Genomic DNA, 1,153,433 nt, shown 5'->3' on the forward strand with positions numbered 1-1,153,433 from the left:
AAAATCAGGATTTTCCCAGTGGCATATCACAGGAAGCTGAGAGCAAATTGAAAGCTGAAATGGGAAGTTTGGAGTGGATAGAAGGAGAAATTTTGTCACAGTAAGAATAACCCAGCAAGAGAGCAAGCTGCCCAGAAAAGGCCTGTGCAGGCTCCTGCCTCTGAAGTTTTCAGGCTCATCTGGGAAAAGCCCTGAGCAACCTGTTCTCAGCACATCTGATCCTGGTTTGAGCAGGAAGCCTGACTAGAGACCCCCTGAGTTTCCCCTCATGCCTGAATTCTCCTGTGATCCTCTGACATTGACTTGACTAGTTATACCTTATGTTAACATTTTGTACCGGCAGTAACTCTAGAATAACTCACCCATACCATGCAGCATCCGTGGTTTGTACAGTATTCTTGAATGTTTTTTCACATTTTTGGGCTGACAGGAGTGAAAATAAAAACTTTAAAATATGAATTAGTATATGAAATATTGTTCAGGAAAAAGAATGTTTTCCAGGTTTTAGTATTAGAAAAATACACACTTAAGACTGACCTAATGTTCCTAATAAACAATAACTGACATAATTCCATTAGTAGTATTTTAGGGGTACTCTTCTCATGTTACTTGGTACACCTCTTGGGTCTCTGTAGAAAAACAACACTCTGTTGAAACCACAGTAAAAACAAAAGCTTTGTGACTGTGTTGCCAGAGTTCAGTAACATCCAGTTACAAAATACACCAGGGATTGCATCACATAATTGTGGGTGCAGTATTGGTAATATCTATTTCTATAAATGCTCAACTATATTGGCGTTGTTTTTGAGGACACACCATTTCTAATAATTCTGTTGTCATTTGTTTTTTAATTGAAGCAACACATATAACACGTTCAAAGGGATGTCAAAAACCTTATGGATAGTATGAACTGATGATTCAAGAGCAACATACAAATTTTTTTGACAGAAATGTGTTTCATTTTCATGCAGTCTAAAGCTGCTTCTAACTCTGAAATCCATTTTCAGAGAAAATCCCATCAAATTTCTGTAGCTGGCAGAAAAGGGCTTGAATTTCTGTATCTCTGTCAATATTAATTTCATACTGTTCAGGCTTCTAGTTCCAAAAACCCACAGCTGCAGTCCTCTTTAGAGATATAGTCCATGATGCCATGAATAAGCAAAGGTGAAGTCTCCTGGCTCAGATTACCAGTTGGAGATTCTGACACAGATGGTCCATAAACTCTGTACTTCCAGGTTCTTTTGTGACACATGAAACCCTTTGCTTCAAGCCATGCTGAAAATAATGGCTCACCACTCAATCTACAATTTAGAGTGTATCTTCTTACATATCTGCTCAAGGTAACTGCATGACTTTCAACCAGTTTAGCCCTGTGTAACCCTATGCAATTCTAGAAATGGCTGTTGATTCTGCATTCATTGATCTGCAAGATGAGACACAATAGCTTAAATCAGAAACTCAACATCTTCATGCAATTACTTCATGCAATTACTTTTCATTGTCTTTTTTTAAATTTTTGTGAGTTTTCCAGAAAGCTGTTAGCACTGGTATAGAGAGGGATTAATTCACAATAGCAGTGACTGACATACAAGGCTGCTTCTAAGCTAGGGCTTCTGCCTTTTCACTAAGAGCTCCTATGTATTTCTTTTATCAGGCCATTGCACACTTTAGTGCTTAAACCTTTATCTCATCTGATCTGAATCCAATGCTTATGTCTACCTGCTTTTGCTGATGTTCAGTCAGATAAGTAAAAAAGTCAGTGCTAAATACATAGTCTTGGCTAAGCACAGATTTAAAAGTAACCTGCTTCCAAAATACTTAAATTAGTTATAGGGGATTGTAAACCTTAAGAATCTAAAAATGAAAAGAATCAGTCTTTAAACTGTTATTTCAAGTGATTTCAAGTGATCTCAGAATCAATCTGATATTTGTGTACAGATTAATTCTTGTTTTTCTGCCCCTTCCCAAAAATTCCAATGTTGATTCAAAGCCAAGAGATAAATTTGTAAATTTGTACATTTGCCTGTTTTCCAGTTGTAAGAAGACAGCAGCTTGACATATGTCTAAATTTAACTCCTTTCCTTACATGTAATCTTGCATAATGACAAATGAAATATGAATGGTTAGGCTCTCGAAGCGAGGAGATGGCATGTGCTCTGTGCCATCTTACGCTGGGGCTGTCTGAGGCTGTTGAGGAAACACTGCTCCACAGTCTCCATCTCTCAGCAGATGCAGATAAAGAGCCATCAGCACAGTTCATAGAGAAACCCCATGGTTCCAAGCCTCTATCCTGTCTCTGATATGACAGAGTACCATAGCCCACACTCTGCAGACAGATAAAGCTCATGTTTCGGGATCCAGAATGGCAAATGCTGCATCTGAAAGCTAAAACACCATGGATTTTTATCTGCATTCCACCCAATGCACTGACGAGTACAGGATGCTTGAATGTAGATATTTCTTCTGAACAATCAAAGAGAACAAAAATAGCAGAAGATCTTTAAATAGAACTGTGTGACACTTAAACATATTTTTATTCTCTATACCAAGAAAGACCTGCCTTATATCTGACACCTTTATTGGCCAAGGCTGTCAAGTATATGTGCTTGCTTGAAGATGCTGTTCTTAGTATTGTTTCCATTCCCTGTCATCCCCTTTATCTGTGTCTCTTTCAAATGTCGAACACTGCTTATCCAGGGAGTGATTGGGTGCTGATACAAAAACATCTGTGATGATCAAAATCCTTCTGTGTTTCTCTGTGGTGTGACAGCCTAGTATTCTGCCTGCCATCCTGCCTGCCTGGAATTTTGGAATGTGTCAGATGTCCTTGTAGTACAACTGAACAAATCAAACCTTGCATTTGGCAATAAAACCACCTGCAACAGTGTAGCTTAACGTTTTCCTACTGGTAACCAAATATTCTACAATTAGAAATAAAACAGGTCCTAAACAAGTCTTGATTGATTAATTAATGAGGGATATATATTTTTAGGTATTCATAATCCAAACCACCCAAGTGCAATAGTATCAAGTGGCCAAATCCATGCCTAAGCTGTGTGGCTGTGTCTCTTCACATGTTTTTTTAAACACCCAATGCAACTTGCCAAGTATCAGAACAACACATAGAGGTGAACAGTGTAATTTCAACCTGGGAGACACAAGCCCTATATAGCAGGGAACAGGGTACAATTTCTAGATACTAAAACCTTGTAAGAACAGCAGGAAAGTTTCCATTTCACTGGCCTTAGAGAGATTTCCATTCCTGATAAGGATTAAAAGGAGCATTGGTATCTTACAGCTTTAGATTTATGTGCTGAAGTAATCTTGGAAGGGTTAACCATGTACTGATGGACATAAAACTGTGCAGAGGGATGCTCAGAAGCCATTGCAAACCAATGTAAGCCACTGATTTGGTCAGCATACAAAAAGACCTATGATCTTACATTATTTAATTACTTGAACCTTGGATGTATTTGGATACAAGCAAATTGTGTCTGTTCATACAATTTTCTGGAGAGTTTGGTATCAAGGTGGGTTTTAATTAAGTATTAATAATAGCCATTTGCATGTTATATTGGAGGTCTTCATCAAAGCTAAGAGGTATGCATCAAAGGAAATTCTCTTTCCTGTTGTCATACACGTCACACAACCTTTGCCAGACACATTGCTAGAATGGGAAATCCCCTTGGAAAATGAGGCTGGAGGTGACTGATGAAAAAGAGATGAAAAGGAAGAAAAAAATAATTTCTCCTTTGTTACTTAGATACCTGTTGTGATTTTGTTCAAAGCAGCAGTCTACCTGTAGTTCCTTAGATTAAAGAAAAAAAAAAAAGATTTTTTTATCCAAGAGAAACATAAACACATCAGAATGACCCATACTTACATGTGACTTAGAGGCCCTTGCAGCACTGCCAGCATTTCACTCTGTATGAACAGTCAGCTATGCTGCAGATGACATGTAAAAAAAGCAGTTAAGTCTGCACATACATATGTGTGCTGGTCATGTGAACAGTCCTGTTAGAATCAGCCCAGCTTCCTGGAGCCTGGAGGTGTCAGAGAGTGATGCCTGGAGCAGTGAAGTACAATAATTGTGTTTTCAATGGAGATTACAATGGTAATGTTATGCCCACTGAAGTTCACACACCCTTGGAAAAAGAGATTCCTTAGCAGGAAACGGTTCAAAGAAATGGCAAGAGATTTCTTTTTATTGAGAAGTTATAAAGAAAGAGTAAAGAACATAAGGGCCTGAGAATACTCAGAAGTTATAAACAAATAACACATTATCAGTATGGTGTTAAATCTCCCAATAGACCACGTCTCCTAAACTCTTGCTTCCTGTTTCCCTGCTGATGTGCTGACACCACTGAGGGCAAATAGAAGCTGCAGCTCAGCCAAGCAGCTGTGTCCTTACACAGTTACCATGTGGAAATGTCTCAGTGGCCTCCTTCACAAAATGCTGTGCTCCAGTTTCAATCTGCATGAGCCTCTTGGGAGATGTAGGCCAGGTGCATCAGCCTCACTGAACACAGATGAACTGCAAAAGTATAATGGAGAAGCATATTCGACCTTTAGCAGAAAAATGGGGAAAAAATGGTGAAAAAAGGAAATTTAGACATTTTTACAGAAGAATCCAGCAAAAAGTATATATGGAAGAAGATTACAGAGAAGAAAAATTACATTTCTTGTAATGTTTAATATCAGCCATGATAGTTTTACTGATAAAATTACTTGTGAGGACCAATCCTATACTGTTGGAAGGTGACAAGAAGATCTGGGAATTTATTACCATTTGCATATTCTTTGACACTAATTTGGGGTACTTCAAACAAATTTTAGGCCCCAACAAAATCTATTTCTCATTCTGAGACTGCAAATAAGAACATAACTTATCAGCCTGAGCCTCTAAAGACCCATTTGCTGATATGGAGAAAGTGTTTCTTTCCGAAAGCTACAAAGGCTGGTAAGGATAGCTTATATCACTACATGAAAACCAGAGATTTATAACAAAAAAAAAATTATAAAACAGTTACTTCTGTTGTTAAATGTCTAGGAAACTCAGCTGCAGGTGTATTTCCATATCCTATTAGAACTGGACCCACATGGGGCTTCAAGAATCAGGTAAAAAGTGGTAAAGGGATTGAAAATAATAATTTCAACTGTCCTTAGGTTCCATTATCTTTAAATGACTTCTTATCCTTAAGGACACTCAACAAGTGACAAGTGTAATCTTCCCTAAGAAAGCTCAGTCTTCTGCAAATGGCTGTTTGGAAGGCCAGGATAGAGGTGTATGAATCAGACAGACCCAGAATCAGACAACTTCAGATGAATGGCCAAGAGCAGTCAGAACAAATGAACCAATTTCCAGTTCTCAGTTTTAGCAGAAGTTTGCTCTTTCAGCAGCAGCAGATGGCTGGTGGCAAATAAATCTGTTTGTGTCATGCAGATTCTTCACCACTGTTTTCCTTTCTCTGAAACAGAGATAATTTCACATTCATCCTAGGTATTCTAAGAAAACAGCAGTATTTACATTAAATTGTCTTCAATGAATATAATAATATTGTATAAATAGCTCAAGTGCAAGGTGAGCTCTCACTAAAGTATTAGAGCCTGCCCAAAGTTTTGTGGCAGCCTACATTAGAACACATGGCAAGTTGAAACATTTTTTCCTCATTCTTGGTTTGTTCTGCATTTGCATTCCTACCTCAAGCACACCAAGTGCCTAGGGCTTTCCTCCAATGATGAGGACTCTTCAGCCATTTTAAGGATTTCTGTGGTCTCTGGAGACTTCCTACTTGAGGCTAGAAGTGAGAAAGCAGATATGAATTCCACATTCAGACCCGGGGGTTGAGAGGAAGCTAAACTATGGTGCAATTTCCTACTGTGTGAGTCAGAGAGGCGGGGCAGAATATTCAAACCCAGCCTGTGGCTGCTGCTGTAGTCTAAAGCTCATATGGGCTTAGTCCCACTGCAGTCTTCCCCAGAAAATAGCACATCATCTGTGAAAGAGATCATCTATTAGAAAATGGGTGAAATTGGCTTTATTTTCACATTGGCACAGAAGATAAGGAAGTTTCATTTTCCACCTGGGTCTGATGACAGAGGAATGTCTGTTCGGGAAAAAAAAAGTCAAGATAAGATAGAGCTGACAGCAATTATATCCAAAGCTATTGTCACCTGCCTGTGTAATAAAATTATTTTCCTGACATTCTTCCTTTTAGTTATTTCTGTTTACCACAGTGATGTAGGAACGATAATTTTTAAAGACATTTTTAAAAAATAGAAAAAAAATGGAAAGACATTTTTGTTGGAAATTGTTTCAAGAATTTGCTTCTGCTGAAATATTGAAGTCCCAATTGTGAAAGAAAGGGGAGGTAAGATAATTCAGATTTCTGCTGCTGAGATCTGAAAGTATTTTCATGCTCTGAGAAAACCATGAAAATACTGACATTCAGGCAGGTAATTTCTTTTTTTTTAAACTATCTTCAAAATTCAACAAGTCTTTCAAATAGGTCTACAGTAAATATCAGATTTTATTTTATTTTATTGAATAAGAGAGTTATTATTAATCACAGCTTATAATATCTCCATGTATAAAGCATTTTGCATGTTCTTCCATAACAGTAAATATTTAGACTACTGGAGGAGTTTTGTAACTCGTTATTTCTCCTTTATTTCTAAACTGAGATGGACATAAAGCATCTAAATTAACACAGTAAAGCATACATGTTCCAAAAAATTACTTTAGTTTTCATTAGTAGTCAGAAAATTAGTTGCAGTAATTTCTGACTAATATTCAACTTGATAGGTGTAACCTATCTGAAATTTCGCTAAAATATGCTGGTTTTTTTGTCAAGGAACTGAGCATATAAAAAAAATTTACAAAGATAAAAGTAACTCTGGATGTTCACTTATTATAACATTTTAAAGATGATTATATCACAGAGGCTGACAAATCAACATGAAGAAATATTTATAGTTTTCCAACCATCTGCTTTCTGTTACTCCTGCCATAAAAAGCACTCTAACCACAAAAGTCTGGATAAACTGTCTCTGATTGCTTCCCACAGGTGAGACTTATAGGATCTGCATGTGATAGGCACACCCATGTTTTTCTCTATGAAAAGTGCCATTAGGAGATGATTTAAGGAAAAAGCAAGTTCATAATTATTTTTAACAGAAATACAGTATTTTTGCCAGAAATGAAGGAGCTGTCTCCCTTACCCACTAACATTTGAGTAGTTTCTTGTGGAACAGTTGGTTTTCAAAATAATTATTTGGGTTCAGAGTATATGATCTTAAGAAACAGAACAGAGAAGTACAGGATTAAAATACAAAAATAAACCCCAAAACCCCAATATGCATAATCATTTTACATTTTGTTGCAATTTTTCCAAAGTATTTGTAGTGAATTTTGAGCAGTACTATACTAACATGTAGCATGTTTTCTTGGTTCAAAGAACCTACAGCCCTAATGTGGCAGGTCAAAACACTGGATTAAAGGCCAAAGTAAAGGTGTGAGACTAGTACTGTGGATTACAAAGAAGAGAGTTAGCTTGGAGATATCTGTTTGGGGACAGCAGAGTGAGAGAGAAGAGGACCTGATAGATGAAAGCAGAAAAGATGTCTAGCAGGATAGAAGGAAGGAAGCAAAGCAGATAAAAGCAGCAGGAAAATTAAAGGATTGAGAAGAACAAAAAAAACAAGAGAAGAAAGATAAAAGCAGGGGTGAGGTGATGAGATATGCAAAATTCTACTCAGACACTTATAAAATTAAAAACACACCCTGATGTGTACAAAACTTGTCCACACCTTTTTTTCACGCATAGATCACTTACACTACCTGATAGTCCCATAGATATGCACTCCATTTCACTAATATAAAGGCATATAAAATCCCATCCAATTAACTTTCAGTCTAAATCAGATACAACCCTCAGCTGAGCAACAATTTATATACACACTGAACTTATTAACATGAGACATCACATTGATTATTAGCAGGGCAATACACTGTCCTGAAGCTTGGTATGTAAATAACTACAGACTGAGACCTCTAATGTGTGAGCTTCCCGCTTTATTTCCAGTCCAGGGCTGTTACTAAGAACCTAGCTGTCATAAAAAAATGTAAGAGTGTACTGTTGGTACACAGCATGACACAGCACATGTAAGTGTCATCCTGTGAGATCTTTGGGTGGTTAGAGAAGTGCTGTGATAAAGTCAGAGAGCAGTGTTTGAGAGGCACTGCTTCCATGTGTTCTCAAGGCTGCAGATATTAATGTTTGGGTAAGAGTTTTCGGTTTAGTAGTCAAACCCATCTTGCTCTGAGGGTCAAGTGGTAGCAGGATACCAACAAGAAAGAAACCACTTGTGTGGAGACACCTCATAGCATTAGGTTCCTGTATTGGGTGGATGCCTGAGAGGAGGCTGTGACCCCCTGGGAAGTCCATGGAGAGAGGAGCTCACGCTGGAGCAGCCTGTCCTTGAAGGACTGAGCCATGGGAGTGACCCATGCCGAACAGTTTGAGGGGGATTGCCTGTGGGATGGACTCACGTTGGAGACTCTATCACCTGTGGGAGGGACCCCACACTGGAGTGAGGGAAGGACTCCTCTCCCTGAGCAGCAGCAGAAACAATCTGTGATGAACAGACCATAACCCCCATTCCCTGTCTCCCTGCACTGCTGGGGGAGGAGGCAGAGCTGGGAAGGAGGGAGAAGTGAGGGAAGGTGTTTTTAAGGTCTTTAGTTCTCATTAGCCGGCTCTGATTTTGTTAGTATAAATTATAAATAAATTCAATTAACATCTCTAATTAGAGCCAGTTTTGCCCACGATAGTATTTGGTGAGTGATGTCTCCTTATGTCAAATCATGAGCCCTCCAATATATTTTCTTTCCCCTGTCCATTTGCTCAGGGGCATAACAGACAGGCTTTGGTGTCCAGCCAGGGTCAACCCATACACTTCCTCATGAGGGGAAACAGAAGGGCAGGCACTGAGTTCTTCTCTCTGGTGACCATTGACAGGACACGATTTTTGGGGAAGCCAACTACTAAAAGAAGCATCCTTGAGCGAGAATTCACCATTCTGGCTGCATGGATGTGCAGTAAAATCTGAAAAAGGACTTGAAAGCTTTTATAAAAGAGTGTGGTGAATGTTAATACAAGCACACATTCACGTGGGTGTACACAGTGACCTAAGCAGAGACATACATGTAGATATGATTGAAAGGTGGAGTGATAGCAACAACTAAGCACTACACATTTTAATCCTAGGAGCATTTAATCAGATGCTTACAGCTCCAAGACCTCCACTTGCACCAATAGTGTTTGTATGCAGCAGGGTGATTTCATACTGCAAAAATTTTTCCTGATCTACTGTATCTGTGCAGTCTAATAGAGAGTGAGATTGCATTAAAAGGTAATATCTCTCCCAAAAGATTACTGCCTCATTCAAAATACCTATTTTTCAGCTCCCAGAATAAGGAATATAAAGTGTAAATAGAGATGGTCAGCTTCTCACACTCTGACATATTTCATGGGTCTTGAACAATACGTACAGTGTATAATTAATCTAATAAATCCTGTCACAATTGACCTGGGTTTGCACTTCTCTCCAAGGCATACAAATACAGCAGTATCCTCAATGTCACTGTCCTGCTGACTCACTACCAAATAAAATTATCCTGCTGGATGAGTCTGCACAGGTGAGGTGAGGGTAGATAGTTGTTCCAGCCTTATGGACCCTTGGCTCATTTCCAGATATTTTGCTACAAGGAGGGCTTAAAATGTGGTCAGTCTGGTTTATGTCTTTCATGCACTGAAAACAAGCATACTAAAGGTTTCAGTGCTCCATACTGTTGCTATGTCTTCCCCAGCTTTAGAACTTTTCTAGCAATTGTAGCAGGGTGTCTATCACACTGATGAAAAGTGCTGGCAAGCTGCTACTTCCCTTCATTATGTGCATCCACTCAGTTACCACAAAACCAGTGGCAAGGGAGATAACATCACATCCTTGTTCTCTCTCCTATGCCAGATTTTTACAAGAAGTTTGGTAGGCTTAGAGGTATGGTGACTAAATTCTGTTTAACTGGCCTGAATAAGAATAGTGGCAGTAGACATTGGGAGGAACTACCCCAGGAGCAAAAGTGCTCTTATTTTAGCCAGTGTCATATACTGGTTCCACTGGACAGCTTCACTGCACATTTGGAAGGTTTGATTATGACCATAATATCTGTTTGGAGATCAAGAAAAAATAGATGGCAGATAACTCCATCTCCAAGCAAGTAGAAGATGCAGAACCATGAGATGTCAGTTCCAACACTGGTCTAATGACTGACCACAGAGAAGATTTTAGTTCTAGAAGGTAGAAAGAAAGAGATTTCTTTCTAACATTTCTAAAAATTGCCTAAACAGAAGTTCGAAAGTGAGTTAGGACAATTTCAGATTCAGGCAGTTGCTTCTCTTTGAGGAAATAATTTCTTGAATGCTTTGTGGTACCTTTTAGAGAGTGGTTACAGTACTGAAAATGACAAATACATCTAAAAAACATTGGCACTGCACCCTGCACTGTCATCCTGCATGTTCAACAGGTTTCATGTAAATGCCTGAGAACATAGATTTATAGGTTTAAGAAGTGTTTTACCATCTCTCATTACCCATCTCTTCTCTGTGCTCTGTCAGAAGGTTTGACTAGCATTGCATCATCTTGCTCAAGTCATGTCATGTCATTAGGTTAGCATCTGGAATAGCATGTGGATTAAAAGCTGCATAAAAGGCTAATAAATAAAATTATGCTGTCCATAGCGAAACAATGTTTAACATGCTGTAATGTTCTTGTATATGTGCCAACATCATAAGATCTTTGATTTCAGTAGAGGTCACATACTGTTGGAATTCAGTCTTTTTGATTTTTTTGAACCCTTGTTTTTGAACCAAAAGTTAAATTAGGCTTATTGGAATCACAGAATCTAAGTATATTTTAGCTACTGTACAGTTCTGCAATTCTTGAGTTTATTTTGACTTGAACTTTATGGCTTTTAGGCTTTAACAGCAGATATATTAAGCAGGCCTATGTAATACAATTGGCAGGGGGAAAACTGTGAATACAGAGGATTTAAAATAAAAGAACCTGACAGGTAACATTTTTTTTTACCTGGTATATGCAATTTCTATTTAACCCAGGTTCTTTATTAATAAAATGTGAGAATGTCATGTTTCCTCTTTCAAATACAGAACAATTTTTATAAATGTACATATTTTCCAATTTACTTTTAGAAAAAATATTAAAATAGTTGAAATTATATCTCAATCAAAAGACTATCATTTCAATTTAGTAATTTTCAGCTTAAATCTATTAGCAGTGTGTTTAACTGTACTGCAAAATTTTGGTATTTTTTAAGATGAAGAATTCTGTGGCTTTTGGAGGCAGCAAGGTCTTCAAAAAACCAGTGAAGGCATTTTAAATCTTTATTACTAGCTGTGTTTGACTGTAAGGCTGCTCTAGAATATTCTGTTTCTATGTAAGTCAAATTTCTTTTCCTGATTGGAGTGACTTATACAATGTCTCATAAAAAATGTAATATGTCCTGGAAGCCCTTGTTCACAGTTATGAAATTGTTAGTATCCAATCAATGTCACTAAAATTAAACCTCCTATTGTTTGTACATGAATTATTATCCTGTTTTCTACCTGGCATTAGTGGCTGCAGGACAGAATTTCAGCTGAGGAATATATTTACACTGCTGGTTTTTCTGTGACTGCAGATGGTGCTGACATACCTGAGCAAGGCTGCAAAATCCACCAGGAAAGCTGAACAAATAGTTTAGAAGTCAATAAACACACGCTGCTTCACACTGCTGCCCTGCACTGCGAGGAGCTGAGTGCTAATACCCATCTCATCCATTTAAAACTAGCTTAAAACTAGCTTAGATAAGGCTTTTGAGTCTGCAGCCAGCCTTCAGAGGGTGCATGTCAGGTATACCCTTGGAGGAAGTACAAATGATTCAGGAACTAACTCGCTCATGAGCTCGGTGAAGTGACAAATGATCGCAGTGCAACAGCAACAGGCGTTCCTGAGACTGCAGCTTCTCAAACAGCACTTAAGGGTCACAAAAGAAAAGAAGAGGAAACATGGGGCCATTTCACAGGTGTTAGACTGAAATTAAAAATCCCTGCATACTGAGAACCAAACCAAACCAGTTATTTATATTAGCTAATTGCAATGAGATTGATCTGACATTGAGGCTCAGATTAATAATGTTCAATAGATCTTAGCTAGTATTCCAAATCATTTATTACTTTAGTTTGATCAGTGGATTAAATTACACAGTTCCAAATAAACATATTCCATTTACATTGCCAGTCTTTTGCAGTCATAATTTATAGGGACCTTATTACAGTCAGCCATCTATCTCTGTGACTTTGATGAACATCTACCTTCCTCCTTGTCCTGTAATATTAAAAATCATGGATTTGTGGGGAATTACATTCTTTGGCTAAAAATATTTAATAGAGATTTCTCTTCTGGCTTATTTCATACTACTGAAAGCACAAAACTTAGAAAGCATGGATGGTCATTTCAAAGACCAAGGAAAATGGTAGCTAGTTGTTTTCTGACTTCAGAGAAAAGCTATGCCAAGTGTTGTCTGTGCAAACTTTGCATAATTCCATCAAACAGCAATGTCAACTGGGCAGTACTGTCTGCCAGAAGTATTCTTTCCCTGTTCTTCACTTCATACAAAATTTCACTTGCAAATTAAACCTATTTCTTAATGGATTAGCAACATCCAAACACAATTTCAGCCTAATACAAGCAGTGAAGGCCAAGTGCACTACTGACAATTTAAAACTGAAACAAAAAGTCTTTTAGCCTCACATTGTCATTGAAGCTTTCACTGGTTTACCTTTGTAGATATATGAAATCTCAATCATTTATTATATCTAAAACAATATGTCTTTTCACATCCCATCAAAGTGTCAGCAAAGAGCATTTCTTATCACTTTTATCACCATTTATAAAAATGGTTCTAAACTCCCAAAGTTATCTAACAGCCTTTAGACAATTTGTCCTTCAGATACTTTAGGCTTTGATTAACATCCTTGAGCTTAAACATGCTGCCAATTTAGAGATTTTTCTTTCATCTTAAATTGAGCTTTTTTCTTGGTTTGCAATGTTGGGCAAAATGGAATTTAAGGCTACTCGGTCTTTGCACAAGAGCACGCAAGCCAGGGAACAAGTGAAGCTTTGATTTCACCATTCCTAATACCACATCCCTGAACAAGACAGACTTGTCCTGGGTCACACAGGGGTGTACAATCGCACTGCAGAGGATGAATGGGCAGGCAGCCACAAGACATGACTTAGGGTGAATTAAATTCCATACATCATGAGATCTGTTTATCAAATAGTAGTGTCTTTTCATTTCTATGTCATCGTGGTCAACTAAAGCAAAGTTTCACAAATCTCTGCTCTTAAGAACAGATCTTATTTGCATTTACTTAATTTGAAATGAATGGGAATGTTCACCTTGCTTAGGCAGGTAATGTCTTTATATCCTTGCAACCTTGTAAGAACTGAGAAAAGAAATAAGATCTCATTTGGAGTTTCTTATTAATGTGCACAGAGAGTTTGAACCATTTTCTAAAACTCCTGAATTCCCAAAGCATTCATTTCACAATAGGAAAGGGCTATATGGATAATGGGCTGAATAAGGTACCAGCTGGTTATCTGCTGACACTTACATCCAGGCTCAGAGTTTACCTATTGGTGGAGACAGGCAATTGATGTTAAAGAATTAAGTTATTGGAAGTAGCCAAACAGAAAGCTTGATACTGGTGCTGAATGACCAAACTTGCTGGCAATACAAAATGTTTCAACAAGCCTGTGCTTGGCAGTTGATGAACTAAGCTTTCTGTCAACACATTAAGGATGTAATGGTACAGCTATAGATCTGTACTGTCTTATTTTAACTACAAAAATCCTGTGCCAGAGTATATCTCAGAAACCAGACACAAGTGCAGAAATTTAAAGCAGCTGACAAAGAAAGGGAAGTATTCACAGAAATTAAATCTTTATCATTTTACTAAAGCCCTGTCAAAAGGCTTGGATTGCAATAATCAGCCCAATCTCCATGACTGAGAACAATCCACTGTGCAGCGGTAGCTCCAGTGGCTCTAAATATTTTCCCAAGTTCTATCTTGTTCACAAATTACTTTTCTTTGGCAAAATAATTAAGAATAGGTCATTGTTAAGTTCCAAGAGACTAATATTCCAGAAATGAACTGCTAGTTCCTGCATGTCCTATATGTCAAAAACCAGGACACAATTTGTATTTCTGACCCTGGCAAGGCATCAAGGTAGCTCTGACGGCTGAAAAAGATTCAACGGGGAGCAGTCACCAATCACAGCAAATTGTTCTGGTATTTTAAACAAGGTACAAGAACTAGATGTGTTATTATGTGTCTAATACATAGTATGACAATCCCTTTTATTAAAAAGACCATCCTTGAAAGAAGGCAGCAAAGTCCTTAATCCTGCTTTTCCTGAGGTGGTACACTTCAATATAGCCCCTGTCCTGGTATGCCCTCAAACACCATGTAGGCAGGAGAATGTGGAGAAGAAACATATAAAACTAGGATTATTTTACGTAGGAACACAATGTTGTGTTACAAATATAGAAAGAAAAAGAAATTGTAAGAAAGGTTTAAGTCATTGGTAGACATGCTACATATCTACAAAATTTAATGGAAGGTGTGTGTGAAATAAAAATATGGAAAAAAAAATCATAAAACACACATTTATCCATCTAAAAGACCTTTAAAGATGCAAAATAAACATATGGAATGGGAAAATGTAAGAATGACAGACAAACTTAATATGGCTACTAGTACAGAATTCTAAGAAAAAGAAATGTAAGGGAAATAAAGTAAAACTGGTAACACCTGAAAGTGATAAACCATTTTTTTTAAGTACCACAGTAAGAAGATTAAGGGCTTCTTACTGCTTATCTTGAAAGAAAATAAAAAAGCTAATAACTGAATGAAAATACTTTAACCTAAGTTTGCATTCAATTCCTGAATTCATGAGATACTTTTTCTTCTTGTTTTCAGTTGTAAGAATATGTTGCTATCAGTTTTCCTCATAATAAAATCTTTTCTGTGGACAGATCTGCCATAGAGAAGACTGCTTCCAGGCAAATAGTAAAAATTGCACAAAGGTATCTTCTATAGCAGTAAGGTGTTTACATCTGAAAATAATTGAGTCTGTTCATGTGCTAACATAATTAAAAATGTCTGTCTCAAGTTTAGACTAGTTGGACAATAGTTATCAACAGATCATATTCTTTCAGGTCACTTACTTTGGTTTCCATTAAATGTTCCAAAACATTAAATTATAGGCATACTAATTAATTCAGAAAGGATTTATTTACCTGAACATTCCCTTAGCAGCAATTTTTCAATATACTGCTTCAATTAAAAACAAAAGAAAAAAAAGTTGGCTTTTTTTCCCCTTCATTCGTAAATTTTCCATTCTTTAGTATGACTACACTTTACTACTGAGCACTTAAAATGTGCCAGCACCTATCTATCTATCTACAAATCCTAGATTTTGTGCAGATCTTAAGAAAGCAGATGAGATTATTGCATAAAATGGAGCCATACATAAGACATATGTAAGGAGCTTGACCAGGGACACACATTTACTAAAAAAATATGAGTAGCAAGAAAATTGCACTCCAACAGTCATTCATAAGGAATAAGCAGCCTTGTTTTTGATTCCTATAAATAAATAAATTTTCAGATACCAGAGAGTTACTTTGTAGGATGCCTGAGACCTTTTTTTGTCCATCCTATGCACATGTTCTGGTCTTGCTACTGGTATGCTCAACATCAAAAAGGGAGGACCTAAGTGTTACTGAGAGAAGATAACCTTGACAGGATTCTGATCACCTGTAATGGTAGAAGGGGGCATGATTTCTTGGACTGATGGAAAACAGGGAGGCAGGAATACAGCTTCTCTGTTGTGACAAAAGAGGGGTAAACAGAGTGGCAGCAGTCATGGTTAGGGTAAGCAGGCACATAGATTTCTGTGGGCAGCCCACCCTGTTTGCAGAGTGAGACAAGTGAGCTGGCTCCCAAACAAGGTAACTATTGCCATGAAGTTACTTTGTGTGAGCTAATTCATCCCTCTGAAAACTGGGGCTTGTTAGTAGAGGTGCATCACCACACTGATAGAGAGACACCACTTACCTGACAGCACAGTGAGCTAGCTGTGCTTGCATTTCCTAATATGTATAGCATCATGTGGGCATTTCAGCTGGAGTGGTACTCCCTTAGTATCTCTAAAATCCACTCCACACAAATGCGTGCCCTAAAGTATCACAATCCCTTCCAAAGCCTAGAACAGATGTGAAGCACCATTTTCCTCTTCTGGCAAGGTCTATTTGCAACACTCAGCATACCCCATCTCTCAGACACAGAGCTAATAAATCCATTTGCTAAACATCCAATTGCAGTCTCTCCAGGCAGAGACACAGCTACAATACTGTTCTTAAAGTTGATCAACTTCAAGTTAATTAATGCTGTGCTTCGAAGACAAAATGCATGATAAAAGTATTTTGTGCTTTGAAAATGAAGCATGAAACATCTCATGTTCAGCATCCAAAATTAGGGAATGTTTTTGACAATTCTGACCTTAATCTTTACGTGTCTCAATTTCTCACTCATAAAATGAGGATAATAGTGGCACTTAATTTTGTATGGAACCATAGATTAAGTAATTTTATGAAGCACTTACCATGACAAGAGCACAGCACAATCATCCATGGAGATATTAGATAATTTTGAATTTGATGCAAGATCTTCCTGTTGGATACTGAGTAAGATCTGATATCAAATACTGGAGGAAGAAGAAATAAGGAATAACTATCCCTTTACTGAATAAGGCAGGATTTCCAAATGTGAAGAAACAATACTGATACAATCATGTAATTAAAAGCTATCTGATAATGTGTATACATGAAAAGGGCAGACTGAAATTTGCACTGAAAGCCTTTTTTTTTATATATATATATATTCATCACATTTAAAGCACCTCACTTTCCAATTGCTGTTTTGGCATGGTTTATCCCTGTAGGCAAGTTTATTTTAATTATATGAAGAGCTTATTGCATGAAATAGTTGAAAAGATTGAAAGTTCTGGTTTTCACATGATGTCAATAAAACTATTTTGATTGTCCTTTTTGTTTTCCATGTGTATTTCTGATTTCTTTGTAAGCATTTTTCTATCACTATAAAATAATTTATTACTTTCATTATTGTTGCTGAAATCTTATCAGGAAATTTAGCAGTTCATTACATAATGAATGAAGTAGGTAGAATCAATTAAATTGATGGAAAAAATAGAATTCTGACATTACTGAAAGAAGACCTTCCATTCAAAAAAGATCCAACTGGTATTAGGAAGCTGTAAATGTGTTTCATTGCTCAATACAACGCTCTTATGAATTTACGTGTACAACAGTCCAACTTTTTGCCTAAGGGTAAATAAAGTGACTCTCCAAAAGAAGGAATTTTTTGTAGGTCACTCCAGGAAGTATAAAATTATTTTTGACAGCAAATAATAACTATTGTGTGTTTAGTAATTTGCATTTCAGATGCAATGCCTGTCTCTTCAGTCTAAAATTTTCCTGTTAAGACATACCAGGTATTTGTTTGTCAGCTTTATTTGTTTGTTCGTTTTTTAAATCCCCAACTCTTCCTACAGAATCCTACAAAAACCAGCATAAAATGTAAACAACTTTTCTTATGGAGAAAAAGGAACAGATGGGACTGTACCTGCTGGTTCATGAACTATTGGCAAGGCTTACCCAAAACTTTGTGGGGTGATGGAGGAAATGATGAAGGGTAAGATATTAGATCTGATTGGAAAATGCTTTTTATTTAAGAATGTTAAACGCAGACTGTAGTACATATGAATTCAGACTTAGATAAGTTTACCAGCACTAAAAGTCATTTAACATCAGACATTCCAACACATTCAGGGTACAATATCTGAAATATAAAGTTGTCCAGTGTAAATACATAATAAATCTCCAAATAAAGAAAAATACTGACCTTAATTTGTGACAATCTTTCCTGCATTAACATCTTTGTTTCTCCTCTTTATAACTAATCTTAACTTGAAGAAGAGCTATATTCCAAGTATGAGCACCAGCATATTCTGGGCAAATGTATTTAGTTCTATGCATAAATTACTCATATTTTCCTATTAAATAAATCATCACTTCCATCTAACTTTCTTTTTAATCCATAACTTTCCATAAATATGCTACACACCTCATTTTTGCATTACATTTGCTGTCTGGATAGTTTAAGCTCCATATATAGCATTTCTATTTTCATCTGTATTTCCATTTATTGTGATGCCAGAAACTCATTGGAGTAATCTGCTCAGTTCCACTGTGACAGGTCTCCTCAAAGCTGCCAGTCACTCACCCGCTTTTCTCAGCATCCTGGCTAATACATGTCCAGAATGCACTATCAAAACAGTTTCCAGTTGCTGGTATGAATAAAACCACTGAATTAGAACTTCAGTTTTACGCTACACAGAATTAAATGTTGTACAAATCTCCTTTCTCCCTATCTTCATATTTCCATTATCAAAGCCAAGATCTCCCTTACTGCCAGGCATTTTCAGAAACCTCTCAAGGCTTCTTCTATGGATAGTGTGACTCCTATGTGTCTGCTGACAACATTATCATCTCCACTGTGCTATTTTCTACCTAGCGATGGAGTAAGAAAAATTCAGTCAAACTCGTAGTTACTCAGACACTTTTTATCATAAATATCCTTGATTATTATGCATTGTTTGTTGTATCTGGCTTCCTGTGATACCCAATATGAAATTAAATCAAATCAAAACTTACATGCATTCTACAGAACTACTTTTGCACTTTATTAGGCTATGGAGGAACATTTTGCAAGAGTAATGAACCAACTCAAAGAAGAAAGGAGAATGATTTTTTTTTCAGGAATGGCAGGTTTTATTGGGAAACTGCAGGATGACAAGGAAAAGAGCAAAACCCTGACAGTTAAAATGACATGAGAAGGTATATTAAAACAGTATGTATGTGCACATTCAGTAAGGGGTAAGTGAGACGACAGAGGATGCTATTAAATTATTTGCCTATGAACTGGCCCTTAAGGAATACTTCTTATCACATCTCAATTGCTTGTATTGGTATTTCTCACTAATCCTTTTGTCTCTCACTCTGTGTTGCTTCTGACATGGGCAGTAGTTTCCCAAACTCAGACCATGATTCATTACGACCCTCCTTCATGAAAAAGCTACTTCTACTATGAATAATACAGCAATTAAATGCCAAATGTAACTGCCAATTTGGAGGTTATTGATCAAAATCTAAGTGCTGTTGTTTACTTGTCTTCCAGCTCCACTGTTCTTTTATTGCTTCCTACTACTAGGCTATGCAGAATAACAACTGGACATGACCTTGCACTTGTTGCTCTTCCTGTGGGTGTGGACGTGTTGCATTCTGGTTCATGCTGGAGAAGGTCACCAGCCCTTCACGTTTCTGAGGTCACCGGAAGCCTTCCTTACTCACTGCAGTTTGTGCACCAGGCTCCTCTGGTGAGCTCTGCTCATGCCCCTGCTGAGATCTGTGCTGTTTCTTACGAGCCTGAACTAAAGGTGACTGAAGCAAGTTGAATTGGGAGCATTTTCTATGATTTCACTGTAAATCACAGTAAATAAAATAGAAATGTCTGAAATGTAGTTAAGAGGATTAGAGCCAACTGAGAACCTAAGTACCTGAGAACCTTTTGATCTGATCATCATGTGGGATGTGAGGAGGAATTCAAAGCTTCTAGAAGTTGATCAGGCTTATGAGTTAGGTGTGAAGGGGCACATAAGGGCCAAGATCTTTGTATACACAAGCATAGAGTAACAGGCACACTAGAAATTTAAAAAGAAAAAATAAGATTTTCTGGAGCAAGTTTAAATAACAGTTGAGAGGACCTTATTTGACGAGCAGTTTACAACACAGGAGGTTGAAATCCTGTGTTAGTCATCAAAGCCCCTTGTAATAGCTGAAATCATATTGGTACTTCATTCAGGACTTCCTTAGGCTTTGATAAAAAATATGAAAGTAATATATATAAGAATAAGTAATATATCTATATGTATTATATATATTCTATATGTATATATTATATGTTATATCCTATATATAAGTAATATATATAAGAAAGTAATATTTATAAGAATAAATAGTGTTTACTTCATTTGGAGAAGATTTTTATGGTGGCTAACATTTTTATGATAGTCTGCCTCATTCTAGCCTGCCATGCATTTATAGATCAGCACGACCAAACATCAGATATTTTCTGTCTTGTAAACACTTTCTTTTTTTCTGTTAAAAACATGTTTCCATTTAAAAACATGTTCAATTCTTACTGAGGGCAACTGCCAATTTCCATGTTCATAACCCAGCCCTTTTTACTCAATTATTCCTTAGTCCATGTATTTTTTGCCCTTGGTTGAGCTACCCTTATTAATTTACTAACTTGGTACAAGTAACATTAACATTGACACTTAAATGTTAATGTATTTGTTTGATCAAAATTGAATTGCGAGCACATGACGTCTCATAATTGGTAAACATATGATGACAGCTCAAATCCACCTCTAGGCCTTCATTACACAGGTTTTCCATTTCAGTTAGCTGAAAGGAATGGAAAGAATCCACAAACATTTGAATTTATGTTTCGTCCAAGGACCTGATTATTTCAGATTAACCATCACATATCATAGACAACTCAAAAAATTCTAAACACTGAAACATAATCTCTTGCAGCCATATCAATGTTATTTATAAAGTACAAAAACTTTTCATCTGTTCATTTGTAAATATTTGACATAGAGCTTCTCTCTGGTGTCAGATAGTTCACCAATTATCTGTAGAAACTGACAGTATTGTGCTGGAAGTTTTGTAAGTGATAGTCGTGTATAATGCATACATAAGGAACACATATAGCATGACACAATTATGGCTCCAAATCTAAAGTGGTATTTAGAAATATTATCTATTTATTGGCTTCAGGATTTCAAGACAGTCCTTAAGGACATTAAGAGCTAGCTGAAGATTCCAGTGTTAGGAGGGAACAGTTTCCCATTGCACTTGCTGCTTTAACTCCATTTTGACTCCATTTAACTCAATTTAAGTATCAGAGAAGTTAGCCATTTGTTATTGATAAAATCTGTACACAAAATCAGATAATAACACTATTTCATAACCTCAAGATATCATTTCTCACTGTTTCTCAGTTGATTCTCACATGAATTGGCAAACCTCAGTTTACTAGAGGTAATCCTTCTACAATGCTCTTAAGTGTTCTTAATGCAAAACTGTTGAACTTATAAGCTCAAAATTTTTATTATCATCAGGCAATTTCAGTTAAAGGCTGGGGATTATAACAGAACACAAAATAGAGATGCATAAAGACATGTTACATTTAAAAAAACTCTGGTAAGAATTTTACCATTCCAAGATGTTGTAACCTCTGTCAGAATTACAGCTGTTACAGGAAGGAAAATAAGGACAGGGACTATCACAAAAAAAAATTAGGCTGGAAAGGGTTTCTGGAAGCCATCTAGTTCAACCTCCTGCTTCAAGTCAGTTTAACTGAAAAATGAAATGAGGATGTCCAAGGACCTGTTCAGTCATGTTTTGAAAATCTCCACAGAGGTGGATCCCACATGCTGCCCAGGAAGCACATCCCAGTGCTTAACCACCCCCACAGTGAAGAATTTTCCGGTGCCCAATTAGAATTTCTCTTGCTGCAACCTGTGATTCTTGCATCTCCTTGTCTGCTTGTCGCAGAGAGCACTGCCTAAGTGCCATTACAATGTATCCCCTTCCTCCCACAACCTCACAGCAAGAAACATTCTGAAACAAATGACTGTATTTTATCTACCTGGGAATTCACATATGTTTAGGTTTTCAGCATGCTTCGGGGCCAACAATGATGGGAATTCACCATCCCCAACTCTCACGTGCCTCTGAAAGAGCTAAAAGATGAAGATGGGAGACAAGAAACTAACCCAAATACTTTGTTCTGACCAATTACTGTCAAAGACATGATGTTGAATTAGATGGATCTAGTATAGCTATAATTGAATATTGTTTCTCTTCTGTAGTTGAAACACCTCGGTTTTAACCCAGAGCAGTTGTTCACAATTTGTATTTGTATTTCAAGTTTGCTGTGTCTATTCCAGATTTGGAGAAGTGTCAGTGACTATAAGTTTGTCTGCTTTCCACAACAGCATTAGATGCTTTGATAAAAGATTTTTTCTAGTCTTAAAAATTTGAATCACGGATATTCTTAATTTTTCATGGTCACCACTACACTACTACGTTAATTCTAAGGACACCTTAATAAATGCAGAATAAACTATATTTGTTTCATTAATTGTACATGTAAATTAACAATTTCACACTAATTATAAAGCACCAAATCTATGGGAAAACATTTGCTGAGCTCATAGTGCTCTTAAGTGAACTCCAGCATTTGTTGTGTACCATTCAGACAATAAACATTCCCTAATAATAGTGCATTTTTGTTTTCTGGAGAGGTATGTGGACACGTAATAAAACATTGTATTTGAGGATGGAATACTTCTGGCACTTCTTTACCACTTATGCTATTGATAACTTCCTTGGCTGTAATGTCATTGGCTGTTTAGGAATCTAGTCCAGGAAAGAATAAACCTGCCATTTCTAGTAGCTGCATTCAGACTTATGATGTTGGTACTTTAGAGCATTAACATAACTTCCTTTGTTGTTGAGATTTTAATGTGATTTTATTATTTGATATTGGCTGGTCTATTCCCTGGTTTATTTTTCCCTTCTGCTTCTGCCAGTATTACTCTCGATGGCTAGAGAACTCCCAAAGGCACTGTGAAGCTTTTAATCCTCCCCAAGTTTTAGAAAAAGAAAAGGTTTACAAGAAAGATGGGCTTGGGTGTATAAAGTTCCTGAGGACCACAAGCATCCAACTAAACACTAGGGTAACATTGAAGACTCCAAGTAACCAGCTCTGGGATTGGAAGGAGACAAAGACACTTCATCCTTTTGCCAACCTCTCACCAAAGAGAGGTAAATATTAGGCAAACATTGGGTCCCTGTAAGTGCCAACCCATTGTCATAGTGGTTACAGCTTTGAAAATAAACCATGTGCAAATCAAGAAACAATTTGTTCCCCAACCTTATCTCATTTTCTTCTTTCTATGAATTTATTTACAGGACCTTTTTTTTTTCTGAGTCACAAGAAACCTAGGAGCTGTGAATTCTCCTTTTGACTCAATGATTCTAATGGCTATGTAGCAAGAGTCTACATGAAGGGAGGGGACGTCATCCAGAGGGACCTTGAGAATCTTGATACATGGGCCAATGCAAAATCCATGAAATTCAACCAACAGAAATGCAAGGTCCTACATCTGGGTCATGGCAATCCCAGGCACCACTACAGGCTGGGCAGAGAAGGGATTGAGAGCAGCCCTGTGGAGAAGGACTTGGGGGTGGTGGTTGATGAAAACTAAACACAAATCAGCAGAGTGCTCACAGCCCAGAAAGTCAGCTGTGCCCTGGCACCCTGTGTGGCCAGCAGGGTGAGGGAGGTGATTCTATACCTCCACTCTACTCTTGTGAGATCCCACCTGGAGTGCTGCATCCAATTCTGTGTCCCCAGCATAAAAAGGACATGGAACTGTGGGAGCAAGTCCAGAAGAAGCCATGAAGTTGATGAGGACTGGAGCACCTTCCCTATGAAGTCAGGCTGAGAAAGCTGGGGATGGTCAGCCTGGAGAAGGTTTTGTGGAGACCTCACAACAACCTTCCAGTATCTGAAGGGACCTAAGGAAAGCAGGAAACAACTTCTATCAGGAACTGTAGACAGAACAAAGAGGTACAAATTAAAAGAGTGGAAATCTAAGTCAGGTATTGTGAAGAAATCTTTTACTGTGTAGTTGGCAAGACACTGGAACAAGTTGCCCAGGGAGGTTGTGGATGCCTCATCCCTGTCAGTGTCCAAGGCCAGGCTCGACAAGGCTTTGGGCAACTTGGTCTAGCGACCAGGTGTCCCTGCCCAGGGCAGAGGGCTTCGGACTAGATCTTTGAGGCCCAACAACTTAACATTCCATGATTCTATGAACCTGCTGTACTTGTTTTGGGGTTTTGGTGATGGCCTAATGCAAGATCTGGATCTGCAGATTATTAAAACATTAATGTCAACAGCAGACAACCTGCCATTCTATAAGGGACTTATTCTCCCTTCCTACATGGGGATAGACATTCATGGAATCTGTAAGGAGGAGAAACAGCTTAAAAAATAAGAGATATTTTCCTTTACTAATGGATAAACAGCAGATTGGACTTTAATGTACTCAAAATCTCAGACCAATTGGTGTATGTCTGTGTTTAATCATTTGATTCTTACATAGAATGTGAATTTGTACATAGCGGTTTCTATATTAAATGTATATACTTTAAAAAAATTACTGTAGGTTTACTTTTTACTAAACTGGAATAAGATTTTCATTTTCACATTACCCTTGAAGACACAAGTTCATTCATCCCTAACCTCTAAACCCTAAAGCCCTGAATCTGGATCGCAAAATACCTGGTTAAGATGTAAAACTCTGGTACTGCACCAGCCCTTGAGAAGATCTGATGAGGAGAACAGGCTAAGTCCAGTAAGAAAGTTCACTGGTAAAGAGCAAGTGGAGAGCAAGATACAAGAAAGTGTTCCAATCAAAGGAAAAATAAGAGTAATTTAATTTTTTGGGGGTTTTTTCTGTTAAAATTTGTATTACTACCAGATTGTAGTGGTAACAGTACAATGAGTATTATTTCCAAAGTAAGTCAAAGGTGGATGTCAAAGTAAAGGCAAATGAGCAAAGAAAAAACAATTACAAGAATCATCCTGAAGTAGGTGTCTTGAAAGTTACGACAACATTTGCACCTGGGCAGAAAAATTTCCAGGATACTGAATAACAAGGACACCTAAAGTCTCAGAAAACATAAAATCTCAGAGAAACCTACTGCCCATTGCACATTCTGCTTCCCCAAAAGCAGGGGTGGAATGCTATTTAATGGCACACACTGGTATCTCAAGCCTGAGAGACGACCAAGAGGAGCTATCTTTCTGATCCACAGAGAAGGAAGTTAATCCCAAGTACAAAATCCGTGCTTCTGCAACTTCTTTATAAATTGACCTTAGCATGCTCTGAAGGAATATAAGAACAGTAGCATGAATTTAGAACAAAGGTATGTGTAGCCCTGTATTTGCCCTTTAATGACATGCAGACAAGTGGCCAAGAGGAAAGTGAGAGGAACAAGATACAGGAGCAGAGAATAGTTGTCAACCTCCATCAGTTTAGAACATCTTGTCTTGGAACTGCCTGAAAGAGAGATACTGGCTTCATATTGAAGTTGACCTCAGAAGAGTTTCCTTCTCTGTATTCAGGCCTGTTGTACATTGGAACTACACGTCATGTAATGAACCACCACCAGGAAGCCTCAATCACCAACTCCATTCCAGTCTGAAGAGTCTCAGACTGAGTGACTCTTCCTCAGATGGCAACTCTTCTTCACCTTCAATCATACCTCTCATTCTGCTCTTTTATCCTCTCTCTCTGCTAGTTATGCTGTGGGCAGAAAACAAAGACTGGTGGATTTCTATTTATTTAGTTGTGTCTCAAAAATAATGTACTTTGCATAACTTTATTCATCTCTTACCATAAGTTTCTCAAAGGAAACACACAGATTCTCTTCACACAACTGAACTTCTTGAATTAATTTCAGAAGGCTTGTACAAGCCTTTAACACAAGACCTGACCTATAACAAAAATCTACCATATAGTGTATAGCACATATACCCAGGCCTCAATATACAGGTTAGAAATCCTCTCAGTAAAAGACCTTGACTTTAATACTTTGTATTTTGACTACTGGCCTTTTCTTGATAGAAGCTGTGAAAGTTACTGGCAAACTAGCCAGTGATTGGACATTGCCAATGTCCAATTTCCTTAATATTAAAAGGACCAAATTAATGTATTCTTGATTTAAGAATATGATACCAAATAGAGTAGGTTATGATTATTTAATTTGAAAAAGATGTACTGATAGTAGGGCACCTGCTTTTCCATTTAATTTGTAGTTTTCTGTCTCATTTTTCTCTCTGCTGTTTTACAAAAGGTGTGGATTTTGTATCACTACCCATCAAGCTTTGTATAAATGCAGTGCAGCTCCTTTTATATTCATATCTGTAAAAGCACATTTCCTCTAATTTTAAGATTAGTATGTGAAGTCTCTGTGCTTATGCTTTAGATTAGATGGCCATTGATTTGTAAATAGTATGAATCTTCACAACTGTATTCCTTCTTCACCTGTTTAAAAGCTAATAAAAGCTCAACTCATAGGTATTATGACTTGTATAAACACCCACTGCTTCCAAATCAATGTTCCCTTTAGTAAATCTAAATGAAATCTTAGTAAGCATGCAGTAGGAATATAAAGATAATTCATATAAGTATTTTTCCTTAATAATCATCCATAGAAAAAACTTTTGGACTGGTGTAATTTCACATGTGCTAATAATCTTTTATCTTCTGCTTGCATTTAGCTAGACTTGTACAGGGCAAGATGATCTGTCAGTACAAAAAAAAAAGTCTCAGAACTGGAAATGGATGGGAGTAGCAGGGATGATCATCCATCAGCACAATCACCTCATCTGAGTACCCAGGTCACTTAAGACAAGCATTCTAAAGATGGTGGCATCAAAACATATTGAGTTGATTCTTTTATCCCATGTAGTTTATGAAAGAGCTACGTCTAAGAACTTCCATAGTTTTGAGGCTTTTGGAATCTGTTGGATTACAGTAAAACAATTCCAAATGATAGGATGCTTCAACTGCTCCTGACCAATGCTACATTTTCAATGGCAGAAGGAAAGGCTGTTTAGGCAAATGAGGGCTGCCCAATTTCTGCAGTCCCTCCCCTCATATGGCTGCAGTTCCACAACTCTAGGACCAAAGATACTGAAGCACATACTCCTGCTTCATACTTTCACAATACAGTTTTATGCGTATTGTTTAAGAATTTGTCTTACGGCTTATTAAGCTCACTCATACTCATGGAAGTCTGCTTCCACTGATGCCTGTGGCTGCAGGACACAAAAGTTTGCTACCTGCTAGGTAAAAACATTCTTTATTTTGACAGCTAACAGTTTCCAAAGCATATTAGCCAAGTTAGGTTTTATGAAGTGTCTGCTCTAGTAGAGCTACTGGAGTGCTTCAATTGATAAATTGTAGGGGAGCTGTAAGGGCACTGTAAGAGAGCAGAAAAAAACCTTTTCCTGTACAGATATGAATGAGGCAAAAACCTCTAGATACTTCATGCAGATTTCCTTATTTAGAAAGCTATGACTGGTCTCATTATGGCTTTTTGTTTATGCTAAGTCTTACTCAACCACTTAACTTCTCTAGAAGAAACAGGCTTATAAATTTTGTGTAATAAAAGTCCAACCAAGGTCAAAAGAAGTTTTGTGACCGTTCATCTACCTTCCTACCCTTTCACAAATAATTCTAGATCTCCACTTTTCAAAATTTAGATAGCCTCACCTCTTTATGGTAAGTTTCCACCAACACAGGTTCTCCTTCCTGACTACATATTTTCAGGGGACAAAAATTGCTGTGTACTAATTATAAAGTTCTATGTGCATTTTAAAATTTTGTTTTTAAAGCACTTTTCACCATTTTTTTCCCATCAAAACCAGAGATAGTCTTTTTTCAGTGTGAAAAGAGTCTAATCATTTAATCCAGATGCTCCTTTGGCTGTAAAAGGTAGTCCATGAGTATATTAACACCAACTATTTCCTCTTGTGCAGTCCACTACCTAAATTAACTGCACAGGAAAAAAACACTCCCTGATGGCCAGACTTACACACTTATATACATATAAATATATAAACAGTGCTGTGCAGGTACTGCATATTTTTACTGTTTTCTTCTCAGAAACCATCATCAAAATCGCACAGCACAGGATACATCCCACACTTACTATTAGGCAGTAAAAGTTAGGAAAATGAGCTTGTGCTTAAAACCAGACTGGATTAGTTATTGCTAATAAAGCCCAGCAGTAAGGGTTACACTGCACTGTCTTAAATGCCTCAAAAAAGAGGAATGCCTGCAGTTAGGCACCAGAGTATGATGTGGACGAAGTCTACAAAAAGTCTAAAATTACAAAAAAAAAAAAAACCCTCAGTGTGTTTGTTATACACGTGGGATGTGCTGATCTCTCGGTGGTTGCAAGATCCTGCTGAAGAGATGACCGTGTTTTCCAAGAGCCTTTCAGTGAGGGCTCTCCCAAGGTTTCAACATGTGGATTGCGGCGTGCCCAGCCCTGCTGCTGGAGAGAAGAACGAAGCAGGAAGGCCCAGGTGCATTGCTGCCAGGATGGGGGGCTCTACCTTCAGGTCCTTTCTCTCATCCGAGACATCAACAGCGAAAGAAGAGCCTTTTCAAAGCAGCTGAGCTATGGAAAAGGGGCTTGTCCATATATCCGACTCTGATGGTCTCAAACGGGTATCGCTCTCTTGCCGTGACTTGCTCCACCGGAGTTAGCCTGGAAACCGTGACTCGAGGCTGACGGGTTCATTTTTTCTTGAAGCCAGCGTTTACTTTGAGTTTAATCTCCCACGCACACCCCGCTCCCGGGCCCGCCGCGGGGCTGCCGGTGCCTTGGCTCGGGTGGCCCCTGCCCCGCGGGCCCCGCGGCGGCCTGCCGGGCCGGCGGGCAGGGCAGGGCAGGGCAGGGCAGGGCAGGGCAGGGCAGCGCACGATGGGCCGGGCCGGGCCGGGCTGGGGCGGGGGGCCCGGCGCGGCCCGGAGAAGACGCTGCCCTTCGCTCCGCGGGAGAGGGCCGGGCTTCCCCAGTTCAGACAAGTCCTCACCCCGTTCCCAAGGCGGCGGGTTTGGTGCGACACCGTCCTGACATGTTGTAACTGGTTTCCACACCCACCGCGCCTGAGAGCGACGGGAAGTACCTGCGATGAGCGCTGCGCCGCCGTGACTCGCCGCCGCCGCGCTCGCAGCAGCCGGGTCCAGCCGCCCCGCCGCTCCGGAGGCGAGACCCCACGCGGGGCACCGGCACAGTAAGTGGGTCTCCCTTCAGTCTCCCCCGGGACGGGCAGGGGCAGGACGGGGCAGGACAGAGCAGCCCCCCGTCCCGCCACAGCATGCCGCTCGGCGCCGCGGGGCGCTCGGGCCGGGGTCGCGGGGCGCAGGCCGGGGCCGGGCGCGGGGGGCTCCGCCGCTCCCCGCCGCGCTCGGTCCCGCCCGGGCCGCCCTGCGCAAGCGGCCCCCGCCGCCGGGCCGCGGGCAGCACACGTGCGGGGCCGCCCGGAGGAGCGCCCGCTGCCCTTGCTTTGCCTGGAAAGTTAACTTTCTGGTCGGACAGACAAAGCCATGCCCCCCGCCCCCCCGGATCCCCGCCGCAAAACAAGCAGACAAACAAAAACAGAAAAAGAAAAGAAGGAAAGAAGCAGGAGCGCTTGCGGTGTTGTTTTTCACTTGGATTTGATGGCCTTTGTATTCACAGAAAATGTAATTTCGTCAATAATTAAATAATTGCCTGTCACTGCTTAATGTAAGGTAATTATTATTTATTCTTGATACAATTCTTTAATAGAAAGGTTGGTGGAAGGCAGGTGTCATAAAACGCCTGTTTGTTCTGTTAAGGCTTGGTCATGCCAGGCCCTTAAGCCGTGGGGAGGCTCCTTGGCCAAGCCATGGGTGCTCAGGTGGATGCCCCAAAAACCATACCCGAGAGTGTGCAACAACTTGCAACAAGCTGTTCCCGAGGTTTAAATTTCCTGGCAAGGTTGAAACTTTATGCAGACCCTGTCAAAGTAGTCACATTTCCATTGGAAAAGAGATAAGGAATCCTGAGGAGGAGAACACCATGGCCAGGCCTTTGCCAAGGACTGGCTGTACGAGCCTAAAGTTAGAGCTGCTCCCTAAAGTTGCTGAATAGGAAATTTTTCAAATCCTGTGAATGTTGGTATGGGAGGGAGGTTCCTTGTCTCTAGTACTAGCCTGGAATTCCTATAGAATATTGCATAATTTTCTTTAGTGGACATTTGTCATCTGCTGCATTTGTGAAATCTGGGATACTCTCCAAATCTTTCTAAATAAAGGCAGAGTTACTTCTTTCTCAGAGAAAAGATTAGTCTTGCTGGGTTTCTGATAATGGCATTAGAAAGGTTTGAGCACCTTGTTAATAGAAGGACAAGACCATCACATCAATGTGGGATTCAGAATTTGTGTTCTTCAGCAGAAGATCCAGTTTGAGCAGCTCTATTGGAGTTTAAATTCAGTTTAGGCCATTAATGGTACTTACTAAAAAAGTTTTAAGTGACTGATCCCTGTGTTCAAGCAGAGAAAGTGGTTGATATGCTGGGCAGGGATTAACAGACAAGGTTATTTCTCAGAGGATGAATGACAGCATTCCTGGTGCTGGTAAAATTTGTGATCATGTACATAAAGTGTGATAAAGATCTGTAAGCCTCCAGAGATGGGCCTCACTCTGCACAACCTTGCTAATGTAATTGTTGACCTGAGGAGGACCTTTGAAGAATCAAGTTTATTATGCAGAAGTCACAATACATGGTTGAAGAAGACACCAAAATGTTTATTAAGAATTTTGTCTAAACCTCTGCGTCTTTATCCAGAATTATATGGTTTCATAGATTTAGTTTCTGCACAGTAGCTCTTACCTTCTAAGGAGAAAAATACCTGCGTCAAGACATCTAGAGCTTTTGTCAAGTATACCTGAAGCCATTGTTTTAATTTGGAAATTCTCTTTTGTTTCATATGAATGTGTCTCATGCTGATGTCCTTAATTTCAAAAACCAGGATTAAAATTTTTTTTTTGTCTCGAGTGTTCTGTGATTTATTTCCATGCTGGCAAATTTTACATTTACTTTCTTAAATTAATGTGCACTGCTTTAAGCTTCTTTTGTAAACAGCACTTGTAAATCAAACATCAACTTCAAAGATCACTGTTCGCTGTAAAATGACTGTTCTTGTTTGGAAGATGCTGCACCAGAAGCAGTTTCCACAGTTACTTATATGTATACTCCGCTTTCAGCCAAAGTCTGAACATAAGTTGCTGTATTTGACCTATGCCACAATTAATTAATTCATTCTGTTCAATGAAAAGTCAAGATATATACTATACTATTGTGAAAAACAAATGAAAGAACCAAACCCAATAAAAGAAATGCATGTGAGGCAAAATATACATGTAATCATTTTTTTTCTTTTTATTTGTTCATAACATTCAATATTTGGTATTGCACAATGTTGCACATTAAATATAGCCCTATTCCCTTAAGTTATTTTCAGAGGTCAGACTGAGAAGAAGAAAAAATCATTTCAGACAGGCCTTTGAATTAAACACATCGTTCTTAATTGTATGTATTCAGTCAGTGGGAAAATTTCTATTTTAGAAGTATATCCACTCCAAAGTAGTAAAAAGTTTAGAAATATCTTTCACTTGCCTTTGTAAAATCGTTTTTATTCTTACATGTCATAATAAGACTGACTGTGTTACTGACAGTGACTAGAGAATGACTTGTCCTGGAGGGCCCTAAAAGAGGGGTGTGCTGGAATCTCAATGAAGTCACCTGTGTGACTGTTCAGACTTTAGAGAACAACTCGGCTAAGTATCTGTATTTTGTAGTCTTGGTTGTTCTTCGTTCTATATCTAAAATGTCTTGAAAACCTGGTCCAGACAATTGGGCCGGGCCTGTTGTGACTGTTTTAATTTTACAGTATGTTTAGAGTTTAATCTTTGAATCTGTCTGTCTTGCCTGTGTGCTTAGTTCTCCGTCACCTTCTGCCACAGGCTGTATCTGCATCTGTGAGAAGGGAAATGGTATCGCTTCTGTTTAATAACATTTCATTTCTTCTTGTGAGAGCAGTGTAGAATGAAGCCCTGAGTAGCTGTCAGAGGAATACATGTAGCTTTTAGTTGGGGGGAGAGCAGTCAGATCCCTTTCGTGTTCTGCTTTCCAGTTCACCACAAAGAGCTACTCTTGAAGCAGCCAGGAACACTCCTTTCCCCCAGGCTCGAAAGCAATCCTATCTGGGAAGATCTGCCCTGCTACTTGGCTGAGAGACAGGATTCAAATGGAATTATTCCATATGACATGCTGATGCCAGCTTCAGATCTGGATTTTTATTTCTTGGTCTTTTTTTAACCTCAGACTTCCCAAGTTCCTTATAAATCTTGGTTCAATTGAACATTTAATTGGTTTTTGAAGTATCAGTAGTTATGGAGATTTTTATTTTCATTCCTTTAGGTTAATATAGCTAATTTACATTTCCTTTCGGGAAGACTTAAACTGTTCCCAACAGACAGTGGAAAGCAATTGCACTGTTTGCAAAAATATCTGGAAGGTCTTGATGGGAAGAGGGAATTAAGTTCCATTTAAATGCCAGAAATTAAATCAGAACTCCATATGACTATTTGCGATTATACTGCTATACTATTAATAAGGCTTTTAGGGAAACCCAATGTTAACTTTCAGGCTATCAAGCTTTTTCTAACTATTCTTCCTTCGTTGGGTGTTCTTCCTGCTTCTACAGTCATTCTCTTAAGCTTCATACCCTAGTCCTGAAGATGTGCTACCATCTTTCTATTTTACGTGGCTGTGCTGATGCTGCTGTCATGAAAACACCTCCCCCACCTTTTTTTGGTGAGTTACTGAGGGTTGCAGAAATGGGAAGGAAGAAAGATTGGGTATTTATTCTCCCTCTTTCTTAAATCTCCAATGCACAGCACAAAGCAGCCCTCTCTGACCTTGTTAAATGAAATAAAGTAACAAGAATTAATTTATAAACCATCAGCAGTAAACAACTGTTATTAATGTTAAAAAAGAAAAAAAAAAAAAAAAAGAAAAGAAAAAGATTAAAGCAGCCGCTCCTTTTGGCAGAAGGAATGAGCAGGGTGGAAACTAGACATCAAATTGCTGATTCAGAGTTTGATCCCAGATGTGGGAGGATAAATCTTTCTGGAGTTCCTCATAACTCACTGAAATGAGGTAGGCTAGTCCTGCTTGGGAGCAACAAATGGATTAGATCAGCATGGGAGAACAGATAGATAAGGAGAAGTACCTGGATGACTGTGGTTTCAAAGAAGCCAAAGGAAAGAGATGCATTGCAGAGACAGTAATGCATCACAAAGTAGGAAATTTGATTGGTTTCTGAAGTGTTTCTTTGGACAGTACTCGGTCAGTTGTTGCAAAGGGGGTTTTGAAACACAGCCTGTGAACATGCATTGGGTATGTATTGGTGTTACTACTATGGATATTTGGTGTACCATGAGCTCTGACATAGCTTGTAATATCAGAACTTCCTAAAATCACTGAAATTTGTGTTTAGTTTACTTTATGTAAAAGCTCTTTATCTATTCTCTTTAATATAATATTATATGTCTATTTAACATTTACCTCTTTAATATTTAATTTTTGTCAATAGTAGTCTCTGAGCCTTTTCAAAATATTTTTAAATGCTTGGAAAATGCTAGAAAAACTTAGAGCAACTTTACCAGAAAAGTATCGTGGTTAATAACTGTGTGCATATCATAGATATCTAGAAATATTCTTACTGTTTTCTTACTTATTTTCTCTTTGCAGATACATTTCATCAGCTCATGAATGGACACTTAAAAGACTTCATACAAAATACATGTGAAAATGGAAACTTCATCTTTGCTGTCCTCCTTACATGATGAATGCAGATCAGACAACTATATTGAACCTCATTACAAGGAATGGTACCGAATAGCTATTGATGCTCTGATTGAAGGAGGTTTAGAAGCCTACAAAGAATTTCTTTCCAAAGAGAGATGTTCGGAGTTCCTAGCAGATGAGGAAATTGATTATATTTTGAACAATGTTCACAAACTTCCCCAAAACACAATTTATTCCTCTAACCATGCCATTGATGACACCTCTTCCTCGGGGACGTACTGGCCCATTGAATCAGATGTGGAGGCTCCAAATCTTGACTTAGGTTGGCCCTATCTGATGCCTGGAATTTCTGGTGGCACAAATATTGATCTGCTTTTTCATCCACCACGAGCACAGCCTTACACCATAAAGGAAACTGTTCGGAAGATGATACGAGATGCAAGAAAGGTAAACATGAAAAATAATATTGGAAAAAACGTGGCAATAGTAATGATCTAGTTGGTATTTTATTACAAGGCTTTTTTTTTTTTATTTTTACTTTTGTCCTGGCAGGTTAAAAAAATCATCTAGTTGCTCACAATTCAGTCGGAAAGGATTTCCCAGACTCAGATCTGTCCTTTGGTGTCACATGCACCGGTGTTATTAACCTTAATTCAGGGGGATCAAGGGTTAATTGGAGGGATTAATTAATACTACCATTATAATGAATAATTACTGTTTTACTGTAATGCTGACAAGTGCATGAGAAATTTGTAGATAATCAGCACACCTTTTCTTTGACCTCAGTTGAAAGTACATTAAGTGGTACAATTCTGTGTAACTTTAGGATTTATGCTAATGTTTCTCTCTTGCATCAGTGGGAGCATGCATTGGTTTGGCATGACAGACAATTGTGAGAAAACAGCACCTGAATGTTCATCCGACTCACGTACCTTGAGAGTCAGGTTTTGTGATTTTGGCATGTCCTTGCAGAAATCAAACTCAGAATGAAAAAAACAAACTAGGCAACAAGGAAATAGATTTTACTTGTGTATCTTGCCTTCATTTCTGATTAATGACTAGAAAATGTGGAAATTTTTCCAAATGTACTTGTCTCCACTTAGGAGCACTTATATCTTGAGTTTTCTACAGCACACCTACCTTACACCTTAGTGACAGAATGTTGTATCTACAAACCACTCTTGCTCTGAGTGGGTCAGTTTAAAACTTACTAGGTTTTAAATTTTCAAAACAATGTCAGTTAAAAAAAATAATTAAAAAAAAGCGTTAGCGTGCAGATCTGTTTGACCTGGGGTCATAATACCTCTTTAAAAGGTACGACAGTTTCAGAAGTATTTTTGGCAAGTATGTTACACTCAAATTTTCCCCATGGAATACAGTTGTGTTTTGCATGACTCTATGAGCTTTAAATTGGTAGAATGGGCTATATCTCACAAACATCTGTAAACACTACAGGGGCTGAAATACTCTTGTAAATGTGCATAATAGAAATGGACTGAACAGGGCAGGGCAGGGAAGGACTGCGTCTTTTTATAATGTCTCTGCTATATTTAGATAAAGCATATAATTTGTTGCCATAATAGAGTTATCACTAGGCCTTTTATCCTACAGTTTATAATTTAGAATGACTGTGTGCTCAAGGAAGAGTTAATTAATTCTCTTCCTTTTTATCCCTTTCTGAGTGAGATTTGATGTTTTCTGTTTTGGTATTGACTGTGACTTGTCCAAAATACTCTGTGAACTGCAGCTCCTGACCTACTAATGTATCCACTATAAGGGAAATAACTAAAATACTGCTCACTTTGTTGAGAAGACCAGTTCTGCTTCAAGGTCTTGAAATGCCATGAAGTTAGGCCATTCCCCCTTAGTTGCTTCTTGAATGCAGCTGTAGAAAAAAAATTAGGTGTGATTCTTGCTATGCTTTGGAAGAAGCTTGAATGCATAGTGTCTTGGCTCCCTGATGTGCTGGTGTTGCTTCCACTTTTATAAAGAGGGTGTTTTATATGTGTCACTGTCAAATCTGACAGCTGAAAGGTTTGTTTAGTTGATCAGCGCAACCTCAACATAACAACCATAACACTTCTGATACAGTGAGATAAATTGGTTGCTTCAGGGACTGGCAATTAAATCTCAGAGACATAGTGTTGTTCAGCCTCTTTCGTCTGCAGATGCATAGAAAAGTTTAAAGTATTCCTAAGTAAGGTAAAATAAAGTATTTAAATCATGGTTACAGTAGGCAAGCCCAGCACACTTCTCCTAAGCCACTTAAAAAAATGTAGTTATATTAAGCAGGGTTCTTTGTTGTGTAGAAGTGGAGATGTGTCTTGAGAATATTCAAAGGCAATGGGATAATGTTATACATGAAAAGCAGAAACCTGTAAAGAATAAAACAGCAAATCATGTTCAGCCAACACAGCTCTAAGCAAAATCTATGGGAATTTCAGCAATCTTCTATGTGAAAATAAGCAGGCTGTTGGGGGTGGGATATTCAGGCCACTTATATTAAAGCACCAAGCCTGAGTTGAGTCTGAGTTCAGGCATTGATTTCCCTGGGCTACCTAAGAACTTGGTGAAGTAGCTCCTATGAGGTCAAGGCAGAGAATGTTTCTGCACTGATTCACTCCATGAGGGAACCCATTTGATGTATATTTATGTGTATAAACTATCCCAAAAATTCATGAAGGGAACTGAGCCACTTGAAACCTAGATGCTTTTGAATATTGGGATATATATATATATATGATGACATTGTTAGTGGACTTATTCTTGACCTCTTTCATGCTTGATGCATCACAGTGTCACTCCTTAAAATGATTATTATGTATGTTAATTTTGACCTTAAGAAGATGTTGTAAACAACATTAAGCAACTTGCTTGCTGACTGATTTTTTCCTGACTAAAGAGGAAAATCATTTGTAAGGCCATGCTACACTAGACTAAAACTAGTGACTGTAGAAAAGTGTTGTAATAAAATCTTGTCATATATTTCTTGAATACACAAGCAGCATAAAAATGATACACATCACCTTCATTGAATGTACAGGCAATATAATGATGGAATTCTTACAGAAAAGGATCAGTACTGTTAAATCCTAGAAAAATGAGCTAACCATTTTAGAGATGAATCTGTGCTTGTGATACATGTTTCTGAAGTTTTGTTAGAGCAGGGAAACTGTGTTGTACACAGTATGGCATTACATTGTCACCTCTATACTGCAGCGCTTCTGTGGGATAGATGTGATGTTAGCAGAGTGCCTTAGGTCAAACCAAGATGTCAACAAGATGGGCTTACAGTTGGTGTAACTAGACCTCATCTCTAAATGATACAGCTTGCCAACCACCCTCCTCTGTCAACATGACCTGTGTTCACACAAGGAGGCTGTTTGGCGTGACTGTGTCAACCGGGGAGACACGAGTCTTTTTCACATGTTGATATAACCATGTGAGGAAAAAGCACTGCAAGGTCTGTCTGACCTTAATGATGGAGACTTTTGTAAACAAGCTGGTAGCCTTATTTCTCTTATGTTTTGGAGGCCTCTACCTTTAATCATTGGCAGGTTTCCGGCTTCTCTGGGGCTTGAGGTGCTTCTACAGCCTGACTCATCACGGCTGGGCTGTCTGAACAGCAACTGATAATGTTTGGCAGTTTTTTTACTGAGAAGATTATTCATCTGGGAAATGATATCAAGATTATTACTCATCTATGTCAGGTTGTAGTGGGTTGATGCTGGTTAGCATGAAACTTCCTTCTTTTCACTGTAACACAGAGACTTTGTTCTCTCCCTCTGTGACTTTTCATAAGAGTTGCCTCAAAACCATCAGTTACGAGGCTTGTGCAGGTGTGCAATGACCCTCTTGTTCTATTTTCTCAGGTGTGATTGACAGGGTGAGGCAAAAGGGAAGGGACAGGACAGAGCACCAAAGGGACTTTCTGGCAGTGTGTTTTTCTCTTTTACAGTAACTAGGTTCCTCTGTCAACCATGGAGATGTTTCCACACAGTTTTAGAGAGAAGGTACAGTTCAGACTAGTATCCAAATAAGGATCTGCTCCTCTTGGAGAGAATTAAAATCTGTTTTCTAAAGAAACATGTTGTTTAGACAACCCAAGGATTGCTGGTTTGTAGCACATGCCAGAAAAGACTTGAAGACTTTCCTGACATACTTTTGGGATTTGTGATGGAATGTATGAGGTAGCACATTAATCAAAAAATATGCAATACTTTTCATTGATTTTATGTTATTCAAATATACCAGTAGTCGTAAGTCTGGGTTCATGAAGTCAGTGATATTTAGAATTTTTTTTTTTTAAAACATAATTGCTTAGAAACTTAAATAAAAATTTGAATGGTTAGTGCATTATAATTTTGGAAAATAAAGGCAGTTGTTTTTGCTGAAATACTCATGATTGGGGTTTTTAATGAGAAAAGTTGCAAAACTTGGACTCTTGGGAAGGAATTACGTTATACACTGTGAATCAGTGTAACTTATTACAAGTTATTAATCTTGCTGGACACACTGTAGGTAAGCACTTAGTCAAAAAGATTTTCCTTTGAATTCTTATGAGAGAGAGTTATGTGCAAAATGTAATGCCTGTGTTGTTTTCTAAAGCAGTGGACCTTGTCAGATAAATACAGTTGACTCATTTTACAAATATATAAAAAGGAAAATATTTTCTTTTATGTTCGGGTTTTTTGTTGTATTTTGTTGTGTATTATTTCAGGCAAGAGTGAAAGTTTGTATTACAGAAAAAAATTATTCATTATTAATTCATTATTATTTGCTATTAATTATTATTCATTATTGTTCATTATTACTTCACTACTATTAACTGTTAGTCTCGTTTGGTCATTAGTACTGGCTGCATTCTAGTATGAAAGAAAATCAAATTCTTACATGCTAATGTGAAGAGTAATGTTTCTGTACAGAAAAAAACTTGTGTTGATATGTTGAGCAATCTTTTATTTCTCTTTCACCAATACTCTTTGCCAACTATTTTAAATATAATTTGAACACAGTCTGGAACAATGATAATGAATTGTGCTTGTGTCAGTGCTTGTCTTAGCTCACTAATTGCAGCAGTTGAAGCAGATGAGAGAGGGGCTACACCTTTATGTATGTAAAAACCAGAGCAATCTGCTGAATTCAGGGAGAAAGAATAGATAAATGCAGTGGTTGTCCTGCTCAGACATTTTCTCTACTATCTCTAAAGTGTGATAAAGTGATAATCAGTGGATATAATTTTTTAAGATGAGAGTAGCACATAGAAATACTTGGTTTCCGGCTGAAAACATATAGGCAGAATTTTCCCTGCCAAGATATTCTGCCCCACAAGGATTTCAGCAGGAGCCTTTTTTGTTCAGCTGCTTTGCTGAAGGGTGAATTCATCATTAACTTCCTCTCAACTTCTGTTAAAAGACTTCCTGATGGTTGAAAACCAGCATGGCAGTCACGTGTATGGTTTCCAGGTGAAACATAGCTTATGATAGATTTATTTCAGAAAGTGAAAATGCATGTCCCATTTTTTCTAATTGCACGGGGTACATACCATGTGTTGGAAGAGGACTCGTCTTGCTCTTGTTGCTACCCTGTGACCCAGTATTAATTTTTTGTCATCACAAAGTGGTGCTGCTTACAACAAGTAATTATTTCAGGCATCTTCTCTGCTTGGATTTGTCTTCGGAGTCTTCACACTATTTTACTTGCCTGTGCCCTCCTCTCCTTGCTGTCCTGCTCCCCTGATGTAGAGGAAGTCCCAGAGCAGTCACAGCAGTGCACTCACAGTGCAGGCAGAGAGGACTGACATTGATGTGACACATCTGCAAGCAATTTCATGATCTGGGAAACCTGGGACTTTAGTGAAATCCAATGCTTACGTGCTCTAAACATGAAACCCACAATTTTTCCTGGTAGCGCTCCTGTTACGTGGGAAGGATTCAAAACTGAAGAGCAAGCAGAATGCAAAGCCTGGGGAGTGGGAGTCTTTGAGAACATAATTTTTAATTAGTTGTGGTAGTTTTTTATTCACTGGTTTCTGTCATTGCAAGACTTTTGACATCTTCAATACTTAAAAGATGTAATTAAATAATTTATAGGTATTGCCACTTTTATGTCAGAACTATGCTAATGTGTTATCAAAATACCACACCTCTGTGATGAATTAGAAAAATGGAATAGGGAAGATTAAAGGCCAGATATTGCAGGCACCTGTATATCTTTATTAATGTCTGTCTCACTCACATACATATGAGAAGTAAGCATACACATGTGCTTTGTAGCAATTCGCTTCATTAAAGCATTTTCTCTCATTGACATTAGTCTCTGTCAGTCAAAACAAAAGTGCCATTAAGAAGTCATTTATGCTTTTTGCACATTCAGTAGATTAAAGTGTTCTTTATCATATTCAACAATGACATTGTACTACATTATGCTGAAGCAATTACAGATCCAAATATGCTATAAATACAAACCCGTTGATTTAAAATAATTTTGCCCAGGCAGAATGCTTCTTTCAGTACCCAGACTAGTGTATTTGGGGTTTATCCCTCTTCATTTCTTGCTTGTCCAAAAAATATTGATAATGTTGGAGTGCTGGTTTTGGTCATCTGAATTTCTCTCCTGCAGAGATCTCCATTTTTCTTCAGCCAGGAAGCAATCTTGCCTGAGGAACTATAGCCTTAATCACTTCACGTTCATGAATCCTTAAGCCTTTGTTTATCTTTTGCAGTTTTAGCATAGCTTTTGAAGCCATGATAGCTTTCCAGCACAGCCAGTGATGCTCTGAGTGGGACATATTTAGGGTCATTTTAAACTTTGAATTTGGTATATATCAGAATTTGGAAACTAAAACACTGTTATCTGTGGTAGAATTTTAAATGAGCATAGCTTGGTGTGCAGATACCCTCAGTACTGAAGCACTGTTTTTGTAACACACTGTGCTAGAATCTACATAGAAAGTGGAGAAGTGCTGACAAAGCGAAAAAGGTTCAAAATTTCCCATTCTTCTGTTTGGAAGGAGTGGGATTGCATGCCAGTGAGCTACACGTATTGAGTTTCATCATAAATCAGATCTGAGTACAAGTATCTACTTCACTTGTAATTATTTCAGAACAACTTGCTTAATGCTGCATTATTTTCCTTGAGGAGTACTGCAAGTATTCTAGTACAGATGATAGAAGAGTCAAAGTACCCTTTATTTATTTTCCTCTCTAAAAGAAGTGAATACCTTGACATAGATAGCTGTGTAGTCGTGCCTTCCCTTTTAGCCTGTTGATAAAGTATGTCAATAACCATTTTCTAATAAAGATACAATAAAATTGCAAGACAAGTTAAAGTCCACAGTTTCAGAAATGCTGTCAGCATGCCTGAGACCTCAGAGGGCTTTTGCTCTCTAAAAGCCTACTGTAATTTAGCTTTGGAAGGAAGGAAGCATTTGCCTTCACAACCATAACTGGGTGTAACTGCTGCTGAGCTTGCTACTTTACTGTAGGATCTGCAGACATCCATAAAATGACTCACCTCAATAGAGCTGTTCAAAATAAATAATTGCAAGATCTGGCCATGGCTTGCTTGATCAAAAGTTAATAATTCTTCAGTATACAGTCCACTGATCAGTAAGCCAGCTGAATTTATAGTAGTGTTGCTTGCACTATAAATACAGAATTACAAGCAACCCAACTATCTGTCTCTGCTTTCTTGCCCTTGTTTGTCATCTTTTCCCATATCTTAGGTGTTTGTTTTCTGAGGCAGTGAACATTATGTTTCACTGCATGTCTGTATATCATACACGTTACTGGTGTCGTAGTCTGCCTGATTGGTGCCAGCCAGTACAGACAAACCACTACTGCAATATAAACAGTAGATTCAGAATTTGTATGCTCTCCTTTATCCTTAGCCAGCAAAGAACATCACCAAACTGTGTGCAGTTCTCAAAACGAGACTATTGAGACAAACTGAGCATCGATTAAATGCATTAATTAATTAACTAAAATAATATAATTTTTTTTTTTTTTTTAAGTTATGAACCAAAAGTGTGGGAATATTATACATTAGCAAACAATACTCAGAGCAAGTAGGGGCCATGTTTTATTTTCTTGCCTCTGTGGTTTTAGTTTTTGATAAAAATTACTGTTGTGCATTTGTAATTATGCAGAATAATTTTTGATGAACATCAGTACTTCCCTGATAAAAGCTGCAAACTGTAGCTGTGTAAGGCTTACTTTTCAAATATATTTGTAAAAGCATGAAGCATATCTTAGCTTCAGATAAGGAGGGTGTGACACATACAGGGTGTTCTCATACCTTATCTGGGAGTGGGTTATCTTAACCAGTTCTGTCTCTCGGTCTGGAGTGCTCGTGCTGACTGCCCAGATGTATGGTGTGAGGGAACCAAACAGATTCTTCAAAAACAGGCTCTGTGGTGATCCCTGCTTTCCCCAGCAAGGAGTGTGGGCATGTAGCTGCCTTCAGAAAGCTTCTTGGTGCATCTTTTGTTCAGGGATTTTTGCTAACTGCAGCACCAGATCTCAGGCCTTTTCACTTCTGGCAGTGATCCTGCTGTCGGAGACAAAGCTGGGTGATAGGATAATAGGAGAAGTTATGCACCGTATCTCTTAGAGATGAAAAGAAAACTTTGAGATCTGCATCATCCACTAGCAATCAGGCTCACACAGTAGCACAGGGTTGTGTGTTCAGGTAGCCAAATAGGTGTGCCTTCAGTTCAGATGGCAGATATAACATCTCAGCCTTATTTTCATGCTGTTTCCTGGAGCTGCAGGCACTCTTTGCCAAGCAGGCTGCACTTCAGCTCAATAAATTCCCTTTATGGCTTAAGCACTTGGTAATGCACTAAGACATCACCTTTGAATTCAGGTGAATCTGAGTGTCATCAGCCCACAGAAGGCATTGTAGTTAGTGTTTTTCTTTAGGCTTTTAATGCTTGATAAGGAAGAAATAATATTGAGGATAAGATTAAATATCCAGAGGAAAATTATGGTTCCCAGTGGGACCTTCCTCAAGAAGTGCCCACTAAGGGACTAAGCTCTTAAGCTGTGCAGAACTCCCTGCCAGGGAGTTGTGCCTTCTGGTAAGAGACATCAGAGGCAGCAAACAGAAGTTACAGTGTCAAGCCAGCAAAACTGATTTGCTTCAAATGCCGGGGACATGCTGCTTGTCAAAGCAACTAGGTCTCCATCTAGCATGACAGAGCACAGTAATATCTGGAGCTGTCTGCTGTTCTGATAATTTCCTGTCACTGACTAATGGTGGATTAGCACAGGCACGCAATAGCTGCCTGAAAAGTCACTCTTAAGGGTGTGTGTTTTTTTTTAAATAATAGGCAGGCCCATGTGGCCTCACAGAATGTGTTTGATGGAGATCAGTAACCTTTGCTTGCCGAGGATGGGCCTAAAAATACAGCCAGCCTACAGGTCTAACTTTTACAGCGGTATGTACACTAACAAGTCTACAGAAAGTTGCTTTAAAATGTAACAAAAGTTATTTTACTCAATGGATATTCTTTTGAAATGAGAAGACTAAGCATAGAGATGGAACTGGGGACTATGACTGATGCTTCTATATGTTTATTTATTTGCTATCACCCTATTTAATGTTTTAGCATAACATGAGCACCACTAATATCACTGTATTTTGTAATGGATTTTATGATGCACAAAATGATTACAGTAATACCATCATCTATTCTGTTAATGAATTGTAGATTACTGAGTATCAGTAAGCCACCCGTGTCAGAAATCTCATTAGTCAGACAATTTAATTTCTTATGCATAAGTTTAATGATGAAAGTTCAGTCCAGATTGAAGTGCCATGATATGATATTGCAATCACCCGTTACAGGATTTCTATGCCAAGTAAAGGCTCTGTACTTCATCTCAAAGTTAGAGGAGTTAAACAGTGTCTTTGCAATGAGCTCTTGAGAGCTCGGGAAGCTCTTCTGTGTACACACCAGAGCCTTTCGAAGCCAGAGCTCCAGGTGCTTTTTGGAGGAAGGAGAGCAAAGGAAGGAAATGATGTCTTGGGTATTGGGTCTTGGGTGTTAGCAAAGAGGCATGTCAGAGGAGCAGGGATCCTACCAGTCCTTTCAGTTGATTCTTGTTAGAAACCAGTACGGAAACTAAACACTGTCTAGACCTTCTGAGGGACCATAACACTCCGGAGCCTTCACCAGGGTGAAAATGCTGGAGGCTTGAGGTTCCTGGAGTCTTAGAACATCATCATGTGGAAGGGGACTACTTAAGACATACAGAGATCTTTGAATCAGCTGGGCTCTACTCTGTGGTGGTGAGCATTGATCAGAAGTAACTCCCTGAGAATCTGTATCAAAGAGGTAGGAGGTAAAGCATGAAAGTTGTGCATGCTGAGGTGACCACACTTACAGTATGACAGGAAACCATCATACATACACTTTTGGTCATCGTTCCTCTTTCCTTTCCCTTCCTCTTTGCCCACCTCTCCAGCTCTATCCCTTGGACAGCCCTATCTCCTCTGTCCTTTCTCTTTTCACGGTGCTCCTCTGACAGAGGTGAATATTTGCTGCCTGCTCTAGACACTTCTGGCATCTTTCTGGGAAGCAGTTCCAGGTATGACATCTGGGAATAATATCTCCCTCTTAGGTCAATAAAGAAATGTGGCTGCCCTGGAGGGTGCTAGTCAGCAGACCTGAAACAGCACTTGCAGTACAGTCTTTGTGTCTTTTCCCCATCCTCTGTCATTCCCTGTAAGAACTTGCAGAACACCAACATAATGTTAGAAGCACGGCAACGCTTCTGAATTGCTTTTTGAATTTTATTGCCAGGTTTCTGATTTTTATTATGAATTGCATATCTGTCATTAAATATTGGGAAGATATATTTTCTGAACAGTACTATCTTACTGATGTTTTTGGCACAAATTACAAAGTTTAGAGATCGAGCAATTGTATATCAGAAATTACAGTGGGCTATTTAATTACAGCTGTGACTTGAAGACACAATTGCTTTTCATCTCATTTTATCAAATAATACATCGAATAAAACTTTAATTTTGGGGGGAATATTTAGTAAAGGATAGAGACAAAAATATAATATCTGCTCAATGAAGACACTTTTTTTTCCTTCAAGCAAAATTAGATCAGTAATTCTGGGAGGATTTAAATACTGTAATTTGTGTACATGAGAGGTTCTATTAACTTAACATGCATATGTTTGCAGGATTAATGCCTAGGGATATGGCCATAAATCATTAAGGATTTGATTTTGAACATTTAATTAATCTCTTTCTCTTAAATCATGCCACAGTACATTTGTAGTCCAAAATGAGCTACATCTTCAGGTGATTGCATCCACTGTGAGCAGCTAAAAAAAGCGAAATAGGTGTTCAAGCAGGCTGCTGTAATTCTTTCATTCCAAATAAAAACTGATGAATAACTGAATATCTGAAAGCCAAGCAAAGCCATGAAACCAAGGGAATGTTTTCCTTTCCCCAGGTGCTATTCCATCTCTTTACTGCTCCCTGCATTCAGGCCCTGGTCCCGCAGATGTGGGATGGATGCACAAAGTTACAGAAGATAGGCTGGTCCCTTCAAAAGAAATACAAGAGTGAGGCTTAATTTATCATGTTGATACATAAAGAGCAAGAACAGATTTTGCCATTATAGAATGTCTGTCAAAGAACGCTTTTTTCTTTAGTTTCTTGTAAATAACCTCAACCAAAATTATTAAGTGCTCTGTTAGCAAACCTTATCACTTTATATGGGGGATACAGGCTTTATTATATTCTGCCACATTTCCTTGCACTGCAAGGAAAATTCCATGGAAAAGTTTCTCAATTTGTACTCTCAAGGCTTTAAAAATGATTGCAAAATGTATTGCAAAAAGCACACGCACACTTTTTCATGCATGTTGGCATGCAAGTAAGAAAAGCAAAAGAAAAACCAATAAGCAGTGAACATCTGAAATTTAGTTATTGTGGTGGAACTGTCCAAAATAGTTTATGGATTTTGTTTTTTAAATGTTCCATATTCTTAAATTAAAACAGCTACCTCGAGAAATGAAGAGTTAGGACATGTTGATACAATGGGGTGTGCATAGGTAAGTCTACCTATTTTGAATTTTCTTAGTGGTGTTTCAAAAAATTCTAGGGATCAGAATTTCATAGTCCGCTAAATTCTGTGCAGAGACATTGCTCATACTGTCTGAGGGGGTTATTTGCTAAATTTAATTATACAAAGTAGTCCTTTGAGATATAAAGCAAAAGAAGAAAACATTTGAGGTTAATGTGTTACTGTCTAGTTCATAACCCAGCTATCTATTTTTAAGGTAGTAGACTGCACATAACAATAACACAGATAATTTGAGAAGGGAAAGTTTCTTAAATATATAGTAACAGTATTTTAATGCAGGCACTGAGGTTACAGAGCTGAAAGCCTCTATCTGAAGCTTCTATCTGAAAGCCTCATTAGAAGATAATCCTTGTCAGACTTTTTTCCATAGAATATAACTAGTTTGAAAATACCACAGAAAGCTAGGTGTTTAAAGATTTGGGGGGAATTCCAGCTAAGTACATTTCTTGAAACATTTTAGGAGCACAATAGTTACCTATTGTGGAAATAACGACACTGAATGAGAAACAAAAAGCTGTGGCATTTTAATTCCAAGTACAGAAATCTTTCTGACTGGTTTTAAAGAAGTCACAGTGGCAGTGTTGGCTGCCTTTCAGTTCACACTGATGTCCACACAGACTTTCTAGTCTTAAAAACTCGAATGGAACTTAGTCAGAGCTGCTTGTTGTCATACAGCATGTGTGGGGATTCACAATATATGCAGTGCATACAAAAAGAAGCAGAAATGGGTTTAAGCATAATTTTTCCTTACTCAGTAGGTCTAAATCTGGGCAGTCTCTTTGATAAGTCTTGACAGAATTTGTGTAAAGAATCTAAAATGTTTCCTAAAGAAAATAATTCCCTGATATGGTACAAAATTACTTCTTGTAATTTTAATCAGTATTTCGATGCCTGTTGGAGGCATTGCTGTCCTAGCAGTGGAGAAGTTTCTAAAAATTAGGCTTAATATACTTGTTTGGAGATTATGAAAGAAATCACTTTGGCTAGACTTTAAGCTACTTGTCTTATGAGGAGAAATTTGGAAATATAGAAAGCATTGTAACAGAAAAGTTAAAAATAATCCAGTACTTTAATTTTTTTTTCCAATTTTAGTGAGTTTCGCTGACTGTCCTAAATTGCAGGTTTGCTTTTAACTTGCTGATCTGTGGCTCTAAATTGGATTTTGGCCCAAAACAGTAAAAATTCAAAGCATTTTCTATGGATCATTTTTATGCTTATAAAATATATAAAATAAATAAGAGAAATAATTTTACCCATTTAAAAAAAAAGAAAAAGGAAAAACTGACATTACATTTTTTAAAATAATCTGTATTAACAAGTTACAAAATATTTATATAAATAAATAAATAAACACACACACTGGAATTTCATTGAAAAGCTTGCTGTCAGCAGCTGCCACAGGCTGAAATGCAGAACACCCATGAATATGATGTATGCCAGAAATCTTTCATTGTAATTATGAACATAGTTAACTAAATTAATGCATTATGAAAATTGAAAATGGTATTTCATGTAGGACAGTTTAATTAATTTCAAAGTCATGGTTGGTTCCTGAAGGTCAGCAGGTTGTCCAGGAAGGATTTTAATGGTAATAAACTGTACAGTCTTTTTTCCTTCCATTCTCAAATTTGTTCAAAACCACAAAACCAAGAAAATTTCAATTTAAATGTTTCATTTGTTTTCAAGTTGTAAAATATTCCTCAGTGTTTCACAGAATCTGCAGTTTTTGCTTCCTTGATGTTTTTAGGCATGCTTTGGGGTTCCCTGTGCCTGGGAATTTGGAGTGGCTCTTTACACTGTATCTAGTGGGAATTCCTATGCTTCAGGTTCATTCCCCTCAAAATCCCCGTGGCAGGCCTTTAGTTTTGAACTCATTTGTGGAGACATGATCTCCCCCCCAAGACTAGAAGTTATTCTGGTATTTTAATGAATGCTATTTTTTTGTATAAAGCAATCTTCTGTACTTCTTGATTATATAATGCTGCTTATGCTGTGTTCACGTGTCCTCTTCCTGAGCCTTGCCATTGTTTTCCTTCTCAGATACGATTTTCTAATTGGTTTTACTGGAAGTTGTTTTGAAATAGAGCTGGATGAACATGAGCCTGTGGTCAGTGTTTGTAGCCTTTAAGAACTCATAGCTTGTTCGGCCTCTCCCTGTTTATCTTTGTAGCTGTTTCTGGAATGCAGAATCAGCAGAGGCTGATAAAACTGAGAGATTCACAGCTTTTGATGTCAGAAGGGACTGTAATGATAACAACATCTGACTCCCTGCACAGCACAAGCCTGACAGTGTTGCATCTTCAAAGAGCTGATACTTAGAATAAATGTGACCTTAAAACATCTGGGTGCTAGTCTTACCATCAACACTACTGCGTAACTAATTCATAATTGCTCAGCAGATAAGCTTTGGGTTTTTTTTTTTGGACAGTCGCTTTTCTCTAAATGATGGAATTTGCTTGAGGAAACCCAGGTTGCATGTCCAGACCAAGCCTGCTTGAGCTTCCTGCTTGTGTATCTCATCACTCAACATGACAGCCAAAAGAGAAGGTGCAGAGAGTTCTAAATGCAGGACTGGAGGGTGAGGCTTGGCTCGGGCTGATTCGTAGCTGCAGGGGTTGCTTTGATAGGGACGGAGGGATGCTCAGCCTCCCTACAGTCCCTGGCTGTTGGCCTCTGAGCACTGCTCACGCAGCAGGGGTCAGTGCACAAGGACACTCGCGAGGAGCAGGGCGTCTTCACCTCCTCGGAGCGTCGCCTTAGCGTGACCAGCCCGTTTCCAGCGGCAAAGCTCACTAGCAATGGGCTGACCCAGGTGTCCCTGCACAGGGCAGCAGTGTGACATGCACACACACACCCCTGTATGTGTTCAGTTTCCCAGATAAATACAGATGCAATATGTTATTCCTGCAATATGTTCCATTATTTATGGAATGGTTCACGCTTTACAGATGAAAAGCTTTCTGTGCGCATTTAAGTGTTAATTTAAGAGAAATTAAAAAGGATGCTTATTTTTTCTGGTAATTCTTACAGAGTCTTTTATGACAGAGAAGTAATAGAAACAGATTTCAGTAAGTTTCTGGTTTTTCAGTTGCTCCAGGGATGATTTGGGAGGTTGTCAATAACATTACTCTATTAAAAATGTATTTCTATGCTATTATCTTCCAGAACTGGATAAAATGGGAGAGATTTACATGTTTTTCTAGTTTTCTAGTTCCCTGCATTGACCTCCATTCAAAGGTCTTTTACATCCTTTAAAAAAAATTTTTTTTTTCATGTTTCTATTTTTGCTGAATATATATAAAACAACTGATTAAATACATTGGTCTAGGACTTGGAAGACATGTATACAAATCTCTTGTAGAACACAGACTCTTCATCTATAAATATGAATGTAATCTCAGAATGAATTGTGAAAATATATAGATAGTTTGGGGTACTCTTGCTAGGGGTAGGGAACAGAGTTTCAAGAGCTTATGCTGAAATCTGCCTTTTTTCAGGTGCTTCCAGTGGTTTAAAACTTTATATTTTGCATCAATCTTTTGTGTATTTTTTTTTGTCCATGGGATTGTTTGTTTGCTTTAGAGCATTCGAGCAGAAATAGTTCAGTAATATCCTAATATGAAACAGAGTTGTTTGCTTTCCCATTATCTGCACATCTTCTGATGTTACTTTTTTTTCTTAAAATGCTCCTCTACGCATCAGTGAGAAGCATGAAAATAACTTTTTTGTTGTTCACTTGAAATAGTGTTTCTAATTTAGGTTGCATTTCAGCAAATATCACTGACAGAAGTGTCATGAAAGTCTTACCTTTGCATACCTGACTCTTACTTCATTGCAAAAATTGTTCCTGTGTCAGTGAAAATTATGTATATTGCATTTCTAAGATTGAAAAGAGACTGGAGTATCTTTTAATTACCAACTGCTTGTCACAGTAAACCAAAAATTATAATAGACTCTGAAAAATTCCTTTCTGACAGCTGACTCAAATCTTGAGTGAGTGCACACTGCACCATCATCTCAAAGGAGATTCAGAATTACAGGGAAAGAAGACTCTGAAGAGAAGGAAAATATGTACACCTTTCTAAGTAAGCAGGAAAACAAGATAAAAACTGTCCTGTTACTACATCTGAAATGATTGCTCTTTTTTCCTTTTGCCAGTACAGTGCTGGTTTGAAACTTTTTATCTAATGGAAAGAGACAAATAATAAAATGTGTTCTTTTCAGTCAGTGTGTGTGCATGTGTGTAACCCTCTACATGCACATGTGCACACTGTACTACAGAAAGTGTGTATTCCTTGCATGCAAACATGCACAGGGAGCATAGCAATCTGGTATAGGGAGAGGCTTTCTGGCACGAACTTGGAGCAGGCAGGTTACTCAAGATGTTTCCTGAGACCTGAGAGCTACTTTGTAAGAACAAATATTTGTTTGAAAGGCACTATTTTGCATCAAAAAGCAACACTTTACGAAGTGTTCTTGGAATAAAATGTTCACCTCTGCTCCACAGATGTATATTGCATGTTCTCATCTCCATCCTTACTTCAAACAACTAAAGTTATCTAGTGTATTTAGCTATTAGCATGCTTGGCACATTTTCCAGCAGAGCCAATTTGCCAACAGAACACAGCTTAATGTAAATCCATGGGTGGTTTGGTCACTGGTGTTTCTGCTTTCGCTCCTTATTATTAGAAGGTTCTGCTTTTGATAGCAAAAGAAGTGAATTTTCCTCTCTGTCCCTCATGTTTCCTAGCATATGTACCCTTGAGGTACGCAGATACTCAATGCAGAAATGTTCTGTGGCTGCAGGGGTTTCACTGGTGCAAATACGCAGCGAATCTTGTAAAAAAAAGGTACTGAAGAGCTGCACTAGGTGCCCCTGAGACTGATTTTCTTCTTCTTCCATTCTTAAATTCAGGTATCTGCCGTGATATTTGGGAGGATACAACCGTGCTGTAGCAGGAGTTCTGCCTTTCTTGCAGATGTTCAGCAGGCTTCCTGATTAGATCTCTGATTATCATTACCCAAATGGAGGTTAGGTGTGTCTCTGTGTGAACTGGCATGCAATGTGCATTAGGAGGAATATTTTGTAGAAAGAAGAATGCTCTCACATACACAAAACTGTACAGTGGAAGACTTGTCATAACATGTTTTTCTTCCACCCATTAAAAACCCTATTAACTTGCCATTAACTTGTTCACTAGCTCAGTTGAGTATAAAGGGTTTAGTTACTTGGCCAATGATAACTCATTTATTTGAATAATAGTTCATTTTAATGATTCTTGAATGAGTGCTTCATTATGCATCCTATCCTTGTGAGAATGAGAAAAATGAGAGGAGCAGACTGTAGTGCCCATCTGGGGCTGAGGCAGTTGGAATCTGGATCGTGGAAGGAAGTCTTGCAGCCTGGCTGTGTGTCTGCTCCTCTCCAGATGTGTCCTGGAAGTGGCCTAGGTCTCTGATTTAAGAAAACATTATGAAATACACTTAATAAACTTGTAACTATTAAGAATAAACTTCTGCATTTAAATGGAAAGAGTAGAAGATAGCAAAGATGGAGTATTATAAAGACCTGGATCTGAGTGTATCACAAGTATCAAATAATCTTTCCTCTGATTTTGCATAATTGCAGTATCAAATTGCAAGTGATGAATTAATACTTGTGTGGTCTTGTGGAAGAGCTGTATGCAGATCAGTGAAAGCTGATGCTAACTGCATTTAGAAAATAATAGTGTCACCAAGATAATTCTAAAGCTGTATTGCTTCTTGCTTGACAGAGATGGTTATTCAAAAGTCAGCTCACAAAGAGGCAAAAGATCAACTGAGCAAAAACCTGGCAGAAATGAGTAAGAGGGAAATGTTTCTTTAAATTTTTTTCACTTCTGTCTTTGAATGCTCTTTCTTATCCTTTGGCCTGCAGTTCCCTCAAATACTTGACTACCTACACAAGATTCACACTTGAACAAGAATTGTCAGGTTTCACTTTAAAAGCCTTTAAAGGATTTAAGAATTGAAATAGTTTTTATAAAGACAGTACTTTTAAAGCATAGCATTGGTACTGAAATTATAACTCTTCAATGATAATTTTACTTGTAATTCTTTTATTGTTTTATTTTTTAAGTGCTGCATTTGATTCAGGAATTAAATTCTGTTTAGTACTTTGTTTAGTTCCAATTCACTATTCACTCCACTGGGGCTACAAGAATTGCAGCATTACTTATCTTCTTCATTTCAGTTTGCTTCATGGGAGGTTTGAGCAGGGTTTTTATAATTGCTTCCCTACTATTTCAGACACCTTGCTCCATATGTTATTGTGCATAAAAATTTGAATCTGTTTTTTTCCTGAAAAGCTGCACATAATTACTTATTAACAAGCTTAATCTTTTCTTATCTCTAGGACATTCTGCTGATGCTTTCAGACTAGTCTGCAATTATTTTTTCCTTTTTTATTTAATCTATAATAAATAATCTAGCATGCCAGGGTAATGGATTTCACCTGAGGACCTTAACATGATTTGCAGACAACAATTAATTAATTAGTTTCAAAACCTGTCTTTAAAATAGGTGAAATTGAAATGCAGTCTGCCTGCACACAGTCATTAGCAATATGTTGCACAAGTAGCTGTGGCTGCTCTATGACCAGGCGGTGTAATCTGCATCTCATGAGTATCAGGGAAGGTTCCTGCTCAATTGGCAGCATGTTTAAAAAAGTAAATAGTTTAAGCCATCTGATTGGGTTATTTACTGGCATTCAGATATAATTATATGCCATATGGACTTGGGCAGGCATACATTATGTATGTAATATATGTTTCAGAATGCTTATTATTATCACTGCTGTTGCTTTTTTTTCAACATAAATGTTACTACAGGTGTTGTCCAGGCATGCTATTTTTACTTATAAATAAATGCATTTTACTATGTCATCTAGCTAAACTGGAAAAATGTTAAAGGTGAACAGAGAATCTGGCAGAGCTAAACCCTCCAGAAACTTTTCATTATTCATCCTCTCTTATTTATACCAGAGGATCACTGACTTTCCTTTATACTGACCCATCACTGACCTGAGACCAGTAATTTTAAACAGCCCACTTTCTCTATTTTTCTGGTTTACTTTAACCATATTACTGCTTGGGTTGACCTCTTTAAACATACTTAGGTACATCTATAGAACTTGAAATTAGTGTCATTGAAGCAAATAGTAGTTGTAGCAGGAATCAAAAGCTTTATAGCGAATATCATAAGAGTATAGTCATAAAATATGGAATAAAAAGGGGAGTATTTTTAAGCTCGTATAAAACATGTAGGAACCGATTTTAAGCCCACATTCAGTATCCAATATCAGTGTGTTTTTCAGTCTCAAATTTAAATGAGTTTGGAGTTCCTCCCTTGAAAGGGGAAGAAGGGAGAAAGAAAGAATTAAGGGCTTGAAGTGGTAGGGGGGAAGGAGAGGGAAGAGGGAAGTAAGAAAAAGGCAGTCACAGAAGGAAGGGGAAACAGAAATAGTCCGTAATAATCTGTACATTATAATGGGTTTGCTTCCCCTTTTGTGACAACAGTATGAAAATCTTTAATATCATTGAGCTTTGCAGGATGCTAGAAATACATGACAACTGCTTTAAACATCTGGCCAGTAACCAGTCCTTAAGTGTGTGTACCTCATGTGTCTACTACTGACTTTCAATAACATGTATGAAGCTGAATACAAAAGCTGTGTTTCGAAAAAGGATGAAATAAGCAATATTTGAAAAGGTGTTTTCCCATTTATCCTTCCCTAAATATGTGATTAGCCTTCATTTCTGTATTAATCGACTCTTGTGTTGGTTTTCCTTTCAGAAGTCAGGCTGAGCAACTAAGCTTGGGTCATCAAGCTGTTTTTTGAATTGTGGCCATAAATATTATTTCCCTGATACTTAAAAGTTTAATTAACAATGACCAACAGCAAAATTGTTTTGCTGTCTTGCATGTGAACCATCCAGGTCTGCTAATTGCAGCTGCAACAAAGAACTATTCTATTGCAGTAGACTGCAATGTTTCTTCATAACCTTCTTAACCTAAAGACAATGAAATTATGCCACTACTTTCCAAAGACTAACAGAAGCCTCTGTTGAGGCTTCCTTTCTTCACTTTGGTATTACCTCCTCTAGACCATGAACTAGAGGAGGTTTTTAACCAGAATTAGTTCTAGTCTCATTTGGGGTTCTATGGACATATAACAATGTCTTCTGCAAGGACTCACAATTTTTTATTTCTCTTTTTCTTCTACATGTCTGAAACACTTTCTCTTCCAGTGTTCCTTACGCAGTCTACCTCTTGGAAGAAGTTTTGAGTGTCTATAGAGGACTGGCCTTCAAGAATTAATGATATTACTAGGACTTGTTTCTCAGTATTAAGGTCATTAAGTCAGCTATATAATCAGGTCATGCTCATTGGTCAGCAGCCTTTCACTGATTTGAAATCTGGTGATTTAACTTATGGTTGGTTGGTTGTTTTTTGTTTTCTTTTGTTTTAATTGGGCACTGCCTATGGAAATAGATTTGTTTTCTCTTGGATGCTATGTCTTCCATGTTAGAAAATATTCGTCTTTGCATAAATTTGCATTTATTATTATTTTTTATTATTATTACTATTATTATCACTATTATTATTATTATTTAATAATATATATTATAATATAATATTATACTGTATATATATAAGTATAATATTATTATTACTTGCATCAAGGAATTTATTTTTACTTGATGCAAGGTCACGCTGGTATAAGACTCATGAACTGAACAATACAGTACATACAACTGTATGCGTTTCATTTTCTGCTTGCTAAAAATGTTGATAGGCCATCCATGTGGAGTGTGCTTAATGTACTGTATATAGACATTCCAAGGTGTATCTTTCTGAATCATAAGCCACTCTGAAACACATCAGGTTTGTCTGCTGACTTGGATACACCAAAATTTTCATGTGCATAGAACTGCAAAAATAAGTGTTTCCTGCTTTTGGGACAAACTAACTCCATTCTTTTCCAGCATCTACTATGGAGTCAGTCAGCACTGTTTCCACCCCTGTGATATGTATCTGCTTTTCTTTTTGGATTCTTTTCTGTGCAAGTTGTATCTGTTGTACCTACTTATTCTTTTAAGCAAGAGCAAGGGATTTCAGGCAGTATTATACAATTGAACAGTATCATACAATAGTTATGTTTTTCTGGATTTTTTTTTTGTCTGATATATGTACACACTAGCAGAAGCATTGAAACCCATGCAGAATATTTTAAATATGTAGCTTATTTATAAAATACAAATATTAGATATTCAGCTCCTCCCATTTAATTTAGTTTCAGAAATGAGTTTAGTGTTAAAGTCTCAAAGATGACAAACAGAACACGGCTCTTACATAAGCAAACTTAAAAGTAAAATGATCCTTCCTGGTCTAGAAAAGTTGGTCTGAATCATCTCTTCTTCCTATAAATCTGCCTTTGATGAAGAGAATCTTTCATTGTATCCAAGTGACTAATTAACAAATGCCAGCAAAGTTCCATACTTCCAGAAATACTTTTTTATAGATTAAAGTTTCCAGCCTGTAAATGTTCATTCATATTGTGGGGTTTTATACATTGTCTAGAATTTTTCAATATATAAACTCCCAGGAAAGATGGTTGAGTGTTGAAAATGTATACAGGACTCTTGAGGAAACCAAGTCAGTCAGTGGGAAGGCAGACTGACTCAGAACATTAGCCATCCCAATCTAAGAAATCCCACCAAAATGTACTGTTAAAGGTGGCAAACCCCCAAAATATTCTCAAGAGTTGTTACCTAGATCAGCTGAAATCTCATACATTTCCTTTGATTCTTTGAAAAGCAGTTAATTATTTTAATATTTATTGAAAAAAATCACAGAAAGGGCCCTTAGAATGGCCAATCTAGTTTACTGTGGCATGAGGAGCATTTTTAAGCAGGAGTAATTTGAAGGACAATTTTAGTACATTTTGAAAAATGTTCTTGTCCCTTTGCTTTTCCCCTATCCTCCCTGCCTTTGAAGTGTCCCTTTCCCTTATTCTCAGGTGAGAGATAATAATTTCAGGTATTGAAAGAGTTTTTAACCTTGCAGTGGTCAGCTCATGTTACTGGGATTTTAAATAAAATAATTAAGGCTTATCACATATTTGTGCATTGTTTGTTTTTGTGCAGTCACTAAATACTGCACAGATGAATAAGTAAGTAATTCTACTTATAAACTAATTCAAAATAAAAAGTATAACATTAAAATATTAATTCAAGTAGCTTAAACATTCACTAAATATTAAGGGATTCCATGAGAACCCACATATTGAAGCTATGAATACTATTTTAAATAAAAAAAAATTAATCTGAAGCAGCAAGTCTTTGAAATTCATCATAGAGAAAGCCGGAGGCTAGAGAAGTACCTTTCATTTTTGTCATGAATTTCCATTGTGGTGTAGCAGAGTCGTAGGCCGTCAGAAATCCTGGCATTTCCTTTCTGTTTGCTTTCCTCAGAAAAAGCTTGGCAGCTTCTCAGCATAACAACTGAATATGAACATTCTCAAGAGCTAAATACAAATATTAGAATCTTGCTACCCAACCAGCTGCAGCCCACATGGCACTGGGAATACAGCAGCAATATCAGTGGCAAGAGGAGAAAGTGCAGAGTAAGGTCCCTAATGCGTCCCCTCCATCTTGCCAAGGATATTCTCTGCTGCCTTTTGTCCTTCTCTGTAGGACCTTCATCTGCTTCTGTTCTCAGTGAGACAACAAAACTTGCTTGCTAAATATCAAAAGCATTTTAGTTGTTGATGGGAGAATTGCAAGCAGGAAGGAAAGTGTTAAAACTGAGCATTGTGAACGTTTGTGGTTCTAATTATACATGACAGATTTTTGCAGATTTAGGTAAATATTTTCTTGTCTATGGTGGGCCTAGCGCTGAACAGCAGCTGTTTCTTTGCAGATCCTTCATTCCAAGGATTAGGTTTATAAATGCTCTTTGGAAAGTCCCCATGAAGAATCCCTGGAATATCCCCTTCCATCTTCTCCTTGCCATGACTTGCTGACACTTAATTCTGCACATGTGGAAGTAAAGCTTCACAGGAATTACTGCCTCTGCTGCTGGCTAGAGCGAGGTGGTGTCTCCTGTAATTTGGGTGGCTCACAATGAGTTCTTACTAATCCTTCAGCCGGAATAGCAACTTCCAAACCCATAGATAAAGATCACATTTATAGAATTAATGTAGCTCTCTCCCATAAGTTTTGCAAGATAAAGTTCCCAGTTGGGTGAATTTCAACAGGTAACAGAGGAGGCATCACTTTAAGATGTTGTATGTATGACTTGCTAGCCTGGCCGGCAATAGCTTTCTGAAAGGTAATGCAGAAGGCTTCTGTACATTCACTTTTCAGAGAAAACAATCTTAATTAAATTTCAGAGAACTTTACTTTTGTTTTGGTTTTAGTTTCACCTGTTGAAGAGCTAATGCTGATCTTCAGATCTGCTTTTTTTAGACATATTAATCTATACAAAAGTTGCAAAATTGAGCAACAGACAGAATTCTCATGTAATTTTAAGAGAATTGTTCATTGTAAAAAAATGATCTTCTTGATGTTTTACAAAGTAAAATTGCATCCTTTCTCAGAGCTCCTATTTTACTGTCATATTAGTCTTTGCTGACAGAATCAGAACATTTTCCCCTGTTATTGATAGCTAGAAAGTTCCTCTACTGCACATCTTTTCTGTGTGTTTCTTGGACAGAACAGATAAGGCTTTACCATTTGGATTACACAGGTAAACACAGTTAAAACTATTTGTAGTTTTAACCACATTGCCTTATGTGGTTACCTGCCTTCATAATTTTCTAGTAGTTTGCATTGTTTTTTCTTCTATTGCAGGAGATAGCTAAAAGTTTAGTTTATGTTTTCTGGACAGTGAACTTATTTATATGATGTTTTGTTGGTGTTGAGCTTTTCTGACGTCCTGTTGCACAGAGAAGCTGTTGAGGTTATTGAAGACTTCTAATGCACTTGTTGGAAGTTATTTTTTATTCCATACACACTAAGTTTTTACTTTAAAATTATTAGGTTTTGTGGGTGATACGTGACATGATAAAGTGAGGCTTGGTGATCGGAACAGAAGGTGTACTCAGTTCTGAGAGCCTGTTTTTCTATCCTCAGAATAAATGGTAGAAATATTTTGGAGCAGGAGAAGGAAAAGAAGGATAGTGAGGGCTAGGATACCTGATTCTGAGGTGGTGTAGCTGCCTGTAATAATGAAGTGACTTTACCCTGTAGTTAATTAAATTGCTTTTAAAGAATGCAATAATGGAAGAACATTTCCAAGTATACTGCATAGTTATTGTCTATCACTCTGTGTCTGTAGAGCCAAATTAAATATATTAAACAAGAACTCAGGGGGTCAATTATGATGATAATACAAGTAGTGACAATGCAACAAGTAGTGACATTAATTTCATGAATGTTGCATAGGTATAAATCATCTCAGTATTTGTTCCATTATATTGCCACAGAAATTGTAGGAGAATGGAAAATACTCAGATGGTTGATTACTATTTATATTATTGTATTAAGCTGTATTTACAGAGCAAGGCTCCCCTCATTATATTACACTTTGGAACTTTATTGCAAGACTTCTCATCTGTTACTGTGTTGTGGGACCTCAGCAATTTATCCAGCACGAAGGGTTTCAAAGTACACATTGCAATGAAAGGATGTGTTGTGCAAGGCATTTCAGGGCTGTCTTCAATTTCGCACATTAATACCAAATTAATGAACTTTTGTCTTAGAAGCACTCTGGTGTGAGCAACAGTGCCAGAAAGTAAGGATAACAGAAGATTTATTAGAGAGCTGTTAATATGAATTGTCAGAAAACATAAACTGGATCTAAACTCTCAACCATAAAAACCAACGTAATAGTATTGGTAAAAAAAAAACCCAAAATGATTTGTGGGACATATTAAGTAGCTTACTAGAGGGAAAGATGTCTGCATTGATCACCAGATTTGTCTCTTATGATGCCAGAATCTCACCAGTCAGTTTGCTGCCTGCCTCCTGTTCCTAACAGCATGGTACATGCACTCCTTCTGCACTGTTGCATTTGCCTGCTCTCTGAGAAGGGCTTTACTCAGATAGCACTGAGCCTGTGCCACAAAGGGATTCTCCCCAAAACAGAGATCTGCAAAAAGAGGACTGAAGTAACAGAGAAAAAGTCAATGGAAATAGAATTAATAATTCTGTTGGGATGTGGTTCTTTGTTCTTGGGGTGAGAAAGGGTGCTGACATTTAAAAGCACTGCACAGCAATATGGATTTTTGTCATATATTGCCCAAAATAAGCTGCATGTAGGTTACAAAAAATCAATACTCTTGCAGTGTAGGCTATGTCTTCAGCATTATTCCCTACTAGGTTATTGATATTGGTAGGTGTCTCTAGTAAAACCTGCCCTAAGGAAGCAGTTTTAGTAGAGGACTTCTGTATTTTCACTGTTTATAGCAAAAGAGTTGTTAAATGACACACACTGCGATATATAACCTAGAGAATCATAATTCATATTTGTGAAAGACGTGGTAATGCTGAGATAATGAAACTGTCAAGGGTACACAAAATAGACTTACTGAGCACTACCAGTAAAGGCCTTTTGTTACATTTATGCTTGAATTTCAGCACACACCTATTAAAAGGTTGATTCTGATGTCCTAAAAGTCAATGAAGATTAAAATCCACTTTTTTTTTTCTTATCAAAAATGGAAGAAGTAAAACAGAAAAACTTTATTTCTCAGCATTCTCTTTTTATAGTCTCTGTTTTCTTAAATCCTCACAGAAGATTTTATAATTACTACCAAACATGGCAAAATTTGCTTTCATTTTGACAGTGATGGGAGTGAAGATCTCTGAATCATTGAGTTGTAGCCTTTGGTCAGTTGGAAGTCTCCAGCCCAGCCTCCTGTTTAAAGCATGGCTAGTGGTAGTATCTGAGCAGGTTAGCCAGGGCTTTATCCAGATGGGTCTTGAAAACCTCCAAGGATGGAAACTGGACCGCTCTGGGTAACCTGCTCTCCTCCTGGGGTATCCTCATGGGAATAAGGGGGTTTCCCTATATCCAGTCAGAACAGTTCTTGTTTGGGTTTGACCATTGTCTTTTGTCCTGCCCCCACTGCAAAGAACCAGACTTTATCCCTCGAGAATTTCCCTGTAAAGTAGCAGGAACTGCTGTAAGATTCCTTGAAGCCATCTTTGCTCCAGGATGAACAACCCAGCTCCTTCAAGTAGTCTGCACAGGGCAAGTGCCCTCTTGGTGGCCCTCCCCGGGACACGCTCAGTTGTTCAGTGATAAGTGTAACTGTTGGGATTGGCAAGTTCTTTCTAGATAAGCCTCTGAATGGAGTTTGTTTCTGAAGGTGAGAACCATCTAAGCAAATACAATGCACACCAATGGGCCCAAACTAGCAATAACTTATCCTGTAGCATAATAGGTGCCATGGAACTGAACACTGGCCTCCATTTACTCTGCACTCTGTTGCCATGTTACCATGTGCCTAATCTCCTGTTTAGCGAGGATATGGAGGGTATTTCAGCTATAGCTGTTCATTTTAACCTTCAAAACAGATTTATGTCTCTCTCATGAACCTTGTCACTGGTACTTTGTGTAGGAGTTGGTCATTTACCGAAATTGAAGATTATTAAGAGCTTTGAAAGAATGAAAAGATCACTGTATTAAAGGGATGATCGTTTAGAGATACCAAGCTTTAAAATGGTACTTTCCTCACCAATATGCAAATTAAGTAATTCAGTTTACTGAAAAATATGGTTTAGGATATTTGCATAAAAATGGTGCTGTTCAACAAAATTATACTTTCCTGTCTGTATATACATGTTCTTTAAATGCCAAAGCAGAGTGTATAGTTTACTTTTCTGTTGCAAAGCAAAGTCTTAGTGTCAAGACAATAAGAAGAATAATAGCATGTGGCTCTACTGCTGCTTTCAGATGAGCATACTGTCAGATTTATTGGGAGTAATTTTGTGCTTATTGACTAGCAGATTTTCTTCTTTTGTAAGGATGTCATTGAAACCAAATTTTAAGCTAAAAATACATTCATCGCTTTAAAAAAAATAAAAGAATGGGTAGATAAGATAAAAATATTACAATCAAAGATTATTTAAGTTTAATTTTGGGAGAAGAAAACTAGCATAAAAACTGTTTTCTGCACTGTCTTCACTTTTAGTTGATCATTGAAATGTGCTCTTCTAATACCTGCCCAGGTGGTGGTAGCTCCCCCTTGCTGTGCATAATTTCAGTGTTACGTGATGTGCACAGCAAGTGTCTTATCTGCCAGTTATTTTCTCCTCCCTGGAAGTGTAACATGCTTAGCTGTTCCCAAATGAGGGTCATTTTTGATTGAGGTGGTAATCAGTTCAACAAGGTTTGGAAAGTATTCACAGAATTCTGGTGCTTTCATCAAAAAAATGCTGTACCCATCCAGTTTTCCTGGAATGGTTGGAAGGCCATTGTATTTGCTTCAAAAACACGAGTGGTCCCTTTTAAAAAGGTCTTTGTATTGTGGAAAACAAGCTTTGGAAAAAAAATGGCAGATTGTAAGGAAGTCTCCTGTATGACACTAGAGCCTTCTGCCTTGAGGAGTTTTTCTTGACTCAGAATAGTATTGTTGTACCCAAAAGAAACAGATTTTATGGAATAGGCAATTTTCTGATCAATTTCTGCAGTTTGAGTTATATCAGTTGTTCTTCCTTGCTGGAATTCACTGTTGTATTCTTGTAAGTACCAGGGTGGAAATTAGATCTGCAATTGCAAAAACAAATGTAAAAACACAGTAGTGAAGTATTTTCTTCTGAAGTGATGCAGCAAGTAACTAATCCTGCAGGTGTTGTTGCAGCTTTAATTAAAGGTAGGTACACATTATAGTATACCTCACTGAAGTAATTTCCTAATCTTGATCTCCTAATTAATCAAAACTTGGGGACCCTGAATATCATATTTGCTTTGTTTTTTCCCATGAGCAATAATCCCATCTGCTGCAAAGTAGGCAAATGGGGAAATGTACACACACCCCTATTAAAAGGAGGAAAAAAAAGAAAAAAGGGTGAAAAAATAACGTTAATACATTTAAAGGCCAGACTGTTCCATAACCTTTATGGAATCCACTAATCCACTCCTTTTGAGTCAAAACCTATAGTTTATGGTCAAACATCTATTTTGGTTTATGGAAATAAGTGTGCAGAAATGACCTTATCACTATTTTATAACACTTATCACAATGTCAAAATGACCTTATAACTACTGTTTACATATTGTATGTATCATATACATTGTTCAAATTTGGCATTCTTCTCCAGCAGGCAAGCCTAATTATGTTTGTGTTTAGTAGATCAGTTGAGTGTTGCTAATAGTAATGAAGATATTCAACAAGAGTCACCTCTGGTTTGTAGGGAATGCACAAATGGATGCCCATTTGGTTGTCAGATCATGACTATGACTTTGCATCTATGTACCCAAATTCTGGTAAGGACCTTTCAGACAGCACAAGCTTCAGGTTTCAAAATATATTCCCTATTCCAGCTCTGGAATTTGTTTTGAAAAGGTTTTGAAAAAACCTCCTTTTTCTTCCAAGACTACTTGATGCTTTGCAGAACTGCTCCAGATTTAATAAGCTTAAGAACAATTCTACTAGTGAAGACAAAGAAGGTCCCCTGTTCATTCCCAAGTGAAGTATCTTCATTATAGTGCACATATGCATCCTTCTTATGTCACCAGCTTACTAGCCTGCTTGCTTATGTGTTTATTTCTATACCTTCCTCTTCATAAAGATAGATATGGCCATTCTAGTCAGTGCCAGGTTTTAGTTTTTATGACACATTCTTGTGGGGTTTTTCTGCATCTTTCTAGTTTAGCAGTCTTTGCAACCACAAAATGCTGCAAACATGTGGATATCTTAGATATCTGCCATAGGAAAGTGTTAGAATGATTTTTGTGGGCTGTGCTGTGGGTTTTGAATATTTCATGTACTTGTATAAGTGCACGCTAATGAATCCATTCAGGATTTTTCTCTTACATTTAAGTTAATCCTAGAATACAATGAGCACCCATTTCTTGAAGATACGAAGAAAAGGAAAGCCTAGGAAGAAATTAGGGAGTTCAGAGGAAGGGGGACACAGGTAATGAAACAGACTATTTGAGAACAGATTATTTTTTGGTCTTTTTACCTACCATGCCTTATCTGTCTTGGCAGTTTTCCTCTCAGATGCAAGTGAAAGAAGACAGATGAATAAATAGGGTTGGCTTGTTCACTTAACACCATGTATCTCAGGAACAGACCAAGCAGAAGGTGCTGTCTGAAAGTGATGAGATCTTTGGAGTCAAGATAAACATTCTTGTTTTCAGTCCTTAGGTAAAGAACTAGATTCTGTACCGAAGAAAAACATGTTTATGTTCTACTTTCAGAAAGTCAATAAAGAAAATTAGATAGTTCATTGGCATATTACCTAAGATTTTTGAAAGAATGGAATTCTTTGATGCTGCTCAGTTCTTCTCTGAGTGTTGGATTTGTAAAGACTGTTTATTTCCAGGTGACGTGTAATGAAGAGGCCAAGTTTGTTCCTTTTCTTTTATTCAGGAGTTGTCTTTTTACCTTTTCTAATTATTTTTATTGTTATTTTACTTTTATTTTATGTAAGTCATCTCTCATATTTCTAGTGATTTAAATACGTTTGGTGTAAATGAAACTTTTAGTTCTAAGCAGGTGGGATTCAAAAAAGGTAATTTGTACAACTGACTGAAGACATAACTTTTACCTGATTGTGCGCAACAGCATTTACCTGAGTGAGGTAAATATTTCAGTGCCAGAATAAGATGAGGGCTTTCAACTTTACAATTACACCTTTAAAGTTGATGTACAGGTAGCTTAAAGATTAGTGAAAGTGGTAAAACCTGCTCTGATATCTGTGAAAGGTTTTATTTGGTTTGAATTTGCACCCAAGATATCTTACTGGAACTTTTCATGAAAACTGTAGTGGATGAAAATACTACATTTAAAAGTTGCACAGACACTGGTTCTTCCTTTTATTTCCTTTCACGTTTTAACAGTAATCCCAAATTACTAATGATATGTCAACAGTACAAGATTTCTATCTATATTTCTCTCTCTCTCTCTCTGTCTCTCTCTCTCTCTCTATATATATATATATTTCTCCAAAATACCACTAGAGGGACATTGCTTTTACAAATCAGACATATTTACTTTATGCTGTGGATTGAAGGGTGTTGGTAGCTGGTGTTCAGCATGCTGATCCTCTTGACCCAAGCTCTCACGAGCTGAGGAGATTTCGTCCTAGTAAGAGTGCCTCCAGCTCTTCAGTGTCTGCTTAATAGCTACTTCAAGATCGTGAGCCATTGGCTTTAGAGAAAATTATGAAAGATTGAGAAGACCCATGCACAAAAAATTTATCTGATTTTTTTTCTGAAAATTGCGGTTTGTTTTGAAGGTTTTTCCACAGCCTTCATATTGCTGATTTTCCCTCGCTTTTTCTTATACTGGGTTTCCTTTTCCTCATAAAACCAGTCGCTACACACACCACGCCATAGTTTAACCCCTGCCAGCAACGAACTTCCACACACCCACTTGCTCATTCACCCCCTTAGTGGGATGGAGGAGAAAATTGGAAAGAAGTAAAGTCTTGTGGATCGAGACAAGAAGAGTTTAATAATTGAAGCAAAGTAATAATATAGTAGTAATGATATAAGGATGCTACTGGTAATTATAACAATAATTGTATGTAAAAGGAAAGAGAGAGAAAGAGAGGTAAAACCTAAGAAGACAAGTGATGCACATTATAGTTGCTCACCACTCACTGACCAATGCCCTGATAGTCCCTGAGCAGCTATTGTCCCTGAGCAGCCAGCTCCCCTCAGTTTATACACTGACCATGACATTCTGCAGTGTGGAATATCCCTCTGGCCAGTCTGGGTCAGCTGTCCTAATTGTGCTTCCTCACGGTTTCTTATGCACCTGCTCACTGGCAGAGCATGGAACACTGAAAAGTCCTTCACTTGGGATAACCGCTACTTAGCAACAACCACATCAGTTTGTTATTAACATTATTCTTATACTAAATCCCAATCACATCACTGTACCATCTATTAGGAACAAAATCAACTTGATTCCAGATGAAACCAAGACAGCCCACAACACAGCATTTGTCTGGACTTTGGTACTTGTGACAAACATCACATAGGTGATCACTTGATTTCTCAAAAAGAAGATCCGGTGGCCTTGAAAACCTTCAGGTTAAGTGGAGCAACATAGAAAATAGAACATTTTAATGTGTAAAAAATATTAGTGTATTAGCTGCTCAGTGGAGGCTTCAGTGAAAAATTCTGTATATGAGTTGACACAATACAATAATTTATGTCTTTCCTGTTTCATTCAGGTCATTGCCATTGTTATGGATATGTTTACAGATGTGGATATTTTTAGAGAAATCGTGGAGGCATCTGCTAGAGGGATTGCAGTGTATATCCTGCTTGATGAATCGAACTTCAGTCACTTTCTGAAGATGACAGAGAAACAAGGTTGTCAAGTTCAGAGGCTCAGGGTAAGGCATCCTGTATTCCTTTGCATGAATATTCATACTTTTTCCTCCACAGCCCACTGAAAAGTGACTGTTTTTGAAACAGTGGTTATTGAATACTGATCTTTCAAATTAACAACCAGGTGTAAATAGGTAAGCTCTCAGCAGAATTTTCCCTACAGTTATATTTTTTTAAAAAACATATTTTTCAAGTGCCAAAACAAGAGTATTTCATAGAATTACATAATTTTCATATATAATTTTAAAAATAATTTCCTATTATTGTGTATTTAGGAATACTGCGTGTTTGAAAAACTAAGCTTTTTTTTCTTTCTCTCATAGTTGCCTGCAAATAGTCATAAAACTTAGATAAATTAATAAGTTGTGTACTTCATTTTATGATTTCTTCTTTAAGGTTATGCATTAAAATACTTAAGGAGGCCCAAGATTCTATTTTATTAGTGTTCTTCTGAAAATCTGTATTTTCATGTCTCTGCTTTGTCCTATTGCTTTTACACATTAAATATGTAATTTTATCCTGTAAGAGAGATAACAAGATGACATTTACATTTTCATGAGATGTCCTTCACTGCCCAGATGTTTATCAGGGATTACAATATAAACCATGAGCTGCACTGAACTGACATAAGTGCTTCATAAATACTTTTAGATTTACTCTACTGTTGATGGTACTAAAGAAGTTCCAAGGATGTTGTCTGAGTCTCCTTTCAGAGTTCTGAGCACTGCCTTAGCTCATAGTTCCATTTGAAATTCCTTGCCTCTGTAACTAGTTAAGCTATGTTCATGCCAGACAAAAGTATTATAAAAGCTCTTTTTAGCATCATCTATTTTAGTAACCCAGTACAGGAATCAGATAGAGATGTGGTGTGTTTGTGAGGATAAAGAAAGACTTTTTGGTAGATGTTTGGATTTTGTACCCATTTTTACTCTGGAGCCTTGACTTACGTCCTCAGAAGGATTCCCACCCTACTGTCCCTGCTTGTTTCTTGCTTATGAGTGTGGGATTGCTCTCTGGTGGCCTAATACACAGAGCTGTGGGAACTTCTGGAAAAAAATACCAAAAAAACCCATGGTGTTTTATAAGCCCTGGTAGCTATTGCCTTCACGAAGTCAGTGTTTGGCAATACTTCGATACTCTGTAACTTGAGATACCATCATTTGCTGATTACTTGGGTTAATTATGCCATGTACATTGCCAAAAATGACCTATATCTCTATATGGAATGAGTTTTGTCCTTCCAAAATAAAATAAATTAGGATCATGCTTTTCAAGTGATGTCTCAAAAATGCCACGTGCATTTTCAGAATAATTCCATGCAGTGTGTGTCCACAGCTGTTTCAAAAGCTTACCTTCTTTGGATTCAAGGTTGTCTTTTTAAGGCACTTTTATAGACTTTTGGGTATTTCTACTGTGGATGAAAGAATTAATATACATAGATTAGAATGGATTTTGTATGGATTGGTGTGGGTTGGAGAGGTTTGTATATAGCCTCTTCAGTGACATTGTGTTTTATACATTTCTGGTGTTTGGTGGGAAAAATAAAATATATCCTTACTCTGCAAGGTTAACTTAGAATACTTTGAGTTTTATCAGAAAATAAAAAATATATGCCAAAATGCTAAGCAGTAATCCTTGTTGCGTGCTGAGTTTCCAGTTTAGCTTGTAATAAAGCTGTTCAAATTAATGGTCTTCTCATCCATGGGCTACTCCCAGTGACTGTTGCTCTGAGAATAGTAGTTTATAACTCCTACATTAACTCCTGTGCCTTTTTAGAAGATAAAAGGGAAATGCAGGTTACTACGAAAGAGCAGACAGTATTTTAAAGATGTTTTCTCCATTTCCCTTTTTCACATCACTCAAGGTTCAGAAAAAAGATAAACATCTTCAACTTCTTGTACTCTTGTCTTCTACTCTTGCTCTTCTGTTCAGTGAAGGCAGGAAGAGAATTGAGTTGTATGAGTCTATTTCTTTTCCTGAAGATGTAGCACCAGCAGCATTGGTCTTGTTATTGTCTGGCATGATTTGGTTCAGTCTTGTTGGAGTATGGGTGATGCTTCTTAGTCCATACACTCGTGATGAGTTTTCTACAAAGCTTTTCAGAGTCAACACCTCTGTCTCTTTTTCTCTCCCTTTGAAACAGTAAAAAAAATTGAGATGCAGTGATGAACAAAACTGTATTTTTAAATTCAGATTTATACCTAACTAGTCTTCTGTATGGAAAAGAAAGGATTGTGTTCATAAATCTTCATTAAATGTCTGTGCAGACAGTTTTTCTCATGTGTAGTCTGACTCCAGATTCAGGGCATGTTTCCTTCTTTATTGAAACATGTAACTGAAAAAATGGATGGACCATATAGTCTATAATTATTTTGTGAATTCCATATAGGAAATTATGAAATCACAGGGTTACTAGGATTGTTTTTAGTCTTTCCTGCATCATCTTTTCATTTAGGTTGTTTTTTACTTAAAATTCATCTTGACATCACATCCATCAGTGGAGCTCAAAAAATTCCTTTCCTGTACTTTCCCATTTCTCTTTTCCAGTTTCATTAGTTTTCTGACTGTACTACATTTGTCCTCAGTAATGAATATTTTATTTTTTTTTCTCTACCTAAGATTCTTTGATTAACTTTGTCACTGCTCTGACTTGCTTGGTCAGCAATTCTTTTGCCTAGAAAGATGAAGAGTTGTTACAAATTCAAACTTTTTTTTTTTTTTCCAGGTGATTTTTTGAAAACGAATAGGTAATTTTTTTACTTTTTTTTTCCTAGTACTGACAGGTATTTTATTTGTTATGAGGTGAGACATGGTGGAGATTCTATGCTCTGGAGAAACCTCTTTTTTACTCTTTTGCTAATAAATGAAGAATAATTTTGCTGCAGGAGGATATTGAAAGCAATTCGGCAGGGCCTGTTTATTACCTGATAATACTCTTGGTATTTTCAGTGAATTGTGGGAAAGGGAAAATTAAACCACTAATTGATTTTACTTTCCTTCTATGAAGTCTACTCCCAGATATGCATGTTGAAATACACAATAGGAGCTGCTCTTGAGACCTGCTTGCAGCCTTTTTTTTCCACCAGTGTTACCAAAATCATCAAAAGTTTTCCAGTACTTCCACATCTAAGGCTAATTTGGTTATTGAATAGCCACTCACAGCATGATGTTGTGTCCATGAACGAGCTTCTGTAATAATGACCAGACTCCAGTCAAGTCTTGAGTGGTCATTGAATCATATTTGAAGTCAGAATAGAAGCGAACATGAAAACTACTTGGCATTTGTACAGCACAAAAATGGTCAATAGCTACTTTTTAAACTGACAGTCTGTCATAAGTAGAGTCATCCAGGGATCATTTCTGGGCCTAATGCTGTTTACCATCATCATAAGTGATCTGGATGAGAGGATCAAGTGTACCCTAACAAAACTTTCTGGTGATACCAGACAGAGGGAATAAGTGGAGGAGGAAGTTGGAAGGGAGAGCCACCCTGCGGGAGGACCTGGACTGGCTGTAAGAGTGGGCTAACAAGACCCTTGTGAAGTTCAGCAGGGATGAGGGTCAAGTCTTGCATCTGGGAAAGCGTAATCCAGGAAAGCAGCACAGGCTGGGATATGAGCAGCTGGGGTTCTACAGATAACAAGCTCAGTGTGAGCGAGCAGTGGCTGCTCCTGCAGAGAAAGCCAGCAGGGTGCTGGGCTGCATCAGCAACAGCATCCCCAGCAGAGATAAACAAGTCACTGTCCCACTCTGCTCAGGGCTTGCCAGGCCACACCTGGAATAGTGTGTTTGGTTTTCATCCCCACTACTTAAAAAAACATATGGACAGGCTGGAGAAGGTCCAGAGAAGGGCCACAAAGATGATCCAAGAAGCTGCCATATCAGGAAAGACTGAGAGAATTTAGTTTTTTCAGCTTTGAGAAGAGAAAGGGAGATCTTATCACTGTGTGATAAGCATGGAAAGAGAGGAAACATACAAAGAGGATGGAGATTCATTTTTTTCAAGGATTGACTTGGAAAGGATGAAGCATCTTGGGAACAAGTTACTCCTGGAGAGATTCCAAGAGGAAACTGTCACACTGAGAACAATCAGCCATAATTTCCCTGAGGTAGGGGTGCATTTCTCAACACTGGACACTTTTAAGACTCAAGTGGGCAGGTGCTAGGCCATCTTGACCAGACAGTACTTTCACAAAGAATGGTTGGATCAGATGATCCTTGATGTCCTTTCCAATTTGGTGTTATATCATTCTGTGACCTATGTCGTCTTACTCGGGAAGAGAAGCACAGGATAATAAATAATTTTAGCAGTGAGGAACAATATGAGAAGTGTGACTGTTTTTCCTTTAAAACTGTTAGGCTAAATATTTGGTAGACATCCATTTTCTTCTTTGTGCATATTCCTGACAGCAAGTATGGGGTGAATAATGGAACACTGATAAAAGCAGTGCCTACAAATGAAATGTATTAAAATGTGCTGAAGTGAAATGTTTGAGAGCAGTATGCTCACTGTACTTAGCTATCATATTGGAGAGGTTTTACTAAAGAAAATAAATGTGTAGTGGTGAATAATACTTCAGAATCTTAAATCATGGTTATGTGGCGCTCTCTGGAATGAAAATGTACAAAAAATGTACATTAAAAAAGGTTAGAGCTAGTTTCTTGCTCATCATTGGGTGTCATTTAGGATGGCACTGATGGCTATCCTTAAAGTGCAGGCACTTCCAAAAGTTCCTGAGTGTCCTATAAACTCTAGGACAAGAGAGAAGATCCTCTGGCTTCAAAACTCTCCATTCATAAGTGAATGATTGTTTTACCCACAATGATGCTGTGATGAGTGGCACACTGCTGTTAGGAGAGTCCTATAGCCTGAGGATGAAACCAGACAGGAGGGTGAAGTGCCCAGCATTTCATACCAGATGGGGCTTGTAATTCAGTATATGCATGTTTATTGCTTCTAATCCCAAGTGGAACACATTCTATATCCTCAAATGTGGTTTCAGTGATTTGGGATTTTGGCTGATTATTAAAAGTGTGCATTCCTGGCACTGGTTTGAGGCTGGTGAAGAATGCTGGATGAACTGTGCAGGAAAAGGAAGTGTTATGTGAGAAAGGTGAGCCTGATCTCTGGCACTTGTCACGTTCCCCATCTTGTAATGGATAACCTACTAAGGGAGGAAAGAAGAGTTCAGAATCAGGGAATAGGGATGGAAAAGCTACAGGAGGAAAAACACTGAAGAGAAGGTAAACAAAAATGAGAACACAGTGACTATAGTGACTACAGTTTTTTTAAAACCCCCCCAGGAATTTAATGTAAATAATTTTACTCCTTTTTTACATATGCCTACTTAAAGTTATATTTCAGCTTATATGTACCTAAGGCAAAGCTTTTTTTTTGTGTAGTATGATAATTTGCAAGCCATTAGACTTGGTTGTGCCTCTGGCATTGATTCCCAAATGATATCCTGTCCAATACTGATCAGACCTTATCTAAGTAAGATTTAATGTGTTCAACTAGCATGTCTTTAGGCTAACATTACTTCTTATGGGTACTTGAAAATGTATAAGCTGCTCTCAAGTTACCTTTTTCAAATTATAATGACATAAATATGATTAAATGTAATTAAATACAAGTCTGAAATACACATATAATTATGTGATATATAGAACTGGGTATAAAACAGCCATCAAAGTAAATGCAAATTTCATTACTAATTCACAAAATTTTATTAAAATAAGGGGTTGCTATTATGGTTATCCTTAGAATGGGTAAATTTCACTATTTTCTTCTTTTTCAGGAATTACTATTTCTATAGTGTTGATCTTTCAAATAAAAGCTTTTAATATAATTCAAGCTTGAATAGCTGCTGGTGAAAAAGTTATTTTCTTCAGTGGGCTTGTTCAAAGTTCAACAAAATCACTTTGGAAAAGCATAAAAATTGACTTTCATCAGTAAGAAAACTTCTAATTGGAATGCAGAAAACTTAAAGACAACATTAGGCTGGCAAAAGTGATGAGCAGTTAGAGATGCAAATTTATGTTAACCTGGCATTCAGTAATGCAAATTGAGTTATTATTAATTCTTTTGTAGCTGTTTCTGAAAATAGACCTAAGTATCCGCATGTATTTTTGCTTTTAAAATTTTTACCCTTTGAAATTTTACAGTACTTCTAGATAATACTTATTTTATTTATCTAATTAAGAGATAATCTTTCAAATTTTCTATTTCTATGAGCATAAAAAAACCAAGTGACAGTAGAGAGAGAAAAATTACAAGATGCTGACTTAGCTGAATCAGTTTCATTAGTAGCCTGGGATAAAAACTGACCACATTTTTGAGATCTGGCATGGAAGATTTCCCAAGTGCCATTTACTGAGTTTGCATGAATAAAACAAAGCTTACTAGAATTCAGAATTAACTGCTGCATTGAGTTCATGCTATCTATGCATGTTGTGTCAGTGTCTCTGAATTTAAAAATGTGATTGATCTCATGGTGCAAAGCTGATAGATAAATTTTATTGGTGGTGAAACTGCAAGGGATTCTGGCACCAAGTGGTATCATTTAGTGGATCATCTCAGAGCAGGGTATATGTATTTGCAGACACAACAGCCTTGTTCAATTAAAGTAAAAGTGATCCTGGCTCTTTTAATTAGCTCTCTATGATTAGCTGAGATATTTGGAATTCATATAAACATGTGCCTCAGCTGATGGAAATAATTTTTTTTACAGCCAAAACCTTTTTCCTTTGTTGAAGATATCTCCTGCCAAAACCACTTTCTGAAGTGGTGGCTATGGAAAAGCAGAATTTCATTTTCTGTGGCCTATAGAATCTCATCAGTCTTGGAGACAAAACAGTAACTGGCCATTTTGGGCCTCTAGGCGATAAGTTTGATCAGCATTTCATTCCATGCAGAATTTATTAATAGGCAATAATGAACTTTTCTCCTGCTGTTCCTCTGAATTTTAGCCCCTTGGATGCTAAACATGGACTATAGTAGATGAAGTAAAGTGTTTTGATTCTCTTTTTCAGAATATGAGGGTGCGGACCGTGAAAGGACAAGATTACTATTCTAAAACAGGAGCAAAATTCCATGGAAAAATGGAACAAAAGTTTATTCTTGTTGACTGTAAGAAAGTCATATATGGTTCTTACAGGTAAGATCACTGAAGTGTTTATAGCAAACCTGTCATCTCAGTACTGCTGCTATAGCAAATTTGGGGGTTTTGTATTTGTGAAAATTCTTCTAGGGGATCACATGGGTAAATTTGATTATGTTTTTTGTAATTTAGCAAGTTTTTGTAGAAACTTACTGCTAACTTACTTCCCTAAGAGATCCTCTGTTCATTTTTCACAAATAAGAAATAAAGAATATAGGTTTTGCTACAGCTGGAGAGTTGCTAAAAAGAAAAAAAAGTCTTGATTTGTCTTATATTGTCTGAATTATTCTTTTTTAATATTCAGTCTGGAAAAGCTATCTTGGATAGTTCCTCCATGTGATAATCTTTTAAAATTAACATTAGAGACTCATTCTGTGGCTCTCTAGTATATGATGGTCAAATTTAAAATTGCCCATGTCTCTCTCTATGTTTGGCTAAGTTCCTGTTTTCCTTTGTATTTCCAGTGTATGTGTGGAAAACAGGCTGGAAGAATTTACAGCCTTGCAGAGCTGGAAAAAATCTAAGTTAAAGCAGAGACAGTCTTAACTCACACATTATTAAATTTTCCTTCTTTTTATGCTACACTTTTCTCCTTTGCCCGAGTGAGTTTCTGCCAGCATAGTGCCTGGGTGGCAGATCCACAGCTGCTGCCTTTCATAAATTTCCACCATTGTAAGTTTTCAAAAATCTGACCTTTTGTTTTCTCCAAGACTCAGCTAACCCCAAATTCAGACTGACATGTGTAAATGGTAGTGAGGTAAGTGACAAATTCATAAATGACTCAGGGTAAGAGACTGCAGGGAGAGCCTGCATGCTTTGACATCTACACACAGTGTCATAATCAGTGAGAATGGGATAGGTTTTCTCATTCCAAATGGAAAAACAACACTGCTTGAACACCTGACACCACAGGGGCTGGAATTATCAATTTCTGTAGAAATTAGGCCTTCTTTGTAAGAGAATCTTGTGATTTGTAACAGGAAAAACAAGTCTTTCTGAGCTCTGTCACAGAACTCAGTAAGTTCAGGGTTTTTTTCAAATATTATATGTTACTTTTAATTGTGAGAATTAATAGGAAAAAAAGCTTATGCAGGATGATTTGATTGAATCTTGATATGCTATAACTTCCTGAAAATACAAAAATAGCAAAAAAGCTTTATCAGTAAGCTATTATTGTGAATAAAACTAACCTATTTTCTAACATCTAGAAGAAAAAGTCAAATGAATAAATTAATTATTCTTTTTTGTTTTTCATGGAAGTAGGAATTCAAAACAAATGTTTTCTTTGTTGTAACCTAAAAATTTTGGTTTTTACTCCATGATATGGCTTGTTGCAGCATCCTTAAAGTACATGTTAATGTCTTTTATCGCACTTTTTAGCTGTAAATTAATTGTAGCTACTTAGCTTTGAGCATGTGTTTAGTCTTCTACAGCAGAAAAGAGAAAAAGCATTATCAAAGCATCCTTGCAATTAAAAGAAATTTTCATATCCAGTGCAGTTTACATATTAGAAAATGTAAACTTTTTTCAAATTCTGAGGTATATCTTCTGGAAAATGTTCAGAATGAAGTACATTCAAAATTGCTGAAGTAGTTCTGCATGTTATTTCAAATGTATTTTTTTTCACAGCATAATCACACAGCAACATTCTCTGACTGAAGAGATGATACAGTGGGTATAGGTCAGTCCTGCCATGGACTTTGTAGAAGTGATTTTTTTTCCATTAGGTATTTGTACTTTGCTGTTCTACATTTGCGAATCCTTTTTTAGAATACTTTTTATAAGGGCAATTATAAGGGTAGTTATAGACTCGTTCCTGTTCCCACTGAAACCAGTGGAAAATCTTCATCTGAATTTAGCTCATATTAGATTAGACCGTCTGAGTCCAAATTACATGAATCATGCCCTCAGCTTATTTATTTAGAAAGTATTTTTAAAAACCAGGGTTTGTGTAAAAGCTTTCTTGTCAAGAAAGACTAGTATAATACTTCAGCTGAAAAAAACTGTATCTAATAGTCATTTGTTCTTCTTTCAGCTTTATGTGGTCATTTGAAAAAACCAACCTCAGTATGGTTCAAGTTATCACAGGACAGCTTGTTGAATCCTTCGATGAAGAGTTCAGGACACTGTATGCCCGTTCTTCCGTTCCTAGCTCATTTGCCCCAGAATTAGTGCGGGTAAACAGTCGCAAGATGCTCTGGGATAACGATACATACCAACATTCTGTGTCTTCCTTGGCTTCAGTTTCTAGCCAAAGAAACCTTTTTGGAAGGCAAGACAATGTTCTCAAGATAGATCCTGTTTGGAAATCTCGTGGAAGATACGCAGTAAATGAAATAGATAAATATGGCTTGAGAAATCAAGCCTATAATAAGCAACCATTTAATCCAGGTTTTAATGTTCAAAATCCAATCCAGCAGTATCAGCCTAGTGAAAAGAATGAGCACTGGAAGAGGCATAGTTATGCTGGGGAGAAGCCAGAAAGGACACCTTACCTATTGCTCAACAGAGCTATTAACAGAGCAAACAATCTACCAAATACTTGGAAAATGCCATCTGATAGCCTTAGTATTGTGTCATCATTACGAGGAGGATATGCAAGTAACTACAATATTCCCCAGCAAAGTTTTGCTGACCAGTTCTCACGACCAAAGGTAAATCTTGCGGAGAGAAATTCAATTGTACGGAGGTCTTTTAATGGGACAGATAGTCATATCCGCCATCTGCAGCAGAGGATGCCAACCCTTGAGCACACAACAAAATCATTCCTACGTAACTGGCGAATAAAGTCCTATCTGAACGATCAGTCAGATTATCCAGTAGAGTCAAATGGGTCAGCCTTGGGTGACAGGTATGATAGCTATGACACAGCTGAAAATATTAAAGCTCATGCACTGTACTCTCATTCTCGCTTGCGATCATCACTGGTGTTTCAGCCAACTTTACCTGAGCAGCAGGAAGTAAGCAGCTGTGCAAGTTCTTCAAATTCAACTATAATTGGATCAGAGGGGAGTGCAACACCTAAAGGGACATCTAACCATGCTCCGAGTGTGGAAAATGGAACAGATAATGTTCTAGAGGAGGTTAGCACAAATTTTCCTCTTAAATCGGATGCACCAAAAGCCCAAAGAATTCAGATTGCAGATGACACAAAACCTAGTGTAAATTCAAATGCAGCTGGTGACCCATCACTTTATTTGTACACAACACTGTGTACAGACAAACATGCAGAAAATCTGAAGAACCTTCAAAATGAAAATATGCTCAAAAGGAGAAGTTTTCCCATGTTCAATTCCAAGTCCATATTGGATCCTGGTACCAACAAACATGCATCGAATTATGTTTACAGCACATTGACTAGGCATAGACTTAAGCAGCCAGTTAGTCCAAAACTTCCACAAGACATGCTGAAGAGTGCTAAAAGTTTGCATAGTGTGACCAACCACTTGCCACAGGAGGAAAAGGACCTGAAAGGAGAGCTGAAGAGCCCAGCTGCTAGTAAGGCAATCTCCATGGCAGCTCTCACTGAAGCTAGCAGGGAGGAGTCTAGTAAAGATTGCACATCAAAGAAAGAAAGTAAGAATTCCCCAAGTTTTCTGAAGAAAGGATCCCAGAAGCTGCGGTCACTTCTTAATCTCACACCAGACAAGAAGGAAAACTTGTCAAAAAACAAGGGTCCTGCCTTTTACAGAATGTGTAGTAGTTCTGACACATTGGTTTCTGAAGATGAGAATCAAAAACCAAAGATTTCTGAAAATAAGACAGATTCTTCCCCAAGGAGAAAAAGAAATTCATCATCAAATTCTCAAGGTAGTTTGAACAGAAGTAAAGAAGATGTGACCGGGAGTCCAACAAAGTCTCCAAAGTCTCCGAAGTCACCAAAATCTCCAAAACCCCCATCTGATGAGAGCAATAAAAAATGTCCTCTCTTGTGTCCCCTTGAAAGTAAGTTCATAGAAACTGCAGGAGATCCATCTACTCCCAGATTTAATACAGAACAGATCCAGTATCAAGATTCAAAGGAAACCTCCACAAATGCTACTTCTGACAGTCCTCCTGTCTCTGCTCTCCAAAGAGCAAGTTCAATGACACCACAGCTCGCAAGCTCAAAGCACCAAGAAGACTTGAGGTCTCGTTTGAGTGAAAGGCGTGTTTATAGTCGCTTTGAGCCATTCTGTAAGATGGAAAATGCCAGCCAACCTGCAGGAAATGCAGTCAACAGCAGTTCACATCTATCGGATATCAAAAGCAAGACCTTAGGGAATAATTATGGCAGGAGTAATCACATGGTCAGCTACAACTCAACTGCTTACCACCCACTGCAGCCTAATGAAAACAAGCTGAGAGGATTTATGCAAAAGTTTGGGAACCTCCTACACAAAAACAAGTAATGTTATAATTTGGTTGATTATATTGAAATACAGCAAGACTGGCTGTATTTCAGCTGGACATAACTGGACAAAGACTCGTGGCTAACTTCTGTAAAGTTTACTTGGATTTCTTCTTGGGTCTAGGACATGGGAATGAATGTACATATTTTTAAAAATAATTATTCTAGAATTGTTATACTTAAATCTTTACAGAAATTCTGTGTCCAGAAGATGTCTCAAGGAAGTTGTTTATAGTGTTGATAGTGTAAGAATAATTTTATACATTTTCCTTTTGAAGAAAATGCATTCTAGCACATTGTAAGATTAATAAACATGGGGTAAAAAAGATGGGGGATGTTTTTAAACTTCAGATAATACTGTTTCTAAAGATTTGCCTCCCAAAAATAGGATAGCACTAGGAGTAGTAAATTGGTTTTTTTCAGCATTTATGTACACTTTCAAATGATAAACACAGATGTTAATGCATTGCATGTTACTTATCTTTAATTTTTGGAAACCTCTTTTTGGTTTCATCTTGTTAATAATTTACCCCATAGCATCTATTGAACTATTTGGGCAGCAGATGGATCTATCTTACTTTATTGAATTTTCTGTGTAATATGATATTTTTCTGAAGTATTTGGCATACACATTAAGTGACCTTAATCTGAGTTTTCGTGGACTTGTTTACATAGTTAAACTAGTATGAATGTAGAATGAACATTAAAAAAACTATTTATAAAAAGGTGCCTTGAACATAACCCACAACTAGTTTAAATTTCAATGGGTTAATTGCATTTGTACAGCATGCCAGTATTCTGTAATGTCTTCATTAAAAAAGCTTTTTTATTACATTTTTCTATTTGGTATTAAAAAAAAAAAATCTCTGTGGACTTCCATTTCTCAGGTAAGTTTTTGAGTTTCACATGCAAGTTTTTTTTAAATGTTGCCAGATACTTTTGTAACTATGGCTTTAATGGCCTAATTCCAGGATGACTATTACAAGCCTGCAAGGAATTAGGCAGATAAAAGTGGGATTTGTAAAAATCACCACATCAAACGATAAGGCACCTTTCCTAAGACAAAGAGTATCAGTGAAGGGTGATAGTAGAAAGTGTTAAACTTCAGTGAAGGGATTGAGGCACCTAACTGCAGTCTGAGGGATACCTTTGGTTTATCTGAGCCTCTGTATCATAAAAAATTTCTCAATAATAGGTGGCTACAGATTAGTGCTTACAAAAACACAGGTGTGGTGATGTGTTTGGGCAGCAGCATGGCATCCACTTCTCATCTACAGTGCACAGCCAGAACTTTCAGCTGGCTTACCTGTCCTGGTTGTCAAGTTTGTGTCTTAGAAGGAGTCCATAACCATGTAACTGTAAGATATTCTTTGACAGTTTTGTTCCAAATTAAGATTTTTTTGAAATTTCACTGCTGAAAGCTTAGAATTCTTATACAGATCTTTGTGTTTCAAGCTTCAGGAGAAAACTTCAGTCTTAGATCTGAAAGGTCCAACAGTGTTCTATGCAGGAGTCCATCATGAAGGCCTTGATATCATCCTTTAGAAAGAAATACCAGAAAGGCAAAAATGCACCAGTTAAATGAATTTAATTTGTCTTATCTACCTGTGTCCCTGGGAGTATATTTTAAATGGAAATGTACTTCTCACTGAGAGCCTGCTCTGATTCCCATGAAGTCACTGTAGTTACTGTTAGTGATTTCAACGAAGCAGTGTCAGCTTTTTATTCAAGCTCCTTCTCAGGCAGCTTTACTAGGGCCCATGCATCATGACTCTTTCATTGTGGGGATGCTAATTATTTATATGACTGACAAAGACTTGCATCTCAGTCCTCTGCTGAAAGTTCAGTTCTGTCATTACTTGTGATCACAAAAGATTTTATAAATTTCTTGGTGAGCACTTTGTTTATTAACCCTTTATGAAATACCATAGTTAGTACTTTTCCCAAACAAACATTTATATTTAAATATTCTGTCCCAACAGAGACAACGTGTTCAAACCCAAGATAAGAAGTGTCTTAGTTCTCAAGGAATATTTTCAACATAGGCACAGTGTACTTCCACAACTACACAGACAACAGCAATGCCATACATGGGGCATACTGTACTATTTAAAACACTTAATAATTTTTAAGCAGTTGGACATTTGTCCAGAATAGTACCTGAATTGAAGTGCAGTTGATGGGGGTAGTTTTATGAAGATCTTTAGTTTTCCTTCATACTCTAATGATCTTTGACATATGCTGGTAGGCAGACATATACTTGGGAAAGAAATAAGAGGGGGAGAACAAGAGTCTTGGGGCAAGTTTAGATGTGACAGTGCTTTCCATATTGTAATAAGTTTTGGGAAATCTATACTCATGCAATATGGAAATATTTTACTTTTTCCAAGTAGACTGCTAATTAAAGAGTCCTGATAAGGCAGATATTTTAATTTACCAAGTTGACTGTGTTTGTAGATACATACTGCTGCTTCTCACCTGCAAGAAAGATTAAGAGCCTTCAGTGAAGAGCCTACTTATAGACCTGATTGTTTTTTAAAAAAAAAAAAAATCTCTGTAGAACTAGCATTTTTTTAAAAAAATTCAGATCTGTTCTCAGTTCCCACATAGGAATGGTCTACACTAAGGCTTGATCCAAGGTTAATTGAAATGAATTCCATGGACCTCAGAGGAAGTAGCATCAGACACTTAACATACTGACATCACTATTTTAGAAATGTTACAAGACCCAGTGCTGCTTGGGAAGGATAAGGCTCTGCTTGATGCCATGGGAAGAGCAGCTTGATGCCCTGCCTGCAGCTACAGCTTTGAAGGTTGGGAAGCACACTGGGGATGTCCTCAGGTGCTGCAAGGACCAAGTGTTCATTTGTTCCCTCCTGAACCTGTGTTAGTGGGAAAATGCTCACCCAGTACTGTCTGATTTGACTCATGTCTCCATGGGAACCCAGTTGTCCATGAAATAAAAAGGAAAATATAGGGGGCAAAATATTCCTTTTATCAGCATAGAAAAAGGATGTGCAACTTTTCCTGGAGGGAAAAGTTGGAGTTTGTATTTTTGAACTTCTTTTTCCCAAAGCTTGTCTTGATGTTTCTGGCTTTCCGAAGAGATGCACTCCATTCAGTGTTTCCTAAATGTACCTTGCACATTACAAGTTTTACAACCCACACACACCCAACGCAATCCCAGTTTTGTAATGCTGTGAAGTAATAGCTGTTGCCATTCATGATGGTCATTTGGCCACATGGCTTGGGAATTGTGAAATCCATAAGAAATATCATGTCATTCCCCCATTAAATGAAACTCCATTAGCACTGGCACACATCTCTGAGGGCAGTTCTGTGAAAGCTGGTCAGAGTCAGGCAGTGCTAAGCGTGGCCCCCAGGAGCAGTGTTGGGAGCAGAGGGCAGTGCAGCTGGGAGATGCAGGCTTCTCATACAGTGCTCATTCAGTTTGTGTCATAAATAAACTGCCCCTACATACAGTCATAATATACAGTGAATAAATTGCTTCATTTCTTCAGCCTCATAATAAACATCTTTTGCTGCCTCTCAGATTGCAAAGTTGTTGGTTATTCTCTTATTAATGATCTTAAACTACCCTCTTTTTTCATGCTAAAAAAAACACACTATATGTGAAGAAAGACTGTAAATCAAGAAAAAGTTAGTTGCCAGCTGTCTAATAAATGAGGATAGTAGTAACAGACAAAACTTGAGAAAAAACAAAAAGCTTATCAGACACTAACTATATCTTTGTGTATAGGTGAAAAATTGATGTTCAAAGATAACAACTGTGTGATCATTTTTCAGCTTTCTGAGATGTATTAAAAACGTTGTGGTTTATAAGACATCATAAAAAAATAACAAAATTTGTTGCAAGACAATGTAAAAATAAAATTTTAATTGACTCTACTAAACTGTATGATAAATACATATGTTTTCTCATTTGTAGCATTATGTGGGGTAAGCTGTACAATCAACAAGTAGCTTTGCAACTGTGTAATGCAGAGAGATCAGTAAGGTTACCATGGTGCTTAGTGTAATTTATTCCCCATATCAATGTTGTACTGCACAGTACAATACTTAGGGGGGTTTTAGTTTGTTTTCATTCAAGTCAGGAGAGTTAGAGCAACATAAAGCTGCAGTGTTCATGAGTAATTGAAGCATGTTCCTCCAATTTTGTCTTCACTTGCACAAGTACGTATTCCATTAGCACCCTAGTGACAAGAGAGGAGGCTGCAATGCTCAAAAGACTGTCTTGCCATTTCAGTCCTTATTTCAGAGAGGTTCTCACAGATAGATGTTTGGGTACCTTTATGTAGGGTCTGAAATCTTTCATAATTTTCAGCTCTAAGAGTTATAGTTAGGCCTACAATTTTCACATGATGCCAAACATGTTGCATGTTCTGAGAATGCTTTTCTGTACTTGGAAATGGGATAGAAGAAAACATTCCCTCTTGGAGAGCTCAGAAGGGGGCTCCTTTGCTGTTAAGCAAAGCTGGTAGTTCCGAGTTTTGCTTTTGTGATGTTGACTAATTAAGCAAAAAACTTGTGCTGCAGACCCTTCACCAGCTCTGTTGCCCTTCTTTGGACACACTCCTGTGTCTCAATGTCCCTCTTGTAGTGAGTGGCCCAGGACTGAACACAGTGTACAGTGTGGCCTCACCAGTGCCAAGCACAGGGGAAGAATCACAGCCCAGGTTCTGCTGGTCTCAGTACTGCTGACCCAGCCTGTCCAGATGCCTCTGCAGAGCCTTCCTACCCCTCAGCAGATCAACACTCACAGCTAACTTGGTGTCACCTGCAAACTGACTGAGGGTCCAGGTGATTTCCTGATGCAGATCAACAATAAAGATACTAAGCAGGACTCACCCCAACACTGAGCCCTTGGAAACACGATTGTGCTGACTGCCAGTGGGAATGGCACCAACAAACCATACAGCTAGTTTTTTACCCAGTGAGCAGTGCACCCATCCAAGCCATGATTCAGTTTCTCCAGGAGAATGCTGTGGGAAATGGTGTCCCTGGCTCCCAGATCAAAGTGGATGGGTCTGTAGTTTTCCTGCATCCTCCTCTATTCCTTGTAGATGGACATCACATTTGCCAACTTCCAGTCACCTGGAATCTTCCCAGTTAAGCAGGAAAATGAAAGGGTCTTGGTGAGCACTTCTGCCAGCTCCCTCGGTACCTTTGGGTAGATGCAATCCAGCCTCATAGTGGTTTAAGTGGTGCATCAGGTATCTCACCATTTCCCTTGGATTGTGGGAGTTTCACTCTGCTCCTCATCCCTGTCTTCCAGCTGAGGGGGCTGGTACCCAGAGAACAACTGGTCTTACTCGTAAAGACTGAGGCAAAGAAGGAATTAAGTACCTCAGTGTTTTCTTCACCCTTTGCAGGTATGTTTCGCCCCCCATCCAAGGAAGGATGGAGATTCTCCTCAACATTCCTGTTGCTGATGTGTTTATAGAAGACTTTTTTATTGTCTTTTCTGGCAGTGGCCAGGTTAAGTTCCAGATGGGATTTGGTTCTTCTAATTTTCTTCCTGCAAAGCCTCACAATATTCTTATGGTTGTCCTGAGTTGCCTGTCCCTCCTTCCAAAAGACATAAATATTTTTTTTTTTTTTTCCTTTTCATATATATCTTTGTGGGTTTTTTCAAAGTATCTGTGTATTTCTGGAGGAGAATCTGGTTTGCTAAAAATTACTTGGCATCCCTTCAGAAGAAGCTTCTCTGAAAGCTAGGCATTTTTCCTTCACCATATGTGTTAAAATATCTAAAAATTCAATGGTTAAGTGCAAAAGATAGTTGGAGGGAAAATTAATCATTTCTGATGCGTGGGCCATGATACATGCTTATACTAATAGTGTTGCTTCCATATGTAAATACAGCTGGGAGAAAAAATGCTTCTTTTCCCTCCAGAACACACAGAATTTATGCCAGTTGGAGTAGAAATATTTGAAAGTCTGAGCACCAGTGACAATATTTTATTGTGTTTGAGAGATGAATACAACTAATTAATTAGCATTCAAATACTGGAATCCTACATGTCTATTGTATGTCCTTGCCTCATTTAGCAATCAACGTACTCAGAATTCAGACTGATCGTCTACAGCTTCCCAAGTTCTTGAATATTACTCTGAAGAACTATTCCAATGAGGCATTAAAAACATGCTTAGATTTTTAAACTAGGCCATCCCAGGATAAAGCATACCAGGCATATGGTTTTTGTTAGATTTTGGTATTAAAACTCTCAGTGAAATCCTAGCTGATGTATTGTGGGAAATGGTTGACTATGTACTTTTGTTGTTTTGTTTGAGTCATGTCTAATTTTGACCCATGGCAACGCCGTATTTAGACATGTCTGATCTGTTTCTTTCAAATGTCACGTGCTGGTGTGGAAATACTACTCTGATTTCTGGGTTTAGATCAATCTTCTTCAAAGCAGAGTGTGTGGATCTGTGATGATCCATAAGATTTCAAAAGAGGATATGGATGTGAATTTGAATTACTAGAAAAACAGAGACAAAACTAAAAAGCATTTGCAGGTATCTTCACACACAGCAAAGGAAACAAGTAAAATCAGAAGATGAAATCACAAGTGAATATTCATAATGTTACCAGCTGAATATTTTACTAGTTGAAAATGAAGGGTAGTGCACCAACATGGCAGGAAACATAATAATCAGTCACTCTGATGAAAAAAACCTGAGAGACACTAATCTAGATGATGCAAAAGAAACATGAGGGATGCTACAAATACACAAGACACTGAATGGATTTTCCTGGGTAATTTTGGGAGGTTGGGAGCATGGGAAAGGAATTTCATCAAGTTGGTTTCAATATTGATAGATGTAAAGGACTGTGCTGGTTTCATTTAAAACTACTTGATATGTAAATCCTTTTTTCCTAACGTGGAATTCCTGGACTACATAGCGGCTATGTTATGAGTATACTGTGTATGTACGAATACAAACCAAAAGTTGCCTTGAAATAATTTATTACCTTTACTTTTTACCAAATAAAATGTTTCTTTTAAAGCTCAGCTAATTTCTATGTTCATTTTTTTCACTGGCTCATACTGTTACTAACATTTCTCATTTCAAAATTTTAAACATTTTTTAAAAAAATGCTGACATCAGAAATGAGGGATGAAATGTTACAAATTGAGGTCTCAAAGCTGCTTTGTGGTAGCATCACTGTTTGCAGAACTGTTCCACCTTCTATGGGACCAAGAGCTCACAGAAATCACAGAGACAGGACCAAAGCCAACATCGCTAAAATAAAATACCTGGAATAAAATATTGATATAATATAATGAAAGTAAGTGGGATCAAAAATGTAGGGGGTTAAGAAGCACACTGTTAGTATCCAAGTTTCCCCCAGAGCCTTCTATCACTTCCTTGCTGTAACATTTTAGATTTATTTGCCTTACTGTTAATTCTGCCTTGCTAGTAATGTCAGGTTCAATAGTGTTTGCTGTTTCCTCCTATCTCTGCCTTAATTTCCTCTTCCCTATTTAAATGAAACATCCTTCAGAAAATCTGTTTGCCTATCTCATTGTACTTGCTACTGAAAAAAGAATTCCCATCACATGGTTTGTGAAAATTAACTTCTGACAACTCCATGCATGACTTATACCATGGGATAGCTCATGAGAAATTGATTTTGAATCCTGAATATTTGCTCAGTGCCTGTGGAAAAAACAGAGTAGCCTTTCTGAACAGCTTATGGTCTATATTTAGACTTAATGGAGGAAGGAAATTAAGAGAAAGAGGAAGTTGCACTTTTCCAGTTATAAAAGATTATAGAACATTGAGGTGATTTACCACATATGAAGACTTTGATGGTTGGCGTTGTGGCGTGGTGTCTGCAGGCACCCGTGCACATACCTGTACACATAATACTGAACCTCCTACTTGCACTGGAACTTCTGCTTACATTGTAATTTAAGTAAAACTCATCATGGTTCATTGAGTTCAAGTCTTTTCTCAGTTCCCACAAATGACACAGAAGTCATTATAATAATTACTACCTCATCTACTTTGCTTCGTGTTTTCCTCATTGAGGACAAATGTAAACTTACCCTGCCAACAACTCTCTGTGCAATCAGCACAGACATATCAGCATCACTAAGTAAATATATAAAAAACAAAACTGTTTTTCATTTTTGGGACATATCAATTAGATTGAGAAGGAAGGTATGCCTATATCAAGGACAAGACCAATGAATATATGGGGATTTCTGGAAGGAAAGTACTTGTATAGCAGTCATTACTGAAAGTTAAAATGTGACAAAACATTTGTTGTCAAAACCTTTTTGAAAATGAGAATATTTAGAGTTTTGGCAGAATTAGTTTATTCAAGAATTCCTTGTAGTGGAGTAAGAGCTGTTATCCCCTTTTGGCATATGGGAAGCCCAAGGCTTCACTGCTCCTGCATGCCAGAGTAGCTGTGAGTGCAGACATGGATGTCTCCTCATTTTACTTCCATTTGGTTCCACAGCCTTGAATTTACCAATAATATGGTGGCTTAGAGAGTCCATTTCCAGGTGTGCAAATTTGGTTTTGTTTAGCACAAGCACATTTCAAATGGAAATGTTCTAAGTCTGTATCCATAGTTTGGACTCAATGATCTGAGATGTCTTTTCCAACCTAACTGATTCTCTGATTCTGTTAAGTGCCTGTAAAATTGTAGATCTTTGTATATACTAAATGGCCTTTCCCTATCTATCTCAAAAACTACAAATTTTCACACTATATTTGTGATACCCAGCTATTTTTATCTTGAAGTAGTGACTAGTAGTACTTGGGGCACTATATTGTGATAAGTGTCAGTAAGTAGACAACCCTTAAACTGAAAAAAAAATATTAACCATTACTCTGTGTACAGTGGCCAGTTTCAAATCAGTTAGCCATGGTCTTCACAATTGTTCTGTTCAACTTGCTCATCAAAACAAAAATATCTTTGTGCTTTCTGAGGTGGGACGGGCAGTTGGCTCTTAAGTCTGTTCCAGTCCGTTAACACCTACACTAGAGTGATGCAGAGGACTCAGCCTCTAAGTGGATAAATCAATGGGGCAGACAGGCCTCAGGGTCAGGATGTTCTCAGAAACTCCTCATGATTGTTTCCCTAACCAAAAACATTACAGCGATCAATGCAGGCCATAGGGAAGCAGGTGCTTGCCATGTACTTATTCTCACAGCCAGAGAAGTGCTGTAAAAGATGTCATGCACACCTCAAGATTCATATCCTCTGTTCCTCCTCTGATCAGAACAAGGGTTTGGGAAAAAAAAACCAAAAAACACTGGAGGAAGAGAGATGTGGGAAGATCACAAGTCTGACCACAGATTTTTTTCTTATGCTCTGTAAAAAGCCTTTGGAAGGACAGCATCCCTCACTGGTTATTGACAAGAAACCTGCTAGGTTTTGGTTACCTCATTGACACCCATCTCAGGCTCATACAGTCCCTGCATGGCAAGTTCTCAGTGGTGGGAGGAATATTCTGGATCAGTGTCATTGTATACAGCCTCTTTTCAGCCAGGTAGCTCACAGTGGTTTCTCTGCCACTGTCCAAGGGATTCTGTCATCCTCCTTTAATGCTTCAAATGATTGGGCAGAGATAGGGTCACAAATCATGGATCTAGAATAAATCCTTCTCACTTGCTGGGAAGATATCAGTTGTGAAAGGCAAGCTTGTTTTGCTCCACAGATTTCAAGAAGAGATGTTCCACAAACTGGCTTTTTTTAAACTGAATTTCCTTTTTTTTTTCATACACATTTTGCAGACTTTAAGCATTTTTGTCCTTTTTTTTTACCCCACCCAGACCACAAATACAGCCAGAGGAAAAAAAAAAAAAGCCATGAAAATAGGAGTAAACCATAAGGCACCTTTGTATCTCATACTTGCTTGTACATTTTTCCTAATAAGACTTCTGTGCTAGCTATTGGTTTTATGTCTCTGCTGCAAACCTGTGGGCTCAAGTTGCTCCTCTTACACTGCTCCTCAAACCCACACTTCACAGACTTGTGTTTAGCCCTCCTTTCATCTTATCATATTACTTCTTTCACCTCTCTGAGAAAAGCATTCTCTATATGGGAATATATTTTTCCTGAGGAGTATTACTTGCTGTAGAGCTAATATTTTAAGGGTTATCTATATATCCATGCATACATTGACACATAAGATAATTTTCCAGTTTGATCAGCTCTAAGGACAAGTATATTCAACAATAGTCTATAATTCAAAAGAGATTACTTTCTTAGTAGATAAACATTCACAGTCTATAATCTTTAGGTTAAAAGGGAATATTTTATTCTGTCAACAAGCCAGTAATTTGTTTGGATTATTTTTCAAATCAATTATTTATTAAAATGTTAATCTCATGACCTTGAGAGATTAATAATAAATGAAGTTGATAGTTGACAGGTTAAATTCAAACATTTACTTCACCTGCATTTCCTTATGCAAGTATTGTATATTTTTTTTCTTGTAAAAAAATCCTTTTAATTTTTCATTTCCCAAGATCAAAGGTATTTTATCAAGTAATAGATCTGATTCCTTTGAATTTAAAATAATTCACTCCATTATCATACTGCCTTGGGTTATATTAATTATAAATATAATATATTTATTAATTATATTATTGATTATATATTATATATAATTAGTATTTAATTAATAATTATATTATTATTAAATATTAATTATAAATGTAAATATAAATAACTATAAATTATAGAAACAAGAGACACGACTTTGAAAATTTTATGTACTTTTAGTTTCAAGAAGTATACCATTAAGCATATTTTAGCATGTTTCTTCACAAATAATGAAATACTTTCTCCTCTTAGTGAGAAACAAGAGCCATTATGCTCCTGAATTATTTAGAAATACTTCTGATGTGAGAGGAAATGTGGGCCAGTGCATTCATATAGTAACACTTGTGTGCACATCTGTAAATCTCTTAATTAAATGCAAAAAAGAATCATAGGGTAGAAAGATATATTAATCCCTCCACTTGCTTGAGGCAACCAAAATGTACATTGGCATATTTTAATTCCCTGCCAGCAGCAAGCTGAATTAGCAGTGCTTCAAAGTGACAAACAAAATAAGGTGGCAACTAAAAATCTCATAAAGACAGGCTAGCATTTCACACACACTCACCTGTGCCTTTAGTCTTCAGCACAGATCTCAGCTAATTACAAAAGCTAGACCCCTCTGTTATTTTCATGATCAGGGAGCAGAGTTTGCCCACACTGAGCAGCAGAGGTAGGGCAGAGCCTGTCCCAGCCGGGAGCTCAGCACACAGTGCGGGGGATACCTCACCTGGTATTCTTTGAATTTCCCAACAACTGCATGGACTCCTGTCCAAATTCTCTGTATGCATCCCCTAGCCTCCTTATAATTGTTTCTATTAGTTTGAGTGTGAAGCTCAAACCTAGAGGTAGAAGATCTGTATCCTGTTCTGACTCATGCACTGGCAGGTTAAAGAGTTAGAAACTTCAGTCCCAAAACCTTTTCTCTTGAGGCTGGTGAGTGACCACACGAGGCTTCAGTGACATTGCTATTACTGGCAGGGAGGCTGTTTGAGAACTGATCTTCCTAAATATTGCAAAAAGGGAAAAAGAAAAAAAATCTCTCCCATCAATGTTTTTTACGTTCCTCTTTGTGTGGAAGCAGACTGTTGTGGCAGGGAGAAGTGATGAGAAGGCCAGAGCAGGAACCACTGGTGTGATTTGTCACTTCTCCTTTGGAAAGCACACAAAGTGACACAGAGGAAGCAGGAATCTGACCTTGTTAATACAGTGAGTTAACAGCTATTCCAGTAAGCACTTACAAGGAGTCTCAAGCAGGTCTGCTCTGTGATGTTTGCTGTCTGATGAAAATTTTTCAATACACAAAAAATACATAATCATCATAAAAGACCTGGTCTTCAGTTTTCCCTCATTTCCTGAAAGAAATATTCTTTCTCTCTTCTCACACTGCTGCCCATGCATTTATGGATCCAGCACAGCTTCAGCATCAAGGCATAATGATACTCCAGAGAAATATGCAAGCTACAGTCAATTTTGCAGGTATAATGAGACTGCTAAAGTATCTGAAGTGCCACTGTTCACAGCCTGCTTAGGTATCTTTGTTCTTCAGTGCTGACAAAAGTATAGACATGGCTACTGAAGACATGACAAAACTGGCATTTAAACCACCTCCAGTTTTTGAGGTTCAGTGTCAGTGTACCAGTGTGAGAGTAGTCTTCTCATGGTAAGTGATTATATTTCATGATATATTAATACACATAGTATTTATAGTATTAAATAAATAATCAGTCAATATGTAATGCTGATTTGTTTGAACTGACAAGGTAATAAAATTCCCCAGAATAAAGTGCATATTAATAAACAACTCTGGTTTTGCAGATGGTTCCTTACTGACCTTCAAGTAAGAACAGTGTGTTCTTTGAGTTTTACTTTAGCTAGCAATCAATTACAGGAGATGATACTTAGGAAACATGAAATTACTTTGCTTTCAGTATGGTGATGATGCAGGCGTAAAAGGATCATCACCAGAAGAACAGGTACGGAAAACAGCAACCTTATGACAGAGTTTTCCAAACATCTTTTTGGTTTGTTTTTAGTTTGGATTTTCTTTTTATGTACATGATGCATATTCCCTATAAAGATGAAAAACTGCAAACCAATCATAAAGTAAAAGTAGTGTGAATTAATGCATTCTGCTTGCTATAAATCAGCAATGTATTCAATATTTCCAGCTAATAGTAGAGCCCACAGCTGATACATCTAAACAACACTGAGGCAATTTCTATGCTGATTTACACCTGAGAGAGGGCAGTCCCAAGTCCTGATTTTCAGGATGGGCAATATTTTTGAATTAAATATTGGACTAGCATGTGGGAGATTAAGATTCAGCAGCTCTCACATAGGTTTCTTATGTAGCCAGATAGGATTTGACTTCTAAACACATCATGCAACCCCATTTTTCTATCTTCAGTCTGTACCCTAAGCTAAAATAAAGAAGCAGAGACAGATACAAGTGCCAAAAGGAAGGATTACTTCTTCCATTGACCTAATTTCTTAATCAACAGATACCTCTTTTCTTGTCCTAGACTGTTTTACTCCCTGATTGCTCATCTTCATTAGTGGTGCTCCTACAGAGGTAGTCCAGGGGAGCTGCTGGCTCTCCCTCAGTTCCACGCAGACTTTATGAATCAACCAGGAAGACAAAAAAGACCAGGGGTAGATGGAACAAACAGGTACCTTAAATGAAAAAAAATGGAGTAAAGCTTAACTGAGGAACTTTAAAAGCAGAGATATGGGAAAGGTGAGATGGCCGTCTCTCTCCCAGCAAGATCTGGGGTGGCCAAAGCAGAATTTAAGTGGTTAGATATTGTAATACTGACAGCTTATATGTCTGCAGTGACTTTCTAATCTGGAAAAACCAGGCTGGCTTTTGAGGCTTAATAAATGGATCAATGAGAGTAAATTGTGTGTTATGCTGGAGGTACTTTAGCTGGGGTAGTTTCTGGTCTGTCTTTGCTCTTCCTTGTACATAGTAACTACACTGTAAAAGGAAAAGAAATAAAAACAAAAGCAAAACAAAACAGACAAAAGACCCCACCCAAACAAAAGGACCCCTAAAAAACCAAAACTCTCTTCCATTTACCTATCTGCATCATACAAGGGAAAAAATGCAATACATCTCCTGTGTCCATGGTACAGTTAGCTGCTGCAGTCTCATATCTTTTCTGTCTAGACAGTAAGAAATCCTAAATTGCTTCTTAATGTATACCTTTTTTAAATTTTCTGAGTTATATTCATTATAATCTTCAGGACAGAGTGATGAAAAATTTCTCAAGCTTCTTCACTAAGTGAAACTACTTCTATAAACTTACAGCTAGGTTTATTTGAATAGATTGAGTGTGACTTAACAGCGTTGTGAAAAAGATGGAAACTGTGCTGTGTAAATATCTTTAACATTGGTTACTGCAATGTGCAGCACTTGCAGCTCTACAACTCTGAATAAATATCTGTGGATTTCTGGAATTTTTACTGAGAAGGCTTGTACATGACTTGTTCTGCAATTTATTTGTTTCAGTGGTGCTCTTAAATGAAAATGATTGAATTTAGTTTAAGAAATCTACCGTGGCAGCAAAACAATAATTCTAAGTTTGTTCCTTTTTAAGGTAACTTTATTTTATCATCTTGAAAGGGTTCCATCTCTCTTCTGTTTTTCTGTGATTTAGGATATTTTACAAGTGCTGACTTTTGTATGGCTGCCCAGCATCATTGTGATTCTGCTGAAGCTCTGGAAGTTGCACTTCTGTGCAGTGTGGTGTGTCCCATTCTCACTCCTGCCTGCAACCCCCAGGGTTGGGTACGTCCCTGGCACGTCATACAGGAGTCACAAAGGTGTTATGCAGGGTGGGTAGAGGGAAACCTCAGTTTCCCCCTTCCTGCACGAAGCCTGAAACTTCTGCTGCACATGGAGCTGTTGCTACTCTTCCCATGTGGCAATCTTTCTTCCTTGAGAGAGCATCCTCAAGGGATGCAGAGTATTTATTTATTGTAACCTTTGGGTTCAATGTGCAAGCCACACTGTGCATTTTATGAGTCTGTAAGCCATCTCTGTGGGTACAAGTTTGCTCTGGGATCTTTTTTTAACATATTGAGTGTTTCCTGATTTAGTTTAGCATTATTCAGCTTGTGACCAGTGAATTGCTGTTCCTCCACAGGACTTCACAGATGATCATTATTTCACACTCTCCCTCCTTCCCACCCCAGACAGGATGCCACGAACAACCCTTCTGTGTAGTCAGGTACAAAATGAAGCAAATAATGAATGAGGATTTAAAATTTAGACTGCTGTTCTGTGTTGAAAAGAATTACTTTGTGATGGAACTTTATGAATTAGAACTTCCTTTTTCTCTGCAAATAGTAGACAGTCCTTTAACTAAATAACTTAGCTGACATGCCAGTTAAACTAAATTAATTTGCATTTTGTTTTAGATACTTTGGAAGGCTTTTTGCACTTTACTGATATTCTAGCCACAATATAGTCCCAAGTTGGGCATTTAAAATTTCTTAGCAGTGATTTTTCAAAAGTGTAGCTAACTAATACTAAATATGCTAATAATGAGATTTTACACAAGTTTGTGAGTAATGGATAAAACCTTCAGAAAATTCTTTTAAGTTTATCACTAGCATTTCTGTAATTGCCAGCTATGATACAGCAGCTGCATTAGACTTTGTTTTTTGAAACAGAAGGAAAATACTGTTCCTTTTTAGGTCTGTGTTAAGAGCATCCTGTGGAAAGATGTCTTAGAATAACTTTTAGGGGGTGTGAAGGACAGGTGTTGAGCCCTTTTCCCAAATGATATTTTTGTTTTCAGCTATTATCTTATCAATACATCCTTGGAGAAAACTTGCAGTTAGCCCCAGTTGCAGTTCCTGTGGATGAGCAACCTCTCCTAAGCCTGGTTTTAGTAGAGCCTTGGGATCCTTCCTTCACCCGTGGCCTCACAGTGCCAGGAGCAGGGCAAGTCAGGGTGCTGATTCTCATGAGATGGAGACCATCAGCAGTTGAGAACATATTTCTCTATGAAATAGAGAAAATTTCTCAGTGCATACTTGTTGCCTGAAAGCAGAGGATAGTGCAGTCCTTGAGGGAAGCTGCAGTGTTAGTGCATGGTGTTAGCTGGAGAGTGTGCCAGGTGGCCAGGCTCCTGTTTGCAAACCCCAGCCCACTCCTCTGCATCCCAGCCTCTCCTGTGGCACAGGGTCGGCCTCTCCCTTTGGTCCCTTTATCTGCTTTAATCACCTGTTGCCTTTGAAGTCACTTCAAAGGTCTCCTGTTAAAAATTCATATCCAGTAGATGAAGCTTCCTGTTGTTTTAGGCAGGAAAACTGCCTCAAGTAATTGTCCTGTTCTTGTCTTGGTGCTTCATTCAACAGCTGGCTACATTTCCTGGCACCTCCTTGCCTCCTAACTATGTGGTTAACCCTTCAGAACCTCTTACCAACAGCATGCAGGAACAAAGACAAATAGTGAAGATGAAGTGTTTTATTGCATTTAAATGTGCAAGGTCTACCAGGGATTGTTTGCAAATATTGCGTATTTATGATTATCACAGGATCTAGAGAAAACTGCTTCTTTTCCCACTAGTTTTTGCATCTGGAAAAATCCACTTGCCTTCACAGTGATTTTCTTACATTTCAATGATGTGAGATTGGACAGAGGTTCCATGTGTGTTTGTCCTGTACAGAAGATTTACTATACTATTGTGTAAGTCAGGATCACCCACACTGAAGTCATTACTCACAGTCATAATCCATATATATTCCTTTATTGCTATTAATGTTGTTATTTTGTGTGAAGTTGTAATTATTTAATATTCACAATTAAAATCCTACTCAGTATTCTCAAGTTATAGCTGTCAAATGTTTAGTAGTGAGGAGATTTTACAGGACTAAAGCTGAGATGCCTTAGAGCTATCAAGTGGTGAGTCTTACCAATACTTCAAAGGACTCAGTAGGGCCAATAGAAAAAATTTTAGGCCTCAGACATCTGTTTTGTCCTAGGTAATTTACAAGAAATGGAAAACTGAGGATTTCCTTGGTGTTCCTTCTACTCTCAGCAGTATCTTCTTCTCTTTCAACTTGGTCACCTTCAAGTGTGGGTATCTGGGGAGGGAGCAGAGACTGAAGCACCACTCACCAAGCTTTCAGTTATGTGTTATATATTCATATATAACATATGTTATATGTTAAATGTTGAGTTATATGTTTCTCTCTGAATTACAGCTAACCTAGATACCCTCTTGCTGTTCTCTCAGTTGTGAATGTCTCAACCCTAGAGAAAATACGACTCATTGTGTGCTGGGAGTCTTCATTTTACCACATCTGTCTGAGAAATTTTGTGTACTCTGTAATAACATCTTCATGTTTATGAACAGACATTCAGTACATGCATTGATATTTTTTATAAAGTGCCGAACTGATTTATTTGACTCACAGTATTTCTCTTAAAAACACCTGTTTCAGATCTGAACTACAAATATCAGTGAAGTCTAATAAATAACTAGACTGCAAGATAAACTCTTAAGGGAATGCAAATTATGGTGAAGTGGATATTCCTCAATTCTTTTCTAAAATCTCTTCTTTGAATCTACGCTGAAATTAGTAGATGTCTGTATTAACAACAGAAAGTGGGACCTGGAGGTCTCCTCAGTGCAAAATATTTATCTCTAAGGAGAGGAAGAATCAAGAACATGACTATAGTAAGACACCAACACAGTTGCAGGAAAGGTTTAGCTGCAGAAAATAAAATTTAAATAAATTTTGAAGGTTTTTCACTAGAATGATATTTTTTAATTCGTCTACTATAAACTTCCTTAGGCTCTCCTCAGAGATGTCACACCCAATGAGGACTCTGAAGTCTGTAAGTCAAGCCTGTTGATTATGGGCATGGCTATCCACTTAAGCATACTCCCTGCTGACTCACCTGAAAGTGCAGCTTACAAAATGTCCTGAAAGGCTCATATTCATTGGAGCAAAGTGAACAGGCAGAATTTCTCTGGGGTGATTGTCTTGCATGCTGTGCACCTGCCTAATAACAAAGAAGTAGAAGTCATTCAGGGATGAATGCATTCAAAACCTTCATCTCCATGGAAATAGATGTAAGATTAGTGCAGAATGAAGAACAGGCCTTCAATTAAGTCATGAGGTATGAAATCTGACCTAAGTTAGCTCTTTGCAATACTTCTCAGGTATGTTTATTACTGAAGATGGAAGAAGTGTGATTCATTGGCATATGTGTATCTCCCTACCTGCAGGCCTGCTCGGCTAAGGAAAGGAGTTTATTTTCTGATGTCATGGGAAAATACATTCTCCTTCATGAATATTAAAATTTTTAGTGCCTACTACAGGTCTTCTTTAACTTAGCACAGGCTATTTTCTTGACTGTGTTTATCTTCAGTTCTACCTCAGGAAGGAATGCATAAATATCATCCTTAATTATAATTAAATTGTTCCCAAACGGTATTATTCCCAACTTAGAGAAAGCTGTACTCTAAGCAGCAACCAAATTGGAGACAAGGTTGCCCTGTCTGGCATGATATCTCATTCCAGCTCTCTCATATCTCTCCAGCCAATAGAAAAGGATATAGTGCAATACAACAGTGAGACTTCTAAAACAACACAGACACTGAACTGTTTTTTGGGTTATTTATTAACCCATTAGGCCATAAATCTCAAGACAAGGTGTGTCATGAGGATAACACAAAGAAGTAAGCCATAACATTTCTTATCTTACTGATAACAGAAACAAGGTGGCTTTTAAAGTGGAATCTCTGAATTTATGAATACTGTAGGATAATGAAGACTGATTGCCATCATACAGAAGCACAGAATATTCTGAGCTGGAAAGAACCAACTCCTGCCCTGCACAGGACACCCTGTGCCTGACAGCATTGTCCAAATGCTTCTTGAACTCTGTCAGTCTTGGTGCTGTGACCACTTTCCTGGGATGCCTGTTCCACTGCCCAACCACTCTTTGGGTGAAGCTTTTTCCAGTACCCAACCTACACCTCCCCGACATAAGTTCAGGCCATTCCCTTGAGTTTTCATGCCATTGAAACAACATACAACTTGCTTGTTAAGCCATTTGTCAGATAATTTAGAAAATTATCAAGTTAACATGAATAAAAAAATCTTAAAATATATTTTTTACTTTTAAAAAAATTCATTTTGTACAGATGCAGAAGTTGTGAGGGTTAAGAAAGGAGGGGCGGGAAGAGACGTGCACCATGTAACAATATTCCTACTACTCACGCATGAACATGTTTTCAGAGTCATGTATCTTCTTCCTGACTAGCTCTTATGCTAATCAGACAACCATTATTATATCTGTGAAGAGCTGATTTCAGGTAAATGCTGGTAAAAAAGCTGATGACTTTGCCTGTGCTTGATCCATCTATTTACAAAGAGAAATATTAGATATGTGATGGGGTGCCAACTGTCCTCAACTTTTCACTTTTCAGAGGCCTCTAGAGTTGAGACAAGCTCTATACATACCTACGAATTTGTGTGCAAGAAACCTGTTTGTGGTCGGGAAATATTAAATATAACACGGTTGAATTCTGGCTTGTATGGATATAGACATATCCTTTATCTCAGTGTGTCTCTTTTTGTTTATGGTCTATTTCTGACTCTCCAGATACCACAGTCAAAAGGGCAACTGAAATCTGCTACAGCAGACTGAAGTCCTAAGCCCCTTTATCTGTATTGTTATACCATGCTTGTCTCAGATAAGTGCCTTCTTTGCCCATTCTTGAGTATTTCCTTTCTTCCAGAAAGATACCTAGATTAATCAAAATTCCCTTTCAATAGAAAATAGAAAATAGCTGGAGTTTAATTTAATCACCATTTTAAACCAGGTCCTTTCTGTAACAGAATATTCAACCAGAGGCATTCAAATATCATGCCATCAGCTTCAGGAAAATTCTAGGCAAAATCAAGGGAGTTTTAATAGTTGTTTGTATTAGAGTGTTTAGAATTCTGTATGTGTATATATGTATATATGCTAGCATATGTGGAGTGAGCAGAAAGAAAGAACATACTAATTCATAACAAAAGTAGAAGATGCATTGAAATAACAAGTGCTCTCTTATTGCAATCTGGAGATCAGTTTTCAAAATGAGAACAATGCAGAAATATCTAACAGCCCCCTGATGGGTTTGAAAGGTAATTCATTCTTACCTTACACCAACTTAACTGCCATGAAATAAAAGAATTATCTTCAAGCTCGTAATTTGGATTCATGTGGAAGTTTTCCCAAAGACTGAAGAGTCTCAGGATCTGTATTTTTCAAAGTCAGATGCTCACTGATGCAGAAAAAACACGTGTCCCAATGTGGTGTGTAAGTCACTTTAATTACCTATTTTCTCTCACCACCAATGTAATAAGCAGAAAAGCCCTTTAAGCCAATAAACGTCAGTGAAATTTTTCCAAAATTATTTTAATTACTCTATGATGATACCAGAAGGCTGTAGGACAGAATGTAAAATAATCTCTCTTTACAAGGTGTTCACATCTAATATGTGAATGCTTCTTGTTATCTCTGTTATGGTGTCTTACTTGACATTCAGCATTTTGGTTATGGCACCTGCCATTTGGATCTGCTGTTGGAATGAGTATATACTGTTCTATTCTGTGGTGTAGCACTGCCTTGTCCTGAAAATTGCCTAGAAAAGAAGGGCTCTTAATATTGCTGTTGATTCCTGGAGGTTTTGCTCAAATAGTCTCCTGTAAGGTGTGTTTTGTGGCCTAGAGCCTGGAGATATCAAACTCTTCTCAACAATTCTAATAATTGTAATCACTGTAGTCTACACTTATATTTCCCATTAAATATGTTCCAAAATCTAATGTCTACACTGGGCAATAAATAAGATTAAGAGTCTTTCTCAATCATTAATCGACAAAGGAGAATGATATATCATCTTTCATTAAAAGAGAATATAATTTTGTTTTTAAAAATAGGTACATTTACTACTTCACAGGTACAATTCTTAATGTTTCCCATATGACATAGGTATGAAAAAGTGTGCCCCAATAATTATTAAAGTAAAAATACAAGGATTTTAAAAATACAAAGTTTGTCCTGAAAGTGAATTAAGTGACTGCTTGTGCAAGCACATTGGAGCATTCAAGCTAGAAATGGTTGATCCAGCTCCAGGACTGGAAGAACGACAGATGCATGAAGGCAGTGTGTACCAGCCTTATTGAATGTATTTACTTGCTAGGATGCAGAGTGGTGCAAATGCAGAAATGCAAAAATGTAGAAATTTTTGACATGCAATTTGTACATCCCTGCAGGCCTAGGTGTGCCATATTTATATAGCAAACACTCAGGGCTAATCTGGGTCTTTTTATGTGTTATATTCACTAAAACACTTATGAAAATGTTACCATTTGACCTGGATCACCACTGTATTTATTGCAAAGCCATTTGCTTATCTCATCTGTCTGTACATCAGAAGCCATTGTCTTCCAGCTCAATGATGATGAGCCTTTGTCCACATCCAGTACCTTTTCCCTGTCAGGGCCAGATCCCAGATCTTTGTGTCCTATTTGGTCTTCCTTGTCTGTCTGTATGTGGGCAGAGTGTTCCTGTTTTGTGTGCTGCACAGGGAATAATAACATCAGAGAAGTCAGTGCTTGTAAAACCAGATTATTGTGTGGATGCAGGTAGGCTTCCATTAGCCCTGTTGTACTCACACTGATGTCATGGTGACACTTCCAGCCTCTTCCTTTCTGCAGTTTGAGCTCCTCCCTCCATGATCCAGTTTTTCTACACCTTTCCCATCCTTTATTTGATTGCAGTCTGCACAACACTTCTTGGGGTCAAGGACTTGTGACGCCATGGGAATTTGAAAGAAGCCAATAAGGTTCCTATACATTTCAGAACACTAGTCTGTAGCTTGGACCACTGATGCTGATAGGGAACCCAGAGGGGTCATAATTTGTTTTTCAATTCCAGTTATATACTAAATACATTTGAATATGCTGGCATGTGCTGTGACCCAATAATTCATATGCTAAACAGCAGCATGTTACAACTTGCAGAATCTGCTGTGAATACTTATCATAATTCTTGCTGGCATGATTTAGCATGCAAGTGCTGATAATTTTGACATTGTAGTTCTTGACCTTAAAACTGTTAAGGTCTATCACAACCTTTTCTAAAAAAAAAGACTGTGATTTCTCAAGTCTAAAAATGTATTGACCAAAAGTGACCAACGTATTCTTTACCCATCTAGTATTTTTCCCTGTATGGATGTTCGTGACAAAATACAGGGTCTCTTCCCTTTTAAGCATTATTTTATCTCTAGGAATGAAATATGCATCAATTAAATGCTGTCATCTCTAAAATCTGGTATCATTGCTGTCTGGATCCCCTTAAAGACACACTTTCCCACCCACAGTGCAGCACTTTGCTGACAGAGGGAAACAACTTCATGTGATTACTGTATTTTAGGTTATGGCCAACTCTAAAGTTTGGGAATTGTTTTACTGTGTGTAGTACTGCATCTTCTGAAAGTTGCATGGAACTGCTCATCAAGGGTGGAAATATAATGCAGTGTATTAATTAATGCCTTTCACAGTGTGTTATGGTGTATAGAATTAGACCTCATATTCATGTCCTTGTATTCAGCAAAAGTTATCTAAGATGTGTTTTTTTCTCCTTTGGCAGTTTGTGACAAAGTTGTCTGTCTTCACTGTGAACTGCTGTGAACTTCTCTTACAAAAGCATTTATTTTGTTAGAGCATAACTCCTCTCTGTGACTGTCACAGTTAGAAAATGTCTTTTATTAAAAAGCAATAAAAAAGGCAAAAAAAACCTGAAAATATTTTCACATTGACCTAAAGTATTTATTATTTTTGTCACTGAATACAATATAGCTCTGCTGTCTTCTAGTCCTGGATTTCTTTCACATTTGATGTTATGAATTTTCCTTGTGTTTTATCAGCATCATAATTTTGACCATGGTTTTGTTCTTTTCCTGCCAATTCTCTTTAATATTTGGAGGCAAAGCTCACTTTCTCTCAACAGATTGTCCTCGAAACTAGACTACTATACCTCACAAAATAAGCCTGTTATTAAGATTTTCTCCTTGAATTTCTGTGTGGATATCAGATTGCTCAACTCCGCAGTGTATCTACTGTCTTTGCTGATTCTTGGTTTTAGTTTTAAAAGATAAGGCTAAACAGTCACCCAATTATCTCTCTACAATCTCTTTCATCAAACACTTTTAGCACTGTTACAGTGTTCCAAGCATCATTCTTTTGGCTGCACTTCAGATCTGTTTGTTTCATGAGTCTTTGATTGTAAAGTGAGATTGTAAATAGTTACTTACTTTTGTAAGGTGTAAAGAGATTGTAAAATGTTACTTAGTTTTCTAAAGTTAATTTTATGATCTCTATCTTCCACGGGCATATCTGTGTTCCAGAGTGCTTTGTAGCTCATAAAATCATGTAACATTTTAATCTTCAAGACCAGTATTCCCACTGGTCTCATTCCCTGCAATCTGTCTATTTTCTGTGCTTCTCACCTGTCTGGCTTCCTCATGGATCACACTTCCTTTTCTGCAGGTCTAGCTAAAATGTGTGATGCCAAACAGCTAGCTAATAGCACAGGAGGAATCTCTTTCACCATGAGGACAGGTGTTTTATTTAAATGTCATTTTGCTACAGCTTAAGTTCAAGTAACAGTCATGAAGACAAGCCTCTGAATACCTTCTCATTTTTGCCTCCATTAGGATTTTGATGCTCCAGTTCACAGAGGCTGCAGGAATCCCAAAGCCAGTTGGCTCTGTATCCCTGGGACATTATGTCTGGATAGTTCAATGATCCAGGACATAAGTTTCATGTTGTTCCCTTCTATCTTCAATTGACATGCAAGTCTTGTTATGAAGTAATAGCGGTTTAATTAACATCTGTTTTCAGCTGTGCTCAGCAACAGATTAGACTATGGGCTTGGTTTCTTAGCTAAGCCTTCTACCTGCTGTGACACTCCTGAGTGCAAGCTGGTTCCATGGCAGCTCTGTCAGTGCACAGGGACAGAATATCTCTTCATGTAAGTTGTTTGAATGCCAACGAATACAGTGCACTAATGCGATTTTAATCCTTCAGGCACATCTGTGCATACATAAGCATAGATCTTAGGAGAGATGGAAACATGAGGGTACAACCTGAAAGAGTTTTCTCAGCTGTGTTATCAGATCTGTGAGATGGAGTGACCTGCATTTGGCATATTTGAGAACCAGGCCAAGACCTCAGTAGTGATTTTGCCAGAGGAGGATGACAAAATATGTCCTATATAGATATTCTTTAAAGACTTCTATAATGCTCCTTATTTCAGTCTTCTTTATACTCAGTCCCCTGCCAAACATAGAATACACAATTACAGAACATTAGCATGTTCTCTGGGGTATGGGATATTTTCATTTTTGACAAGTAACTTTCCAGAGGATCCCACAGTATATAAACTAGGGAGTTGTTGTGGAATGTTATAGAATCGGTGCTGTGCACTTGCAATACTTAGGCATCCCAGAGATGTGAAAATATTGAAATATTGAAGGGGGGCCTGAATTTCACATGATGCTGTTTTATGGCATAATAGCACTCAACTAGGAGATCTGGAGTTAAGGTACGATCCTTACAGGAAAATCTTATGGCTTGTGGCTTCAGTCTCCAAACCTGAACCTGGTCTCTTTTTAAAGCAGATGTATTAACTTAACAAAGATACTGTGTAGAGAACATTGCTTTGAAAGAGCAGGCTCAAGGACCAGATTCAAGTGATAATTAAGGCTCAAATATTATTAAAATAACCCATTTTCAAATGGTTTCTTGATAGATTGAAAATAAGATATAAAATAAAATATAGAGCTTTTTATAGATAATTATTGTTTAATTAAAAGAAGTGAGAAAATTCCTTGTCATATGCATAGACCTTTTATGCACGTCCACAGTAGAAAATAGGTACACCAATAAGGAAGTCATTGTAGGATCAGTGTCATAGATCATTATAGGCAACAACATTAGGGAACAAATACAAATTAAATAATTAAAAATTACCTCAAGCGTCAAATTAAATAATTAACAACCATCATATGATATTGCAATAAATTTATGCCATTAAAATCATAAGCAATGCAGACAGACCAGTTGCCAGGCATAAAGATTCAGCAGTGGCTCTTTGGCTGCACTTCAGATCTCTTTGTTTCAATGAGTCCAAAAGCATAGACAGAAGCCCAGTAACCCAAAGCAAAGGGTCTGACCTTCTCTTCTCTTCTGCAGTGGCTCTGCTTTGCCAACTTGCTATAATAGTTTCACTATTTCACTATTCACTGGTTTAACTACCTTGTCTTCCAGATAGCCAGAATCTTTTTCCTAGATGCTAGTTGACACTGAGCTGCAGCTGGTGCACTGGACACCAGCCACCTCTTCATCCTCTTCCCTTTTTAAACCTAAAAAGTCTTCTTTAGGTATGGTAATTTTATTTCTTGAATGTTCTTAGACTCTGATTCTATCTGTTCTGTCTTCTGTATCTCTGTACAGTGTGAAGAGTTTTTGTCTCTTCCCATTCCACTTTCACCCTGTGGTTGTTTTGATATGCCTCCTCTATTTCTTTTGGTCTCGTCACCCCAAAATATGGGTAGGTAGACTGAATTGCTGACACTCATCACAAATGAGGCTGTGAAAATTAAATGTCTCAGTACACTGATGGGTACAGAATTGCACAGATAAACAGAGACCTATGTATGTGCTTATGTTGACTTATGTTTCACTACCACTCTGAAAGAGGAGCATCCTTTTCCTAACATTGTATGACCTTCCCAGAAACGGAATACATAGATTTGGGTGGCACGGTTGTGTTCACTTGTGTGGGGTCTTTGCAATGTTTTATTAGACTTGTGTTTCTTCACATGTAAAAAAAGCTGAAGGGTTTGCTTTGCTTTTGTGTCTGTACTCAGCTCATGATGTTACCTTCTTTTGTGGGTTCTATTTTCAAATTCCTCCCTTTCAACACTGTGGCATCTCTTCCTTTATAAACACTGAAGATGTCTCATCTGGGCTGTATGTTCAGTATCTGTCCTGGGGGCAGAAGTCCTCTATCTATCCTTCATGAGGACTAGGGGGAAGAAAACTGAACATCAATCTTCCAGGAAGCTGAACTGGGTACCTGGCAGTGCTTGCTGAATTCTGTATCTAGTGAGCAGCATTGTCTCTGCCTGCAGAGAAGCAGAAAATGGCTTTATCCTGAACTTTATCCTGATTTACACTCACAAAAGATTGTCCTCACAAAATAGAGACTAAGCTTTTTTATTTTTATTCTGTAAAATGTGTTCTTTAGGAATGTAAAATATTGCAGGTATTACTAATCAAGAAATGCAAGAGAAGACAATTATGTTTGTCATGTTATTTACTCTCTTCCATCTCACAAGCCAAGAAACAGGAGACAAGTGCTTTAGCTCCATCTAGGAGGCAGAAAGACTATTACTGTATCTGCCTGAAACCAGATCTCACAGGTTTTTCTCATTTCTAAACTGCATTTTAAAGGCTGCAATGAATTAGTCTTGCTGTATCTCCCTGAGTCAGACTGCCATTTCTGCCATCATTTTTGTACATGAAATTCTGCAATGCAGAGAGCCAAATTTTGCCCACTCTAGCAGCGTCTAAGTTTACTTTTCACAAAATTCAGTTAAGATAATGGAACTAATAGAAAATAAAAAATTATTTCAACCAAAGAAATTCATTCCTGAAAAGGGGGAAACCAATTCTCATTACCTTACTGAAGGGAAAGACCCATGCTAATGAGAACTGTGAATGAAGCATAAAAAGTACATCTGACTCTGGATACCTCATTCAAGGTCACACAGAACATCAGGTCCCAAAAAACCTTCTCACACTTTACTCAGCAGGTAATCTATTTCTTCCCAGTTAATAGTAGTCTCAAAGAATCATAAAATCACAGACTGGTTTGGGTTAGAAGGGACCTTAGAGATCAAACTGATCAAATTGACTCCTACAAAGAGATTATGTTTTCCATTTCTATTAAGTTTATTTACTTTTGCTCTGTAGTGCCAGTACAAAGAAATGGTGCATTTTTACCTGCCCGATGTAGTAGATATGTGAACGTCTTCTGACCATCAACAACATTTTCTCATTCTTTGTATGAAAATTTATCAACCTAGTCAGTAGATCATAAACTTAGAGTAGATCTCTCACTTTTATGGTAGTCTTCCTGCTCCCTTCTCCATACACACTTTTTACCTACCTGTCTGTTCCTTATACAAATAACTGATTGTCCATCTTTCATTATTTTTTCCTGTCTAACAGAGACGTGATTTTGCAACTTTTTCTGAGCTTTAAAAAACACCACAGAGCATCTCCAGTTCTCTTCACTTAAGCTCTCTGGTGAGCTAATCCAAATTGCACCGTTTTTTGGCAAGCCTAGGGGCATGTCTGCAGTTTTCTGACATCTTAATAAAATGTAATACATTACTCCTAACACTAAACTCAGACAGAGGCAGAAATAGGAAGGTTACCATCTTCTGCTTAGTGCATTTTGTATAACAGTTCAGTCTAGACTACCTATTTTATTATCATTCTTCTTATCTTCTTACCTATCTTCTATCATATCATGCATTCTGAATGCACACATAGAGTCAAAATGTAATTCCCAAGTTAAACAGGGATTTAAGGAGCTGTTTAATTTTAAGAACTGTTTCTGTGTACGTGCTTTTCCTTTCTGTTGCCCTGCACCATTTGCAGAACGAAAGTACCCAGGTGAAATCCATAGTTAAGTTTTGTCACAATGTTTGAGTTTGTGTCACAAAATTGCACAGAACACCATACAACCACATAAATTGCTTTTCCCCCTAATTTTAGCCATTAAAATTTATATCACTTTATAACAATAAGACCTCTTCACAGCAATTTATAACAGAAGTGGGAAGTACTGCTCTGGTACACTTTTTATTCCAAAATTTACAACTACAAAAGGAGTTGCATAGATTTAACTAGCTGTGTTGGTTTATTCACAAAAAAGTAACAAGTGAAGGCCTTGCCTTAAAGTTTTAAGCCCACCACTATCCAGGGAGTAAAAAGGCTTGTTATTAAAAATGTGACTATATAGCTTTGTTGTCTTCCCTCACTTGTTTTTTATTCTCCAAGACAGGTGCAAATATAAGTTTTTGTTGGTTTATGACTTACATGCTGCAGAGGTTGGGATTTTTGCAAGTTACATTATGCACTTTAAATATCAATATCCTTAAAAATGCAGGTACACAACAAATTAAGATGCTTTTATGTTTTGAGTAAATAGTCACTTTTTTCTTTCACAAAATTCCCATTTCACTTGTTGGATCAGAAGATTAGATCTATTTATATAACCACAGGTCTTGTGTGTTTCTATGAAGGAAAGAATTATGAAAAATTAGTCAAGGCCAAATGAAATATTCTAGCCAGATTCAACTTACCACTAAATATGTGCAGACACATTTAAATAGTAAGAGCCAGATGCCCTTTAATTTATTTTTTTCCTTAGTCAATAAATCTTCCAAACTTTCAGATTTTCATTTCTGAAGAATTATCCTTTCACTAGTAATGTTTGCTGAAAAATGCATGATGTAGCCAGCAAGGATACAAAACTGATAAACAGAGATATTAGGAATGAGCAAACCATAATAAAGTCAAGGGCAGAGGACACATGCTGAGAAATCACTTCTCTGGTGAAGCCACGACCTTTAAATTAATGCAGTAGGATCTCACATGTAACTATCCATATGCTGAAAATGATCCAATTTACTGGAACATAATTACCAGGTATAAACATTTCCTCTGTGGGGTACTGTACTCTTAAAACCATAATTATATCTTTACATTTTCTTTAAAATCATCTTATTTTGGAAAATTTGCATAAATGTATATTTTTCCATCTGGGATTTTCTGCATTTGTTAGATTTGATTGAGTTTATGAAATGCATTTCAACTGTTGTTTGATAAAGTGTCTGCCAAGGTTTAGCTTTTCCATGATATGACTCTGAAATCTTTACTGGAAATATTCAGCAAAACATTTGAAGATTTCATTCAAAGCTATTTGAGGGTGCTATGCAGATGTTTAAATAGCTAAACCTTCTTGAAATTCAATGTTTTTCAATTAGTTGCATGCAGTAGGGTTTTCATGACCTCTTTGTTTTCATTCCCATACAAGATCTTTTCCTCTGGAAAGAATAGCTGTATTCAGTGAACATTTCAGTGTTCTTCAGTATTCATTCAAGCCCTGAAGCTCTCTGCTTTCAGGAGAATGTATCTGGACAGTGTTCATTTTCTTTTGCTTATTCTTAAGGGAAAAAATACTGGGCCACATTTTGTCTCCTCTTGGCAGCTACAGTGAAAAATTAGAATCAGGAGGTGACTTTGCTCTTCTGCTTCTTATTAGGGATCACTGATCTGAGCATCAAAGAGGGAATATGAAGGCTGTTGGCAATTTTTAACATGAGGGAAATACAGAGAGGGAGAATAGAAAAGATGACTACACCAGTCCATCTGATTTTGCATCATATCATCACTAATGGCCATTGGGAGATGCCCAGATTACCAGGACATCAGGATACCCTTTGAATGTTCAGCACCCTGAAGGTCAAAAATCTCTTGATGAAGATATGTATTTAATGAACACAGCTTATATCTGCACCAAGAAGAACTACCGTCTTTTTTGGGGTGACCAGCCACTCTCTAGGTTTATTTGATTGCCCTTATTATTTTGTTGGAAGACATGGTGAGCAATTCCTTATTTGTTTGTATTTTAATCTCTCATATGAGTCAGGTTGTTTTACCCAACCCTTCTTCTTCCCAGTCATCTGTCTTGGGTCCTGAGGCCAGGTGTGGGTGCACTAAAATGCAACCTGAAAGCAACAAAAGTAGGTACAGCATCTCTAAGGAGGCACTCACTGCTGGAGTTGTACACAAACCTGTATAATGCCAGAAAACTTAAAGTGACAGGAAACGAGCTGCAACACTTCTCTGCTCCAGCTGGTAGTTGAGAATAATAATTCCATATTAATTTTTTCTGTGGACTGACTGTATTAGCCAGCTGCTGTTTTCATATAATAATAGCAAACTTAATTTTAAAAGATGCTATTTATCATATTATTATTCTTATCCCTAGCTCTTATCTCCCGTTTCTCTCTTGGCTCTTCCTCATTTACTTTGGCTAACAAGCTATGAAATGAAGAAGTAATGTCCAAAAAAAATGCTTGCTTGTATCTCAATTAGAGGTGTGTTTTCTGTGCTCTGAAGATTGACAGCTTTAAAGAAACTCTAGTGTACTGAATCAGTATTGCCTGAAGCAAAGTACTGCATCATTTCATATGAAAATTAACTTAAAATCTACTGGTCCCAAATGGTAAACAGCACCAATATTCTTCCTTTGGGGAATTCTAGTATGAACAATAATTACTATCCTAAGAACTAATAGCTGTTGATTCCACATTTATCTGAATATTTGTAGCTTACTTTGTAAGTCATAAGATCAGATTTAATGAATTGAGTCTTGAGTGTGATTTTAAGGGACTAAGAAGAAATGTATTTCTTCTGAATGCTGACAATTTTCATGCTCTGTGCAAAATTTTCCCCAATTTTTCAAATAAAAGATTCCTTTATTTTTTAAGGAGTTGTAGCAGAGGAGAAAGGATTGTGACCTGGATGTTTTCATGTTTTCCATGCTCCTTTGACATTTGGCCATTTGGAAAGGATAAGGGATGGTGACCTTGCTTCTGTCTTCACAGCTGATGTGGGAAATGTTTCCATAGTTCATAGACAGAATGTAATTTGCTCTCATAAAGGGAAGGTTATATAACAAACCTAGCTAAATAAGAGCCAGGAAGTACAAAGGTTGGACAAGTTGCTCAATATTTAATTAAACATTCCATTACACAATTGTGTAAAGTGCCAAACTAAATTTGTTTCTCAAACGGACTAAATTACTTCTAAAGTTCCTGGTTATTTGGTCATGAACACATCTCCAAAATTCATTAACTGGCTAACCTATTTTGATACATGTACATAAAATCTCTTGTTTCTGGGAGCTTTTTTCCATGTACTTCTCTGACCTTGTAAATTAGCAAATTTAAATATGACAGGTATATTGTGAGATAAGAACTACCTGTTTGTCTCACAGAAAGCCTTTTGGTAGTGGTAAAGTGTCACTGTCCTTGTTGAAAACACATCTCAAACATCTCTAATGAAACCTACTGTGAATAGAAAAGATCTAATGCACCTGCAGGTGGTTAAAGAGGATGTCACTGCAAACCTATATGTTCCCCAGCTGTGATACAGTGCCTTTGCTAAATGAATTGTGTTAGTCGGTTCTAGAGGGTCCAAGATTAGGTCTGGTTTAAATATTGCTGGTAAGATTTTTTGGGTTTAGTTTCCTCTTTCTGGGCTTAGGTTCCTCTTTCTCACTTTTCTGTACTTTTCTGTATCTGCAACCTAATTTCTTGAGAGCAGCTGGATGGACACGACACAGTCCTAGCTACAGGGCAAAGGTGGAGTCTGGTGTCATGTACTGATCACTGTTCATATCGTGATCTGTTGTGAGATTGTTTTCATCTCTTGTCCTGAAACAGGAACACAGTATCCAGAATAATCTTATTAATGATACTTACTGCAAAACTTCTCATAATTTGCCAGTTTCTGTGGATGTCTAATTAAATCCTTTTCTTCCTCATTCTCAGCCTCTTCAGGACTGCATGCAATGCCTATGTGTTTCCAAAAATTAAGCTCTAAATAACATTCTCAAAAGTGTACACAAAGTGTTCGAGTTCTGCTTGGAGTTCTATTTCATTTGGAACAGATTGTCGAAAAGATCAAGCAGGCTTCATCCCTGGAGGTTTTCAAGACCTGGATGAAATAAGGGAATGAGAAACCTGGTCAAACCTCAGTTGACCTGCAGAAGGTAAGTCTATAAACTCCTGAGATATCTCAAATGTGAGTTATCCTTCTTTGTTCCACTATATCAACTCTATTTTATCTAAAAGTTTTTGAAGCCACTAGCACCTAAAAGAAAACATGGGCTATATCCCAAATAAGACTATTTATGCAACTGCATCTCAGTGTTGGATCTTTCAGATGCAGTAATGTAATTTTATAATTCATCTACCCATGTCAGCTAAGGGCAAAATGTATGTTACAATACATGCTTCTTATTACATACAGTTTCTGTAACAGGTAGAGGCAGAATTCTATTCAAGACTCCCATTTAGGTATTTAGGTGTGTTGTATGTGTTGAAGTTTTCTTTGCAGAAGAAAACTGAGGTAGGTATAATGCATCCCTCTGAAAACTAAAAAGCAGGTGTATTGTACCATACACCAACTGAGAAAACGCTTGACATCAATATCTAGGCAGCTGAATTTCATTGAAGGCTACTGCTGAAGGATGAGCTGCTTTCTCTACAACTCCACCTCCATGGACCCTAACAAAGAATGAGACACTTGATGTACCTACAGACCTATTAATTTAACTATCTTCATCTTAGATTGAACCCCAGCATAGATACCCACCTGCTCTGAATGCTGAGAGAGGGCATGGCTTAGCACCACATGGCATGGCCAGGGTGCTGTTCAATGCCACATCATCACTGGGGCTGTGGTTTTAGGGGGAAGAACAACCACTAGAAGTGTGATGTTTTGCCTCCCTCTCGCCATCAGGGAGGTTGTCAGGATCAGCCCTCCAGACATTGTCCTCTGTCACTGTCCATACCCTTCCCATTCTTCCAAGACACAGCTCCTTGGAGTTTTGTTGAAAAGTGGTTCTGGCGCAGGAAGTATCCATGGGCGGCAGAGCAGCAGAGGTGAGCCTGATCCCAGCCCAGCTGAAAGGACAGAGCCAGGTGGAGAGGGGCAGAACAGTGCAAAGCAATGGCATCATGTGGGATTGAACCAGCAGAGCACACCTGCTGCAAAACAACAGGTGGACAGCACAGCTGGTCCAGGTTCTGGGGGTTTGTCAATTATTGTTTTTCATTGTCTTGGGCTCAGGGATGGGAAAACCACTTGTGGAGAACACCCACTATCTTGTCTTTGTCTGGGGAAACCATGTGGTGCTGCATGGGAACGGGCGCCATCTTGTCTTTGTCCCGGGGCCATGAGGACTCAACCTACAGGGAGTGTCCACCACCCTGACTTTGTCCTGGCAGCCACACAGACCTAAGTCAAGGTGGTGAACAGCTTTTGTGTGTGAAGCAGCTTCTCTTTTCCTATACTTTTGTTATTTATATTGCTGCTGTTACTGTGTGTTCCTTATTCCAAGGCTGTTTGCTTTCAGTAAATTGTTACCTCAACCCATAGTCTCTGCCTTTGTCCATCTCTAATCAGGAGGGGAAGGGGGAAGGGGAGTGGCTTTTTGGAGTCTAATTTCCAGCTAGCGTTAAACCACCACACCATCTCAAGTTTCTTTTCGTATTTATCATAGCTGATGAAGTATATCTTTGCTGGGATGAGCATGTGAAGTATTCATAGGCTGATTAGTCTTTGGGGATGGTAGAAATAACTGCAGAGACATGTTAATATGTTCTGCTCTTAATTTGTGATTTCTGAGCTATAGGAAATGAGCTCACATTTCTTTGTTCAGTTTGCTTACACATTGTTACAGCTGAATCCTTTACCTTTTTTCTACTTGTTTAGGCATGCAATTGTTTGGATATCCCACATTTTCAGTATCCCAGAAATTATTTTCTTTATAAGGCACCTAAACCACAATAATTCACTTCTTGGTTTTGATAAGGCAGCATGGTCTTTATTCTCTTGAAATCTCTGCTTAGCCTTCTGTTTCTTTTTCTTGTTTCTGGGCTTCATCTGCTATTGACAACTGGTGTACTGGCATACTCTTACCAGTCAGGCTCTTGAGCTATTTTTCATGTATTTTGTGGTGTTATATTACTGTATAAGCACTTAAAGAATGGAAGATAAAGGCAAAAGGAACAGCTGGGTAGCATTAACATTATGCTCACACCACATAATAGGGCTGCTATCCAGAATAGCATTTTGTTTTGGTCCTTTCTTGAAACCAGAGAATTCAAGACCAAAGTCACACTGGTTATTTTCATAGCACTGTAAATTAGTAGAGCTTTGTTGATGCTCTTAGTGTAGTGCTTCTGAGATACCCACCTACACCTATACACACATTTATTTATTTAAATGGGCTAGAGGACAGACCTAAGCAGTATCTTCCTCACATTCTTTTCTCAGCATTGGCCCTGGTATGACTGGGCAGTAACCCGGCCCCAGCTCAGCAATCAGTGTATGCTGTAGATCCATCCAGTATAGCTCAAATGTGTCCATCTCCTGGGTTTGTGGAGATAAGGACTGAACTATGTGTTTTGGCTGGCCTTCAGTGCATGCAATATCAGTCAAACCATGTTATCAACCCCAGGTTTGCCAAAACCATTTGCCAGGAACCTCTACTAACAGATTGTTAATGGTGTCAATAATGTCCCAGCACAGCCACAGTGTGCTGGGAGCTGGTAGGAAGCTTAGGCATGAACAGCCAGAAAATATTTATTACTTCAGAAAAGAGGAAAGAGAACAGAATTTGGGAATTACATTTCATAACAACAAGCTCTTTAAATTATTGCTAATTATTCTTTTTATTCTTGTCTAATCTTCTCAATGATGTTTGAAGTGTTTGGTTTAATTCTCTTTTACAGCCACAGGAGGAGTATTTTCAGCTGCTTTCCAGTCAGTCATGAAGACTCTGCAAAAGCATTCTGTCAGTATGGGATAGAAGGGGTCACTTGTTTTTAACATACAACTTGAGCAGGTATCTTTTGACCATGTAGTGGGAGGTACAGGTAAGGTTCTCAGTCTGAGAGGTCTTTTTGTCCAAAGACTAATGTGAATGACAGTGATAAGACAAAATTCAAAACAAGCCTACAGTGGTTCCAGATGAAGAGTTTGAAACAGGCTGGAATTATCCCCGCTGCAGGGCTGACACTAGCAGTGCACAGAGCCTCAAGGCGGGACAGCTTGCCCTGGCAGCTGCAGAGACACCAGCCCAGAGTGGGTTCACAGCCAAGATCTGGGCATAGGGCATGATAGGACATGCACTGAGAACTCTGACCCAGTCTGTTGTGCCACGGCATTATACCAGGGTAGCTCAGCACAGAGAAACTCAGGTTGTGCCATGGGACCATATGGTGATCTGTGCAGGCTTGCTCTGAACACTGACTACAGGATTGCTCCCAGGAGATGGATCAATGGCTGGCTGTTAAAATGAAATTCAATATCTCTGCAAGAGCTTAACATTCCCCCACCTCTTCTTATGAACTCCAGCATTTAATTTTCATCCTCAGGGAAGTGTCCTGACTTCATCTTCTAGCAACTGTACTATCTCATGCTCTTTTATGTAGGTCTGAAATACTTCTCTATATGCCACAATGGAACTTACAAGCTCACATTAATTGTTATGGACAAGTAATGTCCATAGCTTCCCTCTGACTAGCTGGATAGAGTGTGCTTTTCATGTTTTGCATCAAAAGGTTTATTTTTTTCTGAATCTGCTGTCTTTTAAGATTGATTTGAACACATTGCAAGGGTTGAAGTGTGAGTATATAGTCAGTCACTCAGTGTTGGTCAGTTACACGCAAATTCACTGTTGCTGGTCCTGAATTAGCATTGAATACTGTTTAGAAGTGATGCTTCATTTCACTCTTTTTATCATATCTAAATATTGGAAATACATGAGCACATGTCTTCCAAAGGGTTTCTTCCATATCCAAAGATTAATTCCTAATACATAATTCTTTAAACTATATGATGTTCACAGAGCTTTCTGGCTCCTTTCTTTAAGGCCATTAGGTGTAATTTGTCTGGGGCACATGATGCCATGACCTGAAACTGTCGCATCGTGCCAGAACACTTTTATTGTTCATAAAACACAAATAAAAAAACTATATTCTGCATATAAATGTAAAGTCTTTTATACTTCAGATGTTGCACTGGAGTACAGATTTTTCTTTTTAAATGCTTTTTAAACATTTTCTTTTGCCATTTTACCTGTTGGGATTTACTTCAAGCCCTTTTGCTACCTCCATATTAGTAAATTAAGCAGCATGGTAAAAGGAACAGAATGGCAACTCAATTGCTTATACCATTTAGTTGTTATAACCATACCTGGCAGCCTCAACTAATAATACTCCCCCAAGCACTTGCCAAAGTTTGGGATTTAGTCTGAAAGGAGTCCAAAACTCCTTTCAGAAGATGGGGACTTTTAATAAATAGCATGTCTATATTAGCCTTGGAATCACAAAACTTAGTTTGCAAGCTTAGAGAAATGTTCAATATGTAAATGAAAATATTTTTCCCACTTTTTAATGGGGATATTAAATTCAAAGTTCGAGGTGATGACTAATTTGGTAAGAATTGAAATTTTTTAAGTTAATTAAAATATTATTGACCAATACAATGAAATGAAAAGTTCACAGGAAGTAAAAAAATGCAAGATACTAGGTAAGAGTCTTTCACATTGAGATTACCAAAGCTGTGACCAGTTATCTTCTATGCTTTACAAAGAGAGATGAAAGACTCATTTTAATCTTAGGATGTCTGCAATATGACTGTAACATGTATGTAGAATGACTTACACTGACACATACACTGTAGGTCCTTTACAGCAGGCTGCTACACATTCAGCTATTTCCCACCTATTATTATTATTAAGGGATTTTTCTCCAGGAGCAGACCTTTGCACTTCTTTTTGTTGAACTATGTGAGGCTTCTCTTAGCTCAGTCCTCAAGCTTTTCAAATCTGCTCTGGATTAAAGACCTCCAGTTTAGCCCTTCACCCTTTATCTACCATCACCTGGTAAAATACTCACAATCATGTTGATTAAGCAGGGTTTGCAGGCTGCCTGTTCCATGTTATCTTCTTGTCTCTGAATAAACTGGAAATGGATTGCAAGGAAATGTGCTCTAAGACCTTTCCATGGACTGAGGTGAGGCTGATCAGCCTATTGTTCGGAAGGTGGTTCTTACTGCTCATGAAGATTCACAGAACTTTAAACTTTTTCCATTTGGCAGATAATTTCTAGAGCTGTCATCTACTGTCTGCAGATGATAGTAAACCTCCTCCTAATAATGTGCCATTTCAACACCCTTGAATTAATCTCTTATAGCTCCATGTACTCACTAGTATCAGCTTCTCCAAGTAGCCCCTACCTTTTGATTCCCCACTTCAAGTTGTTCTCTATCTCAGCAAATTTGCAGAGACACCAAGCTGAGTGGTGCACTTTACACACCAGGGGGACCTGGAAAAGCTTGAGAAGTGGGTCCATGTGAAAATCATAAGGTTTAACAAGGCCACTTGCAAGGTGCAAGACAACTCACACGGGTTGGGGCAATTCCTGGTATCAGTAAAGGTTGGGAGATAAAGGAACTGAGAGCAACTCTACTGAGAAGGACTTTGGGATGGATGGATGGATGGATGGATGGATGGATGGATGGATGGATGGATGGATGGATGACATGAGCAGGCAGTGTACATTCACAGCCCTGAAGACCAACTGCATTCCAGACTGCATCAATTGTGGCCAGCAGGGCAAGGAAGGGGATTCTGCCTTTCTACTCTACTCACTCTACCCTGCTCTGGTGAGACCCCACCTGCAATGCTGTGTCCAGTTCTGGGGTCCCCAGCACAGGAAAGATACATACTTATTGAAGCAGTTCCAGAGGAGACCATGAAAATGATCAACAGGGCTGGAGTACCTCTTGTATGAAGACAGGTTGAGAGATTTGGGGATGTTCAGCCTTAAGAAGAGGATCTCTAGGAAGAGCTTATTGTGGCCTTCCAATAATGAAAAGGTACTTATATGAAAGATGGGGATAGACATTTTAGGGGGTCTGTTGCAACAGGACAAGGGGAAGTGGTTTTATACTAAAAAAAGGGTAGATTTAGTCTAGATATAAAGAAGATTTTTTTTACAAAGACGGTGGTGCAACACTGGAACAGGTTTCCCAGAAATGTGGTAGATGCTCTACCACTGTAGAGATTTGAGGCATGTTATATGGGGCTCTGAGTAACCTGGTCTAGTTTAAGATGTCCCTGGTCATTGCAGAGGGCCAGGACTAAATGATCCTAAAACCTCCAAATTATGCTTTTTTTTTTGCTTTTTTTTTTTTTTGTGCCTTGAACAGCTGTGGCTGACAATAGAAGTGCTTCTTTTCATCAAGACTGTTGGTACAGATCTGAAAGAAAGCAATCAGTGCAGATAACCTGTCTCTTCTCCAAAGAAAACTATCAAGAGATGTCCAGGGTGAAGTTCAGTAATCTGAGAGGAATGAATTCCTGATATATTTTTGACATGATAGAAGTAATAGAAAAAATAATATTAGATTTCCAGTATCCTTCTGAATGTAGCAGGATGTTAATGATATCAAATATAATTGCTTTCACCAAATACTCTATGTTATCATGTTGTCTATGGTTATAACCAATGCTTTTATCATTTCACCTGCGGACCTCTGATCTACTGGCCAAATATTAACAACTCCAGCAGTAATGTTTTTTTTCTTTATGGATGAAGGCCAATACACAATTTAAAAAATATTCTGTTGTCATATACTGTCTTCATATTTACTTTCAAATTTTCATGGATATCTTACTATATTTGATAGCTGATGTTCAGCAGGAGCTAACAGAAAATCAGTTTCTCTCTGTGAGCAAATGCCATGATGTACATAATGTTCTGTTGTTAAATCTCTCTAAATTAGCTTGGTGAAGAAAGAACAACCATTTCTGCACTGATTAATTTCTAGTCAATTGAAATGGAATTGCCATCAGTGCTTCCACACAAGGCCAACATAATTTTAAGTGCTATGACAGTCATATGTTTTTTTTCATAAATTATTCATAAAAGAAAAATGGCATTTCAGTTGACCAGAGAACTCAACAAACCTTCACACAAAATTTTTGGTGGTGTTGTTTGGGTTTTGTTTTTTTTTTTTTACATTTTACCATTTTCTGTGAACTCAACCTGATTTGTAGAGTTGTTAGAGCCTCAGATTATATTTGCCTTCACAGCCGAGTCTTTGATTCAGCATTCAAGTATATAAAATAAGTTCAAAATAAGGCAAAAAAACTTCTTTTCATCCTTGTTTGCTGAAACAATACTTCCCTACTGGCCAAGGACAGTAAAAGTGGTCAGGTCCCTGACCTACTTTCAGTGGCCCAGTCCCCTGCAGGCATTTTCCAGAAAAATGTTGGCGGTTTTGAGTTACGTCTCTAGGCAACCTGTTCCAGGGCACTGTCCTTGCAGTAATAAACTTTTTTTCCATGTTTAAATGGAATTTCCTGTATTTCCATTCGTGCTCATTGTTTGTTCTCCTTTTACCAAATGCCAGTGAAAAAAGCCTGACTCTTTTATATCCTCCCATCAGGTTTATATATCCCATCATGTTGATCAGGTTCCTCTTCTTCAGCCTCTTCTCTAAACAATCCCATCTCTTTGAGATTCGATTTGTGTATTAGATGTTCCTGTCTCTAAACCATGTTCATGTTCCTGAACTGGACCTGTTCCAGTATGACTATGTCTTTCTTGTACAGGAGAACCCAGGACTGGACACAATACTTTAGATTTGACCTCAGCAGAGCTGGCTTGATGAGGGACCACTGTGTCCCATCGTCCAGGTGATTAATGGCAGTGTTGACCAGTACTGGCTCTCACACTGACTCTTCCACTACACCCCAGGTGATGGCCTTGACCTGGACATCACGTTGCTGATCAAACCACTTTAAGCCAAACAGTTCATTTTGGTTACATAGTTCAGACTTCACTAGTTTGTTGAGAAGAGTATTATGGAAGTCTGGGATATCTTCTTAAAAAAAAGACAAACAAAAACCACTGCTCATTTCCCAGCTACTAAGCTGGATGTTTCATTTCAGAAGGCTAACAGGTGCATCAGGAAGGATTTCTCCTTTGTAAATCCATGCTGACTATATTTAACCAGCTTCTTGTAATACATATGTTTGAAAATGTCTGCTCTGTCATATTCCAAAGGAATTGAGGTGAAACTGCCTGTAGTTCTCCAGATCTTTCTTCTAGTCCTTTTTGAAGAGAGGAATTATATTTGGTCCCTTCTAGCTCTCAATAGTTTCTCTTGATTGACCTTTCAAAGACAATTGAGAGTAGTCTTACAATAACATCAGTCAACTTCCAAGTGATCATTGTTGCATCACACGAGACCCCTTAGACTCATAGATGTTCAGTTTATTTAAATATTCCCTAACCTGCTCCTCCTCCTCCAAGGGAAAGTCTTCCTTGCTCCAGATTTTCCAGCTAATCTTAAGGACCCGGGAGAATCAAAGGCCAGTCTTACCAGTAGAGACTAATACAGTCACTAGTCCTCAGATTCAGCTCCCCAGTTTCACATCCCTACAGTCTGATTTTCTAGAGTGCTAAAATTGACAGTTCCAGAAATTTTAAACTGAAGTTTTGCTGCCTATTCATTTTTTTCCCTCTGCAGATAAGCATCTAAAATTCAGTAATCATTGCCAAAAGTGTTAATATTCCTGCCTGCTCTTCTCAGTTGAACAATGTCTCATATGCCTCCAAGAACGTGCTGCTTTGCACCCCAACCTGAAGTGCTTAAGAGCTGTGCTGAAGAACCCAACCATCAATCACACACCCCTGATTTACTTTTCATGTGACTTGCATACCAAAAAGGTGTACTCTGCACCTGTGCATCTGTATTTAGTAATAAATTAAGAATTTTATTAAGAATTTAATTAAGAAACAAGGAAGACAAGATGAAGACAAGATTAATATATTTATTTCAAGATCAACAGTTGAAGGTTTTGTCCCACAGCTCATCCCACATCAATGGGCTGCACTCTGAACAGAATGCAAGTTAGAGGTGATTGCTGTATTCTGCACATCTCTTATCACCTGGATTTTAATTGAGGGTTACATGATTATACAGAAAGTCTAGCAGTCCTAAATGAGGAGTTCAAGATTTAGTAGGATGGACAGAGGACTTTCTCTTCCATTCTTTAAAGACTGTAGCATAAGTGTGAGCATCAGGACACTAAGAAAGGTAGCTATCATGACACCTCTATGGGGTTTTTTCCTGGTGTATTGCATCTGGATGACTGGAAAAAATTTCTCTGATATTAAAGTAGAAATTAATGAGAAAGAGTAAAAAGTACGTTTCTGTGTGATCATTTAATTTATGTAATGATTCCTTGCAGGAATATATTAATGAAACCAGAAACAATGAAAAAGTGAATGAATCTCATAAATATAGGAGCTTACCTTCTCCTATTCTGTTTTGGTGATAATTTCTTACTATAACTCTTCAGTATACACTATATTGAGGGAATATTTATTTTTGATTAAACAAGCGTTTTGGAATTTAAATCCAACATGAACTTAATTGAAGGCTGACATTTCCATTTTCCATAAAACCTTTCTGTAATTAGATCTATTGTAGAAATAATTACTTTTCCTTTTTCTTATGTATGTGAAACTGTATAATTATTCCTAAATATAAAAATTAGGTGAACAAATGTTTCTTGGAAATGTTAAAGACCTTTTTCAAAAGTCATTTTGGATACACATAAGTTACACAGTAACTTAATATTGATTTTTTTCCCAAATAACTTCAAAAAAGAGGGTAATTATTTCTCATAGACTAACAGATTTAAAGATCAAAAATCTGTATTATAAAATCAACTGTGGTTATTGCTAAGAATTTTTAGTTGCAGTCCCCAGGTCTGCCCCAAGACTTTCTCCTGACTGACCTCTGGAGGCCAACCTGGTGCCCCAGAGACTTGGGGTATCCGCCCAGGCTGTGAGATATGGCTGCCCTTTTCCTTTTCAGGTTCATCCCCTGGGGAAGTGAACACTTGTCACAGATACACAGGACACTTACAGAACACAGCCATGTGTTCTGGTTAGCTGGACAAAGATGCTGCTCCTACACAGGACTCCCATCACATCAGAGAAGCACAGAGAACACCATGCCCTCCTCCCCCAGGGCTGGCAGAGACAGGAGGTCTCCTGTCTGGGCATACACACATCAGTGTCCAGGCTCACAAGCACATGCACAGTCACAGATTCCCTGAGTACAGCATGACCCTTCTGTCCATTTGATGCCCCTGCCAGGACTCCAGGCCCCCTTACCCCCACCTTGGGTCCCCGATTTGCCAGCTGGTCTAGCTCAGGGCTTGCTGCAAAATGACACACAGACTCACATACTCATTGCAGAGGCACTCCACAGCCCCATCCCCATGGACTCTACCTGACTGATGTTCTTGCTCCAGCATGGTGCATCTGACTGCTGCTGAGTCCAGCTTGGAATTTGCTGTTGAATGACAGATGCGCACTCCATGCACACCCATCTTCAGAGTGATAGAGACACTTGTCCCCCACACCCCAAACTGGCACCAGGCAAGTGAGCTGTGAGCCACGGTCCTGCTTCAGCTGCCACTGCTGAAACACAGTGTCTCACCCACCCCAGAATCCCAGTAGGCAGCACTCAGACCTCACCCTCAACCATGTGGATGGAACAGAGGATGGGATCATTCAGTTAGTTGCTACAGTATGCTATAAAAAGATAGGATGAATTGTGATGGTCAGCTGCAGGGAAAGAAGACAAGTGTGTTAATGGATCCATTTTATATGCAACCAGCCCCTTTATAACCCTTTCTATCAGTTTCCCCCCTCATTCCTCCCTGCTCCCCTTTCCCCCGCATATTCTCTCATCAGCATGCATAGCTTCATTGACCCCCTTCCATCTTCATTCACCCTTGAGTTTGCAAAGTCCAGGTTTGCTTGCAGCTTCTTGATAGCCCACAAATTACTGTGACTGGACAGGTTTATTTCTTGTCTTTGTCTCCATTATGCTTGTGCGTCAGGTTTGTGCCTCAGCATCTTCTTGTTTATGTCTTCCATCTATTCTTACTATCCCCTTTTTGCATTGAAAAGGTCCTTGACCACACATCCTTAAAGGAGATGCTCTCTCCTCCCATACACACTTGAAGTTTATTCCATGGGTTGTCTGGATGACATGTCTGTTCCTTACAGGCTTCAATAGGGAACAGTTCAGAATATTGAGTGAGAGTTTAATTCTGCCACAAGGTATCATATTATTTATAATATCTAAATATGTGTTTAATCTACTCCTGCCGAGTGGTTTTGGGGTTTATAGACATGAAAGGAAATCCCTGACTTGAAGAGCTTACAGTATTTAGGTAGAAGATAATTAGAAGAAAGGCTCATTGCACTGAAGTGGAGTTAATCTTTCTAGAGGCATTCTATCCTCAGTGAATGAAGAAGTGCCTTCAGAAAGCTATTCAGACCTACTCTTAACTCCCCTACAGGAAATCCTTTCTCTCTCTGGAGAAGGAGCCTTGTCATATTCACCTTCCAAGAGATGTTTCAAAATTACCAGAGCAGTGTCAGTCACCTTCGGAAAAAAAAATAGCTGGATATGAAGGGTCAAACAATGCACCACAAAGAAGGTGAGAAAGAAAAAAATTGGGAGAAGAGAAATTAAATGGAAGTAATAGAGACTGTCTAGTGTTTGACGTATCAAAAAATGCAAATACTCTTCGCATTTTTTGATACCTCAAACACGGGGCATAGTCTCTGTTATGCTTGTCTGTCAGGATTGTGCCTCTGCATCTTCTTGTTTATGTCTTCCATCTATTCTTATTATCCCCTTTTTGCATTGAAAAGGTCCTTGACCACACATCCTTAAAGGAGAAGATGCTCTCTCCTCCCATACACACCCGAAATTTATTCCATGGGTTGTCTGGATCACATGTCTGTCCCTTACAGGCTTCAACAGGGAACAGTTTAGACTGATTGTAAAGCATGCATCCTCACAAAATCCTAGCTAGAGCCTTCATCAGCAGATACTTCCATATCTGTCAGTCTCCATGGCTGGTTTCTCTCCTGAGGGAAGCAGGATTAGGAAACTGAAACATACTTCACTGTGCTTCTCTCTAATCATCAGAGACACAATTTGGGGGTAATCTCAGCCTTCCCATTTACACATACCTTGACTGTGTCTCAGAAGGAATCTTCCTCTTCACTAGGTAGGAAAATTAATGTGACTAATCTCCTCAAGAAGTTTCCTAAAACACAGTCTGGCAGCATGAAATTTGCCCTTCAAAATCAAGTATCAAAATATCAATAATCAAAATATTTTGCTGTTCAAAATATATTTTATTATAAATAAAAACATAATTTCTATTTCACTTTTTTTATAACAGATGTTCTGGTGTGGTTATGAGTTCACATTCAACACAACTTGATTCTGCAGTACTTCCTCTCAGTCAGTCCTGGAGTCTTGAAATAATTCACACTTCTGATGATATTTCAGGGATTAAGTCACAGGTTTAAGGCAAACTGATGGTTGAACTACAGAAGTTTTACTTGACTGCATATGTTGCTCATAAAAAATATTAGTGAAAAAATCAATTGTACCTCCCTGCTACATTTGTCAATAAAAGTTCTAATACAAGGAAAGAATATTGCTTGTTACAAATTAAAGTTTCAGGTTTTTGCACTAGTCATTCATTCTCATGAGGGATAATTGTTATACATTTAAATTACAAACCCTTTCTCACAATCAGATTTTAAGTTCTTGTGTCTACAGTCAAAATTAAAGTCCAAACTGTTGCTCAGAAACCTGACAGTACCTGAACTTACCAGGACCCTCTGCCACTTTGGCTATATATAAGTGTCTATTTTGTAAAAGGTGGGGCATGCTGCTAGTTTTTTCAATCTTGGACACTCAGTGCCGCCTTCCTGTGAGGACCCATCTGAACAGACAGTGAATGAAAGCTTGTATCTACAGAGGGAATTCATATGGCATGCAATGAATATTCCTTAGTACATGTCCACAGGGTCCAGCTTCTCCAATAATAAATTTTGTTATGTTTTCTCTTCAGTTGGGACTGAGGAACTGCTTTTACTCACCAAGGAATTGGGAGCCTTTGCCCTTTTTAGAATGGAAGTTTGTAATTCTGGGCTTTTTTGCCAGGATCATTTCTTAGAGAAGGATTTTGTTCACCCACAAAAAATGTGGGTGTAAAGTAAAGTAGGGCTACTGTGGTAAAACAACTCGCATCTTTTGTATCAGAGAGCAGCAGAGCAGATGAGATGATCAGAGTAGCCTACTGCTTCCTGTGATCTACAATATGGAAACCATGCCCTTTATCACCACCACCACCTTCCATGCAGCTCTTCAACTCTTCAGAGTCTAGACTGTGATTCCTTAGTAGGTGAAGGGACTAAGCTGTCCTCTAGGATCGGCTGGTGATGCTCAGGTGACGCTACCTTCCCGAGAGCAGCTCCAGGTAGGAAGGCATCTGGGCAGGTGGCAATCACACTCACACACACACACACTCACAAGCACACCACGGATAGATGTGCAACGGCGGAGAGCCAGGAAAGGGTCTTTGTATGGAGTTCCAGTGGGGTTTATCACAGCCACACACTGAAGGGGTCCAGGAACAAAGACACAGAACAATGGAGGGTCCAGGGATATATATGGGTTTGAGGGGGTGGATCCGAGGCTCAGGGTCCAATAGGAACAGGGCAAGTGGTGCATAGGAGGAGTCAGGGAGAGGGAGAGCCAATGGGATAACAGGGGCAGAGGATTGCAGCAAACTGGCACCAATGGGGAAACAGAGAAGGGAGAACTTTCATGGGGAAGGACATAGAAGGTAAAAAAGGTAGGACAGCCAACAGGCCAACTGGGTACATGTAACTGGGGAACAGTGAAATGGTGGTGCAAAGAACTATGGGAAAATATTTTTTCCTTCTATTCTTTATGGGGGCAAACCTTCCCTTTATGCATTAACTTCATACATTAGAGGCCTCTTTCCACATCTTGGCTCTGGAGCCTCTACACTGTCCTATTCCTAGGAAAAGCCTTTGGAAACAGTTATAGTGTGAATGTCAGATCCTCAGAACCAACTTGTTGAGTTTTGGTACTGCAGAATTCACTAGTTGCAATGTAGACAGATCAAAAATTATTTCTGTCTCAATTGCAAAAATTCTAAGAGGGGTCGGTTTTAAAACCCTTTAATGTCAGTGAGTTTCTTCTTTTCTAGCTTTAGGCACCTCCTCAATTTGAGTGTAGTTTTTTTATCAGCTGTCCAGAAGCACAGGGATGGGGCTTTGAACTTTAGGTTTATTGTGATGGGCTTAGAATTCAAATAATGACTCCTTAAAATGTATTTCTCAATTTTAAAAATAGATATAGATTTCTAGAACTCATAGATAAATAAATTTCCAATTTGATCTCAGTAGCACAGGAGGACTCTTAAATGCTATTCAAAATAATTTCTAAATATGTTGCACTCAAAAAAAAAATCTGTAAATTATTGTCTGTGAGTTAATATGCTAATAGGTAAGATAACAAATCAGTTGAACTGAGACATTAAGAACCCGACATAATACTCAATCTGCTGTTTTAATTGCCACATTTTGAAGAAAACTTCAAACAACAAAGGACTGGGTTTTGATTAAATGTCTGAGTGAGGTCAGTGTATTTTTATCAGAGCCTCTGCAATGATTCATCCATCTGTTGTCTCATTGCTTTCTTGTTCAGAAGCTTATCCCCTGTATTTATTTTGATATTAAACCAAAAGCAAAAAACAGCCCATTTCCTTGATTTTCCCAATTGTGTTATGTTAATGAAGGATGACTTCAAAAGATCGAATTCCTAAATATTCATAATTTAGCATGGACTTTATATGCACTGATTAAATATACAAAGCAAAACCACAAAATTTTCTATGTCAATTTCCATTCACTAGTAATTTGAGAAGTCAATTGAGAAATTACCTTTAAAGCAATTGGATTATATTCTCTTTTTCTTACATAAATCTGATCCATAAAATTCAAATTAAATTACTGATTTCCTCTCTTATCTGCTGGTACATTGTATTTCTATACCTTCATAACCTTTGGACAACACTTCCCAGAACATTCTCCTGGAGAAACTGGCTGGTCATGGCTTGACAGGGACATGGTTGCTGGCTAAAAACTGGGTGGATGTCCAGGCACAAAGAGTGGTGATAAAAGGGGTTGCCCATCACAAATGGTGCTCCTCAGGGCTCCCTGTTGGGTCAGGTCCTGTTCAACATCTTTATTGATGATCTGGATGAAGTGATCAAATGCACCCTCGGTCAATTTGCAGATGACACCGTTAGCTGTGAGTGTTGATCTGCTGGAGGGTAGGAAGGCTCTGCAGAGGGATCTGGACAGGCTGGATCAGCAATAGTGTGGCCAGCAGAACCAGGGCTGTGATTGTGCTTGGCACACTGGAGCACCTCAAGTGCTGTGTCCAATTCCAAGCCCCTCACTAAAGGGAAGTCATTGAGGTGCTGGAGAGTGTCCAGAGAAGGGTGAAGGGTCTGCAGCACAAGTCTCAGGAGGAGTGTCTGAGGGAACTGGGGTTAGCCTGGAGAAAACAAAGCTGAAGGGAGACCTTACTGCTCTCTTCAACTACCTGAAGGGAGGTTGTAGAGAGGTGCGAGTCAGCCTCATCTTACAAGTGATAAGCAACGGGACCAGAGAAAATTACTTCAAACTGCACCAGAGAAGGTTTAGATTGGATACTAGAAAAAACATCTTCAAGAAAAGGGTTGTCAGGTATTGGAACAGGCTGCCCTGGGAAGCAGTTGATTCACCATTCCTGGAAGTGTTCAAAAGATGTGTTGATGTGTCACTCAGGAACATGGTTTAGTGTGCACCTGGCAGTGCTGAGTTAACAGTGGTACTCAACAGTCTTAAAGATCTTATCCAACCTAAATGATTTTATTAAAGAAGAAATAACAAACCTTCATGAAATAAGAATTTCATGAAGAATTCCCTAAAGAATTCTCTTTCAAGGAACTAAAGTCTTTCATTCTTTACACATGTTTCTTCTACATTTTAATTATATATTTCTACCTCGAGGAAATGTCCCCCCAGCTGTACAGCTGTATTTATGTATGCCTTTCTGTATCTATCTATAGTTACTTCTATCTGTAGGTATGTGTATAAATATATATATATATATATATATATATATATATATATATATATTCTTTCTATGTCACCTACACATACTGCACAATCATTTATTTAATCATCAATAATTAAAATTTAATACCATTTTACCACTAAAGACACAAAATCCAATCTCAGGTAGGCTGTAATGTTCTTAACACATATAAATCTTTGAAATTATGCTGGATGCACAATTTTTTTAAATGAATATCTAAAAAGTCAGTTTTAACCCAGTTTCCAAGGTTTGGTACCTGTAATGAAGTGCACTTCCCCTGCTCAAACAGGAGCCAGATTTCAGCTGGAAGAAGACTTGCAGAGTATAACAGTGGATATTTCTGAGTTCTACAGCCTCCTTTAAACCACTAAACCACTAATAACTATCAGATTACAGGAATTTCAACATTTCTGATTTATACATCATTTAATCATTGAAAAATTAAAGTATTTTTTGTTTTCTTCAGATCTTCAATTTTTAATACTGTCTTTTCCATTTTCCTTATAAATACATCACAGCAATATGTCCAGTACAATATATTTGAAGAGCACTATATATTTTTCATTGATTTTTATATTAGATAGTTATGTTTAGAGTTTTATAGTTGCTAAGTTTGTTAATGTGTAAGGGATGTGTTAATTGTTTTTTAAAATGCAAAATCATGCTGTCATCTATGTCCACATGTATTAAACTGAGGTCTGAGTTTCAGCCTTTGAATTCATCAATCTTCCTCATAATTTGAACGATCTGAATAATCCAATATTTAAAATAACAAATGTGTTCTTTGATTATTTGGCATTAACATCTGATTAAATTCATACTGGCAACCTACTATGTTGGCATAACTGCAAGGACAATTCTGCAAATTGAAGGCATAAGATGTCTCCATTACCCTGGGGGCAAGAAGGGCTATTCACAGTGGACAAAATTGCTGAAGCTGGACAAGACTTCTGGAGCTCATCTAGTCCCATCCTCTGCTCAAAGCAGGGTCAGATAGAGCAGGCTACCTGGAACCATATCCAATCAGGGTTTCAATGTCTCCAAGAGTGGAGACTTCAAAACATCTTTTGGCAGCCTGTTCCAGTAAAAAAAAGGATGTTTTTATGTTTCAGTGGAATTTCCTATATTTGAATTTATGTCCCTTGCCTTCTGTTCTTTCCCTTGATACCACCGTGAAGAGTCTGTCTCCAACTTGCTTATTGCCCTTGATATATGTATATAAATCTTCTCCAGTCTTTAACAATCCCATCTCTCTCTGCCTTTTCTTGTATAACAGATGCTCTAATCCCTTTGTCATATCTGTGTCACTCTCTGAACCCACAGCAGTGTCTCTCCTGTACTGGGAATCCTAGGATTGGAGATAGCACTCCAAATGTGTCTCACCAGATCTGAGCAGAGGCCAGGATTGTCTCCCTAGAACTAATGGCAGCTGTCTCCCTGAAGTAGTTAGGATGCTACTGGCTTGCTTTGCCACAAGAGAGCTTCATGGAACTACTCCTTTCCAAGTACATTTGACTTTTTGACATCCTGTTCCAAGTACTTCCACCTCTATCATGGTCCCCCCCTTCATTTCCTGTAGTAGTCTAATGAGAATAAAGCACATGCCACTGAACGCTGTTACTCAGTTTCTGTCACAAGCTTTGTGTGTTCTGCCTGCAGATCCAAGCCCAAATAAGAGATCTGAGGCTTTCCCAAACTCAGTTCCTATGCTTGGGAGACAACTTGGTGTGCAATTTTCATCCTTCTCTTCGTACTTCTTTCAGAGCAGGAGTTTCTTGTCCATCCTTACCTGGGAAAAGGTGGAGCCTTCCTTGTTCTAGCATCTGGAAAAGAATACATGGAGATTTAATATGTTAAATGTATGTGCAATGCATAAATATGATAAATTTAATGTCTTAAATCAAGTAGGATTTGCAGTTGCTTCAGTGTGGAATTAATTTTGAAGCCTGTATAGGGGAGGTAGCTTGACACAGCTCATACCTTTTTGTCCACTGTTGTACCATCGTCTTTGATGTATCATGTTTTGTCTTTCTCAAACTTGCTTTACCCCTATCTTACCCTTGAGGCTCTTTTCCCCAGTCAACTTTGCCCACTGCCAGTGCAGAAGTGAGTATATGCCATTACTGAATTGCAGTCTAAGAGATACTGAAGTTCACAAAGTACATGCCCTGAGGGCTACAAGGTCAGAAAGAGTTCCTATGGTATCCTAAATCCCATTGCCTTCCCATTTCCTGTTACAAATGTTATGGCATTTATAGCCCTAGTGAAACAACCAGGGCAAGGGCACCTCACTATTTTGTTGGCAATTTTTAAAAGGCTTCAGTCTTTTCTGTGAAGCAAGAACATGCCTTCCCAGGATATTTTTAATGGGGGTGTAGACAGCCCCATTAAATTCCTCAGACTCATACAGACAAAATGGTTTAAATGCTGATGACTGCAACAAAACAGAGACACTTCGTATTTCTTCTGAATGTAGAATTCTCGTAAGATTTGGAAATACATTTATAATTCTCAGATAATTTGGAGAAAAAGTTTTGGTGAAAAGTTTTGACAAAAAGCATTTGCCCAGTCCTGTCTCTGAAAGACAGTTGTTCCACAACAATGCAAATACTGAGTGTACTAATTGATCAATATTGTGGGATCAGGGTTTTGAGCAATAAAACAGCTATTACATTCATTTTAAAGCTTCCTGTGCCAATGATGCACTTGAGAAGTAGGGAGTAGGAGATATTAAGACATTCTGAAAGCTAAAAAGAAACCAAAAGCCTTAAATACAGCATCCACAAATACCCTGTCTGTACTGTAGAACACTAGCAAATGTTGCCAGTGTTCAGGGTCTCATGTCCTTATGGAAGATAAATTTAGTCTTCCACTCATCACAAAGATGCACATTTGCTGCTGCAGAGATACATTTTCTCTGGTGTATTTTCACATTGGTCTATCAAACTGTGTGCTTATCTACCAGAGGGACAATACGACTGGCATGTCAAGGGGTAATGTGTGCCTTCATTATTCTATGCAAGTCTCAAAACAGTACAGTACCTTGAAAAGGTAAATATGAATGTTTCTTTGTTGAAAAAGAAAATAACCCTATCACAAGATGAAGGGAAAGAGAAAGGCAGACTGAAGAAAGTCATGCCCTTTCTCTGCAGTTTTGTCAGTTATGTTACACTGGGCTTTTTAATTTAACTTTATTTGAAGGAAATGCTCATCTTATGAATCACAGCCAAAAATTAGTGAAGATATCACATTGCAGTCATTTTCTTTCCCTCATATTTTTGAATGTATCGCTGTATGAGAAGGAATTGATTTTTATTCAGTCAAATTAAACTAAGTCTCCCAGAATGGTGTTTACAGTGACCCTCTCTACAACTACCTGAAAGCAGACAGGTGTGGGTCAGCCTCTTCTCCCAGGCAACCACTGACAGAATGAGAAGGCACAGTCTTAAACTGCCTCAGGAGAAGTTTAGGTTGGACATCAGGAAAAAATTTTTCACTGGACGAGTGATTGAGCACTGTAATCACCTTCCCAGGGAGGTGGTGGAGTGTCCATCCCTGGAAGTGCTTAAGGAAAAGAGTGGACACGGCACACGGTGCCGTGGTTTTGTTGATGAGGAGGTGTTAGGTCATAGGTTGGACTTGATGGTCTCAAAGGTCTTTTCCAACCTAGTTCATCCTGTGATTCTGTGATCCCAAGTGTGATGTGGATATACAGAGCAGTTTGTAAGTGGCAGTATGAGCAAATTGTATGTGTGTGTCCCTCCATTGAGTAACTTTTGTTATCAGATGAGATGCTTTATTTTTCAGATTTTAGCCACATACTTCTAATTAAAATTTTGTGTACAGAGAAGAATATAAAATAGGACTGTAAGGGATCTTCAGTCCTATCCATGATCTATTTACCCCCTCATCCTGTCCTGATAAGGTTGTTAATCTTTTTTAATAAGCATTCTGAGATGGAGATTTCATACCCTATTAAAATACCTATTCCAGTGCTTGTCTAGCCTTATTGTAAGAACGTTTCCTTGTATCTGAATCTTTGTGGCTGTAACTCAAGGTCATTTTTCCTTGTTCTATCCTGAGTAAGAAAGACCAGAAAAATAGATGTTTTTCTTTTTCTTGCTGTAGATTTTTGTGTACTTGAATGCTGTTAAAAAGTTTTCTCTAATCACTCCTCTTCAGCAAAAATAACTTATTCAATATTCCTTCATATATTTTAGCCCTTTTAACTGTTTGTGGTTCTTCTTTGGCTCTTCCCAGGCTGATCCACTGTCTCTTAAACCTCTCCAGCTGGCATGTTGCCAATAACTAATGGAATAGGTCAATTATTTTCATGTTGCTTCTGTTTTTAATACTAGGCTAAAATTTTGCCTTTTCTCACTGTAGGATTAGTGCATTTATTTATTTTTTGTTCATAAGTTCCAGGCCCTGTTTTCAAGACCTGAGGCCTAGTCAGTGTGCTTTTTATTATTCCTTTTCTGTCATTTAACTTCACTGAATTGTATTCTATTTATTTTGTGTAATTTTTTTTTTGTTGAATTTTTTTAAAATTTTGTTCCTCATTGCCAAAACATCTGAATCTATTCCAGCTTGACATGACCTACAACACTGTCTTTCACAGGTTTGTACAGATACACAGTTTGTTCCCAAATTGTATGAGCAACAATTACAGTCTAAAATTGCTGATGCTGAAAAATCTCCATCTCCCTGGAACTGTTGTGGAAGTTCTCCAGCTGACTGAAAACTGTTAGAATAAACATAGCTTATAGATGCATCACATGAATCAGCCTAATGTAGTAGCCCAATTCACAGCCATTTTCTGTTCCAAGAACTGATGGTTAATCTATAAAGTCAATAGGTTCCAAAATTGGTAGTGCTAGTTATCCTAAAGAATGACTGGAAAATTTAATAAATATAGCATCAGAAAGGTATACATGTATTTGTGGGTTTTACAGCTGTGTTTAAATGGAAGACTTTACAATTTGCCTAAGTGACCATGAATTGAATATCTGAGCACAAATCCACTTCCAGGGAGCTCCTAAATAATCTCCTTCCATAACCTACAGAAACTGGATTAACAAGCAGCCAAGAGCATTGGTCCTAGAAGAGTTGTAGAAAGAAGGAAGCTGATTGTGTGACTATGTAGGAGCCTGAGGTCAAGTCCTGTCACTGTAATTTTTCTAGAGAGTCTTCAGTATAAAATGCAGAAATTACCCTTGCAGCAAAAAGACAGGATGAATGAGAGGTTTCTCCTTTGCCTCCTCCACCTGAAGAATCTTGCTTTCTCAGATCAACAGATCTGGTCTCCTAGTCTGTCAAGATTTTTAGCCCACTGATCGTATCTCTGTCTTAGGAGTTAAATACTGGTGGAAACGTCTTTAAACAGAGGCAGGTCTACAGTTAGCTTTAAATAATAATCAAGACTTAATAAGGCTGGCTCCACTCTTGCCTCCTTTTTAAACCATTTTTTTTTCTTTTTCCTTTGCTTAAAGGCACCTGGAATCAGGAGAAGACTTGCTATGTTTGTTTCTAATTTAAAAATGAACCTCAGAGCTCCAGGGAGGTAACTGACAAAGAGACAAATTTCAGAAGCACCCACATTCTGGGTTTGGCCAGCACAGAATTAGTTTTCTTCATATCTAGTATGGGCTATGTCTTGCATTTGTGCTGGAAAAGGTGTTGATGACACAGGGGTGATTTTTTTTAGTGATGAGCAGCACTTACACAATGTCAAGGACTTCTCTGCCCATCACAGCAGCCCAGCAGAGAGGAGGCCAGGGGAGCACAGTAATTTGGGAGTCTAAGTTTCTCAGACTTTGTTCTTAGTAAGTCATCAGAGCTTCAGTGACAATTTGATTATAGACACTAAAATTGAGTAATCACAAGCTGACTCAATTCAATGGAAAACAAAAATCAGAAAGATAAAGCTTTTTTTTTTTCAAGAAGGAAACTGTAGTTTGAATCTGTGTTATGAACCTTTAAGAAATTATAAAGTGCTTTAAGCTCCATCCTTCCTTTTCCTACCTTCATTTATAGGTTTCTGTCCCTTACCTCTTCACCTCTTCCTAGAAATTGGAGATACCATTTCTTGTGACTCTAAGCAGGTAATTTATTTTGCTTTAAACTGGATCTGTAAAATGATGCTATTAAAAAAAATACCTTTTTGCTGGAAAACTCACTGAAGTCAGCTGGGGTCATTGATTAGAGGCTTAGCTGTAACACGGCATAGGGAATTTCTTTTAAGCTGAGTATAAAACTTTGTGATGCTTGCAGCTGGTATCAAGAGGAAAGCACATTGAAGCTCCGTCTCCACAAAAGAAAAACCATTTTATACAGAATATTGAGAATAAATAACAACCTAAAAAACTAAGAAGAAAATAGAATGTAGTGAAGACAGCTGAGCAACATCTGGCAACCTGCAGTGAACAACAAAACGTTCATTCAAAATTCATAAAAAACAAATCAAACAAGAAAAGAGTAGAATTGGTCCTACACCAAGAATGAAGAAGATAATCCAGTATGGTGCTCCAACAAAGGAATATTTTAGTTATTTTCAGCAATGGTGGTCTTTTTAAAGTATTGGCCTGTTACTGGGAATAAGGCTACAGAAATAGAAATACTGGATTTGAGGAAAAAAGCACTAGATTACTGCATTCTCTAATCTCTCAACCTTGAAAAAAGTAACAAGTGAAACTAATACTCTCCTAGTTATGATTTAGTAACTCATTCTGGGATTTAAAATGCATAAACAAATTATAAGGTACATCCATCCATTGTCAAGCTTTTAGATCAAGGTTTAAAAAGAGAGACAAGCTTCAGAAGATATTGGTAAATGAGTCTCTAAGCCACAAAACGGAACACAAACTCTAAAATTTGCCTACTCAAGATCCTGACCAGAATTCTATGTCACAAACCCATCTTTTGTTGAAATTGATCTCAACAAGGGTTTAAGGAGGAAAGGGCATGGAAAGCCAATGTGGCTAATTAAGGAGTATGAAGAAATAAATCAATAGCACAAAATGCTCATAAACCAAAAACTTCTCAGTAGAAAAAGGAGAAAGAGTGACCACAGTGAAGATTTAAACAATCTTCAGAACAGACAAATAAAATAGAATCTCTTAAAAGGGATAGGAAAAACAATATTTGAAAGCTTTAAAACATGTTGGCTATGATTACTGTCCTCTGGGACAATGGTTTAGAGCCCATTATCCTGCATTTGTTTGAAGTTACAAAACATATTCTAAATACTGTGAGTTTTTGTTTGTGCCTGTTGGGGTTTTTTTTCAGTATTTTAGATTTCAGGCTTCTGGAGCTATTAAGCCTTTTTCTGAACAGTTTTCAGCGATTCACACAAGAAGTTAAAGGTGAGAATAACTATCTCTCCACCCCACCACATTTCTGAGCATGCACTGGTACCTAATTTTGATCCTTTAAGAAAACTGACTGACTAGGAATGTGTCAAGTGAAGCTGGGGAGCTCTGAACTGCAAGATTGCTAGGCTGGTTTTTTTTGGATATGAACTTCTACAGTCTACATTAAAGTTATACAGCAGGGATATAAAATGTAATTTGTAGTGTTAAACACAGTTTGGTTTTAAAATAGCAAGCATCAAATGCTCACTTGTGAGCTGCTCAGGGGTATGTAAGGAAAAACCATCAGAGCTAGCAAATATATGGAGATAAGAAAACACTGAGTAATGTCAATGTTTTCAGACACAGAATATATTTCTGTCTCATTGTTCAATGTCTGAATTCCCCAGGAACTCCTGTAATCTCTCAGATCATTCATTTCAGCCTGGTCTGGCAAACCTTAGGTGTCTAAAAAGGACATTGAAGCAGTTACTATATTAAATTATTTTTATCTAATGACAACTGACCATATAATGTATTTCACAGGATAATTCAAAGCAGTTCACTAGCAATAATGATAGATTAAGCATGTGCTAAACTGTAATGATGTGAGTTTGATATTGTGCCAGCACTGAATAGCCAAGGTTCAATAGACCTCTAACTGCTTTTCCTCTTAAACCATGCTTTCTTTTTAAAATATGGAAAAAGTAGTCTATTTTAGTCAAACAGTTTTCTGTGAAATCGTCTGTTAGTCAAATTTCCATTTTTACCTCGTGCATATACCAGATATGCTGAACATCCATTCCTTTATTTTATAAAATGAAAGTATTTTTAAAACTAAAGGTTAGTATACCAACTGCCAGAAATGGCAGCTCTTCCATTTCTTCAGAAAAACCACATTATTTACAAACATTTTAATTTGTATATGCAGATCACTGCTTTTTAATGTATGGGCTATTTCTTTGCTGTTTCTCATTCCTGTTTTTTATTATATTAACTGAAGTAATTTATTTCATTAAGGATGAGTAAAAAAAAATTAAAGAAATTAGTTGAAAATGTCCATATCATACTTTCCTACATATTCTCAAATTTTATCCAATGTCATCCTTTATTAATAACTATTACTGACAGATTTTAATAGATTTGGCAGTCACGCTGTATTTCTTTTACAAGGCAGCACTGACAGTGTTCCTGTAAGGAAATACAGACAGGAACTTTCATAGACACAGCTCCTCTGTTCCCACTTACATCTCTCTACACACATGAGGACATCTGATAGAACTAAACAGGACATAAGTGGAACATTTACACACAGTCTTTCACAGAGTAACTTCAACAATTTTTTAGTATAGCTCTAAAGAAAAGAAATTTGTCTCAAAGCAGACAGTGCATATTGAAAATACAGTAGGATTAAATGACAATATTATGGAACAAAAGCCAGTGTGCTATTGAATACAAATAACCAAGCTCAAGAATCACTAGGAGATTATGTGTAAGAAGTATCATTATATGCTTGTTGTGTTCTAATACTCTTCCTGGGGATCTGCTGTCAGCAGCTGAGGAGGAGCACCACACCAGAGGGGCCTTGCCTCAGCTCTGCTCTTTTGCTTCCTTTGCTCTGCAGACCCCGGGCGTGGCACTCAGCCACACCTGCATTATGCAGTGCATGGGTAATGTAAGGTCACTTTATTACAGACAGCCCTGCTGGAACTTCAAATCCATGAGCTCTGTTGACAGATTGAGGTGACCCATCAGTGTTGGCTGTATCCAAGGAGGGACCAGCTGTAATCCAGTGAGCTCAGAATACCATACTAAAGCAATTTGCTACTGATAAAATTTCACTCATGTACTTCATTCTGTTGGCATTCCTGGGGTGTCTGGGTGTAAAAGAAAACAGAATTTGATTCTTGCTTGCATGTTGTGAGTTGGGTGTTCCACATCTGTGCTCTTTGAGATATTATACCATAAAAGATAAACACAAAGTCCAAGTTCTACAAGAAAGAGTTATTACAATCACAAAAATAGATTTTACCCTAAGGAAGGCTGATGTATTACAAACATGGATAAGATGTGCCAGGCTGCAGATAGAGGTACTTGCAAAAAAATACCTTTTAAATGTGAAAAAAACCCCCCAGGAAAATTAAAAGGGAAAGAGAGATAGTGATAATCTTCCTCTTTTGGTTTCATTAAACATACACTCTGCCAATTAAAAAGCTTCAAATGGTATTGTATGTGTCAGAGAACGTTGGTTAGTCCTCAGAAAATGTCAGATATTTATGAAGTTTGTATTATATACCCTGCTTCTGACAACATCAAAGAAGGCAAGTGTATATATATTGATGGTTTTGATATTTTGAGTAAAAAAGATTTAATTGGGTTTAAAAAAAAAAAAATTTTGTTGCTGTTGTGGAGTTTTTTTGTTTTATTTTCACATTATATGGGCATAATTCCCTTCCACATACTTCTCAGGGTTATCTTTAAGTCACTGTGCTAATGACACACTTTCAGGAAGTACACCCCAAAACAAACAGCAGAGAATGGGTTATTACTAACTCCAGTTTGAACAGCATCTGTTTATTGAAATGAAAATCTGCATGGCTAAATCATTGTGTCTACTGATAAGCCAAGCAAATATCCGAATAATAGAAATAATCAAAGATTTGCAGGCATGCAATTTTCCTAACATTTATATCCAATATTATATATATATCCAACTATTCATTTTGCACCCATTTTTATTTTCTTTTCCATGCATTTAATTTTTATCTTTTTAAAAGAGAATTTTTCATTATAGACAATGCTTTACCTTCAGGGAATCAGCAGATCACAGAACCTTTCAAATGTGTTATCAGTTACAGATACATTTAAATTTGTACAACACATTCATATTTTTGACCATTTTCCTCACCTGTTTAAGGTGAAAGTGATCTCATGACTCAGGATTAATTCAAGTTACTTATAGGCAACAAAAAGAATAATGCAAATCTCTCAGATATTGATACTTCTATATTTGTTCTGAGTAGTTCTGCACTTAGGTTTGCTCAGGTGCCATTTCTTTTCTATCAATTTAACTCTTTGGTGAACTGTTTGACAAATAAGACCTAGATAAAATACTGAGAAGAATAGACTGCAAATTCTTATACCAATGTTAAAAATGGCAGCAAACTAATCAAGAAGTAAGACCATGAAATATCTTATAACCTATCAAAACAATTTTTAGCCTCCATTTATTAAAAATGGAAATCCAAGGAACAAGTTACCAGACAGGAGTATGCTGTACACATTATTTTGCAATTTAAAGAATTAATTGATATAAAATCATCACAGTCTGTTAAGTTGGTTTATTAATGATAGACATCCACATATCTTGTACAATATTTTGTCTTGTATGCTAATTAAAATTGTCTGAAATAGCAGACTTCACCACATCTAAAAAGCAGAATAGTCTTGCAGTAAACAAGGATATCTAATGCCATTTTATCAGCTGTGGCCAAATTAAAAATTTGAGTCTCAGTAGAATGAAGAAGTTAGGGGGAAAAGATATTTGCTGTAAGTATCTTAGAATCTGTGTTTAAAAATATGAAAGTAATATTAAACGTGATTTCAGAGTAAATTTGTGTTCAATTACATTGAATTTTCAGATTGTAGCTCTTAAATATCTAAATCTCACAAATATACTTAGGAAAAAGGTAAATCTTTTAAACATAAAGAATTAACTGAAGGAAAAGGGAAAGCTTACATTGGTGATTCTGGATTAAACTGAAGGGAATACAGCTTTCTGCACAGGATAGAAAAACAAGATATTTCTAAAGTGGATTCAGAGGTACATTCTCTTCCATACTTTAGTTATGTTAGTAAGTAATGTTACCATGTTGGCTTGGTAACATTAGAAAGTTCCACCTTTATTTTTGAGAATGATCTGAACTACATGTCAAGTTCAGGTTGGGGTCTAATGATTACAGTTCATAAAGTTCCAGGTAGAGGGTGCACAACAAGCCTTTATTCTTTCTAAGCACCTATTTAAGTCTTATACTGAGGTAAAACGTTTTTGCCTATCTTTAAACAATTGACAAAGACAATAAAGTTCCAAACACAGGTTCTTCAAGTTCCTTCTGTGGTCAGGGAAGGCTTCCAGACAAGTCTGTAAGATTTCAGGTCTCTAGAGACTTTTCTGCCTTTATTTCTCTCTCAGTCTGACCCTAGGGGGATGACAATCCTGACTTGGATGTTCCAGTTCAGCATCTAAATTATTTTGTCATGCCATAGATAAAGTGCATGCCAAGAGGACGCCCTCTATTAAACACAATCTGATATCTGTGTTCTATCTTTAGAGGGATATAGCTTAACTAATTCTGCCACACTTTGAATGCTTCCTGCAGGTGTCCTGCATTCAGTGTGGAGCCAAAGGACTTGCTGACCTATTTGCCCAGAGGAGCTTCTGTTGAACCTTCCAAAGTTGTGACTGTGTAAGCAATGAGCCATTCAATTTCTGATTACAGAGAATGCTAGTACTATTAACTTTTAAGGCAAACAGAAATCAGGAGATTTTCATGATAATGAACTCTTCCAATCCCCATGCATGCTCAGGTTCTTATTCTTTCTTCCCTAGTGGCAGGTGCCTACATGGCCTTCAGGGTTACACAGGTTTCCCAGGGTTTTTCTGCTGACAGTTGGTGAAGCTGGTTCATAGCTAATAATTTGTGGGCATAGCAACCAGAAAATGATGTTTTTAGGTTTGGGTCAAGCAGCAGGGATGCCGGCAGAACTGCCACATTGGAATTCCAGCAGGCAGGATTGAATTTAACTATCATCAAACTTGCAATGGTTTTCTTGCACTATGAATAATCACAGGAATTAATGGGATCAGTATAGATATTTCTTGTACTGGAAGGTGTTACTAGTTTCTGTGAATGGGTCAACAGACAATAACAAACTCAGTTTAAACACCACATGTCTAGTTCAGCCTTCTTTACAGATTGACAGCTATAAAAATTAACAAGAAAACTCCTAAAAAACTTAGCCAAATATCAGAGCCAGGACAAAGATGAGCTAAACTTTGTGAGAGGTTTCCCTCTGACTGGGTGCAACTGAAGAGTTCTGAAAAAAGCACACCCATGAGGAAAAAAGTGCAAAGAGCAGTCAAAGAACCCACCTGGTTCAAAGAAGGGTGCTCTGTGGGTGCAGAACTGACTGAGAAGATGACCAGAAAGGTCCTTTTCCTCTTGTACTGAGGGAAAACAGGCTTTGTGTATAGGACAAAGAAAAATCCCATTTTTATCATTCATTTATTCTCAAAATGAAGACAGCCATGGGAGTTCCTGTCTACTATCAGCTCAGAAAAGTAATGAATAATGGAAATCACAGAACTCTCACTAGGTTGTCTAGGAAATAATTCATTGAAAGGATGTGATGGTCAGACAGTGGAAAAAGCAAATTATTTAGCACATACTATCAAACATAGTATGGTTTGAACCTTATTTTTGAAATATAATTCTGCTGAAGGTAGGAGAATTACAAGGGATTTTTTTAATCATACCTAAATGAGATTATCTGCATCATAAAGTTAGGTCCCTTGAGATCAGGAGATCTTTTTTCTTCTGACAGAAGTATCTTAACTATCAGCAACTTTAACTATTATTTTCACATGCTACTTACATATTCACAGAGGATCTGAAAAACAGATTTATCTATATATCAGCACGAACAGGAGATAGGCCAGCTCCTAGATGGAAAGGTTTAAAATAAATCTACATTGGTGACATGTTCTAAATTTTGTCAGGTTGCATCTGTGTCAGCAAAGTAACAATGTCCAGGTTCATTTTCCAGTCCCAAAGAGAACTGTCAGGATTAGGCTGCCTTAGTATAGTTAAGCTGACTGCAGGACAGGAGGATTCTTTACTTATAGACTCTACTGGGAATGTTTCTTGCCTGTGCTACCTGCTGAACAATTCCCCAGATTTTTTTAGCAGAGGAATTATTTAGTAAAAACCAGCTCCAGAACAATTTTAAGCATTTTGAATTGTGGACATTGACATTCCAGTGCCTGGACTCAGACATTGGCATAGATAACTGTCTGAATAGTTTTTGTCATGAAGAGCTTAGGTCAGATCTTTCTTTAATTTTTTAACCAACTGTTTGCTCTTCTAAGCCTGTATCCTAAAGCATAGAAGAGCTTTTATTTTCAAATGAAATGGAGTGATGTTGGGTCTGAAATATGCCTGCCATCAGCATGCTGGAAAACTTTCAAATTCTTCTCAAATAGAAACATGCTGTAAGCTTCCCATGAGTTGATCTTCAATCTTCATCTGTACTCTATGCAAACACCTATAACCCAGGAGACATTGCCTCCTGTGTTATTGCCTAACACAGAAACTCTGTGGGCTGTGAATTTTCACTGTCAGCCCAATATGTAATCACTTTGGATTCCTTGCCCTCTTTGTTTTTAGACCTCTGTTGCCTCTTTTATATGTCATCTCTAAATGATTTTACGTAATCATAAAATAAAAATAAAATCAGGGCATTTATTTTCTTATTCACTCCAGATAATATAAGCTTGTCACTTGGACCCATGCAAGTATGCTCATTTTTTTAAGGTTCTGTTGGCTAATCATAAGGGAGAGTGACGGAAGAAGAAGTAAATCTTAGTGTGCTAAATGTAGTATGTACACCCTCCTATGCCTAGAGCGATCTGTTTTATGTTGAAGATGTGACTCCTAAATCTGTTGCCTTTCTAGAAGTGAAGAATTATTGGGGATTTTGCTGAAGGCTTTGTTTTTCCCTTAAGGCATTCTCTATCAATTTTATCACCTGAAGTTTTATATCCCAGAAGGAAATACATTACTGGAATCGGCACCATCCCCATCTTTGCCAGTACTTGATTAGGTGAGACCTCCCATGGCTGGTTTATTTCCCTCTCATCTTTATAAGAAGTTATAATCCTTCAAAGAATTTGATAACAGCCCTTTGTTTCCTGGGAGCAATATAAACGTGAGAAATATGTGGATTATAACGCAGATTATAGTACTCCTTCCTTATAGTTGAAGCTACTGACTAAATAATTTTTTTCAAGTTGCTCCCTAGGAACTTTGTGCCATCTCTTGTGTCACTGGAGAAAAATTTCCGAAATGCTTGGATAGGAACCAAAACCTATCCAAAAAATTGGCTTTAAGTCAAAACATTGAGATTGTTTCCTGATTTTTTAAAGAAACATCTTTATAAATGGCAATTCCTTATGCTTTACTAGACCCACTGACACATTCCTGCAATTCTAGTTTCTAGTATTGAACAAGCCTTGAGGCTATGAGCAAGTGGAAGAATTTAAAGTGCCTCTTGCTCTAAGAACCTTGCTGAACTGCTTTGTAACAGAAATCCTTGAGTTATAATAGTTTATCTGTCTAGTCATGCTCACGCATCAACAGAAATATTCATGTGATGCTGCACCACACACCTTTCTTCAAACACAAATGATTCTTTGTGTTTCATTCAGAATTACATCAAACTTCAGAGGCCTCTAACTGACATGATCTGTACACATTCAGACTATACCTGGGCTTATAGTAGTGAATTGAAATACAGTTTGGACATCGTGTCCTGATTTGAAGAGTAAAATAGTTAAGTAGTATCGATGCAATTTCTGGAGAATTGTGTCTGGAATACTAATTTATTAGTATAGGCATAGCCTCACTTTCATGATAAATACCACTTGTTTACTCAGATGGAAGCTCCCACAAAGGGCTGTGAGCTGCTGGCGATGGTACTTGGCTGCCTGCCTTGAAGCACAGTGGTTTTCTGTACCAGCACTTATGATGTCTTACATTTAAACATCACCCCTGCGAGCACCTGACCTAGACACAGCTAAGAGACTCTATGTTCCAAGGAGCCAAACTGAGCTCAGGAGAAAACTTAATAGGTGCTGATTAAGAGCAGCATCTGTTCAAGCCTTTCCAGCAGCCTTCCCTGTGTGTAACCCTCAACAGGTATCCAGTACAGGGAATGGAGGCTCTGATGAGCAGCTGAAATAACACATACACAGTCATAGCTCTGCTGTCATCCGCTGCTTCAAGGGAAGAATATACTCTTGAAAGTTAAGAATATATTAAAATGCTCAGGCTCATGAATGCCTCTTTTTTCAACAGGCCACATTTCCACCCTGGTCACAGTCCTGTAGTTTTGAGATGCAAAGGTCTGGTGTATAAAGTACAAGGTTTAAAACTGGGAGACATAAGTTTGATTTCCAGCAGTGGGTGTGACTCTGGACCATTAGATAGGTCTGCACAGCTCTATTTTCCTGTTTGCTCTCCCACATTTTTCTTCTGTGTCTGCTCCCATAGTAACTTCTTCAGAGATGACTAGTTTTCTTTTAATTCTGTTTCTTTATGTTTTGTAGGCTACTGTGGTTTTCTTTTAAGTGCTGCATTTTGGAATAAGAACAAGGGAGTTTGTTCTAATTTTCAAAGGCTATGATTTATTACGTGCACTGCCTAATTTCATTTAACTGAAAATTCAGTCCAAACACAATACAGATAGTACTTGTCATAGAAAACATCAAAGGCACTTCTCTTCCAAGTAAAATCCATCCTAAGTAAGTAAACTGTGTGTATTCCAGCAGGAAATAAATATTGACATAGCAACCTGTCATATGGATGACAGGACCTTCAGCTGGAATCAACAGGAGAGGCAACCAGCAGCTCCCTGCTTACTTCTCAGGTCCTTGTAGGCCATGGCTCAGCCACTGTCAACACAAGATCCAAGTGCTGCTGGGTCACCTGGCAGTACTGGCTGTACACAGATGGAAAATAAGGACATGAATGCAGTTCTGATTCTGTGATTCTATCTAGTGGGTTATTTATTAATGTTTTATGCTAGCTCTGAAAAATTGATGATTCCTGACCTAACTTAAAACTCCTCAAAGAATTATGAGCACATTTGAAGTAGAAGTGTTTGTACAGGTTGAGCTTTTTCACATCAAGTGACTGAACATTTTTATCATGTCCAGTTCTGAAAGCAGATTTACCAGTGTTGATCCAAACAAAAAAAAAACAAATTAAAAGAAGGTGAAAATTGGTATAGTCTACTTGTGGGACTATAGAGATATTGCCTAAACATCTAGGGCTGGAGTTATCAAAGTCAGATAGTATCTGGAGCTGAAACTGGTGAAGTCCATGAATAAAAATAAGAGTTTCTTAATGTAAAGCAAAAGGAAAACGAAAAAAAATGTGGGTTTGCTGCTCAGTGTGCTCATCTAATGGCAAAGGACACAGAAAAGGTAAAAGTATTCAGTGACATTTTTTCATAGTCTCCTCTGGCAAGGTCTGTTCTCAGGTCTTTTGCATCTCATTGGAGAGGGTGTGAAAATGACACTATTTACACCAGAGGAAGATACTGCTGAGGAAGTCTTAAATTCAGTTTGGGATGGGATGAATCCAGTGATGTTAAAGGAACTGGCAATTTCATTGACATTGACTGGCATTGTTCATTTCTCTATTATCTTTAGAAAGTCGCAACAATCAAGGAGGATTTTTACTGACTGTAAAAATAAAAAATGCTACACATCCTCGAGGAGTGCAACAAAGGAGATCCAGGGACAAATACACGAGACAGGAACCTGGCGTGGCTCATGTCAGCAGAGATAAACTCTTCTCTTGGAAACTGTGTGGTGTCCAGAAAACTGTATGTTGGAAATGGTTCCTGCCCTAGTTTAACCTCCAAACCATACTGAGGCACTGCAAAGGTTTTGCTTAGTTTACTGGATAGATACAGCCAGGACCAGTAGAGAGGCCATCAAAAGACCCAAAGCTGAGAGCCAAGTAGTGTTGATGTATCTAGCCTGTGACCCACTGGCTCAGGACCAGAGAACAGCCCCTGGCCCCATTTAAATAAATTATAGATGCATTCATTGCTTCACTTATTAGTTAGACACATGCATAGGAACTACAGGGCAAGCATATAGACAAGCAGACTATAAACACTTTGCTCACCTGAAGCCAACTTGTACTCTAAGCAGCAGAACTTTTCTTACACTTGTTAACATTTATTTATTTTTATTTATGTGGAGCAGAGGTGAACAACTGAAAGGTATTACCTTTGATCTGTGGCACATCCCCCTGTGTGTGATATACTTTCCAGATATCTGTTCAAACCATTAATTCTAAAATGAAAATGCAATTATGTGAGTACTTCAATTTTGAAGTAACTCATGTTTGATTTGTTTGTTACTGCTCAAAAAATGTTAACTTTAACATAAAAATACAAAGAGAAGTCAGCAGAGAAAACTGTAAGTTTTTAAAAAATTACATAAATTCTGATAAAATGGGAAACTTCCTCAACATTCAAGTTTGGTATTTTTGCTGAAATGCAAATAATTATTTAATTTTATTTTTAACTGGGTATGAATGACTCTCCAGAAAAACATTATTTACAGAGAAAATCTAAAATTTTGGTTCAAAAACTGGTCACTAGGAGAGCTGTAGAATAATAATATAATAATAATAATGACAGAAAATGCAGCATCTTGTAAGCCAGCGAAGAAGCTGTTTTTCTTAGGGCATGGAGAATAACAATGTTTAAAGAAAATAAATAATCAATATGTAGAAAATGCACATCTTCAACTGCAGACTGAAATAAAAAGTATTGGAAGTCACAAGATAGTACAGTTCAGTGTTACAGAAATAAAGTACAGCCCAACATTGTAATGCTGCTTGTGATGGCATTGATAGCAAAAGGAAGCATTTGGCTCCTAGGTAAAGCACATTCCCTCTTAACTTATTCCTTTCCACAGCGTGGAGAAATATTATCTGACTACGCTGTCTCTAGCAGGACGAGGGAGCAGTTTCTGGGTAATGAATTAAAAACTAGTTTCCTAGGAGATGGATTGATGTACAGGAGGCAGTGTGAACCCTTTTTCTTTCTATCCAGTGTGCTCTCAGCCTGCAATATTAAGCTCTGTCAATGGATCTAGGAGGAGGAGACTTTTTCCTGCACAAATATCTTGAATTACTCAAGAGCAATTTAGGACAGTCTCCAAGTAACTTATGCTAGCCTCTCATGCTCTCTGCAGATGGAGAGCTGAGTAAGACCCAAGTACAGACTTTATATTATTACTACAGTTCTGTGAGGTTATCTTGCCTAACACAGAGGTACAAATTTGGGGGGCATTAATCTGCATATCTGTTGCCTCTTAGCCCCTAAAATCAAGAGGCAAACAAGATAAAAATGATAAAACACACACGTGATACAGGGCTTCTACACCTTTATAAGTTTAGAAAATTAGCATAATTGACAAGATTCCCCAATTAGAAGTACAGTTAAAGAAGTAATTCCCCTCTTGGTTCAGCCCCCTACTGAAGCCTCCCCTTGCTTCTGGCCCTACATTGTTTATGTCTAAATAAACAATGTCTAATGGGAAAGTGAAACAGCTTTGGTTTACTGAAGAAGTGAGATTAGAATAGGATTCCAGGAATGTATTTGTCTAACAGAGTAGGAAAAGTACTGGAGTTAGCTAAGAAACCATATAATTGTACAATAATAGTCTGCAGAGCTACAAATACATTAAAAATATATAAAAAGTAAATTTGGCATCATTCTGATGCGTGCATTTTTTCATCTTTAGCCAAAAGTGAAGCCTGTTTTCTTAATTATTCACAGATGTTGCAATCTTATATTCAAGATGGAATATACTTTTCTTAAACTGTTTTTCAGATAATAATGTAACTTGAAAAACACTCAGTTCAACTGTAATCATCCATGTTTACTGTTATTTTGTAACAGGAGATATATAGTTTATCTGGATATAATTGGCTTACTTACAGTAAGCTGGATTTGTGGAGAAAAGAAATTTAGCTCATTTTAAGTGCATCTTATTACATTATTAGTGGATTCCATAGTGTGTTAATTTATGGGCAATAAGATTTCACAGGAAACTTCAGAAATCTCACATAATTTGTAACACAGGAAAGCTAAGCCAAACCTTTAGTTATAATTAGCCTGGATATTCTTCTTAATTATATTGATTATGAGACCTTCTAAAAGGTAGTTAAATTTTTTTTACCTTAATTAATTTTATAGTCTATTTTTACCTTGTTGGAAGAAAAGCTGTTGGATCTATCCTTTATTTCCCACTCCTATTTTCATTTGGTGATTCCTTCTCATGCCATGAGTTAGAGCAGAAAAATGCAGTTTGCTTTTGTCCTACTGTTCATTTTTGACACACGTACTGATACTCTTTCTGATCTGTTTCCTATGGTAAAATACTCTAATTTTGCAATGAAACTTTCATGGTGTTTATCATTCTCACCACTTTTTTAGAAAGGTCTTCAAGACCTGCAATGTGCTCTTTGAATGATAGATTCACTAGCACTTCCAACAGTATTACTGATGGGATAATACTGATCTGTGTATTTATACCATACTCTTGTATTTTTTCCATAATTGTCCTTTCTGCCTGTATATACATATTAATTAGACAATTTGAGTAGACTTCAACAACAAACAAATAATTTGGGGTGCATTTACAACAGCTCTTTTTTCAGCATAGATTCTCCATCTCATGATCCAGCTCAGTCTTCTTCTCTGGGAAGAACAATGGAAAATGAAGGAGCAGTTTGTAAGTTCTGTAAAAAAATACATAAGTATTTACACAAGTTATAAATCAACTCTGTTTAGATAATTGTAGATGTGAGTAGATATACTGAAGCCAGAATAATTAGTGGGGTTTTTTTACACAAATTGAAAGACTAAGCAAATTCACAGAAACAAAATGGTTAAAGGAAAGGATGGATTTCTCATGTTCTGACATTTGGGGTGGACTCAGTAGACTCAGTCTGGATGTTTTCAGCGCACTAGTATCAGGATTTAGGTAACTTGTATAAATTTATGTGTTAAACTTGCCATCATTCACCCCCTTCACTCATAGCACCTAAAATTTATGTTTTTACAGATATTCACACTAAGGAAATTCTGTGAACTCTGTATATGAGTAACTTGAAGATGAGGTTAAATGATGATGGAGTTTTCTATAGGGGTTTGCAAGCAAACATACAGAATCCTCATAAAGTTGAAAATGCTGAGAGTTAGCTGTGCTTTATATGAAATGATCTTCACACCTTAAGTTTTGAAGTAGTCAGAAGAAAAAGTCACTAAAGAAACAGCGATAAACATCTGAGAAGGTCTAAGAATTTAAACAGGCAGCAAACCTGGAAGGAAAAAAGTGAATAGTGCTTTTTCAAATGATACTTTTCCAAGCTCTGCTCATGCTTTGCCATGAGATATTTAGATCTTTAGTTGAGCATCTTGATTAATCTGATCCAGCTGAAATTAAATTGAGAAAAGGATGCCTTGTTTGCAAGCTGTTCTATAGAAGTAAATGAAAAATGTGCAGCAAATAGAATTATATTTTAGAAGAGGAAAGAATGAAAAGTATCACAGACTCAATCTTGTTTATAGTCTTGAATCTCACAGAATTGGATTATTTATCTTCACAATCACTGGAAGAATTGCAGAGACTAAGACATCCTCACCCCCAAAGCCTTCCTGAAAGAAACAAAGGTGCAAGTCTGCTACAATCTCCTGGTTCATACTCATCACTCAAAGAATATTAAGCACTGTCTCACATTTTCAGCTTCACAGGAAAATAAGTCTTTCTCCTTTTCAATGTTGGTGCCCCAACATGTAACAGTATTGTGAGAGATGGTAATAGATTTTTTAATAGTATGACTCTGAGTTGGCAGCTTGCTTACAAATACAAGGAAACACATGGAAGGTTTGTGTGCTGATGGGTTTCTGTCTAATGGCCCAGATCAACAGTAATGTGTGTATTGTCACATGTCTGAGCCCATTCAGGCCCCTGCCAACCCCAGTGTGGTGCTGCATCAGAGGTGGGTAAGTCTGCATAGGCTTGGTCACAGCTCTGATTCTTCCACAATTGCCTTTACCAGTAACAAAGATGTTCCTTAGGTGACGTCTTCCTTCACCCCTCCATAGATAACAGGCTCTTCCTGCAAAGCATACACACATCTTTACAGTAGGAAAGGCAGAACTCTAATTATCTGAGGCTCAAATACTGTCAAGTGGAAAGGGGAAGAGAAAACATCTGTCATAATAAGTACTGGTATTCTCAGGCATGAGAACTGAAGTTAGATTTGACTTATAAAATGCAAGGTGACTTGACTGAGATGAAAAAATGTGGGTTTAATTCACTAAAAGGCTCATTTGATATTCAGGCTAGGCTAATTTCTGGAGTATAATGTTGATCTGTATCTAGAAATTTTAACATTTCCTTTTCTTTCTGACATTTTAGGGCTTTTTTTTTTTTTTTTCAATCTGAATTGTTTGCTTATGGTGTTTAGCAGAGTAAAAAACTCAGCCAGCCACTGTCTAATAGGACACTGGGTAATAATAATAATATTCTTTAATGCACAGCCAGTCAAGGTAAGACTTACTGAAACATGCAACTGATAGTAAGAGACAAAAAGAGAAAGCAATGATCAATATTTGGGGAGCTACTTCAGTTAGGTAACAGGGAAGAGTCTAATTTCCTCCTGTTTTCAATTTCTGATGCACAAAACATGTTTTTCTATCACAAGAAACCTTGTAACAGTAAGGGAAATTATTACAAAGTTCTGCATGTTGCAGTCCAAAGTAATGCATACCCACATGCAAGTTCTTTGAATGAATGAGAAAAATATTCCTGTTCATTGAAAACAGGAGGAAATTAGGCTCTACCCTGTTACCTAGCTGAAAATTTTATTTAGCTAGGAAAAAGAAAAAGAAAGTAGGCATGGAATAAACTGTCAAGGCAGCATTAAAATCTCTAAATGCCATGTGAAAATATACATACCTAAGCAGAAAATGAAATCGCACCTTAAGAAACAAAATAGCAAGGGGTGAACAATGACATGGAAACAAATGCTTTTGATGCTTTGTGAACTTTCCTCATAACAAAATACTTCTCTTTCATTTTCTGAAAACTTAACTTTAAAATTGAAATCTCAAGAGGTCATATTATAGAATAGTAGCAACAGATTATAGAAAATCTTTGAGTGAAGATGACCAGAGAAATGTTCTCAACACTATGAGCAGGGCTAGATGGAGTGCTGTGTCAAGAAATGGCATAAAGAGCAGAGTCAGTTTGTTAAGAATGGGGGAAATTTTAATAAAAGATCAATCTGATATTAGGAACACAGTCTATCCAAGGAAAATCTATTGATGAAACTTAAAATAAAAATGGGTAAGTTTTAACTTTAATATCTGAAAGCCAATGGTCCAAAAAGTGTGCCATTTGAGATGATTCATCTGGTAGTTACAGAATGCTGTACTCAAACGAAGCATAGTGTATAGGACAAACCAAACAAAATTCAAACAAGTGACAGGAAAAAAAAGCCCACTGAGTTAACTGGACCTTATTTAAAAAGATCAGAGATGATTCAGGGAAAGAATATAAAAGGTAAAAAAGTTTTCTGTTATGCTAAGTTAATTAGAAAAAATAAAATGATTGCTGAAATGGAGATAGTTCCAAGGAGGACTTGACTGAAGAAAAGTGTGTCATTAATGGTATGGAAAAACTGGAAAGGTAAATACGCCATTTTTACACTGTATGAGCAACAAACTAAGTAAAATAAAATTCTTTAGGAACACTTTTAAAGGTAGCAAAGGAGGAGCATTGTAATAAACTGTGGAAATCATTTCTTCTAGCTTCAGTGGAAGCCAGAGGTTCTGATGGGCTCAGGAAACAATTAAGCAAAATTGTTGGGAAAAACATGTGAAGACCGATTCGTTAGCTAGACATAATTACTTGCCTCAGGAAGCTGCTAACCTGCAGCTTGCTCAAAGATAGAAAGTTGGGAAGTATCATTGCAAACATGCCTTACCCTTATGTTCTCCTCTACTCATCTATTCCTGGCCACTGCCAGAGATGTAACCATGACTGGAGGGTTTGTTTGCCTTGGGCTAGAGGAAGGGTTAGAGAACAAAGTAAGAACCAGTTTGATGAAAGCAATAGCGCAATGTAGTTATTTTATTCTGGTCTTCTCTCAGGAGGCCAGTGAATCCAAATAGAAAAAAATACAGGTCACAGGCCTGTAATACATGTTGGGGTCATTTAGCTTTGATGATGCTGAGAATCTTAAATCCCTTAAAGCCATCTCTGTCACTGTTTACTTCCCATTCCTAATCTATCTCATCTGCTTAAAACATACAATCTGCAGAATAGAGACTCCTCCTTGCACCATGTTGCTAAGGGCAGATCCAATGCTCTAATCACCATGAAAACCTTGCAATAAAACATACATTTTTTTTGCACTGAATTAATTTTAAATCCTTTAAAATTACCAGAATATTTGTTTTTTAAAAGCTGTGTTCCTCTTCCTTCTTGTTCCACAAAATACTTAATATGAAAGCATGTATCTCATCTCAGATCACACCACAAATCCTCTGCCATTTCCAAATGGGTCAGAAGAAGATTCAGGCAAAATAATTTTAAGAAAAAGTTCTATTTCAAGTTATATTTTCTCTGGCTTCAGAGCTCTTGAATGCAATGTAGCATTCAAACTGCTTAATTTAACAGCTTAGATGGACTTGTAATAAATTTGTCTTAGCTTCTTCAAAAGAGTCTTTCAGTGCTTATATATATCTATGAAGTAAAGAGATTTTTTTTTTTTTACATATTTAAACTTGCAGACTGAAATTATCATTGGGCATTCCTTGACTTAATAAAAAAAAAATATTAACAGACATCCCTTTTTCAACTTCCATATACAATTCAGAGACATTTTCCGGAATGGTGCCTTGTAATTTGTTCTATCTATGTTTGGATTTGTGCCCTGATCATTAAATGTGCTTGCTTTTAAATATTTGTAGACTTGGTGGAGGAGAGATGCAGATGGTACACATTCATTTTCATATCAAACCCATTTTTTTTCTAAAATAAATAAAAAGTTTTAAAATCTGTTTTAGTACTTGGCTGTTAATAAGCACACGGACTAAGAAAAGTATGGTGCAGCAGTGTACTTTTATATATATGTATATTTGCATTGCACACCCTTGCAAATTATATCTTTAACATATAGGAATGATGTTAGGCAATTCTGTTCCCAGCTGGACAACAGAGTTTTCACTGAGAATCAGATTCTCATATTGCTTTCAGTTTCTCTGAATTTGAACAACTATGAATTCTATTATTCTAATTTGTATTACAGCAGCATAACTCTAGTGACATGAATGAAGATACTTCTAATTTACAGTAGAGTGAATGAGACTAGAATCAGAATTTCACTTCAAATATGTTCTGCATTGGTAGATATTAATAATGAAGATGGCATGAGCTAAGCAACAGCTAATTTTTCTTATCTGATCACTACCAGAAACAGAGCAAATTATCTTAGCTTTGACTTGTTCTAATGGTGCTAGTCAGCTAATAAATCAATAGTGTTGATCATACTCTTCTTATATTGGGGTAATAATACCTTTGCAAGTTTTTGCATTGTTTAAAACAAGATCCTTCTTAAGAGGATCCTGCTTTCTACATTCAAAGAGAAAAATGCCTGAGGTTCCCTAAATAAGGGTAATTGCTGGATGCTTCTCATATTTCCAGTTCAAAAATTTAGCAGCAGGTTTGAGGACTATCTCTTATGTTAAAATTATTTTTGAATCTTTAACCTACAATTCATCACTGAATTGGTGCTAAGACAAGAACAGACCTAAAGGAAACATGGTGCGGCAAATGCATTGTGGAACATCATTAAGTTTACTTATAAGGATAACTGATATGAACATTCTGTTCATAAAAAAAATACAGTAAAGTATCTATTTTTCTTTTGTGGTCCTTTTCACCTCACTGCCTGATGTCCACCACCCTTATCACTCCAATGAAGTTTATGGCTATATAGATTTCTAACCCTGGCTTTTTCTTTCACTCTTCTGTTCTTGGTCTTGGTTTGTTTCTACTTGCTCATTTATAGTCTTCACTATTTAGTTGATAATAGTCTATCTGCTTCTCAGAAACTACTCTGGTACTGGTGCCAGGGAGCAGCAGTTCCACCTTGAAATACTATTATAGGAGGAAAGATACCAGAGGATCTTCATGGGCAAAATCTGGAATTTGACTGCCCAGGATGACTCAAGTAAATAAACATTAAGACTGGTGGTTTTCTACTCTCAGGGCATATTTCATGAGAGAGACGAAGGAAAAAAACAGTTCCATGAGAAGACAGAGGGAGGGAGGGAGGGAGGGAGGGAGGGAGGGAGGGAGGGAGGGAGGGAGGGAGGGAGGGAGGGAGGGAGGGAGGGAGGGAGGGAGGGAGGGAGGAGGCATTCACACAGTCTGTGTCTACTGCCAGCACAGCAGTCTGTTTCTCTAAAGTGCCTGTGTTCATGTGGTTTGCTTCCCAACAAGAAGATCACCTGCTAAAATGTCCAACAAAGGCAGAACAGAAGCTCCTCAGCTCAGCTGCTTCTTAAACCAAGTTGCAAAAAATGCAAAATTAATTCTGACCTGAGAAAAGGGCTCCTAATTTAATATGGTATTTGACTACTATGGAACTCATCCTCTGAATCAAATAGATTTTTAAATGAAAGGGCTAGTCTCTGACAGAAGAAAAAAAATGCTGCCTATTTGTGTGGTTAATAAAAATGTAGGTCTTCAATAAAATTATTTTTATGGAGAGGGAAATGTGTTTCACGAAGAGATAAACTTGGATGCTGAAGTAGGGCTTGTTTATTCTCTATGAATGTCAGTTCCTGTGAGCTATCAGATGCAATAAAGCATAAAATTCTGTTTGATTTATATTCACACGGTCTAATATCATATAATAAGTGATATTGAAAGCCACAAGACATATCTTCTAGGGCTAGTAATTTAATTTCAGTATTTTTGGATTAGTGATGGAAAGTTATGGATTAGAAGAGATATCAATACATGTGAACCTTTTAACTAAATAAAGTACCAGACAGTACTCTCCTGAGATAAGAAGGTTAATAGATATACCCTTGAATTTAAGCTTCTTCTAAGTGCTGTGTCATCAGTATATTCTTTAGTTATAGAAGTTTGTAAAACCACATTAAGCAGCCTTTGAACTGAAAAAAACCCAGCTAAAATAAGAACTACATAATTTTGAACATTTGCTGTACACTTCCATATGAAAGGAACAGATTTAAACTGTTGCACCAAGCTTGATGCAGATAGTATAATTAAAAGAAAAGATAAATCAGAACCAAAATTCATCAGGGGAATTGATTCAGCTAACACACTTTCACAAATTAGAAAGCCAGAGGGGGACAACCATAATCATCTAGTCTGACCTCTTGCATTCCATATCATGTGATTTTTCTGAATTAATTCTCATCTCATCTAGCACTTATCTTTTAGAAAGACATTTGATCTTGATTTTAAAATGCATAGCAAAAATGGTTCCATCTGAAAACCATTTCCTTGGTACCTGAGTTTTGTACATGGTGAATATTTTCACTAAGTTTCTCTCATACTTTAAAACTTAATCTGTTTTCACAGGTATACTCATTTATACAACCAAGGATCAAATGAAGCTTTCTGGCTACAGATTCGTGATGAGCATGTGTGTTTAGCTGATTACACTTGATCTTTGGGTCACCTGCCAGCTTCTTAAAGGCCACCGAAGAATGAGTATAACAGAACCAAGAACTGACAGTAGGAATGCATAGGCTCAGCAATGATTCTTTGTCTACCTTTTCACTCTGGGATTTGTTAGCTAACCCATTTTTAATCTTTATAATGTGTACTACATTGATTTTTTTTTTTTTTTACTACCCTGCTCCCTAATCAGAATGTGTGGCATCAATCAAAGAAAATGTCTTCCTATTCTCTAGGAATACCAAATTTAGGCAGCTAATTAATCTGCATAATATATATTTATCAATCAAATTTGTAATCTTGTTGAAAAAAGAATGAGTCTTATGACAAGTTTTTCACAAATTCATGCTGTTTCCAAATAGTTAATCCTTTTTCATTCCATTCCTTACTATTATAGGAATCTTCTGGATTGGAATAGAAGGGACCTTGAAGATCGTCTAGTCCCAACCCCTCTGCTACAGGCAAGGATCCTTCCAGCAGACAAAGTTGCTTAAAGCTCCATCCAACCTGGCCTTGAAGACTTCCAGGGATGGGATATCCACAGCTTCTCTGGGTAGCCTGTTTTGGTTCCTCACTACCCTCACAGTAAACAAATTCTTCCTAATATCTAGTATAAACATAGTATATACTCTCTTTCAGGTTAAATACATCCCCCACCATGTCTTATCACTACACACTCTTGTAAAAACTCCCTCTCCATCTTTCTTGTAGGCTCTCTTCAGGTACTGGGAAGCTACAATTAAGCCACCCCTAAGCCACTTTTTCCAGCCTGAAAAATCCCAATTCTTTTAATCTATCCTGATAGGAGAGGTGCTTCATCCCTCTGATCACCTTGATGACTCCTCTAGACTAGCTCCAAAAGGTCGATGTCCTTCCTGTTCTGGGGACCTCAGAGCTGCATGCAGCACAGCAGGTGGGGTGACTACTGGAAGAAGAAAAAGAGGAAGAAACACTACATCAAGAAAGACATTACTTGATTTTTTGGCAGCTTGGAAGCAAATAGTGGAATTACTTAGCAGAGGAAGCAAGCTGGAGCATGAGTGTGGTTGTCTGTTATTGATTACCAAATGGTCATTCTCTAAATCTCTTTGCTACTAGCAAAGACCATGACAAGCTCCCTTCCTTAAATAAGTCTCTTTTTGTGTACCAAGTAATCCTGCATTCCCACATTGTCAGGAGAGTTTAAATCACATCTCTATATTCATACCTCAACTAATATAACCTTGGGTGTTTTTGTTAGCTGCAAAGTATCTAATCTTTGTTTACGGTGTTTTCAAACTCTACCCTTCTAATTTATGTAAGACAGACGCTGATCCTACCTGTATATCCGAGTATATTTCATAACATATTTAGACCCAAAGGTCCAATTAAATTCTGTGTGGAATAGGCAAGAAATTTTTGCTTTGTTTCACAAGGAACTAAAGCAAAGCAAGTAGGTCTATAGAAATAGAGGATGTATTCCAAGTGTAGGTATGCTGCATTGAACTTTGAAGGCAGTAAAGAAGGCTGCACACCAATAAAAAAAACACTTGGGTAGCCTGAAGTACTGTCTAGAGATAAGCACTCAAGCACAGTGTTGATGAATGAGTATCTGTCTCTCTATTATGCTTGTTTTGGAGTAGAGTTGCATCATAATACTTCCTCCATGTCTATGGAGGTGCAGACCCTGCACTGAAATGGTTAACTGAGTGAGTTGTGCCATGTCACAAAGGAAATGGCACTTTTATCAGACTCATTAAATTATTCAGATATGAAGTGAACAGATTGCCTGAATAAGAGGGGATTTTATCAGTCATGGAGGGACAAGTCCAGACCTATCCCTTCCCTTTCAGAGATAGTACACTTGGCAAAGTATGAAAATATTTCAAGAAGCAATGACCAGAAGCCAGGAAACCTATCATGCTGTTTAACTAGCACTTCTGGGTTCTCTAGAACTGCATTCTGACAGCTGAGCCCATTTCAGAATAGCTGAGGGGTAGTTTCTGTATCGAGATCCCAAGCTGGATGTTTGAGACAACCTCAGTGCAGTGAATTCATGCTAAACTCAAGCTACAGTGAGGTCTCACAATCTTCAAATCCAATGAGACCTCACATTTATCTGCTCAGCTCTCTTAGGGATTTTCCCACCAGTGCTGGGAAACCCACAGGGTTCCCGTTTTAGCCTAACTTTCAAAGCAGCACAGAAGTGAGACAGTCTCATTATCCACTGTTTTTTAATGGCTCCTTTAACCCTGCGCTTTCCCCCACCGCAGCCTTCCACAGCATTTAACTTACAAATATCTTGAATGTATCTGGAATCGAATGTGGAAAGGTCTAAAGGGAAGTGCTTGTGCAAGAGAGCGTGAGAAACCGAGGAGAAGCAGAGTCAGAAGAGGGATGGGCAAGCTCGAAGTAGGATTGGGGGGAGAGATGAGGAGCTGGGGATGAGCTGAAGCGGGGGGAGGAAGAGGGGGGAGACACGGAGAGATGCGGGGGTGTGCGAGGGTGCGTGTGCATGGTTTGGGGAACAAAAATCGGCATCGTCTGAAACGGACGTGACTTTTCCAGCGGGGGCGGGTGCACTCTGGCACCTGAGGCATGCAACCTACCCCGACCAGCCTTTCCCACGACGGTGCAGGGGGTGCAGCCTCTGCGGGGGAGGCTGCACCCCTTGCCCGGTCGGGGAAAAGGCTCGTCAGGGCGGGTTGGGGACCGACGCGGATCCCCAGCCTGTGCCCGCATTGGTTCCCGTAAGTTCCCGCGTCATTTTTCTCCCCACACCCCGCTTTTCGCACTGGCAACCACAAGCCTCGATGGACGGGCGGGAGAAAGCTCGGATGCTCTGAGAGGGTCTGGGTTTGGGATTGTTGGTTGTTGTCTTTTTTCCCAGCCTCCGGAACAACCACTAGGGATGTCCGGGATTCAACCAGAGGATGGTTCCCCTCCGTACAGGAATTGGACGAGTGGGTCGGAACTAAACGAAACGCGGGAGGCTCTTTTAACCCCTTCCTCCGACTACGATGATGAGGAGTTCCTGCGATATCTCTGGAAGGAGTATTTGCATCCCAAGGAATATGAATGGGCGCTGATCGCCGGCTACATAGTCGTCTTCATTGTGGCTCTCGTCGGGAACGTCTTAGGTGAGTCGAGCTCCCCAGAACTTCCCGCTCTCCCTTCCCGAGATGGGCTGTGCACGGAGAGCGGCTGAAAACCGGGGTGGGTTTGGCACACTCCGCTGGAAAGGCGGCAGTCCCCAGCAGAGGGGGAAAGTTCAGGCTCCGCTGAGGGGGCCGTAAGAACCGCTCTCCCTACCGGGTAAGGAGCCGCGGCGGCTGCCGCTCTCCTCCAGAGCCGGGCACGGGCAGCGGGGCGGCCCGGCGGCCCAAAGCCGCGGCTGCCGGCCGGCTCCCGCCCCTGTCCCCCGGGCCGAGGTGCTGAACCCTCCCGGCCCGGCGGCGGCTCCGCCTCTCAGCCCCGCTGGGGAGGACGCTGCTCCCTCGCTCAGCCCCGGCCCGGCGCTGGGGATATCGAGCGCGGGCTGGTTCCCCGGGACAGCGACGGGGACGAGGGGAGCGGGCCGGCGGCCGGCCCGTGAGGGGAGCCGGCGGTGTCGCCTCAGCCGCGGCGGGCGCAGAGCGCGGCCCCTTCCCCGCGGCTGGAGCGGAGCGGGGCCGTGGGGCGGGGGCGAGGCGGCCGCTCCCGGCTCTCATTGAGGGAGCGAGGCGGGGCGGCGCCTCCCCTGGAGCCCGCCTCCTCCCGCTTCCATTCATCCTTGAAGGAGGCGGCGGGGGCACCGGGCAGCCTCGAAGGGAGCGGTAGGGGCGCTGGAGTATGGCGGAGAGCTGAGGATAGTGAATGGAGGGGGCACGGGTGGGCTGGGGCGGCAGCGGTGTGTGGGAGCGGCAGAGGGGTCAGCAGCCCGCCCTCTGTCCCCCGTCGCTCCTCTTTGCTCCCCATCCCTCCTTTTCGCTTCCCCGAGCCCGCAGCCGCCCACGGCGGGGGCTGTCGCCGGGCCGTCGGAACAGGCGCTGCTGCTGGTGCAGGGGAGCGTGGCCGTGCCCGTGCCCCCCGTTCCCGGGGCGGCCGTGCTCCCCTCCCGGGCTGCGGGTGGCCGGGGGAGCGGAACAGGCGCTGCTCCTCAGCAGTTCTGTGTTTGTGAATGGACGCGGTGTGGGCGCCGGGAGCCCGCTCCGCCAGGAGGACCCCCCGGGTGACGGCCATTGGCATTCCCGTGTCCGTCCCTGTGATACCGCCGGGAACGGAGCGCGCTGGGCCCCGCCCCGCCATACGGGTCCTTCATTCATCATTTTCGGAAGGAATTGTGCGTGTCAGGGCTGTCACTGCAAACTCTACAGGCTTCCCGAAGTGAGATGCAAATGAGACTGCAGCCAAAGGCAATATTTTTAAAAGGTTTTTTTTTTTTAAGATTTCAACGGACTGATGGTGCTCTTTTTTTAGGAGTGGCGTTGCGCTAAGTGCCTGTGTGCACGTTTGCTCAGTCCATTGCTCAGCGTCCAGCTTGACCGACAGTGTCAAGATAACAGCCCTGGCAAAGATGCTTCATTTTAGACCGGGATAAAAGCTGTCCTTTCTAATTTTGAGCAAAAGACTATTTTAGGAGAAACACCTGTGCTTACCTGTTATCTTCCACCGATACTGTAGACAAGCTGTCCTCTCACCTGTAGAGATTCAAGGTCAAATCTTCAGCTGTAGGGGCTTTCACCCTGTTTACACTTTTCCCCTCTGAAGCCAAGAGGAGAAAAGCTTTCCTCTCTGTGCACTCACAAATAGACATGATACCAGTGCAGCTGTTCTTTCCTCACATTTGCCTACATTAACTCTTTGCTTGGGAGGGAAACTGGTACCTGGCTGTCCACCCACCATTTCTTTTACTGGGTAGAATGTCCACTTCTTATCCTCTGAAATCTCTCTCTCCAAGTTGTAGTACGTGGTAGGTAGGAAATCTGTGTCTTAAAATGGACAGAGAAGTACCTGAATACCTTTCTATCCAGTCCTCTAAATCACAGTAAATCCTACAGTAGATAATTCAGCTTTACAGCTAGACTCAATGATCTTAAAGGTATTTTCTAACCTAAATGATTCTATGATCCTTCTCAAGTTGTTTGCTCCATATTGCTGGTTCTGTTTATGGGTGAATTGTTTGTGGTGTCTGCAGGTGCCTGGTAGCTGAATACTGTCTCATCTTTATTCAAGAAAGCTCACAGTACACTGATTGCAGGCTCATGTGATTCTGAGGAGAGAAATGCATGTAATCTAATGCTCTTTACAAAGATATTTTTGAGGAACTTTTTTACTATAAGTGAAATCTGATGTAGAACAGTGCACATGTTGGTATCTCTGAGGAGCTGATTTCTGCTGCTTGAAAAATCTATATTCAAGGTTAATCTGGGATTTATTCATGGACCTTCTCAAAGAAGGGCAGGAGTGCTTCTAAAGAAAGTTTTAATGACTACTAGTGCTTTATAGTATCATCCTTAATGCCTTATAATATTACCCTTAAAGATGCATTACGTACCTTTTTTTATGTTTGCCCAGTGGTGCAGAGCTTGTGGCATGTGTAGTCAATGCTTTGATTCTATTTTTAACGTGTCCTGTTCAAATAACACTTAAGCAACTGGAAAAAATCCTCTCTTTCCATATGTGGTGCTGAAAATTACAGTTCTGCTTCTTATTTTGGTTTGTGCACTCGCATGGAATAAGGAATGTCCCAGACATTTTATCTGTGCAAGTGGAAGACACAGCACATTCCTTAGATATTAGTAATAAAGTGGATTGAAGCATTCTGACAGTTAATTAACAAACAAGGGTAGAATCAGAAGCTCAAACTTTGATTGACATCTATTGGGTTCTTGAGTGAGATACACAGTAGGAATTCCACTAATAATAGCATATAACAAGGTCTGCATTGCTATTTAGCTTTCAATTTAATTAGGGAAGTCAACACAGACTGACTGAGCTGCTGCACAAGCCAGCTAAAGTGAAAAAATATTAGCAAGTCTCTGTATATGAATGCAGGTTTCAGTATTGCACACAAAGTGCTTCATGTCAATGATTCTCTTGTATGCCTGGGTTGGCCACTTAACAGGTATTTCAATGTAAGTCAAGGAAAAGAAACAGATTTTAAGATGGTTTTATGACATATTTGCATATTTGCATATTTGCAGGAAGTCTGAAATCTAGATGGCAATATCAATATGATTTATTGTATTTTCTTCTTCACTTGGTCACTATTTATCACTAGAAGCAGAACAAGTGTGGAGGGTAAGGACTTCATTTTGCAAACAAGACCAAAACTTTTCCTTACTATTGCAGAGCAATGAAACTCTTGAAATTTCTTTGCACATCTAGTGCGAAACATAGGACTTCATGTAGAATGTATGTTGACTGTAAAGACCTTTTTCTTATTTATTTGAAAACATATCATTAAAAACATTGCTTAAAAATAGGAAATTAGATAATTAAGGAAGAAAAGGTATTTTTAGGATGTCTAGAGGTCGCTGGTTACTGATGCCATTCCAGGCTGATCAGTTGCAGTAGTTAATAACTGGAGTAAGACTACAAGGGATTGAAATGAAATGTACAACTACATGTATTTAATTCTCTTTATACATATGAAAAATGCAAGTGACCCTTGTTGAAGTTACTCATTCACATGGGTCAAGATTTTTCTAATGAAAATGGTTTCTCTCAGGGAACATGCATTCATCAAAATGAAAGTGTACAGCAGAGATCACTTGGTTTGATCAAAGACTGAAGGCAAAACAAGCAACCTTTTGGCATCCCACCAGCTGGGCTGCTGGGCCTCTTGGCAGGCCTCCTCAGAGCTGGCAGGAGCTGAAATCTTTAGCACATACAAGCTGCCAGTGCCCAGCTTGAAAGTCCTCAACACTGCTGGCTTCCAAGGGTAAGAGACCATGCAGTACTTCAGTGAGAAGTCTCAGAAACTTTCTTTACTCACAGTTTGGTGATACTTGGTTTTCATTTCAACTCAGAACGAGATTGGGAGAGACTTTGCCTTCTCTGGATAGATGTATTATTTATTATCTGTTTTACAGTAACTGCTAGTTTTGCTGAGATCTGTAAGAACCCAGCTATGCTCCTTTCTTCAAAGAGCTCATAGGCTGACTCACAGAGTTCAACAGCCTCCATTTGATTTTTCTAGGGCTGGAGCAGAAAAATCTGTGTATGGCTCTAATACCAGAGTCTTGCTCAATGCCTATGAATAGGCAACTCTCTCAAATGCTGCTCTGTTACAATTTTAAAGATATCCAGTGAATACTGAGGTCTAGGCATACATGCCTATGTTGGTAGATTTGGATGAGTCATGTATTCTCTTAAATGATTTTCATGAATCGTATTTCATTGCTGTAGATGAGGCATATTTCATTTAATTACATTTTAAATTATTACTTCTTTTTTTTTCAGATTACTTGGGGAATCTGGCACTGAAAAGACTTTGTTTGTAATATCAGCATGAGAGTCACCTTTATCTGTTGGATGAATAATAACTAGAATGGCTTTATCATTGTTAAGAAGACAGCACATAGGAAATGAGACAATATGTATATATTTTTTCTACCTAAGATAGAGAAAGTATGAGCTCAATTTATGTAAGAATTTGGTATCAACTGAAGTACATTGCTGTTTCCATAATACAGGGATTACTCACCATCTTTCAAAACAAAAAAAAAAAATCTTGAAGGGTTTGGTTGTTGTTTTTTTTTGTTATAAAATACAGTTTATTTTCTGCATTGCATGTCAGGTGAAACCTTTGTTTTCTTGGACATAAGCAGCTGACTTACTGCCTGTCTCACAAGTTGAATGTGTCAGAAGAACTATGATGGACTGTTCCCCGGGGGAAGGGGTGCAGCAACTGAGGGCAGCAGCAAGACTGACAGGACAGTGTACTCACCAGCACAGTCCCACAGTGCCTGAGAGCTTGGTAGGTCTGAAGATGTTTACCAGATTTCAGTCACCTCCCAGCAATTGCCAGACAAATCTATAGTGATGAAACAGGTCTGAGGTTAAGCCAGAAAATCAAGTCAGTGGATGAGTTTTACAATCAAATTCAGCAAGGCAAAAGCATACTTGCAAGCTGGTCTTTGCCTGAGCTTAGTGTGAGTGCTTGAGCTTAAATGCAGCTCTGGGGCAGAAGGCTGGCTCCCAAAAGAGTACTCCAAAACTCCAAAAGCTCTGTTCCCAGAAGCCTGGTCCCAACTTATGTGCTGCTCCATACCAGAGCTGGCCTCCAGCTAGCTCCTGGGCAAGGGGCAGAGGTTGTCTGCAGGTGCACTCAGCTCTGACAGAACTCTGCTCTGTCTCCTGGTTCTTTGCTCAGTAGGACTGCAAGGATTTTAGCCAATTTGTAGAATATTATATTAACAATGAGGATCTATCATAGAGATTTAGAAGTTGTATAATATGCAAGGTATTTGCTGGAACGTGTCACTAGCATAATGAATTGTGTTTTCTTTATATATCCTGCAGGAAAGGCACTAAGTCTTACATCTCCATTAGAAACAGACGTGGACATGGAAAGGTTTTTCTTAGTGCAACTCATGTTGCAGTGACCAATGGATGCTTTTTGAAGCATATTTTTTTAAAGTTGCGCAGCATTTCAGCTGTGAAACACACCTTCATTTTAATGTCAGCTTTTAATTGAATCAGCAGAGTGTGAAATCTTCTTATCATAATGTCACATACAGTATGACATCTAAATTTCTGACTCTTCCACCTGTAATACAAAGTGTGGATAAAGATTTTGTAGGTTTTATTTGTAAGAATATCAATTATTATTTTGAAACACCTAGTCAATCAGTATAGCCAGCTCTGCAGAGATGACTGGGTTTGCCAGTTAGTACTGGTAATGGTTTGGGAGGCAGGGAGTGGATATTTTAAACCAACCTGTCATAATCGATATAGATTAGGAAAACTGTAATGGCACCTTTCACTTCCTCCAGAGCTGACCAAACCAGGCATTATGGGCAGTGTTTTTATAGCATAGCTAATCTTCTGCTAGTAACTCCCATTTCCATTAGATTGTTGATTGCCTAAGATTATTTAATGTGGTTCAGTTAGAAAGTGAATCCAGTGCCATTTAGATGGTTGTGCTATTACTCCCAATTGTGATCCACAGATATAAGCTCCAGTACACAGAAAACAGTTCTTGTTTTCTTCTCTAATGCCTTGATAAGCCAGTCCTTAAGATGTAGAAATGTGCTGGAGCACATGAGTAACTCACAACTCTTTAGTCTGTTTAAAACCTTTGGTACAATAGAACACATAGGTGTAAAACCTAAGAAAACATATTGCTAAACCAAATTAACTGTTATCTGTTTCAGTCTCTGTAGCTCCTCACTGTCTTTTTTGGGTGATTAGTTACATTGTACATTCCAGTGAAGCTGATATTCAACAAAATACTTTGGGATTTCATGTGTTCTGTGTTATTCAACTACATTTTTTACAGTTTTGGTTTTTTTCCTGTGTGATGGAACCTACACATACACTCTTGTTTATATGTGATACATAGGGAGCATGACCTAGCCACCTGCTCTTTTTGTTGTGTTTCTAAGAATTTCTTCAAACATGTTGGAACACATTTAGTGTTCGCTGCTGATGAGGAGCTATTGCCTCACTGGTAGGCCATGTAATTCCTCTGCTCAGAGTATTTGCCATCTTTCCAGCTATCGCATCACATATTCAAGGACAGTTCTTATCTGCCAGGCACTGCTACCAGATACAGGAAATTTTTTTTTTCAGCATTTCCTTCATAATAAGCATTGTATTAAACAGCTTATTTTCTTTGTGTCATTCTTTCTGATACTTTTCAGTGTAAGCCTGGTCTCGTGTTGGTTTCCTTTCTTTCAGATAAGATTAGTTATGTAAAAATGAAGTAATGTGTGAGTTTAGAGCTTAATAGTGGGTAAGAGTTTGACAGCCTAAGAATTAGATGTCTCCCTATTCATCACAGAAGATAATGCTTTTTTTTAGATCTTTTGTTCTCATGGCTGGTTTCCTTCCAGCAGTATACATTCAGTGATTTCACAGGGGCCCTAGCTCTCCAGAATTCCCCTTGGCAGCATATCTGCTCAGCCTTTCCTTCAGCCTTCCATGATTGTGTTGCTTGACACCCCACCACTCAGATCCTGATTTGCAGCAGCTAATATCACCAAAAGAGAATAAATAAGAGGAAGAATTCCATATGGAGAACCAATTAATTGTGAAGAGAAAACAATTGGGGATGGGTGGGTTAGGAGATAGAGCATAAATAACATATACTTCAAAACTGTTTATCACATTTCTTGTCACTGGTTGTAAAATACTGTGAAAGAGTAAAGTTTTTTTAGAAGCTTTCTGCCTAACGCATTTGGAGATGTTGATTACCAGGTCTTATAATCACAGCATCAGTTCCAAATAACTTCTATATGACTATATTATGATATTTCAGTCAAACAGTTGCGAGACTGAATTACCAAAGCAAAATAAAATCATTGTGGTTTAGTATGAAAAATAATTCTTTGTTTACTTCCATCTGGGATTTATTATACATCAAAAATTAGATAAGAGGGAAAGTCATTCCTTTGTATATGAAAATGTCGGGTATTTCTGGGTATGGAAATTACATTTCTATTTTGGCCAGGAAGTTGCACTGAAAGGTGACCCATTGAATAAGTGGTTGACAAGACTTCTGGAGTGTAAGGGAAATGATTTAGGATTGACATGTAGAAAACAAATTGACAGCTGACCCAGGATTCTGCCAGTGGAAGGATTGCAGCACAATGTTTAATATGCTCAAGACAGCATAAATCTTCCAGGAAGCAAGCAGCTGCACTTTATACCAGATGGTCCCTTTGTATTGTTTTCATATTCAGCTTGAGATACAATGAGCTGTGCTAATTGATTAAACACCATTACAGCCTCTAATTAAAATGCTTCAGGACACTAAACCACAGGGACTAAATTTGTATGTGAAAAATAACAGTCTCCCTATATTGTCATATTAGAGAAGGTGGGGTTGTTTTTTTTTCAGGAATATGAGGTGAAGCTTTCTTGATGGATTTCTAAAAGCAATCCGTCTTAAATTTTAACTTTGATTTTAACCTCTTATGTTTTTGTCCTTGTTGGGACTTTCCTGTGAGATTTTTCTGGGAAAAGGAAGATAGTCAGTGTTTGGAGGATGGGTCCAGAAACCAGCTTCGTTATCACAGAACTGTCCTGGCTTATGGAGAGTATCCACAATTTTTTTCCGAACACTTTGAGCCCGGCGACTCCAGCTGGTTTCCGAGCCTTCGCTGACACTGTGTGGAAGAGGTGGGAACAGCAAGCGCTTCGCTTAAAGCTCTGCTGAAGTCTGGAAAAAGAAAAGGGAAGTGTCCCCAGTGAGATGAAGGATCTGGGACAGTCTAACAGCCATTGGAAAAACAGCTGCTCCTTGTAAAACCTGGCCTGCATGTTTACACTTGCAGGAATAGCTATAGTTCTGATTTGTTTTGTAAAATAAAAGCAAAAATATGGAAAATACACTGGACAGGTAATTAGGTTCCATTAGAGCACTCTCAGTAGGGAAAATCATGCACAGCAGAAGCATGTTTCAGAACTGTTTTTTTTTAATTTCTCTCCCCTTTTTTTTTTCCATTATTGTAATCCTCTTTTCTTCAGTGTCTGTGTTAACATCACTTTCCCCACTTTCTTTCTCAGTCCCATTTATAGCTATGAACATCAAAGGCTGCATAAAAGCTTTGTGCATAATGTTAAATTGAGGTTTTATTCAATTATTTTTACTATTTCACAGATATTTTTAATGGAGGTATAAAGAGCTTAGTTTGGGCCTCTCTTCTGTGCTCTAGCTAAACAGGTATCCTGTTGATACTGTGGTATCTCCCAAGCTTTTTAGGAAGGCTGCTGCTGGTCTCATCTCCTATTTTATGATTTTGAAGTACTTTTTGGTAAAATATACTCCCAACTGAGAATCTTTACTACCTTTCTTATCCTTTCTTCTCATCTTCAAGATAAGTGGAAATTCGCAGCTCTCTGCTATTTCTTTTTGGGTAGGCAGATGGCATTTCCACTCCATGGAACTTTCTTTCCCTAGCATGTTACTTGAGTGTTTCTTTGTGAGCTGAGTGCCTCTCTGTAAAACTGCTTGAGATGAAAATGTATAATTAAAGGAGTGCAAGTGGAGAGTATTCAAATTCTTTTGATCTGACACTTAACTAGCTGCACAATATTCAGTGGCATAGTCAAACTATTTTTCATGCCTTAAAATAGTAAGTTTCGAGCACAGGCTAGAAAATCTTTATTGATGAGCTGCTAGAACACTATCAATGAAGCTGTTGTCCAAGACTACTGAGTAACCTTGGACTGTAGTAAACTCAAAAAGAGTGAGGCTGGAAGAAATGTGTTGAACTAATTTTATGTCATTTAGGACTTATTTATGGCTTTTTATCATTCTGCCCTATTCAAATAACTTGTAGCAGATCCTCACAGCTTTTAGCCTTGCATTGAAAGAAAACATTATCAATGCTTGTGGCAGGCTGAAAACAGTACTGCAGACAGCAGAGGGCAGTGAGTGCAGAGAAAGCTGACTTGGTTTTAAAATACTTCCTCTTCAGACTTCTTTTCAGTTTTTGGGTTTTTTTTAATACATTTGTGGAATGAATTTCTGAGATACTTAATTATTATGGTAGTATGTAAATATTTATGTACACTTAAAGCTGATTAAGGTGCTCTTGTGGTATGTGCTGTAAAAAGAATGGGAAATGTTTTATGCTGAGAAGAAGAGGTCAAAAGGGGAAATACACAAGCTTAAGCAGAGAAATAAAAAGCAATAAATTATCTTGCATTTCTATGCTTGCAAACTATTGGGGTTTTTCACCTTCTGGGTGCCTACCCCCATGGGTTGGAATTCAGGGGTAGTTTCTGTACCTTGTCTTTCCTCAACACTTCTACACCCTGAGTAGCAAGAGGCATAGTCTTTTATGTTACTCTGAGGAAGAGGGAATTCTGAAGTTCATCTAAATTCCATCTGTGTTAAGCCAGTGTGATCTGGAAGGTTTAGTACACGACAGGGAATTAGGAGCCCAAATTTCTCATTCTGTGTCTGATTTACTTGGACGCCCTTTAACAACTTCTGCTCTGCACTTCACTTTCTTTGTGTCAGATGAAAATGGTAGTAATTCTTAGATCTCTGGGGTATCACAAGATTTCATTTGTTCATACTGATAGATAGCTTTGAACTCAACATGCAGAATGCGTTGAGTTGATTTCTGATACAGCTGGCTGCCAGTGAGATTGACCTCCTATTTGTCAATTTAATGGATTTGTTTTATCAGAAATAATGTTTATGTTCAGGTCTTTTTCACATGGACCAGCAAAGGAGTGGGAATAGGCCTGGTCAAAGACCAAACATATCTGCTTAAACCTTGTGCCTTTAGGCACTGACATCCATGGCTGTAAATGATGTACTGGTCTGAATTGGGTAGAACACAGGATTGTTGAAACCATAATATGAGAAAAAAGTAGCCAAACTCTGAACGTTTAAACAACCTTTTATTTAATTTTTGCCTGTTGATAAAAGGAATAATAAGTACAGAAAAAAAATACCACTTAATATCAACTTTTGCCCAAGTAAAAGACAGGACCATACTTTCAATATGAAATGCATTTAAGGCAAAGAACCAGCCATAAGTAAATGTCCAGATCTTCAGATTTTTAGAGTTAAGTATTAAAGTTATCAAAAGTGAAATTATTTTTTTTCCCCAGCGTTGCATTTCCAACTGCAAACAACATTCCAGAGGGGCAGCAATGTATTATTTTTCTGTTAGGTGCTGCCTCTGCACTATCAGACTGTAACTGTGGTAACCCCATGCACAAGTGACAGTGATAAAGCTCTGATTATTTATGTTGTAATAATCATCCAGTGCTATAGAAAGAATTACTTTGGTAGGTACCTTAAATCTTCCAATTAGAAAGAAAATAAAATCAATGTGATGCTTCCTTTAAGCCTTTAATTTATAAGCCTTGCCTCTTAGATATCTGAGGCCAAAACTAAGAAAACTGGAAATTCTGTATTCAGGGAGAAAACAATAGAATAAATGTATACTGCATTCTCTTCAAAACCTGTGCAAGAATATTGAAGATCTTTGTAGAGAGGTTTTCATTTGCATTTGTGAGAGCATAATACGTATATAGCAAAAATTAAATTTATATGAGATACAGAATACAGAGCTATCTCTGCAACACATTAAAATATATGAAAAACATATGTTGCATTACAACAGAGGTTTTAAATGAACCTGGGAAGCCTGTATCTTAAGAAGATAGATAATAAAATCACCTTCTCTTAGAGAAACCAAAGGCCACCTAGCCTCCCCCTTTCTCTGTGTCCTAGTCTAAGTGTCTAAACCTCATGTCATAACCCTCATGAAGAACCAATCTCAGCTTCTGCCACTGCACTGGTAAGATCTTGAAAGAGTATTCTGCCAGTTTTGGTCACTGCACTCTGACCAGAAAGGTTTGTCTCAGTCTGAAAGTGTCCAGAGAGCAGCAACAAGGATGGTTGCAGAAGTTCTAGAAATGACAGAGTAGAAGATAAAGAGCTCTGAAGTCCTGAGGAAATATGTAACAAAAACCCTTACATATGTGAAGCATTGCTGCAGGAAAATAACTCTTCCTCATTCCTGCCTATGTGCAGAAAAAAAAAAAAAAGTTATATAAATAGCAGCAAAATAAAAGTAGATTAGACATAAGAATAATTTTTTATTTTTTTTTGTTGGTGGGGAAATAATTAAACAATGTAAAACATTTAAGAGATATGTGATATCTTCAAATATAACAGATTTTCAAATTTAAATTTACCAACAGTTGCTAAGTTGTAGTCTTGCTGTAGTTCTGTTGCTCTAAGGACATAAGATTTGTGGAATGAAGTAATATATTTTATTAGATCAACTGATACAGCTGGAAGACAGACAGAAGCTTTCAGGCACATCATCCTTCTTAGGATCTAAAGAAGCATCTGATCTCAAGAGCTTATGTGCCTTAAAGACTGTGTACTTTTTTCCAGCTGTTTTAGCTCATTTAATGGCTATAAGAGAGCAGCTTAACTCTGGCAGATTCCATTTTAGGTTTGGGCAACCTCTTGAGGACCTTTTAAGCTCAATTTTTTAACATTCTCTGATCTGTTTAATATATCTAAATTAAGCATTGTGCTATATCCTGGCAGATTAGGAGACTTTGAATCTTCATCTAGATGTGCGTGATGGATGAATAATTGTTTGCAGGGAAGAGCCTTTGATGTACAGTGAATTGTATCCTTGTCTTATATTGTGGTGTTTCTGGAAAATTTTGTGCATCAGTTTTTAAAGATCTTTGGGTGAACGAATTTAAAAATCTAAATAATTAAAAACCTTTTGACTGGTCCAGTCACTCAGGGTTTGACTTCCAAAATTATTTTAAAACTTACTTTTCTGCTACTTTCTCAGACTTAATTATGGCATTTTTAATTTAGCAGCTTATGAATTCAATGTAATGATTTTAAAGATCGATTTGACCCATTTCTAAAAGTCTCTGTTTGAAAAAGAGCAACATAAAATATACAAAACAAGCTTTAAAGGCACATCTTATAAGATGCCTGCTACATGCTGCTTTTGATCACCATCAAAAATGTAACATTTAATACAGAAAAAAATTACTTTTATTAAATTAAAATCACAGTTACCCAGAAAATTGTTACAGATTCTCTGCAGAAGCAATAGATATGTTAAATCCAACAAAATATTTTATAAAATTATATTTGTACAGTGAAAAAGATTTTGTGTTGTAGCAATTTGATTGAAGCATCATGCTATCATAAGAAAAGAGAAAAAACTTTTACAGGTATAGATGTATATTGCTGTAGAATAGAGTCAATGGCTTGAAAGAGAAATAAAGTTGTATGGATAATTAGTGAAGATTAAGAGAGAAATAAGATGCTTTATATATTGGATTATTTCCCACATTGCAGTCTGTGGAAAGCTATTCTTTGTGTATCAAGAATCTCTCTACATGTACTCTCTTGCTCCCACTCTAAAAGAAAACACATGGTTCTTGCACTGAACTGCATATTCAGATATTCTGTGTTAAACAAAGGACACAAACATTTCCTTAATTCCATGAAGTCAAATGTTTTCTTCTTAAAGCATTCCCTAAGTCACTTCCATCTCACTAACTTGTCTTTCCAAATTCAGTTTGCCTTGCAGTGTGGAAGAATCATCACATGCGGACCGTTACCAACTATTTCATAGTGAATCTTTCTCTGGCTGACATTCTGGTCACAATTACTTGTCTTCCAGCAACTTTAGTTGTGGACATCACAGAAACGTGGTTCTTTGGGCAGACCCTCTGTAAAGTGATTCCCTACTTACAGGTATTGTTTTTCTGTTTGTGTACACGTTACCCATGTTATGAAAACCAGAAATGAAATAGCATCTCCCTAATACTTCTAATCCAATGAATGTCTATAGCTGATACTGAGTAGGTATCTCAGAGTACATGCTGAGGCCTAAAAGACTGTGGAATGTGATTATGCATAATAAAGAATGGTTTTGATCCATCTGATTGTTGGAATTTGGCAATACATTTTTTGGGGACATTTTTCTGATGCTCTTTACTTTTTGTGGGGTTTTTTTAATGATTCAGAAAGGATGTAAAGCAATACAAATATCTGTAAATAGAAATAAAGTTATTAATATTTTCTCTGTGTGGTTCTGAACAGCTACACAAATGTCCAGGACAGAGAATCCAACTTCTGAAGGCAGTATGGGCTTTTTTTGTGTTTACTGGTTTTGTGTCAAAGTATCCAGGTTCATTGGGAGTTGATCAGATTGTCTGCCTTAAGCAATAATTGCTTCTACTCATTTACTTAACTAGTTTTGAAAATACTTGCATCAAAATGATTGACAAATGCCTTCCCTAAGAGTAGGTGTATGGATGAACTGACTGGGCAAACTAGAATGACAAGTGCTTGGCTTTGTAGTCATTAAAATTCAGAAGAATTAAGCAGTACTCAGAGTGTATGCAGATCATCAGCTCCGTGCCTGCAGCAGTTTATATTTGCAGAAGACACATCTGTGGCCAAAGAGCCACATTGTCAAAGGCAATGTTCTCCAGCAGCTATGAGCTCTACTTGATACAATCAAAATTACAACTTTGTTTTTCAAAACCTCCTTTCTAGTGAAAGAAAATCTGAAGAGTAAGTGATCACCTAGCATACAAATTGAAAGAATAAAACTGAAGTGATAGGTTATTTCCTTTAGTGAATAAAAGGTAAAATGTCATAATCTGCCTTAAGCTGATTGTTGTCAAGGACTTTTTCATGAGATCCTGAGTTTCACTGTTCTTGTAAAGTAAAAAGCAAAATAATGGCTCTAGTATGCTAATATAACATAGAAACCAACTAATTTTTCTATAAAGAAAAAAAGATTAAATTCACAGTCTAATGTTTTAAAAGCTTTTTTTTTTCTTTAGATTAAGTTTTATAAATTTCCAGTTGATTAAATTTTCTTTTTCACAATTTGATTTTGCAACACCTATTCAGTTTAGTTAGCATCTTAATGTGTGAATTGTCCTGTGGATTCTAGTAGGAGTTCAGCAGATGAGGATATCTGTTGTAATTCTGTAAGAAATTATTTTAAAAGGAGTCTTTTTTCTGGGAGTCTATTTAACAATTGCAGATAAAGAACTAACTATGTTGAAAATACAAATAATTTTTAAAACTCTGGGGGAAAAATGCAATAAATTATTTTTGAAACTCTGGGAAAAAGCCCTACATTTGTATTTACAGAATATTCCTTTTTCTTTAGACAGTTTCTGTCTCTGTGTCTGTCCTAACACTCAGCTGCATTGCTTTGGATCGATGGTATGCAATTTGTCACCCTTTGATGTTTAAAAGCACAGCCAAGCGAGCAAGGAACAGCATTATAATTATCTGGATTGTGTCCTGCATCATAATGATTCCTCAGGCTATTGTTATGGAGTGCAGCAGCGTGTTCCCAGGATTAGCCAATAAAACCACCTTGTTCACAGTGTGTGATGAGCACTGGGGAGGTGAGTCTGTCATTGACCACACGAGCTGAGTTTGTACTGCTATAAAATAATCAAAATGTCAGGAGATGTTAATATGAAGTCAAGTTGTATAAACATAACACAAAATGTTCTTGATTATATAAGCTTTCCTGGAACTATAATTTTTCAAATTCTGTGAAATTTCTGTGAATTTCTTTTGTGTTGTTGAGGCTTAAAGTACATTTTAAATGAAGTTTAAATGAATGAGGCTGACAAAGTGTCATGACGATGTTAATGCTTCCCAGAGTTCAGAAATGTTCCCACCCTTCAATGCTTATGCTTATATAATTCTGTGACTGATGGACATTGCAGGTTTACAAAGACTTCAGTATTTAGCTTTAAGAAGTAACTATGCAAGAATAGATTTTTCTGTTTACCAGGTATTTTGGTAATTGCTGGCATTTGACTAGTGCTTATAGGTATCTCCTGGGAGTTCAATGCAAACTACAGATAAATGTCATTGCAGAATTTACAGTGGTCTCATCAATATAGGGTAATGAGTTAAACTAAAATTTGAAATTTGTCGTGGACAAAATCATTCAAATAACTTTTGGGAAGAAATCAGTTACAAGTTAGTCTATACAATAAGTGTAATCCTGCCCTTCCAGATTAACTTTGAATCTAACATCTTCTGTGTGTGAATGAAGCTGTAAGGATTGCCAGGGAGTAACTTCTTCTATTTTGTCTTCATTCACAGCAAGTGGTGCGAGCCACCCACCCGAATGGTTAGGGCTCGACTCTGGTGGGCCTTGGCAGACCTCCAATGCTAACAGAGTGCATGAGTTACATGCTGTGACTCTGACACTGGATATAATGGCCATCAGTAATACCATTATTCACACACGGGAAAATAAAGCCAAGTTTGCCAAAACATGTAACTAAAAGGTGCCTGTGTTTAAAAGCCTTCAGTCCAGCTAAAACAGAATCAGATATTCTCCCAGATCTGTCTCTGTAGAAGAAGATTCCAGTCCTGTGAACAATTATGATAAAATACAACTGGATCACCTGTACTTAATTATCATGATAAATTATCTTAAACAGCCTGAACTGCTGAGGGCTCTTCCATGTGCTGTTCTGGAAGTTCCTTCCCTGCTAACGGCTTTCACAGAGCCACCAGAGGATTAATGAGAAGACACTGGGAATCACATTCCCTGCTCTTTATCTCCTTCAGTTAGTGCTCTGGGACAAGGGAGTAGAGGTGGCCACTAGCTCACTGGTGCTCATTGCTGTCAAAGGTGTGTTCTAAGTTTGTAGCTGAGAGGAAGCCTCTGTTAAGCTGTATTGTACTTAGTGTTTCACTGGAGAGGACACATCTGCTCTTTACTTACAGTGTTCTTTCTTCATCTGAAAAATTTTGTATCCCCTTCTGCTGCAGGATACTGCAGTAGTTATGTGACTATCTTCTTTCACAACATTCATTTCAAGTACTATTTTTGTCCACTCATTTTGGTGCAGAACCAATTATTCATGCCTTCATCACTTCAGGGTTAACTCTGCAGCAAAGATTCTTTTCATCTCAGCCTAGGAAATGATGTGGTTAATTAATTAGGAAGTCAAGAGAGCATTTCATCAGGGAATGTAATCTCAGAATTTCCAGCTCTGTATTGGCCACTTTTTAATTCCCAATAGGAAAGTGTTGCTTTTGAACTACAGAGTCTGTGGTAGGCTTAGAAATATTTTGAAGAGTGCCTCTTGTTCAGTTGTGCTGAAGTAGTTTCAGCCTGAGGTGAAGCACCCACTATACAAAAAAAGAACAAGAAAGAACCAACCCAAACTCCTGTGTGCTTGCAAGACTCTACTTCTATGTATTTGTGTAAATTGGAGTGTAAAAGGAGTGTATTTGTCTAAATTTAAATATACTGGTCTTTAGCTTATGATGTGAGTCTTCAATGTTTAGAGAGATAAAAGGGATTGTAATAAAGGCAGATACTTGCGTATAGAATAAATTTCTTTGTGTCTGACTTCAGAAAGGGTGTGCAAACACTCCAATTTTTCTTTAAATTGTTATTTATATTGAGTATGAAAATAATAATTTTATATTAACAAGTTTCCTGAAATGGGAAGCTTTTCATTCCAGGGAAAGATAACAATCCTATTTTTATCTTGCTGCCTTTTTAATGAATAATTCTTCTAATGGCAATGCACCATCATTGCTAGTTATTCTGCTGGTGCATTTTGGATATCCTTAAAAAAATCTCCATGTTCTAATAATAGCTAATCAGAGTAACTTGAAAGAAGAATCTTTATATGCATTAAATTACAAGCAGATTTCTCAAAATTGCTTAGTAGAACTAGAGTTAGCCATATTTTATCAATGAGGATAATATATATATATATATATATATATATATGCACACATCCCTTTCAGACTATAGAGTGTCATTAAAAATAATTCCCATTCTAATTTCTAATTTCTAATTTCCCATTAGAAAATGTCTAAGGATTCTGAATTAGGTCAAAGCATAGAATATGTGGTTTTTTTCTACAGAAAAATAGTGTTTGAAATCACAAAGGCCCCCAAAAAGAAGAACAAAAGAAAAGGGTAAAAGGCAGTGGTGTGAAAAGAGTGGTGAGCCTTAAAGCTGGAAGAAGAAATAAAAAGCTAACAATTTTAAAGAAAATAGTTACATTTTTGTTGGATTTTTTTTTTGCCTTTTTTGACTATGCAAATATAGAGGGTCAAAGAAAGAGCTAAATAGGAGGATGCTGAAGGAGAGGGAAATTCATGCTACTACAAATAACCTTTCTTTGTAAAGAGAAGGTGGAGATGTAGATGTTGCACACACTCAGGAGGCCCTAAGAAAGTCCTACAGGAGAATCAATTTAGAGAAAGGGGTTGTATTTGGGTGTTTGTTGCTTTGTTTAGAGCTGCATAAAATTAATGCTGTCTAAAATTACAATACATCTGATAAAATCTTTGCAGAGAATCATGTACACCATATGTTCCGAGGATGTTAAACTGTGAATGTTAAAGACTGCCAGTGACTGCAAATGGAGCAATAGTTCAGCCTAAAGCAGGGCTCAATTTCTTTGTAATTGCTTCTGGCATTCCTGAATATAAAATGCATTGCCAGTTCTAGGCTGAGGGTTTTTCATCTTGAGTACTGTCTAATAACAATATTTTATTTGGGAGTGCAGAAGGATCCAACATGTGACCTATGCGGGCTCACTTAAGGAGCCAGAGTTGGCCACAGTTCTATAATGGCCTCTAATTGCTGTGCTGAATTTGATGATAAAGTGCCAAAATAAAAGAAATGTATATTAAAATGAGTTCACCATGTGTCCAAGTCAGCTAAGTACATTGTCTTTGAGCTGTTCAAGAAGAGAGTGTTAGCCAAAGTGCTTTAGCCAAGCAAGTGATAAAAAGAATATGGACATAATCCTTTTCCAAAACTGCATGGTTGAATAGAAACAAAGGAAAGACTTTGTGTTCCATTTCCTCTTAGACTACTCATACAATAGTACAAAAAACACATTCTCTTAATTCTGGAAAACAAATAGCTGGAAATTGCAGTACTGCAAGAAGCTTTATACATCCTGTTTATCAAAAGATTCAGAATTTAATGAAAAATTTGTGGAATATTTTAATGCAGGAGGAAGTCAGAACATTTCTAATACTAAAATTATTCTGGGTGTTATTGTAAGTTGATAACTCAAGCACAATATATTAGGTTTCAAAATGTAATTTTAGTATTAGCTAACCATAAGTACTCTGACATAGGGACTTAATTTGGAAGCAGTGCATTATGTGATTGATTTTTCTGTGCTATGGGCACCCACTTCCTAACATCCCTAATTATTAAGCTCAATTTTAAAAATATACACTTTTATTTACATTGCTTCTCTATGTTGGTAACTCCAAAACCTCATGGGTATCTTCCTGAGATTAGGGAACCTGGGAACTCTACTGATGTTCAACAAACTTGATTGTCCTGCTTTTCCTTATTCTTAAAGAAGCTGTCAGGAATACCAATTTTTTTTAAGCACTATGGCTAAATGGACTATTTCATTTGCTAGACATATCAAAATGTTTTGAGACTGTTTATTTCGGTTTGATTACACATGTATATGTATACATATATGTATATATATATTTACACAAATATAGCAAAATTTTGGCAAAAATCCAGTTTCAATCTACTGATTTCAGGCTGGGAATGGAAGACCATGTAGAGAGGGAAGCTTTAGAAAATTTTAAAATGTGTTTAATAACCCCTGTATTAGACAGATGAAAGCTTGTTCTAACGTACTGATCCTTTATCAGCTCTGGTAATTACAGTGTATGAGTGAAGCTGAGTAGGAATGCTGATCTGAACCCAGTCCAACCCCTATGACCACCTGTTTGCTTTATGTTTTATTCTCTCTTTTCAAGAGAATAGTAGGCAGAGACATGAGTGTCATTATTTTATTCTTAAAGAGATGGTTACTCCAGCTGAGAACAATCACTCCCTGTCCCAAAGTCCATTATGTGACCATGGAAGGCAAGGACACTTTTCTCCTCTTCTGCTTGGCTGTAAGAGTTTTAGCTGTCCCAGTCAGGCAGGACCACAGACTGATTGATGTTTGCATTTAAGGAGCCTGGAACTCACTTGATAAATGAATAGTATCCTTGGCCAGCCCTCCTCTTTCTTGCTGCTGTGATTGTCAAACAGCTTTAAAGCTTTTCTTTGGCTTGAGAAGCTAAACAGAGTCATGCTTCTTAGGGAAAAGTTCTGCAAAGGGCTTTGCCCTGGGTGGAGGAGGGACAGGTTTCCTTTGATGTTTAGCAGCTGGCACTTTCCAGGTGGCTAAACTTCAAAGGCAAGTGTTAGGATCTTCCTCCAACCTGGTCCTCAGTTCTTTGTAGATAGCTAGGCTCATTTAATGTTTTACTTTACTTGGAATGCTAAATTGGAAGTCATAAACTCCAGATGGCCTTTTAAATATGTACCGTGCTTCTACCTGAAAGGGGCCCGGCTGCCGGCAGAGCACTGATGGGGCAGGTGGCACCTCCTCCTGAGCAGAAAGAATGTACTTTCAATTCTGACCTCCTGTGATCCCAGCCAGTCACGTTACTCCAGTCTCTCCTTAATCTCCCCACCTGTGAAGCGTGCATATCAGTACTTCCCTGGCTAGCAGGACTGCTGTGGGGCTGCATTTTCTGCAATGCAAAAGCAAGTTTGGGATTATCAATCAACATATAATCTCAGGTTAATGCCACTTATAAAAAACTGCCCCAAATGGTCTGGCTCCCCAAGGGTTATTGACAAGAGTTAGTAACTGCAGCTGCTAGTTAAGAGTTGGTAAACTGGTTTGCTACAGGATCTTAGAGCAAATAAGATGTCAAATACTACTCATCTGAATTTTCTGAACCCTGATCCATCAAAACTATCAAATGTCTGTGGCAGCATCTCTATTACCTTTGCTGGGAAAGAAGATTGGCTGTATTTTTCTGTAGCAGGTTTCCATCTCCTTGATACTGAAGGTTTTCTGACTGGCACTTCCAGGTGGCACTTTCAGGTCCAATGACAAGTGGGAGATTACTCGAGTCTGCATTTAAGAGTGAGCCTGGAATTTACATGATGGTATTCTCCTCCCTGCTATGAGAGTTATGAAGCAAGTCTTTGTATATCTTTGTCTGAACAAAGCTCTGAGATTCTCCTGGCATGCTTTTCTTTGATTGGGTCCACAGTAACAGTCACTTTAACAAGCAGAAAATAATTTTGATGCACCAAAGGTTTGATCTTGTGCAACTCTTTTTTTTTTTTTTGTTATTTTTTTATTAAAACAACAATCAATACAGAATTTCACTTGCAGATTTTATAATCCTGAAACATTTGGAAATTCTAGAAATTAACATAAATGTACCTTCTTTATTCTATCCAAGGCTCAATGATTAGGATTACCTTGCAATTTAACTCTTCATGAGGTGCAGTTTCTCTTCTGCTATGTGTTGTTACTCTCCAAAATGTTCATTCCATTCCTGAGGCCATCCATAGGTGTTAAGTTGTAATTAATAGCAACAGTGTAATGGCAAACTACAATTAATGTTACAAAAGAAGACAAGTTTTCAGGCAGTGCACATTCTGGTATAAATTACTGATGGAGCTTAATATGCAACATTCTTAAAACTCAATACACTCACAGCACTTATAATGTTTTCTCTAAGCAAATAACATTCATAAATTGTCTTTTGAAAAGAGATACATGGGAAATTAGAACACAACAGTACCAAACTCATTAATGTTAAAGCTGAGTTAAAAACCATCCTGGAGATATCCTTGGTTTAAAGCACTTGAATGTATTGATTCTATTTTTAAAATATAATAATTAACTACTGAGTCTTAGTAACATATATTCTGCCACCAAACAGTGATTTATGAAATGTCTGTCTTTCCTCCCATCAGTGTCCTGTGTGCTGTATTTTGCAGTTGCAGCGTTTATAGGTACAGGTTACTCAGGAACTAGTAAACTAGTAGTAAATGTAGCATTTGCAGAATTTGCATAGTGAACTAGTAGCATTTGCAGAATTAAAACTAAAGACAGTTACATAACCTTTCAATATGACAAGGATGAGTTAGATTGGATGATTACCTATTTTTAGATAACAAAAATTTTCACTTTTAGATAACATTTCATTTTTAGATAACAAAATTAATCCATCTCTGTTTTAACAAAAAGTAAACTATAAAGAAATAATATGATAAGAAATCAGTAATGTGATATAGGAGATCCTTGAGATAAAAAGCATGTTTCTAATAGAATGTATCTAAAAGTGATTAAAAAAAAAAATCTTGACCATAATATTATTTGGTACATTTTCCTATTATGTTAAAAAATACATGCATATCTATATGAATAATTTTCTTAAGGTGATTTTGAAATATATGTATATTTAAGTGCAACTTTCCTATTTGAATTCTCTTTCCAGCTGAGGTTTACCCCAAAATGTATCACACATGCTTTTTTCTGGTGACATACATGGCACCACTGTGTCTTATGGTGTTGGCCTATTTGCAAATATTCCGAAAGCTGTGGTGTCGCCAGGTAAGTCACTTAGCACTGGCTCTGTTTACTTGCTCTTGCAACTTTGTGCAGATTCCCATGTACAACCTCTTTCTTTATAAACCCCATGTTGTTGCTTAAGACTTTGATTTTTACATCCATACTGGTGTACAGACACCTTGGGTAAGCATTGAGATGTATTGAAAAATTAAGGGAGTCAGAAAGTAAACTGCTTTCTCATTTTCTGTCTGTGAAGGGCTTTCTCTTAGAGAGAAGGAAAGCAAAAGGCAACAGAAAAATTGATTATAGGTAGAAGAAATATATCCCTCACTGTATCTGAAATGATTACCAAAATACCTTAGGTGACCTTATTTATACTGCCAAAATCTCCTGTAGCAGTCAAAATTTAAGACTGACTTTCTTATTTTGTTAGTTTTATTTTTATTTTTCTTACTCAGGTTGATGGCAGGTTCAATCTGAATGAAATGAAAACTAGAAGGTCCAACTATCAGTACTGGGAGACTGGAATTGCCTGATGTGAATCTGGCTGTTACAAATAACATTTGATGTGATTTGATGACAAATAATTGACACCATTTCTAATGTGAACATCTGTTTCTTTCAAGCTTCAAATAAAAAATACAGGAAAGAAAACAAGAATACTAAACAAAACAAACTAAAAAACCCACCAAGACAAACAGACAAAGAACATTTGATTTTAAGTGTCAAAAAAGATGTAGTTTTTTTCAGGAAACTTTAAAAATTATTTTGTGTGTGTGAACTGCAATTTGTCATGCACCAGTCTGTCGTGCTCTCTTCTGCTTTGTCCAGGATTTATCTACAGCTTTAGTCCACCACCAGCTGCCCTGTAATTCTGTAAAGGACAGTAAACTCATCCTGTAGAAGAAATAATGCAAGACATTCTCTCTCAAGTGCTTCTAACAATGGTTCATATTTCCATCAACATATGGGCATGAATCACTTTTCTCTCACCGGCTTGTTTGGTACCATCCAATTTTGAGGCTGTCCTGGGCAAGGGATAATACTGGCCCTATGAGATACATTTTTCATGCAGTTCAAATTGATTCATCAAAGAAATTATAAATAGACTTCAGATTTCTAGATATAAATATGATAAAATTAAAAATCAAATCTTATGCTGACAGAATATATCTCTTGCAAGTAACTCATATACAGGAAATACCAAATCCACTTTAAGGCTTTTTTTAATCTTCCATAAGTCATAACAGCAATTCTTGTTACTTTAATCAGATTAGGTTAAGCCAGAATTGCTGTTTATCATGCTTGTCATGCTTTAAATTGCTAAATTTATCATGCTTTAAATTGTTATTTTTGCTTTTAATTTCTTAGGTTGATAAGATTAATTAACAAGATATCTGGAGATAGAATTTAACTTTACAGTTTGAGAACACTCTTCTCCAGAACAAAGGATTTCTTGCTTAGTCTTGTTATTCAGTTCAGTCTAAACATACTTTTAATATGCTCTGCCTTGCTGAATCTGTCCTGCATCACCCAATGACTTTATCACAATAATCCTTCTTAACCTTCTCTTCTATACCTTCCTTACAACCTGCCAACCCTCTCAAGCTCTAAATTAACTAAGTTAATGGAAAGCAGTTGTTCTTAACCTACACATAGTTGAAATTGCTGGTTCAGATGTAGAACAGAAGCTGAATGACTGGAAATCAACCTTTATTTTGGGGTTCCCCCTGCCTCCATTCCCCAGTTGTTTTAGCTGGTCTGTTTATTCTTCACAATATTTCTTCTCCCTATTCATCTTGCATGCTGACAAGGTTAGGATGATCCTTTATTTTTCAGTGGCTGGAAGATAATTTCTACTACAGGCTTAGTGCTGTCGGTGGTGCCAAATTACAGCTGTCTCTGCCTGGCCTAGATGATAGCATTATGTACAAGAGGCTGTGCTAAGTGAAATTAAAACCACTGCACATCTACTATCAACTCTGACTTGGCTGCAGCCATCAGGCACTTTTCTAAGTGCAGCAGGTGTGCTGTAATCAGTCATGCAGGACAAATGAATTCAGTGCTCTAAATGTATTCTTTTGTAACAGTTTAAAATAAAATCATGCTGTTTACCAGAAATTCAGGTAAATGTGGTGATCTTATTGCAAGGTACAATGAGCCTTTCAGATGTTCATGATAGAAAAAACACAACAAACAGTAGATGCTTTCTATGCCCTACATATTTTCTAAAGGTTCTTTTTTAAAATGTAATGTGTTGTGCATGCAGATTTTCAGATGAAAAATAGAACATTGATTTACAAGTTATTGTTACTGTACTTTGTGTAATAGCTCTTAAAATTTCTGATTGTGTAAATCAAGCAGATCTTTGAATTAACAATTCACCTTTATAAAGACAAGAAAAATAATTTTAAAAATACTAGAAATTTTAAGTAATTTATTTTAATGATTAGCAAGGAAATAGTGATTTAGAAGTCTATATTCTTGTGTGGATTTTAAGTAGATTAAAAACAGCTTCTGAACAAGCAGAACTGAATGGACTTATGATGAGTGTTGATACATAATTTCTAATATCAAGTTCCAAGTATGTTTCAATTTTCTGATGTCCAAGTGCATTGACACTAAAGTCCATTTGTATTAATAATTAGTAACTCCATCATTTTTTATTTTTTATTTTTTTGGTAGTTGAAATATACCCTTCCAATCTTTGAAAGCTGATACTACATTTGAGAGATTTTCTTTGGTTATAAACCCCTTGATAACTATCTGAGGAGATAGAGAAAAGGAGCATAAGAAAGTAACTCTAAATTTTAGTACTTGTTTATTCACCGCTAATAGGCTTTTTATAAAATATTGGGATTACACAAATGCTTCAAAATTATCTCTATGACTGATTCATTACCAAAAAGCAAATATATGCATTATAGTCCCATGTATACGCTTGTACATACTTAATCATAGAATCATAAAAACATTTATCATGAAAAAGGCCCTTAAGTTCATGGAATCCAACCACAGACCTAACACTGGCAAGTCCACCACTAAACCATGTCCATAAGTGCCAGATACACTTATCTTTTAAGTACCTCCAGGACTGTTGACTCAACCACTGGCCTGGGCAGCTTGGTCCAAGGCTTGACAACCCTTTCAGTGAAGAAATTTTTCCTTATATCCAATCTAAACCTTCCCTAGCTTAACTTGAGATCATTTCCTCTCATTCTATCACTTTGCTACACCACACAGCCAGGTAGGGTAAACCCCTTGCAGTAGGACAGACGTGCAATTGTGAAGCTGAGTTGTTTTAAATCCATGGATACACAAGAAAAAGCCAAATGTTATAACTTATCTCCAATTTTGCTTCATAGATTTCCTGATCATTGCATGGCAACTTTGCCAAAATGTTCCAATAGTTGTAAATCATGTTTGGTGGTGCACATAAATGCTGATCTAAGGCCTTGTCTGTGCAAGGAAGATATTCACACACAATGCTCTCCCTCTGCCAAGAAATAACTAAATAGACCAAAACCAAAAAACAACCAAAAAAACCACCCAACCCCACAAAACCTCAACATAGTAATTTTTCTAGAACAATTCTGAATGTGCATGCTTTTTAGTTTACTTTTTTCTTACTTAAATAAATATAAAAAATTCATAATTTTCTGGTCAGTTTTTCTGGATAAGCCCCATTATAAAAAACTAAAGAAAGCTTACAATAGACAATGTGAACTTTCCAGATACTTTTGAACTTGAAATATTTCACAAGATTAGTCACCCTGCGCACAATTGTACTACACATCAATAAAACTGTATTTACAGCCAAAAGTTTTCACACTGTATAACATTGAAAATATTATAAATGTAATTGTAATAAGAGTTCTCTGAGAAAGTCCTTCACATCTGCAGTCTTTCTCATTTCACTGCAGGCAGGAAGTAATTTAAAAGAACTGAAGCAAAATTGTTTAACTTGGCTTGTTCTATGTGAGGGCACAGAAAACAAAAAACCAATTCTTTTTTTAATAGCATCATCCTACATATGCTTATTGCAACATGGCTTTGACTAAACCAATTCTTTCTGTGTCTTGGCACCTTTCCATGATTTCCCTCAGTTTTAAAGAACTTTGCAGAGATACCCACACTTCAGCTGCGATTATTTGTTTAGTTACTTCACTGTCATCCAGGTTGCATGTATGGCAGTTTTATAGCACTTAAAGCTATGCAGGCTTTAAATCCTCATTTTCCAGAACTGAAAAACTGTTTAGTGTCTTATATTAGCAGCATAGTAATGGGGAAAACTACTCTGCTATACAACAAAACATTTAATGTAGACCTTTATAGCAATGTAATTGCAGCAATAGGGTTAGTAATTTTAATAGTTTGAGGACACAAGCAAGGCAAGGTATGTGGGAAGTACAGAAAATTTGAGGGCATCAGTTGATATCTGTGAATAAAACACCATTTTTTATGCAGTCCCACTAGTGTGTCTGAAATTTAGTTTGCTGCAGCAACGTCAATTAATTTAATTTAAAAATCCTTTTTATCTGTGTGAGCTTACATTGTGTATGTCAAGCTGTCTATTTTTCTTGTTATATATGTGGAAAAAAATCAGGTTTTAAAATATTTTTTTTTTTCAAAATGGCCCTTATTTTGTCTGCCTTAGATCCCAGGGACTTCTTCTGTTGTTCAGAAGAAATGGAAGCCTCAGCAGCCCTCAGCACAGCCCCGTGGGCTGGGACAATCAACAAAGTCAAAGATTAGTGCTGTGGCAGCTGAAATAAAACAGATTCGTGCAAGAAGGAAAACAGCACGTATGCTAATGGTTGTCCTTCTGGTTTTTGCACTTTGCTATCTACCAATCAGCATCCTCAATGTCTTGAAAAGGTAAAGTTTATCCCAAAATATAAACACTTGGTAAAGCTTTCTGTCTGTTACAAGGTTCCTTTTATTCTGGCAGATACTTTGGATGGATAAGCTTATTTATTGCATGACAAAGAAATGGAAAATAAGCATACAATCACAAGAAAATATTATCTATTATGTATTTTTTATATATATATATATATATAACCTATCCACAGTACTTAAACTAGAGGCCAGATTGTGGAACTCTTATTAACAAGGTCTTGTCTCATGAAAATGATCGAACCTATCTCCTCATTAAACCTTGTCATTTACATGGGATTACAGCTTGTTTGCTGTAAATGCCCCCAGGGAAGTGCAGTCACCTAAAGCAGCAGTTGAAGGTGAGCAGCAGAGTGTAGCATTGTGGCTTGGCTTTGAGGACTGTGAAATGCTGATTTCAAACCTAAGCTACTTACATAGAGTTTTGAGATCTTAGCCTAACCCTTCAGTTGGTCCTATGAAGCTTTGTTTTAATTTTTCATCTTTTCCTCTCTGTGCATTTCATATGTGTCTACACTCTTGGTTTTTCTACAGTGCCTGACAGACTGAGGCTTTGGTAAACTTGCACCTCATGAGCCCTTTGGAATACCAATAAGTAATGGCACATAGCAGAAGGCAGAATATCCTAAAAATAACAAGCATGTTATTGGTGCTTTTTTAGTTGGGGTGTTATTGGAACATTTTAGTTTTTAAGAGATAGTTTCAAGGTTTAAGTACATCCCACTCAATTCTGGCTCTTCCCTGAGGCCTAATTTAAATACTTTTCATTTGCAAGTCCCTCTGTAGAAAATCTAGAGAGAGAACTATTTCCAGAAGATGGTTCAGGCCACTTACAACCTGAAACAGAGGAAATACACAGGCTGCCTCAACAACAGTAGCAGAGTAGGCCCAGAGTTAGATTTTCATTTAAATGGCAGAAGTAATGTGTAAAGAGTCTGGGAAATGCAGATTTTCCTGGAGGAAAAATGGCAGCTTCAGGTTTGCGGGCAGTTCAATGCCTTTTCAATTCAAGAGATATTTGGAGAGTGGTCTAAAGAGTGTATTGGAGAGTGGGCTTAGAGCCAGGAAGCTCAGTGACATGAGTACATCAAAAGCAACTTTTCCAGTCTTTTCTTGGCTTATCTACACCAGATGACTTCAGTTACTCGGTAAATAAGCCGTGCATCTTCACCATAGTAAAGTCTCAGTTGTGCTAAGCCACCAAGACAGGAGGCTGAGGTTTGGGGAGAGGATTCTCTCAAGAGAGCACTGCTGAATCAGCCTTTCTGTGATGCTCCAAATAGGTCATCAGAGAGAACATTAGGCTAGAACTTGTAAAATCTTTTTAAATTAATTCTAATTTTGCCATCTTTCAGGTTTTCTTTTCTCTTTCTGTAGGGTTTTTGGGATGTTTAATCATGCTGATGACAGAGAAACTGTATATGCCTGGTTCACATTCTCACACTGGCTTGTATATGCAAACAGTGCAGCCAATCCTATTATTTATAACTTCCTCAGTGGTAAGTTACAGTTACCTAGAATTCAAGTTTAATGTATAATTTGAATGTAATGAGCCATAGCAAGAATTAATGACCGTTCAACTTCAGCTCAGCTCCTCCAGTGGGAGCTAGATCCTCTTCCTAGAAGAGGTTGCCTGAAGTATCCCATTACCTTCAGGCTGTCTACCAATGAGTAACCTAGAGTGTGCCAGGGCCTGAGTCCAAGTGCTGGAGTGTGGCTGTCCATGACATTTATGTGGTAGAGAAGTTCCTGGCATGACTTGGATTGGAAACAATTACCATTCCTCTAAATACTCCCTGGATGCTCTCTGGCAGGCAGCACAGTCCGGGGGCTGTCCCCTGTTGGCATGTTGTGTTCAAGTATTGGGATTTGGAGGCTGTGAGTCTTTAATAGTACTTGCATGACCAGACTGTGCCAAGTAGGGTCAATGTCAAAGAAACAGCCAAGATGCTGTTTACTTACTTATTATAGATTTGTCTTGGTTTGAATATGTGTCATTTGGCTTGGAGAGCAGAATCAGGACCTGAACTGGTTTTATTGCAGCTAAATACAGGGAGGCAAAACTCTATTGATCCTCTCTACATATTGGCCCACTGTAGTTTTTTTGTGGTGTGTAGTGTGGGACTGATCTGAACAATTTCCTCTGAGCCCCAAAAGCATGGAACTATCAAACATTGTGAAGCTTCTTTTAAAATCTATTAATGATAAAACACAAATTAGCCATGCTCTCTCATTTCAAATATCAATTGAGGATTCAATCTGTCAAGCCTATATTTGCTCAATTGGTTTTTTGTTATATATGTAATTAATCAGCAGACTATCTTTGAGGTGGTTTCATTAATCATTCTAGTTTGTCCATTCTGTCTACCAATAATAATTCAGTCTTCACATGATACCTTGCATGTCTGCTTAGAAAGGTTGTCTTTTTTCTGTCTTTCTCCAGGATGATTAAACTGTAATTTTCTACTTCTGCATTAGAAGAGCATCTGGGTGTTTTACATTAATTTCGCTCTATATAACTCCTTTATATACAAATCTATAAAGTTTGATGAAATGCAGTTTATGGTACACTTTTTTCATGAGTGATTTTTGTGTGGTTGACAGGGAAATTTAGAGAAGAATTTAAAGCAGCATTTTCCTGTTGCATCCTTGGCATTCGCAGCCACCATGACGAACGGTTCACCAGAGGTCGTGCCAGTACAGAGAGTCGGAAATCCTTGACCACCCAGATCAGCAATTTTGATAACATTTCAAAACTTTCAGAACAGGTTGCATTGTCCAACGTAAACACAATTCCATCAAATGGTACTGCATCTATTACCCACTGTTAGTATACTGGTCCCTTTGCCTTTTGATCCCATGGAAGTAAATTCTAATTGTGCATCCATCAATGTTGGGATCTAAGCACAAAGAGAGAAGGGTGTTTAAGAACTGACTGCAAGAAAAGAAAATTAAAATAAATATTTTATAGAATATGCCATAACTTTGATTTTGTAATGGCAAGAGAAAATTTCTTCACATTTATTTCAGAAGTCGTGTTGCAGATAGGGAGGGAGTAAAGAAGTCATACTTTATACAAGTATTTTCTTTGGATACCTACTTCTTTTAGCCTCCTAAGTAAATAAAGAACAAGCACCTGAAAGTATGAAAATTATTCATGACTGTGTTTATGAACAGCTGTATTCTATTCTGATCTAATTATCTGAAGTTGTGGTGTATTTTGTAACAAATATTTTAAACAAAATTGAGTGTAGAGATTGAAGTACCATAATGTCCTTTACTATTTCAAATTATCTGCTTAGCATGCATTCTGTTTTGACTTAGGTTGATCAAATAAGATATTAATATTAATTTATTTTGCAAAATTTTCTGTTCTTTTTCATGTTAGGTAGGCTATTGAATGTGCTCAGGAGCAGCTGGGAAGCCGATTTTTGTTTAATGTAGAAGGAATGGGGATTTTCACCTGAATTCAGTAGAATTTCCATTCCTTTATGTATGGCAAAAGCGAAGTTACAAATACAAAACCCATATGATAGTGTGACTGTAAATTATGTTTTACCCTTTGTTTTTCATTTATCATCATTTTTTTCTCTCTATCCTCTGCTCATGGCAGGGGAGTTAGACTAGATGGTCTTTAAATGTTTCTTCAAACCCAAACTATCAATGATTCCATTACTGACTTGTAAACAGGAAGCTGTGGTTCCCTGCTGGTCAGAGAGGCATCTGGAGAAGGAACCTCAGGGCAATTTGCTAAATAGTGCATATTAATAAGTAGTAGAACACATGAAAATGTTGAAAAGTAAAAAAAAAATCAAGATTTATGCATCAAAAATGCCCTTAGTCTTCACTTAAAATTTTCAAATGAAATTTGAAACATTTTCTGGAAGACCATTTTATTGTTAGATTATCACCTGCAAAGTATTCAGAGAGAGATAATCAGAGAGAGTTAGCCAGCCAACTGATACAAGCAGTGAAACAATCTTAATTTTATTTTATCTACAATCCTTAGAATCTTTATAAACAATCTTTATTTTATCTACAGATATCCCAGCCATGCTCAGCCCATTGAAGTCAGCGGAACTGCATCTCCACATACCCGGGATGAACATGACTTCAAATATAGATGAAGCCATGAGGGTTTCTGCAGAAGATACTGTCAGAACAGAGAATGCAGAGTGGGATAAATTTGTCCCTAGCATAACTAAACTTACTTCGATGGAGTTACAGCAAGGGTGACTTTGGCTCAATACACTACAACTGCCAGAGAGTGTCACATGCTTTTAGCTGTGCTACAGACTACAACTGGACAAAGGGATTCCTTCAAAATAACTGCCTATCCTCTTTCTTCTCAGTCTTACAGAAACCTACTTACCTCAGTATGAGCTAAAGAACATGTCTTTACAATTCTTTTTAAAGATTGGATTGTATCATACTTTGTAAATATTGTAGATATTTATTTTTATATATTTTAGATGCTGTGAAATGTTCTAAAATATATCATATAAAGAAATGTAAGTATTTGAAAGAAGGCTCAAACATGATTTATTTATATCCTCTTTCTAGAAATGATTGACTCACGTACAAGGAATGCTTACTTATGCACTAGTGATATCCTGGCATTACTTTGCACTTCTTTTTCTGCAAATCCACTTGTAGTAAGTTCTGTGTTTATTATGGGACTTTCACTTCTTACAGATCTGGGGAGAGTCCACATTACTTTTCTAAGTACAGACATGCTTCTAAGATGTGAATCCAAAGTGCTGAAAGTCAGATGTTTTCATGAGGTTACACTTAAACAGCCTTTTTTTTTTTTTTTTTCTTTCTCAGATTTGAGTGCCTAAAAAATAACCATTTAAATAAAACTTATGTGATACTCAAAGGTGCTATAGGCTCAAATTTCCTACTCAGGCCAACAGGAATAACAAGTGTCAGCACCACTGAAGGTCAGGACATTTTAACTTTGGTAGCTCATTTTAGTCTGTAATGTTTAAGAGTTGCTCTAGAAGATCTCTTAAAATCTTTGACACAGGAAATATTAGTTGTCTTTCATTTTCATGACTTCTCTCTCAACTGCTATTTAATACTAAACATACAATCAATTTACAAATCTACTAATCTGTTATAAATCTATATGGGATAATCTCTCTGGCCTGGAGCTTCCTACTATGTATTGTGTTTTTCTCCTTAAAAGGATGAAGATGGTGCATCACTGGAGATTTCATCTTCTAGAAGAATGTGGTCTATTGGTTAGAAGAAGGCTAATTATCAGAAACTGAGATACGATTTCCCTGTGGTACTAATTTTGTGTTTCAGTCCAGATTTTTCAAAAGAAAGGGTAAGATGAGAGCGAGGACTTTGTTTTTCATTAAAAAGAATTTGGCCTAGAAAGAAGACTGTGTCATATATTCAAATGTTTCTGTAAAGCCAATTGTTAATTGACCAGGTTTTATTTGATTACCTTTTGTAAATATTTTTTCTAGGTTCTCCTTTGACCTAGTGTCATGCAATGTACTGTCTATCATGGCAACTATAGTTTTATGAAGTGCTCAATCACTTTATGCTTTAGCCTTCCCCAACAGCTGTTTTACTTGACATTGTTGCAATTCCTCCTAGTTTACACTGGTGTTAAGTGAGAGAAAGGGATTTGCATTCATTTGTATATTCAAGTTTTCTATTTAAAGATAAAAAGGAGAATATTCTTTTTTTGATTAAAAAAGAATAAAGAAAAATATATAAATGGACAGAATGTTTAAGTATCAAATAAAATAATAGGAATTTCAATATTCCTATGTGTAAGCCTAATTTTTAAGTATAGCTATTATGTCAATGTTATTTCAAGAAATTATTTTGCTTTGTCTCTTCTAAGAAAATAAAACCCAAATAATTGTGGAAAGCACCGCAGGATTTGATTTCATAGCTATCTCAATTCCTTTACTATGAGAAGGCTATTTTTGCTCTTCAACCATGGAAAATGCAGAATTGTTAAGGACTGTTGAACAAGATATATCTTTTTTATATATATAATTTGAAATGATTGAACAAACAGCTGCGGAATTAAAACATTACAGATATGGGAAAATGGAATTTATAAAGTCCTCTAAATTTTTCTTTTGTTTAGCTATAACCAAATTTAAAAAGTCCTCTAAATTTTTCTTTTGTTTAGCTATAACCAAATAGTCAAAAAATTAAAAGCTATTATAGTAACCCAGCTGCAAAATAGTTATCAGTAATCATTTATTTGAGACATAAAATATTTCAGCTCACAGTTGAAAAATACCTATTATATGCAGATTTGGGAAAGCTTTATTTTTATTTCAGAAAATGCATTTTTAGCTTTTTGTTGAAGAAAGAGAAAGAATGTAGAAAGCTATGGCTATTTAAGAAAACTTGGACAGCATAAGAGGGGAACATGTATACTTTTCAAACATAGAAGGTTGTGGGTCACTGTGGAAGGCCAGCAAAATTTTTAGGCTTTGTCTGGTGTGTTGTCCAGATCCCTGTGAAAACAGAGAGGAAAAGGGTACAGTACTCCTAACCTGGGCCAGCAAACAAAGAACTAAAGTATCAATGTCAGTCATGCTCATGGAAAAATCCTAATTAGCATCTTTCTAAAGAGGGGGTGAAAACCACCTGCTGACATGATTCATATTTTTTTTGCTTCTACCTTAATGCTAGGGGGATAAATTGTATTAGCTAAGTTAGTTCTGAGGCAAGAACATTACTGAAGGTCATTGGCAGTTTTTGGAGCCTGGAGGTGTTCTGTGCCATGTTAGAAAGGGAGGTTCTGGCCTTGAATTTGTCTTTGTAAGAGAAATATAATTAATTTTAATTAATTTTGTCTTTGTAAGAGAAAGCATATCTTTTGTTCTCTTTTTTATCTTTTCTTATTTTCACCTAGATCTTCAGAATTAAAATGTTCCAACATTTCTAGGAATTTCTTTTAACCACAACTTTAACTTAGCAGTACTTTTTATGTGGAGAAGATAAATAAAATATGAGACATTCATTAGAAAATTATTCTGGGTTTTCTCTGGACAATTTCTATTGAGTAAACAGCATATCTTTCAGACTCAAATTTTACAATCAGATGTTACATCAGATTTGAAATTCTGAGAATAGATAGAGAGCGTTAACAAATTTTTGACAGAGACTATTCTTATCAAGCTAAATATTGGTGAAATATGGTTATCAAGATAAATATCTGGTTATTTTTATGAAAATATTTTTCATTCAAAAATAAATATTTTTGATGAAAATATTCCTATGCTTTTTTTTCTTTAGTTTTAAAAAAATCAAGAAATACCATTTTTAATTAAAATAATCACTGGGAGCAATAGCCAGCTTTGGAGATAGAAATAGCTGGGAGAATAGAGGGTATAATGAATGTACATGTCTTATCCAGCATATAAATACTGAAAATCATCTGAAAGCTGAGCCTTAATTGCATTTTGTTACCTCTAGCTGCTTTGCTATTCTAATATTTCCACTACTGAAATGGAGAGAAATGGAGAAACAGAGTTTTCATGCCATTGTCTCTACTTGTCCACAGCAGCATTAAACATTGGGTTTAAAACACAGCATATTTGTTCCTGCAGATATAAGTTGTTGTGCCACCATCATTCTGGTGCTTTGTCTCTCAACACATTTCACATTCTGGCCTGTTTCTCCTTTACTGCTGTCACTGTAGTGATAAGCTTGTGCCTTGCAGTCACAATGAATGTAAGATAATATCTCCCCGTCTCCACCTCCAAAAACACAATGTTTTTCCTTTTCTTCTGGACTACACAGAGAGAACCATCTCATTCTCTGATATTATCAAAATTTATATGTGTTATTAACCTGGAGAGTGCTTTATAGGATGGAGAATACACCAAACATTAGTTTAACTCAGCCCTCACTCTATGATGTATCATATCCTACTGCTGCATAATACAATGGTTTAAGGCAAAGGCAAATTTAGCTTTCCAACCTAGAATTTGTCTCACAGCTAAAATGATATTAATCTCTCAGGCTGTCCTTTCTACTTGACAATTAGGTTTTTCAGTGGCTGTTGGATATATTGGGTGAAGTAATATATTATTTATTGAACAATTTAAAAAGCCCACAAACAAATATTTAGTAACTTTCTTGTTAGGAGCTTACATAAATAATTCAGTTTAAAAAAAAAATAAGCTAAAAATCTGCGTTAAAAAAAACCATGAGAAATTACATACAAAATTGATTTTTCCTCAGCTAAGAAAAATAACCAAAATCTGGACTTTGGGTTATGTTTTGCTTTGTCAGTAGGGACAGGATTTCAACCACTATATCTGTCTCTCTGATAGCTAAGCTGGAAATTTTATGACATCTTTTTGTTTAGGCCTTTCAGGACCTACTACAGTTAAACATATTCTGTATGAGATAGGCCATTTGTGAAAAGAAGTAGCGTGGAGAAATCAGTAGGGATCTGTTGCTTCCTCCTCCTTCCACTGCAAAAGCAAAGAAGCCAGCAGGTGCGTGAGTGCATCCTTTATGGTTGACTGCTTCATTGTTAAGTACCAAGTCAGCTGCTGACTTTTGTACGGCAAACTCTTTCTTGAGGTATTTTACTGAACACCTGAGGTTACACTCATAGTCCAGTCTGGGTCTAGACTATGGATTAATTCTCTTTTCCCCTGGTCTGCCGTCCAACGTATTCCATAGCTCTTCTGTCTCCTTAACCGATCGAGATTGTATTCCACATCTGAGATGAAAACAAACAAATTCACATCTAAAATGTGTTGAAAAGTGCTTACAGAAGGGGATAGGACATAGCAACAGGCATTTTCCAAAGAGTTTATAAGCAGGAGCCGAAGACCTGCTCTGTCAATTTCTCTGGAGACCAAATGCCAACTAAGTGCAGAGGGAGTGACAGATCCCCTGGGAGATGCCGAAGGACTCACGCGTCTCATCCGGACGCAGTCGGGCTCAGCGACTGTGGCACGAGAAGAAAAGTAAGCAGAGGCGTGACAGCGGCGGCAGAGCCCGCTCCGGGGCTGGCCGGCTCCGCTCGCTGTCGCTGGCCGCCGCAGAGGCGGAGGCGGAGGCGGAGGCGGAGGCGGTGTGGTTGGGGCCTGGCCGGGCCGGGCCGGGCGGCGCTGTCCCGCGGCCGGTGCTGAAGGGGCGGCGCCGCTCGGGCACCTGGGCCCCGCCGGGCGGGAGCCGCCGCGCCCGCGCCGCCATGGCCGCGCTCCTGGGCCCCGGTAAGTGCGGCGGGAGGGCAGCGCCGGAGCCTCGCCTCGCCCCGCGCCTCCGGCCGCCTCCTCCCACGGCTCCTTCTGCCGCGGGTCCCCAGGCGGGGCGCGGGGCCCGGGGGTGCGCGGCCGGGGCTCGGCCCCACAGCTCGGGGGGCCCCGGGAGCGCCTCTGCGGCAGGGCTGGGGCAGGGCGGCGGGAGGCAGGGGACGGCGGGGAGGCACGGCACCGGAGGGAGGCACGGCACCGGAGGGAGGCACGGCACCGGAGGGAGGCACGGCACCGTAGGGAGGCACGGCACCGTAGGGGACAGCCCCGGCCGGGACGCCTGGTGTGAATGAGCAGCCACTTGTTTGCCGGCTGGAGAGCGCTGGGTGCTGCCAGTGCTGCTGACACTTCTTTGGATTTGAGTGGAGAAAAAGGGAAAATCAACAAAGCCGGTACAGAAAAGATTTGGTACAGGAGAATATGATGAGACGAGTATGTTTTAACTCTTGTTATTCTCCTTTTCTACTCGCTACATACCATATACTTGCTGCTTCTTTCTTTAGCACCCAACTATTCTAAACTTGTATTTCTGTGTTAAAAGTATTCCATAGGTAGTTCTGCCCCAGGTGTTGTTAGAATAAAGTTGTCCTTTATCACTTTTCAACTATATGCCAAGTATATGCAGCTGTAGTTTGCCATTTTGCCTTCAGAGTTTATTATCTCGCTGCTGTTGCCATTGGATAGAAACCATGGCTTGGTTTTCCAATACTCATTATTATTTTTTACATTATTTTATGATTGCTGAATTGGGAAATGTAATTCCTTCATTCCTCAGTTCCCAATCTGCAAAATGGAGGTGCAAAAATCTTCCTTTTCGCTCCTACTTTTGACTTTAGATACCAAATTATACAGAGAACAGAGAATTTTACACCTACCCAGTGAATCAATAGACCTTTGCATAAAAAAGAAAGACATCTCTATAAATTTAAATGTGTGTCTTCTTGTCAATATGGATCCCTCTAAAATTCCTTGGTGCCCTGAACTCTTTCTATGTAGAAGTCACTTAGTATTCCAAACACTAGAATAAATAAGTAAAGTGAACAACTAAAGTAATAACTGTCAATTTAAGGAATTGCGTAAGCTACTGGATAAGAATCCAGTGCCCTGGATTCTAAAATCATATAGGAAAGCTTGTTTCCTGTAGGCTTCTGGCAGCGTACCCCCTCTGTACTGCTAAGGATATTAATATATGTCATTAGACCTAAAGAAGCCCATTCTTAGGCTGAAGTGCCTTCAATAATAGATGATGCTACTCACCTTTTCATTTTGCAAAAACATCACCTCCTATTTTGTGGCCAGTTTCCAGGTAGGTTCAAAATGAGCAATAGTGTGAAATACTCCCTGAAAAGTAGCAGGAAGGCTGTGCAATCAGTCGTGTTTTGACTGTCCCAGCCACTGGTCCTTTAAAACTGTCTGAACATGAGGGAGAGAGCACAGAGACTTTGTGCTGTGAATCCTAGTTAGGTGAGTAAATTTTCTGTTGTGTTAGGATCTACAAAATAGATAAGCGGTCATCCAGCAAAATACCTTTTCTTAATAAATTCCTGGGTTTATAATTTTGTATTGTTTTATATATGCAGTCATTTTCACCTGTAAGGTATTTGGCAATATTTTTTCTCTGTCATCTGAATAAGTAGTGAGTAATTTCATGATAAGAAAGTCCTTTTGGAGACAGTCCTAGAACTAAATGTTGTCATAATGAGCCAAAAATGTCCCTATGGATAGGGCAGCTGCACATTCCTCAATGTCAAGAGGTAGGAGCTGTTTCTATCAGTATGTCTTCAAGGCTGATGAACAGACACAGCCTAGGAGTGTTTCAGGCTGGAACTCACTCAGATCACCATCGGTCCTGCAGAGAACTGCCAGGAATATGCACAACTGAGGAAAGATTAGCACCAGCTATAATAAGCACATGCAGCCTCTTCTTTGTCTCATAGGCACACTAGATGCTGTTGCACCTGTCAGTTATAAAGTATTAAACGTTGCTTCATATTTATCGACATGCATCCAGAAAGTGTTCCCTACAGCAGCATTATTGGGTCACTGGTAAATCATTTCCAGAAGGGATGGCATCACCTCTCAACTGTAGTGGGTCTTTAAGGTTATCAAGAGGGATATTTGATATATAACTTCTTATTCTAAAATGTATCATTGGAAAAATTTAATTTCTTTTGATAGGGTCTGGACAAATCCTGAAGCAATATTTCATGCCTCTTGCACATGTTGTTTAAGGGATTAAACAACGTTGGAAACCACTCAAATTTCATATGAATTTACCCAAACATGAAGCAGGGAGGTGGGGGGGGGAGGTATTTTGTCAGAGAGGTGCTGTGTCCTTCAACAACTAAAGAGAACACATCAGGTGTTCAGCAGGTAGTTTTGATAAGGCCTGAAATCAGTGACTGAAACTTAATTTTATAGAAAGACACATGATTACAAATTAGAGGTTGTCTTACCACGGGAATGTTAATGAAAGAGATAAACTCTGGCTGATTTATCCTTTCTTTACAAGGCAATTTAATTTTCTACTGATAATTCACAAGCAGTGCTGCTTTAAAACTCTTTACCTTGAAACCTCCAGAACTTCTTTATGTAATTAACAAGCTCAATGCATTCAGGAAAGCAGATAAAAACATAAATGTGGGGGTTGTTTTCAAGAAATGATGCATCTGTGAAGTAAAAATAAAGAGGGTGAAGAGTACTGTATTTATAAAATAAAATCACATTTATTATCTAACAGTTCTGTAGTTATCAAATCTCTTTCACACACTCTATTCATAGGAATTCCTAAACAGCCTAGCTTGGTGAGTTTTAATGCAAATTAAATGCTGTTTCCTCTTAATTTTTTACTGTCTTCTTTTCTTAATTTATTATGGATATGAGAACTGTAGCAATTTTATATATCTGTCCACTAATTTCATGTATAGCTATGGCTTCTGTTCTAATACTGGGGTAAAACCAATGCATAATATGCCACACTGAAACTTTGAACATTAAAGTTTAATTTTCCAGTTGCAAAACTCAGGAAAAGCTTTGTTCTGCTAAAAATTAATTAGATAGCAAATTTGAAAATATAGAAAAACTGTGGTAAATTATATTTTTTAAATTCATGTGTAAAGGAAAAGGGTCAGTACAGTATCTGCTGCATTAAATAGTCATTATATTCTGTTTTTACAGTGTTGTTCATTTACTTCACGTGTATATCTACTGTCCAGACTACTGATTGTCTGCACTTGAGGGAGCAATGTATTAATGCTGGAAATGGATGTGAGAGTGTCTGGAATCTGGTTGAAGATGCCTGCAATATTTCAGGTAATTCTGTACGGTGTACAAAGCTTAATTTTGAATTGCTGTATGGTTGCATATTCATAATTTATTACAATATTGCTGTGGTAACTGAATGAAGCCGGTGGGATTTCAAAGAGAACAATTATGGCAAAAGACAGTCAGCTTCTTTACAATGGCCAGTGCTACTTTTAGTAAGAGTCACACTGTGTCTTCAAGAAAGTGATAAATGAAATTTCTGCACTATGATCAAAGTCAGAGCCCGAACCAACTCAAGAAGTCTGAATGCAGTAGAAATTAGGCTCTTTGTGGGATCCTGTTAAATGAAGCCTGCGTGCAACTGGAAAAGGATTTCTGACTTTGTTTGACACAATTTGGAGGAGTTGATCTGCCCCCTCCCTGGCAGTGTTCAAGGCCAGGCTGGATGGGGCTCAGAGCAGCCTGCTCTGGTGGAAGGTGTCCCTGCCAATGGCAGAGGGGTTGAAGGTCCCTTCCAATCTAAACCATTCTATGGTTCTATAATCTTACACAATACTCAAAACAATGTAGTAATTAGACTAATTTTTAATTATTGTAATAGAATAAGAAACAAATAAAATAAAAAAGACCTCAAAGAAAATTGTATTGTAGGGGAGCACACTGTATTTATTCAGTGAAAAGTACCAACACATCACAGTGATTCACTTGCAGGGGGTGGCGGCAAGATTAAATGCAGATCATGTCATGACTAGGCCACCTTGAATTGATTCTCATGTAAATGAAGGCAGATAATTAGTCTCTGTCTATGTTTGTTGCATTTCCAATAGTTTGTGCTTCGTTTCAAAATAATCTATGTTTTATATAGGGAAAAACCAGGTATTATAAATTTGACCTGAAACTCATCCTAATCTCTGTGGTTGTTCAAATGATAATGTTCCTATCTCTGAAGGCCTGTTGTCTTCTTGAACAAATCTTGGGTGTCATTCCCCAGCTCCTTCCAAGACGTTGCTGTTAAATGCTGAGAATCCAGGTGCTGTGAATATAGAAGGGAGAAGAAGAGTGGCACTATAATCTGGTAGTGTCATTAGACCAAGCTAGTAATGACACCTTTGTTGATTGCTAAGTGTCAAGTGATCTGCCACTACATCATCACTAGCAAATGCTAAGGGCCAGGGACTATTTTCTGATTAAGTTTACCTTTCATGGGCTCTGTGTTATTATCTACATCTCACTGGAAATCTCCCTTCTTCTGATGATGACATTATTTGAACAGAACAAGTTGTGTTGTGATGCCATAATGTGTTTGGGGCCTCAGCTGCAGCAGAGGTGACCATGTGAATGTTCCTGTCTTGATGCCAGGACCCAGTCTGACAGTCCTGGGGAGAAGCCAGGCAGCAGAAGTTGCTTGCCTTCGTGGTCAATAAGCTATTGCTAAAACATTCACCTGCAGTGTGAGCTACCTGAATAAATGCCTCTGTCTGGCTGATCTGTTGCATGTATTTGATGCCCCAAATTTCCCAAGTCACAAGACAATATTTAAATTAATTAAAATAGAAAATTCTCTGAGAGGTCTTTATTAGTGTGTCCTTTCCCAGATACTTATCTACTTTGCATAGAATGGCTGATTACTTTTAAGAACAGATGAAGTAAATGAAAAATACATGATAATATAACAGTTACAACAGTCCCCTAAGCAGCTGGTCTTCAGCCCATGTTCTATTGATCTGTTAAATATTTTATTTATGAAACAGTTTCAAAAGATATGGCTGCTGTTTAGAAAAAAAATAAATAAATTGGAATATGCAGTACTTTCTGGCTCAAGTGACCTGAAGATGAGCTCTCTAGAACCAAAACAGAACAAGCTGAATTTGCTTCTCTCACATCATTCATGAACAAATTAGCACCAGAACTACTTGTCACAAAAATATATATTTGTCCTGTAGCCTGTTAATCTCAATACCCTGCAGTCAGATGAAGTGGGCCAGCATGATTACTTCTGTGGCTCTCCTTTGGATGTACACCATTGTCTCATAATAATACATTTCTCTCTCTTATTGTCCTATGTACTTATTCACTGATATTAATGATATTTGTAACTGGGCCAGAGGAACCTTCCAGAAATAATTATTCTTGTGATTGCTTGTTTGGATTTGCATCTGTATATTTCCTTAGGATAAGAGCTTTTGGCAAAGACTCTCCAGCATTGCAGAGCCCTCAGATATTGTGTCAGGTCTAGGATGAATTATACTAAATGTGCTTATTAGGTACCATGATTCCAGAGCATGTAAGTCCAGTCAGACAGCTGATGGTACCTCTCAGACAGCCCACAGAAAATAGAAAATAGAGAACAGAAAATACAGAATAGACATAGAAATAGAATACCATATTAGTGTGAATAACATTATACTGTCTGTCATGTGCAAGTCTAGAAACTTCATGTATGATTTGTAGGAATGGAAGATGTCCTTTGAGCACAAATATATTACTTGGAGGCAATAGACAATGGGATAAATATTTGTTCTGTTAGCTTCTTTATTCAAAACCTAGCTAAAAATGATAATTAAACTCCTTTGGGGTACAAGTTCAACAACTCAGTCCATCAGACTGTAACCTCAAAGTTAAATGTGTGCATCATTAAGGACTCCATCTTTTGCTTTTCAATGCAGATCTGGGAACACTTTCCAAACTAATGCCTAAGTCCCTCCTTTTCCTGTCAAATTTTCCATCGCTGCTCCCCCACTACTCCAGCAGCATTTCCAGAGCCTCAGTTTGTGCTCTTCAGAGTCCAATCCTTCTTTCACCTCTGTGGCAAAAACATGGTGGAAAGAAAAAACAGAGTATAAAAATCTCTATGAATCAGCTTCCAGGTCAGGATAGGGAAGATAGAAATACTAAGTTTTGATGAAATAAGATTTTTCATTTTGAAAAGATCAGAAGACTTTCAGCACTGCAGAATGAAGACTTTAAGGTTTGGGCTTTTATGCTTTGTTTGTAGGATTGGTTATTTGTTTGTTTTCCTTTTTGTTATTTCAGTAAAAAAAAAATAAATTCTAACCTGTGATTTAACCATAAGTATAAATTTTCTTAATTTTTCTAAATGGGAAACAGAAAAAAGTGTTCAAAGCAAAACAAAAAAATACTCAGAGCACTTAAATTTTAAGGAATCTCATTTTGAATTAGATTTGGATGAGTTTACTTTTCTTAGGATAAAGAACTCAATGGGGTTGGAAGGATCTCTGGAGATCTATCCAAACTGTGGTCTCACCAGTGCTAGAGAGGAAAACCTCAGACTTTCCCCTGTAGTCTTCAATTCCCACTGAGATGACTGAAAAGCTGATTAAGCAAAAACAGAGATTATCACTCTGGAGTGTCAGCTTCTACTCTGTCACACTTCTGTCTGTGGTCCTGTGTACATGAATTATGTACAAAATATGTACAATAATAAAACAAATTATGAATAATGGCTTCCAAACATTAGGTTGAGAGAGCATTTTTTTTGTAAATGCCTTAGAAGCATATGTATAAGATAAAATATATTACCTGGAACTAATCTCTGGTAAAGCACCAATAATTGAAAACCAGTAATAAAATTATTTTCTGCTGTTTGTCACAGCTGAATCAATACCATGTACAAACAGAGAAATACTGATAATAGGTTATTTCTACACAGTTTTCAAGAAGACATGCAAGGGAGCCCCATAAATCTGATGCACTTCCTGATTCTGTCTATGCCCTTTGCATGTTCATAGCCCCACAACCTCTGCTCCAGCCCCAGCCATCAGGTGCTGACTCAGGGGACCACTGAACACTGAGCACACTGAACACAGCCCCTGACTGAACACACTGAACACAGCCACAGACTGAACACACTGAACACAGCCCCTGACTGAACACACTGAACACAGCCACAGACTGAACACTGAACACTGAACACAGCCACAGACTGAACACTGAACACTGAACACACGGAACACAGCCCCTGACTGAACACTGAACACACTGAACATAGCCCCTGACTGAACACTGAACACACTGAACACAGCCACAGACTGAACACTGAACACACTGAACACAGCCACAGACTGAACACTGAGCACACTGAACACAGCCACAGACTGAACACTGAACACACTGAACACAGCCCCTGACTGAACACACTGAACACACTGAACACAGCCCCTGACTGAACACACTGAACACAGCCCCTGACTGAACACTGAACACACTGAACACAGCCACAGACTGAACACTGAGCACACTGAACACAGCCCCTGACTGAACACTGAACACACTGAACACAGCCACAGACTGAACACTGAGCACACTGAACACAGCCACAGACTGAACACACTGAACACACTGAACACAGCCACAGACTGAACACACTGAACACACTGAGCACAGCCCCTGACTGAACACACTGAACACAGCCCCTGACTGAACACTGAACACACTGAACACAGCCACAGACTGAACACACTGAACACAGCCCCTGACTGAACACACTGAAAACAGCCCCTGACTGAACACACTGAACACACTGAACACAGCCCCTGACTGAACACACTGAACACACTGAACACAGCCCCAGACTGAACACACTGAACACAGCCCCTGACTGAACACACTGAACACACTGAAAACAGCCCCTGACTGAACACACTGAACACAGCCCCTGACTGAACACTGAGCACACTGAACACAGCCCCTGACTGAACACACTGAACACACTGAACACAGCCCCTGAAAAAGACAATCATAAATTGTGTGAGTAAGCTAATTTTTACACAAGCCCCTCCTGATCTTTATTGCTCTTTTTCTACTGGAATTTCCTGAAATTCTTTTATTATGCCTTACTTAGCTGATAAAATACAGAATAGAGTATCCACTCACTCATCTTCATGGGCTGTGTCACCACATCCTTTCTATCCTATTTTTATGGTCAGGGAGTATCCTGTGTCTGAAGCCTTTGATAAATCTTGTGAGCTCCTTGACTAAGGGTCAGAGCTCATAATCTGCTTCTGAAAAAGCAGAAGGAAATGAGGTTGGAGAGACACAGGCAATCCCAGCCACTATCACCTCCTTCTTTGCTGATGCAGGAGGTGGAGTGGGAGCAGAGGCTGGGACCTGCAGCTCTTGCTGGCCTGGGACATTCCCCTCTAGTAGCATATTATTTGATATACCCCCAAACCCTCCTTAGTCAGCAACTGGAGAAAGGGCAGTACCGAGAGTCTGAAAAAAGGGGATCAGGACAGGGATGTGAAACCTGGAATAGCTGATTCTTATTATTTCAGGAAAAGGCAAAATGCACTGTTTCCTCTTGCAGAGCTTTGCCTCCATTGCCTTCCACTGCTATTTGTGTCAATAACATGTGATTTTAAAACTCTGGTCACATCAAAGCTTGCCTATGGTGCTGGTGACACAGCATAAGATAAGTTCCTGACTAAGAGTCCCTGTCCAGCTTCCCTGTAGTCCCCTTCAGATGCTGGAAGGTTGTTGTGAGGTCTCCACACAACCTTCTCCAGGCTGAGCAGCCTTAACTTGTTTAGCCTGTCCTTGCAGGGGAAGAGCTCCAGTCCTGTTATCAGCTTCCTGGACTTGCTCCCACAGCTCCATGTCCTTCTTATGCTGAGGACACCAGAGCTGGATGCAGCACTCCAGATGGGGTCTCATGAGAACAGAGCTGTAGAATCACCTCCTTCAGCCTGCTAGCCATGCTGCTTTTGGTGCAGCCCAGGGCACAGCTGGCTCTGCGTGAGCACTCCCTGTTGGCTCATGATGGGTCTCTCATCCACCTTCACATCCAAGTCTTATTCTGCAAGGCTGCTTTCAATCCCTTCTCTGCCCAGCCTGCCGGTGTGTCGGGGATTGCCGTGACCCAGGTACAGGACCTTGCACTTTGCTTCATTGAACATCATAAGGTTTGCATCGGCCCACTTCTCAATCCTGTCAGGGTCTCTCAAGGGACATCCTTTCCTTCCAACGTGCCACCTGCACCACACAGCCTGGTGTCATCAGCAAACTTGCTGAGGATGCACTTGATCCCACTTTCATCATCATCATCATCATCATCATAATCATCATCATCATCATCATCATTAATAATAATAATAATAATAATAATAATAATAATAATAATAATAATAATAATAATTTGGAAAAGCTTTTAGCTCATAAAGAGATGGATGATTGATTTACCTCAGTACCACAAACTAGTACATGTGCTTTATTTTCACTACCCGTACATGGAAAACAAGACATCCTGTGTGAATGTCTACCACTGAGTCCAAGTGCATGTGCAAACAGACTTGAAACTGGGCCAGAAAATTAAGGTTTCTGCACATTTATTTTTTTTATGTTAACTTCTCCCTCATTTTTGTTATAAAAATCCTAAAAGTCAGACTACTCTTGGCCTACTTTAAATTTATTGTCATTCTCACACTTAGGCAGTGAAGTTGTTCTATAGGGCAGAAGTTCAAGGGAGTATCCAAATGGCATTTGTAGGCTCACACCATCCTCACATGAGAGAGAGAATCTGACCCAGAGCTGGCATGTCCTCAGCCTGGGGTTCTCATCACCATTATCATGGGGCTGGGTCTACCCTCTGTGTCCTGTCTCTCACTCTATCACATGGTGATGCCTCAAGCCTGCACTGTGTGTTCCTGTCCCTGTACCAGGCACCTCGTTTCTACTACACAGGATCAAGATAAGTCTCTCAGTTCAGTGTGTGCCCCTTCTACTCCTGGGCACATTTTTAGTTTGGTCTCAGTGCCTTACCTGCCTAAAATAAAAGGTGTGAGTTTAAGGTTTTATGTACTTTGTAAATGAGAGCTTCTGGCAATGGATCAGATCAAATAAAAGAAGTCAATATTGTATCCACAGCTTTATTATATTACTTTGAAAGTTATTAAATTTTTTTTTAAAATATGACAAACCATCTTCTCTTAGCAAACCATGTTATTTTTGTTCTTCAGCTGAATTGTTTTATGTAACCGTATCGCTTAAGCATTCATAAACATTAATGAAATTATAATTTTAATGGTGCATTCTAGGTAATAGATGCAAGGCAGAAGACACTGTTGGATGTAATAGAATAATCCAGGTCCTGGCTGACAAATACCCAGAATTTAAAAACTGTGTCTGCACTACAGATGATATCTGTAGCATCACAACTTTGCTTGGGAAATGGTGCAGCATTAGTAAAGGTAACTAAGCATTAAGTTATAATTATGAAGACCAAGCCCAGTAATTTTATAACCATCATTTTAAGTGGATTCAACTTTCTTTGCATATTCTCAAGTCTGATGAATGCCCCCAAAAATTAGTTTTGTCTTTTCTATGATAGTCACACTCCAGCATGCATATGAAAGAAATGCCACAAGCAAAAGTGATAAAATATTTGTGAGAAATTGAAATGGCTTCTAAAACTCTTGTTGAATCCACTGGAAAGCAAGAGCGAATACACAGTGTGTGTTGAGGGCTACTCATTGCCCAGGGATATTTGAGAGCCACTTGATCCAAGTTGTGTATATAGAGAGACACATCCAGTACCTTCTGATTGGGAGAATGAGTGAATGGGGATGCACAGGGGTGCAGTTGTGTCACATTGATTTGCAGGAGGACCTTCACTACATCTAGGACAGGCTACTGGATGTGTGAAACATAGTCACCACCTCCATAAAGCTATACATAATATTTTAAAAACTCTTTTAAAAATTCTCAGGTGATCAATGGGCCCACTCCCCTCAATTTTTTTTTATTTTTTTTTTCTTTTTGAGAACTCTTATCCCTGCAGAAAACCTATCTCTGTAATTGAGAATTACTTGGTATATGAAGAAATTGCAATTTCTTGTCCAAAGTCTCCTTGGCATAATAATTAGCAAAGCTGACACAAGAGAGCTAAAATCAGCCAGTGAATGAGAGCCTGCAAAGTGAGTTTCAAAGTGATTCCTGGCACTGATCCATCACACCCTATTGGCATCACACAGCATTCATCATATAGTACTAGAATATATGGCCTTAATGCAGAGGGAATAATAACACCCTGATCTGCCCCAAACTCCTTGCCCTAAACAAGAAGGATGGATATCTGAAACCTGATATTGATGTCATTGGAGCACTTGCTTTTGCTTCTAGCAAAAAGACGTAATGTATTCTTTTGCCAACTGAGATTACATTTATCTTCACTGTAGAAATAAGTTTGGATGGACTTAGTGCTGAATTTACCTACAAAGGACAGCATATGGTGTTGCTATGCACTTTCAGGAGCAATTCTCTCTGTCTAACTTAAATTACTATTTTAGGTAATGAATCAAGCATCTTCTGGAATTGTCATTCTCTCTTTTAAAATTATGCATTAAAAAAAATTATGCTTAAAATCATAATCCATGATATGTCAAAACTGAAGGTGGTTAAAACTATGTGAAGCTAAACTTTTTATGCAATAATTTTAGGGAATATTTTTACTACTGTTTTGCAGCTGGACTGTTAGAGTGGACTGTACTATACAGCTAACAGCACCTAGTAAACATGAGGAAGATTCATTAGTTTGTGAGACTCTGAAATTACTATGTAAAGACACACAGCTCAGAATTAAACTAGGGCTGTATCACTCATTGAGACAAGTACCCTTTCCCTGAATTTTTGTGCTGTGATGATGCATATTCTCAAGTCTGATAAATGCCCCCCAAAAATTAGTTTTGTCTTTTCTATGATATTCACACTCCAGTTATCCATCGTCCATTTGATTTATAACTGTGTTTGTACCTATTTCTACAGACTATTTGGAGTCTTTCTCGAGGTCAGACACTGAACTGAGTGTTTGGCAGCACAGAAACCCTGAAGACCAAAGCTCTGAGGAGCTGGAGAGCGATTGCAGCAGCGCAGAGCAGCGCTGCCGAGCAGAACCTCGCTGCTCTGCCGCGTACAGGAGCTTCCAGCGCGCCTGCCAGGCAGCTGCAGACACCTGCAGCTTCCCCGTGCCTGGAAAGTGTTTGTTAGCCTGGAAAGAACTGAGGAAAACAGTTCTGGGAAAGTGCACGTGCTCAGAGCCTCTTCAGACGAGATGCATTAAGATCTGGAAGGGAATATTTAACAACCCGTGTTTACAATACTCTCAGGAGAGCCAAGCCTCAGGAGCTAGTGAAAGTGATGGCAGTGATGATGACTATAATGCTGATGCTGATGGTGAGAAAAATCTGGTCACTGACACAGGTTAGTGTTATTCCAGCAGTCTGAATGTTTAGTACATAACAGTAGTGTCCACAGTCTACAAAAAAAAGGTTTTCTTGCCCATTTGCAATTCAACATTGAAAACAAGATCATTTTAGGAGATTTATTTATAAATAAATTCATAATCTGAAAGAAAATGATAGTCTGAGTGCAAATACTGTTGTCATCCAATGTGTTAATTTGATACAATCTGATCTAAATCAGCCAGTTTTAATATTTCACTATAACTAGACACAGCATAAGATCAATAAAAATAATCTTTGAATAGCAAAAATTGTCTGCCAGCCTTGACTTTAGTTCATGACAAGTAGTTAGTTGAACTTGGAAACTGGTCCACTGATAAACACATTAAGGCCTCTGGCTTTTATTTATTCACAAGAAATCTGACTTTATAATGCACTGAGAAGCTCTAAAAAACTCTTCTTGAGTTCATAGGTTCTATAATTATGTAAAAAACATTAGCAGCAGCCTTTGGTAAACTGTGCTTTGACCCTAAAACATATGAATGTATGTAATAGAGGGTTTAGAATTTGTTAGTGGGTTCTGTTTGGTCAAACCAATTTGTTTTATCCTTTTATTTTCACTCCTGGCACTATGCCAGCAAGACAGACAATACTTAAGTGTTAAAAAGCTAAGATATTATTTACAGTTTATGCCGGTTTCTCTATCTTTTTCTTCTAGACAATATTAGTATGGAAACAAAATTGCAATGGGGTTCATCTGCTCTCTCCAAACAAGGTAAGGCTGAATTTACTGATGAATCCTAATAAATAATTTTATCTCTGTTTTCAGACAGTATACAATGTACCTTCAGATTAAAATTAATCCTTTTCATTCAAATGGATGAGCAGGGAGTTAACAGATCCAACGTATTTTCAGCTAAGGTACTGGATAGAGAAGAACCCAAAAATGTAACAGGTAACAATCAAGTAATGTAAATATAAATCAGGTAACAATCATAATTCTGTCAAATTTACAGAGGCAAATCTTATCCCATAAGCATTTTAGGGTCTAGAATTTTCTAGATATTTTTGGAAGATTTATTTCAGAGTTTGGAAATATCTAAACTGATATTAATAGCAAAAAAATGTCATTTATATTCTCTTCTTCATTACTTATTACATAGCCTAGCATAAGACTGCACACTGGAGATTTCAGCAGTTTCAGGAGGGTGGCTTGTGGGCACCAAGCAGTGCAAGAAAGAAGCGTGAAGTTACTCACTAGGCTTAAAAGCAGCAATGCTAGATGAGCTGTGTCAGAGTTTTGGGAATCAAGCTTAATTTACTGGGAATGTTGTAGACAGGATACCTACCAGTTATCACTTGAGAAACATCCTCTTGAGATTTTATTTTAAAACCTGTTATTCTTTTTAGTGTACACAACAAACAGAAGCTGTTTGGATGTGAACAGGGAGTGCATTGAAGATGAAGTGTGTAACAAACAGTTGTCCCTATACCTTAAAGTTTGCTCAGTAAATAAGAAATGCAACGTGGAAGGATGTCAAGCAGCCATAAGGTTCTTCTATCGAAACATGCCTTTTGAAGTTGCCCAAATGATGATATTTTGTGACTGCATCCAGCATGATGAATCCTGCCACAGAGCCAAAGAACTTCTCCATGGCAAGCCCTGTGCAGTTACTGTAGTTCCACCCCCATCATGTCTGAATGTAATCCGCATGTGCGAAGAGAATGAATCGTGCAGGTGAGTATTTTGTCCACTAAGGTGCTTTTGAATAATGATTTGGTCAAACCATTTTTATTATACTCTTTATATCTCAGCTATAACAAAATTATTTTCTGTACTGTATCTGCTGTGTTTGACATCTTCACAGATGTTTGCACCAACTGTGGTAATTCCAGAATACCACAAGTAAACTGAAATGATTAATTTTCGGAAAGGTTTGGAAACTAATGTAGGCTTTTCTTCTGCCTGTGTCACGACACTTAACACCATTTCTGCTGGACAAACTATGCTATTGAATATTTTCATTACCACTTTCTTCAGATAACACCTGCCTGTCTGCACCTTTGCCCTCCAGCAATTTGCACAAGGTGTGCCACAGACCAGACAAAGTTTGTTTGGTAAAAGTAATTACCTTTCAAGAGCAGAGTCTGACCCTTTGTACTCAACTGCCATGCAACCAATTTGGCCTGTTCAAAAAACTTCTGTCTTATTGTCTTCATCTCAAGGATACTTGCAAAAAGTTTTCAAAAATCTGGCCTGAAGCATGCACAGACCACCAAACTCATAAAGGATAATGCCTTTTCAAGTTTCATTTTATATTTTTAAAACATACAACAGGATTACCCATACTTGTAGTTCAACTTCGTTGCCTCCTTTTATGGATGGTCAATTGGCCCATTTTGTTTTTCAGTGTAGTCACCTTGTGGATTAGGGTTGAATTTTACCTCAAACTGTGCTCAAATTAACCTTCAGTCAATAAACCAGGAGGCCAAGAGATGGTTTTGGGTTTGTGCAGATTATTCAGATTGTTGTCGATGAGATCAACTGAAGGCCTAGAAATGTATGTCTGTACATGTAAGGTCATAATGGCTGGACTCCCCATCATTTTGGGAACATCAACGTTTCTCTGGCATTGACAATAAATGCATACAATTAGCAAAATTAGTCTGTGAATTATGGCTAGTCACATCCATAAATCATGAAGTGAATGAAAATAATTCCATTAGAGCAGAGGTGGAATCTGCTTTGAAACCTTTATTTTTGAATGAAAATATTTACAAAAATTTTCTAGCCTGTATTGCAACAGTCCACACTTTTCCATGTGACATGCTTGTGTACACAATATCAACAGCAAGTTAATAACATATCTATATGATTAAGGAAGAATATTTTAATAACTTAATGTCCAATATACTAGACTTTACCTTTATCATCCTCTAAAATTTAACGACATAGATTTGTTTTTAATTAATATCTACATATTTTTTAGTTAATTTATAATGGGTATTTTCTGTTGTAATATACAGTGCATTAAAGGCCAATTTTATTCCATCCTAACAGCAAAAAAACAGAAATAATTTGAGATTATTGAACTTGGTGACAAGTTAATTACTTATGTAATTTATCTCTGCTATCAATTCATCTTTAAGTTTACTGAATTACTTGTACTTTTTCCTGAGCCTTGGACATTTTGTATTTTCTTAGTATTTGGGTGGCCAAGGGGTTGACATTGGATGTAGATTATTTAATGCAAAATAAGCTGAATGTTTATTCTTTGTTCACACTGCTCAAAAACTGATCCACTAGAACAGCACCTGCTGTAGTTTTATTGTGATGACTGGTCTAATTCCTATATTCATATTTCTTCTCTGAATATCTGATACTGTTGGAATTCATACTGTTTTTTTACTGGACTCTGGTAGTGCAGTTGCTTTTTGTCAAAATCAGAGCAAAACTTATATCAGCTATCATTGAATATTGCGATTTTTAAGGCTTAAATGCTACCTTGGGAATACACTCTCTTTCAGTGGTATTCATTAAATGTCTTTTTATGAAATCACAGTTGTTGAAGAGTCATTGTACACTTCTTTTGTTTTTCTTTTTGTTTTTTTTACCCCTACCAGGAAAAAATACACAACTTTTCGGTCAAAGTGTTGGAGACATGTGACAAAAAAATGCTACAATGATGAAGCTTGTCTTGAAACTTTAATCAGGGATGACATGCCCTGTTCTGCCAATGCTGATTGCAAAGAAGCCTACATCAGCAACTGGGGCACGATGTTGCACATGGAGTGCACCTGCCAGAATTTGCCTCCTGTGGAGCAGCCTTTGTGTGAGCTCTTCCATCACATGCTGCACAGCAAATCCTGCTTCAGTGACTTACGTGAGTAATGCTTACAGCTTTACAGAATAATTAGTTTTAAAGAGAATTAAGATGCTGATTTGCATCAAATCTTTACTATATATTTGCTACCATTGGTTTCAGTGATATCTACAGATGAGGGCTTTTTAAAACCCAAATCAAAACAAAAATTGGACACATAGTTTTATTCCTCTGGTCTGGGGAAAAAGTTATAATAGTAGTAAACCATACATGTCTCATTATTTGAATTTTCTGAAATAAAGAAGTAATTTCTAGAGTCTGTTTTAATATGCAGATTGGAATAGTCCAAAGCCTTCTTGATCTTGACTTAATGTTGTACTTTGGTACACTGTTTTTACAAATAATATGAAGTAGCATTTGGTTTTTCTTTCTTTTCTTCTTGGAGTCTGAATATTAGTAAACCTTACATGTATTTAGCAACAGAATTCATTCTGCAGAAAATAGCTTCAAATGATTAAAGTAGGCTTTAGGATTTGGTCTTCAGTAAAAAAACTGGGTTAAATTGAAATGAAATATAGGTACTTTCTCAGAACCAGTAATGGCTTTCATGTGCTTAATTAGCTAATTATTTTTTGTTAAAGATACATGTCCTTGCCAAGCCTTTGGTTAAGAGAATTGTTAATGCAATAAACAGCAATATGAAAGCAAATATTAATGTTTTAGTGTGAATCTGCAAAGTGCCTTCAAAGCAAAGCTCCTCTGTCCCCACTTACTGTGCCATGGGTCATATCACAGGATGGTTCTCTATCATAGGGCGATTCCTGGTCTCCTGCAGCATAAACTGAACCTGGAGGTTCATCTGCAGCCTTTGCAGTGCTCCAGCTGCATGCAGACATCTGATCCATCAACCAGATCAAAGACCAAAAGTATTCTCTTCTCCTCAAATCCCTGACTTATCACACCCACTACTTTGCAATTTGAATCCTCTTAGGATACGTTACTCGCCAGTGCATCATGCCCTATGCCAGCTTCTACATGTATACTCTAAAATTATATGCATTCTTACACTATCCTGGAGATGTGACAATACCTAAAGATTTCAATGAAAAGAAATGGTTATTTCATAGTTTTATCTGATGGACAGTGCTTTGAAAGCATATATAGATTGTGTGCATGCATTTCATTGAATGAAGTGGATACTCTTTTAGTTCTAGAAACCAAAACTATCCCACTGATAAGGGTGTAATTTTTTTTTTTCATGTCACTCAAAGGCTATCCAAAAATTAAAATCAAGTTGCTGAAACACTGGTCTTAGTTTAGTTAATCATTACTCAAATCCAGTCTCTGAGAAAATACTAAAAATCTTATAACAACTCCCCTGGAAAAGTGATAATGTAACACCGCTAGACTTGAGACTTCTAGCAGTGATTTTGCTGATGAATATTATTTCCTTGCTTGCTTTAGAGCTGAATTTAACAGTCCAAATGAACACATCACCATGCTAGTTGTTTCTTAACCTACAAAGCAAAAGAATGATCCTCATGTCTGAATAATCAAATAATTGCTGACGAGCTTTTGCCATGCCCTGAAGCAGTCTCAGGATAAAATGGTTTGAGGGTTTTTGTGATTGAAACTTCCCTAACCTAATTAGGGCTGAAGAACAGAAGCTCATATTTCTTGTGTTGTACAACAATTTCCTGGTGGTTAAACAAAAAATACAGGGATCCAGAGCCTTTGGTGGATCAGTACATACTCCACTGAACACTTGCAGCTTATTGTTATTGCTTTTGTTTTGTTTTGGTTTTTTCCCCCTAGATATTTAATTGTAGTGCAGCTAAACTGATGGTGGTGATTATGGGTTTTATTATAAAGGATGTTTTTAATGCCATTCTCTGTGTGGCAGTACAGAGATGTGTACAGAGTGACTACTCTGTTGCAGCACCCACCCAGCCCCATCTGCTGAGTTATTCCTCTGGCCTGGTGGTGATCTTTGGCAGACTTTCACTCTTAAAATGGCAATGATCTTAAACTCTGAAACATTTCTGAATGGGCAAATGCACAGGATTTGGAAAGGGGGTCTTTGCCTCCAGAACTGCTGTGAACAGACCCACCAGCAGTGCTTACACCATGTCGTCTTCCTACTCTTGCATGGCATTGCCTTTGCTGCAGGTGTTTGCTTTGGAGGCTGTGCTCACAGGATTGCATTTGCTGCAGACTCAGTAAAAAGGCAAGAATTGTGACTGCTGCTGTATGAAGCAGGAGCACAGTTGAATCATTGCCAATGTAGGATCAGTGTCTCAACAGGAATAAGCAAAAATGTCAGTGAGGGAAAGAAAAAAATCTAAGTTTCCAAAATATTTTATCTCTGAATTGTATTTTTGGATTTCATAGAAAAAAACCAAAACAAATTACAGGTAGATTTAGTCCATTGTTATTTGGACAATGTTCCAAGCTGCAAATGTAAGCCTTTCTTATATTACAAAATTTCTCAGCTTTCTGTTCATGTGATTGACCAAACATATCCTTGTATGGTTTAGGCTCCTACTCTGTAAACTATACTACCTAAGTAAACCTCCTATTTTTCATTTCAACAGAAGATATGTATTTTCAGGTATATTCATGAAATTATGCCCACTGAGACAACAGGCCCTTGTGAAAAAAATTGTTGATGTCTAGAATTGCAGCTGGAGGATAAACTCTTCAGTGTGGAAATTCTATATTCTATATTGGTTTGGTGGACACAATTCTTTTGGTGGGCCTATTTTTAAAACAGTTTATATGAAAAGAGAATTTAAGCTGTTTTGTTGCAGAGAATATTTTCAAAGCTTGTCATCCATAAGGAAAACTGAGGTGGAACAGGAAGAACTGTTATGCATTCAGTCAATTTGTTCAACTACCAGTAAACAGTATTTTTGAATAGCTCCCTTTATAAATTCTGTGGCTGTTATCAAAGTATCAAACAATATTCACTTATATTATTATTTTAAAGTAATATTTTGAATGGATATTTTCTTTCCAATATCCAGGTCAAATTTCTATTCGGAAGAAAGGTTTTCACTGGGTAAATACAGAAATGCCAGGGGAAAGGATTTCTGGAGCACAGCTCCATTCTTCTGCAATTAATGGTGAGTTTGGGCAAGTCACTCCATGATTTCTACAGCAATGCTCTTGAGATATCCCTCATGTATGATAGAAGAGACCTGGGTGGATTCAGGCAAGTGGACTCGACCTGTTGCTCATTCATTTGGTCTGGAAATCTCCCTATCTGTTTGTCTTAACTTATATATCCACAAAATAAAGTTAATCAGACTGAACCAATTACTCTGATAAATGGCTTTGAAATAGATGTCTCACAATCACTGTACTATAATTGGGGAAAATTAAGCTATTAAGCCTGCCAGAGCCTGACTATCTGTACAGTCATTAGAGAGTAGCAGTCATAATGTGTAATACAAATTATTATTTTTGGTGTCACACCTACTTCAATCTCTCTTGACTTGCTCTAGTAGTTACAACAACAAAATGAGAAGCCACAGTAAGTGGTCTGAGAAGGGGTTTGTGTTACACTCCATCAGACTCCACCTCCTTAAACAACAGAAGGGCACACAGTATCCCATGGGCTGAAGAGCTGCATCTATTTTTATTTCCATACCTTTACAGTAAGAAATTAAGCAACATAAAGTTAAAGGATATTGAATTAATATACAAATGTTTTCATTGCTGAAATAATATTATTTTATATTTCCTTTTGAGGGGCCCAATTACAGAGTGAGAACACTAAAGAGCTTAATGCACAAATATCACCTCTAATGAGAGTGACCTGTTCTACCTTGTGCAGGGCAGATTACAATTCTCCAGACAATACTACAAATTAGTTCCCAGAACTGTTCATACAGAACACTTTTAACTGTGAAAAAAATAATTCAATTTCTGCATGCAGTAGAAAATAAAGTGACTTCTAACCTCTCCGTCAACTATTCAACTATTCCTGAAGTGGGCAACCTGGATAAGGGATAAAAAGGATAAAAAAATGGATTAAGGGAATGAGATTCCTGAGACCTGTATGTGCGCAATTAAGCATTTGGCTGTAATGTTAGCATTAAAGTTACTTAAGAATCATGAATGTCATCCAAGAGCTCTGTGTAGCCAGAGAAGAAAGTCAGGGACCCTCAAAGGAAGAGTAGTCCAATCTTTTTGGATTGCATTTACTGAAAGTATTGACTTCTCCTTGCCAATTACAGAGGGAGCTTGAATCCCTAGTTGGAACAAGACCCTAGTGGTTAAATAATGCAAGTCATAATACAAGAAATTCTACACTGAGAAAATGCAAAATGTGAGATATTGCACCCCTGTGACTAGTTCTAATGTAAACCTTTTTGGTGGGTAAAATGTATTCTATGTTTCACTCAGAGATTCAGATAAATATTTGCAAGAAGCAGCCTGCACCCAGTTAATTCTGTTCACATTGAAGCCTGAAAACTTTCCAAAAACCTTTCCTTGAAGTCTTAACAGAACTTTGGATGGCTTTAGAAAAATAAAAAGAATGCTGACCAGCCTAAACCATACAATAAAATACTCTTTCTATTGTAGCTGTCATGTACACGAGATGGGAACTCTAAGCCATAAAAGTCTCATAGGAAGCCAGGTCAAGAAGAAGAATTGGATTCAGGATATCTGCCTGATGGTAAAAAACATACTGCAAATTGTTTCATAAATCCCACTGCCAAAAATCTAACTCGGTGTCCTAGATTCATATGCTAATAAATATGCTTCACTCAGGCTGCAAAGGGAGTTAGCATCTTCACAAAATATTTATCTTTAATGAAATCAAATCCCAAGAAGAATTCAGGGCACAGAGGCAAAGCAGTTAACTTGTCAAATATGGCCTTTCACATGTGTGAAGACTTTCGAAGATATTCGCTTCTTGGCTATTTTCTGCTTGAAAAACATGAGATAAAATCTGCTGATATCTCCACATTAAAATCTCAGAAGAATCATTTAGTTAGTTTTTCATTGAAAGATACAAGGAACTCTTTCACCAGATGAAATTAATGGTGTCTACAGATGAACATGCTCAGAAGAAACTCAGTATGTCTTCAGCTTTTTCTTAGTTCTATGCTTTAAAATATAGCTTACTGTTCAAAAAACACAGATTTCTCTATTTTATTTAGCAGAATTGAAAATCATCCCATTGGATAAGATTGCTTTAATAGGAGTCTTTCACAATAAAAAATAAATTTAAGCATATATATATATTCAAATACATTTGTAAATAAATAGAACAATGGAAGTTGAAAAATTATTATTCCAGCTTTGGGTGTAAAAATGCAATACCAGGATTATGTAAAAATCTTTACTAGATTTAAACACATTCTCAGGAGGGAACAGGCCAACAGACTCATCTTTGGGCTGATACAACTCTGTTAACAAGATGTGGTGTGGGCAGAGTCAGAATCATACAAAAGTTAATGAGGCTTTTCCTGTAAGCTTGAATTTGATCTCATTTTGGAAACAATTTCAAAAAGTGATAAATCAAGTAAAATTTATACAAACTTCTAATGTGCCTACCTAATTATATGTATTCAGCCTGGTTTTGGCTTTATCCTATGCAAATTATATCAATGGATTTACAGATCCAAGTAATTTAATAGAATGCTTCCTGCACTTTAGTTTGAAAAATTATTCATATGAGAAGACAAGGATTTACTTTTATCACCATGGAGCTTTGAGGCAAAGTTGTGGGTTTTCTATGGAAGAGGAAGCTAGAAATACAGAACACTCGCCCTGTTCTTGTGAGATACAATAAAATTGGGCTTGACCCAAAATGGTTAAAATTTTGTCTTAGATTTTAGTGTTATCATATATTTCCTACTGAGGAGTTTTGCTGCGCTGAGTACTTAGATAACCAAGTAATTGGTGGGTTTTATCTGTAAGTATACCAGCTGCTGTGGAAACTGAGATTAGTTCAGCTCCAGTGACTTTAATTTATAAGGTATCAAACACTGTCAGTCTGACAGTTCTATAATTGTAGAAAAAAGCCTGTGACAAGCTGCAGGTAGCCAGGAAACCTCTGAGCAGAGGCTGGGATTAATGTTTGTTGAATATGCATTAGCTATACGTAAGCAGGTAGATCTACAATAGAGTAAGATTCACCAAAATCCCTCTTTGTTCCCTATAAAACTGAATCAACATCTCTTTTACCAGCTATTCACCGAAAAAGTAGCATTTTTTCAGATTTTGTCAAAAAAACAGAAAAAAGGTTTCAGTTGGTCATTTCAATGTTTTGTTTGATTGAAATGAAGCACCTCTTACAGATTTTATAAAAAAAAAAAGTGTTCTGCTGAAAATTTATTAGCCCATTTTTAACCATCCATGACTGTACAATTTATAATTTGTTAGCTATAATAATTTTTGTGGTGACATACTTTAAAAGTTTCCATTTGTTTAAAATATGTGTGAAAGTCACTTTCCACTTCAAAAAAGTAAGAAACAGCTTTTCCTACATTTGTAAAAAGTTTTTAAAAATAGCTGCATGTACAATTAAGGTTCAGAAACTGAAAAAAATGCCTACAAATTACTCTTTCGCTAAAACCCATCATCTGAAAGAAATGTTGTAACTTGGGAGTTAGGCAAACTGCTGATGTAGTTTTTAATATATGTTATTAGAAGTCCTTCTCTAAGATAGACCTCACCCCTCTTTCTTCAAAGATTCAGCATATTAAGTATTTTCCAGCACGTTACTGGATTAAATGGAATGTTCATCCCATTTGTGCAGATTGTGGTGGTTCATTGACTGCTTTCATTTTTTTACCTTGGAAAGCTTGATCTTGGGATAGTTTTCACAGAAAAAATGAGCACCATCCTACAACAAAAGCCAGGCAGGTCCAATGCCCTGCTCAGCTCCTTGTTTTCCTTGCTGTGGAATACATATTCACTCTCTCTTCCTGGGGCTGCTCCAGCATCCATACCACCTGTGCTTGTATTAGATGATACATTACACCTGCTGCATGTATGCAGTGTACACAGAAATGTATCATTGGGGGTTCTGTGCATATACATAACACATGGAACATGTAATAGCTGATAACTTAATCAGAGACCAGAATATGACCTCTCACAGCCCAGGTAAGTGTCTCAATGATGAGTCCAGGAATCCATCTCTATCTTAGTAAATGTTTCATTGGCTATGCAAGAAGGAGAAGCTCAGGAGCAGTTACGGCTCTCTGCATTTGAATTCCTATATAAACAAAACTTATCTGATTGTACAAAGAATCAGTGCAACAGGGAAGTCACAGAAAGGTCTCGTGTTTTATGCTTGTGGCTCTGCATTTGTGGCCACTTGTGAAATCATCTAACCTCCACACCTCTCCATCTCGTGTCCAGGGCTTATATTACACTCTCAACCAAAATGTTTCCTTAAGACATTTGATCAAAACCAACGGATTCAGGAAAAAAAGTTACTCCTCCTCTGGAAAATTTGAAACAGCTCCCAGTTTTTCAACAGTTGGAATTTTTAGCACATAAGTCACCTAGGTGACTTTTTGGTGAGAAGCCTAACAGAAAAAGGAAACTCCATGGGAATGGGGCCCAGAAAAACAGGGTTAGATCCCATTTTAAGTTAATTTGATTCTAGGTGGAGTATTGCTCCACACTGTAATTACAGTAATATGTGAAAAAGGGAAATTAGTCTAGTTGATAAGTAAGAGCTAAGTCTGTTCTGACACACAGAATAAAATTGACATTTTTAAATCAGTAGGGAGAATACTTAAAAATCATAGTAACAAGCTATTCCCCTGCAACAGTGAAAGGCACTGCTATACATATGAAGTGCTATTGGAGCTGGTATTTATTAAAAGAAGTCTGAAAATTATGTTTCATCAAATGGCAAAGGAAGAGTTGTTCCTACCACTGATATACATCTAGGTCTTTTTCCTCTTCTTAAGTACTTTCGTCAAAATTTATAACTAATTTAGCTCACATATGTATGATTTCCAAGACAGATCTCAAGTCTGATTCCTATTACTAAAAATGCAAATATTTCATTTCTGTTTTCTGTTTTTAGGTGAAACTGTCTACATTATTGCTTACTCCTCCTGCATAGCTCTCATCCTAGGAATAGTCCTGTTGACTCTCCTAAAGATCAGGTAATTTGATAAGGATATTAATCACTGGTTCTAGAAAAGTGAAAAAACAGAAAATAAACCGTTTTGACTTAGTTAAAAGGTGGACATTGTGACTGTCTTTAAAAACAGTCCAGCATGCCCCAGTGGTGGAAAGAACTGACATTGTGGGTGTCAGCAGGGAAGAGTGAAATATGATATGTATCTACAATGCCCTCCATTCATGCAGAGATCCCAGGCTTTAGGAGGTTTCATTTCCTGTCCCATGGCAGGGAAAGGTGAAATCTGAATTCAAAAATTCTGTAAGACTACCTTCCTAGCCCCGTAACAGGCAGGGGTAATGCAAAAAGGAAATGAGAATATTCAGCATTATAACATACTTAGAAACCAAATTGTGAATGCTGCTATTGTAGTTAATATTCTTGCCAAATGCCATTTTTGCTCATAGGGGTCTGTAAACAACACTCACCATCCCTACCATCCTTTCCCCCCTCTCTCCCTCTGTCCCTCCCTCCATATGGGAAACTGCCCATACACCAATGCTTTAAGAAAAAAGAAATGTGCATTCACTTAGTTAAATGAACATGGCCTTTTCTTAAATGATACATTTTCTTGGACCAAATTAAATGGCCAGATTTCAAGAATTACACTGTCAGATGATAGGTAACAGAACATGATGTAGCAGGAGCTACATATAGTGGGAGGGATATTGGGTCAAATTTCATTATTAAATTCCAAGGCAGATCAAAGAGGAATTGTAGAAAAATGCAAAAGGCAAGTCAAGGATATATGGGAACAGAGGCTTTCTCTTTAGGTTTGCAGTCACAGGAATATCAGCATATAAAGAAAATTCAGATTTAAAGAATACAGAAAATAGAAGAAAGAAAAATGCATTAATAACAATGAAGGGGATCATTTTATACCACAATGTTCATCATAAAAAGAAGGGAATTCTGCCACTTATTTCAATTAAGCCAAAGTTCAAACCAAAATCTGGATAGTTTATTGTTAAATACATGCACATTCTTTGTTTTCAGAGCCTGCAGAACAAAATATGAGTCAAGAAGTCCCTCGCCAGACCATTCTTCTGAAACATTTATGGCCCATTATAAAAGTCACAAATGAACTCTGTTGCTTATGCTTTTTAAGGGTATTCCTGAAAGCCAGCCTGTTGTACATATGTGATAATAAAATATATATTAGAAAAACTACTATAAATTATGGAATTTTGTAGTTAAGCATACTAAATATTTTTTTATATTTATTAGCTTATTTTAAGCCTTTCAAAAGCTGAAAAAAAAGGGGTAAAAAATGGTAAAACTGTGGTATCTCTTATTTGTGTAGATTCACAGATCTGTCCTGAGCTGTACATTTCCTACATTTTTAGATGCACATAACACTGGTATAAATGCTGTATCAACAAAAGCAATCTTTGAAGCCCACCCTTTCTGATCTCAACTCATCTGGAAGAAATAAAAAAAATCCACTCAGAAACATTTAAAGACCTGATAAAGAGCACATATGTGGCAGTTTTGTACACCAGGCTCCCAGGTACCAAGTACCTGAAGCAGCAGTCACAACTAAGCTGCCTGGAGTTTAATGGTGAAGCATTTGCAGGGTAGGAGAAGATCACAATTACAACCCCCTTCAGAAATAAAAAGACTTTCTGGAATAATGCTTTGACTCCAAAATGCTGTTGCTGAAACCATTTCTAATTTCTCCTCCAATATGCTTCTAAAAGAAATGAGTGAGGTTTGGCCACTTTGAATACAGTAACTTCAGAAAGCATTTTTTGGTCTGAATGCCCAGTTGAGAAAGTTACTTGTTTGGGGCTGAAGTGCCTGCTTCTCAAGAGAGAAGCTATCACCCATCTCATCATCTGTTTCCTGTTCATTGTCCCTAGGCAAGACCCGAAGTGCCTAATTGTCCCCTTGCACTGTCCTGGGAGTCATGGTCCCTAAACACCATTCTGGATCCCACTTTGTGGCTATGAGCTCTGGATTTCTCTCTATAGCTGAGTTGTTTTGCTAGTTTTAAGCTTCTGTTTACTACCAGTGAGTTATCTTTGTTAAATCTTTGTAACAATCTGGTTCTGATGAGCACAGAGTAATGGACTGCCATTTCTTATTCAATTGTTACCATGAATAGCTCATGTATTGTCTTGTTATAATAGCATCTGATTAATTAACTTTATTTTGAATGTGATTAGTTTTAATTTTGTTTGAATTATCACTAAATGTAACTCACCTCCAGTTTTGACCATGAGATGACTGATCTTTGGTAGCTCCCAAAATTATTATTGTAGAGCAAAATGTTAAGTGTGCAGTTCTGTTAGGGAGAGGCTTAGAAATCTTGAACAACTATTACAACATGGATTTCCTTTGTCCTTTTTATCTGTATAAACTAAAGAAAGTCCTTTTTGTTTTGCAATCAAATGTTCTGTCATTACTAAATCAGCATTCGGACAGAAATATAGAAACAGAAAAGTGAGGTTAGTTTTTTCATCAAAAAGATCTCCTTTAGCAATCCAACAATTTTTACAGTATCTGGCTTAACTCTCACCAAAGTGGTATTCATATTCTGAATTTTAAAACTGTGAAGTGGGAAGTCTTAAAACTGAAAATACTGTTGAGAATATGTTGGATAAAAACATTTCATTATACAGGAAATTTACTTCTGACATGAAACCTGTGCTGGTTTTCAGTCTGACTTCAAAAACCAGTGAACCCTCCGCATCATAGAATTTGAAGAGATCCATTTAAATTCAGATTTAACTAAACCTCGACTGACAACAATAAAAACTACCTTCTGTCTTGGAAACTTTTTGTTTTCTAATTATCTTATATCTAGACACTAGAAACCCATCTCATATATGTTCTTAGACACACACATGCTCACAAACAAGTATGTAAAATGTGTTTGAAACTGAAGGTATGTTACTCTGAGAGGCAGCAAGATATTCAGTGGCTATTGTGTTCTGCAATTTTACAGGCTCTCTCTTAAGAGATGACTAAAATGCTTAATGGGAAAAGTACATTCCCCCCACTCTTTGTGTAAAATTAGTCTGTCTGTATCTAGGTGTTATTAAATAAAGGAATTTCTGCTGGGATGATCTGTATTCCTGTGATCCTGATTATACTCTAACTGCTTCACAGTTTTCTGAACACAGAATGATAGAACCAGTTAGTTTGGAAAAGACCTTTAAAACCTTTGACCACAATGGAAGAAAAAGCAGTATTTTTTAAGAGCTTCATTACTAAAACATTTTAAAACATTTGCATCCAATACTCAGATAAGGAAAATTAAGTCTCATTGCTGACAGGATTCCCAGGACACGTCATTTTGGGTAAGGATGTAGCCTTCATCCTCTTTCCAATGGAACTGGGACATCCCAAAGTGAAGAAATGAAGGCTGAGTTGGCTAGAGGGAGAAAGCATGAATTTTTGCCTTACAGAACTCCCATCTGAAAGGGAGAATGCTGGGTTCCAGTATTTTCTTTGAAGATTGTTTATGCATTTTATCTAACAATAATTTCAAATTAAAGGTGTGAATATTTTTTGAAACAAGTACACAGGACTAGCTCTTCCTTATGCATTGTGAAGCTACAAGGCTGTAAAGCCCAAGTTTCTACTTCTGTCATGCCACAGTGAGTCTTGAATTCTTTAAAAGGAACATTTTTCCCTGGCTGTCTCCCCTGCTTGTGTGGTCAAGAGTGAGCTACTTGGATAGGCATGGGCTCAGCCTTTTGAGGCTGTTGTGGGGAATCACATCCTGGTACTCTGAGCTAGACATCAGACCATGCTAGGAACACAGAAGATGGATGAAAGCAGCATCAACACCAGAAGATGGTGCCATAAAACAGAGAACACCATTCAGTTATTTTAAAAAATGACTGTGGCTTTCTTTCCACCAAAGAAAATACTAACCTTTATGTTCAAGCTAGTGAAGATAACTAACTGCAGCTCATGTTGAGGCACTTCAAGAGTAGCATGGGGTAGGGAATTTTGCTGTTGACTTTGCCAAGAAAGTTCCTTCATCAGCATTTTCATGTTTCAGACCACATGCTGAAGTCATTCAGTCTCCCACAAAGTGTATAGGGAATCTTAGACATCACTTAGACGGCACAGATTTCTATCCTGCATTGGAACATCTAAAGTTAGATAATGCCTCATTGAATTTTTTCAACTCCTACCTCCATTCCTGCCTGTAGCTTTTAATGTTTAGTTAATGAAGGAAAGAAATGTTTCCCCAGTAACTTAAAAGAGATTTGTCTGCTATAAAAACACACAGGAACACCAGATTAAAAGGTAATCCTAAGAAAAAGCACTCAAAATGGATTACAAGGTAACAAAGTCAACACAGGCATACACGTTAGTGACAGCTTATATTTGCTAATGCTGTATGCATGAGCTGGTTAGTCAAAGCTGCTGAATCTGGCAAAATACATGAGCATATCAGTTTCAATAAACAGCGAGACAGATTTTATTTCAGCTTCAACACCACATATTGCAAAATCACAAATGCATTTAACCAGGCGGATACATGACAATTCCTTGACAAACATATCATCTCTTTGACATTGGTTTCAAAGGACTAAGTTGACTTTGGCTGTAGTCCTTCTGCCTGCTGTGTTATTGCAGCAATGAAGATCAACACTGCATTACAGCAGGACTGTAGAGAAAAATAATCTTCTAAAAAATTTAACAAAAGAAAAGCATTTATCAGCAAGTCAAGAACAGGATTTTATTTACTTCTTGCCACTCTTATACCTGTTTAGCCACTTTTCTAGATATTTCACAATCAATGAAGAAAACTTCAGACAGTGTCAGAAATCTTAGAAAAATTCAGTGGCAGAAAGTACCAACTTTCTGATAATCACAGTAACTAAACAGTATTTCTACCCCTTAAAACAAACTCAGTGAAAAAAGAGGCAGATCTTTCTACATTCACACTAACTCTTTGGATAAGTATTATGCACTGATCCCAAGCATAAGAATATTACCTCACAGACTTGAAGTCTTCATTTTGTGACTCCTTAATACAATAATAAAAATTTTATGAACTCAAATGACACTATTAAGAGAGGAAAATTAGCCAAAGCCTCTCTGGACTTATTCACAGCACTAGAATATTTAGTTCTTATTTCATAAGCTCTGGTTATACATGAAAATGAACCATTAAAGCCCTGGTCCAGAGCCAAGTTTCTCTAATACATAGAAGTTTAAACTACAAAGCAAGCTGCTGCTGGAAGACATTAGAACTATATGGGATCTATGTCATTGCTGTGTTCTGGAAGGCACTGAAGAATGATTATGCCATACTACTGGAACTGATCCAGTTCCCCTCCAACAAAGCACACCAGTCATGCCTTAACAATGGAATATCTTGATTTATAATTTTTATGACACAGAGATAAGAACACCTGCTCATGGACACCTGGATGTAAGAGGCCAGGAAGCTACTTGAGGATGAAGTGACAGCGATGTATTCAGTTGGGACAGTGACAGGGACTAAAAGTGAAGACACCACTAGTGATGGGTCATTCTGAATATAACCATAAAGGTTTAGGAAGTCAGAAGACTGGACTGAAGCCTCATCCCATGTCTTGACAAGTTTTTGAAGGGGTATAGTCTCAGCTGTTTTACTATATGCTGAATTCAATGCTGCCTATGTGAGTGGTGCATGCTCATGGTATAGTTATTGGATTAGCCTTTGCTATTAAAAGCAATAGATGCTTATTTTGTGAAGCCAGAGATTAGCTGTCAAATGTTCTGCATAGTCAAAATTATGCCAGCACAGGAAGGCAGAGCAGCAGCATTTTACACACATAAAAAAATGTCAGTAGGCTGAACGTAAGATGTTGCAGGATTCTCGGTCACACTACAAGTAAACAAGGATTTTATAGGGACTGCTCACCTGGACCCACAGACCTAAATTTATCCCAGGTGGCAATTTTGGCACATAAACACTGGGTTGGGGCTTGCTTTCTTTTTTATTCTGGCTCTATGTTTCTTTCTCTCCTGTAACAATCCTGACAAACAATCTATTTGTCTGTGACCTCCACCCTGGCTTACGATAACTCACGTTGTGGTTGAAGCTGAACATGTGAGTAAGGTACGGGCTCCAGATGTGACTGCTGATCTTTTCCAATGCTCACATCATTACAGAATAACAGACCTGCAATTAAGGCTCTCCACAAGTTTCCAAGTAGTTTCTAAAACAGACCCAATAAAGAACTGAGACATTTTAGGTTGTTCATCCACATGATTTAATAGGTACCCTGTTTCACTGCATAGCAAAAATCAAGAGCCTTAGAATTCCAAACCAGACAGTCCAGATGCTGATGCTAGGATGCACTGTGCACAGAGGCATAAAAATGGACACCAGCTGTTCAGTTCCTCACTTGGATAACTGAAGGTCTCACCGCCACCTTCAAGTTAAAAGAACCCTGTTGCAGAGGCACTGACATTACTTCTTGGGATTTTCCTGGTCATAGGAATTTTTAATTCCATTCTACCCAGTGGCACAAATTCATCCAGGTTTACTAGAAAGTCTATTTTTTTTCAGTTCATAATCACAGAATAAGCTGAGTTGAAAGGGACCCATAAGGATCATCAAGTCCAGCTCCTGGCCCTGCACAGCACCATCCCCAGGAGTCACACTGTATGCCCAAGAGCACTATCAAAACACTTCTTGAGCTCTGTCAGGCTTGGTGCTGTGACCACTTCCCTGGAGAGCCTGTTCCAGTGCCCAACCACCCTCTGGGTGAGGAACACTTCTCTAATATCCAAACTAAACCTCCTGTTACAGCTTCATGCCATTCCCTCAGGTCCTGTCATGAGTATATATTTAATCTTCCCAGGCTGGTTAGCAAGCTCAGTCTCAGTTCAGTTGTTTTGTCTCACATTCAGGTTTGCATCACAACTGCTTTTTTTTCCAAGGGCTGACTTCACTTTCAGTCCTTGAGAAGCTCAATATTGTTTATGTCAATTAAACATACTTGCTCATAGGGTCTTGGATGGAAGAAAATTCATCAGGACCTACAGGAAAACTGCATACTTCAGCTCAAAATGAGCCAATTCTGTGCCTACAGAGAAAACTAAACAGGAAAATTTATTATTAAATGGGAAGGTATTACAGTAAGGTTAGTCACCTTCAGGGGTAAATGGTACATAAATTAGGGAGTCTTTAAGATGTCAGTTCTGCCACCATGTTTAGGTTTAACTAATTATTAGACAGAGTACAGTCTAAGTACTGCTCAGCTCTTCACTGGGTGAATTTCTAAGCCTGTGAATGTTTCAAGACCTGGTTTTATTTAAGTTTGTGTTTTGATATATGAGCTATAGTGGCTTCTAAAGAGCAAAGCCTCAGCTGAAACACAGGAAAAAGAAGAGCTTTTTTGTGGTGATCCAACCATGCATCCAGGCAGGTCAAGAAAATCAGGGTGTTCACACCTTCAGAAGTACTTGAAAGTCTTCTTACTAGACTCTTCAGGAGAGATTTAGTATTTTGGAATGATAGGCAAGATATTTCTTGCCTCATCTGAACTCATTTCTTTGTTTATTCTCTGACTTTTATCATGAGAAGAGTGAAACAAAATACCTTATATTAATTTTGACTATCATTTAGGTCATAAACAGGATAGAGATATTATATCAAATTTATAGTTTTGCATTGCCTGGAATGACTTAAGATTGACTTAAGCTATGCCAATTCTAAACTACACAACTGGCTAAAAGATCTCGGAAAAATTTCACTTTGGTATTTCAAAGGCAAACCATGCCTCAGCTATAACTTGTCAGACTTGAGTTTCAGACAAAAAATATTCAGCCTTTTCTTTTTTAATGTGTTATCTTTCACTTTCTTTCATCTTACCTTTTGACAAGATTTCATATTTTTGAGAAAAATTGAGAATATTGATGAAGAGCACAGTCCAGGGTTTTAGATTTTCTTGTCAACAGGTTCAGAAAAAGTATAGTTAAGTACACAGAGAAGTACAGACAGATCCTACACAACCAACCAGTAAGAGTACTGAAGTTTCAGGCTGAAAAACATGACGGTGTTTTCATGGCACACCTGAACATTTATAGATAAGATTAGGCTCTTTGAATGTGTCCATTTGTTCATTATTGATCTAGAAATGACAGTGCAGTTCACTGGCATCTTGTGATATTGTCTTTTAAATGCCTTCTTTTAAGGCATTTATAAGAACAGTATCATTATCAATAAAGCACAAAAAAAAAAATAATTGTAAATGGTCTCCTTTGTGTAAGCTAGTCCAGTAAAATACTATTATCCTGAAAAACTGTGACTTCTGAATAAGAATATCAATTCATAGCCTACATAATGAAAAATCTAATTGTTTGATGAAACCTTGGATGAAATGTATCTCCTTTGACACTACTATGAACCTGAATGATGTTGAAAACCTTGCCAATTTTTATTTGCTTCATATAATTAGGTTTTAATAAGTTGACCAAAAAAGGCAATTACAACAAATTTAACATATGTAACAAATAAGGAAATTTGCAGGAGTATTTGAAGCATCTGGCAGAGTGCCACTCACCACAATGTCTTGGAACAAGATAAAGTCATCCATAATTTAACAGATGTTAAACAAAATTTAAAAGAAGTTCTATTGCTAAAAAATTCTTATGGTGAATTCAGATTTAGCTCCATGTTCATAACACAGTGACTTGACAAATGAAAAGCAAGAATTCATATAAATAAAATACATAATAGAATGGCCACACACAGTGTGAGATCTCATAAACTACTGAAAATATTTGTACTGTTCTGAAAGACATCTTGATTTAAATTTAACTATGTACTCATTGCTTCTACCTGGTTTTCCTGAAAAGAACTAGAAGTTCAGTTTAAAACATCGTAAAATGTCCTAATGTTTATACATTTTTCTCATCTGTAGAAGTACCAAGTACAGGGTACAGGGTTCTATAATGCAGTCATTTTTTTCTTAAAAGTCTGACACTTCCTTACAAGACAGTACAGTACAATAACTCTTCCCATTAAAACAAAACAAAACAAAACAAAACTATTCTGCTTCTTTGATTCAATGATTTTCTTGTTTCTTTTCCTGATGCAAATGTCCTTGGTCAAGGAAAATGGAAAATGTAATCAAGCTGCAAAAAGAAAAATCCATTTAATTGATAGTTCCAGTACTGAAGGAAGCTTGTGCAACCTTCGAATTTGTTTTCTTGCTCAAAGCTGTGCAGATGAAATTTCCAGCTTCCATAACAGCACAAAGATTTACTCCCTAAAAAAGAGGTTAAAAATGTTAATAATAATAAATGCACATACTGAAAATGCTTAGACTCCAAATTTTTTGCTCCAGGGTCTAATTTTTTTCCAAAGGGCCTGTTTCATGTTATAGGTCAGTAATGGAGATCAGTAAAGCTACAGTGATTTACGGATAGTTACAGCTTCTAGTTGTTTGAAAGGTTCTACTACTTTGAGAGTGACTCCTTGTCCCATCAGAAGTGGACCAAATACTGCAGTAATATCTTTCAATCCCAAAAGAATCTGGAATAAAGAACTGGAATTACAACTAGAAGTTAGAAGAAAAATACAGTGTCTAAATATGTGCTATATGTATTTACCATTCAACACTATAAAACTTCATGCTTGCAAGTGACCCACTTGCAGCTCAGGAAAATGGAGAAGACACACTTGTATCAGCAACTGAATCCAGGAGAAATGGGATCCTGTATTCTCTTGAATAATTATAATCTCCTTCTTGAAGGAGTCCATTTCAATTCAAAATTACAATTTACCTTGATAACACAGCTGAGCAAAAATTCACAACTGCTTCATCTGCCCATACTAAAAAACATGCCCTTTGAGCAGCTGTTTTTTAACTACATATCAGTACTGCTTGATTGCTAAAATTTAATCAGATCACTGATTAAAGAGGCAAAACCACTTCATTAAAAGTCTCCTTTATTACTCATGTATAGTAGAAGTTTTAAAATTAGATCATATTTGTGATTTAAGTACTTCCTCCAAAGATTGCAATATAGAAGCCAGAGTAAAGTTCCTGTAGAAAGGATGGAAAAGGAGACTTTGAATGACAAATACACCAAGAAGTCATTCAAAACTGGGAGAAGGGTGTCACTCTTCTTTAAGGAGTACAAGGTGTATTGCACCAGAAATTACACTTTCATCACACTTCCAAATTGATGCACTAATATTCAGACCAAAACCTGACTTAAACACTTAATCCTTTAACTGGATCTAGCACTTATTTCCATGTTCTGTGGTAAGCGTTGCCTTTTTCATTCTTGGAATTGGCTAAAAATGTTAATGAGAGTAGAAATTACTTAGCAGAAATGTAATCAAAAAACATTTTTAAATTGAAAAACATGCTAGCACCATCTAAACCACATAATTCAAAGACATCTATCTATCTATCTATCTATCTATCTATCTATCTATCTATCTATCTATCATCTATCTATCTCATTTTAATACAGTTATAACAAGGTTTATTTCAGCTTATTCTGTTTATCTTTTATGGGTCATTACTTAGATTTAGTTTCTAAAATGCTATTACACATAACATAATCTAAGAAATTTTAATCTATCTGTACTTTCTAACAAGAAAGAAATGAGCAATTTACCCCCATAGACATATTGGTAGTTAGATTATGAAAGCTGTCGAAATGAACTCCCCAAACTACACAATAGTCAAGTTTTCATCACTGCAACACTGCACCATGTGGTATGTGTTGGTAAGAAACATACTTTCACAGTTCACATTCATTAAATGGAATACATGAATCTCTGCTTTTTATACTGTCTTCCTTAATATAAGTATTATGAAAGAGGACTACCATGAGAGAAAAAAACCCAGCATTCATTAGCATGACTCAGAGATAGGAATGGGACAGGAGTAAGTGTTTGTAAGGTTGTCAACAAAATAATGTGTCTTCAGATAGATACCCAGAATGTATTTCCTAAGTATACTTGGTAATCACTCAATATATCCAGAATTACTCATGCACTCCAAGGAATTAATTTCCCCCAAAAAAAATCCAAAGAAAAGTGCCTCTAATAAACTTAGATAGGTGCCTTAAATCACAAAAGCTTCTGCCAGAAGGCAAAATCCTTTAATTCTCATTGACTTCAAAATCATTTCACATTTAGTCTGCCAAAGATTAATTTCATGGGTCACTTATTGTTTATGTGTTCTGAAGAACAGTACAGAAAAAGCAACAATTATTATTTTGATGTATCTTGTCAATCTTAACTCAATAATTCATAGATATCACAGAATACTCTGAATTGGAAGGGACCCACAAGAACCATTAAGTCAAATTCTTAATTGAATGGCTCATACGGAGATCAAACCTGTGCTATCAGCACCATGCTCTGACTAACCGAGCTAAAGTAATGTATGGTTAAATAATGTCCAACATTGCCTGACACTTAAGGTGAGTTCATTCAACTAACTGAAAACTTTAGTGTATAGTTGAGATGACCATGAGAAACTGCTCCTTGCAAATGGACATTAGCAATTACAATTTCATTTTTTGCCATTACACAAATATTAATAGTAATATTAATTAATATTGATATTTGTATTCAATAATGATATTACAGAATTGGCAATGGTACCAAAACCAGCCAACATTATAAAGAAAAAAGCTCATATATTATGGTAATGACTTTGAGCATCCAGGTCTCTCATCCAGTAAAACATTTAATGAGCCAGAAAGGATTCAAAAAGCAAAGTCTTGTGTTTTGCTATTGCATAATCTAAAATCTAAAATTAAACAAAACCTGAGTAAAATCACCACTAAACCAAACAAAAGAAGAACTAAGCATTTAATGATGAGATTGTCTTCATGGGATTTGGTATCAACCTTTAGGACAAATTGGGTTCTTGCTTAGCCAGCAGATTGTTAAAAGATTAATCAATCTTATCAAGAAGCCTGGGACATTGTATATTTCATATAATCAGACTATTTTTTCTTAATTACTTCTTTTTGCTATGAGTCAGTTGGAAAGGTCAATGAGTATTTTGCCCAAGGAAAGTCTATACTAAAAGCCCAAGTCTAAGGTGCACAGCAATGTAAAGTTAAATGCATTATCTCTCCTCCTTATTACAAAGAATTGTGTTGTTTCAAAAGAATAAACATCTTCTTCATGAAGAAAAGCTACCCCAAAGTGTGTACAAACAGTTCAAAACAGAGTCCACTTGTACATTGGATACTCATGATTGAACATTTTCTAAATAAGTGTCTGACATCTACCCTGAACTTCCTAAAAAGCAAATGAGAGCAGAAAAATGCTTGCAGTGAACTCTGTAAGGCACTGAATATGTTTTAACACTGCCCAGGGGATGTGCAACTCAGAAACAAGTTCTGTAATCCTTTCACGTCAAGGAACTCCACTGGCATGTACACCACACGGAACTGCAGCCTACAAACATGTGATAAGTTCCAATAAGCTCCTCAATAATTCAAATCTTCCTATTTCTGATATCAGGCATTTCGATTTCTTTCTGCAGTAGTTTAAATGGAAATCACTCCCTTCGTAGTTTTCGCAGTTCTTTATTTGTTCTCCTTTGAACTTGCCTCTTAAGACTATGTGTAAATTAAACATAAAGTTACTGCAATGTCTGAGTTAGCATGAACTCATTATGCCACATATCAAGAAAAATGGGGGCCGACAGGAAGACCAATGAGCACATTTATTGAAGAAGGCAGTAATTGAGTCCTAGGAATACAGAATAATTAACATACCAACCAAACCAGGGATACTAAATGTGTGCTCTTAAGGTGTGGATGTTCACTGGTAAGGTTCATTAAAGTGCAGCTCAGTGCATAAAAGCTCCTCCAAGAACAGGGCTGGTAATAAAAATGACTGTGAAGCCTCTTAGCCAGTAACAGTTTCTGTACAATTTTGAAATATATTAAGTGGAGACTTGAGAAATAACAATGTCCTGTGCTTAGGTGCCAAACATCACAAATTTTTTCAATTCTGAAGTCAGAAAAATTGACAACAAATTAATAAACACTATGAGCCAAATCCAAAACTAAGACAAAAGCTGAGCTCTGCTCAGCCTTTCCACTATTGAGACGATCAGCCCTTATGAGCAATGTCTACAGTAATTATTTTTTTGTGGTTACTGAGGCAGAGCAATGACACAAAGCAGCTGCTACTAAGTTACTCATAGCTCCAGGTAGGAAGAAGTGGACTATTCAAATTATGTTAAATATGCAAACCATTTCTAGTCTAAATTGATAATGAAGACAACATCATTACTGTTATGTGTCAAGCCATATTAACGCATTGAGTTTGCAAAAACTACTATGGGCTCAGAATATTTTATTGTACAGCACAAGTTTTTGTGAGGTATGTATTGTACATTTCCTAAAATTGTTTTTTTTCCTTAGGGTCTTAAGTAGAAAATAAATATATCTTACTGTGTTGATCCCCAGACCATTCAGCATGTATATCACATCCTCTGTGGCTACATTTCCAGTAGCACCTTTTGCATAGGGACAACCACCAAGTCCTGCAACAGATGAATCCACTACAGCAACTCCCATCTGGAAAATAAAAACACAAAAATGAAGCATCAGCACAGAGTATAATTTATAATTTTTCATAAATGTCAGGTCATATGTATTAGTTACCATGCATAAAATATGCATTTCTTCACAGATGGATGTGTTCCTTGGAGAAAATTCCTAATAATAGCTTTAGTCCTGACATCTTTATAAGGTAAGACTTTTCAAACACAGGATATGGAACAAAGAACTAATGGTCCATTACATGTGATTTTGGCAGATAAGATGATTGTTGTTTTATAGACAGAGGTTTGAGTCTTTTATCTCTTTATCTTTCAACTTGGGTGTTTTTAAATAAACTGCATCTAGTATGAAAGGTTTTCATGCAAAAAAAAACAATCAGTGGAAGTTCTCCAAAGATCTATATAGGTTCTGAGCTTGGAATCTTTTTAAGAGAATACTTAGTGCACTGTGTTAAGTTTTTTCATTTAAACTGGAATTAAATACTTGAAAAAACAGTCAGCTGTGGTAAATTCATAATTGTTTGCTTTTTATTTTCTTCCTGCTGCATTCAAATGTCTTCTCTCTTCTGATCCACTCATCATATTTATGATAAAAAGTAGTAAATCGGTTACCAACTCCACCCAGGAGATAATACATTTCCTATGAGATAAAGTCTTCCCTAGGAGACTAATAATAGAGGAGACAAAAAATTGAGCCAGTGACTTCTACTGGTATGTGTAGTGAGCTTTTGCTCTTCCTTCTTTCTATGACTTGACTTTAAAATAAAGCTGAAACTGGAAAGCAATATTTTTCTATTACATCATGTTAGGTATGTGATTCAGGACTCTGGGTCTCCCTTGTCAGAGAAGGCTCTTCAGTCTTTTCTTTGCCTCTGGAAGCATTCAGGCTCTACAGAAAATCAGAAGCAGGCAAGGGAATCAGGCAGAAAAATTATTAGGTCTTCAAAGACACTAACTCCTCTCTGCCTTAAGCACACTAGAGGGTTCCCTTCCCCAAAGGAATAATTTAGAGAGACATACACCAAAACTGTAAAGACAGGACAGGCAGACTGAACTTCAGAGCAGGATCTCTTGTGCAGAGATAAACTTTCAAAACCCTGACTTTAGGTACGGAGAGATTCAGAGGTTAAACCATGCCTGTTACAAACATGTGCACATCAGGGAGTTTGGCTTAGAGGCCTGACTGCACAGATTGCTGATCTCCCTTCTGAGAAACCTACCTGTCCCTGCAGGCTGGCCTGGGAGCCCGAGCTTCTCCTTCGCAGACATGTACACAAGTAGCTGGCAAGGAAGGGAAATGATACATTGTGCATGTTGCTAAGACCCCTTCCCAAATATACCTACTAGTTGGTTTTTAAGTTCTGAAATAAATTAACATTTTTGGGTTTTTTGCATTTGCTTCTGGTTTTAACAGTGTGTTCCATAGTTTTATCACAGGCTTTACGGGTTCTTTGAACTTTCAGCATCTCTGGAAAGCAATAATAAAGAATTGTTGTCCCAGGTCCTATTCTTGGACAGAGAATATTATCTTGATCTAAGTAGCTACTCAAAGCCCGTAATGAAGACCTCAAAGGGATCGAGGTGCATAACTGTGACAGGCAAAAGACTATTTAATATTGCTCACAAAATGACAGTCTCTAAAAAGAGATACTGCACTTTAAAGTACAGTAATCTGTGACTTATGGAGTGAATCACCAAGTGTATATTTCACATTTCTGTCTCTTGTCACACTCTTTGTTTGTGTAAGCTACCAGTCAGAAAATGTGTTATATGACACATCTGTGTCCAGTACTTAGAGGATATGGATTCATGACCACTGGAAATTCTGTCTCTTTTTGCACTAGCTTCTAGGATTCTTACATTTACTCTAGAAGTCATTGCACCAAGCTCCACAGTGGCAGCTTTCAGCTCACAAGTGTCTCTGCAGAGACACACATAAGGCTTCTTATTGGAATGATTTGGAGTATGGTGAAGATCTGCAGAAAAGAGTATCTAGTATGTGGATGTACAGGTTGATACAACATGATCCCACTACTATGCCTGCTCTCTTAGTCTGATTTTAAGATTTCCTTTTGAAATTATTGTTTCAGAGATGAAAAGATAAAGTGTCTTTCATGGAGGTTTTGCCAATCTGGAAGGTTATATCGTAACTGCTAGAGCATTCTTCTTCATGTTATCATTTTCAGTAACTTTTACATGGGGATAAACAATAGACAAATAATGTGGTGAGGTACATCATGGCTCTTAAATTCCCAAGGAATATCAGCAGACTCAGAAACAGCTTCATTAGCATATAAACAGTCACTTTCTAATCCCAGAAAATTATCTCAATAAATTCTTGCCCTTTTTCACAAATGGGAATAAAATATCAACTAAATAGTATTTTGTAAAAAACAGCCAAAAATGTCAGTTGCCTGCTCCAGTCCTTCACAGGGTACTCACTGTAAGCAAAACCAAGAAAAATATCCTCCAGCATTAAAAGGGCATGTTTTCTAAAGGCATTGAATATATATACACATATTAATTCTTGATATCCTTGTACAAACACTAGTGATGCCACCTTAATTCTGAATTTGCAGTGCAAGTCTCACAGCAGTGGGGTACATTGTTTATAATTGTTCATTGAAAGTGAATATCACAGCGACTTGAAGGTAACATGAAACACTTATCTCCGTCTAACAACACCCTTGTATTCTTAGGCAGCCTTGTCTGAGTTACTGAAAGTACCTTCACTTGGAAGCCAGAGTAAGTTCAGACAATTTTTCCTACCATAGATGCAAGAGCATATAAAACCCTGATGCCTTTTGCTGGCTAAGCAATGGGAGCAGTAATTTCCATATGACAGACAGTGATAATTGCTCTGTATTTTAAATCATTGACTATTTTGGCTAAATATAAAAAAAGGAAAAAGTCTAATAGTGCCTTTACATTGGTAGCATCCTTGGGGGGATGGTTTTAACCCTAGTACAGGACACTTAATCCATTACTTCCCAGAAACAGTGTATAAACATGAAGTCTCTAAAATTGTATATCTATCAGGATGTATTTACTATTTGAAAATTAAGCCAGTGGTAGACAAGATATAAACATGGCATATATAATACAGCAACCCTGACTGACCTCCAAATTTGACAGTTCTTCAAACCAGTGGTCTTAATATGCAGTGAGCAGGTGCCTCTCCTTTAAGATAATGTCTTTTAAAGTTCTCTTCATAAGGCTTTTGATAGGATATCTACTGAAATGTACTTCTATTTCAGCAACAGGGTCAGCTGTATGTCTGCTCTTGCATTTTGTACAGACAGTTATAATATGTTTGCTGACTCAAGCACAGAATCACTCCAGTTCATCTTCAGTGTGGCCCCATTCAAAAATTTCCTTAAATAATCCATACTCTAAGCTCCAATCTAACAGTGCTAAAAACAGATGTTGGAAAACATCCCTCAGCAGTGCTACTAACTAATTTTGAGGTTGATATTACAGCCTAGCCTGTCCAAGCACAGAGTCTGAAATAGCACCTAATAAATAACTCCTCTGCACACTTGAGCAGCTATGAAGCTGTTTTGCTTTTGCAGCCATTAAAAGCACAAGGAGCTCTAAAGTAAAACCTAAAAATTGACAAAATATGTAAAACAAGGTCTTTTCCTTCATCATATCTTACATATTTGCCAGACTTTTACAGGAGATAATGAGTTTCAATCCTTTTAGCAATCCGCGCTTGCAAAAAATTCAGTCAATCTGACATTTAAAAAGTCCAGTCTCACTGTCACTTCCTGACAGGCACTAAATTGTGCTGACATTCATGAGAAGTTGTACTGCAGCTCTTTCATGGGATATGTCCTAGATGACCACTCACTGAGCTGCTTACATATGGATATGTGTGAGGGTGAACAATGGATTGGCTTCTAGGACAACTATAGTACTTCGATTTTTTTTGACACTTTTTGATAATCACAAAATTTCTGACAGTGGTTCCTGAACACCTTCCAAACCTTAGCTTTGGCTAGCTTTAGGTTACTCTCTAGAGAAGGGAGAGGACTTTTTGCTCCTGTCCCATGCTAACTTCCTAATTCCCCAATGAGAAAGCAAGGAATTAAATTCATCACCTTTGTCAAAGAGCCAGTTTTAACAGGAAACCATTATTTCCAGTGAATAATAAATGCTTCATGTTTCTCAGTTTGCTTTACTAGCTCCCCATAACTTCTTGTTGGGACAGTCAGTCTCCTTCCTTACTGATCTTTAAACCTGGTTTGTCTGGCAGAAGTTTAACTTTGCTTCTCTCTTAAAAATGGCAAGGTCAGCATCAGTAACTCCAGGAAAGTATGTGGTATAAATCAGAAGCTATAAATCAGTTGTTTCATAAATTAGGCTTATTCTAAAGTACGAGATTTTGAAAGCATAATATCAAGGAAACAAGGTACACATTAATCAGGAAAATATTTGTGCCACAAAGTCAGGGGGCCACAGCACTGTGAAGTTCAGTACCCAATGTCTTAAAGATAGGTGCATGTAGATACGGCAAGGAATCGCTGAGTTAGTCCAGCATTTGTTCAATGAAGGGAGGAGGCAGGGAGGAAGAAGTAGGATATGTCAGGTTAAAGGCTGCCCACACAAAAGGCAGTAAGAGACTAATTCTATTTAATCCTGCTGCCTGGTCAGTGCCCAGCTAGCACTCTTGTGTGGTTCTGCTATATTACTGTGTCCCTCTGTCATCAGTCTGCTACCCACTACTACAGGGTATGCCACTAGCAGAAATACCCTCTCCTGTAGAGAGACAGACAGGTAACCACAGAAACAGAAGTAACTATGCCAGCAATGCTTTGAAAGGTTCAGTGGCTACAAAAACTCTTCTCTAATTTACATTGTCAAGTTGTCTAAAATCAAAGCTTGCCATTCTTCTGTATTTCAATAAAATAAATGTATGCAAATAAGTATTATTTTGATATTTAAGAAATTAAAAGCATCATTTTCTATGTATAAGGCAATAAAACTGGATAACATCTCTCTGTGGAAATCCCTGAAAGTTATCTGCATTTCCTTCCTGCTTCTTTTTTTCTCTGCTTTTGTTAAAAGTTAACACATCACAAAACTGCCTTTTAGAGTTACCACCATCCCTACTGACCACAGGGTGTCACTGTTAGATTAAAATCTCTAATTTCCCAGTTCATGTCGTTTGAAATTAATACATTCATCGGGGAAAAAAAATCCTTTTCTTCCAAAATATATTGAGATGCAAGCAATTTGTGGGCAGACGTGCCACATAAAATAGGTTAATACTGCATTCTTTTAACTTATTGTACACATCTTTTCATATTGCTACTGACACATTTATTATAAGAGAAGCTGGCAATGACATCTAGAGTTAAAGTTCCCTAACACTTTCCATCATAAGGCCCCACTTTCAGTTGTTTATTACTTTGTCAGTCTTTTACTGCTGGAACTTATATTTTCCATGCCTTGTCTCTGCCTCAGACTGGATTGTTTTGAAAGTTTTAGTGAAAAATGGGCTTGGTCACTTCCGGGAACAAGTTTTATGGAAGAAAAACACTCTGTTACGTTAATATTCAATAAGTTTTACATGAGTTTCTTGGAGATATTTTTGTAGTTTTGCACTCTCAAGTTTGGCACAGATGGGATACTGATCTTAAGAGGTCCCAGTCTGGACTTAGTTACAAGCTTCCACCTTATTTCCACCTTATTGTCAGGAAATGGGTCCGTCTGGGAGTTAAAATGTCCAGGGGTCATGAGAGCAGCAGCTGACCATAATTTTTTCTTAAGCTCAACAAAGAATTGTGAAGCAATTTCTCTCAGACTGAGCTGGAAAATCTGTATCTGACTGACAATGCATCACCTGCACAAAAAGCCTGAGCAGTGAGGTCTGTGTTGCAGATCTGGTTCTTCAGAAAACATTAATGTATGTTTAGGGGGAATCAATTCCATTCAACATGAGACTGATTTTGAGATGGAATCCTAATAAAATTCCTATGCCATGGCACGATGAATGAAGCAGCTGCTCACAAATTGTTATTCTTATTGCCTATGCAGGCTTATTGTGCTCCTTTTAGGGAATATGTGCACTCTTTTATTTAAAAACACTGCTGGTGTGGGGTTGTGCTCAACTCGAGCTCTCCCTTACTGAGGACCACAAAGCTGCAGGGGGAGCAGGAGGCACGCTAAGGTCTTGTTGGAACCCATGAAGATGCAATGATCATCAAAACATTAAGTGACTTTCCAGTCTCCCTTCCTTCCCTCCCTAGGCAAGCCAGGGCATTGCCAGATGCTGCTGCTGACTCTAAGTCAGTAGCTACTGCCCCAGATGCTCTTCAGCAGAATTTGCTGCTCTCAAGCAAACCTGTGATGGGTTAATAATTTATCTGCTTACTATGTCATGAAATAATCTGATCTATAACCAAAAGGTATTTTTTCTATAGATAAAAGTTTGGACACAGTCAGAAGAGCAATGAAATAGGTAGGGCAGAGAAGATAATAATTTGGGGATCTGGAGGGAAAGGGGGAACTAGACAGAAAAGGCAAAGAGAAGCTTTGGGGTAGGCAGGGATAGAATTGTCTAATCCAGAGGTGCAGCAGCTGTGCCAGGTTGCCTGTGCCCTACATGTCATCAGGTAATGAGGTTTTTCTCATACTCTACATACCACTGTAAATGAATAAAAATAAACTGGAAAATAAAGAGAGCTTTGAATGGACAGGGGAGATAAACGATTACTTAACTCCATGGTAAAGTAATTGAGGGTAGCTTTGGGAGTGGAAAATTTAGCTGTGACTAAAGAAGAATGTTTGGAGCTGCTGACTGTTAAGGTCCAATGAAGAAAGAAAAAAAAAATCCAGTTACTTCCACGGATGGCTCACAGAGGACAAGCTGAGTAGACACTAAAATAGAATGGCTGAATTATCATAATATGGCACATCAGCTGAGAATGAGTTGAATAAAGGACAGAACAGGTAAAATTCAATGTTTGAGATGAAAGCTGCAGACAAGGCACTTCTCTGTGAGCCACAATACTGAAAAAGGCAGAGGACTACTATGAAGAATCAGGGAAAGGCACTGATTTGAAAGGTCTAGTATTTGAAGTACACATGACAAATGTGGAACCTGTGAATCTATCAATGAAAATGACAAATCTGATCTAAGCAGGACAGCATTTGAAAAGCCCCCTTTTCCTACATTAAGGGAGCACATAATAAATTTCATCTATTTTATGTATCCCTTTTACTGTATCTGCACCTTAGAAAGAAACTACAAATTCTTTCAACCTTGTTTTTTTTTGTCCTTGCTAGCTTCTGCCAACTCCTAACGCTTCTAGTTACTAGAAGACCAATTTGTGTTGAGTCATTCTTCAGCTTAAGCTGGGTGACCAAATACCAAATGGTTCCTGGAGGTGTAATTTCCCTCACTTCTTACAACCAGAACACTTGCAGCATTATGCACTAAGTGGCAATGAACACTACCTTGTAGTAATGTGAGCAGACGAAATAGATGAATGGCAGAAAACATCTATTGTTTTAAAATAAATTTGCAGCAATGACAGCATTTATAAAAACACAGGGAAAATAGAGCAGAACTATTTTCATTCCACAGTAGCGTTATTGTATATCAACATCAGGTTATCTAAAGGAAAAAATAACACCATTTAAAATGCCATCTGACTTCAATTCAGCCTGAGCCTTCATGCATCGTTACAATTTTTCAGATTATTTTAGAATGTACTCCAAAAATACGTAGAATTTTGAATCCTAGTTTGGTCTTTACATAACCCATAGTATCTTTTGCATTTTATATTAATATACATAATAGATGCTTTGTACTTGGAATACATAATATATTTTATAGCAGTTATTTTCTAAGGTGAGAGATACCTTTTTTGATTTCTGGAGATAAATCTCACAACACAAATGAACAATTGTGCATCCTACTCAAGCTGAATAGATATGTATCTCCATCATTCCCTATCATTATCACTATCACTATATCACACATTCCTTATCACCTGTATTAGATTTAGAGTCAACCAAAAATAATTTGTACAGTTAATGCTGTTAAATAAAACCTGCACTTTTTATTCAGACTTAACTACTATTTCAAATCTCTCTTAATTCTATTTTCAGAATCCCTTGAGTAAAACAATACCTTATTCTACTTTAGTATGTAGGATATATGGCAGTCCAGAGAATCTGTCCACCAATATTCACTGACAAACACAGCATAAAGAAAAGTGTGTTTCCAAGATGCATGGTAAACTAACCTTAGATAAAAAACTTCCTGGCATTCCTTACATCTTCTGGATTGCACAGGTGCACATCCATCTTCTCCCATATATGGAAAATAAGAACTGCATCCTCATTCAAATGCTTTTAACTTATTTACAGCTAGACTGGAGACAATATTTATCTTCACAAAGTATAAAGCCAAACATCCTTTTTCTTCAGGAGCACCAAAGATTAACAGATTAGAATGTTTTCCACATGTCCACTTTACTGTCAAGAGAATATTAAAGAAGTTTTCCAGCTTCCGCAGCTCAGCCAGATGTCAATGGATCCCACAGTGAAGCAAAATTGGCAGAGTAGCCTTCTCATGACCCCGGCATTGTTTTATCAAGGATCAGTTTAAAAGTATAAAGGGCCATTTCTTGCTGAGATCTGTAATGTTTTTCAGCCCTTTTCCCCTGCAATTACACAAAAGTGCTGACTTTGTTGAACTACTGATATGCAGTAGTATTTCTTATGACTTCTCTCACACTGTGCTGTAATTGCTGTTTATGTTGGCACAAGAAAAGTACCACGTCTTGTTTCCACTGTACATTTCCGGACTCTGGTTTCAGTAACATCAGTGTAGGATATTGTACTGGGCATATGTTTTGTTGTGTAAACATTAACTGGTAATTTACCCTGTCAATCTCCACAGTATGGCTTCTAATTACCAGTGTTTGAGGGGCTTCAGATGGACATTTTACAAAATATTTACAGCAGCTATCCTGCTTTTTTTTTTTTTTTTTTTTTTTTGTTCTTCACTGGTATTTGTGTTTTGAAAATCATTGCAAGATAAAAAATACAACTCCATCAATGCCATAAAGCAAAACGCAAAGCCAAATGCATCCATTCTTGTGCACCTCATTCTCTAGAGTAATTAAAGACTAATTTCCCAATTAATTAAGCAAAAATCATGGCAATATTACAGTAAAGATGATAGTATAGTAAAGTACCAGGTATTTCTGATTGCTTGCAATTTGATTATTCCTTTTATTTTCTTTTTTTAACATGAAAAAGAAATTACTTCTATTGGCATTTTTTTTCTTAAAATTCATTCTTGCTAAATAGCCTGTGAACTTGCAAATGGCTGTGCACATCCTTATTTGATTCAAGACTCAGACAAATGTACTTAACAAATGGGGCCACTACGGTCTTGCTGGAAAATCTACTGCAAAGATTTAGAACCAAGGAACAATCTCCCTTTAAGAGCTATGGAATATATGTTTTAGTCATTCTTCTGTATAATTTCAAGGAAGTAGCACTTTATATTTTGTGCAAAAATACAGTGTCTTGAGTGGAATTCCAGGATGGGATTATACAGTAACTATAAGTACAGTAACATGGGCAAAGATGCAACCAAATAAGGCATTTTTTGGCCACCATAGGCAGAGACAACTTTTATTTCAAATAAAATTTTCATCAAGTTTTTCATTATAATGCAAGAAACTCTTTTTTATAAGTGTGATAGTTTCTTACCTTCTACTGTCCCGTTATATTTGGATCAACTTTATAATGTTCATCACATTACAGTACCTTAGCATATTATATTGACTCTCCTTCAAATACATTGATTAATTAAGCAGTAGCATTAAGGTGGGGAGCCACAAAATGTCTTGAAAATATTTTTCTCTTGTTTTGATGGAAGTTCCATTTTATAAAAAGACATTTGTAATAGTCTATCCAATGTATCTGCCAGCAATAAAGCCAGAACACTTCTTTTGTTTAAAAAGACATTCAACTTAGCATCTTATATTTTCCTATAGATGCTCTATACATTGCTCTTACATTGCTCTGCTAACTCTACTTTTATTTTGTTTACTTGGCTTATTCTTTAGAGGAAAAAATACTCCATCAAGTTAAAAATTATTTTCTATTGTTGCAACTTTTAGGGCAAGCAAAATTTAACTGCTATGAACATTGATTACAGAAAAAAAATCTTTCTTTCCAGAAGTGTTTACTTTCTGCATTTGAATGGACTCTGTTAGCAAATCACATCATTTGTCTCTGGCAATCTTAGCACATATCATTTGTGCTAGAAACAAAGAAGAAAAAAGTGAACAAGAAAACATGCAAGCTGGCAAAATTATGGCATATATAACACTAACATTCATTTATGTTTAAAAATGGTTAAAAAGTTTCTGAATGCCTGGCTGTTTCAATTAATAACTCAGTATTTCAAAAGAAAAAAAAATGACAAATGATTTGACTCAGGAGACTGTTTCTGTGTTGCTTCTGCACAGCACAGAAAGAAAAAATGATTGTCATACTTTAAGTACTACATCAGCTTTGATTTCTGTCTTAGCTGAAGAGTCATCTTCAACTTATTCCACTTATGCAAATTCTCACTTGCTCTCCCAAGCTACAAAGATCCACCCAACACTCATTTGGATGAGGTCAGAACTCCAGCCTTCTGGTCACAATTATCTACAGAATTTCTGCAGTTTCATTTACCTTAGAAAACACCCTAAGATCTTGTTTAAAGCAACCTGATGCCCCTCAGAATAGGAATTAACTCTCCTTCCTTCATTGTTTGCTAGATGATAATAAAATTCCTTCTGAGGAGCTGTAAATATGCAAGAATGGCCAGAGCTTTAGTTCCACCCCCTCAGCACAGCTGTCTGTAGAGCTGTCCAAAAAGGAAGGAAACATCATCCTGTAAACACTACACTTCCCTACTGGAGACTCTGGGATTTGTCATTTCCCAAGTCTGTTCCAGCCATGGCAAACTCCTCTGATCCTTGCTTAGGTCTGAAATTCAGATTCTATGCAATGTCCTCCTTTTGAGGCAAAAGCTAGAATACACACACTCACAAATAATGAAAGGTCATGAAAACAATAATTTCCAAGAGGGAACCACTGCAGTGATTCTTTCCTTTTTTTTTATAGTTGCTAATAAACATTAAGAAAAACTACTTTAGGGTAAAAAGGAAGAGGGAGTCATTCCCATCAAGCAGAAAAATAAACATGTCTAAAAGCCATTTATCTTCTTCTAGCTGATGCATACAAATTAAAGTTCCATATGATTACAGGGAGAACTTCTGAAAACAATTCAAGTAACACTTATAGATATAATTTATTTTCAAAACGAATTTAAATTAAGTGAGGAATTAAACTCTGAAAAAAAAGTTATTTTAAGAGTACTTAAATTTTAATTGTTTCTTAACCAAATTTTTGAAATTTTTATTTTACAATTATTTTAAAAATTATTTGGAAATACACTATTTTATTTCTTTCACTGCTCTACATACCTTTTTAGTCCAGCATATAAACTCAAATCCCCAGTGGCATCAGCAGCACACTCAAAACTGATCAGAACCTCTGAAATCCCATCTCCAGAGACATCCTTAGATGTTATTATGGAATGCCATTTGTGGAATGCCACAAATGTTACTAGGAATGACAGTAAAAATCTCTCTTTTGTGCAGCTAATGCACAGGAAGTTGTGCTCTTTTGTGGCTATATATATGACCAAAAACCAAAATGGCATCAGGACTGGAATTCAGCTGTCCACTGTGTGTAACTCTTGCAGAATCCTTGGCACAGCTTTGTCCTGGGGCAGACAGAGCTCCACCAAGCAATTTCAGGCACAGTCTGGGATCTAGCACCCTTTAGGGACCATCCATAGATGTCAGTCTGGATTTTTGGAGGGTAAGAGTTTGGTTTTCAGGATGCAAGCTTTACATAGCAATTGGCCTTAGTGCCACAGAGGCAAGGAGTGCTGAGCATGGCAACCCTTTAAAGGAGAGATTGAACAACTGTTGGAATGCAAACCCTATTAAGACATACAACCTCATCTCTAAAATTACCATGGCAGCTGATGAGCTACCAATTGAGGAAGAAATGCATGGGTGCTGAGAAGGGAGAATGGGATGGGCTTGCAAGGATAGGTTCTGAGATGAGCCTGTTATGTAGGATTGCATTTGTGGAAATCCCATTTCATTTGTTGTGAAAGTTGGAAGATGTGGGAGACACGAGCAAGACACAATAAAACTAAAAGGGATAAGTAACAATTGTGGAGAACTAGCCTTTCTGTGGATGAGAGAGTGCTTATATAATGCTGAATAAGGCACAAGATACAATCCCCAGACCAATGAAAATTCTTTATTTTTCAGTCATCTAGACAATCAAGACTTTCATTTTTTAGAAATTAAATCAAACACTATTTTAAAGCAACAGTTATCAGTTCAATTTCTGATTGCTACAGGCAGTCATCTCATTAAACCTACAGCCAGTCACTATGGATCATGCAAAAAAACACCTCAAAATACTACCTTTTATGCATGCAATCCAAGGCACAATAGAAATATGCCTGGGGAATTTGATACCAGTGTGCCCTCACCATACTTTCTATGCATGCTAAAGATCAGTGATTTCATGTTTTTAATGCTGTATTTTCACAGCTTCCAAAAGTACTAAATATTTATTTTAAATGTGGCTTAGCATTTTGAAAACTATTTTATACTAATTTGTTCTATAAACACCTGAACCCCCTTTTTTTAAAAAAGCCTTCTTACATTTCCAGCATTTGGAAGTAATTTGTTTCTAGTCCAAAAAAATGAATGTCTGTCTCTAACAAAAAGAGCTGGATTTCTGCCCAATCCACTTCAGAACTGGATGATGCTGACTCTTAGCCATTTAAATAGTCAAGTTAAACAAGACACAGTTGGAATGATAAAAGGAGGTCTGTAAAGAGACTATTGCTCTGGCTATGTGGACTTAAAACTATCGAACAATGACTAGGAAAATAGTGAAAGAGAAAAAAATTAACATAAATACCAAGGAAAACATTTGGGTTAGGTGAATGCAGGAGCACGGTATCTGTTCACATCGTTCTTGCCTCTTGCCAGTGAGCTGCCAGCAGGATATTTACTCTGCTTAAGCACTGATGGAGGCAAAGAATGGCAAAAAGGCATTACAAAGAACAACAAAGTGAAGGGGGACGCAAACACTAACAGGCTGTGTGGAGTGTTATCCTAAAAAGCAACTATAATCTGCTAGTTTTGTATCTAAATTGTATTCTATGCTATTTTGTGTGAGCCTTGTTTGCAAGCACACTACTTTGCAAGTTTCTTACAATCTGGAAAAAGATGAAAAATACAGAATTGTCTTCTCATATCTGATTAATACTAGTTCCTTTCCCTTTTGCAAGCTATAGTTCCAGATATGACAACTAAAGATGCAGCAGAACAGAATGTGATGAAGACCAGAGAACCATTTAAAGTAAATTCTCCGAATCTCCTTATTTTTGCATAGGAAGAAGTGCATTTACAACAGCACAAATATGAACAGTAATAAAAACAATATTAGAAATGCATTTTAGGTACTGATCAACTGAATCCATATGGCCTTAATGTTTCTAGATTTAATGACTCAGAAAATGATCATGAAGCTTAAACTGGAATGTACCACTGACACTGCAGAATTTAATGTATAAACAAATGCCACTTACAGGATGGAGAACTCAGAAATTAAAGAATTTAAGATGTGATTAGGCAAGGTACAATAAAACAGCATTCCAAGAAAAAAAAAGTAGAAGCATGCAAGGAGGATAAGCACAGAAAAAGAATATTTGGGACAAATTAATTTTTTTAATGAATGCACAGCTTCAATACTATTTGTATAGAAATGATCTTTGCTTTTAAGACAGAAAACTAAAATCACTTCAGATTTTTTGTATAGCTGCTGCAATGATTTTCCATTGATATTCCATTTAGTGATAAGTATGTATGAATTTGGGGAAATATAAAGAGGCATAGATTTGCAGGTGAAAATCAAATGTTTAAAAGTATTTTAGAAGACAATTGAAGTTTGATTGTAAGCCATAGGAAAGTCATGTCTACTGTTCCAAGTCAGCTCTAGTGAAGTAATTTGAAGATGAGAATAAACTATACCTGATGAATGCTGTCTTTTTTTGGTATCCTGAAACAGACTTAGACTTGAGGTTTGTTGGTTCAGTAACTAGGTCTGAAAGCTTCCTAAATCAAATCAACATATTATAGGCAGCTAAAACAACGTACATTTCTATTACTCAGTAATCCTTTATAGCATGCTAAATTTAATTTCAAATAAAACCAAAAAAAAATTCATTTTTCATTTTCAAATAAAAAACAAAACCCACAAGACCACACATACAGGCTATACTATTGGTATATGCATATAAACAAATCTTTGCCTCAGGAACTCTCACTGCTATTTCAATACACAATAACAAATACATTCTCCTTCCTATCCAAAAATGTTCAAACAATAAGAACCTCGAAACAAAGTCTACCATTTAGATTTTTTTCCCAATTATGCTGTAACATTTGTAATTATAGTAATGATTAATTTATTTGTTGATTCTCAGACTACCATGCTTTTCTGAAGCATAAGGATGGGGATCAAAAACCTTAATTTCCTCAGAAATTTCATACTGTGCACATTCTACAAAAAAAAAAAAAGCAGCAGAACAATAAAAGTAAAGTAGCTAATTCTTTTGTACTAATCTAAGAAAAGAGCAGGAGTGGTGCTGCCTGTTCATTTGTTTAATTCCTTATTTTGCTGATATTACGGGCAAAAACATAATACCAGTACCAAAAAAAAAAAAAAAAAAAGGACAAAAAAATACAAAAAAAAGAAGACAAAATACTAGAAAACATCTGATGGATTTTGAGCATGAGCACTTATGTTTTCATTTTCTTCCCATATGCAGGTCTGATTTATCCATTTGTGCAGTATGTTTTTTCACTTACAATAGTAACTAGCTGACTGTTCACAGTAGCAATATTATTTGATCAAATGAAAGTTTTTTCTGCTTTCTCAGACACCCTTTTTTAAAGTTTTCTTCAGAAGAAAATGAGCACTTTGAAGCCTGGCACCTTTGCATAATTCACCATTTTCCCCCTAACTTATCTGCTTTCAAATTGAGTTTTATTCACCTGTCTCATTAGCTTTCAATCTCAAACAATTCCACTCATGCGCTTTTCTAATATCACATACTTCTTTGTCTCCAACATCAGCTTTTTTAATTGCTAGATTTAGCTAAGTGCTATGTCATTTCCACAGTGAAGGGGGAATAAAAGGAAACAGAAACCAAAAGGAAAATTGATGTTTTCTAAAGAATTTTATTTTACTGCCAACATTTCACCTAGCTTGCTAACAAATAATCCAGAAGTAGTGTTTATACTTTCAAACCCAGAAAATACCTAGGAAGTGACCAGGATAATTCAATTCTTAAAAAAAAAATCCAGAAGCAGAAATCTGGGAATAGCCTTATTCAAAAGAAGAGGCATGTTATAAAGAAGTTTCTTGTTTTACCTAAAATTTTGTGTATTCCCATTTCTTATGTTTGATCTCAAACATTTCCTTTTGCCTGTTTTAGAATATTACACAGATTTCCAGTTACAAGTTGTGCTAGCTATCCTGTTTCTCACAATGGAAATTTAAAATTTGAAAAAAAAAATAATTTCTACAAGTTAGAACAATTGCCCCTAACATGAGTATTACAGTCAGTATTGCAAATTATTTATTTAAGCAGGAAAACCTAGGACCCACAAGCCAATACATCCACACCTCAGCTTATTGGTGCTTTCCAACTTAAAGAAGTTCCTTTTCATAATTTCATTTGTTTCATGCCATTTAGCTAACTTTCCACTTATTACATGCTTCCACACCTTAATATTAACTTCCAGTGCAGAACACTGTAAATTGTTTTCTAAAAATTCAAAGCATATGATGGCCATTGAACATCCTTTGTCTTCTTTGGCAGTGATTTCCTCAACGAATTCCAGCAAAATACTGAAGCATGACCAGCCCTTCCTGAATTCTGTAAAGCTATTCTCAGTCAAGCTGAATTTTTTTTTGTAATGTTTCCCTATCCGAACCTTGAAATTAGTTTCTGGAGATCTCTGTTAAGTCTTCTGCAGTTTCCTGGCAAATATTTGTAAACAGCAGATGACAGCAAACTTGTGAGGTCTGCTGAAGCCTTTCCGTTTCTGTGCTTTCCTCAAAAGGAGGAACGCAAATATATTAATTTTTTTTCAATATCCCCATATATGTGCATGCTTCATATGGCAAGTCTCTCCTATGCTCACACTGTGCTTCATAACCTCTTCAGCGTGTCAGGTTGTGCAGAATAAAAGAAATGCAAGGTTACAGGGTTCAGATAATTTGATTAGGCATATATGTATTTTGACCATTTGCTCAGTCATATACCTTAAGTTTTTTAATCTAAAAAGCACAAAACTAGAAATCTATTCTATTTTTAAATTTCAATTTCAAAAATTAAGTTTTAAATCTTAATAAAACTATCTGTATTTGTCTGATGATCTTCCTTTGTTTTTTAACTAGCATCCTAGCAGTTCACGAAGTAAAACAGAAAAGCCTTATTTCTGTTTTACAAATAAAATAAATTTAAAAAACAAAACAAAAGCCATGAGTACAGCGACATGTCGAAATTGGGAAACGACAAGCCAAGGTGTATGTTATGGTTCCTGTCCACTGTACCTCCTTAATTCCATACAGTACCTCCCTGTTATCTTAGAAATACAATCTGTAAGACAGTTGAAATTTTAACTGAACTGTCACGATTATTTTTTGCTCTGTTAAAATTTAGTTCAGATATAAATAATTTAACTGCCAGGTAGTAAGTGCCCCAGCATACTGCTGAAAAAAATCCAAAATATTAGTATCATTTAATCCATAACCGAAGCAAGAATTTTGGCAGGTCAATACTTACAAGTTCATTTTGTCAGTTACTACAGAACTCCCCAAAACCAGTATTTTTTGATGTGTGTAGCAGCAGACAAATCTGGCTGGACTGGCTTCCTTAGTTAAAAAGTTCATATTCACTGTTACAGGAGAAATTCCTAGCACAATGAGAACATGCAAGGCTTCGTACTTTTTCACAGAGACTTATCTATCTTCTCTGCATTAAAACACAAGTGTGAATTCATTGTACTGCACTATAGCTCTGGATGATTGTGCTTTTCAGGGAAATAAAAAGACAGTGTTGCTCACAAATGAAGAATGATAAGGTATTGTTTTGGAGTGTTTTTTTCCTTTCTTTTTCAGTACATAAAGCTTGTGAAAACTAAACTAAAGGTATTGTGCTTACAATTTTTTACAACATAGTTTCGTAAAACTGTACTTGAAGAAAATTATCCCATTGCTTCTTTTTAAATCAAGAGATTAACTGGTGACTGTATATATGTTTGTATGCATAATTCAGTAAAAAGGCAATAAATCATCAACAGAAACCCTGAAACAATTTATCTGGAACTCCTATACACATGCATTTGCCTTTTTCCCATTCAACCTTCCACTGGTTCTATCCATATATTCATGCCATTTTACCATCATTGATGGTAAAAATCATGATTCTATTCAGGTACCTTGCTTGGCTTCTAGCTGTAACTACCAGCATTCACTGGGATAAGCTAGGACTAGCCCTCATCCTTGTATATATCTACTAAAATATGCCAGACAAATCCAAGGTGAAAGAACTGACTGCAGGATAAAAATGCTAAGTGGATTTCCTAGTACAGAAGTGTTTCTTACATATGATTTATTTATTTGGAAATTCATCACTAAGGGCATTACAGGTATATTCTTTTATATCAGTCACAGAAATGCATATCTGAAAACTTGAGAGGAAAATGCCAGTGAACGTAATCTGGCACCTGAGAGAGGCATTTAAGTGTTGTCAGACACCAACACCCATTTCTCAGGCTTTCTTAATTCATTTTTATACCAACAGAGCTGAATGTGGAGAACTGTTAGGGCTTTATGTACACTCAAACACCAGGAAATGCTTTCTGAGTTTAACTAAGTAGGAATATCTTGCCTCTGCAAGACAAAGCCTCCAGCTGAGCTCCAAGATCAAAGCACATGAGACCTGCCAACTCTCAGCACACACTCCACCACCTACCATTAAAAGCAAAGCTCAAGTTATTGGTTGCCAGTCCCTTCACTAAAGACTTGCAGTGGTGGCAACATCACCAGAAAACAAAGCTAAGAAGTTGAGTCAGAGATTCAACATTGGAATCAGGTCTGGACACAATAACCAGGATCAGACAAGATCAGCCAGGTCTGAGGGTAAGCCAGTTAGTCAAGCTGGCAGGTGAGGATGAGAATGAGAATTAGGGAGGTACGAGACGACACAAGTGCAATGGCAATGCTGCTGCAGAGTAGCTCAGGCAAGGGACAAGCACTAGAGCTTCAGCTTTAAAGCCACTGCCAGATGAGGGAGAGGGAGACTGCACTGAAGATACTCAGTGCAGCTCCTGGACAAGAGATCTCAGAAGCACCTGAAACGGGCCATGACAGCTTGTGACTTCAAGCAAGCTCAACAGCTACAAAAAACCAAATCCTGTATTTGAAAATTAAAAAGAAGGACAAGATGAACAGCTACATCTAGGAGATAGTTTTGTGTAGAAAATTCATCTCATCTAATGTTTTGCATGGAAGTTCACGTAAATCACAGAAGAAGGAATTTTAAACACAGGGTTTTTTTAGTCACTTAACTTAGGCTCTACCATTTCATGCTGCTGGCTGTTGTGAACTCTATTCCTGTAAAAAACGATCCTTCTAAAATAATAAACCATGAACTTCAGCACCTACATTCAGATTCCTTTCCTGCTTCTGGCAGTTAACACAGCCAGGCCAAAACTGAGTGGTTTGAGTGAACTTACATTTTACTATATAAGTAAACTGGGTGCACAAAAATATTCAGTTTAGTTAGGGTCTCCAGCATGCACCAAGAGACTAGAATAGATTTAATTAAGTGATGCATGGAAAAGGTCAGCAGTCAGCTATTCTTACTTGGATTTACTTTTCTCTTAAGTTTATTTAATCTTTAAAATTCTAGGATCTTGAAGAAATTCATAAAACATTATTAAATATTTTAAGCTCTCTAAAAGAGGATATATTATAATGTTTGTAATAAGAATCTGTACTCTCAAATCTGGATTTTGCAGTCTGAACCTTGAAAGTTTAATTAAAGGCTTGCTAAATTTTGTTTCTGGTACTAAAGTGGGGATTTTTTTTTCAAAATTCCTGTTCTAGAAAAAGAAAGAACTAATAAAATGAAGTTACATTTAGTATGTAATCAATTGCATTCATCTCATTGTGTCCAATAAGGTGAACATGATTAAACAAGGTGATAAAAATCCTTGGTCTTTCTAAGTCATTACAGTTTTATACTTGTTTTCCTTAAGTTAGAATTTCATCCTCATAGTGCAGGGATCAGTTCATTTTAATGAATTAGCATAGCAATTTGAGTTTGGTAAGATTCTATGGGACTATCATGTGATTGTTTCCTTTATTCAGGTATCACAGCCAGACAAATATCCTCTTTGCTTCATACGCTTTCTCATGTTTGAATATATGTTATAAAGACAGACAAATCTATTTCTAACAACTACACAAGTTTTACAAGAAAAGAGTTCTTTAACACTTCCATTAAACACTTTCCCTTCCATACCCATTCTGTACACACAACAGGAGTCAATTGTCAATGAAACTCAAATCTCCTTAGATCAATGACCTACCTTACCAGGGCCTCTCCAGAAAGAAGTTCCCCAACCCATGTTTTTACCCTTCCTTGGAGGTCTGTAACAACCTCCCATAAATGTTTTACTATTTCTGTTAGCTACACTATGTGTTTGTCACATTTGCTAACCCACACATGTAATTTTACTTAAAATACCATAACCTCTAACTAGATCTCCACATCATTTCCCATCTTCTGAATTGTCTCTTTGGTAAATTCTATACTCTGGTAGTTTTATATTAAGCCATGTAACCAAGAGCCAGGCATGTATCTACTTTAAATGTTTACTGGTTTGTTTTGAAGCATCACTTCATGTTCCTCACATTTTCATATAGATTCTTTTCATAAATAAAGTAAATTTCCTTTCTATCTGTATTATTCGCTTCAGCAATTCAAAAAATTACTTATGCTTTAAAAGTTGGCTAATCACTCTCCCATCTTTCACTACCTATCCCTTTGCTAAAACAACACATATAAAACTGAATACTAAAATTGCAAGACTACTGCCCTGCTAATTTCTTATACAGATACGGCCTGTCAGTTCTAGATGACTTTGGATCAGCCCCAAACGAAAGAAAATATTCTGGGTAGCATAATCCTGCATGAAACAATGTGATCTGTATAAAAAATCACTTACTGAATCACCAGCAACTCTTTCCACTCCTAGGAGATCTCCCATTGAAGCAATGCCTGAATTAGTGCAGAGTGATTTGTGGCTTTCCAGCTGTCATTCATTAATTCTTAGGAAATACAATATACAATGCAACAGCACTCAGCCTGGGGTTGTTCAGTGATGTCTTAGGAAGAGTGTAATTTGTCTGCTGAATGTTCTTTAAACTTGTTTTCAAGCAATAACTGTAGCCTATTATTTCTACGACCCCCCAAACACATTTCACTCTTGCTGAAATATTGTGTCGGTCATGCAGACCCATAAAGGGGGAAGGGAAAGAGACTGTGTCTAGGAGTTTGGTTTAGGAAACAGCAGCTGAGTTGAAGACAAGGGTTTTTATTCCAGTGCTCTGCCATTCCTTTATCTTTGGCAGAAAGGAGAGCGCAAACCTGACAGCAAGGACTAGAAGTGACCTGGGCACCCTGGTCCACTGGCTTTAGCACTTCACCACACAGCCAACGTGCAACTAAGAAGGAGTCCCAGTTTTAGAAGGAATATTGCTTTAGAAGGAGTTATAATCCACTGCTAGCTGCCTTGGTTTTTTGACCAGAGACAAGAGGGGATGCTGGGAGGTGCAGGATCTGTTTGAAGATCCAAAAGCCTGGGGACCTTCTTTTAAGTGAGCCAAGGAGATGCTTGCACAAAGCCAGTCACAGAGACTGTGTAATGCCTGCTTCATCAAGGACTTTTGGCAAACTCTATGACAAGTTCAGCTCAGCCAAAACCACTGCACCTTTAGACATGTACTGTAAGAGACCTTAACAACAGAGGGAAGTTTTCTGGTGGGTCTCAGGCACCACTGCCTTCCCAGAAATCTGAGAAAGTTGCATAGGAATTTCTTTTTAAATCTTTTTCTCTCTTGAATCTGCAAGTTAATTATCCTAAGCTGCACATTGGGTACCTAAGAGGTTTTTTTTTCCTTCAGCTCTTACACAGCTGGTTTAAGAACTAAATAAAAACATAGGAACAAGAGGTAAACATGAGACAAGAATCACTTACAACAAATACTGGAGTTAACAAAGCATAGCCATTGTTCAGTGTTTAGCAGGCACCATGACAGCAATTATTTTAAGGAAGGATTTAAAAAACAATGCTTCAAGTATTTTTATGGCCAGCTCCTCCCATGCTCAGGGGTTTTCATGCTTTTAGCTATTGCATCTGCAACTGAAGCTAACTGTGAAATTAGCAATTTATTTATCCCATGGTACATACACACACATTTGCAACAGTATAAGTGAGTAAGGGTGAATACTGAATGCTGTGAGTAAAAGTTAGAACCTTTCTTACCAGATTTTGTCATTCCCTGTTTAATAGAATACCTGTGGATTTCCATATTGAAATTTTCCTTGTTCTGTCTTGTGGTGTAAGACCACTAATGCTGTTAACACAATTGTATCTAAATAACATAGTATGAGCTCTGCCCAAATAACAAGTCAGACAAAGGAAACTTTGATCTTCAAAAGGACTGACTGAATTGCAAGGAAACAGAAGATGCCATTAAGTATAAAATAGAACAATAAAGGCCTACAATTTGTAAATAGCTTCTGATTCTGTAATGCTTAGTAAAAGTAAATCTCCTTAGGAAGGCATATGCATATTAATATATTTCCCAGGATTATATCTTCACAAAAACTACATTAGAACTTGCAGTCTGTTTTCTGCATTGTGTCCTATTCTGAAAAATATATTAACATAAGGGAAAAAACTTCTTACAGAAATTAACTCTGATTATTTAGGCACAGATTTGAAAGCTGATTAAATAAGATATAAAGTTGTTGCTAATCTTACTTGGAAGGCATAACTGATAAACAAAAAAGAATAATGAAGGCATATGAATAGTGATAAAATTATCTAGACTCTTCTGTGTACATAACTGCCATTATTTTATATTTATCCTTCTGAAATCAATATGTAATTATATATTATTCCATTTTATTTTCAGATACATCTATAAAGCAGAAATTTTAGTTTAGTGGAAAACAAACATACACAGCTGTTCATAAGAAAACTGGAATGTGAGATACCAGAAAAAAAAAATTTAATGTCCCTCCTTCATCTATTGTCAATTAAATATAATAATCATCACTGTTTCTTAGTGATTTTGTATGGAATTGACGGTAATTAATAGATAATGTTTAACATTTACAGTTAAAAGCAACAGCAATAATACCAGTAGACAATCTGATGTGTGAGCAATACTTTGCTGAAGTTTAGTGAGTGCCTTTTTACTCTTATACTGATTTCTTTAATGGTAGGATTTTTTAAAATTGCACATTGAATTAAAATAAGCATACTATTATTGTATATATAAAATAAGAAACCAAGTCACCTGTATGGCTGTGAGGATATTGGCTAACGCCTGGCCATACGTGTCATGACAGTGAACAGCAAGAGCACTCAAAGGAATTTCTTTCATAACAGCTTCCAGCATTTTTTTCATACTTCCAGGTGTCCCCACACCAATTGTATCTCCCAGAGAGATTTCATAACAGCCCATACTGTACAGCCGCTTAGATACCTGATTAGAAACAGAAAAACACCAAGAGGTCAAGATAAAAGAGTATAAAATGAGGTCAAGAACATACATTATAGAGGACATACTTCTGTACAGGTTTTAGGTTTTGACCTAGTGAGGTGGATCAATCTATCAGACACTCTATATTCATTCTTGAAAACTGCCATCAAAGAAGAACATCCCACAGATCCTCTTTTTTTAAAATTACAGTTCTGCTACTTTCTATACATGGAATTGCTGACCAAGTAAAATCCATCAAAAGCTTGCTTTCTGACTTTCCCACAGAATCCAGATTTTAACATTATGAATTAAGTTTCTGTCAAGCCCTTTCCTAACATTTTCTTCTCTCTGGGGACTTCCTAGCTGTTTGGTTTTCTCCATGTACTTTTCAGCTTACAAGCTGTGCAGGATAAAGACCTGTCCTTTTGTTTGCATATTACATGAAGCCAGCAAAAATAAAAAATAAATAACAAAAATCCTGATTTTTCTCTTAGCACTTAAAAAATCCAATGGAAACTGAAATTTTAACATGCTGCCATCAACATTAATTTATCAATATTAATTTTTCTTGTTTTTCATGAAATCAAACATTAAAATACTAACAAAGTAAAACTGCAACTTAATTAACATTCTAGTCCTTAAGTTTTAAAAAAAAATCTTAATATCAAACAAAACTATTACAAGTAGGTCTTATTTATGTAAGCAGAGCCCTAAATATTTCTGGAATTATGTATTTGAGGAGTTCTTTGCATGAGTGAAAACTGAGGTCTGGCTCCATAATTTTTGCATGGAAACATATTCAGAAGCACAAAATCATGTTTTCACTGAAAATATTGCTTCAGGAGTTGAATGCAGGATCATTCCATCTTATTTTTGTTGGATTTATTTGGAATGACTCCACCTTATTTTCAGCTGCTCAGTATGTTTGTCCCTTTTAGAATTCCCCACTGCGTATGAAAGATCCCAAAAGACTGCTCCACTGGAATGGAATCCCAGTTTAGAAACTAACTGTTTAGAAATGAAAAAGTACAACCCTGTTCCAGAAAGACATCTTATGTCACACTGGAGTCTGCTGTTAAAACAATTCCAGGACTTCATCAGTGGGATTGCTGCGAGCATGCCTGAGGAAGTGGACAAAGTGCTGCACCAGCAGTCTCGGAAGTGCTGGAGTAGTATTGCTGCTTGCTTAATTCAAACAGCTGAAAAAGAACTTCAAATGGTCTGAATCATCCTGCTTAAGGCTTGGAAGTGTTATGACTATTGCAAATGTGGTAGAACTGTGCTTTAAACTCAGATTACCTGATACATACACACATAAATTCAACATACATTTTAAGAAAGGGACATTCACTGGAATGCAAAGGATTAATCTCACAGAAATTTTGATGACATATATTTTGATGATATTTTTATATCATCAAAATATAGCAGGCATTTAAACTAGACTACTGTTGTACAGAAAAAAAAAAAGGATCATCTGCAGTTAGTGGTGAATGACATTCAGTTAAACTCCAAACCTTAGTGTTTCTTTAAGATCAGGGCAAAGAAATGTACTGCATTTTTTCTCCTGTTCTTTTTAATGCATGATTCAAAGTTTTTCTAGATGAGTATCTTAGTCATAACTTGAGCTATATAAACTGCAAGAAATCATATTGCATTCACTTTTTTCATGCTCAGTCCTTAGGCCTTTCAGCTTCCTGAATGCAGAGTTCTGAAAGATTCAGGAGAGTGTGAAGCTGTTAACAAGATGAGCATCATCACTGACGTGTCATGATCTAAACTTAACATGATCCTTAAAAAGAGATATATATTTATTTTAAAGAAGAATAAATATGCTTGGAAGCTGAATGGGAGTTTTTTGTACTGAATTTTCTATTCTACCATAGTAAAAGACAACTTCTTAGCTATAGTTTTGTAAGTTTTCAATGTGGATTTTTGGGAGGAGAGTGTGGGAGAAGAGAACACACTGTTTTTTCTATGTAATCAGGATGTGATTATGAGCTTGCAGCTTTGTTGATTGAACAAGGTTGTGCTCTGCAGCATTGAGCAGTTTTGCTATGCATGAGTCTTGTGCTACTTCCCTTGGGAACGTTGTCCCCTTGACAGCAAATATTGATCAAAATGGGAACTGGGGAAGCAGCACTGCAACATCTTAAGCACATAAACAGTCCTACTCCTGGAAATAATATCTAAAACTATACTCTTATATTCAATATGAAAGCTGATAATCCAGCTATAGATTTATTTGTGTAGATCTATTTATATAGATTATTATTAATATATATATATAGATTTATTTATATAAATCTATTTAATCCAACTAACAATCTAAAAAACCTGCAGTTCTTGTGCTGTAAGGAAAACTTTATTGATGCAACAATATTCAAACAAGAGTAGAGACATTTTCTATAATTTGATCAGGATGTGTCCTGGATAATATTTAATCTACTTAATTCACTGTTTTAGGTTAAAAGGAAGCTAAGGTAAGAAATAAGCAGGCAGAAAGATAAAAACAGCCCAGGATATGATGGAATTATATGATAATGGATTATACAACTGGCTTCAAGGATGTTATACAGTGTTTCCAACAACTTTCAAGCTTTATATGCCTAAAGTTGAACTGCAAAATGATAAAGGGTTAAGCAGTGACTCAAACCACAAAATGACAAATGGTTAAACAGTGACTTCCATTCAAGAATCAGTAGAGTAATAAGACTAGGCAATTTATTTTAGGATATGAAAACGGTTTGCTTGTTTGTTTATTTTAAAGAACCATACAAATATACCTGTTAAATTCTACAAGTCTGAAGGCATCTGAATTTGGCACTCACTAGATTACTATGTGTAGTTATGTATCTAGTATGCTAGAAATTAATGTAGTCTGTGACAATCTGTAATAATGCATGTAGTTTAAAATAATCCACCTCTTCTAACTGCTTTTGCTTCAGTTAAAAAAATCTTTTGTTTAAAAAAATATAAAAATGGCCACTGTTACTGGCTGCAGGAGAAACTGCCTAAATCTTTCAATCATAGCTACTAATTGCAATACACAGAGAGTCAAAATGCTCACATCCCAATAAGATGATGACCAGAGCAGCAGCACTCTGAAGGAGTTCAGCAACTCAGACAGTAATTTTGATAATGCTGATTCTGTGCATGTATTTACATAAAATACACTAGATGCTTCTATATACACAGCAGAGTTTGCTGAATCAGGGATGGAATTAATAAATTTAATGCAGTAGCTTTTATTCATGAACATATACACAGTGGTATACAGGTATGCAAGAATACATTAGGATGAATATAGAGAATAAAATAGCTGTGTGAGTAAAATTTTGCAGGTCTGGAACATTAAACAGCAATCCCAATGGTATACTGAGAAGGATCTCTTCTGTGCAAGGAGAGTCAGTAAAAAACAAGCAACACATGGAAAGAAGCCTGTTGGGGAACATGGTAAGCAGTATGTCATCACTACTGTAACTAAAGCTGTGTCATTTCTATCCCTCACTTCATATTAAAGCAATAAATTTAGAAATACTGGGCACCTTCCAAATTAGCTTTTCTTTTTTCTTTTTCTTTTTTTTTTCCAAAAGAGTCTGAGTATGTGTGGATGGTGTGGGAGAAGTATTATCACAAATTTAATCTGGAGTGTATACTAGAAGAAGATGCAGGAGAACAGGATCTGGAGAACAGGACTTGAAAACCACCCACACAGATAAACATCAGATAAATGTTGACTAGCTGCTAGTGCTACAAATTAAAAAATAATGGTTTGGATATTCTGCTAGATCAACAAAAATAGGTGATTAAGTGTAACAGAGAAGACAAGTTTGTCTCTAGGTGGAAGGCCGGCATGTCCTGCCTTAAGCCTCTTGGAATTTTTATTCCACTTTCTTTTTTACCTGTCCGTTTAAGCTTTGATGCCCTCTTTGCCCTCCTGCAAAATTTTACACTTGTGTTTCACTCATTTCTCTTCTGGAAAAAGGCTGGACTAAGAGATCTTCTTCCTTATCCTTTATTCTAAATGGGAAAAAAAGGGACAGGGAAGGAAGATGCAACTTATTCCATCATGGCACTAGAGCAATTTAAGAAATTATATTGGGGATGAGTTTTGGTTCATGTGTCGATCACATGACCCTCACCTGAAGCACAGTGTGTTTATTCCAGCATGAAATGGATTTAAAAGCAAGAAGCTGTGCTGGAAACCCTCTTGTACAACTGTCCACTGACATATGTGCTTAAGTCTATTTCCTTACATAATTTCTTACCTTCTTTCTAGATGAAATAGTGCATGTTTTTTCTCATGACTGATAACAATCAAAATATACTATTTTTCTCACATTTGACTGTATATGGTTAAGTGAAGTTATGCACCAATTTTTAGCATTAGTTAGGATTTTTGCTTGTTTTCCTTAAATTTTATCCATTAAAGATCTTTTTTATGATTAGGTAGAGAAAACTAATTATAGACATTTTAAAATGTATTTTTGGTTCATTAACAATCCAGAAATTCACTCTTACTTCTGCCACTTTATCTGGTACAACATTTCCTTCATATGGGCATCCCAAGGCACAGGACACGTACCTGTAACAAAAAGAACACAAAATGTTCTGTTTTATATACATCTGTATTCATCCATGTTACATCAAAAAATATGTTAAATATAATTTTGAACATATAAACCAGTCAATGCTGAATAAAGATTTGAATAAAAAGTTAAAGTTACATCAGATGAAAACAGAAGGTTTATCAATTTTCCTTTCAGATCATGGAATAGCGATGCATAGCTTTAATTATGCTCCGTATGTCACGAGTTGTAAAAGACTGGCAATGCGGTCAAGTTTACAATGTTGTAGGAGATTCGGTTTTTATTGGTATTTCCTTCTGAAGTTGCAAGAGCCAGCTCAAACTTTGCCTTGCCTTGCTCTCACAAAGTATTCAGAAGAAGATGTCACTTTCTTCCTTGTACTACCTACCCAGATCATAGTGAGCAACCATGGACAACCCCATCATCTCATCAGAACTGTGGTGAATGAGGAAGCTTTCACTCTGTCTCTCTGTTCTGGCATTTCTGTCCCAGTGCCCCATAAGAATTATAGCTCCATTGCAAGCTGTAATTTAGGTATGCCCTGGGACAGTAAGAAACTGAGAAGCCAAACTGTGTCCCTCAGCAGCTATTGGATCCACAAAGAATAAAAACTGAAAGCCACAACCAAACTTCCGTTGTTCAGCCCAAATGCTCTATTAGCATAGAATTCAGTTTAAATTTCCTCTTTTTAATGACAATTAAGAGCCATGAAATTCTAATTAAACTTCTAATTGTGTATCTTAAAATGATCAGGAATATGGTTAAACTAACCAGAAACATCCAGTCAAAATCAAAAGTGTGACTGTAAAAGGATTTACAACAGATTCAGAGGCCTGCAGAGCCCCAATCCCAGTGGGAGGTTGCTCAACTGCTTAAAAAGAGAACAAGAGCCTTCATCGATCTCCCGTCATTCCCTTTCGCTCAACACTGAAGAATATAATGTAAAATTATACATTGTATAATGCAAAAGGGATTGAACAGATGCCAGTTTGTACGTAGTCAAGGTCCATGGGGTAAAGGATGTATTGTTTCTTTGCAGTTGAAGGAGAAACTGATTGATAGAATGTGAAATTAGGATCAGTAACACGCAAAAACAAATTGCGAAAAAAAATTCCATATTTTAATGCATAGCGTATATTTCATCCCTTATATGAAAGCATGGTCCTGGCTCACCAGAATTAGTGGTAAGAATGAAGCAGACCTTAAATCTAAAAAGAGCTTGATTAGCTCTGACAAAGAAATGGAAATGAATTTGGTTTCCACAAAAGTGGTTGGGTCCATTACATCCTGCTCATAATTCTAATCCAGATGCCTACTAGGCATGATTTCAATGTCATTATGAAAACCAGGTTTTTGAAACTTGGCCACAGAATTCATTAACTATCAGCCCCAATTTAGATGTCACTGTTTAAATTCTAAAATTCTGTATTTTCATATCTACATTAAAGATAAAAATGCAGCTACTGTTAACAGTTAAACACTGTCCCGATTTTCAGTGACACATAACTCAAAATCAATGAAGGATAATTTCCTTAATATTTTTTATGCATGCAGTTTTTCAAATGAAACTAAGCATGAAGGATTTCAGACCCAAAGGATTCCTTTTTACATAATATTACAGTGCCTTGAGCTAGTGACTGCATACACCTACTGACATTATTTTCAATATCAGACACAGTACATTTTGCAAAGTGATTAAGAACAGTACAAAGTAAATGCAAAACATATAATAAGTGTGTGAACATGTTCCCTTTACTTACATATCTTAACAGGTTCCTAAAAGCTACACAGATCAAAAAGACAAGTATTTGGTAGTGATAATGTGGCATGAATGACATCTGGAATGGAGTAGGACAAACAAAAGTAAAAGCAGGCCAAAAGGTATCTAGAGAACAACAGAATACTCCCTGTGGTTCACACCAGAGAGCAGTAACTTGCCTGAGCTCACATAATTCAGCTGGGCCTGCTGGGGTATGAAAGTATGTGGTGACCTGAGGAATCTGCCTACTACAATACACAAATCTGTTTGAGATTATGAACTCTCTGCATACTTACACCATTGTGACTAAACTGACATTTTAAACAAGGAAAATATGGTAGATGTAATCTATCTGGGCATCTGATATTCAATATTAAACTGGAGAAAATAGGGATTACTGAAAGAATTTGACAGGAAAAGAACTTTCTTCCAGAGAGACAATGAAATCCTGTAGAGAATGAAAAAAACAAATTTTCAGTAGAGTTCATCAAGAATGAGCTTGGCAGAATTTTTTCTAGTATTTTCATTTAATGAGTTGGAATAAAAAGTAGAGATGTGGTGATAACATTAAATTTGAAAGCAAAATACTTAAAATGTAGCTATAAAAGAGTAAAGTGCACTCCAGACATGTATCAGGATAAGCATTTTTAATAGAGGACATAAAATAGCAGACAGAATCACAAAATAAGCTGAGCTGGAAGAGACTCACAAAGATCACCAACTCCAGCTCCTGGACCCTGCACAGCACCATTCCCAAGAGTCACCTCATGTGCCTGAGAACATTGTCCAAATGCTTCTCAAACTCTGTCAGGCTTGGTGCCATGATCATCTCCCTGGGGAGCCTGTTCCAGTCCCCAACCACCCTCTGGGTGAAGAACCTTCTCCTGATATCCAACCTAAACCTCCCCTGACTCAGCTCCATGTCATTTCCTTGAGTCCTGTCACGGTCACCACAGAGAAGAGATCGGTGCCTTCCCCTCCTCCTCCCCTCACAAGAAGCTGTAACTGCAGTGAGGTCTCCCCTCAGTCTCCTCCAGGCTGAACAGACCAAGTGCCCTCAGCTGCTCCTCATACAGCTTCCCCTCAAGGCCCTTCACCATCTTTGTTTCCCTTCTTTGAATTCTCACAAATATCTTTCCTATATTGTGGCACCCAGACCTGCCCCCAGCACTGCAGGTGAGGCTGCTCCAGTGCAGAGCAGAGTGGAACAATCCCCTCCCTTGCCCAGCTGGCCATGCTGGGCCTGATGCCCCCAGGACAGGGCTGGCCCTGCTCGGGCTGCCAGGGCACTGCTGGCTCATATTAAATTTGCCATCAATCAGGACCTCCAGGTCCCTTTCTGGGGCACTGCTTTCCAGCATCTCACTCCCCAGGCTGTCCATACATCGAGGGTTGCCCCATCCCAGGTGCAGAACCTGGCACAATCCCTTCATATGGCTGGTGATCACCCAGCCCTCTAACTTGTCAATGTTTCTCTGCAGGGCTTCCCTGCTTTTAAGGGAGCTGACAGTTCCTCACGGTTTTGTATCATTTACAAACTTGCTTAGTATACCTTCCAGTCCTATGTCCAAGTCATTTATGAAGATGTTGCAGAACACAGGGCCTAAGATGAAGCCCTGTAGAATTCTTGTTGAAAAGGTCTTGCTGTATTCTTATAGGAAGTTGCAGAAAACTACATGCAAGCTGGAACATATGCAGGCAAGCACTGAGTACTGCTAGTGGGGGTACACAAAGCACGTGAAAGAAAACATACATGTCTGTGTGAAAGAGCAAAGATAATCATGTGCCTGGTCTGAGTACTTGCCAGTATATCTAGAATTAAGGCAGTGCTGAATGAAATGCTTTGTAATTGCATTTGTGTGTTTATAAACCATTAAGTGAATGTGTGAGGAAATAGGTTGCAAAACAAAGCTATTTATTTGTTATTTTTAATTCGGCTGTTATAATTTTCTTTAATATTTGGGTACAAAAGAACCCATAGGGCATTAAAATGCAATCAAATCAGAGCCCCAGGACCTCCACCCACGTTAGTCCAACACGGGAAACAACTTTGAAGGGCATTCTGCAGAACTACTTGGAAAGAAGAAAATTACCAAGACAGAGCCACAGAGAGAAATAGAAGACACAAGTTAAAGGAATAGTCTGGTCAACTGCAGACAAATCAAGAAGAATGAGGATAGACTACTGCTTCTGAGATCTTGTCATCAGGGAGTTTGGTGAGAGCTGTTGCAGTTGCAAGCAAGGAACAGAAGCCAAAGTGTAGGAGTTATAGGAGGGAATCACAGAAGAGGGTCTCCAGACAGTAATTATAAACAGCACCTTCAATGAGCTTAGGAATGAAGAAGAGATAGGCGATGAGATATGATATGAAGAACCAAGTAGGGTCAAAGGTGCAATTTTTAAGAGGCAAATGCTTGCTTATATTGCAAGTGGAAAAGAGCCAGAGGACAGCGAGAGGTTAAGAAAGAGAGTAAGGGAGGGAAGAAGTAAGAGGAAGAACAGAACACGGGGTCACTGGGGCAAGTGGAGGGGGTACAGATGGAAAGTAGACAAGAAACTTCTGCTGCTCTGACAGTGGAGGAGAAAGGACAGAAGGAAGAGGATATGGTATCTATTTTTCTTAGGAGTAAAAGCAAGATCCTATGTGAAGAAAAGCAGCAGAGGAAAGAAGAGTTTGAGCAATAAATTACAGAAGCAATTGGGATTTAATTTGTGAATTCAATTAAATTGGAGAATACAGCTGTTTTCTAAAAAGATAGCAGGACTGAAAGAAAAAAATATACCATAATGAAAAAACTGTCCCAGTCTCAGAATATTCACCAGAGACACTCCACAGTATGAGAGCAGAAGCAAATATCTGAGAGTGCACAAAGTGAAATCTGGAATGAAGTGTTTAATTCTAAGTATGTGCTTAAATCTTTGCTGAATAAAGGCCAGACATAGCTTAACTACATCTTCAGCACATAAAAAAAGAAAACAGCCTATGAAGCCAGAGATGGAAAGACTTGCAAGTGAACACATTGATACAGCTGCTTTAGCAACTCACAGGTATATACTGTTTTGCTCACTCAAGTTTTGAGAAATCAGAATCTTTCCCTTTAAAAAAAGTGACAAAAAGTTTTCTACTTTTTTCACCTTGCAAAATCCACCCAGTCTCTTGTCTGTCTGCAGGTTTCACTGCAGATGAGTATCAATCTTCTACTAAATTGTTCCCTATGCACATAAAACAAAAACAACAAAAACAACAACAAAAAAACTCACATCAACTTTACTGTGTAATATTTTGCACAAAAATGCTGAACAGTCTCTGGGGATGGTGAGGGAGAAGGAAGAGGAAGAGAGTTTTCAATTTCTTCCAGTATGCCAAAACCAAATTTCAGTGTTCCACAAATGGAATAGACAGTACAAGGTCCCCATGATCAAGGTCACTAGGAATGGTGATAATTACATCAGCCCAGTGCCTGTGAAGTGAAGGATATAAAACCACAAACAGGGTAAATGAGCAAACATTTCTTAACTTAAACACACTTAATTTAAGTGTGTTAAAAGGAAAATGAATCCAAGCAGAAACTGAACTCCATGTTGTAATCAGCCCTTTGTCAACTTATTTCAGCAGGAGTCCCAGAGCCAGATCCACAGCTGCTACCACAGCTGGAAGCATGAAGCCTCCTGAGAAGCCAGTTGCAGACTCAGATGCTGCTGTTTCCTGTTTATTATTATAGTGTAAGTTTGCATATAATTTACCATGTTCACTGCAGATGTATTTATTTTTATTGGATGTTTGTGCTAAAATGTACATGCCTATCATTCATAATATTAAGGCTGATCTATTCTGTCTCTTTGCAAAGAAAACCATTTGTTAAAAACAGAATCATTACTGTAGGGAGAGAGAAAACACAAAGAATAGAGGGGAGAGAGAGAGAGAGAAAGGAGAATCTTCCAGAAATAGATTCTCCAAGCCAAGTCCAAAATGTGTAAATAGGGCCAGGATCTTTTTTCCACATTTGATTTAAAAAACAACCAAAACCACCCCCAAACACACTCCCTCCCTACCAACCCCCCCAAAAAACCCAAAACAAACAAAAAAACCCCCAAAAAACCCCACACAAAAAAACACACAAAAATCCCCCAATCTTTCCACGTATTTAGTGCCCAGTTACAGTTACAAGTAATACATATCCTTTTCTCAGTGAATACTACAGAAAAAACTATTTTTAATATCTTTTAATGCCAAAAAACCACTATTAAATTGTGAACTGTTCAAGAAAATAGTTACTTCTCTAAAAAATATAACCAAACTTTTACAATAATGAAGGTCCACTTAACCACTTAACTTTCAATAACTCTCTCAAGTTACCTATGGAGCTATCAGTAACATACTAGCAAACACATCACATTGTTACCTTATCATTTCATACTAACATTTCAAATCTGATTTACACTACCCTGTAAGAAGACATGGGGATTATTTTCACGTCCCACAGGGATTACTCTTTTTTTTTTCTTTTTAAAGCAGCTCTTCTGGCCTGCCAATACTATTTGCTCTCTGCCAGTACAAAAACAATGGGTAAAAGTTGGTATAAATTTATTCCTCAGGAAAACCTTCACATACTGTAATCATCCAGTACAACAGAGTCACTACAATGACTCCAAGATCCTCTTCTTTAACTGTTCCCAGTACAGAGAAATTCACTAAATCCCCACATCCCAGCAATCTCTGGATTTTTAAACTTCTCCAGTGCACTGATTCCAGCTGGCTTAACACTGCATAACACTGTAGATTTCTTTATCATTCACATACAAAAACATGTTTCTTCCAAGTCTATTAAACGCTCATCTACATTTTATTCTTTCCATAAGCCCAAATATAGGCTCACTTATAGTGACATGAAGGTGTTAGACTGGTTTTACTACCTCGAAAAGTAGTAACAGTATAAATCACAATATTCTCAAAATAATTCTGAGTATGCTAAACTACACAGTGTAGTCTTTAAAATGGGCAGTCTAAAGCAATGTGAAAAAATGTGTATTTGAGCCCTAAGTATTCCAGAATACCAGAAAATATGAGTTCTGAGTTTCTGTCTGTATTTGTAAGACACACACAGCTTCAAACTGTATGTATTTGTGCAAAACTGAATTGTTGAGTTTATCTCATGGTATTTCTAATTACATATAAAAGATTCACTACTGTAAGGCCAACCAAATATCTCAACTTGAAGTAATTTAGAATGGACTGTAATAAAAGAAGAAAAAAGAACATCATTGAACTGAATTATAAAGATCTGATTATCTTGATAATCAGGAGTTTTAGATAATCAGGATGTGTCTTTATAAACAAAACAGACATTGCTATTAGTTTCTGAAACCAAATAAAAGGTGATAGTAATAATAATAATAATAATAATAATAATAATAATTACACAACATAGTTTGTTATCTATTTCTTATGGAAAAAATATTGCTATCTTTCAAGTATATCAACCAGTATTTGAATTCTGTACAAAGACAGATGCAAGCCAAATAGTGATACATTTCAAAATGCTTTTATGTACTATGAACTGCACCATAAAACCCATTAAGAGGCACAGGACATAAACAAAGAAATTACATATAGCAGCTCAGAATTAATGTGTGATTACATGTGCTTCAATTTATGAAGCAGCAGCTTTGTAAGGAAATGTCTCTAGAGGTATTCTACAGCAATCACTTTTGGCTGTTTTTTTAACACTGAGCCTCTAAACATTTGCATATACATTCACATTTGAACAAATGGCCCTAAAAGAGGTATTCATATGAAAATTTTTCAGGTCTGGGACATAAATACAGTTTTTAACTGATGGCCATGGAGAAGTGGTTCTTTTAGTAGAGGAAGAAAATTACAACTTTTCAGGCTTATATCCCTGGTTTATTTTTTATTAGGAATAAGGCGGTCCTATTATAGTATTGAATGTTTCAGAGGGATATAGTCTGATTGTATGTCATGGTCAGAGGACCCAAAGCACCATTTTTGGAAAAGAGAAAAAAATACCAGTCCTTACTTCCTTTACTGTTCTATTGTACTAAATGCAATTAATTCCTGTGTCTTTTTAAATTTTGGAATACAATAACTTAGAAGAATCTAGCTTAATGGAACACATTAACTCGGAAGAAACCAGCTTATTCAGAATTTACTCAACATTTTCTTCATATATACACTCATGATACACAAGTTAAAGGACAACCCAAGTGACTACTTCCAATTACCATTTCTCACAATTTTTATCAATCCTGGCTGTTAAGACTTAATTTTTAATCACTGAATAAGCTGTGATATTTTCAATAGCACCTGAATTATGCATTGCAAGGTGCAAATATAAAGCTAGCACTATTTTGTGTCACTTTACACGTAAAACACACACAGTAGTAATTAGCTGACCACACAGTTCATAACTGATTTGGCTCAGTGTCTTCACAGAGTGTGTCCCAGATGTTATTGTAAAGTTTTTATGCATGTAATAAAAAAACTCCCAAAAAAACCCAAAGCCCCAAAGAAAAACCAACATAACCCTACCCCTTTATGATGCTAATAAATGGTCTAACTTCTAAGACCATATGCAACATTTCAATTCTTCATAAACATTTGAACTGATTTAGTAAACATTTAGAAAATTGTGGACTGCACTACAGATTTTAAATGTGACAGCTGACAACATAAATTTTCTGGATGATGATGGAGTCAATGTTAGTGCAGCTGTAGTAACAGTAAAAAGTGAAAACAAAGTTTAGTTTCAACTATTTGAGTGCATTTTTCATAAGATTCAAGGATTGCCAATGATTTATGCTCACTACATAAATTGTAAATTGCCAGAAAAAATAGGAAATACAATTTGAACCCCTTAAAATTATTTTTGGAAGTATTTTTCAACTGCTCAAATATGGAGTTAGGGCAAGGCATAAAATTATCCATTTCCTGCAAATAAATAACGCTTTAAACAATAATAATGCTTCATAAAGGAAACAATCTGGTTATTGAAATGAACACAAATCCAGTTTATGCATATTATTATTTTTATTACTTTAGTAATTCTAGCAAAATATTTAGCCCACAAAATTCATATTATAATTTAAAATGTGTGGTCCTGGGAGCTTGCTTGAGGAAGGGCTGCAGGTTTTGGCTATAGTTCTTTAAATTAGCCAATGTCTAAATGGGTGATTAAAAACTAAATCCACAGAGTAAAAATCTTTCTCTGTACAGTCAACAGCTTCATTTTGTGACACCTTGCACCACAAAGCCTATTAATACATTTCTTCAATTTCTTGTAATTTACACAAGTTACAAGGTCCTAATCCTTTGCTTATGCAGAGGTAGAGCGGGATTAATTTGTTCTTTCTCCTGATATCAGAGATAGTCATCCACAGCCTAGCCTTGGACAGGCCACCTATAGAATGACCAACACTGGATGGACCAAACTCCTTTGCAGCCAAAAGGATGGATCATCCAGAGAGTATTTCATCTTATCCTATGGCAGGTACTTTTAAAAAGCACATGCAGTAAACCACAGCAAGAAGGTTGCCTAATTCTCTCTAGTAACTACTAGAAAATTTAGGATGACAAGCTCAGGCTTGTGTGGTCATGATCATTTTACAACAATAGTGAAAAAAACAATTTTTCAATAAATAATAGCCACACAAGAAAAAAACCTGAAACTAATCCTCAGCTGAGTAACAATCAGTCAAACCATGAGCACCCATTCAAATACTGAATATCAAAAAAAAACTTACCACAAACCCTTGACTGCATCAGCTTCTAAAAAATATTGCATGGAATCAGGATACCAGAATGCCATTTAGTGTATCTTGTCACTAAAAGCATCTTCTGCAGCAGCAGCTAAATAGGGGATCATATATCACAGACTTTAATAGCTAATTCTTTTTGATTGTTTTATTTCCAGGAAAAAGTCACCCAGATTGCACCAAATACTTCTATAAAATCTCAGTTTAAGTTTTACTTTCTAAGTATCTTTTCATTTTTTTCTCTTTGAGGAAGAGAAACACTTCTCTGAGTGTTTAATCTCATTAAATACAATGGAAAACTCCAGAAGTCCTTCAAATGAACTACAATATTTGGGAGCTAATTAAGTATTTTCTCTCGAGTACTAATGAATTCCTTATAATAGTGCAGACTTTTCTACCAGAGAAAATCATAGTTTAGTTTTCCAGGATCAAGTCTGAAATGTCAGACTGCTTCTATAACCTCCCCGCCACAAGCATCTGAAATGTTGTAAACAGATTTACTTCCTGGATTTGGCATTCAAAACTGATGCTTCTTCTTTACTGTTATTTTTTCATTTCTTAACTAATTAGAAGTTTTAAGTCCAACTTCTAGACCTTTATTCTACTGCTGGGAGATCAAGTATTAAAAAAGAATAATGTGAATTTTGAATCCTCTCCATATTGAGGCTTCTGCTATTTTTTTTCTGGTCTTCAGAATTCTACTCAAGAAAATACACCAGAGATTTAAAGAAAGTAGTGAAATATATGGACACTAAAAAATCCCTTTTGGTTATTATTTCTGAGCAATCATTCTGTCTCAATGCTTCCCACAGACTCCTGTAACTCTGCAACTCATGAGGACTGCACCTGAATGAGTACGAACAGGGAGGGACATGAGTCAAAATATCACAATATTTTGTAATTATTCTCTTTAAAACATATTTGTCTAGAGTCTGATCCATGTACTATTTTATTTCTCATTAATTACTATTTTGACTCCTCGAAATCTTCCTGGTCTGGATTTTTTAAAAGTGTACTTAAAATCCAAATTTATGGGGTTAACCAATTCTCTTTTATCTTCTAACTTATTATAGTGTTCAAAACCTTCTTTCCAATATTTTCATATACTGAAATCGAGGTTCAGTGGATACCAAGAATTATTGCCTCAGAAAGGGTTTTTTCTTATGAAATAAGGCTCCAAATACTGCAATTTAGATTCTCAGCAGGTTTTTAGCAGATTGGCTACTTTATTATTGAGTTGTATTACATCACCCTTGGAAAAATACCAGCAGTTCTCTCTTAAACATTTCAATTTGTTAAAGTGTAACATTCTTTCATCACCTTACCTCTTGTGCCTCAATCTCTATTTTTTACGGGATAAATTAATTCTCAAACGAATATAATGTGATGAAGATACTCGTAACATTCATATAAATGTAGCTTCAATATACATATCCTCTCTATTTGGATCCTTTACTTCATTAGAATCCCAAAAATTGAATTATTATGTTAATGGCTATTTAATTCTGAATGATTCACTTTTCCTAGCCCTGTAAGCCTAAGGAAGAAAGCTATAGCTGGAGTGCACTTAACATAATTTCCATTCACAGATCTGAATCTGCTCACTTTGTAGCTTATCTGATATTAAGAAGTGTTCTGTAACATACAGTGCTTGGCATGACAGACTCAATAAAGTTTTCCAGTATGTACTGTATGAAGTTTATCTTATGTTTGCATATTGCACTGAAATTAGAGATATCTGTACTGGATACACAAAATAAGTGCTTTCAAAATATAATCTGATTGTATTTTCCCTGAGTTCAATTATCTCTTTTCTCTTCATCTCTATAGCGTTTTGTTTGCATCATCACCTGGTTCTTGATATTCTTCCCTTTTATCTCTTTGTTTTGTTTCCATTCTTTATATTTTTTTTCTGTTCTTCTATGTTTTTTTGGGTTTTTTTGTTTTTTTTTTTTCTCTGTGAAGAAAAATAAAAGCCACATGGTTTGTCAGATAGTAGACAATAAATGTTTGGGAATGTTGTAGAATCCTGTCATGGAAACAGTTACTTTCATCACATCAGCATATCAGTGCCACAATAATTGCTTCTGGTATGTTACAAATGCAGTAGACGTAATCTGTCGGGGGGAAAAGCACCAAGCTGCCACTTTTTTAAACATGTGAAATATAGTGCACAGAAGACAAGTTAATATTTTAAGCAGAAAGCCAATCTACAGTAACCCACAGGGGCTTCTTCATCACCTACAATTTACATCTTATGGACAAGTTGAAAAGTCCCCTTTTTTGACATCCTCTATAATAATCCAAAAACTTTGACAATACATAGGCTTTGAGAATTTCCTGGATGGTTGGTTGCCTACATTGTGCCATTTAGTTGAATTTTATTAGTTAAATGCAAGAATATGAAATAGAAAATATCTCCTGACATGCCTAGACATCTGAAAAAAACAGAAAACAGAAGTTTAGTGTAAAAATGTTTGCAAGTGGATAAGGTTTGTTGCTATACACTTGCTGTTTTGCCTGAATTGACTGCCTACTCCTTTAGCCACACCTGTCTGAGACCTAAAGTTCAGACATCCCTGAGCTTAATCCTCCTGGAGAACTCAAATTGCTAGTTATGTTCTCAGATCAGAATTTAGTTTCAGAAAAAATGTGATAAACAGCAGTGGTAGAGAGATTTTAAGTAACAGGCCTCTTATACGAGAAGTTGCTCAGAGAGGCAAATCATGACTTTACTGGAAGATTAGCAACTGGAAAAAGTATTTAAACGCTCTTTACTGTAACTGTTACTATTTCTTTATACAGCAAATGTCCTTACTTCTCTATTTGGTGATTTTCCTCCTGAAATAACACCCAAGCTAAAGAAAAACAACCCAAGCATTTATGAGTAATCCTTGGTTAGCTCTTGTGTGTGTGAAAATCATGGAAGCACAGTATGGTTTGGGTTGAAAGGGACCTTAAAGATCATCTAGTTTCAACACCTCTGAAATGGGCAGGAACACCTCCATCCAATAGATCAGGTTGCTCAGAGCTCCACCTCCAGGGATGGAGCATCCACAACTTCTCTGGGAAACCTGTGCCAGTGCCTCATCACCCTCACAGTAAAGAATGTCTTCTTAGTGTTTAATTGAAACCTACTCTTTGATCTTGAAGCTTTTCCTTCTTGTCCTATCATTACAGTTCCTGGCGAAGAGTCCCCCTCTGGCTTCCCTGTAGATCTCTTCAGATACTGGAAAGTTGCTATGAGGTCTCCACAAAACCTCTTCTCCAGGCTGAACAGAGTCAGCTTTCTCAGCCTGACTTTGAACCATGCTTCAGTACCTTGGCTGGACTTGCTCCAACAGTTCCATCTTGTCCTTCTTGTGCCAGGGGAACAGAACGCTATGCAGCACTCTAGGTGGCATCTCATCAGAGCAGAGTGGAGGGTCAGAATCTCCTCCCTCACCCTGCTGGCCATGCTGTTTTTGATACAGCCCAGGACACAACTGGTTTTCAGGGCTGTGAGCACACACTGCTAGGCTCAGGTTTTTTGCCAATCATCATCCACAAATCCTCGGGTTGGACAAGATGGTCTCCAGAGTCTTCTCTCAACCTAAACCATGCTGCTGTTCTGTGATCCTCTGGGGCAGAGGTATAACCAGAAATCAGACTTCCTGTTCTTAAGGCAAATGCCCAAACAACCACACACTGCTGTGGAAAAAAAGCATGCAGTAGCATTACCTCATCACTATTTCTGGAAAAAAGAGAGAAACCAGTATTTATTTGCAGACTGATTTTAAAGTACTTAGTCTCTGAGGTATCTACCTCTACCTATTTTCAAGTCCAGATATTTTCTGAGCATGATGTAATTTAAACTACTAGCAATCCTAGTAGATTAGGATTAAGTAGATTCTAATCCTAGTAGATTAGATTAGATTCTCTGCTGAATTTCCCCTTGAATCTATATGAGCCCTTCTACATCACAAGGACCTTCACAAATAATCACAAGGACCTTCACAATTACCCTGAGGTAAGTAGTTCTTACCTGTGATGCAAAAGAAAATGGAAATGAAAATCGATACTGTTCAAGGGTGAGTACCATTCAGGATAATTTTAAGTTAAAAAATAGATGCTGGAAAATTCTAGTTTCATGAACTAGAGACTCAAAAAATTCAATGTCTGGGTTTTCAAAATAATTTATATATAGAAAAAGTTTTTTCTTTGGAGTAAATTTGTTTTCTCACTTTTATACCTTGATGCTGCAATGTAGTGATATATTATGAATTCTACAATAAAATAAAAATTTGTAGGGCATTTTATTAAGGTACCAGAGTTACGAATTCTCAACAGAACAAAAGAAATTTTATTGTCATCTGTGATAGTAAAAATTAATTAGAATAATGAACTTTCATAAACACAGCCTTCATTTTTCAGCTTCCACAGCAAAAGAGTCACCATCAGTAGCTAAAAATGCAAAAATAACTAAGTATATTCAATCTTAAAAATAAAAAACACAGAAAAGATGATTATTACAATTCATCTAAATTGTAAAAATTTGGTGATAAACTTTTCTACTGGTACCAAACAGCCCCTGTAACAATGACTCCAGTCACTCTGTATTACTTCAGAATCTGTATATTTACCCACGCACTGGAATATTCATATTCCTTGCAGATTTAGTGACTTCTTCAAACCTTTCCATGCTTTCTTCAATTGAACAATTAATATTCATTTTGCTAAAAGATTCAGACGCTGCACCAAATACTGAGACTTCTGTAGCTCCTGCTGCAATCTAAAAAATACATTTAAAGAAAACAGAATCATAAAACTATATTAAAGTATTAGATTAGGCATTTAATTCTGTATAGCGTTCTAAAATTTTAAAATACATTAAGCATATCATGTATATCTAAAATCTAACTTTAATTCCAATTTTTTTTTAAGCTAGAGCATACAGATAGATTGAATAAAATTTTGTGATCACTCACTATGGCATATTTTCTGCCTCTTCTTAGCAATTAGTTAAACGTGTTTAAATGATGAATGATAAAGGTAATAATATGTAAGAAATCACATGAATCACCTATACAAACAACAATGATTGATATCTACATTCATCTTTTCAGAAAAGGAAAAGATCATACAACAACTCGCACACTGTCTGCTCCTCCTGAATACCAGGAAGTCATTCTTGGGAAAGCTCTCTGTGTGCATGTGCCTAGAGCAGCAACAATAACCAACAGGGATTTCCTTGTTAGAGCCAACTCTAGGATCAAGGGCTCCATTGGTCTTGGTGTCACAGTCAATAAGGATAATATGGAAAATGTGTACATGAGAGTCTGCTGAGAGAAGTCTCAGAGCAAACACCAGTCTAGAAAATGTGTAAATGTGGTGACTTCACTGAACAGGCAATTAGCCTGAACTTGTATTCAGTACCTCAGTAAATCAACTAACATGAGGCAAACTAGAAGGCTGAAAGCCAGCTGATAGGAGAAGAAAACATTTAAGCTTAGGAGAATAGTTAACTAACTAACTCCCACTCTCCAGCCAGAATAACACTCTTGTTCAATGAAAAAGTATGAAGTTTTTGCATTTATTTTCTGCAGGGTAATGTCTAAAATTCAGCAACAGAGACAATTCAGAGACAAATATTCTTTCAGAGGGAAAAAAACATCAGCAAGGAAGAATGCAGGAATAATCTACAACTATTGTTTCATTGTTTTCCCTTCATTATATCACTAAATACAGGATAGAGATAAAGCACAATTAATTAAACTCATACAGGCTTCCACAGAGGCAAAGTTGTAGCACTATAATCTGTCTGCAATACTTAAGTCAGCTATGCACAGGTTTCTGTTTTATCAGATATCTCATTACAGGAACTGAATTTTTCAGTGAAAAAAAACTACAGCTTATTTCTAACATTAAAAAGCTAGTTTCTGGTACTGAACAGAAAGTGTCTGCAACATAAAAGAGGTAAATGTGGACAACTCTTATGAAGGCACTTACAGCAGAATGAAAACCTTGAAGATTAGGTGTAAGAACAGGATACTGTACTCCAGGATGCCGCTCAATACCACTCATTACTTCTTTGTGATCTGCCATCTAAAATAATTTATTGATCAACAGTTATTTTCTGATTTTACATAGCTAAATAGAAATTTACTTAGACTGTGGTTGTGCCTTCATTACTTGTATAGTTCATACAAAAAGTCTAACAATAAAGGGGTTAAACTGACTTTATACAAATACTCTTTTTTCTTTTCTTAATTTCTGACTTATTTGTCTTGTGATCTTTTTAGATCTATATGATTACAGAACTGGGGCTAAGACTTCTACAGTGTTCCTTTGTGTGTATTTGTAAAAATATAATGTGCATCACAAATGGACAGACATGATCATGCTGTTCATAAAGTGTTACAGCAACCTGTATTTTGCTTCACTGGACTTAATAGGTGAAATTAACAGAATAGCTGAGATTTAAAAATCATAGAAATCTTGAAAACTTCAGCACTGATAAATGCTACTTCACAATATTAAGCGTAACTGAACTTGAATTACTGAATACTGTAATCAGAACATTTGAAGACTAAACATGTCTACTCTTAAGAATAAAGCAAAATCCAGTTGTCCACATAGTGCAATGATTTAATATATTCAGAAGTTTCTTTCTAAACAAGAAAATACTTCTTTATTATAGCAAAAATCAGAGTACTTGTTTTCCTTAGTCTCCCCTCACAAAATAAAATGTGCCTTTTTAAGATACTCTTACATTTTTCTCATACATTCAAGATTAAATATACTCCCTGTACTAATGAAGAAGATGAATTAAACACTCATTTAATAAAAGGCAGATTCTTTAGATAAACAGATTTTCTTAAAAGAAGTGCGTTAAAAGCAAATTTTTTCTATGGTGTGCATACCTGAAAACAATACAATTAATAAAACATATCCCTCTTATTTAATATTTTAAAGATTCTGAGTTTTAAAAAAAGAATAGTGCATTTTAAATGCTTTTTAAATGAGTTCTCATAGAAGCAATCTCTCAAGCAAACACTATTATGTTGGATTTCTGTTTCTTTTCCACACTGGTGAAAAGTATTTTGAGAAGTACCATGTGAAAATATACATGAACTACAGAGTTTTTATTACTCCTTACATTCAGCAGATACCTTATTGATAGCTACAATTCCAGTATAGTACCACAATTCTAAATACATGATATTAAATTATAAAACATTATTAACTAAGAATACTACTTATAACCTGGAATCTTCCTGTCACCGGCTTCCTTCTATGAAAATGAATGGATTAAAAATATCAGAAAAATCCATGTATTCATCTTCAAATATAAACCCAACATGTATCTATAAGGAAGTGGATACATGGTGCAAGAAGTGTTTTAAAGCCAGACACAACTTGTTTCTTATCCAGAAATAAGTGATAGCACAAAACTTTTTGTATTTGCTCTTATGTGAATTAAATTGGTCTGATAACATCACAAAAATCTCTGTTAGTATTTTAGGAACAATTTTTTATTCCTCAATTCAATATAAGTAGTAGCTACATTTCTCAGGGCAAAAAAGAATGTCTGAATCCAAATGATTAATTGAATGGCAAATGCTGGAATTAAATTCACTCTCCACAATTATAGCCTGTCTTAAAATATACTGGAAAACCAAAATGATACTTTTTCAACCAGTATAAACCTGCCAGATCCAACTCCAGTTGAATCTGGAGTATTGAATCTGTCCCATTGTTATTTTTCCTGTAAGTAAAATCCCAACTTTGCACATATTGCATGTTATAAGATTTTAAATTGTAGTAATACATTTCTTTTCCCAATTTCTTAAAAAATAAGCTTCCTAATAGTAGATATTTATACTTTTTAGCTGTTTATGTTATAGGTGTGGGATCCTGTTTTATATGGCACCTAGCTACTGCGAAACTTTTTCTTTTAGATTTTTCAGTAAAAAAAAAATCTTTGCCAAAAACAACAGTGGATGGGAAACCATAAAATACCATTTTAAATACGAAAATGGCATAAAATACTAAAAACAGAAATAAGTGAATGAGTGATCTAAAGCCTCATAGTAAATTCTATTCCCATGACCTATGAAAAAAAGAAAGTGCAAAGAAAAAGTCAAGAGTGTACTCTCTGTCAAAGCAACACAATCTTATCTTTTAAATAAAAGTAATAAGAAAACCTAATAAATAAATAAATAATAAAAAACCACTAATTAAGCTATTAAAACAAAGTATTCAGACCTGGATTTAAGACAAGAAGGGATTGCTCATTTTCTTCTAAACTAACAAACCTGTGCTAAATTTGGTCCTCGTAAAGGCTCACAGGAGAAGGAAATAATTAAGAAAGGAAGAAATACACCTTTGCTTCAGACTTGTTCTTCTAACATTTAAAACACTACATTATTCTCTGTTGCAGTAACTGGCAAAGTGTGATGGCACTTAGAAAAACTTGACCTTTTCCAGCTTAGCAGACAAGATATCATTGCCCCTGCACTGATGCCAAAGAAATTCTGCATTGTCACTCTTCTGTGGGTCTTCCCTATTATCTTTCTTCTAGACTCTTCCCTGGTGACCCTGAGAGCACTTAAATAAAGCAAAGGAGTCCCTCAGAGTGTTGTACAATTTGCTTTGCTAACTCATGAAGAAGCATGGCTGTACTATGCTTTTCTCAGAGAAAAGCCTAGAATACAGTCCAGGCCCAGGATCTATTCTCAGATTAAAATGTAAAAACTTTATCTGCATTTTGTCAGATGTGCAACATGCAATAGACATTGTTAAAATGGAAGTATTTTCTCAAATTAATTAACGTCTTGTTTTAATTTTTAAATAACTTATATGCTCCTTGTCCAATATAAAGTATTCAAATTCTCCTGTACAAACAAGTGTGCAGTTTCTTGAAGAATAGTTTAAATTACATATACAAGTATTTACTTATTTCCTTATTTGCAGAAAATAATTAATTTGCAATTAATACAAACAGGTGCTAAATATTAAACTTCAGGACTAAGCCTGAATTTGCAGTGTTAAATCTCAAATGGAAACATGGCAATCTAATGCCAATGCAGTTCTGCTGCCAATTCAAGAAAGGCTAGGTTTCTGCTGCATTCTAGCAAATGTAAAAATTAATTCTAGAAAAATAATAAGCAAATTACTACAATCTTATAAAAAATTAAGTGTAGTTGCTGCTAGAGCTCTAGAACTCCAAAATAAGTAATGTGCCTTACTACTACATATACAGAAGTCCCAAATTTAGATCTTCCAAACACATTTCCAAATGCGGAAAACTATATTTCATTTAAAGTAAAAGAAAATAACGTATACTAATTTTCTTTTTTACATCAATGACAACTAGTTTTAGAAGAGTAGCAAAGAAGTAGGAGCAACGTTAAATTATGTTAATGTTGTGCCACCATCCCAAATCTCTATTTTCAAATTAATGTTACATAAATAAATGGAATGTCACTTAAACTGAAATAGTTCTGAATGAAGCTGATTTTACATACCTGAGGCACCCATTTGGATGAAACAAAACTGGTCACTTCTATTGCAGGCAGGCCTGTTTTGGAAAGCTGGTTGATGAACTCAATTTTTGTATCAGTTGGGACTATCATCTGTAGACATGAAGATATACTTTAACGAAGTATTTCATGCATAAGAAACTTTTGTAAGACAAATGTTTCCTGTACATAATCAATACTTTTTTAAAAATAATGAACTAGACTTACACATTTTACCATAATTACCGCTTCCTGAAAGAAGGAAGTATAAGGAAGGTACAAGGAAGGTACTAGGCAGTATACAATGATCTTACTCCATTTTCTGTCCATCACAAAAGGAAGCACTTCTGTGTAACTGGTTATAGACCTGTCCTCGTTATTTCTTATTAACTAAACACCAAACTAGCAAGAACTGACAAAGAAAATACTAACAGTGTGACCAGCAAAAAATGGGAGGAAAAAAGTTGCACAGCTGAGGCAGTGTAAGTCTTACTCTGCTAATACCACTAGTATCTCTGATATCAGTAACGATATATGTGATCTTATCCTCCCATTTGTGGAAATAGATGACTGCTTCTACACATTTACCCCATAATCTCTTTCAATCTTCTTCCATGCTTCCCTACCAAGCAATTTCCCTTCCCCTCCCTTCAGGCAAATAATGCTATCAAAAGAGCAATAATTTTTTCCCGTGTCTCTCCAGCAAGAAGCATGACAAAACCTATTTCACTATTCCTTCTACATTAACACTTGAAGCAGAAACACAAGTTACAAAGATAGCCAGTGTTTCAAAGTGTTTACCAATTATGTCACAACATAATGTTACTGACTGACAAGACAAATTACAGTAAAAAGAAATGTTGAGTAACAGAAAGGCTAGATAGCCAAGTATAGAAAGAAATTATATGATCTAAAAGCTGGGTAAATAGGAATACACTTTCATTCTAATATAAAGGAAAGTTATCAATATGAAAATAGATATATTTAACATTACAAAATGAAAGAAACATAATTAGCAGGATGGACATGTTCTACACAATGAAAATAATGCTAACATCCAAGTCAAAGCACACACAAAAATAAAAAGAGAAAAGTTACCTTTTCATTTTGTAAACCATCCCTCGGCCCAACTTCTACAATCTTTATGTACTCAGGCAGACCAGATGCTTGAGGTTCCTGAAATAAAAATCAATACTGAAATAAAAACCCATTAAGGTCACCAAGATCAAAAGGTACAGCTTGTACTTGTCCTTTTATATGATTTAGGGTATAAAGTTATATTATCAACATTAAGTTTGCTCAGTGCATTTAAAAATCTGTGAGAGTATGTTCCACACCTTGACCTAAGGAATAAAAGTTAAAAACAGGAGTTAGTGAATGTTCCATTGCTCCTTTTTGGTCACAAAAGTTTATTAAAAATGTATATAAAACCTTAAATGAACAGAGAGAAATATTTCCATTTCAAAAATCTTTCCAATGAACAATCCAGTCCTCCAAACTTATAACTGAATGTTCTCAATTTAACTAAACAGGTACTTCTCTGTAAATGTTTGCAAGACTTGGCTATAAATCTGAAAAGAACATAGCAGTCAAGAAATGTTAAAGAGATTATTAATGAAAAATTAAAGTTATTTATCTGACTGAAAATGAAGGTTTTAAAAAAGGATTTAAAGGAGAACAAGGAAAGCCTCTAGTAGAAAAGAAGAATTTTTCAGGTGTAAGAGCAGCTATGGAAAGGCAGGAGGCCGACAGAGACAAGAGGGAAGGAAGGCAGCAGTAAGGTCAAAGGGCTAAGGAGAGTATGGGGAACTGGAGGGGGAGGAAGGAGAAATTAGAACAGGAAAGCAGGTGAAGGGAAATGAAACTTCCTTTTTTATTATTTAGCTGCTCTGTGATTGAATCAAGTTGACAGGTGTGGCAGTTAATGTAAACTGGACCTATAAATCCTGAAACAGTTCAGAGCAGTTGGCTGGATTAAACCCCAAAAGCTGTGTGCCCTTAAAAACACACCCCATGGCTAATTTGGGGCATGCTGCCCATGCTCAGGAGTGGACAGGAGAGACACAGGCAGCCCTGCCAGAAGCTCTGGAAATTTGCTGTTTTCTGTATCGCACTGAAGACAGAAGCCAAACCAGTTCTCCATTCCAGTGTTGAAAGCCTGAGCTGGGATTAGCATGAGCTACCTGCAGGACAGCTGCTCCACTGAACCCACCACCTCTCCAGGGATTTTAACACCACTGGAAGGGTGACACTCAGCTCAGGGAGACAGCTTCTGGCCGTGGGAGTAACAGCTCCTCCAGACTGGAGACGCTCCGTAAATACAGCCACTAATCTCACAACATCCACAGCCAAAGGAAAACCCCATATTTTACTCCTCTCTGACTAGTATCATCAGGGTTGTTCTAACCACACAGCAGCTAATTTCTCCTCACTAATGGAAAATGAACATGCCTATGAGCACCCTTGGTTTCTCCCTGCATTCTTGGTGCCTGTGGGCAGTTCTCTGTAGGACTTGCCAAAATACAATAAATATATTTCAGACCATTTACTGTGTATTTATCTGAGCCCGGTAAAAAGAATGGGAAACAGCTGTATAGCATCTATTTGATCACATGGAACATCTGGTAAGTTGAAACTCTGTCAGGCCCTGCTAAGCCCACACTCACTGACAGTATAAACCTACTTAAATGTGAAGGTAAAACCTTCACATCTGCTGCATATTGTTCCTCTTAAGTTATTTTCACAAATATGGCACTGCTTCAGCACTAAGGGCATAAATCTGGGTTATTTCATGATTATCAGATCCTTCTTGTTGCAAGACAAATGCCACAGCTGTGCTATGAGTGAAGCTGTGACTGGAAAATAAAAAGAGAGCTAAGATAGATTATGTGAACCAAAACATAATTTAGAGCATGGAAAATGCCCATAAACTTTGAGAAAAAAAGTGTTCATTTTCTAGACCAAATCTTGTAAATCCTGTTTAGTGCCTACTGTGGCAAAATTTTGTGGGAGTGAAGAGCTGTGCTTGTCTTTTCCGAACAGTTCACACAGACACATCAGGTGATGTCTGCAGCCCTTGGAGTTCATAGGGGTCAAAAGTTTGGAGGGTATATTGCAGAAAGGCATTCAAGTATTGGTTTTATTTTCTGTTTGTGATATTAGATAATCAATCTCTCTGGAACCATAGTCTCAGCCCCTGATTTTCTCTATAGCCTTCCTATTCACTAGTCAGTCTCAACTTCAGTTCACTGTTCACCAAGTGAGAACAACACTGAGAACCACATAGGGAATGATTCCCACATACTGGAAACTCAAGGCAATATTATAGACAAATTTGTATACTCTTCAAGCTGATGAACTCATAACAGCTTAGAGTAAACTTCTTGCCTCTGAGTCCAGAAGAGTCTTGTTTTGCATTGTATTTAATCTAATTTTATTTATGGTACCTTGATTGCTCCTATCTTCAATGTTATTCAGTTTCTCCTGTGTGGCATCCAATGTTGTACTGAAAATGTCTCCTGTCCTTCTGTTATCAGCAGATATTACCACCTCAATACTTTCTTGTGAAAACTTTTGGACTAACATCATTACCTTATTTTAGTACAAACATATATTATCTCAAAAAAAATAGATTAGAAGAAAGATATTTTAAAAACATCATGGAGGAACTCTACCAGCAATGTCTTTCCAGTCTAATAAATCTGCTTTCAATATTATCTCCTATTTCCTCCTCCGCCAGTTTCTTTTTCATCTCACAAATTCTGTTCTGATCATCCTTCTCACCAGCATAAGTAATAATTTCTCTTGTGCTTCATTCCTAAAGCTCAGATAAGAAGCAAGTCAAAGACAGGCAGAATACTTAGGTTCAAATCCCAGTGTACTGTTTATATATTTTACAGTCCATTGCTGCTGGATAGAACTCAGAAAAAAATTGGAGACTATAAGAGTATGTGTACCATCTTCTGCTAAAGTGACTAGCATTTTTCTATGATGTAGCCCAATTTGAATCCAAGGAGTAAAGGAATCTCACCTGTCCTGTGAATAATCTGTAACTCTTGGGACATTGTTCCAAGAGAGAAAGAAATATGTACTTGACAAAGCTGTTGGGAAGAAAGAGGAGACTCCACGTTCTAGGAAGTTTTCTGGTCATAGTTGCACACTTGCAGAGTATCTGGACATTACTTAAATAACATCTGAAGAAATCACCTGAGTCAAGAGTCACATTCTGTGCCAGGCTCAATGCCATCTGCACTCACTAGTCAAGCTCCAAATGTACAGAACACACTGAAGTCTGTAAGAACTTAGGCAGAGTTTAAACACTTAGCTGTTTACTACCTGGATGGCATCAGACCATTGAATTAAAAGACTCATTTCCCCAAACTCTAACTGGAGCATTTCAAATGTACAGCACACCCTTGGGTAAAAGGGATGATTTTCTGAACCAACGAGACCAACTTAGAGAATTTCAACTCCTTCAAGTATGGTATTAAATGCCACACAGATAATAATTAGAAAATAGAAACAGAAAAATGAAAACAAATTTCTACATTTTCAATGAATGAGAAATTGTGAACTTTGCAGAAATACACAAGTACCAATTTTAGTACCACTAAACATGCCAGGTATACAATTTTGTTTCAGAAAAAATATTTACTAACTTGAACTATATGAACTGTTTTTATGTAACAATATATGAAAAGTAGTAATGGCAAATACTTAGGGGTGACTGCTTATTGAATAATACAGGGTCTCTGTTAAAAAAGTATCATGTTTTAAATATCGAAAAGGAAATAGCTGACATAAAAGACTAAGAGCCTGGAAAATTTTTTTTTCCATGTATCAAGTCTTGCCAAGGGAGCACAAAAAAGCATATAAAACCACAAAAAAAAAAAAAAAAAAAAAACCCTGCCTCCCTCAAAACAGAATGCAGCCAAAGAGTATTTTTAAAAGAAATAGAAAAAGGAAAACCAAACCATTTAGCTTGAGATATTGAATGCCAAATTTCTGCATGGAAACATTTTCTCCCAACTATAAATAGCTGCAAATTTAGGTTCATTATAGAAAACCCTAGTAACTTTTAATTAAAGCAGTAAAATCTCCCTAATGTAACAATAAATGTAAACAAATTAAATAAACACACCTTTTAAGCTCTATCACTATTTCATTACTTCTACTAAAGGTGCTGAGATTCCTTCAGCTTTCTGATTTTTATTCCATGAAGGTCATTCATAAGGACAGACACAGCAATGGCAAATATTCCCTAGAGCTTCTCAAAAGTAACTGAAAAACATAAAAGAGAAGGATCTGGAGGTTCAAGTCTTTTCAATCCTTCTAACCAAGCAAGATAAAGCTCTGCTTTCCTTTTCCACAAGGTGGTGTTCTGGCACAGAGGACAACTGAACAAAGGTAGGTCCATCTTGTACAAAGAAGAACAACTCAGGAAAACAGTTTTCAACAAGAATCAGCAGAGAGGTGGCATCAAACTCCATAATGCATATCTGCAGTGACATGGAAAAATACCCAAAAAAAAACAGGAGAAGGCTCCATGATAAATAATATGATTGCTGGAAGGAGAACAAAGAAAACTGGTCAATCTTCTGAACACATAGATGTCTCTAAACTTTACAAGACCTAGAGGAAATAAACGGGAAGAAATTAAAATCCTTGTTGACATAGTTCACACTACTAGAAGGCAGATATATAACATATTCATTTCCATCTTAACTAGATAAAAAATGGAGAAGATTCAAAAAACAGTGGGATGCACCTGAGGAATATCCCTCAGTAAAGATAAACTGAGCATTCTAGAACTGCTGCTGTATGCTGCTGACATGACAACTGGGTGAAGAATAGCCAAGAATGGACCTTGACTAGCAAAAACTCTCAACCCCTGATAACCTTTCTTCAAATCAAGTTTTCTTATTGATATCACTTTATATGCATGACCTGGATGTTAACACAGACATACCCCAAAAATTCCATTGACATACCAGATGTGTTTCAATAACAGCAATACATAAGATAACACTTAGGACCCTCCATATTGTTTCTGATACTAAGTAAAAAAAATGAAATGGCAAAACTGATCCTGGGCTATAAACTAGATGTCATAGATAAAACAGTAGCCTGGCACTTAATGAGTAGAAATACTGGGACTTCTTACTTCAAAAAATAATTCAGTCAACAGAGACATGTCCAAAATATAAAAAGCAAGTAAATAATCACAGAATAAAATTAGTTAAGAGCAGAGATAACTTATCTGAAATAAACCAAATAATTGTTGAGGTCAGAAGGCCTGTTTGAGCTCATGAAAGAGTAGCGATTTACACATATCAAGAGATTGTCTGAATCGACAGAGAATTCACTGTAGGGATTGCTATGGTAAAGTACTGGTCCTAAGATTCTTGCTGTCATTTATGTTAATTATTAAAATCCAATATAATCTGATAATACACTACTTCTTATTGTTGCAGAGTTGTTTACTGTAAAAGTCTTCCATACGAAAATGTAAGAAATATGATTTTAAACAGAAAGAAATTTAACTGAACTACAAGAATTATGCTTATGCTGTTGGAGTGGCCAGTTGTTTGCTCTAATCCTGCTGACAAAGAGGACTTTAATGGTAAAGGCAAAGGTGATAGTGTACAAATAATATTAACTAATAAACAAATAAAGAAAAAAAACCTATTACTTTTATTTAGAAAATAGAAATTAAGACTTGGAAAAAAAATCTGACAAGTATTCTGATGAGCTGGCAAATCAAAAGGTAACAAATTACATTAATAATGAATGCCCAAAAGACTGAAGAAAAATGTTGCCGTATTACGAATACTATTCTTATACACAACTACAACATTCAAGTCACACTCAGCTGCACTACTCATGAACACAGCTACAAGTTTTAAAAAGCAATAGAATAGGTCTTCTAAAGCTGCAGCAGACAAGGTATTCAGATCAAGATTAAGAAACCACACCTCACTGCTGTTGTCTACATATATCTACCTGGAGTCATTCTGGATGACTTCAAGCATTCTGGCCTCCAAGTACTGCTCAGAAAGGGAAGGGTCCCACTTTGTGCATTTAATGCAGGTCTCATTTCAAATCTATCAAGATGTCTTTAAACTGGCAGGCACTTGAAATGGCACTAGAACATCTGTTTGGCAACTAACTGAGCCTCTAAATGGTCCCCCCGTGCACGTTTATGAAGGCATAACAGATGTCTAAATTGCCATTTCCACTGAAGAAGCTCCAAGATGGCTGATGGAGATAAAAAGTAAGTCAGGTCATCCTAAGGTTCACACCTAGTGGCTGATGATCTCAATTGCCAGGTTTGTTTAACTGCTAGGAGACTGAATGACACTCCTGAAGGGCACAAGTGTCTTGTGCGTTTTTCAATCCATAGAATATCACTACACCAGAAAGACGTCTCATGTATTGTTTCAAAAGGCATTTAGGCACCTATGTTTAGGCAATTGAGTCCTGTCCCATGACTGCAATGGCTATCACAGGAACTTCAGATAGAACTGTAGATACCTACTTATGTCTTAATTCAGGTGCTGTAATCTCAAGGAAACATTTCCTTCATATGAACTATGTATCATCTAGAGATGATTTCAAGAGAAATCGGAGGAACTTCTTTGAGTTCCTCATTCCTTCAGTAGGGAATATATTCTTTCCATCATTCTAAATCAAGTTTTCAGCCTTCCTTGCTGACATAATTCCCAATCCATCCTGCTGCTGATTTCACCTTTGCCATTAAATTCTTCCTCACTGAAAAACTCGAAGGCATATAAATATGTAGAAACTTCACTGTTCGCAGCAGACAATCCAAAATATACTCTATGTAACTGTCACCTTAAACATCAACAATTTTCCAGGTACATGAAAGGCATCATATAGCACGTGGATACTTAGGTAGCATCAGGCCAATAAAGATATAAGTCATTTCAGACCATCTCTTTGGAGCAATTGGTATGATCTCCATTCTTCTGCCCAAACACCTTAGAAGCAAATCAGACCAATTTAATTCTTGCCTCCTTGTTTTCCCGTGACTCCTCTGTAAACAGAGAATTCACAGTGATCCAAACCTAGACCCATGGACCAATTGCAGTTTGACCCTGGATCTCCCTCATCACTATGGACCTGTCTGAGGGGCACAGGGTTGCATGGCCAACTCTGCTTACCTCCACTGGACAGAAGCCAGACCATGACTCAATGACCTGCACTCCCAGCTGTAACCTTGGACTTCCTTTAGCATCACAAACTTGCCCAAATGACCCGGACTTGTGCTTGAACCCTCTCTAGGCCTACCCTCTAGGATACCACCTGTAGGCCTACCCTTCACATCCTACTTAGCTCTCATGGAATGCCTGGGGACCTGCCTGTTACCACCCTCAGGTCCCTCCCTTAGGGAGCTGCTGGCCCTCACCTCTCCTTGCCAGAAGAATTTCTTATTCTAAAGTTCCTTGTAATATCTGAACCTTGTTCCTTAACATCCAGTTCAGAACTATACTCCTTGAGTATTTCTGTACCCCAAGTCAAACAGGCTGGGATTAGAATGCAGCCTATTTCTCCCTTTCTTTGCCCCTTATCAGTTGCATCTGAAACAAAAGTGTAGTAGTTGTTAATACCTAGCACCCTAAGGATAAGCTTTGTTGATGGAGGCCAGAAATACCACACTTTTCAAATTAGAGTAGCAGCACTCATAAAATACATCTGAACATTAGTGTTTTGTGTATTAGCTCTGATTTATCTCCTTATCCACTGGAGGATACAGCTATCAGACAGTAATCCCAAATAATAATGTTTTATTCAAGCAATGAACAAGGGTTTGACATGAAAAAATACACTGAAATCCAATAGTAAAAGAGCTCTGTCTGATACACAAACAGAACCATGTTTATAAAAGAGAAAACTTGGGTATAATACGCAATTGTGGTAAATCACCTATAACACACACAATTACCACACAGGTACTAAGTTTGCAAACCAGTTTCATAGCATTTCCCTGGTCTAAGCAAAATGCAGTGATGTATGTAAATAAAAAATGCAGATGTAGCAAAACAAGGAACTCCTTTCTATAAGAAAGAACACTTCTTTCAGACAAACACAAAATAGCACATTTTCTAAAGAGCTACAGAGTTAATAAATCAATATAATCTCTGTCTGCAGGAGTCTGAGAGAGGGGAAAGGAGGAATTCCTCACTTTCTAGACTATTTTCCTTTATATTAGATCAGAAGAAATCAACTGTCACATACTTTGGTGAAACACCTGCAGATTACTTTCTATGATTTGTAGTTTACTATTTTGCTTACAGTGGATGTACTTAATGGATGGGAAACCAGAACCTGCAGCTGCCCCCAGTACACAATTTACCTCATATGACCAACTGATGTAAACTCAGCTTGAAATATGAACACATAAACTGAAAGCCTGGAACTGTTTGGTTTAATTGAAAGGGCAGTCATACATTTGAATACTGTTCGGAGGTGTCTACTTTCATTTTTTGAAAAGCATAAGAATAAAATATAACAATAATACATTTTAAAATGTATGAGAGGGTGAAAGCTGTTTTCTGTCATACTTTTCATATCACATAAAAGACTAAACTCATGCTCCTTCTTAGGTTATTACTCATTTTTGCCTTCCATGAGGAAGTGCATAGTTCAGAAGTAGTAAACAAGCTTAAAGAATCTTCACTGTTTTTTTACCATGTCGCGTGTTTGGAATGCATTCTGAAACTACTACTCTTAGTCAAACTAATTACATGGGTTACCATAGTGATCTTGAAACAATATTATTCTGTATTTCTTTATGACCTTCTCAGTTTCTTCATAAACTAGATATTCTTCTGGATCTCTAGACTATTTGAAGACAACACAAAATATAAGAGTGTTTCTTCCGAAACTGACAAGTTACACTGAACTACTACACCAGGCAAGTCTGAGTAGCAGGATATAAAACCATGATTTGTTAGACCATATCCTTTAGCTTTACTCCTGATTAAATGCTTCCTTTCTAACTTTTCATGCTTTCGCTTTCAAACTCCAAAACCCAACAAAGCATAGATATGGTGAAATGACAGCACACAACTTAACTGGTGGTGTTATCTCAGGGATACACTAAAGGCTATGATGAATAGAAAATCAATAAAACAGTATTTCCCACTTTATATAATAGTCATGAGCAAAATCTATTAATATACACATTTGTGAAGAAATACATAAGTTTTACATAAAATACAATTATTGGTAGTATTTGAAATAATATAAGTAAATATGGGAAAATATAAGCATATAATTATTAACATTTAAGATTTATTATGAATTTAGACATTTCATTGTTATTTTCACAACTCAATAGAAACAAAGCCAGTGAAAATATACTGGAAAATATCTATGAAGCAATTTTGATGTGAACATAGCTACAGACCCCCAGAAGTCTTTCCCTTTATTAAGCAAAGGGAAGAAATATGAATTATATACATTGAATTATATACATTACATATTTTAAATTGTGATCATCAAAATCATGAGAGTCCATGCTACATTCTAACAATGTGGCCAAGGGCAACTTGGCAGTATAGAGTCACACAGACATCTCTTGTAGTCATGGCTTGAAATTTACCAAACACAAGCTCCAGTGGGTCAGAAAATCCCACAATCCTATGGCAGGTTAACAAAACTGCTGTTTTGAAAGCTCTTCAAAGAAAGAAATCTTAGGAACTGGAGACTGAGTGTCTAACAGAAGCAGCCACTAGTTCTAAGAGTAACTGGAAACTATGTCCAATGCTCTGCTATGATGTTGGATGCTCTTAGAAAAAAATGAAGTAGCATAACAGGATGAACAGAAAGATAAAAACAAGCCCAAAGATTGTACGCTACCTTTGAAAATAAAGAAATACCTTCTTTAATATTAATGTCTATATTTTACAAAAATTCATTCATAACCTGACAACAAAAACGACAGGCTACATTTGTCAAATAACAATCTCCTGGATGAGACTGAACTTTCTGAATTATCACTGACAACTCGATACCTTCTAAAAACCATTTGTTGCTGTTTTCAACAAATGTAGAGCGCGTTTGTATACCCAGATCTGAAGATCTGAATACCCAAATTACAGCAAACAGTTCTACAATCTAAGAAAGCACACAGATGTTCTGAAATCACTGACAATTTTTGGTAACTTGAAAAATAATGATCAAGGAATCAATTAGTAGTGTCAGGTGGTAGCAGAGGCATACACAACGACAGTAAGACTTGTGTTACAAGGAAACCAATAATAAATGGTACTAGATACCTCAATTATTAACAGGAGGCCAACACAGCCACTCACTTCAGCAAAAATTAAAAATGTATTTTCAGGACATGGTGTATACATTACTTTTTTCTATTTCCCTAAATGCTTCCCTTGGCTAACAAGCAGCATTTCTCCATTAACCAAGCTGATTTACAGCCAACTCACTTTCATCCATATCCCTATCTTGGTCAAAGCCTGGAAAAGCAATTATACTCTGCCATCTGGGCTGGATTAAAATGATACAGAGAACAGAGATCAACAGCACACTGATGACACTGGAGCCAAAACCTCCCACACTTTCCTCTACTATTATTTATGGTAATAGTATTATGGTGTGTACAGTGTTTTACAGGCAGGACTAAAGACAGAATTCTAGAAGGCAGAAAGAGTGGTGTTTTTCCACACACATTGAAAAAGCAGAGGCATGACCATCATTACAAATCCAACATGTGCAAGTAATTGGCTCTTTAAAATACTTTGGGATATCAGTGATGGGGAAAATTAATATACTGACAATTCAGCCCATCCACTCTATCAGGTAAATGTCTCTAAACAACTCATTGTCAATAAAAGTGAGTTATGCATAGTTCTTTAAGAATTAAAATTAAAAGCCGAAAGTAAATCAACTATTCTTCATTACTATTGCAATCAAAATCATCTTCTGTGTCCAAATGCTGGGCCTAAAAGATCAAGTAAATCATGAGTTCAACTACAGGTGGCCCACCACTATGTTCTCCATAGCTCTTTTTCCAAAAGACACTGATTAAAATGACAGTATTTTAATGGCTATTTATTTCATCACTATTGGCAACTCATCCTGCAGGAGAATTTGAAATTTATAAAGCTCTTTAGAAAAATAACATCTGTAAAGTGTTACCATAATAATGTCCCAATAATGGTAAGGAAATTATAACTTGAACACTACACCATTCTTGATGTTATAAAAATCTTCATATAAAAATCTGTTATAAAAAACTTTCATAATGAAATTAGTCAAATGTGAGCATATTTAAAGAATATAATTTTCTTCCTATTTAGCTGAAAATAGTTAAAGGCATTAAAATTTTTCCTTATATTAAATATTAAATATTTTTATATTTATGAAATGATGAAATATTAAAAATGTATAGATATAAGGTGCTAGTTTTAAAATAAACATTTAAAATAAATTATCACATTCTATAAGCTTACTAAAATATACTCATGTAATAAGGATATGTCACAGCATCTTCTGAACTGGTTAAATTTCTAATTTATTACAGTAAATAGTAATGTAATAGTAATTTTAGCACATTCTAATCATGCAAACCTGAAAACAGTGAAATGGAACAAGTGGAAGAAAATATAATGGTACTGGAGGCACTATGACAAACTCAAATTGGTAACATACCACTTCAGACAGTTTGAGAAGATTAAGGGTTGTCACGAGAAAATGAATCATGGTATTTCCTGATTTTTTATAGCTTTCCCTTCTAGACTTTCAGGAAGTTTGGCGGTGTTTAAGCATCCATATTCTGAATAATAAAGTGATGAGAAAGAAATGTATGTTATTGTAAAATGGGTAATAAGACCAGTGTTAATGAAGGACAAAAAAAAAAGATATCTAATAGTACTACTAATTGCTGTACTTTCATTTTACTGTGACACATAATCCTAACTGAAGGATTTTTCCCAACACTGACAAAAGATAATGCTACATGGACTGAATGGCAATGCAGCCGTACCACTTTTTAAGGTCAAAACGTCCTGAAATGTTCTTAATGATAGGACTCAACTGGACTTTAAAACACCTGAACTTAAGTATCTACAAGTTATGTCTACAGGTGTCCTAGGTATCCCTGTACAGACAACATAAATATTAGCATAAACTGTCTTAAGGTTCCCTAAACACAGCATGCAGGACATAGGCTTTTTGGAAGCTGGAAATAAAGGAGGATATTATGGGGCATCTTAAATGGTGTCATCAATGAAGAATGGCCAACTGAATTAAGCCTCTTCTCAGCACAGTCAGAAATGGCCAAAAGTATATTCAACCACTCCGCTAACAGTAGGGGCACAAGTCAGATGGCTAATTACAGGCACCCTTGTGCATTTGGGATGCATCTGACTTGACCTCTAGCCATTGTGCCAGAGAGCACAGGTCTCCTGTAAATCCTATTCGATACCTGCCAACCCTATAAACCATCTCAGCTACCTTAGGGCATCTCACATCTAGTGCTTAGGAAACTGAATCAAGTCATGAATATCAAAAAATGGCAAAGAGACAAGAGAAAATTCTCAATCACCAGTTGATTCCTCTCTGCATAGCCAACAGCAAACTGACTTAGTAGCTTGATTTTCCATCATCTTCATTCATCCCATTCTGGCAAAAGTGATGTGCCAAGGCCAATGAACTGGCCTATACTCTGTCTTCTCACTCCCCAATAGAGTATTCATGTATGCTGCTTTACTTTCTATGAAGCTAGTATGTAGTTCAATTCAAATTATGTTTCCAGGGTTTTAAAAATTCAGCTGTGATCAGCTGCAGATTCTGTTAAATCTCTTCCCTAATCCCAGTGTTCCACATGATACACCTTCATCACTTACCTTGTTCCTCCATTTCTCACATACTAACACCTATATTTAATCTCATCTTAACTACTTGCATTAAATGTAAGCCCTAAAGCCACATACAGTTCCTTTCCAGATGCTGCTGTTGAATTATTTCCCTGTGGGTTTCACCTAACATTCCGGCAATGTCCTCTGGCGCTTCAGTCCACACATCTCATCCATTCAAAGCCTTTAAACGTGTTTTTCCAAGAAACTCATAAACTAACACCTTTATTCCCACACAAAACAGCTAACATCTGTGGACAAAAAAACCCCACTCAAACAAAGAAGAAATGTCTACACAGCACAGTTTTTTCACCAGTGCACCTTTTAGCAGTTTTTGCATGTAATAAATCTGTGTTTTTGTCACAAGAGCTGCTGAGAATGACTCTCATAAGAATATTTAATCCAAATAAATTCATGTGTAATGCCACAATTGGAGTAATTTTCATTCATTTACACTAAACTGTAAAACAAATCTCCATTTAAAAAGGGAATTATCTAAAAATAGTATCAGCTACAACAACACTCCAACAGTAAGCACAATTTCCTTCTGATCACCTCCAGCATCTTTTGCAACATTAGAATTTTGTCTGAAATGTTAATCAAAATCTTCACCATTGATATGATGCCTAAACCAGTAAAAGGTAGAAAAGAAAAGCTGTAATAAACTGTAATAAACTCAAGTTTGAAAGGCAACCCTTTGAACTGCCCCTGGAAGTATTTTTTTGAAATGTAGACCATGCATTTAGCAGTTTTCTAGTATCTCTGAAGTGGTTGATTAAAAGAACAGATAATAAAATATGTATCTGATTAATAATCTCTTTATGTAATAAATTTTTATTATTCATTGCATGTTATGACCCTATCAACATATTACAAAACTGAAAAAATCCTTCATTTCTATTGCACTGCTTAATTTTAAAACACATGCACCGTTTTGGCACTTCTACCCTCAAAAGGGTTATAGAAACCCTTTAACACAGCAGTAATAAAATATTTCCCTTTTGCTGAAAACCAAAGATGCTGAATTTTTTTTACAGGTATTTAACACAGTATGACATTCTGATTTTAATCATGCTCTTATCTCAAAAATTTCAGATCAACCAATAAAGCAACATCTCTCAGAATTTCAAGATCCTGATGAGTTTTCCTAAGAGACAGAAGATAGATGGAGGAATAGATAGAACCTTTTCCTACAAATTTCTGCCTGATTTTTATTCCCATTCTTAAAATTATTATTTTTTGCTGTTTTAGCATTTTCTGAGGTTCTATTAATTGATGAGCCTTACTGAGTGCATAGTACATGATATGTATGTCAAGGTCCACATTTGCATTATCATGAGCACCGGCAAACTTTTAAGGCAGCACATTTTTCCCAGCAAGTTCACAATACCACACAACATCATCTCTTTCATACTTCATCTATCTTTTTAAATATACATTTGGGAAAAGAAGGATGGTACAGAAAAATATTATACCTTTGTTAAATGAGAGATTATGCCTTTGTTAAATGAATGAGAGAGCTAAACAATAGAAGTGAATTCAACATAGCCTGAAGTACCAAGTAACTACTTTTCCCAAGCCCTCCACAGTTTCCTTAAAGATACCTTCTTTCATACTTGACACATGAAAGATTCTCAATAGCCTTCAGTTCCTAAAATTTCTGAGAATCATCACTTTGTTTAAACACCTCAAAAGTTTATGTAGGGAAAGCAGTATAGATGACCAGAACTCAGGTTTATCTCTGGACTGTACCTACAGTGCACCAGTTTCTTACTCCATGATATTCACATATAAACTGAAGTTCAAACACACTTCCATAAACATTTGAGTCTTTCAATCCAGGTGCTGCAAGAGTTGAAGCTACCTTTTTCCTCAGAAATACCAAAAAATAGTCCTATCATTAAAATGTAGAGAAAATAGGTATAACTTCATCCTACATACCCAACATTCCACCCTTAAGCATTCTAGGTATTCAGCATTCCTTCTAAATGAAAAAAACCCTAAGGTGACATACAAACCACTCCACTGACAACAGTTACTACTATTTATTAGTAACCACATCAGACAGTCCAAAACCTGAAAATTTGATTAATCAGGAACAGTAAATATTTTGCTTTATGATAACTTCTATGTCTAACCAGCTGGTACAGTATTCTTCTAAGGTGAGATTTCCTTACCAAAACTTAAATACAGAAGATCCTCAAATTGTAAATAAGATCCTTATTAAAAGATACTTTCATTTATTTTAGTAGGAATTAAATTTGGATGTGACTGATCTTTGGCAATTCACTTATCTTCACTCTCAGGTAAAGCAATGAAAAAAGAATTATCTCAAGATGCATGAATTTTTAAATGATGATTTGACATGGGGGGGTGTTTTAAATCAATCCTCCTCCTTGAGCTGGCATGCAAGGAAATGAACATCATTGTGCCCATATTTAGGCTTTGAAGGAGATGGAGGCGAGTAAAGTCAAAAATGGGATCTCACCGAAAAACAGATATGGGGTCTGAGTAAAAACTTCCTGTGCACTTTTTAGTTCCTAAATTTGCAAAGCAAATACTTTACAGTATTTCCACCTTTATTATAAAATTTTAAACTCCCTTAATAATCCCGGTATAGCAGATCTATTTATCAACTAAAAAGCTCCTGTTATCTGTCCAGTATTTACAGGCCAATGGTATATAAGAACTGAATGTCAATGACTGCTGTGGGTTTGACCTACACCTTATTATCAGCTTCTTAACTTCTAACATGCTGTTTAGCATCCCCAGCAAACCAGCTGCTCAGCCTTTTCCAACTGTCTCTCTTCAACGTTCTGGAGATGTTATTCAGCATATAAAATACCTGACTGAAAAAGTTGGCATGTGTCTAGTGACTGCATCTTGACTTCAAAGAACATTTTACAAAGACCTCAGCACTGCACTCTCCCTACTCCAGTTAAATGCAGTGTGAGGGCATTTTATTTACCTTCAGTGTCAGTATGTATTATATGTCATTCATAATTTCAAAATTCAACAAGGAAAAGCAGCATGTTGATACAAACTTAATATATATTGATACATCTCTTCTACTTTATTCTTCTATTTATTTTATTTTTATAATAACTTCATATGCTTTACATCTTATGAATACTAAGAAAATAAATGTTCCTTGGAATATGCAGCAAAGCCAAAAACAAAAGTCCCATTCTTGGGACATTCTTGTATTCACTGAAGAAAAAAAAAACATTTACTGGGTTCTGTATTGACAGGGCCTCTGCATGTAGAATAATACAGAAGGGCTGGAAGAATGTAGGACTGGAAACCTGGAATTTTGTAGTATCTTAGCAATCAATTATTTGGTCTTAGGTTATATGAAAGATGGCATAAGATCAGGATGAAAACACAGAATGAGGTAATAACAGTGGGCAAAAGAAAGAGGGAAAAATAACTTTGTCCAATGAAATTAACATATTTTTTTCCATAAAGATTTAATTAATTATCTTTGAATAATGCCATCCTTTGAAAGAGTTAAGAAACAAAAATTGCAACATAGTCCAGGAAATCTACCTTGTTTTTTCTCTACTTATATGCAAATTTCATCAGATAACAACAACAACAAAAAAAACTAAAAAACCCAAAAAAACCCAAAAAAAAACAACAACAAGGGTGCAAAAAATAATGTATTGTAATTGTCATATTATATTAATAAATTTTCAATACTGTTATCAGCAATTCTTGTAGTACTTCTTAACTAGATAAATTAAATTAAAAAATGAAAATAGCCTAAATAGTTCTTTGATGAGAGCCTGAAAATGTTAATTTATTCCTGGAATACATAATTAAATGGAGATAAAAAGAACATGAAATACAGTATGTCTCAAATCAGCTCCTCTGAGGTGTACCTAAAAGACTCAAATAAAAGAGATCTGCTGTCTCCTCCCAGGCTGCATAATACCATATGCCTCATTTTTCATGCTGTAATTTGAATCAAGAATCAAACATAAGCGAGTAAGACATATATAATTCTCACATGGACTGTGGGTTTTGTTATTCTTGAGTTACTTTAAAAATAAATGAGAGGTTTCTAGCACATGCTTAAAACATGACAATCTGTTACAAAATCTAAACTAGCAAATTAAAACTCCAAAAGTAAGACACTTGTGTGCATCTCTTGATCCAAGAGTGTCATGCAGTGAGGAGATGAGGGAGTCTTAGTCTGTGCATTTTCAGTCTGGATATTTAGGCATATAACATATAAATCATTGCAGTCAAGGCTCTGAAACAGAAGTTACCTGTCTAAATTAGAGGACCCAAGTTTTCGCTCATTATTTTACATATTTAGCACCTAGCATTTCTGCTAGCTGCTAAATAACCTCTCCAGTTATAAAACTTTCCAATGGTAATATCCTGAACAATTCTGGATAATGATTCTGGATATTTTATTCCATATGACAGCCTTTCTGTGACAGAAATCATACAACATAACATAGCACACATTAGAATTGCTTAGATTACACTTCCAAGAAGCACAGCTACATCCAGCAGAATAACAGACTAGAGTCTTATTTTTGACTTATTTTTGCTTTATTTATTGTTGGTGTAGGTAGCCCTCATCAATCCATATGACTCCTAATACATTCTTATTTTACTATACGCATTAGTACACCTAGGTAGTAGTACATAAATGCAAGGGTTTAAGAAAAAGATGCTTATAATTTAGCTATGTTTAACCACTACCCACTTGCAGAGTAGGATTCTCCAGGTTGAAGTGGCAGATGAACACTCATGCTAAAGTTGACAATCTGACCTTAACAAAGTATTGTAAGCCATGCAATATAATTTAAAAAACTGGACATGGAATTGTCTCTATTTTAAAACATTTAAATACCTAGTCCTCTATTCTTTATTATATAATCTTTAAAAGATCTTAAAAACCAAATAATTTTCACTACTGTGGAAACCACATCATATAATCCTTTTAGGAAACCTAAATCATATTCTCATTACTGTAATTACAAAGCTCCTAAAGAATTCTACCAATGGACAATTGCCTTTTAAATTTCTGCTTTATATTTATTATATGGACTAAGTTTGTGTTTGTGGGTTGCAACGTTACCCTTTATTTTACGCAGCTCTTCCCACCCTGCACATCCTCCAGGTCTTAACACTTGATACCAAAAAAGCCCAAGTCATTTTACATTTCACCACCCTTTTCCCAATCATTCCAGTGGTGCAAAACCTAACTTATCCCTTAGCTAGAATTCAATTACTTGAACATGACTAGCCAAAATTGAACAGATAACTGTTCCTTTGCAATGGCATCAACATCTCCCTGTTTGACTGGAAATACTTGATCTACTCTATTTGAGGACCTAACTTGATTTTTTTTTAACAGCTATATTGGCAGCTCATAGTCATCCTTTGATTTGTGAGGATTCCAAAGCTCTTCTTCAATCTCTTCTGACAATAAAGTCAAAGTTTCTAGTTTGGCTTATAGGTCTCAAAGCACCTAATTATTCTGTATCCTTGAATTTCATCCCAGTCTTTTCCACTTCTTTAGCCATCCAGCTCTTTCATGCTGTGTCCTCAGCATATTGCTAGTGCATGAAAATTCCATTCTAGCCTACATGAAAATAGAACATTAAGTCTGTAGGATGAGACTAATGTCAATTACTCTCAGACCATCTCTTCTCCAGCAAGAAGGTTTCTGCTAAACCAGAGGACACCACCAGCAGAAAAACACCTTCCCTGCTTCTCAGCCTGAGCATTTCACAAAACAGACCATAAAGTACATTACATTACACACTCTGGTCAAATCCTGTGAGTCACCATTAGTAATGACCTTGATTGCTGCAGAAATATCCCCAATATTGTAATATCTACAGCCACCTCTTTTCTCCATAGATGCAAACAGATTTTACAGTTCTGATACAAATCCATGTCTTTAACAAATTCTCGTATGACTGTGGCTCTTATTTAGTAAAAATAAATCAGACCTTTAATATTCAGTTAATCAGGCCTGTTAATAAAAACCATATACATTGGGGCAATGCTAAGCAAATGAAGCTGTATTCCTTGTGTGAATCATTACAGAAGCATTCTGAAGCAAACGGTTAAGAAATTAAGAAAATGGAGAAAGATGAACACACTGCAGCAGGAATGTGGTGTCTCATTGACTAGTCAGGTGTTCAGTAATTTTTTGACGCAATACAGACTAGTCTAAATAAGACTGAAATAGGTATTAGTAACTTCTACAAATAAGTAGTAGAAAATTCTCTTTACTGTCTATTTAGTCACCTAGCCAAATTACCTATTACTTTTCATCTCTCCTTTTTAATAACTTTACCACTCAAGCAAGTTTCTCTTTCAACGACAAATATTGTTCTAAAAATACTACAAAAATGGCTGGCTAAATGAAACAGAAAAAATAAGGGAAAACAAAAACTAAGACATCCCACTACCCACTTTAGAACCCATGATTTCACCTTCAGTACAGCTTCAAGTGGTTAAACCTGGACAGGACTACAAATTAGTAAGCGCGGTATATAACTAAATTTTTATATATTTGGGGTTTTTAGACAAAGTAGAATGATTTTATTTTTACAAGAGCCCTGGCAGCAACATTTACATTTTACTTGGTAGTTAAAGAAAAATCCTGAGGAACTCCTGAAAATATTTCCAGCAAGTAAATAAACTCTTTATTTTTATCAGCCATGAAAGCATTATTTCTGGGAAACTGCTCTTGCACCTAAACTCCCTTTCCTATTTTATTTCTCAGTGTACCCTCATAAACGTCATTATAGTGCTGCTGCCATAACTATCTTGCATACACTAGTCATAAAAAAAAAGGACCAACAAACCTTTTTACAACCATTATTTGAGCCAGTATAGTTTCTAGATCAAGTAACAAGAAACACTTTTTTTTCTTGAAAAGGATTGGTATGGAATGCACTCCTACATACGGAAAACCTTTGTGGGTTGTTTAAGAATCCACGTGAGAAAAATGGAAATTTGAACAGATTCATGTAAAATCACAGCAAGATAATGCAGAAGCAAATGTTAGAACAAACAACGACCAACTCTGGAGTTAATTAGTGCACTGTGCAGCTCACACCCACATCTATGTACACAGGGAGGATGTTTGCTGTTAATTCTCATGTTTGCTGTTTACAGATGAAGATATCTTTCTGTATCCTCGGAGGAAGAAAAATGGTGATGAAAATGAAAGAAGAGCACTGCAAAAATTAAGTAAAATGATCCATTACAATAAAGAAAACCTTTTTTCTTTTAATTTATTTTCTAAGAAGATGTTAATGATAGTTTTTGACTGCTAATCCACTCTATTGCAAAAGCCTTTTCAAATGCTTTACCTGATGGGGGGCGGAGAGAGAGAGACTGACACAATCAAGTGGTATTTTGAAGGAAACTTTTTAAAAATGTTCAGATCTTTTGAGAGGAAATGATGCAGCAAAATGTAGCAAGGGCACATGAACGGAATTTTAGTGCTTTGCTTCAGCCCTAATATATAAAGGTCCATTAATTCTATTTTATTTCTTTACCATAAAAAAATATTTTTCCACTTTAAAAAAAAAAAAAAGTTTATTTTTTCCCCAAAATTTAGTGCTACTGGATAGACACTGTTCCCAGGGAAATATGATAGCTGGAAGCTGTATGGGCCTTTCCTATACAAAGCCCTATGCTCAAAACACTGCTTTGGGTATTCAATATATGCATTTTTTGAGATATGAGGCTCAGACCAGAAGCAAAATTAAAATGCTGCCACTCAGAACATTTTTCATCATCTCTACCTCTGAAGACACATTGTTACCTAGTAATTAAATTTCAATCTCTAAGAGTGGAGAAAAATGGAAGATGATCCCACCGCCTATCTGAAAACAGAAGATGCAACAAACCAGAGGTACTCAAAAAAAAAAAAAAATTAAATGTAGTTTAAACGGTTTTGTTCTAAGCTTTGCTTATGTTTTTAAATGTTTGAAGCACTGCCTGCTGAAGCTGGACTCAATGACTATTCAAAGAGGGTATGCGGGTAAACTTTCCTTCACTTCTTCCTCTACAAAGGAATGTTCAGGACAGTCATGGCCTACGGTGTTGACCTGGCAGCCTGCCTGGGCGCCTGATGTGTCCCTGCAGCCGCTGTCCTCACCTGCTCACAGCTCACAGCCCGAGGGCGAGCAGCCCTCCGTGACAGGGACTCTTCCCAGGGCAGCAAACACGCCCGCCGCACTCGCCCGAGCAATACCAGCTGTGTGAGCAAGGGCGGCGCCGTGGCCCCGCCCAAACGCGTGTCACCCTGCCATTTCATGATTTTCACACAGTGTACGATCACGCGTGGCGAGGACCACTGCTGGGTGGCTTGCCACTGCCTCTCCACTGGCTGTGTGTGAACACCCACCTGCGTTCGCACTGCCTGGAACACGGTGTAACACCGGCCGTGTGCTGAAACACTGCCCAGGCACAGCCCAGCGGCGCGGGGCGTGCGATAAGGGGCTCCCCTCTTTCTCCTCCCCTCCCCCGCTGCTCCAGCCAGGACGGGAGAGGGGACAGAGAGAGAGGCAATGGCAGCAGCGGAACGGGGGACGAGCCGGGGGGACGAGCGGGGGCGGCGAGGGGGCGGCGAGGGGGCGGCGAGGGGGCGGCGAGGGGGCGGCGAGGGGGCGGCGAGGGGGCGGCGAGGGGGCGGCGAGGGGGCGGCGGCGCCCCGTCCTCCCCCTGGTGGCGGCCGCGCTCCGTGGGGCCGGCCCCGTCCCATCCCTTGACCCGCGCCGGGCGGTACCTGCGCGGGGTGCGCGGCCGCGGGCGGCTCCGCGATCCACAGCTGCTCCTTGAGGAGGTGCTGGTAGCTGAGGCAGTGCTTCAGCGCGGACGGCACCGTGCCCATGGCTCGCCCGGCAGCCGCCGCCGCAGGGTGGGCGCAGCCTCCCGGCCCGCGCGCGAGCAGCCCCGCGATTGGCGGAGCGCGAGCGCCGCCGCGTCCCCTCCCGCGCGGCTGCGGCGGCCGCCGCCTCACGCCCGCCGGCCCCGGGGCTCGCCTCTTGGCTCTCCTCGCCTGCTCCTCTCGCCTCCTGCCCCCTTCTCGCCTCCTGCCCCGTTCTCGCCTCCTGCCTGTCCTCGCCTCCTGCCCCTGTCGTCGTCCCGGCTGAGGAGCCGCGGCCGTGGGTGGCCGCGCTCGCTGCGGGCTCGGCGGGCGCCGCAGCAGCCTGCAGTCGCGGGGTGTGCGTGCGGGAGAAGCCGCTGAGGAGAGCCGGGAGGGCAGAGCGTGGGGACCGCCAGCCGTCCTGCTCCACGTACCCCCTGGCGCCCCGCACGCCCCCGGGACACCGGGCCCAGCCTGACCTGGCAAGGCCTTGGGCAGCAGGGGGGAAAGAGAGGAGCAGGGTGAAGGGACAGGGCTGCTTCCAGACCAAGCCTAGGTGTCCTGTTCGGCGTCCCGGAGCTGGGCAAACGATGCAAGATAAGCCGTGTCGTGCTCGCTCGGGCGTTCAGGTGACACGAGGCTTCGTGCTCACACTGGCATTTCTGCTTTCCGTTTAGGTAGCAAAAACTTAGAGCATAGCAAATAGAGTACTGTTCAGGTTTCAACAGCTTTCTCCACAGCAGCAAGTTATATTTTGTCTATTCCCTTTCATTGTGTCTGCCAACTTTCCAAACTCCTCTCAAGCACAAATTGTTTCTGGATCATTCCTTTTCTGGGGTATCAGGGATATTTGGTTAAATTTATCAACCTTTCCATCGATCATTTTCTGCAAAATATTATCATGTTTACCACCGAATCTGTTTCAGTTTTTCACAGATAGACATGATGCTCTCAAAGCCCTATATTTCTTTTGCAGGTTTGCATTTCATCCTTGTTGTGCTGTACATCTAAAAGTTGTATTTCCACAGCCATTGTAAATCAAAACTGGATGCTGATTGATTGGCTGGGAAGCTTTTGTTTTTCAAGGATAATCATGGCTTTTTAGAAATAAGATATTTAAAATACAATGTAAAAAACTAAAAATATTACTGGTGTTAATCTTTGCAGTTTCAAATCTGGCCACTGAAAAGTGCCAGGAGGTTTTTTTTTACTGACTACTATCTGATGCAGTTAGTATCTTTTCTGCATTTTTCCAGTAAAATATTTGTGAATTCAACAGTATTTTATTTTCACAGTTCAAAATTCCACTAAGCTTCCATTAAATGCTTGCTCTAGGTATTTGCTTTGGTCTTGTAACCTCTATAGTTAGGGATAAAATATAGAGAAGCTGGCAAAAAAAATAATGCCTTTGTTTATTGTGTCTCAGTGAGAGAAAGTTTATCAACGATGTGGTATATGTGAAGGGAAAGACTTTGTTAAGATAAAGTTAATTTCTTTATTATAATAAAATTAAATAGTTAATTAAAATTAATAATTTCATTTTCACTTTTCTGTACATTTCATAGACAACTGAAAAAAGGATAAAAACTTCAATAACAAGAAAGTTAAGAGTATGTGAATAAAGTGTACCTCTCCTACCTACCTACCTCCCCTGTTCTCTAGTTACTCCAGTTTCAAAGGCAAATTTCATATGGCCTTTAATCATCTTTCTTACAGATACCTCTGAAATTAGCTGCGTTGTAATGCTTTTCAGGTAGCTTATGTCAAACTGCTACTTTCTCCACATTAAATCCCTTCTAATGGTATTGTTTTTTGTCTGTTACTGTTTTGTTTTTGTAGGGTCTAAAACTTTGATGTGCTCTTCCAGCCTACATCCAGTGTAAATGTTTACTGTCACAAACATGCTTCAAGACTCAGAGTGCCACTATGTATGCTGAAAAAGAATATCTTTATCTGAAATCCCGGTGTTGTTGGGCAGTGAAGGAAAATACAACATAGACATTTAAAGTAATTCTAAACTGCGTTCTCATGCAACAGTTTCTCATTGTTTCTTTTCTGTTCCACCTCTCATTCTCCCTGCAATCAGAATTTGTTTTTCACCCTTGCCGATTTTGCACTGAATTTTTCAACTGGTCCTTCTAAATGCAAGGAGTTGTTTCAAAAACAAGAGACATATAAATGAAACACATTCATCTGAAACACGCATGTTTCTTGGGAGAAGGGTGTGATAACTTTTTCTATTGAAAAGGGCCCTGTGTGTTAAAACCCTCAGAGCTAAAATGGATTGCTGTTGCTGAACATGAGTCATATTGGACAGCACAGAGAGAAAGAAGCTCCAAGAGGATTGTGTCTTAGGCACACAGAATCATCTTGATACTCTGCTTGCATAGGCTACAAAACCTACTCCACCCCACTTTATGAGTTAGCATGAAGGCAGATACCCTCGTTCTGTGATAGTACCAGTATATTTCTTTACAAATTGAAGGGTTTGCAGGGTCATGTAAAGAACAATGGATAAGGGGCTGGCAGATCTTTCTGTAACAGCAAGTGGGCCTCTCGTGGTCTGGACTTTTATGTGCCCTGTGCTGCTCCTTATTTTATTTCTGCATATCTTTTGTTCAACAACAGCATTTTGCAGCCACTTCAGTTTACTAGAACACATGGAAGGGCTCAGATGTGTTTAGTGCTGTATTAGGATAGTGAGTAGAAATTGTGCACAACTGGCTTTTGGCTTTCCATCTGTCTCTTAAAACTGTTTATCATTCTGATACTCCTCCGAATTTATCATTGTCATTGGCTCACACTGTGTTCTGGTCAAAGGTTTTAAAACGTTTATTAAAAGGAATGCTTTTCACTAAAATAAATAATATCTCATAGAAGTCATGCCACCAAGCCAACCAGATGGTGAGAACAGGCATATTTGTGTAATATACAGAGTAACTCCAAACACTATCACAAGAGATGTTTCTGTACTCCTTATTGTTCCCATGCAGTTACACAGGTAGTTGGCAGTCAGATCATTAGTGGAAACATAAAGCTGTTGAATTTCCTGCAGTGTGACACAGAACCTTGGCCAAGAAAGGCATGGTAAAAATAGGTTGATCGTTTATAAGCATCTAAAAGAAAATAAGAAAGTTGTTTAAAGAGTGATTTGATGACAGCAAGAAGGACAGAATCAGAAGCAAGGGAGCTATTCATACTGATGATAATCATAAGTGCCAAACTGGCAAGCAGCCAAAGTGCCTACTAGGCAGGGATCAAAGACACATATGGTGAGTCTCAAACAACAAGTAAGCCATAGAATTCTGGCAAGCATTGAAGAAATAATATGCTCCAGCCCTGACAAAGATGAGGGCTAAAAAAAAAAACAATGGGGCTACCAATACTAGATCATACCTCAGGGAAAGCAAAGCTTTCATCATTTCAGTTTTATTGGAGAAAAATGTAGATAACTTCTCACATATGGTAGGTCTGGTTGATCTAAATTGATGGGAAGTGTAACACAATGTTAAAAAAAATCCTTTACAGTTGTGGCATTAAATCAGTATTCCATTAGCTGCAGCATCATTCGGAGACAGCATTCTTCAGAGAGTTAGTAATAGATTTACTTTGCCAAAGTAAAACTATATCCCAGGTGATAGACACCTGGCATTTGAAACACACACAATCAAGAAGAAAGTCCAAATTCATGTCTTGCCAGATGTTGGAGCCTGTTCTTTTCTGTTCTTTCACTAATTCGGTCAGATGGCAGGGTTTATGACAATTAGAGCACAATGTAAAACAAGCAAACACAAAAAGGGGCACATTTTAACTTTATTCTCACGCTACTATGCAACATCAAATAGGAAAAGAAGGAAATTCTGTGAGTTTAGACCTGCTTTCATAGTTGTACACCCATACACAGAGTCATTATAAAGGGGATGTGTCATAGGCTGTGTTATTTTTCATTTTTAAAGTGTGCTGGCTTTTACACTGGCAAGAATGGTACTCGGCAGCCCTTTGGGTCTTTGGGTGGTCTCCAAAGAACCAGCACTACATAGCTTCATAGAATTGTGATGAGGCATATCAAAGACAGCAGAGAATTGTAGCAGAAAGTGCTTATTTATGGCTAACCTTTTCCATTTGAGATATTTCCATAACTGACAGAAATGCTGCTGAACCAAATGTGTTCCTTGTCTGACTCCATCATTTAGACTGGAATTTCTTTGTCTCAGTGACCCGACCTACCACTCGACAGTATCAGGAGAAGCTATGAGCCAATTCCTGAATGGATTTTCAAGGTGCTGTTATAATATTTAAGAAAATATTTCCTTTTCAGAGCAAGTGTTTTTCCTACTGTTATATAGACTTTGTTTACATCTCTTTTTCTCACATCAATGTACTTAGTATCTGCATCTCCGCCCAGCCTCCTCTGCCAATAAATACTGACATGATTTCTTATAGGGATTATAAGGTGCAATATGCAGTAACCTCTGGTTTCCTTCCTCTCTTTATGTTATTAAGAGACAACAAAATAGTACTGATTGTTACTGAAGCCAGTTTTCTTGTTTTTCAAAAAAGTAACTCTTTAACATCATGTAGGATAAAGAGAAACTATAAATTACTTGTAGGAAATGTTTATTGGATAAAGAAATGCTGTGACAGCTTTTATGCTATATCCATTGCTTCTCAAATAGAGAGCAATTATCAGAATTTAGTCAAAACAGAACAAAATAACCACCTGAAAATTGTACCTGTACTGCATTCTGGGAGTAGTGCTTTCCAAACAGGAAAAAAGAGTTAAAACCTTCTCTGTTCTCTTAGGGAAAAATTATTCTGATTTATTTTAAATATATATTTTAGTATCAAATGAGCCATCTTCTACAAACCATATGCAATTTCTGCAATTCAAACTTGTCCAGCAAGTGTAAATGAATTAGGCATTATCTAATAAAGCACACATGTATGTATGTGCTATGAACCCAAAAGCTAAATTTACATGTTCTTTTTTAATTTTATTCTTCTAATTACTAAGTTAACACACAAAACATATTTTGTATACATACCAAAATAAGTGTTTGAGGGTTTTTTTGAGACATTTGCCATATAACTGTACTTTTAAAATTACCTGCAGTATGTCCATATTGCTATACATCTGTCATTAATTTTTTCCAGAGCAATAGCAACAGTTTAAAGTCTGACACTAGAATTTTTCTATTTCTTCTGTCACCAACATTATTCAACTTAGGACAAAAAATCCCAACAATGGAGAAATTTTCTGGTGCAGTATAAACTGGATTAATTTGGCAACTAAACAGTAAAAAAAAGCAGAGTAATTACTTAAGAGACAAAGCAAAGTTTGTGTTTGCACATAAAGGATGTGCTTGCCAAGGTAGTTTCCTCATGTTTAATATGGCAGTTTCATGTTTTTCAATTTACTTCATATAATTTTGTCGAAACAATGTGCAATTAAAATGTATATCCACAGTTACTGAAAGCAGTTTTAAATAATCAACACAACTAAAACTTTTGGACAAATTACCAGTAAATAATGAAAAATAAATTAGAGTAGTGTATAATGTAGGATAAAAACAAATCACATGTGCCATAATGCAAAGTAATCTGAGATCATCAAGTAGATGTGTGCATCATTTTTTTCTCCATTTCTGTTTGTATTTAACTTCAGAGTCAGATTGAAGTTTTTAGCTGAGTCCTATGGTCTAAAATCCTCTTTAGTAGTATGCATAAGTAGAACATAGAATTGTGTTTTTTGGCTTCAACAGTAAAGACTGAACCAGGCAAATGAATACTGTAACTCTAGAAGAAAGACTGACATCGGAATTACTGGAATGGTATTGACATTCAGAGATTTCCTTTTTAGCAGAATGGTAGCAACAGCACTATAAAGTAAAAAAAAAAAAAAAAAGTGAAAAATTTTGGAAAAATACGGGTTTTTTACATCTTGTTTTGCTATCTTCATCACTAATACAAAATTTAGTCACATAAAAATTTGATGTGCAGTCCTTCCTGTTGCATTTGCAACAAAATGCACATGCTTGAATCCACAGCATTTCTAACAAAAACTTATCTGTAAACTTCATCTGGACAGAAAAAACCTACAATACCTGTAAATTAAAATGCTAATGTCATATTGTGATGCAGAATAGTCTTACTTTTGTTATGTATAGGACTCACAGTGTTGCTTAAGCAATATTCTGTGAAACAGAACAGTGTTCTTTTTCATAATAAGAATGCTATTTGTAGTATGAACCATTCCATGCTAGCCTTAATTATTTCTTTCCCCAATTAAAAACACAATTCACCTCCAAAGCAGATGTTTGTATATAAGGATGAGATTTGTTTCACATACTACATCTGGGATTTTTAAGCTTTATGTGTCAGCTCATAGAATTATCTGAGAATCATAAAATTGCTTAGATTTGGAAAGACTTTTAGAATCATTGAGTTCAGCCATTAACCCAGTACTGCCAAGTCTATCACTAAAACATATCCCTAAGCATCACAATTACTTGACAACACAAGAACTAGATTTTTTTTTAGGAAAATGCATAATTTTCTTATGTTTTTGATTGCAAATAATGACTTTTAGAACTGTTAGTGTGGTCCTAGTACAACAGGGTGCTAGTTTTGGCTGGGATGGAATTGTTTTCATCACAGCACAGTATGGTGCTGTGTTTTGGATTTGTGGTGTAAGCAGTGTTGATAAGACACCCATGTTTTATTAGTTTATTCCTGATCATTATCAAAGCCTTCTCTGTTTCTCCCAGTGGTAGACTGGGCAGGGCAAGAAGTTGGGATACAGCTGGGACAGCCAGCCCCGAAGTAATCAACATATTAATAAAAGATGAGGAAGGAGGAAACAGGGTTATGGCATTTATCTTCCTAAGTTGTATGTGATGCTTTGCTTTGCTGAAAATGGCAGAACACCTGCCTGCCAATGGGAACTGCTGAGTCAATTCCTTATTTTGCTTTGCTTGAGTGCACAGTTTGGCTTTCCCTATTAAACTGTCTTTATTTCTTTTTTCACTTTTGTTTCTTTGCCCCATATCACTATGGGGAAGCCAGTGAGTGTAGGGCTGAACTGCATACCAGGGTTAACTCACAATAGACAGATCCAATCTGCATGAGACTTCCCGCAGAGACAAAAAATAGACATGGACAGCATTAGTCAAACCTGCTATTTAAGGCACTTGAATTAGACGGTGCAGCATTTATAAGCTTCTAGGGAGATTTAAGCTGCCTAAGCTGAATTTTTTCCAGAGTAAGTGAAGGGATCTAGGTGTCCACATCACCCTCAGGAAGTGTTTGCTCTAGTTTGGCTACAGACTTGCTTTTCCAGTGTGACGAAGGAAACTTCCGTGTTTTCTAAGCAGAGCAACATCTGCATATGTTGAATGGGTAGGCCCTGAATTTTGGCCAGTAGGAAACATCAGCACAGAGGAATAGCTAGAAAGTTCCTGATTGAGTTTGAGAAGCCTTCAGAGTATTGGACCTACACTTCACATTTACTAGGAGAGAATCCTAAATGCCAAACTAAATATTGCCAGGAATTTGAGTGATAAGGAATCAAAAACAATGTATAGAATGTTTCATTAAGTTCTGTAGTAATACGTTAGTGTTACTGTTCTGACTTTCCTTTGACCTTTACATTTCATGGGTCCTAGTGCAGAAAGATTCTTTAAGATCTATAGTTTTCCATGAGGTCAACATGTAAACAGACTTTTGGACTTAAAACTACTGTGTTTGGGGTTTTTTTTTGGTTTGGGCTTTGTTTTGTGATTTTTTTTGGTTTGGTTATTTGGGGTTTTTATTGGTAAAATTTTTTTGTTCCCTTTCTGCTCATGCAGAACTTCAGTTAAAATTTTTGAAGTGTTCTGTGAATGAAATGAAGGAACATCATTTGACACAATGCCTCAATATAAATTTTATATCAGATTTGTTATTCTGAGCTCAGGGAGAGTGCTAACAGAGATTGGAGGTAGTATGAGTTTTTGTAATTCTCTTTCAGTGGGTCTGTTGAGATGTATGAGCAAAGGAGAATAGGTCACCATGGGGTGCCAGAAGACCCAGTGCAGACAGGAGAGACAGCATTGCAGCCACAGAGGCAGTAGGACTGCTCCAGTGCCTGACAGCCAGGAAGGGGAGCTTTAACTTTCCTTCACAATTGGCTCTTCAGCCTCATTAGCATCCATTTCCTGATCCTTCCCATAGTCTTGTCACCACATATGTTCATGAGACAATGACCCTGTATTCCCATTGTAAACACAGTGGTGTTTACCCATGTTACATCTGGACCTGATGTAGTGACCACTCTATTTAAGTTGCCAAAACTTTTCTGTTACAAAAGTATGTCCAACTGTTTCTAAAAGGACAGAGATCTCCATGTCTTGTACCAAGCATTTGGAGTTTAATAGTGGTATAGCCTGGAGTCAGGAACATGTCTTCTGTTGTCTCAGTGAAAATCACTTTAATTTCTAAGATGTTAAGAAATGTCATTTTCTAGCTATGATTTACTCTTTTATGTTTACCAAAGACTAACAGCTAAGCAGTTTAATATTCCAGTTGCTCTGAGCAGATTTTGCTCTTGCATGTTACTCCAGCATGGGAAACAATACTGAACCTACATCTGGAGCCCACATAACTCAATTCCTGCCACTGCTCCACAACAAACACTCTCAAAGAGTAAAACTTAGAGAGGCACTAAAGAGGAGTTCTGGAATGAAGATAAAATTTCATGCATTTGGGCTTCAGACAATCTCTTAAGTATCAGGGTTTAGGATGAAACCTCCTTAATAGAGAAATAATCCAACATCTGCCTACTGTAGGGGGTTTTGCACCTTTATGTAAGACATCTGGTGCTGGCTACCATCACGGACAGGATGCTGTGCTTCAGAGATTACACATTTGATACATATGTTTTTTATAGTATGGATAGAAAGTTTATAGAATGCTAATTCAGAAAATGCAAGTTCTAAAGGAATTTGGTTGTACCTGTAGACTATTTTATTTCTACTAAAACAATGATTTCCAGCCAGAGATCATTCAGGTAATGTGTATAAGATGCTAATGATGAACATATGAAAATATAACCATACTTGTGTGCTTGCCTTGAGATTGACTGTATCCAGACATAAAACATGTTTCCTAAGCCAGTTTATCAAAAGAGAATAGAAATATGGTTAGAGAAAGGTAGTCAGAAAAAATACCAACTTTTAAAATCCTGTTATTGACAAAATAATATAAAATATAGCCAGCCCTGTTCCTTTTAGACAGAAGCATCTAGGAAAATATGATAGACTGAGTAAAGGATTTCTTGCTGTTCTCTGTTTATCTGTGAGTAGATTTTAGGAGTTAACATGTTAATTATGAAGAAGTTGCATGCATTGTTACAAACATTTTAACAAAACCAAGGAAGATTTTTATTTGTCATAGTTAGATATCTGAATAAATCATTGCTATGGCATTTGAATAGTGATATGGTGCAAAGGGATTTTGTTCAGCCATTTTTAGAGGGAAGAGAGATCAAAGCCAGCTCTAGCAGCAGCAGAATAGGGGGGTATATCTGAAGCTGGAGGTAAAATACTAACCAAGGCATAAATTTTTACTTCAAGAGATAAATTTGATGAAGGCTACACCCAGAAAACAAAAAAATTGTATAGAAAAAGCAAAAACAGTTGAAGTGTCTTTTTTTCTGGAGAATATGCAACAATCAGCTAAATTAATGAGTACTGCCCGATGAATAATTCACCACCATTATTCTCATTAATCCTCTAGTCTGTCCAAACAGATTTGGGATCATTCTGTAAAAATGTAAATGGCCTGTTGCATTATATTCAAAGTGTGGTTTATCTGAAATATACAGTCATGAATTATTGTCCAGCTGGTACTATATACACACATGGAATAAAATAATTCATTAAGGAATTAAAGAAATATAATTTTTATTGGACCTTAAAGGTCTTTATGAACAACACCAGTGACCTGGGCTTTCCAAAGTATGAATCAAAGTGAGAGTGAATGAAGCCCACAATCTATCAGATGCACATTCAGGATTAACTGAGCATAAAATAAGTGCCCTATTATTCTACATATTCCAACAAAAAATGGAGACTTGGAAAAAAACATATTTGAAAGAAATCTTTATAAAAACAATAATATGCCTTGCTTAAATAGGTTGTGTCGCTAGTCTGAGAGAAAAAAGTGGGGGGAGATATAACTGAAAACATATTTCTTAGGAATAATGTCTGAAAACAGTGATTCAGTTTTTAAAAACAAACTGCAAATTATATCTCTATACCATTAAGAAAACAAATTATTCTTTTGATTCCTAATACTTCATCATGACAAATCAGGAAATTACGACTTTTTAACCAAGGTTAAAATTGAATGTGTCACATTTTCCCTTAAAACTTCAAAACAAGGATGTATCGCATGCCAAGCAGAACACTTTAAACTCATTACAATGTTCTTACTACAGTACAAATTTAGACAATTCTTAACTTGTAGGGATTGTTTTCTTTGCCTAAGATATCTTGGAAGCTAAGAGCTCATCAGAATTCTAAGGACTACTGCCTTTTTGCAAGAAAAGATAGCTACAAAAGAAAGTTTAAAAATATAATAATTATTTATCCAGTGGACATTAGCTGGAATTAGAGACTTCTACTTAGAAACAAATATAAATTACTGTCTGATTTCTTATAGTAACCAATGGATTCCAGAACCTGAGGCAGTTTATTTCTTAGTGAGACCTTACAGCTGTTGTTAACTGTACCTTAAAGAAAAGGTATCTTGATTCATACATCTGATGTAAACAAAACATATCATATGCACCAATATACAATGTTACATTTTTAATATGGATACTAATCCGGTCCTAATTTTAAAGACTTGATTGCTCTCTTTTATGTTGCCATAAGGAAGCCCTTCCATCTGTAGCACTAAAAAACATAAGACTATATACAATAGCTGAATAGACAATAACCATGATAACATGAGCAACACATGCTCAGTTGTGACTTCACCTAGCAACACAGTGAGGGATGATGTCAGAAGTCCATAAAGTTGATGGGTCTGTGGCTGTGATAAAATCAACTCTCTCCTGAAAATGCTGCCTAGCAGTAAAGGATATCCAGGCAGCAGGGGATACCTGACTTCATACAAGATATGAATCAAGACTTTGATAGTGAGTCATCTTTTGGGGGGTGGCTAATTAAATGGAGCATTCTCTTTTTGGTCACTCAGTATTCTGCAGAAGGAAAAAAGCTCGCTAGCAGCTGGCCATTAGGCTGGTAATTCTTAGCCATTACTGGTACGCTGGTCTGTACAGATACATACCCTCAAAGTCTCTTACACTGCCCTGTGCTGCCAAAATACAAGTGCAATGCAGAAGGAGTAATCTTGGCCTCAGAAGTAGGATTTCCCCCTAGGCAAAGAGAAAAAGGAGAAAAAAGGAGAAAACGCACTTTTTTTTCCCCTTGAAAAATAAGAAATCCTGAAATCCTGCATAGTGACAAGATAGTTGGCCTTTGTACAGGAGTTACCTCTAGGGTCTGGAGGAAGACAAGTGGCCACATGTTCACTTTTGCTCTAGTCTTGCACTGCCCCAATGAGTATTCACAGATTCACAGAATCAATTAGGTTGGAAATGACCTTTGAGATCATCAAGTCCAACCTATGACCAAAACACCACCTTGTCGACTAGACTGTGACACTGAGTGCAACATCCAGTGTTTCCTTCAACACCTCCAGGGATGGTGACTCCACACCTCTCTGGGCAGCCCATTACAATGCCCAATCATGCTTTCTGTGAAAAACTTCCTAATGTCCAGCCTAAACCTCCCCTGGTGCAGCTTAAGACTCTGTCCTCTTGTACTGTCGCTGGTTGCCTGGGAAAAGAGACCAAACCTCAGCTGGCTACAGCCTCCTTTCAGGCAGTTGTAGAGAGTAATGAGGTCTTCCCTGAGCCTCCTTTTATGAACTTATGAGCTTTTATGAACTTATGAGCCTCCTTTTTTCCCTCAGCTGCTTCTCATAGGACTTGTGTTCCAGACCTTTCATCATCTAGTTGCACTTCTCTGGACATGCTTCAGCAGCTTAACATCCCTCCTAAATTGAGGAGCCCGGAACTGGACACAGTATTCGAGGTGTGCCCTTATCATTGCCAAGCAGAGAGAAAGGACCACTTTCCTAGACCTGATGGCCATGTTATTCCTGATACAGGCCAGTATGTCACTGGCCTTCCTGGCACACACAGTCTCATTTTCAGTCTGCCATCGATCAATACCTCCATGTCCCTTTCTATCTATTGTCCAGCCATTCTGTCCCTAGGCTGTAGTGCTGCAGGGAGTTGTTATGGCCAAAGTGTAGGACTCAGAACTTGTTCTTGTTAAACCTCATATTGATGGATTTGGCCCATCTATCCAGGCTGTCCAGATCCCTCCCAGAGCCCTCCTACCCTCCAGCAGACCGACATTCCCCCCAGGTTGGTTTCATCTGCATATTTGCTAGTACTATTCATAACAGATGCAAAGCACACCTTTTTATGAAGCCCACTATACTGTCACCCCTATTTCCTTACTTATCCCTTCTTAAGAGCACTCATATAATTTAACACAGAAATTTTGTACATGAAAGTTCTTCTGCCACACAAGGCTCAAATATATGTTAGGATAACATCTGTGAAACTCTGTGTGCCTGGGATTTTACACTGCTGTCTCTTCCTGCAGTGTTTGATTACTTCATACATAGTATCAGGAACAGCAATTACTTTGGGGGGGAAAAAAAAAACTCCCTTTGGACTAGTTTGTTCTTGAGAGGCAAGATTATAGTTGCTAATTTTTGTTTATATGATATATTCTCAAATACTAACACTAGAAGCAGTGTTGTGACTGTGATGGATATGCACAAGAAGTTTTTGGTCAGATGCAATATCTTTAGTAGTATTCATCAATATTTTTAGAAAAAAACAGATGATCTCTTGGGCACATTAAGCAGTCCCAGTCCATCAATTTCTAGCTACAGGGTTAAGGAAGTTGACTAGTTGACAGATTCAGTGTTTTTATGAGCAAACGACAAGTCAGGGTTACAAATATTGTTTTGCAGCAAGTTTCTTCACAGAAGGATTTTGTTAATGGAATAAAAAGTTTAATGTTATAAAAAAAAAATGAAATCTGTTTTGTCTAGTCTTACCAGATTAACTGGTAAAACAAACACAAAACTTAGTTCCTCTGGAATATGATCCTGTAAATTTCTGTGTGTTGCTGTTAATTTAATGCTTTGTATGTACTTTTACAGCTGGATTCATGAGCTAAAGCTGTTAAATTTAATTTCTACCAAGCTAAATAGCTTATGGTCTAGTTTTATTATTATTATTCATATTTCTGAACCTTAAGCAATAAGACATTGCCTGCAGGGATGTTTTAAACCAACACATGACCAATCTGCCCCACAAGAGCATGAGCAAAGGTGTGGCAATATATCCACAGCAGATCCCCAGGGACTTTTTCTCATTATTCCTGCAGTCAAAATAGTATCATTTTAAAATTAGTATAATAATAGAGAATAAAGATTGGTGACTAACCTGATGAACTGTTTAAAAAAATTAGTAAAACAAGAGTGAAAGATAAAGTGGGCTGGAAAAGGTCTTCTTGGTATCATTCTTCACCTTTGACACACTCACCTGCTGTGAAAGTAAAGGACATTTCCCACTGAGATGTTTTAGACCCTGATCTGCAAGTCACAGAGTAAGAAAACCAGTCTGAGGTGGGCCTTACTCTCCAACTGGAATTTATTTCAAATCATTCTGGAATTCTGTGGACCTACACTGGTTTTTATACCAATATTAATCTTAGTGATAAAGCATATTTTTTCAAATGAAGCACCAGTCTTTATTAAAACAATCACTCTCTTTTATATTTAAAGTCTACTGAAGTGTTTTTCAGCAAAATACAAGTTATGCATATTTTTTTCATGAAAAAATAAGTCAGACTACAGTTGTGTTATTTGATGTATGAGTTATGCTCTAAATTACAACTTTCAATTTGACCCATTTTGTTTTGGGGAAAGCCTCTGTATGGATGAATCCTACCTCATGTCGGATGAATGCGTCAGACTCTTGCCTCCCAAATTTGATAGCTCAGCAAAATTGACGAGCTCATGTCTGTGATAATCCTGGTGTGACAAATCAGAAGCAAAGTGGAACAGGAAAACAGTACTAGGGATGGTTGCTTAGCATTTCTGCAATATATTTGTTCTTACCAAAGTGCAGCTGGTGGTGCAACATTGTAAACTGGCCTCTTACTGTAAAGCAAAAGCAACAAATCTGAAAACCACAAGCCACCAAAACATGTGAATAGTACAAAATTGATACCTAGTCTGAAAAGTGTATGTTTAATGTTAACATAATGAAACACAACTTTATGACTGTGTTGCTTAAGAACTCTCTTTTGTGAGGTGCTGAGCACTCTTAACTTAAGACATATAATATCTTATAATGAGGAGCTGTGCAAGGCAAAAAGAAAGACATTTCAATATGTCATCAGGTCTAATAACCCAAAATGACAGTGGTTGAGTGCATATATCCTATATACCAGCTTTATATGAAAGCTATTAAAACTTAAAAGCATCAAGTCCATAACACCTGCAGTGTCTGAGCAGATTCATTATTATTATTTTGTTTTACATAACAAGGCCGTTACACTAGGAAAGCATTAGCTACTGTGTTTAATGTAAAATTTAGAAATCTAAATGAATGTAGCAAATTTTACATAGGAAAGATACCTATTGATCCCAGTTGGATTTTATAAGCATGTGAGATAGACGATGGTACATAATGCATATCAATAATGTATGTTAAGTTTAAAGAAATAGTTCCTTCTCGACATATGCGAAAATGTACTAGATTAGGATTTCCAATAATGTATTTTCTAGGGAGAAAATTTGCACATGTAAACACATGCACATACACACACACCACACAAACACGAGGGAGATGTTATTGAGACATGAGCTTACACATCATTCACTTATATTTCTGCCAATATTCACATATTGATGTATCTACATCTAAATTATACACAGTACTTGTTTACCCACAAAAGCACCACCAGATATAACCAGTGAACCATCCATCATAAACTCTTGCAAGGACCGGTTTCCCTCATGGCTTCTTCACAATTAGTTCGGTGGTGACTCAGGTTCATAAACATGGATGCCTGATACCTTTAAGCACTCTATTTAACAAGATATTTTTGTGAAGATAACAGACAAAATTAGAGAGGATACTTTGAATGGGGTTGGCAGACATACAGAACTGTGACTGCTTCCTTTCTAGAAGGGCTGTGCATCTGCTGCAGTTGCCTAACAAGTGGTTTAAGGCTAAGAGTAGCAGTTTTGGGTCCTCTGAATTTTAAGCTCATACTCTGTCACAAAAGCTTCTGTTTTTATTTTCTAATGAACAAAACAGAAAGGAAAGAAAGGGCATCCATATATATCACTCCATCTTGCTTATTCAGTTGAGTATTTTGCATAATTCAGCAAAGTCAAACAGCTTTTCTGTTTGATCAGTCCTTTTGACTTCATGTCTCCCATGTGACTATGGGGAGTGTCAAAATCTGTAATATAACCTCAGAAAGATTTGTTCTTCTCATTCTGAGAATCATTCCCAGTGTTTTTTGTTCAGTCAGAATTAATGATTTTTTTCATTTGCAATTATATGTTTTGGGCCTGAAAAATTGCATATTGCCACAGTGAGAACTGATTTTGTTGGGTGCCAGCAGTGTCAAAAAGCCCCAAAAACTTAATTTTCCAAATTAAAAAAGATAAACCATAAAAAATATTAAACCTATATTTTGATATTTTCCCTCTTTTTCTATTTTGAAGGGGTATTTTACTTTTATTATTTTCACAAAAAAGTACATCTAAAATACTGAATTTATCCATAACTCCAAAAGCCCAAATTTGAATTAGAGCATATCAGCAGGCAGTTCAGAAAACTGGCCTCTTTAAACATTTCAGAATATCTGGAAATATCATCTGCCAAAAGCACATAGAACACCTCTTAAACAGATGCAGATCAGCGTGCTACAGAGGACACTGAATTCAAGTGCTCTTTAAAACAGTTATCCACCCTTAAATACAAGCTGAAATGAAAACCAAAAGACATTCATGAGACTGAAACAGCTTGGACTTCCTCAAGCTGTGTGCTGAAGAAAACACTGGACTGTAAGAAGTCATGAGCTGAGCTTCCATTGACCTTTGCTCTGCCCTCTTAACTGTGAAGAGTGCAGTGCTTCAGGACTGTAGATAACTGTAGTCATGCTTCAGGAAGAGATATTCCAGATTCAGGATACCTGCTAATGTGCACATAAGTACCAGAGAGGGTAAAAAATCAAATCCTCAAAGGTAACATATTTATCCTGGGTAATTAAGCAAAATAAAGTGGTTTAGGAATATCACTTGTATTTGGTAACAAAATTTTAAATTAATTTTTTTTCTAACTCTATGCTAGTTCCCTTTTTATTCCGGATGTTCTCCTGTGTTGGTTTAATGGAAATATTACAGAAGCTGAAAGATGGTAAACCACCCTCACTTTTGTAGTCCAGATTATTTTCTATAGGTTGAAAGCACAATCTTGAAAGCAGTCCTGTTTTGCCAGATCTCATGATGGAAAGAAAAGGAATAGCATGGTCCATTTCTAACTCCTTTTCCTTCCTTCTTTGCCCTTTCCTAGTCACCAGTTGAAAGAAATTTCTGTGTGGCCTCCCCAAGTTTATACCCTGTGGAATACTTTTACTTCCTACTGAGTTTCACCAGCAACAGCAGAAGCAAATTTGTTACCATGATCTCAAGGGAACTTCCTAAGTTATGTCTTGAACTTACAACATAACTAAAGATTTACCGAAAATCCAGAAAAAAGTATCAAATACTACACCCTCCTAACTCTATTATTGATCTTCTCCAAGATGGAGTCTCATAGATGTATATAAACTTATGTTGTGTATGCGAAAGACTTATAACTTAAAGTTTATTCATTCCTGTGATCACTGCAAACAAAAAGCCAATTATCTGGTGGCATTTTGATTCAAAAGCATCATTTACTTTTTTTTTTTTTTTTTAAACAACTGTTTTTCACAGCTCAAGTTGAACTGCACCAAATTCTTCCTATAACTGTTGATTTCCAGCTGTTGAGATTTGCACTCTGCCCACACCTGTGAATCTCTGCAAAGCGCCTGTAAGCAAGGTGTGGGACCAGGAGGCCTTCAACTCTCTATTGAAGAAAGACAGCAGAAAGGATAGCTGGTAAAATGATTAAGTCAAAAGAGAAAAACTTTCAACAGGTAAGAAATACAAGTCAGAGAACAAGAGAGAAAAATGCTCCTCAGGAGCGTCACAGAAGGGTTCACTTGCTCCCACTGACATGAAATGAAGGTAAGAGAGAATGACAGAGAGTGGGAAATAGGTGATTAGCAAGGTGATTAGCATTTCAGAACAGCTAGGAAACAAGAGTCCCGCTGGAAAGGACATGAGCCACAAATATGATCCTTACATTTATTTTTCAAGAATAAAGAAGAACTGATATGGAGTACTTCAGGGAATACACTAAAGAGAAAGTACAAGTAACAAGTTGTAACTTGGAGAGAGAGATGTTTTCTCTACATGGGACAAGCACCTACATAGAGCTCAGTCCTGTGAATTCACATTCCTCTTGAGTAGCTCTGTTGAAATCAGTGGACTCATTCCAGATCAAGGAAAGACATAGACTCCAGTGGGCTTTCAGTTTTCACTTAGGTGTGAATATAGAGGGTAAGGGGGTGTTATCAAGGCTGGGGACAGTTCTTTGTTTTGGAATCAGGAAGGTCTTGAAAATTTAATGTTTTGAATTGTGGAATGATAAGAGTGTCTTTTTCAAAAAGAATCCATTAATGATGTGTATCTCATGTCAGAACATCAGTGAAACTGGGTTTGATCCCCTCCTAAGTTAGCAGTGGGAGATATTTTTTTTATTTTTAGCAGAAGGCAGAGCTTTTAAAACCTACATGGAATCCAGAGGTTTGCCTATGTTTTCCGTAAAAATGCTTTGAAAAGAAGATGGAGGTATCTCTTTTCCACCCTTCCCCAGTGCTACACCTTCCATAAATTATGCCACTATATTTGTGAAAGGCTTTCTTCAAGGTTAGTGTGGGAAGAGGTGAAGCAACTATAGGTGAAAGTAAAGTCAGCACTCAAAGGGAGTGATAACGGTGTCTGCTTTTAACATTCCTCAGCATCCTCTCTTTCCTTGAACTCAGGCCCCTCAGTACTTATTATAGAAAAGTTGCTCTCTTCCTGTAAGCTGTGTTTAAGAGTTTGATTGCTTCACCATATTGAGAGCAAAATACATACTTTGAAGAATATTTTAAGGTATTTCATCACTCAAGACCACAGCTGGCCAATACCAATAGAACGATCAAGAAACTAAGGACTGTCAACAAAGAATAGTTCTCTACATCAGAGAATCAGACACATTTGCACTCAATTAACACTTTGCTTAAAAATAGACAAAGATAAGCCCTAAAGAGTGTGGTGCCCAGCAACCCCATCTTTATATATACAATAGCAATGCATAGCACCAGTGATCATTATGCCTTACCACTCCATTTGCTATAACAACAAAAACATCCGCTATCAATTCCTTATCATGTTTGGATATATTTGGAGATATTATCATAAAGCTGTGTCTGAGATATGGTCAAAGGGATGATAATCTAGTTTGTTTTAAAAGTGAAATTTATATAAGCTTATTCTTTTCTACTTAAATTCCTTACTAAGTGCTGATTAAGCACAAGCCCCTGTCATGTATGGGTGGGAAAGATGGTTTTATGTCACTTTCACTGTTTTTGAGGTTCAGCAGAAACTATTTTGACTGTTGTTGAAATTAGCTCTGCTTCAAAATGACAGAAAACTGTGCATAGAGCCAAAGATACAGGACTCAGTGGAGTGCAGAAATGCTGTGGACTATCACCTCTTCAGGGAGAGCCACTTCTTTTTTTTATGGCTGGAAGTCAGTTGGTACATAGTTTTTCATTCCTTCTCCATCCCCATGACATGGGGATTTAGGGACACAAGAAAATTCAAATCTGCATAGATCAGCTAATCCAGCAGCTGTTTTGCAGCACCTGAGTAGTGCAAACCAGAGAGAATTAGGTTAAGAAGAAAATTTATATTATAGCAGGTCACAATTCAGTAAGGCATTCATCCTCACCTCAGATATTTCCATCTGCAAAGCAGTATCTGGAGAAGGCATACAACATTTACAGAGCACTCAACAAAAGAGTAAACTCTTTGTCATTTTCCATGGCAGCTTTCTAATGAAGGAAAGCACTTGTAGAACAGCAGTAATAACTTTCCTTTTACAGAAGTACAGTTCACTTGAGATGGTTCCCACATGGAGAAGAAATGCCTCAGGTTTTTTTTTAGCATTTACTTGGCAGTTGGGACCTATTTATTACTTCATATACTTGGATGTAATGGCAGTTAACACACAGTTATGATGGGGAAGTGATGTAGGATTCTAAAAGATACAAATTGCAGTACATATTAAACTTCAGTTTGCTGCCAATCTCAAGTTCTCCAGCTTTTTTAGGACTGGAGTGCCCTTCCAGAAGTGTGGTGGACATGAGCTATATTAGCTGTTGGTCAAATCCTGTGTTTCTAGATAGCTCACAGGGGGAATAATGTCAATGTGTTCTATTCTCTTTGCACTTTCCTGATGCTGTGGAGAAGACATGCATAAATAATTGCAGTTTTTGTGAAAGTTCACACATACAATACCTGGCTTCCATGACCAACTTAGAGTTAGGTGATTTTGAACATTTGCTTTTGCAGCAATATGTTCTCTAAATCCTAATAATTTTACTGATCACAGTGAAAGTAGTGGAAAATGTGACAACTAATTATAAGATTCAGTGCATGATTAAGACACCTGTATTTATATGCAAAATAATATATGAAAAAAATATATCTACATGCAAATGTTTCTCCTTGTGCTAGGCACATGAGCTCCAGTGGCAGCCAAGGAAATCTTAGCAAGTGCAGCCCTTAGAGATAGAAAAGCCATTCCCAGCTCCAGGCACAAAGAGTTAAGTCACTCTCTAGACTGTGCTGATTAGATAACTGCTATCACACCAGCTTAAATGCCCTTATTGGGATTCAGTTGCCTAAATTCAACATCCTGCTTAAAAAATTTGAGATGTCATGGTCCCCGGAATACCCATCTAGAGGAATAGTCTCCTACAGGCCCTATGACATCTGTCAAACATGCCACAGATGTCTTGGGCATCCCTAAGCACCTCAAATTTAAATGCTGTAAATAGGAGATTATCTTCAGCTTCATGCCCTAAAAGTTTGGGATGCTTAATTGCAGATTAAAGAGATACCTCTCTCTCTTGATATTTCAGTTTGAAAACCGGGAGCAAATTTTTTCTTCAAAGGAAACCAGAACAATCAAATACCTGCTATTTAGTCCATAGTCCAGTGGTAGTGATCCACATCCTGCCTGGGCAGAGTTGAGCACTTGTACTTAACTGCAGAAGTTCCCTAGCCATCACCATAATTTTTCCAGGGTTAATATAAATCAGCAGGCTGTGGAGTTACTGACTTACTTAATCACAGCCACTGACTAGAAAACATTTAATCAGGCTGTGGAAAACATTAATTAAGCAGGAGAAACTGACAGCTCCTATTCCCTGAAGCCTCTGGAGCCTGGCAGTTTAGAAACACTGTTAGATTCAGACCCTTTCAGCCAAAGGATGGAACTGAAACCGTGTTTCTCAGCAGTGATAGGTGCATTGTGCACTATGGAATTCAAAATTAAATCTCTGTTCTCTCTTCACCTTAAGACTGAATTGTCTGTGTGTGTGCTGAGAAATAAAATTTGTGTTACTAGAATGACTCTGAAATCACAAGTTTATATCCATAGGAATTTTATATACTGCATAGTTGAGTAAGGAGTCAGAAAATCTGTACTTTAGAGTTAAGCTGGTAAAGAGGCATTTAGGTATATAAATTCTTCTTTAATCTCCATTAGCCCAGTTCTTAAGTAACTGGATGATTTGTCAGGAAGGTAATTGTCTGTTCATTGAAAAAAGTTGATTTAAAATGTTCAAAATTTTAAAAATCTTTTAACCTCAAGTTAGAAGTGAGTTATCACATGTTTTGTATATAAATCTGTTGTGGATTAACGTTTAATTTTTCTGTCTTGTTTTCTACCTTAAATCATTACACTGCCTAAGGAAAAAGAAACAACAAACACAAAAACAAAAGGAAGCATATCATTATTTTATTACTTAGTACTGAAGCATAAAAATGTAAGAAAATGTCACTGAGAGCTTGCTGCACTGAAGTCAGCTAATCACTGCAGAAATAAATACAGATTGGAAATATAAGGGAATCTGAAAAATAACTATGGCTGTTTTTAGATAATGGCCTCCTTCCACTCCTTGAATGATGATACAATAAACTTCAGGATGGGAACTTATAAGGAACTTGGACTGAGTTCCACACAGCATGTATAATCTCAAGAAAGGACAGTTCACAGAAAAAAGCATCTGAAATTTTTCTTTTGCCTTTTAGTATTACCTGCTGGAAAATGGTATAATGATTTCCTTCTCTTTTTAATGACATTTTTCTTGCTTGTCCCTTTAGAATATTTGTCGTTTTTCAGAATGAGGACAGCAATCAGGAATGCACTGGCAGTCTAATAGTGATAAAGCACATGAAGTCTAAGACTTCTTGCCTAAGACTTTACATTTATGCTACTGAAGGGTTTCTCGGTTTTCAAACAATACTAGTGAGCCTGGTGAGTTAAGTTTTACATATTTAAACAAGAAACATTCTGTGCTCAAGGGAAAAAACAAGGATGCAGTCTGAACTGTACTATACTTAAGTTCAAATGATGAGCATCTTTCAGAAAGAGAAAAAAAGGTCTGTTAGCAGTCTTAGGCAAGAATGGATTAATTTTTATCTTAATCTGGTTTATAGAAAAGCATTTCCTCCTCTTTGATGTGGTGCATGCTAAGTGAAAACATCATGCTCTACCCATCAGAATCATGCAAGTGGTCACTCTTTCTTTTGCACTGATGTTACAAAAGGAGATAGCCTGCATGGCTGGAAGGTATCCATGATATTAAACAGTTCATGGGGCTGTGAAGTGCTGAGAGCAATCATGCAGAGCAACAGGCCACAGGAATGCAAATCATCCACAAAGCCAAAAGTGGAGCTAGCAGGTGGCCTTTCCTATTCATCTGATGTCAACACACTGTTCAGATCAAGCCCTTTTAACATCTGGGTAGGCCCACTATTGCTTTTAATTAAATATAATACAGCCATTCAATGTTCTCGCATCCATGAAAACCACGCAGTAAAAAGTGTATCTTCTGCACACTGAGGGTCACTCTAGTTATATAAATAAATAGTACCATTTAACTTAGATTGTGAGGTAGTTTAAATTTCATATACTTTCCATATACTGCTCAGTTAGAGCCTCTTTGACATTTCATTTGACTGACCATATTTCCATGGAAAATGTTCCTGCTCCTTCAGTGGATTTAGAAGGGGGAAAAAAAGCCTTGTAATTAACTTTTTCTACCTTTGAAACATTTCCACTGTAAAAGATTTTGAACAGAAACATTTGTTCTCAAAATTAGTTTACAGAGAGAATTTAACTATGTTAACATATAAGCCATGGAAACTGTCATAATATCTAATTAAATTATTACTGACATTCCAATCAGTAGCAAAAAAACATCTGTAACTGTAATTCTACTACAGAGAAAGTATAATTAAATCTATTCAGTAATGGGTAGCAAGCTATTGCAGAAGTATACTGCAATGCTTTAGAAAACTGGAATGCTTCAAATATCTTTTACAAGTATAATAAACCTTTTTTTTAAGTGGGAACATGAATATTCTTCTGAAGACCCTTTATTAGGATTTAATTTCAATGCATTTATGATTACATTAGTTCTTCTGTTTGAAAAAGACTGGAAAAAATGCCATCATTCAGAGCCCAGGATAGAGAAGCCTGTAAGTGTGTTTTCGTTCTATCTCTATGGAGAGCAAACGGTAACAGCATGCTTCATTTTGATTTCAGGAGATAAGCAAAATAAAGCACACAGTGGAGTGTTTTCTTGAACAGAAACATTTTCCAGAACTGGAGCCAGAAATGTGTGACAAAGCTGAAGAGCATTATTGTAAAAAATTAGGAAAATAGATGACTTGGGAGGAAAGTAATGGGATGTGAAGCATTTAATGTAAGGTCGCAAGGTCAACTGTTGGTAATGGACTGAGAGGTTTTATGTGAATGATGGCTGCAGGGTAACTCTGTGTACAAAGAGAGATGGATGTCCAGCCCCTAATAGGCAGATGTGGTCACCCCAGAACTCCATCACAGTTACCTTTTTCTCTTTCTCCAGTCAGAAAAGGCTGTATCCAACTGGAGTCTCAGTCTATGATGCCCTTTCCCATCTGCACTGAGATAGACTGATATTTGTAAAGAAGCTTTGCCTAAATTGGTCTACTTTCTAATTATGCATATAACATGGATATTTGCTCTCCCTCCTCTAAAGCTGAAGTTCTTACTGAACAACAGTTTCTCAGGAAGAGACAATAAAACCAGGACCACATCAAAATTCTGTTTCAGCCACTCTTTATGTCAGAGGTTGAATTTTAAGCCGTAATGTTTTTCTGCTTCCTTGGACATACTATGCATCCATAAATTCCATTTCATTAATTCAGATGCTCAATAGCATATATTACAAATAAACAATGACTAGTTTTTATTCATTATCCTGATAAAAAAGCCCATATGTCTACTAATAACCATACTATATACAAGAAAATGGCACCTCAGTAGCATTTTCACAGTGAACATCATGTTTCAGCTGCATAATCTCTGTTGTTTTGCAGAAGATTATATACCAAAAAGCCTATTAAATGCTTTCAGAATTTATGACTATATAACTTTTCCCAGTGTTAAGTTAGTCTAACTGCAAGCAAAAATATGTGGTACAAATATGCCGCTGTCACTGTTCAAATAAGAAGTTTATTGGCCTGCTGGAGTAAAGGATGTTTAGAGAGTGCTGCTCTTACTGAGGTCATTGGCAAAACTTCCACTGACTCCATCCACCTGCCACAGAGTTAGGTGTGAGGGAATGAGATTTTCTTTCTCTTTGATGGACTATGGAGTTGAGTTGGGTTGGGCAGGGTTGGGTTGTGTTGTGTTGGGTTGTGTTAAGAGTGGCTGCCTGCACTGAAGAGAGGGGAGGAGGAGGAGAGAAACTGCTGCCCAGGGCCTTGACATTTCTGAAATGCTTTAGGGCAGGAGGCACCATACTGAGTAGAGATCTGCCTGTTCAGCTGATTGCTCTTGAAGAAGAAATCTGTAGCAACAATTTCTCCATTCTGATCACCTGGCAGCTGATATTAGGCAACAAGGACTGACAGATTTACCGACTACATAGTTAAGGAGCAGCTATATATGGTTATGCAGTTCAGACACCTAGCATTGCAGCATTTTAATGTATAAACAGAAAAAGGACACTACTTAATTTTCATAATTGCATAAAATTTCAAATTTTTTCCATTCTGAAAGCATCTGTTTAATATATTATTATTTATTTGTAGAAATGTATATTTATATATATATATAAATACATATATTAATATATATTAAGGGAATTTAAATATATACTTAATGAAAGATCTTATCAGATGTCTGTCTTTTTAACAATTCTTTTTTTTTTTACCCAGATATGCTTTCTATAGTTTGCAATCTCTTCAGCAAAGACAGAAACACCATCTGAAATAATCAAAAGGAAATAAGTGTCTCTCTCTAAGTATAGCTCTGCAAAATTTTGAAATCTCAGAAAGACAACAGAAAAAAAAAAGGCTCCAGATTCGCCTTAGTTTATAAACCAGTTTGGCAACTATACTTATTCAGAATGTTATGTCTTGTAGTGAACTGTAGTGATTTTGAAAACAAATCATTAGAATAATTTTCACAAGCCTTAGAGTTAATTTTAAAGCCCAACTAAAATACTTCTCCTACCAATCTATATCTTAAAAGTCCTAAAGTCACATTAAAAAACTGTTATTTTGGAAGCCCTCCTTAGAGTGCTGATATTCTGCCCTGCTCCCCCCCTCTCCCCCCCCCGCCTTAAGAAGGTTCAGGACTTTTCTTGGAAAGATTGGTCTTTCTTAGGTACTTCAATAAAATATGTAGGCTTTCAGATTCAGTATATTGAAACCTCTTTTTTTAATAAATTTTAATTTGGAAGTAATTATGTTTTGGAGGTGTTATCTCTGTTAAATACTTTCTGAACTGTTGTACATCTGTCAAATCTATTTTGCAAATATGATACCCTTCAGAGGAATTCTAAGGCATTCATACCGAATTCAGCTAGATTAAGTGCTGTAATGAAAATCCTGCCCAAGTGTATTTTATACTACAGTAAGTACTTCAGAATTCAGTTATACCTACAGGAATATATTCTATGTCTGACTGCCTGGGAATGCCAAAGATACACAGTGTTTTGGCAGAATGACTACAGCTCTGCTAACTAAGTTAATGACTTTGAAGAGGAAATTGGTTGAAAATATTACATACAGACTGAATTTCTTCCTCTGGTTTACCAAACAATGCATTTACTTGACAGAAGTGTGAACAAGAAGGTTTGTATCTTTGCTATCTCTATACAAGCTTTTCCACTACAGCTATGTGATTGGAAATGTAGCTGAATAAAAATAAGAAAAAGAATATGACAGTCAGGGCAAGTACTTGGTAAGAGCTAGGCTAAGATCCTCCTGCAGTACAAGCAAGAAAGAAGGGAAAAGGGAAAGAAATTGCTGGGCAGAAGAATGGGTTGCCTCAGTATTTCATTCTGAGTATGTTTTGAGAAGTAGCAATCTTACATTTTTACTGTGTTTGATTAGCACTGAACAAGAAAAATAAGTAACATTTCTGTTTGCATTTCTTGTCATTTACATCATTCACTCCTAAGCAGAATTCATTGATAGTCTCACCCCCTTTTAGCTGTAGTGAGTTCTTTTGATGATATCATGATGTACATTCAGGAGCATTTCAGTTTTACTGGTTCATTGACTACTTGAAGACTTCATATTCAAGCAAATTCAATTTTACCATCAGTTTAAACTAAATTTTGTTGTTTTATTTAGATGTCAGATTTGTGAGCCGTTTAGGACTGTTCTGGTTTTAATTACTTTTTTATTATCTTTATTCTTGTATTATAATTTTGCAAATCAATTTTTTAATCAAAATAATGTTACTGTTAGTATTAAATGTATTGCTGCTGTGCATATAAAGAACAAAATATACAAAATCTGACTGAGAATGTAATTCCTGTTAAATAGTATTATCATTTCATTTAGAATTTTGCACCTCTTAATCTTTATCAGCTATACTATTCATAACTTACTGACCCATCCTTTTGTCTTTATTAAGAGCAAACTAACACATTCCTTTCTTATCTTTCTGGCATCTTGATACAGTGAAACATTTTAAACTTTTAAAAGTTTTACAATGTGTTATATGATAGTTCCCACATAGAATTGTGCATGTCTTATCTTTAAAAGAGTTTAGAAAACTCTGTATGTTTAGCAGATATCCAAAATGAATTTACAGACAATCTCAGAATAGCTCACCTACAGATTCCTTGATCTGTGGTTTTCAATAATACAGGCAAGGATTTTAGGGGGAGTAGGTATTTAAAAGATCAGTGGTGTTAGAAGTAACAGATACACTTAGAAACACAGAACATGGCTGTTCTGAAATACAGGCAGCAAAGTTTAAATTAATTACAGACTGATTTTAACACTTCTGAATTAATTATATTGTCCAGATTATTTGAATAAAGGAGGATGTCAGCAACAGGAAAACTTACAAAGTTTGTAGTCCTTAAAGAGCCAAGAGACACATGTTAGGGAACTCTGTTTTCTGAAGGATTGTATTCAGAGTTTTTTGAATGTAGCTGAAATAGAATATTGAACATTCTGTTCTATATATTACAGTGAACAACTTCTGTCCTAAGATTCCCCCAACATTCCTTGCTAAAAGCAAGCCAATGGCTATGTCAGGCAGATAATTAAAGAATTTAGTATATTTAGTATATTTAGTATATTTAGAATTTCTAGTATATTCAGAATACCAAAATATCAGGTATAAGGGGGAAAAAGAAGTTTGGAAAGAAGTACAAGTGAATACAGAGATGAGTTTCTCCCCAGTTGATCCTCTGCATGCAACAATCTATTTGCAATTTGAGCTGCAGTACATTGTAACATGCACTTGGTTTGGCTGATATTCTCTTGCTTGGGCACATTCTGAGTATGTCACTGTGACTTAACTACATCTGATTTGCAGGTGACAGTTTTAGGAAATGGAATTCATAACACTAAGTCAAGACTCTGCATTCCCTATAGAATAAATTGAGAAAGACAGCCTCCTTGGGAAGGTGTGGATAGCATTAGCTTACGTGAGTATGAGGGACAGAGCCAAAGGAGAGTGCTCAGACTTCTGACCCTCACACATACTTCACCTGCTCTTCAATATGGATTCAGATGTTGAAACTGCTGTTCTAAAGCATTACATTTGTTTCTTTTGATGCAAATTGTTGGCCTGTTCTTCAAATAAGAAGTGACAGTAGTACTACCACCATCCAGTAGTATTCTGATGCCTATGGTATACAGCCAAGGTCCCACCATAACTTTAGGTGATTTGGATCCTTGTCTTCTTCAGAAGATGAAACCATTTAGTGACTGTTTTGCTGAAGGTGTATCACAGGACTGGCAAGAACACAAATTGTGGAACCTAAAGGAACTATGTTTCTTAAAATAAGGGTGAAGAGACACTGGAATATATTGCCTAGAGAAGCTGTGGATGTCCCATCCCTGGAAGTGTTCACGACCAAACTGGATGGGAATTTGAGCAAGCCAGATGTCCCTGCCATTGGCAGGGGGTTTAGAACTAGATAATTTTTAAGGTTCTCTCCAACTGAAACAATTCTGTGATTGTACATGTGCTGTGTACATAAGACCAAGAACATGCTTGCATTTTTTATCTATATGCTGTACATGCATAGAAAAAAAAATAAAGAACATCATCTTGATAGCAAAGACTAAAACAGATAATTTATTAGATTATACTGATAGATTTGGCTAGAGAAATATTTTTTATATCAGTGTTCTGATGCTAATTATTTCTTCAATGAACTTGACAAATATAACCATCATCATTTTCACTTCATGAGGAGCTGTGTTATAACAGAATACAAGAATCACTGAGTACATTCCACTTAATTCTATTGACATGACTAAAATCAGAAAATGTGAGCTCATGTCAGACAAAGTTCTATTAATTTTCAGATTATTAATATCTTTTGGCTTGTCAATGTTAATTTTATGGAAAACAGTTTTGTTTAATTACAGTTCTGTAAAGATTTTCAAATAAAAATGAGTAACTACATCAATTTTCATATTTACATTAAGATAAAAATATCTGTAGTGTTCCGAAATGAATCTGGCAATAAATTGTTATGCTTTGACTGAAGAATTCAGTGTTTGGCTTCAAGATCTTCTTAGCACTTCTCTCATCTAGGCTCCTACGAAGTCTTCAAAATATGCAGAATGATACATGGTGTTCTGTTTAATCACTGAGCATATGAATTGATGGGAGTTTTTTAGATGGGAAAAGGGGCTCTGAAATGTATTTTTTATGGTCTACACTTCTTTACTCATGTTTAAGCAAACACAGACGAGTCCAACATTGTATGTTCTCTTAGTGAAATAATATTATAATCAAGCTGATATTCTTCTCATTTATATAAGCATGGGCCCTTTTTTTCCTGTTTGGAATCTTCCTGACTAACATAACCCATCTGTGACAGCTGCTGTTGATAAAAGCTTTTTAAAAGCTGCTCTACTTGAAAACATCATGTGCTGTTTTAGGGGTTCTTTTATTCCTTTCATAACACTAAAAATTATTAGAAATGATTTATTGGCTTTTTAATCTGGTATTTCCAGTATCTAAGTGATTTGGTTCATTATCCATAGAAGGCAATTCTAGTAAGAGGGAGCAATCAAACTGAGGAGTTTTTCAGCAATTGATTGGAATTTTATATTAGACAACTAATAGATAGTTAATTTAAAAGAAAAAACAGTTCAAGAAAATTTTGCAAAGCAGAGTAATAAAAAATTACATGTTGAGAAACAGAGAAAAATGTGATTAAGACTTGTAAAAAAAATCTGATTGTGTTTTATACCAATGCAAACTATAAAGTATTTTCTATATTTATGTTTTATTAAATCATAAAAAAAATCAAATATTTAGAAAGTGTACTAAGAGGGTGGAGTGCCTTTTGATCTGGAAATTCCTAAATTATGGGTATCTGAATAAACTGTTAGATTACTATGCTTTTATGTATGAAGAAAGTCTGGGTTTTTCATTTTAAAGGAAATTTAAGGAATAAATAAATAAATAAATAAAGATAAAAGAGAAACCTGATATAACAGCTCTTTGATCTCCCACTAAACCAGACAAAGTTTCTTCCACTTGAACAAACGAAGTAACTTGATATCACACTTGGATGGGTCTTCTTCTTTGTTGATTATCACTGGAAGGGATAGGTCACATTGCTAGCATTCGCTGATAGTGACGTGATAGTGGGGACAAGTGTTGGGCTCTGGATGGAGAAGAGCTGCCTTTGGTGAATAAGGACTGCCTGCTGTGATGTACCCCTTCTGGTCCTTCTGAGCCCCTTTGATTTTGTCCTCTTCACCAATCAGTCTGAAAATATGATTAGATGACGAGTTTTGCTATAAATACCCTTTTTTTTTCCTTCCTCGAAAAATATTTGTCCTGCAGGGATTTGCATACCCTATCAGTGTGCCTTTCTGGTCAGGCAAGTAGCTAATTGGGCTACTGAGTGCTGAGAAACATCAAAGGAATGGCTACAATGTACAGGCAGACTTGGAAGAGTAGTGAATTCAGTACATCATAGAGAAACAGCTCAGTGCAGTAATTTTAGCATGTCACAAATACAAATTTTTAAGTGCATATATATTGCACATATTTGGGGACACTAGATTGGGTGTTATATAGTATGGATGCAGCCAAGTTATCAGGTGTCAGAGCTAGAGGCTGGCTCCTGGCCCTTTTAGATTGCTGAATGTTGGTCACAAGCATAATGCAGAGCTATCAAATGGCATAATGCATTGTGAGGCATGTCCTAAGGACTTGGAGGATTGGTGTCTGCCTCTTGAGTTCTGGCAGCAGTAGAATCTGGAGCCCTGTCAATCAAGGGACACTAGAGTGCAGTTTACAACCAGTTGACGTTCCTTCAGGTGGCTGCAGCAACAGCAAACAAAGCTGCAGTTACAGGGCAAGTTGCAATTTTTGATGTGTTCACTTAAATCTCAGCCACATTATCAGTGAAAGAGTATTCACCTAGATTAGCAGATGCCAATATGCCAGCAACTGAGTTGGCAGACACTCCTGCTGCTGTGAAGGAATCGGTTCTCACCAGAGAACTGTGTTTTTTAATGTGGCAAAAGTACTGCTTGTAAAGCAAAGTATTGGTGATCTTAACTTTCAGGAAACTGCTGAAGGGGCTTGCCTGATAACTTCAAATAAATATGCACTTGCCCCTTACAAACTTCTGAATAGGAGGTTGGCTGTTGACTTGAAATATGTAGGATCAAATAGTTCAATTTCGGCAACGGGAAATTAGATTTTGTAGTGGAAAGTGCCAGGCAACTTTAAATAAACAGAGCTGCCAGCCCTGCTGGTAATAAAAAATGTGCATACACAAATGCATACACATGCACTTCCTCAGAAACCTCATTTGTGCCCATGTGTCTGCTCCTGGATAGACTCAGCAGAGCTGGCCAGAGGCAGACAGGAAGAGAGTTACAAGAGCAAGAATAAACAATCTGAAGTCAGCCAGAAAATGAAGCTCCCACCTCTGCAGATGTTGCTCCTATGTCGAGGCTGTGCAGCGTGTGTGAGTGACAAGCTGGACGTGAGTTCTTAGAATGTCTTCCAGGTCATATGTGTGCAGACATGACCAAAGGGGAAGAACAAAGCTGGACATCAGTTCTGCCAATAATGAAGGTGGCACCATTCCTTTCTCATCAGCATTAAGTCAAGCCCTCTGTAACATTCCCTGACTGAACAAACAGCTGTCAAACAGGATAAGGTACTCACGAAGACAGGAGTAAAGAGACACACAGAGTATTTTGTTGCACCCCTTGACATCATTCCCATTGGGCTAGCTGCCATTTAGAGTGGATAGAAATGTGAACTGTACTTCTTGAATAGTGGGTGGCCTATTTAATGCCTAGACTAGTGTGTGGTTATTAATGTACCCTCTCAAAACAGAGGAAAACCACTAAAGCTGCATGTTGAGGGAGTTTAGGGAAACTCCCATAGACTGACAGCTTCAGGGAATGCTCTCTAATAAACACAGGTCCCTAAGAAACAAACCAAATGGTAATATATTATGAAAATTAAACCCACATTATTAAAATAAGGACTTTATGAAAGTACTTGGACTATTTTTCAGGTTTCTTGGCTCACACTTTCTTCCCTGCTGTTCCAGACTTTCCCACAAGCATTGTCATAGCTATAGGATTCGACAGCCCTTCATCTACTCTTGAGGTTCTTACAAATTTTTTTCCCCCATTAAAAACTGCACATAGAGCTCTTTACTAGTGCCAGTTTTGTTTTCTTTTAATTTAAAAAAGTAGCTTATAATGGGAAAACTTCTTTCTTGAAATGAGAAGTAATAGTAAAAACCCACTAAAATAGAAAGAGAAAATACCAAAAATATTCTTCTGTTTCTATTTTACATACTTTTTTCCCCCGGCTTGCACTTATATTGCTTATTGCATTTCTCTTTTTGCAGTGGTGGGCTCACCTTTCTCTCCATGACAGTTTTCAGTCTAATCAGTGATAGCTATTGGGGGGAGGGGGGGAAGGAGAAAAGTCAAATTTGAACAATAGTCAGATCCATGGCTCAGCAAATAATTGCTCCCTGCTTTGGACAGTGGGGGATTAAGAAGTAGCTAAGTACTTGTTTGGGCTGTCTGAGAAATGTGTAGGTTCTGTATGTTGGAACCAATAATCCATTTACTAGTACTTAACTTCTACTATATCACAGTTGCTCTGCAAATAACTAAGCAACAAATAGTATGGGGATATAATTTATATAATTTTAAACTTATTATAATTTGTAAATAGTGTGAGAGACTGTTCTAATATTATGTTACTTTAATAAATGGGCAAAAAAAGGAAAACAACTGTCATGGTATAAACAGTTAAGTCTGTTGCAATTGGTACTGCATTTTAATATCAAAGGGCAGAGTCAAAAAGAGGAATTTGTATGCATTGTGCTCTAATTATAAAACAGTCTTTTTATTTTCCTCTTTTTATCTTCTACGTTCATGACACAGTTAAAATTTTTGTCCCTTTGTAAAATAAACTATAGACAAGCAATGTTCCCTGGTCTCCTGAAGACATTTAGAACATCTAAACAATACTCAGGATATTGTTCTCATAAGAGTAACAGCTGTTGTCAGGTCATATCTTTCCAGAAAAGAGTGAAGACATTATATTCAAAGAGATCATGTCCAAACATGAAGTATAACTTTGTATGACTAAATGTGTTAATACTTTAACATAATTAAAAGTGTTAGAAGAACATCTTAGCAGTAGTTTACAGTGGTAAGAAGGCACCATTTTTTTTTTCCCTTGAAAAGTTATGTCACCTAAAACTGTACATAAATCCTGCTGAATATATACAATAGCTTCATTTGGTTTTCTTCAAGCCAAAATTTTTCACAAAATATCTGGTGTGAAGAACCTTTCGCTGTTCTTTTTATCCAGGAGTTCTGGGGTTAAAGCACTAATCTAGGCAGTAGCCAATGAATTTTCTGGGTTCAAGGATTTTAATCCTTACTTTTAAAGGGCTTGAAAATTAGAAATCTTGTGGAAGCAAGTGGGTGGACTCAACTTCTGTTGAAGCATCACTCTTTTATACACTATTTGTTTTATACACTAGATCATGTGTATAAAAATCATGTGTGGACTGAGATCCAAGCAATGAATAGTTGTGTGGGTAACTTAACTAGAATCAGAATTTATATTGCTGCTGAGTGAGGAACATAAATTAGCCCTGTCCTATGCATTACTGGGTCTGGCTCATTAGCCTCCCTCTCTCAGTCTGGTCACAAGACCAATATTGATACTGTCCTGCAGAAACAAAGCTCATTAGTTTAGACCTGATTGCTAACTCATATTCTTTGCAATCATGCCTTATCATCCAATTTGGAAACCACTGGTCTAAGGTTTACAGCATTCATCTGGAGCAGAATGACCAAAACTTTAATTTCCCTGGTGGTAGAAGACAGGATAGTGCTGGAAGCTCGGCCCTAGCTTGCTTGGAGGTGTGTTTTTCCAGGAATATGGGAATATGTTCACTTCTTAATCACTGAAAATTCTCCTCCTGTTGGTAACTTGAACCTTCCATACTGTGGTTTCTGCCTAGTACTTCTTGACCAGTCTTTATCTGACCAAGAAATCAAACTTTTTTCTTCCTCCATTTCAGATCCTCTCACCAGGCACACTTCTTGAAGTTTAACATCATTAATTCTTCCCAGATAAATCACAACTTCAGGACCTTAGATAAATCACTCTGCTTTCCTTTCTTATTTGAAATACATCTGTTTTTCCGGAAGTGTGAGGCACAAAACTGGGCACAGCAAGACTTGATCAGAATAGGATTATTTAATGAGACCTTCAGTCTGTTAATCTCACATTAGAAAGACTTTTCTTTATACTTCAGAGACTCCTGAAAAATTCTTGCTCTGTACATGAGTCCATCTTACAGAAGCTTCAGAATCTTCTCCCCACTCCTGCCACAGCTCCCAGGAAATATTGAGGAGCTTAGTGATTAATTAAATCCAGCTGGCTTTTTCCTACCTCTGATAATTCATCCTGTCACAACAACCATGTAATTAAAACAAAATGAAACAGTCATTAAGAACCCAGGTTATCCCATGTAAGAAGTAAGCAGTCTTTAGACCAGTGGCTAATCCAGCCAGTTTTTAGACCTTCCCCTACCCAAAACACAGCATCAAATTTCTGTATTAGCTCAACATAATGTATCCAGGAAATCATCACCCAAATATTTAGGGTGTGAGTAGCAGGCTGTGCAAATAATTGCTTTTTCTATATGACCACAGAACCAGAATATACAATGCGATTCTTATTTCCTCTCTCACTAATCAAAGTAACATTAACTAATTGTTTCCGTGATGTTTGAGGAGTTTAAACTGGAGTTCACAGAGAGTGGCAGTGAAAACCATCACTCTGGATTCAACTGGAAGTGGCTTGAAACACTTCAAAAGAGAAGACGATAGAGGGCTTGAGTAGGACATAATTTAATCAAATATCCAAGCTACCATGTTGTATTTTACCTATGGGTGCACTGACATTGGCAAGAGAGTTATGAATGTTGCCTTAGACTTGCTGTGAAGAAAACCATAGAATTTAAAGCACTTGGAAATTTCTCATTACCAAATTTTGCCTTTATTTATCATTTGGCAGGAACAATTAAAAAAATGCAAGTCAAATTTGCAACTTTTTTATAAATCACCTCAAATTGTATTTTAGAAAAGGAAATTAAGGGGTAAAGGTAATTGTTATGGGAAGAAAAAAAATCATCCAGTTTCAATAGTTAGACAGTGTAAGCAGAGTACACATCTGAGCCTCTATTTACAGCAAAACACTGGGAAAAAAAAGCCTGCAAATTTATCATGACAGTATAATAAAAATTTAGACAATATAAACCACTTTAAACTGCTATAAATAGTAACTTCTACTTAAACTCACATGCAGATGAATTTTTCTTAGAATGGAGGGCAAGAGATTAAAGATGTTCTGCCAAAAAAACAGGATTAAAAGATAGACTTCAAATGTATATTTAGGGCTGGGAAAGATGAGGGATGGTAGTGATTATTTTAGAGCTCCACCAAGCACCTTTGTCCAATTATCCAAATGCTTTCTTTTTCAGAACAGCTTGGAGGAGTCCAAAGTTGCTGGCTGGTCTATGGAGCAGATGTAAGTACTGTTGCTGGAGATTGTTAATCTTATTGTTTTTAAACTTGGTATTCTGTAGAGTGAGAGAGAAATACTACCACTTATTCCAAAATGTTAAGTGCAGGTACAAGGGCTGAATAAACACATTGAGACTTTGCTTCATAAGAATTTTGAAAATGTATTCTTTCATTTCACATTTTTTCTTTCTCTCACCTAGACCCCAAGCTTGAGATTCCTCTTTCAGAAAAAAAAGTTTGGGTTGTCTCCCTAAGGGGCCCATTTCCCTGATTGATTCAGCAGTCTCACCCTGGTGTCTGTTTTTCTTGAATTCCCTACAACCCAGCATGTGACAGTTTAAATGACCTAAAATCTTTTGGTTGATGTGCAGGAATCTTCATAATGATTATTTTAGCAAATACTTTTTATAAAGCTGATCATCTTCAAATCACAAATATTAAATGGTATAAGAAAACTCCATCTGAAGGTTGCTGGTAACATCAGAAGGTTCTCATAGAAAAGTTTCAAATTATGACTAAGACCAAAAAACAATAGTAGTAGAAGTAGTAGTAGTAGTAGTAGTAGTAGTAGTAGTAGTAGTAGTAGTAATAATAATAATAATAATAATAATAATAATAATAATAGCAGGTTTTCCCTCTTCAGTATATGTGAGAAAAACTATCAGAATAAATTGTCACTAGGCCATCCTCTAACTTTCTCATTGTTAGAAGATGGTGGTTATTTGTGTACTCAAGAATCCTCAGATAGTTCCAGAATCCTGTTGCATTTTTTTAATTACATCAGCTTCAAAGTACAAAACACACCCCAGGGGATTTCTCTTCAGCACTAGAATAATTAACACAGTGGTAGCTGTACCACTAGAGCAGTTATTATCAACATAATGAGTCAGCCCAATGTTTGCTCTAACAAACAAAAAGTTTGGGTCAATATAAAATGATTAGCTAGGCTCTTTTGTTTAACTCTTTACACTTAGTTAAATCTTTAAATTAAAATCTTTTCAAATGCAGAAATAAGCTTTAGCTTTAAAAGTTCCAAAACAAAAAGATTTTCTGCTTTTGTCTCTATGCTCTGAATTCATTGGCATTTGCTTGTGGTTTCAGTCCTCATGAAACTCCTATTCTGTATGAGTTTACAAGGTCAAAGCGTTTCAGCAGATGTACTTATACACAGTGAGCAAGTCACCACTTTGCCTTCTTTTTGATAACCTAAGCAGATTGAGAGGGTTTTGACATTTTCTCCAGTTCCCAAATCATGTTGCAGCCCCTCCAGTTTCTCAGCATCCTATGCAAAATGCAAACACCAGAGATGTCTATGGTGTTTTTTTAGTATCCATCTCATGGAAGAAGTTAAAAGTGCTCCCTAGAGTGTCAGGAGAACAGGATAGGAAAAATAATAATGTGGAAAATTCAGTATCAAAAGATATTATAAACATAGTGGAAGTACTCTTCAGAATGAGTATAGATGGAAGGAAGATTATGGCTGTGTGTCACTTCACTTTGGGCAGTGAAGTGAGTTTTCTGTGAGCAAGTTCAGAGCATCCTGCACATCTCTTTGAAGGCAATATGAAGACTTGTATTTTTTAAACCTCACTAATATAGCACTGATTTTAGAAAGGTGGTGTCTCAGTTTCAGAAGCAAACTGATACTGAATAAGGAAGAAGCAGTTTCTCCAAGGATTGTGATGGTGTGCATCTCGGGTCCCCCTGAGGAATGAAGGTAAAGATACAGAAACCAGAAACGAGGAACTGCCCATTCTATTTGATCAGATATCTGTTTCAATCTCTACATCCCTCTGGATTAGATTCAACACAAAGCACGTGCTGCCTTGAGGGCTCAGTGTGTGCTCACTGGTATTTACGTAATGGAAATGAAGGAGATGGCCTGGAAATCAGCACAGTCTGAAGCTACTTACAGAGGAAGGGGGAAGGGTGTAGTATTCAGGCAAATGCTCTTTTGACAAGCTTTCCCTTAGTCCCATCTCTTGTGGCTCTTTTGGAGAACAGCTGTCACACAGGTGTAAGAAAAAAAGAAGTCCACCATGAGAAACAGCCCAGCATTAGTATTCCAAATTTTATGTCCCAGTAGCCCCACTATATTGATCTTGCAAACACTTTCCTTCTGCAAAGACAACTGGGAAAGATTCTTACCACTGTTGTCAACCTTATCTTGATGATGATGATGATGATGATGATGATGATGATGATGATGATGATGATGATGATAATGATGGAGATGATGATGATGATGATGACTATTATTATTAGTGGTGGTGGTGGTTTTTTGCTAACTTTATTTCTACACCCCTTTCTTAATTTTTTCAGCATCCTCTTCTGTTACAAATGCCCAGAACACCCCATTAGATACAGTGGAAAAAATCAGTCTTCCTGGCATGCTCTGACAGATTAAAAACAGGCTGTTAGAGGAATAAAAATGCAAATATAATTGCAAATATATATTTTCTTTATCATCATTTTGGAGTTATATTGGAGATTGTGCATTTGTTGAGACTGGGGTCCTTAAATTCTTGGATCATAATCCCACTACAGTGCCAAATGGCTATGCCAAAGCCAGTTAAATCACCCAAATTCCTGGCTTTCCATTTGCTGCAGCAGACCATCTGTGCCAGAAATGTCCACCAGAACACTTCCATTCCAGGAGGGGTAAAACATCTTGGGCAGGACTAAAAGGAGCAATTCAAAGATCAGTGGCTGCTAGAGTGGAAACCTAACCCTGTTAAAGCCCATGAAGTATAGTGGGGCCAGGATTTCACCCCAGCCTCTTTTTTCCTGCTTTAAGTGTGTGATTTGGCAGGGGAAAAGTTCAATTGAAGGCACACAGTTAGGCTATACATACAACAAAGAGGCAGGGAGGGGGGAAAAAAAAGCAACACAAAGGATTGCTTTAAAGTTAGACATCAGCTCCTTTAGCTTTACACAATGAAGGAAAGCACATAGGTTTCAACAGGATAAAAGCAGACTTTATTTTGTAAAGAGATCTCAGAATGAAACAAAGGACTGTAATTGTACCTCCTATCTCCAGATCTGAGGTGGTGAAGGAAAAGAAAGTGGGTGGATGGTTAACAAGAATAGCTTGAAACCATGCTTTGTTAACAGAGTAAAATTAGCTTGCTGAGAACTTTTATTTTCCACATAACTTTTAACAGGAGCATTATTTTACATATCTCTGTGGTGGAGAGCCCATTTACAAATTTGCAACAAGTAACCATTGAACTTCAGCTAATTTTTCTCTGTTTTCTGTTTCATCTACTTAATTAATGACAATACATGTGAGGTGGGTTGCTAGCACTTCTATAGCTGAAAATTTGTTAGAATTTCCATTCTAGGCACCTCAGGCTTTCTCACTGGCTTAATTTCACTCTGTGAAATCAAATCTGGAAATGGTTTAGAGGTAAAAGTATTGTTTGGTTTTTAAAAAAAGCATCATTCATATAGCTCTGTTTGAAATGTTGGATGAACCAACTCAAATTAAAACAGCAGAGGATTCAGTTCACATGTCCTTTTTGTTTGCTGATTTTTGAAAATATGAACAGCCACAGATGGGTGAGACCAGATATTTGGCCAAGCTGAACATCTGCCTGCTTAGAGAAAAGTGATCCCTCTGTCCCTCCTGCCGTGCCTCCCAGCTACTGTCATAGCAGTCTCTTACATGTTCATCACAGAAATGAGTTGAGAGATGTGATTTATCTTTTTTTTTTCCTTTTATGGTTGCATCTTTGCAGACATATACTGTACTTGACATCATAAAACCTGCTTCTAAGTAAAGTTATGTTATTGTCAGTTCCTTCTGCCATGTGTACAAAACATCTGTGATGGGGTGTGTGGGAACATACTTTTACTCTTGAACATTTCTGTTTGCCTAGTGCTTAGCACCAAGGAAGTGGTGAGATCTATCAGTGCTGCCATCCAAAACCAGAATTCACAATTCTGTTTTAAAAGTCTGACAACTTCTCTCTTTTTCTTTTCTAACCTTTTCCGCAGTCCTCCAAATGAAAGATGCAGGCTATCCCTGTCATCCAGTTCAAAACCTGCTCGGGTTTTGGCTGGAAGTCCTCTCTACAACTCCACTTTAAAATTCAGAAATAGAGATTTTCCGTTCATTTTTTAGGACTTTTCTACTTTGTGAAGTGAACTTCATGATGACTTATGTCATGGCAGGTGTTCATCTCCCCTCACCTTCTTAATGCAGGAAGCATATGGGGCATTACCCACAATAATAACCCCACTGAATGTGTCTACCAGCAACGAAGACTGGAAAGCCAACTGGCCAGCATGGAGTTCCCTTTCATAAGGGAAATTCCGTGGGAGTTATGGGACTTGTATAATAATAGCCTTATTCTAGAATACTTTCCTATATGAACTTCATGTTCAGGTTATGGACTTGGGAAAACATTTTTCTTAAAGAAAGAAGTAGATGTTTCAGAATAGCAATTCAAGAACACATCAATTCAGATTTAATTTCAAATTGTCATGTTTTGGGGATTATGGATTCAGACTTTTGATCTTATCAGACTATTTTTCACACATTTCATTCTTTCTTTAAGTGTTTTATTTCATTTAAATTTATTTAGCAGATCTCTCTTAGGAGCAGGAAATCCCAGCATTATTAAATTCAAGGTCTCAAAGAAAGGAAGGTAGAAAAAATACGTTATTTGGAAAAATCTGTTGATTAATACTGGAGGGCTCTCAAACCAATTTAAAATTAAGATTAATCTGAATCCATATAATATATGGAAAGTCATTCTAATATTGAAACATGAGAAATAGTATTTTAATCTTGAAAAGTTTTATTTCTTCTGCTACACCAAAGTGAATGTGCATTTGCACTTGGAATTATACACATGACTCATCCTCCAATTTTTTTAGAGTATTCATTAACTGTTCAGGAATACTTCAAACACTTTGTACAAGCATTTTTTTTTGCGATACAAGAATCACACTATAAAAATGCAATACAAACCATGTAATACAGACAAATGTTAGGGGGTTTACAGTGCGTCATTATTTCTTGGAGTATTTCCAAATAATTTTTTCCTTTCTAATTTCCCTCTCTAATTTAACACATCAGTCAGTCTTTCTTTTCTTCTTCTGTGGTTTTAGCCAAACTGTGCTGCCCGGTCCAGACTGTGTGGTGTTATTTATGCTCTGCTCTCAGACTGGGACAAGGCAATCCATTTCCCTGGTAGTGGGAAGTACAGGACATACTACACAGCACAGGGTGAAGATTGACCCAAATGCATAGATTTCACAATGTTTTCCATAAAATTTTATATCTACATATCCCTGTCTACATATTTTCCTACTCTCCTTCTGGCCAAAAAATATTTGCCAAGCAATCTCTGAGATAACATGTGAAAAACATTATTAAAACTATTATTTGTTTTCTCTTTCCTCAAGTACAAGAAAAGATAGAAGTGCAAAAAGAACAGAAAGTAAAGATAGGTAAAAAAATAAATTATTAAATTTAAAATGAATATTGAGAGCTACTCAAAGATATTTATCAACACTGCTGAGAGTCTTATGGTCAGACACTGCGTTGGGGTAACCATGACTTCCTACTGCTACCCTGCTCCTGTAACAGGGAATGTTGCACCACCAGAAACCCTCTGCAATGGGACTGAATTTATAGCAATAAACTTGTGCAGAGGTTTACTGATATAAAGCTGCCTAAAAATCTTCCTAGTGCTAAATTCTGTGTTTTCAATCATGTATAAGTTTCCTCCCATGTGTTCTCAGGTATTGTAACATAGGTTAAGGGCTATAGCGGAGGAGGGTTGAAAATACTTCTATTTTTTTAAATCTTTGGAAAATTATTTTAAACCTCTTGGACACACACTGATCATTTGGAGACAAAACCCTTTAAAAATGAGATGTTTAAGGACTCTTGTATATGGGGAGGAAGAAGTTAAAAAATGCATTATAGGACCTCTAACTGTGCTTCTGTATAATCCATGCTCAAGGATACAAGCAGTGCTCTGAATTGTCATTGCATTGCATTTTGAGCTATGAGATTTTTATCCCCTGAACTTTTCTGGATCTACTTAATGCAATATTAAGCAGAATATAAGTTCACCACATGGTTTCCACTTTTTAACATTTGGTGGTCTTATTTCAGGCATGCAGAACAGACAAATCAGGTTATCATCAGGATCAAAGGTTTTGTGACAATAAGGAGAAAAACATAGATTGTTCACAGAAGCTAGAAACTAAGATGGTTTGCTAGTTAAACACCACAGCATTAAAACTTGTGTTAGGACTCAAAAATGGTATCATATGTACTTGGTGGGAAGTGGTCACAGCACCAAGCATGTCAGAGTTCAAGGAGCATCTGGATGGGCTTCATACTCATATGGTTTAGTTTTAGATAGTCCTTCAAGGAGTCGGGAGATGGACTTGATGATGCTTACAGGTCCCTTCCAACTTGAGAGATTCTTTGACAATACCAACTCACTTTTGATAAAAACTGCTGCAGAAATGTTTGTTAAGGCCCAAATTGTATTGTAAGCAGCTGTCAAATTATAACATGATTGGTCCTACTACTGTTTTTAATCCAATTGCAAATGCTGGTGAAATAAATATGCAGTGTCAGAAGATGTTCCTGCAAGTCATAGAATCACAGAATGGGTGAGGTTTGAAGGGACCACAATGAGTCCAGCTTCCCTGCTCAAGAAGAACCATCTGAGAGCACATTGCAGGGAATTACATCCAGATGGTACTAGAGTACCTCCAATGAGGTAGATTCATCAACTTCTCTGGTCAGATTGTGGATGTGATCACTTGTGGTCACTTCCTCAGATGCCAGTGGGATTTCCTGTGCATCAGTTTCTGCCTGTTCCCTCACTAAGATGAGCCTGGAAATATCCTCTTGATAGCCTCCCTTCAGATGCTCATAGACATTGATGAGGTTCCACTTCAGATGTCTCTTCTTGAGGTGAACAGGTCCAGCTCCTTCAGACTTTCCTCATAAGAAATGGTCCAGTCCCTTAATCATCTTCATAGTCCCCACTGGATGCACTCCAGGAGCTCAGTGTCTCTCTTGTACTGAGGAGCCCAGAGCTGGACACAGCACTCCAGATGTGGCCTCACCAGGGCTGAGCAAATGGGCAGGATCAGCTCTCTTGACCTGTTGTCACTGCTCTACCTAATAGAGCCCAGAGGCTTTTGTAGCAACAAGGGCACACTCTGGCTCATGGACAGCTTGTTGTCCAACAACTGGACAACAGCTGGATCCCCAGCTTATTTCCTGAAATGTGTGATGTTTTATGTCTCCTGGCATTCTCATCTGGAAATGTGGGCTTTACTAGTCTAATTCTTGAAGGTTGGAAATATACTGGTGCATATCCAGCCTTCCTCAGATCCAGTCCCAATGATTTCTTGCAGCAATGAATTCCACCAGCTAACCATGAATGGTATGAAGAAACATTTCCATATGTCACTTTTCTTTCCAGTTGCTGGCAGGAAATCACTGTTTTTCCTTCTTTATTTCTGCCAGTTGATCTTTCTACTGAACAAGGTGATCCACCCAGACCTAGCAGCTGTGACTTGCTGTGATTCACAGGGAGAGGAATGTGGTGATACCTGGGATTTTCACTAGGCTGAAGCAGATTAATGGGTTTGGAAGGTTGATCTATGCATGATGCACCATGGCTTTCTTTGCAGTCAAATTCTGTAGTAACCTGTAAAACTAGTTTGGAAGTGGATGAGTTAAATGCCATTAAAGTATTTTTTTAAGTGTCACAGGTACTTTTAAAGTAATTGTTGGTATTCTTTTGATGAACTTTGCCTGAAGACTAATGACTGTAAACATTCCTGCATAATAAGAGGCCTCATTAGCAGATCATCAGCGATTGTCTTGGAAAGGAAAAAAAAATGTAAAATCTGCATGGCTTGAAGGAAATAATGCTTTTTCTTTTGTTTTTATTTTTTAAAAAAATTTCTGGTGCACTGAATATGTTGATGTTTTGGTTGCTTTTTCAATTTATAAACAGTATTGTTTTACCACACTTTCCCCAGTTACATTATGAAACAACTATGTTTTTCTGATACTAGAGAAGTTATGGGGTTTGCAAGGCAAAATTTGGATGCTTATAATGATACTGTTTGATTATTATTTTTTTTTAAGATCAAATTATCCTCTAAGGAGTTTATTCACATTCTATATATTTGTTGAAAGTTGTTGTGAAGTCTGGCTTAGTCAGTAGCATGACCTGATCCAGTCACTCTCCCCATCTCTTGCCAACTAATGTTATTAGTCTTTAATACATTAACTTTATATTATATTAACTTTTATGAGTTTCTACCGCAAGATATATAACACAGGTAAAATCAAAGAGAATAGATTCATCCTGGAAAACACAACATCCATGGCAAATGTTCACCCGTACTTGAGAGGTTAGTTTTGCATATTTTTATTCCACATGCTTTTGTGTATAAAGTGTCCATTATGTGAGCAAATTTTTTCCAAAATATTTTTGAAGGTTTTGCCCTTTTGTCGTTATGGAACATTTGAAGCAGACAAATTTGAAGTCTCTTTTTTTTTTTCTTCCAAGGAACAGACAGTGATACAAAACAATTTCTCTTCAGTCTTATTCAGGGAAATATTTAAAACAGTGCTGAGTAATAAGTGCAAAATGGAACAAAAACATTAAAAAGACATGCATTAGAACATTCTGAAAATAAAAAAATAAATACATAACAAAAGAACAGGAAGTTACAGACAATACAAGACATTAATGGGTTTTTTAAAATTGATTGTTGGTAGTTATATAGACAAAACTTTTTCTTTATCTACTAATCAGTAGGAGTATGGATAACCTTTTCCCAAATTTTATTACATTTGTAGTAGCTTTGGTCTCATTCCACAATTGCTGTCAGCAAAGGCAGAAAGCCCACATAGCTGTTTCATTCCCAGAGATACCATAGCAGCTACTCCACCTGTTATGACCTAGCTTTGCTCCACAGGAATGATCTTTACAAATTCTGCTATTGATTTTGCCGTGCTCCTTTCCCAGCAATCTGATGCTATGGAGTGCTGGCACCGTTGAAATCTTTCAGCATGGAAGCCCTTCATCACCAAGGTAAATAAGGAAGCTACAGTTTCAGTAACTGAAGTTTGTAGCATGTCAGCTTTAAATTATCTCAGTCCTGTAGTGACTGCTAGTCTCCTCACCTTGAGCCTTGCTGTACCTGCTGGATTCTGCTTGGTGTATTTGAAAAGAACCCAGTGAGAGTCTTCTCTTCCAAGACATGCTGTTCCTGACTTTCCATTGCAGACCCATTGATCTATCCCATCTTAAGAGTTTAAATGCACAGAAATGCTACATTTATCTACCACATTCTAAAATATATGTTATATATAGCCTTTTTATGTCAAATGAAAAGTAACCCCTAGGAAGACTTGGGGTTACTCTTGTCTTTCATTGTTTAGAGCTGATTTTCCCTCAATGAATTCAAAGTTCATTTGCTATTTTAGGTTAACTCAGTAAGATTTTATTCGGGGTGGGTGGGGGGTGGGTAGTACAGTGGGGAAACAATGAGGTTTGGCTTGCAGCCAGAATTAGCTGGAGAATTTCTGGATTTTGGCTGCACTTGCTGTAATAGCAGATTAATCTATGCTGAGAGATTTATCAGGGCCTGCACAAAATTAGAAAACCAAATCTTATGGTGAAAACTTCTCTACAATGTCATAGCCCACTTAGGTATTCTCTGTGCAGCCTACCATTACCTGTTTCCCTCAGATATCTGATGACTGGATCATAGCAAAGCATCTGAGAAATCATTTGTTTTGACCTCTTGGATCAGCTTTCATGAGCATATTGAAGTGAGAACAAAGACAGAGAAAGAACAGAAAAAAGCCTAGAACTTCATTCTCTTCATTGTTTCTCCATAGCATAGCAATTATTCAAGGGATAAATGACTGAATTTTAATATACATGGCAAAACATGTTTCCATTAATATTTGTGAATGAGCTACAATTATGAAACTGTTTTGCTGTCTCTGATTTTTTGCCAAACCTCTTCCAGGCGGACTATTTTTGTCATGGGAATTGGCCATAAATATTTTATGCTTAAGCATAAATTTAACCTAATTTATTCTGGATTTATATCAGTATATCTCATTTTAGCTCATGGCATTTTCCTCATTTAAAATAGTACAAATCTCAGCAGCATATGACTTAGTAAAGAGAACCATGGAGGTTCTATGGATAGTGAAAGTCATACTTTTTTAACAAAAAAGCTGTCTATGTCAGTACTATTGAAAAATGTTTTGTGTCACAATAGTGCATAAATATTAATTAAATCTTGGTCTGCTGTAAGGGATTTCAATCATCATTTCTGCAGCTTTTTTTTTTCACTTTTCTCACACAATTTGTATACTTGTGTTTTATACTGAGTAACTTTTAGAAGAGTAAATGTATTTGCGTATATAAGTCAAATTCAGAAATGAGAAACATGAGAAAGCTATTTCATGGAATCAGCATCATGAAATTGTGGAGAAATAAATATATCTCATCTCTCTGACCATGAGGTCATACTACACCCAGTTATGAAAAGTCATATTTATAAGCTCCTACCTCTGTGGTTTTGAAGGAGGGGGACGGAATTCTCAGTTTGCACTCTGCAAATCACAAAACCAAGGGATTCACTCTTTTGGGGAAGAAGTTTGTGAGTTATATCAGTCTAAAACTGGATACTGCTCCTAAAACCTGGGTTACATTATTAAAATACATAAATAAATAAATACATAAATAAACAGAAAGCTGTTTGCAGCTGCACATCTGGGACAGGAGGAAAAAGTTATTTGCACTGTAGCAAGAAATCCTCAGATCAAGCAGCCTCTTTTCAAAGTGTGATTGTGGAATTTAACAGCTGCTGAAGGTTCTGCTAACTGTGGAAGATTCATGACCAGTAGATTAATTTAATTTTCACCAATTATAACTTATCTTACCTCCGACTGTTTACAATTTCGCTGCCATCTACATGCATTAGCACCAGGTTAATGTGCAAACCATGCACTAAATTATATCCTGGATAAATCTCCCCTGCTAAATACCACAGTCCTTGTCCCTGCTTCCCCAGAATAACCTTTGATCTTCACATCAACAAAAAAAATAATTACTATCTTTGACCAACCCAGGACAAGTCATTTCACTCCTAAATAACTGCACAGCTGGAGACAGATGTGTTCTTCTCTCTGAGCAGACCCTGCAGGGTCTTCCACAAGGCTTTATATCATACTTGTCATTCGTTTATCAGGATCCAAATGTTCTACACTGAAAATGTGTGTAAAACATTCTCAGAATTTCAAACAATAACAAATTAGAATAGGGGAGGGAGAAAAGGCTGAAGGAAAAAATAGAAGTCTCCCAGCTGTGCAAACTTAAGTAGCTGGATTAGCAGAAAATGTACTCCAAAAATTACATTTTTTGCCATCTTCAGCAAAAGTTGTTTCAAGGAATGTATTAACAAATTTTAAATTCAGTGCCAGACTAATGAAAATAAATTTCAAATCTTCCTTTAGCATGCAGAAAGACATCCAGACTATATATAGTATTATGTTCAGTGAAACCTTGGAACTCCTTTTCTCCCACCCCCCAGTAAACTGGTATTTTCTGATGAAGACAAAGAACTCCTTATATCTTTCATTTCTTCAGTTAAAGAAGATTTTTCTTTGAAGCGTATGTGTTAATGTTTGGTTCTGGTTTTCCCTTCTATCTTTGTGCCTCTTTTAGGCATTCTGGGTTTTTTGTTCCTTAATCATAGAAAAGATTATAATTTTTGCTACAATAGGAAAAAGAAAACTAAATAAGCAACATAATTTAGGGAAATTATTTCTTTTAAATAATTTTTGATGATACAACAGAAAGGAAAAAAATTAAAGGAGAACAAAAATAGAAAATATAGATTAAAGAAATATTTTAAACATCAACTTGTGAAATTCAGTATCACAATCAATATGAATATTACAATCAGTTATATGGCTACTGGTATATAATTTATTAAAGATAAATGAACATAGTTGTATATTCTAAAAGGAATATAAAAACCCCTAAGCCAATTTAATGAACCAACTGATATTAAACAAAATTTTAAACACTGTTCTGAGATCAAATGTCATATGAATTTGATCCAATATGACATGTGACTCAAAATGAAAAAGAAACATGAAGTTAATCTGTATGGAAAATTAATTATTTTTTCTTTTAATTCAGAAATCAGTGGTATTCAATCAGAAAATGTCAATCATGTCTAAATGAGGGAAGAATTGCCCAATTTCACTGGTTTTTTAAATTTTTTTTTCCTATTCTTTATAACTATTTACTTTGTCTTCAGTCTTCCCTGGTCTCTGCAGGACAGTCCTGGATTGCTACTCCTTTGTTCAGCATAACCTTTTCCACCTGACAGTGTCACTTCTCCCAGCTCTCTTAAAGTATCAGGGTGAAATCAAGCGGGAATACAATCTGGAGGGGAAAAAAGTGAAACAGCCTATTAACAAATGATCATGTTTAATTGGCTACTCTTTCTATACTCTGCTATTTGAAAAGTCTGGATTGATAGTCCTCTCTGGCTGAAACAAAGATTTTATCCTTGCAGAATGTTCCTTTTCACCCTGGAAGTGGGACTGTTGCTCTCTGTAGATCCATCAGCGAGGGCTCACCCTGTGGCTCAAGGGACAGATGGTTTGGCAGGGTGATGTCCACAGAGCTAAGTGTGCTGTGTCCTTGTGTCCTGTGCAGGATGGCCTCACCCATCCTGCCCGCTGGCAGCAGCCCCCTGGCACACACCATCCCCAAACTGAGCCTATGGGACAGTGCTAGCTAGTGTGAACAAAGCTGTGCCCAGACAAAAACCTACAATTATTAACCAGCAGTTTGGAGATGGACAGCAGAAGGGCACAGAAACAAGATGATCCCATGCCCCATCACTGTCAAGCCAGAGCAGATGTAGTTACAGTGACTAAAATTGCCATTCTGCTTCATGAGATATATTTTAAGTGTATAGAGGAGGCAAATGGACAAAATTTTTGTGAGCATTTTCAGATCTAATGTGCATTGTCTTACAATTTTTTAGTTATAGGCAATTCTCAAACAAAAAGGAAAACACAATTTTAACTGGCGATAGAACAGAAATAAAGCTAACAATGCAAGAAAAGAAGAAAAAGCATCTGTACTTTTAAGCTGATTGCTGAAATACAGTCATGGAAGCAATTCCTTTACTTTCTGCAATGAAATCTCCTAAAATAGTGAGCTGAGTCTGACGAAAATTAGATCAGCTACTATGTGAGGGTCTCACATTACATTTGCTGGAGAAATGTAATTAGCTTTTTTGGTCTACATCTCTTTAACGTATCTGTGAATGGGAGGCTCCACAGTGACCACAGGGTTCAGAGTCCAGATTATATATCCTGAAGCAGGCAGGGAGTATCACATTCTGTACAAAACATTTTTCAGCTAATATGGCGGGCAATGATACTTTCAAAAGTTTCTAAGGGACTTAAAGGTGTAAGTTCCCTTTCCAGTCTGGTCTGTATATAGGGTATAGTCACCAAAAAGCAAAGCACTGTAACCCCAAGGGTTTACATATCTCACTATCCCCAAGAGTAATCAGCAGTTATCAGTTGCTGTCTCTGAACAGAAACTGAGAGGAGAACTGTCTAAGCTAAGGAGCAGATACTGCTAAAGTAATTTTTGAAGATTTGCCAGAAAAGAAGACCCTGTGTAACTGGAATTCATGCCATGAATTCCTTTGTGAACTAATATTTTTGCAGTCTTAGGCAAAAAAAGGCGTGTGGTATTGGTGGTAAAAAGTAGTCATGCCGGTGTCAGTGTTCCCTTTTACCCAAGAAGCTGAGTGTTAGAGAGCAAGATGTGGTAACGTGGGGCACAGAGCAGCTTGAGGAGATTACAGACCACATATCCCATGTGAGTTCTTCAGCCATGAAGGTAATGATCCTCATAATCATAAACATATTTTCTCTCCTACACAAAGATATAAGTATGCTACTGAAAGAAGAGCAATTCTGTCAGACAATACAAAGACCATTTTATCCCAAAATATCCTTCATAAGAGAAAGTCAGCTTGTAATATCTAGTTTGCACATATGGCTGAGAATGGCAAGTTGTGTGGTACATACCTGGGAAAGCAGAGAGGCATGGAGGAGCTGCAGGAACAGCTCATGGGTGGAAGATGACACTGGTTTCCCAGATTCCCAGAGGGTGGAGTAAGCTGGGCTGGATGCTCAGCTAGGTTCCAGGAAGGTCTGGTAGTGTCTGCTTCAGTTGTTGGGTCACCTGCTACCACAGAGAAAATGTGGGATGCAGAGTAGCCCATGTGATAGGGTCAGGGGATTTGGCCTCCAAATGAGAGCCAAGCTTAAACTGCTCATGGCAAACAAAGCAGATGGAAAAATAAATGTGCAAATTCACCATGGTTTCAGTGACTGGAAACAACCTTCACAACCACTGGGGTGAGGAAAACATCTTCATTCCTGCTCTTTCCATGTGGTGTAGTGCAGCATTTGCCAATGGTGGGTTTCTATAGCAGGCTGAGCTGGATGGTTCTGCCCACCCTTTGCTCCCACCCTTTCTACTACACTCACCCTGAGCATTTGGCTGGTGTTCTGTTGATCCTGGTCAGCATGCTGAGGGAAAAAAACCACCTTTTTCCACATCCAACATTTCCAGTTGATTTGCATGCTGAAATGATTCAGCACAGAGAGGTCAGGATCCTGGCAAAGGGTGGGGTCTTGGAAAAGCTAAGGCAGGTTATGATTGCACACCAGCCCATTGAGCCAGCGAGGAAACAGGTAGGGAATGTCTCCTGCACACATTCAGGCATCAGTGTAAGCAAGTGTAGCCAGGACTAAAGTACCTCTCAATTAATAATTTTATGGAACATTACCAGAAAAAAATTAGACTTCAGGCAACTTAAGGATTTGGTGATGGCTATATTAATATTTATCTGAATTTTTATTTGGATGATAGTTTTTGCAGCATTTAAATAACATCTGGTTTCCTATATCAGTCTGAGGTTTCTAACTCATGATATCAAAGGTACTTTTTCAAAAGTTATGGAAATCTTTAATTACCCTTTGTATCTTTGAGAATTTTAGCCATTCTATCTCCAAACCAGGCTAATTGTAAAGACTGTAATAATTTCTATGTTTTACAAGAGACTCCTGATTCCAAGTGGCATATATTACTAAGCACCATCTTATCTATAACTCAGCTAGAGCTTTTTTGAAAGACAGATTGTGAGTGTCATAAATTCTTTTTTCTGATAATTATTATTGCTATAGTACTAGAATAAGTTGCTGAAAAATACATGTCTATGAATAATTTTTTTATTATATAACTTCCTTTATTAACTTAGCCTCAGTTCTCAGTTCCCTTGTTTCCCAATTCTTAAAAAAGACATAAAAACCCCAATCCATAATGTCTTATTCTCCATAAGGCACTTTTACCCAAACCTTGATTAGATTTCTCTCACTTTCTGAGTGAGGCCCTAAGGAGCATGCAGCAAAGCCAACAGTCTGCCATTCTCATACATTTACTTATTCTTCAGATGTTCATGAAGAAGTCTGAAATGCAATTATAGCAGTTGTAGCAAAAAATCTGCTAGCCAAGAGGACAATAGAGGATCACATCTTTATGCATTTTCATGCATTATATTTTATTATTAATAATATCTTCCTGTGAATGTCTGATCTTTGAGAAATGAGAAAAAAAATTCTAAATATCAGGTGCAAAAATCCAGAAGACTAAATTCTCAAACTCTATTTCAACAGAGTTAAAACAGAAAATTTCATGGGAACCAAGAAGAAAAACAGTTTATACTGGCATTCTAATCAGATTTCCTATTACTTATATTATAATTATAAAACCTATATTAATAATCACCTATTAAAATGGTTAACTTACAACATGTGTAGCTTTCCATAAAACAACAAGAATAAGATTAGAAATAATCAAATTTTCCATTTGTCTTTTCCAGACTTTTCCATTGTCAGTACAACCCATGGGATTAAAATCTATGCTTTTTGCATCCTTCCATATTTGGAAAGATACAAAAACAATCATTGAGATAAATGCTTGCTGTTGGATAAATTCTGAATCCAGGTTTTCTTTCTATGCTTACTGCACTGTATGATGTGGGAAAGCTTCATTTTTCTGTGCTGCAATGAGATTAGAGTGTCAAAACTCTAGGTGGTACCAGCCAGACATAACAGCTCCAAAATGCACCAATTGCAGATCTAGCTCAAGGACCAAAACTTCTAGTCTTATGCATGACATCTCAAAAATTAATAAGCAAAGCAATATACAATAGTCCCAAAATACAAGCCCAAGCAATTCTGTTTTCATTCAAAGATATTGATGCTTTTTGACAATGTCAATTTGAGCTGATACAGATGGACAAACACTGGTGCTCAATAATCCCAAAATAACAGCAAAAATGGAACAAAGGAGAACAGAGGATCCCTAAAGCATGTGTGACATGTGCAGCCCTTCAGGAAGAAGTCTTGCTCAGTTCCTGAGCACCGTGCTGCATACATTGTCTGGAGAAGCCACAAATCAGCCAAGCATAGATCCCTTGTCCAGAGAGACATGGCTTTTTCCATGTGATTTTTACCTATCTTCCAGGGAATTCAGGAATATGAATGCAAAATGATACCATCACATTGTGTTCTGGTCTTTCCAGCTGTATACTGAGTCCATAAGCCAAGTTGTTTTGCTCAGTGATTCTGCGCTTTTTTGAAATAGATGGAGTGAAAAAGGCTAACATCCTTTCTGAAGACCAATCTTTATCCCAACAACAGACATTTTCTTTATATATACATACAAATAAAGCACAGGAAAAACAAATATCACATGGAAAGACACACAGATAAATGTGAGACAAATGCTGAGAACATATGTTAACAAATAGACATCCAAAACCTCATTCTCATTGATAGCGTGTGAAGAAGAAAAGTGCTTAGATATCAAAGGGATGTGCATGGTAGAGTCACTAATGTATTGAATGCAAATTCAATATGTGTTACAGTTCACCAGCGTGAACAGGCTTAGAGCTGGGAAAGTTAAGAAGAAAATGAGGGGAATCATGTTTTTGAGGGCCTCTATATTCTTTACAAAGGGCTTTTGCTCCCTGGGGCTGCTCTGACCCTACATTTTGTTGTGCAGAAGATGAAACAAAAAGGTATAGCTAGAAACCAGCATAAGAACTAAATCCATCTGGGGGTATCATCTCGCTAATATTTTAATTGAATGCAGAGTCTGTCATCTTGCTCCAAGCTATTTTAAGATAGCTCTCTTTCTCTTGACCTTTAAGATGAGGTCTACAGTTACACCTACCTTTCTTTTTATTCTGAAAATAAGTGGAGAAATGGTAGCAGTGAGTATTCTGATCCAGCAAGTTCACCATGACTTGGGGAAAGGCTTCTGAAGTGAACAATTGTAGATAGCCCTGAGTGTGCATAAGCCCCAGACTACTCCATTTTTAGTGACACTCAATATCCCAGTGGAGCTATACAGTAAAGAATATTACTATTACCAACAACATATATTTCTGTTTGTTTTATTCACTTTTATTCATGAGGGGAATAAACACAACTACAATGTCTGTTTAGGCATTCATTTCAGTTTTCTCTGCCCTACACCTTGCATTAACATGTAAAATTCTGCAAAGACTGCTACAGTGCAATCAATTGTCCTACTAAGTCACTAATTAGAGAAAACTCCTCTTAGATTCAGTGAGTCATCAACTCTGCACATTATGTTTTTCAGACTTCTTCACAATATCTAAAAAATGCTGAGAACATGAACAGTAACACTTCATAAACTGGAGAAAGTCACTTGAAGGGAATAAACAAAAAAAATATCTTGAGCAAATAATTTTCTTTATTTCTTTGTTTATGACTAAAGGAGTTCTTCAATATTAAAAAATAATTAGTACCTTGAATTGAAGTGAGAAAATTAGAAAAAAGATACAATCTTCTAATGAAGGAATATTCTTTTAATTAAGAAACATATCAGATGGCATGTGTTTACACATTTGCATTTGTGTTTGTAAATAACAAATATGCACAAACAGGGCTATCTGTTGTCTGACCCCCTCATTACTATTAAGGTGTTTATCCTCTTAATTCTCCATTGATACTGGTACATGCTATTATTGTATTAAAAATGAGAACTAAAAGAGGCAAACATATCAGTGAAAATTTTGGTTTATTACAAAAAGAAGTGTATGGCATATAAGAATTCAGAAACAAAACTACAGCAGCATCTAATTCCCCAAATAGCAGTATTTTTGCTCTGCTTAATGGATCTGAATGTCAAAAGATCTCACAAAGCCTAATTAATTTCACTTCTCCTCTATTAATGCATGTCAAATTCATGAAGATATGGAATACTTATTTTCCAAAGTTTCATTGTGAACCAATAATAGAAGCAGGGAAGCAACCAAGAACTTTTAAGCCCGTCTCATTTTCTTGAACCAAGGAAACTTCTGACTCTAGTTTTGCACCCTTTAAACTGTATTTGAATTTTTAATAGTTTATATGAAATAAACTAGATAAGTGACTTAAAATATTAGTCTCTAGGCTTTCCAAAATTAATTGACTAAATTGCTTTGATAGTCAGCTGACAGTCACTCTTGTGTTTTCTTTGCTGTTCAGATGGAAATGAGAAGAAAAGACCCTGTATTAGAACACAGCCAAGAGTTTAAATGTGTCTGATATGAAAAATGCAATTTCCTCTTGCAAAATCGATCCAAAAATTTCTAGATTTGCAGGTCTACATCTTTGTGCATAAGCAAAGGTTAAATAAGGTTAAAACCTTAATAGCTGGACTGTATTTACACTGTAGTAGACTCTTCAAAACATCTAGCATACAGTCTTGACCTTGGAAGAGACTGAGAATGCAAGTGCTGTCAGTGGTCCTTACTTACAAAAAGCGGAGTCAGCATCAAAAATGTCAGCAGAACACTTTCTGTTTTAATTTAATTCTCTCAACATTTTCATTGGAAATGTGTGTACATTTCAACATTGGGCTGCCAAAGTTCAGGAATTCCCAGCTCTGCACAGACGATTGCACTGTATGGTTAACCACTTCACTGCATGCTCTGGAGCAGAAAGCAGGGTAGCAGCCACCTTTCACAGAGGCAGGACTCTCAGAGTTGCAATGAACCAAGGATAAAAATACTCAGAAGTACTCCTGACAGGACATTAGTCAGAAGATGGTGCTATTATAACAGAACTTTTAAGGCAGCTGAGTCTCCGTGGGAAAACGCAAGAGAAAGTAAATCCTAAGCGGAAATTAAAAGCTGATTTCAATGCGAGCTGATGCTCTGCATCTCACTGAATACACCTCACAGAAGTGTACTCACTGGGACACCCTTTAATTCTGCACCTAGGCTTGCTTGTGTCAAGTGGGAAATGCACAGGAAAAGACACTTTAAATTGCCATTCACAAACTTTTGCACAGTCATTTGGATCTTGGCTCATTTCAGTGACCCTAAAATTACCGACAACATTTCTATGTATTTCTACCCCACATAGTGTGCTTCCATGTCGATATATGGGTTCTGACTGAGCTGCTGCTGCTGCTATTGCAAAACACCTGGAAATAAGCAAAAAAAAAGTTCTGTTATCAATTTCATGGCCTCTACAGCATTTTTACCTTAAATATCTACATAGAACCACTGTTTTGTGTCATATAGAAATAGCTTTGAAAGTACTTCCATTTGTCTTTATATAGGGAAAAAATGGAGTTTGCACAGCTCTTCTTAAACAGAATACTAAATTTTCTGCAGTGTGAAAAGATTGCATTGTGACTGTGAAGGAGAAAAAGTTGATGTTGATGGGAAAATGAGGAAACAAACATATAATTACTAAAATTCTGGTTGCAAGTAAATGAGCATAGTAATTGCCTACACAACAAATGTGTAGGTGATTAGAAATGCATGACATTAGAGGAATGTCAGGAAAGCTAATTGTTGTAATTGATATGACCAATATGGATTCTGTAGTCTTCGGGAAATGACTAAAGATTATAAAGGCAAAACCACTAAGTAGAAAAGACCGCAGATTTGTTTTACTGTCTGACAGAGATCTCTTCCTTGCTTGAAAAGCCATAGTGTTGTTCTTAATATCTAGACTATAATTAATGTACATGAAGAAAACCAAACTGGGGACATGTATTCTCATCATGATCCAAATACATTAATGGAAGGGGTTACCATTCCTGGCTGCACACCAGCGCCCTTCTGAAGAATGTTATTGTATTGAGTAAACTTCTAGTGGAACAACCTGTTAAAAAAATTGCAAAAAATCATCTGTGAGATGAAACTACTTGATAGCCTGGCATTGCTTGAAAATTCAAGCAGAGTGCTTTCTTGGAAGGCTGATAGTGCTTAGAGTCAGGGCAGTGCCATGTAACTAATGACTGCAAGGAGAATGATACAAGAGCTTTATATCATGTTTAGTTACCTAATTAAAACAATTTAAATATGTACATTTCACATGATTTTTGCCTTAACAATTACTATTTGGCTTATTTCTTACAGCTGTTTTTAACAACGAAGGTCAGCTAAGGGAAAAGATTCAGAGGAACGAGAGCAAAACATTATAGGAAATATTTTTCAATTATCTATTCTTAGCTATTATGAGTTACTTAGCTATTCTAGTGTAAATCCAGAGGAACACTGCTGCTTCTACTGCAGCATGTATTTACATCATGGGAAAAACCAAGAGAATGGGAAAAGAGACAGTCAGTGGAAATGGGGTGTAACATGATTGAAGAGAGGGGTCAAATTCTTTCCTGCCAAAAATGAGCAAACCTCTGTGAAAATGTCAGTGAAGCTTCACTCAGAAATGTCAGGAGAAATTTTAGCCAGAGTGGGAATTTCACAATGAATATGTTTCTGGTTTTTTGAAATAGAGCCATATCTTTAAGCACTTTTATGATTAAAACCAAGAATTTTCAGTGCACCATTCTATGAGACACTTTTCCTGTTTCCTTGCCCGCCAGCCCCTGTGTCTGTGCTGTGTTAGAGAAGGGAACCCTGCAGCTTCCAGGCTCCTTTCCACAAATGTGGGCTGCTGTCTCCTCACTGAGTACGTCAGTGCCCTGCAGCCACAGCCCCTGCCAGGCTGATGGGGCTTCTGCCAGATGCCAGCACAGTCCTGGCTTCTCTGCCCCAATGACCACTTCTACAGCGCTGGTGTGAGCTCTGAAGATCTGCAAGGATCTCTTATAATACTTCTTGAAAACTGCTTTCATGGCTGTTTTTCAAACTTCTAACTAGAGTTTGGGAACTTCCACATTCAGTTCAATTCAGAAGCATGAAATTAATTTCCTGTAATTTTAAGTTATCTTCAGCTCTATTTTGTTGTAGACGAGTCAGAGGAAAGAGTAAAAGCATCAGGCCTTATTTAGAAGAAGAAATCTGAGAATTAGGAAGTTAATTGTATTCTGGCATGAATATCATTCTCATTACCTCACTGTCCAATATGGGTAAACAGAAAGAATCAGAAATATGTTTACAGGTATTTCCAGGGCACTATTAATTTTGATAGATTTTGCATGTACACCAATACATCTGAGTATATTGATCTGGCCCTTGGTTATATGTCCTGAGGTACACAATGTAGGTCCTGCTAATTAGAAACTCTTGAATTTTCACTAAATTAACAGAATTCAAAACATGAAATATTTTCAGGCTCAGTACTTTGCTAAAAGCCCTTTCCTTTACGTGGAATAGAATTAGCAACATATAATTCAATTTTCAGACATGTAATCAATTAGGGAGTTTTGTTTCTTGCTAAATGCACAAATCCTTTTCACAGACAGGTTTCATGGAACCCTATGCACTTACATATGTGTTTTTATCCACAAGAATTCATACCAAGATAACAAACCAAGAAAATTCCAAATGCATGAAAAAATGAAAAAAAGAAAAAGAAAAAAAAGAAAAAGCAAAAAGCTTTCTCAAAGTTTCACGTCCCAGTTAAACAAGTAACTGACTTGGCAGGTCTTGTCTTTGTTCTGTCCCTGCAGCACAGCCTAGGAAAGAGCACTCCCGGTGGGAGCTGTTAGTCTTGAATAATAAAACAGATAACATGCTGAGAAGGCTGAAAAGAGCCCTTGCAGAGGTTAAGGGAGAAACACTAATTTTGGATAGGAATCCCAGTAGTGGATGTAAAATTTGCCCAAATAAAAGGGAACACACGTTCTTGTGGCAGAACAGCTCAGCAACCAAGAAAATAACCGGGCATGAGAAGCTTTATTTTCCAATTAGATCAGTTTAGGGAATTTGATATATGTGCTGTGTTTCTCCCCCATGTCTTGCCCAACTTTTGGTCTCTCTGAAGCCGAGTACCTCCAGGTTCAAGCCTGGACTTCTCTGTCAAAGAATTTATGGAGGCAGAGATGCCAGAAAGATCCCCCACAAAGTTTTCTCCTTACAATTTAGTCAAAGACCTTTCTCATTTTCACAAGTGTTTCTGCTCATAAGTCAGATTTAAACCCAGAAGAGACCAGGACAAGTTTTACAGAGAAGATCTGCTTCCATATCTCTGCTTCAATATTATTCTCTGAGAGCTGTTCCCTAGAAAATATGTTGCTCTCACATCTCCAGCCAACATCTGGCCTGAGAACCCCTGCTACACAGATATGAACACAGTCCCAGTCTTAACGCATTGCTGAACTTCCCACTGAGGAGGAGGAAAATGTAAGAAAAGGGAGGGATGTAACACTGCCTTCAACTCTACCCATACAGATTTATGACCCTGTTGAAAAGGTGCTCCAAGATCTGCTGCAAGATAATCTTTGTTGGTTCCCTAGAAGTAGCTTTTAAATACAGCCACTCCCACGTTGGAAAGGTGTGGTCTACATTCTGTACACAAGTAATGGTGAAAATAGAAAAATATTTTGTAAATGCAAAGTATACATCCAGGTAACCCCTAAGACTGCCTATCTTTCCTTAAAGTTATGAGCTGCATGGGCAGAAGTGCCAAGTGTATGCATCACTCGCCAAGAGTGTGCAACAGGGTTTACAGCTCTGGGACACTGGAGACCTAGTTGTCTTCCCTATACTGCCTCTCCTCTTCTCTCCTCTTTGTCAAGCCTCTCCACTTTCCTGTACATGTAAAGTTTAGCAATACTTATAGCACATATTTCTATTGCAAAGCATTAACATCTGCTAAAGCAATGGAATTATTCATTCATATTATTAAGAATAATCGGCGGTTCCTATTGGAAGCAAAAATGTAGAGGAAGAGAACAGAAAGCATTTAGCTGGAAATATAGCAGTTGGGAGAAGTGTCTGTGTCATGTGTTGTAAATGTGGAGAACAGAATACAAAAGGCCCATTTAATTCGCAAGAGATTCATGACCCCTCATGTACCACATTTGATGCAGATTTATTTGAATTAAGATGGCAAGAAAACCTCCTCTCACTGATTTTTGCTGCATTTTTAGTTTAGTTTTCTTTTGTTTTTAATCAAGCTCTTGCTCAATTGCTGTGAGTAAGAATTCAGTAACACATTGTAAATCACATTTTGCAAGTTCTGTGACTTCAGATGAGATAGTAAAAGATAATGTTGTATAATTCACATGTGGCTTTGTCATTCAGGCACCACATGTCAGATTCTCCCTTTACACAGCTGAATGTGTGAGTAAAACAGCAGAGGAGACTGGAAATAACATAATTTTAAGGTCCTGGTAATTAGAATGCTTTGGTTATTGCCGAAACACTTCAGTCTTATGAGTACATGCCTAAGCCATTTTTTTAACCATCTTTGTGTAAAATTCAATTTATCATGAAATTTTCCAAAAGAGGAATTGACAAAAAAGCCCAAAAAATAACCAACCAAAACAAAACAGATGAAGCACATAGTCAGCAGTCATACCTTTCCCAGTAAATGGTAGAGAAAATTACATTCCAAAGCAAAATGTGACATCCCAGCACAATAACAGAAGGTTCCTCAAAGCTTCACATACAAAATAAACATCTGAGTTAAACTTTTTCAACGAAGTAATGTTATTTTTAAGGTGTCAGGGATTGTCACTGGCTACAGTTGCTCAAACAAGGTCGAAACAGTCACTGTCCTAAACCTACTCTGTAGTCTTTGGAGAGAAATAGGTGAATTGCAATCCAAAAAAGCAACGTTTCTATGTGGTCCCTAAGAGAGTCTCAGTTAAGGTGTCTACAGCATAGGTGTAACTCACACTACTCATGGATCTGCTGTTTACCAAAATGAGGCCCCAAACGGCCTGACAATTGACTCACATCATAATGTAAAGACTAAGTACTGTTTTATAGTTTTATACATCCCAGTATGCAAAACAAACATCTGCGCTCTCATGTGCAGCAAGGAAAGGCCTGGCTTCTTGTTCCTAAAGACAGCCAAGCTCCTCATGTGGCTTCATTCTCACTACCTGCCTAATCACTCACACAATAGCATATTCACCTAAACAGCCTACTGCAGAAGGAGGAGTCATGGCATTGTTGAGGATGTGCCAGTCTGAATGGCCTTTCAGATAGATGTGCAGCTGAACAAAGCATGATCATCATTTTGTTTGAAGACATGCTCACCAACGACTCTCCAAGATATCTCCAGGTGGGCTTTGCACTGATCCAATGTATTGCTATATGTTGTCAGCTACCAGACAGCTTTTTAACACTAATTCTGGGGTTTTTGGCTTTTCAGCTCTTGAAGTTCCCGTTGTTAAGGATGTCAAAACATTAAACAGCTTGAAAAAGAGCAAAGCTCTTGTGCCCTAAATGATAATGGAATAGTCTTCATAACTAGAGAAATGGATATAGCTACAGATAAGGGTAAATTTTCATATAATTATGTACACATTGTATTAAATATAAGTGTGTATATATTATGCATAAATATATATTAATTAACAGGTATTTGATGGGAAGAAGAAAAAGTACAAAAAGTCTTCCATTAGTTGTTACTACTGAAGAAGAGCTTAACTGAATAAGTTTACATGAAAATATGCCTACATTTACTTCTCCAGAGCATGCAGAAAGTTTGGTGCCAGTATCCTTTATTGCAAACAGAGGAATGTCCAACTATGGGTTTATTAGGAATTTTAAAAAACATTTTTACTTTCTAGTGCATTTTGAGTAGAGTATTAGCACTTGGAGGTATGATCTGAAGGTATGATTTTTATTACTAATTTTTATCAGTAGTGTAGGTGGTTCACCATCTGCTGTTTAAGAAGCAACAAAATAAAAGTAATTTTGCAAAATGTCTGTACTAAAAATGAATTATAACAAAATCTGTCCATAACCATTGATGGTCTCCTGATCTTCCTTTTAAAAAGATTCATCAAGTAAGTGTCATTTTGTCACGTGTCTAAGAAGCAAAGCCACAGCAGAGGAAAACATTATTACACGTTTATTATGTCTCAAAATATAGAAATATATTCCAACAGCATATTTTAAAGAATAATATAACAATAATCTTCAGCTTCTTAGTCTCAAAATGGTACACCATTATTTAAAAATATATTACTTAATGTACCCAAAATTTAGGATTCATCAAATTCCATTTAGAATAAATTGAGCTCAAAAAAGCATATTCACCTACCCAATTTATACAAAAAAACCAGTATTTTTTTGAAGACAACTGAGGAGTTTAACTTTTTTGAAATGATAATTCAGATACAGACCTTTTTTCCTATACATTATTGTGCATGAACTGCAACTAAATGTAGATATGTAGGTAATGCCAGTATAAAATACAGATGGCAGTGTAAAATGGAACAGTTCTATTAAGGGAAAAGAGTTCCCAAGGCTGAAATCAGAACTGGTAATATTATTATTTTTTTAAATTGAATGTATGCATAGAAAGTATTTATGTATTACTCCAATAGCAAGATAAAATAAATTAGTTTCTGCAAAAATGGCAGCTGCCTATTCACATGCATACACACAGTCACACACAAGCTGATTTTATCAGTTTGTAATCATCTGAGTTTTCTGAGATGTTTTAAATAACCAGAGAAATCAGAGTTTACATTAATAGACTGTCTAAGAAGAAACTTATAAATCCTATCCATTTTTTAGCAACTGTTTGAGAATGGTTTAAAGGAAGCATTATTAATGAAGGCACTTCATGATAAAAGCATATGTTATAATTAGCCATGTAATAGAGAGAAAAACATTTCTATTTTCCCATTTTTGTAACACTGAAACAAAGGGGTGCCCAAAGACATTGAGTGTAATTAACTAAAAAATAAACCTTCATAGTGGTGATGGGAATGGTAATTTGTAATTGGTTGTGTAATTGACAGCCAAAGGATTTAACTTGAGGCCAAAGTCTAGTGGGACTAAAAAGTTATTTAAATGGATTTAAGAACTATTAAAGTTACAATAATTAATGCTAACTAAAAGGAAAAATATCCCGTATTGAGTCTCATTATTTAAACCAACCCCCACCTGATAGAAAAGCAGATGGGACTGCAAGTAGGCTGCAAGTTACCCAGAATCTTCTTATGAAAGTTGTTTTTTATCTTTTCCTGAAAACAGCCACCACCAGGGATAAGATTTTTGGTTTAAAAAGTGACAACTTCTGCACCCCCTGTGTCTTCCCTTGCGCACTCATAAAACACATCCAAAATGGGAGCTAAATAAAGCAAAGCCCTTCCATACCCTGTATTCTGCATACTTTGTGTATATAGTTACTTGTGTATGTAATGGGAAGGCTTGTGTGGATTTTTTGTTTGATTTTTGGCTTGTTTTACACTATTATAAAAATACCTGCCAGAGCAGTGTCATAGATAATAGAGTGATATTATTTGAGGTAAGAATGCTGTCATTCAATTTGTAGTGTTAACTTGCAAAGTCATAGGCAGAGGCAAGAGTCTCTCTACACAGAATTTCTGAAGCCTGGAGTCTTCTACAAACTTTGCAGCTCACAAGCCAAAAACTAACATACTCCTCCAGTTACACTCAACTTGTTAAAAAAAATAGTTATAACAATTATGTGCAATTTTTTCACTTCTATTGTTTCATCTTGAGCACTGTTCAACACTTCACTTTTCCTAATGGAGCAAAACTTCTACAGGAAAAAATATGTTTAGCTGAGCAGTTTTGTTTAGGTTTTTTTTCCTCCTGTGCCTTTTTCTAAATAAATACCTTGCCACAGTTTTCATTGGCATAATATGAACAAATGCATTTTAGTTCCTCTAGCAATACAAAGCAGTTACAGAAGTTCTGGAGTTTCTATCTTAAAAAAATTCTATACAAAAACGCTTTATTTAACAATATTGAAATGCGATAAAGCAGATTTCAGTATGGTCAATTGAAAAAATTAATTTGTGAACCTCTACTGCATAGTGAGGTGGCCCATTAAATAAATGGTTCTGAAATTTTGCTCATACAAAAGAAACTATATACTTTTAAATAAATAAAAGCTACTATATACATTATACTGTACAATTAAACAAGAGACGACATGAAATGGAATAAATTTAGGCCTGCCTTTTCATCAGCAATGCTCGTATCTTGATTTTATTACAATTTTGAATAAAACCCTCTGCTTTAGATTATTTTTTTTTTTTTGTTTTAGTGGCAGCCACATGAACGCACCACCATATTCCTGTATTTTTTTAGAATAACGTTGGAACTGTCATCAAAGTAGAGCACGGAGATCGCGTTCAGTTTTGTTGGTGCACAGCATGGCTTTGGTACATGATCGGGGAACATCAAGTGAACCTGAAAGACAGATAAATACATAGCTCATATATCAAACAGAGAGGTGCAAGGACAATGTCAGTGCAAAACATGTCTTTGCAATTCAGCAAGGGCTGTGGTCACAAATTTTCCTCGGTTAGCAACTTTAAAGTATAGCTTACCTCCAGCACATTTTTCTGATTTCAATTGCACGGGCAGAGTTATACAATAAAAGCAGATGGAGAGATAAATGAGAAGCGGCCAAGACAGGGAGTTTGCTTTCAGATGAAATTTAAAGAATTGGAGTAAGGCAGCTGCTCAGGAAAAACATTTAAACATATTGTCTGTACCATCTTTGCTGAGGGCAGGGCATAACATGAAGCAAAGGCTCAAGCCCCAGGTCTCACCAGGACCCCAGCATGTGCTAAAATGCTTTCCTGTGTTGGGGGCAAAGTGTGGAGGAAAATCTATGGCAGACAGCAAAGGTAGTGCAGGCAAAGCCTCATAATGGAACTGTTTTCAGCCTATGAAATGGTAAGATGTGGGGTCTCAGACAGTATGAGTGCATTTTAAGGTCTTATCTAGGTATCAGTGGATCCAATTCTACTTCCACTGGAATAAAAATCAGTTCTTAAGTTGGTTGCCAGCTGGACAGAATATTTGGGGCAGGGACTGAGGCACAGAAGTCTTTATGTTCACCAGGCTGAAATATATCAATGAAAGGTTAAAGAGAAAGAAAAAAGTTTTGAAAAGTGTCCCAGAACAACTAAGATCTAATGGAAATAAAATGGGGGAAATACAAGTTCTTTATACTTGAAAGAAGATTGAATGTAATATTCTACACATGCTGAAGGCTTGGAAACTGGGGAGGCCAGAGAAGAGGGAATTGTAATAGAGAGAGAGAGATTATTAAGGCATGGATGAAGACTTCAGCAGTAATAGGTTTTGTTTGTATGTTAAGTCTTTGCAAATCTGTTAGAGCCATCTGTCTTGCAGTGATATAAAGACAGAGCCTTTGCCAGACAACAGAGAACAGTCTATCAGGAAACGATTTTTACATAACAGTTACCATGAGAAGGTCTTTTGAAATGAGCAATAATAAATCGTGAAGTAGCTGTTTTGTAACAGTTTAGACACATTTAAAAACTATTTAACAAATGAATAGCAAAGCACTGGAGAAAAAAAGTAACTGTGCCTGACCTGGGCAGATATTTGTCCAGCTATAAATCCTGGTCCCACCAGCCCCTGCCACCCCTGATGGAAGATCTGTGGCCCTGTGATCTTTCACAACCTTTTCAAATATTTTCCCCAAATTCAGTGCAAGCCAATCTGATGATCCATTGCCTTGCATGATCAGGAAGCCAATGCTACCCCTGTGCCTGTTCTGAGGGTGATGCAGGAGAGGAGAAGGAAGTTTATAGAGCCCATTAAATGCACCCTGTCTTTTATTTATATGCATCTGTATTGTCTGTTTGCCTGAGTTCAGTTGCCGAAAAAATGAGAGAGAGAGAGTGAGTCACTGGCCTGTATTTCTCCTATTCATTTTCCAATAGAAAATAAAAAAGAATCAGTAAAGTCTGGAGGGGTACCAAGGAACAATCACTTCCCAACCCAAAGAACAGGCTTTTTTAGAATGGTGTAATCACTATGGCCAGGAGGTGACTGCATTTGGATTAGGGTGGAGCGTATGAATAATTGCTTCCCAAGCCATCCCCATATGCACACCTTGTGTAAATCTGAATTTTGTATAATTTAAACCAGAAAGCATCCAACTACTGTTATCTCATCTAATTTATGTACAGCTAAAATTTAATTGGCCTCATGATTTCTTGGCTGCACTGAATGCATGTGCAGTACATGCAAAGGGAGACACACAATTCCAAAATGGCCATAAAAAGAGGAAAAATTAAGTATCCAATTTAAAAAAAAAAGGACAAACTACACACATTTCTTAACAATGGGAAAAGAACCACTTTTGCACTGGAAAGACACACAAGAGAAAGTAGCACTGAGCCAACTCTTATTTAACAGTCCACAATTGCAGGAGGGAACTCTAACCTGGGGATCTCAGTGATATTGGCAATTTTCTGGAAAATGTTTGCATAATACTATACTGTGTATAGTAACTGTGCTTTGCTGACCTACTTCTTTTCAGCTCAGGACTGCAGATATGCTTGTTCTTCATTGTCTTCTAAGAATACTGCTATATTCCTTGCCAACTGGTATTTTCTGTTCCCTTTCACCTGAACTCCTTAACACACTTGTACTTATTTTCAGCCTCTGACATTTTCCCTTCTTTTTGTAAATCTTCCTGACTGGAATTCTAGCATAGAGGAATAATGTTGCATTGATGACTGGACTTTGAGAAGGTAAGTGAAAAATTGAATGGAAGGGAAAAGGAAATTTCTCTCTCACGTAGAAATACTTGGCAATTTTCACAAGCAGAACTTGTTTTCTATCAGAAAGAAATCAAATTTTATTTTTGTTTGTTTGCTTGCTTGGTTTTGGGTTGTTTTTTTGTGTGGGGTTTAAATTTGAGGGGGGTGTTTGGACTAGTATCCCAGGTAATAACTCCACTCATTTCTCAAGGGGGGAAGGGTTTTCAGGCCCAGATTTTAATGTGAAAATAAAAGAAAAACTTGATTATCCTTGGACAGACGCATCAGCATAATCTGATGGTCAGGATACCTTACTATTATCAGTTTAACTCAACAGAACCTTATTCCATGTTTCTCTGATCTCTGTTGAGTGCCTTGAACTTTCCAGAAACTAACTGGGGATGACAATCCCTTTCCTGTTCTCATTTGGTGTTGGGACTCCCTCCCTGTGTATTATCTTTCATTCCTCTCCTTCTCAATCATTCTGCTAATACCAGTGCTATTCAGAGCCAGCTCTTCAGCTGACAGGTGAAAAATCAGGTTTTGACCAGACTGACCAGACATTGGCCTCACAGCATTAAATTTAGTCATAGTCTGAAGGTCATGATTTCTGTAGCTGAACACTGCTGGGGTAGAGGAGGCCTAGCCAGCTGCCTCAGCTAAGATCATCTTTTTGGCTGCTCCAGCTGAGGCACAGGACTAACATAAGAATTAGCAGAGGCAGAAAGCTGGCTGCAAATCCCCTTTTACATGTACCAGGCAGAGCAACAGATCCAAACACACTTATTTTTAAATTGCATTTGTAAGCCAGGCATGACTGAACACAATTTCTTACATGCAAATGCATCTGTTTGCAAAGCTTCCCATTAAATTACAGTGTAAGAATGTCTGCCAACAGTTGACAACAGAGGTCCACAGAGTGGCCAAGTGTCATCATTTCTGGAAGGTATAACATGTAGATGTTAACATTGAGCTTCAATAAGCTGCAAAACCTCTTGGAAGTCAGACCAGGGGGCCCCTTTGGTTCCTGTCTACACAATTCTCCAGCAATATAACACATTCTTCTCATGTGCTATTGCATTTGAAATGGAGGGGAAACCTACCACACAGGCCACTCCGAGCAGTTCATCCTCTCTCCAGCAAAATCACTAAAGCAGGTTTTGAAATGAGTTATGATTTACCCACAAATAGTCAAAATTAAGTAGTGGTAAAGAGAAGGTAGTAGAGGTAGTAGAAGTAAACAGAAGAGCAAACTCTGAGCAGAGACACAAGGAACCGCAGCATAGCAGCTAGAGCACAGTCAGAGGCATACCAGAGTCTGAACAATGGCATGGTTTGTTGCGTTCATGTGGGCATTGAGGGGGAAAGAACACTCTCCATCACAGTAAAACGCAGCGTAGCCCTCCGGTGCAATAATCCAGTCCTAAAACAAGAACAAATAAATCCACTCAGTATAGTTTCACACTCAGGGAATTTGTAATTATATCAAACTAAGACTTGCTCAATGACAAAATGAACTTCAGAAAGTGGCATGTGAAATGATTGGGGGTTTTATTAAAAAAAAAAGTACTTGCTTTGTTCATGCAAAATTGAGATGAAAATTAGTTAAACCTAAATATCTGTACTGAATACCAACTAATGAAGCTATAAGGCAGATTAAAGATTAAAATGTATTTGCAGAATACTTTTCCTTCCAGACTAAAAATCTTGAGCCCTTCTTAGTGCAACAAAGGTAACTAAAATGCATTCTCTTCTTCAGCATACTTAATACTATTAACTGTATTATTGTGTGAGACTGAGCACTGCTAGTGATTACCTGTTGGCATGTCAATGAATCATATATTTTCAGTATTTTGAGCAACACAGCATGGGCACAAGACCACAAGAAGGAAAATATTTAAAAATGTTAATGAAAGCTCTGTGTTTAGTTTGCTGAGTTCCTCCTCTGCCAGGTAATGAAGGTGCTGCAGGAAGGGCAGAGAGGATCATGTAGCTACTTCCTGGGATTTGTATATTTTTTTTTTTGGTGTCCTATTTCACTCTGTGTTTCACTGGTCAAATATTGTACAGTGTAGCTCTGGCTTTCCAGATGAAACTTTTAATTCTTACAGTAGTCTTTGTACAAAAATATAGATTTTCTTTTTTCTTTGACTACGGTGGCCACTATGGCCATTGACCTGAGAGCCTAGCACATCTTGGAGCATATCAGAATTTACTGATAAAAAACCAAACAAACAAATAAAAAGAAACTCTGTTGATATCTGAAAAAAACCCCAGTAATCAAGAGACAATGGCTCAGTGGCCTGAGTTCAATACCACAAGCCTGCTCTGTGGCTCTGGACAGGATAATTATGCTTTGCAGACTTGGGAAAACAGCCTCTGCCTACTTCTTCAGGCTGCTGTGGGGATAAATATACTACAAAATGTCAGGCAGGATAATGAGGCCATGTGAGAATCTGACTTAGATACATAAAGGATGAGCTGTCACTAAAGAGATAGCATAATTTTTCTCCTCATAGACTTGTTCCACTCCTGGAGAGTTGTTTTAAAATAATTCAGAGAACTGTGAAATGCACAGACAACTATCCCTGAGTTCTTAGCTACATATGCAATAGTTATAGATTGCTGAAGGCCTTCTTGTTCTTTCTTTATAGATATTTCCTTGCTTTCTGGGAAAAAAACATAGACTGATCTCTATTTTCTTTTCCCATATTCTCTATTTTCTTTGACCTGCCTCTGACTTCATGACCTTTTACTGCAAGTACATTATATTTTTGTTACTGTGTGGCAGGATGAGTTTTCCTCAGAAATTATATGAAATTAGCTATGGTATCATAAAGATCACTGAGCAGTGATCCAAGATTTATTTCCCAAAGGACCCTACCCCAGTGAAATCTCTGACCTGCAGCAGACAGCACTGAACAATGGAGGTTTAAATCTGAACTAGTGAAAATTTAAAATGTTTCAGTACTTGGTGTGGGGATTTTGGTTTCATTTGGTTTCATTTACTGCAGATTTACTTCTCTCTTGAGCAGTAGTTTAAATGTATCTTTATGTGAATGAATCCAAATAATAACGTTGCTAATGAATGCAATATCTGTGAGAGAAGAGCTAAAAAAGGTAAAGTCATAGTGATAGAAATACTGATAAAGATTTGTTACAAAATGTATTTAAAGAATTTGTCTCTCATCATTGGAATATCAATTTCCCTAAAGAAAACAGAGTGTAAATAATGGGGAACTTGAAAATAGATTGTCACAGTTTGAACTGTTAGGAAAGAGTAAAGAATTTATAATCTTACCTGCCATCCTAAGTCTCGGAAACTCACATAAAGTTCATGTTTCTTACAAGCTTGTTTTTGCTCACTTGTGTTATAATCTACAGGAAGTAAATAACATTAATAAATTATTTGGAAGCATTGCTAGGACTGACAAGCTTTAGCTATTTTTGAGATCCTTACCAAGCTGTACAAAGGAAAGGAAAACCATACTGTCATTTATATTCCTAGGGTTAGTTGTAAAGGCAATGTAAACCTAGAAATAAAGAATCAGTACAGTCAGACTGACACAATCTCTGCACACAGGCAAAATAATGCATACAGCATTAGGGGAAACAGGTTTACAAGATGTCTATTTGCTGGCTAGCTGGGTAACACATCTGAAAATATCCACACAGGTAACCAAAGAGGACAAATGAGAGAGCCTGATCCAAAATATGGGGAAATTGTCTGTAGGTTGGCATGGTTTAATTGCCAGGTAAAGAAAGTAGCCCTATTGAAAAGATGAATTAGCAACAATAAAAAATGTCCTGAAACAAGGGCCAAAAATCTCTTAGTTAAACACATAGTGGCACATATTATACTTCTTCATTTTTACCATATATTCTAGAAATATTCATGACTTGACGATCCTTAGTTGCTAATACTATACTAGTAGACTGACAGGTGACTTTTAAAGAACTGAAAGCTCACTGGCAGAGGTGTGCCAGGATAAAAGGACACCAAAAACCTTCTATACATGCTTCTTCAAGACAACCTTACTCCTGGAGAAATTCTAGTATTTGTTCCTTACTGCTCCTAAGTAACAGGAAAGGATGGGAACAGGGTCATGCCTTCATCATATTAGGCCCCAAGGCTGGTTTATAGAGCTAGTCAGCTTGGAAAATAGAACAGAATGTGTTCTCTGCAAGTTCACAGAGGATATGAGATCTGGGAGGAGAGCTCCATCATCCAAGCTACCAATAAAAGATTGGACTGAACCAGACCCAGAAGAGACTCGACAAGGTGTCATTCAAAATACAGAGACAATTTTTTCTCTCATTGGTAACATGCTCTTTGAATAGGCTTTTTCTTTATTGTTTAAACAATCTGTGTACCTTCTTTCTATTGAATACACATGGGTCCAATATGACTCCCAAAACTGTGTCAAAAGCTGTCCACAAGTTATGATATGTCCATTTCCAATACTAAATAAGCATCAGGGATGTTATGCTAGGCTTTCTAAGCTATGATGCCTCAAATCCTCATGGTTTTTAAAGGCAAACACTGTGTTCTTTCCTATGGTGTGTTCCTAACCCTTCAAAGGCAGTCATTAAAGGATCTCCACATATAGCTGGTTATGTGTAGCCATCTCAGATACTCTCAGTCGTCCCAGGGCATGCAGGGTCAAAATATACACCCACATCTCATGGGATATCTCTGGTTTATTGGAGCAGTAACTGGAAGCAAGGCAGGATGCCCTAAGACATCACAATTTTTTTTAAAATCTATATGCCTTTAATACAACCAAAATCCCTGGGTGCTTGAGTTGTGCTTGTGCTGACTCGTCTATAATAATCTAATGGGTTTTGCACACACTCCAGAAGTGCAGTGAAGGTAGTTGAAAGTAAAGGAATTTAAAAAAAATGGTTCACTGATCACTCTTCACAAGGATCTATACGTTCATTTTCACTAATGTCAGTGTTAATAGGTGGTGAATATTGAGCTTTTCTGTCTCAGGTATTAGAGGGAATTTTAAATTCATAGAATACTAGTCACTTGGCAAAAAACTGACTGAAAAATGTGGAAAAGATGCACATGAAAAAGTCAGGAAAGTCATGATATGGTTTTTAATAACACCCAAGCAGGTAAGCAAACAAAAGATGGAGACAGTGTTGTTGCCGTCTTTGTCTGCAGTGACATTTTCATATTCAAGAACATGTGCAGAAGTTTTAGGGCCAGGAACAGTTAAAGGCAAAATCTGAATAATACATATGTAAGTCATTGCACAGATATCATCATTGCTGTGATATTCTGACTCATTTGAATATAGGTTCAAATGATGCGTGGTCACACCAGAACACCTGATAAAATGGCCAGCGTGTACAGACTGTAAGCCACCTAACCCATTCACCTCAAAGAAAGTGAGACTCAGGAAAGTCTGAGTTCCTTCCTTGAATTCTATCTTTCATGTAAGACAAATGTTGTATGTAATATAATGTTTTATGTAAGTATTAAATGTGACATTTAAAATAAGATCTGGTGCAAAGGATTCAATTTCACATGCTGTAGCTTCAAGGCCCATATGCTTATTCTGTCAAGAATCAAAACCATAGACTATTGTGATTGAGAAAACATTGTTCCTCAGCTATTCAGGGACTGCAGTGGGAATCTAAACCCCTACAGAAAGAGCTATGGAAGTAGGTCAATAAAATATATATATATAAGAAATTTCATGAGGGTTGTTGTTTTTTTTTTTTCCCAGGGGAAATAAAGACATAAAAATGTGTTTATACATACTATTACAATATACTTTTTGAATCAGTTAGTGTAACATCAACCAATAGCATACAGAAAACATAGCCTTAAGTATTGTTTTCTGGTTTTATCTCCATAAGAACAAAAATTTTGAAACTTTGTTTTTTAGTTTCCTGGTGTCAGTCACCATTCAGTATTTAAATGTAGATATCTTCTAGTGCCCAGTTATATTGTAATTCTTTTTAGACAATGCTAAAAAAATTAAAATTAAGCCAGATATTTTTTAGGGGAGAGTTATATGACATACTTTGTAAATAACTTGCCTGGTTTTGGTTTGGTTTGGGGGCTTTAATTATTTTTTCTTCTATCTAAAGTTTGACAAAAATAAAACTGGGTAAATAAAGAAGGGTTTAATCCTCTGTGCATAGCAGGCAGGTAGAGCCTGAATGCTAAGCTTTATTCTGTCTGTCTCTTTCATTGACGTCATCTTCTCTTGAATTTCTTAGCAACACAGGGATGATGACCCCAACTCTGTCAACAATTTCCCAAGTGTTACAATAATTGACACATAAGACTTTATTTTATTCATATTGTGATACTCTATATGACAGAATCACAGAAAGTTGGAGGTGACCTTAAAGATCATCTACTTCCAATTCCCCTGCCAGGGGCAGGGACTCCCCTCAGTTTCCACTTGACCAGGTCACCTCCAACCTAAACCATTCTATGATCTCGTGAAACTTCATGAATAATTAAAAAAATTTCTTGTCCTTTGGAAGAGCTGATCTGTCCAGTGGAACTTTCCTTTTGACATGCTGAGAACACAGTAAAGCTAATCGCTGAAATCCAAGGACTTAAAAAATAAAAGGGAAAAAGAAGAAGGTAAAATACAAAAGGCAAGAGGCAAAAGAAAGATGACAATAGGCAAGAGCAAAGGGAAACAGGAGGGAAAAAAAGAGAAAGAAAAAAGAAAAGGGGAAAAAAGAAGGAGAAAATGAAGAAAGAGGAAGAAGGAAGTGAACATGATTGTGTTAACTGTATAGAGAGAGAAATATCAAAAGTCTGTCATACATTAATGACAACATACCTATCTGGGTCTGGCTACATTACCTCTGGCTATGTAAGTGAGCATTTTTCACTGTCAGTGTCTGGCTTAGATGCTGTAGATACAAGATTATGGAAGAATCTTAGAAACAGAAGACCTAAATCACACAACTATCTTTGCCCGTCACTGTGTCAAGTGCTTGCATCAAGGAGTGAATGAGAATTGAATATAGTCTATTGACATTCTTCCATGAGAAAGATGATGGGCAAAATTCTTTGGTTGTTTTCCCAAAAACTTTTGTGTTTGAATATGAATATGTGAATTTTACTTTAGAAGTTTTGCTCATTACTGAAGCTGTAGAGAACTTGGACAATCAGCCTTTTTCACAATCCTAAAGGGATGCAGTATATCCCCAAGATCCTGGGGCTGGAAAAGAGAAGAAAAGAGCATAGCTTCTCTCTCATAGCAGGCTCTCTACATGGAGGGACTATATTCTGAAAAGACTCAGAGATCAGAGAAATAAGAACATGTTTTGCTCTCTGTGTCTTTTTCACACACTGGTGACATCTGGATAGAATTCATGCATTGCCTTCATAGCCTTCAGCGTGGTCATCCACAGTATTTCATGACTGTTGTTGCAGTAGTTATTAAAAGTGTTCTGGATCACCCATGGTGGGAAAAGTCCAGTGAATGATCATTAATGACACCCAAATGAAAGTTTGTTTATTTGGGACATGGGCATTGCTGAGGTAAATTGCAGGGCAGGAGCATGGAATGTGGATTGCCACAGTGCAGGAGCTACACCTCCAAGCAGTTTTGACACAGAGGATGCTGCTATGTGAAGCTGTGGTCACTTACATACCTTCAACTTTGCCATCATTTCCAGCCTGCCTGTATCCTGCTTCCTCCCTCTCCAGGCAATGGTCAGTGCCTCTGATTTTAATGCAATTGCATGTGCAATTGCTTCTTAACCTGGTCTTGTTTTAACAGTATGGTTTTCTTGAACTGCAATCTCTTTTGAAAGAGATCTTCTATGGATCAACATATGTAGTGATGTGCTCTATGCTTATGTACACCTTAAAGAGATTAGGAGTTAATTTGTTTCATAATGAACATTTCACTAGAGATGTTCTGATTTGTCTTGTTTTACGACAGGTCTGGAGCACAACTGGATGCACAGACAAGGCTTAAAGACAGCTTTCAACTGAGCTTACAGACAGCTGTCCCTGAGGTAACTCTTATGTCAATGTAACTTGCCAGCAGGTGATAAAGTTTTGTTTTCTCCCAGGTTAAACCAGCAAGGAACTTGTGTTTGGCTTTCCTGCTATAATCAATGAGGTTTAAGAAATCTGTTCAGTTCTCATTTTTTCATGCACTAGACACATAGGATTCAATGTGGAAGTGTGATATTTATATTTAGGTGTCTTGTGTGTACAATGTACTTAAGTACACACCCTTCACCCAAAGTAATGTGATTCTCAAAATTAGCAGACTTTCCAGGGACTATCAAAAATATTTAAATAATTTCTTTGATTTCTTTAGAAATTCAGCAGTATTTTTTTGTTGTTATCGTAAAATTATGCTTCTGCAAAAGATCTGGTAAAGGCTTTGTATTAATGCATGTATTAATGCAAATGTATTGCATTAGAGTAGTCTCTAGCCTGCCTCTGTCAAGATTCTGAGACAGATATAAGTAATGCATATTGCTATTAACACTTCTCCTCAAATAGGTGAGCCCTACCACAAGGCTAAATTCCTTCCACAAAATACTGATTTGCTTCCTTGTAAATATCCACGGGATTTAAGAGCAGCACTTACATTAAGGTTTTGATATGCTGTTATTAAACCTGTCATGCTTCTAGAAAGAAACACTTTCACACCCTTTTCCCAAAAAGGAGAAATGTTTGTTCAAAAGTGAGAATATATAGAAAGTGACTTTGCCTTCAGCTGAACGGATTGTTTCAGGACAAAATGGAACAAAATTTCTCAAGGCTCTAAAGAAATTAAGGACATTTTCATGTGCATTATTGTCAGTACTTTTCAGGTAAGGACCAAATTCATTCCATAGAGGAATATATTTTATATTTACATTGTTACTTGTCAGCTGGTCTGAACTTCTAAACAGTTTATGATTTTTCAGATTGATTAAGCTTCCTCATTTCCAGTACTGAGATTTTTATGTTACATCTTGGCTTCCTAGACAAGTAGTAGGGGTGCAATCATTTCCTTTACCTCTATTTTTTACTTATGCACAGCAAAGATATCATCCAGTTGCATACTGAGTAGGCTTAGGTTCAAGCTCAGACACAGCCTTTCTTAAACTAGTTGTTCATTTCACCCTCCTGCGGCCCACAATGTACATGTTACTGATCTGACTTTCAGAAGGTAGATCACACCCAGGGCCAGCATAACAAAAGAGGGGTGGGAACACTGCTTCTGGCAGTTCAGCAAGTGAGCAGCACCTTTTTGAGCTGTTGTGACTGCATTGCGTTTGAGCAGGTGCCCGTACCTCCTATAAAAAGAACAGTAAGTCACAGCTCCATCTTACCCCCAACGCTTGGCATCCTAGAGGACTCCTGTTGACTACTGGATTTGTTGCGGTTCTGATTTTTCCTTTTGTTGTTGGCTGCTCGGACAGAGCGGAAAAGCACTTCACTTGCCTTGAAGAATGCAACCATGAATGGTTGCTTTGACTGAGGCCCATGCCTTCCAACCAGGCCAGCAGATTTAACATTGATACTTCGACCTAAAAGCAATGGAAATTGCAAGTTAAAAGGTGAACTTGTGTCCCTCCCAAAGCCACAGCGGGAGTTCAGTTGCTGACTGAACCCTGAATAGCGAGGAATTTGCTTCAATCCTGAATTTACGTGATTAGGAATCCTATTCACATTTTGTTGAGCAGAATTAAAAAGACAAAAAGCTCAACAATTTACAAAAGTTCCAACAGCTTTACAGGTACAATTTCTTATTGCATAAAATTGCAGTCTCTGTGTACTATATATCTTATTCATTACAGAAGTGCTTTAATTCAGTCTTATGCATATATCTATAGCACTGAAAAAAAAAAAAAAATGAACCCACTAAAGCCTATTTTATATAGGAAAGATAATATAATGCGGTCTTCTAATTTTGCATAGTTTCAGTGGGATGTGGAAGCTTATATCCCCAAAGCAAACCAGTAGCAAAGAGAAGTGTAGAAAATAAATATAATTCTGCTTTAAAAACAAATATTGTCCAGTGTTACTTAAACTGATGTTCATTCACCACTAAAGGTAGGAAGCCATTCAGTTGTTCAAGAGAAGAGAGTTTGAAATATGCGTATTATTGACTCTGGTTCTCTTCCCAGGGGATGTGCATATTTCTTTAAAATATTTGTTCAGTCAGGACTGTGTGGAAACCTCACTATATTATGTGGTCTAAACCTCACTGAAAGAAAGGAAAGCAAATCAAGTCACCGAAACTGCATCAGTGACATTTTAGCAAATAAACCCTCACTCTTAACAGAATTTATTTTGGCAGCATAAACACTTTTGTGCGTACGTGTATTATGCAGAGCCCTTCAAGCGTCAGAAAATGAGACAGTGTCATGTGAAGCTGTGCAGCTGTGCAGGGTGGGGACACAGAGGTCCTTTAAACGGGAAGGTACGGGCACTGGCACCGCGCGCCGGGCGGCATCGGGGCGCCTCAGGATTCTTCTAAACACACTGGAAAATTTGTTACGTGGGCAACGAAGGAGCATCTGCCTCACAAATGTATAATGCTGTTAACACAATCACCCTGAAAAAGAACTTGAAAACAAGCACAGGAGTAAACCTTATAGAAATCAGCATATAGGTTTCTTTTTCAAACACAAACTTACAGTGGCTGCACGCCAGAGTCTATATTTCTTAAAAAAACTCTATCACTGGCGTAAATGAAAGAGGCAGTTTGATTTGTGGTTAAAGTAGTTTCCATTCTACTTCCACTGTAACAAATGTATTAATTCAGCTCAGACTTCCTCCTTCTGGCAGCCCTTTTGCAGTAAAAAGAGAAATTAGAAGTTCCAGCCAAATACCATACCTTGAACTGACCCACTTCAATACATAAACACTTTTACAACATGTTTATTCAGGTGTAGCACTTTAAATTGGTTTAAGATGTTTCCAGTGACAGAGAGCCCAGCAAAGGCAAGAGAAGAACTGAGAAAGTTAGCAGTTATGGAGCAGAGTAATTGGCAACATATTCTGAACAATTTTGATAATTACTTTTTTGACTGCAAGGGAAAAATATATTTGTTGAAGCTTCTGATTTCATTTTAAATACCTTTTTAGTCTTGTGTTTTTTTAATTCTTCTTTTCATGTGTTTGAGTTACTATTAAATAATTCAGTAACATTAATTTCTATATGTTCCAATCTTCTGTTGCAAGTCAGATATGAAAAACTGTACACACTATTCTCTATTCATAACAACATGGACAAGCTAGCTTCTTACCACAAAGTTCCACATTTCCCTTCATTTCTAGAGGGAATATTTTTACTATTTTTCTTTATTTTTTGTTCCAATGACTTTGAGAATTTTCATTTTATCTGTAAAATATTAATGCTTTACTGGTGGACATTTTAAGAATACTATTAGATTTATATATTGAGAACTGTAAAGGTGTGTGAAGCTTTTCTGAATTTAAATATAGGTTCTCTGAATTTACAATGGTGGATATTGTGTGCGAAGAAAAATATCCTTCAAACCAATGTGAACTCCCTTTAAAATAACTTTTAATATTATTAAGTTTCCTCTGGGTTTCCTTTAGACTTCAGCAATAAGATGGCTATTAAGATTCCACAAGTTAAGGCTTACTTGGTTATCCAGGGTATAGAGATATACTATAAAAAATTAATCCTGTAACCCACAGCCTTTTTACACACAGAAACAGCTTATGTGACTATATTCCTTTATGTGCTTGATCTTCTGAGCAGCCAGCATAAGATTTTAGGACCCATTTGTTCAACTCATGCATGGTATATGCACTGGATCTGCTTCTAGTGCAGAGGAAAACTTTTATTGACTCCTGTGGCTACATCGTTAAACTTTTCTCTCTCAGTTTATCATATACCTTAGCTTAACTGCAACTTTCAGAAGACGAAGCAATCAAAATATACACTGCCCTTGAGACGCTATATTTCTTCTGAGGAGGATCTCTGTTCTGTTTGGTTTGGAAATTCAAACTACATATGTTGTCTCCATTTTAGATTGCTCCTTTTCAAAAGAAAGTTTTCATTTACAGAACTTCTATTATCCTTTATTTTTTTTTTTAAAAAAAAAGAAGAAGAAAGAAAAAAAATAAAAAAAAAATTGTGTACATGTGGGATATTTGCCTTCAGTCTAAAAGGCATTGCCCCTTCTTAAACAAGAGGTATTTCAAAGCATTCTGCCTCTGAAAAGCACCAAGCTTTCTGCCACATCAGTAACTCCACTGTGTGTGCCATGGTCTTGTTAGTAGTCTTTATTTTTGTTTGTAGTGTCAATTTCAGAATACCTTAAAAAAAATAAAATTAATCTATCCTGAATTCCCCCTTGTAGCAAAAAGCATTCATGGGCTTCATTTTTGTAAGTGATTTTAATCTATCATTTCTTGTAAGCATTTAGAAAACTCTTGGCTTCAATGACAACTGAAAATCCAGGTCTCCAAGGCATGTAGTTGTTCCATACTGTGGCACTGAAGCAATACTTTCTAAAGTCAACTGAATGACTGACCTGCTTAACTACACTTGGAGCTTCAGCCAGATGAAACTCATAAAACAAAAACAGCAAGGTTTGTCTTTCTGCTTCTCTTGAGCATCTTTGAACAATGTTGTCAAGCATTCTGAAAAATGGGTTTGGTTTCGTCCTTCCATCATATGTTTAATTCTGAGGATTTCAAAAATTTTCTTCAGATTTCAGAAGAACGTGCAAGCAACCAGCAATCTGCTAATGCCTGCTCCACTGAACTTAGCCACTGCAACTGACCCTGCACCTAGAAAAAAGCCCAAAATAGATGTCTTTACTCTGTGCAGTGATAGTCCAGATCCTTTGTATTCTTCACATTCTGGCATGCACTTCTCAATAGTGCTCAGACGATTAATTATCTCTTCTGCATACTGGCAGGTATATTTGGAGACTAAGGCTTATTTAAAGCATTATGTTTCAAATTTGCTGAACTCCTTAGTCCTTATTCATAGGATTCTGAGTCTTTGGCAAGACATATTTGTTTGACTTGGCATTTAAACTTCTTTTTGGCTTTTATGCTATTTGATAGTAAAGTGCCCTTAGCTGTTTGCATAAAAGCTTGCATGGAAGTTTGGGTTTGACTGACTGAACTGAATGAATACTATTTGCCTTTTCACATTCTCTCCCCTCATCATAAAGGAATCGCTGCTGCAAAAATAACTGTGAAGTACAGCTTACGAAAAGGTCCTGTCTCAACAATCCTGACAATTTTGTGCTTTTTGTTTTTTCACCCACAGAACAGGAATAGCACTCAGGATGATAACTGCAGAGCTATTTGCTGTGTCACTGTGTCTGCTTCAGTGCTGTCACATGCAGTCACATTATACAGTTCTTCTCATGAACTGATCGAGTTCCATCTTAAAAGTTCATTTCCCCCCCAGCTGCTCCAAATGGAAATGCAAGAGCCCTTCAAGCTTTCAATAACGATCTGTCTTGCAGTCTTGACCTGGAGACATACCCTTGTTTTTCTTAACATTCAGAAAGCTGACTTTTTCTGAGACTGCCAGTGTGTATGCCAATGACAGTAGGATCTATGCCTTGGCTTTATCTCCTCAGAGATATATATTTTAAGTAAAATATTGATCAGGCACTTCTTTTGCAAGAGCTTTCAGTCATTATGCATCCTAGCCAGATTTACACTGGCAACACAGCACAATGAGTAATTCCAAAATCCATTATTTTGTCCTGAGTCATCAGCCTGCACCAAACCACTCATTTTGTTATGAAAAACAAGAACTTATTTACTTTCAAAAGTGTTCAAGAAGTCACAAAACATGTTTTACAGATTAACCACTACTGCTAGGTCACAGTAGTTATTTTGGTAATAATTTTACATATTTGTACTTAGAAATGTACTTAGAAATAAAAGATGTAGTGATTCTGGGAATTCATTTCAACACAGTTTGCTGAAAAATAAATTAAAATTCCAATGCCACACCTATGGTTTCCTTCATTTGGGGAGTGAAATTTGAAATGAGATTTGGGAAAGGCCTTTTAAAGAAAGATCCTGAGCATCCGGGGTCCAATAACATTTAATATTTGAGAAAAAGAAAAGCCCATAGGCTCTGACTATGAAAACTCACACAGTAGTTTTCAAAATTAGAGAGAAACTTTTGTGGTTTCTCATGCTGAACAGTACTCTTGAGAGCAATGGGATTTGAAACAAAAAAATTGAGGTAGAGCTTAAAATTATTTGTTAAAAGGGAGAGAGAAAAGTTAATAACAGCGATGTGATGGTCCTTATATAACACATTCTCAACACTCCAACTCTAAAGTATTTTTTATTGTCTCTATTGTATTATCTACATAAACTGTTGTGCAAACTTTTCCTTTGGTGGACACATTTATCTATAACAAAATAAAATATGCTTTTGAGACAAGCTTTATGTGTTTTATTAACTCTTCTTCTCCCTGGAGGTTTTAAGGAATTCTGACAAATGGGTGGTCTTCGATGTTCTGCTCTGCCTTTCCTAGGTTTCACAGCTTTAGTCAAGACAAGATTAATCTATTCTTTGTCAAATCTTACATTTAGTTGTTTTTACTCTGTTCATTTGAAGGAATTTTGGGTATCTTTTTCTGCTAATTTGGGTATTCATAAAGCTCTTGAAGAAAGCACTTGGGAACATAAGGAACCCTGATATGCTGTATAATATGGCAGTACTATATACGCTTACGCAAAAAATCAGATGTAATTATACACAAAAATGCTCTGTAAGTATGTGATTTATCCTTTCAAGTTAATGCACTTAAACTGTGAGTGGCTTGTGGGAGTCCTGGGGCTTTTCTGCACCATTAAAAATGTGTTCAGGAAGACAATAAAACAAGGAGAGATTAGATTAATTGGTCATCCACCAAAGAATAAAATGGATAAAAGCCTTCTGAATGGAATGGAACACAAATGTCATTATCTCTAAAGCAGTGGTGTTGAGAAGCAGATGTATCCTTCATCTGTCTGGGGAGCAGGGTGTGGGGTGATTTGCACAGCTGTACAGCCAGGACCAGTGTGTACCAGTGGTGCTAGGAGAAGGGTTGGGAGCCCATTTCACACCCCTCCTTGGCTCTTCTGCTTAAATTGAGCGTGCCCTTACTAACAAAGGGCGTGTCCACTTGCTACAAGCCAGCACAATGCAGATTGTGTTTGTGACCCAGATGGAAACGGTGGTTTCACCTATCTGAGCAAATTAAACAGTGCTGGAACTGGATCATCCGCTCTGCTCAGGGTGGGAGTGTGCTCCTGGTGCATTTACACCCTGCGCCAACTCCACCAAGGAGTCAACAGAACCTCAAGGCAGCACTGCAGCACTGCACCTTTCTCATGGGGGCAGCTGTCATGGGACCACCCTGTTTTGGAGACTGAGAGACTCATCCTTCCAGCTTGTTGCACACCACAGTATTCCTGAACATGTTTAATTTAAAATTAGTGCAAGTTTGGCCAAAGTCATCTCTGAACCAGAAATGAATGTAGCTGTACTTAGGCAGTGTCTGAGCCCAAGCTAATAAAACCTGCTGAGGGGCAGGATGTATTAGCTCGGGTTCAGTGCTGTGCTAACATGGCTATATGGCTTCCAGATGGCTCAGAATTTAGTCAGAGCTATTGCCTGCCAAAGTCTATATATATATGTCAATATAAATACATATTTCCTAAGTTCCCCCACTATAAGGATAGTAATGAAGGTGAAATTGCCCCTCATACTTTGACTTGTAAATGCCAGATCCATCAAGAGGTTTAAAGGTAACACCCCAGCAGCATCCTCCAGAGTACTTGATAGCTACCATGGTCGTGTAAGTAAGGTGCCAAGGTTGTCTGGGGTCAGCTGTGGGACAAACTGATGACATTTAGTGTGATAATGGTGAGGCCAAAACAACATCAAATATACATCAAGTACAAGTACAAGTACATGAAGAGGCCAGAGTGCTGCCACAGGTTGCCATGGCTTGAAAGCAAACCAGCCAATCCATGCCACACCAAGAAAGCTGCCTTTCTGAAGGCTTAGTTGGAGAAAGGCACCTTGGAAGATCTAGGCTAAAAGGAAGAGAGACTAAAAAAGACTGTGTTTTTCTGTTTCTTGCCCAGCATCTCTGGAGAACTTCACCAATCCTTCATGCAGGATGTAGAGTCAAGAAACAAATTCTCTTCTAGGGGACACACACCAGAGAGTACCCAAATTCATGCTGAAGGGAGAACGGGCCTTCCACAGGTTTCACCTGGATTGAGGAATCTATTTTTTTCAAGTTTGATTTTGCTCTGAGGGAAAAAAAAATACTTGAAGTAAGATCCAGTGTCAGGGAGCTGGGGGTTCCTGCTGCCTGCCCACCTCAAAAAGAAAGCAAGCCCAAATAAACCTTCTATGGCACTATGTGGTAACAGAAATCTTAATCTCCTTTGTTTTTTCAAAGTTGACACCAGTTTCCTCCCCTCTGGTGTGCTGGTAGATTTAAAATAAGTGAGAACTGCTGTAACCTAATAAAAGGCACAGAACTACATGACTGTGTACAACGATGTTGTATTGGGAGCTGTGTATTTAGAATCCATTTTATTCTGCAGATCACCACCAATCACACTGCACATTATCTCCCTCTCCCATTGTCTGTAAACCACTCTAGGTTCTCCTGAGCAATGACAGAAAAAGGATTACTCTTGTAGCTGTTCATACCCCTTCAGCAATAGTGATATTCAGACCACTGCTAATGTCTACTTATAAAAACGCTAAATGTTAAGACAAAGATGCTGATTCACTAGAACAAATTTTAAGTCTTAGGAGACATGGTGTATATATATGGGGAAAGGCTGCATGGAGCTTTTCAATTTGTTTGTGCATCTCTATTGATTTTATGCTGCAATTCATCTAACACCCATGCATCCATCATCATGAAAATGATCACCTCTCATTTGAATCACAACAGAGAGTTTTGGTGTCAAAAGCAGGGAATCAGCCAAAAGGGGATGCTGCAGAATGCTGAGGATACACTAAAAAAGAGAATCAAAAAAACCTGATCCTTAATTTACCACAGCCTCAGGGAAATAGTGCATTATATGTTGACAGCTTCCATATGTGTCATGCAAACCTTTATTCTTACTGTTCAAAATAAAATGTCCCATTATGAGAAAAAGACTACATTTCATGCTAAAATGAGATGTATGATACCAAATACTGTCCTAAAGAAAAAATAAAACACATTCCAATGTCATGTGGCTTTTTGTACTTTTTTTCAGGATTTTCAAAGGGGGAAAAATATGAATTGCAACAACCAGACATTTTTCCAAAGATTTTTTTTTTTCACACTGTTATATTAAATAGGGTTTTTTTTATTATTCCTTATGTAGACAACATTATTATTATTATTATTATTATTATTATTATTGTTGTTGTTGTTGTTGTTGTTGTTGTTGTTATTGTTATTATTGTTATTATTTTTATTATTACTACTATTACTACTATTACTACTATTACTATTACTATTACTATTACTGTTATTATTTGTACACGATCTTCAGGATTGCAAAGAAATATATCTACACAAGTAATTGCCTAAAATATCTCTGATAGGTAACTGTAAGAAAGACTACTTTTAATGATAGTGATAACAATATAGTAGCACCGTGGAATCTCAGCAACTATTGGTGCCCCATATTGGCTGTATGAATAAATCTAAAAATTGGTATGTATTTACAGACTTGATTATCCAGGACCCCAGTGTAGCACCGGAATAACTCGATCAGGGATCCTTTTACTTAACAGAATCCCATTTAGTTTAATGATCTGTTACAATAGAAAGGTTAATGGATCAGGTCTTATCATAAATATCTCCCCAGTTACGGGCACAGAACTACTATACCTCCTGTAAACTCGGCTGACAGCTGGAGGCATGAAGAAATGTGCTTCAGACCTGCATGGCCTGAAGTTCACTCGAGCCAAGGGAAGGTTTTTTTGTTGATTTGAAGCAGTCCCTGAGCTCTCACAGAGAACTGGTTGGAGGAAAGGTGGGTGCGGTTCTCTGGGTTACAAACCGAGTCCACTACATACTGAGTCGTATAAAAATTCATGTTCCATCTGTACACAAACGTGTCATTCAACTGCTGGTGTTTCTAATAGTTTCCAGAAGTAACAGCAACCCAATAAAAATAATCAAAGCCTTAAGAGCAAAATTGTAAGAGCATGAAAGGATGATTTTGCTTGTGCTAAGCTGAAGTGATACAGCACAGGTCTATCCAACAGTTTTGAAAACTTTAGCCCCTAGAAGTGAACTGCTTGTATGAATAAACTGAAAAAGGGAATAGAAAGTGAGGGAAGAAGTAAATTCCTTCATAAGTCAAATAGGTAAAATGCAAAAGGTAAAGTTGTTTGTGGTTTTGGAATTTAAAATAGAGAATTATCTATCACCTTTCTGATCTTGGGAGTAGGACAGTGGAAATATTTACGTGAGCTATTCTTTTACAATTTCTTCAGTGTATTAACCAAAAGGTTTCCTTTTACCCGTACAAATTCCTTTAGTTTACCAAATGGATGTAATTTTGAGGCTAGAACCAACAAATTGCTGGTTGCAGTGTTTCTTAATGAATGCCTTTCATGGATATTTAATTTTCAACAATTTCTGTGTTCAAATCCCCTGAAAAAAAAAAGAAATTTAAAAAAAAAAAAAAGGTCAAGGATGGAGTTTATTCTGGAGCAGGAAATCTGGCCAGAAGCCAGCCCACCTAATTTGGATTCCTGACGGAGGTGTCACCTCCCCAGCATTGTAAGAGCTTTAAAATGGCCTCACTAAACCAGGCGCCTAAGAGATCTACTCCCTGTGCAGCCCAGGCTCAGGAGTGGTGCCTTTGAAGGCTGGGTGAAGGCAGCAACAATGCAGTCTACTTTGCATTGGTGCCCCCCTTGTCCACTGACTGTACTCTGACTGTACAGGTAACATTAGATGAAATGGCCATGAGCTTCGGTGCAAGCCTGCCAGACTCTTTTTAAGCATCCTGCCTAAAGGACAGATTTTTGCTTAACTCTCCAGCAGCCAGGGCACTTGCTGAAAAAGTATGAGACGCTTTGTTCACAGCCCAGCTGAGCCTGAGGGAGAATTTAGATCAAAACCAAGGAGAAAATGTAGCCAGAACAAAGAAGGAAAAAATATTAATCCTTACACCAGGGTTTCTTCTGCTACTCATTAACATTATGTCAGCTAAGGTTTAGATTAACTGGCATCATAGATCCCTTGACCTCTGACATAAAAAGCTTTTTGACAAAAAGAGTTAAATCTGAGTTTGCTTGTAAAGTGGTATGGATTAAGTGAACCATCACAGAAAAAACAGTATATAAGTCTCTTTTTATTAGTTTCTAAAGAAGTCTAAGTAAAGAACATTTATTCTAAAAATATTGTTTTGCATTGAGAGGCATTTTCAAATTTTATGAAGAGCATAACTATGAATAATGCAGTAGCCCAGTAAATTTGTACTATAACCCTCACAGCTCAAAAGTTCAGTTTTGATAGTGTTTTTTTCTAACTTTTAGCTAACCAAAATTTTCAAGATTTCAAATTTTAAACCTATTTAAAGATAAAAAACATAACTTTTTTTCAAATGAAAGAAAACCAGTTCCCACATTACCCTATTGTTACCCTTTCTTCAACATCAGTATCAACAGCTGCTATACTTTCTGAATGGCTCTGAGGTTTATTTTATAACTTTCTCCATGCTTCAGCCCAAGAAGTTCTGCATATCTGCCTGAGTTTCCTAAATGTAATCATCAGTAGTAGGACATTAAAATGGAACTCAATTTTGTATGTAGGAGCTCTTATCCTGAATTCAATTTCACTTGATTATGTTAGTTTTATAACTGAGATATTCTAAAAAATTGAAATACAGAAATATATTGAAATGTATTGAAATATATTGAAATATGTTGAAATATGTTGAAATATAATGAAAATAGTAGAAAATTTGCAGACCACAACAACAGCATGATAAGGTTTGTGTTATTTGTTTATAAACTCTCAGTGAATTGTATCCCAGACAAGTTAGAAAACACCCATCCAGAAAAAAGTCCCAGCAAGGTTTGACAAGAGCACACATGGCATTATGATCTATAGTTTCAATCTTACCGTCCCCAGTTTCAGCGCAGAGTTGCAAGCCCAGGTTGTTCTGTGGATTAATCACCCAGTGGTTGCTGGTCACAGTAATGTCAAAGACAAACCAGCCCACATCAGAAGCTTGAGCCTTTCTTGTGTCTAACAGGAACAAGTCTGCATCCCTAAGTTAAAGAAAAGAGAGAGTCAAGGCATTCAAATATTTTTACCTTTGTCCCTAATTTTCTTGCAGACATTAACTTCTTGGAGTCCAAGTTAATAATGCTTTGACATATCCTCATTATGACACAGTACAGCATGTGCTGTAGCTAACAAGTAGTTGTTAAGTATAATGCAGGTATTTCCCTAAGAGGCCTTTCTGAAATGAGTTTCAGCATGTAAAATCCATAGCTCTGGAAAATCTGAAAAATACAGCTTCCTGATATAACTACACAAAATACATAACTGAGGCTGTGTATAAAAAAATTCATCTTTCAACATCAGGATATATCAGGAAGATTCACTTTTATAAACTTTTCAGCATAAAAGATAAAAAAAAAGTCAAAATCGCTTTCCAATTTCAACTAAAACTCAGAGGCATAGCATTGCTGAAAAGATCTGTTGTTAATAACGTGACGGCAGCTGTATCCTATGACAAAACATGAATAGATGGCAGTTCAGACCGTTTCCTATTACTACAGATGTTTAGAAAATAAGTCTCTATATCAAAGCAGAAATTACATATCCATTCAATAATATAATTATTACATTTTAACCCTCAGTTTCCTGGTATATTTTCAAATCGGTTCCCATGAAATCTTCCAGTAATTCACAAGGGCTGCTCAGGGGAGTTAGTATAATTGTGTTACCAAATTTTTAGCATGGGTCATTTATTTGTTCTGTTTTCACATATCTTGTGACACAATTGGTTCCAGATCATCATCTGTATTACAAATAATTTACTACAATGACCAGACTAAACCCAAGATATTTAACTCTCATCAGTTTCATTTTACACGCTTCTACAAAGCAGCATGCATTATTAAAACCTTTTTCCACCATTTAATCTTTTAAACCTAAATCTATAGTTATAGAAACCTATTTCTTTTATGCCATAAACAGTAGCCAAAACAATAAGATACAAGAAAAAAATGGTTTATTCTAATTTTTTACTGTAAAAGTCAGCTAAAGGGAGACTTGGCTCACATAGATCTCAGAATTGTACTGTTGCCTTACAGACAGAATGAATATATGCTTAAAGGGGAAATACAGACCATAGTAACAGGCTCTTTATAAAAGTGGATTTAAAATAGCTAGTGTCTTGTCACTGAATTCTTACAGTGTTTAATCACAACGACACCTTAGAAAGTTCCTGTCTTATCTAAACATGGTAAATGCACCTAGAAAGCCTGATACTGAAAAAAGCATCAAATGCACTTTTTGAAACTCTGATTGCTAAATACTGAGGAAAATAAGACCAAGGGAACTATGACAAGCATATGTTTACTTACATGTGAGATATATCTGAAAAATCAGGCTAAAGAGCTCAGAAATTATAAAGGAAGGTAATTAAAAAAAAAAAATAAAGGAATTGAAAGGGCTTTTTTTAAAGTCACTTTTTTTTGTTCTGTTAAAGGATAATCTTTTGCTGGGGTCTTATCACTTCCATTCTAGTAGAACTGTGCTGGTGACCACACAAGGAGAAAACCTACATTCTCCCTCTGGAGTTAACATGAAGAAAATCTTACAATTCAAAAGAACCTGACCTGCTATGCTAGCACTGAACAAATTAACAATGTCCCACAAGCTCATAAATAGTACTCTCTGGAGTCTTAAATGCCAACTTTTTTCTTCTAATAAGCATTTTTATCAGAACTTTAAACATTAAAAGTTTAATTCTGACTGTAATTTTCTTTGAGATGTTTTTTTAGAAGTACTTTTGCATCACTCAGTAGGTTTAATATAAAACTGTAGAAGTGTTTGGAATATAAAATGCTACAATACCATAGTGAAATAATTCCACACTTGTCTTTTCACCTTCTAGAATACATAATTGTTTTCTCATGTAGAGTCTTTCCATTCCAAATCCAGGACAGATACCCAATGTTCTAAAAGTCACAGTGTTTCCCATGACAAATCAGAATCAGGCACTACTTATAGTATAGTCCAGAAATTCCTATGAAGGACAAATTTTTCCTCAATGTGACTTTTTTTGCTTTGTCCTGCAGCAAAAACTCAAACTAAAGTACTTTGGTATTGATACATCAATTACTTTTCTGTCACCCTGCAAGTATAGTGATCTAGCTAAGGTAATAAACTTTAAAGAGACTTTAAAGATTGCTTTTACTCATTAGCTCAGCAAATGAAACAAAAATGGGTTGGGGATACCTAGAGAAAACCAGAACAGATTCCTGAGAACACATAGAAGAATAGAGAAATGTATCTGGACCAATGCTAATGATTTAGCCCACTTAACAGCATGTTACTACAGAAATTCGAAGTACTTGCCAGGGAAAAAAACAACTTCTTTCACAACTGATACAGATACAGGGTAAAAACCTGATCCCTGAGAAGGCAGCAGGAGCTGTGGGATCAGGGTTCCCCCATTAGCTTATGTCATTCATTCATTCCAACTTCTCATCACATTTTGTGACATTTTTAATTTTAAAATTCTTCTTTATTCTGTGCAATCACACTTAAAATGAAAAACAGCCTAAAATTTGGGCTGAATTTTAAAATGTATTTCTATTTTAAAAATAGCCCACAATACATAATAAAAACCTAAGGCATTATGTCATAATAGGCTGAAATGTGACAGTGAATACATTCGGGCAGAATACAGCTGATTGGCTTTACCTTTACAGAGGCTGTTTAAGTTTAGTGATTACAGTCTGGTGCCCAGTGACCAGTTTTCTACAGGAGAAATGCTACCACAGACAAGAATTTCAGCAAAGAGTCTGCAGGCAGAATGTCTAAGCTCCACATCTCCTGGGGCACTTAAGGAAGAAAAGCTGGAACAAACCATCTGCATGTTCCTTGAAACTCAGAACAGTTCGCAGTCAGATCAAATAATCATTATGGTGTAATAGGCCATAACAATAATATTGTTTAGCCTCCTTCTGGAAACCTGCTTTTGTATCTTACTGCCACTTGAGCATTCCCTAATGGGAGAAAAGCCCCCAGGGTTTACTTAAATTAGTGGCTAGCTGCCACCAAATCATGAACAACGATTTGGCATGTTGGGCAATATTTGCCTTTGTCTTGAGAACAGATCCAGGTAGGAGTCTGTGGTGGGGCTCCATAGGAAGTCAGCCTGCTATGGGCCACGCTGTACATGCTTCCTTAGACTGAATAGAAAACTACAATCCCAAGGGCTGGAACTTCAGCAAACTCCAAGGGAATTAAACACACACACTTCAGTAGCCATGCTGCCATAGAGACAGAAAATGCCTGAGACTACAGCACAACCCTTAGTATGCAACTTGGAAACCCTGAACCTGGGCACTCCTTCCCTTAAAGCATAGCAGGACTGTGTTTGGCATTGCAGTGCCCTGTCAGACACCTCTGTTTCCTGCTCAAAGCAAAGAAGGGTGGAGGAGCAGTTGTGCTGTGGAATGTCACTACTGAAGGCTGTGGGACATTACAGAATCATAGAATCAGAGAAAGGTTTGGGGTGGAAGGGACCTTAAAGACCATCAAGTCCCGACCGCCTGCCATGGGCAGGGACACCTTACACTAGGGCATGTGGCTCAAAGCCGCATCCAGCCTGGCCTTGAGAGCTTCCAGGGATGTGGCATTCACAACTTATGTGGGCAGCATGTTCCAGTGTCTCCCCATCTTCACAGTTCTCTCACTCTCCCATTCTGTAGTTGCAACTTCTAGAAATATTACACCTAAAACTTCATGTACATATGTAGAACAAACCTGAGGTGACAAAAAGAAAATCACAAGTGAAATCTGGGCCCAAAACCAAAATATGTGGCTTTGTTGGAAAAAAATAAATATAAATCTGGGACCTCATCTTGGGGTCTCCAGTCTGGAGACAGCAAGGGGCTTGTGGAAAAATGTTATTGTTTCTAATTTGAACAGTGAAGAGCTTGTGGTCTTTTTCCATCCTGTTTCACTGAGGCAGTTGTCTACAATATCTCTACATATGAGTAGAAACTTTCAAAATCAACAATAGAAGAGAAACACTAAGTCTACATCTGAAGCTTCTGTAGTTACACTGATGAAATTAAATGCAATGATATATCATTGCCTGTTCCTCCTTTCAGCATCATGCTTCCATTAGAAGACATGGGGCTTTTATAACTGTAAATGCAAATATAAAGCATTTATAAATTTCTGTTTGTGCCTTGAAAGAACTCAAAATCATTTTTTAATGCCTTTGCAGACACAGCTGTCATTTGAACAAGTCAGATAATATTAACTGTGATTTTCATCAGAGTGGTAAACAGTTTTGTTTCCTCTAAAATAGAATACAAACCATCTACTGTGAAAATATCCAAAAACTTCAAAAGAAAACATCAAAATTATTAGAACAACTAACTTTTCCCATTAGTTCATCAAAAAAAAATCTGAGTTCTCAGGTGAAGAGCTTTCATCACCTTAGGCTTCACCTGTGCTCTTTAAAAAGATGTGTTTTGTTCCTTCCTGCTTCATTCCTTCTTCCAAGAAGCTTTTTCTAGAACCTATGTTAAAAGAATTTTGGGAAGCTGAAGATAGAGGTTAAAAAAAAAACCAACAACAAAAAAATCCCACATTGTTTTCTTCAGGCCCAAATTTACTAAGAAAGCAGAATTGTTCTGGAAGGATGAGTGCTTTCCCTCCTGTTGATTCCATTGGTATGAAATGAATCCCTGTTTTTAGCCATAAATATTTTATAACTTCATGTTCAGAGGTCTGACCTGGAGGGTACAAACTCGGAGTTCTGTGAGCAGAAAGATCTGAATTCTGGCTGGCCCAGCCTTCAAGCTAACTTCTGACGGGGTTTTTATTTCCTCCAGATTACTCTGCAAGTTTAAGCTGACATTTTCTCTGGTTTTGCCAAAACTTCCTGGGATAGAAATGTATTATCAGCTCCAAGATGAAGAAGAGTTTTGTTTATCTTAAAACAGAACTTTTTTTACCCCACTTTTCTGAAAAAAGACATAAACTAATTTAATTTCAATCCCCACATATTGGGTCTATATAGTTTTTCAGGAGCAGCTTGGAATCTGTACTAGTTTTCAATCAGAATTTTCAGGTATTTAGCTACTTTGCCTCATAATTTACTGAGATCTCACAGAGTCTTGGAAACATGTCTTACACAGAGATCTGCAAACTCAAATTCAGGGATTTGCTCATGTGCAACATCATATGTGGCACTTAGGGACATGGTTTAATGGTGGATTTGGCAGTATTAGGTTTATGGTTGGACTGAATCTCAAGGATATTTTCCAATCTAGATGATTCCATGATTTTTTTTTTTTAGTTTTCAGTTATGGTGAACAGCATGTGTTAAGTATGCATATGTCATCCTAAAACTAGTGCTTGAGTTTAAACTACCTTCTGCAGGATTGTCAAATGCAAGCAAAAAAGCTACACTTCTTCAAAAGCAATCAAAGTTAGACCATCTGTCTGTCTCTAGGGAGCCAAGTGAATCTTGGCTTGTAGTACCTCAGTGTCAGCAAATGGTACATTTCCCAAAGCTAGACACTTAGACTGCTCATGGGACTCCTCCATTTGCTCACTGAGAACATGAACCCTCACCTATTCTGTGCATGGGCAGATTATTTGGTGAACTTGGACATAAACCTGGAACAAATTACACTTAAGGTAAGTTTTATTCTTGTTCAGTGTTTGCTGTTGTTGCCTAAGAATTAATACCGCACAAGTGGTATCAACGATGCCTTGTCAGGTGTACGCCTATGAAGGATTATTGCCTCCCTCCCCAATGGCAAAGGGGATGGTATGCAACCTGTGGTGAGTCCATGCCAGGAGGGTACCTGTTGGGATACTCCTTGATGATCTGATATATGCTAATCTGAATGGTTTCATTCTCAAAGCGGCTGTTGCTCCGATCTTTGAATATCCGGAATTCGGCTGCTGTCACTGCCTCTCCATGAGGGATCTGAGTAAGGTCAAAGCGGAATTCCTTGTAGTGCCTTCGGTGGTGGGAGAAGTCCTTGTCCCTTTCAACTGTGAGAAAAAGAATTGAATGCAAATTAAAGATGTAAAACAAACGCCCATTTCCCATGATTAATGGAGCATTCCCTCTGCTTGGGAGTAAACAAACATGACAATATAAAACTGTGCAAATAATAAAACCACAAGCTCAGACATACTTCCAGTTAAAGGAAATTCCACCAGCCCTGTATCTTCAGTTCAAAAGGAAAAAAAACTCCGTGGCTTTTATATAAATTCCAGAAGCTGGAGTGGAACGAATATAAAAAAAAGCTGAAAGGGGGCATGTTGTAAAGTAACTAGAAATATGGACAAAATAAAAACTGTGAAAGGATTTAGGACTTCAGTGTAGCCATAAGCACAGCAATAGCAACGTCAGAACTATAGATGACTTTGGAAAACACTAATTGCCTCTAATAACCAGGCTGATGAGAGGAATGCAGCTCATTTCCGTTTAACATAATAAAAGCGGTACTAAAGTGCACTGCAACAACTATATAGTTAAGAAGCAATTAAATCATATAAATTAACACAAGTTGTACTCTAATGGCATGCACGTCATCTTTCCAGTGGTCAGAAGAAGGAACTGTGGGTCGGGGCCAAGTGATTCTGGCAGCCCAGCAGCACAGAATGTACAATTCTGGCTTAAACCTGTTCCTGGTGGGCAGGTGCAGCTCCCACTGCTTCTGACACTGCCACAAATTAAAATAAAAAAGCAAACCTCATTATTGCTTAATTGAGGTTTCTACAGAATTTTAAGAGGAACACACCAGAGGATTTTAATTTACAGCTGGCTTGGGTCTATTTCCATTGTCTGCTGCAGTTCTGATTCTGAGTAAGGAGCAACTTTTGCAATGGAATATATGTTTTGATGTGACAACGGAAACTACAGGCCATAGCACTGGCTGATGATCACCTTATGGGATTCATACCTCACATTTTAAGGATGTGGAAAGGAAAATGATCCATGGTTTCCACTTCCACAGTGTACAATGTATCATTGACCTATGAATAAACTGTGCTCCGTGGGAAGACAGAATTTCTCCCTTCTGGAAAAGTTCTACCTGCCTCTTGACATACGTACTTTGTTTTGCTGATGATGGACAAAGCCTGAAACTCAGAGTTAGGATTTTGTTTAGATAACCAGCTAAACATTTATGGCTGCACTCAGCTTCCCTAAACACTATCTCCTGAAACCCCAGCTCTTTTATTTCATTTTAGTCCTCAGATCTGAGGGAGGAGAAATGTCAGTTTTGGAAAAGCACACATTTGGATTACTAAATGCTACATGTATAAATAATGTGTAAATTATTACAATATTTATACTTATATATATATACATCCCTCCCAAATAATTTTTTCTACATACATAATGTGTGTTTGCCTGTATATACATATGATTAAATAATTTTATATATAAAACTACATATCTGTATTATTACAATTTATATGTTATCTTAAAAAATAGAAATGCACTAAAAGGTAAAAAATAATGTTGGGCTTGCCTTATAAGTGTATAGTTATAGACATATTAAAGAGAGAGCTATTGAACAAAAAGTACTTAACACTATTTTCAGAGCAGTAGTTACTAGTTATATCACCTGTGGTCATGTAACTAGTCCTTTACAGTGTTTTTCCCTATCACCTTTTCAAAAATGCAAACTCTCCTTGCTTTCATTAGCTTTTATTTTGTTTTTTCCTTTTTTAAGTACAAATCTGTGTTGCCTTAAGAACCATCAAAAATAAAATATCTAGGCTATAAGAACAGTTTATCTTCAGTGAAAATGAACTTTCTCCTGGCTGACAAAAGGAAAATTGTCTGCTAACTGTGAGGCTTGCTTGGCCCAAGTGCATATTTAGCTTACATGGGTTTGCCATCGAACGCTATGTATGTAGAAAAAGTAAAGCAGAAAAGCAGCAGAAGCATGTAAACTGGCTGCTCTGTACCTGAAGATGAATGGGCTGCTACTGAAGAGAAACAGGATACAGTCTATTTAGCAGCTCCACTGCCCGTTTCTAAACTGTGAGATATATACAGAGATCTGGAATAAGGTTTGGAATAAGGTTTTGCTTTTTTTTTTTTTTAAATACCCATGTAAAGCCTTTCATTTCAGAGGAACTTGGCAGAGATTAGCATATGCAAAAGCACTCAGCCCAGAGGGTTTTTTCTAGTACAAAGAGTCTGCTGCAAGTTTCTGAGGTTATAACTGAGCATTTGAAAACTGTCATGGAACAGATATGTCAATAACCTTCAAATAAGAACTATATATATATATTTAAGACAGACTTAGTGTCTTAGTGCACGCCTTTCTGCTGTCTCTGGATAATATTTTTTCAAAAACTATTTGCCAGCAAGCACGGGTAACAAAGCATTATGAATAAATATTGAATAATCAGACACTGAATAAAAGGTTTAATAATGCCATACTCCTGGACTGATTGTTTTTTATTTGGGTTTGAAGCTTCCTTTTGTCTAGTTTCTACCAAGTACTTTCTAATTAGTAACCTCAGTTAAGAAACAGCAATCTCCCTATATGTTATCATTTGTACAGAAACCTCCACAATACCCCCAACAGTATCAGTGGGGATCTCTCAGGATCACTCACAACTGCTAAAGAATACTGATAGCCACTTTCTGGTAGGCCTCCAATTAATTGTTACAACTCACACAGATAGTACTTATCTGTGTTTCCACCAAGAAAGATGTAGTACTGTCATCTGAAAGGGACACAAGTTCAAAATTTCTTTGGTTTGAGACAGCATTTATAGGCAAGCCAGGACTTCAGTGTGGCAACAGTCTGCAGATGTGAAGGGTTGTAGGAAACAGACACTGAACAACACTGCAGAAACACCCCAAGTCCAAGGAGGTCCCATTCCCTGCAATGAATCCAGAATTTCTATCTGCAAATTTATACCAGCCAATGTATAAACCAAAAAAATAAAAAAATAAAAAAATTACATACAAATATAGATATAAATACAATTTAAAATCTTGCATTATACAGCAGACTGCAAAAAAACAGTGATGGTGATGTTGCAATAATGACCAGTGGTTTGAATGGTAGCCAAGTTAAAAAAGTAAAATATTATGTAATGATATTGAAGATTTTATTACTGAAAATAATACACAAATCTTGATCCCTTCTGCATGTAATAAATGCCTTGTCAGGCAAGACTGAATGCTCAGTAGGGTATCTGTCAGGTCCTTTGTCCTGCTGAAATGGCATGAAGCTCAGGGAGGCACCATTTCCAAAATATTTTTATTTCACAGTCAACAGGTTTTCAACACTGTCAGCCTGAAAAACACAGGTTAAGATTCTCAAGTGTTAGCTCCTTTCAGAATGTTCTCACATCATTCCAGCCATGCTCAGTACATCTGCCAAAATGCATTTCTGTGGGACTAATCACAGCATCTATAAACCAGCTGAGCAGAAATCAGTAAGTATTCTTTTATTGGAGGAATATAGTTTTTCTAAGTAAAAAATAAGTAGAATATTAGGGTCAATGCTGATTATGAAAAAAATCTTCCTTTGCTCTCATTGGTCAGGATTCTTAGCATTGACTCCTAAAAATGGTGTTTTTATACCACCTGAAACTAATATATGCAGCACTACAGTTACATCAGACAAATCATGGCTCAGGGGAATATCACAAACACCTGTGTGTAAGAATGATATTTTCCACCCATGTGGCAAGCTGATGAAACATTCACACTGTATTAACACTAAGTCCAGCTCTAAGAAGAAAAAAGTCAAATTTGCAGAACAAAGGTATTTTGGAAAAGTCTTCTTTTACACCAAAAGAGAATGGTGTAAATGTCATTCAGTAATTTTCAATAACAAAACTGTTTATTTTATGGGAAAGAAAATAACAACTAAAAAACACCCAAAGCACTTATATGGCTGTATAACAAGTAATCAGTATTTTAGAAATTCAGCGATAAATATCTGATTATGTTGGCTGAGCTTAAAAAAATATAAAAACTGTTAGCAATGAGATTAGGTCAGGTCATAGTGCATGAGGGACTATTAGATGTGCTCTTTCATTAGTGGTTATCTCCACACTGATATGTGCTTCACTTTTCCTGAAGATGTTGGTGCGTGGCTGTGACACATAGGCAAAGTGAAAGCTGCTTTGGCAAATGGGTAACAAACCAAAGATATGCTGAAAGACATGTTTTAATAAGCTGATTCTACAACATAGAATCCCAGGATGCCAACTGGATTTACAAACAGTGAAGCCTCACAAATCAAATTAATGTCATGTTTTAACTACTAAATATGTGTGCCAAGGCAAAATGGAGGGTCTTATAGACTGTGTAACTATAAAGGGTCATTTACAGTAATCTCACTGAATTTCACTGTTTGACTCTAAATTCTTTGTATAAGTACTAAGTAAACCAGTCAGTTTTAATCACTCCAAGGTGATAAAGTTTACAGTAAGCTGATACACTACAAACGACACTCATTTACATCTTGAATATAATGAAATGATAGTTTATCTACAGTGAACACTTGCGGTTATCTGACCAAAACAGGTCAAAGGTTCCAGGCATTTTCTCCTGAAATTACTCAGTGCTGCCTCTAATGACTGATAATTGAAAGCAGAGACTGGAAATATCAAATGTGGTAGGTGACAGATAAGCAACAGATTAATGCAAGTACTCTGTTACAGGACACTGAAAGGTCAGAGGCCCTAGGAATCAGCTATTGTGCTACTGTGAAAAGACAGACATCAAATAGCTGTTTACCTCATTCTTGCTCTTCTCTCTCTCATTCAAATTCCAGTATCATAGATGAGACTGTTTAGAGTGACTCACCTTTCATAAATTAAGGCGACAAATTTTTTGTAGGGTGTGTGGAAAGGTGAAAAGTGATTCTAGAGAAGCATACAGAGGTTAAAAAACCCACCAAAATAAAACAGCTATGCTAGGTGTAAACATTTTAATGAAAGGCATCTGAGAGAAGTTAAGGACATTCATCAGAATGTCATTCTCAGTTGAAGAGAGACCAGATTACAGATTCTAAAATATATATTTTGATATTTGTAAGCTTTGTAACTTTTTTGGCTTGTAAAAAATTAATATCAACTTTAGAAAATCATTTTATCCAGGCAGGCATACTTTTAATTTTTTCACCCTGGAAGTCCTAAAAATATAAAATCTCGTTAATATTGAAGTGGCAGCCATTTCATTCTGCTCATTGGTCATTGAATGAAGATTGCAGTCTTCTAGAAAATTTTAAATCAGGTGGACTTTTTAAATCCAAGAATGAAGAAAAATTACTTGGTGGTGATTAAAAAACCAAAAGGCAGCAGACAATGATTCTACTTCTCTAAGCACTACTGCTTTACTAGTTTATCTGTTTTTTAGAATGGAAAGTTTCCTGATCTGAACTCAGGGAATCTGAGTTAGACATTGAAATTGAACAAAATAGTCACCTGTCCTTAAAGCATTGCTTTGGACACCAGACATGGCTGCCTGATACAGTCGGTGGAGAGACAATTCTGTTTGTTAAAGGACAACTGTTTTGTACCAGGCAGTAAACAGAACAAAGGAGTTTATTTACATTTCCCCTTCAGTCCCCTGCAGCTCCAGAAAATCAGACTGAGATAATCCTTGCTCAGTCAAAGAACAGTTCAATCTTTATCAGCTGATTTCAGTGACTGTATCCTAGCTGCCAGGATGTCAGTAGCCCAGCAATGGGACATCCTGAGCCATTCCACAGAAGAAATGCAGGGGTTGAGGGCGAAAATGAGAATAAAATACGGGGTTTTTTTCCCACATCTAACTATTTTTTTTATAATTTGACATTAGACATTTAATTCATATTACCATAATCATTCAGCTGAGTGTTTTAACTACAAAACTTCAGAGTTATGCACCCTATTGCTTGTCTTCCATTTAGGATGAAGTAGTCACCTCAGAAATGTGGTGGGATGGCTTGCACAACTGAAGTCCTGCTAAAGATGGCTATAAACCCTTGAGAAGGGACAGGCAAGGAAGGTGAGGCAGTGAGGTAGCCCTCTATATTGGGGAATGTTTTGATTGCCTAGAACTTAATTATGGTAACAACTGGGTTGTGTGTTTACAGGTTAGAATCAGAGGGAAGGCAAATGGCAGATATCCTGGTAGGAGTCTGTCATAGACCATCCAGCCAGGATGGAGAGGCAAAAGAAATGTTCTACAAGCAGCTGGGAGCAAGTCTCCCAATTGCCAGCCCTTGTTCTCGTGGGGGACTTCAGCTTCCCAGATGTCTGCTGGAAATACAACATAGCAGAGAATAAACAGTCTAGGAGGTTCCTGGAATTTGTGGAAGTGAACACCCTGACACAGCTGGTGAGAGATTCAGCTAGGGAAGAGGTCCTGCTGGACATGCTGCTAGTGAACAGAGAATGACTGGTGGGTGATGTGATAGTTTCAAGCTTCTTTTGGGCACAGCAATCACAAAATTATGGAGCTTTAATGGAGTTTTTAATTCTTGAAGAAGTAAAGTCAGCAGAACCGCTCATTTGGACTCCTGAGGGCAGACTTTGGCCTGTTTAACAGGTTGGTTAGCAGAGTCCCTTGGGAGGCAGACCTGAAGGACAAAGGAGTGTAGGAAAGATGGACATCCTTCACAAGAGAAATCTGAAAGACCAGGAGCAGGCTGTCTCCATGTGCCAAAAAAATGGCCAATGGAGAAGAGGAGCAGCCTGCCTGAACAAAGAGCTTTGGCTGGAAATCAGACAAAAAGGCAGAGTTTATGCACTTTGGAAGAAGGGGCAGGAAATCAGAAGGACTACAAGGATGTCATGAGGTTATGCAGAGAGAAAATTAGAAGGGCCAAAGCCCAAGTATTATGTAATCTGGGCACTGCTTTAAAACACAATAAGAAGATTACTGTAAATACATCAGCAACAAATGGAGTGCTAAGGAGAATCTCCATTCTATTGGATGTGGGGAAAAACACAGTGACAAAGGATGAGGAAAAGGATGTGGTACTTAATGTCTTCTTTGTCTTACCCTTTAACAGAGCTGGGCCAATTGTTTTCTGAGTGCCAGCTCCCTGAGGCTGAAGACAGCTACAGGGAACAGAATGAAGCCCTCAAAGTGATGGACTTGTCAGTGAATGTTTAATACTTGGAGTCAATGATCTTAAAGGCCTTTCCCAATATAGATGGTTCTATGATTCTGTGATATCTTACGTAATAAATATAGGCAGAGGTTGAAAATAGGAGTCCCCAAAATTACATTCCTCACATACCCTATCTTAGACACGAAAGTCATTGTCAAAAACTTAATCTACATTCAGATCCTCTTCCTCTTTCCTTTATCACTGGGGATTTTGCTTTATTAAAAAGGGCAAGTCTGGAGAATATTTTTTTCATTGCAACAGTTCTGTTTTAAAAATTGATTTATTGCAGTACTTTTTATTTTAGTTTCTCTGCATTTATTATTATTATATTGGTTGTATTTAAAGTAATTATATATTTACAGATGTGGTTTTGAAAAAATGATGTAAATTACTTTCACATGAAATATACTTTCTTTTCAAAACACAAAGAATAAAGTTTGATCAGTCATATGCAGAAGCTAGATATATGTCTGTAAATTTAGAGTTATTTCATTAAATTCTTAATTTTCAGGTCAGCTACTGACATCAATGAGCAACATTTTCCTGTTTTGTTTGTCAAAATTAGAGGCAGCTTGAAAATTGTTTGATGAAATACTGTGCAGCTAGTGACAGTTTTAATAAATTAAATATTATTTATCAAATCCAAATTTTTAGTGGTAGAACATCCCTTCTGTAATTGAATAGACTTACTGAACCATATGAATTGCATAATAATTCAAATCAAAATAAAGTCAATGAAAAAAATCTTCAACTGTGGCAACAGAATCTAGAGCAGGATGGAAAAGAGAAAACAAAAAATTCAAACCAACAAAAAACCCCACTGCCTGGATTTTTTGAAACAAATATTTCAATTACTGGTTTTCTTTCTTTAACCCTAAAAGAAATGCATTTCAATATCCCATACTTCACAAAAAAAGAAAAATCTAGAATATATTAATGTATTTTAAGCAAGAACAAAGTATTACATCTTTTGAGAGTGCTGTTTATTATTAAAATGTTTATTTCTTCATTTTGTTATTGCAGTCAATAAGATCTCATAGATCCTTGCCAATTAAAAAAACATACATTTCAAAAACTCCAAATAGTGTAAAGACTAAAACATTATTAAGGTGGACTTTCAAATTATGTGATTTCTGCTTTCTGATCCTCTCAAAATGTGCGTGGAATGTTTTCACTTTAGTAAGTGATAGATAGTACCCAGGTAAATAATGAAAGTTATACACCCATGCTAGAATATAAGTGAATATGTAAAAGGATGTTTCCTTTTTTTTTTTTTTTTCATGAATTTTAAGAATTAGAATTCAGTTAATAGTTAAAAGCTTCCAGCATTCACCGTGAGAAGGAAAGAGTTCCCAGAAACCGTGTAACCGTGTTGCCTGCCAGCAACTTCTATATGCAGACACCTAAAGAAATGCCTCAATCAAAGAGGCATAACTGGGCTTGGCTTTCTCACACATAATCTTCCAGGTGATCTGGACACTGTGAGATTACCCATGATACCTTCTTGTTACTTTGCATTAAAATATGGAGTGAAATAGAAGTTTTAATGAAATTGCTGGTCTTCATTCAATAGCCAATGTTTTGTTAAAAGTTTCATTGCTAAACATGTGTTATTCATTCAATTTACTCTTCTTCCAAGTCAAATGCACTTGCTCAACAAGTCAAAACAAGTGCTGAACTGCAGCTGGTCCAATAATAATTAAATGTTGGAAGGCTTTCAATTGTTGATTCAAAATAAGTGGGAAAGCAACACCCTGCTTTTCTTATGCTGCCTTGAACACGGCCAATACAAGAGAAGTAACCAGACAGAGAGATTGAGTTTTAGAAGTGAACAGAACTTTGAGAGTCTAAGTTTGGGTATTGTCACAATCCGAAAATAAAATAGTTAGCACCGTGATTCCTCAAAATCTCCTTTTTCTGATGGTTTTGACAGTATAATGCACTGTATCTTTCAACCTCACAAATGCAAATATTTCCCTTCAGTTGCTCAGCTGTAGCACAAAGCACAACAAAAGATACAACTGCACATATGTGATATTTAATCTTTAATAAGTAAGGACCTGTGGTTTCTTATTGTTTTAGTCCACACTGTGTCACAAAGGCACTCCAATCACAAATACATATGTTAATCCAAATCTCCTAGATTTCTGATTGCATTCAGTTTCATCAGTGATAAATAAATCTTTACTTGGAAAAATAGAACTCATCAAAGATCCTTCTATTACGTAGTTTTGAACATAGATAAACTAGCTAATCCTTATACCACCAAGTCTCAGGTTGCTAATTTGTTCTGCTGCTTCCAATGATGCCTATTTTGCCTCACCTTTGGCCAAGCCAGTAAATTTTGATACCATCTGTCAATAGAATTCCATTTTTTTCCTCACATTTAATTTTGTTTTTCTATAATCACAGATCATCACAAAGAAAACTAACAATTATTGCCAGGTTTCTGACTGTGTGTGAAAGTCAGGATGTCAGATCAACACAACCTCAAGGTTAACAAATGACAAAAAAAAAAGATCCCTCTTGGGTTCAGCTGCAACTGAATAGAAACAAAAGTTATACCTCTGGGATCCAATGGTCAGAAAATAGGTGTAAGTTATAACTGTTTTGACACTGTAAAAGTATACAGATGGAACATAACTTCTGAGGAGGGTGAAAGGGCATATATCATCATAGGGCAACTGGCAGGGGAGGAAAAGCTAAACATTAAAGTGCACTCTATCTTCTCACATCTCCTTAGTTTCTGCTCATGTTAACCCTCTGCTCACTTCCAGCCAGAGGTGGCAAGTCACTCTACCATTTGCCATTCACATATGTTGTCTAACAAACTCCCTCTGTTTTCTGCAGTGGAATTTGTTGGAAATGTTTCCATGGAAGTTGTGTCTGCACACCAAACTGGATATGACTGGATAGGCAGTATTTTCTGCTTATTCTATGCTCACATCGGGGTATTTTAATATTATCCATACCCATTAACACTGACCAAACATTCCATAAAAACAGTCCAGCTGTAACAAGGAAGGAAGCCTTCAAGATCATCTCATTTAGAGAGTAGAAGAAGGCTTCTTTACATATAAGAAATAATAAAAAAAAAATACTAGACTGGGTTATAGACAGGATATTAAATACAGTTGCAAAAAATAGCTGCTCACAGGCCAGGTACTCAGTTATTATGTCAACTTGGCTCAAATAAAATCAGAAGTCCTCTGATTTATACTTCAGTTGCACAAAGGTATATTGGGATAATTGCTATACTGAGTCACCATCTTAAAATTAAGAATATAAGGAGACTAAACTTCATCTTTTATAATCTGCTGGCCCTTGTTCTGAAGGTTGGTCCTGCACACTCTTGCTGCTGGCCAACACCAAGGACCCACCTAGGACAGCCTAAGCAGTGGTGCTGAGGAGCAGAGCAATGGTGCCAGAAGCACAGCAGGGGCAGGCTCTCACAGACACAAGAGGAGGAAGATGAGGAGGAAGACCAGACAGGAGACTTGCCAGGGGTAGTGAGGAATGACACTTTCAGATGGCAGGTTTCAACAGCCAGTTTGGGATCTGGCTGTGGTTTTAACAGCTTGTTAATACTGATTCAAAACGTACCCTCTCCTCTGCAGCTCTGTCAGTCTAATCTGATCATGATTTATTCTCACAGAGATAATTTCACCCCCATGTGGAATAAGCCCCCTCGACAAGAAGGAAAAAAACTTGGTTTCTTTTTTCCCTGAAAGAAGTTTAAAACTTACCAAAGTTAATGATCATTTTGACCCTCTTTCTGGGCAGAAACTCACTGACCGTAAGTGAACAAAATACCTCTGGGTTGGCCATCCAGCATTACATCTGCACTGCCAAAGGAAAGAAAAAATAACCTTCACAAACAATGTGAAGAGCTCAGATTAGCTCCAAGTAACATGGCAGTAGGTCATGATCCCTCACAGTAGGTTCTTTTGGACAGACTTGTGAGAGAGACCCAGGAGTCTCAAAGTGACATAACAAGGAAAAAAATAATTTCCAAATAGAAAGTATGACATTTTGAGCACACAGGACTGTTCATCCAACAATTGTCTGATGCAAGATCATCACTCCTCTCAAAAAAACCCAATGATTGATGTCAATGCATAAGACAAGAGTAAGGTCCCCCTTCTTTGTAGTTACTCTGTCATGGAGTCACAGAGGCTGCAGTGGGAGAGGACTTGAGGAGATCATTTGCTCCTAGCTCAGTCACAGCCACCTAGAGCTGGTTGCCCAGGACTGTGGACATGCTTGTAATATTTCTGTATTTTCAGTGTCATTCCACCTGGGGCTGTATTTCCCATATTCCTCACACAGTTACTTACATACACAGTACCCAAACTGATTGTAGAGGCATCTACAATCACACTGTAGCTGTAACACTTCTCTGGAACAGCAAAGATGGTCTCCTGGAGCTTATACTCTGCTGAGCTGATGTGCCCCAGAAAAAACCTGTGTGTCTTTCTGAGCAGAAGGTAAGAATGAGCAGGGAGTGGGAACCTGACCTGCAATCATTTTGGTACAACACCACTAAGAACTTTTCATAAACATTTTGCAGCAGCTGATCAACCTTTGTCTTTGCCCACACTTGTGCTAAACTTGTGTTTCCACTAGATTTGGAAGTGACAACTGCTCTTTTCTTTGGGGATAGGCTTATTTTTTTTTATCAAGTTAAAAACCCCATTTGTTAATCTGGAAGCATCACAGTCTCTTCTTTTGGAGACATACTTCCATTGCCATTTTGATGAAAACATGCTCCCTACCTGCAGACAAGGAAAAGCAGCATGATGTAATGGAGTTTGTGGTAAATCTCACCGATATAATGATGTAATGTAAATGATACAGTGATATGTCAATAAAAGAAGCTTCATTGCTGTACAGCAGCAGATGGTAATGCAAACACAGCCTGAACAGGTCATAACTTGTTTGGAAGCTGTGCCCATGGAGACAAGATTTCTCTTCATGAGTGTGCCTGTGTACCAGTTCCAGTTGAGTGATGAACACCTTTTAGACAAGGTCTCCCATGCATGCACATGCTAATAAGCACATCTTTTGCATTTATAAGGAATACATACAAATATGGAGGAAGCAGAACACAACTGCAGGGTAATCAAAATAGTGGCAATATGCTATTAATCTTAATGACGTTACTCTCTTCATCCTGACCCAATGAATTGCAGCATGACCTTGAACTAACTGACCTCAAGATTAGCTCAGTTGGCCAGAGCATGGTGCTAATATGACCAAGGCTGGAGATTCAATCCTCATATGGGCCATTCACTTAAGAGTTGCACTTGATCCTTGTCAGTCTCCTTCAACTCTGAATATCCTGTGATCTGTGCTTTAGAATTTACTCCACAGCATCAAGTGCCTCTGGATTTTGCATTAACATGTACCTTTATTTCTACAGAAAAATATATATGTACACATAGCTTATAAAATTATAAATATATTTAGGATATACTTACTTAAATAAAAAATTTGATATATCTAAAAATGTTCTTGTAAATGTGATCTCATTATTATATACAGCCTCATTAAACATTGCTATTAATTCAATAGTTTAAGAACTGATGAAAAAAATTACCTTTTGAAAAACCATTGTTGATAGCTATAGGATATAATATAGGACATAACCAAGGAACTAAAGAAAAAACTTTATTTTGAAGTAATATGTAATTTTAAATTTCTGAGAAATATAATATTATATATTGTCACATTATACTACCTCTCAAAATTCCAAGAAATAGACCAGCCCTTCCTGAGTGTCATTATATTTAATTTTATGATTTCAGGTATACTTTCTGTTGCTTAACACCCAAGAGGATTTAAAAATTATGCTCTTTTGAAAACGTTACTGACATCCAGCAAATTTTGTGGGTTTTTTTAAATCATATAAGCTTGTAATTTAAATCAATACACAAAAAATATTTAACTATGTTAAAGCAATTGTGTCTAGTTGAACTATGGGTTTAACCTTTGCTACATAAAAGACAGTACAGAGTTTTAACTTTCACGATAGTGTACAGTTCACAGTGACAACCATGGGCAGTACTGCATCAGCCAAAGAGCTCACAGCACAGCCCTAAGTAACTTCTCTTTTTTGTCTAGAATTTGACTCATGCTGGATGATAAATCATTGCAATAATGCCATAATGATATGCAGTTAACCACTACAAACAATTAATTTTTTGTGGTGCTTCATTCTGCAATATATCTATTTATCATTGTTATAATAAAACAAAATTGAAGGTATATTCTTTTGCCTTGCCTTAAATATTTGGGACTAGATTTTCACCTAGTAGTGATAATTTTATAGCTTCTATTCCCTTTTTTCTTCATGTATTTTAGGAAATCAAGTTTACTACAAATATGTGTATATATATCATCAATAGTGAGACAAGAAGTGATATGGTCAATGTCATATGTTTCAAAAGCCATTGACTAAATGAAAAGCATTGTAAAATAAAAAGCACTTGAAGCTGCTTTCTGAGCCTTTAGAGTAACTATTTTCAAGAACTGCAGCTCTTTCTGGATGTTGATTTGTTTTCATTTTTGTTTTTCTGCAGCTGCAGGGGATAATTGCTGCTCTTTAATAAAACCGTAGATGTGCTCATAAATCATCAATGCACAGAAAATCTCATAGCAAATATTATACAAGTCTCAAAAACTCTTGGGAACTGGCAATTCTATGGAAGCATAAGGAACTGTGAAATTTTGGAAAACTACAGTGATATCATTTGTGGAAACAGAGGCTACTGTTTTTTATATTATCCGATGTGAACTTCAGCCTTTGCAGTCCTGTTGATATCTCACTCCTTTCTTGATCTCTTTGGAGAAATACCCAAGTTTTTAGTCAGCGAGGAGAAACCCTTCTCAGAACAAAAAATTAAAAAAAAGTGTGATTTTATTCACAGAAGTACCAATGATCCTAAATGGAAAAGGACTGGTTTAAGGATCCAGTTTTGCCACATTGAGTGGGTGAGCCACAGCTCTCATTACCCTCCCTACAAGATTACTCAGCACCTCATACCACTGAATTCTGCTGCTGTTTTAGTCTTCAGGTCTTTGGAGCAGATCCATAAACTCTCCTCCTTATTTCAAAATGTTACAACAGGATGTAATTAAGTACAATTAACAAGGAGGTCAAATGGTCATCTGATAAACACTGGTCCAAACAGGCAGCTTGAAAGGTCAGGGCTGCTAAAGCCACATAGTATTGATGGGAAAGAATATTATGATTTAAGGGGGAAAAAATTCCAGTGACTAAAACTGAAAGAGATTTACATGCTTTCTATATTACATACACAAAGCCATGCACACAGACTAATATACATGCACACATGACCCAGAGAGACACAAATGTAAAACCTGAGAACAAGAGCTAAGCTAGCCAGACTTCCTCTCTTCATTATACACAAGAACACAAATATCAGTATTGGTGCTTAAATTCCAGTGCCTCTTTTTAATTTTCATTATTTTGTAAACTGGTTATTACAAGAGCAGCAGACTTGTTACCCTTAGAGAAGAGCCTTTTTTAGCCCTTTCTAAAATACTATTTGATATCACCATGATGAAATGCAAGGTGTTGTGAGGCTTTTAGAAACAGGGTATTTTATGGAGCACACAGCCAGAGTAAAACAAGGCTTCACAAGAAGAAAGCTATACCAGTACTCTGCAACTTCCAAGAATAACAATGCACAGAAGAGAAAATGAACGCAGGCATATTTGCCCGTCCTCATTTTATGGACTGGAAAACAGAGGCACACTGTTTTCTTTCTCTATCTGAGGCTCTTCAAGATTTTCCTGTTAGGTTACTCTGACATTTCGCTCTCTGACTCGGCTGGGGGTGGGATTCACTCACTGCAAAACCTTTGCACACATTTAATTTTCATGTATGAGGCAGCAAGGTAACTTGGTCAGGAGCTGCAGATTAACCTTTGGGATCACTAGCGTGTTACGACTTGTAGTTTTTGACAAATATTCCAGCTGAGCTAACCTTGGGAACAACCTTTCCAGAGCTATGTTCCTGCTGGATCTCCACCATCATAAATCACCCCAAAGACTACAGCTGTTATGGGGTTGTACACTGGGCTTGGACTTGCTCCCATAGCGATATCATCCACACTGCTGCTCTCCCACTCTTTCAATTTCTCAGCTAGTGTTTTTGAAAACTGTGCCACCAGAATCCCATGGCTCTATGCACCAGATGCCCACTGCTCCAAAATCTGTCTCTGTTCATTCAGTGTCCCTGCTCCTTCTTTTTCTAAGGCCTAGAGCAAAACAGAACATGTACTTTTTCCAGAATTTTTTTCTTTGTCAGAACAGAATTTAACACCTCTATGTCCAAAAATTATACCATTCACAATTGAAAAAGTCCAATAAAATGAGTTTTTGAAATTGTTTTGCAGTATGTTATGGTTGCATACCCCATGTGTATTTCCCATCCATTTTTAAAATGTAAATATTGAAAATGGATATGCCTAGCTAAATTGCTCTTAATTTACAATAATTACTCTGGAATAGGGGTACAACTTTACCTGATCATATTAATTTAACTTCATTAATTTGACTACAGTCAAATACCTGTTAATTAAAACAACAATAATTTTATTTAATTGACCCAGTCAACAATGGGATATAATTACAGAATCATCGAAGTTGGAAAAGACCTTAGGTTCTCATAAGGAATAATTGTGTTAAGCTAGATAAAGATAAACCTTAAAGAAATTTCAGTTGTTCAAGTTTCTTCCTCATCCTGATTCTCCTTGAAAAAGAGAATTTTGTGGAATTTTGCTTCTGTGAAGTCACTGGCTATTAGCTACAGATAGATATCATGAACCAGCACTAGCTGTCCTGGTTAGTTTTCTAGGTTCTGACTCATTAATAATTTTTGACTCAGTTTGCCTTGAATTACAGTGGGGAAAAAAGTAGAACCACATTTTGGTGAGATACCACATGTGCCTCATAAAGCACATGTGTATTAAGTGGTATAGTAGTGGTTAATAAAGCCAGTTTCTTGATCTATTGCACCAGAATATTTGCTCAAAAAGAGCTGGGAACTAAATACTTAAATTAATTTCTTGGAGCATCTCTCAATGACTGGGAAATTTCTGAGTGGAGACCTGAGCTATAAAATCTTTCCTCTTCTACTTATATTACAGTCATGTTTTGTATAGAAACAAATTCATAATTCAGTACAAAACACAAACCAGCTCTTGCTTGGTGTACCCCACCCACAAACTTAAATAATGTAGTTGTCAGGGTTGACAAGTTCGGCCTGCTGTAGCATGTCTGTGTTTTATAGGAAATTTTAACCAGGGGTGTTATTTTAAGAGATGAGCAAATGGGGAAACCCCATGGCCTAGCCAATAAATATGAACTTTAGGTGCAATGGAGCACTCATAAATATGACTCAGAACAAGGGGATTCATTGTTTCTCCTGACCCCTCTTAGCTGCTCCTCTGATCTCAACCTCTGTGTGCGTCATGGCAGCCCTCATCCTTTAACCTGCGGTTTTTAAAAGCAGCTTCTAAGTTATTTATGGCAGCAAATGTTAGTAGCCCGTCTGTGTACTCCCGGCACACACATACCGAAGGGTGGGGGCAGCTGCGTTTTGTTTTGCAAGGATGAAGAGTTTTGCCCGGGAAGCCAAGTGCCTGGGGAGGAGGCTGAGGTAGCGCCTCCGCCACAAGGGGCTCAGAAGAAAAGTGCTCCTTTTGCCTTCAAGGCTTACGCAGAGAAGAAACCCATAGCTGTGCTAATTTTGGCTTTCATTTGTACATTATCTATCTTTATCATGCTCCTTGTTCTTTCTCCATCTGATTCACCTTCTCCCTACCACTATGATCTCACACTTTCGTAGTTCTATTGGCCTGGGAAGTGCTCTCAGTGCTGCAACATCACGCTCCATGTGAGGCACAGGGGAGTAGGGATTAACCTTCCAGCAATTTCTGCAGAGGCAGTTTCTCTGTTGTGAACCTTTCCCATGCCCAGCAGGTCTGTATCCAGCCCTGCACATTGGCTGTTGCCTACTGAGAAGAGGGATGCCCTCCTTCCAAAGCCCAGCCTGTGCTTTGCTGTTTTTCTGTCATGCCTGCTCTCATTCCTACCCTCTCCATCTCCCGCACTGTCGCCTGGTCTCACCACTTCTCAGACTTTAATCCTTTCTACAGCCAAATGCCACTGACATAAAACTAAAGTTCAGTGACCCTGCCTAGGCAGCAGGGGTTAGAGACAAGGGAAAGGACAAGGAGGAGAGGATAGGGAAAAGTGTGGGAAATAATTATAAAGTCTGGTAGCAGCCAGAGCTCCCCTGAAGCCCTGGGGAGCCTTTCTTTAGCTGGAGGCTGCAATTGGCACTTCATAAACTGTTCATTCTCAGCTATGTGGAAACACCAGATGACACCTAGAATGATCAGACTGCAATCAATCAATTTTTTCCAAATTCCATTAGTTTGTGGGCCTATGAAAGCAAGCTGAAAGGAGCTGCCATGGCTAAAAAGAAAAGAGAAGGGAACTGTCCCTGGCATAATTACCCCCATAGCTCAAGCAGTAAGTAGGCAGGTAGCCACAGTAAAATTCCTTGTATAATTTAACATTCAGAGAAAATAATAACAGGAGCAATAAGTGTAGGAGAGAACATAGATTCCAAAGTTGTCCAGGTATCTAAGAAAACAACCCAGAACTTCGGGAGAGAACCAAGAGGTTCTCCATCTAATCCATGGCAGAATTCCTCCCCTAATACTCTCCATGCAGTCTCTCCACAAGCCTGCCTCCTTCTCTTTCATGGTTAGCCAGAGCCACTGCCAGATTGTGTTTTCCTGGGAAAATATGCACTGTACAATACATACAATCCCCAAAACCCCACCCAAAGTCTGTGTTTAGTCTGGAAAGGAACACTTTCTAAAGAAGAAGCGGAACTGGGTCAGCCATTCTTCCCAATGGGAAAAATATTAATAATAATAATATATATTTTTATATATCCATACATATATATAGCTTTTCACCATGCACGTCTAACCATCTGCTAAATCAGTTTCTCTTCAGTTATCTGCAATTTCTTTCAAACCTGTCGGCAAGGAGAGTCAGACAGTTTTATACTCCAGTTAATGGAGAGCTTGACATTTTTTTGGCTGGGTAGATACAATAATTTACTTGGATTTAAAGTGTTAACTTTGGCAAAAAAATTAATTGACAGTTATAAAAACATTATTTTGTTAGATGATATTTATGGATCACACAAACCTGATTTGAGGCAGAGCTATATAGTTCTTAAGATTCATGTAACTTGAGAGATTTCAAAGGAAATATAAAATATTTCAATAAAAACCAACAAATAGAGTGTAATTCAAGAAAGGGATATGGAGAATATTTCTTGCTAAAAACTAAAAGCAATCTCTAAAAACCTGCTCTGTCATTGCACAAAAATTGGTTAAAACTCTAATGATTTGTAAGTATTGGATGAGGATTTTTAGCTCATGTCATCCTCTGAGTAAATTCCTTTTGTTCTAGGAACAAATGAAATTATTTTGCAAAGAGTTGTCTTAATATTTAATTTGTTCATAGAAAATTATTTCATAATTCATGGTTATTTCTAATGCCTAACTGTACTAGGTCACAAGAAATTCATTCCGCTCACTGACTGGGTGACAAAACTTGAATAAAGGGAAAAAAAAAAGTCTCAGGATTTCCAGATGCCAAGTGATGTCTACTTTGCATGAAAATTAACCTGCTTGATCCAATTTGCACTAAATGTTATGTAAAAGAGTAAAAAATGACATCTCATTGACTTGGGGTTGCCATTGAATAAAAGCTTCGCAAATGTTTTCTCATTTTTTCTCAGTATTGATCCAATTCCACAATTAAAGACATGGGGTCTATTTGTCATTTAACAAATTTTATCTGTGCAATAGCACGTTCAAGGCAAGATAATAGTGCTCTTTCCATCTCTTCAGTGAAGGCTGTGTCAATATTTTCATTTTAAGCCTGCGTTTATATACTAAAACTGAACCACAGCCAAAGAAATTCACGTACGGTTAACATTAAGACAGCAACATCTGAAATCCTGTGGAAAAGAAAGAAAGTGTGCTCATTCCTAAGCTTTAGGAGAGAAGTTAATGATCCTGAGACCTTTTTGCGTGTATCCTTCAAACCCCTTCCTCAGCTACTGGCATTTTATAGCTTAGCACTCCATATTCCTCGCTGATGATATGTTAGCTGTGAGTGGAAGGTTGTAGAAACTGAATTAGTTTAATTTAAGAAACGAGCTACTATGTATGCTCAGGGTCTGATTGCAGTAAGGAATCCTTTCTTTTTGGTGTGTAACAAAAATATATTTGTACAGGTATTTGGTGTGGATTGATGTACTATTGGTTTCTCAAAGTAGCTGTAAAATTTGTTCTATGCCATGCTAGCATTTGCCAATGAACACAATGGGCTATAAATCTTTTGAATTTATGTATTTGTTTAATCATTCAGCTTTTAAAGAAGAATATAATCTGTAAAACAGTGTTCAAAGTTGGGATAGAGAAGCTGGAGAAATATGAATAGTCCTCTGTGCCTCAGACAAAATTTCCATTGATTTCAGTGTCTGGTTTAAGAACTGAACACAGCATGTGTGGTTTTAAAATTATTCTAAGATTGTGGAATCATTCACATTGTCTGTGAAGAAGGAAAAATATATTTTTGGAGTGAACTGGTTACTTAAAAAATCTCAGAAATTATTGTATCCTTCTTAGCACGTGTATGTTAGGGTCACAAATTTTATTGTGATCTTCACATTCAAATTTAAGAAATAAATTTTATATGCTAAAAAATAAAACATAACAGAAAACCACAAAAGCATATATATATATATCCCATTTTATGGAATGTTCATATCAATAAACAGGAAGATACAAGAAAGCAAACAGACTTGCTTAGCAAATGAAACAATCTGTTAGGAGAAAAATTAACAGATAAGTTGTAAAAAAAATGAAAATACAGACCATTTGAATGGCATGAGCAGGAATGCCTAAGTATAGTGGATTTAATGATCACTTTGATGATAATGAAAAAATCAGTATTAGAAATGCTTAAATGTAGTTTACAAAAGTGCTGCTGTTTTACCATGCCTCATCCATGTAGATCTATTTTGTTCAAACCCCTTCTTTTTGTAAGAGGTGAAGAGTGGGAACACTAGCATTTATCTTAAAAAAGTCCTTCCCTAACTAAATTTTGAGTGAGCAAAAAGTGACTTCAACTGCATAAGTATTATTTGCCTGTTCTCTGGGGAACAGGGTATCCTATATATGTCATTTTGGGATACCAGCCAAAAAGAAGATGCCAGAACTTAAAAGAGTCAGAGCTTTGCAATAGTATAATAAAATATTATAAGAGGATAAAAAACATCCAATCAGGAAAACAAAATTCTGAATCTGAAGGTGATATAATCAGATCTTTGAAAACCCCAGTGTGTTTAGTGGAGGAATTATTCTTTGACTGCTGGACCAAACCCAGTTAACTCCTCTGTTACACTCATCAATATTTATGGAGAGTTGCCAACACACACAGTTTTACACAAAACACAGGACAAGACATAGCCTCTGTCTTCTTGTATCTTTCAAGAAAGAAAGAGATGGAAATTCTGATATAAATTCCAATAGAAAGAGCAGGTGTTTACAATTTTAAGTTCAGGAGAAATAAATGCATTCTTATTTTTGTCCCTGGTTAGTTGACAGAATCATGACTGCAGTTCCCTTGATAATTATTTTCTGAATTTGTATTTGAAAGTGAGGTATTTGCAGCTCCAACAGGTTGGGGTTTTAATCAAAGTTAGCATATAAATTTAAATTTTTATTCTTTAGTATAAAATTGTTTGCTTTTGTCTATTTTTTCTTTACTTTTTAATCTTATTCAGTCTTTTTAATTCTTATGCTTAATAGTTTGTATCCAACATCTCAGCTACAAATTTCTTGTTTCAATATATATGGCTTAAATTGTTATAACTGGTACAACTATATACAAAAGTTTCAATTTAAAATATCATGATGATTTAGAGTTTTATAATTACACATTATGTAATTAATGGTGTGCAAGTATGAACATGGTGAATACTATTTTCAGAGGAGATTTATTTAATGCAAGTTGACTGGGGCTTCAATTCTAAATCCATTTGAGTTATTACTGTGCTGCATCAGCATTTATTGATTTTAAGGTACAGCATTAGCATTCACTTATCACTGCATATTTTTCCCCATTCTCCATTATAAGAGCTTGCCCTCATCTGTCACAATCTCATACTGCATAAATCATATAAAATGGTTACTTGTTTCCATGATTTATTTCATTTTTATGCTAATTATACCGAAACATAGGATTGTTTAATAAAAATGTTGAAGCTAATCTATATTGGTCATCAATATTTTTTACACATTTTACACTGTGGAATGTGTGATATACCACAGTGTGGTACAATATCCAACTTGTATGGAAGGGTATTTAAAGTGAATTAGGATTTAAACTAACTTAGAGCTGAGATGCAATTTAATTTTACAGATGCCAAATTAAACGTGTTATTTACACAGTATTTTGTTATATGTTAATGGTTAATATTAATCACTAGAAAAATAAGGCATCTCAGCCCCAGTTTTCATAGTTTTGAAACATAAGATAAGCTTTAGCTTCTCAGAATTACTTTCTTAAGGCAACACTGGCATCCCAAAAAAATAAGACAAAGATTAGAAAATTCCTACCCAAGGTAAGACACTGGAAACTTGAGTTCTTCCAGAGAAGGTTTTTTTCTGGGAAAGCACAGTAGGATCAGCCTAGGACATATCTGACACTGAAACTTCAAAGACTTCTACTCATTCACTGCAAGAAGTCCTATTGTAATCAAAGACATTTCTGAAATCAAAGGCTAGGTCCCGTGTAAATAGTCCTCAGAGACGCTGATGGAATGGTCCCTGTTACATTTACAGAGGGAACTTCTCAGGACACACAAGGAAAATTTTTGCAGGATCGGTGCCTTGCTAATGCTGAGGATAAAAGCATTTCCGATTTTTCCATATAACTTTGCTATTTTGAATGCAGCTGACTCCAGATACTCTGGGTAAATTGAGGCATGCAATGTTAATTTAAAAGTAATACATGAGCAACATATAACTGCTTCTTAATGATAAGGAGCACATATTCAGAAAACAGATTCCATTTCTTTCCTAACCTGCTATTTACGGAGCAAAAACAACAAGCAAATGTATTTAGAGGTGTGGACATCTGTTACTCTTAAGGAAAAAGATCTCAGACTTGAGACACCTCCTTGTCAGTCAAATAATTCATGAAATGTGATTTTATTATTATGGCAAATAAACTCTAGAGTGTTACCTTACTAGAATTTTAGTATTTGGAGTAATAATATTTACTAAAAATCTGATAGACATAAAAAATACAGAATGTGCGTGATAAAATGAAGGTATTTAGGAACCTGTGCCACTTTTAAAAAGTTTCTACAGAGAGTATTATCCTGGAAAATGAGAGTTCATCAGAATTTGTACCAGTTTAGTGTGAAACTTCAAGTTTTCAATTAAATCTCTTGTTATTTGGGTCCAATGAGAAGTAGCATTTTTAGCCAAATTTACGAGTCCTGGACATTACAAATACCTACAAAAATAATAAATGAATTTCATTAATTATTTGCAGCTCTCTAGTTAAGATTTGTGTTTTATTAAAGAAATCTGTAACTGCTTTTTTTTTCCCTACAATGTAACTGGCAAGCATGTTTATTACACTCAGAAGCCAATATAATTTAGTTTTATCAGGTTTTGTATCTGAATTTATATAATTTTCAAAAGCATTCTTTGCTTGCATGTTTCTAGTGTTTAATACTCTACTTGTCATTTAATTTATTTATGACAGAGAAAATAAGGACTATTGTAGATTCTGAGCACCATAGCAGTATAATAAAACACAGTCTGTTGTTATTAAATAGAAATAACAAAGGAACAGCAAGAGATTATTTAAAATCCAGCCATCCAACTGAAAAGATAATAAAACTTGGACTCTTAACAACAGAAAAAACCCCCACTAAATAACCTAAGAATATTTTTTTTTAATGGTTTAACTTTTCCCTTTGCATACCTTTCCAGACTTTAAAATATTAACAACTGATGTTTGTTCATGTGCAAGCTTTAAGGAAAACACTGAGGGAAATAACTGAGCAATAGGCATAAGTGTTTGATTTTTAGAGATTTAAAAAAAAAAAAGGAGTTAGTTGGCCTAAGGCTAGAATTTTCATTACATCAATGAAAGAAAGAAAACAGAAGCCAGCAGAGGGAAGTTATAGAAACTGACTTTATATAAACAGTAAGAAAAATCTTTTTCCATGGCCACCTACAATGTAGCTACTTTACCATCCGTATGATTTTTCTTTTACCAGTGGCACAGCAGCCCGGGCCCAATCCTGCAGTTTTAGAACAGGTTACAGCTCGGCCGAGAGGTTTGCCCTTCGCAAGATCAGGCTAACAGTTTGTCAGAGAAAGCAAAAGCAAAAAATATTTCCACGTACCTAAATTGACAAAGCTCATGACCATGTCAGCATCATTCAGAAAGTTGGTGTCGTGCAGGCTGGCTAAAGGAGGATTCTGTGTGGTCAGGGGGGTCATGCGAGATAATTGTATTCTCCGTGAATATCCATTTGGAGAGGCAGGGTATCCTTTTCGTATCCCTCTGCTCTCCCCTGCCATTGATCCCTTTAGTGAATACTCCAGCTCCTCAGAATCCTCTTCATTTGTCATGGCATTATACAGGTCCAGCATGAAGAGGGGTGCAGAAGAAGCCTGCTTTCCTGGTGAAAATGGTCTGGGTCTGTGAGGTAAACCCAGGATAGAGAGAATCTCTCTCTGAATCTCCCTTCTCTCATGGTTCCGCAGCCTCCTGTAAATAAAACTCGAATGGACATGATTGTCTCCTAAACCTCCCTGTGCGTGACCCACCAGAACCCAGCAATTCCAGAGCAAGCCCACGAAAGCTTTGAGCGCAGTTAGGTTCATCTTTGAAAAGAAAAAGAACAAGGAAAAAAAAAAAAAAAGCCAACAACTTTTCTCCTACTTGTTCTGAGTTCCTATGAGGTCTGCTTTCCCAGTAGTTGAAAAACAAAATTTACCTATTCTTCATGTCAATGTCATCTCTAAACGTAACATCGTAACATCTTTGGTGATTCCTCTCCCCCCACCCTGTTTAAATATTATGGAATGTGTCAGGTTGCAGTTATTTCTAAGAAAGCTGAAATTCAGACTTCCAATTTTCCACTGTTGTTATCGTTTTTTCTGCATTTATGGAGCAGAAGACCAGTATTTTGTCAGCTGACCTAGGCATTCCTATATAAACCTTAGATAACCAGGTCTTTGGTGGGGAGCTGTGTTAGCAAGAGATGTTCTTCTGACACATTGTAGTTCCCAGAGTTATCTTCCCTCGTTATTCTGAGTTCTTCGTACACCTTGCGCTCTTCCCAAGATAAAATCCTGAGTCACAGATTTGTCTTGATCTGTACCTTGGTGGTGTAACACATATTTGTCCAGCAGCCTGGAGATAACTTTAACATCTTTTGAATCGCTTGAGTGTAAAGTAATTCTAAAGCATGTACTAATCGAATTAATGTGTTGCCATGAATTTACTTGCAAAAAATAACCTTCTGTAAATCCATTCAACCCTTTTCAGCTTCTGAACTGTTATTTCCAACTGTAGCAGGCACAAATATAACAGCTCTCTTCAAGAGAGATCTAAAGACTAATGTAAGCACAACCCTGCTGGGAAAGAAGAGGCTTCTCATTGTAATTTGAAACGGGTATAGCAAAAAAGTCCTTAACCCTTCTCTTGCCAGACAGAGCTTTAAACCTCTCCCCCTGTCTCTCCAGTTTACAGTAATATACCTAATTTTGGCTACTGACTGTTTTTTCGGTAACAGCTCGCACAATCAATTTTAACTTTAACAATCTGAGGATATATAGATGGTGTAATACAGAAGCTCTTGTGAGTCTCCCTAAGAGTCTGTTTTAGTAAACCTGAGTAGGAAACTCTCATAACAGGCTAAAATAGCATCTCACTAATTCAAGAAAAGTTTATGTTTTTGGCAAATTTAGCAAACATAGGTGACCTTTTTAATAAACTCAGTAGAAAATTTTGTCAGTGAGGCTTGATTCACTCTTTTCTAAAAATGTTGGGAACGCAATCTGAATGAAAACAAATTTAATCAGCGAGCAAGATTTCAAATTGTGCACAGCCAATGCTGTAATTATGGTTATAGTCACAACTTCCATAAACTGTAATTTGCAATGATAATTTATTCAAAGTACATTTTTCTCATAAATTTCTATACTGCTTTTCCCAGTAAATATGAAAAGCTAAGATTTAATCCCACAGCCTGTTATTAACTGAAGAAGGAAACATTTTAACTGAAGAAATAAGAATATTAAATAGATTTTAAAGCTGCTGCCCATAAAGTTAAGATTCAGTATAGAATTTTTTGACAGCCAGTAACTGGTGTTTTCCTCTCACTTAAACAAAGTCACCGTGTTAAGTTAAATTTCATACTGCTCAGGTTATTGGTGGTCATTTTCCATGCTGCTAAAATTTGCCTGTAGCCTTGAGGAGGCTTTACTTTGATGAAGGGCAGAAAAAAGACACAAAAAATTTTTTTGTCAACATGAATTTAAGGGAAAAAAACTAGGTATATAAAATCCATCCCTTTGGGTTTTCCTTTACATTGCACCTACTCAGCAAATCACACACTAAAGTTAAGTAAACTTGGGAGTGTGACAACAAGTATAGTCACACCCTAAGAAGCCAGGAACAATTTATCTAGTATATTAAGCACAAACAAGTTTTACAGAGTAGTCCAGCCATCACCTAAATACAGCGGATTCTGTCTCATAAATCAGTACATGTAATGAACAATGCTTTTCCCAAGAAAGGATTTATCTCATGCTAGACCTGCTGAATTGGCACTAAAATTAGGAAGATATTTAGCAAAAGTCTTGTTCCTTTTAGCAGAAAAGCAGTCACAATCAGAATACTTTTTCTTTCCTCGCTAAGGTGTTCCTTCAAAATTTATTTGTTAAAAGAAAAGTATTATTTCCTGGTTTTTCTTCTTTTCACTTGTTCTATTAAGTCAGTTGCAATGATACATGAGACTTTACCATACATATGTCTCTTCTGAATTTGGCCATCACATATCCTACAACAAGATTTCTTCCTCTTTTCCAGTAATATATTTCCTTTTTTCCCTAGGCATTCATAAAAGCCAGTGGATTGATTGCTCAGAGGATTTAAGTTCTCAGCCCATCAGTATGTCCAGCAATAGAAATTTCCTATATTATGTCACTAGTGTCGGAAGTTCCACATTACTTAATTTTTTTCATTAAAAAAGCCAAAAATACCTTTAAATTCAAGGATATTTTTATGTAGCAAATACCTTTCTAGACAGAAACTAAATAAGAACACATCTTTCCAGACAGAAACTAAATACGAACACATCTAGTCATCATACATTTGATGAAAAGAGCTCCTGTTATTTTTTGATAGATCCACAACCAAATAAGTAACATAAATACAAAGCATTTATTTTACAATAATGCATTTGCACTTGCAGTTTTGCACTACACCGAGATACCAGATGTCCCGGACTAGAACACAAAAATAATTTTAAAAACTTTTTATTGATATAAAAACAATGTCCTTTTGCATAAACCTATATATTCCATAAACACTCATTCTTACCATGTGTATTTCATACAGGGCAGACACAGCTCTAAAACTGAAAGTCTTTTCTAATGAAGTGGAAGGTGTCTGTAGTGGCTGATAGATCCCGTTTTGCATTACCAACATAAAACAATGAACTTCTAAAGAAAAAATACCACATACAGTTTCAGCATGTCACGATATATACACAGACTTCTCTCTTCCCCAGACGCTGAACCTGGTAGCAGCATAAAAAATCACCTGAACCGCCTTTACCCATCCCTTTAAAAATAAAAGGAAGACTGAAATGACTGCAGAAGTGAGCTCCCCTTAGGGACAGATATCTGCCAGAGGAGCACACAACCAGTGGTGCACCTGGAGAGCAGGGACTCAGAGGCAGGAAAGCAGCAGACCACCGTGCAGTCACCCTGGCAGTACAAGATAGGAAGCAGCTGCATGAATTTTTTAAACAATGTGGCATGTATGCACATGATGAGTGAATTCAGAGCTCATTACGTTTGTACTAATCTAAACAACACTAGAGAAAATATCATAAGGGAAGTAATGAAACCTGGGATTCCAGATCTTGCCAATCTTGCATTCCAATGGATCACCATTCACTATAACGGTGAAAAAAATATAGCTACCCAGCAGACCACTGGTCATCATTGAAGGTAGAAGTGTTTTTGTGGGCAATGCCTGCTATTCAAAAATACACAAAAATCAGTGGATGGCTACTCAGTGCAGAATCCCTTTGGTTCTCAATGTTGCACCAACACAGGGTGATTCCCCAGAGAAATGGTTCTCTGCAACTGTTTGGAATATTATTGGAATTGGGCTAAAATGCAGATTCTCTTCAGGACATTTACATCTCAAACCTATGCATGCACATGGAATGGTTTTGATGGCCTCCTTAATGACCAGTTAAATTTCACATTCCGATCAATATTATGCATAAACAGATGATCCAGCATTAAAAATGTTTAAATCTGTTTTTGTTACATCCCTGAAAAAAGTACAAAAAAGGTATATGGAGAAAAACTCCTATGAAAATGTTTCATGAGAGGTGGAGAATAATTAGTTACTAAAGCTACAGATTACCCAGCAAAAATAAAGCAAGTAGTCTGGACATCCCAAGGGAGAAATGTGACACTGACACCATAATTTGGCAAACCTGTTACACTACCTGTATCCAAGTCAGATTTACAGTGGTATGGACTGCATAAGGTGTACATTTGAGACTTGGACATAAGCATGCAAAAGTCCAAATGTTCCAAATGTCCAATCAGAAAACTTGTATGATAACTTTCACTCAGTTTTTTATTTTATTGAGTTGGATGTTGTATGACAGATGTATTCTTAAGCTGCTAATATTAAGAATGATGCAGAAATATATTTTTCTGCATCATTGAAAGATGCCTTCTAATGCAAGGATAATTCCATTTGTATGGGCACAGTGTGAAAACTGGTAAAATTAACTGCAGGAATTGGCAGCTGAGCCATGAATTAAGTATGATGTTTGTAAACCCCTTTTATTCAGAATATTATTTATTGATAGAGAGAGTACTTCCATTTTATGCTACAGCAAGAGGAATCCATTGCAAAATAACACTTACTGTGTGGAAGTGTTCAATACTTATAGTGTTATTTATTCAGTTACCAACCAGTTTCCTGTAGCATTAAGAGTTTTTCATCCAGGTATTCAAAAGCACAGGCAAAATCACAAATCAGCCGTGGAGGCAAGGCATCAAGCATTTTATAGATGGCATTTAATAGAACACTTTGTTTAAAAATTACAGAAAGGTCTCCAGCTTTAAGTACAGTAATTTATGAAGTTTGTTTTATTCACAGTACATACACAATGTTGTAAAACTATCAGCACAGAATACTCAGCAGCATTAAAATTATACTTTTCTTTAGCATTAAGAAAATTGAGAAAAATAATTTTGCAATCTGCCTGGGGACTTTTTTGAAACTTATTGTATTCAAAGACTGGGAAACAAAAAAACCTTGTTTCATACATACACTTCAGAAATGAGAACAACAAAATATACAATTAATAATATGATTCAACGTCACAATGCTATCATTTGCATAATTTAAAAGCCCAAAGAGCTCCCAGAAATCCCCTTTGGTTTACAGTAAGTCCCTAATTGTCTTAAAGGAAAAAAAAAAAGAAAAAGAAAAAAAAAAAGGAACTGCACTGAAGCAAATACAAAACACTTGGACAAGAGCAACATTTGTAAGTAGTAAAGCACTTTTAAAGAAGATTATTCTTGGCTCAGCTTGTAGAAGGGTTTTATTGTGCCCCAGCTGCAGACTGGTACCTGCTGGTCTCCTTGTGCTGTAGCTGCAGCACAGCCAGAAGTATCTTGTGCTGTTCCCAGGCTGGTTGAAGTGCTTTTCCAGGCAACTTCTTCTGCCTCTTGATGGAGTTATTTTTATTTTCAACTACAGATTCATTCAGAAATTAATTTCTAAACAGATGCCTTCTAGGTAGCTGCACTGCACTATTGTTCATATTGTGAAATACTCTACCTATCTAAATATTGGAATTATTTCTTCCCCTGAGCATTTTGCTACTCTGCTCCATAGCCATGGCTTTAGCACCTCTACTGGCAGTGGGATAGTGCAGCAGTCTCTTAATCTCTCTTTAAATTAGTTTGGGGGGTTTTATACCACTTTCCTGTGCTTCATTTTATACACACACTCCCTCTCTTCCCAATACTTTCTCCTATTACATCTCTCCGCATTTAGTCTGCCACTTGAATGCGCTGCCTCTGATCCCACATGGACTCTCTTTTCAGCTTTTTGAACTTTAAATCTTTTTTCCCCACCATCTCCATTTTCACATTTCTTCATTCCCTCCCCACATATCTGTAGACAGATGTTATTTTCTTCTTTTAAAATTACTTCCTTTGTTTAGCAAAGTTTCCCCTTTTGTAAGAGATCAGCTGGCCTCTCAGGCAATAAAAAAGGAGCTGCTGCTCCAGTACTTTCAATTGAAAGTGATCACTACCATGAATCACACAGTCCTTGAGAGACTAGTAATCGCCTGCTGTTGGAGGAGGATTGTGAAAGAAAAGATGTGCATGGTACAACTGCTAGACTATGTGCACCCTAAAATCTTTCTTATGTGCTAACTGATCTTTCTACGTAGAATCATAGAATAATTTAGGTTGGAAAAGATGTCTAAGATTATCAAGTCCAACCATTACCCTAGCACTGCCAAATCCACCACTCAACTATTTCCCAAAGTGCCACATCTGTGTCTTTTAAATACCTTCAGGGATGGTGTCTCAGCCATTTCCCTGGGACAGCCTGCTTTACTGATTGACAGTCCATTCTGTGAAGAAATTTTTTATCTAAACTTCCCCTGGTGCAACTTGAGGTCACTTCCCCTTGTCCTGTCACTTTTTACTTGGGAGAAGAGAGAGACGCCCCCCTTTCCTAATCCCTTCTTTTGGATAGTCAAAGATAGTGATAAGGTGTCCCCTGAGGCTCTTCTTCTCCAGTCTAAACAACCCCAGCTTCCTCAGATGCTCCTCATGGGACTTGTGCTCTAGGTCTTTGACCAGCTTCATTGCCCTTCTCTGGACTTGCTCCAGTCTGGCCCAGAACTGGACACAGCACTCCAGGTGTGGCCTCAGCAGTGCCCAGTACAGGGGGACAATCCCTGCCCTGCTCCTGCTGGCCACACTACTGCTGACACAGGCCAGGATGCCACTGCCTTCCTGGCCACCTGGGCAAATGTAAACCAGCATCCCCAGGTTTTCTGCTGGGCAGATTTCCAGCCCCTCAGCCCCCAGCCTGTAGTTCTGTGCATGGTTGTTGTTACCCAGATGTAGGACTCAACACTTGGCCATGTTGAACCTCATAAAATCGTCTTTGATCCATGCATCCAGGCTGTCCAAAACCCCTTTCTTACAATCCAACACACCTTCCCAACTTGGTGTCATCCAAAAACTGACTGAGGTGTACTTGAATCACTGGTCCAGATCCTGGTCAGGGCTGGTCCAAATCCCTGATCCCTGGGGAACACCACTAGTGACCAGTTACCAAGTGGATGTGGCACCATTCAGCACCAGTCTATGGGCCCAGCTATCCAATTTTTAATCCAGAAAACAATGCAACTGTTCAAGCTCTGGGTCTATTTAATAAACCAACATGGTATAGCACTGTGGTGGCAATGGTAAAACACAAATCAAGAAAAGTTCTTAAAATAAAATACTGTTTTCCTGAATTTCTCCCATTTGACCATACTCTCTTCTAGCATGTAATGCCTCGATCTTGCAAAATTATTACAATTGGCAACAGCTGATGAAATTTATTTAATTAACAATGGGTAACCGTTGCCAATATTTAGTACAGCAGTTGGTTCAAACCAGAATTTGTTAAGCTGGCAAAGCAAAGGAATAAAGTGAAAAATCATTTTATCCTGTGGGTCTAGAAAATCCATTTGTTTCTCTCAGATATTTGTTACGGTGGTTGAGAAAAACTGAAATACTGAAGAAAGTATATACCTAAAATAAGCAGTAAAATTTTCTTCAAAATCTTTACATTGAAGGTGAAAGTAGTTGTAGCTACTAAACTTCCCTTTATGTAGCCAGAGGTCTGAAAATATGACCTGCATGATGCTAAGTAGAGTAATCCAAGTCTCTTGTAAAGTAGGCTTAGGCAAGAAGAACATGATTTACATTGCAACCCTTGCATCTGAAACTGCCTTGTAATCTAAGTGTGGAAGAGACATGCAAGCAGTCCTCATTTCTGCTTTTTAGCTTCTACTTTCAATTTTTGTTCCTTAACATTTAGACTTTAAAGCTGGAAAAAAAATGGTATTTCCTGAAGGAATTCTAGCTAAGCCATACAAATTATGAAACAGCTACAGATGCTGACTGAGACTGCAGGACAGTGTTTTCCTTTGGGAAGTGGATTCACAATGATATTTTCATAGATTTTTCTATCTGTTCAGTGCTAATCATCAAAAAATATATCTGCCTCTCTAGAAACAAGCATTGAATCACAAAAAACAGAGTCTTGTCCTTGAATAGCTTATATTAGGATGATACATATAATAAAAATACTTCTGCATAGCCCAAGCATGTGAGTCTGCCTTCTCATTGTGATTTCTCAGAGCAGATGCCCAATATTTTCTGTGCTCTTTTTCTGCTCTTTATCACCTTTTAGTGATAAAATGTGCTCTGGGACAAATCAATGAGAATTTTCAATGACTTCTAGGCATTTGGATATTTTCTGTATGCTCCTGGGGGCAGTTAGGAGAACCAGATGCAATGGGCTGGCAGGAAAGATCCCACCTTTGAGAAGTTGTTGACTCCTGGTTCTGACATCTTCCTTTGACATGAGAAGGGTGCTAGAAAGGGAAGGTCAGTCTCATGGCAGAAGCATTTTGCAACAATTCATTCTGAGGCCCAAGGTTAACTAGGTTCTCATTTCTTCATTGTAATTCAAAGCTAATCAGTCTTCGTTATTTCTGTAAAGTTTTGTGAAGTTTGTTTTCCTGTATTTATGGACATTTAAAAGAACTAAAATTCTCTGCTTTCAAGCAATGACTGATCCTGTTAATGCAGACAAAAAAAATAAAATATGTTTATACTACGAAATGGCCAGAGAGCCTCAAAGCCATAAAATTTCTGGCTTATTTAGTGCTCTCCTAAAAAGCATAAAGATGACCAAACAGATTATTTGTATTTAAGTAAATGAATAAATAAAAGAGAGAAACAAAACTTTTCACTCTAAAAATTTTGTTTCCAAGTTCAATCTAAAATCATGTTTTATGACTACATTATAAATTGCTTAAAAATGGGGTTTATAATGGAAATGGTGACAAACTTAACTATAGCAGCACTAGCAGGCGCCAGCATAATTACAGTCTTCTCAAGACATAACTTATTACAGGCTAAACAGCAGAGCCAGTATTTTGTATTTTAATTAAGAAACCTGGATTTTGTTTGTAATAATTGACTGTTATGCCGCCCCTCTTGCCAGGACACTCTTTTACAAGAGACTCTTGCCTCTAGTAGCCTTTCTTTGTTAAATATTTTAAATACATTTTATATTTTTGACCAGAAGATTGCATGCATTTTATAGGTCATTATTAGCTGTCTTTTGATGACTTCAGTTGTTCTATATTTTTTTAATGGAGATCTTTGTTTCTCTCATCTGTGACCAGAAATAGTTTAGAGTTCAGGTCTCGGAGAAGTATAATACTATAATATCTGTGTTACCTGCCTCAATCTGTACCATGCAGGCCTTCCATAAGAAAGCATTTTGTTTGGCAATGCTCTCCTAATGCCCTAGGCAGGTACGACTGACCCTGTTACCCAGAGATACCAAAACAGTTAGAGTGTCTCTCTGCCATCCCAACAAGGGCATCATGTCAGCTCTCGCCACATGGGACAGAGCAGGTCAGTTCCTGGCACTGAGCCGTATATCCTGCTTGCTACAGGTTCCTCGTAATTGATGAAAATAAAAAAGGTGGCACATTGTGGTCTGAGAAACATCGTCTGCTTGTCAGTGTTGGGGGAGCCAGCCGGGCACTGGGACAATGCCACACGGGTTGCTGCCACCTCTCAGCACCTCAGACTTTCAGTGGCCTCTGCTGGCCACGCTGCCCCACCTGCCTTGCCCTCACCCTCATCCTTTCCTCTGCAGCTGCTGTTGCTACAGACATACTCCTGCAGATTTTCAGCTTTGCCTTTGTTTCCTGATTTCTTTCAGTTGTTCTTCCTGCTGCAGGAGTATGTCCTCCACACCCAGCTCTGTACATGTCTGGTCCACAAGCATTAGGTATCTAATTTTGACAGTAGGTAATCAGATGTTCAGAGAAGGACCTTGATATGCACAAAATTAAGTAGGTCACACCAGCCCATGTGCAATTTAATATGCTATGGTTTAACAGGCACAGATACAAGATGAGATGAGATTTACAGAAGCATTTTTAACTGGAAACAGTGTATGAATAGAAACAGTTCAGAGCAAATAGAATAGTTTTCTCAAATTGTTTTTTTTGGTTTTTTTTCTATGCCTGACTGGCACTGAGTACAGCAGACTCAGCTAAAAGCATTGCTCACAGTCCCTTTCTTTCTCTCTGTTTGGCCTTGGAACAATGCTATTCTAACTAACACTGCTCAGTCATTTTCCTCCAGGACTGTCTAGCAACCAGAGAGATTATCAAAGTTAATTATGTCACTTCCTTTGTTTTCTCCAACATATTTGCAGACTAAGAAAAGAGACAAAGGAGTCAGCCTTACCAGCAGATCTCTCTCTGCTTCCTCCTACAGAAGTTTGCCTCCTGCCAAGAGGACCTTCAACAAGACTTTGCTGCTTTCAGATCTTCCAAGTGGAGCACAGGAAAAAGAGCATAGGATGTAATCTGCCACTACATGTTATGGGAGGAAAAAAAAATATCTAGAAAAGAGGAAAAAAAGTCTTATGATTTTCTTTTGGATCCTGAAGCACTTATCAGCATCACATTATCAAAGACTTAAAATTATGGCCAGACTAAAAATTGAAAAAAAGTTTTTATTTATATTTTGTGTCCTTGGAGAACAAATCCAAAGTGAAGGAAGAAATGGACAGCAAGAAAATTCATAAAAAGTACACAGAAATTATAACACAGGCCTTTCTCAAACATTTATATTTGAGAAATCAAATATCTTAAAAATCCCTCCTCACCAGCTATTTATTAGGAGACATTGATTTTAATTGTGTGAGGGGATAAAAGCTGTAAAATATGTTTCAGTGATAATGTTCAGTCAAATGAACTGATGAGCAAGTGAAAATCTGTGGGATGACTGGAAAGGCTGGAGTTTGAGCCTAGAAAGCCCACAGCTAGCCAAGGTCCAGTGAGGTTCCAAGGAAAAAGAAAGTCTATTTGGTGCACTGGTGGATCATTTTCTGACATGCACCCTGCTTTAATCAAGAGAAAGAGGGAAGGCTGCAAGGTGAGATGTCAAGCAAGATCCAGTTCAGCTGATACTACGCAAGGGAAGGAGCAACCTTGTCCAGGGAAGCTCAGCAATAGAGGCCTCCAGCATCTTCCAAGCAGTGTTATGGAGCTGAGAGCAGGGAATCAGGGTGGGTATGATCACAGGACTTCAGAAAAGACAGTATATTTGAGGACTGCTAATGAAGTATTATTGCAGTAAGTGATCATAGATAATGTGATAATGTAGGTTCAGTTCCATAATTTTTTCTCTGCTTGGTCATATGTTAAAAGACCTTTTCATCTGATTCTCCAAACACAGCTCAAGCAATATTTCATCATGCAGGAAATGAGAGGGACCAATAGACAGACTGCATGTGACAATGAAAAAGGTCTGTTTTTTTTTAACTCAGCCCCATGATCTGACTCCTTTATCCAAACTGACTAGACTGATTGCCTTGATATCATGTTTATCAATTCCACATGTTTTATAGGGAAACTTTTTCTAATTCCCAGAAAAGGATGCCTACAAAGGTGAAAGCAAAAACAAGTGGAAACCATCTCCTAGGAGTATGTATTTGACTGCAGCACTTTATTTTGTGGCATACAAGGGAAGCTAATACACCCTTTTAAAAGCAACCAAAAAAAATTTGAAAAAAAGCATGTATTTCAGAAACCAAACTTACAGAAAAAGAGGTGCATTAGAAAAAGCAAATAGTGTATAATTGTCTTTTCCGTGGTCAAGAGGAAGACAGCTACATGAAGAAGTTCATGAACATCAACAGATTTTTCTCTTGAAGCATCTTGCAATATGAACCCGAGTTATCGTCAAGATTTAGGCTACTCAAGAAGGAGATAGTTAAAAAATCTATTAGGAGTCATTGCTACAAAACCAGAATTATCACCAGGTATCAGTCTCCCAAGAATGATACACAAATAGGAAACTAATGAACCTAATCTCTGCCTCCAGATATCAAAAACAGGAATAAACATTTTAAAAAAATAGAAGATTAAGGATTTTTTATTGGAAATATAATGCTATTTTTACAGGATTTGTCAAAACAGTGTTTTCTATACAAAATAAACAAGAGCTAAGAGCAAAAGCTTAATTTTGTTCACCTGACAGGAAACCTCATGTGTAAATATAAGGGTCATTAATCTCAGAGCTCAACAGGAGTTGAACAACAGGATTATGTGCTATTATTAGCAGTTGTGAATTCATTTTCAGGTTCTGCAGTCATCTTCCATTTGTTCTCTGAATGCAGTGTGGAGCATGACTCCTTCTCAGCTGGAATTGTTCTGGCAACTTCTGTCATAGCATTGGTATGATTGGAAATGTCGGCCAAATCATGCAGCCTTTAGTCAGGCAGTGCACCCAATTAAGTCAGTGAGAGATTTTCCCTTCATTTTAACAGTGGAAATGGGCCTGTTTTCTTTATTCACTCACAGAACAGGAGTCTTACCTTTTGTTGGTTTGTTTGTTTGTTTTTGTGCAGTACTGAAGGGTAGCTGTCTGGCTCTGTAACGCATTGACAGTCCTGCCCACAATGTAGCAACCCCATCCTTCGCGGGGGTGCAGTTGGATATAAAGGTGTGCGCTACAGCACATGTGCAAACTCATTCTAATCAGCAGCAAAATGTACTCTGGCCCCCTTCCAGCAGAGCACTCAATCATTTGCTTATCAGTTGAAAGGATAACTCAAATACTTCAAATTATGAACACGCTTTTATGCCTTGTTCCATCACACCCAGAATGTTTGCACTATTTGCTCGGATTAATATTAACCAGAGACTGAAAGAGATGAAATGGGGGAGAGTGGTTTAGAGCAAACTGACATTCCAAGCACCGCAACACACAACTGCAATATTTTAATCCTACTAATACTTTTCAAATGGTTTTGTACAGCCACCTGCTTAACAGATGAGATCTCTGATTAGAAACTTAAGCCTCTAGTCTTCAGGAGTACTAATTTTTAAAGAAATAACATTTTTTTAAGCCATCCCAAGCCATTCCACTTGCATTTAGGTTGGTGTCAGCAGCATTTCAGTTTCCTGGGATGAATACTGGAAATGTCCTAAGGTCTTTGCTTTTCATAAAATTATTCCTCTTACCTGCTATAGATGACACAAAATCCATAAAATCAGGACCTGTTGCAGGTAGCCCCAGCTGTCTGAGGGTGATGCCTGAGAGAGGCTACCAATAGTGCTGCTGATCAGATTCCAGCCTGGCACAGCTTCTTTTCCACAGCCACCTTCCACTTTCTCAGCCTTGGGCATGCCCTACTTTTACCCATTGATTATTTATAAAGAAATAATACTCAGAGAAATATTTGTACAATAAAATAGTAAAGAAATTAATTCCTTGTATGGATGACAGAAAATATTACTTTAAATTACTGTGTTATTTGATAAAAGGTAATAAGAGGAATGCATCAAACCAGAAAACTTTGGTCATTAGAACTTAAAAGACAGTTATGGATGAACAAATGCATACACAAAAAAGAGTTAATGATAAAATGGAAAATGGATAAAATGGATGGGAAAATCCATAGAATAGGAGAGAACCAAAAGTCTGTCAAAATCAAAAGCAGGACAGCAAAAAAAAGCTCCTGAAGAGATTATATTTTATAGAAATTTCTTCTCTGTAGTTCAAGGAAACACACAGAAATTGTTCAGTGTAAGTTTTTAAGGAAATACAAAAAACAGAATTCATGTTATGGACCAAAGCTTTATGGTTACCATCATGCTGCAAATATGCCATCTTTAGGTTACAAACTAATATTAATGTACACCTTTGAAAAAAAAAAAATAGTAGGTCTCCACCATCCCTTTTAATGGTAGTATGAAGCTAACACCAATGGGAGTGGTTCATTTCCATGCTCATTAAGCATATTTAACTAAAGAATCAAGTGTAAAAGCACAGATATCCACACACAATTAACTCAATGAATGAGAAGTGAAAAAATAACAGTTCACTTTTACATTACATTTATGCTTGTGAGTGGAGTTTGCACAGACACTTTCATTTACACTTATTTCACCTCCAATCTACAGCATTGTAAACTGCCTCTCATTTTATTTAGATTATTACTTCCCAAATAAAATAATCCCCAAAATGTCCATTATTTAATTTATTTCCCATAAAATGGCTTGAACAATTGGAAACTGATCTCTGTAATTTTTCATCTTAGCTTCACTGTTCCAGTGCCCACTTTGGTTTGACAGAAACAACCTAGTTCCCAGTTGGTGACTATTAGGGACCTTTGTAGGACAGCCAGCCATTTGTCATTGGGCCACCATCTCTCTTGCGGTGGCTGGGACTTTTTACCCCTCCTGCCTAATAGCAAACATGAAGGTAGGCTCTTCACAGTCAAAAGAGAGGAATGGGTCTAGCCAGGATGCATTTCATTCCTCAGCCATCTTCATCCTTCTCAAGAAATTACAAGCCACTAGGATTCTGTAGTGTGTAGTTCTCCTTAAAGGATAGCACTGGCCCCCAAACACTCCAGCCTTTCTCTTTAACAGGAGCCAGGTGTGTGCATTATTCAGTAACGATAGTTGTACGTGGATATATCTATCATGGGATTTTTCCATACATATAGAGAAAACAGAATTGATGGAATATACCATGTCAACAATCTGCAGTAGCAAAAAACATCTATCTGACCTATCCAATACAGGTACAAGTCATTTTCATCACACGTGTGCCATTTACTGTTCACTGTGCAAGTACCAATGCATCACTCCTAGCTGAAATAACTGTGATACACTTACAAACTCCATGGCTAGAAGACAGAATAATCCTGAAAATTAACAATGTCTCATAAAAGTCGCTGACATTTTGATAAAGTTAATTGCAGAAACTATTTAATAAATATCTCAGTGAATTATTAAACCTAATACATCAAATATCTAAAATGTATAAATAATGAATTTTAAATCTATCAGAGTATGGGTTAAATATATTATATGATAAATATTATTCATTGCTACTAATAAATTTTCTTAATCAATCTTAATCCTGCTTGCTGGTTTATGCTCAAGTAATATATGACAAGCACTGGGGTTTCACTCAGAGCTTAATTTTTTATCGTAAGAGAACTCATGTTTTTGGAGAAAGACAGATTTACAATAAAGGAGACAGCTATATGACAATCTTGATAGGGAAACCAGTCATACTGTGGGCATATTTAATAAAGAAATAAATCAAACATTAAAATAATTCTCTCAGGAAACTTACTTCATTTGAAAGGAGAAATAAAGGTTCACCAGTAACCATAGTGAGTTCATATTATTGCCTTTGTTTTTATAAGTTGTTGCCATGACTTTTTTGACTTTTGGGCTAGATTGGACTTAAAACACAACAGATGGCTACAATTATGTGTCTGTAACTCTTTTTTAGAATAACTAAACAGAGCACAATAAAATAAACAGGCTTATATTCCAAAGAGACTCACACAGTTTAAGAGAGCTATACACGGTTATTAAAAAAAAATCCAAAACATTCTAGACTCTATATACAATAGGAATAGAGCATAAATGAGAAGTTAGTTTCACAATGCACCGTATTCCATAGGCACATGATTCATACATATAATCTATTCCTTTGACTAGCAATTTCAGGAATAAAATGAAATCACGTTATAATTTTGTGATTATTTGGGGTCCAAGTGTGCATTCCATACAAAAACACAGATTCCATTGAATTTTGTCTGAACAAGAGAGATATCCAGGCTATCTTGGGCTTTTTTTCAGGGTAGCTTTTATGTAAGCACAGTTTAATTTTAGTAATTTTTATCTAGACTGAGTCTTTAAGAAGCCTTTGAATCAATTGTTTCCTAGAAAGAAATTTATTTTATTACCTCATGGTACCTCAATTTGTGTACCAGCAGCCTTAGTAAAGGGCAAAAAGAGACTTTAATAAGGGAAATTGAAAAAGTAATGGAATTTTTTTGTGGCCAAACAACACCCTACTGAATCAAAAACACAGCATCATTGTGTCTTTAAGGCTATATTGTGTTAACTGAGATTAACACAAGCTATTTTGAAGATCATAAATGGCCTCAACTGTTGCAAAAATTAGGGTATATTTCAATGGAATATCAGCTTACCCTTTGAACTTTTTAGCATTGTTCTTCACTATTTTATTTTTTAAATGAGGCTGCTAATTAATTTATTCTCTATAGCTGTTCAAGTTATTAAGGCATTTTGGACACATGTGGGTCTAAAAAGACTTGGGTATTACTAACAGTACCCTTGTCATGCTCTGCCTGGGTCAGCCAGCAAAGAAATATTCATGGCCTGGGAATGAGCCCTTCTGCTCCTTTCACACCCCAGGCTGCTAAGTCCAACCCATCCAGCACATTCCCACATTCTTTTCCCATTTGTGACTGAAGCAGAAACTCAGGGTTTTTTCAGAAATCACTGGTATATCCAGTGGCTGCATGACCATACCTGCAATATTGATGTCAAGCTGAAGTTTTGCAAGTTAAAGGCAACAGCTTTTCCTTCATCATCAGCATAGTCTACCTAAACTGTAGACAGATGCAGAGCAATAGTGACTTGAATAGGTCAGTGTCAAGCACCCATTCAATGCAATCTTTTATTTCTCCTATGAAAAGTAACCATAACTTGCTCAAGAAGAATACCGTGGGTGTCTGGATCCATTTGTGGTGCAATGTCTTCCTTTCTGTAGGCTCCTGTTACTCTAAGCTCATCCCTGAAGACATTCAGCATCTTCTCAAAGCCATATAAAAAGCTTTGAATGGACCACACTGAAGTTTTTGATACAATGATGGCAGCACACTGAAGGATCAAGAGTTTCCTTATCTAAGAAGATAGGAAAGCAGTTTCTTGATTTCAGTGCAGTTGACCCAACAGATCTCATTGATTTTCTCATATTTTATTTCTCATCCCTGCTGTACGCAGCTTCCATAGGAAACCTTTTGCTTTGAAAAGTGACATTCTTCACAACTTATCAAAAGGAAAGTGAATTTTTAAAGTAAGAAATTACCTAAGCTGTGAAAGAAAAGGTGACAAGCATGAGAAACTTAGCATAATAAAAGCATGATAAATCATAGGATACAACCAAGATGTCCAGTTCAACAAAGCTGTCCAGCATATGCTAACTTTTAAACACATGCTAAAATTCACTGAGGCAAATTCCTCTTAAGCACTTTATTGGATCCAGGATAAGTTTAAGAACACAGTAAGTAAAAAAAAATGGCAACAGACGTAATGTGTTTAAAGACTTCATTATAAGCACTTACTAATAATCTGTGTACAAAACAAGGTAATTTTGTCATGATGTCCACAGCTAATTATCCTGATGATATCACTACAGCATTTGCTGTAGTTCCCCAATTTTAGTTAAATATCTGGTAAATCTAGACACAGACAACTTATTCAGTCTGGCTGTATATATATTCAAAAATGCCAAGGGAAGTGGTAAAAAACAAATTTGCTGTACCACTGACACTTGATTCAGAAGTGTCATGGAAAAATGGAAAAATGCAAAAGATAAGAGGCACTAGTACTGTTAAAGGTGCGGTAGACCAAAAATGACTAAGTGTAATCACCAATACAAATTTTAAATTTGTAATTTTACTATCATGTCGTCAGTTTGGCTCATAGAAAAGGCTTTGCCAAAGGACATTCACATACACTGTATGTACATAGTCATTTTCTGTAATTGCTGTATCTTGAATTATGAAGATAGATAGCTTTTCCTTAGTTTGCTTGAGTTTTCAGTTTAATTCTGATTTCTAATGTATCAAACATGTTCTGTTCCTTACTTCAACAGTTCCTTTAAAGCCATCTCTTCACTTTTACTCTGGCTAGTTAAATGTTTACTAAGAATCTTTATAAGCAGTTGAGGTCTAAATGAAAAAAACACAGGGAATGCCACATGAATAGGAAAACTCTATTTCGGTTCCTTCAAACCAAATTCCACCAGCTTCTGTTGAAATCATGAACTCACCACTTTCTTTATGGAAGCTAACACTTGTGAACCCCAACACTCCCCAGAAGCTTCATTTTATGAGACCTGATGAAGGATGAAACAACAAGGTCTCTAGATTTGTTTAACAGATGAAGAGATAGGACCACACCAAAGTGTAAATGGGAATTGCCAGGTTGCTGCAAAGAGTTTTTCAGTCTTGCAGCACTATTTATATGAGATTTCTTTCTCCTACAAGAAAACTGATGGGGGAGTTTTCTACAACTTGTTCAAACACTTCATGGAAAGGAGATTAGTTTGGCTTTAATTTAACCAACTAAATTGAGTGTTATTACTGGAAACAGCTCTAAGCTTTTCAATTCCCCTAATGAGGTCCAAACTTCTATGGATGCTATCACCTGAGACTACTGTAATATTTTATTTGGATTTAAATCTCTAACTTGGCAGCACTGCTGTGTCTCCGTGGACACCTCTCATTTTAGTTTTATATTCTCCCAGGTGGTTGATTACTTATCCCCGTAACAGGATTCCTTTTCATATTGAGGAAGCTCTGACCTCCATTCCCGCACTGTACTGAAATTTTAGCAGACATGGGATGTTGTTTTGTTTTGTGTTGTTTTGTTTCACTATCAAGACCAAACAACCCATTATATTGGTTTTATTTGACAGATATTTCAAGGCACCTCAATTTGCTGAGTTTCTTTGATTCTTAATGTTGTTTGGAACTAATCTCTTCTGCTAACATGAAAGCAAACTAAGAGCCAAGATTTTTATGGGCAACAGGAAACATATATTTAAAGTAGTGCTGTGTTATCTTTTACAGCTACAACAAAGGGAATATAGACACAAATATACCCCCAAGCCACATACTTGATTTTTTAACTGGTTTTAAATGTAAGTATTCTTGGAATATTTATATGATATCAGCAAGAGCATTAAAATCTACTTAGAACCACAACCCCAAATTAGTATTACTGTCTGCTAATCTGCCCAGAACTGTAATGGATACCTGATCAGTTGGAAATGTTGTTTCACAGAAGGAATTTCCCTTTGATGAACATATGCCTTCTGTTTTATGTTTACAAATAGAAAACTAGGAAAAAACAAAACCAACACCTAGGCAATATTTTCAACAAAATTATTTATATATATTAAAACAGCTTCTCATACACAAAGAATATTTCTTGACATGGATGCCATTCTGTGTGACAGACCTCACTGAAATAGCCCCCTTAAGCAATGTAGAGAGAAATAGCCTTACATTGTCCAGAGAATCTTCTTCCAGGAATAAAATACGTTTATTTAGCCTAACTGGTCTCTATGAGATGCTGTGGTTAGGCTGACTTCTACACAGTGTTGTTAAGATATTTATGCAATAATTGTTTCTTGAGATGCATGATTTGTGAAATAGTAGCTGAAAGTGGTAGCAGAGAAAGCAATGTTGAGCTCACTTAAGAAATACAATTGACATCACAATGTTTCTACAAGAGACTTAAGGGAAACAAGTTTAACACTTATGTTTTCTCCCTGATGAAAGGATTAAGAAAAAACAGCATAAAACCAAAATCCAAAATAAAGGGTAAATTCCAACAACTTACAAAATAATTTGCTTTATCAGCATATCATTTCAGTAGTTAAAAGTAATACAATGGACATCCTCAAACTACACAATAGAAGGAAGAGTATCCTTCAAAAAATAATTTGTGTTTTGCTATTTCATATGCAATCCAAGAATTTAGAATTTTCAGGGTAGTGTGAGGGTACTAACATTGTATGTGAGACAGTTCTTGCAAGAACACAGTCTCCTTCTAAGACTCAAAATAAGCTAGAGAGAAAACAGCATAGTTAAATTCCAGCAGTGTATCACTATCTTTTTGCCTGGTGCCAAAAATATTGAGGTGCCTTCCTTAGATATTTTGTCCTTTGTCAAGCAAAACATTGTACCTGAAAACGAATTTATGCTGAGAACATGCATTCTTTCATGCTCAGTCAGCCCAATTTTCCTTCTGCAGTACTGCATATCCAGTTCTCTCACTGGAGTCATTAGATCAGATTCATCCAGATTAGAAATATATACATCTGAGCTGGGTTACCCCACCCACTGGCAGCAGACTTTAAAAGACAGAACATGTATTGTGCCTAAGAAAGCCTGTGCAGGGAGCAGCACGCAGTGGCTGACAGAGATGCATGAAATGGGGAGTGATGAATCCAGCCTGATCCTTTCCTGTCTCTGGCCACGGTCCCATGGTCAGAGGGCAGAGTGTTCACTCATGCTGTGGGGGTGCTGTGTGCCCTTCCTGGCGGACCTGGGATGTGCAAATGTGTTTCCTGAACACATTCACCCAGAAAAACCATGCATTATATGGTATGTGCAAGAAAGGTTTTGCAAAGGCCTGTGACAGACTCCTGCGAGTAGCAAAGGTCACATTCTGATTCCAAAATGCCTTTCCTTACCAGCTCCTCCTCACTAGAATTTCAAACCCCTTATTCAAGAGCACCAGACAGCAAGACTCATTCAAAAAACAGATCCCAGATTTTATTTTTAAAAAACACAGAACAAATAATCTATTTTCCTGAGCCTTCTCAGCCAAAAATAAAATTTCATCCTGAGGCACAGCCAGTATATAAAATAGTACCCTGAAAAAAGTCTTACAGTTCAGAAAATAATAATGGGGTAAAAAATGTGGGTTTAAACTGGCAATATTAAAACCATGGGTGATTCAACTAATTCAATAATAAATAATTTACATAATATCTAGGACATTTTTTTAAGTCACAAGGGGAAGTTAACTAACAGTTAATTAAAGCAAACTGAGGTCCAAGTATTTTTATGCTTGGAAACTTTCTACTGACACTCAGAAGTTCATCTGTTCCATGGATATAAAACAATAAAAAAAAGTTTAGCTGGCATTAAGGTCTTTTATACCCTTTTGCTTTCCACTGACCTTTTCAGAATACATTCTATCACCTTCAGCCTGAGGTAGCTGGGTTCTTCAGTATTTCCAGCCTGCAGATGATATTGAAGCCAAATTTGTATGAAAAGCATTCACAGTAAACAATTGCATTATCAGCTGTGGAGTTAGTCTGATGCTTAGAGAAAGACTAATGGAAAAAATAAGTCAAAGCACAGATCCATATTTACATAAATGCATGTGTATGAGAGAGAGGGAGATTTCTGTATCTATGTATATGTGCAGTGCACATTTGCTGCATTATTCCATGAAGATTCCTGCTGCTGGAGCTGCAAATGCTCTAGGAGGAGCTGGCAAAACAAGAATTATAGTCTTGTCACGGTGCTGTACCTAAAGAACATTAAACTGAATATCCATGTAAATGTTAGTGAAAACTATAACAAAGTAAAAAATTTATCAACTCAATATGTTACCCAAAACAAAGCACTTAAATACAAATATTATATTATATATACAGTCTCAAAACATGATACATATTATAATGGGAACATTTTACACAATAGTATTTGCATCAGTTTCATTGCACTTTTGAACCTTGGTTTAATTAGATTTTTTATACAGAAATTTCTATAAGCATTTCTGATTTCAATGCCACGTAAGCAGCAAGTAATTTTTGCAATCAAACCCTTGCAATTTAAATGCACTAATTTACTTTTTTACTTACTAATTTACTTGCTTTATTTGTAGAGGGAAAGAGTGGGGCTGCATACTCGAAAGAATCTGGACAACGTATGACCAGATAAACTTGTAGTAAATAAAATCTCTGTACTTGTGGCCAAAACATAGTATACCAGTCCAGTAATTCCGTATGTTGTTCAAATTGCTAAATATTCTGGTCCAAAGTATCTTCTGCCATCTAGTGGGAAAAGCGCCTCACAGGCTGCCTTCAGGCTCGCTGCTTCCCTGCCTCTGGAAAAACCACAGATACGTATACTCACACTGACTGGAAAAGCAAGTACCTTTAGCACAAAAACAGGCTCACTTTGGAAATCTTCTTTGAGATAAGTACTTACCCAGAAAATTTGTCATTAATAGTGGATTCTGTAAATGCAAAATTCAAACCATGGATGGGTTTATATTCACAGCTTTGTCACTTGAAGCACTTCAGAGCATAATTAAAGTTATATCAAGTATGTACCAAGAACCAAAGCATCACAATATCAGGAAATCTGAACGAGGAATCCAAATTATAGCTTCAACTAAAAGCCTGAGATGGTTTGCTGTCAAAATTCAAAGGATTAAAAGATAGTGTACCTATATGCTGGTTAGAACCTCTTCCAAATAGCAGTAAAACCATTTCAAAAACCATCCCAGTTTCTTGTAGACGATTACATACAGTAAATTCAACCTAAAAATATAATTACTCCAGTATATAATGAGCTGAGAGTTTTACAACCTTCAGTCCAAACAAAGTCAGGTTGTAGCATAGTTAAGAATTAGTTTTCCTCTTAGCTGGTCTTCACAGAATCACAAAATCAATTAGGTTGGAAAAGACTTCTGAGATCATTGAGTCCAACCTATGACTGAACACCACCTTGTCAACTAGACCATGGCACAGTCTAAGACTGTCTATCACTGGTTCTATAGGAGAAAAGGTTGACCCCCACATAGCTACAACCTCCTTTCAGGTAGTTGTAGATCCCTTTCAAGGGATTTAATATCTCAGATACACAAATCAGAGCTGTCAGTCCTAACAGGCAATATATTCTTGTATTTACATTCACAGTCACCATCCTGACCTTAAAATGTAGCCTGGAAAGCTGTATTGGGCACTTTCACTGGAGAAAAGTGACAGGAACCCAATAGACCTCCTGCAACATCCCTCCACATTACCACAGTGAAGAAATAAAGGAAATTACACCTGCAGTCATTAAAGACTGTCCACAGAGAAGGGCCAATGCCAGATTTAGGAGCCCTGAATTCAGCAAAGAAGGGGTTGCTCTGATTGTGATGTGATTCTGAAGAATCACAGTTCATGTCTATCCAAACCAGAGATTTTATCCTCATTGTGCCACTGACCAGAGAGGTGTTATTTCTTCCCTGGACACTGAGAGGTGTTACTTCTCAGTGGCACCAGAACTGGGCCAAATTCTGTTCACAAGGCCACACCCACAGGATGAAGGTGTAAGAGATCCTGCCTGGTGTCACAGCAACAGCCATTAGAAAAACGTTTGTATGGCAGGCTGGCCCCAACCCTCACACACACTTCCATGCTTATTCCCCCAGGCCAGCAGGACCAGGGACAGAATAGGACAAACTGGAGTGAGAAAGCCATCTCATGGATTGAGATGAAGACAGGGAGACTGATTGCCAAGCACTGTCATGGGCAAAACAGATTCAATGTGGGGAATTTAATGTCAATTAAAATAACTATTTAATAACTGGTCCAGAAAACATGGGGAAAAGGCAAAAATACAAAAAGAGAAAAAAACACCCATCATGCTCCCCCAGTCTCAGCTCCTCTTCAGGTACCTCTCCTCCCACAGCTGGTCCCCTGTCACTTCTTCCTTCTAGTCCTTTCTGTCTCCATGTTCTTGCCTCAGGTCCATTCAGTGCCTTTAGAGGAGGTGATGGATGGCACAGGGCACGGGGGTCAGTTCACAGCGGTCCCTCTCTGCCAATACATCCTTCTTTCAGTTTTCCCGTGCTTTGGCATGTCCCCTCCATAGGCTGGAGTGCCCCTGGGGTGTGTCTGTTCTGCCATAGTGTACCCCCTAATCTGACCGTGTGTTCCCTCTGTTGTCCTTTCCTTGCTCCCTCCTCTGCCTCTCTCCCCATCTCCCGGCTCCCCTGGATGTCCCACAGTGTTTTCTCCCTTCTTGAGTACCTTTCCCTGCAGGGATCCCGCCCTGGCCATGGCTCACCTGCACCCTGTGGCGGGCAGTTGGATCCGGCTGGAACCGGCTGTGTCCGGCTGGAACCGGCTGTGTCTGGCTGGAACCGGCTGTGTCCGGTTGGAACCGGCTGTGTCTGGCTGGAACCGGCTGTGTCCGGCTGGAACCGGCTGTGTCTGGTTGGAACCGGCTGTGTCCGGCTGGAACCGGCTGTGTCTGGCTGGAACCGGCTGTGTCCGGCTGGAACCGGCTGTGTCCGACAGGAACCGGCTGTGTCCGGCTGGAACCGGCTGTGTCTGGCTGGGGCAGCCCCGGCCTCCCCTCATGGAACTCTGCTGCTCTCGCTGGCAGTCTTGGTGTCTGGAGGAGCTAATACCAATCTAGACTGTAATTCACTGTCTTTTATAATACTGGAAGTAGCAGTAAAGGAAATAATATATACTGTGTGGGAAGGTTTTTGCAGTAAAAATAAAATTAATCCTAGCATAAAGCTAACCATACATGTGAAGGTTGCATTATTTGTTTTTCCTCCACGGGGAACTAGTAACTAAAAGCATCAGGGAAATATCTGTTTACTGTTCCTGTCTGGCTCAAGAAATCATTGTGTTTTAAGAAACACAATGGTCCAGGCATTTACTCTAAATCGTGCAAACAAATGTAGGAAAGAGCTACAAAAAAATCAAATGTACTGGCTGAACTACTTTTTTTGTGGGTGATAAAACATCCCTGCCTCAGGTATGACAGCAGAATCCAGATCTCTTCTCTGTGGCCATCTTGTCAATTCTCTAATTCTGAAACAGGGGCAAGAAAAACACCTGAAGATCCCTGTTCTGAATTTAAGTCTGTAAGTTCCTGTGTGCTCCACAGCTCTACAGCTCTACAGGAACAATTCTGTTTCAAGTGCCCATGTACAGATGGGGGCAAGCAGATTCAGTGGAGGCACACCAGACACATCAAACATTCAGATGGGGATGACCCAGCTGCCCTGCATGCCAATGGGAAAGAAGAGATGAAGCAAACTGTTCTATATTGACATCTGAACTTCACGTCACATATTTCTTCTATCAGAAAACAGGACTGGGAGAAAAAGGAAGGGACAGCCAAAGCTGCACTAGCTTATATCCCAAAGCTGCTGTCCTCTCAAAATCATACTGATAGGTATGCTTTCCACAAGGAAATTTTCTCAAGCAATTTGCAATTACTGTCACTTACAGATGTTATGTTATAGAAAACACCCAATCTGTAAGTGGACCTTAAAGCTATGGACTTGTTCACAGCATACTAAGAGCCAAAGGTCAGCACAGAAATATTTGGGAGATTCATCTGGCGTGTGAATACCTGTTACAGATGGCACAGCTCATGCTTGATTTAGAGCAGACATTCAACTGTCCATCTCCCACATCTACAGTGAGCACTTTCGTTATTTGCTATTTTTCATTGGCAAAAAAACCTAGACATCAGCTACTGATGCAGCTGGCCTGAATTAGGACTTTAACTCCAGAAGAAATAAAAATATAGATGAGGAGAGGTCTAGATCTGGCACTAGCACAGAAGATTAGGAACAGCACTATAATATTAAAGTTACTTAAAGATATAGATCAAGAAGAATTTACAGCTAAAACTGCTAGCAAAACACAAAAGGGAATAAAATTTCAGCATACAGTCTGTAGAAAAAATACTGTTATTTTAATTATTTTCAGATCCATTAAGACTTTTATTTGGTTAAACATCCAAACATAACTGAACTGAACAAGCTTGCTATTCAAGGCTAACAAATCTTTAGGAGAGAAGTACAAATACTTACTATTCTCAAATAACATAATAACAGGCAGAAGCTACAAACATTTTTTCCCCTGAAAACCAAGTAGAAGCAAAAAAATAATAACCAAACAAAACAAACAAACAGATAAAAGACCCCAAAATAATAAGAACAACTAGTTTATTCCATGATCTGGAAGTTCTTTCAATTTATGCAAAATTCTTCTAGATGAACATGTCACTTCAATTTTCTATTTCCCTGAGAGCATTGTTAAATATAAATATTGTAACTGTGTCTGATATGTTGCAAAGCTTCACAAGGTAAGAATTTTAAAATGTATTTAAATTGACCAAGAAGAAAAGTGTGGAAACAGAAATCAAGACTTCATGGCTTCCCTTAGCTTCTGTCCCAGATGAAAAGGCAGTCAAGAGAGAAAATAAAATGCATCCATTTATGTCTTGATTAATCTGGTATGGGTATATTGGAAAAAAAGAGATTGCTGTCTCATTTATAAATTATAATGTGATCATAGCATTAGAGATAATGTTGCAAATCATTCTGATGAAGCAGAAATAAAGGTCTATACTTGATCTTAAAACTGATGTTTTTTCTTGATTCTTTTGCCTGATCAAACAGCTTTAATTTTTCTTATTTACATTTATAACTAATCAAATCTAATTTGCACTAAGTTTTCCTCCTTGTTTTTCCTGATTCACCAGCAATGAGGTTCAAAGCATAGTTTAACAGGGATAAGAGAAAGATGTCATAGTGAGATGGGGATCTAGGGAGTCTTCCTTCTTACATCAGAAAGTGCAAACAACCTCTGTCTTCCCACACTTGTGCAACCATATCATTATATTCTCATACAGAGCCGGGACTAGTTTCCCTTGAAGAATTAATTATACCAAAAGAGAACTTACTAAAATCAAGACAACTCAATTTCTGCAGCATGTGCCAAAACATTTCTCTGTGTTGGAAATGGCCATCTTTTTAAGGGTCAGCTTTCTACCATGAGTTCCAATTTAACTGCAGCAAATAATTTCAGGATAAATAATAGGCAGAATTTTAAAAATACAATTCACTAGAAGTTTACTTTAGACAATTATTTTTTCTCAAGGGATTGCAATAACTATTTTGTAGTTTTTTTTATTGATGCAGTTCTTACTCCAGCATACACATAATAAATAGTAATAACCACTAAAAGCAAGAGCATAAACTGACCTCTAAGCTCCACAAGAGTCAGACTGAACAAGAGCTGGACATAACTGTATTTTTAATTACATTCACTTTTTAATTACCATTTAATCAAACAAATGTCTTTTATAGTACTGCCCACATCCTCTTAAGCAATCAGTGAATTTTTTTTATATACAACCTTACCAAAAAGGTCACAACAAAAGTAAGCCATTAAGTTATCACAGATAAGTCTGGAAGTAATTATGTAAAGCCAAACAAATCCTGACAGATGAATTAAACAAATCAAAGTTCATTGTTAGAAGAACTAGAGCCTGACCCAGTAACCTCATGTGTTTGTTCCTCAGATTCCATGAGAAGAGAAAAAGAGGTCCTCAGAAACCCAAGATAAGAAAGATTAGCACTAAACATGTTTATTAGCACGGCAGTGTTTCATGACCAAGGAGAGCTGGACTCCAATGTAGCAGACAGACACTGTAGAGGCACAGAGCAGCATGTATAGTGCCATTGTTAGAAAGTCACTCAGCTAGTTTAAATTAAATTTATCCAAACTAGAAATCAACTGCTAAAAAAAAAAAAAAAAGTGACTTCTGAAAACTTCATTAGAATAATTAAAAAAATTCATTACATGGAAATTCAGAACCAATCCTAAAATTATCCTTGTGGGTCCCTTCCAACTCAGATCATTCTGTGACTCTGTGACTGCTCCATTTCTCATCAGACTGGATGCAAATGGGGTTCAGAGAGCTGTGAGTTTTTGCTTGCTTTTAAGAGACTTTAGAATTTTATTTACACTTCAGGAAAATGTATGTATTTAAGCAAAGCATCTTCTTTTTTTTTTTTTTTTTGATTGCTAATATTTTTAGCAGAAAAATGTTTATGATGCCTACTATGTGACAAACATAATATTTGAGGAGCCAGTTTTACTAGCTTTCATAATACCATAATGGCCCTTAGTCAATGATTATGAAAGATCTGAAGACATATACTAAAAATCCAATACAAACTCAGAGTTTCTTATTGTGAGACCAAATGAAAGTATCTACTCAAAATCTGATTTTTAATCAAGCTAGAAATTAGGAATCAAACCTCTGTTTCATTTAAATCGCTGAAACATCTTCTAAAATCTGTCTGGGATGAAGATCTGCTTTTTGTTTTTTAAACTTCCCTTTGCACAAGGTACAAGCAGTAAAGATGCTGCACCTCAGTACAGTGCCTGTCTTACTAATATAAACACAATTTATTTTTCTAGGATTATGTTTGATTTCCTCTCTTAGCTTAGAGATAAAACAAGATAGGTATTTCAGCCACCAAAGCTAACCAAAGGAACCAAAGCCATGTAAATAATCTCCTTAGCAATTTAAATGTATCATTTCCATAGTGTGAATTCACAAATGTCCAAAAACACTTTACAAAACAATTGCATTGGAAAGTACAATAGTTTTTAGATCATTCAGGTCAAAAGGTTGATTTCAGAAAGTTAGAATCAAATGATTGAAGTCTTCTGCCCAAAGATATTGGATTTTGAATAGTAAAATGGATAAAGAAATTTGAAATTTTGTACACCAGATGGCAATGTATTCTTAAGAATGGCTAAATGAACTGTCTCATGGAGATCGTTAGATCATTCCTGCTTTTTACTGCGTAATTTAACCTGGAAATTAGACCAACTCAGAAGACATTGATCCATCTGCTCTGATGTGCAGATTCTACCTGACTATCTCAGAAAAGATATTTTTTCTAAAATACAGAAACTCTCAGAAAATATATTTTTTTTCTAAAGAGTGGAATTTCTGCTTCTTATTTTAAAGGCTAATTTTTTTAGTATTATATACTCTGGTGACTCCAAGTTGAGATTTCATATGCACTCTTGTATTTTAAGCACTTTTCTTTTGAGAATTTCTAAAATGAAAATGTCTAATGAAAAGGGATACTCAGAACAAAATGCTGTAGTAAAAGAGCATTAGTGTTCAGCTGCATGTCAGCAAGTCTACAGGCTTTGTACATTCAGCTGTATACTAAACCTTGTCATCTCTAAGAAGTCAGAGAAGATGCCTTGCAATATTCAACAGAAGAAGAGGTCAAGGCATATGATAAAAATCTCCTTCCATGTGAAAAATCTTGAAAAATCTAGGATGTATTTCTTAGTATTTTTTCTTCCCAGTGGTAGCACAGCAAACAGCTAAACCACACTGAAACGAGCTTTGCACGATGATTATGTGTTTTGCAATCCTGGAAAGAGAAGTGTAATCCTAAAAATCAAATCAAGTGTTTAGTAGACCTCCACAACAATTAAAACTTTCTCACAGAAATTCCTTTCTTCATCTCCATGCAGTGACTTATTTTTATCATTGTTCTTCCTGTGGAGGAGAAAACTGAAGTAAGTCTTCAAACACAGGGATGAGAACTACACCATTCCCCAGGAAGAAAATTCTAAACAAATGCTTGTTCCAGCAACTGAAGTTTCACCATCTCCAGACAGAAACTTTTTCCTTTACAGTTCATGTGGTCTCTCAGTAGCAGAGACTTATGTGTCATCAGAAAGTCAGTGTAGACCCAAGCTTTTTCCTCCAGATTCTTGATCAGATCTTGTTTTTCTACAGTTATGTCTGGGAAACTCCCTGATTGTCTCTTTAAAAGGCCCTCTCTTAGTCATCTAGAAGTCAGTATTAATCCTGCTTATCTCAACACCCCAATTTCATTGAAATTACAAGTTCCTATCTTTGGCTTTTTGTCAGCTTCACCCAACTAGATCATGACCCTGCTTGCCACAGATTTGTCCCATATCAGAGTCTTATTCCAGGAAAAAACAGAAATCCTGCTTTTTCCCTACAGGATCACTGCTCAAAGCATCTTGTGTCTCAGGTATTACTCTGATTCACAGCACATTCCAGACTTTCGTTGACGAAGTGCAGGTCTCATTTTCTTCCTAATTTATACCATAGATATGGGCTTTACTGCTGTTTCAGCTTCCTATGGTACACACTGCTTTATGGATATTTCAAGACCACCTAAGATTACACCTTTTCTGCGAAGAAAGGTTTCTCAGGGTAGTATGTCCACAAATTCTTCATCCACTTAAGAATTCAGTGGAAAGTTGTGAGCCACATTTGTTTGTCTTCACTTTTGAAACTAAAATCATGGGTGTGTGCGTGAAGTTAGGAGCAAAAAACATCTCTTTGGGTTCTGTGGAACTAGACAGGAAAGACCCTCAGAGGCTCTCAAAAATCTGAGGTGACATTAATTTTCTTCTAAAACTGTTTTACTAGTAATCAGTATCTGCATACCTAAGAGTACATATTTACCTCTTTTCCAAAGTCCCTAAGAGCCAGGTATAACCTGGGGGTAAATAGTCATGGCTACAGAGACAAAAAGATCCAATAGCTAAATCCATTGCAGAGAATAGTGAACCTTTCATTCACTTGGAAGATCAGACAATGAAAAAAACTTTCCCCAAGCAAAACTTTAAAAAAAAAATAAAAATAAAATGAAATCTTACCAGCAACTGAAGCATTCAGCTATTTGGAGTTGGTCTGAAATTGTCTACATATATGAAATACAAGCTCTTTGTGTCACTTATTGTGGTTCAGTGGCTGACCTCTGCCCACAGCAGTACATATAGAGACACGTACACCACCTCTTTCGGGTAACTCCCCACTTATCTGTGGGCTTCTGCTCTCCAGGTTGCCCACATTGTTTATAAGCTATCTTGCTGACATTCTGACCAGCCACGCCCTTTGTTCCTCAGGAACTTTGTGGCAGAGTACAAGCCAGTCCAGGGATGCTGCAACAGACTGCCTGCGTGGGATCTCAGCAGTTCTTTCTAGATGTTATAGTTCTAGGACATGTGAAACTGCAACAAATAAAAGAATAATAAAGCTATTTCTGCTAAGAATGACAAGGCACCTTTTACAAAAGTAACAGGTACCCTTCAAATGTAGTAATTTTGAGACTAACCCAAATCAGGATTGATTATGAATTTAAACTCATAGTCCTTTCAGAAGCAGTTGATTCCAGGAGTAATATACCAGGAACTATTGTTAATGCCGTGATATATCTCTTTCAAGTCAGGACACATTTATAGTAGAAACAGCTTAGGGAAAAAAACAAACAAACAAACAAACAACCAAACACATACCTTTGAAATGAATAGCTATGCACAAAGATATCCACTATTTAAAATTTAAAAAGCCCCAAACAGGCAAAAAAAACCATTGCAAACATCCAAACCCCATCTCCCAAGCAAAACCTTACATTTTCAAAAGCAGTTCATTTTCCTCCATTTTTACCATAAATTAACATAGTATTTTTGTCTCACTGTTTCTTGCTCAAAATATCACTCTCAGTTATTAAAAACTTGGGCTCAGAAACTGAGCTGCATGGGATGCAGTCTAAGTTTCACTAACATAAATGCTGATTCCTCTTGTTTATTTGGTCAGTAAAGTAACCAGGTTTCACTGATATGAAGAATAATATCTTTCAATCACTGGCATAAAAGTGCATTTACAAGATAAATTTTATGTTCCTGGACAGTGGGAACTACATATTGGTTTCAGCTAAAGTATACATATGTTGACCATATGGCTACATGTTTTAAGCCTGTCCTGAACACTTACAAGTATTTTCCAATAAATCCTCTGTGTTATTTCACCCTCTCTGCTCTTTCTAATACAAGGATTTCTTGACTTTATTTAAAAACTAGATATTTGTGAAGTGTCAGTTATAAATATTTGAAGACTATACTGTACCCCACCGTGAATTGTAGCGCATCTATCCTAACCACTGTATTTAAAGATGATTTGTAAGCACAGTTCTAGAGCCCCTGTTCCAGCCAGGCTGTAAACAACTGTTTTATTACTGAAAATTTTGCCAAGATGAAAATTGCTAGTTTTCTTTGAAAGAAAAGAACTTTTCATTGGAAATGCATGTGAAACGTAAGTTAAATGGTACTGACTGAATTTATTGCACTCTGACCTCCTAAGTTTGCATGAATCATTAGATTCAAATGCTTGAAAAATATCTAGATGGAAGAGAAAATCCTCATTAACTGAATCCCACAGTCCCTGTGAATGCTGTAATTTCCCTCTAATTTCTACACTACTCTGAGTTCCCTCAGCACCTGCAGAAGCATTCACAACTCTTGCCTGAAGTAAGACCTGCAAGGAGGAAACTCCAATCACCAAGCTTCAAGCTAATAGGGAAACACATGCACCTCCAAAGAGAAATTCTGAATAGGAGCAATGGATAACTTCCTATAGTAGTGTCTCTTTTTGGAATTTAAGTGTTTCTCTTTGAAGATCTCTTCTTTTAGGGTTTTCCATATATGGGAAGACAGAGAGACTATTGGATATCTTAGGGACATGCCTACAATATGACAACAGAGAATATGCAAAATGTCTCTCCCTCAAAATATATTCTGCAGATTATATTGCATTTTCATGGCTTCAGCTGAAGACACTTTCACTGGTTAGTGATATTATTACAGTCTTTGTCATCAGAGAATAAAGCAGTATCTCATTTTCCTTTGCAAGTAGTGTGTTTCTTTAGCCACTTTTTGTTTATATTGCCTGTTAAATAGGTGTTCCAGTTAATGAAAAATTAAATAGAAGAGCATGTTTTAGTGAAACCAGGTATGGTCTCGTAACAATTTCATTCTAGGCTTCAAAACCCATGTGAAAAGACTGACTGTCATCTATAGTGATATTAGTTCTTGAATCTTCCTCTTAAAAATGTAGGATTGTCCTGTAAATGCAAGTTCAAACAGTAAACACCTTGAGATAATCCAAAAGTAACTCACAGATGTATTTTTGTCCTAATCAATGACATTTCTGACATGAATAAGAGGATCTGGCTGCACAAATTTTTTCCTACATTTTAGGCACTGGTCTCTTTAGTGTAATTGGGTTAGAGTACCCTATACTCTTCTTTTGCTGCATAAGTAAAAAGCCAAATTTCTAAAGAATTAGTAATTTCACTTAAATTGACTTATCTGGGAAAACATTTCCTAACAAATAAAACTTTGTGAGAAATAAATGTATTGATCCTGCTGCTCAGGGCCTTGGTTGGACAGTGACATCCCTCAATCGAGTTGCTAGTTCTGAGCTTTTGGCCAGAAAAAAAAATGACCCTGACACAGTAAGTATATCATGTGGGATAGACAACTACATTATCTGTGTTGCAAACACAAGTGTTAAGTGCATAATATATTAACTGTATGTTGTTAAACACAGAGCAATGGAAACTTGCATCCTACCATGTATGGTAAATTGGAGTTTATATTTCAGTTCATTTGCAAAGTACGGAAGAGGAAGAGCCTACAATAAACACTTGTCCAGTTTGTTAAACATCATCAATAAATGACCCAGCGGTGCAATTACTGTTTAAGGGTGTAATGTTCTTATGTACAGTCTCATGACAGAACAAAGTCAAATAAACCAGGGGCCTCAACACAATTCTCTTGTGTCCTGTCACTCTTCCCACTGATGTCCACATACAGCCACACTGGCCTACTGCTGGGAACACCTATTGTCCAGGGTGTGATTGCTTCCAAGTGCAGTAAAGAAAACAGTGTTATCACTCAGCAGAGAGTGCACTTTGCCCATAACAAGTATTTAAGGATCAACAAGAGGAAGTACTTTTTCACACAACACGTAATTACATTTTGGAACTCATTGCCACAGGATGTTGCTAAGGCCAAAGCATAAATGGAGTTAAAGAAGAGATTAGACAAATTCATGGAGAAAGGGTCCACCAGTGACTATTAAAATATGATGGTCCAGATGCTGCCTCTAATGCAGGAAATCCCTAAGACATTGATTGCCAAAAGCTGAGGAGAGAATAAGGGACATATAACAGCAGACAATGTTCAGTACTGGTGTGTTATTCTTGTATAGATACTCAGTAAAAAAACATGAAAAATAAAGTAAGAAATATATCATACTATTGATCCTACCCTACCTACAAACTTCTGATCTCAAGGTAACCAAAATTTAAGCAAATTTGGCAAAGAGCTCATGAAGTTGTGGAAATAGGCAGATCAACAGAAGAGAGACTTTTTTAATGCCTCAAAGCTGCAGCACCAGCTCAGCTTTTATTAAATATTTACCCAAGACAAATATATAGGAGGTCCAAAAGCATTGAAACTGTTTGCAAAACTATGTGCTATTATAATGTATAAATACTGCATAGCCTATCAAAATATTTGCAACTGAATTAGAGCTGTACTGAACTATAATGAATATTTAACACTCAACAGACTTATGGTGATATAATAAAACCCTAACTAATTCAGAACCCAGAGTCAACCCAGCTGCTGACATGCAATCAATACATACCACAAAATAAAACAAGAAGTAAAAACAACCTTAGAAATAATAAGAAACAAATTTGTTTATATTTGATAGTAAAAATGTACATTTTATATTGCCCTTCATTTGCATTCACATACCATAAAGTCACATCTGCACCAAATGTTTTACTCCCTCCCTTTGAACTCCTTTCAAATATTTCCTTGGTCTTTTTAAAGGAGTGTAAAAATGGCTTCAGACAACTAATTCAAGATCGGTTTTGTTTCTTATCAAGATTTCCTTCCAGATTATTAAGAGGGCCTCAAAATTTAGCTAAACAAAATAATCATGTTAGAAAAAAGTTAATGATTCATTTGAAAAAAAAAAAAGCACGCTTTTTGGCCAAAAGGAAAGGAAATTAATAGAAGACAAAGGCAATAACTGAAGTACTTCCATATAGAAACAAGCCTGAATCAATGTCAACACTGATTAAATATAGTCAGCACAGATGATATGAATTTTATTAACTCTTTGCCTGTTATACAGTATATATGGTAGAGCACTTCAGACCAAACCATTTCACAAAGTCAGTGCTGGTTCATGACTTAACCTTTTATCCAGCAAAACATCTTCCTGGCATTCCTGAGGGGGCTACAGAGTCCATAAAAGACAGAAATGAAAATCTGTCTCATTAGAAGTTATTGCCCTTTGGGGAAACCCAAATCTGTGTGCAAAGCATCAGTATAGGAAGACAACAATGCTTGGCCAGGAAACAGGCATGCCTATGGGATTGCTTTTTGGATTGACTCTGACTTCAATATATTTATTTCTGAATCTCAAAATTTCTAGCCAATAATAGTCCAAAACCACAATTTTATCTTTTAATATTGCATCAGAAGTGTTTTATATACTTCCCAACTTAAAGTACCTTGTAAATGGAAATAAATCAATAAGAGTGCCCAGAAAACCAAACTTGTCACAAATGGCAAAATCCTAAAGATTTGCTTGTATTTTTATAGTTCACTAATGCAGTTCAGTAGGTTTAAGTGTGAAGGCTCAGAACACTCTGAGGAAAATGAAGATTAGATAATTGTTTCTAGCATATCATTTAAATGCTGTGAGCTGCTCCCAGCTGTCCACAGAGAAGTCACTAAGTCATGCCTTTTCCTTACAGAGAGGTAAGGAGTCTGGATAATAACAGGACATTCAGGGAATAGAGAAGGCTTAGACTTGTTTCTGATAGCAAATTTTTAAATTTTTTCACAAAGTAATGAAAATTACGTCTGCAATTGTCTATGTCAGACAGTCAATTTGTCAATAGAAAGGAAACTCCTTTAGTGGAAATTGAATACTGTAGCTATTTTGGGAAAATAACCATTCCAGTGCCTCAAGGGCTCAGTGAGTGCCTCACTGCCTGTGCCTAAGGCTGCAGACAGCTGCACTTGTGTGCAGTTACATGAGTGCCCTTGTAGTTACTCACTGCAAAGCTTCCATCCCTGCCCAGATAGTGAGAAGGAAATATTTTATTAAACCTCAAGTCCATTCACTCCTCAATATTCAGCAATGGCAGTACTTAGGGGAAATCAAGAATATGTCACTAAGACGAGTATCTGTTAAGATACTCTCATATTACTTTACGTTGATTCCAAAAGAATTTCCAGCTAAAGTAAAAGCCTATCAATTTCCAGTTCTCCAGCAGTCATATAATTGTGTGATGTAAACCCATTGGAGTCTACTGGAGTCTTTCCAACTGCTTTAATATGTCTGGGGATGAAATATATCAGCTGAATTGAATAGGTAGGAACACTGGGGCAGATTGCCGAGGACTCCAGATGAGCTTCCTGTCAGTTCCCACAGCTCTTCCCCCAAACAACTCTGATTAGGAAACAGCAATAGCCATACTCTGCTGACTTCAGATAAGGCAGTAAGGCTCTGACTACTGTGTATGCACTGTGAGTTGGAGGCTTCCTTCTGATAAGTGTTTGAAGGATAGAAACTAATTATTTTCCAGGAACTTAGGTTAAGAGTATAGAAGAAGTCATAGGAATAACACAGAAGTCAAAAAGTAAACGTGATTTATATGAGCCTCTCAAATAAGACATATTTCTAAAAAAATGGGAAACATTTTCATTCTTTTTCATTAATACAAATGATTCAATTCACTTGTCCTCACACAGGCATCCAATGCCATTTGGGATGTGCCAAAGCCATTGTGCAGTCTTAGAAGCAGAGTGTTCTTCCTTTTCAAATAAATAATGCATTTATGATAATCTAATTCTGAACTACAAAGACCAAATTTCAGAGTAAAGATTAACTAACACTATCATAAATAGGTAATCTCATCAAAGTAATATTAATTTAATAGAGACACTCCTGAGATACATGGTGGAGAAATAATGAATCTCTACTTTTCAGTATAATAATGCTGAACCTAAAAGAGAAATTTCAGCTGATTGATTTCTCTCATTGCTGGGTTTACCTGGTCAAGTATTAAATTTTACCCAAGCAGTCTCTGTGTTCATAAAAAACCAGCAGATCAGGTAATGCCTCAACAATTACATTTTAATTACACCCTCAAGGAATCTTCAGTTAATTACTGAGGGCTCTGTTGAGGCAAACTCATCTAATGTACAGGTCAACTGTGAATATGTGAATAACAAATAAAGTCTTCTGGGGAAAAAAAAAAAGTAAATTATGAAATATTTTTGCCTGGTAGGCTTCACACAATATTCAAGCCTGTATGTATCCCAATCTGCCTCTGTAAATGTTTTCCAAAATTTGTCCCAATAATAAATACTATTGAGTTTTAGGCTACACAAAGCTTAGCTCCATTTTGTAAGGAAATGATTATTTCAAAACATTTTAATAGTTCACATCAACTATGCTTTCAGTCATTTTTCTCAGTTGGCATCCCAAAGATTGGCTTAAAAAAAATATCATAGAATATGATTGAAAGCATTTATTAATTAAAATCTCAAAGCGTTGAAATCCAATTATCTAAGACATTAGGTTATTAGAGTGTCCAATAGAGGGCCATGAGGATGGTGAAGGGCCTTGAGGCAAAGTGTCATGAGGTGACTTTACCTTTAAGATAGCTTTGGGCGCTAAGGAAGTTGAAGCTGCTGGTGGCTGATGGGAGTCTTTTCTTGTGACCAATTATCGCTCATTTCCCATCAGCCACCAGCAGCTTCAACTTCCTTAGCTCCCAAAGCTGTCTTAAAGGTAAAGTCCCCATGACACAAAGCCATGTGAGGGGTGTCTGGGGGCACTTGGTCTGTTCAGCCTGGAGGAGACTGAGGGGAGACCTCACTGCAGTTACAGCTTCTTGTGAGGGGAGGAGGAGGGGCAGGCACTGATCTCTTCTCTGTGGTGACAGTGACAGGACCTGAGGGAATGGCCTGAAATTGTGCCAAGGGAGGTTTAGGTTGGACATCAGGAGAAGGTTCCTCACCCAGAGGGTGGTTGGGCACTGGAACAGGCTCCCCAGGGAAGTGGACACAGCACCAAGCCTGACAGAGCTCAAGAAGTGCTTGGACAATGCTCTCAGGCACATGAGGTGACTCTTGGGTGTTCTGTGCAGGGCCAGGAGTTGGAGTCCATGATCTTGATGGGTCCCTTCCAACTCAGTATAATCTATGATTCTATGATTCAAAGAAACAGACCTGTCATTCTTTCAACTTAAACTGAAACAGCTTAAGGGTCACAAGCTGCAATAAATCTTGCAAAAGTCACTGATCAACATAAATTTTACAACATTAATGAATAAATATGCCATCTACATTTAAGAAAACGTTGGGGTTTTTTGCAGGCAGCTTACAGAGCAAAATGAGATATAAACTTTGCATTTTAAAGATTCTTGAGAAATTCCCATTGTCTTAAGTCTGTTTCTGGACTAAACTATGCATAGTCAAAGAGCCTTAAACTTGCAAACTTAAGTTGGCAGACAAGAATTAATTTTACCTGTGTCTGTATCACTGCCTTCATGATCCTTTATGTGTCCTTTGGGCCAGCTGATCTCTCCTTTCTACACTATCAGCACTCTCTAGTGTCTACTGGCCCCAGCTCCACCAGTTGTGCCTGTTTATACCCAAGCACCATGGACTTTTGTACAGACTACATTTTAGACCTCTGGGGTTTATTTCTTATTCTAGGAACTGTTTTCAGGCTGAGCTGAAAACCCCCAGTGATGTCATTCAGTAACAAACACATAGGTGACAATATTGTGGGCTTCTGCAACTGCATCCCCTCCCTCAGAAGTAGGACTTGGGTCAAATTGCTTTTTGCTGATCTATGTGACCTCTATATGAGTGAGAAACATTTTAACCTGCAAGAAGTGAACCATTCCAAGTGCTGTGTGTGAGAGAAAATGTTGAAAATGGGTCTCAGATGTTTTCTAGCATATGAGCTACGTTATTTCTAGGTAACCGTACAATTCATATGTTTGCCCCTACAGCCCCAGAACAGTTTTAAGATCACAGTGTGATCCTATAGAACATTATCTCAGTTTGCCAGAAAACTATTTTATTGCAATGGATCCCTGAACCTTGTTAATTTTACAATGTAGAGTGGTAGAAAATTACTCATCTCTTGCTTTGTTTCTTGGAAATGGGCAAAACCAACTAGTGCTTTTAGCTAAAGTAAGAACTTTTTTCTTTTGTTCTTCTTCCATATGTATTCATCAGCTTCAGATTCTAGTTACATGGGTCCATTCATAAAGGATATAAAGCTAAAAAGAAAACTCATATTAATCTACTGAATTTTGACTGAATGAAAGTTTTATAAAAGTATTTTCCCAAACTATAAGTTATTTTAAGGTTTGAACCAAGTCCAGGTTCCAGAATACTTAAAGCTTGGCCCCAGCTTGTTGGAATATGACCAAGAACCAAAAGATTGGCAAAACCTAGGGAACATGGCCTGATATAACAAGATCCAAAGCCCAAGGAGTTGAAGTGTCAGTGCACTGCACTGAGACAGTGACTGCTCCCTCCTTGTCCCCTGTGCTTGCTTTCTTTTACAGATAACTTGAATTGTAGTAACTTGATAACACCTGGAAAATATAAATTGCAAAAGATTGCTGAATACTATAATAAAATATAATGTTTAATCAAATCAAGGTAAAAGCATTCATTTGACAAAAACAGGGTTTATTGCAGTTATAATTATTTTGATTACAAACAAAAGTTTGGAAATACAAGGAAATACATCACATCTGGGATCTCAGTACACAGCACTTTTAACAGAAGTTCTGGTTCCATTGGTCCCTTCAACTCCTTCTGCACACAGCTCTGACAGTCAGCACTGCTGCTCTGCTGCAAAAGTATGCTCACTTTAAAACAGCCCAGCGGTCAGAAGGGCTGGCTGGCCAAAAATCCTAATTTGGAAAAAGAATGGAGTTACAATCATTTTACTGTGAGTTGTTGTCATAGAGAGCATCATCACCTTCACTCTCCCATCGTTATGTATCCTTGCACATCTTGGAAAAAAAGTATGGAGTCAATGCAAGAAAAGATGACATAGTCTCAATTTGGATAGAGATAGCAAAGAGAGACATGATGGAGGTTTATATGGTTTTATAAAACCATGAAATATGTAGAGAAATTGAATAGGGAAGCACTAGTCACTGTTTTTCTTAGTATAATAATCAGGGAGTACCCAATTTATTTACCAGGCAGAAAGTTTAAAACAAACATAGGAAGTCATTTTTCACACATAATTAGATCTCATTCAAATTAAACTGTGGAACTCATTATCACAGGATGTTGGGGAGGTCAAAAGTCCAAAAGGCTCCAAAAGGCATTAAGAAATTCTCATGGAGACTAGATCCATCAGGGGCTACATAGCAGGATAGCCCAGATGAGACCCACAGTTCAGGAAATGTTTACAACTGCTGATTGTCATAAATGAGGAACTCACTCCAGGGAAGTGACCAGGTGTAGCATACTCTATCTACATTAAATTTATATTAAGTGTCTGCTACTGGTCATTGAGAAGCACAAAATAACAGTCACGATGGACAGATGATCTAAATAAACACGGCATCGCTCCTTTTCTGTAAATTTGTTATTTATATGAATGAAAAGTAAACATGGAGTGATTACCATTTTTGACATATTAGAATGTTAAATCAAATTGATTAAAAGAAAATGTAAGGTGCACAGTAAAGATCAGGTGTTCCCTGGACTACCATCAGTAGAATACTGCAGAGTTCCAGTCATCCTCCTGGTTAAGAATTCAAGAGTGAAAACTGTGTTATTTTTGTGGTCCTCAAAAGAAGAATATTTTGAAAGACTTGTCTATTTCTCAGCCTAATTCCATGCAATCAGCTTCCAAAAGTACTGTGTGTCTTTTTCACTCTAGTAGTAATTGACAAGTTTCCTATATCCTTATTGATTTCATAATCTAAATAATTTTCTTTAAAAGCATGTTTTCTTCAAAGATCCAGATGACATTTATGAAATACTGATGCAGTTTGGAAAGAAAAAAAAAAATTGAAGAAACAGACATTGCTGTATATTGCTATTAGTTCAGGGAGTGTTTTAGTTGCAAAGCAGTATATATATAATTACATGTTTAAAAAAGACTATATACTTCAACTTAGAGCACATCATGTTAAAATACAGGCCAAAGGTATAATAATGTGTCTTAGTAAGGAAATTTCCAGTTCTCCTTACTGTGTTTACAGAAAGAAGTGCTATGTTTTAACATCAGGCAGGAAAGCAAGTTTCCACAGGCAATGACCTAGAAGAAGTAACAAGATGCATTTTGGTAGCCAGCACATGTGGTAGTTCTATTAGCTTGGAGATTTCAAGTAAGAATCCCCCAAATCCAGCTGAACACAGGAGCTGCTTAATTTCGTGTTAGATACATGTACTTTTTTCCAACTCAACAAACTGTGCAAATAATTTGGCTAAGGATTAGATGGTTCCTGGCAATTTTAAGTGCTCCAAGGAACATATGCTAAGTAACTTTCTAGTTTGTTTTGCCTTCTGTGTATTTGAACAATTAAGGAAAAAGAAGAAAATGGAAAAATAGCTAATAACTAACTCTGATGAGAAATGTTATTTACAAGTTCTGAGGGCCTGAATTACTGTAACTGTGTCCTGAGACCACCTTTTGATTTTGATAAGCTTATGACATTGTCTTGTTCCTTCATGGTTAATTTGGAATATTCTATGATGTAACCACATTACGATATAAGTTCTTGTAAATAAGTAGGATTCACTTTGATTAATACTTAGAGATATCAAAACAAAACTAAAGCTTTTTGCTGCCATGTCACTAGAAAATAAATAGTTTTACTATTAGGATACTAGCTATTGCTCTGAACAACAGTAGCTATTGGTTTCAAAAGTAGATCTGGGTATGCCTTACATTTTCATTTGATATCCTGATCTGGCAACACCAAAGCTGAAGCAGAAGCTGTTACAGAATTAAGTGCAATCAAAAGCGTAATTGTTTCAAGGAGTATCAAACATGACAATCCATTAACTGAGTTTATACAAGCCCACAAAATACAGATGTTTGTAGCAGATCACATATCCCAAATCTGTTTTGAAGCACATTTTCTAGAGGAATGTGTGGTGCATATGGAACCTTTCCAGTATATGTATCACTTGCCCATTCCTATGTTCAGACTAGCCCTTTCTTATTTTCCTCTTCTCACCCTTCCCTCAAGAACACCACAGCTAGAAAATTATATTTGTGATGGAAATGGCCTCTTCAATGATGCAAAAGATCAACAAAAGGATGCTTTTGCAATCTGTTGTCTCTGTTACCTCTGCCTTGATTGGTGAACTGGTGATAAGTGAGTTGATAATATTAACTCAGTTTTTCTATTCCTGCCCTTGTCTGTTGTTCCTGGGCATCTTTTCAGCTTTGGTTTCTGGTCCATTCTACATCATGTCTTTAACATACCCAGTATTGTAGCCTCTTCATCAAATTACAGGAATCTACAGGATATCTATAAAAATAAGCTTTTTAGGTGCAGAAGAGTAGAAAATAAGTTTCTGCCATCACACGAAATGTGAACATTGTCCATAACTAAAGGCCCCTAAAAAAATACTGACCTTGTGGATCAGTAACTTGATCTAACTTCAAGGTTGGCTTTAATTTTCAAGTTGGCCCTTCTTTGAGCAGAGACATCATATTATTTTCAGTAGTCCTTTCAAATCCAAGTTATTCAATGTTTCTCTGTCCTGCCAGTTTATCCTGGCTACTAACATCTACTTGGCTTCCCCAAATGATATATCTGTTATGTATATATAATCACTATCTTGTAGAAACATACTCTAAGCTTCAATGAGAATTTATATTTCTGTAACCACTTAAAGAAAGCCATGGAAAAAAAGGAAAGTAAAGAGGTACTGCAAAGGTGTTTCTGTAAGTTATAGAAGAGGAAAATTAAGATCATAATAATATGCAAGGACAAAAATGTTGGGAATTCAGTGGAGGAGAGCCTCTTCATAATGGGCCTTCATTGGAGGCATCTGCTTGGCATTTCTTCCACTGCTTCTGTAAAGGTTGTATTCAAATGGGGATGCCAATAAATATGAGGATCTACTCATACAGACTTTTTAAATTCTGGGTCTTACATCCACTGAAAGTCAGGAAGTCAAACTGAAAAAGTCCATTAAAAAAGTTCCTGTTAGCAGGTCCTCTCAAGAACAGCAGGAGAGCTTGACAACGAAGTGAGCTGACTGAAATATAGTAAGTATGTATTTGCCTGAAGCAGAAGATCTGGAAGTGTGAAGGCTGTAGGTTATCTAGGGAATCTGAAGCAACTCTGGCAGGAGAGAGGGAGTGTGGCTGCTCCTCAGTCAGGAAATGCTGCTTGCTTAGCCTCAGCAGCCAAGGCCAATCAGTGATTTCTATCTTGATGACCTGCAAGGATTCTCCCCTACTGATTTGAAAAATGTGCCCTAAGGCCCCTTCTTCTTCTTTATAGTGGTGCTTTTACATTTCAAAGACAGTGCTTCTGGAACTCAGTGCTGAGGAAGCTGAAAGAATGATCTGCTGACTTGTGAAGTATCAGAAAGTGCCACTGCAAAGGGCCTGGAGTCCACTTAGAGAAAAGCTGCCAGGGCTCATCTGAATCACAGACTACTCCACCACATTGCTAACCCACCTAAGGATTGATGGTTCTGCTGGGACTAAAAGTGAGCATTTCAGAAACCACTAGAGCCAGAAGCTCACACTGTACTCTCCTCAACTCTCTTCAGTGTATGAAAAGGCTATGACTGACCTCTTTTGGATAACAGGAGATATGCACACGCTTTCAGGGATAGAAGGACAAAATAAAAGCAGTTAGTAGAAGAAGGAGAAAATATACCCAGTTTATGTGCATACCTATTCTGGTAGCACTTTGGCTTCCTTCTTTAGGCTACAAAGAGACTAGACATAGACATGCTGTAGCACCCAAAAAGAAAGGAAGGGAACTTTTTGGATACAGTCATCTGAAACTCTTGAAGAAATTTCAGTAATTGATGATAATTGATTAAAGTGGCATGAGAGTCAGAAAAAAAAAAGGTAATTTGTCAGGTTGATGAGTATCTTACATCCTAAACGTCACCCTAAAGTAAGGAGGCCTAGCAAAATCTGGAAGCCTTCATACCTTCAAAATAATCATCCGATCAGAATAAGGAGATTTCTTGGATATAGCATTAACGAAGATTTCACTTATTCAGAAATAAAATACAATAGGAAGATGATTTAGGTGTTACCTGGAAATATATGCATATATGGGATAGAGGGAAATAGCAACAACGTTTATGATAAGGATTACAGTGATTGTCCATAGATAGTTGAAACCAGTGGGAGCTCTGAAATAGAAAGGAAACATTAAAACTAGTTAGCTAATGGTTTATTGACATTCCCAAGCAGGTAAGTTAGTAACTTCCCCAAACAACAAGGTCAGCTGGGATGGAGATGGCAATCAACTGTCTTGGTGTCTAAAACGTGGTGTTTATATGTGCCTATGTGCACATGTCTTAGTGAGAAGGTCTCTGGAATGTTTTCACTTCTGAACTGAACCCAGCAATTATTTGGGAGATCATGATTTTTAATTATTTGGCATGATTATCAATCATCATGCCAGGGAGTTTTCTAGCTATTCACTGACACAAAAACACTCACTGGCAGTATTTTACTTTCTAGTACAAATTCTAGAGAGAAGGGTACATCTTACCTGTTTTTAATATAACTACAGTGTAAATGCTGCTCCCAACATAGTAATCCTTAGTTCTTCATAAATGAGAATAGGTTCTTTTAGAAAGGATTTAATCTAGCCTAGTTTGGACATTTGCGCTAAAATGAGAAAAAAATCACACTCTGTTTCTCTCTCCTTATTATAGATTATTAGTTCAGGTACAAATGTCTGCAATGTTAATCTCTACATGTGGTCAGATGTATTTCACACAGAGGAGAAATGGCCAAAGTGCAAATCTTGAATATGAAACAGAATGGCTGTTATTTTCCTGAAACAGGCAGAAGTGACTCAAGGACTAGAAGCTAGAAAGCAATTCTTGTTAGTGTGACCATGAAATCACCAAGTCATTTGATACCAATACTCATTGTATTGATTTCACAGTATTCCTGCAATTTAGCAAATGCCATTTCAAATTACAGTCTTGTTTTCTTTAAACTTGCCAGTTGTCTTCTAAATACATCTTGTTTTTCTAGAGTGACAAGTACATGCCACACATGAAAATTTAGACAGGCACTAGCCCCAGAAGCAGCTGATTTCACCTCAATAATATTTCCCCTTAAGGGCTAGCTACCAGATAGACTTTTTTTTGACTGAAAGTCTCTGTAGAGTTTTCTATCCAACTCAAATACTTATTAATTTGTTCATGACAGTCCCAGGTGGGGCAAACCAAAAGCCTACATAAGAACAGTTTTATCATAAAGGCTGTTTCCCTTTGTCCACTGTACTACTTACTCTATCAAGGAACTGTATTAACTTTGTCTTACATTTATCACTATATTATTATAATAAATTATGATATGATATGATATGATATGATATGATATGATATGATATGATATGATATGATATGATATTATATTATATTATATTTATATTATTGACAAGCAATTGCTTGCATTCTTATCAATTCACTATTTCCTCAGCTAATAAACCTCTCCTAAAACTACTTTTCCTATTACGTAAAATGTAATTTCTTTACCTTTTACCAGTTATCAAAGATTCCTTGGCCCTCCATGAATTTCCCAAGAACACAATGAATCAAAAATTGCTTCATCTTGCTCCCAAAGTAAACTCTATAGTCTCATATAATATATTATCTAAATATTCACTAATTGACCTTTCTTCTTTTGTATCCCATATTCTTAACAATATTCAACCATAGTAAGAATTTTAATAAAACATTTAAGTTTAAACAAACTTTTTATTAACCTGTTTTAATTTTTGTTCTCTTGAGAATTTGAAGTCTATTTGAATCTTCTTTTTTCTGATCTTACACATGTGTACATATGCCTCACACTTTTTCTCAAGTTTAGAACACAGACATATGCCTTTTTCTGCTTTGAGTGAGATTTCTTCAATTTTCCAGTCATTGAAGAGTACTTCATATTTTTTCTATCTTACTAGATTTCCCCTTTTCTACTACATCAATATGTTTTCAGGCATATTTTCAAGGCACAGAGAATATTCCTTATATTTAGAGACAAAATTATGCTGCCTTAAGTACATAATTTAAGGTATTTTGTGCTGCACAGTAAAATACAGAATAAATATGAAGGGTTTATTCTTTCAGGAAGCCATCTGAGACATTCATAATGCATTTGACTTGGGTGATATCATTAACATTTTATAGAATATAGGGACTGTGTAACACAGAAGTCTCAAAATAATCCATGGAGAAAATCTTGTTTACTATTCTCATGCTTTCAACATGAAATATAACAATATAACAAAGTATGGTTTGGGGAGGAAATAGAAAAAAAAAACAACAAAAAAACCCAACAGAAATTTCAAGCAAAACAAGAAATTTCAAGCAAAACAAGAAACATCTAGGCAAAAAGTCCATGAAAAGTGTCTAGGGAGTTTCCTGGGTAATTAATAGGACAAGAATCAAAATACAGCCACAGAAATAACAAGCAGGGTGTACATTCAGTACCAGTGGAGAAGGGGAAAATTCCTCTCTACTCTCTCCAAATCTCCTTCTCCTTTAACTTGGTTGAGAACAATTGAACAGAATCCATTAATAAATAAAATCACTAAATATGTTATCAGGCATGATGCAGAACTTTTGAACAGGAAGTTAGGATATTAGCAAAAGAAGGAAAAAATAAGTATCAATAAATAGCAGAAGAAGAAGAAAATAAAAAATACTCCAATTAAGAAAACAGTTTAAATAACTAAATAAACTTTTAACTAGAGGGGAAAAGATAACCAGAACAAGAAAAATAAATAATAAGAATGTAGCTAAGGATGATCTTTGGAATGGAGTATGCCTGATTTTTCAAAGCTCCTCAGCCAGATCCCTTGCCAAGCTAAATGAAATTATCATGCACTAAGACTACAAAATCTTCCAGGAAATTAGTAATTGGTTAAAAGACAGAAAGCTAGGCAAAAAGAAATAGATGGCAAGAGTCTGTTCTCAGGTCTTTTTTGATGCTTCATATTTTCAGAAGTTATATGAAATATGGAACAAATAGTGAGTTCACAACTGTTGCAAAGTTGGCAGATGGCAGAAATGTACTCGGGATAATCAGCTCTGATTATGAGACTGGATGGATAGGGCAATAAACAGTTTTCACTAGAAAGTGTTACAAGAAATTAAGTACCCTGAAGATGAAAATCATTTTCCAGTAAGCGAAAGCCTATGGATGTAGGGGAAAAAGAATTCCTAAGCCCAGATACAGAAAGGTGGGTCTGAATTTCTTGTAACATTTCAAAGGCCTCAGAGCTCCTTTGAGTATATTTGTGAAAACAATAATTTAAAGCAAGCTCAGGCACAGCTTAAAGCCAAGTATTATTTGGGATTACTACCAAGGAGTAGCAGCAAACTAAGTAGTAAAGGAGGAAAACACATCAAAAACATTAAAGAAAATTAAAAAAAACCCCACTGCACCATGCCATAGCATCACACTTTTCAGGAGATCATCCAACTAGGAAAAGTTCAGAAAAAAGAGAGTGTAATGATGACATGGAAGGACTCTTGTACAAAAGTAGATTAAGAATAGAAAAAGAGGTATTTGAGGGAAAATGTAGTAGTGATCTACAAAATCCTTTAGAGTATGAAAAACTGAGCAGTTTAACTCAGGTTTTAGAAAACAGAGGTCCAGTGAGGAATCCCTACACAGTTTGGAGAAAATCTGGAACACGAATGAGGAAATTAACCATTTGAGTGAGAAACTGAACAGAAGTAACACAGTCTTTGCTTTTTTTGGTCACAAAAATGTGTTTCATTGTCCTACATCTCTTGCTTTGGCGAAAGAAAAAATGAGACAAAAAAAAGAGGATGAAGAAAATAGCTACCCTTTCCAACTATTAAACCTAATTGGTTTCCATTTCATGTAGATTCTGTCTCACAATTAAATAATAAGTAATTATATGTTTATGTATGGAATTTCTCAGCTAGTTTTTTTGTGCTATGTTCTTTACCAAAAGTTTGGGCTAAAGCAGAGAATGAGGCTTTCAGCCTTCTGACTGCCTTTTTAAATATCTCCCATTTGTATACACATACACATTTTATTTTTTTGTTTGTAATGGGTTTATTTGCCTTGTGGGCTTCTTCCCCCTACCTCCTTATTCTCTTTCTTTTGTGTCTTTTTACTGCAAAAGCTTTGTTTGATTTTCCAGGAATGAAAAAATATACAAAGCTGTGAAACAAAGGAAACATAACAATTTAATATTCCTTCAGGATGGAATTATATGAGGAGTTTTATAGGAGAGCAATTATAAACCTCTGTATGGTGCTTTCTGTCTTTTATGTGTGTAGTAATTTTGGGCATTCATTTGGGCCCAAGACCAGGACTGGAACTGGCCCAACCCAAAAAACAACTAATTAAATGTTTCAGTCAAAAGCTGTGATCCTAAAATCCCCCTTAGTGTGCCACTGCCGGATGCAAAGAGCAGCCCAGCCTCAGTGCTCCTCCACACCTTCTCCTTTGAAGTTCCCCAAGTATTTAGACAGCAGTGAAACTTCCTCTAAAAAACAGATGTGAAGCTGGTCTGGTGCCTGAATTCAATCCCTATCTCCACCGTTCATGTGAGGGTACCATGCTCTCAGAGCTTCCCACTCTACTCCAGGAGAGGGGCAGAAATTCCCCCTGCTCCACTGCATGTGCTGTCAGTTCAAATTCTGGTTGTGTGAGGGGGGGCATGAAGGCAGCAGTTTCAGCCCAAAGCCTGCTCAGTGGGCTCCAAGATGCAGCAGAGAATGTGCCAGGAGCCCTCTGACACCAGGAAACTGGAGAAACTTGGCACATGGCTTATTTCTCATTCAGGATGCCTGGTCTGGCCTGTACCCTGCAGAAATCCTGCCGTGACCCTTGTTTGAGCATTTCCACTGAAGCCAGGTCTGCCACTTACAACCTCCCTCAAAGCACAGCAGCCCATCTGCAGGAGGTCACACCCAGGCACCTGGGGAAACAGCCAGGAATCAGGGAGGAGTTTCAGCTCTTGGCTTGAGACACTCAAGCTCCCAGCCAAAACACCAACGTAAAGATTAGCCAGGAGTGCTTTCTTTAACTCATGCTGCTCTGTAAACTTTTCCACCAGGGAGGGAGGAAAAGTTGTGTGTTCCACCACAACACCACCACAGGGTGGTCTGACTTTTAAAGACATTTTACCTGCAGTCAGTTCACTTCACAACCTGTTTCTGTAGGCAATGGGCATTCACACACATGCGAACTTCTCTGGGGGCAGCAGTAGCATTTCCACTTTCCAACACACCCTCTGTGCAGATGCCCCACAGCTGCCCCACATTTCCCTCCCTCCTGACCCTTTCAGCCAAACCAAACCCTTCCGTTTCAAGCAGGAATCAAATATTCTCATGGTGTTCTGGATGAGTGTTTTCAAACATAGCCCACTTTATAGGAAAGGGAAATTACAGTCATACTGGTGTGTATCAGGAGAAAATTTCACAAGCCTAAATTCAGATGTGACTAATGGGATGGATGCTCTGTTCCCCTCCCTAGCACTGAGGGAGGTTAATTCAGTGCAGAATCCAAGGCTGATCCTTCCCTAAGTCTTTCCCTCTCAGCAGCTCTTTACTAGTTTAGGAAATCCAGGTACCTCATCCAGGGCTCTAAGGCCAGCTCTAGAGACTACTGGCTGTACTGGATCTGACTCAATCCCCTTTCAGCCCTTAAACCCCTTCATGCCAGCTCCCTGAGCAATTATGCACACTCTTAGAGTGTTGTGGTGAGTGAATCCAGAGAATTTTCAGTAGTTTCCTGAGTGCTTAGTGTCACAGTGAGGGGAATTTCAAGCCTTGTCTTCGGTCAGTCTGGAAGAAATACCTGTTTCAAATTAAGATCAACCCTTGCCTTCTGAGGGCATCTGATTCATTAGTGATGGGCTGAGGCTGATGCATTTACTCATACTATAAAAATATTAATTCTCATTTCAAAGAACTAATAAATATCTGGCTATTGATTTACATCCTCCCTTAATTTGAAGAAAATTCAGTTGAAAAAGAGCATGATAGCTTTCTCTACAAAGACAAGTACCCCTTGATCTGGAATTTACTTTCTTGACTGGACAGACATTTATTCCAATGAGGAACAGAGGAATTAAATCTGTAGTGTTCCTTTAGCTGGAACTCTGCAAATGGTAGAGGCTCTGCTTTTTCTGAATAGTTTTTTGCATATTCTTTTCCTTTCCAAATTCTGAGTTATTTTTGATTACAAAAGAATACACTCAGTTTTTAGCAACATGGAATGCTAAGCTGCTACTGTCCTTCAGCCAACATTTCTTCACATGATTTCATTTTGTGTTAAATGAGCTTTCAAATGAGAAAGATGTTGCACAGACAACTTGATCATGCATAATAACACTGAATATATACTTTTTAGAACTGAATGAAAGTTGCTGAACTGCTCATAAATGTTTGTACCTTACATTAATGAGCTGTATCTATTTTCTCTTCTGAATGAAATGCATTCTTTGATACCATGAATAAACACAAGACACTTAATCTTTGACTTGGGTGCAGGACTGAGCTTCAATCATTTTAAACAGCTTGAGAAGTGAATTTGATGGCAAAGTACATAATTCACTGAATATGCACAGAAAGGTGAGCTTTAGAGAGTTGAGGCAGAGCTGCACTGAGCACAGTAAAGGTGAGATTTTATTCCTCAGGATCTAAGGAAATACCTGGGTTTTCCACCCCCTGTTTACAGGACAATTGCAAGCACAGTAGAAGATACTGAAGTTGAAGGAAGATATGGTTAAAGACATACACAGACTGTACCATGATACTTAACAAAAGCAGAAATGTAGTCAAAAAGAAATAAAATAGAAAATTAAAGTGAGATTAAAGAAAAAAAAGTCCATTGCAGATGGAGGGAAAAAACCAAGAAGATTCACTGAAGAGTTACTATCAAAATATTACTACAAGGTTTATCAAGCTTTTGCCAGTATGAATGTAACACAGAGACATCCTTTAGGCAATGATGTCATTGTGACGAAAAAATATTAATCTACTTCTATTTTGAGCCATATAAAATTTGCTTTGTCATGACAGACACTGCCTGAGTTTATATACCAAAAAGTAAGTTTTCTATTTATTATCTACTGCATCTACAAGTTAACGGAACACTGATAGTAATTTTTAATACCTGTTTGCTTTTGCCAGTCGGTATTTTGTGGGTACCACCAGTAGCTGTTTTTGTATGAGCTCAGTGGAATGTACACCTGTTGGCAGGCACCTCCAGCAAACACAAGCGTGTACAAAAATATGATTCATAATTTAGCAGTGAGCTGGTTACACTGAATACTGAACAGTAAATGACTCCTGAACACTGTGTTAGCCTGAGGAATAATTAACTGCCCTGGAGAAAGCTGATGGCTGCTGGATTCCTGAGTGCAACATACACCCTGGTGCAAGAGAAAAAAAATAAGTATAGGGGATTTTATGAATGTCAGTTCATAAATGCCTTCCTCAAGAAGGCAAAGTAACCCAGTTCCTGAGCAGAGATGGCTTTGGATATTCAGTCCAAGATTTATGTAACCACAACACACAAAGCCACATTCTTTCTAGGTTTGGATTTTTTTTTTATTTTCTAACAAGCATTGTAAAAGGACTAATGTGTATATAAAAAAAAATCTTTAAACTTTCATAACACAAATACTGTTAAGTGCTAGCATTTGCTTGCCATTTTCCAGAGCAGGAGTTAGATAGTACCAGGGTGAGACAGTTACTATGATCCCTTGAATTCTCATCCAGACCTTTGGTCCCAGCTGTCAGAGATTGCTGGTGCTCATCGCTGACACATTCATCATGAGCTTTCACTTTTGGGAGGTCTGTCACTTTGTATCAAGAGGGGTTTAATACCCACAGTGTACTTTCCCGTAAGTTTTTTTTGAGAAGGACAAGAAGCACAATTCCATCAATACATATTGTATTAAAGTGAAGGAGGAAAGTGGATTACCTTTTCCTTCCCCTTAATTTGCTACCCAGATTCCTGTACTGCTTTAGCCATTTCTTTTCCTCAGGAGCCATCTTGCCTACATTAAAGGTAGCTATTCATTCCCACATCAGTAAGAGTCTTGCATACCTTAAAGAACCATGTCCCAGTTACAAGAGAGCTTTTTTTCCTCCATCTCTCATGTAGCATTATATTTTTCAATGGTTCAGTAGTGTTATTTATTTGAAACACAGTTTCTCTGCATTATTGCTTTTTTTTGCATTATATCCAATACATCCTTTCGATGTGTCCCAGAGATACCATGGTGTTTTATTCATGTTTTAAAAAAAGGAAAATCAGAAAACAACAAATTAAACACTCTTTGGAGTTACGAGCTTCCAACACGAGAAAGATATTTTGGAAGCATTAAGGACGTATGATGCAACAGTGAAATGGCTAAATCTTCTGTTGCATTCTCACCTACCTTTTCCTTAAGTGGACGAATACTACATACTTTTACAAGCATAAAATTGGGGAAAAATGTCAGAAAATCAATACAGAGCACTTTAGTTATTTAAGCCTATGATGGACAACCAAGGAGCTTTAACCTTCCAATACACCTTCAGGAGAGGTAGCTGAGTGGCCAGATATGACTTCTGGAAAAACATCTAGTGATTGTATTTTGTGCCAAGAAAGAAAACCATAACACAGAATAATACAGTATACTGAAATGTCACCAGAATAGTTGTTGATACAAAAAAGCACTTTCATGCAAATACTGGGAGAGGGAAGATGTCTGTAAAAAATAAAAAATAAAAAAAATCAGGAATCATAAAGTAATGATTTCCCTATTGTATAAATGGACTTAAATTCTCCAAGATATTTAAATTATATCCTCTATGAGAAAATCCTGCTTATCAACAGAAGAAAATAACCCACTTTTTTTTTTTTTTTTTTTTTTTTTTTTTTTTTTTTTAGTATTAATTCAACTTTTAAACATTTTAATAGCACCCCAGAAGGCAATAGCTCTTAGAAGGGTTTATGGTCTCTGCTGACTATGGATTATCAGGTATTTTGATTTATCATCTATGTGTTCCCCCTATAGGAAAAACATAGGGTATCTTTTCACAGAAGTTTGATTCAATTCATGTGAGCCATAGTGACAGATCCTGACAGTGTTCATTGCCAGGACAGACAGATGTGCTGAATTTTCATTTTAATGCACGTTGAGTTTTCACAGAAATGAGGTTCTCTAGTTCTGAAAGATGCATAGCTAGCAATTCTCAGCTCCTCCTCTGAAAGGCCCATCAACCTTGACATATGAGCTGCTCCTGAAACTGACAATGATACCTTGGCTCTGAAGCAGTAGAAGGACAGAAGTAGTTCAGTTCTTACAAGACTAGATTTCCAGACTAGACTGCAGTCTAGAAACACAGGATGCCATGCACAGGGCCATGGACAAGCTTGAGAAGTGGGCCCATGGCAATCTCATGAGGTTTACTGAGACCAAGTGCAAGGTGCTGCACTTGGGTCAGGGCAATCCCTGGTATCAATCCAGGCTGGAGGATGAGCAGATCCAGAGTAGCCCTGATGAGAAGGACCTGGGGGGTGCTGGTGGATGAGAGGCTGGCCTGGTAATGTCAACTTGCAGCCCAGAAAGCCAACCCTGTGCTGGGCTGCACCAAAAGCAGCGTGACCAGCAGGGTCAGGGAGGGGATCCTGCCCCTCTGCTCTGCTCTGGTGAGACCCCACCTGCAGTGCTGCATCAGCTCTGGGGTCCCCAGCACAGGAGGGACAAAGACTTGGAGTGAGTTCAGAGGAGGGACATCAAGATGATCAGAGGATAAGAGCACCACTCTTATGAAGAAAGATTAAGAGAACTGGAATTGTTGGGAAGAAATATTGTCAGGCTGGTGAAGCACTGGAACAAGTTCCCTAGAGAAATTGTGGATACCCCATCCCTGACAGTGTTCAAGGACAGGCTGGATGGTCTAGTGGAAGGAGATGGCACTGCCCATGGCTGGAGGTTGGAACTAGCTGATCTTTAAAGTCCCTTCCAACTGAAGTCACTTTATGATTTTATGCTTTTATTTTTTTTATTTTTATTCATGGGACTATGATATCTTTCAGTTAAACAAATGAAGAATTGAAATGATACATACACACATACACATAGATACATACACACATATACACACACTATATATACATGTATATATTTACCAAATAAATCTGCACATGTGGAAACCATCTGTGACATCTGGTCTTTTACTAAATCCTATGTATTTATATATAGACACATCACTCCATATATATTTACTCCAAACTTCTCTAAGATCATGATTCTCAGAGGTGAAAATTGCTGAGCTCCATTCATACAGCACTAGGCTTTCATTAAGAAATCCAGTTCCCACAGTAATACTTTTCCATTCTTCATCTTTATATCCAAGTACATGCCTAAGTATCTGAGAGAAAATAGCAACAAATGAGCATAGTAAAGTGGTAAATTTATGCACACAGAGATATTATGAGTTGAAACCATATTAAAAATTTAGTGTAGTGAATTGTAGTTCCTCTACTGACACCAAAAGGCACTAGACTAACCATAGAGAATATTTCTTATAGCCTCTCTGGGACAGAAAGCAAAATACTACTGAAAAAGCATCCAGAAATTCTTTTTTTATCTTGCCCTCTGCTTAAAAAATTAGCTCAAGATCCAGTTTAAAAAATTGTCATCAGGAGAATAAGTAAGTAAATGTCAGTTAACAGAGTTTCTAATAACTATTTCCAGAGAGCAGGTAGTTAAATGGTGACATGTTGCACTGTGATCTTTTTCATTCACAGCTTCTGATTGAAAATCAACATCTTCAAGAAGCTCACACAGTTTGCATCAATAGTAAATAAAAGTCTCTCTCCTGTGGGTCATTAATCTGATAACACTCAAGTTTGTACCATTTGTTTAACCTCTTACTGCAGAATCAGATGGAGATCTGGAAATATATTCAGAAATATTAAAAGATTTAAAAGATCCAATCAAGATACAATCTTGGGCACACCTACACTGCTGTATAATCCCACTTTATCAAATGAAATCAGGAAATTAAATGATTGTGAAGTCTGATAAATTCTGGCTTGATAAAATCTTTTAAGGAGAATAACTGAAATCACAGGTTCCTAGGCTCTAACACATGCATTTCACTGGGATGCAAGACACTCCCTAGAGAGCTCCTGGATATTTAATAATGTAGAACTACACTTTCAAAGTGTCTCCATTTATTTAAACTACATTGTTACTACTAACTTTCTAAAAGGCAACTGCGTAGACTGGATGGTTACATCTCCTCAGGAAAATTCCAGCTTTTCAAAGCCAAATCCTTTTTGCAGAAAGGTGGTAGTTTTACAGACTCAAATTCAGAGTAAAATATCAAAGATTCAGCAGCACTAAAGTTCAAAGCATCCAAATAGCTCAGCAGTGTAGCCAATCAAATAAATTCAGCATCAAATCTCCTTCTTTTGCAGATCAAGGCTTTGAATTTGGTATTACATTCAGTGAAGCTTCTTAATTATTTAGTCTAAGTTTTTCTTACCATATTATTGCACAATATGAAATGAGTCCAACATGAGATTTTGTTTTATTGCTGTAGTTAGCTTAGATTGTACTCTTTGAGCGGCACTGTACAGAAATGCTAGGCCAGACTGAGCTGCTTTAGATACCAAAAGGAGCAGAGGATAAGTAAATATCTCTTTTATTTGCAAGGACAAAAAAACCAACCAACCAACCAACCAAAAAAAACCCCAAACCCAAAAAAAACCCAAAAAAGTGTTCCTTAGCTGCCTGACAAGATGACAACCAGAAAACCAACCACCTCAAGTGTATGCACATCAATGCAATCAGCCTGGGGAACAAACAGGAAGAACTGGTGCACACTGAAGGTTAGTATTAAAACAAACATTTTAAATTTTAAAAGAGAATATTTCAGCTTTCTCAGAGCTAAATTGGGAATGATTTCATGGGAAGCTTCTGTGAAGGATAAAGGAGCTAGAACATGCCTATTTTTCTAAAATTCTCTTCCTGGAAGTACAAAAACAGTTCGTCTTCTTTAAAGAGAGAGAAGTAGGCCGAGCAAGAGACCACCTTCTGTGAACTGTGAGCTTCTGAGTCTGTTCAAAAGAGAAGCATTCCAGAGCGGGAAAAGCAGACAAACACCTTTCAAGAACTACAAGGGCACTGCTACAGTGCACAGAAAGGCAGACAGAAAACCAAAAGCTGAGCTCAAATAGAAATTGGCCAGACATATAAAAAACTACAATAGGCCAATTAATAGATGCAAACTGGAAATTACTCATAGATTGCCAGTCAGTCACTCAGAAACAACCCTCCAGTAGGACTAAAGGGGTGACAAAACCACCACTACTTTTAAAATTTAAGCTTGATATATGTGTTAATTTGAACAAATGAAATCATAATGCTACCAATCAGACTGGCTGAAAGTCAGTCAACAATCAAAACTACTTTTCTACAAGCGGGAAATTCTGGTCCTCTGTTTGTATTCACTGCAGTCAGAGGTCTTTCTGACTTGCTCTTATTTGATTTTGGTTTTGCCTCCTCTCAGACTGATAATTCACTCAACCATACATTTATTGGAAAGTGTGTCTTTTATTTTACCTTGAATGTCAAGCATATTAACAGTCTCTGATAGTAGGACAACAGAAAAACAACACATTAGAAAAAGTGACTTACAAAGCATTGGTTAACTTAATACAGGATTCTGCCTTAATTTAAGAACTGGATTTTAAATTCTCATGGGAACTGTGCTTTTGCTCTTTATGTAAAAGCAAGCAATACACTTCATTAGCAAAGCGTACAATGAAAATTACACACAGCTGGCTTAAAATGAAAAGGAAACAGAATAACAAATATTGCAGCTGGTCAGCCACCAGCTAGACCTTTCTCCTTGTAAACCTGCTTCTTCAATTTGGCAACACAGTCCTTGAGCAGAAACAGCAAAGGGTATATAACTAGATGCTTCATTACACAGAACTGTTACATTGGGGCTGTGCAAATATTTTTAAAACTTTAATTTTGTCAAATCATAGCTAAAGCCAGCTATGTCGGTTCTTTGCCATTTTTCATTTTTAATGCTATTTTCATAGGATTTGAATCACCTGCATGGAAACTTTCAACATTTAGTAATTGGTAGTACCATCTTCTATAAAATCTTGGTCCTTGAACCTGTAGTTCTACCCTTGCATTTCACCTGGGTTTTAAGCAGAGCTGCATGGGAAAATAGGTGACATTTCTGCTGTGATGAGTCCAAGTATCTGTCTTAATTCACAAAAATCTGATAACATGCTTTCACTTACATCTGGAGGGAGCAATGACATATGAAATGTACATAAGGCAATGAAATTTGCACACATATGAAGTCAAAGCCAGCCATATCCCTTCAAAATCAAATACTGCATATGTTGGCTGCATGTGAAAGATTTCACAGTTATTTATACCTGACCAATGCCATTTAAGATCTAAATCTGCTCCCAGTGGTGTTTCCAGCAATTTTGCAAATGACTTTCTATTAAAAAGAGGTAAAAGGAGAATTATAGGACACTTAAATACTAAATACCAAATATTATAGTTAGCTTTATTTCTATTAAAAACTGAGAATCTCTTTAAAAACTCTTGAGATTCAACCAGTGCAAGGTATAAAAAAAGTGACTGGAGTTTTGGAGTTTCTAGTCTAAAGGAATGTATAACCTTTGAGATCATTATTTATAATGCTTTTAATGTCAGAGGTACTTTTGTTCCTTCTTATGGGATTATTGCTGGTCACCTTCCTGAGATTTGAAAGACCATGAAAGATAAGCACCAGAACTATTCCTCTAAATTATCCTATCAAAAATTAATAATTTGGTCCTTTTCTAAATGGATCTCTCCCCACAATTACACTAAAACACAATGATGGGTCGCAAATTCCAGGGGGTCCAACTGGTCCTGGCATTCCTGGAGTGCCACGATCTCCATCTTTACCAGGCTGCCCACGCTCTCCGGGACGTCCTTCCTTACTCATGCCCGGTGGACCTTCAGGACCTTAATAACACACATGCAATAAATAAATAAATGCAATACTATTAAAATGAGCAAGTATGGACTCACAACACCCCTACTCCTTGGTAAAGTATGCAGATAAAACTTCATTTTCTGCAAAAGACTCTTCTTGTCACAAAATATTTATATATTTATATAAACATGACATACAGATTTTTTTAAAGCATGTGAAAAAGACTTCAAATAAAGGCTGTTTTTAAAGAAAAATATGAAAATCTGCTTTAGTACACTATTCTACTTTTTCATATAATCTGGAACCACTATGGCAAGAAATAGTCTCCCTATTTCTATTTGTTTCTCTGGCTTTGGATGGGGCCCTAATATATCTTCCTAAAGCTCAACTTTACATTTTATATTCATACACTAATGTTATGAAGAACATTTTCCCTCATCAAGCAATGCTTGTAAGTCACATGATCATATCAGAGCTCAGTTTTCAGATATAATTGACTTCAGGATCCAGCTATCAAGAAAGAGCAGTCTCAGATACCAAACTCTACAGGACCTGTCTTGTATTAAGTAATGTATTAGATGGAAATTTATAAGGTATGAAAGAGACAGGCATTACCCTAAAGTATATTTGGTAAGTATGATGTGTACAAACTATGTATTTTTTTTTTCCAAATTACATCAACATTTTTTCTAAACCACACTTTAAAAACATTATTAGCATGCCTAAATCTGCACACCTGAACCATCCCTCACCTGGAGGTCCTGGGGGGCCTTGGATCCCAGGAACACCAACTCCTTGATTGCCTTTTGCACCATTCTTCCCTGGCAGTCCTGTGGATTAGCAAACACATGCATATCTCAGCACATCATTTTCACCCAGTGAAGTCAGAAATCAGCATTTGACAGTATTTATCGAATTAAATATGTAATATTTCAAGAATAAATAATGGGATGCAAAACAAGCCCTTTCTTGTAACCTGCACAGTGTGACTGGTTTCTAAATTATGCTAATTTCTACTGAGTTTAGAGCTGATGTAGGAACAGTTAAGCAGACAGCCACTATCAACTGAGGGAATAGATAATAGGTAATTGAGGAATTTGTTGTCATTGCCTTCCTATCAGCAAAATTTTTAATATGTTGTATAAAGGAGGTGTAAGTTTTTCATCATAATCCCTGTGGAATAAAGAATAGAAAATGTTCCACAACACACACAGCAGAATTAAACTCCACCAAAGAAATACTGTGAGGGTCAAATATGAGCTCTTTTACACTAGCACAACCCAGTAAATTCAGTTTCTTCATAGATACATTATCTATTTTTCCAACTTTTGTGGAATAACCAGAGCCGCTAGTGTTAGTTCCAGAGGAAAGCCGCATATTCTCCTGTTTTGAGATTGAATTATGGAAGTACTACAGGTAAATCATCATTACATACAAAGTGAATTTGGTTTGTTAGGTCACAGGTAGTAAGTTACAAAGAAAATAAGTATTTATCAACCATTTGTCTGCTTACCATTGGCACATTACTAGCTGGCTGTTATTTCATACAGCTTTCCTGATTATTTTGATGCTACCAGTTACCCAATTATGGCCTCCACCCAGTCTCTTGCTCTAGTTCCAAACTATATATGTGTACTTAACATAAAGTCTGCAAATACATCACAGAAATCAACTGGAATGCTTGGACAGCTGAGTTACCTGAAAGCATAAACCTCAGCCTGCCTAAAAAGAATCCAGAATATTTACAAAAATCATAAAGAAAGGAGCAAAAATCCTTTTGAGATAAAGAGAACAAAAGGACAAAAGGTCAGGAAATCAAAGGGAGTATGAAAGTTGTTGGATGTCAAAATTCAGCATAGATAGTAAGAAATAAATACTGTGAATAAGTACTGTGCCTTAAAATAGCAGAAACAAACAAGTTTGGAAGAAAACAAACCAGAAAACATTTAAATACTTTGAAAGCTATGTATAGGCATATTTGATCAAAAAAAAAATAATCTAAATGCAGGTAGAAACATTTACATGAGACTAAGAACTCTCTAAAAAGATCAGAACAGAGTCTGACTATAGTAGAACTGAACAATAACTATCTGGTTGTGTTCTTGCATTCTTTCTCCTGTCACGTGCTTCCTGAAGGTGCTGAAACATCCACACTGTTCCATGTTCACAATTCCATTCAGCCAAACAAGCCCAGCTATTCTCTTACTCCACCCTGCATTAATCCCGTTCAAAACTCGAAGCAGAAATCCAAGGCATAAAGGCCTTTAGCACTGTGACCCATGCACAATGTACCTCTTGTCCCACGAGCCCCAGGGCGACCTGGCATGCCCATCAGCCCCGGAATGCCATCATTCCCTGGTAAACCAGGAAACCCTCTTGGGCCTTCAGGGCCTCTTGGACCTGGTGGTCCTGGGGGAGAACTTTGGGACTGACAGTGGTTACAGTTTTGTAGTCTTCCACTTTGGAGAATGGCAGGCAACTGGGCTAGGAGAATGCAAACAAAAAAATTACTTAAAGTGTTGTAACAATAGAAATACTGCCACCAAACACTTGTACAAAATCAGTTCCCTCTCTTAAGAGAATATAATACCTTTAGGAAACAAGATGGTAAAGTATGGAGGCTGTGATGTGGAAATACAGTTCCACATGTGTAGAAAAACAAGGAATAAATGAGCAATATGGAACTTGCTTTCTAAAAAGTTTCTGTAATTATCAAGAAACTTCTTTAACTATTCAAACAAGGAAACAACAGGAAAGAAGCTTTCAAACTTACTTCTCAGTACATCTGAACACACCTGTCGAATAAACTCTTCTGAAAATTCTCGTGCCTGAATTGAACAGAGAACAGAGCATGCAATTCTTTCTGGCTTTTAATGTACTCAAAATAAAAAGTTTGAAGTCCTATACATACAGGTTTTCCATCTGATCCAGGTGTTCCTGGGGGTCCTCTATCTCCTGGCTGACCTCTGAGACCAGGAGGTCCAATCAAACCATGGACACCAGATTCTCCTTTTTGTCCACTGATACCTTGAATGCCTGGATCTCCTTTCTCACCTTTCTGGAATGAAAAATCAATGAAAAGCCAATTATATGTTCACAGATCATTTGGAAGGTAGGTAGCATCAAACAAACATATTCTGAGAAATCTTTATTGATAAAAATATCATAAAATTAATATGATATATCATAACATTAATGTGACATCAGTGAAAATTAAATTTATATTGATGAGGTCTGTTTTGCTAGAATGTATTGAAGTTTTCAGATTCCTTAGTAACTGTTTCAGATAAAATTACCACAGAAAACTAGAAATAAATTATCTTTTCTTAACTTTCAAGACCCATTTTACTATTAATTATAAACACATGGAAGGAAGGGTTTAATTTTTCCTCAGAATCAGAATTTTTTTTATAGTATGTTAAAGTCCATAGAAGGCCAGAAGAATTGGATGTGAAATTCTGGCACCACTGAAGTTCTTGGAAACTTACAGTAATAATCAAGCCTTTTACCATATATCTGCAGTGTATAAGACAAAGGAAAAAATAATTTGATTTCAGTTATTCAGTTATTCAGTTATTCAGGGATTTTTTTGCTTCTTTTTTTTGCATCTGATTTATAGTAACTGTAGTCTGTTTGTTTCACTGGAAAAAGTAAAAAAAAAATGCTGAAAAATATTTTGATATATCTTCACCAAAGCAATGGCTCTATGTATGGAATTATCTACTGCAATAGCTCATGTAGAAGTCTTTCCCTGTTCTGGAGCCAAGAAAATCAGTATGTGCCCAAGATTAAAGTCAGTATACTATGTTTGCTCCCTTATGAGTTTTTTCCTCCCTTGTTTGCACAGCTTCTGCATAACATTATCAGTTGCTGAAAAAGTTTCTTTCTCCACTTCCAACTATTTTAGATGGAATTGTGAGAACAGGACTATTATGTATGACAAACCTACTGAAGCAAATAACAGAAGTTTAAGAAATATTCATGCATATGGTCTCAATAGACTTACACTGAATTTTAAATTATAGTATTTATATTACTTTGCAACATCTACTATATTATTTATCAAGACTCTTCACATCACAAAAATTCAAAGCTTCCTGGCTTGGTCCGTATTAGTTACAATGCCCAGAATTCTCTACATGAGTTACTACAGGATAACAAGCTTTAAATTCAGTGTGAGATTAATCAGATTTATGAGCTAGGCTGTAAAATCAGACAGGTAGTTCATGCTCTTAAAGAAACAAAGGAATGGGACAAAATGTGACAGAAGTCAGTCAAGTGCCTAAGAGTACTGCTGGAAGGGCTCAGGGGCATGACCTGAACAGCAGTACATACCTTCAAAAGTTATACATTAATTCAGATACAACTTCTTCCAAAGCTGTACTTGTAATTTATTTTCTTGATATTGTCACAGAGAAGGGATCCTCTTAGTTACCTTGTGTAGATTTTTACTTGCTCATTTCTAGTACATAACTGCAAAGGTGTTTTCATTTAAATAGTCAGCAAGGCTCAGAGATAAACACTGGGTGCTTATGTAGGTACCTGTGGCTATACTAGAAACTGTATGTGCTGAGATCTGAAATCATGTTGGGTTTATAGCTAAGGAGGGGTTTTGTTTTGTTTTAATTTAATTTTAATTCCTTTTACCCCTGTGGACTATATTCACATTGAAGGCTTGCAAGCCGAGCTATCTGAACTAAATGTTAAGGGGGCTTGAAGACATTAAAAACCTGAGAATACTGGGGAAATAGCATATACTGTAGAACAATATTAGAGGCAAGAAGCCAGTACAAAAACACCAGGAGAAAATGTTGGAAGCATCAGCAGAACTGCCTGAAGAACTTGCCAAGAAACAACTGAAATTGTAGGGGGGAAGTTTTCCGCAGTATATCTTGGTCTTTTAATACTCAGCCACATCCATGTGAGGCCTTGTTTGCTGACCCTTGCTATTGCAAAGAAAAGCAAAGAAAGGAAAACAGCTCAGTAAGTGCTGAGGCTTAAAGGCTGAAGAAACTTTTTAGAAATCAGAGTCTAACAAAAAACATATTTTATAGAAACAGAAATAAACTAATTGTATAGGTTTGATAAGTAAACACAATGACATCATTATAGCTTAATACACAGTAAAAAAATATTTAAATGAATTTCCAGTAGAAATACTTTATTGCCGTGATTTACAATACTTAAAGAGATTAATTCAATAGCATACAAGGAATCTTTTACCAGTTTTGGCAGTAATTTATCAAAACACCTATAAGCCAAACCGCAACTGAAGTATTTCCTAGAACCACAGAAGCATATGAAACAATTTATATGTTAAAATGGATAAAGTAATTTCATTATCAGAATGGAACTTCCAATTAATGTATCCAGCTATTGATATGAAACAATGCTTTAAAGAAAAAGGTTGAACAAAAAATGTCTAAATAAATTTGAAGGAGAATTAGATTAATGGGACAGTGTATACTCTGATTTTACAAAATACTGAAATAAATAAATAATAACCAACAAAATTAATATTTTAAATACCAATTTTTAAACAACATGCAACACAATGATTCCTTTTCTTTAGTTATTTTCTTTAGTTATGTCCTCTATTCAACCAAACCTTTCTCTCTTTTTCTGTTGGTTGGTTTCTTGGCTTTTTAGTTCTCTTAAACTATATGCTCAGCTTTAATAATTTTTAATGAAATGTATATCTCATTCTGTCTCCATAACTAATACTCCTTTCTCTGGTATTTTTCAATTTCTACTGTGTTGCTTATGGATATGTAATTGCAGAAGTAAGACTAAACACAAATTTTACAGATCACATAATTTTCAGAAACAAATGGAATAATTTTGTAATACTGTATTTATCATTGCAAAAATACATACCTCTCCTCGTTCTCCACTCAGTCCTTCTACTCCCTTTAAAAAATCAGATGAAAAAGAAATTTAAAATGCAGGCTGAGCCAAATTATTTGGAATCAAAAATTATTTTTTTTTGTCCTTCATTTTCAGTAATCAATCACAAATGTTAATTTTTTAAGATTCTCTGATTGCTAGAGTACAAAAAACAAAACTGCATATAATGGTGAAAAATTTATATCAGGGTGAATGAACACTTCAGTATTACCTTTGATATCATGTACCAAGAGGATAGGTTGGGAATATATCACACATATTATAAACATATAAACATAATATACACTTAAGAGACAATACCTTATTCACTTTACAAAAGAAATAACATGTCCTAACAGAAGTAAACTCCTGATTCAAACTGTTTAATACCATCTTACTAGGCAGAAATTAATTTCAGAGCCCTTGAAATACAGACTCAGTGGTAAGGCAGGTTTTGCATGCCAGGAAATCATTTTGCTGTCATTTCTGCCAAGTGGTTCAATGGTGTTACTGACCATTACATCCCAGGGCAACATGGCAGCTCTGAATCAGAGTCACTTTTCTGATTAACTCTTACAGACAAGGAAATCTGTATTGTGTCTTGGAGTCCTGAGAATTCTTGGAAGGACCTTGTGTTCTCTACTAAATGACTGATTTTTTTTGGTTGCTAATCAAACCAGATAAGCATGGGAAACAATTTTAGATTCAGTCTGTAATATTTTTTCAGCTTCCTTCAAAACACAGAAAGCAAGCAACAGCAATTCAATTGCATCATTCTGTCTGAAAAAAAAAAAAGTTTTCTTTCACTATCACTTTGTTTTCCCTTATGACTTAAATAATAAAAGATATGAAAAAATTGTCCATTATTTGGAAAAAAAATAACCAAAAAGTTATTTTTTAAAATAACCAAAATGTTAGTCTAGGACATTACATCTGGTCAAGTGAATGACCTGTCTTTTAAGCTACTTCTTTTTTTAAATGTCTCCTCAGGTTAAATAATGATGTATTTTCAACCTACATATCTCTGAGAGTGTTAACTAACATGCAGTATAGTCCTCCTGCCCAGAATCCCTGGGAATAGAGTCCACCCAGCTAGACGGGCAGCTGTATCAATGTCGTAATTCTGAAAAAAGCAACTGTGGCCTCCTTCCAAGTCTAGTTTTAGATATGTACCTCTAAAAAATACTTCTCTGCTTGCTCACAACATAGATTATGCAGTTAACAAGTATTTATAAATACTAACAGCTATTTTCTGCAGAATAACAAGATTGCCAACTATGACACAATCAGAATAGTGGCCTAAAGAGAAACAACTGGATCTCACTGATTTACAGCTGAAACAGGAAACATCTGTAATTTATGAGCACAGACGATGTCAATAATGACTCCCAGTATAGTCTAGGAGGTAATGAACTGTATGAAAGTGCAGCATGATACATGCAAAAATTTAACATCCCAAGTGTCGCTCTTACAACCTTTACACAAAAGCTACCTTTTGCTGTTATCTGCATTTTATATTACTTATAGCTGGTTTGTACAAATATTCTATAATTAATGCTTTACTATGATAATAAAAAGAAATGCACTTTGGTCTGTTTCTCAAGATAGAATATCACAGGACTCTGAAACATGTAGGTTAGAAGTGATCTTGGATTCAACTTCCTTTGCAGAACAGATCCAGCTGGATCAACTCAACATGCTGCCCAGACAGGTTCTGCCACAACGTCTATGAGCAGCCTGCTCCAGTATTTGACCACCCTCCAAGCAAAATGTTTTTCCTGTATTTCAAGTTCCTGTGCTCCAACTCATGTGCATTTCCTCTCATCCTTCACGTGTGCACAGCTGAGAGAAGCGCTGCTCCATCTTCTCTGTATGTGTTATATTTGTTATTTTTAAAATATTAAGAATGTTTAAGATATAATTAAATGTTATATGTTATAATTAACATATAACTATGTTACCATGTTGTACATAAATATATTTCACCTGATGCAAAGGCCTATATGTGTTGATGGAAGAAGTATTAAGAAACAAATATAAATCATGGCCTCAAACTAGGTTCACTATGGCTCTCTTGAAGAATATTATAACAGTACCTGTAAGCCTGGATTTCCTTGTCTTCCTTTTTCTCCTTTCAGTCCCTTCAAAAAAAGAAACACATTTTATAAAATATTGATTTATTTGGTACATGTAATTAAATGATCAAAAAAATAACATAAGGAGCTAAATACTAAAACCTCATTCTAAACCAGGACAAATCTAGCTGAAAAGTTACGCTTCAAAGAGATGAGAGCAGAATCTATGCAGAATAAAATTTCTACCCAGAACACAGAGGAACCAAGCCAGGATCCAAGTAATGACAGGATACTCTTCTTTTTCTTGTAGGTATTTCCATGATTTTAGGTAACAAGGAGGAAAATCCCACATGCTGATAGTAAAGTAGGTAAGCAGACTCCAGGTGGAGTTACTTTGACTATGTTTCTGTGATCCTGCAGTGCCCTGCAGGCAGGAACAAGCCCTGGGTGATGTCCCAGCCCTGTTCCTGCACCACTGCCAGGAGCAGACAGCTCTGCACCAAATTCCAACAGCCTGCTCAGGCCCCCAGAAATGCAGCTGAAAACTCATACTGGCCATACTGGGAAGATTTCCTTGAAGAGTTACTGCTGCTATTCAAATTAATCTTCTGTGGAGTTTAATCTTTAAAAAACCCTGTTTTAAATCTGGATTAATACCTAAGACTTGTATAAATAGCAATGCCAGATGATTGCATTAGAAACAAAGTTGTTGTACCTGGATACCAGTGTCACCTTGGTTTCCTTTCTCCCCCTGTAAAATATTAAAGAAAGGTCTCCATTTAAACATGAGTAACCTCTAAAACAGGTAGTCTGTGCTTTAATTTAACACGGTAAATATCAGAGAAGCATCTAGCTTTTCCTTATACCGAAAGAAAACTAATCACTTTATCCCCAAGTGCACAAAAAATGTCCAGAAAACTTTACTAATAAAGGACTTTGTCTTTATCACAACTATCAAAAAAAAGCAGATACTCACATACCAAGTAAAAAATTTAAAAATGCAACATAATGAGGTGGGAAGTCCACCAGGATTTTATCTACCGAGTGCATGGAAGTGGAGAGGATGTAGGCAGGAAGGGAGGCAATGTTTCTCATGGCTTAAATTTTAGCTGAATGAACCACTGCCTGCAGAAGTTATGCAAAACAAACAAACAAAAAAGTATTTTTTCATCACAAACCCTTCTATATTTAAATTAAATCAAAATATTTAAGGACTAAGCTTCATGTCTACCCACTTGTTTTGCCTCAAAATGTTTAAAGTAAATAATAGTGGGAGGGATTGGCAATCAGATGGTGTAAATGGTGCTTAGAAGTCAGGTATGTAGTTTTATCAGCTTGTCTGAACATCATCAAATTGACATTGGAGAGAAACAGGCAGTACATGGAAAGTATTCATTCCAATTAACAGCAGAGGTATAAAACATGTACTCCAAAAATGTGCCTATCTCTCTTCATTAATTGAAAAAGAAACTTAAAGTTATGGGAGATGGCTCTAACTCTGACATGTTATGTTTAAATAGACATATATCAAAATGCTGAAACACGAACATAGCAGCTCATGAAACAAAAGATAGGATGTAGGGCATGTGCAAAACTACATTTAATAAAGAAAATAATTGGAATGGAGATTTTTAGGTCTGTTTTGTCAGCTTTCTTGTAAGAACCAAAACTTTGTGTGATTAGTTGGGGTTAGATTTTTTTTTGGGGGGGGGGGGGGGAGTGGGGGGTTGGAAAATCAAAGAATGTTTAGTCAAATATTAAACAGTAGTGCAGAGGAGATTTTTGCCATGGCAAATATTTTCCTGATTGAAAATCCCAGAACATCAGACATTTATGCCAGCTGTAGTATTTTGTTGTATTGTACTTAAATATATAATATTCAGTTGTTTCAAGTTTTAAAATCATCTATAGCTGAAAGGCTTCACTTTTATTGTCAGATGCCCAAACTGCTCTTTTCTTCCTGAAAAATTCCAGTTTGGCATTGGACTTGTAACTCCAGCTAACTTGCATCTTCATATAAAATAAATGATATTTTCAAAGGCTTCTTCAGTTTAAAATTTAGAGAAGTTTCATAAATTTTAACAAAATCATCTTTCATAAAATATTACAGACTTAGTACATGTGCCTTACATAGCCCCTAGGTATTGAATTGAACATATAGTGATAATGAAGCTAGTTAAACTATTACTATGACATTGACTCCATGCTGTAGTGAATGCATGTCCACATATGTGTCTACTGACATGTGAAGTACTCTAGTATATGTAAGGTATGTATATGAGGCTGGCAGATATGACACTGGACATAAAAGAAACGTGTGCCTTCTGGAGAAGATGAACTCTATTAGAATAGTTCTGCATGAGGTTTTCATAAAACTCTTCATAACACCACCCTTCTATCTTACTGTCTCTTTACCCTTCAACCTTTCCCCTCTTATAAAAGTGAAATGGCTGATTTAATTCTATTTCTCTAATTCTGTATTGGCTCTGGCTGAGAAGGAGTTCATTTTCTCCATAGCAGCCCTCATAGTGCTGTGCTTTGCAGTGGTGGCTAGAAAGGTGTTGATAATACAGCAGTGCTTTGGGTGTTGCTGGGCAGAGCTCCCTGCAACATCAAGGCTGTCTCTCCAATCCCCCCATTTCCCTGTCAGCTAGGGCCAGGCAAGATCTCAGGTGGAGACACAAATTCAGGCTAGGTAAAGAAGGGATTGAGAGCAGCCCTGCAGAGAAGTACTTGTGCATGTTGACAGGTGACCTAGCAATGTTCACTAACTTCCAGCCCAAAAAGCCAACTGCATCCTGGGCTGCATCAAAAGCAGTGTGGCCAGCAGGAAAAGGGATGTGATTCTCCCCCTCCACTCCATTCTCCTGAGACTCCACCTGTGTCCAGCTCCAGGGCTCCCAACATAAGAAGGACGTGCATCAAGTCCAGCAGAAGGCCAAGAAGATGATTAGACAGCTGGAGCATCTCTCTCATGAAGAGAGACTGAGAGAGCTAGGGTTGTTCAGCCCAGAGAAGGCTCTGAGGAAACCTTAGCACAACCTTCCAGTGCCTAAAATGGGCTTAGAAGAGAGCCAGAGAGGTATTTTTCACAAGGGTCTGTAATGACAGGACAAGAGGGAATGGCTGCAAACTGAAACTAGGTTTATTAGGGAGAAATCCCGTACTTTGAGGATGGTGAGGCACTAAGAGAGGTTGCTCAGAGAAGGTGTGGATACCTCCTCCCTGTAAGTGTTCAAGGCCAAGGTTGGATGGAGCTTTGAGCCACCTCATTTAGTGGAAGGAAGCATCCCTGCCCAGGACAGAGGCTTGGAACTAGATGATCTTTAATGTCCCTTTCCATACAACCATTCTATGGTTCTATGACATAGCCAGGCCAGATGACCTAAACTGAAAGGGATATTCTGTACCATAAGATGTTTGCTCAGCAATAAAAACTAAAGGGAAGGGGAAGGAGAGGAAGTTTCATTATTGTGACATTTGTCTTCCAAACCTCTATGTGTACTGAAGTCCTGCTTCCCGGGAATTTGCGGGACAACACATGCTGACAGGAAGCAGAGAATAAATATTTGATGTTACTTTGCTTCTACACAAGGCCTTTCCTTTTGTTTTATTAAACTGCCTTTATCTTGACCCATGAGCTTTCTCCCATCTTATTTTCTTGATTTTGCCCTGTCCTTAAGAAGGGAGTGATAGAGCAGCTTGATAGGCACCTGGCATTCATCCAAGGTTAACTCACCACAATTCCCTTAATATCAAGGGTTTTATCCTTCAGAAGAAAATTTTCAGGATGGACATATTATTGCTTTAAATGTGTCCAACTATAATCTAATAATAACGATGTATTTAGAGAAAGGATTTTGTTAAATAATGATTACTTATAAAAAAAGCACGTCAAAAAAAAGTTCAATTAATGTAAAAATGGAAAAAATACTTACCTTTAATCCCTGGGCACCAGGAATGCCTGGGTAGCCTGGTTCACCTGGAGCCCCTGGTACTCCTAGATCTCCCTGAGTAATACAATAGCTGTGTGTCAGTGATGTGCTGTGTGTAAAAACACAAACTGCATGTTTCTCAAGGCACATGATACGCTTTGGTTATGCTATTTTGAAATATTATAACTGAAGATGATTGAAATGTCTGAAGTACTTTTGAAGGGTTGGTGAATATAGAGAAGCCACTTCCAGTATCTGTCTTTAATGTATTGTCCTTTAATACATTGATGGTTTAAAATTACACAAAAAATATACAAGTAATGACAATGTTTGCAGGTTTGAACTTAATTAACATCTGATTTTCACAGCCTAAAAACTAGTATAAAATTAGTAAGAATAAGTCATCAAATGGATACTGATTCAATGTGTTGTTAACTACTGTTTTACTGTGGAACAAACTGCCTCATAATTAACCAGGAGAAATAATGGAAAATTAGTAAATCACAAAAGAAAGTAAATTAATCCCTTCTTCAACTAGAACACTTCCAGAATCACATTTACCTTGGCTCCTGATGATCCTGTTTTCCCCTGTAATCCTGGTTCGCCTTTATCACCCTATATAACAATGCAGGAGTGTGGCTGATACATCATTATGTTTTGTCACATGTGGCATGACTAACAAACATAAAGAGACACTGTTGAGAAACTGATTCTTAAAAATGGGCACAGGTAGTGAGTGAAAGGATAAAGTTCTTCTCCATTACAGGTAGCCTGAAGGTTTAACTTTCAGGAAAGAAGAGATACTAATGACAAAATGTGATCTGCCAGCTTCTGGGCACCTGCCCCACCTCCACCTGCCTCATTTGCTTCACACAGTCCTACCAGTTTTGTGTGTATTGACTTCACATTTCCATCATCTTATTTATTTGTCTAAGTCAAAATATTTTTTTATGTTTTGGCTTTTATTGCAGCCTATGGAATTAGACATGTATTTAGCATGAGGATTTGCATTAAATCTAAGAATTATTTACTAGTTCATGATGGACTTCTGTAAGAATGAGCTTATTAAGAAGATTCTCTAAGAAACAGCTTGTATTCTAAGTGAGATAAATATACAAAATAAAAACATTTTTCACAGACAAAAATAAAGCTAATTAATTTTTATTTGTATCATAGGTATGCAATCTTCTTGACAATAGAAAACACTGACAATTAAAAAAAATGCTGCTGTGAGTATACAATTATAAATAAATGCATATGCACTTTTGGATGTAAAATAATGTATGGAGGGAAAGGGATCTAAACATAAATGCAAAGTTTGGGAAAAAGATCCTATATTCCTAAATATTCTCTAGGACATATAATTCAATGCTTACTCTAATTTAATCCAAAACTCATTTTGGATTAAATTAAAAGGTTACACTAACCAGTCTGAATTTGTAGTATTTATTTTAGCTTTTGAGAACACTGGTAAAATTAATTCTTGCTGTAGCTGCAGTGCAATCAATAAAGTTACATCTGAAATAAGTTTGGCTCTTTGGGTGGAAGAAACAGCACACAATATTATTGAACACAATTAAAATATAAATAAATGTAACATGGGAAAGTTCAGATGTATACTGAGAATTATCTGGTTCCCAGCATTGCAGAACATTTTCCAGGACTGAGAAGCTGAAACAAAGCCTCATGACCATTTCTGCAGTTATTAAAAACCTCACGGGATGACAGGCGCCATTTACTGAGATATATTAACCTCTCTGGAGACTAAACTATTGTAGAAGATAACACAGGCAAAATCATAGAGCTGCTCACCAATATTTAATACACCACAAAATGAGCTGCAAAAATCCTGGCATTGTCCAGATCAAATTTGCATACAAATCAGTAGCTTATCAAAGTCACAAACAAATTTACTCAAACACCTACCTTAGGCCCAGGAGCTCCAGGTAGACCAAGTGAACCTTCTGGTCCCATCAAACCCTATTTATTTATGAAAAAGACAAAGACATTTCTGTACTAAAACAGAGGAATAATGAGCTCAGTATTCTATTAGGAGCATTGTTATTCTATTTCTTCAGTGAACAGTAATAATAAACAGTAAATACAATGTCTTTTATCTTATTACTATACAGGTTATAGTTTTGATACAGTACAGTGGATTATTTAGATTTTCTATGGCCTAATGAAATTGAGTGCAATGGAAAAAAAATGTACAGGAGAAAAGAACAGTGCTGTCACGGAATACTTCTGAGAGAAAAAATTCTGCAACTCAAGACCCAGTCTGTAATGTGTCCTTAGTTATAAATGAAAGTGACACAAAAGTTTCTTGGTTTCTGTTTAGGGTTTCCAAAGCCAGCAAAAGTATTTGTGGCATTTCATAATTCTCTTTCTCCTTTCTGATCATGTGTCCCTCAAAGGTTGCCATGACTTGACTCCTCATGCAAATTTTGTGGAGATTTATCAGGAGCAGTTAACTTTCAGGGCCACACCTTTGCATCTTCTGTAAAATCTTCAGTAAAACTGCTTATTCAAGAACCCAATAGCTTCTGCCACTTCAGATCATGACACTTGAGCACATGTACAAAGCCAAAACATTCTCTTGGACTTCTCAAACGGAATCATGTTCATAAGGGCATGTTTAGCTGTATGTTCCCTACATAAAATAAGAGCTAAATTGTATTAAATCATCAAAGGGCTGACTTCCTTAGTTTCTGTTTAAAGACAGTTTCAAATATACATTAGAAAATAAATCCTTCTTTGAAATCATAGTTTCCAGGAAGGAATTCCCATTAATCGTATTTTCCACATCTGGTATTAACAATTGTCTTTTTCACCACTTCATCTCACTTCACATTTAGTGCACGCATCAGTAAAAACAATATATTATTATTGTTTTACTTGGAGTTGTTTAAATACTGTGAAATACCATCTGCTATAAGACTGTGCTTAAGAAGCAGCATAAAATAAAAGCATAATGATACAGAAAGTCAAACAGTTATATAAGCCTGGAAATCTAACTTGTCAGAGATTAAATTTTATCCAACTGATTATTCCAACTGATAATATTTTCAAAATTCACTGCTATTGTTGCTATTTAATCTTTGCTTTCATATAAATAAAAACAATCACCTCATATTTTTTAATAAATGTTAGGAACAATTCACTCTCATGACGTTATATCAGACTTCTTTCAAAAGTTACATGTAATCAAAAACAGATATTTTTGATAATTTTTTACACACATAAAAAAACTCAGCTTTGCAAAAAAAAATTAAACTTTATTTGCTAAAACTAAAAGGGTGTCTTTGTTTCTGCAATAGAAGAGAAAATTCAGAATATCTAAAATATGAAGTAATTCTCTGTAGCCATGGTTTTCAGAATTTCATCAGTTTTCTGGTATTTCACCTGCGCTTTACCATTAACCAAAGATTAATACAATTTAACCACAGATTAATTCATGTTTCTTTATGATAAGAAAATACTGGTCACCAAAACTTTCCATCAATAAATATAGCAACAACCTGTACTTTAGGCCATAAACACTCTACCACCTCACTAGATCATTTCTAGTGAAACCCACATCAGTCTTTGGATTACAGAAGTGGCATATGATCACCAAAAATGTCCCTCATTAATTTTATGTTATACAAAGCAGAAATACTGTATGTGCAGAATAGCTTCTTTTTTTAATAAATTAAATCAGCTATATCTACATTGACCTGCAAACACACAACAGAGAAGGCAAATCAGAAAACACATTTAGTATAATTTAAAGTCAAGAATACATCTGCAGGAAAAGGAGAAACAAAATACATTATTCTCATTTTCCTTTCTTGCACTTTCATTACTAGGCCATATTTAACTTGTTCTGTTTAAAAAATTACATGGAGACTACTAAATGAAATCAGCACACTGCAAGAAGGAAACTTTCAGCTTGTGAACATAATCTGAAAACTATATAAAATTAGAAGAGAAGAGAATGTCCTGAACAAAAATGTTGAACAATTCAAGGACATAAAATGTAGCATTATTGTCCTATTTTCCAGAGCTAACATTATATGTCAGGTAAATTAATAAATTGTTGGTGTTGGCAATGCAATAGGGATAGTCAGTACCAAAGAACTTGTTACTGAAAAATTTTCCCAAGCTATTAATAGACCATCTACAAACTTTCCATCTGTGTTTTCTGGAACAAACATATTCAGTGTGACTAATACAAGGAAAATCCCACTATCTTTCTTGGTTTAAATTCCCTAATGCCATATAACATATTCAGATATTCCATGCATCAATCTCCTATTTAATTTATCAGGTGACAAAAAAAATATATTAAATGAATTGACAGGAAAGAGGAATAAATTATTTTCAAGTGTATCATGAACCAGATGTTATTTATCTAAATAAAATTTGAAGAAAATATGGTAGGTGAGTTAAATAAATATGAGCTCCTTGGAATCCCACAAGGTTTTATTTGAGTTGATGATATAGCCTTCCCTCTGGCATTTTCCTCAGAAAGAAATGGAGAAAAAAATTCCAGTAACAGGCAATAAAAATAGTTAAAAGGCACAGGTGAGAGAACAAATGTTCATGTGTTAACTAAAAGTAGGGACATCTGAGCTTCCAGTTCAGGCAGTGTTTCAACCAAATTTGATCTGGACAACTGAAATAACTAGATTTCAAGGAAATCTATTTTTTCCAGAGATCTTTAGGAATTAGCTGGAAAAGTTCTCTAAGTTCATGAAATGAAAATTATCCAGTGTACTTTCTTTATAGAAAAAAGGCTTTCTGACAGCTGTTGTGATTGTGCCTGTGGTAGTCAGGAAAGGAAGAGATGCTATTTGGATAGGGGCTAAGTGTATACTGTGTAGGAAATTCTAAATGTACTGCATGACAGAGTAGCCCAGAATTTTTAAAATCCTGAACTAATTTCAATTTCTATCTCCAGCAAAAACTACATCAGTTTTAACTAATTATATATTTTATTAAGGAGCTGCAAGAAGAGGAGGAAGAGGAAGAGCCATACCATGAGAAGCACTCCAGCACACCAGTATATAAATGATGCTTAGGTTAGTAGTTACTTTCATATCCAGATGGCTAATTTGGCATGCAGTGACATGTAATGACACAAGACTGCACATATCAAGATCTGGTCAAACACACGTGTTGCTGACCTCCATCCAAACAAGGATTCCCTTCAGAACAGGGAATACTGCAGTGGGATTTAGGCCCAAGGAATTTTGGTATCAAGGTCTGGCCTTACCCACCCTAGAAGATGGTAACCTTAGCTAGGATGTTCAAGAGATCATCAAGAAAGAGAGGACTGAAAAATCCACATTGAGATCATTGGCATCCTCTCCCTTCAAGGTTCCTGTCATCCAACTAAGTGATGCACAAGCCACCACAAGACCCCTGCAGCCACTGAAAGTGGGAAAGAACGGTCCCTGAAAAGATTATTCCAGTCATGCAAGGAAAGGTAGGTAAAATGTAGGTACCAAGATGGTCTTAACAGTGTGACAGTACTGATGACTGAGAAATTAACATCAAGGCCCTTTTAGAGAACCACTGAGTATTTTGTATTTGTTGAAGATATAAATATGTATTACTTCTACTTCTAACACTACGAAGTGACATCAGAACCCCCTTTGTCTATCAAAATGGATGAAATCCAGCCTGACTACTGCATATCAAGAAGTTCACTGATGGAAATTCTCATAGGGAAAGACCTCAAAAAGAGATGGGAGAGATAAATTGTTAGACAGAAAAGTTACTAAACTGAAAAATTAAATCTCTTAACAACCATCAAAATCCAAAAACTTACAGAAACTCTCACCTCTTGTCAAAATATTCAGAAGCTTAAAGTAATGGCAAGGGTAACAGAAAAAAACAGTTCACAGCTTTCAGCCAGAATTTCCACACTGCGTATATGTCACTGAGCTAAAAACTTACATTTGCCATAGCCTTGTCTTTCCAACCTGCAAATGCTAGTTTGCTCCTGTATTTGCCACTGTATGTTTGTTTATGACAAGCAGAGAATGACAACACCACAATTATTTGTTCATAATTACACAGTTTTGAAACTTACAGTATCTCCTGGTGACCCTTTTGCTCCTGGTTGACCTGGTAGTCCAACTTCACCCTGCATTTTTTACATAAAGAGAAAAATTCTGTGGCTAATGCATTTTTTAATATATTCTTTAACTATGCAGATTTAGTTAGTTAAGATTGTTTCTCAGTGTATTATGGAATTAACATGGTTCCTTTTAAACTATTCATTCCTTCTGGAATAGTTGAAATAAAACAAGTAAGAGATTTTTAAACATGCCATGAATTGTCTCCATTCTTTTGCAGAATGATTTGATGTCATAAATCCCCACTAGGAAAACACTTCTCTAAGGCTGAACCCTTAGTTTGGAATGGGTACATAAAGTATAGGTTTTAATTGTGTTTTGAACAACTAATGGTACCTTTTGTCCTTTTGCTCCTTGATTTCCAGGAATTCCGGGAATTCCCTGAGAAGGAAAAAGAAAACATTTTAAATATATGGAATTATTTCCCCAGAATTTTTAGCATTTGCCTAAATGTTTTGGGTTCAAAACATGGGCAGGAACAAGCAAAATAAAACAAACCAAAATGTAACAAAACAAAACAAACCAACAAAAATACAAAAACAAAATAAAAACCAACAACAAAGAAACCTCAAGAATAACAAAATCCTTCAAAGCACCAAAAACACATAGGAGAGAGAACTTCATGCAGACTACTCTAGGAATAGAGTGAAACACTGATGCTGAATTGTTCCCCACTGCTTTTGTTGCAGGAGTCCATGTCTACTGCTCAGTAGGCTCACATGCTCTTGCTTGCCCCAGAACCCTGAATGACATATCAGTGTGGAAAGCAACCACTTCATATTATCCATAACATTTCCCACATAAATTAAAGCAAAAGCCCTGGTCAACAGGACCATCGCATGACAGATTGTATTATCTAGAGTACAGTGACTTTAAAGATTCAGATATAGTTTTACTTGATGTGTACTAGCTTCCATCTCCATAAATAATTGAAGATCTCTGCCATTTCCTCAGCATCATTGTTCATTCAGCTTTACAGTATATCTTACATTTTTCTAACAGTGATCATTTAATCAAACATGATTCAGGTTAAAACAGAACTCTGTATATGCTTAATGCAGAAGTCTACATTCAGACTATTTTTTCTCTCAACTATTCAAATTTGTTGGACAGACAATGTTCTTGTACCATAAATAATCTGCAGCAAGAATTTGGCTTACACACTTTACGTTTTAATCTAATATTGAAAATAACACATTGCAGTGAAGACAAGATGACTGTTGTAGGCACCACTGAAACAAATGTATTCTATGGGAAAAAAATAACATGAATGTAACAACCATAACCTAATAGTTTCCATATGGATTACATCTGTGCAAAAGTTAGTTCCATTGTCCTGCAGCTTACACCCTCTTTTAGTAAATAATGACCCTAACAAGTAGAAACAGTTCACTGGTCAATGGCATATGAGTTAACAATTACATCCTGAGCATTTTACAGACCATCAAAAATCCAACTTGTCTATCATTAAAGGAAGAGATCAAATAATGCAATTAAAAGAACTTGAAAATAATGCCTCATACTGAGACTGCCACTCATGTTATGTTACACAACTCTTCTTAACTTTTGTCCATAACCTTCTTAGATCTTTTGCACAAATAAAGAGATGGTAAATAGGGCATGTGCACCACCACATTTAGGAACTTCCAAACCAATCTGGCAGTCCTCAATATAATTATTTAATATAATTATAACATTTAATAATGTAGTTATTTATTTCTGTAGCTGCAAAATATAAAACCAAATTATGAATGTCTGTACCTCTAATACAAACCAGAATTTAATATATGCTGCAAAACATCCCACTAGGCAGCAACCTTCTTGTCCTGAATGTACAAGAGATTTCCAGTTACATTTCTATGCAATTTGGAGGGCTCAGAGAAGACAGCTCCACACACTTATCCAACACAACAAATGATTTACCATGATATAAGCATGCCTAGAAGAAGCATAATGTCCTGCTGAACTGGGTTGATCTTTCTTGGTTAAAATAAATCGCTGGTACATAACATTCAATTTTATATCAGTGACAAAGATGAAACTCTAAAAGGAAAGATGAATAAAACTAAGTCGTATTTCCTTTCTTTCCCCCCCTTTTTTTCCTTTTCTGACTGATTCTGCACTACTGAGGTATGTGGAACTTAGGCCCTTAAGTCCATGAGAGCTGGTTTAGACCCTTACAACTCTCTTATGGTTCCTTGACATTCACTCAGCTAAGAATGAATATATCACTTATGCTGATGTGAGTGATTTCCAGAATACATGGGGTGGAGATTTTCAGTTATTCTCCACATGTAGGCTGGCACAAAAGGAGAATGAAGTGGCTAATTTGGTCATGAAGAATGAGTATTTCTCACCAGTTTTTTTTTTTTTTGTGTAGCTTCCATGGTTAAGTAATTACAAAGACTAATTTCTGTAGAATCAGCTCCAGAATACCTACAAAATTAAAACTGGTTGCCTTGTCATTATCTATTCCAATCTACTACTTCTATTTACATGGATAATCTCTGGTTATATCAATTAAAATTATTTTCACTTTCTCAGAAGACAAGGTTAAAAGGCAGTTTAGATATCCAGAGTTTCTTACCTAACTTCTAAGTCAAAAGCCAAATCAAGCTTTGGAAATGTGTCTTGTTCCCAAACAGAGATTTCATTCACAATACAGATCCTTAGTGTCTGAGCATCTTTTGGCTTTTTTTTTAGTCTCATAAGTAATAAGACATTTTGAATAGGAAGTTATATTTAATAAGATGACACAACACCAACTAAACTGTCAAAGAAACCTTACTTTAATTTTCAAAAAAATGCATTCTAACTTTACAGTATGAGGCAAAACAATTAGTTTTACTCCATTTGTAAGACAGATTTTTTTTTTTTTTTTTTTAAGAGTATATTGCAACCAAAATTATCACAAATGCCTGTGTTCAATCAAAACTTAATATGAAACACATTCATCATGCAATTATTCTGCCACTAAGAGAAAAACAATGTTTGGAACTGCTACAAATGGGAAAACTGCCACCCACTGGGAGTAATAGAATCAATGCTGTGGAATAGTTCATGATTCACTGGACTATAGAAAAAAAACCCCTGCCTTTGGAGATGTCCTTTGCAAAGCTATCAAGCACATTTTGTTCATATAAAATATGAAACGGAGTTGTAATTCTAAAATTTATTTTTCCTTGTCTTTCCAGAAAAAGCATGTTAAATGGTTTGTATATATCACATATGCAGTTAAAATACCAATAGAAAGTATTGGTAAGAATATATTTACAGCCAGAATATCAAAAAATCAAACCATCTACTTTGCTTTACTGATTTCTGTCCTTGTATGAGTTGGAGAATTTCTATACTTCTGAACTGGTTACTTTGTTCCATTTTTTCTTTTATATCAAACTTCATGTAAAGTTTATTACATATTTCTTCATATTTAAAAATTAAGTTAATCGCAAGCACTGCCTCAGTTCTTTTAGGATCATCAATCTGACTTCAACAATTACCTTCATTTCAGTGCCCTCCTCCTTTATTTGAATTCTCCCTTAAATGGGAAGTCTTCCCTTACACCATAAAAGCCTGTAATATTATTCATTATTTTAGCCTTAATCAGCAAGTGTTATAATCACTACGAAATGTACAGCTAGCAAGATAGGATAGCAAATCTAATTCCTCAGTTTAAAATCATGTTTATTCTAAAAATTCTCAACTGCAGTTTTATCACATACTACTGAGTTTGAGCTTAAAAAACTAAACTCATCATGTACCTGTCTGGCAGCTAACCAAGATTTTTAGAGACTGGGTTAGGACTGCTGTCCTGATTCTTTATTCAGCCTCTGTTGCTTGTTTAATAATTTATTTTCTACTCTGTCTCACCTAGAAGCCTAGGTCAGCTTTCTAAGGTCTGGTTAGGCCTGGGGAGGCTTTTCATGGTAAGCCCAGGACCCAAAGTGACACTTGAATGCCATGAAGATAATTGAAACAATCTCTAGTGTCACTGATGGTACTGTGGGATAGCAAATCTGCCCTTTGAAAAAAGATGTCACTCTGCTCTGCTCTAAAATTTGTGTCGTGCATGCCAGATGCTGCAGCTGTCCTCATACAACTCCAATGGCTCTCGGTGGCCATGTCCAGGCAGCCAAATCCCACACACCTTGATGTCTACTTCTGTCTCAATATCATTGCAAAATGAAGCTCATACTGGTATTCAACCAAATCCCTGGATGCAGTCTTCCTCAGCTGCAGCCTACACAGCTGGGACATCGGAACACCCAAAAGCAATAATTTGTTTCTGCTGTGATAATGAACCTCAATTATGCCAGTTATAAGAGTCTGTATATCCTATTTTATTCCAGTTTCAGCAATTTAAATAAATCCTCCATTCTTTGATAATATCTGGCAGATACAATGGATTTAACCGTAATAGAATGGATTTAACTGTAAGAGGAAAATGTTTTCATAATCCCTGGAAAAATTTTCTTGTAGTTTTCATTAATCATGAGGTGTCTATTTTTGTTTTGGATTATCTTAAACAGATGGACTTTCTTCCATGCAGCCCCACAAAAAAAAAAATCCATTAAGGAAATTCCCTGGGGCCTTATATACAGTTTAACTAGATGTTAGCATTTTTACTTAAGACACAAGCTACATCTCTCAAAATATTCTCTGCTTTTTCTAGCTAGCACCAGGATTATTTGCATCCCCCTTATGGTTAACTTTATGCTTGCAAACAGCATAAGAAACCACGCAGAAGACCTTTCTCTAGAACAAAACTAAACCTATTTTAGTCTTAAAATGAGTATCTATTAGCTCATTTCTATTCTTTATTTTCTGCTACTGTCTTTAATATTCCCCATTTCTTCAGTGCCTGGTAAGACAAGACACTCTATTATGGAGAGTAGGAATTTCTAAGCTACAGGTAACATACCCATATTCATAAAATTTTATCTCTTCTCTGAAAGATGTGAAATTATAGAGTGTTTCTAAAAGCTCTTCTGTTAGGAGCAAACTGCTTTGCAGTCAATTCCCCAGGAAGATGTAAAGAACTTTAGTATAATTATCTCTATTATTTTATTTTCTTCTGATAAAAAGATGTTTTTTCTAGCATATATGAATTGTCTGATTTAAGTTTCATATCAAATGGTTCCTTCCACTCTGAAAAATCTGCAATTCTAATTCTGGGAAGACCTTAAAGGGTCTTACATAAATTACAGCAATAGAACAAGATACACTAAAGATATCTATCTATCCACATGTTACCATGATCCCTTTAAACACCTGGAAAACACAACTCTTTATGTATTACTGATCCTTACTTGAAAAAACCTACTTGATGATACATGAGAAATTTACTGGAGGCAGGTAAAAAAAGGAAAAGTCAAAGTACCGCAATTTGGATGAAAGTACAACAATCAAAACACTTTTTAAAGGATTATAGCAAATCCTTAATAATCCTGATAGAATGAAAGAGACGAACCAAATTTGGCTAATGTATAAAACTGGAAAAGAAACTCAATGAAACAGAATCAGCTACTACTAAGTAGTTACAATTGATGAAAGAAAAAGGCTACATACAAAGAAGCATTCCCACAGACATAATGACTACCCACCAGACTAGCATAGCAGCTTTAAATTAAGTTCAGGAAAGGAAAAAATATTACCCAGATCTTTGCAGTTGTAAGACCGCAGTTTTCAAACACTTTTTTGGCAAATCAGTTATAGCAATAAAACACACATGTTAAATGTGGAACAGAGTGACCCCTTTTGCTCTGCCAACAGCACGAACCTTGGAAAACTATCATCTGTAAGCTGGAAATACTAATAGAAAATTAAAACTGTGTACATCTTGTCACAGGCTGAAACTGGTGTTACTCTTGTTTCTTGTAAAGAACCCTAAAAAGAATATGAGCATCAGACTTGCCAAATCTTCATGGATCCAAAGGTGGGCAGACAGAACTGAACTTCCAGCCCTGTAGGTGACACTATGTTGCCTTCCCTCTACCTATTGTGCTAGCCTTAGAGACTGTGAAAAGCAACATCCAATCTGTCAGAAATCTTACAGACTCCTAAATCCTGACAAACTGACCCACGTTTGACACTTAAACACACTGATACTCAAGCATTTACAAGCCTTCAAATTGTTTTAAAATTTTTCTACCACTTGAATTACGGAAAAAAAACTTAGGAGGGTCACAGCGTTTGAGCACCTTGCACTTACAAGAGCAGGCTTAGGCCAGCAGAGCCTCCCAGAAGGGCACTGATTGCTGCTCTGCTCCTTACACCCAACACATAACCTGAGCTCTGTCCTCACAGATCACACTGATGCAGATGGGTTCAGCCACATCTCTTTCCCATAGTAAGGAACAACTCAGTTAAATTAGCAGTGAGCAAATTTGACAACAAATCATGCTTTTTTTTTGCTTTTTTTTTTTTTTAAATATGGTGGATTCTGAAAAATTGGTCAGAGGATGCACAAAAGAAAACAGTAAAACTGTGTTCCAAAAGGGACTGCAAAATTCCTAAAGAATTGGTCCATTGCTGATTATTATGGGATGGGCCAGTCTGCATTTTTGGCTAAGAAAGTCCCAAAGCTCTGACAGAGAGAATCTGGCAGTAAATAACAGGTGAAAAAAAAAATAAAAAATCTATATAGTCCTATCCATTTAAAGAGAAAAAATTCTGTGATTCCTTTAGTCCAAGCCTGTTTGGCAGTTGTTACCTCTTTAAAGAAAGAGCTAAGAAAAATTGGAACAAAGGCTGGGACCAAGCCCTTCCAGAGCACAAAGAAAATCACACCTTGACTCCCTCAGCAATCATTAAGGCTAAATTCAATTACTAAAACTAAATACTAGAGTAAAAATTAATTTGCACAATAAGAGGCAAAGGTTGCTTCTTTAAATGGTTTAATAATATTAGTAGGAAGATTTAAATTCATTCTGATTAAAGATCATGACATTTTATTTTGCTTTGTTATAGATCAGAAGCCAGATTGTATTCTTACAAGACTTTCCATAGCTTTAATTCACAGTAATTTTAGCATGGAAGGATTAAAAAAATGAAACTTATCGTGCCAAATTTCCCCAAATTTTCTAGCACTATATTTACTTGAGTGTCTGAGACTTGAGTATCAGTTTCTCAATTTCACATTTAAAGCTCTTTGTGGAGAGGAATAATGCTGTGGTGGTATTGATTAAGAGGGTCACACAGAAGAAACACAAGTAACTAATTACTTTGACAGCCCAACCACCACTTGAACACAAAACTAATAACAAGTTGTTTGTTTGTTCTTCTCTTGTGTATTTTCTGCAGGGCTTCAATTAAAATAAATTTAATTAATCAAAATATTTAAACTGTTTAAGACAGTTGAAACAAAAATGACTCCTAATTGAGACATTGAGTTAATGATGAGTTGAATGCAGATATCAGTTTCACTGTTGAAAAAAAAAATCATATCAAAGAAATAGACTAAATATAGCCTCATACTTGACTATATGAGGTGAAATGCAAACCATTCTGGGTAATTCTCAGAATGCAGACTAGATCTGATGCCAGATACAGCACTTAAAGCTAGATACAGCTAGAGTTCATTGCACCACCATCTTGACAACAGCTCTCAAGAAGGCTGTAACTCAGACCTTCTGAGGAGTCAGGTACAATTTTTTTCTTTGGTTTCTCCCATGTGGAAGAGGGATGACTAGCTAGAAAGCTGACTACACTGTTACTACTCTGTTGAAGTTACATCAGAGGAAGGAAAGTCAAACATCCTTTTGGTAAATCTCTTTCTATTTGTGGTTAAGTAACCATAAACATGTTGTGAAGCATAGAACAGAACAGCAATGTGCAAACAAAAGCAATTGAAATTATAAATATTTATGTCTGCTACAATCTAACCGAGTGTCTTCTTCATTCATACTCTCTATGTTTGGTTTCTAAGTATAGCAATTAGGTGGGGGAAGTTTCTCTTTGGTCTTCAGAGTCACTGGAAATTCCAGCAGATATTTACCTAAGTCATAAAATATTAAGAAGAAAATTGCAAGATTAAAAGATGTTGTTCTTTAAAGATTAATCAGCACATGTGACACTATGATTACTGGAAGTATAAACATCTACTTTCCTGGCACTAACAGGTCAGTTATACAACCCAATATACAACATATACCAGTCCAAACATTCTGTTCAAGCCTTTACTCTTTCAGAAAAGCCTTTCTTAGCACACTATCTTGGGTTGCAATGCAAGATGTAACCAAAAGCATGTATTCTATTACCAGCTGTTAAAACCAAGTTGGGGCAGTGTTCTCTATCTCCTCCAGGACCCATCCGCCCTCAAGGGGGATCTCTTCTGCTAATGGGCCACTGAGTCTCACTGCATGACTGATAAAATTCCATCATCCCATCGTGAGATGCTCCACCCAGGGGGAGGAGCCAAGCTTTCCTACCTGGATATAATCTGAGATTTGGAACACCACAGTCAGCCTTCCTCCACTGGATTCCCAGAGGAAGACCAGACCCATCTGCTCCACCACTGGACCTTCAGAGGAAAACAACACCGTTCTACAGGATCATTGCTTCAATAGAACCACATCTGTCACTCCAGAACTGCAGCCACCATTTAATCAAACTGCTACCAACACCCTGACCAACAGGGAGTCAGGTTGTAAGGTTGTATTCCGACTCTGTCAGTGGTAATTTTTTTGTACTACTGCACTTTTATTTTAATTTTCCTAGTACAGAACTGTTATTCCTATTCCCATATTTTTGCCTGAGAACTCCTTGATTTCAAAATTATAATAATTTGGAGGGGGGGAAGGTTTACATTTTTCCATTTTAAGGGAGGTTCCTGCCCTCCTTAGCAGACACCTGTCTTTTCAAACCAACACACACACACATTCAGGAATGATCAAAATATTACTAGTGACACCAGGTGGATCAAAAAGAATGCAAATGAGTCCTTCTTTAAATATCACATGTCAAAGGAAGTGAGTGTTGAGCACTTCAGGTATACTTATTTTATTCCACTGTACCATTTAACTTTCAAGATATTTACCAGTTATTTTCAGAAGGTTGAACTAACTAGTTACAAGTACACACACATTATATTGCTTTAATTCTTCAGGCCAATTCAACAACCCCACTTTTAACATATTTGAGAATAAAGACACTTCTGATAAAAAACACAAGATCAATTTACAGTTGTGTGGATTTGTCCATTCAACTTCTCAAAAATCTACATTTGATCAAGTCCACTGATTTTTTAGAATTTTTTTTTTTCAGTCCAAGAATTAGTATGTTAAGTGATATACTTAAAATGTATCAGTACATCATTTGCCCAAAGTAACAAAAACAGCTCATCAGAAATGTTTTTGAATAATAATCAGTTGTAGTAAACTGATGTTTTCCCACTTAAAAACACATTGCCATATTGCATAGCTATAATGTTAAAATGCCAAAAAAACAATTTCTACAGAAAAACACACTGCAATATTATTACCAAGAAAACATACTTTCTGGTACTGAGAAAAAAGGTAGTGATGTTTGTAAGCACATGCATACTGCAGTCTCTGCAATGCACAAGCATTTAAACAGGCAAACATTTATATGTATTTTTCAGGAATATTTCCATGAGAGAGTATATTGGATGTGTAATGAATACATCCTTACCACCAAACTGATTCACTCTTAGTTTCAAACCAGATCCCTAGACTCCCTCTAAGCCAAGCTGAAAACATGACAGCTAAAGGTTCAAGCTACATATTGTCATTCCCTCAGGGGGAAAAACACAGGTGGAACAACATGTGTCTTGCTCGAGACGGGATAAGTTTGTGCCAAAGCACTTCATCTTGCAATTAAAGCTCACTTTCTAGTACAGATAACCAAGATGAATAATACTGAGCTCAAAGTCTCTATACGAAAATCTCAAAAAATACCCCAAATTATTTTAATGCATAGAAGAATTCAGACTCTTCAGAAGAGCCTCTGGTTTTGTGTATAAACAGGTCTATCTCATTGGAATCAGTCATGGAATACAAATAAATCATCACTACCACTAATTTTGTTCTTAGAAGTCAGTTATTGCACTCTTTAACAAAGCTGCATCTTCAAGTATTCAATGAAGGACAATTCTTTCAGAATCATATTGTTTTAATATTCTTTTTCAGTTAAAAAAATATTAACAAGTTATTAAAAGAGATTTTAACAAATTATAAACACCTGTTTATTAGAACACAGCTTGCCAAGCCTGTAGAAATATTTTAAATTGTTAAAACACATTTGATAGAGGTATTCCTATCTTTGTGTTCACAAAACAGTTCACAATAGGGGAGAAATGCTGGCATCTAACTTGTATCAGCAAAGCAATTAGTGAAAAAAGTGCCAGGGTAGCCATAAAAAGGTCACTACAGCATACAAGCAGAAAACAGTACTTTGAGTACCATTTACAACTATTTATAGCATATGCCATTCATGTCCACAATGGGTTTACAGGTCCTTTTATAGTTCCCTACAACTTTTAAGAATTTCCCTTTGTTAACATCGTCTTTATAAAACAGTCTTAAAGATATGTTATCAGGGCATGCCACCTCTTCTCTACATGATTTTCCAAAATCATAAAATTTAAAATGGCATTACCTGAAAAAAATAATAAAAAATACTTTCCCAAGTCTCTGTAGGCAAAACAGAGACAAAAAAAGATATTATAATTATAGAAAATCATTATATTAATGTAATTCCACTGTGGGAGGAAATAAATTTTAAAATTAGAAATCATGATGAACAGGCAGAAAGTGTGAATTAGTTGGGAGAGAACTGTTAGCTTTACAACTTAGAAAAGCAGGCATTATTTTCCAAGCTGCATTAGGTTAGTGGGTCCAAGTTTATTACAGCATTTTTTGTGGCCCCAGTCCAGGCTGAATTCAATGAGAATCTTTCCATTGACTTCAATACGCTTTGGATCAGCAGCTAGACTGTAATGTCTTGTAGCATCTTTGTCAACTGGGAATAATAAAGTAATGCAGATTAGCCTGCCTGAAGTTCTAGAAGTCTTTTAATTACCTCCTTCATTACACCACTATTCTCATATCTATCTTCTTCTGTAATTATAGCATGGAATGAATTTAGTTAAAATAACTTGTCAGAATGTAGATAACCTAAGTTGAAGATAAAGTCTGCTCAAAATATATACAGCTACCTAGAAGTTATACTTGACAGAAAAACATGCATTCAGGCTAAAAAACATGTTTGAATTTACCGCACCATGTAATTACCAAATGATTGCTGAGAGTATTGTGTGGTCAAAGCTGTCATCTCCCCACTTTCTCAAGTGAGAACAAAACCAACAACATCTGTTACATAGCTTGAGCACTCAGAAAGTCATCAGCAAGATTCTACCCTGTCTACTTCAACAGTTTAGATATTAGAAGAAGGAATAAAAAAAAAAAAAACAATACCAAGAAGTGCATTCAACTAACCAAACCTATTTGTAAAGAAAAAATGATGCATGGCATATGCCCACAAAAATCATCACTATCACCTGTTTATGCATTAAAAAATCATCCCACCCAAATAACAACTTATTTTTTTATTTACAGGTAAAAATCAGAATTTTCAAAAAGATACAGGTATTCTTTTGAGACCCACAAGACATCATCTGCAGAGAAAATGCTAGTCTTTACATCTCTTATGACTGTAATGCTGACACCTTTGAAAAGCAGGCCTTGAGAGCTCAGGTCCTACTATCAAGGCATCTCAGACTAGTAGAAAAGCATGAATATCGGATCAGAAACTAAAAATTTTGACAGACTCACACCAACCACTTTGTTGAGTCTCCTGATCAATTTTCTCTTAAAAACTGTCAGGAAATAATTTCTTCTTTATAGACTAGTTACAAGGAGAGTGCTATTTTATAACAGGGCCTAATTTAAGGTGATATAAAATCTGAAGGAGTAATTAGTGCTCTATGGAATATTTCCACAAGTAATAAATTCACACGATATATGATCTTTTCAGCACTGGAAATACAACAGGATCTTTATGCTTTAATCCATGAAGAGATTAAAAGCAGAAACACAATAATCAGGCAGAAAAAAAATAAAGTAACACTTTCAGAAAGGAACTTTTTCACAACTTACTGTTCAGATATACAATAGAGGTTTTAAGTTTGCTTTTATCCTAAGTACTTCATAACTCAGTATGTAAATGCAAATACATAATACAAATGTTGAGTAAATGGCATCTTAGTACCTAAAATTGGTACTAACCAACATAACATCAGGAGCATCTATCAAGACACTGCATGACAGAGAGGAAAATAATAGTAACAAAAACCACCCAGACTTTGCATACTACTAGATTACTAAATCAGGATTGTTCCTTCCTTTTTTCCTGCTTCTATCAATCTCAGCATAGTTATTAGATGCAATTGAATTCCATTAACTTTGTATTTGCTTTCCAAACATACAGGATATCTGGCTATACCAGTTTGCTTCCAGGATTTCTGAATTATGAACACTATAACTTCTGTTGTACATTGTAGTGTATCTTGAACATACTTCAAAAAGTATTATGCTACCATTGCCTAGCATAAAACACACATTTTTATCAAAGAATGCATTGATCTAAATCTGGCATTCCTGATGCAGTTATGAAAAATCAACAGACAAACCAGGAGCATAGGTATAACAGTGGGAGTCAGGTCAGAAGCTGAAAGTCATGTTATGCTGCTATCGCTGGCACAAATGAGGCCACATCTGAGGTCTTGCAATGTGACCTAAATATTGAGACAAAACTCTACCATTTTAAGTATTTGCAGATGTATTTCTGAAAAATATGATTTCTGGAGAGTAAACATGAGCAGTTGCAAATGCTCAGACATATTACTTGTGGCAGGAGAGCATATGCTAGGCCTAGGAGAGTGCCATAAATGTCCTGCCAGCTTTACCCACAAGCACTCACTTCAGAGTTCTCATCTGCATAATTGCAAACACAAGGAGCTTCCACTGAAACCCAATTCTGAAAAATTCTACCTATGCTAAAAAGGACAGTCAGGATGAAATTAAGCTCAAATAAATCTTGATTTATTCTATAGAATAAATTTATTCTACAGAATAAATTTGGTCCCTCAAAAAAAAAAAGTATTTATCAAAACAGCCTGTCATCAGTATGATAGATGACTAGCCATTGAGCTACTTAAGTGACAGCATTGCCTGTTCTTGTCATCAGGAAAATGAGCTTGATTACTACCTTTACCAAACCCTATCTAAATTATTCTGTCCATACTGTCATGTTATTCTACAGAGTGGCTAGAACTGGGATAGTCTGGTTAACTGAAGTTCCAAATAGTATTACTGAGGAAAATCAAGCACATTTCTTGACATGATTTACATATCTTTACAACCTACTTTTTCTGTTTGTAACTTTGGGGATTAGTAAGAGTAATAATATTCCAGAAAATATTCTGTCCAAAAAATTACCACACATCTCAAAGGCTGGAGGCAACAGGAGTTCAGTTCACCTGTGCTCTCCATTCTAGACAGCTGCTCCTTAGATGTTGTCTCAAGATGCACTCATTTCACAACCATGTTGTTTTTATTTGCTAAAGCAAGAAGGATCATAAGATGACTATTTTTTAAATCATCAACTTAACAAATGAAGCCATGTCTAACACTAATGTGGCTGAATGAAAGAAATAGACTGTCTGCATGTATGTTTGTGTGGGTGGCATATCCATCCACACAACCTGCTGAGCTGTCCCAGGGCCACAGCTGCATGTGGCTAGTTAATGATATAAAGTCATCCAGATTCAACTGTATCATCCAAGGCTTGTCTTGTGCTTAGGCAGCCTATTTGGCTGTCCCAGGGATGGCAGAGTACAATCCCTCTCTTCCACACCACTGCCCTAACTATAAGGGTATCCCACCAGAGAAGTTTACACTGAATTCCACAGAAGGGGAGCCAAGAGGAGGTACTTACACATTACATTTCAAATACACATTGAGAGAACAACAGAAGCAACACAAGCAGTAAGTGTACATCACACCAAAATCCAGCTCACTTTCCAACAGGTGAAAACCAATTATCCTCTACTTGAATAGTGGAACCCATATATCTCACAGCTGAGAATAGCTTTAATTTTCCTCAATCCACACACCACAACATTTTGGCACTGAACTACTCTGCTCTTTGCTCCTCCTCCAGGCCCTAAATAGATGGGAGCACTGTGTTTGCTCATGCAGGATGGTGCAACATCAGCAATAGAGGCAGATAAGCAGGGATAACTCAGTGTCTTACATTCCCTAACGATGACCTTGAGGCAATTCCATGGTCAGCATGTGGATTTTCTATTCTTCAGAACCCCCACTGATTATAAATGAAACATACAATGCCATTCAGCTTGCTCCATTAAGATTGTTTAAATCTTTTGTAGTTGTATTTTGGAAGTCTCCCTCTATAGTATTTTACAGTGATTTTAGAAGATTTCTTAGGACTTTTAATGTCTTAAATCTACCGCTTCATTTCTCTTTAAAGCAAAATAATGGGACTTTAGTGATGAGTTTACTGTCTAAAATGTTATATTGTGAAACATTTTTATTAACTTTAAAGCAAAATATATTTCATTAGTAGATACAGTTCATACTTAACAAATGCCATCCCACTAGAAGGAGAACTGTTAAAGTATTAAATATTTCCATTTCTCTAGGTCAGAAATGCCCTTTCCCTTCCATTTCTTAGATTAATTTTTTAAAAAAATCACAATGACCAACTAACATTTCTTTTGTAAAATGAAAAGAGACAAATCAAGGCTTGGGACAATAACAGAACTAATTTTTATCCCAACACATTTGTTATGGTGTACCAACTTCCCAACTACACCAAAATCCCTTTTGTTGTATTTTGTGATATTTAACTACCATTCACTTTCAGTCTTTCTTACATATGAAGACTGCAGAAGACTGTAAAAGACTAAAACACTTCACAGTTATTTGGGGCAGAAAAAGAGGAAAAAATAAAGCCAAGGAAGGAATTATGTATGTTTCTCACTTAAGCCAGACAAGTGGGAAGACAGTCTCTTGGGCATGATTTCTCAGTGTTTTGTAGTCTACTCAAAATGTTTTAGGAGGTTTTGATGAATATATTAAAATTTTAAATTAAAAACTTTCAGAATTTTTCAGCTGGAAGTGTTACTTCCAACTTCTCATTATCAAAACTTTCTATCAGATTTCACTATCATGTAAATCAGACTGCCTCTCTTTACACTCAATAACTCAAAATTTCTGACTGCATAAAGCTATATCTCTTTATCCCACAATTCAAAACGTAATTCAGAATGTAATTCATCTGTAAGGCAGTGCTCCACCAACTGAGCACTGTTTACTGCTCTTGGCCTGCAGAAGAATTACCGATGGTTTGAAGACAGCTGGCTGCCTCTCAGCACTCAAAGCTGCTATCTTGGCTCATCTGCTTCAAGCAGTCTGCTGGCCTGGAAGAGCCAAATGAGGAAACAAGAAGGAGGACAAAGCCCAGCTATTAGATATTAAGAGGAGGTAAAATGAGCTTCCCAAATACCGGTAGAGGAACAATGTCTTTGGAAACAAGCAAAGCGAAAACAAAGCAGCATGTTCCCCAGCCAGGCAAGAACAGGGATGCAGATAATAGGGTGTAAGAAGATGCAAGGAAGTAAAAGGCCAGTAAAACTGGGCAAAGGAAAGGCAGTGGTACATAGTAAAAAAATAGACTTTAAAAGTGTTTAACAAGTATCTACAAGAAGATACACCATGTAGCAGAAATGAGAGTCAAACCCATCCAGAATCTCATTTCAAGTAATTATTAATATCTAACTATACCACAACATCAAAAGGACAGAAGTCAATAACAAGACAATTTTATACCATATACATATATATATCTCAGAATATAGAACAGTGATAAGGTGAAGAATCTTCTCTTTTGAGGCATCTTTGACTTTAAGGGCTTGTTTCTTTATTTTAATTTAATCAAATTTAAAGATGAACAGCAGAAAATAAGCAAGCACTTTTTAAAAATGTACATATCAACCAATTCAAATCTATATCAATTAAACATGAAGTACAATAGCTATAAACAAAAAAAAACCAAAAAACAAAACCAAACAAAACCAAACAAAAAAAGACAAAACCCAACAAACTAACAAACCAGTACATAAGGATATGTCAGCAACTTAATCACTTACAGGCTCTCCTCGATGTCCTTCTAGGCCTGGAGATCCAGGCTGCCCAACTTCTCCCTTTAAATAAAAAAAGTCTTAAGAAAACAAGCCTATTTTCATAATAAAAATTATTATTTTAAATAGTAAATAGTATTTTTAATCTAAGTAAAATTTCAAACCAATACACATTGAGACTTCACCAAACATCTGTCAACAGTTTAAGACACAGCAAGAAGAATCATCAATCCAATATTCCCTCATGTTGTGTCTGACAGCTATCAGTTTGCAAAGAGATGAGAGAAAATTTTCTTTTCACTCAGAACAGCTATTTCTAGTAGAAAAATATGCATAAAACAATAACAGACTGTTACTGTTTAATTGTTAGTATAAATAATAGTATGAAAAAATATTTCACAGTACTTCAGAATACTGCAGTACCACAAAGTATGCATGACATTAAATTATATCTATTATTTATATATCTAATATAATACTAAAGGATTTTGAAAATTTGAATAATTTCAGAAATAAAAGCACATTAAAAAAGGCAGAGATACAGATATAATGTAGACAGCTATAAAGACACACACGTACAAAATAATCTGGCACTAATTAACTTAAAATTATAAAAGCTGGACTTGAAGTAACAATGGGTAGCATGTGGGTTTCAAGCCATGTTTTTTCCACATTGTTTCCCAAAATGAATATTGTAAAAAACAAGGAAAGCACCAATAGAAATTTCCTTCAAAGACAGCCTGTTTGTTACTGTTCTGAATTTGATTACAGACTCAGAATGAAGCAGTGTTTTATAGCAAGCAGATGTTGAAGTCAGGCTAACAAAATGTTTGAATGAAAAATATGGTTTCTATTAACTATTATATTATAAAATTAATAAAACATAATGAGCACATCATATTTTTGGTACCACAATAATAAGGAAAATAGTCCAGAAAATGTCTTTCAGTTGAAATGTACACACATTCACACAATGTACTGAATTCTCTGTATATTGCTTACAAGCATAAAACATATGAAAGTACTCTCCAAATTCATGCTTTAGCAACACAATGCTTCACTCTAAATTACCACCAGTGACAGTTAAAATTTTATGTTAATGTTAACTGTGACTATTACCTGTCCATGTTATCAAATACTAGAAAAGAAAAAAAATCTAGTATCTTTTTTCCTACATTCTGAAGTACCAGAGAAAGAAATTCTCCTCCAACTTAGCAATGATATCTGTGTGTGAGTGTATGTGTGCATATATATATGTGTGTGTATGTATGTATGTATGTATATATGTATATATACACATATATATGTAAAATAAGAGAAGGTTAATTTGAAATAAATTCCTGGAGGGAACCAAGCTCATATCACAGATAACAGAAGTCTAGTCTGGAAAATTGTTGAAGGACTAATTCAGCTGACCAGACATCAGGAGTTGAATTCCACTGACCACACACAGACATTTGGTTGTATTTGAGACGCCCAATGATATCTTGTTTAGTCCCACTGCAGAAAAGCACTGGCTTTACATAGGACTTACATTTTTCAGTTCCCTGAGGATGTTTTGGACACTAATGAATTTCAACTGTACCAGGGGCTTTTATGTGCACAGCTAAACTGATCCCTATGAGTTTGCCTTTTCTGAGCTGAATTACTCTCCAGACTCCACTGGCCTTACCCTGGATCCACCTCATTAACAGCTGCTGCCTGGAAGATTTTAGGTCTCTCACAGGTCCTGTGTCATATGTCCCTGCTGCAGCAGATGTCACAGATATGCCAGCTGCATCCCCAACTGCACTAGACAAGCATGGTCACAAAAGAGAAGATCCAGATCTCCAACTACAGCAATATGAATTTAGACAAATGCACTCAGAAGTACATTTGCATTTTTGGACACTGAAGTAACATTGATCTTGCTCAGCCCTAGATAATTTCACTGTTATTAAAAAAAAAACAACAACAACTTAGAGGAACAAAGCTGTTGAAAAAGCTCCTTTAGATCAATTCAATTGAGCATTTACATCACATATTATTAAAATCTTTTCCCTGTGAACTTAAAATTGATACTACTGAACACCATATTTTCACAAATTAGAGCAGTGCAAACAACAACTTGGCAAGCAAAACGTCCAGTGAGCACACAGACTGCAATACATCATAGAAATACCAGATCCTGTTGCCTTTTTCACGGTAGGCACATACTTAGTTGACTTGAAAAACTGTTCTACATTAAATACAAACAGCACTGCATAGTGAAGTGAATAAAGACACATACAAAAACATTAATCCAATACTGAAGGTATTTTTCCTTAATTTTCCTGTAGCTCCCTTCAAAAGCAATTATGTCCTCTAGTGCATGCTTGTATATAAATCTCTTTAACAGAATCATAGGGTTAGAGAAACACATAGAGAAACACAGGGCTAGAGAAAAGGGTAAGGGAGATAAAGTATAAACAATCTCTAATGATCACTAACACACTCTTAATAAAAGCTTTGCCTCTCCTCACAGAACAACTGAAAGCAATGAAGTCTGCTCATTGCTGCAGTAAACTCCCACATCTCCCAGTAGCAACATTATTTTGATTTCTAGTAATACTCCACAGAATAAAATTTGCATGTTTACACCATGAGCAATGCTATTGAAGACTTCTGCCAAGATATTAATACACATTTCTACATACCTTGAAGCCAGGACTGCCCGGTAATCCATCTTTCCCATTTCTGCCAGGGTCTCCCTGTGGCAACATTTAACAGTAATCAGCAGGTAAATTAAGAAGCAAAAGCTAACGACAAATTGTCTTCAGAAAACTTACAGATCGCCCAGGCATTCCTGGAAACCCTGTATCACCCTTCTCTCCTTTTGAACCCTGAAAAAAACAGCAAGTGGAAAGTAAGTAGTGTTCAACATCTATGCTGCAAATTCAATATATTTAACCAATAATTCATGTATGTTATTTCTCATTTTGAAAAAGTACAGATCTGTTTCTTTCTTAACTCAGGTAGTTGTCAATTAATAACTACAACCCCATTACATAAACAAAAATGTGCTTCAAACTACAGAAATGCTCACAAAGACCCTCTTTCAAATTGCTTAAAACTCTAAACTACTGAACACATGAAGCAAATATAAGGCCAGGTGAAAATATAGCTGTTAACTCTGGAGAGCCAAACTATACTCTGTGCTTTATATAAAATACACATTAAAACATCTCTCTTCCCATCTGCCATCAGCCTCACTCCTTTCATGTGCTCCTCCCTCCCCTAACTCCTCCCACTCTCTCTCGTTTGGTTATATGTACATCTGTATTAAAAAACATAGACAGCTTTGCAATATAATTATTACTTATGCCTCTTATATGGTGTGTTCCATATTTACAAAAAATGCATGCATTTTGTGCTATGTGAAAATTAATTACACCAATCCATTAAGAGAATGAAAAGGTTCTCAAAATATCCAAATAAGCAGAGTGTGAGTTTGACATTACTAAAAGTAGATACTTCCAGTAAAAACGTGAACATTTTTCTGAGCTGTAAATAAAGAATTATATTTTCTGTGAAGATGCATGTTATAAAAATGTTAATTATGCTGTCTGGGGTTCTCATGCCCAGGCTCCCAGTGGGAATGCAGGGGCTCCATGAGGGGAGGCTGGGGCTGCCCCAGCCAGACACAGCCGGACACAGCCGGTTCCAGCCAGACACAGCCGGACACAGCCGGTTCCAGCCAGACACAGCCAGTTTCAGCCAGACACAGCCGTACACAGCCGGACACAGCCGGTTCCAGCCGGACACAGCCGGACACAGCCGGACACAGCCAGTTTCAGCCATACACAGCCGGTTCCAGCCAGACACAGATGCCCCCGACAGGGTGCAGCTGAGCCATGGCCAGGGCAGGAATGGGGAATGTGTTTAACAAGGGACAGAAACATGACACCAACAAAATAAGGGAAGAGGAGAAAAGCGGACACCAAGAAGAGGATGCTGGAGCAGTGATGCCCCTGTGGCCTTTGGAGGGGGCCATGGAGGAGCTGTGGTAGCCATGGTGCAGCCCATGGAGAATCCCTCAAGACCAGGTTTGCCCAGATGGCCCTGAAAGACCTGCACTGGAGCAGGGGAGGAGTGTGAGGAGGAAGAGCGGGGAGAAGCTGTTAAAGACCACCCTACCTTGCTCCCCATTTCCTATCCCATGAAGGAGGGAAGCTGAGCTTGGGAAATGGCAGGGTGGAGGAGAAAGGGGTTTTGTTGTTTGGTTTTTTTTTCTCACTGTCAAAACTTATTTTAGTTGTCAATAAATTAAATTAATTTTCCCTGGGTAGCCACTGTTTTGCCTGTGACAGTAACTGGAAGGTAATCTCTCTTATCTGGACCATCAAGCTTTTCTTTCTTATTTTCTCCCTCATAGTGTTGAGAAGGGAGATCGAGAGATGTGCTTGAGGGTTTGCACCAGGCAGCCAGTCTAAGTGACCCCATCACAGATACTAAGAGCATTTTGTTTCAATTTATGCCTATAAAGTCACTTGCCTTTTTTCCATATATTCCTGGCTCTCCTTGATCTCCTTTAGGACCTCTTTCTCCCTAGACAAAATGCACATGGAGCAAGTTAATTTTTAAAATAGAAGCAGTTACATCAAGATATATTTATATATATATAAAGTATACATGTGTAACAGACATAAAGAAGGCAAAGAACTCCCTGTGATAGAGAAAATATGCCCAGGACTTAAATGCAAATCCTGAGTTTTCCCAGCTTTCCAAGAGAAGGCCAGAATGTCCAGCACTGATGGTGAGACAAACCACAGCTCACAGGCTAAGGCTTCTACTTTCTATAGAAAGTTTTTTCTAACATATTATTTGTGATGAAGAATCCTCTAAGTAGTAGTAAAATCAAATTAATATAAAATCCCATAGAGCAAAATGAAATTAAATAACAGATGGTTTCTATTGTTTGATATCTATGTAATGAAGTCCCACGGCATGTATCTTCCCTAAATACCACCTTCATATCTATTCATTTTGAGCAATTTAGCAAATTCTCTGAAACAGTATTGTGTATAGACTTGTTTAGCCTTTAAATTAAAACTACATGGCAAGCTGAAACACAGGAATATTGAAACAAGAAATATTTAATTCCTACCTTTGGTGCTGGCATGCCATGTAATCCAGGAAAACCAGGTAGTCCACTGTCACCCTGAAACAACAAACATATTTTAAATTCTTGAGTCAAAATACTGGAAATATACTACAACACTCATATTCTCATGAACAAAAAATAGTAGAAAGATATAATTTATCACTGTATCAACTTCATAATATTGGTATGACTGATAAGAGTTTTTTCATCTTTAAACAAAATTCACTACATAAAAAAACCAACCTTACTCACTTAATTTTAAACTAAATTTACATTAATCTTTTAGTAAGTCTTATGGAGGTTCGAAAGCAGCAATTCATGACCTTATGAGATTTCCTACCAGCTTACTCTGGATAAGTGAAGTATTAAAAATAAGATATTAGGTATGTACTCTAAAAAAGAAACTAAATTTAAAAAAATACACTTATAAAACAACATTGGCAAATTGACAAATGAGTTCTCATTTCAGAGAAAAGAGAATCCACTTAGGTAAAAGCAGTTGGCAATTGAAAAGACAAGATACCAGCTCTTTTGATTGTTCTCAGAGGTGTCAGGTATCAGGAATTCCAAACTTTTGCTATTACTGCTGAAGATATTGAACTGACAATTTGTCTGCAAGTTCCCTTGAGCAATAACAACAAAATCCTAAATTAAAACTTGTCACTACTTGACTTAAAACAATAAAACCTATCCTAGTTGCTTGGTTCAATAGACTACTTCACTTGAGAAAACAGCTAATCACAAAATCATTTTTGGACAATCAGAATGTTTCCTTTCTGTTAATACCTACTTTTATATTGAACCATAGATTTCAGTTTGTTTAATATATTTCAGTCAGATAGAAGTTACAGTAAACTATGCTCAGAAAGTTATTTCATATAATATTTCAAATTCTAAGACAAGGGTTAAACTAGGACAACATGTCTCAATGCTGTTTATCAAAGCCATTCATGCCTAAGCAGATTTGGAAAGGTCTCTCATATATTTGAGGTAGGCAGGAACATGACCACAGGAATGACAGCTTGTGGGTAAATGCTATCAAAACATCTCTCAACAAATAAATATTAAAAGCAGACAATGGAATGGAGTTCAAAAATCAGCAAAGGGTATAAAGCTAACGCTTCATATATCCATTGCTTCTTAATGAAAAAGAGCGGAGCCTTGGTTTCTACTCAGAAGTGGTGGTTCAATTATTGAACTAAAACATTTGAAAATTAAAACTATTTTAAATTAGCTACTAGAGAAACTTTACAAGCAATTGAGTGAAATAAAGAGATGAAAATTTGGCCAGGATTTCCAGGAAAAAAAATTCTAATGGCAAGACCTATTTTACAATGGAAATTTTCTCTGAAACAGTGGTGGAAGCCCTATTTCTTGGCACATTTTAAACAAGGCTAGACTGAGTAACAGGAAACATTCTGTCTGTCACAACCCTGCACTGCAAGGCAATCAGTTTTTCATCAGCAGCACCGTAATTTCTACATATAGCCCAATACTGATTGATTGGTTAGATTAACTTCTAAAATCAGTTTGATTGAGATGAATAAAGTACAGAACACATAAGAAATTTTTCAGTTCTAACCATGAATTTGAGAATTCTGCTGAACAGTGATGAATTTAAGGACTTGCTTATTGGGAACTTTAGAAAGAAAAATTCTAAGATTAATTGGGAAAACAAGTGCTTGTTTCACAGAAAGAGCTTTGAAGTTGTAATGAATCAAAACCAAAATAATTGTACATCAAAATCAGCTTAGAACTTTTCTAAACATAGGGCAGAAATGTGAGAGAAGGCCATAGCCAAGGGCAGTTTATTTACTGCATATAAAGAAGATCCAGAGTCAAGTTTATCCTGATTACCAGAAGACAATTACATATAAGCTTCTACATCTGTCTATACCTCCAAGCTACTGGCTACACCTCAGCTAGAATTTCCCACAAAAATTTTGGGTTCAATTAGTCAGTGTTTTCTGATAAAAATTGTCATCCAGGAATTCCTACCTAAGTTATTCGGACACACACTTAAAAAGAGTGAAGAGTTAAAAAGAAACCATTCTGACAGATGTCTGTATTGTGCTTCCAGGTACCCATATTTGCATACACTTTCTAAGTATATGTTATTCAGTAAAATAAAGTTGTTACTGGCAGTGCTAAAGCCTATATAAACTTTATTAAATAAAGAAAGACAGAGTCGGAATTTAAATTTGTTGGGAATTTAGTCCGTCCTTATTACCCTTTTACTGAACAATTCTCACAGAACACTCATGTGAAAATACTATTTTGTATAAATGTATATTCTGTATACCTGTAAAACCAAAAATTATAAAAGGTAAGAGTAAAACCTTACTATCTATTATTCTTGTTTGGGTTCTTTTACCTTTGCCCCATCTTTTCCTGGTTCTCCCTTGATACCTGGCAAGCCACGAGGTCCCTAGATTGAGAAAGAAATGAACACAAGTTGAAATACTAATACTAATACAATCTGATCCAGAATTAGACACAGAAACGTGACACAACATGGGCCAGAGAACAATGTGTCAGCTGCCTGATTCCAACATTTTGATGACTGGACACAAAAGCAGAACTAAGTGTAATCTGTACCCAGCATGGATGAACACAGCACACTATCATAATCCATGACTGAGGAACACTGAAACAATCTTTTGCTCTAACCAAGGACCGCCCAAGGTAAAAAAAGAATGTCACACAACCATACTAGCCTGTTCAAAATCACAGCCTGTCAACACGTGAGCCCAGAGATGTCCCCTTCAATAGCCCATCAGACAGCGTCCACAAATGCCATTTTGCAGGCTTGCTCTTGGACCCAGCAGGCTCTCAGATATTTAATTCCACAAATGAGTAAATCCTTGACTGTCATTCAGACTGGATCATACCAAAAGTAAAATACAGCACAGGTTTCCAACAACTGTCTCAGTAAGGACTACTAAATTAATACAACAAAGAAAAAGAATTCTCCTCCATCAATCTGGGCTTTATGTGAAATCTTGTTTTGGATGTGTGAATTGTGGGCAATCCATCACCATGACAAGAGTTCAGATCACTGCTAGTGGTACATAGAAAAATTGAAAAAACTACTGTTTGGCTCCTGGATTGGGATAAAAATGTCTAAGCTGCAGCTGAATCCACTTCTAGAGGCCTTACCTAGCATGGTTTAGATTTGTAGTCTAATTGTCAGCCTACCTACAAACCCCAAAGCCATGTGAATTTCAAAGCAATTCACCCAAGGATGGCCTCTGATTTCATGACACCCCTTGAGCCCTCTTCATTCCCCACACCTCAACTCTCAATGACAAAGAGAGAGACTTGGCAGGATTTGTGTCAGATATTCAAATTCTAGCAATGAAACAGAAACTCACTTGAATCCCTGGATTTCCTGGGATACCTGGAGTTCCTGCTGATCCCTGGTATCCCTAAAGAAAAGAACCAGGACTTGTGACTTTTCAGAAACAACATACACAAATTTCCAAATATCTATTTAAAAAAAAAAATCCTCCTGCTTACTAGAGAACTTTTGTCACAACCCTATAATTTTAGGTCACAGATTTTATCAACTTTAGCTATCACAATCATACATTTTGGATTTAGATATCAACTTTCAAAGCTTTCATATCTGCAGCTGAAGTTCTCAGCCTCCAGACTTTAGCTAAAACCAGTTATTTTAGAATTGTTACACAAAAGCATAACAAGCATATTGTTTTATTTTCCACTGGAAAAAAAAAATAATCCACATATGTAGACACATTTTTTCTCTCTCTCTCTCTCTCTTAAGAAAAATATCTGAAATACGCCAAGACTTTTAAAGGCTTCTATCCAGTTACAGAAATAAGCTTTAACAAACAAGGTATGTTGTAATACATTATGCAGCTAGTTCTATAATATTTCTACAAAACAAAAATTCCATTCTTGATACTAAGCACTTAGTTATGAACTTGAATGTATGTAACAGTCTATACAAATAAAAAAAAATAATTTGAATGATCAGGACTACAGAAAGAAATACTAAATAATTCATGAGTTAGAAAGAGAATCTCAGGAATGCTTTACTAGAAATCAACACTGGCAGAACAAGAGAACCTTTACAGAAACCAAAATATATATCTATGTTTAGGTAGATTTGATTCAATTAGTACAACAAAGACAGAGAGTTTTCATGCAAAATTTGTATGGGCTTTAAAGAATCGCTTAAGAGAGGCAAGTTACTTAAAAATAAGAATTTTACATAGCTCATTTAAAAGAATGTCCTTGCAGTGGACAAAATGAGATACCAAGAGGATTTTTATGAGAAAACATATGAAACAGGAAGAGAAATTGTTCTATAATACTCTGAGGCTATTTGGTTCAGACATTTCATAGGCAGACAAAACTAAATTTGATAAATCCCATTAAATGTGCTATCCAATTTCAAATACCCAAAATCTGATCTTGATTTGAACTGAAAGAAGTAATAATTCTATTTCCAAATGGGTTTCAAGGTGATTTCCACACTTGTAAAAAGGAGTACAAGGGAGACAATCTCTTTGTCTGATTTCTTCTTTAAATCAGTCAGAGCTTCCTAGGAATAATAAACTAAGCTAAAATTATTTGCTGGGTTCAAGAGAGTCCTTGCTGTGCCCTCTTCCCAAAAGACATTTGAGCAGTTGCCCGATGAGCCAGCTGGTAATGTTTAATATAGAAGTAAACAGAATTCTAGGTCTCTGTCATACATGGATCCTTTATCAAGCATTTTACTTTTAGTGCTCAAGGCAATTCTAGCAAAATCAGCTTTAACTGTAAATGGTATAGTATCCCCAGAGTGGTTACAGGCATTCTGGGTAGCTGAAACAATTCACCAAATCAAAAAATGCCTCTGAAAGTTTAACCATCTTTTTCTTCTCAAAAAAAAAAAAAAAATTGCTATGATTTTTCTGGAGGATATAATTCTATACAAATAAAACTTTATTTCATAATTTAGATCTCTGTAATGCAATTTCCCTTCTCCCTCTAACTGAGCAGGGGAAGAAGTAGAAGAGGACAATTTCCTGGCTGAACTGAATTTCAAAATCACAGGATGAATGGAGGAGAGCAGAACAGTTTCCAGCTTACAAAACTGAATATTTAACTCAGAGCTAAATATTGTAATGTGATTTCAATACAAATCAAACACATTGTCAATATGCTCTTTTAATGGAAAGCTGGAAGGGAGAAGATTCAAAAGGAAATTCACAGAAAGTCACAGAAGTTAGAATCACTATCTGGTACAAATAACATAGCAATTATTTGGGCAAGTTAAAAAACACCTTCTGTAAAACCACCAAGTTTCATAAAAAATACTCATATATTTGTATCACTACTCCTTTTGCAGTATGGATCATCAATCTACATGGTAATGCCAACAAATTTTTTTCACTAAAGTCAGCTCAAATCCTTTTTCCCTAATCACAAAGCCTTCGGTAGGAGTACTTGTGTGACATATGTACGTAACTGCAAGAATAGCAGTGCCATAGCTGCCATTTTATGTAAAGGGGACAGAAGTGAAAATTCCCTTTTCAACTGATGAGTTCAGGACTGAAGGTTCTCTTTCAAATAGGGTGAACACACTAAATTTGCCACCAAAAGTATTGTTTATCTGAGCTTAATCTTCTCTCATGAACTCTTCAGAAGACACACAAATAGTATGAGAAGTACTAGAGTTAACACTGAGTTTGATACTCAGTTTAGAATCCAGTTGCCTAAATATAGGCAGCTCCTGCCATTGAGACTCCTAAGACACAGTGTTAGAAGACAGTGGAACAAAATATTTGGGAGGCATTAATTGTCTTGCAGCATGGGAAAGACAAAATACCTTTACAGCATAAAAAAATCCCATACTTTTTGTGGTATGTTAGTTAAATACCTGTTGACTATTATGAGAATCCAGACACCCTGTGTCTCTGTACCCATTTAAATACTAAATGTATGTGTCTTAAAGTGAATCCCACCTACATATAACGCTTCATCAATGTTGTCAGTCAGCACTATTTTAAAGAAAATGGCAATTCTAATAAAAAAGATTGAACACATTTCTTAGGTCAAAGAACTTACATAAAAGCCACCAACAGTTAGCAACACTGTCATCATCCTTATTAGAAAAAGAAACTTAGTTTGCCTATAAGGGAAAAACTTGAGCAAGGACATATAATGAGTATTAGTTCCAAAGAACACTGGGTGCAGTAGCAGAGGAAGCCTCAGAAGTGTATCTTCAATGCACTTGCATGTCTAAAGGACAAAAGTTCAGACAGCTTTCAGAAGCATATCCCATCTGATAGGGACATAACAAAGATAAAAAGAGAGGATGTATGGATAAGTTAATGAGACTCCTGTAATGGAAAGCTTTTGGAGTCAATGAACAACATCAACAACAAAGGTATGAACACAAGACTGCTTGGGAAAGACAAAGGGAGAAGTAAGCAAGCTCAAGTTGGCTAGGAAGGAACCAGAAATGAACAGTAATGGCCTAAAGATATTCAAGGACTGTAAATACTAACTAAAAAGAACTATTTAGGGTGATGTAACTGAGCATAATGGAATTCAACTGCAAAAGGAAAAATTAACTTGGTGTTAGGAAAACACTCTGAAAGGTCTTCAGACCTCTTGTGGTAGTTTCTTGCAGAAAATTTTTAAAGCACATCTATCTAAAGTATTACAAGACAAGGCTTCAAACTCTTTTCATGAAATACATTACATCTTAAAGAACAGAAATTGTTGTAATTATGCAGACACCTATCCATGTTTATTATTTCTGTATTTCATTACACTTTTCTCCATTAGCTACTCCATCATCTGCCAAGGCTTTCATAATTCAGAGCCCTTAGCAGTATATTTTACCTAAACACAATGTTCTCAAATAGCACAGAGGAAAAAACCAACAAGATCATTAAATAAAATATTGTAAATCCAGCTTTAAAAGTTCCCAAGCTTCAGGCTATTGGGAGATAGGATGATGTACCAAGGGAGTCCAACTTCCTGCTAACTGTTTAGATGTTCATCCTTATCATATCCTCTGCCTTTGGCAGCTGCTGCAGGTAGTGATGTGGTGTTTTGTCTGAACTCTACAGCTGTCTCTGCAGCACAAGCCAGCACCAGGCATCACTCTGATTCCAGACTTGTGGGTGTCAGGGAAGGCATTACATGACTGTATCAGAACAGAGCAGAAAGATTTCCTCTAACAATAAAAAGGCCACAGTATTACTGAAGAACACGTATTTTCCTGGAATTGAGAGCAGCACTTCACAGCTGAATTATCAGTTCTGTCTACGAAAATTTTCTGAGAAAAGTAGCTGCAGAGTTTATAACAACTTAAATCCCAGTCAAGACATCCAGTAGCACAGGGAATTCTATGTATATGTGAAACTATTACCCATTTTTCTTCCAAAAGTATTGCTGAAATAGCTCATCATTGCTATTATAGTAAGTACATCATAAAAGATTTGGCCTCCAGTTGGTCACCAAATATTAATCTAGGTAATACAGCTGTAATAATGTTCCATAATCTTTTAAAACATATATTGGAATGATCAGAAATTACTTATTATGCGAGGCTTTTGATACCTTATGAACTCCTTATCTGCTTGTATCAATAAAGTTAGTCTCACAATATTTTTTTTTGTAAAATGCTTATTTTTTCTCATTTCTTATTTTATTTTCTTGTACATACTGTAAAGGCAAGGCAAATTGTTCCAAACTTTCATGAGTGAAACTAGATGGAATACTTGAAAATTGTCCAGATTAGCCAGCTGCATGGTTCATAGTTCAAAATTGACAAATGGGTGGATTTTTTAAATTTCTGTCAACAGATTGATAACCTATCACCTCAATTAACCACAAGTGATCACTGCATATATTCTGATAATTTACTTTTTCCTTTAAATTGAGTTTTTCCCCACTACATACAAAGCATCCTTTGGAATAAAAAAATGGTTTTGTGACCACACAGTTAGGCTGCTGAGTGCTTCCAGGACCAGCAATCACTCCAACTGCTTCTTTCTGATTAATAATGTTCATGAAAATGAATTCCATTTGAGACTCAAATATTGTTTTTTATCCTTGCACTTATTTATCAGTGCTTTTCTCTTGATGAGACAGTTTAATAATTTCAGGTTCTAAATTATTTTTTATTATTGAAAAAATTTATTTTCATTATTTATGCTTCTCCCTTTCACACTTTTTTACAGTTCCTTTAATTGATCTTTTCCGTATGTATCAGAACATAAACAGAAGTGGCAATTAAAGGAAAAAACAAAGCTACTCTAATCAAAACTAATAAAAAAAATAAATATTTAAGAAATTATGAAAATAAGTCATGTTTATGTTCAGTTCCCCAAATATTGGACAATTTTACTGGATAACATGAGGTAAACAATTATGTTCTGGTAAGACTGACAGTATTAATAGGAATTGTTTTCAATTTTTCTGGACTAAAACTAACATCAAGTATTAGAACAATCTACCCAGCCCACAAACAAACTAAATTTTATTATATGTTTTACTCTAAAATCAGTTTCATATAGTAATACAAATGCATGCCTAAAACCTTTCTCAGAGGAAGAAACATTTTGTTGACCAGTTACACTCTTCCAAGAAAATTAATAACAGATAGCCAAACTGGAAAGACTTTAGAGAAGAACATAAAAATGTGCTTGGGAACAGAAAAGACTGACTTTTCAGGAAAAGCTTTTCATGCAAAAGCCATTTGATTAAACAAGACTGACTACACAACTACCTGTAAGCCTATGGTGCTGTCTGAATTAAAAGTTTGTTTCTCAGAGCTCCCCAGGACATGAAACTAAAAAGATTCAGATGAGTGAAGTTTCCTCAAACAAAAAAATCACTGACAGTACAAAAAATGTGTTAGTCATATTAGCCAACACACAAGTAAAATAGAAAGAAGAAGACAGAGAGAGGAATCTGTTTTCCTGTACAGTGGATCTAAAGGGTCTCTCACCATTCACAGCTAAAAGGTTGCCTGGAATGCACCCAAGGACTGTAAGGAAAAATAATGTCCTGGCAAAAGGTGCAGATGATCTAATTGTTTTGCAATTATGTCTTCACAAAGAACAAGTGCAAAAACTACAACTGATATTTCAGAAACATTCCTCGGTTAATAAAGCTATAGGATTTAGCTGCAAGCACTTCAAGTAAGTTCTTCAGCAAAGTGATACAATTTATCCTGTAGTGGAGCTTTTTGATTTTCATTCTGAAATACTCTGGTAATCTTTTTTATGTTTAGAGAATGCCCATCTATGCACATTATGACTCATCTGCAGAAAAAAATAAGCCATTACTGCCAGATTACAAAGTTATAGTAGGTCTACAGTATCAATCTATTTCTCCTTCATTATTCCTGCTGTTACAAATGCCAGTGTTTATGGGAAGATAGATAGCCTTGAAGTGGAAACCTGTTCATTAAAGTATGAAAGAATCATAATTTCTATAACAGTACTCTTGTAGCTGACCAGATGCTTAAGAAATGAAGTCTTAATCTATTTGTTTAAAGAGAGAAGAAAAACTGCCATTTCCCTTGCCATTTCCAATATCCAATCAATTCTGCCTTCATTAAAGCTTACATGATATCGCTTTACTTTGAAAAGTATCAGACTTAGCTGAAGTAAAGGCAGCTCTGCTATGCTTATCAATATTTCAAATCTGTTTCCAGAAATCAGCATAGTCAGACTGTGATGGACACCTCCCACGCAAGCCCGTGTTCAGTTTGTATACCAGTCTTTTATAGGAGATCAGAACTGCTCTTCATAAGCTTAAGAACCACCAATTATCAATTGAAAAGTTATTCTGATTAAATACACTTCCCTGTCTTAGAATACTTTAAAACCTGTATTTTCAGGATTGTGGAAAATCAAAATGCAGTATTTTAAAGCACTGATAGTTTCAATAGAGATTGTCTTCTCTAGCTCTTGTTCAAAAAGCCCCTAAATTTAATAGCTACCAAAAGCTGTTTAAGAGCAAAAGCATAAAAACATTTTATATCACATTTGCTTGTGGACTGATGAAAATTCATGTACACGCTGCTCATCTGGACCATGAGGGTTAACCATGCTCCTAGAAGTCCTATATTTTAAAACAGGGAAATCTTCAATTTTTAGAAACTATTACATTTTTTGTTTTCAGCATCTATTTTCTTCCTGTTAAACTAACTCTGTTTACAAATGGAATCGCCAGATATATGAACCAGTTTGGAACTAAAAAATATTTATATTTTTAACATTTTACATATATACCTACATATTTTGGCAGACTACTTGTAGGTAGCTTACAGAGATAAATTATATGAACCAAGGAGAAAGCCCTAAAAAAAATGGATAGGATTTCAAGCGATCCAAAGTGCTTTCTAGTGAATAAATTCTTAAGGAGTAAAGACTGAAGGTAGCAACATAACTGCTGAAAAGTAATGCAAAGACCAACAGGAGCATTCATAACCTGTTCTCTGCTTTAGAACAGTATACCCAACTCTAATATTTACAGTATTTTACCTTGAAACAAAAGTTATGTGATTGACATATTCATACAACAGTTACATAGAGATAGTGCTTAAATGACATTCACCGTTTCAAATGTAGACAAAATCATCTAAATTTCAAAAATCTGGTATCAGTGTTCCATGTTTTTTCTCCTGTTAGTTTTACATTTACAATATATGACTAAGGTTTAGTACTCACAGGCTTACCATCTGGACCAGGCAGACCAGGATAACCATGATTCCCAGGCTGTCCAGGGTCACCCTGTGGAGAAGCAACACATGAACACACAAAACACATAAGCATTTTAAAACTGTTAAGATTATTTTATCTGAGAGATAGATAGATAGATAGATAGATAGATAGATAGATAGATAGATTTATTATATTTACCTACAAATCCAGAGACCTACTATTGAGGAGCAATTCCTACAGTGAAAAAGAACTGATTTTGGCAGGGGGGGAAATTCTCCCCAACTTCTTGGGCAGTACTTGGACAAGTGAGTCCACACTTGGTTACAGAACAAGTTTGACCCATCAACTTAAAAGCTTTCTAGTCCTTTAACACTTTAATGAACAGAAATAGAAACACTTTTTATCAAATAATCTTTACTAAAACTTCATTAATGAAGCAGCTCTTTTCTGAAGAAATCTTAGCTGAACCTAATTCTGAAGATAAAAGCAATAAAGGAAAGAGCCAGGATTAAAACATGCAAAATAATTAACTCCTCTCCACACATCAATTGCTGTCGAAAAAATATACTTTTTACATTTCTTCTTAAAGGTCCTTTGCAATTATTTGATAATCACTGTTACAATCAGATTAAAGTAAAAGAAATGCTTGCCACGGCTTCATGTTCATGGCGAGAAAGCGGGAACTTAACATCCTACTCAGTAAACCCTCCTAGAGTATTGACTGTCTCTATTTTACTAACAGCTTTGATTTGAACCCAGCAAATTCCAGTAAGACTTGACCTCTAAATCATTTTACTTCTGCAGGGGTGTTAAGCAGGTACTTATTTCTTCAGCCTGAACCATCAACAGACCTGTGGGGCAGTTACAACTGCAGAATTGTTATAAATAGGGAAATAAACATTAGAAGGGAAACAGGAAACTAGCTTTTAATGTGACTGTGAAAAAACATTGTTTCACATATAAACCTCAGAAGTGCAATGCTGAACTAAGTGGATAGAATAGAATAATGTGAATAGAATAATATAGTTTTTGAAAAGCGTAACAGTTATCATTTGCTAAATTAGTAGTAAGTTACCCAGGATAACTGTTCAAATTAAGAAGTCCAGGTTTGGGATTTGAGCAAAAAATAAATTTGTTTTCAAATATACAATTTAACTGTGAAATTTTGTGCTTTTAACTTGAAAAGCTCAAAATATCAGTTACTTGTATTTTGAAACCTCTTTGATTTAATTCTATTTCTTCTACTCCATTAATATCACAAACACAAAAATTAAGTTTAAATTCATATGGTTCTAGAGTCCAGTATTCAAAAGTTCATAAATACTATAAGATATAGTATTTTAGATAACCTATTCAACCATAAATTTGCTTCCTTTTCACTTTCTGCAGCCTTTTGTGTTAGGCACCATCCTGTCACCTGTACTACTCAATTAATCCCAAAGAAAAATTACAGTGTATTGTAGCTGAAAAATTGCACATAAGGCAATAGGTATATGTCATCTGAGTTCTGGAATTTCATAATCCTTTCTTCCTTTAGAAGAAGCTGTTTTCAGTTCTTTTAAAATTATAAATACTTCATTCTCTCTCCCTCCTTTTTTCTCTAATATGGTAAAAAGAGAATAAAAAAAGGTCAAAGACCACAGAAATTCAATTTACATGGAACAATAACAATAATCTTTCTGTGGCAGACTTCAATTCCCTGATCAGAAACTTTTTCCACTGTATCAAGAAGCCCTTTGATTTGAGGTAGCTACAGCATGCTGCAACCTCTTTTATGATGACAACAGAGGTTTTTATTCATTTGCTTAATGCAAGAAAAGTGATTTGGGGTTTTCTTGTCTGCACTTATAAAAAATTCTGTAAACACTGCTTAGCACAGTTATTGAGAAAGGTACTAATACAAATACTGGGGATTTGAGTTTCCCATATAAGACTTCTGCAACTCAAGTCTAATTCTCAGTTTAGTTCTACATCAACACAGAAAGGAGGTCATCAGCATAGCTAATGTGCAACTCTCCCAGTAAGCATCTAGTCCATTCTTTTACAAAGAAGGAAGAAACCCTACTCTTCATTAAAAGACTTTTGTTAGAAAATCATTTCATCCTCAAACAGTTAACAGTGCAACATCATTTGCTGAAGAGTAGCAGGGAAACACAGGTCATATACACTCAACAAGACAGAACAGAGACTTACTTTGGGGCCTGGAGGTCCTTGCTTTCCTGGTGGGCATATGCAGGGGGCAGGTGTTGAGCCTACGTCACTGGGACCATTCATGCACTACCAAGAGTGAAAGCAGCCATCAGCACACATGCCAAAGGCAGCGAACAAACATCGGAACACTACGTGATGCTGACTTTCCTTAGGCTGCCTTTCACTTAGGTCTTGGCATTCACTCCCTTGTTCAGCTGGAACTTCTGCTCATCTGAATATTGCCCTCCAACTACTTTCCATGCACAAAATCATTTTATCCAGAATAAAAATTTTAAAAAGTAAGTACTGATATTGGGCTGATACCTGTAACTTTGTTTTTTCACAAATATTTGGCCAAATAGTTTGATAATTTTAAATCTTGCAACATGAAAGTTGCTTCTCCTAGCTAATCTATTTTCAGAATTTAAAGTGTGATCAATTCTCAAATATAGCAATTTAATCAAAAAATATGTAGAATGATGCAGTACATAATATGTATAGTCTAACAATCCCAACCATTGGCATGCTATCATGTGTAGTGAAAAGAAGATAAACCCCAAGTCTCCTACCTCCTAGGCATGTGTTCCTTCCACTATGAAGCTACTTGAGGAGAGGCAGGACTCTGCTTCTACCACTGACTCCTAGAGGTCACTAGTCCTGGTCCCAAGAGTGCCCATCCTACAACGACCATTAGATAACCTCCACCAAACCATGCTCCCTGCAGCACTAAACACTAAACATGCCAGATCACATAACCCTCTAGAATTTCCTTCTGGTTTTGTGATATTTACTTCTCACCATTAAGCCCCACATGAAACCTCAGTGCTTTATTCAGGCAGGAAAGGGGAGAGCTACTAAATCAAGTACCTCTGTACTAAATCTCTATGTTGAAATTAGATTCAGTAAATTCTTTTTCACCCATCAACTCTAACCCAGAAAGTTCTTAGACCTATGAAAAGGCAAAAATTTAATAATCCAAGTTAAAAAAAAAGAGATTTTTAAATTAATTATCTAAAACTTTCCACAGTACTTTATTCATATTTTCTAGAATAATGACACCTTTTAAGATGTTTCTTGAATGGAATTATTCTTCAGAGTCACAAGATTGATCAAAATACAAACCATGTTTCCTTTGCAATGGTGCTAGTTGGGAGTTACAGGTAAGGTTAGGGAAGTCTAAGGGTTAGTTAAGTCTTCAGATAAGCTCCTGTTCAGGGAGTTCCCATCAGCACAATGCAGGCAACAGCTACCTGACCATGCATATCCCCCATTCCCTTGCAAATAGCAGCAACTGAATTGAACTGGGGGAAAAATCAGACCATTTATCCTAATAAACATGTGTTTTTTCAGAAAAATTACTTTTAATTTGTCTACTGACTGGAGTTCAAGCAAGGGAAGTCCAGCACTCTTATGCTTAGCAAATCTTTGTCCCCTTTTGAAAACAAAGTGTGTATTACCTAGAATAGTAAGAAGCTTATAAAAAGTCAAATACTACCTTAAACTGAGTTCGAGTAGCTTAGGACCAAGCCTACCTCTCCATTCTGAAACAAGAAGAAACACAGTTTGAGAGTACAGCAATATTTCTAAAAAGAAAATCCATTCATTCTGAAACACTATCAAAACCAATCATAACTTCTGAGCTGTAACTGTCAAGAAATTGTAATTCAAATGTTTAGACTTTCTGAGACTTATGTGCAGATGCTATTAATGCATATGAAATTAATTTAGTTAACTGTGTTTAAGGGTCTATCAATAGGAGTAGCAATTTTTAAAAGGTAATGGCAAAATTAATACTAAACCATGTCAGTATTTACACGCTAAATATTTAGATTTGAGTCAAACCTTTTACCAGAAGTAACTTCTCATCAAAAATATCCTCTGCTTGTTCATTCATGTCAGAGAATGTACCAAAATATTTCTGAAATCTCTGCCTGAATCCAGCATCTGGGAAAACACAGAGCAGCACAGAGGCAAGGCTGGCTTTTTCTCGCTTTCCTGTGACTGCATTAGACTCTGCTATCAACTGATTTTTGTTCCAGTATCTGCAACACCACAGAACAATCCAACCCCAAATACTTCAGCAGTACAATCATGAAATTGTCTGCCTTACTAGTTTAGTAGGCACCATTAGATGCACTGTCCACAGGAATATTCTAATGTATGTAGTCACTGCAGATTTCATACACAGAATGATGCCTAGAGAGACTGACCTGGAACAGAGGCTAGACAGAGTTAAAGGAATAAAGTAGGTATTTATTAAAAGGCCTTTAAAGGGTACACCTTGGGTGGTACAAGAGCCTGGCCGGGGCTCTGCCCAAGGTGGACCCAAGATGGACACAAAACTATAAAAAGCCTAGCATGTTCTAACTCGTCAAAATATTTGTCCTCACATATATGAGATATCAGGCTTGATATGAACTTCTTATCTAAGCTACGAAATTCAGGCCATGTCTCATCATTGTCTAGTTCATACATTGGCCACGTATTTTCTGAGAGCCTGGTAAGTCTCGATTTAAAAAGCAAAAATTCTCCGCTGCTCAATCCTCCCCAGTTTTTCAATACTAACCCTAAAGGGCTGGAATTTTGCTATTATACTCACAGGAGAATACACACCTCACCTTAACACTTATGAGTAAGTAACCAGGGAAAGACAGAGTGCAAGCACGAATGAGATGGGATTAGGACTCCAAACCTTGAGAGCAGCAGCGCTGGAGCTGACCCGCTGCACCACCGCTGGCCTCAGGCCAACTCTCACCACTCCAGTGCTGGAGCTCTGCTACCGCAGAGAACACCCTCTCCTACTCCAGCAGAAGAGATGGAGAGCAAAAGCAGCTCCACCTGGACCCCCTAGGGTCCTTCCACACTAAACAAAACTACAAGAGATCTCTTAACACCTAACTCGGGTGCTGGAACAGAATACCACCTTTATTCACTTACTCGCGTGCCTCTGTGCCAGACCAGAGGATTCCTGGGCTCTGACACCTCCTGGACCGCAGCTGGGCCTCTCTGGGAGTGCCAGCAGGAGTGAGGGGGCAGGAGCCGGGTGTTCCTCTGCTCCAGGGGGTTTTCCAGATGCCTTCAGTCCCTTTGCGGCGTGCCAGAACTGATGTGCTGGATGAGCTCGAAGTCCCCCTGGGGCTGTGCCGGGACAGGCCGCACACCCGCCCGCCACCGCTCACGGTGCCAGGGGAGGCCCCGCTCGGCCGCAGCCCGCGGGCCCCAGGCAGAGACCACAGACAGGGAGCGAATGCGGCAGTCCCGAGAGCACAGCCCAGCCCGCCAACAGAGCGCCCACACTTTGATAAGAAGTTCATATCAAGCCTGATATCTTATATATGTGAGGACAAATATTTTGACAAGTTAGAACATGCTAGGCTTTTTATAGTTTTATCATGCCAGCAAAGTCCATATCGTGTCCATCTTGGGTCCACCTTGGGCAGAGCCCCGGCCAGGCTCTTGTACCACCCAAGGTGTACCCTTTAAAGGCCTTTTAATAAATACCTGCTCTATTCCTCTAAATCTGTCTAGCCTCTGTTCCAGGTCAGCCTCTCTAGACATCAGTTCCTGTCCCAGTTTCCTCTGTGTTCAATTTTCAGCTTAAGCAACCCCTAGGGAAAGTTTGCATTTCCGATGGATCATAGAAAGATCATCTTAAAATTACTATGCAGCTAGATATCTCTGGGAAAAGGGATTAATTTGGGCTGTAATTAGTACAAAAAGCCTCTGCTTATTTCAGGAACTCTGACACAACCACACTGACAGAATACAACCACAAACCACATATTCCTCCTTGAAGATCATCCAACATTTTTAATTTCTGAAGGAATCCAGAACTTCATGGGCAAAGTCCAGATTTAATTTACAAAAACAGACAGTGAAACTAAAATGGTGAAAAGCAATCTTTTGGCTTCAATTCCTTGATAAATTGCAGAGAACATAAGATAGGAAACACTTTTTAGTGCTTGCTTTCTTTATGCAAAATATTTTTCATTTGATTACTTTTCATATCCTACTTTTAATTTGTAAAGAGAAAAAAGATATGTGGCGCAATTAAATGGCCATATACTTTATTTTTTCAAGATTCAAAGCTAATTTTACAAGTGCTCCTGCACCTGTTAGTTCTTGAGTCAGAGTTCAAAACAGTTAATAATCCATTCACCTACTTGCTGCTTGATTGAAAGTTGAAAAAGCCCTAATAATGATGCAATCAACACACTGGCCCCAAAGAAAAAGAAATAAAAAAACAGACTTGCTGGCAATATGTGCCAGTCTGACCAAAAAAGAAAATGTGGATGCTGGAGGTTCAATGGTTCTATTGTCAAACCAGCAAAATGCTACTAAATCAAATCACAACATGAAGAATGTGGGTATACATAGTAAGACACTGGTAGCTGATAATCTTTAGCTGTTTGTTTTAGCCACCAAACAAAGGAGAGTATTTTGAATCTGTATGTTTAAATCAATCTCTTGCTTATGCTTTGAGATGGGAACTGAATCCTTAAATCCTGCTCTGTCAGTCACGACTAGTTTCCAAATCTGTTTGTATATGTTTTACATTGCAGTGCAAAATTAACTGTAAGATGACCGAGAGGGCCAAAGGGTCCCCATAAACTTGCTAATTGTGTACATGAATCATCAAGTCATAAATTTCTGTCTGTACTTAAAATACTTCTTCAAACTGTGGCAACATTTCAAATAATGGGATATTTATCACAGACCTTAGTGATATTTCTCAGCACAGATATTTCTAATGGGAGAAGATGATTTAGATATACAGATTTGCTGGTTATGTACCAAAATTTCACAGATTATATGTCCTGACAAGTAGTAAGGAATATATCAGAAAAGTTCAAAAGTCATATTTAAAGAATTTTACACTGAAAATACCTAGGAGTTTTATTATTCTATAATGCTTAAAATCTGAAATTTTAAGAGAGAATTCTGAGATCCTTCTATACTCATATATACCGAATTTACACCATTAAATACCTAAACTAAAACAACTTGTAAAAAACTTTGTGAGAAAATAAGGCTGAAAACAGACAAGGTCCGTGTCACTTGATATTGCAAAGGTAACAAACGTGTTTGCATCAGCTGAATCAATGTAGTATAACTTATTTTAAAACTTCATTAAGTCAGCTTTAAACAGTGATATTTTAAAAAATGCTAATTAGTCCTCAAAAGTTCATCTATCATACTCACAAATCCTGGGATCTCACAGACTGTTTCTCGGTTATTTTGCTCTGGGTCACAGTAGATTCGCAGTTTTTGTATATCAAACTGTAATTCAAAACATAAAAGACTCTTTTAGAGCTCTTAGCATTCACTACAGTTAAATATCAATTAAGTATACAGAAATATTTTTAGGCTACTCAAAATTATTAATATATGCAAGCAAGTAAAAATACTGTAACAGAATTAATTAAATAAAAATAATCAATCCAAGAATGTTTTAAAAATAACAGAAATCACCATCCATATTCCCTGGGAATTAATCCAAACATACGAAACACAAACTACACTGGCTGCCAGTATCATAAAGGAAACAAGATAATAGCACAGGCAAGCCCAACCTTTCTTTTTACCTTAACAGATGTGGGAAGATACTTCTACACAGACCTGCACATATTAGATATAGCAATAGTAAATTCTGGTGAAGCATCTGACGGCATCCCTAACACTTACATGTTTAGTATACAATATAAATCTTTAAAAAGCATTGAATAAAAACACTGGCATCAGGTAAACAAAAGGTTTTGCCATTCTGCTTTGTCACTACATTCCAAAACAAAATGAAATCACTGTCAGGTTTTCTAGCATAAACTATCATGACTGCAAAGCAAGGAGAAAGAAACTTGACCAACATTTTCCTCTTTTACCAGCATCACCCATACATACACTGATGGAAGGACAGCAGATGCAAATGTCAAGCAGAGGAAATTCCGTACTTTGAGACACTGTTTCCCAAATTCAGGCAACCACATTGCATCAATATTTTCCTTGGAATCAGTGAGACCAGTTAAGCATCCATGTCACAGAATACATCACTTGTGCAAAGTCCTCCTGATCTTTATTCTCTCTTAACTATTACAATTTTGTATACTAAATCTCAATCTCCTCTAAGTTAGAAGAGTAAGCTCAAAAAAAAGAAGCCACCAATGCAATGTTAACCTACAACAGAATTACTGAATTATTGTAGTATTAGCATATGCCTACCTGTACCGTTTCCTCCTTTCCAGAATACTTTCCTATTTGGGTTAGGCCGCTGATGTAAATACCTAAAACAGGATGTAATGGCTTTGTTTCAATTTCTTGGCCATCTATATACAAAGTTACAAAGTCTTCTGTTACTAAGAGACGAATTTGATGCCAGCCTTCATCAAACAATGTCTAAGAAAAACAAAGAAAACAGCACTGTTGAAAACAAAATGCCTACAATTTAAATAAACGATAAAATTGCACTTCTATAATCAAATTGTTGTTAATAGTCGAGATGATCAAGGCTGCAGGTTTTATATACAAATAATTCTAAATTATATAGGCAAATAAAGTATTGCCAAATAATATTGTAGTTGAAAATATTACAATTGGTAATAATTAATCCCTATTTCAGAATTATTTTATAACTGACATAGATGATTTTTTTAAATCTATGACCTTGAACATGCTCAAACTTGTATTTGTTAAATATATGCATCCAGAAGTCTGTTTATCAGCAGTGGTATAATGTCTCAAACACTTCAGATCATCATGGTGAAATAAAATTGGTACTTGTGATAAATTGATAACTGATAAATTATCATAAAGGTTTATTAAAGAAAAATGTTCATTAAGAGTGTATTAATATTTATACTGTGTTTAGAGACACACAGGTCTAAAATTCCATTACATTATTGTTCTCCATAACAGCAAGTCAAGCATGGAGGAACAAAAACAAACAAACAAACAATATAACCCACAAAAGTTGTGTTTTCATGGTGAAGTTCATGGATAGCTGAGACTTCATGAATAAGATTGATTTGTCTGTGCAGCTCCAAGGAATAGATAAATACAAATTGATTATTAACTTGAAACTGAATTCCCAACAATTTCCAGTAAATCAAGTATAACATAGCTTCTTAAAAAAACAAAAAAAAATATTTTGCCTACTAATAATTATTAAAAGGTAGAGGAAATTTGGAAAGAAAAAGAAAAAACTCTCCATCCAGTAACAGAAGACTAAAATACCTCTGCCTAGAAAAAGCTTAGTAGTTAAGACGTATTCCTTGGATAGGAGTCCTTCCTTCTATAAGGATTTATATTTAAAATTCCTTCAGCCTGATTTGGAGTAGGGATTTGAATGCAGGCCTCTGCTTCCCAGAAAAGTTGAACTCCCTTGGCCATGAAGTGCTCCAGCAGCAAATCTTTCCCAGTCTTTGTCTGCTGAATTAGCCCACTCTGTTCACTTAAGTAATACTCCCTGTGGCAGGAAGGACAATCTCTGCACATATTCCTGCTACAAATGCAAGAATAGGGTCATTCAATCTCCATTCCTCTGTCTCATCTGCAGCTAAGACAATCTTTCTTAGGAGAGTGGAATACTTCACCGGAAATTATTGAAGAAAGACTGAAAGACGACCTTCAGATTGTACAAGAAAACAGTAAAACTAGTTTCTTCAAAGAGGAAAATACTGGAATAATGGGTACTTAAAGATGTAATCCAGCATGATAGTGACATACTCCTTACCTTTACATGAGGTGCAGCAAATGTAATAACTTGTGTGCCATTTATTAAACTTGTTGTAGTGAATGATAGTGTTTTCTCTTCTCCATTAACAGTGACTGCTATCTGTGGTCTCTTATCTAGACTCAGGATTCTCCACAAATCCCATGTCTTTTTTACTTTAAATCTTTGAGTGGAAACAAACACATAGGATGGAGGGAGACCTTCTGGAAACACATTCCTAAATAAGGGGGAAGGGTAGAAAAACAAGACAGTACTTGAACATTCATATAAATCTTCTCACTTAAAGAAACAAAAAAACCCGTACTGAATATAGAAGCATATTTATAAAATTCAATACCTTGTTAATTCTGAGAGATCAACACGTGAGGTTACTTCATAAGCTTTTGCATTAGTAGTAGATATTTGAATTCTCTTTTTAACTTTTTTCTTCACACCTAATCCTACAAGAATGTCAAATCCTTTTTCATCTCGAGCTGCCACTGGAATTCTTGTCGGACAAACAGATTCTGCAAAGTAATAAAGGCAAGTACAGTCCAAAATATGACTTAAAACTTCCAAGAAAAGTAACCTCCCACCCAATTTTTTTTATCTGCCTTTCAAGAAAGAAAAGAGAACTGAGAACTGTCAGTTAAGTACAACATGAGAGAAGTGGTATGCAGGATCCTCAGGGACTTGGAAGCAAGAATATTAAGATGTCATATTTTACTGCAATTACACTCACATGCTATTTTGAATTTTCACTAATTGTAGTTAAAGTGTATTGCAACATCTGGCTAATAAATATATTGAATTTCATTTCTAAAATTGCATGGTTCCAAAATTATATAAAATTATAGATGTTAATTTCCAAAATGCACTAACAACTTGAATCCCTCCCAACTATAAAATCAGTTGGAAAATGAACAAAGTTAAAATTATCTCTTTTATTTTCATTTTATTTAATTCAAAATGGACTCTGAGTTGTTTTGTCTGTTACACTGAAATCTGCTTGAAGTTATTTTCACTGGAAAAACAGTGTGTGATATATTTTCTGTGGAAGCGTAAGTTAGCTGCACGTTATTTTGGTTAATAATCTTTAAACAAAATAATCCAAACAAAAACAGTGGACCTAAGTTGTCTCAAACAAACAAAGAGATAGGACAGTGAAACTTAATACTAAAACAAACATAAGGGTAACAAATCAATGAAAAGAAAGCTTTTTGTTTTATTAAAGTTATGCTAAACTGTTTACAGTAAGTATCATTATTAATTTCCCACTGTTTCTTCAGAAAAGCAACAGTTCATAGACAGGGAAGTGGTTAGGAATACGTTCCAAAGAAAGGGTGGTGAGTTCTATCACCATCTGGACCAGCTATGGGCTGCAAAACTCCTGTCTCTGTTCCAGGGAATTATCAGCTCAAAAGTCTAGACTGGCTTCTTTTCCTAATATGAGCAACACTGCATGACTTCCCTTTCTAACCAACCCCAGGGCAGTCAGAAGCTACCCCATTCTGGTGAAGGAGACAGGATATATATGCTCTAAGAAAATTCTGCTAATTTTCTGCACAGCCTGTCGCTGGAAAGGACAATCCATCCTAAGGGGACATGTCACAGGTACTCAGGGCAGCAGCAAGAAGCCGCCTGAACTCCCCTTAGTTTTATTTTCCTTCCCACAGCAAAATGACAACTGACTTCCAAATTAAAAATAAATTATCTGTCTGTTCTGCAAGAAAAAATTATACTGCCCACATTTTGGAAATTAAGATGTCTACTGCCTGAATACTTAAAAAAAGAAAAAGAAATACGAAGTTCAACAAAACTTCTCATTCTTCTCAAAACACAGATTTAAGTCAACATACTTAGGCTATTAAGTAAGAGTAATAGCACTTTTTTCAGATTTATTCAGGTGTGCATTGTTATCATGGAACTCTTTTCTCAACTAATTTTTTGCAAAGCTGGACAATGGACATATCACAATTAACAGATTACAGATAATCACATACATATACACTGACAAGTACAGGGTCTCTTATTTGGTGTAAAATTAAAAACTAAAGGCAGAAATAGAATACTATATGATAGTATATAATAGGAATACTTTATGTCAAAGGGCCATTATTACGGATCAGGGCCAAAATAACTGTTCCAAACCAATACCAACCAAACAAATTAAGCACGTGTAAAATCACACATTAAGAAATTATTTTTCCTTTCCAGTGGCACACTGGTGAATTACATGAAACATTCCCAGTCAGGTAGATCCAGTCTGGGTCTTGTGGATAATCTTCTGGCAGGACTATTTTGATAACTGAGCCATAGTACAGCATGGAGAAATCAGTGGTAAAATTGAGAGCTGTCTTCCATTGGAAATGGCACTGTATTTCCAGTCCATAGTACCAATCCGTTCAACTCTCTAGCCTTTTCTGAAATCTTGTTGCCTTTTAGTGTTTTTACATAGTTTTTAGATGCTTACTTTCCTTCCTAAAGCATACAATAACTTTATGATGTTAAATCTAAGTATCTTTGACAAAGCAACTTTTCTCTGCATCCTCCAGACAAAATTCTGAGGTCTGCATTGGTTTTTCTTTCAAAATATATTCCTGACACACTATTTTTTTTTTTTCCTATAGCATATTGATAGTACAGGAACATTTGACTTTCAGAATAAATAAATATTTAATATTCCTAAAATATTTGGTTCAATTCTGGATGACAGGTTCAGGAAGTCTTTTTTCCCCTGATGTACTCTAAAACAAACACTAGAGTCCCCAAAAGGCACACTAGATCCCGCCACCTGCAAGCCTGTTCCCAAGAGCAATACTTGCTCCAAGAACCCCCAGACCTCAGCCTCCATTGTCCAGAAAAGAGATACTGCCCCTGTGGTCTTTTATATACGTTAACTTAGGAACGGATTTTAAAACTCCTTAGAGTCAAAGCTAGCATTTTTTTAGGCATTGACACAAAGACCACAAAGAGAGAATTGCAAAATTTTTGGACAGTTTCACATGGTTGATCACAGCCAAACCATTGCTGCTCATCCCTCATGGAACTTCCTCTCCCTCAGTCAAAGTGAATCTTAACAAGATGATAAACATTAAATAAATCAATAAATAAATAGATAAAATAATGCACAACTTAGCTATACAAATTCCAGTTTATCAGTCCTGGAGTTCACCTGCTAAAGACATTGTGGTTAGAAATGCTTCTCTGCAAGAGAAGCATCTAAATACTAAAACAAGGGATGTGCACGACATAAGAGAGATAAAGCAAAGGGTCACTTAAAGTGAAAGAGTAAGTACACTTTATATAAATAGTCAACACTGACAGATTACTGCTATAAATCATGTGAAATACCACAGAAGAAATTTAAAGGATACTAGTTAACTTGATGCTGAAAGCTGAAAATCCATCTTGATGATTCTTCTAAAATTTTAAACTCTAAAACTTCTTCTAAAACTTTAGCAAAAAAGAAAATACGATGTTTACTTAATGTTTATTTAGGGGAATTTCTCCCTGCATGAAGTTCTGTTAAAGAATTTTGCTCTACTTAGCTGATTTAATTTTTGGACTGACCACCTTACTACATCAGCCACAAGGAATAACTATGATTTTCATTTAATGTAGCAAGAAATAAACACTAATATCCTCAACAAAAGTATCACCATATTTTTTCAATGAAGTTGATACTCAAAGTGAGAGCAAACAAAATCTATTTTTCACTCACTTTAGTAAGTACAGAAATATGGTACAATTGAAATAGGACTTGCATCAATTCTTGATAACAAAACATTCACAAAAAAACACTGACATACTAGAGTCTGAGTGATACATTTCAGAAGCAACTTGCTGTCTTTTTTATACTTAAAAAAAAGCCATTGTTTTACAAAATTTCAGAAAACTCTGCATTAATGCTGTTAGCATTCTAAAATGAAAGAATTGCTTTACAATGCTGGTCTTGGCTAACTCTTCTATAAATTATTCTGAGAAACATCATAACTGCTTGCTACAACTCCAGACATCTACTCCACTCTTATGAATCCCTACCTGGAGTGCTGTGTCCAGCTCAGGGCCTCAACATAAGAAGGATGTGGATCTGCTGGAGCAAGTCCAGAAGAAGCCACAAAGTGAATTAGAAGGCTGGAGCCTCTCTCCTGTGGGAAAAGGCTGAGAAAGTTGGGGTTGTTCAGCCTAGAGAAGAGAAGGGTGTGGGGAGACCTTAGGACATCCTTCCAGTACCTAAAGGAACAACCTTACAAGGGAGCTGGAGAGAGACTTTTTACATGGGTTTGTAGTGACAGGACAAGAGAGAATGGCTTTAAACTGAAGGAGGGTAGGTTTGGATTAGATATTAGGAAGAAAGTCTTTACTCTCAGGGCAGTGATGCACTGGAACAGGTTTCCCAGAGAAGTTATGGATGCCCCATCCCTGGAAGTGTGCAAGGCCAGGCTGGATGGGGCTCTAAGCAACCTGATCTAGTGAAAGGTGTCCCTGCCCATGGCAAAGGGGCTGGAACTAGGTCATCTTTATGGTCCCCTACAATCCAAACCACTCTACAATTCTATGATTCCTGACAGGAGTCTTTCTTCTGGGTTTTTCAGTAAATACTAGAAGTACATATTCAGAAGAATTCCTGTTGTAATGACAGTCTGTCCTCTCACCTCTCTAGAAGAAATGCTGGATTGTGCATGAGTATCAGTTGCAACTAGGAAATCAATCAAGTAAACTCTATATTCTCAGCACTAAGAGAATTGCTAAAATATTTAAGTGTTTTTAAACTTTATCAATGAAAAAAGATTTGGCTTAGGGGAAAAGGATACATATTGAAATCAAACACATACTATGTTAAAACACTGTATCTTTCCCAGATATACCTCTTTGCTTAACAGAAAAAATAACATTTTGGGAGAAATTTCCACAAACAAGATCAAAAATAAAGATCATAGTAAAGAGTATCAGGTCCCTTATCTTACATTACTTACATTTCTGCTTGTGAAATTAAAAAATATGTGTACAAAACTACATTTCGCAAACCTAAAATATTTTATAATAACTTACCTTCACAGAGTTTTTGTTTTATAACTTCTTTAATTCTTGATATTGCAATATAGTCTTCAACATAAAATACGTAAGTTGATGAAGGTTTATTTGCAATAGCTTTAAGTTCATCCTCCTCAATTTCTGAGCCAACACCAATTGCAAACAAAGTGATCTTATTTTTCCTTGCTTCTGCTGCTATATCTTTGACTTCATCTTGGGACTTTCCATCAGTGAGAACAACTGCTATTTTTGTTAAAAATCGTGAAGATTTTGCAAAAAGATGGTCAAAGGCAAACTGAATAGCTCTTCCTGTTCTTGTATTTCCTCCCAGATAGTGTATGGACTCCATTTCCCTGATGAGGTTCTCAGTGGATTCATGAGTTCCGAGGGGAATTTCAAGTACAGGGTAATCACTGTACTGGACAACTCCAACTTGAATAAACTTTGGCCCTATGTCAAAATTTCTTGTAATATTGACAAGCCAACTTTTTATTATTTCAAAGTTTTCTGGGCCAACACTGTAAGAGCCGTCTAAGATAAAAACTAAATCTGCTGGAGCAGTTCTGCAACCTTAAAAAGAAAAAGAATAAAACCAAACAAACATTTTAATGAACACTTTCACTTTCTTCCTCCACAGGAAATGTTTTTCCTATCAATTAGTGTTTATATTAGGATCTATATTGACAAACACATTCCAGCTGAAAAGAAATTAGCAGAGTTCATGAAGGCAAATTTGTGTAAGATTGTTTGTGTAAGCTACACAGACCCAGCTCGGTATTTGAAAGCCACACCATTTTCTGGTTTTTACATTAGCACCAAAAACAACTATGAAAAATTCTGGAATTCAGTTCCTTAGCTGGCAATTGCATTCCATTCAATAAATAGAGAGGAACCAGGTCTTTTCATATCTCATCTACAGAGATGATAAACATAAAAACTCTTTTTCATAAGCAAACCAAGCACACTGCAGAGGAAGACTATAGCCTGAATACTCCAGAATCCTCTTAAAAATACATTTTAATTGACGTAGACATTGCTGCATGGTACTTACAGAACTAGTTTTATAAAATCCTGAGTCTCAATTGAATGTTGCTGGTCGCATATTCTGATTTTTACAGATGAAAAGTATTCAGTGAATGAGCTCAACCTCCAGAATATCGAATCCCGTAAGCATTTAATAACTATAGTGTAACTGCATGATGACTTAGGCATGGATTCAGCTCTCCTAGCTGTAGTCATAAACTGAGTTTTTGCCAACTACAGGCCATGGATAGACACGAGCATAGAAAAATCCTATCCATGCTACATGCCCATTCTCAGATGGAAGGAATAACTTTCTAAAGGAGGGAATCACCTTCCATTGATTGTGAAAGAAGATTTGATAACTAACACATGAGGTGTCAAGGACATGGCCAAAAGCAGGAGGTATTATTTTGATCTTATGGCACATGAGGTCATGGGGCTTACTGTCTTTTGTTTTTTCAAAGTCTGCAGCTCCACCACAGGAAGGAGAGCTTTGCCTTACCCTGAAATCTGCCTACAGACACTTCTGGTCCAGACAAGATTTCACATTCCCTGAAAGCAAGTGGCCACAATCTGCTGGAGAAATGCTTTTGCAATGCAGGTGGTGGTGAAGAGATCCTTCTCCACTGGGAGAAGGATCAAAGGGCACACTGAATTCATTGCTCAGTGGGCCAGGGATATGAATCACAAAGTAATTTCTGTTGGGAGGGACTCATTATCATTAGACTCTGCTAAAAGCAGAGTATTCATTCACTCCTAGACCAGGTAGACTGAAAATTAAAGTCTTTCTGAAGACAAAGAGGAATTTTATGGGGTTTGTTGTAAAATATTGAAAATTGATGGATTGAGAGCAAAACTAGAGGAAAAAGATCTACCCTGGAAGTATCACTGTTGCTAGAGGCAAGTCTTCTACACTTTTTTTATTCAGTCACTTTGTCTTTAAGAAAGCTACTTTCTTTTGATGTTTTCTTTTCTATAAACCAGATTTAGAGTATAAAAATGGTTTGGTGGGGTTTGAGATGCTAATTTTGAAGAATGTGCAAGAAGGTATGTCCCAGAACTGGAGTTAGCTTCCTCTCACAGAACCTTTACTGCTCCTTATTTAGCTTCTCACATAACACCAAGCTATTCAGAATATGACTTCTCAAGCAATGAAAATATAAATACTCAGGACTCAATATTAAATCAAGACTTACGGATGGAGCTTTACAGTTCCATCTGCCCCCTTGGGCATTTCCAAGACACAAATAAACACATTCCCTTCCTAATGAAGAAATAAGATATTTAACCTATTTTTCATATATTATGGGATTTTCACCAGGAAAATTATATTGGAATAAAATCACCATCAACAGAAGGGTACATCTGAACACCAAAACGGATACCAAAAATTTGAGGCATGCTTTGAAGTTGCACATATCTGAAATGCAAAAATTAAGACCTACTTGCTCTTGTTTCACCATCTTCAGCTGAGATATAATCATGAAGTAGCAGAACTAACAGCATCTGAAAAAATGTTACAATCTGTGCCATGTGTATTTTATTCTCAAGGTCTTGATACAAAACTAGATAGAGAAAAATAAAAAGAAAATACAGTGTTATTATATTACAAAAAAAAATCCAAGCTTCTGCAGTTTAAAAACTGTGTCAGAGGAACATCACTGAATCAAATCGGTAAGATCAGATGTGGCCACCCTGCAATGAACTCAAAAAGTACAAGTCAGCCATGTAAGCCCAAAACTGAGATTCTCAAATCAACAACACTCACCACACTTTTTTGTGGAAGCTCAGTTTTCTCTCAAGGTGCATTTATACACTTCCCCTTCTAGGCACATTCATGAGTAGGTTATATTCCTAGTCACACTTGTCCAAACACTATCCCACTATCCACTCTGTGGCCGTTATCAAAAGACATGACCAACATATCCAAAATATTGCAAGTGTTTATTTATCAGTACTGGTAGGGAGGGGCTACTTCAGTCTCAACCCACACACCTGGCTACTTTGGGGAGTCAGGGACAATTCCCACTCCTCTACCCCAGGACTGACACCAGCAGTCAGTCTCAGCAAGCCTCAGCCCTCCCCCAGCAGAGCCAAGCCCTGCAGACTGTGTACTGTAACATCCAGGATTACATAAATGACAAACATCTTCAACTTATGCTTTATTTTCCTGTTTATGTCTCCTTTGCCATCATGGTTAATGAACTATAACCCCTGTCAAGGAAACATGCAATTTTCATCTCATATTGCTGTTAAAAATGTTATTTGACTAATTTATTTTAATTAACAAATATTTATTCACTATGTTTATTGAAAAAAACATAGTGGTAAAAGGTACATTTTTGGAGAACTGTATTAGAGATCCATTAATTTCAAGACTGTGAAAGAAAGCATACTGAATGTCTTTTGTATTCTCCCATCTCATCCTTCAATGTAAAATGGAATTTTCAGGGTAAATTAATTTCACTGCAGAGCAGTCAACTTCCAGGAAATGCTACTCCCACCTAATGTAATTCCCCAAATTAATAAAGCAAAACTGCAATTATTCTGCTATTAAATCTCTCCTTCAGATTACAGATAATTGCAAAGTAGAGCGGTATTTTGTTATTCATATTACCTTGTGTCGGAATGGGTAAGAAATCAGACACACCTTGGGGTCTATGGGATAGGATGTAAGATCTGCTTTTCCAGTTCTGCTACACAAATACTGGGATATCACCTTCCTTCAAACAGATTAAGTGGCAGTTTTTTATTCCAGCTATTTGAAAAAGGATTTACTTTAAACTATGAAACTGTGTGTAAGTATTAGGCTTGCAATATGTGAAAAAATATTACCATAGTAAAGGTAGACAATTCACACAGATTATTTGGTTTGGTAGCGGTTTGTACAATTGATCATTCTAAAATCTCTTCCAGCCTTTTCCGTGGCACGTATTTACTGTAGGGTAAAACACGTCTCTCATAAGACCAAATTGAGCAATATCAAAGAATAAGACATTAAATTAAATCTATGTGGGAACTTGAACAGCAGGGGCCTGAAGGACAACTGCGTGCTTTTAGAGTATCAGGAGAATGTCAGCCTATAACTGAAAAAAAAAACCCCAGATAAACTACAATACAGAGAGCTGATATAAAAACGCACAAAGCTGACCCTAAAAAACATAAAATCCTTTTAATCCCTTCAACCAACAACCCAAAAGAAACAAACAAATTATAAGGAACAGTTTTGAAAAAGAAGGTTGAACAAAATAGCACATTAACTAATTACAAAATAGAACATCAACTAAGTTTTGCTGTTTGTCAACTATGTGATTGTCTAAATGGCTCCTTATGTAACACCCACAGAATTTATGTAAAAGGAAAACAGAAAACAAGAAACTTAGTGGCTTCCCTGCTATCAGCCTTCACTAAAATGTGAGTACAGGGCCAGCTTCCTTAAATGCTGTAACTTTTTAATGAAATTAAAACAGCACGCTAAATTAAAAAAAAATATATTTTTACAACACACTGCCTTGAATGTGAACTGAATGTGTTCTGAGTCATGAGCACAGATAGTTCAGGTCAGGTGTGGACACTGGGATCCTACTCACTGGCTCTGCTCTCCTTTCACCAACCCTGCAGAAACCACAAATGCCTTCCTTAAACTGCACCTCAGCCTCTCCTCTCTGCTCATCCTTCAGCAAGCACTTACCCACTGGTACCTGCAGGGATGAGCCTCCCAGATCTGCAGGAATGACACAAGCTACAGGAACAGGCAGATGCTCAGACAGGGAAGGGGAAAGCAGGAGAGTGCAAGGAAGCTCTCAGGGAAGGAGCTGCTCCACAGAAACACTAATAGTTCATTGTGGGAGAGTTCATGTGAAAGCAGCATTTGCTGGCTGTCCTGGGGTACAGAGAGACATCAGGAATACTACAGCAGCCTTCAGTGCACATTCTTAATGTTGAAAAACATCACATCACAGCAAGATTTCTTTTGGAGAAAACCATGGTCCAACCTACACTTCTTAAAAGGAATTAGTAAAATAATTGTCTTAAAAAGCTTATCTGATTCACAGAATCAAACTGTATTACACTGACAGATCATTTTTTCCATTTGTGAGAACCCTCTATTTAATTTTCAACAAAACCTGTACTTGAGAAGTTCATTTTAAGTATAAACCAAAATAAATGTTTTGCAGGCCAAAATGGACTTATTAATAGAAATCAGAATTAAAAGGATAAAACCAGAGCTTAACCAACCAGATAATGAGGATTCCAATGCACAATTTACTAGAAATTAAATAATATTATAGCACAGCACTTTTAACAGTCAAAAGAGATGCCAAACCAACAACTCCAGAGACACAGCTGCTGTATCTTGTCAACACCGTAATTATTGAACAGGCAACAAAAGGGTACTTGAAACTTACATAAAAACCACCCAATCCAGGAATGAATATTTTAAATAAAACTTTTGGCCTCTTTTTCCAAATTATTCCTAGTTATTAGTTTGTGGTTGTACCAAACGTAACCAGGAAAACAAAAAGAACTGCTTTCCCACTTCTCAGTTATACCAACCCACTTTTAATATAAGCAAGTTGATGTAGGAGAAATTCACACAGGGTTACTCAATAAATACACAGATGTTGCATCCAGTTCAAGTAAAGGGTGGTAGACTGAGAGAGTATTAGTGGAGAAATAGCACACGTGTTACTGTATTTTTCAAGACATCCTCATAGTTGTTTACTTTTTCCACTTTAAAAAGGACAGAGTCCCCCAACCAACTTCAGGCTTTGTAAGTCTAGTGATGTATAGGGTGGCAGGAGCAAACCTTTGGCTATATCCCAACTCCACAAAATCGTTTAAATTAAAGCCACAAGGCTTAATGAGGTATTAACTGAGACAGGATACTGGGTTGGGTGGACCTTTAGTGTGACTCATAATGGCCATTCTTTTCACTGTAGGCTTTTTATCTTGGTATTTTACATGCCAGTTTGATAGCAAAAGGGATGTTAGAGTGAACAGAAACAGTCTTCTAAGGAAAAACAGCTTATCTCAGACAGAGGGAAAACAAACAGCTTATGTAAAGGCTTCTGCTCTGAGCTCCCAAAATGAGAGGTTGTAGAGCACACACAATATTTCAGAGTGATTTGCATCTAGACTCAGGCAAATTTTTCTGCATCTGAGAGTACACAAAAGTTAAGGTCCTAGCAGTGCTACTAAACATCATACCCCTGAACCAATGGGGTAGCAGTGTAAGACCCTGTTCTCAAGAGTAGAGTTCACAAAGTATTATTTCTGTCTTCACCGAAGGCAGAAGAGAAAGGTGGTACAATAAAACCTGGCTGCATCAGCCACACCCTATGAGAGCATGAGGTGATAGCCTCCCCCATGCACATGCACTGTTTGTTGTGCACAGGAGGAAAACCCAATGAAGTTTGGAAACTGGTGACACAGCAACCCACCCACATGCTGTCATTTTAGGCAGCCTTAGGCAATTGGACAGTTCCCGCAACTTATTTCTTGCTTTCTTCTGGGCAGTGCAATTTTTCTGCACAGCAGCATTTGCACCAACAGGACCACTGAACTCTGCTGACTGGGAAGGGAACTCAGATTTCCTATCCAGTGGAAACGTGGTACAGCCATTACTGAAAGCAACAGCCTCTACTTGATTTTTGAATGGATTCAAGATTGCCAGTGTGTCACAGATGGTAAAGGCATGCAATTCCCAGAACAGCTTTGCTGCATACAAGTGCACAGAGGTTCAAATGACATCTCCTCTGCACGCAGAGCAAAATAATTTCACATCCAATTTAAGTTTTCAGTAGAAAATTTATGCATCTAAGTGCATTAGGCATTATTTCCACCTTGCATTTATGATGCCTAAAAGCAGCACCTTCTGCATCTCAAAGGGCAGTTTACTGATGCAGTCTTTCCATAGCAATTTTTCCAGTGCCCAGACAAATATATAATTTTATTCTTTCCAAGAATACTCTCTGAGGAAACTTTCCATTTAGACAATCTTACAGAATCAATTATATTTGCTCTTCAGTGCAGTTTTGTCACTCTTCAAATTCATAGATTTCTCCAAAAACCCTGCCTTCTCTGCTGCATGAAGATTTCTTGCTGAAGAACTACACTGAAAGGAGGAGCTTCTTCCTTCACTTCTTCCCACTGCTAGTTACTGCCTAAGAAGAAAGTCAGGAAGGGTATGGTTTTAACCTTTTCCAGACTTCTGAGAAAATAACCAGACTAAAGGTTATATACATTAGCCAGCTTTCCAAGTATAAGTTAACACTTCTCTCATATTGCATCACTGCATAAACATCTCATAATTCAACTAGAGATCATTAAGTTTGGCATACAAAGAGACAAGTATGAAGACATTACAACAATAATGACTGAAAGGACATACAGCAGATTCTTTGCATTTTCAAAGTTTACTCAGTACTACAGGAACTGCACAGCAAGAAAAAGGACCCCTGAAAATCCTAATTAATGTGCATTAAGTAATGTGGAAAAGTAATGCAATATGGCATCACCACCTTTTTATATTTGCTCCCTCCATTTTCAGAATTAATGGAATTTGCAAATAAAATGTTATGGCAATTTACATTTAACTATTTATTTCTATCTCTACCTAAAGTATTAGTCCAGTCCTATGCATTCAAAAAGTCTATGAGGCTATTCTAAGACAGTTTCTTTCATCAAGTAATTCATCTGAATCTGTATTTACTTCCACTTGGATTTCAGTCCCATTCTACATTCACATTTTCCACATATTGTTCCTATTCATTTGTTTTTCTTTGTGGGCACAACTGATGAGGTTGTTATACTTGCAAACATTTAAAATAACAGCACTTCCTGGGAAGGGTGAGGCTGTAAGGATATAATTAATTTGGGCTTGGTTTACACATACCTACATGTACATAAACGCAAGATGGTCTATAAGTAGATAAAATCTCCAAAAGTGACAAGTACATCAGTATCCCTCATACCATTTCTTTCTGTGTTGGAACAAAAGATTTTGGCATAATCAGCAGTATAACTACATTCATGCCAGGAGTTTTCTACAACATTAAATATATAATTAAGGATGTGGTTTTATGAAGAGGGGTCAAGAAAGAAAATTATGTGTTTAAGTTACACATATTATGAGTTTTGTGGTTTTTAATAGTAAGTATTAGTGCAGCAAGGATAAAAAGCCATTATAAAATGGTTCAATTCTGGCTAATTCTTAGCTGTACTAAGTCTATGTATGAATACATATATAGAGTATAAAGGAAATATAAAGTACGCACAGTGCACAGTTTCAGATATTTTATTTCCTAACCCTGAAATCAAGCAGAAAGCAATGTCTGGACTACATTGAAAAGAAAAGCCTAATGCAGGCATTGCTTGGGCCACCTGACCCATTTCCACCACCTTTGCTATCTCTCTTTTTACAACAGCAAGCAAGGTTAAGAGGCGTAGTTTTGTTTGCTTTCCTTCTATGAATCTGAAGCCTACCTGGCAGACAGACTGAAAAACAGACATCTCCAATCAGAGCTGGAGAAACACACGGAAAATTGAGAAGGGATGCAGACAAAGACCTCTTGCTCAAATCCACAGCAATGAGAGCTGTGCAGAGTTGATGGCAAAGCAACTAGTTAGTGAACATGAATGAATATTGGAGACCTCAGAGAAACATTATCACACCTCATCTGCATTTTCCGAAATAAATCTCACCTGCCTCTGCATATATATCTGTTGTTCCTCAGGTACACATCAGCATAGTCTGTTTTGCTGTTCAAATGTTATTTTGTGTTTCTCCATCAAAACTCAGTAAATGCATTAAGTACTACTTCAAGATGATGTTTGATATTTCAATTATTTGTGCTACAGATACCATTCAAATCTCTCGTTAAAAATAGTTGACTTTAAAGTCAAGAGAGCACTGCCAAAACTACTGATAAAGCAAACCACTTCAGTCTTCACTCCAGAAGACATTTTAGGGATGGGTAAGAAAAAAAATGAATGGACCAGTAGTTTAAATGCAATCATTCTCCAACATTATTACACTTTCTATTAGAGGTATTCAAAATAAGCAAAATAAACTCACAGGAATTAGTACTGCATGCTGAAATTACACTTTATATTTATAGCTTTGACATATATATGACATATAAAGTATTATTCAGATTTTATTAAGGTGCAGAGAGGATTAAAGAATTTATCATCTCTTCAGCAGATTTTGGAAAGAAGGCTTTGTATGAACTGTACAAAGGCTTTATACCAACTTCCACGCTATACACTGAAGACTAAAGTAAGCAGTTGCTACATATTATAACCCAAGTAAGATGATACATATCTTTGAAAGAAAATAATCCTCTTAAATGATATAGGCTGTTTATTTTTCATATGATTCAGCAAAGCATGGAAACCCACACGTTCCTCCAGTCTACAGCATAGACAGCTTGTATTCATGCTCCAACATTTGAAGTCACACAGAAGACTTGTATTTTTAAATCAGATTTATTCTGGCACTTCATACTTTGTTGGATTTATTCCCACTCCAAGAGGATGCTGTGCCAGGACCCAGCTATTAGCTATTATGGGTTAAAGAAAAAGGAGGCTTTCCACAGGGTTTGAGCTACTGGACTGATACATGACTGACTGGGAAACAATATAGGATGGGCAACTTAAGGAAGTAACCACACTTGGCAGCTCAGATTTCTGGCTGCAACAAATTAACTTCAAGTCTCCCTGAAAACTATGATTTAATCCTGTCTGTGAAAAGCCTGTGCTGTTATTTCTCTCTTATCAAGCATCTTGACATTCCACAGAACTTTCCCTCCTTGGATGGACCCAAGAAAAACAAAACAGCTAATCAATAGGATAAAATCTGACACTCAAATGGTACACTTGAAATTAACCTTGCACATGATAATAAGAGTCTGCATTAAGAAATGTTTCAGTAGACTCCTACAGGAAATCTCAGACTTCAAACTTTGACTGTGCACAGGTATCTATGTTACCAAACAGGGTAAGAGAAAAAAAATTAATAGAAATTACTACCTGGTGCAATAGCTTGGGAGAACATTTTGTTTGTACTAAGGAATTTAGATTCAATTGAGCCAGTGACAAGAGAAACAATCATTAAGGCACATGAGGAAATAACTAGAAACTATATAAAGTAATTATATATAATTACATAAAATTGTATATCATTTAACAATGAAACCACTATAGAAATCAAGTCTAAGAAAATAAGTCTAAGGGAAAGGTACAACAATCTCTAACAATGACTGTTAATAAAAAGAGTCAGAAAGGCAACTAAAAAATGGAATCAATCCAAATAAGAGCTCCTAATGCAATTAAAAGACTACTTTTGGATCATGCCTATTTGACAAGAGATATACAGAACTGTTCATCAGTTACTGGTCTTAAAGTGCTGTGGTCTTAAAGTGCCCAGAAAAGCAAGAGAGATGAGGACCTGAACATTGGCAGTGCCACCAGATTCAACTAGTCCTCATATATGAGAGACATATTTCTGCTAATAGCTCCTCCCCCACTTCTTTATTTTCCTGCTACAATTATTATCTTTTCATCTTTTTATTTTAGTTCTCCACATTCAGAAAGGGAGGCTAGGGCTGGCTTAGCTAAGATATTTGCAATGTGATGACTGCAACATTTGCCATGAAAACAAGAGAGATGCAGTAAGAAATACACAGAAGGGGATTTAAAGTAAGTTTAGTGTGTAAAGGAAAGATTAAGTCTGCAAGCTTTGTTTGCCTCCTGCAAATAAGGACCAGCATCAGAAACAGAAATTATATTTTTCTGTCTCCTCCAAACAGGTTTGGATTCTAACAGCAAGCCCATTAGTGTAATTCATTGTGTTTTCCCACAAATTATAATTAATGCTATTATTTGTTTTAGTATAAATAATGCCAAAGGCCAGAGAGGATAAGAATAATGCTGTGGATGCCTGCTTTAGCCAAAGGCATCAAAACTTCATTTGAAAGCCTTGTCTTCTGCAATTCTTTAACCGTCCTATCTCTTTTCCCATCATTTCTGGAAAAACTCAATTAAAGGCAAAACAGACTACTTAAAAAAAAAAAATCTATAGCCACAGGAAAAGCTGATTAAACTACCTGTTCAAGCTTCAAAACCTAATGTCATTGTTTTACACTGTAGAATGAAGAACTGCTTATTCAATTTAATGTAGTACTTTATATATAAAGGTATCATGAAGTAGACTGCCCTCTAAAATATTTGATTATACATTAGTATTTTCACAATATACAAACTCACTGACATCAAACAAGAAGAATCATATAGGATAAATAGATAAAAAGGATTTTTAGGTTTTCCAATTCTTTTGTTTTTAAATGATAGTGTTATTTTTACTTAGTCTCATTTTCACTGAAAATACTGACAATTTATTCAAAGGAGACTGAGATGGCTGAAGGAATGGAAATAGTGGAAATTCTAAAGGAGTTTAGGATCTGAATTAATAAAACTTCGAAAGAATTACAGTTGTATTCAGTAGAGCTAAATCAAACCCTTAAGATTTTAAACAGTTTTTTTGAGGGAAGAAAAAAGAACTTTAGCACATGCATACTCAAAAAGGAAAACAAATATTTGCTGTTTCAAGTATATCCAAAATTTGGTACTTTGAGGAATACTCACATTTCCAGAACAGTATGATCCTAAGCAAAAATTAGAACCATACAGAACTTCCACACCCAGCTGCTTTACACCTGCAGAAAGACTAAAGATATTCCAGCAAGTAATCCAGCTCACTTCCTTTGAACTGTGATGGCTCTTACAGGCTGTTACATGTAGACAATTATTTCTATTACTTTTATAAAGTATAAAATTCCTTCCTAGTCCTACCATACGGTTTCATTCATTCCACCAAGCAACTAAGGACAAAGTAGCTACAGAGTTGAGCAACAAATGAGTGGACAAGCTACATCAAGAAGGTTTTGCAAAGATGCAGGATGGGCAGCAGTCCTGCACTATACAACCCCTGTCTCTGGGTACTCCCCTTGTAGAAGATTCCTGTGTATTTCTCTGCTTTCACCTTCACAAAGATAAATAGCATTAAGAAAAATATTAAATAAGCTAACAGATACCATACAAAGTTCTCCCTGGATGCTGTAAATCACTTTCTTACATAGAAAGAACACCAATATTTCCCAATGTCCCAGGTAGGCAAGAAACAGGAAGGTGTTTTTTTTTAATTTCAACATGCTTTTTATTCTAAGATTCCAGATTAATTCCCTATTTCTACTTAAAAGCTTTGTACTGCTATCATAGAATGACTCCAGCTAGAGGCCAAGTGCTCACCAAAGCTGCTCTATCACTTCCTACCCCAGCTGAAAGGAAGAAAGAAAATACAACAAAGGCTTTGTGGGTTGAGATGAGGTCAGGGGTAGATCACTGTTCCCATCACAATCAAAACAGACTCTACTAGGGAGAAAATTATTTTAATTTAACACCAATGAAATCAGAATAAAATCACAAAAAATAAAAGCATGTCTCAAAAACACCTTCCCCATACCCCTTCCTTCTTTCTAGCCTCAACTTCAGTCACACATTTTCTATTTCAATCTCCCAGCAGCACAGGGGGATGGGGAATGGGGGTTGCAATCAGTTCATCACAGGTTTTCTCTGCTGCTCATCAGGGGAAGACTCCCATGCTTTGGCATGGGGTCCCTCCCATGGGATACAGTGCTCCACAAACTCCTCCAAGAGTCCTTTGCACATGCTAAAATTCTTTATGAACTGCTTATGAGTGTGAGTCTGTTGTGGGGTCACAAGCACTGCCAGGAGCTCGCTCCAGCAGGCTTCCCATGGGGTCACAGCCTTCTTCAGGCATCCACCTGCTGCAGAGTGGGGTCCTCCAGGAGAGTGGATCTCTGCTTGCCTGTCCTCCATGGGCTGCAGGGGCACAGCTGCTTCACCGTGGTCTTCACCATGGTCCTCACCATGGGCTACAAGCGAATCTGTGCTGTGGCACCTGGAGCACCCCCTGCCCCTCCTGCACTGACCCTGGTGTCTGCAGAGGTGCTCTACTCACATGTTCTCACTCCTCTCTCTGGCAACAGTTGCTATTGCACAAGTTTCTTCCTCCTTCTTAATTAAATTGTGCCAGAGGCACTACCACCAGCAGTGACGGGCTCAGCCTTGGCCAACAGCAACTGCAGACCCATCTTGGAAGCTTCTGGCAGCTTCTCAGAGAAGCCACTACGGAACCCCCACTGATAACAAAACCTGGCAACACAAACCAAATACAACTTCACACATCCAAACATCCTGCTTGATTTTACTCCACTCTTGGAGCAACAGGACATACTGAGGTGATTGTCTGTGGAATAGTTAGAAAAAAAAAAACATTGCTGAATTAACCAACATAGAATAAACTGATGAAAATTATTATTCTGGATGATCTAGGAAGTGATGCATTTTTTTAGACATTTCTCAGTGTCAACTAATAAACCTGTTTCTGATTATATGAAGAATGGACTTTAAGAAAATAATTTACCTCCTTGTAGAGCTGTCAGCATTGCTACAGGTCACTGAGAGAGAACCTAGAGGAAGATAAGGTGTCTGAAGGACACTGGAGGAGTCTTGGGGTGTGGGGAGTGAGGGTACAGAAGCTGCATGCAGTCCTGGTCAGTGTCTTGGGGCTGAGAGAGTCTAAGTGGGAGTTCAACACTAAATCTCCAGGATTATTGTAAGGAGAACTACCTTCAACACTGAGAATTGTTTGATTTCACAATAACAACAGACAGGGCCATGCAAGTTTGTTCTGCACTTGGAAGTTCTTAGAAATCTCAGTGTTCAAAACTGCAGAAAATCATTTCTCTGCCATTGCAGGCAATTCCCTACAAGCTGGCACTGCAAGGATGGAGTGGGGGTGGAAGGCTGCATCCTGTTCCGTCTTGCCAGTTTATTTATGGGTTCCTTCCTCCCACTCTACATCTATGAAGAAATCTTCAACACATGGGTTAAAGAGTCATCTGGCCATGAGACTTGCTACTATACTCAGCAGTGATCCCAAACAGTCATAACTACTCATCACCCACACATCTCTAAGGTTCCCACCAGGGAAACAAAATAAATCAGGCACTTTTCTCCCTCTTTTGAGCAACAGTTAAATATTATTTACCAGAAGACCTACCACACACTATTCTGAGAGACTACATATTTTATTATATGGGTTATATATTATAACCCATACAGTAAACAGCCAAAGACCTTCCCTTGAGGACATGGTTTAATGGTCAACTGCTGGGTTGACAGTTGGACTTGATGTTCTTAAAGGTCTTTTCCAGCCTTAAGAATTTTATGATTCTATTCTGTCTCTTTCATGTCATTTCACTTGCATCTTTTCTGTTCAAGAGAACAGTGCAAGCAGTTCTGCTTTTTGCTTCTTTTTGACATGAAGGGTCCTAGAATTTCTTAATAATTCAAGAGTGTCACATTTCTGGCATTTTCAAGCCAACTTGACCTAAATTAGCCACTGGTGAATTAAATGGCCAGTAGAGGTTAGGGCAGTATAGGGAACGACTTTTCTTTCAGAAACACAGATTAATTTTTCCAAAGTAGTTCCCATATCTCAAAATATACAAGACATGAGCAATTTATTTTCCATAGAGTCCATTAAGAAATGTCACCAATGTAGTTTGTGAAAGGATGAATAAAAGCAACATGGCACACTTACTAGAACTTATGGTAAATTGCATACCCAGTATATTGATGATAACAGGCAGGCCTGAACAAAGTACAGGTCATACTTTCTTGCATAACCAGGTGTACAACTTGGCTTTCAAAGGAATACAATTCATACTACATATTAAAAATTCAAATTCATACTACAAATCAAAAACAAAACAAAACAAAACCAGATTTTATATTATGGTAAGCTTTAATACAAAGTTAAAAAAAAGTGAAAGGAATAAATTATTATTTATGCCAGAAATTTGACATTTTAAAATATGCCAAATGCATTTTCAGACATATTCCAGAGCTATTCAACTTGAAATGAGATTTTCTTTATAATATAAAACTCATGCTCTTAGGAAAGTAGTAGATTACAGGTTTGTTTGTTTTTTTGCTTAAAAAGATGAATTTATGTACTGATATATTTTGTGCACCTAAGAACACATCTTGAGCATCACTTACAGCAATTCAGAGCAAACACTTGCAGTGTTTTCAGGGTTTATTGTGGCACTGGAAGCTAAGGATTATACAGGTGGACAAAAGCACTATGCATGCAGTCTTAGTGACTTCATAAAAAGAAGGCTTATGGAGATAAATGCATGTGTTAAATGTCAATTTGTATTTCCCACAGTAAATGAAAAGCCATGGTTTAACAGCATTACCAGCACAGATCCTTCAGACCATGGTTCTGCAGCCTCCCTTTTGGGAATGATCCTTTTAAATTATATCCAGTGCTGTCTGCCAACATTCCCAAGAGTCTGACCATTTTTCATCAGAACACAACAGACGCTGGAGGTAATAATGGCATTTTTTTTTTACATTTTTTTGCTCCTGTTAATGTATAAGTAGTAGTTATAAAGCAGTTAGTTACAAAATGAGGTGCTGTTGGTTCTTGTGGTACAACCCAAATCTAGAGATTCATCAGTGACTGCATTTCTGCTATGGAGAACCAACATAAAGTAATTTGGTTTATATTTGTTCACCATGATGATGAGATTCATAATAATTTTTAGAGTCTTATTAGAAAATATCTATTAACTTGTAAATTGTGGGATTGATAAACTGTTGAAAATAAAGTAACTCTTCAGCATGAACAACCATTTAATACACATGGAAAAAAATACAGATAAAAATGTTATATGCCCAACTTATCCAACATATAGCAATAAATAATTTATGTTAGACAACATAGACAAAAAGAAATCAATTTGTATCCAGATGAAGAGTTTCTAAACATAGTCTTTTTTATATGATGTTCCTGGTTTATGAAGTTTGCTTTGTGGAAAAAATGTTAGTAGACTTAATTAAAATGAATTTTAAAAAGGAACAAAAATGCAATCAAGCTTTATTTGTGTATTTGCATCCTCTAGTAAGATAAGAGCTAAGAACACATGGCCAAGTATGATCAAGAGGTGTTGAAACCTCTGTACCAGAGGGTGACCTCATGGTGGTGAAGGTTAGTGTTAGGTACAGCCTCTGCCACATGTTGTGGATGCCAGTGCTACAGAGCATCACTGAATGAGTGCAGAGAGACACTTTTCACATTCTGCTCAGAAGCATCCTGAAGAGGAAAATACTTCAGAAGCTGTTAAGTGTGCTATTGGCTACAAGCCAATAATAATCTTACCTTACTTCTGCCAAAGAATACAGAGAATTTTTTACAGAATTTAATACTAAGGGAGAGATGGACAAATTCATTTTTAATAAAGTATGTTATTCCCTACATTCTGTGCTGAAGTATAAAAAATACATAAATTTTAACACAGACATGTAAAAATATATATAGAATTTACCTGCAAGTTGTAAAACTAACATCTGTGGGTTTAGATAAAACCAGTTATCATACAAACAGAGTGTGACTTCTTCAAATGACTGGATAGACTGCAGTTTCCACTCAAAACAAAAAAAAAATAGAATAGTGATCTCAAATGGATCATTAAATCTGCACCTGGACTGTAATTTGTTGCGTTAAGGCATGAATAAACAAAGTATTGTCTGTACAACTGGGCCTGCAAACAAAACAGATCAGAAAGTCATCAAAATAATTAAGCATACACATTACACCATATAACTTGAAACTTTAAATACCAGCTATTCTATTTCCAGTTACAGAATGATCTGCAATGCCCAAACCTTCACCAAACATTGCCTTTCATGTCAAAGACACAGAGAAAAGTATTCTTTGAAATTCTATTCCTCCAATTTTGATAAAAATTGATAAAATTTTTTGATAAAAAATACTGAGATATTGATCCTATGAGAATGCTAACTTAATTCATTCAGGGTAATTTTATAGAAGGTATATTTGCCACTGCAAAAATTCAGGTATTTGAAGGTACTTCAAGATCTCAATAATTATGTAAGATAATCCACACAATAGGTTAAATAATTTCATGTGGTTATTTACAAACTCATTTTGTATAATGGTCATATTAAAAAAAAGTCTTTTTTGGAGGAATCTTTGGTATAGCATCAAGAGCCAAGGATGGTGCATATAGTATCATATGCTGTTCTCTTACTTAAACTATAAGAAATAGATCTAGTCTTACTAAAACAGATTTTCTTGTCTCTGAGCAAAATGTGTGATTACATTCTTGGTTCTTATTTGGGCTACATCATTCATGAGAATTCACACAACTTAGCTATAATTTAGCCACAAAAACTAGCAACTATATTATAATACATAAGCATTGCTTTATATTTTAGCACTTTAAAATCAAATACTGTCATGTATGTTTTGGAATGAACTTGTTGAAGATGAACTCTATCTATGTACAGGATAATTGGTTCTCAGATAGTATTAAAGGAGAAAAAAGTGCATATACAAATACAGAAAGCCAGTTTCTTTTCAGTCATACTGTTGAGCTTCCATGAAAACAAAAATAGACTGAAAAATATCAATTAGTGAAAAAGGTATAAGCAACAAAAACTAGAAAATAACTACCTCACGAAAAAGAACGAAAATGTCTGTGTCACAAAAGGATATAGGAGTATTTCGTAACAATTGTTGTAATAATTATTAATATTTTCCATTGTATCAAAATGTTCTCAATGTCTTGACCTATTCATTTTCAGGAGAGAAAAGCTACTTCCCGTTTATTCAAAGAAGAAAACATGTTAATGATTTAAAGTGATTACATATTTACTTCAGGTGTCAATCATCAGTGCCTGAGTTCTATTGTAGTATTAATGTAGAAGAGTTTTCAGAATGAAATCACCATGTAACAGAATTTTCACAGCTCTCTGACTTCTGAGTAAGATTTCATCACCTGCGGTTGCCCAACTTTTCAAAGACATTCTATAAGTAATTTTGCAGGAGCAGGAGACATGTATCACCCAAATCTATTTAAAAATCACATACAATGACCATGAAACAAATCCAAAACTGCATGTCATCAAGTGTTGAAGAGCAGAGAAAACCAGGTCTTCTTCAAAGGAAATGCTCTGGATTGGACAGCTCCAGGATGATTTTGTTGAATGCATTTTCCTTACCACTGAGAACCATCAAACCATGAACTACTGGTAATTACAGCGAGTACTTAGTAGGTATACTTATGCATGTACAGAGAAGAAATTCTCCTTTGCTAGAAACACCTCTTCTGAGGGCAGATACCTTATTTAAATCCAGATCAGAAAAGAAAACAAGAGATAAAATAAATGGAATGTCTTTGCTCTTTAGGAAATAAAAATTAACCTTTCTTCTTGGTACTGCCTAGCTTCCTCGAAGACAACTATGTGCTTCTGAAAATTAGGTGCAGCTGTCTTCTCTTTGAGCTCTTTAATAAAATCCTCTGCGTTCCGGCTTCCCGCCCCTTTTTGGCAAAACTCGTCAATGTTCATTTCAGCCCAGTCATGAGCACGCCATGGCCATGTGGGCCCCTTGGCACAGCAAATGGACTTAATCACAGGGGCTTACAATTACATTCCTTCCTCCTCATTGAAAATTCACCAGGGAATAACAAACATAAACCTCCATTGTCTAGGACCTTTAAAAAGAATTTGCTGTTGTTCCTATTCGGCAAATCTTCCTCCCCTTCCCTACCACTTATTCTTCTCCATGGTAGTAAAACACTCCTTTATCATTTTATCTTCTATTGTACTGCAAGGGCATATTTTTCACAGTTTAATATATAGCCAGCATTTAGATACATTTTATCATCAGATTTCTCATGACTGGTGTCATTCTACATAGGGCCTGTAGAATTCTCAATTCTACTTTTCAGGGATAGGAAAAAATGCCTCCAGGTCTCCTAATTGCCACTATTTCCCCATTTTTCTTTCTCTATTAAATTCCAGACAGAGCATTTGAAAAAGCCATTTAATTAATTTGGTTGTTTTGCTTAGGCTTGCCATTTGATGATCATTTTTTCAGCAAATGAGTTTCTGAAAGACAAAGAGGACTTTTTTTCAGTAGGTGAGATTTTCAACTTCTTTTTCAGTAGGAAAGATAATTAAGGGACTTGTCTTTGAAAATTCCCCTCCACATATTAACACTTTGTACTATTATAGTTCCACACAGAGTTTCATTAAAGTCGCTATGAAGGCCTGCACTTTAACTCAAATGTTCTTGACTGTACTTTTCCACAATGTGCTGCCCCAGGAGTTGACAGAGAAAGTCATGATATAACTCAAAAGTTCTCTCACTTTCACCCACCCAGTTCTGCTCCCTCCTAATGGAAACCTTTTAATCAAAATGTGATCGCTAGGCAGATACCATTCCACTCAGGAAAAGAAGGCATATAGCTTCTTAGCAAGACACTGACATTCAGCTCAGCTTCTATTTTGCCAGGAGTGATCTACTTTACCCTTTACAGTCCTGTGCAATTAAGCCCAAGAAATTAAGACCCCATTAATTTCTTTAGTTAAGAAATTAAACTCCCATGTCCATTTTCCATGGGTAATCAAACCTCTGACAAAACAGAAGTCCAGCATTATGTAACTTTCCCCTGGGCTTTTGTTTTGGGCATAAAGTCTAATCTCAGAGCCACTTCCCAAAGAATGCTAGTTTGAAACATTGACCACAGCTGAGAAACGAGTGAATTCACAATACAAACAGTTCTGCATGGTCCATTTCCACTTCTTCTATCAAGCCATGCTCTGCATAATTCACCCACCCTGTAAGTCATTGTACCAATTATCAAGGCATGTCTGCCTTCTCGTCTCCACATGGGACAATGCAGACATGCTTACACTTTATTTTCTCTTATGCCTTTTTAATCAACTGGGAATATTATTCTATCTTTCCTATGTGCAATGAAGAAAGGGGAATCTGTAGAAAACCAGGGTCAGATCCCAAGTGCAAGTAAGGAGAAACATTGATCTGGTCAAGGAAGGTTGCATCTAAAGAGGTTTAAACAGCCTTGCTTAGATCTCTGTCTAATGGAGACTCTTGGGGCCACAGCTCCAAGAGAGCCGCGCAGGGTATCCCAGGTGGTTAAAAGACTAAGAAAAAAAAAAAATACATTTGAGGACACTGAGGGCAGTACTTTTCTAATTGCACCTAGGTTCTGTTTGAACCTTCTCCATGTCCAATATGAGGAAAAGAATTATGCATCACTTTATATGTCTTCCCTCAAATGTGTGCATTGCACTGACACTCTAGAAAGCCTATCATGCTTGCTGGCAGCTCCAGCCTGGCAAAAGTCTGTACCCCTTAGTGAAACATGGGTTGTACCACAAATTTTAAACTGAGCTCAATAATCAGATACTTTTACAAACTGTACTCTTAATACAACTATGCAAATTTATCTAGACCTCTAGATACATGATCTTGGAAACTCTTGTGGAATTAGGGAGCTCCTAAGGAGGTGGGAATTGAAATTACCTACAGAGACCAAAAGAAGCAGAAGGTACTTTTGGCAAGACTACCCAAGTGTCTATTATAGGCTACACCTAGATGTACTCCTGCTGTAATACCAGCTGTGGCACTCTTCATTTATGTCTTCAAGTCACCTTAATTGGACTCATTTTTATATGCTGAAGCAGTTCTGACTAAAAAGAAAACTTTTGGAAATCATTAACTTTACTTAATGAAGAAAGTACAGATTGTTATAACGTATTTTGGAAAATACAAGCTGGCATGCTTTAGAAATTGTTGGCGTAATTTCAAACTAGAGCTCCGAGTTTGTTTTTTTTTTCTTCCATTTTCTGTTGATGTAGGATAAAAATGAGTTCAGGCAAGTTAGGACATGTTTTATCATCACCATGGTTCTGAAGATTTACACAAAAAGAAAAAGAACTTTCAGTTTGGATAATGCAAATCAATATTGTATATTTATTAAACTAGATTAAATGCAAAAAAAAAACAAACCAAAAACAGAGCTTTGGGTAGAGTAAGTGGTCTGTAAAATATACAAAAAGTTCTAAGCTAATCAAATGGCACTGTTAATGTGCACCCCAAACACAGAAGATGGTGCACTCTTCATTCCAACAACTCAATTTCTCCCTTTTAAAGACAGCTGGGTTAAAGATACTTTTCTAGCACATTCAACAGATAAAGATATTTTTTAAATATTCTACAAGTTTTATCACACAGCACATATACAGCTGTGTATATTCCACACTTAAAGCCCCCCAGATAAGATTAACTTCCTAATTAAAACTTTCAACCAACCCAATGATAACTTCTTCATTCAAAATCTTTTACACCCACAAACCTACACACTTGTAAGCAACTTTTGCAGCAGATTTTGCCTGTGCTAAAGAAGATGGGACTGGCAGAGCTACCTCCTGAATGGCTGATTATCACCTATTTATACAGCACCACTATCTCTGAGGACAGAGATAGAGTGTATGTGAGGCAGACTTGCTGTACCTCTCTGCCAGGCATCCTCCGTGTCATGCAGGGCTCCAGAAGGAGTAGATCTCTCTTTAGAAGATTACTGATGTGCTATCTTCAGCTCTATATAGGCCCCTCACCTCTCTTTATACCTCCCTTTATCATCTTCCTGTCAGCCAGGACAAGTGACTCTGAGATCCCAGCAGTTTTCCCAAGGCCTGGGAGGGATTGGCAAGGAGCAACGAAGAGGGAAAAAAATGTTAGCTGGAGTAAAAATGGATGACTGCAGAGGTGATAAAAGGCACCCCACAATGTGTAAAAAAGACAATGAGAAGAACTGGTCTGGATGGAAAGTGTAAGGGAATAAAAGAGACCCTGCTGCCACAAATCTCTGCCAGACCTCCCCTGGCCTAAAAATGCCCTGGGCCCTACTCATGTCTCTGTCCCCTTGTCTGCTGCCAGAAGACCTCCACCACGAGTACCACAGCCAAAGGGCCCTTGCAGCCACTTCTCAACCCTTCCTGCCCCAGAGGACCTGCAATTCAGCCCAGTCCCTCCTTGTCTAACCCTCTGTGATCTCCATAACCTGCTCATTTTGCCACATTTATATTCATTTCTGTCATTACTAAGAAGCCTCCAGCCCCTCTTTGTTATTAGAGCTTCAGAGCAAGCCACCAAAACTAACCACAGCAGAGAGAAAAATCTTGGGATATAAAAATCGGAATTATGAAACAGCCTTAAAGTACAAATATACAGGGGGGAAATGTAAATTTCCTCTGTGCTAATACAGTACACTTAACCAGCTTGTTTTGAACAGATGGAAAATTCAAGGAAAAATGCAAATCTCACTGTCATGAATGATAGTTTTATTTTGTACCACATCAAGTTCCAACAAACTTCTCTGCAATTTTTGCATGTTCTTAGTTATAGAGATTGGGTCTCATTCCAGCGCCTGTGTGTTTTACCTAGAGCTATTAACTTCTCACTATTTAAATCCTGTTTTACTACAGCATGAAGCACACTGATAAAAAGATCAATTATTCAACACTGAAAATATATAAATTAGTCAACACTGGAATTATATAAATCTCAAAAAATTCCAGAAGGTTGACACATATTTACCTTGTAGTCTCCTTTCCACTCATAGTATTATTCAGCATGATCAACACTGCTTATCTCCCTGGTCTCTATCTGTTGTTAATCATGAATAGTGTGCCTGACATCTACCCTTGAAGGCTAAATCAATCAGCCTTGCTTTAAAACAATGCCTGTGCAGCTTAATAGTAACTTGGAAAAGTTTCTTTTTTAAGTCTCACAGTACCCCAGTACCCCAGAAACCAGTGAGAAGAAAAAAGTCGCTCAAGACATTTTTTCTATGCTCCCACAGGCCTAAGTTTTCTTTTATATATTGTGTTTTTCCACAGCCAGACTAGTTCTAAATGAAGAAACACAGAAGCTTTGCAGGGCTCAGCCTATTTTCATGGGCAAAAGCAGGGAAGAAATGCGAAGCCTTGATTGTTAAGGGGTTGTTTTTACCCAACAAATCGATAAATATTGCCATGGTGCAGCAATCTTGACAATTTTTTGCTAACCCTGCATTTTACTCCAGACGAGTAGCACTGGATACCCAGCAGCAGACCTGGCTGATGGAACAACCTTCAATCCAAAGATCTGAGCCTTGCCAGCACCAGAGGTCAAGGAGGTGCACTGGATTCTCCAGGCAGAGAATGCACAGCAGGCAGCAAACCCTGCGGCCGACACACGGCAGGACAGGCAAGCCAGGGGTGCCCAAGCACACACATCTCTATCGCAAAATACTGGTTCTAGAGGCCACCTCGGTTTGTGTAGGGGAGCTAAACAGGGGGAGCTAAATTCTCAGGCAGTCTCTTAGTGACTGTCATCCTGGCAAAGTTGGCCTTCCAGTCTCTGTAGGCTCACCCTCCCTAAAGTCCAACATTTTCAGATATTTCAAACACCCCTACTGTGCTAATGGGTAGATTTCACACGTTTTCAACACAAAATTTGGATCAGTGAATCTCTGAAATGTGTCAAAGCCCCACAGCACCAACAGGCCTTCACTAGCCCATCCCACAACTCGAGCCCCCATGTCAGCCCCCTGGGGCCATCAGCCCCTGTCCCAGCGATGCCACAGCCCAGTCCAGCCTGGCCATGGGCCCCATCGAGCCAGGTGCCAGCACAGGCCCAAGTCCCAGCCTGGCCTCAGCCCATTCCCAGAGAGGTACGAGATGTGCACAGATGTGCACAGATGTGCAGAGCTCGGGCTGCCCTGCTGCCCCCCAGAGACTCAGCTCTGTGCTGGGGCTGTAGGATAGGCCAGGCTCATCCCTGCCACCCCTCCATGGGGAGCCCCCACTGCTGTGCCCTGACAAAATTCAAGCTTGAGATGATTCAGAGAAACTCTGACAGGGTCCAGAGCAACAAACCAGAAAAAACAAATGAAAGACATTTTATAAGGCACGTCTTGGTTACTTCAAGCACTCCAGCCTGTCACGCCACCGCGGGTGTGATGGAAAGCAGCTGAGAAGCAAGGAGCAGAAGATGCCTCAGGAACAGCATGTCTTCAGCAGGGTTACTGGGCTCAGCTCTGGTCATGTCAGCTCAAAGAAGAGAAAAAAAGGCAGAAACAAAGACATCTTAATAAAACAGATTACTAAGAGCATTGAAAGGGTCTCTTTTTTCATAAAGAGACACTGGAAAGATTGAATCAGCTTTATTCAATGCCTCTCCAAATACTAAGGGCAGAACACAGGACATAAAATAATAACAATCTAGAAAGACAGGTTAGACCTTGTCTATTCCCACTCATAAAATAAGGATGTTCAAAAAACTAAAGTGATCTTTTTTTGGACTGGGAAGCTAATTTCTGGAAGCAAAGGATGTGGTAGAATTTTTAATATAATTAGCATTTAAATTCATAAGAACAATACAAAGAATAACCCAATAAAAGAATAAACATTGAACAAAGCAGAAAAAAAATCTAGGTAATGGAGGTAAGAGGAGAAAACCACCCAGACTCATTTCATTCAGCTATTTCTGTAAATAGTTATTTAGTTTGGCTAATAACTGCACCAGGCAAAAATTTGTTAAATGTAGTAGGACAAACTACAAATTTCAAAGTATGTTTAAGAACTGAATTATATTCTGAGTACTTTCCACAATGATAATCATAACCAATATAGACATTAATTAAACCAAGGTAGTTCTGCCTCATGGACTTCCTGAGACAGTATGGTAACTACTGAGGACTTGAAGGAAAAAATGTGATAGGCAAAACTAAGCTGAAATTTCTAACATTGACCAATAAGTCAATTTACTGGCTGTGATGGTACCAAACCAAGATATGATGTTCATCAGCAGATCACACACCACTGCTCTTAAGAATTCAATGGCAAGTGCAGTTTGAGCAGAAGAGAGAAGAATTACAAAATCTAGTATAAAAGTTAGGCATGTGAGTGAAATATTACAAATGGATCCCTGAGCTGTGTTTACCTCACAAAGATGGTTCTTTGTTCACCATCAAGAGTATATGAATACACAGACTGGCCTTCTAGTTGCCTCTGCCACCCCTGGAAGTTTTAATGGACCTGAAGATGTCATTTAGTGTCCCTGACAACAGGAAGACAGGATCACATTTATCTGAAGGATGTCTGGTGATTGGTTGGACATTAAATGCTCAATTACCTGTACAATTAGACAGAACTTTCCCTACCAACTTAACCTAATCTCTCCTGCAACAGCTCAGCAAGCTGGCTCTTGTCATGTCTCCACTGAATGTGGAGAAGAGTTAGCTTCCCACCACTCCACAACAACCAATTACACAGTTAAGATCACTATCACATCTCTCATCAGTTTTTGCTTCCCTACACCGCAACATTCCAGTTTTTTCACTGCTTTCCCAAAGGTTATGTTTCCCAGATCTCTGACCGCCTTTGCTACTCATCTCCTGCTGAACTATTAAGACCCTGCTAGAACTTTGGTGTCCAGAATCCCAGATAATACTGACACCAGATATAAACCCCAAAGTCACAACTACCAAGAGATGCCATCACACATCTGCAACAATCCTGTTATGCATCCCCAAATGAAATTAGTCTTGATTTTGCACATCTTTAATATGTTGTATGTATCCTGTCAAAGTCTTTGTGCTGAAAACTAAATTTCCTAAGGAAACTACTTAGCACAAGTCTTCAAAGAAAGATTTTGTGCTCATGCTTTAGTTCAGTGTTATGTATACGAATAAATATTTGAGTGATACATATATAATAAGAACCACCATAACCAATAAGGTTTGGAGAAAACTTGCAAATAAGTTTACTAACTCTAACAGATTCACAAGGTTTCCTCAGGTGCCTGTAAGCTGGAAGACTTTCAGAATCAACCAGTGGACTTGCTTCCCAGCCTCTTAATCCTTGAAGATCAGATCATTTCAGCACAGTAAATACCATCTAAGCATTACACAGCTAAATAGCAATTTAGAAAAATAGCAATCAGAAGTGGCCCACAGAACAAATTTTTCTTTTCAGGTACAGAAACAATAATTGCAGTTATTATGAACCCTTCTACTTTACTAATTCTTGTAAAGTCTGTACTCCCATGCCACAACCTATGACAGAAGTTAACCAGTAACCCGGTGCTGGGTACATTGCGAGACTAAAGCAGGTTTCTGTATGGCACAGAAGGACATAGCAGCGCATAAATAATTTCACCTCGTGCCAGTAAATTAAGCGAGGGTGTCATGCTAGTCCAATGTGCCGCACGCACCGCAGTCACGTTCCAAAAGAGAAAAAAAAACAAACTCAACCCCGCATCAGTGACACAGTCGGCTGTCAGCTCCCTGCTAAGCAGGAGGCACAAGTTTCCCTATCTCAGCCCCCCGGCACCCACGGTCCCCCCGGCTCCCGCGGCTGCGGAGCGGTGCCCGGGGCTGCACCTGCCCGCGCCCGGCCCGCCCGTCCCCGTCCCCGGCTGTCCCTGCAGCGACGGGGAGCCCCGCAGGGATGCAGCTCCGCAGGGGTGCAGCCCACCCTCCCCCGCGTCCCCGGGACCCCGCTGACCTGCCGCCGGCCTCTCGCCGTCCCTCCGCGGCCGCGGTGCCCCGGTGCCTCCGGCCCCGCTCGCCGCCGCGCCTCGCTCGGCCCCACGCCCGCCCCACCGCGGCAGCCCCGGCCCCGCGGAGCCGCCCCGCCGGCAGCGCCGCCCCCGCCGGCCCCGCGCCCTGGCACGGCCCTGCCTGGCCCGGGGCCAGCTCGGGACACGGCCCGGACCGCCGCCCGCCGCTCCCCGCCGCGCCTCCCGTGCGCCCCGGGCCCGCCAGCGCCGCCCCCGCCGTCCCGCACCGACCCGCCTCGGAAAGGCTTTCCCAGGTCTGGAACAGCATCCCCAGCCCGGGCTGAATCGGGATCAGCAAGCTGTTGGATACCAGAGGGACAGACCACTGGTTTGAAGTAGTTTGTGATATACTCCTGCCCATCATTCAGCATTTCTTCTCCAGGTGAAGGGACAGAATGGCTTTTGAGTTCTGGACTCAGAGATTGTGTCCAGGAGACAGACCGGTGAGAACACCTTGTGTTCCGGTCTGGATGACCAGACAATAAGCATATGACTTTCATATGCTTATCATAAGGAGGTTTTACTAAAAACAGGAGCTGGTGTCCCTCATCACCTTCACAAAAAGTTCAAGAATCCCCACACTTGAAACAGGTGTCCAAGCCTGCCTGGCCCAGGTGAAACAATATTTAACATCTCTGGGGCTATTCCCTAATTATTTATTTACAGGTTCCAGCTAGGTGATTGATGTTCCTCATGTCTGCCCCTACACATCCATGAAATCCCTTGGAGAAACATCAGAGCTGTGTCACACAGGCCTCGCCCTTTTGTGAAAGAATGCATATGGAGAAAAACATTAAGTAAATAACACAGAAGTGTTAGTTTTCATCAGACTGGGTGCCTGCCTAAGATGGGTCGAGGTTGATAGGTACAAAAGGGAATGCAGCTTCCCTAGTTCTCTGTGAATAAAGGACACCTACATTAGAAACCAGTGTGGCTTGCCAGCAGTTGTAAGCAGAGGCTCCTTGCTCCCATACTCAAGGCCCTTAACCCCTCTGCCACTGCCATTTTCAGGGTCTGGGGCCAGCTTGTTATCTTGATGCCTTCCCAGGACATTGTGGATTATTTGTACTGTGGCCTCACCAGTACCCATGACCAACTAATCTGTTTTGTGGTAAGAGACCTCATCCATGCTCTTCCTTCAGATGTTTCTTGCTTGCCTTATATCAATGCCTGTATAAAAGCTCGTGTTTGTGAAGTTCATTCAGCCAGGAGACAAGTCTGGGTTCAAATGTAGCCCAAATAAGCTTTAACATGTAGCCTCTTTCGAGGATGGCTGAAGAGCAGCAGATTTTTCTGAATGAACAAGGCAGGAAGTGTCTGTGTTGCCCACTCACACGAATTTTAGGCAAACACCTCCACACTTGACAGAAAGGATTTTCATCTTTCGGTTAAGTGCAAATAAGACAGAAATTTTAAAAATCAACCCCGCTGTTGTCCGCTTTCCCCAGCACAGCAAAGGATCAAAAGACGTTTTTCTTTCTAAATTGAATCCCAGAAAGGCACTATTTGGGGACATCTGAAAGGAGCATCTTTGATAGCTTCCCATCCTCCCTCTCACCACATGTTTTGGAAACTGAGCAGGTCAGCCATGAACAAATGTATATCTCCCTTTATGATGATGCAGTTTGATTGCTGTCAGTGAATTTGTTCATATATATATGTATATGTATGTATATAGATCTGTCTGAAGACACATGCATATGTGTATTTTCTGTATTTTCTGCAGCTCTTTTTTTCCAATTTAAAAGAAGAGCCTCTAAAAGGGAGATGTTTAAGAAATTCTGCAAATGAACTGCCATGGAGTAGACAATACCCTATTATAGCTAAAAAAGTTCATGAAAAATCTTAATATCATGGGCAGAGTACATAATAGCAGATGTCAACTCTAAAAGGGTTTAAATCTGACAGAATCAATATTTTTTTGAAGTGTAGCACCTCTGGGCCATTGTTTATACAACAATGATATTTCTGTTTATAGCATGAAAAATTTCCCACAATTCATGGCCAATGTATTGTGACTCCTTAAACATGAATCATTTACAAACTTTGATTATACTCTAACCAGTCTATCTCCTGGGAATGACTTTAGAAACTTAAAACTATATGCATAAGCTTTGCCTTTAACCAAATCTACAGTTAAGTCTGGAACATTGCAGTAATAAAGCAGTGGTCTTGTGACTTAAATCTACCAGTGATCTCCTAGGCATCACAAAAAAATTCTTTTGTTTAACTTACACCAAAAGATGGGATAGAAGTTTAAGTCTTGTTAGCCCTTATCCTGGTCATTATAGAAGAGATGATGCTCAAAGTGGGTGTGAACACAGCCCCTGGTAGATGATTGTGTTGCCAACATGTTTATTCCCCATTAAAATTTCCCTACTAATAAATTATTAAAATGGTGATTTTTTTTTTAGCTGTTTACATGTCAATAGCATTTGATGTTATTTCCTAAATAATGAGTCTCAAGAGGGGGAAAGAATGTTCTTATGTAAAGCATAAAACAGTATGGTGCCCAGTGAGGCCATGCAAAAAAGAAATTAAATGAAAAGGCAGTCTAAAATCTAAGCACGAGCTGCATCCAAATTAGTCATTTTGAGGCCTCTACTACATTCCTATCTAGCTTCAGGCAATCAAAAATTGTGTCATCCTCCTCCCACACTGTGAAAGTTCTCGATGCCTTTCTTTGTCTCAGGATCCTGTGGTTTCAAATTAAGTTTCTGGTTATTTTACAAACAAGTTGCATTAACCAAGGCTATGTAGACAGAAAATTGTTTTCTTGTGGAAACTCTCAGGGGGTACACTGATATTACCTAAATGTACTGAAGATTCAAGTTTTACTGGCTGGGATTAAGAAAAATATCTTTCAAAACTTATACACCTATTCTTTTATTTTCCTCCTTCGGAAACAGGCATGACATTCTGTAGCCCTTGTTTGGGCTACATTTTAAAAAATTTAATTTTTCCATTTTCTTTCCTCAGTGAAATTTTAAAGAACAAAATAGGAACGAACACAGCTATACTGTGTCAGTGGAAAAGTTTGGAAAATATAAAATGTACATTAATATGTATAGGCCTGCTGCTCTAATGACTTGCATACTCAAATGGTGCACAAGTACTCACAAGTACTTTACTCAGAAGTTGCTTTACTGAGAAGAATTCCATGGTGTGCATGTTGGTGTGGATATAGTGTTTGAAGGGCACCATCCTGAGGATGTGAGTCATGGACATAGCATGACTCAGCACTGGAGAAACCATGTGAAGGTCAATTTTCCCAAGCCCCAATTAACCAGCCACAAATTCTCCTTTTTTCCTCACAGCTGCAAAACAGGGCCCTCTCCCACATCTTTCAGTGCAGGACAAATGGAGCAGATGGAGCGGAGGGGCATTAAAGACTGGTCAGGAACCAACATCTTTTAAATTCATATACTGTTCTGCATAATGGTTAAAAAATACACATAATTAGGTAACTTCCATTCAACAGTGTTCAGGTCATGTAATTTGATTGAGTTATATCACCTTCTGTATTTGTTACTAGTAATTACAGGCAAAATGTACACTTCTATGTATTGTAGACAGCTACATTGATATTCCTTATCACCCTGAGAATAGCTCAGTTGATGAGAGGATGATGTTAATAATGCCAACGTTTCAGGTTCAATCCCAGTATGAGCTATTTGCTTAAGAGTGGGACTTGATAATCCTTATGGATTCCTTCCAGCTCTGAATATTCTGTGCTTCAAGATCAAAAATATTTTTTGCTAGCTTCAAACATCATTTCTAATTGTCAGGTTTGTCTGTCCTGAAGTTTCAGTGAAATTCTGTGCCTATTTTTACCTTTATCCACCTATACAATAAGCCACTGAATAGCAGGAAGTCAGCCAGGAATGAGTAAGCTCAGAGATAACTGTAAGCACTGAGACAGCTCTATTTACACCTGTGTATGATAGATAGTTTTCATGGGATCAAACCCACTCTGGTAAATACCAATACTTCTTTACACCTCAGCAGACATCCCATACATAAAGTGTACTTATGGTTCTGATAATCACGTGTTTGCCTGTGAAAGGCAAAATTCAGTAAGGTATTAGGCTATGTTTAGGACACCAGGGTGACACCTTAATTAAGTTACATTTTAGACAACATCAGGGTGTTACAAATGAGTATTTTAAGGTTGCTTAAAGTATCACCAGCAAAAGAATCAGCCAATCCAGATTTAATATAAAAGCAACAGCACAAGAAGGGGGACAGATGCACCACCTCAGTAGGAAATGCTAATAAATACAGGTCTATAGTAATCACACCACTTAGAATTTATGCTTCAGAATACAATTTTAACAATGCAAGATGCTTACTTAATTATGCTGTCAGCAGCCACATCACATTCTTAAACTATCTCCACAAGAGCAGGTTGTATTTTAAGAGACAGAAATTCAACAACCTTATGGCAAACCAATGTTTCTGTATTTTCCATCATTTCTCCAATAAACATACTTTGGTTTACCATAGTGGCATAGTCAAGATTCTGAAATGAATTCTGCATTGTTATGGTGAGCAGGGACTGGGGCTGGTAAAAGAAAACTAGAGCTAATGCAAGAGAAGAAACAACTGGAAAATAGTAGCTGGAGCTCAGGATTTGCAAAACAGAAGTTTCCACATTTCCTGTCATTTAAGCTGTTGCTTAAAAAAACCATGATTGAAAAGCCGTATTTCTACAGTTTAAGAGTTTTACAGCTCTTTACCATTAAATGATGCTAATGTAGGCACTCCAGGCTAGGGATACAAACACTTAAATTGGCTGTCCGCTTTCAGAACCCTGTCTCTTTGTGTAAACACTGAGCAGAGACTACTACATGAACATTTAAACTAGGTCTTTATACAAATCTGGAATGAAATTACGTTATGTCAATAGCTCATGAATGAAATACCTCTTCACAAAAGGGGTAGTGAGTTTGATTTGCAGTTACTAGTGATTAACACAGAAGACAAGAACACAAACTTCTAAACTTGGAAAATAGACATTTCTTGGACTCGTAAGATTTTACAGAAATATTACAGATTTCTATCCGTTCAAAAAAATAAAAGAGGCTCTTTTTCACTGCATAATTCTATATTATTTCAATAGGCACTTCTGCACCCTTATACCTTTTTTTAGACCTTAAACTAATAGAGGGCAGACTAGATATAGATTAGAGGGCAGGTTAGATATAGATTAGATATCAGGACTGCAGTGTGAGGATAGTGAGACACTGGAACAGGTTGCCCAGAGAAGTTGTAGATTCCCCATTCCCGGAAGGGTTCCAGGCCAGGTTGGATGGAGTTTTGAGTGACCCAGTCTGATGAAAGGTGTCTCTACCCATGGTAGGAGGGTTGGAACAAGATTCATGTCCCTTCCAATTCAAACCATTCTATGATTTTCAGAGTACCACTCTCAGCATGACTCAAGATACAGACTCTGTTCTCACTATATCATTTTCATTTAGTTGGATTGTACAGAAAGTTCACCTGGATAAAATCACCCTGAGTTGTCAAGAAAAAATAAAAGATAAGGATGAAAGTAGGATTAATCACAGATAAAAGGCTACATGTAGCAGATTCTAGTACTCTTGTGCCCTGTGTGTGGGAACTTCCTAATTCAACAACTGTTCTGTAACTCAGGTATTTTGTAAACCACATCATAAGCTATTTTCTTCTCTTGTGAATTAATATAATCCATATTGATCAGCTCAGAACTGAACTTAGAATAGGCAAAAATTTTTTAAAATACATTTGCACTGGCTAACACTCAAGACTTTTTCTGTGATGAGGTCATTATCTTACAACAGCTTGATAACATGCAGCTCCAAAAATCCAATTTTGACCTTGTGATTTATGTAATAATCATTCTGGGAAGCACCTCTATGGAGAAGTACTTCATTTTAGCAGTGGTTTCATTGTTGTTGCTTTGGATATAACAGGAACAAGACAGCAACCTAGTCCTGCCTCAAAATGCTGCTCTGACTGCTGCTCCTAACAGTTATGGCTGATGACTTCCACAAAAAGGAAACAGACATCAGATAAGCCTAGAATTTCTGATCTAGCACATTCAAGAACTGAAACAATAAACAGCCCTTATGTAGTAATGTACATTAGAATTGTGTTAAATATCAGTTTGTTTTTGTTCTTCATTAATAGATGATTCTCAAATGTGGAAAGGCTGTAACTTTAATAATTACCTAGCTTGCTATTGTTACTGACAGCAGAAGACCAGATGCACAAGAAGGCATCAGCTGATTAGGCAATTCCTGTAAGAGTCTGCTCAAGAGATGAACTTTGAAGCCTGAATGAAAAGTCATTTTATAAATGGCTCCTGATGAAGAAAGAGAACACAGTGCAAAAACAGTGATCAAGAGTAGCAAGTAATGAGCAGAAACTGCATGGAAATTTCATGGAGGATTTTTTTTATCCAGAGGCAAAAAAAATCACCTGAGTGATTTTCAATGTAATCAGAAAATTCTGAAGGACTTCAAGGTGCAGAAGTTCCACAAAAATGTCACTGGCCAGCTAAGTGAGAAAATATGTTTCATATCTGGCTGCAACCCGTGTGGTAGAGATGCAGTAGACTTTAGAGGCATCAGACAGTAGAACAACCTATGCTAGGATTGTCACCTTATAGGAAAAGAAATTCTGGGGTTATTGGAGAGCTGGCAGCAGCTTCTAGAAGTGAACCCCAGATCTGCTGGGTTTCCTGGAGCACTTCTCTCCAGATGTTCATGGCTTGGAAGTGGCAGAGCTGTTGTCCTGGTTACTGACCCATACAAAAGAAGCGGTCAGGTGGTTGAATTGAAGAAATTGTGCCTAGTATTAATCTTCTACCACTGCAGACAAGAAGAGAAGTACAGCTTAATTTTCATGCTTTATTTCACAGTAAATTGTTTTATGCAGTTATTGTATTAAGGTTTCTAATCAAGGTGTTTTGGCAATGGATTTGATCCAAGTCATGGGACTCCTCAGGACTCTATTTTAATAGAGTAAGGGAGTTTCAGGATAATACTTGTGTGTCCACTGTTAACAGAAAAAAGAGTGACCGCCCGAAGCAATGGCCTTGCATGCAGGGTGGCAGGAGAACATTCTGTCATTGCCCTTATTCTGAACAAGGGCTCATAATAGAGTTAGAAAGATAATGAATCAACATGCAAGTACATCTGTAAGACTACCAGTCACTCTTTGAAACTGGGACTGCTCTTTTGCAGAATTTAGAGGCAAGCTTGATGAGGGATTTGAGTTCCAAGGGAAAGGAATGACCAGAAGAAAGTGAAGCTAAAGAAAAAGGCATCATGAGGACAGCATACAACACGGTTGGTATTTCAGAGTTTCTTAAAAAGATAGAACTCAAAAGCAGCACCAGAATAAAAAAAAACTAGGAACCAACTCAACAAAAATGTCCATAGAAAACAGTGAAAGGAGGTTAGTAGAACAATTACCTTATTTCTTTTCTCCTCCAAGTATAGTGAAGAGGTGGGGACAGATGATGAGAAGCAGCAGTAAAGTATAACATACACAATATTGCTATAACAAAGCAGCCCCTCTCCCATTGGATCTTATAGCATATGACCTAGTAATTAAAAAGAAATTCTATCTCGTTAGAGGATGGCTTGAAGCAGCGATCACCACCATCTTTCACATTTATAACTGTATCAAACATCTAATAGAGACACGAAGGTACATAAAGATTTCTGCTTACAAAAGTCTTCATTCACAAAAAGATCAAGATCATCCACCTTGAGATACAAGAGATACTTTGGAAAAAAATATAAGGAACAGAATCTATTCATCGTTTTAACTTATTGAATGTATGGTTATCTTTCAAGTTGAATTATCAGAGAGAGATGGAAGGGGAAATAAAAACATCTGGTATGATAACCTGTGGATTGCTACAGTGATGCAGAATTCCATTTAAACTCTTGAATGCACCAGGGATATTTCAGATGTTTGCGAAGAGTATAACCCAAGTTTCAAGGATCAAAAAACACCCTCACATCCTTAAATGACTTCATCTGTTCCCATTAAACATGGGTGGAACATCTGGTAGAAGTGGAAAGTACTCCAAATCTTTTTAAGAGCCAGGGTTTAAATTTGTGAGAAATAATGCTCATTTACAAAGGGTCACACACTTTTCCTCAGACAAAAAGCCAGTGATGGAGGGCTGGATGGGGGCTTGTGTCCAAAAACACAGAGAGTAAAATAATGGGAAGTTCCTGCATAAGTGAGGATGGCACAGTGAGAGCACATACAACTTTTTTAGAGGGTAGAAAATACAAGCTACTCTTCTAGACTGAGAAATAGTCAAAATATCAGTTCTGAATAAGGGAATGGCTTCTAAATTATGCCATGTCTGACTCATTCCAGCTACTTGCGATATACCTCTGATAAGTCAAAATTTTCTAGTATGTTCTTTGAGAAAACAAAATTGTCAAGCTCAACTGACATGGAACAAAATCTGTTGAAAACCAAAAATCAGAGAATTAAAAAAGTTCATTGATTTGATTATTATGGAGATCCTCCATTTTTGACATAAATTTACTTACTGAATACAGAAATAACAGGTATGAAGAGCACAGAATTCAGAGTGACTGCTAGGATATTTGTGGACTCAAAAGATGCCTAAATATGCATCCAAACAATACCACAATGATGGAAAATGAACAGTGGTTAGTATTTTAAATTCGGCTGCAGATCTAGCAAGAGTAACTTCATCCCTAACTTGGGATGACTTCTAAGAATAGCACTTTGTGAAGTGGATTTTCAGAAACACTGGAGAAGGCTTTCAGATGACCAAATTGGATGTACTACCTGAGCAGCAGTACTCTGTCTCCTCTAAAGTCCAGAAAGCAAGTGGAAACATTCAAACAATTTTAAGCTAGATCCCATCAGTCTGAGTCCTACCACAGGCTAAGCCTATAATCAAATGCTGAACCTCCCTGGGCAGATGACCGTGGCTGCACGTGTCCGATGACACATCAGATTCACCCTATAGAGATTCTTAAATGTTCAGAAAAAGAAATCTGTTCGAAAAACACATTTCTGCTGATTACTAAATCAGTTAGTGAAAGTCAACTAAGAAGTCAGCCATTACTGTTAATACCTAAAAATTGATAGCTTGAGGTAAGCTGAAGGCATGGAAGTCAATGAATCATTAGTGGGGGAAAAAAATACCATTAAGTATAGTCCCCATCCTAAATCATCCAGGTGTTTCCCTAATTTACGCTTAAGGTGTCACACAATGAAGTCCCATTTTGTCAAGGCAATATTTTATCAACTATATTTATCAATATTTTAAAAATATTTTCTTCTTATCTTCATTTTTTTTTCATTTTGTGTTATTCCCAGTATTATTCACTTTTGACTTCAAAGAAGATCATCTTCAATATCTTTTCAGTTTCCCAGTTTTAAATGTAACAGTTCCATTTGCCATGTCCCTTTACAAATATCAAGCAAATAATTCTTGTTTGCATTTCAAGAACAACTTTTTTGTCACATTAATTAAGAATTCATAATATTTCAGGTTTTGTCATGACCACTGTCATTAAAGATACAAAAACCAAAGTGAGCTAAGGCAAAGTAAGACATCACAAAATATTGCACCTGTTCTATAGCCTAGTCAATACTAGAAATTTATTCTTGATGTAGAGGTGGAATTTACATGGATGAAAATCAGTGACAGAACTGCAATAGGTTTCCTTAGGGCTAGGATTTCAGAAAGGGGGATCCTTTTCCCTAACAATAATGTTTACACAGAAGTTCATCTTTCTTTCCTCCTCCTCCTCCATCATTTGGTTCTTTGAGGAGAATCCTTCTTTTTTGTGCATACTATTTTCCCTTTGTTAGTTATTTTTCAAAAACATGTCAGTTGTGAGCAAATGAGAAAACAATGTTAAGCAGCATTTTGTTGCTACTTAAGGAAACTGCCTGGTTCATGTTCTAGCCTTCCATATTAAAGCTTTATAATTACTAAAGTATAATTGAAGTTTGTGAAAAGTACTCCCATGATATTCTACAATCAATCAAATTAAAATGTTATTTATATACTTTCTACCGAAAATTCATAATATATCTATAAATTTATAGCAAATAAAATACAATTCATGATTTTGAATCATGAAGGGATGAGTTCAGGGATTATTCAAGATTTGCTCTATGTTACAGTAGAAGATTTGAGAATAGAAACATAGGCCTTTTTGTTCATATTCCATTATTCTAATATTACATATTTAAGCACACAGTTTTTACTAGGCACTGGAATTTAATGTTATACTGAATACTTTTATTCTTAACAATCTGTCAACCATTCACTTAACATAATTTAATAAAGACAGTTGTCAAAGTACAAGAAACAGGGGAATAAAAATATCATTAAAAATAGATAATGGAGATTTTTGTGAAAGGGTGTTATAAATTTAAATTAACAAGAAATGCTCAAGGCAAGCCTAACATTCAGTGGGTATTTTTAACACAGATAACTGGAAAAACTCCAGGATATCAGACTTTTGGCACCTCCAGAAATAACAGTTTTTCCCTTTCAGTCTGCCTAACACATACAAATTCCCACTAAGCAAATGGATTATTCCCCCTTCCATTTCAAGAACTAAAATATGAGATATAGCCAGAAAGACAAGGAAAACATGAGGCGAAAATAGGGAAAAAAATAAGAAAGGAGGACATGAAATGGAGTTGCATTTGAGGAGCTATAGACTCCTGAAATGGCATGATGCCTCTGTGACGCAATCTTGCTTTGCTTCCCCAAAGGCTCACTGAAATGGCTCAATGATTTTCTGACTCCTTTTCAAGTCTGCTGGATCCTTAGTGGTTCAGAAAACAGGCATTAATTCTCTTTCCAGTTCTGTAATTTCTACTGCTCAAAGTATAATCAAGTCCATCCTGTTATTACACAAGGTTCAACAATAAACTGGTGCAATAAAATTGTTTCTCTGACATAAAATCTGATCCCAGTGTCTTTGGGAACTTGATTTCCAGAAACGTAGAAAGTGAAGCAAGACTAATACTTTCCTTCAAAATAAATAGATAATATTCTTGCAGACATGACTGTTTATGGTACTTTGACATATAAGAAAAGGTAGATCATATGTTACACTGAGCTGGTTTTCCATGGTAATACATGTACCATATTAAACTGGCATCAGATAATCAAAAGGATGGTAATACTCAATACTTAATTGAAGAAATACTCAAAAAGAGATGCTAAGATGAACCTTACAGATGAAAAGCAAAAATTAGCTTCTTTTTGAAAGCATGCAGTTTTACATCACATTACACTGAATTCTCCCTTAACCCAAGGAACAGAAAGGGATGTTATGCATAGGAGCTGAAAAAACCCCAAGCCCAGACACCAAATTACTGTTATGAATGAGCCAATGAAGGTAACTGCCATTGCAAGCTCTCAGCTGCCCCAAAGGGAGGGAGGGCAGACAAGGTGTGGAGGTGGGACTGCAGGGTGAGTCATGCCAAGGTTCATTTACAGAAAGGTCAGTGGGGAATGGAACAGGGACCAGCTGGCATTACTCAACTGCTCTGTGAGTTAACATTTCCCACACCCTGGCTTTTTCCTCCGATTCCAGTATGTCCTTCCACTTAGCATCTTTTATTCGGAAAATCTGGAGTGTTTCCTTGGAAAATGTATACACTCAAGTTACTAGAAGCAGTTTTGTAAGCCACTGCATGTCCAAAACTCATGTCAGCATCATACAGTGTCCCTAAGAACTTAATTTCTCCTGGGCTAATAGCAGTAGCCCGTGAGTACTCAGTTCAATTTTTGTATAAATTAAGGACAATTTAAGTTTAGCTAAACTTTGCCTTAAGTTTCTGCTATTTATTTAAATAGTAAGGGAGAAAAAAAAAATAGTACAGAAGGTAATAAAGATTATCCTATGTCTTCCATGAATAAAAATATTTCCATCCCAGTAGCTGAGTGTAGAGTGTCTTAGATTTAATTTTCCTTACTACAGAAAACAAGGGTAAAAAATAAACATATTTCACCATATGTTATTTAAATACAGTAGGGCATTCCAAGTAACCTCAGCTATACATTTAGAACTAAAAAAACCCAAAAACCAACAAACAAACCGAACCACAATACCAGAGCTCTCTTCTTGTGTATTTAATGCTTTCAGGGGCTTTTTCTTTATTTTTAAGACTGTGAAACTGGTACGCTCCTTTTTCTTCAAGCAAATTTTATGCTGAGCATTTTACACTTCATCAGAATTAAATATTCACAAGATCTGATTAGGGTTACTTTCCTGAGATGTTTTAATAACATTACAATTTTCATTCAGATTTCAAAACTTGGGATTTTCTAAATGATATCTATGAAATATTTAGATGGTTATTATTTTTTTTTAAATGATACTGTGATTTCACAGAACTCCCAGAACTCCCTAGACCTGAGCCTAGCTGGAAGAATTTGTTTTTGACAGTAAAATTGGACCTGAATAATGTGCAATTCTTCAGTGAGTGTGCCCAATAGACTGATTTTCTTGTCTGGCATTAAAATATACAGACTATTGGAGAACATCCTTCTTTCCCCTACCACTCGTGCTGCTGTGGACCAGGATTGCTGCTATTCAGTGAAAAAACTCAACATAGCCAACACATTATTTGTATGCATCACACCTGTTTACAGGATACTAACTTTTGTATAGAAATTTCTACTGATCTTCAAATATGGATAAAACAAGTTGTGCAGATTTGTATAGAGTACAGAATTTTTTTGTAGTTAACTATGCATGTTCAGTGGAATCATATATTTTTACTCGAAGATCGGACACAATATAGCTATAAGCTATATATATATATGTTATATATATATATAAGTTTTATCTAAAAATCACTGCCATGTGGGTCAGAAAAAACATGCTCATTGTCATAATATTGTGTACATATAACAGTAGAGTTCAAAGTAGAATAATTCTGCCATAAGTAGTTTTAAAAGGAGAACAGGTCATGCCAGAACAAGATTCAACAGTTTCTTTCATCCAATTCATTCCAGAGATTGCAAAGTGTGCTGTCAAATAGCTTGGGCTGATATAGCTGACCTCATTTTAGTTATTACAACTTGGCATTCATGGTCCTCTAAAGAAAGAATGCTAGAAATACGCTATTGGGAACTACCCTTGTAAATGAAAAGCGTTCCAGGTCAATGGCCCTACACGCAGTTAGACATAATCCTCCAGATGCTGAGCTCAACCCGCCCCACCACGTGCTCTGCCCACCTGCCAGGCAGCAAGTCTTTCTAAGAGCCACAGTCCTCACAGCCTCACAATAATAAAACACGTCATAAAGACCTTCTCGAGCCCTGGATGTAATAGGGGAAAAGTATGCTTGAAGACTAATCCTGCTGGTTACTGCATCATTCTCTTGCCCAGGCAGTGCAAGAAAGCAGGAACTCCACAAAGAGCAGAGAAGGGGGAATAGAGTGAGTTTTGAAGCAGCAGTGTGTGGATGGCAGTGGAACAGGCAGATGTAAAGACAATTTCTGGCAACAAGGCCAAATTCTCTGTAAAAACATCCTATACAATGACAACACTAGTTATATTTCTTTCTCGCAGATATTGTAGAGGATGCATTTTAAAAAAACCAAAAAACAAAGACAAACAAAAAACCCAAAAATACCCAAAAAAAACACCTCACACCATAAACCACAAAGCACCAAAACAAAACAGGAGGAGAGCCAAAATACTATATTCTTTCAAACCCTCATATTATATTCTTATAAAAAGTTATGTTTAAGATCTCTTAGGTCACTTAGGATTTGGAGGCTTTACAGTAGACAGAAGAAGGATGTTCAGTTATCACAACAGGGCACACACACTCCCATGGGAAGCATGCTGAATCACAGTGTGAGCTTTGCTTCTAACAGAATTACATATGACAGGAGCATGTAGACGGTGTTTTAAATTTAGTTTTATCATAAAAATTTTCAAGAATTAAGATTACCTCTTGGTTCTTAATTGCTTTCCAAACCAACTGGTCCACAACTCCTGCCCCCTTTACCTTCAGTTTCACTGTGCTGACTTAAAACTTGTCAGGTATTAACCTAATAGTGGGGTGGGGATTGTACATCACTATTAAATCTATCACCTTTCCTCTACATCTCTTAACTAGTCACTCACTATTTTACAATGGGTTCAGCTCCTCTCTTAAACTGACAAATCTGCTTTGAGTTACAAACCCAGGCCAGACAAAGGGAGAGCCACTGGAAAAAGTGATCATCTCAAGGACCTGGATCACCTGGGCACAAGTACCTTTGGAAAGGATCTTCATTGTATCAATACTAACAACTGCTTTTAGCTATGGCAACATTGGAGTACACATAGTTTAAGACACTCCCTGTGTAGTTTTTCCAAAGCAGCAAGTTCTGCTCAGGGATGGAGCAGAACAGCAGAGCCTCTGGCTGCAGCCAGATCATCTTCCATCAAAAGGGGTGGAAAGGAAAGGATTATAAGGCAGGGCAGGCCCTCTTCTGCTCTGAAAATGCTGTTCCTGTAGTTGGTGAGGAAAAAAGAAAGGGATGAGAATGTCCGTGCATCCAGAAATCTACTTCTTACATACAGAAAGGGGAAGAGAGTAAAAGAAAACTCTAATATATTATCTCATAAAATGTTATTCTCAAAATGCAGTTCAGGTGTCAGATTGATATAGTGCTGCTACAAAATAGTTTAGTGGCTAGGCTTGTATGTCCCTCCAATAGCTGAGTAGGTTTTTTTCTGATCTACTTCTGCCACCCAGTGGATATCTCATATGAAAATTCTGTGTTTACTTCAAAAAATATCCCCAGAAAATATGTAATTCCCTGTATGATTTTGAGCAGGCAACTGTCTTAGTGGGCAGGAATACAGTGAAACATAAATTTTCAGGGTCTTTGACGTGTTCTTTAATATTTAATATTTAATATTGTAGTAGTGACTTCTCCCAACAGTAGTTGTCTTCCACTCCCAACATGGTTCTTTTTTCCTCAGTTTCACAGCTTTGAGAGACAAAAACACTCCTGTAGCATACAAGGTATTGTCAAATAAAACTAGCTCATCAGAAAACAGAGAAGACACTCCAGTAATCGCTGCCTATTAAAAGTCCTTAGGAAAAAAAAATGATTCTTTTTCTAACAGCAGCTCAAATATCATGAAATAAGAACACCTAGAGCCATGCAGTGAAGTCAACAACAGACATAGAAGCTGTGCCTAAGACAGCCTTATCTATCATGTGCTTTGTATGATTAACTGAAGAAAAGCTGTGGTATAATAAATACAACCAGTCTTGAATGGGGCATTTCCTAATATTAGAAAATTTACTTTCCAACATGGAAAATATTATTATGAAGAATATTTTGTATTGACCAATATCAAATTCATCTTCCATCTAAATCTTATATAAATAAATGGAAAAGTCCAAGCTGTTGGGTTATCTTCCACCAAAAAAAAAAAAAAAAAAAAGCAGATTTAAAAAGAGAGGGCATTACAAAATACTCTGAACATGGTCAGGCTCTGAAATCATCAGCTCAGCAAATCTTTACGACTAGCCATAACAGCTGTTGTATGGACAATTTAGTGTTTACAGGACTAGGACTCAGAAGCAAGCCCAATCTCTCTTGTATCCACCCATTGCACATTCAGGCAGAGTCCAGTCTATGGGGTGAATTTCCTTCACTAAGATGGGGAAAATGGAGATGTTAAGACAACTATTAAAGTAGAAATGCATATTGCTCTCATCCTTTTTTTCTTCAGCAAATCATCATATCAGTCAGTTTGAACTTGTAACTTTTGGCTCCAAAGTGGAAGAAGTTTCAGGATTTCTGAGCTGAAGATAGTGAAATAAATGTCATTCAGTGCTGGATGATGCTAGCACACATTCAGTGGTTCAGGGCAGACTTTGCTTTTCTTAGATCCTTCTCTGACTTCTGCTTGACCCAGGAATACAAGCCTCTAAATTAGTTAGGAACCTTCAAAAACAAAGGTACAGATAAAATACCTTAAAAAAAATAACTCTGAAAAATCCCCACCTGTCTTGTTAAAGCAGCTTTAAAAACTTTGCACTCACCAAGCCTGTGTCCTCCTGTACCTTCCTGAACTAGCTTATCCTTCCTGCTCGTGGCTTCTGATGCTCATAATTCAGTTTCATGTCACTTACAGACAAGTGTCTCAGTTTGTCTTGCATCCCCAAGAAGAAAGTTTGGGAATGCTGGTTACTTCTGTCTTCCTTCCTCTCTTGATAGTCTTACTGAGGAGAGAGATGCTAAGCAGAACAGAACAGAGGGGTGTGTTCTAGCAGCTGAAAGAATTAAACCCCGTTTCCCTTTGTCCAGTAGTTTATATAGTTCATCAGGAAAGATCTTAAGCTGGATGATAGACCTAGAATATGCAGTATCTCAGCTATCATTTCCTCAGCAACAAGTCTAGAAGCCAAAGAATGAATAAAATAATCTTTCAAATGTATCCCTTTCTGAACTTACGAGCTTAACACTTCCTGAACTCCATGGTTTCGTTTCCCCTAGATGTCCTCATTGTCCTCACCATGGGCTGGAGAGGAATCTCTGCTCTAGTACTTCCCGCATCTCCTCCTTCTTCTTCTTCTGTGGCCTTGGTGCCTGAAAAGTTGTTGGTCTCACATATTTTCATTTCTCTCTTCTCTGGCTGCAGTTGCCCAGCCAATGTTTTTCCCCCCTCCTTAACTGTGTTATTATCCCAGAGGTGCTACCACTGTCACTGACAGGCTCAGCCTTGGAGCCAGCTGGCATTGCCTCTGCCATATGAGCTTCTGTCAGTTTTTCACTGAGGTGACCTCTGTAGCCTGCCAATACCAAATCCTGGACATTCAAACCCAATAGATCTGTACTTTTTTTCCCTGCAGGTAAAAAAGCACCCTTGATTCCTGATGAAGGAAATGGAAAACTCACTTCAGCTTTAGCTCAATGACAACAAAATCAAGTATAACATTACACCAATAGAAGTCCTTCATGTTCCATGTGAGTGCTTCAGCTACAAGTCTCAGGACTTGTGAAATGGTCCTATTTTTCTCTTCCAGTACACTTACCTAGTGCCCAGGATATACAAGAATATCCCTAGTGTCCTGGATAAAACATCAGTAAGTTTCTGCAGAGGGGGCAGCTGCTAGCACCTTACTTCCTCATGCTGTCTGCAGAAGCAGAAGTTTGCACCAAGAACATTATTTTACACACTTCTCATTGTAAGAATTTCTAGAAAAAGTAGTCCCTGTAGCTAAGGAGCTTTGGAAACAATAGGAAATTATAGTAGAAACAGCTCCAACAAAAAATCTCACCAAAAAGCTAATTAAATTCCCTGTAATTATCTGGTTAACAGTGTTTGGCTGTAGTGTCTTCTAGTATCCAGATAAGGCTAAAATTATGTTTTTAGTCAAATATTCAAATTTGGTTGTTTTAAAATACGGCTTTTACAAAAATAAGAAAAAAATTACAAGCAAATATCAGATTAGTTTAATTTCCTTGTAAGGTCAAATTCAGATTCAGCAAGCACAAATCTTTCATACAAACATCCTTCTGTGTCTAAAGTCAGGGAAAGTTTTAGTGTCTCTATTTCTGCGACAGAGAAAAAGAAGGTAATTCAAAAACCATACGTAACCAGAAACAAATTTCTGAAAGTCATCAGGAAAAGGTCATGGTCAGAAAGGTGTCATTCTACAAAAATACTGCAGCATCAATTCAGTATCCACTCAGCAAGAAGAGAGATGTCTTTTGAGTCATTGGTATCACCACTTACACACCAAAGCTTTCCCTACCGTAGGACTTTCAAATTTGTTTCTGTTTTGAAGCCATAATTGGCAATGGCTGCAGTAACAGGGAGACTCACTGCAAAACAGATGAAGGTTGTTTCAGTATGCTTTGTCCCCACTGATCCTTACACATCCCCACTATAGACTATTCAGCCCTTGTTTTCCTTCCATATCTTCTCCCAGCCTTTACACAGTCTGGCACATGGGGAAAACTGCTACAAGCTGCAGCTGGCTCCAGACCTCTGACAGGCCATAGATGGCATTTACTGCCTGAGCACCTCTGCTGCCAGCAAGAAGAGAGGCTGAGTTCTGTTTGTCTTGCTCAAACCAGAGTGCTAACCCCAGCCACTCCTGATGTTTAGGTTCTCATGTTTAAGAATTTATTATTTTGTATTTCCCAAAGCTTGTGAGACCTTTACTTACTCTGAGATGACTCACATTTGGTTGAAATTATCCAATGGAACGTGGAAAGATGACAGTAAGAGCAATAGAAAACCTTTGTGTAGGAGACAAGTCATAAAAAACCCTTTTCTGCTTTTGCTGTGGGCTGTCCTCTGTTTCAAGTCTCTCAGATACTTCCCAAAGGGGAAAAATGTCATTTGTAATACCAGCTGCCTTTAGTAATAACAATTTTATGACTCTGTTGAAGATAATGACATTATGCTACATGTACTTCAACTTTAGACTCTAATAATACACTTAAACTGCAGGAGACACACGTAGGTATTGCAGGGAGAATTTACAGCAGTGTAAGAGATGCTTCGGGGTGTGGACGGTCCGGGACACAGCAGAGACCTCTATAGTCGAGTTAGATGTAGTAGTTTATTTCAGGGTGTGGGAGAGAGAGCCCTGCTAGGAGCCAGCAGATGAAGCTCAAAGCAGGCTCAGAGGGAACAATACAAAAGGGGGTAGAAGATGAATACATGATTTTTAGACTTAAGATTGCTAAGAAAGAGAGTAACAGAACAGAAGTGAGAGAGCCGGGAAAAGAGGATAAAGAAGAGCAGAAAGAGCAGCAAGAGGAAGCAAGAGAAATGAGAAACAAGAGAGCATAGAAAGAGCGAGGCAGGAGAGCAAGCTCTCCTTTACAATTACTTATATAATCTATACATTTGAATATTCTATTCCTTCACTAACCAATCTTTTAAAGTATACTAATACAGTAACATTTGTGTGCGACCTATAGAAATCGCTACTTTTGCGTATTATTAGCTATCTCAGGGTCCTTCAGACCTTTCCTTATAAGGCTGGGGAGAGGGGTCTCCCCCTTAGTTTTACTGGGGGAAAGAATGTGTTCTGGCATACCAGACCGGTTTCTTTGAATTATTCAAACCGTGCTTTCATTTGAATTTCTTCCTTAGCATTTCTAGCTAAGGAGTCATATTTATAATCCCTTTCTAATTCTACCTTCCCAATACAACAGCCAAAGAGCTGTCCCACTTTGAAAGAGAAATGCATTCCTAATGCAGAGAATACTACAGCATTAAAAACCTGTCAACCAAAATAGCAATTTTATATTACTGATCTCATCTGAATTTTTCAGCAATTATGTAACTTTAAGCAATTTCCATATCTTCATACAGACCAAGTGTCTTAGCCGAAGGTTTTGTGGATGTAAAGGAGTTACGCAAAAGAAGCATCTAATATAATTTGTAAATTGAATTAGAGAATTGTTAATTCTCCTCCTTCATGCTTTTATATTTACAGATAAAAAATTCAGATAAAAAGTTTGATGAAAAAGTCCTTAGCTCTTTGTCAAGCTATTAACTTTCTCCTTAAAATTTAATGTTAGCTTGCTTGGTACCAACATATGTCAGACTTTTTAAAGCATAGAGAATAGAAGGCAAATGTTATTCCCACCAACTTTTACCCTTTTCCAACCTTTCTCACCTTAAACAACTACTATTGCCTGAAGCAGAAAAGTGTTGTCTTTTTTAAGGAAATAAAAAGAAAATTTAATAAGAGACCTATGAAAATAGAAATCCTGTACAATTGTGCCACAACTCTGACAATTTGATACTATATTAGATAACCTAGAACCCTGCTAACAGTAGATAAATGCATTTTTTCATCTCTAAGTGAATTTATTATTGTTGGATAATTTTTAAATGACCGTGCTGAAGCACAGCATTTTCTGTTCATCTTCTAGCTACACCCTGAGGGAGAAGATATTTTAGTTTTATCCTGTAGCTCAGTACAGTCCTGGAGGTGCAAGGAGAAGATGCTGCCATTACTAACCCTAGGACTGATTCCCACAGCAGACTATATTCTGAGTAACACTCATGGCTGAGAAACCAGCATTTCTAGTGCAGCCTACAGCATTTGGCAAAGGTGACAGCTGAGCTTCAGAAATCTTCACATCACACATGTAGGACACGTAACAGCACAGCACAGATGAGATCAGGTACCAGAGCAGAGCATACCATGACTACAGTGATTAAAACCTCTCCTCTTCCTCCATGTACTTTTAGGTCTGGCTGCAAGGATGACAGCTTGCTCAGAGTGACACTAGAATGCTTCAGTTTCAGATTTATTTTTCCCCCCACAGAGAATCATAAGTGTATGTTGACTTCTTAATGAGTGATCAAAATCCCAAATCCCATAGCAGCCATCGTCAACACATCATGGCCCTTGCTTCCTCTCTGCTGAGAGGAGCCAAGCAAGTCTTACACAAAGCCAGATTTCTGGAGCCCAGGTGCTTTTCCACAGGCATAGGGGAGAGGTGTGGGAAGACATTTTTAAATTTTTGTGGGATCACAGTGTGCAGGCAATCAAAAAATTGTGCTGACCACCTGCACCCTGGTTTGCTGCATCTGATTCTCACCCTATTTGCTTCAAAGCTAGCTTGGTAAGAGAAGGGTGGTACCGTGTTTTGATACCAAAACTGAAGCATATGGCTGCTATATTTTAGTCTCTCAGACTGTCCTTTTTGCCCTTGGTAGTTGTATTAAAAGACAAATGGCCCATGAAACTAAATCAGCAGCACTTCCATGTGGACATGGAAAGCTCCTCAGGCACAGTTGACTGTGTTTAAAGGTTATCTGGTGGCCTGGGGCTCCATACCTTTGCTGAATGCTGCTGACACACTGGCTTGATGGGTTTCCAGTGACACCAAGTTCAGCACTCTCTCCATGCTGGCAATGAAGATGCATTATTTATTCTCCAAGTTCTGATTTCCATCTAAAGGCAAATTTTCTGGCAAATGAGTTTCAGTGACTCTGCAAGCCGGGGAGGAACAAGCACTGGAGAGCTGGCAGGCCTTTTCTTCCCCTGCATCTGGGAAGAAGATTTCAAAGACAAAGCCTGTGCAGACAGGGAGGAGGCAGAGGGAGATGGAGAGAGACAGCCCCTATCTGTGCCAAGTGCAGGCAACCAGCTGGGATTGCAGCAAGCTGCTCTTGGGAACAGCACTTGGTTCTGGCTTTGGTTTTGTTTTTGCTGTGTGAGGAACCGCAAAGCTGCTTCTTCTTGGAGTACATTAGAAAGGCTGTAAATTCTCGTAGCAGAGCTGTACCTTGGCAGACACTGCAAGTGCAATCACATAAATGTTTTGGGACTCCTGCAATTCCCACGTCAAGCAGGGCACCCATGCAGCCCTCAGGAGGCGACCTACACAGAACCAGGCTGGCTCACAAGCACAGCAACTCTGATCCATTCCTAAACTCCAAACCCCTTCTAAGCCCCCTCCACTGGCAGAACTCACTATGAGCATCAGTCTCTTCATTTTGACAAAAAAAAAAAAAAATCAGTTTCCAAATGTTCTTGTTTCATATACTGAGTGAGACTAAAACTTGCCCTTTCTGTTTATAAATTCATCTCAGCTGTGCAGTCAATAAAAAGAGACTGCATGTTCACAGACAATCACAGAGAATTAGGGAGAACTGGCAAGCTAATATTAAATAATCACCAGGAAAAGCAATCATGGGAGGAAGCCTGCATTGCCAGGAAGAGAGCGCAGCCTGGCTGTATCGGGAAGTTTCCGGCAGCCTTCCAAGCAGGCTTTGTCTGCGTCACAGTGAATTTCAAGTTTCTTTAAGAGTATCTCAGAGACACATAAACTAATTGTCTTTAACTATACACACCATGACACTAATTAGAAAACAAACCCGCTAGCCCTGTTCTGCTCCTGGACACAGCTTGTGACCACACAAGGCACCGTGTCCATCAGCCTGGTGAAGCCTCTGCTTCCTCACAGGACCAGACACTGCTCTGCTGGTTTAACTCATCTCCACATGTATCCAGTAGGGTCCCCCCTCAAACAAGATTTCAGGTCCTGTGGAAAAACTGCAGAGTCTTCTAATTGAAGATGGGCTAGGAGGCAATTACATCTCTACTCATTTCAGCAATAAAATAATTTTCTTTTTCAATTAAAAGTCTTAGGTCAAATATTCACTGTCTGCATCTTTATGAGGAACAATACTCTTTTAATTCTAAGTATAGTACCTAATTTTCTTCCAATTGTTTTCTTTCCCTCTTAAATTCTTCCATTTAGTATCCAGAAAAAATGTTAAAATTAGCACAGTAAACTCTTTCACAAATAGTGGACTCGGTAATTGCAACACTGCATTTACAGACAAAAAGGATGCCACCAATACACAGGATTGTGTGACCTGTAGATATAAAGCTCACATGCATGAAAACTTCCTTCAGTTTTGAGGCCTACGGTCACCACTAGAGGGAGGAGCTGGATAAATAATACTTAATTCCATTTGCAAGAAAAACACTGACTAGTTGTAAAGAGCTCCGGAAAGGAGCTCTTTTCTTCTTATAAGAAAGAAGAAAAACAAGTTTTCCACAATTAAAAGTTCAATTATTCCAGTAAAAAATCAGGAATCTTTCCCCCTATTTCTGTAAGATCAATAAATGGGTGATAGGGGTGGGGTGAGAATCTGCCTGAAGATTGTTAAAAATTCTCAGTAAAAGTGACTGTTTTTGGCAGATTTAAAAAATAAAATAAGCAAAAAGTGCCACCAAAATAAAAATAAAAGGACACTGACTATAATGGAAAGAAGACATTCCTTAAGAGATTACACAAGGGTGGAAAAGCGTGCACTAGGAAGAAAAGGTGGTTAAACTCTCAGAAAAATAACTCACTTGTGAGTCCCATCAGGGAGTCAGTCAGCATCACACACCTTCGGGTACCAGGAGGAAGAAAATAATGGCCCACCTGCCTGATCCACCAGCCAAAAGAGGATTTGTCAGCTGATGGCTTCAGGCAAAATATATTCATATCTTCAAGCGTTGCTCTCATTTTAAGGGATAGAATGGACCTTTTAAGAATCAAAAAATAATTTTGCATGATTTTCTTTCTTGCCCAATGTTATCTTGTGCTAAGGACCATTAAAATCTTTCCTTGCATTCTTTACAGTCCTAAGCATGAGTGTTTGATCTGGTGTGGTACAGAAGAGACACAGAGATTGCCTTTCTGTCAGGACATGAATGACGACATGGTCTTTGCTGCTAGAACTACAGACTTGCTGTAAATTCACCCAACCCACAGACTGCCTTTCACAAACCCAGAAGGCCAGAATGATGGACTACTCAAATGGGAAGCCTTTTGGGTAAGCCACACTGTAAGAAAAATATATGTAAGGGCTGTTAGAATATGCCTGCTGACAAACAGAGAAAAGATCCATTCAATGAATCACATTTCCAAGGTTTGTCACGTGGCTATTTTCATGGTCCTCTAATGCAGCAGAGATATCCACATCAAGAGACACATTTTAAGATGAGTAGTTAAAGGATTTGGCTGCATGAGGCTTCCTGAGACTAATTACCTATTTGTCTGGTAAGTTCAAAGAACAAGAGGTCACTATTTTAATTTTTATTCTTTGACAAACCTCTGCTGAAGACACCAGAGCCATTCTCCCTGCAGCACTCAGCACTGCTCTGGCAGCTGCACAGCAGATGAGACTACCAAGAGCAGGTTGCCCACTTACCTGATCCTTTGAGGTGGGTTGTCTTCCAGCACATGCAAAGTGAGTGCTCTCAAGGTGATTTTATGTGTATTGATTGCAATTAACACAATGATCTCTTTGTTTAGTAGTGTCCTGTCTCCTAAAAAAAAAAGAGAGCTTGATTTATAATGTAAAGCTTTTCCTATGGTTCATGGCAGGATTGCTGTAGTGGGCTACATTTTGTGACCTGAATTTTTCAATTTCAGCTATCTCACTTGTTCCAGACAATCTGAATCCCTGAAGAAATTTGAACATTACAGTCTGTAATCTTTTTTTTTTCATTTGTTTGGGGTGGATCCTTACAAACTTGTCCATGGTAGAGTTTTCTGCCAATCTGTTTGACTTTGGGGGTGAAATTGTTATTTAGAGGAAGATACTTATCAAAAAACACCTTGTGAGTGCTGCCAATAGAAAATGTATTTGGTTTGGTTATTTCCTGGACTATATTTTAAAGTTGTCAGGTTTTGCAGCTCAAAGGAATGAAGAAATTCATCTTTTTTCCAAGAAGGTCTGAGGACCAAGGGCATGCACAGCTCTGGCACTGGTGATTCCCAAGGGATCGTTGGCTGACTCAGAGGAAGTCTAAGACAAAATTATGGACCTGCTTCCTCATTACCTACTAAAACAGGAGGTTTTGCATGGTTTAGACTGGAGAACAGACAGTCCCAGCTCCCCACATCTGAATCTGCACCTAAATTGATTACTTGATATCTCCCTTAAGAAAGCTCAATGTAATTTTTATTAATTTCCTTCTTTTGGCTACCTGGTCCATTATACAGTAAATGCACTTTCACACCAATAGACTAGTCGGAAGGTATGAGACATTTCCTTCCCCAGCTCTAACAATGACTTCTTGCCCTGGGAAAAAAATATCTGCTGTTCAGGGTTGCTTATTCCATAGGTAATTAGACATAAAAAGGCAGTGTTTTGTCAGGAAATGTGTTTCTTATCCAGCTGCATGAAGCACAATTGCATCCACTTAATTTATGTGTGGGCTTCAGTTGTGTAAACGTAGCTGCAGTGTCTCTCTGCAGACCATGGGCTGGCAGCCTTGGATTGGCTGTGGAAATCTTGAAGCCATGCACAGAGCTCAGTACCAGGGTTTCCCTACTGATATTCAACGTGTTATACCAACTAAAGGAGATTCATGATTACAGAGCACATTGAAAGACCCACTCATAGATTTAGAAACTAATTTGGTGAAGTAACTAATATGTTACTTTATTAAATAGCATAATCTTTGGATGTTTTCTATTCATTTTCATGAGAAAGTAAACCATTTTAAGTTGTATCCTAAATGAAGGTCCTGTTCAGGATGTCTTCTAATTCTGTGTATAGGCAAAGGAAATAAATACATATAAATACATAATACACATAAATACATATATAATACACATAAATATATGAGTATATTGAAAAAAAAATGAGGGTTATGTTATAATAAAAGAGGTAATTTTTAATTCCTTGAGATTGAAGTTCATTTCTCTCAGGAGAAAATAAAAGAAAACAAACCCACAAAACAAGTTGCATTTTAGTATTATTAACAGACTTTGTTGGACTATTTCAATTTGAAAATATCACAGATAAAACTATGAAGAAAAAGCACAGTTACTTCTCCATTTTTCTTCATCATAGTATTTTTATTGTAACAAAAATAGTATTTTTGACTAATTCCAAATAAGAAGCTTCAGATATGAGGAGAAAGGAATAAGAGAGACCATGTTTATGCTTGCACACTTGCAGCATTAATTAAATACAGTCACAATGAAGTACTGAAGAGTATCACCAGTAGAACCAAAACAATGTGAAATTGCACTGTGTGAATGGTTTGATACATTATATATGTATCTATCATTCAGACATTTACTGTTGATTCTGAACACAATTAGTGATAGTCCAGTAAAAACAACCTCTTAAGCATAAGCCTTGAAGTTATTTTTATACAAAAATCCTATGTTTGAACATTAAAAAATAAAAAAGTTGATGACATTTTAAGTGTTCCTATTTGATGTGCTCTGAATATCTGTCTAAACATACTCTACCTCTACACAGAAAGAAAGATTTTTAAGTGCTACACATGTAACTATATAAAATCATGGTCTAGAAATATACACTATAATTCTTTTGAAATTTAGATTGAAGAATTCTCTACAATAAGAAAGCAACAAGTAGCCTTTTCCATTGGCAGAGCATTATAAAGCACCTCCTTACGTTTGTTGGGAAAATAATAGAATTTCAAACAACATGTATTAAAGCCCTTCGAGAAGTAGTATAATTTAACCCTATATTGCTAAGAAGTGAATTTAGGTGTTGAAGGTAACATTTAGAATTTACTGTGGAAGTTTGCTCTAAAAAGTCAGCTTTCTGCTCTTCTACAGATTTTCACTAGGTGATTATTGTAGCTGCCTTTTTTTTTCACGTGATTTTGATGATTTTCTCTTTCTTGTTTCCTGAATTTAATTATCCAGACATGAATAATTTTTTTCTACATAGAAAGGTATGATATTAAACAGATTTATTTCTTATCATTATCATCATAAGAACCAGCCAGGAGGAATTTTCTTCTTTATCTTTAGAAGGTAAAAATCAAAATTACTCATGTCAAAACAAATCTCATAATTATTAAAAAGCCATTTTTACTAAAGTATGTGTAAGACTCCTTAAAAGACAGCCAGAACATACTTGGTACCTTGAGGAAAAAAAATTGCTTTTAATATTCCTATAATACAACATTAAAAAATTCTTATATGAACTTGAGTTTAAACATTTGTTCCTTTTTGTTGAATAACATTCCTTATGCTGAATAAAATCACATGATGTTATGAAGAAAAGAAAGAGAAATCAAATGCAAGAATTCCTCTAACACAGTTAACCCAGTGCTGTGTGTTAGTGGCAGTCACAAAGAGCAGCTATTTGATATGGATGCAACTGTGATGGGTAGAACTTTTGCAGTACAGGAGAGCAACATTACAAATACAAAAAAAAAAAAACCAAAAAACAACAAAACAAAAAGGAAAACAACAAAACACAGATTTTTGACATTTGGAGAAATAGTAAGGTAAAACTTGAACCAGAAGACTGGCAGCATGATTATCAACTAGGATAAAATAAATCTAGCATAGTAGCCATTAAGTAGCTTTCAAGCTAAGACTGGAGCTAAAATCTGCTCTGTTATAATCCTTTCAGTTATAATACTGAGACAGCAACGGTAAATTACATGAACATTAACAAAAACCAATGTGGCCATCCTCAGATAAACAGGTACCACCAGGTTTCAGGCTCTTCAGGATTTGATTATCATGTGGTACATTTTTATTGTCTGATATGAATCATGCCTAGTTTCTTGTACTGAAAACAAACAGATTAATGTTTCTTGCTTTTGTTTCCACTTCCTCTGTTTCATACCAAAATGTCAGAACAAAATCAGTGGTGAAAATATTCATTGCCAAACCCAACAATTGTCCCTGTGCCAGAGTGGGTGAGCTTGCTACATGCTCTGTAATATACAAATGGAAGTATTCTGCTACATCATGGATCAAGCCTATGGTCATCAAAAGTATCCCTCACACAGGAAATCTCCCAACAGTAGGTACAAAGTGAATATTTCTTCCAGCCTTCCTAGCAACCAATTCTGACCCCTGTCCATGCAGGTCTGCTAATTCTTTGTGGGTTTTTTTTGCAAATTCCCTTCCCTTCTAAGCTGTCCTTTCTCTACTTTCACAAGAATATTTTGCCCTTCAGCCCCAGTGACTGCCTCAATCTCCTGGTTTGATAAAGCAATTCTTTCAAGCTGTTATCTCCAACATTACTCAAACTAGAAAATATTTTAATAATAATTGTTTCTAGATACAATACTGATGTTAGTCCTCTGCCAAGGACTACAGCAGATACAAAGTTGCTAATGAATTAATGGCAAGGTCAACATGACATCATTGCTGTAAACAGAAATTATATACAATGACTAAGCACAAAATCCATCCACAGGCGTAGATGACTGCAGATATCTCATATTCATTGGTCAAAAAAAAATCATGAATACGGAAAGGAGTAAATCATTCCTATTTCCAGGTATCTATTCACAAACCCCAACTCTGTTTTGCCTTCTGATTAGGGTAAAAAGAGTAAATCCCTCTATAGGCTGAATGGACAACAATTTCTGGTCCACACCTTCACAGGCAGCAGATGGTTCACCGCTCTACCAGACAGATCTTTAATATTTTTCAGTTTAAAATCAAATAAAAATATTAGCTTTAAAAATCAAACCCCTGTAATGCTCATTTGAGAACACGTGGCCCCAGTTTGAGTCTGTCCCACGGCACCGTCCTTGCTGGGGATACGCTGCTGCTTGTCCAGTGGAGGGCAGCAAAATATTTACTAAATATTCCTCCTTAAATGTCCTCATCACTGAGCTCTCAACAAATTACTTCATAAAAACACTGGAAGGGTTCCTTACTTCTTCGTTTGGTTTACAAGACCTTACTTATTTGTTTATTTTAGTCAGAAATAAGTTTTAGAATCTCTGAGACTATTTTCACATCAGAGATCATGCCTTAAAACAAACAGCGCTTGCTGTATAAATAATTCTGTGGTACTCCCATTCTTCCCAGAACTAATGACATCTGTATCAAGAGGAGGAGGGTACTGTGCTCTGCCTTGAAGCCAGTTAGTCTGCTCTGTGAAATGCTTGTGTAAATTTACCAATGGTTTAAATGCAACTGCAAACCTCCAGCACAGCTGTACTGGCATACTGATCATCTTGCATCATTCATTTGCTCTGAGCACACGTTATCTCAGCTTTTAGCTTAACAGAAAGGGGAGTCAGCAGCACTAATGGAATAGTTTGAAGGCTGTTCTAAGCTGGAAGCCAAATTAAAAAAGGAAAATATTTTAATGAATCTCTTAATGGATTTTGTGCAGTTCTCTTTAGTATAATCTGACTAACAGATACATCTAGCTTACACTGATTTTTAATGGAAAGCTACTGATAATAACCTTCCTTGTAAGGACAGACTGACTGCAGAAAGACTGCTGAGAATAAAATACATCTTGTCTAAAAGTCTTTAGTCTAAATCACAAGAGCCGTAAAAGGTCTTTAACTGAAGAGTGCATATGTGTTTTACAGCTTAAAAAAGAACCTCACTCTCTTCATTATATGGTTGGGGTATCCTCCTGGAAACGAGCTCTCCTACTTAGTTTTATAGTGACAAGAAGACAGAAGATAGTACAAAGAGTCACCACAAAGCAGTTTGGAGTCAGCAAGGGTACAGAGGCAGCTGCATTTGCCTCCAGCATCTGCTGACACTTTACACTGAGCTGGCAATACCTGTGCCACAGAGCAGCTCCAGCAGTGGATTTTGCCCTGGCAGGAGAGCAGAACAGATGCCCACGTCCCAAGGGTCACAACTGCTGTGTGTTCACAAGCTTGGGCTAAAATATTGAGGAGCACATGCTGGGAACAATGCACACATTATGGGCAGAAATGTGAACCTGCAGGGGATTTTTCCTGGCAAACACTGGCAAAATTCAGTGGTTTAAACTGTGAATTAAGCAAAGAGCTATCAGCTGGATGAAGGTATATATCAGTGAGCACCTAGATAACATAGTGAGTGCACTGGAGAACCCCTCTGACACCATAAAACAGGCTGTAAGGAAAACACAATGAAATTATTCCTAATTATATACCTGGGAATTCAGGAGAGAGTAGCCTGAGCAAAAATAGAAATTCTCAGAAACAGGAAAAGTTTTACTGTGTTTCTCACTTAGAGATTGGCAGCTGATTGTACTGTAAATACTCAGCTGCAGACAGTGAAAGTGAAGAAAATAATCATGCAACAGAATTGCTGAACAGCAAAGAGCCAGGATTGTGGCTGGGGGATGGAAGATAGCAGGGCTCCAGCAGGACTGTCCTACAACCAGCAACAGTCTATTTGGAGCTGATGCTTTAGGTAAGGTAAGTTTCTTGGTAGCTGAGTGAAAATGCAAAAGAGACAGGAGATCTCTTAGTGAGAGGTGCAATTTCAGCCAAGGAAGGGGAATTCACTGACAGGATACACAGAATTATATGGAGCATTATTTCTAAATTCAAAAACTAAAGTAAAATGAAGATCCTACTTCCTCTTGGAGCTGAATGAACTACCCATAAGAAATACTTACCCACACAGAACATCAGTAATGAGTAGTTACAATGCACAACATAGCTGTATGTACACCTAAATTATACTTCATGCTCACACCTGACTCGGGCAAATTATTTTTACTGGCACTCACTGTAGTAAATGTAATTACAGATAACACATTGCTCATAAAGTGAGTGCTGGCACCAGAGTGGAAATCTTGCAAAAGAGACGTGCTCTACTCTACAGAGTGCAGGGACTGACTGAGAGTCCTAGTGTTGTGTTTGTAAGGTCACCAGGGCCTGCTGAAGAGCATGGGCAGGTTTCATTCAATGCAGTTGTTTCTCAACTGGAAAACATGAATATTATTTCTAAAGCATATGGAGCTGTTTTAAGTGGTTGTTTACAGTAGTATTAATTGCTATGGGGTCTGATCAGATGGAAAAGTTAAAAGGAACAAAGCCGGAAAAGTGAAACAATAGCGAAGAGGAGTGGCCCAGTGCACACAATAACCAGGTTCTCAGCTGCTAAAAAACATCTCACCCACCCAGCTCTCTGGGACTGAACTGTCCTGCCAAGGTTGTCAGAGAGACACCCGTGCAAACACTGGAGCTAGAGTCCTTCCTTTACAGATTTTGCTGCCTTCCCATCGGGCCTGGGGGTGTCACCCTGTCCTGCTCACAGTGGTGAGCTATTGCTTTTGCTGTGCAGTTCCACTTAGCTTCCACTGCTCTCTGCCTGCTTAGCTCTGATGCTTTCATAGCACTAAGTGCCAGCAAAGGATCAGGAGCTTCCTTTCAGCCTTGACAAAACATACATTCATACCTCTGGGATGAGAATCAACACAGTTTCTGCACAGCTGGAAGCCTGGCACTGCTTATTAAGGTGTCACTTGTCTTTGCTATGCCTGGCCTGGGTTCCCCAGTATCTTCCCTGCCTTAAACTGCTAAATTACATCCACCTCATAATATGAGCAAAAGAGATGACACCTTTTACTCTTCTACCAGGTCCTTCCCCCTACATCTACAACTGACTTTCCTCTTTTGTCTCTCCTTTTTAGTTCAGTATTTTTGCCAGGACAGCAGGCAGCTCACTTGGAGCACCAGCTCAGACCTGGAAAACAGCAAACCAACTGTGATTTAAAGTTCACCTGGGAGCACACAGGTCTCATCAGCCCAAAGCACGTGAAGCAAAGTCTGCACACATTCACTTTGATACATGATAGCCCTGACACCACAGACTTTCCTGTATTTCTACCCGGATTTTCCAGGCACAAACACAGAATATCTGCTAAGAGTCTTCCAGTTACAACTACCCCTGTAACTGGAGTTGTAGAAAACAAAACAAGAATTATTCTCAAACATAGCACAAAGGCAAATTATATACTCTTTTCCTGTAGTGAGAGATTAAACCCACTGGGAAAAAATACACTAGGTGTAACTATATTTTAATAAACAGCTCACAGAGAGCCCAGAAACAAGCAGTAAATAGGCAGGAGTAGGACACATCTCGCTTTTGATGGATGCTTAGGCATTGTAGCGTGGTTCTGTCCAGAACAATAGAGTTTTCCTGTCTGGCAGCGGGGGTCCAGCAGGGCCAAGGACAGCGAGGAGGCAGCCAGGGCTCTGCCGGGTTCAGCAGCACCTTGCTGCCCCGGCCTGTTCCCCAGTCACAGGGGAACCGCTGCAGCTGGGGACAGAAAAGCGTCCTGCCAGGCGAGGGAGGGGACGGTGGCTCGGAGGAGACACCTCGCAGCTGGGACAAACAAGCTGGGCATGCGGAGGAGTCCGAGGAGCAGCGGAGCAGCAGGACACAGTGCCAGCTCTGCAGGGGCTCATGCGCCAAGTGAGGGCCCGGGTCTCCAGCAGGGAAGGAGGGAAGGAGGGAGGGAGGGGAGGGGAGGGGAGGGGAGGGGAGGGGAGGGGAGGGGAGGGGAGGGGAGGGGAGGGGAGGGGAGGGGAGGGGAGGGGAGGGGAGGGGAGGGGAGGGGAGGGGAGGGGAGGGGAGGGGAGGGGAGGGGAGGGGAGGGGAGGGGAGGGGAGGGGAGGGGAGGGGAGGGAGGGAGATGCCTCTCCCCCAGCTTTCGCAGCGCTCCCAGACTGAGCTGAAGAATGGCTCCTTTGTGTCGGCCCCTCAGTGGGTCTAAAAGCCATGAGTCATGCGGCCAGATGGCCGGGGCAGCCTCCAGCAACGCGGGGGGGAGGAAAAGAAGGAAAGCTTCATTCCTGGAGTTTGCGCTGATCCCTGAGGCTTAGACAAAAGCAGTGCAGGGAGCATGGTGCCTGAGGGGTGGCTGAGGGTCCAGGGCAGCTAAAGGCGCTCCCAGGGAAGGAGGAGAGCTGGGGATGCACCTTCAGCCACATGGACTTACCTGCTTAGAGCTGCCTTTAGAGATGGGTGTGAGTTCAAGGGGCAGCTGGTGAGGGGGTCTCTGTTCCCTCACCATGCCAGGAAAAACCCCACTTTTAGAAGAAAGCCCCGTGGGTCCCTGAGAGCCATGGCTCGGGGAGCTGCCCAAAATAGAAACTGCATAGTGGGTGCCAGAGGTAGTGAGGCAGTGTAACTAAGAAAATGGATGAAAAACAAGTGCTGAGCAACAGAGAGGTATTTGTGCACTAACTCTGCCAAATGGATTATTTATACCCTAATCTTCTGCTGTTGGTATGACTGAGCTTTTTAAAGGAAAGTTGCAGCCAGCTTCTTCTGGTTATTTAATGAGGCAGATAAGCTCACATCTTAAATCAGTTCCACCAACCTCTGGCTGCCATCCCATGCATATGGATTTCAGGATAATTCTTAAGGAAGGCAAAAAGTGGCAGTTTACAAAGAGCAATTCTGGGAACAACAGGGCATAAGGACTGTCCAGACTATAAACAGACCTGCATCAAGTGCTGGAAATGTCTTGCTTCAACAGGAACATCCATGGCATGATGTGCTGTTTAGGGGAACTGGATCCTGGAAAAGAGTGGACTCGGCCCAAGCAGACTTTGCTGCCCAGAGGGTGTCAGTGAAAGCTGAAAGGCAAGGAGGCAAATATACATAAACAGAACAGGGTTCTCCAGTTCATGGGAGCTGGGTGCCCTGGCATTAGCACACAGAACACTTGGAGAACAGAAAAAAAAAAGGCAAAAGCAGAAACCACTCTGAAAGGTGCAAGACAAAGTCATTTCTATATTGAACAGCAGCATCCACAGAGCTGACACCTGGAGCCCATGCCTGCCTGCCCATGCCTCCCTTTCAAGGCCCTAAGGCCCCTATTCTGCATTACCAAAACCCAGGTGTCATGCCCTGAGTGACTGAAACCACATACATGGGGATGAGCAACAGCTTCTGCCTTTTCCTCATTAGTTCTGTTCATGTCATGGTAGAAGAATGGTCACCCCCAATTATCCTTAAGACACTATGCAGCTCACCACAGCTGCTAAGAAGCTGAGCTAAATCCTTCCAGGCATACTTTGGATATTTACACAGCAGAATGTATGTATAATCATTTGTTACAGAATCCTAATAATGGGCTCCCATCACCTCTCACATCTACTGTCAAGATCCTCCATTCCTTTGTTATCTTTAATATTAGAACAGCTTATGTTCCCCCTAAAATTTAACAGAAGAAGCCTTTACTGCAATTTAAGAACATTGCTTCCTGTGCTTTTTTTTTCCCCTTGGAATATCATTTATTCCCTTCCTCCTTGGAGTATTGTTTAAAATATTTTAACAAACAGTGTTATCACGCCTCTCCTCAGTCTTCTTTTCTCTAGACTAAACATCACCACTGCCTTCAACTCATAGGACATGATTTTTTAAACCTCTATCTTTCTATTTCTTTGTTTCTGAACTCTGTCCAGCTCTGGTCCACATCTTTTCTAAGAGTGAAGCATCCACAGAATCACATCTGAAACTTCACCAGTACTTAAAGTACTAAAATGGTCACTTTGGACATCTCATTATACAGTACCTCTGACATTACATCTCATTGCTGGGCTTGTAGTTTTTAACTACTGGGTTTTTTCCCCTTCAGGCTTTCACCATGGAAAATAGAACCTGGGATGTTACCAAAGAGTTGGGAAGGGTATTAGAGACTCCCAAGCCAGGAATCTGATGGCTCTGTGCAAGAAACAAGTCCAGATACAAGGGTAGACTTGAGAGAATAGGTGATATCTCTTACTAGTTTATACAGATTTGATAGTGAATTTGAGCTGATTCATAGTGAAGCACACAGTGCTCTAGTACAACTGTTTCAATAAAATGAGAGTATTTCAGTTGCTGATCTGTTTTTTTAAACTGGAATTGCTTCTTGATACATTATTAAAATCTGCACCAATAGAAAAACTAAGGAGCAAGCACTACAAATCAAACTACTTATTACAAAAGCATATGCTGAAACAGATTCACTGGTGGAAACTGGTAATAGTTTCCTAACTTTGTAAGGAGAAACTTTAAGTGTATTAAACAAATGTCACCATAACCAGAGGAAAATACTGTAATGTGATTTACGACCAATGTTTAATTATTTGCCCTGCCTAATTATCTAGTAGACTCTGGCAGAATCCTCACTGACTGAAGTTTTAGTTACCTTTCTTGAGTACTGAGACTTGCAAAACTTTATTCACAGCTTGCAGTTCCTCTATTTTTTTTAATTTTTTTTCCTCTTTGGCATAAAATTTAGCATCTAATCACACTTTTAACATTTGGCTTATGATTGCCTACCAAACTATTTCTCAGGGCAGAATCTGACTCATACAATCTGGCATCATCATCCCCCCAGGACTGCATGTTTGTCTCAACCGCCCAGCTCTATAATAAAAGCAACATTTGAAAAATTATCTACACTTCAAATCCTAAAGTATCTTCATATGTCCTTATCAAAAAGGCAGGTTTCTTGAGCTACTTTCACCTGTCAGTCAAACTTCTGTCAGCTTTGCACCAAAGCTTCTCTGTTTTCTCGTTCATCCATCTGTCTCTTTTCTTCTTGATGCCTTCTATCTTTGTGGTCAATTATGGACTCTTTGGTTTTAGTCACATTTATAAGTGGAGAGAAATAAGGAGCCTGAGTCAATGTTTAGAATTAGCAAACAGGTGTGTTAGTGAACACTGGGGAAAGACCCTTGTGGGTCTGAGAAGCATGATTACATTCATTAGGCACTCCATTAACATCAAAACATTTTACCATCAGGTTTATACCAGACTATTCTGGGAGCTGCTTAGATTCCTGGTTTTAAATGGTTGCATACCTTCCCACCCTAACTTTAGAAACTGGCCTTGTTGCTAGCTTTACAATTTCTTCTTTTATTAGCTGTTTCTTCCATGTTCTAGAGAAATAATGTGAAGTTCACACAAAACACATGAAGATTTTGCAGATTTGAAACCTACAGAGAGCACTGTGGTGGGGAGCTCACCCAAATCCTGCACTTAACCCAGGAGATTCATAATCACCCAGAGGCTAATGCAAAGAATAAGATTGTAAATTCTCAGCTAAACCTAACAATTTTGTGAGCAACAAAATTAACAAAAGAAAACAAAATTGAGAAAGCAAAGGGGAAAAAAAAATATTTTTCATTGAAATTGAATTTGGGTTGCTTACCACGCAGAGAGAAAGACATCTCTGTGTTGAATAGGCTGAAGATGAAATTTTCTGTAGACAGCATTTAGCACCAAGTCTCCTTTGAAATTCTAAAGAATTAAAATAAATTTCATCCAAGAAACAAGGGATTGCCCAGAAGAATGAAAACCCTGGAAAATGTATGTCTTCCACAAGGAAGAGGCAAAAGCATATTACACAGAGACCAAAATGTCTTGTGTAGCTGGCAGGGCTAAGCACAGGCTGCTCCAGCAGCATGTTGTGTGCATATCTCACTCCAGTCTGACAGTGCCCTGAGGCCAATGTGCCCAGAGTGATAAAAGTTACAGAAATAACCCCATCTTTGCAGGTGTAGTTGAATTAAGGACTGGGGGATTAATGCTGTCTGTGCAGAAGAAGGTTTGGGGCATGTCCCAGCAGGCTTTCAGTACTCCTCAGGAATGGGCATCAGCACCTGGGAGTCGCTGGCCCACAGCCCACTCAGGAGCTCTTATCTTGCACAGGCACAACTCACACAATTAGCTGATCCACCTCTGGGCCAGGAGAGATCCTAATATCTGCTGGGGGTGCTACCTGTGCTAACAAGCTCCTTCAAAGGCAGTAAGTGTATTAATAACAGAAATTGAAGCCACCCAAGAAGAAGGATGTGCCTGGAGAACCAAGAATGCCAGCAACACCTTAGGATGAACAGTCAGGCCCTTCCATTTAACATTTCTACCCATCTCCTAGGATGACAAGTCAGAGTAAGCACTGCTTCCCAGGAGCATTCAGTGGTTTAGCACAGAGCAGCACTGCACTTAATCCTGTCATCCAAATTCTTCCTTGATCTTGGAAAAGACACCAGAATATCATGGGAGGAGCTGGCCTAATTGCTTCCTTTCATTACCATCTATGGATGCTTCTGTCAAGCTAGCCTCCTTTACTGCCTGGGCTTCTTTACAGCTCCTGACCTTCAGCCTCATGAGAGGGTTGGAGATACCAGCTTCATTGTCCATTTTCCCCATAGTCTATTTTTTAGTCTCTTTTTTTAACGCTCTCTGCCCATCGTGGTCATTCAAAGTAGTTACTCTTTTCCACAAGTAACCCTGCTGCTCAACCTAAAGTTTTTCTGAAGAATGTTCTGGACAGGGTATTTTCAGCTTCAAACAGACTAGTGGCCTTTTTTTTTTTTTAAAACTTTCCACTTTTTTTTTTTTTTTTTTTGCTTGACAGCTGAGTTTTATGTTACCTACTTCTAAATTCCTACAGCAAAGAATTTTTTTTTGCAAAGTAGATATGACATAAAGACCACCAGAGACCTATAAAGCATCCCACCTCCTTCCTTATTCCCAATACTCTGTGTTGGTTTTACCAGTAATCAGTATTTAAATAATGTTTAGCAGAATATCTGTAACACCTGTGGTAGAAAATCACTTCCCATGTAATAGCATTAGAAACAGCAGCAGAATTACTACAGAAATTGCATGGCCTCAAATCATTTGCTGGGCACAAGGCAGAGTTAAACAGGTACTGTTTTTCTAGACTTAATTGTGGCCTGTAATTATATAGTGGCCTGAAATTTATATAGTAAAACTTTTATTCTCTTGAGGTCTTTCTTTTTTAACCCCCAGAGCAGAGTTGTTTCCGATCCCCAGTCCAACAATACCATGATCTGATTCCAGCAGAGAGGGTAGAGCAGTCCCTTCTGCCAGTGGTCACTCTTCACCATCATAAGACAGCTGTCCCGGTGCAGCATCCCTCAATCTTGGCAATTTTATCTCAGTCCTTCAGATGCCAAGAGAAAAGTGGCAAATCTTTAGAACACAGATTTCTCAGGCCCATGTGCATGGCCTGTGAATTTGTGTGTAGAAGATGCTTCTGACAGGAAGGCTGGATTGCCTTCCAGCTGTGACATCCAGATAGACAAACCAACACTTTGCTGAAAACTGCATTTCCAACAACTGGAACAATTACAGCATACCCAGCAGGATTGGACTCCAACATATTTGAATAGGAACAACACAAACAGAAGATAACCACAACCATTTTTGACTGAGTACTACCTAGAGGACTAGCACCTGAAAGCTATAGGAATTCATTTTTAAAATGCTTTTTCCACTTGGACAGCAACCACAGCAACCAGAACAAGGAATGTTGATACAGAAAGAAGGCACAGACTTAAAAGAATAGATAAAAATAAAGAAAGAGTAAAGGAATTAAATCTACATTGTGAAGAATAGTACCAATCATAGTTCTAGTGTTTCCATAAGAGTCAACACATTTTTCATGTTTTCAGCTACAGAGCAGGTTGCAAACAAAGGAGGATTCTTATGAGGCAAAACAGGAAACAAATAACCAAAGGGTAGAAGGTCATTTTGAATCCAAAGCCAATAACCCCCAAAAACAAAACCGTAAGTTTCCTTCAGCCTTTTTTTCCTTCCAAGTACTTTTGTTGCTTAACTTGTGGAAAATTGCCCTATAATTAGAAAAAGAATGAAATGGGTTTGTTCTATTTTGATAATAATACATTATTATTTTCTGATAAGAACATTTGAGAGACCTAAAAAGTTTTTGTTTTTATAAACAGATTTTCAGAGCAAAGTAGCCTGACCAATAATCCTAAATTCTAAAAAAAATTCTAAAACTAGGGGATTTTAAAACACTAGAAGTATGTACTTTAGGGTGCAAAGGCAATTCTGTTTGCAGAGTTTATAATCTAGCCAACAGCATGAGAGATGAATTGAGAGACTCATGAAAAGGATCCTAATGCCACAATGCAAACTGTTCTTGAGGGTGAAAAAAAATTAAAACAGATAATTTGCAATACATGTGAGCTAGAAATAATTTTATTACAGCATTACTCAGAGAGTTCACTACACTGTCTCTTGTGTTATATCGTGTAGAGGGTTTTTAACATCAATCTTATTTAATGTCCTGTATATACACACCATATAGCAGGACAGTCATTTTAGCAGTATTGAGGGTGACTCCTAGCAAGATGGCCTGGATATAAACATCATTACCCAAAGCATCTGCTCTTGGCCAGTGTCAGAGAAGGAATATGAAAACAGACACGCTTTTGATTATATACTGTAAGGCCAACAGAGTGCACAGAGATATTAGTTTGGGTCTCAGTGGCAAGTTCATGCTGTCAGATCCAGTCAATTAATCTTCATTTTGGTCTGTTCAAGCTGGCCAGGCACAGCCAGAGCCACAGTGCTGCTCTGCTGGGGTATCTCCCTGGAGTTCAAATCTCATTAACTATGAAAAGAGGCTGGGTGCAAAGGATCAGCCTGTGGAGGCCCATGAAGGTGGCTACTGCTTTCTCTTGTATGGATGTACAAGCCAAAGAGACCTCTTGTAGGAGCAGGAGCTTACCGAGTTACTCTGATGAGGGTACTGCAAGGAGATAGACATGGGGGAAGAGGAAGTATCAATGTCTTTCCAAAAACTTTTGTCTTCTTGAAATACATGAAAAGCCACTGAAACTTACAATGAAATAAAGGCTCTTTAAAACATCACAGGATATTTCAATCAGTGGGTGCCATGAAACAATAACACCATGAATGTAACCCTGTCAGAGAGGTGAAAAACACCCAAAAGGTAGGGCCACTTTGAAAGACCCTACCTGTGATCTCTGAGCACAAGCACTGCAGGGAGATGGGAGCTCTTGTCTCATGGCAGTGGGACAGACCCAAGAGCTCTGTGACGAGACAGAGTATGGGGGGGGGGGGGGGGGGGAGGACTGTGTGGAAATGGTCTGAGAAGACCAACTTGCAAATCTAAAACGTGTGTCCCTCAGCTGGGGGCACTCATGGAGCCAGTGCTACTGGAGGATCACAGGACACCGTGTGCAGGCCAAGAGAAGCCACTGAGCTACAGGAGCTGGAACACTAGCAGACAGGCACTGACTGCCCTGTGGCAGGTTTTCAGGAGAAATCTGCATGGAGGAAATGAGATGGGATAAAATTATTGCATAGCTCACTCAACATTTCACAGTGGGATCTTCCAAAACATTCTTCTGAAGAAAAATTAACAAATAGATAAAACTCTTATGTGAAGGGAGTCACAGGCTGGAATGCAGCAGAGTCCCCATGATGGCACATGGGGACATCCAGCTGTGCACTGACCAAAACTGGAACCATTCTACTGCACTCAGGCCAGGTGCCATGGAGCAATTCACATCCTTGACACTAAATCCACACACCAAAAAGGGAGGTGGGGTGAGGGGAGCCACTGTCTCTAAAACAGCTATTAGCACAAGATGAAGACTGGTCCCAGTTCCCAAGCTGTGCCCAGGAACTGCATGTGAAGGCAAGAAAGACCAAAGTCACACCAGAAAACTTTCCAAGACTGGAAAGGTTTCTGGTGTGATTTTGGCCTGAATCAATAGCTTAATGCTACAGATGGAACTGAGTACCAGTGCTTGGGCATTGTATGAGTACTGCCATGCTACAGTTCATCTACATACTAAGCTGTATGCAAAGACCATATAAACTTTTACTGGTAGGTCCTATATGGAGACCAAAATGTTCCTTGGGGTTAATACCCAACTCCAGCCATTGCTATAAAATAGTGACAGTAACAGAAACATATGAAGAGGCAAACTCTGTTATTTTTTTCTTTTTTTTCTTTTTCTTTAAGAGCTCTCTGTAACTTGGATAGTTAGCTTGCTAACCAATAAATTTCACTTCTGGACTTGAGGAATCAGTAGAAACTGTAGCAAAAAATGTAAGCAGCAGACAGACCAATGTGATAGCCTGAGAAGGAGTGTTCCCAGAAAACAAGGGAGTTATGTCTCAGCACACTACCAGAGTCACTGCAAGGGCAACATACCTGGAATAATTTTCTTGGATTTCCAGAAAAAGTGGAACAAGGTCTCTCCCAAAGACCCACAATAAACAAAGGCTGGTGTCAAGGAAAAGGGAACATCCTTTACAGAATTATGTTTTTAATGGTTGGAGGATAAAATGTAGAAATAAAGCAAATACCAGCTTTCATATGGAGGTTATGTTAGGAAGTTGAAATGTTTCAATGTAGTCATAAATTGTTTAGAAAAAGAGGCAGCTTAGCACAAGTGAAAACTTGGTGATGAGCCAGTACAAGGAAAGATGATGTTCAGCACTGAAGAGCCAGAGGATGTCAGGGGGACACAACTTCCCCTGACACAAAAACCTTCCAATCAGCAAGTAATGTTAAGCAGTATAATGAGACTGGTAAAAGGAGCAGGTAAGCATTCATCTCATTTTGACCATTTCTGAGGGTACAGCAGAAGAGAGCAGCAGAGCAGGTCACAGCCATGCTCTCAAATCAACAACACTCTTCTGGGTAACTCTAAGAATATGGCTGGAAAAAAATTGAAGTTATAAATCTGGCAACATAACAAATCTTATTTATAGACAAAATACAGCTCTTAAAAACATCAGTGGTAATGGAAATTTCTTTATGAGACCCACCTCTGCCCTTATTTATTAGTATGTCAGTGGCTAGAATAAAACAGTATTTCATGGGTTTATTCTATTCAATTGACCTAGACTAGGGTGATTTTAATCTCTTCTTCTCTGGTATCATCTACAGTGCATCACATGATCTTATCTCCTTATCTCCAATTATGCTCTTGATCCTACTTTTCTAAACAGCAGTTTCATTTGCCCTCTGTTTCCTGGAACAGCCAAGATTACTGCTCCTTCTGCAACATTTCTACATGGGAAGGATCCGTATTCACAGATAATACTGCTTCCTGATGGAAAATTATTTTGCAAGACATGCTTAGGTAATTGAGGTGCAGCACAGCACCGGGCAAAATATGATCTCCCCAATGATCTTCAGTCTAAGCAGATATGTAAGAAAGTACTAAACATATAGGATCTAAACACAGGAATTCTGTTCCTCTCACTTTTATTCCTGAACTCTGTTAAAATTCAGAGCTCTCTTGCTAGAAATTACCATTGCTCACATTTCAACAGCAGAATTGGAGCAGCCCAAGTTGCAGATAAAAAAATCCCCACACTTTTGCAAACAGATGGACCCTTGTACCCCTTGAACTCTGCAGGCTTAAGCTACATCTAAGAAATATGCTTAATATAAAGACTGCATAACCTGGCAGAGATACAAAATGCCACCTGCAGCATTTACACAATTTGCTTTAATCCCGTATTACTCAGTACAAGAACAGACACGTTAGTTATCCACGATATGTTCTGGTATCAGAAAACAAAAGGATGTACACAGCTCACATGAGGGGGATGGGTAGAATGAACATTTTCCATTAGCAAATATGAAAACAAGTGCATCTTTTGTCTTCTGTTGGAAGAGGATCTGGACTGGGCTAGTTCATATGACATTCCTGGAGAGAGCATGCTCTTGTGCCATGCCATATCAGATCTAGGCATGAACCCCTGAAACTAGCGCTTGCTCCAAGTACTACAAATTCTTTGTTTTCTGTATTCCAAGGGATTTCTTTCTATTTTGCTGATCAATAGTATCTGGCAACATCTGAAATCTAACATTCTCTGCTTGGAGAGGGATGCCACCAGGGGTGGCTACATCAGGCTGGGCAATGTGGGAACCTCCTCCCGTCCACAGCTGAGTGCTGTGCCCGGCTGGCTCCCGTCCTGGCAGCTGACCAGACTGCTGAGCAGCACTAATAGACATTTTGGGTTTTGTCCTGCAAGATCTCTGCACGAAGACTATTCAGCACAGAGGCACTGCCCCAGTAAACACCCCCTCTAGTCTGCATTGAAACCATTCCACACAAGTTGAAATACACATTAATCAGGATCTGCTTCCAGAGAAATCCTGTTAGCTTAATTAAGTCTTCATCATCCCAAGAAAAACAGTTGGAAGGAGAGCAATCCTGCAAGCTGGGAGAAGAACCATCTTTTCCCAGTCTGCACCTCCAAAGGAACTGATCTAGGATTACAAAATGCCTCTGCATGCAGCAGCAAGACGTGAGAAGTGTGTCAAGCATAAGAAAAATTATTATAAAAATTTGACATGACAGATAAACATAGGAGACATTAACAATAGCCAGTTTTTCATAGCCTGCTTAGATCCCTTGGATAAGAGTAGGCACATGATTAACCAAAAATTCTAGCCAATAGCTGATGTTATTTCAGCATTTTTCAAATGCTTCAACTAGAGCCTTGTCAAAATAAACGGTGGATTTGTGCTGTATGTGCTTATATGGCAAGGTCGGTCCACAATGATACTATTACAGTGTTGTAAAGCATAACATCTAGTTAATGGTTTCTGCCAAACCATGAATCAGTTACAAAATAGAGACCCAAAGTATGTTCTTTTTTTCCATTCTCTAATATTTCTTCACAGCACAACCCAAACAATTGCTCATAATTAAACTGATTGGAGGAGCAGACACTGGCAGGAAATACACTGCTGGCACTGCTCCAATAGCACTTCATTGTATTGGAGTTAGAACAATTACATCAGTTCCTTTCATTTTGCAGAAAAAGAGGAGGGGGACTGTTTTTTATCTCTTGCTCTCGATAAGCAAAATCAATGTTTATCAAACCTCCTAAAGCAGATTCACATATTTTTAATGAACAGCATTAAGTGCATCCCCAAAGACCCTGCTACCTTTGCCCATCCTCTTCATCTTCTTTATGGATGCACTATATTATTAGTCAGTATCCATCAGGGTATTTTTCAAGGAAAATGTAAGTACATCAGCTTTTAATAATGGAAGGACAGAAAATGAAACATATAATATACAACAAGCAAGCAAATGTAGAGTGAAACTGGAGTCCACATTTAAAAATAACATGACAGTAGTTTTGTACCCCAGACCAGATTTAACACACAGCATTTCCTACACCAACCTGAAAGCATTCAGCTCCAGTCAGTGTACCTACAGCTCACAGCTCTGTACACAGACAGAAGCCATATTTAGGAGGTCCTTCAGCCAAATGAACCATCTTTATTGCAAGAAGCCTTGTTTTAAGTTCCCATGGCCAGCTTGACAGATTGTCCTCATTCCACAGTGCCTGGTGTGCTGCGCAGCTCAGAGTAAGAGTATGGCTTGTCTCTACAGCAGTTTCTTGCTCCCAGCAGGACATGTGCAACTTTGGGCCTGCACAGAGGCCAGTCACAACCTGGCAGTCAGTTAGATCCTCATGCATTCAATTAAAGTGCTTTTTCTCTCACACATGCCCAGCAATGTAGCACTTCCCATGAATGGTTGTGAATGGACCTTTGAAGAGGTTCTCACAGAATGAATGTACCTCTGTTTCCCCCCAAATGCTGAATAGAGGGCAAACTTGTTTCAGAAATGTAATCTATATTAGTAAATTCATAAGTGAGATCTGTGCATTCATATCATTCTTTACAAAATCCAGAGTGTTTTTGTAGGGGGAGGAGGGAATAAAACCTGCTTGTGAATAGAGTACTGAAGCAGGAGTGAGGAAGATAAGGCTTGCAGCTTGCCTTCAAACAAATCCCTTTGTTTCTTTGTCCTTCTTTTTCTTGGTCCTAAGTCTTGTGTACCTGTATAAACAGCTCCCTGGGAACCATGGCTGTGGCTGATGCTCCTCAATATTTCTTTAGTGGTAAATCCTATAAATATCAAGTATCATTAAAAATAAGAATTTATATATTGTAAGATGAGCTTACAAGTCACAGAATCAGAGAAGTGCTGAGGTTGGAAGTGACCTCTACCCAGAGGATGGCCAGCTACAAAATGCCACTCAGGACTATATCCAGTCAGGTTTTTAATGTCTCCACAACTTGTCTAGGCAATCTCTTCAGCATTCAGCCATCTTCACAGCAAAACCTCCAAGCGTTCTTCCTGCAGTCCAACTTGAGCACATTGCCTTTCCTCTTTTCACAGGATACCACTGAGCACAATCAGTTCCCAACTTTACTCCTATCTCTGACCCATTCAGGTAACATCTCCCTCTCATTTTTATGCTGCAATCCTTTCATCATGTGGTTATTTGCTGGCCTCCCTCTACTACCCCAATGTCTTGTAGTGGGAAGCCCAGAAGTGGACACAGCCCCCACTGGCCCCACCAGGACTGGGCAGAGCAGAAGGCTCCCCCTCCCTCTACCCACTGGCACAGCTTTTACTGGTGCAGCTCAAGAGGCCACTGGGCACCTGTGCCCAAGGACACGCTGCTGGCTCACATCAACTTCGATTGATCACAACACCAGGAGCCCCAGCTTTCTTCCTGCAAAACTGCTTCCCATCTGGTCAGACTCCAGCATATTCTAGTGCTTGGATTTACCTCTTCCCAGGTGGAGGACTTCATACTTACTCCCTTTGGTGAGCATTGTGTGGTTCCTGGTCACCATTTCTCCAGTTTGCCAAGACCCTCTGAATGGCAGCACAACACTCTGGAATATCAGCCACCCCTCCCAGCTTTATATAATTGACAAAGCAAGTTCCAGACCCAAACAAACATGAAGTGGATTGAACCAGAAGAAGTTTGGATGGAAAATTCTCTTCACAAAAAATTTTTGTCAAGCACTGGGCCAGACTGCCCAGGTAAGTACTCACCATTCCTAGAGATATTTCAAAGTTGTGTAGGTGGGGCACTTATGGACTTGGTTTAGTGATGGACTTGGAAGTTTTGGGTTAATGGTGTGACAATTATCTTAGAGGGCTTTTCCAGCATAAATGGTTCTGCAAGTCTAAAACAGGAACAGTACATTCTGACCTATGCCACTAATGGATTCTGGTTGCACAGTTTACACAGCCCCAAAGTTACTTGAGGCCATCTAGACTTGAGAATTACCATCAGCTCACCTGTCAGAGGCACAGAGGGGCCACTGTGCAGAAAGACTATTTGTCTTGTTTGTGCTGCATCATGCCATTCTCTGTTATGAGAATAAATCAATTACATGGGAAAATGAAGAAGAAATAGCAGCTGCTTGTTGCAGAAGTGCAGCAGCTCTGAGACACAAGTAAAGCATCAGCATTTTAAACTGGATGTTTTTTCATTTTGTGAACAATCTCCTTTTGCACTTGATCTTTCTGTATAAGAAGGAGGGTGCCTACTTTCTATATATAACTTTGATGGGAAAGAGTCAATGTTTTGGTTATGTTAGAACACTGTTAGAACAGAAACATTCCAGAGCCCCAAACTAAAAGACAAATTCATATTCATGTTTGTGTTTCCCTTGAGCCTCTGCTCCCTAGCAGAAACACTTGATGGGCACAGTGTAGTGTGCAGCTGCTTGATTTGTACATTTGTGACTAGCATATCCAATGCCTTTTCTAGCAGATAATATTGAATGAGTAAACACTGACTTGTAGCTATTTTTAAATCATAATTTAAATTTCCAGATGAGCCAGGATGTCTTTTCAGACAAGGAGGATTAAATTTAGTTCCCTAAACAGACATAATTAAATAATGATGTTCTTGAAAGAGAGGGATGTTCTACTCAGGCCGAAGATGAAGATTAGCATGTGCCAAACCAGTTTCCTGATTTGCCAGCAAATTTCCTAAACATTCCGAGCCAATAGGCTTAATCTGCTTCTCTGTTTCCAATCTGCAAAGGTGGCATATTCCTGCTTCCCTTCTTCGTTCTCGTCAGATGTAAAATGATAAGAGCAGAGCAGCACTGCAGAGATTAGAGACACCAGAATGAGGGACCAGCAGTGACACAGTAACCCTAATTTGTATTTAGGACACTCCCTATGAGGCCTGAACACTTCTGTCCTGCAGAAGTTTAGTTTGTACTGCATTTATAAGCAAGATCCATTTGAATGTTTGCTCTTTGAGCTACATTGTTCAGAACTATTCTAACTCCACCAAGAGGTGTTTTTTTGCTCTCCCATCTCATCTGCTTTTTAATTTTAAACATCTCTTTGGAACTTTGACTTGTCTTTGAAACAGGACAAGATAACATGATATCTCAAACATAAGAGAAAGTTTGGAAGTACACAGAATACTTATCCCATTCTAAATCAACCACCTGTTAGCCTCAAAAAAAAAAAAAGTGTTTCAGTACTTTTGAATTCCATTCTCCAGGTGAACTGATATGCTAGGGAGAGATGTGTATGAACATGAAAATTCATCCTAAGGCAAACCATTAAAGATTAAAGTTAGGTTTGCATTTATTTTGGATTTTTCAAATTACTCGCATCTACTGATTTTTGCATTCTTACTTTGCTTTTTGTACCTTGGTTTCGTTCACCACAGGCAAAAGAAGTACCAAATAGTCATCATTATTTTTCCACCCAGAACTATGAAGTCCAAGAAAAAAGCCCCAGACTGTGAGCAAGAAATGCCATCTCAGCTAGTCGTCACTGTCGATACAGCTTTAGGGACAGAGGAATAGTGCTGCAGAGTGCTGTAACCACTTCACCAAATCAGACAACAAAGAGTCAGATTTGAGACAAGAGTCTCCATCAGAAGTGCTGGAAACAGAATGTGTTTTGTTATACTAATGTTTATTGGAAGCACAGCATCACCAAAGCATTTCTGAGGCAAACCAAGACTAGCCAGGAAACTATCACTTATGGTATTTTTCATATTTCCAGTAACTTAACCTCTTTCTTCTTTTTTTTTTTTTTTAACTATAGAACAATCCCCAACACAAGTGCTTTATACTGATTTCTTACAGAAATACCAGCCAAAGAAATGCCCCAGTATCATTCAGCCTGATACTCTGGCTTGTTTCTTTACACCCTCTTGCAACATCTCCTTGAGAAAAGACTCTCCCAATGATACTAGCTTGAAGAATCACTGTCCATCTCCTGCTTTACTGCCAGAACAGAGCCCTGCCAAAGAATATCTCTTGCAAGATATGACATTGAATGTGAAACTCCTTGTTTTCTTTTGGCCTGTTTCCCCTCCTGAAAGACTAACTGAAGAATAACCTTGACAGAATACACAATTTAACACCGACTTAAAAAAAATTAAATGGAACTTGATTTTTAGCCATCTTTCTCCTGGCATGATCAAGTCGGTCCCAAACTCACCCCAAACCCCCAGTACTGAGAGCCAGGAAAAATGTTTGTTCTGCAGGGCTTGCTGCTCTCACTTTAATTGACAAGTCTATACTTCCTTGAATTTAACACACATTTTAGAGTTTGATTAAGAACTGTGCTTTAATTTGCTTTTTTCTTTGCCATGGCATTTTATCACTCTTCTAGACCATCCTTGGACAGGATTGGAACTAGTACAAAACCTTTTGTTTTCAGGCACATGGATTTCAGCCTTATTTCTGTTACTCTGAGAGGTATGAATAAATTAGGCTATAATTTTTTCTGACATGCATTGTTAGCTAGATCTCTCCAGAGATAGACACAGCTGGTGCTCCAGTCTGAGACTACACATGTGAGTTTACAGAAAAAAATATTTCCTTGCAAGTTAATATCACAACAACCCAATGATGTCTTTCTCTTCTTGTACTTTATTCCAACAGATTTTATCTCCAACTCTACCTTCCAAGCCATGCATACATCCAAATGACCTCAGTTTGGTAAACTCATGCACAGGCATTTAATTGCAAAAAACCCAGCCCCAAGACTCAAGACTTAATTCTCCAAACCATCAATTGATGTTCATGCAGCTGCCTAAAATATTGCCCATCCAGCAGGTTCTTCTGAGAATTTTTGGTACTTTAACAATCACAGCATAATCTTTGCACATTTAAATAGTTTTTTCTCAGAGTTTTTATTTAATTTTTTAACAGCCAAATTAGATCACTGCTTGAACTCCAACTCCCTCAATATCATTTGACTACTCAACTGAAAAGATTTGCTTTTATTTATGTAGTACTGGAGACTGTATCTTATACCCTAGAGTTCAATAACACAGCATTCATGGCCAGAGACTGACTTATATAAAGACCATATGAAAAGACATACTGGACACAGTAGGCCATATATCTAAGACAAGGAAAAGATTCCTTAATCTCTGCCATTTTGATAGAAAAACTCCAGCTGGTAATCCCCCTTTTTAGTTCGTATTGCTATTTAGGAAACTCCTGAATAACTGTCTACTTCTCCTAGTGTTTGACTAGAGCATAGGGGATAAACTCTCTTGCTGCTAGGGGTGAGTGGTGGCAGCTATGACAAACATCTTGTTCTCACAGACCCCTTGTGTCACCCTCTGCCTCCAAGAGGGCCTCAGGGCATCTCTCCTGCAGGGGGGGAAAGGGTGGTGGCAGCCCAGTGGAGGATTTGGGCTAGTACTGACCAGGGTTATTTTACCAGATGAGATCACTGCAACATTTTTGGAGAGGCCTGCAGACATTATTTGAAACAGAGTGGGAGCTTGGAGGGGAGGAAGAGCTCTCTCACATGGAAAGCTTTAAAGCTACCAAATATTAAGTTCTCACTCAGGGGCTGAAGTTTCCAATGGCATTTAAGAAGAGCTTTTCTATTAGCAAGTGCTACATTAAAATTCTTTTGCATCATTAAGAATAAAATCCTCCTCAGAAATCTGGTAAGATTTAATAAATCCTGATAAGGTAGAGGGGTTGGAGGGGCAGGGAAAGAAAAAAAAAAACAGAGAGAGAAATGAATGCCCTGAACTGTGTGGAGATAACAAATTATTAAAGATTATTTCTTCATTAGTACCTCCACTAGGTAAAGACAGCATATATAAAAAAAGAAGTCAGATGCAGAAGTCTGTGTTGACCAAGTGACCTAATCAGTGGACTTACAGAAGGTTTTCTAGTGCCTGAAAGCTCTGTGATCATGCTCTTGCTCTTCCCAAACACCAGCAGGCATCACCTCCCAAGAGACTGCCAGGATTCTCGGGAGAAGAGACAGCTCTGCCTATGTGGGGCCATAACCAGGAGCTCCAGCCCAGCTCAGGAGCTGGGGCTCACACACCTTCCTCACCCTCTGGCCACAGGAAGCATCACTTCAGCACTTGTTACAGAGCTGTACACATGGGCTGGGAATTTCAGTTTGCTCATTGCTGAGCTCTTCTACAGTTCAGAACAACTATATCTGCAAATACATTCTGTGGGGAAAAAAAACAATAGCAATGCATAGAAACAGCCTCCACTGTGGGCATCTTGCCTTCCTCTAGGCTTGCCTAATTTATTTGTGCTTTGTTTACTACATCTCATTAGATTTTTACAAAAGAAATTACATTTGCTTCATTCGACTTCAACTTTGCCCTTAAGTTCAAATATAATAAACTGTTGCTCTGGATTCATTTCCCACTGAATAACTATTCAAAGTTATTTACTTGTTTTCCTTCATTCCAGAAGGAGCTATTCATGCATGGCCATGCTCAATTATGTTTATTTAGAAGGCAAATAGGAAGAAACAAAACAAAACCAAAAGCCACAAACAAACAGAAAACAACAAAGACAATCACATCATACTAATGAATAGCTCATGTCTTTTGGAAAAAGCCACTTCCTCAGATCCATAGGACACTTGAAAGGAAGAGAAACATGTCAAGATGGTATCCTTTTCAATTACTTAAGTTTTTTAATGGTTTAGATCTTGAGGTTTTGCATGATCTGCCACTATTCTCCAAAAGATGTGTTCGTTTCCCTCATGCCAGTAGATCCCAGGAGAATTAACAATTGGTAAAACTCAAAGGAAAAAAGCAAAATTATATGATGATCCAAACTTTACATACCCTAAAGTACCTTTAGTGCACCAAAAAGGTGTGAAGGTAATAAGAGCTAGAAATGGAATTTCCAAACCACTCAGGAAAATCCCACCCAGTGTTTCTTAGCTTGAAATAAACTCATTAATTTGGGATGGGATTAATTCTACTTAAATTAGCCATCTGAAGATAAGTTGGCTAGGGCTGAGCTAGTCTGCAGGATCGCCAGCATCAGTGGAAAGCAATGCACACCCCCAGGAGATGTGATGAATCACAGAAATGCAGCGATGCTTTTTTCCAGAGCACTGTCCAACAATGTGCACTTCAGAAACCTCTGAGCCAGCGTTTGCAGCTTTATGTTAAAGCCTGTCAAGGGCTCCATTGTAAAACTCCTTCCTCTGTTAAAACTGAGCACGTTCTCCTGCACTGTCTTTGCTCGCTTTCAATGTGCTATTTACCTTCAGTAAGCCCTTTCTTGCGATCCCTTAAGTGCTCACTTTGAGAATCACTGATTTCTTTTGCAAAGCCACGTGGTCAATCTCAACCTTTGCCCGCATTAACTGATCCTTCCAAGGACTTTCAGGCAGCTTCCAAGGCATGACATCCCTCCAAAAGCTAAGCCATACACTAGCCATAGTATATTTATTCAGGCTTCCACTACTATCTCGCTTATTACAGCATCTGTAATTTTTCCAAGTCCAATCTGATCAGCACTTTCCTTGAGTTTACCACTACATTTCTGGAAAATATATCCATTACATATTCGTTTATATATATATATAAAGTGTATATATATAAATATATATATATATATATATTTGTTTTTAGTCCTCTCATGCTCACACAAGACAAGAGGACTCCAAATAGCAGCTTAGCTATTTCAGTTTTTGGTGGACATTACCTAGTCTGAATTACCTTATTTTGTTGGTTTGGTCTATAAAGCTTCAAATCAGTGTTGTTTAAATTCACACCCCCTCTTCTGATAAGAAAATGTGAAATTCCTCAATGTTTCGTATTTACAAGCCTGTTTGCCTCATCCCCACTTGTGTCTTTTCATATACTTTGATATTTTACATTGTTTATAAATTTTAGAGATATTTCTTTATTATGTGAAATCACTGTCTTTAAAAATAGTCCAGCCACTGCAAACTTTTTCATAGATCCCTAGGTTCCCATTGCTCTGCCTAAAGAACAGAAAGATCTTAGAGGTCTTTTCCAACTTAAATTATTCTATGACTCTAATATTTGGAAGAGCCAGGATCAAGCCCCAAAAAGAGGGGAAAAAAAAAATGAATGGTACTGGGTAAGTTTCCAGTTATTGTAAAGATCATCATGACCCCTACAAAAAGCTCCACATCAGCTTTCCCTAAGGACAAAGCTATCACCATTCCATCTGCCTCCTCTCAGAAGAACAAATAGTATTGTAAATGCTGACAGGGCCTGATTAATAGGCTGGGGGTTTTACTCATATTCAACTATCCAAGTGCTAATAACACATGTATTAACACTCTCATACTTACTCTGCCAGGATTCCAGCTAAGTTACACAATTCACCTTCATCACACTTTCCTTCACCCTTCCAATAGAGAAACACAGTATGAGCATCCCAAGGTGCAATTCAGATTATTTAAGTAATTTCAGCTCATCAGAACAACTAATAAATCATGAAAAAACAACCCCCCATATTCCTTTAGCTTCGGGTCAGATACCACTTCATTTGCAACAGCAGAACTCTGAACAATTCTTTACCAGAGGATTTAAAAATACCTCAGTACTATCAACCACCCAGCATTTTTATGCAAGCTATGTAGAATTTACGGTACTGAGAAGCTCCCTTTTCCCTCTGCAATGTTCCTGTTTTTAGGAAGTTTAAGTTGTTTGCTTTTTTTTCCACAGAGATGAGTAACCTACCTGCACTGTTAAAAAAGCAAGCAAACAAGTCAACCATCTCTTCCACCTCCATGTCTGCAAACAGGATATTCAAATTCAGTACAGAAAACAAGTTTCATTAGGGAAGCACATTTTCTTTCCTCTGTAAAAACCTACTCACCTTGCACAAGTGTATAAACCTCCCAGCATCACCACTTCCTCCTATAACCCCCAGTCAGAACAAACATCTAGCTAAATACCTCTTCTCCAGGGTGAGCTCAGGTGCTACCAAACAGCCTAAGAATGGGAAACACCTGGAAGAAATTAGGGAAGCTCCTCTGCAGCAAATGAGGGACTGCTTATCTTCCATCCCTGTGGTTATTTACAGAGCATAAAGAGCAAGTGCTCAGCAATATATCTTCTTGCCACCTACTCTGAGGAACACACCTAATGCTAGAGCCCCCAGCTCGTGTGCAAGCTGTGGGGGGCTGCTAGCCCTGTCAGAGCTATGGCAACCACGGGTCCAAACCCTGCTGCTGCTCACTATGGTATGGCACAGCTGCTTCAGTTTATTTTTATGAAATGCATTAGTTTTTAAATGAAAATTAAATATAACCTCATTCCTCTGCTTTTGTAAAGACATGCTGGAGGCAAAGCCTGAATTACTGTCGTCTAATGCAATAGCATGTAAGAAGCTCACAATATACCTTCAGTGAAGCTGGGGATGCCTAGGCCAGGAGGTATCACTAGATCACTACAGATTTCATCTGCAGATTGCAGAAAAAATTGTGGAAACGGTCTCATTTTGAAAGCAGCAAAACAGAAAGCTGAAAGTGAAAAAGTAAAAGAGCCTAGAACTGAGCCAGCTTTTCCAAGTGCTAAATATACATTATTCACTTAATATGGTTCCCATAGCCATAGGCTGTCCAGCCCTTCTTCCTGGCCCACCACCTCTGCTCCTTCACCGTGCAGAACAATCACAGAAGAAACAGGTACAAGAGCCTAGGCCACACTAAGTTGTAATCGACTCATGGTCACTTAGCAGGCTGATGAATTTATGATCAGCTCCTATTGTTAAAAGGAAGGTAATAAAACGGCAAAAAATACATCTCCAATTATGAGATTAGGTAAAAACTCATGCAACTGAATAAGGTGGGGATTTATGCTGGTACCAAAGAAGAAACACTTTTTAATTACAGAAAGATGGAAATAGAATACCACTACTTTCTTTATAAAAATAGTTCACCAAGACTGACCTACCTATCACTTATCTGCATGTTCAAAATACGCCTTTTCCATGAAATTTTGCAGATTCATCCTTGGGTCACAGGAGTATAGAACATCCATTGTTTTTCATACTTTCATCCATATTTTCAGACTTCTGTCAGTATGGACTTTGTATCACAGGCAACAGAATTTTTTGAAAAGTCTCTTAGTATCGACCTAAAGCAGTTAATTTTTGGAAGAAGTTAATAAAGGTTTAACATCTGGTAGCAGATTTAGGCTTTTTAACTGAATTCTCAATTCTAATTTACTGTTAATTTGGTTTCTGACACTGGATGATTCTCTCCAGCCAATAAATGAACTTTCCCACTTTACCAGTCCCATCCTCACCCATTTTGCAATCACTATCAAGTCACAATAATCAACTTTGTCTTTGGGTGTTAGCTGGCATTAGATTTCTCAGAGGCTGGTCACCCCTCTAATATTCCTGTAAGGTTACAATGTAGTCATACAAAAATTCCGTAAAATTGCGTAATTAGTGAAGCATTAAAAACATATTTGAGCTAAGACTGCAATATAAAAGGTGCTTTAAGTAGATGCCAAGACTACCTCCTGTGTAGGTAGGTTGCTCTTGGGACACAAGGTACTGAGCCATGTATGTACCCTTGCAAGGGAGTTAGATTTGTCCTCCCCACATCCTTGAACATCACTCTAGTGGTTAAAAAAATTCACCAAGAATATCTCACTGGGTACCACCACTTCTTTCAGTCAAATCATCCATGCAAGTGCCTAAATTCTATCCTTTTCCCTTCTGCTTACAAGTAGAGATATTTCAGCTGTCATCTGTAAATACTGAAAACTATCCAAGGGTGTTAGGGGTTTGAAAAAGCACCAAAGTAATTCTGATCTGTTTTAATGTTCTAGGGAAGCAATCCCTGGAAGAATAGAAGCAACAGGGGAGGTGAAAAATGGAAAGACAAAATAGTGCAGCAGAGACTGATGCTTCAGTAATCAGTAAACACTTGTGCTGATTGCCAAGCCAGGCAGGACTGGTTGATCATCACTTTCTATAAACCTTTATAAAACTCTGTGTTGAAGGAAATCCTGATACAAGTAGACTTTGATTGATTCAATTATCTTTTGAGTATTATTTTATTTATCTGGCCAAATCCCACCCAAAGGGCATTTCAAAGTTCTAGGCATTCTATCACTATTTACCACAGTGTCTATCCAGCCATGCTACAGCACTCCCATTTGAAGCTGCACCATTTTTCCAATGAAATTGACCCACTAGCTATCCTTTCAATGAATCCATGAATGGCTAGAATGTTTCACTGATAGAGCAAGTGAATTACTCTCTATGCCTTTCATACATGGTATATAAATGACACAGTTTAATATGGAGAAAATAATTGTCGACACACAATAATTACATATAATTCATATGCTCTGATATGTGCAATTTAGTGTTTTATTAAACAAATACAGTAGCTAACCAAAATCAGATAGCTGGTAATGGGAAATAACATTAAAGCCTGTGTTCCTATGGTAATTATTGGTCATCTGAAATGGCATATGCTCTAAAACATAACGCTGAAAATTACCTTCCTGTGAAATAAGAAATACAATAGAAATAAAGTTAAGGGACATGTTTATTTCTGAGCTTTCTGCAAGCAAAATTGCTTTGATACAAAATGAGTTCAATGATACAGTGCTACCATCCACTCAAGCGAAAGAAAACCTCACATTTACATGAATGCACTTTATATTGATATTCTTACAGAATAATAGTTCAGATATCCAGAATGTGTCTGGCCTCATTGAAAGCAATGGCACAGAAATGCTGCAAGGTATTGGAATATCATATTATTGGCAAGTGCTTAATTAACTCTGTGAGTTCTCTGAGAGATGCTGTATAAATAAGGGTACTGTGAATGTGTGTTTGTATTCCTTAGAAGTTTTAACATACATCGTTTAGTGTTTGTTTAGTTAGCTCAAAATGTGTAATTGTGTCTTTTGGCTTTCAGTATTCTCTTTTTCTTTTTTAAAGAAAAATCATGAGGTATCCTTTACTGTTAACTAATGACATAGTGATAGGCCTTTTTTATTGAGGTTGCAGAGACTTACTGTACATTCAGTACACTGTACATTCGGCAATTATTTTTAGTGTACTTTCTACATGTTACTGTGTACAACTGTTAGTTTACATTAGAACTCTTCCCCTTCTCACGGGATATGGCAAAACGAAAAAGAATCTGACAAAAATTATACACATAAAATAAGAAGACAAATACACAAATAAGGCCATCTGCAGAATTAAAAACCCACCTCTTGCGATATTTCACAGTAATTTCTACATAATATTTTACATCTTATGAACTTAAATATTTAATGCAAAAGGAAAAGACCTTCATGGAGCCAATCATATTATCTCTTCAAGGACTTGTCCGATTTGCTGGCTAGTGGCCTTCTCTGGGGAGTTGGAATTTTAGAAGGCTTGGTGGATCCTGGCCGAGAACCTGCTCGGGGTGTCGGCCTGCTTGTAGCAGGAACAGTCTCTGACATATCTGAGCACACAGACTGGATTTCCGAAATGTCAAAGTCAGACGCGTCGCTGCCTCGGCGGCTGCTTGACCTGCTGCCAGCCTTGCTACCTGCTCGGCTGCCAGGTCTGCTTGGAGTTCTTCGGGTTTCTAGGGAGAGAGAACATAACCATCAGGATTAAAGATAAGGATGGAAAACCTGTGCAGATCTTTCCTAGGTCTTTGACAACTTCAAAAATCCCTCATTTCACAAACTAAACTTTAGACCTCTGCCAGGCAAGCTAAATGATGCTGTGTCTCACACTAAAGAAAAGGAAATGCAAGATCAAATGCTGGCACATAGTTATTTCAACACTAGCACATCTCATTAAAAATGCATTATCCTGGCAGCTTTTCTTGACTTCCTAGGCATGCATTGTACCTTCACTCATCAGCCAGAGCCTTTCTTTCCCCTGCCATTTTCTCAGCTATTAATTGAAAAAATTAAACAAAAAAAATTCAATATCTGGTGTCTTCATGTATTTATGATTTCTAAGTATATGATTTCCTGGAGATACAAATGGACATCCCAAAATTTAAGTATGTACCCCTCTTTTTAAAAAGAAATTAAAATCCATACAGATGAAAGCTGCAACTAAACAAGGGCAAAGTATACATCCTGCCCAACAAAGGGCTGAGAAGATGAGTTCTCAGCAAGCCTGTTAAGTAAAAGCCTGCCCAGACAATGTGCCATGAAGAAAAAAACACAACAAGGAATCTTAAACAGAAAACAATGTGGTTTTTCAAAAATTTCCAATTACTTAAGTATTTTTGATCTTCACAAATCTGGTTCCCTGTATGTATGAAGAACGCTGTGTTGAAGGGCGCAGCTTCACTGCTTTCTATTTTTGTATACTACTTAAAAAATCTCTGTGGGATATTCCATTACTAAGGTAATCGACAGCTGTTCCCTGCAGGTCTTCCAAAGGAAATGGACAGGTCATGACTAAGTGTCCCCTTTGCTCCATCACAATTGAGAATAACTTGAATACTGTGAAGAACTGGATCCTTTGAGTAAATGTCTTCCCTAGTTCCTTGGGCAGATACGTTGGAGGTACCACTGCCAAGAAGATTGCGGTCATGAATTTGCACATCCAGAGCTGAACATGTGAATGGAGGGCCTGATGATGTGCACCCTCAGCAATGGGCAGAGTTTTACTCCTTCCCACTCTTCTGACATCTCCCCTGAACCCTAACGTGACCCTAAGTATTCAGGTGGAAAACAAAGCAAGGATCAACCTCTGAAGTCAGAACACTCACCTGCAAACTGAGCTCTGACTCTGGTGGCTGCTGTTGACAGGATGCCACTGTCTTCTCCTGAGTGGAAACCCTTCCCTGATAGGTACCCTGGCAGTCTGAGTTTACTTCCTTGAATTGGTGTTCCCTATGCAAACCAAAACACAACAAACAAATGATTTTTTAACTGAAGATAAGGACTGGTATTAGGGGCCACATAGTTTAGAATATGATCATCATAACAACATTCACTGTGAATCTGAAATACTGGTTTGAGCCACATTATTCATAATGTGAAGTTTAGAATGTTCCTTTAGAAGTTTGCATTTGAAGTAGTCCAAATGTAAAACAACAACAATAAAGAAATAATTTTAACAGTCTGCTTAACATTTCAGCATCTTTGTGTGTATTTCAATGCACATTAAGAAAGGAAAAAACTACCTTCTTATAATTAGTCAAGCAGGTAAGATTAGTTGATGGTAGATACTGAGATTTTGTGTCTGCATAACTTGACTTTACATCATCCTGGCTGTAGTTAGAGGTGATGAAAATATTTTTAAAATTGAAACAAGGCTACCAAATTTCAGAAACTTTTTGCTAGGAGGAAAAAAACCGAGCCAAAACAAGAAAAAACCAAAAAAAGGGCATAGAACTAATTTTAAAAGTCCCACTTGTCTCTATATTGCCTTACAGTGTCTGTACTACACAGTCCTACCGTGCCTGCTTCCTTATTTCTGAAATGAGTCCTGATTTACAGTCTGCCCAAAATAAGAAAATTTCTTTCACAGCCACAAAAACTGAATCATCAGATCTCAAAATTAATATTACTCACTAAATAAGAGGTGTATGCAAGTAAGAGGAAAACTTCAGTGTTCACAGTAATTTAATTAACACAAAAATACTACATAAATATCCAAAAATAAGAACAAACAGTGCAGTGATAAATGAAGTTTGTGGAGTGGCCTGGATCCCAGGATCCTGCACTCTGTGCCTTTGATCCCCATGTAATTGTAGGTAGAATTAGGTACTGAAAACCAGGATCCAGAAGTGTGTTGGAAGCTGCTCTGAGCTAAGAGCAGAGCAGAAGCCTGGCAGGAGCTTGCCTGGCAGCTGCCAGTTCAGACCACTTCTGGCACTTCTGAACAAAAGAGTGCTGAGATGCTACTGAGCAATCTGCTGGCTCTGACAGGGCAGGTCACAGTATTAAACTCTGTTAAAGTCAAGTGCAGTGCTTGACATACAGCCAGCCACACCCTGGGAATCTCTGCTATACAGACACTGCTTGGGAGGGGAAGGAGAAAGGGAGCACTGTTACCTCAACTGGAGCTGCTGCATTCTGGGCAAGGCATTGGGAGAGAAGCACCAGTGCAAAAAATAAAATTAGTCTGCTCTTCAGTTTTGCCCTAAGCCCAAATGCAGTTTACATATCCAATGAATAACTGCTCTCTTGGGCAGTAAATTCTGCACAACGTCTTAGAAATTCACTGAACCTACCCCACCCTAACCATTCCATTATAATCTTAAACCACACTGGTTTACATGAAAGAAACTCACTGAAACTACAGGCAGTTGGAAGAGCAGATAAGAAATACAGTGCCCCTACATGAAATCAGGCCAGCTGCTTTCCTGTCATTGTAATTCAATGAAAACACCACCTTTCCATGTCTATAAACCCTTTAATGTACCATCAATTAATCTTTCACTGCAGTTACCAGCTACGAGATGAAAGAAAATACACAAATATATTAGAAACTGACAACTGACTAAACTGTGCTGTAAATCATTCTAAGCCACAGCCCTGTGTGCTTGCAGTGCTGTACCCACAGACACACCTGCAGTGTGCACAACAACATGCACAGAAGGAGGGAGGAAGAAGTTTGTTGAGCATCTTTGAGCAAAGCCATGCTGAGGTTATGGAAACTTTACACCAGAAGGTGTCACATGAACAGCAATAGGCATCAAAGTGCAGATTGTGAAAAGCAGATACAATAGAGGGGGTGGTAGCACAAGCTTCTCCTACCCAAGCCCTCCATCCAACCCAGGGCAAGCGTAACTCCCACAAATGACACATCAGTGTGCAGCCTGATCCAGCTGCAACCTTTTCACCAACTGTAATGACCTTAGAGTAAACACTTAGGCTCCAAGGCCCTTTGAATTTTGGTCATACAGCCTAATTGCTGGCACAGTCCCAATTGCTATACTAGCAATTTCCATGTAAGCCATGCTAGTTTCCTGTTAAGTCATCAAATAGCTATCCTATGAGAGAAATGATTGGTCACTACCCCCCTAAACAAAACTTTTAGTTGCTGTAAAGATTTATGTATCACAGACAGACTTTTGTGCCATCTTCTTCACAGTGATTGCGTATTTCTTTATTTAGTGGTTTTGCACTAGAGATCATGATTTATTAATCCCATGTCTGCAGTTCAGAAACATTGGAGTACCTCATGAATTCAAAGTAAACAATTTTATGAAAGAAACCTGCAAAGTATATTGAATGTTTCATATATTTTTTTTAAAAAAGTACTTTTCCACATTTACTTGACCATTTCATTCCATACTTTTATGATTTATTAACCATTTGAGCTTTAAACATTAGCTCACTGTGGCTATATTTTCCAAAAATTAAAAAACTGTGAAAAATAGAACATTAAAAAAAAAATAAATCAACAAACTTGGGAGGAAAAAAAAAGTAAGAAATAATTTGACAAAGGTCTAAAATAAAGACAATGCATTAATATACACAGGATGTTGCAGCTCAGAAGCACTGAAACTCTAGTGGCTGTTAGTGAAGTGACAGTTTTAGTGAAGGAAGTCATTAGACTAGAATTTCTGTCCTTACTGTACCTCTGCAGATGACCCTTGATAGTCTGAGGATTCTGGTGGTTTAGAAGGAGTTGATGTTTTGCTGTTTGTCAACCATGGTTTACCATAGTTGCGTGTTAAATGATGTGGTGTCTGTATGAAACAATGGTAAATCAAAATATGAAGGACAGTACAGGAAAACAACGGCATGGATAAGGATACCCGGGCTTTCAAAATCTCAGCGGAAATAAAATCTAAGCAGAAAGAGTTAATGACAAATGTTCTAAACTGAAGAGATGACAGTTTATTTTTCAAATGAAATGGAGGGCTTTGGTGATCTTTCGGGGCAGTTCCCAAACTGCCGGTTAGTTCATGTGGCACCTTAAATGTAGAAATTCTTCTACTGCCATGTTGCAAGCAAACAGTAGAGAAAACACATTGAAAACACTTCTCAGATCCCACAGACTAGGAAATACTTTTTCTCCATCAGCTAGAGAGAGCATCAATATTACTGGAGCAAGGAAAAACCCTCAAATTCACTCTATATCCCATTTGCTAACCAGTGCAGTTTTGTACGTTTCTCCTTACCTTCGGTGTACTTGTAGTAACAGCTTGTGGGGCAGCTGCCTGGCCAGCTTGACTTGACAGAGAAGTGGATCTGTTGGGAGAAGCACCTCTTGAAGAGGGTCGTGATCTACGGCCCCTTGGTCGGAAAGCTGCCATGCTCTGACTGGCACCATCTGCCAAAATGAATTTTTCACGCAGCTCCACATTTGTCCTCCCTTTAGCTGCAAAGAGAGGTGTTCATTGACTCAGGTATGAAAGCTGTCACAAGGGTGTTTATTGCCATTTTTGCCATGCCAACTCCAACACATTTTAACAATAAATAAAATGCATTACTGTGTAATGCATTTATTTTGGACACAGAAGAGTTATGTGCAGGACTCGCTTATTCTAATACTTTCTGCCAGCAGGAATGAACCACTGTCAAAGGAAGTCAGCGTGATAATGGAATGCTCAACGTGCTAAATCATTGTTAATCAATCAACTATTAATACATAGACACAACCTGATGGGCAGTTTTGCTAACTCTACAGCTATTCATAATAAATAATACTTGCTTGGATGTTCTAGAAGAAATAGCTAAATACAAATTACAGGAAAGCAGCAAATATATTTATTCAAAACTATGAAGTTATGTAGTTTGGCAACATGCAATGATGAACATAAAACCCAAACTATGATGAGGTAATTGGTGGCTAAGCACTCATACACACATACAAACACATATATGAGGGAATGTTCTGCATGAATAAATGCAAGACATGTTAGCATTTAACTGTGTCAGTGTGAATGACAATTGTTTTTGAAACACTCTTCAAGCGTGTCAAAAAAATTAGCTTGCAAAGCACCAGCCCATGTAGGAACACGTTAAGCTAAATATGATGGGTGAAGCATATAGTTAAAAGTATATATATATTAAAAAAGCAGGAAGGAAATGAAGAGAGAGAAGAGGAGGAGGAGGAGACAAAGAGAGGGGTTTGCCAACCTATAGTAGGCTGAGTGGTAATTGAAGAGTTTGATTCCGAACGTAACATTTTACTCCCGTGATGATGAACTAGAAAAAATGACACAGGACATGGGTCACATTAAAGAAAATCGTTAGCAGGAGAAGAAATCAAGTACAGCAGCTGCATATGCAAGAGACTTGGAGCACCAGGCCAAAAGACAGGACTTGAGCAAAAGCTGTCCCTAAGTGCTCTGAGGTGAGTTCTCAAAGGTCTCCTAGGCTAAAAGGAAATGGCATTTTGACAGACTCAGCTACAGTCCCAAGTACATTTGTGAAGCAGCGGTATTTGTCTGCTGACATAAAGAAGTAATACAAGCTAAAGTGATTTTATATGACGAGGTGCAGTACTTTTAAAGTTGTTTATGACAACAGTTTTTTGCAATGTGATTCATCTGAATACACAAGGAGCACTTGGTGGAAATACAGACTTGCTAGGTGAAGTGGGCTGGGAAAAGTTTCAACCTACATCACTGACTTCAACCAGAGGAGTATTAGGTACCAATGCACAACGTCCAGTGATGTTGGTTTTACAGAGTATTCTTACAGGTATTCTTTCGATCCACTGTGCTGACATCTGCTCACACGTACCCAAGAAAAAGGGTCCTTCTTTTATTCCTTTCTACTTCTATTCCTCAAAACTGCAGAGTAGTAGAAAATAAAATGTGCCTCAGAAGATCTGGCTACATTGAAGGGTTAACTTGGTTATTTCTGTTGTACCCCAAATATTTTTCTCAGGCCTACTGTAGACTGTTACAATTACTCCTATATTGACACTGAAAGATACAATACTTAATAAATATCCAATTAATTTACTGAAATCCCTTATTACAGTCATCAGTATTGTCAACAGTGTACTGAGAAAACAGCTCATCTGATGCAATGCCCTGAGAGCTGAGTGACAGAGCAATCCCTGCTCCTCCAGAGCACAATGTCCTCTGGACCAGAACATTTCCACTCGCTTTGTATAAGGCTCAGGGCTCTACAAAGTGCTTCTGGGGAAGATGCCAAGGAAAAGACAAGGTCACAAAGGTAGAGACTGAAAGACTGGGAACAGTCACTGGCCAAAGGTTTTTGTGGTGGTGGTGGTGGTGTTACTCATCAGTTCAACTGCCTTATTTTGACTTATTGTGAAGCTGAGACGGTTTTATTGGACATTTCTGTGTGCTATTTCTGCCAAGTCATACAAGCCACTTCTTTGCCATAAAGTCTGTCTGGGCTAAGATGATTTTTTACTTACACCACTATAACACTGAAGGAACTGTGCAGAAGACACACCAGAGTTTTTCCAGACACACATCAGTGCAACTGAAGAGGATCTCAACCATGTGATTTAAAGTTCACAAAAACGTGACATTTAGTGAGATGAAGTATACAACAACTGGCATTTTATACAAGTCCATCTCCATCTTGAGACAATGAATGGTGACTGCATCCAAATAATATGCTGCAAGTTTTTAACAGTTCTGCTACATACCACGGCAAGGATCATTTTTCACTAAGAACTCATCAAGTGCCATCCAGCCACCTCCAACACGGACCATGACCGTACTTCTTAGGATACGAACAAGGCGCAGTTGCTGAGAGTCACCAAACTGCAATAAAAATCAAATGACAGTCTGAGGTTCTCAGGCATTCAGATGCAGATAACACTGACAGGTTAAAAAAATCAGTTTATTTTGATATTTAATTATTAGTAAATGCTTAAAAAAATAATTTGTTTATGCAGATTATTAAAGCTGTTAAGATTTCATATCAGATGACACTGCATTAATCAAAAGAAGATGGCAGGATGGTAAGAAAGAAACTCAGGTTTAATTTTATGCTTGATTTTCAAATGTCTGAGGTCATAAAAGAAGCAAAATTAGTTGTACATTATTTAATTGGTTACAGTCTGCTTTTGTGCAAATTAATGAAGACCTATTTGCTTTATTTCTCTGGTAAAATCTTAAGTGAGCACTCTTCTGCAAGTCTTGATTTTTAATGTTTTCAGCTGAAAGGAAGGCAGCATCTCTTCGAACAATCAGTATATAATCTGGAAATTCAATGTGTTATGTGTGTTGCACAGTTCTATTAATTGATTCTTCTATGGGAATATTTTCAGGTATAGCACTACAGTGCTGACACTGCTTATCTATAGCATGTGGGGAAGGGAACATTAAAGAAGCAATAAATGAGTAATAACTGTCATTATGTTTGTCATTCCGCTGTCTACACATCAAGGTTTTTCACAATTCAGAGATACACAACAATCTGTTTCATACTAAGTTCCTGTATGAGTCCATTCTTCCTTTGGGCTGATGGCCAGGCCTAATGCATGTTTTGCTCTTGAAACCTGTGTAACAAAACCTGTACGCAGTACCTTCACTCAAATTCAGATCAAAGAAAGCATGACCAATATGTTGACCTCACAATCTCAAGGTAACTAACCAAAAGAATTCAGTACTTTTAAGCCAGCACTACTAAAGGATTTTGATATCAGACCACCAGGCTAAGTGCAGTGCACTCTCACACAAACATGCAGAGCACTCACTAAAACCAATGGGAGTTGAATGCCCCTCTTTGGGACCAACTCTGACCCTTGGAGAAGGCTGGCCATAATTCAGCTGTACCTACTTGCTCCAGTGAGGGGACTGAACAAACCACACAACAAACGTGCTCCCTACTTGTTAGATGACTTTAGTTGTTTGGTACTACTCAAGCCAAGAAGAGAGAATAAGTTTAAAGGAATATTACTTTTAGGAACCAAACAAAAGCAAAGCTTGCTTCTTAATTCAATAATAAATTGTATTTGTTAGAAGTAAGAACATTCACATGAGCATTATTTGTAAGAGTTTTTTAATAATGGATTCAATATGTGCCAAACAAAGAACCATTTTGTATACGTAGATCAAAGTTGTTTTTTTTTTAAAAAAGGCATCCAAATTAATGCTGTTTATTTTCATTGGCGTGTTCCTACCAAAATTCTTTTCTAGTGATTCTGAAGATAGTATCTTTCTTCTTTTCTTTATTTTTTTCCCCCATCACAGCCTCATTAGGCAGACCCTATCAGGCAACTACACCAAGGGTCAAAACCAGTGTGCTTTAGAAACTGCCCACCTAGCTGAGGTTAATTCAGAAAGTGGGGCTGGAAAGTACCACAGTAATACAATAATATCTATCGCTGCATTTATTCTTATGGTAATTCAGTTGATTTCCTTCCTAAAATAGCCTGGATACCAACTTTCTTTAAACAGTATTGAACATTATTTCAAATAACCAGAGGTAAAAACATAAAAGAGTTTAAGCCACAAAAAGGCCTGATCTTGACAATAGCCTGTAGGTGCCGTTCTGCATCAGTAAGAGTTTCTCAAGAAATGCTCTATGTTTTGCAGATGACAGATAACAGAATTAACATAATTTCAAAAAGTTCCTTCAAAAGAGACTTGTTCTTTATGTGGAAAATATTTAAATTATTGCTTACATGTATTGCTTGAGGCATGTGGCAAGACTATCCACTGCTCTATGCATTCTTCTACATTTCAACAGGCTGTGCTAGTAAACAAGAGTGCACCCACATTTTCAACATCTTGAGATTTAAAATGGCTATTGCTGTTGATGCTAGCATGTCCAGAATGGATTAAACCTGCTATTGCCTATTCAAAAGCTAAGACTAACAGTATCTGATACCTGGTTTGCATAAGGTGTTTCCATTCTTACTGGGCAGATGTGATTTAGCACTTCAGGAAGATGGGTATGAGTGTGTAGCACAGGAGTAAGTGCTGGGTAGTGTTTACTCCAGAGAAAGGACCCACCAGTGACCCAGATAACACAAAGTATTCTTAAACACAGTTCCAGTGCACTATAAACTTGCCACAGCTCCTTGAAAACACTTTGGGAGAGGGATTAGTCTAAATGGGAACAGCAATTTTATTTTGCCTATTTCCAAAATATCTATTTAAAGATTCAGTGTTAGCACATAAAATAATAACTATCAGCCAGGTTCTTAATCAGTCTGCTTATTATGTAGAGACTGTACCATTTTTTTGCAAAGATGAAAGTATTTTTTGTGCAATTTGCAATAAATAAATGATAAGGCACTGAGATATCTGTTTGCTATGATTAGCCTTTAATCAAATAGTCTAAAAGAGACATTACAGAGTTTTGAAGGATTCAACTATAAAACTGATTAGGTAATTGTAATCTCTACAATTGCAGTTCAAACGCTCAAGATTTTTTAGTTATGGGAATTGCTGCTGACTATTATCTGGTTCCTTTAAAAGTAATCTCCTTAATGAGGAAAATGACCAAAGAAAGCAGGTGAGGGATTGTAGAGGAGGGACCCTGAGACAAGGAATTCTCCATAGCACTTAAAGAAATACCACAGCTGACCAGCAATGAATTAGCTGAAAATTAAAGGATGGCAAGAAGACTGATCATTGCAAGCTTAAATCACTATGCGTTAGGGAAAAAAAAAAAAAAAGTAAAAAAAAAAAAATAAAAAAAAAGAAACTTCATAACACATTCCACTGGTTTATACCTGATTTCCCAGGAAGAACTGATAAGAAATGAAAAATGGAAGAAAGACACGATTAGTTTACAGGAAATTCTCTACATGACCTAGAACACATGCAAACTAACACATTAGACATTCTAAATAAAGTATCTACTAGAGAGATGAGCAGGTAGCTAGCCATCCAGAGACTGAATATTGGAAAATATTCAAGGCCTTCATTTCCTTCCCATTGCTGTTTCTGTGGTCTTTTAAAATTTACACATACTTATTAAAATCTCTTAGCCAAATACTGCGCATTTTACCTCAATTGTTCTGGTTATTTGATCTAGGGGTAGCAGATCTTCTCTTCTGTGTGATATTTACTTTTCTGTGATCTAAAAGAATTCTGCAGGTATCTAATGCTTTGCTTATACTTCAGAAATATGTGTGTTCCAATAAAATGACAAAAGAGTGTAAAAATGATTGAATACATTTAGGTAAAAGATTTTTGAAGTACAACACAACAAGAAAATATCAGTCACTGTTTTTATGAAACTAATAGAAAATCAGCTACAGTTTAAACTCTTGAGGTACCCGGGCAGAAAGACCAGCTTTTGAGGATATGCTGCTCGTATGCATGCATGTGTACTGATGTGTGCAGCTCTTAAAAATTCCTATGAATGAAAACAGCTTCAGTAGTTTAAGTGAAAATAAATACAAGCCAATTCCATATTTTTAGTCTGTATGTTCTAACAAGAAAAAGAAATTTACACAATCTTAAAGAAAATGTAGTGTCATACAAGATTCCTGTGAATTCATATGGCCTAATTCCTGGCATAAACCATGTCATATGAAGAAAGCTGAAAGAACTGAGGACCTTAAAAGACTTACCCTGTACTTGTTATCCCCAATCTGTTCCACTTGAAACCGCTTCGCACATTTACATTTCGCTACCTGCCTTGTAACCTGCAAAAAAACACCACAAGATAATTACTTTAAATATCACATTTCTAAAGATTTGTGTACCTAGTAAACTTCAAATTAAATAGGAGTGAAAATAAAGTGAATTATTATAGAATGTGAGTCCAGCAGAACAGAATGCAACCTAAGAAAGCATAGAACGTACCTCATCTTCAATTTTGTCAGCATCTGTGAGAGGCTTGTATGCATCCTTGTTTGGATGAAGAGCTGCTACAAATTCATAATAGTCAATATATCCATCACCATCTCTATCAAAAATGTCTGCAACAGCACTCATTTCAAGTCGGCTTGTAGGGAATTCTGAAGGAAAAATACAACAACACATTTTTTTTCGCTTTTCAATCCCATTACAATGAGAGGCTCTATCACAAATATTAGAAGGTGAATATTAGGTATTTGGTGACAGATAGTGCTTATCAAAAAAAAAAAAAAAAAGGATATTTGGACAAGTGAAGGAATGTTTCCTGAAAAATCCCAATCTGAATCTCCAGTGTTACCCAGATATTGGATTAAAATGAGTACCATAATGTGGTTTGAAGACAGAGACAAAAGCAAGCACACAGATTAAACTGGAAAATATATAGGGGGGTGGTGGAGGGTGGGTGTGTGTTAACATTTTGACCTTCAAATGGATAAAATACCAGAAATTAAGGAGATAAATAGTTAGTGAGGGGAGGTCAAGCAAGCATTTCAGTGCTGATTAAATCTGGAATGTGAAGCCTTCTCAATGCAGATCCATGCATGGTGTTTCACGAAGTCCTTCTTTAGATCAAGTTTAGAGCAGCACAGTATTAATCCACACAGAGATTCTCAATGAAATGGTCAAAGAAAATTTCAAGGTGAGGAACAGGGATTATATTAGGAGTGTTTGGTGGTCATAATAAATTGATAGCAACTGAGTTAAAAGCATAAACTATTTAACCTGTTGGCAGTATTATATCTTTTTCATGAACTGTTATTAATTCAAGCAAAACAGAAATATCCACATATAGTGATCTTACACTGCATTTCCTAAGGCAGGGGGAAAATATACAGAGTACAGTATTTTCCTACTGAGTAACACTAAAATGCAATTCTAGAAGCAGCCCAATTCCGAGTCATTACTGTTCAATGCAAAAGTCTCCATAATCTGAAGATAAAGGATTATTTTAAATATTAGGTCATTATCTGTTATGAGTCTGTTCCTAAAAGGAAATACGATCACATGTATGATGTGGAAGACTTGCATTACCACCATACCTAAGGAATACCAATCCAACAGGAAAGCTAGGAAAATTGCTTTCTAATTTGATTGCTTGGCATTTTAAGCCCTATTATATAGGTATATGAGTATTGTCATGGCTCATGAAAACACTGTTCTCAAAAATTAGAGTTTCCTTCTATAATTGAAACTATTCCATGTAAGTTCTTCAATAAAAATCATATGATCCTATGAACCAATTTTGAAATGTTAGGTTACATAATGTGCTTTTTACTATTAGAGTAATCAATCAAAAAGTAATTGTTGAAGTAGATAGTGTACTATAGGATTGACAATCTGAGTTCAGTAAACCAACAAACTACTAATTAGACAATAATATGAATATGACCTTTGTAACCTGATTCACAATGTGAATAACTAGAGTTTCTAGAATCTAAAAATATTTTCAAGTAAAGTAATAATGAAGCAATAATAATGAATACATTCAAAAAGAAAATCCGCGACCTTCTAACACAATAGAATGCATAGATCACTCTATCTAGACAATAAGACTTCATGAGATGTTTGTTCCAAGTTCAACAGTACGTTAATTTTAAAACTTACTTGAAGAAAGAATTCCATCGATAAATTCCTGTCTTGTAATCTTTCCGTCCTGATCTTTATCAATCCTCCTAAAGAAGTCCATCACGCGAGACTTCTTGTGGTTCATCCATCGCATGTATTTTTTCCTCCAAATATCAAAATCAAAGTTGGCAAATTCTCTCAGCTTAATAAAAAACAGAAAGAACTTTTTTCAGCTGAAATCCATCAATCTAGAACATCAATGAGATAGATACCATCTGCGTTTTGTTGAACACTTGATTCTTGGAGGACCTATGCAAACATTTTAAATATCTCAACTCTCCTCATTTAAAATGACGATGACAGCTTTTAAAGCACATTAAAGCACATGGATCACAATGTTTTCAGCTAGATGTGTCATACCATACAATACAAGTATGGAAGTTGTTTACAGTATTGGAATTTAATCCAGGGTAAAGAAAATTGTGCAAAAAGTACATATATTCTGTACAGTGCTTTTCTAACCTCTTCAAGTCTGTCCAGAGCATCGTTAAGTTTTCTTCTTCTTTCCAAGGCCAGAAGCCAAACTTGCTGCCATTTGCTGACTAAAAGGTTTACCCGTGGATTCTTGGTTTCAATTTGTGCCTGGGCTGCTGATGGATAAATGCCTGGTGTTGGGGAACGCTTTCCTGTTAAAACATGATAAAATGCGTAGGGCTCACCCAGCTCAAACAAAACAAATGTTCACATGAAATGCACTTGACCTTCCTAAAATTATTCCTTCCTGTCCCAAATAAGGAGGTCATGCCCCAAGATGATTCCATATAGTGGGATTTCTTTTTCTTTTTTTTCCTATTCCAGCAACCCAGTGATAGTTACAGCCTCTTTTATTTAGCCAGAAGCAGCTAGTGAGTCAAGCTAGTCAAGCTGCACAGTTTAAATAAATCTTAGTAAATCTCTCAGAGTTGCAAAGTAAACAACCTCATTTTAGAAGCAGGTTCCATGTATGGGTAAGTATAAAATACAATGGGTAAGTATATCTAAAAATACAAAAATCAATTTCCTCACTTGATGATTCACTTTCCATTCAACTTCACTGAATACACTTCTAACTGGATTAATATAATTCTATAGACAGTAAGAGCATAATTTTGTCTCTAAATCTCTCTGTGAAGTTGTCTGTACTTTCAGATAATGGAAGATTTAAAAGTATCAGCATGTACTGGTTCTTGGAAGTTTAAAGGCACAGGAAAGGCTGCGCACTTTAAAAATAGATATTCATGAAGATTAGGACAAAATGTAAAAATACATGTCTGCTCTGAGAAATTTCCTCATAATTTATAAAAAATGAGAGATAATTAAAAAAGTCAGCCAAGAGAATTTTACCTTCTTTCACCAGAAGTTAATCAAGCCTATTAGATTATTAGCAATCTGTAAACTTTATAGTGCAGTGGTATGTGTGACACACCCCAAAATACACTGTTACTTACTTCCTGCTCTCCCCTTATCAAGGACAGGAATATGCGATTGTACTGGAGAGGGTTCAAGTGCTTTCCTTTTATAGGTCTTTGTAACTTTATCCACATCAGGCTGTTTTCTGGTCATTTCTTCCATGAATGTCTGCAATCAGATAGAGGGGATCTTAATTAAAAATACACAAAAGTAACCAGAGGAATGAAAAACACACACAATAGCAAAACACCCAAGTTAAAAACAAACACACAGCAAGACACTTATAATGCCAGCCTCACAATACAGACTTAGAGAAATGTTTTGTAGATAAGAAAAATCAGCAGTATAAGCTTTTAAGGGCACTATGGCCTGGCTGTTAAAAGAAGGCTAAATCTAAAAACCAATCTGTCAAACTCCTTTATTAACTATATATGGGGTGAGGTGATATAGAACAGAATTTTGCCTCCAAGATCCTCCTGTTCAGACTGCAGTTCACAGAAGTGAGACAGCTCTGGTGTGTAAGCTGCGGGCATTCACAACACCAGCAGCTCCTTCTGGCACTTCATAAACTGATTTTTGTTATCTAATCAATAATGACACACTGCACCACTAGATCTAAGGTGGCAGCACTATACATTTCATGTGGGTTTTCTTTTATTCATAATATTATCCTTGCTTGTATTCAGTTATTATAAGAAAAAAATATCAAAAATATCATGCAGCCCAGCCCCACATGGAGATGCAAGCCCCATGTGAGTGACACATGTCACTTGATAATCCTTACCTGATGTTCAGCTATAAGCGCTTTAACTTCCTCAATCTCCTGGGGGATAACCTCTTTATCTTTTTCAGTTAGTGTAGTCTCTGCCCACTGCAACCAGGACAGCAAGGCTTCCAGCAGCTCCTGGTTAGCAATAAGTCCAGCCAGAGCTCCTGCTAGTCTCTGTTGATGTTGTTTAGCCCATGCCAAGACCTTGAAAAAGGAACCAATACATGAGTATGTGCATCTGAAACTTTTCACATTGTACATAAAATTGCTCTGCAAACTGTAAACCCAGAGCTACTTCTTAGGCCTGCTGATGTTTGGATATCAAGGGTGTTAAATGTAGTGGCTGATCACTAACAGTAGCTAGGTAACTAGAATTCCCAGTCCAACACATTTCTTCCACAGATATACAGGATTAGGTGCTGCTAAACACAGTAACTAGCACCTTCAAGCAACATATTAATAATTTTAAATACATGTGTAAGTTAATGAATCACACAGGATTTGGTGTCAGTTTTTCTCCTGGGCACTCCTGAAGCCATACTTTGCTATCACCAGTATTTATATTTTCTTTAAGCTTAATATAAAACAAAAGATATCACCTTAACAGCTGAGAGTACAACCTACCTGTAGCCACTTAAATAATTCAGCTATTTTCTTGATTACAAATGTGTTGGACTGAAATCCTCTCTAATGCAATCAGAAAATCCTTCACACTTGCCCTGCATTTTCTTTCCTTTGTAACTTTTCAATTTCCCTCTAGAAACTATTGGTTTTCCTCACTTGGGAAGCATCAGACCATATTTCCTTTAATGCATACAAACAAAGAAGCTTGACCATCTGCTTTAGCTCTTAAAGCCCTGGAAGTTTTGAAAGAAAGCTTAGGGAAGCACGGTATTCACATCCATCACCATGGGTATTTTAAATGTTTAGTTCTCAACAGCTGGATCGTTTCCTCACAGTGTAACTACCATGTTAGTTGTCAGCTGTGTCCTAATGGAAGATGGACTGCTGCAACGAAGATGGTTCAACATATACTGACCTCTTCAAACCTGGCTCTGATGATTGTTATCCAGTGCTTAATGGTGGTGATGGAGTCTGGGTGGCAGATAGCCAGAATAGCTTCTCCCATACCTGTTGCTTTATTCAGTTCTGCCTTTTTCTCTTCCAGTTTCTTCATAAATTCCTAAAACAGAGATAGTAATTTTAATTGGATGCTGACAAAATTTGCAAGAGAAACCTGAGTGTAAGATCTGCAAGGATCTGAGTGCAAAATTTGCAAGAGAAATTTGTAAGGTGATGGGCCTCTTTACTGCTCAAGCAGATTCAGATTGCAAGGGGCAAGTTTCATTTGTACGAGAAAAGCTTAAACTGTTTAAAAAGCATATTCCACATAAAGTACTAAACAAAGCTCTAAAACCTTATTCCAACTTGCCACTCCTTAAAAGTCCACCATGCTCTAAATCCTTGAAAGATGCATACCCTTAATAAAAAAACGAAAGAAAATCACAGCATTTAGGAGTGCTCTAAACCAGCTATATGATGGTTAGAATCACTGTTGGCAACATTTCAATGACTTGGTTTGTCAGTTACAGTAACTCTTCACAATAAACTGTCAAGCTCCTACCAGAGGCTGGATATGTCCAACTATAATTGCATGCTCAGACAAGATGACAGAGTTCAGGAGCAGCTATACTAAGCTAACACAAATGTGACAACTCAGCAGCTGAGGGGGAGAGACAGCATGTGGGAAAAATCTCGTAAAAGCAAAAGGAAGTTTACAGCCTTAGGCATCCAAGCTCATAGTTATTGGTATTCCTGTGACAGAAGGACCAGAAATGGATGTGGGGGAGAAACAACAATAAGAAAAAGCAAGTGAAAAGAGGATTTTTCCCATCCTTTCTATAGCTTGCCTTTCCTTCTTTTTGTTTTTGTTTTTTTCTTTTCCCCTTTCAATTTTATTTTTGGTTAATCATTACTACCAAAATGGTTTTACTTTTCTGCCTAAATATTATGCAAGTCTGTGTGTCTTTGTGAGCATCCTTAACTGGAACTGCTAATATCTCTCAGTGCCTAGTGGAAATTTTTTATATCCTTTAACATCTTTAATTAGGCTACAAAAAAGGAATCGTGTCTCTGAAAGCTTAACTCTTCCTCTCTCCAGCCATAAATCCATTTATTTTGGATTAAAGGTGAAATTAAAGATGAGCCAAGTCAGAGCCTAGACAATTCAAAATCACCTAAACATTCTAAAAACAGGCTCTTCAGCAACTCATAATGACATTATCCTGTGCCTTTACAAAATAAGTATGAAGTTACAAATAAAAATTCAAAATGTCAAAGACATAATCTCTTCTACCTTGTTCTAGAAGCCTGGAATATGTAGGCTCTATATTTAAATGCATTTGTTGCTAACTGATTTTGATTTAAGCTTTAATTACTGCCAGAGTTTAAGACCCAAATCATAATAACAAACCTTCTTTCACAAAAATGCATGCATCCTTACAATATTGCAGTTCACCATGGTTTTGGAAAAATTGAATTGGATTATAATGAGAAATTACCAAAATAAGCCAGAGACAGGTGAAAAATGGGCAAAAAAAACCCCACTGTGTTCCCCTGCTTGGCTGTACTGGAGTCTTTCAAGAATTAAATCAATGATGCACAACTTGCAGTGTATTAAACTCCCTAATTGTATTGAACTCTGGCAAACCAGTGACACAGACACATTTACAAAAGAGGAAATGGGATGCTTCTCATTGAGCAGTGCAGTGCATTAGCCCACTACAGCTCTCAGTCCCTAGAGAGGTGGACAACTGACAGATACCTCTCTGACTGAGACAGCAGAATTCACAAAATCATGTACAGTACTCAAGATAAGAAAAATCAGAAATGGGCATAAAGATGGACCATTTGGATAAAATATTGTCCTAAAGAAAACATTTCTACATTTGCAATTGAATACAAATGTACTAAAACTATTTTACAAAAATCACAGCGACAAAAGGATGACACATTTCATATTTATGCAATAATTTCACTCATACATTTTTATTATAGTATGCAGCATTATCATGCATACATGGTATTTATAAGTAATATATATTATTTCTTCCCTTATTTTGTTTTTGTCTTCTTGAAAGCTAATGGTATACACTTAAAAGGAGAGATGACCTATTTGAGAAAGACTGTGAGTGGCAGATTGGTAGTGCCATAATATTTCTTAGCTTGTCAATTTCTCTATCTCTATTGCTTGCCCTTTAAGAGGAAAATGGGGTTGGGAGAATGCCTTCTAAAGCCTACCAAAAAAAAAATTAAGTACAACATGGCCACATCTAACACTGAGATTGGTTGTGTTGTGCTAGCTATCATCCTTTCCCAGCTGGACAAGGTTTTCTCAGAGAAAAACTTTGCTTTGAGGTTCCAAGTTATGCTCCAGCACAAATTTTGAACTTAGTACAGAAACATTTTGCTAATCCATCTACAGTGTGGAGGAAGACATTTAAAATTCTACTTTCCAATTATTTCAGTGGACCTAAGATTTCACTCCGTTCTCTTCTCTGTAGTCAGAAGATTTAAAAACTCAAATTAAAGGGAACTAGTGAAGCACATTCAGAGGAAAGGCAACTAAAAGACATTTCATTGAACAGAGACATTAGGTTGCTGCTGCCAACATTAGCCAACACACTGTGAGGTTATTACATCAGCACACACTGATGTATATACACATTTGATGCATATATACATTTGCCAGCTTATGACTAGCACTCAGTTTCCAGGACCCTAAATTAAAACTGAAAACTTTTTCAAAACATTGCATTTTAACTACATTGAAAATCCCTCAGTTAAGTACCATTTAATTGTCCTATCTTGCATGTACTCCTCTGCATAATAATATAATCAAACTCAAATTTAAACAGGATGCTTTTCCAATCTCCATTTCATGAATTTTGCTTTAACTTCTTCCTTAATTTCTTCAGAGCAATGATGAAGATATCCACAACTTATAATTTGTTCTGTAACACTGTGGGCAGCACACCCTTGGTACTATTTTGTGTGAAAATTTGACCTCTAAGTTCCTTACTTAGCCAATTTCCCATTTCATTACTGCAAAGTTAGTTTGATGGCCTATAATCTACAACCTGCAGCACCTATACCACTGCAATATTACAGTAGCCAATGCATGTGAGATATGACAGCATGCTGTTTCACCATGACAAAAGGTTCATGGATGATAACATCATCCTGCTGACATTTACAAATAACCTTGCAAGAGAAGTCCATGTCCTTTAGGTCAATGCTGCCAAAGAGACACTTTTGCTACTGTACCAGTTTGTGTGGTAATTACAGGCCTGGTATACTCCAGACAGGGGCTTGCATCTGTCTCTAAATGTTTATTTAACTTTCTAGAAGCCCGTTTTTTCTTTAATAAGCCAAGATGACTCAAGCAACAGCCCAACACCAGTCTGGACATCAAACTCTTAACTTAAATTTCTAGTTTCTCTACAGAAAGAATTGCACCAACACTGGACGCTGGATAGAACTATCTGGGATAGACTCTGCCTTCTTTCCTCTATTTTACCATCTATCAGAGCAATTAGAATGAAGAAGATCCTCTTTGTTTTCTTGCTTACCCTGTGCTGCTCTATCAGTGTTCGCAAGGCCTCTTCATCGTCCGGAAGGATGCCGTGGAAACGAAGAGCCTGCTCTGCCTCTGCCAGCCACTCCAAAAGGACATGGACAACTGAGTGGAATTCTTCTGCCTGTTAAGATACAAGAAGTTGTGGTCACTCATGAGGTGACCTGACAGACACACTGCAGCTTACACAGGGAGACTGAGCCCATTAATCATGATCATTAATCATCCAGCAGTACCGGCACATTATCTTTCCATTAAAAAGTCAATGATGCACAGCACTACATTTTCATAACTGTAAAAAAACAGCTCATGCTTCCCAAAAAAATTATAGGAAGCCTAAAAGCCTGCTCATGCTTTTAGCCATCTGATTTATAGTGTATTTGCAGCTCAGTTGAGAATGTCATGCCTTTACACTGACAAATTACACAGAAGGTGCTTTCAGGGACCAGCTGGAGAGATGAGAACTATTGTCTGCACAGCCTAAAGCACCAGTTAAGCAAAATGAATTGACAGCCTGTTGGATAGTGACTCTTCTGTGTCTAGAGAAAACAAGAAAGATTCACCTTTGGGTACAGCCATATTCAGACACAATGAGTGTTTGAGGTAAGTTCAGGATTGTGTCTGCTGAGCAAAGCAGAGCAGGAATATTGTACACAGCAGATGACTACTAGCTACTCCAGGAGTCCCATCCTAGCATAAGTCCAAGCTAGTATATCTTCAGAGAGCTGTACATCCATTTTATCTCAGGTTTGGAAACAATACAGATATATCTATTTATTGGAATTGGTACCAGATAATGCTGACATACATAGACAATTCTAGGTCATGACTGCACTCAGCACAAAAAAATATATTTTTTCTCTGAAGTACCTCACCATACATTGTAATTGTGCCAATGTAAACAATTTTTCAATACACAAATTTACTTCTTTCCAATAAGGCACAAAAAGCAAAAATATGATTGCAACCTTCTGCTTCTTGTGAATGGGGCATAGTTCTTTGTCATCCTTCATATTTGACTGTAACTTCAGTGATTTCCTTAGATGGTAAGGTCTTCGAAACATTTGTTTTGCATTTGTGGCAGAGACTAATAATAACAGGAATAATAAATACTAAGAGGCACTATTTATGTGCTGTGGTAAAAGGATAGATAAGGTAAGCAATGCATTAGCAAATAAATGAGTATTTTCAAATGAAATGAGAGTGAATGACACCAAGTGAAATGAAATTAAATTTTTGGCAACTAAACTGCAAGATATTTTTCACTGACTCTGTACATGTAGCAACATTATTGTTCCTCTACCTGCCGGAGGGCCTGTTCCAGTCGTGTTTGCTTGGATACTGACAGGGCACAAACTGTCTCCCAGCGAGTGCTTAGCTCCTGCATTTGCACTTTGACCCAGGAAGAGTCATCACGACTGCCTTCTATCAGCTCCCTTGCAGAGCGCTTCAGAGCCTGGACACTGCTTGTTCTTTTTCCCAGCTCCTTCTGGAAAACCTAGAAACCATCAAATACATTTGAAATGTTTAGCTTATTAAGACACGCTTATGTAAAAAACAAGAAAAAACTACTGGTTACGAAAAGAAATGAAAATATGGATTTATTTCTGTCAAGAGTAACTCCATTTAAGTGATGCAAAACACCTAAGTTCTATTTATTATATCCCACAGGAAGATATTAATACTCTCTTCTAACATAATAAAACTGGAATATGGTAGGAAAAGGTCAGGCAGATCCCAAGAATCCATTCTGGTGCAATGCATGGGAAATTTTGTCTCCTTACCTCTGCTGGCTTTCCATTCTTTACCAAAGCAATGGATCTGACATGGATTAAAGCATAAGACTGCTGTGGCAGGAAAAGATCAGATAAAAAGCTAGCTATCAAGGAGAGGGTTTAAAATCATCCAAACAGAAATAAATCCCCATTTGGGGGTCTAACTGTAAGATTGTGGAACTTGCTGCTTATTCATATATTTATGTGGGAGTATGTTCATATTATTAGATTGAACAAGCTCCAGTTACTTAAAAGAAGCTCTTAAAAGTAGATAATTAGAGTGTACTGTGCCACTGACTGCAACTTACTTGTGATGGACAGCAGGATTTCAGAAGCAATTGAAGCATAGTGCAGGCTTATTTTTATAGACAACCCATGTTTTCAAACACATTTTTTTGAGGCCCAAAATCTCCTCCTCAGTGCAGATGAGATACTGAAAGTGACAGGTGGATGAACAGAGGGACCTTCACCTCGTAATCGTCCCAGGCTGCAGAGCTCTGCCTATGTGTCGCCCTTGCAATACAAGTAACTCCAGCAGCCACTTCTTCTGGCACACTGAACTGCAAAACTGGGATCCAGAGGCAGAGTCCAGCATCTCCTACTTCTGCCCACATCCAAAACCACTTCAGTAACAAAATACTGCAGGCTTCCGACACAAGCTCCCTGGGCCATGGTCTAGTTGAAATCTGTGTATAACTTTAGCATTGTAATTACTCTTCTCAATAAATATACAGCAGCCCCACAGGTCTGAACGGCTGCTGAAGTCATGGCAAGTACACTGGACATTTAGTTAGCAGATAGACTAAAAAAGACCTGTCTGCTCCAGAGTTTTCTGGTAAAATTTTTGCCATCTCTTGCCCCTTAACACATATTTTCAAATGCATATTTGTGATTTATGACATGATGTTAATAAATGCACAGCACAATAAAACAGAATATCTCATGCTAACTGGTATTAATAAGTCACTAAGAGTTGTCCTCCTTCATGTATGTTTTTTTAGCATTTTCTATTGTTGACTATGTACTACAAAACTATTTCATATTTCTAAAAATTACAGAATAGTGAAAGATAAAGATGGTATTAAAATGTTGCAATTATGAACAGTCCGGTAATTAAAAACCAGAATTTTTGGAACTACCTTGTGGTTGTCAATCAGATTCATTACTAAATCAATGTCTCCATGCACTGGTTGGTCTTCTGCTAGCTGAGGTTCAATTTTGTATAACCAATCAATGAGAGCTTGCAGAGCATCAGTGAACTGTCCTGAAAATAGCAGGGCTTCCTCCAGTTTATTTTGTCTGTGAGGGGAAAAAAAGCCAAACAACCACACATGCACAAAATAATCATTTATACACTTCAGGAAAATATTTTCAGCTTAAAGTAACAGAATCATGTAAGTGCTAAGGTTGGAAAAGACTGGTAAAATCATTGAGCCCAACCACTGTCTCAGCACCAGTACATTCACCACCACATCATGTCCCCAGATGCTACATCCACATGCCTTTTGAACACTTCCAGGGATGGTGACTCAATTACTTCCTTGGGCAGTCTGTTTCAATGCCTCACAACCCTCTCACGAAGAAATTTTTCATAAAATCCAACCTAAACCTCACTTGGTGCAATTTGAGGCAGTTTCCTCTCATGCTGACATTTGCTGCCTGGGAGAAGATATCAATCTCACCTGGATGCAGCCTCCTTTCAGGCACTTGTAGAAAGCAGTAAGGTCACCTGAGCTTCCTTTTCTCCAGGCTGAACACCCCCAGCTCCCTCAGCTGCTCCTCACAGGACTCGTGCTCCAGACCCTTCCCCAGCTCTGTTGCCCTTCCCTGGACTCGCTCCAGCCCCTCAGTGTCTCTCACAGTGAGGGGCCCAGAACTGGACACAGCACTCCAGGTGTGGCCTCAGCAGTGCCCAGTACAGGGGGACAATCCCTGTCCTGCTCCTGCTGGCCACACTACTGCTGACACAGGCCAGGATGCCACTGCCTTCCTGGCCACACCTTGGCTCATGTTCAGCTACTGTTGACCAGCACCTCCAGAGAAGTGCAAATCAAGTTTCCCTTTTTTAAAGGGCTCTTCCTTCCACTTCCTCCCCAGCTCTTTGACCATACCATTAGAAAAATAAGCATTTGCAGTATTTTACTGCTTTGGCATTCTTAATTATCAAACAAGCTAGCCACTCTGGTTCTACTTCTACACAACAAATTCCAAAAATAGAAGCCTTTTTCTTATTTGATGAGTAATTAGTTGAGTTTCATTTACCTTTCCACTGATTTTCCACAAATTGTATCCCATTTATCTCTCAGTTCACTCAGCATATCATCAAGTTTCAAATTGTCGTCAGCCAAGGTGGTTTTCTCTTTCAAGGAACGTCCAGTCCTATTTGTGGTATCATACACAGAATGTTTGGCACCAAGAGATTTCTGGAATTCCTATATATATATATGGGAAAAAAAAAGAAATATCCATGTATTATTAACTGGCCATTGTTATTTAGTTTTTGACACACTATTTTAACATAAATTGTAAATGTTGCTGCAAGAATAATTTAAACTTACTGCAAAATTTCTATGCTAGTGCCACAGTGCACCTGGGGCTTGACACTAGCAGACCCCTGCCTTTTGTCCTCTTCTGGAACTGTAGCTCTATGCTTACTGGAACAACTTCAGGAAAATCCCTCCTTCAGTGAGGGCAATGATTCCTGTCTTACCATAATATTCCCAAATTTCAGCCTAGTAGTCAGAAGGATGTGAAAAACTGCCACTTTGGGGGCCATTAACTGAGCATTCTTTGCAATACACTCGTACAAACTAAGACATCAAGCCACTTGTGGAGCTCCCCAAGAACTACAAAGGTTATTCTGGTTTAGCTCAACATGGACAAGCTGGGAAACCTTTGAGCAGCAGCAGCAGTCAGGTAACATCCCAATAACTCCATCTGTGCTAGAAGTGAAAATCCCAAGCAGGTTTCTGTGCCCCAGAACTTTGGACAATGACAGCGACAGAGTCTGCCTGCCAGCTCCTTTTGCACAGACCCTCTGGAAGCTTTTCACAGGCCCAGAAGAGCACAAGAGACACAGTTCATCTGATACCACACAGGAATTAACTGACTGAATAAATAATTGAATAAAGGAACACTGCCATAAGACAGCACCAGCCCAACAAGTCAGCTTTTGAATTGCAGCAATGCTTGAAATGTTTTATTTCACACTGACATGAATTGCTAGCAGGGAATCAGTTGAAAAAAAGCAAATCACAAGTTTGCTTTAGAAAACTCTTATATATAGCATCAAATGTTTTCTTTTTTTTTTTAATTACCAAAAAAGCAATATTTGTTTTGTAATTTACTATTTTCCTACTATTTTTTGATTTTCTTCATATAAAACAAGAAAACAAACTTTAAGAAAAAATTTAATTGTCAAGCTAGGATTACAGTAAAAATAAATACTATTGTTAAAACAACCAGTTTTTTATAATAGTACCTTCAATACAAAAAAATATGTCTATGCTTCTTTTATTTGATGGGTATTTTTAACTACTGACACTACACAATGATACTAGGTTTGCACAAGGAAACACAATTAAATTGATGCCACAGGAAAATCAAAGAGGAAAAACAGATTTAAAGATGGCAAAGGGTTGCAGTTAGTTCATTCCCTGAGACTAAACCATATCTACTTTCATTTGACTTCAGGTATAACTGAGAGTAGATTTTGGTTTAAGCTGCCAGGAACAGATAGGTAAGTTAATTACTGAGATTTTGTTCAGCTAGATACCTTCCTTCTAAAGAAGATGGGCACATACTGATAAAATTAGCCAGGTTCATGTAAATGTACTGTAAGAACTCTAGCACAGGAATGGATTGGGTGACCTAGTTCGGGTTTTTCCATTCCTGATTCCTAAAAATGAGAAAAAAATCCCAATAAACAGACCATGAATAACCCCCAAAAGTCCCTGGCAACATGATAGATATGAGTGAGAGAGAAAACATATTATCTTGGCTTTTCTTTTTCAGGGACTTTTTTTTTGGCAGTAACAACTGGCAAAGAACGGGTCCAAATTATTTCTTACAGCACACATTTGTTGGGATAGCAAAATTCTTAACTAAAAGGAGCAAGGAAACCTTCAAGGCTGGACAGAAAAGACAAAGACAGACACAGGGTATATGTGGGAGTGGAAGGAAAAGACTCAAAATACAAGGAAGGACATTGCAGTGTTGGGAGGTTTAAGAACTCATTAAAAAACAATTGAGTTGATTTCTTGAGAGGGTGGTGTTTGAAGTTTAAAGTTACAAAGTTCACCACATTTATCTTTTTTCTCCAGATCACCAGTTTCAATCCTTATGTGCCTGTACCAGTTTCATCCCATTCCTTAATGAGATACAAGCAACTCAAGCAGTAATGCTCTGCAGGCTTTTTACTTGAGAGAAGCTGCAGAAAAGGCATCAGTGACAGAAGTGATGAGTCTGCCAGTCCATTTGAGGAAGCTTGGTCTCATAAAACGCACTGCTGCACATATAAAGTGCATATCAGGTTTACATTTCTGAAGATGGGATGAGAATACAGGTAGGGAGTCCTGAAAACCTCAAAGCAAAGTCACAGTGTTGACCATACTGCTGAGGAATTTGAATATGTAAAGAAAAGAGAGGAGTGAAAGGATTAGAAGATTAGTAAAACTCAGATTATCGTAACAGCAAGTTCTCCTCCTGCCAGTTCAGATCACTGATTTAAAATTCTGGCAACAGCAGCAATCCCAAAACAAACTGAAATTGCAGAGTTGGCATATCAGAATGTTAACGTAGGTTTTATCTAAAGGTTTTAACAGCAGACACAGGTAAAACTATTTTTTCTTTACCAACTGCCAGCTCTCTCTGTATTAAAGGAGAATGTTTTCCTGGTTGATAAACAACATGTCATGCAACCTGAGAGATGATAAAAAAAATAAACCAGACTAAAGAAGTCATTAACACACATGACAAAATTTGTCAGTGGTAAAAGCAATCACCATAAGCTGCAGTGAAAAGAAAAAATTAGGCAAACCCCTCAGGATATTGTGAAAGATGAAAAAAATAGGAGTAAATGGAGAACAACAGAACTGACATAAAACTGACATAAAAAGTAAATATGTGTCAAAATAGACACATATTTACTGATATACATATACATATACATATTTACTGATATAGAAAACTGAATGATCTTTCAATATTCTAGTGTTTGATGAAACTGCCCCAAGAGAAATCTTAAGACACAATCATATCTCTGAAAATTCTACCACTCATCCACTTGATCCTCAATAATATATTATTCTAGGCATTTTACAGAAGTCAAAATGAAGTAAAGACTACTTCTGCCTTTGCTTTTGCTCTGTGTCAGATGGAATTACAGAGCTTTACATTATCATTACAAGTTTGAAAAGCCAAGTGAACGAGAGAGATTTTTACATATTCACAGCTGAATTTCTGAAAAAATGGTTTCAAAATTTTGAATCCAATAAAGAGAAATATGGGAGCAGTATTTTCTCTAATACTGTCAACAGTGTTTTCTAGGGGATTTCATTAATATTTCCACTTGATATAAAAAGCAACTGCCAATCAAAACACTTGATTAAGATTTGATCTTGATTAAGATTTTTCACTTTTTCACTATTTTTCACTTTTGAAGATGTTCTGTAGTATTGAAAGAAAAATCTCAACCCAAGTAAGTGGATAGTAAATTTTTGGTTTAAGAACTTAAAGAAATCCTCTTCAGAGATCATTTTCAAGTTTCCATGGTGCTGTATTATTCTTTCCTCTTCATTTTTAACCATTCCCCCACATATCAGGTACTGAGAAAAATTCTTTTCATTCACACCCTGTTAAAACACCACCATTTAATTTGATGTGAACAAACACCCCTACAAACACAAATCTACTTTCACTGCTGATTGAACAGTACAAGTCTGAACGACTTACATACGTTTCACTGGGAATTTTGTGTATAATGACTCACCTTATGCTGTGCAAGCTGCATCTTTATTTTGTCAGGGTCATTTGCAATTTCAAGATCTGAGTCCAAAGATTTCTCTGATTCTTCCAGCCATTCCATAAGTTTATGCCAGGCTTCATGGAACTAAAGGAAAGTCAGATTTGCATGAACTTTAAAATTCACTTGCTGATTAAACAGTCTAAAAGCATTAAACCCCATGCAAACTTTGACAAAATTTGATGCTTTTCTCCTTGGTCTCTTAAACAGAACAGGTCTAGCCATGTGCTCGCTCTATCTAGTCTCCCTTCCCCAAGCGAGTGCACACATCATATGTATCTGTCAGAGACATATTGGTAACATCTGTCGATGTGTTGGTCATTCAGATTCCTACAGTTTAAGTAATGGATAGTAAATACAGAAAGAACAGGGCTTAGCTATTGCTTATATGGGACCATGGCAGTAAATCACTGGGGAAAACTTCCATCTGGATGACTGCCCAAGATGTTCCCTGTAACACTCATAAAAGCTCTCATTATATCAAACGCTATCTTGATGAGCAAGGAACAGATTTTTGATCTTCCTTCCTGTTTCAAAGAAAAGAACACTTCAGGGAAGGAAGCAGGGAAAAAGTAAAGATTCAATCAGCTTTCACACAGTGTGTCATCCATTTGGGTTCTGATTTTTCGAAGCTGGTCATTTCCCTCCCTCTTGAAAATTCTTCTTGCCTGGGCTGCCTACACATGGAAGCACAAGAAACTATTTCAGAAACCTTGCAAGGCATCTAACACAATTGTTTAGGGCTTTTGCTTAGGCAAAAAGGCACCAGTAGCCTTGAGTATTCCTTCCACGCTACATACACACAGTTACCATCTTGTAACACTGTAATGGGCTTTTAAATGCATATTGAGATGAAACCCATCTCATTGCAGAACTGCTGTGTGTGTGAATGCACATGAGAAACTGCTGGAAAATAAGAAACATGGGATTGGCTTATGGGCTAATTAACTGCCCAGAGAACTTCTTGCTCTATGAGCTGAGTGGTGGTATTGGTGAACAGTGGAACGTGGTTTAGCTGTGAACATCACCGAATCTTGAATGACCATGTTCCCTTGAACAGAAAGGAGCTACAACTTCCTCTTCATATTTAAACAGGTTACATTCCTCTCACACATTTTGCATCTTATATTTATATTCCTTGTTGAGAGAAACATGTATCTAAGAAAAAATCCACAGATGCTTCCAACTAAAGAAAACTTTGCAAACAGCCCTGCTCCCCACAAAAAACAACCTCTCCAGGTTTATAAGGAAATAAATGGAGATCTCTTACCACACAGAAGATATTGGTCTAGTAACTAATAGAAGAGATTGAGTGGGAAGTGTTGAGTATAATCAGGACACAACAGAGACCCAAGAAGAAAATACTAAAGAATACTCCCACAGATTAGTGAAAAGGGTTCATCACATTCTTTAAAATATACAAAGTTGATTATGAAACTTCTTTTTGAAGACAGATGGCACTAATACACATCTGGAATCCATACTGTAACTTTCTTTTTTCAGACTATCCTATACTGCAGACAGAAGTCACTGCTTGGGTTGAAAATGATGCTTTCACCTTCCAAATGAAGTGCTCTGGGATTGAATCACAGAAATCACTCCACTAACTCAACACTGTCTTGTACACTAAACCTAGGCTTGCTTTTTAAAGCATCATATTCTTCAGCAATCTGGATGCAATTACAACTAAGTTCAAAGAGCTGTATAACAGCTGTTGTCCCATTACCTGTTTGGCTCTTTTCCTTGCATCATCCAAAGCTCTTCCCCTTTCAACTAAGCGTTGGACTACTTTTTCCCATCGACTCTGTACACTAATCAACAGATTCTTAATAAGGACAACGTCCTGTTTCTGGCTGAAATATTTCAGATGGGTTCCAGTTTTGTCCAGCTCTATGATCTGATCTCGATGAGAGTTCACTTCTGTGGCAAAAACCTTGGGAAAAAAGGGTGAAAATTACTGAATGCTGTGTTGGGTAAACACTGAAAAAACCCAGTCTGATAAAGAATGATGTAGTGAGAAAGACAATAAAATACAATTTTAAAACAAATGAAATGTTTCTCTGAGTGCCAGCATTATAGGGTTCATTTGGACATTGTTACAGTATCTCCACAGAGTGGGAGAAAAACATTACACATCTGTTTCTTTACATACCTTGTGTTCATCAATTTGAAATAAGACAGTGTCCAAGATAAGACTTGGCCGAGAAGCTGCAGTTAGAGTCTGCTCAGCCTGAGTAAGCCAGTTGATGAAATCTTGAAGTGAGTTGTGGAACTCCATTGCTAAATTGAGGGCTTCTTCCAGTTTGGTCTGTAAAGACAGGTCATACTTTATTAGCAGCTGATACTGTGCAGGGGCTCCAGCCAAGGAAACCATTTTAATTCAGCACTTTGGAGTAAACCATTTTAGTTTAGCATTTTTAAACACTTTTCCAATTCAAAGTTTCTGACTTCTAAAATAACAGCCTATATTTGAGCATGTTCAAGGAGATGGATACAGGTGTTACAGCAAAATTATGTATAATAGATGAATAGAAAATACAGCGCCTAGTATCAAGGTAAATTTTACCACATTAAAACAAATTTCCTACTACTTAATCCAAATGGGACATTTAGATTTATCAAGTTCAATGCAAAACGAGTAGAATTTCAAAAATCTAAGGTGGTAGTGCACTTGGAAGAGCCTCAAGTACATCATCAAATTTATACTCTTACATTTAATGAATAATATGTTTTCCTAGAGCACTTCTTTTTAATAATGCCCAATTATCATTTTGGTTGCCTGAACAGAAACTAATTTGGGATACAAAACTTTGTTGATCATGAGACAGCAGTCAGAGATTTTCAAACATTTACACTGCTGACCTCACTGAGCACTCCAACCTTACAGCTTCCTGCAAGAAGGTGCTCGCATTGGGCATTAATTAGTTTGTAATTTTGACTTTATTAGTACCTTAAGAGATATCAGCATTATAACTTTAAAATACAGCTAAGTTGTGAGTTAAATATTTGTGCTTTATACTTATCAGGGCTGTACAGAGAGTTTCTCTGTTTGCAATCAAGGGTATCCTTTTTGTTTGATTGAGTTAGAACAAGTGGACTATATTTCGTGAAGGAATGAAAGCCACATGAAATTAATAACAAGAAAACGTATGTTACATATCAGCAAAATCATGCTATTGATCTGTTAGAACAGAAGGTAATCACTTGAAATAAATGGCAAAAGGCCAAGTGTTTGGGAATTTTAAGAAAAAATGGCTGAAAACTAGGAAAAAATAACACACCAATACTTTACTGAGGAGGAGATAAACTTGAAGGATCATTTGGTCTCTCATGTCTATGATTATTGCAATAAAATCTAGAAAACTCCTAGTCCTACCAAATGAGCACAGTATCAGTTAATATATTATCAGTTAATATTATCATATTAACAGTATCAGTTAATATATTTGTATGGAACAGACTTGTGCCATTCTCACCATACTCCTGCCCAGTTATGGACAATTAACTTCTTGAATCTTATTTTCCCCAATACTTTCTAAACATATTACTGAATTACACCAGTCTCTTCAACTGATTTTAAATGTAAAAAAACAGGCAAGTATGCATCCATAAAAGCACTGATTATTAGCACACTTAAATGCATGATTTACACTTCAATTTTTATGTAAAAACACATACTTTTCTTTCACTGAGTTTTGTTTGCACGGACTCCCATTTTTCTTTTAAGTTATTTATGTCCTGCTCAACATTTGTTTCAGCAGATTCTGGGCATCTTGCAAGCATCTGCTGGCCTTTCTGCATTAGACACTTGTATGTCTCTTCTTTGGCCTCAAAGGCAGCACAAAGTTCCTAAATAAAGAAAGAACCAGAAGTAATAAGGTAGAAAGTCAATACTCTTTATAAATACCAGTATAATATTTATTCGTCTCCCAAAATTTAGCAGGTATAAGTAAGACTAATAAAGGAAATACATATAATATGTAAAAAGCCAAATGATAAAATGAGGGGCCCAGTTCCTCAAGAAATGAAAACTTGTATTGCCTGTCAATGTCTTTTCCAAGATTCAAAGATTGGCAAAGTAAGTACTATGCATTTATTGAAAAAGAGTTGCTAGAACTTGATTGGTTTAAAGTCCATCAGTAGCCAAAACACAAAAAGTGTCAGCATTACACAGCATGCAGAAAGCCCAGACCTATCCAATACCCTTCAAAAGTGGGTGGGATAGCCTGGGAGGGCTGGTTTATTGTACATTTCTCTATCTTCCTTCACTTGCTAAACATGAGCACTGAAGACATTTCAGACATTTAAAGAAATAATAATAATGTAATGATAATAATGTAATAATAATGATAACAACCTCTTAACTATTCTAATAATGATGTTTTCTAAATCATGTTAAAGGCAAGCTGTCAAAAGTCTGGGAGCTCCCATGCATCCCTCTGACTCAAAAAGTCATGTTCAGTATTGGTAACAGAGAAATCAAAATGAAACAACAAAGTTGCAGAAGATTCACAAATTAGGAACAACTTCACAAGGAGATGAGAAATAAGTGGCTTGCAAATAAGCAGAAAATATTTTTTTCCCCTGATTCTCAGGACAAGAGCCCAAACAAGACATTTTTTTTAGAGTTAGGGGATACTGGTCTCAGGGCTGTACCTGACCACAGGGGCAAAGCAAGAAGCAGGTTTATTCATTAATTCATTATTCATTAAGATTTTGACACAACAAAAAGCTGCTTGGTTTTCTTTCTGAGGACTATGGAAAGTGATGTCACCTGGTCTGCTTCCTCTTACTACTTCAGGAAGAAACTGGAAACAATGATTGTTTTAAGAAAAGGAGAGGGATGGTCTGAGCAGCACTGGGAGAGCTAAAAAGGTATCTTTTAAAGCCCCTTTCCTACTCATATCCTGTAATGTCTCTTCATATCTTTTGTTTTCCTGGAGCTGCTTTAACTGGAAATGCAGCCCAATCTCAATACTCATTAGTGAACCAATTGTGGTTGAGGTTCATTTATTCATATCTTTTACTCATACCTGCAGAAACAGGCCTTATACTCAAGAACATAGTTTATAACATTGTTTCCAAATAGGAACAAATCAAAATGTAGTGCAAAACTATCTCCTTCAGTTTCACATCAGTAACTAACATAGTTGGTATCATTTAGAGACAAGTTTGAACTTGGAAAGTAGTAGACAACATGACAAGTGCCCTCAACATTTCAGAGGAAAATAAATACATAAAATGAGGGAGAAAATTAGCACATATCTGCACATGTTCATTAAGGTTTAACCAAAAGGAAATCAAGTTCTGTGCTTTAAGGGTTGATAGTAAGTCAATGCCTGCAGATGCCCACCAGGATAGGAACATCTTGTTAAAATGTACATGTACAGGAGGGATTGTACATCTAGGGTGCATATTACTGGGGACAGTCAGACTTGTTCTGACTACAACATTGAATTAAAAGGCCTTTTAACTAATCAATCTGTAAACATTGTAAGTGCAGAAAAATTGTATAGCAAGGAATATACTAAAAGAAAATCCTGAAGCTTTCCATGGAAAACTTTTGCATCTTGATCTAAGTGCAGGATGAAAAAGGAAAGACCACCACTGACTTTCAGGGAATCATGATTACAGTCCACTGACACAAACAGAGAAAAAACCCACCACCTATTTTTCCCCCCCTTTTTTTCTTTATGACAAAAAGGAAGGATTACAGGGATTCAAAACCACAAGATTATTTCTGTTTGGATCTAATTTCCTGTCTTAACTGATTTTAAAAATGTAAATTAGTTTCCCTATCAATTATATATACTGGCAAATTTTTGAGGACAAAGAAGAAGGAAAAAAAATGTGCCTCATGTTGGTAAGCAATGATCTTTAGCACCAAAAAAAAAATCTGATTTTTTAACATTATGACAATGAAGCAGTCTAATTGGTAGTATCAGATCAGGTGTATTCCTGTTCAAGGACAGTTCAGTATCACTGTTACATCTGAGCCAGGAATTTAGAGGTTCAGTCACCAGGTTTGGGCTTCTATCCTGGACCTAATAGCACATCATGATTTTACACAAATGGAGCAGTAAGAACCACCTTCCTTAGAGGTAAGAGATCAAGTTTAAGTGTCTTTTTTAAACACTATGGTTCTGTGGGAGCAGAGAAATCCACAGAACATTTCTTAAAGAGAAAGAAAGGGAATAATTCAGGCATCCTGCTCAGCTTGCCATTTCTAATTAAAGCACAGCCTCTATGAGCCAGTAGTCCTTCTTACTTCTATGCTAATGATGACTTTACTGTCAGCTTCAGTTAGATAAGGAATAAAGGATCAAGTCTCTTAAGTCAAGGTTCAGTGAATGTGGGCCATTTTTAGATTAATCTTCAAACTTTAGAAAAATCATAAATTTAATTCTGGGATCAGAAGGGAAAAGAAGAATAGGAATCACTGAAAAATCTGCAAACACCTTTTGTAAAGATGCAAAAGTTGTTTTATTTGTCTCAACACTAATAATGTTTCAGCTTTGGGCATGTCCCAACAGGCTACTAAACTACACTGTAAATAACAGTGCTGTTTTGAAAGCTATTCAAGTTCTTTAAGACACTGTACAGACATTGTGGTATATAGAACACACAACATATTTACCAAAAACACTCTTAAAAGGTAGTTAGTCCTGAAATGCAATTTGCAAAGCATTCTAACACTGATACTTACCATATGTGCATTAAGCTGCTCTCTTGCTGTTTCTGGTAAGCCTCCAACAGGTTTTGATGCCAACAGCTGACGTTCAGTGTCTGTCAGCCATTGCTGCAGATCCTCAACTTCACCATGGAAACCTTGAGCCTAAATTATACCATATCATTTTAGAGATAACTTAAATGTTCTCCATTCCAATACCAGCTCAGATGCATAAGCACATTGGCAACTGGTTTATTCAGATATTTGTAATAATCAAAGGAAATTAAAGAAGGAAAAAAAAAAAGAAAAAGAAAAAGAAAAAGCAAACACACAAACTGGCTCAATTCAATTCAAAGGATAAGAACAAAAACCATAGAAATCATGAAAGCAGTCAAAATAACTACTGGGAGACAAATGTTTCCCCTGAATAATACACCTATACAGAAATTTCATCCTTTACAAAAATTTTCAGGCCAAAAGCTGAAGTCTTTCATCAGCACTGTAAAGGACAGTGTCCAGCCATGAAAGATACAGCTGGATTCAAACTTTCTCCAAATTCACAAGTGTCTGTATCATAGTTTTGATTTAGGCCAACTTCTAATAGATGTATCTGTGTATTTCATGTAAAAAGACACTTTTTCTGAGTTATGTCTATATTTGATCATTTCCTGTTCACCTGGATCAAGGCACTATCCAGCTGCTGTTTCCTTTGTTCTGTTTTTTCCAACAACTTTTGCCAGCGCTGATTCAGGAGTTCCAACTTGCTCCGTAAATTACTTGCTTCTTCAACAGCACTTGATTCAATCAGGTCATTTCCTGCTTTTTTAACAGCTTCCACCGTAGACTGATGGGCGAAAACATCATTTTGTAGCACCTACAATTGTAACACAGCATGGCCATATTGGTAAGTTACTGAATGAAGGCACTCACAGGGATTGAGCCAGTTGTAGACCAAAGACAAGGCAATAGTTTAACATCAGCACAGATATCAGAAATTAAAGTTAATAACTAAGACCTCTTCATTCAAAAGCAGTAAAATACCATCCTGACAAAATACTGAATTTTGGGGGTTTTTTTTAATCTCAGAAAAAAATAATATATTCCTTCTGAAAGCATGTATTTCTGAAATTATTAAAGGTTTTTACTAGTGCTAGGGAATAATTATTCCTTCACTTTTTAAATTAATTATATACTTTCCTTTAACAGGATTTTTCTTTGAATACTATGTGCTTGCTGTGCTATACAACAACCCAGCTGCCACAATGTCATCTTGTGCATTTCACGGCTGCAACTCTTTTCTTGTTATGTCAGGCTACCAAGACACTTGACCTATGCAAAGAACTGGGGGATGGTTGTAGTACTAAGGCCAAAAGACCTCCTCCTTCTGCTGGAAAACCTCTTATCACCAACCACAGTAAAAACCATAAAAGGCAAAATGTACATTTGGGAAAAAAAATGCTGTTTTCAGAAGGATGGGGGACAGGGCAAGAAAAGCTTTAATATAGAACAGAAGAAGAAATACACAAAATGGTTGGGAAGAGAAGAGTAAACCCTGTCTAAGAAATTCAAGTTTATGATTGCTGTCTTCCTGGGGTCTGACTCAAACTCACCTCCATCAAAGTGCTAGCATATGGAAAAAAATATAAAGCTAAATAAAAAGGAACTTAAAAATAAACTCAATGGAGCACAATACGAAATAGCAAGTCACAAGTAGACCTTGAATACAAAACACACTTCACATTTACTTTAATTCTTATAAGCTAAGAGCTAGATTATTTTATTTTCCTAACAGGGTGAAAAAAGGTATTCACAGAAGCAGATGCATCTTATCCCTTCCTTCCTGCTGAGACTCACTAAGAACAAGGTCTATTCTTTCCAAAGTTATTCAAGAGGTGGATGTTTTTACAGGCTACCACAGGATGCACTACTGTGTGAACTTTCTAACCTATAAACTCTGTATTATGAAAAGGAAGTAGATTCATTCATGTGTTTGCTGAACTCCTTCAGTACAGACACAAATGATGCCTCTATGCCTCTTCACTAGTAAAACACTTCCGTTTGATAAGAATATAAAAGGTTCATGGAGCAGAACCTATTTTTGTAATTTTATTTACTGTTTTAAAAGGGTCTGTTTATAACAATAGGGTATGCACATAAGGTATGCAGATACTGTATTCTGTTCAAGTTCCAACTGACCACCCAAAAGCCTTCAGAAGCTGCATAGCTGCATTAACACAGACAATGAAAATACCTTAATTATCTGTGTACTGTCAATTTCAATCAATTCTCTCAAAATCCAAAATGGACTCTGAGTACTTTTTACATCATATGCAGGCCAAAAATTAAATGTCAGTTTTAAAGGGAGGGGAGTTACATGGTTAGATTGAATTCTTCAAGTCTAGAAAGAACATGTTGTTATGAAGAGCACAGTTACACACAGAGGCAGAGAAAATCTCTTACTCCTAGGAGATGTTCTAAAAATAAAGGCATGGCAGAAGCATTCTTCCATGGGCTCCAAAATAACAATGATCAGTAAAAATACTAAAACAAACAAACAAAAACCCTTTAAACCTACACTGTAAGTAACACTGAGAAAAAGATGGGAGTCTGTACAGATTTTCAGAGAAGCATCTTCCATCTTAGCAGAACCCAACTGACACACAATTTTACAGAATTCAGAATAAATCACTATTTTCTGAGAGGGAAGAAAGAAGCAAAGATATGCAAGAGTTGTACTGTTTCTGAGACCTGACTTAAACAGAACTAATCAAGGAGTTTATTGCTTCAGGGAGAGTAGCAGGTTCAGTAACTTTTGAATTTCCTAGGTCAAAGAAAGGTGATTAGAGGTGGAGACTAGGGTAAGCTGTTTATTTTTGGCTAAAACCATACCATATGCAAGAAAGGTAGGAATGTGGAGGACTAAGAGGAAAGATATTTATTCCAAGCCCTCATTTCAGCTATAATCTGCATCTTGAAACTATACGTAGGGAATTATTTATCAAATGTAAAGTTTTGCTAATAAAAGACTCATCCCTAAGATAAACATCGAAAGAACATTCTGGTTAATATTGATTCTAATTACATACATGATGTTTGGCAAGTTCAATTTCAATAGCCTTGGGGTCTCCACCCACGGGTTTCTGTTCATTCAGCAAGTCTTCTGTGTGCGTCAGCCATGCCAGTAACTCATCCAGGGCATGCTGGAACTGCCCCAAGGCTAACAAGGCACCTTCCAGCTTGTGCTACAGTAAAAATAAAGTTAACAATAAAATCATTTCACAGTGCAATTGAATTGTCTTACATTACCATTAGTCACCATAATCCAGAGCAGAGTCCATGCATAAAACAGAATAAAAACCAGGGAGACAGAGCTACCCAATACAGGCAATGCTTTATAACTACAGCTGAGTTAGCAATTCCCTTGAAAAGCCTTGCATTCCAGGCTCAAATTCCTGGCCTTGGAAGAGGCCATACAACCAGAATAGAGTTAAGGTTGAAGGGTCTTTCATCAGATGTATCAGTAGCTTTTTATCACTTAAAACATATTTTCAATATAAATGCAATTCGGTTCGTGATCCTTTTAAAACATTTTCTTTGTCATGAAATCATTCTGTTGAGAAAAAATGGCACACTTCAAAGGATTCTTTCACATCTCTCAGCTTGATAATTAAAGGAAATAACACTGAAATAGTTTAATATTAATGGGGTTTTATTCAATTGTTCAGTTCAGCAGCTACTATTACCTTTGCACATATAAACATGTTTCCAACTGCTACTTAAGACATCATCAAATAACCAAAATTAAATCACAGTCATTCAACACAGCACTACTGGCAGAAAATTTCAAAAGGTTTCAAAATGTTTCAAAAACTCAACTAATTGAACAATTCCAATCCTATTATATATAGTTTTTGTAGCTTCCAAATTAAAAGGAATGTGTAAATTAATATAAGCATTATACATAACAAAGAATTTCTCACAAAAATCTAAGTCATTAATAAAGCCCCCACCTCCAAGCTTATTTACCTGTCTACTTATAATTTTGTCTTCTAGGCTGTCCCACAATAGTCTGAGCTCTGAGAGAGGGTCTTGAACAGTGTGCTTGTCACTCTCTTGTGTTGCCTTCTTGAGCAATAGTTCTGCCTGATGGTTCAGTCTTTCCATTTCTATCTGCTGCTGATAAGCTTCTGTTTTAAATTGCTATGGTAAATAGAAAAAGAATAGAAATAAATGAAACACAAGTAATGAGTACAGAATCATAGAATGATTCTGTGTTCTAGCTCTTGTGATGGCGATAATGCTTTAAACTTCAAATGGAATTATTCTTGAAAGGAAGTGAAAGCAAATCATCTTTAGTAGAACACCCTCTTTAACACACAGTTGGTGCAACAGTCTGAACGCATCTTGTGTACACATGGTCTGAACTATGTAAGGTCATGATTCGTTTGAAGTTACATCATAAAATATATAAAACAACCTGCCCACAGCCAACAAAATCTACAAGTGAGCAACAAAACCAAGAACCTTCTCTGATCATCACAAATCTCTGCTTTTTAAACATAGCACAACAGGATTCAAACATCAGGAGCATATTCAGTCACAAGTACAGATCCATGCAGAAGGGTTTCTAAGTTAGACTGGAATTTTGATTTCCACCATACTCGGGTATTAGTAATGTGATATGTGTGAAATGCATGAGCATTTACATAAAAGCTCTAATGGCAGAAGCAAAGCTTTGGAGGCCTTCTCTCAGAGCCTCAAAGCAACTGTTCATGTTAGAAACCAGAAAATGAAAAGTCATAGCAGAAGAATCCTGTACATAGTAATTTCATAGCTTTTGAAAGAGAATGAACGATACTACAACTGTTTTTGAGGTATCAGAAAAAAATAAAAAGTAGCCTTGCCAAAGTTTGCAATAGATTTTTAAATTAAGTGCATTTTAAAATGAAAAGTTTGCGGTTAAATATTTTATAATTTTCATGCGAATTCTTCTTTACTAAAAATTGAAAACTAAAATTGCATTTGACTCTCAAAAGATACTGAATAACACAGAGAAACACAGACAAATAGAAATATAAAGGAAATAAATTGCTAGTTCATACCTTAAGTTCCTCCGTTTGCTGCTTCACTGTCTCCAGATCTGTTCCAACTGGGGACATAGATGCTAACTTGCTGCCAGCAATGTCTACCCAGTCAAATAATGCCTGAAAATCACAGTATGATATTTAAGTGTGAGTAGACAAATGCTGTTATTTTTAAAAGCTGTATTAAGTAAAATATCAGGGTTTTTCTTTTTTCCAGAGAAGGTATTGCTGTGCTCTTTTAAAGAAAATAACTTACCCAGCAAAACCTAGGTTTCTTTGTAATGCAATAGAATAACTATGCATGTAACAGTTATAGGAGTGTAAATTCTGCAAGACTGGACTTCCATTAGCAGCAAGATTCTACCAGAATTATTCATGCTGAGTAGCAATCTACTTCTTGTGTAAAACCTGCATTTTTTTTTTTACCCTGAAAGGTAAATACAAGACAAACTTTGTTCTACAGTTGTTCGGAGTGAACATGGAAGGTGGTAGATAACACACCTTAAGTGAGGATTACAAACAAAATTATTTTGAAGAAAGCTATTTGTGCAAGGAACATGGAACTACCCATTCAGTACAAACTAGACAGTGAAGGACTGAGCTAGAATGATTTTCTATAGGACAATGCAGTGACTTCAAAAAAAAAAAAAAAATTATGTCTCCCCAGTTCTGATGTTTGTAGGTATTTCTTTTGCTCCCGATACAATGCAGAACCCCAAGAATACTCTACACAGATTAAGAACACCTGCATCAATCTGAATAATTGCACAAGGGGAAAAACACCTCAAACTAGGCCCCTTTTCCACCTGCCTGTTATCTGTGGAGATACCATTAAAGAGAAATGCTTAGGACAACTCTTTGGAGCTGCCCACTGGTACATGGCTCCCTGAGAAAAGGGAACCATGCCCAGTGTGCTCAAGAGGGTGAGGCAGCTGCAGGTAACAATCTGTCCATAATACTTTTCATATTGTCTACTGAAGTGAGGGTAAGACAGCACTCGAATACAGTTCTTTCACAAAGCACCCAGAGAAAAATCCAAAAATGATGACGCACTGCAAAACTTGCATTATTATTAAGGAGTGGTCTGCTTGTTGATCTGCACCAAATGCAGAAGTAACTACCCTCAGTGTCATGTGAAATTCCAGTTTTAAAGATTTAATGAACCAGAGAAGACAGAAATTCCATCAAGAAAAAACAAACAAACAAACCCAAAACAAACAAAAAAGCGACAAAAAGTCCAACAGCACAGAGAAAACATCATCATTTCAAAGGATAGGTTGTGTTGGAAGACACCTTTAAAGGTCATCTAAAGTACAACCCCTCTATTTTTTTTAAACTTCATCAGTTCTAGGAAGTACAATGTACAAGATATCTTAAAACTGCTGGAATATTTGCCTACAGATTTAAAAAGGAAATCATCTTCTAAAGTATTGTGATATGATAAATTACAATGAGTATAACATTTTAGCAACATTACGTTAATAATTTTTTGCTTAAAATACTCAAATATTTTACTTATAAGTAAAGTGAAATAAAATTCAAGTGTTTCAACTGTCTTCCACTCAAAGAAAATAGCAGCAAATGAGTATACAGACCTGTACTCTGTTCCTTTCCGACCACAAAGATGTGTCACAACTTTAACCTGCCTTGACTATCAAAAGAAAATGTGAGCAGAGCTACTAGGACTGTGTGCTGCCAAAAAACCTCTGCTCTCATCAACAGAAAAGGAGACATTAATTTTGAATCTACAAAGTGCAATATATGGACATGAATAAAACAACCCAACATATGTTTCTTTAATGCAAAAATACCTCAATAAACCAACCTCAACCAATTTTGAGAAAAAAAGCCCTGCCTACTGAAGAAAATAGTCATTACAGCAGAGTGCATTACTTGCCACCTACCTAATCACATGACACTTTTTACAACAACCACGTTGAATCCCATTGACTCAAGGCTGGGTCAGGTATATCACATCATCTTACCTGTAGTCCATCTTGGTATTGAACAGCTGCCTGCATAGCTTCCCCAAGCTTATCCACACGTTCTTTCCATGTTTTGTTTAATGCATCCCAGGCAGAATTCAGCTGCAAGTAAGCACAATTTACTTCAATAGACCAAAGAATTTTACTGCTATATAATGTGTTTTTACCAACATTTCACTGAGCAATAATACAAAAAAACTAAGCATGACCAGTTCACATTTATTCCATACTAATACCCTTGTCCTCCCTATGACTGCATAACTAGCTTCTCCCAGAATTCAGTAGAGGTTCTGGATTATAAAAGCTGTAAACTTCAGTACTGGTTGAATATTTTTATTAACAGAAATATTACAGTTAATTAAGGAAATACTACTAAATCATTTGGAGTTGCATCACCATAATAAAAATAGCTTAAAATAATCATACATTGCTGAACACTGGAGAAATAAAAAGTACTTTATAGTCATCCAAACAGGATAGTCTCAGTTAAGATGTCTCACTTGGTATGAACAATATATATCCAAAATTTATTCTAGCATTACTTTTGCAAGAAATAGTCACTTATAATATTATTTTTTTGTAAAAAAACAAAACAAAAATCTGTCTTTTATGAAAGTTTCAAACCATGAATCAATGAAATACCACAGCATATACATTCTAATGTAAGATTCATTCACTCAAAAGGCAAATCTTACTTTACCACAAAGGCTTCAGTGGTGTCTCACTTTTGTCACAAAATTTTTATTTTCAAAATTTGTTAGGGTCGTGGGGAATACACCAATTTCAGCAGAGCAAGTTATCGCATAGCAGACCTAAACATCTCCATTTCCCATACCTCATCTATACTCTTGTTGACAATAGGTTTGTCAGGCTCTCCACAAGCAGCTCTCAGCTCAGAGCCAAGGCTCACAACTGCTTCTAGTTCTTCTTGTAGTCCATCAATTTCTTCTTTAGCAGCCTACAAGGAGAAAAAAAGCCAACACTGCCAATACTAAATTTAATAACATATGTACAACTTGCTTCAAAGATAGAACACAGCAGGATTCCACCTTTGTTTTCTTTCTAGTCACCTGGACTTACAACTGGACACTTAAAAAATAAGCATCCCTTTGCAGCGTCAGATGAAATCAGCTGACATCAGTCTAAATTGTAACAATGGTTTATGATACCATTTTGCATGAGACGGAAAAAACAAACAGGAAGTTTTAAATTAGATTTCTTTAATCAGAGTGCATTCTTTGTCAGAGGTTATCATTCAACCTTCAAACATTTAACTATCAGTATAAATAATTACAGGCTTAGAGGATAATACATTTGTCCACCTTTCATTTAGATGTTACGTACTACTCGAGGAATCTCAAGTATGTATAACTTCTGAAAGTCTTAGTGAGATGGTTATTATATACATATTTACAAACAAATAAGGAAATGTAATGACAAGCACATGTTGCATGCTCATTGCAGTTAAGCACTGATACGTGTTATTAACTGTAGACTCTTGAGATACCATTATTGTACATTTCAACACAATCATCCCTCCTAGTCTTTCCAAAATAATACATTCTCATCTGCATACTGTAAATAAAGTACTTCAAACCAAGAAAATACTTTCTACTGACCTCTGCAGCTTCTTGCTGTTGCTTGACTACAGATGGGTCAACTCCAGGTCCCTCCAGTTCTCGAATGAAGTCCTGAGTATCTTTAATAGTAGCTACAAGAGCCATATGATCACACCAAAACTTCTCAGCTAGTTCCATTACATCCAATAGTTTGGCCTCTCTTTCCTCAGTCAAGGTCTGGATGTCTTCCCAAATTAGGACCATTCGGTCTAGTTTATCTTGAACAGCTGAACAACAAAGGAACTAGATTACTACCTTGGCAAACAATTCTTGGTCATAAATCTCTCTACAGCTCTACAGCAGAAACATATGGGTACATTTTAAAATTTAGACTCTAAAATATTTCTTTGCAGAACTCCTTATAATGTTAAGTGGAAACAAACACAATGGCCTTTAAAATAAAATAAAAGTCATATCCACAATGAATTATTTTAAACAAATGCTTTGCTTTTAAAAATCTTAAGCAGCTTCTCCAGGAGAATATACTCCAGATTAGAGGTCATCCGAAATGAAGAATTTTATATGCTGCAGCTTACTTCATTTCCACTACATGAAAGTTTTCTCAGTCTATTACCTTTAGCAGACATATCCTTATCAGCACCTTCTGAGCGAGCAATCATTTCCTCCCCTCTCTGTTTAAGTGTCTCATACACGGGCTGAAGCTTTTCCAGATCCACTGACACATTCTTATTCTCACTGATCTGCTCTTTTATCTTCTCAACCTCTGCCGAGATGGAAGGTGGCTGCCTCAGACGTTCAACTATGCGTTTCAGACTCTCAAGAGTTGGATCTATCTTGTCATGAAACTAGGAAGGTGGTACAGGACAGAAGGAAATGGCAGACAGATTAGAATAAAATAAAACCTAAAAAATCCAAAAACAATAAACTAAAAAATGCCATCTGAAATTATCTTGGAAAAAGATACTTTACATCTATATACAACATATGTATGTACAAACTGCAATACCTCCCTCTAGGCTCTTCTAATATCTAAATTACAAAAATAACCCTGCAAAATGGTAGGTTCTCTGAAATTCAAGATTTTTCCTGTTAAGTTTGGGTCCAGTCCTAGGACACTCCCTCTGAGGTTAATATACATATGGCAGAACCACTTACACTTAGCTCTGTGAAACCCATGTAGTTTGTAGCTTTAGAGAGCCACGGCTTTCTGACTTCCATCATTTTAGAAAGGTACCTTACTATTAAAAATACACATTTTCCTGTTAGGACCAACATACTGATATCCAACCTCCAATTAAGGCTGTATATGTAAGGCCATGCAAAAAGACATTTGTTAGTGGCCAAGTGGTGCTCACTAGTGCACTAAAGGTGCGTTACTTTCTGCAACTAAAAGCACACAACAGTGTACATACTCTATCCTTCCAAGTTTGGCTGAGCCCAGGCAGGTGCTCAGAAACTCAATTACAGCTGTATTAAAGTAGTTCAGCCTTTAGGATAGGTCCAAATTTAGCCTTTGCTTACTTATGCTTTTGGATTCATAGAGATTCCTAAATATCTCGCACCACCATGCCCCTTTCAAGTTAAAGAAATTGCTAAATCGTGGGTTCATTTAATGACTCTCCAGGATCTACAAAAAAGCACTCCTGAGAACATTTGGAAAAGATACTAGAAAAAACACAGCAAAACAAGATTACCTTATATGAACAAATAGCTACATCCTTTCTCTTCAAAGGAATGAATATACATGGGCAATATAAATATAATTACTTTTTCCCACCATACAACCCACTTCAAATCTGACTGTGACTAATATTATGGGCGTCAATGTTTTTGTTAGAAGTGTGAATATCATACAAGCCAATCAAATGTGTAGCCTTCCCACATTTGAGACTTCTGAGAAACTGAATGTAGCAACAAAACCTTATAACAGTGATAAAAACTGAAATTAATTTGGCAATATTTGGGTCTAATTTTAGGACATGTATTACATTTTTAAGTTGTCAGTGTATTCAGTGGGTCTCCTTTTACTCAACTTTAAGAAATAGAACAAAGTGTTTTAGAACTTAAAAGGAAGAAAATACAAGTAATTACAACCTCTCATTGCAGCTTCATACATTATGTCCTTCCTTTGATACCCAGTGCAATTTAATATAATTTCAAACCTGAAGAGTTAAATAATTACTCTTCAAGGACTGTCTAGACAAACATTGACATAGACATCATAGTACAGTGATCTGATAATATATATTCACATATCTTCATAAAAAAAGATTATATAAAATTATATTCTATGGGCATTAGAATGTTTTGCTTTGCCATCTGCATATACATTTAGGTATATGAAATGAACCATAAACTATTGCATAAATAATTCAGCTATTTCTCAACATCTGATTATGTTCTAGGTGTTAGCAAAGAATGCATTTCTAATTCTTGCTTTCTGTACTTAGCAGGTACAACATGTTGATGTCTATCACATACAAAACAGGGACTCCAATTCTAAGTAAATATCTTGATTTTTCAAATTGGCAGCTCCACCAATATGGGGAGGACTAAGCATTTATGGAAAAGGAGAGTATCTAAGCAATCAAGCATATTTCAGAGGTGTGAATAAGAAAGGTGGTTAGAATGACTGAAAGTTTATACATGAAATATATATATAATATATAAAGTCTATAACCAGTTCAAAAGCAGGGTGATTTCTGATGTCATTTAGTTTTGCCTCACATTCTTAAACTCAGCTGCAGGAGCTAGGAATATGACATTAATTATAATGACATGACAAAAATTACTTAGAATGTAGAATTGGTAAGGTCTTCAAGGTGTATTTCTTTATTTAGTATTTAAGACCTAAGCAGAATATAGCACTTAATTTCCAGTGAACAGTGGAAAAAAAAGGAATTTCCTATAAAAGCAGCAGTATAGAACAAAGTATTTTTATTCAGGTTTTTGTATGGGTTAATGTACAAAATTTTACTGAGTTCTTTTCTGAATCTGCGGTCGAGGAAAATAATTTCTTTGTAAATTTAATGGCAACTAACCCAATATTTAACATTTGCTAGAACACAACATTTGACAATTCTCTACTGATGTTCATTTCCTAGGCTGATGAAGTTAGAATACGCAGCTTTTGTGGACTTGAACTGAATTTTATGCTGATGACATTTTGTGACTCTAAGTTTCCTGATAATACCTTTCTGTAATAGTTTCAGCACATTATGTTCTTTGGAGTCTGCAGCAAAGAGCCAATGCCACTACCACTGCTAAAATACCCACTAGTTCTATTGCTAACTCTGTTAACTACAGTTGCTAATTCCTAGAAATAACTATACCCAAGTTAATTTGATCAAAATTTGTATATGTTTACAAATGAAGCATCAGCTAGTAACAGACCAGTAAGAGAAAACAAATGTGAGAATCGAATCCCACATTTTTAGACCACTATAATTTTTACTTCAAAATTAAGAAGCTGTAACATTTTTCAATGTCTGTAAAGTCATAATACTGACCAATATATAAAATTATAACCCCTCAAGATAGAGAAAAATCAATACCATTAGCAGTGATATGAACATTCACAGACAATTAGGTTGAAAAATCCATATGAAACAGTCAGTTAATCTTGATATATCCATGAAAGATGACAATGTGTATTTTTCCATTGAATAAACCCAATTATACTTTAAACCTTAATTGATACCTGGGTACACTGAGAAATGGCTTCATCCAGTGCCAGTGCTCGCTTTTTGACATCTTCCTTAATTTTACTGTAAAGGGTGTCAGCTGCCACATATTTCTCTTGGATAGAAAAGCCTTCTCCTGGGCTCAGCTCCAGCAACTGAGGCCCAGTTTTGTTCATCTTATCTATATGAGGCTTGTGCTCAGCAATCAGCTCACGCAGTTGCTATAACAAATGAAACAACTTATCAGTTTCTTATGCTTGCACCACCACATTACAACTGTCCACACTTCCAACACATCCAGCTGGCAAGAAATTCCAAACAAATACCTTTCGTCTTAATGTAAAGCAGAAATGAAGTTAATGACTGCTTTGCCAGTGACCATTCCCATTCCAACACAGAACTATCCAGGCATAACACATCAGAACTAGAGACACACTGGAAACACTTTGGTAGGACATATGATTACAAGCAAAATATAAGATGCTAATTATGCATATGATGCTAACAACAGACATTGTCCATCATATTTAGTACCTATAATGACAGAAAGGGCAACGATATTCCAGACATGGGTGTAACACCACCACATATATACTTTTCATGTTGATATTGGTCACTTGCTGCAAAGCCTTTCATTGAAGAACATCACAGAAAGAGATACCAGCATTGCAAGAAAACTAATTCAAATTATCCTTGATTTAAGAAGAGGAAACCCACACAAGGGAAGGTCAAAGAAATCAGTGAAAAGGGCAAAACAACAAGCAAGGGTAATCAACAAAAAGCAAGGGTGAGGCCTATCAGCCTTGTTTATCTGTCTCCCCTTCTGGCCACAAGACCCCACTCTGTCTTTATAACAGCACTATTATAAAACTTACACAATGTTTAACAACTAATTAATAAGTGAATTATATTTGATCTCATCTGTCTATTCCTTCTTATCACCTGTCCCAGAAGCGAAAACTGTGCTGAAGACTGTGCAGGGGCTTGTGGAAGTGAAGTGTCACAAGGTGTCTTCCAAGCTGTATAAGGATTTCAGATTTTTTTGCTTGCACTCATAGAACTGACAAAAGGGAAAGGGTTTGCTTTGTGTGAGTAGCCCCATCCTTCCCTCATTTTATTTACTTGCTCATCTCATCTCATCTCTCTCTTTTCAGAAAAGTCCCCTTCTTGTGAGGCACTGTCCCCCTCAGGGCTGTGAACTTGATGCATTTCTATCCAATAGCTCCAGTACAGGAATATGAGAGGTGCATGCACTGCTCCTCTCAGCTGAGAATTTGTTTAAACTAATGAAGACCCAGAAAAGAATCTATATCAGTCTCAGTGTAAATATGTGCTCCTCTCTTCAACTACGGTCCTTCCCCTAAAAAGGAATCCAGATGCTGGCTTTCTTCCTTGCTCCTCCCCAGAAAAGGAGATGTTGAGGAGACTGGGAAGACAGTGACACAACTCTTCAGTCCCCCAATGACAAAACAGAAATGAAAATAACTCACACCCAACTCTAACCAGTTAGTGTGAATGTAACTCAATTTGTACACCTTGCCACCAGACAAGAAAAATAATGTTGACTAGCTTAGAGGACAAAAAGGAGATTATAAGACCAGTTCAAAAATTTTTAGAAAAAAATTTTCTGTAGTTTACTTTTGAGCACAAAGCGATAACTTGACACAAGGCCACAAGAGTGCACATTTCTGGGTCTAAACCTTATGCTAATACTCTGCCAACAGCTCATTTCAAACCAAACTAACTGCATGTTACTCACATAGAATCAACTCTGTGAATTCCACAATTTGGAACCAAGATAGTCATCAGTAAATACATCAGAACAGAAACATTAGGTTCTCATTCACATTGAGAACTACTTTTTTTTCTTATTCTTCTTTTTAATGGAACAACAAATGATTTGGTCTTCTCCATGATCTACCATTGGGTAAACAATTCTATCAAACAAGCATTTCAGAGTAGATTACGTGTTAAAAGTGCCTGACATTAAACTTCTATTTAACAAACAAATCTCAGCTAATGGCATAGCCCGAGGAAAATGCAAAAATAGAAGCTCATCTGAAAGGCTTCTCATAGAAGCAGCATGATTAAAGTACATGAGGAACAATTCTGCAAGTAAAGCAAGCATGATATGGTTCACGGTGACTAATCAAGGTAGTTTGTAAAGCTTATGTTATATAGCTAGTCTTAACAGAACATGTTTGTTCATTCTGGACATAATAGGAAGACAAATGAGTGAACCTGGTGTTTACCAGTACATAAGAGTGGTACATTTCATTAGCTGGTCTCAAAGTAAACAAGACTTTGAAGCCAGGGCTCATGCTATCTAACTTGAGTCACTTAATTGAGGCAGCTAAAACAAAAAAAAACCCCACTAGTTAGTCCATGCTTAGCAGGGAGAAACAGGTATCTCCAGTGGCCACACAGGTTTTGCATCTGCCAAAACATGCAGGTTTTTAACCTTAGTGGGATGGATCTTATTCCATGTGATACTAGCAGTCACCTATGAAACACCTCCATTTTTATCCAAACTAATTATATATCCATGAAAGAGGACCCATACAGTGGCCAGCACTGTCATCTCTATTTTGTGATACTATGGGAAAGAATTATTTATTTAAATTATTACTCAGCTAACATTCTTGACATGATAAATTATTATGGGATTGGTACCCAAGCAATCAATTCTTGGCCCTCTAATTGTTCATCTTCCTTAGCTAAGTTTAGTTTCAATATTACCAACAAAACAAAAGCTAATTTTTTTATACATACATAAGATCAGCATATGTCCATATCTGTATACACAGACTGTACCCCCCTTTTGTTTCTTGCTCCAAAATCCCATATCTGTTCTTTCTGTTCCTGTTTTGGTTTGTTCCAATACTGACATTAATGTGTACTTTTAAATATACTTCTTAACTAGTAACTTTTATGTGTTCAGCTCTCTCAATACAATGGCAATTATTACCCTTTAGTCCTCTTTTATGTTTATACATCACTTGCTGCCTCCCCCAGAGACTCTTGCTTACATGCACAATTTGGTAAACAGTAGAGACATGACTGAAAATTAATCTGTATTATTAATTTTTTTTTCTTCAATAGAAGAGTATCTCTCAGTTTTAAGAATTTTGCAGAGTACTCCACAATTCTACGCAAAATGCTTCCTGGTTTTTAACACTCTCTTTTTCAAAACTGGCACAATGCTTACCCTATGTTCTTCTTGTTGTTGCTTTAATGTTTCATATTCAAGGGCTGGTGCAGGAAGCTGAGAGATGATCATTTCTGTTTCAGTTAACCATGGCCAAAGCTCTTCATAAGTCTCCCAGAACTGGTTAACCAGAGACTGAGCCCGTTCCAGCTGGAGATTTCTCTCTGAGTTCATCTGACAGACTGCATCGTACTTCTGTAAGAGGCTTTCAATTTTTTTCTGTAAAATAATATAAATTTTTAAAAAGTATGTTTTTCCATGTGTCTCTTACCTTCATTTCCGAACATTCTTTGATAATTATAGCACCAATTCAATAGAATTTCAGTTTTGATGTTTCCACAGTATCACTTTTTAAGGTACACAGAATCATCAATGAGGGAGATCAGAATTTGGCACAGTACTTGCAAAATAATTAGAATACATTTAACAATACTGAAATTTACAAATAACACTTTATTCATAGAGCTCGTAGTCAATCTGCAAATGATCTGACTGCAGATCTTAGCTCAACTTCCTTACTGCAGACACCTATCTTCAGTGATACTTGGCAGAAAGTTTTCCACAGTATTTCTGAATCAAAGCAAGATGAACAATTCACAAAATCTGTTGGGATGTTTAGTTTGGTTTGGTGGGTTTTTTTGGTGGGGTTTTCTTTTCCACTCTGGCAAGATAATAGCATGTACTGTTGTGACTGTCATTTACAAACTTGCAACAGAAACCACGAAACATTATTTTCCAGGTTAGCATACTTACTTAATGAGAATGTATTACCATTAATAAATAGCTAATAGTGATAGAACTATAGGCTTATTACATTACCAATTTTATGTATTTGGGCATGTGATAATAAACAAAAGTATCAACTTGCTATACTAGCTATATTTTTCCTGTGGAAAACTGCCCATGTTATCATGTTTATGAAATATTATACGTGACAATGCACATAAATCCTAGCCTTGGAAAAACTACATATAAGCAAGACATTGAATGTGAAGAAGCTTTTTGGTTTTTGGCAGAACAAGCTATCCTTTCATTTATTATGTCTTGCATGTAAATTAAGTATAGAGATGCTATCCAGAGGACAGAACATAACCTTAACACACAGATATACAGTATTTTTGACAAATAAAAATATTTAGTAGAGACTCACACAAAACTACTCTGCCTTATGACTACAGTTTCAAAGACAGAACATCTCCTCTCTTTTAAATTTGCTTAAGAGCAAATCAAATTTATTCAGAGACCCTGCATACAGTTACAGTATTGAATACAATTGAATACAATTACTGAAGCATTGTTTTTCATGGACTGAAAGGACTGAATCTACACAATATATCCAGCCTCACCATAATTTAGCCAAAAAATCCCAACCCCACAACTAATCCTTCCTAAATGCCCATGAGAAAACCTATTCCTATGTGTTTCCAGCCCTGACATTGGGCTCTCTGTGTCTGTGTGCAATAAATGGAGTCATAAGAATGCCTTTCATGGGCTATGACAGGATGAAATAATCTTGGCAAGCAAAGTCTGCATGGAAATTAGCAGAAATGAAAGTAAAGATTCACACTGAGGTGCAGAACTATTGAATTCGGCACAGAAATGCTCACGCCCAGAGCATCACTGACCCAAACGAACTCCGGAAGATAAACTGCCAGATTCCACACATCGACCCAGATGACTAACACCTCTTCACTCAATCATCTGTAGGCTAAAACACTATTTACTATGGATGAAGATGATAAATGGGGCTCCAAATTAGTGTCAGGCAAAGAAGCAAGTACACAGCGTTTGTTCTTTTAACGTCCTGAAGGAAGGAGAGCAATACACAGCAGCATTTCCTCTAGCATTGTAGTCCTCTGACAGGAAGTGACTGTAATTAATGCTTCTTCATTAGTATTTTCAAAAAGACACCATAGGAGTCCTTCTACTTATACATTGTCTGTATATCTACCACTTTACCTTCATCATCTGTTTCTCTTCTTCAGTGCATGTTTTCATAATCTTATCCCCGGATTTAACAAGTTCATCTATAGCATCTTTGTGCCTTAAAATCTCCATGGTAAAAGCCTTGAAACACAATAAAAACTCGTTAGAATAATAATTAAAAAAAAAAAAAAGTATTTGGAGCAAAAACTGGTTTTGAAGCACATTAATTATGATGGACTGAAAATTAAATCATGCCAGTACATTTTCTAGATGGAGAGTGTGCCGGCCAATAATTAAAATGACAGTTGGAAATGCATTTCTTTTACCTTTTGAACTTGCAGCTGAGCAGTGGTCTGGTCTTGCTCAAGCCTAATATCACCCAGAGACATCAGTTTCTTTTCTGTTTCTGCAATCCAGGCAAATTCAGCATCAGCTGCTTGATCAAACTAAGTGAGGGAGACAAGAATTAGTTCAGCAGTTCTACAGACATGAAATTAGAATAACATTTTCAAAAATTTTAAAGAAGGTTAAACAGTGGTTTTGAATTTTTAGAAAGATAGCAGCTCAATTTCCATTTGAGGTTTTTTATATAAATGAAATACAATGCCCAAAATGGTTCTGAGGGATTGTAATACAAGCAGCTTAATTCATAAGCATGACAAAGCAACAGAAGCAAATACTTCTTTCCAGAGCCTACAGCTCTCTATCAGTCGAAACAAAATAAAAAAGGATTATAATCTCAGAGTTTTTAACTGCACTGCCTGTTTTTATTTTATTCTACTTTTTCATCTCTGTGTTTATTATTAACTGCTGGAGTTGCAATTACCCTGAGACACAGTTGTTTGATGTTACCCTACTAATCTGAAGAGCTGCTTTGGTATTAAATGATCAAGGCAAAACAATCACAGTTGAATTAAGTTAGAGCAAAAACCTCACCAAATTTAGAGCAGAATTTCATCCAAATCTAGGCCACAGATTATATGCAAAAGGGATTTTTTTGAGCATTTGGATACAGCCAGTCCTTTTCCTAAAAGGACTCATTTCTCACTACAATTATTCAACAGTTAAGTGTTTCAGAAATTTCCTGAAAGCACTAACGTAATGATAGGACCTGTTTCTTGCTAATTGGCAAAGAAAAGCATGAAAAGAAGAATGTGGGATTCTAAGTCTTCTGAAATGTGAGACCAAATTAAAAAACAATATATCATACATTCTCTCTTCTGATCAATTTTATAGGCATGCATCTTAGCACACATGTTGCAATACTCAATCAGGGCAGCTTTGAGCCTAAGCCATAGAAAAATATTACATGGGAGGTATCAGATGCACATTATAGGACCTATTAAGAATTTATTTACTGAATTTGTTAAAACTCTGCCCCTTTTCCAAAATTAACTGAACCTTAATATAGCCATGAGTTATTGTGAAAAATCTGTCAGGTTGTTTTAAGTCAGAACCAGCTACTTGTGTTGTTGATGCCCACACTTTCCTTAGAAATCTTCTGAACACTGTCAGTCCCACTTGCTTTTAAAATATGTTGATCTGTGCCTTTATGGCTGTAGTCCATAACAGCCCTGTTCCTTAATATAACTGGAACTGACTTTAGTCACTAACTCAGACTTTTCTTAGCAGTTAATCACGAGTCCCACAACATGAAAGAAACCGTTTTTCAGCCTTTATAATCCATTTGTTACATGAAAGGGCATAACATTATTTTTCACTATATGTCATTTCTCATTTAAAATAACAGAAAGTAAGACTTGTCCTAAATATTGTGACATCCTACTAGAAAGGTATGTTCTGAAATAATCAGTACTGTAAACATTAGCATGAAGCACATGCACCCGTGGTAGTTAAACCCTGGCTTTAGACACTGCAGTTCACAACCAAGGTTTTCTGAAGGCCCTCTATTTAAGACAGAAATGGAGAAGATGGTTTCAAATGTGTTAGATGTACAAACTAACTGCAGTGTGACTTCCTGATACCAAATATTCATGGGTATGTAAGTAATACTGAGGAAATAGTTAATGGAAATTACAAAATCAAGGCACGGCACTGAAACTTCTAAGTTTAATAGCATCGAGGAAGGGAAGAACTCTAAATTCAATTTGCTGAAAGTATAGGATTTCCAATTTGTGATGCTTAAAAAAAACATTAAGGAATAAAAAGCATAAAATTGGCACTCTCTGCATTCAAAATTTGAAATGTTTTCTTCCCATTATACATGGCAGTTACTTATGAGCCCTGGGCTACACTTTGAGTCGCTATAAAATTGTCTACTTAATCCCCATCCAGTTTAACCAAGCATAGTTCATTGCAGTACATTTTCTTCTGATCAGGAATGATTGACTTCTGAATATGATGATGCTGTGATTTTCTCCATGAATGATTTCTAAAGCACTCTATGGCTGCTTCAGAGTGAAGAACAAGCCCAAAATAGAGTATGACCTTGTGTTTCTACACACTAGAGGACCCCACCAAGGCTTTCAGTCTTGAGAAATGATGACTAAACCATGCATCTGAATTTGCCTCTATTATCAGCCTGAGACCATTTTACCCAGGTAGTTAAAAATCCTGGGCATTGCATTTGTCTATTTTTCTTCCAGCTTCCATTCACAACGTGAAGCTATTCTGCCTAATCATCTGTGTTTCTTGCTGCATTCCTCACCTTGGTCCAGGAACATCTTGCACAAAACCCAAGCTTACTCCTACCAAAGCCTTGTATTCTCAGCAGCTTTGTCCTCCACCCAAAACTTCTTAACACTATAGGCACTTCAACAAGTTGCCACAGAGCAAACTTAAAGAGCACTAATTTCTCCAAAAATGCTTTTTATTTTGCATAGCTAAATGGGAAGTATCTTATCCTTTACTGGAAGCACATAAAGCCACCTGAAACTTATCACAGGACATAGCATATAGGAGTTTATTGTGATGATGTGGGCTGGCCAAAGTGGAGGTTGGGGGTATGCAGGATGAGAGTGCAACAGGCCCTTGCAACATTAGCTACTGGAATAGCAGCTCTGGGCTTTTCATGCCTGGACCTGAAACTGCACAGCTTATGCTAGAGGATGCAACATAGTCATGGAATTCAGAAAATCTGAAAGAGGGCCAATATATAATCTCCTATCTCACCTTATCACTCATTTAAAAAAAAAAAAGAAAATAAAAATCACCCTTCATTTTTGAGGATTAAGTTAACAAGTCAAGAAAACAATTGGCAAACCCCTTAAAAAGAAACCTGTAGTTATTTTTAGGCTCACTTAGAAGAAAATCTGAATTCCTGCCAGTTTCCTTTTAGTCAGTTTTTAGCAAATTTTGAAATTATCACACATGCTTTCTCCTTGTCCTGTTACAACAGTTTGTGGGAACTATACAGCAAAAGGAGAAATCTCCACTAATATATTTATGCCTGAACTGGAAAACTGTATTTCCACACTGCATTTATAAGCTGGCTTAAATATGAGACTACTTAGTAACAAAATTAGAGCCCAGTTCTCAAAGTGCATCCTTATATACTTCTGTGCATGTATAGAAACCTCCACATATTAAATAACTCGGGTTTTGAGCCCCAAGAAGTATTGTCGATACTAATAAAAGCAAGTGTTATTTAAATCCTCCACTACAGCTTGAACAAGGCCATCTAGCTTTTAATTTTCAGTTGTGCAGAGGAGCTGGACAATCAACTGGTGCTAAAAGGTGTGGCCAACCTAGCAATATCAGTGCCACATCCAGAAAAGTTGGCTCAGGATCTTGGAGCATATTTTATTTAACACAGTATGATGTACAAGAGATGTGAGCCATTCAGTTCTTAAGCAAACTCTGACTTAAGGAGCCACAGGATAGTAACAGCAATTTTAGCTAAAATATTGCTGTTTGCATCAACAAAAAGGGAGACAACTACAACAGAGTACAGATTAACAGATTTCTGGCATTCATATTTTAATGCTGGAGTCCCATTTCATTCAAATTGGCTTTTTGCTGCTCAAGGACAACAAACTTTTGGCAGCATTATTACAGGACAGCTTTTGTTCAAGTACATGTTGCAGAGACTGTTATTTTCCAAAGAACAGTTTTCAGTACCTGCTGGGATCTCAGGATGGCTGCATCAATCTCATCCACCTTCTGAGAGATCGTGTCACTCACTAATCTGTAACGTTCGTTGTCCTCTGTTATCATCTTGTCCAGCCCCTCTCTGGCCCTCCATGGCACCAGCTCCAGGAAGGCACTGCCAACTTCATTTAGAGTGTCCACTAAGCCTTTGTTGTTCTTTGCTTCTTTTTTCAGCTCCTGTAAAAGGCCATTTTAAACAATTAAACCATTTAAATGTAGCAGTATATGAACAGAACATACAAAGTTTGAGGTTTTTTCATTCTTTAAACTAATCCATGAGTCCAGAACTGAATTGTTTTCCACACAAACCAAAGGGCTAAGTTAGAATACTTATTTTCAGCTAAACTGTATTGGCTTTTCAATACTGTAAGTTGTTTGACAGAAAGGTAGGTGATTCTTCAGAGAATTTTCCACAGAATCTAACCTAAATATATTTCTCCATTCAGTATGACTATCTTAAAATCTTCTAAGAATTGTTAGTACTTCATGAAGCATCCAAAGAAAATAAAACTAATGGATGGTTGTGAACTGCAACTCCATAATGAAGTCATCAGCAATGGAAATCAGCATGCAATATAGCAAAATATGATAAATTCAAATGATTCCTGCAATGACTGGATTAAATTTCAAGCACATATTCACACAAAGGAACGAGATTTTACCTGTACAGAATTCCCCATCTATTAAAGAAATTGAATAGAATTTTTTTAAGCTTCCACCCTCAGCATTTTCCATACCATGCAAGCTTACACATTTTTTCTTTTGAAATGAACCTTGTTAAATAAAATTAGTAATTTTAAAGTTTAATTAGTAAGTTTAAAATGCACTTTTAAACATATATTTATATGTTTAAAAGTGCATTTTACAGGATTTTATCCATGCCACAGCTAAAGAACTAAAATAACTTTGTTTGATAGCTTATGAAGTTTCCCAGTCTTAGGTAACTCCACGAACGAAATAAAAATGCTGTGCTTCTCTTGTGCTAAAAACAAAACTCAGCCTAATTTCATAAGTGATTGTAACAGATGACTCTGGAAAAAGAGTTTGATTCTTAAGTACTGTTACATTTAGTGAAATTATCTGGATGCAAAATTAGTTATTCAAAAAATTACTTCATATCAAGCATAAATTAACACAAAATGTCACCGAATCACAGAACAGTAAATATATCACAGGTTCTAAAACCTACTTTTTGTCTTTCTTGTACTTGGCTTAATTCTTCACCCTTTGGTATCTGTGTTTCATATGAGAGTAACTCCATCTCTACTTCATCAAGCCATTTGCAGAGTTCTTCATGAGTTGAGTGCAGTTGGCCTGCAAGCTGCAGTGCCTGCTCTAAAGTCTTGGATACATCAGAACTTAATTTTGTAATGTCTTTGTATCTTGCTTTAATGCCTTCCAGTTTATCTTGAACAATTACAACTTCATCACCTAAAATATTAAAGGAATGTTATTTCCCATGATCACAAATATTAAAAATAAAGAAACCAAAACAAAACCACAACAACAAAAAACCTAAATTCCCAAACTCCACATATTACAGAAATCTCAATATCTAATATATAAAATAACCCAAACAAGGTGACAAGACCAATCCTCAACTGATGTAAATTATGCTACCATCTCTAAAGCCCACAGAGCTACGAAGTTTACCTCACTTCAGCATCAGTCCTTCTTTTTTTCTGCTTTACTAAACTATTAGAACGTAAGGAGTTAAATCCAATTTTAAACAGAAATATTCTTATAAAATAAAAAATCCACCCTTAAATTCACAATACTTCTTACAAAGGCCAAATAAAAGTTATAAAATTGTTACTGAAAATGTAAAGAACAAAAAAAAAATCTACACATTACTAACTAGACCTTCAATTACAGTAGATTTTGACATCACAGTTCACACACATTGTCCATTTCAAACAAGATAAAAGACTAAAAGAAAAACAAAGCATTGAAATTTATTAGCTACAATATTAGAAATGTTCAGATTTCATCATAGAATATGTATAATGTCAAAGTTTGGAACAGAAGAGGATAATGTCACCCTGGACAAACATATGTCAAAGGGTTCAAGAACTTTACAAGTACTGGAAAATTTGGACAGATGTTCTACAGAAGGGACACATTGTATAGAACTGGAATGCAACTTTTCCCACAGTATTAGTTCCCATGGCCAAAGCTTTTCCCTTGCAGTAATAGGTAGGCTAATATCTTGTTCATCTGTGGATGCCTGCAGGGAATTTATTGTGTCCACTGCCAAACAGCCCTCCAGTATGAGTAATGTCCATAACTCGCTATTAGGAATGGAATGCAGGTTCACTAAAATAATTTTCCACTAAAAATAATAAAGGGATTCAAGGGCTAAATTCTCTACAGGCAAAAAAGACCTTTTGCTCACTTACATTAAAAGTAAAATTGGCCCCAAAACATAACCTAGGCTTGACCTTAAACCTTATTAAAATAAACAACTATGATTGCTTTAACCAGTAAATATGAACCATATTTACAAGTTTCACTTTAATTTTCTTAGGCACCTACAAGAAAAAAAGTATGACAAATTATAGTTTTATGTAAGTTCTCACCTGTTGTTTGCTTGAGAAGCTCTAAGCCATTTTGTATAGCCAAATCAACATTTTGTTTTCTAAGAAGAATCTCTTCTTGAAGATCCTATGAATAAAGGTCATTTACATTAGCACAGACCTAAAAAAATGTATTATTTTTATTTAGAATAAGCATACTGACATTTTAAACAAAATATATCAATGAAAATAAATGATGTATGGGAATATAAATCAAATTAAAAACATGAATTAAATAAGAAATGAACAGAAATCAAAATACCAGTAGTTCAGAGTGCTGTTTCTCAAGCAATTCTGTGTTGCAATCTTGGACTGACAATTTGTTCAGCTTATCATGGATTTCATTCAGCCAGTTCATCAATTCAACTTCGTCCTCCCCAAAAATCTGAGCATTGCTGTAAGCTTGCTGGAGAAGTTCAGACCTGCTGTTGCTCCTCTCTTGAATTTCAATGTATCGTGCCTGAGCAGAATCTAGCTTTTCCTGCACCATATCTTTATCTTCCCTGGAGCTCATAGTCTTTAGAGACTGGCCAGCGCTAATGGCCTGATGTAAACTCTTATTGTGAGCTAGGACATCATCTTCTAGGGCCTATATTTTATTTTAAATAATGAAGAATAATGGAAAAGAAAATCAGAAAAACATAAAATAAAATTGAGTAAAACTAAATAAAAGTTGAACAAAAAAGGACATATTGCCAACATAAATATATAAAACTTAAATTACAGGGGGAAAAAAATGAAACAGTATGGTAAAATGAGTACAGTGCAACAGCTTTGCCAGTTGTGTCGTGCTTTACAGAAGCATCCAAAAAGAATAACCACAGCAAGTGAGTGGTTTGTATCTTACTTTATGCTGAGAAATCTGCTGCTGCAGTTTGGAGGCCTGTGTTCCAATAGGTTCTGCATTTGCAAGCCTCTTCTCTGTGGTTGTCAGCCACTCCACCAGTGGCTCCAGAGCTTCGTGGAACTGCTGTGCTACCACCGAGATGCCTTCCAGCTGACGGTTCCTATCAACACACCCAGGGAATGGTTACCTCTCGTGGTGAAGTAAGTGTCAAACACTTTTAATAAAGAAAGAAGTGCCTTGAATCCTTTGAAAAACACCCAGAAATAATTCAATCTCATTGTAGGAACTAGTCACCAAATGAAACATATATCCATGATACTTACTGAAAAAGAAGGTAAAGTAGAAATCAAATAAAATTAAACACAAACACCTCCAAGGCATTTGGCTAATATACCAGTTTTGAAAATAAAAATAATATCACTTTATTAATATATTTTTACTAAAAATAATCTAGCACTCAATTCAGCAAAACATTGTTTTATACCCAGTTAAGATAGTTCTCAAGTTTCCAGCTGTCTTAAAGCATAAAGTTACATTCCCTTGACTATTATACATGTTTTAAAGTTAGGCAAAGGCTTTACACTGTCATGCTTCGTCAGTGTTGTAAAATACCTTTAAACATTTTTTCAATGATGACAACTGAATTATTTGGTACTAAATTTGCATCTCTTGTCCTGGATAAAAGGTCTCAATGAAGTTAGTGAGACAACATTAATAAAGCACGGAGACTTGACCTCCAAACCAGAAAAGCAGTATCTAAAACATTTCTGGTTCAGATCATTACACGTCAGAGAAGACTTTCGATTACAGCAAAGTCTTCTCTACAAGCAGTGCTGAACAAATGTCATTCAAGCAGACTTTTAGGAGAGATTTGTTCTACATGAAAACACCACAATAACATCTTTCAAATGAGGGTCTTGTTCCAAATAAAAGCTATATTTATATGTGCTTTCCAAGGCTTATAAACAAGGTAGACTTGACATACTTAGCCATGGAACACTCTGTGGGGTACTCTACATAGTTTACAAAATCACCCTCAAATTCCTTCTTCATTTCTAGAGACCAGCCAAAGGAAAATGGAGACAAGCTTGCAGCTAATGGATGGCTTGGAAAAAGCTGCAATTTCATTTGTAATTAGATATCACCAGACTGGGAGGATATTATTAAATTAAACATGACATTAACATTTACCCCAGCTAATGAGTCAGATTCCTTCAATAAAAAAGAAAACAAAAAAGGAAAAGGAAAAAAAAAAAAGGAAATAATGGTCTATTAGTGGTTGACTAATTAAATAATCCTATTATTACTATGAGGTAACAAAACAGGTTCAGCTAAAGAGAGGCTACCAGAAGGAATAGAAGACAGCAGAGATGAGGTGAGTTCAATGCTACTTTAAGTACCAACACAACCATTTGTTCTTCACTGTAAAGCTTCACTGTGCACTTTAAATTTTTCTTCAGCTTTCCAAGTCCTCTCTTGCTCTCAATTATAGGCCTTTTTCCAAGCTATCTCATGCACTCTTCTCTCTACTCTAAAAAAGACTTCTTCAATCTCCACCCAGTAAACACGTTCTGTAACCCTATCCACACAGATTTCTCCAGACACTTTAATAATAACACAGTTAATAATTTTACAGGTATTTTATATATTGACAACAACTCATAAATGTAAGTCTGTGTTTACACAGGTACAGTGTGCATGGGTTTTGTTTGATTTTTTTCAACTGGAACTTGAAGTGGACCTCAATGTCATTTAAGAGATAGGGTTTTCTGTGATGCTAGAATACATATATCTATATACATTAAAGGTCCTCTTTTTTCTTGAAAACTAAGCACCTTGCATGCACCTGCAACTGACATTATGATGACCTCTAAGTTGCAGAAACAAATTGTGTAGATGATATATATTAAAAATAAAAAAAAGGGAAATAATTGAGTGCTCCTTCTTTGTAGCAGCAGTCCAGGACTTCGAAGTTCCAACAGAATATCATTACTGTTTGTTAGATGTAAATTTGCACTTGATTCTATTGCAAAACAGGTTCTTGCCTGAATACACTTGCATTCTAATTAATTAACAGAGATTAAATATTCAGAAGATGCATATGTAGTTAATCCTAGAAGATTATCACACCTGAGACTAAACATTTTTTGAAGAGCTTTTGGTCTCCCCTCAGGTCACTTTTCTTCCCTTTTCCCTCGGAGGACCCAGTACATCAAGACACTGAGACATAATGCAATCAAAAGCATGATAATACTTCACAGTATAGAGTTCCACATGCTGCTTCTCAACATCTATCACACTCTATGTCTGCACTTTTCAAAGCCATGAAAGAATTTCAAGTACCTTGTTTCAGCTTTACTGAGCAAGGCATCCCATCGACTATCCAGGAAACTCAGCTGTTTCAGGATTTTCACTCTATCAGCAGGCTCTGCTGACTCCGCAATTTTCTCCCCTTCGCGCTTGATTGCCTCAACAGTAGGCTTGCGGTCATCCAGCAGCCTCTGGAGAAGCTATAGGGAAAGCAATCAAGCACCAGGTTATCAAGAAATACTGCAATAATGCAAATGTAACAACAGTAGACTTCTTGAAAAGCCATTAAAACAAAACAAAACAAAAACAAACAAAAAAACCCAAAAAAAACCCCCAAAACCTAAACCACAATGCCTATATTGTGATAAGAATTTGAAGAAAGCTAATCAAAGAGACACACATAACACACACATCACAACCCTTTCCCTGACCAACACAGGCTCATTTTAGTTTCTCAGTTGTTTTCCTAAGAACACTGGAGGTTCATGAAGCTCAAACAACAGACCTGGTTTCTCTGAGGTAACCCAAAAAGTGAACACATAGAGGAAAAAGTTCTGCCTAACACTCTTGAAGGAATGCAGCTATTCAGAACTAAGTTACATTTTATAGGAACATTTACGAGCAAACTGCAGGCCCCTCCAGATTTGGCATCACAGAGGTAATTTGGATACATAGAGGGATGGGAAAATAGATACTAAAACTATTGTATAATCAACTCATCACTTATATGAGATACAATTGAGTTCACCAATCTAGTGTAGCACGTTAATTAACTTCTCTGTGAAGAATAAAATGTGCCCCTGTCTACAATGCTCCCTTCCTCCATCCCCTAGGTACCTTTGGTAACATTAACATTTTGCCACAGCAGTATCCCAAGACAACAACCTGTACTGCCCATAATTTTATATTAAATCCTTGGGTGGCAGTGTACCTCACAGTATAACTGCATGAATTGTATGTTTCATCAGCTACATTACCATTTTTTTTTATATAACCACTATTAAAATATGCCAAAGCTGATGACACTGATAGAGTTCCTACATTAGCACAGGCCACTTTCCCAATGGGATTCCAACTAATTACCAACAATGATCACATGAAAGTCAAGAGCCAAGTATTTAAGTCTGTAATCTGCAATCCTATCTTAGTAGTACAGTACCAGGAAGAGTGAAAAATTACTAAGTTTTATTTCCTACCTTTCAAATGGCCAGATACTGAATTTTATGCTCTTTTTCCAATGGATCTTTAACATCCTTTCCAGATAATGTCAATAATTCTAACCAGAGCTGAGATTGCACGATATCACTCTGTCTTATATCCAAGAAGATGAGCACTTCTCCCCACCCTGGACAAAGTTTTGAGTTTTGAACAGATGGCTCCTTTAAACACCTCAGCACACCCCAGTGTACTATAATACTCTTGAACAGGTATTATGCTTTGCCAAAGACTGAGAATTTGTTCTCACCAATCCAGTGGATGCAGAGATATTCTAAAACCATTTCACTTACCTTCTGTTCTTGTATTTGGGCCTTGACAACTTTGAATTCAGCAGATGGTGGTTTCTGATTAGCCACAAGATCTTCTGTATCAATGAGCCAGCTAAGCAGAGATTCAAGGGCATCCTGAAATCTCCCACAGTGGAGGAGAGCTTCCTGCAATTGTGCAGCACGCTGAGCAACCTGAAAAAACAGCAGAGGATCTCACCTATTCATTTTATTTCTGTGAAATAATTAGTCAAAATCCGTAGAACATCTGTCAATATTGCTAATAAATACTCTTATTTTTGTAACTATTCATAACAGCACTATGTCACAATTCAGCATGAATCTCTTGGGGCTGGAGACATCCAATAAAAAGAACAGACTGCCTCCCAGTAAATCAGCCTGCTCTAGTAATTCCTTACAAGCTACTCCTGATTTATATAGATACAGTGGTACAAAATATACTGATGGGATGTTTGCATTTCAGATGGTCTTTATTTTACTGACAGAAAGAATGAGCCAGGATCTCAAAGTAGCAGCTCTTAATAAGGCCCAATTATCAATGTCATCAATGACAAATAGGAAAGAAGGCAAATATGTGAACTGCAGGTGTCTCTGGTTCTGCTGCATCTTTCAGGAAGAGCACAGAAGAGGATGAACACCATTTTTACTCCCCATCCTTTCCATTTTCCAACAGCAGCTACTGCTGAAGGAAGACTTGAAAAGCACAGAAATACAGCTGGTTTTTCAAAGTGGTACTTTCTGATGCCTCAAGCAATACAATCCTTAAGGTGCTCTAAAGGAAACATTCCACAGTCACACAAAGCTGGGCTGTACCATTGCGCTGTGCACTGTGCAGGTACAACAGTGTGGGCATGAGCAAATAAAACAAAGTGAAAAAACATACAAACAATGACTGAAAGTGGAACTGGATCTCCAGGGACCCCTTCCAACCCCAACCCAATTTCATGAGTCTGTGAGGCTTTCTTGAATAAAAATCCAAAGACAGACCTAGGGAAAGTTTGGCAAAACCTTATAAATTACAACAATACCTCTGGCTATTAGCAATATAAATCTTATCCTTAGAATTACAAACAAAGTGATTGTGTAAAGCAAATATAATTCATATTCTTACTGAATATTTAATTTCCTGTGTTTGGAAAGACGTCAGTGAGAAAACAATCAAGAGGCAGAACCCAACAAAAGCAGGATAGTATACAAGATAATAACCTTCTTATTAAGAGTCTTCCATCGGGTGTTGACATCTTCAAGGTCGTGTTCAAGGTTCTCTGTGTTGGTACTTTTAGCAGCACTCTGAATAAGGCCCTGACCCAACCAATTTACTTCCTGTTGTTTAACTTGCAAAGGTTCAATTTCTTCTTTCTGGAATACCTGCAGTTGAAACCCAAGACAGACATGAAACATGGTAACTTCTGCCATAAAATGCATCTGGTGTTTACATGACAGTATGCAACAAAAACATTGCTTAAAACTGGTGTATAGAAGAAAGGAAGCCATTCCTTGTCAGGACCTTCCTAAAAAAAGCATTAATAAATCTAAACAGAATAGATTAAATCTAAACAGAGTAAATTCAATACATCATAGAAGGGGAAATGACATACATTTCCATGAGTAGTCTTAGATAGGAAGGAAAGGGACAGAGAAAAAGAGAGGTAGTGGAAGTTTTAGGAGGTGAAAAAAATAAAACTTCTGGAGAAACTCATCTCTTTGATTACCTGTCTATAAAATCTAACAAAGAACGGCACTCATCGAGAGTGATATGTCGGTATTTTTTCCAAATTAGCACCAAAGCCAAAGTTTCAAGTCAAAGAAACAGTAAAGGAATAGATATTTTAAAATCGGTTTGGGAGATTACAATGGTAACAAATGAGGAGGAGGCACTACAGATGCTGTTGAAACAGTATCCCGGCAGACACCCAGGAAAATGGGCTTTCATTCAAAGGATACTCTTGCAAATTGCCAAGGCTTTGACCCTACCCAACAGCAGTTTGAGCAGTTGTGTGTTTGCTTTATTTTACTCTTGCAGGTATTTAGGCTTTTTCAGAGCCAGATTATTACCATTAGCAACAGGATTGTAAATCTCCATTTGTATTCAGCAGCATTAAGCTGCACTGACACAAGTGTCAATGAGATCAGAAAATGGCCTGAAGCCCCTGAATTAATTACACAGGCCAGTGAAAAATAACCAATGAATAAACAATGCTAAAGAATGCTCAACTTTTGACCCTAAATCCTTCAATTTCTATAGCAGCATTCAGTAACAGTTTTGGTGTACACTTAGTGCATTCAAAGCAACCTTTCTCAGCATCCTGAAAAGCAGAGATCACTCTGAATGTACCAGCAACTCTCCTCTTCTGCACCAAACACACTGTGGCAAGTGACTGCTTTTAAAGATGCAGACCTCAGGTGGCTGAGCACACTTCCACCAGCTTGACAAGTTAATCTACAAGCTACAGCAAATACACTAAACATGAGAGGTAAAATAAATTTAACATCCCTAAGAGACTTGTTCCTACAGACAAAAAAAAGCCTAAAAACTCTTAGACTGTTAGACTGTGGCAACATGAAAACTGAGAGCATGCAATGAGTTGGCTGCTCCTAGAAGAAGGAAAATGTTTGTGTTTTTGACTGTAGGGTAAGGAGGAGGCAGAATAATATTTCAACACAGAATCAATAACAAATTCTTCTTTTATGTGCCATAAAGTCTCATCTTTTGAGAACAACGTCCTACCACAGAGGGGACTGATCTCCATAATCTGCCCTTTAAAAATGCACACATTCTTTGTGGAGAGAAGTTTAAAATAAATTACAATTATTGCTGAGGCCAAAGTTTACCAGAACAACTTAGCAACAAAGCTTGAAGTATCTCAGATTTCAACCAGAGTGGGAAGAAAAAAATTACAGACCCGACAAACACCCTTTCCTTATTACAAAGCTTCCCTTACCCTCTTACCTCATCCACCACTCACAAAGCACTGCAAGATCCTGTGCTTGTAAAATACTACCGTAACTTCAGATCTGCCTTGCTGGCACGCAAATGCAAAAGGCATCTTTCAGAAGAGGCGGTGAGCCTTTAATCTGCCTGCTTTGGAAACCACAGCCATCTGATACTGTTGCTTACACCTTGATGAGTAAGGCTGAGCACACGGGCCGTAGCTGCCCTTGAATGGCATCGCCGGCGCAGACACCGGGCACCAACACGGGCACGGAGGAGGCTTTCCACGTCCGGAGTGACAGAGTAACCCAGCTGGGAATGACAACCCAGCTCAAAACAGCCGGAGTAATAATCACCCCCCCTGACTTTGCCCCCAGTTCATTTCCCATACTATTTCACCTATTTTGGACACCCCGTGTGCGCTATGCAAATTATACTGATCACTGCATCTGCCTAATTATTAATTTTTTTTAAGTTACGTTTTTGCAATAATGGCAAAACTTACAAGTTTTAAACAAGTATCTTTACGGATATTACACAACTATTTCACAAATCTATGGATTTTTCTCTTCTAATTACCTTGTCAGACAAGAGGCCATTGCAGACTGTATCCAAGGTGTCTTGGATGCCAGTAGTCCAGATATTGCCTTTATTTCTCTCTGGGAAAACTTTTGGGCAGTTTACAGTACTATCTAAATCAAGCTGTCGAACAGAAAATGCCACTTCGTTTGAGCCTGTACATGCTACACTGCATTCCTCTGTATCAGATAAAATTTCATATTTTGCAAAATCCAAGTCACTATTTACAGCAGCATTAGTGTAATAAACATCTACATGAGGAGATACATCATCCATATAATCTTCCTCTACCATTGTGACTCGTATTTTAGTTTTTTCATGAACTTCATATGCATTTTCCCCTTCATTTTTGTCAGGGGTAATACTTCTTCCATCACCTTGAAGGGGATCTTCATGTGACAGAATTTTCTCTTTGAAACCCTGTAAGTGAGAGTTCCCCTCCATCTCTTCCTGATCACTCTCACATGTCTGGGCATTGTTTTGTTTTACTTTTCCGGAGGGTAAAATGTCATGCAAACCCAGTCTGCAGTTTTCTTTGACAGGGACACTCATGCTTGCAAGCAGTGGGGTTTGCTGCTCTCGGCAAATTGCTGGGATATATGGTCTGAACTGACCTACTACTTGGATATCTTCTGCAGAAGACAGACTTTGTATTTGAGTTTGCTCCCCTGCTAACGGTGTGTCTTGTTTATCTTCCCTTTCTGTTGGAGGGCTGCATAAACCAGAATCGTCCTCTTCCGAGGTAAGAGAATTTGTACCCCATTTGCATTTGCCTAGTGTAGCTGCCTCTGACAGATCAGCAGTTTCATTAAAGGAGCTTTCACTTCTATTAGTGTAATCTGGAAAGCTGGGTGGAACAAGCATTCTCCACGATCGTCTGTGCTCCTTCTTTTCCGTGTGAGACTTTGCTTTGGGTAACCCAGCTGTTCGAATTATATCACTGTTTAGTTTAAGAGCATCAAAGATCATTTTTTCATCTAACTTGTTAGCTTCACGGCTTCGGAGCTCAAAAACACTGGAAGAAGTAAGGGCACCATTGGAGCACAAAGTACTGATGTCCAGTGTTCTGTGACTGTAGGGTAGGGTCCGGTCTGTGAAATGCCTCGAAGAGAGGCTGCCCTTGGAGCCTGAGTCAATCTGTTCGTTCAGCCGCACAGTGTCATAGATAGACCTCTGGGGAACGTAGCAGTCTTCAATATTTAGATCTTCATCTTCTTCCCCTTTGCCAACACATGGAGGATTCTGACGTAGACAATCTGGCCTGCTAAGTGGCTTCCCCATGTTGAAAGTATCCACACAAGTATACCTCCGTTTTCACAGATTCAGGGCAAACATTTGAAAAACACTAGCAATCTGAAGAAATAGTAAACTTGCCCTTAGCATAAGATGCATAGATACAAAAATATACATCGTAAGATATGAAGTGGCTGAGGTCATTAATAATCAGTGCATCTCTAAAAATTTTACTTTACCTGGATATGAGGTTTCCCACCCCCCAAAATATAAAGTGCTTCAGTAAGAAAGTAACAGAAATGTCCCAATGTCCCAGAAAAACAAATTATAGCAGAAACCAGCAGTAGCCAAATATGTCAAACATTCAGAGGAAGGCTTCATTTATTCCTCCAGGTCAGAATCTGTATCTCCCAAATAAGCCTTCAAATGGACAAGTGTTACAGAAGGCAGTACATTATCTTCTGTACATGACTGCTTAACTGTAATCCATTTAGCTGGCTTGCAGGGTCCCATCTCCTTTATAAATAAAACATGCTGTGGCAGCTTAAAAAGACAGAATCCACAGGATAGTTGTATGGTCCTGACCAAGGCACGGAGAAAATCCTGGGGTGTGGGGGGAAATAAGTTAAATCCAGAACAGTAAGAATCATAAAACAGCCCTTTACTTTTTTGGCAGTAGCTATAAATAACCTTGATCTGAAAGGCAGCTTATCCTCCTCTTGTAACAGGCTCTTTCGTGGTGCCTCCACCAGTCCCACAGGAAAACATCACTTTCTAGCAGCCAAGCCAAGGCGTCCTCTGAGCAGACGGTCGGAAGACGAATGTTTCAGACCGATTCTCCCGATGCCATCCTGGAGAGCTCTTGAAGGCAGCTGCAGAGCCGAGCGAGCGTGGCGCGTTCCCCGAAGGCACGGCAGGTTTACATTCGGCAGGTCCCGACTACAAGCTGCAGCTAGCGGGCTGCGCTCGCCTCCTCCTCATTTCTGAGGCGCAGCTGCCGAGGAGCCGAGGGAGGGAGGGAGGGAGGGAGGCAGGGAAACCCCCGCCGTGCAGCGCCGGCGCGTCCCGCCCGGCGCCCCGGCTCGCCTCGCTCCAGCCGCCGGCACCGCCCCGCTTCGCTCTTCAGCAAACATCAGCTCCCGGCCCGCCCGCGCCCGCAGCGCCGCTCTGGGGCTCCCCCCGGGGCTCCCCTCCCTCCGGCCCTCCCCGCCGCCCCCTTATCTCCCCAGCCGCCCGCCTCGGCTTGCCGCTCGGTGCCGCGCAGGGCGCTGGCGAGGGCAGGCGGCGGGGCCGTGACATCACTGCCGCCCCAGCCCGCTGCTGAGCGCGGGGAGCGGCCGGCACCTTCCCCGGCACACCGCTGCACTGCAGCCTTCCTTGCCAAAGTCACGCCGAAACTTTACCTCTGTATTACTTTAAAGGAAAAAAACAAAACATCCGCCAAACTCGCCTAGTGTTTAGATTAGCTGCTGGAGTAGTCGCACATTGCTCCACCTGACATGCAAAGTGAGATGTTCAGTCAGTTTTGATTATTTTCAGTCTGGTCACCGGCTCTGAGGCAAGAGCTTAGGGTGGTGTTGGCTGACAGGGGAGCCAGTCCTGAAGAACCCAGCTCCCACTGAAAGAAACATTAAAATACTGGGAAAAAAACTAACTATATCTGAAAGACTTTTTTTTTTTTTTTCTTTTCTTTCCCCCCCCAGTGGGATTTATTGGAGCACCAAACCAGCCTATCAGGACAAAGATTCCGGTTTTGGAAATTGGCATCTTCTAAATACAGTTCAAGACTAGCTCCTAACCGCGGAGGGGAAGGGATGGGGAGACTCGCAGGTAATTTGCCAACAGCACAGGAGGAGCTGCCGTGACCAAGAAGCTCCGCTCCAGTAGAAGCCAAACCCCCAGTGACCTCAGCTGCTGGTGTGACAGCAGCCATCAGTTACAGGGACAATTCAGATCGCAGTTTAAGGACAGCATAAGGCACTTAGTGCTAAAACTTAACACTGTGCGTTCACTACAATCAGCTGGAGCTTTCTGCATTCAGCAGCAAGCAGGATACACTGCATGCAACAAATACAAACACACCACACTTCATGTTTATTGATTTACTTAGTAAACAGCTACATATCAAAACACTAAGGGCTTGCAAAACAAATTCTCTCTTCCTCCTCTCTGCTGAGCTGCCATATAACATTTGGATTATGCCAAACAGATAATCACCTCTGGATTCTCTAGCAGATAAATGCTAAAGATGCAGAAAGAATTTTAGATGCTTTGGATGAAAGGTCATATCACCCATGGTTATTTTCACCCAGAACAACCAAAACATGCTGAATTCAGAAAGGGATGCATGATTTTATAGGGGAAGTATATAGCTGAAATTGGTCTGTATTTGTTCAATAGCAAAATTATGTTAACAGTTTAAAGATAGTTTACCATTTTTAATTGTTTCTGTTGAAGACTTTTGTATGACAGATAAGTCACTTTAAAATGCAACTCTAAAAAAAATTAATATTTGCTTATATTACCTTTGCTTTTCAATACAGACCTTAACTGTAGTAAAACCCATAAAGATTTTAGTATCTTATTCTAGGGTTTGTAAACAGCGTGTGGGATATGCAACATTTAGCTCAAAGAGAAAATTCTCATTATGTTTTCAACATTATCTGCCTTCAAAGCAAAAATCAGAGGACTGACACATTCTACATAACTAACAAGATATGTAGATGTGGCATTTATGGACACTATTAATGGTGGACTTGGCAGGGCTGAATTAACATTGGACTCGATGTTCTTAAAGGTCTTTTCCAACCTAAACAATTCTGTGGTTCTGTAACATAAGCTAATTAAAATCTTAGTTCAAGCTCATTGGCAGGACTACTCAGGCTACCTAAAAATTCCCATAAAGTCCAATTAGAAGGCAACCTCTAATGACTATATCTACTTTAATTCAAAAGTAAAAGCAAAAATCAAATGAACCATATGCTCATGAAAGCTGTAACAATGACATATTGGTTTTACTAAGAAGAATGACAGTACAAAGAATTGTAAAAAAGTTTGGAAAAGTAAAATAATTCAACTTCGTGTTCTTTCTCTGTTTCGGGGAGAAACTAGCTGCAAATGTTTCTCCAACTGCAAACATTCTAGCACTGTGCAGCTACTCAAAACCAGAGTGTTTGGTTCAGTCCATTTGCACAATTCTTTTTTGTTTTGATTTTGAAGAATGGTGGCAGACTCAGTGTACCTTAACAAACCTAATTTACTGAAATTTCCTTTCAGGACTAATCTACACATTGCATACAGACTTTGGAGTAAAAAGTGTCTTACTAAGCCAAGTTAACTAGTAATTTTTTGTGTGTGTTTCATATTAATTGAGATAAATTATTAATTTGATTATACTATTCCTGAAGAGAAGTAACAGTTGTGGTTCTACTTTGAAATGAACTGCTCTGAAGATTTTCATTTACAGAAAGTAAATTTTATAACTGCCTTGTAAATAAAATATATAAATATGTATAAATATAAAATATTTCTAAAAAGATATATATATATAATATCTATAAAATATAGAAATATGTAAATAAATATAGTTTAACACTGATGGCAACTACCTACAATTTAACATTCTTTACTGACTGGAATAAGTACATTACAAAGAAGAAATATAAATTAAACAAATATACATATGCATTTTAAATAGATATATATATATATCAAATACTACTCAAAGTGAGTTTATTTTTTAAAAAAACATTAGGCATTTTAATGTCATGCCAAGAAGATGCACGCAGCTGTAACTCTTTATGTACATAAAAATTGGTTAAACCACAAAAAACCACCTCTGGCCCATTACGTGAGATCCTTCCCTGAAGAGCATGAAGATTTCATGTTAATAGATCTATACCAAAGAACAACTCTTTTGCCTTACTCTTGAGGAATTTAAGTTGACTGTAGCTGCCCACAGAAGCTAAAGACATAAGGAGCCAGACAGTGGTTTTGTGGCCACATTTTCAGGTTGTATGTGTTTGCGTACGTGCACAAACATGTGAGCAAACACAAACACACCACAAGTGGAGCAGGATCTGTGGGATCCAGTCTCCCTGCAGTTTGCTGCCTCAGGTAGAACTGCTCTCTGGAAAGGCAGAGTATAAACTGATAGATTACTTACTGTAATTTTTATATGCCCCAGTAGCACTGACACTAAACATTAGGAGAGTTGATCCCTATCCTTCTGCTATCAGTATCCCTTCACTAACTACACTCTCACAGAGCAAAATTTCCCATTCTGGTCTCTCTATTTCCCTTCTTCAAAGGCTCCTCACTCTGCTGTTTTCTTTCTGCATTTGCTTTTCACTTATTTAAACAACCCCTTCACTTTTTCATCATTCTTCACCTCCTGTTTAATGGCATTGTGTTTTTAATCATAAGCAAAAGCATGGCCTAAAATAGTTGCTTCAAGCAAAACACATTTCTAAGCTTATAAATATCTAATATAAATACAGTCCCAGAGTAGACTTCTGGATATAAACATGCTGCTATCACTGTTCTCCTTTATGTCTCTCCAGATTTTTTTCAGTCTTCTTACCACATAAGCTCTTGTGTTTCAGGGATGCTGTCACCCTACTGGTCTGCACAGGTCTCTCATCCCCAAACTGCTCAATTGCTGTGCTGTGTCCAATGCCCTGATGAACTACAACACCGGGACAACACACGGGGAACTGGATTTTCCCACCACGTGCTCATCAGGTTGTAACAATCCAGAAACATTTTTCTCTATAATAAAATACATATCTGTACATATACAATTCATTGTATAAAATAGGTATTAACAAAGACCTGAAGCCGTACCTAATGTTTGAAAATGTAAGAAATTAGGTGAAATCAGAGATCCCAAACTGGTTACAACTGAAGTCATGTATAGCCAATGTAAGCAACAGCATTCACAGCAGAAGCTGTTGCTGTTTTCCAATATCCAAAATGTTTTACTAACCATATACAAAGAAAAGCCATTTGTTTCTCTTTTAAATTGAAATAGACTTGTTAGGATAGACTGGCATACAATTTTAATCCTCCCAGTCTAATGGAATCTCCTCATAATGCAACCATTTGCTCAAGGTTTCTGTCTCTATTTATGTATTCTCAAAGATCATCAAAACTCACAGTAACTTCCACTTGAATTCCCCAGATGAAAGTGTTCTGGTTTAATTTTCCTTTCCAATATGGCTTAAACAAGTGAAATGCACCCTCTGTTGGGCTAGCTGTGCAATGACTCTTTTCCAAGGTCATCAAATTTTTAACAGCATAGCTTATCAAATCCTAATGAAGGTTTGGTTTTATCATTAAGTGTCAACTAATGTACAAGTCATACAAACATTTGAATCAGTATTATACTGGAATGAAACTAAAGCAGTGCAGAATATTCATTGCTACTATATAGCCATTAGGAGATTTATGATCTTTCCCAAACACTGCTTACATCTATAAATCTTTCTGGTGAGCACTGGAAATTCATTTCTTGTAACCTAACCCAAGCAAATATCTCTACTTATTTCAGCAGCAAAGCTCAATTAACACTCATCTCCACTGAAATGCAATTATTTTTTTTTTTTTTTGAGCTGGACATGGATTGCTAGCTGGTGTATTAAAAAAGCTACACACAGAAGCTCTGGAGAGAATTTTGGATAAGGATGCTACAGAAAAATCCCAATATGATAGGGGAATTATTTTGCCTGTTTTCTTTTATTAGAACGTTTCTAGGTAAGGATGGAATTCAGTGAGGTAAAACTGGCCAGTGTATCAGAACAGAAAATGGCAAAAGGTAACTTCTTAAACCTAAATATGCTGAAATCTATACCCAGGTGAAAAAACCTAAACTGCTCAGATGAGCAAAGTCAATGTGGGCTGGTAGGTGAACAGGAGGAGTAGGTAGGTAGGAGTCTAAAACTCACACCACTGTGAAGATGAAAGTTGTGTAATAAATGGACATCAAATAGGGACAGTATGCAGTTTCTCAAAAACAGCAAGGCATATGGATTACAGAAGGTAACAAGATAGTGAAGAGAGGTGAAGAGGGAACTGGGGTGCAGGAACTGGGAGCTGAGATGCAAAATTCCCAACGTTTGCAAGCTGAAGAAAAGGAAAGCTTCTCTGAGCATAAGATCCCCATTTAAAACAGATGAAACAGATAAAATAGAGGCAGAACAGAATGCTGTGAAACAAGCCTCCTCTAAGGTCTGCACTTAACCAGTCTCTTTCACTATGATGTTTAACAAAACGGCATTGTGGTAAAATACTTTATAATAGAAGGAAAGCAATCTTCCTACCTTGAATGTATTCAGCTGCTGATTAATAGCCTCTGTTTCCATTCCAACAGGACCTTGTGACTCTTCATGTTCTTCAGCTCTCCCAAGCAGAGTGGAAAATTCTTTTAGTTTACTGTAAAACTCCTCAACACGGCAAATGGTACACTCCACCTGATCTTCCCTGGCTTTTGCTCTGTCTAGTAGCTTGTTGCACTGTTTATTTAGAGCTTCCAAGTCTCTCTTTATACCAACAAGATCAGGAGAAGCTTCAGCTTCTGTGGCTAGCATAATTTTACAGTTTTTATTAGCGTTTTCATTATTCACTATAAGATCCTCCAACTTTTTCATGAAACATTTTATGTCCTCTCTCTGAGATTGCAGTACCTTGAGATCTCTCCCCACTGGAGCCATGCTATCAAGCTCATCATCAAACTCTGCAAACTGAGAGAACATCTCTCGGATGCTGTTTTGGAAATGGCCAATTCCCTGAAGTTTGGTCTCCAGGAATGAGCACCTATCCTCAACTTGCTGCTTCACTGCAGTGTATTCTTGCTCCAAAGATTCGGCTTGGAGTAAGAGGTCAGAAACGCCTGCTGAATCAGAAGCCTCTACCACCAGGTCTTGGGCAAGCTTTTTTGCTAGATCAACGTGAGGCTTTAAAGCTTGCAAGGCTTTCTGCTGGGCCTGCATCATTGTCAGGTGTTTGTTACTGAATGACTGAGGTCCAAGTGAGTCATGAGCTTCCAGATGCTCTTTGGCACTTTTAAGCTGTCTTTCAGTTTCTCTGGATGAGTCCTGAAACTCTTTCAGTCTTTGTGCCATGTTTTCCAAGCACTCTCTCTTTTTATGTAACTGTTCTGTAACCACTTTCACATTCTGATTCAGCACCTTAGTTTGTTCTTGTACAATTTCTTTATCTGTTTGACTTGCACTGAGCAAACTTTCAGCAGAATTATTTAAGAGTTCCACCATCCCATGGTGTTTATCCAGGTCCTTTTGCCACGCCCTTACCTGAACAATAGAATCCTCTATTTCAACTGGGTTTATGCCAACTTTTAATTCACACAGGTTGCTTTGGCATTTCTCTATCCATGGCTGCAGATTTTCTACATGGTGCTTATATTTGAGGGCTTTCTCCAGACAATCTGCCAGTTTATCTTCCCTTTCTTTTACCTGTTTATTCATTTCATCCCAGTTACTCCTGAGTGTGGCAATTTGGGATTGTAATTCTGCTTTGTCATCTCCTTGAGTCTTCTGTAAAATACTTTCTCCTTCTGCAACAATTCTTTCATATGAACCAATCTGATCAGTCATTGTCTTCTTAAAATCTTTCTGTTCTTCAATTAGTGATTGCAAGGCATCAAGTTTGGCTGACACAGGACGAGCCTGGTTCAGCTCTTCTTTCTTTTTGCTTAGCCAGGCCTGAAAGTCCTTAGACATTTGTTGGAACTGATGAGAAGAGGCATATGCTGACTGAAGCTGCTGAACATGGTTATCTACAAAGAAGAAGGCAGCACAGAGGTTCATTAGCACAACCTGCTAGTATTCAGTGAAAAAAAAATAATAACTAATATTGATTCTATTATACATGATCATTAATTTAAGGAAAGCCAGTCCTTAGTAGGTGGAGTTTGACTGGCAGGCAGCCAGGTTTCTTGCAAGGGGCAGACTCATTCCTGTAATACAGAAGAGCAGTGAAGGCATTAGGATATGAATCAAATGAGATGAGCTTATCCAGTCTGTGTCTACATGGATCCCACCTGGGCAGATTTTGGTGGTAAAAAACACACAATCACGTTTCATGGCGCTGTGATGTGTAAGCACAAGGAATATTATGTACCTAACTCCCAGTAGTGCCTAACTCATGGCCTACAGGAAATACATGTTCCTGGGGAGATTCTCTGGAGTTCCTCATGACCAGAGGAAATTAAAAACCCAAAACTGAGGCTGCTAGGGAGAACAAAGTATAATATCACTTGCAATGTGTTACTCGGTCAGTTCTGTTGTTCACAAGGTAAGGAAAGGCTGCAGACTGCCAGCCCCCTTCTGTCACAGGCAGTTTTATACAATTACCACTGTGTTTCACCAAGCCATTAACTGGTATTTGCCTAGAAATTATCATTTTGACTTATACTCTGCCCTTATGAAGTTGGGTAACTCCATGAATAGCATCCTCTTTTGGAATTCTAATTCAGTGAAGATGCACCTGAAGGAACACATGACAAAACAGCCTTGCTATTTTACTCCAGGTTCTCTCCTAAACTATTCACTAGAAATCCCAAGCATTGTTCTTACCTTTTCAAGACATGGGGATTCTTCTAAATTCTAATGTACAACTGCTTGGGGTTGGACTGGGTTGAGAGCTGGCACTAGGCTCACTTCACTCAACACCTCTATCACAAACTTTTGCCTTACTTTATGCTTTAGTTACTGTTTTTCTTTAAATAAATACCAACCTGATTTTTGCTCAATATCCTTAAACGATTTTAAGATGCCGTCTAACTGTCTTGTAAGTTCTGCTTTCAAATACTCTTCCCCAACCAGTGTTGACAGCTCTTCACAAAGAGCTTGTGCTGCATTTATATTCTTCTTTTCCCGTTCTATTTCCTCCTTCATTTCTTTAGCAATTTCCAGCTGTTGTTTCACAGCATCAGGTTGTGTACTCACAGCCAGGCTGCTGCTGAGTTTACTATCCAAGGCACTTAGCTTATCAGACAGACTTCTGAGTAAGCTTTGATACTCTGTGCTTTTCACAATGGCTTGGTCAATTCGGTCACATCTCTTCTTCAGCTGGCTGGTGAGACTGTCCCACTTCTGTGCCACAGCTGCCAGTTGCTCTTTCACAGTTTCATGTGAGGGTGGATGTTCACCAGGTCTCTCCAGAATCCCCTGCCCAGCCATAGTTAACTGCTCATATTGTGGCTTTCTGGTGTCAAACTCCTTGAGCAGAATCTAGGAAAAAAAAAAGAATGTTAAAAATAATTTACTTCACGAGAAGAAAAGACTGCTTCTGACAAAAAAAAAGTCATGTAGAATTTGCTGTTCTATTATTGAGTGTATCCAAGTTTGAAAGGCAGTGAAATAAATGTGCCTTGTACATAAACTGTGTTGTTTCCAAGTATTTACATCAAAGAAACAGAAAAAAAAGTGGTGAATTTACACATCATCTAATAGAAATTCAACCAGGAGATACAAGTAAACAATGAATTCTGTTAATATCATAGTAATTGAGTCCACCAAGCAAAATAAGTGCTGTTTAGTTTAAAGTAACGTCTTCTTTCCTAGACAGATTTGATATTTGTCTTAAGAAAGAATTTCAAAGAAGATGTATTCTGACATAATATTTCAATGTTTTATTATAGAACAGAGACTATTTGGTTAATTCACAAAATGACTGAACGTGTAGTGTAAGACCTTTTAAATTAATATCACTGGTTATCAATATTTTTTTTTTTTTACAGTAAGTCACAGTTCTTGCAAAAGAAGGGACAATTATAATGGTTTTACTTTACAGAACATTCCAAACCCTTTCTAAGTCAATTAGGTTGAACTTTTAAGGACTGTGAAGTGATACATGATAGTCTTATGCCATCTGTCTAGACTTCTGAAGCACTTAGAAACCAATATTGAGTCATAGTACTTGAGATAGTATTAGAACATAGTTCATGGTTTGAACACTTTGTTTTAAACAATACTGATATTATAGCTTTAATAACACTTTTTTTCAAAAACAAAATAATTTCCCATCAGTTTAGAATAACTGTCAGCAATAGAAATGTTTGAAATTAAATTTTCTACCTTCTGAAGCCTGATCTGATTTCACATTTACTTTCTTTTGTCTGAAGTTTGCTGTGCTGCTGTCACTAAATTACTCCACTTTTTCATTATACTTTTTTTTCCTGTCTTTGACACTCTTGGCCCCATATCTATCCACAGTACTGCATTTCTCTTGCCTTCATATTTTTGTTAGCTACTGGCACAGTTAAGGGAATAAAATCTCAAAAAACTAGTTCTAACCACAGACTATACATGAGGAATGACAGTAAAATATCAAATTAATAAAATTCAAATGGACATTTTCATTCCACTAGAGAGAAACCACAGTAAGGTCAAAACAGAAAGACATATCAAAGGATCAATGTCTCCTTGACATTTTTCTTTGCCTATTCTGATCTCTTTTCACTCTTATGATAATTTTTTCTTGTAATTACTGTTGTCAAGTATGGCGTAAGCTGATACATAAATAAATCTAATGGCTTATACTAGCCATGCTCTGCTCTAGATGCAAAATAGTACTTTGCTAATAGCAAAAAGGCAGAAGAAACTTAAAGCAATAATGTGTGTTGGCACTACTCACCTGAACCTGCTGCTTTTGTGTATTCAGCATATTAGGATCAATTGATAATGGTCCCAGCACACTGACCATTAGCTCCTTTTCTACAAGCCAGTGCTTTAGCTGAGCTTCTGCTGTCTGGAACTGGATCAGGTAATTTGAAGACTCCTCCAGTTTTTGTTGTCTCTCAGATGTAACTTTATTGAGTTCTTTCCATTTGGAATCTAACAATGATAATGTTAGCATATTGCAAGCATGTTCTAGCAGATGGATTGTGAGACAGCAGACCATATATGAAACATAAACAGCGCCCTCTCATAAGCCTCCATGCTGATTAACTCCAGATATCTTATTGCAGTGACTTTGCAAATAACATCTTTTAAAAGTCAGACCATGTACACTTTGATGACAGCCAGCCACATGTGGAATTTTTAGAGCAATGGATATTCAACACGTAATAAAATTATATTAGAATATTACTAAATGAAATACCCCCAAGTTTAGGCTTTGGTCTCAAATGATATAGAAGGCAAAGGGTTCTACTCAGTTATAACTCAGGTTATATATCAGGTGCCTGATTTAAATAGACAAATCTCCCTGCTTATTTAGTAAAGCCCCATAAGTTCTCAAGAGTGATCAGAAGCCTGAAATTATGCTTCAACTCTGAACAACCCTCTGAAAAAGCCTAGCTCTTTCAAATGCCTGTAACATCCATCTGAAACCATTCATCTAAAACATCTAAACCAGGTACCTAATGATGAGCAATGAGAATACTTCTGCTTATAGCTATTTCAAAAGCACTGGGTGAGCTTAGGTTCACACCTTGCCAGTCTGTGGTCCTTTCCACTATGGCAAGTGGCTTCCAGAGCAGCCTTTGAGTCTTAGTCTTGTATCTTCCCCCTGCCCCTCTGTGATATTGTCAGTGCTTGCTCAGTCAGCTCTGGTACTTTGCTAACTCTCCCTGGCCCTGATTTTCATCCTTGTTTTTTACAGTTCCTTTTGCTGCATCACAGTGCTCTGTTCATTCTGTATTAATCCCCTTAAAACACAACAAGAGGTCTGTTGGAGACCTTACCTGCTACTTAAGCTTTTCAGAGTTTCACTTACAAGAAGGACAGACTGGAAAAACTCTCAGCTTCAAAATTACTGTTGGTGTAGCAATGGAAATGCCTATCACTATGAAACAAGATTGACATGCAATGCTATTGATCTATAATTCACTTTAAAATATGACTCACATAAAAAGGATTTTTAAAAACTCATGACAGTTAGGTACTGCAATATCTCAGAATCTATTGACTAAACATGGTCATTTTCTTTTTTTTCCATTGGATTTTTTTGAAAATTTTTAGCAAAAATTATACAGTTTTAGAAAACAGCAAAAAACCACCAAACCCACAAAAGGCCAAAAGCCACTAGTTCATGAGAAAATACATGTAGAAGAGCACTACCAACAACTGAAACCATTCTCTACATGAAATCAGAATCACCTTAATTTGTTACATTTTGTAAAAAGAACAAAATATATATGTTGCTCGTAACTGGCCAGTCAAGTTTTAGCTGCCCACCATTTAAAAAAAGATAAAGCCTCTCAAACAGGGAGTCAAGATATAGCCTGTGCGAAAATACAAATTCAAAGCCCATGGACATCACTGGAATTACTTCAGATCTACATGCAAATGCAGTCATTTCCACAGAATTTAAGAGGTAAGAGGAAACAAGTTATTGAAAGTAATTGTTATTGCTAATAAATTTAAAAACTCATAATAAAACAACTTCCAAATCAGTCTGAGCTATAATATAGCTTTATTGAAGTACCTATTTTATCCAATGTTTGTCTCCACTTAGGTGCCTCAGGAGAGTCAGGGTTCTTCTCCAACAGCTCTGTAACTTTGTCCTTTAATTCCTGCACCTTATTTGCACTTTGCTTTAATTCAGTTTCAAACAGCTGAAAATTTAGGTGATAAAATAAATAAATAAGAGACTAAACAAGAATGATAAAGTTTGCAGTCCATAATACTGAGGTACCAAACATGAAGACAAAAGAATAAATATCTAGCCTGTATATACTACTTTTTTGCTATGAATCCCAAAACATGTTATAGTGACATAATGTTGTAGTCAATCTTTTTGGAAGAGAGAACCTGACAGATATAAACTATATTAATAATTATTGCTTAATTTGAACAAGTGACAGAACTAGAAGAATTCAGATAAATAAGATTCACTAGGTCCCATCATATTCACACATATTTGGAATCTATTTGTGTACAGAAAGCAAACTGACTAATGCAAAGTACAGCTCACAGCAAAAATAACCCAGCTAGCTCTGACAGAGAGGAGTGTGGTGTGGCATCAGTAGAAGTCCTGCTATCAGAGACAGGCTATTTTGTGTAGATCTCCTAAACCCATAGTTTCAAGAGAATCATTTTTAAGTGTAAATCTAACAGAAGACTGAGATACACCAGCAAATCTTAATTAATGCTGTTCTTGCAGACAGAATGTTTCTTACATGCCTGGCAAAGGGCTCTTTTATGAATGTTCTTAAGTAACAAGGCTTGCCTCATGGAGCTGCTTTTCAATTATCCAAACCCCACAAAAATAAACACTGAACAAACTGTACTTGATTTAGAACTTCTAGTAAAAGGTCCAATGCATCAGATGACTCTTGCCTGAGCACTTGCTCAGTTTTCCAACTATTTGTGAATACTTTTCTATTACTATACTGCAGGTTAGATGACCATGATAGCTTTGCACATTCTCTGTTAAGAAAAAAGAGCTGGTTTTCTTTCACACCTAGTCTGAATTTTATGACTGAATGTTATCCAACTCTAAGGTAGATGGTCAGGTTAATTTTTAAGGGTGACCCGCCAAATACAGAAGAAACTCAGTTAAATCTAATTTTGTCTTTGTTTATATACAATCACAAGCAAGAAAAGAATTTTTGCTATCCGCTTCATTTCCCTTTACAGATGAACCTTACATGTGTAAATATTGTCCTTCATTGCTAGGGGAGCATATGTCTCCTATGCTGAAACAGGACAGAAGCTTACTGCTGATTCAGTGGTTTTCTCATATCAATTATAAAGGGGGGAAGGAGGCTGTTGTGCAGCTATATAACTTAACAAGCATGACAGGGCTGCTGAAGAGAAACACTGCCTTGGAAGACACATAAGCCGCTGCAGCTGCAGGGAGCGGGAGGTCTGTGGAGCGTCAGTGAGCCAGCAGCTGCAGAAACAGCTTTTGGACTGATACAGACCTTCAGATATTACAAGTAATCTATTATATACCTCTAAACCACTAAGATCAAAAATGTTTATTGCATAATCAGTATATTCAAACTGTCCACCATAATTATTATTTTCTGACCTGCAAAACTCATTCTCTCTGACACAGTGCTCCTTTACTCCACTGACACAGTTTTCCAGATTTGCTCTAAGCCTGACTAATATGCTTAGTAGGATCATTTAAATACTCTCTGCAACATTAAACTAGGCTGAGTTATCAATTATTTCATAGCATCTGCCTAATAACTACAAGAAAAAGTATTTGTTTGAAGGCACAAAGTACCTTATGTTGCTCGACTTGGGCTTTAACTGCTTCACTGTCTGTTGGAGCAGCTTCCCAGTCTGATGCAGTTTTGTCCATTTTTTGCAACCAATGCATCATTGAGGCTGATTCTTCCTGAATATTTTGCATTTTTGAAAGCATACTTTCTAGTTCTGAAATCTTTTCATTCAATAAAACTCCCAAATCTTCATAGCTGTGATTTATATTAGACATAGCTTGTTGAACAGTTGTCAGTTCTGTAAAGAGAGGTGCACAAAGACTGTGTTAGAAATTACAAGCTTTTGAAACAATACTGAATGTACTGAAACAGTATTGAACGGTATTCTGAGCTACAGTAGCTAATAGTCCCCCAAATAAGAAGTCACTGAATATGTTGGAGTTACTTCCAAAACATTCTAAGTGTGGCAACACTACACCTGAATAAGCTACTATTAGTTCCTATTTGCAGGAACTTCTTATTTCACAGAAATCATTATTTCAATACATACAAGTGCACAGACATGTTTCAATCTTTCTACCCAGATTGAAAGATCTTTCAATCTTTCTTTTCTGTATTTTAAGTAACAATTCCATGACCAAAAGTTGCATGTACCTGGCTACAATTCAGATACTATAAAGCCCTTATATAAAAGTTCCTTTGTTTCTAGTTGGTCACAGTGATACAAATGTATATAAAATGGGTGTCTTTGTATACAAATATTTCTATATACACATGTTGTCAATGCTGATGAGTGTTAAAGTTTCAATTCCATTGCAAGGTATTTCTCAAAAGTCATGCCTTATATTAAAATAGCCACCCCTGCATACATTTATAAAAGTACATATTGATTCAGAAAACAAGGCCAGATTTGGTTGGTCCTCAAAGAAAATAATGAGACAGGTATTGCTATAATTACTTACAATAGTCAATGCCCTAGTCAATGTAGTTGTCTTATGTGATGGTGATGTGAAATTTCAGTCTAATAATGACTGCTACAAGCAGATTTATGTATAACATTTAAAAAATACTTTCATGTTTAATAGTAATTGCCAAGCAACATTTCTTTATCGCATGCTGAAATTTTTACTCACCTTTATTTTTCAAGAAGTCCTGAGTTCCTGGAGCTCCTCCTTCACCATTTAAAATTGTGCCACCTGTGGATCAACAGATATTAAGCCTCTTGCTTATCTGAGCCTTTTCCCACCAAAACCCCAGCACTTCATTTCCTCTTCAAAGCAGCATGATCCATAGCTGTCATTACATCAAGAATGAAGCTCCAACTAGCCAGTACCATCAGTGGTCTCACACAGGCAGAGCATGTGCATATGGGTGGGGTGTACATGCATGCACTTAGAAGGGTGCACATATCTATGATTTATCAGCAGTCCTACTGCTTGCAGTTCTGGACTAAACAACTCACCAGGGCCAAGGGTTTATTCCCTACCTGTGAGGCCTATTCACATCCAGGTTGCTAATATCACTTCCTTCCTCTCTCCCAAAGGATCCTGTTCCCTACTAAGAACACGGTTTTACCCAGCTGTGACGGGTGTAGCCTGGGAGATGACAAGCTGGCAAATGCTGCCACTAAGGAGAGCACTAAACATTAAACAGCAAAGAGTCCCAGAGTCCTTATTTCAGACACCCCAACCAAAGACACTGCTTACTTAGGGCACCTGTACCCACCAGGGAAGCAGTCGAGATACCATTCCTGGAGGTATTTGAAAAACATGTATATGTGCTGCTTGGGGGCATGGCTTAGTGCTGGACTCGGCAGTGCTGAGTTAATATTTGGACCTTAAGGGTCTTTTCCAACATAAAAAGATTCTATGTGCATTGTAACTCCGCACAGAAAGTTCTTGAAACCAGCTGGATTAATCCCTCCCTATCTTGTCATAAGCAAGATTCAAGCATGTGCTCCGTGACAGGAATTTCAATGTGGCACTCTTACACCCGAAGTTCTTACTGTCACTTGGAGGCAGCCACTCACTGAGGCTGCCCTGCTAATTAACCATAATATCAGAGCCTCTGAAACCAGAGCTAATGGGCTTTGTAAAGTAGAGTCAGACCAAAGAGCAGGGCCATATGACCACACTGCAGAGAACTGTAAGGATAATCACTCCCCGCTCTCCTGCACATATGTAATCCCAGAAGAGCAATTAGCAGAGGAAGATTAATGGTTGCCTTGGAAAAGGCTGTGCATCCACCCCCCCAGTACCAGCTGGACAGTGAGGACCACATTAGTGGCAGCTGGAGGATGGCAAGAGAAAACAAACCAGATAAGAGAAGTTACAGGCTCCAACCAGGGCCCTGTAGATCTTCACGCTCTTTTAGCTGGACTCTGGTATTTGTAACTGTGATAAAGTGATACACAGTACAGCTCTTGTCAAGAAGGGTAGATATTCTGGTCTGGAGCTGCTCTTATGTGTTAGGTATTTAACTAGATTTTCTATCTGTATGCATAGGAGTGGAAAAGAGGCAGAGGAATGAGCCCAAATAGATCATGGAAGATTCCAAAAAGTTCTTTGGAAGATTGTTATTGAAAGTTAAAAAGAAAAAAAACAAACCAAAAGCAGAGGCAGCTATTATATTATACAAGAAAGAAAGTGTTCTGCTTTTGCCCAATAGGTATCTTCTGGCAGTCCCCAACTTCCCAGTCATTTGCAGATGACCAATGAAGGCCAAAACACTTGAATTTATTTCCAGACCTAGTCAGTTCAAGAACTGACTGAAAATGTGCTTACTGCCATTAAAACACCCCATGTCCTTGAACTATGCCTGGAATGATACTTGGCTTCTTTTGGTTTCTGTAAAACAAATTAGTATTTAGCACTAGAGTAAAAAAACATAATGGAAATAGATTTGCTATCTTTAAAGTATGATTATCAGTAGAATTTAGCTGAAGATCTAGACAGAAAACACACTTTGGCCCAGAAAAATCACGCTGAGATGCAAAGTTGATTCCCTTCTGTGCTGTTGTTTCAACTAAAACACTGACTAATACTAATTATGATATCATATTAGGATGAGTAAGTTTACCTAGGCTCATTTTTTATATAAACCATCTCCTCACTACCCTTCTAACAAAAACTCCACGACTCCACAAAACTTTCTGTGTTTGCTTGGTGTCACAGAATAGCCTGTTGTTTATTAAATAGGTATCTCTGTGCAGGTACATCAGAGTTTGTAAAACAAAGCTTGTATTTCTCCTACTTGCAGATTGGATGGATATGTGAAGCACAAAACACTGACCAGAAAAATTCAATTTCTCATTCTCAGAAGCTTTCTGGGATGAGGTGAAGGCAACTGCGATAGTGTAATTTTATTCACTATCTGGGAATTACAAAACAGCTCTAGGACATGTTAAACCTTTGCATCAGTGTACTTTTACATTATTATGGCAGAATAAAACAATGAGAATGTGTGCTGAATTACTGTGGCAGCTAGGCAGTTTAAACAGAATCACAGCAAACAATGGTCAGAAGAGACATGGGTAAATGTTTTCTCACGAGCCATAATATTCAGAATGCTAAACCAAGGCTGAAACAATATTAATTTTTGTCTTAAAGGTTTTAAAAATTCTTGGAATGTTAGGCTTACCTGATTATACAAAAGCATACCTGATTTGGCAACTGCTCTCAGTTTTGCAGGAGAAGTCACAGCAGTGATTAAGTTACACAGCAAAGTTCCTCTGCTATTCATTTTCTGCAGTTCAGGTGCCTTTAATGTCCATTCATCTTTTAAATTCTGGTTAATAAAGATAGTAATTTGTTCATTACTAAACTGACTTCAGACTTTAGAGAATTAGCGTTCAGAAAGGAACAACTTTACTGCTTGAGAATCTCTTGCGAAACATACAAAACAAATGGGAATGTAAATGCAGACTGCAAGCCCCCTACTCCCAATACTGTGACTGCTTATACTTTAAATCTGTATTTCAATATTAGTAATAGGTGCCTTATTTCCTTCAGCTAGATTTCACTTCTCCTACAAAGGCTTACCAATGTATCTTCCAAAGGTTTCTTTAACTCCTCTGTATTCAGAGAGGGCTGTGCTGCTGGAATTCGTTCTGACGTCTCCTTTATCCATTTCTTTAATGATTCTACTAGGAGCTCAAAAGCATCCATTTGTTTCTGACAAGATGATACATCCTCTTCTCTAGACAATTAAAGACAAAGGAATGACAGTATTCCTTCTAATATTTAAACCAACAAATATTATTAATCTGATATTACTATTCCTAAATTCAAAGTATCAAAAGGCTAATTTTATGGATACAAGCAGAATGTGCAAAACCTAGTCTTACTGCAAATGTAACTTCTGTGGAATTTCTCCAGCTTTCCTTTGCAGATTGATGCCAAATAATGCTCTAAAGCAATATACACAAGCAGCAATTTATGTTCTGTCATGGCAGGAGAGAAGTAGAGTTTTCTTAAAATTGCCAAGAATCCTGTAAATGTCACAAAATTTGAACAATTACTTATCTTTATGGCCTTTTTTAGAGCTCTTGGGCCAGACAGGCTAACTACAAAGGCATTTTCAAATAGCATCTTTTCCTTTCAATAGAAAACTCCTTACTTCCTCTGGTCAACCGCAATATCTTGAGATTGCATACAAAAGGATAGCAGTAAACACTGTAAACACATTCACGCTGTGTTATTAGCTGAAGTGGAAACACTTTTATTATTCAACTTACTTTTCTTTTATTGTCTCCTCTACCTCTTTGAATTTCTTTGACAAAGCATTTACTTTCTCTAATACCAGTGCTTTATCTCCAGGAAGAGCATGGAACGAAAGTTCTTCAAGGAGCTGCTTCAAAACTTCCAGATCCCTCTTGTGTTGTGCCAACTCTACACCAGCTTCCTGCAAAATAGGATTACATTCAACATATTAGACTCTACAATCACTTGTTCAAAATTAAACACTTCACTTTAGCTAACCAACCAGTGTTGGGAAAAAAGACATGCCTTGTTTCTTGTTCAATCACTTAGATGAGTTAGACTAAGAACGCACAACACATACCAATGGAATGCTACAGTACCTGCATGTATTGAGACACTTCACTAACATCCTTTCTCAGTGCCTCCGTCTCACTGAGTGCCTGGTTTTTCTCATCTAGAAATGATTGAAGTTTTGTTGACAGACCTTCGAATAACTCCACTTTAGTCTTCAATTCCTCCATTTTCATAAGCTTCTCCCTATGCTTGTTACTTGCTTCAGAAAACCGTCCTGCAAGTTCACTCATTTTAGCTTGCAGTGTGGATGCAGTGGACGGATCTGCTGTTTCCATGAACTTCTTCACTTTTTCATTCATAGTGTTTATACTACTTTGGCGACCAGCAATGTCTTGTTCTAGCATCTGAAACATACAATAACAACTTTGTATTACTTGCAATTAAATTTAAGAAGTGAAATTCATCTACCATATAAAGCAACAAATCACTACAGCTAGACCAGTGTGATCTATTTCAGCTACAAAATCCTTATGAACAGTTTCACTTCACACAACAGTCCTCTTCAGTATTTTGAATCCATAAAAAATGCCAACCTAAGATTTTATTTCTTTCATTAAATCTGAATTATCAAACAAATGTTTATTTTTTTCAAAGAATGCTACTTACGATGCTTTTACTAATAATGTCCTGAATAGCAGCAGAATTCAAAGGCACTTGATCTTGCTCTTTAAGGCTCTTTTCAACTCCTTCCATCCAATCCAGCATTTCATCCAAACCATCCTGTACACTTAGGGATCGTGTCAGAGTTACTTGAAGCTTCTCATTCCTTTCATTCACAGATTTAGACAAATTGTCATATCTTTCCACAATATCATCTGATAAAGAGAAGATATATTTCAATTTTTATCTCTAGCCAAACTAAGCTTTTAGCTTACTTCACCAGCACTCGCCAGTTGAGTCAAAAATTGCTACGTTAGAATGAAGAAAATAGAAGTCAGCTTTAGTCAGTAAAAACATGGAAACAAAGACCAACAACTTCAAACAGAGTCAAGAAACACACTGGACAAGGGAAATGAGGGAGTAGCATATAGCTGTAGTGCCCAGTGTTAGAAACTGGTTTCAATGCAGCTTTAGCTTAAGGCATCTGTTGACTGTACCCAAGAAATAAAACAGCAGAGTATTAAGACAGCTCTTCTATAATTATGTCTCTTATGTTATTGTGAGATCTGAGAGGTTCTTCATTAGACATCCAACACTTTCAAAATAACTCTCCAAAAGTTACAAGCTCCATGTACCTCCCATAGAGTTTTATCACCAACTCCAAAGAGTCAAGCCAAAGTTGTTTTATTTTGTTCTGCAACTTATTTATGGGATTCCATGAACAGATAGCTGGCACAGAAAGTGTCTTCAAACTTCAGACAGTGGTGAATGTCATGCTGTGCTACTTCCCACAACTGATAGGAAAGAGGTGTAGGTGCTAAGGTTTTGGTGGTGGTAAGGGTTTGCTAGTGACAAATTTTGGCTCATGTGAGAGGAGGTCAAGGACTGCCCCATGGAAGACACAGATGGTTACAGCCAACTCCAGCTGACCCATCACAGGGCACAGCTGAGCTCCTCAGCCAAATTGGTGGTGCCACTGGAAAAACATATTTAAGAAAAGGGAAAACACTGCACGGGACTGAGAAATGAGGGAAAATAAAGTATGAAAACAGCCCTGCAGACATGAAGGTCAGAGAAGAAAGAGGGAGAAGAGATGTTCCAGGTGCTGGAGCAGAGATTCCCCTGAAGCCTGTGGAGGATGGATATTTCCTGAAGGAAACACAGCCTATATCCACACTAGAATAATATTAGCCCAAGAGACTTCAGTCTGCAGAGAGGTCCCTCACCAGAGCAGGGCAAACATGTGAGGAGGAAGCAGCAGCAGAGAAATTATGGACTGACCACAAGCATCCATTTCCCATCCACACTGCACTGTTTGGCAGGGAGGAAGGGGGACCAGTTAGGAAGGAAGGAGTATTAGTAAGCCTGAAAAAAACAATGGGGTGGAGGAAAGTGTTGCTGTAATTTGTCTTTGTTTCGCATTTCCCAAACCTATTTCATTTAGCAATAACTGAAAGTTAATTTTTGCCAAGTCAAATTTATTTTCCCCATGACAGTAAAATGTGAGTGATCTCCCCATCTTTATCTCAACCCATGGGCTTCTCTATCTTAATTTTAACTCCTGTCCACTTGAGCAACGGGAGCGAGAGAGAAGGTGGGTGAGCATCTGGCACCCTGCCAAAGTCAACCCCTTCATAGACATTCCTTAAAGTTAGAAGGAAGTAATTCCTAAGCTAAGAAAACTTCAAATAACTGCTTGTAAACAGATTCTTTGGAGTCATGTTTCTCTGGAGAATTTATGATCCCCAGCAAACCACTACCTCTGCGCAAGCAATCCCTATTTCTGTAAAAAGAAAAAAAATGAAATGTCAGTGAAAAGCATATGGATCCATGCAGGAGAGAGACCAACAATAAAATTACTGTGTTGTAATGACTTATGACTCAACAAAACATGGATTTAAACAGTGACATAAGAATGTGGAAGCTCTGCAATTTTTCTCTTCCAGAACCTGTGTGCAGACACAAGTGATAAAAAGAGGTATTAAGAAAAGCAAATATTTTACCCAGTGTTTTCTGAATCTCATCTTTGTCTGGTGTCAACTCTCCCCTTGTGTCCAATAACACTTCAGCAGCTTTTTTCAGTTTTTCTACAGCAATTTGGTGATTAGACACTTGTCCCTGAAGAACCTGTAAAATTCCACTATTATCAGTTATGCTTTTCAGTACAGTTGATATTTACATAAGTCAGACTTGAGATACATCACAGAACCTAAACTTAGTGCTGGGAATAAACTAACTCAATTTGTGACCTCTCCTTAAGAAAAATCCTGACCTGTGGTTATGGCTGCTGTTAACCTTCTGGCCCTTGTTTTAGTTCATTCACCATCTTTTTTACCCTACATTTTAGAACACTTGTCTGACCCAACTTATTTTTACACGTAACTTCAAACATGTCTTTTGATTAATTGTTTCCAAAGACCCTTTGTACAGACGATTATAAACACATTTTTCAGTTCAGCACCTAAGAACAATTCAGAGGGAAAAGCATACAGTCAACAGCAGCAGTTACACATTCATCAGCAGTGGTATCGACAAAGGATCAGGCTGATATTGTAGCACAAACAGGAACAGCTTGAAACAAGATGATTGCCTTCACAGCCAGGTACCTGTGTGGCTGAATTTGGCCTAGGTTTGTCCATCTAACCAAGGAACACATGTTCAGAGACTAGCCCAGCCATGATTTTCTCCAGACTCAACAAAGACAGTAAGGCTAAATCAACATCTAGTGGCTTCACCTCTCTAGTGTGTACGAGTACTTTAGGGTAAATAATCTTTAAATTATTTCAGGGCTCTGTGCTAGTGTTTGTTTTGATTCACTTGAACCTTATACAAGTCCAAAATGAAGGGACATCTCATTTATTTTTTGAATATTCATTGATACTCAATGAATATATGAATCAAAAGGTGCCCTGCCAGCACAAAGTGTTGTCAGTGCATTCATCACTGGTACCCAGAGCATAAGAGTGTGACAGAGCACAGTACATCATCTTGCTGACCCATTTGACACAATGAGTCTCCAAGAGGCTTAGGCTAGTGTTTGTGCAGAAAGGAAAAACAAAAAGGAAAGGAAAAGAAAAAAAACAAAGAAAAAGAAGATGTACCAGAAAACTTTGTATGCTAACAGAAGGCAAGCAAGCTGATGCCAGAGGCAGTGAAGAATATTCTGAAGAACAGTTAATCCCCATAAAAAGATTAGACCTCACCATGCTGCCAAGGTCTGTGTCTAGCTGGATTATCAGCTGCCTGTGTTGGCTACAAGGGACAGCTTTAACTTTCAACACCTGACTTCCTCAAAATACTCTTTGTTTTGCTTTCATTAATTGGCTTGCTTTCTTCAGCCTCCTGCTTTTTCTATTCCTTTCAATCTTTTGACATTTTGTACCCTCTCCTTTCTCAGCTCATAGTCATTGAGTGCTCTTTTGTATGGCAAGTAATCCATGTAGACATTTCATAAAAAGAATCCTAGTACTCACTCCTTTTGTATTACATCCATGAAAATTTGCCTTATAGAGAATTTAATTCATTTTGGCATAAGGAACAAAAATTTTAAATTATGCTTCAAATTGTAATTAGTTTTATTCCTAGTCTTCTAGTGCTTGGAAGCACAAATATACCTAAACATTCAATTGTTAGGAGTCCACAATTTACACTTTTAATTTTGTTGTCTTAAACATGGTTGTGATTTGTCTCCTTTTCCTGTCATGCAAAAAAGTGCTGGGCATTTCCAGTGGCCAATTTGAAAGATACCATAGATAAAGGTAACTACTGCTCAGGCTGTTGAAAGGGAAATGCATAAATCATGTACTTTCCAAAGGCCATTGATGATCATTTTCCAATAGTAAATGTGTCTGACCTGCACTGATACTTCATTGAGCACAGACAAAACAGTGAGGAAGTGCCTGACCATTAGCCTTGCTCACTAAAAAACAAATAATCTTGCACTTTATTTATATTATAGGTGATTGAATGTGTTTATGAAAATATAACAGTCAGTTCAAAGATGACAGACTGTATAAAATTTTATATAGCTCACCACATACTTGGGCTCTAAAGACTTCTCCAAACCTACACTTTGTATAGGTATCCAGAGTTTAACTCTCATAAGCTCTATCACTAACTTGTCTTGCCTGTACTAGGATTTACATGAAGTCATGAGTTACATCCTCAGTGGCAAAAAACAAAAAAATACCATTTTTCTGTGCAACACCAATTATGTTAGATTCACTCTCTGCAGGGTATGTAGCACTGGGAGAAATTGAAACAGGCAGACTACTCACATCACACTGTTCACCTGGTATGATCCCTTTCATAATGAAGTAACACACAAATGTGAACAGAAAAAAAAAATAAACAGTCACAGACAACAATCAAATGTAATTCTCTATCTGGAACCCTATCCAAGCCTTATTCTGATAGCAAACCATCATCACTAAATCCTTTTGTAGTTCAAAAACTTTCCAGATTTCACCCTATCATTTGCTAAGTGATCGAAAACACATCTTGCTTTCACCACTGCATCTTGGTACCCCATTTTTTTTCACCCAGTGTTTTCAGATATTGCTCTGGACAGCCAAATTTCAGAACCACATGTATGCCCACATGCAAGGCAAGAATTTGGCCTGTGGCCACTTGGATTACATTAGATCAACCCGTTTTTCAGACAAAAAGTAGTTCCTTTTAGGACAAAAGTGCTGCTGTACTCTAAAGCTTTTTACCTTAGTTTCTTCAAGTTGTCTTTGGAGATTTTTGGGATCTACTGCAATTGGCTCTGATAATTGTTTGCTCACAGCTATTTCAGAGGCCTGGAGACCTGACAAAAGTCCAGATGAGGCATCTTCATAATGCTGGTATTTATCCACCAGGTCTTTAAGGTTATTTCCAAGGATGCTACACTAAAAGAGTAAAAAAGAAACAAGCAAATAAGCAAGTATTAAACTGTGTGCTGCATTTCATACCAATCTGAAAGTTATACATTCCTTCCTGTAATACTGCATCATTTATTTCTACCATCATTTCACTGACTAACTGATTTCTGAACTAAGACATGACAGCTGGACAGACTATGCAGGGCTTACCAGTTTGTGCTCCTAAACAATGATTTAGGATAAAACCACTGATGAAGATGGGAAATTTGGATCTTACTTGCTGTATTAGAATAGGAAAAACTTCAGGAATTATTTCTTATTCACTGATATAAAGATTCTTTATCAGAACTCTGGCACCAAAAATGTAGAAAGCAAGTGGAAAGTAGAAATGTAGAAAGCCACTGGAAGCTATAATTTTTTTTAAAGAATCAGAAGAGATATGTATGTTCATTAAAATACAGCCTATTCTCATAACTACCTTACCTGCATAGTGAATCCAAAGTGATATGGTTGGGTATTGTACTTATGCTTTGTTTTATACACTTAAAAATATCACCTGAACAAGGTCCTATTAGTCCTATATGTTAGCATGCCTCCAAATGTTTACAGGGAATTGTCACATAAAGAAAGTCAGTGAAACTCTTTCATTGAGATGAAGATGGTTGCACAAGAAAAATCTGATTGTATCAAGTCATAATATTTATAACCAGTTACATTAAATATTTGTATTCTGAACCTTCCAGAGACTGTATTTTAATATTTACAAATGATACTTGGTCGCCACCTGGCGGGCAAACATAGAACATGCTTATTTATATAATCAGTTAACCAAGAACTGACTTTAGGATTCCTTCAAGATATAAACCTATAAAATCATGTCTCACACATGTGCAAATACATATATATAAAAGCAAAAGCAATCTAAATATTTATTAAAAGCAAGAAACCTTTACAAAAGGCAAAAAAGGTTACCAGCAATTCATTTACAGTTTGGAAAATCTCACTAATTGTGAACAATCTCACTTTTAAGAATTCTGTCCTTAAAGACACAAAAGATCTACTTTGTTCTGCATATTTATTGTCAAATATTTAAAACATGTCAATTATAACCCTGCTAAATGTATGTATGGAAAGGACAGAATTTGGAAAATTGATGAATCAAGCTGCTGGCATGGGATTTTTATGTGCATAAAAATAAAAGATCTGATTTTTTTTTATTAAATCTTTACATTCACATTCAAAGTAATTCAATAACCAACCAGAGGAAATCTGTCAACAGAACTGTCAATTTAGCTTCCCTGTTCATACCAGTTAAGTATAAAAAGGAAAATGTGCTTCTATAAATGAACAGCTGTCTCGAAAAACTGAGAAAATCATGTTTTACCCTGCTTTTTTTAACCATGCAATCAAACACATGCCTTTATAGAATTTACATATCTGAGCATGAAAACCTGAAAGAAATAAAAATGTCCAAACACAGATGGTCACAATTATGGACCAACACTATACCAGTGGACATTGAAGTTTGAACCTATGGCCTTACAAAAATATGAGATGGCACTATCAAAGGCTGCTGACAGCAGCTCTCTCTTCAATGGTTCAGTTACTAATTATCTCAAAAGTTTACCATTCTGGAATATTATCAATATTTAAAAACACCTGTTTTTTGGAAAACAGCTGGAAATTTGGCATGTGAGACCAGTTGGTGATATTTGTTTAGTTCTATCAGGCAGATTCCATATGCAACCCTGGCAAAAAGAGCTAGGTTATCTTCCCTCTCTAAGGTACATGGAGGATTTTGCACTGCTAATTACTCATTAGTTAGACACTAATCTGGTATTCTTAAGGATAAAATGTTCACTTGGCAGAGCAGTGGAAAATAATTGCTGTCCTTAAATCACTAAGTTCTTTCATGCCTAGTGCTAACAACAAAGGTCACTCTGGGACAAACTCAGGATACAAATTAAATCTTTACTGCTATTTTTGGCATAGTCTCTTTTAACACTCATTTTATTAGTCGGGAGCACAGTAAATAAATAGCTGGGAAAATATTGCAAGCAACATAAAGTAACATTATACATCTGAAAGTATTACAATTTCTTTTCCCCCCAAAACATTACTCAAGGCATTCTTAGCTGCCACAATCTCAGAAGCTGTTTGAGGCTGGAAAGAACAATGAAGAACTCTGGTCTCATTTCTTCCTTGTAACACAAAGTAGAAAGCATGATCTATTCAGACCTTTAACAGTCTGACACTTGACTAAAGTAGATCTGCCAGAAAAGCATCTTGTTCTGATATCTTTGAGAAACAAAGAATTTACAGCTTCTCATGGTATTTGTTTCATCAACTAGCTCCTGTCTACACAAATTGCTAAATCAATTACAGTAGTCATTCCTATTCAGTATAAATAAAACTTACCTTAGTATAGAGAGATTTGAAGCGATCTGAAGCTCTATCCAGTTTATTTTGCACTTCAGCATATGTAGCCGAAGTATCTATACCATCTTTGTCAACCTTCACACCATCTCTTTTGCTACATGACCTTGCAGCATCCAAAACTCTTTGTCCAGAAATTGTGATATAGCGTAAATCACCTTTGTGAGAGATAACATCTTCTGAAAAACTCTTCTGCCTTTTCAGTTTGACCATGATACCACTGAAGTCAGAAGCACCTGCCTCCAAATTGTCAAGTTCTTGTTCTGCCTGCTGCAGCCACATTTCAAATTCACTATAGTCTGCATCGAATTTCTCCAATTCCTCCCTTAGAGAATGGGTCAATTTCATTTTTCGTTCTGATTCAGCCAAAGCAGTCTCATACTGAGCCTTCAGCTCTTTCATGTTCCTTTGCATCTTGTCTTTTTCTTCAGGGGTAAGGTAGTGCCCTTGTTTCTCAAGCAGTGTCTGAGCAGACTGAGTTGCTACTATGATAGCCTGCTGCTGTGAAATAATTTTCTCATGTTGAGCCTACAAATAAAAGAATAAATTACAATCAGCACCTTCTCACATGGTTCCTTAGAAAAGGACATTTAAAACAAAATGACAAAAGGCTTTTCTAATTTTCTTATCTTTTTATTATAAACCCCACATTTTTTTCAGCAATTTAAGTGAAAGTGTGACTCTTGGCCATCATTTTTCTGTGCAGTTAGAATTTTTTTAACATTTAACATTTTGAATGAAAAACATTCAATGGTAATTTTTGCCAGATGTACAGGCCATGACTATATGGCAATGTTCAAGTATCATTGCACTGCAGCAATATGTGGATGTATATATCACAAATATTTTCCCCTGTACTTCCAAAACACAACTCTGTAGAGCAAAACTAGACATTATCAATCTCTTTTATTTTTTTTTCCTAACAAAATCAATTTGCTTATTATTTAGCACTTATGGTAGTGTACCTAGTGTAATCAAAATTTCCCTAATTCTCATAGTTTCGAAACAGGATTTAACAAATAAAACATTCAAATGTAACTTGGCAACTTCCCAAATCAAAACTCTCCATGTCCCATTACTTATATTGTAGCTACCATTACAGACAAGCAGACCCAAAGGAGTAAAAGCATCAAACATAGTAGAGTTATTTTCTTCTTACACTCAGTGAACAGAAATTATTACTTGGGTTTTGAAATTTCAAAATCAAGAGCCATGATTCTTATTAAACATAATTAATTAAAAAACTATAGGTCCAGTTGACATTAAAAATCAACACACAATCTATGCATGCTTTCAATCCCACAAAAATATTTAAGTCCAGGAACTAGTACTATATTCCAAATGAAAAACATATTTCAAATATATTCTTTCAAAAAATCCTTCATTCTTGAAGGTCCCCCATGAAAAATAAGTATGTTTTTCTTCCATGAGTACACTGGCCAATTATTCCGTAGGCAGTTGGTGCAGAAATTAACTGACAAAAAAGTAGAAGTAAAAATATCATGTGCACAAAACCCAATAATCCTATTAGTTTAGGTTGCTTTTGGGGTTTATTTTTTAGGTTTTCTAATAAAACAGGAAATCCAAAATACTATCAGCTACAAGCTCAATAATTTTCTTTAAGGTGCCAATCAACTCATACCTAAAGTTTCTTGGCTTCTCAGCTGTAAGTCAGCAAACACCATAAAACTGAACTCGTATTATTTTAAACGCTTCCAACTTACCAGGAAAATCTATTTTTAGAATGCTGCACTGTAATTTTATGTAATTCACTCTTCTGAAGCCTTCAAACACTGCTTTGTCCATGTGTTAAAGTTGTAGGAAATGAAAACTATAATTTCAGTAAACTATTATTTGCAGCAATTTGCAATCAGTATTCACAGGGGATTAAAATGGGATGAATCATCTGGGTATCACAAAGATTTTTGAAAAAGTCACATAAAGGGTATGAATTTATATTGCTACTTTTTGCATTTTATTTGCTTGTGTCAATTCCTCACTACAAGAAATAACAGACTCACCACAAAGATTCTTTACATTTACCTTGCAGAATATGTCCTATCTCTTATTTTGCAGGAAAAAATTATAGTGGCAGCAAAAAAGTGACAAATGTGCAATACATTCTAACTTCTGAAATTCCTGTGTATTACTGTGACAAAACCCTATCTTTCTAGAGTTTGCTCCAAAGCCTACAACAGACAGGATGAGATTGAGTTCACTTATGCTGAATAAGGAGTGATACACCTAAATGTTTAATAAACTCAGTAACAATACCTTGACTTTCTGATACTGCTGGTTCAAATTATCATCTATGCTTTTTACTAGTCCATCCACCTGAGTTTCAATGTCTTCCAGCAGATTACCATTGACATCATCCTCCTCTCCTTCCAAAACTTTCACATCTCCTTCTTCAAAGTGTGTTCCATTCTGTTCTATCACTTGCTTAAACTTCCGGCCATGCTCTGCTTCTTTATCCACATTTGATAACCAATCCAAAAGATTTTCTATTGTATTTTTGCTTTCTTCCAGCTGTTCTATGGCTGCAACCTACATTGAAATTTCACAGTTTCAATTTAGAAATCTTCTTTAAAGATCACAAAATATCAAATAAATACACAAATAAATGATTTAAAATACATTAACGTCAAAGAATTTTTTTATTAATAAAGAGGTTGCTGTTTATTTTATAAGAGAATAAACCAACAGATTATTTATTACTCAAATTAAATATGATATTAGCCTCTCCACAGTTTATCAATATGTACTGGGTATGTATTTGCTTGGCCAGGTTTTAGAATTGGAGGGGCTGCAGGGGTGGCTTCTCTGAGAAGCTTCCTTCATGTCCAACAGACCCAATGCCAACTGGCTCCAGCATAGCACAACTTGCTAAGGCCAAGCCCATCAGCAATGGTGGTAGCAACTCTGGGATCACATAGTAAAAAAATGTATAAAAAACATCAGCCTGAAGAGAGGGGTGAGAAGATGTGAGAGGAACAGCTCTACAGGCACCAAGGTCAGTTCAGAGGGAGGGCCAGGAGGTGCTCCAGGTGCCAAAGCTGAGATTCCCCTGCAGCCCCTGGTGCAGCCCATGGTGAGGCAGCTGTGCCCCTGCAGCCCATGGAGGGACACAGGGGTGCAGAGATCCACCTGCAGCCCATGGAGGGACACAGGGATGCAGAGATCCTGGGAAGACCCCACTGCAGAGCACATGGATGATCAAAGGAAGCTGTGACCCTGTGGGAAGCCCACACTTGAGCTGGCTTGTGGCACAACTAGTGACCCCATGGGGTCATTCCACGTACTGGAACAGTGTGCCTGAAGGACTGCACCCCATGGAAGGGACCACACTGGAACCCTTGGGAAGGACTCATGTTGGAGAAGTTCACGAAGGACTGTCTCCTGTGTGAGGGACCCCACACTAGAGCACAGGAAGAGTGTGAGGTCTCCTCCCCTTGAGGGAGGGAGCAGTAGAGATAATGTGTGATGAATTCACCACAACTCACATTCTCCATCCCCCTGGCATCAGTGGTGGGAATGAGGGAGAGAACTCCGGAGCTGAGCTCAGGAACAAGGGAGAAGTGGAGGGAAGGTATCTTTAAGATTTATTTTTTATTTCTTATTGTCCTATTCTGATTTGATTGGTAATAAATTAATTTCCCCAAGTCAAACCTGCTCTGCCTGTGACTACAACTGTGAGTGATGTCTCCCTGCCCTTATCTCAACCCACAAGCTTTTCATTACGTTTTTTCTTCCATGTTCAGCTGAGGAAGGAAGTGATGGAATGGCTTTTTGGCATCCAGACAAGGTCAACCCACCACACAATAAGTTGCACAACTAGTATCATAAGACATGAAAAAGGTTTGAATAAAGGTATGAAATGGTTGACTAAAAACCTTTTCTGTTTCCTGCTTAATTGCTGTTGTCATAGCTTTATCCAGTTCTTTTTTGGACTCTTCTGCCTTCTGGCTAAGCAGCAAACACTTTGTCTTAGCTTCATTTAGTTTCTGCTCCAGAACTGTCCTGTCTTCTTGTGACAACTTTTCTCCATTCTCTTTCAAGAAGGTTTCAGTATTTTTCACGATCTCTGCCAGTGTCTGGGCACTTGTTCTCATGTCTTTTTGTATCTCCTTTTGATAAAAAAGAAAGCAAACAGGAGTTAGCAAATTATTCATGAGATCTTCCCAATTAACTTCATTGGAACTCTCTCTCTTCTAGGGGTAAGCACCACACTGGTCCTTCCTAGCTGCACATGATACATTACTAAATTGCAGACAATTATTAAAATCAAAGGCATCAATATCTGACAGTGTTGTTACAGTTCAATCTGTCTTTCACAACTTTTTTTTTAGAACTGCATATCTGTTTTCTTACAGTGCTATTCAGACTGAGGCCTTTTTTTTTAAGTTCAAATATTGTGTTTCCACATATGTGGAAGAACATGTATCTTATTTTTTTAGAAATCAAGACTTAAGTAAATCTGCTACACTGCAGTTAGTAAGTGAGTATCCTCACAAATTCTGGTCCTTTACTATCCTAACAGAAAGCTGCTGAAAATAAGCTAACTGAATAGAAGTCAGAAAATTATAATCATCTTTCCTGGGTGAAAGCTGTCCAATATTTCTTGGGTTTGTCCAGGCCAGAAATGGCATAATTTTTTTTTTCCTTCTTCTATTGTAATCAATCATAATATTTCAGTCTCTCAAGAATGTTTACTTCCACTGAATTTTATAGAGGACAGATCTTCAGTTTTAATTTACCCAAAGCAGTTTTCTTAGTCTGCCTTCCCAATTATCTGAGAGGAGCTTTAATTGTAAGGATTGCACTGTTGAATACATTCCCACAGTTACTGAAACAATGACATTTTTCACCTTTTTATGCAGTGTAACCATCTTGGAGATGCAAGACAGGACATTTGATCCTCATTCTGGACTACAGATTTTGCAGCAATTATAGAATGTAGCAGTTAAAACTGCAGCTCATTTTAACACTTCAGCAAGTACATTAGCAAGATTTTCCTGGGGACCCTGTATCAACAACACTTTCTCCTGTGACCAAGTTCTCTGTGCTCCCTTTCAAACAGTGCACTGAGGATGAAAGCTTGACTTGACATAAAAAAGACTGGGTTTTAACCCCCAATCCCTCCTAAGATGCATTTTTTGAATGGTCATTCCAAGAAATCAGTCAGAAAACAACTAGTCTGTTAGGCAGTCACAAACAGCTGATGAAAAAAAAAAAAAAAAGAGGCATATGCTGTATCAGTTCTTCCCTCCCCATGAGTACCCCATTTATGCCACAAATCCTTAATACAGGAAAGAGATATTAAAAGCTACCCCAGGGGTGACTGACTATAAGAACAACTTTGACAAACTAGATGCATTACTTCAAAGACAAGTAAAGCAAGGCAAGATGAATAAGGAAATTTCTCTTTTTACAGAGAGTTGGAGCTCTACAGTATAGTAAACTAGTACTAGGAGGAGGAACAAGATTACCAAATCCTTCAGTCCTTTAACTATCATAAACTCAATATCTATTAGGACAGAGTAAAAGCTTATAGATGACTGGATACAGCTGAAGAGCAAGGAAAGCAAACAAACTGAGTTTTGCTACATGAGGACACCAAAGAGATTGCAAGAAACACTAATAAGAACCAGAATTCAGAATAAAACAAGAGTGAAGCAATGGAAAGCCTCAGGCAAGAGAAAACATTGCAGTAAAATTTTTCAAATTACTCCGAACGGGAATAAACACTTCCTGATACCAGTTAAAAAGCTGGCTAAATTATTTTAGCATAATAAGCATGTATGATTTTTATTACATTCAACAGGAGCAATCTTAAGCTAATATATTAACAAAATTTATGCCTGCTTCAAGAGTGCTTCTTGAAATGTGTAGCACATATTCCCTATTCTAGTGTCTCCTCATTTGGGAGTTTGTCTTCTCTCACTGGCACGTACTGGAGTGTATTCACAGGCAGCAGTTTAAATGCATGCCACTGAGCCTTTACTTTTGGTAGGTCAAACAAATCTATTTTATTCTCCTCTCACATGGTGAGCCTTGTTACTCAACAAAAGAGTTGAGTCACTCTGTTCTGCACTCAGCCTTCTTTCACTTCTCTGACTAGAGCTGTGCATACCTCCTGTTTGGTCTGGTATTGTTCCAGCTCAGCCTTGCTGTCTCCAATAACAAGAGACTGTCGCTGTCCGATGAGTCGATTTTCAGTCTGTGTAAGCAAATCACAGATTTCCTGCAGTTTCTCTTTGCATTCCTGCTGCCGTTCAGCCACATCCTATATTAGAGCCAAGTACAATTGAACAGTAAGGCTAAAAATCCTCACTCCAGGAACCAACACTCTAACAGACATTAGAAATCTTTGAACATCAATATTGCAAAGCAGTAATTTTAAAAGTATGCTGTAAACATGATAGCAGTGGTACAAAGAGCAAGATGAACATACAGAAGTTATGGATAAACCTCAAAAATGTTGTAAGTAAAAGAGACCATGTTTGATGGAATTGCCCAATAGAAGTCTGGCCATGCACATATGTGAAGGATGAAATCTCCAAACAACAGGAGTGAAAATCCAGTCTCTTAACCACTTGAAACCTGTGATAAACACTATTAATTCTGAAAAAAAGGACATCAAAACAGAGGTTAGTTGTCAATGTGAGTTAGCTCTTGTTGGTATGCATAATGTGTTACCTGAATAGAAACTGTGGACTTTTTAAGCAGTAGAGAAGAACAAAACATGCAAGCTCATTATTGATACAAAGTCCTAGAAAACTTATCTGTGCCTTTCCTATAGTCAATTTTATGTTTTTTTCACAAAATATAGTAGAAAGAAATGTTATTTTGTTTCTATGGCAAAATAATAGGAAGTCTTCAGAATACTAAAGCACTTTTAATTACACATAAACTGGGGGCTGAGGTAATGATTCTGAGTCCTAACAGTGCTGCTATGGGAGAAGAGGAGGTGCTGTTACGCTGCAGCATCTTACCAGCCTCTTCTGGCCCTACAAAGGCTGCTTACACTTGCCAACTGCAGCTGTGCCAGCTGAAGACGTAACTGGCCCAACCTCACTCACAGTTCTCCCAGTGCCCAGGCCTAGAACTGCAAGAATCTTGGCTGATTTACTCATATGTTGTCCCTCTAACCCATCTCAGTCAAAACAATCCATGGTACACAGATTTTTTAAGTGGTTCTTGGGCTATGAAGATCTAGAGAAAAGATCACATAAGCAGATGACCTAGCAAATTAATAAAGGGAAAGAAAATCTTCAGCAAGACCAAAGTGTTATGCAATGGTGCGAGAGCAAATTCAGTGATCAATATAGCTCAGATCAATTACTGATATAGCTGCTGAAGAAACAACACTTGTGAGAAACGTTAATTTCTCTCCTTGCTAGAAAGAACAGACCTGTTCTTAATTTAATATGCTGTTTCTGTAAGTATACTACCAAGGAAAGACAAAAGTGATGATTCACCAAATTTCATCAATACAGTCTTTGTAGAACTACAAATACATCTGTAGTAAAAAGGGAAAAAACAGAAATACACTCAATATTCCATGCTGGTATTAAAATTCCTCATCCACAGGCAAAAACATTCAGCCCACATTTACACAGAAAGGCAAACCTTCTGATCACCCAGCTCTTGCACTGCCTGTAACTGAGTCTCTAAACTTTCCACTTGAGAAGTTATTGCTTCCTGTGCTTCCTGAAAAGATTTCTGGGTGGTATTTAAGAGCCTCAACAGCTGTTTGCTTTGATTAGGAGAAAGATCTTCAGCATGTTCAGAAATGAAGAACTGAACATCAAATGCAGTGGACTCCAGTTGCATTTTTTTACAGCTGAGCTCTGCAGCACTGTTCTGTAAATGAAGCAAAGCAAATTACTAGCAATGAAGGAAAATTGAGTACAAATAAGCCACAAGTATCCCTGCCAGCTCTTCTTAGTCCCTATTCCAAAATGCTTTTAGTAGACAATTTAGCAATGGAGAATCAAAACTCAGAATCATGCTGACACATTCAGGTATGACACTAGAACTTGTGCATGGTTTGTCTCAGCTTGTGTCAAAGTAATAAAAAATGTGGTCTTGTACATCTCTATTTCTTTGCTCTCTCATGGATGTTTGAAAACTGACTGACCTTCAACTCTAAAAGATTTATGGCAGGTTAGATATAACATTTCTAAGTTCTAGGTCTAAAGATCCAGAAATTTTAAAATATGTACTTGATATCATTTCTATTCTTAACTCTATAGCAACAATGTCAACATTTCTAGCAATGTGGCAAATTCTTCCAATAGCTACATACCATGGAGCCCCTGTGACCATACCCTTTCTCTTGAACTCTTTTTAAACACATTAAAACATCAAAAATAATTTTTATAATTGATACATACAGAAATACAAGAACTTTCACTAAAAATTTGATCTGCTTTGTTTTCCATTACTCATTCTATGGAGTGTGTAATAAAGACACCTTATTATTTTTTTTATTTTATTATCTAGATTTCTAAAAGGTTCAGATTTATTGCAATGAATGGAAATAGAACCAGAGAATAGAAGTTTTCTCAGTTAGGATTACTGAGAAACTTCTCTTGCAAGTGAAAAAGCAAATCAACAAGATTTTATTACTGGATTGTCAAATTGCTGTCTTCTTAAGTAATTACTTCTAGTCATCTCTTTATTCAATAGAGGTTTGGAAGGCATTAAAAACCTAGCTAATAATTAATAATAAGGAGAAACTTTTGCCAGAATCATCAATACCTGCCGTAAAGAGCACTTACTTTAAATAGCTGTAAACTTTTCTTCATCTCTTCTATATCATGGGTATTCATCGTGAAGTTATTCATGATTTTATTGTTCTCTGTGATCCAGTCTGAAAATCTCTGCAGTTGGTTTAAAAGTTGCTGATGCAATCCAGCAAGCTTAGACTAGAAAGGGAAGTTGTATATTTATTTATGCTCCTGGAGTCTAGTTATATTTTCTACCATATTAAATTGAATCATACATGTATCATTATACTAAGATAAAATAAAGAAAAGCCAAATTCTTTTATTTTAGTCCAATTACCTTGAAGAAAATCAAGGTAAAAACATACACTGATAAAAACATACCATTTCTAAGTCAACAGCGCAGACTATTTGTTTTGCTCGTTTTGAAGATCTATCACAGACCACCAAAAATGTGTCCTGCAAAGAGTCATAGCTTTTCTTTAGCTCTTTAAGTTTCTCTTCTGGAATATCCCTGTTACAAGACTTTAAGAATTCTTCTGCCAACTTCATGTCCTTTTTTAGGATAATTGCAAAGGTAGCCAGTCCTGATTCAAATGACTACAAAGAGAATATATAAAAAATGCATTAAGTTACTAGGAAAAACATTTATATCTGAATTGCTTTAATTACATTTTACATCTTTCTTTTTAAACCTAAGGGCTATTTCTAGCATCCATCATTAAAGCAAGAGCATAAAGAACACTTACCTCTAGCTGTTCCAATTCAGCTTTTAGTATTTCCAGGCTGTTAGTAATAGGCTGCTGCTTATCTAGGTGGTTTTTCATATCCTGAAGCACTGCCAAATGTTCTTGCATTTTCTCTGTCAACTTTAAACATTGCTGTACTCCATCAAACTGAAAATGAGTTTAAAAATAAGAAAAGATTTTCCAAACTGACTTGAAAATGAGTGATTCAATTCCTTGGGTTTATTATGATTTATTTTAAATTTATAATCTAATTTTTCAACCATTTTTCCAGTTCAGTTTTTCCCTCCAGCACTCAGAAAGATCCATGCAATTCCATTAACACAGGACACTGAGCACATATTCTTGTTACTTACCATGCTAGTGGGGGTGTCTCCCACAACTGCTTCTCTTGTTTTCGAAACAGGCTCAATAAAACCTTTGGACAGGTTTTCTGTCTTCCCATGCTCCTGATCACTTTTCCAAGTAGTGGCTGTGTTATCTGCCAATGTTTTCTCTTCATCAACTTCTGATCCAAGCTCTGATTGTTCTGTTGAGGAAAGAGAATGAAGCCCATCTCCTTTGCCTTTACCCTCATACTCCGTGGTGGTACCAGTAACCTGTGAGCTCATAAGCAAACCATTTATCAGCTCCTCTAATTTGCTTGTACTTTCATCTCCAAGTGAGACTTGAAAAATTTCCAGAAGTTCAGTGGTAGCAAGCTTGGGCACAGGAGCTTTCACGTCTGTTTCACACTTCCTTTCATCTGGATCAGCTGTCTTTTGCCTGCAGGATTCCTGCTTCAGAATGTCATGAAGAAGATCAGGACTTCTGCAATCAGGCCAAAGCAGTGAAGGAGCATCACTGTCCTTGGGCTCTGTACACAGCGTGGTGACCCTTAATGCAGTTCTAACAGCATTGCTTATTTGCTTCAGATTTGACCCACTAGACATCTCACTAGCAAGTTGGGTGCTTCCAACCATTTTAAGTAAATTTTGCATTAAAGTTCTGGTATCAGAGTAACTTAGAGGTTCACCTTCCTGCTTGCAGTAAACATGCCCCATTTTCAATTTCCTTTGTAATATATTCCGTAAGTCTTCCATCAGTGTATCAGATACATCTGCTGACTGTGAAATACCTTCCTTTACTTGAAAATCTTTGCAGGGTCCCATTTCTTTTTGCAATGGCTCCATGGACATTTGTTTTTTGAAACCATTTCCAGGGGAGGAAGCCTCACTGACCAGGACATTTTCTCCCTTTGTGTCTTTCAGCATCTCACATTCATTCTGGGCACTGTAATTCCACTTAGTCCCTATGCTACTCAGAACTGAAGAAACACCAGTGACATGGGTATGTCTCCCAATAGGTAGCACTTCACCTCCATCCCCTAATTCTTTGGTATCCTCAGTAGTCCCTAAAGCATCTGGTTTTGTGGGGAACATTTCACTATCATTGCTGCTTTTGTTTTCTGGAACATCTTTAAGAACATTGTTGGTATTTTGACAGCTAAGTCTCCCTGTTTCTTTAGTTATGCTAATCTCCTCTCCTTTCACTGTATCAGGTTGGGGGAAAGAGTAAGTGTTAAATTCACTTGAATGTATTTCTTCCATATTTAGCAGAAAATCTTTTTCATTCCTTATACCCTTTTCCCCTCTTTCCATGTCTTCAAAACAAAATTCAGTTTTATTGAGTTCTGAATGGACGCCTTCTTTTATGCATGTTGTATGTTGTTTTAAAGAAGCAGAAATGCTAACATCTCTCTTAAATTCATCTGATCTTGTACCTTGAATGTCAAGAAAAGCTTGATCAACATTTTCTTTACTTGCAACAGGAGTTTCTCTAGCAGCTTTAAGTACTGTTGCATCAAATATTTCCCCAAGGTTTTCCATCTGAATGGGACTATTACCTAGCTCTATGACACCACATTCCTCCATAATATTTACTCTATTTTCTGTAAGAATTTCAAAACTTCTCTCTATTTGACCATGCTTCAGACTGGTGACTGAATGTATTGGGTCCCTGAGAGAACTATTATCACTCACATAAGGTGTATCTGTAAGGAATTTATTGTCTATTTGGGATGAACCTTCCTTTAGCTGTTCCATATAAGTTAATACTTTTTCCTCTGCAAGTAGTGTCTCTCTCTGTCTATGATTTGAATCTAACATTTGAATGGTATTATTGTCTTTATTTCTGCTATCAGTAAAGCATTCTGAGAGAATCAAATTTGTCCAGGTACTTTGGTCATCAACAGTAGTGTGCTGTAGGTAGGCTGCCACACTGATGTCAGATTTCACAGTACCATCAAGAAGCTGAGAACCTGGAACCCTAAACTGTGTTTCAGTATTTTCTTCACTCTTAGTGGATATCCATTTACTGTCAAAGGTATTTTCAGACTGAATAGGCTCAGTAGTATCTTGTGGCATGTGTTCACTTTTGACACAAGTCCCATATTCATCTTCTTTTTCCTGCTGTCTGTCTTCTTCACTGGTACATGAAAGACCAACATATCTTTCTTCAGAAATATTTGACACTGATTCACATATTACTGAGGATAGTTTTTCATTTTCATGGTTAGACTGGAATTGCAAAGTATATCCTGTCTTGTGGCCTAAAGAACAGCAGCAGTCATCAATATTCTGATTGTTTTCATTGTTCCTTTCTACATCTTCTACAGAAATTAGCAGCTGGTCACCTTCACTTATAGATTGATGATGTGAATAAAAAATATCCATTTCATCTTCACTGTCAGAATCAGTGTCAGAGTCATCATAACTATCATAATCCTCCTCATAACCTTCCCCCTCCTGTGTACTTTCAGATTCCTCCTCATACAGATCACCTTCTGCTTTCATTTCAACGTTCTCATTCCTGTCTTGTACATCATCTTCATACATATTCCTTAAATAGCTCATGCCTCCTTCCTTTCTTCCTTCACTCTCAACAGTAACTGGTAATTCTTGCTCCTTCTCTCCAAAACTCCCTGTTTTTTCCCTTTCCTCAGGGATTTTCTCCATAGTATTGGAATTTGCAGAAGCTATAATTATGCTCTCAGGTTGCCCTTTCACATTTACATGAACATTCTCTCCAGCATTATCTGCAAGTTCTTGAAAAGAGCTGGTCTCTTCTCTTAGGGTTATTCGACCACCTCTCTCCTCCAGAAAACCTAATGGAACTGATCTTCCAGCCAATTCTGGCTCTGGTATACCATCATCCCCCAAATGCAAGGTATCAAACCCTTCATCACCTTCAGAAGTGTCAGAGGAATCATCATCTATTTGTGGAGTATCATAGACATCACTGTCATCATCATCATCACCCTGAGGTGTTTCATAGGCATCATCATCACCGTCATCCAACTGAGAGCTGTCCTCTTCAGAGGCTGCCTCACCACATTCCTGCTGCAAGCAGTTACTCTCAAGCTGTGGGATGCCATCATCCCCCTCTATCGATGAGTCAGAACTACTGTCACACGGCAGTAACTTGTGGAATATAAGATCATTTTCTTCTTCTGTCAGCCTTTGTGCTGTGCTGTTACTGTCCCCCAGGGGTGGTACATCAGGTAGGTCAGTATTACCATCCAATGAAAGCCTGTGGTGCGTGTCTGTGCTGTCTTCTAGACACAGCTTGTTCCAAAAACCACTACAATCCTCCAGGGATGGCCCTCCATGGATATAAGGACAGTCCTCTAGGGATGGACCTGCATATTCCTGTAGAAGTTGCACACCATACCTATTGTCTTCAAACTTTAGTGTGACACCACATTGACTAACCAATTCTTCTGGAATTCTATATTCAGTGTCTTCACTGATGGATGAACCAAGATTTCTCTGAAAATTATCTTTTTTGCTGTTATCCTGTACCATTCTGCTACCATCAGCTTGAAATATGTGAGACCCATGTTCTGTGCACCTTTCCAGCTCCCTCCATGTTTCATTATCTGACAAATCATTCATGCTCAAGGAATTTTTTAATGTTTTATCATTCATGTTTTCATTACCTAGACTGTCTCCCACACAAATCTCTTCTTTTGCTGTTTGTGATAAAATGTTTGTGTTTACATTATTTGGAAGATATCCTTCAATGTTTCCTGAATTTGTCTGCTGATTGTTATGCTTACAGAGTTCTGTCCACTCAGAAACCTCTGAAAAACCTCCAAGTTCATTTCTGTTCATGGAATTTTGAGTGCTGCTTACTACATTTCTGAGTTCTGCAGGGATAGTTAACAGCATCTCCTGTGTATATTCTGATTGCTCAGTACTCAAGATATTGCAAACATCTGGCCTGCACACATGGAGATCTTCTTGTGAAGATCCGTAATTCCCAAAATCATCAAATTGATTACATTTCCTGTTATTACAAGGATTCTCAGCACCTGAAAGAGCACCCTGAACAGTGTCGGCTGACTTAAGGTGGATTCCTTTTGAGCTTACATATTTGTTACTAAACTCCATTTCTGACACACCAGCATTGTACCCAGCACTATCATCTTCCAGCAACATACTGATGACTTCTTGCAGTTGTCCATCATATAATAAAAGTCTCTGTCCAGTGTTTGCATCCATATAACTATTTACCATCAGATAAGATGTTAATAGTTTCTTAGCCTGATCTAGATTATGACATACAGGGTCTTCTGTGCCAGAATCTTCATGCTCCTCCTCACAGTCATGAAATACAGATGGCAGGAATTCATAAGTTGATAACCATTTTGCAGCATTTTTACAAGAGGACTTTAATTCTTCTACATTGGGCATTTTATCTGGTAAAGTCACATTGGTCAAAACTGATACAGTATTACTGTCTATTATCCCTGATTCTGCAACCTTGTCAAGACTGATTATTTCACAAGTTTCTGGAATGTAAAGTGCAGCTATTTTCCTTCTTTCGTTCAGTATTTTGAATGCCAGTTCATTTGTAATCATATCTTGGTGCAAAGAAGTTGATACAGGGAATATTTCACCAGTGTGAGGCCAAATTAGTCCAACAAAGCCTTTCTGTGCTTCTAATACCAGCAGAGCACTGGTACATGATATCAAGTTGCATTGCACAGCTTCATCAACAGTCAAGCGTTGTCCTGAATTTTGAGAAAGGATTCCACCAGTCTGAACCTGATGTGTGAGGATCCCACAAGCAGTGTCCTGATCTATCATCCCTTGTCTCATGGCCTCTTCCACAGTCACTCGTTTCCCTGAGTCAGGGTCAATGATACCTCCAGACATTAACTGAGCACCCAGCAGCCTGAACATTGTTTCCCTGTCAATAAGCCCTTCATGGGCTGCCCTCAAAACAGTTACCCTCCTTCCACATTTGAACACAATTCTCCCTTTTTCTTGTGGTTTCACAGGTAGAAGTCTTAACCCTGTTGCTTCATGTATTATGCTTCTATGAACCATCTGTTCAAGGGAAATTTTCTCAGCACAGTTGGGGTCAATGAGATCTTTGCACGTATCTTGTCTTTCCAGGAGCTTTGAATATAGTGTTGGAGAAATGAGATTCCTCTGGAAAGCATTCTGCAAAGACAGCTTTTCTCCAGTAGATGGTAAAATCAAATACCCACGTGAAAGCTGATTCTTAAGAATTTTAACAGCTAGAGGTTCTGAAATCAGACCTTGTTCTAATGCTGAAACAACTGGAATATTTGCTAATGATGATTCTGATATAAGCTTCTTTGCATTACTTAATTCTTGCAGCTGCAACAGAATCTGCTCATCGATTAAGGCATGGGCTTTAGCTTCTTCCAAACTATAACACACTCCTAATTCTGGAGAAATTATTCCAGAAAGAATCAACTGATTCTCAAGCAATCTAATTCCAGTGTCATAGTCAAGAAAACCTCTTAAAATAGACTGAAAGACTGAAAGGACTTCTCCAGTTGTTTGGTCAATGACACCCGCAATGACTTTATTCACCTAAAAGGGAATATAAAAGAAAATCTATCATCATTTTTGAACTTTATGTTTAAAATTTTCTTTTGATTTTGAATGCATGAGAAGCATAAAAACATGTACTTACCAGGCCTGGAGGAATGTTGTGAATGTTAGCAGCTCAAATGCGCAAGTGATCTATGTCAGTCATTCAACAGCACACGATGTGATAAAAGATTTAAAACCAACATGCATCTGTGAATTGAAAACCTATGCTTTGCATACATAAATAGGGTTAGTGAAAGACAATAGAAGAAATGCTTGCAGAGAGGGAAAATAGAACATATACCTGAAAAGCACATTTTCATGCTATAAATGTCTGTGAAAGGTTAGAATATTTGGAAACAGTATGTGATTCAACACAACCATGCTATTCATGTTTACAGCATACAGCATTTCTGTATATACACTCAACAATATGGAATCAGATACTCTAGCACCAAATATTGCATTTAGTTTGCATGGAAAGCATGAAGTCAGTTTGGCAACATTATTTGAACTCATTACACAGACTCTGCCTCTATATGTATATGAGAATACTCACTCCATATTTAAGACTAATATTCATTAACAAATATATTCATAGTGTTTCAGAGCAAACTGTATTATGTCCTCCCATTTTCATACCCAAAAATATTTTAAGAAAAACTGAAAGTAGATCACTTTGAAGACATTTCTGAGTGATATATGGGAGAGATTAACATGTTATTTTATGGTGTCATTTTTGCAGCAGAAACACAGACTTATCTAGCAGTCAAAGAATGGCTTTTAAGAGAAGAGTTAAGAAATGAATGATTTGCTGATCTCTCTTCATGCAAGGCACACATTATTAAGACTCTTCACAAAAGAAGTCTGATGAACAGAATGAATGCTCATGTGCACAGGTAAGATCACATACAGTATTTCATAGCAAATACACGACCCCTTCAGTCAATTAAATATCAAGTTCCTTCCACACACTGTTAATCGCAGTTTCTTCTTTTGCTGATCATGTGTGGTTTGAAAACCATGCAGTAAATCTCAAGAAAAACTGAAATCTAGGTTTGAATCTTGTTACCTTTTCTTCCATCTTTTCATCACCCAGATGGGCTTCCTGCAGCTGCTTCAAAGCTTCATTGGATAACAAGCTGTAGCTTTCCTGGAGGGATCTAACTTGCTTTTCCATTTCATGTCTCTCCTCATCTGTCATTCTATTATGAAAAAAATGACCAAAGGAGATCTCTGGGTAATGTGTAACTGTTTGGGAGTGATCTGCCTACCTTTACTTAAAAATGGGGAGCAGAAATGAGTACAAGTTGTCTGGAAAAAATACAGCCTAATTATAAAGATGTTCAAGAAATCTACAATCTGATTGCAGTCATTCAGGAAAAGAAGCATTTAACATTTGCATGGGCCTTCGTCTGCTGATTATCAGCTAAGACAGGTAATATAACCAGCAAGGAACAATGAGATATCTCTTTATAACTTAAACTGTCTGTTTTCAGACACAGATGAAACAGTGTCGTGATAGGTAATTCAAGTACTCATTTAGTACAAATTTCTTAATTACTTTGATTTAAAATGAATATTTAAATATCTAATATTTTTAAGATGACCAGAGGTATACATACCAAGTGAAATTCTTGAAATAAACAAAATTGCATCAAGCTTCACCAGTGGGAAGACTAAAAACCCCCAAACTGTATGTGAAATGTAATTAAAACTATAAGGATATGATTTCTATTTTAAGCAAACAGTATGTATTGATCCAATTAATTTTCATTATTTGAAAAATAAAAAATGGCATACTTGTCACTGTGCTTAGCTAAAAATGACTGTGTAGTCTGCAGAGCTTCAGCTATTTGTTCTTTCTTGGTTGACATTTCATGAAGGGAAATCTGAAAAATAAATAACTTGTGTTCAAGACTTAACAATGTACATAAATAAACAAAACCCAACAAACAAACAAACAAACCCTTATTTGTATCTGGGACTAATCTCAATAATACAAGAGCTTGACATTTTTAAAAACACTGGCTATCCTTAAAGCAATATTATTTATCAGAATTGTATCATTTACATATGAGTAAGTCATTGTGATACGCCCTTTGATTAAGGAAGCTGTTTTTAGAAAACTATTGGGCAACACAAATAGAATATTTCAAAATGTTGTCTGATGGAAAGTTAACAAATCATTTAAATGGCTTATTATAGTTGGCACAGTTTAGGGCAGCCTTAAAAAGATTGTGTATGACAGTCATGTTCAAGAAGTTGCTCACCAAAATGAGAGATAACAAATTTTTGAAAAAACGTATCAGAATACCACAAGTAATCATGAAATTCAGTAACATAGACACATGCAATATGAGACACCTGGGAAAAAATGAATTATTAATTAATATTCTCCACACTATCAGTTCTGTGTCATCCCCAATAAAGGATTTGTTCCGATAGAGGAACTTGTAGGAATTTAATCTTCTAACTTTGCTGAGAAACTCCCTGCAGTCTCTCCAAAGAAAAGCACTCATTTTGGATAAATAAAGGCAAATTATCAAAAGGGATTTCTACAAGCTGGAGATATTTTCAATATAGGTGCTAGGTCTCGAGCATGGTGCTTGGGCCCTTCATTCACCTGGGTCTGGACACAACCAATCTGTCCTTTTATGCATCGTATCAAAGGGCCCAAAAGTCTCCCTCTGCAGTCACCACCAGCAAGCCACAATCTCATTACTTGTACTGCTTGCCCAGGAACCAAGAGAACCACTGGATGCACTATGCAAGATGAGGTGAGCAGGCTGAAGTAGCAGATGGGGTCACAGGATCCAGTTTACTCAGGGAACCAGTGTCGCTGTGGCTACTGCGTGCACCCTGCCACTACTGGCATCAGTTTCTCTTCCCAGTACTTGGCTGATGCCTTAAGTTTTAGCTTTCATATTTTCCAGGTTCTGTACTGCATTAGCATACAGCTCTGAACTTCATATAAAGTGTTAGCAAGTTCTCTTCACAGTTTAGTTAGATAAAACGATCTTTTTCCTTCCCAAGAACCAAGGACACTGCTGCAGCTGCAGGCCCAAAAAGTATAAACAGTGAATTGAGGAGAGCAAACTGGGAGGATGGGATTTCATACCCTGAAACTGTAATTGGACAATTAACCCCAACATGTAAATGAAGCAAAACTTACAAAAGTGACTCATGACCTGTCATCCATCTTGGGTGTAGCCACAACCGAGCTCTTGTACTGCCCAAGGTATATCACTTGAATGCCTTTGTAATAAATATCTACTTTATTCCCTTAACACTGCCTAGCCTCCCTCCTAGGTAGCCTCTTAAGGCATCAGGCTACACCCCACAGCAAGCCCAATCTTCTTTGTGAAATGTATTTCAGTAGATTTTAGCTATGAAATCACCAGTTTCTACGTGTTTCTACACAACTTGTCAAGGCATCATTGCTAGTCAGTGGAGACACAAACTCAGGCACCTCTGAAAGGTGCAGCTACCTTGCCAGGCCATTTCACAAGACAAGCAAAGACCCTCAGCAAACACCCATCTCCCAAGGAAGCCAAGACAGCCAACTCACAGGTTACTCATTGGAGGCTTGGGCTGGACAGAGGAGATGCCACCCACAGTTGCTGTGGTAAGCTGAGATTTTAGCTATGATTTTAATCCTGATTTTAGCTATGAGCATATATGAACATACCAATCAGTATGTTCAAATCAGTAGAAGCTTACCTCCTCCTCTACAGGGACAAACTCAGAGCTAGCACTGGTCCTCTCTGAACAAACTACATGCTGGAACAGTGGTCATCAGGACTGCCAATCTTCCCAACAGCAAGCTGGATTTAGGCTTATAGTGGTCCAGTGCCTCTGGCACCAGAAAGCATCACCAAAATAAAAACATAGGAACAGGATGGCAAGAGGGCCAAAATCATGTTTGCTAGATGACACATCCAGCCCTGTACTGAGGGCTGTGGAGAAAACACTGCTCTGTCCCTCTGCTGCTCAGGATGCAGGTAAGCCTTCACCTACTGAAAACCTTTTGTAACTAAGCTATTCCATGGGGCAAGCCCTGCAGAGGAGGTCCTAGAAATGACAGGAAACTTCACAGATGGAAATTTATGGTCTGAGTTACAGCTGTACACAGTGACACTCCAGCAGCCTGTGGCCTCAGTCAACACCTGCTGTACTTCCTAGGACAGCAGTTTTGACTATCCCTTAAGAGGCCTCCTCAGATTAACTTTTCAAAAGCAAATAAATTGAAACTTGGCCCTCAAGCCCCTGCTACCAACTTTCTCCTTCCTGGTGCCCAAAATGCCATCCTGAGAGAATGCACTCTCCCTCTACAAAGGCTGAGATGTGGTGTGCAGGGTTCAGTTTCACTGCTATTTTGCAGTGTCAGAATATGTGACATGCTAGGTCTGTAAAAAGCAGTGGGAGCTTCTTCTTAAGTAACATGCTTGTGTCCCTAAACATTGATGTTTATTTACCCAGCCCTCTACTCACAACCAAATGTGAAATTAAGTTCTGAGGAAAATGTGGATGGTGATTTGTAGTGGAAAAAACAAGTATTTATGGATTATTTTGGCATTTTAATCCATGCAAAAACCTAAAAAGAGGAAGTGGTGCTTTATCAAAAGACATGTGTGTACCTGCTGCTTAGGTAAATCTGTCTTTTCAGCCTTTTCTCCTTCTTCTTTGCTGAGTGTCTTGCTGAGGTTTGACACCCATTTCAGTAAATCCCCAGCTTTCTCAACATGTTCCTTCTTTTCCTCTTCCATTGATTTCTGATGAGTGCCATGAATTGTAAAGAAACATGTAAATGTAAATTGTTGAAATGTGCAACATTAATGTCTGTAGAAATAAAATTCTATCACAATTATTATTATTATTATTGCCACATAAATATAAAATGATTTCTTTTTTATTTCCCACCACATGCATTACTATTACACTCTGATGTAGGAACAAAAATGCCACATAATTATAAACAATAACAAAATAATACCTCAAGTGATTTTTAATTATGATAAAGGTGCTTATTCATACACACATACAATCATAAAATGATTGATAGCAAGAAAAAGCATAGCTTCCCAGCCATTACTCAGCAGATAAAATCTAAAAAGCATTTGCATATAAAGTATCTTTGAATTGCTGCCTTTGCATTACCCTCAGGTAAGGACATGTACAACCAGTATAGCAGAACAGTATTTTGCACATTATGCACATGGATTATCAAAGTACAATTAGGAAGAATACATTGCTTTTATGTCTACAGAAACAAGAAAAAAATAAAATACTGAGACATTTAATCTTTTTCGGCACAGGAAAACATACTCCTTTTCTTACAAGTATAATCTGTTAGGTAGACATTTATCAATACTGAGAAAACCTGCTGAAGCCCTGCCATGTACCATAAGTAAAAATGAAAACATTTTATTTCAATGGATTTTTCTTAAAATTTGACATTCATTTGCCTATTAGAGAAGAAAACAATTTAAGGGAAAAAAAAACAACATTAAATAAGATAAAAACTCAGGACTCAGGAAACACAAGTTTTTGGTGTAAGCAGCCCATTAAAATTAATGAAATACCAGTATGAGAAAAAGTACTGATGCATGTGTGCTCACAACACCACAGATTTAATCCTTTATATTTAATATTTAATCCAATATATTTTATTGTCACTCTTGTAAAACAAATGGTATCTGCAGACTCATTTGTCATTTTAATTTAAGTAACGGATCACATGAAACACTACACTGTGTTCACTCACAAAATGGGCAGTCCCTTTCAATCTTTAATGTAAGAATATGATTCTTGTCTCACCTAAATCTATCCACTTTGAAATAATATTAACAAACCTCAGTATAATTTCTCATTTACACTACCTACATGTAAGGTAATGGCAGACAAGGCCTTCAGGTAAAGACTGAACACAAAGATTGCATTTTGAAATTACGAACCTGCCTATCTATAAATTTCAGTTTTGCAATAAGTAATATCTAATTCCACTTTCAGTGGCTTATGCTAATTAGTTGTTCATAACAATTAGTTTTACAGCAACTAATTAATGCTAGAAAACACCACTTATGATTTTAAAGGCTATCACAGATATTTTCCTTAACAGGATTTAATGCAGAGCCCAAAATGAGTACTAATATCTTTTGTCCACTATGAATTATAGTAAAGACTGGAAATTCCCGTTTTCATGGGCTGAGCTGCTTCTAACAACCGCAGCCCAGTGTGGCAATCAAAAACAGCTCTATCTAAAGCTTCTTTGTAGGTTATCTTCTTCTTAGTTTTAGGGCATGTTAAAACTTTAATGTGCAATTTTTCATCCTTCATCTTTGTAGCTGTGATAGCATCAATAATGCCATTCTTAATGGCATCTTCCATTGTTAATCTGGAATGAGATTTTGGATCTATCAAGCCACCAGTCAAGTACTGATACTCCAGGCAGCGCATGCCCATTTCCTTGTCTATGGCACTTAAATGCACAGCTTCAACAGCTGACATAACAGTGTTCCTTACAGGATGAATGATCCCAGTAAAGATTAGCTCACACTGCTGGATTTGCTTGGCACAACCATCATCAATTAACTCCCTTTGCAAAGCTTCTGAAACACTGTACTTTTTCCCCGTAAATGGGTCAATTACACCACCTGTACTAACCTGAGCTTCAAGACATCGGAGGGCAGTAACTCTGTCTACCAAATTTTTGCGTGAGGCTTTCAAGACTGGAATTCTTTCATTGGTCTCAGAAAGCCAGAACCCTGCAATAGGACTGTTTAAATCTTTATGTGGCTGTGAACTGCTAACTAAAATATCACCGAACTCATTAACTGTGATGAGGCCCTCCTTATATTTGTTGACTAATGCTCTGTCAATTCTACCCTGATTTAAGGTCTCCTCAATATTAAACTGCATACCTGTTTTAAGATCTGTAAGCAAAAGAAAAGAATTTCCATCAGAGTCAAAACATGTAGACTCCTTCCAATCAAACTCCTGTTTTGAAAGCTCAAGATATGTAGCTTTATCTATGTAATTTTTTTTATAAGCCTCATACGAAGTCATTTCAGTTCCTGTGTCAACATTTATTACAGAAGTTTTATGACTTTTCTCTGCTGATGGGCTGCTTATTTTCCTTTCACCAACTGGAAGCAGAAAGCATTTACTGCTTATACTGAACAAACACATTTTCAGCAAATCACAGTAGTACATAGCTTTCCTGCTATTTGGATTGTGAAAACATTTTGCATTACTTGAAGGTTCATGCAAAAATTTTAAAATTGTGTTATTAAGCAAGCCAAGCTGCACGGCGGCTTCTGGAGGTACACGAACACTTCTTACAGGATCAATAACCCCTCCACATGCAATTTGAGCCTCAAGGATATTTTTACCTTTTTGTCTTTCTAAAAGTTGAGCTTCCACAGCCTGAAATACAGACAGCACTTTCCCAGAACAGCAATAACCCAAAACGGCTTTCTCTGCCTCAAGCAGTCTACTCTTGAATTCACTATCTGCAAGACCTCTAACAACTGAATCATCAACAGAGAATTTCTGACCTGTTGTGGGATCAATAATGAAACCAGTAGCTGCTTGGGCCTCTAAAAATGCTAAGGCCAGTGCTTTTCCAATGATTTTCCTCTTTGCTGCTAAAGCAAAAGAGAGTATTTCTTTGCTGGATTCAAGGTACAGCCCAGCTATAGCTGTAGGTTTAGTTAAAAATTTTTCAAGGCTTTTCTGAACCTCATCAACAGTTTTTTGCCCTGAAATGAGCTGTTCAACAGTGACCCTGTCTAAAAGTTTAACTTCAGTCAACTGCCTGGCAGTTACATCATGTCGGAGACCTTGAAATTTAATAGTGTCATATTCCTCTGTAAAATATTCCAGCTGAGTAGCATCATCAACAGTTCTCAAAATCTCTTCTCCTAAGAAAGAGCTCATCTTTGCAAAGTCTTCTTTCCTAAACCCTTCGGAAGTTTTGTATCCCTGAAACATTCTCTCTTCATTACCAAAAGTCTTGTTAGTTTCTTGGTTTAATGTTGTGACTTCAACATGCATGTCATAGTGCTTGTTCTTCGCTATCTGTAAATAGGAAGTTTTTGACACAGTGAGAAATACAACTGCAGACTATGCAGACTATAATTCACTCCTAAATCCACCACCAGAGAAACCAAAGGAAGAACTTGAATGCAAGTCAGAAAGGAGAACTGCTACTAGGATTGGTGAGCAGAGATATATAAAGAGCTTGAGTTTTGAAATGCATTTGCCATTTCAAATATTTATTCAATAACAGGAATACGACTAGACTAAACATCAGTAACTGTTGTTTGTTATTATATGAGCTTACTGCTGTTAATCTAAACTTTGACAAATACAGATAAAACAGTGTATGTGAATTCCTATTTTCAATACAAATTTCCAAAATAATCTTTCTTAGGCATTAACAAACCTGGCAGTACAGTCTAATATAAAGCCTTTTGTGTTATGTAAGACAGAAGGGGTTCCCTTCACCAAGGTAGGAACATAAGAAATATTAAACAGAATAGTAATAAAGCATTACCAAAACCAACCAACCAGATGGACTAGTAACAGGCACCATTAGGAAGGCAAACTCTCACAAAATGTAGTGTGTACCTCCAAGGGATGCAGTTTTACCACTCCTAATTCATGTTTTGTGTCTTCTCCATGTCTAACGGCTTGTCTGGAACTGTGTAGGTTCCTGTTTCTCAGTGTGTCCCTTTCAGATGTTCCAGAGATTTGGCTTCCTTTATCAAAAGTTATCTGGAATTGTGTACTCATCTGCGAAACAAACTCCGTAAAGGACTGGGAACTTGAATCTTCTAATGATTGGTTTATGCTTGACATCTGGAACTGCACCTCTCTTGGTATCGTATCATCAGCACTCACGTACAATGTATTTTCTTCTATTTGATCCGATTTAAAACCTGATCTTTCCTGTTTCTGCCTTAACAAAGGTGAGCTTGGTTTTGTACGTGGAGGAAGCTGTTCAAATTCTTTAGCTGCAGCTTCACTCAGGTAATTGAAATCATTCCCTCTTCTCTCACAGCTCAATTTAAATCCAGAATCTTGGAGTTTATTATTTTGCTGAACTTCGTTCTGAAATGAAAGAAACCTGTGTTCACTCTCCCTGACCTGCAGATCTATCTTCTGTTTCAAGCTCTCAACCATGCGCTTCTGTGCTTCCAATTCTTCCTCGAGTTTCCTGCACTTCTGGTGATAGTCCATTTCAGCCTGCTTCCCTTGCTGAAGTTGTTCATGACATTTTTTAAGCCTTTCTTGCAGATCTTCCATTTGCCTCTTGTACAACATGATGTTTTCCTCAGCCATATGCTTCTCTTGCTGAAGAGCAACACATTCTAGTTTTATACCAGATATGTCCTTTTCTGTGATGCTATGGGATTCCAGTAATTTTTCAACTTTTTTCCTAAATTCCTCTGCAGAGTGTTTAAACTTAATGGATTCTTCCTGAAACAGAATCATCTTCTTGCGTGCCATCTGTTCATCCAGAGTCTTCTGATGGAGTTCATCCTGCATTTTTTTTAATTTGCTACTTAGTTCTTGTATATGAGCTTGTTGTAGGGCTGTCTTCTGCTCACTCATTCTCTTTTCCACAGTTAGAGCATTCATCTGCGCATTTAAATTTTTAATCTCCCGGTCAATGCTAAGGGTGGAAGCATTTTGCTTATCACATTTTTGTTTATAGTCACTAGCTAAGTCTTTAGTTTTTGCAAGATCAGCTTCTAGGCTTTTGATTTTACATATGAATTCTTGCTCAATTATTGTCTGTTTGTGCAATTGTTCATTTGTTGTACGCAACTGTTCTTTGAAACCATCTGCTAGGGCTTTCAAGGCATCATTTTTCCTCTCAATATTTTGTTTTTCCAATGTCATCTTCTCTGATTCAGACTGAATTTGCTTCATCAGTAGTTTTGTTTCAGTGTTCCATTTATTAAGGTCTTCTATCTGTTGTTTCAATGTTTCTGATACCTGATTGCTTTTGGTTAATTCATTCTTCAGCATCTGAATTTCATGCTGGTTTTCTTTCTCTACTTTCGTTTTCTGAAGCAACTGCTCTTTAATTTTCTTATATTGGTCTTGAAGATTATTTGCTTCTCCTTTGCATGACTGTGTTCTGTGTTCAGCTGCCAGCTTCTCTTTTTGAAGGGAACTGATTTGTGAATTTAAATGCTTGATAGTGATTTCCGTTTTTGTCTGTGATCTGGTTAATTCCTCTATTTCTCTTTTCAGTTGTGTCTTTTCTTGCTGAACAGATTTCAGGTCCTCCTGATAGTTCATCTTAAGTTTCTTAAGATCCATATTTTCTTGCATCACCTCTTCAGCTTTACCCGTGGCTCTCTGCAGTTGCCTGTCCAGTTCTTTTAACTGTTGCAAATATCCCTGCTCTACTTGGTCTTTTTCCTCCAACTTGATTTTTAGGCATTTAACTTCACCGTTGACTTTATCTAGTTTTTCTTTTAATAAATGAGACTTTTCTTCTGTTGATGATTTTTGCAGCTCAGTTTCATTCAGTTCATATTTCAGGTCTTTAATAGTTTTATCGGCTTTTTTGTTAGCAAGGGTCAACTCATCTATCTTTTGTTTTAGCTCTTCTACTTTTTTGGCTTCTAGCTTCTTCTGGAAACTCGTCATTTCAGAATCAATCCTACAATGGCTGCCTTGCCCAGCTGTGAAAGTTGGCAGAGAAGTTTCTCTAGTTATAGAGTATGTGCCTTCAACAATCTTCCTTCTGGATTCAGTTCTCTCTTGCAGCTTTATTTCTGATAGGTTCCCTTTAAAGTCAAGATCTTGTTCCATTTGCTTGATGAGCTTCATAAGTTTCTCTTCTCCATCTGTTTTTTTCTTCAGTTCCTGCATCAAGGTTCTTTTTTGTTTCTCTAAATCATGAAGATTAGTATCTTTTCTTCTTAGAAGCTCTTCAAGGTTTCTTCTGGTAAAGGTGCTTTCTTCTATTTGATTTCGAAAAGCACGGAGGTTTTCTTCCAGTATACTTCTTTGAGTCTCTGCCTGGAAAATGAACTGCCTTACACACTCCAACTCCTGCTCTGCATCTGCTTTCTCTCTCTCAATGCTTTCTAGATCTTTACGACACTGCTTTGCCTCTTGCTCAGCCTTGGTCTTCTGAAGACAGATCTCCTCCATGTCCTTCTGCTGCTTCTTCCGCTCTTTTTCTGCAGCTTCTCTCACTTTAGGGAGCTCCTGCTCCACTTGGATTTTTTGCTTCTTCATATTCTCCAACATTTCCTCAAGTGTTTTTACCTTTCCCATGAGTTTTTTATTCTCATCAGCTGTGCTATTTTGCTGTGCCATTAGATCGGAATATGCCTGACGTGTGGATGCTTCCTTATTCCTTAAAATCTGTAAAAGAATAAAATAAGTTGAAATGCACTTTTCGTAATACAGCATATGGAACCTATTAGGCTCTTAGAAAAGCAGAAGGGAAAATACTTACTCATGTATATATGGTATGTCCAAAAAGCAGGATGAGCAGTTCCCACCACCATCACCTTCTCTTGAAGGCTTCAGGAAGTTACCATTAGCCCAGTATGAAACCCTTGACAAAGACATCCACAAAGCGAAGAAGTCCTGAAGCCTCTCACTTCAGTCAGATGCCTCTTAGCAGAAAGCAACACCAAACAGCTCACTTTGGCTTTCTCTCCAAACAAATAGGTAGAGCAAACAATGACCCAAACACAGTGTGCAAGAATTCCCAAGGAGAAAGTGGCCTACCATTTCTCAATCAGTTCAGCAGGAACTGGAAGAAGGATTTAAGCTTGCAAGCACAAATGACACAAGGAAAGTTTGGAAATCCCCTCCAAGAAAAGAAAAGGTATCTTAGAGCCAAGATGCAGCAGCTGCAGAAAGAGCAGTGTCCAAACCCCCGCACATCTGTGCTCCACAGTGTGCTCCCCAGTCCCTGTGCCCCCGCTGACTCAGCTGGGGGACGAGCAAGAGCACAGATGTTCTGCAGTGTAGACACACAAGTGTAAACATGGTAATTAGGAAAATCCTAATGAAAACCACTTGGCTGGTAGGGTCCATACATTGGCAGATCCAGAGCAAATCTTTTAAGCAAAAAGTGTAATCACCAGTAACAATATGGTTGAAAGTATACATACCTTGTCTTCATTAGCGCTATTGTGGGGCTAAGTTACCAAATGTGAGCTAACATGAAGAAAGAGCACACCTATATACCTATGATCATACAAACAGGGCATGAAGGGTAATGACAGCAACGTTTCCAAACAAACAAACCGTTGGATTACTTAAAATTTCACTTGATTTTTCATACGATATCTGGGGCATTTCTTAAAAGGCTAATGCAAAGGCAGCTTCTTCAGTTCCTCTCTGTATTTCCCTGTATTATAATTTTGAACAGCCCCCAACAGAACCAAGGTATTTAAGTTGATTTGTTATCACATCTTTTATACTCACATAAACACAAAGTCTAATGTATTGTGCTTGAAAAAAAACACCTAAAAATATAGATACAGTAACAAACTGTATCTTCTTAGATCTCATTTTTCTAGTCTACATGCTGAGCATCAGTTGGGTGGAGAAAAGGATGGCAAATATTAACACAAAATAAACATAAAAATTAATTTCCAAGAACTTAAAAATCTTAAACATCTCAAAATGTACAGTAATTGATATGCATGATTAGCATATTCATTGTTTAAATTATGTTCAATCAATCTTTAATCACTTGACCTTGACATATTTTGTGATTCAAATGTTGATTTGCATTGATTTAGAAACATTCTTAGATTAACTCTTTCATTTGCATTGCATAAAAACGCTGGTACCTTAATAATAGTTGTACTCCATTTCTCTTCATTAACTTGGTCTCTCTTTCTTTGCTTTTCTTTTTTTTCAAATGACGCTTTTATGCCTACTTTTTCACCGAATGTTTTTTGAAGTGCAGTGGTTTTTCCAGGGAACTTTGTGCTATTATACTCATCTCTACTGTCTACTTCTGAAACCAGCAATAAATCTTTACATTTCTGACCCTGTTCTAGCCTGTCTTCTCCATTCTGCTTCTTCCCACTTCTATTTATGTTGTCCAAACCATAAGTGTTACCCTGGGGTATGTTCTTCATACTTACTTCCTCATAGTGACAAGAAAGCTTTTTTCCTAGTTCATGTCCTGATAATGAAAAATAATCATCTCCTCCAGAAAAAAATCCTGAGAGACCTAAATTTGCATTTAAATCACCAGCATTTCCTAACAATGCTGTACCTAAATGTTGATCATTCTGCACTGGTGATACTTGAAAGTCTAATGTATAGGATTCAGAGACTGTTGCTGCACAGTGACTCTCTGAAATATTTCCTGAAGAAAGAGACAAAATTTCTTGCTCTGTATTCTTGGCTTTATTTGATTTTTCTAGGATTTTATTTTCTACTAGGAAGTAATCTTTATCCAGAGATGCTTTCTGCAGTTTGTCAGTATTCCTTTCAACATGACAATAAATACCTGGATTGCTCATAGATAGCAAATTTAACTTGGTTTTTTCACTTCCATTGTGCACTCTCCACTCTCTGAAAGAGGATGCAACTTTCTCTAAAGATGCTGCATGTGTTGCACCTGAAAGAATATCACCTTTTTCACCACACACTTGAAGCTCTCCATCTTCAGATGTTAAAGTATTATGGTTTTTGCTTTCTGCAAAGCAATGTTCTTTATGCTGACATGGAAAATGAGTTCTCTGTGAAAAATGTTGCTGTTTGTAAGGGCTGATACCCAGGGCCTGCTTTGCAGTTTTTGGAGTTACTTCAACTTGCTTTGCTGTTAGGTGAAAATCAGTTTCTGATTGCATCTCACATTCTTCCTTTGTTGAAACATCACTCCCTGCCTTTGTTGAACTGTTTTTTCCTGTGGTTTTATGTATCATTTCCACTTCAGGCAACCTCTTTGATTTCCACTCTGCTTTCTGTCTCTCTCCGTTAGCAACTTGCTCATTTAACATTTCACCAGGATCATTCACACTAGCACAGATTTCAGTTGAAACAAAACAATCTTTTCTTCTTTTTTCTTCTTTACTTTGATTACCAAAACCCATTAAACTCTCCTGCTCTGAATGCAGTTCACTGTCTCTGTTGCCACTAATGCTACTTTCTTGACCACTGAAATTTAGAAGTTGCTTAAATGTTCTATCAATTTTGATTTTATCATATCTGTCTACATTTAAATTTCTTCTGCTTATTTCCAGTTTATTTTCTGCGTATTCAGTCTTACTGGAAGAGTTCTTGTTTTGCAAATATTCCACATCCATCATGCTTTCATTAGGTTTCTTTCCTTCTCTCAATTCAAGATCTTCATTACATCCCAAATGTTGAAAGATTTCAGCTGACTTCACAGGTTGCTGGAGTTGATTCTCTTCTGATAAACTCTGAGCATGACAGCACATGGATTAAACTGAGATATGATGGAAATCATCTAATTTTTTCCTTATTCTCTGTTTTCTTAATGCCATTACTGAGAGTTAGGAAGAAAGACTGGCATAAAAGATAATCTCAGAACAATCACAGACTTCAGAGGTCTGTGAAGAATTTTTCTTCCCAGAAGAAAAAAAACCAACTCATTCCTCTTTTGAAAAAGATTTTTTTTCTTATTTGCTACCCTAATTAAAGAGAAAAAAACCCATTATATTATTTTGAGACTGGTAACATGCTTAGATTATCTTCAAAAAAGATATCAAAGATTTAGAAGACTGACAGGGGGTAGAGGAGGAAGGAAGATGGAGAGTACTTGATTTCAAAAAAAAAAGTAATCCTGGAGAGTCAGAGCAGATTGAAACTCAAAGCATTTTGAAAGATTCCACTTGTTCTTGAAGAACGTGAAGTCTATCAACATTCACAGATTTCTTCATCCTTGTTCCTTCTGACTTTTTATCCTTGATGCCATTATCATTATTAGTCATACTAAATCCTCAGTTATAATGGCTACTTATCAACAAATATTATCTATTTCCATCAGTTTGCTCCACCACTTAATGATGCCTAAAGATACATGCTGTCATTAGTGTTGATTCAGAGGTATTCAATAGCAAAAAAAGCCAATAAAAACAAAATTGGCACCAGTATTATATAACATTCATTTAAGAACTGGGGTTTTTTTCTTTAACAATAACATTAAAATTTACACCCATATAGTAGTGTTCTCCAATTTTATCCAATTCATACTGTTTACACTAAAACAATGTAGTCCTTAAAGAATGACTATATAATCTCTTTCTGAGAGACACTTTCAAAAGAATGAGAAAAATTTAGAAGGCTGGTGTTTTTTTTCCCTCAGTTATTTGGAAGGTTTGCTCTGCAGCAAGCATGTATTTTGAGAAATTTGTCTGCCTAATTTCAATAACCTACTCTCGCTAATAAGATCCAACTCTAAGCATAAATAAAATGCTGTTTGACTCCAAGGAATCAATACAGTAGAAAGGCAGAAGAAAAAAATAGCTGAACAGATCAAAATAACTTCAGAAATTAATTAAGAGGGCATTTCATCTCCCTGTTGAAAGTGCTTCCTTGCTGGTTGTTAAGTGGATCAGAATGCATACTATGGAATATTAGAAATATGCATACATAGGGTATACACAGTGAGTTTGCTTTCATCTTAATGTCTGCTTTTACCCAAAAGATCAAGCCCTAGGGTATTAAAATTGAAAGTATTAGTATTTAAATTTAAACTACATGTCCATCAGAATTCAAAAAATCATATGATCTTTCTAGGTGGAAGAACTGGTAAAATGTATGAATGCTACAGGATTTTGCCTATCTGAATGATAATAGTGCTAACACTGCTACATTCCTGTACAATGCGCACTTCATAAGGAATTTTAGTTTTCCACATTTGCTGGTAACTTTGTGAACTATTTCAACAGCTATATTTCTCTTTGGTTGCCTAGATGTCCTTTTTGCTTGGTTGACTGCCAGAGAATAACCTACCTCTTCTTCTTCCAGTCTTTTCAAAGAATCACCTGCAAACTTAATGTATTGGGTCATCAAGGTCACTAAGGCAGTGTACCGAGTCCGTAGATCCATGAACTGTAAAGAAACAAAACAGGGGATAGGTGTCAGAGAGGTCAAACACTCCCATTAAGCTTGAAAGAAGTGATAGATACTGCTCTAGAACCTATCCTGATTTTGATTTCAAAATCATGATTGTGGAATTCAAAGTCCTAATTTTGATTCCAAAAATTCAATGCTGTCAACAAGGTGCAGTTGAACAAAAAACCCTAAGTATCTGTGAGCAGTTCCACAAGAAGAAGAAACAGAAGACAATGTTTTAACTTCACAGTCTCATGATTCTTGTCCCTGCATGAAAAGGTTTCAAGTGGAACAAGCCATGTTTGTCACTATTCTTCTCTCTAACAGGTTGCAGAGAGACAGATTCATCTTTCTCATCTGAAGGAGGCTGATTTGCCTTAGAATCTATCAAAAGTGTCTAGATCTGGTAGGTTTTACTATGGTCAAGATGAACTTCTTGTCTACTGTGCTCAAGATCCAGTCCAGGGGTAGTTCTAAGCAGTTTTACTGAGGCACAGTTGTCATACAGCCTTTTATAATTTGGGTGACTTTTTTTAATCAGCTGCATTATACTATCTTGCTACCGAAATGCAGCATAAGGAACAAGAGAATACTTGTTATATTGTGTATCTACAGCGAAAAGACCCAATCTTTCTTGGATTACCATATTTAACCATTATTAAATCCAAAACTGCATTCTTGTGTTTACTCTGTTTTAAGCAAAAACTCACATTTTCCTGCCATAAGAAACCAGTTACCTCTTGAATAATGAAGTCTGATGAGCTTTGCATTCTTCGGCGCTTTACTGGAGATTTTTGCTGGGAGTCAACCATAGCTCTGTAGGTCATGGTCTGCAACTCATAGTCCTGCAAAAGAGAAAATAAACAAAATCATTGACATTACACGTGATACTGACACTAAAAAAATAAGATTAAGTGTAATGTTATTGTTACCTTCACAGCAGCTGAGTATTGTTCTGAATACTTCTGGCATTCATCTATTTTGCTTTGCTTCATTTCAATCTCAGAAACCAGCATCTGGAAAATATCAATGTACATTTTCATCTTAAAAGTTATTTTATTACTATTATAATTAACATTTCTACTTTGTCTAATATTTTCTAACACAAATAGATGGTTCATTAACATCTACTTTATCTAATATGATCTTATCCATATGTATACAAGTAATTATGCTCAAGCCTACATCCTCAGCTTTATCAGATTTACAGTACAGAAGTAGTGAAAAAGCCAGGTTAATAGCTGGGGAATGAACTTAAAATCAGGAATGTATCATTTCATGCATATAATTTATTATCCTGTCTATTCATACTGCATTTCCTTCTTGCAGGAGAAAGATGTTGAGTTTAGCTATGGTTCCATAAAAATATTTCTACATCCATAAATAAAAAAAAGCAGCACTGAATATGAAATTATGTGGTAAAGTGAGTCCAGAAGTTTTAAAGTTTTGATGTTCTTGCACACTTGAGGACCAAACAATCTGGTCTATAAAACAGTGACAATAATCACTGGATGATTTATTCATGGCTGCACTGTTGACACAAAATCATAAAATCTTGTGGTTAGAGTTTTACAGTAAGGGCTGATGGATATAAGCCCCTCATATTAATAAACAAGGTTGATACCACTGAAATTGTAATTTTTTGGTTAGAGTTTACCGCAGTGGTTTGCCACAATGACATCTCGTTCATACCTTATGTTGGTTCAATTGCTTAGCCAATGCTTTGCTATTCTCAGGATGTATTTCTTGAATCTTTCGCTGAGTATCTTCCACTTGTTGAATCCAAGTGTCCAAAGAATTGTAAGTATCTTTATAATACTTCAGAGATTTATTAATACCTTCTAAGTCACGCAACCTGATTTTATTTTAGAAGACAAATCAAAGGGGAGAAGATGATTATTAAAGACAAAAAATACAACACTAAGGCAAATACAGCTTCAAAGGCTTCAAATGCCTTGGCTCTGTTATAGTTCACGGTATAAACACACTAAAGTGACACTAATTAAACAGCAAATTCATTTCTCAAATACTAGGGCTCCCAGCTTGACAAACTCTTTCCATTTGTCATAAAGGACATCCAGAAGAGATCCTACTGCACAAGAAACTCCATACATCCCTCATTAGTGTGTTCAACTGCTTGAAACTCCACAAGGAAACCCCAAGAAAGAGGGAGGCCTCTGCTACAGCAAACCGCTCTATTACAAGTGGGAGTATTTAAAATGAAATCTATGAATTGAGGAGTGTGCCATGATGGAGTCAAGTAGTGGTTCACCATACTCTACATGCCCACAAAACAGCAGGAGTTACACTAAAACTAAAGACTGAAAATATGCTAATGTGCAAGAGTAATTGAACATGCACATCTAATTTTAAATCATGTTTTTGATGTAAAAAGAGAATTCTGTGTATTCCTTTAAAGTCACTTCCATACTGAGGGAGATACTGACAATTTTTCTTTCAAGATCCTTATACTTGTTACCATGGTGTGATTTTGGTGGCTGCTTTTTGCAGAGCCAGGAGTTAGACTTGATGATCCTTGTGGTTCCTTCCAACTTAGGATATTCTATGATTCTACTTAAAAGATCATATAAGTATGATCACTCAGCACTGGAGAATAAACAGAATTAAATAACCTTTTACAGTTCAGCTTGAATGAATACTTTGAATTGCTCTAGTGTTGTTGTTCTTAAGATGCCAAAGGGAGATTAAAAAAGCAAGCAAAGGAATTTTTTTTTGCTCAGGTTTCATAATTAAGCATGTTTTAAAGCTAATAACCATGAAAAAGAGAAAGGATCATGATAACTGCAGCCAATATTTGTAAATACATTTTGTATAATGATTATCAGTGTCAAGTTGGTAGGAAGAAGCAGAGATAATATTTGCAGAAAGCAGCTTGTTTACAGCTCTGTACTGCAGTTACCACAATCTGTCCTATTTACACCAGAAGCCACTATGTATTAGCAGTCATTTTTCAGCATATTCTGTTCAGGATACAGTCCTGGGAGGAGAGCATGCGGTTCATGCTTGAAGAAATAAGAACACTTCAGTACCTCATAAAACTACTTAAATTATGTCACACTGACAACTGATGAAAAGAGGTGGAATTTAAGCTAGATATTCTGCAGCCAGCTTTAAATGAGTGACCTTTTCCCCATTTTCTTTTTAACTTCCAGCAATGTTAGACAGACACAACTAAATCAGTTAATTATGAGGGAATAACTTCAATATTGCACCTGAATTGTATATTCACCCCTTACAGAAGGAGGACAAAAATGTGACAGGTAGTTGTGTGAACTTTTATATCAACAGCACTATCTTCAATGTTCTTTTTCAGGCTATCTGTAATGACAAACTAAAGTACATTTCAAAGGAAATAAGTTCAGACTGCACAGTACACAATTCCTCAACCCTTGCCCATACTTTTTCCTTCATCCTCTACATTTCTACTTTACATACAGGAAACAGGACTGTAGAGACTGAAGAAAAAAGCATTTCCAGGAATGCCATGGATGCCAGGATGTATGGACATCTCCTTCAGAAATACAGGTAGGTGTGTTCAGCTGTATCTGCACATCTACATAGGCACATGTAACTGAGCAACATTTTTCAGTATCAACCTGACAGTAAAGGGCTGAATTTAGAGCACTATCTCTACTGGATATTTAAAAAAATAAAAGGCACTTCACCAAAAAGTTATTGTACCAAAAATTATCACAGAATTCAATGGAAGCTATGAACTTCCAGACTTAACACTTGAGTAATTAAAAGCAAATTAACGTGAAACCAATAATAACTGATGAATCAGCTCACCAATTTGGCCCATCAGAACTAATTATGTGGAGAAACAGATGGCATTTCCATAGGACTGCCAGCCATTTCTGCAGGTTTGTTTTTTGTTTTTTTAAAGAAAAAAGACAATTTATCTACACTGTGTATTGGTAAGTAGTAAGTTTCTGTATCTTGTTCATCTTTTGGAACTTAACAGTCACAGACATTTCCAGTGGAAAAGTAAGACAATGTTATCAACAGCACAATAAAGGTCTTCATCCCAGCACATTCAAAAAAAAGTTCAGAAAACAGTTCAGACCTGTTTAAACATTCATTTTTGATTGTTTCTCCTCAAAGACAAAAAAAACAAAACAGTATAAAACATGAACAGATTATAATAAAGTCATACAAACCTATTTTCAATTTGAGAATGAACATTTTGCCACCTCTCAGCCAACTGATCAACTTTTTCTTTATGCCAGTCAAAGTCAAGATCACGTTCCTTGTGCATTTTAAACATCTGATCACTGATCATCTTTGCCTTCTGCAGTTCATCTTCTAAGGCATGGAATGTTTGTCTTTTCTCATCTACTTCAGATCTCCATTGCTAGTAGGTGATAAAAAAAAGTTGTAAATAACTGCCAAAATTAAGACACTATTTTATAAATGAGTACTATACATGAGCATGCTGTATAAATTAATCAATAAAAATGTTTCAATTAATATTTGATTTCTGCTTGCTAAAATACTTGAGTGGCACCAGAATGGGTCTGAAGCAACAAACTGCAAAATAATTCTAAGTAACAGCAAACCCCACAACACACAGATCAAAACACAGACATCAAATGAACACACTCACCTTATAAACTACAGCTTTCAAAAAAATTATTAGGCAGATGACAATCATTCTATCTAGCAAAAAAACGCTACTCATAATTTGTAACATTAAAATGAGTTATGTACAGCAAACAAAACATGCTAAACTTCAATCTTTCCACTTCTCAAAGATACCTGCCAAACTTCCTAAGAAACCCTGCTTAGTACACTGAAGCAGTAGTAACTGCAGAATGTCACTGTGGTCAAATTTGCATAACATATATTTATATTACCCTAAAGTATATGCTACCTTCTAAAGAGTAAAGAAAATCTTACTGCAGCATTAACAAGTGTCACTTTTGCAAGTTCAGACAGCTCAACACATTTTGCAGCAGTAGGAACATGCTTTCAACCTATCCAAATCCTAAATGCTCCAAAACTGCCATTATTTTCTGAAATGCCAATCCTAATACCACCTAAAACTAAATACACAAGCCAATGTATGATACACTATGGAGTGTAGCATAACAAAATCAGGTGTTACAAGACAGATAGTTTTTGTCTTATTTTTATGATTTGCCCATGAAAAGGCACCAGCCAGCTCTTACCTTTAATGTACCCATCAGATTTTCAATATTGTTTTTGTCAGCCGTTACTGCCTCTTCTTCACACAATTTAGTTTCATAGTGTTTTACTAATGATTCTGCTGTCTGGGTGTTCGTCAGCACCAAATTTATAGTTTTTAATCTGAAAAACAGACCCCCTGTTAACTGAACCATCAGTACCAACACTCAACAGATTTGTGTTTTTCAGCCTTTTCATGTCACAGGGTACCCCTTTATACACTGTTAAAATGTTAACTCCCTTTTCTTTGATCAGTATTATTCATACTAATAGTTTTAATTTAAGACAAAGCTGTAAACTAAAACATGTGATGGAAGACAGCCTAGTACGTACTTATCTATGAAAATGGAAGACATGGAGTAAACTTGGTTCATGTTTTGGATAACAACATTGAGTTCAGAGCGCAGAGTAGGGACTGAAGGTGAACCAGCAGCTTGACTGAAAAACTCCTCGCATTTATCTGTGATGACTCCCAAGTCATCCTTTAGTCGATCCAGTTCTTTCTTCAGTTTCTGTAAAATGAGGAGACTGATAGTGCTTCATCCTACATCAACCTGATATATACTCTACATATTATTATGAGTATAGGTCTGCCCTCCTTTGTTTCTTTGATGATGACAACATTGAAAAAAATTGAAGAGAAATGCATGTGTAATAGGGAAACTAACGGAGTTGCCACTGATCAGCATCTTTTTGCTCACAAACACAAGCTAAATATTTGACTCCTCTTCTCAAGGCATACTGCAAACCTTCCTGGCTTACACTCAAAAGTCAGGATATATTTGTTTTTCAAATAAAACCTTTCCTAGGTAAAACATCCTTTCTCAAAGGCTCACCTCTTGCTCTGAAATCCTAAGCACATTTTCATGTACATCGTCCCTTTCCATTGGCGTCCGGATCTGCCGTATTAACCTCTCCTCACAGCTCTCCAGCCGAAGTCTGATATTTCTGACTTCAGAGATGTACAGATTGTAAATAGATTCTTCCTGCTCCTCTGTTGAAAGAATTAAGGCACATGTCAGCCAGCAAAGTCATCGTGTCATTTTCACCATAACTTCTCACACTTTGTCAAGTCATTGCTCTACAGGTGTTTTCCTGACTGGCCAAAATGCCATCAGTTTCCATCAAAATTTTGGTTATAAGGAAAATCTTAGAAACTCTTGATTTTTTGTTTTTATTAAATCATCTCCTCATACATAAAAAATTACTATCTGTGATCATTCTGCATAGGCATTACCTCTATGGTGACATTGCTAAATTCAGTGACTGATTCGTTTAATTGGTGGCATCAGGGACATAAATCCTCTTTCAGATGCCTTTCAGGGCACCACATCTTTCCTGAAGTTTAGTGAACTTTGCTAATGAAGTAATCAGCTTTGCACTACTGTATTTCTTTAAGTCATCAACCACTCAACAGTGAATCAAAAGAGCAATTTTAAGCTTTCTGTTCTCACTGTATTAATACAATGTTAATTAGAGTTAAGAGAGCAGTAACTACAGGCATCCTGTGGAGCTAGGAAAATAGCTATGACATTTTCCTTGCCTTAAGAGGGTGAAAAAAGTTCTAATACTGCGCCCTGGTTTGGGACACCCTAGGACATTATGTTACAATGAAGTAAACAAGCTGTTTTTCTAGCATTCAAAAACAAGGAAAGCAGGACTATGCAGTGAGCTGTAATGAACATCATAAATTCTTAGGTGTAAAAATTTTTGTAGCATTTATATGTTATGTAACACAACAATATTTTTACATAGCTTAATATATATAAGGTCTCAAAAAAATTAAGAGCTTCTATACAATGCAATTGCACACATCATTAAAATGACTGTTCAAAAGAACACAAACTGTAGTAGTATCACCATGATAAAGAGACCTCAAGATGAAGAACAAAATCTATCTCATAAGGGTATCTTTCTACTCTTCTAAGCTAAGTTTTACCTCTTTCTGCAGACTTGAGAAGCTCTTGATAGTATTGCTTGCAAACATTAACCTCCCTCTCCAGCTGTGTCGTATCGGAGCTTGTAAAGATTTTGGACTCCTGGCTGTCTTCCACAAAATCATCAAAGCGGGACTGTAAATTGCTTAGAACCTGCTGATGTTCACCTGGCAGCATTGTCTTTATCTGCAACAGATTACAGACCCAAAACACACTCAGCAATGGTGCATCACCCACACAGTTTATCAAAAAGCAATACTGATCAATTACTGAGAAGGTAATGTCAAAGAACTGAGGTTCTGAAAGCTCACTGTTCCTTAGCTGGAGTCCACTTGACATCTGATAATTTACACTTAACATAAAATCCTTTTCAGTCTTTCACATCAGGAATGGCCTCTGTTAAGCCAGCCCTACATCAGATTTCATTTCTGCCATCTAACACCATGCAGCAGCAGACAATAGCAAGGACAAATAGGGACACTTCAAGAAATATCTCAGATTCTTCTTTCCAACAGTAACAGTGATAAATTAGGCAGGAATATGTCATTTTCAGTATTGCAAAACAACACTCTGTGATTGCACACAGTTTAATCATCCTATAACTTCCTAGTAAATGCTTAAGAGCCCTTCCTAATCATAACACTTACTGAGGCAACATTGCCAGCTCGAACAGCTTCAATTTCATTTGTCAGGTAATGCCAGGACACCACACTCTTCATGTTTACATGTGACTCATGCCAAAGGGCCAGGACATTCTGAAATTGCTGCTCAATCCTGAAACAAAAAAATTCCAACTTCAGATCAGGGTAACATATTAAAACAAAAAAAGAAGAAAAAAAAAACAAAAATCACACCAACAAAAACCGTGAGATGCTCCTTAAACCTAAACTTCATGTAAGCGGATTTTAGTAGAAAATAGGTAGTTTTACTTTGTCCTTACCTGTTGGCCGTATCTATTGCTTCTTTGTTTGGTGGAGGAACTGTAAAGCATACAGATGGAACCATGGCCTCATTACCACTTGGACTAATGACTTTCCATTTAGCACGATGGGAGTTGTTTGCTAATACACACTCATCGTCTTTGTAAATAGTTATCTAGTATTAACAGAAAAGCAGAATAATTTGATGAGCCAAGCATTACAAAATAATTGTACACAGCACTTCTGCAAATGCTGTCAACAAATAAGCAACAGAACAACAAAACCAATGTTCTAACCAAAGGATTTGCTCTTGTTTACTAGGGTGGAAGAAATTTACAGCCCAGCTTTCTCCAGGAACGCAGTAATTAATGAAACTTTAGCTGAATTCTTACATCTGTAATTGGTTTGAGGAAATTTTACTTTCTAACCTCAATTTGTCTATAGTCACAGATGGCTTTAATTGGAATGGATGTTTTGAGTACACAGTCAGGGTTCCTTGGCTTCAGCTGAATTATTGCCTTTGCTCTTCCCACAAGGCCTGCTACTGTGCTCTTATACTGCAAGAGTTGTTCTTTTTCTTCCTAGAACAGTTAAGAAAAGAATACGTCATAAGAGATGTCCAGAATACAGTACTGCCTCTTTGATCCTGTTATTTTTTTCTTCTTTCCCCTGACTCCTTCTACTGTGTTTCCTAAAAGTAACACATTTTACAAAAATAAATTCTCTTTCTGAAGCCACTGTCTTCCCACATCTGGTATTGTAAATATAAATAAATAAAACAGTATTTTAAAGTTATGAAAAAGAGTAATTTATTTAGACATTCTGAAAAATCAGCATTTTTCCTTCACTTTAAAAGAATAATCTTAACACATTTTATATCCCACCATAACCTACACATTTCTTTTTCTATTGTAATGCCTGTTAACAGGATCCTACCAAAGATCTTACCATAGACTCCTGAACAAGGTCTTCCAGCCTATGAAGACCACTTGATCTATCACAACTGTATTTTCGGTATATGGTATCTTTTAAATTCTTCAAATATTCCATGGCTTCTTTGGCATCACTGAAAAACTAGGATGAAATAATTATCTGGGTTATTTTTAAACAACCTAAAAAATACAGAATCAGCTACACTGAAGTTTTCAAGTATTGTCTTTTAAAATTACTTTTTCTCTTTGGAAGTGACCACTGCATCACATTCAACTACTCATGATCTCATGTCTAAATGTACTCTTCAAAAAGGCACACACTGCTAGCACCAGTTATTCTCGGTATGCAAAATTAATTCTGTAGTTATTGAACCTACAGTTAATGACCATTCCTGCAATGAAAAAATTTTATTAAGCCAATCCTGCTTTCCTTGGAATTACAATTACTTTCATATGGAAAGCACAAAGCCAACAAACTATAGAAACTAGCTGCAAAATCCAGGCAGCACAGCTGGGGCAAACATTCTGTGCAGGAAGAGAAATGAGCTGCCACACTTGGGTCCTGCTTAGGCATGACTGGGAAGGGTAATCCCATTCTCTCCCTTAAGCTCCATTTCTTAAATCCAGAATTCCAGTTTCTTCTCCCTGTCACAAGGAGTTCAAATTGCTTTGTCTTCTCCAGTGTCCCTTTCCTGACTTTGGGTTCTCATCCTTCTCAGTCCAAAGACATTTCACCCATTCACCACCTAACTTTCTCTTCAACCACACAAACCAGAAGACATTAAGGATTCATCCTTATAATTTAAATATTTTAAACTAGTAGATTTAAAAACAAACAAAAAAAACCAACAAAGAAGCTCCTCTATCATGCTCATGCAAGTAACTTCATCATTTGCTGAGTATGTGAATGGGTGACAATGAGATAATCAGACGGGTGTTTCATGGCACATGTCTGCTGTCAGGGTGTTCTCTATTATTTTCTGATCATTATTAATGCTGCACATTCCATCTTGCTTTGAGTAATCCTGAAATAACCACCTAGAATATGTTCTCCCATGGCCATCACTAACCACCCTCCACTCTACATCATCCACAGAAGCTCTACTGACAGCAGCTGTGCACGACATGGAAGAGAACAAGGTTTCATTCTCAAAGTCTCTACTTGCAGCTGCAGCACTGAAAAAAATCTCAGGCCAGATTTTCATCTGCTGTGAACTAACATAACTGTAGTGAAGAAATAGAGGTGTGGCAACTATGGGAGTATGTTTTACCATCTAGTAGTTGTACAAGAAAAATGTCAATTCTACAAATACTGTGAGAGAACAACTACAGCTTCTAGTGGAACTTTTTTACTATGAACAAAACTTAAAATATTTCATATTCTGATTAATTTACTTCCTTACCTCAAAATATGCAGCATTTTCTCTCAAGTGTTGTTCAACACAGTGGCAGAGCTGAAGAATCCAGCTCCATTGTGTCTGCATCGCAGCTCTATAGGCCTTTAAGGAAGGGAAATACATTTTACAAATGGAAATGAAAACTAAAACTTGCATATCTTTACAGAATTTAGTAAACACAAAGGTAATGCAGCAAACACAGACAGCTAAAACCCGACCATCTCACCCTGGAAAAGTAAGCTGCAGCAAGGAAAATTCCAATTAGATGCAAGAAAGAAACCCTGTCGCTACAGCACAGTCAAACATAACAAAACTTGCCCAGAGTGACTGTGAAATCATCATCCTCTGGCCTGGTCAGAATTTGGCCAAACAAATCCCTGGTAGTACTTCAGCTCTTTCTGGGAGCTCAGCTCCTGAGGTTCCTCCAGCCTAAGCTCATCTGCAATTCCGTGTGCCTATTTACTCAGCCAAAACAGAGGGACTCTTGCCGGGTACAGCTTGTATATCAACGCAGCACTGAACACAGTTTTAACTCTGTGAATACACAGTTCAAGACTCATAACGCAGCACGGAATACACAGTTGAAATGGAAGCCCCCCAGGCCTGTCAGCAGGGGGAGCTCCTGCCCTTGGGAAATCACCCCCTATCTCGGGGTTTCCACTCCCGTTCCCAGTTCTGAACAGTTTTTCCATTGTCTTCCAGGAATTTCAAATTGATGCATTAATACATATATTGTTCTGTAGAAAAGAATATTTTTTTAAAGGATATTTTTTTATAAATATTCCAATATAGCATCACTGGAGATGGCATAACCTGCAGAGTCACCATGACTGCGATGGCCTGGTTTCATAACAGGCATCCTCAGTGCATTTATACACCACACCAATAAGAACCCATTAGATCAGCCTATACTTTTAAAGAATAGAATTTCCCACATTACATAAAAAGTCATTTATTATTCAAAGTAGATGTCATGAGAAGGAAGGGAGGGGTTTTCTTCAATGTTTCCAGAAAAATAATAAAAACACATTCCCTCTGACTTTTTTCATTCTTCTATGATTTTTCTACATTATTGTTTCAGTCTTTACCACCCACTGTCTGTATCTACTCTTTCCTTGAAGGTCCACAAGGAAAAGTGTTATCCATTTTCCTTTGAAAACCTGTTATGACCCTACAATAGCTACAATAAATTTTTCTGTAAATTGTTTGCATATATAACACAGAGCTAGATTCAAGCCTTAAGTAAATCATATCATCTGGTCAGATTTTTAACATCCAAACAAGTTTCATAATTCACTGACAAGTAAGTTATGAAACCAACCCTAAATTGTAATAGGAACCTGCACAAGCAGTAAGTGACAACAAAAGCTCTTACTGAAGTTTCTTGCAATCCAGCAGGAAAGAAACACCATAAGGACTGTTCTGTGCCCTCAGTCTGTCAAAGCAATTTGTATCAACAACTCTAGAAGTCGCATGACCAGAAACATCTGTATAGACCAATTAATTTTAGAGCTTAAGGAGATTTCATCTAAGCAATCCAAGGTGTAACCATGTTATAAAAGCATTTTTACATTTTGGAAACTTGAAGATAAATACAACAGAGATGCTGAAGAGGAAATTTCAAAAGGCCTGTTTAATTTAGAATATTGTTTCATTTTCTCTAAGATTGCCTTCTTTTTCCCCTTTTTTTCCCCTCAAAACTCAGCTCTTAAATCCCAAAACTTTTTCCTGTTTTGGTGCTGGTTTAACTAACTTACCTCAATGGTTAGCCTGGCTGGGTGGTTTTCAAGAAGCAATTGCTCAGCTATTTCTTGTACTGATTTAATAACTTCTTCTTTTTCATCAAGTTCTCTCATTAATTCCTTTTTTCGGACAAAAAAAAAAAGTCTTAGAACTCTCTCTAATAATTAAAGATCACTTAATAATTCCCCTGGAATATATTAGCAATACGTACTGCATGGTATTCCTTTTTTCTTGTTATATTGGGGTTTCTTTCACTCCAGTCATATGCAACCTCTTCCTCTTCTTTTTCATTCAGCCATATCAATTCTCTAGTAGCACGAGACACAAAATTGTGAAGAGTATCTAGATGTCTTTCCTGATTTCTTGATGTGTTCTTTATTAAAAGGAAAATATTTAAAATAGTAAGAATTTAAAGTTCATTCCTTATCAGAAATTATGCACATCAAAAAGCTGAACATGGAAGATGTATTGTTGACTTACCAAGAGTTTTGAATATTGACTCTCCAGTTTGTGCAGTTTTTCTGCATAACTGAGTTTAAGAGGGGCAGTCATTTGGATCTATATTTGGTATACGAGATCAAAAGAGAATAAAAAGGTTAGACATGTTAAGCCATTAGATCTTCTGATTTCATCGTAAGTTATGTAGAGGTCAGAATTAAAGGTAAGACTGTGAAACCCAAACACAGTTCTAAAATTCAACATGAGTTTATGGGTCACCCAGTAAGAAAGTAATCAAAGAAATAAAGAACATGGTTCAGTACCTCACTGATCTTGGCTTCTTTAAGGCTGGATTCAAATTCCTCAATAGCTTTGTGGACATTTTTGTGATTTTCTAAATGGCTTTCAACACTTGGCAAATCTGAACCCCATTCTGCTCGATCAAGTTGAACCTTACAAACAGGAAGAAAAGATTAGCCATGATCTATAAAAAGTAAACTTAATCATTAAAAGTGGACTGTTTCTGCAAAAAACACTACCTGCATTTCTTCTACCCAGCTCAACAGGTCCTGGACAAACTTCATGTTCACCTCTTCTTCCGTCAAATTCTGATCCACAAAAGCTGATTTCATCCGAGGTTTTCTAATTTGCGTCAGTTTGAGTGTTTGCAGAGTCCCACTGTCTACTCCTGTCACGTAGCTCTGAATTAACCGTGGTGGGATGCCTGATGGGTAAGCGGGAGTGATGGTTGGTGTCAGTCTGGAAGCCATACCTGATGAAAGGCCAGATGTCAAACTGGAAGAAGTCAAAGTAGGTGTTAAACCTTGTGTCATTGCAGCATTTAATTCAGGCGTTAGGCTTGTTGTAAATCCTGAGTTTAAGCTTTCGGTTATTCCTGATATCATCAGCTTTGTCTGCTCTGTGGTCAGTGCATGCCCCTTGTTGTACACAGAAGAACATTCCGTCCGTATGGCCATCAGGTCATCACGAAGCTTTGCCACTCTATTAAATTAGAATTAAAAAAGAACAATGAATGCTTATGATTAAGGTTTATCGTGATCAACTGAATAGTGGTATGAGCTCGCATTTTCTCTTACACTTTAGTTGCACTTAAATATTAATAAGCAAGTATTTTTATCAGAAAGTACAGGGAATACAGCTTATAATTGTATACAGATAATAAATGTAGAAATCAGGCAAAGACTAAAAAATGTTATGGGCGCTAACATGCACTATTACACGATTCCAGGGAACAATCAGCAAACCAGAAATCTTACAAGACACTACATGTTGCAGTAGATCAAACACCTGCAGTTCACTGCCAAGGAGTTATGCACTATATCTCAATCAGCCAAAGGATGAATCCCAAAAAACCCTTGGAACCACTTCTTCATAAAACAGAATTATGCATTTAAATGCTTCTTTCTGCCACCACTGTACACAGTGCCACACATAACCTAATGTTACCCTACTTATTACCTGCTAATACACCTACAGCTGTCACCAGAAATCTCACCTCCATTTAAAAAAATCAAAGCTAGTAAATTCTAAATATATTTCACATGCAATTAACAATCTTTACACACAAGCTAACATCTTTACACACAGATATCTAGCAAACATTAAATCATGTTCAGGGATTGACTTAATTTTCATAAATAAGTACAAATAGTTTCTGTTGTTGTAAACATTTGTGAGCAATGCACGCACCAGAATTTCTGATAAATATCACTCAAATGGTTGTCCAGTGACAGCCCACCAAGTTTATGCATAGTTATAAAGAACTGAAAATTTTGTCCATAATGGGAATCCATATTTGGGACATTTATTTATACACATAAACATACTGTAATGTACCTTTGAACAAGCTGGTCTGCTTGATAGTATTTTCCATCAATAAGAATTTGGGCATCAATCACTTGCTGGCGGAGAAGATTCTCAGATTCAAGAAGATACCCAGCTATCTCTGCTTCATGTTGGAACTGGAGCCCTGACTCCAATCGCTTGGTGTCCTTAGTAAATAAGAGAAAGTCATAAGCCTTGCAGCTAAAACTGAAGAGATATCAGCTCTAAGAATTCCTTTTTTTTTTTTAAACAACATATTCTTATCTTGAAGCAATTGTGAAGCATTTAATTAACTACAGAACAAAAAAAATAATGTAACAGAACACACTCTAGGCAACTTGTGGTATTTTCTTGAAGAAATGCTACCTTAACAGTACAGTGAAAATAAAAGTAGCAGCTATTAAGGTTGTCCTCACCAACCCTGAAGAAATTCTTGCCATTCAACTCCTTTAAATTTATAAATACAGACAAGTAAAATCACTGACTGACTTACAGACTGCAGAGCATTCCGGGCAAGTATCAGTTTGTCCTCACAGCTCCGGCTGTCTCGCTGAATTCTGTTCGCAATTTGCTGCAGCATTTCCAACCTAGGTGATGCCAAAGCATTTCAGGAAAATAAATAAGTACTAGGTAATTTATATTTACAATCATGTTGCATGACTTTAAAAACAAACGAATCAACAGCATCTTACACAAAGCACAAAAGTATATGTCAAGTTACCTGTTCCCTTCTAAGGTTCCATTACCAAAGCTTATACAAGATTTAATCAGCGTGGGACCACAATTAACAGAAAGGAAATTCTCATTAGAGTCAATGCTGGTTCGAGTACTAGTGCTGTTACTAAACAGCGAATCACTGCTATGATAGCTGTAACTACTGCTATTCATTTTTACATCCAGAGCACAGTTCTTCTGGCTGTTTGCATTTGCTGGAAAATGAAGATACAGCTCCTGCACAATGTACAGCTTCTAGGGATGAAATTCCACTACTGGCTTTTGAAACACCTAGACTCCTCCTTTATATAGGCTTCAGTATGCACATTTAAAACCCAGCAATTAATATTTTGCCAGCTCTTCAAAGGACTTTACCTGGGGCTATGTACGCTACCTTGCTTTTGGCTTCCCTACCTTGCATTAAAGCTTTGCAAGTACAGACTAGGCAGCAACAATGGGGCGTCTCTAGGAAACAGTCACACCAAATATTTTATTGAAGTGTCACTAAATAACTCAAGTAAGAACTAAAAGAACTCTTTGCAGTGTCTCTCAGACTCTTCAATGGAAAGTTTCAGAAAGGAATGAAGGGAGAAATCCACAGTCAGCAGTGGAGTACAAATAACCTCCAGGCTGGGCTGACTCTTTTTCCTTCAAATAAAACTGCACAGTAAAACTGGGAGAGTATCAGGTTTAATCAGCTCATTACAACATATCCTGAGACACCTATACACCATCCAACCTATCATCATTTCTGCACTGTCCAAGCACACAACTTCACTAACTGCCCTGTCCCACTACACTGTCCTCCCGAAAACTTCACTTCATCATCTTCCACATTCAGCTAAAAGCCAATTGCTTCTAGCTGCTTTGACCAGAAAACAAGTAATAAAAATCTGATCACTGCTTTTAAGCTTACTTTTTAACTCAGAATCTGGTCTGAGGAAATTTTTTCAGTATTTCACCCCCTGCTTTTAGGATTCCTGAACAACCACACCCATCCCACAAGGTGACTGTTTACGCAGCAGAGCTCAGCAAAGGCACAGACACACCCCTGCAGCAATGCCAAACTCTGCTAGTTTTGCAAGCTAAAGCTCATTTTGGCACTCTCCTCATTGACACCATATTAATTTTGATCTCATACACCAATCTGGCCACACATTTGTTTGTGTTGACACTTTGAGACATCTCAAAGATTTTCAATTCAATAGACTTGCAGGCAAAGTTTTATTACTCACCAGGTTTCAGTATTGGTTGAAGTCACATTTTTGCCACAATCAAATTTCACTCCAGCAACTGTATCAACACCTCATAATGATAAGATGCACTGGTAACAAGTGCAACAAACATGGATATGTTCTTGTGTGCACATCAATCAATATTTTTAACTTGGTGGCTAAGCCAGAATCACTTAATGATATTTTGTCTCTCATTTTACAGTGACCATTACATGCAGTGACTATCACCATATGGGCTGTCACTTTAAGCGTGTTTACCCTTCCTGAAGTATGGGAAGAAATTTATGTTCATGTTTGTTTATCTGTGCTCAGACCATGTGAATAAAACAGAAATAAACTAATGTCATTTATACACATTCTCAACAAAGATAATCCAGCTTCCTGCAAGTATGGACAGAATTTCTATTGGTGAAGCCAGACACTGCTTTTGGCAGGCTGGGACAGATTAACCTACAAGACCTAGCAGGCTGTATTTCTGCTGCTGCTGCTTTCCAGTTTTCTGCTCTGCATAAGAGGGAAAACTCAGAATTGTGTGGACAGCTTGGTATTCCTCTATAGGAACTTGTTCCACAGTAGGGTGCTATGAATCAACACCTCCTACTGAATTTGCCATTTCAGTCATGCTCTTGCTCACATAACACATGTTTAATCAACTCTGACTGTCTTTGCCCCCTGACTAAAATCTCTCTTGCTGAGGACTTCCTATACAATGGTCTGGATTCCTCACACCTAGTTTCAGGTACCTAAAACAGAGAGATAGGTCACCCTGTTGTCACCAGAAAGTCAGCAACAAGATTCTCTAGAAAGTAATTCAGATCTTAGATGTTTCCTTTGGATGCATAAAGTCAAGAAGAATGACTCCAGATCTATGTGTCTGTATCTACCCACATGTAGAAGCCTCAAAAATCATTTAACTTTAACAGGTTTTTTTTTTAAATAATGAATGGATAGCACCTGTGTCTCCCACAGAACTTAAAAAGACATACCATTTAAAAATGCTCTCATACTGCATTAAGAATTTAATCATGCTTAGCACATCATCAGTAATGTACGGAAGTGTCCTACGGGCTGCTGTCATGGAAAGCTACTATGCCTTTCCACATCTAAACACTTGGTGTGCTCTCAAGTACCACTAATGTTTTAAACAACCTCTACACAACATGTTAGCCCACAACATGTGCACCAAGAAAAAAACACATTTCATGTAAAGGATGAGGATGGTCCTTATATGAAATCAACTTGAAATGAGACAGTGAAGTGATACAAATCCAGCTTTGACTAACTGCACAAAGAAGGTGGTCATATGTGTTTACAAGTGCTTTGATGATCTGAGGCACAGATGCTGCTCATCACAACCTTCTGAGCCCACCAAAGCTGTTTTTGTCTGGACCTACCTCTAGGCAGACAGAAAACTTCAGATTTTGAACAAAGACAGAAATACTTGATCTAGAAAAGTTATATGGACATTGTCATAGAAGAAGATATTTACAAATTTCAATATGGGTTAAAACAACAGAAAATGTATTAACAAAGCCTGTCAAGTATTCACTAGCATACCTCTCCACTTCAGGCCGAAGGGTCTTCTCTCTTTCCAGCATGGCAATAATCAGCTTTCCCCATTCTTTTTCTATATCATTTGGATGGTAGCCTTGAGAAAGTTTGATGCGTCCAAATTCTATCCAGACCTAAAAATTCATATGTACTTGTTATTTTAAGCCACAGAAAAGGAACTGCTATACATTTCAATGAATGTTAACACTTACCTCTAGCAGTTTATATAGGTGTTTAATTTTTGATTTATCTGTCTCCTTCGGTGGAATTTCTGTTTCTTTAAACTGCAAATATTGATTATAAAGTGCCTACAGAAATGTGAAAAATAACATCAAGTTTTATTTAGAGTGAATATAACCTTAATTTCTAAACCCTCTTCTAATATTCTTCACAAGCTTACCTATATACTGTTCAACTAGAGTTCTACAAAAAACAATCAGTGACAAGGTAACGATTGGCTTTTGATTGTTCATATGCTAGCAATGTACTGATTATACTTTGAAAAGGTTAAGGAGTTCTACAGTTGACTTGATTGTACAAATCAACAAGCATGTCATTTGTTCAAGTATGCTTTGAGTCAGTAAGATAAAGTGTAATTCCAACAAGGAGTCCAAGCCACCACACCTCACCTTCAATTCCACGGGATTGTTGGGAAATGTTCTGTCAGACATTATCGTGACATGGTGTCTGATCCACTGCATGAGGTAGTTCACCATATTCTGATATTCAACCCATTTGACTTCAACATCCTGCCAAAGCAAAACCCAGATTACAGAAGAGATGAAAATCATCAAGAGCTCATTTCTGCTTCAGCTTTGAAAACTGAAATCTTCACACTTATAGAAAATGGATATTGAAATCCTGCAGTTCTGAGACAATATTTATTTGCTCTTTAAAGATCAGATCCAAATGATTTCAGTCTTCAGTTTTGACCCCAAATAATTCTACTGAAAACAAAATATTTTTGAGATTAATAAATTTCAAACTCATAAGAATCAGAAAGGCATCATTTATACAATCACAATTGAAAAGTAAGAACTTTGACTCGATCTTTCTCCACCTTCAGGCACATTGTTTTCAGTTAAGCTCATTGCACAAATATTTTCATGTCCGTGACATGAAATGGCTAAGACTTTAAAATCCCACCATAGAAAAACCATGCCAAAAAAAAGTGTGACAGCAGTCCTAGGGAAGATCTAGCTAATATTTTGGATCTGAAATTCAGTATTTTATTGATGTAGTTCACACACTGCACAAATGTTGTTCTACTTACATTTGCACTGATGCCTTCACCACCTTCTGGTACTTTGGGAAATGCATCATAAAGTGATGACACATAAGTTATTACTGACTTCTCATCAGGTGAGGAAACATCAACATCTAAAAGAGCAAGACAGAACAGTGCTTTATCACGTAGTTGTAAGAATGCCCACAAATATGCTACAACCTGCAGACAGATTGGACTTTATTTTAGTGCTGGGAGTTTTGCAACAAAAGCCAAGGCAGCTCTCTTACCTTCAGGATCCAGAAGTCTGGCAACACCAAGTTTTTCTGCTACAAAAAAAGCATGTTCTAAATTTGCAAGGTTGCTTTGAACAGCAACGGTATTCATGTCTATCAGGTCCGGCCTGTCAAATAAAAACAGAAACACTTGATCACAATTCTTTACCAGTTTTAAATTACTGCTGTACTGGTAAATCAAACCATGAGTATGGACGGACACAGCAACAGAGTTTTTGTTATAGAAGGATTTCACTAAAATCAGGTGAACAAGCTGAAACCACTAACTGGGAAACACAAGCAGCAGAAAACTACAACATTCAGTTCTTCATGTACAAGCTGGTTTCCAACCATCCCTTATATACACTTCCATTTTCTTATGCATATTTATTCATGTGCATTGACATTGTATTACAAAACTTTGTCCTTTTCGCTGCCCTTGAAGGGATTAAATTCACTTTTCTCTTTTACAGGAGGAGGTAACTTTCTACAGCTTTCACAAGTTTTCAGTCATTCTGCATCAAATTCTTCAGCATGTGTCAGAAGCCGCAGAGTAACAGTTTAGTCATAAAAACATCACTTTAATCTTTTCTAATGAACTTTAAGGATGAGCTTTCAAACACACTGAAGCCAGGCTTTCAGATATATTGGTGCCTGTTCTCTTATAGGTAACTCTCACCCCCATGCACCTAAACTTCCACACCTTCATCCTGCTAAATTCCATTTCCAGCCACAATATGCTTGCTTTAATGGAATAACTGTCTTAAGCCAATCTTGCTTATAAATATTTTAAGGCAAGTAAGTATTATCCTGTTATCAATCCTGTACCACTTCATATACTACTACATGTACTACTTCATATGTACTACTACATATGTACTACTTCAATGTTTTAAATTAATGTAAAACTTCCAAACTAATATTGTCCTTTAAGTTTGCTATGTAGGAGCTGAGTTTTAGATCTTGTGATTCTCAGTGTGTTACCCATTGCCTCTTTCTGCACTTGGAATTCTCACAGCCATCCACCAAAAAGAAACAAGGGATTTTCAAACACACTGAGCAAAAGCTCATCTCATTGAAGTCAACTAGAGCCACAAGGGTCTGAAACCTTTGCTACTGAATTCCTAAACTACTGAAAACCAGACACACCATGGAAAAAACCCCAAAAACCTAAAACAAAACACCAAAAGAAAAAATATTTGGCATACAGCTTTCAGCAAACAACTCAGTTCTTAAATTTTCTCATTTTTGTTTCTAGAGAAACTATTATCTTAGTTTTACCAAGTAGAAGTTTTAAATAATTGCAACAGATAGAAATAAAACTGTTAAATACTACTGCTCAAAATTAATGTTATTATTTCATTTGGCAGCACACCAAATTCCCTTGATAATAAAATGGTATTAACATTCAGATACTCAGTACACTCTTGTCTTTGAACTAATTACAAGGGCACTGTAAATAGAAATCTATTTCTTTTCAGCCATTTAGAATCACTCAGTTCCTTGTGCTCTTTTGAAGACAAGTCTACAAGACAGATAATAACACTGCACCCATTATGCCCTGAAAAGAACATTTAATAATACAAAATGTAAGCGGTGCAACATAATCCTCCTAAGGCAGTGGGACTTTCCACTTCCAGTATGCTTAGTGGGAGCATGATTAAGCTCATGCTGTTCTGCTCTGAATTTCAGTGCAATGAAAACAATGCAATGAAACCAATATCAGCCGTTGCTCTCAGCAGCACAGAAAAGCCATGAAAAATAAAAGACAATACTAGAAAAGAAAACTGAGCACCCCCATCTCCTGTTTCAGCCACAATAATGGAGATGGTATGACAAAGATTGCTTTAACAGCAGTTTTAACAAGAGAATCGGTTTTTTTAAGCATAACACTTCTGCTTGGGTTATTTTTTTCCTCCTGCCTTCTTTACATTTGTTTCACATTTGATAAAAATTGTCCCAAGAATAATTACTTGCACTGCCTGTTTGATTGCCAATTCTCAGAACATGAAAGGACATGTTGTAAAAGCCTTGACTATTCCCAGAAAACAAGCTGCAAGCTGCAGAGACACTGACACAATAATCTCCTTAGAATAAAGATTTAATTTAATTGAAGAAGAGGTAATGTTGCGATACAGAAAACAAAATCAAGAAGAACAACTGCTCTTGCAAAATAAATCATTCTACATGAGTGCTGTGGCTTCACCACCCAGCTGAAGAAGAGTTCTGTGAGGGGATCATCTGTGAGATGTCCCCCACCTTTTAAACATATTTTCCCATCCCTGCAACTCTTATCAGCATTGGATTATATTACAGTTTCCCTTAAGAACAAGGAAAAATTGTAATGAATACTGCCATTTTCAGTTAATTATACAATTAGCACATAGTATATTGACCTAGATGAACTGGTCCATATTTATCTAAAGTTTTGGTCTACAAGAAAATATTACAGAAGATGGCATTCATGTCTATATTGATAGTGCATGTCTTGGGGTTTTCAAAGTAGACAGAAGGCTCCACAGCTGACTGAGAGAAGTCCACTGATGGTTTATGAAAGGGAAAAGACAAGTATTATCACTTGAATGCAAAAGCACCTGGCAGGAGCCACAGCAACATCATGCTGCCAGGGACTTGGGGCCTCCCCCTCTGCAGATCACCCTATCATCTTCACAAGTAGTAGAGGGATGTATTGCAAAGCCACAGGAAAAGGAGTTTACCTCCCAGGGCTCAGTAAAAGAACTTTTTTAGCCTGAGAAAAGTGCATCCCAAAAAACATGGCTCAGGAAATCACTGATTGCCATACTGTTCCTTTTGTTCAATAGTGGGAAATTTTGCAGTTTCAGATAGAAATAAATGCCATTTTTACGTGCTGTAAGCTTGCAGATACCTGTCCACTAATTCAAAATAGCTGTTGAAATTGCAGTTGTGATGAGTGTCCTCTAATACATATTTATTTAATTGTCATAGCTGAAGCAAACACTAGATTTAAAATCACTGTCCATCATGGCAAACATTTCCATTATTTTAAAGGCTACAGAGCAAATTTATGACTTCTGTAGAAGCTATTTGTAATGTATTATAAATATATTTTATATCAATTTGCATAGCATTATTAAGTAGTTTTATGCATAATCGAGAACAAATTAAACCAAACACCCTTTAAGTAACATACAATGACTCTACCTTCTGTCATAATATTGTGAGTCATTGTGGCAGATTTTTCAGAGGGCTGGGGCCTTGCCATGAAAACACACATAAAGATTCCAAACACCAGTCGAGTTAGAACATTCCATGCAAAGAAGATGCTTCTGCTGCAGCCACACCTAAGTCAAGGGTTTGGCTTCCAGATTGAGAGTCATTAATCATTTAATTTATTAAAAAACTGGTGCCTGCCATTTGAGATCTTAGTGTGGGTGTCAGAAATTAGATACAATTTGTATCAGAAGTGAAGGGGAAAAAGAGTGTAATTAATACCACATGAATTAGGAATCTGACAAAATTGTGATAAATTCAAGAAAACAATACCTAGCACCACAAAGAGAAGGCAGTGAACAATATCTGAATAACAGCACATATTTCTGGTCTGCAAAGACTCCTTGAAATCAGTTTTGCATAATAAATAACATTAGGTACATGTGGATTTTCTCATTGCCAGAACTTAACACCTAGCACAGGAGTTTAAGATCCATACTAGCAATTATAATATTTGCCCGTTAAAATAAAATATTATATTTGAAGGAGATTTGATACCTCAAAACAGGAAAAGATGTTTAACTGAACTATAATTTTCCCAGTCAATGATGAAGAAGTCACATCCTTCTCCTCACTGTTCTGGGTTGACACTTACAGATAAACATTATAACAATGTTTATCTGTACTAAAGCATATATATATCCGAGTAATATTCCACATAAAAATTCTGTTAATGCATTCAGAAGGCTGAGAACCCTGAAGTTATTTACATAAACCATCTGAACTGTTTAATTTGTACAATTCTTTCTCAGTCAAAACTCTGCATGCTGCCTGAGTAATACCTGATATTAAAGGATATTTCATCCTTGGCTTATATTTAGTTGAAACACTAACAGAGACTTTCAAGAAGAACTCTCAAAAAAAATGACTGAAGATGCAGAGTGAAGTGTATCACATCACTATACTCCAATTAGCTTTTCCACTACTGTAATCAGAAAACGCTTATAGAAGTTAAAATTTTTTATTTTCATTGTTCATTTTCATTGTTGACGAATGAAAAGGATGGGTGCCAGAAAGACTCTTGCCTTTATTAGGGATGGAAGGATTACTAGAACAAATGAAAGAACATGCCAGAATACAGAGTCACAGAAAAAAAAAATTAAAAAACAAATAAAAAATAGAAAAGGAAAGGAATCAAAAAATAATAAATTTTCATGTAAAACAGTAATTTTAGCTCTGTCTCTTCGAATATGCATCTCCTGTTACTTTCCCAGGAGCTCTACAAATAAGATGATGAAGCAAAACGTATTATTTAACCCATATATAATTAGGCCTACCGTTTGCCTATCTCTTAACACAGTTTCAAAAATACCAAAATGTTTTGGTACCAGTTTACAACATTTTGAAACTTACTAAAGAATTTGTCCCCACATCAGGTACAAATCTAAGTCTTGTTCAAAAGAGGTGGTCAAAGAACCTGCTTCAGGAAGACTGAGCTAACAAGGCAATGAGAATGATGGCTGGACTTGAGCTAACACGTTCCATTCTTTGTGCCCCACACACCTCCACTGACTCCTTCTGCCTGCAGTGCTCTCACACTGTCCTGACCAGGAGATCTGCCTCACAGTCTCAGAGGTACCCTTTGCTAATAGATATGCCGACCACATTTTCCTGATTTTTTTTTTTTTTTTTACTCAGGGATAGACTGATCACCTGGAGAAGAGGAATAGTTTCTGCTCAAAATGGCAAGGAGGTTTGACTTCGTGGCATTAGGGAGGAACAGATATCTTTCATCATCAGAATCAAGGACCACAATGTAGCCATGCAGCAGAAGGCTCTGTAGCAGGTTCCTTGGTGTCAAAAATCCCATGCTGAAGAAAGGACATAAAATGTTGTCTCTGAGTCAACACTATCTTCCATTACACCCTAGACTTCATTCAGAAACTCTAGATTCACACATGACATGGTGAAATAATGACCCCAGTGCATCAAACCACTGGGTGAAGCTGAGCTGTGATGTCACTGAAGTTCGGCAACAGTTCAGAATTCAGAGCAAATCAAAGATTTCAGTTAGAAAACTGTCATTATAGGAAAGCTTTATCCTTACAACTGTGATAAACCAAAAAAGTATGCTGCTGCAATGCAGCTCTGAATATTGTTTGCTCAAGTATGTGGCAAAATCTTTTCTAAAGCTCCACAGGTCCCCAGCCTCAATTACATACTGTTAATATGACCATTATGCCTTGTATCCTCTTTTTGGTACTGTCCTCTTCTGTTGGTATGACAGGAATGCCAGCACTCATGATTTATGTATCTCAACAGATTTCATTCAATGCCTCTATAAAGATGAACAAAAATGCCTTTTTATTCCCTTGAGAGCTGAAAAAATCACATGTGATCTGAACTCTTCAGCTCTCCTTTGCATATTTTTTTATAGTTTTTCATCTAAATTTTCCGATATGGTTAATAAATCTGAAAAAAAAACCAACTGCAACAGGTAGTATAACAAGGGCACACTATTTATAGATGCATGTCTATTCTTCAGACATCCCAATATATTATATCAAGACTTCACATAGAAAAAGAATTAATGTTTTAACCACACTTAAAATAAGGAAAGCAAAAGCTGTCAGGTGTCCTAACATTAATTTAGCCCCTAACAATATACAGAGCTAACTCAGGTAATTCTTTCTATTGTGCATGCCTTTGACTTGAGAAGCATTGAATTTAATAAATCTACTGAAGCCACCTGTCCCTAGTTAGCACTGCAAAACTTTACCTGTAACTGGCCATACCAATTAATTTAGATAAATACACAACTGTAGCACAGATCTTTTAGTTAAATGTGGAGTTCATCTTTAGCCATGTAAAACAAGCCCTAATCACAACTTCGCAGTAAGTTTGCAATGCAGGTTTCAAACCCAGTACAAACATGAGTGAAACTAGAATAGATCTGTTAGTTCTTTCACTAGCTTTAAAATCAGTTTTTACACTCTCTTAGTACTTAGAGCTGTTTCCATCATTACAAAACCAGTAATGGTACAGTAACTTTGGCAATTTTTGGCTAAAATTAAAATGGGAATGAGGCTCGTAACTCATAACCTGAACCCACACCATGCAATCCACAAAACTAATCATAAATAATGTACTTTTCCTTGAATTGTGAATACCAAAAAGACAATGAAGAAACTAAACAAAACTCTTTTTTCTGTTCTGCATCTTCAGAAAACTCCCTCCAGACCACAGCAGTGGCTGCTTGACAGAATGGTTCCCCAGTGGGATTAGTACAGTTACCAGCAAGGAAGAATGGCAAGGTACTGTAATGAGTTCAAACAATTTCCCAAAGGCTCCTTGTCCTGTCTTGGAGGCAACCGTTTCTCCATGTGCCACAAATTTGCCAAAGGCATTCCCTGAAGCCAAGACCTTTCCCTATGTGATTATATACGATACGCCCCCACATCCTTTTCGATTAAGACTTCTGACAGCTTTAGGTGTCCTGGTCTTTGCCAATCCAAGAGTATGAAACATGTGAAACCCAAATAAAAAAAACTGGCCTTCAACACAAAGCATTACTTTACATTTTATTCCCATTAAAATGACAAAAAAAAAGCTTTGATTACATCCTAGTTGGATTTTTTCGCAGTTACTGCAAGAAGAAAACTGTTATTCAGCTGCTATTTAGCAGTAGGATCCAGCACAACATACACAGAGATAATTTTAAGTCCAGATCTGAAATTAATCAACCCAACTGACTGGAAGTCATCCATCTAACACCCACTAAGGCTAACCACCACCACAACACAAGATGATAAAATTGCAGGCACGCTTCCGGCACTATTTTAATACAGCCTTTACCAAGCCCCATCACAGAATTCTTATGAGTGCATCCAATTAAGCTCCAGGTTAGGTAACTTGCTATTTGCAAATCCATTACAAACAATACTAATACTTAGGCAGGTAATATTAAAAGCATGTCTGCTTGTCAATATTTTTAAGCATCCTAAATGCAGTTTGTTTTCCCAAATTGCCAATTCTCAACACCAACTTCATTTGTTCTACACAACAGAACTTGTTGAAAATAGTAAGACCCACACAATGAGGTGCACGGAAACAAGGGGTGCAACACAACCAAACTCACATTTTCTTATTGTTAAAGCTGGGTTACAGTACAGTACAAGTCACAAAACAGCAAGCCAAAACCAGCAGACCCAACTAATCTCTTTATTTAAAACATATCCCCTAGCATTTTTAGGCTTGACACTGTGTAATATTTAGTTTCTTTCTCATTTATTCCCCAAGGGTGTTCAACATGTTTCTGCACATTGAGGCACTATTATCCCTCCCCTTAAGGAATGTATTCAAGTCAGCACCTGAGTGGTTGCAACATGTTTTAACATCAGAGAGATGCCACATGCACTGCCAGCCAGGAGCTTAGTGCTCAACCAACTATATATACAGAACAAATCATCCTGGGTAAGGTTGAGACAGCTTGTTCCAAACCAGAACAGTTATTTAGCAGGCATCAATCTAGCTTGCTCTGTGCTATACCACACTCAGAAAAACATCCTCTTCATAATTCTGAAAGCATACTGACTTATGATAGCAACATTTCAAAAGAAAAGCACTATGACCCTGGAAAATTTGTCTCTCTCACTTTATCTAGCATTTATGGACCTGCTACATTGCTGCTTCCTCTGGGAACACACTGCAGCTTCTACTCCTCTTGCTCCCACATGAAGTGCTCGGTGTACCTACACTTCTTCCATGCTGCATTCATTGTTAGCCTCTGTTCCTCTTTTGTCTGGGAATAGTAGCTGTCTCCTCACCCACTCTCTACACTGTATGCAGCTTCAAACTACAGGCATCATTAAGGCCTTGCACAAAGTTTACCAGTAACAAAGGTTCCTCTGTATCAGATCCCTGTATCTCTTTAACAGAAATTCTTTAATACAGTAAAAACATTTTCTCGTGCCCTTTTAACTGTATCACCACCTTCCCTCTTCGTAGTATTTCTAATACTTGTTATTATTTCTAATACTTGTTATTATTTCTAATACTCTAATACTTGTTTGTTAGGTGGTGCCAAAATTTATAGAAACTGTCTGCATGTGGCCTTGGCAAGCCTTGGAACAACACTATATTAAATTAACTCACTTTTTTTCTTTTATTACAGTCCTGCTTGCTTGTCAGACTGCTGCCTGACCTGAACATATTTCATCCCTTTTGTCTCCTAACCAGTCTTTCACATTTTCTATGGTTGCTGACATTCACCTAGAAGTCCAGACATAACTGGACTTGTCTGAGTGTACAGAAGGCAGATCAAGGGCCCATTACCTTTAGTCACTTCTCTTTCCCACAGCATGACTGTGTCCCATTGTGACCACACTCTCCCAGGGAATACATGAGCCTGGTTCCAGGGACAGCACTGACCCAGGACTGCTGCACCAGAGCTGCCCCCTGGCTGGGGGGCAGAGGGGGAGCTCAGCCAAGCAGACACAAAACACCCTCAGGGCTGGACCCTACTAGAACAGACCAAACACCTTAGACTAGAACTTAGAAACATGACTTTATCTGGGAACTGAGCTTGCAGGGCTTCCTGAACAGATGCTATTTTTCACCATGCAGGCACCAGTGAAGCTGTTCATTAAATGCTACTATCTAGTTGCATAAGATCATAACACTCTTGCTGGAATTCCTTTTGTAAATGCTAAAATCAAAATTAACTCTCTACTACAAAAGCTGTGAGAATACAAAAATAAAGGAGTAGGAAGGAGCACACACATTTTTACAAAAAACATATATGTGTGATATTAATCTTTTCCTATCTATACTTCATCTTTTTTCTCTTGAAAATAAGATGAGTTAGTCTGTGACCGTGTCTGTTTTCTGAATATCAATGGCCATTGTCCTTAATGAAGCATCTACACGTATTAAAACTCACTTTTTAATGTTATAATTTTATTCGGTCTTTCTGTGCAAGGATAAGTATTCCCACAGAGCAGAGTAGGTTTAGACTCAACATTAGGAAGAAATGTGAGGGTGATGAGGCACTGGAACACATTGCCCAGAGTTGTGGTTGCCCCAACTCCGGCAGTGCTCAAGGCCAGGTTGGATGGGGCTTTGAGCAACCTGGTCCAGTGGGAGGTGTCCTTGCCCATCTCAGGAACGAGATGGTCTTTAAGGTTCCTTCCAACCCAAACCATTCTATGATTCTATGATTAAACCAAACTCCAGGGCAGTTCTTGAAGTCAGTGTGAAGTCCTGCTCCCAGGGATTTAACCATGTACAGGATATAAATGGAATGATATACTCTTCAAAAGTTCAGCCAAGTGATCTTCAGTCTTACCCTGCAAACATAAACCACTGGAAACTGAGAAAATACACAGAATCTTCTCACACAGAAAAAAACCACTTTTTTCTAAATTTAGTGGTGGGGAAAAAAATCAAATGCTGTATGTATCCAAGTACCTTAAATAAAGCAACTTTCTCCTCTCATTTCCATTGTTCATAAAATTGCTTTCCTTGATTTAAAGAGCACTACAAAATCACTGGCAAGTCATTCATACTCTTAACGGAAGTAAGAGAGAAAGTAACTGAAGGCCTGTATGAGAAGCTCTGACAACCAAACCCTCATTGTTCAAGAGGACAGAAAACAAATATCCTGCATTTGCTCAGGAGAGAGGGTGAATGACTCCAGTGTATGTGCTCCAGCACCTGTATACTGCCCACATCCTGCTTGTCACTGGAAGTGGAGCACTGTCAGCACAGCTGTGGGTGCAGGAAGGACAGGGAGACAGGGTAGAACCTGGGTCACCCATTGGGCCACCAGTGTCCACCAAGATGCTGCAGTGGATATGTCAGTCATGACAGGGAAATCCCAGCCTTACGGCACATCTCCCATGCTTCTTGGGGGAGCAGGGAGACATGGCATACCCATGCACTGTTCCTGCAGTTCTGCATCACAAATCTCAGCTCGCTTCCACTAAAAGGTGCTAAGATCCTCTGTCAAGACAGAAAAACAAAAGAAACAATTCTAACCTGCCATTAAGAGAGGGCAGGCTGCCAGTTCTGCTGAAGGGAGAGGCTCCCTGCTTGCTGGCAGCTGAGTCACAGCCCAGCTCCTTGCCCAACCCTTCACAGCTTCAGCAATTTCCTGAAGTCTTGAAGCTGGTATGTACCTGCAATTTAAAAAATCTCTTATGCTTGCAGAGGTAATTATGACCTGCCACTCCTATCCCATCACCTGGAACTGGACAGTGACATCTCCCTGTCTCCTAGATCACTGACTGCAGGGATCATGTTGGACTCATGGCTTGTGCTCTCGGTGGTGCATCCAGAGAAGGCCTCTCAGCCTTGGTGCCAGGGCTGTGGGCCAGGGCTATCCTCTGGGAACTGCTGGTGCTCTGGCCCACAGCTGAGCTATGGTCCCTGCAGTGGTGCAGCCAACCTGCAGGCAACACAGATGGCAGGGGAGCCCCAGCACATCTCCAGGGAGGTCCCAGTGTGATGGCTGGGGCTGCCCTGCTCCCCTGACTGGGGCAGTGGAACGGGTCTGGGCTGCCAGGCCCTGCCCTGATGGGCTTCTTTAGGGAGCTCCTGCTGCTGTGCCCTGGCATGGCTAAGCACGTGCTCTCCATCCAACACCTAGCTTACTGTGGCTCAGCACAACTGCAATTCTAGATGCCAGCCTGGGTATCTGAGCCTTCTGGGTTGAATTAAATCCCTTCCACAACTGGAAGTCAGGTCCCACCTGAAGAGCCCGTCCCCCATTTGCAGAGGTGCAAATCCTCTGCAAATTGCAGGGAGGCTGGCTCCTCCCAGCCCAGGGTGCTTCTTACAGAGAAGTATCTCCAGTGGGCACAGCACACCTGGTGCAAGGGGCTGCCACACTGCAACATGACTGACAGATGTGCCCCCATGGGGGTACTCCACAGTGGCAGTCCCACCCCACCACCCAAGCAGGCACATCTGATGGAGCACACCAGCTGGAAGCACCCACAGGATGCTCAGACCAGCTCCTGACACCACCTGTGATCTACAAATTGGGAGCTACTACAACAGACAAACAGAGCAAATGGAGAATCACCTCCAGAACTTTTCAGGTTTTTCAGTGTTCAACCTACTTATTGCTCAGAAGACAAACCAAGCTTTAAAAGAGGTCTCTGGAGTAAAACAATATAGTTAAAAATAACAGATGACTGTTAGGGAAGATCATTCCTCTCTTGTGAGCAATAGCTGGAAATTATTATCTCTGTTTTAATGGTACAAAACAAAAAAGGAAAGACACAGAGAAACTCACTGAAATCAGTGGAAGAATCTCTCTCTCGTTCCATTTGAATTTGAATTCAAGAACTGTAACTTCTCACAGCAAAAACATTAAATAAGGTTGGTAAACATTCCTGGGAAGGACACAATCCTTAGGTGAAGTTATGTTTACAGAAAGAAATTAAGGAAATTAAGATCAATGGAAACTGTCACAGAAGCACACAAAATGGGACCTCTGCTCCCCAACCACTGAATCACTTGCTTTGTGCAACACACTCAAGTCAAAGCTGCCTGTTCTTCCCTGCTGAAACACTGTGAATGAAACTCAGAGTAACGCCAGAAACACTGTTCCAACAAAGCAATTCAGTCGTATCCCAAGGTACTAACATTTGCACAGCGGGGGGACAGGATTCGAGTGTCTAACTATTTACCAGATCTGTAGCATAATTACCAGTTGCTTGAGCAGTAAATGCTACATTGCTCTATGCAAGAGATACAAGGATCGAAAGAAGCTCCGGGAAATATTTTCCATTATTCCATCTCATCAAGTCCCTTTCCTTTTCTCTCTCCAATCCCTCTGTATCTTTCATAATGTTTATTTTTTCAAATACTTGCCTGCGTTATGTTCGTTCCTTTGGCTGCTCTGTCCCAAGTAAAACAGCCTTGTCTTCTGCCAGCTATTTCCTTTTGTCGTGCCAATGTTACTAAAAGAAACTTTCTTGCTGGCATGCACCTCCTCCCTGACCAGCTACCCAGAACAGAAGCATAGTCAGAAAACAACTTCATTGACTGAAATGCAGCTTCGTTTCACCATGAAATTATGCATTGCTACAGCCAACTTCTCTGGGACTTTGAGAACTGTGTGTGATGTTTACAGCCTTTATACACAGCCTGTGAGGAAAAGGCTGCATCTGTCTCCCATTCTACTTTAGTGTCCTAGACCCCATAAGGATCACATGTACATTGTGTCTACCTAGACTTCCTTCTGTGGTGGGCCTTCTTCTTGGGTCCCACAAGAGGAACTCCAAGAACAAAATAATCTGCTCCAGGCTCTTTTCACTGGATGTGCATGAAAAAACACTTTTGTCTTTACTGGGGACACTCCTTCAAATTATGCCAATGAAATCACGTACCCTTAAACTTCCTTATGATATGCTTCAGGGCACAGAGTACAAACTACACGTGCTATGATAAACCCAGAAAGCCTCGTGCAGTGAAGTTCAGGTCAGTACACACTGATTATCCCAGCAGGCAGGATACTCTCCCACGTGGTCCTCTAAGACACAAACCTTCTTAGTCAATTCAGGAACCAAAAAAATACACAATAAAGAAGACGTGCCACCAACCAAGAGAGAACTCATCCATGATTGAATCTCTGACAAGCTTGATGCCAAAGTCAGCTTTGTCAAGAGAGACCTGTTTTCATTTAGAATTCAGAGTTAGAAATCCTCTCCTGTCAATAGACTTCTTCAGCTGTACTTCAAGGTACTATCTTGAACCCTTTAGTCTCTAGTCACAGGCACCAGTAACTCTACAATGTCTGCTTAATTTTGTCAGAGTGAGGTTACAAAAGCACAAATCCTTTCTCAGACTGAGATCATTCAAGCCAGCTGGTCACATTTTTGATGAGAATATCCTTTTACAGGAAATATACACACACAAACACTGAAGAAGCTCTACACTCCAGGGCCATCCAAGGGTAAAGTCACAGAAGAAAGAAGACATGGATCTCAGACATATCCCAGGTCATACAGTAGTTGATGGCTTTCACCAGCAGCACTGTTTTGGACTTTGGTGATCAGTGCTGCCTCTACCCTGTCTACAGTTAAATATCAGTTTGACAAAACAGGACTGTGGAGAAGACTGAATTCTGAAGTATGCAAACATACTTCCTAGCAGCTTGAACATGCCCCATGAAAGATGTACAGGATTCCTGGAAATACTTCTCTGAGGAAGGACGGAAATGCAAAGGTTAAGGAGGCATCCTTTGGCTGCAAAGAGCAAGAAATCACCAAGGAAGAGTCAGTGTCATCTCTACAGCTGCAGTTCAATCACAACAGAAATCATAGAGCCCTCTCTTTTTGTACATTAAAATGCTGTAATTAACATTTTCCAAGGGAGCAAACAGAGTACTTGCCTGTATTTATGAATGATGGCATTAAATAACCTTCCATCGCGCCAGCAGGTGGTAAAGTTTTCACAACGTATTCCAGCATAACCCTCTGTTGTTTGCTGCGACCACAGGAGCAGTCTCTCTTTAGCAGACATGTCCTCTGACTCCCCAGTAACATGGATATCAGATATCTGAAACACAGTTAATGTAAAAATTACAGTTACATCTAATCCATAAGAATGTTTAAAAAATTGCAGAAAATCACTCTGCGTTGCTGGAGAATTTATTGTCTGGTATCTGCATACATGAATACGAAGATTATTCAGGTACTGTATTAATATTCTTTCATGCCTTATCCTTATGCACTCTCAGTATCTTCAATATGAAATACAAAATTCAGTTTTCTTTAAAATTCAGTTAGACAGTTCTCAGTCTCTTAATTTCTGGGGACAATGTAATACTATTACATAAAGCAAAATACTGAACTGTTTATTTTGTTATGCTAATATAATCTTTTTTACATACAACACCCATTATATATAAATACTGTATATATAAAATGCAATATTATACAATAACCACATTTATATTGTACATAATTGATTTATCTATGAAATCCCTTGCTTAAAACAGGTTAATTTTTAGTACATGTTCTGGAATTCAGTAACAAAGCAGTCATTCTGAGTGAAAACTGATAACAATAGTTTTAAAACAAAATTTTCTGAGAAGTACTTAAGGAATGACTAAAAGACTGAAGGATTATAAATAGAAATTTTGTCTGATCAAGAAGGATCAGGTTTTTATTGTCTAAGAATTATCAACCCCATATCAGGGAAAGCAGGAAAGTACTGGGAATTTTACATTCAACTACTACTTCATAGTACATCAGATTATCCCCTAATAAAGTTCAGTCAGTTTCTTGAGAAAATTATCACAGTATAAACATGAAGCAGACATTTCCCTAATATTGTTTGTAGCTCATGTTACAGAAGTTGTACTCGATGTAAATGTAAACTCTAAAAAGGAAGAAAAAGAAGATGTGCCTTGACAAAGGAAGTGCTACAGCATGTTGACATTTTTCCAAGTGACTGCCTTTTACCACTTATCTAAACAAGAGAAAATATAAGGTGTTATTATGAAGTACACAGGAACCCATGAACCACAAGGCACTGTATAACAACCCGAATATGTAGCTCAGCCATTATGAGAAGCTGGCAGAGCTGCTTGGGCAGAAGCAAGAGAGCTTGGGGCGATGCCACAGTTTGTGGGTGGCCAACAAGCACCTCTGTGACCCCTGGAAGAGGCTGCTGCCCATGGGTGCAAAGCCAGCACTGCAGAGAGACACAGGTCTGCTCTGGCTCCAGAGCCAGCCTGAGGCCACAGCTCACGGCAGGTTTGCCCACAGACAACTCTGGGCGCTTGAGCTCGATGCAGGAGAGCTGTAAATTGAGCTGTGCCAATTCCAGCAATTATAAACCAGGCAGATACATTCATGAGGTCAGATGGGATGGTCAGAACAGCTTCTGGCCTCAGAATCTCTGCACACAGAGGTATCTTCTGTCTGGGCTCTGACAGGGGGAATTCCAACAGGTTAGGCTGGAAATGATGGGGTTTTCTCACATTAGAGGCACACAGATCACAGTGCCAAGAAGAAAGATGTGTAGTTTGCCTACTGATGTTGCTATGTCATGGCCTAATTCAAGGTGGTAGGAAGACCTGGGAAGCAGGGAACTAAAGGAAGACACTTAAGAGATGTCAGGGCAATGGAGCTCACTGCACTTTCTGCTTTAGCACCTCACATACTTTCAGAGAATGATGAGGATTTACACCTATACAGTAAATTATAAATAAATTTAATATAGGAAAAAAATTTACACTACTTTCTATTCATTCAAGTAACCACAAAATCACAATTTGTGAATGCAGTCCTTCAGATACCTATCACAGGCCATTTTATCTGCTGGATCTATTAAGGGAAAAATACAAACACCAATGCCAGAAAGCAAAACAGTTTCAACTGTTCAACTAGCCCCTAACTAATCCGACAGCATTTTTTGCATTCTATTGTCTCCAGCTTCAGCACATTTTTAAGAAAGATCAAACAGAAGAGAAAAAAAAATCTTTTTTTTTTGTTCTAAACACGGTAGAGAACACATGCAGCTTTGATAATTTTTAAGTTTCTAGGTATCAAAATCCTGCAGAGAGTATTTACTGAATGAAATACAGATGGGATGAGTTGCATGTGTGAAGACAACAGAAAATACAATGTGGCAAAAGACCCACTTGTAGCCACTCTGAAAATTTTCTTGTAAAAATCCAGGGAACTCAGCTGTAGTGCAAGACTTTTTTCTGTGAGTCAGCCTTATTGTTTGGTATTTCAAAGCAAGAAAGCAAACTAAATGTTTTTTCAGTAGCTTTAGTTTCTATTCATCACAGAACAACCAGATCACAATATAAATGAAGTCAACCATTTACTGCTTATCCAGACAACACTTGTGAAAGAGATGATGTCATCTCAAAGTGCCAGATGTCTAACATAAAAAAAAAAAATAACAACCAGCAAACCCAAACCTGTATTTTTTTTTGTCTGTCATTTTGAGAAAGTTCTCTGTGTGTAATCCTTAATGATCAGATTTTTTAATATACTTTAGCATGAGCAAGCTAACAATGCAATTTGCTAATGGCCCTTCCTTACTGCAAAGTTCAAACCCTTAGCCTCCTTCACGGTTAATTGAGCAGGGATGGCTATGTACACTTCAGACTACAGAGAGTGCAAACACAGCATGTTTGAGTGCACATTAAATTCCTCTGGAAACAAGTAATTTCAAACATCAAGGTAACTTCTGAAGCCTGTGCTAGTATCTGGTGTTAGATATAAACATTTTAGTCAGGGACACAAACACAAGGAGAACTTTTACCCTGAACATGACCACCAGGAAAGCTCACAGTTGAAATTTTGGATGGCTAAAACATTAATTCAGTTTATTACAGGAAGATTAACAGGTTTTTGATCCAAAACCTTCCAAGCATCCTAGTTAGCCATCTGAACAGAAAGGAAAAGGCTTTTCACTCATGGAGGTAGCCCATTTCACTACAGGCTAAGGAACATTATTAACATCAGCCTGAGACATGAAACAGCCTGAGCACTTCTGTTCTCTAAGTTAGTATTTCAGCTTTGAAGTCATTTCAGACTTTTTCATAAACACTGAATTAGAATTTTAAAAGTAGAAATACTCTAAGTGAAATCGTGAGTCCAATGGTTATGTTTTATTACACCTACAAATACGGGCTCTAGTTTGGAAGATGCCCTATTAACTTGAAACTTCTTAACATGTAAAATACTACCACAACAAAATCAAGGTGCAAGAGAAGGGGAGAGAGCCCATCATGCCTTTGATAATTTCATAAAGACAGCAGAGATACTTATCCACTAAGTGCGCATTATCATCAGTATTTCTATCATTTCCCATAGGAGAAAACCAGAAAGACTATTAACCTAAGAATGCTAGAACAGAAAATAAGCTAAGGGGAAATCAAATCTACTCAAAATATTTAGTCCTTCCAAGAAAAGTTTGTGCGAGCCTTTTGTATCCCACAAGCCTATCATTTACTCACTATAAACTGCTTAAGTAGAGCACATTTTCTCCTTAAGCATGGAAAGAATGAATTACAGCATTTGCATGAGTCTGAGCAGTTGTTTGCTAGAGATCCAGTTCCCCAAATTATCTCAAAGCCTGTGAATTAAAAGTTATGCAAGAAAAAGCAACAAAGGTAATTCTCTATACAGCCCTTCTATTTCAGGATCAAAGTCTTAACTAGCACTAAATACTCATTCTTGCTTATAACTGAGAGAATGTGTTCACTTCTGCAATTGCACATGCTTTTTGTCAGCCTGTAAATTCCCCCTGCATCACACAGCACACAAAATCCAAACAACAAAAAGCCTCAAGTTCTTTCCTTGCACTGATTTTAGTGATGCAGTTTGGAGCCCCAAGAGCAGAGCAGACTGGAGAAGACTTTCCAAGAGATCAACACTGATGCTGGATTTCTGTGATTCATTTTCACACTGCAAACAGCAGAAGAGCAAGACTCATAGAGATAGTAAGATGTCTTCCCTTTGACTCCATCTTATCTTAAATGTTTTGAAGCAAGTCTAAACTTGATATAATTTAATAAACACCACAAAAGTATATAATGAGCTAGACATGCATGATTGTGGTGGTGTATCGTCCCTCTCCCAGGTGGGAGAAATTATCTGAGAAATGCTTATTAGGCCTCAGCAGAAAGTAAGAAACTTTTCTCTCAAAGCTATTAATGAGTAGCCAGGAGCAACGCTCCAGTAGATCCCTCCCTCAAAGCTGAGTTCTGTAATCAGGAAAACAGAGGTAATGAAGTAGCACCTATTTGAACAAAAAATCCTGGTTTTTTACATGCATTAAAAAAAAATCAAACAACATAAGAAAATGTAAGAGACTGTGCCACAGAAAAACTCAAAGCATATATTTCAGTAGAGGGGACCATATTGTTTCAGAGGGTAAAATGTCATATCTCTATTACACTGCAAATTATCCAACTGTACCAAGGAGTTTCCCCTGGTGTCTACTTCTCAATTTGAAAAGCCAATGTTATCTGAGGCACTGTGTAAGCTGACAGTACTTTACAGCATGGGTAAGTTGACAAGGTAAGGGAAGGCCACTGACCTCTGTAATCACAGTAAAGAAAATGGTAAAGATGAGATTGCTAACTGTGAAGTTTGTGTACCAGCTCAGACCAGTAATAGGACCTTTGCAAACTCTTATAAATACCAGCTTCACTCAGTATAAAAAATACTGAAATATAAGACATTAAAATGCTTGCTTCTCAAAAACAGTCAGAAGAAAAGTGGTTAAGTTTGTACAGTAATTAAAGTCTGAAATCTAGTTTTTCCTGGTTTTGTTTAGAGGTCAAACCTTGGTGTTCTTAAAAGTACTTATACTGCAAACCTTGGGTTGTGAAGAAAGCCAGACATTTTAGCAACTGAGGCATTTAGCCTCATGTGTCAGTAATTTTATATTCATGCAGTCTTTTATCAATATCAGTTGATGTGGGTGCTCAGTAGGAATCTTCTTTTTCTCCCTTCCTCTGTGGTAACAAGAGATACAAACTAAGCTGGAGTAGTAAGTGCAGCAGTATTAGAAGCTGTATTATTTCCATTATGCAGGAAAAAGCAGCCATGCTTAGCTCAACAAACAAGGCCTCACACCCTCTTACTCAGCAGTGACGTGTTGTACAAATCAAAGAACATTCCTAAGCTGTTCCTGAATTTCAGCTAAGATTAAGAGGGCAAAGATCTCTGTGTGTATTAGGAGGTTATTCGTATTATTGTGTACTTCATGTTGTAAATGGGTGTGTTACCTATGTTTAAAAAACTAAGCTCAGACAAAGGAATTTTTGGATTCCTGTTAGAAAAATAAATTATATAAGCAAAAGACATTAACTTAGCTCTTTGCTGGAAAGAATGCCTTTGGCATATGCCCATTCCCTCTGCTCACTCAACTGAAAGCTCAGATGTCCCCACTGAGCAAGGGGAATCAGTTTTGGACCAGATCCTAGTATCAGCATTTGACTCACACGTACAGATTTCAGTTGTCCTGAAGATGGGTGGGGCAAAACTGGAAATATGGATTGAACTGTTAAGCGTGGTTACCAAAAATTTGCTTTCCTTCAGATATTCTGCAACTAAGATTGCATTTTGTTTTCTTTTATTGTAAAAATAAAATAATCCAACCCTCAGAGGAAGATGGAATTTCAATAATTGATGTTAATAGGTCATCTAGACAGTTTGGGAGAAAAGATCCTTTAAAAGAAGTGTAGAGTGCTATTAACATGATTAATGGGCACTTGTTCTATTTCAAGCTGCCTACATAACTCTGTCATTCTTCAGTTCCTACTGGCCATAACAGAAGAGAATGAAAAGTATTCCTTTCCTTGATACAAGACCCAAAGGAATTACAAGACCATAAAGTGATGTTAAGAAAATTTACTGCAGATACTGAATGTGAACTCTAAAATTCACTCCACCTTCTAGCAACATTTTAACATGAAAATCTCTTTCCTAAATTGGGAAGCATATCAAACCACAGAGAGAAAAATAGCATGAGAATATATCAATACTCCTAAAGTAGAGAGTTATTACATAGCCTTTGAAAAAGATCAAATGAAATGTTCTGTCCTACAAATATCTGTAATAGCATAGCACAGTAAAAGGTTTATACACAACAAAGTGAAGATATTTTTGTCATAGATAAATTGTTATTCAAATACTTATTCTAAGCTAACTTTCAAAGATAATGTACTGTATCAAAATATTTACCTTGCTCCTGTTTGGTGCAATGCTAAATAATGCCTTTTCTTTTGGCAAATGGGAAAGTACAGCATCAGGATAGAACCTCTTTTGTTCACGTAACGGATCACTTTTGCTTTCAGAAAGAAAGTAATACAACTTTTCAGATTTACTGCTGTCTGAAACATTTTCAATGACTCTGCAAGAAGTTTTGTTCAACTCAGTTTCTTCATGTTGTCTGCCTAAAATGTGGACAGCAGAATCCAAAGTAGCTCCTTTTCTATAACAAAGACCACTGGACTTCTTCAGGAATGCTAATTCTCTACTGTTAAGATCCTGTGAGCATTTAATTTTCCATGCACAGTGTTTCTCTGAATTGCTCTTGTCTTGCTCCTTTAACCATGTGTCTGTTTCATCAGACTTGGTGAGCCTCTGACTATCACCATGAAAGCTCTCCCCACAAAGAGAATCACTTTTTGCTTTGCCCGAGAAAACTTCTGCTTTAGCAATTTCAACTGAAAGGTCTGTACTCACAGGCAGAGCATTGCCAGCCACTGTCACTCTCCCGGGGAAGAAGTCGGCCAATCCCACACCCTTGGGATGAATCTCGATGTTTTCTGAAATCTCCACTTCATACGGTCTTTTTTCTTCATTTTCTTTAACGTGCACTGAATCTGATCCCTCCTCAGTTGATTTCTTTCTCCTCTTTCTTCTGAAATATTTTCTTCCAGGGGAATGTTTATCTGGACTTAAGGGAGCTTTGGCAGGATCTAAACACTGTTCTTCCTTTTCAGCCCTCACACATCCACAGACATTCCCCATTTGGCAGTCTGTAACTCACAGCCACACTGTTTCACTCATTCCCGTGTATCTATAGACACTTAAATCCTCCTCAGAAATGTAAGAACTGCCGTTTCCACCGTAATTTCCTCCAGACCTCACATCCACCCGCCTCAGTACGTAGCCATTTTGCTTATGAGAAATGCACACGCAATAAACGCTGTGGCTCAGTGCCCAGGCAGGGCCTGTGTCTGATTAGACACTGTGGCTTATTTCTGGCCACCAATCCTCTTAAATAAACATCACTGTTCCAGCGTTGGGCTGTAATGCTGATTGCCTTTCACAGAGATGACATAGCATTTATGAGCAATAGAAATTTCTCACATGCATTTTAACTTCCCGTTTCACTTCGTAACTTGAGCAAGATAAAGTAGAAAAATATGTAGCAACCTTTGAAACTATTAGCTACACTCCAAATCCAAAAGTAAGCGGCACAGTAAATACCAGGGGTTTAGTCAGCAGACTTGTTTTGTACTTCATATGTTTTTATTACCCATCCAATGATCCACAAATGGGAAGATTAAACTAAAGGATCAGAAATTGCTCTGACAGCTTGCTGGGGGTCAAGTTTTTATTTGTATCTGGAGTTTTCATAGTGGCTAATGTGACTTTTCACAGATTTGTCAGCTATAAATAACCTGCTGCTTCATTGCCATCATAAAAGCACAACAGCTTTGTCAGGGCAGTGACACTGTGTATCGGGGCTGAAACTTTGCAGCAGAGTCAAACCTTCTGGCAGATAAAAGTGGAACAAATCACAAAAGCCAATCTATCTAGAAAATCGACCTTAAGATTACTGTTAATAGAAATGGAGCTTTAGCCTCCTCCCATGCTCCTGTAAAACATTTCCATGTGGCTCTGAGCATAAGATCACAGAAGCATCCAACTAAACCTAAAACTAAGTAGAAATATATACTTTCTAAATGCAAGCAAGTCTAACCTCTAGTATACTTTGGAAAAATCTTCTTAACTTTCCTCTTTGTTTTTGTCATGGATATGTGAAATCTACTAAAACCATCAGATGTTGTCAAGGACAGATGTGTATGGTTTCTCACACTGAGAAAGAACTACAGAGTGACTTGCCAGGCACTATCAGGTGTTACCACTGACTTTCCCTTGCCTATTTGAAAAGGAATTGCAATAATGAGACCCAGAGACTTTTTTCCCAGAGGCCAGTTCCACTGAAGTATTCCACATTTTGCTGACATGATCTAGAATGCATAATACAACAAAGATCTAGGATAAGCCTCCAAAGAATTTCCAAGGATACACTTGCTCACTGTTGACTACTCTCAGGGTACTGTGGTAAAATTTGACAGTAAAGCTTAGAAAATTCTATATTGTAACACCACAGAATACTGTGACAGATGGGCAGCTGTGTACAGGCACAATGCTAACCTGTTTCTTTCCAAAGGAGAGATTTGTTCTATGACTGACTACACTTTTTCAAAGCCTCAATTTGTATTTGCATTTGTAGCATGCTCAACATACAGGTGCACTTGTGACATTTTCTCTCTTTCCCTCATTAAAAAGTTATATCCTAGTCCATTTAGAAAAATTACATTAGAAAAGTGACTTTTAGCTAAGACCAGAGGACTTACTAATTTAAAGCACAATTCCACATGGGTCTGTGTTGGATTCTGACCTTTATTAATAGAAAAACACATTTAAAAAAAAAATAAAATCTTTCTAAATTACATCCCTGTGTTTGTACAAAGAAACAGCTTTTACATCTAAATACATACTTCTCTTTCTTCTCTCTCACCAGAAAAGACTATTCAGGACTTTACAGTGCCATGGGCCAAGGCTGATTTCATTTCACACAGATACAGTTCCTGGTTTAACAACAAGATACCTAGTAATAATATAAGGTTAAAGAGATTGTAGTATAATAGTTTTAAAATATATATTAAAAATATTACCTTGATAAAGCAGAAATTATGTAAAATATGAAAGACAAGTGTCCAACATTTGAATGGACAACTGCAAATCTTCACACTGTCTAATTCAAGATGTATTAATGTAACCTACCACTAGTACACTGCTAATGTTATTCTTCCTCCACAGATTTCACAGGGGGTAAGAATTTCCTTAAAAATACCACAAATTTAAATTTTCAGTGCAAGTACATTTTTTAATTAATACATGTGGATATCAAAATTTCTAAACAGTATTATATTAGATTATTTTACTGAGCTTTACTGGAGTGTGATTTGATATGTATTTCCTTTAAACTGTTCACATTTGTTTAACAGTCACCATGATACCACCTCCTGTCAAACAGAAAATGTCCCTAAACTACACTGTTATGTCCAAATTCCTGTAGATTCAGTGGCACACCGACTGTCACAAAAATGTAAAATGATATCTAATTCAAGATAGGTTAGATGAAATATATTATTGTTATTCTACAGCTGACAATTACATTTTGTAATGCAACCAGTAATTTACAGAGTGCCTTGCACATCCTCTCTCATTCATACTTTAAATATTGATTATTTTTCTTAAGAGTAACTCAATTTTTCAAAAATCAGGTGCTGCTGAAGTAGAGTAAAAAAAAAAAAAAAAAAGACAGCAGAAATACAAGAATCAATTCTAAAGCACTGGTTACAAGATCAGTGTTCCCAGCAGTCTTCTCTCTATTCCAGGTCAATTTACCCAAATTCACCTGCTGTAACTGCAGCTAGTCCTAGAAGAGAGCCACAAGGATGGTGAAGGGTCTGGAGGGGAAGCCTTGGGAGGAGCAGCTGAGGTCTTTTGGTCTGCTCAGCCTGAAGGAGACTGAGAGGAGACCTCACTGCAGTTACAGCTTCTTGTGAGGGGATATTTTTTTAAACAAAATGTGTAAATTTATACCCACCAATGCTGCAAAGTTTCATGGGGAGATCAACAACAGACTTTTTCTGGCACAAAAACCCTTAATAAGTATAACACGAATAAAGGATTAGACCAACACTTGTGTGCAATTTGACCTGTGTTAGAGGCTGCTGCTTAATCACAAACAAGAGGTTAAGATATGGTAAACAAATTATTAACACTGAAACATTAAATAGCTCACACAGATTTGTATGGGTTTGCATTTAACCAGAGATTTCTGTAATTTGTCAAGCATGTCTGTGACTGGGATTAATTTCTTAACATAGGACAGGTGCATAATATTAAAATGGCAATGTTGTTTAATATCTGTGTATTTGTTAGTCTGAAAAATGATAATATCATTCACCCTATTTACACTGCTAATTTATGCTCTATCATTCATCTCATATGGCTAGTAATCATTGTACAGGAGAAGCTATTCTACTTTGCTAACCAAACCATGCCAGGGATCTTTTTTCAAAACCCTACTAGTAAAGCATTTCAGATACTCCTGGATCTAAGATCCCTTTCCCCTACTTTTTTGTGTGTTTATACAACACAGCAGAAGTAATGGAGCATTTAGCACAAATGGGACGTGTCATTTCACAGTACTAAAACAGCATACCAGATAACCAGCAAGCATTTTGTTGCACAGCCCTAAGGTCACATGCAGAATAACAGAGAGATAAACATAAGCCAAAGAGAAAGTGAAAATTAAAGTAGCACAAGATAGAAAACAGGGATAAAAACAAATACTTGCCAGCACAAACAAAAGGTTTGGAGCTGTTTGAGCTGTACTGGCAACCACTCCTCAAACTCTCAAAGAGGTGTTCAACTACAAAGTCACAACCATCAATAGAAGAGGTTTTATATACCAAGAGATGGTTACAAAAAGAGGAATTTACTCCTTATTGGTGGTTTCATGACATTAATGACAGAGACTTCATGCTTTTCTCCCCCTTTATATGATTCAGATGAGTTCCAGAAATTTCAAGAATTCTACGCTCATTTTCTTACCTAAGACTTAGGAATTTTACTATTCTTTTTACGAATCACTGAAGAATTCCAGAAGAAACAACTAGGAGTTCAGCTGAGAAATAAAATATCACAGAAGTATATCCTAACATGCTGAAGGGCAGGTAATGCTGCTGCACTGGGTAATGACAGACAATGCAGCTACCACATGGAATACACTTCATCCTGCAATCACATACAGTCACAGATGGGAAAACTGGCCACAGAGTTCCATTTTTAAATCTTGAAGATCAGACCTTGAAACGTTCTGGTTATTTCAAAGCAGAGTAAATTTCAACCCTTGGACTGCAAGGCACACAGCTCAGGCAGCACCAGGAATGGTTGCCTGGAGAAGTGACTGAAGGCCAGACCCAGCTCTCCTGATCTCTCATGGCCACCTCAGGAAAGCAGGCAGCACATCTACTGAATGGTGACCCTACCGTGGGACATCCCTCTGTCTTCTGCACATCATTTACTGAAATGGTAAATTTCAGTAGGAGGCTGAGCTGCCTCCTCCTCTGGCTGCCCTGTATGAAGGCCACAGCCTTACAAATCCACTTGTCTCACCTTTCCACCAGCACTGGTAAAAGTTTAACTGCTGATGCTGGATCAAATGAACAGTCTATAGGCTGCTTGGGGGAAGAGTAATCCAAAGGGATTTCCTCTTAAAGGTTTATGAGGAGTCAGCAGCTAAAAACAAAAGAGCATTTGCTGGCTGGAAAGAGAAATGTAAAGAGGCTACAGGTGCCTGAGAGAAAGTGCCCATCTGGCTGGAGAGGGCTGGATGGTACTGTAAGATCTCAACAAAATCATCACTGACCAGAACCTTGGAAAGCAGCATCCTGCAGAGGTCTGACAGCAAAGAGCAGGGGAGAGTGGAAGGAAAAGTGTTTAATGTCAGTTCCTGAGCTGAAAAATGAAAAACTGAAATAGAAGAAGTCTATTGAGTCATTACTTAGAACTTTCTGAAATTTTTAAGGTCTGAGTTCACAAAGGCCTACTTTTAGCTAGATGGAAGTTTAAAGTTTTTCTTTACTTCAACATACTTTTTTCAACCAACTGCAAGTGATTTTAAACATTTAACATTTTTTAAAGAATGCCTGCAGTAGTTTGAAAAGAAATTATCACAAGTTTTCACAGAATTTAAATCTTACTAAAATTGTGATGACTTTATGAAGACAAATGCTGCTTTCATTTATAGTTGCTCATCTCCAACGTTGTCAGTGAAAATGTACTGGATGTTGAAGAAGGAGTCCATTAAAGTATTAATTTGGATATTTATACATACAGCCTATGATTATACAAAATAGTATAATCTGATTTAGCATGTTCTGCAGGTGCCAGGAAAATAACTTATAGCAGCTATTACATTATGAAACTGAATTTAAACTAAGCCACCTACTATTAAAAGCATGTGAAATGCGTACATTGAAAGCTTGCATAAATCCTAGTAACATACACGCACTGGAGTTTCTCAATACCCACAGAGCAAATTATTTTCTTACATACTCAGTTTAATAATCCACCAGATTTCCCATTCCAGCTTTTCAGTATCTCTTATGTAATTACCTGGGACACAGAAGAATGGATACTTGTGCAGCTGCAGAAGCCAGTGCTGTAACTTAGAATAACATTTGTATTTATCTAGTTATGCATACCAATTCACAAAGACATAACCATCTCTAGATGTAATTCAGATGCAAGAGAAACATAATCCTCAAATGTGTATTATCTTTTATTTTTTTCATCATGTCTTTCCCCTAAATCATTCCAATAATCAGAGGGATTTTCTATTTTGAGTAAATAATACCCTCCAGATAAGGACCATGACTCAGAAAAACAATAATCCACAATCAACACCAAAAGAAAATTTCTGGCATCTTGACTACTTCCCAGATTGCAGTGTTACTAGAATACACATAATTGATGTGTAGCAGAGCCAGTAACATCACACAGCAAACAGCTTCTTATGCTCACTTAGAAATTAACTAGTTCTGCAAATGCTGGGAAAATTAAGGGGTAATTCAGGTTAAAAGACCCCCACACTTAGGTCTCTAGATACTCATGTTTACACACTGGCTAGGTTTTCAAAAGTTCACTTTAGGCAGTGGGGGCAGGATTCAGTTTCCTCAACATGGGCTTCTGGAGCTCTTTGAGATACCCTGCAACACCTCAACTGGCCTCCAGCTGCAGGTCCAGAAGATCATGAGACTTTCACATGTCTGGTGTCTCATCAGAGGACTCCACACGTATGTCGTACATACTCTAGGACATCTCAGATATCACTCAAATGCCACCTGTCCTTAGGAGACTGAATCAAAAGCCCTATACTAGTTGTGTAATTCAATCAACAGTAACCTTTCACATCCTGAAGCAGAGAGATAAGAAAGTCAATTGACCACCTAGAATACTTGAGACACTTTAAAATACCTGAGATATCCATATGGAGATAACATTTACACCACAAGACTAAGAAAACCTGCTTCCCACTGCATATGAAGTGTCATCTCAGAACACACACAGCAACTATGCTGAACAAGTGAGTAACTCCACAGGGGCTCCAGGCATCTCCTTGGAGCAATCTGAATTACTCCATCAGCTTCACCCTCTGTATTGCCTAGCCCTCCACGCCCCAAATCTACTGCTAAACGTGTTTACCAGCATTTAAGAAGCAGTTTATCCTGGCTGATCTGTCTCTTCCCAGATGAGAGTGCATTTCCCATAAGACCCATGTCATGCTTCTCATGCTCACATGGCATCTCACAAATCTCCACCAACACAGATGTTTATGTCTAGCTGAGTGGAGTGAATCTCTAGTAGCTAGTTAGTTGACTCACTGTCTAGGCTGTGCTAACCATAATAGACTAAACCTCAATCCTTCCGATTATCAGATTAAAGGGACAATTTAGACAATTGCATAGGAACATAGCTCCTCATAAGCACATGGATTTAGGTGTCTTAACTTCAAACTGAATCTAATCACAACTTTCCCATTAATTATTGAACTACTGCATATCGAACACACTTATTATCACAAAGCTTTATCCCCTGGTGAACACTCCACTGGTACACTTTTCTGTTCAGATTTTCCCCTCATTTTAAATCTAAGTGAAGAAAAAAAATAACAACCTGGGGTTGTAGCATGTACTGTCTAACCCAAGGCATGTACATCCTTCTGAACTTCACGTTCTGAACCCGAAGTGGCCATATGTGGGTGACAAAGACACCGAATTGCCGTATTCTTCAAAGGAAGTGGCATAGCAGGAAATGTCATGCAAGCACAGACTAGTGCATGGTGTGAGTCTTACACCATTTTACAAATCCCTTCTGCATTAAGTGTAGGTAAATTGCAGCTATTAGTAATGAAAATAATATATTTTTTTAAACATCCTGGTCTTCAGTTACTACATATTTACTAAAGAGGCTAAATATTTTCTTATTTACTAAATACTAAATATTAATATTTGGTCAAACACCAGCAGTCATCCTCAAAATTACTTCTTTCACACATTTTTTAAGATATTGTTTTGAAAAAGAAGGCCATCAAGATGGCAAACCCCATACTGGGGGGGCACCAAATACGGCCCACACCAAACAGCCAGTAGGGAGAAGCTGTACCATGCTGTACTCAGTGTTGGTGCAGCCTCACCCTGAGAACTGAGTGTGCAGTTCTGGTCTCCACAGTTTAAGAAGTGTATTAAGGTCCTTAAATCTGTCCAGGAAAGGACACCAAAGCTGGTGGCAGGGATGTCTTAAAGCATGTCTTCAAAGGAGCACCTCAGGACTTTGAGTCTGTCTAGTATGGAGAAAGGGAGGCTGAAGAGTCACCTCACTGCTCCACAGGGAACTAGAGGGAGCATTGAGCTCTTTAAAAGAGAACCTATCTTTAGAATGGAAGAAAAGACAATGTGGGGAACTACCGACCTGTCAGCCTCTCCTCTGTGCCTGGGAAGATCATGGAACAGATCCCAGGGAAGATGTTAGGATGCCCCAGTCCTGGGAATGTTAGGGTGCCCCATTCCTGGGAGTGTTCAAGGCCAGGTTGGATGGGGTTTCTAAGCAACCTGGTCTAATTGAAGGTGTCCCTCCCCCAAGCAGGGGGGCTGCAATGAGGTAATTCTCAAGGTCCCCTTCCATCAAAACCATTCTGATTCTCTTCTCCCAGGTATCACTGGACTACTTATCCAGTGATAAGTATTGGTAATAAGTATATGGTGATATGATACCATATTACTTATGATATGAAGTATCATAGGAATACTTCAAAACTGTGCTGGGGTGGTATAGATTTGACATCAGGAAGCATTTATCTTTCTTGAGGGTGGTCAGACATTGTAACAGGCTTCCTATACAGGTGGTCAATGCCCCAAGCCTGTCAGTGTTTGACACTGATGTGTTTGGAGAATGCCTTAAGGAGCATGCTTGAACTTTCAGTCAGTCCTGAATTGGTCAGGCAGTCCCACTAGATGAGTGTTGTACATGCCTTCCAACTGAAATATTCTACCCTGACAGATCTACAAGATCTGAATTGTGCTTGCAGACATTTGGTTGGTAGTTACTTGGGTTAGGACACAGTGAAGTGTGTTTTGGATACAATTTAAATGCTTCAACATATTTCAAATGGAGCTGACTACCCTACAGGGGAAAATCCTTGCCAACACCAGTATAAATTGGTTTTCCTTTCCATTCCTTACAACTGGTAGCACTAACATTCATCACATTTTACAAGCACATAAAATTGTGCCAGATATCCTGTGCTTCATCTAATGAGAAAAACTAACAATTTCATTCTGCAAAATCCTAATAATCAGGTTCAGAAACAAGTACACATCAAGTAAAGGTTTAACTTCCACTAACAGCTTGCATCGTTCCAGTCATTAATAATCTTTATTTCTTAAAATAGAGTAACTTTCAATCACAGCCTAATTCTGTAGGTCATGCTTAAATATACTTAAACCTAGATATTTTTTCTCAATATAACCATATGGGAGCAAAGACTGATGTGACAAGGGGAGCTGAGGGAACTCCAGGTCCTTGCCAGTGGTTTGTCCTTTATTCTGTGTGCTGGTCTGGGCTAAGATGTGCACCCTTTTTTATGCAGGTACCACTGGCCCTATTCATGTCTTTGCTTCTCATTAGGATTTCCAGAAGGGCACAATAGGTCCTAGAAGCCTTTCTGGGGTTTTTTTAAGAATTTTTTTTCAGTCATAAATCCAGTGTGGAAGACTCATAAGTGAACCATGTTTCTTCTGTGTGATCTTGCAAATTTCTGATCATTTAAAATGTCTGCACAGCAGGGAGTTCATCACTAACAATGCTGCAGTCACTAAATGGGAATTATCTGTCATCTGAATTACATCATCTGCAGCCAGGGCCATTATGCAAGCCTCCTTTTGAGGAGCAATTTAACACCACACACTGTAAGGCTGCATTATACTGTACACAATCCCTCCAGTGTACAACAACCAGAGTGCCACCTAGTGTGACCCATGCCACCATCGCTGGGGCTGGAAACAAATGCTGACATGGGAGGAACTACTGAAGAGGCTGAGAGTACAGCTTGCTAAAATACTCATAGCAGCAGATCCTGAATGAAAAAAAATATTCAAAACTTTTCAATATATTTCAATACTCATCAGAAGAAGTCTGTAGAATAAAACAGGAATGATATGTCCAAATGCTGGCAGGAATACATCAGTTACTGTCTTCAATGATGTTCAAAACTGAATATATTTTGCTTTGACTCCACAGACAGGAAATTAGCAAATAAAATCTTGAGATTCAGTTTACATCACGAAATACGATACATCAGCAAAACCTTCAGAAACACATTAAAGAAGAGATAAAATCTATGGAATCCCATCTAAGTAGACATTCCTCACAACTATGCAAGAATCATACCAAAAAAATACAGTCAAGCAAAACTAGGCTTACCTGAAAGTGCAAAATTATGGTCCATATCAACCCCAAAGTCAATTTGGGATTCCCATCTGTGATATCATCATTTCTGATGTTAACCAGTTTCACCTGCCATCACAGAAAGAAAATAGAGGCAAAATTGAAATAAATGTGCCACAAATACATATTGCATTACACAGGCATGACTGTAAAGAATGCACTACTCACTTCCTGAGCCTACTCTGCTGGGCTTTTTAATTCTCAAAAGCAGAAAGGAATTACATTCTGCCTGTAAGCAGCCTGCCAGGAATTGCCCTCTCCCACTCACACTGGGATGAGGAAATTCCTCAGCTGTCAGCAGGCTGGTAGATCTGCTCCCCATGCCAAATACACTTTGCCTCAGCTTTTGTCAAAAGGGGAAGGCACGACAGAGCAGGGCAGGATAACATGAAACAATGATCTGTAGCTGCTGTATCAGTCCCAGGGCAGTGCTGACACTGGGAAGTTATCACTGCTGTTCTTCCACCCCACGCTTTCCTGTGCTTAAACAAGGATTCAGCAGCAGGAGAACTGGCCTGCTGAAACACACGTCTGGCTTGATAAAACTAGGAATTTAGTACCACATTTAAGTAAACAATGGCTTAACAAGAGTTGCTGTTATTACACTCCCATAAACTAACACACAGTGAGTTTTGTAATTCCGTTACTTTAATTTTATTAATATATTTAATTTCTCTCTATGTATTATGCATCCATATAGGAGTTAAAGACAACTCAGCTAAAAGACACTTTATGCTTATATCAGTAAAGTTTCATGCACATGCTTTTCAGCAATGTTATCAAATGGACAAGCAAAGGCACGTCCTTCTTTTGATCTGCAGATGTAACTATTTGGAGGGAAAAAAAGCACCAACCTATACTCTGCAAGAAAGACAGTGTATTCCACAGTTTGTTGTTTGTTTATTTCTCAAGTCAGGCTTCAAAATTATCAATACATAGGCTCTCTCTGCCCTACAATCACAATAAAGCATTGTACTTGGAGGTTACACAGCCAACCTGAGACAGTAAACTCCTAAATACAATTCAGAAACACCTCTTAGAGGGCTGAAACTTGAATCAGCTGCAAGCCCCACTGACAATTTGCCAAGACCAAAGCCCTACAAACATTTTGTACACTAGAATACAGCCATCTTCACAAAGCTGTGAGGCTAAAGAGAGCACAAAAATCCTCAGATCGCTATCAACAGCAGCACGTGCACGTTCATAAACGTGAGGATGACACAGCTCTACACCTCCTGCATTTCAATACACTCACTCTGCCATGCATAAATAAAGCACAATGCAGCACAAGTCCTGAGGTCCTGCTGCATAAAAATGCCAGTGTGACTGTCAAGTAGCCATTCATTTACTTTGTAGTGTACTGGTTCACTGGCTCACTTAGGTTAACAGGAAAAGTTTGCTTTGAACTTGGCAAAGGAGGATTTAGTTCTCAGTGCACACACACCATTCAGTGACCCGAAAGTAAGTTTGAAATTTCAAAATGCAAAACAACATCTGGTTTCATAACAAACCTAAGTCTCTGTTTATGGTTTCCACCTCATATTCTCTCAAACCTTTGAAGTAGCAAAAACAATTTTTATTTTTTAATCAACCAATCAGAAAGCCGATTTTCAGTGTCAATTCATTGGGATGTGATGGATAGGGAGGAACAGTTTTTCCTCCCATGTTTTGTATTTTTTTTTTAATTGACATTTTGTAAAGGGAGAAATCAAGACTTCTGTAAGAATTAGAATTAGAAATAGAATTATGGTATTTAAAAGATATTGATATAAAGATATTGAAAAGTGGAAAGAAATTCACAGTAGCTGAAATGCAACGGTGGGGATTTCAAATGTCTGGCTAAAAGGAGATACATGTGAAATCAAGCCTGAATCTTCCACAGTGCCCAGGTGGCTCTGACACCTCTCTAATTGGTCTAAGAAGACCAGTTTTGTTTTAATCAGGATCAAAGTTTGAGAAAGTTTTCCTAAAACAAACACAATCAAAACAAGGAATTCCTATACACCATTCTAATATATTTGAATTGGCATTTTGCACTAAAAATTAGATTGTGAACAAAACTGCATACCAGCTAGTGTCTGGGCAGCATGAAAGAGTTAAATTTACTATAAGCAGCTCCTAAGGATGTCACTCATAATTTTTTCCTCTTTAATAACATATAGCACATGAAATGTGTTGTTATTGCACAGGGAAGGGTGGTGTAAATTACCTTTCCCACATCTCTCTTAACCATCTCAAGCATGACATAAAGCTGAACATACATGATCATGCACAACAGACAAAGCAGGAGAAATTTTTTATTTATTAGCTATAGGTGACAAAATTTTCATTAGTCCTTTTTTTAAAAATTATTTTCATCATACCTGGCGCTTTTTCAAATAGTCAAGTGCAATTTGGACGTTCTGCAGTCTGTGAAAACGCATCCGACCTTTTTCTCGGGGCTACAAGTGGAAAACAGTAGTTGTGAGATCTTCTCATCAGAAAAAAAAACAAACAGCCTGATTTAAATATACCATGTACAACAATTGAAGCACTACAGCTTTAATGAAGTCGGTATCTTTGGTGGAAAAGTGTGCTTTAACTACTTATTTTAACTGTAGTTACGTTTTAGTACAGTGGATGGCAAGAGAGATCAATGGTCCCCAACTGCAACTTTGATCCATGCAAGTTGATACCTGTTCCCTGTAAAATACTGTTAAGGCCAAGAGGGCTACTACCTACTTAAACTAAACTGAAATACATTATTATAAAATATTGACAGCATATTAAGCAAAACAAAAGTAATGTCATGGACCTTTACATTGTTCTAGTAAAATGTAATGGAAAAGCTTACCAGCTTACCTCTGTATGGAACTTCATGGCTTAATGGCATGACTGCATAATCATTATGATAGCTATACATATTTATTTAAAGCATCTAATAAAGACAGTACCTTCATCCAAACATAATAATATAACATAAACAGTCCTCATGTGTAAGCTTAAACTCTTGACTTGGGTAGAAAACTTTAAAGCATTAAAAAACCTAACAAGTCACTCCCCTCAAAGCAAAGTCAGAACTATCAAAAAGAAACTGTAAAATAAAAATGAGCAGTGTGTTAATGGAAACATGGCAAAACTGCATGCAGTTAGTGTAAAATCACCAAGAAGAATCACACAGAAAACGCATACTTAGCTGTCACAGATCAGCATGGGAAAGCAGTTAAATTTCTACCATCAACATCATATCCAAGTCCTTCTATTCTTCCTTATTTCAGATTTTTCACAAACTTTCACAGCAATAAACTGAAGCGGACTATAATTGCTAGGGATCAGCCATGAATATGAGCATTTCCTCAGACAATCACTGTGAAACACACAGATAAACTCAAGCCTTCCTCAACTGCCTTTCTTTTCCCCCTACGGAGTATCAGATGCTTGCCAAAAAGAAACATAGGAAAATGAAGTTGAATAAGAAGCATAAACTGAAACAAAAAAAAACTTTAATTTCCATTACAGAATCTTCTATTTAGCCCCCTGTTTCTCACACCAATAACTCAGGGTCAAGCATTACAGCCCTTGCTGTCAAGTAGCTTCCTTGGATGGAATGAAGGATTGCAGACCTGGAACTTGGTTTTCCACAATAAAGAAGGCATAGTAAATCCCAAAATACACAGTTAGCATCTCAGAGGGGAAATATTTTTTTATAAAACAATGCAGCATTTTCATTTATGCTGCACTCCAGAAAAAAAAAAGCACACAAATTCCACTGAAATCACAACTGCAGCACACCACACAGGGGCCAGGGAGGCACTCGGGCCCTATGACAGAAAGTTGCTTTAGCAAATGCCAAAGTGCAAGATCTAAAAAGGCATGAAACAGCTCACTTGGACTAACAAGCACCCAACATTTTACACTTCATGAGTAGATATTTCCCTTCTGGATGGGCAAAATATAGAGAATAGATAATTCAGCATTTGATGCAAAAAAGATAAACCCTGCAAACTATCTGTAGTTTTAGTAGCCACAACGCAAATCTGTTGCTTAACTTCTAATCTACCTGCTTTGATAAAAATCACTACTATATATGGTAAATTCTAACAAACAGGTCTACACACTGAATTACCTTAATTCAAGATATTATCCAATATTATGGCACACACACCATGCACATAGTAAACTGCTGTTTCTAATTATGACAAATCAATTTTGTACCATTGATTTCACTAAGATGAAGTCTTTGTCTAAATTATTTGTATATGGACAATACTGTTTGCAAGTTTTAAAAAAAAAGTCAGTTTAATAGAATTACGGTATTTCCCTATAATTTTAAAAAATTATTTTATACCTTCTTGATAGTGTTGTCCAGGATACATTTGTGCCATGGTTTTGTACAGTTTAATCAAAGAAAACAAATAGAAATCTTGAACATTTGCATTTTAGCTGTTCTGAATAAAAATTTGTCTTTACCATACCTCCAACCATAAACACACGTATCCTGGTTTATCAACAGAAGTTCTTTTGTCCTTTCTACAGCCCACTACTGCAGCACACCAAGCTAAGAATTTACATTAGCAGACACCACACTTCAAACACTACATTAGTACAGTTACGGGGGTCGGCACCTACCCCCTTATCCTCATCCTCCACATCCTCATGCTGTTCATTTGCGCATGCTTCTGTTGAACTCACCAACCGTAAGGTCTTCAAAAAATCTCGCTCTCTTGGCTAATGAATACAACAGACAGGAGACAGGACAGCAAAAACACAAGACAGACCACAAATGAAAAGAAGAGCATGAAAAGAAGAACATAATGAAGAGAACAAATACCAAGCAAGGGAAGTAATGCTCACAAAGAAAGGAAATGGCACCTGAGGAGTGTGTTAGACAATTTCAGGGACATTTGATCCTTGTTATTTGTAAGTTACTCCCTTAAATGCAAAAAGATATTAAGCATACAATACTTGTTAAAACAAAAATCAGAAAGAAAAGGAAAGAACAGAAGAAATAGTGCATTACCCTATTAAGAAAGAAGTCTCACTAACCACAAGAAATGAAGAGAACAGATTGCACTCCCCCACAGAATTCACACCAGCATATTTACCAACTGAAATATTGTGTCTTGGTATCAGGTCACAGATTACAGAAAATATCAAAGAAATCTACAGCACTCAATACACAATACAGAGAAAATGCATAATTAACAATCTGAAACCATTGTATTATGATCTAAAAGCTTACCAAGGTGTCTCCAGAGAGGACTTCTAGAAGTGAGATTAAGTTATGTCCATCTCTTAGGTCTTCATATAGGTCATTCACATGCTTTCGAACCTGCACAGATAAATGTAAAAAATAAGTATATGATCCCTGTTTATACCTGAGAATTCATATTCATATTAATACATATCTTTTAAAATACAGATAAGCCTCAGCTACACCTCAGCATTGTTGTTTTTTTTTTAAATTTCTTCACTTTCACAACAAATTTACAAATGAAAATTAATTGTAATAGACAAAATTCACATCTTGCACAGTTTCATCACACTTTATATCACTTTTATTGAAAGAAGAACAGTACTAAGTTGCAGGTAATGAATGCATGTAGCAATGAAAAAAAATCAGTACCTGACAACTTAAACAATATCAGATACTCTCCTACTTGGACCTAAATAAGGACCACTAGACAACAGTAGCTAGAGTCAATGAATTGTAAAAAAATACATAACAGGTATCAGCAGCAAGCACGTTCACTGCAGTCACACGGAAAGTAATACACTTGCTAATCAAAGCATACCATCTACCAGTTAACACCATATATTGTCACCTCAGGTTTCCTACTGAGCTTTCCCAATGACTCACATGTCCACCTTACACACCATACCAAAGAACTATGGCATTGGGTTGATCTAGTGCGAGGCTGCAATGACAAGACAGACAGCTGGAAGATCCACCTTTACTGACAGGCACAACAAACCTGGAGATATCTGTCCACAGGCCAGCTTCTTGATTCTTACCATTAGCTAAAATATAACTTTATCTGAAATGTCTTAAGCAATTTCAACCAGCTGCTCTTTGAATGTGACACAAAGGACCCTATTTTTCAGAATTTGAGATTTTTAACTTGCAAGGGCAGAGGTTGAAGGCTTTCCAGCTACAGTTTAATGTCAGCTCCCTAGTGTTCCTGTTGAACCACTAGATCAGAAAATTCCTAAGCTTAGGATAAAATACATCAGAAATTTTCTTCTTCTTCATCTCTGCCAGAGACGAGTTGTACTTCCAATATGAGATCTATGAGACACACTCTGCCAACAAATGTGTGCGATGAGGGCAGAAAGAATCTGCCCAGATCTTCTACTTAATACAACAACTCAGTTCGCCACACTTTTGGGGGAATTTTGAGATTCATCCTGTTGCATAAATAACAGTCTCCATACCTAAGATTAGCTTCATAAATGCTTTTTAGTTCAAGTTTTCTTACTCCAATTTTTAAACATGAAACTACCCTGAAATCTGTTTTCACAAACACCATCATTTTAATTGAGAGTAGCATCAGAACATATTTACACTTGTGCTGAAGACTAGCCAGAACAAGTCATCTAGAAGACTGTTCCATGAGGAATTACAACACATATTTTCCAAAACACTTACAGGGACTCTACATACACAGGTAAGTTATAATCCAATACCCTAATACATATACATAAGCTTGACACCCTCACACACATACACAAAATAGTGTATGTATCATTTTAATTTCAGTTACTTTTCTTTTTAATCCTGCAAGCAAATAATGAAAAAAAATAACTAAAAAATGTTTCTCTGATAATAATGAAGCTCTGCTAAGCTGAACAAAGAAAAAAGAACAGGTGTTCTCCTACCACATCTCTGCTGAAAAGAAAGAAAAGGGAAGCTGTAAAAATAATTGATATCTCTGATATCTCTTGATATCTTGATATCAAGATTTGATTATGATAAATGTTTAAAATATGAGAAACACAAGAATCTTTAATTTTTAATCCACTTGTTATTTGTTATTCAAAGAACTATATCAAACTGAGTGCTAAACTCTTTCTGTTTAAAGTAGGCAGGTTTTCTTTATGACAAGACCCTGTCAGAGGGCTGCCTGCCCCACCACCCAGGACATGTCACTTTCCACTTCTCTTCAGAGAGCAGAATCCCCAGCCAGAACTGATTCACAGCGCAGGCTGGTGGCCAGAGGCACAGGAAGACATAAGGTTAAGGACAGGGTAATGTGGTGTACATCTCAAAGACACTGCACCAGTATCTTTAAACCAGTTAAAAGACTGTTTGTGCAGCACCAAGTCAATGCCCACACTCTTTTCAACATAAAACTCAGGGGGTTTTCCCAATGTGCATGTATCTGAATTGTGGGGTGAGAAAAACCACTATTTCTGTTGTGTCTGCTTTTTTATCCATTAGATGCAAGATAATTTTGTTATCCTGCTACTCTGTCTCTCACAGCACACATTTGTTAACCTTCTGTTTGTTTCTTATGCTCTAAGGTTCCCTAAGTATTACAAAGACAACCATCTTCCCCAGTTTATCTTTCTAGAAATCACAGACACTTCAGAGATGAATTCACACTGGATATGAAAAAACCAGCACAGAGCTGCCAAAACAGGAAAACCAGCAGTACACCTAATGCAACTTAGTTCTGCTGGCTGGCAATTACTGTGAGGATTAATTATTTAGTACATACTGTGCCAGTCATCCTGGTACAGGGCAACATAATAAGGAATTTCTTCCAATACTCTGAGCAGCAGATGTGCATCTAAAATGCTGTATTTGGGCAACTGATGTGAGCAAGTATGTTCACTCAAAGCATCAGATCACCTCTTTTGAAAGGGGCATCTTGTGCTCCTCAAGAGATCTTACACTGACTCTTCAGGAAAAGCTTGAAAAATCACCTCTATCACATGGGCAACTCTTATCTCTCAACATATATAAAATAATTTTAACTTACAGTAACTTCATTGCTCTTTACTGCCATATTCAGCCTCCTTCAAAACACATATTACCACAAGTACTGGATGCAGGTGGGGGTCCTGGAAAGATGTGTGGGATCTACTGAGCCCATATAATTTCACAACAGTTGTTGTGGCTTTTCAATAAAATCACAGAATTGTCAGTCCAACATTTTACAAAGTAGGTTACACGTTGCCTCAGGCAACTTCTTGCAATATTCTCATGTGAGTGTGACAGATTTGATAATTCGGGCATGAGAAGAGATTTTTTAAGGAAGAGTGGGAAACACTGAGTGGCTGAGGTATATCTGACAAAACTTAAAACAAGAAAAGCAAAATGGCTTCACCAGTGAAAAGGAGACAGAGTGAATGTAAGGTGCTGTTTCACAAGTGATTCATCTTCTGATCTTCATCTTCTGATATGTATACTGTGATGTTTGTGGTAAGGAAAACTCCATTCTCCTCGACATAAGCATCAGATATTTTTGTATCATCCCTTTCCAGCAAGCTTATGCTTTGCAGTCTAGTGCCGTGGGGAATCTCTGCACCACCATCAGCAAACACCCAGCACACACATAGATCCCTCAGACTTTCATGTTAGGATGTAGTGTACTCCAGACCAGTGCCTAAAACGTATGGAGCACATTCTCAACTGAAATAGCATGTGAAGAAGCAGAAACAAACATTAATGTGCTGCAGAATCTAGAGTGGATGCAAAAGAAACTTGAGAGAGAACATAATTGGATCAAGCAGGAACAACTCAAAGTAACGCCCATGTACTGGATGCCACCAGGAAATCCCTGAGGCAGGTGAGGTAATCACTGTGGCCCTGGCAAGCTGCATGACTTGGAAACAAAGCAGAGTTTTGTGCTCACTTACTTGTAAAATCACCCATTCTTTTACAGGGTCAGGAAAGCAGACTACTATAACCAAATATCTGCCTTAAAAACATCAGAAGTCTCCCTTTCTATATTACAGCTAAGCTGAACTGATGATTGTGAGAACATGACAAATTAGACCTTTTCTTATGGTTTTTGGAAAAGGCAAAATTAGAATAAAATCTGAAACATACTTATTTTGAACAACTGAAGTTCAGTTGTCAAGTCATCAAATAATCAGTGTCAGTAGCCAGGAGTTATCAAGAACTGTAATATTACAGATCCAGCTGTGGCTGTTCAGACCACATGCCTGGGAAAGTCTTTTTCAAGTACTGCTCTCCTTGCCTCTGGAAGCAAAGTTAATTAAATGCCCAGCCCAGACATAAAGCACTACTGATTTTTCAAAGAAAAATGGGAAAAGGCTCAAACCTTAGAACTGTAAGGGGAGTGTTTAGGGAAAAAAAAGTGCCAGGCCTTAATTACCACTGAGGTCACAGATAAGTCCAAATGACAGCTGGCACAAGGCCACTGTGAGTTTCACAAACTTCAAATTCATTCCTTAGGAATCTGAGTCAATGCCTGTGGAAGAAAGATCTCTTAGAACTCTGACTCACTTCATTAACAATAAAACAATTTTCACCAAGATAATAGATAGATAGTTAAGAGCTCCTATGACTACAGTGTTCCACAGCAAATGCCATAAGCATTTAAAAGCTGAAAACCTTATGCATCCATTGTTGAGATCCTGACACCCTGATGAGTTTCCCTAATGTTTCAGCTTCCTAAAAACGTACTTAAGCTTATTTTTAAAGGAAAACTTGTATTAAAACATTATACTTAAGGGGGAAACAGTTTTATGTAACTTTAGAGAATATGCATGTTTTAGTCCTTTCAATTTTAAAAATTAAGAAATCGCAGTGGCAATTCTAGCTGCATGATAATAAATCAACCTATGCCATAAGTAAAGAATAAAAAAACCTCTAATGCAAAAAGTTGTATTTCTGTACAAAAATAAATATGTACTAGCCTGACACATGCAGCATAATCTATGAGAAACACCCTAAAACTCTGAACAGGCTGTAGCAACATCCATGAAGCATGTAATTGTCAAAATATGAGATTTGTCAAAACATTCCCCCGTGACTGATCAGCCAAGGGAGTTGCCTCTTCAAACATCTCGAAGAGCACTTATTTTACATGAGAGACTTCTCACATTCCCCCATGTAAAGGATGAGTATGGCTCAACATGTCTCAGGTAATCTCTCCCCACCATGCAGTGTGGGGCAGCAAGGCACTGAGCTGTGCTCTGTGGCCAGCTCGGTGCCATGCCAAGAGATCAGGGAGCCAAAGCTCCGTGCAGACTGACACGCACACTGACAGCCTCCCCTGCTCTTTAATCTCCTTCTCTAAACCCAAAACTTACTGCTGGGAAAAAACCCAAACTCCAAACACCCACCCTCCCACCCTCCTGGTCACCGCCCTTGTTTTGTACTGAATCCCATACTAAACTTGACTCGTTCTGTTAAAAACAAACAGGCACACAAGTTTGAAGAAGAGAATTTAATCTCCATAAGGAGAGCTGGAGCTGTGTGAGCGCAGGGCAGAGGCAGGCACAGCGCTGGGCTGCAGATGGTGCTGCTCCCGCAGCTCCAGCACCGCGCACCCCACCCAGGACACCCCGCTTTGCTCCCCCCAGCACAGCAGGGCTGGCGGCCAGCTGGCACACACACCTGTGCCAGGTCTCTTCTGTCCTCCTGCTCACTTGCAAGCAGAGTCTGGCAATTCCCCTTTTAGGCCTAGTGGTTCCAAAACTCATTTTCACTCTTTTCTTTTGCTGGACAGTCTAATAATCCGCTCTGCAGGAAACAATTATTGTGGTTCATGGAAAATAAATGGTTCTTTATCTCATACACAGGAGTAGTTTTTCCTGTTTGCATACGTTTCTGGATATTAATTCTCAGAAATAGCAGACACAGCTATGTTACTCAATTTCATAAAATTCCTTTATGATTTAAGGCACACTTAAACAAGTGTCCTTTACTGAGTGAGTTCAACACCCCTGATCTTTGTTTATAACAGATGTTTTCTAAATGAAGATTTGTCCTTGATTTCATCCTTGGATTCATCCTTCACTTTCTCATCTGGCCAGTGCTTTACACTCTATTATGATGACAACCATAACACCCTTCCTTGTGTTCCATCCCTCTAACAGCCTGTCCTTGTATCTAAAAGATCAAATCAGTCACTTTTTCTTTTTCCACATTAACCTTCACATTTCTCCCAGACAACTCAATCATCCATTGCTTTCACATACACTATTTTGCCCCTGCCCTCAATTATTTTACATGTCCCTGGATAACTCTATTAATCATAAAATATTTGTATGGCTTTAAAGTATAAATATACTCTGGCTCAATTAAAAAAAATCAAATATTACAGCCATTGCTAAATCTTGCTAAATATCCCTATATTTTTCTTAACTTCCCATATTTTTGTTTCATGAAATGCATTCCAATATTTTCCTAATCCCCAAATCAGCAAGTTTGCAAGCAGAGGTATAATCCTTTTATATATATATACCAAACAGTAGGACATAAACATACACGAGTCCTTTTGTGGATTTCAGTAGATGTGTGATATTTGAAATGGCATCATTGTACAGAACTTCAAGCAAGTGTCCTAAATGTTAAAAGTCCTTTCTGTTTCCTACAGGAAAATAATTGGCTCCCTTAACACCATCACAGAATGAGCCAGATTGGAAGGGACCACTGTGGGTCATTTGGTCCAACCTTCATATTGGGGTCACCCAAAAGCACATCGCACAGGGTTGTGTCCAGATGGCTCTCGAACATCTCCAGTAAGGGAGACTCCATAATCTGTCCCAGTGCTTGGTCACCTGCACAGTAAAGAAATTCTCCCTCATGTCTGGGTGGAAGTTCCTGTGCTCCTTTGCCTCTTGTCCTATTGCTTGGCACCGCTGAGAAGAGCCTGGTCCTTTTCCTTGACACCCATCCTTTAGATACTCACACACATTGATGAGTTCCCTCTCAGTCATCTCTTCTCAAGGCTCAACAGGCCCAGCTCTCTCAGCTTTTCCTTGTAAGACAAATGCTCCAGTCCCTAAATCATCTCTTTTGCCCTCTGTTGGACCTGCTCCAGGAGCTCCATGTCTCTCTTGAGAGCCCAGAACTGGACACATCTCAAAACATTTTGAGGAATGGGCTGGAAGGTTCTCTCCAACCAACACTGGCCCAATCACTCAGGATACCCCCCTCCCAGGTCCCACTTACGCTGGTTTTGCACCACTTACTTATTATCATTATCACAGCACCATCCTTACTGCTATTAATCCTTGGCACAGTCTTGGTTCCCTGCTTGTAAATTTGCATATTGGGATCAGCAAATACCTGCAGATTCACAAGCAGAAATGCATATTTACTAACATAAAATGGTTATCTACTCCACCACTGCTACAATTTAAAGTTCTAAAATATAAAGTCATGGAGATGTCCAGCAAGTTTTACAATCTACTACACTGAATTAACCTTCATTTTGTGGATAGCTCTAAAGAGAACATGAGGGGCTGATGCCACACGTGGCATGTCATGTGAGGTTCCATGCCACTCCACTCATACTCCCAGCCAACAACACTTCTTGCACCAGTTGTGATTTCAAGGCACAGCATGTCCATCTCTCTTCCCTCTTTTACACCACTGTAATCCTATTAGATTTTTCTTCAATCAGTACTTTTTTCCTAATGTTTTCGTGTATAAGGCTAAAGATATTTATAAATTTCAGAAAAAACTAAAATCAAACAAAGTGTGACTCACAATCTGCTCAAAGCCTCGCTTGGGACATCTGTTCTCTCCTTTTAAAAATATTTTATTTACAAAGGTATAAATGTGATAAGCAATTAACAAAGAATATAAAGCAGACATCACTAACCTTCACTTTACATGGCAACCATCTGAAAGAAGGAATTCTCACTGGAACTGTAGGATTAATGCAGATTGAAATCACTAAAGTAATAAAAATATAAGCTTTGCTAAGGAATTTGGTAGTGATCTGCTTCAAGGCTCAAAAGCTGAATAATACTTCGCCAGAGAAGGGTTGTGCCTTACAAGGCCATCAGAGAATAGTAAAAGTGTAAGGTTAAAAAGGACTGAACAGATCACTCAGTCCTGTGCAGCTTGGCTAGAAAACACTAGAGATACTTCTCTAATTTATTCTTGAAAACCCAAATGAAGGATATGTAAAACACAGTACAAGTGCTTCAGTGTTTGACTATGCTTACTTGACTTTACAGAGGGAGACATTTTTCCTCACTAATCTTTAGCCTAAATCTTCTGTAAAATAAGCTGATGTTTTTGTTGTCCCTGCCCCTAAAGTCTGACCTCAGAAATCATTGTGCAGCCTCTGCATAAACACTTTTTACATACTGAGGGCATGTTATCATGTCTCCCTTCAGTCTTCTTAGTTTCAGACTAAACAAACTCAAGTTATCACAACCTACCCTTGATCTTCCAAGAAAACTTATCTGCTTAGTACTTTGTTAGAAATGGCTACAAACCTCTTGGTCCACACAAAGATCAGAAATTACGCATCCAGGCAGAGTTTCACAGCCATGTGTCCACAGGTGTGTCTATGAGAAGGCAGAATCAAAAGCCACCTCCGTGGCTCCTAAGCACCATGCTGCCCACTGGCAGGCTGAAGAGCTCGTGTGTAGTTCCTGGAGCTCTCTGGGCACAGGCCAACACAGCTCAGGGCAAGAAATGAACCCTGTAAGGTTTGTGGCAGGGCAAGAATGACAGTTGTTGCTGACATGACAAAAGGCTGGAGCCAGAGATGTACAGCCGGAGAGAAACAGGTGTACCTTTACCTACAAAGGTAAAGTCACAGAGCTTGAAACCTCACTTGAAGATGAGGTACAGTGAGAGCAGCACACACTGGGATGCTCCCTCTAACCCTTGCTCATGGGTTTTGCCTCCTAGAGCCAGATGATGCTGCTGCTACACCTGACAGCACCTATGGCATCAGCAACAAACGATGGCACTGGCTCTTCCCAGCGCCACTTCCAGCTGCAGCTACTATACACCCCAGCAAGCTCTGTTATCCTTTCTTTCAAATTTTGTGACAGTAATCTGCTAATGAGACTACATGTGGTAGCATGTAAAAAAGTATAGACATACCATTTGCACCACTACTTCTTTGTCCACCTGCTTCCAAAGACCAGATGTTCCACAATCTCTAGAGGGAGAGAAATCACCCTGCAAGGTTCTCATTTTTTTCTTCTCCTTGGGAGAGAGGTACTTATTGTAACTGTGGACTTCTAGAAGTCCCTCCTCTCCTCTGAATTTTTAAATAGAATGATAAAGTGCTATAAATCAGTTAGTTACTAACTGTTGGATAAATAAAGCTGTGTGACAAGAAAAATGTAACTTACCAAAATATTCTTCAATCTGTTGTTCCCTTATCTGAATTTCACCCTCATCTTATTAAAACATATTTCCTCAAGTTGGCATTTTATAGAACAAAAAGACCAGAGTAATTGACCATTTCTACATTGGTCAAAACAATTTATCTTTTTCTATTCCTCAGTAATGTATCCATACCTCTTTTTTCTTCATAATTTTCTGATATAATTACAGAGAGTTTCTCTTGTGATCTTCCATGTCACATTAATTCATTCTGGACCTTGTACTTCTCTGATTTTACCCCACCTTGCTTTATTAACTCCTCTATACAAACCTTTAGTCCTGCTGCCCTTATTTCCACTTCTTGTACAGCTCCTTTTTATTTCACACACTGTGAAAGCAGCAGTATTTTCTATACTCCTATATGTCCTGCATGTCTGTAGCCTGCCTTTGTGCCTCTTAGACAAACACCTTCAATAACTGCCAGATCTCCTGCATTTCTACCTCTCATTTATTACTTCCCCAGGAGACCCTACCTATTGCTTTCTCCAGTTCATTATCTTGCTTTAATTTCTCTGTTCGCTTTGAAAAGTGAGCCTGGGATTTACAACCACTTGCTTCCAAATTACCTTCCTTTTTTTACATTTTGAAGCAGACTGTCCCAGCCAGTCCAGACCTATCTAACTAGGCAACTCTGACAGCCTTTCTGAATCTGGCAGGCTGAAGTTCTCTCTGGCTGGCACTTCACTCACAAAACTTGTCCACACCAGAGGCAGCCACTGCAACTCCTGCAGCAGGCAGGGAACAGAACAGCAGGTGTGGTTCGCACACCTGCTCGGGGATGAGCTGAGCTGTGCCCCAGAAATGCCTTTCTTATGTAGGCTACTGAGGGATCTGTTGTAGGTGCTCAAATGCAGAATTCCATGTTCCTCCTGTCATTTATGAGGATAAATTATTTTCCCCATTGCTACACAGTTCTGTCTTTCTAATGTCAAGTTAGTGACTAAAAATCCGCCATCAACATCCTTGATCCAGCTCAATGCTTCCAATCAACAGCAGCTGCATTGCCATTTTTTCTCTTTTATCTTTGGCCAGAGACATGCTACAGTGTTGCAGTACACCCAGTTCTCATCCCCTTTGTGTTTCCCACTTGCCCTCACCATTACTGGCCTGTACTACATGCTGTCTGATGTAACTTACCAGGGAGGACTTGTTTAAAGTATGCAAATGTAATGCTAACAACATCAAACTCAGCTCAAAACTAACCCTCACCAAAGGCAATACACTCCAAACATGCCTGAAGCAGGTGAAAAATGCCAAGGTTGGCTGATAAAATATTACTCCAATTAAAATGAAGATACTCTAAGTAGAGGAGCATTGTGAACACTAAGTGATCACCTTTAAGTGTTCCCATTCAAAGCATCATAAATGCCTTTAGCAGAGAACACGTTTTCTTATAGGAAAAACTTGTATTCTGATGCCTTTTAAGGTCCTCAGGAAGTCACACATCTACAATATCTCAGGGCAGGCCTCACTTTCCAGAGTGTATGACATATTGCTGTAGAACAAAATACTTTAGGTACTGTTTATAATTAAATGTTTGAAGTTGCTCACTGTCTGGAGTCCACATACTGGGGCAAAAACTGCTCCCACTGGAGCCAGTGGCACAGTTACATTAGCCCAAAGGGAGCTAGATCAAGCCCTAGTACTTCTAAACTGATATATAAATTATTATTAGATATAGATACATCAAAAGCAGATAGATAAAAATAAGCCCATGCATAATTTAACAATTAATTAAAAAGTCAACACTTAATTGCAAAAGCTAGAATTTTATCTCTTACAGTCTCCAAGGAACACAAAGTATTAAATAAAATCTATGCTGTGAGCTAATTGCAAACAATGGACTGAACAAAAAGAGAATGAATTAATACATTAATATATTAAGTCTGTAATAGGAAGCATATTGATTCTAGTGGCTCTAATTCATCATGCAGTCATGCATGGCAGACTGAGTTCTCCTGACACTCATTCTTTCATATAACAGCACCTATATAAATCAATTTCTTAAAAAACCCAACACACCTAAAAGCATGTGCTCAATTGGTTCAACAGGGCTGCATGCCATTAAAAAATATCGATATGCTCAAGCTATCCTACATTTCATGCATATTTAATTTACTGGTTTCAGTTATTCTCTTTCCTGTTCCAAATTAGTCATGAAGTCTGAATGCATTAAAGAGGATCAAATAAACTTAAAATCTGTGGCACAGTTTTTATTGACTTGAATTTGTTTATTTATTTCTTTACTTACTGGCAGAGAGATTTTTGTGATGCAATTCACCATTAGCCTTTAAAACTTTGTACAATTTCCTCCTCCAGCTTTAACTTGTGGCATTTGTCACTACTCTTCCTCACTGTTTACTCCCTCATCTAAACTTGGATTAAACACCAAAAAAGTCCCCAGTTTGCTTGCTGAGCTGCTCTGCAAACAGCTACAGATTATAAGCAGTGCGGTTTACCTCCAAGTAGAGGATTTTGGAAAAAAATTTGTACACAATTAATAAACTACTATTGTGCATATTTCCAGGGAAAATAGAAACTCCAACTCCTTTATATTATTAACTGATTATGTTCTTCAAGAGTTATTTTTATTTCTTTTTTTAGAAGAAATATGTCTCAATGAAAAAGCAGTTCAAGACCTTTTAGAATTAGTCCTGAAAATACAACAGCAAAAACTCTTAGGAGAAAAACTGAAATATTCTTCTGTTCACCTGAACAACAGTAGGCACAGTTAAACAACTGAATTCCAAAATAGAGGAGGAAATACTGACACTTTAGCTTCACCCAATGAAGTGGAAGCTTCAATTCCACAATGAAGTGGAATTTAACGAAAGTTGCACCCAACACAGTTTGCAACAGCTGTCAGAATAAATGGGATGTCTGGGATGAATGCAGACAAAGCTCACTTAGATGCACCAGCACAGCAAGGAATCAGTCTTATTTAATTTAACCAAGAGGGGAAAAAAAAAATCAGATTTTTCTAAGTGTGTTTCAAAATCTAAAGTTGTTCAATTGAGAATTTTTTTAAAAGCTACAACCATTAGACTAACACCAGGTGCCTCATCCTTTAAATACCAATGCAGAGCTACAAAGTACTAATTTCTGAAAGCAGAGGTGGGAAATTTTAAATGACATTTTAACTGCATGGCTAAAAATTAAGATACTAGACTAGTGCTATCTAAAACAATAGCCATCAGTAAAGTGCCAGCTTTCAGCAAGGAATGACTGCACTCTATCAGGAATAGTCAATCCTGCTGCCATTAAGGTCATACCTGCACATTTCACAAAGCAATCGACCTAAGAGGCCATTTGCAAGCTGTGTGCTATCTGAAGGACACACAGGAATCAATAACTTCAGGTTTCTATTCTGAATTATTCATTCAGTCTTTGCACAACAAAAAGCTCTTCTCCTTCTCTCTTGCTAATGCACTACCACTGCAACACAGTACATGATTTTGAACACAGGGCTTTAAAAAAATAGTTTTCAAAAGCATTTTGTCATCCTACTTACAAAAGCCTTCTTGCTAATAACAACTTTACAAGTGACCTTTAGAGCAACTAGTGTCTGTGAAGGGATGCTGTTCATTGCTCCCATCAGCAGCTTGTTTCTCCCAAGGTATGGTCAGCCAAGGGTCCCAAAACCTAACCCACACTGCAGGTGGCTGGGCTCCCTGTCAGTGCCATGGACAGGACAGCTGTCCTTCCCCAGGGAGCTGCCCCAGTGCCCAGAGTGTTGCTAGATGATCAGTTAAGAGGCTCTCTACATTTTCTTCCATGAAAAGGAAGAAACATTTTCCCTTTAAGGGAAGATACCTGGGTGTTCACTGTATCACTAGCCAGTCTCTGCTTGCCTTGCCTTTAGTCCTATTTGCTGTAAGTATTGATTTCTAATAAAGAAACAAAGTATTTCAAAACAAACTATTTGATCTCTCAGGACTAAGACCTGGCACAACAAAAGTATATTTAATTGATTTGAAAAAAGAAAATCAACAACAAACAATTTTATTTACCTGCCATTTTCATCAACAGCTTTTTTTATTTTCTGACAAATCTCATCATCCACCTCTGTTTTACACTTGGTTCACTATTTCCTTAAGTTTTGGGGTTTCAATTTCAAAGGATGTCAGGAAGAATTTCTGGGCTTTCATGGATTTTTCCTAGGGTGCTTTAGGACCACGAAAACACTACACTAGAATAAAACTTGCAGCCACAAATTTACCTGATCTTGTCACATCAAGGGTTACTTACTGCTCTAGCAAGACTTAACACTTTATTTTTACAGCAGCAGAGTGAAGCACTTGCTGGAAGCAGAGGCTGGTTTATAGAAGAGAGGAGATCTCTACCCCACCACCACACTATACTGGCATGTGAGTTCTCCCTGGAAGCTCATACCACAGCAGCAGGCGAGTCCAAAGTCCAATATTTCACTTCTCCAGTCTGTATGTCAACAAGACATAAAAGATAACATTTAAACTGGAGCCACACCATCAGACAGCAAACAGTAGCCTTAGCATGTCTAAAGTTCCAGTCAGTCCTCAGAAAATCTGTTACCAAATCAAAAGAAAAAATTCAGCATTAAAAAAATTTAGTGACAGGCCACTTGACCTTAAACTGCGGAATTCAAAGATAACTTATACAGCTTAATTTTGCAAATAACACTTTATGTACCTGTCTAAAACTAGGCATCTTAAGAACATGAGCAGGAAATATTTCTGCAATAACTATGTTTCTATTTTAGCAAAGCACACAATATGCTTTACTACTCAACTAAACTGACAAGGGACTAACACTGAATTTTAATTATTATGCACTTACACACTTTGAATCTAATGCAACAGACAGCAGAAGGGTAAATATTTATCAGTCATCTTGTTGTTTGTGATTACTCAGTAAATCCCATAAATATAGAACTTAATTAGAAGAGTGGCTGTAAGCTTCCATGCCATTCCACAACAAAAGATGGGAACTCGTCAAAGCATCATTGCTGCTGACTTAGAATGAAACCTCTTGGATATAATGGTATAAAAGCATGAAAGTTCAGGACTTTCTCAAGGACTGCACGAGAATAGGAGTTTAATTAGAATGAGTAAGGAAAGCAGTAAACAAGAAAGGAAAATGTACAAAGAAATGAGAAAAGAGGAAAAAAAAGCAAAAAATAATCAGGGGACACAGAAAAGAAACAGGAGAAGAACGCAAAGAACACAAACAGGAGGGAAAGATGATGAAATTAAAATGTGATCCATCCCCATGCCCACGTGGGGTCACGTCCACGTGCATGACATGTTTCACCTTGCAGACAAAGCACACTGGCTTCTTTCTACAGTCAGTGGAGCAAAAGCATTTCTAGGACACAATTCATCTTTCCCCTTAGGTAGATGTCTTATTGGAGGGACACTTAAAAGGGCCTGTTCCCTCAGCCATCTACTAGAGAAGTCTGGATAACCAGTTCCAATAAGCCTACTGCAATGCCTGAAATGAGACAACTCCCATCTTCGTTTGTCTGAATACAAGGTACTGTCAGGGAATGTGCAAATACGAGTTGCATATGATTTGTATTAAATATGAGGTAGCTGAAACTGAAGGCTCAAGTTCAAGTTAATGCCTTGACTAGGAGAGGTCCACTGCCTCTACTAGAAATGCACTCATTTACTGTGCTATTTTTTCTACATTCCCTCCACAACATAGTGTTCTCTAAATAAGCCCTTACGTCTTAAGAAAGAGAATATTTGAAAGATTGATTTTAATGTCCACACAAGTCACTGTTCTAGAAACAATGTCTAGGAACAGAAATCTGACAACTGTATCACTATCTGCTTTCAAACTATTCCCAGAAGGTAAGGATGCATTGCTACATAAATTCCAAATTAATAGAAGAGCTGTAGTCAAACTGTGTTTCTGTGAACTAGCAACCCTTAAATTGAATTCTAAAGTGAGCAATCTGAGATGAAAACCAAGGCCAGGAATACACACAGCCAACACACCCCATCTGTCTCATCTATCTGTATCTATTCCTCTGCAATCACCCAACCCAGAACTATTTGAAAATGAAGGCCTAAGGCCACTGACCTTGGAAAGCAATGCAGAAGAATTTAGAGTGAACTCTTTACCCTCATTTCCTTATGGGTTTACAGTCTAAATCTTTTTTAAGCTACTGAGGCTTAAGAGGCTGACAGCATGGCAGTGATGACTTTGCATGTTTTGGAAACGTGTAAAATAAAGCTGTATAGAAATATAATTTTCAGTATGCTGCTCTTCTGTAAAATAAGGCACTATTTTGAACCCATATTAAAGGATCTCTGTCCAAAAAGCTTCAGATAGGCTTTTTCATATCCCACAGAAAACTAAAGCTGCATCATTAAAATGCTTCTTTAATACACAAAAACATGAGTAGCCCCTATAAGCATGACAACAATTACCCTCAATTAGATGAGGAAATGCCTGATGGTTTATTTGGATATTGAATTTTACTGCCAGAGTATTGGCAACCTTCCTGGATGTTGGTGCTTTTATTTTTTCCTTTAAATCTAATTTCTCTGAAATATTCTACAATGGATACATTTCTTATATTATAAATATGAGGTAAACTTCAGAAAAGGAAGGCTGCAGAACTGCCTTTTGTCTTTCCTCATGAGCAAGTAAAAGACTTCTGCAGGGACATGGGGCCACTTGGATGTTTCAGGAATACAAGGAGGAGGCTTCTGCATAGAAGGGATCCCTGGAGCAGCTGTTTCTAGATACAGCATGTTTCCCTTGGGTCTAACAAATTCCCAAAGGAAAACCTATTGGTATGAGCAGTCCTGTGACTCCAGACTCACGCTGCCCACAGAAAGGCTGTATGCTGCACAGAGGCTGATGGCAGGACCACTCCTGATCTCAGACATGGTGAGAAGGACCAGAAGATTCCTCTGCAAGAGAGTTCTCTTGCAAAAAACAAGATTGAGTCCAAATTCATTTCCAAGCCTGATCAGTTTGCCACATCACACCATTTCCAAGAGCTACATACATTTCAAAATTTTAAAAGATGTGAAACAAAAAAGATAGTTTTAAACATCTGTAACCCTGTAGAAATTTTCTTCTGTTTCAGTGTCAAATATTTCTCAAATACCCACAAGAGCAGCCACAAGAAAGAGAAATAATGAAGTTGTTCCCTAAAAAAACCCTATTTTTCTCTAAACATGAATATAAGGAGATCTTCCCAACAGTATTTGAACATTGCACTTGTTAATTATATCTCAACTCTGACAGTTTGCAGATACATTTTTATTTAATGTGACTCTTACATGAATTCAGCTTTGGAGTGAGGGGGCATATCAAAGGATGTTATGTCAAGTAATTATACAATCTGTTTCTCCAGAGAAATGTCTAGGCTAGACAGCTGGCACTGGAACGGAAGATTAAATTTAGAACTGAAGGGCCATGCAGTGAAGGTGAACTCACAGCTTTTAGTTCTCTGTCAACTAAAATCTGTACATGTTAAAATAATATGCTCTGTCCCTGAAGCAAAGTTCACTGCTGTTCAAAAAAAAAGATATTGAAATGTGACTTTTACCCCTGAAAGCCTCTATTTCTAATCCATGAGCAGTATACTGATGCCACAGGATGATCCAGAGATCTCTCAAGGTCATTCCCCTCTCCTCAGCATGGTACTTCAAATATTTTTTTTTCTTCATTTGCCTTAGCTGTGGTACTACAGCCATGACACACTAATTCCAGTAATGAGCCAAGCCTTATAAAATGAAATCAACTTTGACTCATTTTAATTTCAAATTCAAGTACTCAATTAGATCACCTTGGGCAGCATTTCAACTCCCCCAAGACTCCTCAAAGACAAAGCATATGTATAAACCTCACAACTTAAGATCTTCCTTATAGGTAACACAGCTGCATCCTGAAATCAAACATGTAGAAAGACAGAATCACTGCTGTAGCAATCAGTCATCCAGACATGACAGAAATAACAACTGACCTTCATGAGATGCTGATTTATCCATTTTGTGAATGTCTTCTTCTGTACTTTGTCACGCTCATCTAGAGGTAAAAAGGAAAAACAAATTCTTTAACAGCGCTACAAATTACACAGAATATTTTTTTTTATGAAGGCCTTTTGAATATTAATTTCCTAATCAATTTTAAAAACAGAACAGCCCACAAAAGCTCCAAAATATTCAATGAAAATAATAACACAGAAACGTTTTTTTAGTACATCACAGCATGATATGAAGAAGTTTCTTGACACTCCAGGTGAGCTGCTCCAGGGCAACAGCAGGTATTACAGTAGCCTACTAATAAAAATCTAACTGTCTAGGAGAAGTCAGCTGGCACCCAAAATATACTGAAAAGATCATGGCAAACTTTTAAGAGCTATAAATGCTATTCATGGTCTATATAATCAAATTATTACTAACGTAGTAGTAATGGAAAACTTGTGATATGAAAGCTAGCTCTTTCAATCATTATGCTTTTCAACTGGAATATTACCCTTGTTCAAACACACAAGGACTAGTTAGAGCTTCAGTCAGGGAAAGGACTCCTAACCCTCTCCAAAATAAACAGGGATGTCCACTAGCCCAGATACGGGACCCAGGCAGCAGTTTGCCCCCTGGTGTGGCAGTTACCATCAATGACTGCCCACAAAACTCTGTGGAGAAATAAAAGCAATAGATTCAGGGTATGAAAGCATCCCACTAATGGGTAGGGAGCATATGCATGCGTTCTGCTGAGCCACACTGGAGAAAATCTAACCAGCACCCCAACACAAGAGTTATCTCCAGCAACTTGAGCAGGACCACAGCCAGTACAACTGCTACAGAGCCTGGTCACCGTCCCAGAGCTCCCCAGAGCAGGAGTCACAGTGCATTAGGACTGGGACCATCTGTGCAAGCCTAAAATAGCAAGAGCCCTTCAGCCCTGCACAGCACAACTGCAGCTGCTTCATTGACTCAGGCTATTTGTAGTGGGGCTGAGAATGAGCAATGAGCTCAGGTAGCAAAACAAGATCCCTGTGTACCCACTGCCTTCACTGAAAGACTGAACCAGGTCCTGTATTTTACATTAAACAATACGGTTTTCAGGTTGGTCAAATATAGCAATAAATAAATTAAAATAAATTCACAGGTCTTTCAAGAACTTTGAAGTCTCTGGTGTGATACTGAGGTCTTTCAAAACAGCAAGATATTTTACAAGAATCCATCCTGGACCAAACTAAGCATCATATGGGGTTCCTAACACTAGTGAGAAATACGTATCAGGGAACAGAAGCAAAAACAAAACAAGTAAAAGCCTGTGAAGCTTTTGCATAGTTCTCTTAAGTGACTCACAGACTTCCTACACGTTCATTCACACACATTTAATAGTCATAGATACTTTTTTTTTCTGTTTTTTTTTTAATAATTTTTAAAACACCTATAAGTTTTATAGCCACAGCTCACTGTGGCAATGAAACCTTTAGGCAGTATATGTAGTGTAATTGAATATTCAGCTCTGTACAGAAGAGTTGCTGTTTCAAAAATGCTTTTTCCACACCACTATTCTAAGCTTCTGGTATACACTTTTTCCCCCCACACTTCACAGCTCTATAGTCTCTTATTCTACTTGAAGACCCAAATAAAGAAGAGAAAGAGAAACTAGAGAGCAATGCAACTGGAAAAAAATCTGGCAGATTAAGAAAATCTTTTGCTTAGATGAAGCTATTTTTCCATAGCCTTCATCTAGGAAGACATCATTTCTGACGTAAGTTATTTATCATAATAAGGTGGAAGCTCTGATTCAGTAAATTTAGAGAACAGAAAATCTCAGAAATAATTCCAGAAACACTTTCACTTTTAACTGTTTCATTATGAGCAGCTGTTTTAAAAAGAACACAAAATTTCTCAACTTCAGAATGTCACAATGTGTACAACGTGTCTTTTTTACTAAAGTAACTCCATTTAGTTTTGACCAAGTACACAGAAGTTCACATTTTGGGAAATGTTACTTTGATGACAGTTTTAAAAAAAAAAAAAAGTTTGAAAAATCCACTTCCTTGTCTCTTGTTAGAATACGGAGTCACTCTTCATTTCAACTCTATTTTCAATTAAAATGCTAACATACATAAAAGAGTTTATGCTTATTATCCATTTTCCTTTATATATACACATACATATTTCATATACACTCAGAAAAATTCTGTAACTGACAGACCCAAATGCATAAGGAGGAGGAAAGCTAACACCTGTTATGTTGTGAAAAACACCAGTATTAAAGGGGGGAAAAGGTCACCAAAACACCACAACTGTGATTTTAAATTAAAAACCCAAATGCTCCCAGAAAAGCAAATACACACTAAGAGAAAACACAGTGCCACAGTGTTCAGTGCGCTCGAGCTCAGAGCAGAACACACCAAATGAAACTCCCCAGATGAAGCAGAAAACAGGTAAATGACCACATAAACTGCAGCTAAGGAAGGATACCCGCAGAAAGCCCCTTGAGAGAAGGGTCCCCGCGGAGAGCTCTGCCCTGTCCCGCAGGCAGCCCTGCCAGCCCAGCTCGGGGCTGCATTACTGACCCATGCAGCACATGATGCCCACCAGCTCTGCACCCTGCTCCTTCTCATCTTCACCACACTCTCTCATTCTGTCCTTCAAAACTTCAGAGCTTCTTTTCATTTCGGGGAAAGGAGAGCCAAGGAGTGACCAGGGCTTCTCCTGGCTGACGCAGAGTAGCAACACCCCTTTTTTAAAAAAACAGGAGCAAACAGCCCATGTGCTGTCACAGCAAGCGAAACTGGGAGCCCTCTGGCTTTAACCCACAACAAGAAAGAAACCAAGGATCTATGTTTGAGGGGTTTTTTTTTAACTTTTAGGTTCACTAGTAGACATTTAAGTACAAATGTTGAGCTTTCCAAACAAGGAAGTCTGTTTTTTTCCCTCTACCAGCAGTGAGCAGCAAGGAAAGAGTCACCCTGAATCCATCAGTCAGATAGATACTCATTAAGACAAGGTAATTTAAGAATGCAGGTGAAGCAGGAGTTGCAGAAAGCAAACACATATTGCTAGATAATCTGAGCTATAGATTATCACAATAAACCCTGTGTGGTTAATTAATCAATTAACTGCTCGTATGTTTCTACCTGCGGACATTATTCTGATATATCAGACAAACTCAAAGTATTTTATAGTATATGTGCCTGGGAAGTAGCTCAGTAAAATTTCACCAGCCTGAATAACCTGACAGACTACTTTATGAACCTACACTATAACACATAGGCATCTAAAGAGGTTTCAGATTAGAATATTTGAACTTTAAAAACAGTTGCTGCAACTAAGGTCTCCTTCTGTGCGTTTTTGTCATTCCTCAATTCCAAGCATGAACCCAGGAGCCAGATCCCTCTAACACCAACGCTCCCCTCCACAAACTTCTAAAAATTACATGGCTCACAGTGCCTGGAAATCAGGACAGTTTGTCTGGAAGTCAAGTTCACTAACAGGATTGCACCAAAGGCAACATATGGCACCAATGCCTTTTCAATGCTCTCCTGAGGAGAGTCACAGATGTGCTTAGGTTGGAGATGTACAGTTAACAAACAACTGCCAGTCCACTGCTAAACCATGTCCCTAAGTGTCACACCTGTAAGTCATTTAAATACCTCCAGGGATGGTGATTCAGTTACTTGACAACCTTTCTGTGAAGAAATTCCTCCTAATGTCCAACCTCAACCTCCCCTGGTACAACTTGAGGCCGTTTCCTCTCAAGTCCTGTCACTTGTTGCCTGGGAGAAGGGACAAACCCCAGCTTGTTACAGCCTCTTTTCAGGCAGCTGTAGACAGCAATGAGGTCTCTCCTGAGCCTCCTTTTCTCCAGGCTGAACACCCCCAGCTGCCTCAGCTGCTCCTCACAGGACTTGTGCCCCAGACCCTTCCCCAGCTCCGCTGCCCTTCCCTGGACTCGCTCCAGCCCCTCAGTGTCTCTCACAGTGAGAGAGTGTGTCCAGAACTGGACACAGCACTCCAGGTGTGGTCTCAGCAGTGCCCAGTACTTGGCAGTTGTTTGTTAACTGTACATCTAGGCTAGCAAGCAAAGTTTCCATCAGCAACCAGAATAACGTAGAAGAAAATTCTCACATCCAAAATATTTTTTATTTATGTCTAAACCCTTGAAGGAAAGCTTGCATTATGTGCTGGTGTTTCCATCACTGCTAGCAGTATTTTTAACCACACACCACCCAAGGATGGGAGAAGTCCCACTGGATCCCTCTCGTATTGCCACCAAGACATTCACTACCAGCCATCAGAGTGGGGCACTGGTGAGGTGAAACAGGGCTTCCCCAATATTTCTCACAGTCAGCTGCCACCCTCACAAACAGAACTTAAGACAACTGGCATCATCTGCCCTGTGCTGCACCAGAAAATGTATCCCACTCAACCACTGCCCTCTGATGAGGTCTGCACTGATTTGGCAAGGTTCTTTCAAAAGAGTGGCTCCTCTTCTGCATTCTAATCAAATCAACTCCCATAATGCTTCACTTTATATGCCATGTCACATCAGATCTGCACACAGTTATGGAAGAATTTCAAATTTATACCTAGCCTAAGCTTTGCATTGTTAATTTAAATAGCAATGAAATACAAACCTCAGTTTAAGTCTTTTCCTACTTTTTCTGGTTGCTTCAGTTAGTCTGTGAAGAATTTAAGTCTCCCTCCAGTTTAACTTCCTCTGAAAACCAATCAAATTTCTTACACATTGGAATGAAAGGACACATACACAGCTGGTCTGATTACAAAGATGAATCAGAATAAAAGGTTTTTCATTCTGAAATCTGATTCCCTTTCATGCCCTATTTTTATTAAACTGTGAACTATACACACTAAGAGGTGAGGATGAACAAGAAATTATGTGATTTTCTTAGAATTTCAGTCAAATAAAACCAAACTCAAACTCATTGTGAAGTTAACAGCTAAATTTCACTAAGTAAAGTCCCCTTTAGTTTCTATGTCATTAAGGTTCAGCTTTCATTAAACAAAAAATAATGTTTAGAACCTCTGACATTTTTTCAAACAGAATATTTTTATTTCTCTTTAACAAAATAGTATTGGAATTTCTACTTGCCACTTCATTTCTGTGAGTATGCATTCAGCTATAAAAACAAAAATATTTTCAGAAAAAATGAAAGAAAATGAAAGAAAAAAAATTAAAGAAATGAGCAGTGTAATTTGTAGGCTGAATGTGAACCAAATTTAACAGACATCATAAATGCATAAATACATGAAAGACTGGCAAGTCTTATAAAAGTTGGTGGAAAATACATAATAAAAACTACAAGGACTGAAAATAAACTGGAAAACTTCAGCATTTTTTTTTTATGCATTGCATTCAGTCATCACTTAAGTGGGCTTCCCAATGAAGTTGTCTTGAATGCAACAGCTGCAAACATAATCCAAAAATAATGTCTTTTCATCTGTGCTTTACTTGATGCATGTTTATTCATCCAACTCCAGTGACCCATTTCAGCAGCTTCCCAGCCTTCCAAGCAAAGGAATAAAACAAAAGTGCAGATTAATTCACAGAGAGAAGACTTAAAATATTACAGAAGTTGAAATGTTGTGATGTAGAATGATACTTACCTTTGAAACTCCGCAATACTTCACAAGTAAGTATCAGGATAATCTTTTAGATTAATAAATCTGTTAAAATCTGAAATTAATTGCTTTGATACGTTAGTAGTATACGAAATCACAAGACTTGGGAAATAAAAGAAGTCTTTAGTCAAATGTAAACTATTCTATTTGCTCTTGTAAAAGGCTTTGCAAAATACTGTGCTCTGAAAGATACATTGCTACCTTGCTGTAAAATTAAATCCAACATTTAGACTCTCAAGCCCACAACAACCCATTAAATGATTAGATGGGCTTATCAGGTTCTCATATACAGACTCAACAATAAAATCATACCATTACCTGCACCATACCCTCCAGCTGCACACACACCAGTCCATGGTTCTTTTCTTACACAAAAGATGCAATTCCATAATCAAACAAATAAGTGCAGTTCCCTGAATCTGTGTAAGATACTGATCTAGCAGGAAGAACTCCAAGAGTCAGCCAGGAAGAGAAGACTTCTCTGGAATCCCAGGAGTTCAAGCTGCCCACATGGCTTGGGTACACTTGCTTCCTGGACACATGGAAGACCTCAGAGTCCTACTGACAGACTCTGGACATCCTTTAAAAACCTGTTTTGAGTAACTGTAGTAAACCAGTTGTACCTGGGACCATGAATTCGCACTCCAGGCCACAGACAGATTTTTCAGCTTATGAACAACTGCTGTGGCTAAACCCTTCCTGGTTTCCAAAGCAGTTGCTTCCCAAGTGTATCAGGTCATGCATGACAGCATGAATGTCAGGTGGGTTTGATTAACATCAATGTTCATACTCCAGATGGATATAACTGATATCAAGAGATATTTATTGAAATGAAAAGTCTGAAGGCACAACACAGAACAGTGTTTTATAGTCTGCTAAAAACAAAGTAAGGCTTTTTTATTTTTTGGAGGTCAGAGTTTAATCCTAAGTGCAAATGAATGAGCTTCCATTGATTCTGACAGAACTATGACCACCTCCAAAATCAAATCAAGACCATGTGCAGACAAAATCACACAAAAAAATCTAAGCTATAAAAACAACTGGCTCGCCATTTAAGCTTGTGATATTCTGTAATACCCCTCAACCCTATGAATGCAGATGAACACGAAACCACAATAAGCAGCAAATAAATACTTTTGGTCCTGAAAACATTCAACAACTTGCTAATTGCACACCCATCTGGCTCCATAGGAAACTGCACTCAAATTTTCACTTGGACCATTTTCTGCCACTACTTTGCATCTCTGCTTGAGGAAGGATGAATAATTCAGCTGTCCTACACCTGAAATACTGCATTAAAACTCCAGGCCTGCCTGGCATTACCATTCCATGCAGAAGATAATATGTAAAACTTAAACCACTGGAACAAGAGCTGTACTTCTGATATGATTTGCAGGAATGTAAATTAAGAATTTCCACAACTGTATGGAAAAAATATTGTTATATTTCAGTGTGTGCACAGACATCAAAACCAAGAGGAACCCCAAGAGATGACTTCAAAATTCATACAATCTCAGTCAGCCCTTTGGCATGGTTAAGTAGCTGCTTCAAAACTAATCAGAAGAGAGACATGAAATTAAGTTCAAAAAGCATTTCCTCTAGTGTCTTGCAGTCCCAGCAATGAGTGTTCCAAAAGATTTTTAGAATCATAAATGAAACAAGGGTCCCAGCTGCTCAAAGTTGATAGCTGAAGAACTAGGCAAGAAATCAAGAAGAGATACAAGCAGATCACAGGAGACACATCAGGAGATAATGAATCAATAGTGGTTGCCTATAAGCCTGTTCCACTTAGGAAAGGAAAAAAGAACTCATTAGGGCATCCAACTTTGTTATTTGGGCATTTAAAAAGCACCATTAGACAATTCAGATTAACTGAAGCCACGTAAGAAAACATTCTTGTCCTCTGGACCACTGCAGAGCTCCGTGTCTACTTTTTTTGTGCCCAGAGGATCACTCCTGGGTGAGGACTACATTAGCACAATATTCTGTGAACAAAACTCCTGAATACTGAACAAAACTCCTGAAACTTGGTGAGCTTCCACAGTATTTTCTTTTGTGTAGACCTTACCCTTAAGCCCTATAGCAGGACACATGTTTAACTACTACAAAGAGCCCAAAGAAGTACAGCTGCACAGATGGCAACTAGCACAGATGGAAAACTATCATGAAAATAATTGGTTTCAAATTTGACGCAATTTTCAACATTATTTGATTTCTTCCTTCTAAATGAGAGAGAAGGCCCATGCGAAAATGTCACATTCACCTACCAAGACATGTGCAGCCTTTATACAGTCCAACAAAAAACTCAGTGGACAGCACCTTGTACTGCAGAATTTATTGTAGCATCCCTTGACTTGTGGCTGGTATCACCCCACGTTAAATTACCTCTCCAGACAGAATTTAAACTAATTTTTTTTAAAAGTTTGTGTGCTTAATGTAAGGACTTTAACATCACAATTGCCTGCCTCATGAACTGTTTAAGGCCATACAAAGATTTTGCCATGAGATAAGCACTGAATGGAGTGACAACTCGACACCTGGTGGGAGGAAGTGTGGATAGCACATCCTGGGTAATGGGTCCAGAAAAAAATCCCACTGTGGCAAACTGTGTGAAGAAGCAACTGCTCATACACCTATCATCAGTTAAATGAAGATCACCCCAATTATAGGGCAGATGGCAACTGTGACCACCAAACACCACTGAAACCCCCACACAATATTCCTCTGTGGATACCTGAAACTTGGACTGTAAGTTAAGCCATAGTGACTGGAACTTGAGATAAGAAAGGTGGTATTATTGTCCAAGTGTTATCTCAGGCCTAGGGGGAGGTAAACAAAGCTGGGGAGAAGAATGTATCACTGATAATGGCAGAATTTATGGGCCACAAGGAAAGGCAACTCAGCAACCGTGCTGAAGTCTGCTCAGACTGAGTAAAAGGCAATTCCAGCAGTGGGAAATCACAACCACCCACTCACAATCCACCAACTCAAAAGAAGAGAAAGACTGAGTGAGAGACCAGTCAACATTAGCAATTAGAATAAGGCAAATGTGCCAATGAGCATTAACCCCTTTGTTTTCTAAAACGTATAAATAATGGCAAGTTTTGAATGACCTTGAGACTCCCACCAGCAGGAAGCCCAGGGTGAAGAAGGATCAGTGGATGGCACCAGATCCACAGGTGGTAACTATCTTCTGCCTAATCTGTCTTGCTCTCACTTTCTCCCCACTCCCCCATTTTCCATCTCTCTACCTCACATTTGCTGTTAAATAAAATCAGTATTATTGACTTCAGCAAGTGGTTTTGCTTGCACCTTAATTTGGGCACAGATAGCCCTCACTTACCAGATCATAATGTTTGGTGGTTGTTTTTTGGTTGTTTGGGGGTTTTCATAAGTGATCAATGAAGTTCTGACACAAATTAAAAATGGGTTTCTACACCACCACATGACAGACTATATATTTTGAAGTGGTGAACCAAGTTTTAACACAAATACTGCACTGGAAAAACATATCAAACTAAACAACAAAGGCTTATGAGACTAAAGCCTATTTCATCAATCCAGTTCAAACTCAGGTCACAGCAACTTACTGTATGTACTGCATCACTGCACTAAGAAAATTGCAGGCATTTTCCCCAAATCCCCAGAAGCCAGTGGAGATCTATGCTGATTTTGTCTAAGTCTGTCTTTTGATCAAGTCCTTCTGCTTTCCTTTTAATACTCTTCCTTGGAGAAAAAGCAGTGGGATATGTTCCAAGAAATCCATGTAAAGGTCCTGAGAGAAGAAAAGAAGACCCAGAATAGCATTCCCTTTGCAAACTCTTCAGCCAGCCTCTGAAGTTTACGTGACTGTACCATCTCCCGACTGCCGCAGAGCAGACCTGGAGGGAGAGCAGCAATATTTCCACATGACACACACAGCCTCTGAACAGCACACTCCACAGGGCCATTACCTCAGGATCAGCTGAGACTATGAAACTTTAATGTACATGAATATACCCACTAACAGACTCAAGAGAGCTTGAAAAGAGGGGATATGAGCAGAGCTGTGCTGCTAGGTTTGGTTAAATCATTAGGTCTTTCTCCCTCCTCTGATCTTCAGACTCTTTGATACACTTATATTAAAGAAGAGTAATTTGGTTTGCATGTGATATCAAAATAATGGGAACAAGAATCAAAATCATTGAGCATTAAAAAAAAAACCCCACCAGCTGATGTTTACCCCACGGATGTATATGATACTACTCCTCATTCATCTCCACCAACACACTCACCCATTGTTCTCCCTCCAATTCCATGAACAATGAAAGATTCTCTTCCCCAACAAAGAAATGTAAAAATAACTACTAGGATGTTTTCTGTGTTGTAGGAAGACAAAGAACACACACATGGTTTGAAACCACGATCAGATTTCCAGAAAATAAAAAACTATCCCAGCCAATTTAATCTAAAGACTTGAACCAAAGAGCACATTTTATTTCTTAACACGAGTGTATCATAATTCAAAAATTTTGTTGACTGTTTTTCTTGATTACCACACTGAAGTAAATACTTCCATTGAGTTGAACAGGTTTGAGCAGATTGTTTCAATAGGAATACCAACAGTCTTAATCCATTTCATAAAGACTTGTCAGCAAAACATTTTTTTTCATTCATGTAAAGACATGCCAGTTGACTGAACTGTCATGCTGAGATGTACAGAATGATCTTTTGTAGAAGCAATAGGAAAACTATTGAAGACTGCCATGTGACTGCTTTTTACATACAGGGTTGCAGTACTGAATATAGAGTTTCTATACAGCATATACAGCTGTACAACCATGTGGAAAAGCAGTGGAAAGCAAATGGAAACAGCATGCCAGGGAGGGAAGTCTACCTGGGCAGGCAGGTGGCTCTGATCATCAAATTCTCTTTCCCATCTTAAATTCTTATTCTAGATTTCAGGGAGCATGCAAATTTGCTGAACATTTATCCAATTTCTTCATGTGCCCATTTAAGGCAGACTTACAATATACATTCACAGTCTGTATCAAAATGTATTTCTGCCTTTAACTTTACAGAAAGCTGTGAAAGTTATATAGGATCATACATTTTCTGTTCTTAATGTTCTGAAACAAGCAACCCACCTATGCTAGTAAAAGAGACACACCACATTACTTCTCTGTGTGGCTATGCTGGTATAACTTAGTATGAGAGCTGTGAGTGACCTCAGGATAGAAAAAGGAATAATAGTGTTAATTTATTAGATACAAATTATCCTGAATAATTATCACTCTGAATTTCCACACACAAACAGCCAATTAAAATGGTATTTTATTCAATTAACTATTTCCTTCCCATACTGCATTGACTGCATTGATTAAGAAAATATGGTATCATTTGAATCATCCATTATGATCATGCAAAATTTATTGTTCCTGAGATGGTACTAAAGGTTATTGAACAAGGGATCATTGGGGCTTCAGGATGACATGAGGGCAGATGCCTGTTTCTTCATTAAATTTAGTATAACCACCTAAATGCAGCTGCCCATCTAACTGTACCACCACAGCCAGGGATTTTACTCTGCAGTGCAAGGTGCCAAGGCAGCACTCAAGGAGCTGGGACACCTTTGCTCTTCTCATCTTCTGGAGTTTGGGACATCTAAATTACCTCATGGACCCTGAAAACTTCCTGTGAATAGCAGCTCCATGCTATCTAATAGGTAAGAGAAGTGTCACCACAGATGGAGATTTTAATGTTTCAAAGGAGATGAAAAGGTCAGTTCTGAGAATTCATTGCCATGCATAAACAACAGCTGATTAAGAACAAGAACCACGGGTAAAGGGAGTTTTGAAAATGGTACTGTCTGAAGAACATGAAAATTTGAGGAATGAGAAATGATATGGCAGAGAGAGCTGTGAGTGGCACTGGAGATAAAGACAAGAAGCTAGTAGATTAAACAGTGCAAGAAGAGGATTCCTGGGCAGCAGTATACAAAGATAATGATTTCAGTAAAAACTAATGTTGAAATGACTGGTTAAGCTTAGCATCTGGAGAGTTATAAAGATGGATCTTGTGGCAGTCAGTACAGGACTCAGACATCTCTGGAGGAAAACTTACGCTGCATGCACAGGAAGAAAGGCAAGTTCCCAGAAGCACTCCACAGTCTGAGAATAAGAGCTTGAGAGAAGAGTCACATGTTTCAGCCTTGGAGGCTGGTAAGTGCTCTCAACAGTAACACACAGACAGAAAAAAATAAAAATAAAAAGGGAAAGGAGATTGAACATGCAGACAGAAGTTTGTGGACTAATGCAACAGGAGTTCAGATAACAGAATTATCTTCACTCCAGCAACAGATGTCTCTAGGATGAATCAGACTGCCCAGAAATCCTGAATGGGAGATAAGACCACCAGTGAGCCATCACAATCTCAAAGTAAGGAAAACAGGGACAAGAAGGGCTCCATTCAAGAAAAAGCCACTGAAACAACCACAGAGAGCAGCAAAAGCAAAGGAAGAAGGGAAGTGCAGTTAGTTGTTTCAGTGTAGTCACTGAGGTCAAATAAGGTGAAGAAGGATTTTAAAAAGCAAAGTCAATACAAAGCTCTGAACATACCAAAACAGTCCCTGGAAATAATAATAAAAAAAAAAGTAGTCTTAGGTAGAATCACAGCTAAATGATGGATTTTACAAATCTTTTATTTAAATTTAGTATTTTCAATATTTAATTATTTACAGAAAAAGCTAAGGAGTAGGAACATTTGAAATTGTTCTTATTTTCTTTCCTTTAAAGATGAAAGGATCACAGGATCTAAAAATTATAACCAGACTTGATTTATCACAAAATATAACCTTAAGAAGTCTAATGTATGCCAAGACAGGGAACACAAGCCAACAGAAGAAGGATGACAGTAAGTGAGGCAGGCTGAGTGACACGCCACCTGCCTGTCTCAGGCAGAGGGTTTGATTACCACCACTGCGGTTGCCAGAACAAAATTTCGCTCTTCATCCAAGTTAGGATATATTTTTAGTCTTTGAAAATATTACTGAACTATAAATGGATAATGTTCTAATAGTTTTTTATTATTTATTATTGCATTATAGAATTAACAGTGCTTTTATGCACAGGGATTTGACATCCTAAAAGGAGAAATCATGTGCTAGAGGAAAGAACGATGATGAACCCCATGAGCCTTGGTTAGTTGCCCCTTTCAGGCAGCAGCCAAGCACCAGGTCAAGGAGTGCTCCTGACACACAAGGTTGTGTCACAGAACTGAGGAAAGGAGACCAGGTGACAGCAATGACCATGGGGGACAAAAGGGGCTCCCAGAAGAGCCCACAACAGCCATCATGCAAAAGGAAACTGATGGGTTCAGCCACAGGGGAGATTTGCCTTCTCACTAATACTGCTCATTCAAATAGGAAAGAAACACATCCCTACAACAGATGGAGGGACAAAGTTGCCCACTGTGGTAGAGCCAGAACCACCCTCCCAAAACCAAGAGAAAAGTTCCATGAAGGCTAAAAGCACAAGGTAAAGCAGGGCTGGTTTATCTCTCTTCTCCTGTATGCCACCACAGCATTAAGGACAAATCAAAGCCTTGTCTAATATATGCATTGATGCATATATATATATGCACCCCACCCCAAACAGAGTTTGCCAGGTCAAAATAGCTGTTTTGCAGCCTGCAAGCAAGGCCATGCCCAGTCCAGACAGAGGGAATGTGGAAGGGTGCAAAGGAGGTTAGTTTATGGCACCTGGTCACATAGGCCAATCACTGAGCAGTGAGCTCCCTATCTGAAGTGCTGTATTACCCACACTACTTTACTAAAAGCAAGGTCAGATGCCATTTAAGAGTGTCTAAGTGTCCCAGTCCTTTAAAAGGGGGAGCTTTTTTCTTCCTCCAAAAGCTGAGTCCAAAGCTCTGCTTGTAAGCCTGAAATAGTTACTGCTTGAAATAAAAGGATCGAATTAATTACTGTCTGAAATTACTGTAATGAAATAAGATACAAGTCTGCCTAGTCACAAGATGCTGACAAGATACCAAATACTTTATTTTACAGTAGTCTGGTAGCAGTGCAACTACAACTTGGGGTGAAGAGAAATTTATTTACAATTTCACAGGATTTTGTGAACAAGCAGCTTGTCAGGATTCTTTTACACTTGCTGAAGCAAATCCTGCCTCATGAAAATTGCGCTCTTTCATGTAAGGCACAGCTACAAATAAACAGTACACCTGATTAAATGATCCCCTTGAAAATAGGCAATATTTTCTGCTAATAACAATAAAGAAGGTATGAATGAAATTAATCTTCAGCAAAGATGCTCCAAGAACCACAGAGAGACATGATCCAACAAAGTCCCAACACAGAAATTCTAAAACTGTCCCCATGCCAAATTGGGACTGTATATTTCTAATCTATAAATTACTATGAGGAATATCAATTTCTGACAGTGTTACAAAAAAAAAAATACTAGATCCAGAGTTGTGCAGACTGTAAATCTGAAACAAAGAGTAGCTGGGGCAGATGCTGCTGCAGCAGTCCATGACTTAAACACCAGTCAGCAGGACAAGATCTTTCAAGTAAAAGCACAGCACACTTTTGCTAGAAGCTCTATTTTAAACACTGCATTTTTCTGACTAGAAAAGTAAAGATTACTGAACATTAACAATCAAAATATTAAGAATGCAAAAAGCTGTCTAACTGGCAGGCCCAGCACCACTGTCTTTGCAGAGGCAAATATTTTATAGACTAATGGCTTATGAGGCTGTACATCATCACAAAAAAAAACCAAAAAAAATACAATATTTATTAACATTACAAAGCTTAAAGCTGGATCAGAGACCAATCTCCCAGGCAGATCAGAATTTCTTTGGACTAGTCACGCAATGCTGAGGATTGCCACCAATATCTCTGGGGGACACATGCATGACATTGTTATGGAGGGAGAAGAATATTATTAAGAAAACCAGGATTCTGCAAAGCATTATTTAGAATGGTAGTCACAGCAGAAGTTCTGGTTTCTGTGAAAATACAATTATTTATGGGGGGAAAAAATACTTAAGATTGGCTCACACAATGTTCCTAGGGAGGTTAAAAAAAAAAAGAACCCAAGTCTGTATTTAATTCTTTCCTTTATGTCTTCACTGGACTGGCTGAACCAAATCAGCAGGATGCTGGATGTGTTTACAAGTGTAATTACGTCCATGATTTTCAAGGATACGTTTCTTTTTTTAAAAAAAAATTATACAGCCTACAGCAGAGACATTCCTCACTTTCAAGGTCTCTACAGGCACTGTAGGTGTGATGGATCTTGTCTCCCCAAATGCCATCCAGAACAGCTGCACAAAGCCTACTGACTAATAAGGGGCAAGAATGTCACCCTACATTAACAGCTCCAGTTACAACACAACAGCAATTGTCAAAATATTCACTTCTAGGTAGCTTGCTGTGTTACAGATATATAGCCTAGGTTTCCAGATTGATTTGTGGTAGACAAAAAAAAAAAAAACAAAACCAAAAATTAAAACTGAACTGTAGGAAAAAGAATCAGAATAGCTTAAGAAAAAATAAATTCATGCTTACAGTGTTAAAAATAACACAGATGAGTCATGGTTACCAACAATAAATGGAAGCTCATGCCCTGCTCAAAGTGGCTTGCTTAGCCATCTTCAGAAAGAAACATGATAAATATACAAACATCTGCTTTCAAAATAAATCCCTTGAAAATAAAATACAAACTGAAATTTAAAACAGAAATAAAGTGATGATAAATGAAAACCAGTAACATGCCCATTGGTCCTCACCTCCACATATTTAGGAAATCACCAGTACAACAGAGGAGTGGAGACATTAAATGTTCTCACAGTATTTTGTGAGTACACTGGAAAATTTCTAACTTGCATTGAACACACCTAAATAAATAGGTGATTAAAACTGAGTGTTTTAATATGAACCAGAGTAACAACAAAGGCACCAAAGCCATTCATGTCACTTTCCTACAGCCATCGAGGATGTTGGTGCCTGTAAGCACCACATAAAGCAGGGTGCCAGCGTGCTCTGATGGAGAGCCTGGCTGCATCTGCCCCCACTACCTCACTGTGCCTTGTGTCTGCAGAACAGCATAAACTGTATTTCACTTTTCTGTCTTCACACAGGTAAGTGAGGCGATAGAAAGTTAGAAGACAAAAGACAGGAAAAAGATAATGTGTTTTATTCCATTTCTTTGTCAGTTTGTTGGTACTGTGGTAGTGACTGTCTTCCATAGTGCAAAGTACGCAAAAAACACAGGAACAGGCAGCTACTGCAAAGTTTCTGTTTTTTCATCTTTAAGTCACACTTCTGCAAAAACTGTTTTAAACTAAAGCCACTCCCTGAGAAAAGTTTAAAGGGAATGAGTGAAAATAATCTTTCAGTTGCATCTGTACTTCTCCTTGTACCACTCAGTCCAACACAAATGAGTGCAGAAAGCAAAGCAAGATGAAGGAACACGTCTGCCCAAGAGTATGTGTGTGTGTATATATATATATATATATATATATATATATATATATATATATGTAAAACTATAGATTTATGTTATGTAATTTAAAAAAATTAATATATAATTAATATATCTGTATATCATAAAAATAAAACTTCAGGATGTTATGGTGGTTATGCAATGAGGTTACAGAGGAGAAATGCAATTACAGAATAGAAAAGCCCCTTTTTCCAAAGAACCTCTCCTTCCAATACTAATTTTAGCACAGGATTTTATCACTCTAGTAGTAACTATGGTGCAAGACCCATGAATAGGAGAAAAAAAAAATCAGTTGGTTTGGGAGGCTACTGCCATTGTTGCCTCTGGCTCTCACCATCAGAGCACTAATTAGCACTGTGCTGATACACAGTGTCTGCAGCACAGCCCATCCAGAAGCCTGTCAAATCCATCACCAGCACAGGGCAGAGGAGAGGAAGAGGTAAGAGCCCTACCTGGGCCCTCGAGTGATGGGGTCAACAAACCAGGCAAGACAGAGTAAAAGGTTAAAGCTACTTTGTCTCACTGCAGCTGTAAGGCAGAGCGCACCTGGCAGAAGAAATTAAAACAAATGGTAACATGTTCTGGTTGAAGTAGTCCAAGAAGGAGAAATACTTGATCTTGATGCCAAGAATGGGCATAAGAAAGGACAGGGACCAATTGAACACTCAAACACACCTTGAGCAAAATGAAGAGAAATCGAGGTGACTACTGCAGCATTTCTGTAAAAATGTAAAGCATTCTGTGAAGCATTCTGTCTTTGGCTGTCCAACAATGCCACAGCTGAACTGGCTCCCAAAGAAATCTGTGGGAGAGGTTCTTGTTTGCGTTCTTCTTACCCTTCCTGCCCTTGGGACGCAGCAGCACCTGGTGCAGGGGACAGGGAGCTGCAGACTGGCCCTGCTGTGCGATTGCTGGGGCAGGACCTGCCATGGGTTGTGGGCAAAGGGGGAAGCTGCAGGGATGGGGTGTCCTTGGGGCCCAGCCTTTGTCAGGTCCTGATGGATGCGCCCCAGTGAGCCGCAAGGGAAAGGCTGAACAACTTCAATTTGATCTGAACAGTCTGAGCATGTCATACAACCTCTTGTATGAGCCATTTTAAAGTTAAAAATGAAATATGTAATGGCGTTCCACATGGTGTGTATATGCATTTGTGTATTAATGCAAGCCATTTATCTTCTGCGATGATTAGTCCCTGTGATAACACGTATCAACACTGCTAACAGAAGAGACTGTCTGATGTTAGAATACACAGGATTTTAAGTTACAGAATCAAAATTTTACAAAGCATCTACTTTTCTTTCCATTCAAGAAAGATGTTGTGGTCTAAAAACTCGATTTCCATAAGAGTGATTTGTAGCAACAGTCTGCTAAACCATTCTAGTTCTCTTCTTAAATTATCTTTTTCTCCATCTGTCTACACATTCCCATGCACTTGGTTTTCTTCATGCAGAGGGGACAGATGTATCCTCACCTCCCACTTACCAAAATGGCACTGTAATAGAAACACTGAAATATTAATAATGGGTGTGCCTTGCATCCACACAATTCCTCTGCCAAAGTTAAATCACCACTGAGACTGAGAGATTTGCATCACTAGTCAACAAAAGTAAAACAACAACTAAACAGGCCAAGAATGATGAAAATAAATGGACTATCATGTTCCAGGCACAACCAGGTTTTTCCCCATGCTCTCCCTTAAAAAGCATTAGAAAGATTCATACATTTTTAATACTATTTTCTCTTTTGATAAGGTCAGCTTCTGCATCAGCACAGGCTCTTACCCTCCACGCCATGCATCAGCACTGCATAAGGAACACACTGAATGCAGCAGTGCTCTTCCTCTTCTGCAGAGCTCCCAGCAATAACTTCACACAACACATACAACACATTCACCATGTAGATGAAGGCATGCTGTTGCTATTGCTTTTCATAAATGACTTGCCCAGCACTAAGGAAAGATCTTTATGGGTCAACACACTTGGGGAATGGTCTGAAATACTTAAGACCAAAATGTACAAATCATTGTAAACATGGCAGATTTCAAAGCTCAACAGAAAATTCTTCTGGGCCACAGCTGTCAATTTAAGTATCTGAGCTTTAAGAATTGAATGTTACTTCAGGGCAGGTTTAATGCTGATTTTAGCCACAGCCTACGAGTTGGTCAGGAAGAATTTACAAGTCTTTACAGCATCCTCTGCTATTCTAGCACGTAAACCAAAGAACTCCTTTTCAAGTGAAAATCCAAACCCACAATTTTTAACTCCCTCTCACTTGAGAGTTTCACCTTTTAAATCTATTTCCTGGGGGGGGGGGGGTCCTTTTCATACTTTTAATTTAGTCTTCTTTTACATCAAATGCTTAAAAAGGCAATGAATCTATGCTACAGTGCAGGTCATAAAACCTCACTTGGCCCTTTGGCCCTTTTTATTCAAAGGATCTGCATAGTAAAAGCCATCATTTCCTCATATAATTAAATACTCATCATCATATTTTCCAACACTGGCAGTTATATTTTACAGTAGGCAAATAAAATCAATCATTTTGGTCAAGTATTAAAAGAACACCTGGCACTGCAAGTACCTTTGGTCTTACTTGTCACCAGCAATAAACCACACTCTGTCAAGCCCTCCCTGCTCACCTAACCTCAGCTGTAAATTGCTCAATTGAAAATACCCCACAGATACAGGAACAATCCCTCTTTTTCCTATTCAAGCTGAAGCTAATTGCAGTAGATGCACTTGGGGGTTTTTCTGGGTTTTTTTTTTTGGTTTTTTTGCCCCAGTAGCTCTTTCTAAGCCATCTCAATGCTCTAAGACCTGGAGAAAATATAACTTTTGTATTTCCATGTCTGGTATCTATGAATAGTTCTGACATTCACAATACTAAAAAAACCCTCCAAGTTCGGCTTAAACAAGAATGGTTTCAAATCCATAAAGGCAGTTTTTTTCTGGGAGTCTGTTGGTATTTTTGTGGGGTTTTTGTGGGGATTTTGTGCTTGTTTTGTTTTTAATAGCCTCACTTCATTGCCATCACCTTTTGAATCTTTAGGAGTCATATTAACAAAATTTAACAAAACATAATTGTAAATACATTGTAATATAAACTCAGATTCTTCTTAAAGCATAGAAACCAGAAATCCGAGTTCTAACAATGACAGTCAGTGTTGTAAGGCACAAAAATAAAAGGACCAGTGATAACATCATACTTTAGAGAAAGGTGTACTAAGGAAAACCCAGAGAAATCCAGTCCCAAATGATGAAATAAGGAAGTGTCAAGTATCATATTTGTGTGACACATGCACGAGAAAGGTAAGATATTCATGACACAATTCTTTATCAGAGTTCCTCATTTTTAGACTTAACTCCTTAAACTTCAATGGCATGAGGGTTTCCCAAATGTGCTAGAAAGGTAAGATATTCATGACACAATTCTATATCAGAGTTCCTCATTTTTAGACTTAACTCCTTAAACTTCAATGGCATGAGGGTTTCCCAAATGTGCTGTACCATTATGAATCATAAGCATTTCTTTAGTGACTTGACTAAATACTGAACAACTCATCTAATCTCAGTTAACCCAAATACAAGCAATTAAATCCTTATATACTTCTACCTTCTTAAAAGCTCAGTCTGAACAAAAGATGTTACAATCAAAGAGAAACACTTCTGTTAACCTCAGTGAGATCAAGATGGAGACTTTATTTACATAAATATGACCATCTGAGAGCTGACCATGATTCCAAAGAGGAAAGTACCACCATCCTTGTAACAACAGCTGTGCAGCCACAAACACCAAACTACCCAGAGGCAAAACCCCACTCCCATGGCCATGGTATGATAAGCATCCTAAAATGCTCTGGCATTTTCAAAAGGACCATCAAACCCAAAGATACAGGCCTGATGACATAGAAGGAACAGCCATGGGGGTTAACATGAGACTCCAAATTCCCAGCATATTATTTCAGTTGCATAAAACATCTGGGAAATCAAAGGTTTAGCTTTAGCTTTCAGTTACAGCCACTGAAAAACCCAGATTGTGACAAGCAGTGATGCTTTAGAGCAAGAGTCATATTTAAGTGAAAAATAACAGCATCAATTTTTAGTGGTGCCCTTTTGAAGTAACTAAAGAAACAGATTGATGACTAAGAAAACAAAAAGCAGAGACAAGTATAAACCCACCACAGGTTTCAATACTATATTTAAATCCTATTTTTATATGACTTATTTTCAGTAGAATACTACAGATGAAAATTAAAATATTTTGTATTGACAGCTGTGGAGCAAAAGGAGTTCTATCTCCCTGATAGTAAAAGAGATTGAAGTTAGAAACTTCAATTGAAATTTCAATTGAATAAATTCACTTTCTTTATTACCAGTCTTAGGACTGTTCACTTATTAAATACATCAAATGATGAAATAGTGATTAACAAAAAATCTTTCCTCAAGTTTTACTCCGAGGGCAATTGTACACTGTTATTTCAGTAGGGAATGACTTTGTGAAGAAACTGACTTGATTTAAATTTATTTTTAAATAAACCCCTAAACCCTCTTTTAACCATCAAGTATTACCATCTAATAATATGTTATTACACTTCCTGTCTCTTATTTTCTAGAAACAAGATACGAAAGCATTGCTCAATATCCTTAATGCAGAAAGCTGGGAGGTAGGGTTAATATTATTAGACTCTTCTAAGTTTTAGTACAGTGGAAACCTGGCATTGGTCTGATACAGTCCAGGATGATGGAAGGGATGCTGAAATAGCTGGAGAATGGGATTAATTCCATGTTCAGAAACCTGATCTGAGCCTCTTGAGCCATAAGTGAGGTAGCAATGCCAGAATGCAATATGTGTCCTCACCAAGAAGAAAGATTCAGCATATAAATAAATCAGAGTGAATTTAAAATAACTAACTTCAACTTTTCCCTCCAGGGATGAGAAACTGGAAAGTGCTGAGGGGTTCTGTCTCGTTACCTAACTACTTTTAAGAGGTATCTCATTACAGAGCTTCCAGAACCAGAACTGGCATTGGAAAGCACAGCTTTTTTATAGGAGTCACATTGCTAGCCAAAAAAATCTTACAGCTACACAGCATGAACAACAGGGATATGTTCTCACAGGCAGGCCAGCTTCCTGATCCAGCTCCCTCCAACTCAAACACCCAGACCTGGACGAGCACTCTTACAAAAAGCAAGATGGGTGAAAGTAGGGACAACATCTGAAAGTTTAAGCTTCTTCTCTTTTGGTTTTATTAGTGCTTAAATTCTAATTCAAATAGCCTAAAGGATCACCTTCTGTAAAGCATGCAGTTTGTAACAGTTGAATATTGCAACTTCTCAGTAAGCAGCAGGGCATCACAAAGAGCACCTGCAATAGCTTCAAGCAGCCTTCCAACAAAACTATATTTCTAATTATGTCTAAAATAAAGACACTAACAGGAAACAACTTCAGGCCTCCATGATTACCTCAGATGAAGACTTAAGCTACCAAATAAGTGACTTTAGGAAAATCCTAGAAAATCAAAGGTTCAATATTTAGTCTGTTTTTTCACTTCACCACTGTTTGGAGGAGTCAAGCTTGTATCAAAGATAAGTGCAGAATTAAAATCACATCTTTACACTACCTCTGGAAGATCAACAGATTCCCCATCTGTCAAAAGAGGGAGGAAGCCAATTCCACCATCTGACAACACGAAGGTCCCCCCAGCATCATGCAGAAAAGGCAGCTACTCAAGTCAATATAATCTAAATCATGTTAGTTTTTATTTTTCTCACTCTAAAACATACCTGGAAGGAAACATTAAGTCTATCTAATCTTTGTAGAATTAGGACAATATTCTCCAAACAGCCAAGCTGACTGCTTAACTATCCAAATAATTAAAAATTTCTCAAGATGGAAAGAGAAAGGATAAAAAAGACAATTTCTTCACCACATCTGAACCAAAAACTAGAAATAAAATACCTTATATCCATAAATCTGTTCCCCTCTTTAAGCAACTATGTGGGCTTTTAGTTTGCTAATCCACCACACTTGAATGGTCAGGAAAAAAAATTACATCATCTGGTAAAAATTACTGCCAATATAAAAAAGAAGTTCTGATGACAACTAATACTCATGCTCAGTACTATCTTAGCAGATTACTGGTACTGCTTATTCAGAACTGTGCAAGCACATTTATTATGTGGCATTAATAAATGGAGTCAATGCACAGAACAAATTATAAGCACGCAGTAGTGCCACAACACATTTTTCCTATTTACTGCACTTCAACACTGCCTCACAGTGCATTACTATTTTCACAGCAGGGTGCTTTTTCCTCCTTAATTTCCTGTTTAGAATGACTTATAAGAGTAACTTAACTCCTCCAGCCAATTTAGTCTCCCTGATTCCTTCAAATAAACTGGAGAAATCCAAAACAGTTGCTTTACCAGTCACACAATCATACTGCTCTTGCACCACGAGATTCTGCAAAAATATTTTTAAATGTAAAGCCCTTAAAATAGTAAGATTAACAAGAGTAATTTATAAGACTAACATAAAAAAACCAACCAAACACAGAGTAAGCTTGTTTTGAACTATTTGAAAGTATCAATCTGCGATGCAGTTTCTGTGGCTGCCACAAAGCTCTTTGCAAGGTCTGTATCCACAGTCCAACAGAATGTGAGGAGCCAAGGTTCATCTGGGACACATAGGTACCAAGGGAATGGAAAACAGTAATTAAAAAAAAAAACAACCTATAAAAAGACAAAATCCACTGTAATCCTATGTAATCTCCAGATTTGGAACAAAAAAGGATGACACAGAGATCCACGAGTGATAGTCGATCTTAAGTTATTGTGCCTTGGCCCTGGATGCAAATCAGTTGCAGATACATGAACACTCCAGTCTCTGGACTGATGGAAACAGGTTGCAAACGATTTTCCAGATGCAATGAGAGATTTTTCTAACACATCCAGTCATACTGAGTGGTTTTTTCCAAAGGTCTGAGGTAGGGCAGTAATTCTTGCCAGGAAGCTCTGTTTGGCAGGCTCTGACTTTTCCAGCTTTCCTCTATCCAACAGCAAGGCCAAAATAAATTCATCACATTTACCTGCCAGTTCCTGCCTTCCAATTTTCCTAGACCTTTCAGTAGTATATTGAAAATTTATTACTACTGACAGCAGAAGTGGAAATCAGAACTTCAGTGTCCTCTTTACCCAAAAATGCATAGTCTCAAAGTGCAGCAGGAGGTAGTGCCATTATAAACTGTCACGATAGCATGGTGTCTAATATTTAACTGGTCAACTCCAAAATTTACTACCTTGACTCAAAATTATAGAAAATGCAAGTATATATACACACTTCCCCCAATTACAACTTAGAGAACCCTAGAAAGAATTCCTGTAATGGACATGAATGAAAACTTAATTCAATACTAATTAAATATAAAGCATGTTTCTATGAACAAAACCATGAGTCTTCTCCTCACTGAGGAGGAAGGTAGAAACAGTCATAGAAAACAAACATCTCACTCAGGAAAGGCTGTTTTAACTGCAGTGTTGTGGAAGCAGCTACAAGGAGGGGAGAGCTGCAATCTCACCCTCAAATCTAGCACAAACAATCACTTTTAATCATTCAAACCAGACAAGAAGGCTACTGTGGTTACAAGAGGTAAAGACACTTATTCCAGGACAAAAAGAAAGCACTGGGACTTAAGCCCTGCAAGCCCTGTCACCTCCATCAGAGTGATTTTCACAATGTTTTCCATTCTCTGAAATATTTCATCTTGAAAACATCTTTGTTTTTTCCAATTTTGAAAAGCCAATTCTTTTGTCAATTATTACTCCCCAAGCATGAGTACTTCTCAAACTCTGGACTATCCATCACCATTAAAATACTTTTGTTACTTCCAAACCATTTTAGCAAAGTGAAAAAAGGACCACAGTTTCTTGTAAATAGTGTTAGCAGAATTACTGAGCATAATCCAGGATTATCACAGTGAGAAGAAATAGACTAAATAGGTCAGCACAGTACACTTCACCATATTCTTTATTTTTCACTATCTTTACCATACTCTCTATCTTTCAAAAAATAGCCAACAGAAATATTTCTCAAAGTTCTCCCATTTCTTCTTCATGAGAAAATAATAAAATCATATTTTACTCCTTGGTGCCAGGTATCTGGCAAATCACTAGGGAAAAAACCCACAACCAAAAAAGTGTTGAACAATTCTCCTTTTGTAATAAAACCCGGGTATTTACAAGTTTCAGCTTCAAATAAGGAAAATCATTAACAGATCTTTTTAGCAGATATTTGGCCCAGTAATTTCTTTTTTTCCCCCAGTATAAAGCAACTGCACAGTAACACTATTATTACAAAATTATTTATTATTAATAACATCATTACTACAAAAATACATGGAATGTGCATGATCTAGCAGCCTCGGAGAACTCACTACTAGAAAATGACACTTGATAGTTTGAACTTGAGATGGCGTGCACTTTTTTCACTAAGGTTTCTCATCTCACCTCTTATTTATTCTATCTGCTTTTTTTCTCAGCTTATGGCATTTGCAATGTTTTATTTTTAAAGATAATTTGTTTTAGAATAATCATACACAACTTCAGAGTGGTATGACTAAGCTACTGGTCACCCATGAAACAAGAGTGAAAATATTTAAGTAAATGATAATGAGGACATATTGTCCAGAGTCCTGTGTTATAGATGGAATAAGGTTTTGGACACTAATTTATGCACCCTGCCATGGGACCCTATCTAACAAAATTTTCTTAGCACAGGACATGAAAGGTCCTGGCAATTTTTTATTCTGACAGCTAATGGATGTTTATGATAAGTAGTGAATTTAGCAAGCCCCTTAACTTGCTGAATCATACATCTATGGAAGGTCAAGTCTCATTCCTGAGCCCATCAATCTCCAAGCAGGTCTTCAAATTCCTGCTGCTTCATGAAATTAATCTGCAACATCACCTAACCTTTACCAACTACTCACATTTTATTTGTGACTATTAGATTTTCCTGAATCAGTTTTACATCTCAGATAAGTGTAAATGGAAACACACACCATGAAAGTGGGTTAAAAAAATAATATGGTAAATATTTGACTGCCAGTGTTGGAAATTCTGTTAAAATAGAAGTGTCAAAAATAAGAAAATACAGATCTAAATTGTAATTAGCAACTATGAGCATTATAGAGAAGTTTGAACTTCCCTCACCATTGGGCAACAGGTCCTGAAGAACGTCAGGAAGTAATTCCTGTCTGCTTGCCCTGTCCAATGCCAACCCTCAACTCAAACCATGTAATCATTTCTATATGTGGAAGATAAAACACATAACCTTTCAATCCAAAAGTGTGCATAAAGTCAGAACACCTACCAGATAAAAGCCAAAACTTTTGTTGAGGTTTGGTTTCTATTTTTTTATCCAAATTGTCTTACAACATCTGGGTCAGCCAAAAAAAATTCAAATTATTTTTAACAGGGAAAATATCAGTCATATGTTTTCTGCAACCATATCTTACATTTTTGTATTTGACACCACAATAGATGACACTTTACTAACCAAAGGACAGGCCAGATCCCCCCAGCAGTAACTCCTGTGCAAGTGTCATGATTTTAGAGCCACCCTACTGATGGCAAAAATGCAAACTCACCAGCTTGCAGAAGTTAATCCCTAGCCACACTTTTATACTGAGGGAATTGATCAAAACCATGGGCCAGATAATGATGGATTTCCAAATGTTTCTTAGCATTCTGAAAGAATATTTGGCAATTATACAGCTTAAGGCAAGCTGTAACATTCAGAATTGCCACTGGTACTTAAAATATAAAGCCTTTTAACCACATCAAATGCAAGCCTTAAAGTTCATATCTCCTCATGCAAAAGAAAATGTGAGTAAACGTGCAAGTAGGAATGTTTGTCAGCCTACAGAGAGATGTCACTCAGAGTAATGGCAAAATTAACAATTCAAGGTGTTTTTCTACTTTTCTCCTACGCATATAAGCCACAATTAGTTATAACTATCACAAAAGTTTTTAACAGCTCAGTACTCACAATCATAGGCAGATTTGTTTTTCAGGAAGGAAGGAAAAGAAAATCTGCTTAAGTTAGCAGAGAAATACCACAGGTTTTCATGGCTGGAGTTTTACGTATTGGAGACTTATTTCTTCAAATTATGTGTCTACAATAAATACCCTGATGCTCTTCGAACATCATTTGCTTCCTGTGCCTAAAATTCACCATGACTACCTACTTCTACACTCCTCCCCTAAGTTCACCATCCTAATGAAATAAACTGTGTAGACATTTGGCCTCTAGAATCCTAACTGAAGCACAGTCATGCTCTCATGTTAACTCAAAAGTAGCATGTGATATCACTTCCTAATAAGGTTTTGCTCTTCCACACCACTAACCAGCAGACTGATATCAAGTGTTGTTTAACAGCCATTTTAAGGCTGAATCCTGGTTCTAAACAGGAAATAAAGTCTAAAATTTAGGCACCATTAGACAGTATCTGTTAGTGTTATGGCTTTGCAAACATAAAAGTTTCTTGGTTTTCCTCTCTGCCAGTCACTGTATTTGTCTCCATTATGCTACACCATAACAGTCAGCACCATTCTTTGATTTTCAGTGGAGAACTTCTTAGACCATCTGCTGATGGACCGTCAGACAATTTTCACTGCCTCTTAGGCTACATCTACACTGCAGAATATCCATGCTCTGCAACAGGCTGTAAGATTATTCAGACCAAGGACCACATCTGAGTACACTACAGCTTTCTTACATCCTCATGCCCCTGTTTTCTTTCCTTGGAAACCAGGATTCAGACTGAATGAAGAAGCAAAAGAAAAGGAAAAAATAGCAGTATGTGCTTGGGGCTCATCCCAGTATTAAATCAGACATGGACAGGCTGTGAGGTAGGACATGGAAAGCACTCTGCAATTAATAGAAAGAGGAACATAAAAAAAAAACCTGTGGTTCAAAGTTTAGGTTCCACACTCCTAATTTTGACAATTCATTGAGGTGGGATTACTCTTGACCTTCACATTTCTGTCATAGCCCTGTGCAGGCCCATCAGTACTCCCATGACTGGCAAGGCAGGGGGGTTAAGTTGTTCGGCTTTTTTGTCTGAAGGGTTTTTGTGGGTGGTTGGTTTGGGTTTTTTTTTTTTAATACAACAGTGAGCACAAGAGTAAGAAGTTCAAACACATCATCCATTTACACAAGTAAAAGACAAAGCTACAAACTCGGTGGATTTTTTTCAACAAATTGTTACAAAAGTCACAGCCTTGATCACAAAAATGACAACACACACAACAGGGTCTTTTATTACAGCTAGTCTCACTGTTTAAAGTGATACTCCCCAGCATTCTGACAACACCACTAGAAGTGCAAGTCTATGTATATAAGCAACTGAAATATATTGAAATATTAACTGCAATAAGGAAAAACAGAACTGCAGTGGAATAATTTCATATTAAGTCTTTTATAACAAGTATCACACAGTATATTTAAAAGCCATGGCGGAAATAATGCTTATGCAATTTATTATTATTTTTTAATGAGTAAGGGCCTTTAAAAATGCCTCTCAGCAGCACTACTTAACATACCTTCCTCTGGAAATTATTCATGCAACCAGGCTAGCTACACTTTTTTACCAAAAAAAACTGTATATTGTGGACTGCTTTTATCACTAACAGATATAAACAACAAAAATAATTCGTTATTTCATAGAGCATGACCAGTTTGGGGTACCTCAGTCTTCAGCTATGCATCACAGTATTCATCACCAAAAAAACTTAAAAGTCAAAAATCAGTTTAAACTCAAGCTCAAATACCATCCTGTGTACCCTAACTTCAAAATACTTCTCCAGAACAAATTCTACACACAGGAAATCAACCATCATTCAGTGCCTAGGCAAGGGGAGTGAAGCTGTGTTATTTAAAATCATGAAACACTCCTGAAATTTCCTCATCCATTATATAATCATAAAGACCTTTTAACATCTAGCAAAAATATATCAACTTTAAAAGTATAAATATCTATTATCACTGTCCACATAGGGAAGAAGAGAGTAACTATTACTCTTCCTCCTTCCTGTCTGTAACAGCAGTCCATTACCTTTTTTTTATCCTTACAAGACTTGCAGTAACAGTACAGTGACATTTATCAAGATCTTCAAGTGATGAATTTAGATACTTTATTACAGAAATGATCTATTCAGCCCACAGTGTGGGAGGGTGTCTTTTTATTTAAGGAATTTCTGCATTCCTTTTCACAGTTTTATATCTCACATGAAAAGGCTCCCATACTGCAAGGCTATTTACTTACTCTTAAGAAAAAACAACTAGATAAATAAAGAATTATGGTCAACTAATTTTTCCTACAAACTTCTGTTAACTCTATGTTGTGATCATTTCAGTTATACAATGTAACTGTAACTCCAACATGGGAGGAAAGCCATGAAGACAAGCATATTATTTCAAGACTTGTCTCCTTTCCACTAAAGACATCAGCTCTTCTAGAAGTGTTTGTAAATCATTTTATCACGAGCATCATATCAAAAATCAACACTGGGTTGAATAAGGTTTTGTCTTCTGGGGCTGGGTGGCCACACAGACTCACATGCTCTCAGAGTACTTTGCTTTAGAAAGATATTTAATTGATCAGTTAACAAATCCCTCATACTTCAGAAGGTTAGCCTAAGCCACAAAATGCAGTGGCAGTATAAAAGAAATTACTAATTTTTGCAAAGTAAGCATTGCCTTTGTTTTCATGTGCTGCAAATTCAGTTACTCCACATCACTCCTGGAGAGCCTGTTTTGTGTTGCTGGAAACAGGAGTGAGGTATCTACGTCAACATTTCATGTAGGAGGTGATCTCTGCATTTGGCTCTCAGAAGCATTTGATGCTATTTCAGATTATAGAAAAGTACCGAAGAAAAAGAAGTAAATGCTGATTAAAAAAACAAAAGAAAAAAATATGTACAAGCTTAATATATATTTCTCAAGATTAGCTTTCCTAGTCTGCCATATTTCCAGTACAGTTTTTTAAGTAGTTCTATTATTTCACTGTTCCTGCTACACACCTCCACAGGCATAATGAATACATTACAGGAAAAATAAAGCTTTGCTGCACAGCATGATATTCTGAGCTCAGATTCATGTATTCACTACAGCTTTTAGATATTTTTCTGCTCTTTTAGTCTTTTAAATGTGTTCTAGCTTGCAGGAAAAACAATACTTTTTATCTACTATTTGCATTTTCATTTTCTGTTCATTTTGCTACATTTTGTCAAACAGTGCTGACAATTCCATCTAATTATGTGGTTCAGTTGCCTTGAAGAGAAGGAGTATAAAAATTCTCCCGAGGTCAGTATACCAGCCAGCAGCATCCCAAGCTGGAGAATCAGAAGAAACTGCTCTGAATTAAAATGCTTTCTCCCAAAACCTGTGTGCATATATTTTTTGATGTATACATTTTTTGATGTACCAATATAGAATACACTCTTTGGTCATCTTTCTTTTATCCCTTTCCTCTACCAACAGTTATCTGAAGCTGAAATTAGTGTTAACTCTCATTAGCAGCCTATGCATTAAAATCTTTTCTTCTAGGAGGCTGATGCTTACAATTCAGCTTGTCTGATCGGTGAGAGGGTACAATGCAAATGAAAACAATGACTGGGAAGCAATCCAATTTTACTCTGCATCTCATGTATTCAGTGGCTGTTCTCCCTCAGCTAGGCTAACTTGCCAAAAGGTAATGAGAGCAATTTAATTTTTCAGGAAAGATAAAACTGGGGAACAATGTATAACCCAAGATAAGACAAATTAAATGTGGCCAAAAGAGTGAGTCTGAACATAAAGTTAGGTGTCCAGGGCAAAGTTAATGTAAAGAGAATCAAATTATGCTACAGCTTAACTAGAGACATATGTTACAAAGTACTAAACCATATGCCTGTTGCAAAGCAATAGCACCAAACAAAAGTAAAATTGTCTGAGAAAGGAAACAAGGGAAACATGCATAGAATGTTATAATGGACATCTAAAATAAGAAAAAGAAATGTCAGCAACCAAGCCAGAAGTATACACATCACAGTTCAAGCTACACTAAACACACACAAAACCAAACACCATGGTATAGGGAGAAAATGCTTGTATCAACATATAAGCTGCATATAAATAAATCAATCCAACCATGAGAAGATCCCTTTTATATATTTTTATTCAGCTATCCCTAGTAAAAACACATACTCCTCTCCATACAGTTCCAAACAATTTATGTGGCACTTGGCCACACCATAAAACCACATCAAAAACCACATCAAAAGCTGGAGCATGCAGCCAGGAAAGTGGTGATCGGTGGAGCACGAGACCTGCATTTCAGGGGTACCCATGCTTCCCAGTGTTCATTGCAGTCCTAGGCACATTCCCAAGTCACTTTGGAAAGGTCACAGTCCCCCAGGCCTAGTGGCCTGGTTTATGGGCTACCATGGCTTTCCAAGAGCCTGTCAAAATTTTGTTGATGATGGGCAGTCATCTGCATGTCATGTCCCATGTCTCTGCACAGCAGAGTGACTGGCAGCTCCTGGGGACCAGTGACAAGCTAAGAGATTTATTACTTTATCACCTGGTTTGTGTCCTTTTCAGTTTCCAAATATTACTGGTCTTTTTTTTAAACCATAAATGCCATTTTTGTATTTCAGATTTTTTTTTTTCCTATGAAGCAAAAGAAAAATCCCTTTTTAATAAACTTATCAATTGACTATTTGGACGTTTTATGGCCACTTCATTTTTTAAAATGACAATTTAATGGTGCACAGCCACAGTACAGGTTTGTGAATACACAAGGACAATTAAGTACTCTCTGAATGACTTCTGAAGAAGTCTTAAATCAGTTATTCTGCTTTAAGGAGGTAAGCTATCTCTAGGGTAAAAAAAGCCTACTATTCTGAACTTTGAGAAAACAAAATGAATATCTTCAATATGAAAAAAGGATTTAAAAATCATCTTCCATACAGATTTTTAGAAGTAATAAGTCTTACCTAAGAGAATTATCCATCTTTCACATTACATCAACTCTTATTTGGAACAAACACATGAGAAATAATCCACTCCATCAACATAACCAAGAAAATTACTTTTGCATTTCTCATAGACAATTCTGCCAAAGACTACAGGATAGAGCATGACAGCAGCATACAATTCATAACAATTTCACAATCTCCAAAATTTTTACTGCAACACAAGTCTGCAAAAACTGATCATATGTAAGGCTTCACCTTTTAACTCCACTGTAGATTGTTCATTATTCCCTTTTCACCTCTAAACTAGTAGCCACATTTCCACTGCACTTTAGCTAACTCCAGCATGGATTTGACATATTTCCATGTTCAAGTAACTTTTCTATTACCAACAATACAAAAATCTTATTTAAAAACACACACAACTTGCCCATTGGGCCTAACAAGAAAGCAAGTATCATTGGTTAACCTAACTTCATAAGCTTTGCTAGTTTCTCAGAAAAATACCCAATTTCTCAATGCTCAAATACAATTTCCTTGACCACTTAAGCATTGCTTGGATACCACAAAACCTTAAATTCACTTTTTTTTTGGTTCCAATCCTTCCTGAAATGTCTTTGGCGTAAGTTCATTTATCCTATGCACTGAAATACTCCCTTGTAAAATACCCATTTTAATCACAAACTGAATTCATAACTGCAAAGCAATGACTTGTAAAGAGGTCAAGAAAAGCACTGAAGCCTCTTATTCAAGCAGATGGCATGCTTTCTCAAACAAATAAAAATTATAACAAATTAAATAACACTTACTGACTTGGAAATTTTCCCCATAGCTTGATATCCAGAATAAAAGTCTTTGCTCTAAATCTGCACATCCAATTTTTCCAATCTAACCACTATGAATACTCCTTAAAATAGGACATCTGAATTTAGATTGCTTCATTAATGTGACTAGAAGGCAACTGTGACACTTATTATAGCCTAGCAATTATAAAAAACTAAAGTTGTAATATTTTTTAGGACACTTCAGACTAGACCCATACTAGCAAATTAAACACCAGCCAGGTGTTTATGGGGAGCAGAAGAAAATCCCTCCATTCAAGTGAGATTTTTGATGGAGAAATCTCTAGCTTGCTTTCAGCCCATGCCAGCTGCCTACCTCCCAGACAATTCTCAGGCACTGTTCAGGGTGAGCATGGGTCATCCACCATTCCCAACAGAGCTTGGCTGTAGCCCAGTACAGAGAAAAAGAATTTCAGAGCATGAATGAAGGCTCCGCTATGGCAGTGGGCATCAGTGTCACAGAATTGTCCAAATCATGCTAATTTACTGGTGTCTATGTAACCATAAAACAAGTTTTGCCTCAACCTTTTAATTCAGGTTTCAAAGTAGTGAAGTGACTGTCCTGAACTCCTTACCTTTAATCCTTGCAAACATCAATAATGCTGACTGCTGTACTCTGGAAGAGAAAATGCCTTCCTGAGACAAGTGGGGTACTGTGAGGCCAGGCAACAAAGGGACACAGAGCATATCAGATATATCACAGTTACTCTGAGGCAAATGTCAGATGTGCCTAGAAGCACAGTGCTTGCTGAAAGAAGAGTTAGTTACATCCCATTTCACCACTGAGCATGAGCAGGCACATGAGGCAGCTAATACAGACTGGCTCATGCACTGTAATCTCTCCTTTTATCTTGGTCTAGAGCAACTTGTCCTTTTGCAACACCACACAGCAGTTACAGTCCTTTCACATGCAGACAGGCAGTATTAAACCCGTGATGCTTGTGAGGCTGGCCATTTCTGGATGGCAGAAGTGATCATGTGCCCTGGGTCTTCCTGGATTACAGTGTACAAAACTCTCATACCCTATTGCGAGTGAGTCTGTAACTCCCTCTGCACATGACTGCCCAACACCATCCTCTCCACAACAGACATGGAAGAGCCATTTCAACTGCCTTGGACAAGCAGCAGCTGAAACATTGCACTCCTGAACTGAACATCTGATCCAGCAGCTCAGCCCAAAGTGTACTGCTTGCGTTGATTGTTTGCCTACTCAGAGTTTACACTACCTTCTGCTGCACTTACTCCCCTTCACATCTATCCTGGAAGTGGGAGGAAGATGCAGCAACTGGTCTCCTGGAGTGAGCCCTGATGTTCAGCTGGAGGAAAAGGTTACCAGACAGCTGGCATCTTGGCAAGATTAACTAGGTTATGCACTTCATGATTATCTGTGAAGACACAGCTGTGCCTTCTTAGCTTCCACATACCAAAACAAACAGAGGCAGCAATAGTCAGTAAAAGAAATCAGAATCTTGTGAACATTAGACATTATTTATTTCTCCTGTACTAAATGTGGTTCCAAAAAGGGAGGCTTTTGATGAAAATTCATCATTCAGAAATGAACCACAGGAATTTCATGGTCCTGGTGAAATGCTGTTGCTTGGAGACTCAGGTAGAAATTTGTCACTGAAGAACCACTAAAAATAGCTCAAGTGATATTTCATTTGGCATGAGATCATGAAGGCAACATTCTGCAAGGGGAGATTTATAAATTTCAAAATCACAGGATCCCAAGCTGACCTTGCAGCAATGGGCTTTTTGACAGGCAGGAGAAGCTTTAGTATCACGACAAAATGGCAAGATGCAGAAAAACTATCAGCAGCAAGCTGAAGTGTAATTTAAAAGAAAAAAGAATATTTGCTTGTAATGAAACAAATAGTCAAGGACTGTCAGTAATGAAATGTACATGAGACTGTACAAGACCATGCAAGAATCTCTTCCATACTTCAACACATACTTCAGTCTCATTTATCAGATGATCCCTTCCTCTAAACTAAAACATCCTGGGCTATACACAGCAGTTCCTATCTGGACCATGCCAAGGAAGTATACTGGCAGCCACAGGGAGAGAATAAACACATCTCTTGTCCACTTGAACAACTCAAACTTTCCTTCCCGAGTAACACAGTACTGCAAAGAAATCTCTGCAAAGACACCTCGTTTAAGGAATATGTAACAATATTAGAAAGAACCACTCTACAGTGAGAGAAATAAAGCACTGTATTGGGCAGGGAGGTAAGGAGTGATGTAGCATGGGCAAATAGATTCAGCAGAAAGGTGTTTATCAGCCCTGCTGAAGGAAAGCTACTGCTGAAGAGTCATCAGCCCTTAGAGCTGTCTTAAGGCTCCTGGGCACATCTCAAAACACCTGGGGGATCCGAGTCAGCTACTGCCCCCAGGCTGGCCCAGCTCAGAGGTGATGGGTCTGGGCCCTGGGGGCAGCATGTCCACCAGCCTTGTAATCACACTGGGCACCCTGTTCCTCAGAGAGCTGCCCGTGCTCCCCAGGTTCCTCAGAGTTTCCATCCTCTTAGCCAGGCGAGAGCATAGATAATGCTATGGAGAAGGGAAATCTCGGTTATCCTCCAAATCTTCACCACTGTTTTCATAAATACTGCTTGGGCATTCTGCTGGAATTTTTATAGTTTCCTATCACAGATCACTTTGTAGATCCTCTCTTTCCAACAGAGTGGATGGAGGACATTATCAGTGCTTTCAATGAATACAGTTACATCCTGAAAAGGCCGTATCATAACCTCTCTTGATATTCTTCTTGTTGACAGCTCTACATTTTATATGGGTTATCACTGTGGAATAAATTAGTGGAATTTCTTTGGCTCTGGTTCTTTGTGAAAGTGTTTCCATACTGTAGAGTACAGCTCAGTGTTCCAACCTATCCTATTAATTTTTTATGGATATAAACAACGATAAACAAAAAGCAACCTTAGAGGCAAAGGCCAGAGCATACACTTTTCTCTCCTGCATGCCAATCCATAATTTGCTTTCCTTTCAGCCTTTTTACTCCTACATATCACCCAGTAACACAGTTCTAAAAAACCCATTATATTCCTACCCAAAGAGCAAAATCCTGTCATTCTAGTTGCAGATAATCAAAACTCTTCCTGCTCAGAGAGGCCTAAAAATACATCTAACTCTCAAACACTCAAATCACTGTTATTCTTATGTAAATTCATACAGAAGCACCAGTCAGTTTTGGATTAGGTTTCCCTGGTTAGTAAACCATAGAAATCATTCAGGCAGTTTGCTGTCTGACCTTTGGCATACAGTGAAGGTGAACACTAGGCAGAAGACAAGAGCATCACCACTGGGAATGCAGTATTTCTGAGAAGACACAGACACACTAATACTCCTCATAAATTCAGATACCTAAAGAAGATGGCAGTGATGGAAAGCAGCTAACCAGGACCACTGTATGAAACATCCTGACCTAGGCAGGATTTAGGACTGGATTTGGTCCTTTGTCCTGTATACAGTTTTGTTACATATGGGCATATTGCTAGGCATCACCGAGTTTGCATTAAGGCTTTAGTACCTCTCAGACTTCATTTCCTGGCTGCACCAGACAAAGGAGCTTTCTGTACGCTGGGTGGCCTGAGGGATGGACATTAAATCAGCGTAACACTCCAGAGCATTTCTTACAAGAGTCACAGTATTTTCCAAATATTAATTATGTTTCCAACTAGCAATACTTTTGCATAAAGTGTGAGCCTCTCCGAGGAGTTCTAAGGCCTCTAAGGGAGTTCTTTCCACTTCCTTAGTGTCTTGTTAAAGTCACTTTTTATAACCTTGTAACTTGTGCAATGAATTTGTTCTATGGCTAGTCCTTCTCCATCACTGGGTTGTTAGGTTAAAGTAATTAAGCACTGCTAATGATAATAATAAAAGCCATGTGTTCAAGCACACATTTGATCTTCTGTCTAGTCATCACACAATGGCAGCACATTAAACAGGGTGGGATATAACACAGCCTGCCAGGAAGGTACAGAAAGCCAGGCAGGTGTAAACCACATTCTAATAGGAAAAGTTGCCATGCACATACCATGAGGCTAGGAAAGACCACAAAATTACAAACTAAGACGTTATATAGCATTGACAAACAAATAGGTAAAGCAAAGGATGGGTCTGCACAGAACTCTCATGGAGCTGGGGGTGGTGGATGCTTCTCATGGAGAGGCAGCAGGGCAAGGTCTGGCAGCCAGGGCCCACCACCCCAGCCCAGCCAGGTCAGCAGGACAGCTCCAGGCACTCCTCCCTGGGCAGGGGCTGAGCCTGAGCCAGGCCACGAGGCCACAGCTGGAACCCAGCAGTGCCAGGCTGTGGGGACCTGGAGACCAGCCCTGCTGTGGAATCTCTGGAGGGTCATTCATTCCCAGGGAGCTGACATGGGCTTCCAGACTGTGGGACACTGGGGGAGCCCAGCAGGGTGGGCTGGGACACCGACAGCAACTGTGATACCAATTTAAACATAAAAATAGCTTTACCCTGATGTCAAAAGCCCAGCATGAGATAGAATGCTCCACTTGCAGATAAAACTGTTGTCATACTAAAAATATCATCAGCAACTGACACATGAAAATTCCTGTTTACAAACTCACAGGAAGAACCAGATCATGAAAGATCCCACCCTTCACAAAGCAGCCGACAGTGTCCATCAGGAAACCTTCAGCATGGGCAAGACAATTGGGAGAAGAGGCAGATATAAATAAATATGTAGTTACTGAAGTTAATAAAAATGCCATTTGTGCCTTCCAAATCAGAAAAAAAATAATACAGCTAATTTGAAAAGGTTAAATCTTGAAATCATGAGTCAGTCTTTGTTTTGATCAGTTGTCTCAAGATATAATTTAACAAGACACATATCTGCATGATTACAGAATGTACTGTCACTATTTTGGACAAGACTTGGGATGACTAGCATTTAACAGTGAGGATTTCACTCCATATGTCTTCTTGTTCAAGTTTTAGAGAAATTTTAGAAGATCAATATGTAGCTACCAGAGTGAAAAATGTTAATGCAGTTAAGATTTCAAATGTCAGAAATTAGGTTGGATTTCAGAAAGGTAAGTAATAGCATCTTTAAATTACTTATATTAAAAATAACCAAGATTTATATTTATAAAACAGAGTAAAGCTTAACAGGTAAGTCACAAAGAAACAGAAGTAACTGAAACCAATGCTATATTGAACAAATAAATATCTTAACAAGATAATATAAGAAAACATTAAGTACTAAGGGAAATTTTTGTTTTAAAATACACATGTGCCCCTATTTTCTAAAATTTTCCCATCCATTAGATTACCATAGATATTGTTAGATGATGGAGGGAAATTATAAAGTAATTTTCAAAAAAGGAAAGAGATTGAAATGTTGATCCTTTTTCACATGAATGTTAGGGAGTATAATTTACTCTGATACCAGAAGGTTAGTAGACTAAATGTCCAGTGCCATCAAGTAAACAGTCACATGCTACAGGAAAACCTTCTGGCATAGCAAAATTCTCAGTCAGATAGAAGCCCTAACCAAACAATGGCAAGAAAAATCAGGATTAAAAAAAAAAAAAAATAAGTAGGAGACATAGTAACTATGAAAAGTAAAGAAGAATTGTGATACAAAACCAGGCAATAACATACATGTTCACAGATGATCAGAATCAGGGAGGTGGTGAAAATAGACAAGCCACTGCAAAGGCCAAATATCTGAATGAATTCTTTTCCAAGAAAGGACCTAGGCTTTAAAACAATTTGTTTTTCCTTTCCCCACAGCCTCCTTTACAGAAAAATTACCAAGTTACATCACAGGAAGAAGTCTCAAGGAATAAATTACTTAGACAGGAAACCTAAACATGTCCACCTACAGCATACATAGCCAGCTACTACCAACTAACTACAAATTCAGAATGGACTTAAGGTATCAGAGAAAAAAACAACAAAAACCTATACTAAAATAGATCACTGTTATCCAGATAATTTTAAGAAGTAAATGAAAAATCTTGAGAGATTGCTGGTGTAATCTCTCAATTCTGGTGGTAATCTGATTGGATCCACCAAGAGAAACTGGAAAGCACAAATAAAAACAAATGAAACCAAACCTAAAATACTAGGAACAATACTCATAATGGAAAATTGTGATGTAATGTAATATAATGTAATGTTCCATAGTGGAATGGAAAAATTCTCCAAAATCACTGAGATCAAACTTAAAACTAATACTGCCAGGTCCACCACTAAACCATGTCCCCAAGTGCCACATCTGCACACCCTTAAGGGATGGCGACTCCACCACTTCCCTGGGCAGCCTGTTCCCATAATTTCTGTCATGATAAACCAAATTCCTCCATCATATTTTTATTTCCTCTGAGTTAAAAACAAAAATAGCTATGTATATGGCTGCATATATATATGTGTGTGTGTGTGTGTGTACATGTAAATACAAGGAAATTTGACTCATATTTACAAAAGCTAACTAAAACCAACAAGGATATAAGACACAATCCTTTTGTAGCTTGAAAAATTACTTACAGAATAATAAAGTCTTGAATTTTGGCTGTCTTCCAACATGAGAAAATGGTGTGGTTTTCCAGAAGTCAACAATGCATTCTACATTTACTAAAGAGCTGGAGAAGGCAGCAAACAAAAACATTCAGTCTTGTCTAATTATATCAATGTGTTCAGATTGGGAGCACTCCAAAATGCTAAGATTCAGACTCACTTACTGAAACTAGGAGGATTATTAGAAATGGCAAGATAGGAAATATAATTTAAACAAAAAGTTAAAAAAAAAAAAGGAAATTAAAAACAGAAGATAAGCATCTCTGAATTACCAAAACCATCGGTGGAAAACTGTCTGTTAACTGCATACAGGTAAATAATAAATTGTATACTAGGTACTCAAGAACTACCTAGAAGAAAAAAAAAATCAAAAGGAATTCTTAAATTCACATCAAAGACATACTACATAAAACAGTAATGTAACAAAAGTACTACATTCAGTCACAGTCACATCACAAAGTGAATCAATAGTAGGAGCACTGAAGAATATGTACAGCCATCAAATGCTTTAGTACCATGGCATGGAAAGAACTTGTAGAAGCTGACATTTTTAATCTTGAAATATAGAAGTAAAAACATTTTAACTGAAAAAAAAGAAAAAGAAAATACAAAACCGTTAATTAGACTCCCTTTCGCTTATTGTTACATTGACAAAATCAAATTGCAAGCAGACTGCTTCATATAGCATCTAAGCCATTGGTCAACACTAACTGCTAGACATCGACACAAATACTGTGATAATGTGTTTATTTATTAGAAAGAAAAAAAGCAAATAAATCAACTTAAAATTATTTATCAGCCAAGTCATTAAGCCAACACTCGGAAAACAAATCTTTGGCGTTTCAAGTGCAGTTAAGAGACAGAAAATATCTTGGTGTATTTTGTAATTAACTTGGTCACACACAGCGGGGTAGGAGCATTTGCTTTCAGTGGCAGAGCAAAACCAGACTGACTCTCTCATCCTGAGCAGCAGTGCTCACACATGCAGGTGCAAGTCAGAATACTGAAGCCAGGAGCACAAGAAACAGTCATTTCAGAAGAGATCATGCTACTGTCTGCACTGTCCCTGAGGGATTAAACTAGCCTTGAACTTCTCTCACAGTAGGACACCAGCACCTCAGTGCATGACCTGATACTCAAGTTCCAGTCAGGCTTGATCCTGACACTAGGAACTCAAGCTCACAGCAGGAACATAGCCACATAGCACGAGAAATCTCAGTTTTTACATTTCACTATGCTAAGGAAAAGCTCAAAGATGTCTCTCCAGCTTCAACTACAGTTCAGGGAGTGAAGCCCAGGCTACTTCCTAGGACTGGAGCCAGTGCTCCGGAGTGCTCTCTGTGCCAGTGCCAGGCAGAAGGAGAATGGAACAGAGGACTTCTCTTTTTCCACCATGAGAGAGAAGGGACCAGCATGATGAAGAAGTACAATTCAGCTCCACAAGAAGCACCTCAAAGGAAACCCGTCTTCTGCCTACATTTTGTAGGTGCGGGCCCACAAGGAATCCAACCTACGGCTAAAATTTAGCTTAAAAGTAATGAAGGATGGAAGAAAGGGGAACTAAGGGTAGTGTAACAATTACACCAGGTCTTACAGATTCTAGGAACAAAGTCTTTCAAAAAAAAAAAACAAAAGCTTACCCCAACCTCTAATGAAGGAGTATTCCCCAAAAAAGCCAAATGATCAAAGATCAGAAGGGAGTGGACTCAAAAGTCTATTAGATGAGAAAATGCAAAGAGAAAAAAAAACAGTATCCAGCACAAATGATACAGAGATCCATCAACAATTTAATCATACACCCAGACCTCCAACAGATGATTCACAGTGTTGCCACTGAAATGGCTACAAATTCAAAGTACATTTCAAGATTAGAAAAAAGATGATCAGCCACTTGCTCTTGTTATTTAATCAAATATTTACATTTGGTATTAAATTGCAAATTATTGCAGATACACACGAGCTCTCCAAGTGTAAACTTCATTCTTTAAATTCTCCTGAGTATTATGTGGTTCCCAAAGCAAAGAAATGCTCCAGTATGACAGTCAAAATATCAAGACATAAACATGTATTGTTTCTAGGACACTAATATAATCTTCATAAATTAGATTATAACTGTTTGATGCTGCTCAGTCCTACCATACACCCACTTTAAACAGCATGTTAGATGGCTGGACTCAGTGTAATCAAAGATCTGAAGGAAATGTATATCCATGAGAACGCAAAAATAAATGTACAATTTAAGTGGAAACATACAAGGTCTACAAGAACCAATGTGATTTCATTTAATACAATTTGCAACAGCAGAAAATGAGAATTTGGGTGGATATCCTCAGAGGTAGGATAGATCTGACCTCACAAGAAGTACATGGACTTCATTAGCAAGGGCTCTATTTTAAAATATTGAAACAAAAATATAATGCAAAAGTATCCTGTTGAGCACATTAAAATTATAAGGTAATTTCATCAAGGGACCTAATCAACTTTGTCTTTCTTCCTGTGGCTCATCTGTGTCTGTTCTCCTCTCCTTTAAAGGGATACTGAGCCAAAGGCTGCTTTAACTCCAGTGTAAACTGAGGTAGACAAAAATTTCCAGCAAAGCAAAATGAAAACCAAACCAAAACCACAACAAATGCTTCTCAGTAATTGCTTTGTTAAAATTAAGAGATTAGAAGGCATAAAGCCTAAGTCTGCTCTCCAAAGAAAATTTCAGTATGTTTGAAATGTATGTTCTTTTTAATTCAGAAATTAATGTATAGTCACTGGAGGAAAACTTCCAAGGCACAAACAGCTAGGAAGAGCCTAATTGCTATTAAAGGTCATTTAGACTTGCAATCACATTGCTATGTGTTCTTTTGAAAATATCCTACTCTGAAACTTTAACTACCTTAGCAATAATATCTTGTTCCCAGAAGTTATATACAACTACAGAGCAGTGGCTTCTCCAGACAAGTGCTCTAGTCATTTCCTAATTCCTAGGATGTAATGTAAACCCTTTCTTGAAATTAAAAATTTATCTAAAGGCAAAGTAATTTAAAGCATTAAACATTTATAAACATCAATAGCTAAGTTCCTGACTCACACCAAAATTAACAGGAGTTTTGTTTGAATAAAAAACACAGCACTGAAAGTGCCATTTCTCTTTCAAAAAAGCTCTTTTGTTTGAACAGTTTAGATGCTTTATCATTAATACCACTGTAAAATGTCTGTTCAAATGATTACACTCATTTTCTAATGCTGCTTCTACTGTGCCTAGGAGACTTGTCACATGAGGAGCACACAGAGGGTAATCTGATCAGGCAGAAGCAAAGTCTATGAGCAGACTTTGACAGGATATCCATTCCAGCACCCAGCAAGAGACTTTCTGGAACTTCTCTGTTCACCCATAGTCTCATCTGCAAAACACCCAAAAACATACCTCTGAAAGCTGTATACAGAGTCAGACTTTTACCCATTTTGTGAACTAAAACATACACACACTTCTCTAATCCCAGTACAGAAGAGCTCTACTAATTTTAGATTCACGTGGTGCCAAGTGTCATAGCTGTCAGATAGCTGGATACCTGAACCTCAGGCCAAACTCATTTTGTTTTCCAACACAATTAGGTTATGAGCCCCACTTAACTGCTGATCTCTATGTATATGCATTGCAGAACACATCATTAAATACTGTAATTTCACATGTTAGCTATGAAACTGAACAATGAAGATATGTTTAAAAGCAAACCAAGTTCAAAAGGGCCATGTGGCTATAATCAAGAGCAGATTTTGGCCTATGCCACTGGAAAGCCCATCAGAAACCTAATCCTCCTTGTCTTACAGAAATAGTTACACTAATTGTGCAATTGCGAGGCGCAGAATTTAATCCTCAGTACGTTTGCCTAGAATCTTCACCCTTTCACAGATTTATTGGCAGCTATTGTCATCTTGTACAAAATCCAAGGAATTAATAGATTAACACTCCACAGCAAAATTATGTACTTACCGGGAAAAATAAAACTAGATCTGGAACCATGCTGACTTGCTTTTAATGCAGCTACAGCTAATACCCTACAGGAGGCCTGGTTTTAGGAGGAATATGTCTTATCAAAGGACCAGCTATTACTTGGGCCCCAATTTTGGGAAGAGTCTTGCATGGGTGGGTTTCCAAAGCCTGTCTTTCCCCACAAAAGCACCGAGCCTGCCTACACAGATCAACTTGTAAGGTCTGGCTATTAACATGCCCTTCAGGATTTGACCAGCAGACTGAAGTGTCTTTGTAAGCATTGTTTCACCTGTTTGAAAGCTGGGCTGACTGGAAGTATTCAGTACATGAATATTTTCACCCACTTCAGAAAAACAAGGCTTTGTTAAATTAAATGGCTTTAATGATGTTTTACAGGAAACATTTCAGGCATGCAGCAATAAGCTTCATTCATATCTGACATTTACAAAATGTTATTATTTTAAGCCTGAACTTATAAAATTCTTGCACTTAAATTCAAGCATGTGAATAAGCCCATTTTTATTTTACAAAGCGGTTAATTCCAAGTACATGTTGAAATGGTGGAATAAATTCCTCAAATCAGGCATGTTTTATATAGCATAGAGGAAAAATAATAAAACATAATCTGGTTTTCAAGTAAAATACCACTAGAAATTAGACAACTTGATCACAGAAAGCAATTACTAACACATCAATCAAAAATATAGGTTGAAAGAAAAGAAACCTTTTAATTCAATAGTGACTGAAATTTATTTTCTTTTTTTCCTCCCTTATACTTCACCACCTCTTGGTTTTCATTGTAAAAAAAAGCATTATATGGAATATTCCTGTGAGCTCTAATACAAGATGTTGGCCAAATTCTGTCTGCCTTAGTCAACCAAACGGGTACCTATTAAAATCATGGCAAAGCAGCCACAATTTATGTATTCCATCAAACTCAGCTTCAGAAAATGCTGCCCAAATCTCAAGGCCTTTACACAAACAAACCTCACTGAATTGCCCAACATTCAGGTTCCTGTTCTTTTACTCCAAGAGCTCTTCACTTTAGCTCATACAAACACCTCATACAAATCAAATCAGCAAGATTTGGTTCATCTTTAAGGTGAATGTACACAAGGAAATATCCCGTCTCCAAGCCCTTTAAAAGTCGGAACTTCCGCTTTAAATAAGGAGGAATGTTGAAACAGATTTTACATTTTAAAATGAAATAAGTTTTACATTTTAGGTGGTCCAAGCTGCCCATTAATTTAGTCCAACTTCAGACAGCTCAGAAGCTATATTGTTTCCATCCCTAATTGAAGACATTTTCTGTTGGCTACAATTCTTCCTTCCCAGGAGGACAACCTGCTGTAGGAAATGTGCTGGGAATATGGGAAACAACAAGGTTGCCTCACTGAACACTGGCATGGTGGCAAAGGATTAGGTGACATGCAGCTGGATAATCCACATGTCCAAACTAGTCAGCCAAAACAACTTTCCTATTTGAAAAAAAAAAAAAATTAAAAAAAATAATATCAGGCCCAAGGCTAGATACTACCAGCACCTGAAAAGAGGTCAAAGAAAACCACCCATAGTTGAAACTACCTAATCAATTACTCACTTCAGGATTTCCTTCTGCATTCAAAATCAGAACCCTGAAGCATCCAATTAGTTCACAGCTGAGATCCCATAATAGCAAGATTTCTGCTGACTAAAAATTCAGGTCCCCAACTTCAAAGCATAAATGAGGAAATGAGGAAATTCACATATTCCAGAGCCAGAAGCATCTATCATGGCCCCTACTGTCTTTGCCCTATGAAGACATCTCAGAAGAATATCCCTGGACTAAATCTGACACCTAACAGATTTAGGAGTCTCCAAATTCCTCAAATGCACCAGGAATTCATTTTCAGATGTATAAAAACCATTCTGTGCAAATGCTCCCTTCTTGAAGTCAGCTCAAAGGAGCTGGACAAAAGGCATCTATTGTTTCTTCCTTAATTCAAAACCTGTACCCAGTGTCAGAACAGCTTTACTTGACACTACCCTCAATCAATCATTAGAACAAATTACATTGTCTACACAGGCAACAAAATGCATCAGATGACCTGCTAGCTCTGGTCCATCTCCAGTGTCTTTGTTCTCAGAATACAGAACCAGAGCTGTTTGCTGGGCTTCAGCTGAATGTGTAGTATTACACATTGGCAATGCCAACAGTGGAACAGAATGCACCAAAGTTTAACAATCTGATCTGAGTTTTGCTGTCCCCAGCCCCAGATTTACCCCTCTTTCCTACAGACACAAGAGCTATGCAGCAAGTCCAAAGTACCCAAAGAAGCACTAATCAGGCACCCATTCCAAACAAAATATTCATGTGACACCTTTCCTAGCTCTAGCAACAATTTAGTGCAGTCCCTGAACTGCAAGACTGAATTTTTCATGAGCAGTCATGTCAAGCTGAATTTTCTAATAGATCTGTTTCCTATAGATGTAGATGTATAAATCTATAGCATTAAAAGCTCTGCACAGCCCAGGATAATCCTATATATTTCAAACTTTAAGGGTTTACACTGTTAAAGAATGTTGTTGAATAACTACGAATTATTCAACACTTAACTCCATGAATTAGCTCTTTTCCAGATACTGCAATCACGCTGTCATTAACAGATGTACCCCTATCAAAAATGATGTCAAAATGGATACAACCTAGTTACATAGTTGTTCAAAATGTTTCAGAAAAGGGTTGTGGCAACTGTTATTCAAATAAAATTTACTACCTGAATGGAAAAATACATTAAAGACTGATCATTTCAGAGGGATAATATATTTATATATAGAAACTTGATTCTCAGTTTATTACTTCAGATTTATAGCAGAGGAAATATAATAAGCATACTGCATTTACAGTTTAAAATCATAATCTTCAGATATTTAATGCTCAAATAATAACAGCATGGAACAATGGATTCCTATGCCATATGACAGAGGTGGCATTTAATGTTTTAAAAATCAAAAGTATACTAAATACTATTGGACATTTTCTTATTTATCAAAAGGGCTACAGCTAACAATTTTATTACATTTTGTTCCCAGGCAACCGTGAGGTAACTTACAGAGTACCAAGAATAATTTTGAAGTCCTTTACAACCTCCCAGGTAACTTACATACAGTTTTTGAGCAAAAGTTGAATCTTAAGTTATATTAACAAATATTTGTACGATGTCTCATGTTACTATTCAGCCACAAACAAGATGTGAAATATGTCAAATACTTCAGATAAACTATACTACATGTTTTATTGCCATGTTCATAATAAAGGCTTTGCCTTTGAATTTTTAGAGGTACTACAAACAAAGAAGCAGGTTTTTTCCCCTGAATAAGTAGCTGAATTCAACCTGATTTCTATAACATCTGAGATAATATGACTTTTTTTTCCATCAAAATGCTTTAGAAATACTGCCAAATAATTACTAATCAAGAAAAAAATAAAAATTTGACAGCCAGCTACTGAGCTGACCAGGGATTAGAAAACAGCACTCTCTTCTCCCATAGCAAACAGCACTTCTGTGGTATGTCAGATTTAGCAAACAGTTGCCTAATTATTTACTGCCACAGCCAGAGACATGATCAGCAGACAGAATTTGGAGACACACAAATATCTGGCTTTGTAAAGGATAAACTTGTAAAACAACGAGGCACTTGGTCTTGCATGATCTTCAAGATCCACAGCCTACTTTGGCAACAGAAACAGAGGAAGAGTAAATTTCACTTTCCTATGTTTAAAAAGGTCAGATTTTATCTTCCTAAATGAAACTGCCTGAACGTCTTAATGATGCGGCATCATACGATCCCAAGCCTTCCAAGACAGGCAATGAATTTTGTACAGCTGACTCTGCTAGTTACAGTACTCAACAGCTGGGACATAGATAATTTGGCACCCTGATAATGGCCTAGATGAGTATGAAGCATTCTGCAGACAGTAAAAAGAAAAAAAAAAAAAAAAAGAACAATCAGCATGAAAATTATAGATTGAAGCTTGTCTTATAAAGCCAATGTAGTTCACCTTTGAGCAAGAAATTTACTAAAGGAGGTGTTTACAAAACGGAGAAATTCAGAGAAAAGGCACTCCCTCTTCAAAGCCTATATTGTAGCAATTCTTTTCTGATTAGATCAGCTCCCATAGCAAGTCATCAGAACAACAATCACTGTAGTGAAGTCATACTACTGGGACTCAAATGAGAAATCATGACTGGCTTGAAAACATATTTTAGAAAGTAATGTGTTTTCCAGGTTTCCAATATATCTTAATTAAAACAAGTCCAAGCCTTTACCTTTGCTCCAAATGGCTGAATAATGTCTACCTTGAGCAGTAAAACACAGCATACCAATATACAAATTACGGCACTAAAAACTAAGACAACAGACATTATATCCTTCCAAATAATTTCAGGATTTGGGAATCACTGAAAATAGCATATGAATGGACTCTGTGTTGCCCCCACAATGAGATATACTCAAATACTTTCAGAAAGTGCTTTATTTCTTACAGAGATGTAAATTAGTTTTCAGAGTTTATTTAATTAAAATCCTATTGTTCCCCAACGTACAAAAACCAAACCTCTCAGTCCCTTTCCTGATAAAACTCCCATTGAAATAGGGGAAATTGGGCCTAATCTCTTTCCCAGGTTTTTAAGCAAGTAATTGGTATGAGAAGGAACCTTATTAAACCTAATTCTAGCAGGAAATAAAAGGTGATCCAAAGCAGAAGGACAAGCTTTCTCAGTGTTTATTTACAAAGTAAACAGTCTACTAGCTCAAAAATTTTGCAAAAAATCAGATCAGCTGCATATAAATTGAGGGAGAGAATGGAATAAAGATGTGCTTTTGAAGATGATGGCAATCATGAAATGGTAATTATTTCTCTACTAAAATGCACTAATACATTTCAATACAGAAATGGTGCACATGCTCCATTGCTGCATTGACACAATGGGCAACAGACACAAAGGAGTCATTAGTCAATACTGCTAATGACACATGAAATTGCAAGTGACACCAGTATAAAGTACACTGAGACCCAACAAGTTCTCATAATCAGAATAACCATCTGTTGAGGGTTTATTTTTCAAAATACTGCTACTAACAACACAGAATTAATAAAATCAATTATCAGTATCCTCAAATCAAGCTGTCTTAAACTATGCCACTCCCATCCCCATCAGTGGAAAATATTTAACAAAAATCTTCAGGACTGACTGAAGACATACAGCTGAAAAACTTCAGAAATCTTATTTCCTAACATCACAAAAGCACTCAGCCCTGCAAATGTCAGCATATGCTGTGACATGCTGTAAAAACTATTTCAGGGATAAAGGTTCAGTGTGAACAGTTAACTCCATCCCTTTCGCACTTGGATTAAAATCAGAGCTCTAACACTTTTGATAAGCTTCTTCAGATTTAGTGCTAGCAAATGTACTGAAAAACAGCAATGAATCATCTAAACCATCCCTTCCATCCCGACATGCTTAAGAAATCAATGCAATGTACATTTCTAGAAAGATTAATTTAGCTGTGTGCATCTCCACCATGATAAATGCATTTTTCCTTATTTTTCTGTGTTCGATTAAAAAATTCACGAACTAAGCTTATACTTTCCCATAGCCCCCCCCAAAAAAAAACCGAAAAAAAACCCCAAATAAATAAATAGGTAAAAACAAACCGAAGCTTTAAATACGAATGCACATCGAGACACAGATCCCTGTGTCCGCACTGCACTCGAAAAAGCGACTTTTAAACACACGAGAGCGCCTGTCACACACTGCTGAGGTGACACGGTATTTATAGCTATCGCACAAGCCGCCCACGTCCTTTCCCCCCACACCGACCCTCGCAGGGACGCGGGGCCACCGATCTGCCCCACCTGGCCACCAGCGCCTCCCGGCTCCGCAGTCGCCACACCCGGCGGGGCGAGCGGCCGGGCGGGCGCGGCGCGGGGAGCGCTGCCCTACCTTTGTATCTCTCTAGGACATCCTCGTAGGCTTGCAGGTACTCCTGCTCCTCGGCGTAGAAATAGGCGCCGGGGGAGAGGTAGCCGGCCATGGCCGGGAGCTAGCCCAGCCCTGCCCTGCCCGCCTGTGCGGCTCCGGGCGGCCGGCAGCCTCGGGGGCGGCCCGAGAAAAGCCCCGAGAGCAGCCTGCGGGGGGCGGGCGGGGGGAGGCGCCGCCAGCCCGGCCGAGGAAACGCCCCCGCCGCCGCTCGGCTTTCGGTAGCCGCCCCTCGGAGCGCGGAGGGGGCGGCACCGGCCCGGTGGCCGCCGCCTCCCCGCCGCAGAGCCCGGCTGCAGCCCCATGGCCGAGGCACCGCCCGCGGGGCCGGCGAGCTCCGCCGCCGCCTCCGGCCCGCCCCCGCCTCCCCCGCCGGGAGGAGGGTGGCGGCTGCCGGGGCGGGGACGCGACGCCTGCGGCACTGACGGGGCCGGCGGGGACACCGCGCTGGCGGGCAGGGACCGAGCGGGGAGGGACCCCGAGCCGGCAAGCAGCGGGGAAGGGAGCCCCGCAGTCCCGGCGGAGGGGCGGGGCGGGCGCGGCACCGCCGCAGGTGTCACCACCGCATCTGCGTCCCCCCCGCCGCCCCCGGCCTGACCCCGCCGCCGGGCTCGCTCCGCTGCGGTCCCTGCTGCCCTGCCCCCGGCCCGCCGGACCCCGGCCCGCCGGACCCCGGCCCGCGGGGGGCGGCCGGGCCGGCTCCGCAACCCCCCCACTCGCGGCCGCATCCTGCGGCTGGTGGGAGCCCGGCACCGCAGCGCTGCCCCCGCTCACAGCGCCGCCAGGATGGGGGACCCTGGGAAATGGTGTCCCGGGAGGGACCCAAGGAGGAGCATATGTAACCGGGGTGGTTGGGGAGAACAACAGCGGTGTCCCCGGGGAGCACTGAGGACCGCCGCATCTTTCTGCGATTCATTTTCAGGCGTTTTCCGGCTTTCGCCAGGGTGATGCGGACCTCCGCCCTATTTTCGACATCGGTTGTTGCCGGGCCGCGACCAGAGCCTCTGGAGGCACACTGAAGCGGCTCCCTTTCGGTCCCCGACCCCCCCGAGCGCAGCTCCGGCCCCGAGCGGACAAAGACCGGCGTCTTGTCCCCCGCCCCCGGCGGAGCATCATCGGCCGCCGCGGCCTCTCCCCGCGCTGCGGCCGGTCCCGCGCCGCTTCCACCCGGGGCTGCCTCGGCCTTTTGGGCCGAAAAAAGCGCCGGCCCCGCTGAACCGCCCCCCGCCGCGGCTGCAGCCCCCCAGCCGCTGATGCCTTCTCGAATGAAAGTTTAATGGGCGCACCTGCGCGTGTTTCGGCTCGCCTTCCACACGCATCGGTTCACCCAGCCGAAAAGGCGGCCAAAGAGCTTAGTCACTGCCCGGCGGGGCCGCGCTCTGAAAGAGAAGGGAAGGGGGTCCCTCTGGCCCCCGGCCGCCCCCTGCCCGGCCTCCCCCGAGCGCGCCTTACCGGCGATGCGCAGTACGGCCCGCTCGGCGGGGTCCAGCACCGAGCCGCCCTGGATCTTCCGCTTGGACCGCTCGTGTTTGGGCAGGTTCCAGGGCAGCGTGTCCCCCGGCGCCGGCGACACCGTCCCCGATCTCTGGCTGAAGTCCTCCTCGTCGGAGAAATCGGCGGAGGACGACATGGAGCATCGGTAGGACGCGTTGCCGGAGCTCTGCACGGGGAGACAGACAGACAGACAGACAGGGTGCGTGGGGAGCAGCTCGGGACGAGCCTCAGGTGGCGCCGGCGAACAGCCGCCCCGCGTGGCGTGGAAAGCATCTCACGGGAAAAGGAGGATACGGGAGAGGGCCGCCGCTCACCATTGCCGTGAATTTAGAGGGGAAAGGGGCGCGTGTGCGGAGTGCCGAGGGCGATCCTCCAAAAAATAGCTGGTCTTTAGCGGGAGTGCATTTGGAGGGATGTCGGGGTAGAGCCGTGGCCTGCGGCTGGGCAACCAGCTCGCAAATGAGCCTCCCACTTCCCCAACAATAAACCCAGCAGCAACAACAGCCGAAGGAAAAAAAAAAAAAACCACCAACCTTCCCGGCTACAGATCGATGGCGTTTGGCTCCCCCGCCAGGACAAGGGGAAGATTTGCCATCACCGAGCTGCTGGTAAATGCAGCCCTGGGACAGAGCCGGGCCCGCCGGGAGCCAAGGAGCGCTCTTTATTGCCTGCCCCGCGACCCCGGGGCCAGCCCGGCGCGGCTGCCGAACGCGACGGGGGCGAGGAGGGAAGCAAGGAACACGATTTCTCAGAGCAGCCCCTTTGGGCAGCAGGGCACAATGGGCAGCCTTCGGTCACACTTTGCCAGGCGGCTTCGGCAAACAAACGACTGAAGTCGGTGTATGGACTGTCGCCACTTTTGGCTTCCCTGCTACTCAAAAAAGAGCTCTTCCAGAAACGTAAATAAACACTGATGTACTGCAGGGAGAGGGCTGCTGCCATGTCTGTCTTCCCTGGTTATGGTAAAGAGGGAAATGGAGATGTGTGAACAGTTCAGCACCATGTTGAAATTTAAGGTACGTCATTAAACACATGTTATCAGGACATATTGGACAGCAAGATACTATTCCTTTTACTCTGTATTTTGTGATTGAAGGGACTTGTGGTATCTCCAAGGCACAAGACAAGAAAATGATGGGTTTGATTTGTCATTTCATGTGGGAGCTGCTGTAACAGCCTTTCAAAAGTGCAACCTGATGCTTCTCCGATTATGTTGATTTTTAGGTGTGTGCTGTTGTCAACTTTTACATGTGTAGCAGAATCACAGACTCACAGAACTGTTTGAGCTGGAAGGGACCTTTAAAGACAACCTAGTTCCAACCCCCTTGCTGAGGGCAGGGACATCTTCCACTAGACCAGGTTGCAAAAAGCCCCATCCAACCTGGCCTTGAACACTTCCAGAGCTTCTCTGGGCAACCTGTTCCAGTGCCTCACTGGAACTTCATCGTGAAGGATTACTTCCTTATACCTAATCTAAATCTACTTTCTGTAAGTTTAAAGCCAGCATATTTTGTTACACAGAAACATGTCCATTCAGCCATTCTAGATTCCAGATTTGATACTAAACCAGATAGTATTTGAGGCTTGTACTGTACCCCTTAATTTTCTTTTTTTCTATAAAGGGGCTTAAAGGGTACCTTTACTTAAAGAGGAAATTTGTACAGTGATTGAGTCTGATAAAATGTACTGCTGCTGATTATTTTTTTTTCTGTCAGTTGTCATGGTGGGTATTTTATCCATTTAAAACTCAGAATCTGCATAATCCAGAGCAATAGCATGATGCAGTCTTTGCTCTGCATAAAACTAAAACTAATATACAGTTAAATAATCTGCTGTAATAAGAGGAGATCACTTATTAGTGTTTTTCCCTTCTGACCCTCTTTACTTCTATCCCAATTCTCTTTTCGCCTTGTACAGTACTCCATGGTGAAGTTTGAAACATGCAAGTTGAGAGGGAGGGAATGAATACATAAAACCAATTAACTGAATTATTGTTCACTGTCTTGTGAGGTAGAGAGCAAAAGGTAAGTGCAGAAAAACAGAAACATGAGATGTCTGATACCAGCTCGGATTGCCTTCATAATTTGTTTTAGTGCAAAGACTATTTTGCTGTCAGTCTATAATAGGCTTAAAACTGGATCTCATAAAGCAGGATGGTCACATTCCACACTCCTGATAGAAGCTGGAAGTGTTTGGCTTGCTGCAGGGCACTTTGTTGTACCAGCTGGGCTACCAGGGCCCCTCATGTGCTTAGTCAGGGATTAGGTTCCTTTGAGCCTGTCCTTAGCTCCAGATTTTGCCATAGAAGAGAAAGTGTTGCCTTTAATCCCAGCTCTGAACAGCCTGCTTGAGGCCTGAACCTTCCTTTGGCTGATCAGCAGCCCCCAGTATCTCTGGATCACACAGACCCACTGAGACAGATTCTGACGTCCATCTTTTCCACCTTCTGCATTTCTAGTTTATAATATGAAAGTTGGAAAGAGCCCAAACACAGTGTTGTGAGGTGCTGGAGCAATAGTTTGTTAGTATTTATGTAGCAGCTTTAAATATGCAAGAATAAAGTAAAATAGCAATTGCTGTTGAAGTTTTGAGGAAAGATCTCTCAACTCTCAGATTTATATTTGAAAGTAAGTTGTTAATTTTATCCATTAGGATTTTCTTTTTTCAAAGAGGCCTTCATAGCCCATTATTATTTTTCATCTCCTACCTGTAGAAGCCAAAAACACTGTTGAGTGGTCGTTCATTATGCACTGAAATGTCAATTTTAGGGAAAAGGAGTCAGCCTTTTAGTCAGCTCTGCTACAATACTGGAAAATAAGCTGTGTGAGAAGGCTCCACTCATATTTTATGGGAATCAAACTGAATAGCCAATGGTAAAGTAGTCTTTGGCATCTGTGTGTATTACAACTAGCTATTGGCTTTTAGGTTATCCTACCTTAATTAATGCATGCAGTAACCAAATGAATAATCAAAACCCACTTTAGCTTTTAACTCTTCAAGGGCCATGTTGTTTCATTTTCAGAGTAATGTAAGAAGTTCAGAAAGGAATTTTTCATAACAACAAAATCTGGAAAACATTAAGAAATGTCAACTTCCACCTTAATTAGAGTCTACTTTCTTATTCAGCATGGAGATACTTCTGAGTAATGTGTACACAGAGATATTGAAATACCTAAGTATTTTTACCTTGCTATTCCAAAAATGTTTATAAGGAACTGAACAACTTTGCTTGAGTAAATTAACAGCTTGGATAAGAATTCTGTAATTGTTCCTCTTTTGCACAAGCAGTGTTCATGTATCACTCATCTCACTGGACACTATGTTTCTAGTATACACATTTTCCCTGATAGACTTGTAAGTCCCAATAAGTATTCCATTGTCAGAGCAACATATTGAGCAGTTTGAAAAATAGGAAAACATGCAGAACATCTGTACCACTATGAAAAAGGTTCCTGGCCCATTAGGACAACACGTGAAAAAAAAAAATAAAATTATTATATTCTGTTAAAATCAAAATGTGTAAGGCACTTCTGTTATTTCTGTATAAAGTACACGGCTGTGTGCATGTGAAAAACAACAATTAATAATACACAGTGCTTTTTGGGGGTCTACATGAGCCTGCTCTTAGGGACTTAGCAAGGATCAGGGCTTGGCCGCTCTTAGCTTGAAGGCCTGTAAGGTCACAGCCCAGTTGCTACAGCTGCTTGCTCTCCGTCTCCGATTCTGCGCTGCTGCTGCCGCTGCTCAGCAGCCTGGCGGTCTGTGCGCAGCCCGTGTGGCTGCTCCGCGGGAGCGGCTCAGCGGCAGCGCGGCTGTGCGGGGACACTCGGGGAGCCACGGGGGCCGAGCAGCGGAGCGCCTGCCAGGGCTGTGCGGGGACACTCGGGGAGCCACGGGGGCCGAGCAGCGGAGCGGCTGCCAGGGCCGGGACTGAGGGACACTCGGGGAGCCACGGGGGCCGAGCAGCGGAGCGGCTGCCAGGGCCGGGATTGCGGGGACACTCGGGGAGCCACGGGGGCCGAGCAGCGGAGCGGCTGCCAGGGCTGTGCGGGGACACTCGGGGAGCCACGGGGGCCGAGCAGCGGAGCGGCTGCCAGGGCTGTGCGGGGACACTCGGGGAGCCACGGGGGCCGAGCAGCGGAGCGGCTGCCAGGGCTGTGCGGGGACACTCGGGGAGCCACGGGGGCCGAGCAGCGGAGCGGCTGCCAGGGCCGGGACTGCGGGGCTCTGCTCGCTGCCGGGGCCGCACGGGGGTGCACAGCGCACACCGGTGCCCGGGAGCCCGGCTCCACCAAATCAGGGCACTGCCGCCGGAGGGTCCGTCAGGCTCGCAACCCTGCTGTAAAAGCGAGCTGGTTTCCAGCAAGGGGAATGATTGCAAAGAAGCGTTTAGTATGCTTCTTGTAAGAGGGATTCGGCCGAGTTCCAGGACATGATTTCCCTTGAGGAGGGAAAGCAGCGCTGTTTGTCGTAGGTGAGGCACTGCAGAAGATCGGGTAGAAACAGAGTGTAAGATGATGTAGCTGGCAAATGGAGTAAGGGTATTGCACACCGCCAGAGATCGGGTAAGGCACCTGTAAATAGGAGCTGAAAGGGTCAAGAACAGCGGGAACTGTACAGTCATTCCTGGGGGAGGAAGCATTAGCCCAGGTCAGGTTTTAAATTCGGTCAGGCAAACCAGTTGGGAAAAGCTACTGCAAGGCTGATACCAAATTATCTTCATATTACAAAAATTCCCCGACACTATAACACATCAGAGATTGTGCTGGACAGCGGAATTCTAATCAAATATCTTGTACTTTCACATTTTATCTTTAAGAAGATTGTCCACTGCAGTGAGTTCTTTTATGCTGGTTTCTGGAAGCTGTGGGAAGTACAGGTCAACACTGACTGACATTTAATTTTCAGTTTAATTATGAATTATTTATATTTCACTTATACTAAACTATCTCAGAATTCCTGGAATATATATTTTTTCTTTTATTGTACTCTTTGTGGGAAATAGATAAATATCAACAGAAATGAAGCACTAGAATGATTATTTTACTCAGCGTGTTACAGCAAAATTCCTTCAAATTTAAAATAATTTAGAATATCAATTGAAAGTAAACGGCTATTTTTGTCCTTTAGCATCCCAGACTGAATCATATTAAAGTGGATCAACTTTTAAAGTAAAATAAATTAACAAATTTAAGACAAAATCTAGGGCAACTGAATGTTCCCATTAGTAAATTTTTACCACTTTAACCTGGTTAGATGATAATGCAGTGCAGAACACAAAACATCCAATGTATGTAAGCAGGCTATGTGAGTCCCTTGGGATTGCATGTTGTCAGAAATGATCAAAATTCAAAACACACAAAAATGAAAGTACAAACAAGGACAATGTAAATCCAAGTTTAAAAAAAATCACCAGTGGAGATGCAGATATAGGAAATTAATATTTTTCTTTGGTTCTGTGCCACTCACTTAAGAGGACATCCATACTTCCAAGCGCCTGTATTATCAGTAAATATTAAAATCTTTACAGCATTTCTAGGTTTGTATTTAATGCCATAAAACAATAAACAGAAAGCTGGAAGGCAAATACACTAAACCTGAAACTCCTGTTCATCCAGGGTCTGGCTTTATGTTAAACTCTCTTTGCAAACAGGTAGGCTTCTCAAACATCAAGACAGTATCTACTTGCTTTGGAGAGAGAACTTACATTCTTTCTTTCTAAAGGCAGGAGAAGACAGAAGTAAGCATTCAGTATTTATTCTATCACGTGCATTGTTGAGTCTGTGATTGTATTTACACAAGGAAATTCTGATGCTTTCTTAGGCTTTCAGAAGAAGATGAGGTATTTTCTGGATGCTAGTAGGTCAATCTGTATCATTCTCCCACTTTGAAAATAACATTATGGATGCAATTTTTCTGGAAGAAATAGGTTATTTGAGGACATGAAATTCAAAATGGATATAGGGCTAGATCCACTTATGCACTTGGGTGTTGCAACACAGTTTTGTAACATTAAATTATGTTTATTTGATAGCCATCTATTTATATCTAAAACTGACATGATGCAAAACTGAGCTTTTAGTAGAACCAAATGGTCAGAAAAACTGGTCACTCAGCATGAGAAAGCATCTCATTCTTGAGGGACATTAAGCATACCCAAACCTTCTTCTGAAACTGAGGAGGTTTCATAATAGCAGAGAGCATCCATTTCCTTTGAACTCTGTGAAGCGAAAAGTGAAGTGAAGGGAAGTGGCTGTTTGTCTTTCCCTTATTATCAAAGGAAGCTTGAGACCTAGGCTCAGACCCTCATCTCCCAGCAGCCAGTCTGGAGACTATTCCTCAATGACCTCCTGGTTGAGGAAAAATGTTTTTAAAAAAAATGAAGTTTAAGATTTCTAGATGTAGAATGGGAAAAGAGGAAGAGAGAGCATAGCCACTCCACATTGGAGCACACAGTGCTCTCTGGTGAGATGGAAGTGCTGGGCTCTGTTCCGTGCTCTGACAACTACTTCTACATTCTATTTTAAGTAGTAATTGGGAAAAATATTGAAGTAGTCCCTGAATGGGACATGTGCAATGGAAGCAACAGGAACCACTGTGCAGCTTATGTATGAATTCTACAGAACTACACCAAATTTCAAGCACTAATACATTGGTCTGAAGCAATACCAGCTTCTAGTAGCTAAAAAAATTAATTAGTGTATAATAAATTACACTACAACAAGCAGAGTTTCTGAATCAGGAACAGAAAGTTGGTAGATGCTTCACATTTATCACATTTCACAGATGCTTCTCTGTTAAGTGTGAGATTGAGCTGAGGGATCAGATACTGTCAAAGTAATCTTCACAGATCTCAGCAACATCCACCAAGGAAGATAGCCATTGTGAGACAAAAACAAGTATGTTGCTGTGCAAGGAAAACCTGCTTGCTATTTTTTCTTTTTCATATTATTATGTTGAAAAGCAAGGCATACTTCCTGCAGTGTAACCAAGACCTGCATGCAAGTGGGGACAAATAATATTGTTTAATAACCATGCCAAAGCCATTAGCTCTTTTGAACAGCTTCTTAGTAAAACGGCTAACAAAAATGTGTATTCTTTTTGAATGTCATTTAAAAATTAATAATATAATCAACATGACAGCCATGATAGGTTATATATTAAATCCATTCCTTTATTCCTCATCCATTATCTCTACTTAGTTTTCCAATATGAATTGCAGGATTTAATCTTGAAGTAGCTTACCTACATTATAGAAGCCAACAGAAATGAATTGGAGGTTTTGCAATGGGGAAACAGTATTTTGAGCTGTGAGTATCTGAGAAGTTATAGCATGGGGAATAGGAATTTTAGTTAAGTTTTATGTTAAACCATCAGGAAAATATAAGTGCTCTTCTGTTATCATTATCTTGTTCCAAAATTAATGCTTCCTATATTAATACCCAAAATGTCAGGATTTCATGTTCTCAAAATGGTCAATTATTGTATGTGAATGTATGTACCTTAGATGACTGTTGAATATAACTGTTGTAAGAAAACTTCCCAGTGTAAAATTAAATCTTGTGTTCATTTTTAATTGCAGCTATTTTGTATTCATTCAGATATGGCAGACCCAGATCCTCCTGGTCTGCCAGACACAAAAGAGCATAACATGACAAAATAACTAAGAGTTTTATTTGCCTACTACACCTACAAGGCCAACCAAGTAACAGAGGAAGAGTCTGGAATAAGAAATCAGCTTCAAATCCTTTTCTCAGCCTCGTAAACTTTTCATTGTATACTGTATTATATTATATCTTTATGTTTTAAGAGTAAACTAAATTCTTCTTGCTATAAAAGGTATCTATACTTTTAGTATTGTAATAATCTTAATAATATATATTTAATTTGCTCTGGAAAGCAAATAAAAGTTCTTAGTAGCTTTTGAATCTGTGATGGGCATAGACTGTTTTCAAGAAAAAATAAAAAGGGGACATAGAAGATTTTTTTTTTAAATGGCATTAGGAAAATCTAAAACAGTAGTACTGATATTCTGCTTTTAGTAACAACGGTTAACACTCCTGACTTATAATTTCCCTTCTTATAGAAATAAACAAGTTTTCAAACTGTTTCTAATTCCATGTTTTAGAACTAAATTTGAAGACTCGATCCAGCAATCAACATTTATTCAAAGATACATATTCTTAAAATCACACACCAGTTTTAATAATTAAATTATGAGATTTTCTCTTATAAAATCCATTTTGAGTTCCTTTATCATAAATTTGGTAGAAAAATATTCCCTTCCCAAGGTTTAATTTTCTTGAAAATTTTTAGCCAAAGCTGACTGAGAATCCTGAGAGCTAGATTATGAAAACACCCAGTAGTTATTTGTAAACAGTAAAAAAAATCCCAGTGATCTTTTTTTGAGAAGACTGTAAGCTTTGGGATGGATACTTCAAATATGAATATGCTTTAAGCTAGACATAAGTCTTTTGCCATCTTTGTTAAAAATCTGTCTACATTTGTCAGAATGATAAGTCTTTGAGGTATAAATATCATCTGCTATCCCTGGCATCAGAGAGTATAAAGTAAAGCTTTTAAAGTTTGTGTTTGATCTCACTACTCTGGCAGGAAAACTGCTGCAGAACCTCCTACTGTCTTGATTACAAGTGATCTTCTACTTTCCACCTCAATCTGATTCCTGGTCTTTGGGGGTTTTTTTGCAACAACAATGTTCATTTCCTTAAATAACCTTTTTTCCTTCCCCTCTGTATTCATAGCCTGTATTTTATCTCCTCTTATCTTTTTTTCGTTCTTTCAATCTCTCCTCACCTGCTAGTAGTTCTTCTTTGCAAAGGTAAATAGTTTTATTTAACTATTTCTAGTGTTCAGGTAACTCACCAAGTTATTTCACCAGACTTTTTTTAACAAGGTTCAAATTTCTCAACTAAAATGTCTTCAATTGTATCTCTGAGAAATCCCTTCAGACTGCCTCCCCAAAGAGTCTCTCAGGGGTTTTAGGTCTGCCAGACCAATACCCCACCATCACAGAATGACCAAGCATATTTCACCCTCACAGCTCTTACCTCCACACTCGGGACACCTACCATCCTCCCATTAAGGAGCTGACCAGGATCCTTCCAGCTTGGAGATCCAGAGGAAAAACTAATCTTTGCATTTAATCCTTGCTTGCCATGGTTTCAGGTTGATGGCAGTGCAAACAAGAGGCATGGAGAGCAGGGGAAGGCAGGCACCAGACCTGAGAGGCAGGAGGCTGTTCCGTGTACAAGAGGAGGAAGCCGTATGATGTGAATGTGGAGAGGACAAACACCGGAACCGGCATGCTGCAGGAAAGGGCTGGAGAAATACACTGGGACTGACAGCCTGAGGGACAAACAGAGACTGTCAGAGTCTAGGAGCTGCAGCTGAAGAGCATTCAAGGGAGCAGCAGACTCTGGATAAGGACTGCAGGAGAAGTGGACCTGCAAGGTAACTGTTGGGATTAGTAACCATCAGTGCTGGAGGAAGCGGACAGGGGGAGGAGAGCTTAGGAGCCGACATGCTGGCATGAAACTGGTACTGCCTCTGCAAGAGGCTTTGAACAAGGTAGTTTAATGAACAAGAACTGTGTGTGAGAAGGCTTCAGAGAAGATGGACTAGAGACAAGGAATGGAGTATGCAGCCAGAGGCCACAGTGAGGCACAGAAATCAAAGAGACAGCTGGAACAAGTGCCTCAGAGCGATGAGAGGACTGACCAGGTGAACCTGGGAAGGGCTGTGACATGAAGGAGTGAAACAAGAACTGACAGCAAGAACAGAAGGGCCAAGGTCAGCAGAGGAGTGAGGACTGGACAGAGAGGAAGGAGTTGGCAGAGGCGGGTCAGGAGCAGGCCAGAGGAGACATGGCAGAAACAGCCACACTTGGGAAGAATGAGCACAGCAAAGTGCATTCCCCTAAGGAGCCTGGAAGGAAATTTCACCCCAACTCTGGCCATTAGCAAATATCTGAGAGTTCCTCTAGAAAAAAAAATACCTCCTCCCCTGTGTTACTGATTCATATGAGGAATACAAATGCCATCAGTCTCTCCCTGAAATCCAACAGAATTTTCCATATTGTAGTTGAAGTGTCAAAACCTGCCAATGAGCTTTCCAAAACCTGCAGCAGAGCTTTTCCAGTTTGTTTTTAACAGTAGGAAATTAAACACAAAGTTCCTGTTAAAATGCTTTTCTTAAGGCTGCAAAGTTAAGTGCTAAAATATTACCAAATCCTAGACTTAAGGTTCACCAGGCAGCCTTGGTTCAGCCCATTTGTATATTACGATACAGTCATAATTATGTGATCATATACTTTTACATTCTTAGTAATTTTCTTAATAAAAGTCTTGCTTTTATTTGGTGCAAATGATGAGTGATATTCATTTCATAAACAGTTATTCAGTATTTTGTTTGTTATCCTCAGTTCAATGGGCAGCCCTAGAACTTAACTTACTTCATGTTATTCAAATACTAGTGTGAAGAAGGAACTATTATTTAATAGACTGGGTTTTGGTGCTCATCACTACAGTAATATCTGACTGCTTCACTCCCATTACACAGGATGCAAAATAAACCAGGAGTTCCATTTTTTTTCTTACCTAGGTCAAATTGAGATGCCAGAGATCTGGCTTTTAAGAGCCATTAAAAATATACATCAATAATACTCAGACTACAGCACACACAGACTTCAGTAGTGAATGGCAGCTTAAGAACTTCTATAAACCCAGCTACATGCTTCGACTCAGGCACTTAGAAAATGGAAGATAAAAAAAATCTCAAACCAGTTGTTCAGCTCATTTACAATGACCCTGTGCCCACCCTTCAATCTCCAAAGCAGCACTCACTCTTTTTAAAGAAATAAGAGAGCTTCTGTCTTCCTGCTATCTCCTGTTTTATTCATTTATACGCTCTACAACTTCTGCAGCAGAACTCCTACACATAAGAGTCATCCTAAGAGCACTTCCACCCCATGATGAATACAGAGTGTGAAAATCCAGTACACCATCACACAATTAAAGCCTGTATGACAACGCAGACACATAATCCACTGAATTAAAACTGCACGTGTAACCTTTATTCCAGTGCTTGATATTATCTAAATACTTGCCTCTGCCAAACTATTCTTTTAACATCATACCCATGTGTAGTGTTATATATAAATACAAATGGATAAGGGAGTCCCTTGCTATATAAAGATGTACTTTTATGTGCCACAGTAGGATGTTACACAATACAGCTCTGAAGAGTGACTCTTATGGCAGTGAAGGAAAAGGAAACATCTGCATTTAGACTATAATTACTATGCATCTGTGAGACAATTACTGGTCATTTTAAGTTGTGCAAACAACACTATCAACAAGATCAGAGCTGATTAATTCTTTTTAACCTGCTTTAACTGTACAGAATTTACCATTTATAATCACATACATAAAACATTTTTTTTTCTTACAGTTAAGACTGCTAGCACATTTTAGCAGCACAGGTTTCTATTACTAGCTCTCCCAGAAGGACACTGGGATTTAAAAAAGAAAAATTCTGAACAGCTAAAGATTTCATTTCTCACTGAGGCTATGCAGCATGCATGTAGTAAAATTTTATCAATGAACACAAAATCCCAGTTAATAGAAGTCATGGCAAAATGATGGCGCAAAAAAATTATTTGACATTATTCAAGCCAGAGTTTCACAACTGTTTTTTTAATACAACATTTGAAGAGTGTTTTCTCTCATTCAGTTCTAATTTAGTAGCAAGTTAGCTTCAGCTCCAAGGACCAAGGGTGCACTTTGACCTGCTTTGAACACTTTAGATGAAAGATAGTTAGACTGGTTTAAGTTCTCACATCATTTTCACTAAACAAGTATTTGCCATGGGAATGAAAATTGACTCAGACAAAATAAAAATGGTATGAAATCAGCTCACCTATCAAGAAAAATCCTGCTATATTAGAGTAGGTACAGGATGATTTGCAATGGTGTACAGAGAAATAACAGATTCTATGCAATTTTCAACCATGTGACTTTAAGTAAATATATTCAAAACTAGCATGATCTGTGATCTGTCACCACAGAGGACAATCAATTCAAATGACCTTAACCCTCCAAATAAGAGCTAGCAGTGAAGTCAGTTAAGGTGCTCTCTAAATACAGATTTGTACTGTTACTGCTATGCTTATTTCTTATGTCTTTTTCCATTCATGTGTTATCAATTATTAGCACTGTTGCAATTAACCTGTTTCTTTTGTACTATGCTTAAAAGCTGTAGTACCTCATCTATAGGAAAAAAATCACTAGAAAGACAACAATCATTTTAAATCCCAGATCTAATTCTTAACATATTGCTGTTGTGTTTAAGGAAAAAGTAGTTTTAAAATAGTAATCCAATCACCTCCAGGGCCTAGTGAAACTCATGGCAATACAGCTTTAAGAAATCCCTTCAAAAACCTGAACTGCCTAGGAGCTGGGCAAAGGGAGTGGAAGAAACGGGCAATTGCTCTAACGCAGTGGATGAGCTGCAGGGTGGAGAGGGAAAAGCAGCCAAGAGGAAATTGGGAGCAGGCAGCAAGGGAGGAGGTCACAGAAGCTGGATGAACAGCGGGAAAATGAACTCTTTGGGCAAAACTGTTTATGAAGAATGTATCAGTGTGGAGTTACTTGCTATAAGAAAAGCAATAAAACACAGCGGTCCAAAAAAGAAATGTAAACAGTCTCTTGGGGAAAGACCTGACTTCAAAGTCAACCTAATGGCCACTGAAAGCTTTCTCTTCATTTCAAACATGACTGGATTTAGCATTAATAGTCATATTTGCAGAGATCCTGTGCACCTAAAATAGGTTCCTTGAGATATTTTAAAGAATGTTTAAGATGGCCAGATGCTTAAATCTTGTTAAAAACAATATGAAACCATCACCTAATAAACTGAGCTTCTCAAAATCCCCATCAATATCTTTTAAGCCTCTGTCCTAATTTCAGCTGTGGTAGTTATTTTGATTCCTAGTTGCTGGTACAGTGCTGTGTTTCGGATTTAAGGAAAGAATAACGTTGATAACACACTGATGATTTAATCATTGCTGAGCATGGCTGACACTACATCAATGACTCTTCACCTTCTCATTCTGCCCTGCCAGCACAAGAAACTGGGAGGTGGCACAGCTGGGACAGCTGACTTCAACTGATCAAGGGGATGTTCCATGCTATATGGCATCATGCTGAGCAACAAAACTGGGGGGAGCTGGCTGAGGGTGGCAGGCTCCTCCTGTCCAGGGACTGGCTGGGCATCAGTCAGCAGGTGCTGTGAAACTGCATTGATGCATGGACATTGTGTTTTGTACATTGCTTTATAATTCTTATTATTTTCCCTTCCTTTTTGGTCTGATTAAACTTCCTCTTGACCCACAAGTTTTACCTTTTTCTTATTCTCTCCTCCATCTTACTGGGGGGAGTGAGCAAATAGCTCTGTGGTGCCATCCCTGTTTAGCTGCTTACCAGGCTAAACCATAGCAGTCTCAAAAATGAAAAAAATGCAGTTCTTATTTCCCTTTTTATAGGGATTCACATGATCCCTGTGTTTGTTCATTATGGCTGTGCTCAGACTGTCCTGAGAGAGGATCTGTGCATGTGTGTGTGCACACGTGCATGCAGAATCTGACAGCTCACAGCTTTGTCATACATTTGAGAACGTTAATATAACGTTAATAAAAATGCTGAAAGTGAAAGAGGGCATGATAATGTTTTGCCAAGTTTGCTTCTAAATGCAATACACAGGAGACACAATCCAGCATGAGCAGATGTCTCCAAAAGAAAGAAGATACGAATGCAATCTATAGATTAAATAGCTAGTAGTTGGAAATGACCAAGTCTTGTGCAGGGTGATGGGCAATATTTGCATCTCATACGTTTTAGGTCATTCGAATAGCACATAAAGGACATAGTGATATTGGAAAATTAGTACATCAGAGTAAGAATAAATGAAAATTAATGAAATTGATATTATTTAATGAGACATGTTAAAAACTCCTAAAGGGCCCTGTAGAATCACATTACCCGTATAAAAATCATACATTTCTCAAGTAAGGTGTCAGAAATTAGAGACTTCTGAGACTTCTATAAAATTCTTCTATATAATTTAGTATCAGATATTTAAAAAAGCTCTTCAGTGTTTTTCAGACAGAATTCTAATACTGATTTTCCCACAAGTTCTAAGGTTTAAACACAACATATAAGTAAAAACCGGGATAGCTGAAAAGACCATGAATGGGACAGGCTATGGTTTTACATGCATTAAAAATTGATCAAACTTTGCTTTCATGGTTTCTTCATCAGGGTATTCCTAGTGCAAGCTTCACTTTAGCCATGAGATTAGTCTCAGTGGAGCCAAATGAAGCTGCTCAAATCAGGTTTTTTTCAGATGTGACCTCCCAGACATCTGACCTCTCTCTGTTTTCCTTGTAGTGACTTGTAGCAATCTGCACCCACCCAAAGGAGCTAAATTGCTTCAGCAAAGGCCAGTCTTTAAATAATTAGAAACAGGTAAATTAGGAGACCCTGAGGAATACCTACAATCAGCAGTGGTTCTGAGATCATTTGTCAACAGTTTATTCTTTGTAGGTTTTTTCAGGGATACTTTCCTTTGTAACAATAATCAGTAAATAATCACCCCAATGTAAGCTGTTGCTACAGTTCTGGGGCAAAACGGATCATCTTTGGGTGTGCAAAGTACAAGGCCTTTGAGTAGAAAGAGGGCTTTCACATCTGAAAGTGGAGAAGACAGGTTTATCTATCACCCTGTCTCTGTAGTCTCATCTACCACTTATCTTACAGTGATCATGACAAGCAAAAGTGCAAATTTTGGTACTACATCTTATGATTGTAAATAATCCTTGGTGGCTGCACAAGACAGTAGATTTAGGAGCCCCTCTGCTTAACAACAGAGATGTCAAAAGATGCTGCTTTGACAGCATCTTGTTTCAATTATGTTCATAGACATACAAACATCATTTGGCAGAACTGTACATCTAACTAACCCTACAGCTCAGGAGCCACATATGTTTACACAAACTCAAGGCCACCTGTGAATAATCTGCAATGTTTTGTGCTTTGCTTTGGAGCACAAGTGCTATTTAAAATATAAATAATATTTTGAAAATACTTGTAATAGAACCCTCAGTTTAAAATCTGACCTGGAGAAGTATTGCTGGGCAGCAGCACACTCACAAGAGATTCTTGCACTTTCAGAAAATTTAATTACCTATACAGAATCAGGTACTCAGCTTGTGAAAGGAGCAATATGTAACACTCCCTTGACTTGCAGGCAGTCACACCAATCTAAAAAACACGGTTCTCTTTGTTCTCAAGAGTTCTCCATTGTGTTCAAAAATTCAAAGTACATGTGAGTAATGGGTATCTGTACTCTCCTCCACATGAAGCTGATGTAAAACTGTCACCTATAGAGAATGTCAGCACAAGTAATGCAGCCACTAATGAGAGGGTGACCTACTGGGCACGTGATATAACAATATAGCCTAAAAGGGGAAGCCTCAGCACTGTGTTCATGTTGCACTAGAGTAAGATAAATAAAAAAGAAAATGGCTTATAAACTTTGTTTGGCAAGGATCAATATTAGCACAAAATATATTTAATGTCTCTATTAATGACCTGGAAGTTGTAAAAAAAAACAATTAAATTTTAAGATAAAACTGTTCTATTTCTCCAAACATCTCCTCATGTAGATATTCAAGTGGAGCAATTATTGTCTTCAGCAGGATTACTCCCATCCAAACAATTACAACTAATTTAGTTCTGACAAGATCAGGAACAATACTGGAAAGATCTCAGATTGCTATGCAGGAAGTAAGAAATAATACAAGAAAATTCAGATAATTATAGCAGTAGCTAGGAAACTGCAAAACAAGATTTAGACACAACAAAACCAACCAAATACAAAATAGTCTAAATTAGCAAGAATAAGAAAGCCTAGCATCTAAATATCCACCAAAGCTTTTAATGAAATATCTGAAAAGTCTTTATGCATATATCTTGATATGACAACAAAACAGGCTAACATATTTCAGGACTTAAAAATTTGCTGGAGCAAAGGAAAAGATTTCCATGAAGTCTTTTATAGCTACTTTGGAGATACCATTCTTGTCAGAAAAAAAGGGGGACAAAAAGGCATGAGTAGGGACAGAAAACAAACCAAAAAGGAGAACTGTTCTATGAGAGAAATTATGTCTTCTGGTTAGCAAATACCATACACTACTTTTTTCAAGTGATGATTCAGCAGAATATGGCTGTTAATGTAAACATCAAGACAACAGATGATTTATTTAGAGCGGTTCAAGTGGGCAGAACTAGGAATAGCAGGGGGGAAAAGGGAAAAGAAATTATACAGATTAAAAAGAGCATTTCTGGCACTGAATCATGTAAAACTGTACAAAGATGAAGGTCAAAAGTCTCTCAACTTCAAGGCATTGAGACTAAGTGGGATGAAGGTGCAATAAACTGCAGGATGGACATCCTGGTGACTGCCTGGAACTTCACAACACTGCAGTGATTTGTCATGGCAGTGGCATAAACCTTACTCACCCTGTCACCATGGCATTAATAATACAGTCAGAATAACTTACAATGTCCATGAGAAATTAAATTGGTGACTTATGTTTTCTGGATTGTAGTCTAATAAAGAAAATGTATTTTTTTTTGGTAGAAATGTGCATTCATCAAGGCTGTAGAAGGAAAAACTATCAAAAGAACTGTATAACTCTATAAAAGATATGCAGCAAGAGCAATTTCAAGGGAGTGACATAATGATGACAGCTGAGAGAAGTTTTCTCTAAATCTGGGATTTATTATTGTTTCACTGAAACCTAGGACACCCTAGCACACAGTGGTAGATCTTAGCAGACACATGAAATGATACAAAAATGAGGTTACATAGTAACGCTGCACATTTTCTATTTTTTTTATTTTATTTTTTTATTTTGCTAGTTCTTAAGTCCCTGACATGCTACTGACTTTTGGAAAAAGCAGGGCTTTCTTAGCTTCACTAATCCGTTCTTCCAAGCTTGTTTTGCTGCTTTACACCATTTCTACAGTTTCAGCTCTTTAATTCAGTGGCACTGATGCTCTTTTTCCAATGTTGGTAATCACTGGCAATTGGTTAAGCCTCAGCAGTGACAGGCAGGCTTACCCTTGGCATAGGCCTACCATGGAAAAGGGAATAAACAAAAAAGGGAATGAAAAAACAGACCCAAGAGGAGCAGTATGAAAAATAAGGACTGATGATGGAAGAGGTGAAAGAAGGACAACAGAGCAGAGGAAGGACCAGAAGTGAATAATGAACAGAGGGAGCCTGGTGGGAGGCTGGAGACCTAGTAACAGAGCTAGACAAAGTAGTCCAGAAAGTAAGATAGGATGGGAGTGAAAGGGAGATGGTTGAGAAGAAAGTGACAGCAGATCCTTTAAGAAGAGTAGAAGACAAATCCATCAGATAAATCACAAAAACATGAGCAGTGTAAAATAAACCATAAATAGAAGCAAGAGAGAACTGAGGGAAATGGGGACTAGTGAAGTGAACGCAGAGGAACAAATCCAGATAATAGAGAAAAATTCTGGCAGTTGTTGGCAACTATGGCTTTCTTTGCAGAAGTTGCTCTTTCTCTCAGGCAATGTAATTCCACTAAGGAATGCTTCCTCAAACCTTCTTCAGGGCTCACTGATACTTCTTGGTGCTCAGTTAACACTAATCTAGAAAAGGCTCAGTTAGGTTCCAGCAACTGCAAGATAATCTGGTTTAGGGTATGCTCCATAGTTACCTCTTCAATAATACTGACTTCATAGAAGTTGTTCAAGCACCATAACACCAGCACAGAAAAGTTATTCAGAGAATGTGTCAAAGCAATGAGCTCTCATTAAAAACAAAAATGCATTATGCCTGCAGAACAGAATATGTCTTCACGTAAATCTACATTAGGAACTGTATGTCTCAACAAACTGTCATATTTCCATACTAAAAGTAGGTTTTCAGTATTAAAAGAACTGTGTGTAAATCAAGCTGAGGAGCAAAGAATTATGAGATTTGATCTAAGTTTTGTTGAGCAGAAAGATTGTAAACACTGTATAAAGTAGAAGAGACCTCAAAATTTGATCTAGTAATGATATTTAGTATGAATCTGTTTCAGTACATAGCATCTTTGTTAAATCTGAGTAAGGAATTTCAACAAAATGCACATTTTCTATAAAAACCTGTTAAGTAATATCACTATAAAACTATCAAATTAAATATCTGATTTGATTATAGTCTATAGTCTAAATAATATATTTTAAAAACCAAAATTCAAAGAACCCTCTTCAGAACTGGATTATTTTTTAGAGTTATGCATCAACATTAAATACAGTCTTAGCAAATTTTGTCTGGATTTGCTGCCAAATATGAGAGCTGAAAAGGTTTTTAAGCTGAGGAAGAGAATATGAATAGCCAAAAAATTAGAATTATATTACATGCCTCTAATTATAAGTGTTTTTATAACTTTAAGTGCTATTTATCCCTAAAGGTAGAATACTTACAGGTTTTCGAGTTGGGGTGACTTGAACAGAATGGTAAAATTCTGGTTGGACTCGGCTGCTTTTCTTGATTTTTCTTTTTCTTACAGAAGTTTCCTGCTCACTTAGATGGTGAGCTTCCACCACAGGCTGTGTTTCCTCCAGGCGAGGTGTTACACGTCTCCTGGCATGGCGAGGACTGGATCTAAAGCCCTGTAAGAGAAAACACCACCATTGTGTTTGGCATCTCCCGAAATGGAGATGTGTAACAACAGCAAAATCACACAGGATCTTAACAACAGCTCAAGAGACAGGCATGCTCACCTTAAATTAACATAATGTCCATATACACTGCATGTAACAATAAAGAGATGTTGCCAAGTGCTGTTAATGTCACATTTGATTTATATCGCTCAATTATATGTATTATAGACACAGACAGTAGCAGTAACTCCTGTTGCTTTTCTTTATAAGCTCACGCTTTTAGTTATTTATAACTAAAAAGTTCTAATTTAAAATTTATAATTACAATTTTCCAGGTTAATTCTTGGCCTCATGAGAAATGGTTTTAGGGAGCATGGGCTGAAAATGTGGACTTCATTCCTGAGAATGAAAGTGAAGAAAAATTGATAGGTGGCAACTATTATATCATCTCAGAAATATGGGTATATTTGGCCAAATTAATAAACTCAGGAAAAGCTGCCCTTCAGAAATGCTTTTTTTTCTGGGAAAACCTCTGAGCATCATCCAGAATGTCACATGGCCTTACAGAATTTCATTATTTTAATGGCAACATGTATAATTCTGTCCCTTTATTGCTACTTGCAGAGCATCTCCAATGAGCATTCTCTCATTTCACCGAGTCCCCTCATGAGCATGCACAAGTCTGACAAGGGCCATTTGTACTGAATACAATGTTGGTTGATATTAAACTTGGCCAGGTTGTAAATAATCATTCACTCAGTCATATCAGCTTTCAGAATAGGTGAGCCAAATCTGTCCTTAGTGACAGTCTGCAGTTTAAGGACCATATTTATTTTCAAACCAAGAATAGATGCAACAATTCCTAATTTTCTACTCTCTTTTTTCGTCTAGTAGAATACCTCTGCTCAAGTCCTTATGCAACAAAGCCAGCATTTTAGAATCAAACTTCTGCAAGGTTAGATTTCAGATAAAACTGCAGAAATCTATGCTGTGAATCTAAATATCCTGAATTGCTGCCAGCAGAAAACTAGTGGGAGCAGTACATTTTCACATAAACCTGCTGTTCTTTTTCTCCCCCTCTTCCATTAGCTTTTGGGTTTTGTGATTTGTTTTGCCTTTTTTGTTGTTGTTTTAATTAGGAAATCAGCACAGAAGAGTTATGCTAAAATGCTGTTATGTTGGTAAATTGAAACAATCAAAAGTATGGCTTTGTGAAAACTGATTTCCTCCACTAATGTTCATGAGACTGCAAAGGAAGACTGCAACAGTTTGTCCTGGACACTCAGATGGACAGACAAACATCTATCATCACTATTTAAAGATGTTCCACATTAAGTAAATATACCCTTAAATGGCCAAAAGGCACAAACACACATTTACATACACATGCTAGTAACTGCTATAGATGCACACTGCATGCAACAGATGATGTAAAAAGGCTGAAGTGGAAAGGTGAAGCAACTTGCAGGGAACAACCTTCTACACATGAACACTGGAGAGGAGGGACAGAAATAGAGCCCAAATCTACTTAGTCAGTCTGGGAGGTTCACGTATGCAGCGCATCAGGGCTGTGAAATACATATGATGCAAAGGTACAGCCAAAATGTCTTGAATCTTCTTTTATGATCCCTCCTACTCTACAGAAGCATTGGAATCATTCCGAGTTTAGGTAAGGACAGACCTGACACCCCGTATCTGAATGGAAGCAGGACCCTGCCCATATCAACCAAAGCAAGCAGCACAGTGAAAGCCACTGCAGCCAGCAGATCTCTGCAGATTTAGGAGGATCTCCAAACATTCAAAGGTGTAAACCTGAGATCCTGGCACACTATTGCAGTGGGAAAGCTTATTGTCCCATTTTCTTTCTAGGCTATGAAGTAGCTAACAGATACTCACAATGTATCATTCAACATGATACTAGGGACTATTCCGGATGAGAGGGAAAACACAACTCAGGGAGCCTGCTATACTACTGGGGCTTACTGCTTCTGGAAATTTTCTTTTAGAAAAAAAATGCTACTTGCATCGGGGATTATCCCATAGCAAGTGAAAATTTTCCTTAAGAGACCAAACCACCCAGCAAATCTATTCTAAGTTCTGAAATCAGAATAGATTTCCTAAACGTTAAATGCATTATGTTTTATTTACATGAGGGCCACTGGCCAAAGCCTTGTGATATGCCCTGCACTGCTCCCTCGCCACACTCCCATCCCATTAGCTGGATAAAACTCTTTGGGAAAGTATGTTTATGTAACAGAAGAATTTGATAGAAGCTAAGCAGCTCTAAAAGTGCTTAGAAACGCATGCCAAATGGGGATTTAAGTATGTGGGTCTGTCTCACCAAGTGGCTTCACCTCAAAACGTGTCCAGGTTTATTGATTATTATGCTTCACTATGGGAAAGTCATTTGTGATTTCCAGAAAAATCTGTTTATAGACAATGTTTTGCCTTGATACTTTCCATATTTTTTCACTTTTGCTGTTTATTTCTAGCAAGAAAATGAGATCTTTATCTCTTTAAGAGCTCATCTGCTTCTGTTTGCTGAGGCTCATTCTTCTCTTGAAGTCATAATCTGCCTGCAGTATCACAAATGGTTGCTGTGAGGAGGATTATAATGTGATAAAGGCAGAGGATCATGATTTCAGGTGGAAAATTAATTCTGTATCTACAAAGATAATGTTACAAGGGCAGAGTCCTCAGACCAAATCCCAAAATGCTTACTCATTCCTGCAATGAGATTTGCCAGAACAAAGATGCAAATCTAGAAAATTTCAAAATTTGGTATATCAAAAACGAAGACAGGAGTTAAAAGTGATGTAACATATGGAAGCTGCTACTCCTATGCTCAGTGCAAAATTAGGGTGCCTGGTGATTCCTTCTAAACAGCGAAATGAACAGAAGCTTTTTGTTATTTATCTATGTTATTTATCCCTCAGTTTAGCCCAGAATTAAAAACATCACATTAATACAGCAATCAAAATAAATACCATGGAAAACACACAAATATTTGTTTGGCAAAGACAGCACTATTTTAGATGTTAAATCAGTGCTCATAGATGAGAAGAAAAGCGTTACAAAATGTTCAGGAAAGCACAGTACACCACCTGAGGCCAAGTCACTGAGGAAGAGCTGGAGATTTTAAAATTACATGGATATTACAACGAGGTTGTTCTAACACCATTAAGCAATTTGTAGTTTCCAGTATCATGTGAATGCTGTGTCACTGGGCAATGAAGACCTTTTCTTGTTCTTTGCACTGGGAGGGAGTTGCTCATTCCCAGAATCTACAGCCTGACTCATTTTTGTGCCTGTAAAATTCTGAAACAAGGCAAACCAAACAAAACTTCAAACATGTATTTTTAGAAAACCTGTCTTCCAAATACCAAAATAGCTGCACAAAGATTTACACTGAAGTAAAGTAATCTTCCTTAAAGAAACAGCCCACATGACCACCAGAATGAGTTTTAGACATATCAGAGGAAGATACAAGACCAACTGACCCTGGAATTATATTCTCTGCAAAAGCATTCATGTGTATCATTCCAGTTAGAGTCTGTTGGAATCCAGGAAGAATGATCTTCCTAATCAAAGTTGACAGCAATTAGGAATGGAGAGGTGTCTCTGGAAGCTGTTGCAGAGCCAAAGGCTAGTCCACCTGGTCTCAAGGGAGGTTTTCTCTATTAGGAAGCAGGCTGGGGAGATCAGCCTCTTTTAGCTGAAATTCATCCTTTTTAGTCTTCTCTGAATGCTGGGGGATTTTTGGTTTTGTTTTTTGTTCTTTGGTTGTTTTTTGTCTGGAATGGAGTGTGATAATATTGAAAGAACCTATTCTGTCTATACCTGAATTGATGATAAACGTGGCCAGCCTGGGACTGTTTTAACCATCAAAGTTCCAAAGTTTTTGTCTCTGTTGTCATGTGAACAAGGGAATAGTGGGTAGACAGGGGATGAAAAGGTTTTTTCTGGAAGTTTATTCTGGTGTTCTTATTACTGTAGTTTGTCAATAAACTTTCTTTTTTTTCTTTTAAGTTTTATGCCTGTTTTGCTCTTGTTCTAATCCATATCTCACAGCAAGAAATAAGTAATTTTCTTAGTTATTGGTTTAAAACCATGACACTGATATATATAATAGTAGCATGGTTTTTTTCTGTTCTGTTTAAACATTTCCCATCCCATGTTCTTTTGAATGAGGCTACACATCTGAAAGTAGTCCTCACCAAACTTAAAAGTCATTCAAAAGGCCCTTTCTGGAGATCATAAACCTACAAATTATGAAAGTGACTACACACTTTTCTCTAATATACTCAGCCCTGCATTTCTTAACAACATCATGTATATTTATTTGCCCCATTTCTTCAGTATGGTCTGGTATTTGATAACCAAATATGTTATATCTGCTATTCTTGTTATGTTTTTGCTTATTCTCATTCCTAATTCATTCATCACAAAAAACAGGAATTTGAAATTTCCTGAAAAATTTGTCTAACTTTTGCTTTTATTTAAATTTACAGATAAGAACATTTTGAATAATGTATGGAACCTTTTTCTTTCACTGTCTTAGTTTTTCCTTATTTATTTTTAATTCTCTGTCTGATATTTTAATACCACCATATGAATACATCAGTGCTCCCCCATGTGTGCATTATTGCTTTAGTGATATAAATCTCTGACTCCTCCATTCTTTCACTGTGCAATTGTATTAATTTGCCAGATCCTTCTCCTCTCCATTCTAGTTTCTATTAGCCCTACTGCCTTCATCATATGTTATCTCTATTTTTATGCTTGATAAGAAGCTGTATTCAGTTTTCATTTTTTCCAGTGTATAAGTATTTTATGTAGAATATATTTGTTGTCAGAATTCTGATCTTGGAACCCAGCCTTTCCAGCCAGTATGGGTTTTTGGAGTCAGTAAGCATTAACATCAATAGAGGTAAAAGTGCACTATCTGATGTCCAGCTGAAGTCAACAGAAATCTTTGCATTAACTTCAGTGGGCACTGGACAGCAGCCCAGCTCACCTGCTGGCAGAACTTCAGTAAATCACAGAGAAACTGCTAGCTAGCTTTAGGTCACAGTTCAATGACAGCAGATCTCAAGTGTGTTTGCAAAGGTTTTTACACATATTAGAGTAATTCCTGTAGATTAATGCACACTAATAAATATCAAAGGCAAAAGAAGCTCCGATAGGATCTCCAGCTTTGTGTTTTTGCTTTTAAGGTTTGTGTCAGTGGTTGTATGTGCATGAGAATTGTCATCTGTTACCACTGTCAACCAATGGCCTCAATGGTCTTCAAATTGTCAGTTATGACCTGTTTAAATCTTGGAAACTTTCATGTCTACACAACCCACCACATCTTAGGGCCTGCAGCCATCAGTATGCACAGCATCAAACCCTTCTCGAGGAGCTGGCATTCTCAGCTATTCTACAGACAGGCTGAAATAGAACTAAACCCTATAGCTGGAGTATCTACTTCAACAAAAATGGCACGTCTAATTAAATAACTTTATTGTATCAAATTCCTCTGCACACTGAAAGAAAGAAATTTGAGATTCTTTCTACTACGTAGAAAAACATATGCATATATATAAGAAAAATATATACATATATATATATATATGCATTTATCTATGCATCTGAATTGTGAGAATGGTTTTAAATTAAAAAGTGGCCAAGACTGCATTATTTCCCTCCTTCCTCTTCCATCCTAAATATCATCAGTTTACAAAGAACCAAAGAAAACACCACAACACTGCCAGTTCCGCAAGTTCCATCCAAGATTCAAATTAAGTTCTCCAAGATATTTAATGTAAAGTAAATCTTCTATCACAGGGAGGTTACCTACACTCACTGAGTGTATTACTTCACTAACACCCAAGGAGGATGCAACTGCATTTATTCTATTTTGTGTTTATCAGAACTAAGAAAATAGACTGCAACCTTTTTTTTGTGTGTGGTTCTTTTGATTTTTTTTTTTCAGTCTTACAAAGGGCTACTCCTGTAAGATCTGAATCGGGATTTAAAACGTAAAATATAAGATTTTACATTCAAGTTCTCGTTCCACTCCCTCATTAGCAAGCTTTCACTGATGCTGCTTTGCATGCCTTATGTTTATTTTAGGAGATATTATTCTTATCTTCTAAAATCTAAACTCTAAGCAGCGCTGGAACCATTTCTCAGATATTGAAGACTGTGATTTGGCACATGTAATATTCCCAGATAAGTCCACACGTTCAAAGGCATTTAAAGGAATTGCTTTTTACGTAACCTGAACAAGATTACTTTCCCAACCATGTCCATGAAACAGAACATCAATAATCTGCTTTCCAGTTCCTAAGCAGGCCCCCCCATGTAAATACATAGGAGTCCTTGTATTTAGGCATTTAGGAGCCCCTAGGTTTATGTGTGAATTTAGAATACAGTGTCTAATAACCCATGCTATATTACACTGCTGTTTGACATGACACGTTTGGTTTTTCCTGTCATAACATCAGGATTCCTATCAAACCACAGGTAAGTTGTAAAATTAGGAAAACCTGATGAACTGCAAACAAATAGCCAAATGGCACAGCAGTCATGCCTCAAGATACCCTTCAAATACTCTTTCCTGTCTAAAGCTATAAGCCACAGAGGCTGGTCTGTTCTCCAAGCAGCCCCATCATTCTCTGACAAGAGGGCTTGCAGCTCTCCATGGCAGCTTTGCAGTGGCTTGTCCCAGTTCCTTCTCTGTTACCTCAGGGCACTGCATGCCTACCTAGGAAGGGAACAATTATTTAAGAGCAAAAAAAATATATTAAAAAAAATCAGTGTACTGCTTGATCAGTGGTCTGCAAGGGAAGGTTTAATTTAAAATATACTAATGCATCCCCCTAGCATGTTCCCTTTCCAGCCCTGCTTTCCATCTCATCATGTCTCTTCATCTTGGGCAGTGTCCAGTATATGTCAAGGACCTGCCAGAAGGAATTAGCTTTAAATATAAAAAATACAGTGATAAGCTGAAAAAGAAATAACAAAGATTGCTAAACCATACCACTGCTGCCAAACATCTAATACAAAGAGATTAATTTCTCTTCTGTCCAGTGTGCCTGTTCGAAACACAAACTGGTAAGATAATTTATCCCACCACAGCATGTGAAGATGTGTCTGTACTTTTTCAGTTATAAAACAGATGCATAACTGATGAGAGATTTTGCAGGAATATATTATAAAAAGATACCTAGGCTAGAATTCAGGTATCTATTAAGGTAACTAGAATCAGACACCAATAATATACGTGAACAAGCCTTTGCTTCCTGTCATCACCAATAAGAAATTTAGTTGACACATTCAGTGAGGCTTGAAGAACCATTCAGCACATCCTGAAGCAGACATCAACACGAGGTTGGCTGAGTAGCTCTATAGAGCTCTATGTAATCTGTAAATGCCTCCAGTGAGCTTACTGGGCTGCAGAAGGGGATGCTGTTTTTACAAATTCACTTTCCAACTCCTACCTTCACATGAAGGAAGGTAGTGGAAGCAGATCAGTAGAGAATGATAGCTTAACTTGGTTGCATCATTTTGCTCTTTCTAGAGCAAGGAAGAAGGGTAAATACAATACCTCAGCCTGATGTGATTATGTATTTCAGTATAATTTATCAATCAAGCTATCAATTTATATAATTATCAATTAAGCTTGTAGGATCTGTGTTTCACTTCCAGTCTGCTCTACTACCTACCCTATCACCCTGAAGCTGAGTGCTATATTTAAACAGCTGAGTGGACAGGGAAGATAAGGACATTGGCACAACTTGCAGGAAATGTGTCTTTGCCCAAACATCAAGTGCACTTAGTTTCTGTAGCTGATACGGTGTTTTCACACTTCAGCCACAACTCATGTTTCATTGCCACTGATGAGTCAGGAACAGCAAAGCTTTGACTCTCCTTGATGCAAGGCAGTAGGGCACAAGGGAGCCCAGCAGGGGCTCAGACACTCTGGGTACAAGTATCCAGGTAACAAGTACCCAGGCTCACTGCTGAACCAGAAGCACAAGGAATAAGCTCAAAACCAGCTCTGCTAGCACTAGACAGTGTCTCCACTGTGAGCCTGACATACTAAAGCGTCTCTGCCACACAGTGCTGAGTCCTTGCCCCGGGAGGCTGGGGGAGCCCACGTGCCCACGCTCCAGAGCCTGAGACCCCTCCAGGCTGCTGAGCACATGGAGCAGGGTGAGCGGCTGCAGCTCTGGCTGGCATCCTCTCATGTCTGACATGGCCAGGCCCCAAAATCCCAGCTCAGCTGAATCAGATCCTACATGAAAACATCAAGGTGACTTCACCCTGAGCTCTGCACATTCTTCCATAGCACATCAAAGGTGCCTCCACTTAAAACAGTCTGGGAATGGAAGAGTGTGAGTGAGGTTTCCATGCCCAAGGAAAACACATGTAACAGCCCCAGAGCAGCCCCAAGGGTCATACTACCCTGTTCATGTGGTGCTTTCTCGCAATATCCTCAGTCTAAAGAGCTGAGCTACTTTAGGAGCATCCACAACATGATCTGTCACCCATTATAATCTAACTACAGTATCTGAGAAATCAGTGCAGATGATTAAGCATTTCTGAGCCGTCTGTGATCTATAGAGCCCTGCATGATCCCTTCTGCCTGTGTAAGAACAGTTTCTGCAGATGTGGTAATACATGTGCTCACTGCAAGTATGACCTCAGCTATTTTAATTCGTGGTTTCAATCTGAGGTTTGTTTAGGGCAAAAGACAGTAGCTAGAAGTTCCCATTCTGTACATTTGTACAACGTGTCTGTTAATAGGAGAATGGCCACAAGCCGTGCTCCCCCTGCATCCCCTTGAAACCAGGGCTGTACTGGGGTTGTACACTTAAATGGCACACAGCGCAACTGAACTGCAGCTCATCTAAAACCCATGTTTCCACAGGTAACAGTAGATACTGAGAAACATGAATATCTAAATATTTACAATTAACTTCTCTGGAGTTAGTTTAGCTTAGCACTCGACCAGTCTGGCTGCAGGACCCAGACAATTGCCGTATACTTTGTGATACAATTGCCGAACAGGCTGTTCCTCAGCACAGACCAATGCTCCTGGGCTATCTAAGGGCAGCATTGCTGTGACTAAAGCTGACAAAGAATGATAGACAGGTGACATATAGTAAACCAAATCTCAATGATACCTAGTTTGCAGTGTGGCATACTCTGTCTGGGGATATGTTATGAAAAATGGACAGAAGGATTTGTCCTTATACAGTGTGACCTGTATTTATAGCTCTACATTCATTCCTGTACGTAAGTGCTCTCATACATCTAAGAAAACAATTTATTTTTTCTCTGATTTATTTTCCTTTGAATCTGCTCCTTAATTCTTAGGCAGCTAATGGAAAAATAGTTTAGGCATCCTGAGGGAAAATCATGTCAAACACAAAGGTAAAATATCTTCAGGCTGATTCAGCTCTGTAAAGACAATGAAACATCCTTTCAAAACGTGAATGAATGTATTTTTCTGTCTAGTCCTGCACAATTGTGGTGCTCCTTGGATGCACTCCCTCTGATCAAACAGAAGACTCAAATTCATCTTGGAGGGGCTGCTGATTTCTCCTTTCACTGGAGCTGTACATATCTGGAGCAGTTTATAAATAACTGCAATGTTCAGGATGAATTATGGTGCAACTCTTCAAAGACTGTTCATTATTGTTTTGTAAGATAACTAGAACTGTATTTTTAGGCAACTGTCTTACAGTCAGCCTTAGAAGGGGCCTGATTATGGCAAAGATACACTTAGGGTTAAGTTTATGAGCAATTTTCTAGGCATCCGTGTTGCCAAAGTAATACATACATTTCCTGGGGATTGTTGTACTATAGTTTTGCATATCCATAATGGATGATTTAGAAAATCCATTTGCTCTTAAAAAAATGTCATCAGTCTTGGATGAACTGTTAGTCCATCCACTGGGCTGGAAGAGACTTTCAAGATCATTGAGTCCAACCCATGCCCTAACACCTCAACTAAACCATAGCACCAAATGCTACATCCAGTCTTTTTTAAAAAACATCCAGGGATGGGGACTCCACCACATTCCAGGGCAGACAGTTCCAGTACTTTTTCACTTTTTCTGTAAATTCTTTTTCCTAATATCCAACCTATATTTCCCTTGGCACAGCTTAAGGCTGTGTCCTCTCATTCTGTCAGCTACTGCCTGGAGAAAGAGACCGACTCCCACCTGTCTACAACCACCTTTCACAGAGTTGTAGAGAGTGAAAAGGTCACCTCTGAGTCTTCTTTTCTCCAGGACAAACAACCCCAGCTCCCTCAGCCATTCCTCACAGAGTTTGTGTTCCCAGCCCCTCACCAGCCTTGCTGCCTCCTCTGGATGTGCTCAAGCATCTCAAGGTCCTTCCTGAACTGAGGGGCCAGAACTGGACACAGAACTCAGATGTGACCTCACCAGTGCTGAGCACAGGGGAACAATGACCTCCCTGCTCCTGCTGGCCACACTACTCCTGATATAGGCCAGGGGCCATTGGCCCTCTTGGCTACCAGGGCACAGGGCTGGTTCATGTCCAGCCACCTCGCACCAGTACCCCCAGGTCCCTTTCTGCCTGGGCACTGTCCAGCCACACGGCCCCTAAAACATTGCAGGGGGTTATTGTGGCCAAAATGCAGGACTCGGCACTTGGGCTTGTTAAACTTCTACTTATTGGACTCTGCCCATCCATCCAACCATTCCAGGTCTCTCTGCAGAGCCCTCCTCCCTTCCAACAGACCGACACACGTCTTCCAAATTTACTAATGAAAGACTCAATACCCATGTTATCAATAAAAATATTGAAATAGACTGGATATTTACAACCTTATAGCAACTGTTCAGGGTACTAAAATGAAAATGTGGGGTTTGCAAAACTCAAACCACCAAATGTTATTCCTTTGCTACAGACGTGGTTAACACACACTGCCAGCCCCTCCCAGAGAGTCTTTTCACAAAGTGTCAACTCCTATTTGTCTTACTGGTGTGTTTAGTCCCACCTGGGTTATGTGAAGTCAGAATTCACAGTGGACTGTAAAACTTGTACTGATTTGTTGCCTAGTAGTTTTAGACCTGTAAGTCTCATTGGAAGCAGTCACAGCAAACTTGCCCAAAATATGTGAGTGAAAATTAAATAAAAACAAAGTGATACTATGTTGCTTGTCACTACCCACTGCCACCGATACCTTCAGCTCCTGAGGTCGTAATATCTCTAACATACTTAAAAGTTAAGATAAAGAAAAACTGTGAAGCTCAGAGAAAATTTCAGGAAAATATTTATAAATCTGGTAATTTTTCCTCAATAATATGAAAACTGCTACTTTAGCAGTTAGCACAACTAATCCTTCACAATCTCATAAAACACAACCATTTATAGATCCTGAATGAGAACCTTCCTTTTCAACAGTTCTTACCACCAAATCAAAAGATATTGAGAATTATACTGTTCAGATTAATTCTTTCCAGCCTAAGGGCTAGAAGCTTGCTTCTCTTTTAATTGAAAGGTAAAAATCTCACTTAATCCAATGACTCCAGAGGCTTCAACTATGAGGAAAACTAATTCAGAGAGAAATTTAAATCACAAGAAGTGGCAACACCAACACATTAAGCAGTGCTTTGAAATTGAAAGGTACAGGAGACTTTCAGGCCTCTTTCTAAAGCATAAAATGATAACCACTGAAATGTATCAAGCCCAAGCCCACAAAGTACTCAGAGAAAATTCCTCTACTTCATGAAAAAAAAACAACTTCTACAAAAAGCACAAGAAAAAAATTGGTGAATCATTGATAGTCTTTGTATTTTCTCAAGAATAATTTTAATTTTAATAAATACTAATACTAAAAGGCCCAACAATGGAGCATAGTCCCTACTTTGGTAAAACTCTCACTGAGTTATATTATTATTTTGGTGTGGCTTTGGTTCAGCATAGATATTTCATTCTACAGCCAATTCTCAAAGTAAAGACAGACTAGTGCAAACAACTACATCAAAGTCTGATGTGTCATGTTGCAATGAATATTTCTGTTGGAAATTTACTTGTTTTCTTTTTAAAGCAGTGGCATATCTAGGTCTTCCTGAGATTAGGAACATTAACTATTCTGGGTGTGATTCCTTTGTGGCTTCGTGGAATTTCCATAGTACCTGGGGGATGGAAGAATCTTAGGAGCAGTTATAATGAACCTGAGGACTGCAATAAAAAATATATTAAAAATTAGGCCTGATAAACTTCAGATGGTAGCAAGTGTTAGTAGGGAGGTGGAGACATCACTGTATTATCTCAATAAACTCTCACATCTTCCTGGTTAATTTTTTTCTGTTATTAAGAATCTGTAACAAAGGCAGACTTTAACCTACTTTATATTCATAATGATTCATGCAAATTTACCTCCTTTTGAGGCAGGGGGTCATGTGTTTAAGTTCATTCTATAATAAGTAATATCTATGTAGACTTTTGATGTATTATAATGAGGCATATTTTGCAGAGACATTAAAAATCAAGGCCCACAAAAATGAACTATTTGTGGATTCAATTCACCAGTGGCATATAAAATTCAAAACAAAAGGGCTGAAAAGGACCATAAATACATTTTCAAATTTTGTATCTACCCTTCCATAGTATGCAGTCTTATTTTTTATTGTGTGGTTCAGCATTAAAGGAAAAGGATTCAATAGTTCTCACTGTATATAGACAATGAAGGCATGCACCATGAGAGCTGTGGCAAAGAATCTCAACATAAATTTGCACACATCTATTTTTCCAAATATAAGGCTTTCCTGGCAGGCAGTCAATCATGCAGGAATTGCCAACGCTCTGTAGATAGGGCAATTATAATTCTCTGTGCACTGCTGCTAGACCACCTGCACGTTCACATGTGATGGAAGTCAGATTTGAACCCAGCTCTCAGGAGATGAATGCCAACCCACTGCTATTTACTATCAACTTATTTTTCATTATCTTTTATTATAATTAAGAAACACTATTTATAACTACACCCGACAAACAACTAAGCATGGTGGAAGCTAGCAGATGTACCTTGTGCTATAAAACTTGGAGATATTACATTAATTTTGGAGGTGGAGGGATTTTGCAAAGCCCATATTTTCATGTATCCTGCTTTGCTTTCATCAACATCGTGTTGCAGTTAGAAGTACATAATGTTTTGTGAGGATATAGACAGAGAATGTCAAATTCTGCTTCAGATAATGTTTCCAATATTTTTATTGGAAGTATGCCGGTAGTTTTTTCGTTAATGAATTTTATTAGATTCATTAAAATGACATTTTACTTTAAAAAATATTGGAAAATGAAAATTTAATGATGTCAAATGAGTCATCGTTTCTCTATCAAAAGTCTCATCAGATAATGAAGGGGAAAACAGTTTTACCACTTATTTAAAAGGGCAGTTTAGACCACTAGCTGCAGTATTACTACATCTAAACAAAATACAGAAAATGATGAAAGAATATAACAGTTACTCTAGCATGTTTCATTTAATGGAAGATTCTAGGAAATATTTTAAATTTGTCTACTTCTGACTGGATGATAAACAAATAACCACATGCGGAAGCAATAAAAATAAATTACTCTGCCAGCTTCCCTCTGAAGTGTCACCATGCAGGATGGCACGTATTTCAAAACATTACACTTCTCCATCTAGCACTGAGTGAATTTTGCATGGAAACCAAGCATTTCATATTAGATAAACCAAATAGTGAAAACATCTTTTGATTTCCAGAGAGACACATTTGTTTGTTCACTTTACTGAAGCACTGGTGAACAACAAACTCAGGCTTTTCATGGTTTAAAGATAGGACACTCCCTGTAGCATCTTTTTTGTGATAGTGCGTACAAATTTCAAAATAGTTAAGAATTTAAAACCAATTGCCAACATGAACCATGTTGGAAAAATGTATCCCATGCACACTTTTGAAAACATTAGTCATAATTGGCTAATTTTCACACCCACAGCAGGGTAAGGGAAAATGCAAATAATTTAAAACAAAATATCGCTTTGTGTGCAACGCTGTCTCTCAAGGCTTTCAGAATAATAGGCAATGGCATGAAAATATGCCTTAAATCAATAGCAGGAAACCAGGCAAGAGAAATATCTAGACAAGAGCTCTACAGGGCAGCATGGAAACAAAGTGGGTACTAAAACAAATATTATTTTTCATATTTTTCCAGCAATTATCCTCATCATTCAGAATCCCTAGGAGGTGACTGGGGTTTGTGTTATACTTTCAGCGCTGGCATGTAAGAGTTTTGATTTCCCTGACCTCCAAATACAAAGTCACACACCGAGGTGCCTGCCAAGCAGGTTTGTAGTCTGGATCCTTCTGGGATCTCCCGCGGCAACATCCAAGCCAAGCAGGCAACTTCCCTGACAAGGAGCAGGGCGCAGGTGAGGGCTGTGGGCAAAGTAAGCGAGCAGAGGCTCTGCAGTCACAAAAGCGATCAGCTCTGCCCGTATTTCCAGCGAGGTCAGGAACTGGGCTCGGGGCTGCTTTTGGGCACAGGGAGGTCTGGCACGTACAGTAAGCACAGCTTTTCTCCAAGTAACCAATTCCTTTGGGAATGACACAAATCGGCAGGCCGGTTAGGGTAACACAGATGAAGAGCTCATTTTGTGTTGGGAAGGGAAAAAAACCGAACCAAGAAATGAAAGAGGACATTATGTCTTTCATGCAAAATGAAAAGTTCGCTATATGATTTCATTAACAAAAGACCACGACAATATGTACTCGGGTAAAGAGAACAACTTCTGACCTTGAAATTGCGTGCTAAATAAATTACCTCAGAGCGAAAGTGATGAGTTCTCATGACAGCATCTGGAAGGGAAGCAGAAAGACACACAGGCTCCACTAGCTGCACCTCGCATTTCGCCCCGGCTAGCGGGTTTACCCCGCCACTCGCCCTTTGGCTCACGCTCCGGGACGGCTCTGGCCCTTCGGGCACAGCCGGCAGCTCCGCCCGGCATTTATATTTAATTCATCGGGAAGAAGTTCAGCGTAAAGTTCTGCTGCGCTTTGACAGACCGGGGAGGGCTGGGGGGTTTCCCAGCCTCTCACCTCTCTCCCTCTAGCCGTGGTTTCTCTGAGGGATGGGTGGAGACAAGGCTGCCGCAGTCCTGGGCTCGGCTTGAATTTTCTTTAAAGCCTTTGCCCGGCTAAACCGTGCCAGAGAGGCCCTCCGCCGGCAGAAACCTGGGGATGGGCCGGGGACACCCCCCTCCGCCCTCAGGGACCGACAGCGTCTCTTACCTCGGCTCCTTGAGCGACCTGAAAAGACGGATTTGATGGGATGCCTCCCTTTCTGGAGCCTGCGGTGCCAACAGCAGAAGAATAAAATCGTGGCAATGGTCCCCAGCAGCAGCAGGAGCAAGAAGAGGGCGCACTGGATGCTGTAGGGTCTCAGCAGGACCAGGAAAGCCGCGGCAATCATGGCTCAAGCGCCCGGCTGCCCCTGTGCGTGCGCGGGTCTGCGGCGAGCGGCGAGGGGCCGGGCAGCGCCGGGCAGCCTCTCCCCCCGGCAGCGGGGCGGGCATCGCCGCCGGCACCGCGCTGCTGGAGCCGGCAGCCGGGCGGGAGGCGGCGGCGCGGGGGAGGAGGAGGAGGAGAAGGAGGAGGGGCGGGATGAGATTCAGGCCGTGACTCAGCAGCCGCCGCCGCGGCGATGGTTGCGGTGGGGCTGCCCCTCCGTGCCCGCACGGCCGGCGGGAGCGGGGAGCGCCGGGCAGAGCCGGAGCGCCCGCGGGCAGCGGCGGGCGGGGCGGGGCTGGGGCCGCATGGCAGCCGGCGCGGGCACGGCGGGGCGGGGCGGCAGCAGCAGCAGCAGGAGGTGGAAGAGGGGGAGGAGGAGGAGGAGGAAAAAGACGAAGAAGGAGAAGGTGCCACCGGTGTCAGGAGGGAGGAAGGAACACGGAGCGGTGCATCCCGCCGCCGAGGGGCCTCGGCAGGTGGCATCACCGCTGGAGCTGCTGAGAGAGTCGGAAAATGGCTGCTGCGAGGTACCGGGGGACCTCCGGTGGGAAAAGGGGGCAGCGACCCAGGGGCGCGGGGTGTCGGCAGCGGCCCGCCCGGGAGGGAAGGGGGTCTGCGGCGTACCCTGGAGCCGAGGCGTTGGTCGAGGCCGGTTTCCTCGGGAAAGGGATTGGGAAATGATAATGCCATCCGTCCTGACAAGGTGAGCAGGGCCCTGGCGGCGCTGCCCCGTGTCCCCGATGTTCAGCAGGGTGCGCGCTGCCCCGTGTGCCCGAGGCGAAAGGCGGCGGGGCCGTGCCGAGCAGCACCTGCAGGGACCGCAGCGCGCCGCAGCCAATGTCAGCCCCGCGCCCTTCGCTCACCGCCCGGCCCCAGCTGCTGCGGCACCAAAACCTGCCATCAGCCGCTCGCTAATGCAGATGATAACACGAGTTCACCTATGTCGCTGTTTCTACCTCTGTAGGTAGTCCAGACTTCCAAAAAAAAAAATCACTCGCTGATTTTCTTTGCAACATTGCATTTACTCACGTTACTGGGGGAAAAGGTTCCTTCGAAGCAAAACTCACGTGCTTTTCATGCATCCTTGATGTGAGTACATAAATAGGAAGAACATTTCCAAAACTTCATAAAAATAATTGAAATATCTGTGTAAATACTGGAGAAACACTGAAATGTTACTTCTTTATGTGACTGACATAAAGGTACAGAAAAGCATATGTGTAAATTTAAGTTAAACTAAAAAATATGCAAGCAGGAAAGACAGGGAAATGTATCTGTGGTAGCTTGAATAAGAGGAGGAAAAATAATGTCTAGATTAGTAACATTAATACATTATGGGGCTAATAACATTGTAACACTTTGCCCTTAAGGTTAAGGAAATTTGTTATCATTGAAAGATGCTCATGCTAGTGGGGGTGGTGTAAGTAAAAAAAGAAAAAAAATGGGATTTAGGTCTATAATAATTTAATCCAGGAAATTTGTATTATTTCATGCTGTACACCAACAGAGTGAGCCAAAATAGTCTGTCCTATTGCTTTGGAAAATGGAAAGTTGCTACATTGCAGCCATGGATTTGAAGCTTTCCCTCACTGTCTAGAAACTGCCAAATGCTGTAGGGTTGTGTTGCATCACGTGGTGCAATATTGAAATCTTTCCTAATACCGCAGTACACTGCAGTAGAATGGTTTTAATGCAGATTACCTGGAGATTATTCAAAGGGTCCACGTTGCCTCACTGAAACATGAAGCAAATCGGTGTGATCCTCCTGGCATCGTGCTGCAGTGCCACGCTGCAGGATATTGCAGGAGCAGGAAACTTTTTGACACCTTCAGCTCTGCGCTGATTTATTGTTTCAGAGTGGGATGATAGAGCAAAAGTAGCAGGGCAGTGACAGCACGGTAAATCACAGAGAACTGAGGGGGGACGGTTCTTTTCACATTGTTCTCGGGTAATAGTGCGTAGAAATCATCTGATAGACAAATCTCTAGTGAAAGCTTTTTAGTTTAAGGCTTATAGCTTTTCCATTCTAGGAGTTAGAGCTCACTGATGTCTTGAGGATAATGTTTTTTGAAAGGATGTAATAAATTTCATGACAGCTGCCTAATTTTTTTTTTTTCAAATGCAAAAAAGAGTACAGTTTACTACAAGAAATGCTGACATGCATGATTTTTCAGAGAGCTGCTGCTCCAGGGTTTTGAGTCAACTATCTCACATGTACACCAAATTGCTGCTCTAGCTTTATTTATGTTTATTACTGCTCTGTGCTTGTTAAATACTGCAGGGTATGGTAGTGTGGTTAAAATATCAATTCCATGTTGAATAAAGTTTAAATTGGTCAAGTTACTACACATTAAAAATAAGCAAATGATAAGTGGGTAGATTTTTTTCCCCAAGTAGTAATAAAGAGAATTTAAGAGAAGTTTTGTATGTATCACACTTTTAATCTAAGATTCTTTACAGAATGTTTTTTAGGGGACTTTTCCTAAATCTTAAGGATGATAAACAGAGAAGACAAAAGAAATGAAGAGAGAAGGTTAAAACAAAACCTCTCATCTGAGATTTGACCTCAGAAGGGAAATCCTGGAGGTGAAGCCATTGCAGAGAAGAAGCAAAAGAAGGTAACAAAGTCTTGAGACTAACTGATCACAGGGAGTGGAATTGGAGGGGAGATCAGAAGTTGTTGAGAAGTGGAATTAAGTGCTTTATAATCTAAGAAGGCAGTTATTGGTTCTGTAATAAGCAAGGGGTCCTGCTGCCAGTTCAGAGTACACATAATGTGAATGCACTTTTGCAGAGTTGTGAGCAGGTGGGATGCAGGGTCCTGCAGATGCTTGTTCTGATGGGCACCACAGGCAAACAGAGCAGTGACAAAGTCACTGGCATAGCTGAAGCTTTTGGCAGAAGTGCAGGAAGCAGCCTTTCACTTGAGCAATACTGAGGGAGGAGGTCATGATAAGTATTTGGTCAGGGGAATGAAAAAGGAAAGTTCTGGTTCAGAGAACCCAGAGAAGAGGTGACCAGCAAATGTTTGGAAGTGGGAAGGCACAGGAGGATGTTTCTGTGGTCACTGTTACTCTTGAATGCAGTTTACCTATTTTCCCAAATTGAGTGTGGTAGGGAAACAACAAGGAAATTGTGTCAAACTCCTGCAGTTTAATGTAAGAGTTGAACAGGGAATGTGCTGTAGCAGCAGCAGCCCTCCTTCCAGGAGACAAGGCAGTCTTCCCCTCAAATATTCTTTCAGCTGATCTCTCATGATAGCCTCTTCTGACTTAGCAGTCTTACCCAGCAAGGCTGAAAGAGGACATCCTTTCTTCCCTTACCCTTGTCCTGCTTGCAGAATTGCAGTACAGTCTCTGGGCCAGTGCATATTTCTTGATAATTAAGGTGATGTTCAGCCACACCTTTTAAAAGAAGCTAAAAGTTCTTGCTGAGTGTCATAGGTTTGGCTGAAAGGCAAAAAAAAAAAAAAGCAAAAAGAAAATGTGATGGCATTTTGAATGGAAAAACCATGTCTTCAGAAGTCTGCTGACCTTCCCCACTGTTAGCCATGGGATTCAAGGGCACTCCACAGCTCTGTGAAGGCACCTCTCTGCTCCTGCAGACTGAGGCCTTGTGGACCTCATTGTAAGACTCCCTGTGTCAGTGAGCTGAGGGAAAAAGGTCACATGCTGCATCTGGTGATGTGGACATAAAAATATGAGATGATGCATGAAATGATTTCAGGAGAGTAGCTGAGTGAGTGGAAGGGTGAGATCATCTATTTTCACTGCTATGTAGGTATGCTTTAAGGACTGTGTTTGTACAAATTAATTATAATTGAGTAAAATATCCTGCCTAAATGACTGGTTAGAAGGGTTCTCTAATCATCTAATACTTTCTAACAAAATATTTGGGTTTTTCCTCATCAAACAAGAACCAAAGTAAATGCAGTCAAAACCAAAGAGGCAAGCAAATAAAATACAGAAGACATCATAGAATGAGTGTTATCAACTTCTTTTGATGAAATAATTGACTTTCCCCCTCAATATTCTATTCACAGATTACATGATGCCACCAGTGCTACACTAGCAGCTTAAATATACCATAGGAAATGTTGTGAGAGTTTCCAGTAGTTGATTAAACCTTATGAAACACTTTCTTGAGCTGAAAGAATAATATTTGCTGGCTTGATATAGCCAGCCCATTTAAAAGAAATCTGTTTTCTGAAATATGTTCTAAATTCAGCAGGGTTATTACAAGTCTTCACCCTGCAAAACTTGCTAAATTGTTTACTCCACACAGTGCTTCATATGGTTAAAAGGTGCACTAGCATTAGTTGATTCTCACAATATCTTTGAAATTAGGTAAATGTGTATTATTATTTCAGGTGCCTTGAAAAGAAAAGGTGAACTATAAATTTAAAGGTTGTATGATTTACCCAAGACCAAACTCTGTGATTCCAGTGCCATAGCCTGAACCCTTCCATGGCTGGAACATTTTGCCTTCTGCAGGTGTCATAGGTGACCACGTAAAATCAAATTGCTGTCAGTTTTATATACGTAGAAGTAATTACTATTATTATTATTATTATTATTATTATTGTTCATTGGCTCAAACAATTTGTGTATTTAAATTGCCTCTGCTTATTAGACTGAATGTAAATAAAATGGAGAATGAGCCATACAGTTGTACACTCATGGTTCATAGTGTTGCTGGGAAAATGCTGGCAGGAATTCTGTGGGCATAAATTGACTTTGTAGACAGAAAGGCTGTTCTTGAGTCTAGATGGAAATACACTGCTGAAGCTCCTATGGCACCTTTTTTTTTTATTGCAGCATCAGTGTGCCCCTTTGTCCTTGGCTGCAATTTGCTCTGTATTCATTTTTGGCAGTATTTAAAGTAGCAGTTGTCAATCTGTATGTAGTCTTACATCCCAGAGGGAATTGCACTCCATTAGTATTTTAACTATATAATTGAAAGTTGTTTAAGAATTGTTTCAGACTGATACACAACATTGGTCATTCCACTATTATATTACTTTATAAAGTTAGGTTGGACTACATACAGTGAAAAGACATTTAATTTTGCAGGAAGGGAAAAAATTGCTCTAGTAACTTTTGAGGTTTTTATCCTTGCAGGGAAGTTGCGTTGCTGTCAATTCTCTTAAGGGCATGCAGAATTATTCTTAGTTGAAGTAATATTCCCTGGAGTAAGGGGACAATATATATGTCTCTTTTTCTAGTTCATGACCTTTAATAGTAATGCAGATTTTTTTTTTCTCCTCCTACCTACCAAAATGCTGCAAAACCAGAGCAATTGGGGAAGAGCTTTAGAGTACAAGAGCAAGGACTTTGAATATTAATCAGGCATGACTTCTCATCCAGGATCACACACCTATGACAGCCATAAAGATGTAGAAGTAGAGATAGTAAATATGCTGCTAAGTTATTAAATACTGACCAAAAATCAAGGAATTTTCTAGCTGCTATTTCACTTTTTTGCTTTTAAGAGTTGAATGGAGAATGCCACCAACAGTAACACTTTGGGGTAGAATGAAAGATATAGTCTACTACCTTATAAAAAAAGTCTACTAAGTTATAAAAATAGTAAGACACATCCTCTTATAGCCTCTCATATCAGGTTATCAGAGGGTTTGTTTGAATAAGTCTAATTTGAAAGTGCATTTGTTGCATATGGAAAGTATGTCTATTTTTTCAGCCTTTTAGGAAAAGCTTATTTGACTGCTTGGGCTGTTGCATGGAGCAAGTACACAGTTACTGCACCTCAGCACAGATTTGCATGTAGTCAAACTTTGTCTAATGATCCCATAAACATCTTTAGACAAGATAAGTGATGAATCACTGTTCTTTAATGTTTATAATTTGGGAGCTGTTAAAATGGATTGCATTAGATTACCCAAGCCAGGTCACAATGAGCATAGCCAAGTGTGTGACTTTACAAAGCCATGTTGACTGTTCCTCCTTCCAGGCTATAAGTGTTTGGGTATATTAACCTGCATGGAAAAAGTTTTCTTGGGATTATTCAAACTCCTGTAGCATAGGTATTTCATCCATCTCAATAGATAATGAGCTTTATTTCTTGGTTTGTATATTAATATATTTTATTGTGCATGGCATTTATGAACAACCAAATTGAAGCGAGTATTAGTTCTCCATCTGTCATCTGTGAATAAAGCTGAATATAGCTATTTAATAAAGATACTAATCTGTCATGTAGAATTAAGATAGCTTCCTGCATCTTACTTGGCATTTGGTTACCTCAATGTGAATCTTTTACTGAGTGTGGGATTGAAATACAGATAAATTAATGTACATGGTTTATAGGCACGTGAGATATCTAGGCTCCTATTTAAACTCGGTTAAATCATTGAGGCTCAGAGAACAATGCATTTTCCTGAATTTGTGTTTAGTGCCATTTGAGGTGCCTGGAGTTAGTAACCACCACTGTAAGCCCAGAAGAGGGTCCAAGCCCTGTGTGAAGTCTGTACCCATCAGAAGAGGCAGCTGGAGGCCAGCCATAATAATGCACAGATTGCACCATGCATTTATTTTTAGGCCACTGAATTGAACCCTACAGCAGTTGAAAAAAGCTGAATTGCTCTCCAGGAAGCTTTAACTGTGTTGAGCAGGGGCTTCACACTTATGACTGCTGGAGGTGCTCAAGGCTGACTCAACTCCAAAAGGATGACAGTTGTGATAAAAAACCGGTGGGAGATTTGTACTTCTAGAAGCTACTTGCAGCTGAAGGCCAAACAAATAACAGTGGTGCTAGACACCTGTTAGAAAGCCAAATTGATCCCTGTATCTCCAGTGATTACAGCAATAACTTAAGACACCTGGTGCACCACTGGTACCTAAATATAAGCATATTAATGTAGAATTGAATCCTGTACTAAAAACCCAGCCATGATGCTAGCTTGAAATCCATTAAATGGATTAAATTGAATGCCATGTTTCACTGATAGTTGAACAAATTATTGGTTAGAACAAAAGTTTAGTACATCCAGACATAGTAAATATATCTGCTTAAAAATTCATTATTCAGCCTTTCCTGTCACTCAATTTAACAAATAAAATAACAGTTTGATGCAAAAATCAGAGCTTTTCCAGTAGATTTCTTCAAGCTTTTATTTTAAGCCACAATCCTAAGAAAGGACTTTGGCATATTTAGATATTAATATTATTTTATAGAATTCCTAGATTTCTAGAACATAGGAGGAGGGCACTACTGTGAAAAGTAAGAATGGCTTCATGAATTCCTTGGGTCACTCAATAGATTTTAGAATGTGGTACAAGGTTTGCACTAAGTTCTCTGTGTAATCCTGTGAGTTGTAAATGCTGCTGAGGCTTTAAAGTCAAGGAGGCCATCTGGGTAAATAAAGCCAGAGCTGCTGCTTTACCATGAATAGCATCACTTCTTAGAAAAGTATCTCAGGTTATTTCACAGCAAGTCACACCAGGATAGTGATCTGCAGTGAGGAACTGACCTTTTGAATATCAGGAATAAAATCATAGAGTTTTATCCTTCCTGTGGAAGATAAGTGGGATCATTTCAGTGCATTTATAGTCTTAAGAGTTGCAGTAGTGTTCTGATAGATGCTCCCCCAGATTCCCAGCTGAATTTGGAATGCAGCAATACTGATGATTCTGGAAAATCTGTACTTTGTATTTCTCAGCTGAGAGCAGCAGATTTGTGTTTTTCAATCATCTTTTTCCAGAAATGACTAAGATATTGCACTGTAAATCTTTTGAGAAGTAACACACTTTTGTATTCTGACAGGACCTAATTCCACTGAATTCATTAGTAAATCTTTTTACTTTCACTGGTTTCAGGTAAAAAGGATTAGAACCTACAACAGCAAAATATTATGCTGTTACAGAACCTGTAACACATCTAATAAGCATCTAACTTATTTAAATATGGTCATGTTTTCCATCATACACTTTCTATTGAGAATTTTGAGACTTCAGTGAAGCCCAAGTTTTCCATCAACATTGTATTTAATATTCTGACAAGTCCAGTGTAAAATGTCTAAGTAACACAAACCAAATCTGTCACTACCACTTATGCTGAATTGGAAATAAATAGGCTTTTATGAGATAGATTAATTTTAAGACCAGTTAAGTTTGGATTTTGGTTTGATTTTTTTCCAAGGAAAACTGGGGTAATTGAAGGCTGAACTCAGAAGGTAAATAATACAAAATGTTAGTACATATTAAAATGTTAGCTTTATTATGTTTTCATTATGTATTGCATTAAGGCTACAGACATTTGGCCTAAAATAAATCCCCTTGCATTCCACCTGGTCCTCAAAGATCAGAGGAGTTGTGTGCAGCTGGGCTTAGTTTCTGATTAGAACTGGTTCAGCATTACCAGCCTGGTGGAGTTCAGTAAGAACTTGCATGATCACGGACTTGCAAATAGTGCAGTTTATCAGTTCAGTACTATAGATCTGAGTTTCTGAGTTCAGTGAAAACTTTCACAGTCCAGATTCACAAAAAGCACAGTTTCCTGAAGTAACAGGAAAGCAGGTGCAGGATTTTTGGTGATAAGATTTCAGTAAGTACAGTGTTTCATTGCAGCAGTTGGTAGTAACAGAGATCTATTAGTGATACATAGATAGAAATATAAAAATATTCACGAGTCTTTACAATGCACTGGAGGCACAAAGCTCACTTAGAGGCATCCCTTCTGTGGGATCCTTCCAGGGGAGGAGGACAGTCCATCAACCAATCCCAAGTAGGCAGAGGTGTTTCCCCCTCTCTCTCATTTTCTTCTTTGCCCCAAAATCCCCCTTCCTTTATGTTATAGTGGGGTTTTGATGGTTATGATTGTACATGTAAGGTGTGTTTTCTCTTCTCTTAATTTGCATTCTTAGGATGCAAAAATTAATATGAAAATAGGGCTTAATGAGGGTCTTGGTTATTTTCTCTCAGAATTTATAGTTGATACCAAAGGTAGAATAAACACTTTGGTCCTCTTTCACCTGCTGAAGTGGCAGTAAAGGTTGTCTGACCTTCACTATAAAGTCTTGGAGTACATCCTTGTATCCTTAAAGGACCATATTTATAACAAGGCTGGTTATGCACAGTGGCTGGTAGAGAGGTGCAGGTTCTCTCTGGGGCTTCTGTGAGACTTCCACTTCACCCAGGCATCATTCAGTCCTTATACCTTACTCAAGTCAGGTATAAGATAAGCAGTGGCACATCTCATGTTTTTCTCAACCAGTCTCTTCAGCTCTTCATGGACTTAAGGCAACTCTGTAGTAAGCCTGACCTTTACTGTGATTATGGATCTGTGGTACAGTTCTTTATTTGCTGAAACCAGTCTCCAAGTCCTGTTTTAAGCCAACAGAACCAGACTCGTCAAGTGGGTATGCAATATCATGTTGTAAACTTGTAACACTTTGCACTGTGTTTACTGAAAGAAAAGAGAAATAATGATCTCAGCATGCCATCTGCCAGTTCTCTGGCTGAATGGAACACACCATCTGACCTCTGTGGATTTTTGGTGGCTTGGGGTTTCTTGCATGGTTTTGGTTTGGTTTGGTTTTGTTCTGGCTTTTTGTGTGCCTTAGTAATAATATCAAAATTACAAATTTATAGCATCTGTGCAGTATGTGAAGTGTTAATCTGTTTGTAAAAATTAAGACTCCAATTAATGTTTCCTCTGCAGAACTTTAAAATGATAAGACTCCTTCTTTTTTCCCTTCTACAAATGACCTAGAATAGTGAAAAATCCTAAATCTGCGTTTCAGTATTACTCAAATCAGTTGTGTTTTCAAATGGAGCTTATAGCATAATTAAGTAACTTGTAAAGCATAAGTGGCTTTCAAAGGTCATATAATTGTTTCTGTCATTAGTAGCTGCACACAGGGTAATGCCTGTGAATGATAATGTTTCCTCCAAATGAACACTGAACAAAGCATTCAGTGTCAGAAATCTTACTTGATGACTTGCAGAACTATACTAGAAAGATTTAAAACAGAGAACCAGAGACACTTTAATGGATTTCATATGCCATCGTTTCAGCTTTCTATAGCTTCTGCTGGTCTACTGGAATCTATCCTACTATTCAAAATCCATTCAAAACCATGAAAAGCTAATACAACATGGGAGGGACCAGGCCAGCTTCTGTAAGGAGACACACCAACCCTGTAGTCACTGAGTAGAGAGAAATAGGCTCTCCCAGACAGTAGGTCATCTGCTGTCTTTCAGCACAGGGTAAGATGAATCACCTCCTTTTCTGCAGTGACTGAGCCAAATGTGGCTAGACAACTTCTCCCTTTTAAGGCAATAAAAGTTTGGTAAGGTTAATCTCAGTCCCCAGGTTCTTTTGTTTGTCTTCTGATGACACATCATATTTTGTTTTTGATCTGTTTTGGCAAATAAGATTTTAAAGGGAAGCATCTGAAGCCATGATGACTTGGATAAGGTTCACATTGACTCCAGTGGGAGGTCAGGGTGAGAAAACACTGCAGGACTTCCAAGAAAGTGAAGTTTAGTTCACATTAGTGGCAGTTTGTTCTACCTTTCCATTCCCTTTAATTACTGGCTAGAGATGATGCCAGCAGACAGTTAGGTGTTATCCCCAGGGCACATGGATTGTCACAGTAAATTCTGTGAAAAGTCATAGTTTGATTAATGTCTACTGCAGGAGCTGAAGGCATTGCTCCATAACATAAAAATACTTACATATTGTAAGTATATATTATGTGTATATATATTATTGCATATAAGTATATATTGTATACTTACATACTACACTCTATTCGTTTTATTTGACAATGTAATTATTTCATTACTTTACCCATAACATAAGCAGTTGGGCTTATGTCCAGTAGAGCTGCAGCAGAGAAAAGTGGTCCTGGCCAGTTGCTGTTGCTGTCTCTCAACTGCTTTCCTGCCTTGGTCCCTTTATAAACAGCAGGAACATTCCTTCTCTCAGCATGCTGAGAGAATATGGCAGCTGCTAAGTCCCTTAGTGAAATTGGTTTAGCTTTAGGGTACACCCTCTGACCAGAGGCAAGAATCTGGTCAGCTCAGAAGAACTTTAAATATAATGTAGATAAATTGCTGAGCTCCATGTCCTGCCATGAGCATGGTAAAAATTGTCCTTAGCTTAAAGTGTCAGGATTTATTTTTATGGATCCAGGTCTTGCCTGGTGTAAAGACTGTGTGAGATATTGTTGTCCATGTGCTTCACAGTGTCTACCAGTGGCACCAGGCTGTTCTCATGGGCTCATCCAGAAGTCCACGTTCCCATTGGCTTCATTAATCTGTTTAAAAATGTAGACAAGTCTGATACCTTCCAAAAGCTGTTGGACTTGGTATTGATGTGCATGGTATTGGCACAGTGTGTACATGACTAACCCTAGTGCCGTGGGGAATCATCGCTTGCTCTGCATGCTGTGAACAGCCTGTGTATTCAGTGTACCTTTGGAAATCCTGGGCTGGCTTGCTAGCCCTGTACAAATTCAGACCACAAAAATGTCCCATGGCTCAGAGAATATTTGTCTCAATACAAAATGAGAGACAAAAGACAAACTGTTAGAGGACTGCAGGGAAACATTAAAAAAACACATAGAAGTCAATCAATCAGTTGTTAGACTTAGCACACAGGCAGCTCTTACTTTGCCACAATTCTGTGGCTTTTATGTGGGCTTTTAGGAGGGTAAAAAAGTAGCTCACAACTGCCAAGGCCAAGGGAGGAAATATCAAAGTGCCGCATTTGGGAAGCAAAGAATTAAGTGGTGGAGGTTGCTGTGCTGGGTTGATCAGAGGCAGAAGTAGCATCTTTATGCCAGATGAGAAATGCTAATCTGAGTGAAATATATATTCAGAAGCATTTTGAAAAAGAAGGAAGAATACTGATGCCCAGCTGATTGCATACCCCACCTGTTTCAAATCTGGTATTTTGTTGTTCAGACAAATCTTGCAGTTCCAGTTTGGACCTTAGCTCTTCATAGTGAAGTCAGTGCTGAAACTTTTTGATACTTTGTGTTCTTTTTGTCTATATGTTTGTTCATTTGAATGATCCATGTCTGTGGTATGAGGATCCATCCAGCATGGATCAGTGGCAGAATGGGGTCTCTGGTGAGTCATGCTAGGCAGAGATATTCAGGCTGCTTCCACTTCCAGAATTTGCACTGGATGGATGTTTTCTGATCTTTAAAGAAAAGTAATGTCAATTCTTGCAAACAGAGTCTTCTTTCTCCAGTGAGGCAATAGTTAACAATCCTACTGCTATCACACTAAACACATTCTGTATAAAAGCTTGATTTAATACTCCTTTCAATGGTGATTTATCTGTACTGCTCACCCCATTGTATCAGTAAACATGTTGACAGGACTGCAGCTGTCTTGTGCAAATTAACAAGCTCACCCCTGTATGGAAAGCCTGCTCTGTTGGGGCATAGCACAGATGTGTGGAATAGTGGCTAACTGGGCTTCTGCAAACAAATTGACATTACTTCATAGAGCAGTGCACCCAGATATTCTCACTTTGACATAATAGCCCCACATAATTCTCCTTTTCTAGCTCTGAGTTACCTTTTTGACAGCCTCTTCACAAGGCACTAAATTTGCTTCTGACTGATTGAGGCCAAGTCAATAGCAAATCACACTGTCACATCTAGGAATTCATAAGTTTTCAGCTCTGAGAAAGTATTTCACCTTTATGAATTGACCACATGTTTGCTGGAAAGAAGATTCAGGTTTGAAAATCAAATTTCTATGTATTGATCTATTAATTTTGAAGTAGAAAATATCTTCTCTGAGTACAATGGCAACACTTAAAAGAACTGGTTACATTTCCCATAGAATTTACACTTTCATGAAAGGTGATCAGCCTAAGTGGTAAAACAAAGTTCAAAGTATTACTTGTTCCCTTCTCCTGATAGAGAAATTAAGTGCTTTAAAAAGCCCAGAATAGTGTGTTGCTTTAAAAGTATTGTTTTATGAAGCAAATGATTTAACTATATACTTGGGTTTGGGTTCTCCTTGTTGCTGTTATTCCTCATGAAGCAGCCCAGCTCTCTTGCAGTCCTTTGCCTGTCATTTCTTTTGTACATCAAGTTTTCCACTGCCAGGATGTGTCATACCTCATCCACTCAGTTGTCCTGGGCAGCTCTGGGTTGGTTTTCTGTGGCTGCAATTGTCTTCCTGTCCATGAAATTATAACCATACATCCCACTTAACAGCACGTAAAACTAGCACTTTCCTTCATTCTAGAGAAAGGTTCTATCACACATGTATCTGTTAGTCAGAGGCTGGACTAAAAATTTTACTGAGACAAATGTAGTAGTAGTAGTAGAGATCCCAGCCAGAATGAACACAGAAGTAATATGGGAGCCAGGACTCTGTGAGTGAAAGCTGTCTTCTGTGCACAGTTTTGGAGGCAAATGTCTGATTTGTGTTAAACATCTTTCAAGGGGGATACAACTCACTGCTTGGCTAGTTTTCATTTTCTTAAGATATTTTCATACAAGGTAATTACCAATATCCAGCAAAAGGAGAGTTGTTTGGAGCTTTTTAAAGTGTTCTTGTAACATCCCTGTGGTTCCTATTTTTCCTATGATGTCCTGCAGGAAGTGTTTGTGTGACAAGAAAGCCACTTAACGATGAAAAAATTCACACTGTTTGATTTTGTAAATGATAATTCACTGCAAATTGGAGAGACTTCATGGATACAGGACCTTCCCTGTGATGACAATGAACTAGAAAGACTTCTGAAACCTAATGAGCATGTACTAGTGAACTGGCCTGTGGGAGAAAGAAAGACAGAAAAGCACCTGGTGAAAGTTGTGTACATGAGCGGTGAGTGCAGTTCCAGAATATTTGTCTGATATGAAATCTGCTTTTAAGGTATAGTTACCTGATTGTCTGTGCTTTGGCCTTTTTTCTTTCCATCACTTCAGATGATCCCCAAGAGCTGGTGGAAATGATGCAAAAGATATTACGAGCAGATGAAATTACAAAAATACAAGTCCTTGGAAAAGGCAAGAGGAAGAGGATAGAAATGATATTCTCAGAAAGTGAGGACAGTGACCTGGATAAAGAAAAGGTGAGTTTCTGTCTCTATGTGCCTTATACTGTTAGGTCCATAAAGGAATGAAATAGACTGCAACTACTGACTCTCCATGATATAACACACAAAAGATGTATAGTAAAGGTAGGAGTACAGGCAGCCTTCACATGGTACCTCAGCACAATAACCTGTCAGAGTAATTACTTAGGCCAATGGATTTTGTCCTTTTCTGTGTCAAGAGATGAATGTTATTCAATGCTTTGATGCTCTGTAGCTCCATTGCATTTTCTCCTGTAAGACAGAAATCTGACTAGTGCATAAAAAGGGGAAGGGACCAGATTTTCTGAGATGTGCCTTGTGCTGAGATCTGCAGTGACAAAATACAGGGAAAGAAAACATGGAAGTGAACAAAGTTACAAATACATTTTTAAAAACTACTAATCAAGAATGTGAAGTGCACAGTGAATAAAAATGTATGGTATATTATGAAGTACTGTAATAAAAGGCTCTATAGGAATGCAAAAGCACTGTTATGCACTTTTTACAGGGGAAGATGATGAAACATATAAAAAGAAAGAAATCATTGCAGGCATCTACTCCTGCCAACATCCTGAGTCAACTTGAAACATCTTTAATTAACAAACAGGTAAACATCCATTTTCAGCAATTTTAATCTATCAAGCAAAAGCAGTCTGAAAGGTATTTTTGAGGGAGTCATAGGATTTTTGCCATAGTGAAATTAACAGTTCTGAAAGATGAAAGAATTTTTTTAATTGGTGAACAGAGAACAGAGACAAAGGTACCTAGCAGTTACATATTTAAACTGACTTTTCCTTTTTAATTTCAGTAAGAATACTAATACCTATGTTTGGTAACAGCTTTTATTATAATGCACTGAGTCTGTTTATACACAAGAAATTTTTGATTTAACCAGATATTTTAATGTTAGTTTTGATGCTTTGATTTTATGTTGTTGTTGTTCTAGATATCACAATTATTTGGGGTATTTTTCAGAGAGAACCATACTCAGGAAGCAACTTTCTATATAGTGAAAGTAGCAGTGATGATGAAGAGCCTTTATTTCAACTCTCCAAGGTAGAACTATGTGCCAAAATTAAAAGTCTCAAGAGGAAGCTGACAGATACCATGAGAGAAAACTGCCGCCTAAGGCAGTCCCTGGTGATGCTTCAAGGTAAAGTCGGGAGTATTTTGATGAAGAGGAAAGCCTGAAGGTCAGGAAAAGCTTGATTTATAAGAGGCCATTTGGATGGGAATTATGGATGCTCAAGCACCTGACATGATCAAGGCCTACCATTAGCATCCAAGTCTGTGATACATGGCAGCATTTAATTCCAGCAGCACTTACTGTCTTACACAGAGGCCATGCAATCATAGAGTTAGAAATTAAAAAATCTGTCTAAATCCTGCCAGCAGTTCCCAAGAGAACCTTTCTGCATGCTGTGTAACCATTGGCTAAGCTCAAGTACTTCACTGACCAGTCCATCTGACCTTATTTATTAGCAGTCCTTCTTGATCAAATGATATTTAATTTCTTCTGAAATTACTTTATTTCTAATTATTTTGGTGATTTCTCATTACTGATAATCTGAATTAGTTTCAGATGCACTGAATTTAATTCTTTGCCAGAGATGAAATATTTTATCCTCTGTAAATGAATCCTTCATCTTTTAGTGATCATCTCTGAAGCACCACTTGCTTGTCCCTGTCCCTTATTCTGAGGCAGCCAAAACTGAATCCGAAATTTCAGACTGGTAGAGAATGAATAAGGTTTAAAGAGGATTTACAGCTACACCATACCATCTCTAGACATCTGGTATCTGGTTTTTTATTGTCAGATGATTTTGCAACTGTTTATCATTTTCATTTCCCACTTGACTGCATTTCTTACATTATTCATCTTGGTTTGAATCATTCATCTCCACCTTTTAAAATATTATTTGTAAACAATTTCTTAGTGTCTGACAACTTTTCTCACATATATAAGTCAATTTACCTTGCATCCTGAGCAATTATCTTAGTCTTTTACAGTATTTTCTGTAATTTGATCTGTAATTTAATTCTGTAATAGTGATCCTGTATCTTGCTGACAGGTCATCTACACCCCTTTTGCTCTGCATTGACTCTTCTTAATGGATGCAATAAAAGTTTACATTTGACAATATTACTTTGAGGAAAAGTTATTTAAAACATATTCTCTATAGATTAGTAAAAAGGAAAAGCCTCTGCAGTCTGTGTAACTTCTTTGAGGGGAAAAAAAATAAGACCTCACTTAGCCCATATTCAGTACTTTTATGGACTTGTAGAGACTTTGTGATTGTAAAAAGAAAAGATAAATAATCTGTTTTGTGCCATGATGGACATAAACTAATCATTCCTCTTAGCCTTGCACTGAATTGATATTGATATATTGATGAATTGATATATTCTAGAAACTGAGGCCAGTTTCTATGGCCTCATTTCTGAGGCCCCATGGGTGGGGACAGCAGAATGGCAGGAAAGCATTTGAGAGAAGAGGAAAAAAGTAATTTTTGAAATTGAAATGTCTTTGCTGATTGAGTCTTTTGCATTATGACAGGAATCTAATTGCAAAAATATCTCTGCTTATGTAATCGGCGTCTGAAAGCTTCAATTCCTATTTTACCCCTCACTTTTCATCTGATTTCAGTGTTGCCACAGGCAGTCACTCATTTTGAGGAGCTGGTAGGGATGGCTGAAGCGCTGCTCAAAGGAGGAGTGACATCATCTACGTCCAGTCTGCATCCACATGCTGTTTGGAAGGCATCTCACAATCCATTAGCAGATTCCTATGCAGCTATGCATAGCAACTCCAGCTCACCAATAACTTTGAATGTGGAAGATGAGGAGCAACAAACTGAAAAACAGGTCAGTTAAAAGGCAATTTCAGGCATAAAACTTTATACAGTATAAAGTTTACTGCTAAAGCATAATATAAAAAATATCCATCAGTAAAATAACTTGTCATCATTGCATTGATAACATGACCAATGAGCTCCTTTTGTACAGAATGCTCTTTGCATTATAAGCATTAGCTTTTATTCAGTGTCCTGTACACTCTCAAATTCACTTTAATTTTAGTGACCTGGCATATCTGTGGCTAAGGGCAGAATGTGGATGCATGAAGAAAACACCAAGATCCAGGGATAACTTCCAGCCTAATTGTTTGGATGCCAAAGGGGAATGATATTATTTCAAAGATAATCTAAGAAGAATACCAGCATTCTGTTCAAACTGTTAATTTGTAACTGGAAGCTGCTATGTTTCTTCTTCTGTTCCAGACACTGGCTGGCAGTTAACTAGAAATACATATATACAGCGAAACTGAGTAAAGGGGTTCCCTTATTCTCTGCAATTAGAACATGGTTGAGAAATCTAAGGCACAGAGGCTGTACATGAAAAAAATGAAGGCACTACCAAAAGAATGATTCCAGCATCTGCATTCATAATTTACATAAACATTATGCATTGGGTCATGTTAATCCATGCAAATCATTCTTCAGTGTACTCACAGAGTGCTAAAATCCAAAGAAGTCTGTTAAGAATTTTTGTGGTATGTTTTGACTGCATATTGTAAACCACAAAATTTGACCTAACATCTTCAAAGAAATAAAAGGACCTAATTTTCTGAGCAACCTGCCTTACTTCATAGAGGTAGCTCAAAATTGCCTATTAGAAGAGTCCAGATTCCTAGGCTGTACCACTGCTACGTGCAGAAGCCACTCTGAAAACCCAGGACCAGATGTCACAGTTCTTAGGGCATGTCTGCTCACAGGCAGGAATATTTGCTTGGGCACAGTTCCATGGTAGCAAGGCAGTACAGAAACCATGCCAGAACTGGACCACAGCCAGCCTGCATGGAGCACAAGCAGAAGGATTTTGCTACATCTGAACATGTCCTGCCTCCACTAGTGAGTAATAAGGATGGCCTGGTGAAGGGTTTGCTAGGATGCATGGGGTCCTTAGTCTGCCCCACACTTCCTTCTGGAAAACAATCAAGCTGTGTGTATAGTCCCAAACGCTGAGCGGTATGCAAGTGTGGTGTTATCTCAAGCACACTGTTTGCAGAGATTACTGTTGAAATTGTGGTTTAAAAATCGAAAATGAAAAATATGTTTCAATGGTAATACTATATAATATTTCTAGAAAGCTGCTATAGTTATGCCTATGACCAATTCTGTTTTCCAGTTCAAGATTGAAAAGTGGCAGATTGCACTTTGTAACAAGAGCAAACCTCAAAAATTTATAAATGACTTGATGCAAGCACTTTATACACATGAATACATGGCTACACACAGCCTGACCGGTGCAAAGTCTTCCTCTTCTAAGGATAAAGCGGCAAAACCAGCTATGAATCAGAATGAAGTTCAGGAAATCATAGGTGATGACTTGATAACATTACTCAATGTGGCTCTGACTTGACAGGGGGCTTTCTCGGAGGGAGGGGCTGTCATGCTTAACAGCTGGTTAAGTACTTGTGATGAGCTGCTTCCTATTTCCTTCTTCAGCTACATGCTTTTTTAAACCATCTGTTAAAAATACTGCCAGTGAAATGCTAAGTCGTAGTATTTCTATTGTGTGAATTCTGTGGGTTTTATTCAGGTGACTGCACAGGCACAGTGATATCGTAAATTTTTTTAGCCCTTGCAAGGTTAACCTGCAACAGTCAAACGTGGAGCCCGATGATAACAGATAAGGGGAGGCAAAAAGAGGACACACTTGGATCAAATTTTAAATTATCTCTGCTGTGTTCTGAAGTTTAGTGAATGTTATGAATGCTGACATTTTAAATAGCGCTAGGGGCTAGAGACTGTATAGAAGACAGAAATAGTGATCAGAGAAGCAAACAAAATTTGATTTATGCTGAGGTTTACAGCAGAAAATATTTGGTGCATAGGACAGAAAATAATTTCAGATGGAAGTAACAGCTTTAAAGAAAACAGTATTTTGTAAGCATATGAAGCCAAATTTTAATTGGATTCACACCTATAACTGAATACTAGAACTGTATAGCCCTAATTACAGTACTATAATTCCTCCCCCTTTGCCATTCCCTTGGATTTCTGCAGTTCTCTTGGTTCCCTTCTCAGCTTAGCTCCAGTTCCTGGACCTTTGTACAGTTTTGTTTAAGTTAGCCATCAGTTTCAAAAGTTATCAATTACAAAAACCTTTTTTCCTTAAGAACCTTGTTAGAAAAAAAGGCTCAAAGTCAAGAGCGATAAAAGGAAAGAGTGTGTAGGATGGTAAAAATGTATTTAGAGGCAGTAAGATGAGACAGTTTCAGAATGGCATTTGAGAAAAATGAAAAATATTTAATGGGATGATAAAAATGGTTGAACTCAATCATAAAGGTCTTTTTCATCTTAAATGGTTTTATGATTCTAAATCCTACTAGGGCCTAATCAAAACTGAAAAGAGAAGGTAATCGGGACATAGAATGCAGTGTGTTGTGGATAATGCAGTGACAAAGACTGTAAAGAAATCAAAGAACTTCGTTAAGGTAGAAGAGAATACTCTGGAATTTAAACAGAAAAGTGTCAACATTATACAAGAGAAAAAGAAAAAATAGAAGGAAGCTTGAGAGTTCTAGGACTGCAGAAAATAAGTTAGTAGATCAGATTATTTAAAGAAGATGGAAATTGTAGGACTTTAAAATGAAATGAAAGGGCAGAGAAATCAAGGGAAGAGAAGTTGATGGAAAAGAAGGGAGCGGGAATCACAATCCTCATGTTGAGTCCTATTTTTGAGCATTAAAAAATGTAGCCAGGCAAAACAGAAGGGAAATTTTTAGAAAAAGTGACATCACCTGCAAATGAAAATGAATGAGGAAAAAAAAAAGTAAGATTCAGAGTCATAAGGACTGATGAGGATAGGTAAAGGACTCTGATCAAGAACAGGACCTAAGGACAGAGGATTAGCAAGCACAAATCACTTGCTACAGAAGCCCTTGTGGCCCTGGAGTTCCTCTGGAGTCTGCCAAGAGCAGGCACAGCAATGTGGAAGGCACAAAGCAAAACAGGAGCTGGCATGTGTAAAATCTACGAAGGAGTTTGTAAAGATAGTGAAGTAAACTAGAGTGGAAGCTGAAGTAGCTGGAACTGTAAAGGTGCAAAAAATACATTTTTTATCACACATCTCTTGTTTCCTTGATTTGGAGGCTCCATATATATATATATATGTATATCTCATCTCTTTATTTTGCAGGAATCACAAAACAGTTGTTTCCAAACACAGATGACGCTTTAATTAGGCGAATGATGGGACAAAAACTGAACAATTGCACCAAGAAGCCAATTTTAAGCAAAGATCTTAACTCAGGTGCTTTTCAGAAACATAGCTTTTGGTAAGTCACATAAAAAAATGCCTGCACTCTGTAATTCTGCATATTCCTTTATAGCAATAAAATCTAAAAGCAGTCTTCAAATTCAGATAACAATATATATTTCCCTACTTGGTATACACAGTACTAAGCCACTAAGTATTTCCATAGCCTTGCACAAAAAGTAATACAGAAGCAGTCCAGCTTAACATTACTGCACAAAAATAGTTACTGGTTCCAGACAAAGCAGCACAATACTATTAAATTAAAGGAAGGGAAAACAGAAGTAAACACAAGGAGTTGCTTTGCTCAATATGTCTATTTTAGATTTGGCATTATTTACCTTTCTTATTCTCTGGCTCACCAGAGACAAGTCAATTCCGTTTTCATGTCACCTGTTGTACCTCAATTAACCCACAAGTGAATACAAAGAATATCACACCTCTTTGGTACATATTTGTAAGTGTACTGTAGGAGAGCTAAGCTGGCAGTCCTTTACTGCCAGAAGAGTCTAAATTATTGTGTCATAGGAATTCTTAAACAACATGTTACCCATTATGGGTATTTTTGCCTTGCAAATGAAACCAATATAAAATTGCCAAACTCATGGCTACAGTTGGTGAAGTCAGCTATTTGCACAGTACTGTTGCCACATATACCAAATGTACATATCACAGAATGGTGAAGCTGGAAGGGACCTCTCTAGGTTGGCTGGTCCAGCCCCTGCTGCTCCAAGCAGGGTCACCCAGACCAGGTTGCTCAGAGCCATGTACAGTTTGGGTGAGTATGTGCAAAGGCAGAGACTCCACCACCTCTCTGGGCCCCCTGTGCCACTGCTCCACCAACCTCACTGTGTTTCCTGCTGGTCAGAAAGGAGCTCCTGTGCTTCCATTTCTGCCCATTGCCTCTGGTCCTGCCACTAGGCCCCATGAGAAGAGCCTCCATCTACTTTACAGTGTCCCATCAGACATTAGTGCACATAGATAAGATCAGCCTTCTTGAGGCTAAATAGGCCCAGCTGTCTCAGCCTCTTCTCAAGAACCCAATAAGAAATGAGCAAGAAACAGGACAAGAGATTAAATGGGATGACAGAGAAAAGATATTTGTCCTTACTTAGACTTTCTGTACTGAAGTAACATTTTTCTTCTTCTGGTTCACTTATCTCCTGCATGTTTTTAAAATCCAAATTTGCAACTGTAAGACACTTTCTAAGAAACAAAACCAAAAATTAATACAACAAAACAAAAAACTCTGAACAACAACAGCTAAGATGCACCCCAAGATATTTGACTATGCTATGACAAATTTTTGAAAAGTAGTAGTGCTTGGCTTCTAAAATTCCTTTTTAAGCCACCTGGTGGTACTCCATGGACCACTTGTGGTCTGTGAATTATTACTTGAGAAATACTTACAGAATACCTGTTAGGAAAATCCACATACACAGATTTTTCCATCTATAAACAATAAATAAATGCATCAGTCTGGCAAAAATAAAGTTTACTATGTTAATGCTTTTCTCCTAGAGGTGAGAAGACTTAATAAATCAAAGGTCCTGTGTATTTGTAACATACAATATGCAATAATTCACTGCAGTATTTTTCCTTGTCCCTAACACAGGCACAAAAAATAACAGCACAAAACCACAGATTTTGTCTTCTTTGAAAGTATTAAAATCTTAAATATTTTAAATCTTTATCTTCATCAGAAGGATCCATAAATTTTGCTAATTCCTGAGTCTTCTAATGTACGTGGTATTACTGAAGCCTTGATAGGAAGACCTTGACTATCCTAAAACAATTCTGGGTTGTTGTTTAATACTGGCTATAGACCTTGCAAATTAAATTCAATATTTCAAAAATGCCTTTTAATATCTGAAAAATGCCTTTATGTCTGTTATTGATCAGTGCTTATGTAATATCCAGTCCAACATCCATTGTAATAAATTCAGATATTGCCTGAATAGCATCTTTCCAACTGATGCATTTATAATGGATTTTTTTTTACATCTGTTAAGCATTCCCTCACTGTCAAGCCAGTTACTCACCATGTAAGTAATCAAGATAACTTGGTGATTCCTTTAACTCAGATGACACACATTCTCTGTAAGAAAAGCAAGACCATTTAAAAGTGCTCATAATCTCACTGTTACTCCTTCAGTCCACCTTCCAGCAATGAAGTACAGAGAGGGGTAGAGAAAATTCTGTTGTGCAATACCTTTAGTAACCTTATCCACACGAATGAATAACTTTAAAAACTGGTGATGCTGCAGCTTTTATTTGTTGCTATTTCTTCCTTACCCGCCTCCTCCACCTTTCCCCAGAGTAGAATTATGATTCAAGAGAAAAAATTTGGAGTCAAATCTAATGAGACAGACAAGTTTCCATCTCAGATCCATGAAGCTGAGGTGAAACAAAGAAAAGGGCAATGTGACAGTGAAGAAAACTATTTAACTAGCTAATAAACTCTGCAGCACGGAAACTAAGAACAGCACTAATTGAACATTTAATGTTAATATCTCAAACTTAGTTACAAATTGTCTCACCAGTGGTTCAACAGCTGCTCCTCAGGGCATCATCTCTTTGGCTGCTCCTCCTTGTACGCAAGACCAGCAGGATGATGATTCACCAGCTGCTAATGCACAACTTCAGCAAAGTGACAGCTGCCTGACTCCTCCACCTCCCGCCCCAGAAGGTCAGCAAGAGTGTCCCAAAGCCACTTCTTCTAAGGCGGAGTCTCAACTCGCCAGCAGCTCACCAGCGCCCTCTCCCAACCAAGGTTGTGGACAGGATCTCAGGAATTCAGACAAGGAGTAACAGAAGTTTCATTCCAGCTCACATGCTCAATGGAGATTAAGAAGCAGTATAAAATAAAAAAGAAATAATATCTAAATTGTACTAGATATATGGTAGTGTCCAACAGTGGACAGACACAGATGCCTGAGAACTCTTTTTTCTCAAACAAATGAAAATCCCATAGTCTAGAAAAAAAAAATGAAGGCGTATTAATATATTTGGATTTAAGATGTTATAAGATATATGCATGTTATATGATAATTAAAACTTGTACTGAAGGACAAAAGTAGAGTTCCCCTTAGTTAGAAAAAAACATTATTTAATGTACAACCAAAAGAATATATATAAGGAACCATAATTCCCCTTGCTTTCACCTTGACAGCTGAGGGAAAACTGCTTAATTGATCAAAGAAAGCTACTGTATACTAATGCAAAAAAAATATAGTGATATGGAGAGAAAATAGAAAGATCTCCTAGTGAAATGAAGACTGTGGCCAGCACAGGAGTAGAAAGCACAGGGCCACATGAGCAGAGAAGAAATAAAATGTATGTTTAAGGCTGCTACTAACTTGGCAAACAAAAAAACTTTCTTAGGGCAATGAAATTGAAACTTTGAAGATATCCACAGGAAAGAAGCAGTTATTTTTTAACCTCTCGAAGTAGGAAAGGCAATGGAAGAAGCCATGTTCCTTTGTAGCTCAGGGAAGAGTCCTCCAGGAGAGCCTGTTTAGTTATAGAAGCCATTTTCTTACAGGGATTCTGCTGCTGGTACTCTGCTGGTTTGGCAGCTCTTGCTCTTTCTCTTCTTCTCTGACCATCAGGTCCATAGAATGAGGGTGCCTGGTCCCTTCAGTTTGGAAATAGAGGACACTTAAGCAGAAGCAACTAGTAAAGGGCAGAGTTGCCAGTTTCTACTCCCTGTGTTTTGATTTTGGTATGCTACTCCTTGCTTAGAGAAAGGGTGGACAGGCAGAATATTCCTCATGGGACTAGGACCAGAAAAATCCCAGTATCTGGGTGGTTCCCCTTGAGATCTGACACCACTTCTTCCAGGCAGCAGCTGGCAGTCACACAGACCCTATAACAGCCTTAGGAGGAGGAGTGGAAGGTGCACGTTCCCCAGGGCAGTGGTTACAGCACCAAGGCTGGCAGAGTTCAAGAAGTGTTTGGACAATGCTCTCAGGTACAGGGCGTGACTCTTGCGGTGCCCTGCACAGGGCCAGCAGTTTGACTTGATGATCCCAATGGGTCCCTTCCAACTCAGCATATTCTATGGTTCTAGGATTTTTTTTCCTTGCTGACTGATTTCAGGTCTCGTGTGCTGACATGGGAAGGAGAGAACGCTTGAGACTATAACTTTCCTGTTTGAGTGTACTTCTCCCAGAACTGAGAGTACTGTTAGCTGAATCTACTTCAAACAAGCAAAACAAGCAACTAACGAATCAGATTGGAAAAACAAAATTGCATTAAGTTGAAGAAATCTGGCTTGATTTAAGGAGGATTTCAGGACATTTGAGTTACAGAAATAAATTAGAAATAATATTAGTGTGAACACTGAAAAAAAAAAAAAAGCAAATAATGTTATCAACCAAATACCGTTGCAGGGAAGTGCACAAATTTAACTGTTCTAGAGCAAAGCACTAATAGAATGCACTGTGGAGAAGACTTTTGTGTGGGCTCGGGTACAAATTGATTTGCTTTCTTTTTCATCTCTCACCTAACAATACCTTGTAGATAGGATCAGGATGAAAACAGGTATGAAATACGTTAGTTCTATCTCATGCTATTAACTACCATCTATAAAATGTAACAGAAGGATGTCTGCTATTATGTAAATTTTGTATATGTAATTGTATGTACAGCATATATAATAATGTATATAGTTAATCATATTTTTGAAGCAACTTTCTATCAAATAAAATGAAACATTACTATGTATTAGTGCTGTTTTATTGTCCTTGGGGCCTTTACTTACATCAGCCTTTGTGGTACACTCTAAAATACAAGGTTGAGGTTTTTCTCTCACTCATTTCTTGGGTTTTTTTCTTTTTCTTTAATAGCTGTTCTGAAGCCAGCTTTTGTAAAGCTTGTCATTTTACCTGGGGAAGGAGTTGGCCCACCTTACAAGGGCACTCTAACCTTAAAGCTGTCGCAGCTGATGTAGCACAGCTGCAGCTGTTCTGCCCTTGGGGAGGTGTTGAAGCCCTTGGGCAGGTAGAGGGAGCCAAATGTGAGCAGCTGCTCTCCCTGAGGCTGGTGCAGCTGCAGATCCCGCTGTACTTGGTGCTTTTCTATTCTGCTGGTCTGGTAAGTTGTCAGAGGAAAACCAGCGGGGCTGGCAGCTCACCACAAGAAGTATGGGAGGAGCTTCATGGTAGGGTGGAGGGCCTCCTCCCAGGCATGTATTTTGGACAAAAGTGACAACAAATGGAAAGAGATATTTTAATGTTTTAACAAAGGATAAAAAGTGAGCGAGCCGCAAAAAGACCATTCCTTGCTCTTACTAAAGTATAGAAATAATGTTATCCCATTGGATGAAAGGAGATTAATAGCTGTTACACAATTATGCCGTTAACAAAAGGGCCAAATGTCTTGCAATATGACCAGAAAGGTACAAAATACAACTGGTTTTTTTTCAAAATTACCCTGACAAACTCTGAGAACACAAAATTGAAGACTAGGTAATCACAGATTAGAAACTTCAGAAGTAATAGAAAAGGACATCAGATCAGCATAATACCACTTCCCAAAATTTGCATTAAAATAAAAATTAATTGGTTATAAATAAATGTGTAGTGTTCCAAAGTGTAAAATTCTGATATAAGCAACAGAGCTTACGCTATCTGTAGTCCTCAGAATGGGAGAAGACTGATGGCTGCTAGAGAAGCTGTAGTGGCATTAGGCGTAATGGCATTTAGTAACTGGAGATTTACTACTGCAAAGGTAAGCAATACTAAAACTAATAATTTCAACTATTTATTTCTATTACTGCATTAGATTGAATTTGAAGGTTATGGGAAAAAAAATTTGGTAACTGTTTATCACTAAGTGCTCAGAAGATCACTTGTTTTCTAAGGTGGGAAGAATATTGAGATATGCGAAGAGCAGGATAAAAATCTTTCTGAAAAAAGTATACTGTTGAATAAATCAGGATGTTTAATGCATGTCAAGTTCATGTCCCCTGTTAGTAGGGTATACAGATAGTAAAAAAACCCAAACCACCAGATATCTAAATTTTCTAAATCAAGAATAAGTGGCAACTTGCCATGTTGATACAAGAAGGAATTAAATGGTTATAAAAGAAATCAGAATTTCACTTACAGGAGCAAGGAGAGAAGCAATAATGTTGAAATATATTTGAACTAGAATCATAGAATTGTTGAGTTGGAAGGGATCTTAAAAGTCATCTAGTTCCAAACCCCTTGTCATGGACAGAGACATCTTCCACTACACCAGGCTGCTCAAAGCCCCATTCAACCTGGTTTTGAGCACTTCCATGGATAGGACACCCACAATTTTTCTGGGCAACCTGTTGCAGTGCCTTACCACCCTCACAGTAAGGATTTTCTTCCTAATATTATTTAATCTAAACCTACTCTATAATTAAGATAATAATCCACATAGTGAATATGTGGAATTAATTTCTAGAGAGCATTACTGAATTTATAAAGATCATCTGCCCTGAAACAGCTTCCATATCCTGTGTGATATCTAGACTTTATCTGAGCTTTGGACTTTGAGAGCTCGTGAAGATCTCACAAAAAACCCCTGCATCTCCTTACCTCACCTCCCTATCATCCCAAACAAGTTCTGCACAAGAACATTCCTAAGCTGGCCCAAAGCCTGGCAACTGTTCTTTCACAGGAATTAGATGAAATACGCAAATTTTGGAATGTAGAGTTTTGTTAGCATATTGAAAATTATTGCGTGGCAACTCCCTTACTATTTTCTTTTCCTTAACTGTATTGTTTACATACAAGGAGGAAATTTGGACTTGTCATTGCAAGAGTTAACATTTACATGAATGACTACTGAAAAATTCATTTTTAAATGAGCATCATTTGCATAGGGTCCCAGAGTCTGGGAAAATAATGCCACCATGCTGCCCTAGTAAGTTTTTACTACAGGTCCTCATATTATCTAATCTCCAAAATCAAAAGTTAGCAAATGCAAATGCAAGCTACAAACAGAATGACTGCTATCAATTTGCTATCTGTTAGCAAATTCAAGTTAGAAATGCAAAATATTAAAGTTTAGGCAGCAACAATGACTTTCTAAGGGGCAGTGAGGTTTCCATTATTTTAATAATGAAATAAAACTAGACAAATGAGGGTTGTTTATATACTCCAACAAGAGTGATTAAGTTGTACAGCTGATAATGAGTATATAACTAGCAGATACAACTAGCAGCTCAATATGTCTATATTCTATCATAAAGTTGTTTTTACATTCATCTGGAAAGAGGCTTAAAACTGTGTTTTCAGTAGTAACTCTGTGTTTTCAGCAAAAATAAGTGCACTAATTAGTGCTTACAGTATGTGATATGATATTGCTGATAGTTGTTTATTCTCTTACATAACACCAAATTAACATGCTACCTTGAATTGTTTCTCTCCTGTGTTTACAGGATTTGATAAGCACACACTAGTGAAGTGTTTTGTGGGTGTGCAAGCAGCTCTTTTATACTGACACGCAACTCACAGGTGACATTTACACTGTTCAGCTTACTCAAAGCCAATGCATTGACTAAAGAATATTCATACTGACTTTTGCTTTGGGTGGCAAAAATAACCATAGGAAGAAGCAAGAGAGCAGTAGCAGATAAACAGCAAGAATCACGGGCATGGGGGTCTGAGTGATGTTTTCTCAACCCTGGCAGTGAGGGGGCACTGACAGGACAAGTCAATACTTGTTGGCAGAAGCTGTGCTGCTGACAAGGATTTGAGTTGTATGACCATGGGACCCTGCTTGTAAATCATGTAGAGATGAGATGCACCTCACTAAGCAGGGAAAAGTTATTTTTAGTATTTTCAGTAGGATCACTGACCACATAAGCAGAGGTTTAAACTAAGAATTAAGCGAGAGAGTAATCAGCAGCCTTGTGGGGGATTGATGAACACAGAAAAAAAGCAATGGGCATAAGGTGATGTGGCAGGAGTAGAACACAAAATCAAGAAGATGGGTCTTAGGAAAGGTCACCTTCAGCCCTTGCATGCAAGCAAAAGAACGTCTGTGAGACACTATAAATGGAGAAATCTCCCAGTCCCTTTCTAGAATGGAGCAGCCTTGTGTTTGCAAGCCCTGTTCCTAATGTGGGAGTTCAGCCATTCAGATATTTGCTGGAGGGACAAGACATCAGGACATAAGCAATCCAAAAGGTTTCTGGAGTGCAGTGACTACTTCTTTCAAGTCATAAAGGAGTCAACAAGGACAAATAATGAGCAATGCTTTACTGGACCTATACTCATGAAGGGATTGTGGGGAATGTAAAGTTCAAGGCAACTTTGGCCACAGTGAGCATGAGATGGTGGAGCTCTGGATCCTGAGGGGAGGGATAAAAAGCAGGCCAACTACCCTGGAGAGTGAATTTTGGCATCCTGAAAGATCTGCCTGGAGGAGCCCCATGGAGTATAGCCCTGGAGGCAAGAGGGGCTCAAGAAAGCTGGTTAGTATTTAAGGATCACTTCCTCCAAGCTCAGGAACAGTTCATCCCTCTGAATAGGAAGTTAGGCAAAAATGCCACAAGGCCTGCATAGATGAACAAAGAATCAAACTGGTCAAACTCTAGCACAGACAGGAGGCACACAAAGCATGGAAGGAAGGATGGCTTACCTCAGAGAAACAGAGAAACATTGTTCAAGCATATAGTGATGAAGTTAGGAAAGCTAAAGCATGACTGAAATTGGGTCTAGCTAGGGATGTCAAAGACAAGAAGTATGGTTTCTGTAAGTCCTAGGTGACAAAAGAAGACTAAGGAAAATGTAGGCCCATTGCTAAATGAGACAGATGACAGTGACACAGCACATGCCTCAGTCTTCACTACCAAGATCAGCCTCTAGGAATTCAGGTTCCCAAAAATCAGGAGGAAAGGCTGGGCCAAGGAAGACGTACCCTTGTGGGAGAGGATCAAGCCAGGGAATAAATACATTACCAAGCTGGACACATGCATGCTAAGTCTATGGGCCCTGGCAGGATGCACCAACAGGTACTGAGGGCACTGATGGATGTCATGGTGAGATCACTCTCAATTATCTTTTGTGGATCATGGTGTCTGGTGCTGGTGCCTGGGGCTGGAGGAAAGAAAATGCCATCTCAAACTTCAAGAAGGGCAGAAGGAGGAAGGCAGGAAGAACCACAGGCCCGTCAGCCTCATCCTGATTCCCGGGAAACTAATGAAGTCCAATCCCAATAACTATTTCCGGGCCTCTCAGTGACAAAAAAATCATTGCGTTATCAGTATGGCTTTATCAAGGGGAAATTAGGCTTAACCAAACTGACGATTTTGCCGCCTTCCCTCCCCTCGGCTCCCAGCCCCAATAGCCGCCCTTCCTCCTCCTTCTCCTCCTCCTCCCCGGAAGGGGCGTGCGGGTTTTCCCCGGCCGAGCCGGAACTCGATGCAGCCCGACATCGAGTTGAAGGCGGCCGAGGGGAGGCCGGAAGAAGGAGAGAACCCAAAAGAAGGAGAGAGGCCGGAGCGCCGGCCGGGGGGCCGCGCCATGGTGCTGCCGCGGTAGCGCCGGCACCTGCCATGGGGAACTCGGGGCGCAGCGGCGGCACCTCCAGATCCCGGCGAGCCGTGCCGCGCCCTCGCCCCGCCCCCGGGCCGCAGAGGAAGCGGGGCCGAGGCGGCTCGGGGCGTTGCTGCCCGCGGGGCCCTGCGGCGGGTGAGCGGGGCCGGGGCGCTGCGCGGGCCGCGGGCCCGGCGGTTGCAGAGCAGCGGTCGCGGACGGGGCCTGGCGAACCGCAGCGCGGCCAGCCCGGCGTGCGGAGCCCGCAGAGCCTTGTGCCTCGGGCCGTGCGGTACGGGAACGTGAGTCAGCACCGCAGCCCCCGCCGCTGTTTCGGAGCGGGAAGCTCAGCCCTCTGCCGCGGTCCTAGAGCGGCCTGAAGCAGCCAGAGCAGCCGCAGCTGCTAGAAACGCCCGAGCTCGGCCGCAGCTCTTAGGGGCCGGCCTCGGCTCGTCGGTGGCTTAGCACCGCTAGGCTGGAGCTCGGGTCTCTGCTCTTGCTGGGGTTTCAGGCTCAGGCATGTCCTTGGGCTGCCACACTACAGCTATGGCTGCTGGAGGAGTGTAGGTATTGGGGTGCTTTGTAGATAAAACCGCGGTTTGCGTATTTAGAAAATTACGGTGGCGTGATTCGAGATACAGTCGTTTACCACTTATTCTGGTGTCACTGATAATTGAGAGTGAGTGGTAGAGACGTTTTGAGTACAGATACACTGCAAAGCCAAAGAAGGGGTGAAGTGGAAAATGCTATATAGTTAAACGAAACTTAGAGAGTGAAATTATATAGTATGTTTTGTTTCTCTTTAGATAATGGAGAATCATAGCTCTGATAGTCTTCGCAAGAGTGATTTACCACATTCTGAAAGTGAAGACGAGATTGAGTTTGTTGGAGTAAGTAGACCTTGTACTGGAAATACACTGCTTGTTGTAAAAAATACAATTTCAGTAGTCCAGAAAACAGGAAAAGGGTCTTCATTGACTCTGTTGATGATGATTATATTTCGATGTAAAGCATTACTCTTAAACATAATTTCATTTGTGAATGTTTGTGGCAGATAACAACTCGATCTTAAATGCTTATGTGCCCTTTCTTGGAATGGTGTAAGATGATGTTGGTTGGTCCTGTAGAGAAAACATGGTCTTGAGTATCTGAGCAGGTGAGGGCGGTATTATAGTGATTGGTGAGGTATATGAGAAGGCACTGTGGGTACCTTTCCTGGTAAACATATTGCATAGTATTTTGATTAATGAATAGTCCCTCTAGAGTTAATGGAATAAATCACTGCTCAATCTCCAAATCAATGTTGAAATCACTGTACTCAGTTTAGAAGAGGAAGGAAGTAATGGGTTAGAGGCCTTAAACAATCCTCTCAAATGGTGAGGCACTCTTTATTGTATGGTACCTAGTCTAATGCCAACACGCTTTATGTGAACATAACTTTTAGACACTTATATCTGTTGGATATCCAAGAGAAGCAGAATATTTTTCATGCTGCCTGTGTTTTTGGTGTCATCAGTGAAGTGCTGCTGGATGGCAGGATTACATAGAATCATAGAATTGTTTAGTTTGGAAAAGACCATTAAGATCACTGAGTTCAGCCATTCACTGAGCACTAAACCATGTCCCTAGGAGCTGCATCTACACATCTGAAGATGTTTTTATTGAAGGAACAAGTCATGTTACTAATGTCAAGTGATTCAATGATGCCAGTATTTTTAGTGGCTGGTTTTTTGTATATTTGTCTCATTTTTTAACAACATGCTGAATAATTACTAAATTTCCCCCCCATTTTGTATGGTGTTTGATTAAACCCGAAGTTCAACATGCAGTCTTTTTCTGCAGGAGTATTTACGTGCTCTAGTATGAAGGATAGGTGTTTTTTTGCAAAAATTAGAAGTAGTTGGTTATCTCTGAGAAATCTTAATATTTTGGTTGATTTGGGCAAAATTTATTAAGGAGTTCAAAGTTCATTGTATACACACAGGTGCATCTGCAGAGAGAGATTGGGATTGTTGGATGAGCTGGCAATGCATGTTTCCAAATTCCAATGTATCCTGGGCTGCACCAAAAGCAGCGTGACCAGCAGGGTCAGGGAGGGGATCCTGCCCCTCTGCTCTGGTGAGACCCCACCTGCAGTGCTGCATCAGCTCTGGGGTCCCCAGCACAGGAAGGACAAAGACCTGTTGAAGTGAGTCCAGGGGAGGGGACACCAAAATGATCAGAGAGATGGAGGACCTCTCCTGTGAGGAAGGACTAAGAGAATTGAGACTGTGGAAAAGAGAAGGCTTGAAGGGTTCCTAATTGCAGCCTTCTAGCACCTGAAGAGAGCCTACAGAAAAGATAGAGAGGGGCTTTTAACAAGAGTATATAGTGAGAGGACAAGGAGGAATGGCTTCAGACTAGAAGTATGTTTAAATTCGGTACTAGGAAGAAATTATTTTCTGTGAGGGTGGTGAAGCACTGGAACAGGTTGCCTGGGTAAGTTGTGGATGCCCCGCATTCCTGGGAGTGTTCAAGGCCAGGCTGGAGGGACCTCTGAGTAGCCTGGTCTAGTGAAAGATGTCCCTGCCCATGGCAGGGGAGTTGGGACAAGATGGTCTTTCCAACCCAAACCATTCTGTGGTCATAACTGAATAAGCTTCGTTTTCTTCAAACTGGGCTATGAACAAGGAAGTGAGTATGGCTTGGAATGTGTAAGGATTGGAGGGCTGCTGGAGCACCAAGAACAGTAACTGAAAGACAACTGAAACAAAAGAACTAAAACCAACGCTTCTGGCTACCTTTTTTTTTTTCCCCCTCTTGGCTTTGCCTGTAGATAATAGTCTTTATGCCTGTGGATAATAGTTTTTGTGGTCCTAGTGACTATTGCTTCCAAGAGAGGCTGCTATATATAGGAATATATATATATAGGAAGATGACTGCTCAAATTTTGTGCAGGATTTATATCCTGGGGTGAGGAGGTGGTTATTGTGATTGATGAATCTGAGGGGAAAGGGGCGTGACCCTATTAGGCCAACACCTAATACCAGCAGTATGTCTTCAGTTCTCATTTGTTCCTCTGAATGAAGGTGACTTTGGACTTAGCAAAAGGATTTCTAGACTGCTTGGCTAGCTTTAGATCATCATTTCCATGTAATAATGTGTATGACTGGAAACTTACACTCTTCATAAATGTTACGGATGAATGCCTCCTGATTATCTGCACATCCTAAAGACCCAGTGCACAAGATAGTATTGTATCAATTGAATTAGAGAAGCTACTGGAGTATCCCAACCTTTGCTCATTTTGATAGAAAACAAGTAGCTGTAGCCCATGTCATCTGTGTTTTTCTTCCTTTTCCTCTTTTTTTTTCCTTCTTGACAGTCAAATGTGGGTTTGATGTGGGTTTTTTATCTCTGATCAGTTTTTCTTTGTGGTTTTGTTTTGTTTTGTTTTTCTACTTCATTCACTCATACTAGAGTGTTTGAATTCATACTGTAGGACTGTGCTTTTGCTCCTGCAAATAAAGACTTCTTGTCAATCTGCTGCTGCCAGAGATTTTCAGCTTTTGTAGTCTGATTGACCCTCATTCCAAGAAACTTAAAACCATTCTTCCATAATTTTTCTTTTAATTCTGCATTAAAACATATTTTGTCCATTTAAAATCACTACATTTTAAGTTTTAGATATCACCAGAGAGATATGATTTAATCTACAGTGCAAGCTGTTACTCCTGTGTTCCTAACATAGGATGGTCTTGCCTCCATTTTGCTTACTTGGGAAGGATAAGGCAAAAGTGAAGAAATTCACTATTGTAATGCCCTGTGAACAATAGTTAGATAATTCAGGTTGCCACAGTTGGCACCAAAAGCATTATACTTAGAGGAGAGTTAGTTAGTATACCATATCAAGTAATGCACTAAAACATGGTAGTTACCAATTAAAGATTTTGCTTCCTTTTCTCTGTGGTATTAAATATTAGGTATTCAGAATGAAGTATTTGTCTCTCTGGCTTTTAGTTGTATCACAGCAGGAACTGAATAAAATGAGAGTGGTGTTAGGAAGCAACTCTTTCTGCACCCATCCCACATCAGCCAGGGACTTGAATATTTGTATTTGCTAGGTTATAAAGACAAAACATGTTAAGTTGCATGTTGGTTCACAATGTTGTTCGGTTCTTAGCAGTCTTAAAAGTTGGAAGTCTGCTGGGACAAAGATTCAGAATACAAATCTTGTGCAGAGTACATCTTGTGTCAATTTTTAAAAATTTATTTCAATGTAAGCTTGTTCTGTGATAATAGGTGTGCTTACATGTGTATACACAATGATGCTCACGTAATTATTTGTCAAAGATAAGTTTGTGGTCACATACATGAAAGCTAGATTCATGTTTTCTGTTTGCTAGTGTGTGTGTAGCTATGCAGAAGTTTAATTGTGCTGTTTAAGTAAACTGGCACTTGGTCTGAATGCACACAAAGCTAAAACAGCAAACAGAACACCTTGCATGGTGTCAGTGGACAAGGTGTCTGTTAGCTAGGCCACATCACCCAAAGATCAAGTGAACTGGTGAAGGGCCTGAAAGAGAGACCACAGTTCAGGGCTTTCAAAGAAAACTTTGGGATAAAAATGAGCTTCACAGAACTCCTTGGAAAGAAACTCTTGGAGATGAATATGGGGCTTCATCTTTACCAGTCACCAGTTAAATATGATTGTATTAACAGTTAAAGTGGGTATTTTGGATAGCATAGTGAAATTATAGTTCTGTTGATGCTTCCACTCAAAGTTGTGAATAACAGCAGAGATGCCACAGCTGGCTGGAAAATTAAAAACCTAGAAAGAAACCTACAGAAGTACCTGTGAATTTTGTTTGTTGTGCAATGGCATGGCTGTTGGTTTGTGAGAAGAATGGCTTATGAAGATTGTCGAGGGAAGTAATTTAGAAGTGGATTGTGTTGGAGGTTTGGGATATTTTTAGGTTGGGTCTTTGTTTTGCTTTTAGTTGGTTGGTTGTTTTTGGGGTTTGTTTTTTGGTTTGTTTTTTTTTTTCTTTGAATGTGAAGGATCTGCTGTTAAGCTGTGAAGAGTGAGCATATCTTAGTGCTAGTACATCTGAATGCTTTTGTGTCTTTCTGGGTGCCAAGTATGCCAGTATAGTCAGCTAGAGAGGCTCCAGCTTTCAGCTGTTCATGGAGAGAGTTTGTCCATGTTTTTTTTTTGTTGTTTTTTTGAAATGGCAAACTTTGTGTGTGCCAAGATTTACACCGGCACTCATCCGGGAGGGAGTTACAACAGGTAGGATGAAGCTCTCCGATCCTCATCTTCTTAACCCTCTTATAGTGGTGGAATCTTCAGGGTTGGCACTGTCTTTGCCTTACTATTAAGTTGAACCATCTGGAAAATAAAGTAATTAAAACTCTCATAACTTTCAGTTTGGGGCTTGTCTTGCGTGGAGGTAAACAGTACCCAAAAATTGCATAGAAAAAGGCACAGATATTGGAAGGAAAAAGAACATTTCATGTGTGCAGAAAGCATTTAATCAAGTGTAATATTACTTGTGTTAAAAGTATTGTTTCGATCACTTGAACTTCTAGGCTTGAAAGCAAGTTACTCAGCATTTCAGCTGTCAGTTTTGCAAGTTTTGGTTAGTTGTTCAGCCCTGAGAGTAAGTAAACACAAACAAGAAAAATCTCTGCCCTTGAAGAAGCTGTTAGGATCAGAACTGAGCATTTCAAAACACATTATTGAGCTGATCAGACAGTCAGGTGGTCAGTGTGTCTTTAAACTCTTACTTGCTAACACCTGTTTAATAAAGGTTTAATTTCTTAAAAGTGTTGCAGAGCTTGTCAATTTCTACAGAAGCAAATCTGCAGTGTATCTTTTTAATATTTCATTTAGAAAACTATGTTATCTTTATTTAATTGTAAAGAGTTACTCTTTGGGGGTAATTGGAGGCTGGCAGGTTGATTCATAGAAACTTTTGTCATCTGTCTGAGGTTTCATCCCTCTTCTCCCCAGTGAGAAAGAGAAGCTGTTCATGCCTGGCCAGCTGAACAGCTTTACTGCCTTGAAAGGTGGAAGAATGTAAAGAATGAGATGCATTAAGAGCAGCAGACAGGATTCCATGCTGCTTTTCTCTCTGCTACTCATCATGAGGCAGTAGGTCTTCTGAACCTACCCTACGTAGTTGATTTTTAATATCTTGAACAAACTGCCAATATATGGCAGATGGTACATTTTATCTCTTGAGGAAGACAATTCAATGCTTTTGTGTGTGTGTTTTTAACACTTTTTTCCAGGAAGGACCTTTAAGGCCTGTCCTTGAATGCATTGATCTTGTCAGCAGTGAGGATGAAGAACCTAATAGCAGTTCTTATTTTCATGTGAGTACGTTGGAATGTATTTGAAGACATCTTGGTTGAATAAAATAATTGGTCTTCTGTATTTTTTCCGATCAGCTACTCTTCACAAAAGCCTTGTTAGATGTATTTTTCACAAGTACAAAATAACCAGTATTGAAATATTTTGATTTTTCTGCTTGCTGTTGAATGAAAAGGAAGAATACCAGTATTCCATTTTTTCCAGAGAGTTTTTTTTCTGCCTTGAAATCACTCAGTATTTTATTTGTCTTTCAGTCATCTTAACAAGTGTGTGGAAGTAAAATGTCACTTTACAGCCTCAGAAGTCAGGGTGTACAGTTTCTAGCTTGAAAAAATATCTGGTCTACTACCAGGGCTTTTCTCTCTAAAATAACTTTTTAGGAACAATTTATGGGTTGAATGACCTTGTTCCAGTGACAGTCTGGTCTTAGCCTAATCCTTCATAATCCATTCTAAGAATGTACAAGTCAGAAACAGGCTCATTAGTTTATCTATCCCCCAAACTTAGTCTGCCTGCTCTGCAAGGCCTCTGAAGGGGACGATAGACCCTACTAGAGCTGCTTTTGGCAGCAGTGACTGTCTTTAGGCTTTTTTTTTTCTGTGTTGCAGCAGAGGATGTTTGTAATAAACATGATTCTTAAGGAAAGGTGATCTTCTCTACATGGACAGGCTGACATTACAGGGATCATTTCTAGAAATGACTGTAAGAAGAGGAAACTACAGTATAGGGCCTATCCCTTAGGCTAGAAAAAGCTCATATTCTGCTTTTTTGAAGATAGTGGGCAGTGCTAGAGCAAGAATGATAGCAGTTTTCAGTTTTTTTAGATGAGCTGCATGTTGGCTTTTTGAAGTCAGGAGGGATTTTGTTTACTTAGAAGTACTTGCTTTTCATTTGTTGGAGACTTCTGGGACACTCAGCACAATCATGCATGTTCCTCTACTGCATGGTGAGGCTAATGTTTATGGTGAATTGCTTTGAATATGTGGAGGGGAAGGTTGTTTTTTTGTTTTTTAACAGAAGTTGCAGATGCTGGTAAAAAGGAAGAGAAAGCTGCAAGGTAGATCATGGAACTTAGGATAAAAGTATCTTTATTGAATTATGTCACAGTGCTTGGGTGTCACTTTTCACTGTATTAGTGTTAGTTCATAACAAAATAATAATAATGTTCATAATTATTATTAGTCTTGTTCATAACCATCACCAAATAAGAGTTTAACTTTCCAATTGTAGAGAAACACTAAGCGTAAGGATCACATTGACTATCAGAAGGAGCGAGTTACATCAACCCTGGATCGTCTGGCACGCCATGTTGAAGTAGAAAAACAACAAAAAGAAGAGAAAAATAAAGCTTTTAAGGTATTTTGGAAGAATTGCATAAAAAAGGCCTTGTAGTCACAAGTGTCTTTGTTTTCACTACTAAATAAATGAAAAAATTGGTTGGGAATACCTGGAATTAGCAACTAGACTTCTGCTTCTGGGGCATTGTGTGAAACACAGCGTGGGCATGGACTTTGTCTTTTCAGTGGCTTTGATGCCTTAAGAACTTAAGGCATCAGCTTTTAACTAACCAGTTTACTAGTCTTACTGCAGCTCTAAGGGGGGAGAAATGAAATTAATGAAAACTAGTGGCAAAAACTTGTTCTCTTGTTTGTATATATAGCAGAGGTACCTTAGTGTCAATTATTCTGATATTCTGATATTTCAGTTAATTGAAAAATAACAGTTATCACAAGCCACCATGCAGCAAGCCTTGTTATTTACCTGCTTTTGTCTGAGATTTTTGGGAAGCTGTTTGCCACATTAAATCTGTATCAGTTGGTATTTCATAATGGGATAAAATTTTTAGTGTTTAAGGTGTAATTTTAAAGTTGAGTTCTATTAGTTGCACTTTGCAGCCATTTGAAAAGAATGTACTTTTTACTTTTATTACAAACTGGGAGATACAGTCAGTGGGCTTAATGGAAGGACTGCTCTCAGTGGGAGCTGGACATCCTGAAGGAATGGGAGTGCAGGAACTTAATGGAATTTAGCAGGGACAAATGTAACTCCAAAATGTGCTGACTTCCCAGCCTAATTTTCTCAACACTGTTAATGGTTTTTAAAATGACATAATTCTACTGTAGTTAGAACTTGTTACTGTCTATGGTAGACTGTGCAACTGTAGTACAACAGTAAAAGGCTAGATTACATATAGTCCAGGGATGCCTTGAAGTCTGGAGGCCGACATCCATCCCCCTTCTGTTTCTGTCTCTTCCACTTTGAATTTGGCAATCTGTTTATGTTTCCATATACGGTTTTTCAACTGTAAAGTGGAGTCAGAAATAACTGTGTAGATTTTAAAGTGGCTTGAGAATGAAGGCTAAAATATCCTTTTGTTAAAGATGAATATTTTCCTCCTGCTTGGCTCTTCACTCTTCATTAGGTAATGCAAACTGCAGACTTAAATTTAGTCTTCAAAGTAAAAACTCCTTTTTCTTTCTTTTTTTTCTATTACATTGCATTTTTATTGTATTAAATAGAAGTCAGTTAAGTTGTAAGATTTTTTTTTTCCCTCACTCAGCTCTTTGTGGGTGTGTTTTTTAGGAGCCCTTATGTGAGTTTTGAGATACATTCTTAATCTTTTTTTTTTTTAATTTGATCACAACATTGTCTGGTATGTTTTTTTCCTTAGGAGAAAGTTGATTCCCTGTATGCTCATGGGTTGCAAGAATTAGAATTTATTCGGGAACACAGTGATACAGAAGCTGCAAGGTTATGTGTGGACCAGTGGTTAAAAATGCCAGGTAAGAATAGAAAAATAATTTGAGTGATGGTTGCTAAATCCTGCATCACAGAGTAGAACATATGAAAATTGTGTTGAGCTTGCAGGTGCCTTATGCATAACCAAATCCTACAGTATTAATTTTGCTAGGGCATATAATTTGAAAGTACCTAAACATTTATTTCCATGAAAACTATTCTTGTAATGCATTGCTATGTAGAAAATTTAAGATAAGAACTCTATAAACCAGTAAGACAATGTTAGTTATTTTTATAAGCAAAGTTGCTAGGAAGAAAAAATCGTACTGTTGAACTGTTGCTTAGGAATGTATAAGTAAGAGTAACATCTCGGTGTTTAATGAATTTAAAATACTGGCTGGAGGATCTGGAGGAAGGGTATCAAACTGATTCAAAAGTTACACTACTGGGAATTGGAAGAGACAGTGACAGAGCAGACTTAGTGTAGTAGGACTGAAGGACAGTGAGTGGATTGTTAGTTTTCTTTTAAGAATCACTGCAGTTTGATTTGGAATGTTTTAGGGCATGTCTGTTGTTTTCTTAAGTCTCTGTAATTCAGCTTCTGGTTGAAGTACTTTGTTTTGTAACACAGGTCTGAAACCAGGCTCTGTTAATGGTGGAAAAAGGGGTGTTTATAAGAGGACAAGTCAGGCTCAAGTCAACAGCAGACCCAAATATTGTCCTGTGATGCATTGCAACAGACGATTTGATAATGTACATCTTCTTCTAGGTCACCTTCAAAGGTAAGGAGATACATTGCAAGAGTTCAGTGCAAGGAATAATAATAATAATAAAAGAATGTACTCTAACTTGAGACATAAGCATCAAGTCTGCTTTAAGCTGCCTGTACTGGCAAAGCTCCACTTTGACAGCCAATTAATATGTTACAATTTGTATGGATGACATACAGACTCTCTGGATGGGGTTTTTTTTGGTTGACTTGGTTTAGTTTTTTACTTGGTGTGTGTGGGTTTTGGTTTTTTTTCATTCAGAATTGATCTTTTTCACTTGAGTGCTTTTTAATGTCTGAATTTTTTTAAGATTTCTGTACTCCAGTTTAGTTGTATCTTCATCCAAACTTGAAATAAACTAAAAGGCTAACTTACCATCAACTTGTAAGTTGATGATAAGATAAAAAAAGCCCCTAATGTAGGGTAGAGAAACAAAAGCTACAGGCTATGTGTTCATTGATGGTCTTGCTAGTCAGTGCTCAGTGTGTCTGTGTTCAATTCCAGCAGATACTGCCTGTTAACTAGTGAATATGTCCATAGGCAGGATGGTGAGAAGTTGAGGGGAGTGTCATGGGTTAGCCCACATAGGCAGCTCAGCCCCACACAGTCAGTCAGTCACTCACCCACTCACCCACTCACCCTCCCTAGTAGGATATAGAGTAAAAGTGAGAAAACTCTGGGCTGAGGTAAAAACAATTAAATTGGTAAAGAAAAGGCTGCGCACACATGCAAAGCAAAGTAAGGAATTGACAGGCAGACCTCTATCATATGTGAGCTTGGAGTGATGGCATTTTTCATTTTTCTTCCCAACTATCTCCCCTTCCTCCTCCACCCGACTTTTGTTGCTGGGCATGATGTCTTATGCTGTGGGATGTCTGTTTGGCCATTTGAAGTCAGCTGTCCCAGCTGTGTCTCCCAACATCTTGCTGGTGGGACAGTCTGAAAAACAGAGATGACCTTGACACTGCTCTAAAACTTCTCTGTTCCAGCAACACTGTTGTTCATAATCCAAAATAAAACAGCCATATAAGCTGCTAGAAAAAATTAACTCCATCCCAACCAGAACTAGTACAGGGAGATAAAAACAAATAAATTATAGAAATGTCTATGTAGGAAATTAAGATTTTGTTAGTTCTCTTAAAAGCAGTATGCTTTCTCTCCAGAGTGGCCATTTTAACATGTAGGCTGCAGCAAAATCATCTCTGTGCTGGACACTTGAACTGACACATTCCATAACAGGGGAATTAAGGAATTTTTATAATTTAGGTTGGTTAGATAGGGGGGTTTTGTCTGATAGCTTCAAAGGACAGAATTTTTCCCATTTAAAAAAAGCACTGTTTGGCTATTTAGAGGGGACTAGTTTGCTAATTATTTTTTCTTTTCCAGGTTTGATCATTCTCCTTGTGATCCAACAGTCACATTACATGGACCCCCACATAATGCTCTTGCCTGTGTGATATGCTGTGAAAGATTTTCAACCTCTCAGCAGTACAATGATCATCTTTTATCTAAGGCAAGAGCATAAGGATAAATAACTCATCTGAGTGAATGTAGTAGAGGGTTTAAGACTTAAAATTATGCATTGAATTTTGGTGGGGTTTTTTGTTTTGTTTTTTCTTTAACCCTCTTTTTCTCTCTCCTCTCTTCTACTCTTCAAGATAGTTTTCTCTGATTCTGCTGTGTTTCAAACACCTGGTGTAGCCTGACAGTTTTCCCTTAGATGTGACCATTAGGTTGTACTGTTGTACTTTTTGGTATGCTTTCAAGGTGACTGTAGTTTTGTCTTGAACCTCTTGGTGGTGTTGTTGATAGGTGTTCTTTTTTTTTTTTTTTTTTTTTTTTTTGCATTTCCAAAACTGATAGGTAAAGGTAGGAACTTAGGGTGAAATAAGTGATAGTGAAGAGAAGCAGCGGAAAGGAGATGGGTGTTTTATTTAAGCAGTCTGGTGTTGAATTGGATAATGAATAGCATTTTCAAAATTGGGTGTTTTGATAACAAATATTCTCACTTAGTCTCCAGAAGCTGCATTAAATTTGGGGAAGTGTTAGACTTTCTGAAAATAAGACTAAATTTTGCTTGTAGTAATAACTCTTGATATACAGTCATACCTGACAAACTGAAAGGCTGCATCATAGTGTGTACCTGCTCTTTCTCCATTGCTTCAAAGTTGTATGCATCTGAGGTGTTCAGGGACATTAGCAAGAGTAGCAGCCAAGGTTGGGGAGAGGCAGTGAGTGTCTCTGTGTCTCTTGCAGACAGCAAGATGGGATTACTTTGGTGCATAAGGTTGAGGAGATAATCCTAGTCAAAGCTCTGAGCATATAATGAAGATTCTTGGGGTGATGTAGAAAGAAGCAAGTAAAAATATCAGAAGGAGAACTAAAGGATTTTTAATCTGAAGGCAGAGCTCTGATGTTGATGTAGAAGGCAAAGTGGATGGAAGAAGTTCACTTCTACAAAAGTCACAGACCTTTGGGGCCACTCTGAGGAGCAGCATTTTGGGGAGTTAGAGGTTAGCAAGAGGATAGAGAAGAACTGTCATGAGGTAAAACAGCTGCTTTATTGACAGAGGGAGCTTCTTCTGAGAGCTTGGGTAAATGGAATGGCTAAGAATTGCTGGAACCCATAGTCCCAGGGAAGGTGCTTGATCTCAGTGATGCAAGAAGAGGATGGAGAAGTTGATGGTGTAGTTAGGGTGGATGAGTAACTGGGTTTGACAGGGGTGCTTTGGCCAGTTCCTTGTGTCTTGTGAGCAGAGGGGTAGGCTGTAGATAAATGTATATGTGTTAGCTGAAAACCTAAAAATGAAAATATTACCACAGAAATGAGAGAGAGAGGAATGGGAGGATATGAGAACTGGGTTTCTTGACTTAAGTTTTTTCCTAAACAGATAATTTTCTCTTCCAGCTAAATAAAAATGATGGGCATAAAAAAGGTATTCCTCCACAGCATATTCAGTGTTTTGCATGCCCAAAGTGCTTCCTCCTTTTCACCAAAAGAGATGAATGTGTGCAGCATATGTCGCAAGAGAACCACTTCCTCCAGGTTTCTGAACCGAGTGGTACGTTGCTACTAAGTGTACTGCTTATATTTTTTCTGATAATTCATCCATAAGGTAGGAAGTGACTTACATTTTTTGCATAAAAGAAACTTAAGATTTTAAGGTTTGTTATTAATGAATTCTTGTTTTTCTTTTAAGATCTTAAATGTGATGCTTTGAAATTCATATTTTTGTGTAGAAATGATTCCTCTCTCACACTTGTTGTAATGAGATGCTGTTGAGTCTCTCATATAAGCTTCTCAGCCTCCAGTGATGCCATGTTGCTACTTTCCTGAATAAGTTTACATTTAGCATGTTGATAGAGACTCAGAGCAAAACACATAAATTGCCTTTTCAATTCCAGTCAGAGTGGCTGTTGAATTCCTTCCCCTTATTCTACTGTAGTGTGTTTGGAGGCTATTTTTCTTGTTGGTGTCCTTGGCATTCCTGATGGTAAAGACTTTGGAAAATGTCTTCTCTGTATAATTGCAAATTTAGAGTGCTTAGCTGGAACATTGCTGCCGTTCTGATGGCTTGCACAAACTACATGCCTGTTGGAGGCTCAGATAATGTTATGTTGTGAGCTTGCAACATCCTGAACCATGCTTTAATAAAGTCCAGAGGAAAGATCTGTCTGAGCATGGTGCTGAAAACAGGGTTAATTGCCCAACATAGCTGTACTTACTTTTTGACATAAGCAATAGGCATTAAGGCATTTACTTCAATGTTAGCTAAATTGCCAAGTTGCCATATTTTAGACATTTTAACTCTCTGGATAAGCCTACATGGCCACAAAGATTCATGCGGTTATTTCTCATCTTTATAAGTGTATCTTCAACTTCTGCCTAGAGTGGCTGCAGGAAATGTACAGAAAAGCCAAGCTCTGAAGGAATCCCCTGCAGGTTGAGTCAGTACTGCTGCCTTCATATAGTGAAATGACAGTCATGCATGGTTATACTTTCCCTTATGCATTGTCACTCTAATGTACTTCTGTTCTCAAATAGGTTATTAATTCTGAATGTGATGACTGCAGATGCTTTTAAATTCAGGTCATAGATTTTAAAAAAGATTACTGGTGAGCTATTGCCTTGAAAAGATTAAAAGTACAAGTTAGTGTTTTCTTGTTTAGAGATGGAGAATGCTTAACTCAGAACAAAAAACTGAGTGCTCTGTTTTCTACTTCACATTAGTAAGGCTTCATGATTAACAATTATCAGCATGGCCTGAGATCTGCCAGTGAAGTTAGCTGAAGGGCATAACCTCAAATTACTGCCGAATGATCATCACATCTTACTAAAACATAAAAATGAAGGAGAATTTGCCTGCTAAGGTTCAGAACATGAATCTAGAAACCATTTTCCATTCTCTTTTTAGTAGAATTTTCTTATTCTGGTACCAGAAGTTACATGTGGAGTACATACTCAGAGCAACAGGAAGTCTCGCATCTAAAAATTTAAGAATTAACATTAAGGATGGGAAAGAGAGAAGGAGATGGTCAGAGTATGTGGCAACTTGTTAAATAAATTGTGTGGTTTTTTTGAAAAATACTCTATGGCTTAAAACAAAATTTTATGTAGTAAGTGTAGACAGCTGGTGGTAGGTGGAGGAGAAGATGGTAAAGAACCTTCCGAAGAGAGATACTGACCTGGCATTGTAGAAGGAGGAAAAGGGAAGTATGAAAAAGCAAGATTCAAACAGATTCAGATATAAGATAGTTACAGAAGTTTAAAAAATTAAGGACTTAGTTACAGCTTCCATTGCACTGTTACTGTAGCTCAGCTGGTATTTGTTAACTTGCTTTCTGAACCCTGTGATAGACCAGTAACAATAGCAATTGTAAACAGTCATGTCATCAGAGAGCTGAAATTCTATGGAAAAACTCTAATGTGTGGTTGCACTTTGTACCATTCTGTTTTATAGATGCATTGAAGTCTGGCCATCCGCTACCTTTTCCATCCTTTGCAAAGAACCTCTTGATATCTCTGTGCAAAGAGGTCCCCTTCCAAGTGAAGTGTATGTCCTGCTTCAAGATACTGCGCTCACATATGGAATTAACGGCTCATTTCAGGTTTGTGAAAGTCAGCTGTCTTTAAAGTGTGATCATCTACAGATCAATGACATGTATGCAGACATGCTTTTAGTGGTACTAGTGGAGTTCAGGAAAGCTAGGACCATCTGAATAAGCAATTAGAAGCCTTCCCCCTTAACTGTACTGCACACTGCAGGAAGCTGATCAATGTCAGGATCCTCTCTGTATTTTCTGTAACAGAACAACAAAAGCTGTTCTCTGTTCCGCTAATTCTAAGTTGACAGCATTTGATTTTGAAAATTTATGGTCAAAAACGTAAGCTTCAATCTACATGCTAGCTTTGGAAATTAACACCTAATTCTCTTCAAAGTTCAGAGACTAAATATACATTGTGTGGTTTTGTTGACAAGCTGGTAGGTGGGTTAAAGTACATAGAGGACAGTGTTACTGTGCACTTATCCTGTAGCTACTTGATAATATATCGAGTACATCTGAAAGTTTAAAAATGTTCCAGGTTGTGATATAACCTCTGTATTATTTTAATCCATTCTAGAACACGTTGTTATAATTCTGGGCCCATGGCACTGTCAAAGAAAAGCATCTCCCAAGTTGCAGAGATATTTAAAAGGAAAGGTTACTGTGAGAGCTGCGATGAACTGTTTGCTGATAAGAATCAGATGACCCAACACAAACAAAGCACTCAGCATAACATTAGAGATTTTACTACACTGGAAGAGTCCATCTTGATGTTCTGCCACGTCAGTGGAAAACATAAAAATCAGTCTCATTTGTGCTACATTGTGGAACGGTCAAGACCACTGCTTAAAAGACATTTGAGTCCAGATGAGTCCTCCAGTGAAACGGGTTCTACTTCAAAACGGAAGAGTAATTTAAAAGATAAAAATGAAGATGAAGTTGCAAACCGAAGTCAAGGTAGTGCTTGCAAAGTAAAAGCCTGGTTTTGTGAATGCCTTCAAAAGTTTTTTACAGAAGAGTCAGTAGAAAAGCACATTTTATCAGCAAATAGGATCTGTCACAAGTGTGCTGTGTGTGGAAAGCTAGCTGAAAATTCAAGCATTATCCGCCTACATATGAGTCGATTCCATGGAGGAGCACACTTAACTAATTTTCTTCTCTGGTGCAGAGCATGCTCTGTAGATCTTAGAGAAGAGGATATTATGGGACACATAACTGAATTTCATGGTGGACATAGTTATTATTATGAGCAAGAAGCTGTAGAAGATGAGCCTATGCCATCTGTTTCTTATGCAGTGAGCATTTCTGCAGATGAAAATAAAGACTGCATTTCTGACCCTGTGGAGCTCTCCCCTGAGAGTGCTTCTGTTGTGGGAAAATGGCAGTGCCGCATTTGTGAGGAGATGTTTGAGTCTGAAGAGAGTGTTAAACAGCATTGCATGTCCTTAGAAAGCCATGCATTTCACAGGTACTCATGTGGCTTATGTAGAAATCATTTTCGGAAAGTAGGAACACTACAGCGGCACTTCCAAGAGCATCATAATGAGGAGATACAGACTAAATACTTCTGTGGCCTTTGTGGTGATCTCTTCTTCAACACAGAGGAAGAATTTCTAATCCATTACAAGGCCCTTCATAGCATGGACTATACATTTGTGCCTGAGCAGATGGAGCCGTCAATAAAAAAACAAGAGGATTTCCTTCCAGTTGAACAAGGAGACTATTTAACCTGTGGTTGCCGGACAAGTTACATCTCCAAAATAAACAGGAGGAATGATTATGAGAATTGTCAGAGAGTCATGCTGCAGAAAGGAAACTTATGGTTTCGATGCTGCTTGTGTTCTGCAACAGCACAGAATATTGCTGATTTGAACAGTCATCTCAAGAGTCACACGTCAGTAAAACCTAAGGGAGAGATGTACGTTGTTAGATGTGCTGCATGCAGCAAAAACTTTGATGATCTTCAAAGCGCACATCAGCACTATCACATGAAACACTGCTTCTTGCAGAAACCTGATCTATCAAGTCTTGCATCAGAATCAGAAGACACAGTATTCAAGTTTTCAGCAAGTGGGGCTTGTGTGGTCAGAAAACCTCACAGGCAACAACTTCAAGCATCTCCATCCAAAACTCAGGAGAGACCACAGTTTTCTCCTCTGCAGGGTACAATAGAGGGAAAGAAAATAAAAAATGAGGACTCAGAACAGTCTGAAGAATGCAGTGAAAGTATGTAGAAAATTTGTTTCAACTTCAGAAAAGTATTGCTGTCCTTAACACACTCTGTTTCATTGTCAGTACATGTCACATACCATTTGGTTACATCCAGTCTATAAATGAGCTTAGAATTTAGTACTTGTTATTTCTCAAACACTGAATTCTCAGTACTTGAATTTCCAAAACTCAGACTCCACAATTTATTTTTATATGCTAAGTGTACGAAGTCTTGGGAAAAAAACAAACAAAAAGGCAGATGTGAGAATCCTGAGACCGAAACATTTGATTTTCAAATTGGTTTGGAGCATAATTTGGTACTAAAAGGAAGAGGACCATCAAGGATACCCCAGTTAGGATGTAATGCCTAGAAGTGTAAAAGTGATTTATCATACACATTCAAAAAGAAACTTGCCTTCTTTATATATATAAATATTTATGAGCCTGTTAGTGCTTTCTGTGTGGGCAGTGCTGTTATATCACCATCATCTCGGCTTTCCTAGCTTGCCAAAAAGCGGTATCAGCTGAGAATTTATATTCCCAGTATGACTTGGTTTTTTTCCCTGAAGCGTGCAATTTTTTTCAAGTTCATTATCACTTTTAAGAATGACATCAAGGATGCTGAAGGTGTACCTTGTGTTCAGAAATCGGAAGTGTTTCTTGATTACTGGTGGTGTCTTAATGCTTTTGATTAAGAGGTTGACATTTATGTTAGAAGTGCAGCAAAAAGTGCATGTCTAAACATTTCATGTGCTTTTATGCATGCAAGCAGTTGAATGTTACAGAGACTTGGCATAGTCAGGGGTGGTTATTAAATCACACAGCTGGATATTAAATAAATGTCTTGGTGAGGGATGACAGCTTTTTGTGCTTACCACAAAACTATCCAGGTTTGAACCATCATATGGTCAAATTCCACTCTTCTCTCTAATCTATGCATTATTAAGTGCTAATTCAGTTGATTTTAAAATATATGCATTCACCAAATAACATCATGTTTTGTAACTTTTCTTTTTGTAACTTTTCACTTATATATGTGACTACAAGAATTTTCAAAAGCAAGTTGGTTGACCAGAAAGTCACATGAATTTTAAATGTATCCTTTTTATCCCATTGAAGATGGTGAACTTCCTGATCTGGACTATCTGAGTACTATGACTCACATTGTGTTGGTGGATCTGGACAACTGGGGAAGCTTTTTCACACAGCTGCCAGCTAACCTGAACCAAGGGACATTTATCTGGGGTTTTCAAGGTAAAAACTGTTTGAAGTAAATTAAAGGTAAGATTAACAAGTCTACACGTGTACTTGAGCAGAGATTCCTTGAATCTGAGAGAATGAAGAACAAGAGCAAGTAGGTGCTAGGCTTCTAAAGTTGCAGTGTCACAGGCACCATGTAACAGAAATGTTCTTGAACTTAGCAAACTCTGTCTAAACCTCCACTGCTCTTACTGTTCCTTGTAGAATAGTTCCAGAATTGTTGAACTGTTTATCAGTCTTTCTGGCTTCCCTCATGAGCTTAAGCTGTATCATATTTTCATAATTACCAGGACATAATACTCAGAGATTATATTAACTCCTAAGTCATTCTCATAAGGCTGGGATTTTTTATTTTGGTTTGTATTTTTAGTTACAGAAGGCATGATTTTGCACTCTTAGACTTATAATTTTGTTCTGTCTCTGGTTTGGTCTGTAAAGGATGGTCCTGGTCATCCTGTACAACAATAGGTATATGTCCCATCTTGAAGATACCAGTGACTGATGAAACTCGCATTGTCATGTGCTTCATAGAATGGTGGAATGGTTTGGGTTGAAAGGGACCTTAAAGATCATACCACTTTGCCAAGTCTACAAGTGGCATCCCTTTAAGTTGATACTTTTGCTTAACTGACTGTTTCTGAACCAGCTGCGTGTCCACCTCATGCTTTTTCTATGGGTTTTCCCTGTATCTGTCTTTACTATTATTTTGTCTGTGGTACATTGATTTCTTCAGTAAAGTGTAGATAAGGGGCACTTTCAAAATACTTATGGCCTGAAACACAGGCATCATCTTACCAGATTTGTAGGTCAGGTATGTTTTACACTGGGTAAACACTACTGCACTGCACTTCCTTGTTAAGTGTTTTTTATTATTTCTTCCCATAAAAGATAATCAAGGATATTCTGAAAGCTGGGAGTTGTCATGCTGCTCATGTTGGACAGAAAGGTCTCTTGATGCCTAGGTCACTTTTTTTTTCCTCTTAGAAATAGATTTTCCAGTTAGCTGATGAAAGCAGAGCAATTATACTGTTAACGTAAAGTGTTAGAGATTGAAACAGTGATCTGTGCTCCTGAAATTGAATCTGGTATCTGCTTGTTAGGAGTTTTGGGGATGAATCCTCTGATCTTCCCTGTTAAAGCAGGTTATTCTCCTGAGTTCTGTGTTCTACTCCAACATTACTTCTGTGTCGCTACATGTATAGTCATTACCTTTGGCCTTTTTGTAACAGCATTCCTGTACACATGCAAGCCACAGAAAATACTGATTTTGAGGTTTCAGATCATAGAATGTTAAGGGATTGCAGTGGACCTTAGAGATCATCTAGTCCCAACCCCCTCTGCCATGGGCAAGGACACCTCCCACTAGACCAGGTTGCTCAAGGCCTTATCAACCTGGCATTTAGCACTGCTGGGGTTGAGGCATCCAAGACCTCCCTGAGCAACCTGTTCCAGTGTCTAACCATCCTCACAGTAAAAACTTTCTAATATCTAACCTAAATCCCTTCTCTTTCAGTTTGTACCAATTACTCCTTGTCCTACAGTGCCTGACTAAGAGTCCTGCTCTGGCTTCCTTTAGGCTGCTTGAGATATTGGAAGGTTGCTGTGAGGTCTCCATGCAGCCTTCTCTTCTCCAGACTGAACAGCCCCCAACTTTGACAGCCTCTCTTCATAGGGCTGGTGCTCTTATCAACTGTCCTCTTACCAATTTCTGACCCTCCCCTGGACTTGCTCCAACAGTTCTATGTCTTTCTTACACTTGGACACCAGAACTGGACACGATTACATTTGGTCTCACAAGATAAACAATATAAAAGATATCACACTTTGCATATTATACCTAATGGTACTAGATTTCTGTTTCATCCATGTTGGTTGGCTGCTTCATTTATATACATTCTCTTTTCCATATGGCGGAGCAACATGTTGTTTGTTTTTACTGTCTTTTGCTAGGCTTTGCCCAGTTTAAACATCTGGGCAGATTTCACTTCACCTGTGCATTCCTTGAATTCTGTTGTGATTGAGGGTTTGGTTGTAGGTTTTAATTGCTGAAGACTTGTTTATTTCTACAGTTATTCAATCTACTTGGCCTTGGAAAAACAACTTCTACTGATAAAAATAAGAAACTATTTGGAATCTATGTCTGTCTAGTCTGTCTGGGTTTTATAAAGAATTACTTAGTAGAAAAGAATTTCCCCACATGAATTCAGACACTGACTTTCAGTCATACTTCATTCTATCTAATTTACTCAAAACTGATTTGTCATTAGTTGACTTAAGCTTGTTTGCTGTGACAAGGTCTTCTGTGCTGTTACTGTTTTCCAAGGTTAGAACATAGTTTTGATGCATTAAGAAAAAATTGGTTGCACCTAGGGATGTCTGAGCTGTGTTGTCAGAAATTTCTACTCTCTGACTTACTCAAAAGAAATAATCATAGTAAAACCATAGTGTTAGTCTATCAGTAGGAACTCCTACTAATAAAATACTCCTACCAAAGGTACCTTTGTGCTAGTTAAGATTCTGTGCCCAGAGATGTTCCAAACACAGGTGCGTGATGGCACAACACAGCTCGTATCAGCACTACTTAATTCCTTACTTCCTAATGGGTTTGCTGCATGCAGAGTGCCTCATGGGAATTCCCCCTGAAGCATGTGAACTAAAAAAATATGCTGAAGAGTAACTTGGGAATAAAATGGACCATATTCATATTAAAGAGAAATTTACCAGTTTTAGTGTCAACTATATTGGTTTTGAGCCTGGGAACGCTAAAGCTCCCAGGCACATCTGGATCATTATCTCATAATATGGTTTGTGTAGTTACTTGAGGCATCCTATTCTTGTCTCTTTAACCTGTGAAAAATATAGCAACATTTTTTCCTGTGTTTCCCTGAATTATTAATTATTATTTTTATACTGTATATCTGCATTATTTCTATTATTCCTGTTTCAAGTATAGCCTTAACTTTACTTTGAGTTCCTCCATTGCATTGTCTGGACTCTCTATTGTTTCTGTCTTCAGGTACTCAATTGTCTTTCATCCATTTGTGGGCTAACTAAATAAATAGAAGTCAGTCATTGTTTTCAGCTGCCCTGGTCAAATGCTTATATTGTACCTTTATGCAGCCAGAAAACAGGGCTGGTGATTACAAGTCTTTGCCAAATAGCAGTGACTGAGGGCTGTCACAGCAGACAAGAGCAACTTGCAAATAGCATTTTTTTCTTATGGACAGGTTACACTAAATCATTTCTGTGTAGACTCTTAATAAATCTTTGTAGTCATTTTTGATATCATACTCTTACCATTAGGCTGAAAAGGCAGGGGGGGAAACAGGAGAAATCTACTGAGTCCTGCTTTTCTTTGTCAGACTGTGGGTGGATGTTGGCATAAACCATCCTCTGTAGCCTGTTTACTTGAGCACTGGTTTCCCACATCCTCATGTTAAGTGCCATCAATGGCTGCTTTCATTTTCTGTTCAAAATCCTCTTACATCCAGCCACTCTATCATCTAGCAGATAAAGAAATGTGTTTTCCCTCATGTTGCAGACCCATTATTTCCTAGCCATTGAAATGTTACAAAACTGTGGTTAAATTGTCCTTCCATTTGCTTGCTTTTTTATGGTGTCTTATGTGTTTTTATGGTGCAAGCTCCTCTGTTTTTTCCTCTCTTCTTGAGAGATTTTCTGCTTCTTTCCCTTACAACTTGTTTCAGTCTGGTACTGGTTTTGTCTGTAGCAGGCACTTTACTCAGCTCATCTTTATTATCCATCTGTTTTCTCAGCCTGTTACTAAATGGTTAGTGTACTGTTTAGAAAATTCCTGCACTTTTTTCCCAGTTGTAGCCTCATTTTACTTATCCTTGACTTCATCCCGGGGTTTGTCAGGACTGTAGCATTTCTCTCAGCTATTGATCCAGTTCTTGGATCCACTTTTTGATGAGTTCAGACAGTTATGGTCCATGTTGAGTCTGTGAGTCCTGTGGTACAGGTTTCTCCAAGAGAAGCACTTCTTATTACTTGTACTATGTTTCCAGAGCTCTTCTTATTCTGCACATTAACCATTACCGTGCTTCAAACTGGAGAAAAACACATCCTTGTGTCTAAAATCACATGATATCTAGAAGATAAGTTTTTCAGGATTTGAAGAAAAAAAACATACAAAATTGATTGAGTAGCACCAGGCTAATTACTTTTTTTTGCCTTCTATCTAAAGAACAAGAGGGCTGGGGGGATTTGGGTTATGTGTTTTCCTTAGCTTTCACATTGGTCAAAATAAATTCTGTCTTTAAAAACAGTTTTATATTTGCTTTTACTTTCTATGCATTTTTAATTCATAGAGGTGTTTCTGCCCAAACCCATGGTTTGTTTGTTTGTCATGTTTGATTTTTATTATTATTAATATTATTCCTCTTTACTATATAGGAGGATACAGCAACTGGAAGCCTCCAGTGCATTGCAAAATTTACAATTATCTTAAAAGGATTGGATGTTTCTTTCTTCATCCACGTTGCAGTACCAGAAGAGAAGCAGCAGACTTTGCTCTCTGTGTTCATGTAAGTTAGGGCACGCTTGCTTTATTGTGTCCTGTACCCAGAGAAGGGTGGCAGATGGCATCTGCTATTGATGCTGAGTACTAATTGCAGATGACATTTTTAGGTTCTTTCCATGAGACTTCTGTGTCCCTTGTAAAGAATGATAAACCTGGACTGAGTGGAACTGGGTGGTCAAGAAGTGACTTAAAAATTAGCGCGAATAGGACAACTGTCTATTGGAGGGGGGGGTGGGAAGGGAGCTGGTTAGGGGATGAAGATATAAAAGACCTACACTTCTTAAAGTTTCTGTTTTAAGAGTTGCATGTAACTCCTTTGTCTCTCTTCAAGTAGCCCAGATCTGGAGACATCTTTGCAATGGAGTTGAATGGGTCTAGTTTCACAGACCCTTTTGAGCTGACAAAGAGCAGTGCCTTTATTTGGTAGACTTTAGGCTTTGGCACGGTTGGGATGTGCAAGTGAGGGATGGGAATCTGGGATGCCATGGGGATTCGTGTATTCCTAATGCCGAATCACGGAGTTTAAGGTTGGAAAAGACCTTCTAGGTCATCAAATCCAGCCATCAGCCCAGCACTACTACTGTCATTAAGCCATGTCCTCAAGTGCCATATCCACATGATTTCTGAACATTTCCAAGGATGGTGGATGACTCCATTGCTTCTCTGGGCAGCCTGTTCCAATGCTTGGCAACCTTTTCAGTGAAAATCTAAATCTCCCCTGGTGCAGCTTGAGGCCATATAGTGCTTTATGAGTTAGATAAATTACTACCTATCTAACTGCATAAGCACATTTTTGCAACAATGGTTTTATGTTTCATCATGCTTTTTATGTTACTCTTAAAATGGTCTGCAGAGATGACTTGTTTTATGTGGAGACAGTTCTAAAATGCTGCTTTTTAGGCATTGGTTTCATACTCCATCTGCACTGTTCTGGTAGCCATCACCAGTATCTATTGTACATGGAGAAGAAATGAGCATCAAACTTTTGAAACAGTGCCTTTCACAGTGGGGTAATGTGGCTTGGATCATAAGGGCAGGAATAAATTGCTGTAGAAAATTTTCCAATGAAGACCTGTCTTGCACAAAGCTAGCTAAATGCCGTGAGATAAAAACATAATCTCTGTTCAACTCTAGTCATTTTTTTTGTATAGGCTGGTCGTCTGGATGAGCACCTGCCCAAGCAAATTCCTTTCACTGTTCTTTCTGGAGACAAAAGCTTCCTGGAACTGGAAAACCAATTTAAAATGACCCAGCGGTCAGCTCGCATCCTGAATCCTCACCACATTGAAGGAGACATGATGTGTGCCTTGCTAAACAGCATTTCAGATACCACAAAAGGTAGAAAGTAAACATTAAACACAATTTTTCCAGTGAACTTATAGTTCTTTCCAATAAAAAAATGGAACACTTACACTGGTAACATAAACTGTTGCTTGGTGCTTCTTGTATTGTAGTGGTATTTCAATGAGTAATAGATCAGAAAATCATTATGCTTGGGCATGTTTTGAAAACAGACTTAATTAAGCATTTTTATTCAATATAAGAAACTCTGTCATCCCTGTATTCTTTATTACAGCAGGAGACAAAACTGATGTTTGAGTCTGAAAACTCCTTTCTAGTTAAAGAGAAGCTGTTTAAAGCACACATAGTGTGCATAGTTATCAATTTCTACTCGGATCTGTTTGGTTTGATTTATGCTGTGTCTGAACAAATGTAACCCTGCTAAAGCATCATTATTTTTCAAAATACTTCTGTTTTAACTCTGACCTCCTGGCTACTTCCTGTCATTTGATAATGGTCTTCACTGGCACATGATTCACACACCCATTTGGAGAAAAAAATCTCAGTGGAAGTTTTTAAGTTCTCTTAAGTGCCAGCATGCTAAAATGGTCACATTGGTTTTATATAGGATAATCTAAGAGGATTGAGCCAGCTCATTTCATGCAAAGGGTACCAGAGCTGAGATGAGTTTTAATACTTATCAGCATTTTAAAGTATTTTGCTGTTTTCCTAGAAGACCTGACATTTCTCTGTAAACATTTTTGTGTTTCCTGGCTTCTTGTTGCAACCCTCTTTGGAGGGTTGTAAATTCAGGGCATATTACAGAAGGCTGTTTCTGAATTAGCCCTAAACTGTTTTCTGGAAAATTGCACTTCTGGTCTTGATACATGTTTATGAAATCTATAACATGGTGCTGCTGTTCCACCAAGAAGATTAAAGTGGAGTGCTATCTCTGAACGATGAATCGGCATTGATTGATTAAAGGGAAAAAAAATAAGTAAATAGTTTAAAAAAAACAAACAGTGGTGAGCTGGAATTGATTTATCTGCTTTTGGTACAGAAAAGTTTTCTGGGCACCTCAGGCATTAGAAGTTTCTTAATTTAACACTTCTTTCAATGTCTTTTACTACATTAATATTCACTGTTATGGTAATTGGCCCTACCTGGAGGCTGCAAACCTTTACCTGCTGGCTGGCTGCTCATTACACATTCCACTTAAATTACACATTAATTAAAAATGTCATTAAAAAAAAAAATCCTTTAACAGGAAATTTATAGAACGACATGATTCCTTTGGCTGCTGGCATTCCTTAGCAAACTTGTAAGCAACAGAATTGTCCCCTTTGTTAGTCAGTGTCAGCAAGGGGAGGACCCAGACAGCAAGAGCTGCCTTTGGCTCTCCATCCTGTATTAAAACAGAATATTAGAAAACTCACCATTAGTAATAAGCCTATATTTGCTGCATTGTGGGTTGATGTTGTTACAAGAGTTTATAAAGTTTTTCTTTAAAAATATAAAGCCACCATGTACCACATACATACTGTGTGGCTCAGCAGCATCAGCCATCATTTGCAAGTCTTAATGTGGCAAAACCAGTATTGGAGGCTTGAGATGGAAAGTCTTGCAGTGTTATCATAGGCTGGTATAACTTGTTGATGTGTTACAGAAAAGCAGCTGAGTATAAGGAAATGCAAACAAGAATTGCTTGCTTTGTGACTTTCTCAAGCCTATGGCTATTATTCTGAAGAGAGAAATAAGTGAGAAACAAGACCGAGAATCATGTTGAAAAATATCAAACTGTAGTTGGTATTGGATGAGCTGCAAAATGAAAAAGCTGTTTCCCTAAATCACCTTCACAGAGCTATCATCAGCTTCTGTGAGCACCTGGGTTGTGTTTGGATGTGGCAATCTGACAGGTGCATCTTGTGAACTGTTTTGCCAGCACAACTGCTGTAGGGAGCTGTAGTGCTGCATTAATTTTAAAATAAAATTTTCTGCATATGTTGCAATACAATACCAACTGTATGTAACTATAGGAAACCCTTGGCTGAGGAGATTCTTGAACATCCTTTGAGATATGGAAACAGTAGGAAACATTCTTTCTCTTCTTTCTCTGCTGCTGCTAAGTCTGAGTTCATAAATGAAGAAGGTTTTTGCTTTTATGCTGAAGCCACAACACATGACAAGAGCTTCATGCATGTTATCCCAGTGGTTTGGGAAGGGCAGAGAGTTTTCAATGTTTTCCTTTATAACAAAAAAAATAGCAGCTTGCAGAAAAATATCAATATTCCATTATGTCTTGATGATACCCTGTGTGTTGAAAGTACACTTTTAATGAGTGCTGGACGATGTTGACGGCAAAGCTGTGATGGTAGGTTGGGGTCATCATATCCATCTGAACACTGACAGGAAGACCACAAGTTTTTGGTTAACAGGCTATCTTTGTGTAAGTTGATGCCCTTAGCTTGACTATTTCTTCTGGTTATGTTCAAATGAGATCCTTCAGTGACCAAGCTCTTAGGTAAAACAGACTCTCTTAAATTATAAGAGCAAATTTTTGGAAGTATTTCTTGTCCTTTCTTTTGAAGAGCCAGTCTGTCTCATGAGCCTGTCAAAATTGGTGGTGTGCTGAATGTAGTTTTGTCTGCCAGATAGCCACTGTACCTCTTTCTCTGACCCATAAAGTACATTTCACTGTGCTCAAATGGAGTTGCCAGCCTGCATTTTCAATCTGCTACTCTTGCCTGGTGTGTTTAAATACTACCAAATGCGGCTTCCATGAGAGGTTTTATGTTTGGAAGGGCAGGATTTCAGTTCATTTTAATGAATGGTCCTAAACTTCCTATCTCCCACTATGCCCAAAAGCTTTTGTTTTACATACAGCCAACAAAAGAATTTGAGAGGACAGAAGAACATATTTGTAGACAACATTGAGAATAGTTGCTTTACTTTCTCCATGGTGAAGATTTTATAGGTGAAGGTCTGTGTATGGTCTTGTTTGAGTTCCAGTGTGAGTACAACATCAAACCTTTAGTTAACACAGATTGCAAATGACTAAAGTTAGGTCACAACCTCCAGCCTCCACTTCCCTGAATGTGAAACTGAATGTGAAGGGCACGAGCATCTGCAGAGTGATGCACCATGAATGAATTATAGTTTCTGTGGTAATATATTCTTTTATTGTAGCAGCCACAGGTTCTTGCAGTAGAGTGATAAGAAAATCACCCTGCAGTTGTAACCTTGTGTTTAGCTACGGCAGGAAGTTACTCTTGGGTTTGGTATGTCAGTGGCATCTCTTGTATGTATATGCCCTAGGGAGAAAGCAATGTACTGAGACCTAAAATAATGAGCCTGAACAATAATTGTAGGCCAGTAGATGAACTAGGAAGTCCTCACTACTCAGATCATACAAAAAAAAAATTTGAGGTTTAGCTTAAATCTAGCTTTGAATTTGAGAGAGGAGTCTAAAATAAAGGTTAGATGAAAGTCTGAGTCACCATCATTATATTGGCCACAGTATCCAAGAAATGCAATTGGAGGAGAGTGGCAGCTTGAGAGCTTTATTTTCATTTCTCCTACACTTGAATGAGCAGCTGTAGGCAGAGATACATAGAGTGAAGCTTGCTTTGCATGGAGGAAGAGAGGTCTTGTATGGTAGTAACCCACAGCAGGGCATAGGTGTACTTGCATTTACAGATTATATTACTTTTATATGAACAGAGATTAGAGGAGGAATAAGTATTGGGGAAGAGTATTTGGGAAGGATCCTCCAGGAGCATATGAAAAAAGGCGTAAAAGAAAATATTTTAGAAGCCAAGGAAGCAGTATTTTAAAGGCAGCATGGCCACACATATCAAATGTGATTGCTAACAAAGGTAAGGGTGGGGTACTGATCTAAAGATTTTGGCTAAGTAATTCCTGGGTTCATGAATGAGTTAACAAATGGTATCCATAGGGTAGCACTAAAACTCCAGACAGTAGCTTTAAAAGGAGAAGGGTCAGTGGCTGTAGAGATAGTGTGATAATGTCACTGTGCATTGGAATGGGAAAGAGGCAAGTGAGATTGGGACTTACTGAAAAGACTAAGAGAAAGGAGTATTTTAGGAGAGAAGTGGAGGTGGGGTGTGAGACTATACAGTAGACAAGAGGTGTGTTGTGTGGTAAAGGGAGCAGGAGGAAGGCTGGGGAAGGGAAATTGAGTCTCTGGTGGTAAACCTAGCAGAAATTATGAAAGGGTTGATGGTAACTGGGAGGTTGTAATAGATCATATATAGATCATATATATCATAATAGATATAGTGGGGCAATGTTACCCTGAGCTGTGTGGACAGCTAATCCAAATTCAAGCTGTGGTGCTTTGATGGCAGGACAGTGGTGGCACTTAGATTCTGTGGAAGTTACCAGTCTCTGTGCAGAACAGGTTTCTGAGAGACACATGAAATGTCAGAAAATCACTCTGAGCTCTATATTCATCCAGAGTTTGCTTTCCTGTTTTCTTATTCTTTGAGTAGGAGTATGTCAGTACGTGAGGACAAAAGTCAGCAGTAGGGTTTCTTTTCAGGTATAGACAGAGGTTCTTAGCTGATGTATATTTGACAAAATGTACTAGAGAATAGTGCAAGAGATCTTAAAATCTCTTGCCTCTGCAACTGGGCAGCTAATTTTTCTCTAACACCAAATGAGTTGGGAGCTAAACCATGTGCTAAGCATTTTAAGAAGAGGGGCAGGACATGCCTGATACCTAAAAATTAAACACTCTTCATTAGAAGATGCCAATAGTATGAGGAGTATGTGCTGACAAAGTGTGGCCTGCATGAGAAAACTGAGGTGGTGAAAAAACTGGCTGTACAGGCAGACCTGGAACATGGTGATCAGTGGCATGAAGTTCAGATGGGGGCCAGGAACCAACTGTGTCCCAGTACTGGGACTGATCCTGTTTAATGTCTGTTAATGACTTAGATGATGGGGCAGAGTATACCTACAGCAAGTGTGTTGATGACACAAAACTGGGAGTGGCAGTTCATACACCACAGGAACTGTGCTGCCATCCAGAGGAACCTTGACAGGGCACAAGTGAGCTGACAGTGAACCTCATGAAGTTCAACAAAGGGAAGTGCAGAGTTCTGCATCTGGGGTGAAACAGCCACAAGCAGCAATATATGCTGACCAGGAGTCAGCTAGCTGGGAAATGGCTTTGTAGGGAAGGACCTGGTGGACACCAAGTTGACCATGAGCTAATGTGTGCTCTGGTGGCTAGGAGGTCCAACAGTAGTCTGGGCTGCATTAGGAAGATTGTTGCCAGCAGGCTGAGGAAGGTGATCTTTTCACTTTAATAGGTAAGGTCATATCTAACAAGATGGGAGCTCCCCACTACATTGTCTTTTCACTAATACTCAAAAGCTATCTGGACATAGTCCTGGGCAGTAGATGATTCTAGCTGAGTTGGGAGGTTGGACAATATGACTTCCAGAGGTCACTTCAGTTTCCACCATTCTATGACGTTGCCTGACCCGTCTGGTGGCCTTTTATGGACGGAGCAACTGTAATGATTGACAAGGGAAGACTGTGATGTCATCTGCCTGGATTTCTGTAAGTCCTTGACACCATCCCGCATGACATCCTTATCTCCAGGTTGGAGAGATGTGGATTTGGTGGATGGACAGTGGATAAGGAGTATGGACATAACTGGATGGACATAGCCAGAGAGGTGTGGCCAGTGGCTCTGTGTCAAAATGGAGGCTGGTGACAAGTGTCTTGGGACTGGTGCTCTTCAATCTCTTCATGAGTGACATGGACAGTGGAAGGGAGGGCACCCTCAGCAGCTTCACAGATGATATGAAGCTGAGCAGTGCAGTTGACACACCTAAAGGATGGGATGTCACTCAGGAGGACCCGGACAAACTTGAGAAGTGGGCCCATGAGAATGTCATGAAGTTCAACAAGGCCGTGTGCAAGGTGCTGCACCTGGGTCAACGTAATTCCAGACGTGAGTACAGCCTGGGGGAAGGACTGCATGCAGAACAGAGCAGTGGAGAAGGACTTTGGGGTTCTCATGGATGAAAAGCTGGACATGGGCCAAAGTGTACAGTCACAGCCCAGAAGGCCAACTGCATCGTGGGCTGCTTCAAAAGAGGAGTTGCCAGCAGGTCAGGGGAGAGTATTCTGCCCCTCTACTCTGCCCTCATGAAACCCCACCAGTAGTGCTGTGTTCTGTTCTGGGGTCCTCAGCACAAGAAAGACATGGACCTGTTCAAGTGGGTTCAGAGGGGGCTACAAAGATGATCAGAGAGCTGGAAAGAAAGGCTGAGAGTGTGGTTGTTCAGCTTGGAGAAGAGAAGGCCTTGAGGAGACCTCATTGTGGCCTTCCAGTATTTAAAGGGGGCTTTTAAAAAATAGGGCCTTTTTATGTGGGCAGATAGTGGCAAGACAAAGGGCAATGGTTTTGTACTAAAAGAAGGAAGATTTGGATTAGATGGTGGGAGGAAATTCTTTACTCAGAGGGTAGTGAGGCACTTGACCAGTTGCTCAGAAAAGCTGTGGATGCCCCATCCCTGGAAGTGTTTTTGTGTCATGTGTACTTACACCAAGAATTGAGTTAGGGAGTGATTGCTTCAACTGTTCCACCTCTGAGAGTTATAAAACTTTTTAGGGCAGTCTGACATGTCTTCCAGGCTGGAAGATTAAAAGGATAGTTAATTAGGGAGAAGCCACTTGGGAAAAGCCTTTCCTTTGCACTTTTTCCTTCCTTTCATTAGTAATTGCAGTGACTGCTTTTGGGGGAGGAGTGGGTGTGGATTTTTCTTTGCTTTGCTTTGGAAAATGATGTAAAAATTAGTATCTCTTCTGCTCAGAAATAGTAGGTAGCTCCAAAAAGAGTTCACAGTCAGTCTGCCAAGTAAGTGGAGAAATACCATTTTAACTGCAGTGTATATCTATCTATTTCTGGCATCTTTTTGGGCTTCTGATCACTGTTTAACACCAGCTGTTGAAATTCTTATTCCTGGAACTGGGAAAGTCAGCAAGGTTCTGCTCAAACAGGTTGTGTGTCAAGAGGTTTGAAAACAACAATTTGAATAGCTAAGTTGGGTAATTCAAAATGCCAGAAGTCACACAGTCAGTAAAGGAGATGGCCATATCGTAAAGTTCTTTGCTGGTTAATGTAATCAGAAGTACATTGATGTGTTAATGAATGTGATGACTTTAAGGGGAGTGCTTCTCTTGGTATGACTGTAGGAGATTTTGTTGATTGCTAACCTCATTGCAGAGACCATCTCCCAAAATAGCAATAGCCTGTAGCAGGAGGAGAATGAATGCCTAACATGACTCATTGGCTTGGTTTTTAACCTGTACTTTACTGCTTCTCTATTTAATGGGGAAAAAAATCAACCAACAAACAACTAAACCAACCAACCAACCAGCCAAACCCCACACCACTTTAGGTACACAAATCCTTACCAGACACTTCAAAATAAAGCCATCCTTCTGGAGCTGGAAACCAGCCTTGTGAAGAGAGTTATTAAGAAAGGTAAAGACGGTGCAGTTTTGGCTGGGTTGTGATGAATTAACAGATTAAACCAAGTCTATCAACTTCCTGCTTATATAAGACTTGAACAGCAACATCTCATGAATTGCACTGCTCTTGAATTTTAGCTCCCCATTGTTCAAATGCAGTATTTGGGCAATAAAATACAGCTGCTGTTGTGTGTAGGCAGAGACACACAAAGACACTTCTTCCCATAGTTAAATCCTTGATGCATTTTATAGAAAGTGAGTAATTTATAAAAAGTGAGTAATTTTTTAATAACTGAATATTACCCAAAAAACCCCACAAATGCAGTAGATACAGTAGCTTCTGCAGCTATTATTTCATGTTACTGCTTTAACATAATTAAAAATTGAAGCAATCTGCCTCTAGATTATGGGAAGAAGGTAGCTGAAAAATAACTGTCTCTTGAGTTGCTGTCTTCAACTACCACTGGAATGAATTTTTATCTTGATTGTTTTAGATCATAACAAATTTAATCTTCAAATTAGTTTGTGTTATAGTAAGAGAAATGCAAGAGTGGTTTTTAATATCTTTATTACAAGCAATGTGTAATTTATTTCATTTGTGCATTTAAGGTTCAGATAGTGAAGAGGATGAAGATATGAAAGAAACAGTGAAGCGGAGCTTAGAAGAAGTAAACAAACAGGAAGGTCTGTGAATTTTTACTTTTCTGTGTTCAAGAGCACTATTAATTAAGGAAGATAGAGAAACTAAACTTAAAATCAGTTTTGCAGCAAGTGACCTCTTAGGAATACTCTGTAAACTATGATGGGCGGTCTTGAGTAGTGAAGAATGCTGTAATGAGTTATAAATAAAAAAAATTCCTAACCTGAAAAGTATGCTGGCAGACTAAAAATCTATTTCATTTGTCACCACAGGGTACCAATCAATTAAAGACTTGACTGAGTTCACTTTGTACCAGTTTAATATGACTGTGTTGTCTCAGCAGAATTATTGACTAAATAGTTGAACTTCTGATAAATAATTCAATCTTAGATACCATTTCACAGTAAAGTACTCTGGTCTCCTAAAAGAGCTGTAGTTATGCACAAGGTTGAATCAGCATCACATCTCTATGTTCATTATCTGTCTGTTCCTATCTTATGTTATTTGAAATTGTTTTCATCCTTTTGCTGTTGAGCTTACTGGTGGTGTTCGATGTAGTCATGCATTTTTGGTGACTGACCACAGTGTACTTTGAAAATAATTTACTGTTGACAGACTTGATTCTGCCCCTCCACCCGATGGTAATACAAGAAACTAAAAAACCAAAAAAAGTTGTACAAGCTCACTGATAAAACTGAATACTGAATCTTATGTTCCCAGAATTTATTAATTTTTAAGTTTATCAGCTGTTACTAAATACTGTTGTTAAATGTCCAGCATTCATCTCCTGCAACTGAAAGTTTGGTGCATTCAGGCCTGCCTAGTACTGGGATAGCAGTGGAGTGGTGCATTCAGGAGGTCCCACTTCTGGTGCTGCAGTGCAGAGGGATCTGACTCCAGATGAGTCACAGCTTGGACCTTATTCTGCATTTTTGCACAGACTTAGTAGCTAAATAACATACTTTAATGCAAGCAGTTGTCTGCAAATGGTTTTCTGTCTTTGTTTGTTTCTGTGACCATGTAATATTTTTCTTTAAGCCTCTCTCTTTTATCAGTAGTTCTGGATATTACAGGAAAGTCCAGATTCATGAGAGAGCCGTCAGTGGTATGATCTCTGTTCCAGTTTTCAGCCTTGCATAAAACAGCCCAACAATTATTAAAGTTCTAAAATTCTGTTTATTTTTTCATAAGAACAGACAGATCTTTCTTTATAATAGGATGTGCTTATGTCCTCCTAAAGCAGAAGATAAATAATTCATGAATGACAGTGTGTCTGAAAGCTGCTTTAATTTTTCCAATTATAATATTGATATTAATATTTGCTGTATATACAAACCTTGTCAACTTTATGGTATTTGAACTAACTAACTAATAAACCAACTTTTGGGCACTAACACCTAGCAGTTAGTGCCCAAAACAATCTGAATGTAAGGCATAGAGTTTCGTTTTTGAGTATTATGAAAGTTGTTTGAGATGGTTAAGAAGTCAGATGAGTGCAATGTGATTTTCCTCCCCACCAACAAAACTGCTACAGCCCTGATCTAGACTATTCTTATTGCTGATAATGACTTTTTATCTACTTGTCTGGCCTACTTAGTAAGAGTGACAACACTGGTGCTGAGTCGGTAGGTATGGGCATATCTCTGGATAAGAAACTGGAAAGAAAATACTGAAACCTCTTGCCTTGTTATGTCTGCGTGTTTAATATTTCGTTTTCTTGGTGCATACGTATGGGTTCTAATCTTCATATTATTTTGAGCAGTAAATACATAGCTGCATTATGGTCTTCAACTAATCATTGGCCTGCTCCTGGTTAATACAGTGAAAGGTTGTGGAGGTGTTTTCCATATTTTGTAGTGTTGAAAAGGTAGTATAAAACAGAAGGAGAGAAAATATTTTCATGTTTCTTAAGGACTTTGCAGTCAACTGGCATTGCCCACAGAACTAAGTTCATGCTTTATGTAGTAATATTAAGGTAGCTGTATTTATGGCTAGTTACCAATTTCAGTCTGAGATTACATTCTTTTTTTATTTATGCAGAACTGCAAGAGGCCGAACTGCAAGATGCAGAACTGCAAGAAGCTATCAAAAGAAGCCTCGAGGAAATGTAAATGAAGACACTTGAGTACATTAACATCATGCCATCAGAACTGCTCACAAAAATGGAAGCTTGTTAATCTATTTACAGGGGTTCAGAAGTGCCACTTTTAAACACTTCAACTGTAACTGTTAGATTAATAATCTGATGTCCTCTGTCATACTGATGAACAGCTGGAGTTTATTCATATTCACAGCAATGTGTTATGTTTGATAAAAATAATTTTTTAAGCCTTTTCATATTTGTTTCTAGGGGGTGATGACTAAGTCTCTCCAATTTAGCTGTTTAAAATTGTTGCCTAATTAGTAGGCTGGTCTTACTAGGTATTTTGGGGCTCCTGGTTGTTTAGGTTTTTTTCTTAAATTGGTTCTTGTATTTATTTTTTTTGTCACAAAATGTCATTGTCTTTATTTACTTTTTCATGTGGTCTTTGCAACAGATAAAAATAGCAAACTCTAATTATCTCACATTTGCCTGGCTAATCTTGTTATAGAGAGAAGCTTAGATCCCAGGGTTGTTGAACATATGGCCTAACTCTTGCCTGTGGCTGGTCTTACTTTATAGGCCATAATTTTGTCTCTGTTCAGTTTATTATAAATGTCAGAATCAGGACCACAGGCTGTACAGTTAGTTTGCCAGCTTTATTTTTATAAATGTGTTTTGTTTTTTCAGTAATGGTAGAGTATTTGGATTTGATGGCTTTAAGTTTGACGACTTCATTGCCTCACTCTTACCTGAGGCAGGAACAACCTTTTAAGGGAACACAGTCTAAGTAAACGTCCTATTTTCTGTTTGAAATACCTGTGAGAAGATTTAAACTGTTATATTTCTGTATACTATGGTCTTTGCTCTCTTCCGTTCATGAAGAGGTGGCATTGGATAAATTAATGTAAATGTGCTAATTATTTTTGTACTTTCCTTGTTTTAAGTGAATTATTTCTGTGTTGAAAATTATCTATGTTACCTTTCTCCATTTTGTTCAAAAATACCTATGCAAACTGTCCAGCTTTACCAGCCTGTTACTCTTCAGTTAATGATTGCTGTCAATCAATAAGAAATCTCAATGTAATAAAATGCCAGCTTAATTCTTTTTTATGATTCACTCACCTTGCGAGTTTGCTTCTACCTGTTGTGTCCTTAAATACTCATTATGCAAGTAGATAGTTTTTGTAGAGGGTAAGATGTGGGGAAGGCTAGATATTTCTTTCTGTTCCAAAGAGTCAGCATAACTATAGCTGTTTGTCATGATAGTTAGAAAAGCTGGAAGGCTGACGGTTTATTTCTAATCACTCTGATACAATTGCTGTCTCTGAAGCAAGTAGAATGAATGAAGAATCCAGTGAGGTATCTCAGCACTCATTAGCAATTGTAAAGCTTGAAGAAACTGTTGAAATGCCAGAAAATAGTTTGAACACTTAAGAGTGCATTTGAGTGACTCCCAGGTGTTAAAAGGTGAACAGGACCTCTTAGTGGTTTTCCCTTTTGCCTGCTGCTGGTTTTCCTACTGCCAGTCTTGGATTAATTGTACTGGTGAAATTCAGGTGTGTCGTTCACACTACTGCTGAGAAAGCCCTATTCTGGGAGATTGTAAATTGTCTTTAGCTACTGACCCAAGCTTAAATCAGTTCCAGAATTTTTCCCACTCAGTGCTTCTGTTTAAGGGTGGAATGAAATAGAAAACAGTTTTCATCCTCAAAAGCATCTCCATCTGAGTTATAGAAGCTTTTGGGCATGTTTTTTTCCATGTCAATACTAAATGTTCAAATTTCTTTCATATGAAAAGATGTTTCAGTCTGAGAAAGTTCTTTGGCTCAACAGTGTTTAAAACCTGGGTAGAATTTCTTCTCCAGAGTCTGCTATGTCAGAATTTGATTATTTGCTTTATTTCTCATAACATTTTATTCTGTCATAAATGTAAAGTTTGCTTGTACCTGATGGGCCATGACTTAACTGGTTGCATTAAAAAAAAAAAAATCCTGTACACATACTCTATATACTTGAAGCTCCACTTATTAAACACATTGTATTGGTCTTGTCATCTGCTTACCAAAACAAGTGACAAATCCCAACTGTTGCTGCTTTGGCTTTTATAAAACAACTAAATAGAGTTCTAGTTTCTCTCTTATTGTCATGATAAAAGTATTCAGAATTAGCAATGTCTTGCAATTTGGCCTCATTTTGAAGAAAATTTTTGGTCTCTTTGAGGTTCTCTCTTAACATTTTCTTTGTGAAATTTTCTGCTATCACAAGTTTGTGATACTTCTTTTTCCAGAAGAACAAAGAAAATTGGATTCTTAAAACACTGCATGTACAGACATGAGACTTGTTACTCACCAGCATCTTGTGGTTGAACACCTTCAACTGGAAAAGTTGTCTTGTAAATGTGTTTCAGAATATAATGGTTTTGTCTGGTGAGTCTTGTTAAACTGGCTGAAATTTTTGAGGTTTGTCCTGCATATGCTTAAAAATTTACCTGCATTTACTAGCACAACCTGTCTGTTAAAAGGGGCTTGCCCAGTACATTTGTACTAGAAGTGATTTGTCATGCCCTTTTCAAGAGCATTTACTTTTGTGGTGATGTTTGAGTTCATCCTTCATGAGCCTAAATTAATTCAGTAGTGGTTTTTTGTTTTTATCTTCAATGAGGAAAAAGCGTAATCTCCACCTGACTACCACTAGCTGTTCATTTTAACATTTTAATGCTCTTAATTTCTGTATGGTGCCTGTGTTAAGTTTTACAAAACTGAAACTGACCACTTGAGATTGGTATAAGGCTGTTAATTCTTTGGTGCTTTGTGTGCCACATTCTTAGGAAACAAAATCCGTTTTTGGTCATATTCAGAAACAAGGTGAGGTGCCAATTAAGTCAGTGCAACTGTTACTAAAGTCACTGGAGCACTGAAGTGTTATATCTGCTTGGTTGCTTCTGCTATTTAATAATTTAAAAAGAAGAGAGAGGTATGAGCTGACTCTTAAGATACTTGCCTTGTATGTATTTTTTGGGTGGTGGGTTAATTTTCTTAGCTCCTCAAGGAATACAGAAATGACCATCACTGTTCCTGTAGTGGTCATGGAATGCAAACCTTTATGAAATCTTTACCAAATATAGTGAAGTTTATAGAGGTATGAAGTTATGCCATCGTCCTTCTTAAAAGGAAAGTGTTCTAGCATCTGCTTGCAGTGTCCTGGCTATGTTTACAGAGACTGCTGTAAATTGGAAGGAGGTGAGGAGGATGAATGATGAATTGTTTCAAAATTAATTCAGAAAAATTGGCTGACATTAGCACAAAGATACTTTCTGGCAATTCTTTCCAGCTAAGCAGCTTTATGAAAGTCTGCATCTGCATTTTTCTTTCATACTTCTAAACTTCTTCAAGTTTCCAGTAGAAATTCTTAATTCAAGTGGTTTGGTGCTTAGCAGTAACAATCTGGGTCAAACAATATGGCCTGAGCTATTCTAAAAGTGGATGCAAACAGATCAGAAAATTTATGGCAAATGGCAAGAACCATGCCAAATGCCAAGTGTGTACTTGAACAGCAAAGCTCTGTGTGTGGAAATTTAATGTAAAGTTCCCTTTGTAAATCTCTGTAAATTGGCTTTCACAGACTGCAGTATCCTAATTTCTGGTAGTCCTTCCCTTTGGTTTTTTGTTCAGAACTCCACTTGAGCATCTGCAGGTCTACAGAATGCACTGGCTCATTTAATTGTCAACTGTGTTCCAGTGAGAATGAACTGCTGCATGCCCCAAAATGGTCATAGCAGCTCTCAGATTGCTTCTGAGACAGAGGGCTTCATTCAGAATTCTAAGAGGCTTGGGACCTCGGGGCTTGCCTACACAGTAAAATGACTGCGGCATGTAGAGGCAAACCCAGGGCTAGTTTTAATTAGCTTTGGTAACAACAGCAGTAAAGACAGAGCATCACAGGTTCAGCAGGTGTGAAGTGAGGGGGCAGCCTACTGTGATAGCAAACATATTTTGATTGAAAACATGCCCTGAAAAGTCAAGTTGGCCCATCTCTATTGTTAATTGTTACAGTACTGGGGAAACTGATTGGCTGCTTTTGGTTGGTTGGCCTGAGCCATGGATACATCCTTCAGCCATGTCTGGGAATTGTGTTTCCAGAAAACCTGCACGCAAGGAAGGTTCTTAGCCACAGAATAGTTTTGGTTGGAAGAGACCCGAAAAATCATCTAGTTCCAGCATGCCTGCTGTGGGGAGGGACACCTCCCACTAGACCAGGTTGGTCAGAGCCCCTTCCAACCTGGCCTTGAACACTTCCAGGGATGGAGCATCCACAGCTTCTCTGGACAACCTGTTCCAATGCCTTAGCACCCTCACAGAAAAGCATTTCTTCCTAGCATCTAACCTAAATTTCCCCTTTCTCAGCTTGAAAATAGTAAGTTCCTGTAGGTGAAGGCAGGAAAATAATCCTGCATGGCATTTCTTGGGTGTGGACTTTCTCTTTGATCCTGTTCCATGACAGCTCATGTGTGTTAGGGTGTGTGACAAGGTATATATCACGGTTTGAAATAAGGCAAAGCTGGAACTAAGGTGCTATTTAGTAGTATTATAATTTGCAGTGCTTTTGGGGTAGGTCATCTCCCTGGCTCTGGGACTTCTACGGATACATCAGATGTCTGAGACCTGGGAAAGTTGCTCTTTCTGCTGTCTCAAGGGACTTTGTGCGTGTGAATGAGACTTCTGTTCGTTGCTCTGTTTTGCAATCGGCACCCATTATTTTATAACAAGAGACAGACAGTGTTTTCACTGCTGTGATGGGAATATGGGAACAATGGGATACACACCCTCTCCTTGTGTTTTTGCTGGAGCCCATAGTTGGAGCTGTGCAGTCCTTCACATGATCACAGGTGGTGGGGACATGGGAGAAGATAGGGATGTTAGCATGGCATCACCAGGAGTCCTGATCATGCTTCACCACTGATGGCAAGGAGGAGGGTGAAATATATGCTTTGTTTCAGGTGTGGGGGCCCTTTCTCTTCCCATTGCCTTGTGGCCCCAAGGGAACCAATCCCTGCCTTTTGTGTCCCCCAAATTCCCCCAACTCAGGTGTGAATCACTTTCCTTCCTTCAGGGATGGACTCCAATCTTTCTAGACCAACCAGTTACTGTTTTGGAAAAGTGATGCCAAATGTCCTTTAATATACGTTGGCAAAAATAGAGGGGATGGGGGCAATCTACTCTACAGAGCAGGAAAAGCAGTTTTCTAAGGTCGTTCCAAGTCTCTAAAGGGAAAATATCCCAGTTTTCACAGGCACTCATTTCAGGACTTGTCCTGGAAGACCATTTTTACTTTTAAATTTGCATTTTGTTTCCACAGTTTTGCTATTCTTCCTTCTAGAGTATAAAGAGTCCTTTTTCTGTTAAAGAGGGTAAGTCAATTGTAATACATTTGGACACTTAGAGCTGTTCTGTGCCTCTGTTTCCACTGTTCTAACTTCTACCTGTGTGGAATTAAACCCCTCTTTACATGTTCAGATCTGTTCAGCTACTTTGATTTCTGCTTTTTAAATCCAGTCTAATTGATGCTTAATCAGTTGTCATGGGAAGAATAGAAGGATCCCAGGAAATAAATGGTAGCAAACTATGTGTCATGGCTACAAACGGTTTCTATTTGGGGTGGGAAATGGTTTTTAATTATTTTCTATAGAGACTGTAGAGAGATGGAACAATTGTTCAAATGAAATTATTTCCATGAGCTCACAGGCAATAAGCCTTGCTTATCCAACCATGTAAAACAAAGAAAACTCGGGCAATTAATTTAACGAGAGTACTTGGGACATGATATCATTCTGAATGGACGAGCCTCAGGAAACAGCTATTTTGAATCACAGGAGGATAAGCATACAAAACAGTATCCCTGTGCAACAAAATCCCTCTTAGCTGGGTGCCAAAAATTGGTCTGAGACATGGGGTATTTGCCCAAACCTCGACTTTTGGGATAAGCAAATTCCTTTTTAAATACTCAGTAGTGGCAAGTAAAATTTACGTGTGACTTGAATTGCTGGTGCTTGTGAGAGAGAAGGTGCCGTTTCATACCGGCAAGTTAAATATGTTCTTGGGACAAGTCATTACTAGATGCAGACCTTGGCTACCATGAAATTGGTATCTCTTTTCTTTCTGGCACAGAAGGAGAACATAAATCACTTTTCTTTCCAGCAAGCTTTTTTGTAGAATCTTACAATAACAGCTGGTGAAACAGCTTCTTTTTGGCAAGTAGTAAGGGGCTCTTACAGAGAAAGATGCACTGTGAGTAGCAGTATCTAAAGTACTTTTTTTTTTTTTTTTTTTTTTTTTAAGGAATTCTGTTCAGGTTCTGCTTGCAGTAAGGGCTGTCTGGTTTAACTTTCAAACTTCTGGATTTTTAAAGATTTTTTCTCCTCCTGTTTCTTGCACATTCCATAGTTTTTCAGTTTTGTAGTTTACTGTTTAATTAACCTTAAATAAAAATAACAGTTGGTGGTTGGGGGTTTCTTGTTTCCATTAATGAAAGAGCAAACCAATGAACCAACCATGCAGGCCAGTTCAGGAACACAAATCCTCATACCAATAGCTCCCATCTCACACAAAGTTAATGTAGATATTGAAAAATATCATTACTGCTCCCGTAGCTTCAGGTTGAACTACAGCCAGAGCTCATGCTGTTTTCGGCTGGTCCGGGTTTTGTTGCTTTTGTCGCAAAAGGGAGCGGAGACAGGAGCAGGGCAGCCCGGGGTCTCTCTGTGCCCAGCTGGTGGCAGCGAGGAGCAGGGGCACCGCAGGGCTGCGTGTGTCGGGGTGTGCGGGGGCCGGGCACCTGCCTGGGGCAGGCGCAGGTGACACTGCCGTGTCGCCAGCAGGGAACACCGGACTGCTGCGGTGCCAGCTCGCTGTGAGCTCAGCCGGCCTCAGCGCTGGGTGCGAGAGGGAGGCGTGCGGGGACACAGACAAGAGATACTGGGAGCTCCTGGAGTGGGTAACTTAACCAAGGGTCTGGAGAATCTCTCTTACCAGGAATACCTGAGGGAACCGGGTCTGTTCAGCCTCGAGAAGGGGTGACTGAGACCCTCTCACCTCATCCATGTGATTACGTACCTAAAGGATGTGTGTGAAGAAGATGGACCAGCCTCTTCTCCGTGATGCCAAGTAATAGGGCATGAGACAATGAGCAGAAACTGATGCACAGGAAGTTCCACCTGAATACGAAGAACTTACTTACTGCCGAGGTGATCGAGCACTGGAGCAGATCGCCCAGAGAGGTGGTGGAGTCTCCCTCACTCGAGAGGGGGCAGGGAGGTTGGAGCAGATGACCCAGTGTGGTCCCTCCCAGCCTGGCCCGTCCCGCGGTTCTGCTGCCCCCCGGCCGAGGCGAGGCGGCCCCGCCGCGCTGCGTGAGGCGGCGCCCGCGGGCCCGGCGCGGGGGCGGGGTGGCCGCGGGGGCCGGCGGCGGGGCGGCTCCTTCTTTGGCCATGAGCGAGGTGCCGGCATTCGGCCGCCGCCGCCGCCTGCGGGACGCGGGGAGGGAGCGGCCGCAGCGAGGTTCCGCCGGCGGCAGCGGCGGGTGGGATGGCCCAGGCCAGGATCAGCGCCAAGGCCAGCGAGGGGGCGCAGCAGCAGGCGCAGCAGCAGCAGCAGTCGGCCGGGCAGCTCCGGGGCCGCTTCTACCGCTCCACCTCCATGGCCGACCGCTCCAGCCGCCTGCTCGAGAACCTGGACCAGCTGGAGCTGAGGTGAGGCGCGGGGCCGGGCGCTGGGAGGAGGGGGCCGGGGAGCCGTCCGGCCCCGAGCCGGTGGCTGCGCACCGCGGGCCGGCGGCGGGCGCGGAGCCCTCACCCGGCTTGGAGGTGGGGGGGCGCCGGTGTGAGGCTTCTTGAGCGGACCGAGGGAAAAAGGGTTCTCCTGCATGGGGGGAAAAGTTTAAAAATGGGATCTGCTGCTCTAAGGTGAGCTAGCGTGGCCTGGAAATACACGAAAATAGGAGTGTGGATATGTCTGAAAGCAGACGTTTTTCAGAGAAAGCGCGAAGGGCTGCTTCGGATTTGTTACCCTTCAGGGTGCGGGGAGCCTTTAGCGGACGGGAATGTGTTCTGCGAGCTGTGGCACGGCGGCTACGAGCCCGCGGTCCGTCTGTCGCCCCACCCTGCCGCCCCTATCCCGCATCTGTGGGCAGGTGTTTTATAAGAGGACGCAGGAAATCCGAGGATAAAACGTGGTGTCATTCGGGCTCTCGGAGACTCTGGCAAGCCTTTAAGCTGCAGTGGTGAATGCTGGCGTGTGAGACTCCCTTTTGCACTTACTGTTTCAGCTATGGATGTTATTGCTGTGTTTGTGTCCACCTCCTTTCTGAAGCGTATTAAAACATCTCACTATAAATGTGAGCATTGCATTCTGCAGCTGAGGTGTGTTTTTCCAAAGTTATCGTAAATGCTGTGTGAATTTCATCGTTGTGCCAAGACACGTCCTGACTTTTTTCTGCTACTTGACGTTCCCTAAATAATACCATTTGACTTTTTTCCCAGTTTGGCCTCGTGAGAGATGATACCTTGCCTTTAATCATCTTCTCTGTCCTCTCAGCTCTGCTAAATTACATAGTGTCCTTTCTGAGGTGGTGGATGTGCAGGATGTCACTGATTCACCTCCTTTAGTACTGTTTCAACACACCCTTTCCTTCATTACAGCTGCATATTGATCAGCGCCTTTCACAGAGCCACCCAGAATGTTTCTAGGACTTTCCTGTAATTAAAAGAGCTCTGTGGGATGCAGGAGTTTTATTTCTCCTTTCTGCCTGCATTACTTTGCATTATTCAGGAGTGGACTCGATGTGCTGTTATATTAGCCTTTCACTTAGCTTGATTAAATCTTCTTGAAGTCCTTTGCAGACTTCTCTGAATTTGACTAAACAAAATCACTGTCTGCAAACAAGTCTCACTGCTTACATGCAGGTCTAGGCGTATGATGAATATATAATCCAAAGATTAGCATGAGAATATGCAAAAATGTGTTTTAGATTTGCTGGCTGACTCTGAAACAAAGCAGACAGTTTGGTTAGCTAGCAATAAACTCTCAATTAAACTTCCCAATTTGCTGTGGTTCTTTCAGACAGCCATAATTCTAAATGTAGAATAGTAATGAGGAAAAAAATGTCTAATTTGATAAAAGTCGCTTAAGTCTTACGGGTTTTTTTCTATTCACATCTAATCAACATGCTTAATTTCAAATTTATTTGAATGACAGAAGGAAAACCTTCCAAACTTTCTCTTTCTCCAGCTGGTTTGGTTTTCTTACAGACCTTCAAATAAATATAATAATATTTATAATATTTACCAAATACAGTAAGTGGAAATGTGTCAAACTGAACTACAGCCTTTAATTAAAACCTCTCAAGTTGCTTAAGGTCAGTTGAACTCTGAAGCAAGCCTCATCCCTCTTGAAATCACAGGATCACAGAATGGTTTGGGTTAGGAGGGACCTTAAAGGTCACCTAGTTCCAACCCCCTGACATGGGCAGGGGCACCTTTCTTTCAGTAGACCAGGCGGCTCAAAGTCCTATCCAGCCTGGCCTTTAACACCTCCAAGGACGGAGAGTCCACAGCCCCGCTGGGCAGCTTGTTGCAGCCCTCACCCTCCTCATAGTAAAGAATTTCTTCCCAATACCTAATCTAAGTCTACCTTCTTTCAGTTTAAAGCTACTGTAAAATTCTCCAGTTCAAACAGCCTTTCGTTTCCTCCCTTTCTTTCTACTGTGAGAGCTTATTTTCCAACAGCAATGGGGTATTTTTCTACCTCCCTGATAAGTGTTTGCAGAGGAGCTTTCTTCTGTATAGAAAGTGAGCAGGGAAGGGGAATTAATTTGGCTGCCAGGGAGCAAGTGCTCGAGGCAGAGGTGGCAAGGGGGGCAGGTGGCACTTTTGCCTTGGACCTTCACATATTGCTGTGACTGCCAAGATATCTCAGGAACAGCTGGAAGTGAGACCAGAGGCTCTGTTTATGAGTGTTTACTGTGTTCTGCTGGTTGTGTTAAGTGAAAACACAGTTTTAGGTGTGATGACACATGAGGTAAGTCAGATTCTTGCTGGGTATTTTTTATCTTCATTTTTTTTATGCTTTTCATCTTGTTCTTTGGATCAACAGTATTCCCCCATCATTCATTTCAGTGTTCACATGACTGCTTACCTGGGAGTGGACACTCAGCTGAAGGAGCTGAGGATGCCAGGGTGAAACTTCGTTTTGTCTCCCTCCAGTGTGCCTGATTAGCTCCATTTCAGGAAAAAGCTATTCCATCCTCAGATGTTTCTTATTTCCTTTGAAAACTTATCTGAACCTCCAGCACATGGACTTTAATAGTGGGCTGCTTAAGTCAGTCAGTAGTTTAAAGGACAGAGTTATTGCAGCTGTCCTAAGAAAGCGAGTGTCAAGTTTCTCATCTGGAAACAAAAGCACAGCCTGGTCCACCTGTTTCTCAGGGGAATGCTCTGCTCATGTAAATGGTATGTAGTAAAGAAAGGCATTTCTCAGCTAATTGCTCACAAACAGGGAAAATCAGAAGTAAGGAATGTTTTTCTGTGCTAGGTGATAGATGAAATATTTAGTTGATATTCAAAGCAACAAATACACTCCAAGTAAAAATCTGATTGGATGTTTTCATCAGAGGAAAAAAGACTATATTGCTGCATCAAAATAATTGATAACTGGGCACAAATATGAGTATTTTGTGTTCTTTTTTCTTTGTGTTCTTTTATTCTTTGGTTGGTTGTTGTTTTTGAGACTTGTATTGTGTTTCCACCCCTTCCCATATCAGTCACCTCTGTTAGAGGTTTAAATCTTCCAACCTTTTATTTGGGTCCCCCAAATAAGGAAAGAAAAAATTTACAGAAACCTTTGAAGTTAAGAAACCATGCATTTTAGGAAAGAAGTTATGAGAACTGACTGCATGGTGTGATCCTGACACATTATTTTCCTGAAGTTGGTATGACTGGTTTTCATTTTTTTTGGTTGTTTTTTTTCTCCCGCTAGAGGACTGTTCTGAAATGACCCTGTCCCATTGTTGTGTGGCACTCTATACTACAGTTTAAGAAATAGTAAAAATAATTCTGAAGAAGCAATTAAAATAGTTCTTAAGATTTGGTTATATTGCCTTTAGTAAATTAATGTCAATCAAAGCTCTGATTGATTTCTTTTTTTGCGGTATGCAACATTAATTCTGACAATTTGGCTTTTAGGTCCTACCTCACATACCAAGCTGGCCTTTGAAAGCAGTGATATTTTAGGCACTCTCTTGAAAACTGTACCAATTCAAGATACATCTCTGCAATGCAGGTTTTCCACATTCTTCTTAGGACTCAGCAAAGCCTGTGGAAATCATGGACTGGACTGATTTATCTACTGAAGGCAGAACTTAAGCTTTTACGTCAGTACAATGACATACAGAATCTGATTTAAAAACGCTATCAAAATTGAAATTCTGCACTTCAAAATTTTAATTTACAACTTTCCAGTGACCACAATGCATTTCTTAAATTGTGAAAATACTACTTTTTTTTTAAAAAAAAAAGGTATGGCAAGGCATTTTGGAACTATTGCTAGACTTCCTAAATTATAAAGTAGAGACATCTGAAGTATGAAATGACGCCACCTGCCTCATCGCTCTTACTAACCAGACCAAAATAATAATTAAAAGTATTTGCTTTTGGCATGAATTTGCATTGCATTAACTTTTCCCACTCCTCCTCAGAACAAACATTAAAGGCAAAGCCTGAAGTCTGTGCTTTCACTGACTAAATTAGGCTAAATATTTTGTAAAACAGAGTAATTTTGTGAGCAGGCTGCATGTGAAGAGTGACTATATCCTCAAATGCTCCTGTTCTGCTTTCACCCTCTTTTCTCTTACTGCTGTTTTCCTGAAGTTACCAGCCTTCAGCCAGCCTGTGAGGAAGGAGCAGCAGCTCAGTTCCTGTCTCAGGAGATGCGCCCTCATCAGCAGAGATAGCAATGAGCCACTGCTGTCTCAGGGCATCGCCCAGAAATGTTCAAAAGTGTGAAGCACCTAAGAGACTTAGCAATGTTTTGGCTTGTTTCCCCTTTTCTGGCCAGGTTTCATAAACATTTCACGGTAGATGGATGGATTCTTGTGATGCAGCTAGACCTCCCGAGCTGTGCACTGCAAGCATCTCAGACCATCAGCCAGCTTCATGTGATGCTCTTGCTTTTCTGTGTGGCCTGTGAACACAGAATTGATGGTTTTGGTGCAACTCTTGCAGCCAGTTCCAGCTTGGAAAGTCCTCTGCAAGTCCTTACCCTCAAGTCTCAGAGAAAAGCAAAGGGAGCGGGGTATTTCCCTCTTTTGTATCATGTCTTCAAATTGTTTCATTAGAGTTCTCCAGTGGTCTTTTCCATATTACTCAGCTGAATGCAAAAGCCCCTTCTTTAAAACTGTGGTGGGGAATAAGATCAGAATTATGAAGCTGGACTCAGATTTCTCATGCAGCATTTTCACGTTGTCCACAGTGAGCTCAGCCTGTACTTCATGCCATGAGGAGGGCAGGCTGTGAGCACAGAATCACACACCTTACCAAGGCCCAAGTTACAGGGACAGCAGTTTCGAATGGACTTTTCTCGTTGGCCTCACTGCATTACATGTGAGTTTCAGCACAGTAACAGGACTGGAGTAGGGATCTGGTTTCAGGACGGGCCAAGTTTCATGCTTCCTTGCAAGCCCAGAAATTGGAGCTGCTCCCACATAAGCTTCCTCCCTGTGTGAATCACAGTGAGCATTGTTCCATGGAAAGCACCAGTGACAGTGGGGACAGGCAGTCCAGCATCTTCTCCCAGTGACCAAGGCACACCACTTGTGTTGGGGAAATCCTTTTCATGTTAATAAAAGGGTGTGAGCTTTGTCCCACTCACAGGGTTTTCTCCTTTGCTAAAGGGATAGTTTGGCACATTGCAGTTTTCTGGAGTGTTTGTTGCTTTGCAGGTGGATCATACGGGTTTTGCTGGCCTGGAGGTGGCACAGGGAGCCCCTTGCTGCCTCCATCTCTGCAGCTGCCACCCAAGTGCCCTGATGGGAACTCAGTCCCTTTCTCTCCTAGTTCCTAGTTAGGCAGCTGGTAATAATTGCCAGTTGGCTACAGGACTTCACTATTGGGCTTTAGTACCATCAGGTTTTGCATATCCAGATTAACCACGGAGTAGGATAGAACAGGACTGTCCGTGAAATAAAAGATTTTGTTTATTTGTTTTTAAATTATACTGAGTCTTGAAAACTGAAGTTAAGATAAAGTCATGAAATCAGAGAGTCTGTTTCACTGATAACTAAGAACTGACTATGCTTACTTTAAGTTGAAGTTTAAAACAGTTGTTTGCAGCTATATAGGTGAACAGCTATTTTATTATTTAAACATTTTGTTTGATTCAACCTCTACAGGGTAGAGGCTTTCCGTGATGCAGCATCTGCTATGGAGCAAGAGAAGGAAATTCTGCTTGAAATGATCCACAACATACAGAACAGCCAGGATATGAGGCACATCAGTGAAGGTGAGAAGCTGCTTTCTTGTACCCTCCAGCTGACCCAAAGTCTAATCAGCCCATCTGTTCTGGAGCAGCTCTGTGTGAGCAGCTGTCTTTGCTGCTGGTAAAGGTGTAACATTGGAGCCAGCTGAGGTTGTTGAAGTGACACCCATTATCCTGAGATCTCTTCTTGAGTGTAAATTCATGCTGTTTAGGTGGATTGACTACCATGAATGTCACAAATGTGTATGTGAAAGCCTATACTCAGTTCACTGATTTTCAAAATCAAGATTAACATCGTTCTGCTGGGGGAGACACGTTGATGATGATGATGATAATATAGTTGAAAATTATTTTGACTATTGGATAGGCATGAGTGTTACAAAGTGACAAGCCTGCAAGAACCTGATGATTAAGATCATTGTTGTAGTTGTGTGATTCACAGCTTTAAATATATTCCCTAAACCTGATCATTAGGTGCTTTAAGTTGCTGGTTTATTGGCTCTACGTATCAAGTGTGTTGTGTTCAAGTGTGTTTTGAAAAGCAGCTATAGTTTCAGGAAATAGAAAACCAGTTTTTTCATGGCCTCTCATATCTAGTTTTCTCTTTATGGCCTTCTGGGGTACTGTCTAAATCTCTCCCTCAGAATGGCATGGAAGTCCTTAATGAGCCAGTTATATTACTGAATGTTTCCTGGAAATACTGTCTATTTTGCTTTAAAGTGACACAGCAAGCATTGTGTCAGCAGTGGAAAAACATTGCTTACAATTTTAGTAGAGTTTAATGCCTCATTTCGAATCAGACACTGGCTTCTATGAAATGAATGTGACTTGGGAAAAATGCAAAAAGCTCATTTCTGGCTTCTGGAAATCTTGCTGATTGTCACTTACGTAAATAAAATGTTGTTTACTGCTAAGTTATAGCAATTTGAGTGTCTTGATGATGCTATTTGCACAGGGAAGTATTTGCCTGTAACTGAGAATATTTTCTTGTTTCTGATTGAGGGGAGAGAGAAGAACTTAATTTGACTGCTAATCGCCTGATGGGCCGAACCCTCACTGTGGAGGTTTCCGTAGAAACCATCCGCAACGCGCAGCAGCAGGAATCCCTACTGCACGCCACCAAGATGATTGATGAGATTGTCAGTAAACTCCTCGATGATTTGGAAGATGCCAAAATGCGCTTAATGTCACTCTACGGTGCGTGCACGTCTGACGTGCCAGCAGGACCCATCGATCAGAAATTCCAGTCTGTGGTCATCGGATGTGCCATTGAGGATCAGAAGAAAATCAAAAGGCGCCTAGAGACACTGCTCAGAAACTTGGAAAATTCTGAAAAGTCCATCACATTGTTGGAGCATCAGAAATCATCTGTTCGGCAGTCTTGCAACAGCAAACAGGATTAACATATCCTCCCGGCTACTTCTGGCAAACCACAGGATGAGCAAGTGCCCATAAAAAGCACACAGAAGCCAAGAAAAAAATTCTCTGTACGAGCACACACGTATATACACATCCACATGCACCAACTTTGACTGCAAGGTGCAAGCATTTAATGGGTTTTGGTAGCATTGGCATTTTCTTTTGGCAATCAGGAATGCTATCAGTTCTTCTGTAGAGTTGATACTGCTCTATTGCAAATTGTAATTGTGCTTCTGCTGATCTGACAGAAACTGAAAATCTAGCCTTTCCTCCATTCTCCTGGGTTTTTGAAAACTAAAGTTGTTTTGTCCTATCATGAGATTTCAGCTTTTCTCTGTTGTGTAAGTAGTGTGTGAGCCAGACTTCTGGGGACAAAAGACAATTATGGCAATAAATCAAAACAAATTAATAAACCGTTTATGGTATTTTCATAAACAACATAGTGTCCTACTCATTACCATTTATAATTTTGTACTTTTTGAATATTTTGAACAAACTGATCACAATACTTTCTAGATATAGATAGCTACCTCCAGTTTGTAACTGTGGAAGTGAAAAGCAACTCATGTACCCCAGGGATCACCAGCTAGGCCAGAAATGACCTGACTCAAAATTCCCCCTCCATGCGTGGTGAACCATTCTGCTCCCACAAGCACATTGTAGCTTTGAGATTGCTGTATGTTACTTTTTAAAAGATAATAGAAAGTGGAACTGTACATCAGCTACTCCTCCATTTTTGCATCATCTATGAAGCCACAGAGCAAAACATTTTGACTTCTCACCAAACACCGTATTTGTGTCTTGTGTAGGATGGTACTTTGTACAGCCAGCATTACTTGCCTCTTTGTGTGAGTGGTTTTTGGTTTTTTATCTTCCACCCTCTCACAGTAACTGCTGCACATCATCACTGAGCTCTGTGGCTGTGGGTCAAAAATTGCAGATTTTAGGGTGTGTCTGGAATTTTGTAAGCCCCTGTAGCCTGGCCAGTCCTGCAGTACTCCACCCACGGGTGGCAGTGCCCTGAGGGGAGCAGAGGGCTCTGTGGCTCAGCCACCAGCATGCTGAACTCGGCTCAGGTTAGCACTCAGCTGAAGGGAGCCCAAAGGGTGAGTGATGCCACCAAGCACAGCTGCCTAGGGTGTTACAGTTGGAGTGTCACACCTGGATGCTTTGAGGGCACCAGCCCAGGTGAGAGCCCTGCATGTCAGGCTCCTGCACAACCAACAGCCAGGAGTGCCATGGTTTTAAATGCCTTGGATGGGCCCACGAGCTTCACAGGAAATCTCCAGAGCTGTGTGCACTTCTTGGAAACCTCAGCTGCTGTGAGGTCACTGTCACTGCATTTAATTTGCAGAAACAGCACTTCAGGTGGGTGCTTCAAATGCAGACCAAATTTCAGCTTTGAGATTGTGAGAAGTTCTAAGAGTTAGTGACATTAATTCTGTAATTCCTTTTAAAAAAAATTTCCAGCTATTCAACGGTATTAAAACCCTTTGCAGTAATACACAGCCTGGGTTGTTTTGTTTTCAGAACTCGTGCTGTGCAACACTTAAGTTGAACACAGCTTCCTGTTGCTTGTTGCTTAGAATATTCCTTCAATATTTGGGTTTTTAAGGCCATTATAAGGTTATTCAGGCAAAAGTTTTTTTTGTTTTCTTTCTCAGATATTCTTCATTGTACTGATACCTGAAAAAAATTTTATTTCTTACAGCTATCACACAATTGCAGAATATGTGGGTTAGAAGGGACCAGTGAAGGTCATCTAGTCCACTGCCTCTGTAATGAGCCTAAAGCATTGCCAATTAATCCTTATCAGGGTGTTAAGCAAACACACTGATTTTCTGTGTTCAAAACTCTCTGCAAGAGGGAGCAGGAGTATGTTACTTCCAATATTCTTCAGATACCTGGGCAAAGAAGCAGACGGCTGATTTGTGTTTTACTGAAAAAAAGAAAAAATACCAAAACAAAGCAAAACCCCTAACCAACAATCACTAGTGAGTGATTATTACCTGTTTATTTTCATAAATATAAAATGTACTAGGCATCTTTGACATATTAGTAATACTTTAATGCCACTTCCAATGTCTACAATCTTTGACTTAAACCTTGTCACTATATTGGCCAAACCAGTCATGAAAAGCAAAATGACCAGAAAGAGCAGAAAATAATCCCTATTTTGTTTTTCAACCACATGATAAATCAGAGGCAAGAGCTAAGAAACACCGTTTCTATTTGACTGGGGTGTCCACACTTGTTCCTTTGAGTGCTCTCATGAGCTGCCTTGGATCCCAGCTGTTGGCAACACACACAAGAATCAAGCACACGTTTCTCAGTCAGACTGAGGTTGCACAGCTTGTAGTTACAGCAATTTTTGAAATTTAATATACTCACAATTTAATATAACCACAAAAGTAGTGACTTATATCAGACTCAACAACAAGCAAACAAACATTTTAAGTTGCATGATGCAACTAGCGTCACTTACAAGAGAACAGCAGAATTAATTTGTAGGGATTTTACAGAACAGCATACACAAGATACTCAGTTTTAAACACTGATTCTTCTGATCAAAGATTTATGGTATGATGACCTTTTTTTCTACAAATCTGTTACATTTACTTGAGAGCATGATGGTGATAAAATCAGTTATGTACATTTCCTCTTTTAGCCATTTGCATTTAAGCCATTGGTATCAATGTATCTTAATCCTCACAATGAGAGTGGTATTCCTCCTGGTCCACAGTAATTTTTAGTTTTTCTTATCAACTTAAGTGAGTTTGGCAGAACTGACAAACTATTTATCTGTATTACCCTTCTAGAAACCTGAGAATGAGCCTAGTTCAGTACTAGGACTCACCTGGCTTTGAGATAACTCATACAGAACACTGCAACATGGAACAGTTGCAGGTTTCTCTTATTCCATTATAGCACCTTTCATTTTAAATCTAAGCATTGCTGTGTTTTTCATTGTATAATTTTCATTACCTGCTTGGATGCCATAATTAACAGAGTTATTTTTTTGTCTCAATATTATTTGTGCATTAAAAAGTATCTGCACAGCTTTTGCTTCCTACAAAAAGATGGCAAGGTAGTTTTGATAAATTCAAGCCTGCTGGACCATTCTTGCACTCTAATTTTGGTACAGTTAGGGTTCAGGTTCTGCACCTTCAACTGAAGGTCTATGACTACATTTAGAAGAGCAGCAGGGGCTCAGGTAGTGTCACTGGAATGAGAGCAGCCTATGTGTTGGCTCACTGTACGATGAACTCCCATCAAGGAGAAGGGCAGATCACTGACCCTGTTAACACCTGAGCTCTCAGCCTGAAGGGTGCATGGACAGCTTCCAGTGCAGGCTTGCTGAGTCTTGTGCATGTACCCCACATAACCCCTCAGAGTGCTGCGTGGTCAGCTGCTCAATGTTCTTCAGATTATCCCACCTCCACAAAAATTCTGTGAAGGAAAACCTCATGACAGATGTGCTGCAGCCCAATAATGAAGAAAATAAGAAGTTGTATTTTACTGAAGCATAAAAATTAAACAGGAAATGAGACTGACTGTGATAATTCAGGCACTTTGACTATAAAAGTCTGGCCTTAAGAAACACCGAAAATAATACTTCAAAATTGTCTTAAGTGGAATATTTAATTTTCTTTTTAATTAACCACACACACAAGCACAAAAATTAAGTGTGATCAGTCATACAACTTTGAGATTTTCTATTTCCAGTTGGAAATACATCCCTAGCATTACTGCTTTGCATCTAACGATGCCCCACGTACTGGGAGAACACCCATTCACTGAATGGATATAACACAGAAGTGACAAAGCTGTAGTGTCATACTCTTTAGTGAATCCCTATTTCACTAAGGCATTAACAATCACTAAAGTTTCCTGCTAATGGTAGCTTTATCAGCCAAGGGCAAAGAATTGTGGCAAAATCAAGATAATACAGCCAGTAAGCTATTCAAGAGATACAAAAAGAATATACAGGAGTGAAATGAATTTTGTGTCTTGTGGGACCAGCATCTCTTGCTCTTAATCCAGGGTATCATGGGTGTAACAGAGCTACATCCTCACCCACCATGCAGTCCCAGGGTTGCAAAGAGAAGAGCATTTTTATTACCAGCCCCACACCTGTAGGTTTTCCTGACTAAAACATACTATATTTTAATGAGTACACTTGGAGTGGAGAATGAAATAATGTTTGTAATAAAAAAATATTCATGAGGGACAACACAAGTGCTAAAACATTTAGGCATGTCTCTTCTTCCAGAAGGCAAGAGTTAGTGCCACTGAAGAGTGATGTGAATACCTAAGGGTTCCTGCAATATCCAAGTCATTTGGTTTACATCTACACACTAAGAATCAAAAATTTCAAGCAGTGTACATGCAGGACACTTCCCAGAAAGATGCTAATTTGGGCACTTTCCATCTCAGTCATATTGGAGAACAAGCACTGCAACGTCTCAACAAAGAAAGATCCACTTTAGATTTAGGAGGGGAGTAAAATGAAAACTCACTGTTACCCAATGCTGCAAATAACTATTCCTACATTAAAGTATATGCACTACATTTCAACATATCTTAAATTTATCAAGTCTGTCAAGTCTCCATCTATGAAAATTACTACTGAGTCATTAAAAACAGTAGTGGCATACTTTACATACAAACAGCCTATATTAATTGTACAGTGTGTCACAGTATAACATAAAATAGTACAAATTGTCATTATACATAATAAAGACTTACTTTTCAGTACCCTGTACGAAGTCAAACAAGGCAAAAAAGATGTTTCACACACTTTGTGGTTTCGTTTGTTTTTCAGGAAAAATGAATAAAACCCCATGAAACTCACAGATAGACAATGAAATGTAGAAGTTTCCATATGAAAAATAAATTTTTTCATGCATACACTGTACCTTAAGTTGTGAGGTGGTTTCATGATGTTCAGTAATCTTATCACAAGTACTTCACTTCTTAAACTGCTAAGACAGATGGGACTTGATTCCATTTATAGATACAGTGATTAAATGCACTTGTTAAAAAATGGAGACCTTTATCCAAGAGAAAATACAGGAGACATTATGGTAAAGAACACACGATTTAGCTGCAGTAGCAAAAGGGATGGGGTGCCCTCCTCCTTGCCAGCAACAGGAGATCTCTAACAGCTTGTCAAAGAAACTGCAGTACTCGGTACAAAGTCTAATACAGTAAACATAAAATACAGAGTTCAGAGATCTTTAGTGTTTGTGCATAACTTGCCACTCACTTCTCTCCCTGCAGACAGTGGGAATAAGAATACACTTCAGTTTTCATACTCATTGACTTAGAAACAAAGTCAGTCAAGCTTCCTACATGAATTCACATAGTGAAAAGTCCTTCCTTCAAAAATATACAGGATCACTCAACCAATTTTCATTCTCATACACCATTTATAAAACTATTAAAACTCTGATTTTTTTTTAAGCAGCATATTTTGCATTTGTCACCGGCAGACTTGTAGAAATCTTAGAAAGTTAAAATTATATCATACCATACAAAACATGTAAATAAAATGGATAGTTTTTAAAAGGCATGCATGCTCTTGAAGAAGATTATAAAGTCTTCATTTTTGCTAAATAAAAGGTATCTTGCTTAGCATTTTTAAAAGCACCTTAGTGATTTAGGAGCCTTAGCCCAAATAACTTCGAAGTTAGATTTGGGCTCCTAAACATCTAAATTACTGAAGCACTTTGAAAATTTTTTGCCATGTCTCTCATCTTGCAGAATTAGATTTCCTTAACTTGAAATCTGAGTCAACATTCAAGAATGTCTCCCTAATATAATCAGCTGCAATTTTTTGGATCCCTGTAACTTAGTTTATGGTATCTATAAAAAAAATTCAAATTAGATAAATACTTTGTAACACCACTTTGAAAATTCCTTTTTCGTAAGACAACACAGGATACAACAATAAGAAGAATATTATTATGTGTTCCTTCTGAACAGCTATTAGTGTTATTTGTTCAACCTGTTACGACTGAGAAAAACAAACTTACAAAACATCTGTAGCATAGCATTAGGTAAAAAGGAGCAGTTTTGGCACCATACATTTTTAAATCTAAGCTTTTAGGCCAGAAGTATAGCAAGTTAAACACACACAGTGGCAGCTTGGAAAGCCTCTTCTGAAATGCAACATTTTTAAAGGACAATTGGAAGATGCTATTTGATGATCATTAGCTGATCTCCAAGTAATGTACACATTGGAACCAAGCATAGATATCATCCCAAATGTCTACATATATACCTTAGCACACATATATATAATGCAAGGATCTTGCACCCACAGGACTGCCAGAATCCATATTAATATGGTCAGGCATAAAATTAAGTAGTGGTTTTTTTGCTCTTCATTTATCTTGGTAGTGTCCAGATAACCACTCTAATATTTTCTTTGAAATTTAGTTGCAAGGTTGCTACATTATCTTGGGCCACAGAATTACAGTCCGTACCTATACGTGTAAGTACTATCCTTACATTAAATGTGCTTTGAAATTCAGCAATAACCTAGTTCATAGCTCTGTAAGAAATTCCTTGAAGAAGGAAAGGCTCACCTAACCTGTACAAAGTGCACGAGGCAGCCACGCTTCTGTGTGTCGCCACCAGGTGTCTCTTGCCACGCAACAAACCCAAAGCATCAGCAAGTTCGTCTAAATCCACCCTCAGTCAAGGAGGCACAAGATTTGCTAAAGCACCGGTAAAAATACCTCTACAGCTGGCTTTATTCTGTATTCAATTGCACAACTTCATCCAATTCTCTGAGTTGCTTAATTTCCTCCAAAAGTGGTCTAAGGTATACTGCAGTTGCTAAAAGGACTTCTGTTTTTCTTGGTCCTCTGTTTGTTTGGTTTAAGGTTGATGACATCTCCACCATTAAGAGTGCTAGAATTTTGGTTGGAGTGACTTCCAGATGTATTAAAAACACCTACAGAATTCAGACAAGAGAAGTATTTGTATTTATTTATTGCTTGCAGCATAATACATTAACATTTTAGACACAACACCTGCTAAAGCATAGGAGAGCACCTCAAGTGTGTACACCAGTTTTTAAATCTACTTTGGGTCAATTTTTCAGCTAAATTGGAAGTAGAGGCAGTTGCAATTACTACCAGCCAGGCAGTATTTAGAGCTGGTATGTATCTGTGCAGTTGAAGGGCAGCATATGCACTCATCTGTGTATGTGTATGTTACTAACTGCACAAAGTTGTGGTTAGTTGAGTGACATAATAGAAGAAAAACCTGATGATATAAAATTCAGAGACTTTGTTGATATAAAGGCCTTTTTCCCTAAATAAAAATGGACTGCTCTATGAAAAATAAATTACCTGACTCAGAAACGCTTTGAAGAACCACAGAAGTTCATTGTTTTCTTACGGAAGGCAACTTGTGAACACCTTCTGATTACATGCCAGACTCTTTCCCCATGAGTCTTAAAAGTCCACATCAAGATGAGCAATGCTATGTAATGCTAATTAAAAAAAAACCCAGCAAGCATCCTTCTCAAATTCTTGTACAATCTTCTTTAAATTAATTTAGTAAAAGCATTAGCTAGAGCCAAGCATTAACTAGAAACTTTTGTATATCAGCTTGATCATCTTGTAACTTCAAAGTCACTAAGTTATTTTACAGAAAGAGATGATAGCCTAAGATAGGGAGGTAATAATTAGACCCTGATCACACTGTATTAATTCCATAAGAAAACATATGAGACAACAAGCTTTGATGGTCTCACAAACAGCACAAAATACTGGTTTTAGAGGTTTTTTATTATAATATACATACCAATCTTGTTACTGCTTGTATGTACTAGTTCTGAATCTTCTGCCGTTTGTTGCTTGAGCTTTTGAAGATATTTATCAGCCAAATACTTAAAAACTGAAAAGTTTAAAAGCAAAAAGGCACATCACAAAATGCTTAAAAATAATCATCTTCATAATGCCATTATATAAAAATTCTGCATGGTGACAAAAATGCATTTCACACCACAGGTTTAGCACAACCTGGTGAGTGATTCTGGGCAAGTCTGTGTGCCTGGGCAGAATCCAGCTCACTCCAGTGTCTGTCCAGCTCTTACAGTTTGCAGTACTGAAGACTTGCACAGAAATACCTCAATACACTTATAAAAAAAACAGGCACACACATATTGCCAGATGTTTCAATTAATGCAACTTGGACCTTTTACAGTTATGTAGGAATTTCATATATACATTTTTTGCAAGAAGCCTTAGAAAAATAGTAATTATGTAAAGTAAATCTATTAATAAAACTTAGCAACAACTTTTTTCTAATTAACTAATGCTACCCTCATTTCTACTGGAATATAAAAAGTTGACCTAGGAATCTGAAAAAATATACAACTAAAGCAGAATTTTCAGAACCTAGATGTGTTATGATTATTTACATTTGTAACTCAGCTCATTCAAAGATGATACAAAAGAGTTTTATGTTTTCTCTCACAGATTTTTCTCATGGTGAATCATATTAATAGAGAAGAAACAGAGTTAACTATCAATCTTGGCTAATTAAACAAGAATATATCATTAAGGAGTACAGTTCATGATTATTCAAACCCAGCCCACAAAAGACAGAGACTCAAAATTTTAGCACTACTCTTATGAAATTAAGTACATTAAAAGTGGTACTTAGGAACTAATCAAATATCACTGGTAGACAAAACACTGCAATAGATGCAATGTATTTAAATAAGACTAAAATATACAATAATTGTTTCTATCAATTATTTAGTAACTATTAACAATTACAAAAGAATCTGTTCAACAATTTGTATGTTGGGATAACTGAACTTTTATGCCTATTTGTTTCAAAAGCTCGTGCTTACTGACAGTCATTAGGACTAACGAGCCTTAACACACTGGCACTTGTAAACATCACAGCTGTGCATGTTTGTGGAAGAGAAAGATGTGCACAAAGAGATGGCTCTAACCCTCTGATACCAGGTAATTTTAGCTGTGTTTAAGTCCTGCTGCTACGGGATATAAAGAGGGTTGCCACTAGCACGCAACCACGTGTAAGTACCAGCTGGCTCCGGGGGATGCTGGGGCCAGGGAGCAGCGGCGGGACACGCCCTACCTGCAGCTCCTCCTACCTTCGCTCACGTTCAGGTCTTCCTTCACAGACGCTCGGTAGAACCTCACCTTCAGCTTCTTTGCCAGTGCTTCTGCTTCCTCACTGCACAAGACAACTTTGTAAGTCCTTATTTGGTTCATTTGTTAGCATTTATTCTTATAAACAAAATGCTTCATTGTAAGTTAAATGTGGCAAAGCTGGTTGAGAAATTCCTAGACAGTCAAAAAATACCTAATCCTTAATTTCTTTACAATATCTCCACTATAAAAAGAAGGTATTTACATGCAGTTTTTTTTATGACTCAAAAGAATTATTTCAGTATTTACTGACTTTATTAAATAAAACTTCACAAGGGTTCGAAGACGAGTGTTGGTGAAACCAAAGGGAGGCTGCAATTAACAGCACTATCACTGCAAACTCTAAACAACAACAAAAAGTAATCCATAAGTATATCTTAAAGAAGCAGTGTGCTGTGCAATCAGATTAGTGCACAGATGAAACCAAGAATTACTTTTTTCTGTGAAGTGAGAAAGAACTTATGTTTAAGAAACTTATGAATACTTCCCTAAGGAAAATCACATCAGAAAGATCATGTTAGTGAGGCAGACAGTGTATTCTGAGAACCAAACCTAAGTGACATACCATGAATAAAGGAGGAGTTCAAATGCAATTTTGCTTTTCCTTTGAAAAATCCTCAGAATTCTTTGCAGAGGAAGTAGAAGCTGATTTATGCCATCAATGATAGCAAACAGACAACAAAGAAAGCCAGTGCAGGAAACAACAAAAAAGAAGAAATAATTTAAATCTCTCAGGAAGATGACAGAAATTGAAGAAGTGGAGAATGATCAACTTCATCATGCACTATTTTCTACATGAAATGCTGTGGTAAATAAAAGGATTTGTTAAGCTGATTTTATGACAAGAATGAAACTGGTCACATACACAAGGGCAGAATGAACTGACAATAAAATCTGTGAAGAAAAATACAGCAAGGAAAATTCAGCACCATGCAGTTTGAGAATAATACCACACACATATTTCTATAGTTACAATGTTTTGATAAAAATGAATAATAAAAAACAAATTAAAGAAAGCAAAGAATATTAGCAAACATTCACTAGCCAAACAGATAATGTGCCTTCAGTGGTGCACAGCACAGTTTAAAAGTAATTGAATTTTAACAGGAGAGAAAAGTTATAGTTTTGTATTTTCTGAGTTTAAAAAAAAAAAGGGATGTGACTCATATTATGGCAGAACCAAACTTTACATGTCATTCCTCTATTAGTTTTGGCTTCAGGTTGCAGCATGACACAAACAGAAAGCTCCCAGCTTTTTAGCACATCTGCCCAAGTAGCTACACTCATGCAGCAACACCTGCCCCATGTGCTTCTAGGGCACATCTGGATGCAGGACACAGGTAGGACAATCCAGATCCTCTGTCTTCACCAGAAACTCCCACAGACTTATTTTTTTAAAACTTGTGTATACAGGGGGCACCTACTGATCTTTAAAAGTAGTACACTAGAACTCCTACTTCTTTATGCAAGAGTCATCAAGAAGATCAATCTTATTCTGCACAAGAACCGTGGGAATGTCTCCAACTTCGGTCACAACTTTTTCCTTCCAGGTAGGGATTGCTTTGAAGGATTCTCTGTCAGTTGTAGAAAACACAAGAACACAAGCCTGGGCTCCTAGAAATATACAAATAAATTACAAATACATAAATTAGCCAATAAAAGATAGAAAAAAATTGTAATGTATTTAAAATATGAGGGATTTTTCACGTTTTTTTCTTCCATAAACATGCACTTTTACCACCAGTTTGTGTCAAACCACTGGTCATAGATTCCCTTAATGAAAATTCATTGCCATTTTATTTTGATCATTACAGCCATCTTCATGATGACTATGTATCTGTTACCTTTAAATGTAATTTTTAAACCTAGCATATTGAATGTATGCAGGGGAAAAGAACAGGAGGAGATCTGGAAAGGCTGGAAAAAGGGAAGGGGAGGTTCATTTATTGCTGTTTTACAGACAGACTAATGGAGGCCAGAGGGAAAATTTTTTCCTGTATGCTGCATCTGTAAAGAACATTTCACATTATTCTTTCTGGTACAGTAATTTGAATTCTGAAAAGCAGAAAACTTTAAAAAGCTTTCACATGAAGTTGTGATTATTTCAAGTAAATTGGTAGTAGCTTTTTGGGGAAAAGAAACAGTGTGTTTCTAATTAATAGCATCAGATAGTCTAATAATTCTATCAGCGCACTACAATAAATTATACAAAACCTTTTGTTATGGTTTTGTAAATAAACAGTAGTTAAATTCCATGGATACTGAGAAGGTACTTCCACAGCTAAAATATTAGTGTGTGGTCTTCTGACTGTCCAGCAGCCCACCGTCATTCTTCAGAAACTGCTTTTCTTTCCACACTTCTTTATTTATATGCCTTCAATATCCTAGTTATTTAGTAACAGAGCATTAAAGGAATAGATAGCCAGTGTTTTTGAGACCCTAATAGAATCTTGTGATGAACATCTCAATTTAATATCATAGAGCATGAAAAATTTTTGATCAGCATGAATTTTACCTCTGAGTTTCACCACGTATCCTTGATTCCTGTATTCTGTTTATCTTTGTGTTTCTCTGACACAAAGCATACACGTTCTCTTACTAGGTTTGCTTTTATTGAACTTTTTTAAAGCCAGGTTCAGAGTCTATCTTGAAAAATATTTCCTAAAGTCTTTAACATTCTTCCACATGCATATTAAGACCCTTCTGGTATGGTTTTATAGAGGACAGTAAGAACTGCCCTAAGAACTTCAACTGAAGCTCTACCAGTAGAAAAGCAGCAATGCAGCCTTCCATAATTTCCCCTATTATTTGTGTTGTAAAATTCTGTTTTCCCTACTGTCCACAATGCACTCTAAAGCATGCAATTATTCTGATGCAATTCTTGTGACATACGTGTAAAATTCGTTATTCTTTCCACGGCAGGTTAGTTTGTAACTGCCTATTACCTCACAGAGTAGCTTAATGGAGATGAGAGCATTTATTAAAATACTCCCAACCATGTGTAAACATCACTTTGTTCAGTTTAAAGACCAAGAAATCCTTTGTGAAGTTTCCAAACTAAGGCACCTTCACTTCATCTTTCTCCTTCTACCCATTCCTTCTGAATGCTACCACAGGTAACAGTAAGTTTAGAGGGAAAAGCCCTAGCATGTGGTAGGTAAAGAGAAGGCAGCATACTACATCAGATGTTATTCAATTTACATATAGTACAGGTAGAATGCAGTGGCCAAGGACAGTAAAAATACCTCAGCTCGCCCATATTAGTGTCAAAAGGGAAGTATTCGATAGGCTTTAATAAAGAATCAAACTGCTTTAATAAAGAATCAAACTGAAATGTTTTTGAGGACCTTCAAGATTTTTACAACAAACAACAGTAAAACAAAATGTCATCAACAATGACAAATTCTATACACTCCTGTCATTGTGTATTTCCAAACATTTGCCAAAGTTTTTGGTGGCTGGATCATAAGTATCAGACTTAACTAACCCAATAACTCTGTAAGATGCTTATTTAAGAAAAGAAGAAAAAAGCAGTTTTCCTCTCAGGTTCAATGCAAAGCAGTACCACTTGTGACCTTTCTGAAGTGTGCTTCGTTATGGTGCAGAGTTTAGTAGGGCAACAGAGTTCAACAGCAGATTCTGCAGGGCAGAGATTTTTATATTCTTTTTACATTCAAGAAATCTGCTAAATATTCAGTATTTTATTGAAAACATGAACAATTTGAGCAATTATAATATCCATCTAAGAGTTCTAAGGAGGAAAAAAAAGGAGACAAACCCTAGAATTTAACCATGTAAACACCTTTTTTTATGCAGGCACTGACAGTATTCAAGGGTCAGTAACACTACTATCTCAGTCATCCACTAATGTAGTGATACACCACCTCTGTTGTACAACAGATTATGTACAACAACAGGCACCGGCAGCAAAGGCTCAGGATAGTGTCAAACAGGAGCATAACAGCTCATCATGTTCACAATGAATATTTTAAATTAAAGTTCTTTTGTAAGAAGCTGTTCCATAAAGCTTCCTTAAAGTACTGAAGAAAATGACATTGTGTGCAATTACTGCATTGGTAATTCCTCTATATTTTAAAATGTTTCAACTGCCTGCAGAATCACTGACATAATATTTATATCTAGAGCAATTCAGAAAAAAATTTAGAGACTAGTGCTACTTAATTCAAGTAAAGCATGAGCTTGTCAGCTGAATTGGTCTCAAAGTTCCTCAGCAGATAATCCTATCCCCATAGACTCCATAACCACATTTTTTTTCACTTTGATAATGGTACAAGCTTTTGCAATAGAAAAAGGGTAAGGAAATTCCTCGCCACGAGGAGACTCTCACAGGGCTTTATACCTGACTCTATTCATTTCACTCAGTACTTTGCCTCAGCTTTTCCAGGCTATGATAGAAAGCACATATTACCTATAAAACTGATGGTGACTTTGATCTCACTCTGAGACCAAAATCCAGTATCATCACCCAGAAATTCTTGTTTACTGCTGATGTTCTAACTTCTGTGGATCCTGCCTGTCTTTAACAGGCTCAGCAGGATTTAATGGCTCCTTAACAGTATCTAAAAGAAATGTACCAGGGCAGTATTGCAGGCCTTCCATTATCATATTTGCTACAGACAAAAGAGGTTAACAAATGCAAACTAAAGCAATCCTATGAAGGCTTTATTACAAAGAATGAACTATTTTCCAGCAAAATGAGGATCCTGACAATTTGACTAGTCAGCAACTGAGTAACACACTAATGAGCAAGATGTCTGTTTTCCATCAAAAACCTAACAAGGATCTTTAAGATATACCAGTGGTAGCAGAAGGAAGAGGATACATGCATGAAGAAATGATCAAATACTGCCTTGAGAAATATTTGACTTCAATCACAAACAAACTGGTGAGAAGATGCATGGTACAATAAAAAAAAATAAATTATTAAATACATACAGTGCTTCCTTCAACTCTGAATTTAGGCTGATGGACTCCTTGCACTGTGTGATCATGGGCATGCAACTATACTGGGGTCTACATGTAGAAAACCACATGACAAATCCACTGTCAGCTCCAATTCTCTTTCTCTGCAAGGCTGAATGAATTTGGTCCCTGGACAAGAAACACTCAGAGACAGGCTCTGAAGCATTCATGTGTTAGCACTGAAGAATTGACAATACACAGTGTCCCAGGGGAGTACGTGAGCCCCAGTGCAAGCATAGCGGGGCAGTGACCTCAGAGAAGAAAACCTTAAATTAACAGCCAGTATCTATCTTACCTATCTTAGAGGTGTTCTCCCCTTATCAGCAATAATTAGCAATAAAATCCTAGCATTTCCAAAGTAAGCTTGACTCTTTGCTTCTAAAACAGTGTGATTGCTGACACTAGACCGAAATTGCATTCCAGACTCTTCCGATTTCCCTTGTCCTTCATGAATCTAAGTCTAGTTTAGAGCAGGCCCTGTACCTGACACCTTGAACTATTCATTATATCATGCTGCCACAATGTGTACAGGCTGACTGTGTTTGACTTCATTGCAAAGAACTGTACAAAGAACCCCAAGGCAGAGATCTAACAGCACTATACTGGGCATGAGTCACGACCGAGATTTCAAGATACTCATGCAAATTTTTTATTTTGTTTTTAAACCACCAGGTTGCTTGTGGTGAGGCCAATAGGTGTACTTCTGAGTTCTCCTCTCCATATTCCAGCCTATCAGTCCCAGTAATTAGGAGAAAAAGTCTTTGGCTTCAAACAAGTGGGGAGAGCAAAGCACACAAGAGGACCAAGGGCCAGGACAGTAAAAAGGAAGCTCCAAGAGAATCGATTACTGCCATCTAAAATTCAGATACTCAACTTGTCATCTGTAAATTATCTATATCCACATGACAAAAGAAGATCTTTTTCTGAGGAAATAGTAATCATCAATCACAGGCAACAGTGAGAAGTATTACCAAAGAAACCCACCTATTAGCAAACTGATTATGAAATAAAAAGATTGTAAGACTGTACCAACCTGAAACAGTTTGGCATAATCATCTCTGAATGAGGCAATTTTATACCATAACAACATATTTTCCCCCCACCTCAGGTAATTAGTTTGCAAGAACTGAACAGCAGAATTTTTGCCAAGTCATTTGTATCTCTCCCATTAAAAAAAAAAACAAAGATAAATATTTACAGAACCACTGTTAAATTGTAGGCAAAGAATGCTTAAATATGCAATTTGTAACTGGTTAAATTGATAAGCCGCATTTACAAAAAATAAAAGTTTATTTTATGAATATGCTTTTCTCACTGCTCTTTTTTTAACATATTCAGGGCAGACGATACTAGCAAAAGAACTGCTGTGCCCTCTAAACTGCTTTTCTAGGATGACTGGTGGATTTTCCCCTCCTTGGATTAATTACTATGTGCCTCATCCATAGTTTTTGGAATATTTACAAATATGTGTCGCACAGAAGTAATGAAACACTTTTAGAGGCAAAATATACATTTGCATCTGATTGTTTGAATGTCTACATTCCATCCAGTTTCTGTGCAGGTATTTGTCTCATTTCATTCAATGTTTTCTAAAGGGCATAACTGCATAAAGTGGACATAATTAAGACAAGGAACTTTCACAAGGAGAAAAAATATTTAAGAATTGAAAAGCTGAACTAAAGATGCTTTGCACACACATGAAATAACTAAAATTCTTAGTACAAAAATATTTTTGAGATGTGCAGACCAAGAAAACCCAACAACTAACAAACATGGTATTTTCACCTCTGTAGTAGGCCTTAGTTATTGCATCAAATTCCTCTTGACCTGCAGTGTCCCATAACATTAACCTGACATCTTCACCGTTGACTCTGAAATAAACGAGACAGTTTTGTGACCAATGCAGTAACAGCAACAAATCAAAACAATTGGAAATATGGAAATACTTCTGTTTCTACACTGTAAGAGTAATGCAAATCAAATTTAACTGGATTTAAACATAATGTAACTTATTATTAATATTCATTCACCTTTATAACATACTATGGCAATAGTCCCTCAACTACATTATATGCTCTTTACAGACAATCTGTATTACATTTTCCTCTTCCTTTCCTCTTCTGCCTCTACATTTCTCTCTACAATGAAAAATAAGATAGACATTGAAACAAAACTTAGGTGCCTGAAGAATGGTGCTTTTGTCTTTTTAATCTGATTGCAGAATTTATAGAATTTTCTTACTGCTCGTTATGAAATTTTCCACTTTATGAACATAATTGGGCATTACCTACTTACACTGCATAAAGACTGTAACAAATGTTTTCACAGTCATTTTTTTCTATATTGGCTAATAAATTTGTGTAATTCTTTTATCATAAGCAGTTTCACTTCATAAGAAATCACAAAAAATAAATTTAAAATAATCAACAGGTGGTAGAATACAAAGCAAACTTGTCAAAGAGCTTCTGTATGGCAGAGATTCCAGATTTTATTTATAATTTTAACTTTTGGATGGAGAATAAAGGATATAACTTTAGCCCACAGTGCAAGACAGAAAACAACTCCCTTTAGTGTGCTTCAGAAACAGCAGACCTTGTTTTCTAAGCCTTTGTAAATTTCAGGATTACAACAGCAAAAAGAAATAGAGATAGAGGTAAAAATCAATAGTATGTCATCTGTTTAATACATACTGGATCTGTCTTTCCAGGAAATCTACACCAATTGTTTTCTTGTAGTCTTTTGTAAAAATCCCCTTGCAATATCGCTGAATCATACTGGACTTCCCAACAGCTCCATTTCCTACTACTACCACCTTGATGGCCACCTCCATATCTTCTTCCAACATCTTTGCGTCTCAGGTGACTCTCTGGTTTATTCAGGAAACTACTGATTCTGTCAACAAAGTAAATAGCTATTATGTTCATAAAAATGCTGTGAATAGAAAGCAAGAGGCAAGATGATCACACAGATTAGGGTGCATATAGGTAGTAAAATTTATTTCTTCTCTGTCACAGACTGCTGAAGTGACCTCAGGCAAGTTATTTAACTAGGTTTGGTCTGACACTAATTGAAAATCAATAAAAATTGAAAGTAGAGAATAATTTATTTGGCTTATTGCAAAGATATTTCACTGGTGTTTTGGTGGCTTTTTTCTTAATGAGCAAGAAATGGAGGCACTGATCTACAAAATCACAGAATCATTAATGTTGGAAAACACCTCAAAGATCAGCAAATCCAATCTTTAACCCAACACTGCCAAGTGCTAAACCATGTCCCTAAGTGCCATTGCCACACATCTTTTAAATACCTCCAAGGATGGTGATGCTGCCCCACTGTCCCTGGCAGTCTGTTCCAATGCTTGATAACCCTTCCAGTGAAGAATTTTTTCTAATATCCAACCTAAAACTCCCCTAGCAAACCTTGTGGCCATTTCCTCTTGTCCTATTGCTTGTTACTTGCAGATGAGACCAACCCCCACCTATCTACAACCTCCAGGCACTTGTAGAAATCAGTAAGGTTGTCCCTGAGCCTCCTTTTCCCCAGGCTAAATGGGGAAATGCCCTAGCCATTTCTCATAGGACTTGTGTTCTAGACCCTTCACCTCATTGCCTTTGTCTGGACACCCTCCAGCCCCTCAATTTCTTTCTTGCAGTGCGGGTCCCAGAACTGCACACAGGATTTGAGGTGTGGCTTCATCAGTGCTGAGTACAGGGGAACGATCACTGCCCTGGTCCTGCTGGCCATCCTGGCTGATACAGGCCAGGATGCCACTGCCTTCCCGACCAGCTGGGCACACGCTGGCTCAGTTCAGCTGCTGTTGACCAGCACCTCCATGTCCTTTACCACCGGGCCCCATTCCAGCCACTCTGCATGGCATTGTTGTGACCCAAAAATAGGAGCTGGCACTCAGCTTTGTTTCATCTCACACAACTGGCCTTGGACTATCAATCCAACCTGTCCAGATGCCTCTGCAGAGCCTTCCTACCCTTCAGCAGACCAACGCCCCCACCCAACTTGGTGTCACCTGCAAACTGACTGAGGGTGCACACAATCACTTCATCAAGATCGTTGGTGAAGTTATTAAACAGGACTGGCACAAATACTAAGCCCTGGGGAGCACCACCAGCAACCAGTTGCCCGATGGATTTAAATCTACTCACCCCCACTCTCTGAACCTCCATCCCTCAAATGCATGCCTACCCCACACTCTGCTCTGAGTCCTACTAACTCTTATAAAAGTGGTTTCCTCCTTCGAAACAGGTGTACCACATCTATTATCAGCAGGCATGGTTGTTGTGTAGACTGACCCACCACCAAAAAACCAAAATTCTGCCTTGTAGCACTCGGCTCCTCCTCTTTCTTCTTATTTCTCTGTGATTGGAAGGTCAGAAGCGAACACTGCTTGTGTTCCTGCTCCCTTAACCTGTTGTTCCAAGGCTCTGAAGTATTTTTTGGCCACCCTCAGACTTGCTACAACTTTATCCCTGCCCACTTGATAAAAGCCAAGTTTCCCCCAGGTTTTGCTATGCCGGGATATCATCACAGTAACATTTTGCAGCTGCAGAGTGACAAATTTTCTCCCAAGAATCAGATCACCTTCCTTTCGAAGGAGGGGAAAACGCTCCCGTTTTAAAGGCTCTGCCCACCACCACACTCGCAGCCGTGCTGGCAGGGCGCAGCTACCCGATCCCTTGGCTCGGCTCGCTCAGACAGATGATGGATGATGATGTACCTTGACTGCATTAGCCTACACCCGGCTACCCGGAGTTCGGCAAGCCCCGTGAGCACCGGGAAAGCCGCATGGCCATTTTGGGCGAGAACAGAGGCAGCCACCCACGGGTCTCCGCAGCCATCCATCCCACCGACACCTCCCGGCCCCGGCCGAGAGGCCACGCCGAGGGCGGAGGCTCGGCCGCCCCGGCCCCTCCCGCGGCCCCGCTCCCGCCAGCCCGGGGCGCCCCGGCTCCGATCCCCGCCCGCCCTCTCACCAACCCCTTACGGAGCGGGCAGGCGGCGTTCTCTCCGGGGGCACGGCGGCGGACGGGCGCAGGGAAGAGGAGACGGAGGGAAGGCGAGAGGAAACCACTCGCTGGGGCCGACCCAACCCGGACGCACATCCCGGCTCCCCCGCCCGGAAGCGCCGTCAGGACCGGGGGCGCCGCTCGGGGAGGCGCCTGCCCGCTGCCCCCGCCCCCGCCGCGGACCCCGCCGTGTGGGGCTGCCCGGGAGCCGCTGCCGCAGGGCCGCGCCGGGACTCATGTGCGCCCGAGTCGGGCTTGAGGCGAGGGAGAAGTTGCTATTGAGGGGTTTTCGTCTGGGTTCCTGAGGAAAGGTCCGGACAAGGCTGATGTTTCCTTGCCCACGGGCTCATCCCTGGTTCGTTCCCTGTACGTTGGCATTCCTCATCTCATCCTCCATAGAAAACAAATCCGTGTGATAAGCCATGGGCTTTCCTTAGGCTACCAGGGAAGGCAGCTGCCTTCCTGTGTGTAGCACCTTTTTTTTTTTGGGTGACGTGCCCATCACCCGTGGTACGTGCTCTGCCGGCTCCTAGGCTATATAATAAACAGGATAAGTTTTGGCATAACTATAGACGTGGTAGTCTTAAAATCTGAAGACTGAACCTTTATTAACCTTATTTTGGTTTTTGAGTTGGTTGTTTGTTTTTAAGTTAAGCTGCCGAAAGATGTCCTCTGTCCCTTTCAACACTGCAGGGCACATGGCTGGGGTGGCTGCTTCAGTGCCCTCGGCCTTACTGCTACTCAGAGAGGCCAAGAAACACTCAGATATTGCCAAATGTGGGTTAATGAAATCTGCCTTCCACAGCAGAGAGCTTTCTATGCCTGTCCTGTGCTTCCCAAGGCAACAGCTTTGTTCTAGAGGCAATTAGTATTGCCTGTCCCTAAATAAATACTTTTTTGTTGCTGTCGGACACGAAATAAGTCACACGGACGCAGCTCAAGATATGATGAAGGAAAGAGAGAACTTTATTTCTTCTCTCATAATTTATAGGTTTCTGACCATGGCCAGGGATTGGATGGTCAGGATAGCACCTTTCCAACCACACTGGCCATGAGAGATGTCCATCAAAAGACGTGTAACAGAAGGAATGTACACATATCTATGTTTATAGTTACTGTCCTGGGAAAGTTCTTTAGAAACTATGTCAACAAGCTCCAAAGCTGAGTTTTCAGGGCGACACTTTTTGGATTAGAACATTGTGCAGTTACACCCCAAAGGAATAGTAAGATTTTATGCATGGTTTCTGTTTTGAGATTTGTATGTTCGTTTTGTTAATGCTGACACTGGCTCATAGTCTCAGAGTCTGTCAGATGCCAGGACTTCTCTGAAAGGACTTGAATTGAAGAACCCTCACATGAAGAGAAATTTGTTACCTGCCTAACACCAAAGTAATATAGTGGAAGTGTGCCTTCTTATACTTCCCTGTTTTCATCGTGGGAAACATTGGGGGTGTGGCTGGGATTCCTCTCACCAAGTGTTGCAAACACTTGTAGGTTCAAACACGTTGAAGGTTCACCTTCAGATGGGTGTCAAATATCCCTGGTGGACTGCTCCTTCGTGTCTCTCTGTTGACTGGAAAAGTGAGCCTGTGGCTACAGCTGTACAAGGTTAGAGAAAACATAGCCTGTCTTAAGTTCCAATTTTAGTAATTTTAGTATTTGGTAATTTTGGTAATTTTTGTTTTTAATTTTTTGTTCTTTAAATTCTATAGATTGGGTAATGCTTTTGTGAAGTGTAAGGCTAGAACATGTACTATGACCTGCCTTGTCTTGTTGGCAGTGGTCCCCAAAGTTCAGTGAGGCTAAACCATTCCTGTACGTCTTATGGGAGTATTGAGAGCAATCCAGGAAACAATTTTACAATGTGCCACAAAGGAAGAATGAAAATTCACATTCATTAATTTCAAGGCTTTAGCTTACACGTTATTTGATGACTTGTGATGAGATCAGCTAGCAGTGTGACTTGTTTTGCAACTAAAACTTTTTACCTCTTTTAAATTTGTCTAAATTATCATTCCAGTCACAGGACCTTACTACATCTTTTCACAGAGACTGACTGGCACCTCTTCTTGGATATCTTTTCCATTTTCAGGTACCAGTATGCACATAATCTGTGAAGTTTCTCTTCAGCAAACGAAATATGCCAAACCCTGTAAAACACCTACCACAATGTTAACTTTCCAGCATCTAGATCCCTTTTTGTGACTTTCTTTAAACACTGAAGTATTTTGTTGTAAACGGAGACACCAAATTAGCAAGCAAATCTTAGTGTTATAGTATTAGCTATACAGAGGTGAGACAACTTCCTCCATTCTAGTTTGTCTTCCCTTTACAGACCCCCAAAAGGTAATGCTAATCTCTCTTGCCGTAGCATTTTATCAAGGTTTCTTATTCAGGTAGTTTTCTACACATTCTTCTCTGATTACTTCCAAGGCATTTTTTAACATGAGGATGTAGCCTGTATTTTTTTTCCCAGATGCACCACAGTGCAGTTAGCTACAATGAAATTATTTTGTTTGATAAACAAGGTAAATCAATGGATCTGTAACAGGAAAGTACTGCCAACCTTTAATAAAATAATCTGTTAACAGCAAGCTTTACATGAGTATCATATATGTCTGATTAATCAATAGAAATGTTAAATACTGTCTCACAGAGGGTCATTGGGAGTCCTATTGCTGCTGAAGGTAGTTGATGAGAATTATCTTAATGATGATAAGAAGGCTTAGCCAGTAATTTTTTTTCTTAATAATTAATTCCTATATTAAATTTTTGTGGGATATATAGGTTCTTCTGAGGTATTTTGGAGAACACAGTGCTTGCTATGGTCAAGCAAACAACTGGCTTATTTTTACTTTATTTTCAGGGAATGTTGTTGATTGGAACACTACATCTGAATTTCCAGAGTCTGGAGCCAAAAGAAGTAAGTTTCAAGTTCATGGTGTTACACAGAGGTGCCAGAGTTCACCTAAAACCCTATGAGAGAGTTTGTATGAGTTTTAGATACACTGAGGACTTACAGCTTGCCTGGAAGTCAGTGGAACTGAACAATCTAAGTAACCTAGATTATACATTGTGTATATGTACTTACATGCACACACACACTTTTATATACATACATATATATATATGTACCTTACAGTATGCATGTTGGGGATGAGATCAAATGCAAAGAAAAATCTTAATGTAAAAAAGTAAATATACTAGCAATGGGAAGCCCACTGATGCAGTGTTACAGTGTTGAGCTCTCCAGTGTTACGAACAAGCATTTGAGATCCCTTAAAAAAACCTTTAGCAGGGGTATGAGCAATATTAAGCAACAAAACACAACAAATTGATTGGCAAGATTCAATCTACTACTTACAGGACAGTTAAGGCACAACAAGGGAAAAAAGTGACAACAAAACCAAAAAAATCCATGCATTCAAAACAGAAATGAACCAAGAACTATTGGGGGGGGGGGGGGGGGTGTATATTTAGGTGCATGTGACAAAAGAAAGTGAGGCCAAGGATAAAAAGGAATACAACCTAAAACCTTAACAGCACTTTAACTTGACTTATACCTTAAGCCTTACAGACAAAGGATGTATTTGTTGTATTTCTGTCTTCCTAACAAAGCACCTATGCCTAAGTCATTCCTGATAGACATTTGTCTTGGTTTTAATAAGCTCCAATAATGAAAACTTGGCAATTTCTCCCAGGAACTTCTTCATTCTGACAGGTTTTTCCTGATGTCTACACTGAAATTTTCCTTACAATTATCATTGCTTTTCCTTCATGATGGTTTTTGAAAATCATCAGGCACCACTCTCCCCTACCAGTGTTCCCTTTACTAGGATAAACAACCCCACTTTATTATATATTTTTTGATTCTGGAACTTTGATTGTACTTGTTGTTACAGTCTTCAATTTTTGTGTATCCCTCTTAAATGTGATGACCAAAATCACATGACCAAATTTTGGTTGCAAAACCGTATTTACAGCCTCCCTCACTTGTGGTCTGGGCTTTTGGTGATGATGGCTCCTACTGAAATACCACACCCTGACCCCCCCCTCCAAAAAAAACCCACAGAAGAAACTGAAATACCTTGACCTGAAGAGCCAGAAGACTCTTTGTGCTTGCCAACTTCATTTAACTTTAAACCTAGCAATGCAAAAGACAGAGACCTGGGCTTTGATTTGGAGTAGAAAACTTCAAGTTCTCTTCCTAAATCTGAAATAATATATCTCAGCTGTGGTGGTGCATCTCTCCTCCTCCTCCCCAGGCTGCTCTGTGACCTTAGGAATTCTTGTTAGGCCTCTGTCTTGATTAATGACTCTTGGGCAATTAAGCTCCCCTTGAGCCTATCAGAAACACTGTCTGTTCCCAAGAACTCCTGTTTTCTAACAGATAGCCTTGGAACATTATTTTGTCTGAATCATAGCCCAAGTGGAACAATATTATTGTTACTGAGGAAAGTTCAGTAATTACCATTTTGGATAGTTTGCAGCCAGGATGGAGACTGACAGATGATTACAGCCAAACCTTTGGTCACCCTATAAACTGCAGTCTTGAGTGAGGCTCTTTGAGTTTCCTGGGCTGCAGCATCTCCCTAAGAGTGGGATGCTTTCTCAGAGCTTGTCAACTCTCAAGCTCAAGATAATTGGAGGAAGATGATGATGGAACCTGGACTTGTAATACACAGCTCCAATTCTTTTTATTATTTGAGGTATTTCACCAAACTTGAGGAGAATTTTTAACTGTGAAATTTAAATTTCCCTTTCAGGAAAGGGAATGAAATCTTGCAATTTCAATGAGGATCAAGTGGGCAAGCTGTAGTCCCTATTCCTGCACTTCATGACATCCCATTCGCTTTTCTTGTTTTCACCTCCTATTGCGTTTTTTGAGGTTTTTTTTTGTTTTGTTTTTTAGTTTTCATTTATTCTGTTTCTCTTCTTTTTGTTTCCCTTTCTTCCCTGACTTTAAGGATTTTAACGGGAATAATTTTGACATGATTTGGTCCTGTTCACGGCACCTCATTTCATCTCAGTTCATTTGATTGTAGTCACGCCAAATTTTCTGGTTTTTTCAATTTCATTTTTGATTGACCATATGTCCTTTCCAGAGTGTTTGTTCAGCACTGTCCTCCAATTTTAAGATTTTATTCCCTTTCCTGAAGGGCTTCTCCACTCAGGCTCCTAACACCTCATGTCAGGCAGGAGATTTTCTTCCTTCAAAGGGTTTTATTAAAAACAGTTCAGATAAATGCTGACAATAAGCAAGCAAACCTGTTGAGCCTCAAGTCCACAACTTGCTAGACAATAGGATGCTTCTATGTGATATTTAGGTGTTCTAACACCTGAAGAAAATATTGCGTATTTTACCCTTTCTGCTTAAAATAACACGAAAAATGGGCTGCTCTTGTAATTGGATTTAGGGGCATTTTCAGCAAGCTGCACCCCATTAAAAAAACCCTTTTCTATCAGTGCCCTGGCCAGGACTTCAAAATAACCCAAAGCAGCTTTATCTACCCTGAAAGCAGATCCACACCATACCAGCTGAGTCAGGGCTGCTGGTAGGGTGTGGATGTGGAGCAATTACAGCCAATGAGCTCCAGGGGATTAGTGTGTTATCCCAAACACCTGTGGAGCATGGTTTTAGCTTCAGCTGGCTGTGTAGACACTTTTACTGTGTGCTAGTCTGTATTCTCTCAGAGTAGCTTCCTCCAGCTCTTTGGGCTATCCTGAGCTTCAGGTAAGTCTTTCTGTAGTTCTTAAAGTTTTAGAACTTTGTAGCATGATAGTGCTCTAGGTTTTTTTTGAGGTGATGAGCAGAGAAAGTTTGATGGCTGTAGGACCTGAAGTTGTTCCTTTTTATATGACAGTTGTAAGGTGGAGTAGCTGCCTGATGTGAAAGGTCTTTCTATGGTGAAATCCTAAATTTGTTTCTCTTTTAAGCCCTCTCTCCATCTATATTTACCATTGGCTCAATGGTTCTGCTTTGTTGCTGTGTTTAGCCTTTAGACAGCTATATACATGTATTGCTTCCCTTGTGAGCCTTCCTCTAGCTGCTCATCTGTGGTGAGCAGCAGGATTTTATGGGACGTGGTACTTCTTGAGTCAGACTTCTTTGATTTTCTGTCAAAATAGTAGATGATTATTTTGTTGGTAATGGTCAGTTGTGCTAGTTCCACAAGCACTATGGTCTTTGCAGTGTGTGAAGTCAGAATTGTTATGGCATTTAGTCAGGCAATGCTCCTATTGAGTGTGGGGATTTTACCTCTGGTTAAAATAGGGATTGCCACAAGCTTCTACTTCATCCCTTTCCTGGTCTTGGAGGAGGGTTGGGATAACAAAAGGTGCATCTTTTTTCTCGGCTGCCAGAGTTTCAGGGAGTCTGGGCAGTGTTAATGAAGCACAGCTGGGCCTCATTTAAGCACTTCACGCTAAAGGGTGAAGCCATGAGGCGATTCCAGAACCTTCTGGGCTTTTCCAGTCAGGCTGTGGATTAATTAATTATCTCTGCCTGTGCTAGAGGTGGAAGGAAGCTTTTTAATGTCTGCTAGGGGATAATGTTCCTTTTCCTGCTCACTGAAAGCATGGCAGCCTTGGCTTAAACGGGTGAAACTGTGTCCTATGGCCCATTTTGGGGACTTTAATGTCTTAAGGGAGGAGGCTTTATGTGGCAAGTCCCTCTGATTCCAGGGGGTTTATCTGCAGCGTGGGGCAGGCTGGGTTTTAAGCCATCAAAATGCATTTGTATGTTACCTGCAGAGGTAATTGAATGTATATGTACATCCCCAACAGAGCTGTGCTGCCTCCCTGGCATGCCTAAGTATTCCCTGCATGCCTCTGTGTTCTCTGCAAGCTACACTGCACATCAATAAGACAATCCATATATTGCATTAGGACAGACCCTATGCAGACAATGCTCCAGGTACTGCTTTTTCTTCTTTTTTTTCTCCCTGTGTAAATCCTGAAATATGGCTGATATGGTCCACTGCAAAATGAGCCTATACTGGAAATGGTGAAATTGTAATGTAAAAGATACTGGGGTCAGTGGGGTGTGATGTTTTTTGCATACTTTTTTTTGACTCACGTGGCATTCTCCTGCATATTAGGGGAAAGAAGCTTCATCTTGCACAGAAATGTGATGTCCTTTACTGCCAGAGGCTGTTGATGTTTTAAATGAGGAAAAAGCACAATGCATGAAGAAGGAAAATTTAAGCGTATTCATTTTGGAAATTAGATACGGTGTCAGGAGACTCTCTGGAAATAGCATGGTTTGAATGGAGCACCAGACTACAAGACAGTTCACTGAACTTTTCACCACTATTTGTACTATGGGAGCTTTTGAAATAGGAAGACAGTGAAGTATTTTATAGCTGTTTAATAGTGGACTGTGGTTTTTACTAGACATTTATCTTCCCTCTGAACGTATATAAGATAAGTAAACATTATGTAGTGTAATTGCATTGTGTTGGAAGTGCTTTAATTTAGGGCTTCTTTATGTTCTCTGTTTGTGGCACATCTTGTCCCCAGCCACCGTGAGGGGGTGCAGGTGCTGCCTGACTCCATCCCAGGGTCCAACATGTATCTGAGCTTGCTCCTGGGATCTCAGCCTGTTCCTGGGATCTAAGTGATGCTTTTACTGTTTGTATTGAGCCAAAAAATCTAAAGCAGAAGTGGTTGTGGCCCTGGACTGTTTGGAAAGCTCAGGTAACTTCTGGCTCTAGGCCTGACTTAATTTCCCTCTCATTTCTTTATAGTGAAACTCATTTTAACCTTCTCCATGCCTTCAGTCCCTCTTTAGCATTCCAAAGGAATGTAGTGCAGGGAGCAGTACACCCTTCCAGGGCTGGCAGCTATCTCATTACAATTGTAAAGATGCATCACCAGGCATCATGAATGAAACATTGTTTGCAAAACCAAAAATGTGTTTGGGGCATTTTTAGGTACTATTAACTTAGGCTCTCGTTTATGGAAATAATATGGAAAGATCGGAATTCTGGTGTAATCTGAAAAAAAGTGGTCTCGGTATGGTCAAGACTCTTCTTTCCCTTCTCCCTTTACTTTCCATCTACGTAAATTTTTAGTTTCAGCTGGCATGGGGAGAGTTTCACTGTAGCTTTGGGTCTTGAGGACCAGTCATTTGAGAGTGAAGTGCCCTGGAGAAAGAGCTGCCACTGCCAAACCATCCACCTCCTGGAGCTGAGAACTCATGAGGAGTCATGCTGTACTGGGATTGGTGCATGTAGTGCTATTTTCCCTTCTGTTTTTTCCTCTTGGAGACAATTATAAAACAGATCTCTTACTACTTAATACTGAGAGGCAAGCCAGAAAACCTTTTTTTTTTTTTTTTAAATATGATAATAGGGGAAGTTTAGGCTGATGGACATCTGTTGCATAGTCCCTTTGTCTTTTCTCTGTTAGCCTTTCATGCAGTTTAGCCCATGTGGGGAGGAAAAAAAATTTTTTTTCATTCTGCTGTGGAGGATGCTTTTCTTCCTTGGAGCAGAAGCTCCTCCCATCTCACTAGCCATAACAGCCCTCCTGTTTGTCCTTATGTCAAAGCCACACTCCCAAGCTAATAGAGATGAGCTAAAATGATTTGTCAAGCTCTGGGTGCCTGTGAACCTGAGCATGTTCTCGGATCCCTTGGAGCCTGGCAGGTGCATTGCCAGCTGCACACTTCCCACACCCATGTCCTCGTGGGGAGAGCCCTTGGAATGCTGAGTCCAGCTGAACCCAGAGGTTGGAGAAGAGTGAGAGGGGGAGTCTATCAGATTCCTCTCTTGCCTGCTGGGAACACAGCTCTTCCTTGCTTCCCCTCCTGGCTGCTCTTTGTTGCTTCTTTTTGCTAAGATGTCCCGGGCACAGTCTCTTCTCCTGCGGGACACGAATGTGATAATATCCCGGGATGACTTTATCTTTTCCTCATGAGTAGCTTAATGGGTCACAGCTGGAGAGACAGCATCCCTGGAACACACAACAGACACAATACACGGCATAGTGTTTTAAAAGGAATGCAAATTCCCTATCAGTGCACACTCCTCAGGTGTGTGGTTTGTTGCCGCCTTTTTTAATGGCTTTTCATTTTACTCTATTTTTCCCTAGATTTAGAGTATTTCTGTCTTGTGCTTTCTTGTTTCCCAAGAAAATACCATTAAATACCTTGAGATCCTATTTCTGCCAAATTTATTTATAGGACAAGTGGTAATTTTAGATATTTTCCTTACTCTTTTTTCAGTGTGGGAGTACTCAACCATAACCTGAAGCAATACCCCAAATAAGTATTGGTGACAAAGCAGATACCCCAAACAAGTGTCTCAAAATTAGGCTTTTGTTGTGGGATGGATGATTTATTATCACTGGAATGATAATAAATAAATAATTCCTTTCAGAAAAGGGATGAAAACTTGTGATTTCAATGAGGATCAAGAGGGCAAGCTTTGATGCCTATTCCTGTACTTCATGTCATTGCATTCACTTTTCTTGTTTTCACCTCCTATTGGGATTTTTTGGGTTTATTTCCAGAAATTACATTTCTTCTGTTTCTCATCTGTCCTCTTGCTTCCCTTTCTTCCCAGATTTCAGGCATTTTAATGGGAATACTTGTAGAAAGTTTTGGCCCTATTCACTGCACTTTATTTCATCTCAGTACATTTGGTTGTAGTCACTCCATTTCAAATTTTTTGTTTATTTTTTAAAATTTCATTTTTGATTGAGCATATATCCTTTCCAGAGTGGCTGTTCAACTCTGTCTTCCAATTTCAAGATTTCAGGAAAGGGAACGAAATCTTGTGATTTCAATGAGGATCAAGTGGGCAAGCTTCAGTGCCTTTTCCTGCACTTCATGTCATTGCATTCACTATTCTTGTTTTCACCTCCTATAGGGATTTTTGAGGTTTTTTTCTTAACTTTTATTTCTTCTTTCTCTTGTGTCTCTTTTCTTCCCTTTTTTCTCAGTCTTTAGGGATTTTAATGATAATAATTTTGGCAAGTTTTGGTGCTGTTTCAGATTTCATTCCCCTTCCTGAAACGTACCTTTGTACATTATTGTTGTGTGTGAATTGATGTAAATACCTAATCTAGTGTAGTGTGAATGTTGCCATCTCTGATTTATACTTAAACTATTGCTGTGGTTATTGTAAATCATGTTGTATTATTCATTGTTAAATTAGTCAATTATTAAAAGTTGTTAAACCCTTTTAGATATGTGCTGCTGACCAAGTCTGAGGTGCTACTTGGACTCAACCACACCTAGGCTGCATCAGGCATTTAGAAAGTAAAGGGTCTGAGACTTGTCTCAGTGGGAGGATCTCCCTTACCCCTTGCCTTTTTGTGACCCTGGTCTCCATGCAAATTGATCCTAATACAATTTTCCTTCCTGTACTTCATCTGTGTTGTAGGTAATAGAGTGAAACTTGCCACCAAGTTTTAAGTCATGCTTTTGCAAGTTTATATTATACGTGATTTTGCCAATACCTTTGATAGTGATTCTTTAAGTGGCCTAAACCACTCATTCACATCAGCTAACTGCAATTTCAAGCTGTGTTTATGTAATGCCATTTCTTTGCAGTCCATCTGCAGAGAACTTCTTATGTCCACTACATAAAAGCAGGGGTGGGCATCCATTTAAAATTTGTCATTTTGACTACCTCTACTCAGCAGAAAGCAGGAGGACTCCTAGACAGTGATTCATCTTGGGATGGTGTAAGTATCAAAAATACACTGGAGATCTTTTGTTCTGAGACCATTCTCTCACTGCAGTAAACAATGAGGCAGCCAAGTAAATGACCTTAAATTAGACTTAGCCTTTAGGTGGTTAAATTTGCCAAGTGATGTTCTGTTGTGGAAATTTTCATTGCTAATGCAAAAAATGCAAAGGATGACCTCATGAAATATTATTCTGCTGACTGCTTTGTCAGTGTAACTGGACAAAAATGCTTGTAAAAACAAAATAGACATGGTTGTGGGCTAGCTACTCAATAAACTGTACACACAGGTTGCAACTGGTGACCTATGGTGAATCTGCTGAATGTGCCAAGGGTCAAATAGCTGCAGAATTAACAAATTGAAGGGTAGGAATTGGCTGGTTTTACAGAGATTAAAACAGCATGTTGAAAAAGATTTGCTTCAGACAGGTTATCTGCAACACAGACCCATTTGATTGAACATTTGATTGTTCAGTAAGGACTGAGGTTAAGAGTCCAGTAGGTTTCAGCAGTAAACACACATCAGGGCCCTGTTTGAGTTGGATTGTTTGGGCATGTTGTCCATACCCCATAATCTACACAAACATGACATGTCCAGTTTACAGGTTAATGACTCACAAAGTCAGTTTGGATTTAATGACCTCTGAGGTTAAGGATATACTCATTGCTCCAGATACAACAACAAAAACCCAAAGTTGTTGTTGCTCAGCCAGGCATCAGTCACGACGGGGAGGGAAGGCTGTCCCACGGCTCCCTGCAATGGGTGCCCAGGGATGCTGAGCTGCCACCTACCACCAGCAACACTGACATTCATGGCACTTGGTAACATGACCAAGAAGCTCCTGAATGGTCTCTGGGCCAAGGAGCTGTCCTCTCTGTTTTAATTTACAGTTATATACCTTCTTGTGCTACTGTTTTCCCTCTTGAATCCTTGAGCTGCTAATAATTCTGGCACACCATACATAGAATATTAGTTTCCCTTGTCTCCCTATGGACTCACAGCTCATTTTCTGCAGTCTGAGCAGAGGCTGTGCAGCTGTGGTGTTAGAGGATCTTTGGTGCAGAGACTGCTAAAGCCCTGGGCATGGGGGAAGTATGCAGCAGAGCACAGAAAGAAAGAGACAGACTTCATTAAACAGGATTTATATTATTGAGGTGATGGAAGAGAGTGAATTTGGAAAGGGTATAAGCCAGGGGCATAAACCAGCTAAACAGTAAATTTTTGAAGAATCTGTCCTTGTACATCAGTTCTTTCATGACTGTTTACCTTGTGGGTTTTGTGGAAATCTCTTTTGCAGCATCTGGAACCAATCACTGTTAAAACCAGATCACATTAAGTAGCTGCTTGGGCTGCTCCTGTATTTGCAGTTCCTGTATTTTGTGCAGATATCTGTGTGAAAAGACAAGCCACCTGTGTTCTGCATTGCCCTGATGTTAGTGAGGAGATGGGGATAGAAAGTGATTGTAAAAGATGGATCAATGGCTACTAATCTTCTTTGTCAAGTCATTCAGTATTTCATTTTTCAACATTACAGATGGAAAACAGCCCCCTTTTTTGTCATTTGTAGAAAGATATCTATCTGTTCCCATATTTGTTGCATTCTTATATAACTGATGTCCTTGGTGATGGTGGCAATTAAAGAATATTGGCACTTTAACCCAATGTCTGTTACGGGGTAGTGCATGGTGGTCCTCTTGCTTGCTTTAGATTTATTTCTGTACTGAGGCTCTGTCTTGTGACTGGTTATCAGTCTCCTTAGCATTGGTAGGGGTTATTTTTTATCTTTTCTATTTATTATGTTAGCTTTGCCTTTAGAGCTTGTCTGCCTTGCATCTGAAAAATAGACAAATCTGATTTCTCTCCTAAAATATTATAGCTCAAGCATTTTTTGAAAGAAAACTGTCAAGGGGACATGTTTTTGTTACTTAGGAAAAAAGACTCGGTCACTAAATGCTTTCCTTCATGTGTGAATTTGTGGTAGTTAAAGCTGCCTTCAAGGTAAAATATGCAGTGATATGCAAGAAAATATTGCAGTGATACAAAAATGTTGCTTATGAGAAGTCTGAATCAAGTTAACACTGGCTCACTTCCAGGGAACTCCCTTATTTCTCATTTAGCGAGTTTCAGGACCATTTGATCCTCTTTATTTTTATGTGACTTCACACTTTCCTCTTTACCTCACTACAGTCAGAAGATACTACTTATTATTTTCATATTGATATAATAGAAATGAAGGAAATACTATTGCTATGAGACCTGGAAAATTCTAGGCTAACACCTACAGGTAGTGCTAAGGACTAAGATTCCTGTGTACTTTTCTACTTCCTTGAGCACTGCCTTCACATCAGCAGCATCTGCACTATTCTGAGATAGTTGGGACATCTGGGTATCTGGGAAGAAACTGCTAAAGAGTTGTGGATAGGCAGATTAAGGAAATTAGGAGGATAAACTGTTCAGAAGTTCTATAGAACTGTATTATGATAGTCATAATTCTTAAGGAATTCTTAAGGGTACAAGATAGGTACCATATTACCTTACCAGCATTGTTCCCGTTCCATGTGACGTTTTGTGGTGAGGACTGGGACTCACTATTGGAGTGGCAAATGCTGTCTGTGTAGCTGATCTCTACTGGCTGCCTTTGCAAGCTGGAATACAACAGCAGCAGCAGCAGAATTTTGAGTTGGCAGCTGGTAGTGGCAAATTTCAATCAATATAGATAGATAAACATCTTGGAGATGGTAAATATTCAACATGCCTTAAAACTGACAGCTGAAGTAGAAGAAAGAGACCTAGATGTATGTTCATCCAGGCAACTGCTTGCTACCCCTTGCAACTTTTTATTACTTTTATAACTACTTCTATATCTTTAACACCTTAAAATTTTCTACCTATTTTCTGTGTTTGGAATTCCCACACAGCTGTCTTGCCCAGGTCTCTTTCTTCTACTTCAACTATGAGCAGAGATCACCTTCACGTTAATTCACCACATTTGCTAGGTGCTTGTGGTCACTGGTTGTAAGACTATAGGTTATAAGGTCTTTTAAAGGTTAATTAGTTAATAAACTAATGCCACAAAGAATGCTTCTACTTTCACACTAATAGTTAATTATTTTGTCTTATGTCTTTGCTGCAATGCAGACAGCTGAGGTTCTTACTTAAATCTGTGAAGAACTTAAAAGTAACTCTTTATTAGTATACCAAAAGTAAAAAAAGATAAAAATTGCAATTTAAGACCTTAATTTTATAAAATCTGCTTTAAATTCAGTATCTAGATTCACAGTATTCTCTAAGGACATTTGAATGCCATTTTCCTCAACATTATATATTGTCCAAAGGTTAGAACTTCAATGTTTGGGATGTTGATGAAGCAAGCCTCATAAAACAGCCCAGTAATTAAAATAACACCAACCAGAAACTGGTTGGTGCTTCTTAATTTTCAACCACTGTAAATGCATGCAACAAGAAATAGCAAAGCTTTGCCTCCCAGGGTCAAGATGTAGGTTTTCTGTAATATTAGTCACAGAACTGATTGCATATCAAACTATTTTTGGTGCATTTTGAGCTGTTGGTTCCACACCATCTTTCAGACATGCTGGTTTGTGCATTGATAATAAATTGCTTCTTCAAGAGCATGGCTCTTGCATGCCACTGCAATACTAACAACAAGAAGAAAGAAACATTGTTTTCTGTCTTTTTTATACAAATGTTTTCAACCAAAAATGTGCCCAATATATAAAAAAGTCTATTTCTTTATTTTTTAAAAGAATCCAGTTTCAGATAGTTGAAGAAATCTGAGTAACTCAGCTCTAGTTAGGCTTGAGTAGTAAGCACAGCTGGACTCCAGACACTGACTCACTCTCCAATAAACACTACCCAGATTTTTTCCAACAGGCTCTTTTCTGCCCATAAATCTTCCAACTTCCCATGATGTACAGTTAGGCTGAGATCATGTCAATGTAGACAGAAAAACTGAATCTATTTACATTTGTAAAGAGGAAAATAAGGCAAGGAAATATTTTACATTCACAAAGAGGAAAATAAGAATTTTGAAACTAACTAGCACCAATAAAAGCAAAAGAACAACTGGAAAACATAGAGACAACTTTGGAACGTCTTTACAGCAGGAATATTGTGCCTCTGTGTTTATGGGCTTGCTCATGATGGGAAAGCTTTTTGTTGCAAGTAAGAGAGGAAAGCAATTTATACTTAAGAAAAACTACCCTTACTTAAAAGAAACAGGACCATAAAATTTTAATTTGTAGCATGTTACAACCAGACTGTAGGGGGGAAAAAAATCCCCTTACATTTTGGTAAATATAAGAAAATAAACAGTGGTCTTTACCAACCCCAGTCTTGCTATTGTATGTGAATAAATAATTATTGATCTGAAGGACTGTTTGCAATGTCTTGCTGCAAATTTCAGATATATCCATGTTCTTGTGACCACAGCATGTGAACTTGACTAAGTTTTGGTGCAACCAAATTGCTTCAAGTTCACTTTGGAAAATTTGCATTTAACTGAAAGAATCCAAGATACACTCTTTCCTAAATCAAGTATCTTAGACCAGTTTTAATTGTATGGGTGCATACAGTGGATGAATTCCATGATCGTTGTATACAGGAAGTTTAAATATACTTCTGGCTAAATTAAAATTAAGTCATGGAGCATATTGTACTTCTTCTAATTGTGTTGTCAGTCTCCTTTTGTAGATCATGAGTAAGCACCTTACAGTCAACCTGTCATCAGTACAGCACAATTTAAAAAAAGACAGTTGTTACTGATGGAAAATGATCTGTCAATCACAAAAACAACATAGAAATTGTACCGTTGAATTTCCAGAGCCATCTAATTTAGAAGTAGTTTTTACAGATATCCAAAGTTACTAACTGCTTTTTCAGTTCTATGCAGTATGGTAAAGATAATATCCCAGAGTAAAACTGTGACTGACAAACAGGCTAGTACAGAGTCCCAACAACCAAACCAAATTGATATATAAATTTGATTGGTCTGGAAAAATCTCAGCCAGGCATTTTTTTCAGTTTGAAGATGTCAGCAAGAATGAGTTCCTGATATTTTCTTTGCCTGCTAGTGAAAACTCTTCAATATTCAGGCTATTACCCTTGAACTTTGAAGAGTCTGTCATAGCAACCTTAAAAAAAGAAGTTAGTGAATCCAACTCGAGTTTACTGAGGGAGACAGAAAGCTTATGAGAGAAAGCAGATATTTTTATACCTAATTCAGAAAAACACTCAAACTGAAGTAAAACATTATGAAGAAGGATAAATGCAATGAGAAATTAAGCTAGTCTTTTGCCTCCAACACCAATAATTTGTAAGAGGAAATGTATTTATAATTATCTAAAATGTCATTACCCCCTCCCTCTTTTTTTTACACATGACATAACTGAATGTTCAGAAAAGCCCTTTGTCTGATGTGTTCCTTTGAATTTCAGTGCTGTCACTGAAGAGATAGCATCAGGAAGGTGTCACTGTTGCCTACTTGGCCTATGCCTACATTTGGAGGGGCAGAATGTTGGGAGGTCTGCTTCTCTTCCCTGGACACTGTAAGCTCCTTGGATGGCAAGGCTGAGGTGGAGCCATAATGAAGAACAAAGTCTAGACCACTTCATCTGCAACTGCTGAAGGTGAATGCCTGGAGATGCAGAATGAGCAGGTTAATGAGTGTGATGCTGGTGAAAAGAAGCATGGGAAGAAATTGGATTGGTGGTGTGGCCATCAGAGAGGGCAAGAAGTGAAGTGTGGTGATGTGGTCCAGAACACCAGGCTGCTGGGGTTACTACTCTGACTAGTGTTTTGCTGCCTGCAAATGAGCAATGCCTGCACATATTTGGAACTGCATGATCTGGGCAGGCAGTAACCCAAGGGCTGCCTATGTAGAAGACAGAGCAGGGAAAGGAAATATGAGGAAACACACACACACGATGAGACCATGAGCATCATGAGTTCCTGGGGCCCAGAAACTCAGAGTGAACTGAGTTGTACCAAGTTGTAAGAGCTGACAGAGAGATGGGGACTTCAGAAGGCTTTTCTTTCTAATGCTGTTTATTCCATAGCTTAGGTTACAGCAGGGGGTTGTGGGTTGGCCTACAGCTGCTGGCTATAGGCAAGCCATGTGTCCTGAAGCCCCTGTGGTTCAGGTTACAATGCATTATATATATATGTGTGTGCGTTGTTAATAATGCAACTGATAACTTGGTTTTCTAATTGTAAATTTAAACATATTAAACCCTTTTACTTAGTGTGGCTATATTGTAGGCAATTTTAGTGGTTATTCAAAAGCTATTAGGATGAGTCTCAGCTTCTGAAATTTGTTATGCAAATATGCCACGCAGTTTTCAAAATAACAATGTGTGTACCAGATTTCTGCATATTTATGTAGGTGAGCTGAAGAAGGATTGCCAAGATACTGGTGCCAATAGTTATTCTAGCTCTGCAGTCTGAAAATAAATCAACAGTTTTATCAGCAAGCCCTGAATTTTAAGGAGATTTACAGTAGGAACTGATTTCCACAGTGCTGGTGGATGGGCTTGGGGTTTTATATTCTGAGGCTATATTCTACTTCTGGCAAAACCAATGCAGTTTTAGACAATACTTAGTGGGGAGAGGAGCCTTAATTGAAACTTTTCCTAGTCAATTTTACTATCTTAGCTCAAGTTCCACAGAGTTTCAGACAAAGGAAATTACAGACCATGACAAAAGTAACACAAAGGCAAAATACTATGTACTAAGACAAACTAATATATTTGGTTTACAGTAGGAAGGTGCTCAAGAATTGGCCGGTATGTTTGTTAATCATCTTCATCTCATATATCTTGCTTAGACAACTTCCAATTAATTGGAATTTTGCTTACATAGGGAATGTAAGTTAACTCCTTATGTTGGTATCTATTCCTAACAAGGAAGAGGACCTTGTATTACATGCAAGGAAGACTTCATTCCCCCAATTTCCGAAAACACTTAAGTTTCCGCTCCTGAACACCACTTGTATTTGAAAGAAAACCACAAACCTCAAACCCAGAAAACAAGCAAGTAAAAAAGCCAAACAAACTTGAGGTAAACAAAGGGAAAACAATCAACTATGTAAACACCTAAATTTAGGCAGTCTAGATGTCCTTTTGGAGGCTTGCAGGATACCCACCTCTTTCCAAATATTCTTGGGAAAACTATTCCCTTTAAAAGAAGAGCTTAAAAGGTAGGTGCAGGTTTAGTGGCTAGATTAGGCAGAATAAATCCCACCCTGATGTTTATTTTGAGGGGTTTCACTTGTAATGGTGAAAGTGCTGTAAGTCTAATATGAGCATTTATTAGGAATTGGAACGTGGCTGGCTGCTTAGAATTAACTTGGAATTTTCCAGACTGTTTTACAAAGTGGTTGAGTATTTGAAAACTCAGTATGTGTCAGGACTGAACAAGACATTTTTTCATCATCAAGTCATAGGCTTAAAACAGGAAGTCTTCCTGGCCAAGCCTATATTATACAATACCCCAATCAAACACTAAAAAGGCTGAACAAAATCCTTCAACTGCAGTGTGTTTCTTTTAATGGAGATAGAAAAATATTTAAAAATTTTCAGAAAATAAGAGATTTTACTTGTAAAAGTTATTTAAATTTTGGGGGTTTTTTGTATTATTCTGAATCCTGACAAATAATTCTTTATCTGATTAAAAAAGTTAAAAATCTTAGGTATATAGCTATGTCTAACTCTTATGTTGGCTAGAAATACTTTTCGGGTTAATGAAATCTTTCAATTACCTATGGATTACTTGATAAGAAAGCATCCTATTCTTCTCTGTTACACAGGCAGAATTTTGGTTATTCTCAGGACAGTATTAGAAATGCAGTAAATCTTAAATGTTATGTGTAACAAAAGTATTTTCTTACTGTAAATTAGTTTAGTCATAATAAAAATCCAAGAAAAGAAAACATCAAGATCCCTTCAAACAGACAAGCTTTGAAAAACTTTGTCTGTTTCAGAAGCTCACAATTTAAATATTATAAAGATAGACATACTAGGAAGAAGGTCTTTATGTAGCAAATTAAATTAAGTCTAAAAATGAATTCTACTTTTTTTTTGGCCTTGATTCTGGATAGTTCAAACCTTCCCCTGTCTGTTTGAGATGATGGAGCAGGGGCTGAGCTCTAGCTGTATTTATGCTGACCAGCCTGGATGCTTGTGTTAATTCTCATTGCTGCTGCTCCACACACAAAAAAGACTGAATTCTGCTTTTCTTTTCCATGGTAGAAATTTGAATCTTCCTCTGTTTTCTTTACTCAGGCTCCAATTTCTCAAGTATGTGAGTGCATTGCATCTTGGATACTTCAGCCCCTCTCTTTAACATTGATTCAACGCTCAAAAGTTACCAGAGGAAGATTGATTAAAGGAAATATACAAGTCAACTCTCCCTCGCCCCCAGCATGGCAAGCAAAATTATTTCAAGTACATAGAGCATCTTGTAAGGAAATACAAGGATAACATTCTTTTGGAAAAAGCCTGGTGCAGGGACAGGGCAGATTTTGCCTCTATGTATGCCCTGAAAAACTATGCAAAGGGGACCAAAAATACAATATATAACAGAAGAAAGATGCAATGAAAGTATTTGTTACAGCAGCCTAAACATAGTGAAGAAGATGGATGCAGTGAGAGGCAGAGGTGAATGACAGACCTACCTGTCAGGATAAATTTAAGAAGATTGTAAAGGTGTATCTAGATTTTCTCTGCTTCTGCATTACAGTCTTGAACAGGGGATTTGTGGAATAAATCTAGGATTCGTAAGCCCTGTAAGTGTAGCCAGAGAGATTTAGAGTATCACAAGGGATGTGACCATTGTTACTCACCACTTAAACAAATTAACAGTGAGAGCATATTCCAGTTAAAGCAGCCCTCTGAATCTCTCTTCACTGCATGATTCATGCTTTACTCACTTCACAGCCTGCAGGAATTGAAAGGCCAGCTCAGAACATTTACCCTGCTATTTATAGTAAGTACAGAGTTACCTGCGCATTGTAGTTAGAACTAAAATCCTGGTATAACCTGGATGTCAAACACTTAAGTAATAAAAAATATGGAGAACTGCAAGACAGAAAAAAAAAAAATAGGATTTGGGCTAGGAATTACACAAATAGACTCCAGGAAAAGATTTCTGAAAAGGTCAGATCAGTAAAGGAATAGAGTTAGACAAGGGGGAAATATGGAAGTAAATATTTCAAACAAACAAAAGTTAAAATATTATTCAAGAAATACATTTTAAGAGGTGAAAACAACAAAACTCCAAGATATTAATACAACATATTTAAAGACAGAATTCAATCAGCCTGATGATACATGCAGTAAGATTGTCAATTAACAATAAGAGTTGGAAGCAGGAAAGGGACATTTTGTGCTATCAATGCCATCCACAGAGGTCCAAACATCCCAGACATGAGGGATAAATAGGGGTTGAAAGACAGACTACATATGAGCATCACTATATTTACCCTTTTATTAGCAGATGAAGTTAAGCAAATGGAGAACAACTTGGCTCTGGCAGATTAGCATTAGGCACTCTGCTAGTTAATATAACAAAAGTGGGAGTAGCAACTGTGCAATGATACACATTTAATGCAAATAAGGATCTTGTGTGTGTGTGTATATCTGTGTTGACACAGGCAGCTTGAATAAGCACAAAAACACAGTTAAAATGAAAAGAGTAAATTTTTTTCATTGCCTTACTAACTGGAAGGTCCCAGGGCAACACCCTGGCAGAGACACAAGCAGGAAGGCAGGCATTGTTAGGTTCAGTCCATCCAAGTGAAAGGCAGGCCTGCTGTTTGCACCAATTTATCAAGAGTCCATGCACTTGTAGTTTACCCATGCACTGTCATCTCCTCTGGGCTTTTTTAATGATCTCTGAGCTTTGACCTCTCTCTCCCAAAACCAGGGAGCTTAAGCCATGTCCATGAGAGTGCCTCCAAGGCTCTCAAAACACCTACATTATCTCTACACAGAAATGCTTCTCAAAAGAGTATAAACAGCAGTAGACACAATATACAGGCCTCACTGTTCTTCTCCAGACCTTGACATTCCAAGCTACAAGGTCACTTGACTCTACCATCCTCATCCTCCTCCTCCTCATTGCCATTCTTCTGCTTTTAACCCTTTCCTCCTAACAGTGCATTAATTAGGTAGCAGAACAGTTTGGTGTGTGCTGAATTAGACTGTGTTTGTATGGGATGATGGGGACAGCTTGACAGCTGAGCATATGGATGTTGTAAAACATTTGAGGTGGGTTGTTACAATATCAATAATTCTCTTAAAAATACTTAAAAATTCATCCTGCAGTGGTAATGATACTGTGGGAGTAGTGAAAATATATTTAGAAAAATGTAACCAAAAATAGTGAGAAAGATTACCACCCGTAGGTTTCACTAGGGGCATCAGTAAGAAAGTTTGAGTTTTGAAATTTGAGGGGGGGTTTACCCCAAGGTGAAAAATTTTCACTTGCCTATTTTCTTTTCCCAAGAAAATTATTTTTGTGTAAAAGGGTAAGGTCTTGCTTTGTAAGTTTAAGTACAGTAATACAGTAATTAAGTCTAGTAGTATAGATGTTAATTTTGATTCTTAATATCTGCTGAAGTAATCTTCTGTACGATTTTTTGCAATGCTGTTAGTGTCACCAGTTAACTGAAATAAACCAAACAAACAGGGTCGATCTTCACCTAATTACAGACAATTTGGGGATTAATATTCATCAAGAAAGGAAAAAAAAACCAACCCTAGAAGTAAAACAAACAACAAGAAAGTAAACAACAGAAATAGACATAGCTGCTGACTTAGGAAAAATCAGCAGGTTCTGGTTCAGTAGAATTAGCTATGGACAGCAAACTGTAAACCATGGTTTCCAAAGGTGTGGTGCTGCTTTTGTGCCAAAACCTAAAACATGTGTAGAAATGAAATTCAATTATAATGAAAAGCATCTCTGGTTTCTCAGCATTGTCATACTTCTCCCCCTCTGGTCCAGGCTGGGTACAGCACTCCCAGGAAATGTGGGAACTCTGATGGAACTCCTTGACCTGCCGTGGACAGTGTGTTGCCAAGTCTCTGTAAAATCTGTTGGGTATTAACATACTGGTCAAAGGCGAAAGCTCCACCTTCTTACAGATATTCAGAGGATTTTGGCAGATGCACTCCTTACTCCTAAGGAACTCAGGCTGCAGTCAGGTGGTGAAGGGAAAAAACTGTGTGGGATGAGCAGTGGCTATTTGAAAAAAAACAAACCTGTTGCTTCAGGTTAAAGTTTGGTTTTTGTTTTTTTTTTGTATGTATAAAGAAATATATGGACTTGCTTCCAATTAAATATTACAAAAAGGTAAATACATAAAAACGTATCAATAGCATATCCCCTGGAAAATTACAAAGGAGTACTGGGGAATGAAATCTGACTTTCTGTCCTGCTAAAAACGTTCGGATATTGCCGTGGCAGTGGTTTGGCCCAGACCAAGGAGGAGACGCCACTTTGAGAATCACGCATAGGAGCATGCACTGCAGGCAGTGTGGATGTGGCCACCTTGCTTTGAAGGTGGAGCGGGTTGTCCGGCCCCAGCTGAGCTCAGCACCCCGTTTGATCTGTGTCTCCAGAGGCAGGCTGCAGCTCCAGCCGGCCCCAGGGCAGGGTTTGTTAAAGCTGCCGTCAGATCACTCGGGCCTGGGCCGGAGATGCCCACGAACACGGGGCTAGTGCGTGTCCTGCTCCGTGATCCTCTCGTTGCTCCTAAGAATTTGACAGCCGAAACCACTGGTTTTCCTCACTTTGTTGGCAGAAGGTGTAAGCAAGTTCATATACATTTTTTTACGCTCTGAACTTCTTGCAAGATCATTAACCAACTTTTCGGGTAGGGGAAAATTAGCAAGTAAGTGGCATTGTGTGGCAGGGGCCTAAAACAACATAAGCTGCAGCAAAATGGCCAACACAGCGGCAAAAATAGCAAATCCTGCCGTTCGCTTGGAAAAGGAACAAAATTATAAAACTGTAGAACAGCGGAGAACGTGCCAGTGCCGGAAGTGGCCGTGCCAGGAGTGGACACCTGCCGGCATCTCCCGGCTTGTGCCGGGACCGCCATGCCGGGTGTGGGCACTGCCGGCCCAGCCCCGCTCGTACCAGCACCGCCCATGCCGGGTGTGGGCACTGCCGGCCCAGCCCCGCTCGTACCAGCACCGCCCATGCCGGGTGTGGGCACTGCCGGCCCAGCCCCGCTCGTACCAGCACCGCCCATGCCGGCTGTGGGCACTGCTGGCCCCGCCCATGCCGGGTGTGGGCACAGCTGGCCCCGCCCATGCCGTGTGTGGGCACTGCCGGCCCAGCCCCGCCCCATCCGTGCCGGGACCGCCATGCCGGGTGTGGGCACTGCCGGCCATATGCCCCCGCCCACATGGCTGCAGCAGCCAATGGCCGCCCAGCAGGCGTGGCCGTGTGCGGAAGTGGGCGGGGCCGGCGGAGCGCGGGAAGCCGGGACGCGGGGCTGGGCGGGCTCTGGTCGGGGTCTCGGCGGGTCGCGTCGGGCGGAGCGGCGGGAGCGGGACTCGGGCGGTCGGGACGGGGCCAGAGGCAGCCCTGGGGCGAGGGAGATGGAGTTCTCCAGCCGAGCGAGGCAGAAGCATGCACGGCTGGTTGAAGACCGGCGGGAGCAGTACCCTCACAGCCTGCAGTTTTATCTGGAGCCCCCGACGGAAAGCATCTCCTTGGTGGAGTTTGAGAGCTTAGCCATTGACCGCCTGAAGCGTGAGTAGCGTCCCTCCCTTCCTCCACCTACCTTCCTCCTCCTCCTCTCCCCCCCGCCCCGTCTTTACCTTCTCCTCCCTCCTGTCTCTTCCTCGATGCTTTGAACCCTTCCTGCCATGGCTGTGTATATTTCTGTCAGGCCTGGACCCTCTGTTCGCCTGACATAGACGGGAGCTGGGCTGGCTGCGCTGCTGCCTGGAGCTCCTGTAAAAGCAAAACGCGTTGTTCTGCGTCTTTCGGAGAGCTGAGCCAGATTTCGCTTATTGTAGCTTATTGTCGGGACTGTGTAGTTTTGGTTTACACGGGAGGTTTCTATGAGCACGTTTCGCATTCTATAGATGTTGTGACATATTTGATGTCTCAGTACTACATTTCAAGTCGTTGTGGCTGGCAGCCAGGGGTTCCCCTGAAGTCCTGAAAACTGCTGGATCCAAGTTTCCATTAGAGTTGAAACCACAGTTCTGAGATGGATCCATCGGTGTTATATCTGTCTCTCTTGCCTTATTGACGATATGGGTTCCAGAATTGGGCCAGCTGTTCAGGACTCACAGGCCACGTTTTATCCTCCATATTTCTTACCCTTCTGCTCCTAATACCACTGAAAGCAATTCCTGTGGCCTTACCCCAGTTTGTGCCTTTCCCAAGCTGTCATACATTTAGTTTGATTTCAGCATGTTGTCTCTAACATGGACCTACCTTTTCTTTTTTTGCTCAGTGCTTAAAGTAGTTGAGAATCTCGGTGTGAGCTATGTAAGAAGTAGTGATACATACAAAAGTAAACTGGAGGCTGAGCTCCGGAAACTGAAGTTTCCATACAGAGTAAGTAAAGATCAAAACACTGAACTTTCTTGTAAAATAAGCTCTCTTTATTTTCTTTATGCCATTCAAGAATAACAAATAAAAGCAGAGGTGATGAAATGCTATTTCTAAAACTTCAATTCTGTCATTTTTTTTTAGAGGTGTAGTTTTTCTTTGAAGGTATACATTACTTTCTTTACAGTAACCCCCTTCCCCTATAGGTTGGCATTTATTGTCTAAAAGATGACTGCAATGAACAGCAATGGTAAATTGATTGTGAATTTTTAATATGCGAGAGATAATTTCTCTGAAATAATTAGAATATGTTCTATAGGCTTTGGCTGAGGATGATTACGAGGCAAGAAGAAAAGATCATATCTCTCATTTCATACTACGCCTTGCCTACTGCCAGTCGTAAGTACTTTTTGGATTGTGCCGTACACTTACTATTAATTCTAAATGTATACAGATACTGCAGTGCTTTATTATAGACATTACAGGTGCTTCAGAGTTGCATGGCTACTAAAGAGAGGCTTTTTTTGCTCAAAAAGGATTTTTTGCTAGGGATCTGATTTCAGCTGTGATGAAAAGGGATATGTGGAATCAATTAATACCTGGATTTTATAATAACTAAAAATTTTACAAAATTTTGGCTTTTAAACACATGCAATTGATTTCAGTCTCTTGATAGCTTTTTTTTTAATGAAAGCATATCAGTATTAACTGTTTGTCAGGCATTTGCAGTGATTGATAACATAGTATAGCTTCTGTATATGCTATGTTGATAACTGACCAAAGACCCGACTATTTAAACAGGCTTTATACAAGCTCTCTATACAATATAGAGAGCACTGTTTCTGACCAACTAAAAATACCATCTGAGTTTGAGGTTTCATCTACTGCTTCTGTTTTTTGTCCGTATTCATTGCTGTGGCTGCTTGCACTGCAATTTTTTTTGTTGTGTGAAATTTCAATCAAAAAGTTGTTCCTGTAAACCACATTCTTTTTGTTTCCCCTGTAGTTTTCGGGTGAAATTAGAGGTTGTCGGTGCTTCATGGTGCAAGTAGTTTTGTTTTACATTTGTATGAAGTCTTTACTCGGTACCACTGCAGTCTTTTTAGAATTAAAACTGGCAGATATGAAGTGTGTTGAATTGTTAATTCGATAAGCAAGCCACAATACAGTTAATGTTAATTAAGTGACTGTGATAGAATGCATATTATGATACTGTGATAGCTGACATGACTGAAGTGCTGCTATGGATATAGATTTGTGACCAAAAACAGGGAAGGTGAGTAGTTGGGATTGTGGTCTAACCCAGGATATGGAGCTGGAATAGATGTGGCTTTTCTTTGAAATGGCTTTGGATTTCTGCTGCAGAACATCTGATGAGAGTAGGAAGTAGCAAAGGCCTCAAAAGCTTGCCTTCAGATGGATGAAACTTCACCAGAACAGGCCCTGGGTGACTTTTAAACACCCTGAAATCTTCCAGATCATTCGCATTCCATCCTGTTCTTTCAAAAGACATCTGGGCTATGCTGAAGACAGTTTGTCACTGTGTGTGATCAGTGAGACTGGTTCATCCATGATGCATGTACAATGAGGAACAGGTTGTGGATGTGGAGAGCCATACCAGCCTTCACTGCAGTGACTCTGATTGTGTAACTCGAGATCCTGGAAGAAGGGAGCAGATTGAATAATAGAATTGCAACTGAAATCCTTTCTCTATTTTACATACATAATTTATGATTGTGAATAACACGTTTAATATTGTCTTCTTTCTAGTGTCCAGGTTTGTTGTATTTTTATAAACTCCCTTAATCATGCTAGTCCTGCATTGTATTGTAAGTTTACCAAAACCCCCTAAAAGGTAGTGTCCTCAAGTAGTCTGGGGTCTAAAAGGCCCCTGAAAGCCTAGTGGTTTGTATTAGCAGCATTTTGAATAATCAGTTTGGCTTAATTCCAAAGCCAACACTTTAAACATTTAGTTATTATTTAGATTATTCAGACCATTACTTTTTTTGTGGGAGATGAGATGCTTTGAGGGTGTTTGGAATTAATAAAAATTTTGTTTTTGTGGAAGGTAAGAATTTGACTGAAGTTCTTGCTTCATAAATAAATTTGAGATACTGTTCAAACCCTGTGTTTCAGGGAAGTATCTTAAAAATTAGACTATAGGCAGGGCAGAAGTGGGCAGCTTGTTGGAGGTGAACTGCTGTGCACAAATGAATACAAGCTATTGTGGGCCACAGAAGCAGCGGGAAAGGGCCTGGCTTTGTAATCCGGGTGGGGGGGGAAAGACCTCTTTAGAGGGAGGAGGGGTTTTGGATAAAGCTCTGGGATGCCCTTTGGACAGCTTGCAGATGCCATTTTTTGTTCCAAATTTATATGCACTTGCTGCATTTTGATAAAGCAGCTTTTAGTTTCTGCTTGTACTTTCAAAAGGTGGATTTAGTGCTTACTCATAACATGGAAAATAGCATTCTAAGAACTGTGAGGTGAGCCTGTACCCAGTGTTCCCTATTCACTCTTGAAAAGCAACTACTATTTCTACCATCTACAACTGGCAAGTTACCAAAAGATAAAATTGGAAGGCAGAGAGAGTATACTGTACTTCAAGTTTTTATCATACTAGGTCAGAAAAATAAGGCTGCCACAAATCATTAGGTTAATTGAAGAAAGTTGTTAAGGTAGGAGTGATTGAAAAAATGCACTTAAATACACATAACTGCAAACTAGGTTGGATTCAGTTCCTGAGGCAGCTGTGTGTACATGTGTTTACATTTTCCTGGGATAGTGGTTTTCAGTTTTTAGTTGGCCAACAGTGCCATCCAGGGGTAAAAGTTTATATTGATTTCTCTTTTCTAATCTCTTATCAGTCCTCACTTGTAAATTGGATTGTTTTGATTTGGTTTTCATATGATCTGAAGTGGCCAGCTCCACCATTCTGGTCAGTTAAATTTGTAAGGTAGTCATCATCTCTTGACTTTCCTTCTTCTGCCTTCTGAAAGCCAAGACTTTGAAGCCTATTCCAGTTTGATAGGATACTTACAGTCTTGAGAGAACAGTTTCACACCTCTTCTAATGTCAGTTAGATCTGTCAAGACCAGGAAATAGAATAATCTTGTTTCATTTGCTTTCATGGCAGATGCAGATGTAAAGATAATTTTATTTGCATGTGAATGGGGGATTTTGCTTTTGTCTAATGCATCTCTCGTCACTTTAGCAAATCAGCTAAGAAGAACCTTGAAAGTCACAGGAGCATAATTTTCACTTTACTTTCTTAAGATGGCAGAAATTAATTTTACCTCTGCTCTGACAGCTAAACTCTTCTATTCAGGAAACTTACAAACATACTCTTGTGCCTTTTAAAATTTTTTTTTGTGTTTGATTTGTGTCTGTGTCACATAACAAGGACATAAATTCTATTTCAAACTTAGCAAGGCCTGTTCACTACTCCCTGACATTTCTTTCTATATGATAAATTAGATTTCACTGCTAAAATTGTTGTCTCTTTATGTTGAGTAGCATTTCCTTTTGTGTGTTATCTGTACCCATGTTCCCCTTGCTGTCTAGTCTTTATAACTGAAACTCTGAGTAATCCATTGGTGTTGGTTGTCTAGTAAAGCAGTGATCTGGCCCATGCCCAGAGTTTTCATAAATCAGTGGTAAGGTGTTGGAACTCTTGCATTAATTGTGGAATGTCAGCTACTAGTCTTAAATTCCAGATTTACAAGCATCTGCCTTTCCTGAAGTACTTCTTTGTTCATGCTTCTTACAAGTACGCTGATTTTTCCTACCCCTCCTTGGTGTGAAGAGTATTTCTATTTCAAACCCAGCCCCTCAAGTACTGTTCCCTATATGAAAGAGACTGTTTTTTAAATATTATTTTTATAGTTGGGAATCTATGAACTGGTTTAAACTGTTGGGTAATCTGCACACCAGGAAGTTAAGTGGCAAAAAATGAGGAGATATTCTTAACATATACACTTCAAGGATCTGCAACTCTCAGCTTCAGCAGCAGCTTGGTTAGTTATCTAATGACAGTGATGTTGCTTTTCCATTAAGCTTGGGGTTTTGATAATAAATATTATTACTTTGTATGAGTTTGAGATGAGAGTGTACAATTCTTTCTGTGTGAATAGTGAGTATAAAGTATGGTTTAGTTTTAGAAGTGATGTAAATAATGCCCTATTGATGATGATCCTAGGAAAGTCAGTTTAAAAGTATTTGCTGGACATACACAGTAGTGTGAAGTAGCTTGTCAGCTATTTTGTCAGCTGCAGGAAGAATCCACATAGATGTGTGTTTAAGAGACAAAGTAGTGTTTTCTTGTTATGGTAACTTAAGTGGGTAGGTGGGATGACAGCCTTTGATCTGCTTTCCTGAAGGAAAGGAACAACAGACTGGCTGGCCTCCAAAGCAATTATATATAATTGTGTTTGTGGTTTGTTTGTTTTTTTATGCGTGTGTGTGGTGGTGGTGTTCTTTTGTTTGGTTCCCTCCACAGGAAAACAAATGCACTGTAAATCAAGGAAAATGGAAAAAACTGTAACATCCCAGGATTTAACTATAGTCCAGGATGGCCAGAGAACTGCAACAGATCAGTCATTAAAGCATTATTTTAGGTTTCACTGATTATTATTACATCCAAAGCACTGGCACTGTCCACAGGATTATATTTTACAGAGCACCTTAACAGCCCTTCCGTTTGGCTGATTTATGTAATAATTACTTTTCTTCAAGCCATATTTCAAGCAGAGGTTTTGTCCACAAAACCACAAACAACTCTGTTGTGATTCACATGTTCCCTATGGGAAAAGATGCTTAAGTATTGTAAAGAGAACATGTAAGAGTGCAGTATTTCTGTGCTCCATGAATTCCAGTGGTAGTAGTGCCCAGGGTAGTTCTCAAAGGACAGTTCAGGAGAGTGCCCTGTGGTAGTGAGATACAGCATTATTTGCATTCTGTGCTTGCACATAAAGGGTTTGTTACTAGCACTCTGGTACCTACTTGCTGTGGCTTTGAGTAACATGCTGAGATGCCTGAGAATCTGAGCACTAGGATGTGAAGAGTTCCATGAGTACTTGGATTGGCTTCAATGTTCTTTTATTTTGTCTTCTGACTCCTGTCCCTGTGTTCCTGTTTGTTCTACTTGTTCAGATGCAGTTGCTAAACCCCTTTTTCTCTTTTGTCAAGAGTTAAATGTTCTGTTTGTGTTCCTCACCCAACTTCATTGTCATGTATTTTCCTTTTGCCTGTTTCCAGGCTATTTGTTGCCTAGAATAGAGTGCACTATTGTCACGTTTTCTGAGATGCATGCATATTTCTTCAGCTGAAGATACACCAAAAGTGACAATTAAAAGAAGTAGCCTTCAAAATATATTTGCCTCATCACATTAATTGTGATGTTAATTGTACAACGAAGAAATATTGTGCCATGTTGTAGAAAAAAAAAGTCCTTTAAATACCAAGAGAGAATGTTACCTACAACTGAGTATTTTTATCCAAAACAAGTAAAAAGTATTGTCTCTCCATAAGTCTGTTCTGATTGAGTGTGCATTACTGAAGGTTTCCAAGCTTCTCAGTGTGTGTGTCATGTGCCCAAGTCAGCATTACTGTTGTGTTGACTAGGTTTGCAGTCTAGTTGTCAAGCAAAGAAATAATGTATATTCAGAATTTTTTTTTTAAATTATTTTTTTTACAGTGAGGATCTCAGGCGTTGGTTTCTTCAACAAGAAATGGATCTCTTTCGATATCGCTTCAATGAACTAACTGAAAGTTTAATGCAGAAATTCCTGGAACATGTGAACTTATCATTTGAAGCTGTAAGTGTGTTACTTTCTGTATTTATGTCTGTTGTTTTTTACAATTCTAATTAAGATAGTTTTAGCAATTGTGTTTAAAAAAACAGAGAGTGCAGTTACGGTTTATAAAATCCTAATCACAAAGAACTTCTAAACTTGGGGAATAGCGTGCGTGAGGATAAAGTGATGTAATTTTGTGCTACAACAAGAGAAGCTCGGTCTGCTTCAGTCTACAAACACAGCTGAAAAAATGCGTAATTACACAGGTAAGTTAACAAGGTTTACTAAAGCTGAGAAGTATTTTTGAACCAAATTTTTGAGTGGATTTGATCACAGGCCATAAAATGGTTTGGGTTGGAAGGGACCTCAAATATCATCTGACTCCCTGCTGTGGGCAGGGACATTTTCTGGCAGACCAGCTTGTTCAGAGTCCCATCGAACCTTGCCTTGAACACTTCCAGCAATGGGACATCCATGACTCCTCTGGGCAACCAATTCTAGGACATCACTGCCCTCACAGTAAAGAATTTTTTCCTTGTTTAAATTTACTTCTAATCTAAACCTACTCTCCTTCAGTTTGAAGCCATTCCCCCTTTTCCTGTCACCACATGGCCGTTGTGAAAAGTCCCTCTCCATCTTGTAGGTTCCCTTCAAGTGCTGGAGGCTGCAATTAGGTCATCCCAAAGCCTTTCTCTGCTGGCTGGTAGTTCACAGTTTTCTCTAAGCTTTTTAAAAATGGGTACAATGTTTGCCTTTTTCCATTCACCTGGGACTTCTGACTGCCATGACTTTTCAAATATCATGGGGGAGTGGCTTGGCAACTACATCATCCAAGTCTCTCAGGACTCTGGGATGCATCTTACAGGGTCCCTAGTTTGTGTTATTCAGATAAGAGCATAGTTTGTGTTCTTCAGATGAGGTCTTATCTGGACATCTGGGCCAGATAACACTGATGTTAAAATTACCTTGGTTTCATGGTGAATTGTTTGATAATTCGCCCTAAATGTTTCAGTAATAAGAAAAGCAGTGTCTGTGTTTGATTCTTACATGAACTGTATGTGCAGTCTGTTCTCATCACATTGACTTCAGTTGAAAAATAATGGTGGTCAGAATATGTTTTTATTCATAAACTTTGCTCTAGAATCTTTGCAATCTACTAATTAATTTTAAGATGTGGTTTCTTGCTACAGAAACCTCAGAAAACTACAGTGACCTGGGGACTTTGTATGTTGTTCCATTTGTGAGCACTGACATCTGGAAAACTATGTGCAAAGGAAAAATAAGTGCATTCAGTGACTGCTTATGATAGCTGTTGAGGATGTAGTTAAAATTTAATAATCCAAGTATGAAAATCCTGTATGAATTGCACAAAAGTGTAGCTTTCTGTGTTCCTGTCTCCATGGGGACACAAGGTTACATGTTTGTGCATGCTAAAAACCATTTTGACACTTCTTGTTTGTGCATGTTCTATGAGTTACTGGAGCTATAGGTATATAACCAAGAACCTGATTTAGCTTAAATAACAAAAAGTTAGAGGCTGGTGTCAAATACTGTAGCTACAAGTTGTGGTTACGGTTTTATTTATAATTTTAAGAGAAATTATGTACCATTAAATGAGTTTCATTTTATCTTAGACTTGCACTTACATGTAAATTATCCTATTTTCTTTTAATAGACAATCTGGGTTTTGCCCATTAAGTACATGCTATGGAGAATGCAGAATATAAGTTGTCCAAAATTCTGTAAATGCTCTTATTCCACAGTTGTTTTCTCCTTATAACTTAAATTCAAAACATTTTATATTTTGACTTAAATTCATTCTATTTCTTTTGATGAAAAACCTTGAAAATGCAATACCTGTTGAGTCAAACAACTGTTGGTGTTTTAGGGATATTGCAAAAGAGCGACTGCTGTTATAAACTGTTTTGTTTGTCTGAGTGGATTAAAGGAAAATGTCTGTTGCAGTGTCTACATTAATGATTCTAACAGTATTTCTCACTGCTGCTATGAACTGTTGGGAAACTCCAGCTTTGCCTGTAGCTCTTGTTGTAAACTTGAGTGAATAAAAATTAACATTCAATCATCACTCAATTGAGAAAGCCTTTCTCTTAAAATACCTCTTATTAGAATAACTTGAATATTCTAAGATATGTGGCTGATGTACATTATATGTTGCTGGACTGAAATATCTGGTATCAGTGCAGGTTGGTAAAATAGGATTTGTGCATTGTTACTCTTAACACAGACTTCCCTGTGTCTTTGACAGACTATTAGAAATGCCATTCTCTGGTTCAACAGACCTTTCAGTGAAAGGTGTGTTTGTGGAGCTGTATTTTTGTTGCTTATTCCCCAGCTTCATATTCTCCTGTCACAGTTTCAGCATTCAGACTTGTAAGAATGAATTAATGTTTGCAGGTTGTTGGAAATAGCTAGGAGTATGGCTTGGTTTGGTGCTGCTGAATGTGCCTTCAATATGTCAAAATGATTAAGAACCTTACCTCTGTTGAGGCAAAAAAAAGCATCACTTCATTGAAAATATCCTTCCCTGCTACTGCTTTCACCCCCTGCTTCCAGTTCCCCTGGGAATTTAGGCAAAACTAATCCTTCCTTGCACTACCATGTATAAAACATTTGAATATTACTAATGAATTCCATATGTATTTGTTGAAGGTCTAAATGCTATGGAGCTATGTAGAGGCCACTGCAAAAGTACGGCCACTCTAAAAGCAGTATTCTTTTTCTCAGTGTTCTATTTGTAAAAGGAAATGCTTCCTTTGAAATCAGGATGAACAATTCTCCTCATGTTTCCTTGTTAGAAGTTACAATGTTTTCATGCCTTACTGTGCGTAAAACAAGATGGAAATCACACTTTGTGCTCTACCTGTTAGAAAAAGAGATGGTCTTCAGAAAAAGGAAGTAAGTTCTGATGCTCCATTTTCTGTATGGGTAAAGGGATAGAAATTCTATTACAAAGCTTTTGATTGCTTATGATGCACTAAGAAACTCCTAGTTAAATTTCTTTAACAAGAGGAGAGGTCCCTTGCATTTTCTAGATATTGATTCTGCTTTTAGAATCTGAGAAAGGCCAGGGTTGTTAAAGCTTGACCATGGCATAGTCTGGCATAGCAATGTTAGCAATTCTAAGAACCACTGTAAAATGTGATGCTTAGTATTTATTAAAAGAGCTGGTCAACTCTTGTGGGGAGGAGGAATAAATGGATTGTCTTCCACAGTTTTTTCACAGTTGTCTTCATTTACAGCACCAACAAAGCGAACCTAAATTTGAGAATTCAGTAACTGTCACCTCTTACCTTGCTTGCATGCATGAGAAAGTGATACTTACATATATATTTTGCAGGGATTTTGCAGACAAAATTCCGAGATTCTGTGGATTGAGGATTATTGCTTAATAGAGTCAATAAATCTTCAATCCCACTAATGGACAATATTTAAGAAGTTTTAAAGATCTTTCTGTATTGAAGATATTTGAATACTTAATAAAAAGATCATATTTAGCAAATTCTGAAAAGACTGAAGATAACTAGAGGAAAAAATACCAGATTTCCAAAGGTTTTTTTTATGTGATGGTCAGCTGCAGGGAGTTGGATATGATAGTTCTCTTCTCATGGTTCAAGAAATTTGTAATCAAAGAGCAAGAGCTTTCTGTAGTTAAAAATAGAAATGGAATTTAAGGAAAACTAATGTCTTAATTTTTTTAATAGGATTTCTTATATCTAGTGTCTGACATTTGTATTGCTGATAGAGCAAAATATGTGGCGCAGTGTTTATTACAATTAGTTAATGCCTGCTCTGGGGAGTTTTGCCTGATAATACAGATGCCTTTCACTTGAAAAAGGAAGGCTTTAAACTTAACAATATTCAAGCTAAACATGAGGACTTCAGTATGATGAATATGTCTGAACATGCACAGGATTATTGCAATTCAAAATTTTTACAATGTTTGTGAAAATAAGCTGTAACTATTTTTGTACTAGGTGTTGGTAAAGCAGTATAAAGATGACATGGCATGTCCTCATTTGCTTGGAAGCCTTCCCAAACATTTTTGAACAAGCAAAATTTAGTCATGCATTTTTTTCATCAAAATGCCAAGCACTTATGCAAATGTTTCATATTTCTAAAGATCAAGCAAAAGCAATCATCAGTACTTGTCCTGATTGTCAACTTGTGCAGCTCCTGCATCTACAAGAACTGTCAATCCACAAAGATTGCAGAGTCTGTAATTACAGCAAACAAATATCACCAAATATCCATCTTCTAGGAAATTAAAAAACATTCATGTATTCGTAAACACCTTTTCAAGTGTAGTTTTTGCATCCTTACATACAAGAGAAACATCCAAACATGCTTGTCAACGTTTTTGCAAGCATTTGCTTCATTAAAAATACGTCAAAAAATAAAAAACAATAGTCCTGCTTACACAGCTCAAAAGTTAGCCACATTTTTAATAAATTAGTGTTTGCCATACATTTAGCATTCCTTATTCACCCACAAGTCAAGCAATAATAAAAAAAACACATAACACTAAAAAATCTCTCTTAAGTAAACAATTTTGTCTGCTTGGAATTCCCATATCTACATTTAGTACAAATCATGGGAATTTGAGGGTTACATAAGTTCTTCTTCATAACTCCTTGGAAAGTTTTTACAAAGCTGGCACTGGATTAAGTTAGTCCCTCTTTAGTATTCTCTAAGAAGCTTCTGGGACTTGGATTTCTTGGGGAAAGATACTTTTTGAACTACTAACATGCAGATTGCATGTTAATCACTTGTAGGAGTAGCTTTGGCTAGTCTCTTCTCTGACAAGTGTGGAAGATGCCTGAGCAGGTGCTGCCCAGCCTAGTGGAACATTGCTTTGGTGCTCAAAGTTTTATAGTACTCTGAAATATTATTGTTTATACCTACCAATTCATGCCAGCATGAGCAAGAGGTAGAGTGCATGATATTGAGTAAAATGTGGAGAAAAGGATGAGGGTAAAAGGAAAGCAAGAATACATTTGTGCTTTAAGAGTATTTTCCCCTGATACCTTTATTGGTTTTCTATCACAGTAAAAGGGGAATAATGGAATGGCTCTGAAGGTGTTTCAGAATGTTTTTAGTCTGTTTTATACTTTAAATATTTTAAAAAATGAAAGATTAAGCTATTTAAGGGACAGTACTACCATCATCCAGATAAATATGGAAGCTTTTTATGTATGGCAGGTAATTTTCAGCACTCAAGGCATATTAAATAATCTATGTGCAAAGTCAGTCACGTAGGGAGCATCGGAAATCCTTAAGCAGCATTCAAGAGGAGTAAATACTGACATTTAAGGTGACAGAGCCCATCAAAGAGAATATGAAAACACAGGTGTGCAGTTGAGATTTACATCAATTTAGGAGATTAAAGTATTAAAATCTTGCTATAAATGAGTAATTACATCAATGATGCCTGACAGTTTCTGGCAGTAAAGGCACTAACAGATTTAAAGATATTTAAAGGGAAATTTGTGAATATTTAGTAGTCATTGTAGGAAATATTTTAATCTCAAAGTATGTTTTTTGGGATATGAAGGAATTATATAAAATAAATGGCTTTACAGGTAAGTGATATTTGGGCTTCAACTACAAAGCTGTTCTTGACATGGTTAGAAACACTTCCTTTGAAGCCCTCAGTCTGGGTTTCAGCCTTTTGTCTGCTCTGCCTTGCATAATTTTTTAAGTCTCCGAGACCTGCCACTTGTTCTTAGACATCAAATGGAAGATTAGTCCTTTTAGCAGCTGCAGCTGTAGGGCTGTGATACATCCTGTGCTGATTTAGAACATTTAATGAACTTCTGAGTCCATTTCACTTGGTTCTTGAGAAAACTTGCCACAAAACCTGTTCACCTTAACCAGTCACACTTTCTCTCCCTGGGGATGGTCTTAGGGTCTCTTCTGTTCAGGTGGACAAATTGTTCTGTGGTTACTTTCAAATTGCTGTGTGGGATTATTTTGTTCTGTTTTTTCTTTTTTTCTTTTTTTTTTTTTCTTTTTTTTCCTTCAACACTCCAAGCAGCATTTTGAAGATGACAGTAGTTCCATTTGCCTTGCCTGTGTAAACGTTGCAGCTTTGCTTGCAAAATTCCCTGCATCTGTGTATTCAAGTCTCACAGTGGTGGTCATCATTCTGCTGCTTTACTTTGCTTTTAGCTTTTTTAAAAATAATGTCAAACCAAACATATTTCTTCTTGTTCTATCCACTAGTTGAGAAAGGTAGGGCTTTTTTTCCTGTTTGTTTGGTTTTTTCTGTCTCTTTGTATTTGCCTTGTATCCATCATTATACTTTCTTCTTTAAGCCTTTCTTTGTGTGCTGTTTTGTCATTTCTGTGAGCGTCCTTTGCCGTTTTTACAGTTTTAGATCAGATTTTCTTCTCTATCCCATTCTCTAGAGCTCTTGCAGTGCCCCCAGCCTCATGGCATTTTAGTATGTGATATGTTCCTGTTTTAATATACAGGTTAGGAACTGAAGTATTAAATTTTACTTTGATTGTGGAATGTGGTTTAAGACATCCTTCTGTTTTGAGTTCAGTTCTTCCACACATGGCTTTTCCAATGGGTTTTGAACCCAGATTATAGAAGATTCAGTGGAACTGTTTTGTCATTTGCATGTGAAAGTGTCTTTTGGTGACTTCAAGGGTGTTTGACACAATATGACACCTGCTTTTCTTATGTCCCTGAGGTCTGTGCACTGTGATAACAGCCGTGAAATCATCTTAACATGGTTGGGGTTTTTTTACACAGGTGGATTTGCTGCTTGTCTCATGTTTTTTTCCTAAGTAGTATTGGATGCTTTGATTTTTTTGCTGTACCTTTCCAGGAATTTAACTTGCATATTGGAATATGGAGTGGAGTAGAATACAAAATTGAATTATGAATTTATTTTTTGGTGCTATTCTGGTCATCATTTTGACTGTTCCAGTTTCTTTATCTTCAGACTCTTAGTACCTCTTTGTTGCTTCCAGAAGAAATGAAAATTAATAGTCATTACCATGTCTTAATCCGTGGTGTAAGGATGTTGTATAGTTGGATTTATATTTCCTGCAATGCTTCTGTTCACAATTATCTTTCTGGGTTGTGCAGAAGAAATAAACTTCTAAGTGTAGTGTATTTCATCTTGAATACATGTTTTGCTATTTTCACTCCACAGAGCAGAAAAAAAATCATGTTTAGATTAAACTTTCTTACCTCTGAACAGCCTCTTGAAATTTAAAACATTATGACCTTTTAAATAACTTTTACGTTAGATACCTTATTTTTTGGGTAACAGCCAGTTATTCCAGAATCAGATGTCCTGATTTTTAGATGCTACTATAAAGCACATTATTTTAATAAATGCTTTGGATCATAGTAATGGGGAAGGAATGGCAGATGGGAATAGTCGGTTGGGGGAGCTCAAGGTCTTTAGTGCATCTGCAGACATTTGAAGGAAGGAATAAGAACTGCAAAATAAAATGGAAAGAGCAAAATGCATTAGAGATTTTTTTTTTTTTTCCATAGTAGCTCTTTGATGATGCAGTTGAAGTGCATTTTAGCTGCTTTAAGCAGTAGAAATTAAATTTCTTTAATTTCCATTTTTATGATCAGAGTAGTCCTATGAGAGACTTTCTGATATCACTATTATGTTTTCTTCAAAAACGTTTATCTTGGCAGTTGGGCAGTTGTATAAATATTTGTAGTTCAGCTTCTTGAAAAAACACTTTATGACTGCCTTTATTTGGTAGAGAAGATCCTGAAGTCAGATGTGGATTAATGGGAATGGGGACTAGTTTGTGTCCCTGTTAAGGACAGATACATTTGAAAGAATATTCAATGTCATGTCTAACCACTAAAGGGCTGTGACTATAATTATTCATTTTGGAACAGGTGTTAATCCAGAATGTCCTTCTGATAAGGTTTATGGCTTTTCATTTCAGGGGCATCAAATTATATTTCTTCCTTTCCCAAACAGGATAGGGATAAGTAGAAACTGTCTGGAATCTATATTACTGTGTGGAAAGTTATGCCAAACTAAGATAATAACTACGCAAGTAGGCTATGGTTTGCATTTGCTAAGGAAATGGTTCTGAATTATATCTTACTTTTCCACTACTTAAATATTGTGTTTGCCCCTTTGCTTGAAAACCAATGATGCTTATCTTACTGTTGACAGCAAAGGTCGTAAGTGATGCATGCTTAAGTGGGAAATGTACCTTATTGCCAAATACATAAGTATTCTGTCATTTAAATCCATGCTTAGAGTCATAACAGAAACAGAATTGTGTGTGGAAAGGTTTGGGATTAGGGTGGTTTTTTTAAGTGCTAGAGTTTGTTAAATAAGACAGTGAAACATGTACTATTATTACTTGAAAAAAACGTAGTGAGTTATTCTCATCTAAAGGTAATTAGATTAGATGATTGCCAAGCAGCCTGGATATTCTAGTGAGCTAACATTTTGAGGGATGGGTAGATGGGATAAGGTTTGATTAAAATATTTAAGCTTAAAATGAGTGATAATATTCTCTCACAGACTTTTAAAATAAAGCTTGATTTTAATTTTTTTTTTATAATTTTTTTTTTTTTGGGTGCACTAGCAGGATGTATGGGGTGCCTCTTTATTTACTCTTCTCTAACAGATCCCTGAGCTGTAAGCATTACTTTGTTATTAATTATGGAGAAAACTGGTGCATTTTGCTGCAGTAATTCTAGTTGCATATACTTATTTGCACATATGGTGTTGGTGATAGTCTATGAAATTGTAGTATTGAGTAATAGATGTGATTAAAAAATATATAGCTACTGGGGATTTCCTTTTTCACCTTCATAAGCATAATGAACAACAGTTTGTAAATGATGCAAAATGCTAATTAAAAGTTTTAATTTGGCAATCATCTCAGTTTGATTAGAAGCAGATGCTGATTATCTGCAGAAAACTAAATGGACCCTTAGAAAGTCTTTCTTATTGTTTAAAATTGACTTGTGGAAGTAAAGTCAAACTACACCACCAAATGTACAGTTACTTATACCCCTTTAGAGCACTGGGGCACTATGATTCTTACTAAATGCTTTTGTGTACTTCATCATTTGAGTTAATTAGGAGATTTACAGTCCACAGTAAGGCTGAGTCCTAGGTACTGTATGTGCTCTTTCTGGATGAAGTACATTCTCTTTACTGCTTTGAGAAAGTTATTTGCTTTGAAACAAAAGTTGTGGGAAAGGCTACAGTAAAGATACGATGAATAAAAACATTCTTCTTCTTAATCTAGCTGAAAGCACCTAGACAACAATTGGAATACAGTCTGAATCCTGAGGCAGATGTTCTGCTGTAACTCTGGATTTCTAAAATAAAATTGAAATGACAGCTGTGCCAAAAATGTAGGGGAAAATAGGATCTTGTACACCAGGCTCTTCAGCTTAAGGTAGAAGGAGCGGAAATGTACTCTAGCACTTAGTTGTTGTCCAGCTCATACTTGACTGCCATTTATCTAAAGACTTGGAAAAGGTGAAAAAACAGCAAATCCTCACCTCATCCTTATAGATTTTCAGTTCTTAGCAGTTGGTGATTTTGGAAGAAACTTAGTATGGACAAGTAGAAAGGTGTCATCAGGTGACTCCTTTTTTCTATAAGTATTTTAGACATTCTTATGGGGAATGAGAAAAGAGAAAATTGGGAAATTAATAGTGTATTTTTAATAATTATACCCATATCTTGTACAAGAAGAAATTTTTTTTTAATAATCAAGTTAAGTTCTTTTATAGTGGTTGAGGTGAATAATGTTTGAAAAATGAATTTATTTTTTGCATAGCAGTGAATGCAGTAGCTTTGGAGTTGTTTATATTGTTCCTTAATACAGCAGCATAAAAGCTGGTAGGATGGTTTCTGCAGGATGTAATTACTCTCCAAGTAGAATTTACTAGCTGCTGTTTTGGGCATAAGCTTCAGAAAATGATCTGCCAACTTTGAAACACTCTTCCAGGCTAATCCTGTGATTGAATCTAGAAAAACATTTGTTAACAAGTTTCTTTAAAATTGCATCTGATGTTATTATCCTGATTTGTAAATGAAAGAATCTTGTTGATGTATTTATCAGAAGGGTTTTCTGTTAGCTCTTTAGTCATGTGTGACTAATGTGATTGAGTTAGTGTTTCTAGGTAATTCTGTAGTAATTGTTTTGTTCAGCTTTCCTTTAAATGGATATAGGGAAATGTTTGTGAGGGATGTGGGAGACTGAACCTGTATCACTGAGTTTCTCTGTGATTATGGTAACCATAAATTAGCTGTATAGTGAGGCAGATCATAGAATGTTTTTTCTGTGCCCACTCTTGACTCAAAAAGAAAAGCCCAACAATGTTTCAATTGATGGATAAGAATAAATAATAATAGATAATAATTACAATTTATATTTTTAGGTATGCCAGCAGGCTGAACTTGAGCTAAAATACACAGCTGTAGTACTTCAGAAGATAAAATTTCCTTCTTAATTAATTTGTGCTTGGCCAAAATGAAATTGATAATCATCATTTTGAATGACAGATTTATGAGCCTTTGGAATGTTTTCTTTAAGGCTCTTCATCCTTTTCATTGATAGGAGAGTTGGGAATGGTGTCCTTTGCTAATCAAGCCAGTATTCATTAATTGGCTGGTTACACTTTAAATTTATATTCTCAAATTTAATGGTATCTAGGTTAATACTTTGGTATTCTAGTGCTAGCTTAGTTTGTAGTGTGATGTGTGGCAATGGAGAAGATTGATTAGGAAATGCTTATTTTTTTCTGCTTTATGCTTAGAGTCACAATTAGCAAAGTATCGATTGACACCACCTGTTTTTGGGAAGGATGTTGTGCTATTAGAGTACTAGGTGGTCTGCAACTAAAAGCAGATTTTAGAAAGTTAACTTCCTAAGGAAACCAGTGCACATAAATACCTGAAGCTGAATTTTGGAAAAGGAAAGGACTTGTGTGTGGAGTTCTGGTTCCTTATTGGGAGACTTAGAGACAGTAAAACTAAGTAATTGCACATATATAGCACTATAATGTCTTTGTCTCTTCATTAAAACAGAGTAGGGATATAAAATTTATTTTGAAGTTTTTGGACTACCTCACTGACTCTGTTTGTTTAACCAAGCCCTGCATATTAAATTATTCATATTTTAATCTAAATTTATGTGTCTTTGTGTTTCCAGGACAGTTCTGTGATTAAAAGTCAATGAATAAACTGCAGGTAGAAAGCAAGAAAATTAGAAATAATGCAGCTTCTCCTGAGTACTTGCTTCTTTCACTTCCTCTCTTTTTCAGTCTTTATTATTTCTAAGTCTCAGGAATTTATGATGAGTTGTTGAATTGTTTCAAGCTATGCTACCTGACCTATGTCAGGAGAGATCCTTTTCCTGGTGTTCTTTGCTTGTGCAAAGCAGTCTGACATAGTGATAAGTGGTTTATTAAACTGGCTGCAAATGAACGAGGCAAAAGGAGTGAATTGTTTTCTTTGAGGAGAGTTTAATCAGTTCTGTGTGGAAGGTCAGATGGTCATCAGGTGAGACCCTCAGAAGAATTCTGTATTTATTTACTTATTAATATTTTGAGCAACACAGTGTTTTATCTGGTGAAGATCACCAAATTTGGTCAGAAGTTAAGCAGCCTGTTTATCTTTCCAATCTCAGAATCCTAAAACCTGTATTTAATTGTATCTCATTTTTTAATGATTACTGAAATGTGTTTTTGCAGGTGCTATTTTAGGATGAAATTATTAGATATACAAACTGTAGTGCTCTTATTTAAATAATTCAAAACCCCCCAAAACAACAGTAAAAAATAAACTTTTCTAGCTTCTGTGAACCAAGAAAAACTGTGATACATGTTTCACGATGCTCTGGATGCAGTGATACAGGCATGGCCTCACTGAAAGCTTGAGTCTGACTTTGGTCTATGAGTAGTGCATTTCTTTGCATTGCAACTTCAGTCGATTTGATGAGAAAATGGTGAAATCATTAGTGCCAATGGAAGGTTATTTTGCATGTTGCAGTCTTTAGGGAAGCCAATTTTATTTTTGAATGCATTCTGGAGTAATTTTCCTGCTTTAGTTAGGGGTTAGGATTGTCCTTGTTTCCTCTTTCTCTCTATTAGCTGAAAACATGGAGGTCATGTGAATTTGGTAAAAAGGCAAGGAGCAAAGTGTTTGTGGGGCTGCTGAATGTTTGCTTAACCTATAAGATACTTGAGCCTGTAAGAAGGAAATTATTTAACAGCTTTATGTATATCATTTATGTATACAATAAATAGTGCTTTGCAATACTGTCTGTGTTTGCTTAAAAAATACAATTTCTGATAAAACTGGTTTTTTGGTCACACTTTCCGCAGTCTTACCTAAATCTTTAGTCATGGTCCATTAACCTGTTTTTTTGAGGGTTCACCAGGATTGCTTTTACCCCAACAATGTTAAATTGTTTGCTAATGACATGCAAGAATATCTAAGATAACTGTCACTACATCTGTACAAAATTGAGATGGTCAAATTACTAATAAAGGAGGATGTAGACAACTTGTGAAGTTTGGAATAAATTCCTCTTGAAATAAAGTGTAATACTTAAAAAAAGGGTTTTGTTGATGAAATTGAACTATTTTGTTTTGGAAGAACAAATAAGGAATCCTTGCCTTTCCCTCTTCTTGTTCTCCTCCCAGTATTGCTGGCCTGTCTGTAAAACAATTTCTGGACTTCTTTAATAGCTCTCCAGGAAAAAGCTCCACTCTGTCCTTGACTTGGCTTGATGGAGTTATTTTTAGTAAGATATCCTAGAAGAAATAATGGAATTGTAACCACCATTGCTATACAATGTGTTGTACTGTTTCTATATGGTCAGTGAGGGTTTGGAATGACCTAGTGCACAGATTCTCCAAAGGAAATTCTACTAAGAATGCATAAAATGGTTACATTTAAAAATTGAAGTCACCATTTTGGAATTAAAATGAAAACTTACGTCTCTGGTAGGTGAAAGGCAAGCTTGCAGGCTGTTGCAGTGACTTAGATTTATACTTACTTAGACAAGAAATAGATACTCCGGAAGGAATAATGGAGTGTTGTTACCACTGTGTGAAATTTGCATACAGTTTCAGTGTGTCATGTTTGAAAAGCAGGAATTTTTCAAAGTCTAACAAGAATGAGATTGTTAATGAGAGTATTTTCTTGTTTCATTTATAGAAACATTTAATTGTTTTGATACAGGTACTTTGTTAAAGAGGAATGCTTTCTTTACAGGCTGCTGAGCTTTACATTTTTACATGCAGAATACAATACTGTTGTGTATTTCCTCTCTCTTCAAAGCTACATTCTTCTGCCTAGCTGGCATCTTTATTATTATTTTTTAAAGCTGATTTTCCTGAGAGAGTACTACAGATTACATCAAGATGCAGACAGGGTAACCATAAACCTTCTCAACATTGCTGCCTTGGCTGTTTCATATTCATACATCAAATCCCTGTTTTTCTCTAAGCTACTCCTCCAAGTTTGAAGTTAAATGGTTTATGACTTCCAGGAGAAGTGGTTTTTTTTGGTTTTTTTTTTAGTTTTCTTGGGTTTTTTAGTTGAGAAGGAAAAAAGTTTTGTATAAATGCCCATTTAACTGTGTATCAGTGTTGGTCAACAAATTAGATATTCTGCCACATTCAGAGAAGAAAACTAGAAAACTGCTTAAGCACATCCCTTTCCAGTGGAGAGGAAAGACATAGGGTGACTTCATTTTGCATTTGGAGTCTGCATATTTATTGAATGTGATGGCCTGGGTTTGGTTCCTGACTATTCCCTAAAATCTACCTTGACTGCAGCCTTGTATCAGCTCACTTGTAGGTATTGGAGCACACATCCAGTTTATGGAGAGCAGTGTCATGTGTTGTGCTTTGGTGACACTTCTGTCCCTTTGTATTTTGAGAAAGTATTCTGCCTTCCTTAACATTTTAATTCCTTTCTGTCAGAGACTACTCCCATTATACTTCATCAAAAGCATGTTATGCAAATGTGTGCAGATTTGGGTGCCACAATATAAGAAAGACATAAAGTTATTAGAAAGTGTCCAAAGGAGGGCCGTGAAGATGGTGAAGGACCTTGAGGGGAAGCCATGTGAGGGGTGTCTGGGGGCACTTGGTCTGTTCAGCCTGGAGGAGACTGAGGGGAGACCTCACTGCAGTTACAGCTTCTTGTGAGGGGAGGAGGAGGGGCAGGCACTGATCTCTTTGTGGTGACAGTGACAGGACCTGAGGGAATGACATGGAGCTGAGTCAGGGGAGGTTTAGGTTGGATATCAGGAGAAGGTTCTTCACCCAGAGGGTGGTTGGGGACTGGAACAGGGAAATGGTCACAGCACCAAGCCTGACAGAGCTCAAGAAGTGCTTGGACAATGCTCTTGGACACATGGGGTGACTCTTGGGGTGTCCTGTGCAGGGCCAGGAAGTGGACGATCCTGATGGGTTCCTTCCAACTCAGCATATTCTATGAATTCTATGAATCCTGAATATAAGATTAGATATAATTTTGTTAAATATTTTGTTAAATATGTATTTAAAAATAAGGTGAAACTGTTCTTTTTGTTAAAATCTGATGAAGTCAAGTTCTTGCTAACTGCCATTTATTCATCTTGCTTTGTTTTAATGCATATCTAGAGACAAGCAAAGATTGCCACAAGTTTTATTTTAGAGATGTTGGCTTCTAAAAACTGTGTTTTGCAGTTCTTGTTAATGCTTAAAATTACTGTAATTTAAAATCTGCCCTTCTGCTTCAGAGGGAGGGTTGCTTAACACCATTGACCACTAGTGTTTTGCTGGTTTCTGCTTAATTAATTGTTAGTGATTGCTTGCAGTATATATAGCTCCTTTTCTCTTTTCAACTAAACTGATAATATTATAAATTAAGTAATATTTTAGCTCATGCTAATAAAATAAGAAAGCCTTATCCTAAAGTATTTCTATTTCTAAAACAAATTCTTAATTTTAGATTGGTGAAGACCTGAAAAATGAATTGGCTTATGAGTTGAGTGTGTCAACCCCTGGCTTCAGTCTGCCTAAAGTAAAAGAACAAATGTTCTATAAGGTAAGTAAAAACTGCTGAGTCCCACAGATTTGTGTTTATTCTCTGTCAGTTAAATGCAAAGTTACTAATTTTACCTAATAGTCACAGTAAATCAAAGTATGTAAAAGACTAATGAGAGTTCCTCTACTTCATGTGAGTATAGGGGTGGAGGGAGAGACTGAGAAAAAGAAGGAAGCTTTGAACTACTGATAATGTCTTTTCTCCTCTTACTGTCATCCCTTACTTTTGCCACAAAAATGCTCTTAAGTTTTAATGTTTCCCAGACAAATGATTTAATTTAGCTGGCTGACATATTGTTCAGGATGGAGACATTCTCAAACATCTGTTGCTGAAATCAGGTTTGGTCTGATTTTATTAGTCAGAAATTGTTTTGCAAGAGAAAGGGAGAGGAAAAGAAATTGTCATGTGGCCCACTGATTATTTGAAGTAAAGTTGGTTGGGTTCCAGATCTGTTCGCAAAACCTTTTGTATGTAGCTTACATGAATCACATATTTCCAGACATTTGAAAAAGAAATTAATTTTCAAATAACAAATCAGTAAGTCATGCAAATCTACATAATCGGGTCAATAGTTGTAGACACAAACTTTGAAGTAGTTTATTTTACCTAGTTGCATGACTTTCTGTAAGCAAGCAATATTTTCCCACCAAAATAATGATTAGCTATTCCAAAGTCAACATTTAATTTCACAGTCTTTGAGTTTTGTCTGGAGACAGTGTTAAAAGAGAGAAAATGAGTTAAAGTTTTGCTGGTCTATCTTGAATCCTAGGGCTGTAAACATTGTTGCTGTGTTATTTTGCTTTTCCATAATGTGGGTTTTTCTTTCTCAGGTTGGACTTGCAGATGCTGTGGATTTATTTAGAGCCAGAAAAGTATTTATTAAAGATGGCTTTGCATATGTGCCATTTAAGGAGATTGATGTCATTGTTTTGAATAACTATAGAACAAAACTGTCTAAAGCACTGGCGGTAAGTCAGATAAAGTCTGATTTTTATAACTCTTCTTGTATTGTTTGGTGACACTCTTGGACAATAGCCTTTTTGGGTTCTAAATTTATATGCTTCTATCTGGAGAATACCAGAAACCTTACTCCAAGTACTGGCTGCACTAAAAAACATTCATTGTGAGCTGAGTGTTCATTAATTTCAAATGGTATTTAGCATATAATGTGAATTCTAAAGAAATTTGTACTAGAGGATTTCAGAATTTGTTTCTCACAGAGACAGTAACATGCCCTTTCATTTAACATGTTACCCCTATGCACACAACTGTTATTTCTGCTCATATCTATCTTTCCTCCTACGATATTTTGCAACAGTTTTTTTGTTGGAACAAGTGAAACAGTTGTGGGTTTTTACTTATGTTCTGTTGGTAAGAACTGAGATTAGCTCACTTGGTTAGAGCATGGTGTTAATAATGCCAAGGTCATGAGTTCAGTGTCTGTACAGGTCACCCACTGAAGAGTTGGGGTTGATGGTCCTTGTGGGTCCCTTTTAACACTGAATATTCTATGAACTCAAATGAGGATAAGGCAGAATATGTCAGGCAAAGGTAAAGTTCTTGTTGTATGAGTATTTGAGTTATCATACCTGGTTAGGATATCTGTGATAAACACGGTATGTGAATGTCCTTCTGTTAGTAATTTGGTCAGCAGTTCAGGAATTGTTTGTTTTACAATATGAGACTCTTCACAGGGTTTAAAAGTGGGTGGTCATGTCTAACACAAAACTTTCATCCTAGAAAATACAGCATTGAATTACATGAAGGCAGTTTGGATTGCTTTTCACAAATGTTTTCAAAGCCTTGTATTGTTATGTTACATTAATGCCAAGGTTGACCGTGAGCTTTTAGTAAACAAACAGTGGGAAGCAAAAATGCTTTCCTTTATCAAATTAAAAAAAGCCTGTTGTCTTTTCCAAGGTGCTCTGAAATTGTACACCTTATGGGAATGTGCTTGTGTTGAAGATGCTCTACCTAGGTCTCCAAAGCATTGAATGATTTGGGTGGTTGCCTAGCCTTGTTACATTGGTCACAACATTGCAGGTGCATGTCACCATCCTGCATGTTAGAGCGATTCTAGTTGGGGTTGTAAGGGAGGAATGGAGTGAGAGCGAATTGATGTGTTAGCACTGAGCTTTGAAAGAGCAGTGAATAATTCATAGCACTGACTTTTAAAAAAAGTTTCATGTTGACAGTGGCAGAAATTCAGTTCAGTCAGTTATGCTTTAATCACTAGTCAAGCCCATGAAGCATTCAGATGTTCTCTTTCATCATTTAAAAACAAGTTTGACATCCCAACTGTGGCTATTTCTTAAGGCTTTATAATAAGAGGAGTTGGTATTAGTCAAGCCTTCTTGGCAGTTCGAAGTACAACTGAAGATGTTAATTTTATGTGCAAAATCAATACTGCAAAGGCCTTCTTTATGTATTCTCTGACCCATTTGATAGTAAATAATTTCCTTGTGCCATTAATAATGATTAAACTCTAGAAAGCTTGAACATTTTCTGTAACATGTGAGCTGTAATGTTAGCTCAACTATTGTTTTATAATGGAACACCATTTAAATTCATAGAAGTTTGCTTAATGTTTTATTCATGAGGGTTTCACAGTGTTTACAGTAACATGCAAAATTATGCATCTCATATTTGAGGAATGTAGTTTAAAATTCTGATATTTTTAAAAATAAGATCAGAAGATTCAGCTTAGTGTCGTGGCTCAGACCCACAGACCCATATCAGAGCTATACTGGACCCAGTACTGCACAAAAGAGGATTGCTTCAGAGAAATCTGAAGTGGGACAAAAGGGGGAGAGGATAGAAGAAGGATCTGATGCATGGATACAGGATGGAAGGATGAACCCACACTGAAGCAGATGGAGAATTCCTGAAGGAACCACAGCCTGTGGAGAACCTATGCTTAAGGATTTTTGTTTTCTGGGAGTGCATCCCATGGGAGAAAGCCCGTGCCAGAGCAGGGGGAATCGTGAGCAGGCAGGAGCTGTGGAGAGGAGCTGTTCTGGACCGAGCACAGCTGTGCCTGCTGTCCACCTGCTGCCCTGGGTGGAAGCTGTGGGAATCTCAGATGGAGTAGCACAGTGCAGCTGATAAGAGAGGGAAGCAAAGGCATTGGCTTGTTTTTCTCTGCTCCTCACTACCTGAGTCTTACTGACAGTAAATTACATTAATTTCCCTCACGTTGAGCCTGTTTTGCTTGCAGTGGTAACTGTTTATCAATCTCCCTGTCTTCATCAGCATCTGTAGTAATTTGGCTCTTAGGTTGGGGCAAGTTATCTGTGGCTATTCTTCTAATATTTTGTCATGAGGCTTGTAGTTCTGCTGAGGTTGGAGGAAAGGAACCAGCACTCTGGTTCCAGCTCACACAGCCATGTTAGCTTCTGTGTTTCCTGGTCTCTTTCTCTAAATCAGCTCTCTGATAAATTCAAGGTGTGGGGGTCCTAGATACTGAAAAACCTAACTCTGATTGGGATGCCTCCCAGTAGTGTTTGAATCAAATACATTGAATCTTTATGTCACTTTACCTTAATGAACATTACATTCAGAAAATGCTTTGTCCTAAAGCTTTAGTGTTTTTTGAACAATATATTTTAAAGCCATAAACTGATGCTTGAGAATGTGTAAATATTCCTGCTGTGTGAGTGCTTTTATGGTGTGCTGACGAGTTTATTTTACAAAGACTTGTAATTATCCATGCATAACTGAGCCATAGATTCATTATACTTTTTTAAAATACTTCCCCTTTTTTTTTGCCTAGCAGTTGAAGTAATAACTTGGCTGGTCTCTGAATTGTTGCTTTTGTGAACACTCTTTGTCAGAACATCATATAAGATCTAACTGTCTGCAAATTAAAATATAACCTAGAAATAGCACTAATTGGTGCCACAAGAATTTGATTCCAGTATTAATACATACAATCTTGATAGACCATTTTTCTTCTTAATTTAATACCAGCACTTTTTTACTCTGAATTGCTATCTTGTGTAATCTGAAAAAATGTCTACAAATAAAATTGTTGGTTTTGAGGACTTGATGCAAAAGGAAGACCTCACTGGTGCTTTCTAATTTTGTATATTTTTTTCTTGATTCCTTTCCTGATTTGGCATGTAGTATTTTAAACAGTTAGAAATGGGAATCAAATAAGTTGCATTACTAATATTTATAATGATTTATCTTTTAAAATGAAATATTAGTCAAATAAATACGCTATTTTGGTTGACTTATGCTATAGGTACAAAGAACCTCCTAATTCAGAAAAGTATCAGTATACATAGCACCATCTGTGAAACATTTTCTTCCTAAAACACCTAAGTTTTTAAGCAGTGGAGCAGAAGGCTTTATGTGGTGGCATTAATGGGGAGAAAGTATGATTGATGATGGTCTTGTCACTTGAAATTCATTTCAGGTGTTGTGTTCCCAGTGTTAACTCAAAGTAATTCACTGTAACATAAATGGATGGTTTTTATAATATGCACATACAAGGTTAGTAAGGTAATAACTTAGGCAGTGTAAGGTAAAACGTGATTACAGTGACTTTGAATCTCTCAGGTGAAGTTTTCAGTGAGAATTTTGCAGAGAAGCAGCTGGTCTTCATTTCTGAGTATTACAAGGTCACTGTCAAAGGCACAGGTCACCTGAATAAAATGGTGATATTCTGAGTGGGAGAAGTGATATTCAGGGAAATCATTTAGAGTGTGTGTGTTAAGAGAAGACTGAAATTGTATGTTGACTTGTTACTGGACTTTCCTTTGTGGCTTTTTTTTGGCTGTTGTCTCATTGCTGTCTGTTTTCTAAAATCCATCCTTCAGTGTTTTTTCTCCTCTACTACTTGAAGTACATGTGTTCCTTTTAGAGACCACATAGATTGCTAGTATAAAGTAATTATAAATAAAGTTATGAGGCTAAATGAAATTTGACTCTATTCAGTATTTTTTCTTTCTATTTCTTCTCATGTCTTCTTGCATCTTTCATACAGAGTTTAAGAGTTTAAGTACAGAATTTGCAGCATATGCAATTGGTGTGGTCTCTGCACAGTCCTGTCTGGTTTGATTTGTATGAAAGTGCTTCGATCTTCACATCGATATTTCATGGTAGTCAAGCCAACAAAACAAGATTTGCAGTATTTGAAGCACGTGGAAGGCTTGCCTAACTAAGTTGTTCCCCAAATTTCAGAAAGAAAAAAAAATGGAACTGAATATATTAGTTGAAAGTGCAATTTTATTTCTTTGTTGTGTGGTAAATGTGATAACCTGAAAACTCAGTTAATATGGCACCTGTTAAATGTCATTTATTAATATGCGGGTAGCAGTGATTTGCAAACAATGCACTTAAGTCAGTGAGAAAGAATTGTAATAGCATATGCAGTTGGTGAGTAAACAGAAGTCTGCATCTCGGGGATGACACTGTTACAAATTTGCATTTTTCCTGATTATTTTCTCTTGGTGGCCTGTGACCCACAGCCATTTGCAATGTGATAGCTGTAGCAGTATCTATCTGGAGTTAATTTCATCCACTGTACTCTGGCTTAGCAAGTTTATGGAGCAGGCAAAAAGAAATGGGTTGAATCACTAAACATTGTGATGACAACCTCTCCAATTACATGGTGTTTTTTTCACACATTTTGCATTAAAATATGGAGAATGGCTGTTCTCCTTAGTAAAGTGGTATGGTGTCCTAAGCCAAGGAATGCACATTGCACATATGACATTAACATCTTCTTGGCATTGTGGCTAATGATAAACACTGTGTGACCTTTGGGGAAGGGCTAAATCTTAAATCCCTTTTTTAGTCAGAAGGAAAAATGGGAGATGACTGTTAGTAGATTGAAATCAGACATGATATAAATTGAACACCTGGTAGTCATATCAGGTCTTGGCAGATTAACGTATAGAATCTTTTTAAAGTTTGGAGCACTCCTTTAAGCTGTGAGTGTCACAGTAAAGTATGCACAAGTTCTATCTCAGCAATGCCTTTGCCAAGAGGTGGTTAAAAGAAATTCTGTAAAATTCTTGTAAAAGAAACTGTAAAACTGATTTTAAAAAATCCCACTAATTTTGCTGATACACAACTCAAGTGTTTTGAACTCTTTTAAGAAAAAAGTAGCAATATGCTTTTTGAACTTACTGAATATTTATTTTCAGATTTTTAAATATAGATGAAGTAAATATTTTTAGAAATGCTTGTCACTATTAGTATTGCTGCAGCTAATTTCTGGGTGGCCTCATTGTATGACTTTCCATCTTACTGCAGTTTCCCAAAGGGTATTTAATCTGTTAATGTATTACTTCTTCAATTAATTGCTCATTTGCCTACCTGTGCTACAGAAGAAGTGGGCTTTTTTTTGTAGTTCTTGTAAATGAAAATTATTTGTCAGAACAACTTTTTCCTTGTAGTAGGAAAGCAGGCAGTATATTTGAACAGAATTTTTACAATAAAATCACACCCTGCTATCTTATGGACAGCCTATACAGGCTATCACAAGAATTCTTGGAGTGCTTTCTTCCTGAAATATTTGAAACATGATTTAATTAGGCTGCAGATCTGAGCTGGAATAGTTAAATTTGGCTGTAGTAGCATTGGGCCTGTTGGTGAACCCTGCCCCCCTCCCTATCCAGCTGTGCCTTTGTTTTCACCTCTGGCTTGAAAAGAAGCAGGTCTCTGCTTGGATAATGACTCATCTCCAGGAAAGCATCTGTGCACCTGTGCACTGCTGCCAGGCTCCTACTGGATCATCACTTTCCTTCTGGTGGCCATCGACGTACCTGCCCCACGAGTGTACTGCTGTATCCCTGAATGTTTTGACTGCAGGGATGTTTTAAAGTAGGGTAATCAGTGTCTTATGCTCAACTGATTCTGAATGGTCGGTTGATTTGGGGTTTCTTTTGACTGAATTTCCTGTTGGATTATTGCATAGATCCTATGTGAGTTATGTACGTTTGGTAGTGTCAACATACATAAATGTTTTGTATCATCTCATTGGTCTGATGATAGCTCATCTGTGTGAGGGAGGAGGCAGTAAAGTACTATAATATAGATATTTTGTTGTAAAAATGGATTTTGGAAGGTGATGATGTATTTGGAAGTCTCCAGTTCTACGTGAAATTTTGTAAAATCTTGCATTTGCTCTGTAGATTTTTGCCAGCACACTGAATTAGCTGTCCACTGTTTGAGTTGTAGAAAGGCAGAAAATAAGGTGAAGTATCAGGGAATAACAGATCAATGAAGATACTCAGTTTCCATTTACATGGAGCTTGTGAAAGCTTTCTTTAGCTATAATTTTTTTCTGTATTTATGTAAACAAATTCCTTTTCATGTAAATACTAGTATTTCTCTGTTTGTAAGGTTTGATGTTTAATTTAAATAATCTGTGTTCTTGAACAAATACCAGAAGGCAAAGGTCTCTTTATTACCATCTGTCACAAGTTAAGCAAAATGACATGGTTTATTAATGACTGCAGTCTGTTATATATGTACACATGAAAAAAAATGGATTAAATTTGGATGTACTCCTTAGAGCTTTTTAAGTAAAAGAAAAACCCATGAGTTTTCCCTGTTATTTTTGTAGTTATGATGGTAAAGTGAGGTGAAGGTTGTTCTGTGAATGTATTTCTTAATCCCAAACATTGTTTATGTTTTTTTTTACTCCACCCTTTTCATTTATAGACAGTAAAAATAAACCTAAATATGTGGAAATCCCAACACACTGCCCCCTGGCCTCTTTGTTTAAAACTAAAGTGTGAATCAGGGGAATCTTCTTTGGGGATGGTGGAAATGTAGAATTACTTTTTTTTCAAAGTGAGTAGAATGCCACCAGTTGTCAAAGTGAATGAATAAAACCATTAATCACTTCTTACTCCAGATGACAGGCTTTTAAAGTAATTTTTGGAAGAGTTGAGTCTCCCAGGCACTATTGTAGAGTGCTAGGCATGTGACACCCCTTCTTGACAGAAACCAAATATCTGTTTTTCAATAAAAGTTAATGATAGCTCATATTGCATGAGAAAATAAATAAAAGAAATGTAATAGGTGGATGTAAATGAAAAAATAAGGACTATAAATTAATTTATGATATATTTAAATTTAAAATCAGTCTCTTATCTGTCACACACAATACATTTTTCTGTGTTAGATATTTTAATAAGTGTGATTTCAAAGGCAAATTACCTATTTATTTTGAAATATAATTCTAAACTTTACTAAAATTTTCTCTAGATTGTTGCTACTGAACAAATTAAAATCTTGGGGTGAATCTGCTTTTAAATTTGGTATGTTCTCTGATGTTCCTCTCTATGAAAAAAGGGCTGTGGAGAGCAGGCATCTTCATGCCTGTAGTTACGTTTTCTTTCTTCCCTCTCAGTGCTTTTATTGCTCATAAAACTAGCCAGTTTTAGACTAACAGTTTTAAATAGCAAATCCAGTTGGACTTTTGATCTTAACTTATTTCACCAGGCATGAAGGTGGGGGGAGTGTAGTGGATCATCTAATGATGTGCTTTTGCCAAAATTTAGGCTGGGGAATAATCCTGCATTTTCATTATCAGTCCCCTTTCTAGAGGAAAACTAGACAATTCTATTAATTATATTTTTTTCTTATGTCATAGGATAATGCTGTTAGAGCCTGCAAATAGGAGCAGAGATGATTGAACTAATAATTAGAGAGGCAATAATAAAAAAGTTTTTCTAAGCTGCATATTTTTCAAACCATCACTGTGTTTAGATCTGTGACTTTGGGATTTTATAATGGTTCCAAGACAATGGGTAATTATTATGAAATTAGGTCCACAGCCTAGTAGTTGGCTCTTAAGAAAGTTAGGTTTTTTCAGGCATGGATGTGGGATACTTGGGTTCAGTTGGTGCAAGGGAGAATACATCATACAGGGCATGAGCACAGCCTGTGCTCTGCTGCTGAGGGACTAAGAAGTAGATGTGGGCTGGTGGAGAAGGAATGCCCCTGTGCTGTTTGGTGCAGGGTGCTCTGCCAGCACTGCTGGCAAATCTGTGCAGAAGCTGTGTGAAGAAGGTCATTGTGAGCACTTCTTTCAGGCAGACAACTTTTCCCCAGGCATGAATGCTACTACGAGGAAGAGAAGGATATGAGATATTTGAAGAAGAGAAATCTGTTTTATTTTCTTTCATAATGTCCTTTGCCTTTGTGACAGTGTCTAGAAGCCACAGATAACCTCTCAGGAAAAGAAGCAGCTTTTGTTTTAGTATGTGTTGTTTTTTTGTTGTTTTTAAGACATGGTTACCACTGAAGCATAATACTTCATATAGCAAATGGTAACATACTCTCATCAAGTAATTACTCTGAGCTCAGGATTAGTTCTTTTTTTTTCCTTACATTTTTTTCTGAATATTGGCTAGCACTATTGAAATCTGAGTCAGTCACCAAGATTTTCCCTGGCCACTGATGTGTGTTCCTTAAGCCACTTAAATAGTGTAGCGAAAGCAACCACAATGGGATTATGTGGTGCTGTTGCTTAAACTTTCAGTACAAGTGTTGCAGTTTGGATTGAGTGTAGTTCACATCTAAGCAAACAGTAGGCTCAGTGTACAGACAGCAAGGCGCCCTGGCAGCAGGGAAGGTTGATAGTACCTTGGGCTTTATCAGCAGAAGTGTAGTTAGGTAGGTGGAGAGAGATAATTCCCCCTTTACTTTACACTTAATACACCACATATAGAATATTATGTCTAATTTAGGGGCTCACAGCATAAGAAAGATTTTGATAAACTGGTGCAAGTTTTGTAAAATTCTACCCTCTGTGTTTTCTGCCTGTCTTTACTGCTGAAGTTGAACCTACTGCTTACTAGATTGTCAGCTCTTTTCTGGAAGAGCTATTCTCCAGTGAGTTGGCCATCATCCTGTACCATTCTGTCATAGGTACCAGACTTCTCAGTTGTGCTTGGTGAATTTCAATTACAATCAGTCACCTAAATTGCTTCTGCAGCCAAGGAATAAGAGTGGCACAACACAAGCCCAGGCAACACATGCAGTGTAGCACAGTCCACAGTGTAGCAGAGGCTTGGCTTACTCAGGCTCAGTGTAAATGGGATCCTTAGCTGCTTGCATTTTACAGCGAGCAGTGAGCTGGTTAGTATCACTCCAACCTTCTAAAAGCTTTTCAGCCATCTAATTTAACCTGGACTATAAAGTTGCAGCTTAGATACAGGGATCTGGTATCAAAAGTCTTGTCAAAGCCAAGGCAAATGACACCTGGTATTCCTTACTCACAGATGTACTTGCTTTTGTGACAGAAGAAGAAGAAGGAAGCCGTTGGTTAAAAACAAAGAAATTAGAAGTGCATTTCAAGAATACTAACTTTATGGCTTTCCCGGGGTCTGAAGTAAGACTGCCTGGCCTTGTTCCCCACTCATCCTTAATGCTCCATCAGAAGATGGATGGAGGACTTGCCTTAAGCCATCAGGAGCCTCTCCTGATCAGAATAGCCTTCCAGCAGTGGTGGAGAGTGGGTTCACAAGTTCAGCTCTCAGTACCCTCAGTTACATCCTGAAAGGTTTCACGTGAAACCTGCATGAAACCTTGCATGAGAGGTCATTTCTTGGTAGATCTCTTACTGAATCCTTTTTGACTACTTAGTAGTTCTTTGCTTCCTTGAATAATATTTATAAGGTGCAAATGTCTGGAAGTTTATCAGTAGAGATGAGCAAAAAACGTGAAGGTTAGAATTGCTATCAAACTTGCATTCGTCTCTAATTTGTGGTGTTACTCTTAGAAGCTAAAATACTTAAGATCTAATTGATTTCTGTTTACTTTTGGAAATTTGGGAAGTCATTATGTAATACTCCTTTCTTTGTTTACTATGTCCTGTCACTTAGCAAACATAATTAAACTATGCACTTTTAATATTATGTGGAAATGCTATAGCAATTGCATTTCAGTGACTGCATAATTGGACTCAAAATTTTCCTGTGTTTGCAGGCTTCAATAGGCAAAGTGGGAATTTCAAAATAGTTTTGGGTAATTCTGTCAGTTTTCAAGTTAGATTGTTTTGCCTTCTGACAGTCTTTATTCATCTCTTTAAAGTGAATGCAGTGTTTTCTGGGTTGGGCTCGAATTTAAGGAAACTTTAAGAAAAGCAAGCTCAAGCAAGTACTAAAAATCGAATTCTTTGTATGAATTTTCCCTCCAGGCTGCTGCAGTTCCACAAGTTACATCATGTGGTCCAGTTGGCCATTTCACCCAGCGAGCGTGGCGTTTGGAGTAGATTTCTCAGTTTCGTGTTTTGTGAACTGACTCTTTATGAGCTATGGTGGCAGGTTTAGTTGTGGTTAGCTCATGGGTGATGCAGTGAGGTCTGGGGGTGCCACTGAGCCTGGTGTGGCTTAGACAGGATCTGCCAGAGCGTTTTCCCTGCGGGCCCAGGAGCTCCCTGTGGCTGCACCTCCTGGGCACGGCTGGCACTGGGATGCTGTTCCTGGGGCCTCTGTGTGTCTGTGATCTGGAGCTCAACCTTTTACACCGGGTGCATTCAGAGTTTTCAGTGCCTTAGGTAATATTTTGTTTTGCCCCTGATGTTAAGACTATACAGGTTAATCTTTCAGTCATTAGACTTCAATCCATAAGATTTAGCATCAACTAAACCAAGCATCTGACCATAAATGAGCAATTACATTTTTCTTGTTAATTATTGTTGAGGCTGCTTACAAATGATTTCTATGGTCAATTCCTTGCACTTATTTTCTTTCCCTACTGTTTTAGTTAATTTTCTTCCTGATGTCATTGTATTCTTAATAAATGGACGTATGTTCCTTTTTAATAATCTCTGTTAAAACTTTTTGTCATCTTTAAAAGATGAGTGGTCCTTTCTCTCTGAATATTTTTTACCAAATAGTGTTGATTCTGGAAAATAATGCTATCTGGATTTACCAAAAAAGCAGAAAACTGTTACTAATTAACTGGCTTCTCATTTCTTTCAAAAACTGCTTCTGTTTGCCTGCCTTTTCAGTTTTCATCAGGTCATTGCTTGGGCATTTTCCCTCAAGTCCTCTATAACCTGAAATACTGCAGATGTATCATCATCAGTGGACAGCTGGCTGTAAAAGTCACCTGTGTTTAGAGCTTTGTTTGTGCCTCAGTGTGGTTATATTCATCACACCTAACCTTAATATGACCAGTATTCTAGTTTAACATCTCTGTGTTTGATCTTTTCCTGCAAATACTGTGTATTGGATCTCTGTAGATACCATTTTACCAGCTGGATATTTTAAGCATTGTCCTGCATTCAATACTGGAAGAAGAGAACAGCCTATGCCTGGTACTCTGGAGCCACAGTGTCACAGATTTTTATTCTTGTCAGCACTGCTATGAAATTGCATATCAAGTTCCTTTTAGAAAAGACGTATTCCAGGTTTTAGCTAGTATCTCAAGGTTATGTCTAAAGCTTTTCAAGGAGAGGATGTAGCATCTTACAATCTTATTTCTCCCAGACTTGTGTTCTAGTTGAATTATCTTCATTGTCAGCTCTAGCTTATGTTGAGTTGTGTGTTCCCTGCCTGGCAACAAATCCAATTCTTCAGCAAGCTTAAAAAAAACAAACCACAATTCTACTATAGGCTGCTATAAAAGTCAATAGACAAACCATGTTACTTACTCTTTGTAGAGCCACAGCCTTAAAAATAGTTATGCTAGGTGGTAACTGTGCAGCTTACTGCAGAGGTAACAGAATTATTGACATGTGGTTCTGTTGTTACCTTCCACAGCATACCTGTGTTACACCAGGCTATGACTGAGAAGTAGATGAAAACAGCAACAGAGTACCATGCTAACAGGATGATTTTATCCTTAGGACTTGTGGTGGTATCTTTAGTGAAAGCTGTATGTGTTTAGCACGTGGAGGGGAGTACATTCTGAAAATCATTCTAATATTGTGGCTTTTCTGTATGTGAACTTAAATAGAGCAAACATAGTTCAGATTTGCTTCTACTTCATCTCACATCTACCTGATTTAAATGGCTATATAAATTTAAGTTGTCTCACACATCAGGAACAAGCTGAAACCCTCTTACTGTCTGTGTTCTAGCTGGTAAACCAATGAAGAAATAGAGTCTTGAGTAAAAAAAAATATATTAGTTTGGAATGCTTCTGCAGTTGTCTGCTCTTGCAGCAAGATAAAGCAATAAAATAGCTTTGAAAAATATTTGACACATTTTCTGACATAATTTATCTGTAAGCAACGATCCCTATATAGCTCAGTTTTGCTGTTTTCCTCCTGTAACAACATTTCCTTCTGCAGTTTACAATGGTCTTTCTCAAAATAGTAAAAGTAATAAGAGGCATAGTACTTCCTGAGTAGTAGAGATGTAACTTTATAAATCCTAACCCTGTTGGTGATACCTTTCTGATAAAAATTCTTTTCTGAGTTTTCCTGGACTTGCAATTTTAAGCCTTGTTTGTGAAATTTCAGTCAGAATAGCAGTGTTGTATACACTTTTGTGCTGTGTTGAATTAAAAATATAGTTTAATCAACTCTTATGATCTGGTTATGCAGCATTATGTTAGCAGGCCCCACAAGTGTTTAGAAACAGGCATAGGTTTAAAAAAACACAGCTGGAGATACTTTGAGCACTTGTAAAGATTTTTTTCATGCCTCTTGCTGGCCATAGACCCATAAAACTGCAGGTCTATAATGAAGAAGAGCAGTGTCAGGTATACTTACTTACTTTTCTTTTTAGAAAGATTCTGTTCATCTGCAAGATGAAATAAAAGATCTTTGGTATATGAAGTGATTCTTAACCACCCTTAGAACTGCACTGTATGAGTTAAAACAGGTATTCCAAGTTTCTCAAGCTAGTCCTAATAAATTACATTTTTCTTACAAAAAGATTCATTGCTATTTTTTGGTGTATCTTACAATGCATTTAAGTGCTTGTAATGACTAACTAATGGAGTGTGTGTATATATGTATATACAAATAGAATGTTTTTATTCTTGTGTGTAATTATTTAAAACTTGAATCAAAAGAATATGTAAATTTAGCAAAATAAAACAGACCTATCAGTGTAGTCAGTGAATTTAATTCACTGTTAATTAAAGTAGAAGATACGTATCACTGCTGTGGTCAAACAGTCATGGAGAAGACATTTTCACTTTGTGTTTGAATATTGAAATTCTGGATGTGTCATTCCTAAAACAAGATTTGCCTCATTAATGAACAAAGTGAATGGTGAGAATGGTTTATGTTTTTGTTGGCTTATTTTACCTTTTCAAGTTACCTATCAGTCCTGAGTACTTTTCTCAAAAAGTGTGAGGATTTATTCAGTCTTTGTTATATCAACTGAGTCATTAAAAATTCTCAGGAGCACATAAGGAAGATTAAATCAAAGCAGACTATTTCAAACAACTTTTCCAGTGTAGATCATTCTGTGATTTTGTGAACTTAAAGTTTATGGGGTTTTGCTAGCGATTCCTGGGTATTTTCGTGCATAATAGACTGTTATGTAAAGCTCTTTTTGTTTTGAGTGGAGGGGTTTTTGGTTGGTTTTTTGGTGGATATGTTTAAGTGTACTTGGTTAACCATTAGGACTATGAAAAACAGTTGCGTTTTTATTGAAAATACATGTGGGAATCGACAGAATCTTGTTTCTGAGTATTTGGTGATATGCAAAAATTTAACATGCTATTTTAAACATCTTTGCTGTGTTTTGGTTCAAAAAGAACTTGAGATTTTTTTGGATTTGAAATGTTTGAGTTAAGCAATGATGTTTTATGGAAACTGTCTTGGTTTTTATTTTAAATTTTGCTGTGTCTAGACTTGACTGTTTAGGTTGTATAACTTGTGTTCTATCACCGTTTCTACCCAGAAGCCCTGGTCGGATCCTGTGACTTTCCTTGTATGTTGCTTCTGACCTCTCTGATCTCTTTTGGTCTCTTTGATGCTTGTTTGGTGCAAGGTCTTACTATCCAGTTGTATTTCTGTAATGGTGATAGTCTTGAAAAATCTGACACCGTTGAAAATTGCTTTAGCAATTGTCAGCTCAAGAGCAAGGCAAATGCTGCCATACAATATCACTTTGTGCTGTAGATGAAGGGGGACTAGTTTGGTGAAAATTGTCATCCTTGTCTTTATCCAAGCTTCAGACTGTCTCAGGCAAACAAAATGATACAGTCCTTGTCCACATTGCCTTCTTCATCTGGAGTACTTTATAGATATGACATTCAGTGAAGAGCAACTGAAGTGGCCATGGTTGTCAGGGACAGAGCTGAAGTGGCTCTTTCTGAAAATAAGAGGTATTTGGCCTTACTTGACCGAAAACAACCTCTTGCTAGATGTTACGAAAGAGCCGGTCATCTTTAGTACTGCTTCACTGGTAGGAAGTTTTCTGTACTTTTTGGTTATAAATAGATTATTTCATTGAAAAAAATATAGTAAAAGATAAATCAATTGGCTAATTAAAAATAAAAATTACACTTGAAAAACCTGCATGACAATTTAGTGTGTCTTTTAGAGCATACAGTTAAGAACATTGTAGTCTCCTAAAGGACTGCACACTGGTTTTGATTTACTCTTTTCATTTTCATTTCACCCTATACCACTTGATAGGCCTGGGTGATGAAATTAGGAATACTGAATTGGAGTGAAACTGAGCCTGGGAAGAAGAGGAGGGTCACAGCAAGGTTGCATTTTGGTTTTTTGCCTTTGTTTCCTGCACCCAAATCTATTTTTATTGTGAATACATGGGCTTTTCCCCAGGTTAAGTCTGTTTTTCCCATAATGGCAATTGATAAGTAATCCATGGACTTGTAGATCTATTTTCTCCCACCTTCCTGTTGAGGAGGGGAAGTATCCAAATGGTTGGGTGGGATTCTGGCCCTTAGCCAAGGTCTACCCACCAAATGATTTTATGACCAGCTCTCACGTCCTTTGAAGAAAAGAGAGTTACATCAAACAAATCTCCTCTTGTCAAGCTGTGACTGGTACCATGGATTCCAAACAGGGCACTTCCAGCAAGGGTCAGGTCTTGGCTGGTGGCTTGGCTTCTCTGCATAGTGGTTCTCTCTTGGCCTCAGCCTTCTGCAGTGTTGAATGTTCATGAATGAGTTACTGCCTCCTTTTCAGGGCTATCATTTTTTATTTATTTGTTGCATTCTAATTTAGGCACTTGGCATAAACTCTCACTGGCCTCCTTGGTGATGTTGTTTCTTTGACCTTTTCTATATCTAAAGACCACCTGCTGTTGTTCCTCTGAGGTGCTATCATTGTTTCGTATTTTGCCTCAAATGTAAGAATGCAAACTCATAAGTGTTCATCCATTCTTGGTTTTGTCCTGCTCGTACCTAAACCATTAGAACGAGGCAGATGCTGGTTTCTGGGCCAGCTTATACCAGTCATCTGTGCTTTCCTCACTTTACTAGTGTATATTGGTATAATCTGAAGAGCTAGAGCTGGACAAATGTAGTCACATTCTTATCTTCTGAATGATCCTTCTACTTGGACAGTATACTGTTGTTTCTGCCACTTCTTGAAGACATTAGGCACAGAAGGATTGAATAAAGGAAAATAAGGATGTTGTGTTGCACATGTTCTATTTTGACTTATTGACTTTAAAGAAGAGACAATATTTTAGACAAATAATTTCTCATTTAACTTCACTTTCTAGAACAATATTCTATATAGGCTGAGGAGTGACTGTGATTGCTTTGGCATTTCCTAACCTCTTCCATTATCTCTTGCACATAGAGGAGAACAGTATCATTTTCTTGACCTTGGTAACCTTATTGTCCCAGATAATTTTTCTCCTGCTTGAGTGTTCTGTACAGGCTTAGTCATGGTAAAGTCACAAGTTGTGTGGAAAAGAAGCTAATTTTCTTATGCAAAATGGACAATGGCCTTTCACATGGTTTTCAGTAACCATTAGAGAAAGTGTTGTAAAAAGCAAAATTAATGAACTGTACAGGTTTGGAATCTGTGTTTTTACGGTCACAAGGATGATGTGATGCTGAGTGCTGTAGGAAGTATGTTTAGTAGGACTTGCAAACACTTTCAAGAAATAAGAAAGTAACTAATGGGTGTATATAGAAAAAAAGGTGTCACTCAGTTCAGCTGGTCCCAGTTTAGTGAGGGCTTTGGAGCTGTTTTGGTGTCCAAGAGTTGTGCCAAACCAATCTGCAAAAGAATTAGTAAGGTGACTCTTATTGCTAAGTGACTTTTAAAATTTTTATTTGCTGTTGTTGTGTTGATAAACTACCCAGAACATGTATGTATTTGGATCTGGTAACTTCTAACTTTGAATTGTATATAGACCTTATTGTTTTTATACTATATTTAACAATGGCTTTGCTGAACTATGTAGAAAGTAGCTTTTTATGTGCTTTATGTACTGTTCCTCTACACGGGTTATTTTCTGTTATGAGAGCGTGCTGCAAGTAATTGCGAGCAGCTTAGAGATCCTTTAGGGCTTTATAATTACTCAGCAGCCATGGTGAAACAGATTTGATGCTAGCAGCAAGAGTTCCTTGGCTAATATAAATACTTGAACTACTGATTACAGCCACTGATCCTCTGCCAGTAGTAATTACATCCTCTGTTTCTCCGCCCTGAGGGTGCTGAACTGCTGTAACTTAGGAAAAACCAAACTTCTGCAGTCTGTTGCCAGATACTTGGCCAATACCATTGTATATTTTCATGCCTCCCAATGGATCATAAACTGTGGTTTGAACAATGTTAGAATGATTCAAGAATACAAAGGATATTTGGTAATAGGTTTTGCTTAACAATATGTTGTTCTTGCTTCAAAAAATGTATACCAGATCTGTTCAAAGGCTAATGTTTGGAGAGTACGTGCTTCATAAAAGCCCTTTTTTAGTACTTCATGTATTTGAAGGCATTATTGTAAAGTAGCTTACCTTATCTTCTGAAATGCACTTGCAGTACCTGATTTAGTATTTATTTGGGTTGGTTTTCCTTTGCACATTCATCTGGCTTCAAATAACTTCTTTCAGTCCTGTACTTCTGGTTGCTGGACTCCATAGTCTCTTGGTGCTGTTTTTGTGTGTGGAGTTCCTGAGGTGGCCAGCAGTGTCTGCACAGTGTGTGTGCATGAGGAGTACATGGTCAGCCTGGCTGGGGTCATGGCAGGCTGGCTGCGAGGGAGAACATCCCTGGGGCCTGGGGCCACCAGCTTCACCTTCGCTCTAGCAGCTTGCTGTGTGCACTTCTGCTCTGAAAGGCACTGAGCCACAGGCCTTCATAAGGGTCAAACCGAGGTCCCACTTCCATAGTTAAGTTCTAAGGCAGCAATATTTATGTTTTATAAATAAGTAGCTTTTTTGAAAGCTTGGTTTTCTGCTTTGTGAAATTTACTCCCGGGGGAAGTGTTCTTATGTCAGAGTGTATTTGTTTATTCAGAAGTCAAATGTTTGTAATAACTGTAAATGCAAATAATAGTTTAAAAAAAACATACTAGGGCATTGCATGTTGTTGGAGTTGCTAGTAGTTTTCCTTGATACAAGTGTCCTTTTCTGCTTTTTCAAGAAAATACTTAAGCATTAACTCTTACTCATGTCTGAGTAGTGTCATTGCAATTGAGAGTTGACATGAAATAAAATGTTGGAAAATGATGATAAGTAGACTCAGATTAATGCTAGGTTTTAGCCTTATGAAATTTGAGTGCCTGTCATGTTGTCAGCTCTACACACTAAAGATAAGAATGTAATCACTGGTACTTGAACATCTGGGAAACTGGGGCTTAAAACTCTATCAAAGGCTGGCAAGATTTGATTTTCCTTCTTAATAAAAGATAATCAGTATTGTAAAATATGCACAAAGGAGCAAAAGTGTTCCGAATGCCTTTTTACTTTTAAAAGATGGATATTTTTCCAAGTTTTAGCAACAAAATGATGATTTTCAAGCTGTGCCACATATTGAGAGAATAAAGCAATTGAAAGTCAAATGCTGCCTTCTGAGTTTTGAAAGTAAGAGATTGGTGTCATGCTGGCTGTTGTAATAAATCTTTCCTGTTTTGTTCATTACTAAAGATCAGGTGTGGAATTCCTAAGGATTATTTAAACTTCTTTGAAATTGTATAGTAAATCTGTCAAGGGAAAAAAGTAAATATATGGAGATTTGAGAAGCTCATTATACACAGAAAAATGTTTTGCAATTGTATCCTTTTACCTTAGATGTTAGTGTATCTGTTTTATAGTTTAAGGACTGAATAAGAGCATAGCTATGATAAATGTCGAGTTCAGTAAGGAATCCTGGTCGCTAAGAACAAGTGATTTTAAGATCTTTTGTTATTAATTTTTCCTTGAAGGAAATCTAAGAGTAAAATGATCTTGTTTCCCCTTCATTTCATCCTCCTGAAAAAGGACTTAGCAATCTTTTTAGAATTTGTTAATAAAATCATGAGTAATTTAAAAAATTTCTCTACAATGCAGATGAAAATGTGGACTTTTGAGGGTTCTTAGAGAATGGAAGCTCTTGCATGCAAAACAGAAAGGCTTAGTAGTTCAGAAATATTTGGTACTGTATTATGTATGGATTGTATTATGTATTGTGTATTTGGTTTCAACAGGTTACCCAGGGAGATTGCAAAATCTCCATCCGTGGAGATATTGCTGAACAGTCCTGGTCAAAGAGCTCTAGATGACCCTGTTCCATTTGAGGGTTTGGACCAGATGATCTTCAGAGGTGCATTCAAACCTCGGCCACATTGAGAATCACAGTTGTTGAAAACCAAATACACAACATACAGTACAGACAGTGTTTCTTGATGTTCAGATGGGATCTCCTGTGTTTCAGTTTGCTGTCCACATTTCATCTGGTCCTGTCACTGGTAACCCATGGAAAGAGCCTGGCTCTGTCCTGTTTGCCCTCCCTTAAGTTAGTTATATGCATTGTTAGAATCCTCCAGAGCCTCCTTCCTCCATGCTGAACTGATCCAACTCTCCCAGTCTTTCCTCATAATAGATGCTCTGGTCCCTTCATCTTTGTGGTTCTGTGCTGGTCTTTCTCTGATATGTCCATCTCTTGTAGAGGGGAGCCTAGAACTTGGACAGATAATTGATTCCCAGTAGTAAAATCCTGTTACTAATAAAATCTAAATATCTCTTCTGAAGTTCTGTAATAAAACTGATTTATAGTAACTGATTTTTATACAGTAGCAGACATTTATTTCCTGTAGTGCATAGGGCTTTAGTAATAGGGTTTGTAAAGATAAAATACATCGCAGTTTTTAACTGAAGGTTTTTATGAATGTCTACGTTGATGAAGCCGTGTAGTAGTAATAATGACTGTGGAAAATGAGCTTTTAATCAAGTGTATTGGATGGCTATATAGAGACTTGTTTCTTCTCTTTTTGACTATATAGTCTTCAGCATCGGAGAGCTTTTACTAGAGTGTGGTTGTTCTTAAAGCAGTTTTGGAACACAGTGCTAGACTGATGAAGCTTGTGATGGATTGATGACCACAAGCCATGGTTTGTGACAGTGACTTTGAGGGTCTTTAAATAATAATCTTTCATACATTCTAACTAAGTGCTTCTTGTGTGATATTTGCTAGTAGCTTCTACCAAGAAGAGATTTTATGAAGAGATTTTGGCTTTCTCACAAATGAAGTGCAGGAAGCTCTGTGTGTGTGTGTGAAACTTGAAAATCATAACATTAAGACCTTGGGGAAATCAGTGCTGTCTGAGTTACCTTCTCCCACTTCAGTAATGCTCCATGGATGCAAGTTAGTTAAAACATCACTGTATAGTTGAACTGTAATGCTCCATGAATGCAAGTTAAAACATCATTGTATAGTTGAACTGAGGGCTCCAGATTATGTTGGGGTACTGGAATGACCATTTAGTCTGTGAACCTGGGAGAAGGACTGGAAAAGCAACAAACTGTACATATAAATAATGCCAGAAAAAGAAACAAAAGATCTGCGTGCAGCCAAAGAAAAGTAAACAGTAATGAAGAGATGAAGAATGGTTTGCATGAATCAGAAGTTCATAGTGAAATAAAGTGAAATAGAAGAAACTATCTCATTTTCCATGTTTGCTGTGAAGGTGAGTGTTCCATTAGTCTATTTGGTTTGAAAATTACTAGGTATCTGGAGGTTGATAAAAAAAAAAGAACTGAGGACTAAATTAAGAGTTGTGAAAGCTCTTTGTAAAGGCTGAGTCAGTTGTGAAACAGCTGATAAAATCACTGAAGAACCTTCACAACTATGGGAAGTATTATTTAACAGAAGATTTGGATTTTGCTGACAAGGTAGCTTCTTAAATGTCTACTTCAATCTACATATAATTAAAGCCTGAAACACACATACACTGTTATAAGATGGAATCAGTAACTTATTTCTAGGGGAAAATATCTATTAAGTATCTTCAGAACTGTCAACTTCAGCTTTATTTTAGTATGCAAAAAAGTAGAAGAGATGAGTACATGCTGTCATCCTCACATGCAGGTAAAATGATTATATGCACAAGTAATAATTTTGCAAAACCCAGCAACAGTTTGTTTAGCAATTAACAAAGTTTAAGGATTAAAAAATTTTGCTTTAAAGACTAAATATGAGACTCCAATCCAGGTGTTATTTATACCTCAGTGTGAATATGAAAGCCTAAACATTTCCAAATGGCAAAAATAAATCAATTACTTGTAGAAGCGAGTGCCTGAGGAAAACATTAATTATTATTCTGAGTGCATTTGACGAATGCTGAGCTGAAATTAGTGGACTTGGGTTTCTTCAGAGTTCTTAAAGTATTAGATAAGTATCTAGGACATGCTAGCAAGGACACTGCACAACTCTTGTTTCTTCTCTTATGGAAAATTTGTCCTTTGGCAGCTTGAATTAACTGGCAAAATGAAAAAAGGCATTATTTATATAATATTTAGAATATATATTTTGCAACATAATTTATATTTTATTTTACTTGTGTATAGGTTTTAAGGTTTTAGGTAAAGCATCTAAGCAACATTGATAACTATTGTGCCTTGCCTTTTTGAGTCCAAAAAGAAAATGACAGTGCTAATAATATAACTTTAATTCATTTGTTTGTTTTTAAGTAAGTTAGTTGCTGCCTTTGATTTGCTTTCCTTAGACATTAAAAGGCCACTTTATGTTCTGTATGATTTTCTTTTGGCTAGCTTGTGTTACTGTGAAGAGGGGTGTGTGTGTGTGAGGAGTTGGTCGGGAGTTTTATGTAATTAAATAACAAAACAAAAGCAAACCCACCAAAACCAAGTTCAGCCTTATATTGACACTTATATCATCCACTAGTGATTCAGGAGGGAAAGTTTTTCCTGTGCTTTAGAAATGTCAGGTTTGTTACATTTGTACTAGAAGCCCAGTAATGGTAATCTGTATTATTTATTTCCTTTCTTCCATAAATTTGGCGGTACTAGATGGAAATAATCTAAATGCTTTATGTATTAAATTATATTGATCCATTTAAAAAAAAATGTTAGATAATGTCAAAAGCATTTTTTGCATAGTTTTGTTAGTTTTGAAGACTGCTATTTGCTGTTATATAGGTTGTGTGTTGTGGAATAGATGTAACATTAATTGTTTGGTGTAGTTTTTATTGATCATATTTCACTGTAAGTGCTGCTGAAATAACTTCTAGTAGCTGAAGAAGCCTTGGCAAAAATTACTTATTAATTTTGTACAGTGCTTGGGATTTGTAATATGCTGTGAAAGGTTAAACCCCAACTTTTTTCAACAGAGAATTGATCAGTGTTAAAATGTCAGCTGTCTAGGTACAGCAGCATACTGGCATGCAAACACTGCTCTCTTATTCCAGGTTCCCCAGCTGCATAGCATTTGCATTGTGACATTTTGTAACAACATTAGCACCATAGCTGATGTTTCAAAATCAATCAGTTTTTGTTGGTATGAGACAGCCTGCAGCTTAGCTGGATGTTGAAGGTGTTTCTCTGGAGCTTGAATTAGCTTGAATTCTTGGGTTCTGGCAGTATCTGCATCTCTTAACTCTTAGTGCAAAATCATACAAACCAGGTAATGTAATTCTGAAATGTCTTTTTAAAAAATAAATAAAGGCAAACCAAAGTAATATTAAGGCTTTCTCAGAAGTACAATATCTTTCTAGACATTGTGTCTGAAATTTAATCTAAAGCAAGTATTTTGGGGCATTAAAATGCCTTACTGGAGAATTCATATCCTTTAAAATTACATTTTAGAGAATAGCCAGCTCAAATTCAGATTTTGGTGAAAATGAAGTTGTTTTAAAGTTTTAGAGCTTCTGTTCTTCAACAATGCTTCTAATCAGAGAGAAATGCATTAAGAAGTGTTTTGCGACTATTACTTCTGTGAGGCTGAATTCTAGAATAAAGTGTACATGAAAACTAGTTTTTATTGCTGAAGTCAGATTGCAGTGGGAAAGAGATTTTATGAACGATTTATGTTTGAAATGTCATTGTTTTGTAGAGTTTCCCTTTTTATATGAAAGCATGGCCTTTTTATTGGACTCTGTGTAAGTGGAACTGACACTTAAAGACATGCTATTTATCGTAATCTTGCTGGATATTTGTGCAGTTCAAGTTCAAGACCAGGCTGGATGGGGCTCTGGTCTAGAGGAAGGTGTCACTGTCCATGACAGAGAGTTTGGAAGTCGATGAGCTTTAAGGCCCCTTCCAGCCCAAACCATCCTATGATTCTATGTTGATCCTATAAATGTGTAAAGAGTACTCTGAGATGTGTGTAGTGTTTCTATAATAATATAGTGAATTATTTTTAACCTGTTCCTTATCTTAAAATGGGAATGAGAAGAAGAAAGCTTCCCAAAGGCTTTTGTAGCATCGCCTGAAGATTGTTTTTTCTTTTGATCAAATGTGTACTCCAGAAGGGTAGCTAATCTAGATAAACTAGGGTTAAGGAAAAAAAAAACAACCCAGAATTAAGGTAAAAACTTTCATAGAAACTGTATTCTCCTTTTCTCAGGTATTTCTGGTGAAGGGGGAAAGCTGGGATCTGTAGCTCTGACTTTGAGATACGGCATGGCTACAGTGTTGTCAATAAAAAGAAACATGAATGGTTTGGTTAAATAAAACTGATAGTTCTGTTAGATTGATTACCAAATAGATCTTTGAATAAAGTTTGTTTAGTGTTAATGAGTTAGTTGGAACAAGTGTAGTGCCTGTTAATGTTAAATAGCTATTGCTAAAGGCAGTCTCTGTTTCAAAAAGTTGAAAAGACCTGAATAGGTATAGTAGCATTGGATTAGTAGAGCAAAAAGTAATGTTCTTTAATTCCACAAAAGATAATTTCTAATCGTGTACTATTCCTTTAGATGAGTTACTGCTGCAGATACTATTATGATGTCATATTTTACTCATTGTTTCCATTTTTATGGAAAGAAGCTTTTACATTCTTTTTCTCTTGCACTTTGCTATTGTGCAGGCTCATACTGTGCCTGGGTGGTGCATTTAATGGTAACAAATAGACCATTGTGCATTTGGGCACAGATAGATCAGCCAGTAAGCTGGGCACAGGCCCTGCAGGGAGACCTTGACAAATTAGAGGGCTGGGCAGTCACCAACCATGTGAAGTTTCACAAGGGAAAGTGCCAGATTCTACACCTGGGATGGGGCAACCCTGGTTGTGTGCATAGCCTGGGGAATGAGAGGCTGGAGAGCAGCGCTGTGGAATGGGGCTTGGGGGTCCTGGATGATGGAAAGGCACATTGAGCCAGCAGTGCCCTGGCAGCCAGAGCAGGGCCAGCCCTGTCCTGGGGACATCAGGCCCAGCATGGCCAGCCGGGCAAGGGAGGGGATTGTCCCACTCTGTGCTCTGCACTGGGGCAGCCTCACCTGCAGTGCTTGGGTGCCACAGTATAAAAAAGACATTAAGCTGGCTGGAAGAGTCCAAAGGAGGACAACAAAGATGGTGAAGGGCCTTGAGAGGAAGCCATATGAGGAGCAGCTGAGATCACTTGGTCTGTTCAGCCTGGAGGAGATGGAGAGGAGACCTCACTGCAGTCTCCAGCATCCTCATAAGGGGAAGTGGAGAGACAGACACTGATCTCTTCAGTTTTATGACCAGTGACACGGCTGGATTGAGGTAAAAACAGTTTATTAAACAAAAAAGAAAACCAAAACAAAAAAACCCACAAGCAATGCTTACTAGCAGCAGACTGATGCCCAACCAGGTCTTGAGTGATGGTTACTTTGGAAAAACTACCCCTCAGCCTTACTGCTGAACTTGAGGTTATGGGGTCACTATCCCAGTTTAGCTTTGAGGTGTCTGCATGTGCCAGTCTGCAGCTCGCCCTGCCCTCTCCTCTGATCATACAGGCCTTGGGACTTGAATTATCTTAAGTCACCAGTGTTTTATATTCTCTGTAAATTAAACTGCTTCAACATGATTAGAGCATGGAGTTATGCTCTTTACTTGACAACATTTTAATGTCTTTCATGTATCAAAAATGTCGAATGCCGTGGTTTTGCTTTTTTTTTTCCTTTGGTATGATGATCTTTATGTTGAGTATCGTATAGAGGTGAAAGGAAGGCTGTGCTTTCAGGAATTTGTCTAAAATTCATTTCAGAGTGGTTGGAAAAAGTCTTCAGAATCTCAATTTGGAATGTGTAATAGGGATCATCTTTTAGAAAAATGCTGTTGAAAAAGCTCATAAAACTTAGCTGTTTAAAAACACTAGCAATTATTTACCATGATCTTTGTAAAAGCTGCTTTTATTTACAATGTGGCTCTCTTAATAAAAACATAAGGTTATAAAAAGAAACCATATACTTGAAAATGTTACCTTTTTTTTTTTTATAATCCAGGAAAGGATTATAAAAGGAAAATGTACTCTTTCAGTTAAAGTCATTCAAATATTTTGATGAGGTCTCCTCAACTATGTTTAAGGAAAACTATCCTTAGTGTTAGATAGAAAAGAGCAGTGTCATGAGGATCCCACATCTTCCTGAAAATAAACATTTGAAATAACTGGGAAAAGTGTTTGTTCTAAGATTTGAAAAGTGTTAGATCTTATTTTCACAACACTGTGGTCTGTAGAGAACACTACCTTGTCCAGGCAACATAATAGAGGAAAATGGGGAATCATTTTGTTCCTAAGTTTTGCGGATGCAGAAAAATATTGGCCATGTGGATTCTCCTTTGACTTCAACCAACCAAGGGATTGGTTTTTTGCCCTTTAATGGTGGATCCTGAAACTGCCAAGCATAGGCCACCCCTTCCCTAGTCTTTCATTGTAGCATCAAGAAAAACCTTGGTTAAAGATCACCAAGTCTTGGTTCTGCCTCAATTACTACAAGTCTCCTAAATTAGTTTTAAACCAGTGGTTAATTGATAGTGCTTACACAAAAATAGAGTGTATGGTATATACAACTTCGACAATAATACTTTTTTAGGTTTAGAATGTTACTTTTTTTTTTTTTCTGCTTGCATCATTGTTCAGTCAGACTTTCATAAACATCCTGTCATAAATGCATGGTCTTTTTCTGATTAAATACAGTATTTCAAGTACTGCATAGAGGAAAATACAGTATGCTTTTCATATGTAAAATTATACCTATGTATTTGTGTGCACACAAATAATGTTTTCTGTATCTGTTAATAATGGAGAAAGAAGCATATGGTGTTTTAGGTGGTTCAATCTTTGTTCTCATAACTTTGGTTGGTGTTTAGAAGGCTTCCAAGATTTTTTCAGAAATAGTTTCAGATCTTCTGGTTGTGTTTAAAACAGAATTAAAGGGTTACTTTACAGGGGATGTGAATATAAGACATGCTTTAAAATTCAGTGGCAGGAAAATGAGTGGTTTTTTTTTTTAATTAAAAGAAACTTCTGAATAAATGAGGTTTACTGAAGTTTTAGTGTATCATATGCATCTCAGTCTAGTTCCATAAAACAAGGGAATGTGGATCATGCTGTAATTGCAAGATAGCTGTTTACTTTAAAAGGAGGATGGATGGGTTGCTGAGAGTGCCAGGTTCACGTTTTCTGCAGCAGTCAGATCGGATGAGTACACTTGGGTTACCTGGGACTGAGAAGAATCATGTTGTGGAGCAGTGACTGCTGCAGTCCAGGGCTCCCTCAGCAGCAGAAACAGCCCCTTCCTCCTTCCCTGCTGTCCCTGTGTTCAGTAGCTTCCACCTTCCCTTGGCAGACAGCTGCTTCAAACCCCCTCTCATTTATTCAATGGATGGTTTGAGAGCTTGAGGTGCCCATTTCAAATTTGATCCCAGTCTGACTTCTGCCTAGCAGCAAAGGCTGTGAAATGGATCTAATTAATGGGTGTAAGAAATTACTTATTTTTAATGAGTATGTATACTAATTAAGTTAATTAATACTGCATACTATTTTTGAGTTACCTGCAAAATACTTAAGAACTTGATGCTTATTTATACGGTGTGAAATGCCTTGAAATTTCTAATATGTTCAAAGGTAGTTTTCAAAATACAGCCTAACTTGGCTGCCACAGAATCTTGAAATGCATTTTTATATTCAATATTTTATCTTAGATGTATGTCAGAATTATCCAAAGTGCTACGTTTGTAGCTTTTATAGGTGAAGGTAACCACCTTATATACAGATACTAAGCAAATTCAATACATATATTTTTCCAGTTGTTTTAGTTAATACACTAATTAACTAATATTCTACTGATAGTGCGACATGTACTTGTTGATCTAGAGATTGCTAGGTTTATTTTTGCAGAAAAATTTGAATGTTTTAACTAGAAGATTAGAAGAATAAAAATACGTATTTTAGAACAATCAAATTCCAAAACAGGTTGTGCCCATTTAAAAAGAAAAGTGTACACAGAGGCATGTTTATATAAAAGTCATGTGGTGTTAAATACTATGTAAATTGCTTTTATTCAAATCTAAATTATATATAATATGGCTTCATGGATTATATTTACATTGGTAGAGGCACAATATGACTTCAAATATGTTTGGAAAAACATATACCACTTTCAGTGATGTCTTGCTATTTAATTCTGATAGCATTGCAATTTTAGAAAAATGATTTTTCACTGTTTCACTTGTAAATATTTCTGCTAGCTTCATATTCTGGAAGGCTTAGTTATTTTTGGTAGGAGAAATTATGTCTTACCCGATGTTGTATAAAGTTGTAACAGCACAGTGTGACTTCTAACATAATTCTGGCCTTGTGCTATCAATATTTTTAAGCTAATATTTTATTAACTGTACTCCTTTTTTCTTCCAGCTGACAGCACGATCACTTCCTTCCATACAATCTGATGAGAGACTCCAACCTCTGCTTAATCACCTCAGGTAGTATAAAATGAAAGCATATTACCTCATACAGATTAAAGTAATTGTTGTGGTAGAATGCCTTAGGTACAGGTTTTTTGCAGACCTCATCTGTATGATTTGCTTTGAAAAAAAACCCAAAAGTTATTCTTCAACTTAACAAAAGCTTTATGAATGACATGGAACATAATATGTAGAACTAGTGTTACTTCTGAGTAACAAAAAAATAGTTGTAGCTTTTATAAAGTGGTGTTTTTTTATAGCAACTGCAAAGTTGTTAAGCTCCTTTACAAACAAAACAGATTCCAAACTGCAGTGCTCAGAGCATGTGCTTTCCTTCTTGCAAATATTCTATGCTCTCTGCTCTTTTGGGAAGATTTTGCTGTCATTGATGAATGGAGTACTAATTTGTTCTTTTAGTAGACCTATGTAGATTACTGAAAATTGAACCATTAGAGTAAATAGTTTGCCTCCCTCTTAGTTGTGTGTGTGTGTGTATAGATATATATCCGTATGTAAGTTTTCTACTTTATTTGTAGAAGAGGATAAGCAGAGAACTCTGGTCTCTTGTATTAATGATTGCTTTTTGCCACTTTATATGGGAGGCTTTACTTCTTACTTTTGCCATATGCAGGAGGACAAAGTACATACAATTAGAGCGAGCTGGTTTAGAATCATGGGATAATTTAGCTTGAAGTGAACCTCTGGTGATGATTTAATCTAGCATGTGCTCAATGCAGATCTGGTTAGATCAGGTTGCTCAGGTGTTTGTTTTTGTAGAATTTTTAATGTCTCTAAGGATAGAAATTTACTTCAATACTGGATGTCAGCAATGAAAGCTGTTTTTTTGAACACATGCATCTTAGCATTAAGATCATTTAAATGATGTTGGCTGAATTAGAAATGGAAGTGTTGAGGTTCCATCATGGCAGCACTGCATGGGGAATTGAGATGCAGATCTGGTTTGCTGGATCATGCTTCTTATTTTCTACTCTTGTGCTTTACTGCTTGAGCTATCTGTTCCCAAAACCTGGCATTTTGTTTTGATTTTAAAAAATCTCATTATTTTTATTATATAGAAAGAGTTTTATGTTTTGTTTTCAGTTTAAATCAGAATAAGAAAAACAGCTTTCATTGTACTTGTGCTTATTTACATATGATTGAACTTTGTTCAAGAACAATGAATGAAATGAATGAGAACAAGGATTGCAGTGTTATTGTTACTGTTACATAGCTGGGGGTACTTCTGAATGCCAATAACCTTCTGTGATTTTATTACCCTGCATCTTACTGGGATTGTAAAAAATGCACCTCAGCGGCATACCTTTCTCAATTTGAAGATCAAGAGCAATTAAGTTAGCTTTTTATGAATTGTGCTCTCTAGGAGTAATTACTGAGAAACTGAAAATTTCTTTTGATGTGCGCTCTGTTCTGTGTAAGCGGAACAGTACTTCAGTATCACAATCAGTCCTGTCTGTGCATTTTTTTTTTTTAAATAAGGAGAAGGGAAAGGTTCCAAAATAAGTTACTTTAACAGGGAGACTACAACCCATATTTATGCCAGCTGGTATTTTTGTACTTTCTTATGTTATCTTGGATATGTATGTTATACAGCTGGGAAATCACTTCCATTTTGCTTTTGTGAAAATGGAGGGACTGTTTCCAGTTTATTTTGTCACCAACCAAAACAATGATATAAATGCTTCCAAGTTGCCTGTTTGGAAGTTCCTTTAAAATGAACAAAATATATCAGACCTTGTGACTTGAAAGGCAACCTCTGGCAGTGAATAGGCAGGTGACCAAATAGATCATCTTGGTTATTTATTTCTGTGAATCTGTGATTTATTTTGCTTCATCTTGCTCATGAGAAAGGAGAATATTAGCTAGTTGTAGACTTTTTTACCTTCATTATCTGAATTCGTAGAGCAGTATTTTTTTTTTTTTGTATACATCAGTAGACCTCTGTGAGGGAAGCAAAAGCTTAGAAATGAATGAAAAGAGCATACAATTGTAGGTTACAGAGCATTGTTTAGTTTTTAATGCCCCACACATGCTTTGCCACCTATTCAAATCTGCTTGTGACTTAGAAATTATCTAGTCCTCAAAAAAGGTTATTTTACTTTGGATTATGCCTTCATAGATAGTTTAACCCATGGTCATTATTTTTTAAAAAGGAAATAACATGTATTTTGTAATTGGATTGTTCAGAACTAGGTATGTATTTTGTCTGTGATTTAGTTCTGTTTTTATCCTGTTCTGTTTCATTGGCACTTTTTAGTACTATTTGTACTAGACCAAAAAAAAAAGAGAACATTTTTAGTTAAAATGTTAAAGTATTTGGTGCAAGATTGTGTTTAGGGATTTCATATGCTCACAGTAGGCTACAAAGAGATTGAACTTGCTGAAACATTAACAGCTTAATAGAGATGGAACCTTAATATCTAAATGTGTGAGAAGAACACTTTTTCAACTCCCGCTTTGTATGAGGTGTACAGGCTTGTAACTCTACTGTTAAAAATATTCATCAGGAGTAATTTAAAATGGACAAAACCCCTTGTATGTAATCCCATCACACTACTATAGAATTGGGCCTATAAATGAGTTGTAGGGAGAAGCTGAGTTGTCTTAGTGTAGTCCAGTGAAAAAATAAGCTTAGGGAAGATCAAATAGCAGCCTACAAGTGTTTTAGAGGACAAACATTGTAGTATTGGAATTTTCAATGGTAGCAGAGGATTTAACAAATTACAGTGATCACACTTAGCAGCTTGGGAGGTTTAGATCAAACATTAAGAAAAATGTCTATGCTAGAATGGTAGTGCAGCAAATTGCCCAGATGTAGATAGTCTGAGTTCATTGAAATTTTTAGGATTCAGCTAGAAAAGCCGATGGCTTACCTGACTAATGTTGGCAGTAATCCCATTTTAAGTGGGGTGTGGTACTAAATGGTCTTCTAACATCCTTTACAAACAACATTTTAATGGTTTTGTTAATTCTGTCTTCAAATGATAGTTTGTAAGGGTGATAGAGAAACCAAGTGCTTTGCAAGACTGGATTTTTAAAAATGGATAACAAAGTACTCATGCAGACATATTCACCCTCCCTCTCACTTATGTTCATCTCACTAGCAGGTAAAGAAGAAGACACAGCTTGAGATACTACAATCATTCACTATTCTCAACATCTACAAAGTGTCCTTCATATCCTTACTAAATCTTGTGATGCACAAACACATCTGTGACTAGCAAAACATTTATCAGAACTGTCCTACAGCTGTTTATTTGAAAGTCATAGGTCTCATTCTTGGAAACATTGATGCAGTGGAGATTTTTTTCTTGATCAGCAGCTGTGTGAATGTATGAACTGATCAATGGTTACAAGATGTGTTTAGAAAACATATAGAAAAAAATCTTAGTAACTAAGATTTTGGGTTTTAGAAAAAACAGTTTCTAAGTGATTGAGTTAGGCTGAATGGAGAGAGGAATTTATATATGGAGGTAAAATAAAACTTTTTAAAGTGGAAAGTGAAGACATTGCTGCTTGCATTCCAGTAAATCACAAAAATACATTATGAAGAACTGCAGATATTTCTAGGTAAGAACAAAGCTTGGTCAGGAAGTAATCTCAATAGCTCTGTCACATAGAAGAAAGCATGAGTTCGTATAAGAACTGAAACTGAAAGCAAAAAATATGGGAAGAAAGTGAGAATGATCAAAAACCTGATTAGTTTGTGTTGTAATGTGTTTTCAACCTGGCATCATTTTTGAAGGTAGCTTGTAGATGTCAGGTATCAAGAAAATTGGACCTTGTGAAATGTCATACACTGTTTTTTAATGTAACAAATTAATAACTTCTCCTGTTTGCTTACCGTGATAAGAATATTCGACCTTTTCAGAATCTGAAAAGTAGAATTATTCTTTTCCCTCCTGGCCCCTCTTAGCTTTGAGTTTTCTGTTCTCACAGCAGATTTTCCTACCAAGTCCAGATACAATGGTCAGCAAGATTCAGAGAGCATGTCCTATTTTTAACAGTAACTTCTGAAGGCTCTCCTCATTCACTTGCAGGAAAACTTCTGTGTCTTCTCTTTGGACCTTTTCTCTCCAGGCCAGTCCTTTCTATGGATTCAAGGAAAAAGCAGTTTTCTTTACCTTACCAATTTTTTTCAGTATTGGTATGATTCTGATAAATACTGTAGGGTACAAATGGATGACCTAAAGTGATTGTGGTAGAGCAGCTTAAGAAGTTACCGACACTCATTCTGTGATCGCTTCCTGCATGGTTTCCCAAACTGTTTTTTTACAAACAAAGCAAATCAAACAGAACCCACCAAAAAATGAAGTTGCCTAAGAAACATGTGCTTCAGTTGCAATATTTTCGTGAGTGTAATTTCTGTTTTGTTCATAGTTTACTTAAAGTGATGCAGGTCTGTTTCTACAAGGGAATTTAGATGCTTCTGTAGTAGAATTAGTGATAATAGACACACACGGTTTAAATACTTTAAATTATTTATACCTTTTGTGTAATGGAAAGAAAATCTATTAAGTACGGTAAGTTTGTCTAATGTTCCAGTGCATCCCAGAAATAAGACTAAGGAACAAATAAATGCACATATAATTAAACACTGTTTATACTGTAATAAAATCAACTGTTAGTTATATGCTTTTTATATTTCACAGTATTGAAGTGTCACAGAATAATGTGTAGCACTTGGTATTGTCATTTAGCAAAATGCCTTTTTTCCTGGAGTTAAATTCTGCATGCCTTCAAAGACTTAAGATATGGGCCTTGTAAGTTACTTACAAAACCCTTCTTGCACAAAGAAATTTCTTCTTACTCAGACTTTGCAACCTGCTTTTTGGACCAGTAATCAAAAAAGTCCCTGTTTACTTTATTTCCTGTAATACTGCCAGGTTTTGAGTTCAGTCGGGTTCTGGGTTCTGCTGTAAGAATTTCCCTGGGTATGTTCTGCAGCCCTGCAAATATTTGCATTGAAAAAGTATCTAAAAGCAAAAGCTGGGCATTAAATGCTTGTGTTTGATTTGAAATTACTTGGGTGACAATATCTGTGTGACTGTCTCTGCTGTGGTGTACAGTTACCCTGAACTTAGCTCAGTTTTCAAAAGCTATGTACTCATACTGTATGCAGTATGAGTGAAAGATGAGACAGCACATGTAAATAAATTCCTGTGCTATTTTGGTTAGGACTTAAACTGTGTTGATATGTCAGAAATGCAGGAAAAGCCATCTCAGATTTACTCTTCAATTTTTGATTTTTTACTTTTTCCCCCAGTAGGAATCCACAGTGATATATCAGGGGGGTTTTAAATTTGTTTTTGTGGTACACAAATGGCAAAGTAGAAAGATTTTTTTTTTTACTGGAAGAAAGCAAAAAGTGACCCTGGCTTCACAAAGAGTAAGAAGAACCCTCATCTCAGTTGCAGATATAGAAAGAAAGTAACCATGAGTGGTCAGTGTAGAAGTGTGAATGGTAAATTTATTCTTGACTAGCCTCATAGGTGGTCATTTTTTCATGGAAGACTCAATAGATGGGTTGGGGGAATCGGTGGATGTTCTTTGCCTTGACTTTAGCAAGGTTTTTGATACTTGTAACACCCTCATTGACAACTGATGAAGTATGGGCTAAGTAGACGGACAGTGAGCTGGACTAAAAACAAATGCACTGTTCAAAGGTTTGTGATATTAAGACCAGCTGAAGGCAAATCCCTAGTGGAGTACCTAGGGCCCTTATCTTCTTTAGCTTCTGCTTTATTGCCTTGGGTGATGGAGTTGAGTGTGTACTCAGCAAGTCTCACATGATACAAGACTGGGGAGAATGTTTTGCACCAGATGGATGCTCTGCCTTTCAGATGGACTTGGGCAGGAGGGAGAAATGGGCTGCCAGGAGCCCTGTGAAGTTCAACAAAGGGGAATAGCAAAGCTTGCAGTTGGGAAGGATTAGCCCATGTGTCAGTATAAGTTGAGGGTTGAATGACTATGAATGCAGAGGACCTTGGGGTGTCTGTGCACCACCAGGGTACCTGTGAAGCAAAGAAAGCAAGCAGTCCTCTTGCATGGCATTAGGAAGGACACTTGCAGCAGGTCAGAGGAGATGATCCTTCTGCTCTACTCAGGATTGGTGATACAATGTCTGCAGGGCTGTGTCCAGTGCAGGGCTCCTCAGTATGTACGAGAAGAGACTCAGAGAACTGAGGTTGTTTGGCCTGGAGCAGATAAATTTCAGGAAGTGTGTGTGTGTGTGTGTGTGTGCATTTTATCAGTGCATGTAAATAGGTGTCTGATAAGGAATAAAGAAAGAGTGAGAGTCTTCTCAGTGGTATCCAGTGATTGGCAATGGGCAGAAACTGATATACAGGAAATTCTGCCTAAACATAAGAAAACACTTTTTGATTGGCTGGATGGGAGAACACTGGAACAGGTTGCTCAGAAGGTTATGAGTCTCTGTCCTTGGATATGCTCAAAACCCAGCTTTATGAGATCCTAAGCAACCTGCTGTAGCAAACACCATTTTGAGCAGGTGTTAGATTTGATGATCTTCAGTGGTCTCTCTGATCTAAATCTGTATGATCCCTCACCTCTTCTTTCAGGTATAAGGGAAAGAGGGTTTCTTTGCCACGTTTGCTCTAATGTTGGCTTTAAGAGTCCTCATTACTTGGTTTCTTGTTTTTGCCTGATATGAAATATTTGCAGCCCATAATTGATAAATTATTTTCCTTCTAAATTTGTAAGCTTAAAAATATTTTGGAACTGCTTTAAATGATGCCATACTATTTGCTTTCTTTTTCAGCCATTCTTATGTTGGCCCAGATTACAGCATCCAAAAGAACACTGGAAAAATTTCTCTGGAGCAAATTGATTCTGTAAGTTGTATTTCTGGAGTTATATAGGATGTTGAAGTGTAACTTTTTTAATGCAAGTACTCTATATACAAACTAAATATATGGTCTTTATCTTCTTTTCGTTCATCTTTGCTTTGTAACTGTTGAATGAAATTGTGTAGAAGGTCAAAACAAAGCAGAATTAGCTGAAAATGCATCTAATCAGGATTCAGATTCAGAGTGAAGTTGCAGTGAAATGCTTAATTTGCTGTTCAATTTTGTGTGCTTGCACAAATGCCTAACATAATTATAAGTAGAATTTAACAAAATTTTCTTAACAAACTTGCAAACCGTGTTGTTTAGTTTATGATTACTGTGTTGCAGTATAGTCTTTTTCACTGCTTCTTTTTGATTTTTGACTTACAGGAGGGGTTTTGAAGACAAGGAAGTAAATAAAATGAAAGTAAAACATGTGATGTGAAATACTGTGCATAAATTTTGCAGAGTTGCTTAAGAACATTATAACTCCTTTATCTAAATTTTAGGAATCATATGTTTTCAGTGTCCATCTTAATCATGATAAGTGTTTCTCCGGCAGTGAGTTAAAATCCTCTCCCCTTCCCTAACCTCCCAAAACTTTATCAAAGGTAATTTTGCCATTCCAGATGCTAAAATAAAGCAGTCAAGAAATATTGTAATGCAAATGTGCAAATATTTTTCCTGACAGCAGTTAAACCTGTGTTACTTCAGAGCTGGAGACAGTCTGATACTACCACCTGTATAACTGTGTCCTTGGGACAGAGTTCTTGAGATGGATATTGAATTGGATAGTTTATGGACTCACCTGTGTTATGACTTCAGTCCCAAGGCTCTCTGTACATGCATATCTTTTCTTCCAGCCATTGGCATTTTCAAATGGAGCTAATGAATGATCACACTGAACACATATCCTACAAATTAAATGATCAGCATGCCCTAAACAGAAATTCTTCTCTTGTCAGCTCTCTGTGAAGTCATTCCCTCTCTGCATGCGGCAGTTGCACAGAGCCCTCCGTGACAACCACCACCTCCGTCACGGAGGCCGGATGCAGTACGGCCTCTTCCTAAAAGGCATCGGCCTGACTCTGGAACAGGCACTGGAATTTTGGAAGAAAGAATTTATCAGAGGAAAAGTGGATGCAGATAAGGTAATTCAGCAAATAAAACGTATCTCAGTATGTAGATGTGGGGATGTAATGAATGTCTACATTGTGCTTACAGATTTGAATAGATGCTTTTTGAAGTAGAAAACTGGGGAAAAAGGTACAGTAATTTATTTTAAAGGTGGGAGGGTTTTTATTTTTTGCTCTCTTTGCTTATAATTTTAGTCATTTTGCTGGGTATTGACCTGAACTATTGGTAAAAAGGCAACCCATAAAGAGGCTTTTATAAATGTGGACTAGGAAAATCTTACCAGTAAATTGCTAGGAAACCACTGTTCTTTATAAAATACAGGTACCACGCAACTAAATTAATTCACTAAGCGGATAAGTGACCAAACCCAGTACTGTCTGAGATACAAGGTTAGCCTTTTTTGTTGTTTAATAAAAAAAATATTAGTTTGACAGCTAGTCAAGTAGTTGAAGTAGTCTTGCCTTACCAAATTTACAGTTGAAGAATGAAAGAAGAAACTGGGGATAGAAGACAGAAGAATATGTTCCAGGAAATAGTGAGAAAATACTGTTCAGTGCAGTGGGATGTTTTACTGACATATTAGTCATTGGCATCACTCTTGCCAATATTTTTGAGAGTATTGTGGGTGAGGAAGATGTAATATCTTAATTTTTGGAGGATTGTGAGCTGCTCCTTATCTTGAACAGCTCAGGTACAATGAAGCAGGCTTCCTCTCTCATCCTTCTCTGCCTGGCCTGTAGTACATTTTAGAGCAGAGTTTCGGACCTTATCTCAGTTTTGTGTGGAGTGTGATACTTTAATATTGTGAGATCTCAGCCTTCTGGATTACCATGAAGTATTTTGGAGTGCTTGGTAGACAGTCTTTAGTTACCTAAGGTTCTCTGGGCCATGGCTATTTATACAAAGTTGGCTAAAATGAATTATGGTACATACGCCTCTTCCAAGACATAGAAGATAGATCAACTTGTCTGCAAATTTTTTGAGATGGAGGTAGGGATTTAAAGGTATGATTTGAATGAGTATCTACTCGTATTAAATGTCTGTTTATATAGTTCCTTAAATGTGATATGATTTAAAAGGATTAGGTAGTTTGTTGAAACAATCTTCAAAATGCATTTTTTTACGAAGGTCTCAAGAACATCTCTAAAGAGTGGCAGTAAATTTTGAAGTTAATGCCAGTTTATTACTAGTTGTATTGGGTTTATGTGGCCAGGTTCTGATAGTGGATGGGGCTATAGGGTTAGGTTCTGTGAGAAGCTGCCAGAAGCTTCTGCCATTGTCAGACAGAGCTAATGCCAACTGGCTCCAGGAGGGATGCCCTGCTGCCTGGGGCTGAGCCCATCAGCAGTGGTGGGTAGTACCTCTGAGGTAACATTCAAGAAAAGGGGGTAAAAAAAAGCCTTCACAATAGCAGCTTCAGCCAATGAGAGTGAGAATATGTGAGATCACAGCTCTGCAGACAATAAGGTCAGTGCAAAAGAAGGAGGAGAACGTGCACCAGGTGCCAGAGCTGAGATTCCCCTGAAGTCTGTGGTGTAGCCCATGGTGAAGCAGCTGTGTGCCCCTGCAGCCCATGAGGGACCATGGTGGAAAAGAGATCCACTTGCATCCCCTGGAGGACCTCATGCCAGAGCAGAGGGATGCCTGAAGCAGGCTGTGACCCTGTGGGAAGCCCATGCTGGAACAGGCTCCTGGCAGGACCTGTGACCCCAAGGAGAGAGGAGCCCACACTGGAGCAGGTTTGCTGGCAGGATTTGTGACCCCATAGGGACTCACACTGGAGCAGGTCGTTCCTGAAGGACTGCACACCATGGAAGGGACCACACTGGAGCAATTTGTGAAGAACTGTTTCATGTGAGAAGATTCAACATTGGCAAAGTTCATGGAGGGCTGTTTCCTGTTGGGGGGAACCCCACTCTGGAGCAGGGGAAGAGTGTAAGGAGTCTTCCCCCTGAGAAGGAAGGAGTGGCAGAATTGTATGGTGAATTCCCATTTCCTGTCTGCCTGCACCCCCTGGGGGGAGGAGGTAGAGAAAATCAGGAGTGAAGTCAAACCTGGAAAACAGAAGGGATGAGGGGAAAGTGTTTTAAGGTTTGTTTTTATTGCTCATTTCCCTCCAATGATTTCATTGGTAGTAAATTACTTATCCGAAGTAGAGTCTGTTTTGTCTGTGACAGTAACTGATGAGTGATCCCTCCCTGTCCTTATCGTGTCCCATGAATCCTTTGTTATATTTTTCTCTCCTCTGTCCACCTGAGGAGGGGAGTGATAGAGAGACTTGGGTGGGCATCTGATATCCAGCCAGGGTCAACCCACAACATTAGCTGAGTTCAGGGAAATCCGGAATTTTTGGTTGCCATATCCTATATTTAGAGGAACTGAAAGAATAAAAACAAGCTATTAGAAACAATAATAGTATAAAGATGCATTTGTTATTTCTGTTTTCATAAAATATTGGGAGAACACATCTGATAATACCTGCTTGTGCTTTGACCAAATATGTACATGCACAGGTATGAAGGCATGTATTCACTTTGAATCCTGTTTTCAGTCACAGGGTTATGACTTTCTATTATAGCATCTCTTGATAGGCCCTAGAAATAAGTGAAGGTTTATGATCCTGTGTTTAGCTTCAAGAGTTAGAAAGCATATTGTGAATCAAACAAGGAGTTTGGTTACTGTATTTTTCACAAGCAGGTTACTACTTCCATGTAATTTTGGTCCTTTTCAAGTTCTAGATAACCAGCTTCAATCTGGGATAAAAAAGAAAACTAATTTTTCATGTCTCTAACTGAGGTTGGTGGCCTGTGGTTTTTCACAGTAGTGTCATACAATGTTTAATGTCCTGAAAAAAGGAAGATTAATACTACTTATTGCTATTTTCTTATTTTGATATTTTTTTTTCTGGCATTTGTGCCACTGTTCCTTTCCTGTAGAGTGGAGATTATTAATTACACTGTTTCATTTTACTGGAGCATTGTGAAGATACATGCATGATACTTTTTAAAGATTAAGGTTAATGGTGTATTACCTAGTGACTCTTGTATTGCAAAGAGGGAGTGTTAAATTTGCTGGAAATGGTTATGATTTCAAAATTGTTGGTTCATTTTTGTCTTTAGTAGCTGCGACGTCTATGCCAATTTCCAGTCCTAAGAATTCTTGTCACACAACTTCAGTCTTCAGCAGGAAGGAAGTTACCATGGGCACATTAGCAGTGAACTGGCTAAGCATTGTCTCCAGGCTAAGCATAGGATATGGACAATTTGCACCAAAAAGAACTCCTCCTGTGCTCTGAGTAGCTGATTCAGGCATACCTCAGGGCTCCTTGATAAAAACACTGTAGAAAAGCTTTTAAGAAATTATATTTTACCTTTAGAGACGAATCCATGATGTCTGAATGAAGGGTGAAGCCATGTAGTCATTGGGGAAAAGAAATCAAGTAACACCTACAAAGACAGTTCTGATAGAGATGTAGAGATGCTCTGTGGGTGAGGTGGGGGAGGGAATGGTCATGTATTGGCATGTTCACAACAGGGACAAATGCAGAATGCAAAATAAAACATTTTCTAATTTAGGCACTGCAATTAAAATTATTCTGCAAATTGCTAGGTTAAGAGTGCCTAAATGGTAAATTGTTGTTTTTCAGATGAAAGGATCAACTGCCAAATGTAGTTGATGGAGGAGTAGATGCATTACTTTTGAATGAATGGTTGTGCCAGTTGGCTTCATAACTTCAGTGTTATTTTAAGACTGTTTTTTTTTTCCTATAAATTGTATTCTTACTTTAAACAGGTATTGATTCTCATAGATTTTTTTCACTGTTCTTGCCTAAAAAGTAATTTCTGACCCTGTTAAAAAAAAAAAGTCTGGGAGATGTGACTCCAGTGTAATTTAAAAATACACAAAGGTAATAAGATGACAAGAAAAATCAAATTAGAGTACAGATGTAAAAACGCTTTCATAACTGAAAATAAAGTCCTCTAACAGAGATCATTCTAGTGGAAATGGTTACTGTTTTCAGATATTTTTGTATGATTAACTGTGAATGTGAAAAGGAGGAGTTGGAAGATAATGCAGTATCTTGAACAAAGAAAAGAAGGAATGCAGAATCAGTTTCTTTAAGGTTTTATTCAGTTACTTCTTTAGCTAACAGCCTGGATCTGAGATTTTTGGTACAGATGAAAGGCTTTAAGACAGCCCCTCACTTCTTGCTTTTCACTACTACATATACTTGATACAAGTTCCTTTTCTTAGCAGTAATTGGTGTATGGTGGTACAAAATGCCATCTTGTAGTACTGTGATTTTTTACCACTTTGTGCAGAAGTAAGAGTTGCTGGTTATACACTCCTGTACTGAAAAGTAATTACTCTGGTACTGCAGTTTGATACTTCACTAGTTTTAATTATTGTTGCATATGCTACTGAAGCACATCTTAAAATTGTGCAAGATTGTGGGGGTTTATTTATTCAATAAATCTCCAAAACTGAAGTATTAGTATGTTGAGAAAATTATCCTTGTGACAGAGCAGCTTTATTGTCCTTGTGACTTCCTGTGGAAAATGAGACATGGCTCTTTAGCCCCTGTGTTCTAGGACTCTTTCTTCAGAGATGTGATGGCACTCAGGCTAGCAAATACTTTTATTCATCCTGACTCAGTTTTCCAGATTAATTTACTGTAGTTTCTTGGGCATGTTGTTTTGTATCACAGTTGATTGCAAATGGCATGGAGCAGGTTGTTTTCTAGTTGTCTGAGGTATGCCTCTTCATCCCTTTTGCTAGTGAATGACAGGTGTTTTGCTAGAAGAAAGAAAAGGAAAGTTCATTTAAATTCAACCTTGCTCAGAGTCTGTTATTAGTAAAGAAGCAAACCCTTCACAATGAAGCTTTTGAACTTCAGTTGATCATTGATATATTCTGGTTCCTTCCACATGTGGTGATCCTGTGTGAAGCTGGGGACTGATAATGTGACAGCCATATATACTGCATCCATATGCAAAGAAATATGTCTCCTACTCTGTTAAGAAACAATGAAACTAAGCCAAATGATAGTTCCAGTGACTTTATTTTCCTGGCTCTTTCATTTCTTTTCCAAATGATCTTAGGAGGTTCTGGAAGTCTGGATTCAAGAGTGAGCCTTTATCTTGATTGCAAAAAGCTGGTGGTGATTGTTTCTACCAAGGCAACCAGAAATTCCTTGAGGGGGAACTTGGACTAGGGACCTTCTGAGGTCATTTCCAGCCTGAATTACTGTGATTCTGCAGACAGGGCTCAATCCAGATGGAAACCCATGTTTGTGAGAGCCAGCCACTAGAGGGAGACAAGATAGTATGGAATAAACAAATGTAATGTATAGATGTAAATTAGAACTGTTTATGCTCTAGTGCTTTGTAAGTCTATACACTTACATTATTTTAAAAGCCCTGTGTATTTAAACAAAAGTAGAAGTAGGCACTTGGCAATCTTCAGGTCAGTGCTTTTAAGCATGGTACAACTATGCTCAGTACAATTTAAATGCACAGATGATGTAGTGGTTCTTTAAAGCAACCTCCACCTGCTCAAATCCTCAGGAATATTTTCTCTATCAGTCAGTTGGTTATGTTTGGGCTTGGTATTTTACTTTCTCATTTCTTAGAGATTTGTGGGGTTTTTTTGCTCTTAGATTTAATTATTTTCTTACTTTCCCGCTTCATATTGGGCATTGCTGGCTACTATTTTAGGAGCTACTATTTTTGATTCATAAATCTGAAAAGGATCTTTATTCTGTCACATTTTTAATTATAATTCTCTAATTGAATGTTATCTGCTATTTTTTTTCTTGAATTATTTAAACTTTACAAATCTGCAGGCTAGAGTGTCAGTTTGGACCAAACCTCAATATTTAACATCTAAGAGATGAAGATAAAAGTGAAGTCCCTCTATATGGATTAAAATCTCGTTTAAAAAAAACCTGTACATCAGTCGTACTGTAATACGTAAATGTAAATAGGTGGCCAGGCTTGAATTCTCCTGAGATGTATAAACACTGAAACAGAACTTTAAGAAGATGTTGTTTTCTCTTCTAGGAAATATAAAACAAAATTGTAATAAAAGTGCAGCATATATTTGCTGTAAGGTATTCTTTCCTGAATTCCGCAGTGCAGGACTATGTCATGGTAGCAAAGTGTTGATATAGGAAAGAATATGGTTGTTGCTTTCATTGGTTATCAGGGTTCTAGATACTCCCATTATTGATTAAATTGTATTTTTGTGTTAAACTTTACATAAAATCACAAAGTGGTTTTTTTTCCTTCCACCAATGACTAAAAATTAGCTTCAGTAGAACCACTTACTATCTGTATTTGTCTTCGATAATTTGGAATTTATGGTTTCATACCCTAGTTGTAGTGAAATAGAACAAGTGAATTTTAAAGATTTTGAGTGAATAATTTTTATTATGTTTTTGGCAAAATTACATTCTATTCATAATGTTTTTATATGTTGAATGGCAGTACTTCCATAGTATAACTGTATGTTTCAGGCAGTATGTTTCAAAATGTGTTTTGTATTCTATGAAGTTAGCTCTCGAAATTTCTTTAATAACTAGCTAAAAGTGATTTAATTGTCAGAAGAAACATGAAAATGCATTTTTCATTTGCATGACTCATTTTTATTCCCAAACTTACTGTTTAATTCACATTAAATCTTTTCTTTCAATGCAAGTTCAAAATAAAATACAGTAATGTGCAGTTTTTAGGGGACTCAAGGCAGGCCTACATCCTAGGCCTGTGAGCTTGAAGTAAAAATTAATATTTAATTTGAATTTTAACCCCTAAAGCTAAAGAAAAAAGCCAGGTAAAGAAAATCCAAGTCTATGAAATCAGAGTATTTGTGCATAACTGCAAAGTGACTCAACCAAGATGTTGAGTTACATGTTGAAATGGTTGTTAGGAGCTAAATAGCCTCTGTGACAATGGTACACTCAGTAATACCAAGTTAAAAAGTTATTCTTGTTAGTTTCCAGAAATCAGCTTAGTATCAGCGAATCAAACATCAGGAGATCTACTCCTTTTCGTATCACTTCCTTAGTGGTCTTTTTGCATACTGATTGAAGCCTGGAGGACAACGGGTGTGTTGTTCAAATGGGATGTAACTGTTTTGAAGGTGATACTCACCTGAGGACAGATGGCTGTTGAGATCGATTAACTGCCTTGATCCTGGCTGAAGAGAATAGTCTGGAGTCCCTTTAGTATTTTAATAAGCAATATGCAGAAGAGGCTTTTTGAGTCAATTTGTTTTATAGTAAAAATTTATACAACCAGGCATGAGAATTAAAGGCATGACCTCAAGCTACAAATACATGGATTACTGGTGTTGCATTTGAGTCAAGCTGAATTAGTAGCATTCTTGTTGGTTGTATATGGAAAAAGATTCTGTTTTATTTTCCTTTGGCTATGGTAGTTTGCTAATAAGCAGTAAGCACTTATTTTAGTAAGACTTAATTAAGTGAAAATCCTGAGGATTTATGTTGTGGGCAGCTGTTATTCTTCACTATTTGGTTCCATATGAATAGCTGGAGCTGAGCCTGACAACTAAGATTTTCTTGAAAAACCTCTTGTCATCTGGCCATGGAGTTTGGAATCATAAAATCATAATATCCTTCTTTAGCTGAATGAAAATAAGCTTCAATTGCTGCTTAAATTGGGTTAGTTTTGGCTTTATGGCTATCACAGTATGTATGTTAAGTCCACGCAAGATTCTTGCTGTCATGTATTGTTATTTAAAGTTGTGTTTTATAGGTGGGAATTTGTCCTTTGTTTCCTTCATGTACTGTGTGTCCTGTGCACATTTGCTTATGCTTGCTAACACATTCTGTTCCTTTCTCTTGTGGAGTGCTTCAGAATTTTGAAAGCTCATTGGAGTGGTGTTGGTGGATTTCTGGTCTGCATGGTTTGGTTTTGTCAATTTGTTTTGTGTGCCTATTGACTACAGCAGTAGGAAGGAGATTTGCAGTGGATTCTGGAAGAGAGAGGACTGAGAGAGCACAGTCACAGGGGTTGCATTTGATTGTATTCCAAAAAGGAGGGCACTTAGGGACATGGCTTAGTGGTGGATTTGGCAGTGTTAAATTTATGGTTGGACTCAATCTTGAGGGTATTTTCTAACATAAATGACACTGTTTTTGTGATCATACTTGAATAACTTATTGCAGAGTGCTGTTAAATTCTACCAAATCATAGGAAGGAATTGGGACAGGATTCCTTATTTGCTCTATCCGAAGTAGAGATGATTAGCAATGCCTGTAAAGATACAACTGTGGCTAGAGGGAAGTCCTTATTAGCGTTGTCAGTGTTACTTGTGTTTAATCTTGTGTACACAGGGGTTCTGGGAAGACTGCAGAAAATTAGCTCATCTAATCAGAGCTAGAGATAGCTGGTTTTTTCCTGTTTAATTAAGCATCGTGAGATGAAATCAAAATTGTTTAAAGTTGTTTGCATCAGATAATGATTTTTATTAGGACTTAGATATAAATAATAGTATGGAATTGCTGTCATTAAAATAACATGCCATGTTGCATTTGTGGATGTTGCTGCCTGATGTGATTAACAGTACAAGTTTTACAAAACAGTTGATACCATTTCTGCTGTCCTGATGGATAAAATATTCTGACTTTGTCGCAGAGATTTACCAGTAACATCTACATTGTTCACATTTCTCACACAAATATGTTTGTAGGTATTGGTCTAACCTCTTTACTAAACAAAAAAATACAGGCTTGTTGTGTGGCTGTTTGCTTCTCTTCTAGTTTGTTTTACTTTTGGTTCCAAATTAGACAAGTAAACAAAGCACATCATAATTCCAGTTGACACATAAGAAGTCAGATGATAAAAAATCAGATGTGAATATAAGATTGCATGTTCCACTTAATTTAGGAAAGTAAGATGAAAGTAACTTTTTTTTTGCATTTCTGCCCATATGCTATATAAGTAAACAACACTGAAAAGGTACTGTTAACTTACAGCTTTATGTAAACATAAATACATAAATACACATGCACACCCCTTCCAAGGGTAGATACTGCACCAGTTCTTTTTGGCAGGGGAATAATCTGTAACTTCACTTGATACTGTTTTCTTTCAGTTTGCATATAATTTGTTTTTTGACTGACAAACTGGAAGTTCTGAACACTATAAGGAATAAAAACAAAGCAAACCCTTTTTTACCTTTTACTTGTAAGAACTTGTAAGCAGTATTGCCTGACCTTTTAAACCCAAGATGCTTGCAGGTTTATCAGTGAAGGTAAGGATTCTAAGGAGGAAATGTTTTTGGGACATAATTATGTTTTAATTATGCCCTTAGCTAATGTAGACTCATATGAAACTCAGCCATATTTCCGTGTATTTCCCTCTGAAACTTTCCTTTCTCAAGCCTTAAATTAAAAATCAGCACATCAGTGTCTCTTACAGTTATCTAAGCTTAAGAATATTGACAAAAATCTGTTTCACTTTTATTTAATAACTGTTTTTCATAAGAAAGTATTTTTGTTGCAGAAACTTCTCATTAAAAAACACACTAGTTTTTGCATAATAGATTTAAAGTCTTAAAGTAGTATTTCTTAAATGAAATGGATCTGGAATAGACCCTTTATTTTTCATCATATTTTTGTTTCATGGGTGTTATTCCAATGGACCCCAGCTGAAGATGAAATACTAGAAAACATTAAAGAGTAGTGTACATGAAGTCTATATTGTGCACATAAATACTTGAGAAATCACAGTAATAAGTGATGGTAAAACGTGTTTTCTTTCAGTTCAAACAGTCCCTTTTTCAATTTTCCCAATTGTTCTAGTTGAAACTGGAATTCTGCAGTCTTTGTTGTAACACTGATGGTGGTATTTGCCTGTGATGCACTTTAAAGTGTTATAATTTGTTCAGCATTTTTTAACCTGTTAAAAATGTATGATTTTCAGTTCTCACCTTCCAGATTACATTAAAAGGGAAAATTTTGGGCATGCCTGTGGCATGTTTTACTGATAGAGAAGAGCTCTAGCTATAATCTCTCTTCCAGGACATTAACAGTGCTAGCATAGTTTTAGTGATGTTTAGCTGTGATAGCTACCATAAAAAGAAATAGGATCACTTTTTGTAGCTGTTACATATTAGACACAGAAATCTGTATTTCATAATCTAATGTATGAGCTGGTTGGTGATACGGTTCTTGCAGTGAAGAGAGTGAAAGCAATAATTATCTTTCCTGTACTAAAACCAATTTAGATCAGAATCTTCTCTCTTATGACTTGTTTTATTCTCAGCAACACACATTACTGTAGATATTCCATGATGTAGTGTCTTGTTAGAACTGCATGTATAAAAATGAATGTTGAAGCCTTGTTGAAGACCTTTAATTTTCTAAGATTCCTTTTGTAGTCTTGAATCACTTGTCAGTCCTTGCACTTCATTATCAGTGTAGAAGGACTGTACTTGTCAGAAGAGGTTTCTGTTTTATTGGCCCTTGCAGCAGCAGCAGCAAGGAAATCATTCCGTGGCATTTTAAGAAAAGTAATAGATGTATTTGCCTATGTGGCTAATAAATTTCTAAGTTTAGGGATATTGAAGTATCTGAGTGCCACTAAATATAGAGCTTTTAGTAGACTTTTTTGAATACCCTCTTAACCATACAGCTCTCTCTAACCATCTGCTGGAGAATACCTGTTGCACATTGCTGCACATACCACTGGTAATGCATTTAAGCTCTTTGGCTGTTTACCCCAAGTTCTGAGATAGGGGATTAGCTGTCTTGGAGGTGCAAATCCTTTCATCCATACCTTTTTATTACCTTCCAGAACAAGCTGAATGATACAGCAGGTATCTTCCAGTTTTGTTCCTGTGCTTTTTAACAGAAAAGTTTTGATAGAAATTTTTTAAATCTTGATACTCTTAGTTGAAATAATACTTTAAAATCATTTTATCAAACATTCAGATATCCTGTAATTGTGTAAACTGTTTTCAAAAACAAACCCCAAAATTCTGAATACTTTTGTTTGAGAATGTCCATGTAATTGCTGTAACATCGTATAGCCATCATATTAAGTCTATATTCAGCCAGTAGATCATTGCTATGTTTCATATTCAGTCATCCAGAAAAGCAGCATATTCTATCAAATGTGCACTCTGCTGAAATACCACAATAGGAAAGATGTAAATAAAAATGTACTTTTGCTTTCAGAATTGATTTGACATTCTGCTTCATGTCTTTGAAATCTGTTGAATCTCATGAATAAAAACGGAACAGCCCTTCATACATTATTTGTTCTATGTGCAGTTTATGTTTCAGAAATTTAATATACTGATTTAGGAATGGGAAATGATGATGATAGGGCTTAAGTATTTCAACTTTTTAGGTATTACTACTTTTCGAAAGAAGAAAACTAATTTTGTATGAAATGTACAATACTATTTAGCTGTGAAACTGAATTCCATAGAATGTGGTATGTGCTAGGCTTTTACTTCTCCTTGCATCCCTTCTTAAGTCCACTTACAAAGAAAAACAAATGTCCTCAAATATGGTTTCTTTGTGGTTTTTTTGGGGCTTTGGATGTTTTTGTTTGTTTGCTTTCTATTTCCCTGTTTCTCTTTTGGTCACCTACTGTACATGTAGGTGTGGAAGCATGTGGTCTTTATGGCAAATTTTCCTGTTAAAATTCCAATTTATTTTGTTTTTTATTTCATGTACTTACTTAATGGAGTTGAATTTGGGGCATGAGAACTGGGGCAATGCTAGTGAATTCTAACAAACTTTTTTTAAAAAAACAACAACTGGAATAGTTTGTCTCTTTCTTGTAATTTGTTACCACAGTTATTTCCCTGTTTTCAGAAGTTTACATCAGGCACTGAAAATGAGATGTGTTACTTCTTCAGAAACAGTTCAGAGCCGTCTGGTAGTAGAGCTTCTTTATTCTTCTGTTCTCATTTTCCCTGCAGTCAAGTCATCTTTTAGTGAGAAAAAAAATAAAAAATACTAAAATAAAGCTTTCTTTTGTCAAGTGCAGAAAGGCTCTTGTCATAATTGCAGTCTAGAGTTGAAATATGTCTTGATTATAGTGCACTTTGCATATGATAGAATATAAAATGCTCTTTTTATGTAAGCAGTTATCTTTATTATGACAGCAAGGGCTGATACCTGCTTTCCTGCAGTTCAGTTTGGTCATTAGCTTAAAATGTGATTTTGTCTTTTATTGTCCTGTTAATAAATAAAAAAAAATCTGGTTTTGCAGCAGAGTTTTTAGAGAGAGAATGACAGTGATTGTGAGCCAAACTACGTTGTTAGGAGAGCTCCAATATCTAGTTTACTCTGTGTTCAAAAGGGTTAAACATCAACTATCCATGTACAACATGTTTAGTGTTTCGTTGCCTTGGTTTTGTCATTCTTTTATGACTGCCTCAAAAAAGTTAAGTGTATATGTTTCTAGAGTTGGCATAAGGAATACTTATCACCTGAGGAATTTTATTCATTACACAGTCTCCTTATAATTTTATTTTAAGAATTATTGGATTTTTTTTTCCAATGATCAATTTATCTAGAAAATAAATAATTTTTTAAAAATCTGCACTTACACTGAGGATTTGCTGACATCTTGAAACATGTGATTGGGACTTAATGTCCTTTTGTTCTGTCACTGATCCTTGTCCAAGAGGTTTAACCATATCTCAGTAAATGGCAGGGGGTTTTGTCAACAGTTGTATCAAATTTTGATAACTTTGTCACTTTGGCTGAAGGGGTGTTTTTCAGTCACTGAATCTCTTTGAGTGATGCTGCCACATTTGAAAATCTGAGGCTTAGGGTAAAATTCAAATAAAATTAAAGAACATCATATGAGAGCATTCTTGTTTAGGGAATTGGTAGAGCTTGAGCTAGCAGTAGGAAATTAGTTTTTGTACTTTGGGTCCCTGGCTAGTCTTCATCCATCTTCCTTGTGAATCTGTAATACACAGTGCTGTTGTATACATACAAGTATGGATTTCTCTCAGTTTTGATACAGACGTACTGAATTTCTTTTCTCCTTGATACAGTCTCTTTACACTTGGATTATAAACTACCATTATGACCAATAGAAATCTAGGCTACATAGTCAACAGTATCTAGAGAATGATTTATTTAATGAGCCTCCAGGGTAAATGGAATTGCTCCCCAGACTCCTGATTGCATTGACCACCATTGATGATAATGGTCATAATGATGATAATGCCTGTATGTATATGTCTGGAGTGGAATCTCATTTCTGCATTTGCAGTTAGTAACTGTTCTTCTTCTGCTGAGCTTTCTTAATTATCAAAATAAAAATAGAGAGAGGACTGCCCCCCCAAATCACAAGACACCCCCCCACCCCAACAAGCAACAAGTGATACACAATAAATTTGCTCCCTGTGTGCTGACCAATGCCCCCCCAGTCCCCAGGCAGTGACCAGCAGCACCCACAGAACTTAGAGCAGTTTATGTACCAAGCATGATTTCTATGGTATGGAATATCCCTTAGCCAACTGTCCCATCAGTTCTTCCTCCCAGCTTCTGGTGCAGCTCCTCAATGGCAGAGCATGGGAAACTGAGAAGTCCTTGAGTCAGAGTCAGTGCTAATTATAAACAACCAAAACATCAATGTGTAAACAACATTGTTCTCATACAAAATCTAAAATACAGCATGGTACCATCTACTGGAGAGAAAATTAATTTTATCCCAACTGAAAACATCGGAATAATTTAGATACAAAAAGAAATATAGCAATGTTTTGAAGTAGCTAATAAAATCTTTTGCAGGTGACTAAGCATGTGCCTAAGAAAAATTAAGGTGTTATAGAGATGCTTTAAGATGTGTTGTGCTGATAATTTGATTCAATATTTTTAGGCAGAATAAGCCTGCTGTGGTTTGTATTTTACTTTTCCTGGTCCAAAGTCTTGGTGCTTGTAAATGTGTGAAGAAATTGTGTACATAAATTGTGTATTTAGCTAAATTATACTAAGGCAAGCTTAGACTGCTGAAAATAAAAGCCTACTGTATCAGATTTTTGCTAGTTCATCAGCCACACACTTCATGCTCATATGGGTAGTATACAAGGTGTTTGACTGATACAAAAAAAGTTCTGATTTTCTTACAGCACATGAAACCATTTCCAGGGCTAAGTGGTTCTTGCCTCATGTAGCTTGATAATCCTGGAAGTGGAGGGGAAAAGGTTTTTTTATACCGCTGTGGATTGGTCTGTGCTGAGTGATACACAAGGTAGTAGTTGGCAAGCTTGGTTTTTGGTGATGTTTCTGATCTGTACCTTTGAGGTAGAAATTGGGCTACGGGATGGTAATTTAGGACAAATTTTTGTTGTTGGCAGATAGAGAAGCATTTATTTGTGCTCCTAAATACAAATGTGCTTGCAAAAAAGATAATCTGAAGTCGAGGTTATTTTAAGAATGAGCTTAGAAGAGGAAAAGTTGGTTGGATAAAGATATGCCAACTAAGCAGTGTCAACAGTAATGATTTGAGTGACTGCCTAGGAAGTGGATGAAAAAGAGAACCAATTATTTCAGCAGATACACAACTGTGTGTGATAAATTTATGAATTTGAAGCTATATAGGCTCAACAATTTTAGACAGGAAATTGACCAACGACTGTTTAAAAAAAAGATGTTAAGCCATTACTTCTTTGAATTTTGCAGACTTGGAACTAATCAGGTGGTCAGCCAAGAAGCTAGACAAAGTTAGTGCACCATTTTGTTTAGTTGATAGACTTTAAATAAATTGATTTCCCAGTACCGTTAGAAACAGATGCATAAAATCTTACAGGAATATATAAAAGTAGTTTTAACTGAAATATGAAAGTTTGTGGAAGTGCGAACCGGAGCATACTGGGTTTGTAAGACCTTTCAGGAAACTTTCTTCCATCCCAATACACATGCTGAATATCAGATTTGATAAATTTTATGGGGCACCTAGTTCTATTTACAGATACTGATCTGCAAATATGGCAAGTGATATAAGGAAGGTAACTGTCAGTGATGACATGATGCCTATTGTTCAGTGACCAGAGTGGGTAAGCATTGTCATTTCTTGTAGCCCTGTTTTGAAAGTATGCTCTGTTATATCAAACTGATAATCATGGGGCAAACATGAGCCATGCTTTCCTGGTTTGTCTGTTGAAAACTTTCCTTCAAAGGAGAACATACACCTACCAAATGTTCCTTTTGAGGTACATCCTCATTCCATGTCTAAAGATCTTGTATGTGTTTCTGTGATCAGAACTTGTTGAAAAAAGCTTTACCTGAAATTTCTATGTGGAATATGGTAATCCGATATTAGGCTATGCCAGTTGCAAATTTATAGCTTTTAGATGTCTGTATCTATATCTGTCCCTTTTTATTTATACTCTAATTTATAACTTTTATATCTTCTGATGAAGGCTATCTAGTACAGTACATATGTCTTAACTAACATTTATTAGACAAATTAATCTGCATTACCCTGATACTCATGTGAATGTACCACATAAAAGTAAAAGGTAAGTTCCTTGCTGCAGTACACTTATCTATACCAAGTGAACTTTCTCCCAAGCCTCCTTATTTCTGGCTTTGGACTATTGATTTTGTCCCATTTATCAGTACTAAGAGTTTTGTTTCTTATAGGGAGAAGTTGTCTAAGAAAGCCTCAGTGTCACCAGGGTACCCAATATCACTGTTAGCACGTTCACTATCATACAATGGACATGTCAGTTCATTACAACAGGCACTGGTGCATAAAACCTTAAAACTCATTTGTCTGGTCAGAAGTGCTCTGCTGATGGCATCATGTGCATCCTACAGCCATGAAGGCCCTAAAAACCTTTGTCTTTAGTGATCAAGTTAAAGTTTGGAGAGTTGACTTGCAGTTTTTTTAAAACAAGAATTCACACTGCTTCTAATGCCGAATTCTTGAACATTCTGAGATCCAAGTGGCAGCTTTTGGTAGGGCTGCCTTTTCCTTAGTTTCTTGGCCTCAGCGTCAATCAGTTCATTGCTTAAACGAGACATATTTCTTGATCTCTTTCTCCCTTGCCAAAGCCATGGCCCATTCACCTCACACATAAATTATAAATGTATTGCAGATTTTAGAAAGCTCAGAGAGCTAAACAGAGGCACAGTGAGGTAGTCCTGATGTGAGCCATACAGTTAAAAAGTTGCAGAGGATCTTTGCTGTCAGGTGTGACCAGCAGTAGGTCATCTCAAGAGTGTAATGATGTTGCTTCACTATTACTGTTTCATAGTAACTTAGGCAGTTTCTGTTGATATTTAGCACAACTGTGGTGTAGAACATACCCAGCTTTTCTATGAATCATTTTTGGTTTTGTTTTGTTTCATCTCAATGGAAACTGTCACAGAGTACAAGGGAAATGTACTTGCTCCTGCAGCATCATTACTATTGAGCAAGTTCATATCAGGGTTCAGTAAGACCCTCAAAGTTCTTACAAAAATCACCAAAAATTTTTGGTGATCTTTCAGATCACTTAATTTGAGTCTGACGTTTTACAGGTTGTTGCCATAATGGTCTTTTAATAGATTGATTTTAATATAGATGGTAATTGTAGTTTTGTGCATTTTCAAGCTGTTTCTCTAAAATAGTTTAAAACCAAACGATTTATAAGCAATTAGAATGACCCTGCAAACAGCTACATACATATGTGATGTCTATAATTTATTTTGTTCAAGGAACTTTAATTGAGCCACTTCAATTTGGAGCATTAGAATAAATAGGAAGGAACAGATCTCTCTGCCTTCTTGTTTCTGCAGATTTCAAACATGTCTAAGTTTACCTCAGTGCTTTTTCTAGCAAAATAAGTTGCTTCTTGTGTTTTTGGGTTGTTTTTTTTTTTTTTTCCAACTTTAAGCACATCCTAGAGTAATGTTATTAGGAAAGAATGAGGCTGACCATGGAGTTCATTCCCCAGTGTACAAAGAAACCTGTTCTGTAGGTGTGTTTTCTGTAATGAAATGCCCTAATTCATCATTTCCTCCTGCTGAGGATGACCACACAGCCTGTCAGATACTGGCCCTATTGCTAGGTTGGATTGCTAAAATCCTGTTTCCTTGATCAATGATAAGAAAAGCTGAATCACAAGGATGAGAGAGCTCTCAGTGATGCATGTAAGTACACATGTGCCGACTTGTGCCACATAGCTGTGTTATTCTCTGCCATCTGCCACTGCAAAAAAAAAGAAAAAGAACCAAACAGGATTACAAGAAAGCAACAAGAAAACATCCAACCTGTCCCAAGGCTGTGTTGTGTTATTGTGTAGCTGTTGGTTCTATTTGCTGCAAGAGCTGCTTCTCAGCATAAAGTAATGAGTTAGGTACTAAAAGTCATTTCTGTGGGCATTAAGGCAAATGATGTGAAAAGTACAGCTCAAGATTTTAGTACACAGAACTGTTAAAGAGGAGTGTTAATTTTCTAGGAAACTAAGCAGTACATCCTGAAGCATTCACAATTTGCTTTACCCTTGAAAAAAAAATTTAGTCTAACTTAATTGATTGCTGAAATATCCTTTGTTAAGAAGATGAAATGTGCTTTAATTCATCTTTTGAAAAGGAGGAAAGATTCCAGAACTTCTGGGTAAAAAAATAGGTGGCTTACAGGATCACAGATTCCATCTTCAGTTTAATAGGTTCATACAGAGATTAGAAATTAAAAAGCAGACATCTTTGTATTTGATCCTTGGTGGTTTTCAGGAGTAACCAGACCATTTGCAGCTCCAACAGGAGCAGCAGCAGGGCTTGGCCAGCAGCTGCTGGTGCCCTGTGAAGGGGTGGGGAGCTGTTCCCTGGCCCTTCCGAGTGTGAGCACACACCTAGAGAATTCTTTCTAACGATGAGTTGGTAAGCCCGACTCTATTGCTAGAAAAACTAGTGTTCATTTGCTATTCAACCAACCAGTTCTTTTATCTCCTGAGCAAAAAGGTTGACTAGATAGGAAGGACTGTTCCCACCTGCTTGATCCTGCCTTTGTCTATGGTGGAAAACAAAATGCTGTTTTCTCCCTTTTCTTCCCTTCTTCTTCCCTTCTTCTTCCCTTCTTCTTCCCTTCTTCTTCCCTTCTTCTTCCCTTCTTCTTCCCTTCTTCTTCCCTTCTTCTTCCCTTCTTCTTCCCTTCTTCTTCCCTTCTTCTTCCCTTCTTCCCTTCTTCTTCCCTTCTTCTTCCCTTCTTCTTCCCTTCTTCTTCCCTTCTTCTTCCCTTCTTCTTCCCTTCTTCTTCCCTTCTTCTTCCCTTCTTCTTCCCTTCTTCTTCCCTTCTTCTTCCCTTCTTCTTCCCTTCTTCTTCCCTTCTTCTTCCCTTCTTCTTCCCTTCTTCTTCCCTTCTTCTTCCCTTCTTCTTCCCTTCTTCTTCCCTTCTTCTTCCCTTCTTCTTCCCTTCTTCTTCCCTTCTTCTTCCCTTCTTCTTCCCTTCTTCTTCCCTTCTTCCCTTCTTCTTCCCTTCTTCTTCCCTTCTTCTTCCCTTCTTCTTCCCTTCTTCTTCCCTTCTTCTTCCCTTCTTCTTCCCTTCTTCTTCCCTTCTTCTTCCCTTCTTCTTCCCTTCTTCTTCCCTTCTTCTTCCCTTCTTCTTCCCTTCTTCTTCCCTTCTTCTTCCCTTCTTCTTCCCTTCTTCTTCCCTTCTTCTTCCCTTCTTCTTCCCTTCTTCTTCCCTTCTTCTTCCCTTCTTCTTCCCTTCTTCTTCCCTTCTTCTTCCCTTCTTCTTCCCTTCTTCTTCCCTTCTTCTTCCCTTCTTCTTCCCTTCTTCTTCCCTTCTTCTTCCCTTCTTCTTCCCTTCTTCTTCCCTTCTTCTTCTTCCCACTTTTTAAAAAGACTTGTAAAGTCACTTTGTTAAATGTACCCTATTTATTAATTAGTCAATGTTTGTTCTGAGCTTTGGATGTCCTTAAGCCTTATTAATGATGAGTGCTGAATTTTAGTCTTCTTGTATTGACTTGATTATGAGCAGCATCTTGATGGAGAAGTTTCTTTTTTACTGCTAGAGTCAGGTGCAATTTAGGATTTTATTCTCAGTTTGTGTATATTTTTGTACACGTTTATCATGTATATTTATCATATATATCATATTATGTTACAGAGTTTCAAGTAACTATATTTTCAAAATCAAAGTGTTTTATATGAAAAAAAAATACATTTATGTTTCTATTTTGTTTTTATTGTATTTAGGCCAGTCAAGAGATTTCGTAAGTATATGAATATTCTGAAGTACTATTTGGACATACACAGGCCAAACAGGGAACTACTTGTTTCAGTAGAAATGAGAATATCCTTGCAGTAGTAGTGTTTAGCAGTGGTATGTTTGAATGATTTTTCTCAGTATATTACATCGTCTTCTATTAGTAAAATACCAGAGTAAAAAATGAATTTAATTTTTTTTTTTTTTTAGAAGAAAACTTACATTCTTCTGGGAACTGTGTATATTTAGATGTAGAATTTGAGATTAATGCTATAATTTTGAATTGAGGAAGAGCAGAGTTGTTCCTCTTATGCATTTTCATAGTTCTTTTTTGAGCCAAAGACAGACTGAAGAGGTATAATTCTAAATATGATGCTTCATTATTTTATCATATTTGTGGTTTTTTAGAACTTGAAGTATGTTATTTGAACAAATGTTCCTTTATGTCTTATAGTATCTAATGCAATTTAATGGAATCTGTATATTAACTAATCTGATTTCTCTACAGATTTTATGTCACCTATTACCACATAAAAAATGACATGAACTCATCTAATTGAATGGTTTCCACAGGTCTTAGCTAAAATGATATATTGACAGCTTTGTGCTCGGCTGTAAAGATAAATGTTTGATTACATCTATATACTTTGGAAGATTTCATTTTATTGGAGGAGTTGGTAGTCTATTGGTAGACAAAAGAGAAAATATTTTTTATTCAAGCAAAGTATACTTCATTTTAGAATCTGAAGAATTGAACCTCGGTGCTGAAGAAACGAATAAGTGTAGCGTTATACTTTGGGAGAACAAGAACATGAACCAGAGTAAAGAAATCTCTATGTCTGGGTTTTTTTAAACTGATCAGGCAATCAATTTATGGACACTTGTGAAAGATTTTAAATTACCACATTTCTCCATTTACTGATATTGTGGGGTCCAAAATTTTGATCTTTATGTCATCTTATCTTTAAAGCCATTACAGAATTAGCTGAAGAGACCTTAAATCAATGCATTTACATACTTCTCTTGACTTGTGTCTGTAAAGCATGTATATGTACAAATGCAAGTTTGTGTAATATAAAACCCAAGGCTAGCAGTGAGCAACTGGGTTTTTATTTTCCTCAGTTTGAGTATGTTTGGAAAATTTATTTTGTTATTCCATGTTTCTGTTTGCAGAGAAGGTAGAATTACTGACCCAATATGTAAGAATTTATTCTTCTGGGGTTTTTTCAGTTTGACAAAGGATATGCTTACAGCATTCGTCACAGCTATGGGAAAGAAGGAAAGAGGACTGATTATACCCCATACAGCTGCATGAAGATTATCATGTCCAATCCACCAAGTCAAGGGGATTATCATGGTGAGTTCCTTAAGGGGAAAAATCCCAAGCATTTACAAACTGCAGAATCCCTTGGTTAGAGAAGTTATTCCTGTAGTCTCTTAAATTGTGTATTTAATTTCCAGACAGTAGTGGTCTTGAACTGTTATCTTTAGATCAGACTTGATAACTGCAGGTTTTATGTACGTTGTGTCATGCAGTTCAAGGAGATTTTAAATGTGCAGATGCTTTAAGAAATGACCAATTCAAGGTGTTCTGAGTTATGAATTCATTTGTACAGGAAGTCTAAAGTTTGCTTGGGTATTTTAAAAGCTCCCACAGCTGTATGACTAAACATGGAAAATCTGCACTTGCTTCACTGTTATTATGCTAATACTAAGTCATTAATTCAACTGTGTCTCAGAACTCACTCTAGGACAAAAAAAAAAAAATCTACTTAGGTGGTGGAATTTTCTAAGGTACTTATAAAGTTATGTTTTTACAATGGACTATGCTGTTAAAGACCAGTTGTCTCTCATTCCTTTTATTTTCTTGGGTTTTTTTCCACAGCTATTAAATGTACCAACAGTGTTGTTATTAAAAAGGAACTAACTTAAACTCTTTTCCTGTCAGTGAATAGGAACTGTGGCCTGTTTATGGTGTGATGTTTTATGTGACTCTTGAGCCTGTGGTGCACTGATAACTCTGCAGTAGAGTAATTATTTAAAGAGGAAAAAAAAAAAAAAAGCAATTGTACACATGGGTAATTAACTTTCCTATTAATAAGCTGTTAGACAATTAGGAACAGCTTAGCTGGTCTCTTGAGTGCCTTACTGCACTAACTCCTGAGTAAACAGCCTTGTTTGTGAGCTTGCTTATTTTTTACTGTCAGGGTGCCCATTCCGCCACAGTGATCCTGAGCTACTGAAGCAAAAGCTGCAGTCATACAAGATCCCTCCCAGTGGAATAAGTCAGGTAAGGCATATTTTGCTTGACACTTTCATTAACAAGGCATTGCTTTTCAGTTTTACTTTCTGTTTGTGTAGGAATGCCATGTGCAATTTGTCAGTATGTATTGTGAAATATCTCTTCTTGTAAAAGGTTTAGACCAGAATTTTGGCTTTCTGGCTGCAGTGTTCCCACTGATGTGATGATTATTTATTGTTTAATATTATGAGTAGGTTTATTACAATAGTGGATACAATCCAGAATTTTTTTATACTTTGTTTTACTGCACTGTGATTAAAAGAAATGTTTAAATGAATCTGGCAGTGTTTTAGAGAATTTATTTTTACTCTTGCAGTGACTTGCAGATGACTGCTATGTAGTCAGTATGCAAATGTAATTCTTTGCTGTAATAAATTTCTAAACCCAAATATTCCTCATTATCTGTTGTGCTAACTTCCTCTGAACAAAAAAGCACATAAAACACCTAATGAAATTAAGCAGGAATTTCTATCAGCTTTTAAAAACTGTAAGCTTAAATTGAAAATCTATCTTACATAGCAAAAACAATGTAGGAATTGGAACTTGGAGATGTGTCCTGAAGAACTTGGAGTTCCACTGTTTGCTCTAGCAAGAGCTTAAGGCAGTGAGAGGTTTTCATCATTTTCATTGGAAGAAATGTACTGGTGAGATTTAAGCTGAGACCAGACAGTTCTGTGTAGGTCCATAGGAAAAAGCTTCTTTCAGCTGTAGTCTTCAGTTCATATGGAATGTCACCATTGCTTGTCACGCATTAACAAACTGTTGTACTAGATGGAAAAGAATGGAAAAGTTCCATTCAAGGCAGTCTCCCTTGGAAGGATTAATTAAGATACAAATTAAAAGATAATTGTTTTAGAGAGTTCATTGTTCACTGTAGTAATTCTTCACAAATTCCTGAAATACTTGTACTTTTTCCTAGGAATGTTTTTTCTTTTTCTTTTTTTTTTTCCCCCCCCTGTTTTCTTCTGGTTCATATCAAGAAGCATCTATATATCTGACAGGCCCTAGAGATACTTTCCTTTGGCTATTTTTCCTTATACATACATCAAGAATTGATGCTGGTCTGGAATTTTTATCCCACTAATCATTGGAAAGATTGGTGAGGATTTACTGGCTTAGATGCCTTGCTGTATGTGTGGGTAGGATTTAGTACAGGTTATTTTTTCAGTGAATTTGCACAGTAAGACAGTATCTTCATATTTAATGTAGTTCCTTATTTAATGTGAGCTGTGATGTAATTCGTGTATGTGTTTGGTTTTTGTTTTTTTTTTGTAAAGTAGAATTTGGATTCACTAGAAGTCTTACATTTTCTTATCAAAAGTGACTAAGAAAAATTGTCTTCATCAACATCTTTTTTGTCCAGAAATGGATGTTGTCCTGTCTGTGACTTTATGGTGTTTAAGTGCAGTTAGGGTAAAGAGCTCTTCAGTATCCACTGCTAGTGTTAAAGAAAAAAACCCACAAAATCATACATCGTCCGTGTGAAACCTAATTAAAATAAAATAAAATAATGCAAAATAAAAGGCTGGCTGTGCCTGGGTTCTCAGAAATTAATCTCTTAAATCAGACAGTCTTTCAGATAGCCAGTAAGAGAAGAGGAAGAAGAAAAAAAAGTTCCCATCTGTCTCCAAGTTGTCATCATTGCTACCCTTCCTTTTTGCTCCATTTTCATGGTCCAGTAATGTTTGTGTGACTAGTAACAGTTCAGGATCCTACAGTCCAGACAGTGGCTTTTAGGAGTCTTCTCTGATGTTGATGGCAGTTGCTGGGTGTCAGAAATGTTTGTTTTCCTTTAGCTCTGTGAATAAATATTAGGGGTGGATGGCTCACCAATCATTCAATGGTCCCATGTAACTACATTTCCAGTAGCTTGGTCTCAAGACTGGCATTCACTCAAACCATACCCTTTGACTCTTCCTGTTAACTCCAAGTCCAGTGAGAGTTCCCTTACAAACTGGTAGACACCTATTTTTAATGAATGGTTCAGAGCTCGGGCTTTCAGCTATGTATTTCAATAAATGATACGCTTTTCTGGAGCTCAGGACCTCTCATGCTTGTTCTTTGCTCTGTTCCAAACTTCTGGGAATGATGCATAATTTTTCAAACATTGGTTTTGAATTTAGCTATGCACTGATGAATTGGTCCCCCACTGGGATCTTCATCCTTTGTTTTAGAGTACTCACATCTTCCCTCCAAACCCATAAATAAGGCCCTTCCTTGTCTTGGAAGCTTGTTCCTCATGGATATCGTGTGAGCCACAATGGGTTTATGGTCTTTTTACCCAAGATGTTCAGTTTTCTAGTGTTGTTCTCTTTTGTTTCTGGGGGTGTCCATACTACTAACATGCATGCACCCTTTCCTTTAAAGTTTATAAGAGTTTCTGAGTTTTTCCAGTACAGATAAAGCATTTGGCTGCTGTCTGGTAGTAAAAAAACCCATCCTAAAGGGCTTTTTCACAAGACTGGGTGTGAAAAGGGAAAGCTGGACCTTGTGATAATGGTACAGAGCAAATACTGCAACACCACATGTAACTTCAGTTGTCAGTCTGAGCATTAGACTGCTTTCATTGCATTCATTTTGTAGTACTGCCAGTAATGAAAAAAGTGATCAAAGCATTTGAACATGTGAATCTGCTCACTATTAAGTATTTGGATCCAGTCTCTTATTTCAGTCTAGATTTTCTGAGGCTGTGTCTTGTCTAGGATTGTATCTGCTGAAGTAATTGTCTCAAAATAATGCAGCAGGTGACTTACAGGTCTGGCCTAGTTATCGTAGTGCTTAAAGCAGAGAGCTAATCCTGATGTTTATTCCAAGAACTGAATTATTTAACTTGTATTAATTTCATATTTTCCTTAGGTTAGCCTGTATTTGTGATAGTTGCTTTAAAAAAAAAACAAAAGAAAAAAACCTGCTTGGAGAAAGAAGCATTAGCTGAGCATCTAATGTGTGAATGTGTAAATATGTATAGCATTTGAATTTATAGAACATAATTTTTCATTTCTCTCTTTCTGGTATACTGTTGATGAGGTAAAATCTTAATGAAATCAGGTTTGATAACAGCTAATTAATTTGAAGAATATAAAGATTAAAGTATATATTAAGGTATGTTTTTACATATGAGACATTGAGCAAGTGCATATAATGACAGGACAAGGGGAAATGACTTCAAGCTGAAAGAGAGGGAGGTTTAGATTAGATAAAAGGAAGAAAGTCTTTACTGTGAGGGTGGTGAGTCACTGCGACATGTTGTCCAAAGGATTTGTAGATGTTCTGTCCCTGAAAGTGTTCAAAGCCAGGTTGGATGGGACATTGAGCAATCTGGTCTAGTGAAAGGTGTCCCATCCATGGCAGGTGGGTTTGAACTAGATGATCTTTTAGGTCCCTTTCAACTCAAACCATTTTATAATTATGTGATAAATACATCTGTTGTCATGCTGTACTAAAGGCACTGTAGTGTGTTGTCTGCACATTTTACATATAGGGAGTTAGAAATTATGGGCTTTGAATTATTTCAAAATATCTATTATTTTTTCAGAAAGTTTTCTTGTAGAAATTACCTTTTTTCCAAATCATGTAAATAACAATACCAAAAGCAAAAATTAGTGAAAATTTCTGGTTCTACAAACAGGAGAAACAGAGAGTTTAGACTAGTTATTTCTGCTTGTCTATGAGTAATAAATTTCTTTAGGGAAAAATACTCATGTTGATGAATAGCAGATAATTTCAGAAGAAGGCTTGTTTTTTCTACTAGAATTTTTCTCTTAATTTAATAATCTCTTTTTTCCTTATAATTGGGTTAAATTAAAGGTTTTGATTAAGTCACTTACTGAACTTTGTGTAATATTCTTCAGCAGATTTAGTGTTTTGGTGGGTTGAAGATGCTTCAGAGAGATGGAAATAAGTAAGCCAGTCTGTGCCTAGCCTTGTGAGATAGATATATGTTTCTATGGATGAAAAAAATGCCATCAAAACACTGAACAAAAACCAGCCAAACCTGCAAAAAAACCCCACCACAAGACCACCACAGTGAAAAATACCCCCAACATGTTCCCTGTTGATCTAATGTTTAAAAAGTTTTAGGTTATTGCTGTCCATAAAAATACTTTCCCTTGCAGCTAAAGAAATTTTCCAGGAAAAGCTAAAAATGAATTGTACATAACTGAGTCTGTAGTAAAAAGATTTTCATGATAAGTTAATTCTGCAGTGTAAAAAACCCAAACTCGCTTTGAGTAAGTTGAAAATAACAGTGGATAATTATAGAACCCCAACTATCCTGCTATGCAACATCTTTACTTTGAGTGCTGAGGATCTGTAAAAAAAGCAGGTGGCTGCATACATCTGCCAAACATCATCTCAGCCTCATTAGCAGTCAGTAGAGCAACATCAGAAAAGCAAGTTGCAGATGGCAGTGAAGAAAAAGGCACATAATGACAAACAGGAAAAGTCCTTGAGTATGTACCTCTACTTACAAAATAAAGCAATGCAGTGTAAATGGCTTAATATATGTAGAGGCAAAAGAATGCTGTTGTGAATTAAGCTTTGAGTGGAGGTCTGTTTCTGGGAAATACTGGGGAAAAACAGCTGCATTGCTTTCATTATGGACACAAATGTAGTTGAAAAGATAATATTTATTAGGGATGGTAAATCTGTTTTATTTTAATAGAGGATTGTTAATTTCTCTCACAGAGAGGACTCCTTTCTAGTTGGGCTCTGTTCCATTGCAGTGTTTAACCTTTTCTGTTTCCTCTTAGCAACGTCTTCCCTGATACAGCAAGTTAATCTACTAAAGCTATTAATCTTTAAATATGTTAAATATGCCCCTTATTCCCCCTCCCTTTCATATATGCAGAAGGTGAACCTGGTCTCCCATGATGTGGCCAGTTGAAACTTTATATATATACACTAACTTTTTAAATCTCTTGGGGTTTATACTAAGAATTTTTCCACACCTGAGTTTGTTTGCTCACTTAAGGGTTTGAGATTTAAAATGTATTTACACCTAAATTTAGAAAACTTTTCATTTATATAATTTTTTACATGTAATCTTGATTAAATAAAGAAGAATTTTGAGAAAATCTTAAGTATTTATGAACTAGGTTGAATTAGCTGACTTATTTCAACTGGAACATTCAGGTTGGACAGGTCTGAATGCTACAGAATATTGTGTGTATTTTCTTTTAACTAACCAGTGGACAAATAGGTCTTCTGATAATTGCTCCATATTAGGTGAGAAATACTTTTTAATAAAGTATATACCTATAACATGGTTAGCATTTTCTTTAAAATAGATATGGCTCTTTTGTATGGCTGATTATATTGTAAGGAACAAACAAGCAAATGTAAGGCAATATGAAATTATTTAGAATAGATGAGTTTTTTCAATCCTTAACTACTAATTTTTTCAGTCAATTTCAAGGAGAGAGGAGAAAAGAAATGGAAATATATGTATTTTTATATCACTTCATTGCCTAGCTGGCCTTGGCCTTTCTGTTTTACAGAATGTTTAACAGGAGGTGGCAAGAGGGATAGAAATGTAATCAGTTGGGCTATTACAGAGAAATAATGGGGCTAAGTACTTTCCTGGCAGTGTGTTGCTGTTTTTATCCATTCAGCAAATGTAATTTATTTATATATCTGTCAATAAATACGAGGCAGCATCCGATAATGAGTACAGCAGGGATTTAAGCTGTATATTGCTGTGTTTGACACAAAGGTCAACCTTGGGAAATGGCTTGAAATTAACATTTCTTGAAAACTCTTTTTCCTTCCACTGAGGCTATCTCTTAATTCCAGCAATTTTCTCTGTTTGATAAGCAGAGAGAGCATACATTTTGATTATATAAAGGAGGGAGGAGGTAATGAAACTTTAAAATATTTCAACCAGCATTGCATTCTGGTGATAAGAATGGGACGTCGTACAGCACAGAAGAGATTACCTGAAGTAGAATTGGAAAGCAAATTGTATTTACAAAAGATGGCATGATTTTCCTAATACATGTTCAAAACAACCTATTCACTGACATATTCTGCTGAGCTTGACTAGAAATAGCTTCATTTCAAAAAGAACAAATCTGATTGAGGTAAAAGCATTCCCCTCTCACAGATACTTATCTAAAAGATTTGCATTAAATTTTCTTTATGGGAACACAGTAGTATTTTACTGTGCATCTGCATGAACTGGTAATGTGGAAAATAAAAATACAAATCGTGTCCTTGATTGCTTCATGCTTCAACCACTTGAATTGCTAGATTTATGTCAGCAATTATGGAAGAGATGTTGCAATATGATAGTTTGACAATAACTGTCACAATTATATTACCAAAATATAGATTCAACTTATTCTTGAAGTTAAGAATATTGAAATTACATTTTAAGGGTGAGGTATACCTTCTTGTGGTTTTATCTTCTTTTTAACCTAGCCAGGGCATTTTAAATTGTCATTTATTAGTAAGATTCACAGGTGTCATGTGCTGCAAATGTCCATGAGCTGTTGTGCAAGGCTGTCATGGAATACCTTGTTGAAAGTATCAATGAGTTACTTGTGAATCTGTCACATTTCTCTGCCCCCACTTAGGTCCTGGAGCTGGTGAAGGGCATGCATTACCAACTGGCCTGTCAGAAGTACTTCGAGTTGACACATGATGTGAGTAGCTAGTATTCTTTGTTCAGCTCTTATCACCCACTTTGCCTTGAGGAAGACCTTGGAAATCATGAATGAAGCCCAGAGACTATTTTCAGTTTGGCCATCCATCATTAGCTGTTTTGCCTTGCTAGTTTTCTTTTCAGTAATTTCAAATATTCTTTTGTAGTTTTCTGCATTTATATGTTGATGTTATGAATACCCTCAACATTACTAGATGTGGTAAAATATTATACTGTCCTCCTGAAAAGGTCAATATTGTTGAATCTTATATATTTCAAGTCATTTAGCTTTTTCAGTATCCTGCTTTTAATCAAATCTCTAGGCTTTAATACATTGAGCAAGTTTGATGTGTTTAGATACATCTTAAATAAAGTATCTAAAACCTCTTAATTTAATATCCCAGCATCTGCATGGTTCCTATTTTTAATTTTTAGTTATATTTTTTCACATTGTAGTCATGCAATTATTTTTTTAAAATCAAGATGAGCATTTGCAGAGCTTTCCCATTTGCTTAATTGTAAGCAAAGTTATTTTAAAATTTTTCTCCAAAAATTTTTGAATCAAAAAATGGTCACACTCCCATCTCCTGTGTGATTTCTTGATTCAAAGAAGCAACTTTAGCACTGGTTCAAGATTCCTTGTCATCAAAAAAACCCCCAGTGAAGCACAGCACTTCTTTCAGCTTAATTCTCTCCACAAACCAAAAAAATGGAAACATCCCTTTCAAACAGCAGACAATGGAACAGCCTTATTAAGGATATGGATGAGCATTAGATGGCCCACCCAGAGGCATTTACCACTGACTTTCCTGTTCTTACCAGTTTTCACAACTGATTTACAAGGAGCTGTTTGTCTTCACATATTTCCAGCAGTCATATGTATGAATGTAAAGCAAAGGTGTACCCTGAGCCTGTGTCTAGTGTTCTTCTGGCAGTTGTATTTTGAGAGGAACACTTTGTTTTATGATCTTAGAAAATGTGAAAACAAGTCTAACAGTCTGGAAGGAAATTCAAAATAACATACAATTTAAAATTTAGGTAACACTTGCTCTGTGTAAGCTCATGTCAGTAGAAATAATATTTTCTCAAGATGACTATAGACCCTGAGGTCAATATTCATCAAAAGACAAATCAGTACTGTGCATTTTAGGAAAGCTGTCTTTCCATTCTTCTATAGGAAATTCCAGAAAAGCATTGTTTTTTATCAATTTTGTGGTAATATAAATATCTGTCTTTGCTGCTTACACTCACAATCTTTCTGCTTTGCTATTTATACTGTTTCGGTGAGAGAAAACAGAATACAAGGACACTGTAGTTTGAATGGCACATGATGGCAATTTTTTTTACAGCATTTAGCTGCTCAACTTGTTACCAGCCTGCTTGGACTGATTTTTCTGTTCTACAGCTATATGCTTTATTAATTTTTAGTATTTTTCTATGTGTCTCTGGAGCTGGTTACCTTTACTTTCAGTCAAACCTTTGCTTTCCTGTGTGTCACCTTTCAGTGAAGGAAATTTCAGGAGAATTAGCGTAACTTTGATCGTTTCTTTGAGTGGGGGAACAATCTTAAGTAAAATTTTTGTAGAAGTAATGGACTTGCTCACATGGAGAATTGTAACTTAAATCATGTAAAAAATTTGCCAAGAAAGTGTTTGGTAAGTGTTGGGAAGAGCTGTTGGTGTTGCCTCAATTTTTAAAAGTTACGGTGTATGTGGGAAAGGTTGTCTGTGAATGACTTTGTAACAGAGACTTGTTAAAGATTTTATTTCTCTAAGTTCACAGGGTCAGCTTCAGTACTCTAGTGCTTGGCACCAAGACTGTGCTAGTACATGCAGCTGGACTAGAGTGAGAATGATTAGAAACATTTTTTGGGGGGTGGGTGACGGGGGTTGTGTCCTTGCACTTCACTGCTACTGGTTCAAATAGCATGGGCTAAGAAAAAAAGCTGATGCTCTGTGTATTCTGTGTAATCTGGGTTTATTAACTTCAGTGCTCCTCTCCTGAGCTTTGGTTTCACTTTTTCACAGCCACAGAACAAAAGCAGACATCATTTCTGTGGTCCAGTGCATTGCCTTCAGGCAGGAGCTAAGATGCACATATGCTATTTGCTCACTCTTCAATAAGTGTGCAAAAGGAAAGCTGTAGCACCATGACTGCTCCACGTGATTTTTCTGTAATATCAGCTGTAGCATTATCAGCTGTCATTTTAAAAGTTCTTGGTTAAAACCCAAAGATGTTATGGCTTCAAAATTATTTTTTCAGGATTTTCAAAACAATATTTGCTATAGTAGGGATCCAAAAAAAGTCTTGTGTGGGCATCACCTACTTAGATGGATTATACAGTTGTGTCTGAAGTAGCAGACACACAACTTTTTTCTTGGTTAAAAGCTTAAAGTTTTGACTGCCCAGAAAATGCAATTTTCTTTGGGTTTGGTGGATTCCAGATAGATTTACCAGTGTGAACTGGCAAAACTGTTAGAGAAATCTACTTCCTCTATTTCCTGTTGTAAGTCTCAGCTAACTTCCATCTAAATTAATGATGAGGCTTTTAAAATTAATGTGCTTTGGTCTATATTACTTAAAAACGTTGTAAAACTTGTGTAAAGTTGTGTGAGCAGTCTAATGTAAAAAAATACTTCCATTTTTGTGCTCAAATTTCTTGTGAATCCAGCCAGAGCAGAATATTTTTATTCAGAGAAATGATTACTGAACCCTGTTGAAAATTACAGAGAATAGAATTCTTTCTATATCACTGTATCACAAATTAAGATAGTGAAAAAATCTTGCCCTTTCTCTTTTAAGGCTCTCACAAAAAGTTGATGGTTTGAATGGGTGCAATTCTTTTAATTAAGAGTTATTTAAGCTTCATCTGATAGAGTTTTATTTAAGGGCCATTCAAGTTTGAAAAGGAAAAAATGGTACATGGAATCATACAGTTTTAACTAACAACCCGTAAATAGCTTTTAAAAACCCTCAAATTGAAACTCACAAATACCATCAATCACCTCTGAAAACACAGTTTTAGGCTCCATTCCTACAATGAGCTGCTTCTACAGCTTATTCCAGACTGTTAGGGATAGAAGAGTTTAGAATAAAATTAAGATTACAAAGTGACTCTTAAACTGGTCTGAAGAGAACTAAGATTTTAAGGTTAAAAGAACCAGAGCTCATTAAGAGCTTCTAAATGGAAAGCCAGTTTTTCACTATATCACTTCTTTTTAAGCCTCTTTTCTGTAAAGAAGTAATTTATTTCTGGTGTAATGAAAATAGGAGCATGGATGAAAGCTGGCTGGATGAAAATCATCCAGATAAGACTAAAATCAAATTCAGTGATGACTTTGGGTTAAATTTTTGGGTTGTTTTTTTTTTTTCATTATGCCTTTGAGTACTAAATTAGAGTGCTGGGACTGTTATTTACTTTTAAGATTTTTCAAGCAAGGTCACTCACTACAGTCTGAATTAGATTTTGTTATCCATGTCACCATTTTCTAATGGAGCTAAGCTAGGCAGTGGTAATGCATTTAATCAGGGTTCTATTTAGAGCACACACTGATCCTCTGCTTTATGATTATTCACAAGTGGCTGAAATTTAAATTGATGGGGCTTGGCATATTAAATTAGCCCCAGGATGTCCTCAGGAGAATCTATGTGTGTGCAAAGTTACTTATGCCTGAATTGGCCCCTCCTTTCAGGGGAAAAAAGCAATGTTGTGGGAGCAGAAATTTACAGGTATATGACTCTTAGTCTTCCATGGTGTGTTGTACCCCATGTTTAGCAAGTCTTCCAATGTATTTTAAAAGCAGTATTTAAATAAAATGTTCCTAGAAGTCACATGAACTTGACAGGCAGATGAAAGGTGCAGGTTGCCTTGGAGGTGAAAGCACTTTCTGAAGTAAGCATTTCCAACTTCTGAGCCTCCCAAAAGAAATACAAAAGTTATAACTCTGTTCTGTCTATACATCAGAATAGCTTCCTTTTAAAGCTGAAAGCTTTGTTGATTTGAAATATTTGATAAGCATTGATTAAATGTTCATTTATCCAATAATTCCAGAGCTGAAAGAATGCACCTGCTAAGTAAAAAGTAGTAATATGAATGTGCTGCACCTTATTCTAGTTTTAAGGGGTAGGTTCAATAGTCCTACATCTCTAAAGAGATTTCTTTTACTTTTGTGTTTTTAGATGTTTTGGGGTAGTATTTTTCTTTATTATGTTAAGACAGTGAAATAACACTGTCTCGTTCCAACAAAATTGGAACTTAATTGTTAGTTAATCTGTTCTTGAATATGAAAAAGATGATTTTTAAAAATAAGTGTAATAACTTGGTGTTCCTTTCCTTTTATGTGCAGGTTGATGACATTGGGTTTTCTTTGAATCATCCTAATCAGTACTTCACAGAGAGTCAGAAGCTGTTAAATGGTGGTAGAGAAGTGAAGAAGGAATCCAGTAACTTGGGAAACGTTCAACAAAAAAATAATAGTCAGGAAAGCATAAATTCAAGTTCTACTCCCACCTCTTCAAATGCAAAAGCTGATACAGAACTGGAAGGACTGGAAGCATACTTCACTGAAGACTAAGCAGCTGTGTTATTTGTGTTATTTTTTTCTTTCTTTCATTCTTTCCCTTCTCTAGCTGGATTTTTCCCTATATTGAGGAATATGCACTTCACCACCTGGAAGACAGAAGCATTTAGTGCTCTGAGTAGGCTAAAAAAAAAAGAAAGATTAATATTAAAGTTGTAATTGCATCCAGTATTTATTCTTACTGCCTTAGGAAGCTGTTTTATAGTGTGTGTTTAAGGATGGGAAATGAAACTGTCTTCACAATTATTTGGTAATTTTTGTCTGACTTACCTTTTTTGGTTTTCTTCAAAAAGATATTTTTATCCTCTTTTGTGATCACTTTTCTATGTATTGTCTTAATAAAAAGATTGCAAAGCAAAAGTTTTCTGTATTTTCTTTTTAGCTATATTGGAATGGTAATTAAGTTGGAGCTCTTATGATCAAAATTACCCTCTGGAGGAGTCTGTCTGTCTCCTCTATATGATGAGCTGAGGGAAATCAGCTTCCTAATTTGTACCTTGACACTAAATTTAGAGAGCTGGTTTTGATACTTGGAAGAGAACATAATCAGAGTTTAGACACCTGTATGTAAGAAAGTAATAAAGAAAAGATATTCTACCAACTGACTCATCATGAAGAAGCTAAAAGCTTATTAACATATATTTCTTTTAAAGTTTCCTCAATGTCTGACTGTGGTTGGAGCCTCCCGTGTCCTGCTAAGTTAAGCAGCCGTGTAAATGAAGCTTTGAGTCACCTAAATTCCACCCATTCTCCCAAAGCCCAGGTTGCCCAACACAAAAAGTGCTTTCAGTCCAGCAGCAACCATCATGCGGTGGATGGGGGCTCCAAGCAGAGATGGTGTTTTCTAGCACGCTGTTTTGGATTTAAAAGACTTCACTTTTATTGTACCTGATGCTTAAGGAGTTTCAAGACAACATTATGCCCTTCCTGGAGGCTGACCTTGCTATCAGGGCAGCTTTTAACCACATAAACAAAGTACTGTCATTGCAAGGGCCTTGCACCAACTCTGTGGGGCCTGGACGGGAAGACTCCCTGTCCTCCATTTCTCTGAGCTTGCCTTGCCCCACCTGAAGCTTTGTTTTAGCTGTAGCTTTGTCTCTCAAATGACAGCCTTGCTTTGCACAGTTGTGTGCTGTGATGCCTATGTTTATCATCGTTCTGATATAATTCTGTGGCTCATGGCTAGGAAGTAGTAAGTAGTTACTTTGTATAGAATTAATTCATCTCTGAATTTAGGTGCCAGAGTCTCCACGGATATAAATAAATCATCCAAGTGCTAAGCACTATGCAAGGATGGTTTCTCCTGTTGTTTAAGCTCCTGGCATCACCCCATCTGATGTGTGGAAGTCCATGGGATGTAATAGATGGTTAAAAAATTGGGGGTTTTGAAGTTTCTTTGGCAGTGGTAACTGTCCTCTGATTTAATGTTACTGAATACCTGAGGTGGGGGTGCCTAGATGGACATCATGGGTTCTTTGAATAGAAGTGAAACTCTTTCAGACATGCTGTGAGATTTATGGTCTTAAGTGAAACATCTGGGAGTAGAATGATGTCATCAAGGCAGGTGGATGCAGGTGATCCAAGGAAAAATGTAATTTCTGGTTCAGCCGTAACTTGCTCACATGGACATTAAACTTCAGCTCTTTCTTTCTGAGCTTCACTTGGGCTTTGAAATCTATGTTGGTAATGGGCTGTTTGTACACAAATTCTGTAGTGGATTGCTACATTAGTTTTAGAAATTCAAGTGAAATTTTTTGAAAAATAAGTCTACATTACAACGAAGATAATATAACCACACAAATCCTCTGAATGAAGAAATCTTAAGTGCAAGAAACAAGGGTATGGGGCAAAGCCTTTGTGCTTTATTGGCTTACTTTGTTATTGTGGTTTTACATCACTTGATAAATAGCATTACAAATGGCCTTAAACTACATTTTCCTTCCTTTTATTAGTCAGGAGGGCTATAATTAAGTGGCAGAAAAATGTACAGATTACGGCATACAGTTGCAAGTAACTAACAAAAGATTGAAATTAATGCTTTCATTGTTATTTGAAGAAAATGGCAATTTACTTCCATATTTCACACACTTTGACTGTTTTGTGTTTCCTTTGAAAGCTGAATATTTTGAAAATGATGATATGGAAAAATCTAAAAGAGAAGCCTCCTTGTGAGCTGTTGGCCACTGAGGGGCTTAAAACTTGTACTGCTTTGTAAATTCAGTAAGAATCACTTGTCCTAAGGTTAAGGAGCTGTTTGAGATTAGAAAGGCAGAATCACTGACAATATGGAAATCATTCATTTGAAAACATTTCCTGTGTTGTAGTAGTGCTATTAAAGTTATACTTAGGAAATAAGGATACTGAAAATAAAAGACACCCTGATAGAATTATGTGGAAGTCAAAAATAGCAACAAACCAAATTACCAGATAAACCAATAACCAGAGTCCCTCAAAATTCCAATTCCTGTTTTACAAGTTGGAAACAAAATGTGTTTCTGCAGTAAAGCATTTCAGATGGATCTCTTTGCAAGTATCAACTCTTCTAAGAGGGTCTTTAAAGTGAATTATATTTTGCTACTTGAATAAAAACAAGACAAACACCTAAAATTTGGAATTGTGCTGTAGAAGACACTTCAGTATTCTGCATCAGTAAAGGAGATACTAAGATAATACTTGATTGCATTTCTTGTTGCATTTTGACAGAACATAGCCCTGTGCAGCAGCCATGCTGATGTAGGAAGTAGTTTTCTTTCCATCCAACATCTGATCTCAAATGTACCACAGTTCAGTTTGGAGCTGGATGTTTCAAAAGGAATGCTGGCCCAAAGCTTGTGAGGTGCTAGCATCAAAGACAATAAAACATTCTCTGACTTCAAAGCCTTTCAAGATGTAATGTTGAAGAACAGTTGGGTGTTCAGCAGAAGGAAGGGTGAGGAGCTCCCAAGCTGAGTGTGGCTCTAAGTGCTCTGCTGAGGTGAGGAGTGCTGCCCTGGCAAGGGGAATGGCAGGAGCTGCCACCACCGTCACCGTAGGAGCTGATCCACGCGGCCGTGCGCCTGGTGCTGAGTGAGCTGCGTTCCTCCTCTCCGTGTTCTGGGAGGTTTACTTCAGGCTAGTTTTTGTCTTGCACTGTGGCTGGAGCAGTCAGTAGCAGGTAGAGAAATGTGAAGAATGTGCCTTTTTTGTGAATTTCTTCCAGAAGGGGCAGCGTGACCCAAAGCAGAGCAAATGGAGGTAGCTTGAGAGCTTGCCTTGAAAATGGTGAACATTTCAGACAGTCCTAAATCCATGTAATTTATCTTGGTTTTGGCTGGGATAGAGTCAGTTTTCTTCCTGTAGCTGTTACTGTGCTGTGTTTTGGACGCAATATGAGAATAATGTTGATAACACACTGATGTTTTAATTGTTGCTGAGCAGGGTGGACTCTAAATCAAGGACTTTTCAGTGTTCCATGCTCTGCCAGTGAGCAGCTGCATAAGAAACCGTGAGGAAGCACAATTAGGACAGCTGACCCAGACTGGCCAGAGGGATATTCCATACTGCAGAATGTCATGGTCAGTGTATAAACTGAGGGGAGCTATTTGAGAGTCACCAATTGCTTCTCAGACAGGCTGAGCACCAGTCAGTGTGTGGTGAACAGTTGTGTTGTGCATCGCTTCTTTCTCTTGGGTTTTATTCCTCTCTGTCCTTTTCATTACTATTATTATAATAATAGTTTTTTAAATTTTTGTTTCACTTATTAAACAGTTCTTATCTCAACCCATGAGGCGTGGGATTTTTTTGTTTTCAGTGGGGTTTTTTTATTGTTTTTGTTTTTGTTATGTTTTTATTTTGGGGATTTTTTTGCTTTGATTCTCGCCCCTTCCCCTCATCCCTCCCCAAGAGTCTGTGGTGTGTGTGAGCTTTCAGGTGAGCTTACTGATTGCAAGCAATTAGAGATGGTTTCCTTGTTTTCCCCAAGTACATACCAGGGAAATCCAGTGAATTACAGATGGAAAGATGTATTTAAGGTCTCCATATTTCAGTAGTTCTTTTGGGTGTATTTTGCATCATGATACTTCAGTTGTTATTTTTTTTAAAGCATATATAACATATTCTAAAATCCATATCCATTTGAAGTCCTTTAAAAACCCACAGAAGAATAATCTTTTTTTTTTTTTTTCTGCTTGTACTCATGAAGTACTCTTGGTAATGGTATTATCTCAACATCATAACTTCTAGCTGTGGTATCTAATTGACAGAAAACTAAAGACTTTCACCCTTTAGCACACTTATTTGCTGAGATTTGTTTAAATCCCTCAAATGTTGAAGGGTTTATGGTGTTTGAATTGGACAAAGGTTATGATCAATGGGTGTAATTCAATCCCACAAGGAACCTGAAGTGTTTATATAGGTAAATGGATTGGAAAACAGGTATAGAAGTGGTTGGGATAATGTCAAGAGTGAATTATAGCTGTGAAATATTGGGAATATACACCTAAATATAAATATAAAATCCTAACTTATTAACAGAGGAAGCACTGGAAGCCTTTAGAAGTGGGTTAGGATGGGTGAAAAGTGGATCAGTAGCTGGAGATTGGAAGGTGTTATCAGTGTATATCAGTTGGGGGAGAGCAGGACTGGGTGATTAGGCTGCAAAAAAACAAAGGTGTATGAACTCTGAATTTCTCTTAGGATAAAAATTACAACCACAATGAAAGCATCATGAGAAGCTGTGTTTCTAGCTGGAAGTTTTCAGCCAAGTTGAGGATGTTTTGTCATGTAATCATAAATTTTAATTAAGATAGTTCATGACCATGGGATAATGAAAATTACATCAGTATAGTAGAAGAAGATACAGCAGAATGTTTGTTTTTTTAGAAGAATATTGCATTCTAGTCAGGATCAGAGTTGTATCGTAGGACGTGTTATACAAACAGAAAGTCTCTGCCATGCTCAATGGCCTGACTCATAAAGCAAAGTTCAGTAAGAATCAGTTTGGATCAGGAGGGTCTTTGCTCAGACTGAACGAGTCAAATGGATGCATGCACTGGATGAAATGTAATAGTCTCTGTTGTGCTGTTCCAAGTAGTTGGCCTGGCTGGCCCTTTTGGCCACTAAAGCGTATGACATGGATTTATTTTTATGATTAATACGAATTTAATATTCTAAGCTGAAAGTGTCCCTGGTTCAGGCAGCTACTGTAGTGCTTTTGGGTGGGATATAGAGAGAGATCTAATCTAAGAGAGATGGAAGAGTCAGAAATGTGTGATTCATCCACTCAGTGCTCAGGTCTTTGAATTGTCAGTGGTTTGGCCAGCTACAGTTTTCAGAGAAATCATTGGCTGTAGAAAAATACCAGGAAACCTGCTGAACAACTTTAATTCTGATCTGATCTTTGGTATTGCACCATAATTAAAAATATGTTAAATTCTTAACGTGCTGTAGGTAAAAACCAATAATAATTGCAGTTACTGTATGACTTTGAATGGAAGAAAAGGAGAATCCTTGTCAACTGTGTCTTAGGAAGGAGGTGAAGGCTTTCTTATATTGTCTCTCAGTTAAATCCAGAGACACTGTTGAAGAGTGGTTTTATCTACATTGATCCAGTTTTTCTCTCTATTATGATATCCTAAGGAGTGGTTGTAAAACTTCCTTTTCCAGTACCTAGCATTAATAGAAATAAAATTTTTACAGTTTGGGAAACTTTTCACCTGGATTTAGGTATTCACCTATGGTCTTACTTCGCAGTTTCATCACTACATTAGTACATCAAGAGTAACAAGTACAAATCAACATACAAATAAGAAAAATAAAAAGAGAATTATTTAAATACACATATCAGTTGTAGCGTGTGTAATCAGAGTTACAATAATCAAATACGTTGGTAATGCAGCCATAGTAATCTGGTGAGTGCAAGCGTATGTGAAAGAGCTGCAGTACTCCTTTCCCAGGTTATTTCCACTTGGTGTGTTTAGAAGTGAGCCTTAAATGTACATTTCTCCCTTTTTTACCATTCATTTAAAGATTGCTGTAATTTTGTTTTGTAAAAATTTCAAATTTATTATGCATTGGAAACATACATTGTAATGTCCTTTTTAAATTCATCACTGATACTCACAGATTTTCTGTCTCTTGCCTCTAAGTTTTGGCTTAAGCTCCCTCTTAGGAGCCACATAAGGCCTTACCTTGAAACCTCAGGATTTTGTTGGTTTGGATTAAAGAATCCAACTTTGTTCAATTGTTTTTTTTTTCATGCATCACCTAGGAAAAAAGTCCCTATACAATGAAATAAATTTCAGAGGCCATATGAAATAAACTGCTCTCTTTGCCCTTCTAAAGTTTACATCAAATGAAATGATAAGCAAAGAAATTAAGTAAATTTTCTTCTAAACATGTGGGCTGTAATTACACCGAGGAAGCCTTATGACTATATTTATTCCAGTTGTAGAGGCAAAGCTTTTCTTTTGATTTTTGAATTATTTTGGGGCATGTGTATATGGGACTTCAGTTGTGAGGGAAAACCAAACCAACCCCAGTATCCTTATCAGAAATAGTAGAATATTCAGCCTGCTGAACTGCTTCCAACCTGAAGGCCAAAACTATCTGAAGCACAGCCATCAAGCTGGAATATCTAAATTGGCTGTCAAGCATGTTTGATGGGATATTCACTCTTTCTAACTACAATGTGTGCTCCCAGCGTGTATCAAATTAGATGGCAGAGGAGAGCCACTTGTTTCCTGCAGGTAGCTGGAACTTACTTAAGCCAGTTTGCCTGTGTGACACTTACTTAGGGCGCTTAAATGCTTATCTGGGAGAGAAAAATCATATCTCTGTGTATGTCATCCAGCTGTATAACTGGTTCTGCCAAAGTACTTTCTATAAATGGGTTTTATGTCTGAATAACAACAGCTGTACCATAACAGACTTGTCATATTTTTGCAAGAAGTGTTCTTAGCACATGATTGCTTAATAACTTGGTAAGTTAAATATTTATTAAATTGTGCAGATTTAGAGCACTAAATCCAGTTCTATGCAGTAATGCCAGCCACCTGCACTCTCAGTTCACAGTTTAGACTCACTTTCTCTAGGGCAGTTGGTAGTTGGTCTTATTTTTTACCAAGTAGCAAACTCTAGAAATACTTTTTTCCTAAATAGAATTTAATGCTGTTTCAAAAATTTCACTTGCACTCTTCAGCTGTAGTGATTCAGTACTTTCTGATAATCTTATTAAGAAAGAACTGTTAAAAAAAGTTTTAATTACATCTGAACTGAAAATGAAAAAATGCTACATTTCTTAATTGCAGTCTGTTACTGAAGTTTTTTTGAATTCAGTGGAGCTTATTGCCAGCAAAGTTTGTTCCTTATAAGTTACTTTTTAACCCTTCACGTTAGTAAACCTAAACTTGTCTGACTCTTCCTCAATAAGAGTGACTGCAATAACCATTTTCACTGACAAAAATCACCTGAGGAGCTTTCTGTAGCTTGAAACAACAAAATCTTAGAACAGAAAGTAGTGCTTCTGTATAGTGTTATTCTTCCAGTTGTCCTCTTCTTAATCATAATAACTGTAGAGAACATTTAATTACTAAGAGCTGATGTTGTCCATAAATCTGGAAGAATTGTCTAAATAAGGGTATCTCAAGCTTCGTTAAGGACCACTTTTAACAGCTATTAAATTGACATTATAAAGAAGTGAATAGACCCCTTTTACTGAGCAAGGTTTATCCTGTAATTGGTATTAACATATGTCTCAACAGGGCTGAGATTCCTAGTATCAGACTGAACTGTTCTTCATGACTTTTTTCATCTGAGGACAGAAATTTGGGTCTGACAGCCAGGTGCGCTGTACTGTGTGCATTGAGCAGCTGCTTGGAAAACTCAGAGCTCACATGCTGAATTCATGTGAGAATTCATTCACAAGTTGAATGCTCAGTTTATAGCTGCGTAAGGAGTTAAGCAAGTCGGTCTGGACTCATGTTTTTAATACTGCAAACTAAAATGAAATGGTAGAAATATTACAGAAATATCCTACTTCCTCTCTCTACCAGTAAGCTGGAGGTTCCTGGCATTAATTTTAAATTCAAGTGCCTAAATATTTCAATTAAAATCAAACAAACAACACCAACATATGCTATTCCTGGGTACATTAGAAGAGTCTTAATTTTTTAACAGTTGCTGCGTGACTGTTTAGGTTTTTTGGTTTTGTTTTTGTTTTTTGCTTGTGTGGGTAATTTGTGATGCTTCACTGAGCAGAATCTACAGCATGAATTAGCTGTATGACCAAACTGTAGTTGCAGAGGGTAAATTATTAAAGCCATGGGTTACTTTGCATGTTTGTTCTGCCAGGTGGAAGACTACACTCTAATAATTAAAGATATACTTCTGAACTAGTCTCAGTGGGACATTTGTAAGTGACTGGTAAAATCATAACTTCCCAGTGTAAAGAAGGCTTCTGTTGGCCATCAGTCCTGCTTTGCTCATGTTTCAGAACAGTTGTTATCACTGAAAGGAGTCCAGCATGGTCCTTGGGGTCACAGGGTGGCTTTGGAATAGAAAAAGGAGGGACAAAAGCATCAATATGTTTGTTTTCTGAATGGGTGAACTGGCTGCAGAGTAAATGGGACATGGGCTGTGGGCGCTGTGTGGCAGCAGCCACCAGGTAACTAGGAAAGCTGGAGGTCTTGTAGGTGACACCTGAGGGACTTTATTTAATACTCATGGTTGTTAGAATACAAATACCTCAAAAAAATCCCCCAAACTGTATAGATTTTTCACTTCTATGAATGCACAGAATCACACTATCCAAAGAATTGTGACATTACACCTGCCCATAAACCAAATAGTACAAAGTGATCATTTCAGTGTTAGTGTTCCATTATTACAGGAAAATGCTGCTATTCCTTTTCCCTTTTACTAACAAGGGGGTGATTCAGTGCCACAAGCATTTCCCCTTGGTAGGCAGGAGACCTTTTTTGTGCATGTGCTCTCTGAGTAGGTTTTCAGTTGAAAACACTCCTCAGACAGGGTTTTATTGTCAGGTTTGCTCTTAGAAATAGCTTTGGCTTAATGGAAGCATTCAGGCTAACTTCATTTTGCCATTGTCTCTTCTTGTGTGTTCAATGAACTGGAAAGAGGGAAAATATGTACCAGGAATGTCTGAAGATCCACCTGCTTCCTCCATCAGGCTGTGGGAACCTGGAAGTTGCTAAAATGCTAAGGAGACACCTGAGTTGCAGCACTTTGGTCAATAGATGTAGTGTGAAAGATTGCTTTTTCCAAAAGAACACAATTTCCATTCCCAATCTCCACCACAATACGGAGGTGCTGTGGACTGTGGATTGCTGTCCTGTGACTTTAGAGCACCACAAAAACATGGAGTGTGACAAAAATCAAGGCATCTTCCCCTGAAGGACAAACCCTGTCTGAATTCACTTACTCTGCTGCTGCAACACACTTTTCCCATGGAAGATGTGTTTTGTAAGGGGCACATCGTACAAAATGCAAAGAGGTGCAAATCAGACAGCAGCTCCCATTGCTACTCCTAAAAAAGATATAGCAAAAAGTAGTACTTCAAAATGATAAAGAAAAGTTTGGAAGGATATAATAATATTGTTACATGTATTAATTTTTAAAGGAGATATTGCAGCAGGGTCTCATCCTTCATGGTATAACTGCGCAAGAATATGGAAGACAGAGTATTTTTTGTCCCAGACAGTTTACAGTTTAAATTATGAGATGGTGTAACAAGTAATGTAAGAAATATGAGGGGCAGATGATTAAAATATTAAGTGGCAAGGAGTGTGATTGGTGATATCTTTACATTTTTGTGTTGTTGTATAAATTGAAGGTTTGAGGTGGGTTGTTAAAATAGTCTTCTCTGGCCACTTGCCTATCCAGTATGAGCAACTGGGTACTGAGGAAGGATTTGAAGTCAATGAATACAAAGAAAATACATGAAATCAAATTATATGCAAAGTAACCCTGAGATGAAGTCTGTGCTTCCCTTACTGGCTGTGTTCTCTTGCTGTCCACAAACTTCTTCAGGATCCTTGAAAATGCAGAAGCTCTTGTATGAACACGGGCTTTTGCTTTCTGACTCTTAATTCTGGATCATTCATGTGGCATTGCAATGACAGCAAAAGACACAGGAATGTGCCTGTATGTGTATGTCTGTGAGAAGGATGCTTTTGTGTCTGACAAGGCCTTCAGTCATGCTGTTCCTGTTCTCAGTGTTCAGAAAGATTTATTTGTTTCTTTGCCTGGGACTTTTGGAGACAGAACAATCCAGGTCCTGTTTCTGATGTTGTCCAAATCTCTCTCATTCAGCTTTGTAATATTTTTGTCAGTTTATAAAAGACATTTTTATTAGCCTGGATTTTTTTCCAAAGCAAAACTTCCACCACAGAAGCATTTTGACATGCAGCAGCTGTGCTCCCATGTCCAACATTAATGGCACATTCAGAAAGGTTTGTAGATTGCTCCAAAAGGAGTATGGGTTTCTCTTGGCAGGCCTTTCAGCTACACCTTGTTCAAGGAAAGAAAAGGCAACAGTAGCTGGCAATTCTCATTTGATATGAGTTAAAATACTGGTTTTGAGTGTCACTGGGCTAATGCACATCATGTGATGACAATCTGTCATTTCATCCATGTTAGCTCTTAGGTGTTAGCTCATAATTGTTTATAAAGATTATATATATATTAATATATCAGGGATTAGTGCACTCAATTGCATTTATGAATGATCACAAGGGCATCTAAAGCTGGATTTCTTTGCTTGTTTCAGTCAAAATAAAAATAAGTAAATATTATGCACACAAACTAGTGATGATAGCTTCTGTTTTTAAAGACCTTTGGTTAGAAAGTAGCTCTGTAACTCAGGTGATGAATACTGCAGCTACTTGTAATCTCTTAATCCCAGCTCTAATTCTCATAGCACAGAATGGCAACAAGCAGCTTGATATATGCTTATTGCCTATTCTGTATGTTGCTTATTCTGATGGGTAAATCTTAAATCTTCATTGCTAATGCTGCTGCTTTTTACTCCCTGAGGTTTTGAATTTGAATTAATTTTTTACCTAACCTGATGAAGCTGAGTGAGTCCCATAACTTTCTAGTCCATACCTCATCTCTGGCAGCTGCAACTCTTTGGATGCTTAGGAGAGGAAGGAAACGAGTGGGCAGTGATCCTTCTCTGGGTAGTCCATGAACTTTAAAGCAGTTTTTTGAAGTAACTTACATTTTTCATCTTGGCATTCTTGTGTTTCTGTAATGTGATTTTTATATTATGTGAAAAAAATGTTTATTTTTTTTTTAAGTGGGGTAATGATCCTATCATTGTATTGTATGATGAGAAATAACAGCTACCTGTTGTTTTTACCTACTCAAAATAGCAAGTTCTAGATGTCCTGGTTTTTGTGAACAGAAGAGTCTTAATGTGCTTGTTATTTCTGCACACAGATATTCTTCTGTGTCTCTCATATTTCTTCTTGTTGTGTCTTTTTCTGTATGTGGTTTATTTCTACCCCGGACTCCAGGTTGTGTTTTCAGTCCCAGCGCTCCAGAGACTCGTCTGGTCACTGTTGCAGTGCAGCTGATGAGTCTCATTGCACATCTTGTGCTCAGGGGCACAAGTTCACCTCTCATGTTGAACCTGCATGAATGCTTCTGTCTACCTGGTAATTTTGGCTGTGGGTAACCAGAAGTGGCTGGACATGATGCAGAGAAAATTACTCTCCTGTGTTTTCTTAGCTGCAGAAACATCATCTGCCTGGTAAGCAGCTGTGCTTGAGGCTGACCTGCTTGAATATTTATTAGGATTATATAGATCAGTGATGTATCTAGGAGATCTACTGGAAACAATTCTGTAACTAAGAACTCACAACAGCACATATTTTTTCTCATTTAAAATATCATATTGTGTTAATATTTACCAATAAAGAAAACAAACATGTCTCGTAACTAGAATATATGTGTAGAAGGAGGTAGTAAATTAAACAGATATAATAGGAAGGATTTTTCATTATATCGTTTTTCATAAAAAATCCAAGACATCTTAACCTTTTTTATGCTTCCTGATGAATGCTGAGATTAATAACTTCATTTTTATTAAATATAGTCTAGACCACTACATGAAGCCCCAAGTGCTATTTCAGACATTTCAAATAGCTTCTGCCTCAAGTAGAAGCTTCAGCTGTAGTAAGAAATCTAGCTCTAAAAAAGGCTCTATTTAAAAAAATGCTCATTAAAAAAAAAAAAAAGGAGAGATGTGTTCTGTCTTCACTTCTGGCTTTCAGGGAAAGAATAAATATAGGGCATCTAGGCTCCTCTAAATTGTTAGATTTTTTTTTTCTTCCCAGAAAATTGGTTGTAGGTGTGACAAACATGATATATCATCCCTCTGGACTGCATACAGGTACTTGATTGATTTCAGTGTTGTGAAAGCCAAAGCCAGCCCCATGTTTTATCATCATACTCCTCTGTGAGAGATCTTAAAGACTGGATGAAATACCCCAAATATAAACTATTTTTGTTATTGCAGACTCACCAAGGAATAGAACTGTGTATATTTTGTAAACACTTCCTCTTGTTCTAAGCATCGCTGGTCTCATATTCTCTAAACAAAGGTAGTTAAGGTTCATAAATGTCTTTGTATTTGAATGGTCTGTTTTGTATTCTAGTCTTGTGATTTTATAGCTGGAGTGAAACCCTGGATTCAGCAAATTTCATATACTAGCTTATGTGCTGCAGCAAATGGTTTTGGGTTGATGCCATAAAATGGATCTCATATTTTAGTAATTATTTTATAATCATAACTGACAAACATTTGTAATATACAAAATAACACACATCAAAAAATTAACAAAAATATCTTTTGCTGGACAGATTTGACTGACTAGGGAATAAGAGAACTTTTTCTGTTAATTTAACTCTTTACGCAGACTAATAATCAACAACAAACAGTTTTTCAATACTTGAATATTCAAAATGTATACCTTGATATTTTATTCATCTTTGACATGATGACAGAGCTCTCTTCCACACTAGATAATTTCCCCTAATGTGTTAGGCTTAAGAGATGTGTCTGTAGTGAAACAACCAGCAAATTCTGTTTCCTGCTCTGCTCTTTCTAGCCCTAGTTTTTTTATTTCAGAGCTACCAGTTGAACACATTCAAGAAACTTCATGATGAGCACTTGAAATGTGTTCAGAGCAGAATTCTGGTCACTTAATTATTTTCTGACATCCCAGAATTCCTTTAGAGAAATTTTTTTTTCCAGGTTTAAATAGTACTTTCAGGAAAAGAAGCTTGTTAGAGAAATGGAGTCACATAAAGAAATCTATGAACCCTGAGCAGGTGCCAAGTTGTTTGGCTTTTACCTTTTGTTTTTCATTTGGAATGGATATGTGAAGTATTGCTTTGTGTTTCTCTACAGATAGTTAAGTGAGCAAATGCTTTTGTTTCTGGTAAAAGGCAGAAGAAGAAAAAGAAAATTCTGTTTCTGCAGTCACATTTGAGCTTTTAGTTCCAAGGACATAGCATCCAAAAGCCTGAGGGGTACCAACCAAAAAAGTCAGAATGGCAATTTTTTAAAAAATATTTTTTTTTTTTTTACTTTTTCCCTTAAGGCAATGCCTATGATGAAGATGAACAGAGTGTTTCCATCATTCACAAACCTCAGCCTTTGTGGGAAAGCAAGCATTTCCTCTGCCTGCTGAGCAGTATTGAGGCTGGGGAGCTACCTTGCCTTTGACAGGGTGCTCTTGTATGCAGAGTCAGTCACTTGCTTTTCCTTTTCAGAGTAAGCTTAGGCGCTTATAATATCTCCTGATGTGGAGGAAGTCAATTTTCTATTTTTAGAACATGGTCTATTTGCTCTCCACTGCTGATCAACATACAAAATATCCTGTTCTCTGGCAGGTGTTCTGTCTCTTTTCTCATCCCTAGAATTTGAGTTGCAGGGAGAGGTGCTCATTTGGGAGCTGTTGCATAGTAATTTCTTTTTGTGAAATGATAGGCTAAGAAACTGTACTAATGAGGACTGCTCAGGAGGTCACACACCAGTGGCAGCTGTCAGGATGCACTGTGAGCTACTGGGGGTGGCTGAATACAGCCAGAAATAAATGCTTTATAACAATCCACTGTGGGTGAAGCTTAGTAATTCTTTGTTCTGGCATACACATTTCTTATTAATGCACCACAAAACAGCATATCTTAGGTAAAAATAGCAGTAAAAAGAGTCACTTAATATGATTTTTTATTTGCTTTACTCAAGATTTGAAAAATTAAAATGCTATAGGGCCTGGTGGGAGAGAACAGTTTTATCTACCTGCATTACAAAAGGATACAGAAAGGTTTTCAGAGACAGTACTGAAAAACTGCAGAGTCACATCTTCAGGATGTGCAAGCAGGTACAGTGTCCAGCTTGACTATGAGGGATGGTAAATAGGGACTAGCAGGGCAATCCTGGCAGAAAGAGAAGGTTCACATGCTGCCAGAAGTCAGAAGAATAGGATTTTGCCTTGGTGAACTGGAAGACAATGGGAAGACCAGTAAGTTATGATGAGAAAAATATAGTGTTGCCTGCTTACCAGAAACTGTCACATTTTAATGTCAGATATGAGCTTAAGGCCAAATATTTCCAGGTTTACAAGCTGATTGCAAATCCATCTCTCCATCTGCAGTGAAGTTTTGACAGGGCTGAGCCTGTATCTGGACTTTGTTCATTGTGTTCTTAGTGTGGTCTCCCTGGGAAATTGTGGGGAAGGGGGCAAATAACCAATGTGTAGTTTAATGCTCTGGAGGGGTACAGCTGCAGTAACAGACTTTGCTGTTGACACCATCTTTTTCTGCTCCATTAATCTCTTAATCTCTCTGTGATATGCCAACAGTGGGCAGAGACACTTTCTTATGGGGAAAGCCTTGTATGTTGGGACAACAGTGAATTTATTCACTATTTTCCCTTCCTAATAAATGTATCATATTCTTGTTGTCTTAGCTGGCACAGCTCTTAGGGCTGCTCTTAGGGCTGTCCCACTGACCATCTCCTTTCTTGCCACTCAGAAACCATGCTGCAGAGCCTGGGACAGTTTATGTTCAGTTTGAGACATGGCCCTGAATTTCCCTGGTGGTTTGTGGCAAATTGTCTACTTGCCTCACCTGCAAGCTGGAGGGAACCATTCCTCCTTAGCCCAGTTCTGGCCCATTTGCATCAGTCTGTACCAGATGTATTCTATCTCCTCCTGTAACATATGGAGAAGACTGTCTCATGTGCCTGCAATGACAATGAGCAATGATGAAAATTCTCTTTTCATGCACATGATATGCAAAGGTGTATTTTGCATTAACAATAACTTTGGATTTCAATGGGAACAAATATTTCAGGGAGTCTCCTCTGGCATCCTGATACTAAAAGTTCTGGGTGTTTGGGACACTCCTACTTGCTAATTCTGTCATGTTCTGGATTTCATGTTGATCCAGTGATGCTAGATTTCCATCTGCCATTTGATACTACCCTCAAATCTTTGTGCTTCCAGCAGATAGAGAGAGGGGTTTGCAATCAGCTTGTAAACCTGGAACTCTTCCCACTCCTCTATCACAGCGTAACTTCTTCTTCAGCCATCAGGGCTGGGCATGGTTGTGTGTAAGAGGATAAGGCAGGAAATGAAATCTTCCTTCTGACTGCATGGACGGTGCAGGCTGCTCCTGCTTTGAGTTCAACCTTCTGTTCTGCTGTTTGCTATAATAGTCAGTTCAGATGCAGCCACAAAAAGTCTGCCATGAACAGCTCCATCCCACTCTTCAGAGTGTGAAAACCCCTATTTAAGTTATTTGCAGTGTTGTGGGTATCTAATTATTCTGAATGTTGTGTTTATCCGTGCTTGTGTTCCCTCCCAGTGCAGCTGGCACGGCTGTGTCTGAGCTGACTATTACAGCAAACAGAACAGAAGACTGAGCTCACATCAGGAGCAGCATCATCCATGCAGTCAGAAGGAGCTGGAACACAGCATCAGCTCTGGGCTCCCCAGCACAGGAAGGACAAGGACCTGTTGGAGTGAGTCCAGAGGAGGCTACCGAGATGATCAGAGGGCTGGAGCACCTCTCCTATGAGGAAAGGCTAATCAGGTTTGTTCAGCCTGGAAAAGTGAAGGCTTTGGGGTGACCTCCTTGTGCCCCTCTGTATCTTAAGGGAACCTACAGAAAAGAAGGAGAGAGACTTTTTAGAGGACACATAGTAACAGGACAATGGGGAACCTTCAAACTGAAAGAGGGTAGTTTAGATTGGATATTGGGGAGAAATTCTTTACTGTGAGGGTGGTCAGGCACTGGCACAGGTTGCTCAGAGAATCTGTGGATGCCCATGCCTGGGAATGTTCAAGGCCAGGCTGAATTTAACTCTGAGCAGCCTGGTACAGTGAAATGCATTCCAGTGCAGTAAAGGGGCTGGAATTAGAAGATCTTTAAGGACCCTTCCAACCCTGGTCATTCTATAACTGCTTATGATCTTAAAACTGATTCACCTTGCTTCCCCCTGCCCAATGGGCACTTGGTAAGTTTTAGAGGTTTAATTTGATTTGCATTTATCTTTGGTGGCTCCTCAGCCCTGTAGATATGGCATCAGTTTGTCTTTTTTTCTGCAGTCCTGCTGGACATCTGTTCTGCTCAGTGGGACAACAGGAGGATTCAAATGGGTTAAAGTTGGGTAAGGTGCTAATAAAAAATACAGGAAAGAAGAAAATTTCACTTATAATTCATTAAAGGGTGTTATGGCAAAGAGGCAAGCACAACCATATTTTTGGATGGAAATCCGAAAAGGTCTATCAGTCAAGATGAAATCTCACATTACACATTACAGCATCTGTAGTCCAGAAATTCCCCTAATTGCTTTGCTGAAATCCCTGCAAATCATTTTGTAGATTACATTGAAATAGTTTCTCTCCCTACCAAAGCATCATTTCTGCTAATAATGGACACTTTTAAACTGGAAATGAGTAATGTACAATCCACTTGACATTTTTAAAGCTGAGTTCACAGAGGCAGGATGTCTGCCAAGGAAAAGTGAGATTGTTACCTGCACTCCTCTGATAAATGTCATGGGGTGTTTACCAAGTGTGATGGCAGGTCTTTGCAGTGAACTCTTCCTTGTGGATTCAAATCAGTTTTGAAGTATTTGCACCAATGTTTGTCATATTACAGATCGAAAATCATTGCTCAATGTCTTTGGGCAGGCTTTACTTGTCCCTGTCAGGATTTGCTAACATCAAGCTAATTGCTTTCTTACTGTTGGAATAGGGAGGATGATGTTTTCTTGGGGGTATTTTCACAGTTTCCTGGAGCAGGGCCTGCTGTGTGGAATCTGAAAGGATCTATTGCTCTCCAGCCATCACCAAAGCTTTTCACAGAAGTCCTATAGGAAGTAAACTCGGTCAGTAATGATTTTTCAAACACCCAAATATTTTTAAAGCATGTGTACTAAGCTATTGGCACCTATTGAAAATATGCTACTTTATAAAATGCATTTCAGGAGACCAAACAATTTTTCATAATTTCTGGTATACAATTAGAAAACTGCCTATGCCACTTAACTAGGCCACAAAATATTTCAAATTTAATAAAATGGACATGTAAAAGCCTCAGATACTGGTTGCAATAAAGAGATGGACTGCTGAGCTTTACAATAACTGCAGAATCAACAAGACTCAAAATATAAATAATTAGTTGAATTTGCAGCCACTTGGCTGAATTGCAAATTTAATATAATTGCATTGATTCTCTGCATAGCTAACACACATTTATGTTTACTTGAGCAGAGAAGGGGGAAAGAAAGCAGAGATGGGAAGCCCTTACCTTAAAGTTAATCAGATTGTTTTTGACTTAAATTCCTCTAGGAATGCTGAATAGGTTAACAGGCATTGTACCCCAGTAATTACCATAGAAGAAGTGTTGCACTATTAAAAATAATCAGTGCCTGGGATTTATTTCTGAGCATTTGCCTTATGTGTTCATATAAAATGATCTGAACAATAGTAACTAACATATAATTATAGGTATTTAAAAGCCATTATAATGAAACAATAGCTTAAATGTGAACTCAGACTTTACAATTTTTTAAATGAATACACATTTGTTCTCATTTTAGTTTATGATAATTCTGGCTAATCTCTCTCTACACTGAAGCTTCTTTCCAATTTTCCAGTTGATTCTAAGCTTATGAAACCCAAGGACTGAAGTACCTGTGCAAACTGTGTATGCCTCTGATGATGATGATTATTATTATTGAAAAGTTATTGATATAGGGCCATTCTCATCTGTTGAAATTGCAAGTTTTGGACACACCTTTTAATGAGATATCTGTTACAAAGGCTTCTCAGGTTCTTGCTTGGTGCTTGCAGCAGAAAGGCTGAGGGGTCCTCTAATGCACAGTAATTTGTGCTGTCTTATGAGACCATAGGTCACGCCATGTGGTTCTGGTTATCACTCCCATTAGCCAGTTTAACAGCTTTACTCAGAGAATTTAAAATTCTAGCAATTGTGGGCCAAAAAACTCCCTTTCCAACCTATACAGAGAGTATAGGAGCTTCCATTTTTAATCCCCTTTCCTAGACATCTTAAAATCACTCCATGGACTCCTTGTGGGTTTGGAGGCTGCAAATTGGAAGCCCATCATTTCATTTATACATGCAGTGGGGAGTATTGATAGGACAGTATTGCAGCTGGGGAACTTCTGGGAAATCAGGCACCTCAAGGAATGGTGGTTTAACACTGGATATTGGCAGCAATTATCTTATCACTGTGCTTTTCTCCTGCCCTCTCCCAAAGCTGTGCAGAGTTGTTCCAGCTCATGCTTCCAGTAGACAAAACTCTGTGGTGAAATATAAAACATTTAATTTAGTTTTGTTTTCTTTTCTGGCCAGACTCATTATAAAAGTAAGATGGTGCTTATGTTACCCAGTAACAGGTATGTAAGAGCAGGCAGTTCTCATAAATAGATGTGTTTATTTTCATGACACAGCAGCTGGGCAATTAATACAACTTGTTTTCACAGGGTGACACTGAGGTCACAATTCTAACCCAAGGGACATTATCTCTTACTTGCTAATATATATATATGTGTATATGTATATATATTATATATCTATATCTGTAATCCATATATCTATATATCTAATCTATATATCTGTATCTTTATTTTTTTAAACTGAAAAATTTTGCAACTTAAGCCCAAAGTGACAGACAAAATATTTTTTCAATATATGAATTTGGAAACAATTATGTCTGGAAATGAGCATAATAGATGTGAAACTTCTTGAATTTCAAAAGACAGCTTCTTTTGAAAGCAGCCCTCTATGGATCACATTTGAGGTGATTAAATCATTAGCAGGCAGCAGGGACACTGTAATACTGCTTTTCTTCAACCTAACCGTTCCACTGTGCAGCCCCTTTTCTCCTCACGTTGCCACTTGTACTTGAGCTGATTACCAACGTGATCTTTGAATAAACCTACTGGTTATACAAGAAAAAATGAGCATCTGAGTAAAGTTGTTAAATCTACATTTATAAAATTATCTCCATGGGCTTAATTATCACTATCCTGCTGCATGCTCTGACTCTACACTTGCTTATCCCTTGACTTCATTCTCTTGTTTGATAATACAGCGTCTCATAATCCACACAAGCCTTGCAATATATTTCACTCACTTGCTGACATTTCACTTTGTTGTTGATATTCAGCCTTAGGTATCACAAATGCCTGTCAATTAATCAGTCATAAGTCTGCAGAGTGTTATTGCAGCCAGGGACTAAGCACCCAGCTTTCAAATGAGGCATCATTTACCAATTCATGTGACTCTTACTAGGGAAAAAGAGAAACTGCACTCTGCCATTGCCAGCAGGCTTTAGGATGGTTAGACTACAAGGCAAATTCTGGACCAAATCCTTTTGGATCTACGGGAGACATCTTAAAACTTCAGTGAGTTTTGGCTCCTTCTAGCTTTATCTCTTGTCATCTGCTGATTTTTCTCTCTTGTGATTAAAAAAAGTTTGGATTCCGTGTGGCCTTTAAATGCTCTTTCGAAAATTATTATTTCCTCGAGTTCTAAGAACAAGAGCTGGCTGAAGCAACTGCAGAGATAATATGGGTTAGCTTTTCTTCAGACTGTGGGAGAAATTAAAAATTGAAAAACACTTCTGGTAATCCTCCCCCCTACTTTTCCATGCACAATTTCATGCTTTCCATCTGTTCAACACACAGTAGAGATTTTATTAATGGAAATAGGCTGTTTCTTCAAGAATGTGCAAGCTTCTGAAAACTAAGAGCAATGATGGTCATGGGTGGAGTGTGAGCACAGCACAGCGTGACACCTGAGGCAGGGTTTTCCCTCTACTGTTTGCTTCCACCAGGCTTACCTGTGTCAAAGGCAAAGCTAAGAAAGCATTTCTGTCTCCTGTAAGGAATACTGGTGTATTCTGCTTACGAGAGCAGCTTGCCAGGCAGTGGTTAATTTTCTGACCCCACTCTCCACTCATCCATTTGCTATCAAAGTCTCAAACTCAGGAAAAATTACTGGCTATAACTGAACAAGAGTGTCCATCTGTAGCAAATTTGGGTTTTTTAGTCATCTAAACGTTGCTGTTCTCTGTCCTTGTTCCTGAGCAGTGTCATAATTAGTGGTGAAATATTTACTTCCCCAGAATGCATTCCATCGGTGCTTCATCCAAGGAGTTTTATGGCTCTGTGTAACATGCATTTCATGAAAGAAATTCTGTGCTGGGTCTGTCTAAATGTGAGGTAGAGTTTAAGGGATACTGAGAATTACACAGGCCCTCGGATTTATGAGCCTAGGAGAGACTGTAAAGCTTTTGTTGAACCAGTAGCTTGCAGTGTCTGCAGAGGTGGAGTGACAGATGTGTGAATACTCTGATGAGGTTTCCTTATTGCTCCTTAGCATATACAAGGCCCACATGCATGCTGCTGACATAACAAGCAGGAGAAAGATCTCCAGTTTTTAATTCATTAGTGTTTCAGCAAAATTCCTGTCAGGCTGAAGTTCTGGCTGGCCGGTTGGGAGGCAGGGCTGGCTCTGAGCTGCTCGGCAGTAGAAGCTGACATCAGCATTATCATTCAGGGGAGGAACAGTGAGATTTTGGATTCAGAGAAGGCTCAAGTGGTATGGGAGGGGAGGTTGAGGCTTTTAAGAGCTTCATGCTTGTGCTGCTGTTTGAGGGACAGGAATGGAGAGGTTTTAGGCCATCCACCTTCACATATACATGAGTGCAGGCAGGTGATGAAATGGTCAGCTCTGTCTGCACTCAGGGCTGAGTCTTCTTTCAGTGAAAGATTAGTTTAAATATAGATGTTTCTAAGCCAAGTGTGAATTGCTATCATTTTCTTCCTTGTCTAGTAGTCCAGAGCTAAATTTTTTTGTCAGAAATACAAGAAACATCCAAACTTATTTTTTAAACTTATTTGTGAAATGTCTTTCTCAGAGGGAATGGCTTTTGAAGGAAATTCCTGTTCTGAAAGAAGCAAAAGGGGGATTTAATTTACATCTTTCTAATTTAGGATACGTATTCTGACTGGTATAGTAGTAATTTCTGAGAAATATATGATATCTAGTTTTTTTTCCAAATCACTTTTCATCCTGGTACATGAAAAAAACCCAAACCTGAGACCTTGGAAATTTTTTGCAAGACAAGAAAGTCATTCCACACAGACTTATTTGGCCAGTCTACATGATTTACACATTTAATCTCCATGATATTTGATGAGTAATGATACTCAATGAATACTTGAGCACTGGCTGCTGTAGGGGTGGAAGATCAGTGCAGAAATCTGAGGCAAAGAAATGTCAGTCACAAAGTTGTCAGGGTGAGAAAAAACTAGATGTATCATTAACAGAAATGTGATCCAGATCTCTGAAAAATCTTGAGTGTCAAATTGGTGCCTAAGAATTTTTATCAGCTTTGTACTTCCTCGATCTGGTTTTAGGCAGGCCAGAAGTGCAGCCTGAAGGGAAGTGGCAGTGGGCTGACTGTCAGCACCGCCAGCAGCTGCTGAGGACTGTGTGTGCTCCAGAAACAGTTGAAGGCCACAGCTGGAACCAGGCTTGAGAGTCAGGATATGTCCGTGCAGACACACATTATCTGTGTGTACACACACACATGCAGCTTGTGCTGGGGCTGGTTGATTGTGGAAGCAGCAGCTGTGCTGGCACCATGTGTCTGCTGAGCCCTGCAGCAGAGATACTCACAGAGATTCTGCTTTTGTTACACTGCTTCCTCAAACAGCCTGGCTAATCTGATAAAAGCATATCTGTACCTGCTCTAGGGGTTGGCAGAACTAAGCTTTGAGATACGATTTGTATTTACTTATTTATTTAACATTCATAACCAACATGCTGTTGCAGTAAGGCTTTGCAGGACAACCTGAACTTGATAAAATGATCACTGCACTGCTAACCTTTGCACAGTGTGGTGCCATATTTTAGGCAAGGCTCACTCTGTTTTTATTGGGATGTTCAATGTAACGTAGTACCACAATCTCTCAGTCAATAAAAATGATATTTCCTCCCCAGGCTGTATGAGTTCTCACCTGTTACAGCAATATTGAAATGATGCCAGTTGCATCGTGTTTGTAAACAGTGCCAGATTGGAACTGCATGCTCCATTCTGTAGGATCATGTCTGATGTGTGATGTGAGCATCACTCAATTAACCAGCTCCCTTTGTTTTCCCTGGATTTCTCCTTGACATTTATTTCTGGGAAGGCAGATCCTGCAGGCAGCTTTATTTGTGGTTCAGGAAAAAGACACACTTTAATGCCCTCACACCGTATTTATCATCATCTCGCCTGCCTTGCAAAGGTAGCGGCAGATGTTGTGATGGATAGAGGATGACTTGACCAGTTCTGCTGTGGTTTCTGTAAATGTGGTTCTTCATCTTTGGGCAAAGAGACATAGTGTCATTTCTTGTGGCTGTGCCACACAGCAGAGCTCTGATCTCTCAGCTCTTCACTGTTGGTGTAAATAACTATTGCCTTTTTAAAAAGGTTTTGCCTGATCAGGTACTGAAGTTGCTGTGCTGTGGTGTTTGGCTATGGTTCAATAGAGAACCTGCTTCTCACCCTCCCACCTCTCTGGGGGTACAAGCACTGCAGCATTGGATGGGGTCATTTATAGCTAAAATCCCCAAAATTATGTAGTTGCAAATTAGATGTACACATCCAGGGAAGGAGATAGTAAGGATTTCACATTAATAGAGAACTTTGTCACTTAAACTGAAGGTAAGAACTTCTTTTCTATATTAATGCGATTTTTGACTGTTTCCAGTGTATTATCATTAAAGGGACATACTATTAGGAAAGAATGTAGTTGTGCTCCCTGAAGAGCAGAGTTCAGTGTTGTCATCTTATTTGTTATCCCACTTCATTTATTAGTGCAGATTTATTCTGTCTCCATCTGCCTTGAGCTCCTTTTAAACAAAACTTCAAACAAATGAGTCCAGGTAGACACGATTTTCCTCCTTATTGTCAGTGGCAGTGTTTCCTTGGTGCCTGTGGCAAGGAGGACCTTCTCAGTCCCTTCTTCCCCTGTGTCTCTTTGGGAGCAGAGCTCACCACGGGACTGGAGCAGCTGCCAGTGTCAGCAGCTGTGTGCCACCACCCTGCTCTGGGGGTGGCACAGCAGAAACTGGGGGGCAGGGGTGCAGGACTGTGCCATGCAGCTCCCTGCTTGAAGGGTGTGAGGGACTGATGGAGCACAGGTATGGCCCTGATGACTCAGACTGAATTAATTAATTCATCTAATCCCCTGCTACATGCATGGCACAAGGAACTGACTTTTTCTCCTTAATCAGATGAATGAACACAAAATATGACTGTTCCCTACTGGTTGTGTTGTATTAAGAGCTGCAAAACCCTCAGAGATTAAATAACATTTCCAGAAATCAATCTCACTAGCTACTTACTGGGGTTTTCTTCCTCCTAATATGCAGTGAAGATATAAAAGCCTAAAACTGGAGTAAATAAAATCAGAATATGAATATTATGGTTTCAGATACTGGATTCCATTAGTTTTTTAGAAGAAGGAGGAAATAGTTACAAAATTACAATGAAGCAACTTCGACAGTAGGAAAATAACTGATACATTTTGTTTGTTCTTAACTGCTCTTGGTTTGGGAATGAATCTTCTCTTTTCACTGTAAGGCTTTGTCATAGGTTTTAACAAAAATAGTTTGGGATCAGCTCAAATGCAGCAATGTCTGCTTGCAGCCAGGAAATATTTCCTAATCAAGAGACATAGCTGTGGAAGGAATTCTGATCTCTCTCAGGTAGCAGCTTTAGAAAACTTATCTTTCAAGGTGTTTGATAATATAGGAGGGTGTGTGGAGTAAATTAAATAAGATTATAGATTTGGGTTAGAATAGCCTCCAAGACTGATCTAACATGCCCCAGAACTGGGCACAGCCTCTTTCTTCTCAAAGGAAGGCTTCATAGCCAGCCTTTGGTCATCTTTGTGCCCCAGTGTTCCAGGCAGATCAGGTCTGCTAGAGAACATCAAAGCCAGACTTGCTCCCATCACTTTTGAAAGGTTACTCCCTACCTCCTGTCCCCCATATGTTGCCTAAAGTGCCTGATGACTGTTAAAGAAGAGTTATTTTTACTTCTTGCTCACTCAACAAAAACAAAGAAACCACCCCCAAATCCCCTCCCCCCACAATCAACAAAACCCAAGCTTGTCTAAAGAAAAGCAGCAAAATGTCAGTGTTCTTAGGCAGAGAGTACCTGCTCTTGTGGTGGATTTGTCCCCCTGTGCACAGGCGGGCTGGCGGCTGCGTGCGGGCGCTGGGCTCATCCAGGCGGATATCCATTAGCTTCATCTGTTTCATGTAGGCAGAAACTCGTGCTCTCAACAGGGGCTTGTTGTGCTGAGGCTGTCACTGTGAGTAATGGCTGCTCGTGTGATAACTCAATGTAACTGTTGGATAGCGAATGACTTACTGAGGCTTTTTGTAGAACAACTGTACAGCACAAATTCGAGTTTTTATAAATGGGGACTGGTGTCTGTTGTGATAAATCAGATTACTTGTTTTGCCCTGTACTTCCAGCATATTCAATTTGCACCACAGTAAGACAAACTTATTGTGATTACAGACTTATTTTTGCTGTTGAAGGTGGCAATGGTGAAATGCACATCTAATGATCTTGCTTTCAAGATTCTCCAAAATTTCTCCCAGCTGTTGTGGGAGAAACCAACTGGCCAGCATGCTGCAGGGCACAGGCTGAACCCTGCTGTCTTCAGGAACCACACACCCTCTGCTGCAGAAGGACTGCCAGGGTCTTCTTGTTACAGGTAAGGGCTGAGTCTCGCCTTGCACGGGTGCATAGTCCTTTGCACTATGTAAAGCAATAGGTTGCACTGCTGATTCTGGAGCTTTCTCCCTGAGGGCCTTTTTTTGGCCTTTGGGACCCAAAAAACAATGAAAAGAGACTTAAAATAAAATGATCAGACAATTTCAGCAGCTCTAGACAAAATATTTTCTCTTCCCACACACATAACCCTTCTGCAGTAAGCCTTACCTATTTTGCTCTAGGTGTCCCATAGGGGTAAAGCACTGGTTCTCTTCAGCTCCATCTCTGAGGACTCATGCACTCAAGTGGTTTTGGTATGCAGTACAAAGTGTGAAGACTGCATGTACAGTTCATTGATATTTCTGAAACTTACTGTTGACTGCCTGATTCCCAGCCCTTTATTTGGCACAGGTAGCATGTGGTGAATGACAGCACAATATATTGCAAACCAGCTTCCATATTTTAATCTGTTTTTTTTCTGCAAGGAGAGGGAGATTTTTTTCCTGGCACTCCTCCACAGCTCTGCACAGCCTGAAATTAAATTGCTAGAGCACTGCCCTAAGAGATTTTAATTTACATTTCAGCAGTACAAAGTAGCAGTTACTAAATCTCCTAGTTGGAGTAAGCTTAAGGTTCTGGTTAGTCACTGAAGTTTTTGATATTGGGGAGAAATAGTCATTTAACTGTAAGGATTAAGGTATAATTTTTTTTTTTTTTTCCTGTGGAAGGGTAAGAGTGCAGGAACTCTATCCCTCTGTTAGAAGGGTTTAAAAAGTACCAGCCCACAGTTTTTAGTTCCACCTCAGCTGAGGACTGAGACAGGAGAGACTTGTCTAACCTAATGCTGCTCATCCTAGGTGAAGAGGAGCATGAAGTTCCTCTGCCCCTCCTGTACCCTATTGAGTGTGATTTATTAACTTACTGGAGACAAAATAAAAGAGGTCAGAAAAGGTCAGGAAGTGTAGTTTGATGCATAGGTAAAGGAGGAATGTGCCTAGAAAATCAGGGATGTAAGAATGACCTTGTTTCCAAACTCTGTCTCTGGAAGAGCCTGGAGAGCTGCTGCGTCCTGTGAGAGGACACAGCCTTAAGATGTGCCAAGAGGAATTATAGGCTGGCTATTAGGAAAAAGTTTTTTACAGAAAGGGTGATAAAGTGCTGGCATAGTCTGTCCAGGGAGGTGGTGGAGACACCATCCCTGGATGTGTTTAAAAAAAGACTGGATGTGTCATGGTTGAGGTCTTAGAGCTGGGTTGGACTTTCTGATCTTGGAGGTCTCTTCCAACCTAGTGCTTCTGTGATTCTGTGTGATTGACCCCTGGGCTGTGGGTGAGAGGGGCAGCCCTGGCACCCTTTCTTTTCTACAACTCCCTTATCCTCTGTCCCTGTGCTGAGACCACATGAAGCTCTCCAAGGTTGCTCCTGGGCTGGCCAGCTGCTTTCCATCCTGCCCTGTCCCCAGCTACTCCTCTGTCCTGTGGGACTGGATTGCCTGTGTCACTGAGAGGCAGCTCGGCAGCTCCACACTTGGTGGCTTGGACAACCTTAAACAGTGTGTTTTATTCTGAGGTAATTGCAAGGGAAGACACAGCAGCTGGTGGAAAATTCTGGTGTGTGTTCATCATCACCAGCATGGGTGGCACAAGGCATTCCACCCTGTCCTCTGCCTGGGCAGCTGCGAAAGGCAGTACTGCAGTGAGGAAGTGGGTCTGGCAGGCAGAGTGAAAACAAGATAATGGGGAGGGAAATCTCTTCCTGGCTCACTGATGCTTAAAAGAAGCCAGACTTCTGGCTTCTGCAGTTATTTTTTTGTGTTGATCATTTCCTTTCACAGGGAAATCTTTCCCTCCCTACCCACACCTCCCTGGTGTGCAGGGGGTGATGGGGAGAGTTATGTTCTCACCTGGCAGTGGCTTTTCCAGATTGTAGCATCCATGCCAAGGGAGAAGGAGATGTGGCCCTGACAACACCTGATGAGGGCCCCCTAGGCTATAGGGCATTGCTGTAGTGTATGAAGCTACTTCACTTTTATTTTTAAGTCTCTTTCTTGGACTGTGACACATCTTTGACTTGCTCCTGTGGTGCAACAGATGTCTGACCCATTGCAATGCCAAAATATAGAGACACATCCTAAAAAACCCTGAAAAATAAGAGGGTGGACATCCCAATACAAAATTCTTTTAATAAGGTTAGTCTGAAGAATCCCACTGCACAGCCATTCTATGGAGTTACTTTCTTTCTACATTTGTTACATTGTTGTTTTTTTCTTTTGGTATGAAAAGTTTATTTCCGTGCTGGGGAAAAGCAACCCTTCCAATGAAACAATGCTGAGCAATGCTGATCTGACATCAAAATGACTTTTGATATGAGCAGTTGAAATGCTAAAGGTTGTATTTCCAGAAACTGAAAGCACATATTAAGTGGAGGAACATTCATCTGAGCATTAGCAGAGTTTCCTGAAGCAGAACAAAGAGGTAAGCTCCAAGAATCCATCTGATTAGAAGCTAAAAGGATCTGATTTTACCACTGAGCATGTTGTGTAAACATGTAAGCATGCCCTTATCTCCCTTTATATTTTCTGTGTTGCAATCTCTTGTTCTTCTTAAGATGTTTTCTGTGTCTTTTCTGGAAAATAGAAGCCTAAGTCCCATTACCCAGATCCCCCTCTGTACCACCTGCTCTGTGAAACCCACAGGATGTTTCTCTGCGTGTTGGAAAAATCAGCTGGGATAACAAGTACAGTATGCTTACTTTAAACCTATACCCCAAAGCCCCCAAACCTAAGCTGTTTGTTGACCAGGACCACCGTTCCTTGAGGGTCACCTTCCAGATTAGCTTGGGAGCAGCTACAAATGCCATAAGTGCTATATGACATTACAGAGAATGGAGCCAGGAACCAAGGGCAGGTTACTGTAAAAAAATGACTTGGTTGCTTAAAAAAAGAAAAATTATAGCAAATGAAGGTATGAGGTAGTCAGTGACCTCTGATATTGTGTATCTGACTCCCTTAATGCTTAACAAATGGTTTTATCTCCGTGGCTGGCTTTGGAGGAATGGAGCATGTACTCAGTCCAAGCATAAGCATTTTTTCCAGAATAACACAGAAGTTAATGTGCTACAATAAAAGCATCTGCTTTATTTAATGACCCATTTCATCATGTGATTCCTGTCTTTAGCTATGAAATGCCAGCAGTTTTCAAGTAGGCTGGGAGTGTCCCAGCACTGATGTGCCTATTATCTTATTTATGAGAAGGAAAGAAGCAAATGAGAGCTGTAAATTATTTCTGTCAGTTCTGGAGTCTTCCTCTTCTGACTGGGTTTGGCATGGTGGTCCCTGGGGAAACTTCTTCTCAGGCCAAGCAGAAATCTTCTCCTTTCCCCTTTTTCTGCTCTCTACTGTTCAAAAAACATTGGGTATTTACAGGCAAAATGCCAAAAATGTTTTGGAAGGGCCCTGGTGTTGGACTACAGACTCTGCAAGGCAGCAATGGAGCTTCCCTCATGCAATGCAGATGGGGCTGGATCATTCAGAGATGCTGCTCTAACACTTGCCACTCCTCTTTGCTGCATCCTCGACCATGAGAATAAAACCAGATGAGTTCTGCTCTTACTGTCCAGAAACTAATCTGGTTAATAATAAATGGTGATTATAAATTATGCTACTTTATGGAATATACTGGAGCAGATGAGGTCAGCTGCCTACAATCACACATTCTCCTAATTTCTCTAGAAATGTTATATTTAAAGAATGAGGTACAGTAAAATATAATTATTCAGCAAGTCTTGCTTACTGGAAGATAATGCAATGCACTTGTTCATTTTGTATTTAAAGGTGAGAAGGCTTTTCCACGTATTTCTATAGCCTGTTCCTTCAGACACTCCTTTATAGACCTTTCTGGTATGGACTCAGTTCAGAATAGCCACAGCACAATTCCCAGCAGGTGTGTGCAAAGCTACATGAAAAGCATAATATCCACAAAGTTAATTTTCAATCTGCAGTCTGCTTACATAAACACTACAGCTCTGCTGTGGGGAAAAATAGGAAATAAAGGTTTTCAGCAGATCGTTGGAAGTTGGAACTCATGACACCATTGCTTCTCCTACCTCATCTGAGGGTTAATTCAATCCAGATAATTTTTAAAATCCATTTCCTAGCACAGATCCGTGACTGGCTGTGCTGCCTGGATGGAGGAGGAGCAATGGAAAGAGGGGATGGCCTTTTCCTCCCAGTGTCACCAGTGATGCTGGGTTGAGTGACCCAGGCACCAGTGGTCTCCAGCCAGAGGGGGCCCCTGAGGACCTTTTTGGCAGTGGGAAGTGTTCTGCAGCTGATCCATGAAATGACAAGTAGACAAACACAGACTCTTCCCAGGTGAGTGTGTTAATGTGTGACATAAGGTGAAAGTTGGCTAAAAACATAAAGTAACATCTAGCCTAGCTAAGCATAAACATTCTTTCTGGTAAGATTTTTCACAGTTTAACATTTTCTCTGGAAGTTTTTATGATGTCCTTTCTTTACATCTTGAGGAATTGAACTCCTTTTTTTTTCTCCATTTCTATCAATTTCCTGTATGCTTTGCTTACATGTAATGTCTTCCTTTTAATTTGTTTTCCAACATGCTTCAGTCCTTGTGAAAGTCTCTTGTGACCACTGCATTGGACCAAAGTTCAGAGCTGGTTGCTTTCCATCAGAGACTTCCATTGGCCTCTGTTCATATGCTCACTTGCTACATTAAGTAGATAAAAGCTTTTTTTTCTTGAGTCATTGCTTATCTGTTTCCCAGGTTCCTGGAGCATGGTAATAAAGCTATATTAGGTTACTTGTTGTTTTTAAGTAGCAACATGCCCTGTTCAGCAGTGACTGGAAGTGGAATAGCCTCAAGATAAAGGAAAACCAAAATGCAAAACATTATGGTGACATTAATGTTATAATGTTATGAAGGGCATCCCCTCTATCACAAATTCTCTCTGCCCCTTGTGTATGAGTAGGGCTGCTAGGACCAGTAGAAATGGTGTGTTTATTTTCTGAGTTTTTCTCATAGTGCCCAAGGCGAGTAATTGGAATTTCATTCTCTCATTGTTAACCGTGATACCCAGAATTCATGTCCTAAAGGGCAGTTTATCTCTGGAGAGCTAATACATAAAAATGCAGTAAATTCTTACAGAGCATTTTCATTTCCTGAGTGTAAACAGATTTGGATTTAGTTTTGCCTATTGCAGATGAATTTCCTATTTTTCCCCCTGCATATTTCCTTCTTTCTCTTGCCCTCTCCAGGGCAGCTGGAGAGGACTAAAGTGATTTTTTTTTTCCCACTTGCACTCACAAAAGAATCATTAAATAAGATCTGGATTGTGGTACCCAGTTGAGTCCCCACTTACATCTGTGGAAGAGCACTAAAGGCACAGAGAAAGGATGTAGCCCGTGGAAACTTCAGTGATGGAGGCTGGATTGTCTCAGAGGGAGCTCTGGGTTAGCTGGAGTCAGAAATACCCATCTTCCCATTTGTGAAATGAAAATCTCATGTAAATCACAAAGACATGACAAACCCTTTGATGCTGCTCACGCAGAATTGGTCTGTGAAGCTGAGTTGTTTTTGAAGATTAAGATTTTGAAGATTTTGAAGATTCTAAGATTTTGTTAGAGATGTACTGGGACCCCACCCTGAAGTGAATAAAACTTTCAGGCAGATGAACACTTCTTAATGTGAGACCATTTCCTCTGCAGCATGCAATGTTTTGTTTTAGAAGTTATGGTCAGTTTCAGATGTCTTTTAACTGTGTTATGAGTTATATCCATAAGAAATAGGAATATGGAGCAGTATGTTTCCCCTTTCTCATGGTCATAGGTCAACAATTTCAGGATGAGAGGTGTGAAGGCAAGGACAATGAGTATTTCTTTCTATACATTAAAACTTTTTTATTGATAAGGTTTAATACCATCCATGCTAACATAATGCCATTATTCCAGCAAGTAAAGAGCCTCCATTGCTCTAAGGTCAGTCTTACAAGGAATGAAACAGTCTAGCAGCACTATCACCATAAAGTAGACCCTTGATCTTCAAAATTTGGTGGTATGCAGGGTTCACTATAGAAAAAAGAATTCTTTGTCAAGTTTAGTGAGAAGTGAAAATAAATCTGTGTAAGCTTCTGGAGTTTTGGTTTATTTTGGGTTTTTGAACAGCACAGACTTACTAGAAAATTTTGTTAGTGTCTAGTTCCCAAAGCAAGAAACTGGTTTGTGCAGCAGCATCAGAAATTAGGTATGCAAAATAGCAAAAAATGTGTGTTTTGTTAGCCAGGAGAGTGCATAATCAGGCATCTTTAAGGCTCCCTTAAAAAATATAAAACATTTAAAATCACGTACAAAATCCTATCAAGTCACAGGTATTGGAACTGGAAAATGGGGATTTGTAAACTTTTCCAGGCTTACCTGCAAGCTCTCAAAATATCTATGATATGAGAAGAGCAAAACCCTTGTGGTTTTGAATGAGAAATTTATTTTTGAAAGTTATGAAAAAGGTTGCTATTAGAAAACTAATTTACTTGTAGTAGACTCCTTTGCCTGGGGAAAACTCTGGCTTCTCAGACCCTTGGATTATTCTGGCAATGAACATTTTCCACCCAGGGACGCAGGCTCATGAATCCAGCTGAACTGTTGTGCTTTTGCTCAGCTGCAGCCTAGGAAAGCTGTTCCTCCCTGGTTCTGTTCTAATCCATTCTGAACAGGCTGCAAAGAGGAGAGAGCAACTTATGGAGAAACTGAAGGCTGATCTCCTAGCAAATTGAAGCTTTAATAACTAAAAATGGAAATGAGAGAGGAGTGAAGGTGGGAGAAGATTCTGTGAGTCTCTTGTCCATCAGGCTGGGATTAGGGGTTGCCCTGCCTTCCCCAGCAGGACTGAGGCACCACTTATCCTCCTGCCAGGGGGCATGGCTCAGTTTTGTCTGTGTATTAATAGCTGTATTTCTAGCAGGACATGCTGAAATTCTCATTACTGTGTCTTATGAAGAGAAAAACAGTTCATGGCTCAATTTTTCCTGCCCTGCCCATCCCAATTTAAACTTCTCAAACTTGTGTGCAAAACATCACAGCCTCACAGACATTTGCAGGCACAGGTTTTCTGAGGTAAACAGAAAGCCCTTTGAAAATTGCAATCCTAATCCATTTTTCTTCAGCATAATGTCTGCTTTAATAATTTCTGTTCTCTCATCAATTTTCATCTATGGAGAACTGAAATAGATAAATGTATATTGATCTCTATTAACTACCAGTTGTTTACAAGTTGCCACTACAACTTGAGTAGAAAATTTTTTTAAAGGTTAAACTATGTGGATTACCTTGTTGAAAAGCAGTGGTTGCCTCTGTTCTGGCTGTTCTTGTCCATGTGGGTATTGAACCACTGCACTCTCTGGTAGCATTATATAGATAAGATTCACTTGAAATTTTCTTTCTCATTTGTATTCAGGTACATTGCACATAGTTAATGGTGGCTGATGCTTTGCTGCTTCAGAAACAAAATGAGAAGCTGAAATCTCAAGTTTTCCATATCTATTTCAAGTGATTGAAATGACAAGGACAAAAATTGCCCTTTTCTGTGGACAGTGGTTGCATCAAATAATTAGAAGAACTTTTGCTACTTAGTTTATTGGATCATCTGAAAATGCTTTTTAGATAGAGTGGCACAGAAATAATGGATATGACAGATGAAACCCCACCAAATCATTAAATATCTGTATCTCAGACAAAACTGCAATGCTGGAGGACAATTCTGAGTCTCTGTTTCATGTCTGATTGCAAAGAGCACATGGGAGTGTTTTGTCAAGCACCGAGCTGTGGGGGATGTGAGCCCTAGGAGGCCAAGGAACAAAGGGAAAACATAATGTAACTGCACTGCCAACATGGACCAGGGAATTAAGTGGACCCTCAGCAAGTTTGCCAACTGCACCAGCCTGTGTGGTGAGGTTGACAGGCTCAGGAAGGAAGGGAGGACATCCAGAGGGACCTTGTCAGGTTTGAGATGTGGGTCCCTGCCAACCTCACGAAGTCCAACAAGGCCAAGTGCGAGGTCTTGTCCTGGGCTGGGGTGATCCCAAGCACAAGCACAGGCTGGGTTGTGAATGGATTAAGAGCAGCTCTGAGGAACAAGATTTGGGGTTATTGGTCAACAAGAAGCTGGACATGTCACAACACTATGCATTTGCAGCCCAGAAAGCCAAAAGCAGCATGGCCAGCAGGGTGATTCTGCTCCTCTACCCTGCTCTGGTGAGACATACCTGTAGCTCTGCATCCAGCTCTGGGGTTCCAAGCATAAGACAGGTGTGGACCTGTTGGAGTGAGTCCAGAGGAGAATCACAAAGGTGATAAAAGGTGATAAAAGGGTTAAAGAACCTCTCCTATGGAGACAGGCTGAACGAGTTGGGGGTTGCTCTGTCTGGAGAAGAGAAGGCTCTGGGGAGACCTTATAGCAGCTCTCCAGCACCTAAAGATGGCTTTTTAAAATTGTCCTAGTGATAGGGCAAATGGGAATGTTTTCAAACTGAAACAGGGCAGAGTTAGATTAGCTATTAGGAAATAATTCTTTATTGTGAGGGTGGTGAGGCACTGGAACAGGTTGCCCAGAGAAGCTGTGGGTGCCCCATCCCTTGGAAGTATTGAAGGCCAGGTTGGATGGAGTGCTGGGCAACCTGATCTAGTGTTTGGCACTCCTGCCTTTGGCTTGGGTTGGAACTTGATGATGTTCAGGCTTCCTTCCAACCCAACCCATTATACGATTTAATAATTTTTAGTTAAAATCTTTTGTATAACTCTGTGAAGCAACTGATTGGGATATAACTTAGTAAATGCTAAAAGACAGAGATAGTATCAGCGCTGTATTTAGGGGGATAATTTGTGTTCCGTAGAGATTACTGGTAAGTGCATGTGTTCATATATTCATAATGACTTGCCTAAAGGTGTTACTTGGTGTGGTTTTCCATAATTAAGAAGTCTACATGTCGCTGCTTTTTCTAACAGTGTATGCCAGCAGAAAGCACTTTCCTGCCTAGAATGAAACCCATCCCTAGGAGCTAACCACAGTTTCAAATGGCAGAGGCGTTTCAATATGTTACAGAGTCCTGCATGTTGGCTAGCTGCTTTTCAAGTAAAAGATTTATGATATATATAAAACAGATGAAAAGTGGAGCCACCAGCTGTAAACTGTTAATGCAAGAGTGGTTGACTTGTGCAATCAGGTAAGGTCAGTTGCTATGGGGCATCGGGAAAGAATAGATTCCATATCATTCAGATCAATGTGCTTCAGTACATTCTCTTAAAACATCCCAATTTCCAGGCAGTCTGTAGACTCTAACCATTTCCTGAAGCAATTAACAAAGTATAATGCAAAGCCAAGCAGAGATGAAAACCAAAATGAACTATTGACTGTAAAACATGGAGTAAATCTCATGTCACTTCTCGCTTAGTCATAGCTAAGTGCTGTTAATCATCTACTCTTTGTTGCATTGTCAGGTGAACAGCTGAGATTTTAGCTGATTTATATGCCTGTTCATTTTGCAATGCAAATGCCTGGAAGTGCATGTGCTCTGCTGCCAAATGTCAGCTGGGAAGAGGTAACTTGCAGCTTTTTGTGCTCTGGGAGTACCTTGAACTCCTCTTGAGTCATCCCCATGGGAGGCATGACCTTTTTCTAATTTGTTCATAAACAACTCTCTGTGTAAGTACCACCATACTCTTAGAGTATCTCATCTTTCCAAATCCTGCACCATAACCTTTTGTACTGTAAATACTTCCAGTAATATATGACCAAGCTCTGGGGTCATTAATCTGGTAGTATTGGAACTTACAGACAGAGGACTGAACATGAGCATTTTGAACAGCTAAATTCAAATGTGTTTATTTTGGAAGAAATAGATCTAAAAGAAGAGTAAAGAGTAGACCATGACTCTAGTGTGGACAGACTGGATAATAGATAATGCTCTTGAAAAGGAATAAAACATTTCAGTCCTTCCATTTTTCTTACACAAGCACTGTTGGGCCACATTTTTCCCTCTCTGACTTTTCTAAGGGCAGCAGGCTACCTAAAAGATCATCTTTCTGTTTCAGAAGTATCTCTAGCACAGCTTAAAGCAAAGCCTGGCTGGAAATGTTGATGTTTTATATATGTTTAAAAAGTGCTGTTAATGTTAAATGCTAAGCTCAGACTTTATGCAAGTAAAAGGAGCTTGGCCCTCATCCTGCCACAGGATAGGAAGTCCCTGTAGCTGCTGGGTGCAAGGCTCACCCTGCAACCATCTGGTGCCACAGAAATGGCTTTAACATTATTTATTTTCATCAAGAAGCTAAAAAGCTCTGTGACATTAGAAAAAAAAGGAAATTTTTTTAGGTGTCATTACTCTTTTGGTGCTACCCCTTGAAGTACCTCTACGTCCTGAACTTTCCTAAAACTTAAGTTCTCTCTCACTATCTTTTATGTTGAGTCAGTTATTTCTCAGTACCTCAGGACAAAATTTGTAGATGAAAACGATGCCAAGAAATACCTATCTTTTTCTTATATTTTCCTAGCATTGTGTTCTTTTCAAGCTTAGAATAATCTAGTGCTCCCCTAGGGATAGCAGTTTATGCAACCTTTTGCAGAAGGGAAAGCTGTGTGTGCCTCAGTTGTCTGGTTGAGTATAGCATGTTGCAATATGTTGTCTTTCAAGAGAAGAATAATACATTTTGGCAGTTACTTTAACAGGGGAATGCTGAGCCACTGCTGGATAGAGCAATGTGTTTTCTGTTCTCTCAGAGTAGTGTTGTTGTTATTATTTACTTTTTGGTTTGCATTAAGTTGTTTGCTAATGGCACTAAACTCCTTATTCATTTGGGAAGGGTAGTTGAATAATTTGCTTTATCTGATAATAGATACTTTGCTATGAAATGGCCTCAAGCTGAGCCATGGGAGGGTTAGGTATCAGGCAGAAATTATTAAAGGAAAAAGTTGTCAAGCATTGGAAAGGGCTTCCCAGGGAAGAGGTGGAGTCATCATCCCTGGAAGTGTTCAAGAAATGACTGGACATGGCACTCAGTGCTCTGGTTTAGTGGACAAGGTGGTGTTTGGGCTTGGTGATCTTTGAGATCTTTTTCAACCTTAATAATTTGGAGATTCTACGGATTTTGAAATCTATCTGGAACTGTGATGATGTCCTCTAGACAAGATGTGCTCTAAATATCACCTTTTTAATGTTCAAGCAGAAAAGATATTACAGTTTAATTTTTGAGAAAAGCATATTCACATTGTAACATGCAGCCTGCAAATCTCCATGTTTTTATGAAGGTTCTTGAGAAATTCCAGCTTGTCTTTCTGGATTTTAATTTCTTTTCAAGCCACCAGCATATACAGACTTCTAAATCCACTGTATTGAGGGTGTCAGTGACTTGAGAAGTGTAACTTCCTGGGTGTCTGCTGTAGAGTCCTCTATATATTTTCAGATGTTTTTTCCCTTTCCCAAAGCTTTGTCAAACGTTTTTGTTAATCTGTAGTAGTTTTCCTATGTTCTTAAATGTTTTATAAGCCTATTTAATCAGCCTGTTATACAGCAGTATAAAAGCCACTTGAATGATATGTTCTCCAATAGTCATAGCTTGGCTCAACACTAACAGGATAAACAGGTCCATAGATCTTTCTACATCACCACCTATTTATTCTTTTCTCTCACCTGACTTATGGGATAGACTTTATTTATTTCCCTATATCTGAGCAGAAATGCTATGTACCTCTACTTGGTTAACAAGTCAGTGTGACTGCAGAACTCTTCAGTCATGCTTTGATTATGTTTATTGTCAAACTTTTCACTTCACATTATCTTTTCTTACACATTAAAGGTGGATTGTGAGACCACTGAGGTAAGTAAATCTGAGGCTTTGCACTGACTTTAGTGAGCCTAATTTCTGTCTCCATGGGAACACCCAAACTTTTATATGAAATATGTAAATTGGACATACCTTTGTCTGTTATCTGTTAAGTAACCTAATATTAAAATTTATTATTTAAAGCATGTCACTCTGACATCTGGTGAATATGATGTCCAAACAGCAGAACCTTTTATTAAGTCAGCTCTTGCTATTCAGAGTGGATGAATCTTGCCCTTCAGAAAAGCAGTCTTAAGCTTTTAAATGGGTTCTAATTCTCTATGCAGCTTCCTGCACCATAGAAATACATTTTGTGAAAGTATGCTTTCTTCACCATTGACTGCTGGGATTAAATGCAGTAACATTAACCCATCATTATGCATTTCAATACCTGTCAAATTCTTGTACCATCCGAAAGGAGACTTTCCCCAGTTTATATATATAGAAGGAGTTCATATTTGTTCTGTGAGTCATTTCTCACTTCTAAAATTCATTCCCTGCTATGTGCAAAGGTTGTGCTAGGTTTCTGCATGTGGTTTCAGATTTATGGTCGCAGTGGTATTGCTAATCACAGGAGACAAGTCTGAGATGGAAAAAGGAGTTAAGAATTGTTGGCAGTTCTGTGAGAAGCTGTATTAAATCTTCAGATATTAATCATTTCAATGAAGAGAAAGAATATGAAGTGCTATAAGAAAAAGGTTAGCTAAAAAAAATCCAAGTGTAATAAGAGAGGATGTGGAGATTTGGTCAAGTTACTGAGGATGAATTGTAAAGAATTAGATAGGAACAAAAGAAAAAAAATCCAGAAAAGTTAAGACATATTAAGATAAACAAAGCAAGACCATGCAGTATAAAATACATATTATATAAGTACAACATGGAAAAAACTTACTCCACTCAGCAAAGAGGGAAAGTTGTGGACAGATGAAAAATAAAATATGGAAATATTTAAATCTTTCTTAGTTGAGTTTCTCAGATTATTGCTTGACAAACTGCTATTGAGACAGGCAATAACTGAATGAAAGGTCAGGTTAGACCAGTTGAAAGACAGATGGGAGAACACTTAAAGCAGTTTAACAAATTATCTGGATCATAGCACCTGTGCCAGGATATTGTAAAAACTGGCTGAATCAATCAGAAGTCATTATTAATCTTTGGGTGTTTGTGGAGGCTAAATGAAATTCTGAAGGAATGAGAACTTGGTACTTATTTTTATCTTATTAGGAATAGAAGGTTTTTTAGTCTTTATTCTGGAAAAAATAAAAAATACAACCCAAAACATGTCCCTCCAAATATTACTTTTTGTTCTCTCTGGATAGGACAAAAAGAAATGGGTTTTCAGTGTAGCAAGGCAAGTTTGGATGAGACAGTAAAACATTAAAAAAAGTAAAAATAAAAAAATCCCTAAATCTTTCTAATGTTAAAGGGGTACATATTCATGGAAACAGGTTGTTTTGAGAGTTTTGAGGGCACAGTCATGATGCATGGTTAAGTTTAGGTTAGACAAACATCTGCCAGGAACAGTGTAGGCACATTTGACCCTGTTTATAGGGAAGAAATGGATTATATTGTCTCTCAGTGATCCTTTCAGGTTAGATACCTGCTTTCTTCTTATGCCGTTATTAAAAATATTTATTTTGAGTGTCCTAACCTCTCATTTTGTCCCCTCTCTTTTTGGTTTGTTCTGTGTAGCTGCTTGTTATTTCTCCAAGTTTATGATTCTTAAAGCAGAGATTTTTCACAGCACCTGCTAATAATGATTTAAATTTGTTGGCACCTAGATGCCTGTTACAGACCTTTCTCTAAGGATACTAAAAATAGAATCATTAGAAGGTTTTTTGTTTTGAATACAAAAAAGTCAAACTATCTGAAAAACTTACTGCAAAATAATAGTTTTGTTCTTTTTTTTTTTCAGGGGGTTGGGGAAGTAAAGGGAGTCTTATAATTTTGATTGATGCTGAATAACAATTTAGAGAGTTTTACTCAGCATTATAAACTAGTGTTTTATGTTTAGCTTCATTTACAATGGAAAAGTCCTAAAAATGGCCAGGGTGCAGGGTAATTCCAGCTTGAATTTCATTGATAAAAATAGGACCAGCCTGAAATTTTTTCGGTGCTGGATTTAATTCACTTTGAGTGAGTCTTACACAAGCAACACTTAAAGGATTCATACCAAGCAGTTCAGGCAGCATGTTTTGGCTAAACCAAAAGTGTGAAAAAATAGTCACCATCCCTGGAGGTGTTTAAAAGATGTGCAGATGTGGCATATGGGGACACAGTTTAGTGGTGGCCTTGACAGTGCTGGGTTAATGGCTGGATACAAGTTT

The 1,153,433-nt window shown here is 37.9% G+C and overlaps 16 protein-coding genes and 8 long non-coding RNA genes across 101 annotated transcripts; 13 read left to right on the top strand and 11 right to left on the bottom strand.

Annotated features, from left to right (window-relative positions):
- The first annotated feature begins 28,837 nt into the window (after positions 1-28,837).
- Positions 28,838-84,155, top strand: SACK1B (scaffolding CK1 anchoring protein B). 3 transcript variants are annotated; one of them, XM_086876097.1, is made up of 5 exons: positions 28,838-29,225; positions 33,774-34,277; positions 65,406-65,570; positions 72,598-72,722; positions 74,761-84,155. In XM_086876097.1, exons 2-5 carry the CDS (start codon positions 33,834-33,836, stop codon positions 77,114-77,116), a joined length of 3,090 nt encoding a protein of 1,029 aa, XP_086732223.1. In that variant the 5' UTR covers positions 28,838-29,225; positions 33,774-33,833; the 3' UTR covers positions 77,117-84,155. The 3 variants fall into 3 exon arrangements, with proteins under 3 accessions (XP_086732223.1, XP_086732225.1, XP_086732224.1); XM_086876099.1 differs by lacking the exon at positions 28,838-29,225 and adding an exon at positions 29,430-29,724; XM_086876098.1 differs by lacking the exon at positions 28,838-29,225 and adding an exon at positions 33,169-33,419.
- A 23,962-nt stretch (positions 84,156-108,117) lies between these two features.
- LOC111926090 (uncharacterized) lies at positions 108,118-110,031 on the top strand. The gene is made up of 3 exons (XR_015282519.1): positions 108,118-108,237; positions 108,427-108,647; positions 109,513-110,031. It is a non-coding gene; the product is annotated as an uncharacterized LOC111926090 (long non-coding RNA).
- Positions 110,032-154,240: 44,209 nt separating this feature from the next.
- Positions 154,241-187,463, top strand: HCRTR2 (hypocretin receptor 2). 6 transcript variants are annotated; one of them, XR_015282841.1, is made up of 12 exons: positions 155,338-155,490; positions 159,459-159,638; positions 167,920-168,098; positions 169,534-169,777; positions 176,706-176,821; positions 181,437-181,657; positions 183,056-183,177; positions 184,283-184,483; positions 185,721-186,054; positions 186,242-186,333; positions 186,506-186,621; positions 186,870-187,463. XR_015282841.1 is itself a non-coding variant. In XM_086876110.1 (9 exons), exons 3-9 carry the CDS (start codon positions 167,949-167,951, stop codon positions 185,912-185,914), a joined length of 1,248 nt encoding a protein of 415 aa, XP_086732236.1. In that variant the 5' UTR covers positions 155,389-155,490; positions 159,459-159,638; positions 167,920-167,948; the 3' UTR covers positions 185,915-187,463. The 6 variants fall into 6 exon arrangements, 3 of the variants coding, with proteins under 3 accessions (XP_086732235.1, XP_086732236.1, XP_086732237.1); XR_015282840.1 differs by lacking the exons at positions 155,338-155,490; positions 159,459-159,638 and adding an exon at positions 154,379-154,815; XR_015282839.1 differs by lacking the exons at positions 155,338-155,490; positions 159,459-159,638 and adding an exon at positions 154,379-154,815 and having other exon boundaries at positions 185,721-186,333.
- A 506-nt stretch (positions 187,464-187,969) lies between these two features.
- On the bottom strand, positions 187,970-190,813 carry LOC147654670 (uncharacterized). The gene is made up of 2 exons (XR_015282842.1): positions 190,600-190,813; positions 187,970-190,400 (listed from the first exon to the last, which is right to left on the bottom strand). It is a non-coding gene; the product is annotated as an uncharacterized LOC147654670 (long non-coding RNA).
- GFRAL (GDNF family receptor alpha like) lies at positions 190,154-218,449 on the top strand. 13 transcript variants are annotated; one of them, XR_015282836.1, is made up of 11 exons: positions 190,154-190,650; positions 194,116-194,250; positions 201,255-201,407; positions 202,981-203,415; positions 204,115-204,171; positions 204,807-205,134; positions 207,021-207,280; positions 210,247-210,345; positions 211,811-211,904; positions 215,283-215,364; positions 216,378-218,449. XR_015282836.1 is itself a non-coding variant. In XM_086876102.1 (10 exons), exons 1-10 carry the CDS (start codon positions 190,584-190,586, stop codon positions 216,463-216,465), a joined length of 1,704 nt encoding a protein of 567 aa, XP_086732228.1. In that variant the 5' UTR covers positions 190,154-190,583; the 3' UTR covers positions 216,466-218,449. The 13 variants fall into 13 exon arrangements, 8 of the variants coding, with proteins under 8 accessions (XP_086732228.1, XP_086732230.1, XP_086732226.1 ...); XR_015282834.1 differs by lacking the exon at positions 204,115-204,171 and adding an exon at positions 204,226-204,351; XR_015282837.1 differs by lacking the exon at positions 190,154-190,650 and adding an exon at positions 190,788-190,899.
- Positions 218,450-219,798: 1,349 nt separating this feature from the next.
- On the bottom strand, positions 219,799-298,348 carry HMGCLL1 (3-hydroxy-3-methylglutaryl-CoA lyase like 1). Of its 2 annotated transcripts, none has more exons than XM_086876112.1 (9): positions 298,177-298,348; positions 276,601-276,678; positions 275,509-275,616; positions 271,988-272,083; positions 270,622-270,770; positions 256,400-256,463; positions 251,690-251,878; positions 228,789-228,914; positions 219,799-224,614 (listed from the first exon to the last, which is right to left on the bottom strand). In XM_086876112.1, exons 1-9 carry the CDS (start codon positions 298,279-298,281, stop codon positions 224,501-224,503), a joined length of 1,029 nt encoding a protein of 342 aa, XP_086732238.1. In that variant the 5' UTR covers positions 298,282-298,348; the 3' UTR covers positions 219,799-224,500. The 2 variants fall into 2 exon arrangements, with proteins under 2 accessions (XP_086732238.1, XP_023778241.1); XM_023922473.2 differs by lacking the exon at positions 298,177-298,348 and adding an exon at positions 297,796-298,053.
- On the top strand, positions 298,280-302,726 carry LOC147654671 (uncharacterized). The gene is made up of 3 exons (XM_086870169.1): positions 298,280-298,286; positions 298,342-298,886; positions 300,097-302,726. Exons 1-3 carry the CDS (start codon positions 298,280-298,282, stop codon positions 300,109-300,111), a joined length of 567 nt encoding a protein of 188 aa, XP_086726295.1. The 3' UTR covers positions 300,112-302,726.
- Positions 302,727-360,940: 58,214 nt separating this feature from the next.
- Positions 360,941-427,508, bottom strand: BMP5 (bone morphogenetic protein 5). Of its 2 annotated transcripts, XM_086876149.1 has the most exons (8): positions 423,859-427,508; positions 413,418-413,785; positions 389,570-389,762; positions 383,619-383,767; positions 372,837-373,034; positions 366,811-366,887; positions 364,822-364,932; positions 360,941-361,173 (listed from the first exon to the last, which is right to left on the bottom strand). In XM_086876149.1, the coding sequence occupies exons 2-8, from the start codon at positions 413,665-413,667 to the stop codon at positions 361,024-361,026; spliced, it is 1,128 nt and encodes a 375-aa protein (XP_086732275.1). In that variant the 5' UTR covers positions 413,668-413,785; positions 423,859-427,508; the 3' UTR covers positions 360,941-361,023. The 2 variants fall into 2 exon arrangements, with proteins under 2 accessions (XP_086732275.1, XP_023778240.1); XM_023922472.2 differs by lacking the exon at positions 423,859-427,508 and having other exon boundaries at positions 413,418-414,639.
- LOC111925867 (uncharacterized) lies at positions 426,006-450,696 on the bottom strand. Of its 4 annotated transcripts, XM_086876151.1 has the most exons (6): positions 450,620-450,685; positions 437,578-437,665; positions 437,327-437,536; positions 436,935-437,018; positions 434,436-434,497; positions 426,006-430,361 (listed from the first exon to the last, which is right to left on the bottom strand). In XM_086876151.1, exons 2-6 carry the CDS (start codon positions 437,620-437,622, stop codon positions 430,358-430,360), a joined length of 405 nt encoding a protein of 134 aa, XP_086732277.1. In that variant the 5' UTR covers positions 437,623-437,665; positions 450,620-450,685; the 3' UTR covers positions 426,006-430,357. The 4 variants fall into 4 exon arrangements, 1 of the variants encoding a protein (XP_086732277.1); XR_015282845.1 differs by lacking the exon at positions 426,006-430,361 and adding an exon at positions 435,127-435,371 and having other exon boundaries at positions 436,935-437,076; positions 437,327-437,665; positions 450,620-450,696; XR_015282844.1 differs by lacking the exon at positions 426,006-430,361 and having other exon boundaries at positions 432,617-434,497; positions 436,935-437,076; positions 437,327-437,665; positions 450,620-450,696.
- LOC111925865 (uncharacterized) lies at positions 450,667-500,230 on the top strand. 3 transcript variants are annotated; one of them, XR_015282846.1, is made up of 7 exons: positions 450,667-450,757; positions 474,124-474,304; positions 478,749-478,948; positions 479,464-479,521; positions 488,076-488,154; positions 488,453-488,561; positions 497,520-500,230. It is a non-coding gene; the product is annotated as an uncharacterized LOC111925865 (long non-coding RNA). The 3 variants fall into 3 exon arrangements; XR_015282848.1 differs by lacking the exon at positions 474,124-474,304 and having other exon boundaries at positions 450,711-450,757; positions 497,520-499,252; XR_015282847.1 differs by lacking the exons at positions 474,124-474,304; positions 488,076-488,154; positions 488,453-488,561; positions 497,520-500,230 and having other exon boundaries at positions 450,670-450,757; positions 479,464-484,237.
- COL21A1 (collagen type XXI alpha 1 chain) lies at positions 469,771-595,181 on the bottom strand. The gene is made up of 30 exons (XM_023922468.2): positions 595,011-595,181; positions 538,622-538,741; positions 536,172-536,723; positions 531,475-531,643; positions 531,138-531,354; positions 529,628-529,801; positions 528,614-528,691; positions 524,944-524,952; positions 523,415-523,498; positions 521,228-521,290; positions 513,896-513,949; positions 512,896-512,949; positions 510,525-510,578; positions 509,912-509,965; positions 508,207-508,260; positions 508,075-508,128; positions 505,409-505,462; positions 489,553-489,597; positions 489,171-489,224; positions 485,015-485,068; positions 483,650-483,703; positions 483,092-483,163; positions 479,869-479,904; positions 479,175-479,219; positions 477,070-477,102; positions 474,104-474,250; positions 473,966-474,020; positions 473,485-473,676; positions 471,945-472,022; positions 469,771-471,221 (listed from the first exon to the last, which is right to left on the bottom strand). The coding sequence occupies exons 2-30, from the start codon at positions 538,707-538,709 to the stop codon at positions 471,034-471,036; spliced, it is 2,865 nt and encodes a 954-aa protein (XP_023778236.2). The 5' UTR covers positions 538,710-538,741; positions 595,011-595,181; the 3' UTR covers positions 469,771-471,033.
- On the top strand, positions 594,363-600,393 carry LOC147654672 (uncharacterized). Its single transcript, XR_015282850.1, has 2 exons — positions 594,363-594,484; positions 595,554-600,393. It is a non-coding gene; the product is annotated as an uncharacterized LOC147654672 (long non-coding RNA).
- A 3,930-nt stretch (positions 600,394-604,323) lies between these two features.
- LOC111925860 (uncharacterized) lies at positions 604,324-614,869 on the bottom strand. The gene is made up of 4 exons (XR_002862523.2): positions 614,790-614,869; positions 614,651-614,704; positions 614,260-614,315; positions 604,324-606,767 (listed from the first exon to the last, which is right to left on the bottom strand). It is a non-coding gene; the product is annotated as an uncharacterized LOC111925860 (long non-coding RNA).
- Positions 607,184-620,037, top strand: LOC111925861 (uncharacterized). The gene is made up of 3 exons (XR_015282849.1): positions 607,184-607,698; positions 609,359-609,680; positions 616,757-620,037. It is a non-coding gene; the product is annotated as an uncharacterized LOC111925861 (long non-coding RNA).
- DST (dystonin) lies at positions 617,467-901,388 on the bottom strand. Of its 31 annotated transcripts, none has more exons than XM_086876117.1 (105): positions 901,060-901,361; positions 900,593-900,627; positions 885,596-885,784; positions 866,976-867,183; positions 816,941-817,002; positions 799,876-799,965; positions 797,018-797,095; positions 794,631-794,723; positions 777,689-777,855; positions 764,110-764,222; positions 763,868-763,974; positions 763,224-763,343; positions 762,807-762,902; positions 762,601-762,728; positions 759,588-759,681; positions 759,107-759,261; positions 758,073-758,251; positions 757,789-757,973; positions 757,573-757,701; positions 757,292-757,369; positions 757,023-757,184; positions 756,826-756,930; positions 755,075-755,170; positions 753,688-753,813; positions 753,168-753,320; positions 752,760-752,914; positions 752,467-752,593; positions 751,822-752,005; positions 750,719-750,876; positions 750,216-750,394; positions 749,867-750,005; positions 748,856-749,049; positions 746,367-746,529; positions 745,607-745,690; positions 745,412-745,519; positions 744,573-744,671; positions 741,431-743,017; positions 733,226-733,360; positions 730,389-730,477; positions 729,658-729,790; positions 723,051-728,585; positions 722,698-722,844; positions 722,333-722,548; positions 722,003-722,149; positions 720,849-721,082; positions 719,350-719,502; positions 717,110-717,343; positions 715,491-715,763; positions 713,199-713,744; positions 710,631-710,807; positions 707,919-708,042; positions 705,922-706,130; positions 705,342-705,659; positions 704,997-705,163; positions 704,302-704,458; positions 703,921-704,047; positions 701,395-701,457; positions 700,324-700,559; positions 698,572-698,701; positions 696,778-696,977; positions 694,877-695,372; positions 692,442-693,916; positions 682,584-682,745; positions 681,381-681,551; positions 679,906-680,072; positions 677,563-677,722; positions 676,978-677,304; positions 676,719-676,803; positions 675,329-675,570; positions 674,110-674,316; positions 670,356-670,475; positions 670,063-670,170; positions 668,104-668,322; positions 664,913-665,116; positions 661,826-662,057; positions 661,252-661,478; positions 660,468-660,590; positions 659,633-659,734; positions 657,666-657,767; positions 656,590-656,763; positions 655,650-655,805; positions 653,240-653,437; positions 652,600-652,728; positions 649,572-649,742; positions 648,046-648,201; positions 647,620-647,826; positions 645,861-645,980; positions 642,134-642,303; positions 641,011-641,170; positions 639,400-639,594; positions 638,092-638,220; positions 634,500-634,643; positions 633,476-633,664; positions 632,730-632,859; positions 631,765-631,928; positions 631,282-631,444; positions 629,623-629,777; positions 629,388-629,462; positions 628,542-628,559; positions 625,500-625,617; positions 624,005-624,073; positions 623,044-623,243; positions 622,498-622,608; positions 619,675-619,798; positions 617,467-618,525 (listed from the first exon to the last, which is right to left on the bottom strand). In XM_086876117.1, exons 1-105 carry the CDS (start codon positions 901,238-901,240, stop codon positions 618,260-618,262), a joined length of 24,876 nt encoding a protein of 8,291 aa, XP_086732243.1. In that variant the 5' UTR covers positions 901,241-901,361; the 3' UTR covers positions 617,467-618,259. The 31 variants fall into 31 exon arrangements, with proteins under 31 accessions (XP_086732243.1, XP_086732240.1, XP_086732241.1 ...); XM_086876114.1 differs by adding an exon at positions 799,263-799,361 and having other exon boundaries at positions 757,789-758,251; positions 900,566-900,627; positions 901,060-901,358; XM_086876115.1 differs by adding an exon at positions 799,263-799,361 and having other exon boundaries at positions 757,789-758,251; positions 901,060-901,320.
- LOC147654673 (uncharacterized) lies at positions 684,790-687,213 on the bottom strand. The gene has a single exon (XM_086876150.1). It carries the CDS (start codon positions 686,167-686,169, stop codon positions 684,856-684,858), a length of 1,314 nt encoding a protein of 437 aa, XP_086732276.1. The 5' UTR covers positions 686,170-687,213; the 3' UTR covers positions 684,790-684,855.
- Positions 901,389-901,611: 223 nt separating the features above from the next.
- Positions 901,612-926,390, top strand: BEND6 (BEN domain containing 6). Of its 2 annotated transcripts, none has more exons than XM_086876162.1 (10): positions 901,612-901,805; positions 903,739-903,896; positions 914,870-915,098; positions 915,200-915,345; positions 915,857-915,955; positions 916,324-916,501; positions 917,996-918,213; positions 919,534-919,726; positions 921,550-921,688; positions 924,210-926,390. In XM_086876162.1, the coding sequence occupies exons 3-10, from the start codon at positions 914,903-914,905 to the stop codon at positions 924,475-924,477; spliced, it is 1,437 nt and encodes a 478-aa protein (XP_086732288.1). In that variant the 5' UTR covers positions 901,612-901,805; positions 903,739-903,896; positions 914,870-914,902; the 3' UTR covers positions 924,478-926,390. The 2 variants fall into 2 exon arrangements, with proteins under 2 accessions (XP_086732288.1, XP_086732290.1); XM_086876164.1 differs by having other exon boundaries at positions 924,221-926,390.
- Positions 915,772-926,577, bottom strand: LOC111925858 (uncharacterized). The gene is made up of 5 exons (XR_015282851.1): positions 924,207-926,577; positions 923,709-923,764; positions 923,077-923,118; positions 922,778-922,868; positions 915,772-918,202 (listed from the first exon to the last, which is right to left on the bottom strand). It is a non-coding gene; the product is annotated as an uncharacterized LOC111925858 (long non-coding RNA).
- Positions 926,578-926,632: 55 nt separating this feature from the next.
- On the top strand, positions 926,633-966,748 carry ZNF451 (zinc finger protein 451). 11 transcript variants are annotated; one of them, XM_086876154.1, is made up of 17 exons: positions 926,712-926,763; positions 927,306-927,399; positions 929,084-931,486; positions 931,991-932,074; positions 937,461-937,544; positions 938,773-938,898; positions 940,214-940,325; positions 940,913-941,063; positions 942,438-942,564; positions 943,960-944,113; positions 946,013-946,160; positions 946,675-948,323; positions 949,428-949,562; positions 953,985-954,115; positions 955,263-955,449; positions 963,514-963,588; positions 965,585-966,748. In XM_086876154.1, the coding sequence occupies exons 3-17, from the start codon at positions 931,205-931,207 to the stop codon at positions 965,653-965,655; spliced, it is 3,516 nt and encodes a 1,171-aa protein (XP_086732280.1). In that variant the 5' UTR covers positions 926,712-926,763; positions 927,306-927,399; positions 929,084-931,204; the 3' UTR covers positions 965,656-966,748. The 11 variants fall into 11 exon arrangements, with proteins under 11 accessions (XP_086732278.1, XP_086732279.1, XP_086732280.1 ...); XM_086876152.1 differs by lacking the exons at positions 927,306-927,399; positions 929,084-931,486 and having other exon boundaries at positions 926,633-926,763; XM_086876157.1 differs by lacking the exons at positions 926,712-926,763; positions 927,306-927,399 and having other exon boundaries at positions 930,928-931,340.
- A 6,335-nt stretch (positions 966,749-973,083) lies between these two features.
- BAG2 (BAG cochaperone 2) lies at positions 973,084-981,007 on the top strand. Its single transcript, XM_086876171.1, has 3 exons — positions 973,084-973,371; positions 979,065-979,174; positions 980,153-981,007. The coding sequence occupies exons 1-3, from the start codon at positions 973,208-973,210 to the stop codon at positions 980,551-980,553; spliced, it is 675 nt and encodes a 224-aa protein (XP_086732297.1). The 5' UTR covers positions 973,084-973,207; the 3' UTR covers positions 980,554-981,007.
- A 1,915-nt stretch (positions 981,008-982,922) lies between these two features.
- Positions 982,923-999,927, bottom strand: RAB23 (RAB23, member RAS oncogene family). 6 transcript variants are annotated; one of them, XM_086876166.1, is made up of 7 exons: positions 999,755-999,927; positions 997,446-997,647; positions 996,541-996,626; positions 991,230-991,386; positions 989,715-989,797; positions 988,391-988,483; positions 982,923-987,533 (listed from the first exon to the last, which is right to left on the bottom strand). In XM_086876166.1, the coding sequence occupies exons 2-7, from the start codon at positions 997,598-997,600 to the stop codon at positions 987,397-987,399; spliced, it is 711 nt and encodes a 236-aa protein (XP_086732292.1). In that variant the 5' UTR covers positions 997,601-997,647; positions 999,755-999,927; the 3' UTR covers positions 982,923-987,396. The 6 variants fall into 6 exon arrangements, with proteins under 6 accessions (XP_086732292.1, XP_086732291.1, XP_086732295.1 ...); XM_086876165.1 differs by having other exon boundaries at positions 999,748-999,919; XM_086876169.1 differs by having other exon boundaries at positions 999,744-999,888.
- On the top strand, positions 999,907-1,021,450 carry LOC147654674 (uncharacterized). Of its 6 annotated transcripts, none has more exons than XR_015282852.1 (6): positions 999,907-1,000,142; positions 1,001,271-1,001,384; positions 1,001,797-1,001,868; positions 1,002,643-1,002,699; positions 1,006,563-1,006,692; positions 1,006,877-1,009,969. XR_015282852.1 is itself a non-coding variant. In XM_086876172.1 (5 exons), exons 1-5 carry the CDS (start codon positions 1,000,103-1,000,105, stop codon positions 1,015,945-1,015,947), a joined length of 303 nt encoding a protein of 100 aa, XP_086732298.1. In that variant the 5' UTR covers positions 999,907-1,000,102; the 3' UTR covers positions 1,015,948-1,018,175. The 6 variants fall into 6 exon arrangements, 2 of the variants coding, with proteins under 2 accessions (XP_086732298.1, XP_086732299.1); XR_015282853.1 differs by lacking the exons at positions 999,907-1,000,142; positions 1,006,563-1,006,692; positions 1,006,877-1,009,969 and adding exons at positions 1,000,927-1,001,165; positions 1,015,928-1,016,119; positions 1,018,772-1,021,195; XM_086876172.1 differs by lacking the exons at positions 1,006,563-1,006,692; positions 1,006,877-1,009,969 and adding an exon at positions 1,015,928-1,018,175.
- A 1,521-nt stretch (positions 1,021,451-1,022,971) lies between these two features.
- PRIM2 (DNA primase subunit 2) lies at positions 1,022,972-1,114,253 on the top strand. The gene is made up of 13 exons (XM_023922442.2): positions 1,022,972-1,023,251; positions 1,023,967-1,024,070; positions 1,024,384-1,024,463; positions 1,029,757-1,029,877; positions 1,044,852-1,044,947; positions 1,045,778-1,045,915; positions 1,073,123-1,073,190; positions 1,079,972-1,080,044; positions 1,081,004-1,081,189; positions 1,101,599-1,101,725; positions 1,102,576-1,102,658; positions 1,109,246-1,109,314; positions 1,113,660-1,114,253. The coding sequence occupies exons 1-13, from the start codon at positions 1,023,098-1,023,100 to the stop codon at positions 1,113,885-1,113,887; spliced, it is 1,527 nt and encodes a 508-aa protein (XP_023778210.2). The 5' UTR covers positions 1,022,972-1,023,097; the 3' UTR covers positions 1,113,888-1,114,253.
- Positions 1,077,166-1,081,020, bottom strand: LOC111925851 (uncharacterized). Its single transcript, XR_002862520.2, has 2 exons — positions 1,080,847-1,081,020; positions 1,077,166-1,077,281 (listed from the first exon to the last, which is right to left on the bottom strand). It is a non-coding gene; the product is annotated as an uncharacterized LOC111925851 (long non-coding RNA).
- Positions 1,114,254-1,153,433: the final 39,180 nt, after the last annotated feature.

Source organism: Cyanistes caeruleus, chromosome 2 (genome assembly GCF_971803275.1).
Source record: "Cyanistes caeruleus chromosome 2, bCyaCae1.hap1.1, whole genome shotgun sequence".
NCBI lineage: Eukaryota > Metazoa > Chordata > Aves > Passeriformes > Paridae > Cyanistes > Cyanistes caeruleus.

Coding starts and splice junctions, on each gene's coding strand:
- COL21A1 (XM_023922468.2), bottom strand. CDS start 538,709: ATGGCACAGATTGTAACATTTTTTCAGATGCTGTTAGTTCTGCTACTT. Junction 513,950..521,227: donor CTGGTCCAGATGGTAAGCCT/GTGAGTACTAAA, acceptor TCTTTTCTTTAG/GGATACCAGGGATCAGCAGG. Junction 477,103..479,174: donor AAGGAAATCCAGGCTTACAG/GTACTGTTATAA, acceptor GATTTTTTAAAG/GGAGTAGAAGGACTGAGTGG.
- LOC147654674 (XM_086876172.1), top strand. CDS start 1,000,103: ATGTTTCCTTGCCCACGGGCTCATCCCTGGTTCGTTCCCT. Junction 1,001,385..1,001,796: donor TGTGGCTACAGCTGTACAAG/GTTAGAGAAAAC, acceptor TTATCATTCCAG/TCACAGGACCTTACTACATC. Junction 1,001,869..1,002,642: donor GATATCTTTTCCATTTTCAG/GTACCAGTATGC, acceptor CTTTATTTTCAG/GGAATGTTGTTGATTGGAAC.
- BAG2 (XM_086876171.1), top strand. CDS start 973,208: ATGGCCCAGGCCAGGATCAGCGCCAAGGCCAGCGAGGGGGCGCAGCAG. Junction 973,372..979,064: donor CTGGACCAGCTGGAGCTGAG/GTGAGGCGCGGG, acceptor CAACCTCTACAG/GGTAGAGGCTTTCCGTGATG. Junction 979,175..980,152: donor TATGAGGCACATCAGTGAAG/GTGAGAAGCTGC, acceptor TTTCTGATTGAG/GGGAGAGAGAAGAACTTAAT.
- HMGCLL1 (XM_086876112.1), bottom strand. CDS start 298,281: ATGGGCACGGTGCCGTCCGCGCTGAAGCACTGCCTCAGCTACCAGCAC. Junction 276,679..298,176: donor CGGCCGCGCACCCCGCGCAG/GTACCGCCCGGC, acceptor TTTTTATTTCAG/GAACCTCAAGCATCTGGTCT. Junction 272,084..275,508: donor CATCCAAATGGGTGCCTCAG/GTATGTAAAATC, acceptor AAATTATTTTAG/ATGGCAGATCACAAAGAAGT.
- ZNF451 (XM_086876154.1), top strand. CDS start 931,205: ATGGGGAACTCGGGGCGCAGCGGCGGCACCTCCAGATCCCGGCGAGCC. Junction 941,064..942,437: donor CTTCTAGGTCACCTTCAAAG/GTAAGGAGATAC, acceptor TTTCTTTTCCAG/GTTTGATCATTCTCCTTGTG. Junction 954,116..955,262: donor ACTTTGCTCTCTGTGTTCAT/GTAAGTTAGGGC, acceptor TTTTTTGTATAG/GCTGGTCGTCTGGATGAGCA.
- RAB23 (XM_086876166.1), bottom strand. CDS start 997,600: ATGTTGGAAGAAGATATGGAGGTGGCCATCAAGGTGGTAGTAGTAGGA. Junction 991,387..996,540: donor AACTAAGGCCTACTACAGAG/GTGAAAATACCA, acceptor GTATATTTCTAG/GAGCCCAGGCTTGTGTTCTT. Junction 987,534..988,390: donor TACAAGCAGTAACAAGATTG/GTATGTATATTA, acceptor TGAATTCTGTAG/GTGTTTTTAATACATCTGGA.
- PRIM2 (XM_023922442.2), top strand. CDS start 1,023,098: ATGGAGTTCTCCAGCCGAGCGAGGCAGAAGCATGCACGGCTGGTTGAA. Junction 1,044,948..1,045,777: donor AAGAACAAATGTTCTATAAG/GTAAGTAAAAAC, acceptor TTTCTTTCTCAG/GTTGGACTTGCAGATGCTGT. Junction 1,102,659..1,109,245: donor CTCCCAGTGGAATAAGTCAG/GTAAGGCATATT, acceptor GCCCCCACTTAG/GTCCTGGAGCTGGTGAAGGG.
- DST (XM_086876114.1), bottom strand. CDS start 901,240: ATGATTGCCGCGGCTTTCCTGGTCCTGCTGAGACCCTACAGCATCCAG. Junction 799,966..816,940: donor TAAATCAGCATCTCATGAAG/GTCAGTTGTTAT, acceptor TTATCTGTGCAG/GTTCGAAAGCATGTGAATGA. Junction 648,202..649,571: donor CAAAACTCAGTGAAAGAAAA/GTATGTGTTTTT, acceptor CTGTCTTTACAG/ACCAAACTGGAAGAAGCCCT.
- BMP5 (XM_023922472.2), bottom strand. CDS start 413,901: ATGAACCTAACTGCGCTCAAAGCTTTCGTGGGCTTGCTCTGGAATTGC. Junction 373,035..383,618: donor CTGCGCTGAAACTGGGGACG/GTAAGATTGAAA, acceptor CATTGCTTTTAG/GTCGAAGTATCAATGTTAAA. Junction 364,933..366,810: donor TCCGAGACTTAGGATGGCAG/GTAAGATTATAA, acceptor TTCTTGTTTTAG/GACTGGATTATTGCACCGGA.
- HCRTR2 (XM_086876109.1), top strand. CDS start 154,587: ATGTCCGGGATTCAACCAGAGGATGGTTCCCCTCCGTACAGGAATTGG. Junction 176,822..181,436: donor GAAAGCTGTGGTGTCGCCAG/GTAAGTCACTTA, acceptor TGTCTGCCTTAG/ATCCCAGGGACTTCTTCTGT. Junction 183,178..184,282: donor TATTTATAACTTCCTCAGTG/GTAAGTTACAGT, acceptor TGTGGTTGACAG/GGAAATTTAGAGAAGAATTT.
- SACK1B (XM_086876097.1), top strand. CDS start 33,834: ATGGAAACTTCATCTTTGCTGTCCTCCTTACATGATGAATGCAGATCA. Junction 65,571..72,597: donor GTCAAGTTCAGAGGCTCAGG/GTAAGGCATCCT, acceptor TCTCTTTTTCAG/AATATGAGGGTGCGGACCGT. Junction 72,723..74,760: donor GTCATATATGGTTCTTACAG/GTAAGATCACTG, acceptor TTCTTCTTTCAG/CTTTATGTGGTCATTTGAAA.
- LOC111925867 (XM_086876151.1), bottom strand. CDS start 437,622: ATGAGGGGAGGCCGGGGCTGCCCCAGCCAGACACAGCCGGTTCCA. Junction 437,019..437,326: donor CTGCCCGCCACAGGGTGCAG/GTGAGCCATGGC, acceptor CCTCCTCTAAAG/GCACTGAATGGACCTGAGGC. Junction 434,498..436,934: donor GACCAGCTGTGGGAGGAGAG/GTACCTGAAGAG, acceptor TATCATCTGCAG/GCTGGAAATACTGAAGAACC.
- BEND6 (XM_086876162.1), top strand. CDS start 914,903: ATGAAAAAATTCACACTGTTTGATTTTGTAAATGATAATTCACTGCAA. Junction 915,346..915,856: donor GTGACCTGGATAAAGAAAAG/GTGAGTTTCTGT, acceptor CACTTTTTACAG/GGGAAGATGATGAAACATAT. Junction 921,689..924,209: donor TTTCAGAAACATAGCTTTTG/GTAAGTCACATA, acceptor TTGTCTCACCAG/TGGTTCAACAGCTGCTCCTC.
- LOC147654673 (XM_086876150.1), bottom strand. CDS start 686,169: ATGGGGAAGCCACTTAGCAGGCCAGATTGTCTACGTCAGAATCCTCCA.
- GFRAL (XM_086876100.1), top strand. CDS start 190,584: ATGCCGAAGGACTCACGCGTCTCATCCGGACGCAGTCGGGCTCAGCGA. Junction 194,251..201,254: donor AGATGCCTGCAATATTTCAG/GTAATTCTGTAC, acceptor GGTGCATTCTAG/GTAATAGATGCAAGGCAGAA. Junction 215,365..216,377: donor TTGACTCTCCTAAAGATCAG/GTAATTTGATAA, acceptor CTTTGTTTTCAG/AGCCTGCAGAACAAAATATG.